Genomic DNA, 1153433 nt, shown 5'->3' with positions numbered 1-1153433 from the left:
GTGTGCGAGTGTACACCTGTCCTTTTTTTCCCCTAAGGGAAGTCTTTCCGCTCCCGGGATTGGAATGACTCCTTACCCTCTCCCTTAAAACCCACATCCTTTCATTTTTCCCTCTTTCCTGACGAAGCAACTGCCAGTTGCGAAAGCTCGTAATTCTGTGTGTGTGTTTGTGTGTGTTGTTCATGTGCCTGTCTGCCGGCGCTTTCCCGCTTGGTAAGTCTTGGAATCTTTGTTTTTAATATATTTTTCCCATGTGGAAGTTTCATATATATATATATATAGGGGGAGATGATGTTGGTATATGAAGCACTGGCTACCAGTCAGCTGAATGCATTGTCATTATTCACACTTGGTTGTTTTGAGCAAGCATATTCCAGTTGTGCCATAATGTAGACAGGCGATATTTTCTCAAATGCCCGTATACCAATAGTCACACCATATCTCGAGCATTACTAACATCAAAACTTTAACGGACCCACATCAGAAACTTGGTTCACACCAGTGAAATGTAATTAAGTGTATCTCTATCTCCTCTGACCCCACAAATTCTTTGTAAATGTAGTTTTTTTTTTTACACAATGTATGCAATTTTTTTAGGAGCAGCTGCAGGCCAGATAGTAACAACCTAAGGATAAAAGCAAGTAGCTGTACAAGGCAGAAGAGTTGGAGCTTGACTAAGGTAAGTCAGAAAGTACCTCTGTCCTTGAATCACATTACCTGTCATGACTAGAGAGAGATAAACAAAACACACTGTTTCAACATAGTTTCCATCATAAGCAAAAATTTACATTAAAAGGTGACGGGCACTTCCATAGAAGTTCAAAGTATGAGGTGCATCCCGAAAGTAAGTACCAAATCATTCTGCTGCCACTGCAGCACTTGTGTTGTAGGTTCACACATTTCTCTGGTTCATTGTCTTTCCACAGTTGACTCTGCAGCTAAATTTTGTGGTATTTATATTTGTTAGTGATCAGTCAAAATCTTTAAGACAGCCTTTGAGCCCAGTGACTGTGAAGTGCACTCTGTTATGTTTTGTTTCAACACACAGAACATTAAGCCAGCTGAAATTCATCAACTTGTAGACATTTATGGTGAGGAAGTGGATGAGACAGTTGAAGAAACACTCATGATGAAGCATGTGTTGGACAGCCTTCTGTTGTCACTGATGATATGGGTGAGAAAAATTCATGAAAACACATGGTTCACAGTAAGAATGTATTTCAAAAACTGTTTTGCATGACTCAGTCATAAATCGCTAAAATTTTTGTGAATTCTGTTTCAAAAATGCTTACAAAATCACGTACCTTGGCAGGGTTTTGACATTTCACCACTGAATACAGTAATAAGGAAGATGAATTCTTAAATAGAATCATGACTGGTGATAAAACTTGGGTTTATCATGACACTCCAAAACAAAAACAACAATGTATGGAGTGACGGAACTCAGAATCCAACAATATTCCTCCTCCCCTCCCCCACCCCACCCCCCCAAAAAAAGAAATCAGAATGAAGTTGTCAGTGCAAAAAATCTGGTGCAATGGGTTCTATGACCAACAAGACATTCTGCTTGTTGAGTTCCTTCTCCAAGCTGCAATCATGAAAGCGGTATGATACTGCAAAACACCGAGAGAACTCCATCACACTATTCAAAACAAAAGATGCGAAATTCTCAATCGAATTATTATGTTTCTTCATGACATCACATTTCATTTGTGCTGGTGGCACTGAAAACCTTACTAAACAATTCAGTTGGGAGCAGTTCGACCACCTGCCAATCAGTGCTGATCTCACATCTGCTGACTACCACTTTTACTTCATCATCAAGTAGGATGAAGGTGCTTCAACACCAATGATGATGTAAGAAAGTGTGATCAGTATTGGATGTCTTCACTGGTGGTATCTTTCTATGAAGAGGGCATAGAAAAGTTGGATTACTGCTATGACATATGTCTGAAGAAATGATTTCATGAATCCTTTTCCCACAATGGTACTTACTTTTCTGCCTTGCCTTGTATATTTTAATGTGTTTTGTTTTACCAATGTGGGTATAAAAGTTGACAGTGAACATCTCACATCCTCTTCTTTACTTCAGTCACATAATGGGGATACACAAAGCCAATATAAACTACCTATTTTCTATGAGCAGCCATGTTTGACCATGAGGTTTATTAAGCATGTTGTTGAATCATCTGGATCATACACAGGGTTATTCGGCTGCCCCTGCCATAAAGTTTTATGGAACCTGCAGCATCTTCAAGAACCACACCCATGATTTTAATCTTCTCTCCTCCCTACATGCACATTGTTAGGCCTACGAAAACAATGAACAGGACCTTTTTGTATGAAAATTAACTACATTAAACTTTGAACTACAATCAGTTTTTGTTGGAGACCACAGTTTTTGTGTTATTCAAGAAAAATGCATTTGGGCCTCTAACAACTATGTACACCCCCCCCCCCCCCACCAACACCACCCCCCAAAATGGTTACATTAAATTTCCCACAAAAAAGATCCTGTTCATTTTTTTATGTAGGAGTAGTAATTAGCATGTAGTGGGTGAGAGAAATGAAAATCTTCCCCATGACATTTGTAGGCATTGCAAGTTGCATAAACCCCATGGGTATGGGTAGCTTAATCATCCTGTACAGGTTTTTTATGCCAAAAGAACTAATATAAGATTTCTCTGGCTTCATAAACAGCTCAAGGAACATTTTACACCACATTAATGTATAGTATTTGCAGTTTTCTTTATCAGAAAATCCTTTCTCATTGCTTTCCTGAACACAGGAAATTCCTACATACAGCCAACTGTTTTTGTTGAGGTCTTCAGTCCAAAGACTGGTTTCATGCAGCTCTCAATGCTGGTCTATCATACGCAAGCCTACATCCATTTGAACCTGCTTACTGCATTACTGTATTTCCCACTCAAGTTTTTCCTCCCCTCACTGAAATCCCATCAATACGAAATTGATGATTCCTTGATGCATCAGGGTATGTCTTATCAACCTGTTCCTCCTTTTAGTCAAGTTGTAATGAAAATTTCTTTTCTCCTCAATTTCATTCAGTACCATTTTCTTAGTAATTTGATCTGCAACTGCATAATTATTCCATAAGCCACCTCTAGGTGCATCACAGAGGGTATCTAGTAGCAGTCATAGTCATCTATCCACCTCCGTAACTTTGTGTTCACTGCTGCTGCCTATCATGGGGAGGACACAGGTTTAGATTCCCGGTACTGCCAGGGATTTTTTTTCTAGGTGAGAGGACTGGAATGGTGTACATTCACTCTTGTGATGCCAACTGAGGAGCTACTCAAGCAAGCAGGGCTCGAGGTCAAGAAAACTGACACATGCAGGATAGTGGTGTGCTGGACGTCATTGGCAGACGATGACGTGGTGGTCGGCCAGTACGGATGGACAGAGTTTACCTTTACGTTTTATCCATGCAATCATCAAAATTTCTTTATAGAAACACATGTCAAAAGATACTATCCTTTTCTAGCTTCAACTGCTTGTTGTTCACATCTCGTTTCCGAGCAAGGCTACACTTCAGGCAGATACCTCCAGAAAAGACTCCTTAACATATAAATTTATATCCACTCCTAACATATTCCTCTTTTTCAGATATTCTGTCCATCAGACAGTCCAGCCTGCATTTTATATCCTCTCTGTGTCAGCCATCATCAATAATTTTGTTACCCAAATAACAAAACACTTCTATTATCTTCAGTGTCTCATTTCCTAATCCACGAGGTTTGTCCATAAAGTATGTATAAAAGTTGAATAATAACTTTATTTTACAATTATTCAGGTATTACAATATGGTCTTCTTCAAAGTACTTGCCCTGAGATGTGATACACTTCTGCCAACGCCGTTTCCACTGTTGATAACATTGCTGAAAGTCTTTAGTTGTGATGTTGCTCAGTTGCCATGTCGTTTCCACCTTGATGGCTTCCACATCTTCCAAGTGCCGCCCCCAAAGCACCATTTTGCATTTTGGGAACATGAAGAAGTCACACAGGGCTAAATCAGGTGAATAAGGTGGGTGGTCTGTCATGGCTATTGACCTTCGGGCCAAAAACTCGTGCACAACGAGCAACGTGCAAGTGGGGGCGCATTTTCGTGATGAAGGATCCACCTGCCCCTCTTGCCAACTCCGGTCGAACTCAGGCCACACGAGCTCTGAGATGTGTCAGAACTTCAATGTAAAAATTTCTGTTTGCTCTCTTGCCAGGAGGGACAAATTCCTTGTGATCAATGCCCCTAGACTCAAAGAAAAGGATCAACATTGTCTTCAAATTGGACTCGCGACTTTTTTTGTTCTCGGTTCTCCTGCTAGTTTCCGTTCCTTTCTTTGAGATTTGAGCTCCACATCGAAACCGTAAAACCAGGACTCGTCTCCTGTGATGACTCAGTTGAAAAAGTCCCCTCGTTCCTCTGCTTCTAACCAATCCTCACAGCACTCGACCCTCTTTGCTTTCTGATCTGGCATCAAGAGCTTTGGTATGATTGATGCACACAATTTCTTCATTTCAAGTTTTTGTGTCAGGATTTCGTGAACAATTGTTTTGGTGATTGACAGCTCATCAGCAATCATTCTTACTGTGAATCTACGGTCTTTAAGAACACAAGCCTGATTTCATTCAACATTTGCATCAGAACTCGATGTCGACGGGCATCCTGGGCGAGGGTCAACATTCACTTCTTCTCGGCCATCCCAGAACCTTTTAAACCACTTGTTCATGGTTGCTTCCTTTAGAGAATTGTATCCATAAACCTGTTTCAAACCCTAAAAAATCTCACAGACATTTTTGCATACCTTTGCAAGAAACTTAATGTTGACGCACTGTTCCTCAATCAGAAAGAGATCCATGCCGACAGCAGGTGAAAAAGGGTAAGTGTCAACAAGCTGCTGCACACTCCCACCTTCACACAGAGTGCTCTGACTCAAACTGAGCGTTGATGGGATTGATTACAGCAGTAGTCCGAGCTGGCGGTGACTGCAACCTGTAACATAAAGACATTAGTCAACTATTATACGTATTTTCCGGACAAACCTCGTGTAATGGACAATAAAAAAGTTCCCATTCAAGGGTGTTGCCACAGAGTAAAAGCAAAGTAGCATGACTCCAGTGTGGTTACAGAAGCAATGTGTGACATTTGTGCCTTTCTGAAGTGCATGTAGTAAATGTAAAAATTGGAACTACAGCAGTGTTATTACCAAATATGTCCAAACAGGATCACATACTGTTGTTCTTTTCTCAGCTGCTGGAAGACAAACACTGGTAGACATCCATCATACATTGAAGAATGTGTATGAAGGAGCACTTCCGTTGAAAACCACCATTGTGCATCAAGTTGGATAATACACATCCCCATAATGCAGACACCAGCTAAAGTGGGAGACACTCGAGTAGCCACCCTGCAGTCCTGATCTCTACCTGTGTGCTTATCGTGCCTTTGGTCCCTTAGAAAGGTCTTGAAGGATCAATGACCCCTGTTGCAAGAGGGTGTGCAGCAAGCAGTGACGGACTTCTTGACAAAGCAGGACACAGTGTTCTACCAAGTGGGCATCTTCAACCTGGTGCACTGGTAGGGTGGTTGCCTCAGTTCTCATCATAATTTTGCCCGATTCGCATATGAGGGGTGGCTGAAAAGTTTCTAGCCCCAGATAGTTACTGTAATGTGTCACATTAACACCACCACCTACTTTTATGGTGACCCTTTATGGGTACGCAAGTCAAATGTCGCAGCTCCACCTTCATTAGTGTAGCCACTAAGATGCACTGTATACTGTAGTTTAAGCAAAGTGGTGAATATTGGGAGAATAAGGAACTGTGTATTGGTTGAATACCTTCATTTGGAGGGAACAAATTCCAAGGAAATTGTGGAGAACACGCGGAATACACTTACGAACAGTGTTCCGTCTTGTGCAACAGAGAAAAACCGGGCGTCTGACTTCAAACACAGAAGAATGAGTGCGAGAGAAGCACCAAAGAATGGAAAGTCTGCCACTGATGAAACAGTGACTACAATTCACGATACAGTTTTGCAGGACATTGAAACCACTTTTGGAATCTCTCATGGGCGTGCTCATGACACTGTTGTGGATATTTTGGGAGTGCTGAAAGTTTCATCTCGGTGGGTCCACAAAGACTCGAGTGCAGATCAGATATGGGAACACGTGCAGTGTTGTGAAGAAATCATTCCCCAATTTAAAGTGAATGAAGATGGCTTTCTTGCAAGGTATGTCTCAATGGACAAAACGTGTGTTCAACTCTTTGATCCTGAGACAGAACAAGAGTCACAGCAATGAAACCATTCTTCACCCTCTACATACATACACACACACACACACACACACACACACACACACACACACACACACACACACACACAAAATTCCGTGTGCAAAAGTCAGCTGGTACGGTGATGGCTTTGGTCTTCTGTGGTGCAAAAGGGGTGATTATGGTGGATTACTTGCCAATGGTTGCAACTATCAATGCTTTATACTGTTGCATCCTCCTGTGCCATTTGAGAGAAGAGATAAGGAAAATGAGGTGTGGAAAATTGGCTCTCTGAACTCTTTAGTATCAGGACAATGCATCGGTGCACAAAGACCTGGCAACATTGGAAACTCTGCATGACTGCGGGTTTGAATTCTTACATCACCTAACATATTCTCCAGATCTGACTGTGTCACAATTTTTCCTTTTCCCAAACCTAAAAAAATACCTCAAAGGATGATGATGCAGTGACTGATGCTTTGTTGGACTTTGATTTCAAGACCTTTTATTTGAATGGTTTGCAGAAGTTATCTGAGCATGTCTTCAAGTGTATTAGTGTACACACGTATCATATAGACAAATAAATTGATATTATGAAATTTCTTTCATTCTTTATTTGTTAGGGTAGAAGCTTTTCGACCCCTTCTCGTACAGCTTCCAAATGGAAACTCGTTGATCATCCCTCATAACTCCCTCCGCATCTCCTGATTTGACTTGACTAGATTCCATTATCCTTGTCTTATGTTCATCTTAGAACTGCTCTTTAACACACTATCCATTCAATTGTCTACCGCCTTAGCCATCCCATTCAACTGACTACCATTTGGCGGACCTGGGATCGATTATTGGTATTGCCAGCGATTTTTCCTCAGTGGGGGGTGACTGGTAAAGAACGCACTGAGTCTAGTGAGCAGCTGCTTGACCGATTAATAGTGGTTCCACAGTCAAAAAGTCCCACGAGAGAGGTGTGCTGACCAGCTGCCCCTCAATGCTGCATCACATTACACTACTGGCAGAGGCAACATGTTGGTTGGTTGAATTTTACCATTTTTAAAACAACCAATGGAAATTCCAGGTAGGAATGTCAACAATGCATGATTTTCATCCCTTCCATTCCATTCAACTTATCTTCCAAGTCCTTTATTTCTTCTCTCTGAACATTAATTCCTGTGCCTTCTAAGAGTCCTGTACCTCACTCCAAACAAGAAATTATTGAAATGATGTAATTAAAGCTGTAACATTTCTTTGTCAGAACTGTCTAAAGTGTAACACTGGGATATGACACTGTACTATAGAGTTCCAATGACATTTGTTACATAGAAAACAGTATCAACAATCATCGACATGATTTGAAGTATTTTGTGGCTCAGCTCACCATCCAAATATATTTAGCAGTACAATTCATTGTGGGCTCTAGGTCGTATAGTTTCAGTTAATATCTTGACTTGCAGATGAAAGAACGTTGTAGCTTTTGCTAATTCTCCAAATGTAATCAACAATTAACACCACATTTTTAAAGCTTTGGTGACTGGCTAAAAAGAGTCACTTTTAAATGGACACTGATTTCAAAGTTGCAGAATTATAAAAACAAATTACAGTTCATGATATACACTGAGTTCACATTACTTAGTAATGTAATTAATATTCTCAAACATAAAAGAAAAAGAAAGAAATTTCAAACAAAATATAATCCAAAAGGCTTCCATTTTTGAACAGCAGATTTGCAATTATTGAAAAAACATAGCTGCAAAATGAATGGAATCAGATACTTCGTTGGCCAGAATATTTATCATAATCTACTATTGAACAGAAGTCTCTGTGAGACAGATTCATTAAAACCTTTAACTGTGTGCACTGTGTTGTCCATAAACATGCTCTGAAGGATCATTTCAGGCTTATCCACATTGTGAGCCTATGGCAGGCATGTTGGCAGCATGGTAAGTTGCCTGTCAATTTGTCATACACCACAGTGACATCATTCAAACAGAGAACCACTACTGTGAGACAAACCATGGTACAGTGGTAGCCTGGAGTCAACAACCTGATTAGAGCATAAGAGTTGTGGGTCATAGGCACCCACAAGAAAATGCAAAAGAGCTGTGCACTGCCCATTTAGAAGGCAGCTGTACTAGTACAGACCACTCACCAAATTTTTTCTGAACTAAATCGGGATATTTTTAAAAAACCAAGACTAAACACACACAGGCTACAATTCAAAATAACAGATCACTGTATTTTACCTTATTGAGATTTTTGCTCACTTTTCAATCTCCTTCATAGAATCTTCTCTTCTTTCTCATCAAGAAAGCAACAAAACTTGAGACATGTAAATCACTAAATCATCTTCATTATTATTTCAGCTTCCAAAGTTGCTGCTGGGAAAAGGTTCCTGTCAGCTCACCAAGTGTTCATAATCAGGCTGAAAACTCATCTGAAGCAAAATGGAAAAGTTTGAAGAAGTTGTCATAGTTTTCATAACAATGAAAAAAATTCCTTCCACTAATCAAATTTCAGGTTAAAAAGTTCTTCTCTTCTTCCTTGAAAAAATTCTTTAACTGCACACATTCTTCAAACATCAAATCCCCATCTACAAGAAATCACTTATACAAATTCTGAAAATGAGCTCTTTTTCACTGTCAGTGAAAATGGTTTGAAAGTCGTGTAGACATTTTCTTCAAAATCAAATCATTTTTCAACATAGTTTATACTGTGCTGCAGGTAAACTGCCATTTTGTTGTGGTTTGCCTGCTTTGTTTCTCTCTTGTCCTCGGTGTTGGCATACTGGCTGAAAACATAGGGGGTGGACGTGCAGTACTGTCTACTCTAAATGATGTACCTGACAGATGCACAGCTGTGTTTCACAGTCTTTTACTTTCACTTTTCACAACCTCCCAATAACACACAGTTATATATGGGCAGTGCACAACTTCCCATAAGGCTCATTACTAGTTTCCAGGCAAACATCTACATACTGCTACAATAGTTTTCTGTTGAACATCTACAACAATAAAAACATAACCAAATAATTCACAGTTCTTTCGGAATAATCAGGTACATATGGAACAGACACTGTCATTGCTTTAACACATGGCCTATTTGTGTACCACTTACAACACTGTTAAGGTGATGCACTGTGGTTGTTCTAACCAACACAGCTTCCTCGTCTGAAACTTGGCCATGAACTGACTGTCTCATGACCCTTATATATCACCAAAATAATAGGTACCAAAACTACACATTGTTCAAAGTTAAATTGCAATTAAAATCAGTTAACTGAATACATCTAAAAATTCCGTCTTTTTAACAGTTGCTTCTACTACAAGAGTTAGGCCGAATTATTTGTTTTAATTGTGAAATTCACATATATAGTTATGCAAGCAACACTTTTGTCTAATCTGTTAATTACCTAAGAATTAATTAAGTGCTGGCTTTGCTAGCATGTGTCCAACTAGAGCCAAATAGATACGAATACTAGCATTTCATATTCCAAATGTTTGCAATTATAAATCTTGTAATATTTGTTTACAAGTCAACAATAGAATTCAAGTTACATAAAAATGAGAGATTTTGCCCTATACTAAAAGATACTAACTAGGAATACTCAATATAAATTAGAAAATCAATTACATAAACACAATTCAACCTGGTGTTAAATTCTTTAAAACTGAGGGCCAACCTTTCTCTTTTATGAAAATGCATGTTATATTCTTATATGTTAATAATGATTAGTTAAAAGTGAAAAAACGAATTTTAAGGAGGCATATGGCAAAACAAGGGGGAAGTAAAAATTATCCCAGCTTCCTTCGTCACAGCTTCTCTTTTGAATGTTTTGATATGATCATCGTATATCGGCATCATGATGACTAAGGCTGCAACAGGGGAAGGAAACTGCACAACCCTATTCAATTTTTTCAGCAGAGAATTACAAAGCATTGTCAAGATTGACCTCTGATGCACTACTCGAAAACAATGTCTATTGAGTCAAGTATGGCAACTTAGCACTCTTAATAAAAGCAGAAGTTTAAAGTCAAGACTGCCACTCAATTGAAATCAGTAATGAACAATTTGAAGTGAAGAGCACAACATTATATAAGAAGGTGTCCATTTTTATGTAACCAGGATTTTTATCCATCCCAACAAAGTACAGTTGGGAGCTGGGAGTTGGGGTTCCAACCAGATATTTGGGATGACCCCACCTAAACTGGGATATCAGGCAACTATGGTCAAGACAGAATCCAAGTCTCCCCATTATCAATGTGGCCTCCATAACAGATGACACTAACATCACTCCCCCAAAGCACTGGCCTGTGGAGATGGGTACCGGAAAACACAGAATGGGTGCTCAATCAGTGGGATAGGATTCCGTTCACTGATGCATCCAGGAGTAACCTGGCATCTGATGATTGTCAAGGAAAGATGTGGAAGCAGCAGGAAACTATGAGACTCAGAGGGCCTTAGACACGGGTTCACAGGTAGATGCCGTGTTTCTTGACTTCCGCAAGGCGTTCGATACAGTTCCCCACAGTCATTTAATGAACAAAGTAAGAGCATATGGACTATCAGACCAATTGTGTGATTGGATTCAGGAGTTCCTAGATAACAGAACGCAGCATGTCATTCTTAATGGAGAGAAGTCGTCCGAAGTAAGAGTGATTTCAGGTGTGCCACAGGGGACTGTCATAGGACAGTTGCTATTCACAATATACATAAATGACTTGGTGGATGACATCGGAAGTTCACTGAGGCTTTTTGCAGATGGTGCTGTGGTGTATTGAGAGGTTGTAACAATGGAAAATCGTACTGAAATGCAGGAGGATTTGCAGCGAATTGACGCATAGTGCAGGGAATGGCAATTGAATATCAATGTAGACAAGTGTAATGTGCTGTGAATACATAGAAAGATAGATGCCTTATCATTTAGCTACAAAATAGCAGGTCAGCAACTGGAAGCAGTTAATTCCATAAATTATCTGGGAGTACGCATTAGGAGTGATTTAAAATAGAATGATCATGTAAAGTTGATCATCGGTAAAGCAGATGCCATACTGAGATTCATTGGAAGAATCCTAAGGAAATGCAATCCAATAACAAAGGAAGTAGGTTACAGTACACTTGTTTGCCCACTGCTTGAATACTGCTCAGCAGTGTGGGATCCGTACCAGATAGGGTTGATAGAAGAGATAGAGAAGATCCAACAGAGAGCAGCGCACTTCATTACAGGATCATTTAGTAATCGTGAAAGCATTACGGAGATAATAGATGAAGTCCAGTGGAAGACTCTGCAGGAGAGACTCTCAGTAGCTCGGTATGGGCTTTTGTTGAAGTTTTGAGAACATACCTTCACCGAGGAGTCAAGCAGTATATTGCTCCCTCCTACATATATCTTGCGAAGAGACCATGAGGATAAAATGAGAGAGATTAGAGCCCACACAGAAGCATACTGACAATCCTCCTTTCCACTAACAATACGAGACTGGAATAAAAGGGAGAACTAATAGAGGTAGTCAGGGTACCCTCCACCACACACCGTCAGGTGGCTTGCGGAGTATGGATGTAGATGTATGACAGGCTGAGTAACTTTTACTGTATGCTGCAACGCAATTCAAAGTGATGCAGATACTACTTTTTGCTACAGTCACCAAGATCTGTAAACAATTGTAACATCCCAGCAACTGTTCAGTTTCTTGACTGTGTAAATCTGCCCCTCAGTCATGGAACAATTTGAGGACTGCTGTGTGAATTTCCTCTTTGATGGAAAATGTCTTTCCTGCCATACATCCACCCAGCTTGCTGGAAAGACTGAATGGTCTTCATCAAATTGTTGGCACTGTTTCACTACGACTGGATGCTACATTGCATTGCACCTCATTTGGGCCATACACTGCCAGAATTTCATGGCGAATTTGTGTGCAATTTAGATGTTTTGCCAACAACAACCATACTGTTCCCTGTACTTCAACTTTGGAGTGCCATTTCACTCGCACAATGTAATGAACCTGTTGTCTGTACTGCAGCAGAATTGTCTCTGCAGGAAATTGGGAACATGCCTACTCTTCCGGCAGTGTGCCGTGCCTGTTGCGTAATGGTCTTAGCATGAGATGATGTGTAACTTAATTTCAGAAGTCCCTATACATCTCTTGAATGAATCAGTAACCATCCAAGACTATTTCTTCAGCAGTTCTTTTGGATCAGTGCTCATTGTGTAGAAGCAAAAATACACACATTTATGCCAGTCAGGAGGCAACGGTTCAAATCTGTGTCCAACCTTCGCTAAAGTTAAGGAAATTATGCCTTCCCTCTGCAACAGAAAATTCTCTGGAATTAAACAATGCTAACCTGCATTTTGTTCTGTCGGTAGTGCAACATTCTTTAATAATTCTCCTGATACTGTGTTACTATCACATTTTTACTGTTGCATGATGTTTGCTGATCTCACTTGGTGATGGGGTGGTAGGGTCAACCAATAACCCTCTGGAAATTATACAGTGAGATAATCACCAGCCTATTTGGTCCCAGGTAGGGAGATTGGGGCCCACCCAAACAGAACCCTGCTTGCCTCAGTCCAGCATATTCCATAGCAGTTACTCAGTAATGATTGTTTCACTTGAATAGCCAATCCCCTTAACCCTTATTGACAAATGGTGCATCTTCAAAATTATTTTCCTCCTACAATTTTCACAGTTCAGCCAATAAAATCAAATTTCCATGCACTATGACGTACAATGTTCCATTACTATGTCATTGGATGGTAGGCAAAAGCATGCCCAGAGCTTAGAGTAGCAATGGACTGTTCATGTTAACAAGTCCCCAGCTCATGAAATCCATGTTTGACAAATGTGCACCCAGTCAATGAGACTGATCTCTTCAAGATGTTCAACATTTGTCATGACCCAAAAATCAAAAGTGGCATAAAGAATAATGAGGGCAGAGCAGCATTTAACATGCACCCTGCCCCCCCCCCCCCCCCCCCCCACCAAGTGTTTTCTGGAAGTTGAGGAAGACAATTGTAACCTGAGAACTATTCTCGTCTGGGGTTCTCATTGCACAGCATTAGTTCATGCTGACTATTTACTGAACTTTGTTACTTTTTGTTTCAGTCTTAATCTTCAACACAATTTTATGTGTGTGACCCAGACATATATGAGGAGCTTACATGCAAAGGCAAACATGTCTGGAATTTAAAATAAACGAGACACACAATGCAACAAAACAAACAGGATAAGCAGTACCTAAATAATCATATAATTTAAGTCACACTGTTTTCATGCAGAGCAACAGTTTGTGCTTCTGTGCTCCCTCATAATATGTTGCCTAGTACTAATAATTGTTTTTACAAGGACACAGTTACATATCCACTGACTGCATTTTTGATAGAATAGGAAATCTTCTAAGAAAAAGGCCAACAATTGTAACAAAAGAGGAATACAATGAGATCTACAATCAGTGACTGAGTTAAGAAACCTTGCTGACAGATAGGGATTTCATATCTAAGGGCCTGCAAGATCTACATTACATATGTGAAATAAAATGCATTTCCATACACAAGTACAAAGCTATGGGAAACACTCATACTGATGTTGAGGCAACTGCCTTCTGGAAATCCCAGCTAGATGTGAAAGAGCAGATGAACCATTGCAAAACCCTTTCCTTGGACAAAAGACAAAGTACTCTTCAGCCATCCAATCTAAGATAACAGGAAAAATAATGTTGATGGTTTACAGTAAACTATTTTTTAAGAAGACTGGTGAAGTCACTAGGAATAAGTTGGAACACAACCAACATTGAATACTTCTAAAGATAGTTAATGCCACAGTTACATTTCAAATAATTGTGAAGTAACAATAAAACCTGAAATTTGAATAAAACAGTGAAAACAAATATTAGTGCTACAGTGTCCAATTTACAATCTAGTACTACTAATCCCATGTTCCCTGTGATGTTAACTGTCTTGAGGTGATTTCCATGCATCGATGCAGCAAGCTGTAGAATGGTAACTGTAACTGAATGCAGAAAATTAAGAATTGGAAATATAACAATAACAGGCACAGTGTAATCCAATGAGCAATTGTACGTTCACTCACTCATTTATATTTCATTTGTACTGAATAACCTTGTCTCTGAGCTGGAAATTATAATACCAACACTTTTAGGGATACCAGTTGTGACGTTTCACACCTTCCAGAAGCCCATGAAAATATTCTGAATTCAAATTTTGAAGATGGAACATTTTGACACTATAATACACAGATGGAACATGATTCAGCAGCAGAAACTTATTACAAAACTAGATACTGTTATAAAGAGGAGATCCCTGATTTTGTTTATATTTTGCTGTAGCAACTCAATATGATCCCTGTGTTTAGATGCACCTCTACCAATTCAGTTACAGTTATCTTGACAGAGAGAACACTTAAAATAGCAGAATGTCTGTGCTAGTAGTAAGTGGCATACATTCAAATCTTTCACATCTGATTTCTTACAGAGGTTGAATTGCAATCACACAATTCCATTTCTGAGATTTAGAAGCAGTTTATGTTGGGATCACTATAAAACCACTTACATGCTTCTTTATTCCTCGAGATGTGCCAACACTAATTCCAATGACTCGGATGGCTTGCTGACAGATGCATTTTGATCTTTTCTGGTGTCCAAGAGAATTGGTCATCATGTGGTAGTTTGGTTTCAATAATCATACTTGTTGTCTGCGAATATTCTATCATAAAAGTGTTCTGATAGTAAAACAAGTAGAAACATGCAAAAACTAAGCTCATCTGTTATGTATCCAAATTGTTGTTCACCCAGAGAGGTGCTGGTGAGTATCCACAACAATGACGGCCTTTACCTAAGAGGGTTACATTTAAATAGGTTCCATTTCTTCTGCTGCATTTGTAGCAGTGAGTCTATAGTACACTGTATGCCTCTAGTAGTGAGTTTGTAAACTTGATCAAGTTCATGCTGTATTGCCTCCTAATAAGATGGATGGAGGAGGTTGGAATTGAAAAAAAGTGCTGTAATTGTAGGTATGCAGCGCAAAGGCTATTCTAGCAAGGCACTGGTAACAAAATTTGGCTTAACCAAGCCTACAGTGGTGTATACATTGCTCCAGTTCAAGCAGACTGGTGCCAGCACAAGTGTTTGACAATCTGGAAGACCCAGAGTAACACTGTAAAGCAAAGATTAGTTCATTTGTGTACAGAGTAAATGGGAGGACTCTTCCTGCACCTCAAATTAACAACAAAGGAAACAATATGTGAGAAGCTCCAACCTTTGTCTCAGCAGAGCAATGCCATTTGTGTGACCATGACTTAAATGGATGGATAGAAAGAAATGGAACTGATTGCAATGGGTACAGCAACGGAAAAACTGGAGAGCGCAGCAATGATGCGAGATGGTGCTTGTGCATGAGAAAAGTTTGAAATTTGGAAGCCTTCACTGAATGTTTACTCATTGACTTTGTGGAGAACATATGAAGTCAGCATGTAGTGCCAGTGACAAAGAGTGGTGGAGGGTCAGTCACTGTGGGGGGATGTTTCATGGGTGATAGAATCAGTTTTCTAGTGAGAATTAATGGAACACTAAAGAAGGAAGGATATGACAAGATACTGATCAACAATTCAGTTCAATCTGCCAAGAGACATATTAGTTGTAGGTTATTCTGCAGCAAGACAATGATCCCAAACAGACTTCTAAATTGTGCCGACAGTAAGTCAATAGAGGAGAGAAATTTGCGAAACTGAAGAATATGGTCTGGTGAAGTCAGCCACCTCACATAAGTCCCATCGAATAATTAAGGGAGGGAGGAAGTAGATTAGCGTTTAATGTCCTGTTCACAACGAGGTTATTAGAGACAGAGCACAAGCTTGGATTAGGGAAGGATGGTGAGGGAAGTCAACTGTGCCCTTTCACAGGAACCATCACGGCATTTGCCAGAAGCGATTTAGGGAAATCACAGAAAACCTAAATCAAGATGGCTGGACACGGGTTTGAACCGTTATCCTCCCAAATGTGAGTCAGTGTGCTAACCACTGCACCACCTCACCCTCTAGGATGAACATGGCAGGGAGATCAGAGAACTGAGGTAATGTAATGTTGAAAATCTATGGATTACGGATGTATTGGTCTGTAATCTCAGCAAAAGTATTATCTCCATAATGCCGACAGTCTGTGCAGCTGTTATTAGCATGAAGGGAACTTAATGACACAGAGAGAAAATATTTGTATTGTTAGCCTATTTAGTTTGAAGAGTGTAGTTGTCAATTGAGATAAAGTGTACAGCTTTTTTTCATAGGTGATCGAACACTTTTGACCTGTAGTATATACTTAGTAACAACAATAAACAGAAAATAAGCAACTATTGAGATCCTTGTCAAGGAAGGTAATTTATTTACTAAACTAGATGGGTTACAATAAAATGCATACCATGTACTCTGCTGAAAAAGGAAACTGCAACACCCTTAAAGAAATGGTCATTTTTTGTCACACGATGTGACATCATTGTAATTCAGGTCAAATGAAACACGTGTCACAGTGAAGGACGTCCTGTCACATCACTACAATGCATACAACTCTCTGATGGCAATGCAGGTGTATATTCTCACACACATAGATGATCACAAAGGTGCCAAATGGCATCCTGTGATACATTGCCCCAAAGCATCTTGGGCTTTTTGTTGCAACTTGGCAATGGTCCTTGCAAGCTCTGGAGAAAAAGTATGTTCCCAGACAGACAGAAGCTACTCTCAGCAATGACAACAGAGCACCACTTCATATTCCATTTGACCCCTTCATGACACCCGAGTCACTGTGCGTCAGTGGTAATCTGGCCAGAACCACTCTTGATCGCAGTCCTGCTGCAAGATGATTACAAGCGTTCATCAGAGACCAGGGTATCATCTCGAGTGCCCCAGGGAAGTGTGATAAGGCCATTATTTTCTGCATACATGAATGATCTGGAGGACAGCAATCTGCAGCTGTGGTATATGGGAAGAGTGAATGTACAAGGTTATAGACAACATTTAGCTAGTCTCATGAGTGGCAGCTAGCTCTAATGTAGAAACATGTAAGTTAATGCAGATGAGCTTGAAAAACAAAACCCGTAATGTTCAAATACGGGACACACAGATGTAGACATGTTCTATTTGACACAATCTCATCATTTACATACCCGGATGGAATGTTACACGGCAATTTGAAATGGAACAAGCATCTGAGGACTGTGGTAGGGATGACAAACAATCTGCTCTGGTTTATTGGCAGGTTTTTGAAAAAGTGTGCTTCATCTGTATAGCAGACTGCATATAGGACACAACTTTCTGAAGTACTGATGGACTATTTGCGATCAGCACCACGTCAGTTTAAAGTGAAACATCAGAGCAAGTCAGAGGTGTGCTGCTAGATTTGTTGCCCATAGGTTCAAATAACAAACAAATATTACAGAGATGCTTCTGGAATTTAAATGGGAATCCCTGAAGGAAAGGAAACGTTTGTTTTATGGAAAAATATTGAGAAAATTTAGACAACTGGCATTTAGAGCTATCTACAGAATGATTCTACTTCTATCACCATACATTTCACATAAGGATAACATATGAAAGATTAGAGCTCTTACGAAATCTTGTAGACAGTTGTTGTTCTTTCACTCTACTTGCAAGTGGAACGGAAAATGAATGACTAGGAGTGGTATGGGGTAGCTTATGTGACACACCAGGCAGTGTCCTGGGGTTCATACCCACAGATGTAGGCACAGACGGTTTCCCATGATCCTTGACGACACAATGTGTACCTCAATTTCATTCATGGATTATGTTTGGTCGGCCACTGCTGTCTTGTAATGCATCAATCTTGACACGCATCTGTACATCCATACAGCTCCCTGCAGGCCCACAATACATTCGAGTTCAAAATGTTTGATGCAGTTCAGCAGGAGTATGTACTCTTCGATGTGGCATGGTTATACAGTAGAATTAACTTTGCAAACACTGTTCAACCCCAAACTCAGCACAGTTGCAGCCTGTAGAATCAAAGGAGAGGGTGCACAGACAGCCCTCACGAGCACCGTGACTACAACAAATGAATAACTGACACTAAAACCCCTCAGCACGCACATGTTATACCCAGGTGCCACTGAATACAGTTCTTTCCTGGCCAAAAACAGGTTTGATACATCTATTCACATTAGTCTATTCTCTGAAGTTCTCTTCATATCTATATGACTACTGCAACTTACATATGTTTCCAAACTGAGAAATCCTCATTGCCTTGGAATGTGCAGCATGGGGACAAGCATTATTATATAACAGGACGATTCCACCTGACAGTATTCCAATAGCCTAAGGTAAAGTGCCAAAGCCAACAGTGGAAACATTCCATGTCTCCCCCAACAAAGCAACCCAAAACTGTTCACACGAGTTCTGTTAAGGCCATGATGACCTTAATGCACGACGATGCCCACCTGCCACATTGTGAATTGGAGAAAGGCTACACTTCAGCGACTTGCAATGTTTCCCAACCGACGTCCTCCATAAAGCCTCAATCTTTCACTGTGTGATTCTCACATCTTTGGCAGTCTGAAGAAAGATGTGCATGGACGTTGCTTTCAGCTGGACACGGAGTTTTGTGCTGTTGTGGATCTGTCAGTGGCTGACTGCATTCTACAGAACAGGAAGTGATAGTTCCATCTCCCATTGGGATAAATGTCTTAATTTGTGTGATGACTGCTTTTTAATGGAAGCACTCCATGGTTCTGTCATGTCAGGTGTTACATAAAAAACACAATTTCTTATTAAATAACAAAGCACCTAATTTATTTGAAAATTACTAGTATTACTATGTTAATACAAAACACAAAGACTGCAATTAAACACGAAATAAAATATTTAGCAAATGTCATCCATGGCTTTGTACACGCACATTCATTATTTGGACAAAATTTTTGATGACTCTAGAGCAAAGTTCAACATGAATTTGATCCATGACATATCTAATTTCTACTTTGAGGTGTGGTATGGTTCAACTGAATGCAAGATCTGACATGCCTCCACAGAACCGGCATATGGTGTTATATCACATGGCACCAGTGGCCAGTTCACATCGCCATTACAAAGATGAGACAAGCAGGAAATCTTTCTGTTAGCTCCCTAGTTGTTTCAACAAAAGCATTGTGCAAGTTGCCCTCATCCTGTTGGTGGATGTCTTTCACTTTCACTTTCACTTTCACATTCACATTCAATTCTTGCCCTAGCAATTGCACCCATAAAAACTGTGTTATCATCTGGCAATAACAATCACCAGTGACTCTCACTGCATTTCGAGTCTTGCCTTTTAAAAAGTATGGCCCGTAACTTGCACAAAACAGTGACTTGTTCTGGATAAAGACACTTCTCGCTGACTTTGTAAGGATTCTCTGTGCCCTAAACCCAGCAATTTTGTTTATTTACACAACCTTTGAGCCAGAAAGGAGCCTTGTCACAGAAGATTTTTTTTTTTATTCTTGTTTTGTGAATACCTAATCAGCAAATACTTGTCCATTGACCTCAGCTCATGTGTTGTTTGGATCATAAAAGAATGTAAATGCAGATCTTTTGTTAAAATTCAATGCAAATTCAATCTCAGAAGGGCTCACCATTGTGAATGACGGTGTAATTCACTTCACTGCACATGTAGCAGTGGGACATTTATGATTGAGACATTCCCTACCAGTTGACAAGTATGAGGGCATCCACTTGATTTTATGTTTCCAGTCAATCATGTATCTTCGAATTTCCTTACCAGTCTCTGCACTTTTGACACATTAGGCCAATTTCGGATACCAAAAATTACATGTCTTCAAATGGTCTCTGCATGGCATTCAATGTACTTGAAATGCCCTTTAAAAATCTGGATTGTAGATCCATCATGTATCACTCTATTTTAGCTGATAACAATACACACAAATGCCAGTTGACAATGACAGTCAGTAATCGCAATATCGTCAGATAACAGTAGCTTAAATTTCATGTCTGGCAACCAAACAAACTGAAAAGGTGTTCAATTTAAAAACTGCATTCCTTATGGGACACCCCTTATATGCTCTCTACTTCAGCCATTGTCAGCTACTTTGCTGCTCATTTACTACTTTTTGTGTCTCATTTCCTAACCTACTACATTTTAGAACAACATTAATTGATGCTTATCTTATAAACTCTTTCCAAGATATTACTAATCCCATTCAGTTGCCCTTCATCCTTAGTCTTCACTGTCATAATACATTTTTTTTTCCTGACCTGTAAGTCCCTCTCCAAATTTTTCTTTGGTTTCTTTTACTGCCTGCTCAGTGTAGAGACTGAAAAACATTTGGGATAGGCTGCAGCCCTGTCTGTCCTCCTTCTCAGTTACCACTTCCCTTTCACGTTCTTTGACTCTTGTAATGGCAATGTCCTTTGTGCACAACCTGCACACTGCCTTTTGCTCCCTGTATTTTATCACCATAGTTTCAGAATTTTAAATCTAGGTTCTTGTCATCAGTGTCAAAAGCTTAGGTTCTTCATACGTCCATTAATTTTGAAGACTGCATAATTTTCATTGAGTGTACAACCCTTATAAATCTACAGAACCTTAAACTTTTCTGTTTATCAGTAATTCCAAGCCTATTATATGCTACAGACAGCTTGTTAACAGAAAGAACATTGAGAACATTTCCACTTGTGTCCTGACAGGAACAGTACTTGACAAAAAGTAAGACATTCTTGCAACTTGACAACAGGTTATGTCAAATACCTCCTAATTCACATTTCTGCTACAGAAATGCTGATTTGGCACATTAATATGGGAATGTGGGAGATTAAGCAAAGAAATTCTTCAATAAACAATGACAACTGGCAATTAAAAACAAGTGATTTGCTCTAAGTATGCAAATATGCTAATTTTCTACTATCTAAAATTTTATTTCTTTTGAGTCACCCTTCACATGTTGTAATGCACACATAACAAAGTGAATTTTAAAGTTCTGCTAATTGTACTTTACTTTCATATTCCTTGCTATGATCCTCCTTTCTCCCAAAGCTCTTCAATCTGTAATTCCAACTGAATGCTGTAGCATTAAGAGTTAAATGTATCTCCTTATCTTGACCTCTTTTCTGTTTAGTTTCATCATAAACATGCTGATCTCCAATACTGAGGTAAACATTCACACTGGCATTCCTTACAACTGCTTCATTGTTCTTCGTCAACACTGTTTAGTAATACAACAGTCTGCACATGAAGCATATTATTATCCATAGTCATTGCTTCATGTAACTGTGTATCATACAACTTTTAATACCCAATGAAGCATATTTACAGTATATATTTTTAACAACATTTCATAAATCCACACATTAAAACAATGTATGCAATTTGCAGCTAACACAAGCCAATTACAATGCATGTTGTCTCATGATGATTTAGTTAGTTTAAGGTTGAGACATACTAGGAATTAGGCCCAAACCAGCAGATTCATATGTAGTATCTTGCAAATAAATGATTTTAAAGAACAGTTTAACATTCTAGTACTGGGTGATTATAATTGAAATGCAGGTGCTCACAGAGGTCCAGTGTGTGGTGTACTTATCATGTGGCAGCAAAACTTGGTAGATATTATAATGCATAAATACAGAAGCGATTTTTTTTTTTTTCCAGAGTAAAAGTTCCAATTTTGGCCCCTGAGTACAAATCTGGCACTGTGAATGCAAGAAAGATGTATAGACATGTTTTCACATGAAGTGGATTAGGAACAGGACATGAGTAGAAAAGTTCAAACAAGACAGGAGGGAATAACTGTCAGTTTATTACTAAGCACTTCTTGCACAATTTGCTCAATATAAGCACTGGAGATGTCTACAAAATGCTGTATGGGATTAGATTTGCACCTGGTGACAAAAATTGAAATTAATTTTTTCCCAATGTAAATTGGTTCTGCATTATCCCATTAGTGTATCTACCAAGTTTCACCACCGTATGTTAATTACAGCCCACACTGGATCTCCCTGAACAGCCACACTTCAGTTGTAACCACCCAGCATTTTACTCGAGTTCAGAATCAGACATCCCCAGCTACAATAATAAATAGTAAAGAATAATAACACAGTACTTAACTGCAGTATTTTGATGATTTGTAAGTAATTCTTTGAAAATCATGATAAAACACAGTTTTATGTTTCTATTCTTTATTGAAGCCACACAATTTCAATTTTACAACAGACTGTTTCCATGTTTCTACCGACAAAGTTAACAGACACACTATAAATAAGGGAAATGGCCCTCTCATTGAATGTGACCGGAGTGTCACATTATAAATGAGGAATGTGTTGTAGAAGGGCACATACTGAGTCATTTATCAAACAGAATATGAGTATTAGATGATAATATTTTTCATTTATACTTTAAGTGCATGCATGGAAATCTTTTTGTGACTGTACAAGGTAATATATTCATGAAATCTCAATCAAAAATCAAAGAGTTTGTCAATGACAATATGTTCACCTTTTGACTGTAAAACTGTTGATTTGTTAATCCCAATGTTGCAATTTTGATCATGTGGGAATAACTGCATGTTAGCACATGTCAAAATCCGACAAGCATATGACATGACAAAGAGAGATGGTTTCATCACATTGTGTTCCTGATTACAACTTTTTGTATGTACTGCACTGTTCCATAACATTTTGTGGGGTAAACAATTCCATATTTGTTTTTGTTTCATATAAAATAGAAGCTGGTTTTACCACTTGCATTTCTGTGGGCTCACATATAGTTGTTTCTGTGTACAAATCTGCATGTAAACTACTTGATTTAAATGTGTTTGGATATGTTGCACATTTTCTACTTTATGTTCACACCATTCCTCTGTACTTTCTCACATTTAATGGAGAACTTTATACTAGCAAGCTTTTTACAAAATTGGTATTTAACTTTTTTACATCTTGTCATTGAATGAGTATGCAAATCTGCTTTGAATACTATTGCTTTTTGCCACAGACTACAAAACATAGTCTCAGTGACTGGAGAACTCTTCCTCACAAATACTAAAAAATTCAACAGCAGCTTCAAATATTTTATCACACATTATTGACAAATACTACAAACAATACATTTTAGCAAACATTGATGCATTAGAATCATCCTTCCACTCCAATGAGTTCTCCATTAAATGCAAGAAAGTATGGAAATGAACACAAACAAAAATAAGGTAGAATATGAGCAATATACTTACAATTTAGCAGTTCACACATGAATTTGAAAGCAGAAACAAATATATATGAGCTTGCAGAAAATCATGTGATAAAAGCTACTTCAATTTTATAAGAAACAAAAACCCAGTAAGAACAATATTATGAAAAAGATGGACTGCTATTCACCACATGGAGCAATCAGTGAGCTGCAGACAGGTATAATGAAAAGAGTGCTAAACATTTAAGCTTTTGGCTGAAAGGTCATGTTCAGAGATAGAAAGCAATTATATATTAACACACTTGTGGCCACTTCCACCTAATGTGGAATTATTTATCTCCCACAATATTACAGGTATTAGCAAAAATCAGACAGAGTAGGAGTAACATATTTACAATACGATTTATGGAAACAGGATACGAGTAGTGGTATACGGAATAAACTGTCCCCCCCCCCCCCAACCCCTGGCAGTAAGGAGTACTGCATATGAGTCTTGAGGGGAGACCATGTGGGCATTGATGTTGCTGGTATTCGTACGATCTGGGAGCCGCACAACCAGGACCTCCACCCCTACCATGGTGGATTTCAGAGGCAAAGCAATGGGAGGCAGGTCCACCTTGAAGTCGTTGAGCCAGCGAGGGTAAATGATGCGGCGGCCAGCCTGAGAGCAGGTGAGTTGAACGGAGGATGGTGGGATAAGCCCGGATGCTGATGGAGCTGCCCGGTGAGATGAAGGTGGCAAATGTCATCAGGTCTTACTCACAAGGGAGGGTGAGGCTATGCACAACACTTATGTTTAACTGGTCGTCGGGTGGCGGGCAGTCGTGTCTGCGAGTAGAATGAGAACTCGAACATCGAGAGTGATGTCTGAAATGTTGTCCATGTGGTGTGGGGGTACATTGCAGAGCAGGGTGACTGAGGGAGAGGGCGTCTCCATAGTCGATGAGGTAGCAGCAAAACCTGCACACGAGGTGGAGGGTGACATGTCTGAGAAACCCGTAGAAGGTGACAGGGAGGTGTCAGGTGAATAAAACAGTGTGGTGGCCTGAGGAGATACACTGTCGGACTCCACAGCGGGAGGGAGACTGGCAGGAGAGTCATTAGGAGGATCAGACTGATTCAGCATAGGTACAGCGTGGTCCATGAATGCTGGTTTGAGGACTGTCTTTGACGTTGATGTCGAAAGTTGTATCGCCCTGCTGCAGGACTTTAAAGGGGCCGAGATAAGGTGGTTGCAGAGGCTGTCAGACCGAATTCTCTCAGCATTACATGGAAGCAAGTGTTGAGAATGGTTGGCAAGTGGCTGAAGACGTGCATGTTTGAAGTGGGTGTGCATGCAACTTATGACATCGGGGGAGTGGGAAGTCTTCAGGTAGTTGAGGCTGAATGAATTTCCCTGGTAGGATGGGGTTCTCCACAAAAACGAATTCTGAGATAGTTCCTGTAAGTTGGGCTTGAAAGTTGAACAGAGGCTGAGCAGCACGCATGGAAGTGCATCAGACCAGAGGCAGTTGTGGCACCTGAGTGCTGTGCCTCCATTCCACTAGCCTGTTGCTTTGTGGGTGGTAGGCTGTGGTGTGAATTTTCTTTATGCCGCAGATGTCACATAAAATGGTGAACAGGGAAGACTCAAACTGCCGACCTCAGTCAGTGGTAATGGTGGTCGGACAAATGAACCTAGCAATCCGTGAGGAGATAAAACCCTCAGCAGCGATGTTAGGTAAGAGGACTGCCTCCACTGGGCGGGATGTGTGGTCAATTTTGGATAGAATATATCTGTGGCCCTCCACGATGGTGGAAGAGGATCGATATGTACGTGACGAAATCGTCCTGGAGGGATGTTGAACTTGCCCAGTGGTGGGGCGGTATGGCGGCTGACTTTGTTGCATTGGCAGGGGATGCGGCAGTGTGCCCGGGTCTGACAGTACCATTTTATATTTTTCCAAATGAAACACTCAGAGATGAGCCGTGTGCTGGAGCAGACACCAGGGTAAGTGAGGTTATGCAGAGTTTGAAGGCCAGCTGGAGCAGTGAGAGGGGGGAGGGGGGGGGGGGTGGTAACAGGCAGACGGTACTGGTAGAAGAGTCACACAACAGCTTTGTCTGCAATGCTAGGGAACTGGGAATTTACTTTTAGTAAACACAAGGGATGTTTGAGGGTCTGTGAGGAGAGCTTGAGATTCCTCATCAGAGGCTTGTAGAGTGGTTGGATAAGTCAATGATGCGTGAAATAGTATTGATCTGCGGAGATATTTGATATAGTGAACATCGGTCATGAATTGGGAGACTAGATCAAAAGGACAGAAACGCAGGCAGGGTAGGTCCTCGGGGGGGGGGGGGGGGGGGGGGGTTGCAGAAAGCATCTATGAGAGGTTTGTGGTCTGCGAGGATGAAGAATGAGTGACCCTCCACATCAGGGCAGAAGTGTTTGACAGCCTTGTAGAACACAAGGAGTTCTCTATCAAAAGTGGAGAATTTCTTCTCACCTGATTACAGCTTTTTAGAGAAGAAATGAAGAGGGGAAACCATGTCTATCTTGCATTGATGTAGTACCGCTGTCACTGCAATGACACTGGTGTCCGTAGTGATGGACGGCTCAGGGTGGGTGAGTGTCACGGCATGAGCTAAAGAAGTCTCTAATACATTGAAAGCCTCCTGTGTAGGTGCAGTCCAGTGAACGGGTTTGAGTCCTAAAGTCTGTTTACCCAAGAGCGAGTCTGTCAGTGGGGCCTGCACGGCAGCGGCAGAAGGCAGGTGACGACGGCAGTAACTTATTGTGCCCGGGAAACATCGGAGTTCTTTGTAAGTAGCCGGGGGTGGCAGTGAAGTGACGGCTTGCACATGAGATTTGGGAGGCTGTATTATGTCAGTGGAGATGGTGTGAGCGAAGAAAGTGACGGAAGGCTGACGCAACTGTAATTTTTCTTTGTTGACCTCAATGCCATTGGATAATGATTTTCATGTTCCTTGGCTGACTTGCTGAAAATTAGTATGTCATCCAGGTATGTGGAGCAAAACTCTAGCTGTGGGTAGGATGGAGTCAATGAAACGCTGCTGAATTTCTTAGGCCAAACGGCATAAAGTGGTATTAGAACAAACCAAGTGGCATGATAATAGCTGTTTTAGGGATGTCATCCGATGCTACGGGAATCTGATGGTACACATGTTTACAGCCAATAACACTCAAGATTATAGTACCCAGTAACATATGAGTTAAATAATTTATGTTAGGCACTGGGTAATTGTACATGACAGTACAAATAGCAGTATATGGAATAAACTGTTCTCACTAATATCAGCACATATGTATATTTTGATAATTATCTTTCACATGCACACAGTACAAGACATAAGAATAGGCTGGATTAACATGGTGGCTCAAATGAGTGACCTGAGTTCCAAAGATTACTGCTGTCTATGATGAATATGACCTATTGACGAAACAGATTCAAAGAGTGCAATACAAACAAGAAGTAATAATCAGGAACACAATGGAATGAAACCACCTTCTGTTTACTATGAAACAAAAAGCAATATTGAATACTTTAAATTACTTAACAAGAAAATGATGTGTGCTTGGCAGCAAACCAAGGTGATGTTACCCAAAGTCCCTACTTAAGTTTCATACCCCTGGTAGCACCAATCGAATAAAATGACAAAACATGTGTAACATTACAACAAACATAGGGCTGTAAGTGAACCTGTCAATCACAGCTTCTCATATCATTATATCATATGAAAGTAAATGCATAAATAATAAAATTCCTACCACCTACATCAAATTATTATGCTACTTTAGAATCAAGTTGCCTAATCATTTGGATATACCATTTGATACTTGAAAGATATATTGGTCCACCAGAAGAAAAGCGAACTGACAGTCTAATGTTAAGAGATCTTTATCATTCAGTGAAGAATGGAATAAAGTAATGTATTAAGAAAATACAAGAGAAAAAGGAAATACGTTTAATATCAAACTACAGCCACTCGTTTCAGTTTACAACATTGGTGGGTAGGTTGTCTAATGACTAACAAAAATTCACCATTCCTCTGCTGCATAAATATATGGACAAAATTATTACTGTACTGAAAATGCTGATTAACAACAATTGTGAATCAGACCTTCTGCAGCTGTTGACTATGGCTGATGGTGACAGAGTGCATGTCTGTTCCATGAACCGTGCTGAACTATTGCACATAAAGCAATAGAACAGCTGTAAGAATGACCATGCATGTAAAAGCATTATAATGTAACCAGGCATTCATTAGTACAATTAAATGCTGTGATGCAGTCAGTGTTATGAATATAATTACATGGAACAACTAGAATTAGCATTGTTTCATACCTTGTACAAGAATGATTGGTTTTAAAAGTCTACTAGTCAACTTTGACAGCCAATTTACGTACATCACAGCTGGAAAGGAGAAAAAATTAAGTCCCTGTATTATGGACTGGCTACACAAAAGCTTCGCTAAACTGGAAATTTTGGCAGAAATGAAAGTTTCTATCATCTAGAAGACAGAAATGAGTGTTAACCACTTTTGTTTATTACCAGTTATGAAAAGGGTAGATTGCTACTAACTGTAAAGATGAAACGTTGAGTTGCAGACAGGCACATGAAACAGATTGTTTTACACTGAGTTTTGGCCAAAGCCTTCTCCAAAAAATAAAAGAAATTACACATGCGTATGCGGCACAGACAGGTTAAAATATGCCATTGTCAGGCCTCTCTACAAAAAGGGGGATTCCTCAAATGTCAATAATCATTGGCTAGTATCCTTGCTTACAGCATTATCAAAAATCCTTGAGAGGGTAAGGTACTCAATAACGGTTAGCCATCTCAACAGTAATGGGATACTTAGTAAATCACAGTTCAGATTTCAAAAACGCTGTTCCACTGAGACAGCAATATACAATTTCACTGTCCGCATTACAGAGTCTTTAAATAGTAAAACATCACCAATAGGAATTTTCTGTGACTTGTCCAAAGCATTATGTTATAGGAATTACAATTCTATAGAATAGCATATGAGTGGATTAAGTCACCTACAGAACAGGAACCAAAAGTTTCCTTATATGGGTCAAGTGATTGAAGTAAGTTTACCACTTCATCAAACTAGTGTTACATTACATTAGGCGTTCAACAGGATTCAGTCCATCAGTCCCCTTCTGTTCTTGATATGTGTGAACGACCTCCCTTCTTATCTGAAATAGGAAGCTGAACTGGCACTGTTTGTGGGTGACACAAGAATCATTATTAATCCACTAGAAGAAAGTCCAAGTGAAAATGATACAAATAAGGTCTTTGGAAAAGTCATTAATTGGTTTTATGCAAATGGGCTTGCTCTAAACTTTGAAGAAACTCAGTACATCCGATTTTCTGCTGTAGAAAGTACAGTTCCTTCAATAAATATAGCACATCAGCAGACAGGGTAGAGCACACTAAGATTTTGGGTGTACATATAGATGAGAATCTTAATTGGAAAATTCATATTTTGGATCTTCTAAAGCAACTAGTTTCAGCAACTTTTGCACTCAGAATAATTGCCAATTTTGAGGATATAGAAGTTAGTATGCAAAGTATGTTATCACTCCATAATGTCACGCAGAATAATAATTTGGGGTAACTCAACATTTAGACAAAAAGTATTCATTGCTCAAAAGAAAGTGGTTAGAATAATGTGTGGGGTTTGTAGTTGCACATCTTGTAGGCATCTTTTTAAAAGATGTTCGATACCCTTTTTATAATGGGAACTGCCTAACTCCTCAAAATAGCCATTAACTGCCGACATCATGTCTTCATTTGTAGAAAATTTTCGACCACCAAGTCTTTTTTTCAAGTTTGGGAACAGAATAGAGTGCATGAGGTAGCAAGTGAATCTTTAATTCATTAATTTTGGCCATTGTAATGTGAGCTGGTGCATTGTCCTGAAGAAACAACACTTTCTTCTTGGCCAAATGTGGCTATTTTTGTTTGATTTCTTTGCCCAAATGTTGCAGTAGGTTTGCATAATACTCACCACTGATAGTTACTCCTTTTTCAATATAGTCAATGAAAACTATCCCACGTGCATCCCAAAAAAAAAAAAAAAAAAAAAAAAAAAAAAAAAAAAAAAAAAAAAAAAAAAAAACGATGCCTTGGCCTTGCCGCCAGATGAAATGGTCTTTGCCTTCTTTAGAGTCTGTTCTCCAATTTGTAACCATTGCTTTGATTCTTTTTTTTGTCTCAGGAGTGAAGTGGCGGACCCATGTTTCATCCATGGTTATGAAAAGGTGCAAAATATCAGCTTTATTATTCTGAAACTTCTCTAAACACTCAACTGAAACATCTTTATGGCATTGTTTCTCCTCGAGTGTGGGCAAACGCGGCCTAAACCTTGCACACAGTTTTCTCATGTCCAAGTTATGTGATGTACCACACATTCTGAAATGCCTGACAGCTCCTGCACTTACAGTAGACAATCATCCAGTACTGCTTTGTGGATTTTTTTCACCATTTCTGGAGTCATCACCTCATATGTTCAACCAATGCGATGCTCGTCTTGGCAGCTCATACGGCCTTGCTTAAACTCAGGCACCCAATATTTTACTGTTAATAACAAAGGAGCAGACTCCCTGAAAGTAGAAGCATTAATATTTGTTGCACTGAAGCGTTTCAAAAAATATATTGCATCAGGTAACAATGACGAATTTTCTCCACTTTAACAAGATCACACAACATTCACTACTGGAGGATACTAAACAATGTGTCATCTTCAGACTTGAAACAAATGCTTCATAGATCATATAGTTTCTAATTCAGAGGTATTTTTCAACAACTGCCACCTCCCAGTCAGTCCAGGTACTTATGGGACCACCCATATACACTCCTGGAAATGGAAAAAAGAACACATTGACACCGGTGTGTCAGACCTACCATACTTGCTCCGGACACTGCTGTACAAGCAATGTTCACACGCACGGCACAGCGGACACATTAGGAATCGCGGTGTTGGCCATCAAATGGCGCTAGCTGCTCAGCATTTCTGCACCGCCGCCGTCAGTGTCAGCCAGTTTGCCGTGGCATACGGAGCTCCATCGCAGTCTTTAACACTGGTAGCATGCCGCGACAGCGTGGACGTGAACCGTATGTGCAGTTGACGGACTTTGAGCGAGGGCGTATAGTGGGCATGCGGGAGGCCGGGTGGACGTACCGCCAAATTGCTCAACACGTGGGGCATGAGGTCTCCACAGTACATCGATGTTGTCGCCAGTGGTCGGCAGAAGGTGCACGTGCCCGTCAACCTGGGACCGGACCGCAGCGACGCACGGATGCACGCCAAGACCGTAGGATCCTACGCAGTGCCGTAGGGGACCGCACCGCCACTTCCCAGCAAATTAGGGACACTGTTGCTCCTGGGGTATCGCAACCGTTCGCAACCATCTCCATGAAGCTGGGCTACGGTCCCGTACACCGTTAGGCCGTCTTCCGCTCACGCCCCCACATCGTGCAGCCCGCCTCCAGTGGTGTCGCGACAGGCGTGAATGGAGGGACGAATGGAGACGTGTCGTCTTCAGTGATGATAGTCGCTTCTGCCTTGGTGCCAGTGATGATCGTATGCGTGTTTGGCGCCGTGCAGGTGAGCACCACAATCAGGACTGCATACGACTGAGGCACACAGGGCCAACACCCGGCATCATGGTGTGGGGAGCGATCTCCTACACTGGCCGTACACCTCTGGTGATCGTCGAGGGGACACTGAATAGTGTACGGTACATCCAAACCGTCATCGAACCCATCATTCTACCATTCCTAGACCGGCAAGGGAACTTGCTGTTCCAACAGGACAATGCACATCCGCATGTATCCCGTGCCACCCAACGTGCTCTAGAAGGTGTAAGTCAACTACCCTGGCCAGCAAGATCTCCGGATCTGTCCCCTATTGAGCATGTTTGGGACTGGATGAATCGTCGTCTCACGCGGTCTGCACGTCCAACACGAACGCTGGTCCAACTGAGGCGCCAGGAGGAAATGGCATGGCAAGCCGTTCCACAGGACTACATCCAGCATCTCTACGATCATCTCCATGGGAGAATAGCAGCCTGCATTGCTGCGAAAGGTGGATATACACTGTACTAGTGCCGACATTGTGCATGCTCTGTTGCCTGTGTCTATGTGCCTGTGGTTCTGTCAGTGTGATCATGTGATGTATCTGACCCCAGGAATGTGTCAATGAAGTTTCCCCTTCCTGGGACAATGAATTTACGGTGTTCTTATTTCAATTTCCAGGAGTGTATATGGGCTTCATTTCTGGATCCTGATAAATGTGTAATAAAATTAAAAGATCTTGTTATAATATTTGTAGAATATTTAATTTTCTTCCATTTAACCGTTTCAATTTTTCGTAAAACAAATATAACCTCTTGATTTACTTTTTCCTGTGATATTCATGATTTTCTGATACTTCTTGTTCCATTCCTCAAATACGACCAATTTAATGTACAAAATTCTCGTTCTCTTCATTGTCAGGAACATCATCACTCAGCTCATGGAACTATTTCAGTCAGACATTAAGATTGCTGCTAAACTCTGTCCTAGTTTTCTTTTATCTAACATGTTTATTCCACAAACTAGAGGTTTAGAGAGCATCATTTCTCATAGGTAAGTGTTCTATGTAAAAAGCAAATTAACTGTAATTAGTTTTGATATACCTAAAGTAATGTACATAAAAGTTGAGTGAGTGTAGGAAACCAGTGAAGTAATGTGCACATTGTTTTGGATTCTAGCACTTGTGCTCATGCAGATGACAAGTGTCTTCCAAACTATAATAATGTTTCACAAACAGTTCAAGCCAATGATGCCCAAAGCTTACAGATAGAGAGTTAAGGGCCTGAACTCCATCCACCTGAGACAAAATGTAGATGGGAAAATCATGTGGGACAAGTGTCGCCCACCCAAACAATGTAGGGTTACAAGAGGAGCTGGTGTCTGCATGAAGCAAACACTCAGACTGCAATAAATGGAAGACAAGCAGCATCAACAATACAAATGGGTAGCATGCAGGAATAGTAAGATGAACCAGCAACACCTATCACAGCACCTCGATGATGGCAAGGTGCATTCCACAGCCATAACCTACTGTGTCGATGTTGTCGGGTGCCTCGAAGATTCTTTACATGAGTTTGAGTGCTTACTGGCAAATGACATTTTAGTGCAGAGTCATGCTACAATTGCCAGTATTTTGAGAGATTTCAGTGAAAACAAGGGTCTGATCACAATTTGTACTAACCACTGCAGACATCATAAAAATTAGGAGTTAATAAAATAGAAAGAAACTTCCACATGGGAAAAATATATTAAAAACAAAGATTCCAAGACTTACCAAGCGGGAAAGTGCCGGTAGATAGGCACAATGAATAAAACACAAACACACACACAGAATTTGATCTTTCGCAACCAGCGGCTGCTTCGTCAGGAAAGAGGGAAGGAAAAGGAAAGATGAAAGGATGTGGGTTTTAAGGGATAGGGTAAGGAGTCATTCCAATCCCGGGAGCGGAAAGACTTACCTTAGGGGGAAAAAGTATAGGTATATGCTCATGCACACACACACACACACATACACACACACACACACACACACACACACACACACACACACACACACACACACATATATCCATCCATACATACACAGACACAAGCAGACATATTTAAAGACAAAGAGTATCACGTTCGCTGGTTGCGAAAGCTCAAATTCTGTGTGTGTGTTTGTGTTTTATTCATTGTGCCTATCTACCGGCACTTTCCCGCTTGGTAAGTCTTGGAATCTTTGTTTTTAATATAAATTAGGAGTTAAGCATCATATATTTCCTAAGAAAAATTACACCAAACAAAAATGATTAAAAAGCCTATAAACATAATGATTCACTTTCACTTGGTAATGCTTTTGCATGGTTTATGAATAGGATTTGACAAGCAAACTATTGAATCATCCTCTGAAACACAAGTTGGAATCTGATGATGTGCGAGCTGCATGTTTCCCATCTACAGAATGGATATAGGTGGGAATAATGAAGCTAATATCAGGATGCTAAACTGGATATAAAAAGGAAATTACAGTAAATAAGTAGAAGAGATTCTGCAAGTAAAGACAGTGTGAAGCATCTAAAATTCTCATGGCAAATCTTGTAGAAATGGGGACAGGTGTGGTTTTCACAAAATGAATTGGTAGTCTGGAGCTCATATTGCTAGCCAAGATAAAGATCATAATAATACTTCGAAACTGTATTGTTTGTGAAAACATACAATTTTTTAAATGGAACGATGCCTGTTGACATTTAGAAATTAAAAGTGGTATACCTCAGAATGTCAGTGAGGTTTGTTGCAGGAATCTAGTACGAGTCATTTATGCATTATAATATTGTACACATTTTCCCCACTGACACTTGTCTGTGCCATTAAACCTACATAGTTGCTAGGTACAATGTTCTTATGTTTGCCTACAGTGTGCATAAAGACTTGCTAATCAGTTAATATGTGACAGTCCAAGCGGTAGGTCACGAGTGGTTCACGGGATTTACTAATGCATAGAAAGCAGACATACTCATGATGTACAAAGAGTTTCATAAGATTGCAACTAATTCTTGTACAGTATACGAGGCAAGATATCCCAATAGATGTGGACCATCTTGGCAATTATTTATCATCTTCAACGAGTTACTAAGAGTGGTAGTGTAACACCTAAACATTGTAATGGAAATAAACAAATTAGGACAGAAGATGGGGAAATTAGTATTCTTGCTGCTGTTTGCACTTGATCCACACATTAGTTCCTGCATAATTGCAAGAGGAAGTGGTATGAGTCAGACAAGTGTCCTACACATTCTTCACTGACACAGGTTCCATTCCTACCACATCTCTAAAACATTACTATGAATTAATTTTGATTTAAGTTAAAATACTCACAATTGTTGGTGACCTGTCACAGCAGAAGTCCCAGAAAACAGCGACTGTAGGATTTAACCATAAAGTAGAATGATTTTTTAATCTAGTATAATGTTTCAGCTGAATATTTATTATGATCTCAAAGTAACTAAAAGCATCTTGACAAATCTAAAATAAGTTGTAACATACATGCAATAATTAAATGAAATGAAACGAAACGAAACATGCTCAACAAGCAACATACTTTCTGTCCAAATACACACAAAGTACTGACTCCCTATGTACACTCCTGGAAATGGAAAAAAGAACACATTGACACCGGTGTGTCAGACCCACCATACTTGCTCCGGACACTGCGAGAGGGCTGTACAAGCAATGATAACACGCACGGCACAGCGGACACACCAGGAACCGCGGTGTTGGCCGTCGAATGGCGCTAGCTGCACAGCATTTGTGCACCGCCGCCGTCAGTGTCAGCCAGTTTGCCGTGGCATACGGAGCTCCATCGCAGTCTTTAACACTGGTAGCATGCCGCGGCAGCGTGGACGTGAACCGTATGTGCAGTTGATGGACTTTGAGCAAGGGCGTATAGTGGGCATGCGGGAAGCCGGGTGGACGTACTGCCGAATTGCTCAACATGTGGGGCGTGAGGTCTCCACAGTACATCGATGTTGTCGCCAGTGGTCAGCGGAAGGTGCATGTGCCCGTCAACCTGGGACCGGACCGCAGCGATGCATGGATGCACGCCAAGACCGTAGGATCCTACGCAGTGCCGTAGGGGACCACACCGCCACTTCTCAGAAAATTAGGGACACTGTTGCTCCTGGGGTATCGGCGAGGACCATTCGTAACCATCTCCATGAAGCTGTGCTACGGTCCCGCACATGGTTAGGCCATCTTCTGCTCACGCCCCAAACATGGTGCAGCCCGCCTCCAGTGGTGTTGCGACAGGCGTGAATGGAGGGACGAATGTAGACGTGTCGTCTTCAGCAATGAGAGTCGCTTCTGCCTTGGTGCCAATGATGGTCGTATGCGTGTTTGGCGCCGTGCAGGTGAGCGCCACAATCAGGACTGCATACGACCGAGTCACACAGGGCCAACACCCGGCATCATGGTGTGGGGAGCGATCTCCTACACTGGCCGTACACCTCTGGTGATCGTCGAGGGGACACTGAATAGTGCACGGTACATCCAAACCGTCATCAAACCCATCATTCTACCATTCCTAGACCTGCAAGGGAACTTGCTGTTCCGACAGGACAATGCATGTCCGCATGTATCCCGTGCCACCCAACGTGCTCTAGAAGGTGTAAGTCTACTACCCTGGCCAGCACGATCTCCAGATCTGTCCCCCATTGAGCATGTTTGGGACTGGATGAAGCATCGTCTCACGCGGTCTGCACGTCCAGCACGAACGCTGGTCCAACTGAGGCGCCAGGAGGAAATGGCATGGCAAGCCGTTCCACAGGACTACATCCAGCATCTCTACGATCGTCTCCATGGGAGAATAGCAGCCTGCATTGCTGCGAAAGGTGGATATACACTGTACTAGTGCCGACATTGTGTATGCTCTGTTGCCTGTGTCTATGTGCCTGTGGTTCTGTCAGTGTGATCATGTGATGTATCTGACCCCAGGAATGTGTCAATAAAGTTTCCCCTTCCTGGGACAATGAATTCATGGTGTTCTTATTTCAATTTCCAGGAGTGTATAAACTCCAAACAATCTGCAGCATTGTTTAGGATCATTTTTTTAATAACTAACAACTAAAAAACTGAAAATACATATATAATCGTATATTTACTCCAGAACAGCAAGTACAATTCTATGTTGGATCATATTTGTGATACTATTTGAGTATAATTTCTTGAATACATAATTGCAATAATGCATTTACATTTCTTGTTAAGTACTGGAGGTTTCCTTCATGTACAGAGCTTCTACACTTTGAAGTAAATGAAATCAAGCATCTATAATTTTTTCTAGATGAGTCACATGCTTTTGTATGCATGTGTAATTCCAAATTCATCTGGAGAATGCATGTTTTAAGTGAGTCTGTTATGTTTCAACACACCCAAAAGGATTTTTGAAACTGAAAGATGAACAAAACCTTTTCCGACACATGGAGGAACAAGAATTTTATTATGGTATGAAATAAATCCACTATTTGATTAAATATGTAAAGTAATATGAAGCATAATACAAAATTATTACTCAAAAGCAGAAGGAAAGAACAAGTTGTTTCTTAACTGTATGAGCTACTATGTAACTTAGAGTTTCAAAGGTAGCAAAAATTCCTAAGCATAAATGCACTAATCTCTGTACTTTACATAAATGTAAATAGTCTTGAAGTATGCAGACTGCTTTGTAGAGAATCTTGAAGTGTGCAGTATGCAGACTGCTTTATGAGATGACATGCCTGACCAAGTATCTTCAAGAATGCAAAAATACTAGCTTGTTTCCCAGATCTTCCTGTAAAATGGGCTTTTGTCAACAATGGCAAGTGTTGACATGGTAAGTTAGAAGGATCTCAGCAATAGAGGCATATGCATGTGGACAGAGGGAAGGAGATCATGGTACTCTAATGAGAAGTAAGAAATTAAATAGAAGATTCAGAGTGTTGGAGTTGAAGAAGAAAAGATGACAGACCCCAAAGACAGGACACCCCCTACCCAGGACCCCCACTGTTCCAGAACTTCACTGTCATGCCGGAGGGAGAAGAGTGTTCGGCATTCCCTGCAGAATGGACTTGCCACAGCTTCACCTTCCCAGTCCTCGAATATTAACCCCAACACTCCCTACTGACTAATCAACAAAGGGTGAACAACTAGCATTCTACAGGAGAGAGTAAATGACGTGTAAAACGCTGTATTGGTTAATTCAAGAAAAAAAATGCTAGATACAACCAACTGACTTACAAGCAGCCCCTCTAATATCTGGGTTTGATCTTACATAAACATGAAATACTGAAACATAAACATGAAAATAATAAAGAGAGGTACAGAATTTCTGTGTTCATCTGATATCTGTTGCTGCTCAAACATAAATTAGTACATAAACATGAAAATATAGAAATAAGGTAGCCAAATGCATCAAATTACAATATATCCCATATCAATTAATAGACAAAGTCAACTAACTGCCTCGTTGGGTATATCATAGATATGTAAAACGTTCATATTATAAGAACTACTTTGTGATGCATTGATATGTTTGCTAAACACCATAGAGTCAAGTACAAAAGTAAAAATATCACATTTTCAAAATTAAACAGAAGGCGAGTCTGAGATATAAAAGTTTAGGTTACTAAAATCTTGGCTAAGTGTCATGTTCTCCTTCCAATAGACAAAGCATATATGAAGTGCTATTTCAAGTTCACGGACATATTTCATGTGTTTATAATGTTACAAAACTATATATAAGGCAAAGGTGAAAGATGTATAGTTTTTCAAGCTCCATTACATATAAATAAACAGTCGTTAGCAGAGTGATGGAATTAATTAAGTCAAGATATTGTTGTTAATAACTGCTGGGGTATGCTGTACACCACAAGAAAGCAGTTCACCACTTGGACAATGAACAGTTACAGAGAATTAGACTGCATGTGACAGCACATCATGGTATAATATATGGCAATACATTGCTAGTTCTAACTTTGTTCCCATAAGTTGCAGATCTAGTGAAAGTAAATATATTTCTTTTGAAAGAAAAAGAGCATTGATAATGAGCAGTTACTGAGAACCACATTGCACTTGACAGTGTATCATTGTGTTTAATAGACATAGAAGATATTTCAAGCAGCAGTGCGCATCAATAAGAACTCTTAAGTTTTAGAATAAATTGACAATGGGTGATTATAAAGAATTACATTGCATTTAACAGTATATCTTTGTATTAAGTCTAGATAGACCAGATTAAACAGATGATTATAGCATACATTGTATCATGTAAAGGTAGTTGTTAAGCAATTTACAAGAAACAGTAATTGTTAGCCTTTCAGATATCTATTTTCATGGAAAAAATATGTTCGTTTTCAACTGTTGAAATGTACCTAGGCATAATGACTGTACCACTTGTAGGACCAAAAGGAATTATTTCTTTACAAGTCAAACTCAGACTTTACAGCAACTGAACTGACATGAACATTTAAGGTCAGGAAGCTACAAGGTTGGATAGAGGGATAGAGGAATTTGCCCGCAATAATTGTCAAAGGCACCATGTTCTTGTAGCTATAAAGTCATCATCCCAATTTTTTTTTTTTTTGTAGGGTCTGAGAGCCACCATGGCCAGATGCCACTGTAGAATCAGGTTTATAGTGGAAAATGAAGAACCCACAGGGTACTTCCAGAATGTATACTGCTCAATAACAAGTTGACAGTCATCTCATTGATCATCACCACACTAGACATGATGTAGCAACATCACATCAGATAGTAAATAAAACTGGGCACAGATAAGGTAAATTCCAACATAGATTAAATTAAAGGATGATGTACCACGAGTTACATATGAATGAGTAAAAAAAAAAAAAAAATAATAATAATAATTGGAACAAAATGGATAGTTTAGCCATCCTAAAGGTTTGATCTATATGTATATATTTTCTCATTAGTTATGAAATAATGAATTAACTAGACTTCAGTTGAAGGTAGATGTCTGCAGGAACAATAACTATACCATGAATACAAATCGTCACGGGCTGCAGACAAATAGCTAATCTTTGAAACATCTTTTTATCATAGATTTGCCTTGTGCAACACATTACATTGCAGTTGTTTATGACTGTCGGAATACAACTGATACAATAACATAATGAAAATGAGTTCAATATTAAGTACACATTAGTGAAAAGCTATGGCTTGCTCCAACATTGAATAGCACCTAACCTACTTTCTTCAGCATTACAAATTTTCCATTCAAACATCCTACGTCACCTGAGATTTATAGCTGAGCAGTTTGCTGATTTGAGCAGACATTACAACAAAAGTAATATGCAGAACACCTTATATCTGTATCTGACAGATAGCATAATATATATGGATACCAGACATGGAGCAATCATCCAAGTATGTCCGAATACACAGTGCACCAAACACTTCTAACGATGGGCCTCTGCAGCCAATGAACCGTACATGTGCCACTGTTAAACCACAACATCGGCAACTACAACTGAAATGGGCATGTGACCATTGGCACTGGAAATTAGTACAGTGACAGAGCATTGCTTGGTCTGGTGAATTGTGATACATTTTTAATCGTGCTGATGGGAGGACGCAAAGCCTTTGTCTTCCAAAGGAACAGATGGCGGTGGCTCTGTTATGCTCTGAGGACATTCAAGTGGGCATCTGTAGGTCCGGTGGAGCTCGTGCAAGCAGTATTGTACACCCCTTCTTAACAATTACGTTTTCCAACGGCAGTGGAATTTTTCAGCAAGATAATGTTCCAGGTGACAAGGCCAGGAGAGAGTGATGGAGTGGTTCGAGGAACACAGTGGCAAGTCCAGTTGATGTTCTGGTCACCCAACTCGGCAGATCTGAAACTGGTCAGGATGTGACTGAACGTGGCATCAGAGATCAGCACACCCTCTCTGGATTTTGGTAACTTATGTGGTGCCAACTCCATCCAGGTACCTACCAAGACCTCATTGCTTGCATTGCTACTGTTATCCCTGTCGGAGGTGGCCATACCAGTGATTAGGTAGGTGATCGTGCTGTTCTGGCTGATCAGTGTATGCACAAGTAAATTATGTGTATTAATGACCTTGTGGACATTATTAAAAGTAAACTCAGGCTTTTTCCAGTTGATGCAGTTATCTATATTGAAGTACTGCCTGAATGAATCTTCATAAATATTCAGTTAGCTCTTGATAAGATTTGAAAGTGGTGTTCTTCAACTTGATTTAAATGTTCACTAGTGTAAAATTGTGCACTTCACAAAATGAAAAAAAAAAAAAAAAAAAAAAAAAAAAATAGTAACCTGTAACTATAATATCAACGAGTCACTGTTGGAATCAGCAAACTTATACAAATACCTGGGTGTTACGCTTTGAGAGGATACTAAAGAGGGATGATAATGTGGGCTGAGTCATGGGTAAAGAAGGTGCCATACTTTGATTTATTGTAGAAAGCTGGGGAAATGCCCTCAGTCTACAAAGGAGATTGCTTACAAATCACTCATGTGACCCATCCTAGAATATTGCTCAAATGTGTAGGAACCGTACCAGATAGGACTAACAGGGATATTGAATATATACAGACAAGGGCAGCACAAATGGTCACAGGTTTGTTTAATCCAAGGGAGATTGCCACAGAGATGCTTAAGAAATGGAAGTGGTAGGCTCTTAACAATAATTACAGCACACATGAAGGTATCCAAGCACTCATTCTTCCTGAAATAACAACGCTAAAAAAAGAATTGCTAGCTTACAATTCATAGTCAGTTCCTTAAGAAGCGATATTGACTCAAGGAAGAAAGAAAATCGGGATCTGCGATCGAAGCCAACACTAAGTGAAGTGATGCAAGACAAAAGTAATATATCATTCGAGTGGGTAAAAGTGCTGTACAAAAATAGTGTTCCAACTACAAAAAGAACAACAAAGTTTGCTAAAACTGTCACATTTTCGGAAAAAAACAAATATCATGTTTTGCAAACAAGTGACTGTGATAACGACTCTCCAAATGATCGTGAACTTGAAAAAGGCAGTGAACTGAAAATGCATAGCGTTTTTTCAAATAATGTCAACAACAAACACAGGTCATCAGGGAAAAAGAGTAATGTACTATTACTAAAAGGCAGTCATGGCAGGAATCTATCCAGCATGCTCCGTGAGAAAAATTGCGACATAGCAGTGACTAGTGTAGTGAAACCGGGAGCGGGATGTAAAAATGTTGCAGACATTTACTCTCAGACGAAATTAATGCAAGAAAATGACTTTATCGTCTGTATAATGGGTTCAAATGATGTGGCAAAAAATGAAGCAGAGGTTTGCGTGAAAACGCTACAGAATTTTTGACAAGTTAATAAATGCTGAAACACAGTAGTTGCCACACTTCCTCATAGGCATGATCTGATTTATAGGTCGTGTGTAAACAAAGAAATTTGGAAAACAAACATTAAAATAAGGAAATTGTGTTCTCAACACACAAAGTGCGAAGTATATAAGCAAGCTGCATCGAAATCTGCACACGAAATAATTAAAGAAAGACTTGTAAGGGATAGAACAATTTATCAGCTTACTGAACATCCTTCCAAAAGCGAGGAAAACAAAATAAACCAGAAAGAAGAATGAAAATACAACACTGCTGACGTTCCTAATTTAAACTAGAGGTATGTTATGCTGTAAATATGATTCCCAATTACCAAACCATGAATATGCCCGAACTAAAAATTTGTCACCATAATGTGCAATCCCTGCGTAATAAAATCGATGAAATTAACGTTCTATTAACACATGAACTTAATGATATCTCAGTGTTATGCATTTTTGAGCACTGGCTTAACTCAGACTTAATCCAGAATACGAAAATAAACAAATTTGTCTTGGCTACTTACTACTGCAGGAAAAACAGCAAGCAGGGTGGGGTAGCAATTTACACAAAGGATAATGTAGATTTTATTACACTACCTGACTTAACTAGGGCAAATGTCAAAAAGGATTATGAAATTGCAGCTATAAAAATTACTCAGTTCAACCTGGTTATTGCTACAGTTTACCGATCACCATCCGGGAATTTTGAACTTTTCTTAAACAAAATGGAGTCACTACTAAATAAAGTAAATAAAATGGGTTGTGAATTGATAATCTGTGGGGACTTCAATATTGACTTCCTCACGAATAGTGGAAATAGGGAGACCATTTTGAACCTTGCAACGTCCTACAATTTAAAGGCTGAAGTAAAAGCAGCTACCTGAGTATCAGAAACTTGCCAAACAGCTCTTGATCAGTTTCCAGTCAAGAAGAGTTTACACAACACCTCACTAAGAATTTTCAATGCAGGTTTTAGTGATCATCTTGCTCAAATATTAAGCATAAAAGTACAAGGCAATATTGTTAACAACATGTCTTTCAGAACAGCATATCGAAGTTATAATCAGCATAATGTGAACTACTTCAAAACTTATTACAGAAAGAAAAATGGCTAGGAGTGTACAAAATGAACGATATAAATGAAAAATTCAACACTTTCAATGATGTATTAACCCATTTCTTTGAACTTGTGTTCCCACTGAAAACATTAACCATACTGGGAAACTCTAGAACAAACAGCTGGATCACAAAGGGAATAAGAGTTTCATGCCAGAAGAAAAGACTACTTAATGAAATATGTAAGTCAAAAAATTCCTCACCTGTAGTACGCGCATACTATAAAAAATACTCCAAAATATTAAGAAATGTAATAAAAGCATCAATAATAATGCATAATGATGAAATCATTTATAATTCAGCTAATAAATCAAAGGCTATGTGGAGTGTTATAAAAAAAGAATGGGGAGAATACAGACAACCTTGGAAAAATATAACACTATCACATAAAAATAAAAAAGTAACAAACCACTTAGAAGTACCCAACACATTTAACAACTTTTTCACAGGTGTTGCTGAAAATATGTTACAGTCAAACTTTAAGAGCACCCAGGCAAATGAATATAAAATAAGTGCATGTAGAGGATCAATGTACATCAGTTCTGTTTCACAAGATGATGTAGCTAAAGCAATAAAAGGACTAAAAAATTCCAAATCGGCAGGTATTGATGGTACACCTGCAACAATTTTAAAGAAGAGCGCATCAAACCTGATTGAAGTACTCACACATTTATGCAACTGCTCACTTCAGGCAGGCACTTTCCCTGATGTGTTGAAAACATCAAAAGTTATTCCTGTATTTAAAAAAGGGGATAAAGACAATGTAAATAACTACAGACCCATCACAATTTCCTCCTGCATCTCTAAAGTACTGGAAAAAGTGTTGTATGAGAAACTTATGAAATTTATTAATAAGAACAGCATCCAATGTAATGAACAACATGGATTCAGAAATAAGAGGTCAACAATAACTGCTATCTATGAGTGTATCAATTCCATTCTAAACCTGATGGACAAAAAACAGGAAACAATAGGAGTCTTTATTGACTTGTCAAAAGCTTTTGACATGGTGGACCATAAAATTCTGCTATCAAAGCTAGAAAGATATGGTATTCGAGGTCTGTCCAACAAGTGGATCAGTTCCTTCCTGACAAATTGTATGCAGGCAGTGTGCGTCAAGCACACAAATATTGAACTAAAAACTGTATCTAATCACTTATCTGACTATAAACAAATAAAATGTGGTGTACCCCAAGGATCCGTATTGGGACCCCTTCTGTTTCTTCTGTACATAAATGATCTAAGCTTAAATATTGATGCACACAAAACAATCATATTTGCAGATGACACCACAATTCTACTAAAAGGAGGCTACGATGAACAGTTACAGCAGACAGTAAACACGGTCACGAAACAACTTAGTAACTGGGCACAGAGTAATCAGCTTGTAATAAACAGTAAGAAAATGGTTGCTCTAAAATTCCACAATGTTCCTAACAAGGACATGTTTATCCCATCAGTCTCTATCAATGATGAGCCCGTTGGTAACAGTACTGAAACCAAATTCTTAGGACTTTGGCTGCAGAGTAACATCAGATGGAATAAGCATATTGAATATCTCAATGCTGAACTGAGCAAAACATGTTATCTTCTTTGTTCATTAAAATCATGCTGTAGTGAGAAAACAGTACTGAATGCATATCATGTGTACTTTCATTCTTGTCTTAGGTATGGGGTCACCTTCTGGGAAAACTCTAAAACAGCTAATAGCACTTTTAAACTACAAAAAAGGGCCATTAGAATCTTGTTTGGGTGCAAGCCTAGAGACTCTTGTAAACCCCTGTTTAAGAAATCTGGTATTCCCCCCATTACCATGTGTATACATTATGGAAACCCTTTTGTTCTTTAAATGAAATGGCAAGGACCGGAGACTACCAGAAAACTGTGATATACATGAGCACTTTACCAGACAGAACAGAAACTTACATATGACTCAAATCAGCACAGCACTATGCCAAAAAGGTACTTTTCACATGGGAGTTAAGCTTTATAACAAACATCCTGAAAACATAAAAGCTATCACTGAGGTCAATACATTTGGAAAATCTCTAAAGTCATATTTACAGCATCACTGCTTTTACTCCATTGAAGAATATTTAAATTTATGAAATGTGTTATATAAATACTTACTTATGTGTAAAGTGTATTATTGTAAGCTTACATATGTAAGCCTTGAAATTACTTTCAGCCTGTATATTTTTAACTTGACTTGTCCAATGTCTTATGCATAAGCTGCTATGTAGACAACAGGACCAATAAAACACAATCTACAATCCTGCACTCCATATGTGAATGGAATGAAAAGAAATCCCTGTACCTGGTATATAAGGCTATCACCAAGAGAATCTTGTAAAATCAAATTCAGACAATTTACAATTTTGACAGTCCCATCCATCTATGTATGTATGTATGTATGTATGTGAAACTATCATGTATGTCATAGCAAACTGTGCACTAATGCTAAATAGATAAGTACACATTTGTAGCACAAAAGTTAAAGTTTGTTATCACATAGTCCATTATCACATCAATGGTACTTGACTGCAAGTGGCTGATAAAGGTCATACTAAAGCTGAATGTTTTTACACAACAGGCTACCAAATAATGTACAAAATACAAAAGCACTACCAGGCTTCATAACAAAAGTAAGAGTTCTAGACAATAGTATGGCTGTACAAAGTTAAGGAATACTTTGGGACTAGTCCGAAAGAATCAGAGAGAATTGCTCTACTATGGCAATTTCCTGAGGAATGTGTTACATATAAGGGGTCAGTGACCAGTAAATATGAAAATTTTCTTAGGTTTTGTCAACACTCGAGTACCGCAGCTGAATGCAAAGTTGAGTGCCTGTATTTATTAAATTAAATTAGAAATAAAGTTTTGGTTTTTCCTTTTCATTAATTATTATATGTATCTACACAAGTAAGTCTACTGTAAAATAACCTGTGTGCTCAGTTTCTAAATCACCCTGTAACTGTAATTGTAAATGATATTGATGCATCCAGTATCATTCTAAACAGCGGCGATAAATAAGTAAATATTTGTTGAAAAGGAACACTCTCTCTGTGTGGTTTCAGTTGCCTGAGATGCAGTCATGTGTTTGTGTGCACATGCACACGTATCTGTGTGTCATCTATTTTTGACAAGGGCCTTTTGTGAGTCTCTTTGTTGTGGCCATCTGCAACTCAGCATCTCTGCTATATGGCGAGTAGCAAGTTTCCTTTTCATAGTACTGTTACATTTCATCCTGGATTTCACATTGTTTAAAAATTTGGTGACTTTAATACAATGCAAATCCAAAGAATATAGTAAATTTGAAGCTCATTGTGATGTTAAACTCATAAAATCTTCTAAATATAATACATCTACATCAATACTACACAAGCTATTATATGAAGCATGGCATAGGATGCCCTGAACAATTACCTATTATTTCCTTTCCTGTTCCATTTGCAAACAGAGCGAGGGGGAAATGACTGTCTACATTCTTTCATGAGGATTCTTATTTCTCTCGTCTAATCTTCTTTCTCCTTGCATGAAATGTAAGTTGGTGACAGTAGAATTGTACTGCAACAAGCCTCAGATGCTAGTTCTCTAAATTTTCTCAATAGTGTTCCTAGAGAAGAATGTTTCCTTACCTCCAGGGTTTCCCATTTGAGTTGCCTAAGCATCTCCACAATAATTGCATGTTGACTGAACTTACCAGTAACAAATATAATGGCCCACCTCTGAATTGCTTTAAGTCTTTCTTTAATCTGACCCAAAAACTGAAATAGTACCATGGGTTTCACTAGTATGTCATCTCCTTTACAGCTGAACCATACTTTACTAAAAGTCAATCATTCACCTTCCCTACTACAGTCCTCACGTGCTTGTTTCATTTCACATCGCTTTGTACCATTATGCCTAGACATTTCATCGACACGAATGTTCCAAGCATTTCTGGTTTGTTTTTCCTACTTGTGCGCATTAATTTACATTTTTAGACATTTCAAGCTAGCTGCGATTTATCACACCAAATAGAATTTGTTGTCTAAGTTATCTTGTATTCTCCTAGAGTCACTCAATGATGACACCTTCCTGTGTGTGACAGCATCGTCAACAAACGGCTGCAGATTGTTGCTCACCCTGTCTGCCACCTCATTTGAGCAAACAGAAAAAAATAGCAGTCCTTTCACATCTTGCTGGGGAACCCCTTACAATATCCTTGTCACTGACTGACACCAGCCCTCAAGGACAGCACACAGGGTCCTGTTACTTGAGAAGTCTTTGAGCAACTTTCATAGCTGGAGACCTATTCTTTATGCTCATGCCTTCAGTAACTGTCTGCAGTGGGGCACGATATCCAATGGTTTTTGGAAATCTGAGAATATGAAGTATTCCTGTTGAACTTTTTCAATAGTTTGCAGTATATCATCTGAGAGAAAGGCAAGCTGATCTTCACATGAGTAATACTTGCTAAAACCATGCTGATTTGTGGACACAAGTTTCACAGTATCTAGGAAATTTATTGCATTCGAATTCAGAATGCGTTCTACAATTTTGCAGGAAACCCAATGTTAATGATACTGGTCTGTAATTTTTTGGGTCCTTCTTGTATACAAGAGTCAGCTGTGCCTTTTTCCAGGCACCTGGAACTTTTCAGTGTATGAGAGATTAATTAATTCAAGCTAAGTAAGAGGGCAATGCCATAAACTACTCTTTGTAAAAGCTAATTAGGATTCCATCTGGACCTGTGACTTATAAACAAATAACTCTTTTAGTTGTTCCATTATGCCAAGGATGACCATTACTGTGTCCCCCATATGGAAGTATTTGCAACTCATCACTGTTTGTATGATCGTCATGTGTGGATGATTTCTTAAACACAAAACTTAAAACCTCAGCTTTCTTTTTGCTGTCTTCTGCCTCCATGCAGGTTGGTCAATGAGTGACTGGATAGAAGCCTAAGATTTGATTAGTAGTCTTATAGGTGACCAGAATTTTCTTGTGTTCTCAACAATATCTTTTGCTTAGGTATGACAGTTGTACGGATCGCACATTTATCTTTTTACAGATGCTTGAATGTCTACTAACTTTTTCCTGTAATAATTTGTTCATTCTCTTTTGAACAGAGAGTACAACAGCCTTTACTTTCTCAGTATTTTCCAAATTTCAGTGGTAAACCACAGTGGATATTTTCTGTCCTTCATCCACTTAATCAATACGTACTTCTCCAGAGCATTTAAACTTTTCCTATAATTCCTCTACATCCATCATACTGGATGAAACATGGTACCTACCAGAATGAAAGAAAATGTGGAAGGAAGGACCCACAAATGTAACTTACTTTTCACACAACCTGTATATTTAACAGTATACAACCATACCTGCAGCCCACACATTATTGGGTCAAATGGCAGTGTTTACTACTGCACTGGACAAAGCCTCTGCTACTACATGCCTTTCTGCAACACGTTATAACATTTCAGCTCCTCAACACCAAATTAAAACGTTCCACTTCAATTTGTTTGCACTTATAGCGATCCCAGCTTCCTCAACCAAATTAAAACGTTGCATTAGGAGGTGTCTGCTTCGTGCAAAAAGGTCTTGAGTTCATATTGACAACAACAAGTAATTCTTCATTACAGACGTTTATTTACAAACAGAACTGACAGACTTCACAGACTCAACAACTGACTCTCCGAGCTAACCGCACTGCATATTCGCCCTGGCAACTGACAGCTCCTAGGTGTATTAATATCTTTCCAAACAATGAGAGTCTTTAACCATGTTTTGTTTACAATACGATAGCAATTCATGACTTAAAACTAAATTAGACATTACAGAATTTTAGTACAGATTAAAGTAAGTAAAAGGATCAGTATATATAAATTCTTACAAGCATAATTTCCAAATAGATTTCATAACATTTTTCTACCAGCTTCTGGATAACCTTCACCAGATTTGTACCAATGTTTCCAGAAATATCTTGACATTTGATTCTGGATATTTCTTGAGTGATTTAGAACAACTATTTATATGTAAAATGATTTAAATCGTGTTTCAAAACGTAAATAAATCTTTTTAGCAGTATTTCTTGATACAAATCGTCTTTCGAAATTAGGTTATGAAACAGTTTTCACAAGTTTTCGTATTTTTGCGATCATAATATAGAATTTCTCCATAGAAAGTTCCAGAAGTGTGCATCAAACATTCATCCACAGACTTTCTCTTTAGCTGGTGAGTCTTCAAAAGTATCCCGTCCATATTATACGAAACAATTTAGCTCAAAACTGACAACTCATACAACTAATCAGAGCTACAGCAAACAGCGAGTCTTTCTTTTACAAAATGAAATATAATTACAAAATTGAATGAAAATAGGTTACTAACACTAATATATATTTACATTAATTCTATTTTTGTTCTTTCTGTGCAAAATGTCCTAATATTGACACAGTACAATATTTAAACATCACCAAAGTTTCCCTTTACATTTTGCATATCTGTATCGACATCCCCTAAAAGTCTACAGTATCGAATACTTCAATATGTCTGTAATGTTACACAACCCCCCCCCCCCCCCCCATCAGCACTTCCACGTGAAACACGGAAGGGTTGATGTCCTTACATTACAAAACAGAAAAGTTTTACACATATCTTTGGTGTCTTCTTTCTTGAAGACCGGTGATCTTCTTTCTTGAAGGTCGGTGATCTTCTTCCTTAAAGGTCGGTATACCTCAATGCCACATACTGTATTTCAGTCTCATCTTCACAGTCCGTATGGTTTCCATATACACTGCAGGCTATCACAGGCTGCAATAGCACAGTCCGCTATGAATATACAGCATACAATGGTGAAACCCAGTTAAACATTAGCAAAAGCATTTAATAGTCGGTGGACCGGTTTTTAAGGACACAGAAATTTGAATTCTCTAAAGTCTAATTACTCAAGAAAATTTACTCTAAATAATTTCTTAAAGCTAAGAGAGGATAGACTGACAGATGGAGAAAATTGATTATACAGGATCACAGAATAAGTGTAAGATGCAATGCCAGAATACGAAAATGAAATATGACAATTGCATAGCTAGGGGACCTAGTGCTCGCCAAACACTTAGCACACAAAGAATGTATGCTCCCCTGAGGAATCAGATAAATACAACATAACAAAGTATACAAAAATATCCTGGTAAGATTACATATAAAAGTCTATAAACATCTATTATCTAAAATACTTTTTTATATTTTTTTATACAATTTCAGTTCGGTCACGTTTTGTAGGCCAAACAGTCTGCCATAATGCAAAAAGTTAAACTTAAATCAGGACGGTACAAAATTTGACTGTTACATAACTGTGTTTTTATTTCTTCAAAAGCAGCTTCACATTCCTGATCTCAAACCCACATTACGTTTTTCTTCAGCAATCTGTTAAGACTTGGAGCATTTAGAGCTTGGGTACTAATGAACTTTCTGTAGTAACCGCACATCCCGAAAAATGACTTTAGTTGTTTCTTGGTTTTTGGAATTGGGAATTTTGCAATTGCCTCGAGTTTTTCAGGATCTGGCAAAATACCTTCCTCAGAAATACTGTGCCCCAGAAACTTCAATTTTTTCATACCAAACTTACATTTAGATAATTTAAGTGACATTCCCCCTTTCCTTAATCTATTGCAAACCTCCCTCAAAGTATTAACATGTTCTTCCCAAGTTTCTCCAGTGATCAAAATGTCATCTAAATACACAGTTAATTTTGATAAAAGATCTTTTCCCAAAACAAAGTCAAGTGCTCTAATGAATTCGGCTACTGAGACATTCAGCCCAAATGGTACCACACAATACTGGTAACATCTTCCCCCATACAAAAAGGCAGTATACTTTCTGGAATCATTTTCTAATTCTACTTGGTGAAATCCTGATGTGAGATCTAAACTGGTCATGTATTTCATTCTTTCAAATTTATGAAGTAATTCGTCTATATTCTCGGGATGATCGGTCTCTCTTTCCAGATACTTATCTAGGTGTCTTGAATCTAGTACAAGCCTGACACTGCCATTACGTTTTGCAACCACTACCAAAGGATTATTGTATTGGCTCTTACATCTCTCAATGATGCCCCACTCGTCCATCTTTTGAAGTTCCTTTTCTACATCTTTTCTCTTTGCAATGGGTACACTATAACGTTTTATAAAGAATGGCTCATGTGGTTTTAATCTGAGTTTACATTGATAATTCTTTACTCTGCCAGGTCTATCATAAAAAACATCACAGTAATTCCACAATAATATTTCGAACTCTACCTTCTGTTCTTGGTTCAAATTATCTGATTCCCGTAATTTTTCTTGAACTATATCCCCATATTCTCCATCATCATAATTCTCAGTAATTTCCTCTACACAATAACCACTGTCTTTAGAAAATGTAACGTCCCTAATTTCAATTCCCTTATCAGCACAGTTTTGAACTGACATGTCAGTACTGGAACATACTCTTGTCTTAGGATCAATAAAGGTAAACAAATTCTTTTCCCAATCAAATGCTGCATTAGCTTTTAATATCCAGTCCATACCCAACAGTACATTCTCATTTAGGTCACTTATTACAAGACATCCTTGAGTAAACTGTACATCATTTATACTGAAGGACAACAACACCTGTCTATTAACAAATTTGCTCAGTTTGCCGGTAATGCCTCCAATTTTTATTCCAACAACTGGTAATTCAACAAAGTCAGGATCATGCTTAATTATATCTCTTAATTTGCTTGAAATGGCACTAATTGGACTCCCTGTGTCAATCAAACAATACCCTTCCCAACCTGCAGCTTTAATTTTTATGTATGGACTACCAATAGTGGTGTTTTCCCTTTCTTCCTGTTCTTCATACAAAAGATCTTCTGCTATCTCATCATACCTCTGTTCCATATTTAGGTTTTCTTTATTAGGCAATACTTTCTTCAAACTTCTAGGTCTACTGGAATTTACTGGAATGTCTGGATTACTATTTACCTCACACACATCCTGACTAGTACCCCGTTTGATGATTTCATTAGGCTTAAAAGCAGAAACTGGTTCACAAATTTCCCTTAATTTGATCTTAACATCATTGTCATCACTGTGATCTTTAAATTTGTCCCAAACAGATTTCAAAATAATCTCAGATGCATCAGCATAATCAACCCCTCTGTCTCCTGATGTATTACTAAGCTGCACTGGCACAATCTGATTCTCATGTGGAATGTAGTTAGAGTTCCTGGCACAACTATTCGCAACACTATTGCTTATAACATCCTCCTTAACTTCAACATAAACTATTCCATCCAATTCACCATCAAAATCTTCTAGTACATAATCACCATTAGCCTTAACATCAACATTATCATCATCATTGCCTGAGCTTACACTACGAACACTACTAGTATCACCAACATTACTCACAACACCATCTTCACCAACCACATCCACATGAATATCAGACTTTCCAGAAACTTCAGAACGAACATCATTATGACAACTTACATCTAAAACATCACCGCACATAAGTTTGTACAATCCAAAATTATCAAAGTTATCCTTACCTTTCATTTCAGCATTAGGTGCTTCTTCTTGATTATATAAATTTGCAATTATATCATCTTCTAAGCCTACTTCATCAAAGGTAGCCTGGTTCCTACTACAGTTGTTTCTAGTATTTTCTTTGATGACATTCCAAAATTTCCTGTCAAATTTAATTTTTTAATTACCTCTATCTACAGATCTACATCTACATGACTACTCTGCAATTCACATTTAAGTGCTTGACAGAGGGTTCATCGAACCACAATCATACTATCTCTCTACTATTCCACTCCCGAACAGCGAGCGGGAAAAACGAACACCTAAAGCTTTCTGTTCGAGCTCTGGTTTCTCTTATTTTATTTTGATGATCATTCCTACCTATGTAGGTTGGGCTCAACAAAATATTTTCGCATTCGGAAGAGAAAGTTAGTGACTGAAATTTCGTAAAAAGGTCTCGCCGCGACAAAAAACGTCTATGCTTTAATGACTTCCATCCCAACTCGTGTATCATATCTGCCACACTCTCTCCCCTATAACGTGATAATACAAAACGAGCTGCCCTTTTTCGCACCCTTTCGATGTCCTCCGTCAATCCCACCTGGTAAGGATCCCACACCGCGCAGCAATATTCTAACAGAGGACGAACGATTGTAGTGTAAGCTGTCTGTTTAGTGGACTTGTTGCATCTTCTAAGTGTCCTGCCAATGAAACGCAACCTTTGGCTCGCCTCCCCGACAATATTATCTATGTGGTCCTTCCAACTGAAGTTGTTCGTAATTCTAACACCCAGGTACTTAGTTGAATTGACAGCCTTGAGAATTGTACTATTTATCGAGTAATCGAATTCCAACAGATTTCTTTTGGAACTCATGTGGATCATCTCACACTTTTCGTTATTTAGCGTCAACTGTCACCTGACACACCAACACACCATACAGCAATCTTTTCTAAATCGCTTTGCAACTGATACTGGTCTTCGGATGACCTTACTAGACGGTAAATTACAGCATCATCTGCGAACAGTCTAAGAGAACTGCTCAGATTGTCACCCAGGTCATTTATATAGATCATAAGCATACTGTCTATACTGGTTAGGTCTCTGATTATAGAGCTGTCTGTTCCGGGTGAAATTAGCCTGATTTTGAAAATTCCTTGCCCCAAACTGACAGACTCCCAGTGGATCATTTAGTCGTTTAAAGGCCTATGTCTGTCGTTTCCCTGCCTCGGGTTACCTTCTCTCATGTCATTACCCCAGGACCAGTTTCGATTTTCCCATTCTCTGTTTGAATTAAAGTGCTGATCATTCCTACCAAAATTTCTTCTGTCATTGCTATTATAATTATCCCTGTTGTTGTTAAAGTTTCTTCGTTCACTATTATTGTTATTATTTCCACGGTTCGGTTCCCACCCTCTGTGTGATGAACCTACAAAGTCGTTAAATCTGTTGTTTTGTTCAAAGGCTCTATCAAGTTTGTCCACATATTTCAAGAATTGTTCTATGGACTCATCTGGACCATATACTAAACCCCATTGTACTCTTTTCGGAAGTCTCCGTTTTAGTGCATCAATTTGAGTTAGCTCATCAAATGGCTTATCCAGATGCACTAATTTTTGCAACTGTTTCTCACAATAGGCTTTCATTGACCCATCAGATTCTCTATAACTAGGACCATTCAAGAATTCACTTTTGATTCGAGCTGGCTCAGTTTCAGACCAAAATTTGGTTAGAAAACATTTTTCGAAATCTTCAAAGGACATTTCCCCGGAACAATTCTGACTGGCCCACGAAAGCGCCTCACCATCAAGTAATTTCTTTACAAATTTTGTCTTAACACTATCTGTCATTATGGACGTGAACTGCTCCTTGCAGAATTGCATGAAGTCTTTTGGGTGTATGTTCTTGTCACCGGGATAAGTTTTAATGGGAAAATTTCCCCATACCCCATTACAACTGTTACTAAAACCTTTTTGTAACATAGTTTCTTGTATTTCTACAAATTTTCTGTCTACAGTTTTTTCGTCATTACCTACTCTACTACAAATTTCTGTGACCTTTTTGTCAGAATCAGATTTGAAAGATTCAATTTCGCTTTCAAAAAATCGCTTTGTCTGGTCAAATTCATTTCTCAATTGATAATTTTCCCCATTTACAAAATCAACAACTTTTTTAAGTTTTGACTGGTTATTTGAAATTTCGTTACTTAAATCAGCTTCAAGGACAGAAATTTTGCTCTCAACCGTGTCCACACGACAACTAAGTTCTTTTTGGTTTGACTCAAAAGTAATTCGCCATTCTTCGAGAACCTGATTAGTGTGAGCAATCTGTTCTGTATTTGAACTTATTTCTGATTTTAAATCACACACAGCCTTCGAAATCGACCTGTCCATCTGTTGTTGTGTCTGTTCAATTTGTTGACGTAATTCGGCACGAGAATCGTCCATCTTCGAGTTTGTGTTATCCAACATCGAGTTTAACTCTGAAAACATTTGTTTTAACATTTCCAACATTCCTACACTGTCAGAAGCACTTTCCCTAATAGGTGTACTCGCTACACCGCTGTCAATACTGAAATCTGCGTCTTTTTCCATTATTTTAGGAAGCAGGTACTTATCTTAGTGTCCGTCGGCGGTCGTTGGTGTCCGTGTTTTGCGAAATTTCTTCAATTCCAGGATGGTTTCGCTCGGTTGCTTCACTCCTCTTCTTGTGACCCCAGAATCGACGTATTTACTTCTGAAGAATGACTGGTCCGTCGTATATCCCCTTCTTGTGGTCCCAAAACAGACGTATTTTCTTCTTGTGATCCCAGAAGAGACGTATTTTATTTTGAAGAATCACTGGGTGGTCGTCATATCCTCTGCTTCCTCCACCAAATTATAACATTTCAGCTCCTCAACACCAAATTAAAACGTTCCACTTCAATTTGTTTGCACTTATAGCGAACCCAGCTTCCTCAACCAAATTAAAACGTTGCATTAGAAGGTGTCTGCTTCGTGCAAAAAGGTCTTGAGTTCATATTGACGACAACAAGTAATTCTTCATTACAGACGTTTATTTACAAACAGAACTGACAGACTTCACAACAACTGACTCTCCGAGCTAACCGCACTGCATATCCGCCCTGTGTATTAATATCTTTCCAAACAATGAGAGTCTTTAACAATGTTTTGTTTACAATACGATAGCAATTCACGACTTAAAACTAAATTAGACATTACAGAATTTTAGTACAGATTAAAGTAAGTAAAAGGATCAGTACATATAAATTCTTACAAGCGTAATTTCCAAATAGATTTTATAACATTTTTCTACCAGCTTCTGGATAACCTTCATTAGATTTGTACCGATGTTTCCAGAAATATCTTGACATTTGATTCTGGATATTTCTTGAGTGATTCAGAACAACTATTTATATGTAAAATGATTTAAATCGTGTTTCAAAACGTAAATAAATCTTTTTAGCAATATTTCTTTATACAAATCGTCTTTCGAAATTAGGTTATGAAACAGTTTTCACAAGTTTTCGTATTTTTGCGATCATAACATCGAATTTCTCCATAGAAAGTTCCAGAAGCGTGCATCAAACGTTCATCCACAGACTTTCTCTTTAGCTGGTGAGTCTTCAAAAGTATCCCGTCCATATTATACGAAACAATTTAGATCAAAATTGACAACTCATACAACTAATCAGAGGTACAGCAAACAGCGAGTCTTTCTTTTACAAAATGAAATATAATTACAAAATTGAATGAAAATAGGTTACTAACACTAATATATATTTACATTAATTCTATTTTTGTTCTTTCTGTGCAAAATGTCCTAACATTGACACAGTACAATATTTAAACATCACCAAAGTTTCCCTTTACATTTTGCATATCTGTATCGACATCCCCTAAAAGTCTACAGTATCGAATACTTCAATATGTCCTGTAATGTTACAACGTGAAAATTATATAAGCACCATTGATGACAAGAGTGATTAAGTTACTCAAAACAGATGACGTAATTTTTGATTTGAAGGCTGTATGTCTTAAAGGTCCTGGGTTATTATGTGCACCTGTGCTTTAAGATTAAACAGATTAGGAAACAATATGACACCGATAAAGCTTACTTAAAAGCAACCAACTTTTTAATTTCAATCAACAGTCAAGGTGCAATTGGATCCCAACCTGTCCATTTTGACTAATTCCCTGGTGACAGTTGGCTGTTAATATTTTCAAAGTTAAACTGATTGTCAGTTATTAAGACTGTTCTGAATTAACGTCTTAAAATATCACTTGTGAATACTTATTACAAGAGAACTCACTTGCCAGAAACACAAGTTCCAGCTAAAATACACCTACAATGACCCGGTCTTTCAAACACACCTTAGTACAACAGGTTGTTCAGATTATAACTAAAGACTTAAAAATGTAAATGCAATCAAAGAACTGAACTGGTTAACACCTCAATCTAACTACAAGGTCCCTCTTTTGTTTAATGGCAACGTGTGCATTAGTACAATTGTTCTGGCTGTATTTATGTCCAGGAGCTGGTCATTAGAACATTAATGATTGGGTACAAACCAGAAAGGAAAGGAAATATAATAGTGGGACAAATTTTCAAATGACAACTAGTGTCTGAGTACAATATTACAGCCTCTATTATTGACCAAAGAGCTGACCAAGTAAAACTCTGAGGGTCGGGTACAAACCACAAAATCATAAGCAGGACAGGTAGGCAATGACACAAATCAACACAAGGATTACAGAATGTTACTCCACTTTATGAGTTACTGAGTGTTGCCAATGAAAGCCAGGTAGAAGAGGGCAGCCAGGCCACGAGCAGTCATCCGTAACAAATGTTGACAACCCACTGACGGGATGTCAGCCTGCTGCTTGTAGTCAATGCTGACCCCAGCGAAGTACTCTGGTGTCTTAACTCTGCAGAAGCCCTCCTCACGCAGCTCATGGTTTCGGCCACTTGGACCTCATAGCCATCTTTGGCCGTGACGCTACTGCAATCGGCAAACTTCGTGCCTCCCTTCTCAGGCCAGCAGACTCCTCTCAAGGACCTTCTAAAGACACGACCCAAAGATATTCACTCTTCCTCACAGATATTGGCAATGGGGCCACAAGAGAACTTCCCCCTCTCAAGCCTGAACAAGCCTTGCCCCAGATCTAAGAACCCTTCACTCTGCTGGAAAGTTCAATCTGACTGAGATGAGCTTCCTCTTTTCTGGGTCCCTGACCAAAAGATTGACTGGGCTTAAAATTTTTACAATGGAATATGGACCTAGGAAATGTGGGGCAAGATTCTCTAAACATTTATCCTGAGAAGTCCACCCTGAAATGTTCCTGATGTAGACAAGATCCCCTGTCTTTCCTTGAAAGGGGAACCTGTTTCTGTTATAGTGACAGGCCTGGCAATAATAAACATTCCTAGTATTTCCCCAAATTTGGTCCCTTTGCTCTCTAAGTACCTTCGGACTGATAGATGGAAGTAAAAGATAATTTATCTCGCATAAGTTGGAGAGTCAGGAATTCAGGGGATATGTGAGCATTAGGCTAGCTGGGTTGGCATGGGATTCTTCATGCCACACGGAGTTAAACACTAAGTTTAATCAGGTTGAGGTGGTATCCCACTTCTTGGGTGATTTATGGTGGTAAATAATCAATGCTGACTACAAGTTGCAGTTAATCCTTTTGGCAAAGGAACCCTGAGTATAATAAGGTGTGGTGGTAACATGTTTTATCACATTGTGTAAACAATTTTGCCAGAAATCCAGGAACGGTATCCATAACCAATGGCTGCAGTGGCCCAAACCACCTATATATATTAATACCACCAGAGATGGTGATAAGAGCGCTCTCACCCCAGCTAGGTAGCAACCAAATGAACCTGGAGAAGGTGTCCACTACTATGAGAATATACAGATTGCCTTTTTTTGTCCAGAGAATCTGGCCCACATAATCAACAAACAGTTTGTCCAGTGGATGCTCTTCCCGTTCCGACTGCAGAATTCCCCTCGCCAGGGAGTTACGTGGTCTTCCATTCTTACAATCTCGGCATTCTTTGACTAAACCTCTAATGTTTTTATAAGGTGTTGGCCAGGTCAGCTACTCCTTGACTGTCTGCAACGTTTTATAAAGACCTAAAGCCCTCCTACTTGAGAGTCATGAAAGTACTGGAAGACCAGAATAACTAAGGGTCAGGGGAGATAAATTCTAGCTACCCCAGACCTACCCCTGCAGTTACACAGAATCCCATTCTTCAGAAAACAGTCGCTGGATTCCTGTCCATCTAGTATTTGCTTCCTGAGCCCCCCCCCCCCCCCCCCCCCCAAAATGGGTATTATTCTTGTTGAGTTTACAAATTATTAAACAGTTTGTGTACCTCAGTAAGGATAGTACATTTCCTTATCAAGCTCGTGCTATTGGAACATCACGCTAAGGGCATCAGCAGCCTGATTATCAGAGCCCTCAATGTCCTGAACCTTAAAATGGAAAGCCAAAATGCGGACCGCCCATCTTGCAATACGCCCTGTCTTGCTAGGTCCCAACTAAGGACCTGATTATCCATCTCTAGATCAAATTCATGATGTTTGAGATAGAACCAAAAATTTTTCAGAGGAAATAACACAGCTAATGCTTCACACTCATATACTGAGTAATTGAGTTCAGGCCCCTCCAGAAGTATGGAAGCAAAAGATAACAGATGCCTGATATCTTGATCTTTCTGTAAAACAACTGCTGCCATACCAGTATTGCAAGCATCAGTCTGGACCACAAATCATTTCTTATAGTCAGGTACGGCTAAAACCTGTGGGTTGGAAATCACAGTTTTGATTCCTTCAATGGCTGCCTGCTGACTTTCAGCTCACATGAATTTCTCATTATTTCTGCGTAACAAATTTAATGGAGCTGAAGGTAGCACAGAGTTTGGGACAAATTTGCGGAAGTAATTAGCCATCGCTACAAATGAGGCAATCTCCCTCGTATTTCGTGGCTGCGGAAAATTCCTCAATGCCTTCGTTCATTCTGGATCAATGCTAATTCCATCACCAGATACGAAGTAACCCAAAAATGACACTTGGTGCTTAGCCAAGGTTATCTTTCAGGGTTTCACAGTCAGGACTACATCCCTAAGCCTGGAGAGTACCTTCCCGATGTGCTCTAAATGCTCTTCAAAGGAGGCACTGAATATGACTGCATTGCCCCAATAACTGAAGACACAATTAAACTTTAAATCACCTAAAATTTCATCCAATAAATGGGATAAAACTGCTGCACTGATTGACAAACCAAATGGAACTTGTATGAACTCGTATAAATTCCAATCCAGGGTGAAGGCGATGAGATGCTTAGATTCCTCTGTTAATACGCCTGATTAAGATCTAATACAGTAAACCAATATGCTCCCTAAAACCAGGTCAAACAGGTGTTGAGATCAGGGACTGGCACATAATCCAGGATCACCTTTTAATTGAGAAGCCTGTGATCAACCACAGGTCAGAAATCCTGCCCCTGATCTTTAGGTACTAAGAAAGGTGGATGGTCTTATGACTACATCTTTTAAGAAGATGACAAGTGATGTGGTGACTGGCAAACCAGCACATCATCCATAACATGAATATGGTATCAAATGATATCTGTGACTCCCAACCTGTCATGTAGTACCTAAGGAAATTCTCCCAAAAATTCACTTAACTGGAAAATAATAAGGAGGGCAGGTAGGCAATGACACAAATAACCATGAGGATTACAGAATGTTCTCCCCTTTATCAGCAGGCAGTTCCATGGATCCACAGTGTGCTTAATGAGTGTGCCAATGAAAGCCAGGTAGAAGGAGGCTGCCAGGCCACAAGTGGTCATCTGACATTAATGTTGATAACCAATCGACAAAATGTCAGCCTGCTGCTTGTAGTCAATACTGACCCTGGTGAAGTACTCTTGTATCTTTACTCTGTGCAGGCCCTCCTTGCATAACTCACGGCTTTGGCCGCTCAGACCTCACGACCTCCTTTTGTCGCAATGCTACCACCAATCTCGAAACTTCGTGCCTCCCTTCTCACGCCAGTGAACCCCATGTATATATCGGCAAGCAAAGACCTTCTAAGCACACAACCCACAGATACCCACTCTTCCTCATAGATATTGACAATGGGGTTGCACACGGGACAGTTGATACTACTCTTGAGCCAGTGGCTCCAATCTACTAACTCAATGGCCCACCGCTCACTGGAACAAAATGATGTCAGTTCATTATCTAAGTGGGGATACCAACAACTATTTACACTATGTGATCAAAAGTATCCTGACACCTGGCTGAAGATGAGTTGCAAGTCCGTGGTGCCCTCCACCAGCAATGCTGGAATTCAATATGGTGTTGGCCCACCCTTAGCCTCGATGACAGCTTCCACTCTCTCAGGCATGCATTCAACCAGGTGCTGGAAGGTTTCTTGGGGAATGGCAGCCCATTCTTCACAGAGTGCTGTACTGAGGAGAGGTGCCGATGTCGGTTGGTGAAACCTGGAATGAAGTCGGCGTTCCAAAACATCCCAAAGGTGTTTTACAGGTTTCAGGTCAGACCTCTGTGCAGGCCAATCCATTACAGGGATGTTGTTGTCATGTAACCACTCTGCCACAGACAGTGCATTATGAACAGGTGCTCGATTATGTTGAAAGATGCAATCGCCATCCCTGAATAGCTCATCAACAGTGGCAAGCAAGAAGGTGCTTAAAACATCAATGTAGCGTGTGCTGTGATAGTGCCACACAAAACAACAAGAGGTGCAAGGTCACTCGATGAAAAACGTGGCCACACAATAACAACATTGCCTCCATATTTTACTGTTGACACTGCACACACCGGCAGATGACGTTCACTGGGCATTCGCCACATCCACACCCCACCATTCGATCACCACACTGTGTACCACAATTCATCACTCTGCACAATTTTTTTCCACTGTTCAATCGTTCAATACTTATGCTCTATACACCAGGCAAGACATTGTTTGGCATTTACTGGTGTGATGTGTGGCTTGTGAGTAGCCGCTCAGCCATGAAATCGAAGTTTTCTCACCTCCCACCTAACTGTCATAGTACCTGCAGTGGATCCAGATGCAGTTTGGAATACCTATGTGATGGTCTGGGTAGATGTATGCCTACTACACACAATGACTCTCTTAAACTATCAGCGGTCTCTGTCAATCAACAGACGACGTCGACCTGTACGCTTTTGTGCAGTACATGTCCCTTCGTGTTTCCACTTCACTATCACAGTGGTCCTAGGTATGTTTAGGAGTGTGGAAATCTTGCATAAAGACGTCTGACACTAGTGACACTCAATCACCTGATCACACTCGAAGTCCGTGAGTTCCGCAGAGCGACCCATTCTGCTCTCTCACGGTGTGTAATGAGTATTGAGGTTGCTGATATGGAGTACCTGGCATTGGATGGCAGCACAATGCACCTAATATGAAAAACGTATGATTTTGGGGGTGTCCTGACACTTTTGATCACACAGTGTATCTGCTGCTTCTAGCAGAAACACTCTCCAAGCTTTCTTGATTGATTCATTTAGTAACCCTAGTCACTAATCCCTGACTCTAAAATGATGCCACCAATAGAGCCACACCTGTTTGTAGCTACAAGGTCTAAAATATTCCCACACCATATGGGCTGTTGAATTAGCTTCTCAAGGCAGTTTTTGGAAAATATGTTCAAAAGTACTTTGTCTGTATGTACCAGTCCATACTCAGTAGGTTAAAGACACCTAAAACTAACATTGTATAATCTGGGTATTTAGGTGCTTCTGACTGAAGACTTTCTTGAATGACTGAAAAACTGTCACAATGAAATTTGGCAACCAGTAAAAACATGTAACAATTAACTTGATTTCATCTAGACCTGTTAGACATGACCAGGTAAATTCAGTGTCACATTCGAATTCAGCATCAGTAGAGTAAGTATTTTTGTTAACTGCAATGAAGCCACAGCTTCCTGATGCATCAGGTACTAGAGTAAATGACAAATACTCCGCTAAAATTGATTATTCTATAACCACCAGAAATTTTATAGGTCAGGTAGCCTAGCTTTAAATTATTCTCATCAATTTTGTCATGTGGTAGAGTACATAAATTCAGCCATAGAAAAATTACAAAGGATGTTCTGCTGAAATTAACTCCAAATAGATTGAATAGTAATGGCTTTAAATACAATCAGAGGAGAAATGAGGTTCTGTGCACAGGTGTAAGGAACTGATGACAAATGGAATAAGTTCTATTGAACCCTGATGAGACATTATGACTATTGCCACTCTTTCAGAGAAACCCTTCAGGTAGTTAAACATTACCAAAATGGAAGTAATCCTAGACTGAAACTCCCCCAAGTCTGATTAGGCTCAGCCAAATATACATCTAAGCCTACTTTATAAAGCTAATGCTACTCAGCTTTTGAAGGACAAATGGAATGATGCGAAGGAAACTTTTAAAACTGAAATTGCTACTCATAGGAAATAGATTGTTTTCTTGCTAATCTGAGAACTAATTAAAGAATGAATTTAAGTTCAAAGATGATGAACATGAACTATTTAGCATAATACATGATGGTGAAACATCCAAACACAATCTCTATATATATCAGTCCATATCATTTGGTGATAAGAATCTCAGTAAATTAGCTTACTATGCCTACTTTCATTCACTGCTTTCGTATGGCATCATATTCTGGGGTAATTCATCGTTGAGTAGAAAAGTATTCATTGCACAAAAACGTGTAATCAGAATAATTGCTGGAGCCCACCCACGGTCATCCTGCAGACATCTATTTAAGGATCTAGGGATCCTCACAGTAACCTCACAGTATATATATTCCCTTATGAAATTTGTTGATAATAATCCAACCCAATTCAAAAGTAATAGCAGTGTGCATACCTATAACACCAGGAGAAAGGATGATCTTCACTATGCAGGGTTAAATCTGACTTTGGCACAGAAAGGGGTAAATTATGCTGCCACAAAAGTCTTTGGGCACCTACCAAACAGCATCAAAAGCCTGACAGATAGCCAACTAACATTTAAAAATAAATTAAAAGAATTTCTAGATGACAACTCCTTCTACTCATTGGCTGAATTTTTAGATATAAAGTAAGTATTAAAAAAAAAAAAAAAAAAAAAAAAAAAAAAAAAAAAAAAAAACTTAATCATTAGTGTCATGCAATATTTTGTGTAATGTAATTTCTTGTACAGACATCTTTCATTAACCTGACACGTTCCACATCATTACGAAGTGTCGTATTCATGATCTATGGAACAAGTATTAATCTAATCTAATGCCCTGACTGACTGCCTCCTCATTGCCCAGTCCAATGATAGACTGGACAGAAACTTGAAATTTGGAGGTGTGGATCTTATATTGCCGGTTTCATTTTTGAAATACCAACATCAAGGGGGTGAAATATGGGATGAAGGGTGTTTTTCACAAATGTTTCGATTAAGGCAATTTTGAAGCTAGACTTACAAAAATTGGTATTTGGTTTCTTGGTCAGAAATAAAAAATTAAGTGTTTCAGCAATTTGTGAAATTTAACAAGAGACTAGACTGTAGTTTCAATTGTTAAGGCTTTCTCTTAACTGGTACTTGTATTACTGTCCATGTTTAACAATTCTTGTAGTTGTCTCGCCAAATATTGTTTATACTTTACTTGGTTCACTTATTTAATGCAAACTGTTACATAGACACTGTTTTGAATATAATGTTAATGTCAAAGTGCTGTACGGCCACACTCTCAAAGGCTGCATTTACAGTATGTTCCCCCAAATGCGCCCATTTTCCTGCATCTATTTATTTCTGTTTATCTTATTGATATTGCTTACATTCCTTATGTATTCAATAGATACGTTAGTAGTAGTAGTAGTAGTAGTAGTATCTTTATTCATCCATAGACCGCTTTTTACAAGGATATAGGACATGGCAAAGTATTTATAAGTTAACATCAATTTAAAATAAGCTAATTTGTATACAAGTGTATTTATAGAATTCTAGTTAGAGACAATAATTAAATCTACTCCTGCAGTGTTAATATTATTTATGTGTATAACATTCTTTATGAAACACCTACCCTGTTTTATCTAAGTAATCCTTCAATGTATAAAATGCATTGCATGACAGGTAATTTTTAGCTGCCTTTTTAAATAAGTGTATTTTGGAAATTTATTGCACAGTTTTATTCCATGGTAGAAAATGATGTTTTGAGTTTTATGTTTATTTTTCTTGGTAAATGGAAGCTGAGTCTGTCTCTTGTTGCATGGTCATGGACAGAGCTGTTTGTGCAGTAATTACCAATGTTATTTTTGATGTGTATAACTGACTGGCAAATGTATTCACATGGAGCAGTTAAAATCCCTAGTGTTTTGAACAGAGCTTTACAATGAGCTTGACTAGTATTTTTGGTTATTGTTCTGATGGCTCTTTTCTGAAATTAAAAAGTTATACTTTTTGTGGATTTTAGAAGCAGAGTGTTCACGACTTTGCAATACAGATATTAAGAATGAATCTCTGAGATTGTGTTTATAAGCTGACTTGAAGTTCCCTCGATCCCATTGAGTAGCAGCTGGCCTCACCGTAGTGGCAACAGACCTCCTCTGTGGCTGTGTGTTGGTTGGCCAAACATTTGATGAGTCTCCTTACACATCACTGTAGCAGCTGTGAATTGAAGTTCATCTGTGAGGAGAGATTGATTCGATTTCTCAGTATGAGGGAAATCTTGAATTGCCAAATTTTTCTATACGTGCTTAATTTTACTGGCTGTGCTCTGGATCTTCCAAGCCCTGACTGACAAAAATGCTCCTCACAGAGCACAACTCCCCTTCCCTGGGCTATGTTTTACTCGGGTAACCATCGCTTCCCTTTCTGCTATACTCCTCGGAAAAAGTCGTGCCTCGCTATTTGTATCTCTCTCCCCTGTCAGTGAGGCAGCTTCCTTTTGCCTCTGTTGGGCTCTCTGTCACTCTGAAAAACATCAAGATGAACCGCTGTCCAAAGGTCTTAAATCCTTAAACGAAGTTTTTGTAAGAGTTGTGTGTTTGGTGGCATCTCAAAAATTTCCAAAGCCTAGCAGGGAGTTCATCTGTAAGATAGCAGTCTCTGGTACGCATCCCAAAGCCAGACTTTCAGCAATTGGCAGTCAGTAGCATCTTTTGCTAACATTATTCCTCACTCCAAGTCGTAAAACATTTATGTGAGCGAACACTACAGAATGTCTCGACTGTTGTCCATCTGCACGGTGGTGCCATTAGGGATCACAAAGATACTTACTGGGCCAGGATGCCACAGTGAAAGTTTCCCCTCACCGCCGCTTTCCAGATGAGCTCAGCCCAGTCCCCGACTGTTACAGTGCTCAGCTCAGTCTGTGTCACTGGATGTGCTTCCAAACATCCCCTTATTCCCAGATAACATACAAATCTGTTTTAAATTACTCTCTACACTGACAATCACTCAGACATTTAATATCAATACCGTGCTTCATTAGTAATTAATTGCACAGCTCAAGGTGGACCTCTACTATGAACTCACAATAATTTGTGTATGTTGTATGACAGTGCTGAAAAATTGTCCTGTAACAATTATTATAGCTTCATACTTAGGTCTACATCATTTTATGGCCACAGAAATTGAAATTTAAGCTGGCAATGTGAAATATTTTAAAATTTTGTGTAAATGCCCCACTCCTTCACATGAGTCAGTGTAGGTGGTTGTTGGTCACAGCTTGGAAGAGTCCATTCAGGATGGCAGACAGCTGCTCATACATCATACCCTCATAGAGTACCATGCACGAATAGAGTGTAAGAAGATTTGCTAGCTGATTCTCAAGGGAATGAAATATATGGTGGGAACCTGGGATCAGGATGACATACAAATGCACTAGAATATGGTTTAAGTTGAGTGATTAATAGCATACTGTTATGGGAAGCAGAAACAAAATTTTGACCACGATATTCCTTACTCCTCACATCAAGCTATGATGAAGTGGGCAAAATTCTGTTGAAAGATGTAGCCAATTTTCACAAAGCCTGTAAATGTTGGTAAGTGAAGTATTCATTTGTTAGCGAGCAATTTAATCAAATACATTGGCACTGTAAGAAAAAACTATGGTTCTGGGATTAGACATGTCTGTTATCCAGCCTGTAAGAAACCACGTGTGATTTTAACCGATGCACATATCGATGAAACACTGTGAGTGAAGCTCTCTGTACTGTGCTATGTGGCCAAGGTTCAATAAGGGTGCACACAGCCCTTGTAAGGCCATCTGAGGAGATACTTGACTGAGAAGTAGCATTGCCACTGCCAAAAACTGACAACGGCCGGGACAGAGGTGTGCTGACCCCATACACCTCCAGTGAATTTGGTTAGCTGAGGATGACACAGTTGTCAGTCAGTACCATCACTGTTGAGACATCCAATGCCTCTTCGCATAGATTTTTTTTTTTAGATTCAAGTCATGACTGAAATGTACTGATTGTTATTTACAATTTTTTTTATGGAAGAGTAAAAAATATGATTATTAAGCTATTGTTATAAAAGTGTGCTTGTAGCCCATCATATGTACAAAGACTCTATGAAAGAAGGAGGCTAAAAGACTGATAGTATGCACAGGTTCCTAATATATCTAAACTTCAGCTAGTGCTCACTATTACTTTATTATTCAGCTTTTCTGTGAATTCCCAATGGGGCACTGACTGACTTGTAAATAAAGTTCAAACTGACAAAAATAAATAAAGATCAACCCAGAGCACAATCTTTTTTAAATCTCATTTTCACAAGGAACAAGTAAAGCTGAGTTACACACTGGTTCCAGATGTCACCTGTCAAAGATGAGGACAACAGCTAGTTAGGTCTTTAGATTTTTCTGTTTTCTTCGTAGATTAATTCTTAAATTCCATGAGTTTTCTTCTATTTAAGAGGTGTAGTCTCACATTTTTGTAGCTTTAAAGTGGAAATTCAGACAGTGTGTAGCACAGTCGTCATTTCTCTTGAACGACTAACTACAGTGATCGGTTAGGCGTGTGGAGGCTGGCTGTGCGGCCTCGCCCACTCGTTTGTGAGTCACTCCTCCGACTGCATCTGAGTGAGCACACAGGGGGAGGGGTTTACTAGTTATTGGGACCACTAGTGTTATACAAATTAGGGAAATATTGTTCAGAGCCAGAAAGATAGCCAATATGCACTCGGTATATCTATCAGCGAGCCTCATCCGAGATGTGGCGGCTTTGTCTGTGTCTATCGAGCTTGCGGGATGCAGTCATCTGCGAGGAGTGGCATCACTTCCGAGGTCATCCTGATGACTGGTGGAGGCTGCTGGCCGCTCATATGGAGTGCAAGCACAGCTCACAATTTGCAGCACAGTTTCCAGAGTTGACTGGGGTCCTACGGCCTGGAGCCGAGTGGTCAATCTCGGCCAGAGGCTTTGTTGAGTCTGACAGTCTTGGCTGGACCTGCATTATTGGGTGAATAACTGTAGGACTCTCCTAGACAGGTCAGGGTGCACTACACAAAGGAAGCAGCTATTCAGTTAGGTAAGTACTTGTGGGGTGCACATAATGGTTTTTAGGCTACATGGTAGTCCGAGATACTCTGATGAACACAAAGCAGTTGACATACAGATAACAAAATCAGACCGCTTTCAGAGTGAAGACACTTTTACAAATTTTATCAGTTATTTGTTGAAGTATTTGCAACAAAATTCCCAAACTTATTTATTTATGGCTTATTTAGCCTGACTAGATTAGATGTTTAAGGCCCTAACTTACGTATGACCAGGAACAACACATACAAACAATGTTGTTGTTGTTGTCTTCAGTCCTGAGACTGGTTTGATGCAGCTCTCCATGCTACTCTATCCTGTGCAAGCTGCTTCATCTCCCAGTACCTACTGCAACCTACATCCTTCTGAATCTGCTTAGTGTACTCATCTCTCGGTCTCCCTCTACGATTTTTACCCTCCACACTGCCCTCCAATGCTAAATTTGTGATCCCTTGATGCCTCAAAACATGTCCTACCAACCGATCCCTTCTTCTAGTCAAGTTGTGCCACAAACTTCTCTTCTCCCCAATCCTATTCAATACCTCCTCATTAGTTACGTGATCTATCCACCTTATCTTCAGTATTCTTCTGTAGCACCACATTTCGAAAGCTTCTATTCTCTTCTTGTCTAAACTAGTTATCATCCATGTTTCACTTCCATACATGGCTACACTCCAAACAAATACTTTCAGAAACGACTTCCTGATACATAAATCTATATTCGATGTTAACAAATTTCTCTTCTTCAGAAACGCTTTCCTTGCCATTGCCAGTCTACATTTTATATCCTCTCTACTTCGACCATCATCAGTTATTTTACTTCCTAAATAGCAAAACTCCTTTACTACTTTAAGTGTCTCATTTCCTAATCTAATTCCCTCAGCATCACCCGATTTAATTTGACTACATTCCATTATCCTCGTTTTGCCTTTGTTAATGTTCATCTTATATCCTCCTTTCAAGACACTGTCCATTCCGTTCAACTGCTCTTCCAAGTCCTTTGCCGTCTCTGACAGAATTACAATGTCATCGGCGAACCTCAAAGTTTTTACTTCGTCTCCATGAATTTTAATACCTACTCCAAATTTTTCTTTTGTTTCCTTTACTGCTTGCTCAATATACAGATTGAATAACATCGGGGAGAGGCTACAACCCTGTCTCACTCCTTTCCCAACCACTGCTTCCCTTTCATGCCCCTCGACTCTTATTACTGCCATCTGGTTTCTGTACAAATTATAAATAGCCTTTCGCTCCCTGTATTTTACCCCTGCCACCTTTAGAATTTGAAAAAGAGTATTCCAGTCAACATTGTCAAAAGCTTTCTCTAAGTCTACAAATGCTAGAAATGTAGGTTTGCCTTTTCTTAATCTTTCTTCTAAGATAAGTCGTAAGGTCAGTATTGCCTCACGTGTTCCAACATTTCGACGGAATCCAAACTGATCCTCCCCGAGGTCTGCATCTACCAGTTTTCCCATTCGTCTGTAAAGAATTCGCGTTAGTATTTTGCAGCCGTGGCTTATTAAACTGATAGTTCGGTAATTTTCACATCTGTCAGCACCTGCTTTCTTTGGGATTGGAATTATTACATTCTTCTTGATGTCTGAGGGCATTTCGCCTGTTTCATACATCTTGCTCACCAGCTGGTAGAGTTTTGTCATGACTGGCTCTCCCAAGGCCGTCAGTAGTTCTAATGGAATGTTGTCTACTCCGGGGGCCTTGTTTCGACTCAGGTCTTTCAGTGCTCTGTCAAACTCTTCACGCAGTATCGTATCTCCCATTTTGTCTTCATCTACATCCTCTTCTATTTCCATAATATTGTCCTCAAGTACATCGCCCTTGTATAAACCTTCTATATACTCCTTCCACCTTTCTGCCTTCCCTTCTTTGCTTAGAACTGGGCTGCCATCTGAGCTCTTGATATTCATACACGTGGTTCTCTTCTCTCCAAAGGTCTCTTTAATTTTCCTGTAGGCAGTATCTATCTTTCCCCTAGTGAGATAAGCTTCTACATCCTTACATTTGTCCTCAAGCCATCCCTGTTTAACCATTTTGCACTTCCTGTCGATCTCATTTTTGAGACGTTTGTATTCCTTTTTGCCTGCTTCATTTACTGCATTTTTATATTTTCTCCTTTCATCAATTAAATTCAATATTTCTTCTGTTACCCAAGGATTTCTAGCAGCCCTCGTCTTTGTACCTACTTTATCCTTTGCTGCCTTCACTACTACATCCCTCAGAGCTACCCATTCTTCTTCTACTGTATTTCTTTCCCCTACTCCTGTCAATTGTTCCCTTATGCTCTCTCTGAAACTCTGTACAACCTCTGGTTCTTTCAGTTTATCCAGGTCCCATCTCCTTAATTTCCCACATTTTTGCAGTTTCTTCAGTTTTAATCTACAGGTCATAACCAATAGATTGTGGTCAGAGTCCACATCTGCCCCTGGAAATGTCTTACAACTTAAAACCTGGTTCCTAAATCTCTGTCTGACCATTATATAATCTATCTGATACCTTTTAGTATCTCCAGGGTTCTTCCACGTATACAACCTTCTTTTATGATTCTTAAACCAAGTGTTAGCTATGATTGAGTTGTGCTCTGTGCAAAATTCTACCAGACGGCTTCCTCTTTCATTTCTTAGCCCCAATCCATATTCACCTACTATGTTTCCTTCTCTCCCTTTTCCTACACTCGAATTCCAGTCACCCATTACTATTAAATTTTCGTCTCCCTTCACTATCTGAATAATTTCTTTTATTTCATCGTACATTTCTTCAATTTCTTCATCATCTGCAGAGCTAGTTGGCATATAAACTTGTACTACTGTAGTAGGTGTGGGCTTCGTATCTATCTTGGCCACAATAATGCGTTCACTATGCTGTTTGTAGTAGCTTACCCGCATTCCTATTTTCCTATTCATTATTAAACCTACTCCTGCATTACCCCTATTTGATTGTGTGTTTATAACCCTGTAGTCACCTGACCAGAAGTCTTGTTCCTCCTGCCACCAAACTTCACTAATTCCCACTATATCTAACTTTAACCTATCCATTTCCCTTTTTAAATTTTCTAACCTACCTGCCCGATTAAGGGATCTGACATTCCACGCTCCAATCCGTAGAACGCCAGTTTTCTTTCTCCTGATAACGACATCCTGCTGAGTAGTCCCCGCCCGGAGATCCGAATGGGGGACTATTTTACCTCCGGAATATTTTACCCAAGAGGATGCCATCATCATTTAATCATACAGTAAAGCTGCATGTCCTCGGGAAAAATTACGGCTGTAGTTTCCCCTTGCTTTCAGGCGTTCGCAGTACCAGCACAGCAAGGCCGTTTTGGTTAATGTTGCAAGGCCAGATCAGTCAATCATCCAGACTGTTGCCCCTGCAACTACTGAAAAGGCTGCTGCCCCTCTTCAGAAACCACACGTTTGTCTGGCCTCTCAACAGATACCCCTCCGTTGTGGTTGCACCTACGGTACGGCCATCTGTATCGCTGAAGCACGCAAGCCTCCCCACCAACGGCAAGGTCCATGGTTCATGGGGGGGATACAAACAATATTACACAGAAAACACAATAATAATAATTTCCATTATTAATCAAAATAATAACAATAAAATAATGTATTATTATTATAAGTTAAGACACAACAAACTCAATGCTAATAGTTTGGATTATTAATAAAAAGTAACCCCCCCCCCCCCGTGAACCATGGACCTTGCCATTGGTGGGGAGGCTTGCGTGCCTCAGCAATACAGATAGCCATATTCTAGGTGCAACCACAACAGAGGGGTTTCTGTTGGGAGGCCCTACAAACATGTGGTTCCTGAAGAGGGGCAGCAGTCTTTTCAGTAGTTGCAGGGGCAACAGTCTGGATCATTGACTGATCTGTCCTTGCAACATTAACCAAAACAGCCGTGTTGTGCTGGTACTGCGAATGGCTGAAAGCAAGGGGAAACTACAGCCGCAATTTTTCCCCAGGACATACAGCTTTACTGTATGATTAAATGATGATGGTGTCCTCTTGGGTAAAATAGTCCCCCATTCGGATCTCTGGGAGGGGACTACTCGAGAGGACATCGTTATCAGGAGAAAGAAAACTGGCATTCTACAGACCGGAGTGTGGAATGTCAGATCTCTTAATTGGGCAGGTATGTTAGAAAACTTAAAAAGAGAAATGGATAGGTTAAAGTTAGATATAGTGGGAAGTAGTGAAGTTTGGTGGTAGGAGGAACAAGTCTTTTCGTCAGGTGAATACAGGGTTACAAATACAAAATCGAATAGGGTTAATGGAGGAGTAGGTTTAATAATGAATAAAAAATAGGAGTGCTACTACAACCAGCCTAGTGAACACATTATTGTGGCCAAGATAGATATGAAGCCCACACCTACTACAGTAGTACATGTGTATATGCCAACTAGCTCTGCCGAACCAACCTAGTGAACACATTATTGTGGCCAAGATAGATATGAAGCCCACACCTACTACAGTAGTACATGTGTATATGCCAACTAGCTCTGCCGATGATGAAGAAATTGAAGAAATGTGTGATGAAATAAAAGAAATAATTCAGACAGTAAAGGGAGATGAAAATTTAATAGTCACTGCTGACTGGAATTTGAGAGAAGAAAAAGGGAGACAAGGAAACATAGTAGGTGACTATGGATGGGAGGCAAGAAATGAAAGAGGAAGCCGCCTGATAGAATTTTGCACAGAGCACAACTTAATCATAGCTTACACTTGGTTCAAGAATCATAAAAGAAGGTTGTATATGTGGAAGGAGGCTGGAGATATTGATAGGTTTCACATAGATTATATAATGGTAAGACAGAGATTTAGGAACCAGGTTTTAAATTGTAAGACATTTACAGGGGCAGATGAGGACTCTGAACACAATCTATTTGTTATGAACTGAAGAAATTGCAAAAAGGTGGGAATTTTAAGAGATGGGACCTGGATAAATTGAAAGAACTGGAGGTTGTACAGAGTTTCAGGGAGAGCATAAGGGAACAATTAACAGGAAGAGAGGAAAGATATACAGTAGAAGAAGAATGGTTAGCTTTGAGGGATGAAGTAGTAAAGGCAGCAGAGGATCAAGTAGGTAAAAAAAGGGCTAGTAGAAATCCTGGGATAACAGAATAAATATTGAATTTAATTGATGAGAGGAGAAAATATAAAAATGCAGTAAATGAAGCATGCAAAAAGGAATACAAACATCTCAAAAATGAGATTGACAGGAAGCGCAGGATGGCTAGTGGACAAATGTATGGATGTAGAGGCTGATCTCACTGGGGTAAGATAGATACTGCCTACAGGAAAATTAAAGAGACCTTTTGAGAAAAGAGAACCACTTGTATGAATATCAAGAGCTCAGATGGAAAGCCAGTTCTAAGCAGAAAGGTGAAAGGAGTATATAGAAGGTTTATACAAGGGCGAAGTACTTGAGGACAGTATTATGGAAATGGAAGAGGATGTAGATGAAGATGGAATGGTAGATACGATACTGCGTGAAGAGTTTGACAGAGCATTGAAAGACCTGAGTAGAAACAAGGCCCCGGAGTAGACAACATTCGCTTAGACGCCCTTGTAAGAGCCACTCCTGACAAAACTCTACCATCTGGTGAGCAAGATGTAGGAGACAGACAAAAAATACCCTCAGACTTCAAGAAGAATATAATAATTCCAATCCCAAAGAAAGCATTTGTTGACAGATGTGAAAATTACCAAACTGTCAGTTTAATAAGTCATGGCTGCAAAATACTAATGCAAATTCTTTACAGACGAATGAAAAAACTAGTAGAAGCCGACCTCGGGGAAGATCAGTTTGGATTCCGTGGAAATATTGGAACATGTGAGGCAATACTGCCCCTACGACTTATCTTAGAAGCTAGATTAAGGAAAGGCAAACCTATGTTTCTAGCATTTGTTGACTTAGAGAAAGCTTTTGACAATGTTGAGTGGAATACTCTCTTTCAAATTCTGAAGGTGGCAGGGGTAAAATGCAGGGATCAAAAGGCTATTTACAATTTGTATAGAACAAGATGGCAGTTATAAGAGTGGAGGGACATGAAAGGGAAGCAGTGGTTGGGAAGGGAGTGAGACAGGGTTTTAGCCTCTCCCTGTCTGTGTATTGAGCAAGCAGTGAAGGAAACAAAAGAAAAATTCAGAGTAGGAATTAAAATCCATGGAGAAGAAATAAAAACTTTGAGGTTCACCGATGACATTGTAAGTCTGTCAGAGGCAGCAAAGGACTTGGAAGAGCAGTTGAACGAAATGGATAGTGTCTTGAAGGGAGGATATAAGATGAACATCAACAAAAGCAAAACGAGGATAATGGAACGTAGTCGGGTGATGTTGAGGGAATTAGAATAGGAAATGAGACACTTGAAATAGTAAAGGAGTTTTGCTGTTTGGGGAGCAAAATTACTGATTATGGTCAAAGTAGAGAGGATATAAAAAGTAGACTGGCCTTGGCAAGGAAAGTGTTTCTGAAGTTGAGAAATTTGTTAACATCAAGTATAGATTTAAGTGTCAGGAAGTCTTTTCTGAAAGTGTTTGTATGGAGTGTGCCATGTATGGAAGTGAAACATGGACGATAACTAGTTTGGTCAAGAAGAGAATAGAAGCTTTTGAAATTTGGTGCTACAGAAGAATGCTGAAGGTTAGATGGGTAGATCACATTACTAATGCGGAGGTACTGAATACGATTGGGGAGAAGAGAAGCTTGTGGGACAATTTGACTAGAAGAAGGGATCAGTTGGTAGGACATGTTCTGTGACATCGAGGGATCACCAATTTAGTATTAGAGGGCACCGTGGAGGGTAAAAATTGTAGCTGGAGACCAAGAGATGACTACACCAAGCAGATTCAGAAGGATGTAGGCTGCAGTAGGTACTGGGAGATGAAGAAGCTTGCACAGGATAGAGCAGCATGGAGAGCTGCATCAAACCAGTCTCAGGACTGAAGACCACAACAACAACAATAAAAAGTAATAATATTAACTCCCGTGGAGGCCTAGGAAAAGAATAGACCTCTGGTATGTTCTGCCAGTCATAAAAGATGATGAAACGGACAAACCACTAATAGGGATAACCCCCCCCCCCCCCCCTTTTTAGTATGATTAGTTGGTTCAGGACAGAACTAATGAAGCGCTGTCATGGTCGGGGACGATGCTAGAACCCTATGCCTGTCCACAATGGTAATGGCACTGCTAGCCACACGGAAAATTATTTAAATCCAAATAGAGGTGTTTTGCAGGATATGCTTCCTGCAACCACTCTAGAAGGAAAACAAAGACAGAGAATGAGATGGTCAGATGAAGTTAACTGACACTTCATGTTCTGTTATTACCAAGCAACAAACTTAGGAACCTTCACAAGTATACACAACATTTATTACCAGATGTCCAGAATTAAAATTTTTAACAGAACAACGACTTGTTGATCAGATCCGTGTAATAATCAAAAATAACATCAAACAAAAAAATACTGGAACAAAACAACGCTCAATCAGGAGATAAAGAAGAAATAGAAGAAGAAGAAGAAGAAAATACAGTAATGGACTCAAACATCACAGAGCAAACAAACAAAAAACAACACGCATCAATTACACAATCAGAGGAGAACAAAATCTTAAGACAGCCTCCAGAACAAGCACAAATAGAACACAAAGTGACACACATGGTGGATATAGAAGAAAAATTTCAGCTTACATATATAGAATACAAATACAGACATTAGACCATTCTTGCATAGACCACCAAATAACCCACAAGTCAAACCAACAATAACAACTATCAACACAATCATACACAACAAAGTAAATGAAAATACAACTATGGAAGAGTTACAACTACTGGTTTATATAGGAGCACTAAATATACACACTAGGCAGACATTGGAACCAACCAACACAGAGAAGAACTCCACAAAACCAGCATGGAAAAACAGGCTACAGATCAGAATAGGAAAACTGAGAAAAGACATCGGACAGCTTAATACAATTTATAAGAAATGAAATATCAGACAAAAAACGAAAAAGGTTGGGTAAAATCTCACAACAAGAAGCAATAGGGCAATTAGATGGAAAAAAGCAGAAATTACAAGCATTGGCCAAACGACTTAGAAGATACAAAAAGAGTGAAAATAGAAGGATACAAAACCAAACATTCAACACAAACCAAAAGAAATTTTACTAGGCAATAGATAACACACAAATTAAAATAGACAATCCACCAAACATAACAGACGCAGAATACTCCTGGAGCAAAATTTGGTCAAACCTGCTACACCATAACAGACATGCACGGTCGATACAAATGGAAAGAGACACGTAAAAGATGATACCACAAATGCCTGAAGTGATAATTTTGCAACATGAAGTCACCTGAGCAATTAATTCTATGCACAACTGGAAAGCCCTTGGAAAAGATAAAATAGCAAATTTCTAGCTAAAGAAGTTCACCTCAACACATTCACATTTAACTAAGTTATTTAACAATTACATTGCAGACCCATACACATTCCCTGATGCACTTACACAAGGAATAATTTATCTGAGACCTAAAGATCAAGCACACCCAGCAAAATATTGCCCCATAACATGCCTACCAACAATATGCAAAATATTAACTTCAGTCATGACACAGAAATTAATGACACAGACAACACAGAACAATATTATAAATGAAAAACAAAAAGGTGGCTGCAAAGGAGCACGAGGTTGTAAAGAGCAACCGATAATAGATGCAGAGGTGACATATCAAGCTAAAACTAAACAAAGGTTGCTACACTATGCATACATTGATTACCAAAAAGCTTTTGATAGTGTACCCTACTCTTGGTTACTACAAGTATTGAAAATATACAAAGTAGATCCTAAATTGATACAGTTCCTATACATAGTAATGAAAAACTGGAAAACCACACTTAATATCCAAACAAATTCAAATAATATCACATCACTACCAATACAGATTAAGTGTGGAGTATACCAAGGAGACTCATTAAGTGCTTTCTCATTCTGGCTTGCTCTGAACCCACTATCCAACATGCTAAATAGTACTAATTATGGATATAATATTACTGAAACATACCAACACAAAATCACACCTTTGCTATACATGGATGATCTAAAACTACTGGCAGCAACAAATCAACCAATTACTAAAGATAACAGAAGTATTCAGCAATGATATAAATATGGCTTTGGAACAGACAAATGAAAGAAAAATAGCATAGTCAAGGGAAAACACACTAAACAAGAAGATTACGTGTTGGATAACCACAGTGACTGCATAGAAGCAATGGAAAAAACCGATGCCTATAAATATCTAGGATACAGACAGAAAATAGGAATAGATAATGCAAATATCAAAGAAGAACTAAAAGGAAAATATAGACAAAGACTAAAAAAAATTGACAGCAAGAAACAAGACAAAAGCTATAAATACTTATGCTATACCAATATTGACCTACTCATTTGGAGTAGTGAAATGGAGTAACACAGACCTACAAGCACTCAATACACTTACAAGATCACAATGCCACAAATATATTCTATATCACAAACATTCAGCAACAGAAGGATTCACATTAAGCAGAAAGGAAGGAGGAAGGGGATTTATTGACTTAAATTGTCTACCTTTCCATAATGTCGATTTTTTTTTTTTTTTTTTTTTTTTTTTTTTTTTTTTTTAAGAAAATTCTTTCCAAGATGAGCAGAAAGTAGCAAAATACACAAAGCAATCATTCACATAAATATATCGGCTGCACCACTGCAATTTCATAACCACTTATAAAACCCTTTAGCTCACATAACATCAACAGATACAAAGAAAGTAAACACTACATGGCAAGCACCCGTATCATCTGACACAGCCACACATCGATCAAGATGCATCCAACACATGGCTAAGAAAAGGCAAAATATATATATATATATATATATATATATATATATTTGTGTGTGTGTGTGTATGTGTGTGTGTGTGTGTGTGTGTATTTATAGTGAGGTGGAAGGTTTCATGATTGCAATACAGGATCAAACAATAAACACCAGATATTACAGCAAGTGTATTATTAAAGATCCCAATATCACAACAGATAAATGCAGACTTTGCAAACAACAAATAGAAACAGTAGATCACATAACAAGCAGATGTACAACACTAGCAAATACAGAATACAGCAGAAGACATGACAATGTAGCAAAAATAATACATTAACAACACGTTCCCACATACAAGTATGCACCACAAAATGTACTGGAGAATGATGAATACAAATTATACTGGAATAGAACAATTATAACAGATAAAACAACACCACATAACAAACCTGACATCATACTCACCAATAAGAAGAAGAAATTTATACAACTAATCGAAATATCCATACCCAATACAACAAATATACAGAAGGTAACAGGGAAAAAAAATTGAAAATGCATCCAACTGGCTGAGGAAGTCAAGGACATGTGGCATCAGGATAAAGTTGACATTATACCAATTATAGTATCAACTACAGAAGTCATACCACACAATAACCACCAGTACATCAACGCACTACAGCTACATCCAAATGTATATATACAACTACAGAAATCTGTAATTACGGATACATGTTCAATTACCCAAAAGTTCCTAAATGCAATGTAACATATACCATACCAGTTAAAAGGAAGTGACGCTTGATCAAGGTCCATGTCACTTTCCATTTTTAACCAGACATAACGTCTGAGAAAGGAATAAAGTTATAGTAATAAGAATAATGAAATAACAGAGGCATTACGAATGATACTGATTAGTTTGGAGCTAGTTTCAAAAGCCTTCCTCGGTATTAGAATAAGTGGAAGGGATAATGGAAGAGGAAAGGGTTGAAATTAAAGTGACAATGGCTTGTAGGAAAGAAGGTAATATCAACAGAGAACTCTGTAGACAAGAGGAGGGAAAAGTAGAGGGGGAGGGAGGATTGACAAGAGTGAGTTGCAAGAAGAGATACTTCACTGTTGTGATAGAAAGTGAGTCATTAGCTCTCTTCTCAAGTTTGAAATGATTTTATTTCTCTAATCTTTTGAGAAAGATTGTTCCAAAGTTTGGTTCCTCATACAGAAAATGGCAGTGCTGTGTTGTGACACAGAGAGGATTTTACTTTATAGAGAATGAGTATATCCGCTGTGCTGTTCAGACAGCAGTGTAAGACTTGAAGATAAATAGGCAGGAGGGCAATGATTGAGAAGATGATGTAGCAAGTTGCTTGGAATGGCCACACAGTTTGAAGCGCCGTGTCGTGGTTTGCACGGCCCCTCCCACCAGAGTTTCGAGTCCTCCCTCGGTCATAGGTGTGTGTGTGTGTGTAGTTAGTTTAAGTACTGTGTAAGTCTAAGGACCAATGAACCCACAGGTTTGGTCCCTTAGGAATTCACACACATTTGAACAATGCAGCAAACACAGTGTATGATAATCTCTATGTCTATTGGCACATAGCCATGATAATTGTTCATAGGAGTGATATGGTAGAAATACTGTAAATCACAGAAGCATTTGTCATCAGTTCCAACTGACATGAGCTCTCACATGAAAATCCCCAGAGAATAGGATCACCGTAACCAACAAGAGGAGTATTAGTGATTCTACAAGTTTCTTTTTAAGTTTGAGAGTAGATATCTTTTTATATTTCTGTAGTGAATGAAGTGTTCTGCATCCTTTGTGATAAGGCAAGTAGGTCAGCATTTACTTTCTGGATGGCTGAACAAAGATTTGTTGGGCTTGCATTTACGTATAACTGCAGATCATCAGCATATAAATCGTATTTACAGTGGGAGACCATACTCGACACATTGTTAACATATATTGAGGAAAGTAATGGGCTCAATACAGATCCTTGTGGGTCCCTTGATACTAAGTTCTTTCTCTGTTTCAGTCATTACACATTACTGATGGCATGTAAGATATGAGTGGAACCACTATACAGCGCGATGTGTGCGTTATGAAACCGATTCTAAAAGCTACTGGATGGATCATTTCTAGTCTGCACATGCCTTTTGTGTAAAACCAGAAGCCTTAGAATTTTCCAGTGAAGAAGAATTTTTAAAATGAAAAGAAGAAACAGAATGTGCTACACATTCCAAATTCATTAAAAGCAGTGGCACTAAATTTTACAATGATGGCACCAAATGTTGTCATGTTTGCTATTTCCCAGGTAATTTTATCTCCAAAGGTGATGGGAGCAGACATCTAAAATTGCCAGGGAGCAACAAAATCAGTGGAAAGTGCCCTGCAGACATTAAAATGTAATACAAGGATGGAAAATGCCATGTTACTTTTGTGTCCACTCATGTTGGTCACGATCTGGACCTGACAGAAAAAGAATGGATGAAGATAGCTGAAGACATTGCGACATGAATCTCATTTCCTACAGTCCTCCAAACAATTGAAGAAATAGTGCACAATTGAAATTTGGAGAAAATGCAGGATTTGCATAATGGAGAGTGGTCTGGGGCGGATCAACTCGCCACTGTGCTAGCCATGCGGTGGTGATTAATTGGCGTCAGTGTACTTGTTCTGCCTGCCTGTCTGATGTGGAGGTCCGGTGGTGTCCTGTGATACTCTGGCTCAGAGACAACTAGTTGCTAAATTTTGGAGTCGTCTGCCAGGTTAGGGTGTGAGCTCGGCTGGCTCGTCAGATTTTCCGCTGGAAGCTCCAGCTGTGGTTTCTGAACTTCATTCTGATGTGGGATGGCACTATTGGAAGTTTATGCTGTGTGTGTGTGTGTGTGTGTGTGTGTGTGTGTGTGTGTGTGTGTGTGTGTGTGTGTGTGTGTGTGTGTCACATTACGATATTCATTGGTACTAATTTATTTGCTCAACTGGAGATCTTTTGTTTATACCGCTGAGTGGGTTGTTACCCACCCGGTCTGCTCAGTGTAACCTTCGGTGATGCCTGTATGTTCCTTTTTGAAGGAATTCATGTAGGTGGTTCCTGTTACCTGCCTGGAGTTGCGTTCATGTATGGTATATTTGGCATTTGACGTGTTAGGTAAAGTCTGCCTAAGGAAGGCGGTTTTGGGCAGTATACGCATAGTGAATTGCTTCTGCTTAGTATATATGGTCTTCTGGGACCTGAACAACACGATCTCGTCAATTTGGTTTGTGCCACAGCATTTAGTGTTCTGTATTTTTATCTTACTGTGTTATTATTAACTTGGTGGAATAGTCACGTGTGGTGTTGTTAAGGCACTTCTAAGACTGTGGTTTGACTTTTCATGTGTGCTTGGCTTTTATTGTTTTGCTTATTAAGATTTGTGTGTGTTGGCTTCTGGCACCTGTTAAGAGCGCCTGAGTTAACGGTTCTGTGGTTATCATGTGCTGTCGGGATGTTATATTGTTATTTCATTTTTGAATTTTATCTTGTGTTGATGTTAGCTGTCGTGTGTTACAGAACATAACCAAGGTGCATAAGTGATGGGCAGTTGTGGGAGGCATGTAGGGGAGCTCTCAGCATTTATTTCGGGGACTGTTTCTAGTGGGAAGGCTCTGAAGTGCGATAGCTCGGTCGTCTGTGCTTGAGTTGGGAGTTGCCCTTGCCCTCTGGTTGTATCAAATTATTATTTTGTTATATTTATCGGTTGTGTGTTGCACTTTTTTATTTTATGGTGCCAAGTGCCATTATCTTTCTCAAAGTTCTTTTATATACATGATTTTAAATTGTAATGCCAAGTTAATTTATTATTGGATCTTGGTCTGTGGTGTAAAATCTTTTAAAGCACCATTGTAATTTGTTCTTACAGAATAAGTTTCTCTTATTTTATTATGCCAAGTTGCCATTATTATCAATGTTTTTTAGTTTATTGGTGCTCTTGATGTTTTCTGATTTTATGGTGCCAACTGTCATCATTCTTAAAGGTTTTTGTAAATGATCTTAAGTTGTATTGCCAAGTTAACTTATTATTGGATTTTGTCTCTTGGCTAAACTCTAAAAGCTGTTTGGGGATTATTGGGTGGAAATCCTTGGACAGTTGTCCTATAAGAACACACATTCCAAATATGACAGGCGAGCTGGACAGTGCAGAACGAGAAGTCCAAATGGTAAGAAATGTGCATGGAATCTGAAAGGAACGTGGGTGCTCTAGTGGTAAGAGATGATTCAAAAGGTCAGCTAAGAGGGAACCTCTTGGACAGGTTATCTAAGAGCCCCAAAGCGGATGGTGGGCAGTGAAGTTGCCAAGCAGCAAAAAGGAGTGAGGGAGCTGACCAATGAGCTAGAGTAAGTCCGACTTGGTAACAGCAAATGATGGAGAGGTGTAGATGTTGCAAAGAGAAAACGTGAAATGAGGAAGGGCAATGCTGACTGCAACAGCAAGCAGTCGCATGTTAAATGAGATGGATGGCCAGCAGAGCTCCCACGTGAGGTGGAATGCTGTCCTTGGAGGTAAAGGTCACAGAGAACCAGAAAGAAACATGAAAGGTCAAATGGGTTGTGAGGATAATTTTTTTTCTTGGAAGCAGAAAACAAGCGGACACTGCAATTCCAAGAGCAGCTGTAATCCCTCCTGGGATCTAATGCCATTAATTTTCCATTGGAGAAGTCATAATGGGGATTGGGGAAGAGGGAACAAATGAAGATTAGTTACCTTGGTGGCTGCTGAGTACCAGCCTTCAAAAATCCACTGTTACAGGGGGAAGAGGTTGGAGAATCCTGTTCCATGAGATCTACAAACATATTGGCACTCCCTCTGGGTCAGTCTGAATTCCACGGCAGAAAATCGGTAGGCAGTGGGCACCAGCAAAATGGCGGTCAGCCAGGTAAGGGTACATATGCCAACACCACTGAAGTGGATCTCCGAGTCAGGGAAGGAGAAGACCATTTGTTTTTGTTAGAGTTCTACATCTACATCTACATCTTCTTAGAACTTTCTAGTTGACAGATGAAGAGTATGTTTTTAGCTGTAGAAAGTCTTTGCAGGAGTATTGCTTTTGTCCTTTCAGCCTGACAGTTGTGTAGCACATGATTTTGCCAACAAATGTAAAGATCTGATTGCTTGTTGCGTAGCTATAGTAGGAGACGGGGATGCTATTGTGACCTGTGTGATTTCACTACTGCAACACTGACTTGAAGTTGCAAGTCTTGGTGGGCATATTCTCTGTTACACACGGCATAGCAAAAATGGTACTGTAAATGACAGATGGTAAAATGCACGGATTTTGACTAGCTAACAATTACAAATGACAGGGTGGGGTTTGATGTCCTTCAATCAGATCTCCTAGATGCTTGCTCATTAAGACACTTGGGACATTCACGGGATTACAATTGATACAGCAGAGACGAGGCGAACTGCTGCCCTCGTGAGCATCTCTGCCAAAAGTAACACACTTGGCCATGTTTTGACTGGATACACGTTTTATTATAATGTTGACACTTGTATGAGCTCATCTGGTTTGGAATGTATGGTTGGACTGTGATTACTTCACAGCCTCCGTTAATCTTTGAGGCAAACACTACTCAAGCAAATGGTAGATAATGAGTGCATGTGGGTCCACAGCTCATGGTCATGCAGTAGCGTTCTCGCTTCCCGCACCCGAGTTCCCAGGTTTGATTCCCGGCGGGGTCAGGGATTTTCTCTACCTCATGATGACTGGGTGTTGTGTGCTGCCCTTAGGTTAGTTAGGTTTAAGTAGTTCTAAGTTCTAGGAGACTGATGACCATAGATGTTAAGTCCCGTAGTGCTCAGAGACATTTGAACCTTTTTTTTTTTTTTTTTTTTTTTTTTTGAGTGCATGTGGGCATTAAGTTTGCATCTATCTTTTTCATAAATGAGAAAAATTTCAGACCCTCCAACTGCAACATCTTCCAGAACAAGCCACGCATTAACGGTAGCAAAGAAATGACCGTCTTCAGTATGTGATACCATGAGGAACCAAGGTGCATTTGGGAGGGCCTTCAAATCTATAGCCTCATTCTGTTTATGTTTATGTTTAGTAGACACACGCTAAGATGGTGATTGATACATTGCAAAAGAATCCCCCATGATTACCAACATCTCCAATGGCATGCTCTTTCCAACTGGGAACCCCCTCAGAGGGGGATTCACCCACTGTAAATGATTGTTCGCACCTCAGGTCACACCCCCCAAACTCCTGACAGAAGGACCAATTGGCATTTGGGAAGGCAACAGCTCAGGGACTCACCCTTCTGGGCCTGACCTGTATCAGAGGGTACATGAGAACCCTGCCCGTTGACCTGGAGCTGCCAATTATGCATTACATTGTCACCTGTAATGTGTCTAACGAATGGGGCAGCCTTCAGGAACACACCAGGACGAAGGAGAAACAAAGAGAATGAGGATTCACCAGTTAAGTCTTCACAGCCTTACTGAAAGGGGCACCAGCTACTTATGTTTCTTCTTGATGGTGGCCTGTAAACCACTACAAGCTTGTGCGTTACCTGAGCACCACTGTGGCACTGCACTGAGAGGGGTGTTCAACACTATATTCATTAATCTGAAAGGCTGGGAATCAGTTCCAATTTTTGGATATATAGCCATTCATCCTTTCTTGTAACTTGTTCTACTGCAGTACGATATTAGCTTGTGCCCATCAAGATTAATCTGTTGAATTACAGTGATTTCATGTGACATTCTGCATTAAACACAATACAGCTGCTGATATGCCATCTGAACTTTTATTTTCGTGTGTGGATATCAGACATTTGCTCTATTTATCTAGGAATAGTCACATAATGGTTGGTGCAAAGAATAGTATTAATGAATCATTACAGTAGTGCATTTTATAACTGAAGTACTCTCACAATTAATAAAAAAAAATTATATTTCTGAAAAAGTTCTGCAGTGAATTATGAAAAATTACCTTGCACTATCAGATGCATATATTGTTGAGGTTTCCACCTGAAATATTTGAAGAAATGGCCAGTGATTTACAACTGATGAGACAGTAAATACATAGAATTCTTTTAACACCCACCAACATGTGATAGGTCCACAAAATGCTGTAAGTCAGGCTTGAAAATATCATTAAAGAGGACATGATAAACTGTTGCAGTTAATGAAACAGAATGTTAGTAAGAATTCATTCTCCATTTTCTCACTGTCTTCAGTACTGTAAATAACTACACAAGCCAGTAATTTGGTTGTAGCCATATTTGCTACTAGACACTTCACAAAGGAAAGTGACGAATAACGTCTTTAATCTGTTATGCACTTACACTTTGTGTAAAATTTTCTTTCACTTTTTTTCCGTTATGAAAACTGCCATGCAATGACAGATGAATCCATCATCATAAGTGACACATTTGGGCCTCTGTGCTCTGGGCAGCCCAGACCAACTTGCAGAGGTGAGGAGTGACACATACAGGCTTGAACCATCAAATATACAAACATTAATAAATATTGGCAAACTCAAAATAGTTTCACACTTTGTAAATGGACAAGTTAAAATTGGCATTCCAAAATATCACATTCACAGATGAAGAAATACCACAATAAGAGAACTGTAGATTCTTCACAGAGAACACAGGGAAGAAATTCGTGAAACTACTACAGAACTAGGGTCTGCATTCATAAATGGCAATTATGTTGCAAACGGTACCAAAGTTTTTGGAGGACAATGGTTCAATCCCACGCCCGACCATCCGGATTTAGATTTTCCATAATTTCCCTAAATCACTCCAGGAAAATGCCGGGATGGTTCCTTTGAAAGGGCGTGGCTGACTTCCTTCCTCATCCTTTCTTAATCCGATTAGACCAATGACCTCTTTGTTTTGCCTCTTCCCTCAAACAATCCAAAATCCATATTTTTCATTACCTCCAGAAGTCTATCTCTCTGCAATAATTCAATATTTAGGTGAAGGTACACAATAATTAATGCACATGCACCAATAGATCAGGATAACAATGCAGGAGGTAAAACAGTCCTCAGAAAAATGTTGAGAAGCATCTGATGAAGTTCCAGAGGAAAACATACAGATTTTATTTAACTTTTAACCTCAGACTGGCACGGAATGGGGATGAGAACATTATCTGCCTAAACTGCTATTAAATGAATTTATTCACAACTGGAATTTTGACTGTTATGCCATTCTCAAGTGACAGCTTATTATGAACTAAGTCAGTGTTATTAAATGTCATGCCTAGTGCTTAGGGAGTGGATATTAAGATGTGCAGTATGACATGACTTTGATAGAAAATAGTACATGAAGTACTACCAATTTCTAGGCATACAGATTACAAAGATTCCCATCTTGTAAAGAAAATGGAATTTGTAAACATGATTAATACAAAGAAAGTATTACCTCAAAAGGAATTATAAAGGATTCAGACATCACACTCAGCTACCACTTGAGAATTGTACAACTGCCAAATTAATTTTGAATAAGCACAATGTATGATGAGATAAAAGAAATTATTCAGGTAGTGAAGGGAGACGAAAATTTACTAGTGATGGGTGACTGGAATTCGTCAGTAGGACAAGGGAAAGAAGGAAACATAGTAGGTGATTATGGATTGGGGCTAAGAAATGAAAGAGGAAGCCGTCTGGTAGAATTTTGCACAGAGCATAACTTAATCATAGCTAACACTTGGTTCAAGAATCATAAAAGAAGGTTGTATACATGGAAGAATCCTGGAGATACTAAAAGGTATCAGATAGATTATATAATGGTAAGACAGAGATTTAGGAATCAGGTTTTAAATTGTAGGACATTTCCAGGGGCAGATGTGGACTCTGACCACAATCTATTCGTTATGACCTGTAGGTTAAAACTGAAGAAACTGCAAAAAGGTGGGAATTTAAGGACATGGGATCTGGATAAGCTGAAAGAACCAGAGGTTGTACAGAGTTTCAAGGAGAGCATAAGGGAACAATTGGCAGCAATGGGGGAAAGAAACACAGTTGAAGAAGAATGGGTAGCTCTGAGGGATGAAGTAGTGAAGGCAGCAGAGGATAAAGTAGGTAAAAAGACGAGGGTTGCTAGAAATCCTTGAGTAACAGAAGAAATATTAAATTTACTTGATGAAAGGAGAAAATATAAAAATGCAGTAAATGAAGCAGGCAAAAAGGAATACAAACATCTCAAAAATGAGATCGACAGGAAGTGCAAAATGGCTAAGCAGGGATGGCTAGAGGACAAATGTAAGGATGTAGAAGCTTATCTCACTAGGGGTAAGATAGATACTGCCTACAGGAAAATTAAAGAGACCTTTGGAGAGAAGAGAACCACGTGTATGAATATCAAGAGCTCAGATGGCAATCCAGTTCTAAGCAAAGAAGGGAAGGCAGAAAGGTGGAAGGAGTATATAGAAGGTTTATACAAGGGTGATGTACTTGAGGACAATATTATGGAAATGGAAGAGGATGTAGATGAAGACGAAATGGGAGGTAAGATACTGCGTGAAGAGTTTGACAGAGCACTGAAAGACATGAGTCGAAACAAGGCCCCTGGAGTAGACAACATTCCATTAGAACTACTGACGGCCTTGGGAGAGCCAGTCATGACAAAACTCTACCAGCTGGTGAGCAAGATGTATGAGACAGGTGAAATACCCTCAGACTTCAAGAAGAATATAATAATTCCAATCCCAAAGAAAGCAGGTGCTGACAGATGTGAAAATTACCGAACTATCAGTTTAATAAGTCACAGCTGCAAAATACTAACGCGAATTCTTTACAGACGAATGGGAAAACTGGTAGATGCGGACCTCGGGGAGGATCAGTTTGGATTCCGTCGAAATGTTGGAACACGTGAGGCAATACTGACCTTACGACTTATCTTAGAAGAAAGATTAAGAAAAGGCAAACCTACATTTCTAGCATTTGTATACTTAGAGAAAGCTTTTGACAATGTTGACTGGAATACTCTCTTTCAAATTCTGAAGGTGGCAGGGGTAAAATACAGGGAGCGAAAGGCTATTTACAATTTGTACAGAAACCAGATGGCAGTCATAAGAGTCGAGGGGCATGAAAGGGAAGCAGTGGTTGGGAAAGGAGTGAGACAGGGTTGTAGCCTCTCCCCAATGTTATTCAATCTGTATATTGAGCAAGCAGTAAAGGAAACAAAAGAAAAATTTGGAGTAGGTATTAAAATTCATGGAGAAGAAATAAAAACTTTGAGGTTCGCCGATGACATTGTAATTCTGTCAGAGACGGCAAAGGACTTGGAAGAGCAGTTGAACGGAATGGACAGTGTCTTGAAAGAAGGATATAAGATGAACATCAACAAAAGCAAAACGAGTATAATGGAATGTAGTCAAATTAAATCGGGTGATGCTGAGGGAATTAGATTAGGAAATGAGACACTTAAAGTAGTAAAGGAGTTTTGCTATTTAGGAAGTAAAATAACTGATGATGGTCGAAGTAGAGAGGATATAAAATGTAGACTGGCAATGGCAAGGAAAGTGTTTCTCAAGAAGAGAAATTTGTTAACATCGAATATAGATTTATGTATCAGGAAGTCGTTTATGAAAGTATTTGTTTGGAGTGTAGCCATGTATGGAAGTGAAACATGGACGATAACTAGTTTGGACAAGAAGAGAATAGAAGCTTTCGAAATGTGGTGCTACAGAAGAATGCTGAAGATTAGATGGGTAGATCACGTAACTAATGAGGAGGTATTGAATAGGATTGGGGAGAAGAGAAGTTTGTGGCACAACTTGACTAGAAGAAGGGATCGGTTGGTAGGACATGTTTTGAGGCATCAAGGGATCACAAATTTAGCATTGGAGGGCAGCGTGGAGGGTAAAAATCGTAGAGGGAGACCAAGAGATGAATACACTAAGCAGATTCAGAAGGATGTAGGTTGCAGTAGGTACTGGGAGATGAAGCAGATTGCACAGGATAGAGTAGCATGGAGAGCTGCATCAAACCAGTCTCAGGACTGAAGACAACAACAACAACAAGCACATTCCATATCAGTCCTGGTAGAAAATGTTTTCATTTATAAATGTCTGCCTGACTAGATGTAAGAAAAAAGGAAAACTGCAAAGAAAAAGACATTTAGCATGCACCACTAAAAATATACGAGGACAACAATAATATGATTTGAGAATATCAGACAGCTTGTGTGCCAGTAACAAAGCACAATTCCAAAACGATGATGAATTCCAGAGTCAGACATAGATATCTGTTGAAATTGACCATTACCACTGAATAATAAAAGTAAGATTCCTAGCCTAGAATAACTGATAACCATGTTCACATAAGATTCAATGAAATTCCATGAAAAGTTCAAGGAGACAACAGCAGAATTCTAAAATACAAGATATATCAGAGATGGCTTAGGACAGGATGGTCCTGTGAAGGCCAAATTGATAGAGGACTAAAGGAGCAAAATACTATTGGAACACATCTGTAACATTTTAGAAGGCTTATGACTATAAAGCAAGACTGCTTTATTTCAAAATTCTTAAAGAATCTGAAATACAGAAGACAACACGGGTCTTCGTAAAAGAACTACAGCCTCATTTGAGATAAGAACAGACTTTAGCCAAGGCAATGTACTAACTCCATTCTTCTTTCAGACTATGCTAGAAAAGTGAATATTGAACAGATGGAGCAGTTGTCAGAATCTACTATTACCTAACTTGGTTGAAAATTGGTAATTTCAAGATTGTTTGTTCAACTTTTGTAGATAATTTAGCAATGCTAACAATGTAGAGAAACCACAGAACAGAGAGAAAGAAAAACAGTAGGAAAAGCATGACTACTCGTCTCCTCTGATAAGCAGCAGTGAAGCAGTAATGGGTAACTACAGGACTGCAACATCCCTATCAAATACGAAGTGTGGGATGGTCAGGGGAAGACAAATTTAAGGATCTATGAGAAGTCATGTAGCCAAATGGTGGGGAAAATGGAACCACAAGAGGAAGACTATAAAAGATGGACTCTACATTTCAGTTAACAGAAGATGTTTGTAGTAAAAATTCATTCTCCAAAATTGCAGAACCTCCAACTTACAAGGCAGTCATTTGGCCAAAATACACATCTGTATCACACAGAATACACATCTGTATCACAAATACTAATTTTAGAATCAACAAAAGATAGTGAAAATTATGATAAAGAAAAGATGTTAGGAAACAGAATACCACCACAAACATTTAAATTCAGAAACAATACATAAGTACAGATAAATATATAGGAAAATAACTGGAGACAAAATTAGGCATACAAGGTTAATGAGTCTTAGCATACTGAAAAGAAAAACTGTGTATCAGTACTAAAACCATTAAAAATCTCATTGCCTTACAAGAGTGCACAAAGACCTACAAGAAACTTTTATAAATTAGTAAGATATTTAAAACCAAACCAAATACAGAAACTGGATTGAGTTGGTAAATTCTCCACGGCATAACAGTTCCAAAAAGACAAGATAGAAACTGAACGTCAGGTGCGTGGAAAGAAAAATGTGTACAGAAGAAGGAGTAGCATAAATAAATGTAAAACCTTAGCTGGCCTGTAATTGATCAGGAAAAAAATTGTTCCATATTTGTAGTACTTTCTCAGTAAAGCATAGTGATCGTATATGTACTGCAACAAGTTGCAGCAAGCAGCTCAAAGAGACTCTGTAAATATGCAGATAACAGTATTTGGAGTGTTTTGTTAGGCTACAGCAGTGATCAGAAATATTTTGCAGTGGTGGTGTTATGCTGTCAGTACTGCTTGCATGCAGTCACAAAAGAGCAATGCATTCAAGTGTCACTCCGTCAAGAGCTGCACACTGCTGTTGTTACATATCTAGTGAACAAATAAGATCATACAACAAGAATGTACATATGTATTCCTTTAGCTCGAAAGTTTGTAACTTGTCTTGGTGGTATGGTATCCCGTAACTATTATGACTGAGGTATTCACTCAGTGATTGTTTACTTGCAGAGAACTAGAAGTATAGCAAAACAGAACACTCGCTTGATGTGAGACAAGCTGTTTTTCATGTCTTCAAGATTGGGAGTACTTCTAGGGACTATGGCATATCACAACCACAAACAAGTTAGGGTGGTGGGGTTTCGGGTTTCGGGTTCCGCTGAATAGGTCAGGAGTTCACTACACCCAGCTGGCAGCTACACGGGTAGCGGAGGCTGTGTGGCGTGGACTGGGCAGTTTTTTAAGTTAGAAGGCCTCGGGAAAGTGCGGGATGGGCTGCAATGTCAAAGGGTGCTTGGCAATTACAGGACGTGCTTGGATCAAGGAACAGTCGGAATTATAGTTGTAAATTGTTGTAGTTGCGCTGGAAAAGTCCCTGAGCTTCAAGCGCTAATAGAAAGCACATAAGCTGATATCGTTATAGGTACAGAAAGCTGGCTAAAGCCGGAAATATGTTCTGCAGAAATTTTTACGAAGTCTCAGACGGTGTTCAGGAAAGATAGATTAGGCAGAATTGGTGGTGGAGTGTTTGTGTCTGTCAGTAGTGGTTTCTCTTGTAGTGAAGTCGAAGTAGATACTCCATGCGAATTGGTATGGGTGGAGGTTATACTTAACAGCCAAATTAAGTTAATAATTGGCTCCTTCTACCGACCCCCAGACTCCGATGATACAGTTGCGGAACAGTTCAGAGAAAGTTTGAGTCTCGTAACAAATAAATACCCCACTCATACGGTTATAGTTGGTGGGGACTTCAACCTACCCTCGGTATGTTGGCAAAAATACTTGTTCAAAACCGGTGGTAGGCAGAAAACGTCTTCCGAGATTGTCCTAAATGCTTTCTCCGAAAATTATTTAGAGCAGTTAGTCCACAAACCCACGCGAATTGTAAATGGTTGCGAAAACACACTTGACCTCTTAGCCACAAACAATTCAGAGCTGAGAGAGAGCATCATGACTGATACAGGGATTAGTGATCACAAGGTCATTGTAGCTAGGCTCAATACCATTTCTTCCAAATCCATCAGAAACAAACGCAAAATAATTTTATTTAAAAAAGCGGAAAAAGTGCCACTAGAAGCCTTCCTAAAAGACAATTTCCATTCCTTCCAAACTGACGATGCGAATGTAGACGAGATGTGGCTCAAATTCAAAGATATAGTAGCAACAGCAATTGAGATATTCATACCTCATAAATTGGTAAGAGATGGAACGGATCCCCCGTGGTACACAAAAAAGGTCCGAACGCTGTTGCAGAGGCAACGGAAAAAGCATGCGAAGTTCAGAAGAACGCGAAATCCCGAAGATGGGCTAAAATTTACAGACGCGCGAAATTTGGCACGTACTTCAATGCGAGATGCCTTTAATAGGTTCCACAACGAAACATTGTCTCGAAATTTGGTAGAAAATCCGAAGAAATTCTGGTCGTATGTAAAGTACACAAGTGGCAAGATGCAGTCAATACCTTCGCTGCGCAGTGCCGATGGTACTGTTATCGACGACTGTGCCGCTAAAGCGGAGTTATTGAACGCAGTTTTCCAAAATTCCTTCACCAGGGAAGACGAATGGAATATTCCAGAATTTGAAACACGAACATCTGCTAGCATGAGTTTCTTAGAAGTAGATACCTTAGGGGTTCCGAAGCAACTCAAATCGCTTGATACGGGCAAGTCTTCAGGTCCAGATTGTATACCGATTAGGTTCCTTTCAGATTACGCTGATACTATAGCTCCCTACTTAGCACTCATATACAACCGCTCGCTCACCGATAGATCTGTACCTACAGATTGGAAAATTGCGCAGGTCGCACCAGTGTTCAAGAAGGGTAGTAGGAGTAATCCATTTAACTACAGACCTATATCATTGTCGTCGGTTTGCAGTAGGGTTTTGGAGCATATACTGTATTCAAACATTATGAATCACCTCGAAGGGAACGATCTATTGACACGTAATCAGCATGGCTTCAGGAAACATCGCTCTTGTGCAACCCAGCTAGCTCTTTATTCGCACGAAGTAATGGCCGCTATCGACAGGGGATCTCAAGTTGATTCCGTATTTCTAGATTTCCGGAAAGCTTTTGACACCGTTCCTCAGAAGCGACTTCTAATCAAGCTGCGGAGCTATGGGGTATCGTCTCAGTTGTGCGACTGGATTCGTGATTTCCTGTCAGGAAGGTCGCAGTTCGTAGTAATAGACGGCAAATCATCGAGTAAAACTGAAGTGATATTAGGTGTTCCCCAGGGAAGCGTCCTGGGACCTCTGCTGTTCCTGATCTATATAAATTACCTGGGTGACAATCTGAGCAGTTCTCTTAGATTGTTCGCAGATGATGCTGTAATTTACCGTCTAGTAAGGTCATCCGAAGACCAGTATCAGTTGCAAAGCGATTTAGAAAAGATTGCTGTATGGTGTGTCAGGTGGCAGTTGACACTAAATAACGAAAAGTGTGAGATGATCCACATGAGTTCCAAAAGAAATCCGTTGGAATTCGATTACTCGATAAATAGTACAATTCTCAAGGCTGTCAATTCAACTAAGTACCTGGGTGTTAAAATTATGAACAATTTCAGTTGGAAGGACCACATAGATAATATTGTCGGGAAGGCGAGCCAAAGGTTGCGTTTCATTGGCAGGACACTTAGAAGATGCAACAAGTCCACTAAAGAGACAGCTTACACTACACTCGTTCGTCCTCTGTTAGAATATTGCTGCGCGGTGTGGGATCCTTACCAGGTGGGATTGACGGAGGACATCGAAAGGGTGCAAAAAAGGGCAGCTCGTTTTGTATTATCACGTTATAGGGCAGAGAGTGTGGCAGATATGATACACGAGTTGGGATGGAAGTCATTACAGCATAGACTTTTTCGTCGCGGCGAGACCTTTTTACGAAATTTCAGTCACCAACTTTCTCTTCCGAATGCGAAAATATTTTGTTGAGCCCAACCTACATAGGTAGGAATGATCATCAAAATAAAATAAGAGAAATCAGAGCTCGAACAGAAAGGTTTAGGTGTTCGTTTTTCCCACTCGCTGTTCGGGAGTGGAATAGTAGAGAGATAGTATGATTGTGGTTCGATGAACCCTCTGTCAAGCACTTAAATGTGAATTGCAGAGTAGTGATGTAGATGTAGATGTAGATGTAGATGTAGAAGTGTGCACAGTCAATAGCAAAAACATGAAACAACAGTAACCAATAAGCCAAGGTCAGATCATCCCTGAAGAGAGAGGAGGAAGGACGGAATGATTTGTACACAATCAGCTGGTGTTCCAAGAGAAACATCTCAACAAAGCTTGTGAATCCCTGTAACATGTTTGTTGCACTGGTGCATTTCTTCGGCCAATTGACTCCAATGTTACTAGATAGAAATAGATTTCTTGCAGCATTGAATATATGGCCAATTTTAAGGCAACCGGGAATTTTGACTGGAGCACTGGAGTTGTTATATAAATTTGAGTATAACACACCTCAAGTTTGGAAGCAATTTTTTGAAGAAACAAATGAATTTTATAAACTGCAATATATGGTATCAAGTCTTTGTAAGCAGCACTGGAAATTAATTTGAACAAATAATGAAAGTAACTGAAAATCTGTCATGCATTCAAACTTTCAAATATTATACGTGAGATAATAATGTGAATCTACCATCAAATGCACAGAATTGATTGACACTGAACATTTCCCATTTAACATTGGAACATGAAAATCTATACATTTAATATTTTGCTGTGATGAACTACGTTCCTTCTAAGTCAAGAGAAATGCCCATAACCTACTATTTATTGGGGTTGCTTTCCTGTGAGAAAAGGCTGACAACTGTGACGCAGTATTTAAATTCACATTCATGTAACTTTTGCACTTGAATCTTTAAGCAATTTTAGGACTTTCCCAAGGTCAGTGCTATGATGGCAAGTAGAATTTTTGTCAGACATTTAAACATAATCATAAACTCACTGACAAACAAAAGATGAATGCGGCCAAAATTAGTGAGGGACAGCAATAAACAAAAGATGCAACAAATAAAATATTCTAACTCTGCTGACTGATCTCTCAAAAAATCAGATGCATTGCCAACTGACAATTTGTTACTTTCCAGCTATAAAATATTATTCACAAATATTATATAGAAAAACACTAAAATTGAATTGAACAGTACTATTTCAAACTGTGCAGCCCAACTTCTGGAGTCCTGTATAATTTTTCATTAATTAATTTTATAAACACTGATTACAATAATGCTAAATAGTACTACATGTAAGCCAAAACTGCCACAAGCATAAACAATACAACAAACTGTACAGTGACTGGAACTCAACTGGATCCAGGGTATCTACAATTCGATTAGAGCTACTCAATTAATTTGACCAGAGCTAAATGTACTCCACAATTACATACACCAAAAGACAGCATATTTTACACTACACCCTTATCCTTATCAAATGTGTATTAGATACTTTTTTTGACAAATTAACTATTATGCAGTGTGATCAAGATGTGTCAAGTTCAATTGGTTGTAATTCAAACTTGGTATGTGCTATGTAGTAACCTAAAGCACCATGTAAATGGGCAGGAAATTACAATCTCACCTGATATGACGCATTTGTTTGTATAGAAATATTTCCTTGTATTTAATCACTGTAACAGTTGCATATGATGGCAATTTATCATGTTTTCACTGATAATTAATGTAATATTTATCTCAGAATGTTTCGTAAAGTTCTAAAGTGACCAGCATGGGAAGGTGCTTATCTCAAGCCAGGCTTCACAAAATCCTCACCAGAGTACCAACTATTCCAGGAGGTTAATTGAGGAAGGACGATGGGGAAAATACAGAGACAGCACGAGACACTGGAACTGCTCCTCAAAACTAATTTTCCTCAATATTCTCTGGCAGATAACATAGAGCAAAATGCTACCCCTGAAGGACAATGGTTCTCAGGCACTCTAAGAGAGGACTGGGAATCAGCCAAGGAGTGCGTGAATTTCAGTAAAATCCAGTTGCCGGTGGCAACATTCTAATCGGTCAAGTCACCTGGTCCAGATGGAATCTCTTAAAAGAAATAGGAGACAATCTTATAAGAGTCCTCTGCATGTTATTCAGGGTTAACCTAGCAGTGGGAGTCATTCCCAAGGCCTGGAGGGCAATGAAGGTTGTCTTTATTCCAAAACCAGGGAGAATTGATCATACGAAGGTCGAGGATATGAGACCAATCAGTTGAGTTAATGTACATGCTGGGGAGAGGAGGCTAACTAGGGCTCCTCTACATTCAAACTAACACACATAACCAGGTAAATCAAGTGAGACAGCTCTCCAACTATTTGTTGGGAGGGCGGAGAAAGCACTTTCCTTTCAAGAAACAGCCCTCTGCATCTTCCTGGGTGTCAAGGGGGCTTTTAGTAACACACCCTTTGACTCCATGGTTAGGTCAACAGAGGTGCATGACCTAGTGACCACTATATGTAGGTGGACTAGGGCCATGCTTAGTGGAAGGAGGGTAGAGGCCACATGATGAATGAAAAAATAGTAATTAACACCACTAGAGGTTGTCCACAAGGAGTTTTGTCCACTTTATTGTGGAATCTACTGGAGAACGAACTCATTGAGGAACTAAATTACAGACAATACTTTTGCTACGAATACGCAGATGACCTTGTCATAGTAATACCCGGCAAATTTGCTGACACGGTTAGGAATATGGCACAAGGTGCACTGGACATTGTGCAAGACCGGTACATTACAAAGGACCTAAACGTTAATCCTAACAAGACTGTTGTGGTACCAGTCATGAAGAAGCACATCTAAAGCTTTTCGATGAAACTCTATCTGTGAAGGGGATAGTGAAATATCTAGAGATAATCTTAGATGAGAAACTAACATGGACTCTTCACATTAAGACCATCTGCTCCAAGGCGAGTTGTACTCTAGTGAGTACCAGAAGGCCTTGTGGCAAAAACTGGGGCCTAAGATCCTGATGTATGCACTGGACACACACAACAGTGGTTAGTCTTAGGATCTCCTATGGGGCCGTAGTGTCGTGGAAGAATGTATGACAGCAGGCTGCAGCTAAGGAGCTTGCTAAGGTGCACAAACTTGCCTGCTTTGCCACAACAGGCAGAATTAGTAGCACACCAACCACTGGGATGTAAGTCATGCTGTACATGCCTCCACCACATCTTTGGGTTGAGATGAAGGCAGCAGCTGGTGCATACACACTCAAAACTGGTAAAAACTGGATCACATTGGGATATCCACTAAAATAGTGAGACAAATATAGGAATGGCTTGAGAAATGCTGCCTGACTATATAACAACTCTCAACTGCTTCAGCAAGCCTTACAATACAATAATTGGAAGCAGGGAGCAGTGGGAAAACAGTCTGACACCATGCAAAGGAACTGTCTGTTTCACTGATGGGTCAAAATCAGACCAAGGTGCTGGGGGCGGGGTCTACAGGGTTCAGCGAAAACTGGAGGGCATCATCTCTCTAGGAAAACTGGCCTTGGTATTCCAAGCTGAAATTACTGCAATCAAGACGTGTGTGGAGGAGAATATATATAGGTGTTACAAGGACCACAGCATCTACATCTATTCAGACATCAAGGTAGCCCTGAAATTATCGGGAGCTCCTGCAGCACAATATATTATTATTGCAGAGTGTCACAGGGCTTTGGTGGAGTTAGGGGATTCAATAGCGGAAAATTAATGTGGGTCCTTGGTCACTCAGGGATCAGTGGCAATAAAGAAGCTGACAGATTGGCCAGGATGGGGGCAAAGACTCCATTCAGTGGACCGGTACCTGTTCTGATAATAACCAATGCTATGATCAAACAAACTATGGAACTGGCTTAGAAGAAGCACATAGAATACTAGACCAAGGTCTATAAGCAAAAACATGGTATGGTAATGATGCCAAAGTTGTGCTTTAAAAGATGCTCTGTAACCCTGGGCTCGAAGAGGAAAGAGATTAAAATCATGTTTTGACTGATGACCAGTCATGAGAATTTAAAAAAGAAAAAAAAAAAGCCCTACATACAATGGGTATAATGGAAGAAGACCATAAATGTAGCATCTGTGATGAGAGTGAAGAAACTGCATCACACCTAATCTTCCAATGCATGACATTGGAGAGCAAAGAGAGAGAATTTTCAGTGCAACTAGAAGTGAAGAAATTGTGTCTAACAAATAATGGGTAGTGAGACTCCTTGCACTATCTAAGGGCACTGGTTGGCTTTACTAGATATACAGGGAGCAATACTGCACAATAAACTGTTTAAGTGCCAGGTTAGACCAAAGCTGTCTTAGCTTCTCTGCCAAACTCAAATTAAATCCCTCATCCTTAGTGAATTTGTGTTCAGGTATTTTTGACACACTAACTATTATGCAATGTGGTCAAGATGGGTCCAGTTCAACTGGTTGTACTTTGAATTTGGTATGTGCTACATAGTACCTTAAAGCACTATGTAAATGAGCAGGAAATTATGATCTCATATGATATGACAAACTTGTTTCTATAGTAATATTTCCTTGTATTGACTTATTTTAACAGTTGCATATGATGGCTGTTTATCATGTTTTCTCTGATATTTAATGTTAATATTTATCTTAGAATGTTTGGTAAGCTTCCAAAGTGACCAGTATGGGAAGGTGTTTATTTCAAGTTGATTAGTTTCAATAAAAACAATGTACTTTGAATCACTTATTTTAATTAAGTTTTGTAAGATGTTTTGAAAATGACTAGCATGGTATGGTTTCTTGAGGTTTTAAATAAACAGTGCTGCTGTGCCTCATAGTCTTTGGTAATGTATGTGTGTTTCTCACATAGTCTGGGCCAGTGAACTGTTACTGTTAAGTCTGCATAGGTTTTGACAGTAGTTGAACCGAAGTCTCTGGGCAGCCAACCAGTTGTGTCATTTCAGCTCTAAAATTGTATGGATGATAAGATTTTGAGCAATACTTGAGGATTTTGGCATTTTCTCATTACATTAAATTGTTGTATGTTTTTGTGACTGACGAACTTTCACTTTGCGCAACTAATAGTTCTGTTTTGTACTGAACTTTGATTGACAGTGACACAGCATCACTGATGATTAACACCCAGCTGGACTTATTCACATAACCGAACTGCATTATCTTCAATCTGAAGTGTTCGACCTTGCTATGTGATCCTATATAATTCAATTTCATGATTTTAAGGATGGCCATTTCTATTTTTGTGTCTTACGTTGACAGTAAACCATTCAACTTAACTTTGTCACTGTGTTTACATGTCCTTATTTAGTTGCCACTGCATTTAAATTCGTGTAAATAACTTGTTTAAGTGTACATTAACTATTAAAATATATGCCTAACTTCATACTTTTTAATGTTGCTTGACTGACAGGCAGCTGGTGGTTTTAACAGGGTGGTAGATGGCCTTGACCCATGCATGGGACTGTAGAGAGACATTCTGAAATCAGCTCTCTTCACTACCCTGAAACTCAGTGCATCATAGGACCAATTTCAAAGCATTAAAATTACGCATTCTGATTGAATTTTCACAGTAAGCAATCAGCACACACTGTCAGTAGCTGGACTGAAATCACTATCAGTTGCCCTATTGGCACACTAACTGAAGATAACAGACACAAGGCCAAATTTTCAATTTTCTCTTTCAAATATATTTCATTGTGGAATATCATAATGGAGATCCTCCTTTCAGTATCAGCATAAACATCATAATGACAGATTCTGAGATGATCAATTTTTGTTGATTTTATACTGTGTACTCTCTTAATAGAGAAAAGGCACCTGGGCAATATGAGATGGCTGTACAATACCACTCATATTACACTAAACTTGTTCCTTCTCTAACAGCAGCATATCAAATATCTCTGAGCCCATAGAAGTTTCCTAGTGGCCAGAAGAAGGTACCAATAAATCATATTCTCAGTTAGTGTCACCTGATAGATGCACATAATCATAGCAAAATGAAGCATGTGCATGAATAACGCTGTATGGTATATTTCCAAGTTTTTAGGAAATCGACAAAAACCGTTAATAAAAATGTAATAGCAGATATTTATTGTTTGCAGGTGCAGACTGTTGAAAATAGTTGGTTGTGCTTTTTAAAATTGCACTAAGGATAGGTTTTAGAAAATACATAACTATTAAAATGGAAAAACAGTGTGATATACAGCATTGCTGTATATCACACTCTACTAGAACTATAAGGTTGCCTAGAGTCTCAAAGTTTTAAATAAAATAATTACATCTAGATACAAACTAATATTTATAGTAAACTGATTGCTTTGGTCTTAAATAAGTAATAGAACATGAGTTTTGTTATGAAGTTGAGCCCAAAGCTGGCACATTACACTCAGTTGGCACACTGAATGTTTTCATAAAATGCCTGGATTTTGATTGCCTGTATTTCGTCACATCCAATAGATTGCCTTTCTTCTCCTTACAAGTTTCAGTACCCCACTGTAGAGCAACCAAAAACCAAAATCCAACAGAATTTCTTTTACTTCATGTTCAAAAACATGTTTCACAATACAATGTCTTTCACATGGATGAAACCACTTATGCCTTGAGGATCATCACTGCATAGCTTCAACCAGAGCACAGCAGTAATTTCCAAAGTAGGTGGCATTTTGAGAACCAGCTCAACAGATCCGATGCCCTTGTCTTCCATAATCTCCTGTATGATTAACTTCAAAGGTTCTACAGTGGCCTAAGCAATGACATGCTTCCATTCTAAAGGAGCCATAACTTTTGACACTTTCTTTCCTCAAGCACTGCAAAGTTCCTGTCACAAGGCAGGAAACTATCACTCTAACATAAAAACTTTTTATGTATTTCTACACAGTACTTTCAGTTGACCAGATAGAAATAAAGTGCTAGAATTCTCCAGTTATCATTCTGCCCAACTTGGTGGTCAGACCATATAATTAGTTTGTGTCCCATACCTTTTGCAAGCATCACAAATTTAATCAGACAGGAAACTATTTTGGCTGAACCACACCTTGCACCAGATCCATCCCCTAAATTTACCATGTTAGTTAAGTACCAAAGTCATGAAGCATGAAATTATCTGACGGCAACTGTCTCTGGCAGAATACCATGGAATGTGCCAATTTATGACAAAGTAGAACGTGTTGTACGTCCACGCATGTAACATATATATTTTTCCTTTGTAGCTATTTCTGTGTTGTTTTTTAGCAGTTTGTATGCTCAGTCTGCTTTTGCATGACAACTGACTAAGTTCTATGTTGTGCATTTGTATCTCATCTGAAGCTGTGATCATACAGAATCATTAATTTCTGCACAGATTGAGATAGTGGTACAGACATTCTTTTGAAGATTTATTTTTACTTTGAGAAACTCAAACTGAGTTCTTGAATCAGGGACCTGTCATCATTGGATATGACGTGGCCTACACGAATATTTTCCTCAACCATCTTCAGGAGTGGTCACTCCACTTTCCAGTTTTATTGAAGAGAGAGTTTTCATTGCTGGGTGATGCAAAATATGTCAAGCAATGTTTTTTGACACACTTATTTTGACTGGACTTCATGTTTGAAAGCAGCTTGTTTCAATGAAGTACTGTCTGTCTTACCTTCCTTTCGTCTGCCTGGCACACCTATTTATGTAGAGTTTATCGAGTAAATTGCCTTTCCATTGTGCATCAAGGCACGGTATTCTCTGTACAGCCTTAATTTACATATTTATGTTCTAGAATCCTTCTTTTGAACACACTTCTGTGTTGCACACATGGTCCTGAATCATGCTGTCAATACTACTACCCACTATTCAACTGAATTATCATACTCCACATTCTCTTTCAATAATATAGCAGTGTGTTTTCTACTTTTTCATCACTGATGAAGACAGAACTGCAGTTAGTTTTATTCATGGTCTTAGAATTATGTGACAAATTTCAATGTTGGATCAACAACAAGTAATGGAAAATCCGGGAAGGAATGTAACAATAGACTGTTTGCCCAGGGACCTCAATACATGGGAATGAAAATTTTTAATAAATTAAAAGGGAACAAGTTGATGCAGATGAATTTAGGTTCACTTAAAAGAAAGCTATATGAGGTACTGACAATGAAGTGTTATTACTCAGTGGATGAATTCATGCAGGACAATCTGGAAATTTGAGCTGGGTACAATGTGTTACATGTTCCAAGAAATATCCTTATAGTGTTGTTATTTATTATAGTGCTATCATTAATTAATGTAAAAATCATTGTAATTGTTTTATAAATTTTTGACATGTCTCCTGTACGCAAACCAAATGGATTGCAAATGTACGTCATGAGATGAATAAAACACAATTCAGACAATAAAGAGCAAACTTGATCGGTTGGTTGGTTTTGAGTATAAAGGGACCAAACTACAGGGTCATCAGACCCTTCTTTCCTGACGGAAGCAAGGCTCAAGGTACAAAAACACTCAGCAGCACACCTAAAAAGAAAATGAATGGAATGAGCAAAAAATAGGGAAAACATATGCTACAATGAAAAGCAGAAGAAGGCATTAAAACCATAGAGCATATAGTCTGGGCTGGCTGATCACAATAATAAATGAGGATGAGCCAGCTACTCTGCAACATATTAAAACGTCCACCTCAAAAAGACAAGGCGAGAAGAGCACATATAGGGAAAAGATGACAACGAAGACAAACAAATGCAAAGAAAGTGCGACAGAGTTACAATGGAGGGAGGATGGCGTCCTCAGAGAGAAGACTAAATGCCCACCCTTTGATTGTATGACTAAACACCCTCACAAATAAAACCTTAAATTAAATCTGTGGCTTGAAACATTGTTACTCAACACCGAAGGTGGGGTTTTAGGAAGGTTAAAAGTCTGCCGTAGAGAGGTTAAAAGTCAGCAGTCCATCAAGATGTGGATGACAGTCATATGTGAGCCACAGTGACACAGACGTGGGTCCTCACGACAGAGGAAGTAGCCATGTATGGCCAGCATTTGTTTGGTTTGGTTTGAAGGAGGAGACCAGACAGCAAGGTCACCAGTCTCATAGGATTAGGGAAGGAAGTCGGCAGTGCCCTTTGAAATGAACCATCCCGCCATTTGTCTGGAGCGATTTAGGGCCAGCTTAGCTGCTGCAGCAGCTTAGTGCGATCTGCACCCCAGTTGGTGTTGTTCAGGCACCAGAGGGCATTGGAGTGCTACCAGCAGTTCCACTTCAGCTGACCAAGATGAGAAAGCCACGTCAATCACGTGTTGAAATCCAGTCATAAGAGCCGATATGTCTCCATTACAGTGAGTGGATCATCCTTAAGGTAATGTTCTGGCTCCGGATGAATGGTACAACACCGACAGAAGGGCGTGACACACAACTTCGCAGCTGAAAACCAGAACCTGTGGGCTAGACTCCAAGACTGCACCTTGTGAATGGTTCCCTGTAGGCACTGCTCAGCAGCACCAGTACTGGAGGAGCTGCATGAAATACATACAGAGAAGGTGAGACCGATGGCCTGACAGTTGCTGCAAGGCAGTTAATGGCCACTAAAAATAGAGATACACTCAATACAGAGCCCTGCAGAACCCCATTCTCCTGAATGTGGGGCAAACTACGGGAGTCACCAACTTGGACACAGACTGTACAGAGCAATAGGAGATTTTGCATAAAAATCTGGCATGGGTTCTGGAGATCCCACTCATATAATGTGGCTATGGTATGATTTCGCCAGGTCATGTCTTAAGCTTTTCATAAATCAAAAAAGACAGTAACCAGGTGTTAGCATCTGGAAAAGGCTGTTTAGATGGTAGACTCAAGGGAAACTAAATTATCAATGGTAGAGTGACCCTGGCGGAAACTGCCCTGGCATGGAGCCAGTAGGCCACACGACTCCAGGACCCAACACAGCTGTCGACTTACCATACGTTCTAACAGCTTAAAAAGAACGTTGGTGAGGCTGATGGGCCATTAGCTATCCATATCAAGTGGGTTTTTACTGGGTTTGAGCACTGGAATAATGGTGCTCTCCCACCATTGCGATGGAAAGACGCCATCACACCAGATCCAGTTGAAGATGATAACAAGATGGCACTTTTAGTCAAACAATAGATGTTTGATCATCTGACTGTGGATCTGATCTGGCCCAGGAGCTGTGTCAGGGCAATGTGCGAGGGCGCTGAGGAACTCCCACTATATAAATGGAGCATTATAGGGTTCAATGTGACATTCAGTGAGCTAGAGTGCTTTCCCTTCCATGTGCCATTTGAGGGTGCAGAGGCTCAACCGTAGTGCTCTCCAATTGCCCTTGTGTTGGTAGATAACACACAATTGATGTTAGTGCCAGTAACACTTGTCGTGGTCTGGTACGCACATACATGTCCGATCTTCTTCCAGACTTAGGAAGGTGATGTAAGGCACCAATGGTCAAGACGTACCTCTCCCAACATGCCTGTTTCCATCTTTTTATAAGCTGGAGAATGCGAGCATGAGCCCTTCCAAAGCTATTAACTGTGCTAGGGAAGAGTGTCACTTACGTCACTGTAGAGCTTGTCAATGCTCTTTAATGGCCTCAACGATTTCTGGTGACCACCAAGGTTTTTGCTGGAGCACTATAAAGAACAAGGGATCGTAAATTCTGTCACAGAAACGATCGCTCTAGTGACCTGCTCAACTACCACATTGATGGTACCATGTGATGGAGCTTCAATGGTGACAGCACAGGTGAAAGCTTCCAGTCTGCAGTGTTTAAAGACCATCTTGATAGACATCTGGGGGGAATGGTGCTGGGGAAGTGGCAGGAAGATGGGCAAGTCGTCACTACCACACAAGGCATCATGGGCTCTCCAGTGGACAGACAGGAGAAGTCCTGGGATGCAGAGGGATAAAGCAGTGGCCGAGTAAGTGCCATGAGCAACACTGAAACGTGTGGGGGGCCCCTAGTATTTAAGAGGCAGAGGTTGAGTTTCGACATCTCTAACTTGACCAGTAAGCATTTTGCCACCACACAAGGGGTTATGGACGATAAAATCTCCCATAAGTAGGAAAGGTTTAGGGAGTTGATGAATCAGGGCAGCCAATGCTTTCAGGGGTACTGCACCATCCGGATGATGATTTATGTTGCAGGCAGTTATTTCCTGCTTTGTCCTTATCCTGACAGCCACAGTTTCAAGAGTGGTTTGAAGGAGCACAGGTTAACTGCATACTGAGTTCAGGCCATAGACAAGAACTCCACCTGACGCAGTATTATAGTTGCTACAGTTCTTGTAATACCCCCTATAGCCATGAAGGGCAGGGGTCCGCATTGCAAGGAACCAGATTTCCTGGAGGGCAGTGCAGAAGCAGGTGTAAACCTAAACAGGTGCTGTAGCTCAGCCGGGTGGTGGAGAAAGCCGCTGCTGTTCCACTGGAGGATGAGGTTATTGTGAGGCTGGGAAGGCATGAAGCATGCAAGGAGGCAGGTTACACTTCAGCGTCACCTGCTGCCACCGACTAAATATTTGTATCTGTTCTTATTGTGGATGAGGCATCAAGTGAGATCCAGGTCCTCAGTAGATGCTGAGATCTCCACCTCATCCGCAGGTATAGAACTGGTAGCTAGTAATGGTGTTGAGGCCACCTGAAGGTTCTTTTTCTTAGCAGACTTCTTTTTTTTTTTTATTGCCCTCTCACTTCTCTTTAGGGGCTTGCTGGGAGGACTTCTCTGAAGTAGCTTCACGGATGGAGGAAGACCATGCAGCTCTTTGACCAGCAGCTTTTTGCTCCTTTAGCCAATGGTGAGTGTCCGCTGTAGCATTAGTGGAGACCTTGGGAGAGAGAGTCCAAAGCGACCGCTTCCACACGAGATGAGCTAGAGGAGGCTGTTGCTTCTCTGGCTGGTGGGTGGGGACTGATGTCCCCTGCAAATGGGGAGGAGGGGGGGCTTGTTCCTAAACTAGGTACTTGTGATGGCGATGGTAATGTAGCTGCAGCATATGTCGACGTCAACCATATCAGTTGTAATCATTCAAATTTACATTCAACCTCTTGGTAAGTCAATCTGTCCAGGGTATGTACTTCATGATTTTCCGCTCCTTTTGGAGTACTGTGCAGTCTGGCGAGCCGGGGGAGTGCTGCTTTCCGTAGCTGATACAAGTGGGAAGGGCACACAAGGAGTATCTGGATGCAGTGGACATTCGCAGTCTCGACATGTGGCATTGGAAGTGCAGCGGGAAGACATGTGCCCTAATTTACAGCACATAGAGCACCACATATGGGGAGGAACATTTGGTTTAACATCACAGTGGTAAATCATCAAGATGACCTTTTCAGGCAATGAATCATTCTCAAAGGCCAAGATGAAAGCACCAGTAGTGACCCTGTTGTCTTTGGGTCCCCTGTAAATGCGCCAGATGAAAAAAACACCCCACCATTCTACATTGGCACAGAGCTTGTCAGACTGCAGGAGGAGGTCGCAATGCAAAATAATCCCCTGGGCATGTTGAGGATTTTATGGGGAGTGACAGAAACAGGATTATCACCCAGACGGTCACAAGTGAGTAATGCCCGGGATTGGGCTGGAGATGCTGTATGAATCGAGACTGCACTGTTTCTCATCTTGGAAAGTGCTGCCACTTCCTCAAACTTATCCTCAAGATATTAAAGAAACTGAGGCTTCGTGGGTAGAAAGAGTCCCTGTCCAGTCTGCTACAGACTAAATACCGAGGCGAATATGGCTATCTTCTTTCTGTAGACCTACCTTTCTCCCATGGTTTAGCAAGGGAGGGAAAAGATTTAGGATCATATCTGTCAGCTTTGTACTCGATCTTGCCTTCTTGGAGGCAGCTGGTGTCTTACAGTCACCAGCAAGGGATGACTTAGTCCGCTTCATTGTGGGTCATCTGCCCTGATGCCACCCATTCCGATCATGGGCTCTCTCCACAGGCGCCACCCAGCGCCAGCAAAGGCCACATGGCATGCTGGTCATTGCCAGGAGTGCTGATGCCCCAGGAAGACAGGCGTCTACTCCTTGGCATACATGGGGAGTTTACAGCTCAGGTATCAGCAGTGCGATCCCTGTGTTGTCAGGGGACTACCACCAAATGGGTACATGATTGCCCCACCACAACGGACTGGCTACCATGCTGGATATTGGGTGCAGATAAATCCAAACTGCCATGAGGGTGAAAGAGTACAGGAGAAAATGGAAGAAGAAGTAATACCCCGCAAAGTGTGCTCATCCAAATAGTTGAATTGCAGGTGGAGATGCAAAGCCAAGACAATAGGCTCAGGATATCCAATGTAGAGGAACTATGGATAACTTGTGCTCCACGTACGGCATCCTTCCCCATATGGTTCGCACTTCTGTAGAATTTGGAAAGTGGCAGGTCAAACCATAAAATAACCTGAAGTTATAAGGTCGAAGAGAGAGAGAGTCATTTTAGTCACGTCTTACGACAGGCAGGGATACCTTAAGCCTATTCTAACCCCCAGATCTGCTAGGGGAAGCAAAGCTGACATTTGTCATATTGCACAGATGCTAAGTTGCAGATAGGAACAACAAAAAGAGTGTGACAAATATAACTTTTGGCCCATGAGCCTTTCGTCAAAATAGATGACACACACACACACACACACACACACACACACACACACACACACAACTGCAGTCTCGGCAACTTTAGCCACACTATGAGCAGCAGCACCACTGCATGATGAGAGTGGTGACTGAGCAGGGGTAACGAGGAGGCTGAAGTGGGGAGGGATAGTTGGGTAGGGGTGACTTACAGTGCAGTGCCGCTGAGGAGCATGCAAGGATGAGGTGGAAAGAGGGTAGGGCAGCTACGTGCTGTCAGGCAATTAGACATCGGGCAGGGGAGAGGTGGGAAAGGCGGCACCAGCAAAGGAGAGAGGTAAAAAGACTGGGTGCAATAGTGGAATGATGAGGGCTGCATGGTGCTGGAATGGAACAGGAGGCTGAATGGGTGAGGACAATGACTAATGAAGGGTTAGGCCAAGAGGGTTACGTGAATGTAGGGGAAGTTCTCCCTGCATAATTCAGAAAAGCTGGTCTTGGTGTGAAGGATCCATATGGCACAGACTTTGAAGCAGTCACTGAAACAAAAGATGTCACGAATAGCAGCATTCTCAGCAACCAGGTGGTCCACTTTTTTCACTGGCCATTCATGCAGACAGATGGCTTGTCAGGTGTCATGCCCACATAGAATGCAGCACAGTGGTTGCAGCTTAGTTTGTAGATCACATGACTAGTTTCACAGATAGCCCTGTCTTTGATGGGATAGGTGATGTTTGTGATGGTGGTGGGAGTATGTATGGGACAGGTCTAGCATCTACATCTATTACAGGGGTATGAGCCATGAGGTACAGGGTTGGAAGCAGGGGTTGTGTAGGGATGGGTGAGTGGATTGTGTAGGTTTGGTGGAAGGTGGAATACCACTGTGGGGGGTGTGGGAAGGATAGTGGGCAGAACATTTCTTGCTTCAGGGCAAGACGAGAAGTAGTCAAAACCCTGGTGGAGAATGTAATTCAGTTGCTCCGGTCCTGGGTGGTACTGAGTTACATGGGGAATGATCCTCTGTAGCCATACAATGTGACACTGGAAAGATAAAGCATGATATATTTATTTTTGTACAAGGCTGGGAGGATAATTACTATCAGTGAGGGTCCTCAGTATATTTTACACACTATAAGATGCTGCAGGCTATAGGGTACACATTCATACTTAAGCACTTTTTAAAAAGTAACATTTCTACAATTTGTAATATTAGATTGGAAAGCCAGGCTAACATCAATTCTGTGTATAGAACCGCACTGACCTAAAGGCCTCTGAATGTCAAAATAGAACTTCTCCTTCGTAAAGACTGTCTTCTTCAGATAAGAGATGGTCTTCACTGCCCACCAGAGCATTACCTATGCACTACTTCCTGAAAGCTTTGACCAAAATGTCTTCTCTTACACTAGACAACAACTTTTATCCAGTGACACACTGGTGTGATTGTAGGCCCTTTCAATGCTCTTTCTGGTGTAAGTCCTTGTTGGGTTTCATCTGTAGCATGTCAACTGAATTTGGTCAGAAAATACGCCAGAGCAGAAGTGAGCTGCAACAGTGCCAGCTGCAGGTGGGTGGGAGTATTACATGCTGCAAAGCAATACACAACCAACTGGTGTTGTGAAGCTGAGTCAGTTGGGCGTGATATAGCAACAGCCAACGCTGGAGTGCATTAGCAGAAGGTCGGGAGCCTGTCCTCATCTGCCACCAGTCGTGTTTAAAATATTGGCCTGAAGCCCTAAATGAACATAGTCTAGAACGAATAAACATTCAGCTATTTGTGTACTAAATGATTCTTGTCTCACTATCAGAACGAACAGCACCCACAAGCCTGTGACACCCAGAGTGACATCCTAGAATGCACTATGGGGTCTGTCGTTTGACCACTACACAGGGTAGCCTGCTGTGAGGCATGAGGGAGCTGTCTGCTCACTGGAGGAAGTTTACGGCCATCATCAGCTGCATCACTGTCGCAGCCAGAGTGACTGCTGACAGCAACACTGAGTGACCCCATATTCAGACTTGCTCCTTGACCTGTCAGCAATGACAGATGTCTACTATTTCACTTAAGAGGCAACTGGAAGCCTCTACCAAGCTGTTCCTGATTTACTACAGCTGAGGGCTGGAAAAAAGAAAGTAATTAAACATATCTAGTCGCCCTGACACCTCATTTCACCCTCCACATGTGACAATCCAAGGGTCATGCAACATTGATGTCAGAACTTTGCCATCACTTCTTAGAGCAATGTTTGAACCTACACCCTATGTTACAGTGAATTAAAGAAAAAGAAAATCCTTATATTTTGGTCATAGAAAAGCCATCTGACAGTGGTGAATTTTATAATGTAGATTTTATTGCGAATATAAAACCAGTGGATTTTTTTACTCTTAGAGGTAATGGAAGGTATGACTAGTTAGTGACTGTTAGGAGATGTGCACAGAGTAACCTCGAGGGTCATAAGTGCAATGTATGAAATCACTTGTAGGAAAATGTTACACATGTAATCACTTAGGCCATACGGCTAGGCAGTGCTGGGAGACAATATAGCTCATAATTACATGTAACAATTAAGTTAATGTATTTTGTCTTCTTGTCTTGTGGATGTTAGTTCTCAAAGTGAGTATTGTCAAGGACAAAGCTTGAATAGAACCAGAGACACAAGGTGTACCACAATCAGAAGTTGTATGCATACTGTTCGAGAAGGTAACAGAATTACCAGCAGAAAATAAGGAACTTTGTGGCTTGACAGGATCACGATCATTCAACAAAGTGTAAATTTGTCAGACAAAAGTTTAATTGGTCCTTGTCCTGGTGAAACAACCGACAATGAGCATGTCTTCATGTTCAATATCTGGCTCAGATGCACAGTTGGTCTAATGAAGTATTATTGCCTGTTACAAAACTGATACTAACAAAGGAAGTAGGAAAATATTTAGGATATACAGGAGCTGTGAAGGGAGCCACAATATTCAAAGAATTTAAAGAAGGTTTAATTCTAAGATATATGGATCAAAATAGTGCCAGACACTATAGGGAACAATTTGCAGTAATAACTAAGAGAAATAAAGAAACTGTGGAAGAATTTGCAGATAGGATAAGGAAAATCAATGGACATAGCTGTGCATTGGGGCAGGATGATGAAGTTAATGACATTATTTTGCAAGAAGCATAGCAGAGGGTCTCCAAAGCTTTTTTAAGAGGGCTGCATGCAGAAATGTCAGAATGTGTGTGGACAGGGTGTCTGACAGATTTGCGCACAGCAGTGCGGTAACTACAGTGTGTGAGATCAATTTTTCTACTGGAATACAGGGCAAATGAACACTGTTTGCAGCTAATATAAAACATTTCAAGTTTGGACAAACAGGCCATGTAAGGACGAAGTGTTGCCAGCCTCAGGGTGATGTGAATAGAGAAAGAAGAAGTAACAGTTTTAAAAGTAGAGGAGCAGGTAGAAATAAGGCATTGAACACTAGCTGGGACTCCTGGTCCACCTATGGTCTTCCCAGTAAGACTATATGCTACAAAATTGTATGCAGATGTGGAGGCCATAAGATCTGTATGGGATAAGAAGAGTAGGAACAAAAATGATTCCATGATATCATTGGACACAGGGGAGGATGTTTCAGTGACCAGTAGTAATCTGGTGAAATGTACGCAATTGGACCCACCACAGTACAGACTGCATGGAGTGGGAATAAAGACGTCATCACACCATTAGGACTGTGGACATAGGCATCCACCTGAATACGACTTAATTTAAACAATGATTAGAGAGTGTGTCACATTCAATTGAGGGGTACAACATGATTCTGGATTAGATTTCCTTGTCAGCATTGTGCCACACTAAACTTCCAGCTACATAGGTTGGAACATGGCAGAAAAATGCTTCAGTTAGGTTAAGTCATGGTAGAGAGGTGGCAAGAAGAGTCTATTGTGAAAGATAAACCAATTAAACCATGAAAACTATACTAAGACTCGATTCGCGTGATTATGTATCTAATGTTACTGGGAAATTTCTTTGGGTCAGTGTCAAGTCCAGCTTGCTGGCAGGAATTTTGTGTGTGATGGAACCATTAGAAGAGAATTAAGTATTAGATCAGGTGGGTTGTTTATTTAACAGACATATCATGCCCATACCTGTTTCTACGTACCATTTCAGCATAGAGGGCACATGATCAACACACCAGTTGTTAATCTCCAATATGAATATCTTGAAGGAAGAAGAATGGAACATATGGGGTGTCAGCCACGGAGAATTGCCAGACATCACTGAAACTGTATGAGGAGCAAAAGTGAAGCATCTAGAGGGAAGCAAGAGCAAACAGATGACAAAACTACTTTTGGAATTCAATGGTTATTTTTTCCAAAAGGACCATTATCAGGTACGCATATTACACAACACTGCATACCAATATGAAGTGAGTCATCAGTCTACCACAAACCATACAGAAGAGCTAACAACTTTCACCCAATTTTGAAGTTGTAAATTGATCAACAGCTGAAAGATGGAATACTTGAAGAATGTGATGTCAACAGTGGGCAGGAATATTTGTGCCAAAAATATAGGTTTGGTTTGATTACAGACATCTAAATGAGGAAACCATAATGGATGCCTACCGTTTCCCAAACATCACAGAAACTATGGATCATTTAGAGCTATCCTAATATTTTTCGAACAATGGATTTGCAGAGTGAGTATCACCAGATAGAGCCTGTATCACAGGACTGACACAAAACAGCATTTTTGGAACCATGGGGACACTACCAAATCAGAAGGATGCCATCCTCATTAAAAAATGCACCTGTATAACGTTTCAGAGAATGTTTGACACAATTCTCATAAGTTTGAAACTATGGTAATGCTATGTATCTTGATGGAATAATTGTCTATGGAAGTGACAGCAGTTAGTATATGCAGTGCTTAAGGGTAGTATTCCTAAGGTTGAAAGCAGTGAAGTTAACAGTGAGTACAATAAAGTGTGACTTTTTGATGGAATAGATAGCATACCTAGGACATATCAAAAGATGGATGTAACACAGACCAATATTAATTGGTGCTGTATGGGAATTTCCCGTACCACAATCTGTGAAAGGGTTGCAGTCACTATGGATTTGTGTACTATTACCACCAGTTTGTAAAAGAATGCGTAGGTACTGCCAAAAGGTTGACAATTGTTAGAAGAAGGGTACTAAATTTGTGTGGTCAGAACAGTGCAAGCATGCTTTTGAGGAGCTAAAAGAAGCTTACACATTGAGTCCAATTGTAGCATTTTCAGATTTTAATACAGAATTTGTTTTATTATGTGGTGCATAAATTCATGCACCAGCCTGTCTCTTATCAGAAGAGGTAGAATGTGTAGAACATCCAGTAGCTTACGCTCAAGGCAACTGAATTCTGAAGAATGAAATTATGCCACAGTGGAGAATGGGAAGTTAACCATATTTATGGACTTTCATACTTCAAATTTTATCTGTACAGTAAAACATTCAGAGTAAAAACAGATCATACAGCATTAAAATAGTTGTTGGAGTTAACGAATCCTTCCCAATAGGTTGACATGATGGGCAGCAAGGCTAAGTGAATTTGATTTTGAACTTATTCATAAAACTGAGAAGAAGCATGAGAATGCAGATAGATGAAGTAGAAAACCAGCAGTATTACATATTACTCAGAATATCAAAGAACTACAAATCCAAGTAGAAGTCTTAGAGAGGGAAGTAGTTATTAAAATGGTTGCAGCCCGTAGAAGATATTGTTCCAGCTAGGGGTAAATTTGTTGCAAGAAGGGAAGTATTTAAAAGGTCTAAGGAAAATACAGAAGGAACTATCGATGAAGTTGAGGTTGGTTTCAGAATCTAAGCACAAAGGCTTGCCCTTTAATTTGGAGTAGCCACAACATCATTGAGAACTGATGGAAGAAAAGTTTCTATTTCCATTTCTGTAACAGTAGCAGGAAAACAAGAACATGATGAGTGCTACATAATTCATGCATAACTCATCACAAGGGGAACACTGAAGAAATTTGTAAGAGTAAAAACTCAGCGACTGTCATTAACTGCAAAAGATTAAAGGAGATATGTAGAAATGGAGGAAGCAAAGTTACAAAAATGCCACTGAGAGAAAATCATAGTCTGTCTGCGTATGGTAATATGAGTGGGACAGGATTCTTATGCAGTGAAATTGATAATGGGAGAAAGGAGGAAAGAGAATACAATTAAAAAGTGGTCCAGCCAGAATTATACTTTCGGCATGTCGAGGCACATGGGCTTTGTCAAGATGGTAGTAGCAGCTACTTGTTACAAGAAGTGGAGGGGTACATAAGCAACGAGGGTAGAATGAAAGGTGAATGCTTTCTTATTAAATGGAACAGCGTCCAAAGTAATGGGGCCTACTTTCTGCCTGTCCACCATCATTGCAGGGATAACTCACTTGAGCATTTCCCAGCCACATTTGTACTGGCCTGAAGAGCCCATGGAAGTGCCACCTGCCGCAAACCACCCAGCTTAAATCAAACTCTAGGGCCAGAACTAATGTAATCTGTAAACACTCTTCTGAACTGGCAGGAGGGACCAATCTCCCTGGAAAAGTTATTGCAACATGTAAATTCATATTGTGAAAATCAGCACCAGAATGAGACAACACTCACCATTGTCATACCAACCACAGCAGCAGGACTTGTTCTGCTGAGCCTGGTGTTCTTCTGGTACACAGGAGACAAAGAACACAACCAAGTTCGGACCCAGCCATAGTTCAGGTTCCACTGCGTTGGATAACCCAAGCATAAAAGCAGCAGAATGCACAGTGATACAGTATGAAGAATAAACGATTAATTTTCACTTTTAAGTGAGACGTATAGAGTTGAAAAAAATGTGCAAGAAGCATAGTAATGAAATTAGTATCATGGTGTTTGAGTCACGGTGCAGGTCAAGGGGCCGTATGGAAATTTATAACATTCAGTGAAAGGGTTAAGGTAACTAATTGTTAGAACGATACGTAAGTGGCGAAATAAGGCTGGAAATACTTGTCGCCAGTAACTCTGGTTTAATGAGTAGTATAGTTTGGTCAATCCGAGAGACAGAGTCTTGATAAAAAGGTCAATGTAGCCTATTGACCATAATTGGTCAAAAAATATGCTAGAGCAGAAGAACGGCCAGCTGCACATGGGTGACGGTGTTATGCATTGAAAAGCAAAACATGGCCAACTTGCTTTGCAAAGCAGGGCCAGCTGGGCATAGTATAGCTACAGCCAATGCTGCAACATGCTAGTGGAAAGATGGAAGTTTTTCATCACTTGCCACCAGATTAGTATTTACAATACATGCCTTAAACACTAAACAAACATAATCTGAAATGTAGAAGTACTAAGCAGTTCGTATGATACTTGTTTCACTATCACAGCCAACACCACACACCTGTGACACCCACAGTGACATCCTGGAATGCAGCATGGAGTCCACCATTCAAAAACAAGACAGGGCAGGCTGCCCTTTGTCACAAGCAAGCTGCCTGCTCACTCTTGACATTGCCTTCTGTAAAGATGTGTCAGAGGTAGACATACAGCAGGTCTCCAACAATAAAGGCCACTCTGCCAAAGCCATCTGCACACAGTTTACCTTGATGCAACATGTCCAGCAGATGCTACCGTGCAGTGCAAAGGCAGTCTGTTGTGACCTTACAGCCAAATAACAGTCATCTCTTCAGAAGTCACATGTGGTCGACCCTGCCCTGGACTTTGGGATACAGTTTCAGTCTTTATGAACTGATGTTACATCTAAGAAACAACAGCACAGTTCACACTAAGCCATAGGGCCACATCAATTTTTAACAGTCCTGCTTCGTTTCTTTCTATGGCCCTCCAATGCCAAGTCTAGTAGGCATTTTCTCTGTGTCAAACTGCACTGTCTGTAGCTGTGTACATGGTGATTGTGAATGTGGGGTTACCCAACAAACACTACCTCATTTCATATGTTCCCTGACATCATTGGCAAAGTTGTCAGTTGACCGGAATGCCATCTTCCATGCAGAACACGACCATACGGACATCTGGTTACAATTTGTAGGATTGTATTGTGAATGAAACACAAGTTAGGGAAGTAGTATTTTGTTATTTTAATTCTGGATATAAGATTAGTTTAGGCCATTTTGCATTCAGCCCTCAATTGGCACATGTAGTCTTACCTATTCTTTCAGTTCTACTTTACTGGCAAGCCAATCACGAATGGCTCTTTCTGTTGGAGGAGGACGAAACTGCCACTCAGCTGCTCTGTTTCCATATTGGTCTGCATATGCTATTATCTTCAATTTATAGCCCACATCATATGAAACCCCTATTTTTTCATTAATAAACTACTAAAGAAAATACTCTTCTGTTATCAATAATACAAATCACTTTCAGTTCAAGTTCACTGCCACTGTAGACTGCTGTGATACATCATAGGCTTGACAGTGTTCTAGGTTTGTGATGGCAGGGCAGGAGGGGACAGTGTTAACAAGCTTGTTAAGCTCTACAGCTCATGTTCATTGCATTGGTGCACTGCTGCTGCCAGTTGAATCGTGTTGCCAGATAATTATAGGTTTCCCACAGCATTGTCCTTCTTTAAGCCTGGCAGGAATTTGAAATCAGACACTGGACATTTCAAAATTGATTTTGAGTATAAGACACACCTGAATGATGCAAGAATTTTTTTAAGAAAAAAGTGTGTCGTACTCCATAAAACATTGTATGCTTTTGTTCTGTATAAAATATAAAGTCAAATTGGTGATGTTTCCTTGTGAGTGACACACTTTAGGTATCAGTGACCTGCCCTTCTTTCCTAACCTTCCTGTATCTGTTGCTAACTCTTTCCAGATGAAGTAAATAATAATTCCAAAAGCTAGGGAAGTTCCTTGTATCTTTGTGTGCATGTATTGTCAGTACTAGCTATTTCAACTCCTGAAGTTAAGTGAAGACCAGCCATTTTGTCTGACAAATTTGTAGTTTTGAGCCAATCCAAAATGTGAACACGAGAGTAAAATATAATTTTCTGAACCTTATCTGTGTTTTTGCATCAAGGTTTATCTGTAGTATCTATTTTCCTGTCTGAAGAGCAAAAATGTAAATAATTTCCCACATTATTTTTTGAAAGCTACAAGTAGAGGTTACAATGATATGAAGAATCTTTGTCTTCACATTACATACCTGATGTACTGATCAGTATGACACTTCCTGCGTGTTGATTTGAACTGTCTAGACCATGTTACAAAATACATTTTGTTTGGCTACAGTGTTAGAGGCATGTTAAGTTTAAATTCATCATGTTTGCTGCCAGATAAGGAACTAAAAATACTGATTAAGTTGTGATATCCGAAAAAGAATTTAACATCAAGGATTCTTACTACATAGAAGGTAGGTCAGGAAGAATGTTTAAATTTTTTGTTAGGTAACTTTAACCTAAACAATTTAAAAAGTATGTGCTGTAAAGCAAAGAATTTATGGTGGAATTATTTTGTGGATAAAACAATTAAAGTTTCATTTACTGAATAATTTACATAGTAATACATCTGTATATGAAGGCTGGTGCATTGTTACACATTATTATTACTAGCTTTCTGTTAAAGATAATGGAAAGTAAATTTGAGAGAGAGAGAGAGAGAGAGAGAGAGAGAGAGAGAGAGAGAAATTTTGCAAAACTGTAAGCAAATCAATTACAATTGGTTCAGTGTAGAGAAAAAGACAAGCAAATATCACAAGACTCCAGAAGAGAACAACTTTGCAAATGTCTAGATTTAAAATAAAGGTAAAGAGGAAAAAGAGTTGTGAAGAGTATGTACAAGTAATGTAAATTCACAACCACTCATGTCACTGGAGTGTAAACATCAGAACCCTATTTACATTCATACTAATCCCCATAAACTTTAGGAAAAGCAGTGAAAAGATTGAAATAACTACATACAGAGAGCCAAACATGGAAATATGCAGTAACAAACAAATTAATTGTTCCAGTGGAACAACTTCCGTAATGTTTAAGCACACATTAACAACACGAACTCAATAACAAGGTTTCAGAAAAAGAGAAGCAACCAGTTGAATTTTTTTTACAACAGAGATGACAATCTGTCAAGCACCTGACAGATTATTTAAAGATAAGAAGACAAAGATGCACAGAGTTTTGCAAAAAGTACTACATGGTATTTTCAGTTCAGGGAGCTTATAAGCAATTTTAGGCAGATACAGAAATAGGACAAATAAAACATACTTTGATTTATTACACATTTTGTTCATTTTGAATACACCTCAATGTATGTATGGAGCTATCATGCCAACTCTTATTATCTGGTGAATGCTATGAAAAGAGCATTTTTTATGAGGTAAGGAGTTACTGTAACATGTAGTCTACCAGTAATTCATGTGTACTATGAAATCATGATGTTGTTGTTGTTGTTGTTGTTGTTGTGGTCTTCAGTCCTGAGACTGGCATGATGCAGCTCCCCATGCTACTCTATCCTGTGCAGGCTTCTTCATATCCCAGTACCTACTGCAACCTACATCCTTCTGAATCTGCTTAGTGTATTCATCTCTTGGCCTCCCTCTACAATTTTTACCCTCCACGCTGCCCTCCGTGTTAAATTTGTGATCCAATGATGCCTCAGAATATGTCCTATCAACCGGTCCCTTCTTCTGGTCAAGTTGTGCCAAAAATGTCTCTTCTCCCCAATCCTATTCAATACTCCCTCATTAGTTATGTGATCTACCCATCTAATCTTCGCCATTCTTCTGTAGCACCACATTTTGAAAGCTTCTATTCTCTTCTTGTCCAAACTATTTATTGTCCATGTTTCACTTCCATACATGGCTACACTCCATACAAATACTTTCAGAAATGACTTCCTGACACTTAAATCTATACTCAATGTTAACAAATTTCTCTTCTTCAGAAACGCTTTCCTTGCCATTGCCAGTCTATGTATTATATCCTCTCTACTTCGACCATCATCAGTTATTTTGCTCCCAAAATAGCAAAACTCCTTTACTACCTTAAGTGTCTCATTTCCTAATCTAATTCCCTCAGCATCACCCAGCTTAATTTGACTACATTCCATTATCCTTGGTTTGCTTTTGTTGCTGTTCGTCTTATATCTCTCTTTGGATGAGCTGTCCATTCTCTTCAACTGATCTTCCAGGCCCTTTACTGTCTGACAGAATTACAGTGTCATTGGCTAACCTCAGTTTTTATTTCTCCTCCCTGGATTTTAATTCCTACTCAAAATTTTTCATTTGTTCCCTTTATTGCTTGGTCAATATGCAGACTGAGCGACACCAGGGATAAGCTAAAACCCTGTCTCACTCCCTTCCCAACCACTGCTTCCCTTTTGCTCCTCCCCTTTTATAACTGCCATCTGTTTTCTGTATAAATTGTAAATAGCCTTTCATTCCCTGCATTTGACGACTGCCACCTTCAGAATTGAAAGAGAGTATGCCAGTCAACATTGTCGAAAGCTTTCTTTAAGTTTACAAATACTAGAAATGTAGGTTTGCCTTTCCTTCATCTATCATCTAAGATAAATCATAGGGTCGGTATTGCCTCATGTGTTCCAACGTTTCTACGGAATCAAAACTAATCTTCCCTGAGGTCGGCACCTAGCAGTTTCTCCATTTGACTGTAAAGAATTCATGTTAGTATTCTACAGCCAAGACTTATTAAACTGATAGATCGGTAATTTTCACGCCTGTCAACATTTGCTTTCTTTGGGATTGCAATTATTATATTCTTCTTGAAGTCCGGGGGTATTTCGCCTTTCTCATACATTTTTCTGACCAGATGGCTGAGTTTTTTCCAGGCTGTCTGTCCCAAGGCTATCAGTAGTTTTAATGGATGTTGTCTCCTCCCAGGGCCTTGTTTCAACTTATGTCTTTCAGCACTGTCAAATTCTTCACGCAGTATGATATCTCCCATTTCATCCTCATCTACGTTGTCTTCCATTTTCAAAATATTGCCTGCAAGTGCATCGCCCTTGTATAGACCCTCTATAGGTCTCTTCAGTATTCCAGTAGGCAGTGTCTGTCTTACCCCTACTCATACATGCCTCTATATCCTTAAATTTGTCCTGTTACCATCCCTGCTGTTCCATTTTGCACTTCCTGTGGATCTCATTTTTGAGACATTTGTATTCCTTCCAGCCTGCTTCATTTAGTGCATTTTCTATATTTTCATCATTCATCTATTAAAGTCAGTATCTTCTCTGTTACCCACTGATTTCTACTAGCCCTGTCTTTTTACTTACTTGATACTCTGCTACTTTCACTAGTAATCTCTCAAAGCTACCCTTCCTCTTCTGCTGTATCTCTTACCCATGTCCTTGTCAATGGTTCCCTAGTACTTTCTGAAACACTATACAATCTCTGATCCTTTCACTTTATCCAGATCCCATCTCACAATTCCTACCTTTTTGCAGTTCTTTCAGGTCTGCATAGATATCTGCCTATTACACATTACAAACTTCTCCAAATGTCGGCGGTATCTTTCAGTCAGTAGACAAAATTGGCCTGTATGCTTTTGTGCTGCATGTATCACTTCATGCTTCCACTTCACTATCTCATCAGAAACAGTGGACGTAGGAATGTTCAGGAGTGTGGAAAGCTCGCACACAGACATTTGACACCAATGACACCCTGTCACCTGACCACATTCAAAGTCAATGAGCTCCGTGGAGCGCCCTATTTTGCTCTCTCACCATGTATAATGACTACTGAGGTCTCTGATATGGAGTAGGTGGCAGCACAATGCAACAAATATTAAAAAGTAAGTTTTTGGGGGTGGCCCGATGCTTTTGAGCACATAGTGTATGATGTGCTCTGTACAAAATTCTACCAGACAGCTTCCTCTTTCATTCGTTACCCACATTCCATATTCACCTCCTACTTTTCCTTCTCGTCTATTTCCTACTATTGAATTCCAATTCCCCTATGCCTATTAAATTTTCGGCTCCCTTTGTTATCTAAATAATTTCTTTTATCTCATCATACATTTCTTTAATCTCTTCATCATCTGGGGACCTAGTTGTCATATGAACTTGTACTACTGTGGTAAGTGTGGGCTTTGTGTCTATCTTGGCTACAATACTGCATTCACTATGCTGTTCATTGTAGCTTACCCGCACTCCTGTTTTTGATTCATTTTTAAATCTGCTCCTCCATTACCCCTATATGATTTTGTATTCATAATCCTGTATTCATCTGACCAGAGGTCTTATTCCTCATGCCATCAGACTTAACCAATCCCCACCATATTTATCTTTGCCCTGTCCATTTCCCTTTTTAAATTTTCTAACCTGCCTGCCTGATTAAAACGTCTGACATTCCATGTTCCAATTTGTAGAACAAAAGTTTTCTGTCTCCTGATAACGATGTCATCCTGGAGATCTGAGTGGAGGACTATTTGACTTCCGGAATACTTTACCCAAGAGGACACCATCATCTTTTAATAAACAGTAAAGTTGCATGCCCTCGTGAAAAATTACGGCTATAGTTTCCCCTTGCTTTCATCCGTTTACAGTACCAGCACAGCAAGGCTGTTTTGGTTAATGTTAAAAGACCAGATCATTCATTCATCCTGACTGTCACCCCTGCAACTACTGAAAAGACTGCTGCCCCTCTTAAGGGACCACATGTTTCTCTGGCCCCACAACAGATACCCCTCCATTGGGGTGGCACCTACGGAATGACTATCTGTATCGCTGAGGCATGCAAGCCTTGCTACCGGTGCCACGGTCCATGGTTCATGTTAAGTCCACTCCTTCGTGACGATCGTGTTTCCCACTGGCAGTTTCATTTTTCATGAAAACAATGCACCATTTCACAAGGCCATGAGTGTGTGATAGTGGTTTCAGGAACACAGTGGTGAGTTCCAATTGATGTGTTGGCCACCCAACTCGTCAGCCCTGTACCTGGTCGAACAGATCTGGGATGTGATTTAACATAACGTCAGAGATCATCCCCCTTTCCAGAATTTATGGGAATGAGGTGACCTGATTGTATAAAAATGGTTCCAACTTCCTCCAGTGATCTATGAAGGCCTCATTGCTTCCGTGACACTATGTCTCCCTACTGTTGTCTGTGCCAGAGGTGTACATACCAGCTTTTAGATGAGTGATGATAATCTAGGGCTGATCAGCCTATGGCAGTTACCATTATTGAAAGAAGATTGTTTTATTGTAATGATTGTAATGGTATAATGATACTGTCACATAAAGTCCGGCAAACAGTACATACTGCCCATGAGCCCTGCATGACTCACCCTCCACTCCAGCTTCAAGACACCGACTGCCCGTGAGATCCACTGCTGTTCCTCTACACCCACTGTTGCTTCACAATGCCCACTGGTGTCACGACCTCTGAGCTGTGAGAAGTGACATCTGCCAGGCACATGGGGCTCGAATTCGAAGAGGGAGCCCACTGTGGTTCAGCCTCCTCCACCAAACCAAAGTCCCCCTTCCCCACCATTAAGGAGCCCTTTACATATGCCTCTCCTTGATATGAATAATTTGCATGTGTCATCTATAAATTCAGAACCAGGAGGTTTGCCAAGCTCACCACCCTGACAATTTAACAGGTTCCCAACAACTGAGGAGCTAGCTTGCTATCAAACCCTAAGTCCCCCTTTTCAGCGATATTAGGGTTTCGGACTAACACTGTGTCCCCAGCCTTTCCAATGAACCGTTTAGCCCCTGACTGTAACAGATGGATAACACGTTACAGGCAATTTTGGTATTATGTTTAGCCTGGCTCCAGTTGTGCTGTGTTACTGCTAGGGTGACTTGTTCTTGAAGCAAATCATTGATTGACTACAGGTTGACAAGATGAAAATTGACTTGATGTGCTAACGTAAGGGATACTGGAGCAGCCTCCGGGGACTTGGGTTGTGCAGTATTAAAGATTAAATTGAGCCACGTTGTCTGAACCTTGTTGTGAAAGATAAGCACAGCCTTCAACTTGCAGTTCACCTTGTCAGCAAAGTATGCTGGTAAAAGGATTTGTGGTCACATCTTTAATTCCATTGTCAAAGCAGAACCCCATGAATAGCTGGGAAACAGAAGCTATCAAGCATCCTCAGTGGCCTGGAAACACAGCAAATTCATAACAAATGCTGGCTAGCTACCAGGATGGTCGTTTCTCTGCTCAGAATGTGTCCAAAAAAAATCGAGAAAAGTCATCCATGATAACTAGTATGTGCCTAATACACACACACACACACACACACACACTTGATGAAGTGGACCTATATAATCCATAAAAAGTTAATCCATCAGGCATTCCTAATTGGTAGACTCTAAAAGCCACTTGAGGGAATTCAAGTTGGGCTCAGCTCCCTTACGGCTCTCACACTCCTTCACCAACCTCTGGACAGCCTCATTCAGGGAGGACCAGGGGATGTGTTGTCTGATCTTGACAACAGTTTTATAGATGCCTAAGAGGGTATTATGGAAATAATGAGCCAAAACCTAACTAAGAGCTTGATTGTCAGTCTATAAATAAATTCCTAGTGTTCAAAATAAAATCTGAATTTCTTAAGGGCAAACATAACCGTCAAGGCTTCCCATTCATACATATTTCATCTCCGCAAGTGAAAGTTCCCAAGGTGCATTGCTATAGGGCATGAACATGCATTACCTCCCCTGCCATTTTGTTCCTGCAGGAGGACAGCTACCACTTTCTATTCCAGAAGAATTAGGTGTCTGTCTGCAAGAAGAACACTACCTCAAAATTTGGTATGTCTAATACTAGTGGGTTACTAAGCACCACCTTAATGGCATCAGAAGATTCTGGAGGACTTTCATCCCATATGAAATTTCTTAAATCGTGAAGGCACCCCACTAATTTAATAAAATTTGGCACAGACTTTCGAAAAAAAAATTGGCATGCCTATGAGCCGTGCCACACCTTTCTTATTTCTAGGAGCTGGAAATTTCAGCAAATCACTAGTATGCTCCTGGTCAATTTCAATCCAATCAGTGAAACTAAGACGTCCCAAGGATAAAACCTATGTGCCAGTGTCATTTTAGATGGTATCACAGTAAGTCCCACCTCCCTCTGGTAAACCAGAACTGACTCAAGATGTTGCAGGTTTTCAGAACTGTAAACAACCATGCCATCTAGGTAATTAGACACACACTTGAATGTGAAATCACCAAAAACACAATCTAGAAGGCAAGACAGAATGGTAACTCCCGTTGAAAATCCAAAGGGCACCCTGTTAAAATTGTGGAGGTTCCAATCTGTACAGCAGGCAGTGATATACTTGGAATCCTCTGTTAACATGATCTGATAATATGCGAGATTGAGACCCAGGACAGCAAAATACTGAGCCTGACTGAACCAAGTAAAAGAATTATGCAGATTGGGAAGTGGCACAGATTCCAAAACTATGTTCTCATTAACTGCACAATAATCCACAACAGGATGAAACACCCCACTGCTGCACATAGATACTTAGAATATGGTAGAAGCATAGGCTGAAGTTGAGGGCCTGATGACCACATTTAAAACACATTATTAATCAAAGCACATATACATTTCATCTTTGATGGAGAAACCCTCTCTGGAATGTCATTTGTAAGGCAAATCTTGTACTGGATTTTATCGGTGATGTCCAATCTGTTAGTTAACATCTGTGGTAACCAATCAAAAACTTCCAGTACTAGCATCAGTTCTACTGGATGAAGGTGACTGAGCTGAAATGACAATCATTGCGGTAACACACTATGAATTCCTGTGGCAACCTGACAGGAGCACAATGTGAATGGTTCAGCTGGGTTAAATTTAAAATGAACAACACTGCCTTGACAAACTAGCACAAACCCACTACCACTTACAAAAACACACTGCAAAATTAAGTTCACTGAAAGATTTTTAGTTACTATCCACTTCACAGGCCAAGAAAATTTTCCAATACTTAGTTTTGCCAACCAGAGGCAATATGTGCCCAGTGAGAGCTCAACATTGGGAGGACGGATGCAAACAAGGCAATTCACATGATTGGCGGAACTTCAAATGCCACAGGTGATCTAAACAAGAAACTGAACTACCAGAGTTGAGGAGGACGCACATTCGTTCCTGGTTAAGTTGTACCCAAAAATAAGACAGGGGTTCCCGTACCTCGGACTTGGCACAGATCCAGCCCTTAGGCAGTAGAACACTACCGTGCCTCTTCCATTCTGTGTGATGTTGCTGTTTGATTCTCCTTCCATGTAACCAGAAATCGCCATACAAAATGCCCCTCTTTGCTACACTGGAAACACATCCTACACTTTTTCCTGATGGGTGGTCCCCTTTTAAATTGCTTGGAATCTCAATCCCCATCCTGATAATGACACTTAAACCCCCATCATTGCTGGTCTGCGAAACTCAGACTTCAATAGCAGACACCAAAGCCTGTAATTCAGTAAAAGATTTGCATTTATTAGCAAAGGTAATCCATAAACAGTCCTGTGGGCGCATTTTCTGTAATATATTATTGAGTATTTGTATCTTTGTGACTTGCAATTCCAAGTATGGAATGGTCATATGCATTCATCTATGAACCTAGGAAAAGGTTCATGAGGAAACTGCAATAGCCAAAAATGTTTATGCTTGAGTAACCTCTTAATATGAGGTGACAATTTCAGGCCAATAATTGATTTTTACAAATCCCTTGATGTTGCACTTTCATGTAAATTTCGATTGAAAACCTGGCTTAACACAGGGGGTACAGCGTCTGAACAACAACATTGTCAGTGATGGCCAAAGTGTCAGCATGAAACATAAATTTGACCATGATCCATATGATGGATTTTACCTGTCTTTAAATTCTACATTGAAAGTTCCATTATAGCTTGCAGCAGTAAAATTATTTGGTATGGTAATTTCCCAAATGAAATCTCCTGAGGTCCTTAAAGGTGTCTGTAGCATTCCTACTACTTCCAGCAGTTATATGTCGGTGGGAGAATCTTGTTCACCACCTATTTGTGTAAATAAAGGCAGCTGTCCCTGTAACTGCAGAGCTAATGTAATCTGCTCAGAATAGAGATTACATTGTGCAATACCACACAAGTGATTATCCCAATGGATCAATTGTGCCTGAATTACATGTATTTGCTTATGATAGTGCTGACTACTTTCTAAACACACTACATTCTGACACAAGATTGTCATGGCCGGAGCTCAGGCAGATAGTGCAACATATACCTCTGTGGTGCAGTTGGTACTAATCACCAAGGGGTCGTCCACAAGTTTGGCAACACTGCCCTTACATGGAAGCTGACAAACTTTTAATTCATAGATAAACTAGATTTTTCAATGAGGACAAACTGGGACAGTTGTGGGACCCCATGTTCCGCAGTGGATACCTGCAAACACACACCTTGTGGTGATTGACAGTATGACACCTTCCCCCTTTACTTCCAGGAAAATAACCATACTCTATTACCAACCAAACATCCAGCAGGAAAAGGGGAAATTACGTGGAAGGACTGGATGGATTGGGGTTAACATGAGTCTCCATTGTTTATTAAAATGTTTTTATTTAAGAAAAATAAGTCAGATACATTAGCAGGATTGCAAACACCACTCCGAACTTTCAAATTTAAGACATTACACACATTAGTTTAGTGACAATTTAAATAAGGCAATTGTTAATGACTAAAGCTGTGTCTGACACCAGTTCTTAGATTTTAGATTCAAAATTTCCATCTTCACAAACTGCAAATGAGAAAATGCTTCAACAAATGAAGAAATAACTATCTGCAAACAGGTGGCTCTTTAAGACAACACAGAAGCATAACTCATCTCAAAGATTGAAACTGAATAGCTATACTGGAAGACAGAGCACTTTATAGCTGCCTCAGGACCCCTAGGAAAAGGAAATTCTTAAAATACCCCTCCAAGTGCATCTAGATAATTTAATAAAGTAAACAGGTGCACTGATTTCTAGAGCTACCTTCAGGCAGACAGACAGAGCAAGTCTCTTTAAATCTTGCACCATTGAGCAGTTAAGTAATTAACAAGAGAATGAGCGTGCCTGGATCGATATAACTGGATTCAGACACAGTGAAAATTCTATTAAGGCATACTGTAGAAAATCCCTAAGTAATTCAGTATGTGAATGTGCATGCATAGCAGCTCAAGAACATCCTTCAAAAAGGAAAACCAGTAATTAGTAGTCAGAACCTACTTGTAGCAGTAAATAAATAACAGGTGAGAAAAGCTCACTCCATGACAACCTTATAATAACACACACTTGAACAATTAAATCTGGTAAGCAGTAACTCACCCTGAGACGGAATAAATTTCTTTCACTCTCCACCTCACAAATGGCCAGTGAACGAACACAAAAAACATTCAGAGCTCAGTAACACTTGATGGTTTTACACACTTTTTCTTGTTCCAGTCTCTGAGCGTCAAATGTGCCTGTTACTTACCAACAGGCTTTATTTTCACAAGTATGGATGACATCTGAATGTGACGTGTGATTTACATAGAGATGATCAGCATGTGACCATTCTAACAGTGCTTGACAGTATGTACAGCAAAGGCACACAACCCAACAAACCCCCAAAAATCAAAATGTACAAAATTTTAGCACAAATTTCGAATAGTGATTTACGTAACTTGAGTGAAGGCAGCCTATCGGTAGCTGGCAGTGGTGAGTTCCTTGAGGCTGATATACAGAGGCAATGTTAACAGCCACAGCATGATAAGCATGCCCTGAGTCCAAGTCCAAAACAATCAAAGTGTGCCACAACAGTAGAAAACTGGAGCAGACTAAGGAGCATCTAAATTCCACTGTCATTCTCACTTAATACAATTGCACGGCCACGATAGTTGGGTAGATCAATGGACTCTTCAGATGATTCTCATCAAAAACTCGGTCTAAGGCTAAACATGGTCACACTTAAAACAGTATTCAGGGTTACCAAATCATCGAATCCACTGCTGAACATGGGAAATTGAATAGCAATAACAAAATTGTCTAGTTGCTAGACACTACCCTAACCCCTTCCAAGGCAATGCCACAAGATATTAAGTCATGCAACACAACTGAAATCGGGCAGTTTTTCAGATGAGAAAGCTTGTTGCATAATGTGACTTCCACAGAGAATAACAATTAGCAAATCCAGATAGCCAAGACCTCACCAATGTACTGTCTTTCCATAACACCTGTGCCTGCAATTATTAACTTGACAGTACTTTTGAAGGGCTACTAGTCACTCCATTCTGTCAATTGTGGCTGAATGGCAAATACTGTCAACGTACCCTGCGTGGCTCTTATAGTGCCCCATGGCGCCCCAAGCTCCAAGCCAAAGAAGTGACATCACCAGGTGCAGGATGGGAATCCAAAGAGGTAGCCCGCCATGCCTCAGATAGTGATAATAATAAAATCATAATAATCATTATTTGTACTAGTATATTAGTATTATTGTAGGCAGTTAATTAATACAAAGATTAATTAATAAGATGTTGCTGCCTTCTTTCTATCTTTTGCCCAGCATCTCTCTTCAAGGCATCTTCTTTGCACACACCATTTTGCTTCATTATTTTGTCGATATACTCTTTCTGAAAGTTAAGTGGTCTACTTTGTTTCTATCAGTAAGATGATTTCAAATAAAAAATTAATCTTTGGCTCCTAATTATCTAACATCCTAAACAGATCCCAATATCGGTTTAATGATTTTCTTCCTATGTTATCACTGTTTCATTTTTTTCTCATTCCAGCACTGCCTCTGACATTATGGGTTTTTCAGTCTTGATATGTTGGTGCTGTTCCATAAATAATCTTTCCAGGACTTTTGAGATCAGCAAGCAAAACCCATAGTTCAGATCCACAGAATAGGACTGGTGTAGCCTGTAGCCAACACTCTCTTTTCGTTCTGTTAGAAACATGCTTGCCCACCAAAAGGAATTCATGAAGTTAGAATAGTATTGAGTAGTGGGCCAACGTAGGGTGTGTGCGTTTAATAATTTTATCATCAATAAGCATTCAGTGCAACAAGTTTTTGATGTAACTGTTCTAGACATTTTATTATTCTGATCATAAAAGTAGTATGAGTGATGTGGCACTTGACAGTCCAGTTTCTGCTCCCCCCCCACACAGTTGGTGTAAACTGTATTGTAATTTGATATGAACAACATCAATTTTATGAGCAACACTGAAGTCATTGTTTCAGGCAGTAGCTGCATTATTTTACTTCCTTACACTACCATTATATGCATATGTAGATAATGAAGCTAGAAAATATGATTGAAAACAATAGCATAGGGAGAAGGCTGAAATAAAAGATCATAATGAATTTTCAAAGGCGTTGTCATTAATCAGTCGTACAATTTTTTGCTGCCTCCCATTGAAATATACCATAGTGAACTCATCACTCAGAATTTTGAAATCAAAAGAGAACACTTAACAATTACTATTTAGTTATAAAGTAGTGTGATGGTTGGGGTTTATCTGTGTGATACATTTTATATAATATGGGAAGACTGTGACTGCTTAAAAGTACTTATTACAGTTTGTTATTTTTGCCACAGGCCCAAGATTATCCATGCAGCATGAATGTAAAAGAAGAGTTGGAGGAGGGTGTGAATAAAGAGGTAATTTTAGAATTTATATGACTACATGGAAGTAACCTTGTTGAGCTGTGGTGAAAATAATGAGATGGTAATCAATTATGTGTGTATTCACTTTAGCAGTCCTGTTTTTACTTTAGGGTAAAGATAACAAGGGCTACAGTATTACAGTATGCTCCAGATTGGAAACAAGGAAACCGCTAAAATAGAATATTTTGTTACACTTTACCCATATGGATTTGAACATTACCTTCGAGCAGGTGAAGTAGTTTAGCTTGTGAGTTTGTAGAATTGCTTCTTTAGATTGTAAGTACAAATAAAAATTAAATGAGATAGCATTGATGAAGTTGAATGAAAATTGGTACCAAGTCCCAAGACTCAAGCTATGATTTCCTGTTTTAATGAGTAGTTCCCTTAATGGTTCCGTGTATGTGAACTCCAGCATTGGATGTTTTTATTCGCCATGTGATACTGCTGTGACAGTTCAGAATCATTCAAGAAAATTCTACAGAAAGTAGTGCAGAAAAAGTAGGTGGTCCTAACCTACTGAGTAGATACTAAGATGTCTGTGCATATATTGCAAGTGGTATGGACAGGAAGTCTTGTGAAGTACTTTAGAACAGTTTTCTGAAAGCTGTCATAAGCTGCTAGTTTAACAGCGCGCACAAAATTGAAATAGTTGAAATACTGCAACTATAAACAGGCGAGCCCTTACAGATGGTATTAGTACAGAGAGGGGCTAGTGATCATGATGGCAGCACAGCAGCAGTGGTAAATGAAACTTCCTGGCAGATTAAAACTGTGTGCCGGACTGAGACTCTAACTCAGGATCTTTGCCTTTCACGGGCAAGTACTCTACCATCTGAGCTACCCAAGCACGACTCACGCCCCGTCCTCGCAGCTTTACTTCTACAAGGTTTGCAGGAGAGCTTCTGTAAAGCTTGGAAGGTAGGAGACGAAGTACTGGCAGAAGTAAAGCTGTGAGGATGGGGTGTGAGTGGTGCTTGGGTATTGCAGATGGTAGAGCACTTGCCCGTGAAAGGCAAAGGTCCTGAGTTTGAGTCTCGGTCAAGCACACAGTTTTAATCTGCCAGGAAGTTTTATATCAGCGCACACTCCGCTACAGAGTGTAAATCTCATTCTGGGTGGTAAATGAAGTTAATGAATCCTTTAAGAGGGCTAGGTGAATAGATTTGCTAGAAAGAGCAGGTAAGTAGTTGTTAACATCCCATTTATACAATGAGAATGTCATTTACTTCCAATATCATTTACGCAGAGGAAGATGGACAAACACTAAATGCACTGTAAATCACATGCTGGATAAGTATGTGGTGACTAACTGGATTACAGACAGGAAAGACCCATTGTGGTTTAATGTCAGAATTCGGGAAACACCTGAGGAAGCAGATTGTTGTACACTCAGTTCAAAATGTATGAACACTGATGACAGGCAAGTGCTAATGGAAATTCTTCTGTCTGTAAAAAGATCTATGCGTGAAGCATACAACTACCACCGTCATACATGAGCAACAGATTTTACAGAGAACATGAGACATTTCTGGTCAAAGACTTCTATTCTGGGAGTCATTGACCAGTCTGGTGTGGCTTTGGAGGAAAGCAGAAGGTGGTCACTAACCCCTCTCTGTATTTAGTTATCAAGTTTGTGCAGGAGGATCATACCAACATACTGTTGTTTCACTGTCACACAGACTCCTGTATATTAGGAACATAGTAATAGGATCCCTGCAGTAGAGAAGCAACTTGAAGAGTTGAAAACATAATAGTTGCCATGTCCAAACAGAATCACAAATCATTTGTCCAGAGACTACTCTACAGCATTGGCCTCATACTTAGCTTGCATTTATTGCAAATCTCTCGCCTAGTGCAAAGACTCAGGCAGCTGAGAAAAAGTTCAGGTAACTTCTGTGTATAAGAATGGTAAAGGAATGTACCTGCAAAATTATAGAACAATATCATAATGATTATTTGCTCCAGAGTTCCCGAACATAACCTCAGTTCAAATATAATTAATTTCTTTAAGACAGAAAAGTTTTTATACACAAATCAGCAATGATTTTGTGCAATACTCATCTTGGTCTTCTATCAAATTACATACTGTGAACCATGGATGATGGGCAACAGGCTAGATTCCATGTTCCTATATTTCCAGAAAGCGTTTGAACAGTGCACCACTGCATACTGTAAATAGAGGTATGAGCATGTGGAATAGGTTCCCCGATATAAGAATGGTGCAAAGACTTCTCAAGTAACTTTGATCTCAGCAGCAACTGTTTTTTCAGAGACAAGAGTATCATCAATAGTGCCACAGAGAATGGTGCCATATCTATATATGAAATGATCTGATGAGCAGCATTTTGTGCCTGTTTGCTAATGGCATTGTGTGTGGGGAAGAATCATCACTAAGTGACTACGAGGATACAAAATGACTTGGACAAAATTTTTATGTGATGTGATGAATGACAGATGCAGAAATATTCAAGTAACTGGAGATGGGTGGGAAACACAATCCCATAATGTTGTATACAACATCAGTACTCTACAGATTGACAGTCTGGTCAATAAAATGTTTAGGTATAACATTGCAGGGGCCGGCCAGAATGGCCGAGCGGTTCTAGGCGCTACAGTCTGGAACCGTGCAACTGCTACAGTTGCAGGTTCGAATCCTGCCTTGGGCATGGATGTGTGTGATGTCCTTGGGCTAGTTAGGTTTAAGTAGTTCTAAGTTCTAGGGGACTGATGACCTCAGAATTAAGTCCCATAGTGCTCAGCCATTTGAACCATAACATTGCAAAGTGATATGAAGTGGAACAAGCACTTAAGGATGGTAGTAGGATGGGGAATGATCAACTTTTTTTGTATTTGGAAAACTGTGGTTTATTTGTAAGGGACCATAGAAGTGCCTAGTAGTAGTAATTGTTGTTACTGTGGTAATAGATGCCATCCACGATGCACCGTTTGGTGGCTTGCACAGTTTTAATGCAAACGTATATGCACAGCAGCCAGAAAGAAGATAATCAATCTGCAGGTTCCATGTGAAATGCATTCTCAAGCCTTGTAAGTTTGGAAAGCCCGTTTGTAAGGCTAATAAGTTGTTAACTGACGTATGTGACAGAGCCAAGGATCAGTTATCTGCTTGTGTCATGAAGAGAATACACGGCAGAAAGGTAAACATAAATATAAACTAGAGGTAAAGCTGTCATCAACCTGGAAATTTTAAACACCGGAGTTCTCTACTACACACAGTTCTACTGACTACCATGTGCTGTTACCTTCTTTCCACACCTGAACTGATTTACCCAACTAGTTACAAAGTTCCTGCTGTTCAACGATCAAGGACCTTTGGATTTGTAGTGTCACAATTACCCATTGAGCCACCAAGTACTAGAAAAAGGCAGAAGCATTTAGCAGTAAAGTCCAGAGCTATAACCCTTATAATTCCATATGGAATGCACTTCAAAAGGAGATGATGAACACACCAGAGGTCACATGACCATAAAGTGTAGTTAGCAGATTCAGTTACACAAAAAACAGTGCTGAACTGACACCTTTCTGCCATCCGAATTGTTCATTTATGGAACAGTGGTTTGCACATGTATAGAAACAGGCAAAGGTCATTCCAGTTTGTAAGAAAAGTCATAGGAAATACGTGCAAAACTACAGACATACCTAGTTGGTGCAAAAATCTTCTTGAATGATTTTGTGATCCTGTATGATGGCTCTTGAAAAAAAATCAATTCATCTGCAAGAATGGAAATGGATCCCATAATTACTGGTCATGTGAAACTGTTTAGTCTGCTTCTCTACAGTGCTGCCACAATGTAGTCAGCCTGTAAAATGAGACCATAGTTCTGAAGCAGTATCTGTGGGAAAGCTAGCAAAGTTGATGTGTCTTTCAATAACTTAGTACTTCTGCTATGCAGTTAGTCATTACTTTATGCCTTAAATTACATGAAAACAGTAAGATACATTGGAACTGAATGGTACAAATGGATGGTGTGATGTACCTGCCATTACCACATTGTAAACTATACACGTACCTTCTCTTGTGATGGTGTCCAACAGTCATAGCCAATCCACAAAACATATGGAATGAAAATAAATGTTTGCATAACTGCCTACTTATTTGTGGCAAAAAGTATTTTAAGTATAGTTATATATGTTGGCAATATAAGAATATTATTGAGTCTGAGAATCCTACTTTCACTACTGTTTGGGGGTTACCACCAATAGCATGCGCTTTCATTTATTGCACATATTTCACCCATATTCATTCTTGCCCCTCGTCTCCCCTCCACTCTTCTGATGCTACCATCCCACAGGTGTGTCATCTGTCACTTCAGTGTACATTCCATGGCTTGGTAAATATTTCAAGGGTTTCTGCTCAATGTTTCAGCCAGCTTTGGTCCAAGAGTATTCTAAACATGACAACTTTCTTGGAGGGCATTACATTCAGGAACTACAAATACATCAAGAATTTACTGTTAACATGTTAATGGTAGTATGGTCTTTACTTGGTATGCAGTCTGACTAGCGTGCATTCATCAGAGGACCTCAAACAACTGCCTAGGCTAAAAAATGCTTGCTTTGTGTAGTACACCACTGACCCATCAAGTATTTCTACAATTCTCCACCTCATAATGCATTTCCAGCAGTCTGCAGTTTGAGCCATCAGAGAATTGATGAAGCCTTTGGTTGAGACCCTCCACTCATGCCAAACCAAAGGACCTGAATTAATTCTGGGAATGCTGATACAAACTGCGTGTGCTGCATGCACTCATGTGTGACACAGGGGCTGTTCGCCATTTGTGCTACCTCTCAATATAAAATGAAGGTGGCCTCAGAACCAGAACAGTGAGTATCATTGGTACCAACATCAGTCACAACTTGTAGACAGCCACACCGTGTGTGTTTCATAGCCACAGGCAGGACGTTTTCCACACCTCAGATGAGGCTCCATGGCAGACATATTCAGTACACATAGGATTGATTTCCAGTCCTGGATGTCATTTCCCGAAGGAGCTCCATAATGCGTTTGACGTTGGAGGTCCTGATTAACTAGAAAACTTCTCTCCACTTGGGCCTGTCTGGACCCTGATGAATGAACACCTGCCAGTCCACTCACAGGCAGCCTCCACATCACTCTCTGCCTCAAACAGCGCTAACTGTTAGGACCCATACCTCACCATTTGGTGAGGACAACTCAGCCGCATTGGGTACAATACAAGGTGTCTTGACAACAGAGCCAGTGGGCAAAATAGGTGGCACCTTAGGCATCCTATGTGATGAGCCAGGTTCTCGGCCCCCACTACTACAATAGGCAGCAGCCTGAATGCTGCTGAATATGGCAAAACACATCTTCAGCTGTTGGTGAACTGAGGCCAGCTCCTCCATCTGCACACAGTGTGCACACATTATATCCATTCCAGTACTAGTATTCAAGAATTAACAATAAAACACACACAGAAAGCTATATATGTAGCTTGCTATTGTTCTGATGTTTCACCAGTGGAGGCTAATGCATTATTGCACTGTGTAGTTACTAAAATATGGGATTGCACCTCTTTACTACAAAAGCATGGAAGGAATGTAATCATAAAACGAGAGGGAGAGGGAGAGCTTATTTCAATTGTGGTAAAAGTCCATTACCTCCACTTTTCTGCCTATAATGCTTCTGAAATTAATGATCCAAACAAAGAGAAAGAAAGGTTTGTGTCTAGCAAGAAGCCATATGCTTGAATATATTTGTGGTATCTCAACTGCAGATTTTTCAGCACTCATTTAACTTTAGGACTCTGTATCTTGAGATTAACAAAAATGGACTTGTACCACTATTGAAATAAGCCCTTCATATGCAACTTGATTTTGAAACAACTCTGATTAAATCAGGGTATTGTTAGCAGTCAAATAATGTACGGGCTTCACCTTTGTTTCAAGTAACAGTAGCCTAATGCATACATGCTAATTGATTTTGAGTGCTATGGGTGTTATTTTAGGCAGAATTTGGCTGCTCAATAATGCTACATTCAAGGATCAGGGATTGTTGACTAAAGGTCTTGAAAGTTAGCCCAAGGTTAAGTTACATATTTTGGGTGAAACATAAATGGAAGGAGTCACTATCATTGCAAAATAAATTTTTATTCATATCTAATCTCAACATGTCAAATATGCATGTGTTGTCTGTTCTTTTGGACATGTCCAAGGGGACAGACAGCATTTTGATCCTGCAGCCACAATGACTCAGGGACAAAGGAAGTAGAGACATTAGTTGTCTGTGGGTATTAATTTACATCAATGGGGAGAGTTGAAAATTTGTGCTGGACCAGGAATTGAACCCAAGTCTCATGTGGACTGGGCAGTTGCAGTGACGACTAAGCCATCTGGACACAGTGGTCATCACATGTGCATGGTCTACTCTAGCATGCTTCCTGTCATACCCAAATTCTGAACTTACTCACCACTGATGCAGTGCTCATGCTCATAATCCTCCTTACACATGGTGTCTCACTGGTTCCTGTAAGAGGTAATGTGGTGTGCATCTACACTGAAAGGATCATTGGCTGACATCACCTTAATTGTACATGTGGTGTCCATTCTTTTAGATATGTCGATGTTTCGTCACATTCTGTTCCAACAATCTGAACATGTTTTTCTTACTGCAATCATTTGTCCAGCATTGTGGACATGAATGTGTAATATCAGCATTCCCTGTTTGTGATCATTTCTTGGTAAAAACAATTGTCACAACGTGGTATAATTTTGCTTGCTGGGATCAACCCACAACAATGGGGACAAACATTCAGGCAGTGTGATATTCCTCCTCTCACTGTGCCATTATGGTCAACACTCACTCATTGTGCAGCTTCATCAACGCATCTGAAAGGGACTACAGTGCATACTGGGAGCATTAAGTGATTGACTACTGATACCTTGCATTTTCTACTGGTTTGAATAAAATATGCTTACCTTTCAGTAGGTAATTAAGCATCCCCTACTGTGCTCTGCTGGTGTCACATACTGCAGTTTGAGCCTCTGAGACAAGTAGTTGCTGGCCATTCAAAACAAACGAAAGACAACTGTGTAATTGACTGCACGAATCTATGCATTACAGTTTTGTAAATGTGAGATTACATCTCTGAAACTTACTCATTGTTGCTACATAGGGACCGTACCATTTTCCAGAGAATGTGTAGTGGAGGTCACAAAACTAATGAAAGGTCTGATCTGAGTCTTAAACTCTGCTCAAAATTAGGTGATAGTAGTTCATCCACAGCTTGACTCTACAAATTAAAAGATGTTCTCTTGCCTCACTTACAAATGTTCATTGCCTCTTCAGCCAACAGCCAAAAACTGAGCCTAGGATGTCCTCTGAGCCCAACCAACAGATTTTGTTGTTGCACACGAGCCTCAGTTCACAGCTGGGCGATACAACTTACACCATATCTCATATGAGACAGTGACAGATACAGAAAATCCTCAAGGAGGGCTCACTAATGATATCTTGAGCTACCTTTACTTTTACTGTAATAAAAGCTAATCAAGTCATATGGAAAGTGTAAGAAAGTTTTATTTAAACTGATTATATACATATACATGATATAAAAAGTTAGAGTTGTGGTTCTGTACTTTTAATGATGAATTCTATGCACCTACTCTTCCTGACAAATTGGTTAATTACATTGTCAGCATGACAAGCAATGTTAGGGTGAGTGTCCAACAGAGCTAAGCCATTAAGTCAATCCTCCTTCACTGTTCACCTCAGCCATGTCTTTGACACCGCAGTGTTGAAAAACTTCTTTCTACTGCAGCAATAGATGCAGGTAGACAAATATTTTGTAAAGTGTGTGCAAAATAGGCTAGTCAGATACAGGATAGAGAGACAATGGTTGCATAACAAAAACACAATCATTAAGGGCATTCATGCTCTTTGCTTGTATTGAAGAGACTGTCCCATTCGCCTCTTTTTAATCACAAAGTGTGAGTCGTCTTCAAAATACAGTAGTTCGGTTAAGCACTGACTTAGTTTGTGCACAAGATAATTAGCATCATGTTCCAGTAATTGTGATGGAAAAAGGATGTTGAATGTAATATGATAAATATTTTCTTCAGCAAAACACTCTCTAATGCCAGTCGTATCATGGTCCAGTGTTGGAATAAAAAGTTACTTTCTAATATGTCATAGCATCATCATTATGATCGCATTATGATGAACGTCGAATCTAATTTTGCTTTTGCCAATGTCCAATGCCCAAGATATGGTCTTGTAAGATTTTACTGACTAGATATGTTATGCGCATGTCACTTAGTGTAAATAGATTGATAAGAAACTCCCCGTTTCTCCCCATCTTTACCCCCAGCCTCTCCCCCCCATGCCCTGTCTCCCCGCCCCCCCCCCCCGCCCTGTCTCCCAGCCCCCATGCCCTGCCTCCCCACCGCACTGTCCTGTCTCCCAGCCCCCTGCCCTGTCTCCCCGCCCCCATGCCCTGCCTCCCCGCCGCACTGCCCTGTCTCCCAGACCCCTGCCCTGTCTCCCCGCCCCCCTGCCCTGTCTCCCCGCCCCCCTGCCCGTTCTCCCCGCCCCCTGCCCTGTCTCAATGCCCCCCTGCCCTGTCTCCCCGCCCCCATGCCCTGTCTCCCGCCCCCATGCCCAGTCTCCGCGCCCCCATGCCCAGTCTCCGCGCCCCCATGCCCAGTCTCCGCGCCTCCCTGCCCTGTCTCCCCACCCCCCATGCCCTGTCTCCCCACCCCCCATGCCCTGCCTCCCTGCCCCCCATGCCCTGCGTCCCCGCCCCCCCTGCCCTGTCACCCTGCCCCCTCCCCCGCCCTGTCTCCCCGCCCCCATGCCCTGCCTCCCCACCGCACTGCCCTGTCTCCCAGCCCCCTGCCCTGTCTCCCCGCCCCCCTGCCCTGTCTCCCCACACCCCCTGCCCTGTCTCCCCACCCCCATGCCCTGTCTCCCCGCCCCCCATGCCCTGTCTCCTGCCCCCATGCCCTGTCTCCCCGCCCCTCCATGCCCTGTCTCCCCGCCCCTCCATGCCCTGTCTCCCCGCCCCCCATGCCCTGCGTCCCCGCCCCCCATGCCCTGTCACCCTGCCCCCTCCCCCGCCCTGTCTCCCCGCCCCCATGCCCTGCCTCCCCACCGCACTGCCCTGTCTCCCAGCCCCCTGCCCTGTCTCCCCGCCCCCCTGCCCTGTCTCCCCACACCCCCTGCCCTGTCTCCCCACCCCCATGCCCTGTCTCCCCGCCCCCCATGCCCTGTCTCCTGCCCCCATGCCCTGTCTCCCCGCCCCTCCATGCCCTGTCTCCCCGCCCCTCCATGCCCTGTCTCCCCGCCCCTCCATGCCCTGTCTCCCCGCCCCCCATGCCCTGTGTCCCCGCCCCCATGCCCTGTCTCACCCCCCCATGCCCTGTTTCCCTGCCGCCCCCATGCCCTTCTCCCCGCCGCCCCCATGCCCTGTCTCCCTGCCACCCACATGCCCTTCTCCCCGCCGCCCCCTGTATGACAGTGCCATTTAGGAACAAGAGACAGATACCCTGATACGTCACTTTCTTGGTTTTTCAGTTTCTTAAAGACCCATTAAAGGCTTGCGACCCTAGTGTTTGCGTATAGCAAGATCCAGAACTGAAACACCATGCTGCTGGATCTGAGCATAATGTAAGTTTTCACACAAGCACTGTATTGCGCAGGATGTGTAGTAAGAAACTCTACTTAGATGTGTTATTTGTTGGGTATTACCAATAGTATTTTAACAGCACTTGTAACAAGCATATCTTTACGAACCATTACTGTTGCATTAAATTTTTATTGTGATTCTATGTAATGAATGCTTTAAGTACATATCTGGTGTAAACGGAGCAAGGAAGACTTTCTCTAGGAAGTAATTGCTAATCTTGTTGCATCTGTGTCACAGTGCTGTAACATATGTGGAAGTATGACACCTGATGGGTGTATATTCTAGAGTTCCTAGTCACTATTCACTGTAGTGTTTACATCATTACTGAAATCCTGCTGTGGAATTCCTTCTGATTTTCCTCCTGTACACATGACCTAAATTTGCAGTGTTCCCTAAAGAGCAGGCACTGAAAATACATGGTGATATGGCAAGAAGCTGTGTAAATAACATTAAATTTGGGTAATTTTGATGATAATGTGTGGAATGCCACATTCATTTGATTAATGACCAAAAATTCCTCTTGTTTATGGGTTTACTGTTGGAAGATTATTTGCATCTTTATATTATCTGAGTTTAATTTTGAAATGTTGCCACACACGTGTATCAAATTTGTATATGGGTGTAAAACCATCTGATAGAGTAGGCCAATAGTGCCTCTGAAATCAGAGTGGATTATGTGACAGGAATAGAAAGTGAAAGTATGCCAAATAAGTACTGCAAAATGGCTGATAGTAAAATCAGGGGCAATAGAACTGATTTGGATGCATTCTGACACACTCTCTTCCCAATTGATAAGAATCTCTGCAAAATTGGATGATGCTAATGAGAAAAGAATATTGAGAGCTGTCATATACACACAGAAGATAGTAAGCAGTTATAATTCACAGATTGTGTTTTTCTTTCAGTCTGTTGAAGATCCATTGGGAATATCTTTGTCCATTGATTTTATCAAGGATGATCCTGAATTAAATATAACTGAGAATACTATAAGTATTTACATCTCTGATGTATTGCATGCATTCAAGTACTAAGTCTTTTGTTAAGAGTGTAGAGTAAAAGATGCATTGCAGTGGAATTGTCACAGATTGTCAGTTTTCTGGAATTTGTTGCTGTTCGTAATTGCAGAGTATTCTAGTACTCTTGCATTTGACTTTCATATCACCTCTTACATTCTGACTGTTTTAAATAGAAGTGGAAGGGGACTAGTGGCTGGTATAATCCTGTTCTCTGTAGTCCTTGTTGTTATGAATTACATTGTCTAATGGTTGTCTGTGATGGTCGCGAAATTCACATTTAGATGAAGTTTAAGTTCTAATATTGTAGGTGATTTGAGAAATATTCCTACTTTCAACAATTTCTGATAAATAGAATTCAAAAGAACACTGGCTGTTCTTATCTTTTGTGTGGATCATAGTTATTCTTGAGTTTGCCCCAAAATTTTTTTCAGATTTGAAAAACAGAGATGAAATTTGTGGGTTCTAGATCAGCCCCGATATGTTGGCCACAACCTGTACATATTGTGGCAGCTTCTGTGGTACCTGTTGTATTACTTATAAAATTTTCATTAATAGAAAAACTCTTATAGCTTTTAGTGAAGGATTGTACATAGCTGAAGCCATGTATGGCCTCACCATTTGAGTCCTGGGAAATCTGAAGAAGAGAGATTATTTTTTTAATGTGCTTTATGACCTTGCTAAGGGAAGGAGAAGCTCATATGTCACAAGAATGAAATTAGACAAATATTGGGGAACATTCAACACACATTTGCAAAGGTTAGGTACTGGCTCACTCTTGATCTGATTGTTCATAAACAAACTTTCTGAAGCTATAAAGGATTTTTCAGGCACTGAAATGGTAGCTTCTTCAGACACTGGAATGTGTGGTGATTATACAAGCATACAGGTCTAGGATCCAAACTGTCAAGCTAGGGACAGCTCAGAGATATATAAAGGAGTGTAGCTGATTCACAGCTAACAGGCCAAGACTTAAATGTCACAGGGACTCATGTTATGCCATTTTAAACAAATGAAAGGGATGTACTGGCATCACAAGTAGACAGGACAGTAAGTGAAACAGTTGTAGTGTTGTTCCACAAGAAGGGTTTTACAGAAATGAAAATGCTGCACATAGTAGTCAGGGATGTGCATATGAGGAGTTTGCCTAAAACAGTGATCTGTAGGTGTCCTAGGGCACAGCTGTAGTTGTCAAAGTGGCTGGATTGTAGTTTGTCACCACTTACCATGAAAATACAAAAGGCCATACTGGCCTTCATATGCAGCCCAAGAGATCACAGGTCATACAAGATGTCTCCATGGCACCAAGGCCAGAGGTTCAGGGATAGTGTCCACTGCATGGAGTGCTGCTCCCATAGCAAGTGTGAAGAACAGTGTGTTGCTGATTGTGTGGTCTGGAATACCATGTCATGTGGTTGGCACTGAAATCACTGATGTTGTACCCCACTTGTTACTTTGAAAATACGTAACTTAAACAGTGGTAGACACCTGAGAAATCTACGAATAGGATGTGAGACCATAACAGTGATGCTGAGTAGTACATGCAGTTGTGCAGTAAATATCTTAGCTCTGTCGGCTAGAGTGGACATGCAACCTTCGTGGTCTTGGGAGCATAAAATGCAAGAGCTTAATAATGATGCAGAAAAATAGGGATGACCATTTTCATACTGGCACATGGCCAGCAAGATTCTGTAGTAATTGTGGAATTGGGAATTTTATTAGGTAATTGCATGAGAAGCTGGAGCAAGCTAGCAAGATAGCAAACTAATACGTTGTTGGAGAAGCAGTTCAGTGCCAGGCTGCTTCATCTGTTACTGGTAGGTTCAAACAACACACAAGTGTAACGGAGATCCTTCAGGAACTCAAATGAGAATTCCCAGAGGAAAGGTGATCTTCTTTCTAGAAACACTATTGAGAAAATTTAGAGAACTGCCATTTGAAGCTGACTGGTGAACGATTTTGTTGTTGCCAACATACACAGCACATAAGGACTATGAAGGTGAAATTTAAGAAGTCAGGGCTGATTGAGAGGCACATATACAGTCTTTTTCACCTGCATTTGTGAGTGGAATGGGAACGGAAATCACCCCGCAGGGTTATGGGGTACCCTTTGCGATGTGCCATTAAGTGGATAGCGGAGTATAGATGTATGTGGAAATTCTAGGTAAAATAAGTAGCTGGCCAATGTAGTAGGAGCAACAAAGATATTTTTCATAGTAGTAAATGTACATATTCATACATACAAAATAATCTATTACTAGTTCCCTTAATTAGCCATGGGAGTAGATTAGCACTAGTCACAAACAGCTGGTTGTCACTACACTTCACAGAGATAAATCCCTGTGGGAGCTTCTGCCTTACAATTTGCAGTGTGGCTCATCCCACATCCATCCATGTCTTCATTTATGGAATGAAATGTGTAAATTAAAGAATGAATAAATGAATAACATTCACACTGTATCTATAGCCAGGGCAGAGATTACAGCATTGAAAGCAAATTTAATTTTCTGAAAAACATTGTGAATTATTCAATAATAGGTGCAACCCATCAAGACAAATTAAGATCCTCATATTTCACTGAAAGAAGTTATACCAGTATAAGAAAATCCTCAAGGATGTTTAAAATCATCAGATTTCACAAGACTATAACTTTATTTATTACACAGGTACAGAATTTGGATCAGATTTTTATTTCTATACATGCCTGCAAAGCCTTTACTTCCAAAGGAACCATATAATTTTCATGTTGATCACATTTTGTGTGTGTGTGTGTGTGTGTGTGTGTGCACATAAAACATTGAGGTGCTTTTCACAGCTATGTTTAGAACCAGATCAGTCATTTACTGATCACAAATATCAAACTCCTTTTCTACACATTTAAGCATCCAGACAATAGACTTGATCCATGCATTTGCAAGCATGTCAGTTGAGGAAACTCAATGCTGTTCCCATGTAGCATCAAGTTCATCCAGTGTTATTGGTGCACATAGGTGGAGGCTGTCACAAACACCCACCAATAAAAAAGATACCATACTGTGCGATGAAGCAAATTTCATGGTGAGGTCTGCAGACCCTTTAGCTGATTAATGCTGGTTCCAATGCAGTGGTATACCATCTGTATGAAAAATTACATATCTGATAATTTCCCATCTGTTCGGTTTTTTCGCCATCTATGTGTTTTATAACATTGTCAACTTTCTTCAGTTTGTTACAGAATTTGCTCCTCTTCAGATTCAGTTCAGTGCTAATCCCATCAAACTGTTCATCACATTAATGATGATGTAAATAAAATAGAAAGAAACTTCCACATGGGAAAAATGTACTAAAAACAAAGATTCCAAGACTTACCAAGCGGGAAAGCGCCGGTAGATAGGCACAATGAATAAAACACACAAACACACACACAGAATTTCGAGCTTTCGCAACCGGCGGCTGCTTCGTCAGGAAAGAGGGAAGGAAAAGGAAAGATGAAAGGATGTGGGTTTTAAGGGAGAGGGTACGGAGTCATTCCAATCCTGGGAGCGGAAAGACTTACCTTAGGGGGAAAAATGATAAAAAGATAGGTATATACTCTTGCGCGCCCACACACACACACACACACACACACACACACACACACACACACAGCGGGATGTGTGTGTGTGTGTGTGTGTGTGTGTGTGTGTGTGTGTGTGTGTGTGTGTGTGTGTGGTCGCGCGCGCGCGCGAGTATATACCTATCCTTATTTCCCCCTAAGGCAAGTCTTTCCGCTCCCGGGATTGGAATGACTTCTTACCCTCTCCCTTAAAACCCACATCCTTTCATGTTTCCTTTTCCTTTTTTCCTTCCCTCTTTCCTGACGAAGCAGCCGCCGGTTGCAAAAGCTCGAAATTTTGTGTGTGTGTTTGTGTGTTTTATTCATTGTGCCTATCTACCGGCACTTTCCCGCTTGATAAGTCTTGGAACCTTTGTTTTTAATATGTTCATCACATTAATTATGTTTAGTAATAACTCCTTATCACTGCCAACAAACTTCCTGCCCCATATTGCACAGGACTTTACCCTTATTCATGTTGCAGCTACCAGTTCAAGTCATCCCTTGAAGACTCATTTTATAAGATGGAAAAGCAATCAGAAATGGCCTGCTACTAGAAGTAGTAGACACTACTGGTCACACACTAAATGACACATACTGCATCCAATTCCTTGGTGTCTGCTTGGGTTTCAATTGAAATGGGGTCCAAAAATTGGTAAGATCGTCAAGTTGATCCCCTGAGCAATTTCAATGGCAATTCAATGGCATCTTTTGAAGTGTTGACTTCTTTTTGGAATTATCTTCTGGCAAAGCCAAATAGAAATAAATAAAATATTAATGTTATTTAATGTGAAAGGCAATAGGGAGTTCCATAGTGACATGTAGATGCAAAGTGTTCACGTCACATTCCTACTACAAGTTTGTATAGGATAAATACTAATTTGTTCATTGCTGCCATGTCCTATAAGATTAACCCATAGGCTAGGACTGAGAGAAAGCGTGCTGGGAAGCATTTCTGCATGTATACACTCTGGAGGAACATTCATTAATTGCAGGGCAGAGAGAGATGAGCTTTTTGGTTATCTTGTTCTCATGCTGGTGCCTCCTTAATTTATTATCGATCTGAATGCCTAAGAACTTAACTCTTGGAATCTCATCCAGTGTCTGTCATTGATATATCCTTGTATCTGTAAGTCATTTGAATTTGTTTGGAATTGCATGATGTATGTTTTTGTAAGTATAAAGGTTGAATTTTTATGCTGTTGCCTGTAAACCAGTTGCAAGCATGTTCCATTATTCTCCTGGCTGTTTCTAGTATGAATGTGTTTGGCCATTATCAGTGTACTAATTATCGACAAGCATTGCAGATTTTGAAGGCATCTCCAATGGCTTTAGCACAACATCATATGTATTGTTTCCCCGTTCTGTATTCAGAGTTCCTCCCAAGGTATCATTTATCACTATGACCCAGTTTATTGTTGCTAAGCTAAGATTCACTTCTTGTAAGTGTAATTCATTTAACATGACAAAACTTGTAGTTTCCCTGAGTAAAGGGAGATTAAGGCTTTAATGTGATGCCAATAAGTTATCTCCACTTCTATGTGACTTGTACAGTTACAGAATGAAAAAGTGATCCCAGCATTGGGGAACTGCTGTAAATAGTGAAGGAGAAACATTTTGTTGATTATTTAAGTCTCTTATTTGTATCTGTTATATATTACAATTAGGTAAATATGCCATGAACCATATACCAACCAAATAATTGCTGGAAATGGGTACATATGCCTTACCTTTTTTTCATTTTATTGGTAAACTGTGTTTCCTTTCATCACTGTCTAACCAGTATGTATAATGTTCAAAACAAAACGTGGCCTGTTAAGCCCGGTGTCTGAATACAGATGTTGCAAACACCGATTGGTATTGTACATATCTTTTGCAACACAGTTAACTCAATGGATGTGTGCTAAGTCGTCAATGATGAATCATATTGTCTTTAGTAGTCAAGTTTATAAAGAATTTAATATTTTCTCAAAACAATTCTGATCTACAAGTAAGGTTATGGCTGAGTAAATGTCAGAACATTCTTAAATTCTTGTCATAAAATGATGTGGCTCTGTTGAGAGGTTAATGTAATCTGTCGACTATTGATTCTCATAGTATTTGAGAAGTAGTGTTTGGGTCAGCTGTGTTGACAGTTAACCAACATAATAGCTAATTACTCTTGTTGTGAAGTATCGTTTAAAATAATTTTAATGAACAATCCATAGGGTGCATTGAAATATTTTGTAGGTCATCAACTAAATTTGTTTACTTCATTGTAGAAATGACTGAACTGCTAAATATCCACCAATTGATGTTGGAAATAATTTGATTTTGTTGTATGATCAGTAGGCCTGGTAGTTGCAGTGGATAGAGATACAATTATTTCTTAATGGAATACAACAGTATACTTACTCATTAAATGTTAGTTGAATCGAAAGTACAATTCAGCTGAGGAAATAGCGACTCCAAGTTTTCTCTTGGGCAATCACATGTTTGAAAAGTGAGTTTCATTCATTGTTATAGTAACAGTTCCTTTTCTAAATGATTGATAATGGGTTCACACAATTGTCCGTGTGGAATTAAATATAGCTTCTGAAAGAATTTCTTAAAATTATGTTTAAATCAGAAATTATTTGAATTGCACCCTTCCTTTAAAATCCAAATACATAAGGAATATGTTAAATTAGGCATGCAATAATTGAATCTAAAACTTGAAATCTTGAAGATAAAAGTCAAAAACTAATTGCATTTGGGACACCATAGATTCTATACATAGTTCACACAAATAGCATTATTCATAATGCAATTTTTGAGACTAAAAAAAACTGAAACTATACATAAATCATACGATTTAATACTTGAGTCTTGCGGTTTATCATTATATTACATTTTCTTCTTGAAAGAAAAATTCATCTTGCAACACAGTCATAGGTCCCAATTCTAAAGACATAAGTAATATCTGATGCTTTTTAAATGATCATTGGTTAATTTATTAATGTTCAAATTTGTTCAGTTCTAACAAAAAGTGCTGTCACTTTTGTATTTTATGAAAAAATTGTAGTCTTTGGAATGGGTTTCAAAAACATTACCCTAGGTTTTGCATTTCCAGAGATGCCATAGAAATTGTTTTATACCTCTCTCATTTAAAATTTCTACAATGACAAACAGTCCAGGATTTATCAGATCAATATGCACATTCTTGCCAGCATCTGTTGCTATTGTGTCTTCGTCTGCAGCATTTGATCCCCGCAAGAATCATTTTCCACCTGTGAATGCCAAGCACATCTTTGATGGGTTGCATCCTTAGTTACAAGAAGATGTTTGGATTTTTCAAGCTTCAGGGTTGTTGTGACAACAATATTATGATAGCTTAAGGTAAAAAATAGTAATAGTTTTGAATATAAGCAAAAACATTTGACCTGAATGCGAGTTACACACACTCAGTTGTGCAGAAACCATCTCCTACTACCATAAAACATGGTTTTTACTTGAATCTGAGTTTGTGCCATTTATACAAATCTGTAGCTCAGCCAGCATACCATTTTCTGTGTTTCATCTGGTTCCACATTCCTCTCCTCATTGCACCACAAATAGCATCCATGACGACTTTACCATGTGACGCAGCAAAGAATAACAGTCCATTTCCACTTTAAATACTTTTGAACACAAACTGGATAATGTGTACTTTTTTTTCAAATATAGAAGTAGTACAGCCATCTCAATGAATTGTCATATTTTTTTAGATGTGAGATCATCTTATTTACATCAGGTGTTATTTATATGAGAACACAGCAACAGAAACTTTTTCATGTGCTAGATCACATTAGTGATGATGGCATGATAAAACGTTCCTGCAGCATCCAGGTACAACCTGCAAAGCCTGTACTTATTCATGTTACGAATGAGCACTTCCACTTTGGTCTTTGTTACTCATAGACACACTATCTACAAAGTCAGTCTGTAGATCTCCAGATTTGAGAAATCCGTTTTGCACATGTCCCCAATTCAGCAGATTGTGACTTTTCCATGAAGCAGTGAAATATTAAATATAAAATTTCCTTATCAATTTATGACACTACGTCAGTGATGCTACCATTAACTTTGGCATATTTTTGTTGCCTGTCAACATCAATCCATTTTCTTCCATTTTACTTGTTTGTCAGTCAAATTCATTCTTTAATGTGGAGTGAAGTTTAGGAGTTTCAGTTTTTACACTTTATACATGAGTTCGCCCCCCACCCTCCCCATGAACCATGGACCTTGCCGTTGGTGGGGAGGCTTCTTGCATGCCTCGGCGATACAGATAGCCATACCGTAGGTACAACCACAATGGAGGGGTATCTGTTGAGAGGCCAGACAAACGTGTGGTTCCTGAAGAGGGGCAGCAGCCTTTTCAGTAGTTGCAAGGGCAACAGTCTGGATGATTGACTGATCTGGCCTTGTAACAATAACCAAAATGGCCTTGCTGTGTTGGTACTGCGAACGGCTGAAAGCAAGGGGAAACTACGGCCGTAATTTTTCCCGAGGGCATGCACCTTTACTGTATAATTAAATGATGATGGTGTCCTCTTGAATAAAATATTCTGGACGTAAAATAGTCCCCCATTCGCATCTCCGAGTGGGGACTACTCGAGGATGTCGTTATCAGGAGAAAGAAAAATGGCGTTCTACCGATCGGAGTGTGGAATATCAGATCCCTTAATTGTGCAGGTAGGTTAGAAAATTTAAAAAGGGAAATGGATAGGTTAAAGTTAGATATAGTGGGAATTAGTGAAGTTCAGTAGCAGGAGGAACAAGATTTCTGGTCAGGTGAATACAGGGTTATAAACACAAAATCAAATAGGGGTAATGCAGGGGTAGGTTTAATAAAGAATAGGAAAATAGGAATGCGGGTAAGCTACTACAAACAGCATAGTGAACACATTATTGTGGCCAAGATATATACGAAGCCCACACCTACTACAGTAGTACAAGTTTATATGGCAACTAGCTCCGCAGATGACGAAGAAAATGAAGAAATGTATCATGAAATAAAAGAAATTATTCAGATAGTGAAGGGAGACAAAAATTTAATAGTCATGGGTGACTGGAATTCGAGTTGTAAGACATTTCCAGGGGCAGATGTGGACTCTGACCATAATTTATTGGTTATGACCTGTAGATTAAAACTGAAGAAACTGCAAAAAGGTGGGAATTTAAGGAGATGGGACCTGGATAAACTGAAACAACCAGTGGTTGTACAGAGTTTCAGGGAGAGCATAAGGGAACAATTGACAGGAATGGGGGAAAGAAATACAGTAGAAGAAGAATGGGTAGCTTTGAGGGATGAAGTAGTGAAGGCAGCAGAGGATCAAGTAGGTAAAAAGATGAGGGCTAGTAGAAATCCTTGGGTAACAGAAGAAATATTGAATTTAATTGATGAAAGGAGAAAATATAAAAATGCAGTAAATGGAGCAGGCAAAAAGGAATACAAACGTCTCAAAAATGAGATTGACAGAAAGTGCAAAATGGCTAAGCAGGGATGGCTAGAGGACAAATATAAGGATGTAAAGGCTTATCTCACTAAGGGTAAGATAGATACTGCCTACAGGAAAATTAGAAAGACCTTTGGAGAAAAGAGAACCACTTGTATGAATATCAAGAGCTCAGATGGAAACCCAGTTATCTACATCTATCTACATCTACATCCATACTCCGCAAGCCATCAGATGGTGTGTGGTGGAGGGTACCCTGAGTACCTCTATCGGTTCTCCCTTCTATTCCAGTCTCGTATTGTTCGTGGAAAGGAGGATTGTCGGTATGCTTCTGTGTGGGCTCTAATCTCTCTGATTTTATCCTCATGGTCTCTTCGCGAGATATACATAGGAGGGAGCAATATACTGCTTGACTCTTCAGTGAAGGTATGTTTTCGAAACTTTAAAAAAAGCCTTTACTGAGCTACTGAGCGTCTCTCCTGCAGAGTCTTCCACTGGAGTTTATCTATCATCTCTGCAACGCTTTCGCGATTACTAAATGATCCTGTAACGAACCACGCTGCTCTCAGTTGGATCTTCTCTCTATCTCTTCTATCAACCTTATCTGGTACGGATCTCTCACTGTTGAGCAGTATTCAAGCAGTGGGCGAACAAGCGTACTGTAACTTACTTTGTTTTCGGATTGCATTTCCTTAGGATTCTTCCAATGAATCTCAGTCTGGCATCTGCTTTACCGATGATCAACTTTATATGATCATTCCATTATAACCGAAGAAGGGAAAGCAGAAAGGTGGAAGGAGTATATGGAGGGTCTATACAGGGGCAATGTTTTTGAGGACAATATTATGGAAATGGAAGAGGATGTAGATGATAATGAAATGGGAGATAAGGTACTGTGTGAAGAGTTTGACAGAGCACTGAAAGACCTGAGTCGAAACAAGGCCCCGGGAGTAGACAACATTCCATTAAAACTACTGACGGCCTTGGGAGAGCCAGTCCTGATAAAACTCTACCATCTGGTGAGCAAGATGTATGAGACAGGCGAAATACCCTCAGCATTTAAGAAGAACATAATAATTCCAATCCCAAAGAAAGCAGGTGTTGACAGATGTGAAAATTGCCGAACAATCAGTTTAATAAGCCACAGCTGCTAAAATACTACCACGAATTCTTTACAGATGAATGGAAAAACTAGTAGAAGCCGACCTCGGGGAAGATCAGTTTGGATCCTGTAGAAATACTGGAACACGTGAGGCAATACTGACCTTACGCCTTATCTTAGAAGAAAGATTAAGAAAAGGCAAACCTACGTTTCTAGCATTTGGTGACTTAGAGAAAGCTTTTGACAATGTTGACTGGAATACTCTCTTTCAAATTCTAAAGGTGGCAGGGGTAAAATACAGGGAGCGGAAGGCTATTTACTATTTGCACAGATACCAGATGGCAGTTATAAGATTCGAGGGGAATAAAAGGGAAGCAGAGGTTGGGAAGGGAGTGAGACAGGGTTGTAGCCTCTCCCCGATGTTATTCAATCTGTATATTGAGCAAGCAATAAAGGAAACAAAAGAAAAATTTGGAGTAGGTATTAAAATTCATGGAGAAGAAGTAAAAACTTTGAGGTTCGCCGATGACATTGTAATTCTGTTAGAGACAGCAAAGGACTTGGAAGAGCAGTTGAATGGAATGGATAGTGTCTTGAAAGGAGTATATATGATGAACATCTACAAAAGCAAAACAAGGATAATGGAATGTAGTCAAATTAAGCCGGGTGATGCTGAGGGAATTAGATTAGGAAATGAGACACTTAAGGTAGTAAAGGAGTTTTGCTATTTTGGGAGCAAAATAACTGATGATGGTCGAAGTAGAGAGGATATAATACATAGACTGGCAATGGCAAGGAAAGCGTTTCTGAAGAAGAGAAATTTGTTAACATCGAGTATAGATTTAAGTGTCAGGAAGTCATTTCTGAAAGTATTTGTATGGAGTGTAGCCATGTATGGAAGTGAAACATGGACGATAAATAGTTTGGACAAGAAGAGAATAGAAGCTTTCAAAATGTGGTGCTACAGAAGAATGGCGAAGATTAGATGGGTAGATCACATAACTAATGAGGGAGTATTGAATAGGATTGGGGAGAAGAGACGTTTTTGGCACAACTTGACCAGAAGAAGGGACCGGTTGATAGGACATATTCTGAGGCATCATTGGATCACAAATTTAACACGGAGGGCAGCGTGGAGGGTAAAAATTGTAGAGGGAGACCAAGAGATGAATACACCAAGCAGATTCAGAAGGATGTAGGTTGCAGTAGGTACTGGGATATGAAGAAGCCTGCACAGGATAGAGTAGCATGGGGAGCTGCATCATGCCAGTCTCAGGACTGAAGACCACAACAACAACAACAACAACACCATGATTTCATAGTACACATGAATTACTGGTAGACTACATGTTACAGTAACTCCTTACCTCATAAAAAATGCTCTTTTCATAGCATTCACCAGATAATAAGAGTTGGCATGATAGCTCCATACATACATTGAGGTGTATTCAAAATGAACAAAATGTGTAATAAATCAAAGTATGTTTTATTTGTCCTATTTCTGTATCTGCCTAAAATTGCTTATAAGCTCCCTGAACTGAAAATACCATGTAGTACTTTTTGCAAAACTCTGTGCATCTTTGTCTTCTTATCTTTAAATAATCTGTCAGGTGCTTGACAGATTGTCATCTCTGTTGTAAAAAAAATTCAACTGGTTGCTTCTCTTTTTCTGAAACCTTGTTATTGAGTTCGTGTTGTTAATGTGTGCTTAAACATTACGGAAGTTGTTCCACTGGAACAATTAATTTGTTTGTTACTGCATATTTCCATGTTTGGCTCTCTGTATGTAGTTATTTCAATCTTTTCACTGCTTTTCCTAAAGTTTATGGGGATTAGTATGAATGTAAATAGGGTTCTGATGTTTACACTCCAGTGACATGAGTGGTTGTGAATTTACATTACTTGTACATACTCTTCACAACTCTTTTTCCTCTTTACCTTTATTTTAAATCTAGACATTTGCAAAGTTGTTCTCTTCTGGAGTCTTGTGATATTTGCTTGTCTTTTTCTCTACACTGAACCAATTGTAATTGATTTGCTTACAGTTTTGCAAAATTTCTCTCTCTCTCTCTCTCTCTCTCTCTCTCTCTCTCTCTCTCTCTCTCTCAAATTTACTTTCCATTATCTTTAACAGAAAGCTAGTAATAATAATGTGTAACAATGCACCAGCCTTCATATACAGATGTATTACTATGTAAATTATTCAGTAAATGAAACTTTAATTGTTTTATCCACAAAATAATTCCACCATAAATTCTTTGCTTTACAGCACATACTTTTTAAATTGTTTAGGTTAAAGTTACCTAACAAAAAATTTAAACATTCTTCCTGACCTACCTTCTATGTAGTAAGAATCCTTGATGTTAAATTCTTTTTCGGATATCACAACTTAATCAGTATTTTTAGTTCCTTATCTGGCAGCAAACATGATGAATTTAAACTTAACATGCCTCTAACACTGTAGCCAAACAAAATGTATTTTGTAACATGGTCTAGACAGTTCAAATCAACACGCAGGAAGTGTCATACTGATCAGTACATCAGGTATGTAATGTGAAGACAAAGATTCTTCATATCATTGTAACCTCTACTTGTAGCTTTCAAAAAATAATGTGGGAAATTATTTACATTTTTGCTCTTCAGACAGGAAAATAGATACTACAGATAAACCTTGATGCAAAAACACAGATAAGGTTCAGAAAATTACATTTTACTCTCGTGTTCACATTTTGGATTGGCTCAAAACTACAAATTTGTCAGACAAAATGGCTGGTCTTCACTTAACTTCAGGAGTTGAAATAGCTAGTACTGACAATACATGCACACAAAGTTACAAGGAACTTCCCTAGCTTTTGGAATTATTATTTCCTTCATCTGGAAAGAGTTAGCAACAGATACAGGAAGGTTAGGAAAGAAGGGCAGGTCACTGATACCTAAAGTGTGTCACTCACAAGGAAACATCACCAATTTAACTTTATATTTTATACAGAACAAAAGCATACAATGCTTTATGCAGTACGGCACACTTTTTTCTTAAAAAAATTCTAGCATCATTCAGGTGTGTCTTATACTCAAAATCAATTTTGAAATGTCCAGTGTCTGATTTCAAATTCCTGCCAGGCTTAAAGAAGGCCATATATTTAATGCTGTGGGAAACCTATAACTATCTGGCAACACGATTCAACTGGCAGCAGCAGTGCACCAATGCAATGAACATGAGCTGTAGAGCTTAACAAGCTTGTTAACACTGTCCCCTCCTGCCCTGCCATCACAAACCTAGAACACTGTCAAGCCTATGATGTATCACAGCAGTCTACAGTGGCAGTGAACTTGAACTGAAAGTGATTTGTATTATTGATAACAGAAGAGTATTTTCTTTAGTAGTTTATTAATGAAAAAATAGGGGTTTCATATGATGTGGGCTATAAATTGAAGATAATAGCATATGCAGACCAATATGGAAACAGAGCAGCTGAGTGGCAGTTTCGTCCTCCTCCAACAGAAAGAGCCATTCGTGATTGGCTTGCCAGTAAAGTAGAACTGAAAGAATAGGTAAGACTACATGTGCCAATTGAGGGCTGAATGCAAAATGGCCTAAACTAATCTTATATCCAGAATTAAAACAACAAAATACTACTTCCCTATCTTGTGTTTCATTCACAATACAATCCTACAAACTGTAACCAGATGTCCGTATGGTCGTGTTCTGCATGGAAGATGGCATTCCGGTCAACTGACAACTTTGCCAATGATGTCAGGGAACATATGAAATGAGGTAGTGTTTGTTGGGTAACCCCACATTCACAATCACCATGTACACAGCTACAGACAGTGCAGTTTGACACAGAGAAAATGCCTACTAGACTTGGCATTGGAGGGCCATAGAAAGAAACGAAGCAGGACTGTTAAAAATTGATGTGGCCCTATGGCTTAGTGTGAACTGTGCTGTTGTTTCTTAGATGTAACATCAGTTCATAAAGACTGAAACTGTATCCCAAAGTCCAGGGCAGGGTCGACCACATGTGACTTCTGAAGAGATGACTGTTATTTGGCTGTAAGGTCACAACAGACTGCCTTTGCACTGCACGGTAGCATCTGCTGGACATGTTGCATCAAGGTAAACTGTGTGCAGATGGCTTTGGCAGAGTGGCCTTTATTGTTGGAGACCTGCTGTATGTCTACCTCTGACACATCTTTACAGAAGGCAATGTCAAGAGTGAGCAGGCAGCTTGCTTGTGACAAAGGGCAGCCTGCCCTGTCTTGTTTTTGAATGGTGGACTCCATGCTGCATTCCAGGATGTCACTGTGGGTGTCACAGGTGTGTGGTGTTGGCTGTGATAGTGAAACAAGTATCATACGAACTGCTTAGTACTTCTACATTTCAGATTATGTTTGTTTAGTGTTTAAGGCATGTATTGTAAATACTAATCTGGTGGCAAGTGATGAAAAACTTCCATCTTTCCACTAGCATGTTGCAGCATTGGCTGTAGCTATACTATGCCCAGCTGGCCCTGCTTTGCAAAGCAAGTTGGCCATGTTTTGCTTTTCAATGCATAACACCGTCACCCATGTGCAGCTGGCCGTTCTTCTGCTCTAGCATATTTTTTGACCAATTATGGTCAATAGGCTACATTGACCTTTTTATCAAGACTCTGTCCCTCGGATTGACCAAACTATACTACTCATTAAACCAGAGTTACTGGCGACAAGTATTTCCAGCCTTATTTCGCCACTTACGTATCGTTCTAACAATTAGTTACCTTAACCCTTTCACTGAATGTTATAAATTTCCATACGGCCCCTTGACCTGCACCTTGACTCAAACACCATGATACTAATTTCATTACTATGCTTCTTGCACATTTTTTTCAACTCTATACGTCTCACTTAAAAGTGAAAATTAATCGTTTATTCTTCATACTGTATCACTGTGCATTCTGCTGCTTTTATGCTTGGGTTATCCAACGCAGTGGAACCTGAACTATGGCTGGGTCCGAACTTGGTTGTGTTCTTTGTCTCCTGTGTACCAGAAGAACACCAGGCTCAGCAGAACAAGTCCTGCTGCTGTGGTTGGTATGACAATGGTGAGTGTTGTCTCATTCTGGTGCTGATTTTCACAATATGAATTTACATGTTGCAATAACTTTTCCAGGGAGATTGGTCCCTCCTGCCAGTTCAGAAGAGTGTTTACAGATTACATTAGTTCTGGCCCTAGAGTTTGATTTAAGCTGGGTGGTTTGCGGCAGGTGGCACTTCCATGGGCTCTTCAGGCCAGTACAAATGTGGCTGGGAAATGCTCAAGTGAGTTATCCCTGCAATGATGGTGGACAGGCAGAAAGTAGGCCCCATTACTTTGGACGCTGTTCCATTTAATAAGAAAGCATTCACCTTTCATTCTACCCTCGTTGCTTATGTACCCCTCCACTTCTTGTAACAAGTAGCTGCTCCTACCATCTTGACAAAGCCCATGTGCCTCGACATGCCGAAAGTACAATTCTGGCTGGACCACTTTTTAATTGTATTCTCTTTCCTCCTTTCTCCCATTATCAATTTCACTGCATAAGAATCCTGTCCCACTCATATTACCATACGCAGACAGACTATGATTTTCTCTCAGTGGCATTTTTGTAACTTTGCTTCCTCCATTTCTACATATCTCCTTTAATCTTTTGCAGTTAATGACAGTCGCTGAGTTTTTACTCTTACAAATTTCTTCAGTGTTCCCCTTGTGATGAGTTATGCATGAATTATGTATCACTCATGATGTTCTTGTTTTCCTGCTACTGTTACAGAAATGGAAATAGAAACTTTTCTTCCATCAGTTCTCAATGATGCTGTGGCTACTCCAAATTAAAGGGCAAGCCTTTGTGCTTAGATTCTGAAACCAACCTCAACTTCATCGATAGTTCCTTCTGTATTTTCCTTAGACCTTTTAAATACTTCCTTTCTTGCAACAAATTTACCCCTAGCTGGAACAATATCTTCTACGGGCTGCAATCATTTTAATAACTACTTCCATCTCTAAGACTTCTACTTGGATTTGTAGTTCTTCGATATTCTGAGTAATATGTAATACTGGCGGTTTTCTACTTCATCTATCTGCATTCTCATGCTTCTTCTCAGTTTTATGAATAAGTTCAAAATCAAATTCACTTAGCCTTGCTGCCCATCATGTCAACCTATTGGGAAGGATTCTTTAACTGCAACAACTATTTTAATGCTGTATGATCTGTTTTTACTCTGAATGTTTTACTGTACAGATAAAATTTGAAGTATGAAAGTCCATAAATAAGGTTAACTTCCCATTCTCTACTGTGGCATAATTTCATTCTTCAGAATTCAGTTGCCTTGAGCGTAAGCTACTGGATGTTCTACACATTCTACCTCTTCTGATAAGAGACAGGCTGGTGCATGAATTTATGCACCACATAATAAAACAAATTCTGTATTAAAATCTGAAAGTGCTACAATTGGACTCAATGTGTAAGCTTCTTTTAGCTCCTCAAAAGCATGCTTGCACAGTTCTGACCAGACATATTTAGTACCCTTCTTCTAACAATTGTCAACCTTTTGGCAGTACCCACGCATTCTTTTACAAACTGGTGGTAATAGTACACAAGTCCATAGTGACTGCAACCCTTTTACAGATTGTGGTACGGGAAATTCCCATACAGCACCAATTAATATTGGTCTGTGTTACATCCATCTTTTGATATGTCCTAGGTATGCTATCTATTCCATCAAAAAGTCACACTTTATTGTACTCACTGTTAACTTCACTGCTTTCAACCTTAGGAATACTACCCTTAAGCACTGCATATACTAACTGCTGTCACTTCCATAGACAATTATTCCATCAAGATACATAGCATTTCCATAGTTTCAAACTTATGAGAATTGTGTCAAACAATCTGTGAAATGTTATACAGGTGCATTTTTTAATGAGGATGGCATCCTTCTGATTTGGTAGTGTCCCCATGGTTCAAAAAATGCTGTTTTGTGTCAGTCCTGTGATACAGGCTCTATCTGGTGATACTCACTCTGCAAATCCATTGTTCGAAAAATATTAGGATAGCTCTAAATGATCCATAGTTTCTGTGATGTTTGGGAAACGGTAGGCATCTATTATGGTTTCCTCATTTAGATGTCTGTAATCAAACCAAACCTATATTTTCGGCACAAATATTCCTGCCCACTGTTGACATCACATTCTTCAAGTATTCCATCTTTCAGCTGTTGATCAATTTGCAACTTCAAGATTTTTGGCACAAATATTCCTGCCCACTGTTGACATCACATTCTTCAAGTATTCCATCTTTCAGCTGTTGATCAATTTACAACTTCCAAATTGGGTGAAAGTTTTTAGCTCTTCTGTATGGTTTGTGGTAGACTGATGACTCATTTCATATTGGTATGCAGTGTTGTGTAATATGAGTACCTGATAATGGTCCTTTTGGAAAAAATAACCATTGAATTCCAAAAGTAGTTTTGTCATCTGTTTGCTCTTGCTTCCCTCTAGATGCTTCACTTTTGCTCCTCATAAAGTTTCAGTGATGTCTGGCAATTCTCCGTGGCTGACACCCCATATGTTCCATTCTTCTTCCTTCAAGATATTCATATTGGAGATTAACAACTGGTGTGTTGATCATGTGCCCTCTGTGCTGAAATGGTACGTAGAAACAGGTATGGGCATGATACGTCTGTTAAATAAACAACCCATCTGATCTAATACTTAATTCTCTTCTAATGGTTCCATCACACACAAAATTCCTGCCAGCAAGCTGGACTTGACACTGACCCAAAGAAATTTCCCAGTACCCTTGGATACATAATCACGCGAATCGAGTCTTAGTATAGTTTTCATGGTTTAATTTGTTCATCTTTCGCAATAGACTCTTCTTGCCACCTCTCTACCATGACTTAACCTAACTGAAGCATTTTTCTGCCATGTTCCACCCTATGTAGCTGGAAGTTGAGTGTGCCACAATGCTGACAAGAAAATTTAATCCAGAATCATGTTGTACCCCTCAATTGAATGTGACACACTCCCTAATTATTGTTTAAATTAAGCCGTATTCAGGTGGATACCTATGTCCACAGTCCTAATGGTGTGATGACGTCTTTATTCCCACTCCATGCAGTCTGTACTGTGGTGGGTCCAATTGCGTACATTTCACCAGATTACTACTGGTGACTGAAACATTCTCCCCTGTGTCCAATGATATCATGGAATCATTTTTGTTCCTATTCTTCTTATCCCATACAGATCTTATGGCCTCCACATCTGCATACAATTTTGTAGCATATAGTCTTACTGGGAAGACCATAGGTGGACCAGGGGTCCCAGCTAGTGTTCAATGCCTTATTTCTACCTGCTCCTCTACTTTTAAAACTGTTACTTCTTCTTTCTCTATTCACATCACCCTGAGGCTGGCAACACTTCGTCCTTACATGGCCTGTTTGTCCAAACTTGAAATGTTTTATATTAGCTGCAAACAGTGTTCATTTGCCCTGTATTCCAGTAGAAAAATTGATCTCACACACTGTAGTTACCGCACTGCTGTGCGCAAATCTGTCAGACACCCTGTCCACACACATTCTGACATTTCTGCATGCAGCCCTCTTAAAAAAGCTTTGGAGACCCTCTGCTATGCTTCTTGCAAAATAATGTCATTAACTTCATCATCCTGCCCCAATGCACAGCTATGTCCATTGATTTTCCTTATCCTATCTGCAAATTCTTCCACAGTTTCTTTATTTCTCTTAGTTATTACTGCAAATTGTTCCCTATAGTGTCTGGCACTATTTTGATCCATATATCTTAGAATTAAACCTTCTTTAAATTCTTTGAATATTGTGGCTCCCTTCACAGCTCCTGTATATCCTAAATATTTTCCTACTTCCTTTGTTAGTATCAGTTTTGTAACAGGCAATAATACTTCATTAGACCAACTGTGCATCTGAGCCAGATATTGAACATGAAGACATGCTCATTGTCGGTTGTTTCACCAGGACAAGGACCAATTAAACTTTTGTCTGACAAATTTACACTTTGTTGAATGATCGTGATCCTGTCAAGCCACAAAGTTCCTTATTTTCTGCTGGTAATTCTGTTACCTTCTCGAACAGTATGCATACAACTTCTGATTGTGGTACACCTTGTGTCTCTGGTTCTATTCAAGCTTTGTCCTTGACAATACTCACTTCGAGAACTAACATCCACAAGACAAGAAGACAAAATACATTAACTTAATTGTTACATGTAATTATGAGCTATATTGTCTCCCAGCACTGCCTAGCCGTATGGCCTAAGTGATTACATGTGTAACATTTTCCTACAAGTGATTTCATACATTGCACTTATGACCCTCGAGGTTACTCTGTGCACATCTCCTAACAGTCACTAACTAGTCATACCTTCCATTACCTCTAAGAGTAAAAAAATCCACTGGTTTTATATTCGCAATAAAATCTACATTATAAAATTCACCACTGTCAGATGGCTTTTCTATGACCAAAATATAAGGATTTTCTTTTTCTTTAATTCACTGTAACATAGGGTGTAGGTTCAAACATTGCTCTAAGAAGTGATGGCAAAGTTCTGACATCAATGTTGCATGACCCTTGGATTGTCACATGTGGAGGGTGAAATGAGGTGTCAGGGCGACTAGATATGTTTAATTACTTTCTTTTTTCCAGCCCTCAGCTGTAGTAAATCAGGAACAGCTTGGTAGAGGCTTCCAGTTGCCTCTTAAGTGAAATAGTAGACATCTGTCATTGCTGACAGGTCAAGGAGCAAGTCTGAATATGGGGTCACTCAGTGTTGCTGTCAGCAGTCACTCTGGCTGCGACAGTGATGCAGCTGATGATGGCCGTAAACTTCCTCCAGTGAGCAGACAGCTCCCTCATGCCTCACAGCAGGCTACCCTGTGTAGTGGTCAAACGAAAGACCCCATAGTGCATTCTAGGATGTCACTCTGGGTGTCACAGGCTTGTGGGTGCTGTTCGTTCTGATAGTGAGACAAGAATCATTTAGTACACAAATAGCTGAATGTTTATTCGTTCTAGACTATGTTCATTTAGGGCTTCAGGCCAATATTTTAAACACGACTGGTGGCAGATGAGGACAGGCTCCCGACCTTCTGCTAATGCACTCCAGCGTTGGCTGTTGCTATATCACGCCCAACTGACTCAGCTTCACAACACCAGTTGGTTGTGTATTGCTTTGCAGCATGTAATACTCCCACCCACCTGCAGCTGGCACTGTTGCAGCTCACTTCTGCTCTGGCGTATTTTCTGACCAAATTCAGTTGACATGCTACAGATGAAACCCAACAAGGACTTACACCAGAAAGAGCATTGAAAGGGCCTACAATCACACCAGTGTGTCACTGGATAAAAGTTGTTGTCTAGTGTAAGAGAAGACATTTTGGTCAAAGCTTTCAGGAAGTAGTGCATAGGTAATGCTCTGGTGGGCAGTGAAGACCATCTCTTATCTGAAGAAGACAGTCTTTACGAAGGAGAAGTTCTATTTTGACATTCAGAGGCCTTTAGGTCAGTGCGGTTCTATACACAGAATTGATGTTAGCCTGGCTTTCCAATCTAATATTACAAATTGTAGAAATGTTACTTTTTAAAAAGTGCTTAAGTATGAATGTGTACCCTATAGCCTGCAGCATCTTATAGTGTGTAAAATATACTGAGGACCCTCACTGATAGTAATTATCCTCCCAGCCTTGTACAAAAATAAATATATCATGCTTTATCTTTCCAGTGTCACATTGTATGGCCACAGAGGATCATTCCCCATGTAACTCAGTACCACCCAGGACTGGAGCAACTGAATTACATTCTCCACCAGGGTTTTGACTACTTCTCGTCTTGCCCTGAAGCAAGAAATGTTCTGCCCACTATCCTTCCCACACACCCCACAGTGGTATTCCACCTTCCACCAAACCTACACAATCCACTCACCCATCCCTACACAACCCCTGCTTCCAACCCTGTACCTCATGGCTCATACCCCTGTAATAGATGTAGATGCTAGACCTGTCCCATACATACTCCCACCACCATCACAAACATCACCTATCCCATCAAAGACAGGGCTATCTGTGAAACTAGTCATGTGATCTACAAACTAAGCTGCAACCACTGTGCTGCATTCTATGTGGGCATGACACCTGACAAGCCATCTGTCTGCATGAATGGCCAGTGAAAAAAGTGGACCACCTGGTTGCTGAGAATGCTGCTATTCGTGACATCTTTTGTTTCAGTGACTGCTTCAAAGTCTGTGCCATATGGATCCTTCACACCAAGACCAGCTTTTCTGAATTATGCAGGGAGAACTTCCCCTACATTCACGTAACCCTCTTGGCCTAACCCTTCATTAGTCATTGTCCTCACCCATTCAGCCTCCTGTTCCATTCCAGCACCATGCAGCCCTCATCATTCCACTATTGCACCCAGTCTTTTTACCTCTCTCCTTTGCTGGTGCCGCCTTTCCCACCTCTCCCCTGCCCGATGTCTAATTGCCTGACAGCACGTAGCTGCCCTACCCTCTTTCCACCTCATCCTTGCATGCTCCTCAGCGGCACTGCACTGTAAGTCACCCCTACCCAACTATCCCTCCCCACTTCAGCCTCCTCGTTACCCCTGCTCAGTCACCACTCTCATCATGCAGTGGTGCTGCTGCTCATAGTGTGGCTAAAGTTGCCGAGACTGCAGTTGTGTGTGTGTGTGTGTGTGTGTGTGTGTGTGTGTGTGTGTGTGTGTGTGTGTGTCATCTATTTTGACGAAAGGCTCATGGGCCAAAAGTTATATTTGTCACACTCTTTTTGTTGTTCCTATCTGCAACTTAGCATCTGTGCAATATGGCAAATGTCAGCTTTGCTTCCCCTAGCAGGTCTGGGGGTTAGAATAGGCTTAAGGTATCCCAGCCTGTCGTAAAACGTGACTAAAACGAGTCTCTTACTCTTTGACCCTATTACTTCAGGTTATTTTATGGTTTGACCTGCCACTTTCCAAATTCTACACAAGTGCGGGCCATATGGGGAAGGATGCCTTACGTGGTGCACAAGTTATCCATAGTTCCCCTAGATTGGATATCCTGAGCCTATTGTCTTGGCTTTGTATCTCCATCTGCAATTCGACTATTTGGAAGAGCACACTTTGTGGGGTATTATATCTTCTTCCATTTTCTCCTGTACTCTTTCACCCTCATGGCAGTTTGGATTTATCTGCGCCCAATATCCAGCACGGTAGCCAGTCCGTTGTGGTGGGGCAATCATGTACCCATTTGGTGATAGTCCCCTGACAACACAGGGATCGCACTGCTGATGCCTGATCTGTAAACTCCCCATGTATGCCAAGGAGTAGACGCCTGTCTTCCTGGGGCATCAGCACTCCTGGCAATGGCCAGCATGCCATGTGGCCTTTGCTGGCGCTGGGTGGCACCTGTGGAGAGAGCCCATGATCGGAATGGGTGGCATCAGGGCAGATGACCCACAATGAAGTGGACTAAGTCATCCCTTGCTGGTGACTGTAAGACACCAGCTGCCTCCAAGAAGGCAAGATCGAGTAGAAAGCTGACAGATATGATCCTAAATCTTTTCCCTCCCTTGCTACACCATGGGAGAAACATAGGGCTACAGAAAGAAGATAGCCATATTCACCTCGGTATTTAGTCTGTAGCAGACTGGACAGGGACTCTTTCTACCCACGAAGCCTCAGTTTTTTTAATATCTTGAGGATAAGTTTGAGGAAGTGGCAGCACTTTCCAAGATGAGAAGCAGTGCAGTCTCGATTCAGACAGCATCTCCAGCCCAATCCCGGGCATTACTCACTTGTGACCGTCTTGGTGATAATCCTAATTCTGTCACTCCCCATAAAATCCTCAACATGCCCAGGGGATTATTTTGCATTGCGACCTCCTCCTGCAGTCTGACAAGCTCTGAGCCAATGTAGAATGGTGGGGTGTTTTTTCCATCTGGCGCATTTACAGGGGACCCAAAGACAACAGGGTCACTACTGGTGCTTTCATCTTGGCCTTTGAGAATGATTCATTGCCTGAAAAGGTCATCTTGATGATTTACCACTGTGATGTTAAACCAAATGTTCCTCCCCATATGTGGTGCTCTATGTGCTGTAAATTAGGGCACATGTCTTCCCGCTGCACTTCCAATGCCACATGTCGAGACTGCGGATGTCCACTGCATCCAGATACTTCTTGTGTGCCCCTTCCCACTTGTATCAGCTACGGAAAGCAGCACTCCCCCGGCTCGCCAGACTGCGCAGTACTCCAAAAGGAGCGGAAAATCATGAAGTACAAACCATGGACAGATTGACTTACCAAGAGGCTGAATGTAAATGAGAATTATTACAGCCGATATGGTTGACGTCGACATATGCTGCAGCTACATTACCATCGCCATCACAAGTACCTAGTTTAGGAGCAAGCCCCCCCTCCTCCCCAAATGCAGGGGACATCAGTCCCCACCCACCAGCCAGAGAATCAACAGGCTCCTCTAGCTCATCTCGTGTGGAAGCGGTCGCTTGGGACTCTCTCTCCCAAGGTCTCCACTAATGCTATAGCGGACACTCACCATTGGCTAAAGGAGCGAGAAGCTGCTGGTCAAAGAGCTGCATGGTCTTCCTCCATCCCTGAAGCTACTTCAGAGAAGTCCTCCCAGCAAGCCCCTAAAGAGAAGTGAGAGGGCAATAAAAAAAAGAAGTCTGCTAAGAAAAAGAACCTTCAGGTGGCCTCAACACCATTACTAGCTACCAGTTCTATACCTGCGGATGAGGTGGAGATCTCAGCATCTACTGAGGACCTGGATCTCACTTGATGCCTCATCCACAATAAGAACGGATACAAATACTCAATCGTTGTCAGCAAGTGACGCTGAAGTGTAACCTGCCTCCTTGCATGCTTCATGCCTTGCCTAAAAGCAAAAACACATGGAAGAAGAAGTGACAAGTAAGAAGAATACAGTTAATACTTAAATTAAGGTAGCTCGCTGCACAGTAGACGTGAAGCAGACGGCGGTTAGGACGACACTGACACTACTCAGGTGCTGCAAGGTTTCTTGGGGAATGGCAGCCCATTCTTCACGGAGTGCTGCACTGAGACGTATCGATATCGGTCGGCGAGGCCTGCCTTGGAGTCGGCGTTACAAAACCTCTCAAAGGTGTTCCATAGGATTCACGTCAGGCCAATCCATCTGGTATGTTATTGTTGTGTAACCACTCCGCCACAGGATATGTATAATGAGCAGCTGCTCGATCTTGTTGAAAGATGCAACCGCCATCCCCAATTTGCTCTTCAGCAGTGAGAAGGAAGAAAGGGCTTAAAACATCAGTGTAGGCCTGTGCTGTGATAGTGCTAAGAACACAACAAGGGGTGCAAGCCCCCTCCGTGGAACACAATCACACCATCACATCACCACCTCAGAATTTTGGTGTTGGCACTACTCAAGCTGGTAGATGACGTTCACCGGTCATTCGCCACACCCACACCCTGGCATCGGGTCGCAACATTGTGTACCGTGATTCGTCACTTCCCACAACGTTTTTCTGCTGTTCAAACGTCCATTGTTTACGCTTCTTACAACGAGCGAGGCGTCGTTTGGCATCTACCAGCGTGATTTGTGGCTTATGAGCAGCCGCTCGACAATGCAATCTAAGTTTTCTCCTCTCCCGCCTAACTGTCGTAGTACTTGGAGTGGATCCTGATGCAGTTTGGAATTCCTGTGTGATGGTCTGGATAGGTGTCTGCCTATTACTCATTACGACCCTCTTCAATTGTCAGCAGTCTCTGTCACTGAACAAACAAGATCGGCCTGTACGCTTTTGCGCTATACGTGTCCCTTCACGTTTCCACTATCACATCGGAAACAGTGGTCCTAGGGGTGTTTAGGAATGTGAGATCTCGCGTACAGACGTACGATACAAGTGACACCCAATCACCTGGCCACGTTCTACGTTCGTGAGTTCTACAGAGCGCCCCATTCTGCTCTCCCACGATGTCTGACGACTACTGAGGTCGCTGATATAGAGTACCTGGCAGTAGGGGTCATCACAATGCACCTAATATGAAAAACGTATATTGTTGGGAGTGTTCGCAATTTTTGATCACATAGTGAGTCTGGCTTTGTAGTCCCTAGCAACGAGCATGGGCTAGATAAGTCAAATCTTTGATCTATAATTTTATTCCCGGAAGTCGAGTGCATGAAGAGAGAAGACTGAGAACTTTTTGCGTACCCTCCAATGTCAAGGAGTGAAAACAATAGTTATCATCGCTAACAGCTGCAAGTACGATTGAAAAAAAATACTTGTAATGATAATGCATTGAGCCACTGTCTTGTGGATGAATAATCCTGACAAGCTTTCCATCTATGGCGCCAACGCAATTCGGGAAATCTGTTATTCTGAAAACTCGGTCAGCTACTGCTTCCCATATTTCCTTGTTCGGCATTGGCGTAGTCATTCGTCTCATGCAATCCCATATCTGGTTGCATACATCCTGCATTATTCGAGACATGGTTGAAATTCCAAGTTGGAAAATGTTACGCAAATCGGCAAGGGGTCCAGCAGATGCTAAGTATCTGTAAGAAGAATAGTTTTACATAAATATGCTGATGAAAAATATATTTTTAGGGAATGATACACAAAAGAAGTGCAAAAATCTGGGGTTGTCATACGTGAGAAACATAAAAGATCTCTAGAAGTGAAGAGTGGTTCTGCTGCAACTGTCATAAATGAATATATATATTCTGAGCTCCTGCCATTTTCGTCACCTGTTATTGAACAGAAAATATAAGCTACTCGTATATTATCTTATTCTGTATTATTGAAGGCATTCAAATTGCTTTGTATTTTAATGCTGTCATACACAGAATTGTTTCGACAACGTTCTCTAACTTATGTCAAGAAGATGACACACTCAGAAACGACGAAGCTGAAGGGGATAGTGATGAGTTTCGAGCTAGAGTTAGTAAGGGAGAACGGATCCCTTCAGAATCAAGGAGAATTACAAAAGAATGTCCAAAATCAGACATGGTCAAATTGTGTAGTGTTTTGTAGCGAAGCACTGAAAGTGGAGGAGGGAATAGGACCACGTCGTCTCAAGAGGATAAACATTTCCTACTGTCTTTGGTAAAAGGCTTGGCGGGTGTTGCAGAACACGGCAAGCTTCAGGCAAAAAGTGAAATATTTCTAAATATAAGCTACCAACTTTTGCGACACTGTTTCAGTCAGGTTGTGCAAGCTTTGCACCACACGTGGCACAACTGTGTGATGTTTTACCAGTTGCTTTTTATGCACGGCAGCAGTTTTCCTCGAATGCCTTTGTAGCAAGTACCCAGTACCTCCTGTCCATCCTGAGCGCTTACAGGCAACGTTCCTCTCAGCCGGATTCAGAAATCGAAAACTAATCTGATAATTCGTCAATTCTCAGCTTTCAAAAAACTTCTTACCTCGTCAATATATAGAATACTTCATTTGTAGTACAATTCTGAAAACGTCCTTGACATTAGATTCTATTATGTTTGCTGACATATTTGCATCTACGACAAATAACATGTCAAAATTTTAATAAAATGTTGCATTTTGCTTCCTGGCAAAATAAAACTGTATGCCAGACCTAAACTCTAAACCAGGACCTTTGCCTTTCGGGGGGAAGTGCTCTACCAACCACAAAAGAGCTTCTGTGAGGTTTGGAAGCTAGGAGACGAGGTACTGGCAAAATTGAAGCTGTAAGGATGGGGCGTGAGTCCTGCTTGGGTAGCTCAGATGGCAGACCACGCCCGCAAAACCCAAAGGTCCCGAGTTCGACTTTCGGTCCGGCACACATTCTTAATCTCCGAGGAGGTTTCATATCAGCGCACATTCCGGTGCAGACTGAAAATCTCATTCTGAAAATTTTTTACGCTCTTACAAGAAAGAAGCTTGTTTTGGACTCATCTGAGAGTTACAACCACCCTCTCTTCCACTATTATATGTTTCCTGAAGTTGGTGTCCACCGACCGAAGGAATAAACACAATTCATCGAATGAAGTTAATGACATACGATGTTGTTGTTGTGGTCTTCAGTCCTGCGACTGATGCAGCTCTCCACGCTACTCTACTCTGTGCAAGCTCCTTCTTCTTCTCCCGGTACCTACTGCAACCTACATCCTTCTGAATCTGCTTAGTGTATTCATCTCATGGTCTCCCTCTACGATTTTTACCCTCCACGTTGCCGTCCAATACTAAACTAGTGATCCCTTGATACCTCAGAATATCTCCTACCAACCGATCCCTTCTTTTAGTCAAGTTGTGCCACAAACTCCTCTTCTCCACAATTCTATTCAATACCTCCTCATTACTTATGTGATCTACCCACCAAATCTTCAGCAGTCTTCTGTAGCACCACATTTAGAAAGTTTCTATTCTCTTCTTGTCTAAACTATTTATCGTCCACGTTTACCTTCCATACATGACTACACTCTATAGAAATACTTTCAGAAACTTAAATTTATACACGTTGTTGTTGTTGTTGTCTTCAGTCCTGAGACTGGTTTGATGCAGCTCTCCATGCTACTCTATCCTGTGCAAGCTTCTTCATCTCCCTGTACCTACTGCAACCCACATCCTTCTGAATCTGCTTAGTGTACTCATCTCTCGGTCTCCCTCTACGACTTTTACCCTCCACGCTGCCATCCAATGCTAAATTTGTGATCCCTTGATGCCTCAAAACATGTCCTACCAACCGAATCCTTCTTCTAGTCAAGTTGTGCCACAAACTTCTCTTCTCCCCAATTCTATTCAATACCTCCTCATTAGTTACGTGATCTACCCACCTTATCTTCAGTATTCTTCTGTAGCACCACATTTCGAAAGCTTCTATTCTCTTCTTGTCCAAACTGGTTATCGTCCACGTTTCACTTCCATACATGGCTACACTCCAAACAAATACTTCCAAAAATGACTTCCTGATACATAAATATATACTCGATGTTAACAAATTTCTCTTCTTCAGAAACGCTTTCCTTGCCATTGCCAGTCTACATTTTATATCCTCTCTACTTCGACCAACATCAGTTATTTTGCTCCCCAAATAGCAAAATTCCTTTACTAATTTAAGTGTCTCATTTCCTAATGTAATTCCCTCAGCTTCACCCGATTTAGTTTGACTACATTCCATTATCCTCGTTTTGCTTTTGTTGATGTTCATCTTATATCCTCCTTTCAAGACACTGTCCATTCCGTTCAACTGCTCTTCCAAGTCCTTTGCTGTCTCTGACAGAATTACAATGTAATTGGCGAACCTCAAAGTTTTTATTTCTTCTCCATAAATTTTAATCCCTACTCCAAATTTTTCTTTTGTTTCCTTTACTGCTTGCTCAATATACAAATTGAAAAACATCGGGGAGAGACTAAAACCCTGTCTCACTGCCTTTCCAACCGCTGCTTCCCTTTCATGTCTCTCGTCTCTTGTAACTGCCATCTCGTTTCTGTACAAATTGTAAATACCCTTTCGCTCCCAGTATTTCACCCCTGACACCTTTAGAATTTGAAAGAGTGTATTCCAGTCAACATTGTCAAAAGCTTTCTCTAAGTCTACTAATGCCCGAAACGTATGTTTGCATTTCCTTTATCTAGCTTCTAAGATACGCCGTACGGTCAGTATTGCCTCACGTGTTCCAATATTTCTACGGAATCCAAACTGATCTTCCCCTAGTTTGGCTTCTATCAGTTTTTCCACTCCTCTGTAAAGAATTCGAGTTAGTATTTTGCAGCTTTGGCTTAATAAACTGATTGTTCGGTAATTTTCACATCTGTCTACACCTGCTTTCGTTTCGACTCAGGTCTTTCAGTGCTCTGTCAAACTCTTCACGCAGTATTGTATCTCCCATTTCGTCTTCATCTACATTCTCTTCCATTTCCAGAATATTGTCCGTAAGTACTTCGCCCTTGTATAGAAACTCTATATACTCCTTCCACCTTTCTGCTTTTCCTTCCTTGCTTATAACTGGGTTTCCATCTCAGCTCTTAATATTCATACAAGTGGTTCTCTTTCCTCCAAAGGTCTGTTTAATTTTCCTTTAGGCAGTATCTATCTTACCTGTAGTGAGGTAAGCCTCTTCATCCTTACATTTGTCCTCTAGCCATCCCTGCTTAACCAATTTCCACTTCCATCGCTGTAAGCAAGTAGAAACACACTACGTGATCAAAAGTATCCGAACACCTGGCTGAAAATGACTTACAAGTTCGTGGCGCCCTCCATGGATAGTGCTGGAATGCCATATGAAGTTGGTCCACCCTTCGCCTTGATGATAGCTTCCACTGTCGCAGGCATACTTCCAATCAGATGCTGGAAGATTTTTGGGGAGTATCAGGCCATTCTTCACGGAGTACTGCACTGAGGAGAGGTATCGTTGTCGGTCGGTGAGGCCTGGAACGATGTCGGCGTTACAAATCATCCCAAATATTATCTATAGGATTCAGATCAGGACTCTGTGCAGGCCAGTCCACTACGGGGATTTTATTGCCATGTAACCAGTCCACAAGAGGCTATGTATTATGAGCAGGTCCTCGATCGTGTTGAAATATACAGTCGCCTTCCCCAAATAGCTCTTCAACAATAGGGACCAAGATGGTACTAAAATCATCAATGTATACCTGTGGTGTGATAGTGCCAAGCAGAACAACAAGGGGCGCAAGCCCTCTCCATAAAAACCACGGTTACACCATAACACGACTGCCTCCGAATTTTACTGTTGCCACTACACACGCTGGCAGATGACGTTCAACAGGCATTCACCATAACCACACACCGCCATCGGATCACCACATTGTGTACCGTGATTCTTCACTTCGCACGACGATTTACCACTGTTCAATTGTCCAACGTTTACGCTCTTTACACCGAGGCGTCGTTTGGCATTTACCGGTGTAATGTGTGGCTTGTGAGTAGTCGCTCCACCATGAAAACGAAGTTTTCTCACCTGCCGCCTAACTGTCATAGCACTTGCAGTGGACTCTGATGCAGTTTTGGATTCCTGTGTTATGGTCTGGATGGATGTGTGCCTGTTACACATTACGACACTGTTCAACTGTCGGCGGTCTCTGTAAGTCAATAGACGAGGTCGGCCATCATGCTTTTGTGCTGTACGTCTTCCTTGACGTTTCCACTTCACTATCACATCAGAAACAGTGGACCAAGGCATGTGTAGCAGGGTGGAAATCTCTCGTACAGACATATGACTCAAATGGCACACTATTTCCTGACCACGTTCGAAGTCCGTGAGTTCTACAGAGCGCCCCATTCTGGTCGCTCACGATGTCTAATGATTACCGAGGTCGCCGATATCCAATACTTGGCAGTCGGCGGCAGCACTATGCACCTAATGTGGAAACGTACGATTTTTGGGCGTGTCCGGATACTTTTGATCACATAGTGTAGATCAAGAAAGGAATAATATCATTAGCACATATAATTCCAAGCTAATGACTGTTAAATATGGTGTGCCACAAGGATCATTAATGGGGCCCCTTCAGTTCTTACTTGCTGTAAATGACGTAAAGATAAGCAATGACAGCGGTAAAATATTCCAATTTTCTTATGATACAAGCATTCTAATTACAAGAAACTGAGATGAAACCCTTGTAAAAACATAAGAGAAGCCAGTAACGGGCTAACATGTTGCTTTGATAACAATGAGTTCACCGTAAACACTAGAAAAACTGTAGCTATGGTTATACACACAGCACAACGAAAAAATCTGATATCACCCAATCGATAGTTATATGGACAGACAATTACTAAAACAGTCTGTAGCTACTTTCTTGGACTTCATCTACAAGACACCTTGAAAGAATATACTTAAAAAAATGAAGAAAAAATTAAGTACTTCTTGTTTTGTGTTGCGTACATTAAAAAATATACCATCTACAGTACTCTTCAGTGTGTATATTACGCAGTCGTTCAGTCTCACCTCCGGTATAGCATTATGTTCTGGGGAAATTCTGGAGATGCCATCAAAAATTCTAAAAGAAATTGTAAGAATAATGGAAGAGGCAGATAGTTGCACATCATGTAGACCATTGTTTCAAAAAAGGATGATCCTTCCTTTTCCTTGTATATACATATTCAAAAATATAATATATTTAAAATAAAATTTTCACACAAAAAGACCGCTCAGCACTACACAGCTAAGAAACAAGACAAAAATTGGATGCACATGTTCAAAGGGCCAACACAATTTCCGAATAGTCTTAGCCATTCTAGTATAAAACTATACAATGCCTTACAAGATACCGTTAAACACTTACAGAACAATGCTCTTGAAATCTAAATTCAAGTCGCACTTGGTTGATCACTGATATTGCACAATAGGTGAAAGGTCTCTGTTCGGTTCCTTTCATGTTAATTTCCTAAATATGTTGTCATTTACGGCATAAATTCCTCTTCTAAGTTTACTGTGGTGTTTCTGACTATCTGGGAGGAGACTGAGCAGCGGAACGTGTTACTTTTACACATAAACAAGAACGATCTGTCACACTACTACACTTTAAAACATAGCTTATATGTAATTCATGTCACACAGTCTCATACGGAACCTACATCCGCTTTCTTTTACATACTGTATAATAAGATACTATCATCCCCCTTACCTTCTGTGTGAAAGGATGAATGAGCAAATGTATTTCTAGTTGCATGCTTGATGGTAGCAGAGAAGCCTGTCTGCTAGAGAACAGTAGGACCAACGTCGGAACAGGTAGCTAAGCTTTCTAAAAGCAGAGTTTTCTATTCTTAGTATGGTCCTGTGTGTACCTTGTCAAATTGGTATAGGAAGCTGCCTCTCTGGTCACTTCCGTTTGTATATGTTAAGCACGCTCGGTAGGAGCCCAAAAGGCAGTCTGTCCGCGGCGAGCGTCTGTAGTGGTAAGATCTCCGGCTAAGCGCGTGTCCGTAGGACAATGGATTTCTTAAGATCAGCCTAACTGAAAATTTAATCACCTTTATTTCAGGTTTAGCTCTAAAATATGTAATGTTATCTTAAATTGCAACGCAGTGTATTTCAAGTGTGAAGTGCAGAATATCTTCCAGTAGTTGCTTTGTCACTACTTTGTGAGTAAAGTGGAACCATGTGTTGATCAGTAACTCTAACTAAGATCATCAATCTTAAATGCGAATGTGCGTGAGATTATAACGTCTAGTCTTGACAATATTTTTCAATATAGCAACTTTTTTTATGTTCAACCGTCGTGGACTGTACTTTGTGAGACCAGTACCACGTGCTTATACAATTGTTTGACCCATCAGGTTAATAGTAAGACGATAGTAACCAATTCGAGGTTTTACATTTGTAAATTGCTTTTCGATCTAATTTATTTTATGTAGCAAAGGTACCAGGTAGTTGAATGTAGTCAATTACAGTCATTGGAAAAGGAATGGACAAGGTACAGGGACATAGTACTAGAAGTGGCTAAAGAATGTCTTGGAACAGCAGTGTGTAAAAGCAGGAAGAAGCAAACAGCTTGGTGTAATGACACAGTCAAGGCAGCCTGTAAAAGGAAAATGAAGGCGTATCAAAAATGGCTACATACTAGAACTCAGGTAGACAGAGAAAGTTATGTTGAAGAAAGAAACAAAGCCAAACAGATAATTGCAGCATCCAAGAAGAAATCTTGGAAGACTTTGGAAACAGGTTGGAGACTATGGGTGAAGCTGCTGGAAAAGCATTCTGGAGTGCAATTAGCAGTCTTCGAAAGGGAGGTAAGAAGGAAATGACAAGTAATTTGGACAGGTCAGGAAAACTGCTAGTGAATCCTGTGGATGCCTTGGGCAGATGGAGGGAATATTTTGAAGAGTTGCTCAATGTAGGTGAAAATACAATCAGTAATGTTTCAGATTTCGAGGTAGAATGGGATAGGAATAATGACGGAAATAGGATCACATTTGAGGAAGTGGAGAAAATGGTCAATAGATTGCAGTGCAATAAAGCAGCTGGGCTGGATGAAATTAAGTCCGAACTCAACAAATAGAGTGGAATGTCAGGTCTTAAATGGCTACACAGGATAATTGAAATGGCCTGGGAGTCGGGACAGGTTCCATCAGACTGGACAAAAGCAGTAATCACACCAATCTTTAAACATGGAAACAGAAAAGATTGTAACAACTACAGAGGTATCTCTTTAATCAGCGTTGTGGGTAAAATCTTCTCAGGTATTGTTGAAAGGAAAGTGCGAGTATTAGTTGAGGACCAATTGGATGAAAATCAGTGTGGGTTTAGGTCTCTTAGAGGTTGTCAGGACCAGATCTTTAGCTTACGGCAAATAATAGAGAAGTGTTATGAGTGGAACAGGGAATTGTATCTATGCTTTATAGATCTAGAAAAGGCATATGACCGGGTTCCTAGGAGGACGTTATTGTCTGTCCTACGAGATTATGGAATAGGAGGCAAACTTTTACAAGCAATTAAAGGTCTTTACGTGGATAGTCAGGCAGCAGTTAGAGTTGATGGTTAATTGAGTTCGTGGTTCAGAGTAGTTTCAGGGCTAAGACAAGGCTGCAACCTGTCGCCACGGTTGTTCATATTATTTGTGGATCATATGTTGAAAACAATAGACTGGCTGGGTGAGATTAAGATACGTGAACACAAAATAAGCAGTCTTGCGTATGCGGGTGACTTAGTTGTGATGGCAGATTCGATTGAAAGTTTGCAAAGTAATATTTCAGAGCTAGATCAGAAATGTAAGGACTATGGTATGAAGATTAACGAAAGTAATGTCAGTGGGAAAGAAATATAAACGGATTGAGTGCCAAATAGGAGGAACAAAGTTAGAACAGGTGGACGGTTTCAAGTACTTAGGATGCATATTCTCACAAGATGGCAACATAGTGAAAGAACTGGTAGCAAGGTGTAGTAAAGCTAATGCATTGAGCGCTCAGCTACGATCTACTCTCTTCTGCAAGAAGGAAGTCAGTACCAAGAGTAAGCTGTCTGTGCACCGTTCAATCTTTCGACCAACTTTGTTGTATGGGAGCGAAAGCTGGGTGGATTTAGGTTACCTTATCAACAAGGTTGAGGTTACGGATATGAAAGTAGCTAGGATGATTGCAGATACTAGTAGATGGGAACAGTGGCAGGAGGGTGTCCACAATAGGGAAATCAAAGAAAAACTGGGAATGAACTCTGTAGATGTAGCAGTCAGGGGGAACAGGCTTAGATGGTGGGGTCATGTTACACGCATGGGAGAAGCAAGGTTACCCAAGAAACTTGTGGGTTCAGCAGTAGAAGGTAGGAGGAGTCGGGGCAGACCAAGGAGAAGGTACCTGGATTCGGTTAAGAATGATTTTGAAGTAATATGTTTAACATCAGAAGAGGCACCAATGTTAGCACTGAATAGGGGATCGTGGAGGAATTTTATAAGGGGGCTATGCTCCAGACTGAACGCTGAAAGGCATAATCAGTCTTAAATGATGATAATGATGATCAAAGTTATTGTGGAGTTACACTCTTTGTGTAAACCAAGTTGAACACGTGAAGCATGTGGTGTAATCATAAAAGTAGCCCTCAGCTATTCTTTTCGGGAAGATTTCACAGAGAGTTAGTATGAATTTAGTATATCAGTGTGTAGTAATTACATGGCGGACAGGATTGCGCTACGAACGTAACTTCTTTGGGTGAAAATTGAATCGTTTGGTTGTGGTCAATTTCCTCTTGCACATGTTTCAGCGTTATTCGTGTGTTTTTTTATGAATGCAGTGTTGTAGGCAGTCTCCCAATCTTGGCTCCATATTTGATGTGTTCCATAAGATTACAAACTCACATTTTCACAATCCTAGATAAGGCACCAATTTAGTTATGAATCAAGTTTTATATGCTGAAATTTCAATGATCAATGTTAAAATAAATTTCCAACAAATATAAACTGATTTATTTCTTTTTATTTAAATTCTCTTGTATATATATACACTCCTGGAAATGGAAAAAAGAACACATTGACTCCGGTGTGTCAGACCCACCATACTTGCTCCGGACACTGCGAGAGGGCTGTACAAGCAATGATCACACGCACGGCACAGCGGACACACCAGGAACCGCGGTGTTGGCCGTCAAATGGCGCTAGCTGCGCAGCATTTGTGCACCGCCGCCGTCAGTGTGAGCCAGTTTGCCGTGGCATACGGAGTTCCATCGCAGTCTTTAACACTGGTAGCATGCCGCGACAGCGTGGACGTGAACCGTATGTGCAATTGACGTACTTTGAGCGAGGGCGAATAGTGGGCATGCGGGAGGCCGGGTGGACGTACCGCCGAATTGCTCAACACGTGGGGCGTGAGGTCTCCACAGTACATCGATGTTGTCGCCAGTTGTCGGAGGAAGGTGCACGTGCCCGTCGACCTGGGACCGGACCGCAGCGACGCACGGCAAGACCGTAGGATCCTACGCAGTGCCGTAGGGGACCGCACCGCCACTTCCCAGCAAATTATGGACACTGTTGCTCCTGGGGTATCAGCGAGGACCATTCGCAACCGTCTCCATGAAGCTGGGCTACGGTCCCGCACACCGTTAGGCCGTCTTCCACTCACGCCCCAACATCGTGCAGCCCGCCTCCAGTGGTGTCGCGACAGGCGTGAATGGAGGGACGAATGGAGACGTGTCGTCTTCAGCGATGAGAGTCGCTTCTGCCTTGGTGCCAATGATGGTCGTATGCGTGTTTGGCGCCGTGCAGGTGAGCGCCACAATCAGGACTGCATACGACCGAGGCACACAGGGCCAACACCCGGCATCATGGTGTGGGGAGCGATCTCCTACACTGGCCGTACACCTCTGGTGATCGTCGAGGGGACACTGAATAGTGCACGGTACATCCAAACCGTCATCGAACCCATCGTTCTACCATTCCTAGACCGGCAAGGGAACTTGCTGTTCCAACAGGACAATGCACGTCCACATGTATCCCGTGTCACCCAACGTGCTCTAGAAGGTTTAAGTCAACTACCCTGGCCAGCAAGATCTCCGGATCTGTCCTCCATTGAGCATGTTTGGGACTGGATGAAGCGTCGTCTCACGCGGTCTGCACGTCCAGCACGAATGCTGGTCCAACTGAGGTGCCAGGTGGAAATGGCATGGCAAGCCGTTCCACAGGACTACATCCATCATCTCTACGATCGTCTCCATGGGAGAATAGCAGCCTGCATTGCTGCGAAAGGTGGATATACACTGTATTAGTGCCGACATTGTGCATGCTCTGTTGCCTGTGTCTATATGCCTGTGGTTCTGTCAGTGTGATCATGTGATGTATCTGACCCGAGGAATGTGTCAATAAAGTTTCCCCTTCCTGGGACAATGAATTCACGGTGTTCTTATTTCAATTTCCAGGAGTGTATATATATATATATATATTATTAGCGAATGTCCCCATAGGAGAACGATAAGCAGGTGATTTATCAATATTTCTTTAGGTTCTTCTTGTTTTGCCAATATTTCTTCATTTTCTCCCCAAAGGCCTTCTTTCTTTCTTCAGTCCACTTTGGTCGGTATGGTTTTGGTGCCGTCTCTGAAGTAAACTTCCACTTGTCAATTTTTCTTCTGAATGTATCCCTGTCTGATGCGTCTGTTATGTCAATTTTTGCTTTTGTCAAATCCTTCTTAACTTCAGTTACCCAGGGTATTGTTGCTTTAAGTGATGTCACATACTCCAATAGACGTTTAGTTAACCTGTTTCCAGGTAATCTGTGTAGGTGTCCATAAAATTTCATTCGTCTCTTTCTAATGTCACTTTCGATATTTGATAGTTTTTCGGTTGTTTCGATGGTCTGCAGTCTGTATCCATCTTGTGTGTATCGTGGTCCCAGAATTTTCCTAGTAATTTTTCTCTCTATTTTCTTAATATCTTGTAAATCTAGTTTTCTATTCAGTGAGAGCGTTTCATTTGCATATGTGACTGTAGGTTTGATAACTGTGTTGTAGTGTCTGATTTTAGTTCCTTTTGACAGGCATTTTTTGTTATATATGCTTTGAACAAGTCCGAATGCTTTCTTGAATTTCTGTACTCGGTTGTTTTGTGCTATTTTCTCGAGTCCTGTTGGTTCAATAACTTCGCCGAGGTACTTAAAGTGTTTGACTCTGTTGATTTCACCAAAATTTGTTTCCAGTTTCGGAATATCTAATTTGGAGCACATAAACTCAGTCTTCTCAAAGGAGATTTGCAGGCCAACGTTCTCTGCACATTCTTTAAGGATCTAAATTTGTTTTATTGCAGTTTCTTCACTGTCAGTTATAATTGCTAGGTCATCTGCAAACGCTAAATATGGGATGTTCAATTTTCCTTTACCTCTTCCTAGTTCAATTGGTTTCCAGAAGTTTTGTTTCCTTAGTTCGATTTCCCATTCTTCCATTACTTTGTCTAAAACTATGTTGAATAATGGTGGCGAGATCCCATCTCCTTGTCTTACTCCTGTTTTAATTAAGAATGGTTCCGAGATTTCGTGTATGAATTTATTTTTGATTTGGTTTCTGTCAGTGTTTGTTCGATTAGTTTTCGGGTTTTGGTGTCTAGTCCACGTTGTTCGAGAATATTAAATAGAGACTGTCTGTCTATAGAGTCATATGCTTTTTTAAAATCAACGAATGTGCACACTATTGGTTTAGACCGGATTGCTTTCATTTTTAAAATAGCTTTAAGGTTAAAGATCTGTTCAGGGCATAATCTGTTAGGTCGAAAGCCTGCTTGGTAGTCTGAAATTGTATGTTCTAGTTGTTCTTGTGCCCTCTTTAGTAGACACGCAGATAAAATTTTATAAGTCACAGGTAAAAGTGAAATGCCTCTGTAGTTGTTTACGTCTGCTCTGTCTCCCTTTTTGTGCAGTGGATGAATTAGTGCACACTTCCAATCCTCTGGAATATTTTCTGTCTGCCAGATTTCTGTGATGATTTGGGTGATCTCTTTTAGGGAGTTTGGGCCAAGGTTCTTCAGTAGTTCAGCTATAATTCCATCCTCTCCTGATGACTTATTATTTTTGAGCTTCTTAATGTGGCTAGTGAACTTTCATTCGTGCATTCTGGTTGTAATCTGGGGAATCTTGTTTTCGTTTGTGGGCAGTTTAGAAGTTGTGAAAAGTATTTAGCTAGTTCTTGGCAATTTTCTTTGTTAGTTAATGCTAATTTTCCATTTTCTTTCCTGAAACAGAGGTTTCGTGGATTGTATCCTTTGACTTGATTTGCGAACATTTTGTAAAAATCTTGTGTGTTGTGGTTCCTGAAGTCTTCTTCTATTGAGTTTAGTTGTTCATGAAGATATTTTCTTTTAGTTTGCCTAAGTATTTTAGTTGTTTGCTTTCTCACTTCGAAAAATGTGTGTTGCGTGGTTTCTGATTTGTCACAATTGTAATTTAGGAAGGCACGTCATCTCTCTTCTATTGCATTATCACAATCTGAATTCCACCATGGGTGTTTGGATTTTTTCTTTAATGGGATCAGTTCTCTTGCTTTCTGTACAATTTTTGCTTGGAAATCTCTCCAATTGTTTGCAGGTTGCTTTTCCCATACTTCTGTAATTTTTGATTCTTCGATTTTTTTCAGATCAAATTTGGGAATTAGTGGAGTTTTCTTTCCTCCTTTCCTTTTTGGAGTGAATTTAATTTTCACTCTGGTAAGATAGTGGTCAGAATCTATATTTGCCCCTCTGCGGATTTGAACGTCATGTATTTCTTTTTGGAAATCATAGGAAATCGCAACATGGTCTATTGGAAATTCCCCTAGCTGAAGGCTAGGGGATCGCCACGTTTTTTGTTTCTTAGGGTCCTTTCGAAATGATGTTGACATGATTTTTTGGTTGTTTTGCTGGCACAGCTCGATGAGCCTCATGCCATTCTTGTTCGTGAATTTGTGTGCAGGGTAGTTGCCGACTGTTTTTTTATATTTCTTTTCTTTGCCGATTTGTGCGTTAAAATCACCGAGGAGAATTTTTACGTCCTCCTTTGGAATTCTGGACATTTCATTTTCAAGTTTTTCCCAAAATTTTTCTGTCTTCTCGGGTTCTTTTTTGTTATCAATGTTGGTGGGTGCATGAACATTAATAAATGTATATGTTTTGTTGGTGTGCTTGACTCGCATGGTCATTAGTCTGTTACTGATTTGATTCACACCTATAACAGAATCAAGGATGTCCTTATTCACAATAAAGTCCATGCCAAATAATGCAGCTCCTTTGCATATTTTCTTGCCTGTTTTACTTTTAAAGATACGGTAGTTATTGTAGTCTATTGTTTCTGAATCGGTGAATCTAGTCTCTTGGAGAGCAAGGATTTGAATTTTCTGTTTGTTTAGTTCTGTCATCAGATTATGTAACTTGCCAGTTTGTATTAGTGTTTGGATGTTAAAAGTGCCAATAAATGTATGCGACTTTCATGGAAGTTTACCAGAGAACTCCGACTCTCTCTGTCGTACTAGCCCAAGCTCCCCACAATCCGATAGCTTGGTTGTCGCCCCAGGGCGAGTGGATTGTCCACCTGGGGTAATATTAATTTTACTTGTACGAATCATACTGCTTGTAATTCAGTTCCAGCTATGCTGGGTGGTTATAACCAGGGATTGTTAGTTCCTGGAGCATGGTGTTCAGCTGCACCTCACATGGTGAACAGACGCTGGCCAGAGTACCGGTGGTTGCCACACAGACGTGTCTGGACTTTGGGTATGGTTTATCTTCTCCGTAAAGCTAGCCTCTTCCGCCAGTTCCGCCGTACCGATGATCTTCATCTCCGTCTTCACTGCCGTTGAGGTCTTCATTGTATCCCGACAAGGGGCCCTCACAAGGTACTATCACCCGGGCCAGGTGAACCAAGGTTTTTTAACGAGGTGTTACTCCTCCCCCTCCACCTTTTGCAACCGGGCTTGGGACCGGCTTTGGCGATATATATATATATATATATATATATATATATATATATATATATATATATATCACTGGTTGTTGTATGAAGATTAAAATGTTATAATTAATGTTAGTCTGGTAGGGAATTTGGTAAGCTAGACTGGATACCTGGTGAAACAGTTGCTCAGTAATGCAAGGTTAACTTCCCCAGACGGCTCACAGCTTTTAACCTACTTTTTTGGTCTTGAACATCAGCACCGCTTTCAGAACAAATTAATGCAACAACATTACATAGGAACCCCAATTTTTTATTATATATTCGTGTAGTACGTAAGGAAATATGAATGTTTTAGTTGGACCACTTTTTTCGCTTTGTGATAAATGGCGTTGAAATAGTCACAAACATATACTCTACAATTTTAGACGAACAGCTCGCAACACGCAGGTTTTTTAAATTACAATACAGAACGTAGGTATGTTTGCCTACGTTCTGTATTGTAATTAAAAAAAAAACCTGTCAATACGTTTGAGTTTTACCCATGGTCTAGGGGTGGCGACTTTGATTCATAACCAAAACGTCTTCGGTCCCAGGTTCGATCCCCGCCACTGCCTAAATTTTGATAAATAATCAGCTTTGGCGACCAAAGACTTCCCGCATAAGAAGTCAGTCTCAATCTGCCAACGGCCTTGTCAAAGAGAGCGGAGGAGCGGATAGAGGTTCAAGGCACTCTCTTGTCCTAGGAGTGGGAAATTGCCCCTGAAGGCAGAGTAATCAGCAATGATCAACGACATGAGGATGCAGAAGGCAATGGAAACCACTGCATTAAAGACACGTAACGTGTATCCACAGGACATGTGGCCTGTAGTTGAAGAAGAGTCATGGTAATCTCTTGATTGGCAAAAGATTCCAGAATAGTCCCCCATTCGGATCTCCGGGAGGGGACTGCCAAGGGGGAGGTTACCATAAGAAAAAGATTGAATAATCAATGAAAGGATAATGTTCTACGAGTCGGGGCATGGAATGTCAGAAGCTTGAATGTGGTAGGGAAACTAGAAAATCTGAAAAGGGAAATGCAAAGGTTCAATCTAGATATAGTAGGGGTCAGTGAAGTGAAGTGGAAGGAAGACAAGGATTTCTGGTCAGATGAGTATCGGGTAATATCAACAGTTGCAGAAAATGGTATAACAGGTGTAGGATTCGTTATGAATAGGAAGGTAGGGCAGAGGGTGTGTTACTGTGAACAGTTCAATGACCGGGTTGTTCTAATCAGAATCGACAGCAGGCCAACACCGACAACGATAGTTCAGGTATACATGCCGACGTCGCAATCTGAAGATGAACAGATAGAGAAAGTGTATGAGGATATTGAAAGGGTAATGCCGTATGTAAAGAGGGACGAAAATCTAATAGTCATGGGCGACTGGGATGCAGTTATAGGGGAAGGAGTAGAAGAAAAGGTTACAAGAGAATATGGGCTTGGGACAAGAAATGAAAGAGGAGAAAGACTAATTGAGTTCTGTAACAAGTTTCAGTTAGTAATAGCAAATACCATGTTCAAGAATCACAAGAGGAGGAGGTATACTTGGAAAAGGCCGGGAGATACGGGCAGATTTCAATTAGATTACCTCATGGTCAGACAGTGATTCCGAAATCAGATACTGGATTGTAAGGCGTACCCAAGAGCAGATATAGACTCAGATCACAATATAGTAGTGATGAAGAGTAGGCTGAAGTTCAAGACATTAGTCAGGAAGAATCAATACACTAAGAAGTGGGATACGGAAGTTCTAAGGAATGACGAGATACGTTTGAAGTTTTCTAACGCTATAGATACAGCAATAAGGAATAGCGCAGTAGGTAACACAGTTGAAGAGGAATGGATGTCTCTAAAAAGGGCCATCACAGAAGTTGGGAAGGAAAACATAGGTACAAAGAAGGCAGCTGTGAAGGAACGATGGGTAACAGAAGAAATACTTCAGTTGATTGATGAAAGGAGGAAGTACAAACATGTTCTGGGAAAATCAGGAATACAGAAATACAAGTCGCTGAGGAATGAAATAAATAGGAAGTGCAGGGAAGCTAAGGCGAAATGGCTGCAGGAGAAATGTGAAGACATCGAAAAAGAAATGATTGTCGGAAGGAGAGACTCAGCATACAGGAAAGTCAAAACAACCTTTGGTGACATTAAAAGCAACGGTGATAACATTAAGAGTGCAACGGGAATTCCACTGTTAAATGCAGAGGAGAAAGCAGATAGGTGGAAAGAATACATTGAAAGCCTCTACGAGGGTGAAGATTGGTCTGATGGGATAGAAGAAGAAACAGGAGTCGATTTAGAAGAGATTGGGGATCGAGTATTAGAATCGGAATTTAAAAGAGCTTTGGAGGACTTACGGTCAAATAAGGCAGAAGGGATAGATAACATTCCATCAGAATTTCTAAAATCATTAGGTGAAGTGGCAACAAAACGACTATTCGCGTTGGTGTGTAGAATATATGAGTCTGACGACATATCATCTGACTTTCGGAAAACCATCATCCACACAATTCCAAAGACGGCAAGAGCTGACAAGTGCGAGAATTATCGCACAATCAGCTCAACAGCTCATGCATCGAAGCTGCTTACAAGAATAATATACAGAAGAATGGAAAAGAAAATTGAGAATGCGCTAGGTGACGATCAGTTTGGCTTTAGGAAAAGTAAAGGCACGTGAGAGGGAATTCTGACGTTACGGCTAATAATGGAAGCAAGGCTAAAGAAAAATCAAGACACGTTCATAGGATTTGTCGACCTGGAAAAAGCGTTCGACAATATAAAATGGTGCAAGATGTTCTAAATTCTGAAAAAAGTAGGGGTAAGCTATAGGGAGAGACGGGTCATATACAATATGTACAACAACAAAGAGGGAATAGAAATGGATGATCAAGAACGAAGTGCTCGTATTAAGAAGGGAGTAAGACAAGGCTGTAGCCTTTCGCCCCTACTCTTCAATCTGTACATCGAGGAAGCAATGATGGAAATAAAAGAAAGGTTCAGGAGTGGAATTAAAATACAAGGTGAAAGGATATCAATGATACGATTCGCTGATGACATTGCTATCCTGAGTGAAAGTGAAGAAGAATTAAATGATCTGCTGAACGGAATGAACAGTCTAATGAGTACACAGTATGGTTTGAGTGTAAATCGGAGAAAGACGAAGGTAATGAGAAGTAGTAGAAATGAGAACAGTGAGAAACTTAACATCAGGGTTGAGGGTCACGAAGTCAGTGAAGTTAAGGAATTCTGCTACCTAGGCAGTAAAATAACCAATGATGGACGGAGCAAAGAGGACATCAAAAGCAGACTCGCTATGGCAATAAAGGCATTTCTGGCCAAGAGAAGTCTACTAATATCCAATACCGGCCTTTATTTGAGGAAGAAATTTCTGAGGATGTACGTCTGGAGTACAGCATTGTATGATAGTGAAACATGGACTGTGGGAAAACCGGAACAGGAGAGAATCGAAGCATTTGAGATGTGGTGCTATAGACGAATGTTGAAAATTAGGTGGACTGATAAGGTAAGGAATGAGGAGGTTCTACGCAGAATCGGAGAGGAAAGGAATATGTGGAAAACACTGATAAGGAGAAGGTACAGGATGATAGGACATCTGCTAAGACATGAGGGAATGACTTCTATGGTAGTAGAGGGAGCTGTAGAGGGCAAAAACTGTAGAGGAAGACAGAGATTGGAATACGTCAAGCAAATAATTGAGGACGTAGTTTGCAAGTGCTACTCTGAGATGAAGAGGTTAGCACAGGAAAGGAATTCGTGGCGGACCGCATCAAACCAGTCAGTAGACAGATGACCAAAAAAAAAGGTACGTTTGAACATTTTATTTTGGTTGTTTCAGTGTTATACATGTACCTTTGTGAACTTATCATTTCTGAGAATGCATGCTGTTACAGCGTGATTACTTGTAAATACCACATTAATGCAATAAATGCTCAAAATGATCTCCATCAACCTCAATGCATTTGGCAATACCTGTATCGACATTCCTCTCGACAGCGAGTAGTTCACGCATGCAGTGACAATGCGCTGACGCATGTTCAAAAAATGTTCAATTGGCTCTGAGCACTATGGGACTTAACATCTATGGTAATCAGTCCCCTAGAACTTAGAACTACTTAAACCTACCTAACTTGACATCACACAACACCCAGCCATCACGAGTCAGAGAAAATCCCTGACCCCGCCGGGAATCTAACCCGGGAACCCGGGCATGGGAAGCGAGAACGCTACTGCACGACCACGAGATACGGGCTGCTGACGCATGTTGTCAGGCGTTGTCGGTGGATCACGACAGCAAATATCCCTCAACTTTCCCCACAGAAAGGAATACGGTGACGTCAGGTCTGGTGAACGTGCTCGATGAACAATCCACCTGTCATGAAATATGCTGTTCAATACCGCTTCAAGTGCAAGCGAGCTATGTGCCGGACATTGATCATGTTGGAAGTACATCGTCATTCTGTCATGCAGTGAAACATCTTGTGGTAACATCGGTAGAACATTACGAAGGAAATCAGCATACAGCACACCATTTAGATTTCCATCGATAACATGGGGTCCAATTACCCTTCCTCCCACAATGCCGCAAGGTCGCTGACGTTTCACTTGTCGCAGCCGTCGTGGATTATCTGTTGCCCAATAGTGCATACTATGACGGTTTACATTACCGCTGTTAGTGAATGACGCTTCGTCGCTAACTTGAAGGCGTGCAAAAAATCTGTCATCGTCCCGTAATTTCTCTTGTGCCCAGTGGCAGAACTGTACATGACGTTCAAAGTCATAGCCATGCAATTCCTGGTGCATAGAAATACGGTACTGGTGCAATAGATCGTGATGTATCATTCTCAACACCGACGTTTTTCAGATTCTCGCGCAATTTGTCTGCTACTGATGTGCAGATTAGCCGCGACAGCAGCTAACACACCTACTTGGGCATCATCATTTGTTGCAGGTCGTGGTTGACGTTTCACATGTGGCTTAACACTTCCTGTTTCCTTGAATAACGTAACTATCCGGCGAACGGTCCGGACACTAGGATGATGTCGTTCACGACACCGAGCAGCATACATACCACACGGCTGTTGGACATTTTGATCACAATAGCCACACATCAACACGATATCGACCTATTCCGAAATCGGTAAACGGTCCATTTTAACACGGGTAATGGATCACGAAGCAAATACCGTCCGCATTGGTGGAATGTTACGTGATACCACGTACTTATACGTTTGTGACTATTACAGCGCCATCTATCACAAAGCGAAAAAAAATGGTCCAACTAAGACATTCACAGTTCATTACGTACTACACGAATATGTAAGAAAAATGGGGATTCCTATTTTAAAAAAACGAAGTTAATATCAGTTTGACTTATTTCAGCGTCATCCAACGGACCAACCATAGCGCCATCTGTTTTCCCCCTTCAAGCTAGACAAGTTTCTTTGTTTGTAGTTTTTTCGTTTCACTGTTATTTCGTGAGATATTTAGCCTTGTCACGAACAATGGACCACCCTGTATAATTATACCTTTTTGACATAATAACACACATTTTAATGTATCAGTTAATGATCAGTACTTAAATAAATGTTCAACGCCATACACAGGGAGATAATATACCATTCCTCAGTATGAGACAACGTTGGGTCGACATAGTAAAGATTATTTTTGTAGATATTCTTTTATTGTTCAAAATCAGTGATCAACCATGCGTGACTTGAATTTAGATTTCAAGTGAGCATTGTTCTGTAAGTGTTTAACGGTATCCTGTCAGGCATTGTATAGTTTTATACTAGAATGACTAATACTATTCTGAAATTGTGTTGGCTCTTTGAACATGTGCATCCTATTTTTGTTTTGTTTCTTAGCTGTGTAGTGTGTGATTCTAAGTGCTGAGTGGTCTTCTTTGTGTAAATTTTATTTTAATTATATAATATTTTTAAATATGTATATACGGGGAAGAGGAAGGATCACCCTTTTTTGAAACAATGGTCTACATGATTTGCGACTATCTGCCTCTTCCATAATTCTTACAATTTCTTTTACAATTTTGAATGTTTTGATGGCATCTCCAAAATTTCCCCAGAACATAATGCTATACCGGAGGTGAGACTGAACGACTGCGTAACATACACACTGAGGAGTGCTGTAGATGGTACATTTTTTAATGTACGCAACACAAAAGTACTTAATTTTTTCTTTATTTGTTCAGTATTTCCTTCAAGGTGTCTTGTAGATGAAGTCCAAGAAAGTAGCTACAGACTGTTTCGGTAATTGTCTGTCCATATACCTATCGACAGGGTGATATCAGATTTTTCCATTGTGCTGTGTGTATATCCATAGCTACAATTTTTCCAGTGTTTACTGTGAACTCATTGTTATCAAAGTAACATGTTAGCCCGTTACTGGCTTCTCTTATGTTTTTACAGGGGTTTCTTCTCAGTTTCTTGCAATTAGAACGATTGAATCAGAAGATAATTAGAATATTTTACCGCTATCATTGCTTATCTTTACGTCATTTACAGTAAGTAAGAACTGAAGAGGCCCCATTAATGATCCTTGTGGCACACCATATTAACAGTCATTAGCTTGGAATTATATGTGCTAATGATATTATTCCTTTCTTGATCTACACTATGTGATCAAAAGTATTCGGACACGCCCAAAAATCGTACGTTTCCACATTAGGTGCATAGTGCTGCCACCTACTCCCAAGTATTGGATATCGGCGACCTCGGTAATCATTAGACATCGTGAGCGACCAGAATGGGGCGCTCTGTGGAACTCACGGACTTTGAACGTGGTCAGGAAATAGTGTGCCATTTGAGTCATATGTCTGTACGAGAGATTTCCACCCTGCTACACATGCCTTGGTCCACTGTTTCTGATGTGATAGTGAAGTGGAAACGTCAAGGAAGACGTACAGCACAAAAGCATGCTGGCCGACCTCGTCTATTGACTTACAGAGACCGCCGACAGTTGAACAGTGTCGTAATGTGTAACAGGCACACATCCATCCAGACCATAACACAGGAACCGAAACTGCATCAGAGTCCACTGCAAATGCTATGACAGTTAGGCGGCAGGTGAGAAAACTTCGTTTTCATGGTGGAGCGACTACTCACAAGCCACACATTACACCGGTAAATGCCAAACGACGCTTCGGTGTAAAGAGCGTAAACGTTGGACAATTGAACAGTAGTAAATCGTCGTGTGAAGTGAAGAATCACGGTACACAATGTGGCGATCCGATGGCGGTGTGTGGTTATGGTGAATGCCCGTTGAACGTCATCTGCCAGCGTGTGTAGTGGCAACAGTAAAATTCGGAGGCAGTAGTGTTATGGTGTGGCCGTGGTTTTTATGGAGAGGGCTTGCGCCCCTTGTTGTTCTGCTTGGCACTATCACACCACAGGTATACATTGATGATTTTAGTACCTTCTTGGTTCCCATTGTTGAAGAGCAATTTGGGGAAGGCGACTGTATATTTCAACACGATCGAGGACCTGCTCATAATACATAGCCTCTTGTGGAGTGGTTACACGGCAATAAAATCCCCGTAATGGACTGGCCTGCACAGAGTCCTGATCTGAATCCTATATAATATATTTGAGTGGATTTGTAACGCTGACATCGTTTCTGGCCGCACCAACGAACAGCGATGTCTCTCCTCAGTGCAGTACTCCGTGAAGAATGGCGTGATACTCCCCAAAAATCTTCCAGCATCTGATTGGAAGTGTGAATGCGACAGTGGAAGCTATCATCAAGGCTAAGGGAGGACCAACTCCATATTGCATTTCAGCACTATCCATGGAGGGCGCCACGAACTTGTAAGTCATTTTCAGCCAGGTGTTCGGATACTTTTGATCACATAGTGTGTTTCTACTTGCTTGCGGCGATGGAAGTGCAAAATGGTTCAGCAGGGATGGCTGGAGGACAAATGTAAGGATGTTGTGGCTTGCCTCACTGCAGGTAAGATAGATACTGCCTACAGGAACATTAAAGGGACCTTTGGAGGAAAGAGCACCACTTGTATAAATATCAAACACTCAGATGGAAACCCAGATATAAGCAAGGAATTGAAAGCAGAAAGGTGGAAGGACCATATAGAGGGTCTATACAAGGGCGACGTACTTACGGACAATATTCTGGAAATGGAAGAGAATGTAGATGAAGACGAAATGGGAGATAAAATGCCTGCGTGAAGAGTTTGACAGAGCTCTGAAAGACCTGTGTCAAAACAAAAGCAGGTGTAGACAGATGTGAAAATTACCGAACAATCAGTTTAATAAGCCACAGCTGCAAAATACTAACGCGAATTCTTTACAGAGGAGTGGAAAAACTGGTAGAAGCCAACCTCGGGGGAGATCAGTTTGGATTCCGTAGAAATATTGGAACACGTGAGGCAATACTGACCTTACGACTTATCTTAGAAGCTAGATTAAGGAAATGCAAACCTACGTTTCGGGCATTAGTAGACTTAGAGAAAGCTTTTGACAATATTGACTGGAATACACTCTTTCAAATTCTAAAGGTGGCAGGGGTAAAATACTGGGAGCGAAAGGCTATTTACAATTTTTACAGAAACGAGATAGCAGTTACAAAAGACGAGAGACATGAAAGGGAAGCAGCGGTTGGAAAGGCAGTGAGACAGGGTTGTAGCCTCTCCCCGAAACATCTGTATATTGAGCAAGCAGTAAATTAAACAAAAGTAAAATTTGGAGTAGGTATTAAAATCTATGGAGAAGAAATAAAAACTTTGAGGTTCGCCGATGACATTGTAATTCTGTCAGAGACGGCAAAGGACTTGGAAGAGCAGTTGAACGGAATGGACAGTGTCTTGAAAGAAGGATATAATATGAACATCAACAAAAGCAAAACGAGTATAATGAAATGTAGTCAAATTAAATCGGGTGATGCTGAGGGAATTAGATTAGGAAATGAGACACTTAAAGTAGTAAAGCAGGTTTGCTTTTTGGGGAGCAAAATAACTGATGATGGTCGAAGCAGAGAGGATATAAAATGTAGACTGGCAATGGCAAGGAAAGCATTTCTGAAGAAGAGAAATTTGTTAACATCGAGTATAGATTTAAGTGTGCGGAAGTCGTCTCTCAAAGTATTTGTATGGAGTGTAGCCATGTATGGAAGTGAAACATATACGATAAATAGTTTGGACAAGAAGAGAATAGAAGCTTTTGAAATGTGGTACTACAGAAGAATTCTGAAGATTAGATGTATAGGTCACGTAACTAATGAGGAGGTATTGAATATAATTGGGGAGAAGCGGAGTTTGTGGCACAACTTGACAAGAGGAAGGGCCCGGTTGGTAGGACATGTTCTGAGGCATCAAAGGATCACAAATTTAGCATTGGAGGGCAGCGTGGAGGGAAAAATTCGTAGAGGGAGACCAAGAGATGTATACATTAAGAAGATTCAGAAGGATGTAGGTTGCAGTATGTGTTGGGAGATGAAGAATCTTGCACAGGATAGAGTAGCATGGAGAGCTGCATCAAACCAGTCTCAGGACCGAAGACCACAACAACAACAACGATTACAGGCAACCTGTGCTAGCAAACAAGAAGGGAAACTGTGGATGAAGCCCGACAAATAGGCATTAAATAATTGATAAAAAATGATGGTGTATTGAGAATGGGTAGTTTCTAGCTGAAATCTAGATCTGCAAAAAAATTTAGAAAGGCCTACTGATAGCTGAAATCTATTATTTTCATTTCAAGAACGAAAAATTTATTTTAGTGCTAAAAGCAGACTGTACGAGTAGTTACTCGCTATTATTTGTCACCTCAAAATATTCTTTAACTCGCTACAGGATCTGCTAGGGTCTCAGCCGGGGAGCAGTCGTCGTTGGCACTTGTTTGCATATTATGGGTGACACGCCCAGAGTCCAAAAGAAAAAGAGAACGATAGTATGAAAAGCAAGAGCGGCCAAAGCACGATGAAAACGACGCAGAAAAACTTTAGAAATTATGAAATTGCATTCAAACCAATTAATTGAATAAAAATAATAGACGATTTAGAGATAACAAAATTTCGCTATGTCTGAGAAGGTGTTTTTGATTTTTGCACCAGACCATGTGCTTCACGGTTTGTTGGAAATTTAACTTCTACGAGGTTAAAATGGGGATGGAAGTTTTTATGGAAATACTTCGTTGTGCAAGCTTTTTTGATGTTAAATCTGTGAAAATTTGTATTCGTCTTCTCTGTTAGAAATAAGACATCCGCATTTTTCTGTTCTTGGAAATTCAGCTCCTAAGAGGGTGATACAGGGTCAGGCTGATTCACTGACTAATCGCCCAGGCCACACCGCTAAGTATAGAAACTTGAAGTTTGAAGAGGGTGTGGATCTTATACTGCCGCCATAGTTCGAGAAGGGGGTAAAATAAGGACAAAAGGGTTTTTGAAAGTATGTCGCTAATTAAGGGAATATTGAAGCTAGAACTGTGAAAACTGGTATATGATCTCTCAGTCAGAAAGTAAAAAATACCTGTTTCGGCGTTTTTGAAATTTCAGCCGCCTAAGGGGATAAAATAGTGGGTGAAAGTTTCTTTGAGAATAAATAATTACTGAAGAACCACTAAAGGATTTTTAAGGCTGCATTTACTACAACTAGTATTTCACTTCTTGGTTACAAATTAAGAAAAGTACGTGCCTCAATCTTACTGGAAATTCAGTCCCTAAGGGAGTGAAATAGCGAATGAAAATTTAAAAAAAATACTTAGTTACATTAAAAAATTTAATGCTAAATTTGTGTAAATTGATATATTTATTCTCGATTAGATTTGAAGAGATATTTGTTAGTGGATGGAAGCTGCAAAAGGCACGATTAACAGAAAGTTTGGGCTCCAGGTACCAGAATCGCTTTTTGGCCAGAAGTACATGCGGGAAAGACCAGGCTAACCGTGAAAATCTTAGAGGTGTTGCAATTTGTGAACAACATAAAAATTTGATTAAATAAAGAGAAAACAGAAAAGAAATCTCGGAAGGCCACACAATCCGCGCTATTGGAGCGGCTCGCACTGAGTGGATTATCTGTACAGACTGTTTATCCGTTCAGGAAATCTAGAATATCGACGATTTTGACCGTTTATCAACATTGATGCTGCCTGTATACCAATGTAGCGGATTCCAAAACTTTCAGCAATGTTTTAATTTCGAGATTTAAGTCGTATAACATGTAACGAAAGAAATTGTTTTCCGGTCTAAGCCGTTGCAGTCATGGACTGTGCGGCTGGTCCCGGCGGAGGTTCGAGTCCTCCCTCGGGCATGGATGTATGTGTTTCTCCTTAGGATAATTTAGGTTAATTAGTGTGTAAGCTTAGGGACTGATGACCTTAGTAGATTTCACACACATTTGAACATTTTTTTGAAATGCTTTTTCGTGTGATATAATTACAAATTAATAAACGTCGAATTTCTTCCTCAACTTGCGCTGTGAAACCATGCTTCCTGTCAACTTTCATGATTCTAGGTCAACAGGAAGTATCCCATACGCTTTGATGAGTGAGTTTGCTAGTATCAAAATACGTAACAAGAGCACCCATATCTTTTGAATGCACTGGCTTAGAAGCTTCGACTTTTTACACCGCCAAGAGGCCGTAGATCTCAATATGTGACATAAATTTCAACGCGGTATGTGAACCCATACTGACAGACAGATGGACAACAAAGTGATTCCGTAAATGTTCCGGTTTTACTGATTGAAATACAGAATCCTAATGAACATGGCAACACTAGGCACGAGAACACACATAGGATGACTTGTTGTTTGAAGGCTTGATGCAAGGAGGCTATAAATTAATGAGGAGAACTAAAATGTGACTTTAAATTTAATATGTGAAATTTATGTAGTGAAATAAGAAACCAACACAACGGATTAGTTTCCACTGTGCAGTGTGTGCCGACTTTGAACTTCCTGTGAGATTAAAACAATGCGTCGGAATGGGACTCCAAACTGGGAGCTCCGCCTTTCGCAGAGAAGTGCTGCAGCGACTGAACTGTGCGAAGCTCCCGCACGGCGTTTCTCCCGCCAGTAACTCGTCTCCCAAATTTCACAGCAGCCATGTTTACGCCGGGTGAGTAAGATCCCGGTTCTGTGTTTTATACGTGCCTTGTGTGTGAGTGGTGTGGGGCTCGGCAGTGTACGTGCACGCTGCCTCCTACACCTGCCAATTCAACACACTGTATTTAATTCCGCGCCTTGTAGACAAAATAACACCCAAAAACCACTGATAGTGAAAGATCAGTCATGCTGCTCTGTAAACTTTCAGGTAAGGATCAATTTTCCAATATAAAATAATTATATCAGTCTTCTTGCACTTGGGGAAGTCCCTAATAATAGTATGTTTCGTACAGGGAAAAACAACATCACAGCAAGACCACAATTTACAATTGTACTTACAATATTTATTAATTATTGCATCACCCCATCAATTAATTGCAAGGAAGAGTAGATGATGCTGAAGCCAATGACATTCATTTAAGATATTTAATTATTCAATGCAATTACAAATTGTAGACCAGTAGACCAACGTTAGTAGGAGTACAATTATGCAAACATTATTTGTTGTATCGGCTACTGTGGGAGTCCAAACCAACATGAACAAGGATGGAGAGAAATTGGGACAGTCGGTGGCGGAAATGCAAAGTGATCTGTACATAACACTTTAAGATTAATTGGTAACTTTATTTCTAAAAAGAAAACAAACTTGACTTCTGCTGCCTCCTACATGCAGTTACCTTTCACTGTTCCTACTCACAGAGCGCAGCCTAAGTGTCAGTATTGGGACAAGGGATATGTGGCCCCAAAGTACCGTTACCCAAGATGGCGGCGATGACGTCATCCAAGATGGCTACCATGACGTTATTCAAGATGGCGGATTTTGGCGGGAAGTTTGAATTTTTTTAATTTTGGCTGGAAGATGGGGCAATTGGCCTACCTCCACTAACCTAACACCCTCTCCCGAGGAAATGGCGGCAAGTTCAAATTCCAACAGGATAATGCATCACGCCTAAAAATATCTCGGGAAGATATCTCATTTGAGCTATCTCCACTGACCTAAGTCAGCCGACCGCCACATCCTCCTATGAACTGGCGCCAAGTATCTATTTTCACGCTAAGCAAAAGGCCACCTGGGGTTTCACTGCTATGCTAAGAAAATGGCGTGAAACAAAGGACGCTTTTGCTAACCACACTCTCCCGATCTCCACTTCCTCCTAAGGATTCGTGGGAAAAGGACTTGGAGGTAAGTGTTTAGTATTTAAACAATTTCAAGCAGGTGTGTCGCCACAAGGTCCATAGCCCAACTGCCTTAGTACACATCGCCAGCACCAGAGGGCCCTCTCGTCTGTGACGTAATCCAAGATGGCAGCACCAAGAGTGTTGACCACGAGGTCCAGAGCCCAACTAACTTAGTACACATGGCCATCACCAGAGGGCACTCTCATCTGTGGCATCAGGTGTTGTTGCAAGTACCGTTATTCAAGATGGCGGTAAACACTGTATTCGTTATGTGGTGTGGGCCTAGTATCCAGTACCTGCACCAAAGAGTGCTGCCGTGATGTCAGCTGATGACATTTTGGGGTGGGGGGAAATGCCAGGAACCAATAGGAACCCTTCATCGAGTCACATTTTCGATTTCAGCCAGTAGGATGGAAGTATGAGCTGACGTCATTTTATGAGATATAGGTGAAGCCCAGCAGGTCTGGGGCCTCAGTCTTGTTGAGTCAGTAAGCAGCAGCAGCAGAAGAAGAACAAGAAGAACAATGAAGCGTCAACAGCTGTTGCACTCCAGCACAGTCATGTAGAACAAGGTTAAACAGAAAAGTAAGTACCACTTATCACATTATTCTCTCTCGTTAGCCTTTTATTATTATTATTCAAAGTTTTCACGACTTAATGCTTCCTGATGTTTGTTCAACAGGGTCAACCGCCAACATGCTTAGCTCTGATGACACATCCTGACCTATAGGAACCTCGCCTGCCATCCCGTCGAGACCTACAGCAGCAGCCTCCAGCTCGTCTGAACCAGTAGTGGTCACGTGGTATCCTGTAGCGCACATAGTCCACTTGTTGGAGCAGTACAAGAAGTTGCTGCTCTCCGTCCCACTCATTGATTTATGTGATGAGGACGCATGACCTGCTAACGACACATCGAATGCTGCTTCTGGTGGTGTTAAACAACAACAAGATGGAGGACAGTACTGGGCGCCAACATATTACCCATCCCAATATAACATTCCTGTGATAGTGCGCTCACAGAGTGCAGGTACTGTAGATATGAAGAAGGCGTCGAGTTCACCTAGGATTTTCACCTCCATACACAATTTAACTCCCAGTGGAGTAGAACGTGTGAACATTGCTATAGAAATTCATCATGTCTGGGGGTTGATTGAAAATGTATCCAAATGTGTTAAAGTGCTAATTTCCGAGTTCGACTGGGATGGAGTATGTGGTGCAGAGCGCTACATCAATCAGCAGATGACTACGGAATATTATTCAACTTCTTCTCCAGCAGACATTTGCCTTACTGGTGTGACACTTTCTATTACAACAGTGTGCGATGACTGTGCATTATGTATGAAATCGGGTGACAACTGTGTTTATCCAAGACATCAGTCAGTTATGAAGTTATACGATCTAGACTCTGCCACACGTCTTGTGCTGGACAGACTGAACCGTTGGTTGCCTAGCATAGACTCAGCATAAAATGATGCAAGCTGTCTACGTGTGCATAGTAGACATATTGACGATCTTAAGCAACACCTTTGTTCGCACATGACCGCCAAACTTCAAGACAAACAGATGAAATGCGTGTGTGAAAGACCTGAGTACTGTGAGTCATTTATTGGCTTGAGTGAAACACACGCTAGCCAGCCAGTGTGGCCGAGCGGTTATAAGCGCTACAGTCTGTATCCGCAAGACCGCTAACATCGCAGGTTCGATTCCTGCCTCGGGCATGGATGTATGTGATGGTCTTAGGTTAGTTTGGTTTAAGTAGTTCTAAGTTCTAGAGTACTGATGACCTCAGAAGTTAAGTCCCTTTGTGCTCAGAGCCATTTTTTTGAGATACACGCTAAATTTATTGTTTACTATAAAGCATTTTTGGGTAAATACTGTACAGGTGCGAAGAAGAAGAATATATATGCAGATTGTAATGATATTTCTGAAATACTACACCTCATGTATGATTAAGTAAATAATTTATGTATAATCTCAAACTGTGTTTGAGTTTTATTTCATACCTCTTTCTCAGTGTAATCAAAGTATTACAGTTTTTTTTTCAGTGTTATACGAGTTACTGAGATGATCATGTTACTCTTCGTGGGTAAAATATATAGCTGTGTAATCAATATAGCTCAGTCGGTTGAGTTATCGAACTATAGTGCCTACACATACTACTATTATCCTTTTAAGTGTATTTTTCTATATATATAGGTCAACTACATATCTGTATCCGACGCTTTTAGTATCATGGCGGGCTGGGTGAAGCACACTCGCCGTTAGGACTTTACTGTCGCTGACTGGTCCTGTGAAGATGCAAATGAAGACCTGAAGAACAAGAAGAACGGAATTCTCCTTCCTAGTAATATACGAGCAATAATTGTAGGCCCATCCAATTACGGGAAGACTAATGTCCTCATGACTCTGCCAACACAACACGCGTCATCCGGTAGTACGATCCATCGAGACCGTGGCCCGGCTCGAGTGATGCGCGGCGGCAGTGGTTGGGCGAGCTGTGTCGGCGCAGGCCTCACTGCTACGGTGTTGCAGTTTCCTACCGTGGGGTTTCCTACGAGCAGTGGCGCACTAAACCTGTCAGAGGCAGGAATCGTTAGCGCTAGGATTTCACCCGGAACATGTCCCGCCCACTCTCCCTCACCGGAACAAGTCCCGCCCATTCACCACCGGTTCACCCCCAGTTTTCCCAGTCTTTGTTCATCGCACTAAACCTGTCAGAGGCAGGAATCGTTAGCGCTAGGATTTCACCCGGAACATGTCCCGCCCACTCTCCCTCACCGGAACAAGTCCCGCCCATTCACCACCGGTTCACCCCCAGTTTTCCCAGTCTTTGTTCATCGACTGGGCATCGTTTCAGTTGACCCATCTGGTGGAGCACTGTTCTTTTAGCCGATTTATTTAACACATTTCGGGTGTGAAGAGTTTTGCTTGTTAAAGGTGTTTTATTGTGTATTGAGTGTGAAAAGTGTTAAAAGTGTTTTATCGTGCTGAAAGTGTTTTGCATGTGTTTTATCGTGTACCATCTGTGTGTGAACTATTCACGTGTGAAAAGGGTTTCGGGTGTTGTAATAGTGTTTAATAATCTTTTAAATGTGAAGTTTGCGGCAACGAGTATAGTTACCACGAGACTCTGAAGAGGCATATGTCCACAGCCCATCCACAGAAGCTGAGCGAAATGATGCCTCCTGTTACAGATAAGGAGCCTTCGTGTACATTCCAATGTTATATACGCGAGAAGGATTTTACTTGTAAAGGTAGTTTAAAACGCCACCAACAAAATATTCATGGCCAAACGCAACAGCAAGGGTTTAAGTGTACGAAGTGTGCATTAGAAACCAATTCAAAAAAGTGCTGTATGGATCATTTCCAGTCTGCACACGGATTATGTGTGAAACCAGAAGCCCTGGAATTCTCCAGTGAAGAAGAATTTTTAAAATGGAAGGAAGAAATGGAATGTGCTACACATTCCAAATCCATTAAAAGCTGTGGCACTAAATTTTACGATGATGGCCCCACATGTTATTACGTTTGCCATCGCTCAGGTCAGTTTAACTCCAAAGGTGATGGGAGACGACATCTGAAATTGACAGGAAGCAACAAAATTAATGGCAAGTGCCCTGCAGAGATTAAAGTCCAATACAAAGAAGGAAAATGCCACGTTACTTTTGTGTCCACTCACGTTGGTCACGATCTGGACCTAAGTCATCTCAGCCTGACGGAAAAAGAACGGATGAAGATAGCTGAAGACATTGCTGCAGGAATCCCATTTCCTACTGTCCTCCAAAAAATTCAAGAAACAGTGCAGGGTTCTAATTTGGAGAGAGTGCATCTTACAACGATGCAGGATTTTCATAACATTGCAGCTGCGTATAACCTGTCTTCAAAGTCGGTTAGACATTAAAATGATGCGATCAGCGTTGAAGCTTGGGTGCAAGAAGTGCAGCAAAGTGACAATCCATGTGTATTGTTCTGTAAGCCTCAAGAAACAATTAATGATCTGTACCCTGAACTGAAAAGAGAAGACTTTGTATTAATTATAATGAACAACGGACAAGGCGACATATTAACTAAATATGGAAGTGACTGTATTTGTGTCGATGGAACTCATGGCCTAAATGGCTATGATTTTGAAGTGACAACATGACTTGTACTGGATGATATGAGGCAAGGATTTCCATGTGATTTCCTCATATCTAACAGGAATGTCTCAGATGTTTGAGTATATTTTTCAATTGTGCTAAGTCTCAGGTTCGGCAGATTTCTCCAAACGTATTCATGACAGACCTGGCAGAGTCCTGAAATGAGACTTTTCTGTACCTGGCACGTCGATAGAGCCTGGAGGGCCAGTATTAAGAGCAAAATTAGAAGTTTGGACAAGAGAAACGAGGTGTACAAACTTGTTAAATCGTTAATGCAGGAAAGAGACGTTGCTGTGTTTCAAGAATCGTTGGTAAAAGCATTGCAGAAACTCAACAGCGATTCAGAGACTTCAGAATTTGGTCACTATTTCAAGACGTATTATGAAAAAAAATGTGAAGTGTTGGGCATATTGTCATAGGATGCGATCCGGACTCAACACAAACATGCGCCTGGAGAGCATGCATAAGGCAATGAAATATATACATGCTAATGCAAAGCAGGTGAAACGTTTGGACAAAGGTATATCTGCTTTTATGTCGCTTGTAACAGCAAAGCTTTTTGACAGGCTCATTGTCAACGTGAAAGGGAAGCTACAAGTAAAATGAAAAACATTCGCCGTAAACACAAATGCAGCATTCTGATGAATAAGGACTCAATTAGGAAGGCAGGCAGAGGTTGAGAAGTACCAGCCACAAAATCACATGAAGTTTACCCTGTAAATTAGTGTGCACTGACTGTAAAGTGTGCATTCATAGGTATTCCTGCACGTTTATTGATTATAGCCTTAAGTTAAATATGTGCAAGCATATACATGTTTGCCAACTAGACTTCACAGAACAAAATCCTTTTGAAATTTCTGAACTACAAGATGCAGTAGCTACAATTGTTGGAGATATGTCTTGCATTAATGAGAAAGAAGTGATTCTGAAGCAAGTAAGTGGAAATGCTAAATCCTGCACCCCAGAAGCATTGGCAGAAGCGAAGAGAAAAATTATTTCTAGGTTTTCAGAAATTGTTTCTGGTATGTCAGCTACTGAAGTTCAGCTGGCTAACAAAATGGTGAATTCATTGAAATGAAAACCACTTCATATAGAATCTGTGGATGATGTGTTAGCATATTTATTCTTTTGTAAATAGATGTATCGTGTATGTTCTCACTGTGAGCTTGTATGAATGTATGTTTTTATGTAAATGAAAAATATTATGTCATCTCTCAGTTTTCACAGTTTGATCAGTGTAATTTGGCAATCTCATTCTAGATTTGCTATGTTATTGGTGACCAGCATTTTTGTTTGATTGTGTAATGTCCATGTAAGGACATATCATCATTAATACATTTTCGCACACTGTAGGATATAGTTTAATGTATACACTATTTTATTTTTTATTTGTGTCTGTTACTTTTTTTAAATAACCTTTGGGAGTTATTTGTCCTTTTATATAATTAGACTCATGAGTATTTTCTTCATTGCTTAAGTCTCAGAGTATTTTTGGAAAATGGGAAGTGAGCCAGTAATGATATTTGGCTCCCTCAGTAAACAGTAATCATAATTTAATTGGAGTTCTGAGTTATTTCAAAACATTCAAGAAAGATTATTATTTTGGGTGAAGTTGAAACACATGCTTCTGTCCCTTTGGAAACGTTCAGAGTTGTTTCACTGTAGTAAGCACTGAAAATATTTTAATCATTTATAATAGAGTTAACACACCAAAATTATTTCTGACTGTTGAACTTCAGCATTACTGTTGAGCATACCACACTACCACAGCCAACTGACTATTTGACCTATCAGATGTCCCTTTGGAAACGTTCAGAGTTGTTTCACTGTAGTAATATTTTAATCATTTATAATAAAGTTAACACACCAAAATTATTTCTGACTGTTGAACTTCAGCATTACTGTTGAGCATACCACACTACCACAGCCAACTGACTATTTGACCTAGCAGATGTCCACTTGTATGTCACTCACACTTTATTTCCACGTTTGTTTGATTCTGATGTATTAGTTATAAAAATTTTACTGGGGCAATAAAAGTATGTCATATTAGAATTTGTGTTTTTTTTTTAATTTCCTTGCTCATTTCACATAGTTCCAAGCTAGTAATTGTGTGGGAGATCTGAAGTGGTGCTGCTGAAACTTCACAGTAATGTAATAGCTTTGTGATTTTGTTCTGCATAAAAGACACTAGTAGTTGAAGACCCCTTCATTTGGATCAGTATTGTTATTTTGGATGACAAGTAACTTCATAAGCATTTCTTACTAGCTGACTTTTTCAGATGATCTTTGTAACAAGTTTGCACTTATGCACCTGAAGTATGGCAAGTGGTCTCATTAGCTACGGAGAAATGAAAGTGCTACACAAGAGCCTGTTTATATGATCTAGGTGTGACTGGATGTAATCTGGAATAACAAAAATTTTCACATTCTCAAAATGTTTTACTAGCTCAAAATACTTTATTATTTACTAAAATAACCAAACCTTTTACTTTGACATGAACAAGCAATTTTTTGACACTTGGAGCACTATGCAGAAGGCCTTTTAAGAGAAGTGGCAATACTTGTGATATTTGTCTCTGTTAGTTACAATAAATGTTGGATAAATCATGAAATATATAATCATTACAAGTTACAATATGAAATACACATAGGCTTCCCACCCATATTCTAATTCCAGCGAAGTGCTTTTGTTGTGTTACAATTACAACACACGTGAAAGTTAGAGTTTTGAACCAACATAAGTTTAAAACCAAGCTAACTGCATAACTCGGCAATCACCATTTAAAGCTATGGATCTGTAAAGGACTATGTTAATCCAGAATTACTATGTAGGCTACATATCAGAGGAAGAACAAATTTCTTTTCTATGTACCTACTTGTGCATTTACTGGTATCAACAATTCATTACTACCTTGACTGCAGCTGTTCCAAAAGTGGCAGCTTCTATGAGAGCAAATATTGACAACATACTTCACTTCCAGAGGATCATTTTATATCAGATGGGTTGGAACTGTGTATTTGGTCAATTCCCTGACAAATGTAATGAACACATTCATTAATGGTTCACTCAATGAAAACAACTCAAAAGGTAAACATTTTCAAGTAAAATATCTGATTTCTTTCACACTCACTGCATTCAATGATCATGGTTAGTGATGAAAAACTAACAATCTGTAGAAGTATATGGCAACTCTGTGGAAATTTACAACTTTGGAAACAAATTAACATCTCAAGATAAATGACTATAATTATTATTCTAACACATGTGGAGCAATGGAAATCCTATTACTGAAAACTAAATTTGCATGGTTTTATACATGGATTCACTTACTCCGTTTACCCTTCACTGTGTCCCACCCTGCTACAGATTTTTATTGGCTAAGAACACTGATGGCCACATGTGTGGTGCACCTCTGTTAATTTCAATTTGTTCTTCTGTGGTTTCCTTTAGTAGAGTAACATGCAGGAGTGTATGATATCTTTCACTTCCATTTTCATCAGTAAACTAAATAGCTGGCCGGTGTGGGTGAGCAGTTCTAGGCCCTTCAGTCTGGAACAGCGAACCTCTATGGTCATAGGTTCAAATCCTGCCTTGGGCGTGGATGTGTGTGATGTTCTTAGAACTACTTAAGCCTTACTAACCTAAGTTCTGTGGGACTGATGACCTAAGATGTGAAGTCCAATAATGATCAGAGCCATTTCAACCATTTGAAAATAAATAATTGTCTTTTTTATCAGTTATTTTCTTAAATGCATAGATGATATAGCAATCCATTTGTGTCATTTGTAATTCCCCAAACAGTCAAATAAAAAAGCTGAGTTTTGAAATGAAATAGATGTTGTCTTCCTGTGCATCAGTTCAAAAGTCATAATATACAATTTCTGAAATTATACAATACTTAACACTATAAAGAGGTATAATTTTTGTTTTTATAGAAAATGGGCAGATGATGATTTACTGAAAATGGATAAAAACCATGACTTTTGGTACATTGCATTTGGTATAAAATGTTACTTTGCTATTTCATTGTTTTAGTAAATCATTTAGAGACCACCAAAAAATTCATACAATATTTGGAAACACCTTTTTATATTTTAGGAATGATACAATAAAGTAGTTCATTTAACTCATTTACTGCCATAATTTTATATTTAACACTATGGCTGCAGGTTCCCACAACAGAGGCTGATGCTGTGTGCTTGCCAGCATGGTGGTGAAACATCCATCACTGTGCTTGCAGCATTCAGAGTGATTGAAGGAAACGTTATTGTGCTCTCCAGAATGATTTAAGTAAGACCATATGGGTCATCAGAATGAGGCAAGGAGTGGACATTGAAGTAATGAACAAATCACTATTTACACAGTTATCAGTCCAATTTCATATGCCATTGTATCTTATTGTCTGTAAGATGATAAGCTAGGTGTTCATGCTATTAATCACAAAAGAGTACTTCATTAAGAAAACTTATTATCTTAAAGTGATGGAAATATTCTGTGATGGAAACAGATTATCAGGTTTGGCTTCGTGTGCAAGCTAGACAAACTCTCACTACTGACTGCACGTCTTCTGTGCACTGTACAAATTCCCTAACGTAAGTTCCAGTGGTGAAGGTGAAAACCTAAGCTGACCAGGTACAGCTGCACCAGAATAACACCAGGTCTCTCCCAAGCACTCAAGTGCACAGTCTTTGTACCATCAGGAAATGAACAGTAAATGAGATTGTTGTTTGGAAATGGCACAGACCTGACAGCAACCAGAGTGGTCAAGAAGAAACATTCCTAAATTCTTTCATTACCTGATACATTAGTGGAAAATTGTCATTGTTTAATGTGCAGTGGGTTATTATTAAACCAGATTCTGAGTGAGGACATTAGCACTAATTTGTTGGACAACATGCCACGGAACAATGTGAAAAAAATTTTGTTAAATCGCTTGACAGAAAGGGGAAATAATTTGTATGGCCAAAAGAGGATGATACAAGTTGACAAGAACCTATCATAGGATATATTGAAATATTAAATTTTTCACTACCGAAATCAAATCTTTCATATTAAATCTGTTATTTTAATGCTCTTCATTTGGTCATAAACATTAAACTACACAATTATTTTAACATTTCAAGTATATAATCCAGTCTTTCACAATAAGTTATACTAAACATATTACATCTGCAACATTTCATATACCAAGTTCCACAAGCCCAATACAGAGCCAGTAGTATTATTAAATTCACTCATTCTATATTAACACTAACTTTCATTTTTTTTTAGGAGAAGATGTGTGTGGAGTGCTTGATAAGATCTTGGTTGTATGTTGTTCATATTGAGGTATCTCCATACAAAACTAAGTAGCATATGGACTTTATTTACATGTTATTCCTTCACTTTCAATTGTACAAATGTTATGTCTGTAAGGATGGAACTGTCCAGATGTTTTAAAAAATTTATAGTATACAACCTATCTCTCCCTCACACCCTATTGTCAGCACTTTGCCAGTGAAATTAATTTAAGTTGTAGAATATACAATGATGCAGGTACTCGTTAACATATAACAACAAACAATTAAAAAAACAGAAGTGCTTCTTTATTCATATTGTGGCGAAGTATATATGTACAGTTCAAAAGTTTTTCCAACACATTAAAAATTGATTTCAAGGCACAATTGTGAAATTACAATAGATTTACAATAGATTATGCAAACAGATATAATGTTCAGACTTTTTGGAGTGAATGTTAAATTAATATCTTCTTAGGTGTTAAATTTTGCCAGATAGTTAGAAGGCATGTTACAAAAGAAACGTCCACAATTGGTCTCAGCTGTGCCAGCTACTTCCACAGCAAACATAAGAGAAAACAAGTTAGCAATGAATTCTTTAAATACGAGAACTCAGTATTCACATGAACAGCCTATGAACAAACATGCTTCTATGCGAAAAAAATCATCCAAAACTAAAACTGGAAAAACCTACCCTAAAAGAAAAAATAGCTTGGATAAAGTGGAACCACAGTATACTTGACACTTCAGTTTCAGAACTCAGACAACATATGTGAAACAAGCACCAATGTTCACTATACTTCCAAAGGGCATCAAAATTACTTTGCACCGGATGAAGGACGTTTTACAAATGTGAAACACTGCAGCATGTATTTCCTCCATAACTACTCCCTAACAAACAAACACCATCATTATTATTATTTGTAAAAATTGTTTGTATGAGATTTACGAAATTAATAAATCTGTTGGTTAAAAACAGACAGAGCAGAGAATAACGACAGATTATTTTCCTGAAACGTTTTCAACTGCATATAGGACACTGAGCCACAATTCTTTATAACCTCGTTTATAATGCGCAGGGATGGCAGTGAAAGAATTTACAAGTTAAAATTCACCCATTACCCATACAAATACTAACGAAATATGTCATTTAAGCAAATTTACTACTTTCATTAAGCTATCTACTTTACAGTATTCTTATATTCTTTAATGTTCGTGATCTACTATGAGGGCCTACATCAACAAAACGACTGACTTATATCTGTATAATGTTGATTTTAGACAGCAGTTATTTGACTGCTTCCGTGGTTTTACTACCAACATAACAGATTCAAGACCATTGTTTTCGCATCGTATGTTTGCTCAGCTGTATCCCTCAAATGAACATATTATAATAAGTGAGTTAGTTAGTGAAAATTTGTCATTATTGCCTTTAAATAACATTACGTTATTCTTTTGTTTTCTATTGCTAGCGATGCTTTCAATTCTCTATAAATATTTTTATTTCTTTATTAATACACATTCATATTATATTACTATCCAGAAAAACTTAAATTTCTTATTACTGAATTTCACCGCAGTCTAACGTGTGTTGGACTGAGACGATAGCAACTTCGCTGTAGCTTCCAGTTCGCGGAACTGGCGGTTGTTTAGGGGAGGGCCTTACACTACCGATAGGCAAGGACTTGTTCCGGGTGAAATCTTGGCGCTAAAAGCATGTTGCACTGAGGGTGAGCGACCGCGGTAGACAGGCAGTGGGGGAGGCTCAGTTCGCAAACGCCTCGTTAGGGAACCGGTTGTTAGGGACAGCTTGGCTGCCTGCTGCACCCTAGTAGGAAACCCCACTATGGGAAACCCCACGTAGCCCACTGCTACAGCTGGTTTTACACTAACAAATCGCTTCCAGAAGTTATCGCTGCAAGTTATTGCTAGCCGCTTGCAGCTGGGTTTACGCAGCAGTGCAAGAATTAAGCAAGATTCTTCCGCAAGTTCTTTGGTAAGAAAGTTGAATCAACAACTTTCTGATACTGTTTACATATGCTTTCAGTACCATTATGAGCGTCAGCCGAAGTGTAAAATGACATGTAGGCGGGTGAGATATGCAGCAGCTCTTCTAATTGTAATGAAAAACGTGAAAAAGAAAAAGAGAAGTATTTGGGTTAGAGAGTAGATAATGAGAAGATCGCAAAATAGTGCCTATGATAACCTTTTGCAAGAACTTAGTATCAAGAGCTTGGATACTTTTGAAAACTTTTGCAGAATGTCCGCAAATAATCTGGAGTATTTGTTGATGTTAATAGCGCCCGTCATATCAAAACGAGACACAAACTTCCCTACTGCTATTTCAGCAATGGAACGTTTGCTAGTCACTCTACAATTTATAGCTACCGCTGAACTACGAATAAAATAGGCATTTCATTTATTTATGTGAAACATACAACCACCCAAAAAAGTTTGAATTTTGAAATCTTTTCTTTGTAGGAGACTCACACAAGTCCCTCATGTACTTGCTTCGTATTCCCGCCAGCATGGTTTCTCTGATCGTACCAGATGTATGTAGAGCCATTTTTAACGTCTTGAAAAGGGAAAATTATTTGAGGGTATTTGAAAACACAACAATGAAATTAAATTTTTATTGAAATAAATTGCATTTTACAGAATGATATGCTTATAAAAATGTTTTTTTTTCTAATGCCCATAAAATGAAATGAAATAGAACATGTAATACCTACACATCGTCTTTTTTTAGACTCCTAAAACAACAAGCGAGTGGATGCAGGTGGCAAAGGGGTTGTATCTTCAAGTTACACTACTTTCTCTGTACTTCTTGCACATATGTGTCGAATATCGACGAGATTTCATTTAATGCGATCATCTTCTTCACTCAGTCCTTAAAGTCTCGGTTATGCACGTTCCATATTTCGGGGTAGCTCTCCACGGCTTCAATAAAATGTTCTGTATCCTGCTTTATCCATTCCTGATCTCCTCCATTTCTGAAATTTGTTACCATATAATACGTAAGATGGTTGCATAAAATTAAGTTACAACATTAAGTAAATTGTTAAATATGAGTGTTATGCAGACAGCATACTTACTATAACTTGCGCTTTCTACTTGCAGGAAATAGAAATAAATCCTAAAAGCTGCAAGTTACTTACAGATATTTCTCGCATGGTGTTCACAGTGGAAGCGGAAAACGCGCAGCAAGTCACTTCCGCAATAAATTGCTACGGTCGCAAGTCGACTTGGCGATATGTTTACACTCGCAAATCGCGCGGCAAGTTCCTCCGCGTAAGTAAATTGCTGCAATAACTTGCTAGTGTAAACCGAGCATACTGCAACCGACTGGCAGGTCCGGGCTGCGCTCCAGACTTGATCCAACTGACTGGAAGACCCGAACTCGCGACACGAACTCCTGACTCGAACTGCCAATCCGAAATCTTTACGCGAACTCCGAACAACTCACAACAGACAACGAGCGGGAAGTAACAGCAGTCGACCAGAGACACTACGAGAGGGGATATATCGATACGCGCTGGTAACATCGCTCACTGCGAAGCAGCAAATCAGTGACAGTAGTAATCTAAACTAACGTAGTGAGATGGAAGTACGTTAGAAACAGGGTGTAAAATACATGATGGAGGGAACACGAGCGATGCACGGCTCAGTATCCGTGCCAAAGATGGACACACCACCTATCGGGTAGGTGGTCCTCATGTTCTGGCTGATCAGTGTATGTCTCGAAGCAGTGCAGCTCAAGGCGCGCAGATTATCCGGCCCATATTCAACGAGTATTTGGAAGTGAGAGCTCACAGCGACTTCTCACCGTTTCAAGACTTTTCTCCTCACGGAAACACCACGAGAAAGTAAGGAAGGGGGGAAAGCGTTTCATTTACTACTTTTGTGCTATTCGTATGGTAATAATACAGAATCAGGTTACGTTTTTTAATTCGATATTTCTTTATCACCAACTACTTTCGCAACAAATTATGCAGGCATACCGAACTTGCACAGTCGTATTCTGTCCTTGCATTACACAAAGTTCAGGAACTATGAAGTCATAAACATTGAGGTACGCGAAAAGTCGCTTTTTTTCGAACTGAGCTCGATTCCTTATGGACTCCAGGAGTGGAGGTTTTGCTTGTGACGAAAAGCTTGTGATAACGGGTGGTCATGATCCAAAATTGGAATTCTTTGATAGCGATGAGATTCATCAAGATGAATTGTTGAAGTGCATTAAGACACCAATTCAATGAAGAGTTTTCATAGAAAAATATGTTCACGTTGGTTAAAATACCGCCGGCTCCAGTAGTCTTAATATAATGAGAGGGTTGAATGAAAAGCAATGCCTCCACCTTCCTTAATTGGGTTTAGATGGCAATATTTCAATAAATCAAACGCTGAAATAATCCTGAGAATTACCAATATTCACTTTTCCACATAATCGCCAGCCAACTGGATGCTTTACTGCCATCGATGAACAAGTTTTCTGAAGCCGTCAAGGAAGAAGTTGACACAATGTTTCCGTAACCACAGTCTAACATTTCTCCCATCAGAAGCATAATGATGTTCCCACATATGTATTTCATTATCGAGAACAGATGGAAGTCAGACGGTGCTGAATCTGGACTGTATGGAGGATGCCGTACGGTGGTGAGCTTCAGTCTCTGAAGTTGTGGTGTGGTGGCACGTGATGTGTGTGGTTGGAATTGTCATGCTGCAGGAACACATTTCCCTTTTCCTTTCCGATTCTCGTTAGCCGTCGTTTCAGTGTTCGCAGCGTTGTGATGTAACGCTCTGAATTTATTGTTGTTTCGCGATCACGGAAGTCAACAGGGATAACGTCATCTGCGTCCCAGAACACTGTCGCAATGTTTTTTTCCAGATGAGAGCTGCGTATTGAATTTCTTTTTCTCGGGCGAGTCTTTGTGTCCACAGACTGACACTTCGCCACCGGGTCGTAATGGTGTACCTAAGTTTCGTCTCCTGTCACAATTGAACAGAGAAAGGCGTCGCCTTCATTCCCTGAACGCGAGAGTTCCTGGCAAATTTCAAGTCTGTGAGCTTTCATTAAAGGAGTCAGCATCTGGGGTACCCATCGTGAACCGATCTTGCGATAGCCGAGCAAAGCAATGATGTGACCCATACCTTATTGTGAAATGTCGATTGTGCTTCTCTCTGTGATACGACGATTGTCCTGTATCAATCTGTCAACATTTTTCTGGTAAAAGTCGGTGTTGCTGTCACAAGACGTCTAAGTCTTTGTTTGTCAGGTCAGTTGTTGCCGCCTCAACATCTTAAAACTTTCTCGCCCAACGACTCACAGTACTAACATAAACACAATCACCATAAACTGCGTTCATTCTCTGATGAATGTCCTTAGGGATGACACCTTCTGCTGTCAAGAATTCAATGACTGCATTGACCGGCCGTATGCGCAGGCTTCCATACTTTACACTGTAACAACACAACCATTCAACACTAAGGCTTCCCGCCGACTGGAGCTGTAGAGAAGAGGCTACGGAAAAAGCTAGTACCTGCCGCTTACCAATGCTGCCAACTGCCGAAGAGTTTACGAAGGTGGACGCATTACTTTTCAGTCAGCCCTCGTAAAATCGCATTTTACCACTGTTCGACCAAGACGCATCAAGGCATTTGACCCGAATGAAGTATTCGAGATAATATTTGATGCTGTTAACACGACCAAAATACCATTTAGGGCAAACAAAAAACGGAGATACAAGCCTGCGAATCACATAGAACTGAAGCACGAACTGGCCGATTTTTGAGTCTATTGCTTATAACGTGCTCTTTTCCAATTTCTTAAAAATAAGGTGGGTTAATAATTTTCTGCAAAAACCTCACTGGAAACTGTTGTGTGGTTTATTCGAATATTTCTTGATATCTTGGGAACACTGATTAGTTGGTCGGTCTGCAAGTTATCTTTTTCTCTTCTTCGTAGTTTTCTCAACGTATCCCGTTGCCGAAGTACGTGTTCTGTTATATTCGCTGCTTTAAAAGCACGAATCCACGATTGTGTTTCTTCAGATGAACTGAAATTGAAAATTAAATTTTGCAACACTTTTTCCGTTTTAATCACATATATTGAATAATAGTTCAAAACATACATAAACTTGAAATTGAAAAGTACCTAACGTACATGTGTACCTTAAAACCACAGCAGCCCTCAATGTGAGGTATTATGTTCTGTAGCCTCATGACAATTGCACATATGTCGAAATTACTATGCACTGTGGAAAAAGCTGCGCAGTTTCGGTATAGGGAAACGAAGATATGACGCTGTTTATCAAGCGTCTGCAGAAGAATTAAACGATTTCTTCTCAACAGCTGTAATCTGCCACGCAGCGACAAATTACCAGCCCCAAGATATCAATCTCTTGAGAGACAAGTTTTTCCTAAAACATGTCACTACCGGCACAGTACACAAGGCAATTATGTGAATCTCTTCCGAGGCAGTAGGAAATGATGGAGTGAGCATTGGCATGATTAAAAACGTCGTAGCCACTATTATTCCAGTTATCACAGACATCTTCAACCTGTCTCTTGTCAGTAGTATATATCCTACTGAGTGGAAGCAAAGTTTAATCCAGCCTATACCCAAGACTGACAACCCTAAGTCGCCAGGTGACTACAGGCCGATCAGCATACTACCTGCAATATCTAAAGCCCTAGAATACATCGTCCATGAACAGCTGACGGATTACCTCAAAACTCATAACATCCATGACGAATATCAGTCAGGCTTTCGAAAGCACCATAGTACAGCAACTGCATTAATCAAAGTAACTGATGACATTAAACATGCTATGGACAGACGTGAAGCTACTATCCTATCACTGCTTGACTTTAGCAAGGCTTTTGACACAGTTGACTTCGATATATTACTAATTAAAATGAAACAGCTGAATTTCTCAATCAGCGCAATACACTGGTTCGACAGCTACCTCAAAAACAGAAGTCAACAAGTCGTTTGTGGGTCGGAAAAGTCATCATGGAAAAGCGTGCACTCTGGAGTTCCCCAAGGCTCCGTCCTTGGTCCACTACTCTTCTCACTGTATATTAATGATATTTCTTCAGTGATTCACTCCTGCAGCTACCATCTATATGCTGACGATATCCAACTGTACATAAGTGCAAGCCCCAAAAACATTGCTGGCGCAGTAGCGAGTATGAACGCAGATCTTTGCTGTGTTTCTCGATGGGCACAGAACCTAGGTCTGAAACTAAACCCCAAGAAATCCCAGGTCACACTTATATCTCATCCAAAGTTAATCAGCCGGTACTTTCGCGAAACGGTCCCTAAAATACTCCTCAATGGTACCCAACTACCATACCAAAAAACAGTAAAAGACCTTGGAATAATCTTGGATGAACACCTAAACTGGGAAGAACAAACAGTCACAGCTTGCCGGAAATCGCTCTCCTCCCTACATGCAATTCAAAAATTTAGAAAAATATTTCCAACCCATGTTAAACAAAAATTAGTCCAAACACTAGTCTTGCCTAATCTTTACTACTGCGATGTAGTTCAACACGGCACAAATAGTGAAAATTCTAGATGCCTCGAGCTAGTGATGAATGCTTGCGTCAGATACGTGTGCAATATTCGGTTGTATGATCATATCAGTCCTTCATACTCCCAGCTAGGTTGGATACGCCCACATAAGGCACGCGATCTCCACACAATGTGCTTACTTCATCGATTTCTTAGCCACTGGTGCCCTCAATACTTATCTTCTCACATTAAACATCTATCATCATTCCACAATCGCAATACCAGATCGGATACGTCTATCATCTTGGCTGTACCTTTACATAACACAAAATCTTTCTCCGTGTCATTCTCCATCTCAGCCATACGACTATGGAACGCACTCCCCTGTGATCTGCGTCTTATCCAGAACTACTCAACATTCAAGAGGGAACTCAAAACTTACATATTAGGGACGGTATAGCCACCATTGTTGTGCCCCTGACATCTCTTTCTTTCTTCTCTCCATCACAGCTTCGAATTTTACCATTCTTTTTCTCTTCCTCTAACCTATCTACCTCTTATATATCTCTTTCACGCCATTCTATCGTCTTATGTCTCTGCTCGATGAGAATAACTCACAAGCTGCAAGAATATAACGAGAAAATTCCCAACTAACTGACATTCACAAAAGAAATGTATGTTTACTTTCATATACTTAGTCACTATTATTATTATTATTATTATTATTATTATTATTATTACTATTATCATTATTATTATCATTATTATCGTTGATTGTTATAATTATTTTTATTGTTATAACTATCATTGTACTACTGTTATAATCTCAAATTTTCTTCGTTTGACAACAATACTGCATAATACGTTAAATGTTCTTAATGTTATTTAGTAACTGTAACTCGTTCAATCTGAGTATGCCTGGTTAGGTGTAAGAGAGGGCCTGAAGGCCCTAATCTTGCCAGGTAAAATAAATGCATAAATAAATAAATAAATAAATATAGTAACAGTAATATCTAAAAACAAGCTGAAATGATTTGAAAGATTTATAGAAGCTGTGAACATGTATGACAAAAAGTAACAAAAATTTGTGTTCGATGTCAATAAACTCCTCTATTTCGGAAACGGTGTTATTCTTATTGCCAGTCCGCTTTCTCTATCCTCTAAGCTTTGAGCAGCACGTATTTTCATGACGGTAAAATAAGAAAATTTATCACATCACTTACTTCTTTATGCCAAAATGACAAAGCTCATTTAGCTCCCCGTTCTCTAACTAGATTCTCTCAATATCGCCTGATTTAATTGGAATAAATATTGGAACAGGTGATTCAGTACTGACCCTATGACTTGTTATAGGAAATAGATTAAGAAAAGATAAACCTACGTTTCTAGTATTTGTAGATGTAGAGAAAGCTTTTGACAGTGTTGACTGGAATACTCTGTTTCAAAGACTGAAGAGGACAGGGGTAAAATACAGGAAGCGAAAGGCTATTTACAATTTGTACAGAAACCAGATGCCAGTTATAACAGTCGAGGGGCACGAAAAGGAAGCAGTGGTTGGGAAGGGAGTGAGACAGGGTTGTAGCCTCTTCCCGATGTTATTCAATCTGTATGCTGAGAGAGTAGTAAAGCAAACAAAAGAAAAACTCTGAGTTGGCATTAAAACCCATGGAGAAGAAATAAAAACTTTGAAGTTCGCCAATGACATTGCACTTCTGTCAGAGACGGCAAGCGACTTGGAAGAGCAGTTGGACGGAATAGATAGGGTCTTGAAAGGAGGATATAAGATGAGCATCAACAAAAGCAAAACGAGGATAATGGAATGTAGTCGAATTACGTCGGGTGATGCTAAGGGAATTAGATTAGGAAATGAGACTGCGACGGGTCAGGCTCTTATCGCGCAGTTTCCTTTCCCTGAAAGAAAATCCACCTACCTCGTTTCTTAGGTAGTTGCTGCACTCGCCTCTCCTGATAGCAGCTACTGGAAAAATTGCAGAAAAGCAGTGTTGAAGAAACTGCAATTTAATAGCCGCTCACCGGAGGCCGCGATACATGTTTGCTGAAATACAATCTATGAGCAATCTTCCTAAATAAATTGAGTTATTGGAATGGTAGTAATTGTTTACTCAAACGAGAACGCGAAGTTGGTAATTCTATTTAAGCTCTTTATTGTCTTTAAGCCTGATCATCAGCCCGCTAATCTACGTTTGAAGAAAGTTCAGTTCACAATTCTATCCACACTCAAACCCCGCCAGAATTAGCTTTCAAAGTTACGGAATTTACTTAACTGCAACACAGACGATTTTCTAACATACACGTTTGCAGTCGATGTTCAATAATAGTTCGTTTTTTAACGTTAATGCTCGCCATAAGCACTTAGTAAAAGTTTACGAAGTACCGCCACGCTTTTAATTATTAAAGTTACTCGCGTCTTTCGCGGAACGAAAAGTCACAACTCGCTCAAACTCACACTACGCGTTACTGGACTCTTCCAGTCTCAAATCGCACAGTACCGAACCGATGAAGCCGTTTTATGACTTCATTTTACACATTATTCGCGAGGACACATCAAGCATGTCTCTTCTCGATCACAGTTCCTTCGCGACTCCTCCTCCACTCGCGACTCACTCTCCTAGTCTGCTAACCGTCCTCGCATCTCATTGGCTCACACATCACACAGCCAATCAGAATTAACTCTTTGGGTGCGCCTCGCGCCAAAATCTAGCACGCACCAGTCATGACTTCTGAATCATTTACGTCATGATTTCTTGTTACACAAAATTTACTGTATAATTTAACAAACCGAAAGGAAAACTAGACTTTACTTTATTTCCAGAAATTATTTAAATACTCGCGAACGTTCTGGCTGCTTGTACAATACCATACACTCTTGGACATCCGACATTCACTAAGATGGGGAACCACTGGCGACTCTGTTCCCACGGTTACATCGTCTGAACACTTGCGAGTTCCAACCTAGATTTTATACACTTGCAAAGAATGGCGAATGTCCCTCTTTCATTCACTCAGGCACACTCATTCACTCTCACCTACTCATATAAAATAACTGTTCACAAAAATTCAAAACATTTATGGTTTTAACAAAGTTATAGGTGAATTTCTAAAAGTAAAATTCTCAAAATAAATACAAAAGCACGGAAGGTGATTTTGTTTCATAGTTGGATGGTCACTGAAGGTGATCTATACATAATGGTATTTATTTAGACTCGAAAATTGTAGAAATTTGCGTTTTCTGTAAGATTTTTCTAATTTCCAAAATATGCAGGTTTCAAAACTCAAATTTGGATGACTTATTTTTATTCATAACAGAAACTAGTATATTAACTTTTAATTTCCTCAGGTTCCTCAGTTAGAAGTTATTAAAGATGAAAGTTCCACGTTATACACGCGGCTAGTTAGCGCACAGGTCTTACATTCTCACGGTACAGACATGCCATATGGTCGTGACGTCAGACGAACGGACACCGGTAATCTGCCCGCTACAGCACATATGCTAATCTGATGGCTACTTTACAGTCTGTCTACATTTCACAGTAAATATTTGATAGAAAACTGTGCGCTCGCACTAGTTGCGACGCCACAGAGACCCTTAAAGTAGTAAAGGAGTTTTGCTATTTCGGGAGCAAAATAACTGATGATGGTCGAAGTAGAGAGGATGTAAAATGTAGACTGGTAATGGCAAGGAAAGCGTTTCTGAAGAAGAGAAATTTGTTAACATCGAGTATAGATTTAAGTGTGAGGAAGTCGTTTCTCAAAGTATTTGTATGGAGTGTAGCCATGTGTGGAAGTAAAACATGGACGATAAATAGTTTGGACAAGAAGAGAATAGAAGCTTCCGAAATGTGGTTAATGCTGAAGATTAGATGGGTAGATCACATAACTAATGAGGAAGTATTTAACAGGACTGGGGAGAAGAGGCGTTTGTGGCACAACTTGACTAGAAGAAGGGATCGGTTGTTAGGACAACAACAACAAAATCCTGTTACCCTTGTTTCAGTTTTTGTTGATGTTCGTATTTACAATCTCTCTTCAAGACGCTGTTAATTCCATTCGCGGGTGATCCAAGCAGTTTGAAGTTTTATTATCGTAACACAAAATCACGCGGACATGCAACTTTGTTCACAGTTCCAGGATCCCGGAAACGAGTGCTCGGTCTCCTCGAGGAAATCCTGGTGCTCGCTCTCGCGGAGGAAGGAAGTCGGGTGGCAAGAGGGTTGTATGGCGGGGGCGGTGGTGGGAAGGGGAAGCGCGAAGCGTTCTCAGTCCCGGCCATTAGCCGCGCCGGGGGGCAATCTTGGCAGGGAGCGCGGATTACCGGCCACACCGTCGGATTAGGCGGGAGGCGGCGCGCTAATCGCAAAACGGCGCCTCCGGCTGCCTCCGCACCAGCAGGTCGCCCTCTGCCCGCCAGCTCCTCGGCACTAGCTGGCTCAAGGCGGAGCTACCACACAGCTCTATACTCAGTCCCACACTGACGGTTCGGAACATTACGATCACTGGCCGATATAATACTGAAAGCCTTGTCGTAGAGTTGCGGTCATGTGACGTGGCAAGGAGGGAGTGACAAATGGGCTGTCAGTATAGTGAAGGCTGGTTCGTTGATAGTGACCGGGCCAAATACCTCACGAAATAAGCATCAAACGAAAAAACTACAGAGAACGAAACTCGTCTAGCTTGAAGGGGGAAACCAGATGGCGCTATGGTTGGTCCGCTAGATGGCGCTGCCATAGGTCAAACGAATACCAACTGCGTTTTTTCAAATAGGATCCCATTTTTTTATTACATATTCGTGTAGTACGTAAAGAAATATGAATGCTTTAGTTGGACAACTTTTTCCTCTTTGTGATAGATTGCGCGGTAATAGTCACAAACGTATAAGTACGTGGTATCACGTAACATTCCGCCAGTGCGGACGGTATTTGCTTCGTGATCCATTACCCGTGTTAAAATGGACCGTTTACCGATTTCGGAATAGGTCGATACCGTGTTGATGTATGGCTATTGTGATCAAAATGTCCAACGGCCGTGTGGTATGTATGTTGCTCGGTGTCGTGAACGACATCATCCTAGTGTCCGGACCGTTCGCCGGATAGTTACGTTATTTAAGGAAACAGGAAGTGTTCAGCCACATGTGAAACGTCAACCACGACCTGCAACAAATGATGATGCCCAAGTAGGTGTGTTAGCTGCTGTCGCAGCTAATCTGCACGTCAACTTTGGAGTTGAGAATACTACATCAACATCGACTGCAAACCATACCATATTTCTATGCACCAGGAATTTCATGGCGACGACTTTGAACGTCATGTACAGTTCTGCCACTGGGCAGAAGAGAAATTACGGGACGATGACAGATTTTTTGCACGCGTTCTATTTAACAATGAAGCGTCTTTCACCAACAGCCGTAGCGTAAACCGGCATAATATGCACCAGTGGGGAACGGAAAATCCACAATGGCTGCGACAAGTGGAGTATCAGCGACCTTGGCGAGTTAATGTGTGGTGTGGCATTATGGGAGGAAGGATAATTGGCCCCCATTTTATCGATGGCAATCTAAATGGTGCAATGTATGCTGATTATGCTGTTACTACAAGATGTTTCACTGCATGACAGAATGGCGACGTATTTCCAGCATGATGGATGTCCGGCACATAGCTCGCGTGCAGTTGAAGTGGTATTGAACAGCATATTTTATGACAGGTGGATTGGTCGTCGAAGCACCATACTGTGGCCCGCATGTTCAGCGGATCTGACGTCCCCGGATTTATTTCTGTGGAGAAAGTTGAAGGATATTTGCTATCGTGATCCACGACAACGCCAGACAACATGCGTCAGAGCATTTTCAATGCACGCGCGAACATTACGGAAGGCAAACCACTCGCTGTCGAGAGGAATGTCGCTACAGGTATTGCCAAATGCATTGAGGTTGATGAACATCATTTTGAGCATTTATTGATTTAATGCAGTATTTACAGATAATCACGCCGTAACAGCATGCGTTCTCAGAATGATACAAAGGTACATGTATCACATTGGAACAACCGAAATAAAATGTTTAAACGTACCTGTATTTTAATTTATAAAACCTACCTGTTACTAGCTGTTCGTCTAAAATTGTGAGCCATATTTTTGTTACAGCGCCATCTATCACAAAACGAAAAAAGTGGTCTAACTAAAACATTCATATTTCTTTACGTACTGCACGAATATGTAATAAAAAATGTGGGCTACTATTTGTCAAAAAGCAGTTGATATCCGTTTGACCTATGGCAGTGCCATCTAGCGGGCCAACTATAGCGTCATCTGGTTTCCCCAGCAAGCTAGACAAGTTTCGTTCTTTGTAGTTTTTTCGTTTGACGCTTATTTTGGTGAGATATTTGTCCCGGTCACGATCAATGGACCACCCTGTATAAGTGGTTTTGACAAAGGGCAATTGTTGTGTCGCTACAGCTGGAAACGAGTATCTCTGAAACCGCGAAGAGGTGGTGAAATAACGAGTAGGCCGTACAGCACGCCTCGTGTCAAAACGCAGAGGTCGCGGGACTCCCCACTGTAGTCCAGGATGGGCAGCGACCTGTGGGAGACGTGACGCCGGAGTGCTGTGATGGTGCACACACAAAACGTTTCCGAGTACACCGTCCAAAGGCAGTTTTTAAAAATAGCACACGACCCCTACTTCTTCCAATGGTGATCCAATAACATCACAGTCAGTAAAATGTTCCGGGCTATTATGCCGAGGTCGAAAGGATTTCATTTTAAAACCTGACGTGTCGTCCACATCTGTGGAGGACACTTTCATGAGGGATAGTGGCTTTGTTGAATGGCCGATTCACACCCTGGCTCGAATGCCGGACATTTGCCACGCCTTACAATTGCCACACCTGCCCCTTCGCCAGGTAGCAATCCCTTCCTCGTACTACTTCTGTCCGCTTTCAAACCGCCGTCTCCACATCTTACTCGATACAACCAGTACGTAAGGGACCCTCATCTTCGACATCTTGGCCAAATATAGAGCTTCTTTTCCGAAGTCGAAGCATTTATAACTTTTGGGAAACGAAAGCAATACCGACGATTATGTCAGTATGTAATTAGTTCTGCCAAGTATAAATACAGATTCCTCTGTCTGTACGGTAGCTTCCTTTCACGCTTACTGATTACGATAGAAACAGTCCATCGGCATTGGAGCAACAAGAAAGGAACGATGAAACGTGAATGCAAATGTACGCTAATCACCTCTTTTTTATCACTGGATTTGTGCCGACTTTAATAACTACAACTGCATACCCAAAAGACAATAGGGAAAGAATAAATGGGTTTGTGAATGTTTGAAAAGAAGAACGACATACTCCATATTAATTTACTCTCTAAAAACATTAGTTAATAAAGTGTAGCGGGGCAATGTTCAAAACATAAGTGAAAACACGTTCACTAAATAGAGATAAGAACATCTATGACTGACATGTCATCTAAAGTCGACTTACAATGTTAAAATGTTAGAAACAAGGAAATGAAGTAATACAGAATGATACGCTTGTAACGTACGTTGTTGTTATACATTGTTTAGCTCTTGTATTTACAGGGTCACAGGTTCTGGAGGGAAAAGCTGTAATTCTAATTATCTGCACTACAACAAAAAAAAAGGACAACTTAAGGAAAGATAATGTAAGCTCACAATCGACTTTGAAGCAGATAGTTCCTGTGACTTAGTATGGGCAAAGGTTATGTTCGACAACCAGAATAAAATAATAACTGGCTCCTTTTACCGACCCCCTGTCTCAGATGAAACAGTTGCTGAACAGTTCAAAGAAAAGAAAACTTGAGTCTCATCACAAATAAGTACCCTACTCATACAATTATAGTTGGCAGTTGCTTCAATCTACCTTCTGCTTGTTGACAAAAATACATTTTCATAACCTATTGTAAATAGAAACCAACTTCCGTAATTGTTCTAAATGCTTTTTTAAAAATTATTTTAACAGTTACTTGACGAGGCCATTCGGATTGTAAATGGTTACGAAAACACACTTGACCTTTTAGCCACAAATAATCCTGAGCATCACGACGGATACAGGGATTAGTGAACACACAGTCGTAGAGAGGCTCACTTCCGTAACAAAGAAATTCACCAAAACTGAACGCGGAATGTATCTATTTATATAAGCAGCTAAAAATTCGGGTGATTTCTTTCTAAGAGATAGTGTCCAATCCTTCCAAACTATGTAAATGAAGACCATATGTGGCTTAAGTTCAGAGAAATAGTATCAACTGCACTCGAGATATTCATACCAAATAAATTAATAAGAGACGGAACTAATCCCCCATGGTAACCAAAACACGACAGAAAGCTGTTGCAGGAGCACCGCAAAAGGCACATATAATTTAGACGAACGCAAAATCTCAAAGATTGGTGAAGTTTTATTGAGGCTCGAAATTTGGTGCGGATTTCAATGCGAGATGCATTTAATACTTTCCACAACGAAACTCGCTCTAGAAATGTGGCGGAAAATCCAAAGAGATACTGGTCCCATGTTAAGTAAACACGCGGAAAGGCTCAATAAGTACCTTTACTGCACGACAGCGACGGTAATGTTACTGATGACAGTGCCACTTAAGTCGAGTTAGTAAATGCATTTTCCGAAATTTCTCCACCAAAGAAGACGACGTAAATATTCCAGAATTCGAAATGAGAACAGCTGCAAACATAATTAAGAAGTAGATATCCCTAGTGTTCCAAAGCAACTGAAATTACACTGTCAGTAACAGAGGAAATGATCAAATATCTTTTGAAAAAGTCTGTAACGTATAAGATAAGTAGGTCTAATACATTCGTTTCTGATGTTCTTTAGTAACAATTAATTTTCTGTAGCAAGCTCCTTGCTTTTACTGACCTGCTTAAAGATAATCAACAATTTAGTAAGAAATTTTAATTTTTAAATGACTACATCTAAATGTACTTAAGTAGATTTACATCTACTATAAATGTTTGCAGCTAAATTTAAATAAAGAATGTTTGAGGTGCCAAAATTGTCAACATTAGCATTCAGTTCAGTTTTGGGATGTCAATTGTAGGTGCAATTCAAAGGTTCAGTTTCCATTTTCTTTTACGAAAGCGTATAGTATCAGTTTAACAAACCATGATATTTTAGGTGATAGTTGCGCTTATGAAGCTTCAGAAAATTATTTTTGAACTCACAATTATTTAATAATATGGCCATAATATTGGAAGATCTTAACGTGACAACAATAGGTATACTTTTGTGAGGCTTGAAACACTTGTTTAATTTTTACATTAAAGGCTGATTCGGATCACACTTTGCACAGGCTTTCGACCGTGAAAATGATAAATGACCATCTGCCATTCTGGCTGTGTAAAATCAGCCTAAACACTCTGAACTAATGTACACTCTATTTACAATTACAACTTAATATTAGCTCCGATAATGCTGCTTCAATGTTTTAATAATTTTATCTCAGTAACCTACGAGGACTCAGTGGCCTTCATAGTTTTTAATACAGTATTTTTAATGTATTTTAGTCCAGTTTGTGGGCAATGGATTACAAGCAAGGCCTAATGTTGCCAGCCTCTTAATAAGTCTTTACGATTGTCTCTATCCTGTGGTCCAGCTTCAAATACTTCTTCTTCCTCTTCTTACCTTCAAGATTCATTTCCAGTTTCATGTACATGCAGTTTATGAGCTCTGCTTCCTTTTTCAAGCACTCCACCAAATAGTTAATTCTAGGGTGAGGGTTTCCAATAATGCTATTTATTTTGTTGTGCCACCCTTCAACAGCATTCCTGGTTCTGTGCCTTTTTCCGTAACAGTCCCACATTTCTATTGCGATATCCTCTAGTCAGTTATGCACAAAGTAGTAAAAAAATTGAGAGAAGCTTCCGTTATAAGGAGCTTATGCATGAAACTCAATCCATCCATTGCTTACGTCCTGCATCTGAGTCTGCGCGTTAGGCCGCCAGTCTGCTCCACTTGCTCAGGCAACGGTCATTGGCGGTTGGATCGATCGGTTGGTCGGTCGCGCATTGAGAGACGAGATGGTTTGTCCGCCTGGAGCGTCGGCGCGTCGACACGAGAGCAGCAGGAGTCATCCCACGACATCGGTCTGGCCGGGGAGAGCTGCGACGCCGTGAGGCGGGAGATCGGCGCGCCTTCCTGCGTCCGTTGAAGCGGCTGGCAGCGGACGGTTCGGGAGAGCGTTGGGGCTGCGCGCCAGGTCTTCGCCAGAAATTGCAGTTTATTAGAAGTTAAGTGATTGCAAATATGTTGTTGCATTTACTTGTTAAATTCTACTTCTTTTCTTGGTGAGGTCACCAGCCGCTTGTCTTGGGGTCGTCCCACCATTCTTCTCCGTTATTAATGAATTGGGTGGTCCGTTTTTCTCTTGTAGAGTAGGGACGGGTTAGAGCAACTTGCGGTTCGGGTTGTTCGGCAATTTCCCTGTCAAACTGCCATACGTTAATAGCTGCCTCTGTCATGTTTGTCGGATTCAGTGTTAACGAATATATTGCTTGAAGTGTATCGGCTGAATTCGTCAAATATGTTTTCATCTTGCCTACCACTTTGAGAAGAGGTATATGTGTCATGTAGATCATGTTTGGCCAACCTTGTTTACTTTATATAAGACTGCATTTCATGGGTTTTTATTTAAATGGCCATTTTAGTATATTGTTTCTTTAAATTATTTTATTGTTATCTTAATTGGATTATTATCTTGTTAAGATTTCTTGTTGGGGCCTGCAGCTGTGAAAAAGTTGCCAAATTACAATAAATGACAGTTAGCAGCAGAAACTGACATCAATCCTTGGCCCTTTCCACAATCCTATTACCTGTTCTGCCGAGTGGGTTTAGAGGGCGTTTCAGATACCAACGGCGACACGTCGTGGCATGGGAGCAATGACGGTTTGGTGAATCCCTGAACGGAGTTGGTACGACATCTGCTTACGCAAGTCACCTAATTCCCTTAAACTCGGAGGCCGGCGGGGATAGGGGGGGGGGGGGGGGGGGGGGAGGGAGTGCGAAGAGGTGTGACGCCATGTCAATCACATCCCAGACGTGATCGATGTGGTTCAGTTCTGGCGCAGTGAGGGGTGGGGATGCAGCACATCAATTAGAGCTCGTGACTGTGTTCCCCCAACCACTCGTCACGCTCTTGCCTTGTGACATGGCACATATCTTGTTGAAAACGCCATTGCTTCGGGAGACGTGATCGTTATCAAGAGGAGTACGTGGTCTGACATGGCGCCTTCCACGAGCTCCACTGCACCCACAGATGGGCTCATGAGTGTTCCCCAGAGCGGAACTTGTCTTGGTCCGCAGGACACTTTCCTGTGGACGGCGACGGATTCGCCCAAAGGCATGACGGTGCACTGCGTGTTCAGACACACAGAGCCCAACTATACTTGGTCCGTCGGAACCCAACCAGGGGACCGCCACGGACCGACAAAACGACTTGCTTGCCACCAGTCGGTAAATGGGAACTCTTGTACTTTGTCTGAAGTTAGTTCCGCCACAGTTCGCGCCCTTTCCTGTTTTGAAATTCTGCCCGGCCTACGTAGTGCGACATCTGTAATAGGGGATGGCCACCTATCTTTCACCTTGATTTGCCACGTCTTGGAGAGACCCATAACTCTCCTAACGCCCGACGTGTCGAGCAGTTTCGGATGTGCTCGTGCCGGGCCGGGCCACCACAACCTGCCTTCGTTCAAACTACACAGGTCGCGCGCCTTCCCCATCTGACACATGGACAGCACACGGACTCATACTGCATGCACCGTGCGTGTGTCCGAGTAGCAGTCGTTTCTCGCCTGGTGACTCACCTATCGTCCGGACGGGTTTTTTTCGACAACAGGTCGGTTGTCATAATGTTCTGGCTGATCAGCGTGTACAGTTTCTGACTGTAATACTTGTCTTGCTGTGTCTATCTCTTAACATCACATTACACCTCTCAATAAGTATATCACGACATTATTTTAAGTTTTAAATTAGGTCAATTATTAAAAGAACTATTAAAAATGAAAATTTTCTTGTCTGTGGAAATCGTTCTATAGATAATCTTCAACAGGGACCGTCCACCGTCCCCCGTCTCCTTCTTAGGTGCGTATTTAATCGTGAAGTTTTTCTCTATGTGTCACATCGATTTCCAGAACGGCTGTTTACATTTGCCACTACAGACATTGAAACAAACCAGAAAAACGAAATATATAACACAAAAGAATAAATCTACGCTCATGACTCGGGTGGCCCTGTCCGTACAATTTGCGTCTGCATGGTGCGTATTTTGCGGTAATATGCGTCTGCCATAGAGTTGCTGCAACATTGCCGAAAGTGGCTGCTGTGGGCGAAAATTTTACTGTATAGTTGAGCAGTATTGCTGAAGTTGCAGGCTGTCGCAAGCAGTAGCCAAAGAGTTGCCAAGGGCTTGCAAGTGTTGTCTACCAAGGATGGAGAATATTTCGTGTTGCAGGGCAATGTTTACCTCTCTGATTGTCTCGAAATGCTTCCCTCTGGCTCTCACAGACAGTCCTGCGTACATGTGTTTGAACGGAAATATATCGTTTCGCTTTTGTTTGAAAGTTTTCGCGCTCGTGCTAGGTATGATTAAAAAAATGACGGGAATCTCTTAATTTCGTAGAGTTTATACGACCGACATACAACTCGTTTCATCTCCTTAATAAACATGTTCCTGATATATGTTTGCATTTTCAGCTGTTTTGAATATTTATGTTATTATTGAGGACCGAATAGGTTGTACATGTATTCGAGTGCTCAGCAAATTTTCACTGGAATTTGGATAGCACAAAGGTCGTCGTTCGAACAGCAGGTACGTAACTGACCGACCTGTTACCTGCTTCCACTAATGTTACCACAATATTTAATGAAATATGAGCACTCGACTCAATGTTCGAGATATTATCGTTCAAATGGCTCTGAGCACTATGTGACTCATCTTCTGAGGTCATCAGTCCCCTAGAACATAGAACTACTTAAACCTAACTAACCTAAGGACATCACACACATCCATGCCCGAGGCAGGATTCGAACCTGCGACCGTAGCGGTCGCGCAGTTCTAGACTGTAGCGCCTCGAACCGCTCGGCCACGCCGGACGGCTCGAGACATTAAGTAACAAATAACACATAAATAGGTCTTCAGGAGAAGTAGTGATTTCTGTTACGTAACACGTTCTTCGTATTTCATTTTTGCGAAGTTGAAAACACTAAGTGGATTCTACACTACTGTGAAATTCTTGAACCTCCACAAAGACAGATTCTGTTAGCAAGCATATAGCAAGAAATCACAAAGAAAATTAATTTTTATCCCTATTGTTTACACTTAGCGATACCACAAAGGCAACTGCAATTATTATAAACATTATACACTGAAGTGGCAAAGAAACTGGTTGGTGTTGCTGGGGTCTTCAGTCCAGACACTGGTTTGTTGCAGCTCTCCATGCTACTCTATCCTGTGCAAGTTTCTTCATCTCCCAGTAGGTACTGCTGCCTACATCCTTCTGAATGTGCTTAGTGTATTCATCTCTTGGTCTCCCTCTATGATTTTTACCCTCCACGCTGCCCTCCAATACTAAATAGGTATGCCTCATGTATCCATCTTGATGCCTCATAACATGTCCCACCAACCGATCCCTTCTTCTAGTCAAGTTGTGCCATAAAGTCCTCTTCTCCCCTGTTCTATTCAGTACCTCCTCATTAAATACGTGATCTACCCATCTAATTTTCGGCATTCTTCTGTAGCATCAAATTTCGAAAGCTCCAATTTGCTATTTATCGGCCATGTTTGACATCCATACATGCCGGCACTCCATGCAAATACTTTTTAGAAAAGACTTATACGTTTGTGACTATTACAGGGCATCTATCACAAAGCGAAAAAAGTGGTGCAAAGAAAACATTCATATTTCTTTACGTATTACACAAATATGTAATAAAAATGGGGGTTCATGTTTTAAAAAAAGCAGTTGATACCCCTTCCACCTATGGCAGCGCCATAGAGCGGGCCAACCGTAGTTGTTAACAACTTTCTGGTATAGGAAAACATATTCAAATTCAGAGATATGTTAACAGTTAAAATATGGCGCTTCGGTAACCAACGCGTATACATCTTGGTCCATTGATAGAGACTAGGCTAAATGTCTCACGAAATAAGCATCAAACGAAAAAAAATACAAACTAGCTTGAAGGGGGAAAACAGGTGGCGCAACGTTTGGCCCGCTCTATGGCGCTGCCATAGGTGAAAGGGATATCAACTGCTTTTTTAAAAACATGAACCCCCATTTTTTATTACATATTTGTGTAATACATAAAGAAATATGAATGTTTTCTTTGCACCACTTCTTCGCTTTGTGATAGATGTCGCTGTAATAGTCACAAACGTATAAGTACGTGGTATCACGTAACATTCCGCGAGTGCGGACAGTATTCGATTCGTGATACATAACCCGTGTTAAAATGGACCGTTTACCAATTGCGGAATAGGTCGAATTTCGTGTTGATTTATGGCTATTGTGATCAAAATGCCCAACGGGCGTGTGCTATGTATGCTGCTCGGTATCCTGGGCGACATCATCCAAGTGTCCGGACCGTTCGTTGTATAGTTACGTTATTTCAGGAAACAGGATTTCCTTCTGTGGGGAAAGTTGAAGGATATTTGTTACCGTGATCCACCGACAACGCCTGACAACGTGCGTCAGCTCATTGTCAGTGCATGTGCGAACATTACGCAAGGCGAACTACTCGCTGTTGAGAGGAATGTCGATACACGTATTGCTAAATGCATTTAGGTTGACGGACATCATTTTGAGCATGTATTTCATTAATGTGGTATTTACAGGTAGTCTCGCTGTAACAGCATGCGTTCTAAGAAATGATAAGTTCGAAAAGGTACATGTATCACATTGGAGCAACCGAAATAAAATGTTCAGACGTACCTACATTCTGTATTTTAATTTAAAAAACCTATCTTTTACCGACTGTTCGTCTGAAATTGTGAACCTATGTTTGTGACTAATTCAACGCCATCTATCACAAAGTGAAAAAAATCGTCCAACTAAAACATTGATGTTTCAATACGTACTATACGAATATGTAATAAAAATGAGGGTTCCTATTTTTAAAAAAACAGTTGATTGTCCTATTCAGCGTCATCTAGCGGGCCAACCACAGCGCCATCTGGTTTCCCCCTACAGGCTAGACAAGTTTTGTTCTTTGGAGTTTTTTCGTTTGACACTTATTTCGTGAGAAATTTGGTCCGGTCACGATCAATGGACCACCCTGAATAAGACAACAAGTGTCTTCCGCAGTTGTTAGATCGTTTACTGCTGCTACAACGACAGGTTATCGACATTTAAGTGAGTTTGAGAGTGGCGTTATAGTCGACGCTCGTGCGGTGGGACACAGAATCTCCGAAGTAGCGATGAAGTGCTGAACTGCGGATTTTACTGTACGACCATTTCACGAGTGTCCCGTGAGTATCAGGAAACCGGTAAAACATAATATCTCTGACATTACTGCATTGGGAAAATGATCCTGCAAGAACGGGAGCAACGAAGACTGAAGAGAATCACTCAACATGACAGAAGTGCAACCAGCAAATTGCTGCAGATTGCAATGTCCGCCCGTCAACAGTTGTCAGCGTGCAAACCATTCAACGATACATCATCGATATGGGTTTTCAGAGCCGAAGGCTCACTCGTGAACCTTTGATGACTCCACGACACAAAGCTTTTCCCTAGCCCGGGCCCGTCAACAACGACATTGGAGAGGTGGTGACTGGAAAAATGTTGCCTGCTCGGACGAGTTTCGTTTCAAATTGTATCGAGCGAATGGACATTTACGTGTATAGAGACAACCTCATGAATCCATGGATCCTACCTGTCAGCAAGGGACTGTTCAAGCTGGTGGAGTCTCTGTAACGGTGTGTGGCGTGTGCCGTTGTGATATGGGGCGCCTGATAAGTCTAGATAGGTGACACGTAGATAACCATCGTGTCTGATCATTTTCGTGCATTCATGTCCGTTGTACATTCCGACGGACTTGGGCAATTCCAGCAGGACAATGCGACACCCCACACGTCCAGAATTGCTACAGAGTCGCGCCAGAACACTCTTATGAGTTTAAAGACTTCCGCTGGCCACAGATATGAATATTATTGAGCATATCTGGGATTACTTGCAACGTGTTGTTGATAAGAGAACCCCACCCCCTGGTACTCGGACGGAGCCATTAGCAGTCCTCTAGGATTCACGGTGTCAGCTCCCTCCAGCAATATCTGAGTCAATGCCACGCCGTGCTGCAGCACTTCTGTGTGCTCGATATCAGGCAGACGTACCAGTTTCTTTCGCTCTTCAGTGTATGAGTCGCAGATTCGTGTGAATGGTATCAGTGAACACTTCTGTCACGGAAATTATCAACGGAAACTGAAATTGGCTTTACAAATTACGATCACATTGCACCGCCTTACAAGTTTAACGATGTGCCGTCAACCGAGGGACGCGTGCCCGGTCAGCCGCGCACACGCTGTCTGCTGCAACTACGGCAGGGCTGTACAGCCGCCTGCGGAGCTGTAAATATGATAAAACTTGCAGTTTGTCTGAGCTGCTGAAATTTTGACGCCATGTTTCTTTAGGTTTATTCTTCCTGCATAAAAAAATTTAAGAGCAGACCAGGACGTGTCAGTTTGGAGAGTACACTCGCAGGAACTGGGTTGGAATGAGAAAGTGGCAGACTTGGACTTCTGTGCAGCTTTTCTTAGAATGAAATTATTTGACAGATGCGCAAAACTCGCCCTGGGTGTTGAAAGGGTACAGCACCGCACGACATTGAAAATAAGTACAACATTCTTCGTCATTCTTGTCAGAACCACATATTTTATGTAATAGTAACTCAATTTCACTTAATACACCGAAACCGGATACCAGTGTAGGAAAGAATGACAATTTATTTATTTAATTGATCACATGTGATCTCCCACAAAATAAATCCCTACATCCAAATTGGTGAGATCTGTGAGATGAATGAATGTGTGGTCGTCTGCTAACCGCAGATAGTGAATGTGCTGAAATGTGGCTGACCAATACGGTAGCAAGGTACTCCCCCACCTTGACAGAGGTGCGAGATGACCTGAAGAACGACCATGTTTGAGCACTGGCGTTGGATCTAGTGCTGGTAAGACCTGTCTTCTGTGTGCTCTGTAAAGACAAACGAGTGGATAGAATGGTATGCATGTGGAATACTTAAGAGTAGTTTGGAATAATAATTTCTCTATTTCTGGAACTTTTGTGGGGAGAATTAAATATGAAGCAGGTAATATTAAGGGGATCGTAGTGATTTTCGGAAGTGACCAACGGTCACAATGAAACCACGTGTAGCAATCAGATGAAATACTTCTGAGTGCACAAGCTAAGCTGAATTACTGGCGTGTGTGCTATAAGTTGTAAATATTTAAGAAATGGCGTGTGCAGGACTTGAAATTAGAGACGAGTACTTCCACGTGGTGAGTACTGTGTGAGCCTCAATCTGTGTGTGAGACAAAGGATAAGGAGAAGTACTCGTCCAATGTTTCAGTTGAGGACTCACGTGTGTGATGAATATGATCTTAGTATTACTTTCCATGTTATGTTTCCGTGTGACGCTAGATTCGAACTCTAATACTCTGAGAGAGAAGCGAGGTGAGTCAGCCGCGTATCCAGCAACGCCACTTGGCTTGCATTGCACAGGAAGACGTGCATATGTCCTCTAGAGTTCGTAGTAGGAAAGAAAAGTTACGAAGTGAGGCAGTATCGTATTAAACTGAAAAGAATACTAATTGAATTGGGAAAGCTGAAAGTCAAGTGATTCTAACGTTGTGACTATTCTTTGTAATGTATTATATGTTGCCAGTGTGATGTATTTCATGTAATCTAAGTATGTGTGCTTCGCATGGGAGAGTAGCAAGATGTTCCTTTTTGTACCGCTCGGTCTGGAGGAAATGATGGGTGTGAGAGTCGAAGTGTGAGATATAGCAAAAGATCCACCATCCTATCCAGAAAGTGCGCTGTAGTGTTAGATAATTACGAGACCATAAGATAGAGAATCACCAATGTAAAGCCATGACCACTGGGGGGAGTTTCTCATGTGTAATGGTTGTATAAAATGTAATGGTGTGTTTTGGTTATCTTTGAACCATAATAGAATTTATCGGAATAAAAAAGATAGTGAACAGGAAAAGATTGGTGGCCTTGTTCTTCAAATAGTGTGTAGTCATTATACCCAGAGCTTATAATGTGTGCGCTATTCATATTCAGTCCGATGGCCACGTGTTGATCAAAGCCGTTAAATAAGAAGGAAAATGTGGTATTGCCAGTGCGTAGTGAACAGTCAGAGTTGTGTAGTCAGATGTGCGTTATCCGTTTCCCTTGGGTGATATTCAAACAGGAGAATAGTTTGTAGCCTAATTGTGGGTACTAGAGCTCATAATCAGTCATTACTTTCTAAATTTCGGGCGCATGCAGCATGCGGAACTCATGCCAGCGTTCAGAGACTTTGAGAGGCACCCGCATGCCTTGCTCATACTGTGGCATCAAGCAGTCAGGCGTGCAAGGTGAGTGGTCTGCCAAGCGAGTGGACTCATTCTCGTTTATCGAGTAACGTCAGTCATTGAGAATGAGTCCACTCGCTTGGCAGACCACTCACCTTGCACGCCTGACTGCTTGATGCCACAGTATGAGCAAGGCATACGGGTGCCTCTCAAAGTCTCTGAACGCTGGCATGAGTTCCACATGCTGCATGCGCCCGAAATTTAGAAAGTAATGCTTACGACAGTCCCTTCGAACAGCCTTCATACTGCACACGAAAAAGTTCCCTCTGTTTGGCCCGAGATTCAATACACGTACATCCCGCGACGTTCTGCCGTGTGGCTGCTGTGAATGTGCGTGGGGCGAGGTGTAAACACTCCGATATTCGCAGCGCGACAGGTTTTCTCAAACAAGCTCGCAAATGAGCGCAATTAAGCAGACTCGAGCCTTTTCATACGAGTATAACCTCATTTTCTCTTGAAAACATACAAACGCGAGGCTAGTGCTTTCGTTTTGATGTTTCCGCTACGGATCAAAATAAAGCGGCACACTCTAGTAGCGAGTGTTGTTCGGAAAAAGAGAAAGAGAGAGAGAGAGAGAGAGAGAGAGAGAGAGAGAGAGAGAGAGTGAGAGAGAGAGAGAGAGAGAGAGAGAGAGAGAACAGAGGAACGAAAGACACTGGAAATTCATTTAAAAGGTCGTAAATTGAGTTTGATAGCTCTTTGTACTGGGATAAATTAAATGTATGCATATATTAATAACACGGAAGAGATTGCAGGGCGCATGGCTGATGTTACTTCGCACTGATGTTATTGATTCCTTATCGCCGGCCGATGAGGCCGAGCGGTTCTAGGCGCTTCAGCCTGGAACCACGCGACCGCTACGGTCGCAGATTCGAATCCTGCCTCGGGCATGGATGTGTGTGCTGTCCTTAGGTCGGTTAGGTTTAAGTAGTTCTAAGTTCTAGGGGACTGATGGCCACAGCAGTTGAGTCCCATAGTGCTCAGAGCCATTTGAACCTTTTCTTCTATGACTGGCGTGTTGAGCGTTGGGAAACAGATTGCCTACAGACCGCCACAAAACCCACCGCCAAAACCTCAGCATCTCGTTTCATTCTATAATCCAGTTTATTTTCGTATCTCTACTGCTCAGAAGATTTATGCTGCACTGTGCAAACACCGGCGGTTTGCGCCGTTTGTCTTCTTCGGAGATAACTTGCTTCAGGCTGTCGATAACACTGATGCCAAATTTATTCCTCGTCTTAAAGTTTGCATCGACAGTTATTCGGGTTTCTTTTTTCCGACAGTGTTATTTGTACGTTAACGATAAGAAACAGAGATGCGCTTAGGTTTAGTGCCGAACAACTGGAAACAACAAACTGATGCAGGTTTGAAAACATCACTCGATATCTCTTTAATGCAATGCTTATTGTCGTTGAAACCACATGCGCACAGCATACCTCAACCTAACTACAAACATCCTTCAATAGACTTAAAGCAAATTTCTAGAGAGCGTAATACACATTGGGCTGGCGCATAAGTTCGTAGCGTTTTTTCCATAACTCTAATAAATACAATTGAGACTTTAATCATTAATAATAAGGGTGTATCAAAAGAATCTTCAGATTTGGCACGTCTTTATTTCTGAAACTAATGTACAATGAATTTTGTTTTTTGGATAACAGGAAACTCAAAAAGTTTTTTTCTTTTTCAGTTTTTTTCAAGCACGGTATTTCTCAATGATTGTTCGCACATTGCAGCGAGCATGTCTCGAGTTACAGCTTCCACAGCTGCTTTAATGCTATGCCTCAGTTCATTAATGGTTTCTTGTAATGCCGGCACATGAACTGAGTCTTTTATAAACCCCCACAATAAATATTCACCTACTATCAGGTCCGGTGACCTTGGAGGCCACTACTGTAAGGCTGAATCCTTTGGTCCAGTGGAAGCGAATCCATCGTCCAGCAGTCCTTCGCTTTAAAATTTCCCGCACTTCCACATGCCAGTGTGGCGATGACCCATCCTGCTGGTAAACCAAGTCGTTCGAATCAGTCTCCAACTGTGGGAAAGGAAAGTTCTCAAGCATATAGAGGTCTGTGCTTCCTGTAACAGTGTTCTAAGCAGAGAATAATGGACCATACACCTTTTCCCGTTAAACTGGACAGCGAGTCCCTGTCATGTAGTACGAAATCCTGTGGTTGTTCCTTACCCCATATTTTCACATTATGAAGGTTCAACTTTCCATTTAAATGGAACGTTGCCTCGTCACTAAACACTAAGCGTGGAAGAAAACTGTCATCATCCATCTTGCCAAGAACGCAATTACAGAACTCCACACCTTGTTGTCCGTCACCTTCATGAAGAGCTTGCAGTAGCTGAATTTTGTACGGTTTTACGTGTAAACGTCGACGTAACGCACACCAGACGGACATCGGGGGCATGTTGAGCGGACTCCTTGTCAAACTATGGCGGATGCATTCGACGGCTGAGTAAGACACCCGGTAAGGCCTTTACACAAGCAACCTGTTTCTCGGAATCGTTTGTGCCATCGTCTAATGCTCTGTGGTGTAGGTGGATCCACACCGTAGATAGTACGGAAGTCACGCTGAACAGTTATTACTGACCCGAACGGTTCAAAACGTACAACACAAACGCTTTCTGTTGTTCCGCCACCAATTTTACTAGAACTGAAGTGGGAAAACGCTGCTGCTACCTGGCGGGAACCATGTGACACTCTAGAGTTTGCTCTTTCCAACAGTACAAGGTCATGCACATATCTCAAATAATATAATAGTTACGATTTTGTTAAAATCGGATGATCCACCCTGCATATTCTCCTTTACTATTCTGAACACACTGCCAACACTGTGGTAACTTTTCGATCCTGCGGCTATACAAGCGACGTGGCTTTGAGCGGAGGAACACGCCGAGCCTTGTTCGCAGCGCATTAATCACTCGCAAAGCAAGTTCTTCGGAGGTTGTTCGGCAGAGAGCGGAAGAGGGAAAATCTGAGGGCGTAACATCAGGTAAGTAACGCATATGACCTCTTCACATTTAAACCTATGCTACAAAGCTGTTTTTATGATTCAAAGTTCAGTTTATCCGCAAACAAAGGATGCTGTATTAGCGACGTATGATGGTAACTCGAACTTCTTTAGCCCTGGGGATAACTGGCGCCATCTCGCCGCGATATTTAGACTGACAGCCATTGAGACATCTCCTGGTAAGTTGGACAGTGTGAAAATGGGTCTGGCTCTCAGCTGAAACATCGTAGCAGTTCTGAAACGTCATTACGCCGGGGAAACCTCGAGAATTACAGTCCTCGTAAGTGCTTTGAGGCCGCGCAGCACGGGACAGACGCGGGCGCACTCCAATAGTAGTATGGAGATGCCTGCAAACGTCTCTGCAAAGTGGTCTCAGCTGGGAGGTCGCGCCCCAGTTGTACCGCAGTTCCTCCCCTGCGGATGGACGCCGTTAATAGGGCGTCACAGGGGTCTGGGGAGACGGAGAAACAGCAACGTGGGTTGGAGGGCAGCAGAGAGCTGGCTGGCGGAGCTGCCACGCGGGGCTGGTGAAGCCGTCCGACACACACACACACACACAGCCAGCGAGCGGTGGGAGGCACCTTCCGAGCCGGCGAGTGCTCCAAGTGGCAAGCGGCTGGCGCCGGTGTTGACGTGGCAGAAGGCGTAAACGGCATCCGATCTCTAAATCCACTGGGGGAAGTCACAACCAGACAATGTACCAGGGTCACTCCTAAAGAAATGCACACTATTATTTTCTAAATCCATCTTTTATTCTAGATGTTTGAAAGTTTTACAGTGTGTAGATACATCATTTAGGAACAATATTTTCATTTCTCCACATAATTTCCATTCCTCTCAACTGCCTCACGCCATCTTGCAACCAGCGCCTGAATACTCGCACGGTGAAATTCTGGACCAACCTGTTGGAGCCACTGTTTGCCAAGGGAGTCATCATCTTCAAATCCTGTTCCACGAAGAGGGTCTTTCAAAGAGATGATGCTCACATGGAGCCAGGTCAGGACTGTAAGGCGGGTATTTCAGTGTTGCCCGTCCGAGTTTTGTGATCGCTTCCACGGTTTTTTGACTGACAAGTGTCCGTGCATTGTCGTGCAACAGCAAAAGTCCTGCTTTTGCCGATGTGGTCGAACACGACTCAGTCGAGCTTGAAGTTTCTCCAGTGTCGTCACATATGCATCAGAATTTATGGTGGTTCCACTTGGCACGATGTCCACAAGCGAGAGTCCTTCGTTCCAAAAGTTCGCTGCATACCGTTTTTCTTGTTTCTTTGTGACCCACTGTCAACAACCTGGGAACCCACCTGGCACAAACCTTTTTTAACGCCAACACTTTCAGGATTCTGCAAAAACTTCCTTCCCCTATCCCAACGCACCATGACAATTCGTTTACTGTGATGCATCTGTCAGCTGTCACCAGTTCGTTAATTCTCTGCACATTGTCTGGGGTGTGTGCAGTACGAGGCGTGCCGCTGCGAGGACAATCCTCAATATTGCCGTGCCCGCTTTCATCACGTAACCTGCTCGCCCACCGACTAACTGTACTGCGATCGACAGCAGCATCTCCATACACATTTTTCAACCTCTTGTGGATGTTTTCCACTGTCTCGTTTTCACAGCACAGGAATTCTATGACAGCACGTTGCTTCAGACGAACGTCAAGTGTAGCAGCCATCTGGAAGACATGCTATGCCGGCACTACTCACGCGAACAGGTTGAACTAAGAATGAAAACGAGCGGGAAAGGTGTATCTACACACTGTAAAACTTTCACATATGCAGAATGAAAACTGTATTTTTACAAAAATAGTGTGCGTTAGTTTTGGAGTGACCCTTGTACAAACCAAGTACCTTACACCGAAACGCGAAAGAAAGTGGCGCAGCCATGCGTATTCAAACAGGCAGAATAGAGCGCTGCAATCGGCAACGCGTATATAACGTCTGGTGCAGTTGTTAAATCGCTTACGAGAATGGCTGGTTATCAAGGTTCAAGTAAGTTTGAACGCACGAGCGATGGGACACAGCATCACAAAGGGTAGCGATAAACTGGAGACTTTCCCGTACAACCATTGCACGAGTGTACCGTGAATATCAGCAGTCCGGTACAACATAAAAATGGCCGTCATCACTACTTCCAGAAAAAGATCCTGCAAGAATGAGTCCAACATTGACTGAAGAGAATCGTTCAACGTGACACATGTGGAACCCTTCCACAAACCACTGCAGATTTTAGTGCAGGGTCGTCAATAAGTGTCAGAATGCAAACCATTCAACGAAGCATCGTCGATGTCGGCTTTCGGAGCTGAAGGCCCACTCGCGCACCTTTGATGACTACACGACGCAGGTCATTAAGCCTCGTCTGGGCCTGTCAACTCTGACATTGACCTGGTGATGACTGGAAACATGTCACCTGGTCGGACGGGTCTCGTTTCAAATTTTATCGAATGGATCGATGCCTATGGGTATGGAGACAACCTCATAAAGCCGTGGACCCTGCCTGTTAGCAGGGGTCTATTCATGGTGGTGGAGGCTCTGTAATGGTGTGGGCCGTGTGCAGTTCGAGTGTTCCGCACGCCTGATACGTCTAGATAACACTCTGACAGGTGACGGGTACACAAGCATCCGGTGTGATCACTGCATCCGTTCATGTCCATTGTACATTCCAAAGGACTTCGTCAATTCCAGCAGGACAATGCGACATCCCAGACGTCCCGAATTGCTGCAGAGTGGCTCCAGGAATTCTTTTCTGAGTTTAAATACTTCCGCTGAGCACCAAACTCCCCAGACACGAAGATTAGTGAACATACCTCGGATCCCTTGCAACGTCCTGTTCAGAAGACACCTCCACTCCCTCGTGCTCTTACGGATATATGTACAGCCTGCAGGTTTCATGGTGACAGTTCCTTCAGCACAACTTCAGACATTAGTCGAGTCCATGCCATATCGAGTTGCCGCAGTTCTGCGTGCTCGCGGGGATCCTACATGATGTTACGTAGGAGTACTAGTTTTTTTGGCTCTTCAGTGCATAAACTGCGATAACAGAAAGCCCTAATAGAAAGCACTGAAGCTGAAATAGTTGTAGGTACAGGGAGCTGGCTAAAGCCGGAGATAAGTTCAAACGATCTAACAGTGTTCAGAAAGGATAGATTAAATACAGTTGGTGGTGGACTATTTATTGCAGTCAGAGGTAGTTTGCCTTCTAGCGAAATTGAAGTAGGTAGTTCGTGTGAAATAGTATGGGTAGGTGTTATACATGACAATCGGACTAAACTATTAATTGGATCGTTTTACCAACCCCCCGCCCCCCCCCCCGGCTCTGAAGATATAATTGCTGAGCAGTTCAAACAAAACTTGAGTCTCCTTTAATATAAGTACACTGCTCATACAATTATAGTCTGTGGTGACCTCAATCTACCCTTGATATGCTGGAAAATTTATACGTTTAAAGCCTGCGGCTGGCATAAAACGTCATCGGAAATTGTACTGAATGCTTTCTCGAGCCCACTCGAAGCGTAAATGGTTGCGAAAGCGTACTTGACCTTTTAGCAGCAAATAATCCTGGACAAACAGTGAGTGTTGTGACGAATACAGGGATTAGCGACCACAAGGCAGTTGCTGCTAGGCTGAATATTGTAACGCTAACAACCATCAATCAGAAACGCAAAGTATATATATTTAGAAAAGCTGATAAAAATACTCTTAACGCCTGTTTAACAGACAGTATTCAGTTCTTCCGATCTTATCCTGCAAGTGTAGAAAAGTTGTGGAATGTTTTCAGAGAGATAGTATCGACATTAATTGATAGATATATACCACATAAATTAAAAAGTGATGGTACTGATCCCCCATGGTACACAAAAAGGATCAGATCGTTGTTGCAGAAAGAACAAAAAAAGGATGCGAAATATAAAAGAACGCTAGACCCCCAAGATTGGCAAAGTTTTGTAGAAGCTCCAAATATAGCGCGTACTTCAATGCGAGATGCTTTTAATAATTTCTACAACGAAATTCTGTCTCGAAATCTGGCAGAAAACCAAAGGAGATTCTGGTCATACATAAAGCACACCAGTGGCGAGACGCAATCAGTACCTTCACTGCGCGAAAGTAACGGTGAAGTTACTGATGACAGTGCCACTAAAGCAGAATTATTAAACACGGTTTTCCGAAACTCCTTCACCAAAGAAGACGAAGTAAATATTACTGAATTCCAATCAAGAACTACTGCCACGATGAGAAACATATAAGTGGATATCCTCGGTGTAACAAAGCAGCTTAAATCACTTAATAAAGGCAAGGCCTCCGATCCAGATTGTATACCAGTCAGGTTCCCCTCAGAGTATGCTGATAAAATAGCTCCATACCAATTATATACAACCACTCGCTCACAGAAAGATCCGTACCTAAAGATTGGAAAATTGCTCAAGTCACACCAATACACAAAAAGGGGAATGGGAGTAATCCGCTGAATCACTGGCCTATATCACTGACGTCGATTTGCAGTAGGGTTTTCGAATATATACTGTATTCGAACATTATGAAGCACTTCGAAGAAAACGATTTATTGACACATATCAGCACGGATTCAGAAAACATTGCTCTTGTGAAACACAACTGGCTCTTTATATTCATGAAGTAATGAGTTCTATCGACAGGGGATGTCAAATTGATTCCATATTTTTAGATTTCCAGAAGGCTTTCGACACCGTTCCTCACAAGCGTCTTGTAACCAAACTACGTGCCTACGGAGTATCGCCTCAGTTGTGCAACTGGATTCGTGATTTCCTGTCAGAAAGGTCACAGTTCGTAGTAATAAACAGAAAGTCATCGAGCAAAACAGAAGTAATATCCGGCGTTCCCGAAGGAAGTGTTATAGGCCCTCTATTCTCCCTGATCTATATTAACCACATAGGAGACAATCTTAGTAGCCGACTTAGATTATTTGCAGATGATGCTGTCATTTACCGTCTTGTAAAGTCATCAGATGGTCAGAACCACTTGCAAATTGAATTAGATGAGATATCTGTATGATGCGAAAAGTGGCAATTGACCCTGAATAAAGAAAAGTGTGAGGGTATTCACATTACTAAAAGAAATCAGTTAAATTTCGATTACACGGTAGGTCACACAAATCTGAAGACTGTAAATTCAGCTAAATACTTAGGGATTACAATTAGAAATAACCTAAATTGGAACGATCACATAGATAACATTGTGGGTAGAGCAAACCAAAGACTGCGATTCACTGGCAGAACACTTAGATGGTGCAACAGGTCTACTAAAGACACTGATTATATTACGCTTGTCCGCCCTATTCTGGAGTATTACTGTGCGGTGTGGGATCCGCATCAGGTGGGACTGCCGGATGACATCGAAAAAGTACAAAGAAGGGCAGCTCGTTTTGCATTATCGCGAAATAGGGGAGATGGTGTCACAGACATGATACGTGAATTGGAGTGGCAATCATTAAAACAAAGGCGTTTTTCGTTGCGACAGGATCTTCTCATGAAATTTCGATCACCAGTTTTCTCCTCCGATTGCAAAAACGTTCTGTTGGCAGCCACCTACACAGTGAGAAATGATCGTCACGATAAAATAGGAGAAAGCAGGGCTCGCACAGAAAAATTTAGGTACTCGTTTCCCCGCGTGCCGTTCGAGATTGGAACGGTAAAGAGACAGCTCGAAGGTGGTTCACTGAACCCTCTGGCAGGCATTTTACTGTGAATAGGAGAGTAATCACGTAGATGTAGATACTAAATATTAACATTGTCCATTTATATTGTAACACTGATGTTTTGCTATCTAGTCAAATAATCCCAGTTTGAGTCCACCTCTATAGCTGAGTGGTCAGCGCTACGGACTGTGATGCGAAGAATCCCATGTTCGAATCCCGGCTCGGTCGGCAATTTACTCCGCTCACGGACTGGATGTTACGTTGTCGTAATATTTGTCACCTCACCCCCACAGACAAGCAGGTCGCCGAAGTGGCATCAACAGTAAAGACTTGCACCAGGCGTCCAGCATACCCGATGGGAGGCAGAGCGTTTCATTTATTTCACCCCAGTTTGAAGTTTTTAATTGGCAAGAGTCGAGCACTGAAAGGAAACTTGTTAAAATTTTTGTGGGCATTCACTCTATGGGTCTTTCCTGTTATTCGTAACCTGTGACTTGGGATATCCATGTTTTCCTTACTTCTAGTGTCATGATCGTGAATTGTTTCCCTAATAACACATACTTCGATATTGTTCCTGACAATGACTGCAGACTCATATATACATGGATACTATTAGTTTCCTAACCCTGGTATAAAGAGAGTGACAGTGCTCTTTACGAACAACCTCGCCTATTACACAGAAATAGTTTTCTTTTTTTTAGTGTAACTAATACGAGTAGGCCATATGATACATGTGACTGAAAGAGTGTAAAATATGTCATATAGGAGTAATTATGGCTGACAACATCACTCAACGAGATCGTTTTACAGACTTGGTTGATACACCCTTCTCAGCTGAGTTTGTCGTCAATATGTAGTCCTAAAAATTTGACTCATTTATTGACTACATTCTTAGACAGTCCTAACGTAAGCATTTGCGTTTTGTCTCTAATACAAACAAATATCTTGGCTGCAAACAAATTTAATCCAGAGTCAAGTGCTTCTTCTGTAATCAAATGAAGAGTTGGGATGTTGTAACGTGAAGTAAGTGAAGTAGTATCATCAGCGTAGCAAGGAACCGAGTGTGACACACAACGAGCCAGGTCATTGACAACCACAGTGAGAAAGACTGGGCCAAGAACAGAGCTCTCTGTGGGGCGCCTGTGCTAGTTTCTACTAAGAGGAAGTGTTTATTCCTAACTGAGACAAACGATCTTCTGTTGTTCAGCTAGGAAGAAATTGCTGGTAATGCAGGTTTTTGTACACATAATACTCTAATATCGTTAGCGATATGTTAAAACGAATGCAGTCAACCTCTTTACTCAGAACACATAATAAAAGTTACACAATCTTCGAAATCTGTTAAAATCTGATCAGTTATTTCCACAGCAGTTGTAGTGGTATCTGGCCAAAATCCATACTGATTGTCATGAATCAGGTAATGCTTTTCAAAATAGTTGCTTAAATGAATGCAGATCTTCTTCTTATTCTTAGTGTGCCTGCCCGCTTCAGACGTTGGCGATCATGATGGCTATTCTGTCTTTATCAGTTGCAATGCGAAACAGTTCTTCAGAGCTAATATTAAACCAAGAAATACGGCTGTCGAGCCAGGAAATTCTTTTTATTCCGGAGGTCTCTTTCCCTCGATTTTTCCTCGCAGGAAAATATCGTTCTTGATTCCTCATGAAGTGGCCCAGGTGTTGTAGTTTGCGACACTTCATGATGCTGATCAGCTCTGGACGTTAGTCACTTTTTGAGTCCATGATATTCTCAACATTCTTCTGTACAACCAGACTTCAGAGGCACGGAGTCTGGCTGTGGTTGCCTTTGTAAGGCTCCATGTTTCCACACCATACAAGAGGACTCCCAGTTCTAAGCAAAGAAGGGAAAGCAGAAAGATGGAAGGAGACAATATTATGGAAACGGAAGAGGAGGTAGATGAAGATGAGATAGGAGATATGATACTGAGTGAAGAGTTTGAGAGAGCACTGAAAGACCTTAGTCGAAACAAGGCCCGGGAGTAGACAACATTCCATTAGAACTACTTACGGCCTTGGGAGAGCCAGTCCTGGCAAAACTCTACCATCTGGTGAGCAAGATGTATGAGACAGGCGAAATACCCTCAGACTTCAGGAAGAATATAATAATAACAATCCACTGATAGTGAAATATAGTATAAAATATAAGTACAATTCCAAAGAAAGCAGGTGTTGACAGATGTGAAAATTACCGAAATATCAGTTTAATAAGTCACAGCTGCAAAAGACTAACTCGAATTCTTTACAGAAAAACTACTAGAAACCGACCTCGGATTCCGTAGAAATGTTGGAACACGTGAGACAATACTGATCTTACGACTTCTCTTAGAAGAAAGATTAAGGAAAGGCAAACCTACATTTTTTGCTTTTTTAGACTTAGAGAAAGCTTTTGACAATGTTGGCTCGATTATTCTCTTTCAAATGCTGAAGGTGGCAGGGGCCAAATGCAGGGAGTGAAAGGCTATTTACAATTTCTGCAGAAAGCAGGTGGCAGTTATAAGAGTCGAGGGACATGAAAGGGAAGCAGTGGATGGGAAGGGAGTGAGACAGGGATGTAGCCCCTCCCCGATGTTATTCAATCTGTATATTGAGCAAGCAGTAAAGGAAACAAAAGAAAATTTCGGAGTAGGTATTAAAATCCATGGAGAAGAAATAAAACTTTGAGATTCGCCCATGACATTGTAATTCTGTCAGAGACAGCAAAGGACCTGGAAGAGCAATTGAACGGAATGGACAGTGTCTTAAAAGGCATGGATGTGTGTGGTGTCCTTAGGTTAGGTAGGTTTACGTATTTCTAAGTTCTAGGGGACTGATGACCTTAGGAGTTAAGTCACATAGTGCTCAGAGCCATTTGATTAAAATGTCATGCATTCGCACCGAAGCTGAGGTCAGAGGTGATTGGTTTCCCTAATCACAATACAGGGTGTACCTAAAGTAGTCCGGGAACACTTTCAATTAGTTACTGTACAAGAACTAAACATTATACGAACATTCGATATGTGAACCAGACGTCAATACGCGCTCGGCATTCATTTCACTCACTCTGGGACGTCCGTTTCTCTTTGTGGGGCACAACCAACTCGTCGTAACGAATTTGTTGCGCCAGTGTTAAAGGACCTCCCTTGTTGGTGGCTTCTTACCGTACTTCATTCTATACATTGCTTTCGTCGAACAGAAAGCTTTCCCCGCAGCTGAACTCGCCATGTTTGGGACTAGCGTTGACTTTCGGCAAATTAACAGTCCACACTGTGGCGGTATACGTGAAAAAAGCTTTCAGGGTTTCTCTTCAAAATGACATATGTATGTTGTCTGTAGAATGTTTGATGCTTGTGCAAAAAAAACAAAAATTTGAAAGTGTTCCCAGACTTTATGTACACCCTGCACAGTATGGTTGAGCATCGAGCATTCTTTGCCTCAGAGATTTCGTTACCCCTGCCCAGATATCCACAATGACTCAATCTTCCATAGAGGCAATAACATAACAAATTCCATCCAAGCATTCACTACAAGTAGTTCTTTTAGTAGAACACAGTAAATGGTTTTAACACAAAATTAACAAAATGTAAACAACATGTGTAACATAGTGAGACTTTACACAATAAATACATGAGTCAATTTCAAAGTCCTAGCATCTGAGGTCATCAGCCCCCTAGAAAGTTAGAACTACTTAAACCTAACTAACCTAAGGTTATCACACATATCGATTCCCGAGGCACGACTCGAACCTGCGACCGTAGCAGTCGCACAGTTCCAGACTCAAACGCCTAGAACCGCTCGGTGAAAGAGGTCGGCAATATTAGTGTAATTGTTGAGTGTCATCTTTTGTCAATCTTAGATTTTAGATGAGATTGACCTTGTAACCCAGCAGTCATCTAAAAATGGTGTTCTCCCTTTAAAAAAATATCTTTAACCTAATAAAATAAATCCAACAACGCACACAGACACAATAATTAAAAAACACAAACATTTTTAAGTCTCCTACTGCGCCCTTCTGAAGAGTGTACTGGAGTCCAAACAATAAGATTGGATGGATGTATAAACACAGAACTGGTGAGGTGTGTAACTGGTTGGATGCGGCAGATGTAGCGGGTTGGTGCCAAGAGAAAGATTACCCCTTTCCTTAACGTCATCAGTAGTGGCAGGAGCGATGGGGCAGGACGTGTTTCCATTCTATGGCAACAACTGGCGGGCACCATGGCTATTGACAGACCAGAGACAGGGCAGCAGATGACAAACAGGTGCTCTTGTTGGAGACTGTCCTCCAGCAGCAGCAGTGAGTGCCGTCGCAAGTGCCCGGAGACGTCAGTGGCTTGGTCCGGCGCTCTCCAGTGTCTCCTTTCCGGTGGTCAGCAGTGTTACATCTAGGTCGGGTCCGTCAAGACTGTTGCACCAGTCTGCAGTGGCACCGGCGGCTGTGTGGCGTCTGCTACCTGTCCGCTGCAGGTGACACCCCCTGCGGTGACGTCACTGCTGTGACGTCGTGGCAGTAGCCACGCCCAAGTCTCGCTCCGGTAGTTGAGTGCTGCCTGCCGCGTTGTGATAGGGCGCCTGCGCAGTGCCGAAGCCCGTCCAACGCCCGTCCTCTGCTCGCTCGTCGTTTGCAGCGCCGTAGTCCTCTGCACAATCCTTAGCACGTTTCAGTGCTGTGTGCTGTGTGCTGTGTGCTAAAGCGGAGTTATTGAACGCAGTTTTCCGAAATTCCTTCACCAGGGAAGACGAAAGTAATATTCCAGAATTTGAAACACGAACATCTGCTAGCATGAGTTTCTTAGAAGTAGATACCTTAGGGGTTGCGAAGCAACTCAAATCGCTTGATACGGGCAAGTCTTCAGGTCCAGATTGTATACCGATTAGGTTCCTTTCAGATTACGCTGATACTATAGCTCCCTACTTAGCACTCATATACAACCGCTCGCTCACCGATAGATCTGTACCTACAGATTGGAAAATTGCGCAGGTCGCACCAGTGTTCAAGAAGGGTAGTAGGAGTAATCCATTTAACTACAGACCTATATCATTGACGTCGGTTTGCAGTAGGGTTTTGGAGCATATACTGTATTCAAACATTATGAATCACCTCGAAGGGAACGATCAATTGACACGTAATCAGCATGGCTTCAGAAAACATCGCTCTTGTGCAACGCAGCTAGCTCTTTATTCGCACGAAGTAATGGCCGCTATCGACAGGGGATCTCAAGTTGATTCCGTATTTCTAGATTTCCGGAAAGCTTTTGACACCGTTCCTCATAAGCGACTTCTAATCAAGCTGTGGAGCTATGGGGTATTGTCTCAGTTGTGCGACTGGATTCGTGATTTCCTGTCAGGAAGGTCGCAGTTCGTAGTAATAGACGGCAAATCATCGAGTAAAACTGAAGTGATATCAGGTGTTCCCCAGGGAAGCGTCCTGGGACCTCTACTGTTCCTGATCTATATAAATGACCTGGGTGACAATCTGAGCAGTTCTCTTAGGTTGTTCGCAGATGATGCTGTAATTTACCGTCTAATAAGGTCATCCGAAGACCAGTATCAGCTGCAAAGCGATTTAGAAAAGATTGCTGTATGGTGTGTCAGGTGGCAGTTGACGCTAAATAACGAAAAGTGTGAGATGATCCACATGAGTTCCAAAAGAAATCCGTTGGAATTCGATTACTCGATAAATAGTACAATTCTCAAGGCTGTCAATTCAACTAAGTACCTGGGTGTTAAAATTACAAACAACTTCAGTTGGAAGGACCACATAGATAATATTGTCGGGAAGGCGAGCCAAAGGTTGCGTTTCATTGGCAGGACACTTAGAAGATGCAACAAGTCCACTAAAGAGACAGCTTACACTACACTTGTTCGTCCTCTGTTAGAATATTGCTGCGCGGTGTGGGATCCTTACCAGATGGGATTGACGGAGGACATCGAGAGGGTGCAAAGAAGGGCAGCTCGTTTTGTATTATCGCGTTATAGGGGAGAGAGTGTGGCAGATATGATACACGAGTTGGGATGGAAGTCATTACAGCATAGACGTTTTTTGTCGCGGCGAGACCTTTTTACGAAATTTCAGTCACCAACTTTCTCTTCCGAATGCGAAAATATTTTGTTGAGCCCAACCTACATAGGTAGGAATGATCATCAAAATAAGAGAAATCAGAGCTCGAACAGAAAGGTTTAGGTGTTCGTTTTTCCCGCTTGCTGTTCGGGAGTGGAATAGTAGAGAGATAGTATGATTGTGGTTCGATGAACCCTCTGCCAAGCACTTAAATGTGAATTGCAGAGTAGTCATGTAGATGTAGATAAATGTTTAGAAAGATACATACATAGAACATTAAGACAAATGTAGGTCACTGGCAGTCATTGAACTTTACAATATTATTAATGGAGAAAAATAAATGGCTGTCTTTCATTAAAATAAAGAACGAACCCACAATAAATTGATTAAGATACCTTAAAATAATTTGTGTGTGTCAGTGTCATGTTAGTTTCCCAACACTCCTCATGCACCCCTGTGAGCTACACCAGCACAGTGTGCACTCTCACACCACCCAGCACTTACCTCTAATTATTCTACCCATTATCAACTAACCCTTTATATTTTACACTACTCCTAGTGCCAACTTTTTAGATGATGACGCTGCTGTGACTCTCTGGCGCAGAATCTGGGTCGAGTACTGCTCACTACCATGTTTACATTACTGTCTAAGCAGTCAGCATAGATCAGACATTGACACAAATTCATCTTTCCCTCTGAAACCGACCAACATTTATCAGATACTGACATACAGATATCATCAATTAAAAGCTGCTGCAATGCCATAAAAATACCAGGTCTTAGTAATTAGCATTTTGTTTTCATCCGGTTCCATTCACCATTTCCTTGCTATCCATTTCAAAACGTGCAAATACCGCGATCGCCTAAGACTCACATCTGACGCTGACGATCCACAATCGAAAGCACTGAAACATGATACCACTACCGGCGATAACTCATGAGCGATAACCACAGACGAAAAAGTACTTCCATAGAAAATTATGACACCATAGGCGATTGTCCATAAGTGTGACCACCCTTGAAAACCACCAACGATAACACATTGCTCCAGTGACGATAACCGTAATCGAAGCCCACGCGAATGTCAGCACACCTCTCGCGAGGACAGCGCGAATTCATCTCGTAGGGTAGCCCCACCGGTATCGGTGGCATGATCCAAATTACGGCAAGGTCCACTATCGGATCACAAATCAACTTCCGTGGAGCCACGGTCGGCTGCTCACTCTGAATGTCGGAACAGACCCTGCGTACGCCGCACCAGCAATTCACGCAATGTCAACGGAAGAAACCAAACAATTACTGCACTCCAAGATGAATTCTGAGAAGAATTGTGTCTCCAGGAGCTGAATATATTTCTGAACCAAAACTGCAATTTCGCTTTGTTCCAAGACATAACTTTGCTGTGGCGTGACAGGCTAATAATACGGCAAGTTCAAGTGTTGAACCGACCAGTTTTGTCATCAACCCGACATGTTTTCGTCGACAAATCAGGATATTCCTATTCACGTAATAAATATCTATCAGTACATCACAAAATTGAGGTAATTCATCTAAGTGAAAACGCTACGTCATTGAGGAGGTGGTAAGAGATTTTACCCGCCAATTATAATAATAAATCGCACCAAAACTGTAAATGAAAAGAAGTAATACACTAAGTGACTACATAAACGAATTGGAAACAAACGATTCTTAGCCCTAATTTAATGGTATAACGAGGCCACAGTGGCCGACTGTTAGTTTCTGTGGCAGTTTCTGCTGCGGTTTCTGTATGGGGAATTGGGTGGCCTGGTTCTGGGGATCACGCTGTGGACTTTGCCTACCCATCGCACCATTATCCCTCGTTTGCCCTGAGCTCCAGAGTGGCTGCAAGAAGTGGTCAGACTATTGCATTTCCCTCCTGTTGCTGTTTCCGTTCCGGTGAAAGTTTCCGCCATATGTCTCTTGTCTGTCACTACACTGAGGCTCATTATTACATCTTTCGCCTTGATATTGATTTGTTGTTGCCCTGTTTCTATTTTTGTTTTGCCTGTCGTTATTTCCTTCACATGCACCTTGCTAATTTCGTTCTTAATATCTCATTCGGTGTCTCGCGTTTTGTACTTCCTTCACAAAATCTAACTCTAGTAGAGCGCTCTTGAATGGCTCTGTTGCGTCGTTACATTTACCGATGAACAGTTCCCGGCACCTCAAAGGGAGTTTCATGGAGCCGTGTCACATTTATCAGTATATGGTTGGTCCAGAAGCTCTCCTGCGAACCTTGCAGAACTAGCACTCCTGAAAGAAAGGATATTGCGGAGACATGGCTTAGCCACAACCTGGGGGATGTTTCCAGAATGAGATTTTCACTCTGTAGCGGAGTGTGCGCTGATGTGAAACATCCTGGCAGATTATAACTGTGTGCCGGACCGAGACTCGAACTCGGGACCTTTGCCTTTCGTGGGTAAGTGCTCTACCAACTGAGCACCAGAAGGTAGGAGACGAGGTACTGGCAGAAGTAAAGCTGTGAGGACGGGGCATGAGTCGTGCTCGGATAGCTCAGTTGGTAGAGCACTTACCCGCGAAAGGGAAAGGTCCCGAGTTCGAGTCTCGGTCCAGCACACAGTTTTAATCTGCCAGGAAGTTTCATATCAGCGCACACTCCGCTGCAGAGTGGAAATCTCATTGTGGGCACAAAGAAATAGACTAATATGGCTGAAACTTGTTGTGCAATTTTTCCAAAGATGCTACTAATTAAACTTGACCTCAATACGCGCTGGTGGTGCCATCTCTCGGCCTTTGCACGGACTCTTCAAACACCCCTCGCATATGAGCGAATGCGTTCCAGGATCGCGTCTGTTTCCCGACTCTCACGATTGCCGTAAACCCTGAAAAGAACAAGTGGGAGAAAGCGATACTTGCGGACCACTGGCAGCGCCAAACGCTGTGGTGGGTGTAGCAAGTGTAGGAGTGTCTGGTGGTGGGTGTAGCAAGTGTAGGAGTGTCTGGTGGTGGGTGTAGCAAGTGTAGGAGTGTCTGGTGGTGGGTGTAGCAAGTGTAGGAGTGTCTGGTGGTGGGTGTAGCAAGTGTAGGAGTGTCTGGTGGTGGGTGTAGCAAGTGTAGGAGTGTCTGGTGGTGGGTGTAGCAAGTGTAGGAGTGTCTGGTGGTGGTGGCCCGCCTCGTGGGTGGAGCGACCGGAGGTGAGAAAGAGTGGCTCCGCCTGTTCCCGTGTGTGGGTGGCGCGACGCTTGTCCACCAGTAGCTTGAAAGTGCGTACGAAGAGAGGGGGGGGAGCTACAGCTATAGCCCCCATAGCGTCCCCCCCTTGCCACTGTCCCTCGGCATACTTTTATGCTCGTTACATGCCTAAAATTGGTAAACAATCTCTTAAGGGTTAAAGTAGTCATCAATAAGAATAATTTTTAGTGTGGGAGCAACTTAATAATTTCGAAAAATCATCTGTCTCATACATTTTGGTGGTGTAGGTTAGTTTGTATGTAACTTTTACAGGGACTAGCTGATATCAAGTTTGTCGCATAATAAAAGAAAAGCTTCGTATTAATGACTTTTATTTTAAATCCTTAAACGGTTATTGGCCTTTTTAAATAACCCAGTAACATAGTTCCGATGAGCAACGGTCTTGCCGCAGTGGCCGGCACTTGGATCGGTGCATATTGTTTGCCTTACGGACAGTTTTCTGGCCCACATTGTAGGGACAAGCATTCAGTGACTCTAAGGCCTTTAGTCACTAGTACACTTTGCAAAATCACCAAAGCACTAGAAAGCTTCACAAACCATTCTGCTACAGATTATCACAAAATGACAATTTTAAAAAGCACACATCTCAAAATGTCATATGAAAACCCTAAAAATATTGTAAATAATTTAATCGAAATTGAAAAAATGAAAATGATTAAATCAAACAGGAATCGGCTGATTCCTATAGTAAAGACGACCATAGTATGTGGTCGAGAAAACATACCGTTAAGAGGCCGCCGTGATGGTGGTACATTGAGTGATGTAATCAGCCAAGTAACATTTTGAACACTTAATCATTTATCATTGTCTCAGGTGATTCGTCTTCCCCAAAAACATTTAGACACAGCGCCAAAAAATTCTACACATCTGAGGAAAACAGCTCAGAGTCAGCTGGTTTATTTTTGTCATTCTGTCATTATCAAAAAAAGGTACTCCACAAAGTCTATGAAGCAAAATATTATGCTGTCCTTGGCGACGAAACAACAGATGCCAGTGGTACCGAAAATCTCAGTGTATGTATCAGGAATCTGAATTTACAAAAAAGCACAATACACGAAGACTTCATATGCTTTCTGTGTGCAACTGACGTGACTGGTGCTGCATTAAGCGATCAAATCGTTCAAGAATTAAATCAAGTCGGCCTACAAGTGAGAAATTTGAGAGGTCAAGGCTATGATGGTGATGCCAACATGTCTCAGTGGCATAGAATCCCGAATAAAGCAGCTCCAACCGCTACCGTCTTATATGCATTGTGCAGCACATAAACTGAACCCAGCTATCGTGAGGGCCTGCAGCTTGCCTATTATTCATAGTACGATGGGAACTGTAAGCCGTGTTACTAATTTTGTGCGCTTGTCAGCAAAATGGTTGGAAGTTATCAAGTGAGCTATCCTTGAAAAACAGTCACAGGAGAAAAGAGTCAAGTTACAAAGTCCTAGTGATACAGGCTTGATGCATTCCTTCAATTCAAAGAGCTCTTTGACTCTGTTGTACAGTTCTTGAAGAAAGGGGCAGAAATTGTCCGTCATCGGAAAGTGCAAGTCTTCTGGCTTCTATTCAGAGATATGCCTTTTCTTAACTTTGACGGTAATCGTCGCTGTATTTGAATTTACTGTTTCGCTGTCACGGCAACTTTAGGCATTTGAACTAGATCTAAACCTTTGCTATGGGATAGTAGACAGTATAATAAGAACACTGGAACGATACAGAGAAAGGAAATATGAAGAAATTTTCCAAGAGGAGTGTCGTATTGCAGAACCCTTGGACATCCCAGTGCAGGCACTCAGAGTCGCCAAATGCTCTGCTCATTGCTCAAATATAGAAGCACCTGTGGCTAAGAAATACTGCCGGTAAAATAAACCTTTAATACATTCACACGATTTTTGCTTGATGCAGCATTGATTTATTTTCTGTTCTTTCCAGTTCCAGAGTAATGTCATGTCATGTTTTGTTTCAGATCAAATGTATTTCTTCCTTTCATCGATATTGTATTGGGACAGTTGAGGAATCGCTTTTTGAGAGCAGTTATCGACCTGTTCACACTTATACCAAGTGCCATCTCAAAATCAGAAAATATGAACTCTTTAGTGGCAGCTGCACGTGTTTACAGCAGGGCCTTGCCTCCACGTGTTTACAGCAGCGCCTTGCCTCCTCGTGTTTACAGCAGCGACTTGCCTCATTATCTCTCGTTATCTGGAGAAATAACTCTTTGGAAGGAGCTCTGAAGACACGAGGAACATCCCCTCGCCAAAGAATTGAAAAAAAAAAAAAAATTGCAGAGGCATATCAAGAGACAAATGAATTTCTCCCTAATACAAAAATTGTGTTACAAATTCTCGCTATGTTATCAGAATCTACTTGTAGTGTGGAGCATAGCTTCTCTTCACTTACACTGATAAAGTCGTACATTCGTACGACAACGACGGATGACAGGTTCAATGGTTTGGCTGCCGTATATACTTACTGAGATATATCTGTCAGCCTTCAACCTGTCGAAGTCATTGAATAATTGGCAAAGCGTTATTCGAGGAGACAGCCTATGCATGAAATGAGGAAAATAAAATTATGTCCGCCATTTAGTATATTAATTTGAGAAAGCCTACGCTTAGTTCCGACTAGTCCCTCTCAAAACAAAATCCTGGTTCTGCCACTGTAGTAGGATAATGGGACTCTGGATACACTTTTGATATCAAATTGATATACAAATTAATTAAATTGATCAACTAATTCCCCACACTCCCACCCCAACCCCCAGATGACGTCATGGTTTTCCCCAGTCGACTCCTGTGTCCCCGTCCCCTCCCCCTCACCACCCTATTTCCCCTTCCCCCCCCCCCCCTACCCTATTGGCAGGAATTTCTAAAATTTGCAGGAATTTCAAAATTTGACCGTAAATTAAAAAAGGTGGTGGGAGTTTCGAAAATCATGGGACTTTTTTTGTCCCAAGGCTGTGATGCATCCCACCCCACCCCCACTCAGTAGCTGGTGGAAGTTGAAAATGGCGGTGCCCTTTCCAGGCCTTGAACCTTGGTCCTTCTGGAAAGTTTCCACCCCCCCACCCCCCCCCCATGGAAACTGTCTAGATGCAAGGGAGGGAGGTTACGATAACGTACTTTATTTATTCTGTGTGGGGAACTTGAGTGAAGATCGGTCCTAATTACGTAACAAATCAAAAGATCCGTCTTAATTATATATCTATATGGACAGCACTACACAAAGAAGCCTGAAATCGCGACAGAGCTCAAAAAATGACGATGTCATACAAATCAAGGTACGCACGTTTCCTGCTTAAAACAACGTATTAAACCCGTCAGGTTCCTAAGATGCGGAACAGCAGTCTGCCGACTTGGTTCTAGTTGGTTATAAGCTGTTCGATCGGCGTGCATACATCGACGATACGTTCGTAGTGAGGAATAGCTCAGTCACCTTCTATAGTGTAGAAGTTTGTCGCCATAGTCACTGGGGTAAAAACTTGCAAGGTTGTTCTATGTCAGATGTTGGACATAAAAGGGTCATTCAATGATTACAGAGAGAAATTGGTCTGAAACTTTTCAACATAATCCTCTTGAACATTTATGCACTTGTTCCAACGGACTACAAGCATTTTTATTCCGCCTGCAAATAACTCTTTATATTGATGTTTGAACCAATTCCGCATAAACTTTTTCACGTCCTCGTAGTCCTGTAACCTTTTCCCACTTAATGCGTCCTTCAGTGCACCAAACTAATGGAAATCAGTAGGAGCTAAGTCAGGACTGTAAGGGGGATGATTCAGTACTTCCCAGCCCATTTTGACGATGGTTTCAGGGGTTAGTTGAACAATATGAGGACGTGCGTTGTATTGCTGGAGAATCACACCTCTCCTCTGAGATCCACGACGTCTCTCTCACATGGCTGGCTTCACCTTGTTTAAAAGCAAATCCGAGTAGAATTGGCTGTCCACTGTACGCAGCTCTTCGAGATATTCACAAGAAACTGAACCTTCAGCATTCCCGAACACCGTCAACATCACTTTTCCAGCTAATACTTGGGTTTTGAATGTTTCCTTGACAGGTAAGTTGGTTTGCTTCCACTCAATGGTTTGCCTTTTTGATTCTGGCTCATAACAGTGAACCCAATTTTCATCACAAGTTTAACTGTTGTTTGAGGAAGTGCTCAACTGCCCTTTCATAACGTTTCTTTAGCTCTGTGCACACTCTCGATCTTGTTTTCTTGTGTAGCGCGTCAACTCCTTTGGGACCCATTTTGAACATGTTTTGTGATAATTCAACTTGTTACAGATAAAGTTATGATTTGTACCAGTACCATCTTGATCCTTGAGAACTATCATTTCAACAGTCACACAGCGCTCGTGAGAATAATGTCATAAGTTCGACTTTCAAGTGAGGGAGTTGAAATTGGAACTGGTCGGCCAAAACATTGTTCGTCAGTCACTGATTCGCGGCCGTTTTTGAGCTGTTCCACCCACATGTAAAAATTTGCACGGTTCATACAACCTTCACCATAAACTCTAGACCTTCTACAGTATATATTCACTGGTTTATCGCCTTCAACAAGTTCAAAAATGGTTCAAATGGCTCTGAGCACTATGGGACTCAACTGCTGTGGTCATTAGTCCCCTAGAACTTAGAACTACTTAAACCTAACTAACCTAAAGACATCACACACATCCATGCCCGAGGCAGGATCCGAACCTGCGACCGTTCAACAAGTAAAAAACGAATAACAGAACGTTGTTCAACTAATGTGGAATGTATTTTTGATGTTAAAAACAAAACAATGTTGGTATATCAGATGATCAGGGCATGTCCTAGTGACGTCAACGTAAAACCATAGAAGTACCAAAAGTTCCCTACTAACAGTTTTTTCCCCAAACCAATTTCCCTCTTTAATTATTGTAGTCATGCTTCAGAGTATTAAGAGCGTTGCATGCTGTAGGACTGCTACTTCAGAAACCATATGGTTTAAACGATATAGCGTTTTTAGGTTCAGAACTGTGTAGCTTTATGAGTGCGTGTGTTTATGCTCTACAATCTCTCTAGCTGGTACCTTCTTCTTAGTGACACTGGAATAATACTCGAGAACTGATAGCACAGCTGATTAATACAAAATTTTTCCAACTCCATTCTTCTGGAGCTTTAGCATGAATAAACCGCACATTTCTTCTTAACCGTCTGTTATATCATCAGAGCACTGCCATGAGTATCGTACACCAACCAGGGGTGCTAACCTACACGACGTCCATGCATCTGCGGCGACCTTGTGCACTTGGGATAGATGCCGTTAATCAGACTGCTATGCAACAGTTTTCATTGAACAACAGTTATGGACACAGCCGACTCTGTTCCTTCAAAATATGTGGAATGTTGCTGCTATATTTCCTTCCTACTTCTGATCAGTTGCAGATTAAATCAACAGCTTTGTTCAGGGATGGTTGCTTGAGGTCAATGGGGGAGGGGGGGGGGGTCGGGGGGATCTTTAAAATTTCGAGTTTGTCCTGTGAATGCCAGGATACTCTGTAAGTCCCATCCACATTGGGAATGGTTGCCACTCATAATCTTAAATTCCGTAGTACGATCGATGTGCTCGATACATTCAGGTAACCTATCTGCGTCGGTATAGAACGCTGTCTAGCATGCTTTGTTGTATAGGACCAAATGGTCGTACTTCACAGTCATCCATCTAAAATAGTGGAGGAGTGGTTTAGCGATGATACAGGAATTGGGAAGCGTTCTGCTATGCCATTGGCTGACATTAAACTAGTTGGGGAAAAACTGGTAAAACTCTTAAAATTGGTACCATTGCCCCATTTGTATGGTGTCTTTTGCATCGCATCTACACTAAGCTGTTGATTACCACATAATGATTGACTGTCAACACTTGTTTGAGATGGAGAGACCCTTGGTGGAACACTGGACCTTTCACTGTGGTACATGGGGTTGAAAAAATGGTTCAGATGAGTCTGAGCACTATGGGACATAACACCTGAGGTCATCAGTCCCCTAGAACTTAGAACTACTGAAACCTAACTAACCTAAGGAAATCACACACATCCATGCCCGAGGCAGGATTCGAACCTGCGACCCTACCGTAGCGGTCGCACAGTTCGAGACTGAAGCGCCTAGAACCTCTCGGCCACACCAACCGGCCATGCGGTTGAATGTAGAGGTCATCACCTTCAGATTGAAGAAGTTTCTCAATGCTGCAGACCCGTCCTGTTTCCATATGCTGTGATGTCCTTCAGATATTTTTCACCAAGAAGTGACAGTACCTCTTTGAATTTCTGCTACCCTGCACATGTTGTGAACAGCACCTTCTGGGGATGGTCAAGACTGGAGTAGTGATCAGGTAAATGAATGAAAAATGAGGAAACAATGTTCTTGGTCTCTTCGAAACGAAACCCCGAGACATCTGTTACCCCACCACTGTGGAAGATGAGACTAAATCTCATCACTTTTGGACAGCTGTTTTAAAATGCTACACAATGTTGCAAACTCTTCCAGTTTACATATGTTACGATTCTTCCACATTTTTGTCAATAAGAATCATCAGCTCTGTCTTTGATTTCTACCACCCAATGAGTTGTGGGAACAGCATAGTTTACAGCATTTAGTCTCTAGCTTTCTTTGAGAGCCAATGGATCGAAACTTTTTAATGTCGGTTAAGCACTTGACACAGATTTTGAAAACATGGTTGTTGTTGTTGTGGTATTCAGCCCAGAGACTGGTTTGATGCTGCTCTCCATGCTACTCCATCCTGTGCAAGCTTCTTCATACCTACTGCAACCTACATCCTTCTGAAACTGTTCATCTCCTACCAACCGAACCCTTCTTCTCGTCAATTTTTGCCACAAACTCATCTTCTCCAAAATTCTATTCAATAACTCCTCATTAATTATGTGATCTACCCATCTAATCTTCAGCAATCTTCTGTAGCACCACATTTCGAAAGCTTCTATTCTCTTCTTGTCCAAACTATTTATCGTCCATGTTTCACTTCCGTACACGGCTACACTCCATACAAATACTTTCAGAAACGACTTCCTTACACTTAAATCTACACTCGATGTTAACAAATTTCTCTTCTTCGGAAACACTTTCCCTTCCATTGCCAGTCTACACTTTATATCCGCTCTACTTCGACCATCATCAGTTATTTTGCTGCCCAAATAGCAAAACTCCTTTACTACTTTAAGTGTCTCATTTCATAATCTAATGACGGCGGGGGTGGCCGAGCGGTACTAGGCGCTACAGTCTGGAACTGCGCGTCCGCTACGGTCGCAGGTTCGAATCCTGAATCGGGCATGGATGTGTGCAATGTCCTTGGGTTAATTAGGTTTAAGTAGTTCTAAGTTCTAGGGGATTGATGACCTCAGAAGTTAAGTCCCATAGTGGATAGCGTTCAGAGCCACTTGAACCATTTGAACCTATTCTAATAACCTCAGCATCACCCGATTGAATTCGACTACAATCTATTATCTTCGTTTTGCTTTTGTTGATGTTCATCTTATATCCATGTCCATTCCATTCAACTGCTCTTCCAAGTGCGTTGCTGCCTCTGACAGAATTACAATGTCATCGCGAACCTCAAAGTTTTTATATCTTCTCCATTGATTTTAACACCTACTCCGAATTTTTCTTTTGTTTCCTTCACTGCTTCCTCAATATACAGATTGAATAACATCGGGGAGAGGCTACAACCCTGTCTCACTCCCTTCCCAACCACAGCTTCCCTTTCTTGGCCCTTGACTCTTATAACTGCCATCTGGTTTCGGTACAAATTGTAAATAACCTTCCGCTCCCTGTATTTTACCCCAGCCACCTTCAGAATTTGAAGATAGTATTCCAGTCAACATTGTCAAAAGCTTTATCTACAAATGCTAGAATCGTAGGCTTTGCTTTCTTTAATCTATTTTCTAAGCTAAGTCTCAGGGTCAGTATTGCCTCACGTATTCCAATATTTCTACGGAATCCAAACTGATCTTCCCCTAGGTCAGATTCTAACATGGTAGAAAAACAAAATGCATGGCGGTGTATGAATCTGTGTTCATAAACTGCTTTTATGTGTTACAGCTGAAAAACAATGTATTACATGACTTATGAAAGAAAAACATAGGAATCCTCTCGTGTGATTGATAGGTCTTCCTCCAGTACACGAGAGAAAACTTTACACACTGCTGTGCAAGCGACTTTGATTACTGGCAAACTGCGCCAGTGAAGCAATATGTGTGTACGTATGGTGCCTGATGTGTCAACACACTTTTGGTACTTATTTCCGATAGATCAGAAGAGAGAGACGTCATAAAATCTCACAGGATATGCAGTTGCAAGGAGTTGCATGAGTTTGGATGCAGATAGTTCATAGTTTTTACTTACTCTGCATGTTACAAAATACGAATGTAATAAATGATTGTATGGGTGCTGTTCTGTATCTAGTATTTCATACAGATGAAATGAATGTAATTCCGTAGTGCATGACAATTTGTAATGCTCTCAAACTACAGTGATTTCGCTCATACAACTAATACAAATCGACTGCACCTGTTCTCCTGGAATAATAACTGTTTTTATTAGTATCATCACGACTGTGTGTTTAGAAATATGTATAATAAGTTCTGCGTTGTTTCACACTTGATAAACTCTAAAGTAACAACCACTGAATAATAGCTCTCTGTGGAACCCAGAACGGACAGTGTTTCTTTCTGACATGTGTTTAGTTTGTATGAAACAGGCTGTTCTGTTATCACGAAATTGCTTTCGAAACTACAACGCAAGAATCTGCTACTATTTCAGAAGATGGTCTGCTCGGTGAGATAAACATTACACTCAGGGCGCTAGAGGCGGGCTATGGAGCAAAAAATGTCAGGCGTCAGGATGCATATGGTATTTGTTTTCGATGTATCGGTGGAATCTCACAGGATTCTCTACTAGGTAACATTAGGAGGTTGTATTGGAAAGCATGCTCTCACGATTTGTTTCCCACGTTCCGTAAACGCCAGTGTGATGTAGCAACTCATTGGATAAACGGGACGTGCCACAGTGTACAAAACAACGCCATCTGGAACTATAGCTCGTTGTTGTCGAACGTAAAATGATCATGTTTATTCCAACAACGAAAGACTGTATTGTGCAGTGTTATTTCACGTGTTTGAAATATGAATATGACAGTTTATTTACAGACACTGGTCTGAACGACAGAGACTGAAAGAAATTGCTTAACATCGATGTTTTGTCTCTTCGCAGTTTAAATTTTTGCCTTTTCTTTATTCTGATGATAGTGATCGGTAGTTTCCACATCAGAATACTAGACTTTTTCAGTTTCACGCAGGGTAGGCTTGCGCAGGGGACGTTAGGTATGTTAACACATGTGCCAGATGTACTGACGTTGAGCACCAATCCCTGCAGTTTGGTCATCCGTTATCGGCCGCAGTGCTGTAACTTTTCTTTTCACGTAATTTGATGTCACAAAATAACAGGAGGCAGAGGAGAGCAGAGAGATATGTGCACTGTATTCTGCGGTTGAGCGTAAGAAACTATACCGATTTTGCTCATAAAACTAAAAAAATATGTACTGTGCCTGATTATGTGGACACAAGAAATGTATCATCACGGTTTTGTTTCCTTTCTTAACCGATGCTCACTTCTAAGACGTGCATTGAAATTAGCCCTCAGTCACTCGCGCGGAACACTCGTCATCCACATGACTTTCAAGCTCAATTTTGTCTGACAGGGCAGGACTGAGATCGCGCCATTTTCAGTACCTTTCTGTTAACTCTCCGGCTATTAGTTTTCAGTTATTAAAGATCCATTGTTTATGAGACATTATTATAGTCTGGAGGACACCAGTCATCCGCTCGAGCTCTGCTGCCGCAGTCTGAAACAAACTAAGTCTGTATTACTTTATTGCTTTCCTAGACTCGACCGATCTTTCATGTGCGTAAATTCGGGCTTATTGAACCCGACTGCAGTTACCTTACGTGTTACCTAGTATTCCCTTTATTTTTAGATTGTGGAAGAAATGTCGGAGGTAAAAAAACCACGCACAGAGTTTAGTAGAGATCCTAATGTATAGTTGGAGTCGTTCGATGAGCTGCTCACAGTGATAGAGCTGACTCAGGGACTGGGGATTCTGCTTATGAAAGTGTTCATGATTCAGGAACAGAACAAGAAGTGTCAGAAAATGACGAACATGTATCACAGGACGAAGTAAGTCATGACGATGCATTTTTACAGGGAAAGATGGGATATTTAAACGGAGTAAAAATAAATGTCCTACCAGTGGTAGAAGCAGATTTTGTAATATTATTACGCATTTGCCTGGACAAAAAAAATCTAGCTCGTATAAAAAAGACAGAAACAGAAATTCTGAATGTGTTCTTGGATGAAAACATAATAAGCATTATCGCAATATGCACTAATAATTACATCAGTGAAGTTCGTGGTAACTTCTCTAGGGAAAGGGATGCGATAGAAATCAGAGCTTTCATTGGTTTGTTATACCTATGTTGATCTTTGAGAAGTTCTAGGAAGGGTATATCGAAATTGTGGGATAACTCAAAGGGAAACGGACTTGAATCATGTTATTTGTGCATAAGTGAAAATCGATTCTGGTTTCTGTTGAGATGTCTTAGGTTTGATAATATCCGTAATAGAGGTGTTCGCAGAGAGACTGACAAGTTGGCTCCTATCAGAGAGGTACTTGAACCTTTCACGAATAATTGCCAAAAATATTTTTCGCCAAGTGAATATCTTACTGTTGACGAACAGCTCATGGCATTTAGAGGAAGCTGCCCATTCCATTCAGGCAATATATCCCTAGGAAACCAGCAAAGTATGGATTAAAAGTGTCTGCTTCGGTTGATGTAAAACCAGCTTACACTATGAATTGAGAACTGTATGTCGGTAAGCAACCAGAGGGACCATGTAATGCCAATAATTCAGCTGAAGATATTGTTCTTCCAATGGTCGAACTGTTTCAAACGTTAGAATACAATACATTCTGTACGAATATTAAATGTATTATATTTAGATTTAATAAAAAATCATAAAACCAGTCGTAAATACCGTTAAAAGTATACAAATAGACCGCCTGTTTTGTGGCTGACACTGTCATCCGTCACAGTCACGGTCACAGGTTCGAATCCCGCCTCGGGCATGGCTGTGTGTGATGTCCTTAGGTTAATTAGGTATAAGTAGTTGTAAGTTCTAGGGGACTGATGACGTCAGAATTTAAGTCCCATACTGCTCATGGCCATTTGAATCATCTGTCATCCGCGCGAGTGACCATATCAAGAATTTTCGCGAGAGTAACGGAGGTTTAAATACAAGTTACGGTGAAGTCTTTTCTCTGTCAGAATGGCGAGCGCTTTCAGAACTGGGGGGGGGGGGGGGGGGGGGTGGTGGTGGGGGTGTTGGTGGTCTCTTAGGGTCTGCAGCTGCATCCTTTGACAAACAACTCAGCTTTCGGGAGGCAATCATTTACCTCGCTTCTTCTGAGGCCTGCCGGTGTCACAGCCTATTCTGTACTTGTGTAGCTTTTGTCGGTATAGACAGCGCTGATCGCCTCCAACCACATGTGCAGCTGTTGTGGTTGGTCGAAGGCACTGCATGGTCGCTGGGCTTGCTGTGCGGCAGCGCGCAGGTGCGGTAACAACTGTCCATTTCCTGAGCAGTGGACGTTTGAAAAAGCGATCTGGAAATTTCTCCGGAATTACATATTTTTTCCAATAGGGGGGAGGGGAGGGGGAGAGGAAGGGATATCTAAACGCGACTGAGTTACGCAGACTGTAGATAGTAAATCACAGCCACCAGATGGATTTCTTTGTGGACAATCAGCAACAAGAAAGAACAAGTATGCATCTCTATCTGGTGAGAAGAGGGAGGTGTGGGGGAGGAGGGTGGTAGGTGGGAGGAACGGCTAGTTCTAATTTGCTCAGCTCGAGACCACACATTGAGGAGAACACATCTGCAACTGCCACTCCCCTCTCCTGGTACAATTTTCCCCAATCATAAGTACATGTGTCGCATTATGACCCTTTGGTTACGAGTGCTGGTTTGTTTTACGAAAATTTCAATGTGTAATTAGAGCAGTGAAGCATTTCCCATCAGTTGTGGTAGGATGTATTGGCGTTCCCGAATTTTGAGCACCTGGGTATCAGACAGACTGTCGAGCAATGTAGCTAATTCTGACACCAAATGACGACAGACCCAGTCCTGGGTTGTATGCTTGCAGGTGACACTCGTATACCTGCTAAACTCCTCTCTATCCAACACTAATATCTCATCAGCTGAACATAATTCCCACTAAAAATCAGTAAGTATCTTCCACTCCTGCCTTTTCACACCAGCCTGTAGGTGAAGGTATCATCCTATATATAGATTGAGTACGTCTGCCACTAGGTTTCAGTGGTATTGTGAAACTTTTTCGCAGAACGATAATATCGGTTGCATGACATCGTAACTTGTTTAGCTGTGATCAAAAGTATCCGGACAACCCGAAAAATATACGTTTTTCATATTACACGCATTGTGCTGCCCCACCTACTGCCAGGTACTCCATATCAGGGACCTCAGTAACCTTTAGTCATCGTGAGAAAGCAGAACGGGGCACTCCATGGAACTCACGGACTTCGAACGTGGTCAGGTGATTGGGTGTGCCTTGTGTGCTACGTCTGTACGTGAGATTTCCACACTACTAAACCTCCCTAGGTCCACTGTTTCCGATGTGTGAAGTGCAAACGTGAAGGGACACGCACAGCACAAAAGCATACAGGCCGACCTTGTCTGTTGACTGACAGAGAGCGCCGACAGTTGAAAAGGTTCTTAACGTGTAACAGGCAGACATCTTTGCAGACCATCATACAGGAATTCTCAGTTGCGTCAGGATCCAATGCAAGTACTATGACAGTTAGGTGGGAGGCGAGAAAACGGACTTAATAGTCGAGTGGCTGCTCATAAGCCACACATTACACTGGTAAATGCCAAACGACGCCTCCCTTGGTGTAAGAAGCGTAAACATTGGACGATTGAACAGTGGAAAAACATTGTGTGGTGTGAAGAATCACGGTACACAATGTGGCGATCCGATGGCAGGGTGTGGGTATGCCCGGTGAACATCGTGTGCCAGTGTGTGTGGTGTCAACAGTACAATTGAGGCGGCGGTGTTATAGCGTGCTCGTATTTTTCATGGAGGGGTCTTGCACCCCTCTTTGTTTTGTGTGGCACTATCACAGCACAGTCTGTTTTAAGCACCTTCCTGCTTCCCACTGTTAAAGAGCAATTCGAGGATGACGATTGCACCTTCCAACACAGTTTAGCACCTGTTCTTAATGCAGGGCCTGTGTCAGAGTGATCACCCGACAGTAACATTCTTGAAATGAACTGGCCAGCACAGAGTTTTGGCCTGAATCCTAAAAAACACCTTAGGGGTATTTTGGAACTCCATGTCAGGCCTCACTGACTGGCATCGATATTTCTCCTCAGTGCAGCACTCGGGTGGGCCAACACCATACAGAATTCCAGAATTATCGGTGGAAGGCGCCTCGAACTTGTAAGAGAGTTTCAGCCAGGTATCCGGGTACTTTTGATCACATAGTTTAGGTGTGTAATTAGGACCAATATTTATGATTAATTATGTAAATAGAGCTGATCTTCAATTGTGTTCCCCACACAAAGTAAATGAAGTACACTAACCTAACCTTTCTCTCCTGCACCTAGACAGTTACCCTGTGTATGTAAGGGGGGGGGGAGGAGAGGGTGCACTTGGGCTTTCTGTCTAGAAGCACTAGGGTTCAAGACACAGGAAGAGGACCGCCATTTTGAATTTCCCGCCTATTCCCGGGTGGAGTGGAATGTCACCATAGCCTTGGGACACAGAAATTCACGCCGTTTTAAAATTCCAACCATTTTTTTTGAATTTACCACCAAAATCCGAAATTCCCGCCAGTAGGGCTGGTGGTGATAGGGGAGGGATGAGAAGAGGAGGGGGCAGCGTCCCACGAGCCGTCTGCAGTGGGCGCGGGAGTGGGCGAGGAGAATCAACTGATCACTTTCATTAATTTGCATATCAGTTTGATATCGAAAGCACACCCAAAGCCCCGTTACCCTAGTACTCATGCCAAAACAGTATTGTGTAGTAAACGTAGAAAGTGTGTTGTGCAAGATGTTTTATAAACGATTGAAATGTTCTGGTTGTGATATGTAAATGGCCAAATTTGATGTTAGCAGCTGGTATCACTGTATAGTTCCATTCGTTGCATGTTCTTCCTTCATTTTCTTGCATCTGAGATAATCTGGAGACTGCATGTTACCAAATTATTCATTTACAAATATTGTCACGTGATTATTTTCTATCTATAAGTTTATTTCACTATGTACTAATTGTTATGCTGGAAGATTTTCCGGCAAATGCTGCTCCAGAAAGTAGTAAGAATTTCTGTAGATGAAAAAGTTGATAAGTTATGCTAATTTTTTTTATTTTATGCATCTGTTTGTTTTGTAGTGTTGAAACCGTGAGCTAGGTTTGAAGTGATACGTTTCATATATCGTTCCTATTATACAAGATTATCAAAGAATCTCTATGTCCATCGTACCGTTTTGTATATATATGTGTTAATAATGGGTGTAACACATATAAGCGGTTTGCCTCAGGTACCAGTGAATTATCGCTAGTCGAACTGCAGGGATACCCATGGACGCCACTTTGAGCATGTCTTATAAATAGATACCCACAGGTTTTTTTACGTTATTATTATTTATTCTATTTTAGTTACTTCAACTGGAGAATGTCAGTGATTGAAAATATCCAGCCACTAAGGCGCACCTAAATCCATTTGTTAGCTGTACATTTGCTTCCTCGTCCTCTATCGAATGAGTTGTACAACGCCACAGAGTTGTGGGTTCGCCACATCACGCAGGAGGGCTCAAACGGCTCTGAGCACTACGGAACCTAACATCTGAGGTCATTAGTCCCCTAGAACTTAGAACTAACCAACCTAACGACATCACACACATCCATGCTCGAGGCAGGATTCGAACCTGCGACCGTAGTGGTCGCGCGGTTCCAGACTGAAGCACCTAGAATCGCTCGGCCACAGCGGCCAGCCTCGAAGGAGGGAAAGCCCGTAGTGGACTGTGGCTGAGATCGTGGAAGGCAGACGTGACTACTAAAGTAAGGATCACTGCAATGTATATATGCAGACAGAAGCCCCGAATGGAAATTTGTACCGAGCCCCGATTCGAGCCTGGGTCTACTCACTATGCAGATGGGCTGACCCCTTCGCCAACCTGGTAAAGAGGCTTTGTACAAATGTACAGACTATTCTAGCACGCCTCAATTAAAATTCTCATTCACGCCAGAGCAGCACTGCAGAGCATCTCCAACTGTGTGGGCACCTCGGCATCTAGCCAATCGGGGGTTCGTGCCTGAAACTCGTGCATAGATGCCTTAGTAAAATGAAACTATATGGTTCCAGAGAGCTTTTCGTGTCTCAAATATCTATGATGTATATATGCTGACTGAAGCGACAAATAAAAGTTGGTATGAAGGCTGGGATTCGTATCCAGGTCCTGGCTCACGAGGTAGATGTGCTGACCCTGGTAAAGTGGCTTTGCACAACTGCACGGACTACCTAGCACACTTTCTTCCTCAATCCTAATTTCCATTCGTGCCTCAGTGCAGTTTTTATTCCCAGTGAACTCGAATAGCATTGCAGAGGCTCTCCAACTGAATTGGAATACCATCTAAGCAAGGATGCAGAGGGCAGTGGCCTGAGTTCTCAGCAGTGCAGAAGCTGCACAGCATGTGCGGTACTGTCTGCAAGCAGAATTCTTCAGCGATGCAGTCCCTGCACTTGGAAGTAGGGGATTTTTTCTGAAAAGCTTGGTCCAAAGTACACCGACATGCCTATAGACCAGTGCTGAATAAATTATTTTACTATTAGGAATCTCTGCTCAATGAACATTGTGGTGCTGTATTTTCACTGACTGGCGCTCCAAAAAAATTGAGGGAACTCATTGTTAAAGATTTTCTGCTTTCCTACTAGTGGAGGGATATTGCAATATCTCGATACCACTCCACATGTGCTGCAAATTTCTCTCATTTTCACCGTGGGAAGGCAGTTCACTACTTAGCTAAAAATATGTCGGCTAGGTGGGAGTTTGGAACTACTCTAAATTAAATGTGTGAGAATGGAGATATGTGTTGGGTGGGGTGTTGTATCATAATGGAGAAAAAATCGTATTAGTTATTCATTGGCTGTGCCACTCCCATTGGTGGAAACTCATTTGTGTGGATTTTGTGTGGAGGGGAGAGGAAGTGTAGAATTATTAGGGCACTTTTTTCAGAGACAGAGAAGATGACACGGTAGCTCGAGTCATGGAAGGACCCTGGGTGGAGATGGGCTCTCTATGTAGAGCCACACATAGAGCTGCCTTATGCTGTCTCCAGGCTTGGCTCATCACACCGTCACAGATGAACGGCTGTTGCCTGCTGCTGCAGCAGACGGAGATCTCATCTCATCTCAAGCTGCCGTCTGGTGAGAGCAGCCTGTCTCACAGGCTATCACAGGAGGATCATATTCCAATGCTTGCAATTCGTTTCATACTAAATGTGGTCACACATCACGATTCAACTGTTGTCTCGAACTCGAGGATTCGTCCATGACCAAGTGGGTCCCATGTAGACTCTACACCTTGTTTCCTGGTGCAACTGGAGTCATCATTGTGATCCCAACCGCAATTACACATTTTGGAATGCGATGAGAGTCACTTAGTGTCCTATGTGCTCTTTGTGGTCCTTTTCAACATGGTTTTGTACTGAGTTAAATTCTTTCAATGTTCGGTATCGGCATCTATTTTGTTTATATTTCCTTTATCGTTATTACCTTTTGATGTTTGTGCTCGCAAAGAGCACATGAAACTGGGATTGCTTTGAACCAAGACTTTCAATTCAGTAGATGGTTTACTCCTTCGAATTATTAATCCTTAGCTATTTTGTGAGAACTGACACCAAAGACTTATTCATGAGGAGCCAATGTTTCTCACTATTTGATACACCAGCGAACCAAAACATTATGACCACCTGATTAACTGGTTCAAATGGCTCTGAGCACTATGGGACTCAACTTCTGTGGTCATTAGTCCCCTAGAACTTAGAACTACTTAAAGCTAACTAACCTAAGGACATCACACACATCCATGCCAGAGGCAGGATTCGAACCTGCGACCGTAGCAGTCGCACGGTTCTGGACTGCACGCCTAGAACCGCGAGACCACCGCGGCCGGCCCTCATTAACTGCTTGTATGTCCGTCTTTGGAACGAAATAGAACACTGATTCTGCGTATCAGGAATCCGACAGTTTGTTGGAAGGCGCTTCAGTCCGGAACCGCGCTGCTGCAACGGTCACAGGTCCGAATCCTGCCTCCGACGGATGTGTGTGATGTACTAAGGTTAGTTAGGTTTAAGCAGTTCTAAGTCTAGGGGACTGATGACCTCAGATGTTAAGTCGCATAGTGGTCAGAACCATTTGAACCATTTTGTTGGAAGGTTTGAGGAGGTATGTGGCATTGGATGTCTACGCCCAGATCATGTAATTGGCGTAAATAAAGGGCCGCTGATTTGCGTACGCGGTGATGACGACCGGTAGCGACCCAGATGGGTTCCATAGGAATTAGATCAGGAGAATTTGGTCACCGAGACGTCGACGTGAATTCACTATAACGTTTTTCAAAGCACTGTACCATGGCACTGGCTCCGAGACACCGACAGTTAAACTGAAAAATCACGTCGCTGTTGGGGAGGACATCAAGCATGAATGGGTGTATATGGTAGGCAGCGGTCAGAGTGTCTTCGACTTTTACCACAGGTCCCGTGCAAGCGCAGGAGAATGTCTCCCACAGCATAATGCTGCTCCCACCAGTCTGCGTCCGTGGCGCACTGCGCGTTTCCAATCGGCTTTCACCGCGATGGTGGCGTTTGTGGAGGTGACCAACGACACAGGGTAGTGAAAATGTGATTCATCCGAAGAGCAGAAACGTTTCCATTGGTCGACGGTCGAGTCTGATAGTCCCATTCCCACTGCAGTCGTAATGGACGATGTCGTTGGGTCAACGTGTGGTCTGTTGCTGAGTTCCTTGTGCTACAATGTACGATGAACGGTGTGCCCTGAAACACTTGTGCGTTCACCAGCTGTCAGCTCTTCGGCCACAGATGCCGCAGATCGACATCTAACCTACTTTACAGTGCTAATAAGCCTCCTAACCCCACGTTCTGGGGAGAGTCGTGGACGTCCAACCATATAGCACCTAGTGGCAGTTTCACAATCGTAGCGCGTGATCATTCCACCAGTTTCGCTCTTTTTGAGACACTCGTTCACAGGCCCTCAGTAATAATAATTTACCCTTCGTCAAAGTCACTTATGAGACGGGTGTTACGATTAATCAAGATAAACCCCCAGTTGGGAAACGGGGCCAAAATTAGTTGGTTACTGTCGAGTTGCAAGATATGATAGCCTTTTCAAACCGATTTACTTTACAGTTAACGGCCAAGCCCGTTTACTTAAAAACCGAATTTGATAAAACATTTGATAACAAATCAAAATTTTCCAAGTAATGAAATTAAAAACTTTACTTTACCGTTAATAGCCAAGCCATTTTACTTAAAACAGACTTTGATTAAGCATTTAATAACAAAATTAAAACTTTCCAAGTAATGAAACAAAGAAACCACCAATTTGCATACCATTTCGCTACTGAACATGTACGGAGCCAACTTCTAATAACTTTGGCACAACAAGATATTAAATTACAAGGACTGGCTAACAGGGAGGCAGAACTAGCATTTTCAAAGGATGCCAAGTAGATTAAAACAATCAGAGTAAAGATACAGTCATTCACCTTTTACAATAACTAACAATTTTAAAGCCTCGTAATTTTAAAAACCCACCAATGAAAGCATATTTAACCTTTTTAAACAGTGGCCAAAAACAATCAGAGTAAAATACAACCATTTAACATTTTACAATAACTAACAACTTGAATACCATGTCCTGCCACCAAAATGTACTGGGATGGAAATAATTAACCGACCAGGTGTAAGGGCGGCCTCTATTGTCTCCGCAGGATGCTCAGGCTAGAAGCGGACTAACAGACCCACAACGCCTCACATTCAGCAATCACATCGGCTTCACGCGAGGCCAGGGGAGAAGGAGGAATCAAATCAGGAACCATAATCCCTGAACAAAAACACACTGCCCCCAGGCAGTACTAATAAGAAGCCAAAAGATCACTGTCTATAATTACACCGGCGACAGGACAGTAAATCCGAACGCAGGACGCCACAAGGCAGAAACAATATAATCTAAAACAATAATACGTGCCCAAAAATACACTTCCTACCGGGCAGTACTAATACAGGGACAGGAAACCCGAACGCAGAAGGCCACAAGGCAGAAAAGACGCTGGTTGCACCAACCAAAATTCTTCAATTAACATCTAAACCATTACCGAACATAACTTGCTGTTACCAGAGAAACAACAGGTGAACTCCGATGCAAAGGCTCCTCACACCCGACCCTGTCCACGTCGCCAGCGTACCCAACTGGGCACAGTCACGCAACCACGCGCTCTCTCACCGGAGCCCACGGCGGCGAAGTACCACTTCTGACGTTAGGCGAGTTACTAGTCCATCATTCCCGCCTCCAGACGGACAATTTAAAGACGTCCGTTGCCGCTCCCACTGAGCAGTGACTCGGAACCACAGCCGTGGCCCCGGGTGTTCACAGCAAGAGCTTGCAGCCTCGTCCCGTCAACTCGTCCCACTAGTCCTGCACCGCTAGGACAGACCACGCGGCTTCTCGGAACAACAGCCAACTCTCCAGCGCCACGCCACGCCGCGGTCTCCTTGTACGACATTCTGTCGTTCGCGATTTTAAAAACCGACCGACCGACTCGTCACCCCTAGGCAACCAACCGGCTATCCCCCCAAAGATCTAATCCCCTTACACAAGGCTAACAGGAAGCAGCGACTCAAAGATAGATAAGACCAGACACGCCGCCAGAGGGGAATCTCAACAGAATCGTACGCAGCATAACGATAAATATGAACGAATCAATTAACTATGGGATGGAAAGACTCAGGATAATTTTTACAGCGCGATATATGTTGAGATCCGACACACGGCTCAACTTACCTGAGTGGATTTCACCATTTTCGTCCCACGTCTTCGCTAGCGTGATCCTTCATTCGTGTCTGCTCCTCTTACATACTTACCTTACAACATCACGTGGCAGCAAGACCACCAGGCGGCATCCAACCCAGCGGTAGGCAGTGGTCACAATGTTTTGCGTATGTTACGCGACAGCTTCATTTCCATGTGTGAGATCGTGGGGAGCAAACTGTCTCTTGGTCCATCCAGCTGCAAAAGTTTGCTAAAACGGCCGAACGGTGGGTTACCTCGAGTCAACATCCCGCAGTGTTGCCAAAAGATGTTCCCTGAAGTTCCCTCGTAACTCTGTTGGACGTAACTAGGGAAATTACGCAATGTGTGTGAAGTGAACATGCAACACAGGAAGAAAATCAAGCTTGTTAGGCGGGAAAACTGTTGTCTTATTTCTCAGTTTGAGTGCTATGGTATTGGCGCTGCTGCAGTACAGCTGTAAAGGTACCTTTCTAAGCTACAGTAGTTGCTTTCCTATTCCACAATTGGTTACCTCTAAACGTGCCTTCCCGATGTCCGTATGATGATTGAAAGATGGGACCGTGTTACGATCTACTGCGGTGAGACGACACTATCTAGAACCATGGTCTGTTGTCTTCCGGTTCTGTGTCACTATGGTCACTGAGTGACCGAATAGAGTCTTCCGAACTGATTACTGATTTTGCTGAAAATTTTGCTATAAAAGAGACTACTTTATTCAAACAATGAACCACCTATATTATTATCTACTTCTAATCCATAAATATTATAAGAAATCTATGTACATTTGTATGCAAGTATGTATGTATGTATGTCTCACTTTTCGTCATAAACCACTGGACCTATTTCAGCCAAACTTGGTTCACATATTACTTACTATGTGGAAAGGAATACTGAGGGGTAAGAAACAGAAAACTTCCTGTTGGGGTAGTGGCATTAGTGTGGAGAGAGAAGTGGGAGATGGGAAGAAAAAGAGGGAAAGAAGGATACGGACGTGGATATGAGAAGGAGGAAATTGAGAGAAAGAGAGAGGGAGTAGGATAAATACAGAGAGAAAAGGAAGAGGAAGATAGGGACAGAGCGAGGAGAAGATGAGGACTGGGTCAGAGAGAGGGCATCTAGGAGACAGACAGACAGAGGGAGAAGAGGAGATGGAAGAGAGGAAGGAGTAAATCAACTCAGGAAAGGTAGAGGATGAGGAGGATAGGGAGAGGGGAAGAAGAAATGGGCAGAGAAACTACAGAGATGGACAGGATATGGGGGAGGAAGAGCTGGACAGAGAGAGAGGGAGGAAGAGATTGACAGAGAGGGGTAGGGGAAGAGATGGGCAGGGAGAGGGGAAGGAAGAGATATGGACAGAGAAAGGAACAGAGAGAGGAGGAGACGAGTAGATAGATAGAGGGAGGGGATGTAGAAGATAGGCAGAGAGGGGGGGAAGAGGAGATGGGCAGAGACATAGGTAGGAGCAGATCAACTAAGGAAGGGAAGTGGTTGAGGTGGATAGGAAGAGGGGGAATAAGAAGTGGACAGAGAGGAGAAAGAGTAAGAGGTGGATAGAAATATGGGAGAGAAAGAGATGGACAGGGAGAAGGTGTGGAAGAGATGGACAGAGAGAGGGAAAAGGAGCATGTAAATTAGCACAGGATTGGAGTAATTACACATTTAATATTTTTCTCGTTAATTGATTGACGCAGAAGATGTTTTTTTTTCTTTTTACTTTGAAGAAACTGCCCTTTGGGGCGAGACAAATTCTCAGGGAATTCTCGTCCCCGTAGATCGGAAATACAAAAAGTTTATTTGATATTAGTAAACTGTAGGAGCATCCAAGGGAAGGTTCCAAAATTCGTATCGCTTATTGAAGGTTGTAATGCCCAGATATTAATAGGAATAAAAAGTTGATTGAAACCGGAAGAGGGGAACAACGAAATCCAAAGTTCAGATCGTAATGCTTATCGAAAGGATAGGATGCTCTCAGTGGTGGCGGCGCATTTATTACATTCGAGAGTTCGATAGTATCTAGGAAGGTTAACGCGGATTCCGAATGTGAACTGATCTGGGTGAAGTTAAGTATCAAAGGACGGTGAAAAATGCTTTTATAGACCACCTGAACCAGGAACTGTAACGGCAGAGCGTTCCAGAGAGAACTTGAAGAACTCGTTAATAACTTCCATTATCGTGCCGTGACTTCAAATTACTTCGAGCAGGCAGTTAGAGAAAGCCAACGGCGTTGCCGCAGTGGTAACACCGGTTCCCGTCAGATCACCGAAGTTAAGCGCTGTCGGGCTGGGCTACCGCTTGGCTGGGTGACCATGCGTTCTGCCGACTGCCGAGTGCTGTTGGCGAGCGGGGTCCACTGAGCCCGTGTGAAGCAAACTGAGGAGCTACCTGATCGAGAAGTGGCGGCTCCGGTCTCGGAAACTGACCTACGGCCAGGAGGGCGGTGTGCTGTGCAGATGCCCCTTGTAATGGTACTTGAATTACGTAACCATTATGGCTCCTCAGCTGAACCTCTCGATACCAGTAATACTCGACTGTGTTTCTGCAAAGTAGTTAACGTAGTTATGAGACGACATTCAGATTTGATTTCATTTGTGACACATCGATATGTTTGTATTGCAATGATATTATTCTTATGTGTATTCTTTCTTTTGTCACTATGATCTTCGACGTACTTGTAACTCTGATTTTTGGGCGCGTAAGCGATTATTAGTTAATTAGTTGTGGAGTTGTTAGAGAGTCGGACCTTGAGACATCATGATGGAAAGGCGCATATTATAGTTGGCTTATAAAAATGTGAGGAAGATGTTTTAAAGTATGTTTTGTATTGTGAAGTGATATTTTGTGTGATAGGTGATATTGCAATAAAAGCAGTTAAAAGCAAGTGTAACTTAAATTCGGAGTGATGATTACTTCTTTTACATCACTATTGTGCTACCTTTGAAAGGTTTAATTTCCAAGAATGGTTTGTGAAGCGCATCTACAAAACTTTTTAATATAGCACGATAAAACCTAGGCCTCTTTGCATCCGAGCTTGGAATCATAACCACCTAGGTTTTCAACGATTGAGCCATGATTTTACGACGAGACCAGCGTGTGAAACACAAAAAGATGAGTGCCTAGTTTTTTAATTATTACATGAAATGACTGTTGCTCTAATGACACCTGCCATATAATATGACTGATGTTGCCCGAAAATGCAGTATTTAGCAGCGGGAGCAACACCACAATCGTTATTAAAACTTCGACCTTTGTTGTGGTAGGGTTGTTAGACCGTCCATATCCGCGTCCAGTCAGCTGAGCATGACACGGCGGCCGATCGGTACCTCAGGCTTCGTGGCCTGTTCGGGCGCAGTTTAGCTTAGTTTAGACAGAGAACCAACTGGTGAAGGTGACGTTTTCGACCTCCTCGCAGACACATATCTGAAATTATCGAATTAGCGACCACAAGGCTGTGTTGGAACTGCGACTACCGGTATCACGAGCAATGTTAAGAGAGGTAGGAAAACGTGTTTACTTAGCGGGAGTGAGAGGCTGTAAGTTGCAGAGTATCCGAGAGGTCAACATCAAATACTCAGGACTGAGGACGAAGATGAGGAATGCAAATGGAAAAATTCGAAAGCCTCGTTCGTTACGCAAGTGTAGGTATGTTCTGAGCAAGGCCTTAAGGGATGGGGAAGGCCCACCGTGATTTAGTGGTCGTGTTAGAAATCTGCTACGGAGAACTTCATCACAGATTCGAGAGAAGTTGGTTTAAATGATTCTGAGCACTATGAGACTTAACTTCTGAAGTCATCAGTCCTCTAGAACTTAGAACTACCTGAACCTAACTAACCTAAGGACATTACACACATCCATGCCCGAGGTAGGATTCTAGCCTGCGACCGTAGCGGTCGCGCGGTTCCAGACTGTAATGCCTAGAACCGCTCGGCCACCCTGGCCGGCTGGGGAGAAGTCAAATCCTAGCAGACAAACAAAAGCTGAGCTAAGCGAAAATGGACGTGAGGAGACCAATCAGACAAGCGCCCAGTGACTCTGAAAGTAAAATTTTGCCAAATGATCTGCCAAAAAATTCCAAATGCTGTGAAGGTCACCAACGATTTTGACTACTACTTAAACCAGTATTATAGCCAGTTTAAATTCATAATTTCACTTTGTACCATTTAATTCGCCTACATTTCTGGATATTGCATTACGTTCTAAATTACTTTCTTTAGGTTTCGATTTATGGAAGGAATAGGAGAATCGAGCATCTACTGTTTGTGTTTCATGGCAACAGAGAAAAGGATGTATGACATTACATAGCGTTTTGCTGGGACGGGCAACTTCATTTCATGTTAAGCAGTTTTGTCGTGTCAAGCATTGTCTTGGAATTATTAATATTGCCACTATTAATGTTAATATACATTGGAGGAAATTCTAACGATTCTCTGTTGTTGATTCGAATCGCGAACACTCCTCGTTTTCAGTCCTGCTTTTAACGAACGTGGATGCTTCTGAGCACTTTGTTTATTGAAAACGCTACCACTGTTTGGAGTAATAACACGGGGAGTTATGAATTATTTCATGCGATGTGGGCGTTTGCCGTTTAGTAAACACGACTCACATGTCCGCCTAAAAAGCACCTGTATGTTCAATTTTATATTTTCCTTTCTTTAACGCTTTGCACTGCTACTGACGTCAATTCACTCTACCCGAAGCGAATAAAAATGTACTTTTCATTTACATAAAAGCCTGTTTTTCTACACAGAGATCAAACAGAAGATACGAAATTTCCACTCACCAGCCCGTAAGCGCGTATTGTGGCCCGGCGCAAACGGAAACTGCATCCGGCCGTGCAACAACTATAACAAAGTGTGAATGTCTTTTTATCTGTGTGCACTCGCGGAGTCTGCACGTTACTGAGAAGACTTTGGCAGAGGGTTCTTTTTGACGGAGCTCTACTTCCATAGGGTTTCTCAGCTTACGTGAACTGCTCGACTGTTAAAATGATACCGATTTTCGAAACTTTCAAATGTGTATGCCCTCAACACGTCGTGCATTCAATGTGTTGATCAGAACAAGAAGGATGAAAAAGAAAGTAGGGGCACTGTTGGATGACGATCAGAGTGAAACAGATAATTCTGACCAGCTTGAAAATGGAAGCAACACTTTCGAAAATCAAAGAAACTTCGTAGGATTTGTCGATCGAGAGGAATAGTTCGACAACGTAAAATGGTAAAAAATGTTTGAAATTTTCACAGAAATATAGGTGTATACTATAGGATCTGAGAGGTTGACACACTATACGTACAAGAGTAAAGCGTAAGAATGAAAGTCCGAGAATGAAGTGCCCGGGTTAAAAGAATATGAGACAGAAATGCAATCTTCCTTCAGCTCTGTTAATCTATACCTCGTAGAACCAATGACAGAAATACATACATATTATAAATGTGGATGTATGTATGTATATTCCCCATCTCCTCCTAAACCACCGAATCGGTCTCAACTAACCGCGTTACAAGTACCACTTACTGTGTGGAAGGAACCAGTGTGCGAGTGGAACCACTGTGCTCCCAAAGGGCCGGCGCTGCGAGAGAGGCACCGAGGGGGCAGTGGTCAGCACACGGGGCTCGCATTCGGTTCAGACCCATGTCCGGCCATCCGGATTTCGGTTTTCCCTGGTTTCCCTAAATCGCTCACGGCAAATGCCTCGATGGTTCCTTCGAAACAACATGGCGGTTTTCTTTCCCCATCCTTCCCAAATCCGAGCTTGTGCTCCCTCTCTAATGACCTCGTCGTCCACGGGACATTAAACACTAAAATCTTCCTCCTCCTCCTCCTCCATGAAAAACAAGCATAACACACCACGCACAGGCAGTCACACTACACTGGTTCAGTATTTGAGAATGAAAGCCAAGTGACTTGCAACAAATCTTACACAACATTTTTAAGTGTTATATGACATTTTAACGCTCTCACTCGCACAAAATAATTAAAGGAATAAAGTTTGGCTTTAGTACGCTATCGTCGTTCATGCTGTCAAACTGCTATATCATTTTCAATAAGCTACCACAAGAACTCAAAAGTCTTAGCAGCAGCCCAAACACTTTTAAGTCTAAACTGAAGAGTTTCCTCATGGCTCACTCCTTCTATTCTGTCGAGGAGCTCCTTACGAATTGTAGCCTGAATATGTTTCTTATATTTAATTTTATCTGTTTCTACTATCGTGTTATAATTTCATGTATTGACTCGTTCCATGACCATGAAGACTTCTTAATTTGGTCCCACGGAACAATAAATAAGTAATAAATAAAGAAATGACGTTTCAATTTTTCTGCTTCCTTACCGATAACTCTAGTCGGAAGATACTTCGCACCTAATTTTTACATGCACCACTGGATGTACCTGTAAAATTATATCATGGTACTAAGGCATAATTCAGGAAATATGATGTAATTATATGCAGAAATATATGTGAAATATGTTTAATATATGGTAAATATAGAGTGATTAGCTGGGATATTGCGACCACGTGCCTAACAGCTGGTATGTCCGCCTTTGGCACATAACAGTGGCCACGCAGCATGGCATGGAAGCAGTGCGGTATTCATAGATCGCTGCAGGGAAATGGCACGACATCTGCACGCAAAAGTCACTTAATTTCCGTAAATTCCGATGGGCTCTGAAGCCACTTTCAATCACATTCCAGATGTTTTCGATCGGGTTCAGATCTAGCGAGTTGTGTGGCGAGCAATTGGAACTCGCCGCTGTGTCCGTCGGACAACTCCATCACACTTCAGACCTTGTGACATGGCGCATTATCTTGCTGAAAAATGTCACTGCCACTGGGAAACATGACGTCATAAAGAGGTGAAGGTGGTCTGCAACGAGTGTGCAATACTCATGGTGCCTTGCACGAGCTCCACGTGGCACAAAGACAGCCACGTGAGTGTTCTACAGAGCATAATGGAGCCTCCGCTAGCTTGTCTCCGTCCGGCGTGACTTGTGTCTAGGAGCCGTTATCCTGCAGGACGGCGGATTCGCGCACACCCGTCGGCATGATGAAGAAAGTGTCGGCATTCATCAGAAGCGTAACTCTCTGCCAGAACGCCAACGTCCAATGCCGATGGTGACGCCCCATTGCAGTCACAGCTGCCGGCGCCGTGGTGCTCACACTGGCACATGCACGGACCGTCGACTGCTGAAGCCCATCTCTAGGAGACCTCAGTGCACTGTGTGTTCGTTCAGACACACTAGTATTGTGCGCAGCATTGAAGTCTGACGTTCGTCCGGCCACAGTTGGTCCCCTGTCCTGTTTCTGCAGTCTGGCCAGCCTACTGCGTCTGATATGTGCAATGAGGGGCGGCATCTGTGACGGGTCAAAAGTTTTTGCTTTCCGTCACGGATTTCGATTCGCTTCAACATATTAACCTTGTGTTTGGCAAGTATCAAACACGTCATACGTGGTTACAAATCTATGGAAAGTTGTACAGGTCACACCAACATTCAAGGAAGGTAGTATGAGTAATGCACTTAATTGCAGGCCCATATCATTAACGTCCATACGCACCAGAATTTTGGAACACTGAGTCAACATGGGTCTATTGACACACAGTCAACAGGCGTTCAGAAAACATCGTTTTTGTGAATGTCAACTAGTTCTCTATTCCCATGAAGTGTTGAGTGCTATTGACAAGGGATTTCATATCGATTCCGTACTTCCGTATTTCCAGAAGGCTTTTGACACTGTAACACACAAGCGGCTTGTACTGAAATTACGTGCTTATGATATATCGTTTCAGTTATGCGACAGGATTCATTATTTCCTGTCACAGACGTCACAGTTCGAAGTAACTGAACGAAAGTCATCGAGTAAAACAAAAGTGATTTCTGGTAATTGTATAGGCCTTCTGTTGTTCCTTATCTATATAAGCGATTTGGGAGACAACTTGAGCAGCCGTCTTCGGTTGTTTGAAGATGACGCTGTGGTTTATGGAAGAGTAAAGTCATCAGAAGAACAAAACAAACTCCAAAACTATTTAGAAAATATGTCTGTATGGTCTGAAAAGTGGAAATTGACCCTAAAGAACGAAAAGTGTGAGGACATCCACATAAGTGCTAAAAGAAATTCATTTAACTTCGGCTACACCATAAATCATTCAAATCTAAAGGCCGTAAATTCAACTAAATACCTAATACAATTACAAACAGCTTAAATTGGAAGGAACACGCAGAAAATGTTGCGGGCAAGGTTAGCCAAAGACTGCGTTATATTGGCAGGACACTTACAAAATGTAACAGATCCACTAAGGAGACTGCCTACACTACGCTTGTCCGTCCTCTTTCAGAATACTGCTGAGCGGTGTGGGGTCCTTACCAGATAGGAGTGACGAAGTACATCGAGAAAGTTCAAAGAAGGGCAGGTCGTTTTGTATTATCGCTGTCACTGAAAAGATACAGGATTTGGGCTGGAAATCATTAAAAGGAAGGCGTTTTTCGTTGCGAAGCAATCGTCTCAAGACATTCACCAATTTTATCCTCTGAATGCGAAAATATTTTTTTGATACCGACCTACATAGATCGGAACGATCACCACGATAAAATAAGGGAAATCAGAGCTCGTACGGAAAGATATAAGTGCTCGTTCTTTCAGCACGATATGCGAGATTGGAATAATAGAGAATTGTGAAGATGGTTCGATGAACCCTCCACCAGACAGTTAAATGTGATTTGCAGAGTATCCATGTAGGTGTGGAGGTATGTCACTAAATTCTCTATGGGTGCAAATGTTGTAGAAAAGCGAGCTTTCGACCGCGTTTGGGAGAACGAGCAAGTTGCGGCAAAGACTCTCCTCGCGATGGCAGCAGCGGACGTCAACTGTCCGAGCCAGAGATATCATCACACCGAGCTGGCCGCTACTCAACGAGACGAAGGCCGCCGAAGAACTCACATTTAGACGTTAAAAGGAATGAAATTGTGAAGCGATTGTCTAAATTGGTTCCCCCATGGTTTTCGCGACTTAGAAGTTTAGTTCTGATTTGAGTCTGGCTAGGGAAGCCTACGCTAAACGTGAAAGCTCTAATCGCGTCTGACAGTCACTGGGAAACGCGATAGATCGCGGACCTGGGTGGGATCACGACTAATAAATTGTGTGAGAATGTCGTCAAGAGATTTTATTGAATTTGTGAGTTACCATTCGGTCACTTGTCTTCGATCAGAACGTGTGTGACCGAGTTGTTAAACGTGTTTACAGTGTATCTGCTTCAATTTATATTGTTCCACGAGAGGGAGTCGGGTACGTTAAACTAGTGATTTGAGAATATTTTGCGTCATAGGGCCTCTGAGAGAATATTACTAAGATAGAACATACGAAGGAATTGGTTAATTGGTGCTGCAGTAGCGGGGATAAAATTTATTAGTGCTCACGGGGTGTAGGAAGAAACGGGATAGCAAGCTGTTGTAAAGTTAGACTCTAATTTTGGTGAAACTGTGACCCATATTTGGACGTTGACGTTTGAAGGTGTTGGTCAGTCATTGGACTGGACTTACAGCGCGACTTGTGGTGTTCCGGGTGCGCACAACACTCTAGCAGTCGTTGTGGTTTAAGTGGTGGATGCTGCATTCACGCACGCTCCACGGTAATCGAGCGGTTGTGGTATTATGTGACTTTCGGACGTCCACTCTAAAGCTGCTGAGTGTTGTGCGGTTTGTGTTGGTGTGTATATTTGAGTATGCACTACAGGGCCAGTGGCGTAATATATGTGATTTGGTGTGGCATTGAGATTAAATCTCAACTGGTGTTTAGTAAAGCCAGGCACCAGGATCGGTACGACCTATGTAAAAGAAGACACAGTCATTTTTAACCTTAAAACTCGTGACACTAACCTTTGAAAGCAGGACATCGTGCGCAAGTGGAACCAGTTAACGTTATTCGTCGATATTCAATTCCATTACTCGGTAAGCTGACGAGTGGCAGATTTAACTGAAGGGAACCCGATTTGTCAACACCTGAAGTGGAAGAGCCTGCAGTGCTGTATTTAAGTTAGTACAAAAATGGTGGAAGAGACTGAATGCACATTGAAAGATACGCAAGTGGCATAAATAATAAAGTGTTATTTTGATGCTAAGTAGCTACAAGGCAGTCTTGCAGAGATAAATAAAACTTTGAACATAGCTGCTAAGGTTCAGTGACCGTGTCAGAATTATATTGTAACAGATAAGCCCTCGGTCACAAATATTAACTCAAAATTGACCTGGTTTCGACGCTACTATGAGCGTCGTCTTCAGAATTAGACTAACTGTACTAAAACATTAGGTATATAGTACATTAATAAAATTAAAATTTGTACTGACTCGAAAAGATGCAGTACTTAAAAGTCTTGTGGAGGCAGGCCGACAGGGTGTTAGTCCAGTGCATTATTCTTGTGTACGCATATACTTCACACATAGTTTGACAACTTATATATATCAATCCTTGTATTCGTCCAGATACAGGGTCAGCTAATAGATAGCAACCAATGTGGGGTTTTCGTATTATAATAAATGACCCTTCATACAAGTTTTGCCACTTGCGATTCGTATGATGAATCAGAGATGGTCTTTAATAGCACTCGTTCATTTATACGATACGGTAAGACTTTGCTAATGTGTTTGTCATTTGCCTTTTTTCTTAGGTTGGCATGAGTGGTTAAAGATATGAGAGCTTGTATAAACTTGTCGTCTAAGGTTACTTCAGGCTGTTGTAATTTCGTTCCGCAGCTTCCCCGTGGAGGCATAACGAAGCTGCTAATGATTTCCCGACTTGGGTGGAGTTGCAATGTCAGTTATTTTTACTTGATTAGTATTTTGTATCACGCTAGGCTCAAAACTTACGTTCGTATCCCATACGAACTGCGCATCACTTGATTGCTTGTCATTCGGAATCGCGTTTGGTGCTTGGTTCGCCTGTGTGTAGCTAATGGTCGGCTCTCCTTGGCTATTGTGACCGGCGGTGTCAGGAAAAGCATGCGACGAATTGTCCTGATTATTGTTCCTGAACTGTTGGTTGAGTTGGTGAGAAAATGTCGCATTTTGAGGATGTGAAGAATTCATTTAATGTGAGGGAGTGAAGTGACTTGGCTGACTGTACTGTACCGTTATAATTGTTCCATTTCTTTCCCTTGTGACGGTTTCCATTATAATTCCTGTTGTTCGGATGCTGGTAATTACCGGTGAGTTACCGTCTTGTCGCTGTGTGTTTTGATAAACCGGGTTGTATCTACTCTGGTTTGGATATTTGCTATATGGTTTTCCATTGCGGCCGTTGAAACTGTTATGACTGCTGTAAGGCTGAGCGTTTGGTTGTCCCGTGTTATGCCGGCACGACATTCCGTTGCCACAGTCTGCTCCGTGCTGTTGCGAAGCGGGCTGTCCATTATTGTAACTATTCCGCGCCCTCGCACGCACATCCTCATAGATCATATCCACATTGGAAGAACGGAAAGAAAGGCTTACTGATCCTCTTCACTCACATTAACTAATTTCTCCCTTATTGACATAGGAACTTTTGACTTTAATATCATGATGACATCTTTGTTTGAAATCGGCGTGTCCCAATACTGAATTTTACGGAGTTATTTTTCGAAACAACTCCTCAGACCTCCTCCCTTGGTGTTGAAAGGTTCGTCGTTGTAGACCTCCTTTCGGAGTCTTTGTTGTATAGCAGAACTTCAGAATTTATTCAAAAACAGCCTTTCGAAATTTGCAGAGGTGTAACGTTCGTCTATAATTCAGTACCCCAAATTGATCCTTCGCCGTGTACATATCCTAATATAAATTATATTCGCTGTCTCTTGTTCCATGATTATGGAAAAACACCTGTAAATGATTTTAGAAACATCATGGGATGTATATTTCGTTTTTCAGGTATAAAAGGCTGGAAAAGTGTGTTTCAGCACACTGTCATCTCGCATTAGTTCAACGAGTGTCAGTTGTTCGCTATGACTACGTGACGTTGAATCTTTATCACGTGTATTATTTACTGTTGGTGAGAATTGTACCAAATACTCGGGATATTGATGAGTATCTTGTTCTGGCGGTAGTGAATAATCGCTTTGATTGTCACCTTGCAATTCTATAACTTGCCTTTTCAGCTCATCTATTTCCTTGGTCAGCCGTTGCTTCCATTCCGGAAGATCGTGGCTGAAGGCTCGTCTGATTTCGCTTGATTCACTGGTTAAAGCATGAAGTACCAGAAGTACCGGGAGCGGTTAGGATTTCTACCATGGCTGATTTAACTGCACCTTACAGATCAGAGTGAACCTTACTTTCAGCGTACTGTTCCTTGGATTGCATCCACTTTTCAAATTCCCTATTAAGTGTGGTGCTTATTCCTGCACTGACTTCTTCGATCCTTTTGTCAATATTGATATTCGCTGAGAAAGGTTTTCTACTCGCTCGCCAATGTGGCTGACACCTTCTGTTAATTGGCCTACTCTTTTTGAAACACGTCACTTTTGTTTGTTAAGTGTCCCATGTGTGCTTCAAAACTGGTGTCCATACCTGCGAACAATTTTAGTACATCTGACAACGAGCATTCACGCAGTTGCGACGCGGAATGTGAGGCCCACATCTCCTGTGTCGCTTCGTCGTCTGTTGTTCCTTCACTACGAATTTCAAGTTTGTTTACACATGCGCACGCTTTAAGTTGTCTGGGTTGCTCATCATCCATCTTAAATTTAGCGTAGATACACCACACGACCCAGAAAAGATAATTTATAATTATGCTTTTCACTTTTCAGGCGCGCTAATGATTTCGCGTCCTGATTTGTCAGATGTTGCCAGCGCGTTATGAACAATTGAAACTCTAGGACACGAAGATGCCAATATGGCAACTGGAGAGATAAAATAAATGAAAAACACTTATACACCACTGAAACTGATGTAGATAGCGGCCATTTTGATAAACTAAAATATACAACAATGGAAATTTGGCTAACTATTTCTAAATATTGTACGCGAATTGATGTGAAAGAGACTGTTATAACTGGAAAAAGGAAACGGAAATTTGGAATTTAGAGAGCGAAAGGAAAAGGAATAAAGCGTAGAGAAGGAATTCTCATTAGCCGACTGAAAACTTGGTACGCCAAGTTTCAAACGTAAGCCGGCCGTGGTGGCTAAGCGGTTCTAGGCGCTGCAGTCCGGAACCGCACTGCTGCTACGGTCGCAGGCTCGAATCCTGCCTCGGGCGTGGATGTCGGTTTGAGTAGTTCTGAGTCTAGGGGACTGATGACCTCAAATGTTGAGTCCCATAGTGCTCAGAGCCATTTGAGCCATTTCAAACGTAATCAAAAGTCGTACTCACTTTTCGTTGTCTTGAGCGCTGCAATGTACAGCTGTTGTGATTTCATTGTGCGATTTTTTTACTGATTTTTATGCGACTCGCTTCAAAATCTCCCCCAGCTGGTTGCCTGAAAAATAGAAAGAGCAGCTTACTCTTCAGTCGAGTCCCTGTCCGGGTGCCGCATCTGGCGTTAGCAACTTGCTTACTAATAATACTGATGCTATAACTGTAGGTTGGTAATGTTTACTGACAAAATGCAACCTAACACTAGACTGCGTAGTTGCTGCTATCCTGTGTGGCCATTTTTTTTTCTTGGTGCGACTTTAAAAGAGAGAGATTATTAATTGATCACCGATGCGTCGGCTCTCGGTTGTGTTCAGAAGACGTACGGATTGATTACGCGAATAATTGACCTTTTGACCCGGATTGCCTTCACGCAAACAGAATCTTCGATCAAAATACCTAAGGGACCTACTTGACTATAAAAATGGAAATGAACGCAAATTAGTGGAATTTCATAAGAGAAAGATTACCACATCGGAAGTTGAACACATCTGTGGTCTCCCAAATACAATCGAGACACCGCGATAAAGAGCGAACCTGTAACAAAGCTCACATACAATTTGAACATCATTTTTGGTTAGTGAAAGAAAAGAATGAGAAGAAAATTACTGAATTGTAAAATATTAATACATTTTAAACAAATTGGCTTTAAGCTTCTAGACATTGACAAATACACAAAAAATGCATGACTTAAATCTGATATTTCTTTTGTAAATGACGCAATCCAATAATCTCTGCTTTCTCAGTCCATTTCGTCTTAAAATTAAATGTCCTTGCGTGTACGTAATTACATTGTATCCACACCCGAGTTACCGAAATGTTTGTTCGTCGTTTCACACAGTTTTTACACAAAATAAAGATACAACTTGTAGCAATGCTATGCAGTACGTCTTAACATGTCGGCGACCAAAAGTACATGGGGCAATGAAGTCTCTAGAATGTTTCTTAACAAATGATAGATTATTGTTTCTTCTGTTTCGCAGCTTCTTGCTATCAAGCGCTGCGGCAATGATTTTAAATATCTGCGCCCAGCGGGTCATACTGTTTATTTAGAGTATTTAGACGTTGGACGCGCGTTTTGTTATAGGCGCACATTAAAAAAACATTTCATCCATTTACTCTCGCGCTTTGATGCTTCGCATCTTTACGAAGTACAGATCGTCGGCTGTCCTTTTCTTTAATGAAAATATCTCACACGCAAAGCAGCTGAAATCCAATAATATTACAACAGACAGTGCGCACCATCGAAGATCGTTGCCGAGAACATTAGAGGCACACTCGACTTGGGTACCCCAACAAGCCGACGGTCGCAGAGCACTGTTTGTCCGAAAATCACGAAACGGACTACCAACATACCAAGGACTTGGCACACACATCTAAATAGTGGGGCAGCATCGTTAGAGAGGCTATCGGAATTCGTACCAGGGACAGTCACATCAACCGAAACTGTGGCTACAACCTAAGCAGGGCATGGGAACCAGCACTGAGTCAAATTAAAAAGACGCCACCACAGACGCCGACGCCACCGTCTCACGGAGCGAGGACCGCAGAGAGAACGCCTCACGAGGGGAGGGGATTTAAGACTGCAGCCCGCCCACAGGGACTCACTCGTCAGCGCACCTGACGGTGGCGACATGTCTGATCGCCGAAATATTGTGCCCGTTGGACACTATGGACCGGCAGTACACTCGTGGACTGTTCTAGCGAGGATGTAATTAAATCTTGTGCACTCTGCACGTTATCGAAAACCTGAATACGCTCGTTCAGTGACCCGTAACGTAGGCTACTATTGACAACAACAGTTCAACAACTCTTAGTAAAATTGCGTAAGTTGTAATTCGTAACTTAAGCCGATTATGGCGTTAGTATTGTCTAAACTATTAAGACCTCTTACCGACATCAGTTTTACGACCAGAAATAACTATAACTGTCACTACTTATTTACGTTATTCACGCTAATGATCGGTACAGCCTACTAAACGAAGATCTTTCACTCACGGTTATAAAACAGAATCACTTAAAAACGTGTAATAAATATTTACTGTGACATGGCCAGAGCTTCACTCACTCATCGAAAATCTCAGTTTCTTACAGCCTTGTTCAGTTACGTGTAATGAAACCCTTCTCACTACGATAGTTCCAAACGTAGCACCCAAAGTAATAATTTCATTGCAAAACAGCAATAGTTATCTCTGTGACACTATTAATTCCCTTACTATTCGGGAATGTTATTTCTTGTTCGCTCTTTCCCTTATTTCTTTCTCTTTAATCCTTAAAATAACCGTTAAGTGAATAAAGAAGTCAAAACTCTTGCCTGCCTTTTCTTTTTCCCCTGTAACTCCTGATTTTTAAAAGCTTAATAAAATCTCAGTATGATATTGATTATTTCAGTCTACTTCCTTGATCTGAAATAACTCTCACAAGTGTTCATGACGTCGCCTTTCCACAAGAGAAGTAATTTATGTGAGCACCTGAAATGAAATATATTTATTGTAGGAGAGCAAGGTTTGAATTATATGTCAGTTAGTTTTAAGTTAATTGAGCCATGAATGGCCACAGCCAAAGAGCTGACAAATGAAAATATAGTAGGGATGCGCTAAGTGCCACCTGCTGCCACTAGTTGTAAGTATAGCAAAGCTCTTTCCCCTTAAATGATATAAATTAAATGATCATTCGGACCAGAATGACTGCTCGTAAATCAAAGTTGATTAACGTCGCTTACTCTTATGAGGTAAATGTTGTGTTATGTATAAGGAGTGTTTGACAACATTTTTTATGAAATCAGCAGACAAAGGCAGCAGCTTAGCATTTGAGAATCAAGTAAATCAAATATGATCCAGGTAGCAGTACAGAAAGAACCGTATGCGTTTATAAGACTTTTATGGCACAGTGCATTTGAAATACTTACAAAGATCATTTATAAGTAAACTAATTTAGTACCAGAAGCACCTATTTCATGTCCTCGAGATACGACGACTGTTTCTTTTTTCAAAACAGAAGATAGCTATCAGACTCTGTTCACTGATAATGCGTAGTGTAAGCAATTTTAGATATGTATAGAGAAATGTTGGAGAGCTGGATCAGTCGATACTGAGACTACTATATCGATTTAATTACGCTAACTACCTGTCATGAAAAACTAGGGTGATAATGCATAATTTATGTTAGGTTCATCATGTCATAAGGCATTAACATTATATCTTCAAATCTCTTCACTCCAAAAAAGACCGAGCGAGGTGGCGCAGTGGTGGCACACTGGACTCGCATTCGGGAGGACGACGGTTCAATCCCGCGTCCGGCCATCCTGATTTAGGTTTTCCGTGATTTCCCTAAATCGCCCCAGACAAATGCTGGGATGGTTCCTTTGAAAGGGAACGGCCGACTTCCTTCCCCATCCTCCCTAATCCGATGAGACCGATGACCTCGCTGTTTCGTCTCTTCCCCCAAACAATCCAATCCAATCTAATCCAACTACAAAAAAGTCTGTTGTGTTTTCCTCTAATCAGTATCCTTACCTCCTCACCCTACCCAGTAGAGAACTGTATTTTACGGACTGATTGCATGCTTTATACGTACAGACTGTACGTATGGATGGTCGTGACACATTGGTTGTTGACAGACTATGCTTATTTTCCGCGCACTGGAATTCAATTAAGATTTTTTGTGTACAGTTGCACGATAGGGAACACCAAGCTTCCCAATTCCCCTGGTGGAAACTAGAACATGAACTGTTCATCACGTAAACGAAGCCACATAGACCAAGTCTTCAAATTAACGACGTAATTAACAGAGAGAAAATAAAAGAACTGAACTTGAGAAAAGAGTAATTATTGTAAAAAGAAAAGAATAAAAAGATTTCGAACAAGGTGTAAACGTAAAGTGCCTTGGAAGCACAAAGTATGAATAAAAGACACGCTTTTCGTCAGGCCTTGTAGTCACACAAACTAATTTTTCTTTGTAAATAATTTTTTTAGACATAATATGTATACCGAATGTCAACTGTACTTTGTAGTGATAATGTAGTCATCAATTTATGGACACGTATATGCTGCTGCGTGTGAACCGACCATAGACAAGCAATAAACTGCCACGTATGTAAGTGGTGCGTGTGAACTGACGACCAAACATGACGACCAAATACATGTGGACACGATATAATCATAACGTGTGAACTGAAAGGGTGAGAACTTATGGACACGTGTGAAATTCCGCGTGTAAAGTAATGTTATAAGTACTTGTAGCACGAAACCACGATGTAGAAAGCCGAATTGTGCAAGTGAATAAGTGTTGTACTTACCGCGACCGGTACTGTAGGCCTTTCCGCGGGCACATTCTTCGACACAGCCTCGGGAGTCGCCGCGTCTGGCTGCTTCCGTAATTCCGAGTCGATGAAAAACTGTAAAAAAACTCACAACACGACTATTTCATGCCCGTGCCTTTTAGCACTCTCGTCAACTATGGAATGTTGGAAATTGGGGTTTCTTTCGAGCAGTTCCGCCTTCCTTAAATCTTCTCTGAAATCTACTTTTCGCCGTTTCAACCACTGAATGATATCGTTTTTTTTTTGTTGCCAAGGTTGGTGCCTTATGGTGAACAACGGAATGATAAGGCGCATTGTCCATAACAATCACTGATGGACTTGTCAGATTCGTCATAAACGATGTCTCGAACCATTCTTGAAATACTACACTGTTCATTCCTTCATGGTAATCTCCCGTCTTTTTTGACCGAAACATTTTCAAGGAGTTTGCCACAAAACCTTTCGATGTTACTGCATGTAAGACAATAATACGCCCTCCTTTCCCAACAGGCACTGCCATTGTCCCCTCGGGCGTTCCATCAATCCAGCCTCTACGTAAAGAATGGCTGGCATTGACCCAAGTTTCATCTAACCTTACTATACTTTCGAATTCCACACCCATGATCCTGCGCAGAAATCTGCACCACCATGCAACTACATCTGTCCTTTCCATTAATATTTTGCGTCCGTTAAACACTGAATAGCTGCAGCCTATGTCTTTCAACACTGTACGCAATGAAAATTTGCTCCCTTTAAAAAGATCGTCTTTCTGAAGCGACACCAGTAATTTAGATAGAGTGGGATGTTCCCTTCTCTTATAATAGCTGTATATATGACGACGAATAGCATCTTTCTGAAAATCGTCCAAAGCTGTCACCTGCTTATTTCTCGGTCGCTTCTTTCCTGGTGTGTACAGCTTTGTTGTGCCACTCTGATCACAATCTACACTATACTGTTCTTTCCCTATCTTTACAACAGGGTTCTTGCTTATTTTCAATGCTGCTGCAGTTCTCTTCACAACCTGAACAACAGGAATTAAGGGCCCACCTTAGTCCTTTTCTTTCTCAAAGTAATCCCTCACAGAGCACACGAATTCACGGGCCTGGGTGTGTAGCACTCTTTTCTTCCTCCGTTTCACTTCTTGTGTTGGGCTGGAACTACCCGCCGCACTAGACATTGATTACAACGAAACCTAAACAAAGAAACACTAAAAACAACAAAAACGAAATAAACTGCGAATTCAACTTCAGACAAACGACGAACGACCGCACCGCCTGCACGCGAGACACTGGTAAGTTTCATAAGCGCGCGCGACCGGGTTTCAGAGCGGCAACGTGGCCCTTGCTACCCGCTCAAAGTCAGGCCGTCATTGGCTGCCTGCCTGCGGTCGCTAGGCAACGGAAAGACGCTACCGAACTGTCAATACCAAAGACTCGTCTCCCAGACTATAGTAGACACCAAACGTTCTGCCTCTCGCAGAACACTGCTGCTAGCGTGGTGAAGCCGTCAGGTTAGTATCACGTGACTACGACAAACGGACGCAACACAGGGTGCGCTGCGCCCTCAACAATACAGATTCCTTTGCACAACGAGCGCGGGCGCCAAATGTGTTTGAAATACTTTCTATCTAAAATCTGATAAAACCATGAGTCAAGCACGTACATACCTTATAAAATCACCAAGACACTAACCTGACAATTGCTAGACGGCCGGAGTGGCCGAGCGGTTCTAGGCGCTACAGTCTGGGACCGCGCGAACGCTACGGTCGCAGGTTCGAATCCTGCCTCGGGCATGGATGTGTGTGATGTCCTTAGGTTAGTTAGGTTTAGGTAGTTCTAAGTTCTAGGAGACTGATAACGACAGCAGTTAAGTCCGTTAGTGCTCAGAGCCATTTGAACCATTTGACCATTGCTACCGAATTTATAGACCAGGCCGAGTACTGGTGGTCTCGCCTCCTCAGTGAGCGTGGGGCCCTGCTCATCATCCAGTGTGGGAGTGCAGTCAGCTTCCCCCACCAACGTGCAGTGCTGCCAGGAAAGTTACACCCAGCGTTCTATCGCTCCCAGTGCAAGTCATACCTAGCCAAGTGTGGGGAACCTTTTGTTTTCAGGTTACGAAAGTCTCAAATCGGTCAAGTGCTACCTGTTTCGTACAAGACATCTTCGTCGAAACCACGGTAAAATATTCCTGTAATATGTCATTGTAAAACAAGAATGTCAATTATCTGTAATATATTTTTCCAAGAGTGCACACTGCACCCAGACTTCCTGTGAAGTCAAATAATTCATTCCTTTGTTATTTTTTAACATTTATTACAGCATGTAAAATGTATCTATGTATGTGTATCTTTATCCCAATTTCATTGTCTCTTACCGACAAATTGTTATCTTTGTGTAATGCATTACTAAAAGTACGGCTCAGTTGTCGTGTAATTACCCTATACACAAGTTACCATAAATTTCAGGCGTACGAATTTATTTGCCTGTTATTTGTCTGATGTCATATATGAAATCTATTGTGAAGAGTTTTAGCAAGTAATACTACCTGATTCACGAAAGCAACAATATTACGACAACGCGTGAGTCGCGATGATCCTCGCAGAGTCACCACTCCTCACGTGGTAAGCAATATTACTGGATTTCAGCTACTTTGGATGGGGAGGACGAAGCTTTGGCGTCATCCAAATGGAAACCTACTTTTCTACGTTATGTGGGCTACACGTTCGTGATCTGGCCCCATGGAACGCACAAGTTCCTAGACTTTCTTACACACCTGAACTCCGTAGTTACTACGGAGACCGAAGCAGATGGAAGGATACTATTTCTGGACGTCATGGTCAAAAGAACAGTGGACGACACCCTGGGCCATCGGGTACACAGGAAGAATACGCACATCGACCTGTATTTGCAAGCGGATAGCTGCCACCACCCTGCGCAGAGGAATGGGGTGCTGAAAACACTGGTGCACAAGCCGCGCACCATCTCTGCCGCATGAGTCTGCCCCAAGAGCTGGAACACCTCAAAACTGTATTCCGGTAAAAAGGGTACTCGGAATGGCAGATCACACGCGCTCTCCACCCCAACTCTACAGTACAGCATGTGGAGACGGAAGAAAGAGATAGCCACTGCCTATATACCGTATACTGGCGCACTATTGGTGAAAATAGGACGAATATTGAGGAAACACCGACTAGGAACCGTCTATTCCCCAGCAAATAATACGCAAACATTACTGGGAAGTGTCAAAGACAATCTCGGTTTGTGGAGGACCGGAATTTACGAGACTCCGTGTCAATGTGGGAAGACTTATACTGCACAGACAGTGCGCACCATCGAAGAATGTTGCCTAGAAAATCAGAGGCACACTCAACTTGGGAACCCCAACAAGTCGGCGGGCGCAGAGCACTGTTTGTCCGAAAATCACGAAATGGACTACCAACATACCAGGGTGTTGGCACACACATCTAAATAGTGGGACAGCGTCGTTAGAGAACCTGTAGAAATTCGTACCAGGGACCAACTCATCCAGCGAGGTTGCGGCTACAACCTAAGCAGGGCATGGGAACCAGCACTGAGTCTAATTAAAAAGACGCTCAGCAAAGGAAACGAACGGGCGACTAGGGCGGACGACGCAATTTCACCGACGCCACCATAGACGCCGATGGCCGGCCGTTACTCCTATTAGGCTTCTTGCCTAGTCGATACGTAGGGTAAGCAGCCTACACTGCTGTTCCTTCAGCTTGATATGTGTTCTTCTTCCGTCTCTTTCTTGAATTGTCGTCTGGGTGCCACTAGGAACGTCTTTTTCTTCTTTCGCTGCTGGAGCGTGGTCGCTACTCGCGCAGCAGGTCCGGCCAACGTGTGGTGGGTCGCCAGTGGACTTGATTTCCAAATCCCTTGTCAAGTTGGTTGTCGGCTACACTCGTTGCCGCGTAAAGACTTGCCGCAGCTTGCCGAAAGCGCTGTTTTAGCGGCGGTATTCCGGCAAGTTCGTGCATTTCCCTCGGTTGGAATCGCGTGGCAGGTGCAGTGCGAGCCTGAGGGCTTTCTTCTGTACGGAATTAGCCGAGCGGTCTAGGGCGCTGCAGTCATCGACTGTTCGGCTGATCCCGGCGGAGGTTCGAGTCCTCCCTCGTGCCTCGGTGTGTATGCAATTTTGTCATATGATGACATGATGGAGACCGTGGCTGTTGTTTGAAGACAAATGTTGATGGTGTTAGGACAGCAACCAGCCACAAATTTACTTTCAATTCCTTTATTCAAAGGAAACCGTTACCGCTTTTGAATCGTTGTGATTTTTCCTCAGACGGTGGTACAAGTATTTATAGAAAACCTACCACGACAGATGTCAGTATTAGCAACTCATATTCCCACCCCGTCAACAAAAAATGGCATATTTCAGAACGATGCTACACCGAATTAAAAAAGTACCAATGAGTGACACAGACAAACAAAATGAAATCAATATAATTAAGACGGTTGCTCATAATAATTGATATAAACCCACAATAATAGAAAAACTCCACAACAAAATGCAGACAAAAACCACAGATCCACTTCACAGCAGTCACTTCAAGCCAAATCAGTGTGCCATTGAAGCCAAACCTAAATATGCTGCTCTCCTATACATGGGCCCACTTTTATGCGAAATAGCAAACTTATTTAAAAGTAAAGAAAATATCACAACCAGCTTTTCCACACATGATTAATTACAACAAAATATGTTCGCAGTGCACACAGTTCCCAATGGAATAGGGCATCAAGTATCATGTGTCATCCGCTGTGGTTATTTCTTAGGACAATGTTTCTACCACCTACAGTACACTTTTAAAATAGAATCTGCATATTTGCGTTATCTTAAAAAGAGTAGCTCTATCAAAAATTACATCACCTTCAGAAAAAATATACATAATCCGCAAGAGTCTCTGGGGAGTCAATTTACGTTTATTAAGTCACACAGATAAAACGCTGCACTATACACATGCAAAAGTTGTCTGTAGATTAGCTGGACGACTTTGCGCCAGAGTGAGTGTTGCCCTTGACTCAGCAGCTGATGTAGGGGCAACTTATCTGGATCGTAGCCGTCAAACTCCACACAGTGTCAGAGTATGTCTACCAGGGAGATTACTCCAGGAATTTTTGTAGCGCCAGCTTGTGTGCAGGTCTTTGAGGGTGAAATGTGATTTCAGGGACGAGTCTCATGTCCGGAAGATACTATTCACAACCACTCAGTGTGTGGTTGCTGTTGGCTCTCAGACACTCAGTGCCACACCTCCATTCATACTCACCCAGGGTGGGTTGGTTTATAGCAGCTGTGGTGTGTAGCTCAGCTCCCCCAATGTCCACACTCTCATTTGCTGCAGAAATGGCTGGCTGGCCCCAAGCTGTCCTGACAGAAATTTACAGCACTGCTGTTGGCCCTCTGCTCGTTGGTGTTCTGAGCCACACTCATCATAGGCCTCCTCCTTCGAGCTGGCCATCACCACTGCAATGTCCTGCAGCACACGTTGATGCTGAGTTCCTCATCTCCAGATCTGCATGGTCCTCATAGTCTCCTTCAATACAATATCCGTATATCGTTGTTTTACAAATAGTTTCTTATCAATAGAACAAAAAGACAAAAATGACTCTTTGAATAAATTCAGTATGAATCCATATACACTCCTGGAAATTGAAATAAGAACACCGTGAATTCATTGTCCCAGGAAGGGGAAACTTTATTGACACATTCCTGGGGTCAGATACATCACATGATCACACTGACAGAACCACAGGCACATAGACACAGGCAACAGAGTATGCACAATGTCGGCACTAGTACAGTGTATATCCACCTTTCGCAGCAATGCAGACTGCTATTCTCCCATGGAGACGATAGTAGAGATGCTGGATGTAGTCCTGTGGAACGGCTTGCCATGCCATTTCCACCTGGCGCCTCAGTTGGACCAGCGTTCGTGCTGGACGTACAGACCGCGTGAGACGACGCTTCATCCAGTCCCAAACATGCTCAATGGGGGACAGATCCGGAGATCTTGCTGGCCAGGGTAGTTGACTTACACCTTCTAGAGCACGTTGGGTGGCACGGGATACATGCGGACGTGCATTGTCCTGTTGGAACAGCAAGTTCCCTTGCCCGTCTAGGAATGGTAGAACGATGGGTTCGATGACGATTTGGATGTACCATGCACTATTCACTGTCCCCTCGACGATCACAAGAGGTGTACGGCCAGTTTAGGAGATCGCTCCCCACACCATGATGCCGGGTGTTGGCCCTGTGTGCCTCGGTCGTATGCAGTCCTGATTGTGGCGCTCAACTGCACGGCGCCAAACACGCATAAGACCATCATTGGCACCAAGGCAGAAGTGACTCTCATCGCTTAAGACGACACGTCTCCATTCGTCCCTCCATTCACGCCTATCGCGACACCACTGGAGGTGGGCTGCACGATGTTGGGGCTTGAGCGGAAGACGGCCTAACGGTGTGCGGGACCGTAGCCCAGCTTCATGGAGACGATGGAGACGGTTGCGAATGGTCCTCGCCGATACCCCAGGAGCAACAGTGTCCCTAATTTGCTGGGAAGTGGCGGTGCTCTCCTCTACGGCACTGCGTAGGATCCTACGGTTTTGGCGTGCATCCGTGCGTCGCTGCGGTCCGGTCCCAGGTCGACGGGCACGTGCACCTTCCGCCGACCACTGGCGACAACATCGATGTACTGTGGAGACCTCACGCCCCACGTGTTGAGCAATTCGGCGGTACGTCCACCCGGCCTCCCGCATGCCCACTATACGCCCTCGCTCAAAGTCCGTCAACTGCACATACGGTTCAAGTCCAATCTGTTGCGGCATGCTACCAGTGTTAAAGTCTGCGATGGAGCTCCGTATGCCACGGCAAACTGGCTGACACTGACGGCGGCGGTGCACAAATGCTGCGCAGCTAGCGCCATTCGACGGCCAACACCGCGGATCCTGGTGTGTCCGCTTTGGCGTGCATGTGATCTTTGCTTGTACAGCCCTCTCACAGTGTCCGGAGGAAGTATGGTGGGTCTGACACACTGGTGTCAATGTGTTCTTTTTTCCATTTCCAGGAGTGTATGATTAGCTGAATTGTTCTAATAACCTGAAGAAATAGTAGAGATAAGACGGGGCTATCAGCACACTTCAAGTGTGCAGGCCAAATTTTATGATTCATCAACGAATTTTATGTGCCGATATGAATCTATTTTACTTTTTAATTTAATCATTAAATATATCAATTAAAATTATTAATTTCAAACAAATAGCAAAACATGAAAAGACCTGCCATAGAAATATTATTTTGGGGATTAAATATTAAACATGTAAGTCTATTTATTTGGATCTACTGATTTTTCATTTTTCATTGAAAAATTTAAAAAATCTTTTGCTTTGAAAATGTAATAAATTTTTAATTTTTAACATAAAACTATTAATTTTTTTCATATTGAAAACTCAAATAATTTTTTCATTTTTAAATTTACAAAATTCATATTTAAAGCATTTCTGTTTTGCATTAAGAAATAAATTAATTATATGTTCTTTGTTACCTAATCTGTATTCCCAGATATCATAATCTTCTAATAAACTCATAGTATTATTAAACATTAAAAAATTTCATTTCAATTTTCAGTATAAAATCTGTATGCAATAATTAATACTTTTGTAGATTTATTAAATAACACTTTTGATATTTCCTTTAAAATACATTGTATCTTAAAATTTTCTAAGCATTCTAAAACTTTAATAACGCCAATTCATATTGAATATTAGTTTCATTTATAATACATTCTAGAATACATTTTTTTACATTTATTTGAAAAGCCATTCTTATTTCCTGCAATTTAAAAATCAATTTAAATCTTTAATTCCTTGACAATTCACACATTTTTTGCAATCATACATTCTTAATCAATTGGTGACTTTTAGAACCAGGTACTCTATATATAAAAAATATGACATTTATTATATATTATTATGATATTCATTTAAACAAGGTTACATGTTGTTCTGTAACCATATTTTTTATAGTCTGTGAAGTGCAATTATCGATTGACTTCTCAACCTTACAAATTTTAAAAATCTTACATTTCATGCATTCCATTTAACAAGAAAATAGTGTACTATAAAAATAAAAAATTTGCAATTTGTATTTAAATTATGAAAAGTTATCTTTTTATTTTATTATTTGTTATAATAAATGTGCACAAGTTATTCATAAGTTACAGAAATTACATAGCTTTGTGTTATCACACTTTGTTCATCTCATTTCATTGTTCCCATTCTTATTTATTTACAGACTCTAAACATTCATGGTGGTGTCTGTTTGTTCTATATCGTGTCTCCATACCACTTTCACGCAATGATGCTCTGAGCGTGTTTTTTTAGGGAATTGACTAGTTTGAACCTGGGACCTGTTGCTGGTAAGGCGACGCCAGACCACACATGACATGTAGAATTCAGAAGAGTTCAGTGAGACTAGCGATGATATAACCAAATACTTAATGATCTCAGCGTCAGCTCCACTGCACTCCCTGTAAAAGAATCTTAATACTAACTACATTTAGTGGAAGGGGTTCAAGGCTTTCCTATTTTTAGTTAGCTGGTAAAATAACGTCGAAAAAGCAGTTACATTTACCATTGGAAATTTTATTCTACTCACAAAACATCGTTTATATATTGCACTATTGATAAAAGGAAATGTTTTAATACAGGATGGCAAAAACCAACTGCGTTCAACAAAAATGTGAACGAATATTCCCTGAATGGGTTTCCAAGTTCTACAATGGCTTGAAGGATGACCTATGCCATATCAGATCTATAATATAGGTTTAAATTAAGTTTCACAAAAGAGAAAACTATCAAAATGGTCTATAGTGACCCTAAATTATTTTCAATTACTTATCTAACTTGTCGTAAATTGCAGTGGCTGATGTGGCTTCTCAATATGTATATAACAGAAAAATCATCGCGTTTCAGATTTTTACTTCAAGTGGCAAATATGAACACCATGAGCTTTAATTTACGATCGACACTAGTATTACGCAAAAACGGGGTGTACCAGATGAGGCTTTGCAGTTCTGAGTGAAGCTTTATGCGCTGTTATGCGGCATCGCATGCGTTCATTACCTTGTTGGTGTTCGTCAGCTGCGGCGGTCAGCGTAGCTCCGCTCTCTTCGCCGTCTCGGAAGCAACTCCTCTTCTAACTCCTCCTTACTACAATTTTCCAAAATTGGTTTTAAAAAAACTATCTGGCTGTGTTTTCATCTGACCAATCAGGGTCTCAATGTTAACCTTAAGCTCCACCTACAAAAATTCTGTCTATCCAATGAGAAACGTTATACTTTTCGTGGTAGGGCAATTTTTCTAAAGTTTGCAACGTAACAGAAACGCGAAAAAGTCTGGCGACGTGGGTGTCCAGTCCGTCCCGTATCGTAGGGCCTTCTAGCTTAACACGGTTCTGCTCTCGGCTTCTGTTCTCGTTTCCCCCTCGGAACTGCGTCTGTCTCATGGTGGGAAGGTATGACATGCATTTAGGCATTCTTGTGTAAGTCTGTGGTTTTCCATTTGATTACTCGTTACTCGTATTACTTTGGTTAATTTAATGTCACGATTCATTCGGAGCTATGTGTTATACTAATGGATTTGCTTATCATATCAGGGTTTTCATGGAAGGTGTTGGATTTGATTGCCACCTTACAAGACTTCTACCAGTGATTTTACTTGTTTTTTACAGCTGGTCAAATATAACAGTCATACAGGTTATCGCCCAATTCACGCAGAGAGAGTTGCTTTCATGGTTGTGGAAACTTTTGTTCTTCCATATTTTGTGCTAGTAGCAATGCACTGATATTGAGTGCACCAGGTATCAGAGTTCTTGATTCGTGTTGGTCGAGGATCTGTTTGTCATGGCTTCTGTTGTATAAAGTGCAGCCAAATTTCCCTTCTCTTTTTCTCTCTTCCATCTACGAGTTTATTCGAGTTGGCAATGGATTGGAGCCTCATATGCAGTACATCTATGAAAAAGAGTTCCCTGGCGTGTTCGTACACTAGCCTCGGCTTTGTATGTTTTTAAAAACCTATAGTGACATTCAAAAAGTTATTGTTGTTGTTGTGGTCTTCAGTTCTGAGACTGGTTTGATGCAGTGCTCCATGCTACTCTATCTTGTGCAAGCCTCTTGATCTCCCAGCACTTACTGCAACCTACATTCTTCTGAATCTGCTTAGTGTATTCATCTCTTGGTCTCCCTCTACGATTTTTACACTCCACACTGTCCTACAATGCTATTGTGATCCCTTGATGCCACAAAACATGTCCTACCAACCAGTCAACGGTTCTTGTCAAGTTCTGCCACAAACTCCTCTTCTCCCCAATTCTGTTCAGTACCATCTCATTAGCTACGTGATCTCGCCATCTAATACTCAGCATTCTTCAGTAGCACCACATTTCGAAAGCTTCTATTCTCTTCTCGTCCAAACTACTTATCATCCATGTTTCACTTCCATACATGGCTACACTCCATACAAATACCTCCAGAAACCACTTCTGAGAGTAAATCGTCTGTCTCATACATCTTGCTCACCACTTGGTAGAGTTTTGTCAGGACTGGCTCTTCCATGCCGTCAGTAGTTCCAATGGAATGTTGTCTACTCCCGGAGCCTTGTTTCGACTAAGATCTTTCAGTGCTCTGTCAAACTCTTCACACAGTATCGTATCTCCCATTTCATCTTCATCTACATCCTCTTCCATTTCCATTATGTTGTCCTCAAGTACCTCGCTCTTGTATAGACCCTCTATACACTCCTTCCACCTTTCTGCTTTACCTTCTTTGTTTAGAACTGGGTTTCCATTGAGCTCTTGATATTCATACAAGTGGCTCTCCTTTCTTCAATGGTCTCTTTAATTTTCCTGTAGGCAGTATCTATCTTACCCCTAGTGAGATAAGCCTCTACATCGTTACAGGTGTCCTCTAGCCATCCCTGTTTAGTTATTTCGTATTTCCTGTCGATCTCATTTTTGAGATTTTTGTATTCCTTTTTGCCTGCTTCATGTAATGCGTTTTTACATTTTCTTCTTTCTTCAATTAAATTCAGTATTTCTTCTGTTACCCAAGAATTTCTACTAGCCCTCCTATTTTTACCTATTTGATCCTCTGCTGCCTTCAATACTTCATCCCTCAAAGGTACCCATTCTTCTTCTACTGTATTTCTTCCCCCATTCCTGTCAATTGCTCTCTTATGCTCTCCCTGAAACTCTGTACAATCTCTGGTTCTTTTAGTTTATCCAGGTCCCATCTCTTTAAATTGCCATCTTTTTGCAGTTTCTTCAGTTTTAATCTACAGTTCATAACCAACAGATTGTGGTCAGAGTCCACAGCTGCCCCTGGAAATATCTTATAATTTAAAACCCAGTTCCAAAATCTCTGTCTTACCATTATATAATCTATCTGATACCTTCTAGTATCTCTAGGATTCTTACATGTATACAACCTTCTTTCATGATTCTTGAACCAAGTGTTAGCTATGATTAAGTTATGCTCTGTGCAAAATTCCACCAGATGGCTTCCTCTTTCGTTTCTTACCCCCAAACCATATTCACCTATGTTTCCTTCTCACCCTTTTGCTACTGTTGAATTCCAGTCACCGATGACTATTGAATATTAGTCTCCCTTCACTACCTGAATAATTTCTTTCATCTTAACATACATTTCTTCATCAACTGCTTGGCATATAAACTTGTACTACTGTAGTAGGCATAGGCTTCATGCCTATCTTGGCCACAATAATGTGTTCACTATGCTGTTTGTAGTAGCTTACCTGTACTCCTATTTTTTATTCATTATTAAACCGACTCCTTCATCACCTATATTTGATTTTGTATTAATAACCCAGCATTCACTTGACCAAATGTCTTGTTCCTCCTACTACCGAACTTCACTAATTCCCACTATATCTAACTTTAACTTATCCATTTTCCTTTTTAAATTTTCTAACCTACCTGCCCTTATTAAGGGAACTGACATTCCACGCTCCGATCTGTAAAACGCCACTTTTCTTTCTCCTGATAACGATTTCCTCCTGAGTAGTCTCCACCCAGAGATCCGAATGGGGGACTATTTTACCTCTGCAATATTTTACCCAAGAGTATGCCATCATCATTTAATCATACAGTAAAGCTGTATGCCCTCGGAAAAAATTACAGCTGTAGTTTCCTCTTGCTTTCAGCTGTTCGCAGTACCAGCAATGCAAGACCGTTAGTGTTACAAGACCAGATCAGTCAGTCATCCAGAATGTTGCTCCTGCAACTACTGAAAAGCCTGCTGCCCCTCTTCAGGAGCTACATGTTTGTCTGGCCCCTCAACAGATACCATTCCATTGTGGTTGCACCTGCAGTATGGCCATCTGTATCGCTGAGGCATGCAAGTCTCCCCACCAATGCCAAGGTCTGTGGTTCATGGGGTGGGGGGCAAGAAGTTATAGAACAACATAATTTTTTGATTCCCAACTATCATGATAGTTATCGATCCCAAGCCATTAAAAAACTTTATCACTTTACTTTCTTATAAGCTTGTTAAGAAGATATACAACAGCAAATAGCCTTTTCTGAAAATTCCTTTACTTATTCTTAGTTTATAGCCTATTTTATACTTAGGTTTACTATCTTCAACTTTTGTTGAGTGAACAATTCGCAATAAAAAAATCAATTTTCTTTATTGCCCCCCTTCTTCCAGTGGCGTACCGTAGGTCTCTAGAAGAGCGAAGCGTTCCAAAGGTTTGGAAAAGGGCACAGGTCATCCCCATTTTCAAGAAGGGACGTCGAACAGATGTGCAGAACTATAGACCTATATCTCTAACGTCGATCAGTTGTAGAATTTTGGAACACGTATTATGTTCGAGTATAATGTCTTTTCTCGAGACTATAAATCTACTCTGTAGGAATCAGCATAGGTTTCGAAAAAGACGGTCGTGTGAAACCCAGCTCGCGCTATTCGTCCACGAGAATCAGAGGTCCTTAGACACGGGTTCACAGGTAGATGCCGTGTTTCTTGACTTTTGCAATGCGTTTGACACAGTTCCCCACAGTCGTTTAATGAACAAAGTAAGAACATACGGACTATCAGATCAATTGTGTGATTGGATTGAGGAGTTCCTAGATAACAGAACGCAGCATTTCATTCTCAATGGAGAGAAGTCTTCCGAAGTAAGAGTGATTTCAGGTGTGCCGCAGGGGAGTGTCATAGGACCGTTGCTCTTCACAATATACATAAATGACCGGGTGGATGACATCGGAAGTTCACTGAGGCTTTTTGCAGATGATGCTGTGGTGTATCGAGAGGTTGCAACAATGGAAAATTGTATTGAAATGCAGGAGGATCTGCAGTGAATTGACGCATGATGCACGGAATGGCAATTGAATCTCAATGTAGACAAGTGTAATGTGATGCGAATACATAGAAAGATAGGTCCCTTATCAGTTAGCTACAAAATAGCAGGTCAGCAACTGGAAGCAGTTAATTCCATAAATTATCTGGGAGTACGCATTAGGAGTGATTTAAAATAGAATGATCATATAAAGTTGATCGTCGGTAAATCAGATGACAGAATCCTAAGGAAATGCAATCCGACAACAAAGGAAGTAGGTTACAGTACGCTTTTTCGACCACTGCTTGAATACTGCTCAGCAGTGTGGGATCCGCATCAGATAGGGTTGATAGAAGAGATAGAGAAGATCCAACAGAGAGCAGCGCGCTTCGTTAGAGGATCATTTAGTAATCGCGAAAGCGTTACGGGGATGATAGATAAACTCCAGTGGAATACTCTGCTGGAGAGACGCTCAGTAGCTCGGTATGGGCTTTTGTTAAAGTTTCGAGAACATACCTTCACCGAAGAGTCAAGCAGTATATTGCTCCCTCCTACGTATATCTCTCGAAGAGACCATGAGGATAAAATCAGAGAGATTAGAGCCCACACAGAAGCATACCGACAATCCTTCTTTCTACGTACAGTACGAGACTGGAATAGAAGGGAGAACAGATAGAGGTACTCAGGGTACCCTCCGCCACACACCGTCAGGTGGCTTGCGGAGTATGGATGTAGATGTAGATGTAGATATTGGCTTTATTTTTATTGTTGAATACTTTTTGTTATAATATTCATCAATTAAATTCGAAATTAAACGTTCTATCTATAACTTCCTTTAAGATTTTTGTCCACATTTTTTTTTATTCTTCTATTACGTCTTTGAACCACAGATGCCCTTAATTCTGGGAAGGTGTATAGTGAGTTATTACATACTTATTGTACATTCTTCAAATTCTTTATTAAAGAATTCTTTTCCATTTTCTATTTCTAATCTCCTTTGACATTTGCACTTTATATTTATACAAAAGAATCAGCTACATTTTTACCTGTTTTATACTTAAATGGTATCACCAAATCACATTTTGAGAAAACATAAATTGTTGTTAATCAATATTTATATCTTTTATTTATTTTCGAAATTATCTTTAAAGTACCTGAATACATTTCTACTAATTTGGCTTGCCATAAATAATCAATACCAAAAGAAGTAACTTTCCTTCTTCTAACATTTTTCTCATTGGTTTGTGTATTTAATCAATTATTTCTCCCCAAATATTATTATAATGCTGTGTTCCAGTAAATCTTTTAACAAATATACTTTTTGAGTTTTACTTACTGAACATATGCCATCAATTTTTTTCTCATTTTTTTGTTGCTTCTCTATTTTGATGATGTATTTTAGTAAATTTTTGTCATTGTGGACTCCAAAATGAGTGTCTGAAAGAGGATTAATGTTATTCATTTATATACACATAAATATATTTATATGTACATATGTACATGCAGGAGTAGGCTTAATAATGAATAGGAAAATAGGAATGAGGGTAAGCTACTACAAACAGCATAGTGAATGCATTATTGTGGCCAAGATAGATACGAAGCCCACACCTACTACAGTAGTACAAGTTTATATGCCAACTAGCTCTGCAGATGAGGAAGACATTGAAGAAATGTATGATGAAATAAAAGAAATTATTCAGATAGTGAAGCGAGATGAAAATTTAATAGTCATGGGTGACTGGAATTTGTTAGTAGGGAAAGGGAGAGAAGGAAACGTAGTAGGTGAACATGGACTGGGGCAAAGAAATGAAAGAGGAAGCTGTCTGGTAGAATTTTGCACAGAGCACAACTTAATCATAGGTAACACTTGGTTCAAGAATCATAAAAGAAGGCTGTATACATGGAAGAAGCCTGGAGATACTACAAGGTATCAGATAGATTATATAATGGTAAGACAGAGATTTAGGAACCAGGTTTTAAATTGTAAGACATTTCCAGGGGCAGATGTGGACTCTGAGCACAATCTATTGGTTATGATCTGTAGATTAAAACTGAAGAAACTGCAAAAAGGTGGGAATTTAAGGAGAACAGTTTAATAAGTCACAGCTGCAAAATACTAACACGAATTCTTTACAGACGAATGGAAAAACTAGTAGAAGCCGACCTCGGGGAATACCAGTTTGGATTCCTTAGAAATGTTGGAACCCGTGAGTCAATATTGACCCTACGACTTATCTTACAAGCTAGATTAAGGAAGGGCAAACCTACGTTTCTAGCATTTGTAGACTTAGAGAAAGCTTTTGACCATGTTGACTGGAATACTTTCTTTCAAATTCTGAAGGTGGCAGGGGTAAAATATAGGGAGCGAAAGGCTATTTACAATTTGTACAGAAACCAGCTGGCAGTTATAAGAGTCGAGGGACATGAAAGGGAAGCAGTGGTTGGGAAGGGAGTAAGACAGGTTGCAGCCTCTACCCGATGTTATTCGATTTGTATATTGAGCAAGCAGTAAGGGATACAAAAGAAAAATTTGGGGTAGGTATTAAAATCCATGGAGAAGAAATAAAAACTTTGATGTTCGCCGATGACATCGTAATTCTATCAGAGACAGCAAAGGACTTGGAAGAGCAGTTGAACGGATTGGATAGTGTCTTGCAAGGAGGATATAAGATGAACATCAACAAAAGCAAAACGAGGATAATGGAATGTAGTCGAATTAAGTCGGGTGATGATGAGGGAATTAGATTAGGAAATGAGACACTTAGACTCCGGACTGAAGACCACAACAACCACGACAACATGTACATACATGGATAGATAAAGCAACTTATAAATATTTACATTAAATAATTTTTAAAAATTTTAAGTATTTAATTATTGAAGTCTTAACTAAGCACTGCATGTACTTCCTTTTTTACAAGTCTTTTATTATGATTAAGATTTGAAATTTTTTATTGACATCATCTGAATAAACTTTGTGCTTTTCACTTCACACTAGGTTTGTATTTCCATATTGTTCTTTGTCAAATAAACCATCTTTATAAGCTTATGAATGTACGTCATTTTTAAGAAAACATTTTGTCACTTCTTTTGATTTTTTCTCTTCCTTATCATCAACTTTATAAGCACATACTTTTTCACTCTTAACCAGCAGCAGGCTTCTCCTACAGGCATAGGCATTTTATCATTATTAACATTGTAAGACATGAGAGAAACAAGTTGCAGATATTATTTTAAACCATATTTTATTATACCTCATTTGAAAAGCGTAAAACATAATTACAGTATCGATTATATTAAGGGAATTTATGTTCCTAGAGACAGATCTGTTAGCCTTATTTTCGAATTTATTCTCATGTTGTTCAACAAAGAATTTTGAGTGAGAATTTTTAATTTCAGGTTATTGAATGAGAAATTTTTAAAAACAGTATATAAATTTAAATATAATCTATTAATATTTTCACTAAATTATGCATTCTATCAATATTTCATCAAAATGGATTCAATATTTACATGGTAACTCAGAGCTTTTTTAAAATCTAAAGAAAATAGTGTGATTTTTCTACTTTTTCCCATATTCCATCAAATTCTTATTACATCTATTGAATTCAATTTCATATGCAGCTTCAACATAAATTCCCTTAATTATGTTTTATGCTTTTCAAATGAGGTATAATTAAATATGGTTTAAAATAATATCTGCAACTTGTTTCTGTCATGTCTTATTATGTCAATAATGATAAAATGAGTCCCACAGACACATAAAGTGTGTTTATGGCCCCATTTTCTCTCTAGTTCTTACTATTTTGACTGAAGATAATGGGCTTAATACAGTGGTTGCAACTGTCTTAAAAATACGGCTTGAACTGTCTCCATTGTTGCGTGAGAGTGGTGTTAGAACCATTTCCTATAATGAATACTTCTATGTTAGGATAGGACTGCATCCACCCATCTCTGAAGCATGCTGCCTGCACACAACTCTTAGGGTAAACTTATTTTCTTTACCTAACACCTGTTAACTTTATGTGTAAACCCTCTCCACTCTTAGATTATGACTAAGCTATATATACTCCTCTTGTTCTTAGTACTTCTGTGGCGTTGTCACCAAATGCTGAAGTGGTCTGAAACTGCTCTTTGGTTCATCTGCATAGATGCTCTGCGTCATGACAAGTGCCCTGGATTCACACATCTGAAACTTTTAAAGTAATTAGTTCCCATGTTAACATGTTACAAAAGTGCCTCCAGTGTTCCTCTAGCTGGATCACGTAGCCTGATCTTCATCCCCACCAGCATTCGCCTTGTTACTACTGCCTTCCTTTTCCTAAGTGTGAGCCATGTCACAGAAATATGGCCCACATGTACTCAAGCCCAGTAGTATACATTTCGCCCACAGAGCTCTCATGGTGCGTCAGCATAATACAGAGACTTCAAGATAGGATTCGTCACACGATTGGCGATGGGTGAAATCCCTGCAGAATTGGCGTCTACATACACGTAATGCATGGTCAGCTAATACCACTCATAAAACAGCAGAAAATAGAGACGAACATGTGCAGTTGTATGGCCACAATATCGATACTGTGAAACAGCAGTAAGCAATGTTCCACCTGCTGACAGTGTAAAGGATACTGCAGTAAAGGACAGAAATCATCTCACAGACAGTAGTGATATATAGGAGACACTCCTACGAGACTTAACATCTAATTCAGATGTTAATAGTGCTTTCGTTTCTTGACTGATATTCTTGCTCCCCTTCGAGCTTGGTAATACAGCTACAGTGTGGTCCAAAGACATGATGGCCACTTGTAATACAGGTAAAACGCTGGTTGGACAAAGGCCGCAGTTCATCAATGTGAAAACCACAAGAGTCACTTTATACGATGAGATTACACTTATGACGAATTTATATTCAGTCCTGACTGTGATTTTCAAGCAGGCAGTGAATACGTTGATATGATGATGTAACAACCACACAGATCATTTGACCACATTCCACAAGGAGTAATACCATTACCTAATAAATGACAATTATAAATGCCTAAATTACAGAGATCCAATAAATGGATAATACAGTCTACGCAACATAATATCACCTAGAATTTGACAGTCCATTGAAGTTCTATGTAGAAAGTGATTATTTATTCTACCCTAATTGAGCTACTATATACACCTGTTCTGCAAATGCTTTCACATGATAGATATTGTCCTGCGTTGTCAGACAGGTCCCCTATAGACAGGGTGTAATTTGTGGCAAAGCTGTGTCTTTCTGTTAGACAGACAAAAACTTTTAATCAACACCTTTTGACCTATGGGGAATTCTCTTACAGGTGCTTTTTTATCCCAAATCTCTTTCTGTTTCATTCCCGTGTTGTGCAATCTTGTGATGTCAGGTCAACAATTAGCATGTGATGCACTCGGTTTCACAGGAGAAAGTCTAGAACTTCACGCATGAGACCTGTGGCTTCCCAGTCCTTGAGAACAGTGACTGTTGCTATGTTTGTCAATCCATGTGGAAGTTGCATAACAAATCGTCCCGGATGGCTTGTCGTTCCATACAGTATGCACGGTAAAGGTTTTCCTGGCTTTGAATTACCTGTTCTGCTGAGGATGAATGGGGGTGCCATATGAATCTCTACATTGGTTGAATCCTACGGTTTCTTAGCGTTGCTTGACAGTCCGGAACTGGAGTCCACTTTTAGAGATAATTATATCTATGTGACCTGCTTGCATCAGCAAGTCTTTGCAGAAGCTTTGGCACACTCACTCTCTGTGGAGTTAACTTTTTTAGTGAAGTTAAGGTGACGCATTCAGATGTCAGCTCCACTACCGCCAGGGCATAACTATATCCTCTACCTGTGCGCACAAGAGTGCACATTAAATTAGTTCTAGGGAGGCCCTTAGTTTAGATGGAACTTTGGGATCCAGAGGTGCCTGCATTGTCGCTGCAACCTGCTGTGATTTCTGACAGGATTTGAACGCCGCCAAAACCCTCCGAAATCTTTTGCTCACAGCTTTAAAGTGGCACAGTGTGCGCAATTTCAGGTAGCATTTTCTGGGTCCCAAATGTGGCTACATGAGGTAAGTGTGCAAATGACCTTGTTCAGAAGTTCATCTGGAATGAAAACAGGCCAGGTAGCTTCTTCCTTCACAGTAAAAGATAAAGATTCCCTTTCACTATAAGTAGAATTGCCTGAGATTAGTTTCCGACTCCTTTAACCTCTTCTTGAAAGAAAGTAGGCCGAGCGGTTGTAGGCGCTACAGTCTGGAACCGGGCGACCACTACGGTCGCAGGTTCGAATCCTGCCTCGGCCATGAATGTGTGTGATGTTCTTAGGTTAGTTAGGTTTTAGTAGTTATAAGTTCTAGGGGACTTATCACCTCAGAAGTTATGTCCCATAGTGCTCAGAGCCAATTGAACCATTTTTTGAAAGAAAGTAGGTCTGGGTCATCGTCTTGTTCCCTACTGATGTCCTTTAGCCTTGTGGTGAGATAATCCTCAAACGCCACCTTTTTAAAATAAAAGACATTGTAGTGTTCTGCATCTAGTAGGTTTGCACTATTTGTTTCCATACCCACGCGCGAACAGGATAGCACGTCTCTGATGACGTTCTCCTCTGCTCATGTGTGCGTGATTATGAAGTCTTAGTCTCGTAGCATGAGTGCCGATCTCGTCATTGGTCGGTGAAGATACTTGTTGAAATCTACGATTACGGATAAAGGGATGTTAGGAGAAAAGTTGTGGCCCATGTGCCATCACTTGTCATTTCCTGTTACTACCTTATACACATAAATACCTCTGAAACAGGTAGACCGTGGCAATCACAATTTCAATTAATCACAACTCAGATTGGCTACAATATCAGATCTAGATAGTAGGCGAATAATAAAAGGTTCAAATGGTTCAACTGGCTCTGAGCACCATGGGATTAACTTCTGAGGTCATAAGTCCCATAGAACTTAGAACTACTTAAACCTAACTAACCTAAGGACATCACACACATCCATGCCCGAGGCAGTATTCGAACCTGCGACCGTAGCGATCGCGCGGTTCCAGACTGTAGCGCCTAGAACCGCTCGACCACTCCAGCCGGCCAATAATAAGAGGAAGAGCTTGATTAATAACAGCTTCAGCTAACATTAATAATGAAATAGCTGTTAATTTAATTAGAAAAGGAACAGTGAGGCCTTCAGTAATAAAACTACCAAATAGAAAACATGCACGCATTCAATAGTGGCAGGTACAGTTAGGTAAAATGACTAAATAAAAAACAGGCAGGCTTTCTTTAGTAACAGCTTTAGTCAGGTAAAAGCCGTATAGGAAACAGGCAGTCCTTCAGTAATAACAGCTAGGGCCTCAAAATCCTAAACTTAACTGGAGTTCACGAGTGGAAGCTGAAACTTGCTGGTTCCAAAAGACGCCCAGAATTCAGCCCAGCGTAATCGGTTTCAGCTCTTCCACCGGCGTGCCACATCCCAGAGCTGGCTGGCCAGGCTAATCACGAAGACGGCACTCGGAGTCAATGATGGATTGTAATCGGCCCACGCATAATCCCGGCAGCCAGTCGCCAAGCTACGAGCCCGATGCGCTTACCGGGCAGACGTCCGGCACCGGCACCGTCGGTCCGTTACCACTCGCCAGCTCGCCACGCCACAACGCGCCCCGCCTCCACCGACAACCTCGAGCAAACACCTTACTGGCCTCAAACCCGAGGGACATCACACGACAGTGGCGCCAGCAGTTCGAAACGCGACGCCAGCAACTCCGCCACTGCTCACTTCATTATCTCCGATGAAAGAACAACCGAAATTTTTCGAAGCCAAACGAGACCACGAAAGGTTCCAACTCGGTTACAGAGTTAATTACTCAGAACACGACTATATTTTGATTCGCTTAAACTAAAACACTCCCTCTCTCTCCAAAGGGTGGCGTTTGAAAGAAAGAGTTTTACGAATGTGGATCCAAATACAAATTTTTTTGCAGATTCAGTTAAGTTTTGTTTGTTTCGTGGTCATGAGGCCATACAACTTTTTAATATCTAACAAATCATCTGACTAGCTAACTAACTAACGAAACATCCTCATAATGAGTGAACTAATTTTTTATTTATCCATAACCATTTTGCACGCAAAAACGAGAGCATGGGGAGTTGGGTTGTTTGGGGGAAGAGACCAAACAGCGAGTTCATCGGTCTCATCGGATTAGGGAAGGAATTCGGCCTTGCCCTTTCAAAGGAACCATCACAGCTTTTGCCTGGAGCGATTTAGGGAAATCACGGAAAACCTAAATCAGGATGGCCGGACACGGGATTGAACCGTCGTCCTCCCGACGAGAACATGGATTTTCTTGAATTACAGTGCCAACTACCAAGAATCAAAATTAATGTTGGATCCAAAACGTACGTAGTTTTTTTTGTAGAATCTGATTCTGCAATAAAAATGGGGGGGTTCTCACCTGAAATTTTAAAGTGGCGGGCTGGGGTGGTGGGCTAATATTAGCACCAGCAGATGTCCCCCTCTAAAATAATTAACTTTGGATTCTACACATTTTGTCGTGTGAAGCTTATTTTTCGAGTTATTCTGATTTCTCAACTTAAAATTTTACCCTGTATATGCAGGGTGATTCAGGAAGATATATAAATATTTTGATATATTATTCTACAAGTAAAAGTAAAGAAATAAGTTCATATAAACATGAGTCCGGAGGTGTTTAGTTACGGAGCTGCAGCTAATAAAAGTTTCATATCAGAGCACACTCCGCTGCAGAAAGAAAATCTCATTCTGGAAACATCCCCCAGGCTGTGGCTAACCCATGTCTCCGCAGTATCCTTTCTTCCTGGAGTGCTAGTTCTGCAAGGTTCACAGGAGAGCTTCTGTAAAGCTTGGAAGGTAGGAGACGAGGTACTGGAAGAAGTAAGGCTGTGAGGACGGGTCGTGACTCGTGCTTGGGTGGCTCAGTCGGCGGAGCACTTGCCCGCGAAAGGGGAAGCACAGTCGTGTTCGGCACTCGGCCAGTACACACCGCGCGGTGACGGGCGGTAACGCGGGCCAGTGTTTACGTCGCGAGCAGTGCTGAGGTGCAGAGCTGAGGAGCGTTCAAAAATGGTTCAAACGGCTCTGAGCTCTATGGGACTTAACATCTATGGTCATCAGTCCCTAGAACTTAGAACTACTTAAACCTAACAAACTTAAGGACATCACACAACACCCAGCCATCACGAGGCAGGGAAAATCCCCGACCCCGACGGCAATCGAACCCGGGAACCCGGGCGAGGGAAGCGAGAACGCTACCGCACGACCAGGAGACGCGGGCAGCTGAGGAGCGTGTGCGAGCGCTGTTAACGTTTGTTAGTATGTAACAGTTGTAAGTAAGATGTCGACAATTAACAGAGCGAACAGTGTTCAGTGTCTTTTTGATCGTGCTGCCTTGCGACCGACCGCTTCTGAAATTCACGAGTGGATCTTTGAGGATCTGAATTTGCCTGAAGATGTAGTCGACACGTTCCAGTTGAACTTTGTGCAGTACTCGTTATTTATCAAATTTATTTCGAGTGACACTTATGAGAAATTCGTTGAGGAGCATGCCGGTGTGAGACCATTTCGTCATAATGATGGCAGTATTAGTAATGCCCAAATCGCGCCTTCGGGGTACGGAGTGAGAACCGTCAGGGTATTCAATGTGCCACCTGAGTGGGCTAATGACCTGATTGCATGTTCTCTATGACTGTACGGCGCTGTCTTGTCAGTTCCAAATGAAAAATGGTCGAGTGCATAGCGCTACCAAGTTAAGAGCGGGGTGCCAAGTGTACGTGTAGACTTAAAAAAGCATATACCTTCGTACGTTGCCATTGGCGGCTGTCGTGCACAGGTAACTTACATTGGACAACCCCCTACCTGTTGGACCTGCCATTCAACAGAACATCTGCGGATGAACTGTACACGTCGACGTCCGTTAGAACTTCCAGGGGGACCTCTTGCAGACGGTAGTGAAAAGCTTGTTCCGCTATTGAGTGAGGTAGTCGCGGGGACTGTACCACCACCCCGGCAGCCGGAACGTGTCAGAGAGGCGGAGATGCCAGTTCAGGTGGAATGCAGTGCCAGAGACATTCGCGGTAGGACGGACGTCGATTCGGCACCGTTGTCCTCGCCGGGGCAGTTACCACTGGATACCAACGATGCGCCAGCCACCTCTGAAACTAAGCCGTGTGAGATACAGGAGCAGGTGCAGGTGTGTTTGCCTGAACCACCCCTATCGGTAGAGACTGTAGCAGACACGAAGAAAGGCCGCCGAAGGAGAAGCAAAGGGAATAAATAGTAGCAAAGAGGAAAAAGTGGCAGCGAGCCTGTACCTATATCATCTTGCTCCGTGCGCTGCGAGGACACCGCTAGGCAAGAACTCATTCGTGAACAAAGCAAACACCTGAAGGCACTACTGAGCGCTGAGAGGGATCAGAGCACCGTAACGGCTCAGAGGAAGAGCGAGCAGAGCGGCGAGCAGCTGCAGCGGCGCTCCCGCAGGAACTGGCTGACGTCACCCGCAGCCCCGCGTGGTGGCCAGGCGGCTGCGACCACGTGACAGACTCAACCGGCGGTGGCGGGCAGGGCGGCGCGCGCACCGCGCAGCACCCCGACAGCCGTGAGCCGTGGTGGCGGCAGGGCGAGGAGACGCAGCAGTAGCTGCTCTCGCGCATCACCATCGCGCTGCCACATTCCCACTCCCTGACCCGTTATTGGTTTTGACATTCAGCTTCTTACTCCAGACGCTACCAACGGATTCGGTTCAAAGCCGCCGAGAAGGCCGATCCAACACTCAGAGCTCATTGTCCTCTGAACCATCATGTGCGATACCCAAACCTACAACGTTACCACACTTAACGTCAATAGAATTCAAAGTCCGGTGAAACTCCGTTCGCTAACTGATTTCTTGTATGGTGCCAGCGTTGACATTTCCCTCCTACAGGAGGCAGTCACAGCCTTAGAAGTGCCCGGCTACGCTCTCATTGATAACACCAATCTCCAGGACGCTGTAGGCACTGCCATCCTTTTGCGCGACGGTATACCCTTTACAGATGTGCAGCGGCTGCTCAGTGGTCGTGGCATTTCTCTTCGAGTGAACGGTGTGCTGATTGTTAACGTGTACGCCCCCTCAGGTAGCACTCATAAGAGAGATCGTTCAAAATGTTATAAAAACGAGGTTCCCATTCTTTGTAGCGCTTATCGTGCACATCTCATCCTCGGTGGTGACTTCAGTTGTGTGCTTAACGACAGAGACCAAACTCCTAACACGAACAGATGTATCGAACTTGAACATTTAATTCGTGCCGTGCGTCTTCACGATACGTGGCAACAACTGCACGGTGAACGGGTAGCGTACACCTTGGTAACCAGTCATTCTGCCAGACGGCTGGATAGGATCTATGTGTCCGATGCCCTCCAGCGACACACTGTCAACTGTGACATAGCTCCTGTCAACATCACCGACCATTGTGCGTATCAGTGTTACCTCAACCTACAACTCCAGCCAATTTACCGCGGGAAGGGCTACTGGAAATTGAACGTCAGCCTTCTGCAGGATGCCCAACTTGAAGAGGAGGTGAACACAACGTTGCAGCAGCTCCAGCGGCACCGATGTCGCTACGCTGGCGTTCTCCAGTGGTGGATTCAGTGTGCTGAGCCTAAATTACGCCTCACTCTCGTGAGCTACGCCCTACAAAAAAGCTTTTGGCAGAAACAGACTATTGAATTTTATTATCGCTGTTTGAGAGAACTGTACAGTCGCACTAACAATCCTTCTCGCAACATCGACGTAAAGGTCAAACGATATAAAGCGAAAATCACGGCGATACTACGCCAACGAATGCATGGCATCATCGTGTGAGCCCACTTCAAGGACGTTGCCGCCGAAGAACGGGCCTCTCTGTACCACATCCTGAGAGCGACGAAACGGTGTAAAGCCATGTTGACTGAAGCCGTCGTTGGTGACGCTCAGAATGCCATCACAAAGCAACGTGACGTCATCTCGCACGTCTACGACTATTATAGTCAACTTCACAAGAAGCAACCCGTGGATGAACACTCGTGCGACGATTTTCTTAGGACCTTGAGCTGTCGCTTGTCACAACAGGATACTGGAAATCTGGAATCTCTTTTCACAGAGGACGAAATCCGACTGGCGGTCCACAGTGCAAAGAATGGGAAGTCACCAGGACCCGACGGTCTCAGCGCTGAGTTTTAGCAGCGTTACTGGAACATCCTCGGTCCGACACTCCTCGGATAGCACCTGGAAGTTATACCCAAGGCGTTTACGGAAGGTATCATCCTGACCTTACCGAAAAAAAGGAACAGCAGGAAGGTCGAAACATGCGACCCATCACACTCCTGAATGCCGATTACAAAATCATCACCAGATCGATTAAGCTAAGGATGCAAACCGTTATGTACAAGGTTTTGGGCAGTTACCAGTACAGTGCAATGCAAGGCCGAAGTGCAGTCTAAGCTGCGTGCGATTTGAGGGAAATCATCTGTTCATATGATGAAACCAAAGGACAGGGCGTTCTGATCTTTCTAGATTTTGAGAAGGCTTATGACCGTGTACGCCATGACTTCCTCTTTAAAAGCATGAAGAAACTAGGATTTGAACATCTCATACAATTAATTCGCAAACTTACTACAAACGCCTCTTCACGGATTATCATTATGGCCATTTTACAAAAGAAGTTTCCATTGAGCAATCCATCCGCCAAGGATGTCCTCTGTAAATGATTTTGTACGCCATTGCAGTAGAGCCACTACTGAACAACTTAGCGCATAGCGGGATCGGGCTTAACGTCGAGTCTGTCACTGTCCCATGCATTGCGTATGCTGACGATATATGCGTAACTGTGTCATCATCGCAACAACTTCTGTCAGCGGCAACTCTTTTACAAACATTCACATTTCTCTCAGGAGCAATACTAAATAGAACTAAAACCACAGCTTTGCAGATCGGTGGCGGTATCGGAGACGTATCCCATGTTACCTGGTGCAAGGTAAAGAATTTTCACACAACCCTCGGTGTCATCTTTGAGGCCCAACCAGACAAATTCCTGACGAACAACTGGTGACACTTGCTTACTAAATTACGTGCTGCTTTGATACTTCACTCCGACAGTGACTTGAACATACTACAGAAAGTTAAGACCATCGAGATCGCCATTACGAGCAAGATGAATTACTTGGCGCAAATTCTTCCAATCTCCGACCATCTAGCCAAGAGTATACAACAAGCGTTATGTTGGTTTCTTTTTAGGGGGCACATTTTCAAAGTTCAATTCGATACCTTAACCTTACCTTCGTTCAAAGGTGACCTTAACATCATTAAAGTACACAAAAAATGTGTCACCCTGCTCCTAAATCGCATCAGGAAGGAGTTTCGTACCCGGAGGACGAGTCTCATCACAAACCTCATTCAGCGGTGGAAGCATCATATCCCCGGGATTCCACGTTCTTACCGACATGCGCGACTGTACTACATGGAAATGAGCTACATTAGACACAACATCGTCGATAACGGAAGCCTGACGAACAGGAAGCTTTATGGCCTTCTCATGACAACAAACCACAGGAAACGCCTCGAAGAAAAACATCCAATTACACATTGGAGTATAGTATGGCGGAATGTGCACAGCGACGTGTTACCGTCACGTGGCATAGCCGACTGGTATCTCACAGTCACCGATAAAGTGACAACGAATGAAAAGCTACATATAATAGGCCTTCATCCAACGCCCAACTGTGACGCATGCGGAAGAGTCGATACGCTTCTTCATAGGTTCACGTGCGGGCATACAGAAGAAATTACTACATTTCTTGGTCAACGATTGTCGGTGATAGACCGTACGACGCCCTGTGGTGTAGACCTTTTAGAGATCATTCAGCCACAAAAACTGAGATATCCACGAGCAGAAAACAACGCTACAACGTGGATCATGGTCCACACAGCGTCTTTTATTATGCAGGATTGGCATGCTACTTTCCTACACTATTATTCTTACATAGAAATCGAACGCTTTAAAATGAGCCAACATTGTGACTACAGGAGGATATTTGCAAATATGCTGAACATCATAATTAACGGTTAAATGTTTCAAATACAATATTTCGGATAGCAGAGGTTGCCAGTGACCTGTATGTATGAATCCCATTTGCTTTCTGGGACTTTAGTTCTTGTCGAAATTTTACGATACTATTCAGAAGGCATTTTTTCTTTCCCATTTTCGTTTTCACATTTCCCTTCTCTCGCAGAGCAGCGGAGCAACTTTCCTTCAATTATGAAGTGATAGTCTTTTGTGCACCATAAAAATTTCTGTTTACTACTTGACCAAAAAAAAAAAATATAAAAAAATGTTGGTAGAGCACTTTCCCACGAAAGGCGAAGATCCCGAGTTCGAGTCTCGGTCCGGCACACAGTTTTAGTCTGCCAGGAAGTTTCAGCTAATAAAAGAATTTGCGTGAAATTTAGCGAATTCGCTTACATGAAGCCATCGCAAAACTGTACGAAGTGAAAGTGAAGCACAATTTCCACTTATTTTGATGTTACTGATTTGATGAATCTAATAAAACATGTCCCATATGTGTATCTGCTATAATTCTCTAGAACATCCACAGAAACAAAAAAGTAATTTCGTACAATTTTTAATTTGTGAGCTACTTGACCCAGTTTTTTTTTAAGTTCCAGAGAATTGCATAAAGTTTTCAACAGAAATTGTAGGCAATTTAATCGTGGAAAAATGATGGTAATAACATTTACTGAAACTGTGACAATGTGTCAGGTAATCTGCTTTTACTAATACGTGAATTCACGCTAAACTGGAAAATACTAAGCTGTGTTAAGGAAGTTGTACAGTGTACATACAATTTCACAACAAATTCATAATAAATGTTGAAAAATGTCCCCACCGAATTCTATGTATTTAGCTGCTCGTGTATGAACAGATTTTGTTGCACGTTTCAGTTTCACAGGGTTGTTCTTAATTACGTAACAGTTACTACGCTGTTTCACTTAAATAGACTGTTGTTATTGTGTTGTTTCACTGATCAATGCAGTAGGCTAACTTATTTCAAGGTTAGGTAACGACTGAAACAACTCACTAACGCTTGCCGACAGTTACATAAACGTTTCTACATTCTTGATGGGAAGTAAACAAATTTACTTTTATAATAATGTTTGCTTCTCAGGATGTCCTGAAACTACTGCAGATACACGTCTGCTACATGATTTATTAGGTTCACCAGACGTTTAACAACAACGAAAATGGAAATTGAGCTTTACTTCAATATTGTACAGTTTTGCAATGGCTTCAGAGTAGCGAAGTTTCTAAATTTCAAGCAAAATCTTTTATTAGCCGTAACTTGGTAGCTAAACATTTCCGGGCCTATGTTTGTATGAGCATTTTTCTTCAGTTTTACTTGTAGAATGGCAATAAAATTACTGCATATCTTCGTGAATCAGCCTGTATACAGGGTGTTATAGAAAGATACGGGCAAACTTTCAGGAAACATTCCTCACACACAAATAAAGAGAAGATGTTATTTGGACATGTGTCCGGAAACGCTTAATTTCCATGTTAGAGCTCATTTTAGTTTCGTCAGTATCTACATCTACATCCATACTCCGCAAGCCACCTGACGGTGTGTGGCGGAGGGGTATGTACTGTACTTCCTCGGTAAATTGCCAGTTGGCCCAATTGAAGGTAGGTAATGTTGAACATGTGCCTTTACAAGTACAACACAACATGTGGTTCATGCACGATGGAGCTCCTGCACATTTCAGTCGAAGTGTTCGTACGCTTCTCAACAACAGATTCGGTGACCGACGGATTGGTAGAGGCGGACCAATTCCGTGGCCTCCACGCTCTCCTGACCTCAACCCTCTTGACTTACATTTATGGGGGCATTTGAAAGCTCTTGTCTACGCAACCCCGGTACCAAATGTAAAGACTCTTCGTGCTCATATTGTGGACGGCTGTGATACAATATGCCATTCTCCAGGCTGCATCAGAGCATCAGGCGTCCGTGCGATGGAGGGTGGATGCATGTATCCTCGCTAACGGAGGTTATTTTGAACATTTCCTGTAACAAAGTGTTTGAAGTCACGCTGGTACTTTCTGATGCTGTGTGTTTCCATTCCATGATTAATGTGATTTGAAGAGAAGTAAAAAAATGAGCTCTAACATGGAAAGTAAGCATTTCCGGACACATGTCCACATAACATGTATTCTTTCTTTGTGTGTGACGAATTTTTCCTGAAAGTTTGGCCGTACCTTTTTGTAACACCCTGTATATAGGGCTTCGACTGGAAGCCAATATGGCGGCTCACAGTTCTGTACCAGAGGGAAATGGCGTGCAAGTGACGTAGTTGGCGTTCTTCTACCTCATTGGTCAACATTCAAGCGCGAGTTCAGAATGTCTGACGTGCTAGATATTGCCCTGCACGTTCGCAAAAGACTTCCGCGCTATGACGCCAGAAACTCGGCACGCTCAGTGCGCGACGTTCGGACTCACGGTCCGTGTTGGACAGGACACGGCCTCAAGCGCCCCATTTGACGACGGCACCTACGGCGCATGCGTGCTGGCAAGCTGCCGCACTTGCGTCACGGCTGCCCGGCTGGGGCAAACGGTCGCCCGGCTGAGCACCTGTGTCGCAGGAGACCTTCGTAGACACTTCGAGCAAGGCGAACGCGTCGCTGTTCCTGCATCGCTAAATCCCATCGTCAACTCGCGGCGTACTGCTCGAACTGTCACACACTAACTAATTCTCGTCATGAGAATAGCCCAGATGTAAACAAACACAAAGCGATGATTGGTCAAACGTAGGGTGACCAGATGCAACTGTTTAAAAAGGAGGACAAACAGCTTCAAAAAGGAGAACAAAAGAAGAAAAAAGAGGACACGTCAGACGGGTCAACCGCAGATGAGGATACCACCCATCACCTTTGGACAAGTCACGTGACTGCCGGGAATTACCGGTAAAACTAGTAGTTGTTACTGGTGGTCAGGTGGTGACTCCCAGAGCAATATTTTTTTTTCTTTTAAATTAATAACATTGATTGTGGTGACAGTGTGGCATCAATTGTTTTTATATTTGCACGTAGTTTTAAGATTTAACAAAAATGGCTGCCTAAACGTACAGTTTGGTTTTAGAAATGGCTTAACAACTGAAAATGCTATATTCTCTTTTCTCTGTGACGTTTTGGACGGATTAAATAAAAGGTTGCGAACGTTAGGTGATTTCTTTGATTTAACGAAGGCTTTTGACTGTGTTGACCACAAAATACTACTGCAGAAGTTGGAGCATTAGGGAGTAAGGGGAGTAGCTTACAAGTGGTTCGCCTCTTACTTTAAGAACAGAAAGCAGAAGGTAATTCTCCGCAATATTGAGAGTGGTAGTGATGTTCAGTCCCAATGGGGCATTGTTAAGTGCGGCGTTCCCCAAGGGTGGGTGCTGGGCCACTGCTGTTTCTTATTTATCTAAATGATATGCCTTCTAGTATTACAGGTGATTCAAAAATATTTCTGTTTGCTGATGACACCAGCTTGGTAGTGAAGGATCTTGTGTGTAATATTGAAACAGTATCAAATAATGTGATTCACGAAATAAGTTCGTGGCTTGTGGAATTAATTTAATGCTCAATCACAGTAAGACTCAGCTTTTACAGTTCCTAACTTACAATTCAACAAGAACCGACATTTTGATCAGACAGAATGAGCATATTATAAGCGAGATGGAACACTTCAAGTTCCTAGGCGTTCCGATAGATAGTAAGCTGTCGTGGAAAGCCCGTGTTCAGGATCTTGTTCAGAAACTAAATGCTGCTTTATTTACCATTAGAACAGTATCTGAAATGAGTGACAGTTCAACACGAATAGTAGTCTACTTCGCATATTTTCAAACGCTTATCTCGTATGGTATTATTTTTTGGGGTAATTCTTCTGATTCAAAAAGGTTATTTTCGGCTCAAAAACGGGCTGTTCGACCTATGTGTGGTGTAAGTTCGAGATCCTCTTGTCGACCCCTGTTCAATAGTCTGGGAATTCTGACATTGCCCTCAGAGTATATATTTTCTTTAATGTCGTTTGTTGTTAACAATATTAGCTTATTCCCAAGAGTATCGTGTTATAATTTCATGTATTGACTCGTTCCATGGCCATGGAGACTTCTCCTTCATGTGGTCACACCAAACAATAAATAAATAAAATAAATGCCACTCCTGATTGGCTACTTTCAGGTGACTTGTCCAATGGTGACGAGTGGTGTCCTCATCTGTAGTACTGCCCATCAAGCACACGTTCACTTTTAATAAATCAGTTTGTTAATTATAAACATAACATACATACATTCCTTAACAGTTATTCATACTTCTCGGAGGAACCAATTTTTTGCACAAGTTTAGGCTTACTTAATTACACTCATAAATCACATGTGCACTACAGGAAGCCAAGCGAAAAAAAAGAGAAGCGAACATTTCAAATAATCGATATTAGCATTCGCTTATAGGTAGATCCTAGTGCCACCTACTAACACCGCCTTCACGCCACCTTGGCTCCAGGCTCAGGTTCGCGTTCACCTTGACCTCAGCTCGCTCCCAAAGGAGGTTACCCCCGGTTCGGTATACCACTCCTGTTTTGTCGATCTTCGTTCGAAGTTCATTAATATGACCTTCAATTATACAGATGGCTCTAAGACCAATGACGGCGTTGTCCCCTTTAGTTGCTATTTTAACCTTGTGCCCTGCGGTGCATTTTTTGTCAGTTGGGTCACTGAAACGTTACATTAGGTCCTCACAAATAATCGCCTATACGGGCGAGAATATATCTCTCGGTCGCATTGACACAGATCCCTTCCTACTTACGACTGAGGGCAGTGTAATGTCTTCACTGATAAATCGTAGACATCACAGAAATCGCAGAAGCGATAAAAGTCGAGAATTCGTTAACTGCGATTGCAATTAAGGATTCCACTTACCTAGAAGTAGCATTCGCAGGATCACTGCTAACAGAAAATCGGAGAAATAGCGAAGGGACAGAAGTTGTTAATTCGTTAACTGCGATTCTTAACTACGTCAACTCGCAACGGAGAATCCCAGATACCGAAAAATAGCATTCACAGAAATCATCGCATCGGAAAATGGCAGAAATAGTGAAAGGATACAAGTTCTGAATTCGTTACCTCCCATTCTTAATCGTGTCAAATGGCAGTGAAGAATCCAAGTTACCGAGAAGTAGCATTCGCAGGATTCACTGCTATCAGGATACTGCAGAAATAGTGAAGGGATACAAGTTGCGAATTCATTAACTCCGATTCTTAACTGTGTCAAACGGCAGTGAAGAATCCCAGTTACCGAAAAGGAGAATTCGCAGGATTCACTGCTATCAGAAAATCACAGAAATAGTGAAGGGATACAAGTTGTAAATTCGTTAACTGTGATTGTTAACTGCGTCAAATCGTAGTGAAGAATCCCAGTTACCAAAAAGTAGAATTTGCAGGAATCGCAGCTATCAGAAAATCGCACAATTAGCGAAGGAATGAAAGTTGTGAATTTGTTAACTGTGATTCTTAACTTTGCCAAATAGCAGTTAAGAATCGCACTTACCTAAAATTAACATTCACAAGAATCACTGCTCGCAGAAATAGCGAAGGGAAACAGCTTGTTACCGAAAAGTAGCATTTGCAGGAAGCACTACCATCAGAAAATCGCAGAAATTCTGAAGGGATAACAGTTGTGAATTCGTAAATTGTGATAAAAAATCGCAGAAATAGCGAAGGGATAGAAGTTGTGAGTTCATTAACTTCGATTCTTAACTGTGTCAAACGGCAGTGAATAATCCCAGTTAGCGAAAAAGAGCAATCGCAGGATTCACTGCTATCAGAAAATCGCACAAATAGCGAAGGGATGCAAGTTATTAATTTGTTAACTGTGATTCTTAACTTTGCCAAAAAGCAGTTAAGAATGGCACTTACCTAAAAGTAGCATTCGCAGGAATCACTGCTATCAGAAAATAGCAGAAATACCGAAGGGATACAAGTGGTGAATTCGTTAATTGCGATTCTTAACTGCGTCAAATTGCAGTGAATAATCTGAGTTACCGAAATGTGACATTCGCAGGAATCACTGCTATTATAAAATCGCAAAAATTGCAAAGGGATACAGGTTGTGGATTCGTTAACTGTGATTCTTAACTGCGTCAAATCGCAGTGAAGAATTCCAGTTACCGAAAAGTAGCATTTGGAGGAATCACTACCATCAGATAATCGCAGAAATAGCGAAGGGATAGAAATTGAGAATTCGTTAACTGCGATTCTTAACAGAGTAAAAAACAGTGAAGAACAGCAGTTAGCGAAAAGTAACATTCGTAGGAATCACAGCTAGCAGAAAATCGCAGAAATAGCGAAGGGATACTACAAGTTGTCAATTCGTTAACTGCGTTCCTTACCTGTGTCTAATCGCGGTGAAGAATCCCAGTTATCAAAAAGTAGCATTCACAGAAAGCATCACTTCGGAAAATGGCAGAAATAGCGGAAGAATAAAAGTTGCGAATTCCTTAACTTCAATTCTTAACTGCGTCAAATCGCAGTGAAGAATCCCAGTTACCAAAAAGTAGCATTCTTAGGAATAACTGCTATCAGGAAATCGCAGAAATAGCGAAGGGGTTCAATTTGCGATATTCATTATCCCCCATTCTTAACTGCGTCAAATTCCAGTGAAGAATACCAGTTACCGGAAAGTTACATTCGCAGGAATCACAACTAGCAGAATATCGTACAAATAGCGCAGAGGTACAAGTTGAGAATTCGTTAACTGCGATTGTTAACTGCGTTAAATCGCAGTGAAGAATCCCAGTTACTGAAAAGTAGCTTTTGCAGGAATCACTGCTATCAGAAAATCAAAGAAATAGCCAAGGGATACAAGTTGTGAATTCGTTAACTGCTATTCTATACGGCATCAAATCGCAATGAAGAATCCGAGATACCGAAAAGTAGCACTCACAGGAATCATAGCATCGGTAAATCACAGAAATAGCCAAGGGATACAAGTTGTGAATTGGTTACTTGCGATTCTTAACTGCGTCAAATTGGAGATGAGAATCCCAGTTACCGAAAAGTAATATTCACAGGAATCACTGCTATCGAAAATCGCAGAAATAGCAAGGGGATACAGCTTGTGAATTTGTTAACTGCGATTCTTAACTGTGTCAAGTCGCAATAAAGAATCCCAGTTACCGAAAAATATCATTCACAGGATTCACTGCTATCAGAAAATCACAGAAATATCGAACTGATACAAGTAGTGAATTTGTTAATTGTGATTCTTAACTGTGTCAAATTACACTGAAGAATCCCTGTTGCCGAAAAGTAACATTGGCAGGAATCACTGCTATCAGGATATCGCAGAAATAGCGAAGTGATACGAGTTCAGAATCCGTTAACTGCGATTCTTTACTGCTTCAAATCGCTTTGAAGAATCCCAGATACTAAAAAGTTGCGTTCACAGGAAGCATCGCATCAGAAAATCGCAGAAATAGCGAATGGATGCAAGTTGTAAATTCGTTAACTGTGATTCCTAACTTTGATAAATCGCAGTTAAGAATCGCACTTACCTAGTAGTAGCATTCGATGGAATCACTTCTATCAGAAAATAGAAGAAATCCCGGAGGGATACAAGTTGTGAATGCCTTAATTGTGATTCTGACCGCGTCAAATTGCAGTGAAGAATCGCTGTTGTTGAAAAGTAAGATTCGCAGGAATCACTGCTGTCAGAAAATCGCAGAAATAGCGATGGGGTACAGATTTTGAACTCGTTACTGTGATTCTTAACTGCGTCAAATCGCAGTGATGAATACCAGTTACCGAAAAGGAGCTTTCGCTGGAATTACTGCCATCAGGATATCACAGAAATAGCGAAAGGATAACATTTGAGAATTCGTTAACTGCGATTCTTAGGAATAACTGCTATCAGGAAATTGCAGAAATGCCGAAGGGATACAAGTTATGATTCTTAACTGCGTCAAATTTCAGTGTGAATCCCTGTAGTCGAAAAGTAACATTAGCAGTAATCACTGCTATCAGGACATCGCAGAAATAGTGTAGGGATACAAGTTGAGAATTCGTTAACTGCGATTCTTCATGAGTTAAATCGCCGTGAATAATCTCAGTAACCGAAATGTAGCATTCGCAGGATTCACTGCTATCAGAACATCACAGGAATAGCGAAGGGGTGCAAATTGTGAATTCCTTAACTGTGATTCCTAACTTTGTCAAATCGCAGTTAAGAATCGCACTTACCTAGAAGTAGCATTCGCTTGAATCACTGCTATCAGAAAATAGCAGAAATACCGAAGGGATACAATTTATGAATTCGTTAATTGTGATTCTTAACTACGTCAAATTGCAGTGAAGAACCCCTGTTGTCGAAAAGTAACATTCGCAGGAATCACTGCTATCAGAAAATCGCAGAAATAGCGATGGGATACAGGTTTTGAATTCGTTAACTGTGATTTTTAACTGCGTCAAATCGCATTGAACAATACCAGTTGCGGAAAAGTAGCATTCGCAGGAATCACTGCTATGAGGATATCGCAAAAATATCGAACGCATACAAGTTGAGAATTCTTTATCTGCTATTCTTCACTGCGTCAAATCGCAGTGACGAATCCCAGTTCCTGGAAAGTAACATTCACAGGAATCACTGCTATCAGGAAATCGCAGAAATAGCGAAGGGATACAAGTTGATAGTTGGTTAACTTCGATTCTTCACTGCGTCAAATCACGGTGAAGAATTCCAGTTACCGATAAGTAACAATCGCAGAAACCACTGCTCGCAGGAATATCTTGTGAATTCGTTAACTGTGATTCCTAACTTTGTCAAATCGCAGTTAAGAATCGCACTTACCCAGAAGTAGCATTCGCTTGAATCACTGCTATCAGAAAATAGCAGAAATTACGAAGGGATAAAAGTTATGAATTCGTTAATTGTGATTCTTAACTACGTCAAATTGCAGTGAAGAACCCCTGTTGTCGAAAAGTAACATTCGCAGGAATCACTGCTATCAGAAAATCGCAGAAATAGCGATGGGATACAGGTTTTGAATTCGTTAACTGTGATTTTTAACTGCGTCAAATCGCATTGAACAATACCAGTTGCGGAAAAGTAGCATTCGCAGGAATCACTGCTATGAGGATATCGCAAAAATATCGAACGCATACAAGTTGAGAATTCTTTATCTGCTATTCTTCACTGCGTCAAATCGCAGTGACGAATCCCAGTTCCTGGAAAGTAACATTCACAGGAATCACTGCTATCAGGAAATCGCAGAAATAGCGAAGGGGTACAAGTTGTGATATTAATTATCTCCGATTCTTAACTGTGTCAAACGGCAGTGAAGAATCCCAGTTACCGAAAAGGAGCATTCGCAGGAATAACTGCTATCAGAAAATCGCAGAAATAGCGAAGGGATACAAGTTGATAGTTGGTTAACTTCGATTCTTCACTGCATCAAATCACGGTGAAGAATTCCAGTTACCGATAAGTAACAATCGCAGCAACCACTGCTCGCAGGAATATCTTGTGAATTCGTTAACTGAGATTTTTAACTGCGTCACAGATAAGAATCGCACTTACCTAAAAGTAGCATTCGCAGGAAACACTGCTATCAAAAAGTAGGAGAAATACCGAAGGGATACAAGTTGTGGATTCGTTAATTGCGATTCTTAACTGCGTCAAATGGCAGTGAAGAACCCCTGTTACCGAAAAGTAACATCCGAAGGAATCACTGGTATCAGAACATCGCAAAAATAGCGATGGGATACAGGTTGTGAATTCTTTTATTGTGCTTCTTAAGTGCGTCAAATGGCAGTGAGGAATACCAGTTACCGAAAAGTAGCATTCGCAGGAATCACTGCTATCAGGTAATGGCAGTTTAGCCCATCCATACTTTCTGGCGACGGGTGAAGATGGGATAGGGTAACTGGTGCGCTGCCCGAGGCCCTCTTCAGTAGACTGTCCCGTGGAGCTCGGCGACAGTTTCAGCGAAACGTCGCAACCAGTGGCGCCGAGGTGGTGGCTTCCTCCCCAGAAGGTGAGGCTTTCACCAGAAAACCGCTCCAGCCGTTGTAAAAATCGCGAGCGGCCGTGAGAGCCGACATCAAACGAGAGAACCGGCAGCCGCTTGCAGGTCCGGACTGAATTTGCAGTTCCCAGAGACGGGCTGTCCCCCTGCCTTCTGCACACCGGTACATGGCATTCGAGTAACAGCTTTGCATGACAGTTCAGTGCGGTAGCGAAACGACATTAATTTGCACTTAAGCAAATCCACATTTCACAAATGCGAAATTGGTTGATTTTATGGCCCACAGGGGAAAACCACATTATGATGCTGTTTGACACAGATTATTTGGGATTTTTTGATAAGAAGCATTAATGAGAACTTAATCAAATTTTGACATAATTTCACTCTTATCTCGAACAGTTTTTTCATTTTTTTTTTTTTTTATAACTTCAGCTAAATATAACAAGGTTACGATGTGACGTCCGCTTAAGGCTCTGGGAATAGTTCGCCAGTTGCGTGCTGTGTAGCCATTCCGATTTTCATCCGAAATCAAAAAGGCTTTGATTTTACATTAATAACTTATTTTAGAAGAATATGAACCTGAATGCAGGTGAAAATAATGAAAATTAAAGAATTTTGCAGTTGCTGGAACACTTTTACTTTGATTTTCACGATTTTTTCTGTAATTATGCAAAGAAAAATACTGTTAAAATCGTGTTACCATGTCACAAGTTGGTTCATACAATTTTTAATTTTATAAAGAATCATGCTATAAATTTTCATAATGATCGGTTATATATTTTTTTGAGGTAGACTGCCGGCAAATGTGAAAAACGTCATTTCGAGGTAAACGCGTTTGAAAAACAAGTTCTCGGAAAGTAGAAATTAAAGGAAGTTAAGAATAATCTAAAATGCTTATCGATTAATCTGCGATTCGAGCACCGTATAGTAATCCGTCTTCTTCCTCGTAGGCTTGCTTTTGCGGTTGCAGGAGTGCTGTCCGAGCTTTCCGTCCTCCCTTCGATTCCAATGTACTGCGTCGATTCTTTCGGCTCACGCGCTCTTTGTCCACTTCTTCGGCATAACTGAAGCTTCGCGTGCCTTTTACAATTACTGCCTCGTTCGTGGCCATTCGGAAGGGATGGGTTTCCGTCACTGAGTAAGCCCGGTTCTGAATACGATGCCACTCCAACGAATTTTAGTCCGGAGTGCAAGTGTTCTACATCTACATCGATATCCATACTCCGCAAGCCACCTGACGGTGTGTGGCGGAGGGTACCTTGAGTACCTCTATCGGTTCTCCCTTCTATTCCAGTCTCGTATTGTTCGTGGAAAGAAGGATTGTCTATATGTCTCTGTGTGGGCTCTAATCTCACTGATTTTATCCTCACGGTTTTTAAATTGCTGTGGCACCTTTGCTATTTTCATAAATTTTACTTGTAACTAAACAGTCATAAAATTTCCTGTGATCAGTTGGCCCTTGCAATGAGCAAATACTGGTGAACTCCATAAGAGTAACAACCAGAAATTTTTTTCATATTACTGACACAGGAACCATTGTTTTTACTTGCTGGCCGAATTAGGTCTGCACTATCTTCCAAATAGGTGTCACAGATTGTATATTTTTCTCTTTGAAATTAGTACATTCTAAAGATCTGTTGAAATTGTTGTGTTTTAGCAAGTAGCTGGTGACCTATTGCCTTTCCTTTACATTTTTGGTTTAAGTTGGGTGTGAGAAGCCTGCTTGGGAATGTCCTAGCATGGCCAGAAAATTCCCTGCACAGTCTTTTCCCGGAGCGTTGGGGTTATGAAACGTCTCTGTTGGATTCCTTTCATGTTAATTTTTTAAATCTGTTGCCATTTACGGCATAAATTCCTCTTCTAAATTTACTGAGGTGTTTCTGACTATCTGGGAGGAGACTGAACAGTGTTACTTTTACACGTAAACAAGAACGATCTGTCACACTGCTACACTTTAAAACACAGTTTATATCTAATTCATACATGTAATTCATGTCACATAGTCTCATATGGAACCTACATCCGCTTTCTTTTATGTACTGTATATGATAAGATACTGTCATCCCCCTTCCCTTCTGTGTGTAAGGATGAATGAGCAAATGTATTTCTAGTTGCATGCTTGAGGGAAGCAGACAAGCCTGTCTGCTAGAGAACAGTAGGACCAACGTCGGAACAGGTAGCTACGCTTTCTGAAAGCAAAGAGGTTTCTATCCTTAGTATGGTTCTGTCCGTCCCTTGTCATGTTGGTATAGGAAGCTTCCTCTCTGGTCACTTCCGTTTTGTATCGGGAAGCACGCTCGGTAGGAGCGCAGTTTGGTCTGTCCTTGGGGAGCGTCTGAAGTGGTAAGATCTCCGGCTAAGCGCGTGTCTGCTAAGTCCGTAGGACAATGGATTTCTTAAGTTCAGCCTAACTGAAAATTTATCACCTTTATTTCAGGTTTAGCTCTAAAATATCTAATGTTATCTTAAATTGCAACGCAGTGTATTTCGAGTGTGAACTTCTTTGTGAGTAAAGTGAGTAAAGTGTAACCACGTGTTGATCAGTAACTCTAACTAAGATCATCAATCTTAAATGCGAATGTGCGTGAGATTATAACGTCTCGTCTTAACAATATTTTTCTATATAGCAACTTTTCTTGATGTGCAACGCACGTGGGGTGTACTTTGTGAGACCAATACCACGTGCTTATACAATTGTTTCACCCATCATGTTAATAGTAAGACGATAGTAACCAGTTCGAGGATTTTTGTTTTGTAAATTGCTTTTCGATCTAATTTAGTTTAATTATCAAGATTATTGTGGAGTACACTCTTTGTGTAAACCAAGTTGACCACGTGAAGCATGTGGTGTAATCATCAAAGTAACCCTCAGCTATTCTTTTCGGGAAGATTTCACAGAGAGTTAGTATGAATTTAGTATACCAGTGTGTGGTAATTACATGACGGACAGGATTGCGCTACGAATGTAACTTCTTTAGGTGAAAATTGAATCGGTTGGTTGTGGTTAACTTCCTCTTGCATATGTTTCAATGTTCTTTGTATGTTATTTTATGAACGTAGTGTTGTATGCCGTCTCCCAATCTTGGCTCCCTGTTTGATGTGTTCTGTAAGATTACAAACTCACATTTTCACAATCCTAAATAAGGCACAAGCTTAGTTATGACTCAAGTTTAATATGCTGAAATTTAAATGATCAATGTTAAAATAAATTTCCAAATATAAACTGATTTTTTTTATTTTTTTAAATTCTCTTTTTTATATATGTATCACCGGTTTTCGTATGACTATTAAAAGATTATAATTAATGTTAGTGTGGTTGGAAATTTGGTAAGCTAGACTGGATACCTGGTGAAACAGTTGCTCAGTAATGCAAAGTTAACTTCCTCAGATAGCTCACAGCTTTTAACCCGCTTTTATTGTCTATCAGCACCGCTTTCACATAACAAATTAAAGCAACAACATTACACATGGCGACCCTGTTCTGTGATTCCGCTAGACTCTGGAATCTCTGAAACGTTAGATTGCGAGCGTTGTATAATCTTAATTTTTTTCCCCTGTAGCGCTCAAACAACTTCTGCGTTGTTTTTGAGCATACTTTCAATAGATTGACGGCGTTTTTGAGCGGCGTTCTGCTGTTTGTCTTGTTTTGTTTTCTATATTTGTGTGTTTTATATGTGTGTGTGTTTTTTTCTGTCTTGTAAATTGTTCTGCTTCGATCAAAGATATAACTTTGTTTTAAGTGTGAAAAAGTGCGTACTAGGTTGGGTACCTTTCGTGTGACTGTCGTGATGTTTGGGGGATACATTTATCCTGATTAGCGTGTTGCGTACTGGGTATAATAAATTGAACTAATGCTGACACGTAGCCAAGCTAAAAGTAGGCAGTCCAACAACTTAAGCAACATGGATCAAGGGGATAATCTGATTTCGAATATTAACGCATCGGACGGTTCCGAAAATGCAATGCGAAATACTTCAGAGGAAATGCAAAACAGGACGAACGGGCTCACATCAGAGCCAGAAATTAATTTGCCTCCAACTAACCAAATTGATTTGGCAGAACTCATGAAAGCCTTATTGCAACAAAATAAAGAAAACGCAGAGAAATCTGAAAACTCGTTTCGAGAACAGAAAGAATCATCTGAAAAATCGATCCGTGAGCTAGGCGAACAAATGACTCGAAAACCTGAAAAGTCGATCCGGGAGCTAGGCGAACAAATAGACGGAAATCTAATCCAGCAGACAAATAAAGTCGACAAGTCGATGCAGAGAGTGTCCGAGGATATCTTACAAAGAATAAACAATCTGGCAAGTGAAATAAAAAGTGATATGAAAGAATTAGGCCGTACATTTGAACAAATCGATGACCGTCAGCAAGCTTTAGAACAGTGCAAGCGGAGTCGCGATGCGGAATTGAAAGAGAGCGAAGAACAGCTACTTAGGAATTTCCAAGCGCTGAGAGAACAATGCCAAAGAGAACACCAGCAGATTCTCTCGAGGGTCCAGGAGGCGGAAACGCATTGTCCCGCGACCGTTGGCAACATAGTAACGGACAACAGTCTTGCGATTCACGCACTCGAGCAGCAAGTAGAACAATTGAAGCAGACAGGATCGGAGGACAACAGACAAATACATGATAAGATTGCGGCATTAGCGGACATCGTAGGCACGATGAAGGTGACGGAGAGCGATAACAATACTACACCGGTAGCGGTCGCAGAGACCGAAGGAGTGCGTTCGCTTCTTAGATTTCAGAAGTGACAGTTCGAAGTGAACAGGCGGCACAAAGCTGTAACACGCGAATTACAAGAACGCGTGGCCCATCTGGAACGCCGCATGGGGTGTGATTCCGAACTCGCCAATAGCACCAAAATAGCCGTACGAACAATGCAGAGAGGGACTCCGGCCACGAGGAAGATTTTAACGACAGGGAAGAATGTACTTTGAGGGATAGACATGAGAAAAATAGAAACATTCAAGGGCCTCACCGGGAGGAAATGCGGGGATTTGATTTGAAACATTTCCTTACGGTAAGAAAGTTTGAGATATTTCGAAATTCGCAAAAAGGAATACATCCACGAGCATGGCTCGAGCAATTTGAGTTCTGTCTTCCCCCCGACTGGCCAAGTTCACATAAGATAGAATATATGTGTGGCTATTTGGAAGGCGAACCGGCGATTCGCATGAGGTCGGCAGCGCGTCACTGCAACTCCACTCGGGAGTTTCGACAAGCCTTTCTATCCGCCTATTGGTCGGAAGCGGCACAAGATAGGGTCAAGCATGGCATAATTATGCTGCCAAATTTGAACCAGTCTGGTTTCGGCAGCCCAGCACGCCTATTCGACCACATGCTGCAGGCAAATCAATTTCTATACGACCCATACGGGCCTGTGGAACTAATTAGGATATGCATCACCAAATTGCCGATGCACTTGCGCCACGTCATTCTTGCAGGACGATGCAAAGAGGACGTGGAAACATTTAAGACCCTTCTCCAAGAGTTGGAATATAATACAGGAGAATTCCCGCCTAATCAGACACAAAGTTATCACTGGGCACAGCAGCGCGATCGCAGTCGTGGCCGTAGTACTAATCAACGGCGTGACTGGTCGTCGCGACGCGAACGGAACAGTAATCGGGACCGGCCGTATAGAAACTGGGGTAACAGTCGCGAACACCGGTGGAACAACGGAAATGACCGAGGACGTGGACAAGATCGTCAGCGCTACAGGTACGGCAACTAGAATCAATACTACGGTGAACACGGTGGGAATAGGACTGTAGGTGGAGCACCTCATGATGTTGAAATTCGGCCGGCTAACCCTAGACATAATCCAGCAAATGGTAATGAACAAAACCGGCAATGACAAACGATCAGCGCAGAAGGCGCCCAATCGGAACAAATTAGCGACATGGCAAATGAGTGCATACGGTATATAGAGAGGGAAGATATTAGAGAGGATTTGTTACAAGAAACTACTAGTGCTAAAATTTCGGGAATAAATCCAGTCGTGACAGTTGCAGTAAACAAAATATGTTTTAAGTGTGTCATTGACACTGGAAGCCCTTTCTCCATAGTGAGCGAGGCAGCATTTCAAAAATGCGAAGGGACTAGGACTTGGCCCGTTTTTCAAGTCCGAGGAATACAGGTGAAGGGTGCAATCTACGGTAAGAGCGTAGAAATCCGAAGGCAGACTCTGCTTAATTTTACCTGCCAGGGTAGAGAGTTTGAGTACAACTTCTTTGTGCACCCAATGCTGAATGTGGCAATGATTTTAGGAAATGACTTCATGAATGCCCACCATGCAGTAATTGACATGGGTGGAGGAGTAATGACAGTTCAGGCTGGGGATCAGCCAATTAATTTAGTATTTGATGAATGCATATTACGTGCCGAGTCAGAAATTAGTTGCCTAAAATTTCAAGCTCAAACCGAGTCGCAACCGAGACTGGAGTTACTCGTGAACTACACTCCTGGAAATGGAAAAAAGAACACATTGACACCGGTGTGTCAGACCCACCATACTTGCTCCGGACACTGCGAGAGGGCTGTACAAGCAATGATCACACGCACGGCACAGCGGACACACCAGGAACCGCGGTGTTGGCCGTCGAATGGCGCTAGCTGCGCAGCATTTGTGCACCGCCGCCGTCAGCGTCAGCCAGTTTGCCGTGGCATACGGAGCTCCATCGCAGTCTTTAACACTGGTAGCATGCCGCGACAGCGTGGACGTGAACCATATGTGCAGTTGACGGACTTTGAGCGAGGGCGTATAGTGGGCATGCGGGAGGCCGGGTGGACGTACCGCCGAATTGCTCAACACGTGGGGCGTGAGGTCTCCACAGTACATCGATGTTGTCGCCAGTGGTCGGCGGAAGGTGCACGTGCCCGTCGACCTGGGACCGGACCGCAGCGACGCACGGATGCACACCAAGACCGTAGGATCCTACGCAGTGCCGTATGGGACCGCACCGCCACTTCCCAGCAAATTAGGGACACTGTTACTCCTGGGGTATCGGCGAGGACCATTCGCAACCGTCTCCATGAAGCTGGGCTACGGTCGCGCACACCGTTAGGCCGTCTTCCGCTCACGCCCCAAAATCGTGCAGCCCGCCTCCAGTGGTGTCGCGACAGGTGAATGGAGGGACGAATGGAGACGTGTCGTCTTCAGCGATGAGAGTCGCTTCTGCCTTGGTGCCAATGATGGTCGCATGCGTGTTTGGCGCCGTGCAGGTGAGCGCCACAATCAGGACTGCATACGACCGAGGCACACAGGGCCAAAACCCGGCATCATGGTGTGGGGAGCGATCTCCTACACTGGCCGTACACCTCTGGTGATCGTCGAGGGGACGCTGAATAGTGCACGGTACATCCAAACCGTCATCGAACCCATCGTTCTACCATTCCTAGACCGGCAAGGGAACTTGCTGTTCCAACAGGACAATGCACGTCCACATGTATCCCGTGCCACCCAACGTGCTCTAGAAGGTGTAAGTCAACTATGGCCAGCAAGATCTCCGGATCTCTCCCCCATTGAGCATGTTTGGGACTGGATGAAGCGTCGTCTCACGCGGTCTGCACGTCCAGCACGTACGCTGGTCCAACTGAGGCGCCAGGTGGAAATGGCATGGCAAGCCGTTCCACAGGACTACATCCAGCATCTCTACGATCGTCTCCATGGGAGACTAGCAGCCTGCATTGCTGAGAAAGGTGGATATACACTGTACTAGTGCCGACATTGTGCATGCTCTGTTGCCTGTGTCTATGTGCCTGTGGTTCTGTCAGTGTGATCATGTGATGTATCTGACCCCAGGAATGTGTCAATAAAGTTTCCCCTTCCTGGGACAATGAATTCACGGTGTTCTTATTTCAATTTCCAGGAGTGTATGTGAGTGAGTCGTGCTCTACATCTGGTGAGCAGGGGAAAGATGTTGTTTTTGCTGATGCACTGAGAAAGAGCATCGCGGGTGTCAGAACCACGGACAGGGAAAAGGAGAAATTGTATTGCCTGCTTAGAAATCATGAACGAGTATTTTCTGAGACTCCGGGGGCGATTATAGTTTTTACTTACCAATTCAGAGTACGTGACCATCAGAAGTTTTCTGTTAGACCATACCCTATTCCTGTGGCGTATAAAGCCCAGGTGGAGAAGGAAATAAACAAGATGTTAGAACAAGGAATAATTGAGAGCGCAGTAAGCTCGTACAACTCACCCTTGGTTGTCGTAACAAAGCGCGACAACTCGGTTCGTTTGGTACTAGACTCGAGAGAGATAAACAGAATTATTATGACGGAAACGGAGAGGCCTGAGAGCCTCGAGGAACTCTTACAATGTTTCCTCGGGGTAAAGGTACTATCATCTGTCGACCTCCGTTCGAGTTTTTGGCAAATCGTGCTACACCCATCTTGCAGATTATATACAGCGTTCCTGTGTTATGGAAATTGTTTCCAGTTCCGGCGTCTCCCGTTCAGACTAAACGTCTCATCAGCTGCTTTTGTAAGGGGATTAAATAGCATTTTGCCTGATGATTTGAAACAGCGAGTGATAATTTACGTGGATGACATATTAATTGCGGAAACGTCGTGGGAGGACCACAATGACGTTCTGAACAGACTACTGGATGTTTCGGAGAAGGCAGGTGCAACAGTCGACTTAGGTAAGGCACGAGAGAACATAAAATTCTTAGGCCATATTGTCTCAGAAAATGGAATACAACCTGACCCGGAGAAAACTGCGGAGATAGCGGAGTGTGCAGTACCCACAAACAAGAAACAGTTGCGAGCATTCTTAGGCCTGTGCAATTTTTATAAGCGACTTATAAAGTTTAGTGTACTTGGTGGACTAACAGGGAAGAACGCTTTGTGGGTCTGGGATCAAGAGGCACAGGATGAGTTTTATAAACTGAAAAAGACTTTGGTAGAGGCTCCCATCCTCGTGCATCCGACCTGACACAAGAATTCTGTTTAATGACGGACAGTTCCTTGTCAGGATTAGGTGCGGTACTGTTTCAAACGGAAGGAAATTATGATATTACAACATGGAAAACAATCTCGTTTGGGATAAGGGTGCTCTAACGATGTGAAAAAAATTATTCAGTGACAGAACTCGAAGCACTCGCGACAGTTTGGGCATTCTCAAAATTTAGGTATTTCTTATTTGGGAGGACCACCAGGGTATACACTGATCATCGTGCACTCCAATTTCTTATGAGCACAAAAATCACGCATGGGAGACTAGGACGCTGGGCACTATACCTACAGGAATATAATTTCACTGTAGAATACATTCCGGGACAGAAAAATGTAATTGCTGACGCTTTATCGCGCATTCCTATAGGTTTGGTTCACACAGAAGAAGGGAAACTCGGTGAAAACAATTTTAGTATCCTATACTTACAGAATGTAGCGTTTGTTACCACCTCTTTAGGGAGTATAGCGGACGAACAGGATAAGGACGCAGTATTGAAAGATATAAAAAAGAAGTGGGAGGACAAGGAGAATGTAGGAATACGCCAGTACTACTTAGTGCGCAATAGAATACTATTCAAGAAACGAGCTCCGGACGACTCCAAATGGGTGTTGGTGATTCCGGAGGAACTCGTAAACAAAATTATATGGTACATACATTTGAGTTATGGTCACTTCGGAGCACAGAAATGTTGTGAAAAACTGAAGGAGACGTGCTATTTTAATAACATGCTACGGCGTATTCGTTGTGTACTTAGAGTGTGCGGACCTTGTCAGCGAGCAAAGGCGGCCACAGTGACGTATGCTGCATCATTGCACCCGATAATACCAAGCAAACTTTGTAGCCTCGCGGCCGTGGATCTATTTGGGCCACTAATACGATCTAGCGGTGGAGCTAACCTCCAAGTTTGTGTGTCTGACTTTGTTGAGGCGGGCCACAGGAAGGGCAGTGGCAACTGCATTTGCAAAGCAGTTTCTGCATGAAGTTGGGCATGTGAAAAGAGTTATCTCGCATAATGGACCACAATTTGGATCGCAATACTGGCAGCGGATGCTTCGAAGGAGAAGAATTAAACCTATATATATATCTCTATTTCACCCCAGCTCGAACCCCAATGAGCGTATTATGCGTGAATTAGGAAAACTATGTAGGTTATACTGCAGTCGTGATCACCGATCGTGGGACATACACCTAAAAGGATTTCACAACATAATTAATGAGTTGCCTAATACGTCAACAAAGCTTCCGTCAATCACTGTGCTAAAAAACAAGGAGCCCCCGAGCAAAATCAGAGGTGGTGCCTTGGCCACTAGAGCCGAGACTACGCCGGAACGCAATTGTTGACTTAGCTTTACGCAACATCAAGCGTGCAGCAGAAGCCAGAGTCAAGGCGTATAAGAAAAACGTGAGAAAAACAGTGTTTCATGTAGGACAAAAAGTTCTTATCAGATCACACAAGCTGTCTAACAAACGGTCAGGTGTCTGCAAGAAATTTTTTAATCTCTTTAACGGCCCGTATCGGATAAGGAAGATTCCCCATGAAAACGCCACAGAAGTTGAAACTCTTCGATCGAAGAAATCAAAAGGGCTACACCATGTGTCAAACATAAAACCATACATTGAGTAGAAAGGACAGTAAGGAGTAGAGAGGATGGTGAAGAGAAAAAATTGATTAGTTTACATTTGTGATAAATGCATTTTGAATAATATGTTGGTAAAAATAATGATAAAGATGTTTCTATGTCATTGATTAAAGTGATGTTTTTAGTTTTTTTTTCCTTCCTTGTGCAATTAGGAATAGATTGGTCCAAAGGTGAAGATAAAAGGTTTCTTTGTGAACGAGTGAAATGCTGTTTATGGTTTTTTGGTGTAAATTGAAAAGAGTCGCTCCTGACGGAAGCAAGATCTGTGTTGAATTAATGCAAAACTCAGGGGAATATCCGATCTGTGGGTATTATGGGTCTGGCAAGCCCAGGTCAACAGCTGTTAGTAGCCTTGTTTCCGATTTTCTCCTTTCAGTGCTACTATCTATTAGTATTCTATATCTGTCAGTATAAATGAGGATCTCTTACTATAGTATGCGTGCTGTATGAATATTTTAAGATAGGAGAACTCTGAGAAAGGAATGAGTAAGTTTGGAATCTTGAAAACAGGATGCGATAATACGATTGTTTAACCATTGGCTTCCCAATATGCGATGATATGTTAATATTGGTGATATATGTCCTTTTTGTTCTTTGTAGCTGAGTTTGTAAAGTGCTGTCTGTGGATTTAGATTTTATATTGTCAGTTCATTAATTTTTATTTTTATACTGTCAAGTCTTTTCACTTTTATTTTTATATTGCCGATTCATCTAACTTTTTTTATTAAAAAAAATTAAGTCTCACTTTTGTTCTAAAAAAATTGTGAAGGAGAATACTAAGTGGTATTATGTATGACCTTTTGTAATCACATAACTATGATGAACAATTTCTGTGAATGCAGTTGAGAACCTGAAAGCGAACCGGCTAAACTCTTACAAGGCAGCGGGAGCAGCGAGGAGGAGGACTAGTTGTAAACAGGCGGGTTTCCCAGCAGGACACACTGTCAGCCGGGCCACTTCGGGAACAAAAGAAGGGTGCGCGGCAAACAATTTGCCTTGCACCGGGAGCTAATGGGCGGCCGCACCAGTGAGACCCTTCGTGGAGGCGATGACCTGAGATGGGCGAGCGGTCCACCGCGCGGAAATCCATCTGCTGGCAACGCACCACACGCACGCGACAGAGGCGAGACGGGCGCTGTGAAACGACAAGACAGGGGATAAAGGGTCGTGGAGCCTTTTGACACGTAGTGTCCAGAGAAACTGGCAGACTTCAACGGCGGTTATCAACATTTTCTGGTGGATGCCCACTGTCAGGCGACAGTAAATCATAGTTCGATGTTCTCCGGTAGCTAAGGGTGGCACAAAGAAGAGCCATTAAGTGTCATCCTTGCCCAGGAATATCAACCTGGCGTGTCAAACGAAGATACCGCACGAATTTGACAACACAGACATGGAACCAAATCGACATGTACGTGACACGGGCCACCAAGAGAAACTTCATGAGAGGGCAGAAAAGCAGGGACTGCACGAAACAGATGGACAAAAATCCCTACTGACAGCTGCGACGACGAACCCCCCCTCCCCTTATATTGTGCCACGGAACAGTGCAACTACTGAGTGTGTCAGTGAACAGTGATTATACGGTTCTTAGTCCAATGCATATACGTGTGTTCTGTCAGAGAAACTTTGACTCGTGTGTTTTGCAGGGGTTCGATTTATTGGTGATTATTAGACTGACTCTTGTAGTTTGTAGGTGTTTTATTTATTGGTGACTTTTTTAGACGTTGACTATTGTACTCTCAGAGCTGTTTTATTGATCAACGTTTGTTCTTGTGTGATGTATTAGATTTGTGATATTTTCTTTCGTAAATTCATTCCTGTGGCATAGCTTCGTTTATCAGTCAGATAGCTGTTCATGCTCATTGGATAGTGATCGATTAGCCTTTGCTTGGGGCATATTTATAGTGAGGAACACCATAAGGGTAACAATCACATAATTAGTTGTAGTTTCAGTATAATGACACAGTGATCACTGTTTGCTAACTAACTGAAATATAGTAGAGTGATTAAATTAGTGCCACAAAGTTATTTTAATTCTACAAATTATTAGTTTTATAAGATATAGAATTTTTTGAGATAACCACTTTGTAATACATGTTTTTTTCTCTTATAATTTTTTTGCCTTTGCGGATTGTGCATTGTAATGTTCTGCTTTATAATAATGATGTTATTTCCATGTTTTTTTAATTGCTGCAGCACCTTTGCTATTTTCATAAATTTTACTTGTAACTAAACAGTCATAAAATTTCCTGTGATCAGTTGGCACTTGCAATTAGCAAATACTGGTGAACTCCATAAGAGTAACAACCAGAAATTTTTTTCCTATTACTGACACAGGAACCATTGTTTTTACTTGCTGGCCAAATTAGGTCTGCACTATCTTCCAAATAGGTGTCACAGATTGTATATTTTTCTCTTTGAAATTAGTACATTCTAAAGATCTGTTGAAATTGTTGTGTTTTAGCAAGTAGCTGGTGACCTATTGCCTTTCCTTTACATTTTTGGTTTAAGTTGGGTGTGAGAAGCCTGCTTGGGAATGTCCTAGCATGGCCAGAAAACTCCCTGCACAGTCTTTTTCCGGAGCGTTCGGGTTATGAAAGGTCTCTGTTGGATTCCTTTTATGTTAATTTCTTAAATCTGTTGCCATTTACGGCATAAATTCCTCTTCTAAATTTACTGTGGTGTTTCTGACTATCTGGGAGGAGACTGAGCAGTGTTACTTTTACACATAAACAAGAATGATCTGCCACACTGCTACACTTTAAAACACAGTTTATATCTAATTCATATACACTCCTGGAAATGGAAAAAAGAACACATTGACACCGGTGTGTCAGACCCACCATACTTGCTCCGGACACTGCGAGAGGGCTGTACAAGCAATGATCACACGCACGGCACAGCGGACACACCAGGAACCGCGGTGTTGGCCGTCGAATGGCGCTAGCTGCGCAGCATTTGTGCACCGCCGCCGTCAGTGTCAGCCAGTTTGCCGTGGCATACGGAGCTCCATCGCAGTCTTTAACACTGGTAGCATGCCGCGACAGCGTGGACGTGAACCGTATGTGCATTTGACGGACTTTGAGCGAGGGCGTATAGTGGGCATGCGGGAGGCCGGGTGGACGTACCGCCGAATTGCTCAACACGTGGGGCGTGAGGTCTCCACAGTACATCGATGTTGTCGCCAGTGGTCGGCGGAAGGTGCACGTGCCCGTCGACCTGGGACCGGACCGCAGCGACGCACGGATGCACACCAAGACCGTAGGATCCTACGCAGTGCTGTAGGGGACCGCACCGCCACTTCCCAGCAAATTAGGGACACTGTTGCTCCTGGGGTATCGGCGAGGACCATTCGCAACCGTCTCCATGAAGCTGGGCTACGGTCCCGCACACCGTTAAGCCGTCTTCCGCTCACGCCCCAACATCGTGCAGCCCGCCTCCAGTGGTGTCGCGACAGGCGTGAATGGAGGGACGAATGGAGACGTGTCGTCTTCAGCGATGAGAGTCGCTTCTGCCTTGGTGCCAATGATGGTCGTATGCGTGTTTGGCGCCGTGCAGGTGAGCGCCACAATCAGGACTGCATACGACCGAGGCACACAGGGCCAACACCCGGTATCATGGTGTGGGGAGCTATCTCCTAGACTGGCCGTACACCTCTGGTGATCGTCGAGGGGACGCTGAATAGTGCACGGTACATCCAAACCGTCATCGAACACATCGTTCTACCATTCCTAGACCGGCAAGGGAACTTGCTGTTCCAACAGAACAGGACGATGCACGTCCGCATGTATCCTGTGCCACCCAACGTGCTCTAGAAGGTGTAAGTCAACTACCCTGGCCAGCAAGATCTCCGGATCAATCCCCCATTGAGCATGTTTGGGACTGGATGAAGCGTCGTCTCACGCGGTCTGTACGTCCAGCACGAACGCTGGTCCAACTGAGGCGCCAGGTGGAAATGGCATGGCAAGCCGTTCCACAGGACTACATCCAGCATCTCTACTATCGTCTCCATGGGAGAATAGCAGTCTGCATTGCTGCGAAAGGTGGATATACACTGTACTAGTGCCGACATTGTGCATACTCTGTTGCCTGTGTCTATGTGCCTGTGGTTCTGTCAGTGTGATCATGTGATGTATCTGACCCCAGGAATGTGTCAATAAAGTTTCCCCTTCCTGGGACAATGAATTCACGGTGATCTTATTTCAATTTCCAGGAGTGTATGTAATTCATGTCACACAGTCCCTTACGGAACCTACATCCGCTTTCTTTTGTGTACTGTATATGATAAGATACTGTCATCCCCCTTCCCTTCTGTGTGAGAGGATGAATGTGCAAATGTATTTCTATTTGCATGCTTGAGGGAAGCAGTCAAGCCTGTCTGCTAGAGAACAGTAGGACCAACGTCGGAACAGGTAGCTACGCTTTCTAAAAGCAAAGAGGTTTCTATCCTTAGTATGGTTCTGTCCGTCCCTCTGGTCACTTCCGTTTTGTATCGGGAAGCACGCTCGGTATGAGCGCAGGTCAGTCTGTCCGCGGCGAGCGTCTGAAGTGGTAAATTCTCCGGCTAAGCGCGTGTCTGCTAAGTCCGCAGGACAATGGATTTCTTAAGTTCAGCCTAACTGAAAATTTATCACCTTTATTTCAGGTTTAACTCTAAAATATCTAATGTTATCTTAAATTGCAACGCAGTGTATTTCGAGTGTGAACTTCAGAATATTTTCCAGTAGTTGCTTTGTCACTACTTTGTGAGTAAAGTGGAACCACGTGTTGATCAGTAACTCTAACTAAGATCATCAATCTTAAATGCGAATGGGCGTGAGATTATAACGTCTCGTCTTAACAATATTTTTCTATATAGCAACTTTTCTTTATGTTCAACGCACGTGGGGTGTACTTTGTGAGACCAATACCACGTGCTTATACAATTGTTTCACCCATCAGGTTAATAGTAAGACGATAGTAATCAGTTCGAGGTTTTTTGTTTTGTAAATTGCTTTTCGATCTAATTTAGTTTAATTATCAAGATTATTGTGGAGTACACTCTTTGTGTAAACCAAGTTGACCACGTGAAGCATGTGGTGTAATCATCAAAGTAACCCTCAGCTATTCTTTTCGGGAAGATTTCACAGAGAGTTAGTATGAATTTAGTATACCAGTGTGTGGTAATTACATGACGGACAGGATTGCGCTACGAATGTAACTTCTTTAGGTGAAAATTGAATCGGTTGGTTGTGGTTAACTTCCTCTTGCATATGTTTCAATGTTTTTTGTGTGTTATTTTATGAACGTAGTGTTGTATGCAGTCTTCCAATCTTGGCTCCCTATTTGATGTGTTCTGTAGGATTACAAACTCACATTTTCACAATCCTAAATAAGGCACCAGCTTAGTTATGACTCAAGTTTAATATGCTGAAATTTCAATGATCAATGTTAAAATAAATTTCCAAATAAAAACAGTTTTTTTTAAATTTCTTTAAATTCTCTTTTTTATATATGTATCACCGGTTTTCGTATGACTATTAAAAGATTATAATTAATGTTAGTGTGGTTGGAAATTTGGTAAGCTAGACTGGATACCTGGTGAAACAGTTGCTCAGTAATGCAAAGTTAACTTCCTCAGATAGCTCACAGCTTTTAACCCGCTTTTATTGTCTATCCGCACCGCTTTCACATAACAAATTAAAGCAACAACATTACAACGGTCTCTTCGAGAGATATACATAGGAGGGAGCAATATACTGCTTGAAGCTACGGTGAAGGTGTGTTCTCAAAACTTTAGCAAAAGCCCGTACCAAGCTACTGAGCGTCTCTCCCGCAAAGTCTTCCACTGGAGTTTATCTGTCATCTCCGTAACGCTTTCGCGATTACTAAATGATCCTGTAACGAAGCGTGCTGCTCTCCGTTGGATCTTCTCTATCTCTTCTATCAGCCCACACTGCTGAGCAGTATTCAAGCAGTGGGCGAACAAGCGTACTGTAACCTACTTCCTTTGTTTTCGAATTGCATTTCCTGAGGATTCTTCCAATGAATCTGTCTGGCATCTGCTTTATATGATCATTCCATTTTAAATTACTCCTAATGCGTACTCCCAGATAATTTATGGAATTAATTGCTTCCAGTTGCTGACCTGCTATTTTGTAGCTACATGATAAGGGATGTATCTTTCTATGTATTCGCAGCACATTACATTTATCTGCATTTAGATTCAATTGCCATTCCCTGCACTATGCGTCAATTCGCTGCAGATCCTCCTGCATTTCAGTACAATTTCCCATTGTTACAACCTCTCGATACACCACAGCATCATCTGCAAAAAGCCTCAGCGAACTTCCGATGTCATCCAAAAGGTCATTTATGTACATTGTGAATAGCAACGGTCCCATGACACCCTTCTGCGGCACACCCGAAATCACTCTTATTTCGGAAGACTTCTCTCCATTGAGAATGACATGCTGCGATCTGTTATCTAGTAACTCCTCAATCCAATGAAACAATTGGTCTGATACTCTATATGCTCTTACTTTGTTCATTAAACGACTGTGGGGAACTGTATGGAAGGCCTTGCGGAAGTCAAGAAACACGGCATCTACCTGGGAACCCGTGTCTCGTGGACGTATAGCGCGAGCTGGGTTTCACACGACCGTCTTTTTCGGTACCCATGCTAATTCCTACAGAGTAGATTTCTAGTATCCAGAAAAGTCATTATATTCGAACATAATATGTGTTCCAAAATTCTACAACTGATCGACGTTAGAGATATAGGTCTATAGTTTTGCACGTCTGTTCGACGTACCGTCTTGAAAACGGGGATGAGCTGTGCCCTTTTCCAATCCTTTGGAACCTTACGCTCTTCTAGAGACGTAGAGAAGTGTTTAGGAGGTAATCGCCAAATAGTGGAATCCAAGCTTCCATTCGTCTTTTGTGTGTGGCCACCTAAACATCTGTCCAGTAATTCATCCCTTGATAAATCCTCATATACTGGGAGAATTTCCTTCTGCATATCAGGGTGCAATGGAGTAGGGTGCGATTCATGTTCCATTCCCAGGGCTGTTCGTTTCTGCCACTCTGTCTCCTCCCTCTGGCCGGCCGCGGTGGTCTAGCGGTTCTAGGCGCTCAGTTCGGAACTGCGCGAATGCTACGGTCGCAGGTTCGAATCCTGCCTCGGGCATGGATGTGTGTGTTGTCCTTAGGTTAGTTAGGTTTAACTAATTCTAAGTTCTAGGGGACTGATGACCACAGATGTTAAGTCCCATAGTGCTCGGAGCCATTTGAACCATCTCCTCCCTCTGGGCAACAGTCGCGTCGAGGATTTTCATCCGTGGAGCTGAGACAGTGCTGCGCCCGCCTGCACTCTTGCCTGTACTCCAGTCTGTGCTCATAAAATCTAAACGAATGCGAATTAAGCTAACGATTTATACTATAAAATATCTGATTTTATGAAACTCCTAATGTGGTTTCCGCCCTGAATAACTGTACGAAGACGGGGGAAGACCTGCCATCTTACGATATCTCGCAAACGCTTCGCAGTACAATCCTACAACGAACACCACAGATAATTTAATTTACCCTACTTTTAATTTGTTACAGTCAATAGGCATTGTTCCATTTAAAAAAAACTGCATGTTCGGACAAAAAATACACTTTCTAAGTATTATTTGAGTCTGTTTATTGGCTGACAATACGACCTCTTAATACAAATCTAGTTTGTGAAGCCCGCGCATCCACGTCTCTTTCCATTTCAGCAATATGTGCAGTACACGTTTTAGCTGATTCGCCCTGTGCAGTTGTGCCGCCACGGCTGGACACGTAATCCGTGTCCTCTGTGTGCGTCCGAGCGCCACCTCACCCCGGGGCCACGCGGTTGCCGGCCCTTGTAATATTTCTTCCGGTTTTGTAGTCACCATATTCTTAGAGCAGCTGAGAAGGCAGCTGTAGCAAGATGAGGTAATGGGGTGTGAGGTACCGATGACAGATGGCTCGTCAGGTGCGGGTATCGTAAGACCGCCCGAATTGTCGTCCTTTTCCGCAACTGGTTGCTGCCTTCGGTAGGTGCACGCCGTAATCATTAGACAAACTAAACAGCGCAGTTACCTGCATTTCAAACTGCAGTTCAATTGAAATTCAATTTAAATTCATAGTTCAGTTTCAAATTACAATTCAAATTAAAGCATCTCTCTTTATCCTGCTATCATTGCATTATTTCACGAGTATTAATAACCAGCAGAGTAATAAAAAAGTGCTAGAAAAGGCAGACGAGGCACTTCAGAGATCTTCGCATACCGCCAAACCTGGAAGGCTGGCGAAGTGGTTCGGCTGTTACATCACAGCTGGTTGGGATGCCTCGGAGGACAGACATGTTGTCTGCCGCCACCGGTGTTAGTTAAGACTTTATTAGCTATGTATGTTTATTTGGAACTTATAGTTGAGAACAGACTGTAATTACGGAAACGTCGAATGTAATTGTGCAGTTTCTCGTGTTCTGCTAGTAAAAAAAGCGAGTAGCATTCCTCATAAACAAACTGACTCGAATTTTTTTTTATTTGTAAAATAACACTAACTCGCAAAGAGTTTCTTATTGTTTCAAGATAATGGATTCACACGCTACATGCTGTTTTCTGCGACGGGGACGACAACTACAGAGGACTGCACGTTGGTAAACATATGAGAACTTGCGCATTCGACTCAGGGCGGTGGAAGCAATACGCACCTCGCGTGTACTGCAGTCTCACTACAAATGAGGCCAGTGACACGTAATCTGTGGTAACACAGAGCACATGTGGAAATGTTGAGGGAAGGGATCATTCATTCATTTCTGGGTCTGGTCAGCATTTCCAGAAGCTAGCAACTCCGATGGCCTTATTGTTTCCCTCGATCAGGTCCTGTGTTGTGCAGGGTTGTTCAAGTTCAGGACAAATTAGCAGGTGGGCTGGATCTTGAGTTGTTCTGCACTCGCAGGATGTGCCTCCATCAGATGGAAGAATGCCCCATTTTCGCATATTGGCCTTGAAAAGAGGAACGGACACCCTAAGGCGATTGAACGATCTCCAAATAGGGTCGGGCAAGTCGTTTCCTGGAGTTAGCTCTTCCTTTACAGGGATATCAGGTGGTAGCTTGCTCTTCCATCTGGTGATGCGGTTAGACTCAGGTGTTCTCTCTAGTGGTTGAGTCTGGGACGTGAAGCTCTTTCTCGACTTCAGTCGACGGACTACAGCCTGATGATCATGCAGTGGATGTCGACGATCACAATTTTGCTTAGCCCTCTCTACGTCAGCAGCAACAGCCCTTCTAATAGTGCGGGGAGCTATTCCAACAGTCGGAGAGATTTTATCGACTGGAGTTGGCTTCATAAAAATCGACGTATATATACACACAGATCGAAAAAACCTTTGCATCACCCCGGTTCGCAGAACTGAAGATAGGCGTTGAATGTGGATATTGTATCACAGACACAGTCCCTTTGACTGTTCAGAGATGTTACTAAACCCAAAGACTTAAACAACCATACATGAGCAGCGACTACTAGAGGGTGGGGGCCTGACAGCCGATCAGTTCCAGTCATTCAACCAGGACGGAGATAGACGGCTCGTGTTGTCTGTAGTTCAGCCGCGCCCAGACGCTCAATACCGCGGTTTGATTGCGTCCGCATTGTTACTTTGTGCCAGGAAGGTCTCCCAACAAGGGAAGTGTCCAGGCATCTCGCAGTGAAAGAAAGCAATGTTGTTCGGACATGGATTAGATACACAGAAACAGGACTTGTCGATGACATGCCTCGCCCATTCAACCCAAGCGCTACTATTGCAGTAGATGACCGCTACCTACGAATTATGGGTCAGAGGAACGCTGACAGCAACACCACCATCTTAAATAATGCTTTTCGTCCAACCACACAACGTCATGTTACGACTCAAACTGTGCCCAATAAGCTGTATAATGCGCAGCTTCACTCCCGACGTCCATGGAGAGGCCCATCTTTGCAACCACGACGCCATGCAGCGCGGTACAGGTGGGCCGAACAACTTGCCGAATGGACCGCTCGCGATTGGCATCACGTTCTCTTCACTCTTGAGCGTCGAATATGCCTTCAAGCAGACAATCGTCGGAGACATGTTTGGAGCTTACCTGGTCAAGCTGAACGCCTAAGACGGGCCGTCCAGAGAGTGCAACAAGTTGGAGGTTCCCTGCTGTTTAGGGGTGGCATTATGTGGGGCCGACGTAGGCAACTCGTGGTCGTGGAAGGCGCTGTAGCGGCTGTACGGTATGTGAATGCCATAGCGGCAGCATATTGGAGAGGCATTCCTCCTCATGGACGACAATTCCGCCCCCTTCGTGTTCATCTTGTAAATGACTTCCTCCAGGATAACGACATCGTTCGACTAGAATGGCCAGCTTGTTCTCCAGATATCAACCCTATCGAACACATCTGAGATAGATTGAAAAGGGCTGCTAATGGATGACGTGACCCACAAACCACTCTGAGGGATCTACGCTGAATCGCCGTTGAGGAGTGGGACAATCTGCACTAACAGCGCCTTGATGAAGTTGTGGGTAGTGTGCCACGACGAATACAGGCATGAATTAGTGCAAGAGGACGTGCTACTGGGTATTAGACGTACCTTTGTGTACAGAAATATGGACTACCACCTCAGAAGGTCGCGCTGTATCTTGGTACAAAATGTAATGTGTGGTTTTCAAGGGCAATAAAAAGTTCGGAAGTGATGTTTATGTTGATCACTGTTACTATTTTTTTTTTTTACCGGTTCCGGACTCTCGGAACCGAGCGTCGGAAAAACTGTTTTTAATGTGTGTACTACCCTATCACTCCCTCTCACGCTCTCGTTTCAATCTGTCATACCCTGACAACCGTTCGTTTTCTTATCATCGCTCTATTTTAATTACGTAAATTTGGTCTCAAATAGTTATATAGCCTCGGAATTTGCGTGCCCTGAGCAATTTTACACACTGTCTGAATAAGTATTACTATCCCAGATCAAACTGGATCATTCAGCAAGCATTACAGTAAATTATCCGATTGAAATACCCGGGTCCTCCTACCGGCAGCAATAGCCGTAGCCCCTGACCAGTCCAGGAACTTACCAAATAAAGTTTCGCGATGTCTGGGGCAGCTGTTTTTTCAGGTCGCCTGTGACCTTCGTGGGAGTTATCTACAATTTTATATGAACTGGTGGGATGATGAATCCAGCATCGTTCTAATCTTCATAGCCACAGAACACGTGACGAGCAAGAGGTCGTGTTTACAGCACACATGGCTTCTTGCAGCGTTACTGAAATTCAACAGCCGAGAGATGTAATGTTCCCTGGCATCGTGTGAAGCTATGATTTTCTTAGATCAATGCTTTCGTGTTCCCAGACCACGAGTGCTATCTCTGGAACGAGTTTTCATTCTAGTAATAAATTCTTTCTTTCTTTGAGTAACGGAATGCACGGATGTACAGCCGTATTTGCATGTGTCGCCTTTACACATATCAGTATGATTTTTGACTAACTGACTTCAGAGCCATCATCCAGTTACAAAAGGATCGTACTGAGGCCTTACTTTCGTTTTGCCTCAGGTTATATTGGGAAGTAATTATGTTTACTATATCGAGATATAAGTTTTTCTTTAATTGCTAGCAGCTTCAATACTTCTCTGGGTGAGAGGAATATTTGACGCATTTGTTTATTTTTCATCATTTCACAGAGAGGTCACACGCCGTTTATATGTAGCTCCTTGTTCCATCCTGTATGAGTGTGCATGGGTATGAACGGAAGTCAAATGTAGCGGGAGCATGGACAGTTTAAGGGAACAGCAGTCATTGCCAACAATACAAGAAAAAACGGCAGGTGGGCCAGAGCAGCAGGCGAAGATGAAAACAGGCACGAGGGTAGGTTGCAAAGTTGGTGCGGGCGTGAGGTGAGTCTCCCCACCACCGCGTCTGAGTAGCAACTCTGGTCGGATTTCGGCCCGTGGACAGCACTGTGGGGCCAGCCGTGAGGCGGACCGGACGCGGGAGCGCAGCAGCTCACAGATTTGGTGAGATAGAAATGAGGTAATGTGGCTAAAAATTCGCGACAGGGTATGCTCATAGCACGCATTCAACATACCTTCATCGGTACAGGTTACGGTTTTAATTTAGGTGCGATAGTTTTCTCCGAAATGTGTTTGTGAAATTTTGCTTTGTGGTAGTGAGCATGCAACAGGAACCATCAGTTCATGTAGCTATTTCCCGAGTTGTAAGCTTCACTTTTAGCTCAATGAGTGCAGACTGCGTATCGGATGGTAGATCGAGAGATTTCTGTTTCGAAATTTAATTATTTCTGGTAATTTCTTTGTGAGTTCAGTTCGCACTTCATTTTAGCGCCATTAGTACATCATTTTTGCCCAGAATCTTTTCTCTGATAGAGGTTATCTACCTTCAGCATTGGCCTACCTTAAACCTTCAGTGGTGTAATTCATGAATGACGATAAGTGAGTCTTAAAGAATGAATGACGATTTTCCCGCTAAACATGGTGTGGCCCACTTATGTATTTTCTATATTATTATGAAATTATGTGTCATATATTTTTTGTGTCCTTATGAAATAATGTGTCATTCGTGTAGCGTTTTCGTTTTGTCATTGTCCTACCCATGAGAGGTAACGCTGATTCAGACATAAGTCTTGTAACTAAAGAAAAATTGTAATGTGTCGGCTTCTAAAGTTTTCATCAAAGTAGAAAATAAATCTATTAAACGAGAGTCACCATTTCAGTTAAGAAATATTCCCCCAGCCACCTTACACATGATATGGGTAGGATGTATCTTATTCAGTTCGATTTTCTAAAGTTAAGGAAAGACAGAAATAATCTGCAATGTGAATTTAGATAGGCTACCAGCTGCTATAGGACGGCTTTGAGTTCAACCACCCCAGAAAGTGTTACCTTAGAGAAACTGGCACCAGTTGCGCATGTTTCAAAAATAATTAATTTGTTTATCATTTTTTATGGGCCTGGTATATTAGCAGCCAGGACGCAAAGTCGAGTACAGTTCTCTGAGGTAACGCGAGGAGATGGTCACGCAGGATCAGTATATATAGAACCAGCATACAGCCAACGAGAAGTTGCAGTACCTCTGTATGCTTCCAGATTTAATGATTAGGAAGAGTAGTTGTAAGGAAGGAAAGGTGTGGGTAACTTGAAATTAGTTTCAATTAGTAGCACTTTATCCAGATGGTGAACTTAGTTTCTGTTTTTTTTTCTGATGCACATGTAATGGTATAGTTTACTGGTGTGTGAACCATATATGCTACTCCCGTGGCTGTGTGTTAGGTAGTACCAATGCTCGAGTGTTACCAGCGGCAAAGATTATTGCATGTTGAAGAGCATCCAGGTTTCGCTTCCTCTGCATAACGATCGCTTGCTGACAGAGTAACTCTTAAGAATATTTACAAGAAATTCACCCCTCACCCTCTGTTAAGTAACTATATCAATAACTTTGTTCTGATTTTGGTAAACGATGAGTAGATTGATAAAGGAAAGCTTACAAGGTAAATAATGTTTATCTCAAGGTATAAAGTTTTATTTTTTTTCCGTGTGCGCTTTGCTTCACTTCCCTGCATCCGCTGTGCGCACTGACAGAAAGACTCCCTCGCTTGAAAAGTAAATAGCAAGTATTCAGTAAGACACATTGCTGGTTGGTCGTGGTGTAATTTCGAATAAGTAACTTAATTCTTTTCATCAGCTCACTCGACGTTGGACACGGTGGAATCGGGGCATTACTACTCGAAACAAGAAGCGCAGCAGCTTCCCAAAGCCTACGGTATGTGGCGGAAGGCGCATTTAGAAATAAAATATTTCAGATACTAATGAGAGTCACAATTAACAAGAGGAGGGTAGACTTTTAACAGCTTCCTCGTAACCTTTAAGTAGGTCAAACACGCTCTTTCTTAACACCTCCTGTACTGCAGAAGAGTTGTTTAATTGAAATAACTAGTCGTTCACACAGTAAAATACGCTCTAGATAGCAAGTCGACATATAAGCTTTTCCATTAAAATGTTTTGTGTTGGTGCTGTTGACGCGTTTGAAAAAAATGTTCAAATGCGTGTGAAATCTTATGGGACTTAATTGCTAAGGTCATCAGTACCTAAGGTTACACCCTACTTAACCTAAATTATCCTAAGGACAAACACAAACACCCATGCCCGAGGGAGGACTCCAACCTCCGCCGAGACCAGCCACACAGTCCATGACTGCAGCGCCCCATGACCGCTCGGCTAATCCCGCGCGTTTGATGTCGTAGCTAACATGATCTGTGGAACACGAGATTAATTAATTAACTGTATGTAAAAGCAACTCGGAAGAAGACCGAAATACTGAAATGGCTCTTCTGAAATTATTTCGCGGCGGACGACAGTAACACGGTATCTCCTCTCAGTCACTGTACGAACATCGAAATGGCGGTATTGAGGTAACTGGTCACAAAAATGCTACAATCGTCTTTAGTGGAGAGGCCAGGGCCGGATGCGATACCTGTAAGAGTCTACAGAGGTTATGCGAGATAATTTTTTCGCTTTACAGCAGCAGTTCATCTTAGTACGCTGGAGCAACGAAGCTGCACGTAAATATGTCATTCACGCCAGTGTCTTGTACAGTTATGGAACATTTAATTAAATGAAACAACAAGTTTTACTGTAACCAGTCACTGCTTATTTATCTCCACGACGCGAAAAAATGGTTCAAATGGTTCTAAGCACTATGGGACTTAAAATCTGAGGTCATCAGTCCCCTAGACTTAGAACTACTTAAGCCTAACTAACCTAAGGACGGCACACACATCCATGGCCGAGGTAGGATTCGAACCTGCGACCGTAGCAACAGCGGACTGTAGTCCACGACGCGTTTCAAAGGTTAAACGTCCATCAGCTGGATTTAGATTTGTTAGTATGACATTTGAGCGCACGCGCGCTCGCGCCCGCGCGCGCGCCCGCGCGCGCGTGTGTGTGTGTGTGTGTGTGTGTGTGTGTGTGTGTGTGTGTGTGTGTGTGTGTGCGTGTGTGTGCTGTGTTACAGTTGAAATCTTATTTCGCAGGACAAAGCAGATCAGGTTACAGTTGTGGAACGGGACCAAAATGTTACTGTCAGTTACAGAAAAATACAAACTTTATTTTCCTAAAACAATCACACGTGCCCTTAGAAGCGTTCAAACACAATACGGCTGAACGCCCAAACAGAAGTTATTAAAATTGCCTTAAAGCTGAAAGCTTTAGGTACAAAATTTTACATAAAAACTCGGCTGAAGGCCACACAGTGGAAATAGAACTAAGGGCTCTAGGTCTGGATAAAAGAATTTCAGATAGAGAAGAAAACTTTAAATGTTTTAAACAAGTGACTTTTCAAACTTTAATTTAAGACAGATGAAGGCCTTATCTTAAAATATTTCACGTAACTGAACATAGAACAACTCAAGGCTTAAGGCCTGGATAACAAGAATTTCAGCTAGAGAAAAAATATTTTCAAAGTTTTAAACAAGTGATTTTTCAAATTTTAATTTAAGATGGCTGAAGGCCTTGTATTAAAATATGTCAATTAAAGTTCGGTTGAAGGCCACATACTGAACATAGAACAACTCAAGGCGTAAGGCCTGGATAATAATAAGGATTTCCAATGGGCAAAAAACCCCTTTTTTTTAGAAAAAAATGTTTAAGCAAGAATGTTCAAAGTTTCAGTTAAAGTAAGTTAATAGATCACGATCCAAAAGAACAGGGCAGTGGTGCTGAGGAGTGCTCCAAGGGCCACAATGAGGAGGTAACTCTAACATAAGTTTAGGTGAGAGAGGCGGCCAAGTGTAACAGTAAATAATCGGATGGCAACTCGACTCAGGAACGGCTCAAGGACCTAACAACAACCCATCAATTCCTCACGAATCCGACGGCGCTTGCACGCAGCCACCGGCCCCGGCCCGGCTGCGGAGACTTCCTCGCTGCTCTCACCCTACCGACCGACTGGCACACCATGTAGACAGCATTACAGTGAGTGGTCAGTAAAAACCACAAGTTACACACGGTTCTTCAAACAACTCTAACGATAGTAAACCAGTCACTGAACGACAAAAGGACGAATCACAAATCGACACACACAGAGAACTCGGAAGCGGTCGGCGACCAAACACACGGCGTCCGATGAGACGACCGACCGAACGGCCAGCCAAGGTCGTCCCCGCTCAAGTCATTTGCGTCGGCAACAGTGGTTGTCCGGACCTCACTGCTGCTCCCGTCCCGACTCACCTCTCGACGCACGACTACCTGCAAATGCTGGCGCTCGTTCCAAAGATGGTACATGAGTCGGCTCTCAGCCGTGGCAGCGTGCGGACGGCCCCGCGCGCCGGCCCCTGCTCCGCTGCAGGTTTGTTTACTTCCGCGTCGTAGCTTTAAGGCTTGTGTCCGTCCTCCGTGAACAACATGTCGAGCGCTTACCGCAGTGCGACCCTTAAAGTTTCCTTCCCAGCTGAACATGCGCGACCTCGTGCACATGAAGTTGAAACGTTCCTACGTGAAGAAGTTCGTTTAGATCCTAACCACGTTATCGGAATCCATTTTTCGATCACGAGTAGTGTCGTTCATATTAAAATGACAAACACCGAGGTGTGTGAAGATGTTATTCGCCGCCATACCAATGGACTTAAGTTCAAATACTCTGATGGTTACGTCGGAGCAGTAACACTTGAACTCGCAGAGTACGGTCAACGCACGATTAGGGTGTTTGAACTACCATTTGAAGTGCCGAAGGACGTAGTTGTCTCTGCGTTACAACCATACAGTTACACCATCGGTTACGTAGAGGAAAAATGGCAAACCTTCACGACCTACCATGTCCTTAATGGTGTGCGTCAGGTAAAAATTGAACTGAAAAAACATATACCATCATACCTGACAATTGGCGGTGTGCGAGCCATTGTCATGTATGACGGCCAACCCCGAACGTGTGCGGGTTGTGGACAAGAAGGCCAAGTCAGATTCGCCTGCATGCGGCGCCGCCTGATCCAGACGCCGGTCGGCGAGGAAGCGTCCCCAGCGGTGGTCACTCAGATCCCTGTCACATATGTCAAGGTTGCCCAGGAAGGTAGCACCTCTACACAGGGTCTTCCTGCTCTGTTGACGTCGTCTGATCAGGCAGATGCAACCGCTACAGAGATTCCTTCTGAGGTGCCACAGACGCCAGATCCTGACCTGCCACATCATCGCAGCACTGAGACTGAAAATGCTGCTGAGATGGACGTTGATCCGGGAGTGGTACCTACTTATGCTTTCCTTCAGACTGGTCCGGAGTCAGACGAAGGCCAGCCGCAATCAGACTCGGAACGACCTGTTCGAAAACAAGGGTCGACACGAAAGAGAAAGAATCGTAGCCGTACACCCCCTGATGAATCCATTCTACGGATGGATGCCAGAGATGCAGAACCGAAGATGGACGACAAACCGCTCTATGATGTCCAAAAGTCTGATGCGAACGAGCCGCCACAGGTGACCACTGGCAACTATCACCCCTCCTTACTGGCGCCGTCGCCCCCACAAGTCGACGTTGACGAAAGTCTATATGCTGAGCCGGAAACTACGTCTCCTCTCCACATATATGATGTAAACAGTCGGTACCCTACCGCAGTATCAGTCTCCTGGGCAGACGACGTGGAGATCGAAGGGACTGGATGGACGGTGCTGATGATGGGGCGCCCCCATCGGTTGCGCCCGCACCCGCAAACTCTCCACAATAGCAACGTCTTCAGCGGACCGGCAAGATCGACGACCTCTCGCTCCTGAAGAAGCAGCCCCACCTGTGCCTGTGGGACTCCAACACCAGCATTATCGTGTCGCAACGATTAACCTCGTGACCATTCGTGCGCCCCACAAACTAGCGCTACTCCGCGATATGATTTATGATGCGGACATTGATATTGCGCTTTTTCAGGAAGTGCATGTCGCCGATTTTTCACCACCACATGGCTCCACGGCGCATCTTTCTCCCGCTTCGGACACCGGTAGTGGTGTTGCCATCATCTTACGAGAAGGTCTTCCTGCCGAAGATGTCCTACACCTCCCCAACGGCAGAGGTATGGCCCTTACTCTCTTTGGTGTACGCAACATTTATGCGCCGTCGGGCTCCAGCTGCCGTCGTGAACGCAATGCCTTCTTCGCAGATGAAGTTACACCCCTTTTTATGGGACCACACGATGACTGGGTCATGGGTGGAGACTTCAACTGCACCCAGCGACCTCAGGATCAATTGCCGCGTCACTCACCATGCGCAGCTCTGGAAACAGTCGTGACGTGGCTACAATTTGGCGACACGTGGAGACATGTTCACGGTGATCGTTTGGGCTTTACGTACTACACTGCGCACTTCTCTAGCCGACTGGATCGCATCTACATCTCACGATCCCTAGTTCAACACACACGACAGGCTGAAATCTGGCCTGTTGCTTTCTCAGATCATGAGGCTTACTTCTGTGACGTTGTTCTCACAAGACAGGCAGTATGGCACGGACGTGGTTTATGGAAACTGAACACGGCACTTCTTAATTCACCTGACTGTCGACTTCTAATAGAAGACACTTGGATCACATGTAATAGACGCCGTCCCACGTATCCGTCTACCATATCCTGGTGGATCCAGTGTGCAAAACCTGCTCTTCGAAAAACTTTGATCCGATATGGCAAAGATGTTGTCGCCTGGAGGAAGAGCACTATGGACTTTTACTACAGGATCCTACGAGAATGCTCCACGATGCCAGCCTCCCATGAGCGCAATACAAGGATGAACCATGCTAAGGCCCAAATCTCCAATCTCATGCGAAGGCATTTGGAAGGAGCGATAGTACGATCTCGTACTGCTGATCGCATGCCTCATGAACATCCGTCGATGTACCATATCATCCAAGAACGCCAACATCGTCGCCGAAAATTTATTCCCGTCCTAACAGACCAAGAAGGGCGTCGCTACGTAACCCAATCTGCAATAGGGAATGTGCTTCACGCCCACTACCAGCAGCTCTGCGCCGCAATTCCACATTCCCCTGAGTTGATCGAGGAAGTCTCACAGTTCAACTTCGCTGGTCTCCCAGGAGATGCGGCGATTGACTTGGTGTCAGAGGTGACTGATGATGAAGTCCGCTATGCGATCCGAGCAGGAACTATCAATCGCTCCCCAGGACCCGACGGTCTTTCCCTCGAATTTTATCGCACCTTTCGTGATTTGTTAGAGTCCACCTTCACCTCCATATGTGGGGAACTGATGTCTCCGGAAGTACCTGTGCCGGACTCTTTCATGGAAGGAATTATTATTCCTGTACATAAACCGCATGGTGGCAACAATATCAGTGATTATCGGCCCCTCACCCTCCTTAACAGTGATATGAAAATCTTCACTCGCCTTTTGGCCGCACGACTAAAACCGTTGCCCGATATGTTGTGTCGCCAGACCAAGCATCTTTGGGAGGGGATAATAATATCCGCACGGCTTTATGCCGCTACAGGGATATGATCGCCGTTACCCAGGCACAGCTCCTGCCTGGGGCACTTGCGTCTTTGGACTTTAGTCAAGCTTTTGATAGGGTTGACCATTCGTTCCTTATGGCCGTTCTCCACCATATGGGTTTCCCAGTCGCCGTTATCACGGTGGTGATGCGCCTTCTGCGGGGTGCCTCTTCCAGGATTATGTATAAATGTACAATGGCAGACTCACTCCTCTGATAAAAATAGGTCGCTCCGTACGTCAAGGTTGCCCTCTATCAGCGATTTTGTACTCCTTTTCCTTGGAATCCTTGCTATGTGGGCTCAGACAACGTTTGGTAGGGTTGTCCATAGATCGATACCGATTCTGTTGCACGGCCTATGCTGACGATGTAGTCATCTGTTTACGTAATGCCGACGAGGTTCGAGCTGTTTTGACGTGGGTAGCGACTTATGGTGAGGCGTCGGGTAGCTCTTTAAACGTACGTAAGTCACAAGTTATGTTCATTGGCACGGGACTCTCTGTGGAGTGTGTTACACCTCTCACCACCGTTGATATCATTCGCTGTTTGGGAATAGACTTTTCATCTGATCTCCGGCGTTCAGCCTCCATCAACTGCCGACGCCTCCTTTTAATGATCAGAGCAGGTCTTATGGACCATCGCCTTCGATCCCTAGATATTCTCCAACGAGCTCGATACGTCAATATATATATCGCATCCCGAGTTCCCCATGTAGCACAAGTTCTACCTTTCCCGCTTACTGTGGCACGTCGCATGTTGGCAGCGATGGCATCTTTCGTCAGCTCTGGGCTGTTGTTCAAAGTTAACTATGCAACCCTTACTCTTCCCCGTGAACGAGGTGGGTTAGTTCTGTTTCACGTGCCGGATAGAGCTCGCGCCCTATTTGTCAGCTCCCAGATGACGGTATGGACACGGTGCCCAACGAGCCTCACTGGTCTCCTCCTGACGGCATTTACGCCAGTCTCACTGTCAGCCCCAGTGATGATCTCGGACGTTCCGGTCCAGTTCCATTATATACGATACTTCTTTCTTGAACTCAGTTATCTACGCCTCACCTTATCAAGACAGCTTTTACTCAAGACAAAGGCAGCATACAATGTCCTCCAATTAGGTCGTCCACCTAACCCGATTGAACAAAAGTTCCCCCAGGTAGAATGGCGTCATGTATGGCGCACGGTTTTCGCCCGTTACCTTGACACGAATGTTCAATCTGTGTGGTACATAACTGTCAATGGTAAGCAAATCAATCAATCTCGCCTTCATCGTATCCACCTCGTCCAATCCCCTCTCTGTTCCACGTGTGGAGTCCCAGACAATGATGAACATCGGTTTGTTTGTGGACCGGCGGCTGAGGTTTGGCACTTGATTCGTCTTATTGTCGCTTTTCTAACGCGGGACATTCCGGATCGAATTACTCCCCTTTCATTATTATTTCCAGATCGTGATTATTTTCCTCGGACAAAGACCAATGCTGTGAATTGGATTCGCGGACATGCCATTCACTACCTATTTGGACAAACTGTAGACTCTGTACTCGATTTTTGGACATACCTCAATGACCGTCATTATGTCGTTGTCCGTCACCCAAAATACAGACAATTTTTCTCGAATTTCCTTGCGAGTGCTTTCCACGACCCGCCTCGCAGCTGTAATGTGTTAAGCCAAGAGAGAAGAACGTTTCCTGCTTGAACCAATGAACATTTCTGAACAATTGAACAGAACACATCAATTTCGAGAAGACGTGACTCAATATATTACCAGCGGGGCGCAGAAGGCCTCTGATCAATTACACAACAAAACTAAACAAAAACAAAAAACAATAATAACATAACAACAATAAAAATAAAAATGAAATTCAGAAAAAAAGTCATTTGCGTCGGCAACAGCCGGGCGAGTCGTGGTTGTCCGGACCTCACTGCTGCTCCCGTCCCGACTCAACTCTCGACGCACGACTACCTGCAAATGCTGGCGCTCGTTCCAAAGATAGTGCGGCAATGCTCCTATCGATTAAGCGCTAATTATGTAAGTGTAGACCTGATATCGCTCAAATTCAAAGATACAGTATCGACAGCAATATATAGATTCATACCACATAAGTTAGTGAGAGACGGGCCTGATCAACCATGGTACACAAAACACCTCAGAACACTGTTGCAGAAGCAGCGAAAAAAGCATGCCAAATTCAGAAGAACGCAAAATCCAGAAAACTGGCTAAGTTTCACAGAAGGACCGAGTTTCGTGCGGACGTCAATGCGAGATGCTTTTTGTGGTGTCACCGCCAGACACCACACTTGCTAGGTGGTAGCCTTTACATCGGCAGCGGTCCGTTAGTATACGTCGGACCCGCGTGTCGCCAATATCAGTGATTGCAGACCGAGCGCCGCCACACGGCAGGTCTAGAGAGACTTCCTAGCACTCGCCGTAGTTGTAAAGCCGACTTTGCTAGCGATGGTTCACTGACTTTTACGCTCTCATTTGCCGAGACGATAGTTAGCATAGCCTTCAGCTACGTTATTTGCTACGATCTAGCAAGGCGCCAGTATCCGTACTATTGATATTGTGAATCATGTACCATAAAGAGCGACGTTCTCCATTAATGGATTAAAGTTAAGTATTCCGCCAGCTACGTCCGTTTTTCTCACTTCGAATTCCCTTGTCATGTTCCAGACCTCACGCCAGCCTGCGTGAACTAAAACGCGTGCATATCGGCCTCCTTTAGGAACACGGTTGGTTCTCTTCCCAACCTCAACACTTTTAACAGTTTCCACAACGAAATATTGATTCAAAATATGGTAGAAAACCCAAAGAGATTCTGGTTGTATGTAAAGTACACCAGTGGCAAAAAACAGTCAATGTCACTGCGTGATAGCGATGGAAGTGTTACCGATGATGGTGCCACTAAACCGGAAGTACTAAATACAGTTTTCCATAATTCCTTCACGAAAGAAGACGAAGTAAATATTCCAGAATTCGAAATCAGAACAGCTGTTAGCATTAGTGATATAAAAGTATATACCTTAGGTGTTGCAAAACAACTCAAATCACTTAAAAAAGGCAAGACTTCTGGTGCAGGTGGTTTATCAACCAGGTTCCTTTCAGAGTATGAAGACACAATAGCGTTTTTCTTAACAATCATATCCAACCGCTCACTTCACGAAAGGTCTGTTCCTAAAGACTGGAAAGTAGCACAGGTCACACCAACATTCAAGAAAGGAAATTCAGTGGGTTACTCCAACCCACTGAATTATAGACGCATATCACTGACCTCAATTTGCAGTAGGATTTTGGAGCATATACTTAACTCGAACATTATGAATCACCTTGAAGAAAATGTCTTATTGATACGTAACCAACACGGATTCAGAAAATATCGTTTCTTATTCCCATGAAGTAATGGGTGCTGTCGGCATGGGATCTCAGATCGATTCCATATTGCTAGATTTCTCAGGGAATGGCAGGCTTTCTTCACGGTGTGGTGCACCGAGGGGAGCTATCGATGTCAGTCGGTGAGGCCTGGCACGATGTGGGCGTGAACATTCCAGTTATGTTCTGCAGCATTCCGGTCAGGACTCTGTGCAGGCTAGTCCGCTACAGGCATGTCATTCTCGTGTAACCACAGGCCATGCGTTATGAACAGGTCCTCGATAATGTTGAAAGATGCAATTGACATCCCGAATTGCTGTTCAACAGTAGGAAGTAAGAAGGTGCTTAAAACATCGATGTACGCCTGTGCTGTGATAGCGCCACGCAAAAGAACAAGTGTTGCAACACGCCTCCATGGAAAAAACGACCACACCATAATATCATCGCCTCCGAAATTTATTGTTGGCGCTTTGCAGGCTATCAGATGATGATCACGGGAATTCGCCATACCCACACTGTACCATCGGATCACCACATTGTGTAGTGTGAGTCTCCACTTACACGATGTTTTCCCACTGTTCAATCGTCCGATGTTTACGCTCCTTACACCAAGCGAGGTGTCTTTGAATTTTCTGGCGTGATGTGTCTCTCTCGAGCAGCCGCTCGACCATGAAATCTAAGTTTTCTCACGTCCACCCTAACTGTCATAGTACTTGCAGTGGATCCTGATGCAGTTTGGAATTCCTGTGTGATGGTCACATTACGAGCCTCTTCAACTCTCGATGGTCTCTGTCGGTCTACAGACGATGTCCGCCTTAAGCTTTTGTGCTGTACGTGTCCCTTCATGTTTCCACTTCACTATCACATCGGAAACAGTAGACCTAGGGATGTTTAGGTGTGTGGAAATCTCGGGTACAGGTGTATGACCCAAGTGACGCCCAACCACCGGACCACGTTCGAAGCCCGTGATCTCCGCGTAGCGCCATATTCTGCACTCTCACGATGTCTAATAAGTACTGAGGTCGCTGACATGGAGTACATGGCAGTAAGGGGCAGTACAGTGCACCTAATATGAAAGACGTATGTGTTTGGTGGTGTCCGGATACTTTTGATCACATAGTGTACCTTAATAACTACGAGCCTGAGCCGTGCTGTCTTATGCATTGGTTTAAAACTTGACTCTTGCTCTGCGTTTGGTTTCCCGCCGTTATTGGAGTTATGCCGTGGTTCTTCCTCTTTCTGCATGTAGCAGCAGCGGTGTGTATCGATATTCGCACCTTGTACTGTCTGGTCTGGTGCTTATAGTTTCTGGTAATCTGGTGTGTTGCAGTGGGTCGGTCGGTTTGGATCAGCCAGGAAATATCAGCATCGCGCACTGGGCCGGGCCAGCTGGCGCTTTCTGCGCAGTGTTGCAGCGTGCCGGAGCTGTTCCGATTGGTACGAGGTTTCTTGGCTCAGCGACCCAGAACATCAGAGTTGAGTTGTGATTTAATTACCGAAGCCAGTCTGCTCACATAGTGCTGTTGGTTTTCACGGTTGGCTGTTGGGAGTATCGTGAACAACAGCGGGTGTTCGAGTTGGCGAAAATTTGGCCACAGTGAAGTTTAACTGTATTTTGGGTACTTGATGTCCAAGTCCACCAGCGGTTACCAGCCCTACCCGCTGATGTAAAATTCACGCAGTGTCCTTTCCTCACCATGTTGTCGCTTCCCAACACGTGTGCGGAGTTTTGCAGCTTATGCATACTTGGTTGTGGGTGGCTACGCCTTTTACGTTTTGGCGTTGGACTTCCTTGTGTCCTGGTCAGGTGGGAAGCAAGTCGTCTTGTCGGTGGGTCCGTTGACTGTCTCTCGGTTGGGTTGCCGGCGGTTCGGATATAGCTGGGCTGACTACCTGTCTCCCCTAAGCGAACGATAATATTTCGAGTGCAGACCGACCCCCGGAAACTTCTGAGCGCCGCTGGCTTCACTGCCTTTTCTTATTGGTGTTTGATTGTGTATTTTAATGACTTATAGCCGATGGTTTCAGTTTCAATGCTTTTAGTTGCGTTTTGAATAATGGGCTTTCAGCCTCCTTAAAATACCACACTTGCTAAGTCTTGCATTGTTTGGGCCTTCAGTCTCATTTAAAATATTTTTTTCTGGTTCAATCTTTGGGCCTCCTGACTTTTGAAAATTCATTGTAGCTGTGTTTTTCAGTCATGGGCCAACTTAAAATTTAAAATTCCTTGCTTGTGAAATAGTAGACTGTTTTTGCCTTCAGCCTCACTTAAATATTTTTTTCTGGATAAAGTTTTGGGCCTTCTGACTTTTGAAAATTTATTGTAGTTGTGTTTTTCAATCATGGGCGTTCAGCCGTCTTAAAATTTAAAATTCGTTACTTGTTAAATCCTAAATTGTTTGGCCCTTTGGCCTCCTTTTTTAAATTTTTTTAAGGATAAAGTTTTGGGCGATCTGCATTTGAAAATTTTTTGTAGGTGTGTTTTAACTCATGGGCCTTCAGCCGTTTGAAAATTAAAATTCGGTACTTGTCAAGTCTTAGACTGTTTTGGTCTTCAGCCTCACCTGAAATATTATTTAAGGATAATACCTTTCGCTTTCTGCCTTTTGAAAATTTATTGCAGTTGTGTTTCAAATCATGGGCCTCCAGCAGTTTTAAAAATTAAAAAGGTTGTGCCCTTAAGCCATAAGACTGTGTGAAGTATTCAGTCGATAGGTGAACTCAGAAATTTGCGCTTTATTGTTTGGGCAACTAAATAAGTTATATGTGTTCGAGTGTAACTGACAGCCGCTTTTTCCGGACCCCTTTCCACAATTCCAACTACCTGTTGCGTCCTGTGGATTTAACCAGGCGTTTCAGAGCCCTTCTCCGTCTTCGATACTAGGAAACTTGACACGGTAGCAGAGAGAGACTTGTTCGCAGCAAGAGAGCTACGGACACGGGCACTGCGACGACGTTTAGAGCGCCTTGGACTGACAACGTGGCGTCTACTGGTGCTGCTTTGTTTGACACGAGATTGGAGGTAGGCGTGCCGACAGCATGTCAAAACAGTGGACACGGGAGCGGCCTCCCACCCCGACGTGTTTTCGCAGACGTTCAAAATGGTTCAAATGGCTCTGAGCGCTATGGGACTTAACATCTTTCATCAGTCCCCTAGAACTTAGAACTACTTAAACCTAACTAACCTAAGGACATCACACACATCCATGCCCGAGGCAGGATTCGAACCTGCGACCGTAGCGGTCGCGCGGTGCCGGACTGCAGCGCATAAACCGCGTGGCCACTGCGGTCGGCTTTCGCAGAAGTGGCAACAGTGTGTACAGCTTCAAGGTGGGTGTATGCATCTGCGGAGAATAACAGGAGAAGGAGCGTTGCCGGAGAACATTTGCAATTGTTATTCGGAACCGGCTCCCGGCACCGTGTTAGGGCGTACCACTGGCTGCAAAACACCATCTCCTCTGGTTCACGTAGCCAGTAATCTGGAGAAGAGCAGTTGCATATCTGACGTGTTCCTGTTAAGGTCAGTGGTCGAGCCGTGTCTTCGAAGTCACCGTAAATTTGACTTTCAACAAAATAACGCAAGACCGCATTCCCTGTGCTTTCATGACCTACTCCCATACATCAACCCCTCACTGTCCTGATCTCTCACCTACTGAGAATATCTGGCTCGCCAACCACTGAGGTAGACGCGTCCTGGAACAGAGCTGAATCAGTGTGGTCATGACATAGCAACACCTACCACCCAAATTCAGCTCAGTGTCCAGCCAGCTAGAGTCGTTGTTTCTGCCACAGCTAGCAGCCCTGTGGTGTGTATGGCGCACCCTATTTGTGCTCGTATCACCTGCACATTTAGTGCATTCCCAGAAAACTGCTCGTTAATAAATGGAAAACGTCGCGTTTGGCTGCTGGGAGCTGTTGATATAGATTTTCTTTTGGAATGTATTCGAATTAAGTCAGGTGATGTTGAGGTTATTAGATTAGGAAATTAGACACTTAAAGTAGTAAAGGAGTTTTGCTATTTGGGGAGCAAAATAACAGATGATGGTCGAAGTAGAGAGGATGTAAAATGTAGACTGGCAATGGCGAGGGAAGCATTTCTGAGCAAGAGAAATTTGTTAACATCGAGTATAGATTTAAGTGTCAGGGAGTAGTTTCTGGAAGTGTTTGTATGGAGTGTAACCATGTATGGAAGTGAAACGTGGACGATAAATAGTTTAGACAAGAAGAGAATAGAAGCTTTCGAAATGTGGTGCTACAGAAGCATGCTGAAGATTAGATGGGTAGATCACATAACTATTGTTGTTGTTGTGGTCTTCAGTCCTGAGACTGGTTTGATGCAGCTCTCCATGCTACTCTATCCTGTGCAAGCTTCTTCACCTCCCAGTACCTACTGCAACCTACATCCTTCTGAATCTGCTTATTGTAGTCATCTCTCGGCCTCCCTCTACGATTTTTACCCTCCACGCTGACCTCCAATACTAAATTGGTGACACCTTGATGTCTCAGAACATGTCCTACCAACCGATCCCTTCTTCTGGTCAAGTTGTGCCACAAACTTTTCTTCTCCCCAATCCGATTCAATACTTCCTCATTAGTTATGTGATCTACCCATCTAATCTTCAGCATTCTTCTGTAGCACCACATTTCGAAAGCTTCTATTCTCTTCTTGTCCAAACTTTTTATCGTCCATGATTCACTTCCGCACATGGCTATACTCCATACAAATACTTTCAGAAATGACTTCCTGGCACTTAAATCTATAGTCTATGTTAACAAACTTCTCTTCTTCAGAAACGCTTTCCTTGCCATTGCCAGTCTACATTTTATATCCTCTCTACTTCGACCATCATCAGTTATTTTGCTCCCCAAATAGCAAAACTCCTTTACTACTTTAAGGGTCTCACTTCCTAATCTAATTCCCTCAGCATCACCCGACTTAATTCGACTACATTCCATTATCCTCGTTTTGCTTTTGTTGATGGTCATCTTATATCCTCCTTTCAAGACACTGTCCAACAGCTCTCCCAAGTCCTTTGCTGTCTCTGACAGAATTACAATGTCATCGGCGAACCTCAAAGTTTTCATTTCTTCTCCATGGACTTTAATACCTACTCCGAATTTTTCTTTTGTTTCCGTCACTGCTTGCTCAATATACAGATTGAATAACATCGGGGATAGACTACAGCCCTGTCTCACTCCCTTCCCAACCACTGCTTCCCTTTCATGTCCCTCGACTCTTATAACTGCCATCTGGTTTCTGTACAAATTGTAAATAGCCTTTCGCTCCCTGTATTTTTCCCCTGCCACCTTCAGAATTTGAAAGAGCGTATTCCAGTCAACATTGTCAAAAGTTTTCTCTAAGTCTACAACTGCTAGAAACGTAGGTTTGCCCTTCCTTAATCTAGCTTCTAAGATAAGTCGTAGGGTCAGTATTGCCTCACATGTTCCATCATTCCTACGGAATCCAAACTGATCTTCCCCGAGGTCAGCTTTTACTAGTTTTTCCATTCGTCTGCAAAGAACTCGCGTTAGTATTTTGCAGCTGTGACTTATTAAACTGATAGTTCGGTAATTTTCACATCTGTGAACACCTGCTTTCTTTGGGATTGGAATTATTATATTCTTCTTAAAGTCTGAGGGTATTTCGACTGTCTCACACATCTTGCTCACCAGATGGTAGAGGTGTGTCAGGACAGGCTCTCCCAAGGTTGTCAGTAGTTCCAATGGAATGTTGTCTACTCCGGGGGCCTTGTTTCGTCTCAGGTCCTTCAGTGCTCTGTCAAACTCTTCACGCAGTATCGTATCTCCCATTTCATCTTCATCTACATCCTCTTCCATTTCCATAATATTGTCCTCAAGTACATCGCCCTTGTATAGACCCTCTATGTACTCCTTCCACCTTTCTGCTTTCCCTTCTTTGGTTAGAACTGGGTTTCCATCTGAGCTCTTAATATTCATACAAGTGGTCCTCTTTTCTCCAAAGGTCTCTTTAATTTTCCTGTAGGCAGTATCTATCTTACCCCTAGTGAGATAAGCCTCTACATCCTTACGTTTGTCCTCTAGTTATCCCTGATTAGCCATTTTGCACTTCCTGTCGATGTCATTTTTGAGACGTTTGTATTCCTTTTTGCCTGCTTCATGTACTGCATTTTTATATTTTCTCCTTTCATCAATAAAATTCAATATTTCTTGAGTTACCCAAGGATTTCTACTAGCCGTCGTCTTTTTACCTACTTGATCCTCTGCTGCCTTCACTACTTCATCCCTCAAAGCTACACATTCTTCTTCTATTGTATTTTTCCCCCATTCCTGTCAATTGCTCCCTTATGCTCTCCTTGAAACTCCGTACAACCTCTGGTTGTTTCAGTTAGTCCAGATCCCATCTCCTTAAATTCCCACCTTTTTGCAGTTTCTTCAGTTTTAATCTACAGGTCATAACCAATAGATTGTAGTCAGAGTCCACATCTGCCCCTGGAAATGTCTTACAACTTAAAACCTGGTTCCTAAATCTCTGTCTTACCATTATATAATCTATCTGATACCTTTTAGTATCTCCAGGGTTCTTCCATGTATACAGCCTTCTTTTATGATTCTTGAACCAAGTGTTACCTATGATTAAGTTGTGCTCTGTGCAAAATTCTACCAGGCGGCTTCCTCTTTCATTTCTTTGCCCCAGTCCATATTCACATACTAGGTTTCCTTCTCTCCCTTTTCCTAATACCGAATTCCAGTCACCCATCACTATTAAATTTTCGTCACCGTTCACTATCTGAATAATTTCTTTTATTTTATCATACATTTCTTCAATTTCTTCGTCATCTGCAGAGCTAGTTGGCATATAAACTTGTACTACTGTAGTAGGTGTGGGCTTCGTATCTATCTTGGCCACAATAATGCGTTCACTATGTTGTTTGTAGTAGCTTAATCGCATTTCTATTTTCCTATTCATTATTAAACCTACTCCTGCATTACCCCTATTTGATTTTGTGTTTATAAACCTGTAGTCACCTGACCAGAAGTCTTGTTCCTCCTGCCACCGAACTTCACTAATTCCTACTATATCTAACTTTAACCTATCCATTTCCATTTTTAAATTTTCTAACCTACCTGCCCGATTAAGGGATCTGACATTCCACGCTCCGACCCGTAGAACGCCAGTTTTCTTTCTCCTGATAACGACATCCTCTTCAATAGTCCCCGCCCGGAGATCCGAGTGGGGGACTATTATACCTCCGGAATATTTTACCCAAGAGGACGCCATCATCATTTAATCATACAGTAAAACTGCATGCCCTCGGGAAAAATTACGGCTGTAATTTCCCCTTGCTTTAGCCATTCGCAGTACCAGCACAGCAATGCTGTTTTGGTTATTGTTACAAGGCCAGATAAGTCAATCATCCAGACTGTTGCCCTTGCAACTACTGAAAAGGCTGCTGCCCCTCTTCAGGAACCACACGTTTGTCTGGCCTCTCAACAGACACCCTCCGTTGTGGTTGCACCTATGGTACGGCTATCTGTATCGCTGATGCACGCAAGCCTCCCCACCAACGGCAAGGTCCATGGTTCATGGGGGGGGGGGGAATCACATAACTAATGAGGAGGTATTGAGTAGAATTGGGGGAAGAGGAGTTTGTGGCACAGCTTGACTAGAAGAAGGGATCGGTTGGTAGGGCATATTTGAGGCATCAAGCGATCACGAGTTTAGTACTGGAGGGCAGTGTGCAGGGTAAAAATCGTAGAGGGAGACCAAGAGATGAATACACTAAGCAGATTCAGAAGGATGTAGGCTACTTTCCATGTAAGAGCTCATTTTATTACTTCTCTTCAAATCACATTAATCATGGAATGGAAACACACAGCAACAGAACGTACCAGCGAGACTTCAAACACTTTGTTACAGGAAATGTCCAAAATGTCCCCCGTTAGTGAGGATACGTGCATCCACCCTCCGTCGTATGCAATCCCTGATGCGCTGACGCAGCCCCGGAGAGTGGCGTATTGTATCACAGCCGTCCACAATACGAGCACGAAGTCTCTACATTTGGTACCGGAGTTGCGTAGACAAGAGCTTTCAAAAATGCCCACATAAATGAAAGCTAAAAGCGTGGAGGCCACAGAATTGGTCCACCACTACCAATCCATCGGTGACCGAATCTCTTGTTGAGAAGCGTACGAACACTTCGACTGAAATGTGCAGGAGCTCCATCGTGCATGAACCACATGTTGTGTCTTAATTGTAAAGGCACACGTTCTAGCAGCACAGGTAGAGTACCCCGTATGAAATCATGATAACGTGCTCCATTCAGCGTAGGTGGAAGAACATGGAGCCCAATCAAGACATCACCAACAATGCCTGCCCAAACGTTCACAGTAAATCGGTATTGATGACGTGATTGCACAATTGCGTGCGGATTCTCGTCAACCCACACATGTTGACTGTGAAAACTTACAATTTGATCACGTCGGATTGAAGCCTCATTCGTAAAGGGAACATTTCAACTCAAATGAGGATTGGCACATCGTCGGATGAATCATTCGCAGAAGTGTACCCGTGGAGGCCAATCAGCTGCTGATAGTGCCTGCGCACGCTGTACACGGTACGGAAACAAGTGGTTCTCCCGTAGCACTCTCCATACAGTGACGTGGTCAACGTTACCTTGTACAGCAGCTGCTACTCTGACGCTGTCATTAGGGTTGTCGTCAATCGCACGAAGAATTGCCTCGTCCATTGCAGGTGTCCCGTCGTTCTAGGTCTTCCCCAGTCGCGAGTCACAGGCTGGAATGTTCTGCGTTCCCTAAGACGCCGCTCAATTGCTTCGAACGTCTTCCTATCGGCACACCTTCGTTCTGGAAATCTGTCCCGGTACAAACGTACCGCGCCACGGGCTATTGCCCCGTGCTAATCCATACATCAAATGGGCATCTGCCAACTCCGCATTTGTAAACATTGCACTGACTGCGAAACCACGTTCGTGATGAACACTAACCTGTTGATGCTACGTACTGATGTGCTCGATGCTAGTACTGTAGAGCAATGAGCCGCATGTCAACACAAGCACCGAAGTCAACATTACCTTCCTTGAATTAGGCCAACTGGCGGTGAATCGAGAAAGTACAGTACATACTGACGAAACTGAAATGAGCTCTAATATGGAAATTAAGCGTTTCCGGACACATGGCCACATAACATATTTTGTTTATTTGTGTGTGAGGAATGTTTCCTGAAAGTTTGGCCGCACCTTTTTGTGACACCCTGCATGTTCGATGTACAGATGTAGTCGGGTGCCTCTCCCGTTTCCCGGAATACACAGGATACGCAGATTTGCCGTCGGCAGCGTGGTGTGAGGGAGTGGCTGTGCCGGGCACAGTGGTGCTCCCTGGTGGGAGGCGCCGCCCCTCGCCGCCCCGGTCACCTGTCCCGGCGCCCCCACAGCCACCTGTCTCCCGCCGCCGCCTCCCCCCCTCCCTCGCCGCCAGCGCTCGCCGCTCTCCCGGGAAAAGACAGGGGGGAGGGAGTAGGAGGTCCGCCGAATCAATACTCAACAGGCTGGGCCCGGCTGGAGCCTCCAGTCCAGTGCGCTCGCGGACGCGCTGCTGGAGGCCTCGCGCTGCTGCCGCTGGAACGCCCACGCACGCCCACTGCCCGCAGCTCAGCCCCCGGCGGACTGCGGCCAGGTGAGTGCCGAGCACCCTCCGCCACGCACCGCGGCCCCGCCTCGTTCACATCCCCCTGCATCCCTTGCTACGTCCGTGCAGCACCAAGGAACGGTACATTTCGCGGGACGCTGCCGAGCTGGCGATGGTAATTACGAAATACTCCGTTCTGTCCTTCCAGTACGCAAAGCAGTTCTTATAGAACGTAGCTTGAATCTTACTGGTATAAATACGAGTATTATGGATATTTTATCCCGCCGCTGCACTAAGTTATCAACAGTTTCATTCAGTATTGCAAATGGCCACATTTCGTGATGAGAATTCCCCAAAGTTCAGTAGTAATACCGTTGTTATTTTTCACGTGTCTGATAGCTATCTATTCTCTCATTGCAATACCAATAACACTACCGGTAGGTGCCCTAGAACACCTTCACTTCCTCACAAACTGCACCCTAACGCGTAAGCTATTCTATTTACTGTGACTGTTTTAATACAAAACGAGTATTAGGCGTGTGTTGCCAGCTCAGTAGCTCCAAACTATCGACAATTTCCTTCACTACTGCAGGGAGCAAACTTTAGTGATAAAAGAGTCCCCGGAGGATCGGTACTAGGACCATTGTCATTTTTCACACTTCGAGACCTCTATATTCTCGTCACTTGCCCACACATCCGTTGAAAAAATTCCCTAAATTTCGGGAGATTTTACGAAGATTTCAGTGGCCACTGCCAAAGTGGATACGAGTGTGACTGGTCTGTCAACACGCCACAGAGCGCAGCTGATGCGGCCACTCCCGCAGGTGGTTGTCATCAGTCGTGTCTTTCGTAATCTCTCGCCGCATTAACTATCTCCAACTGACAGCGTACGTAACAGCTGTGATGTGTGTATTATACTTCGCCTGTTGGCGTCTAAGTCTCCTGTTACTGCTCATTTCGAAACAAATTTCATGAGCCTTTGCTCGCGTCATAGTGCGACATTCCCAGCCGTTTCTGCCATGAATGATGTAATGTACGTTCTGTCCCTCCACTTTTGCCGTGTAAGGTACCTGTTGTTTCTCATGTCGAAACAAATTTCGTGAGCCCGTCTTTGCGTCAAAGTGTAACATCTCTGGTATGACTGAAGTGTGGTAGAATCTGTATTCGCTCAGTGCAGCGCACACCCCTCTCTCCTGACGTGTCTCTTTCACATCTGCACTGGACACAATAATTTGGGTTGTCACTGCCGAGATTGCAGTGGTATTCAGGAAAATTTCTTGCATTTTACTGCAAACGTCTAGTCACAACCGCCGTTTTTGTGAAAAAGTCCTGGAGAACCTTCTTAAAGTTGTCAACAAAATTATTTTATCGTTTACAAAGAGGAGGCATACTTGCTTTGGAAACCGCAGCGACCGACTTGCTGACGGCTCTTTATACTTTGTGCTTCTGCTCCCAGTTACACATATGATATGATATATAGAATAAGGGATCGTTATTTTTTCATGTGCTGCCCGTCGCATCTCACACTGGAGAGATTGATCAAATGCGTCCTTGATGGTGTAAGTTTTGTGAATAAAATAAACTTTTGTCAAACATTACTTACTGCAGTTGCACAAACATTAATTACTGATAATAGTTTATGGTATAACAGACAGAATTTTCACAATATACTGCATATTCCATATCTCAATATTTAGCATACCTGTGTACAAAAAGATGAACACGAGGAAGAATAACTGCTTACAGAGAAATAGCATTGTTTTCCTAACACACATCCACAGATAAGATGACGGTTCGTTTCTGATTTCAGAGTTGACTCGCTTGGTGTACATGTTTAAAGGTGTAAAATTTTGGATTTCCTTTTGGAAAAATAACTGTAAAATTGTTGGTGAAAAGACTGTGGGTCTTAAAATTGATTTCCTCGTTTTCAATGGTTTTTAAGAGATTTTATTTGTGCAATTTTGTGTCAAGTTGTTTTATTTGGTATATATTCTTCCCTTTATTGGATATGAGAGGTATCAAAGATGGTGTTTGCTGTGTGATCGTTCTAGTACCTATGGTTAGCAACCGCGGATTTTTCTTAGCTGTTGTGCGTAAAAACGTCTGTGTGCTCTTTATTGTGTATTTGTTTTTCCCGTTTTCCTATCTAGAAAGCAGGGTAACGGATTGTAAGTTTTATGGCTCAAGACGTTTAGAAAGAGGTTGAAATGCTGGCTTTTAGCTTGTATACAAAAAAGTGCAAGTAGAAGTCTTGTAGGTGTGTGACATCATCATTGTGCAACTTCTTACACTGCCTTGATTTTCAGCACAAAAGGTACTTATTATTCACCTGGTTGTGAATATGCAAGAGCTAAAATTGTTCTTAAAAGTGTGTGACATAAATGTCTGAACTGTTCTTAACTAATGTGTCACCATCACGTAGGGATCAGTCCTAGGACCACTACACTTTTCGTCATAGTGACAAGCATATTTTCCGTGTTCTTCCATTTCAGTATTCACGTCCGTGGACGTGCCTTCATCTACGTACTCCACACGTATTAGAGCACTGCGGGGCAGCAAAAGCGTTCAAACACAGTGCTGTGTCAGTGACATGTCACGGCTAGGTAATGCAATACGAATTCTCTGTTATTCGTTATATGTATCCGTATATCTTAATGATAATTTGAGTGTGTGACCATGTTATGGAGTAAACTGATCTATTATTTTGGCACACACTGCAGACAGCTGTCACCTCGGTGGTCGCGCATACCTCTGTAGGATCCGGAACATTAATGTTTGAAACATTTTATTATTCCCAGTGAATAAGCGAGAACTCTACTTTAGTCCTTTGCTTAAACTACTTCCAGACTCTTACCACGGTTCATCACCAAGTCAAGCTGTATAATATCCCAAACTTAATAATAGTTATTATTACTCACGTTTGGGCCCACTAGGACCGAGAGAGGTACAATACATCAATCTCGCGTTTGATGGTTGGCCATTATTTGTGCCCAAATTTGTTTTATTCTTTCAGAATGAAGTCTCTTTCTTTCATCAGACCCCAGTGTTCCAGTCCGTTTTCTAATTTCTCTCTGATCAACTTTCCAATCAAACATCTTTTATCTCCCTCCCCCCCCCCCCCCCCCCCCCCCCCCCCATGAACCATGGACCTTGAAATTGGTGGGGAGGCTTGCGTCCCTCCCTCAGCCATACAGATAGCCGTAACGGAGGTGCAACCACAAAGGAGGGGTATCTGTTGAGACGCCAGACAAACGTGTGGTTCCCGAAGAGAGACAGCAGCCTTTTCAGTAGTTGCAGGAGCAACAGCCTGGATGGTTGACTGATCTGGCCTTGTAACATTAAACAAAACGACCTTGCTGTTCTGGTACGACGAACGGCTGAAAGCAAGGGGAAACTGCAGCCGTAACTTTTCCCCAGGGCATGCAGTTTTACGGTATGATTAAATGATGATGGCGTCCTCTTGGGTAAAATATGCACGAGGTAAAATAGTCCCCCACTCGGATCTCTTGGCGCCGACTACTCAAGAGGACGTCGTTACCAGGAGAAAGGAAACTGGCGTTCTATGGATCGAAGCGTGAAATGTCAGATCCCTTAATTGGGCAGGTATGTTAGAAAATTTAAAAAAGGAAATGGATCGGTTAAAGTTAGATATAGTGTAAATTAGTGAAGTTCGGTGGCAGGAGGAACAAGACTTTTGCTCAGGTTAATATAGAGTTATAAATACAAAATCAAATAGCGGTAATGCAGGAGTAGGTTTCAAAATGAATAAAAAAAATATGACTACGGGTAAGCTACTACAAACAGCCTAGTGAACGCATTATTGTGGCCAAAATGGACATGAAGCCCACGTCTACTACAGTAATACAAGTTCATATGCCAACTATCTCTGCAGATGACGAAGAAATTGATGAAATGTATGATGAGATAAAATAAATTACTCAGGTAGTGAAGGGAGACGAAAATTTAATAGTCATGGGTGACGGGAATTCGAGAGTAGGAAAAGAGAGAGAAGGAAACATAGTGGGTGAATACGGATTGGGGATAATAAATGAAAGAGGAAACCGCCTGGTAGAATCTTACGCAGAGCATAACTTAATGATAGGTAACACTTGGTTCGAGAATCATGAGAGAAGGTTGTATACATGGAAGAACAATGGAGATAATAAATAGTATCAGATAGATTATATAATGGTAAGACAGAGATTTAGGAACCAGGTTTTAAATTTTAAGACATTTGCAGTGGCAGATGTGGACCCTGACCACGATCTATTGGTTATGAACTGTAGTTTAAAACTGAAGAAACTGCAAAAAGGTGGGAATTTAAGGAGATGGGATCTGGACTAACTGAAACAACCAGAGGTTGTTCAGAGTTTCAGGGAGAGCATAACGGCACAATTGAGAAGAACAGGGGAAAGAATTACAGTAGAAGAAGAATGGGTTGCTTTGAGAGATGAAATAGTGAGGGCAGCAGGGGATCAAGTGGATAAAACACGAGAGCTAGTAGAAATTCTTGGGTAACATAAGAGATATTGAATTTAATTTATGAAAGGACAAAATATAAAAATGAAGTAGTCAAAAAGGAGTACAAACGTCTCAAAAATGAGATCGACAGGAAGTGCAAAATGGCTAAGCAGGGATGGCTAGAGGACAAATGTAAGGATGTAGAGGCTTATCTCACTAGGGGTGAGATGGATGGTGCCTACAGGAAAATTAAAGAGACCTTTTGAGAAAGGAGAATCACTTGCATGAGTATCAAGAGCTTTGATGGAAACCCAGTTTCAAGCAAGCAAAGGAAAAGCAGAAAGGTGAAAGAGTATATAGAGGGTCTATACAAGGTCGATGTATTTGCGGACAATATTATGGAAATGGAAGAGGATGAAGATGAAATCCGGCCGCAGTGGTCTCGCGGTTCTAGGCTCGCAGTCCGGAACCGTGCGACTGCTACGGTGGCAGGTTCGAATCCTGCCTCGTTGTTCCTTTCCAATTTGGAAAAGAGATTCACGATCAACTGAGTCGTAAGCCTTTTTAAAATCCACAAATTTTCATACAATGTTGTTACTAGAAATCCCTTGGTGTCTGGGGATTAGTTTTAAAGCAAGAATTTGTACCTGCCGGGATCTGTTTGGTCTAAAGTTTTAGGTTCTAGCTCTTCTTGGGCTTCATCGAGTAAACACTACGAGAGAATTTTGTATGTGACTGGGAGGAGAGAGATTCCTCGGTAGTTATTAACATCGGTCCTATCCCCTTTCTTATGCAATGGATGAATTCGGGCAGTTTTCCAGTCCTCATGTGTTCTCTCTGTTTGCCAGATATGTCCTATTAGTTGAGTGATCTCTTTTATAGTGTTACGGCCAGATGTTAAGTCCCATAGTGCTCAGAGCCGTATGAATCAAATCCAAGCTTCAAATATATAACCGTGCCATGACCTGCCTTGCTATGACGTAACGTTTTTCAACATTTCCGTTACACTGAGTAACACGACGCAGAGGTTCGACATTGGATTTGCATTCAAGAGGACGACAGGTCAAATCCCATCCCATCCATAAAGAGGTAGGAGAGTTACCGTTTCCCTAAGTCGTTTAAACAAGTGTTTGTGTGGTTCCCGTGAAATGTAGGTGGACAATTTCTTTCGCCCCCCAGAGACAGTGCCCCATCTTTCATGCATTCACAGTCAACACGACGATTTAAGCATAATCTACCTTCCCACTGCAGACTTTTGCTAAGTAACAATTTTTACATAAGGTGCTCCTTAAGGATCAATATTGTAGCGGTACTTCGTCCGGAGACTGGTTTGACGATGCTCTCTGTCCCGTTACTCAACCCTGTGCAAGCCTCTTCGTCTGTGCATAACTACTGCAACCCATATCCATTTGAAACTGCTTACTGTATTCGCGAGTTTGGAGCCACCCATCTAATCCCCAGCGTTCTCATGTAGCCCCACAGTTCTTACATGAACTTCCTATCATCGACATTTCACTTCCATACAAGTCTCGACTCCAATCAGTGAACTACAGGGAAGACTTCTCAAAACTGTAGTGTATGTTAGATGTTAACAAATTAGTGTCTTTCAAGAACGCTTTCGTTACTCTAACCGGTATGCATTTTGTGTCCTCCAACCCTGGACCATCATTAGTTATTCAGCTGTCCGAATAGTAGAACTGATCCACTACATCTGCTTTTGCATTTCCTCATCTGTTTCCCTCAGTATCACATGATTTCGTTAGACTACATTCCACTACTCTTGTTTCACTTCTGTTGATGTACATCTTACAATCTTTCCACAAGGCATTGTGCCGCTCGAAAGCTCTTCCACGTCCTTTGAGTCAATGACAGGATTAAAGTGTCCCAGGCGAACCTAAATTTTTTGTTTAAAAAAAAAAATGGTTAAATTGGCTCTGAGCACTATGGGACTTAACTGCTGAGGTCAACAGTGCCCTAGAACTTATAATTACGTAAACCTAACTAACCTAAGGACACCACACACATGCATCCCGAGGCAGGATTCGAACCTGCGACCATAGCGGTCGTGCGGTTCCAGACTGTAGCGCCTAGAACCGCTCGGCCACACCGGCCGGCTTTTGTTTTCATTTCTTCTCCCTGAACTTTAGTTCCATTTCAAAATGTCTCCTTCGCTTCCTTTACTGCCTACTCCCGATGAGCAAGCTGAAAGGAACTGGACCGCCCGGGGTGGCCGAGCGGATCTAGGCGCTACAATCTGGAACCGTGCGACCAGTACGGTAGCAGGTTCGAAACCTGCCTCAGGCATGGATGTGTGTGATGTCCTTAGGTTAGTTAGGTTCAAGTATTTCTAATTCTAGGGGCCCGATGATATCGGCAGTTAAGTTCCGTAGCGCTCAGTGCCATTTGAGTCATTTTTTTTTAAAGAAACTGGACTACACGTCTGTATATTTCCCTTCTCAAACCACGGCTTTCTGTTCACATCTATCGATTCCCATAAGAGCATTCTGTTTTGTGTACAAGTTGTAAATACATCTCTCTCTCTCTCTCTCTCTCTCTCTCTCTCTCTCTCTTTCTGTGTTTCCCACCCACTAGTTTTAAATTTCAAAGACTATAGGCAATTCTACATTACCAAATCTTCCATAAATCTACGAATGTATAAACAGTTTGAGAAACAATAGGCAGTCTCGGTTGCAAAATGCTTTTTTTTTATTAAATTTGTCATCCTCTTCATTGTCACACTAGCTTCAGCAAACATCTGGGGATAAAAAAAGTTTCCTCGGTACAAATTTATTTGCCAGGAATCAGCTATAAAACTACATTGTCAGTTAAAGAAAGCAAAGGGAAACGACCACCCGAGTTATGAAAAGACCACAATCAAAGACAAACTTGGCAGGTAAAACCACCCGACAACCACTGGAAAGAGTACACAAATCCCACAGTCACAGAAAATGGCACGTCGCCCAGAAAAATTTACAACAGACATTCGCCTATGGACACAAAGGGGAAGAGCGGTGAGCGGAACAAACATAAGAAACCACGGTGTCATATTGCAACGATAGTTAAACCCTGCAGAAGCTGTCTACGTATCATGAATGGAATGAAGTGCAGTACTGCAGCTATCCTTTGGGGTCTCCAGTGCGTGTGTCTATGAGGTGCATTCAAGTTCTAAGGCCTCCGATTTTTAAAAATTAACTACCCACCCGAAATCGATGAAACTGGCGTTACTTCTAGACGTAATCGCCCTGCAGACGTACACATTTTTCACAACGCTGACGTCATGATTCCATGGCAGCGGCGAAGGCTTCTTTAGGAGTCTGTTTTGACCACTGGAAAATCGCTGAGGCAGTAGCAGCACGGCTGGTGAATGTGCGGCCACGGAGAGTGTCTTTCATTGTTGGAAAAAAACAAAAAGTCACTAGGAGCCAGGTCAGGTGAGTAGGGAGCATGAGGAATCACTTCAAAGTTGTTGTCACGAAGAAACGGTTGCGTAACGTTAGTTTGATGTGCGGGTGCGTTGTCTTGGTGAAACAGAACACGCGCAGCCCTTCCCGGACGTTTTTGTTGCTGTGCAGGAAGGAATTTGTACTTCAAAACATTTTCGTAGTGCCCTTTGGAACGTAATGGGTAAGAATTGCGCCCTCGCTGTCGCAAAACATGGACACCATCATTTTCTCAGCACTGGCGGTTACCCGAAATTTTTTTGGTGGCGGTGAATCTGTGTGCTTCCATTCAGCTGACTGCCGCTTTGTTTCTAGACTGAGAAATGGCATCCACGTCTCATCCATTGTCACAACCGACGAAAAGAAAGTCCCATTCATGCTGTCGTTGCACGTCAACATTGCTTGGCAACGTGCCACACAGGCAGCCGTGTGGTCGTCTGTCAGCATTCGTGGCACCCACCTGGATGACACTTTTTGCATTTTCAGGTCGTCATGGAGGATTGTGTGCACAGAACCCATAGAAATGCCAACTCTGGAGGCGATCTGCTCAACAGTCATTCGGCGGTCCCCCAAAACAATTCTCTCCACTTTCTCGATCATTTCGTCAGACCGGCTTGTGCGATCCCGAGGTTGTTTCGGTTTGTTGCCACACGATGTTCTGCCTTCATTAAACTGTCGCGCCCACGAACGCACTTTCGACACATCCATCATCACTACATGTATCCTTCAACTGTCGATGAATTTCAATTGGTTTCACCAGGCAAATTCAGAAAACGGATGATTGCACGCTGTTCAAGTAAGGAAAACGTCGCCATTTTAAGTATTTAAAACAGTTCTCATTCTCGCCGCTGGTGGTAAAATTCCATGTGCCGTACGGTGCTGCCATCTCTGGGACGTATTGACAATGAACGCGGCCTCATTTTGAAACAATGCGCATGTCTCTATCTCTTTCCAGTCCGGAGAAAAAAAATCGGAGGCTTTAGAACTTGAATGCACCTCGTATATTCAGAGCACCGCCACCAACGTCAAATCAAGGCAATGTCCGCATTAGTAAAGACCAACGACCAGAGACTGCACACCAGCATCCCTTGATTTCGCTGCCCCAAACAGAGCATCAAGTGGCGGCACTCTGTTGATCGGGAAATTCCAGACTCACACCCTGTCTGTGTTTTTCTCCAGAGGCCATTTCCTGCTTCTCTGTGTTAACCAAAGCCCCGAAACATGCAGACGGAATACAGCGTTCCTGCCGGCTAATGCTTGGGACAAAGGGAGAGATGACGTGATTTCGATATAAAAAAATAGTGTGAAAAAAGCCATTTGTACAATCATATCAAATTAATTATTTAACAGTTTAGACGACATTAAAGCACTCACCTCCAGCTTACGATGAACTTTCTTTGTAATAAAACATACGCTAATGGCCATTAAAATTGCTACACCAAAAAGAAATGGAGATGGTAAACGGGTATTCATTGGACAAATATACACTCCTGGAAATTGAAATAAGAACACCGTGAATTCATTGTCCCAGGAAGGGGAAACTTTATTGACACATTCGTGGGGTCAGATACATCACATGATCACACTGACAGAACCACAGGCACATAGACACAGGCAACAGAGCATGCACAATGTCGGCACTAGTACAGTGTATATCCACCTTTCGCAGCAATGCAGGCTGCTATTCTCCCATGGAGACGATCGTAGAGATGCTGGATGTAGTCCTGTGGAACGGCTTGCCATGCCATTTCCATCTGGCGCCTCAGTTGGACCAGCGTTCGTGCTGGACGTACAGACCGCGTGAGACGACGCTTCATCCAGTCCCAAACATGCTCAATGGGGGACAGATCCGGAGATCTTGCAGGCCAGGGTAGTTGACTTACACCTTCTAGAGCACGTTGGGTGGCACGGGATACATGCGGACGTGCATCGTCCTGTTCTGTTGGAACAGCAAGTTCCCTTGCCGGTCTAGGAATGGTAAAACGATGGGTTCGATGACGGTTTGGATGTACCGTGCTTTATTCAGTGTCCCCTCGACGATCACCAGAGGTGTACGGCCAGTGTAGGAGATCGCTCCCTACACCATGATTCTGGGTGTTGGCCCTGTGTGCCTCGGTCGTATGCAGTCCTGATTGTGGCGCTCTCCTGCACGGCGCCAAACACGCATACGACCATCATTGGCACCAAGGCAGAAGCGACTCTCATCGCTGAAGACGACACGTCTCCATTCGTCCCTCCATTCACGCCTGTCGCGACACCACTGGAGGCGGGCTGCACGATGTTGGGGCGTGAGCGGAAGACGGCCTAACGGTGTGCGGGACCGTAGCCCAGCTTCATGGAGACGGTTGCGAATGGTCCTCGCCGATACCCCAGGAGCAACAGTGTCCCTAATTTGCTGGGAAGTGGCGGTGCTGTCCCCTACGGCACTGCGTAGGATCCTACGGTCTTGGCGTGCATCCGTGCGTCGCTGCGGTCCGGTCCCAGGTCGACGGGCACGTGCACCTTCCGCCGACCACTGGCGACAACATCGATGTACTGTGGAGACCTCACGCCCCACGTGTTGAGCAATTCGGCGGTACGTCCACCGGGCCTCACGCATGCCCACTATACGCCCTCGCTCAAAGTCCGTCACCTGCACATACGGTTCACGTCCACGCTGTTTCGGCATGCTACCAGTGTTAAAGACTGCGATGGAGCTCCGTATGCCACGGCAAACTGGCTGACACTGACGGCGGCGGTGCACAAATGCTGCGCAGCTAGCGCCATTCGACGGCCAACACCTCGGTTCCTGGTGTGTCCGCTGTGCCGTGTGTGTGATCATTGCTTGTACAGCCCCCTCGCAGTGTCTGGAGCAAGTATGGTGGGTCTGACACACCGGTGTCAATGTGTTCTTTCTTTCCATTTCCTGGAGTGTATTATACTAGAACTGACATGTGAATACATTTTCACGCAATTTCGGCGCATAGATCCGTGGTCCTGGGGTCGCCTCTGTAATAAAAAAACTGAGTGGAAGGGTCGAACACCGAACTTGAACACGATGTCTTGCGACGTCCGCAACGACCAAACACAACGATCAATAACGAACAAAATGAAAAAAAAAGGGGGTGGCGTCTTTGATTCATAATCAAAACGTCTTCGGTTCCGGGTTAGATCCCCGAAACTGCTTAAATTTTGGTAAATAATCAGCATTGACGGACGAAGACTTCCGGCATAAGAAGTCAGCCTCATTCTGCCAACGGCCTGGTCAAAGAGGGCAGAGGAGCGGATAGAGGTTCAGGGCACCCTCTTGTCCTAGGGGTGGGAAATTGCCCCTAAAGGCGGAAGAATCAGCAATGATCAACGACATGAGGGTGCAGAAGGCAATGGAAACCACTGAATTAAAGACACGTAACGTGTATCCACAGGACATGTGGCCTGTAGTTGAAGAAGTGTCATGATGATCTCTCCATTGGCAAAAGATTCCGGAATAGTCCCCCATTCGGATCTCCGGGAGGGGGCGGTCAAGGGGGAGGTTACCATGAGAAAAAGATTAAATAATCAACGAAAGGATAATGTTCTACGAGTCGGGACGTGGAATGTCAGAAGCTTGAACGTGGTAGGGAAACTAGAAAATCTGAAAAGGGAAATGCAAAGGCTCAATCTAGATATAGTAAGGGTCAGTGAAGTGAAGTGGAAGGAAGACAAGGATTTCTGAGTATCGGGTAATATCAACAGCAGCAGGAAATGGTATAACAGGTGTAGGATTCGTTATGAATAGGAAGGTAGGGCAGAGAGTCTGTTACTGTGAATAGTTCAGTGACCGGGTTGTTCTAATCAGAATCGACAGCAGACCAACACCGACAACGATACTTCAGGTATACATGCCGACGTCGCAAGCTGAAGATGAACAGATAGAGAAAGTGTATGAGGATATTGAAAGGGTAATGGAGTATGTAAAGGGGAACGAAAATCTAATAGTCATGGGCGACTGGAATGCAGTTGTAGGGGAAGGAGTAGAAGAAAAGGAAACAGGAGAATATAGCCTTGGGACAAGAAATGAAAGAGGAGAAAGACTAATTGAGTTCTGTAACAAGTTTCAGCTATTAATAACGAATACCCTGTTCAAGAATCACAAGAGGAGGAGGTATACTTGGAAAAGGCCGGGAGATACAGGAAGATTTCAATTAGAATTCATCGTGGTCAGACAGAGATTCCGAAATCAGATACTGGATTGTAAAGCGTACCCAGGAGCAGATATAGACTCAGATCACAATATAGTAGTGATGAAGAGTAGACTGAAGTTCAAGACATTAGTCAGGAAGAATCAATACACTAAGAAGTGGGATACGGAAGTTCTAGGGAATGAAGAGATACGTTTGAAGTTCTCTAACGCTATAGATACAGCAATAAGGAATAGCGTAGTAGGCAGTGCAGTTAAAGAGGTATGGACATCTCTAAAAAGGGCCATCACAGAAGTTGGGAAGGAAAACATAGGTACAAAGAAGGCAGCTGCGAAGAAACCATGGGTAACAGAAGAAATACTTCAGTTGATTGATGAAAGGAGGAAGTACAAACACGTTCCAGGAAAATCAGGAATACAGAAATACAAGTCGCTGAGGAATAAAATAAATAGGAAGTACAGGGAAGCTAAGACGAAATGGCTGCAGGAAAAATGTGAAGATATCGAAAAAGAAATGATTGTCGGAAGGACAGACTCAGCATACAGGAAAGTCAAAACAACCTTTGGTGACATTAAAAGCAACGGTGGTAACATTAAGAGTGCAACTGGAATTCCACTGTTAAATGCAGAGGAGAGAGCAGATAGGTGGAAAGAATACATTGAAAGCCTCTACGAGGGTGAAGATTGGTCTGGTGTGATAGAAGAAGAAACGTGAGTCGATTTAGAAGAGATAGGGGATCCAGTATTACAATCGGAATTTAAAAGAGCTTTGGAGGACTTACGTTCAAATAAGGCAGAAGGGATTGATAACATTCCATCAGAATTTCTAAAATCATTAGGGGAAGAGGCAACAAAACGACTATTCACGTTGGTGTGTAGAATATATGAGTCTGGCGACATACCATCTGACTTTCGGAAAAGTATCATCCACACAATTCCGAAGACGGCAAGAGCTGACAAGTGCGAGAATTATCGCACAATCAGCTTAACAGCTCATGCATCGAAGCTGCTTACAAGAACAATATTCAGAAGATTGGAAAAGAAGATTGAGAATGCGCTAGGTGACGATCAGTTCGTCTTTAGGAAAAGTAAAGGCACGAGACAGGCAATTCTGACGTTACGGCTAATAATGGAAGCAAGGCTAAAGAAAAATCAAGACACGTTCATAGGATTTGTCGACTTGGAAAAAGCGTTCGACAATATAAAATGGTGCAAGCTCTTCAAGATTCTGAAAAAACTAGGGCTAAACTATTGGGAGAGACGGGTCATATACAATATGTACAACAACCAACAGGGAATAATAAGAGTGGACGATCAAGAACGAAGTGCTCGTATTAAGAAGGGAGTAAGACAAGGCTGTAGCCTTTCGCCCCTACTCTTCAGTCTGTACATCGAGGAAGCAATGATGGAAATGAAGGAAAGGTTCAGGAGTGGAAATAAAATACAAGGTGAAAGGATATCAATGATACGATTCGCTGATGACATTGCTATCCTGAGTGAAAGTGAAGAAGAATTAAATGTTCTGCTGAACGGAATGAACAGTCTAATGAGTACACAGTTTGGTTTGAGAGTAAATCGGAGAAAGACGAAGGTAATGAGAAGTAGTAGAAATGAGAACAACGAGAAACTTAACATCAGGATTGATTGTCACGAAGTCAATGAAGTTAAGGAATTCTGCTACCTAGGCAGTAAAATAACCAATGACGGACGGAGCAAGGAAGACATCAAAAGCAGACTCGCTATGGCAAAAAAGACATTTCTGACCAAGAGAAGTCTACTAATATCAAATACCGGCCTTAATTTGAGGAACAATTTTCTGAGGATGTACGTCTGGAGTACAGCATTGTATGGTAGTTTAACATGGACTGTGGGAAAACCGGAACAGAAGAGAATCGAAGCATTTGAGATGTGGTGCTATAGACGAATGTTGAAAATTAGGTGGACTGATAAGGTAAGGAATGAGGAGGTTCTACGCAGAATCGGAGAGGAAAGGAATATATGGAAAACACTGATAAGGACAATGGACAGGATGATAGGACATCTGATAAGAAATGAGGGAATGACTTCCATGGTACTAGAGGGAGCTGTAGAGGGCAAAAACTGTAGAGGAAGACAAAGATTGGAATACGTCAAGCAAATAATTGAGGACGTAGGTTGCTACTCTGAGGTGAAGAGGTTAGCACAGGAAAGGAATTCGTGGCGGGCCGCATCAAACCAGTCAGTAGACTGATGACCAAAACAAAAAAGATCCTGAGAAATCAGTTCCTAGAACAACCACCTCTGGCCGTAATAACGGCCTCGATACAGAGGGTCAAACAGAGCCATGCAGTTTCAACACGATACCACAATTCATCAAGAGTAGTGACTGGCTTATTGTGACGAGCCAGTTGCTCGGCCACCATTTGCCAGACGTTTTCAATTGGTGAGAGATCTGTCCCCATAAAGGCTTGTACAGAACCTGCAACATGCCGTCGTGCATTATCCTGCTGAAATGTAGGGTTTCGCAGGGATCGAATGATGGGTGGAACCACGGGTCGTAACACATCTGAAATGTAACGTCCACTGTTCAAAGTGCCGTCAATGCGAACAAGAGGTGACCGAGACGTGTTACGAATGGCACTCCATACCATCACGCCGGGTGATACACCAGTATGGCGATGACGAATACACGCTTCCAATATGCGTTCACCGCGATGTCGCCAAATACGGATGCGACCATCATGATGCTGTAAACAGAACCTGGATTCATCCGTAATAATGATGTTTTGCCATTCGTGCACCCACGTTCGTCCTTCAGCACACCATCGGAGGCGCTCCTGTCTGTGATGCAGCGTCGAGGGTAACCGCAGCCGTGGTCTCCGAGCTGATAGTCCATGCTGCTGCAAACGGCGTCTAACTGCTCGTGCAGGGTGTTGTTTTCTTGCAAACGTCCCCATCTGTTGACTCATAGATCGAGACGTGGCTGCACGATCCGCTACAGCCATGCGGATGAGATGCCTGTCATCTCGACTGCTAGTGATACGAGGCCGTTGGGATCCAGCACGGCGTTCCATATTACCCTCCTGAAGCCACCGATTCCATATTCTGGTAACAGTCATTGGATCTCGAAAAACGCGAGCAGCAATGTCGCGATACGATAAACCACAATCGCGATAGGCTACAATCCGACCTTCATCAAAGTCGGAAACGTGATGGCATTTCTCCTCCTTACACGAGGTATCACAACAACGTTTCACCAGGCAACGCCAGTCAACTTCTGTTTGTGTATGAGAAATCGGTTGGAAACGTTCCTTATGTAAGCACATTGTAGGTGTCGCTACCGGCGCCAACCTTGTGTGAATGCTCTGAAAAGCTAATCATTTGCATATCACAACATCATCTTCCTGTCGGTTACATTTCGTGTCTGTAGCACGTCATCTAAGTGGTGTAGCAATGGCCAATAGTGTATTTTCAACGTTTGAGCATCACACACAAACATTATGAAAATCAAGTAAAGAATTTTCAAGCACAAATACACTGTAGCGTTAAATATATCGGAGACCTTGTATGCACCAAAATCTGAGTGCACAAACGCCCTCATCCATGACAACGATCCACTAGACATATCTGATGGAAAAATCCAGTCGATCACACAAACTGTCGATTGCGCGGTGCGCGCCGTTCGACATCAACAGGGGAATCCCCGTCCACACAGACGGAGAGAGACCCACACCTCTGCGCAGGCCGTGCGTGCCTACACCTAATGCGTCCGTGCATGCAGTGCAATTTTCTGAAACGATAAACTGGTCCTCTAGGAATATGGTTTCGCGATTGGCTTTTCGAAAGTGCTATAGAATTCCTAAATTGATTCTCGCCACTACATTCGGAAGCAGGGAGGAATGTTTGTGATAGAATTGACTTCTTATATAATGGAACCCAGTACGTTATCCATGATGGAGTGCCCCAGGCAACTGTCGTAGGTCTGCTGTTGTTTTCTATCTACATAAATGATCTTTTGCATAGGGTGGATAGCAATATGCGGCTGTTTGCTGATGATGCTGTGGTGTACGGGAAGGTATCGTCGTTGAGTGACTGTAGGAGTATACAAGATAACTTGGACAGGATTTGTGATTGGTGTAAAGAATGGCAGCTAACTCTAAATATAGATAAATGTAAATTAGTTCAGATGAATAGGAAAAAGAATCCTGTAATGTTTGAATACTCCATTAGTAGTGTAGCGCTTGACACAGTCACGACGATTAAATATTTGGGCGTAACATTGCAGAGCGATATGAAGTGGGACAAGCATGTAATGGCAGTTGTGGGGAAGGCGGATAGTCGTCTTCGGTTCGTCGGAAGAATTGTGGGAAGATATAGTTCATCTGTAAAGGAGACCGCTTATAAAAAGCTAATACGACCTATTCTTGAGTACCGCTCGAACGTTTGGGATCCCTATCAAGTCGGATTGAGGGAAGACATAGAAGCAATTCCGAGGCGGACTGCTAGATTTGTTACTGGTAGGTTTGATCATCACGCGAGTGTTACGGAAATGCTTGAGCAACTCGAGCGGGATTCTGTGGAGGAAAGGAGGCGTTCTTTTCGTGAATCGCTACTAAGGAAATTTAAAGAACTAGCATTTAAAGCTGACTACAGTACAATTTTACTGCCGCCAACTTATATTTCGCGGAAAAACCACAAAGATAACATAAGAGAGATTAGGGCTCGTACAGAGGCATATAGTCAGTCATTCTTCGTGTGGTGTCACCGCCAGTGACGACTTGCTGGGTGGTAGCCTTTAAATCGGCCGCGGTCCGTTAGTATACGTCGGACCCGCGTGTCGACACTATCAGTGATTGCAGACCGAGCGCCGCCACACGGCAGGTCTAGAGAGACTCGCTGGCACTCGCCCCAGTTGTTCAGCCGACTTCGCCAGCGATGGTTCACTGTCTACATACGTTCTCATTTGCAGAGACGACAGTTTAGCAAAGCCTTCAGCTACGTCATTTGCTACGACGTAGCAAGGCGCCATATTCAGTTACTATGTCTTCTGAACAGATAATATTGTGACTCACGTACCGTCAAGAGCGACGTCATCATTAATGGATTAAAGTTGAGTATCAAACTAATTACGTCCGCTTTCTGAATTCTAATTCCTAGTCATGTTCCATACCTCACGTCCGTATAGTTCTTTCCTCCTCACGCCAGCCTGGGTGAGCTAAAACGCGTGCATTTCGGCATCTACCAGTAACACGGTGTTGGCTCTTTTGCCAACACAACAATAACAGCATAGATGTGTTATTTTTTGTGTATGGGTAGGAAACTGTGTCGGGCCATAGCAATATTTTGGTCGTGTAAATTGCTTCTGCGCTTCTGGTCGCACTTACTTCCAGTTACCCATGTGGCCGCCGCAGATAAATCTGTGAAGCACCGTGTCTATTAGTTCAGAAGTAAGACGCTCAGTCCGAAGTCAAAAGTCGGTAATATCCTACTAATTCGTGTTAAAATAGGCTCAATCGTCTTACAGACACTTAATGCTTTATTAAGGTAGACTGCCGTCGTGATGTTTCTGTAGCAAGCTGAATTTAATATGTATTCGTGCAGTGAACATTTTAATTGAATTTTCCATTAGTTTACTGAACGCAACAGTAATCATCAAAGAGAAATTAATGAGCAGCAGAATTTTCTGTCACGATATCTAAAACGACCTGACAATGCTAAAGTTGTTTACAAATTCTACGCCAGTAAAAACCTACTGGTTCTATCGATGTCATTAAACCAGTTTAGTTTTAAGAGTATTTTCGTCTCTAAATGAATTGCCTTGACGGTTGATCGATTAAGAGCGGGAAACGTAAAATTTTACGAATATATGACGAGAGGGACAAGTGCTTGAGAGAGGACTTCCCTATCAATGCAAGTGCCTGAGAGACGACTTTCCTATCAATCTCCTGAATAGTTTTGTTTCTTTAAATCAACAGAGTGCGTTATGATGCAGTAGCAAAGGTGATGTAGTTTAGTTGCTCGATTTTCTTACACTGCGACCGAAAGGTGTGTCAGTTGTTGGCAACAAATTCCAGCTGTGTTGCACACACCCCTTGGGGCAGAATTCGTAGCCCAAAACACATGTTCACACTACTCTTTGCTCGAGTTTACGTCTTTTGGTGGGGCTCAGCCTTTCAATTCTTCTTAGGGAGTTAACGATAAAGGCATCATAACACGTCACCAGTAACAGTACTGCATAGGAATGCTCAGTGAGCGACCTGATGACGTTCAATAATAGTCACTCCATTGATTTTTGTTGTTTACAATTAGAGCATGCAGTACTCCTACACCAGACTTCCGAACTTTACCTGTTGAATGCAGATGTCGCATGATGGTAAAATGGTAATGTATCACATGTATCAGTAGTCGAGATGTCCTTAATGTGGAAAATCATTCATGCCAGAACGATCTTTGTTGAAACAAGAATATCTTTTTCTGGCGTATCTTTCCCAAAAGCACTCGCTCCACACACAGCTCACATCATTCTAGCTGCCTCCTCTGCATTTACCCCTCTGTTATACCAAAAGTAAACGTTGTGTTGCAGATGTTACACCTTTTTCCACTTGCGGCTCAATTTTACAATGCTTAACCGTAGTTCATGATTTTCAGGTATGAAAAATCCAATGCTTAACTGTAAGATGATAACTGGAGCTCCAAATTCGAAAATGACAGTTTACACATACAGTGATAGCGTCGCGCCACGTTTACCTGAGCGGCGCTGGATTTCAGGCGGCGTACAAGACTATCACGCTACTCATTACGCTTTTTTTTTAAATTTTATTTTGCTCGATTTCGTTCGATGCATCTGCTCAGGGCGGACGTCGTAAGACAACCGTTAAGTTCGTCGTCGATCGGTTAACTCAGTTTTTTTATTACAGAGGGATCTAATCCTCTGATCCAACACGCTGAGTTACCGTGCCGGCAGCTTGAACTCAGAACATTTCGCTTAGCACCCATACACTTTAACCATTACGCTGATGCAGCTTGTCACTCAATAGATCTCCTGGAGGACTTTAAAATGTCACGCAAAATACCGACAAACATTGTTGGTATGACTATGAATTAGTCATGTTTCGTCGAAGTACAATACCGCTGTTCTTTATTGCGAAAAACCGATTAATGAGAATGATACAAAAACCTTTCCTTGCTATCACCTGAATTAGAGGGCTTATTGCTTGTTTGGTACAATTAATTTATACAATATGAAGAAATTGCTATAAAGAATGCTTCTTCCAAACTTTCTATACAAGAAAGCGTGCTATCAAGACATTGCTTTTGTTCAGTTACTTTATTTATGACTGAACGTTTTTAAAACTGACGACGCTCGTCCGTGCTCTGCACTGCGGACCAACTCTGACACCGTCGTTCTCTGTCCATTGTCTGACTGTGTTTTGTCATGTCAGATGCGTAGAACGAACCTAAACTCGGCCATCGTCGTAAATGACGCGCACTTTAGTTCTAAACAATCCCATCCCGACATAGACCCAGTAGATTCGGAAATCCACTTTACCCAATCCGAGGCAGCGATGTTCTTGACCATACACCCCGAATTTCCCAATCGAAATGTACGTTTCTCCCGTTTATACGAGTTAATTTAGAAAGTAGAAGAAATCAGACCGTCCACTCATTTGCACATCGCTAAAGTACCGTTAGTTGTTGTGGAAACCCTTTACAAGACTATGGAATTTCCCTCAAAGTATTCTCTCATCAGGTAGAAATATATCTCTTCTCATCTGTCACGTCAAACGTCGCAGGACTAGAATATGAAACACATTTCTGGCTCATGATTGAGTGCTAAGATACTCCAGTATCACAGGAGCCTCCTCGCTTTCGGACTCCCTCTCAAGGTGACAGAACAGACAAGTTGCAAATATACGGTTAATACCACGTCTCTAGCATTTGTAGACTTAGAGAAAGCTTTTGACAATGTTGACTGGAATACTCTCTTTCAAATTCAGAAGGTGGCAGGGGTAAAATACAGGGAGCGAAAGGCTATTTACAATTTGTACAGAAACCAGATGGCAGTTGCATCAGTTGAGGGGCATGAAAGGAAAGCAGCGGCTGGGAAGGGAGTGAGACATGGTTGTAGTTCCCGCCCGATGTTATTCAATCTTTATATTGAGCAAGCAGTAAAGGAAACAAAAGAAAAATTCGGTATAGGTCTTAAAATCCATGGAGAAGAAATAAAAACTTTGAGATTCGTCGATGACATCGTAATTCTGTCAGAGACAACGAAGGACCTGGAGGAGCAGCTGAACCGAATGTAAAGGAGTTTTGCTACTTCTGGAGCAAAATAACTGATGATGGTCGAAGTAGAGAAGACATAAAATGTAGACTGGCAATGGCAAGGAAAGCGTTTCTCAATAAGAGAAATTTGTTAACATCGAGTATATATTTAAGTGTCAGGAAGTCGTTTCTGAAAGTATTTGCATGTAGTGTAGCCATGCATGGGATTGAAACATGGACAATAAATAGTTTGTACAAGAAGAGAATAGAAGCTTTCGAAATGTGATGCTACAGAAGAATGCTGAAGATTAGATGGGCAGATCACATAACTACTGAAGAGGTACTCAATAGGATTGGGGAGAAGAGAAATTTGTGGCACAACTTGACAAGAAGAAGGGATCGGTTGGTGGGGCATATTCGGAGGCATTAACGCATCACCAATTTAGCACTGGAGGGCAGCGTGGAGCATAAAAATCGTAGAGCGGGACCCAGAAATGAATACAGTAAGCAGATTCAGAAGGATGTAGGTTGCAGTAGGTACTCGGAGACGAAGAAGCCTGCACAGGATAGAGTAGCATGGAGAGCTGCATCAAACCAGTCTCAGGACTGAAGACCATAACAACAACCACGTACTAATTTATAAATTCGGTAATCCATCTGATTTTTATTACTCTCCCTATGTAGTTAGAAGACTGAAATATCGTTGAAAGGTACCGCCACAAACGGAAAAAAACGCGCAGTCGAAACTGATGTCTGTGGCGCCGTAGCCATCTCCTGCGCCCACCAGGCGCCTTGTCACTGATATCGAAGTGGTAGGGTAATTCATTAAGTTGACTGAGGGAGTCACTCTGCAAGGCGTGCAATTTTCAGTAGCTGGATTACACTCACCAGTTACTTCAAATGGGAATGTCTGGGCGGAAGAAGATGTTCTTTTCGAGGAGATGAGAACAAAAGGATTCTGCCAACAGCAACATACACATTTCACGTTAAGGACCGCGCTACTAAAGACACTATCACAACTACTAAGTTACCGTCACCCTGCATAAAAGGCGGTCTTGGTTCTACTGGCACACACAAGAGTCGCTGATGGAGTTATAGTTTTTGATATAAATCCTGTATGCGATTTGTAATCAAGTCTTGCCATTCAAGTACATACTTGCGTTGGATCCTATTGAGACGTCTTTTAATGGTTACAACCACTGGTGAATCATATTCACGTCACTGTAATATCCCGAAATGAGCCATCTTTTTCGATTTACTGACAAATTCTTTAAATAAACTGGTGGTGACCTTGAATCCTGTAAAGTGTTTAAATAAACATAATTCCATACACTGCAGTCAGTTTGCCGACAAATTCTTTAACTAAATAAATAAAATACCGTGTTCTACAGCGCATATTGTTTAAGTAAACATTACCCCACACATTTTCTAACTGTTAACCAATATTCCATGCACTGCAATCGATTTGCTGAGAAATGCTTTAACTAAATAAATAATCTATATGCTACACACCGCCTTTTATCCCATAAATTGTTTAAATGTACAGTATTCCACACATTGACTAAATTTGTAACAGTATTTGATACTCGATTTAATTAAATAATTAGTCAGTGAAATCGGTACGGTGGTAGGGAGCGGAGGGAGGTGGTGGAGGCTATTCAAAAACCTGAAGCAGCTCGTCAGTACCGAAAGTGACACAATTGATCCACTTCCCGCCAATTTCTGTAATAAATTTAATTGATTAGTCAATTAATTTGATATCTGAAGTGCTGCCCGGTTTCTGAGAGGGTGGGACGGCTGGGGCAGACATGGAGAACCACTTAACCAAACGATAGGTTAAGGACGTGTCAATCAAACCAGAATAACAGGTTTACCCCTGAGTCTATATTTGCCCCTGATGTAGGCAACCATCGATGTGCGCCTCCCTGCCCTACTGCTTCTGTGGACTGAAATGAGAATGTGCGCAGAGTAGGCGATGTTTCTTTCGCGAGGGACTACTCAGGGATTTTTCATAAGCGGTTTTAGAAACCACCTGCTGGACAATTTCCCGTTGTCAACGTACATTTCTCGTAAAAATCACGGAGATAAGCTCTGAGAAATTAGGGCTCTTCGCAGGCAGACAGACTGTCGTCTTTCCCTCGCTCTGTTTGCGAGCGAATCAAGAGGGGAAGTACGTAGTAGTGGTATAAAGTACCCCTCGCCATCCACCTTTCTGTGGCTTGTGGAGTATGTTTGTAGTTTTAGATCTGAAAAAAGTCATCTGAAGATCTGTGCATAAAGTGACCTTCAGGTATTAGCACCACTGTAATTCTTCGTGCATTGAAACGACGTATTTCCTGTACTCCCCAACGTTCAAAAACGGTTCAAATGGCTCTGAGCACTATGGGACTTAACATCTGAGGTCATCAGTCCCCTAGAACTTAGAACTACTTAAACGTAACTAACCTAAGTACATCAGACGCCACTGCCTAAAAGATTGCAAAAGTACGGACAACCTTTGAGTGAAGCAGTATACACTAATCCTTCTGCTAGCATCAGTACTACGATCAGAGCTACCTTCTCATGTATATGTGTTTTATTTCGTCAATAGAACCACTCCCCTACGTAAGTTGCACCCAACTGTATTCAGGCAGATTTATGGGAATGCAAAGTGAGTTGGACAGTTTTAATTAAATGATAGCCATTGTGGACACCAAGACGCACTATATAGAGGTGGAAGCAGTACTTTAAGTGTAACTCTCATACATGTAAGCGGTCAACTTCAAATTGCATCTGATCGTCTTCGTTATAAAGTCAAATATGTGTGTCTCCATCATGTGTGGTCCCTATAGACAAAACATCCTACATTCTGTTTCCATTAAAAACAAAACAAAAAGACCTAGCGCCACACGTCTCTCATCTCTGCTAGGGCGTTTTCTATGAAGACTGAAGACTGCCACCACTATTGATAGTATAGCTATAAGTAACACAGCTAATTCCAGTCAGTGAATTTATTTCGAATTAATTAAGGATGGCTGTCAATTGACATCAATGTCGGATAATGTAGAGGTGCAAGTAACTATTAGGTGCCGAGGTGGCCATAAGACGATAATGCGATGGAATCCAGTTCCTCATAGTCTCGTTTGCGCTGGTATGGGAACGCAGGGCAAAGCTGCGACCATTAAGGGATCAGTGTAGGGGAATATCCTACAGGTATAGGCAGTGTGATGTGTGGAAGCTTAGGTCAGTCCAGTACACGAGCACAGATGGCTGAAGTGGTTAAAGCAAGTACAGACAGCCAAAGTAATTAAGGCGAGTACAGGTAGCCAAAGTGGTCAAAGCGAGCACAGATTAATGGAGTGATTAAGGTGAGCACGTAAAGCTGAAGTGGTTAAGACGAGCATGTACAGCTGATGTGGCTAAGTGAAGCACATATTGCTGAAGTGGTTAAGGAGGGCACAGATTGCCATAGCAGTTAAGGGGAGCACAGATAGTTAAAGCGGTTAAGGTGAGCACACACAGTCGCAGAAGCTACGGGAGCACTGGTAGCTGAAGTGGTTAAGGTGACCACAGATGGCTGCAGTGGTTGAGGCGAACAAGGATAGCTGAAGTGGTTAAGGTGGGCACATATAGAAGAAGTAGTTAAGTTGAAGAGAGATGGCAAAAGTGGTCAAGGCGAGCACAGATGGTCGAAGTGGTTAAGGGGACCACAGATAGCTGAAATGGTTTAGGCGAGCACTGATTGTTGAAGTGGGAAAGGGGAGCACAGATTGTTGAAGTGATTAAGGGAACACACATAGTCCAAGTGATTAAGGGGAACACAGATAGCTGAACTGTTTAAGGCAAGCTCAGATATTCTAAGTGGTTAAGGGGAGCACAGATAGCTGAAGCGTTTAAGGCTAGCACAGATAGCCATAGCAGTTAAGGGGAGAACAGACAGTTGACGCGGTTAAGGCGAGCACTCATAGCTGAAGTGGTTAAGGTGAGCAAGGGAAGCTGAAGTGGTTAAGGTGAGCAAATATAGCTGAAATGGTAGGGCAAACAGAAATAGTCAAAGTGGTTAAGGCGAGCTCAGTGGTTATGGGGAGCACAGATAGCCGAAGTGGTCAAGGCTAGCACAGATAGCTGAAATGGTGAAGGCGAACACATACAGCCCAAGTGGTTAAGGCGAGTGCTGACGATAAGTGGGAAATTCGTATTAGAGTCTCTATGTGGCACAAATTATCATATGTAACTCACAGATAGTATATCTACAATAACAAAGGCGATGCAAAGCATCCACAGGCAGCAAATTCATTTAGTAATAATTTCGGATTCCTGTTATCAGTGTCTCTTCATCAAGACATGCAAGTAAATACAAATACCACTACTGGAAGACTGCCCCCCCCTCTTCCCCATTTCGGCTGAGGCTCGAGCTGTTTAGTGGCTACGGTTGTCATTCACATGATGTGAGAAACGCCCTGCATAAGGATTACGGCGTGTCTGATGGTTCAATGCAATGCTTTAATAAAATTTGAAACTATGTTTATGGCTCATTATAGACATAATTTAGTTCATCCGAAATGACACTCGTGATCTGCCAGTTACAGTTCAACGCATATAGGGTATGGAATATACTTATTACACCAAATGAAAGGTGGTCAAAAACAAAAATCACTCTAAACACAGTGAAATTAACGTCAAACAGGACGTTATCACAACGTACATCAAAAGTTTTTTTTTTTTTGATCGGATAGTTGTAGTTGTGGTCTTCAGTCTATTGACTGGATTTGATGCAGCTCTCCATGCTACTCTATCCTGCGCAAGCCTCTTCATCTCCGAGTAGCTAGTGTAACTCACATCCTTCTGAACTGACTGTATTTATCACTCGGTCTCCCTTTACGATTTTCACCTTCCACGACTCCCTCCAATACTAAATTGATGATCCCTTGATGCCTCAGAACTTGTCGTACCTTCCTTTAGTCAAGTTGTGCCGTAAATTCCTCTTCTTACCAATTGTATTCAGTATCTCCTCATTAGTTTACGTGATATACCCATCCAATCTTCAGCATCCTTCTCTAGCACCACATTTCGAAAGCTTCTATTATTTTCTTGTCAAAACTATTCATCGTCCATGTTTCACATCCATGCACTTCATACAAATACTTTCAAAAAACCTTTACTGATACTGAGATACATACTCTCTTCTTCAGAAACGCTTTCGTTGCCATTGCTAGTCTAGATTTTATACCCTCTCTACTTCTACCATCCTCAGTTATTTTGCTGCCCAAATAGCAAAACTCATGTACCTTTTCTAATCTAATTCTCTAACAAGTACTGAACTGAAATTAGGCTTTTCCTTGGAAGAGTATTTCACGTATTTTTATCAGTATTCGTACTTACTTAAAGGTAATTCAAACGTCGTATTTTGAGTGTAATTAAATTTCACACTCGAGGTATTTATTTCCTTTAGCGACTCGTAACAAAGCTTAAAAATAATTTCAAAACCAATAATGTAAACAAAATCTGATTTTTTTTGGTACGGATTTGTTGGATTCTTTAAGAAATCGGGGGGAACCGCAATCCGGTTTTCCAAAGAGTGCTGGATGGAATTCGCCCCCTTTTAGCTTGCATATATAGCCAGCGTCTTCCACAGCACAAAGTCCCAAACTAAAGCACAAGCTATTTCTTTATATACCAAGGGTAAAAGAACCGATCCACAAAATTACACACCAGTATCCCTAAAATCGGTTTAATTTCTGCATAATTCTTGATCATGTTCACAGTAACAATATAATAAATTTGGCGCGACTGCTATGGTCGCAGGTTTGAATCCTGCCTCGGGCATGGATGTGTGTGATGTCCTTAGATTAGTTAGGTTTAAGTTAGGTTTAAGTAGTTCTAAATTCTAGGGGACTGATGACCACAGATGTTAAGTCCCATAGTGCTCAGAGCCATAATAAATTTGTTTGAGAATGAAAAACTTTATACTTAAAATCTGCAGTTTCACACAGAAACATCGCTCGTGCAAAACTCATCTTGATGTTTTCTGACATTAATCGTGGCCTAGATTAAGAACGGCATGAATATTCCATATTCCTAGATTTTCGAAAAGCGTTTGACAAGGTGCGCCACTGCAAACTCTTGCAGGATATGGAGTAGGCTCGCAGGTACACTATGCGATCAAAAGTATCCGGACACCTGTCTAAATATGACTTACAAGTACGTGGCGCCCTCCATTGGTAATGCTGAAATTCAGCATGGTGTTGGCCCACCCTTTGGCTTGCTGACAGCTTCTACTCTCGCAGACATACGTTCAGTCAGGAGTTGGAAGGTTTCCTGGGGGATGGCAGCCCAATCTTCACGGAGTTCAGCAGGTAGCGATGCCCGTAGGTTAGGCCTGGCACGAAGTCGGCGTTCCAAAACATCAAAAAGGTGTTCTATAGGATTCAGGTCAGGACACTGTGCAGGCAAGTCCATTACAGGGGAGATATTGTCGTGTAACCACTCCACCACAGGCCGTGGATTACGAACAGCTGCTCGATCGTGTTGAAAGATGCAGTCGCCACCCCCGAATTGCTCTTCAACTGTTGCTTAAAATATCAATGTGGACCTGTGCTGTGATAGAGCCACTAAAAACAAGAAGGGGTGCAAGCGTCCTCCATGAAAAAGATGACCACATCATAATACAACCGCCTCGGAATTGTACTGTTGGCACTAAACACGCTGGCAGATGAAGTTCAGCGGCCATTTGCCTTACCCACACCGTGCCATTTACAGTCATGATGTGTGACTTATGAGCAGCCGCTCGACCATGAAATCCTAGTTTTCTCACCTACTATCTATCATATTATTTGCAACGGATCCTGATTCAGTTTGGAATCCCTGCGTAATACACATCACAACCCTCTTCAACTGTCGGCGATCTCTGTCAGTCAACAGACGAGGTCGGCCTGTACGCATTTGTGCTGGCGTATCCCTTCACGTTTCAACTTCACTATCATGTAGGAAACATTGGACGTAGGGATGTTTATAAGTGTGGACATCTCACGTACAGACCTATGACACAATTAATACCCAATCACCTATCCACCTTCGAAGTCCGTTAGTTCCGCGGAGCGCCCCATTCTTCTCTTTCACGGTGTCTACTGACTTCTGAGGTTGCTGATATGGAGTACCTCGCAGTAGGTGTCAGCACAATACACCTAATATGAAAAACGTTTGTTTTTGGGGATGTCCGGGTACTTTTAATCACGTAGTGTATGTGAATGTTTGGAAGACATTTTAAGTAATAGAACCCAACACGATGTCCCGACGGTGGTTGTTAATCAGAGACAAGCTTATTGTCAGGAGTTTGCCCCGGAAGTGTGATAGGAGCGCTACACGTAAATGATCCGGCAGTCGCGGGAACAACCAGTCATCTGAGGCTGTTCGCTGAGGACGCTGTGTCGTCATTGAGGATATGCAATGAGTTAACATTTCCATTTGGTGTGATGAATTGGATCTTGCTCAGAATGAAGGCCGCGCGGAGTGGCCACGTGGTTAGAGGCGCCATGTAACGAATTGCGCTTCCCCTCCCGCCGGAGGTTCGGGCACGTGTGTGTGTGTTGTCCTTAGCATAAGGTAGTTTAAGTTAGTTTAAGTAGTGTGTAACTGTTCGGGCAGATGGTCTCAGCGATTTGGCCTCTTAGGAATTCACACACATTTCAACATTTTTTTAGTGAAGTAAAATGTGAGTCAGTGCACATGAGTACGAAAAACAATGCCGAAATGTTAGAGTACAGCGTCAGTAGTGTGTTTCTTGACAGATTAAATATGCAGGCGTAAAGCTGAAAAGCGAGTAACGTGAGATGAGTGTTTAAAGACGGCATTAGGCAAGGGGAACGGTCGACTTCGTTTGTCTGGAGAATTTTAGGAAAACGTGACTCATCTACAATGAAGAACCAAACTGGTACACCCCTCTAATGTCGTTCAGGGCCCCCGCAAGCACGCAGAAGTGCCGCATCATGACGTAAAACTGTCTCGCCTGATGTCTGAAATAGTGCTGGAGCCAATGACACCGTGAATCCCGCAGAGCTGCCCATAAATCCGTAAGAGTACGACGGGGAGAGGATGATCTCTTCTGAACAGGAATGGCAGATACGCTCAATAATGTTTATGTCTGGGGAGTTTGGTGGCCAGTGGAAGTGCTTAAGCCGAGGAGAGTGTCCCTGGAGCCACTCTGTAGCAATTATGAACTTCTGGGGTGTCGCATTGTTCTGCTGGAATTGCCCAAGTTCGTCGGAATGCACAATGCACACGAATGGATGCAGGTGATCAGACAGGAAGCTTACGTACATGTCACCTGTCAGAGACGTGTCTAGACGTATCAGGGGTCCCGCATCACTCCATCTGCACACGCCCCACATCATTAGAGAGTGTGAACCAGCTTGAACAGTCTCTTGCTGACATGCAGGTTCCATGGATTCATGAGGTTGTTTGCACACCCTTACACGTCCACCCGCTCGATACAATTTGAAACGAAATTCGTGCGACAAGGCAACACGTTTCCAATCATCAACCGTCCAATGTCGGTCTTGACAGTCCCAGGTAGGACGTAAAGCTTTATGTGGTGCAGTCATCAAGAGTACACGAATGGGCGTTTGGCTCCGAAAGTTCATATCGATTATGTTTCGTTGAATGGGTCACACAATAACGGTTGTCTGGAGCAATTTCTGGAATGGTTGCTCTTCTGTCACATTCAGTCGTCGTAGGTCCCGTTCTTGCAGGATCTTTTTCCTTCTGCAGCGACGTCGGAGATTTGATGTTTTACCAGATTCCTCATATTTACGGTACACTCGTGAAATGCTCGTACGGACAAATCCCCATTTCATCGCTGCCTCGGAAATACTGTGTCCCATCGCTCGTGCGTCTACTATAACACCACATCCAAGCTGACTTAAATCGTGATAACCTGCTATTGTAGCAGCAGTAACCGAACTAACAATTTCGCCAGGCACGTGCTTTCTAATCTAGACTTTGCCGACTGCAACGCCGTATTCTGCCTGTTTATATATCTCTGTGTTTGAGTGCTGATGCCTATACCAGTTTGATTGGCTCTTAAGTGTGATACGTTGTTTTTCTCTCTTTTCTTTTATTGTGGGCTGCCTCGAAAGCCACTCCATTATTCCAGGAGGCTCCAAATGAAAATTCCAGAGGTGATGCAGCGGAGGTCAACATAAAAGGCCACCAGACTGGCGACACCTCCGTCACGCACACACACACACACACACACACACACACACTCACACACACACACACACACACACACGATCGCGCCTGCCCGCTCTCGCTATTAGCACAGACTAATTCACTTGTTGCCGTTTTAGCATGCTGACGTCAGAAGACCACTCGTCGCTTAAAAGCCCTCGCGAATCGTAATTTCATTTTCCGCTGCCGTCACAAGCGGGGCCAATAGAGGAAGATCAGATTTCGGGCTTCTGTTTGTAAGGTCAAATATGCGGCAGCCAGCCCATCATAGCATTTCGGCATATGGGGAGGGTAGGTCAGAATTTTTACAATTTTCACTATCACTGCTGCACAGCCAATACAAAATCATTTAGCGTCCTCACTTCTCGTTCAAAAAGGAAAACTGTAATCTTTCTATTAGCACCATCTCCGAGGCTTGACCCACCGAGTGTTTCGATGGCGTTTATTACGTGAAATTCTATGGTGAAAAATAATCAAAGATACATATTTATTTACCACGAGATAAATAATTCAAATATGTTATTGCTTCCGCTTGGCCCACCGGTGACCTGATAACACTTTCTCGTCCTGGTTTTCAATTCTTCTGGTCACCCTGTGTCCCTTTGTTGTGCTGCGCTCTTTTAGCGACAAACGCTATAGAAAACGGGTCACTTATTTTTGTACATTAAAATATAAACACCGTCATTTGTTACTGGTTGCAACCAAGAGTAGCTCCTTTAAGGTAAGTAGTGAAATATTGCTTAGAGTTACGAGATGATTGTTTATTTTCAGTAATGTGACGATGATTAGTCGCACGTTTTGCTAGAAATTGATCCTTCCGCTTCTCGACTGGTAGTAACAAGTACACGAATGTGTAGGACACCGTTAGACGTGGCGGGACTGTCTGAACTACTGGCTGAACAAAAGTGACTCAGGTGGTTATGACGTCTCTCCTGCATCTGAAGATGGTCCAACTTACAATCCCCAAGATTCAAGATTGTCTTCGGATTTAAAGTGAGTTATGATAACCTTTGTTCTCATGAGGTTGACGATACTGTATGTAACTCTGGCAATGGTTACGAAATTGATATCCCACTTTGGAAACCAAGAGAACAAAATATAATATAGAATAATTTGCAATCAGGATTTAGGAGTTAATATTTCCACCAATTTTGAAGTACCTTCTGATGTTTACAAAACGCTGATAGCAGAACACTTATTTGACAGTATGGTATTGGAAAACGACAGAGAAGCAGCTCAGAAACTGCTCAAAATGCCAGGCAAAAAACATCTCGACTAGCCAATCGTGTTGACGCTTCTGAGAAAGAAACAAGTAAGTTTATTTGCGTAGTGCTAATTATGGAGTTTAAATTGTGTCCGAGAGATTTCGCTTTATTAGTCAAAGTATGCACTGTACGAAAATTAATTTATAAAAGCCACTATTGTCTAGTGTTCAATTTCTGGCGTTATTATGTTTCTAGCATTTTGTTGATAATAACGTCTTAAAATCGTAAACGACAGTGCATCCAAAGTACAATTGTTAGTTGAACAATTGCAGAGTAACGTCCAAAATGTTCTATAGCTCGAAGAGATGGGGTGGTTAATTAATCAATTTTTTTTTTGTTGAGAGGAAGATTTTTGTTTGGCAATACATCCTCCACAAGTCTGACAAGTATGGTATAAAATTGCACCAGATTTGTACAGAGGAAGGGTACACTCTTGCCTTACGTGTTCATCAAGGGAAATGTGCGATGGGTCTCTTTTTGGAAAAGGTCGCTTTCTTTATGCTGACAATTTCTATAGAATCATTTCTCTAGCGGGACAACGGCCTTGCTGCAGTGGATATACCGGTTCTTGTGAGATCACGAAGTTAAGCGCTATCGGGCGTGGTCGGAACGTGGATGGGTGACCATCCGGGCCGCCATGCGCTGTTGCCATTTTTCGGGGTGCACTCAGCCTCGTGATGCCAACTGAGGAGCTACTCGACCGAATAGTAGCGGCTCTGGTCAAGAATACCGTCATAACGACCGGGAGAGCGGTGTGCTGACCCCACGCCCCTCCTATCCACATCCTCCACTGAGGATGACACAGCGGTCGGATGGACCCGGTAGGCCACTCGTGGCCTGCATACGGAGTGCTCTATTCCTCTAGCGCGTAAGTTGTTAGATAAAAAATGCTGCTCTCTGGATCAATTCGTCCAAATAGAGGAGGATTTCCCAAGATTACTGTGCAGAAGAAGATTAAAAACGATGAAGTATGTGGAGCTTAGAAAGGGGGGAAATATGTGGAGCGGAGAACAATAATGGAATCACAGATTTCGAGTGGGTGGATAAAACGACAGTTCTACTGATATCAACGGTTGGTGCACTTTCTGATGTTTTAGAGAAATGCGGGGAAAAGAAGAGAAAAGTAGAAGTTTTAGTGGCGCCAAAGGCTGTGCTGGAGTACAACGAGACAAAAAAAGACGTTGACCACAGTGTCCAGATGTGCTAGTTTTATTCTGTCTTGAAAAAGGGGCTGAAATGATGGGAAGAGTGTCAATGCCACTTGTACTATGGACCTCTATAGTGAATGCTTGGATTCTGCACGTAAAAAGAGCACTTCGGGAAGACGAATGTGATTTCGAATTTTGAAAGAATCCACTGGTTAGCAGTTATGTGGAAGTGCTGCCTATGCCACTCCTCCATCAAGAAAGAAAGCCCATAATTTGGGGAAAATTGAGGGGCCGCCAAGAAAATTTGGGTGACACTGCAGCTTGAGCTAGAAAAGTATTTTCGCTCACGAATGTAAAAGAGCAGCGTACAAGAAATCCGAGAAAGTTACAACCTTCTGCAATGACTGCCCAAGACAATGTGCATAATCAAGGAATGCCTTTCAAGATTACAGTGCTTAAAAGGTGAAAAGGTTACGCTAATAAGTACTTTTTGTTCCGTTTGTAGAAGCTGTTATTGTGCTTTGCAAATAAATCAGTGTCGTAAAATATGCAAAAAAAAAGGAGAACAACTTTTGAAGACATTGTTAAGGAGCGCCAAGATTATGTGAAATCAACTTTTTTGTGTTGTTTCCTGTAAGATATGCAGTTACCGAATAAAACAGTACAGTAAAAGGTAAAGGAACATTGTTCCGCGGGCAGCATTTCCCCAAAATTTTCGCCAGGTGGCCAGTTGGCCGGTACGCAGGACGACCGAGGCATTCATACGAATGCTCCTCAGCAGAGAACGTGTTAATGATAACAGCCTGCTTCTGTAGTTTCTACTGTACTGAATCCCAATGTGATATCAAAAAATTCATTACTAACTAGAAATTTCTTTTAGGCATTCAACACTCATATAAGTGATTTTAACTATAGACTCAAGACTCAAACAAACTCGTACACCTGCCTAATATCCTGACGGTCTTCGATAACACGAAGAAATGCCACAAACGAGGTGACATGGACTCGACTAATGTCTGAAGTAGCGTTTGAGGGAATCCTGCAGGGCTGTCCATAGATACACTATTGACCATTAAAATTGCTACACCACGAAGATGACGTACTACAGACGAGAAATTTAACCGACAGGAAGATATTTTTCTGTTTACAGCACCACGATGGTCGCATCTGTGTTTGTCGACATCGCGGTGAACGCACATTGGAAGCGTATATTCGTGATTGCCATACTGGCATATCACCTGGCGTGGTGGTATGAGATGCCATTGGTTACACGTCTCGGTCACCTCTTGTTCGTACTGACGGCACTTTGAACAGTGGACGTTACATTTCAGATGTGTTACGACCCGTGGCTCTATCCTTCATTCGATCCCTGCGAAATACTACATTTCAATAGGATAATGCACGACCGTATGTTGCAGGTCCTGTACCGGCCTTTCTGGATACAGGAAATGTTCGACTGCTGCCCTGGCCAGCTCATTCTCGAGATCTCTCACCAGTTGTAAACGTCTCGTCAATGGTGGCCTAGCAACTGACTCGTCACAATACGCCAGTCACTACCCTTGATGAACTGGGGTATCTTGTTGAAGCTGGATGGGCAGCTGTACCTGTACACGCCACCCAAGCTCTGACTTAATGCCGAGGCGTATCAAGGCCGTTATTAAGGCCATAGGTGGTTGTTCTGGCTACTTATTTCTCAGGTTCTATGCACTCAAATTGCGTGAAAATGTAATCACATGTCAGTTCTAGCGTAATATATCTGTCCAATGAATAACCGTTTACCATGTGCATTTCTTCTTGGTGTAGCAATTTTAATGGCCAGTAGTGTACTTAAGAGTATGAGGAGGTGGAGATCTCTTCTGAGAACATTTTGCAAGGCATCCAAGATATGCCTAATAAGTATCATGTATGGGGAGTCTGGCGGCCAGCGGAAGAGTTTAAACTCAGAAGAGTGTTCCTGGAGCCGCTTGTAGCACTTCTGGACATGTGGGGTGTCGCATTGGCCAACTCCATCGGAACGCACAATGCACATGAATTGATGCAGGTGATCAGACAGGATACTCACATATGTGTCAGCTGTCAGAGTCGTGTCTAGGCGTATCAGATGTCCCATATCAATCCTGCTGCAACCGCCCCACACCATTAAAAAGCGCCCACCAGCTTGTACAGCTCCCTGCTGACATGCAGTGTCCATCCATTTATGAAGTTTTGTCCATAGCCGTAAACGTCCATCCGATGGATACAATTTGAAACAAGACCAGTCAACATGTTTCCAGTCATCCACAGTTCAATGTTGGTGTTGACGGGCCCAGGCGTGGGTGTAGCTTTGTGTCGTTCAGTCATCAAGGATACACGAGTGGGCCTTCTGCTCCGAAAACTCATGTCGATGACGTTTGTTTCAACGTTTCGCGAACTGACACTTGTTGATGGCCCGGCATTGAAATCTGTAGCAATTTTCTGAAGGCATGCACTTCTGCCACGTTGAATAGTTCTCTTCGGAGGTCGTTGCTCCCGTTCTTGCAGGATCTTCTTCCGGCCGTAGCGATGTCGGAGATGGATATTTTAACGGATTCCTGATGTTCATGGTTAACTGATATGTCTGTATGGGAAAATCCCCACGTCACCGCTACCTCGGAGGAGATGCTGTGCCCCATTGCTCGTGCACCGACTATAACACCACGTTCGAACTCACTTCGATCTCGTTAACATGCCTTTGTAGCAGCAATAACAGATCTAACTACTGCATCAAACACCTGTTGTCTTAATAAAATTTTCTCGGGCTTCCGGCAGCGTCAGGTGGTTGAAATCCCACGGGCTCTCCCTGGTCGTTGTTACATGGTCAGACTGACTGCTGCGTCGCCGTGACCGCGTCGTTATATAGCCGCACTGCTGGCTGTGACGTCACTGGTGCTCTCTTCTTCGCCATAGATAGTAATGTTTCCATCCGGCGTCCGTCTCGCCCGTTTTAACATCGTGATAGCTGGGTCCCAGGCTGTGCTGAGCTGCAAAACCGCCGTCCTTGTTGATGGTAGTTTCAGAGGTTTTTATTTCAATAGCTTCTTTTATGATTCCATCCCAAAATCCCTTCGTCTTCATAACGACAAATGTTTCGTCTAATAGAATTTGGTCTAAATTTTCTGAGGCATATTCTGCCACGGATGACTTTTCTGGATAGCGTAGGCGAAAGCAGCTCTCGGCGTTGCTCCACAGTGCGTGCTGTTTGGCCGACGTAGTAACAGCCACACAGACATGGTATGTTGTACACTCCAGGCGTTCTAAGCCCTAGATCGTCCTTCACAGGTCTCGTGAGCTGCCGAATTTTTCCTGGGGTTCTGAACACCGATGAAATGTTATATCTCTTCAGCACCCGCCTAATCTTTCCCGACACTATACCACAGAAAGGCAGACACTCAAGTTTCTTGCTTTCTTCTTCGGTGGTGTTCTCTGTTAGTGTGTTTCTTGCGTGTCACACCAGATAAGGCCTGTGACACCTGTCCATGGCTGTACTCGTTTTCCTGGAAGACTTTCCGGAGGTGGTGGCAGGCTTTCTTTTAGCACGATGGACGAGGGTATTCAGAACGGCACGTTGTTGTGCCGGATGGTGGTGGCTGAGAGCGTACAGGTACCGTTTTTCTTGTGTCGGTTTCTTGACGCTGAGGTTTCCATTGGTTTTGCGTCGAACGAGGACGTCAAGAAAGGGCAATGCACCATCTACCTCGAGTTCCATGGTAAACTTGATTCGGCCATGAATGCAAATCATGTGTTCTGAAAAGAAAAGAGTTACAATCTTACGAAGTGCCAACCCTATATAAAGAGGTACCTTTAAATTGTTTTTGTGTTTCCTTAACAATTGCAAATGAGTATACTGAAAGCTTACTTATCTAAAATTAAATCAGAGTGTAGCCATGATACTAGAATCTGGTAAATGACTATACAGACTTAGTTCAAAGAATAATAGCTTTTGAAAGTAAATCCCAGTAACAAAGAAGTTTTCTTGAAGTGATCAGTATACAAAGTGTGTGCGTTAAGTATCTAAGAATTTTAGTATTTAAATCTGTTCATTACAGAAAGTGTACTGCACCAGTATTGCTTACGTCGAGTGTTATTAATCTGAAGAACCCAATTAAACAGTGGGAAGAAAGAAGACAAAAACTCATTCTCTTGCTTTTCCAATAGTTCACTGTTTGATTGCCTGGATACGCTGGCGACCATTAGTACATGTTTCGAACCACTGAATGAACTCGGAACTGAGTTGGCCTAACTTCAATATAATATTATTCATATTGCGTTCCTATCTAACAGCTGAGTACGATCTTAGGAACAGAACTGAATAGTCTGATTTACTTATCCACTAGACACAACACACAGTCAAATCCTGTAAAAAGGATTACTCTATTGATTAGCTTTTTCTATTTTCAGGACTGTCCTGCCATACAGTACTTTATTTGGAAACTAAATTAAATTTTGGAAAGAGGGTTATACGCTGTCTCTCCGGTAACAGGACTTTTTGTTCTGTTGGGGTATAGTATACATGGCAACATAGAGACAGGGTTTTCTGTTATAAACTATACTAAATTACAGTAGTAGTGGTAGGGTTAAAACCTGTGTGATCTTTCTATTTCATGTCAGCACAAAGCGTTATATCCAGGTATTTGTATGAGTTCGCCGATTCCATGTGTGACTCATTGATACTATAGTCATAGTCGATTTGTGAAGCGCACAATTTTACATTTCTGATCATTTAAAACAAGTTGCGAATCTCAGTGCCAACGTACGACTGAATGTTTGTGAAGTTTCGTCTTCCCATCTCATTCTTTGCCATCCTTGCGTTCTTTTCATATAATGTAGGCAAGGAAAACTTGCTTAAAAAGTCGGTCGCCTGCCATACGGATTACGTGACCTGGCCACTGTCGCCGTCTCGATACTGTAAAACATTGACTAATTCATGAGATCGTAAATTTCATTATACTTTCCTGCTGTCCTAGTATCTCCGTCCCTCACTCGACCCCAGATTTTTCTCCTCACCTCTCTTTCAACTGTTAGAAGCTCTCGCATCACACATTCAGTTAGTATCAAATTGTAAGGATACCGCAACGTGAGTGTGTAATCTCATATGCAAATGCAGATGATATTGTACGAGGGCTGTTCAATAAAGAATGATCATAATGTTTTATGGTCATAATTTCCCCTGCTAAAATTTAGTCTCATGATATTCCGTTATTAATGTGCAACAAACATGCCGCAATAGTTTCATTCTTGCGACTCCTGGTTCCCGAGCGTGAGAGGCATCCGAGTTGAGACACGTTTACCATTATCTACCGCTGCAATGGAGATAACACACGAGGAACAACATGCGGCTTTGAAATTCTGCTTTCGTCTCGACAAATTTCAGCTGAGACGTGTACAATGTTACTGGAGGCATGTGGGGAGTCTGTTCTTCCCTGCAGCACAGCTCGAAGGTGGTCCAAAAATGGCTCTGAGCACTATGGGACTTAACATCTGAGGTCATCAGTCGCCTAGAACTTAGAACTACTTAAACCTTGCTAACCTAAGGACATCACACTGTAAGTAGGCTGTTTAGGTTTTTTTTATTGGTAACGCCACATAGCGCTATGTATGAAAAATCACTGGCTGTGCTGTGTGCAGTCAGTGGTCGGTTGGCATTGTTGTAATACTCGCCATTGTAGTGTTGGGCAGCTGGATGTTAATAGCGCGTAGCGTTGCGCAGTTGCAGGTGAGCCGCCAGCAGTGGTGGATGTGGGGAGAGAGATGGTAGAGTTTTGAAATTTGTAAGACTGGATGTCATGAACTGCTATATATATTATGACTTTTGAACACTGTTAAGGTAAATACATTGTTTCTTCTCTATCAAAATCTTTCATATGCTAACTGTGCCTATCAGTAGTTAGTGCCTTCAGTAGTTTGAATCTTTTATGTAGCTGGCAGTAGTGGCGTTCGCTGTATTGCAGTAGTTCGAGTAACCAAGATTTTTGTGAGGTAATTGCTTTGTGAACTGTATAGGTAAATGTTAGTCAGGGCCATTCTTTTGTAGGGATTTTTGTAAGTCAGATTGCGTTGCGCTAAAAATATTGTGTGTCAGTTTAAGCACAGTCGTGTATAATTTTTCAAAGGGGACGTTTCATATGTCGACCCTTAGCCGAGGATACCTCACTGGAATCTTCTGATTTTTTTTTCTTGTAGTTTGTGTAGTTAGTGTAGCCTTTGTTTATTGCTAGCTCGTAATTGTAGAGAGAATTTCATCTGTAGTTGTAGTTTTTAATTGCTGTACAGGTGAATTTGTAGAAGGTGGGTCTCCAAATCCCAATAACGACGCGCGCCAGCGAAGAGAGAATAGGCAATGACTCATACCGCTGGAATCCATAAAACGTACGTATTAAACTGACGACGCATCTGCCGTAGCTAGTAATTACGAAAAAATGGAAGACATTAGGGACATCTTACTCCAGGAACACGCTGTAAAACATAAAAGCATTGCAAATCCTGTGATTCACATTACAGTAAATGACGTAAAATTTACGGCAGTTCTTGACTCTGGCAGTCCCATTTCAGTAATTAGTGAAACAGCTTTTAGCAAATGCAACAAATCGAACGATTGCCCCGCACTTCCGTTACGTAAGATTAAATTACAAGGTGCAATCGTTGGAATAAGTGTAGATGTACGCTAACAAACCAACTTAGAATTCTTTTGTCAAAGGCACAGCTTCTCTATGAACTTCCTTATTGTTCCACTATTGTTGAAGGAAATTATATTGGGAGTAGACTTTTTGAATGAATACAAAGCAATCTTGAAGTTTCACGATGCTGATATAAGTTTAGAGAAAGAAGGTAAGTCAATAGATCTGAAATTTGAAGATTGGCTCTCAAACCATGACGAGGAAATTAATCGGCTTTACCTTCTGTTAGACAACAGTTCGAAATTTTCTACGGAACTAGACACTAACAATCACTCTGCAAGTACTGACAGGGATGATATCGACGGCATATTTGAAACTAATGAGTTAATTCAGAATAAAATTCAAACAATTGAGAATTGTAATGACACTGATAGGCAAGACCTTTTTGAGATTTTACAAGCACATTCCACAGGTTTTACTTACAAAACAGGAACAATCAAAGGATTTCAATACCAATTTCGTGTTCGTGAGCATACTAAATTTTGTGTTAGACCATTCGTAATTCCGGCGCATTATAGGGACTGTGTTAGAATATAAATACAATCTGTGCTTAACGAGGGCATTATTGAGCCTGCAGTAAGCTCATACAACAATCCATTACATGTTGTTGAGAAGAAAAATGGTTCGATCAGGCTTGTCTTAGATTCGAGACAAATCAATACTATCATCATTCCTGAAACAGACAGGCCGCAGACGATTGAAGAACTTCTTCAAAATTTTAATGGTGTAAAAGTGTTGTCTTGCATTGCTCTCAGATCCACCTTTTATCAGATCGAACTTCATCCAGAATGGAGAAAATACACAGCTTTTCTTTGTTTCGGCGTTTGTTATCAATTTCGGAAACTTCCTTTTGCTTTGAACATTTCTTCGTCAGCATTCATTCGCGGACTAAATACCATATTACCTGATTTCTTAAAACGTCACATCACCCTGTATGTGGATGATATTCTAATAGCAGAAGTCTCATTGGAACAACATAATCGCATCCTCAACAGCGTGTTACATATTTTTGCAGAATCTGGAATTACAGTTAACTTGAAAAAGTCTGAGTTTGGTAGGACAAAGGTGAAGTTTTTGGGACATATTATTTCTTCTGAAGGGATTCAGCCGGATCCTGAAAAGTTAGAAGCAATCAGAGCCATTCCAGTTCCATCCACAAAAAGACAAGTCCGAAGGTTTCTAGGTCTTGTCAATTTTTACCGTCGTTTTCTGAATATTCAAATTCTAGTTACATCAAAACTTTGTTCTCTCTCTCGAAAAAATACTATTTGGAACTGGGACGAACAGGCACAGTTGGAATTCAATTCTTTGGAAGAATTGCTACTTAACGCGCCAATATTAGCTCGTCCAGATGTTTCACAAGATTTTTGCTTTAGCACGGATTCTTCTAAAGTCGGTCTTGGTGCTCATTGATTTCAAGAAGCCATAGAAAATGACACCACTGTTCAGAAAACCATTGCTTTTGCTAGCCGAGTGCTAACAAAATCTGAAAAAAAATTATTCTGTTACTGAATTAGAAGCTTTAGCTATCGTTTGGGCATTTAACAAATTCCGTTTCTTTCTTTCTGGTAAGCACGTAAAAGTATAAAGTGCTCATCGTGCATTACAATTTCTTATGTCTTCAAAATTAAATCATGACAGGTTAAAACGTTTGCATTGTTTCTGCAAGAATTCCACTTCACAATAGTCTACATTCCCGGCAAGGAGAACATTGTTGCGGACGCACTGTCACGCGCACCGGCTGGGCTCGAGAAAAGTAACACAGAAGGGAACCTCGAGAAAAATTTCAGTATTCTTTACATTCAGAAAGTCGCCTTTGAAAACTTCATCACCACATCTTTAAAGGACATTGCTCATGAACAAGACAAAGATCCGATTTGGGAAGACATGAAAAGTAAATGGCATGAAAAGTCGCACACTCAGATTCGGCATTATTATCTGATTAAAAACAACATACTGTTCAAACGCTGCACTGTTGATGGCAAGCTAGGGGTACTTTGCATTCCTGACGATATTGTTAATAAGCTCATTTGGTACATTCATTTCAGCTATGCACATGTTGGTCCACGAAAATGTTATCATATTCTTCGGACGACTTGTTGTTTTAACAATATGGAAAAGAGAATTCGAAGAGTCTTGTCTATTTGTAAACTTTGTCAAAAGGCGAAACCATCTACTATCTCACATCGTGCTCCTGTCATTCCTTCTAAATTAAAAGAATTTGCTGCTGTTGATCTCTTGGGACCCCTTGTCAGAACATCGAATGAATTTTTTTACGTCGTAATCGCTGTTGAACTTACTTCAAAATTTGTTTCTTTCACTCCATTACGTGAAGCCACTGGACGGTCAGTATCCAACGCCTTTGTTAAAAATTTCTTACGTGAAGTTGGACACGTTAGTAAAGTAATTTCAGATAACCGACCGCAATTCAGATCTGGTGTTTGGTCACACATGCTTCGGAACCATGAAATCGAACCTGTTTTTATTTCATTGTACTCATCACATTGTAACCCATCTGAACGGATTATGAAAGAAATCAATAAGCTTTGCAGACTTTATTGTCACAGAAAGCATCAGCATTGGGACGGATATTTACACTTTTTTCAAAACGTGCTAAATGAAATGCCTCATGACTCCACTGCTTTACCACCTATTCTTGTACTGAAGAATGAAGAACCACCGAACAGAATCAGAGAGCTTGTACCTTTTTCGAATACACGTAAACTTCGACACAAAGACATAATTGATTTGGCTACTAAAAATATAAATTCTGCAGCAGACAAAAGGAGAAATCTACACGATAAAGCAAATGCAAAGAAATTATATATTAGTCAGAAAGTTCTCATTAAAGCTCATTCATTGTAACATAAGAAGAAACACTTGAGTCACAAATTCTTTCTAGTTTACAATGGACCTTACAGAATCCGACGTATACCACATGATAATTGCGTTGAAGTTGAAACTCTGCGTACTAGGAAGAGTACAGGTTTACACCACATTTCACATGTAAAACCGTTTTTTGAAAGATAATCTGCTTTTTAACTTTGTCTTTGCCATAAAGCTGTTCACTTCACGTTACTAGTATGCTTTGTCAGACTTATAAACTGTTAATATGCAACAATGTTTGAAGTTTACTATCCATTCTAGAACCTATGGAACATATTTAGACAGTATTTACGAGTGCATTGTTATAGTGAACAGACGTCACAGTGTTATTGTGTGTGTACATGCTTGCTTGTTAGTTGCACGATTACGTAACGACTATCAGGCTTAGATACGTAGAACATATACTGATACTGCTAATGAGATTTTAATGCAACTTTTTGGTTTACTTGAACATACATTCTTTATATGAAATACTTTCTGTGGGATTAAAGATGACTTAGCATTCGGCTTCTTTGACAGCTACACTATTTTATCACGACGCTACTAATGAGTGACAATTTACAATGTTGCTTTTGCGGTGTATCTGTTTTATATCTGCACAGTTTTTCTGAATTTTCCTGGAAAGGGAAACATGTTTTAGTAGTAACTTATGTGGTATAGCTACAATGAGGCAGCCTTTTCCGTAGCACAACAATACGTTAAGCACAGTACTTTCTTCATCACGGCAATAAGCGTAATAACTACAATTTCTATACGCAAAGCTTTCGTTTATGATGAGGTAAGTACATTGATTTCAGCAGTACTTTGCTTACAGATGACGATAACTACGACACCTCCACAGAGATTATCTTACACCAAGACGCATAGTTTAGCGCTACAGTACACATATTTGAGTGATTAATTTTGTAATTTAAAGATTTTTGAATTACAATGATACAAAGGTTTTCAGTGATACATGTCATTCCTTGCTTTACTCTGTAACACCTGAGGGTATAATTACACTAATCCTCAGCGGGTACACGCTTACTTTGTGTACCATGTGTATGGCAAGCACAAGGAGCCCTAGCTCATATGGTATTTGCTTATACAACTTTACACATAGGTACCATATTTCTCTAACACATAAATTACACGGCTATCTGATCATTTAACTGAGAGAGACAAATATTTATTTTACTACATCAGTGACAGATGTTTATTTAATAACACAGTTGGATAACTTCACAGTTATGAAATTGTATTTTGTCTCTAATTTGTGAAATTTTCTTATTTTTCGGAACCATTGTGATACTATGAGAGCTTTGAATGATGTATTTGGTATGGGATCGTGATTTTTATAGTGCGTTTGAGGTAGATGACACTGTTGACATGAGGAGAGAATTTTTTTTGGTTTTGATATTATTGGAGGAAGCTATGTCGATTTTGAGATTTGGCTGAGTTCTTATGATGTAATTATTACGACGATGATGTGTTTTATACTGCTGAGGTATGTTTATGATCAATGAGAGGATGCTATATGAGGAATCTAATTATGCTATGTATTTATTATGATCAAATATTGAAGACATGTTGAGGAATATGTATATGTGTAATAAGGTAAGGAATAAGGAGTAGTGGTTAGGGACTCTGATTTATGAAAAGGATGTTGGAAACTTTAAGAGTTATGAAATGTATGTACATGCGTGACTGTATCACAATGCCGGCAAAAACTTTTTTCGAAACTGTTATATCAATAGGATTTTGTTTCTACAGATTTGAAACGCAAATTCCTGACCTGTGAAATTTTTTATATGAGACTGCCACTGTAGCGGAAACTGGTGTCGTAAATGACTCGGTAAGAAAGTTAAGTGACCACCTGCACGTAATGCGTCTTGGGCACCCAGCTGCGCGACAGCCACCCGGAAACAAGCCATTAGTGTGTGCCTTTCAGAGGCACAGGTAAAAAAAGAAAAAAGAGGCCATTATCCTCGCTTTGACATTCCTTTGTAGAAAGCATCTCAAATACGACACGCTCAAACTGGAGAACATATGATTATACTGTGGAGCTCTTAATTTATGATATTTATTAAAATGCCTAATGAAATGATGAGAAACATTTTACATCTATTTTCTTTCTAGTTGAGAGAATTTTTTTTGCCTTTGGACACGCCATTTGCCTAGTGAATGACGTTTCATATGTTGCTTTAAATATATATTTGCTCATTTTGTTTCATATCTGGTATCTTGCTGCACTACAGCATTGGTTAAAATAAAATTTAATACCTGTACCAATATAACTAATTTCTGTCTACAGACCCATTAAGGAACAATTTTATGATGTACTTTCGTAAAAAAAGGAGGAACACAAGTAGATATTTCCCTTCCCAGGAATTGTATAATTAATTTCTTAACGACTTGGTAACTTTCTTGCACAGTCCAGGAACATTTGGTACTCCTGTACCTCCACGTACAATGGCTACAGTAAACCATCCGTTACCATGACCAAATGAATCATTAATATCTAAACTAAAATTAAGTCAGCATCCACAGAAAACAGAAGGTCCGTCCAGAAAGGCTTGAGCAGCGACAGACTTGACTGGTATATGATTCTACTTGTCTCCAGCTGTTGTAGCAAATTCGATGTTTTTGATAGTTTTGTACACTGTCTGTTTAGAACGGCGATGGTATCTTCTGTATGGCATTTTGCAGCGTTCAATGCAGTTGCCTGTGCAGCAGCAGCAGCGCGAATGAGCCGCTGCTGGAGCACCTAGTTGCGTCAGCCGCCTTTGTAGGCGAAACATGCTGTTGCATCCTTGAGCCCCCGGTTCTAGATGTACCCTTATCCGGTTCTCAGCTACGCTACAGATCAGTTTGCATATAAACAATTTATTTATGAAAATATACAGTACAATCACCAACAAACTTTACATATTCACATACACCTTTACCTTTTATCCAAATGAATACAGACTCATTTACAGATATTTTCCTCCTGCTACGAGTATACAAAGACAAAGCAGAAGTAGACATATAAGCAGATTTACCAAAGTCTTTATTAGCCAGTAAACTATCCGTTACCATGACCAAATGAATCGTTAATATCTAAACTAAAATTAAGTTGGCATCCACAGAATACAGAAGGTCCGTCCAGCAAGGCTTGAGCTGCGACAGAGTCGAGTGGTACACGATTCTTCTTGTCTCCAGCTGTTGTAGCAAATTCGATGTTTTCGATAGTTTTGTACACTGTCTGTTTAGAAAGGCGACGGTATCTTCTGTACGGCATCTTGGCAGCGTTCAGTGCAGTTGCCTGTGCAGCAGCAGCAGCAGCAGCGCGAATGAGCCGCTGTGTGGCACTCGCTCGCTTATATAGATATCCGATAACGCGTCACCATGAGTCGAACTTAGACTGTCTACAAAACTATGGAGAACATTGAGTTCGCTACTACATCTGGAGACAAGAAGAATCGTGTACAAGTCAAGTCTGTCGCTGCTCAGGCCTTGCTGGAAGCACCTTCTGTTTTCTGTGGCTGCCGACTTAATTTTAGTTTAGATATTAATGATTCATTTGGTCATTGTAACGGATGGTTCACTGTAGCCATTGTTCGTGGAGGTACAGGAGTACCTAGTGTTGGTGGACTTGAAAGTTTTGTTGACAGAGACATTATTCCATTTCGCACCTACCACATGGCCGAACTTGCTAATAAAGACTGTATATTTTCATAAATAAAGTATTTATTTGCAAACTGATCTGTAGCGTAGCTGAGAACCGGACAAGGGTACATCTAGAACCGGGGGCTCAAGGATGCAACAGCATGTTACGCCTACAAAGGTGGGTGACGCAACCCGCCGAACAGCTTACGCAATCTTGGCAGCGCGCCAGCGACGGACTTGGCGCACAGCCGGACCGGAGCACCTAGTACGGTTTTGTCTTTGTATACTCTGGGTTAAGATGTGACATAGGTATTAGACATGGCCATCTTTAATATTCTTTCTGCTTGAGCTTTGTCATGTTTAGATATAAGTTACTGCATTTGCTGCTGCTTGCTTTGACAATTTCCATTTTTGTCATTGCTGTTTGTGTTAATTGTTTTGTGCTGCTGCATTGCCTGGTCCCTTAGTTTAGCATCTGAGCTCAGTAGATTTAAGTTAGCTTAAGAGGGGGTGGACTATATAAGAGAATGAGTTGCGATGAATTGGAAGGAATGCATTGAGAAGCTATAAGAAAATGGTTTGGCCAAAAAAGTATTTTGAAAGATGATAGGAACAAAAATAGTAGGGTTTATGGACAACAGCTTATGCAGGATTCTCTTGGAAATAAATGATGAGGTAAGATGATGGAAAATAAATAATGAGGTAATAAATATGTGAACATATAAATACAGAAAGCATGCTTGGATAGATTTTTTTTTTTTTTTTTTTTTTTTTTTTTTTTTTTTTTTTTTTTTTTTTTTTTTTTTTTGCTGGAGCAAATGTTGAAATAAGAGGGACGATCTATGGAATGAAGTTTTGGGTTTGACAGCAGTACCAAATGTTACACTGAAAACAAACCCTGTCCTTTCCTTTTGTGTTATCCCACTATGTGTTTGATGTGTTTGTGTAGCCTTGTGTATTTGTTTTCTTCATGTCTCAGTGTACTGTTTCATAGAATTTTTTGTCTTCTAATACTAAGCTACATTCACTATGATGAGGAATACTGTTATCCTCGAATATAATTTGCATTCATAATATGTTATTTACTTGGTAAAGGTGCTTAGACATTATTAATTCTGTTCTGTTTCAATGATCATGTGTGAAATTAATGTTTTGAAAACTATTCTCATTATTTTCTATATTTACTTATGTCATAATTCCTGAAACACTGATATATATGTTTATTTCTATCCTTTTGTAATGCCTGTTTTACTACAAATGTTATCTGTGTTGTTATGTTGTTTAATGATGTATTTTGTATCTTTGTTATTGTATTCTTATGTTATAAAATTGTAATTGACACCAGTTTATCAAATTAAGTAACTTATTTATATTTATTCGTGTCAGAACCATTTACAACATATAAAAGGACTCATAAGTGCTTCTGGAATGCTGATGTTCAGTTCAATACCTATTTCAGATACCTATGCAGGGGCACCACGTACAGGAATCAGCTTCACCCCCATTACATTTCACTGCACACGTTTCTGTTGGTCATAGTATATGGACAATATGTGAGAAGTAGGAACTGTTAGTGTTTGCATGTGTGTCGATAATTCAGTAAGGGACTGGATAATAGCATTGCTGGTTCTAAGGACAATTCCAAAAACTTTGTGAGTGCACAAGTGGTGGTTATGGACTTGCTATATTATCCGCAAGACTCTTCAATGGTGATTGTGCACATGCACAGTCACAGTAGATGGCTGGTGGCCATCTCTACAAGGACTACAGTAGGTTTGCATCTTTGATGACCCACCAATACCATTGTTTCTACAAGGACTACAGTGGGTCTACACCTTTGATGACTCACCAGTACCATTATTTCTAAAAGGACTGCAGTAGGTCTGCACCTCTGGTGGCCCACCATAACATAATCTTTACCAGGACTACAGTAAGTCTGCTCTGTGATGACCGACCTACCAATATTCGACAAAACTTCGACTGACTCTGCTGTGGGTTTGCTCTGTTGTGGCCCATTATCTGTCTGCATGTTAAGAGTCAGCACTGTCTCTCCGTTGGAAGAACAACACTACTTCTTCAAAACTGCATGGAAATCCACTACTTCCGTGTGAATTTTCTATTACTGCTCATACTTTGAGAAAAACACTGCAATTTTACTGTGATGAACGATCAGGACTGTCTTTACGAACTGTGAGAAAATTTTAGCTTTTGACCAACATTGTATCAATAAGTGTGTGCATATGATTTCTTTGTTATTGTAATTGTGAAAACTTTTTTAACAAATATTTATTGGCCAGTGCCCAAAACAATTTTTAAAATTTTTTGTGGAGAGCAGGGGGCTACGTAAGTTGGCTGTTTAGGTCTTTCATATTGGTAACGCCACGTAGCGCTCTGTATGAAAAATCGCTAGCCGGCTGTGTGCAGTCAGTGGCTGGTTGGCATTGTTGTAATACTCGCCATTGTAGTGTTGGGCAGCTGGATGTTAATAGCGCGTAGCGTTGCGCAGTTGGAGGTGAGCCGCCAGCAGTGGTGGATGTGGGGAGAGAGATGGCGGAGTTTTGAAATTTGTAAGAATGGATGTCATGAACTGCTATATATATTATGACTTTTGAACACTAGTAAGGTAAATACATTGTGTGTCCTCTATCAAAATCTTTCATTTGCTAACTATGCCTATCAGTAGTTAGTACCTTCCGTAGTTTGAATCTTTTATTTAGCTGGCAGTAGTGGCGCTCGCTGTATTGCAGTAGTTCGAGTAACCAAGATTTTTGTGAGGTAATTGCTTTGTTAAACGTATAGGTTAATGTTAGTCAGGGCCATTCTTTTGTAGGGATTTTTGTAAGTCATATTGCGTTGCGCTAGAAATATTGTGTGTCAGTTTAAGCACAGTCTTGTGTAATTTTTCTAAAGGGACGTTTCAACACACATCCATGACCATAGCGGTCGCACCGATCTGGACTGTAGCGCCTAGCTCGAAGGTGGTTTCAAATGTTTAAACAGTGGAGGCAATCAATTTCAAACGAAGGCGGATCAGGTGCTCCAGTTACAGCTACTTGCAGGATCCGGTTTCGACGAGGCCGTGCACCCTCTCGCCCAGAGCCCTTCGATCCGGCAGTCCCTGCGCGCCTCCAGGCACCCGGCAAGTCCCCGCTCTGCGAAGACCTGTCTCCTCCTGCGCCCCCAACAGAACTGCTCACTCACACGACACAGAAGAAACACGGCGTCACCGCAAACATAGGGCAGCAGTTACCACATATAGATAAGCGCCGCTGCTGCCACTAACAGACAGGCAACGCTTGCGAAGACAAGTGCCGCCAGTGGACACAAGAAAAAGACAAACAACAGCAACCGTGTCAACGATACGATGAGGCCTCCAACAGAGGACGGAAACCTACAACAGCACCAAAGCGAACCAGAGCGAGGCTCAGACCAAACAGTGAGGTCATCAGGCTCATTGGATTAGGGAAAGTCGAAGAGGGAAGTAAGCCATGCCCTTTCAATGGAACTACCCCAGCCTTTGCCTGAGCGATTTGTGGAAATCGCGGGAAATCTAAATCAGTATGTCCGAACGCTGGTTGAATCGTCGTCCTCCCGCATGCGAGTCCAGTGATCTAACCACTGCGCCATCTCGCTCGGTGAGATTGAATAAGAGCTCCTAACCGTTCTGCCCACCAACCTGTTGTCTTCTAAAGTTGTGTCCCCAGCGCAGAAGACAGCTCGTCGGTCGTGGGAGCTTCTTCGACAGAGGCTGCTATGCTGTCAACTTGAACCTCTTTATGGGATAGCACTTGCCCAGGTTAGTCTCCGTATCTACAGAGACCGAGTTCTGTACTACTAACAATAGTGGTAGGTGACACTTCTTATTAATGTATCCTGTTTGGTTATACACTACTGGCCCTTAAAATTGCTACACCAGGAAGATGGGTCTGAGCACTATGGGACTAAACATCTATGGTCATCAGTCCCATAGAACTTAGAACTACTTAAACTTAACTAACCTAAGGACATCACACAACACCCAGTCGTCACACCACGAAGATGATATGCTACAGACGTGAAATTTAACCGTTAGGAAGAAGATGCTGTGATATGCAAATGATTATCTTTTCAGGGCACTCACACAAGGCTGGTGCCGGTGGGGACACCTACAACGTGTTGACATGAGGAAAGTTTCCAACCGATTTCTCACACACAAACAGCAGTTGACTGGCGTTGCCTGGTGAACGTTGATGTGATGCCTCGTGTAAGGAGGAGAATTGCGTACCATCACGTTTACGACTTTGATAAAGATCGGATTGTTGCCCATCGCGATTGCGGTTTATCGTAACGCGACAATGCTGTTCGCGTTGGTCGCGATCCAATGCTTGTTAGCAGAATATGGAATCGGTGGGTTCAGGAGTGTAATACGGAACTGCGTGCTCGATCCCAACGGCCTCGTATCACTAGCAGTCGAAATGACAAGCCTCTAATCCACATGGCTCGTGCAGCCACGTCTCGGTCCCTGAGTCAACAGATGGTGACATTTGCGGTTACCCTTGAAGCTGCATCACAGACAGGAGCGCCTGCGATGGTGTACTCAACGACGAACGTGGGTGCACGAATGGCAAAAAGTCATTTTTTCGGATTAATCCAGGTTCTGTTTACAGCAACATGATAGTCGCATCCGTGTTTGGCGACATCGCGGTTAACGCACATTGGAAGCGTGTATTCGTCATCGCCATACTGGTATGGTGTACCATTGGTTACACGTCTCGGTCACCTCTTGTTCGCATTGACAGCACTTTGATCAGTGGACGTTAGATTTCAGATGTGTTACGACCCGTGGCTCTACCCTTCATTTGGTCCCTGCGAAACCCAGCATTTCAGCAGGATAATGCACGACCGCATGTTGCAGGTTTCTGGGTACTGATTTCTCGGGATCTATGCACCCAAATTTCCTGAAAATGTAATCACATGACAGTTCTAGTATGATACATTTGTCCAATGAATACCCGTTTATAATCTGCATTTAGTCTTGGTGTGGCAATTTTAATGGCCAGTAGTGCATTTTAAATAATCACACTTTTTCACTCTCCTTTACACTACTCGACATAGCTCTCTTAATTTTACGGTCTGTTTTCTAACAACTTCCGATATAGCGTACGAGATGTCCGTTCCTCCTGAACCGAGATACGTGTCTGTCCCTCCAGAACGCCCGAAACAGTCCGACCAGCGCAGCAAAAGTACTTCACCTCCTAGGTGCGCCAAAGCCACCCCAGGGTTTCCGAAGCGCTTCGCTTGCAACATCGTTTCACTTACGTTTATCGAAAGTAGTGAAATTTAGTAAACAAAACCGGTACACTCGTAGGGTAGCCATGAGAGATCGTTATACTGCAAATTGAGTTAAATACACTGAAAAGTATATAAATAATTGATAATAAGAGAAGTTAGGCATTTTGGCGCCTAACACTCGAACGTGCCGTCGACAAAGAAGTAAGTTCATTACAATTCTAATGAATCTCTCGCTTGTACCTAAGACCACTTTTGTACCGTATGCTGCATCACGTGTATCGATCTACATCGAGGTGAGCTTCTAGCAAAATACGACAGCTATTCAGAATGTATGGAAAGTTTTGGCATTAAAAAATCTAAGTGCAAGAAATACATTTTATTATATACATCTGAAAAAGCGACTGACACACTACTTTTCCACATGATCACATTGGGGCACTTGTCATGGCGGTGGACAAGCTATGAAAGATGTTCGTCCTAAAATTCTGCCACTTGCGACTTCAGCCTGGAGTTAAGAGTCGCAAGCCAGTTGTTCACCTTGGAAACAAGTGGAAGTCTCCTGGTGCAAGACAAGGGCTGCGGTGCGGATGAGCGAACATTCCCGTTTGAGTGAACTGAGGAGTTACTTAGTGCGGTTTGCCGTGTGAGGTCGTGCATTGTCGTGCAGAAACAAAATGTTGGACATTAGCTTTCCTCAGCGTTTGTTTTCAACTGCTCTTCTAAGGCTGTGCAAAGTTTGACAGTACTGGGCAGAATTTATGGTTGCACCATGTTCGAAAAAATCAATAAGAAGCACAGCTTGCCTATCCCAAAGCACTATCACCATCAACTTCCTTGCTGACTAGGTTTGCAAATATTTTCTTGGGTTTTGGGGGGACCTTATGTCACCCTCCTCCATGGACTGTAATTTTGTCCCGCAATTGACGTGTTTCACCCAAGTCTCGCCACCGGGTACGATTTGATCGAGTAATGACTCCCCATGTTTGTGCTAGGCCCCCCGAAATGTCAACATTCGCTGTTCTTTACCGTGCTCTGTAAGCATTTTTGGCACCAATCGTTACACAAAATTTGTGGTAGCACAGCTTTTGAGTCACAATTTTGGAAAAGAAAAAGTTTCGATATTGTGAAGCGACGGTTTTCACGAATCGTTTCATCAACTTTAGAGACGAGATCGTCAGTCACAATGTTCGGGCTTCTAGTTCTGGACGTTGGTTCGGCCATTTTCAAACCGAATGCACCATTTCCGGAACGAATATTCACCCAATACGTTGTTTCCGTACACTTCACACAGTTCACGATAAATTTGTTCAGGCTTCAATTTCTTTGGCAACGGAAGCCGAATCACAGACGGCACCTCACAACTGGCGGGATTTTTCCGATTGCAGCGGAGATTTCATATTCGAATATCGAAAAAACGAGACGCTTGGAGAAGTTCCCGCTGTCATGGATGGTTGCCGACTGAGATGCCGAGCACGCACGTATCCAAATATACGCTACTAACAATTAAAATTGATATACCAAGAAGAAATTCAGATGATAAACGGGTATTCATTGGACTAATATATTATGGTAGAACTGACATGTGATTACATTTTCACGCAATTTGGGTGCATAGATCCTGAGAAATCAGTACCCAGAACAACCAACCCTGGGCGTACTAACGACCTTGATACGCCTGGGCATCGAGTCAAACAGAGCTTGGATGGCGTGTACAGCTACAGCTGCCCATTCTGCTTCAACTCGATACCACAGCTCATCAAGAGTAGTGACTGGCATATTGTGACGAGACAGTTGCTTGGCTACCATTGACCAGACATTTTGAATTGGTGAGAGATCTCGAGAATGTGCTGGCCAGGGCAGCAATCGAACATTTCCTGTATCCAGAAAGGCCCGTAAAGGACCTGCAACGTACGGTCGTGCATTATCCTGTTGAAATGTAGGATTTCGCAGGGATCGAATGAAGGATAGAGCCACGGGTAACGTCCACTGTTCAAAGTGCCGTCAATGCGAACAAGAGGTGACCGAGACGCGTAAGCAATGGCACCCCATACTATCGAGCCAAGTGATACGCCAGTATGGCGATGACGAATACACGCTTCTAATGTGCGGTCACGGCGATGTCACCAAACACGGATGCGACCATCATGATGGTGTAAACAGAACCTGGATTTATCCGAAAAAATGACGTTTTGCAATTCGTGAACCCAGGTTCGTCGTCGAGTACACCATCGCAGGCGCTTTTGCATGTGATGCAGCGTCAAGGGTAACCGCAGACAGGGTCTCCGAGCTGATAGTCCGTGCTGCTGCAAACGTCGTCGAACTGTTCGTGCAGATGGTTATTGTCTTGCAAACGTCCCCATCTGTTGACTCAGGGATCGAGACAAGGCTGCACGATCCGTTACAGCCATGCGGATAAGATGCCTGTCATCTCGACTGCTAGTTGGGATCCAGCACGGCGTTCCGTATTACCCTGCTAAACCCACGGATTTCAAGTTCTGCTAACAGTCATTGGATCTCGACCAACGCGAGCAGCAGCATCGCGAAACGATGAACCGCATCCACATCTACATCTACATCCATACTCCGCAAGCCACCTGACGGTGTGTGGCGGAGGGGACCATGAGTACCTCTATCTGTTCTCCCTTCTATTCCAGTCTGGTATTGTTCGTGGAAAAAATGATTGTCGGTATGCTTCTGTGTGGGCTCTAATCTCTCTGATTTTATCCTCATCGTCTCTTCGAGAGATATACGTAGGAGGGAGCAATATACTGCTTGACTCTTCGGTGAAGGTATGTTCTCGAAACTTTAACAAAAGCCCGTACCGAGCTACTGAGCGTCTCTCCTGCAGAGTCTTCCACTGGAGTTTATCTATCATCTCCGTAACGCTTTCACGATTACTAAATGATCCTGTAACGAAGCTCGCCACTGTCCGTTGGATCTTCTCTATCACTTCTATCAACCCTGTCTGGTATGGATCCCACACTACTGAGCAGTATTCAAGCAGTGGGCGAACAAGCGAACTGTAACCTACTTCCTTTGCTTTCGGATTGCATTTCCTTAGGATTCTTCCAATGAATCGCAGTCTGGCATCTGCTTTACCGACGATCAACTTTATATGGTCATTCCATTTTAAATCACTCCTAATGCGTACTCCTAGATAATGTATGGAATTAATTGCTTCCAGTTGCTGACTTGCTATTTTGTACCTAAATGATAAGGGATATATCTTTCTATGTATTCGCAGCACATTACACTTGTCTACATTAAGATTGAATTGCCATTCTCTGCACCACGCGCCAATTCGATGCAGATCCTCCTACATTTCAGTATAATTTTCCAATGTTACAACCTCTCGATACACCACAGCATCATCCGCAGAAAGCGTCAGTGAACTTCCGATGTCATCCCCAAGGTCATTTATGTATATTGTGAATAGCAACGATCCTACGACACTCCCCTGCGGCACACGTGAAATCTCTCTTACTTCGGAGGACTTCTCTCCATTGAGCATGACATGCTGCGTTCCGTTATCTAGGAAATCTTCAATCCTATCACGCAATTTGTCTGATAGTCCATATGCTCTTACTTTGTTCATTAAACGACTGTGGGGAACTGTATCGAACGCCTTGTGGAAGTCAAGAAACACGGCATCTACCTGTGAACCCGTGTCTATGACCCTCTGAATATCGTGGACGTATAGCGCGAGCTGGGTTTCACACGACCGTCTTGTTCGATACCCATGCTGATTCCTGCAGAGTGGATTTCTAGTCTCCAGAAAAGTCATTATACTCGAACATAATACGTGTTCCAAAATTCTACAACTGATCGACGTTAGAGATATAGGTCTATAGTTCTGCACATCTGTTCGACGTCCCTTCTTGAAAACGGGGATGACCTGTACCCTTTTCCAATCCATTGGAACGCTACGCTCTTCTAGAGACCTGCGGCACACCGCTGCAATCGCGATAGGCTACAATCCGACCTTTACCAAAGTCGGCAACGTGATGGTACGCTTTTCTTCTCCTTACACGAGGCAACGCCGGTCAACTGCTGTTTGTGTACGAGAAATCGGTTATAAACTTTCCTCATGTCAGCACGTGGTAGGTGTCGCCACCGCACTTCCCCGCGAAAGGCAAAGGTCCCGAGTTCGAGTCTCGGTCGGGCACACAGTTTTAATCTGCCAGGAAGTTTCATGTTAGCGCACACACCCCTGCAGAGTGAAAATCTCATTCTGGAAACATCCCCCAGGCTGTGGCTAAGCCATGTCTCCGCAATATCCTTTCTTTCAGGAGTGCTAGTTCTGCAAGGTTCGCAGAAGGGCTTCTGTAAAGTATGGAAGGTAGGAGATGAGGTAATGGCAGAAGTGAAGCTGTGAATACCGGGCGTGAGTCGTGCTTCGGTAGCGCAGTTGGTAGAGCACTTGCCCGCGAAAGGCAAAGGTCCCGAGTTCGAGTCTTGGTCGGGCACACAGTTTCAATCTGCCAGGAAGTTTCAATGGCTACCTTGTACAACACAGTCAGCTACGTAATGTTGGCAGCAGTCGAAACTGCGTGCCTGCCGAAGTCTCCCAACGTTTACCGACTTGTACCCATTCAGGACTAGGGAGAGGTCTGCCATCTAAAAGTTTACGCACTGCAAGCACTACAATAATAAAAGGTAAAATCAGTTTCATTTAACAAAGGCCACTTGAATAATGAAGGTGAAATAAGTTTCTCTTAAATAGGTCACCTGGGCAAACGCCATAGGGCAATTCACATAATTTCCAATTTCCGCTACCCATCAAGTATTTCTCTTTAACATGTATTTAAATTCAACTTCCGCTGCACGTAAGGTATAATTCAGATCACTCGTCTCCTTCCTTTATGGTTTTGAAGGTAAATATATAAGCAGTATAGCAAACGGAACAGAGGCCTTGAGGTCCCAACGCAGAGGAAAAACTTAATTCAGGATCCCCACTCACTACAACCGGAAGAACTCAGAGGCCGCCGTATCGTTTGCCATTTTCCCTGCGGCCAAAAGAACCTCCCGTCCCCCCTGGTACTGGTCGGCCAGGGCGTCGTACTCCGGACATCGACTTAGACGCGGTCTAGGTGCCCGCTGCAGTGCTGCAACAGAAAAGAACAAACACACAGTCACAGGCAAAAGAAACAATGTTAACAGCCCCAGAATATACTAACATTAAATTCTGCAAAGATAGATCACATCAAGACAAAGGCAAATTAAAAATGGTTAAAAGAATTAAGTGTAGATCTAAAATTTCAAAATACACTCCTGGAAATGGAAAAAAGAACACATTGACACCGGTGTGTCAGACCCACCATACATGCTCCGGACACTGCCAGAGGGCTGTACAAGCAATGATCACACGCACGGCACAGCGGACACACCAGGAACCGCGGTGTTGGCCGTCGAATGGCGCTAGCTGCGCAGCATTTGTGCACCGCCGCCGTCAGTGTCAGCCAGTTTGCCGTGGCATACGGAGCTCCATCGCAGTCTTTAACACTGGTAGCATGCCGCGACAGCGTGGACGTGAACCGTATGTGCAGTTGACGGACTTTGAGCGAGGGCGTATAGTGGCCATCGGGAGGCCGGGTGGACGTACCGCCGAATTGCTCAACACGTGGGGCGTGAGGTCTCCACAGTACATCGATGTTGTCGCCAGTGGTCGGCGGAAGGTGCACGTGCCCGTCGACCTGGGACCGGACCGCAGCGACGCACGGATGCACGCCAAGACCGTAGGATCCTACGCAGTGCCGTAGGGGACCGCACCGCCACTTCCCAGCAAATTAGGGACACTGTTGCTCCTGGGGTATCGGTGAGGACCATTCGCAACAGTCTCCATGAAGCTGGGCTACGGTCCCGCACACCGTTAGGCCGTCTTCCGCTCACGCCCCAACATTGTGCAGCCTGCCTCCAGTGGTGTCGCGACAGGCGTGAATGGAGGGACGAATGGAGACGTGTCGTCTTCAGCGATGAGAGTCGCTTCTGCCTTGGTGCCAATGATGGTCGTATGCGTGTTTGGCGCCGTGCAGGTGAGCTCCACAATCAGGACTGCATACGACCGAAGCACACAGGGCCAACACCCGGCATCATGGTGTGGGGAGCGATCTCCTACACTGGCCGTACACCTCTGGTGATCGTCGAGGGGACACTGAATAGTGCCCGGTACATCCAAATCGTCATCGAACCCATCGTTCTACCATTCCTAGACCGGCAAGGGAACTTGCTGTTCCAACAGGACAATGCACATCCGCATGTATCCCGTGCCACCCAACGTGCTCTAGAAGGTATAAGTCAACTACCCTGGCCAGCAAGATCTCCGGATCTGTCCCCCATTGAGCATGTTTGGGACTGGATGAAGCGTCGTCTCACGCGGTCTCCACGTCCAGCACGAACGCTGGTCCAACTGAGGCGCCAGGTGGAAATGGCATGGCAAGCCGTTCCACAGGACTACATCCAGCATCTCTACGATCGTCTCCATGGGAGAATAGCAGCCTGCATTGCTGCGAAAGGTGGATATACACTGTACTAGTGCCGACATTGTGCATGCTCTGTTGCCTGTGTCTATGTGCCTGTGCTTATGTCAGTGTGATCATGTGATGTATCTGACCCCAGGAATGTGTCAATAAAGTTTCCCCTTCCTGGGACAATGAATTCACGGTGTTCTTATTTCAATTTCCAGGAGTGTATGTAAAATTGCGCCACCACAAAGAGTCTAATTTTTAAAGGGCAACGATAAGTAAAAGCATAATATTATTACACCAGTACGTCTCAGTTCCAATACAATGCTGGCACTCATAAGAATAGGTAGAAGCTAGTGATAACACGAGTAGGCTGGGGTGCAAAACTAAAAAGCTTGGATGCCTCGGGCATGGATGTGTGTGATGTCCTTAGGTTAGTTAGGTTTAACTAGCTCTAAGTTCTAGGGGACTGATGACTTCAGAAGTTAAGTCCCATGGTGCCCAGAGCCATTTGAACCATCCACCAGCCAAAATGAATAACACATTGCTTAGCATCCTGGTCTTCCCATGGCCCAGTCACGTCTCAAGAACTTGCAGTAACAGGCCTGCTTCCGAGACACATACAGTACACCCGTCGAATTCAGCTAACTCCACGCAAACACGTTTCACTCTCTGAGCAGCGTGTACCGGCCGTTCCGAAGCCAAAACCTAGCCTGCCCGCCAGACCACCACCACCACCACCACCGGCCAACGAGGCAAAGATAGGCAACCCCAGAGGGAAACAATCAAAAAATGGCTCTGAGCACTATGGGACTTAACTGCTGTGGTCATCAGTCCCCTAGAACTTAGAACTACTTAAACCTAACTAACCTAAGGACATCACACACGTCCATGCCCGAGGCAGGATTCGAACCTGCGACCGTAGTGGTCGCGCGGTTCCAGACTGTAGTGCCTAGAACCGCTCTGCCACTCCGTTTGGCCGGGAAACAATCGATTTGCCAGCGCCTCCCCACGTATCAGAAATGGAGGAAGAAAGGCCCCGTGAACGTGTGTCCAGAATAGGACGGTGCGCGTGCAAGGACAACAAATCGTCTTGGAACACAGTACAGAGCTGCATCGCGTCCACGTCACAACAGGTGTTGAGAGCGGCCTCCTAGGAACTGCTCGTGATAGGGATAGGAGCGGTTGTCGCGCACGCTGTGCGTGATCGTACTTCGGCTTACACCGTGCTGGCGGGTCATTCGCCAGGAGCTTGTACTGGCCTTCACCTCGACGTCCCGCAGGGCCCAGTCGTACAAACGTGGCGTCACCCTGCACATTCGTCTAACCAAAAGAACCCACGACCACGCAAACGCCCAAAGATGACTCTAGATGTTGTGGTTGGTGTCTGTGGGGTACCTGTTTTGGTACAGCAGTGCTGCCTCTCGACCGTTTCCATCCGCTCGGCCGTACACAAGCACCATCTCTGCTTGTTCCCAACACGAACACCGGCCCGGTCTGCTGCCCCAGTCACACGAAGAACTGTCGTTCATCAGCGCCGTCTACCGTGGCAACGATGCACATCTGGACACACGCCCGTGCGACATTTTCTCCTCCATTTCCGGTCAGGAATCCGCCCCTGCAGTTTTATTGATGTTCACACTGTACGTGACTGGGAACCTCGTTGTTTCGTGTCCACACTTGTGTAATTAACTGTGTGAAATTGCGAGTGGTGGGTAAGTAGGAAAACACTAAACGAATTAAATCAAGACGTCTCTGATGAGATCGGCTTGGCCTGTTCTGAAAATACATGGTAATGTAACCCGACTACGCGTCTCACACGAATAGGAATTTTTCCTTTCGATCGTCATACAAATCGCAAATTTGTATTTTGAACAGGGTCCCATACAGAAACAAAATACAGGCTTAGTACTGCTGGAATATCGTATGGTGATGCAAAAATTGCTAGTTCTTTCCAAAGTTATTGATCTAACGTCAGTGAATCCTTCGGTAACTAACATTGTAGAATGATAATAGAGAAACGGAAACAAAAGAAAAGTTCGGAGTAGGTATTAAAATCCATGGAGAAGAAATAAAAACCTTTAGGTTCGCATTGTAATTCTGTCAGAATAGCAGTTGAACGGAAAGGACAGTGTCTTGAAAGCAAAATATCTAATGATGGGCGAAGTAGAAAAGATATAAAATGTAGACTGACACTGTCAAGGAAAGCGTTTCTGAAGAAGAAAAATTTGTTAACATCGAGTATTGATGTAAGTGTCAGGATGTCGTTTCTGAAAGTATTTGTATGGGGGTAGCCATGTATGGAAGTGAAACATGGACGATTAATAGTTTGGGCAAGAAGTGAATAGAAGCTTTCGAAATGTGGTGCTACAGAAGAATGGTGAAGATTAGAAGGGTAGAACACATAACTAATGAGGAGGTACTGAATAGAATTGGGGAGAAGAGGAGTTTGTGGCACAAGTTGACTAGAAGAAGGGATCGATTGGTAGGACATGTTCTGAGGCACCAACGGATCACCAATTTAGCATTGGAGGGCAGCGTGGAGGGTAAAAATCGTAGAGGGAGATCAAGAGATGAAAACACTAAGCAGATTCAGAAGGATGTAGGCTGCAGTAGGTACTGGGAGATGAAGAGGCTTACACAGGATAGAGTAGCATGGGTAGCTGCATCGAACCAATCTCAGGACTGAAGACCACAACAACAACAACAACACAATAGAGAAACATACGCTGTGTCTCGAGCATCCACTAAAAGTTTTCAACGCATTTCATGAATCGCAAAATTATATCTACATCATACTCCGCCACCTAACAGTTTTTGTGGGGTGGGGTACTTTCGGTACCACTATCTGATCCCTTCAACCCCGTTCCACTCGCGAATAGTGCGTGGGAAGACTCACTGTCGGCAGGCCTCTGTATTGGCTCTATTTTCAAGAATTTTCTCCTCGTGGGCAATACGCGAGATTTATGAGGGGGGGGGGGGGGTGAGTGACAAAGCAATACGTTGTCCGACTCCTCCTAAAAAGTGCTGTCCCGAAATTTCAGTAGTAAATCTCTCCGCCTTTCTTGTAACTTCTGGCAGTGGAGTTTGTTTGTAGCATCTCCGTACAGTTCTCTTGCCATCTAACCGACCCCGTGACGAAACGCGCCGCTCTTCGTTGGATCTTCTCAATCTCCTCTATCAGATAGATGAACTAGACTCAAGAATCGGGCGAACAAGCACCCTATAAGTCACATCTTTCGCGGATGAGTTGCATTTCCTTAAGATTCTTCCAATGAATCTGAGTCTTGTGTCTGCTTTTCCAACTGTCTCTTTTATAAGGTCATTCCACTTAAGGTCGCTCTGGATACTTACGCCTAGATATTTTATGGCAGACGCTACCTCCAACTGTTTGTCATCAATAGCGTAGATGGACTGCAGTGGATTTCTTTTCCTATCTATGCGCCATATGTTACATTTATTTACTTTCAGGGTCAGCTATCAGAGCCTGCACCATTCATCAGTTCTCCGCAGGTCGTTCTGCGTATCCTTACTTTCTTCTGCCGTTGCTACTTTAGTTTACACAACTGCAGCATCTGTGAATACCGTTAAAGTCCATTCGACACTGTCCACTGCGCTGTGGATCTCATGGAGGAACAGAGCGAGCTGAGTTTCGCATGATCTCCCTCTACGATTTTTACCCTCCGGGATTCCCTCCAGTACCAATTTGAGGATCCCTTGATGCCAGTGAACATGTCCTACCGACCGATCCTTACGTCTAGTAAAGTTGTACCACAAATTCCTCTTCTTCCCAATTCTGATCAGTACTTCCTCATGAGTTATGTGATCTATCCCTCTAGCCTTCAGCATTCTTCTGTAGCACCACATTTCGAAAGCTTCTATTCTCTCAAATGTTTTTTATTCCAGTCTCTGATCACAATATCAATTCTTTTGACGATGACCGGTTTCAGTCCGTTATGACAATCCTCAGATCTCTTCTTGTCTAACTATTTGTCGTCCATGTTTCACTTCCATACACTCCATACGAATACTTTCAGAAATGACTTTCTGACACTTAACTCTATACTCGATGTCAACAAATTTCTCTTATTCAGAAACGCTTTCCTTGTCATTGCCAGTCTACATTTTATTCCTCTCTACTTCGAAGATCATCACTTATTTTGCTCTCCAAATAGCAAAACTACTACTTTAAGTTTCTCACTTCCTAATGTAATTCCGTCAGCATCACCTGATTTAATTCGACTACATTCCACTGCTCTTCCAAATCCTTTTGCTCTCTCTGACAAAATTACAATGTCGTAGGCAAACAGCAAAGTTTTTATGTCTTCTCCATGGATTTCAATTTCCACTCCAAATTTTACTTTTGTTTCCTTTACTGCTTGCTCAATATACTGATTGAATAACATCGGGGATAGGCTACAACCTTCCCAGCTACTGTTTCCCTTTCATGCCCCTCGACTCTTGTAACTGCCTTCTGGTTTCAGTACAAATTGTAAATAGCCTTTCGCTCCCTGTATTTTACCCCTGCAACCTTCAGGATTTCAAGGAGAAAATTCCAGTCAACATTGTCAAAAGCCTTCTCTAAGTCTACCTATGCTAGGTCTCTTTATTTTCGTGTAGGCAGTATTTATCTTACTCCTACTGATACTTGCCTCCACACTCTTACATTTGTCTTCTGGCCATCCCTGCTTAGCTATTTTGCACTTCCTCATTTTTTAGACTCTTCTGTTTCTTTTGGCCTGCTTCATTTAGTGCATTTTTATATTTTCACTTTTCATCACTTAAGTGCAATATCTCATCTTTTACCCAAGGATTTCCAATAGCCCTCGTCCTTTTACCTACTTGATCCTCTGCTGCCTTTACTATTTCATCTCTCAAAGCTACCCATTATTGTTTCAATTATTCCCTAATGCTCTCTCTGAAACTCTCTCACAATCTGTGGTTCTTTCAGTTTATCAAGAACCCATCTCCTTAAATTGCCACCTTTTCGCAGTTTCTTCAGTTATAATCTGCACCTCTTAACCAATAGATTGTGGTCAGAGTCCACATCTGGCCATGGAAATGTCTTACACTTTAAAACCTTGTCCCCAAGTCTCTGTCTTACCATTATGTAATCTATATGAAACGTTCTAGTGTCTCCAGGCGTTTTCCACATACACAACCTTCTTTCATGATTTTCGAGCCAAGTGCTAGTTATGAATTCTACCAGGCGACTCGATCCTCCATTCTTTACCCCCATTCCATGTTCAACTTGCTCCTCCTGCCACGGAAATTTACTAATTCCTACTATATCTAACGTTAACCTAGCTATTTCCCTTTTTAAATTTTCGAACCTACCTGCCCGATTAAGGGATCTGACATCGCACGCTCCGATCCATAGAACGCCAGTTTTCTTTCTCCTGATAACGATGTCCTCTTGAGTAGTCCCCGCCCGGAGATACGAATGGGGGACTATTTTATCTCCGGAATATTTTGCCAAAGAGGACGGCATCACCATTTAACCATACAGTAAAGCTGCATGCCCTCGGGAAAAATTTCGGCTCTAGTTTCCCCTTGCTTTCAGCCGTTCGCAGTACCTGCACAGCAAGGCCGTTTTGGTTAGGGTTACAAGGCCAGATCAGTGAATCATCCAGACTGTTGCCCCTGCAACTACTGAAAAGGCTGCTGCCCTCTTCAGGAACCACACGTTTGTCTGGCCTCTCAACAGATAGCCCTCCGTAGCGGTTGCACCTACGGTACGACGGTACGGCTATCTGTATCGCTGAGGCATGCAAGCCTCCCCACCAACGGCAAGGTTCATTGTTCATGGGTGGGGGGGGGGGGGGGGGGGAAGGGTTGGGTTAGGGATTATATAGTGCTTTAAAAAGCCAATCTCAACATCAAATTCCCGAGTGATCCATTTACTGTTTGAAGTAGTGGCACTGAAGCACGCACACAAATCCAAGCCCTCCACAGATAGGTTGAGGACATCTCCTCCGCCGTCTCCTTTTGTCCATGTTATCCTCCCCTTCTCTCTGTCCATATCTTCCTTCTCCTCTCTGTTCCGTCTTAATCTTCGCAGTCTCTGTCCATCTCTTCCTCTTTCTTTTTTCTGTCCATTTTAAGTGGTACAAGAACGAGAGCACACGGTCTGGGCTATGAGACGGATGAGGCAGTGACATCTGACCGAATATAATAATGTGATCTCAGATTCTGATGAGTGTATGTGGGATTTTCATGTTGCAAGTAGGTTTCTTCTGCATTCTTATCAGGCCGAATGCATCGGGTAAGGGCCTACAGTTTATGCAGAACCTCCTTATTTGCCTCTAGAACAGTTTCTGACCCTCCTGGCAACGCGTCCACTGAAAGGAGGACATGACTGTCCCAAATCAGTGCTCACCGTGACTTTTGCGACAGAGGTAATTGCACTGAATTTCGTGCGGTTTTTTGCGATTGCATCTCGACTGTCTATTCGTTTTCGGTCAGTGTTGCCTCCAGGTGTCGTCACCCGTGACTGAAAAGCCTCTACATTCATCCCAAATTGCTGCAACCTCTGGCGCGCACACCTTCGAGTGTGGAAACACTGCAGTGAGGGCTGCCGCGCCCCAGTGCTGCAGCAGGTCGGCGAGGCGCGCACTCGCCGTCACCGCGGGCTCTGCCCCTCCTCGCGGTTTCGTCTCTACCCGTCTGCCGACAGCACAATCGTCACCACAGACAGTACGGAAACACCGATTTTCGGCAACCAAGAAAGCAGCTAAAGAGCACCCTTGTGACGATAGCCTGGCGTACACACCGTTTTGATCGTTCATTATGGCTCTGCCGTCTGTCAGAATTGTTCGAACGTTCTCATAGGTGCCGAAGAAACAGCAAATTTGAAGCACCTAAAAGGACTTCCTCCTTTTTACGAGGTGCATTTAGAGAGCAAAGTAACACTTTCTTTCTGAAAGCAGTTTGGTTTTATTCAGGATACTTCAGGAAAGGCAAACCTACTTTTCTAGCATTTGTAGACTTACACAAAGCTTTGGACAATGTTGACTCGAATACTCTCTTCCAAATTCTGAAGTTGTCAATGGTCAAATACAGGGATCGAAATGCTATTTACAGTCTGTACAGAAACCAAATGGCAGTTGTAAGAGCCGAGGGGCACGAAAGGAAAGCAATGGTAGAGAAGGGAATGAGACAGCGTTGTAGCCTATTTCCAATGTTGTTCAATCTGGATATTGAGCAAGCAGTAAAGGAAACAAAAGAAAAATTCAGAGTAGGTACTAAAATCCATGGAGCCAAATAAAAACTTTGAGGTTAGCCGACGACGTTGTAATTATGTAAGAGACAGCAAAGGACCTGGAAGAACAGTTCAGCGGAAAGGACAGTGTCTTCAAAGGTGGATATAAGATGAACATCAACAAAAGCAAAACGAGGACAGTGGACTACAACCGAATTAAATCAGGTCATCTTGAGGGAATTAGATTAGGAAATGAGACAGTTAAGGTGCTATTTGGGGAGCAAAATAACTGATAATGGTTGAAGTAGAGACGATATAAAATGTAGACTAGCAATGGCAAGGAAAGCGTTTCTGAAGAAGAGAAATTTGTAAACATTAATTAGGCGTTTAAGTGTCAGGAAGTCGCTTCTGAAAGTATTTGTATAGAGTGTACGGAAGTGAAACATGAATGTGAAACATGGACGATAAATAGTTGAGACAAGAAGAGAATAGAAACTTTCGAAATTTGGTACTGCAGAAGAACGTTCAACATTAGGTGGGTAGATGACGTAACTAATGAGGAGGTACTGAGTAGAATTGGGGAGAAGAGGAATTTGTAGCACAACTTGACTAGAAGAAGGGATCGGTTGGCAGGACACTTTCTGAGCCATGAAAGAAGGATCATCAATTTAGTATTGGAGGGAAGCGCGCAGGGTAAAAATCGTAGATGGAGACCAAGGCATGAAAACAGGTTCAGAAGGATGTAGGTTGGAGTAGTTACTCGGAGATAAAGAAGCTTGCACAGGATGGAGTAGCGTGGGGAGCTGCATCAAACCAGTCACTCCACTGAGGACCTCAGCAAACAACAAGAACCACTACACCTTGTTATTCCTCACTCCTCTGGCTGCAACATCCTGTTTTTCAACCTAATCTCTGTTAATTGCGACTTCCCTACGCCGCCTTGCTGGGAGCTCCTGTATGCTCGTACTGCACCGCCCTACAGGTCAACGTCGGAACCAAAGTCTCGTTTCATCAGTCATTCCTCGCCATGCATGAATTGCTTTCCCCGTAGTGCGTTCTTCATTGGACAAACAGACGGAAAGTGTGCGAAAAGAATTGACTGTTGCGGCATGAGGGACGGAATAAACCCTTGAGAACCCGTTAACACCGTCGCCTCCATTTTAGCGGCTAGAGGTGAAGCTGTGAACATTTTTTTTGGAGAAGAATGGAGTGGCGCCGCTCCACGAATGGCTATTTTATTTCCCATTCGAGGTGACGAATCCGTGCTTCATCGTTTTTGACGATGTTCGACAATAAGGTGTCACGATCAGCCTCAATAAGGCGCAAGCAGTCCCACAGATGCTGCTTCGTTGCTTTTTTTGTCGTTTTCTCTCAGACGGCGAGGAACCCGGAGCGCGCAGTCTTTTGAGCACCCCGCTTGGCGGACATGCGTGTCAGCACTCCTGACAGGGGCGTTCAGTAGTGCACCTCGAATGAGAGTGTCCGCACGTTCCGACACTACGGGAGTCTCAACCGTGTGCGGCCTGGCCTCACACATGACGCATCGGACTGGTTTCCGCAAACTAGTTACTATGCTTACAGACGCCTCGCCCAACGGCTCACCTTGCTTTTGTTCACTGCCCATGTCTCCGTAGCCATTCTGCAAGCACCCACGAATATCTGCTGTGCTCTGGTTATACGCTAAAATAAACTCAATGACATTTCACTGCTTGGAGCACGCCTCTGTTACAAAGGCCATTTTGAAGGCTCCGTACAGCGCCGCCTCTTACAGGCGCTGAAGCCGGAGTATTCCAAAATGTACTACAAGAAATTCCCTATTATTTCAACCGTAGTCCTCCGAGAAAAAAATGTGTTGCATAACTTATTGTACGACGGTGGTGCATTAATAGGTGAAAAAAATAATAAAAAACTTGAGCGATTACTTGTTGTATGTATCTGCGTCTCTTCGTTAACTTAATCGTTAGCGTATTTTCCTAGATTCTGTAACTTTGACGCATTTAGTACGTAATGTTTATTCGTATACAAAGTATCACGACTGGTCGCATCTCCCGTAATTAACGTCGTTTCTTTTTATACCTGACCACAGTCTGTCGGCTGACTAGAAGCGGCCGTTCAAATAGAGCGACGTGCACTGCACGTGCATGCCAGTTAGGTGCAGGCGCTGGTCGGTACGTAGTGCAGAGCAGTTTGCCTGCTGCAACAGCAGCAGCGAGGTGGCACTTGTGGACGCCGTGTTACGACTGAAGATCGGTCCAGCTTAACTGGCCTAGGACACAGCTAAGTCTGTCGCGTAACGATTGTCTCGCCCCGACAAGGGTCGAACGCCACCTGAAAGCAACGTCCGCCGTGGGCATTGGGGCGAGAGAACTTTAACTGAAATTAAAACACGACACACACTGCTGCAGAACGGGCGTTCAGGTGGAGGACCCGACCAACGCCGTTCTCCACCTTGGCCGACATCGTCAGCAGCGCTATCTACATCTGCATCTACATGGATACTCTGCACCTCACATTTAAGTGCCTGGCAGAGGGTTCATCGAACCACCTTCACAATTCTCTGTTATTCCAATCTCGTACAGCCCGTGGAAAGAACGGACACCTATATCATTCCGTACGAGTTCTGACTTCTCTTATCTTATCATGGTCAACAATAATTTTTCTCATTCCGAAGAGATTGTTGGTGATTGGAGGTTCGTGAAAATATTCCTCCGCAACGAAAATCGCCCCTGTTTTAATGATGTCCAGCCCAATCCTGTATCATTTCAGAGACACTCTCTCCGCTATTTCGTGATAATACAAAACGTGGTGGCCTTCTTAGAACTCTTTCTGTGTACTACGTCACTCCTATGTGTTAAGTATTCCACACCGAGCACGAGTTTTCGAAAAGAGGTCGGACTAGCGCAGTGTAGGCAGTTTTATTATAGATTTGTTACATTTTCTAACTGTTCTGCCAATAAAACACAGTCTTTTGTTAACCTTCCCCACAACATTTTCTGTGTTCCTTCCAATTCAAGCAACTGTCGTGAAAATACCTTTCTCAGGGTCATCTCACCGTCCCACTCCATGGATAAAATTTCAAATGGCAGTAAAGATTCCGAAAAAAAACTATTAGACATATCTAATTCCAGTCTAGAATATGATGAAGTACTTTCCAAAAGTGAAATTCCTGTCAGCAGCTAGGAAAATAATAATAATAACTAACGCTACAAGAAACTTTGAAGAAAAATACGTTTTTAAAGATCGACTGACATTTTAGGACTGAATAAAGGGCTCTCAAAGTTTACACAAGCATGGGATACGTATTTTATTGTGGAAAGGTAAAACTATTTCGAGATTAAAAATAAAATACCAGTAAGAGGTCTGAAACTGTTCCGTCTATATATTTTCTTTCTGTTCGATCTTTAAGAAACTTCGAGCGAGAAGTTTGTTAAGAGAACTATAATATTAATTTTGGTAACATATCAGACATTCAGTGGGTCGTAGGTACCCTAAGGCAGCTTAATACGCTGTTGCACGGTAGGCCTGGGCCAGAAGTCAAGAAAGCAGCGTTCACAGTTGAAAACATCCATAACCTTTTGTTTAAATAATACTCAAATAAATTACGACGTCAGGAAAATAACTTTTAAAAACAAGCAGTAAATTAAACAAGTTAGGGAATATTAAGGAGCAAATGACATCATCAACTCATGGCAGCAAAATACCTTTTAAGCAATCAAAAAACCAAGCAATTTGTCCACATTAACGGCTATCAGGAGTCAGCCAAGCTGCATAGTAATAAACAAAACCTTAATATTTACAAAATTTTGTAACTCTATTTTAAGTATAATATCTTAAATGATTGTAGCAGACTGGATAACAACAACTGTAACATAACCAATGCATCACTTTAGTTGCGGACATAGATTGTGAAACAGGTGGAGCTGTACAGCCCCTCGACAGGCGGGGTAGTCCGACGGACAGGGTGGGCGGTGTAAAGGAAGCACGGCTGTGCTGGTGTACGGCGCGCGAATTACGACACACTCACGACGAACCTTAGAAAACTGGTAACAGTGCACCGCTTTCGAAAGGGCGGCACATATTTCACTGCAGATAAAAGAGCCAAAGAAACTGGTATCCCTACCTAATGTCGTGTACGGCCCCCGAGAGCACGTAGAAGAGTAGCAACACGCCGTGGCCTGGACTCGACTAACGTATGAAGCTGTGCTGGAGGGAACTGACACCGTGAGCCCTGCAGGGCTGTCCACAATTCCGTAAGAGTACGAGAGGATGGAGATCTTATCTGAAAAGCACGTTAAAAGGCATCCCAAATATGCTCAATGATGTTCATGTGTGGAGAGTTTGGCGGCGAGCGGATGTCCCTAAATTCGGAAGAGTGTTCCTGGAGCCACTCTGTAGCAATTCTGGACGTGTGGGGTATCGAATTGTCCCGCTGGAATTGCCCATGTCCGTCGGAATGCACAATGGATACGTATGGAAGCAGGTGATCAGACAGGATGCTTACGTACGTGTCATCTCTCAGAGTCGTATGTAGATGTATCAGGGGTCCCATATCCATCCACATGCACATTCCCCACACCACTGCAGTCTCTGCCATCTAGAACAGTCCCCTGCTGACATGCAGGGTCGATGGATTCATGAGGTCATCTCCGGGCCGTACACGTGCATCCGCTCGATACAATTTGAAACGAGCCTCGTCCGACCAGGCGACATGTTTCCAGTCATCTACAGTACAGTGTCAGTGTTGTGTTGTGCAGTCATCAAGGGTACAGGACTGGGCCTTCGGCTCCGAAACCCCATATCGGCGATGTTTGGTCACTTTCTGACACTTGTTGATGGCCGAGCATTAATCCTGCAGCAATCATGGGTGAGCCTTGAAACCTGCAGCAATCTGCTGAAGGGTTGCACTTGTGTCACACTGGACCAGTCGTCGTCGGTCGCGTTCTTTCAGGATCTCCTTCCTGTCGCGGCGACGTCGGAGACTCGATGTGGTACTCTCATGTCTGATATTCACGGTACAGTCGTGAAGTGGCGGTACAGGAAAATCTCGCCTTCATCGCACTTCAGTGTAGTTACGACGGTTCCCCTTAATGCGGCCGAGAATATTCCTTAACTTCAGAAAATTTTGTTATTTCCGGCTCTTATGTACAAACGTATCTGTAGACATTTACAGGTAAATACCAGTATATCCGTTCTCTGTACCAAAATATATTTGTGCGTATGGTTTTGTGAAACCCAAGTTTTATCCAAGTACGAAGGTTATGGCTGGTTCAAATGGCTCTGAACACTATGGGACTTAACTGCTGTGGTCATCAGTCCCCTATAACTTAGAACTACTTAAACTTAACTAACCTATGGACGTCACACACACATCCAGGCAGGATTCGAACCTGCGACCGCAGCGGTCGCGCGGTTCCGGACTGTAGCTCCTAGAACCGTACGAGGGATGTTCGGAAAGTAAGTTCCGATCGGCTACGAAATGTAAACCACTATGAAATTACAAGCAGCCCTCGTACATTACAAGAGTATTGTCCTCAGCATGCAGTTAGTGGAATTCACACAAAACCTCTTTCTTGCTGTTCGCCCATCATTGCAATTTCTGACTCGAAACAGAAGCGAACGCGGAGGACAAAGAACGATTATTATTTTTTTCACGAAGATCACTGTATTTTTCTGTTTGTTTGTTGTTGTTGTCTTCAGTCCTGTGACTGGTTTGATGCATCTCTCCATGCTACTCTATCCTGTGCAAGCTTCTTCATCTCCCAGTACTTACTGCAACCTACATCCTTCTAAATATGCTTAGTGTTTTCATCTCTTGGTCTCCCTCTACGATTTTTACCCTCCACGCTGCCCTCCAATGCTAAATTGGTGATCCGTTGGTGCCTCAGAACATGTCCTACCAATCGATCCCTTCTTCTAGTCAAGTTGTGCCACAATCTCCTCTTCTCTACAATTCTATTCAGTACGTTCTCATTAGTTATGTGTTCTACCCTTTTAATCTTCACCATTCTTCTGTAGCACCACATTTCGAAAGCTTCTATTCTCTTCTTGTCCAAACTATTTATCGTCCATGTTTCACTTCCATACATGGCTACACACCATACAAATACTTTCAGAAATGACTTCCTGACACTTAAATCTACACTCGATGTTATCAAATTTGTCTTCTTCAGAAACGCTTTCCTTGCCATTGCCAGTCTACATTTTATATCCTCTCTACTTCGATCATCATAAGCTTGCTCAATATACAGATTGAATAACATCGGGGAGAGGCTGGAACCCTGTCTTACTCCCTTCCCAACCACTGCTTCCTTTTCATGTCCCTCCACTCTTATAACTGCCATCTGGTTTCTGTACAAATTGTAAATAGCCTTTCGCTCCCTGTATTTTACCCCTGCCACCTTTAGAATTTGAAAGATAGTATTCCAGTCAACATTGTCAAAAGCTTTCTCTATGTCTACAAATGCTAGAAACGTAGGTTTGCCTTTCCTTAATCTTTCTTCTAAGATAAGTCGTAAGGTCAGTATTGCCTCACGTGTTCCAGTATTTCTACGGAATCCAAACTGATCTTCCCCGAGGCTCCAATGTTAACACCACCCAATCAGCAACTACGGCTGAAATGGGCACATTACTTTCGGCACTGGACGTTGGTGCAGTTGCTGAGCGTTGTATGCGTAATCCATGTACCTTCTATGGGGTGGACGAAACCGTCGCCTTCCAGCGGAACAGCTTTTCGACGCCTCTACTGTGGGACGCAGACGAGCTGGTGGTGGCTCCATTGCGCTCTGGGGGACATTCACTTGGCCCTCCGTGGGTCGCGCCGAGCTCGTGCGAGGCACCGTCGCGACTTAGGAGCGTCGTACACTAGTTGCAGACCACTTACACCCCTTCGTGACTGTCTTGTTTCCGGATGGCAGTGGCACTTTTCAGCAAAATAATGCACGATGTTGCAAGGCGAGGAGTGTGATGGAGTGGTTTGAAGAATACAGTGGCAAACTCCAACTGATGAGCTGACCCCTCATTCGCCAGATCTGAACATGAGAGGACACATCTGTGATATGATTTAATGTGGCGTCAGAACTCGTCCACCCCCCCCCCCCCCCCCTCCCTAGAATTTGCGAGCATCAGATAATTCGTGTATGCAGATGCTAACGCCCTCCAGCAGGCTACCAAGGCTTCCATGCCACAATGCGTCACAGTAGTTATGCCTGCCAAAGGTGGACATACTGGCTACTGGGCAGGTTGTCACAGTGTTCTGGCTGATCAATGTATATCCTTCTACCAGCTACAGGGGCAAACATACGGGCATAAAAGTCTTTTTGCCATATACGTTGTACTGCATGATAGGAGCGTTGTTTGCGGAAAGTATCAACGTACCATACTCACCTGATTTCAAATGGTTCAAATAGCTCTAAGCACTTATCTTCTGACGTTATCAGTCCCCAAGACTTAGAACTACTTAAAATTAACTAACCCAAGGACGTCACACACATCCTTGTCTGAGGCAGGATACAAACTTGCGACCATAGCAGCAGCGTGGTTCCGGACTGAAGCGCCTAGGACCGCTAGACCACAGCGGCCGGATGCACCTGATTTGCAGGGCAACCTACACATTAGAGGTAACAATCTGTTTTCAAGACCCCAAACTTTTAGCTACTCTGCTCTAAAATTGTTTTCTGGTGGAATATTATAGCTACGTTTGTCAGCATTCTTTGTACAGCAGACTACATACCAAGGACAAAAGTGGTGCTCAAGTCCTGTCGTACAGGCTTCCATGCATGACAGGAGTGTCGTGGAGCATGCTCTATCGACTTGTCTTGCTGGCACTACAGTTGTGGAGGGGCATGCTTGGGTGACGATTCAGTGGATAGATGAGGGAATGGCCAGACCGAGAGGAAGGAGAAAATGAGTAGAGAGAGTGGGTGATGAATAGAGAGAGGGTGAGGCAGAGATACCTAAGTATACGGGTTCAGTATATAGACAGGGAGGGGAGGAAGACATGGATAGAGAGGTATGGAGGGAAGGAGGTGGATAAGGATTAGTAAAACAGGGAGAATGATATGGAGAGAGGTGCAGGGGGAGAAGGAAGAGATGAGCAGTGAGAGAATGGAGATGAAGGTGATGAACAAAGAGAAAGGAGGAGGAGGACACATTCAGTTAGCGATGAAGAGTAGATGGACAGGGTGAAGGAGAATGGGAGGTCAGGTAGGTGCAGGAGGCAGGTGTCAAGGGATACGAGCAGGTGAAAAGCGTGAGGAGGGAATGAGGAGCTTATGAGTCGGAGGAGGATATGCACACAGGCAGGGGGAGGAATACATCGACAGAGTGACAGAGGAGGTTGACGGAAAGGGGTGGTGGACGATGTGGAGAGGCAGAGGATGAGGTGGGCAGGTAGAAGTGGGAGGATGGCATAGACAGGGAAAGAGGGGGGGGGGGGGTTAATGATGATGATGTGTACACAGAGATTTTCAGGAGGACATGTACACGACCGAAGCCGTGGGGAAATGTTTGTATTTTAATATTCTCTGATTCAAGATATATGAGGAACTAGCTTCAAATTAAGGATGAGACCAGTAAGGTGTAGGACTATTAGAAGACACTGCAGACAAGAGAGGCTTGCACGTGTGGTCACAGGTGTGTTTGACTCAGGGGGAAAACCCATAAAAGATTGCTTAAGAAGTGTTTAGAGTATTGGCATCCCTACATATAGGTCCTGTAGAGGCCAGAAAGACAAGGTGAGTCCAGTTACAGCGCGCACAAAACAGTTCAAATCAGTGGTAGTCGAGGTTTTTTACTTAGCGCCCACTGTTGTGTCTTTGTCAGAAGTAAACTTTGCTAACAATCCATCAACTGGACAGTAATGGTGATTTATAAGGTAGGGAAAAAAGCCACATAATAATAATTACTTTCCAGCACGTCCTGTCATAATGTAATGAAAATATTTTTGAAGCTCCTACCAGCCATTGTCCGGGACCGGGGACCAGGGTGACAAGCACTGGCTTCGGCCGTTGTTCTTCCCACATTGCATTCGTGAATGGGAGGAGAACCACTGTGCGGTTTAGTGTGCTGAGTATCCTCTGCCATGCGCTTCACAGTGGGGGAGTGTCATCGACGGCAAACTGCGAATGTGAGAGGTGAAGAAATAACGCAGTGTGATACGTTAGTCCCGTCACGTCAGCTACTCGGAGCATCTGTGCTGTTCGTATGCTGGTGCGGTGGCGCATGTTCCATAAGCCGCGTCTGCCGAGCGTCTGGTGGAGAGAATTTGCGAGCAGCGTGTATTTGTGATGCTGGCAAACGAGTGGAATTCAGTAGTACGGCATTCTCGGATCTGTGTGTGTGTGTGTGTGTGTGTGTGTGTGTGTGTGTGTGTGTGTGTTTGTTGGTGTGGATGTGTGTGTGTCTGTGAAAGAAACATCCAGACGCAGAGAGGGCAGATATATGTTGCTTTTATTGGCTACCAGTTGCTTCGGGACCTTGCGTTGTGCTGTTACCAGAACTAGCAAGTCCTTCCTTCGTGAACACATTTCTTAAAGAAAATGGGGAATTAATCTGAACAGTCTCAATTTTATTTGGAGTATTAGACGGTGACAAAATAGTAAAAAATATAATTCTCTAAAATTTTGATGACAAAAGCGCTCGCACGATCTTGGTTTCCACGATTATTTTGCTCTGGCTTACTGCATCATACTTGATACTGCTGCGAATAGCAATGAATAAAAGATCGGCATGACATACGTGCTGACACTATACTTTTGCTTTACAATCAGAACGAAGTTTTGGACATCTTTATGATGCGGGGGTACCTGTGACGTATGTAGATATCACCTGCATGTTCACGTTGCTCGTAATGTGTACACACTGAAAAGAACACCCCCGCACTGCAGTACTTATGTAGCAACAATCTCGTAAATATACAGCCACACAACCACATAAAATAAACGTACAGTATTAAGTTTGTTTTGCGCAGCGTCTCGACACTAACGAACACTCTCAAGTCCACCTTGTGCTAGGATACTTGTGCGTATAACTTAGCGTCAGCGCTGTAAGAGTAGCAAACATTCCTGCTCTGATGTATTTTTCACTGAAGCGCCAAAGAAAGTGGTAAGGTATGCGTATTCAATTGCAGAGACATGTAAACAGGCAGAATACGACGCTGCGGTCGCGAGCGCCTATATAGGACAACAACTGTCTGGTGGAGTTGTTACATCGGTTACTGCTGCCACAATGGCAGCTTATCAAGATTTAAGTGATTTCAACGTAGTGTTATAGTCGGCGCACGAGCTATGGGACACAGCACCTCCGAGGTAGCGATGAATTGGGGTCTTTCTCGTATGACCACTTAACGAGTGTGCCGTTGATATCAGGAATCCGATAAAACATCAAATCTCCGACATCGCTGCGGCCGCAAAAAACATGCTGCAAGAACGGGACCCGTGACGACTGCAGAGAATAGTTCTACGTTACAGAAGTGCAACCCTTCCGTAAATTACTACATGTTTCAGTGATGGGCCATCAACAAGTATCAGCGTGCTACCCATTCAGAGAAACATCATCGGTGTAGGCTTTCGGAGCCGAAGACCCATCTGTGTACCCTTGATGACTGCACGACACAAAGCTCTGCGCCTCGCTTTGGCCCGTCAACACCGACACTGGAGTGTTGATGACTGGAAACCTGTTGCCTGAACGGACGAGTCTCGTTTCAGATTGTATCGAGCGGATCGACGTCTAAGGGTACGGAGACAACCTCACGAATGCAAGCACCCTTCATATCAACAAGGGACTGTTCAAACTGGCAGAGGCTCTGTAATGGTTTGGGGCGTGTGCAGTTGGTGTGATATGGGACCCCTGAAATGTCTAGATACTACTCTGACAGGTGACACGACGTAAGCTTCCTTTCTGATCACCTGTATCCATTTATGACAATTGTGCATTCCGACGGACTCTATCAATTCTAGCAGGACAATGCGATACCCCACATGTCCAAAACTGCTAAAGAGTGGCTCCAGGAACACTCTTCTGAGTTTAAACACTTCCGCTGGCCACCAGACTCCCCAAACATGAACATTATTGAACATACCTGGGACGCTTTGCAACGTGCTGTTCAGAAGAGATCTACACCCCGTCGTACTCTGACAGGTTTATGGACAGCCCTGCAGGATTCGTGGTGTCAGTTCCCTCCAGCAGTACTCCAGATATTATTCGAGTCCATGCCACGTCGTGTTGCGGCACTTGTACCATCTCGCGGGCTCCATACAGAATATGGTGTATATTAATGGTTCCTTCGTTTCACAACAGGTTCTGATTTTTAAGCCACTATGACACTGTAACACCCCACCCGTCACTTATCTGGTTTTCACGTGTGTTCACCCCAGATAATTGACTAACAGATCAAGAGAGAGTGCAAAATGGTTCAAATGGCTCTGAGCACTGTGCGACTTAACTTCTGAGGTCATCAGTCGCCTAGAACTTGGAACTAATTAAACCTAACTAACCTAAGGACATGACACACATCCATGCCCGAGGCAGGATTCGAACCTGCGACCGTAGGGGGTCGCTGGGCTCCAGACTGTAGCGCCTAGAACCGCACGCCAACCCGGCCAGCTGGAGAGAATGCAAAACTGCCGCAATATAGGATAACGCAAAGAAAGTAATAAGGCCCCGTGACTCCTGATTGAACTGCGGTGTCAGTGTTGACATTAATTGATTCAGAATTGATCACTTTTAATTAAACACCAGATGCAAATGTTGAACATAAAATTAATTAAGAGAGTGACTTGCGATTTCAACTACTTGATTGAAAACAGATGCAGTCGATTAGCACAAATTTATTGTAACTCCCGACCTTCAGTCATTACATGACATGACTCTCCTAACAGACAGTGGTAACAAATTGCGTTTACTTGGAGTAAAACACGACAAATCAAAATTAATTCCTATCGACTGGCCCAGGCGCAATGTGAAGTGGGAGAAGAATTCTACAATACACGGCCCATGAAACCCTCGTGGAAACTTTGCCGACGTGATCCAACAAATTAATCAGTGGTTGGAGCGGACGCAGTATCAGCGTGACAGAGCGGCGGCGTTGTGTGACGTCGGCCAACCTCGTGGTGCTGCAAGGCTGCACTCGTCTATTCACTGCTAGCTACCTTGCTCAGTACATAGCTGAACCAAAACTTCTTATCTCCAAGCTCAATCGTTCCATTTGCTAAGTCCTAAACTGCACAGTGCTCACTCTCTCTCAGGCAAGCTGAGCAAAGAACTCCACATCCGCACTCTAGGCAAGCTGGGAACAGAAGACCACTATGGAGACTTCTCCCAGTCCGCTCTTCGCCTCGGTTACCCCTCCAGCAAAATTACTTACGCCAATTGCAGCTTAAGTCGCGTTAATTATGTGTCGCTTCCCAGCGCCGACGAATGTCTGCTCTGGGAAGAACAAATTCCCACAACATTTCCCTTCCTCTCAACTTCTGCTATTAAGCTCCTCCCAGGCAACCCATCAAGGTTAGCGTTTGCACAAAACACCAATTTTTCCGGAATTCTGACTCCCAGGAGAGTACTTCAAATTCCTCAGTCCTATGTTCCTGTCAGAGGCCGGCATATGTCATTTGGGCGCTCTTCACCTGATGTACTTCAGACTCTGTGGACCGTGAATTCAGCATGAAGTTGCTATAGTCACGAACACACATATTTTGACCTCTGTTGACCACTCCACCGTAGCTTTGCGCGGCTTTCTCGCATGTATCGCTGAAAACGGGACGACGGACATATATCAACAGGTGTACAAGTTCTTCGTCTACTTCCCACTACACTAGAATGGGGTCAACCACCCACTCATTGTCACTCATCTTACGGCAGCTGGAGGCCGCGCACTGTTACCGCTCTCTCAGAGTTTGAGGCGCCCTAAGCTGCCTATTGTCGCTTCCCTTTGCCGCTCCCAAGCCGGCCACGGTCAACTCGAATACTTCCCTAAGATAAACTAGCCTCCAGTAAATCGACGCGTTTCCACAAAGTTTTCATGTGGTGTGAATTACTTTAAAACCATCACCCAACATTTATTATTCCAATACGTCCATACTATACCCTCTACAAGATGCAATGTGCCTTGTCAGTCATTTTTGGTCAGCCCTACTGTTCGCTCAACGTGAGTTAGGTGATCGTTAATGAATCCATCTAAGGGGCATAGTTCTTGCCGTCTTACAACATTATCACTATTAAAGTGGAACAGAATGTTGTGAAGGTACACTGAATAACACGATTAAAGGCTAGTTCGAAATTTGCCTCGAAGCTCGTGCGGCTTACCTGTGTAAAGGTGGCTTCCTGCTACGTCTGCCTCGAATGCACGTTTGCTGATGTCAGACTTGCACCAAATATCATCAAAAATATGCCCAATGCCACTGTGAGCCTGTCACAGGGTGGGAAGGTCGTCAGAATACTCACCCCTTCCCTCGAACCCTCTGCGATGGAGGTTGAAACTGCGACGCCCTGCATCGAGTGGTTTCCTGATGAGTGGCTCAGGAAAGCATTACAGTCACACCTCCGCTCAGAATCTACACGAACTGCCTCAGAGGCCGCTCGTATCCTTTTGGAGACTAACTTGACCACAATTCTTGCATTGTTGTGCAGGTTGTAACCACTGGGGACCATTCGAAACCAATGGACGAAATTTGAACTTGGTCTGAAATAGTAAATGGTGCATATGCTTTTACAGGATCTTCCGCTTTGCGCCCTCCTATGGCACGATCATAGTGGTGGTGGGGGGGGGGGGGGGGGAGGGAGAGGGGGCTGACATTGACATTGCACATACACAAAGAAAACGGCAAACGTTCGACAGAAGACTACCCAGTCGAGCAATAGACCAGATATCCAAATAGCTTACGGGTTTGCTGCCGGGTGACGTCGGCGAGCACCGCCGATATTTCTACAGGAGCGCGCCCTGCCATTCTGGAGGCATAACTGCAAGGAGGAAGCAATGTGCGAGCGAATTTAACACCTCGGTTCACAAAGGAGAAACAAGGAAGATACCACACACAGAACAAGTAACCGCAGAGTCAACTCACAACAAAAGATACCCAACATCGGAAATATCGGTAGCGACTATTAATCAACAGGTGCGGTGTCACTAATTCTGTCCCTCTGTTTTTTGATGGGAGACAGGCCCGGATTCCAAGCAGCATGTAAACAAAATTCACCATCTCTGTTTATAAGGTTGCTTAATAGTTCCAGTTCAACAGCTTCCTTAATAACACTATCCCAATAGCTGGACGTGCAAGCCAGAAACTCCGTGTTGTTGTAATCCATAGGATGGCCGGTGTCATCGCAATGTTCTGCACTAATGGATTTGCTCGGCTGCTGTAAGCGCGAGTGACGCTTATGTTCAACACACCGGTCTTCCGCAGTCCTGACTGACTGACCACCATACGACACGCCACAACTGCAAGGAATACGATAGACACCAGCCTTACGCAAACCAAGATCATCTTTTACGAACGCCAATAGCGCTTCAATCTTAGAAGGAGGTCAAAAAACACATTTTACACCATATTTCCGCAAAATACCGCGAATCCTGTTGGAAATGCTTGCTGCTTTAGGCAAAAAGGCCGTAGACTTAGGTGCCACTTCGTTGCTAACTGCATATGTCGAGTTAACAAATTTGTTTCGACGTGTGCTGACTTCCACTTACTTTTTATTCAATGGTCAGTACCACGAACAGACTGAGAGAGTTGCAGTGGGAAGCCCGTTCTCACCTACTGCGGCCAATTTGTTTATGGGGGACTTTGAGGAACGTGCATTGGAGTCAGCGACCTTGAAACCTGCGTGTCTTTCCAGATATATAGACGATCTACATCTACATGTACATTTGTACTCCGCTAGCCACCCAACGGTGTGTGGCGGAGGGCACTTTACGTGCCACTGTCATTACCTCCCTTTTCTGTTTCAGTCGCGTATGGTTCGCGGAAAAAAACGACTGTCGGAAAGCCTCAGTGCGCGCTCGAATCTCTCAAATTTTACATTCGTGATCTCCTCTGGAGGAATAAGTAGGGGTAAGCAATATATTCAATACCTCATCCAGAAACGCACCCTCTCGAAACCTGGAGAGCAAGCTACACCGCGATGCAGAGCGTTTCTCTCGCAGAGTCTGCCACCCGAGTTTGCTAAACATCTCCGTAACGCTTACTAAATAACCCTGTGACGAAACACACCGCTCTTCTTTGGATCTTCTCTATCTCCTCCGTCAACCCGATCGGGTACGGATCCCACACTGATGAGCAATACTCAAGTATAGGCCAAACGAATGTTTTGTAAGCCACCTCCTTTGTTGATGGACTACGTTTACTAAGGACTCTCCCAATGAATCTCAACCTGGTACGCGCCTTACCAACAATTAATTTTATATGATCATTCCACTTCAAATCGTTCCGCACGCATACTCACAGATATTTTACAGAAGTAACTGCTACCAGTGTTTGTTCCGCTATCATATAATCATACAATAAAGGATCCTTCTTTCTATGTATTCGCAATACATTACATTTGTCTACGTTAAGGGTCAGTTGCCGCTCCCTGCACCAAGTGCCTATCCGCTGCAGGTCTTCCTGCATTTCGCTACAATTTTCTAATGCTGCAACTTCTCTGCGTACTACAGCATCATCCGCGAAAAGCCGCATGGAACATCCGACACCATCTATTAGCTTATTTATATAGGGTGTTACAAAAGATACGGCCAAACTTTCAGGAAACATTCCTGATACACAAAGAAAGAAAATATGTTATCTAGACATGAGTCGGGAAACGCTTACTTCCATGTTAGAGCTCATTTTATTACTTCAAATCACATTAATCATGAAATGGAAACACACAGCAACAGAAAATACCAGTGTGACTTCAAACACTTTGTTACAGGAAATGTTCAAAATGTCCTCCGTTAGCGAGGATACATGCATCAAGCCTCCATCGCATGGAATTCCTGATGCGCTGATACAGCCCTGGAAAATGGCGTATTGTATTACAGCCGTCCACAATACGAGCACGTAGAGTTTCTACATTTTGTACAAAGGTTGCGTAGACAAGAACTTTCAAATGCCCCCATAAATGAAAGTCAAGAGGGTTGAGGTCAGGAGAGCATGGAGGCCATGGAATTGGCACGCCTCTACCAATCCATCGGTCACCCAATGTGTTGTTGAGAAGCGTACAAACACTTCGACTGAAATGTGCAGGAGCTCCATCGCGCATGAACCATATGCTGTGTCGTACTTGTAAAGGCACATGTTCTAGCAGCACAGGCAGAGTATCCCGCATAAAATCGTGATAACGTGCTCCATTGAGCGTAGGTGGACCAAACTAAAATGAGCTCTAACATGGAAATTAAGCGTTTTCGGACACATGTCCACATAACATCTTTTCTTTATTTGTGTGTGAATGTTTCCTGAAAGTTTTGCCGTACCTTTTTGTAACACCCTGTATATATTGTGAAAAGCAATGGTCCCATAACACTCCCCTGTGGCACGCCAGAGGTTACTTTCACGTCTGTAGACGTCTCTCCATTGAGAACAATATACTGTGTTTTGTTTGCTAAAAACTCTTCAATCCAGCCACACAGCTGGTCTGATATTGCGTAGGCTCTTACTCTGTTTATAAGGCGACAGTATGGAACTGTATCGAACGCCTTCCGGAAGTCAAGCAAAATAGCATCTACCTGGGAGCCTGTATCCAATATTTTCTGGGTCTCGTGAACAAATAAAGCAAGTTGGGTCTCACACGATCGCTGTTTCAGGAATCCATGTTGATTCCTACAGAGTTCATTCTGGGTTTCCAGAAACGACATGATACGCGAGCGAAAAATATGTTCTAAAATTCTACAACAGATCGACGTCAGAGATATGGGTCTATAGCTTTGCGCATCTGCTCGACGACCCTTCTTCAAGACTGGGACTACCTGTCCTCTTTTCCGATCATTTGGAGACTTGCAGTACACGGCTGTTAGAAGGGGGGCAAGTTCTTTCGCGTACTCTGTGTAGAATGGAATTGGTATCCCGTTAGGTCCAGTGGACATTCCTGTGTTGAGTGATTCCAGTTGCTTTTCTATTCCTTGGACAATTATTTAGATGTCAGCCATTTTTTCCTTTGTGCGAGGATTTAGAGAAGGAACTGCAGTGCGGTCTTCCTCTGTGAAACGGCTTTGGAAAAAGGAGTTTAGTATTTCAGCTTTACGCTTGTCATCATCTGTTTCAATGCCATCATCATCCCGGAGTGTCTGTTTCGAGCCACTTACTGATTTAACGTAAGACCAGAACTTCCTAGGACTTTCTGCCAAATCGGTACATAGAATTTTACTTTCGAATTCACTGAACGCTTCACGCATAGCCCTCTTTACGATAACTTTGACATCGTTTAGCTTGTTTGTGTTGCAGGTTTTATCTGCATTTAAACTTGCAGTGAAGCTCTCTTTGCTTTCGCAGTAGATTCCTAACTTTGTTGTTGAACCACGGTGGGTTTTTCCCGTCCCTCACAGTTTTACTCGGCACGTACCTGTCTAAAACGCATTTTACGATTGCCTTGAACTTTAACCATTAACACTGAACATTGTCGGTGTCGGAACAGAAATTTTGTTGTTTGACCACATGGCAGTGAGAATTTAAACGGGTTTTTGGAACACCTGAATTCAATCCACCCGAATATGCAGTTCACTATGGATGTGGAAAAGAATGGATGCCATGCCTTCCTTGATGTGTTGGTCAAAAGTAAGACTGACGGTACGTTGGGACATTCAGTTTATAGGAGGCCTACTCACACTGACTTGTATATGCAAGCTGATAGTTGTCACTATGGAGCTTTAGAATCCGGCTATGCCTCCCATCAAAAAACAGAGGGACAGAATTAGTGCTACCGCACCTGTTGATTAATAGTCACTACCGGTATTTCTGATGTTGGATATCTTTGGTTGTGTGTTGACTCTGTGGTTACTTGTTATGTGTGTGGTATCTTCCTTCTTTCTCCTCCGTGAGCCTAGGTATCAAATTCCTTGTGCGGTAGCGTTCTCGGTTCTCACGCCCGGGTTCCCGGGCTCGATTCCCGGTGGGGTCAGGGATTTTCTCTGCCTCGTGACGGCTGGGTGTTGTGTGATGTCCTTAGGTTAGTTAGTTTTAAGTAGTTCTAAGTTGTAGGGGACTGATGACCATCGATGTTAAGTCCCATAGTGCTCAGAGCCATTAAATCCCTTGCACATTGCTTCCTCCTTGCATCTGTGCCTTGAGAATGGCAGGGTGCGCCCCTGTCGAGATATCGGCGGTGGTCGACGGCGTCACCCGGCACCAAACCCGTAAGTTATTTGAACATTCAATTCGCCGGGAAAAGTTAAGTCCCACAGACTAGATATCAGCCGCGCAGTTCTGTCGCGCAGCTCCACAGAGACAGCCATTGGCTGACTGCCAGGCGCCTGCGCGGCAGGCATCCCTCCTGACATCCCTCATATTGCGCATCGTGCGACCAGAGACGTACCGCCGTTGAGCCCAGCTTTGACCTTTCTTCCTCATGCGTCTACACACCTCGCTCTATGAAGGATCTGACTTCGCAGGGCACAGCGCTTTTGCATGATTACAGAGCAACAGTTGACCACCTTCTGCATCACAATCGGAGACAGCCAAGGGATGTCGGAAAACTGACTGCTAATGGTGTAGCTTAGTGGACAAAAGTTGCCAAACAAATAACAGATGGCAGAGCAATCTGATCTTATGTTTCCATTCGTTTTTGTTTGCAAAGCTTTAACTGTTGTTGCAATTTTGACACTTTACAGGTCCAGCTTGATTACACAAATTTCTACACTTCACTATTACCGGTTTCGGCTACAAACAGAAACAGTGTGTGACCAACTAACGCTAAATCTGTACAAGTCCTGGTGCCACCTGAGAAAAACAGGAAGTGTTTACATGATTAACAGCCACGTATACCAGCCATACAAACCATAAAATATTATGATGTAGCATCAACGTCAAGTTAAACATGTAGGTACATAGCAAGTGCCATTACGGTATACTGATAATTTTTACTTTATGGACCGTCAGACTACAACTGAATGAAACACTATTTTCGTGCCACACCCGTTTCGCCTTTATTTTCTGCAAGGGATGTTCAGTGGCCTGGAATATGTATATATTTTTGCTATTTACTTCACATTTTGGCCAATGTACCTAAAGGTTATAAATGTAGTAATATGTTGAACTGTACTTACAGGTTTCGTGGACTATTTTCTACATATTACGCTGCTGTTGCATTTTTAGTGTTGTTCCTCATCTTAGCCGGCAGGAGTGACAGAGCGGTTCTATGACCTTAGGTTAGTTAGGTTTAAGTAGTTCTAAGTTCTAGGGGACTGATGACCGCAGTAGTTAAGTCCCATAGTGCTCAGAGCTATTTGAACCATTTTTTTCCTCATCTTATGGATGCCAATTATGGTGTTTTTCAACATTTCACAGCACTAGGAACTCAACACTTGTTTGATGCAGTGTTTTGGTTTGTTTCCGACTGTCAAATGTTATTGCCAAAGATCGAATGTTATGGCCAACTTTCCAGTGTAACTATTTAAAGTGTTTGTGATCTGTTTTGTATGGATTTTTTGGCTGTGTGTGTGTGTGTGTGTGTGTGTGTGTGTACCTTCACCTTCTTGACACACGCACACAAACCCAGTCCACAAAAAATCAATTATCACACCAAAACACACACTCACTCACTCACTCACTCACTCACACACACACACACACATACACACACACACACACACACACACACACACACACACACACACACACAGTACAAAAAAATCCATACACAAACAGATCACAGATACTTCAATAGTTACACTCGAAAGTTGCCAATCATATTTGATCTTTGGCAATAACATTTGACAGTCGGTAACACAAACGAAAACACTGCATCAGAACAAGTGTTCAGTTCCTAGTGCAGTGCGTGAGGAACAAAACTGCAAATTTGCATTTGTAACAAGGAGAACGACAACAAAAATTCGCCAGACGTAGTGGCCTAATGCCGGCACGGTAGCTCAGCGTGTTCGGTCAGAGGGTTAGCTGCCCTCTGTAACAAAAAACTCAGTTAATCGATCAGATTCAACGAAAAAAAGCGAACAAAATGAGATTACAAGAAAAAAAATGCTGTTCTAGGCGCTACAATTTGGAGCCGCGCGACAGCTACGGTCGCAGGTCCGACTCCTGCCTCGGGCATGGATGTGTGTGATGTCCTTAGGTTAGTTAGGTTTCAGTAGTTCTAAGTTCTAGGGGACTGATGACCACAGCAGTTAAGTCCCATACTGCTCAGAGCCATTTGAACCATTCTTTGCACAAAAATTCAACAGCGGCGTAATGTGCAGAAAATTGACCACGCAACCTATAAGTGCAGTTCAACATATTACTACATAATAACAAAAACCAACCACCAGAACTGTTTATAACCATTAGGTACATTGTCGAGAATGTAAACTAAACAGCAAAAATATGTACATATTTGAACCCAGTGGAGATCCCCTGCAAAAAATAAAGGCAAAACAGATATGGCACCAAAACTGTGTTTCATTCAGCTGTAGTCAGACGGTCCATAAAGTAAAAGTTATCAGTATAGCGTAATATTACAAGCAACTGAGGAAGACAGGACCACAAAAATTTAAGATGATAGTAACTGCTGGTGATGATCAGAATCCGGCTGGTATTTATACAAGGACACTGAGGCCAGCAGAGGACACTATAACTAGGCTACAGCGGAAGTGTTTGAACTCAGGAGAGTGTCCCTGGCGCCACCCTGTGGCAAATTCTGGACGTGTGCGGTGTCGCATTGTGCTGCTGGAAGTGCCCAAGTAAGTCGGGATGCACAGTGGCCACGTTGCAGATGATCAGACAGGATGTTTATGTACGTGTCACCTGTCGTATATAGACGCCACTGGGGTCCCATGCCACACAAACTGCATACGTGCCACACCAATTCAGAGCCTCCACCAGCTTGAAGACTCCCTTGGTTTCATGAGCTTGTCTCCATACCCGTACACGTCGATACTCACCTTATGATTTCAAACGAAACTCGACCAACGAGGCAACACGTTTCCAGTCATCAACAGTCCAATGTCGATAATGATGGGCACAGGCGAGGTATAAAGATTCGTGTAGTGCAGTCGACAAGAGGACACGAGTGGCCCTCCGCGTCTGGAAGCCCGCCTCTATGATGTTTCGTTGTGTGGCACTTGTAGATGACCTAGGATTGAAATCTTCAGCAATTTGAGGAAGGGTTGCACTTCTCTCACGTTGAACGATTCTGTTCAGTTGTCATTGCCCTTTTTCCGGCCGCAGCGAAGTTGAAAATCTGATCAAACCTAATTCGTGATATTCACGGTAAAATCGTGAAATGGTTGTATGGGGAAATCCCCACTTCGTCGCTACCTTGGGTATGCTGGGTGCCATCCATCGTGCGCCGACTATAATACCAGGTTCAACTTCAGGTAAATCTTCGTAACCTCCCATTGTTGCAGCAGTAAACGATCCAACAACTGCACCAGACACTTGTATTGTCTTATGTAGGCGTTGTCGACCGCAGCGCCGTGTTCTGTCTATTTACGTATCTCTGTATTTGAATATGCATGCGTGTACCAGTTTCTTTGGCACCTCAGTGTATATACTATACTACTGGCCATTAAAATTGAAACACCAAGAAGAAATGCAGATGAGCAACGGGTATTCATTGGACAAATATATTACACTAGAACTGACATGTCATTACATTTTCACGCACTTCAGGTGCATAGATCCTGAGAAATCAGTAGACAGAACAACCACCCGTGGTCTTAATAAGGGCCTTGATACGCCTGGGCATTGAGTCAAGCAGAGCTTGGATGACGTGTACAGGTACAGCAGCCCTTGCATCTTCAATACGATACCACAGTTCATCAAAAGTAGTGACTGGCGTATTGTGACGAGCCAGTTGCTCGGCCACCATTGACCAGACATTTTCAGTTGGTGAGAGATCTGGAGAATGTGATAAACATGGCAGCAGTCGAACATTTTCTGTATCCAGAAAGGCCCGTACAGGAGCTGCAACATGCAGTCGTGCATTATCCTCCTGAAATGTAGGGTTTCGCAAGGATCGAATGAAGGGTAGAGCCACGGGTTGTAACACATGTGAAATGTAACGTCCACTGTTCAATGTGCTGTCAATTGGAACCTGGATTCACCCGAAAAAATGACTTTTTGCCATTTGTAGACACAGGTTCGTCGTTGAGTACACCATTGCAGGCGCTCCTGTCTGTGATGCAGCGTCAAGGGTAGCCGCAGCCACGGTCTCCGAGCTGATATACCATGCTGCTGCAAACGTCGTCGAACTGTTCGTGCAGATGGTTGTTGTCTAGCAAACGTCCCCATCTGTTGGCTCAGGGATCGAGACGTGGCTGCACGATCCGTTACAGCCGTGCGGATAAGATGCCTGTCATCTCGACTGCTAGTGATACGAGGCCGTTGGGATCCAGCACGGCGTTCCGTATTACCCTCCTGAACCCACCGATTCCATATTCTGCTAACAGTCATTGGATCTCGACCAACGCCAGCAGCATTGTCGCATTACGATAAACTGCAATCGCGATAGGTTACAATGCGACCGTTATCAAAGTCGGAAACGTGGTGGTACGCATTTTTCCTCCTTACACGAGGCATCACAACAACGTTTCGCCAGGCAATGCTTGTCAACTGCTGCATGTGTATGAGAAAGCGGTTGAAAACCTTCCTCGTGTCGGCGCGTTGTAGGTGTCGCCACTGGCGCCAACCTTGTGTGAATGCTCTGAAAAGCTAATCATTCGCATATCACAGCATCTTCTTCCTGTCGGTTACATTTCACGTCTGTAGCACGTCATCTTCGTGGTGTAGCAATTTTAATTGCCCGTAGTGTATAATCAAGATGTTTCTTTGGTAATTTAATGTATTTGCTGTCCATGCAATAAAACTTGAGCATCACGCATTACGTTTTAATTTATTACTAGTTTAACGCAAACTTTATTTGCTACCCAGTGCAGACTTCGCCCGTTGTAAGCGACTCAAGATAGCTACATTATATTAATATAATTAACTATTCGATAATTAAGTATTCGATAGTCCATGGGTGCCTGATTCGAAAGTAATAAAACGACCAGGGATGATGTTTTGTGTCTTCAACGGTATAGTTTTTACAGCTTTAACGTTAAATACTTAACACGTAAAATGGTTGCAACATTGTCAGACGTCTGAAGTTCTTGCATGCTTATCAGACCAAAAGTTCATTCCCCAACAGGATGGATTCAGACCCGGGAAATCGTTCAGCAATCAAATCCTAGCACTCACAGAACACATTGAGGAAGAAGGGTTTGAAAACAAACAAATAACAGGTGTAGCATTGGTGGACTTAAGTTCTGCATACGACACCGTCAACCACAGAAAGTTCATGGAAAAACTGTTCTGTACATTTAAGGATCATCAGTTCACAAAAATCATTTAATCTCTGCTGCAAAACAGACAGTCCTATGTAATGCTGGACGGAAAAAGAGAAGCCGATGGCGTCGACAAGAGAAGGGTGTCGCCCAGGGCAGTGTGCTCCCCCCACCCCCCCCTACTACTTTACACCAATGACCGACCGACACCGGAACGCACTGCACATTCCTTGTCTGCCGAAGATCTGGCCATTACAGCGCAAGGGAATAGCTTCGAGGAAGCAGAAGGGAAATGAGAAAGCTCGCTACACGTTATGTCTCAATACTATAAAGAGAACTCCCTCAAACCAAATCCATCTAAGACACAGGTTAGCGCTTTCCACCTCCGCACAAAACAGGCAAACAGGAAGCTGAACGTCACCTGGAATGGCAACGAACTGGACCATACGGACAAACCAACATACCTTGGTGTCGTGCTGGATAGATCACTGAGGTTCAGATATCACTGTGAAAAAACTTGCCAGAAAGTTGCTGCCAGGAACAATATTTTAAGAAAACTGATGAATAGCAAATGGGGAGCTAGTCCGACTGTATTACAAACAACTGCTCAAGCACTTTGCTTCTCCACGGCAGAATATGCGTGCCCTGTATGGTCCCGATCCACACATGTCAAAAAAGTCACTACAGTCCTTAATGAAACACGTAGGCTAACAATAGGATGCACGAAACCCACTCCACTTGGGAAAATATTCAAAGCAGCTGGATTCTCATCTCCTGAATTCTGAAGAATTGCGCACGAACATATAGAAAAATTTAAACAGATTTTAGACTAGCGCCATCCGCTGCACTGTTCTTCATGTCGACGTAGCAGACTTAAATCCCGCAAGAGATTTCTCACTAGTGAATTGAACGAGCCTCCGAAGGACTACCCTGCCTCAGGAGAAATACCCAGCGGCAGTACATCGAGCTAGAAGATTTGGAGAACACTGAACCTCATCAGAACAGGCGTAGACCAATTAAAGCAGACCTAGTCAAATGGGGCTTCAAGGACGAAGGAGAAAGTAAATGCGACTGTGGTGAAGTTCAGGATATGGAGCACCTTCTACAGTGTTCCATCTGCCCCACAAGGTGTACCCTTGACGAACTATGGCTTGAGAAGAGAGAAACATTGGACTTGGCCCGACATTGGGCTGAAAGGCTTTGAAACAAATTTCCGGACACGAAAAAGGAAAGTAAGTGGGACTCCTTAAAAATCGGATACCCAGGCGAGGGTAGCCTATTTGTTCCAGAATAAAAAGAGATTCGATTTCGAATGAGTGAGGTTATTATTTAGGGGCAACATGTACGCAGAGGACGTGGCGGCATTCCCAATACGAACGCAGCTGGTGAGCAGGCTGTGGCAGGCGGCGAACCCCCTGACAACAGGTAGGCGCCGGCCGGCCGGGTCGGCTAATGACACCAGCCCAGCCACGGCGCACACACCGCGGCTCCACAGACAGGTCGGAGGTCAGTCGTGCACGCACTGCCAAAGCAGTCTTCCTCGGCGAACTTCGTCAGTCGAGTGGCCCGGGCCTATCAGCCGATGAGTGGCGTCACGCTATCGCAAAGCTTCCACAGGTGACGACTGAAGAAACTTTACCTTAAGATGATGAGTACGAATTCCATCGAAACGTTCCACCTCCTGGTACGCTGCCTGTGCCCCTCTGCGTGGCCTACTTAAAAGAAGAACGCGCATCCACCGGTTGCGACACCTGGTGAGATCCGGAGTGAGTGCAATGTGAGCAATTTTCGCTCCGTTTTAAGCAAAGGCTGGTTTTAAACGCGTCTAAATGTGTATGACGTCATATCTCCTCGACTTTTTCTCTTACAAACATATAATTTATGAATAAACGATGACTAAGTGAAACCATCAGCTGCCGACAGGTTGTTGTTGACATAGCTCGATGTGGACAGCTGAAAATGCGTGCCCCGACCGGCACTCGAACCCGGGATCTCCTGCTTACATGGCAGACGCTCTATCCATCTTTTTTTTAGGCTGCCGTGGCGCAATATAGGAAATGAAATGTCTTCTTGAGGTTATTTAATTATTTTTTATTTTTTTATTTTTTTAGCCAAGTATTATACAGAAATTTTTTGTGGTGCACAAAAAACTATCACTTTATTGTTGAAGGAAAGTTGCTCCACTGTTCTGCGAGAGAAGAGAAATGTGAAAACGAAAATGGGAAAGAAAAAATGCCTTCTGAATAGTATCGTAAAATTCCGACAAGAACTAAAGTCCCAGGAAGAAAATGGGATTCATACATACAGGTCACTGGCAACCTCTGCTATCCGAAATATTGTATTTGAAGCATTTAACCGTTAATTATGATGTTCAGCATATTTGCAAATATCCTCCTGTAGTCACAATGTTGTCTCATTTCAAAGTGTTCGATTTCTATGTAAGAATAATAGTCTAGGAGAGTAGCATGCCTATCCTGCATAGTAAACGATGCTGTGTGGCCCATGATCCACGTTGCAGCGTTGTTTTCTGCTCGTGGATATCTCAGTTTTTGTGGCTGAATGATCTCTAAAAGGTCTACACCACAGGGCGTGGTACGGTCTTTCACCGACAATCGTTGACGAAGAAATGTAGTAATTTCTTCTGTATGCCCGCACGTGAACCTATGACGAAGCGTATCGACTCTTCCGCATGCGTCACAGTTGGGCGTTGGATGAAGGCCTATTTTATGTAGCTTTTCATTCGTTGTCACGTTATCGGTGACTGTGAGATACCAGTCGGCTATGGCACGTGACGGTAACATGTCGCTGTGCACATTCCGCCATACTATACTCCAATGTGTATGTGGATGTTTTTCTTCGAGGCGTTTCCTGTGGTTTGTTGTCATGAGAAGGCCATAAAGCTTCCTGTTCGTCAGGCTTCCGTTATCGACGATGTTGTGTCGAATGTAGCTCATTTCCATGTAGTACAGTCGCGCATGTCGGTAAGAACGTGGAATCCCGGCAATATTAACGGGTGGGTCCAGGCTATGAGGCTTCCACCGTTGAATGAGGTTTGTGATGAGACTCGTCCTCCGGGTACGAAACTCCTTCCTGATGCGATTTAGGAGCAGGGTGACACATTTTTTGTGTACTTTAATGAGGTTAAGGCCACTTTTGAACGAAGGTAAGGTTAAGGTATCGAACTGAACTTTGAAAATGTGCCCCCTAAAAAGAAACCAACATAACGCTTGTTGTATACTCTTGGCTAGATGGTCGGAGATTGGAAGAATTTGCACCAAGTAATTCATCTTGCTCGTAATGGCGATCTCGACGGTCTTAACTTTCTGTATTATGTTCAAGTCACTGTCGGAGTGAAGTATCAAAGGAGCACGTAATTTAGTAAGCATGTGTGACCAGTTGTTCGTCAGGAATTTGTCTGGTTTGGCCTCAGAGGTAGCACCGAGGGCTGTGTGATAATCCTTGACCCTGCACCAGGTAACATGGGATACGTCTCCGATACCGCCACCGATCTGCAAAACTGTGGTTTTAGTTCTATTTAGTATTGCTCCTGAGAGAAATGTGAATGTTTGTAAAAGAGTTGCCGCTGACAGAAGTTGTTGTGATGATGACGCAGTTACGCATATATCGTCAGCATATGCAATGCATGGGATAGTGACAGACTCGACGCTAAGCCCGATCCCGCTATGTGCTAAGTTGTTCAGTAGCGGCTCTACTGCAATGGCGTACAAAATCATTTACAGAGGACATCCTTGGCGGATGGATTGCTCAATGGAAACTTCTTTTGTAAAATGGCCATTAATGATAGCCCGTGAAGAAGCGTTTGTAGTAAGTTTGCGAATTAATTCTATGAGATGTTCAAATCCTAGTTTCTTCATGCTTTTAAAGAGCATCCTGTTGTGACAAGCGACAGCTCAAGGTCCTAAGAAAATCGTCGCACGAGTGTTCATCCACGGGTTGCTTCTTGTGATGTTGACTATAATAGTCGTAGACGTGCGAGATGACGTCACGTTGCTTCGTGATGGCATTCTGAGCGTCACCAACGACGGCTTCAGTCAACATGGCTTTACACCGTTTCGTCGCTCTCAGGATGTGGTACAGAGAGGCCCGTTCTTGGCGGCAACGTCCTTGGGGTGGGCTCGCAGGATGATGCCATGCATTCGTTAGCGTAGTATCCCCGTGATTTTCGCTTTACATCGTTTGACCTTTACGTCGATGTTGCGAGAAGGATTGTTAGTGCGACTGTACAGTTCTTTCAAACAGCGATAATAAAATTCAATAGTCTGTTTCTGCCAAAAGCTTTTTTGTCGGGTGTAGCTCACGAGGGTGAGGCGTAATTTAGGCTTAGCACACTGGATCCACCACTGGAGAACGCCAGCGTAGCGACATCGGTGCCTCTGGAGCTGCTGCCACGTTGTGTTCACCTCCTCTTCAAGTTGGGCATCCTGCAGAAGGCTGACGTTCAATTTCCAGTAGCCCTTCCCGCGGTAAATTGGCTGGCGTTGTAGGTTGAGGTAACACTGATATGCACAATGGTCGGAGATGTTGACAGGAGCTATGTCACAGTTGACAGTGTGTCGCTGGAGGGCATCGGACACATAGATCCTATCCAGCCGTCTGGCAGAATGACTGGTTACGAAGGTGTACGCTACCTGTTCACCGTGCAGTTGTTGCCACGTATCGTGAAGACGCACGGCACGAATTAAATGTTCAAGTTCGATACATCTGTTCGTGTTAGGAGTTTGGTCTCTGTCGTTAAGTAGATAACTGAAGTCACCACCGAGGATGAGATGTGCATGATAAGCGCTACGAAGAATGGGAACCTCGTTTTTATAACATTTTGAACGATCTCTCTTATGAGTGCTACCTGAGGGAACGTACATGTTAACAATCTGCACACCGTTCACTCGAAGAGAAATGCCACGACCACTGAGCAGCCGCTGCACAGCCGTAAAGGGTATACGATCGCGCAGAAGGATGGCAGTGCCTACAGCGTCCTGGAGATTGGTGTTATCAATGAGAGCGTAGCCGGGCACGTCTAAGGATGACTGCCTCCTGTAGGAGGGAAATGTCAACGCTGGTACCATACAAGAAATCAGTTAGCGAACGGAGTTTCTCCGGACTTTGAATTCTATTGACGTTAAGTGTGGTAACGTTGTAGGTTTGGCTATCGCACATGATGGTTCAAGGGACAATGAGCTCTGAGTGTTGGATCGTCCTTCTCGGCGGCTTTGAACCAAACTCGTTGGGAACGTCTGGAGTAATAAACGAAATGTCAAAACCAATAACGGGTCAGGGAGTGAGAATGTGGCAGCGCGATGGTGATGCGCGAGAGCAGCTACTGCTGCGTCTCCTCGTCCTGCCGCCACCACGGCTCACGGCTGTCGGGGTGCTGTGCGGTGCGCGCGCCGCCCTGCCCGCCACCGCCGGCTGCGTCTGTCACGTGGTCGCAGCCGCCTGGCCACCACGCGGGGCTGCGGGTGACGTCAGCGAATTCCTGCGGGAGCGCCGCTGCAGCTGCTCGCCGCTCTGCTCGCTCTTCCTCTGAGCCGTTACGGTGCTCTGATCCCTCTCAGCGCTCAGTAGTGCCTTCAGGTGTTTCCTTTGTTCACGAATGCGTTCTTGCCTCGCGGTGTCCTCGCAGCGCACGGAGCAAGATGATTGAGGTACAGTCTCGTTGCCACTTTCTGACCTGTGTACGGGTCTCAAATCGTCCGACTTTTCCTCTTTGCTACTATTCCCTTTGTTTCTCCATCGGCGGCCTTTCTTCGTGTCTGCTACAGTCTCTACCGATAGGGGTGGTTCAGGCAAACACACCTGCACGTGCTCCTGTATCTCACACGGCTTAGTTTCAGAGGTGGCTGGCGCATCGTTGGTATCCAGTGGTAACTGCCCCGGCGAGGACGACGGTGCCGAATCGACGTCCGTCCTACCGCGAATGTCTCTGGCACTGCATTCCACCTGAACTGGCATCTCCACCTCGCTAACACGTTCCGGCTGCCGGGGTGGTGGTACAGTCCCCGCGACTACCTCACTCAATAGCGGAACTAGCTTTTCACTACCGTCTGCAGGAGGTCCCCCTGGAAGTTCTAACGGACGTCGACGTGTACAGTTCATCCGCAGATGTTCTGTTGAATGGCAGGTCCAACAGGTAGGGGGTTGTCCAATGTAAGTTACCTGTGCATCACAGCCACCAATGGCAACATACGAAGGTATATGCTTTTTTAAGTCTACACGTACACTTCGCACCCCTCTGTTAACTTGGTAGCGCTATGCACTCAACCATTTTTTCATTTGGAACTGACAAGACAGCGCCGTACAGTCATAGAGAACATGCAATCAGGTCATTAGGCCACTCAGGTGGCACATTGAATACCCTGACGGTTCTCACTCCGTACCCCGAAGGCACGATTTGGACATTACTAATACTGCCATCATTATGACGAAATGGTCTCACACCGGCAAGCTCCTCACCGAATTTCTCATAAGTGTCACTCGAAACAAAGTCCAACTGGAACGTATCGACTATATCTTCAGGCAGTTTCAGATCCTCAAAGATCCACTCAAGAATTTCAAAAGCTGTCGGTCGCAAGGCAGCACGATCGAAAACACACTGAACGCTGTTCGCTCTGTTAATTGTCGCCATCTTACTTGCAACAGTTATACAGAAACAAATGTTAACAGCTCTCGGACACGCTGCTCAGCTCTCCACCTCAGCACTGGTCGCGACTTAAACACTGGCCCGCGCTGCCGCCCGTCACCGCGCGATGTGGACTGGCCGAGTGCCTGAAGACGACTGTGAACCGGGACTCGAACCCGGGATCTCCTGCTTACATGGCAGACGCTCTATCCATCTTAGCCAACGAGGACACAGATGAAAAGCGCGACTGCAGCGACTTATCCCTTGCACGCTTCCCGTGAGACTCACATACCTATCTGTTCACATTTGCCCATTCACTCATTACTGGCGCACGCTTTGGCGATTCCCGTAAAAGTTTGGGCAACCTGTGCGCATTCGCACAGACGAAGGTCAGTGGCTGGGTAGCCTTTAACTAAGTATATGAAGACAGTAACTGTTCTCGAAAGAACAGATACTGTTGATGACAGTGAAGCTTTTTCCTGGAATAAATGATGACTAACTGAAACCATCAGCTGCCGACAGTGGTGCCGATATGGGCAAAAGTCTATAAGGTACATTACATATGTAGAATTGTGAATGTGAGTCTCATGGGAAACGTGCAAGGGATAAGTCACTGCAGTCGCGCTATTCATCTGTGTCCTCGGTGGCTCAGCTGGATAGAGCGTCTGCCCTGTAAGCGGGAGATCCCGGGTTCGAGTCCCGGTCGGGGCACGCATTTCCAGCTGTCCACATCGGGGTATATCAACAACACCTGTCGGCAGCTGATGGATTCAGTTAGTCATCATTATTCCAGGGAAAGCTGCACTGTCATCTACAGTATCTGTTCTTTCGAGAACAGTTACTGTTTTCATACATATAATTTAGGAGTTGCATTCAGTGATGTACACTGAAACGCCAAAGAAACTGGTACAGGCATGCGAACTCAAATACAGAGATATGTAAAAAGACAGAACACGGCGCTGCGATCGACAACGCCTGCGTAAGACAGAAAGTGTCTGGTGTACTTGTTAGATCGCTTACTGTTGCTACAAGGGCAGGTTACAAAGATTCATCTGAGTTTGAAAGTGGTGTTGCAGTAGGCGCACGAGCGATGGCACCCAGCAGCTCCAAGGTAGTCAAGGCCTGGGGAGTTCCCCATACAACCATTTCACGAGTTACTTTTGAATACATTATGAGAGTGGCAGTGATCAATGTGTTACAAATATTTACTATTGAAAACAGTCTTGATCACGTTTTATTTATCAAGGTGACCGGTTTCGACCTACTTCAGACCATTGACTAGGAACCTCTATCTGTTGGAGAATCACTAGTCAACTAGTGATTCTCCAAGAGAAAGAGGTTCCTACTCAGTAGTCTGAAGATGACCACAGCAGTGGTCGAGCCCGGTCACCTTCATAAATAAATCGTCATCAAGACTGCTTTTAAAACATTTCACGAGTGTAACGCGAAGATCAGGAATCCGGTAAAACATGAGATGTCTCACATCGCTGCGGCCGGAAAAAGATCTTGCAAGAACGGGACTGAAGCCGCTATCTCTATTAATTAAATTCGTCGCCAACCGAATTTAAAGTGCTTCTTTCACTACTGTGTCCCAGAAAGATGAAGTCGAGGCTAAAATTTCGACATTATCTTACAGCACAGAGTGCCCAGTGTCAATACAGTCTTTCACTACTGTGTCCCAGAAAGATGAAGTCGAGGCTAAAATTTCGACATTATCTTACAGCACAGAGTGCCCAGTGTCAATACAGTCTTTCACTACTTTGTCCCAGAAAGATGAAGTCGAGGCTAAAATTTCGACATTATCTTACAGCACAGAGTGCCCAGTGTCAATACAGTCTTTCACTACTGTGTCCAAGAAAGATGAAGTCGAGGCTAAAATTTCGACATTATCTTACAGCACAGAGTGCCCAGTGTCAATACAGTCTTTCACTACTATGTCCCAGAAAGATGAAGTCGAGGCTAAAATATCGACATTATCTTACAGCACAGAGTGCCCAGTGTCAATACAGTCTTTCACTACTGTGTCCCAGAAAGATGAAGTCAGGCTAAAATTTCGACATTATCTTACAGCACAGAGTGCCCAGTGTCAATACAGTCTTTCACTACTGTGTCCCCGAAAGATGAAGTCGAGGCTAAAATTTCGACATTATCTTACAGCACAGAGTGCCCAGTGTCAATACAGTCTTTCACTACTGTTTCCCAGAAAGATGAAGTCGAGGCTAAAATTTCGACATTATCTTACAGCACAGAGTGCCCAGTGTCAATACAGTCTTTCACTACTGTGTCCCATAAAGATGAAGTCGAGGCTAAAATTTCGACATTATCTTACAGCACAGAGTGCCCAGTGTCAATACAGTCTTTCACTACTGTGTCCCATAAAGGTGAAGTCGAGGCTAAAATTTCGACATTGTGTTACAGCACAGAGTGCCCAGTGTCAATACAGTCTTTCACTACTGTGTCCCAGAAAGATGAAGTCGAGGCTAAAATTTCGACATTATCTTACAGCACAGAGTGCCCAGTGTCAATACAGTCTTTCACTACTTTGTCCCAGATAGATGAAGTCTAGGCTAAAATTTCGACATTATCTTACAGCACAGAGTGCCCAGTGTCAATACAGTCTTTCACTACTGTGTCCCCGAAAGATGAAGTCGAGGCAAAAATTTCGACATTATCTTACAGCACAGAGCGCCCAGTGTCAATACAATGCTCCGCTACCGCAGATTTATTAGGTTGTAAGAGCCGGGTGTACCTGCGGTGCTCTGTGCATCTCTTCTGGACTGTATGTATCGTCTGTCCGATGTATCAACGGCCGCACTCACTCCGAAGCACCAAATCATCTTTAACGTAACCCAGGACTGCTGCAGTCTTTAGTGGAATGCGAAAAATCAGTTAGTGTTTCCTGAGGATGCGTCCTATTTTTAACGAAAGGCTTCCCACGTAAGGCAGGAAAGCCATGGGTTTTCTTGTGCCCACTGTTGATTTAATGCGCTCATCACATACGTAACTCTGTGGACTTCATTGACGAGATGAAATCACTCAAACATAGCAAATCTGATGTGTTATTCAGTTTCGATGTAGTGTCGTTCTTCACGAACGTTCCACTTTCCGAGCCTACGGAATATCAGACCAGCTGTGTGGCTGGACTGAAGAGTTTTTAGCAAACAGAAGACAGCATGTTGTTCTGAATGGAAATATGTCTACAGGCTTTAAAGTAACCTCTTGAATGCCACAGAGGAGTGTTATGGGACCATTGCTTTTCGCAATATATACAAATGACCTCGTAGATTTTGTCGGAAGTTTCATGCGGCTTTTCGCGGATGATGCTGTAGCATACAGAGAAGTTGGAGCATTAGAAAACTGCAGCGAAATGCAGGAAGATTTGTAGTGGATAGGCACTTGGTGCAACGAGTCGCAACTGACCCTTAACATAGACATATGCAATGTATTGCGAATACACTGAAAGAAGGACGCTTTATTGTATGATTATATAATAGTGGGACAAACACTGGTAGCAGTTACTTCTGTAAAATATCTGCGAGTATGCGCACGGATTGATTTGAAGTGGAATTATCAAATCAAATTAATTGTTGGTAAGGGGGGTGCCAGGTTGAGATTCATTGAGAGACCCCTTAGAAAATGTAGTCCATCAACAAAAGAGATGGCTTTCAAAACACTCCTTCGACCTATACTTGAGTATTGCTCATCAGTGTGGGATCCTTACCATGCTGGGTTGGCGGAGGAGATAGAGAAGATCCAAAGAAAAGAAAAGCAGCATGTTTCGTCACAGGCTTATCTGGTAAGCGCGATAGCGTTACGGAGATGTTTAGCAAACTCGAGTGGCAGACTCGGCAAGAAAGGCGCTCTGCATCGCGGTATAGCTTGCTGTCCAGTTTTCGAGAGGGTGCGTTTCTGGAAGAGGTATCGAATATATTGCTTCCCCCTACTTATACCTCCGGAGGAGGTCACGAATATAAAATTAGAGAGATTCGAGCGCGTATGGAGGCTTTCAGGCAGTCGTTCTTTCCGCGAACCATGTTGTTATTGTTGTGGTCTTCAGTCCTGAGACTGCTTTGACGCAGATCTCCATCCTACTCTATCATGTGCAAGCTTCTTCGTCTCCCAGTACCTACTTCAGCGTTCATCCTTCTGAATCTGCATAGTGTATTCCTTGGTCTGCCTCTACTATTTTTACCATCCAAGCTGCCTCCAATACTAAATTGGAGATCCCTCGATTTCTCAGAACATGTCCTACTTTTTCTCGTCAAGTTGTGCCACAAGCACCTCTTCTCCACAATTCTATTCAATACCTCCTCATTAGTTATGTGATCAACCCATCTTATCTTCAGCATTCTTCTGTATCACCACATTTCGAAAGCTCATATTCTCTTCTTGTCCAAACTATTTATCGTCCACGTTTCACTTCCATATGTGGCTACACTCCATACAAATACATTCAGAAATGACTTCCTGACATTTAAATCTATACTCGATGTTAACAAATTTCTCTTCTTCAGAAACGCTTTCCTTGCCACTACCAGTCTACATTTTATATCCTCTCTACTTCGACCATCATCAGTTATTTTACCCACCAAATAGCAAAACTCGTTTACTACTTTAACTGTCTCATTTCCTAATTTAATTCCCTCAGCATCACCCGACTTAATTCGACTACATTCCATTATCCTCGTTTTGCTTTTGATGATGTTTATCTTATACCCTCCTGTCAAGACACTATCCATTCCGTTCAACTGCTCTTGCAAATTCTTTACTGTCTCTGACAGAGTTACAATGCCATCGGCGAACCTCACAGTTTTTATTTCTTCTCTATTTATTTTAATACCTACTCAAAATTTATCTTTGGTTTCCTTTACTGCTTGCTCAATATAAAGGTTGAATAACATTGTGTATAGGCTACAACCCAGTCTCACTCCCTTCCCAACCGCTCCTTCCCTTTCATGTCCCTCGACTCTTAAAACTGACATCTGGTTTCTGTACAAATTGTAAATAGCCTTTCGCTCCCTGTATTTTACCCCTTCCACCTACAGAATTTGAAAGTGAGTTTTCCAGTCAACATGGACTAAAACTTTCTCTAATTTTACAATTGATAGAAACGTAGGTTTGCCTTTCCTTAATCTTCCTTCTAAGATAAGTCGTAGGTTCAGTATTGTCTCACGTGTTCCAACATTTCTACGGAATCCAAACTGATCTTCCCCGAGGTCGGCTTCTATCAGTTTTTCCATTCGTCTGTAAAGAATTCACGTTAGTTCATTGCAGTTGTGACTTATTAAACTGATAGTCGGGTAATTTCCACATCTGTCAACACTTGCAATCTTTGGGATTGGAATTATTATATTCTTCTTGAAGTCTGAGGGTATTTCACCTGTTTCATACATCTTGCTCACCAGATGGTAGAGTTTTGTCAGGACTGGCTCTCCCAAGGCTGTCAGTAGTTCTAATAGAATGTTGTCTACTCCGGGGGCCTTGTTTCGACTCAGGTAATTGAGTGCTCTGTCAAATTCTTCACGCAGTATCATATCTCCCATTTCATTTTCATCTACATCATCTTCCATTTCCATAATATTGTCCTCAAGTACATCGCCCTTGTATAGACCCTCTAAATACTCCTCTCACCTTTCTGCTTTTCCTCCTTTCCTTGGAACTGGGTTTCCATCTGAGCTCTTGATATTCATGAAAGTGGTTCTCCTTTCTCCAAAGGTCTCTTAATTTTCCTTTTTCTCACCCCTAGTGAGATAAGCGTCTACATCTTTACATTTGTCCTCTAGCCATACCTGCTTAGCGATTTTGCACACCCTGTCGATCTCATTTTTGAGACGTTTGTATTCCTTTTTGCCTGCTTCATTTTCTGCAATTTTATATTTTCTCCTTTCATCAGTCAAATTCAATATTTCTTCTGTTACGCCACGGTTTCTACTCGCCCTCGTCTTTTTACCTATTTGATCGTCTACTGCCTTCACTATTTCATCCGACAAAGCTACCCATTCTTCTTCTACTGTATTTCCTTCCCCCATTCCTGTCAATTGTTCCCTTATTCTCTCCCTGAAACTCTGTACAACCTCTGGTTTAGTCAGTTCATCCAGGTCCCATCTCCTTAAATTCCCACCTTTTCGCCATTTCTTCAGTTTTAATCTACAGTTCATAACCAATAGATTGTGGTCCGAGTCCACAACTGCCCCCGGAAATGTCTTACAATTTAAAACCTGATTCCTAAATCCCTGTCTTACCATTATATAATCTATCTGATACCTTCTAGTATCTCCAGGCTTCTTTCAGGTATCCAACTTTCTTTCATGATTCTTGAACCAAGTGTTTATTATGATTAAGTTATGCTCTGCACAAAATTCTGCCAGGCGACTTCCTCTTTCATTTCTTCGCCCCAATCCATATTCACCTATTATGTTTCCTTCTCTACCTTTTCCTACTCTCGAATTCCAGTCACCCATGACTATTAAATTTTCGTCTCCTTCCACTACCTGTATACTTTCTTTTATCTCATCATACATTCCTCAACTTCTTCATCATCTGCAGAACCAGTTGGCATGTAAACTTGAACTAATGTAGATTTCATGGGTTTCGTGACTACCTTGGCCACAATAATGCGTTCACTATGCTGTTTGTAGTAGCTTACCCGCAGTCCTATTTTTTTGTTCATTATTAAACCTACTCCTACATTACCCCTATTTGATTTTGTATTCATAACCCTGTATTCACCTGAGCAAAAGTCTTGTTCCTCCTGCCACCGAACTTCACTAATTCCCACTGTATCTAACTATAACCTATCCATTTCTCTTTTTAAAATTAGTAGCCTACCTGCCCGATTAAGGGATCTGACTTTCCACGCTCCGATCCGTAGAACGCCAGTTTTCTTTCTTCTGATAATGACGTCCTCTTGAGTAGTCCCCGCCCAGAGGTGCGAATGGGCGACTATTTAACCTCCGGAATATTTTACACAAGAGGACGCCATCATCATTTAATCATACAGTAAAGCGGCATGCCCTCAGGAAAAATTACTGCCGTAGTTTACCCTTGCTTTCAGCCGTTCGCAGTACCAGCACAGAAATGCCGTTTTGGTTTTTGTTACAAGGCCAGATCAGTTAGTCATCCAAACTGTTGCCCCTGAACTACTGAAAAGGCTGCTGCCCCTCTTCAGGAACCACACGTTTGTCTGGCCTCTCAACAGATACCCCTCCGTTGTGGTTGCACCTACGGTATGGCCATATGTACCTCTGAGGCACGGAAGCCCCCCGCCACCCACGCCTCCCTCCCACCCCACCCATGAACCGCGAACCATACGCGACTGGAACACCGCTGGGTGGCTTCCGGATTATAAATGTAGATGCAGATCATTCATTGCCTCTCTTTGGAAAGACTTTCGATGAAAGATTTCCGCTTTATTTAAACATGTTTTGACCTCGACATATTTCTTACTCAATGCTGACGGTGTCGCCAGGGGGAGGCCTCTGCCGCCATGGTGGCCAACTGTTTTATGGGGGAATCGCTGGAATCTGCTACCTTGAAACCCACAGTGTTTAGGAGGTATGTTGATGACACGTTTGTAGTATTGGCCCATGGTGAAGAGAAGCTAATTGAGTTATTAAATCATCTTAATTCTGTCCACACAGAAATCAAGTACACGATGGAACTGGAAATGGATGGATGGCTTCCATTTTTGGATGCGTTGGTACAGCGCAAAAATGATGACGCTTTGGGACGTGCAGTGCATCGAAAACCGACCCATACGGATTTATATTTAGGTGCAAACAGCAGCCTCCATCCTTGGCAGACGATGAGTGTACTCAGAACCCTGGTACACAGAGCGCGCGTCATTGCTGACGACTGCAGTCTGGAGGGTGAGCTTCTGCACCTCAGATGAGGTTTTGACGCCAACGGGTACTCTCCACAGCAGATACGTAAGACACCACAAATTAAATCAATAGCGGGCACAAGAAAAGCGGATTAAAACGCGGAAGTCTTAAACCCATTGCTTTCCTGCCATACGTGGAACGCCTTTCGTCAAAAGTACGTCACATCCTCAGAAAACACAAAGTGAAAGAGATTTTTCACCCTCCACCAAACATTGCAGTATTGCTGGGTTCCGTTAAGATGATCTGGTGCTTCTGAAGCCTGGGGTTTACAGGATCCCCTGTGCGTGCGGCCGTTCATACATCGGACAGACGACACATACAGACCAGGAGAGCACCGCAGGTACACCTGGCTCTTACAATCTAATAAGTCTACTGTGGCGGAGTACTGTATTGTCACTGGTGTACGATAATGTCGAAATTGTAGCCTCGACTTCATCTTTATGGGACTCTGTAGTGAAAGCAGCAATTTAAATTCGCTTGGCGACGAGTTTAATTACTGGAGATGGCGGCTTCAGCTTGGACAAATCATGGAATCTGGCAATATCTGCTATAAAATCACAAAGACGTCGCGACGTTGCAGCCCTCCGTGACACATCGATATCACCGCGTGGATCGACCGCGCAGCCATAGATTTAATTTCCATTCATGTGTTACACTCATAGAGTAAATATATGTGGAGTGAGCACTGCGTTCTGCGGATGTTGTCAGCATTAAACCAGGATTGTCACGGGTTTTCGGGACTTCGCTGTGCGTGTGTGCTTTCTGCAGCGTTTGAAGTTTGTAATATCAAGACTTTTTGTTGTATTCCACCGTTTGTTGATAGTGTAATAGCGATGGTGAATTACTGTTGTTGCTACGGATGCAAAGAAAAATATGTGAAAAGAGGGATAGTAACTTTTCATGGGTACATGCCATGTAGCTGTAATTATAGTTATCATATTAGTAAGCGACACTGTATATGTTTAAAAATTTCGAGACGCGTTATAATTAAGGCTTGATTCTGTAGACCTATTTTTCTACGATTTTATGACTATATAATAGATATTACGGCTCGTACAAAAGCTTACAAACAATCGCTTTCTCTAGAACATCTGCTAGTGGAACAGGAAAGGGAATGGTTAGTTGTTTCAGTAAATACTATCTTCCACGCATTTATCAGTGACTTGTCGATTATGTATATTGATTACTCAGTCTACTATTTATTTAATAAACTGGGAGCAAGTACGTAAATTGCGTTAAATAAATACTTGAAAGTGCCACCAGTAAGAAAAATTGTGCTTTACGTCGTAAAAACGAGGAAATAAATACGCAGAAATAGCAGAAAAAGGACGAATTATCAAGGATGTAATCGCTAATGTGTGGCAAATTCGGTGTTTTTCGGACACTTGCAAAAGTACTACCGTACTGTCAAGTATTTTGCAAGACTATCACTGAAAAAATGTACTTCCGGCTCTGTAATACTAAAAAGTTCCGTATCATACCGAAAACTACCAAAAATCGAGTGCATCTTAACTGTGACACCTATCGCAAAGAAGCAGAATGCAATATGACTTGCCCTTAAAAGTTACGTAGCTGATTTATTCCCGGTATCAAATGGATGCTGTTAAAATGCCTGCGGAACAGATATAAATAATCCACGACACCTACGAAAAGAATCCGTCTGTACTAGGTATGTAGAGACGTTCGAAATATACAGGGCGCTATACGGACAAACACACGACGTCCCGAGAACACGTGACCAGGTCGGCAATGCATGTTGGCAACACAAAATCTGTTCTGCGCATGTGATTGCTCACTCCAGAGATATTTACTCTATGGTTACACTTCTTTGCCGCCTACCAACGTCTCTGGCGCCTTGTGTATCTCTGGCCGCATACGCAGTGGTTCTGTCCTCGGTTTTAACAGGACGGAGCAAGTGGTGGAGCGTTAGTCACCTCGGCTCACTCTGCATATGGCTGGACGGTATTCAGGTGAAATATTAGAAGAGGAAGGTGTATTTATGCAGCTGCTCACCCGAAATTTTATGGAACAACATGTTATCTCCAGAATGAGATTTTCACTCTGCAGCGGAGTGTGCGCTGATATGAAACTTCCTGGCAGATTAAAACTGTGTGCCCCACCGAGACTCGAACTCGGGACCGAGTTCGAGTCTAGGTCGGGCACACAGTTTTAATCTGCCAGGAAGTTTAACATGTTATCTGTTTGCAGTTTCCTTATTCCCCATTCCGAGAATTATACCCTCCGTCGAAAGTCATCGCACTCGAACTCTACATGAAGTGATGTGTGGTATCGGTGGAACGTGTTGGAATGCAGCTGGCTGGTTCCCTCCTCGCGTTCGAGCTGTCTCGCTCTGCAGCTCCTAAGGTATCACTAGTATGACGCTCTTCGGTTAATGACTCGACCCGTAACAGTTTTCATTGCCTACGTTTCTTGTTTCATGGAATGTCTGTATCATGTTTGACGAGAAAGATCGTGAAGTCTGGAACCCCGTCAGGATATCACTCAGCATGTAACGGCAGTGACGCTTTCCTTTGCCGACTTTCGCCGTAAATAACAACCATACCAATTTTCTCAGCTTTTACGTAGAACATTGTGAAGGTCTGATAACTTTATGAAGATGCCGACTTCTGGTTACGACAGATAAACACGTGTCCCCAGCGGTGATTGGAATGTTGTTTATGTTCGGACACTAAAGTAGCCACATTTGTGTTGCTTGCCGCTGATACTCGACAATTAACAGACCCTTGTGCTAAAGCAAACCCAACAGGTCTTAATTTAGTGTACGCGTCTTCATATGTATTGAGCTGGCGCACAAATTCGTAGCGTTTTTGTTCTGCTGTTTGGTATTCTGATTGCTATGGGTTTATTTATGGATTGTATTTTTTTTGTGTAGTTCACTGAAGCTATTGGAGTTTACATATTGTGATTTTGTCATTTACGGATAGGGAGTGGAGTCGTTGACGCTAAAAAATGGCGTGCGAAATGGAGAAATTGCAACATTTCCGACATATTCCGCCGTTTGAGTTCGAGACAAGGGACAGCAGTGGAAGCAGGCAGAAAAATTTGCATCGGGATGGGGATAATGACACTCGACAGAGCACAGGAAGGAAATGGTTTTCTCCTTTTAAGGAGAAATGTTACAGTTCACGTTCTGGAAGACCTTCATAGTCTGATTGTTTGAACGCATTAATACCCCATGACCCGCGTCATGGTACTGGAGAACTAGCAAATGTGATGAACTGTGATCATTGCACGATCATGCGACGTTTGAATGCAATGGCGAAGGTTCTAAAATCGCGTGTATGACTACTAATGCTCTAATACAAAATTACAAAAACCAGCTGGTTGCCCACTTGTGCATCTCAGCTTGCGGCTTGTACCGATGACGGGAAGTGGTGCCTTTACGTTAAGGAAATGAAAGGAATGGTTGAGCGGAACGAAGCAGCCGCCCCCCTGTACAAAGACCAGCGCACGTCAGCTAAAGCCTACTTCATGTGAATCTAGTTTGTTCATTACACTTACGTAAAAACGCTACCAATTTATGCAGCAACCTAATATTATTAAAAGTTAATAACGCATAAGGCAAATCAATTTAAAATAAACGAAGCTGACTATCACATCTGTTCTACCCTCCCACCTACGAAAACAAAATGAACAGGATAATCTGTCCAACATGAAACTAATCAGCTTTTCTTCCAAAGGAGTTCCTTTGTCGCTAAAAGAGGATGAGTTATTCAGGTGGCGTGTCTAAGGTGTCTCTGTATGAAAGATGTGTTGTCCGATGTCAGGGGCTGCATAAGGCTGTTCCAGTCTTGTCTGTAGCGATGTTGCAACGCTAGAAGAACTCCAGGAAAACGTGAGGAGACTCAGCGCGGAGGCGGCAGTTGTATCACCTCGGTTCCAAAAGCTCCGGAACGTCTACAGAAAATTCCAAAACAGATTATAACACTACCGTCTGCTACCGCTGTACCATAACCTTAAAGTTGTAGGCAGATCGTGAAATAAAACTATCTTGTTAAAGCACTTATGGTATAAAGCAACAGAGCAGTGTTACCCTCTGAGACGAATTTTGTTATGTTCACCGTGTTGTACCTAACAGAGGTGGCTTATCGGAAATCAAAGTCAGAATTACGTAAATATTTGAACAGTAACAAACAAATTTTGCCTATCTGCACTGTTTAGCGGATAAAGAAAACGGTCGCCAGCCTAACTAGGCAAGAGAATGATTAACATTCTCGTTCAAGAAAATAGTTATTAGTAACTTTAATGGATAAACACAACCTATACTTTGTCACACGCGAGTGCAGTGAACTCTGACACATACATATGTTTACGGTAAGATTGAAACTAACAGTTAGAGCAGCACAAACTATTTGCAAAATTATACCAGATACCGAAACACTTTCAGGGCTTACAAAAACTGAATGATTTTTATAACGTTATTATTACTATTCACTGCGGAATCATTAATTGGATATAGGTTAAGTCTCTCTCAGTTAAATACTTTACTATTTAAAATGAAAGTTAATTGGCATCCACTAACAGATTGCTTCTCACTATCATTTGAATAAAGAGATTATGGTTTTCCTAATTACAGGTCTTCCCGTTACTTGTTATCGAGCATTAACACAATAAACAAACTGTGGATCCTGTTATACTATTAATATGCACTTCTAATACACAAGAGAGACAAACACTTAGCGAACATTAGTATATAACGTTTCGCAACTGTAGATTTCTACTTTTACTACAGCGAGACACAAATTTAACATGTATGTAAGATATTGACTCACCTTCTGCGATTCACAATAGGCAGTAATGTGATCATTTGCTAAGCAAAAATTTATGAGCCTCAGTCTTAAGAACTTTTAATTTGAAGTTGGCAACAACACATTAATAAGCAGTTTCACTAGGAAAATTATTTTCAGCAAGCATCATTAACTTTAACTCACTCTCTTGTCACTTTAACTTTAACTTTCTTTTTATTATGTTCAAGAAGCATCAATTAGCAAAACACTGGGCTTTAATGTTCTTTCAGTAAGGACACTCGGAAATCACTTTAGTTCAAACGGAGAGGAACCGGAGAGGTGTTATGATAAGGAGAAAAATGAAGGCAGAGGATGGCATTCACATATCGTACAGCCGATACGGCGCCTTGCAACACCACCAGCGGCCACGCCATGACAGCAGTGTGTTTAAGTCGTTCAGCCTGAGCAGGTTGCCTCGGAACACGTCTCCGGCGATTGCCTGGTTGAAGGCATATGAGAGACTCATCGTCGAAGAGAACGTGATGCCAATCCAGGGTGGTCCATTCGGCACGTTGTCGGAACCATCTGTACCGCGCCGCTCGGTGCCGTCGTTGCAAAGATGGACCTCTCCTTGGATGTCAGGAGTAAAGTTGCGTATCATGCAGCCTATTGCGCACAGTTTCAGTCGTAACACGACGTCCTGTGGATGTGCACAAAAGCATTATTCAACATGGTGGCGTTCCTCCGAGCCACAATCCGTAGGTAGCGGTCATCCACTGCAGTAGTGGCCCTTGGGCGGCCTGAGCGAGGCATGTCATCGGCAGTTCCTGCCTCTCTGTATCTCCTCCATGTCCGAACAACATCGCTTTGGTTCACTCCGAGATGCCTAGACACTTCACTTGAGACCCCTTCCTGGCACAAAGTAACAATTCGGACTCGATCGAACCGCGGTGTTGACCGTGTAGGCACGGCTGAACTACAGACAACTCGAGCCGGGGACCTCCTTCCTGGTGGAATGCGTGGAACTGATCGGCTGTCGGACCCCCTCCGTTTAATAAGAGCTGCTCATGCACGGTTGTTTACATCTTTGGGTGGCTTCAGTGACATCTCTGAACAGCCAGAGGGACTGTATCTGCGATACAACATCCACAGTCAGTGTCTGTCTTCAGGAGTTCTGGGAACCAGGGTGATGGAAAACTTTTTTTGATGTGTGTAAATGTAACGTGTGTCAATGTAACAGTGTATTCGGCCCTTCCAGATACTCAGTCCGAGTTTCTGCTACGTGCAACCGTCACGTGATGTTTGAGAGCTCCATCAATGAAGTTGTGTTTTTATTACGAACATCCAACAGCGTAATTTAGAGCATAGTTAAGCCATCAAGTATTGCGTTGAACTCGGGAATCCGTGAGTGTCAAACAGACCTATGGGGAAAATTCCTTACCAAGAGCACAAGTTTTTCTCTGGCTCAGATCATTTTTCGAAGGCCGACAAAATGTCGTAGATGAACTCCGCTCAGGAAGACCGCTAAGAACGTCGATCGTTTCTGTGCTCTTGTAAGATCAGACCGATGTTTAGCAATAAGGAGGATGCCTGACGTGTTAAAATGAAACACTTTCACTGTATATCTGACTGAACTTGAACATTTGAAAAAGGTTTGTTCCAAAATGGTGTTGTAAAACCTAGAAAGTGAGCAAAAGGATAGCCAAAGAAACGAGTGCAGTGATCTTCTTGAGAAGACTGTTAATAAACAAAATGTTTCACTCATGTGACTACTGGTGAGGAATCCTGGATTTTATAGGACAGTTACAAGACAAAGCGGCAACGTGGGGAGTATCACACTGCTATATCTCGTCGGATCGAAAAAAGCTCGAATGAGGAAATCAGAGATTAAAACGGCGCTGATTTGCTTTTTTCACAGCACAGGTATCACCATAAAGAATTTGTTGCTTTAGAGCAAAGTATGAATCAAGTGTTTTACCCAGGTGTCCTTGAAAGGTGCACGAAAAGAGTGAATCGGTTGAGACTGGACATTACAGACAAGTGGGTGCAGCGTCATGGCAACGCCCCATATCACACGGCCACTAACACCGTGGAATTTTTGACTTCAAAAAGCATTTCTGCTACTTCCACAGGCCCCCTCTTCACTTGATCTCACTGCTTATGATTTTTTTCTTTTCCCAGGAATCGAAAATGCCTGAGAAGGACGTCATTTTGGGGCACTGCAGAAGATTCAAAAGAATGCGTACATGCTAACGGTCCCACCAGTTGAAACCTTTGAGCGCTGCTGCCAAGACTGGGAACAAGGTCTGAGCTGGTGTAGAGCTGCCGAAGGGACCTACTTTGAAGAAGAAAATATTGTTGTTTGAAAAGGAAAACGAAAACTTTGGTAGATAAAAAATTTGTCTTATTACGTTTCTCGCACTCCTCGAATTTCTCTACAAATCGATGGCAACTATGAGAACCATGAAATACCCGGGAGTAACCGTGTGGATACAGACGAATTAGAATGATAAGATAAAACAGATTCTACAAAAAAGCAGACGCTAAATGAAGATTCATACGAATAATCTAAGACAAATATGCTTCACCCGTGGAAGACGTGGCTTACAAAACATGTGTTCGACCAATTCTATGACATTGCCAATAAGTCTGGGATCATTACCAACGAGGATTAATAGAGGAGATTGGTTGGAAGTTCTGTATGACAACTGCCTTCCTTTTGATTGAGGTTTAAGCTGTCTGAACAAAATAACACTCACGCTTCGAATTAAAATATGCCGCTGATCGCTTCGGAGCTCTGTAGATGGTTCACAAGTGCCAGCAAGCGGTCTTTACTGAAAACTATTCCCGAAATAAAAACGATGCGATACTAAAGATTTTATGAGCTGATTAAATGCGTTAACATCCAAACTGTTTATCAATACTTTCAAGGGCAATACACAATTGTGGATAACCTCGTATTACAGTGAACCGTTTTATAGGTAAAGAAACGTAAAACTGTGGGTGGTGTTACATTCAATGGTCCAGGAAATACGCACACACATCCACAGTTATCATGTCCATTCTACATTGAAGAGAACCGGAAACTGGTGCACCTGCCTAAGGCCCCCGCGAGCAATCAGAACTACGTCTCAAGTAGTGCTGGAGGGAGTTGACACCAAGAATTCTGCAAACACTGTACATAAATCAGTAAGAATACGAGGGGGTGTAGACCTCTTTTGAACAGCACTTTGCAAGACGTCCCAGATATGCTCAGTAATGTTGATGTCTGGGAAGTTTGGTGGCCAGCGAAAGTGTTTAAACAGAAAAGAGTGTTCCTGGAGCCACTCTGCAGCAATTCCGGGAGTGTGGGGTATCGCATTGTCCGGCTGGAATTGCCCAAGCACAATGGACATAAGTGGATGCAGGTGATCAGACAGGGTGCTTACGTACGTGTCACCTGTCGGCGTCGTACCCGGACATATCAGGGGTCCCATAACGCTCCAACTGCCCGCAGCCCACACCATTACAGAGCCTGCGCCAGCCTGGACAGTCCCTGTCTGACATGCAAGTTCCACGGATTGATCCAGTTACCTACATATCCATACACATCTATCAGCTCAACAGAATTTAAAGGAGACTCATCCGACGAGGCAACATGTTTCCAGTTAGCAACAATCCAATATCGGTGTTGACGGGCCCAAGCGTGGTACAAACTCTTTGTCTCATGCAGTTGTCAAGAGTGCACGAGTGGGCCTTCGGCTCCCAAAGCCCATACTGGTGATGTTCCGTTGAATGGTTCGCACACCGACACTTCTTGATGGCCCAGCACTGAAATCCGCAGCAATTTGCGATTGAGACGAATACACTTCTGCCACGTTGAACCATTATCTTTAGTCGTCGTTGGCCCCGTTCATGAATGATGTTTTTCCGGCCGCAGCGATGTCGGAGATTTGATAATTTACCGGATTCCTGACATTCACGGTACACTCGTCAAATGGTCGTATGGCAGAATGTCCAGTTGATCGCTACCTCGGAGATGCTGCGTCCCATCGCTAGTGCGAGGACTACAACACCACGTCCAAACTCAATTAATAACCTGCTATTGTAGCAGCAGTAAGCGATCTGACAATTGCGCCAGACGCTTGTTGTCTTGTATTGCTGGCTGCAGGACCGTATTCTGCCCGTTTACAAACCTATGTACTTGAATATGCATGCCTATAACATTGTCTTTGGCGCTTCAGTGTCTTATTCTTAAACTCAGGGTCGCCTACAGCTTGTTGTTGCATCCACTGACTGGCCTTTACTGTAGGACAAAGTCCGTCTCATTAAGATGCGACGTACGACGTGACACGGGTGAACTGCATTGCGACCCATTATTCTCCACTGGGGGTCTTTCCAGAAATTCGTGCGGCAAGTCTCCCAGTCGTGATTTCTCTAAATTGTTCGACTTTTTCCAGCACCGCACGTTCGAGCGAAGTAGTAGTTTCTGCTGGCCTACCCAGTCTCGCAGCGCGTGTGCAGATTTGCCAGTTTGTGGCAGGCGCTAACGCACCCTTCTAAGCGCTCGAACGTCGTACTGTCTTCAGGCGGGGCTCGCTTCTCGGCACAAAAGCGCTGGGACTCTGCCGTTGTGTTTACAACTCCACGCCTCGCAAATGAGGGCAAAGATCACAGCGGCATGTTTCATTTATACTACTGGCCATTAAAATCCCTACACCACGAAGATGACGTGCTACAGACGGGAAATATGGAACGCAGTACTGGATATCAACGGCCTCGTATCACTAGCAGTCGATAAGATAGGCATCTTATACGCATGGCTGTAATGGATCGTGCAGCCACGTCTCGATTACTGCGTCAACAGACGGGGACTTTCGCAAGACGACAACCATCTGCACGAACAGTTCGACGACGTTTTCAACAGCAGGTACTATCAGCTCGGAGACCCTGGCTGCGGTTACCTTTGACGATGCATCACATACAGGAGCGACTGCTATGGTGTACTCGACGACGAACCTGGGCGCACGAATGGCAAAACGTCATGTTTTCGAATGAATCCAGGTTCTATTTACAGCATCATGATGGTCGCATCCGCGTTTGGCGACATCGTGGTGAACGCACATTGGAAGCGTGTATTCGTCATCCCCATACTGGCGTATCACCCGGCGTGAAGGTACGGGGAGCCATTGGTTACACGTCTCGGTCACCTCTTGTTCGCATTGACGGCACTTTGAACAGTGGACGTTACATTTCAGATGTGTTACGACCCGTGGCTCTACCCTTCACTCGATGCCTGCGGAACCCTACATTTCAGCAGGATAATGTTTGACCGCGTGTTACAGGTCCTGTACAGGCCTTTCTGGATACAGAAAATGTTGGACTGCTGCCTTGGCCAGCACACTCTCCAGACCTCTCACCAATTGAAAACGTCTGGTCAATGGTGGCCGAGCAACTGGCTCGTCACAATACGCCAGTCACTACTCTTGATGAACTGTGGTATCGTGTTGAAGTTGCATGGACAGCTGTACCTTTACACGCCATCAAAGCTCTGTTTGACTCAATGCCCAGACGTATCAAGGAAGTTCATACGGGCAGAGTTGCTTGTTCTCGCTGCAGATACCTCAGGATCTATGCACCCAAATTGTGTGAAAGTGTAATCACGTGTGAGGTCTAGTATAATATATAAGTCCAACGAATACCCGTTTATCGTCTGCATTTCTTCTTGGTGTACAAATAAGCAGGTCAGTACTGTTTTGTAACAGCCATGTGTCAATTATCTCGCAGACGAATGAAATGAGATAATTTCAGAGACTTCGCCGGTCTCACACAGATATGATTTTATGTCTATAGACTAAAGCGGCGAGTGAAAATTTGTACCAAGACTGGGAATCGAATCTGGGTCTCCGACTTACTAAACAAGTGTTCCAGTCGCTAAGCCAGTCTGGATCCTTCATTTACGTTTGGTGCTGAGGTGCTTTTCCAGAACGTGGCAATTCTGTTGGTGTGTAAGACGGAATCTACAGTAGACAAGAGGGGCGGCAGGATCTGGGATGGGCGGCTGCCGTAGTAATCCGGGCAGCTGTGTAGACCACTGTGCCGACGATCGGTAGCGGCTGGCGCTCGTACCTAGTAAGCAGGCGCGGGTTCCACTCCCTCCTCGGTACGAATTATCATTCGCCTCTACAGGCTATATGCATAACATCTAGCATTTAGTTCGTTTGCGGACACATGATTACTGAGAAATTTTTGCTTCCAGTATCACGCAGTTCCAACTGTATGCGTTTGCCCAACACGTTTATACAGGTCGAATCAAAAGTCCTTGGACACCTTCATAAGTTGGAAGATTAAAGTGAAAATTTTAATGTGATGATGGGAACATAAGTTTGACGTGGGGCCGCAACTTTTGGAGTGAATGTCATTCATGGCCGCCATAGTGAATGTCATTCATGGCCGCAATCTTGAAATCTGCCATTTTGGATTCAAGTTATCTTTTTAAAATGTGAAGGGGGGGGGGGGGTGTATGGCACATCAAATTACATTCGCTTGAACTCTGGAATTTGGTGGTGTAACTTGTTTTCGTCTACCTTGTACAGTTTAGAGGTTATTAATGTTCAAAGTTGGGAAATTACGTTCATATCGACTGTTACAACACATGTTCTACGTGTTGTCCATCCTGTCCAATACACACAACTGCAGTGGCCGCGACCACTCTTGACTGCACACGAAAGAGAGCGTCTCCTGCAATTTGTTCACAGGCGTGTTGTGTGCGTTCTTGCAGGTGTCTCAAATCACGAATGCTCTCAGCATGCACTATCTGCTTAATATGGCCCCACAGATAAAAATCAAGGGGCGTTAATCAGGGGATGTGAGCGGCCACTCCCCGGGACCGCGGCGACCAATCAACTTGTTCCTCCAAACATTCACGGACACCAGTGACATAGTGTAAATGGGCTCCATCGTGTTGAAAATAAGATGGGAAAATGCCGTCAGCGTTTCGTGAGGAAGGGAACACGAGGTACTGCAGCAGCATCAGATACTGTGGTGCAGTTAAGATGTTGTAAATGAAAAATGGCCCAATGATGCCGGTGTCCCATGTGCCACATCACACCACACCATCACCTTCGCTGGACCATGTTCTCGAATTGGGGCAACCCAGTTGGGATTTGCGTCACTCCAGTATCGACAATTATGACGATTAACCTCCCCGTTCAAAGTTAAATACGCCTCGTCGCTGCAGAGTATGCCCTTGCCAAACGAAGGATGCAGTTCGTGTTGTTCAGTAGCCCACCGGCAGAACTCCAACCGGCGATCAGGGTCATCCTCGTTAAGTCGGTGTTGCATCTCGAACTTGTACGATGCCACTTATTGGTGTGCAATATCCGGACAACAGAGGTTTGGCTCATTCCACATGCTAGGGCCACATGACGGGTACTTCGTTTAGGACTTTTCACAAACGACGCAACAGCCGCACCTGCAGCTTCCTCACCGGTGGCAGTCCTCGGCCGCTCACGACGTGCCCTGTCGTGGACAGAGCCCGTCTCCCAGGACTTGGTGATCACGTGCGCCACCGTGCTGTGCGAAACCGGTTCTCTGTCTGGGTGCCGTCTGTTGTAGTCAGTTGCTATTGTTCGGTAGCTGCGTTCCCCTGATATAAGGATGTTCACATGTCAGACCCATTTTAGATCACCTGGAACAAAGAGAGACATGAGTCAGTAGCAAGGTAACTTTGAACTTTAATAACTCCTAAACTGTACGAGATAGACAAAAAGAAATTACATCAGTCAATTCCAGAGCTCAAGCGAGCGTTATTTGATGTGGCATACACTCCCTTCCCATTAAGAGAAAAATGACTTGAATCGAAAATGGCGCATTTCGAGATGGCGGACTACTAAAGTTGCGGCCCCACATCAAACCTATGTTCCCATCATCACATGTCGATTGTATCTTTAATCTTCCAACTTACGAAGGTGTCTAAAGACTTTTGACTCTCCCTGTATTTCGTTTTGTATCTTGTTAGCGACAATGCGAGCCAGCTACACCACTACTGCGAGTCCGGAGGGCCTCAGAACTGCGCCTGCTGCCTCGGCGACCCGCGCCGTGTGTGAGCGGGCGAGCGAGCCGCATCACCAGTAATTACCACGTGAGACTACTTAGCCGCAGACGAGATGGAACGTAATGTATAGTCAAGTGCAATGCACAATTAGCAAAAAACACATACTGCAACGTAATTAATGCGTAATGAAATGAGGTTTTCGCGCTAAAGGACATGCTTGCAGCTCTCCGAGGGCTTAACATCGAATAACGTTTACCAAATGACTGTCAAGGAAACATTTTCTCCTGGCACCAAACAGAATTTCTTTTTATCGGCAGTGGTATGTTTAGTGGGCCAATGGATCTCCTAACCAACTTTCCACATCCAATTAATTATGCAAATTAATTAATTGTTCAATTAAGTCCCCCAATCTCCACTGCCAGATGACATCACGGGCTGTCCCCAGATAGCAAGTGATTCCTTCCCCCTAGGCTCCAATGTTGGAAATGTCGAGGAATAGAAATTTTGGTGGGAAATTCAAAAAGTAATGGCGGCAAATTTAAATTCATTGCCAGGAATAGCACATTTTGTGTGTTCACCATGAGGTTCAGAAACAAACTCAGCTAGTTCACAATCAGAGGGCGTTGTTTACCTTTGCCTTTGCCTTCGCCTTCGCTTCCTTCGCCCTCCCTCCCTCCCCTGTCTCAAATTGGCAGGAGAAGAACTCAACCTGCGCTGGACTGCTTCGCTTTGTATGCAGAGTGGTATATCGTTCATTTAAAGAATTTGAGTTTCCACTGACCGAGCACTGGACAGTAGTTCCCTCCAGTTTCGTCAATAACTGCTAGACGTCGAGTGGATAGTTTCGCTATTACTGTAGCACTGGAGAGTGGCTCCAGCCAGTCTAGCCAACAGACAGCAGGCTATCACCGAAATGCAGGGGAGGAGCATGGTTCAAATAGCTCTGAGCACCATAGCACTTAACTGCTGCGGTCGTCAGTCCCCTAGAACTATTTAAACCTAACTAACCTAAGGACATCACACACAATCATGCCCGAGGCCGGATTCGAACCTGCGGCCGTAGCGGTCACACGGTTCCAGACTGTAGCGCCTAGAACCGCTCGGCCACTCCGCCCGGCAGGGGGGAAGAAGCCTCCTGCTCAGTGTTTAAACTCAGAACAGTCTTCCTGCAACCACTCTGTAGCAACTTTGACCGTATGGGGTATCGCTTTGTCCTGCTGGAATTGCTGTCAGAAGGCAGAATAGACATGAATGGATGCATCCATGCAGGTGATACAGGATGCTAAAGTATGTGCCAGCTGTAAGAGTCGTATCTAGACGTATAAGGGCCCCACATCACCCAACTGCACACGGCCCACTCCATTACAGAACCTCCATCAGCTAAAACAGTCGTCTGCTGACATGCAGCGTCTATGGCTTCATGACGTGTTCTCCAAACCTTTATGTGGCCATCTGCTCAATACGATTTGAAACGAGACTCTTCCGAATGGTTGAATGGTTCACACGCTGACAATTCTTGATGGCCCAGCACTGAAATTTGCAACACTCTGCGGGAGGATTGCACGTCTGATACGTTGTTTCATGAGAAAATTAACTTACATCTTGATAACTGGCCATTGTAGCAGCAGTAACCGATCTAACAACTGCGCCAGACACTTCCTGCCTTATATAGGCGTTGCCTACCGTAGCGCCGCATTGTGCCTCTTTATATATCACTGTATTTGAATATGCATGCCTCTACCAGTTTCTTCGGCGCTTCAGTGTAGATTTCATAAGGAGCAACGTATTATGCTATGTGCACCAAAATGGAAAATCATAGCCACTCCTACTTTTCATTCAAAGCTTTTTTGAATGGCGTGAAGTGTCTTCCTTAAATGCTCGTATCACAGTCACCGTTAACGAAATGATTGGCATGTCATCATGAAGCTGATATATGAACCGATAAATATCGGGGACACGAAAGTTTCTCTACAATCGTCTGAGGAAGCCTGCAGTGCGTGCCCATCGATTGTGTCACTGCAGCACATTTCCAACTCGCCGAAAGCAGGCTGACTGTGTCAGCCTCTCCTTCCGAAGAAATGAATGGACTCGGCCAGCGCTTTGGACGGAAAATGGCCACCGTGCACCAGGCACCGTGTCCTGCGAGGAATCTGCACCTCGCCGTCGGCGCAGATTTATTAGGGCAGTACGGTGTAACGCCCCGTTGCTTCCACGTGACCTGTGGCAGTACCAATGGCACCGCGACACTTGTGGACTACGTTAACACCACACTCTGCCTGCACCAGATTTTGCATGATGTCTTCCCTGACTGCTGAGGCATATTCCAGCCAGATAACTGACCCTGGCACAATGCCACAATGGTGCTACACTGGTTTGAGGAAGAAAACAGCGAACTCACTGTGGTGCCTTTGTCACGAAATTCGCTTGATGTGAATGAGATACAACCTATCTGGGATATTGTCTCGCATCAGCTCCACACCCACAAACCGCTGTGTGACCTGAACATTGGCATCTGGTGCCACAATCCCATGGAAACCACCTGAGCACTTTCTAATGTTTGCCACAAATCGTCGCTGCTGTATTACTGTGTTGCTTTATAAACGAAGTGGTCACATTTGGGTTCATGAGTATCTTTTCCTGTATAATTCAAGTTGATAAAGGATCGAGCAAATCAAACTATTCGCAAGCTAATTACATTTCACCGTCTTTCCAGATGTGTTTGCAATGTGTTCGGTATTATCAGCGAAACACAAAGTGAAATATGACCATACTGGATGTTTCAAAAGAATGTTTAGAAACTGATGTTACACGTTGGTAATACAGCAGTGAGCAGTCATGACATAGGAACCTGGGGACAGACACGTCACGAGAGGGTGCGTTCTCACTGGAGGGTGTGATAAACGTCCACAACCCGCATACGTGCCCCACTGGTTGGCCGTGCGGTCTGACGCACGGCTTTCCGGGCGGGAAGGGGCACCTGGTCCCCGGCACGAACACGCCCAGCGGATTAGTGTCCAAGTCCGGTGAGCCGGCCAGTTTGTGGATGGTTTTTGGGCGTTTTCCATCTGCCTCGCCAAATGCGGGCTGGTTCCCCTTATTCCACCTCAGCTACAGTATGTTGGCGATTGCTACGCAAACAAATTCTCACGTACGCCTACACCACCATTACCCTACCACGCAAACATAGGGGTTACACTCGCCTGGTGTGAGACGTTCCCTGCCGAGTCCACCAGGGACCGAACCGCACAATAAGTCTGGATTCGATGTGGGGCGGCGGAGGGCTGAAGTTGACTGCGGTAGTCGTCGTGGGGATGTGGACCACTGCGGCTGCGGTGGGGACAGAGCCTCTCCGTCGTTTCTAGGTCCCCGGATAACATAACATAACATAACCCGCATGCGTGGGCGGACACGAAACCACATGCTACATGTACACACACCTCCCAACGCACATTAATGTGTGGGCTGGCATCGTCACAGACTGTTTAATTTACGTTCTCGCGGACCAACTTGACAGTCGCAGTATCTCGTATCCCTGGGTGAGGTTCTATCAGTCGTGTTGAATGATGTTTCCGTGCCTATTACTCGCCACATACGATTTCAGCACAACAGAGCGGCCACAAATTTTGTCAGAGGAGTGAGGGATCGCCTGCAAGCAACCATTCCCGGGCGCTGGATTATTTGCGGTGGGCCAGTTTCATGGCCACGGTGATAGTAGCAGGGAAAAAGAACGCATCACCACACACTGTGGTTTACCTGCGTCCAGAGGCAAATATTCAGTGCCGAAGCTATTGTTCCCTTTTGAGTGACACTTCCTCAACTTATCGTTCTCCTAAGTTATTATGACTCTCAGGCTATAAACCACGCTTCAGAGAAACCGTCGCCTTGCCCCTTCCTCATCCAATCCCCACCCTCTAGCGACTCCACTCACCGATACACAAGCAGTTTTGATATTAAATTGACTGACTAATTAGTTAACTCAATCAATTAACTAATCCCTCCCCCGTTGGTAAACCCTCAATACCTCCCCCTCATCTTCGACACCCTCCCCCCTCCCCGGAAACTGGCGGGAAAGAGACTAAGATGATTGGCCGTTCAGTGGGAAATCGCTAGTAAACAATTTAATCGAAATGTAGAACAGTGTTTTTTTTTAACAATTTATTTGATGCAAGGTGGTGTATTAAATACAGTTTATTTATTTAAAGACATTGGCAGGATATCGATTATAGTCAATGGAATATTGTTTAAACGATTTAGACAATGTGTGGAATAACCCGCCACGTTAGCTGAGAGCGCTAACGTGCTGCTTCCTGGACTCGGGTAGTCGCACCGGCCCCGGATCGACTCCTCCGAGCAGATTAACGACGGTGCCCGATGTGCCGGCCAGCCTGGATGTGGTTTTTAGGCGGTTTTCCACATCCCGTTAGGTGAATACTGGGCTGGTCCCCATGTTCCACCTCAGTTACTCGGCTCGCAGACATGTGACTACATTCGCACTATTCTATGGATTCCGCTCGACGCAGACAGTTGGGGTACACTAATTCCATCCCAGGGGGTACAGGGTGGCGGCAGGAAGGGCATCCAGCCAACCCTTAAACATTAACATGGCAAATCTGATTAACGATGGCTGACCCTGCGTAACTGCAGGACAAGGCTCAAGCGATAGAATAGACAATGTGTGGAATATTGCTCATTTAAGCAAGGCAGTGTTTGAAATATAGTTGACTCATTTATTTAAAGAATTCGTTGGGAAATTGACTCAGTGTATCTAATAGTGTTTATTTACGGGATACAAGATGGTGTATGGAATATATTTAAAGAAATTTTCAGAAAATGGATTGAACTGTGTGAAATATTTAAATAAGTGCGGTACTTCTTAATTCTGATAGTGCAAGGAAACATGTAATTACGCTGTCAAAGATTGCTTGGACATATCGAAGATCTTCTCGCATCTCACCACCTGTGCAGGCTGCCCGGAGTTTTGACTCAGAATCGCCGGTATCCTTGCTGGACAGTGTAAGTAGCAGCCAGCTAACACAACCACGTGTCTTTTTGGCGTTCCCCACCATCTCAAGTGTTCTGTATACTTGGATCATCCTATCGGGTACCAGCGCACATGAGAGACACCTCCCTTCCAAACCTAGTATCTGACTGGGAATCGATCCTGAAATGCTGCTCAAGTTAATAAGCAATTAATCTCCGCTCGCATGATCATTACCTAGGGGATATAAGGCGGACACGGTAAATATTTCACGTACACATATTGACGATGTCAGAAAACTAGTAGCAGGCTGACTTGAAATACACTTAGAAAAAGAGCATTGCATACCAGAGAGATAGAGATAGAGAGAGAGCTGTAGTTTGCTTTAAAGGCAACACAGCAACTACCAGTAGGTACTTAAATAATTACACTTTTCCATTCCGCCATGGACTCTAAACTGCCGAAGCCTTTCTTGAGGAACACTTCATGAATTGCTTCAGCAGTAATTGAATCTGGTGCAGAACATCATGTCACAGATGTGGCTTCGCAACATGTGCCACAGGAAATATTCATTAAATCTTGAATGTAGGTGTCCAAAGGCCGGCCGGTGTGCCCCTAGCGGTTCTAGGCGCTTCAATCTGGAACCGCGCGACCTCTACGGTCGCAGGTTCGAATCCTGCCTCGGGCATGGATCTATGTGATGTCTTTAGGTTAGTTAGGTTTAAGTAGTTCTAAGGGACTGATGACCTCAGATGTTAAGTCACATAGTGAACCATTTGTCCAAACAATTTGCGTCAGACACACATTCAAAGTTTAAAACTATTCGAAGTAAATAGGTCGGCATTGCACACTGGTGTTTGTGCATAAACAACAGTGTTGTGTTATTGACGGGAAATTTCATTACATAATTGAAACCCATTATTATTTCACGTCAAGACTGGAAGTGGTGATGTATGAAATGACAGCTGGAATTTTTCTGCACGAATTTATAGGTTCACGGTTATGGAATTTCCCATATTACAAGAATGGTAAGTGTTTTTTTGTTTTTTAAAGTGGTGCAGAATTCGTAAATAGTTTCTTTTTGCTATATTCAGAAGCAGGAGGAAGAATCTACCACCTGCTGGGATAGTAACAACAACAACAACAACAACAACATCAAAAACCTCAGAGGTCGGTGGAAACTACCGCCACGACCATAGATGTAGTCGTGGACGCGTGTGTGTTGCATGCACCATCCCCGGACATGGAGGGCATCCGGGGATGATTGGAGTGGTAGGAACTCAAATGTTACCAATACATCCAGCACAAACACCCGTTATTTTGATTCTTCCATTACGCAACATGCACGCCTACTTCTATATCTGCCTAACTGGCTAATGCACTGCTCACTTCACTAGACCATGCTGCCGACGACAAGATTGGATGGGCTGGCGCATTCTCTGTACCTGGCCACCCATCACAGAGTGAGCTAATCATTTGCACCTGGTCACTGACACCTCATGACCACCCCTGCCGCCAGCTGTGGTACAGTTCAGTTGTGGTGTACAATGAACCCCCACTTTAAATAGTCCACCTTAACCAATCTGAGACAGCAATATTCTTGACCATAAACCTCTCATAAGAGTTCTAGATCTCTTCCTTTTATACAACTTACTTTCGAAGACAAGAAATCAGGGCGTACTAGCGTTTTCACGTTGCTAAAGTATCATTACTTGCGAAAATCCTGTAACAGTATGGCATAGCCTACATTTCCTGTAAGTATTGTCTTATCACGTACAAATAAATCTTTTCTTATCTGTTACGTCGTGCATCAAAGGACTGGAATATTAAACTCATTTTTGGCTCACAAAATAGTGCTGAGACCATGTTGTAACTCTGTCAAAAGATGCCCCGTTCAGTTCTGACGTCTCTCTTAAAGTAATAAAATGCTTCGCCACATATGAAGCCTGTTAAGGTAACAGGACGGAAAAGTTTTAAATATCAGGTTTATACTACACATCAGTTTATAAATTCGGTAGTACATGTGATTTTTATTACGATGATCGTCTCTCCCTGTTTACGAGGGAGACAGAAATATCGTTACAACCTATTGTCGCAGGTAAAAAAGAAAAGCCTGATTATCCCACCAACTCAAGAATCACATCCATGGTACCCCAACCATTGGTTTCAGCTGCCAGGCGGCATGTCATCGACATCAAGTTGATAGGATAATTAATTAAACTGAACATGAGAGTCACTTTGCATGGCGAGTAATATTTCTGTTCCACCAGTAGGGTTACAATCTGCAAGTAGCTTAAATGGAAATCCCTGAAGGGAACATGATGTTCTCTTCGAGGAACGTTAATGAGAACCGTTATTTAAAGCTGACAGCAGAATGATTCTACTACCAGCAACAGAAATTTTGTGTAAGGATCGTATTTTTTTTAAAATTACGATCAGAGTGATTATGTTACCATCACCCTGCATAAAAAGCGGTGTTGGCACTACTGGCCGGTATGGCCGAGCTGTTTTGAGTGCTTCAGTCTGGAACTGCGCGACCGTTACGGTCGCAGGTTCGAATCCTGCCTCTGACATGGATCTTTGTGATGTCTTAGGCTAGTTAGGTTTAAGTAGTTCTAAGTTCTAGGGGACTGACGACCTCAGATGTTAAGTTCCATAGTGCTCAGTGCCATTTGAACCATTTATTCTACTGGCACAAACAAGAGCCGCTGATAGTGTTATGCTTCCTGGTAGGAATTCTGTCTGCGATTTTGAATCAAGTCTCTCCATTCACCCAAGAACTTGAATTGGTTCCTAGGGAGATGTCTTGATGTCTTTTAATGACTGCAGGCAATAGTGAATTATATTAATGCTACTCAGATATCTCGAAACAAATGGCCTTCCTGGACCCCATCTGCTAAATACCCCTTACAGCAAAACTGCAGCATGGTTGTTAGACAGCCCCTCTGCATCTCGTAACACTTCCTCAGTCTCTGTCTTACTCCATGCTCCCCCACACACATACATAGCTTTGTCCGTGTGATCATTCCCGATTAAGTCAGAACTGAAGTCACAGGGAACTATTTCTCAGATGTTCTGCATGCCGTGGACAAACATCGTGAGCTGAGTTAATGCGACAGGACCATGTTTTGACTGTATGGTGGAAATTGGAACATTTTGTCAAAGCTCTGCCAACCACGGACGATGCGAAAGGTCAGCGCCGAACGATGTTTTCACATGTAACACAAGATTGTAGAAAAGACAGTATGAACAGTTATGATAGTGTTTCTTATCGGAAAATTAGGAAGACTCCACATCAAACAGGAACTGGAAGAAGGACGAGGAATCTGCCACAGCCCTATGGTGCATTGACAGAAATGTCAAAAACATCGGGACAAATGGAAACCGGAAGAGCTCTGAGGCATTGTGGAGCGCTACCAAACAGCTGCCCGAAGGTGACTGATGACCGCCACATTTAAACTCATATTTCACGGTGACATGGTAGCACATGTCTTTGTGTCCCATTTAAACTGATTCCTCGTATTGCAATCATGTACCTGACGACTTTTTCGTGCAGGACATGCCCGGAAGGTGTTGCAGGTATCAAGACACTCTCTCCATCTCAGACAGGTAGCACCAATCATTGTGTGGTAATAAACAGCATACTAGTGGAGGGATGGGATGTAAGAGACACTGTCGATATGAGACAATGTACTGTGACCAATTTCAGGAATTTTACAATTGTGTCCCTAATTTCAACGGCGAAAAAGTACAATACAGCATATTTTCTAACTTCTGTATTATCTCTAAACCACCCCTCCACTACTCTGCTAGTACTGTATAGTGGATTGTGAATGTAGATACACTACTGGCCATTAGAGTTGCTACACCACGAAGATAATGTGATACAGACGCGAAAATTTAACCGACAGGAAGAAGATTCTGTGATATGCAAATGATTAGCCTTTCAGAGCTTTCACACAAAGTTGGCGTCGATGGCGACACCTAAACATGCTGACATGAGGAAATTTTCCAACCGATTTCTCATACACAAACAGCAGTTGACGGACGTTTCCTTGTGAAACGTTGTTGTGATGCCTCGTGTAAGGAGAAGAAATGCGTACCACCACGTTTCCGACTTTGATAAATGTCGGATTGTAGCCTATCGCGATTTCGGTTTATCGTATCGCGACTTTGCTGCTCGCGTTGCCTGAGATCCAATGACTGTTAGTAGAATATGGTATCGGTACGTTCAGGAGGGTAATACGGAACGCCGTGCTGGATCCCAACGGCCTCGTATCACTAACAGTCGAGATGACAGGAATCTTATCTGTCTCGATCCCTCAGTCAACACATGGGAACGTTTGCAAGAAAACAACCACCTGCACGACGTTTGCAGCAGCACTGAGTATCAGCTCGGAGACCGTGGCTGCGGTTACCCTTGACGCTGCATCACAGACAGGAGCGCCTGCGATTGCGTAGTCAACGACGAACCTGGGTGCACGAATGGCAAAACGTAATTTTTTCGGAAGAATCCCGGTTCTGTTTACAGCATCATGATGGGCGCATCCGTGTTTGGTGACATCGCGGTGAACGCACATTGGAAGAGTGTATTCGTAATAGCCATACTGGCGTATCACCCAGCGTGGTGGTATGGGATGCCATTTGTTACACGTCGCGGCCACCTCTTGTTCGCATTGACAGCACTGAAAAGGGGACGTTACATTTCAGATGTGTTACGACTCGAGGCACTACCCTTCATTCGATCCCTGCGGAACCCTACATTTCAGTAGGATAATGCACGACCGCATGTTGCAGGTCCTGTACGGGCCTTCCTGGATATAGAAAATGTTCGACTGCTGCCCTGGCCAGCACAATCTCCAGATTTATCACCAATTGAAAATGTCTGGTCAGTGGTAGCCGAGCAACTGGCTCGTCACAATGCGCCAGTCACTTCTCTTGATGAACTGTGGTGTCGTGTTGAAGCTGCATGGGCAGCTATACATGTACATGCCATCCAAGCTCTGTCTGACTCCATGCCGAGGCGCATCAAGGCCGTTATTACGGCCAAAGGTGTTCAGGGTACTGATTTCTCAGGATCTATGCACCCAGATTGCGTGAAAATGTAATCACGTGTCAGTTCTAGTATAATACGTTTGTCGAATGAATACTCGTTTATCATCTGCATTTCTTCTTGGTGTAGCAATTTTATTGGCCACTAGTGTAGATATGCAATATGTCAATTCATTGTTGATTCTCAAACATATAAATTGAAGTCCTCCACCAATCCACATATTTTTGGTACAGCGCATAATTTCCTATGTGTGCTACGTTCTACGTCCCATGAAGGAACACAGCTGGAGCAATGTTCGGATGTGGAGCCACACTGGAACACTAACTCAGCTCTATTCTGGGCCATGGCAGCCATCCACGAGGCTCACACACAGATATAAGGGAAAACTAGAATATGTGGTTGGATCCATGTGAATATAGTGTGATACTATACAGTCTTACCAGAGAAACAGTGCATTTGTGCTAGATGTTGACAAGTTTAGTACTTTTATAAGGAATTTTAGATGTGGTGAGAAGTGATGTCACAATCACATGGATAGATTTGGCATGAAATCGATAAAAATTACGAAAAATAACGGAAAATACATATAAATTGAAGTAAAATACGACTGAATACAGGGTACTTGCATGTCTTGAGAAATTCGAAGTATATGGTCAACAACGTCGCTCTCTCGGACTTGCTAAAGTGGATTCTTTTAAACTGAGGCCTCGTGTCAGGGTGGAATTGATTGGGACTATTGTATACATCCAAGGTGCAGCTGTTTGTTCTACAGTCCATAGCAGCTGGTGGCATTGGTGAACATGAGGAGTCGGTGACTGGATGTAATGGATTAGCTCAGTCTGTGACGGAGATTTGGTGGTTAAGTACAAAGAATGCGCCAGCATGTCTGATCTTGTCCACGTCAGCTGGGCCTAGTGAAGTGACCAGTGTGCTGGGTGGGTGGGGACAGAAGTGGATGTTTACCTTTCGTGATGAAGATTGAAAAAATGGGTGTTTGCGCTGGACATATTGATAGCATTCAAATTCCTGCCACTACAGTCATCCCCAGATGCCCTCCACGGCCAGGGGTGGTGCACTATCGCACACACATGCGTCCACGACTGTGGCTGCGACCGAAGTAGTTTTCACCAACACCTGAGTGTCGGTACAGACAGTGTACGAGGGGACTGACATCTGAGACTTGGGCATTTGTGAGTGAATGTTCGAGATTTATGAGTGTTTTCTGTGACCTCAGGCACCTAGTCACGACAACACTGTGCTTTAAGTGTGTCGTGTTTAATGATCATAGTGGACTTTGTCTTACAGTGGTATTTGTCTCCATCCTATCATGTAAAAGATCCTTCCTTCTGCTACACCTCCTCCTCCTTCCAAATGTAGCACAAAGAATCAATTTACGGACTCTATAGTGCTTTAAAAAGCCAATTGAAATATCAAATTCCCGGTTGGTAGCGATATCTGATACCTAGCCTTGACGGCTACTATTGGTACAGATGGGCTTGTGGTTTGCTTGTCATATTTAGCGCTTCTCAATACATCACAATGGACTCTATCTTGCTGATGTACACTCCTGGAAATTGAAATAAGAACACCGTGAATTCATTGTCCCAGGAAGGGGAAACTTTATTGACACATTCCTGGGGTCAGATACATCACATGATCACACTGACAGAACCACAGGCACATAGACACAGGCAACAGAGCATGCACAATTTCGGCACTAGTACAGTGTATATCCACCTTTCGCAGCAATGCAGGCTGCTATTCTCCCATGGAGACGATCGTAGAGATGCTGGATGTAGTCCTGTGGAACGGCTTGCCATGCCATTTCCTCCTGGCGCCTCATTTGGACCAGCGTTCGTGCTGGACGTGCAGACCGCGTGAGACGACGCTTCATCCAGTCCCAAACATGCTCAATGGGGGACAGATTCGGAGATCTTGCTGGCCAGGGTAGTTGACTTACACCTTCTAGAGCACGTTGGGTGGCACGGGATACATGCGGACGTGCATTGTCCTATTGGAACAGCAAGTTCCCTTGCCGGTCTAGGAATGGTAGAACGATGGGTTCGATGACGGTTTGGACGTACCGTGCACTATTCAGTGTCCCTTCGACGATCACCAGAGGTGTACGGCCAGTGTAGGAGATCGCTCCCCACACCATGATGCCGGGTGTTGGCCCTGTGTGCCTCGGTCGTATGCAGTCCTGATTGTGGCGCTCACCTGCACGGCGCCAAACACGCATACGACCATCATTGGCACCAAGGCAGAAGCGACTCTCATCGCTGAAGACGACACGTCTCCATTCGTCCCTCCATTCACGCCTGTCGCGACACCACTGGAGGCGGGCTGCACGATGTTGGGGCGTGAGCGGAAGACGGCCTAACAGTGTGCGGGACCGTAGCGCAGCTTCATGGAGACGGTTGCAAATGGTCCTCGCCGATACCCCAGGAGCAACAGTGTCCCTAATTTGCTGGGAAGTGGCGGTGCGGTCCCCTACGGCACTGCGTAGTATCCTACGGTCTTGTCGTGCATCCGTGCGTCGCTGCGGTCCGGTCCCAGGTCGACGGGCACGTGCACCTTCCGCCGACCACTGGCGACAACATCGATGTACTGTGGAGACCTCACGCCCCACGTGTTGAGCAATTCGGCGGTACGTCCACCCGGCCTCCCGCATGCCCACTATACGCCCTCGCTCAAAGTCCGTCAACTGCACATACGGTTCACGTCCACGCTGTCGCGGCATGCTACCAGTGTTAAAGACTGCGATGGAGCTCCGTATGCCACGGCAAACTGGCTGACACTTACGGCGGCGGTGCACAAATGCTGCGCAGCTAGCGCCATTCGACGGCCAACACCGCGGTTCCTGGTGTGTCCGCTGTGCCGTACGTGTTATCATTGCTTGTACAGCCCTCTCGCAGTGTCCGGAGCAATTATGGTGGGTCTAACACACCGGTGTCATTGTGTTCTTTTTTCCTTTTCCAGGAGTGTATTTGTGGTTGTTGTTACTATCCCACCACATGGTAAATCCTTCATCCTCCTTCCAAATCTAGTGGATAGAACCGATTTAGCATTTTAAAAAAGAAAATACACTTAGCCGACATATAGTGATGTTAAGTTGCATAACCACGATGGTATGAATTCACGTCGAAATTTGAAATTGCAACTATCATTTTCTACATCACCACTTGCAGTCATGACATCATATAAGAATGGGTTTGAATTATTTCTCACCAAAAACATAACACCATGTACACTAACTAATGTGCAGTGCATACGAGTACCTATTTATTTCGAGTTGTTTTAAACTCTGTGTGTGTCTGAGTGTGTGTGTGTGTGTGTGTGTGTGTGTGTGTGTGTGTGTGTTTTTGAAGCAAATTGCTTAAAATCCTGCAGTAACGGTTTAATTAATATTTCGTGGGGCCCATCTTCTGAAGAAACACTTGTGACATTTTCAAGATATGATATTCTGCCCAAGATTTAATAACTTCTGAAGCAGTTCATGAAGTGTACCACAAGAAAATGTGCGGGAAGACTGGGGCAGTTAAGAGTCCATGACTGAATGAGAAACTGTAATTATTTAAATATCGCATGCTAGTTCCTACGCCATCTGCAAAGCAAGCACACTCTTTCTCTCTCTTTAAATGCAATGATCTTTTTTATGCTGTATTTAGAGTCAGCCTGTTACTAGTTCTGTGACATCATCTAGTTGTGTGTGTGAAATAGCTACCATGTCCACCTTATATCCCCTAGATCACCATCATATGAGCGAAAATTAATTCTTTATTAACTTCAGCAATACTCAGGATCGATTCCCAGTCAGATATTTGCTTTGCAAGGAAGGTATCTCTCATGTGTGCTGCTATCTGTCAGGTTATTTCACGCGTACAGACCACTTGAGACAGTGTGGGAAGCAGGCAGGATGTGTGCTTTTGCTCCCGGGGATTAACTGGCTGCTGCTTGTGTGAAGTAGCCAGTAGGGACACCGACAGTTCCAAGTCAATCCAGCAGAGTCTGACTCTGGTCTGCCTGCACAGATGGCGAGGCGCAAGAGACTCTTTCAGATATGTTCAAGCAAGATGTGACAGTTTAATTGTTTTTCCTCACACGGCTGAATTTAGAAAGTACCGCAATTGCTTCAATATTCCACACACTTCAATCGATATCCCGAAAATTTCTTTAAATAAACTTTATTCCATACACCACCTTGTATCCTGTAAATTGTTTAAATTAATGGTATTGCATACACTACAGTCAATTTTCCGACAAGTTCTTTGAATAAATGAATGAACTACACTCCTGGAAATGGAAAAAAGAACACATTGACAACGGTGTGTCAGACCCACCATACTTGCTCCGGGCACTGCGAGAGGACTGTACAAGCAATGATCACACGCACGGGACAGCGGACACACCAGGACCCGCGGTGTTGGCCGTCGAATGGCGCTAGCTGCGCAGCATTTGTGCACCACCGCCGTCAGTGTCAGCCAGTTTGCCGTGGCATACGGAGCTCCATCGCAGTCTTTAACACTGGTAGCATGCCGCGACAGCGTGGACGTGAACCGTATGTGTAGTTGACGGACTTTGAGCGAGGGCGTATAGTGGGCATGCGGGAGGCCGGGTGGACGTACCGCCGAATTGCTCAACACGTGGGGCGTGAGGTCTCCACAGTACATCGATGTTGTCGCCAGTGGTCGGCGGAAGGTGCACGTGCCCGTCGACCTGGGACCGGACCGCAGCGACGCACGGATGCACGACAAGACCGTAGGATACTACGCAGTGCCGTAGGGGACCGCACCGCCACTTCCCAGCAAATTAGGGACACTGTTGCTCCTGGGGTATCGGCGAGGACCATTTGCAACCGTTTCCATGAAGCTGGGCTCCAGTCCTGCACACCGTTAGGCCGTCTTCCTCTCACGCCCCAACATCGTACAGCCCGCCTCCAGTGGTGTCGCGACAGGCATGAATGGAGGGACGAATGGAGACGTGTCGTCTTCAGCGATGAGAGTCGCTTCTGCCTTGGTGCCAATGATGGTCGTATGCGTGTTTTTCGCCGTGCAGGTGAGCGCCACAATCAGGACTGCATACGACCGAGGCACACAGGGCCAACACCCGGCACCATGGTGTGGGGAGCGATCTCCTACACTGGCCGTACACCTCTGGTGATCGTCGAGGGGACACTGAATAGTAGACGGTACATCCAAACCGTCATCGAACCCATCGTTCTACCATTCCTAGACTGGCAAGGGAACTTGCTGTTCCAACAGGACAATGCACGTCCGCATGTATCCCGTACCACCCAACGTGCTCTAGAAGGTGTAAGTCAACTACCCTGGCCAGCAAGATCTCCGAATCTGTCCCCCATTGAGCATGTTTGGGACTGGATGAAGCGTCGTCTCACGCGGTCTGCACGTCCAGCACGATCGCTGGTCCAACTGAGGCGCCAGGTGGAAATGTCATGGCAAGCCGTTCCAGAGGACTACATCCTGCATCTCTACGATCGTCTCCATGGGAGAATAGCAGCCTGCATTGCTGCGAAAGGTGGATATACACTGTACTAGTACCGAAATTGTGCATGCTCTGTTGCCTGTGTCTATGTGCCTGTGGTTCTGTCAGTGTGATCATGTGATGTATCTGACCCCAGGAATGTGTCAATAAAGTTTCCCCTTCCTGGGACAATGAATTCACGGTGTTCTTATTTCAATTTCGAGGAGTGTATATTCCAAACACTGACTTGTATCTTATATGTTGTTTAACTGAACAATATTCCACACTTTATTTATGTTTTTAAACAATATTTCATACACTGCAATAGACATGCTGCCAAATTCGTTAAATATGTAAACTATATTTCATATGACACTTTATGTCAAATAAATAGCTTAAATAAACAAAGTTGCACAGAACGTCTAAATTGTTTAAAGATTATCCCCTAGACTTCAAACAATTTGATGCCAAATGGCCAATCAACTGAGTGTATTCCGGCCAATTTCCTGGTGGGAAACGGGAGGGGCGAGGGCTCAGGGTTCTTCAGAGGTGGATGGGTTGATTAATTGGATGAGTTTATAATTAGTGAAGCAAATTGATATCAAAAGTGCTTGTGTATCAGTGATGAGACTCCCCAGAGATGTGGGGAACGAGTTTGGGGAGAGGAAAGAGGATGGATGGGGGTTCCTCTGGAGGATGGATTATGCCTAGGATGTGGTAATCCACTTAGCTGCACAACAGGTTAAGAACCTGTCAATCGAAAGAGAGTAGATTTGCTGCTGAATGTATGCTTTCCCCTGGATGTAGGCATCTCGCAATGTGGGGCGATACCTCCCTTACGCTACTACTCACAATCACTCGATCTGTCCCAGATCTATTTTTCCTTTTGAGAGTATCTGAATGGCCCTGTGCATGACACCTGTTACATCGCTTTATGATGTAGTGGGCAGCAGGATGTCTTCGCGATACTCTAGGTGTCTTTGGGAGGGTGCGGCATTCAACACAGCGTCTGGACAAAAATTACAGCGCCCTCTTAGTGGACGTTCATTGGTAGGACGTGACTGACTGCGACCCATTTAGTTGCCCAGATGGCCTTTGGAGCCTCAGTTCCTAAGTGATTACATATCCTTTTATTTCCGATGTGCGATGTCAGTTTGTAGTGGGCGTCCATTTGTAGGACGTGACTGACTGCGACCCATTTAGTTGCCCAGATGGCCTTTGGAGCCTCAGTTCCTGAGTGATTACATATCCTTTTATTTCCGATGTGCGATGTCAGTTTATAGTGGGCGTTCATTTGTAGTACGTGACTGGCTGCGACCCATTTAGTTGCCCAGATGGCCTTTGGAGCCTCAGTTCCTAAGTGATTACATATCCTTTTATTTCCGATGTGCGATGTCAGTTTGTAGTGGGCGTTCATTTGTAGGACGTGACTGGCTGCGACCCATTTAGTTGCCCAGATGGCCTTTGGAGCCTCAGTTCCTAAGTGATTACATATCCTTTTATTTCCGATGTGCGATGTCAGTTTGTAAACTTTTTCTCAATAACCATGTAGAAGCCTACACCATTCAAAGAATTTCTTTTCCACAAAAGCTTTAAGAACGAGAGTAGAAGGAGCTGAAACTAAAGTTTGGAAAACGGAAAACATTAAAATATCATTATCATGGCGTATAAACGATTCATTAGCTCACATATGCAGCAGATAAATGTTTTTTTCTTTATTCTTCAAACGATTTCAACGAACATTCAAAACTAAGAAGTGGATACATATAGTTGGTGTCTCTTGATAATGTCGTAGTGGGCAATGGTCATAATGCTGGGTCATCAATGTGCAGTGTACAGTGTGTTCTGCATACAAGACAGCAGCAGGTCCAATTGCATTGCTAAGAGGGTTGGGTATCTGACGGTTTCTTGAGGGAACAAAATATAGATTTTCAATATTTCATATAAATAGTGACCGAATTTAAGGTAGTTTCATAATCTCATCGCTGAGATATATAATGTTATAAGAAAGGCTTAGCACTGGAATGCAAGTACATTCTAAGACGAAGAAAAGAAAAGAGGCCCATCGTCAACAAATAATTAGAATTTCAGAATATTGGATGATTAATTCGAGACAAATTGAGAAAGTCAGTGACTCGTTGGTGCACCTCTTGCCCTTACGCAAGCAGTTATTCGGTTTATCATTAACTGACAGAGTTGTTGGATGCTTCTTCTACGGAGTATCATGCCACACACTACCCACCCATTAGATCGCCAAAGCCCCGAGATGGTCAGAGCGTCCTGCCCAAAAGTTCTCAACTGACGAGTGATCTGGTGAGCACTGAGACAAGCAGAAAATCTCACCGCCAGCAGGCGGGCATTGTGTTGCTGAAATGTGAGCTCAGGGCGGATTGCCACGGAAGGCAACTAAACGGGTCGTGGAATATAGTCGCCGTACCCCTGTGCAGTAAGGGCACCACAGTTGACAACCATAGATCTGGCACCACGGACCACCACTTTCGGTCATCGAGCGACAGTCAGGGTTTCACTTTTCATAGGGGTTCAGTTAGATCAGTTTCCACGCCCTGTTGAACACAGCGTATTACAGTTCGAAACTCTGGACGTGTCTTGAAGAAGTGAAACTCGCTATTCACAACTCCCCCCCCCCCCCTCCCCACCGCCTCGACATTTGTCCATTATTTGAGGATGAGAGTATTTATCAATCTGCAAAAAACTTTACATACAATTTCAAAACTTTATAAAAATTTTCTCCGTGACAACCCCATAGCAAATAATGTAAAGAACATAGTTCTCCTGTTCTGTTCACATATTCCAATGACCACCTTAGGCAGTGTCTACGTACTCCACAGCATGTACGTGTTCCTGCGTGACGTCAACCGCCTGCACGGCGCCGTGGACCGCTACAGCAGAGAGGGCTGTGAGATCACGTCAGCCAACTGTACGCTGACGGAACCCTCTCTAGGACGACACAAGACGGGAGCGGCCTCTACATCACGAGAATAAACTATGTGATCAAAGTACGCGGACACGCTCAAAAACATAAGTTTTTCATAATAGGTGCATTGTGCTGCCATCTACTGACAGGTACTCCATATCAGCGGCCTCAGTAGTCTTTAGACTTCGTGAGAGAGCAGAGTGGGGTGCTCCGCGGAACTCACGGACTTCGAACATAGTCAGGTTCAAATGTCTGTACGTGAGATCTCCACACTCCTAAACATCGCTAGCTCCATTGTTTCCGATGTGATAGTGAAGTAGAAACGTGAAGGGACACATACAGCACGAAAGTGTACAGGCCGATCTCGTCTGTTGAATGACAGAGACCGCCGTAATGTGTAGTAGGCAGACATCTATCCAGACCATCACACAGGAATTCCAACCTGCATCAGGATATACACAGCAAGTACTGTGTCAGTTATGCGGGAGGTGAGAAGACTTTGATTTCATGGTCGAGCGGCTGCTCATAAGCCACAAATCACGCCGGTAAATGCCAAACGACGCCTCGCGTAAACATTGGACGACTGAACAGTGGAAAAACGTTGTGTGGAGTGACGAATCACGGTACACAATGTGGCGATCCGATGGCAGGGTGTGGGTACGGCGAAAGTCCGGTGAACGTCATCTGCCAGCGTGTGTAGGGGCAACAGTAAAATTCGGAGGCGGTGGTGTTATAGTGTGGTCGCATTCTCCATGGAGATGGCTTGTTCCCCTTGTGGTCTTGCGTGGCACATTCATTCACAGCACAGGCCTACGTTCATGTTTTAAACACCTTTTTGATTCCCACTGTTGAAGAGCAATTCGGGGATGACGATTGCACCTTTCAACACGATCGAGCACCTGTTCATAAGGCACGGCCTGTGGCGAAATGGTTACACGAAAATAACGTCCCTGTCATGGACTGGCCTCAGTCCTGACCTGAATCCTATACAACACCTATAGGATGTTTTGGATCGCCGAATTCGTGCCAGGTCTCATAGACCGACATCGATACCTCTCCTCAGCGCAACACTCCATGAAGAATGGGCTACCATTGGCCAAGAAACTTTCCAGCACCTGATTGAACTTATGCCTGCGAGATCGGAAGCTGCCATCAAGCCTAAGGGTGAGCCAACACCATATTCAATTCCAGCATTACCGATGTATGGCGGCACGAACTTGTAAGTCATTTTCAGCCACGTGTCTGAATAGTCTTGATCACGTACTGTAAGTAGGATTCCCGGTCGTTGTTCGTAGATTGCGCCTGCGAGACGTACCAGTTGTTGGCAATAAATGCCAGCAGTGACGTTTACACCTCAGCAGAGCAACTCGTCATACACCATACGTCCGCTGTTCCATAGCATTAACTTCTGTAGATGCGCACAGGTCTTTGTACGGGGAATAGCTAATTTATTTGGGCTTAACCATTCCATTCGTTTCGTTATGTTAGCGTAAAAACAATACATCTCGTCACCAGTAGCGATAGATGATAGGAATGACGGTGTTGCTCAAGAACCAACTGATAACATGAGAGCAGACATGGACATAAGGCCACCCATATATTTTTGTGATTTTTGCTTAGAGTACGATGGTTGAATGATCGCAGCTCATCCCATATGCCAGTTCTCGAGTGCACTGAAATCGGTCATTGTGGATTAATGCTCTTAAACGATCTTCACCAAACCTTGAAGGCCACCCTAAACATGGGCAAACACTAATGTCACAAAGACCTCTCTTAAAACGAGAAAAACATTTTCTTTCAGTGCTGTGTCCAGTGGCAGTAACTTCACACACAGCGCCAATATCTGTGGCTGCCGCTGTCACCCCCAGCTGAACTCAGACAGAAGAATATATCGGAAATGTTCCTATCTCTCCACTTGCCACTCTACTCACTTTCTGACAAAATGTAAACTCAAACAGCAACAGTCAACTAGAGATATAACGTGACAATCGATAAATAAACCCATAGTAACTACACTACTGGCCACTACAATTGCTACACCAAAAAGAAATGGAGATGATAAACGGGTAGTAATTGGACAAATATATTACATTAGAACTGACATGTGATTACATTTTCACGCAATTTGGCTGCATAGATCCTGGGAAATAAGTACCCAGAACAACCACCTCTGGCCGTAATAACGGCCTTGATACACCTGGGCATTGAGTCACAGACCTTGGATGGCGTGTACAGGTACAGCTGCCCATGCAGCTTCAACACGATACCACAGTTCATCAAGAGTAGTGACTGGCGTATTGTGACGAGCCAGTGGCTCTGTCACCATTGACCAGACGTTTTGAATTGGTGAGCGATCTGGAGAATGTGCTGGCCAGGGCAGCAGTCGAACGTTTTCTGTATCCAGAAAGGCCGGTACAGGACCTGCGACATACTGTCCTGCATTATCCTGCTGAAATGTAGGGTTTCGCAGGGATCTAATGAAGGGTACAGCCACGGGTCGCAATACATTTGAAATGTAACGTCCACTGTTCAAAGTGCCGTCAATGCGAACAAGAGGTGACCGAGACGTGTAACCAATGGCGCCCCATAGCATTGTGCAGGGTGATACGCCACTATGGCGATGACGAATACACACTTCGTTCTCCGATATGGGACAATCATGATGCTGTAAACAGAACCTGGATTCATCCGACAAAATGACGTTTTGCCATTCGTGCTCCCAGGCTCGTCGCTGAGTACACCATCCATCACCTTACCTTTTTTTGTTACTTACTGATATTTGTTTACTTACTTGCGGGTACAACAATGACTCAATAACTTCCTACTGCCGACTGAATGGGGTTCGAAGCAAGGGTAGGACAGACCGCTCCATCCAGTGGCTACCAAAGGCCCAGTAGCGCCTGAAGCTACACTGAACAACATATTTTACCGATGTTCAGTTGGATGTGGGGGACCATGTGGATACTGAAAATCAGGAATCATATGCTCAATGGTTTTCGGCCCATGCGCAAATGTGCAAATAGTGCACCGTCCCTCGATATCGAAGATGATGACGATGTTGATAGAGTTGTGGATTCGTGAAGTAGAAGATAAGATGTTGTTTTATAGTAACCAATGTATATTTTCTGTTATTTCCATGGTCACTGGGCATTAAACATTAATTTTACACCATTATAACACTGTGTCTTTTTAAAATGTGGCTTTCACACTCCTTGTGTCAAGCAAACTATTAGTCCTAGAGAAAAAATTAACTGGAGTTTCTTTTGTGGGAAATTCTACTTACTTTAATTTTTTACTTGGAAACAGTTTCGCTGGACGCCACGGTTTTCCAGTTATTCAAGAAAAACGTGAAAACGTGTCCTTTCAACGCCGCCCACCCCTACAGGTCAGGATTTTTAGTATGTTCTTCATGTCACTTCGTCCCACCATTGCACAAGAATTTGCGACTGCAGGAATTTTCCTTCTTTGACTGCGTTACCCAACCCAAGAGCTCGGTCGTGTTTCATTCGGATATTTACGCACTTGGTGACTGGAGTGTGCGGGGCGCCCTGTCTTGTTCAAAAATGAAGCTGTCCTCGCCCACCCTCGAATGCAACCAGTTTTGTAACGTAGCAAGATACCGCTGATCGTTAACAGTGTTTCCAACAGAGATGAACAGGTGAGCGGCGTACGGCACACATTGACATTGCGTGAATCTCGAGCACGTTCAAAGAGTTCACTCGGGTTCTGTACGCCCCGAAATTGGAAGACTGTGGTAGCTGACTGCCCTAAAGAAGTGGAAAGTCGCTCCATCGCTGATCACAATGCGTTGTGCGAATGTGTTATCACTGTCAGTAGCATTCTGAAGCTCGTCAGAAAATGCGACACCTTTCCATTTTATAGTCATGACCTAGAGCTTGTAAGAGTTGTAACGTTGTATGGCTTCCTACACTACCGACGCCTGAAAACACCTCAAACTGCTGTAGTAGGCTGTTAGAACTTCAAAGAAGCGCGACAAGTTCACATCCAACGATGGAGAGCGTGCGACGTTTTCGTCGGAAACAGAAGGGCGGACAGCACGCTCTCCTTTACATATAGGTACATTCTGAACCCACAAACTATCGGTGCTATTTACGAATGTTCCATCCATTAGGAGGATCAATTTTCTCCCTCAAGCTGAGGTCTTGGAACTGCAATCACGGAATTGCACCTCGCAACTCGAAAACACGATCGACAGGTTTTACAACGTAATACTTTACACGGGAATGAAAAGACTGATAGAAGGCGACCTCGGGGACATTCAGCTTTTATTTGGGAGGAGTGTAAGAAAACGGCAGCCAATACTGACCCTTTTTTTTTTTTTTTTTTTTGGTCATCAGTCTACTGACTGGTTTGATGCGGCCCGCCACGAATTCCTCCCCTGTGCTAACCTCTCCATCTCAGAGTAGCACTTGCAACCTACATCCTCAATTATTTGCTTCACGTATTCCAATCTCTGTCTTCCTCTACAGTTTTTGCCCTCTACAGCTCCCTCTAGTACCATGGAAGTCATTCCATCATCTCTTTGCAGATGTCCTATCATCCTGTCCCTTGTCCTTATCAGTGTTTTCCACATATTCCTTTCCTCTCCGATTCTGCGTAGAACCTCCTCATTCCTTACCTTATCAGTCCACCTAAGTTTCAACATTCGTCTATAGCACCACATCTCAAATGCTTCGATTCTTTTCTGTTCCGGTTTTCCCATAGTCCATGTTTCACTACCATACAATGCTGTACTCCAGACGGACATCTTCAGAAATTTCTTCCTCAAATTAAGGCCGGTATTTGATATTAGTAGACTTTTATTGGCCAGAAAGGCCTTTTTTGCCATAGCGAGTCTGCTTTTGATGTCCTCCTTGCTCCGTCCGTCATTGGTTATTTTACTGCTTAGATAGCAGCATTCCTTAACTTCATTGACTTCGTGACCATCAATCCTGATGTTAGGTTTCTCCTGTTCTCATATTTACTACTTCTCGTTACCTTCGTCTTTCTCCGATTTACTCTCAAACCATACTGTGTACTCATTAGACTGTTCATTCCGTTCAGCAGATCATTGAATTCTTCTTCACTTACACTCAGGATAGCAATGTCATCAGTGAATCGTATCATTGATATCCTTTCACCTTGTATTTTAATTCGACTCCTGAACCTTTCTTTTATTTCCATCATTGCTTCCTCGATGTACAGATTGAAGAGTAGGGGCGAAAGGCTACAGCCTTGTCTTACTCCCTTCTTAATACGAGCACTTCGTTCTTGATCGTCCACTCTTATTATTCCCTCTTGGTTGTTGTACATATTGTATATGACCCGTCTCTCCCTATAGCTTACCCCTACTTTTTTCAGAATCTCGAACAGCTTGCACCATTTTATATTGTCGAACGCTTTTTCCTTGTTGACAAATCCAATGAACGTGTCTTGATTTTTCTTTAGCCTTGCTTCCATTATTAGCCGTAACGTCAGAATTGCCTCTCTCGTGCCTTTACTTTTCCTAAAGGCAAACTGATCGTCACCTAGCGCATTCTCAATTTTCTTTTTCATTCTTCTGTATACTATTCTTGTAAGCAGCTTCGATCCATGAGCTGTCAAGCTGATTGTGCGATAATTCTCGCACTTGTCAGCTCTTGCCGTCTTCGGAATTGTGTGGATGATGCTTTTCCGACAGTCAGATGGTATGTCGCCAGACTCATATATTCCAAACACCAACGTGAATAGTCGTTTTGTTGCCACTTCCCCTAATGATTTTAGAAATTCTGATGGAATGCTATCTATCCCTTCTGCCTTATTTGACCGTAAGTCCTCCAAAGCTCTTTTAAATTCCGATTGTAATACTGGATCCCCTATCTCTTCTGAATCGACTCCTGTTTCTTTTTTTATCACATCAGACAAATCTTCACCCTCATAGAGGCTTTCAATGTATTCTTTCCACCTATCTGCTCTCTCCTCTGCATTTAACAGTGGAATTCCTGTTGCACTCTTAATGTTACCACCGTTGCTTTTAATGTCACCAAAGGTTGTTTTGACTTTCCTGTATGCTGAGTCTGTCCTTCTGACAGTCATATCTTTTTCGATGTCTTCACATTTTTCCTGCAGCCATTTCGTCTTAGCTTCCCTGCACTTCCTATTTATTTCATTCCTCAGCGACTTGTATTTCTGTATTCCTGATTTTCCCGGAACATGTTTGTACTTCTTCCTTTCATCAATCAACTGAAGTATTTCTTCTGTTACCCATGGTTTCTTCGCAGCTGCCTTCTGTGTACCTACGTTTTCCTTCCCAACTTCTGTAATGGCCCTTTTTAGAGACGTCCATTCCTCTTCAACTGTGTTGCCTACTGTGCTATTCCTTATTGCTGTATCTATAGCGTTAGAGAACTTCAAACGTATCTCGTCATTCCTTAGAACTTCCGTATCCCACTTCTTAGTGTACCGATTCTTCCTGACTAATGTCTTGAACTTCAGCCTACTCTTCATCACTACTATATTGTGATCTCAGTCTATATCTGCTCCTGGGTACGCCTTACAATCCAGTATCTGATTTCGTAATCTCTGTCTGAACACGATGTAATCTAATTGAAATCGTCCCGTATCTCCCGGCCTTTTCCAAGTATACTTCCTCCTCTTGTGATTCTTGAAGATGGTATTCGCTATTACTAGCTAAAACTTGTTACAGAACTCAATTAGTCTTTCACCTCTTTCATTCCTTGTCACAAGCCCATATTCTCCTGTAACCTTTTCTTCTACTCCTTCCCCTATAACTGCATTCCAGTCGCCCATGGCTATTAGATTTTCGTTCCCCTTTACATACTGCATTACCCTTTCAATATCCTCATACACTTTCTCTATCTGTTCATCTTCAGCTTGCGACGTCGGCATGTATACCTGAATTATCGTTGTCGGTGTTGGTCTGCTGTCGATTCTGATTGGAACAACCCGGTCACTGAACTGTTCACAGTAACACACCCTCTGCCCTACCTCCTTATTCATAACGAATCCTACACCTGTTATACCATTTTCTGCTGCTGTTGATATTACCCGATACTCATCTGACCAGAAATCCTTGTATTCTTTCCACTTCACTTCACTGACCCTTACTATATCTAGATTGAGCCTTTGCATTTCCCTTTTCAGATTTTCTAGTATCCCTACTACGTTCAAGCTTCTGACATTCCACATCCCGACTTGTAGAACATTATCCTTTCGTTGATTATTCAATCTTTTTCTCATGGTAACCTCCCCCTTGGCAATCCCCTCCCGGAGATCCGAATGGGGGACTATTCCGGAATCTTTTGCCAATGGAGAGATCATCATGACACTTCTTCAACTACAGGCCACATGTCCTGTGGATACACGTTACGTGTCTTAAATGCAGTGGTTTCCATTGCTTTCTGCATCCTCATGTCGTTGATCATTGCTGATTCTTCCGCCTTTAGGGGCAATTTCCCACCCCTAGGACAAGAGAGTGCCCTGAACCTCTATCCGCTCCTCCGCCCTCTTTGACAAGGCCGTTGGCCGAATGAGGCTGACTTCTTATGCCGGAAGTCTTCGGCCGCCAATGCTGATTATTTATCGAAATTTAGGCAGCGGCGGGGATCGAACCCGGGACCGAAGACGTTTTGATTATAAATCAAAGACGCTACCTCTAGACCAAGGGTTACCCTATACGATGAAAGAACCGCCAATTTAGTGTTGGAGGAAAGAGTGGGAGGGGGGGGGGGATGAGGAAAAATCGTAGAGGGAGACCCAGAGATGAATAGAGGGAGAAAATTCAGAAGGACATAAGTTGAAGTAGTTATTCGGAGATGAAGAGGTCTGTCCAGGACAGAGTGGAATTGAGTGATGCACCAAACGAGTCTTTGGACTGACGACAAAAATAGAAAAAATACTTTGTAACATGTATATTATTTTTCAAATAGCCTGCACTACTTTTAGTGTTTCATTTCGTAATTTCTCTTCCTTCACATCGCCCTACGTCTTTCGCCTACGTTCCATTATCTCACTGTTCCTTTCCTTGACGTTCGTCTTACAGTACTTTTCAAGGCAGAATCCACTCAATTGAGCTCCTCGTCTCTTACGGTCCGTCACAGGATCACAATGTCGTCAGCAAACCACACACTTTTTTATGTCTCCTTCCTAACTTTAAATCAATTCCCAGATTTTTCCTTGGTTTCCTTCACTCCCTAGTCACTATTAAGACAAGATCGGCGATAGACTAAAACAATATCTCTCTTCTTTCTTAACCACTACTTACTTTTCATGTACGTCGATCATGTAACTGCAGTCCGTTCTCTGTATTTTATCCTTACCAGCTCCCAATTTTCGATGTCGGTATCCAGTGGACATTGACAAAAATTTCTTTCTAAATCTACAAACGGTATTTGCCCTTCTTTAGCCTAACATATGTGGTAGGATTAGTATTCGTTGCTCATGTGATACCAGTACTGTACTGCGCTGTGCTGTGCTGCGCTGGGGCGACGAAAGTCAGGGACCACCCTCTAGGATCGTGTCGGATCTTCATTTGTCTGGCATGGTGCAACACCTCGACTTGGCATGGACTCAATGAGTGTCAACAGCAGCCCATAATTGTGAAAGAGTTGCGGGCACCGAGTTTTGTGCACGTAGTTCCCTCCCGATCGTGCCCCATAAATGTTCAATGGAGCTCTTGTCGGGTGATATGAGTGGCCAAATCATTCGCTCTAATTTTTCAGAACGTTTTTCAAACCAATCGCAAACGATTGTGGTCCGGTGACGGCACACTGCCATCCATAAAAATTCTATCGTTGTTTGGGATGATGAAGTCCAGGAACACCTGTAAATTGGCTCCCAGTAGGTGAACATAATCATTTACAGTCAATGAGTTGGAACAGTCAATTCCATGTAAACAGGGTCCGTCCATTATTGAGCCATCACCAGCTTCCACAGAGCCTTGTTGAGAACTTGGATCAATGGCTTCGTGGTATCTTCGTCACAAGCGAACCATCAGCTGTCACCAGCTGAAATCAGGATTTGTCTGACCACGCCATGGCTTTGCAGAGGTCTATGGTTCAAACCAATACGATCACGAGCCCAACAGAGGCGCTGCAGGCGATGTGGAGCTGTTCGCAAAAGCACTCGCAATCGGTCGTCTGCTACCATAACGCCTTAGCATCAAATTTCGCCTCATCGTTCTAACCGATATGTTCGTCGTGTGTCCGACGTTGGTTTCAGCGGTTATTTCACGCAGTGTTGCTTTTTTATTAGCGCTGACAACTTTACGCAAATTCTGTTGCTCTCGGTAGTTAAGTCAAGGCCGTCCACCATTTGGTTGTCAGTGGTGAGACGTGATGCTTGAAATCTGGGATTCTCGGCATACCTTTGAATCTGTGGATGGAATACTGAGTTCCCTAAAGATTTTCGAAATGGAATATCCCATGCGTCTAGCTCCACCTACCGTTCCGCGATCACAGTCTCCTAATTCCCGTCGTGCGATCACAATCACATCCGAACCCTTTTCACGTGATTCACCTGAGTGCAAATGATGACTGCGACAGTGCACTGTCCTTCTATACTTCGTGTATGCAATACTGCCGCCATCTGGATATGTGAATATCACTATGCAATGACGAAACTCTCCTTCACAAAAACTGAGTCTGGAGACAGGGATTTTGTAAAATTGACTTCGCTCTGTTAGTCCACGAGACAGTAACCAACCGATCCCAAGTTTATGTGATGTTTTATTCCATTTCCAGAAGGCATTCTGTATAGTGCAGAAAATACGATTTCACCGAATATCGGACATCCTCCGTAACCGAATTCAGGACTTTCTAACAGACAGAACTCAAAATGTCGTTCAGAACGGAGCGTAATTGAAAAAATAACTTTGCAAGTACAGCAATGGAGTCTCGTCCTTGCAGTGTTCACGAACTTTAAAAATGCCAGAGTCGATATCGTCGGCACCTCAGCCAGGCTACATACAGACGACGCTGCTTCTTGAACGCAGTCCGCAGTGGTCTAGGGGCTGGAGTTGCTGCCTCTGGAACACGGGGTCCCGGGTTCGATTCCCTACCGGGTTGAGGACTCTTCTCTGCCCGAGGACTGCGTGTCTGCGTTTTCCTCATCATTTCATCACAATCATATGTGAAAGTAACTAGATTGGACTGTCAATCGAAACTGGACTGCGTAAAAACTGGGAATTTGTATTGGCGCTTATGACTGCGCAGTTGAGCGCCCCATAAACCAAACATCATCATCATCATCATCAACATAATCGTAAACGTAGAGTGGTGCAGGGACTCGCAGTTGATACTGAACGTGAACGACTGTTACTTGTAGCGCGGACACAAAGTGAAATGAGCACATTTAACAAACTGAAGGAGAAACATGTTCCTGGCTGAGACTCACTTGGTGAATCTGAAGGAGAGAAGTTGCTTACAGTGCACGAAACGAAAAAAAAGCGTATTACCTTCTGACTGCAGTATCAAAGAGTCACAGCTATGAACGGTCAACTCATTCAGATACACGGGTGTAACAATTTGTAGATGTGTAAAACAGGACGGTTACAAAGGTACAGTTGTACATCTACATTCATACTCCGCAAGCCACCTGACGGTGTGTGGCGGAGAATACTTTGAGTACCTCTATCGGTTCTCCCTTCCAGTCTCGTATTGTTCGTGGAAAGAAAGATTGTCCACATGCTTCTGTGTGGGATCTAATCTCTCTGATTTTATCCTCATGGTCTCCTCGCGAGATATTAGTAGGAGGGAGCAATATACTGCTTGACTCCTCGGTACAGGTATGTTCTCCAAACTTCAACAGAAGCGACTCTCCTGCAGAGACTTCCACTGGAGTTTATCTATCATCTCCGTGGCGCTTTCGCGATTACTGAATGATACTGTAACGAAGAGCGCTGCTCTGCGTTGGATCTTCTCTATCTCTTCTATCAACCGTATCTGGTACGGATCCCACACTGCTGAGCAGTATTCAAGCAGTGGGTGAACAAGCGTACTGCAACCTACTTCCTTTGTTTTCGGATTGCATTTGCAGTTGTAGGTAAGGCAGGAGGCAGACTTCGGATCGTAGGCAGGACACTACGGAAGTACAGGCAGTTAACCAAGGACACGGCTTAGGAGTCGCTTGCGATTCTCATCTTAAAATGCTGCTCAAGCGTGTTGGTGCCGTATCAGATACTGAATGTATACAGTGCAAGAGGACCACGAATGACCAATAGCTGAAATAACGAAATTTGCAGACTTGTGAAGATAAACGCCAACCATCCCGCGAAGACTTAGTTCTAAAATTCCAAGTGCCACCATTAAGTGGGGAATACAGATCTGTCCGTCATGCACACATCTGTCACTCGCGCAGGGTTCTGGAACAGAAGTCACACCAAATACGACTGAAACGCGATGTGGCAGTTTTGTGTGCGATATTAGCCACAGTAAACACTCTACCGGAGTACAAGTATAGATTTCATAGGTTGCGTTGTCGTCAAGCGGTCACTGTGGGTGAGAAACGCATCAGCACCGGAAGCAGAGGTGCTTACCGGTTTGGAGAAGTGATTTCACAACGGTGTTGCAGTAGCTTGATATATGTTACAGAAGGTGATTTGCAGTTTGCAGTAGCTTTGCAGAGTGTTGGATGTTGCGTTTAGCGAACAGTTTCAGTTTCGCTCTGTGAGTTGTGCATCGCCGCTGTTTAGTTCTGTCGTCCCAGGGACTGGTAGTGTAAGGACTGTGAACACCGTTCCATCTTCAGACACTGAATATAACTCATCCTTAAAGAACTGATTTTCATGAACGTTTTGCCTAAAACGTTACCTTAAGGATTGTTTACAAATCTCAACTGATTAGTGTATTACTTTAAAAATTATTCGACATTGACTTTCTACATCTACACTATATGAGCAAAAGTATGTGGACACCTGGCTAAAAATGACTTACGAGTTCGTGGCGCCCTCCATCGGCAATGCTGGAATTCAATATGGTGTTGGCTCACTCTTAGCATTGATGACAACTTTCACTCTCGCAGGCTTACGTTCAGTATGGTGCTGCAAGGTTTCTAGGGGAATGGCAGTCCATTCTTCACGGAGTGCTGCACTGAGGTGACGTATCGATGTCGGTCGGTGAGGCATGCACGAAGTCGGCGTTCCAAAATACCTCAAAGTTGTTTTATAGGATTCAGGTCCGGACTCTATGCAGGCCAGTCCATTAAAGGGATGTTATTGTGGTTAAGCACTCCGCAACAGGCCGCGCATTATGAACAGGCAAGAAGGTGGTTAAAACACCAGTGTAGATGTGTACTGTTTTAGTGCCACTTAAATATCAAGGGGCGCAGGCCCCTCCGTGAAAAACACGACCACAGCATAACACCACCGCCTCCGAATTTCACTGTTGGTTCTACACACGGTGGAAGATGACGTTCACCGGGCATTCGCGATAGCCACTCCCTGCCATCGGGTCCCCACATTGTGTGCCGTGATTCGTCACTCCACACAACGTTTTTCCAGCGTTCAATCGTCCAATTATGACGCTCCTTTCACCAAGCGAGGGGTCGTTTGGCACCTACTGTCGTCATGTTTGGCTTATGAGCAGCCGCTCGACCACGAAATCCCAGTATTCTCAGCTGTCTGACTTCCTAAGACACTTGAACAGCCTCCGTGCCAACATGAAATTTACCGTGGAAGTAGAAAAGGACAAAAAGCTGCCATTCCTAGATGTGCTCGTCACAACGGATGGTGAAAACCTGGGACACAGCTTGTATCGAAAACCGACACACACGGACCGATACCTGCACAAACTATCAAACCACCACCCGAGCCAGAAAAGATGCACGATTAATACTCTCGTAAGGCGAGCAGGACCAATATGTGAGCCGCAGCACCCCAGACGAGAAATGCAACACCTGGAAAGTGTTCTGAGGAGCAATGGGTACTCCACAAGTGATGCAAGAAGTATATCAGAGCCAAACAATCGGCGAAGTAAGGAATCAGAGAAAGAAATGTCGGGTACGGCCTTTCTGCCATACATTCCCAGAGTGACGGACAGAATTGGCCGTATTTTGCGCAAATACGACGTAAAGACGATTTTCAAACCGACAAGGAAAATGGGCAAAGGAAGAAAAGGACCCACTTGCTATGTCGGGAATATACCGTGTACCATGCACATGCGGAAAAGTTTATGTCGGAATGACTGGACGATCAATAACACCAGGATCAAAGAGCATAAGCGACATTGCCGGTTGGGGCAGGTGGAGAAATCGGCCGTGGCAGAGCACGCACTGAATGAGACAGACCACGTAATAAAATTCGACAGCACGGAAGGTCTGGCTGTAGAGAAGCACTATCACACGCGCTTGTTCAGAGAAGCTGTAGAAATACAAAAACACGCGAACAGTTTGAACAAGAAAGAGGAAAGCCTTAAAGCAAACGGATCCTGGCTTCCCTCACTGCAGCGAACGACCGTCGCTGTTAGCAGGAGGAAAATCGTACCGGAAATGACCGCAGAGAAGCCCTCGGACGTTGGCGCGCCAGGTACATATAGTCTGCGGCCGCGAGCTGGACTCCACCACCGGCGATGGAGGGTGAAGTGTGGACAATGCCAGCCACTCGTGCTGGCGAAACGTCAGTAAAATCATCAGACGAACGTCGGCCGAAGAACCCGAGACAGAAACCAATAGGCAGTTCGTCGTCCACATAAGGACTCCACGAGCTACGGTACGGCGCGTGGCCATGCACCACTGCTGATCGCTTCCTTTGATGTACTCGCAGATACAGCGACGGGAGGACTGCTCTATACGAGTTCTAATTTTTCGTATTTCATCTTCGCGTTCTTTGCGCGAAATGTATCACGGCGGCAGTAGTATCTTTCTACAGTCAGCTGCAAATACTACTTCTCAGTAGTGTTCCTGGAAAACAACGTGGCCTTTCCTCTAGGGATTCTAGTTTGCGTTCCCGACATACTTGCCCGTTGTTTGAAGATACTGCTAACAAATCGAGCAGGTCGACTCTGAAACGCTTCAGTGTCTCGCTTTAATACGGCGAGGTGTGGATCCCAAACACTCGAGCAGTACTCAGGAATGGGTCGCTTTCGCGTCCTATAGGCTGTTATCTTTACAGATGAACCACATTTTCCTAAGATTTGCCCAATAAACCACAAAAAATGGCTCTGAGCACTATGGGACTTAGAAATATTTAAACCTAACTAACCCAAGGACATCACACACATCCATGCCCGAGGCAGGATTCGAACCTGCTATCGTAGCGTTAGCGCGGTTCCAGACTGTAGCGCGTAGAACCGCGCGGCCACACCGGCCGGCCAATAAACCACTTTCGACCATTCGCCTTACTACAGTTCTCTCACGCCCGTTCCATTTCATGTCGCTCTGCAACGCTACACCAAGATGTTCAAAAGACTGGTTTTTGCCAAGCTGGACGTTAGTAATACTTTGACCGAACATGTCTGCTTTTTGTACTCATGCGCATTAATTTACGTTTCACCACATTTAGAGCCATCTGCCATTCATGAAAGCAACTACACATTTTGTCTGAGTCGTCTTGTACCTTCCTACAGCCAGCCATCGTCGACACCTCGCCCTACACCACAGCGCCACCAGCAGACAACGGCAGACTGCTCCCCACGCTGGCCGCGTGTACAGAGAATACAAGCTGCCACAGTTCCCCGGGCCACACCTGGCGACAGCCCTGTCTCTGATGAGCACCCGTCGTCAAGGGCAACGCACTCGGGTCCTTCACTCACGGAGTATCCCAGCCGGCCACAAATCTGTCAGCCTGTTCCGTGTTCCGCATGTAAGCGAAGCGATTATTACGGCTTACGTAACTTTGGTTGTTTTGCTTAGGGAACACCTATTTTCTATCCACATTATATCCAGTGAGACAGTAACTGGTTTGAAATTCTTTCTGGTGTTATTATCTTGGCGCATAAACTCTTTTTGATTTCCGTGTTGATATTCCGTTTGTTATAGGTTTATCTGTCGAGTATCAGTTTATATTTCTAGTTTTCTGTGACTATTCGATTTAACATATTGTCATTTTGCCATCCGGAGTTAGTGAGTGGAGCTGTGAACTCGAGAAAATGGAGTGGCTAAATGGAGAAATCTGAACGTTTCCGACGCAGCCTTCTACTTCGTTTATTAGAAGGATAACAGTAGCAGAGGCACCAACAAACATTTGCGTCGTCTATGCGGATAAAGTCCTTGGAGTGCACAGTGATCCACGTCAGTGTACTCGAGAACTGGCGAATGTGATGAAGTGGAAGCGTTCCACCATCGTGCCGTATTTGTACGGAATGGCGATGTTTCGAACATGGGGCATATGATTGTCCCACGCTCTAACCCAAAATCTCACAAAAAATCACAAAAATCTGACTTTGCTCGTCATCACTTGGCTCGTGAAAGTACCTATCTTGTAGGCGCTATCGTTACTGGCGACGAAAGATGGTATCTCGACACTATCAAAATGAAGGAAGCAATTTCTGAGTCCAAACACAGCAGCAACTCCCGGTACGAAGACCTGCACGCATCCACAACATGTCTGGAGAACATGCTGGCAGCTCTAGTCGTGCGATGTCGTTATCCTGAAGAAAGTGGTTCACAAAATGTGAATGTTGGGGGTGAGAATTGTCGTCCACGAAGACGAATGCCTCTCCAATATTCTGCCGATATGGTTCTAGTATCGGTCGGATGATGGCGTTCACGTATCGTGCAGCTGTTACGGCGTACGGCGTACGTCATTCACAATATTAGCACGATGGGGGAGTGAATTGTCGTCCTCGAAGACGAGTGGTTGCACTATCGGTTGGAGGATGCCATTCACGAATCGTACAGCTGTTACGGCGCCTTCCATGACCCCCAGCGGCGTACGTCGGCCCCACATAATGCCACCCCAAAACAGCAGGGAACCTCCATCTTGCTGCACTCGCTGGAAAGTGCGTCTAAGGCGTTCAGCCTGACCGGGTTGCCCCCAAACACGTCTCCGACAATTGTCTAGTTGAAGGCATTGGCGACACTCATCGGTGAAGAGAACGTGGTGCCAGTCCTGAGCGGTACATTCGGCGCGTTGTTGGGCCTGTCTGTACCGCGCTGGATGGTGTCGTGGTTGCAAAGATGGACCTCGCCACGGACGTCGGGAGTGAAGTTGTGCGTCACGCAGCCTGTTGCGCACAGTTTGAGTCGTAACACGAAGTCATGTGGCCGCACGAAAAGCGCTACTCAACATAGTGGCATTGCTGTCAGGATTCCTCAGATCCACAATCCGTAGGTAGCGGTGATCCGCTGCTGTAGTAGCTCCTGGCCGGCCTGTGCGAGGCATGTCATCAACAGTCCCTGGCTCTCTGTATCTCCTCCATGTCCGGACAACATCGCTTTGGTTCACTCCTAGACACCTGGACACTTCCCTTGTTGATGGCCCTTCGTGGCACAAAGTAACAATGCCGGCGCGATCGAACTGCGGTATTGATGGTCTAGGCATGGTTGGCCTACAGACAACACGAGCCGTGTACCTCCTTCCTGATCGAATGGAACTGATTGGCTGTCGGACCACCCGTCTAATAGGCGCTGCTCATGCATGGTTGTTTACCTCTTTCGGCGGGTTTAGTGACCTCACTGAACAGTTAGAGGAACTGTTTCTGTGATACAATATCCACAGTCAACGTTTATGTTCAGGATTTCTGGCAACCGGGGTGATGCAAAACTTGTTGGCTGTATATAATGTTATGCATTTGGTGGATTTTACACAGAGTACGCGAAGGAACTCCCCCCCCCCCCCCCCCCCCTTCTTGCATCGGTGTGCCGAAGGTCTCTAGAAGAGCGTTGCGTTCCAAAGGATTGGAAAAGGGCACAGGTCATCCCCGTTTTCAAGAAGGGACGTCAAACATATGTGCAGAACTGTAGACCTATATCTCTAACGTCGATCAGTTGTAGAATTTTGGAACACGTATTATGTTCGAGTATAATGACTTTTCTGGAGACTAGAAATCTACTCTGTAGGAATTAGCATGGGTACGTCCAGAGGGCCGTAGACACGGGTTCATAGGTAGATGCCGTGTTTCCTGACTTCCGCAAGGCGTTCGATACAGTTCCCCACAGTCGTTTAATGAACAAAGTAAGAGCAAATGGACTATCAGACCAATTGTGTGATTGGATTGAAGAGTTCCTAGATAACAGAACGCAGCATGTCATTCTCAATGGAGAGAAGTCCTCCGAAGTAAGAGTGATTTCAGGTGTGAAACAGGGGATTGTCGTAGGACCGTTGCTATTCACAATATACATAAATGACCTTGTGGATAAGATCGGAAGTTCACTGATGGTTTCTGCGGATGATGCTGTGGTATATAGAGGGGTTGTAACATTGGAAAATTATACTGAAATGCAGGAAGATCTGCAGCGAATTGACGCATGGTGCAGGGAATGGCAATTGAATCTCAATGTAGACAAGTGTAATGTACTGCTAATACATAGAAACATAGATCCCTTATCATTTAGCTAGAATATAGCAGGTCAGCAACTGGAAGCAGTTAATTCCATAAATTATCTGGGAGTACGCATTAGAGTGATTTGAAATGGAATGATCATATAAAGTTGATCGTTGGTAAAGCAGATGCCAGACTGCGATTCATTGGAAGAATCCTAAGGAAATGCAATCAGAAAACAAAGGAAGTAGGTTACAGTACGCTTGTTCGCCCACTGCTTGAATACTGCTCAGCAGTGTGGGATCCGTACCAGATAGGGTTGATAGAAGGTATAGAGAAGATCCAACGGAGAGTGGCGCGCTTCGTTACAGGATCATTTAGTAATCGCGAAAGCGTTACGGAGATAATAGGTAAATTCCAGTGGAAGACTCTGCAGGAGAGACGCTCAGTAGCTCGGTACGGGCTTTTGCTTGTCCGACCAGGTAACATGTTTCCAGTCATCGACAGTCCAATGTCGGTGTTGACGGACCAAGGCGAGGCGTATAGCTTTGTGTCATGCAGTCAACAACGACACACGAGTGGGCTTTCTGCTCCTACAGCCCGTGCTGAATGCTTCGCACGCTGACACTTGTTGATGCTCCGGCATTGAAATCTTCAGTAATTTGCGGAAGGCTTGCTCTTGTGTTACGTTGAATGATTCTCTTCAGTTGTCGTTGGTCTCGTTCTTGCAGGATCTTTCTTCGGCCACAGAGATGACTGAGATATGATGTTTTACCAGGTTCCTGGTATTAACGGTTCACTCGTCAAATGGTTGTACGGGAAAAATCCGCACTTCATCGCTACCTCAGAGATGCTTGTCCCATTGCCCGTGCACGCACCATAACGCCACGTTCAAACGCTTTTTAATATTGATACATTGTAGCATCAGACCTAACAAATGCGCCAGACTCTTGTTGTCTTGTATAGATATTGCCAACCTCAGGGCTGTATTCCGCTTGTTTACATATCTGTGTATTTGAATACACATGAGTTTATCAGTTTCTTAGGGTGAACAAAATTGCGTTGGATACAATTGAGTCAAAGAGAGAAAGTGATACATTTAAAAAATAGTTTCGAAAGCAAGGAAGGTATATATTTTAAATGCTCTTCTGAGGTAGTATTGACTTCAGTGGTTCCAGTAAGGGGACAACAGCTAAATCATAAAGAGCTGAAAATCGATAAAAAGTAAGTGGAAAATTACTTCACTGTAACAGGTGTGTCGTATAACCCTTATTCAACGTAACAATCATCATTTTATTTTCGTAAATATTACATTCCAGAAACAATCAAACGGTTGCGGTTGGGAGCATAATGACGTGAGTGGTACTCAGTGCGAAAACCACTAATAAATTTTAATGTGTTGTAAATATAAAAATGACACAACATCATACACACATCCAAGAAGGTTTGCGTCAACCCGTTTCCCAGAATTCATGAAGATAGACGTTGACTGTGGATACTGTATTAAAGACGCAGTCACTTTGACTTTACATAGATCTCGCTAAACCCGCAAAAAACTGTTAACGACCATGCATGAGCAGCATCTGTTAGACCAGGGCCGGCCAGAAGTTGGCTCCTGCACACGTGCAACTTCCGGGTCACAGCGTGCACGCCGCAGCCGTCAGCGTTCATGTAGTGCATGTGTCTACCACAGATGTCGCTTTATCCACTCGCTGGGATACTCTGTACCGACGCATTCTAGTGCTCTTTCCACAGCTTGCAAGCCAACCACGGGAAGGCATTTCGCGTATTAACCATTTAAAATACTGTCACAGTCTACTCATTGAGACGTCTACTTTTATGTTAACGGTTTAACCTAGTAAGACAAGTAATACAGTTAACAACCGTGGGTTTTTATTAAGGCAGCTTGACTGACGGCACGTAAATACGAGTAATGTTTTTTATCTAGTATTTAAGAAAGAGAGCACTTAGCGACTTCCAATGAACATTATTCATGATTTCAAATAACATTAAACTAATGCAAGGTTTCCTGTAACTAATTATCGGTGCCCTCAGTTACACCCATGTAATTTCTGTCTCACTGATCTCTGAACAGAATGATAACTGCAGACCTCTCGATGATCACCTGTTATTTCAATACCATTATTGCTACATCTTTCATCAGCTCCGTCTGAAATCTGCATAATAACCGACAATTAGTTGAATGTTACGTTTTATCGACTTCAGCTGAAAGGAGCCCTTCATACATTTAAAAAAACCGCAAATGTAAATAGACAGTGGAACAATCGGTTTAATGACCAACTTTCCTGATAATAACGTAACAGCAGAATGAGGCACTAATGCACAGTTAGTAAACAATAGTTTTTAATTATGAAAGGGATAAATCCAAACACGTTTATCACTGGTCGTGAGAAATGATAATCGAATTGATGTGTCTCATCCATTTTATTAAGGACATTTAATTTTGCTTGCCGTTCTTCACTATTGAGTACACTACACTCGTCTTTGTGATATGTTTTGTAGTGTCTTTCAATTGAAAACTTACCCTGGCCGCCTATTATTCGGCGGCATAGCAAACACTGTGAGTTTTCACCAACGGCTACAAAAAAGAATTGCAGTTCTGAGTCATTTTTAAACGAGACTGGGTATGTTGCGCTCTTGCTTGTACCACATAAACAGGGAAGTAGAGCCGCCGCAGTTCATTTAGGACACATGTCGCTGTCGCTCGCTGTTGCACACGTGCGCACATGTGCAGCACTTCCGCACGTCAGCACACTGTGCAGCATTTGGCCGGCCCTGTATTAGACGCAGGGGGTCCGACAGCTGATGAGTTCCAATCATTCTAGCAGGAAGGAGGTACATGGCTCATGTTGTCTGTAGTCTTACGGTGCCTAGGCGCTCAATACCACGGGTCGACCGCGTCCGCATTGTTACTTTGTGCCAGGAAGGACTCTCAACCAGGGAAGTGTCAAGGCGTCTCGGAGAGAACCAAAGTGATGTTATTCGAACGTGGAGGAGGTGCAGAGAGACAGGAACTGCAGATGACGTGCCTCTCTCAGGCCGCCAAGGGCTACTACTGCAGTCGATGACCGCTACCTACTGATTATGGCTCGGAGGAACCATGACAGCAACGCCACAATGTTGAGTAGTGCTTTTCATGCAGCCACAGGACTTCGTGTTACGACTCAAACTGTGCGCAATAGGCTGCGTGACGCACAACTTCACTCCCGACGTCCGTGGCGAGGTCCATCTTTGCAACCACGACACCATCCAGCGCACTACAGATGGGCCAAACAACGTACCGAATGGACCACTCAGGGTTGGCATCACGTTGTCTTCAGCGATGAGTGTCGGATATGCCTTCAACTGACAATCGTCGGAGACGTGTTGGGAGGTAACCCGGTCAGGGTGACCGCATTAGACACACCGTCCAGCGTGTGCAGCAAGGTGGAGATTCCCTGCTGTTTTGGGGTGGCATTATGTGGGGCCGACGTACGCCGCTGGTGGTCATGGAAGGCGCCGTAACAGCTGTACGATACGTGAATGGCATCCTCCAATCGATAGTGGAACGACTCGTCTTCGAGGACGACATTTCACTCCCCCATCGTGGTCATCTTGTAAATGACTTCCTGCAGAATGACGACATTGCGGCACTAGTGTGGCCAGCATTTCTCCACACATCTACGCCGAATCGTCGTTGAGAAGTGGGACAATCTGGAGCAACAGTACCTTGAGGACTTGTGGGTAGTATGGCTCGTCGAATCAGGCATGCATCAATGCAAGAGGGCGTGCCACTGGGTATGGTACCGGTGTGTACAGCAATCTGTACCACCTCCTCTGGAGGTCTCACTGTGTGCTTGTACAACATGCAATGTGGTGTTTTCATGAACAATAAAAGGGACGGAAATGATGTTTACGTTGATTTCTTCCAATTTTCTGTACAGGTTCCACAACTCTCAGAACCGAGGTGATGCAAAATGTTTTTTGATGTGTGCATAATACCATAATCGGACCACTGTTTCTACAAGGGTTGGAACTATTTATTCAGAGGCGATAAAAAAGAGATACATGGTTTTTCCTGTCCTTCAAACTAGTCGCCAGCGTTGTGGAAGGCGTAGTATACCGTTAGCAGGGCCTGTTCTGCTGATAGCGCGAATGGAGCGGTCTACTGCCTGTCGAATCTGTGGAGCAGTTCTGATGCGTATGCCATGAAGTGGTTGCTTCATCTTGGGAATCAAATCAAAGTCACAAGGACTTAAGTGTATGGGTGGGTTGCACAGAACGTGTCGCCTCTTCTTTCGCAACGCTGGTAGCAGGTGATGCTCCAAACACGAACAGTAATACTGTGTACTGACGGTGGGCCGCCTTACGATAACACCATCACAGCTGTACGGGGGAATCACCATTACTTCAGACCATCAACACAACAGGCTCCGCTATTGGCATACCACGCCTTCCACGTCGCTGGCAAAGGGGTTCTACACAACGCTGGTGACTACTTTGAAGGACAGTAACAGGTGCAAACGTGCAACTCTTTTGTAACGATTGTAAATACATAGTCGCCACTATCTAAGTTCCAACCCTCGTATAAGGGGCAGAAATATGGAGAATACATAAGCACATTGAGAGAAAAGATTTTGAAAATTAAATCCTGTGGAAGATATTTGGGCCGATCTATGAGCAAGGAGAATGGTAAAGAAGAAAAAACATGGATCTCAGAGAGCTTCACAACGAACCAGACGTAGTTGCGGAAGGCAAGAGGGGAATACTAGTTTAGGACAGTCATGTCTGTAGAAGAAGAGGTCGTTACTGAGAGAAGTGTGAGATAGTAAAGCAGTAGAACGAAGACCGAAGACCTCTAGGAAGGCCGAAAACGAGATGGAGAGACCAGGCTGTCACAGTTCTCCAGGTACTGGGAGCAAGCGACGAAGAAGGCAAAGACAGAATACTGGGGAAGAGGCTACCAGACGAGGCCAGAAACCGACTGCGGACTGTGTGGCCAGGGGAGTAAGTACGAATGAGTATTGTGTTGTGTGCTACTCTCATAACTAAGACAAGTACTAAAAACTGTGAAGGAAACAGGAATATATTGTGCATTGGAAGAGTTTATTAAACTGAAAGTGTAGGGAGTGACCGTCTTCAGATTCGGGAGGCTGAAGTGGGTATTATGCGACGATCCGCTGCGACCAGTAGTGGTCCGGTGCGGCAGAAAGGGTGAAACTACGAAAGTTAGCAGACACTTATCCGCCCGCCAGAAGAGAGAGCAATTCTACACTGCCCTCAGTCGTCGCATGCACGGTTGGCAGCGAAAATTGCGCGTGCGCAGAAGGGGGTTACACAGTGCTTTCTGCTTGTTTTTGTTTACATTTTGGTGGCTAGCAGCTAATTTCAGATTTGCTCTTCGGGTTTTTTCTCATTTTGTTTCAGTAAATAAGTATCATACATTAGGATTTTATTTACTTTTTTTTTTGCCAGTAGGCTCTCGTTTATACTAGGTGTGTGTGAAAATTTTTTTTCTAGTGATTGCTTCGTATTCTAGAAACGAATGATGCAGAGAGGAGTTAAATGTCTGAATTCAGGCATACAGCGAGGAAAGGTGCATGTGTGACACTCTGTATCATAATACGGTTTGTCGGCAATCGTTTCTTTCTGAGTAATATGCCTATAAGGTCACACAGTGATTTTCGATTTCGATTAGTATCGTATTGTGTAAACGGGCGACGTATCTTATGGCCTTTATGCAAATGGATAACATATCTTACGCGCCAACGGATAATGTATCTTAACTGTCATCTCAAGCCCAGGGCGGTGAACAGACATTCCAAATAGCTATAAATTTTGGCTCTGCCTCAATAATAATACAAATGCTACTGTGACATTACAAGAATACACAAACTAATATGAAGGACAAGTTAGTGATTTATCTTAAAATGATAACACAATCTATCCCTCTCTCATTCTACATATTAATTTACTAAAGCTTTCAAGGTTCAAGTCATAAACAACAAAAGGGTTAAATTACTTTCAAATCTCAACAAATTAATCAACATTTAGATATTGGATATGTGATTGTTAAAATTTTATCTCTATATATTGTGGCAAATGAAACAATTAAACCTTTATCAATGACATTTACATCTATGATGTCGGAGTTGAGCATTGGGTAACATTGATGGAGACTGGACTTTATCTTCTGAACTAATCGAAACTCTCATGTACTCAATGCAGGTTATGTTAGTAATTAACTCTTCAGTTTCTATATTCAAAGCGTACACAGTTCAGAATAAACAAACTCTTGACGTAACATTTATTCTCATCTAACGCGTATTGGTACATTACCAATCGGGAACTGTGGCGTCATTGTCTCTGTCCTGGATCTGAAACGCTAATTCCCTGCTCCGGCCTTCACTGAATTCAGTCAGTCTTCACTTTCCTGCATTCCGTTGAACGTTGAATTTTCCCTAGTCGAAATTAATGGCAACTGCACACATGCTATGGCATGGAGCGACATGCACAAATCTCAATCCACAAAAATTCCCTGAGGAATATGAACTACCGCTTTACGTTTGTCGCCACAATACATGAAGCGCACCGTCCTCACTTCAAAGATGTAAAGTTTGCACGCATGCGTGTGGCCCACCACGAAACAAGAGCTCTCCGTGTGTTAATTTAAGTCTCCAAATGAATTTATATGACGTTTCTCTCCCCATCACGATTGTACTATGTCACAAAGTATGCCTTCGGCCAACTGATTCCTCCTTCGTTATAGGTCATTTCTTATTTTTCTTGCCCTGTTCGCCGCTAGCCTTGTTAATGTAGTATCGTCATTTACCCACAGTGTCAGATGTGTTTATTCTAACAGGTATTGTACTATACTGTATTTCTTTCTGCGCTGCAACTGGGCCTTCTTTTGTTAATGTTAATTGAGGTTTCCCAATGCTATTAGCCACATGATCTGGTCTCCAAGCTGAATTCACTTTATCTCATTTATTCTTGCCTCTGTCGTTGTAGGGGTGGATATTGTTTTGTTATTCGTTACATGAGATTGCCATAATTACTTTCTGTTGACATTCATAGAGTTATTTTCTGAGGATTTTATTCTGTACCGTGCGTATGAAGCTTATGTAAGGTCCGAAAAATGCGGGCATCTTACACATGCCAACCTTTCCAAGTTGATTTTGTGCTGCTGTAAGCAATGGTTGAGGCATTGGTCATTTCAGTGCAAAATTATAAGCTCTATTAATTTTTCATTGTCCAGCTACTTGTCTGCCTTATTCTAGATGATCTTGTCTTAATATCCTGAAATTTTAATTTAAAATACGTCTTTACATGGTATTTTTTCTAGATGATTTCTGTTTCGCTTCACAATCTTTTATTACAATTCTGTTCAGTTTAGTCCTACAATATTTCCTTTCTCTGATGGTTCAATGATGTCAAAATGGTTCATCCGCACTTTATATTGTCATTTGTTAATAGTAATTCCAGGCATTTCACAGTTATGAAATACTCATGACGTTGATTATGAAAGATGAGTGGAAGTTAGGGAAGCATTTTGTTTCTGTTATCTATTGTCTCAAAACAAATACCTGTTACTTTAATTAAATTGTTATGATATTAAAATAATTAATAAATTTCCATAGTGCCAACTTTACATTTTTTCATCATATTTATCTTCGCAAACACATGTTTTCTGCCCTTACTACACACAAATAGTTTTTGATATGTTTGGATTAGGTGAAACGACTTTAAATATGGAATACACAATTATAAAAACATAATTATTTAGATTAAAAAGAGGAACTTTACACATGGAATACTTACCATAAACATACGGTACCTTTTTCGATTACATTTACAATTTAAAAGTTCAATTACAAAAATACAATGAAATACAAAATTCAAAAGTTCAGTTGTGCAGGAGTAATTTATTTACTGGTATTTTAATTCTTTTGTTCAAATTATTGTCTTTTGCACTCCTTTTCGAATATTTCCATGACTTTGCCACACACATCACTTTTTTCATTACACTTTCACTTATTTTGGGCTGAGTTGTTCTTGACACTTCCGGTGATTAGTGGTTGCTGATATTGATGGTCAGTTGTAGACTCTGCTGTTGCTGAAGATCATTGACATCTAAAGTTCTGAGAGGTTGATTACGACTGCTATTACATGATCAGTTCGTCCAAAGCACTGCCATGAGATAATGACTTAGGTGTCCTTGTTCCTTTTTGGTGAAGTTGCCACAGAGAATGTTGAGTGTAACTTCTTGACAATAGTTGCAGGTTGATTTATGAAGTCCCCAATATGTGCTCTGCTAGAAGGTTTGACCACCTGTATTTGTTGAATAAATTAATTGTTAAAGTTTGTTGACTATTACTTATAGTTGATTTGCGACATCCATACTGGTTTTAAAGTAAAAACGAATCTTCTGTCTTCTGCCCTCATCTTGGGAGCGTCTCTTCTCTTCGTTTCTAGGTGTATCTTCATGTTTTCTTTCTTGACACTTGCGTTTCTCGGGCATAGGGGTAGGATTTGTTGTTCAGTAAATTATTTGAAAGAATTACCAATTATGTTTGTTATGAGATACAAAGTTGAAACAGATCATAGAAGTGATAAATCTACCTTCAGATATACACTTGTCCATTAGGTAACTAAGAGGAATGTCCAATGTTTATTTTTCCCAGGTGGTCGTGATGATAATGTGAGCTTAGCTTGTTTCCTGTCGCTATTGTTGTCGCTAATGTTTACTTGCCTTCCTTATAAGTGTGCGTCCCAGGTGTCCTAATTGCTGTCTTACCCCATTCGGCAAATGGGGCTAGACACATTGTTGAACATCCACCTGGCTTGTTATCCACCTTCATGTAAGGCGTGAGACAGTGAATTCTTTCCTTCAGTCGGTGGTTTGTTGCTAACGCCATGTTGCACAGTCGGTTACTCTCACTCAGACCCGTAGCTTCCTGTCAACTTTGCGTTTTTAACACCAGCTTTGCTGCTCCTTCCTTACCCAGACGCTGGTAATGACGTGACTCTGCGTGCTTTTCACCTCTTGACCAGTACTTACAATTTTCTTTACATGAATTTTACAATAAAGTTTACATCAATTAATTACATAGATTACACAACAGTATGAACTTTACACCGAATAATTATATAGACTTTTACAGAAATATTTGCATAAATGAACATGTAAATGAATAACACAATAAATATTTAAATGTTGAATATTTAAATAAGATTTTATTAGTTACTTTACATAAATTTATCATTTGTATGCCTTTACATTACTTTATTTTGGTTTTATGGTTCCTTCAGTTCATGTATGGGTATGAATTGGTAATATGTAGATTAGTTCGTTAGTTTGTCATGCTGTTAGGTTTCCTTTATTAATCATTTTTGATTTACTATACCAATTTAATTGATTAGTATTATGAGACTTAAACTTTGAATGATTACTTGTTTTGTAGCTCTTCTTGTCGGCATCTGGATTTCTGCTGCGACATGTAACATATCTGTCTTTACTGTATACTATCCATGATCTATTTGTTTGTGTTTTAATGGGTAATTGTCATATGACTAGTGTAAAATTATTTTCCAATTTACTGTAGATTGGCACGCCATTCTTCAACAAATAGCAATGCAGAATGTTTACCAGTTTCTTTTCTTTCCATTTATGTTTGACTCTTACCACTTCGGGATCTTTGTTCTTCTCGTATAAGTGATAGTCATTGTTGTCACTATTAAATAACTGCTCTGATGTTGCCGTTAACTCACGCCCACTATCTGTATTTGAGTTAACGCCAGTACCCTTTACTGTTACATGGAGTATCGGACATATCAGCGAAATACTCTTGTTTTTGACTTCCTTCATTAATACGCTTTCAATTATTTCTTTGTTTAATCGATGTATTTCTATTTGTTCGATAGTTTGGGGAGAAGAATTTGCCTTTTGTAAATTGCAAAATTTGTGTAGGAATCGTCATTTCTACCGGAAAATCAGCGTTGACCCTACAAAGAAGGTGGAGAACAAGACGAGGGTTCTTCTCAAGGACGCAGATTTACCGGAGGGTGACGCTAAGAAATTGTTACCCCAAGGTCCGGTACCGCCTAGACTATATGGACTCCCGAAGGTTCACAAAGAGGGGGTACCATTACGCCCCATTGTCAGCAACATCAGAGCACCTACATATTTGTTGGCCAAATACCTGACGGGAATATTAAGTGCTTACGTGGGTAAATGCCCTCATCACATCCGTAATTCCGTGGATTTTGTTAAACGCCTTGATAGCTTCAGGTTGGATGAGTCAGATATCATGGTGAGTTTTGACGTCGTTTCCTTGTTTACGAGGGTACCTCTGCGAGAGTCGCTAGAATTGATTAGTCAGAAGTTTGACGAGAACACCACTGAACTTTTTAGGTATGACTTCCACGTATTTTCTTTTTAATGGAGAATACTACGAACAAACGGAGGCAGTCGCCATGGGTAGCCCACTCTCACCGGTGGTAGCGAATTTGTACATGGAGAACTTCGAGGAGGAAGCCCTGTCGTCATCCGAATGGAAACCTACTTGCTTTTTCCGTTACGTGGACGACACGTTCGTCATCTGGCCACATTTATGGATAAACTCCTTGACTTCCTTACACATCTAAACTCCATACACCCCAACATCAAATTCACTATGGAGACTGAAACGGAGGATGAGTTACCTTCCCTTGACGTCTCGGTCAAGAGAAGGGCTGACGGAACCCTAGGTCATGGGGTGTATCGGAAGGCAACGCACACTGATCTGTAGTTGCATGCAGACAGCTGCCACCACCCTTCACAGAGGAATGGGGTACTTAAAACTCTAGTACATAGGGCACGCACTATCTCTGACGCAGAGAGTCTACCCCAGGAATTGGAACATCTGAGAACTGTATTTAGAAAATTCGGTACTCAGAGTGGCAGATTCAAAGTGCTCTCCCCCAACCACTGGAGCACAACCTGTTGAGATGGATGAAGTCTCGAGGGAGGAGGTAGGCACTGCGTTTATTCCATACACAGGCGCACTCTCGGGGAAATTCTGGTACAGACGTAGAGATACTGGGACAGCGTTGTTAGAGAGGCCATCGAAATTCGCACCAATGACGACCTCATAAACCGTGACTGCGACTTTAATCTTAGCAAAGCTTGGTAACCAGCGATTGGGTTAATCAAAGAGTAAATCGAGAAAACGTAAAGTTGTGACGACCACGGCGGAGAGAGCCATTATACCGACGTCAGTTCAGACGCCGTTGCAATCTGTTCCACCGCGCGAACGTGGCGCGGGGCGCGGACGGCGGAGGGTGCGCGCCGCGGTCGGAGGGTATTTATATCGGCCGCCACCGCGACCGAACCCAGTTCCCCCTGAGCAGCCATAGAGTACGGATCTCCATGCCGGCACGTTCACAGAAGCTCAGTCCGTCAGTTCACCTGATGATGGCGACATGTTTGATCGCCGAAATATTGTGCCCGTTGGACACTATAGACCGGCAGTACACCCGTGGATATTTTGTATTCTTACTGCTTTTAGATGAGCTTCTAGCTTAACCAGTCCAGATTTTAAAACATTTTTTTGACACCTTGCTCTCTCTTTTAACCTTGTCTCCTCATCACACATCCACGTGATCGTATTTAATTTGTACTTTAAAACACGACAACTATTTTTTAAGTGTGGTAGTACATCACTTTTAGATTATGGGGATTCGTTAAATTCTACATTAGGTGTGTCGGTATTCACACCATGATTCTACACTTCGTTTTCTTCTTTGTTATCTGTCACTGAAGGTTGCAAATTCACATTTTCAGCAATGTCATTATTTATTTCGACGCTGGTTTCTGTATCTAGCTTGGTGATTACCTAGTCTCGGTGAGCCATGCTGGACCATCTTATGCGTTGGTTTAAACCTTAACTGCATTTTATTTTCTGCCGTTATTGCGGTTATGCCATGGTTCTTCCTCTTCTTTGTGTGGCACCAGCGGTGTGTATCGATATACGCACCTTGTACCATCTTTGGTCTGGTGCTGACAGTTTCCAGCTAGCCGGTGTGGCAGTCGGTGGGTGGGTGTGGATCAGCCAGGAAGTCTCAGCACGGTGAAGCGGGCCGGGCCGCTGGTGATCTCTACGCATTGTCTGAGTGTGTGGGCAAGTGTTCCACTTGCTATGGGGTTCGTGGCTCACCGACCCAGGACATCAAAGTTGAGTGGTGATTTAACTACCGAAGCCAGTCTGTGCTGTTGGTTATCATGGTTGACTGCTGGAGGTATTCCCGTGAGCAGCATCGAGTGTTCGAGTTGGCGAAAGTTAGGCCTTTCGTCCAGTGGCGTTTAACTGTATTTTGGTTTTTTGAAGTTCAAGTGCACCAGTGGAATTTTCTGCCTTGTGGCAATTAGTGTTCTGGTTACCTGCCCTGGCCGCTGACGTAAAATTTAGGCAACGTCCTTTCCTCACCGTTTTCTCACTGTCCAACACGTGTGTAGTTTGACAGTTTATGCATACTTGGTTGTGGGCGGCTACGCCTTTTACGTTTTGGCTTTGGAGTTCTTTTCGCACTGGTCGGGTGGAAAGCAGGTCGTGTTGTCGGTGGGTCCGTTGAGTGTCTCTCGGTTGGGTTGCCGGCGGATCGGATATGGTTGGGCCGACTACCTGCCTCCCCCAAGCAAACATTGACATTTCAGGTGCAGACCGACCCCCAGAAACATCTGAGTGCCGCTGGCTGCATTGCATTTTCTTATTGGTGTTTAATTGTGTACTTTAATGGCATATAGCTGATGGTTTGAATTTTCATGCTTTTAGTTGGGTTTTGAATAATGGGCCTTCAGCCACTTTAAAATTGAAAGCCCCTAACTTGTCTAGTCTTGCATTGTTTTGGCCTTCAGCCTCATTAAAAATTATTTTGGATAATGCTTTAGGCCTTCTGACTTTTGAAAATTTATTGTAGTTGTATATTTCAATAACTGGCATTCAGCCATTTTAAAATTTAAATTCCTTACCTGTTAAATATCATTTAAAGTTAAAGGTTTTTGCCTTCTGCCTACTAAAAATGTTTTTGGGTTGTTTTAAGTAATCGGCCTTCAGCCATTTTTAAATTTTAGTTCTTGTCTTTCAAGTATCTGTATGGGGCCTTCAGCGTAATTGGAGATAAGGCCTTCTGCCTTGTGTTGTTTTTTTTTCAAATTAATTTTACCTACAGTCTTAAATCATGGTCCTTCAGCCATCTTTAAATTACTCTTGTTTGAAGTGATAGATTTGTTGGGTCTTCAGTCAAGTTATAGAACTTACTTACGTGAGGCGTTCTACCTTCTAAGTATTCTGTTTTGAGTCTGAATTTTAAGTTAATGGCGTTCAGCCGTTCTTAAATTTAAGTGGTTGTACCCTTAAGGCGTAAGATAAAAATTTTTGCTGTATTGTTTGGAGAACTAAATAACGTTATATGTCTTTGAGGGTAACTGACAGCCCCTTTCCACAGTTCCAACAATCTGTTCTGTCCTGCCGCAATTATATACCCCTGAATCTGATTTATTGGTCTGTTCAAATACTTTACTGTTTGTTTCGTTTTTCGGCCTTGGCGAAATATTTGCCCTATCATTGGCCTTTCTATGATCTGCCTGTTCTTCCCTATTCTTGTCGATTTCCTGTATCCATAACGACTCCGACGCTTTCTGTTTTTCTTACAAGGTTTAATGGAGGGATTTTAACAAGTCTTGCAGGATATCGAACTTTTGATTATGTGTACTCTTTCGTACTTTCCTTTTTTCTTTCTGACCTACAGTAGCTGTATTTTGTGGGTTACTTTTATCGTCTTGATGAATTGTAACGTGATTAATTGCATTGGGATATATATTATCCTGTTGACAATCGTCTTTCGTCTGTGCAGAATCAAACCTGCGCCATCTACATCAATGCTTCCGCATTATTACTTGGCTCATGACTAGGTGAAGCTAGGCGATCTTCCTCATCATCTGTATCTGTCCAATCTCTCTCGTTCCAAAATTTTAGTTGTGACTTCCTTCCTGTCTGAAGTATTGGTCCTGATACTTTTGTGACCTTTCTCTCATTACTGTTTCCAATTTTGATTTGTGTCCATCATATTTTAACCTGTTTATCAATACTGTTACTTCGTTACTCTTTTCTGCAGAAAGTGTATTATCTGCTTGAACCCTTGCAATACCTGACGTCTGTCACCCTGTACGCTTCTCTGCAATTGATGGCCGTAACTCAACCTCCCTCTGCGATTCATTTCTCCTGTAATTACCTGACGTACTTGGCTTTGGTTGCGGTCTTGCACCATCTCCTTTCTCTCCATTGACCTGGCGATCGCTGATTAAAATCAATCTCTCGGTTTTCCTCAAGTCTCCAATTGAGTTCATATTCTCGTCCCTATCCGTCCTGTTCCAGTTATTATTATTAAATCCATACCCACTACGTTGTGGTCCCGTATTCCCACTGTTCCTACATACGCAAGTATTTCCATTCAATCCCATTGCCGACACACACTTACTACCATTACTAGTCTATTACTCGTCCTTTCAAAGCTGTTCTGTCCTGACTCAAGACGTCTTTGTGCGTCATTTTCGTGCATGAACTCAACTTCTCACTAAATACCTTTGAAAGTTTCAACATTATCGCCCCCGCGTCCTATCACTGTGTGTTGATATTTCATCGGTAGTTTAGTTTTACATATCGGCATCGATTCTCCATCACTATATGGGCTGTCTAAACATTGATTTATTTTCGCCATATTCTCAAAGAATTTGACCGCGGTTTTCTCTCGCGAGTTTTCAAATGAGTCATTTTGCAATAGGCCGTACTTTATTCTCATTTGCGCCTCAGGTGACCAATATCTAGCTATAAAGGCTGCTCAAATAGCAAGTTCCCACTATTTTCCTTCCATGTGTCCACAAATGAAATCTAGTTTATGTTTCACAGGCCAATGTGTTGGTATTCCTACTTTGAACTGATCAATAAATGTGCGTTTCAGCAGTGACATGTCTCACATTCATCAATGCTCTGGTGGAAAAAGCTTCGACCTGTTGTTGAACTTTTTTGACACTTCGCTGCGTATCTTCACATAACGTATTCAGATCTGCTTGGACGGTGTCAATGTCTGTTCTCACTTGTGTGTGGTCTGTGACGAGCGTTTGAAGCGTAATTCGTGATTTTTCAGCTTCAGTTCGGATTTTATCTAATTGAACTTGAATATCATCATGCGTTTTTTATATTTGTTAGTTTCTCTGAGCCCCAGTGCTATGAGCCCTTCTAATTATTTTTGCCCTTCAGTTATGAGCCCTTCTAAACGCCCTGATAATTCTTGTGATTGTTGTAAATAAAGGTTTGTCTGATTCCTGAGATTGTTGTAATAACCGCTGCAACATACCAAATACCTTAGCGTTTTCTACACCTAGCCGGCCGCTGTGGCCGAGGGGCTCTAGGCCCTTCAGTCTGTAACCGCGCGACCGCTACGGTCCCGGGTTCAAATCCTGCCTCGGGCGAGGATGTGTATGATGTCCTTAGGTTAGCTAGGTTAAAGTATTTCTAAGTTCTAGGGGACTGATGACCTCAGTTCCATAGTGGTCAGAGCCATTTGAAGAACTTTTTCTACTCCTACATCATTTTCGCCTGTTGCCATTTGATGTAACCGTTTCCTCACGCGTTTTTGGGTGAACTAATTCCTTCTGTTCTGAACACAGTGTAGGTTCTCTAACACTCGTTCTTTCATGTAATTGCAAACCTGTCTGATTCAATATGATCACATTTGGTTCTACATACTGTCAATTACTGTCAACGGATTCTACATCTGAATCATGTGCAATTCTGTTCTCATGTCCATTCCTATGACCAGATTGAACACCATGTGTTACAATTTCGGTCTCATTCGGTATTTCTACGTCCTCTGTTTCCTGTTGTTCCCGCTCATCTAGCTGTTGCGTGCCCAACTCAATCCTATCAATATATGCCATGACTTCTCTCTGTCTTGACATATTGGTTTCTGTCATTTTTGATCGTTCCTCTAAGCGTTACTGTTCGTGAATTTTTCGAACCTGAATACGCTTTAACATCAAATTATAAGACTTGGCTCTGCCCCAAAATATCATTCACACAGTCTTATATTCAATCCGTTTCCTCATCTTTCCTTTAACCTTTTTTTGTTACTGCACAACCCAACACAACCCAACAAAAGAATAATTTTCCGCCAGCAAGTAAAACATACACAAATTCACTTCTGTCTACACTTTACTTATTTACTTAACTTATTTACTACTACACAGTTGAGACATTTAAATGAAAATTATTTTTCTCCAATTTGTCTCAGCTTCTTGTTTACCCTCAGTCAACTATCAGAACGCTGTTAATTCAGAATCCTGTATTTTCTATCTGAGCATAATGCTGTTTATTCAGTATCCTGGCAAGGTAAGGCATTTGTAAATGGGCAATGTATCATTTGTAAATGAGCAATGTATCTTTATGCTAGTGAATAATATATCTTACGCGCCAATTGATAATGTATCTTAACTGTCATCTCAAGCCCAGGGTGGTGAACAGGCATTCCACATAGCTATAAATTATGGCCCTGTCTCAAAATTAATTCATATGATCTTGTTACATTACAAGAGTAACAAATTAATATTAATGACAAGTTAGGGATTTATCCTAAAATGATAACACAACCTCTCCCTTTCTTATTCTACATTTTAATTTATCAAACCTTTCAAGGTTCAAGTCATAAACAACAAAAGGGTTAAATTACTTTCAAATCTTAACAAATTAATCGACGTTTAGATATTGAATATGTTATTGTTAAAACTTTATCTCCATATATCAAGGAATTATTACTAATGAAATAATTAAACCATCATTAATTATATTCACAACTACGTTGTTGTAGCTGAGCATTGGGCAAAATTGATGGAGACTAGACTTTATCTTCTGAACTAATCAAAACTCTCATGTACTCAATGTAGGGCATGTCAGAAATTAACTCTTGAATTTGTACATTCAAAGCGTACGCTGTTTGGAATAAACAAATTCTCGATTCAACATTCAATCTCGCCCACCACACAACGCCGCATTACCGATAGGGAACTGGCGACGTTGTCTCCCTGCTGGATCTGAAACGCTAGTTCCCTGTTCTGGCGTTGACTGAGATTAATCAAAGTTTCCTGCATGCCATAGACCGTCAAATTGTCCCTAGACGATAATAATGGCAATTGCACGCACGCTATCGCTTGGAGCGATGTGCCTAAATCTCTGCCTACAAAAATTCCCGCAGGAATATGAACTACCGCCTTACGTTTGTGGCCACAATAGGTGAACCACTCCACCCTCACTCCGCAAACGATAAGTTTGAATGTGAACGTCTTCACTAATTTTACCACACGCATGTGTGTGGCCCACCATGATACAAGAGTGCTATATATGTTAATTTAAGTCTCAAAATGAATTTATATGACGTTGCTCTCCTCACCACGATTATACTATGTCACATGGTATGGATTCGGCCAACTGCTTCCTCGTTATAGGTCATTTCTTATTTTTCTTGCCCTGTTCGACGCTAGCCTTGTTAATGTAGTATCGCCATTTACCCACAGCGTGAGCTGCGTTTCTTCCAGTAGGTATCATAATGTACTGACCTTATTTCTTTCTGCACTGCTGTTGGGCCTCGTTTTGTGAATGTTAACTGGGATTTCCCAATGCCATTAGTCACATGGGCTGGTCTCCAAGCTTTGTTCACTTTATCTCATTTACGCATGCTCCTGTCGTTATAAGGGTGGATAATGTTTTGTTATTCGGTGCATGAGATTGACATAATTACTTTCTGTTAACAGTATATTTTCTGAGGATTTTATTCTATGCATGAACCTATACAAGGTCCAAAAAATTTGGGCACCTTACAAATGAGGTTGTTTACGAAAGTTCATATTTGCTTTGCTTGCATCTCTTGTTTATTTCAGTATGTCAGGGAAGCTCAACTGGCAGTGGTAGGGAACAAAGTCCCTGCAGTTCCTGCAGTTTCACCGAGTACGATACATGAGGACTGAAAATCTCTGAGTATTCGAGAGTTGGAAAAAATATCACAACTACACCTTTAAGTAATGGTGCCTTAAAGTGTTGCAAACTTTTGAAATTGTGGGCTGTGCTAAAAGTAAGACTAAAAAGATTCCCCAGTCGCAAGGAAATGTAATATTACGACTGGACTGCAATGTAGCAGGCCGTTTACCGCTATTTTATTCGTGATGTAGACTGGTATGGTTAGAAAACGTGTAAACATGTGGTTTAATTCTTACTTTCGGGAATGTGAAACTGACTGTGTCACACTTGTTAATTCCATTTTCTGTCATAGACAGCAGCTTCTCGAAAGTGGCCAAGTCCATCCTCACCAAGTTCCGAAATTGTTGCGGATCTTTGAGTCTCAGTTCTTTCACAAGCAGTGAACACAATCCCTTGCGTCCGTCGTTTCTTTTCAGTCAGAGTCGAACTCAGCAACGTCAGGATTTTCGTTTTCGTCGTCATTCTGCCCTGACCTGAAGATTTACTGCCATTGCCAGGGCAATAGCTATAAAAAGATGTGGATCCTCCGTGTGCAATATGTTGTATTAAGACACATACCTGTGTAACCTAGTGCCGTAATATGGATATAACTGTAGAGTCTCATTCAGATCAGTAGTAACCTACATATGGGAATAAGAATTACTTAATAAATAATTATGAAAACCATATCTTATTAAATAGTAACCTCGAGCTCACATGAATAATTTGGACGAATGACGATCCAATATGTCACACGGTCCCCCTTGAGTTTCGCGCGGAAGAACGAATGACTACAAGATATCAGGCAGTTCCATTTGCGTTTCGAGCATTAACACCGTCTACTGCACATGCGCGCCAGATATATCCAGCGTGGATGGTGGATGTGAAGTAGCCTGTACTTACAAATATGCACACTTGGGGCGCTGGTGCATAGGTGTACGGTCTACGAGCATCGTGTAGTAGGGGCTGAAGTACGTTTCTAGACTAAGGTGATACCTAGACAGAGCAATCGACATGTGACACATCACACGCTGAGAGAGATGTTAAATGGCGACACACGAGGAGCGGGCTTCGTCGCAGCTTGTGGAGCGCAAGCGGCGTGCCGGTGCTGGCGAGACCTCTCCACCACCTGCGGTTGCTGCACGCAGCTACTAACTTCCTCCCCACAGGGGTCCCAGCCACCATGCTGTTGTTGCTCGATGTATTCAGCCTCCGCGCAGTACTATACTCCGCTCATCATAACAATAAACCTGGTAACTCAACCGCGATGATTGGGCAGCAGTACAGGATGACACAGGAAAACGGGAACATTTCTACAACCCAATAAAACTGGAACTGATAAAGGAAAGAAATTGCATTATAGAAATTGAAACCTTACAACTTTGCAATTTAATGTTTTGGAAATTTGTGGTAAGTCGTATGGGACCAAAGTGCTGAGGTTGTAAGACAGCAAGAACTATGCCCCTTACATGAAGTCATTAAAGATCACCTAACTCACGTTGAGCGAACAGTAGGCCTGAACAAAATGACTGACAAGGCACAATGCATCCTGTAGATGGTATAGTATGGACGTATTGGAATAATTAATGTCAGGTGATGGTTTTAAAGTAATTCATACGACATGAAAACTTTGTGGAAACGCATCGATTTACTGGAGGCTAGTTTATCCCAGGGAAGTATTTGAGTGATCGTGGCTGGTGGGGTAGTGGCGAAGGGAAGCGACAATAGGCAGCTTAGGGCGGCTCGAGCTCTGAGAAAGTGGTAACGGGGCGCGACCTCCAGCTGCCTTAAGATGAGTGACAATGAGTGGGTGGTTGACCCCTTGCTGGTGTACCGGAAAGCAGACGGAGAACTTGAATGTCTATTGATAAATATCCGTCATCCCGTTTTCGGTGAAACATGTGAGAAAGCCGTGCAAAGCTACGGTGGAGTGGTCAACAGAGGCCAAAATATGGGAGTTCATGGCTACAGCAAATTCACCTTGAATTCAAGGTCCGTAGAGTCTGATACAAATCAGGTGAAGAGCGACAGAATGAAATACAGCGGCCTACGATGGAAACATAGGACCAAGGAATTTGAAATACTCTTCTGGGACTCAGAATTCCGGAAAACCTGGTTTGGTGGCCTGGGAGGAGCTAAATAGCAGAAGTTGAGAGGAAGGGAAATGTTGTGGGAATTTGTTCTTCCCAGAGCAGGCATTGGTCGGCGCTGGGAAGCGAGGCATAATTAACGCGACTTGCGCTGCAATTGGCGTAAGTAATTTTGCTGGAGGGGTAACCGAGGCGAAGAGCGGACTGGGAGAAGTCTCCATAGTGGTCTTCTGTTCCCAGCTTGCCTAGAGTGCGGATGTGGAGTTCTTTGCTCAGCTTGCCTGAGAGAGAGTGAGCACTCTGCAGTTTAGGACTTAGCAAATGGAACGATTGAGCTTGGAGATAGGAAGTTTTGGTTCAGCTGTGTACTGAGCAAGATAGCTAGCAGTGAATAGACGAGTGCAGCCTTGCAGCACCACGAAGTTGGCCGACGTCACACAACGCGGCCGCTCTGTCACGCTGATACTGCGTCCGCTCCGAGCACTGATTAATTTGTTGGATCCCGTCAGCAAAGTTTCCACGAGGGTTTCATGGGCTGTGTATTGTAGAATTCTTCTCGCACTTCGCATTACGCCTGGGTCAGTCGATAGAAATTACTTTTGAGTCATCGTGCTTTACTCCACGCAAACTCAATTTATTTCCAGTCTCTGTTAGGAGAGTCTTGTAATGCGATGAGTGAAGGTCGGGAGTTAAAATAAATTTGTGCTAATCGACTGCATCTGTTTTCAATCAAGTAGTTGAAATCCCAACTCACTTTCTTAATTAATTTTATGTTCAACATTTGCATCTGGTATTCAATAGCTGAATATCACGACAATGAGCACCCTCTTTTTAATTGAAAGTGATCAATTCTGAATCAAATAATGTCAACACTACCACCGCAGTTCAATCAGTAGTCACAGGCCCTTATTACTTTTTTTGCGTTATCTGACATTGCGACAGTTTTGCACTCTGTTGATCTGTTAGTCAATTAGCTGGGACGAACACACGCCAAAACCAGATAAGTGACGGCTGGGGTGTTACAAGGACATCGGTCCCTAAGCTTACGCACTACTTAATGTAACTAAGAGTAACTTACGTTTAGGACAACACTCACACACGCCCAAGGGAGGACAAAAACCTCCGACGGGAGGAGCCACGCGAACCGTGACAAGGCGCCCAAGACCACACGGCCTCATCGCGCGGATTTTGCAATTTACTAAACATTGATAGTATTTTTTATTTTTTTTTTTAAAAATCACGTCTTTTAGATGGCGTCCTCCTGTACGAATACATTCTTCAAATCTGCTGTCGAGATTCCTCATTCACCGCTGCAACATCTCAGCTGGGATACCTGTCAATTGCATCGCGAATTCTCTGTTTTAATTCATCCAGAGTTCTTGGTCGAGTTGTGTAGACTTTGATAATGAGGTAGCCCCACAAGACAAAAATCGCTAACGGATAAAACTGGCGATCTATGGGGCAAGGGAGTGGCCCAAAATGGCTCTGAGCGCTATTAAACTTAATGTCCCCTATAACTTTTAACTACTTAAACCTAACTAAAGCTATCACACACATCCATGCCCGAGGCAGGATTCGAACATGGGACCATAGCAGTCGCGCCGTTCCGGCCTGAAGCGCCTAGAACCGGTCGGTCACCGCGGCCGCCTGGCAAGGGAATGTTACTGAATCGTGAGATCACACATTGCAAAACAGTTCTCGCAGATATGCCATCGACTGCCGTGCAATGTGTGATGTCACTCCGTCCTGTTGAAACCAGACTTCTCGAACGTTAGTAAAGTTGTTCAATACAGGTGTAACGAAACTTCGTAACATGTTCACCTAACCATCAACATTGACGGTTATTGTGTTTCCCTGTAGATTTCCGAGAAAATACAGCCCAATAATCCCTTGTGATTGTACAGCATACCATATTGTCACATTACTAATGTGTAAAGGGCGCTCATGAAGGCCATTACGATTTCTGAAATGTTCAAATGTGTGTCAAATCTACTAAGGTCATCAGTCCCTACGCTTACACACTACTTAGCCTAAATTATACTAGGGACAAACACACGCACCCATCTGTAGTTTGTGCGGATGAAATTTTACATCAGGATGAAGAACTCTACGAACATCTCCCGGGACATTCCAACCACTGCTGCTAGCTTACGAATTGATCGCCGTTGGCTCCATAGGACGGACTCACGTACAACATCACTGTTCGCTGGAGAACGCACACTTCTTGCTCGTCCTGTTGCTCTCTTCTTGACGGCACATTCACTCTCTTCAAAGTTATTAATCCATCATTTTATCGCGTGTTTCGACAGAACGGCATCATGACCTCCTAAGTTATAAAAATGTCGAAACCCCCTATGTTTCGCTACCAAACTATCATTGTTTTTATAAAACATTTTTATGGCTAACACATACTGTTGTCCGTTCCACTGATCCACGATTACTGAAATGGCGGACTGTTTGCTCCCTAACTGCGACGAACCCGCAGTGCCAATGGCTGCCACTGCTCATTTCAAACGTTCCCGCTATTCTGGGATACCCTGCAGACTGGAGTTGTTCCGCTCTTGCGAGTAGGTCGAAATTATGTATTACCAGGTGTATAAGTACAAAACCTGAATTTCCGTATAGACGGTGCTAGCCGTCAGGGTTGAGCCCGTGAGACCGCGTCTGGAGCGCCATCTGCTTGCTGTAACGGCAGACGACGAATGTCAACACACCAAGCTCCACACATCGGTGTCTGTTTGAGACCCGTAGACGTGTCGAGGTTTGTGCCTACGAACTACGATTTCCGAAGAACATTCGTTTTCTGTTATCGTTTGAAGAAAACTGCCGCAGAATCGCATCGAAGCCTTCAGCAAACATGCTCTCGGGAAAACACAGTGCTTCGCGTGGCTCAAAAAATTCGGAAGTGGTGATTCTGACGTGAGAAACGACGAGCACAAGAAACCACTGAAAACGTGCGAAGAGAACGAACTGCAGGCCTTACTGGATGAAGATGAAACTCAAACTCGACAGGAACTCGCGGAGCAATTGAATGTGACGCAGTAAGGCGTTCCTCTTTTGTTGAAAGCTATGGGAAAGATGCAGAAAGTGCGAGAATGGGTTCCGCACGAACTGAATGAAAGACAGCAAGTAAATCGAAGGACGACTTGACAAATCATGCTAGTCAGATTTAAAAGAAAGCAATTTCCCCATCGAATAGTGACAGACGATTCAAAACGGGGATATGTTGAGAATCCTATGCGTCGAAAATCGTGGGTAAATCCAGTTAAGCCATCAACATCCATTGCAAGACGAAACCGCTTTAGAAAGAAGACAGTGCTCCGTGTCTGGGGCGATAAGAAGGGTGTCATCTGTTATGGGCTCCTGGAACCTGGTGAAACCGTTAACGCTGATCGCTACCAACAGTAAATGTTGGATTTAAATCGAGGATTACGTAAAAATCTCCGGGATATGGAAAAATGTAACAGAGGGTCATATTACTCCATGATAACGCCCCATTACACACAGCAAAACGGGTCAGTGTAGCGATCGAGGCGTTCAGTTGGGCAATACTAGGTCATACCGCTTATTCTCCAGACTTGTCTACATCTGATTACCCTTTATTTGCATCACTGCGACAAACTCTCACTGAACAACGCTTCAGTGCGTATTAAAATATACGAAAATGGCTCCGTGACCGCTTCGCTTCAAAAGAATTACTGTTTTTTGGCACGGAACTCATAGCCTGCCAGTGGCGTGGGATAAATGTATAAACAGCAATGGAGATTATTTTGGATGAAATATTGTTTATATATTATTGCAGCCTCCCCCCATGAACCACGGACCTTATCGTTGGTGGGGAGCCTTGCGTGCCTCAGCGATACAGATAGCCGTACCGTAAGTGCAACCACAACGGAGGGGTATCTGTTGAGAGGCCAGACAAACGTGTGGTTCCTGAAGAGGGGCAGCAGCCTTTTCAGTAGTTGCAGGGGCAACAGTCTGGATGATTGTCTGATCTGGCCTTGTAGCAATAACCAAAATGGCCTTGCTGTACTGGTACTGCGAACGGCTGAAAGCAAGGGGAAACTACGGCCGTAATTTTTCCCGAGGGCATGCAGCTTTACTGTATGATTAAATGATGATGGTATCCTCTTGGGTAAAATATTCCGGAGGTAAAATGGTCCCCCATTCGGATCTCTGGGTGGGGACTACTCAAGAGGATGTCGTTATCAGCAGAAAGAAAACTGGCGTTCTACGGATCGGAGCGTGGAATGTCAGATCCCTTAATCGGGCAGGTAGGTTAGAAAATTTAAAAAGGGAAATGGATAGATTAAAGTTAGATATAGTGGGAATTAGTGAAGTTCGGTGGCAGGAGGAACAAGACCTCTGGTCAGGTGACTACAGGGTTATAAGCACAAAATCAAATAGGGGTAATGCAGGAGTAGGTTTAATAATGAATAGGAAAATAGGAATGCGGGTAAGCTACTACAAACAGTATAGTGAACGCATTATTGTGGCCAAGATAGATACGAAGCCCACACCTACTACAGTAGTACAACTTTATATGCCAACTAGCTCTGCAGATGACGAATGGATAGCTTTGAGGGATGAAGTAGTGAAGGAAGCAGAGGATAAAGTAGGTAAAAAGACGAGGGCTAGTAGAAATCCTTGGGTAACAGAAGAAATATTGAATGAAACGTAGGATGAAATAAAAGAAATTATTCAGATAGTGAAGGGTGATGAAAATTTAATAGTCATGGGTGACTGTTATTCGGCAGTAGGAAAAGGGAGAGAAGGAAACGTAGTAGATGAATATGGATTTGGGCTAAGAAATGAAAGAGGAACCCGCCTGGTAGAATTTTGCACAGAGCACAACTTAATCATAGCTAATACTTGGTTTAAGAATCATGAAAGAAGGTTGTATACATGGAAGAATCCTGGAGATACTAAAAGGTATCATATAGATTATATAATGGTAAGGCAGAGATTTAGGAACCATGTTTTAAATTGTAAGACATTCCCAGGGGCAGATGTGGACTCTGATCACAATCTATTGGTTATGACCTCTAGTTTAAATCTGAAGAAACAGCAAAAAGGTGGAAATTTATGGAGATGGCACCTGGATAAACTGAAAGAACCAGAGGTTGTACAGAGTTTCAGGGAGAGCATAAGGGAAAAATTGACAGGAATGGGGGAGAGAAATACAGTAGAAGAAGAATGGATAGCTTTGAGGGATGAAGTAGTGAAGGAAGCAGAGGATAAAGTAGGTAAAAAGACGAGGGCTAGTAGAAATCCTTGGGTAACAGAAGAAATATTGAATTTAATTAATGAAAGGTGAAAATATAAAAATGCAGTAAATGAAGCAGGCAAAAAGGAATACAAACGTCTCAAAAATGAGATCGACAGGAAGTGCAAAATGGCTAAGCAGGGAAGGCTAGAGGACAAATGTAAGGATGTAGAGGCTTATCTCACTAGTGGTAAGATAGATACTGCCTACAGGAAAATTAAAGAGACCTTTGGAGATAAGAGAATCAATTGTATGAACATCAAGAGCTCAGATGGAAACCCAGTTCTAAGCAAAGAAGGGAAAGCAGAAAGGTGGAAGGAGTATATAGAGGGTCTGTACAAGGGCGATGTACTTGAGGACAATATGACGGAAATGGAAGAGGATGTGGATGAAGATGAAATGGGAGATACGATACTGCGTCAAGAGTTTGACAGAGCACTGAAAGACCTGAGTCGAAACAAGGCCCTCGGAGTAGACAACATTCCATTGGAACTACTGACGGTCTGGGAGAGCCAGTCCTGACAAAACTCTACCATCTGGTGAACAAGATGTATGAGACAGGCGAAATACCCTCAGACTTCCAGAAGAATATAATAATTCCAATCCCAAAGAAAGCATGTGTTTATAGATGTGAAAATTAGCGAACAATCAGTTTAATAAGGCTCAGCTGCAAAATACTTACACGAATTCTTTACAGACGAATGGAAAAACTAGTAGAAGCCGACCTCGGGGAAGATCAGTTTGGATTCCGTAGAAACACTGGAACACGTGAGACAATACTGACCTTACGACTTATCTTAGAAGAAATATTAAGGAAAGGCAAACCTACATTTCTAGCATCGTAGACTTAGAGAAAGCTTTTGACAATGTTGACTGGAATACTCTCTTTCAAATTCTAAAGGTGGCAGGGTTTAAAATACAGGGAGCGAAAGGCTATTTACAATTTGTACAGAAACCAGATGGCAGTTATAAGAGTCGAGGGACATGAAAGGGAAGCAGTTTTTGGGAAGGGAGTAAGACGGGGTTGTAGCCTCTCCCCGATGTTATTCAATCTGTATATTGAGCAAGCATTAAAGGAAACAAAAGAAAATTTCGGGGTAGGTATTAAAATCCATGGAGAAGAAATAAAAATTTTGAGGTTCGCCGACGACATCGTAATTCTGTCAGAGACAGCAAAATGACTTGGAATAGCATTTGAATGGAATGGATAGTGTCTTGAAAGGAGTATATAAGATGAACATCAACAAAAGCAAAACGAGAATAATGGAATGTAGTCGAATTAAGTCGGATGCTGCTGAGGCAATTAGATTAGGAAATGAGACACTTAAAGCAGTATAGGAGTTTTGCTATTTGGGGAGCCAAATAACTGATGATGGTCGAAGTAGAGAGGATATAAAATCTAGACTGGCAATGGGAAGGAAAGCGTTTCTTAAGAAGAGAAATTTGTTAACATCGAGTATAGATTTAAGTGTCAGGAAGTCATTTCTGTAGGTACTTCTGTGGAGTGTAGCCATGTATGGAAGTGAAACATGGACGATAAATAGTTTGGACAAGAAGAGAATAGAAGCTTTCGAAATGTGGTGCTACAGCAGAAGAATGCTGAAGATTAGACGGGTAGATCACATAACTAATGAGGAGGTATTGAATAGAATTGGGGAGAAGTTTGTGGCACAACATGACCAGAAGAAGGGGGGACCACTTGGTAGGACATGTTATGAGGCATGAAGGGATCACCAATTTAGTATTGGAGGGCAATGTGGAGGATAAAAATCGTAGAGGGAGACCAAGAGATGAATACACTAAGCAGATTCAGAAGGATGTAGGTTGCAGTAGGTACTGGGAGATGAAGAAGCTTGCACAGGATAGGGTAGCATGGAGAGCTGCATCAAACCAGTCTCAGGACTGAAGACCACAACAACAACAACATATTATTGCAGCCAAATTCCACTTTCGAACTTCTACTCCCGGTAAGTGAGGGAGGAGACTAAGGTAGTGTGAGAGAAAGGAACAGGTATGCACAGCAGTAACGAGAGAGAGGAGCTGACTCGCCTAGCACACGCCGGTCTGGGTCGGGCGACGGCTTTTGCCGCACTAGGAAGGCCTACAGAGAGAGAGAGTGGGTGATAGGATTTAGCATGCTGTGAGTCAGATACTGAGCACATGATCATTCGATGAAGCAGTTGGAATGGGCATTCAGACAGCTGCTCCCGGACCTTTCTGTCAAGGTCTTGTAAAGAGGAACACATTTGCCTCTTTTGTGCTCCGACATGGGTGTTTTTCGATTGGCGTTACATTTACTCAAATGTTCACGGGAGAGGAAACTGCGGTTTGAAGTGGCGACACGCTGCCCGTGCGGGCACCTCGGGCGCTTTAGGCCGCGTCACAGGCGGCCGGCTGCGGGCGGTGCCTGGATACGACGCACACTGGCACCGAGCAGCGGCATCGACTGCGATGGTGTGCCGCGACAAGCGCCGGGCGGCTGTTCCTATAAAACGCCACTCATAAGTCGCAGGACATTGTAGCTCGAGGGGAAGGCGACGAAATTCGCTTAGGAAAATGAGCTGGTAATAGAGCGCTGTGCACAACATTTACCTAGGGAAGAATATTCATCGAGACTTTCGTAATTTACATCAACTAGGAAGATCACCAGACAAGTTCTTCGCCTGTCCATCGATGAGCCGGGGGACGTTCGGACGTTCGACCAGTTGATCAATAAATCAAAGACCAATGCTTACATGATTAGGAACTTTCAACAAGCGGAAAGAGCAGATGAACAACTTACAACCGTCCTGCAAGCTCAACCCATAGTACATCGTTTCGCTTCGATCGCCTACCGGGAATGTTCTTGTTTATTTCACTTGCCGAATCTTGGCTTGTGTGAAGTTCTCCTCGTTAGTGTTGTTCTGTCTGCCGAGTGAGTTGTAGCCCCTCCACTCCGCCTTACTACACTACTGGCCATTAAAATTGCTACACCAAAAAGAAATGCAGATCATAAACGGGTATTCATTGGACAAATGTATTATACTAGAACTGACATGTGAATACGTTTTCACCCAATTTCAGTGCATAGATCCTGACAAATCAGGACCAAGAACAATCACCTCTGACCGTAATAACGGCCTTGATGCACCTGGGCATTGAGTCAAACAGAGCTTGGATGGCGTGTAGAGGTACAGCTGCCCATGCAGCTTCAACACGATAACACAGTTCATCAATAGTAGTGACTGGCGTACTGTAACGATCAAGTTGCTCGGCCACCATTGACAAGACGTTTTCAATTGGTGAGAGATCTCGAGAATGTGCTGGCCAGGGCAGCAGTCGAACATTTTCTGTATCCAGAAAGTCCCGTACACGTTCTGCAACCTGCGGTCGCCCATTATCCTGCTGAAATGTAGGGTTTCGCAGGGATCGAATGAAGAGTAGAGCTACGGGTCGTAACACATCTGAAATCTAACGCCCACTGTTCAAAGTGCCGTCAATGTGAACAAGAGGTGACCGACACGTGTAACCAATTCCACGGCATACCATCACGCCCTGTGATACGCCAGTATGACCAGACACGGATCCGACCATCGTGATGCTGTAAACATAACCTGGATTCATCCGGAAAAAATTACGTTTAGCCATTCGTGCAGCCAGGTTCGTCTTTGAGTACACCATCACAGGCGATCCTGTCTGTGATACAGCGTCAGGGGTAACCACAGCCATGGTCTCCTAGCTGATAGTCTGTGCTGCTGTAAACGTCGTCGAACTGTTCGTGCAGACGGTTGTTGTCTTGCAAACGTCCCCATCTGCTGACTCAGGGATCGAGACGTGGCTGCACGCTCCATTACAGCTATTCGGATAAGATGCCTGTCATCTTGACTGCTAGTGATTCGAGGCAGTTGGGATCGAGCACGGCGTTCCGTATTACGCTCCTGAACCCACCGATTCCATATTCTGCTAACAGTCATTGGATCTCGACCAACGCGAGAAGCAAAGTCGCGATACGATAAACCGCAATCGCGATAGGCTACAATCCGTCTTTTATCAAAGTCGCAAACGTGATGGTACGCATTTCTCCTCCTTACACGAGGCATCACAACAACGTTTCACCAGGCAACGCCGGTCAACTGCTGTTTGTGTATGAGAAATCGGTTGGAAGCTTTCCTCATGTCAGCACGTTGTAGGTGTCGCCACCGGCACCAACCTTGCGTGAATGCTCTGCAAAGCTAATCATTTGCATATCGCATCATCTTCTTCCCGTCGGTTACATATGAAGTCTGTAGCACGTCGTCTTCGCGGTGTAGTAATTTTAATGGTGTAGTCTGTTTGCGTTCGTCTAAGTGCAGCGGCAACCGCGGTTTCCACGTGTGTTCCACGAAAAGTTACTGTGAGCTTCAATTTCGATAAAACAACGCGACACGTGCAACCCGGGTCTCCAGAAATCCACGATTCGCTTGTGATACAATTCACATGAACTTTGGTCAGGAGTAGTATGGAGTCACTCGGAGATGCCGAAATCGACTATACCAATGTACGAGTGCTCAATCCCCCGCCGGAATTTGATGACAACTTTCTAAAGGACATACTGATCTCTTACGGTAACGTGGAAAACGTCCGTCGTAAACGCTGGTCTACTCAACACGAACTACAGCTCTTAAATTAAATTTTCCTTAGACACTTAAGTCTCTAATTTATCTACGATAACGTTGGAAGGCGACATAACGAATTAAAATTTGTGCTGCGGCCAGGATACGAATACAGGTCTTCTTGTTTAATAGGCAGATATTGTGACCATTACACCACAACAGCATTATCGTCAACAGAGCTACACGAACGACCGAATGATATTTGACTCGGGTAGTTCGTGCAGCTATGTTGACCATAATGCTGTAATAAGTAAACGGATCAACGAACAACCCGAACAGATTCCACGAACAATACAGAACAAAATGAGATCAACTAAAAAGATAAAAAAATGGTCAGCATATCTGCCTGGTGAGCAAGAAGACCAAGGTTCGATTCCCGGCCGCAGCGCAAATTTTAATTCACTTCGTCAGGATTGCAACGTTATGGTAGACAAGTTACAGGCTTACAGTGGATTTCGTTGGGTGGAAATGATTGTCAAACGCAGTATTGCATCACGTTTACGAGTTTGTGGTTACCGCGTGCATGTAATGTATAGTGGTCAAGAGGGCACCTGCTTTCTATGTAACGAAAGTGGACATGTTCGATCTGATTGCCCGCGGAAGGTTTTTGTATTAAAGCCGTCATTATTGTAGCGTTGCAAATTGACGGTTGCTGTTCTTATTCCTTGCACTCCCGCCGTCGGACCTACTTCTGCTTCGCATCATAATGAACCAACAGTCGATTCTGATAATTGGGTCATTGAATTTCCGCCTTTACCTCGGCGACAGGTTCAGAAACCTGTTGCCCCAGGACAGAATCCCCAACCGTGACAAACAAGCTACGTCGCACTCAATATGGTGAGGATTTCGCTGTGTCTTCTGCGCCAACCTCCTCCGCGTCGATTGTGTCAACTGTTCCTCTCGATGCTGCGATTGGCTTCGCTGCGTCAGTTCATTTATGATTAATGTACAGACATAGTCTTGTTACTGAAGGTGTTATATAGGCATTTCTCCTTAGCTTATTTTCGTGTGATCTTATATGTAGCACCCGAATATTCTACGGAGACCGCCTTATTCTTTCGTGAAGGCATTCCTATTGCTTAGGTGGAAATATTGGATTCTGGCAGTGGCATAGATTGTCAGCTTTTTCATCTTACCTCGGTTCTTTTGTGTGCTCCTTTTGGCACTGGTCACGCAGTGGATCGTTCGCGTTTTTACAAAGACGATGTTGTTTATCTGTTGCGCGAGAGTCCTCCGGGTATTCTGTTGCGTGGTGATTTTAACTGTGTGATGCGTCCTGCACATCAATCTCCAAATTTTAATTTCTGTAGCGAATTACATGAATTGGTGAGTTCCTTACGCTTTCAAGACGTCTGGGTATGCAAATACCCGACGTTAGATAACTTTACTCACTGCACTGTGACTTCTACTAGCAGGTTAGATAGGTTTTATTCGTACTCATCAGGCTGCCTGCGCGATTGCATACTTAATGTTGAAGTCATTCCAGCTCCCTTTACGGATCACCGTGCTGTGGGCACAACCCTCAATCTAGAACGGCAACCAGTCAAATTGTTTCGCACTCCGTGGATGTTAAACGTCGCCCGCCTACCTGACGCATCCCTCGATGACGCGACCCGAGCCGTGTGGGAGCGCACTCTGCGGTGCACTGGGAAAAACTGGTGGACACAACTAGCAAAACCGTGACTCAGGCAAACTTTGATAATTTTTTGTGCTGCTAAAGCCTGAGACTTTCGGAGAACTTACGGATATTACTATTCCATCCTGCGTGAACTTTTAGCTGCGAGCCGGCCAGAGTGGCCGAGCGGTTCTAGGCGCTACAGTCTGGAACCGCGCGACCGCCACGGTCGCAGGATCGAATCCTGCCTCGGGCATGGATGTGTGTAATGTCCTTAGGTTAGTTACGTTTAAGTAGTTCTAAGTTCTAGGGGACTGATGACCTCAGAAGTGATGTCCCATAGTGCTCAGAGCCATTTGAATCATTTTTAAGCTGAGTCGGATCAGGCCCCTCTGCCAATTGCGGACATTAGACGGGTAAAAGCGAAAGTGTTGACCTTGAAGAGAATACAAATGGAAGGATTGAAAATGCGATCCAAACCACGATCATTGGTGACGGAAGAACTGCCTTTCTTTCATCATTTTGTTCATCATCAGACCCATCGCTCGTGTTCATTCTCTCACGACAAATGATGGACGTACCGTAATGGCGTAAGCTGATATAGTGCGTATCTTACACCAGTACTGTGTAGATATCTATGACATCGATGAGTCCAATCCACTTGTCAGGATCTTGGATACGACAATTAAAGCTGAACATAGTGCAATGCTCTTAGCTGCCTCTCAGCTTGAGGAAGTTTACAAACTTATTGTGGGATCGCCTTCTGAAGTCCCGGGTCTATATGGACTTTTTAAGGAATTTTACGTGTCCTTTTGGTCATTGTTGGATGCTACCTTTACCTCCTTTTTGAATGAAGTGTTACAGGATAGAGTAGTGCCGACTTCGTTCAAAGTGGGAAAAATTGTGTTAATCCTGAAACGCCCTGTACCGGCATCCCCTGATAGCTTTCGTACAATTACTTTGTTAAACTTTGATTATAAGACCCTGACGAGGCTATTTAATAATAGGATGTCGGAACTGATGGAGATGATTGTTACCAAACATCACAGCTGCGTACCTGGTCGTACCATTCTTACTCCTATAGTGGAGTGTCGTAAGGTGGTATCGGTTGCTGCTGTAACATCCGTCCCTTGTGCCCTTGCTTTCCTAGACTTTGATAAGGCATTTTATCGTGTTAATCACGATGTTTTCCTTCGGACTCTGGTTCAAGTGGTTCAAATGGCTCTGAGCACTATGGGACTTAACTTCTGAGGTCATCAGTCCCCTAGAACTTAGAACTACTTAAACCTAACTAACCTAAGGACATTACACACATCCATGCCCAAGGCAGGATTCGGACCTGCGACCGTAGCGGTCGAGCGGTTCCAGACTGTAGCGTCTAGAACCGCTCGGTCAGTCCGGCCGGCTCGAATTCTGGAGGCAGTTGGTTTTACTGCTGACACACGGCGAAAGATCTCAGACCTGTTCACGGGTATTTCAGCTTCGGTGGCCTACTGACGGCTCATCATTCGTCGGGGAGTGCTTCAAGGAAGCCCGCTGCCAGTGACTTTGTTTGTCTTGTCTCTCGAGCCCCTAATTCGGTTGCCAGCATCCCAGCTTTCCCGAGGGACTATAACTGTTCATTCATACAGAAATGCCGTGATGTCTCTACTCCACAATTCTGCCGAGATACCTCCACTGAAGTCTGTAATCAATGATTATTATCAGAGTTCAGGTGATGAAGTTAATGATCGTAAATGTAGGCTTCTTACTTTCCGAGGTTTTGATTACTCAGTTGTTCCCTGAGGTACTCCGGTGGATCGGTATACGTCTCTCGTTATCATCATTGATTGTTGTCCACCCAAAATGTCGGCGCTCATCTGGAAGTCTGTTATGGAAAAAAATCAGGGCGTGATATTAGAATATGAAAGGCTCTCTCTTACTCTGCTTCAAAAAGTCCGAATACTGGATAAATATGTTTCATGGAAAGCTTATTACGTGGCCAAAGTTTATCCGCTTCCCTCGATAATGGCGAAGAAACTACACCAACTGTCTGGTCGTTTCTTACGGAAAACACATATCTTTCGCTTACGGTATGAGGTGGTCACGAAGCAACGGTCCTTTGGATGGGTTGGGCTTCATTGACATACAAAGGAAGACGCGGATGCTGTATGTACGACGTACTCTTTTGATGTTAACTGAAGAAACTCACAGATTACATACCGTTTATTTCGCTGTGTCCGTCGTTCTAGCCTTCAACCCCCTATTGATGTTGACCGCAAAATTATAAGTTGAAACACATTCGTCAGTACTGTCTTGCGGTGAGCTATTTAGGGTCTGACATTTTATGCAGAGCCGTCCTAATTAACAAATTCCTAAACACTCTTTGGAAAGCAGTTACTTGTTTCTTGCCCAAACCTCGTTGGAAGAAGATCTCCGCAAACAACCTGGACGACAGTTTGGTGTAATATCAGTCTTCCGATTTAGCCGATGCACGTCGCGTCCTCTTGATATAAGAGAGTAAATAATTTGATTCCAACTAACGAGCGACTTTTCCGTATTGGGCTTAGCGACTCGTATTTATGTAGTCGTTGTAAGTCGCCCGACACGATATGACTCTGCTGTACTTGTGGAAGTCATATGACAAACTGGTCTTGGATTAGGACACAATTGGATTCCCTCGCTGTAGCTTCTGAGATTTTATACAATACCGACATCATATTGCGACCGGATTCATCCTTCTTTCCACGGCCAAAAACCAATACCGTTATGTGGTCACGGAGACACTTCTTTCATTATGTTGTAAAAGGGGAGGGGGGAAGATCACATGAACTTCATGCAATACATGGTCACTGCCTATTTGACATGCTTGCGAATGTCTCGGTATCGACACTCCTTCGCCAGTATGTTGAATATTGTGAACGTAAATGTGTGCTTTCCCGGCGTATACAGCTGGTGAAGAGTTTTCTGGCTTCCAACCGGTTGGCGATGTCTTCAATGTTGAATACTTTTTTTGGTCAGTAAGGTGCTGGTTAATTTCATTTTTCTGAAGATATGTGTTTTCCTTATTACGTATGTTTCTGTTGTGTACATAGTTCCGCATATTCAGCACATACACAATTTTCCCACTAGAGCGCGCCCCACTAAGCACAACAGTGCAGGCGCAGCACTGGTCTGTCTCCGCACTACGAGATGGCGCTGCCTTAGAGACAGACCAAATTCTGCTTCCTCCGATCCGCGTATTAATATGTAACGCAGCCAATCAGACTGCTGCTAATGTAGAACTTTTTCTCCACGCAGATTACACTCGCACAGTGATACATGAACGCATGAGGTATTATAACGAGTGTACAGACCTCCGATTAGTCAGTCTGCATTAATCTGCACCAGTCTGCATTATTCTGTACCAGTCTATAGTGAAGTTTCAGTCTGCGCCTAATAAGATTATTATATTGCTGTACATAGCCATGAAGATAAATGAATAGACACTTTGTCAAATATCAGAGATATCTGAGAATAAGATTAACGTACCATGACCACAGGAACTTCAGATTGTAATTTGTAAACAGCATCCAGAGTCAAGTTACGTAATGTCCATGCTTTTTATTATTTTAATAAATGTGTGTGAAAATTAATCAAGTACTGTTTCAAGTTGGTCACCGTCAATTTGCTACTTTAAGTGTGTAAGTGGCATTTCTTTAGTCTGACCTAATGGTAGAAGATAAACACGCCACGATAAGACCAGGAGACATACTGCTGACACTCGCCTACTTCGTTAGAGCGACAAGTCAAATAATCTGATGGTGTGGGTACCGAAGGTCTTACATTACGAAAACCAAAGTTTCCCATTTGATTTGCTTCGGTTTCTTCTCTCCTAGTTTACCTGCTCGTTTTGTTTAGCGTTTTAACTCAGTATAGCTCCAGTTCTATTGAAAAATGTGTATAGATGAAGTATATATACACATCAGTATATACAGTCTTTGGAATGATGTTGGAATATTTACTTACTTTGCTATTCACAATATAATCTGATTCTTTGTCCTTCTGCTTTTAGATCATATTACGTAAGTTTCGTGTTAGCATCATGTATCTCTGACAATAAAGAATAGTGCAATTACAGCGGCTGAGGATATTAATGACGGTCATCTCGTGGTCCCAGGTCCGATCCTTGGTTCAGATGACTGAGCACTACGGGACTTAACATCTGGCGTCATTAGTACCCTAGAACGTACAAATACTTAAACCTAACTGACCTAAGAACATCACACACATCCATGTCCGAGGCAGGATTTCAACCTGCGACCGTATATTTCAAGTCAGGCGAGTAAAGTCCTGTCTCCAATTCTGTGAACTAAGATTTATCTGTACTGTTTACACCGCATTTCTAAGTATGTGGTCTCGCCAAAGTACTTGATCTACTTCTATACTGAGCTATCCCAGGATATCACACACATGACATCCTCAATAAAACAACGAGCCACAATGAAATGTCGCTGATGTTCCAGTGTTGAGGATGTAGTTCATCAGCTGCCAGTCTTAAGGCAGAGTGTTTCGGTTAGTCTAAATCATCTGCGTAACTAAAAGAAACAAAATTTTTGAAAAGAATGTCAAACAATTTGTGATACGATTCCTCTAACATTAAGAAACACAACTTATTAGAGAAACATTTGATGCATCTCATTTCCTGTACATGATTTCGAGCATCGTTTACGTGAAATGATTCGCTGATTTATTTCACAGAAATCACTTTACAAAATACTTGACCAGATTCCTCCATTTTTTATTTGCAAGTTTTATTCAGAAGGTATGCTCTTATTTACACCTCATTTGCCTTCCAAGCGTCTTCTGTTGACGAAATTGTTAAAATTAGTACGTTAGTCTAAGGAAGCCCTCTTGAGAGTTAAATATCTCACCAATGTATCTTTTTATGCGGAAGACAGCTTGGCACTGAACACAAAAACTTCATGACCCTTCATTCACATAGCTAGCAGCAGCAGTTCGTGAAATATTTTAGTTCCTCCTCAAATCAGTAATTAAGTTTTCCTTAATAGCCTGATCAATTTCAGGCTATCGAATATTTTCTTACAAAAATAGACCTCACGCTGGTTACTTTGATATCCCCTTCGCCCATTTCTCATACTTTGTTTGCCTATGAAAATTCCGAAAATTAATCACTGTAAAATTTATAGGGAGTCAAACATTTGACCAAAACACAGTGACTGTTAATGATACGACAAAGTACACCCTTTTTGAGTGCTGTCATTTCCAAAAAAGCTCGTTTCGATTACTTGAAGCGTTTATGAAATACGAAGATTTTTACGAGTGCTAGAGATATCATTCCGTTCTCAACATTAAATAAAATTTAAAAAATTCTGGCTACGTTTCATGACTTACAACCTAAAATGAATAATACATAAAGTCTACACAGTGCGATATTACCTGTTCAAACTCTTGGGAAATTTCGTGCAGTCATTTACTCAGTTTCGTGCTGCACAGTAACTATGGCAAATAGCCCATATAAGAATATCAAGCAGCAAGACGACCTAGAATCAAATTTTTTCACCAAATACGCATTCTAAAAATCGCAAGATATGTATTTTATGGCAGCTGACGCGTTTACTTTGCTGTTTTACTAAGAAAGCTCGAAGTTCTCGCTGTCATTGTTTCACTTGCTACAGCGACATAGGAGGAAGGAAGGCAGGAAGGAGGAGAGGAAGGAGGGAGGGAAGGAAGGAGGGAAAGAGGGATGACTTGGTCTGAGGTTGTGTCGACATCGAGGTCATTAGGGACGGAGCGCGATCTGAGAGTGTTCAACGATGGCGATGGAAGTCGCCCGCACCCAGGAACCATCCCTGCATTTGCCTGGAGCGGTTTAGGGAAATCACGGAAAAACTAAATCAGGATGGCCGGACGCGGGTTTGAACCCTGGTCCTCCCGAATGCGAGTCCAGTGTGCTAACCGCCGCACTACCTCGCTCGGTTGTGCTGCGTCAACGATACTACACTACTGGGCATTAAAATTGCTACACCAAGGAGAAATGCAGATGATAAACGGGTATTCATTGGACAAATATATTGTACAAGAACTGACATGTAATTACATTTTCACGCATTTTGGGTGCATAGATCCTTAGAAATCAGAACCTAGAACAATCACCACTGGCGATAATTACGGCCACGATACGCCTGGGCATTGAGTCAAACAGTGCTTCGATGGCGTGTAAGGTACAGCTGCCCATGCAGCTTCAACTCGATGCCACAGTTCATCATGAGTAGTGACAGGCGTATTGTGAGGAGTCACTTGCTCGGCCACCATTGACCAGACTTGGTGAGAGGTCTGGAGAATGTGCTGGCCAGGGCAGTAGTCAAACATTTTCTATATCTAGAAAGGCCCGTAAAGGACCTGCAACATGCGGTCGTACATTATCCTGCTGAAGTGTAGGGTTTCGCAGGGATCGAATGAAGGGTAGAGCTACGGGTCGTAACACGTCTGAAATGTCACGTCCACTGTTCAAAGTGCCCTCAATGCGAACAAGAGGTGACGGAGACGTGTAACCAATGGCACCTCATACCATCACGCCGGGTGATACGCCACTATGGCGATGACGAATACATGCTTCCAAAGTACGCTAACCTCGATGTCTCCAAACACGGATGCGACCATCACGAAGCTGTAAACAGAACAAGGATTCATCCGAAAAAATGACGTTTTGCCATTCGTGCACCCAGGTTCGTCGTCGAGTACATCATCGCAGGCGCTACTGTCTGTGATGCAGCGTCAAAGGTAACCGCAGCCATTGTCTCCGAGCTGATAGTCCATGCTGCTGCAAAACGTCGTCGAACTGTTCGTGCAGATGGTTGTTGTCTGGCAAACGTCCCCATCTGTTGACTCAGCAATCGAGACGTGGCTCCACGATCAGTTACAGACATTCAGATAAGATGCCTGTCATCTCGACTGCTAGTGATACGAGGTCGTTGGGATCCAGAATGGCGTTCCGTATTACCCTCATGAACGCACCAATTCCATATTCTGCTAACAGTCATTGGATCTCGACCAACACGAGGAACAATGTCGCGATACGATAAACGGCAATTGCGATAGGCTGCAATCCGAACTTTATCTAAGTCGGAAACGTGATGGTACGCTGTTTTCCTCCTCACACGCGGCATCACAACAACGTTTCACCAGGCAATGCCGGTCAACTGCTGTTTGTGTATGAGATATCGGTTGTAAAGTTTCCTCGTGCCAGCACGTTGTAGGTGTTAGCACCGGCGCCAGCCTTGTGTGAATGCTACGAAAAGCTAATCATTTGCATATGACAGCATCTCCTTCCTGTCGGTTAAATTTCGCGTCAGTAGGACGTCATCTCCGTGGTGTAGCAACTTTAATGGCCAGTAGTGTAGAACACTTTTGAATTGAGAGGTGCGGACCCGGCCGCCTGCCGCTGCTGCTGCCGTAGCTCTCGCTGAGCCAGAGGGGCGGGCGCCATCGGCTTTGTCGGCGAGGGCCAATTACGCGGGTTGCGGAGCGCGCCTTCCAGCGTGTTCTCCAATTAGCGGCCCTCCCGGGTAGTTCTGTGACCAGCGGCCGATAACAGAGCTGCCTCACGTAAAGTGTGAACCAGACGGAAGACGGTGCCTTCGTCTACATCGACGTGTGCATCTACATATACATCCTGTAAATAATTTTGCACTGCATGGCCAACGGTACTTCCCATTAGAGCTACTATTAGGGCTTCCACGCGTCCGGTTCCAGTATTTAGCTCAGGAACAATGATAGCTTCAACCCTACGTCTTTGGATTAGTTGACCGGTTGCTATCATGAGTCGCTGGCATAGTTGTCATAGGATACTACATTTTTTTGTTTTGTTTCGTGAAGTGCGCAGTTTTACTATTTGCAGCTTTTAAAATAGCTTACAACACTTTGCAAACTCTGGCTGAATATTTTTCCGAAATTTCCAGACAGTATATCATTCTATACAACTGCGAATACTCTCTGGAAGGTCAAGAGGTGTAAAGAAGAGCATACCTTCTGAATAAAACTTGCAAATAAAAAATGGAAGAATCTGGTCAAGTATTTTGTAAAGTAATTTGTGTAAAATAGATCAGCGAAACATTTCACGTAAACGATGCTCAAAATCATGTACGGAAAATGAGAAGCATCAGATGTATCTTTAATAAGTTGTGTTACTTAATGTTAGAAAAATCGTATCACAAACAGGAACAGCAAGGTTTCCAACACACTTACCTCATCTGCATCTATATCTATACACGGATACTCTGCAGATCACATTTAAGTGCCTGGTAGACGATACATATAACCACCTTCACGATTCTCTGTTATTGCAATATCGTATAGTGCGCCGAAAAAGCGTACAGCTGTATGTTTCTGTGTGAACTCTGATTTCCCCAAATTTTACTATCGTGATCGTTTGTCCCTACATAGGTCGGCGTTAACAATATATTTTCGCATTCGGAGGACAAAGTTGGTGTCTGAAATTCCGTGAGGAGAATCCTCCGCAACGAAATACGGCTCTGTTTTAATGACGTCCACCTCAAATGCTGTGTCATTTCACTGACGATTCTCTCCTGTTTCGCGATAATGCAGAACGTACTGCCCTTCTTTGAACTTTTTCGGTTGGTGTGGCCGAACGGTTCTAGGCCCTTCAGTCTGAAACCACGCTACCGCTACGGTCGCAGGTTCGAATCCTGCCTCGGGCATGGATATGTGTGATGTACTTAGGTTAGTCAGGTTTAAGTAGTTGTAATTTCTAGGGGACTTATGACCTCAGATGTTAAGTCCCATAGTGCTCAGAGCCATTTGATCCATATTTTTAAAAACTTTTTCGATGTACTCCGTTAATCCTATCTGGTAAGGATACCACACCGCGCAGCAATATTCTTAAAGAGGACGGACAAGAGCACTGTAGGCAGTCTCCTTGGTAGGTCTGTTACATTTTCTAAGTGTCCTGCTAATAAAACGCAGTCTTTGGTTAGCCTACTCCACAGCATTTTCTATGTGTTCTTTCCAATTTAAGTTGTCCGTCATTGTAATTCCCAGGTATTTAGTTGAAATTGACTGAATTATTGTCTAATCAAAGTTTAACGGGTTCCGTTTAGCACTTCCGCTACTTAGGGTCAGTTGCCAATTTTCGCTCCATACAGATACCTCACGTATCTTTTCTAAATCTTTTGTATTAGTCTTCTCATGACTTTACTTGTCGATAAGCGACAGCGTCATCTGGAAACATCTTAAGACGGCTGCTCAGATTATCTTCCAAATCCTTTACATTGATAAGGAAGAGCAGAGGGCCGGTAACACTACCGTGTGCCAGAGTCCGCCACCACAGACAATGCCGGCCATCCAGGGATGAGTGCAGTTCAGACGTTATCAACATGACCACTGCAAACACCTATTTTAAATCTTCTTTCAGGCAGCATCCGCTTGTCCGCTTCTGCCACACTCACGCAGCACACTAGTCACTTCACCTGCCATCACTGCCATCGGCAACATCAGACAAGTCACAAGCTGGGCTAATGAGTTGCTCCTGGTTACCGACTTCTCTCGACCGCCACTGCAGCCAGCTACAGTGCACTACAGAACAAGCAGCCGCAGCTTGGACACATACAGCAGTTCTAAACGATTCCAGTTAAATTATGCAGATGGGCTGTCTAAGACCACCCTGGAGCTATTCTGTATAGGGTCCTCAGCAGACAGGTTTGAAAAATGTGACTCGTTTGTAGGTATGAGACTGTCACGAATATGATTCACTAGCGGCTGTAATCATTAATTGACTTCGCCACAGGATCGAACGCAAATATGTGGCTGACCACATAAACTTAATTCCAGATGGCAGACGGTATAACTACCAGGAAGCTTGACACTATAGATCTGCAAAGCCAGTATTTCAGTCATAGGATTTTCTACATTTCTTTTGAATGCAATTAGCGCTGCATTTTTTAAGTGGCTACCCACATAGCACGCCATCTACTGAATGTGATCATTCTCAGTCACCTGTCATCCTCTCTCGCCTATAACCCAGTGGGTATATCACAGAACCCCTGTTCCATCCTCTCTCGCCTATAACCCAGTGGGTATATAACAGAACCTCCGTTCCATCCTCTCTCGCCTATAACCCAGTGGGTATATCACAGAAAATCCATTCCATCCTCCTCGCCTATAACCCAATGGGTATATCACAGAACCTCCGTTCCATCCTCTCTCGACAGAACCTCCGTTCCATCCTCTCTCGCTATAACCCAGTGGGTATATCACAGAACCTCCGTTCCATCCTCTCTCGCCTATAACCCAGTGGGTATATCACAGAACCTCCGTTCCACCCTCTCTCGCCTATAACCCAGTGAGTATATCACAGAACCTCTGTTCCATCCTCTCTCGCCTATAACTCAATGGGTATATCATAGATCCTCCGTTCCACTGCGCACATGGCACCGAATGCGTTCCAAATACTGTTTGATAACATGAGAAATATCTACCGGCGGCGTAAGGGAGTTACAAATATCGGATTAATACCATGTCCCTTAGACGAATCATGACGTGCATGCGCTTTTTGGTTTGTTAATACACACCAAAGCGGTCACTGTCTACAGCCAATGTCGCATTATTTGTGTGGAAGACCATTTGGAAGCACCACCATATTCTAGATTTATAAAGCCTGCATAGTGTTCAACATGGATATCGTTAGCAACACTTCCGTGTGCCTGTGGAACCAAGACCTCTTTTTATGCAGGGCGACAGCAGCATTGTGTTTGTGGTCGTGTTTTCACTATCCAGCCGCTTATACAACGACCAAGTGTCTCTTCCTAAGACACACTGTCAGTATGTGGGTGTTGCGTTGATGAGTTGCACAACGGATTTATCTGACAAGTACCCTTTGGCACTTGCAAGAAGCAATTTCCACCCCACACTACTACACAAGTCTGACAGACGTCCCTACGTAATAAAGAGAAATGTCTGAAAAATGTTCAGCAATAAATATCTTCTGGAGTCTTCCGCTGTAAGTGAAAGACACAAATAAATTCTATTTTCTTACATAACTAGTGGGATACTTGGGAAATGGAATATTGCTAGTTAGTTTCTGAAAATCATTAAACGAACGGAAAATATTATTCATTGCAAAACCTAAGAAAATCAAATGAAAGTTATATTTATAAACTGATTCACGAATTTCCGGTTTCTTTTTGGAATAGGAGGTTACCCCCTGTGGCCAGGAATCTTGTTAATGAAATTTATATACAAAGTGTCAGAAAGCTCTTTTATCCCTTTCCTTTAAAAATGTCATCTACTCGGCAGAATGGCTGAGAGCCGCACTTACTCAACTTGAATAATTATCAGATTGAATTTTATAAGTACGGTCGAGGCTGTGGAGTTAGAAATGTAATGGAGTAACGTGAATGAAGTATGTTATTTCTAATGGAGGACAGATGGGGCTCTCCTACGCTGTAGCGCACAATACCGTGAGCCGCGACCACTGCTGTCTGCGTCGCTCGCTGCCGACAAATAACACAACTGTCTCTTTCTATCTGGATTGACCTTCGCTAATCAAACTCTCACTACGTATCTGCTCCTAGTGTAACTATTGGCGCCGGCCAGTGTGGCCGAGCGGTTCTAGCCGCTTCAGTCTGGAACCGCGTGACCGTTAGGGTCGCAGGTTCGAATCCTACCTCGGGCGTGGATATGTGTAATGTCCTTAGGTTAGTTAGGTTTAAGTATCTCTAAGTTCTAGGGGACTGATGACCTCTGAAGTTAAGTCTCATAGTGCTCAGAGCCATGTGAACCATTTTGAACTATTGACGTGGTACACTGGTCAGACAACGAGTCGACTGCGATGCTACTCAATGTTCGCTCGCAGGCGCGCTAACTAGTACTCTGTCTGTGCTCACACCGCACATTAAGTGTCACGGCGAACACAGTGAACAAACGCTTAATAGTGAGCGACTCAATACTGAGTATGTCCAATTCACTAGCGACAGAAGTACTTTCTCAGTGCAGTACTGAGTAAAGATCTTGATCCTCGCTCTCTGCGTACACACTAGCTCCCGCTACATGTTCCTGCCTCAAGAGTTTCATCGGAACGAACTCTCTCCCATAAAAGGCACAAGGGTGTATCATCTGCTGTCTTTCTGTCACTTCTCTGGCTCGCTGCATCACAAGTAGTCTGTCAATCAGCGTTACTCTTACAAACGGGGCAATGGCTCTCCGTTTAAGCCAACCAATCCAGCAATATATAGCATCTGCGTTAGGCGTTTACTGTCCACCTGTGAGAACTCAGAAACTGCGAAGTCCATAAAAATGCGTATGCTGGAGCTCTCTCAAACAATACAGTGGGTTTTGCTTTTAAGGTGAACACGCAGGCCATTATTCCTTTTCTCTGGGAAAAACTGTTGGTCCTTGGGCGGTCCGCTAACCGGCGCAGCTGGGTGCTCACTCACCCTCCTACAGACTTTCCAACAGGCTGGTCCTCTCCACAGAACGAAAACTCCTGTGGCCATTGTGTCTTGAATAATTGTGTACGACAGCCTCGACTTTTTAATCTCAGTGCACACTTGCGATTTATTTATTAGATTTGATATCGACTACATGGAAATACGTAAAATTTACTCAACCCTATCGAGTTTGGGCTCGAATGAAATGTCTCGATATGCAGAATACGGTGGTGAGGTCGGAGTATGTAAGAGATGAAGGTCAGGAGACCACGCCATCTCACAACACTGGTAAAACTCAGTAGAGAAACGTAAGAGGCACATCCATCCAATGTGAGTTTCGCTAAAATTTTTTTGGTGACGACAGGATTCAGCTATTGCCGAAGTATTATAGTTAGTAGGGAGCCCGCTCTGATAGCAGAGTGATCTGCGTGACGGGTAGCCAACCTACGTGCCCGGTTTCGATTCACGGCTGGGTTGGGGATTTTCTCTGCTGAGGGACTGGGTGTTGTGTTGTCTTCGTCATCATTTCATCCCCATCCGGCGCAGAGGTCGCCCAATGTTGCGTAGAATGTTATGAGACCTGAAGCAAGACAGCCAGACCTGCCCCGTAAGGGGCCTCCCGGCCAATGATGCCAAATGCTCATTTCCATTACAGTAGTTATTAGGAGATGTATGATAGGTTCACTGTGATCAGAAGGCTTATAAAGTACGTGTTGTGGCGTAAAGGTACTGTGGCCAGTGTTCCATGCTCAAAGAAAATCGCTTTGTCCAGTCATAAGAGATGTATGTATTTGACTTGGAAAACTACGATTTCAGTGCATTGACAGGCGTAAGGAAGAAGATAATTTTACAAGGAAAATTATGTCCAGTCGTAGGAATGGTACAGATATTGATATTTCCAGAGCCACAGTCATCAGGAGGGGTATTTGCAGTACTTCGATCATTGTCGAATGCCGCCATATTAGTGCTGTGACCGTAATATTTAGTTGTAACTACACTGATGCAAATGAGGCTACTTTTCAACGCCCCAGGCATGCGGGTGCGTAGCGGAGGTAGCGAGTGAAAGGAACAAGTTGACCATTCCGGCCTGAGGTACGAGCCGTCGCAGAGCCGTGTGGAGTGGCCGGGCAAACGTGGGAATAGCGAACTAATACTCAGTGTGTGTTGGGCGGTCTTCGTGACCGTGGAATCTGATTCAGTGTGGACGAGTGTTTGCACTGAACAGTTGTTCTTACATGTTGGGCGGTCTTCGTTACCATGAAATCTGATTCAGTGTGGACGAGTGTTTGCGCTGAACAGCTGTTCCTTCCATGTTGGGCGGTCTTCGTGACCATGAAATCTGATTCAGTGTGGACGAGTGTTTGCGCTGAACAGCTGTTCCTTCCATGTTGGGCGGTATTCGTGACCGTGAAATCTGATTCAGTGTGGACAAGTGTTTGCGCTGAGCAATTGTTCCTTCCATGTGAGCTGGTTGGCTGGCTGCTTGTACTGCCGCTCTAGTTTGTTGAGAGAACATCGATTTTGATGTGATTTTTGTGCCGCTACATGGTGAAAAACAGATGGAAGAAGCGTTTTCTCGTTCTCTAGACATGAGAAACATATGCAATTTTTTGCTATTAAAACCTTAAGGGCAACTAAAATTTAGTCGTCATGGGTGACTGGAAAACGGAGGGAAGGAAACGTAGTAGGTGTGTATGGATTGGGGATAAGAAATGAAAGAGGAAGCTGCCTGCTAGAATTTTGCAGAGAGCATAACTTAATCACAGCTAAACTTGGTTCAGAAATCATGGAAGAAAGTTGTATACATGGAAGATACTAGAAGGTATCAGATAGATTATATAATGCTAAGACCGAGATTTAGGAACCAGGTTTTAAATCTTAAGACATATCCAGGACCAGATGTGGACTCTGACCACAATCTGAAATCCTTGGCTAACAGAAGAAATATTGAATTTAATTGATGAAAGGAGAAAATATAAAAATGGAGTAAATGAAGCAGGCGATAAGGAATACGAACGTCTCAAAAATGAGATCGACAGGAAGTGCCAAATAGCTAAGCAGGGATGGCTTGAGGACAAACGTAAGGATGTAGAGGCTTATCTCACTAGGGGTAAGACAGATACTTCCTACAGGAACATTAACGAGACCTCTGGAGAAAAGAGAACCACTTGCATGAATATCAAGAGCTCAGATGGAAACCCAGTTCTAAGCAAAGAAGGGAAAGCAGAAAGTTGGAAGGAGTATATAGAGCGTCTATTCTAGGGCGACATGCGTGAGGACAATATTCTGGAAATGGAAGAGAATGTAGATGTAGGCGAAATGGGAGATACAATACTGCGTGAAGAGTTTGATTGAACTCTGAAAGACCTGAGTCGAAGCAAGGCCCCTGGAGTAGGCAACATTCCATACCAAAATAAAAAAAAACTGGTTCAAATGGCTCTAGCACTATGTGACTTAACTTCTGAGGTCATCAGTCGCCTAGAACTTAGAACTAATTTAACCTAACTAACCTAAGGGCATCACAACCATCCATACCCTAGCGGGATTCAAATCTACGACCGTAGAGGTCGCTCGGCTCCAAACGGTAGCGCCTAGAACCGCACTGCCACTCCGACCGGCATTCCAGTACAATTACTGACAGCCTTGGGAGAGCCAGTCCTGCAAAACTCTACCATCTGGTGAGCAAGATGTATGAACAGGCGAAATACCCTCAGACTTCAAGAAGAACATAATAATTCCAATCGCAAAGAAATCAGGTGTTAACAGATGTGAAAGTTACCGAACTATCAGTTTAATAAGTAACAGTTGGAAAATACTAACGTGAATTCTTTACAGACGAATGGAAAAACTGGTAGAAGCCGACTTCGTGAAAGATCTGTTTGGATTCCTTAGAAATATTGGTACACGTGAGGCAATACTGACCCTACGACTTATCTTAGAAAATAGATTAAGCAAGGGCAAACCTACGTTTCTAGCATTTGTAAACTTCGACATTGTTGACTGGAATACTATCTTTCAAATTCTGAAGGTGGCAGGGGTCAAATACAGGGAGCGAAAGGCTATTTACAATTTGTACAGAAACCAGATGGCAGTTATAAGAGTCGAGGGACATGAAAGGGAAGCAGTGGTTGGGAAGGGAGTGAAACAGTGTTGTAGCCTCTCCCCAATGTTGTTCAATCTGTATATTGAGCAAGCAGTAAAGGAAACAAAAGGAAAATTCGGAGTAGGTATTAAAATCCATGGAGAAGAAATAAAAACTTTAAGGTTCGCCGATGACATTGTAATTCTGTCAGAGACAGCAAAGGACCTGGAAGAGCAGCTGAACGAAATGGATAGTGTCTTGAAAGAAGGATATAAGATGAACATCAACATAAGCAAAACTAGGATGATGGAATGTAGCAAAATTAAATTAGGTGATGGAGAGGGAATTAGATTAGTAAATGAGACACTTAAAGTAGTAAAGGAGTTTTGGTAGTTGGGGAGAAAAATAACTTATGACGGTTGAAGTGGAGAGGATATAAAATGTAGACTGGAAATGGCAAGGAAAGCGTTTCTGAAGAAGTCAAATTTGTTAACATCGAGTGTAGATTTAAGTGTCAGGACGTCGTTTCTGTAGGTACTTCTGTGGAGTGTAGCCATGTATGGAAATGAAACATGGACGATAAATAGTTTGGACAAGAAGAGAATAGAAGCTTTCGAAAAGTGGTGCTACAGCAGAAGAATGCTGAAGATTAGACGGGTAGATCACATAACTAATGAGGAGGTACTGAATGGAATTGGGGAGGAGTTTGTGGCACAACTTGACTAGAAGAAGGGATCAAGGGATCACAAATTTAGGAGGAGGAAATTAGTGTTTAACGTCCCGTCGACAACGAGGTCATTAGAGACGGAGCACACGCTCGGATTATGGAAGGGTTGGGAAGTTAATCGGCCGTGCCCTTTCAAAGGAACCATCCCGATATTTGCTTGAAACGACTTAGGGAAATCACGGAAAACCTAAATGAGGATGGCCGGAGACAGGTTTGAACCGTCGTCCTCCCGAATGCGAGTCGGAGGGTAAAAATCGTAGAGGAGACCAGTTGACTGACGAAACAATTCTGATCGACAGTGCTGAGAAAGTAAATGTTTTTGTGAAACCAGAGTCTGGAGATGGCCAAAACTCGTTGCAGAATCCAATCAAGCAAGCAGGCCAGATCGGAAACAGCGGACGCCTTTGTGCCAGGGGAACCAGCCCCAGCATTTATACACCAGTTCGGCGAGTGACCGCTGTCCTCAGAGGGCGCTCTGGTCGCACATCAGGCCAACTTGTGCGGGGATAGCTGCCTCGTCACCGTTGGCCGAGGTGGGTGACCGACAACCCTCGCGAGAAATGTTCAGTGCAGTGACTACATACAGTGAATGTTCTTATGTTCTTTGTGATCTGTCCATCTTGGCGGTGTCTGTACCAGTATCATGTGATCGACAGCTACATGTAGGATTCAGAAGAGATGATTTCGTACGGAGCTGGATGCGATTTGTGTTTACAACGGCGACATGGGCTGGTGGTACAATTGTTTGTGGTTGCTGATCGGTTTCACACCATTAAATTCAAGCTCTCCTCGACATCATCAAAGAAAGTGTCTTTGGCGATATTTTCCGTATTACATGCTCTGATGACCACTTTTGCAGGGTGCGATATGATTTGATTTGATTTTATCAGGGAAGCAGAAACAACATTGATCAAGCCCGCTGCTGCCCACACCGAATCAGGGTTTGTTGTGCGGTATCGTTCCCTGTGTCGCTGGTAAAGCCAACAAATGCCCTTGAACAGCGCAAGGACATCCTTTATCAGTGCTTTGGTAGACAAAATTTCTTCAGGTATGCTTGATCAAAATATTCTGTGTCTTTTAATCTCCAATGCCTCGCATCCGAAGATCAAATCTGATGCAGTTTCCTCGTCCACAACACATGTCTGCAGTCCTGTTTTATTATCCCCATTGTATGTACGTGTTCTTTGAAATTTCCATGGCCTGTTAATAATCCTGCCATGAGCTTCATTTTTCTCCTTTTCAACCCTATGATTGAAAGACTTCTCTTAGAACATGGCTTCGGCATCAATACTTTGCCATGTGTTTGCTTGTGGAATTGCAGGGTTTAACTATCAGTACAATAAGACTGCTGTATGTTTTTCTATCTGTGCAAAATAGTTTCCCATTGAAATTCTCGTAATTAAATAGTCTCTAGAAAGTGACGAAACAGTGACCTCACAGTGGAAGCAGCAATTTGGAGGGTGATTTCAGTAAGAACCAATCCAATGCTCCATTTACCGGAAGTTCTGCAACGTCTGAGAGTCACAAGGCATCCTTTGTGCGGCCTTGTAGAAACCTCTACAGACTGTTTCGAACAAGACAGGGGTAGCGTATTTACGGGAAGTTGACTGCTCGTCTGAGAGTCACGTGATTTCTTTGAAATGGTTCAAATGGCTCTGAGCACTATGCGACTTAACTTCTGAGGTCATCAGTCGCCTAGAACTTAGAACTAATTAAACCTAGCTAACCTAAGGACATCACACACATCCATGCCCGAGGCTGGATTCGAACCTGCGACCGCAGCGGTCGTTCGGTTCCAGACTGTAGTGCCTAGAACCGCACGGCCACTCTGGCCGGCTCGTGATTTCTTTGTTCGAGTGTTCCGAGACAACTGTAAGCAGGCGAGAATCCTCTGGTTCGGACAGGTGGAATGCTGTGGTTGTAAGAGCATCTCCAGAACAGTATTTGCAGCACGCGGAAAATTCACCGGAAATTCCAGCTGTTTCTCTCGTCTGTAGAACGGTGCTTCGAACTGTGTTTGTATTTCACGATCTGTTGTGGGCTTAGAAATATGTCATGAACTTTTAGCTATGTAATTGTCCTGATTTGCATGTCTGCGCTTAGACACCAGTGTGCTCCGAGAAGTGAGCAAAAAAAATAATAAGGATTTTAATGCCCCTCACTCCATCAAAAGATATAAACTTAATGTTTCAGAAAAGTTATTAACATCACAGCAGCTATAGGACTCAGAAATTTCTCTCTCTCTGGCAGTGCCTTCAAAGAAGCAGTGAAATCTCGATAACTGGTGGGTATACTACCTGTATATAGAGTTACACATATACTGGGCGATCAAACAGTCAGTATAAATTTGAAAACTTAATAAACCACGGAATAATGTAGACAGAGGTGTAAAAATTGACACACATGCTTGGAATGACATGAGGTTTTATTAGATCAAAAAAAAGTTCACAATGACTGACAGATGGCGCTGGACAGCAAAACGTCAGTGACTGTGCATGACAATCGTGTATAAAAGGAGCTGTAATGAGAGAGAGAATCAGATGTGCCAGCAGTCACAGGATGTTGACGTTACTTGAAAAGGCACTTTCAGTGAAGCTGTATTATCAGAATGGGAAATGTGCTAGTACAGCATTACGATCCTGTCGCCATAGGAAGGGGATTCGAACAGGTAAAGGTCCGTTGAGAAATGCAGCTGTGGCGAGAATGATATCCAAGTTCGAAGCCACGGGTTGTTTAGACGATAGATCCCGTAGTTGCCGACCGAGCACAAGACGTAATGCTGCTGAGACAGTTCAGGAAGAAATGGAGACTGTAGCGGGTTTGTCTACGCACGGGGAAGTCAGCGCTCGTGCAATCGCACGTCGCACCGGCATTCCATACACTACTGTTTGGTTGGCACGGAGGCGTACCCTCTGATGCTATCCGTACAAAATCCATCGGCGTCATGAACTGTTGCCTGGCGATTTAGTGCAGCGGAGGGCATTTGCGGTGTGGGCGTTTCAAAATACGGCGGAAGATGACGATTGGTTGAGTAACCTGTTGTGGACCGAGGAAGCGCATTTCACACTCCGAGGGTCTGTCAACGCCCACAACTGCAGAATTTGGGCTACCGAAAATCCTAGAACTGTCGTGGAAACTCGATTGCACTACGGGAAAGTGACGGTATGGGTTGGATTTACCATATCTACAGTTATCGGGCCTTCTTTTCCAGGAAATGCGTGAGCCTGGTTTTGTAACTGCTACCGTGACGGGTAAGAGGTACGCCGATATGTTACAGAATCGCATCATCCCCAGCCTGCCTGATAAAGACCCGCTGGAACGTACGATGTTTATGCAGGATTTGCGCTCCAACTCATATTACTTGACGCGCGAAAGATCTCTTGCGCGCGTCGTTTGGTGATGATCGTGTGCTCAGCCGCCACTTTCCTCATGCTTGACGTCCCAGGTCCCCAGACCTCTGTCCGTGCTATTATTGGCTTTGGGGTTACCTGAAGTCGCAAGTGTACCCTGATCGACCGACATCTCTAGGGATGCTGAAAGACGACATCTGACGCCAATGCCTCACCAGAACTTTGGACATGCTTTACAGTGCTGTTCAAAACATTATTCCTCGACTGTAGTTATTGTTGAGGAATGATGGTGGACATATTGAGCATTTCCTGTAAAGAACGCCATCTTTGCATTTTCTTAGTTTGTTGTGCTAATTATTGCTATTCTGATCAGTTGAAGCGCCATCTATCGGACATTTTCGAACTTTTGTATTTTTTCGGTTCCAATAAAGCCCCATGTCATTCCAAGCATGTGTGTCAATTTGTACCTCTCTATCTACATTACTCCGTGATTTATTCAGTTTTCAAATTTATACTGACTTTTTGATCACCAGGTATTTATTTCGATTCCCAGATGTAGTCGTTTTCGCTTGTAGAATCGGATATTGCAGCTGTTATCGGTTTAGGGATCGGTAAATTAACTCGCGATTGACGAATCATTTCTCACTGATGTATCTTAGAAAGCTAAGACTGGAGATGGTCGCAGCTCCAACTACAGCTCTCACAGTACTTTGGGTGTAAGTTTGTTTCATGCAGTAGTTTTGTAATGTACACTCAGTCTCTGAATTGATTAATTAATATTTACTGTGGCACATCTTCTGATGCAGTAGCATTTTCAGGATGGTCTGACATCTTCAGGATATGTGTGATAATATTCCACACATTGCTTCAACACCTGAAGGAGTTCGTGTTCGGCGACAAGGGAATCTTTGTGCCACAAGGGAAGTGTGTCAGGGAGGAGAAGAGAGGCCAGGTTCTTCGCTACGTGACAGGAAGTGCCTATTAGTGCAGCCCTGCAGGTGGTGTGTGTCGGGCCCTGGCTGGTGCTATGAGCCCGGCGCCCTTCAGTAGGCATAAATGGTGGACGGGCAGACGCGATCTCCAGATACGTTTAGTGCGATCTGTGACAATGTAGTTACGTGGTTCTTTTTGCTATTGGAATAAAAAAAGTGCTGCGTTTAACACCGTCTTAATTGCTTAAGTACCATGGCCAGTTCCGAGGAAATTTCCTCCCATTTGCAGAGGTGGGGTGGGTGGAGTATTGGTTGTGGAGGTAGCCCAATTTCTTACACCAAAATTTGAATTTCCTGCATTGAATTCAGTGCGACATTGCCACATATATGGCCGCCATCTTGGATCCTCCATCTCTAACAAATTTTGCAACTATGCAAAGTGGGATGTCAACCCCTTTGCCCTGCTACTGTCAACATGTTGCTCCAAGCTGCTCGATCACCAGATCTGACTCCAGTTGAGTAAATACGGGACAATGACAGAGAACAACTCCAGCATTTGTCTGCAGCTGGTCCTCTGGTGGTTAGCGTTTCTGTCTCTGGATCACAAAATCCAAGGTTCGATTCCTGGCTGGGTTGGGGATTTTCTGTGCCCAGCGACTGGGTGTTTGTGTTGTCTTCATCATTTCATCATTATCATTCGTGACAAGTGGCTAAATAGCACTGCGAAATAGAACTGGACTACTTAAAAATTAAGACTTTGTATGTACACCGATGACCGCGCTGTTGAGCGCCCCACAAACGAAACATCATCACATATCCAGTATCATCCACAAAGGGCGTTAGCCGTCACTGTACTGACCAACCAAGTGCCATAGTCCGAAACTCCGTCCCACTAATGGACATCCGGCGTAGGCACAACACAGTCGATGAGCGTTTCCCTGCTTGCATCCTAAATTAAGACGGTTACACCATGTACCAGCATTTCACATGTGCAGTGGCTTACTTTATATTTACGTTAACCTGTGATCATTTAAATACTCCACATTTATTTAAATACTCACATTAATTATTTTATATTGTTGTGATTCTTTCCGTCTAGATATACAGGGTGTTACAAAAAGGCACGGCCAAACTTTCAGGAAACGTTCCTCAGACGCAAATAAAGAAAAGATGTTATGTGGAAATGTGTCCGGAAACGCTTAATTTCCATGTTAGAGCTCATTTTCGTTTAGTCTACCTACGTTCAATGGAGCACGTTATCATGATTTCATACGGTATACTCTACCTGTGCTGCTAGAACATGTGCCTTTACAAGTCGGACACAACATGTGATTTGTGTACGATGGAGCTCCTGCACATTTCAGTCGAAGTGTTCGTACGCTTCTCAATAACAGATTCGGTGACCGATGGATTGGTAGAGGCGGACCAATTCCGTGGCCCCCACGCTCTCCTGACCTCAACCCTCTTGACTTTCATTTATGGGGGCATTTGAAAGCTCTTGTCTACGCAACCCCGGTACCAAATGTAGAGGCTCTTCGTGCTCGTATTGTGGACGGCTGTGATACAATACGCCATTCTCCAGGGCTGCATCAGCGCATCAGGGATTCTGTGCGATGGAGGGTGGATGCATGTATCCTCGCTAACGGAGGACATTTTGAACATTTCCTGTAACAAAGTGTTTGAAGTCACGCTGGTACGTTCTGTTGCTGTGTGTTTGCATTCCATGATTAATGTGATTTGAAGTAATAAAATGAGCTCTAACATGGAAAGTAAGCATTTCCGGACACATGTCCACATAACATATTTTCTTTCTTTGTGTGTGAGGAATGTTTCCTGAAAGTTTGGCCGTACCTTTTTGTAACACCCTGTATAAGGTGACGCCGACCGATAGCCGTGTCTTTCAGAGCGGGTGTACACCATGCATCAGGAACTGTGAGTAAGGGGTTTAGTGTGTAACAGGCTGGGAATTCGAGTGGAGTGAGAAACGTGCTGGGATGGGCAATTGTAAAATGCGTTTTAGACAGGTACGTGCCGAGTAAAACTGTGACAGAAAACAGAAAAACCCACCGTGGTTCAACAACAGAGGAAACTACTGCGAAAGCAAAGAGAGTTTCACTGCAGGTTTAAACGCAGCTAAAACGTCTGAGACAAACAGAAGCTAAACGATGTCAATGTTAGCGTGAGGAGGGCTATGCGTGAAGCGTTCAGTGAATTCGAAAGTAAAATTATACATACCGACTTGACAGAAAATCCTAGGAAGTTCTGGTCTTACGTTAAATCAGTAAGTTGATCGAAACAGCATATCCAGACACTCCAGGATGATGATGGCATTGAAAATGAGGATGACACGCGTAAAGCTGAAATACTAAACACCTTTTTCCAAAGCTGTTTCACAGAGGAAGACCGCACTGCAGTTCCTTCTTTAAATCCTCGCACAAACGAAAATATGTCTGACATCGAAATAAGTGCCCAAGGAAAAGGAAAGCAACTGGAATCACTCAACAGAGGAAAGTCCACTGGACCTGACGGGATACCAATTCGATTCTACACAGAGTACGCGAAAGAGCTTGCCCCCCCCCCCCCCCCCCTTTTAACAGCCGTGTACCGCAAGTCTCTAGAGGAACGGCAGGTTCCAAGTGATTGGAAAAGAGCACAGGTAGTCCCAGTCTTCAAGAAGGGTTGTCGAGCAGATGCGCAAAACTATAGTCCTATATCTCTGACGTCGATCTGTTGTAGAATTTTAGAACATGTTTTTTGCTCGACTATCATGTCGTTTTTGGAAACCCTGAATCTACTCTGTAGGAATCAACATGGATTCCGGAAACAGCGATCGTGTGAGACCGAACTTATGTGAGGGAGGAAGTGGTGCAGCCTACGTCCCTTACCACTTACGTCCCACTCACCTCGCCATGCATCGTCTCTATGGGCACACCGGTTGTTGTGTGTACCTTATCAAGTCTCCCCACCTTTAACCAGTACCTTGCAGCTCTGTATTTGATCGTGATATCTATGGGGCATATTCCGAGCACCACACACAGTGCATCCGCTGAGGTGGTACCGAAGGCTCCAGATAGCCTAAGTAGGTCACTTCTCTGCCCTCGTCTGACGGATGCTTTGTTGGCGACCACGTTCAGTCTATGTGCCCACGTGCTAGCTGCAAAGCTGAGTACTGATTCGAAGAGCGCACTGTGGTATGTAAGTATGACTGGTAGAGGTAGTCTGTACTGTTTTGAATTTAGCCTCACCAGTTTGTGGAGCATTTTTTATGCTTTGTCTGTTGTTAGCCTTAAATGTTCGTGGAAATTCAATTTTTCATCTATGTGTACCCCAAGATAGCGCTTAATGCCTCCTCGTTTGATGTTTGTGTCCCCAATTTTAACCGAAGGATTCCTTTGGAGTGATCATTTCAGTAAAGTGTATGTTGTTTTGTTTTCGGCTATCCTGAGATTGTTGTTGTGAAACCACTGAGTAATTGTTTTTACTAATCCACTGGCTTTCTCTTCTAACTGGGCTCTGTTTGCAGTGACTACAGATAATAGGTCATCTGCGTATGTGACAAATCCGTCTGACCTGCCATCCCCATCCAGAAGTTGTAGGAGGGGTTCGATCGTTATGTCCCAGAAGATGGGGTCGCAGATCGACCCTTGAGGACAGCCTTTGATAATTATTTTAATTACTTTCCGGCTGTCCATCTGCACTTCAACTACTCGGTCTTTACAGTAGTCCAGAAAACTGTTGTACAGTGATTGCGGTACCTCCAGATGTCTTAGCCTCTGAAACCGTGCTGGCCACCAAAGATTATCAAATGCTCCGGTAATGTAATCATTACTGCCATGGCGTATGTCTGTTTCGTGGTGTTAACTATGTGCAGGGCCTGGTTGATGGCATCATGTATTGATCTGCCAGATCTGAAGCTGAACTGGTGTTGGCTCATACACCTGAGAGCTCTGTGTGTTTGCAGGCGCTTACACAGTAGCTTCTCCTGAATCTTTGCTAAGGTGTTTATTAGGTATATTGGCCTGTAATTCTTTGGATCTGAGGGAGCCCTGTCCGCTGATTTCTTAATAATGACAGCTTTGGAGATTTTCCATACTGTATGTACCCTGCCCAGCCGTAAGGCATCGTTCATTAACGTTGTTAGGAACGGGGTGATCTGCGGTGCTAGTTTTTTCAGGGTTTCCATCTGGTCCAGGTGCTTTTTTGTTTTCAACCTCTGAAATTGCTAGCGCAACCTCTTCTTGCGCAAAAGGACAGGTGACAGTTGCAGTGTTTTATGGTGTGTGTAGGTTTTCTCTTAGTGTTGCATGATATTGTGTGTCTGTATCGACAGCGTCGTCTGGGAGGAGTTTATACAGCAGAAACTCCGCTGTATTCCCCCATCCCCTCGTCATCGTGCCGTCATCCTGCCTTAGCGTGCCCAGAAGTAGTGGGGTTTTTATCTTCTCTGTCAGTGTTTTGTGTGGTTCCCCCCACATATTTTGCTCTGTTTGTGTTGTTACAAATAGCTCTCATTGTTGTCTACGCGCGTTGAATAGCGTCTGTCTATATAAGTCTTGCGCATGCCTGTATGCTTCAAGTCTTATTCGTCTGTCCCTATCTGCTATCGCCCTTTACTGTAGTTTTCGTTTGTGTCTTGCGTCTTGTTTGAGTCTCGTAAGTTCGTTGGTCCATGGTACTGGTGAGAAATTTGTGTTCTTTGCTGCCGGTATTGATGTGTTTTGTGCATGTTGTATCACCTGTGTTAACTTGTGTGCTCTATAATCGATACTTCCATTGATGTTTTCTAGATCGTGTCGTTGGATAATTTCCGTTAATTTGTTCCAGTCTGCTTTGTGCAACAGCAAGCGTCTGGTGTGCGATTTGGTCATTGTGTTGTGAGTGTGAGTTAGTGTGTATGTTATGATCACTACTGGTTATGTTGTCGTGTACAGTCCAGTTTGTTACGTATGCCACTGCTGCATTATTTGCCAGCGTGAAGTAGATATTACTGCGCGTACCATCGAACCCTGCATATGTTGGTATGGGTGCTTCCGTATTCATTACATGTAATTGTTTCTTTTATTAGCTCGGTGATTATGCGTCTTCTGCCATCTGTTCTGTCTGAGTTCCAGAGGTGGATCTGGAATTAATGTCAGCACTTATCACTAATATTTTGTCTCTGGCATACATTACTAGGCCTGTATTTGATGGCTGTATTGGACGTACATGGATTGGGCGTACATGGATGTAATAACCCATCTGACGTTCGCATTAGTTATCTCTATGGTGACCAAGTGCTGATTGCATAACTGTGTTACCTTAACTATGTTATAAGTTCTGTATAGAATTACTATTGCAGTCTTACAGTCATTGCTGCCTGTTATTGTGGTAGCATGTTTTGGCAGACATATCAGTTGCCCGTTGTGCTATTTTAGGGATTTCCGCGCTGACTGTCGTACTGTTTTTGTATTATGTTGTAAGATATTCAGTTTTTCTCTATGTGTTCTGGGTGTTTTACGTGTACAAAACATTTATTGCCAGTCTGCGAGTAATCAAAATATGTTTGTCCGTGTGATCTTACATGATATATATATATTGTCCAAGTCGAAAGATTCTGACCTGCGCAGGCAGACCTGGAGCATGAGATCGAGCAGCGGCTCTGCTGATGTAGGAATATTTTCTGTCTTTAGGATGATTCTGTCAGTTACTGGAAAACAGAGACAATCTCCCTTTGGATGGCACAATCTAAGTAGCATCCGCTGCGCTGTCTGCAGTCTCTCTTTTTTCTCTAGCCTACTTAAAAGTAAGTTAAGTTTTAACTTATCATAATTAGGTGCAGCTGGCTTGCTGTTAGTGCTAGTTTCTGTTGCAGTCTCTGAGGTGGTACTGGACGGATTGTGGGTTGGTGTTGGTCGCTGATTGGGGGACATTTTAAGACCACTTTGGGATGTCACACGCCTACTTTTCGTTTTGTCACACGCCTCTTCAATGCTGTTTGCCATCACACGTTTTTCACTGATGTTGGTGGTGCTTGCTGGCGTGGTGTCGGCGATGGTGGTGATTTGTATGGGAATGACTGTATGTGTTACGCTGTCTTTGTTTGTGTTTGGGGTGGAGGTTGTTGCTAGACACACGTTGACATCGCTGCAAATGTCACATGTCTCCCCCTCAGATTTGTCCTCATCTAATTGATCTACCTTTATAAGTCTGGGTCCGACAGTTTTGAGTTTTGTATTGGTCTGTAGTGTGTTTCGATGTGTTTTGATTCAGGGACTGCATGCCTGTCTGTTCCTTGTTCCCTTTTCCTGGGGTGAAGAGTTTTACGTACTGTACACATTAACGTGTGTCGTAGGGTTTTTCATGTGATGATGATCCTGGTTTGTGTTCATCCTGTGTATGTGTGGTGTGATGTACTTCGGCTGGCAGAAATTGTGTATGTCGGTTTTGTATGTTCATTTTCTTGTGCGCAATATATGTAAGCTCATCTTCCAACTCATCTATCCTCTGCATTAATCTTATATGGAAATTTATCCAGTGGTGTAATTGTCTTTTAATTTGCTTTGCCACCTCGTAGTGGCTGGAACCACAGATTTTCATGTCATCTATATATTCTATCGTATTAATGCAGCTATCCTGTAACGTCGTTGAGTGTGTTAGGGGCGGGATGGGTTCATTATCGACGTAATTCTCCGGCAGAAGATTCATTTGTCTTCTCCAGGAAATTGCTCTTTGCTAGCTTCTCTGTAATGTTGACGGTGATTTGTATTTATGTGTTTTTGGTGATTCGCTTCGGGCGTCCGCGTTTCTTGTGTGTGTGCTGATTTTAGCTGCCATAGTCTATACTGTCCAGGAGCCGGTCATGAAGCTGTTTACAGGTCTGACAATCACCTCCTTTTGTTTTATTGCAGACGCGGCCTCTGTATTTGCAGGGGATACAGACGCAAACTGCGGACCTGCACTCACTGCGCTTGTGTCCTTGGTTGCCGCACTTGGCACACGTGACGTCGGCTTTTCTGCAGGTTTTAGTCGTATGTCCTAGGTCGCAGCACTTAAAACACTTGTTTACTACTGTATAGTCTTTCGCAGAAAGTGATTCGAAGTCTATGTAGACTCTGTCCTCTTGTAAGGACTGTCCAGGTGTGGGCTGACCTCCAGTATCTGGTGACTGAAACCCCTCCCCCTAGGCCCTGTTTTGAATCTTATTTTGACCTCTCTGTCGAAATCTTCTTTTGTGGTGTCACCGCTTAGATTCTGCTCGTAAAGGCTTTGTAGAAACTCTTCGTCGGTAAGTGTATCTGGCACGTGATATACTGCCACGAGTGGTTTGCGTTCTCTGTCCTTGACAGACAATGGTGTGCAGGTCTTTAGTCTTTTCTATTACTTTTCGACAGTCCTCCTGTCTTTCCGTTACTACTATAACTGCAGTCTGTGTGGTTCTGATTGATTTTATATGTATATTTCATGGGATTTATATTCTTGGTGATGGTCTGTCGGACAGCTTTGGCGTCTCGATTTTCTGTCGATTTGATATAGAGGGTTGTGGCCTGTTTTGTTTTAGCCTGTGCTATTCTTCGAGCCTCTTTGGTTTTGGGCTCTATAGTTAAGGCGCCAGCATATGTCAGTGCCTGTGCTTGTTGTGTGACTTTATTAGTTAGTTCTCTTACTTATTGCTGCAAGTCTTGGTTCGCTACACTCAATTCCCTATTTTCGTTCTCTAATTCCTCAGCCTTTGTATTTGTAAGTCTCTGACTGGATTAGAGGCTCTCTGCAGTTCTGGTCTTAGTCGCCTATTTGCATCGTTTAGGCAGGACAGTTTAGCTTCGAGGCTACTTATTTCGAAAGCCAAGGGAAACACTTTGTCTCTAATGACGGTTAACAGGGCAGATGAAACATGCTTAGCTTTTAACTCTGCTCCTATTTCACTCAATATTTGGCTATGCTGCTATCTTTTGACTGGGGGACATGGGCACAAGTTCATCCTCCGTGTGTTCCATACCAGGTGTGTTGATTGCTCGAGCTAGCCTCGAGCTAGCCTCTGGTGTGGTGGTGTCGCTGCTTCGTCGTCTGGAATCCAGGACCGAAGGTAGGCAGGCGGTTGTTGACCGACAGCAGGGAGCACAGCCGGTGGCCGCTACTGCTGACGTCGACGGCGGGCAGCTGGTGGCAGATGGTGGCAGCTGGTGGCACCTGGTGGCCGCTGCCGACGCGTCGGGTTCCGCTGCGGCTGGCGAGGTGTCGGAGTGCTGACACGCGGAGCCGGCGCGAAACAGACACGCGCTCGGCCGTCGGGAGGGCGACGGCCTCTCCGTTGACGCGTTGCACACGACGACCGCTCTAGAAGCACTTTAATCACTCTCTCTGTTTTATTTACAGTATTTAAAGAGTAAACGAGAACGGACTGTGTAAGATAACACTTCCGGTACACGATAATTAGAAATCAGTGTCCACAATAAAATTTTTACCGACAAAATCTGCATCTGAATGCGGAGCCACATCACACTGCAACCTACTCGGCCGCCATCTTGGCTAACTAATGGTAAGCATGAGAGGCACTCTACATCACGGTGTAGTTTGCTCGCCAGTTTTCGAGAGGGTGCGTTTCTGGATGAGGTATCCAATATATTGGTTCCCCCTACTTATACCTCTCGAGGTGATCTCGAATGTAAAATTAGAGAGATTCGAGCGCGTACGGAGACTTTCTGACAGTCGCTCTTCCCGCGAACCATACGCGACTGGAACAGGAATGGGAGGTAATGACAGTGTCACGTAAAGTGCCCTCCGCCACACAACGTTGGGTGGCTTGCGGAGTATAAATGTAGATGTACCTCCCATGAAGGCGTTTGTTCATATTAGGGAACAAAAAGTCACATGCGACTAAATCCTGACTATAGGGAGGGTAAGGGAAGCACTTCACGTAGATTTTTGCAAGACATTCAGCAACAACATAGGCAATATGCGGCCGCGAATTACCATGGTACAGCATCCCGCCTGATTCACAGAAATGTGGCCTTTTGCGCCGGATATGAACTTGCAATGTTGTCAGTATAGCCCTGTGACATTGTCCAGTTACTGACATGTGTGCAAGTGGAATACGATGATAAACCATTCCAAGAATATCAAAGAGTGAGATGACCATAGCTTTCCCAGCTTTTTGGGGATTTGGTAATGAAGGAGATTTCCACACTGAGCTTTGCTGTTTGCTCTCAGGATCAAAATCATGTAGTCAAATTTCATCAGTAGTGATTAAATTAGAAAGAAACTGCGGATCTTCCTCTGACATCAAACTTAACTGCACGCAGACCTGCACTAGAATGTCCTTTTGTTCAGGAATCAACAGTCTCGGAAACCATCGCATACAAACACGTGTAATGTGTAATTTTTCTGTCACCGCCGTGTGGGTGGCACCCTATGAAATGTTCAGTATTTAAGAAAGTAACCTTAAGGTAATTCGTCGATCCTCTCTCACAACGACAGCAGCGATGTTGATGTCTTCTTCCGTAGGAGCAGTAACTGGAGCACCTGGTCCACCTTCCTTAAAAATTGTCTCCACTCTTTAACTCTTTAAACATTTTAAACCCCCATCCAAGAACACCCTCCATAGGCCTCCTGTAACATTGTACGGGCCTCAGCTGAAGATTTGTTGAGACGAAAGCAGGATTTCAAAGCCGCATATTGTTTCTGCGTGTTGCCTCCACTGCGGCGGTAGGCGGTACTGAACGTGCCTGACCTCGCCTGCCTCTCACAGGCGGGAGCCAGCAGTCCCAACAACGAGACTACTACGGCGTGTTTGTTGCACATCAAGCTAACGCAATATCAAAATATTAAATTTAGCGTGAGAAATTATGACCGTACAAAAATTATGATCATTCTGTATTGAACATCCCTCGTACGATGGCAGCAGTAGATCACTCTCAAATCAGCCTTAAACACCGGTTCTCTACATTTTCTCCGTATTTTTCCTCGATAAGACAGTCACCTTCCCTGCAGTGGTTTCCATTTGAGTTCCCGAAGCATCTCTGTAACATCTGCAGCTTTTTCGAATCTGCCGGTTACAACTCTAGCAGCATGTCTCTCAATTGTTTCAATGTCTTCCTTTAATCTGAGCTGGTGCAGATCCCCAAGTTTCGAACTCTTCAACAATGGCTCATGCTGGTGTCGTTTATCCGGTCTCCTTTACAGATGAACCACACTTTCCTAAAGTTCTCCCAGTAAACAGAAGTCGACCACACATCTTCACTACTACTATCCTTACATGCTCATTCCATTTCATATTCCCTTGCAACGTCAGGCTCAGATATTTAATCGCCATGACTGTCTCAATCAGGACACTTCTAATGCTGTATTCGAACATAACGGTACTGTTTCTCCTACTCACTCACTTTGACTAACAATTTTCTACATTACAGCTCGCTGTCATTGAGTTACCACCTAGAAATTTTGCCTATCACCTTGCGCCATCCTACAGCCACTCAACGTCGACACCATGCCGTACACCACAGCATCATCAGATTGCTACTCAGCCTCTGCATCAGTTCTTTGATGTATGCAGAGAACAACAGCGGTCCTGTCACACGTTCCTGGGGCACTCCTGGCGATGTCTAATGAAACTCGCCGTCGAGGACAACATACTCAAGGCGTCTTCCAGCCACTCACATACATGGAAATCTGTAGAGCTCGGCATAGTGGCACCGTATCAAATACTTTACGGAAATCTTACGTATGGGACTCGCCTTTCGGCCTTGTTACAACGTTCGTACTGTATCACGTGAGAAAACGACTAGGCCAGCTTCGCACGAGCGATGCTTCTTAAAACATTGCTGATTTGTAGGCAGAAGCCTTTCCCTCTCAACGAAGTTAAGTGCCAAAGAAACTGGTACGAGCGTGCGTATTCAAATACAGAGCCATATAAACAGGCAGACTAAGACGCTGCGGTCGGCAACGCCTGTAAAACACAAGTGTCTGGCGCAGTTGCTAGATCGATTAATGCTGCTGCAATTCATGTTATCAAGATTTAAGTTAGTTTGAACGAGGCGCACTAGAGATGGGAAACAGCATCTCAGAGGTAGAGATCAAGTGGGGATTTTCCGTACGACGATTTCACGAGTGTACCGTGAATATCATGAATCAGGTAAAACATCAAATCTCCGACATCACTGCTGCCGGAAAGAGATCCTTCAAGAACGGGACCAACGACGACTGAAGAGAATCGTTCAACGTGGCAGACGTGCAACCCTCCTGCAAATTGCTGTAGTTTTCAATCCTGGCCCATAAATAAGTGTCAGCGTGGGAAGCATTCAACGAAACATCATAAATTCACGGATCCTGAAAGTCTGCAGGGTACTGTTCGAGTTGGCGGAGGGGTGGGTGCAGTTGGAGTGATATGTGATCCCTCATACGCCTTGATACGACTCTGGCAGGTGACACATATGTGAGCATCCTGTCTGATAACCATCAATCCATGTCCATTGTGTATTCCGACGGACTAGGGCATTTCCAGCAGGCCAATGCGTCACCCAACAGGGCCAGAATTGCTATAAGTGGCTGCAGGAATTACTGTTCTGAGTTTAAACACTTCTGCTGGCCACAAAACATCCCAGTCATGAACATTGAGCATATCTGGAATACGTTGCAACATGCTTTTCAGAAGAGATCTCCACCCCTGTAGGATTCTTGGTGTCAGCTCCCTCGAGCGCTAATTGAGACATTCGCCGAGTCCATGCCACGCCGTGTTGTGTACTTCTACGTGCTCGCGGAGCTCTACACGATATTGGGGAGGTGTACCAGTTTCTCTGGCTCTTCAGTGTACATTCCAACTGACAATATGTTGAACGGTTCTGCGACGTACTTAAGTTAAAGATAATGGTCTGTAATTTTGCGGGTCCGCTCTTTTACCGTTCTCATTGAACCGTGGATTTATTTTCAAAGAAAATACTTAAAAATTTATTTTATTTACTAGCGAATCATCAAGAACATTAACACATTTAATCACACTATGTGAGCGTGGAAGTAGTTGCCAGGGAGTAACTGATGAAAAGATGATCAAATTGCTTTTAACAAACGGAAATTTTATTCCTAAAACCTATTTTGTTTAAGAAACAGATTTAAAACTATAAGCAGAAAGCATCCTCTAAATATCAAGTTACAATGTATTCAGAGGCAGAAGAAACAAATTTTTGACTATGAGCTTTCAGGCTGAGAAGCTTGCCGCTCCCTTTTGACACGGCCGTAGTTACGACAGCTCACAACAACCTCTGAAAGACTCCACTGGTGCAAATCTGCAACACACCGGATTACTTTAAACTGAAAGTTTTAACAATTCACACAAGCACACAAACTCTGCACCCCATAGGACGAATGTAAGTGTTTAAAAACACTAAAATTAAAAAAATTAACCTTGCAACCGAAGGTGCAACTTGATTTTATCTTCCAAGAAAAGTCTTGCGGTGGAAGGGTGGCAACTTGGTATACTAAAATTACCATTTAAATAAAAGCCCATGAAATGCAATCTTATCAAATTATCCAAGGTTGGTCAAACGAGTTAACCTGCTCTACAGTACACAGATACCGTCTCTCAAGATGATAGGCAAGAGCAGAACGTATTTCAGGAATTAGGCCGTTATACTCCAAGCAATAAATTCGTTAACACGCCGTATCCGACAAACATGACAGAGGCAGCTCCGAACGACAGACACTAACTGCATCACAAATGCGGACGTGAGACAGACGAGCAAGCTGGGGACGAGAGACTGAACAAGAAAATTACTAAAATTTGACAAGAGTAAATCACACAACATATCACCAATCACTTAACTTCGCAGGAAGGCGCCCCGATCTCCCGTCTCTCCTGGCCCGGACCAGCCGACCGACTGCCTGCTGGTTCGTCCGCGACTGCTGCTCCGTCGCGACTGCACTGCTGGTGCGTCTCCCACTCACGTCCAGACACACGACGGCGGGAATACTGGCTCAGCCCCTTAAATGCTCGTGAACAGGCAACCTCTCCGCTTTCCCACCAGAGGGAGGCACCAATGCTGCGATTGCCACAGCGGCGCCACCGCCAGAAACAGGGGCGACTGCTTTACACTACGCGCTGCAGCGCGCTCTTCAAAACAGCAATTTTTACCACAGCTCACTCATATTCGGATTGGCTGTTCATTAGCTTTCATCTGAGTTGTTCCCTTTCACCGGGGATACTTTACGACTACTACTGCGTCGTCCGTACGGCTGTCTGTGTGAAGGCTAAGCACGGTGTGTTTGCAGGATTCGCCTGCTGAACGATTTGTTAAATGCGAAATTTAAAACCTGCGGTTTGCTCTCGCCGTCTGCTGGTGCCACAACCGAGAGGACGGGAGTCTCACCTAGGTATAGCGGCGGTGTTGAGCAGCGCCCCCAGCGGCCTCGAACCTCGAGCCTGGCTCTGCGTCCGTCTCCAGCAGCAGGCGCAGGGTGCGGGAACGTCCACCTGCTGTAACAGGGCGCGCGACTCGTCCCACCAAACGACGCCCTCACACTAAGCAGCTTTTAAGCTCAGTAACTGGAAACTGTGTGTGTATGTGTGTGCGCGCGCGCGCGCGCCAATACCACACGCTAAAAATGTGAAGTCCTTAAGACTGCGGGTATGTCAAATTGGCAGTGCTTCCCTACCTTCGAACACCAACATAAGAGCGGAAAGTTCTTTTGCTGTAATGATGTAAATTTAAACTCCATTTGACTATTTGTAAATGAAACTGAGGATAAATAAATGTTCTCAGTAATGTTCAGAGTCGCTTTGCCATAAACCATACACACACAATGGCTAACTGTTCCGTTAAGAAAATGTTGCCTAACGCATCCACTGAACTTATATATATTTACACCACATTCTGAAAGGCATCCGGACACGTGGCTGATAATGTCTGACAAGTTCTTGGCGCCCTCCATCGGTAATGCTGGAAGTCAGTATGGTGTTAGACCAACCTTAGCCTTGTTTGGCACCTTCCGCGCTCGGAGTCGTACGTTCAGTCAGGTGCTGGGAGGTTTCTTCGGAAACGGTAACCCATTCTTCACGGGGTTCTCCACTGAGAAGAAGTAGCGAGGTACCGATGTCCATTGGTGATGCCTGGGAGGACGTTGGCGTTCCAAAACATCCCGAAGGTTTTCTATAGGATTCAGGCCAGGACTGTGTGCAGGCCAGTCAATTACAGGGATGTTATGATCGTGTAACCACTCCACTACAGGCCGTGCATTATGAACAGGAGATTGATCATGCTGAAAGGTGCAATCGCCATCCCCGCATTGCTTTTCAATAGTGGGAACCAAACGGTGCTTTAAACATTAACGTAAGCCTGTGGTGTGATAGTGCCACGCAAAACATGGGGTGCAAGCCACCTCCACGGAAAACACGATCACACGATAGCACCACCGCCTCCAAATTTCACACGTTGGCAGATGACGTTCACCGGGCATTCGCCGTACCCACACCCTGCCATCGGATCGCCACATCGTGTACCGTGATTCGTCACTCCACACAACGTTTTTCCACTGTTCAGTCGTCCAATGTTTACGCTCCTTACACCAAGCGAGGCGTCGTTTGGCATTTACTGGCGTGATTTGTGGCTTATGAGCAGCCGCTTGACCATGAAATCCAAGTTTTCTCACCTCCTGCATAGCTGTCACAACACATGCAGTGGCTCCTGATGCAGTTTGGAATTCCTGTGTGATGGTCTGGATAGGTGTCCGCCGCCCATTATACATTACCACCCTCTTCAACCGTGGGCGGTCTGTGTCAGCCAACAGACAAGGTCGGCCTGTACGCTTTTGTGCTGTACGTGTCCCTTCACGTTTCCACTTCACTAACACATCGGAAACGGTGGACCTAGGGATGTTTAAGAGTGTGGAAATGTCGCGCGAAGACGTATGGCACACTTGACAACCAATTAACTGGCCACGTTCGAAGTCCGTGAGTTCCATACAGCGCCCCATTCTACTCTCTCAAGACGTCTAGACTACTGAGGTCGCTGATATGGAGTACCTGGCAGTGGGTGGCAGCAAAATGCACGTATTATGAAAAACGTAAGTTTTTACGGGTGTACGGATACTTTTGATCACATAGTGGTAGAAGCTGAAGTCAAAGCTTCCTTCATTGTTGTACTTGAATAAATATAAATGTCGTGTGACTATGGCTTCCCATCGCGTAAACCTTTCGCCGGATGCAACACGATTGATTTGACGCTTCTTCGGCCATTTAGGCGTCGATGGGGATGAAATGATGATGATTAGGACAACACAACACCCGGTCGCTGAGCGGAGAATATCTCTGACCAAGCCGGGAATCAAACCAAAGTCCTTAGGATTGACATTCTGTCGCGCTGACCACTCACCTAGCACGGGCGGACATTATCGTAGATAAAGATGAGACATAATGTCTCGGGGAAAATTTCATTATAAGATTTATGTAAATGAAGAATATCCCTAATTTTATTATACAATACACTACTGGCCATTAAAATTGCTACACCACGAAGATGACGTGCTACAGACGCGAAATTTAACCGACAGGAAGAAGATGCTGTCATATGCAAATGATTAGCTTTTTAGAGCATTCACACAAGGTTGGCGCCGGTGGCGACAACTACAACGTACTGATATGAGGAAAGTTTCCGTAATGCGATGCTGGATCCCAGTGGCCTCGTATCACTAGAAGTCGAGATGACACACGTCTTATCCGCATGGCTGTAACGGATCGTGCAGCCACGTCTCGATCCCTGAGTCAACAGATGGGGAAGTTTGTTGCAAGACAACAACCATCTGCACGAAAAGTTCGACGTCTGCAGCAGCACGGACTATCAGCTCGGATTCCGTGGCTGCGGTTACCCTTGACGCTGCATCACAGACAGGAGCGCCTGAGATAGTGTACTCAACGACGAACCTGGGTGCACGAATGGCAAAACGTCATTTTTTCGGATGAATCCAGGTTCCAATTGACGGCACACTGAACAGTGGACGTTACATTTCAGATGTGTTACGGCCCGTGGCTGTACCCTTCATTCGATCCCTGCGAAATCCTACATTTCAGCAGGATAATGCACGACCGCATGTTGCAGTTCCTGTACGGGCCTTTCTGGATACACAAAATGGTTTCTCAGGATCTATGCACCCAAACTGCTTGAAAATGTAATCACATGTCAGGTCTAGCATACCATATTTTTGTATATCCCTTTATCATCTGCATTTCTTCTTGGTGTAGCAGTTTTAATGGCCACTTATGTAGATTTGTAGAGTGTGTTGTGAATGGTATGACTCCCGGTCAGTGCTCTGATTGCGAAGTTTTCTTACTAAAGCATCCGGCTACAACTCCGGGAGGCAGTGTTAAGTTTCACAGTGTTCTGGCTGACCAGGTGTCTGTTTAATTTGTACTACTTTCTACTGCCTGTGTTATGCACGTGTCACAGTGCCGAATCAATTAAAGGATTTCGGGTTATATGTAATCCTGCCAGGTGAAATAGGCACGTAAATAAACAAATATACTTGATTTTGGTGTTTTAAATACGTCAGTTGTCTGTCTTTTGAGAGGTGTGGAGCACTGCCTGCATAATCGGTTTTTAACATTTGTGTGGACCGGCTTTGGGATGTGTAGGAAGACACTCTAGCTGTTCGGCTGTGGATGCTACTTTGAAGACACTGAGCGTGGGAAGGGAAGCGGGGTGTGCTCGACAGGATCGTTGTTCCAGAGTTGAGTTGTGAAGCTCTGTACAGAGAGTTTTGCCGTCACCTCCATAGCTGCAGCTACCTGTTTCTCGCGAGCCACTGTGTTCGTACAGCGCGTTCGCTGCTGGTATGGGCCATGTAGCCTGGAGAACCGCAGGTGGTCGGAGCGACTGATTCCCAGGGTGGTGCTGGCAGTAAGCGCAGCCGCCATGAACTGCAGACACTGACTGTGAAGGTTCGGCTGAGAGGTGGTGGTGGTGGATCGATGCCATCAAGCACACAGACACGCACACACACAAATAGAGGATAGCGTTGCCGGTGGAACCAGACTGCGCACAGGCCACACAATTTAGCTGCTCTTGAAGTGATCAAACACACATTTGGTCATTTTTCGAAACAGGTATTAAAGGTATTAAAAATACACGGAAACTACTTTTATTCTTTGTGATAATAATAAAAAAATGGTGTTAAAAAAATTCAAACATGACATACATACTTCAATTTATGTACACTACTGTCCATTAAAATTGCTACACCAAGAAGAAATGCAGATGATAAACGAGCATTCATTGGCCAAATATATTATACTAAAATTGAAGTGCGGTTATTTTTTCACGGAATTTGGGTGCATAGATCCTGAGAAACGAGGACCCAGAACAACCACATCTGGCCATAATAACGGCCTTGATACGCCTGGGTATTGAGTCAAACAGAGCTTGGATGGCGTGTACAGGTACAGCTGCCCATGCAACTTCAACAGGATACCACAGTTCATCAAGAGTAGTGACTGACGTATTGTGACGAACCAGTTGCTCGGCCACCATCGACCAGACGTTTTCAATTGGTGATAAATCTGGAGAATGTGCTGACCAAGGCAGCAGTCGAACATTTTCTGTATCCAGAAAGGCCTTTACAGGACCTGCAGCGTGCGGTCGTGTATTATCCTGCTGAAATGTAGGGTTTCGCAGGGATCGAATGAAGGGTGGAGCCACGGGTCGTAACACATCTGAAATGTAACGTCCACTGTTCAAAGTGCCGTCAAAGCAAACAATAGGTGACAGACGTGTAACCAATGGCACCCCATACCATCACGTCGGGTGATACGCCAGTATGGCGATGACGAATACACGCTTCCAATGTGCGTTCACCACGATGTCGACAAACACGGATGCCACCATTACGAATTTGTAACCAAAACCTGGATTCGCACGATAAAATAACATTGGCCATTCATGCACCCAGGTTCGTTGTTGAGAACACCATCGCAGGCGCTCCTGTCTGCTGCTGCAAACGTCGTCGAACTGTTCTTGCAGATGGTTGTTGTCTTGCAAACTTCCCCATCTGCTGACTCAGAGATCAAGACGTGGCTGCACGATCCGTTACAGCCCTGCGAATAAGGTGCCTGTCATCTCGACTGCTAGTGATACGAGGCCGTTGGGCTCCAGCACGGCGTTCCGTATCACCCTCCTCCACCCATCGATTGCATATTCTGCTAACAGTCATTGGATCTCGAGGAATGCGAACAGCAATGTCGCGATAAACCGCAATCGCGATAGGCTACAATCCGACCTTTATCAAAGTGGGGAACGTGATGGTACGCATTTCTCCTCCTTACACGAGGCATCACAACGTTTCACGAAGCAACGCCAGTCAACTACTGTTTGCGTATGAGAAATCGTTGAAAACTTTCCTCATGTCAGCACGTTGTAGGTGTCGCCACCGGCGCCCACTTTGTGTGAATGCTTTGAATAGCTAATCATTTGCATATCACAACATCTTCTTCCTGTCGGTTAAATTTCGCGTCTGTAGCACGTCATCTTCGGGGTGTAGCAATTGTAATGGCCAGTAGAGTACTTCAAATTACTGTTTGCGTCATTCATTCTAACGCACGTGGCTGCCTGAGTTTGAGCGACTGTGTTGTCGGAAATCTGAATCTGAGCTTTGAAAATTGAGGCAGGAAACCCTGTGAAATGCCTCACAAGCGTGGCTTCCTCTTTGACAACTTACAGTACTTTTGCTGGAAACTCACGTTCTGAGTGTATGATGTTCGTTATCAAATGAGCAACAGAATATGTAGCAGTATACTTTTGGGTCTAATGCTGTTTGAATCTTAAACAAAAGTAACCACAACATTGTAAGGAAGGAGAAAAGCAGAAACCAAAGACCCAGTGTAACCATTTACCTATATCAGTATAACTTTTAGTATAATCAGAAGAAACTGTCTAACGTCTGAAGTTTCTTCCACGAGATATGAAAATGTCAAATGAAAAGATGAAAATGACAACAGTGTACTAACTGCATTGTGCATAGCTACCTCAACATCAGATAGAATAATTGTAAGTGGAATCTTAATATTCATGCTGTCACAAACATTTACGAATTCAGTTCATTCTTTTCTGTATGTAAATACAGTTTTTAGGCAACCAACAAAATATTTAGATGGGCTGACCATTGTTTGAAACATGAATTATAAAAAACTGATAAATATATTTACAGCAGCAGTCAAAGGTGCTGTCAACAAAAATTATGTCATTATCTCAAACCAATTGTAACTAACTTTAAGAGGATTTTCACTTAAAAATAAACATATCCGGTGAAAAACTTTGAACTTCACTCATTCGTTTCTGGAATGACAGTAAAACAGACCACCTCGTCCGATAAGCACATTTCTTTATGTTAGCTGGAAATATGAAGCCCATTGGTGCCTACTTTCTTACGAAATAATTTTAAAGGTCTCTGACATAATTCAGAAATAGCCTTCCGTTTTAGACTATTGGAAGTTATTTGTCTGTTAAGTTATCATTGGCTTCATGCTATGACTGGCTTCATTACAGATTCCACGTCGTATTTATCTATCTTTGTGCAATTTTTAACTCCCCGCAACGATCGACTTAGACGTCTTTAACATGTCATATGGTCCACATGAACGTTACAATCCGTTTCCAGCTTACTACTTACACATGAGGACTGGGAACTGGCACGCACAGAAGGCGACAAATGGTAACAAAGCTGTCAACAGTTCAGGGAAAACAACACCAAGTGGCAGATCGAGCGCTCACGTGCTGTCGACCTCAGTAATAGGGTGATTGGGCCCAAAGCCCACTTTTGATGTAAATATTGATATCAAATGAACTGTTGTAGTCCGGATCCCGCTCCAGCTACCGCTGGCTCTGCGCCTTACTGTTGATTTGGCAGTGTTGGTGGCAGAGGGTGGCCGGTGGCCGTTCCTGTCGCCGCCCACAACGCCCCAGCTGTCTGTGTCTACTGTAAGCGATGTAAGGGCGTGCACGTTTTGCATATTCTGAGGTGTGGGCTTCATCTGTCATTCTGCGCAACGGATTAATCTGAGATGTACCCTTTACCCTGTGGCTCCTGCAAGATGCAATTTCTACCCCAACACTACTACAGAAGTCAGACAGACGCTTCTAACGTTCTAAAGAGAAATGCCTGAAAAACTTTCAGCAATAAATATCTTTTGGAGTCGTCTGCTGTAACGATCTGACAAAAATTCACAAAGTTTCTTACGTAACTAGTGGGATACTTGGGTACTGGAGTAGTGCTAGTTAGTGTAAGAAAAACATGAAACTAACGAAAGTTATTATTTAATTTAGAAAAATTCTGAGAAATCACAATGGGACTTTTAGTTATGAATTGAAGAAGTTATATCCTGGTTCTCTTCGGAATGTGAAGTTACCTCTCAAGGATAGGATTCGCTAATGAAATTTCTATACAAAGTTGAAGATGCTTCTAGCCTTGGCAGAATGGCTGAGAGGCGCGCCTACTCAACTTGAATAATTATCCGTTAAAATGTTGCTAGGTACAGTCGAGGCTGTCGCGTGTGAAATGTAGTGAAGTGTACTGTTGTGGAGGAAATATGGGGCTCGCAATAGCTGTAACGCACAATACCGTAAGCTTCGATGACTGCTGTCTGTACCGCTCGCTGCTGATAAATAAGATAACTCTCGTTCTATCTGGATTGACATTCGCCAATCAAACTCTCCCTATGCCTTGATGAAGTCAAGGATTCCTATTCGCCCCTAGTCTAACTATTGGCGTGGTACACTGGTCAGATAAAGTGTGTCGGCCAACACAGTGAACAACGCTTAATTCCAAGGACTCAATATAGAGTCGCACTTCGATTCGCTCTCGACAGAGGTGCTCTCCCAGTGAAGTACTGAGGAGAGACTCGTCCTTGGTCGATTCGAGTACACATACGAGAGCGCATGCTCTCGTTATGTGTTCTCGATCCAAGAGCGACAACGGAACGGCGCTTCTCCACGCAGGACGTGAATGGGTATATCTTTCGGTCTCTTCCACTATTCCTTCAGCTCGAGGCGTCACAAATATCGTCTGCCAATCAGCATTGCTCTTCTAAAACGGGTGAATGACGTTTCGTTTAAGGTGACCAACCTAGAAACGTGTAGCTTTGGCGTTTGCCGTTTGCTATCGGCCTGTGAAAATCTCTGAAACTTCGTGATATGTGTAAAGAATGCGTAGGCTGGCTGCTCCCACACAATGTAGCGGAATTTGCTTTTAAGCTGAACACGTGGTGGTTCCCCCTTTTCACTCTGTCCGCACACTGCCCGCTACGGGCGGTCACCGCCCTACATGGGCTGGGTCGTCCTCTGAGGGGCCTGGCGTCCCGCTGTAGGGCCTCTCTCCCGAACTGAAAGCCTCTGTGACCGTCGTGTCTGTGCACGCCAGCCTTGCGTCTCACTTGTCAACTGCATATTGTTTACATGAATTTATACAACATTGACTTTATCTTATCGAGTTTGGGTTCGAATGAAGATTCTTGATGTGAAGAACATGATTGTGAGGGCGGAATAAGTAAGCAATGAAGGTCAGGAGACCACGACGTATTAAAAAATGTTTGCGAGTCGTGTAACTGAGGCGGAAAGTGGAGCCACTTAAATACAGGGCGGTCTTCCCTCTCTCTTTAACGCCCCCCTTTGTCGTCTTCTGTAGGGCGCGTGTGAGCAGGCTCTGAAGTTCTGTGGCGTAGGGTACTGTCTGAACCACTATCACTTCCCCCACTCCAGTTTCGAATGCTGTGCAGGAACATCGGCTGTTGGTAGTAAGTGTGGGAGTGTTATGGAGTTGCTTAGCAAACTCGTTTGGCGGGTGTTACAAGAGAGGCACTGCGCATCAGAGAGAAATCTACTGGTGCAATTCAGAGAGCGTACGTCACGGAAAGGGTTGGGTAACATCCTGCTTGCTCACACGCGTGTATCGGGAAATGATCACAGCGAGAAAATCTGCGCAACTTCAGTTCCTACCGAGAACAAAATGTTGCGAGAAGTACCCTCCAGCGCACACCAAATGTGGTTTTCTGGTTGCACGTGTAAATGTAGAAATTCTTAGCACACATCTATCTTTCTATTTCGGTACAAAAAAGTTTTCAGCGTCAGTCACTTGTCTATAGCACCGTTAGTGGCGTACCATGTCGGAATATCATCGCTGCTGATTTCGATTTCCTCATTAAGTGCCCCACAACTTTTCAAATACCGGCTGATGGAGCAACATTTTTTAGAGAAGTTTCGCCTTTAGTTCACCTCGTTGTTGACAGAGGAGGAATCCTGAATGTAAAAACTGTCTTGCGGAAGCTGGGGGTGGGGCTCTACAGCTGACTTCTACTTGCCACAGTGTTGAGAATGAAATGTGGACAAGATACCTAAATTCCATATAAAACGTACTGTATAACAATATCACATTTAATTTAAGTACTAGATAGGTGTCGTATATAATATGGAGAAATATTCCGGCTTTTGCGACTGTAATAAAAGTTTTATTTGAGCCAGAGTCATTTCGATTTTTTTTTCTAAAAAGTTCTGATTAAAGCAAAGTTGGCGAAGTACCCAAAACTGAATTGTGGAAGTAATAAAACATAGAAAGAACTAAAATATATCGTCAGTAAGGCATAGTGGGCAAATAAATTGTTTGTCACAACGGACTGGAAATACTTGCGAAAACATAGATTAGTCGACGAAAACATTGAATATGATGATGTTGCCAAAGCAGCGAAGCAAAGAATGGCGTCAGAAAATCAAGTAGCTCGGCAATGTACGAGCCGAAATTCCGCTCTAAATAATACTTTTAATACTGTCGCGAAAGAATACATATCAATATGAGTAGTAAAACAGCAACTGCGGAAGAGAAGACACACAAACAAAACAAATAACAGGAATATTGTATGTGTGCCTTTTCATTGTTTTTAACTGCTGTAAAAAGAAATACTGGAGGACAAAATTAGAAAAACCGAAAACTTATTATGATTATAAAGAAGAGACAAAGCACTAGAAATTTCAAAAAATTACATTCAAACGAATAACGTTCATGAAGACACTTCGAAATTTTTTTTAAATAAAGAATATATAGAGCACGGATCAAGGTTTGAACTCTGATCCTTTCACTTAGCAGCTAACACCTTAACCACTATGCTGACACACCTCGTCATCCAAGGCAGCTCCTGGAGCACTCTAACATACCATGCTAAATACGGACAAACACTGTTGATATGAAGTAGAATAGCAAATAAACAATTACCGCTGTTCTTTATTGCGAAAAAGTTCATGAGAATGATACAAACACCTTCCCTTGATATCGCCTGAATTAAGAGGCTTATTGCTTGTTTCGTTTAATTAATAGAGTATGAAGAAGTTGGTATAAAGAATACTTTTTCCAAACTTTCTATAAAAGAAAGTCTGCTATCAAGACATTGCTTTTGTTAAAATACTTTAAGACTCAGCGTTTCTAAAACTGAAGACACTCGTCCGTGCTCTGCACTGCAGTCGAGCTCTGGCAACGTCGTCCTCTGTTCATTGGCTGACTGTGTTTTGTGATGTCAGATGCGCAGAACGAACCTACACTCGGCCGCCATCGTAAATGACGCGCACTGTAGTCTACGATTGTTTCGGATGAGGTAATGCATTAATCGGTGTATAACACCCGATTTAATATGAAACCCAGCATTTTGTCGGAACGTTGCCTCGAATGACCTTGTGCGTCGTGGTGTTAATCTAAGTTAGTCTGCGGTCGGTTTTCGAGGTGGCAACAGGCGAACTATTGTGTGTAGTTGCAGTTCCGTGCGAAGACGGAATTAACTGTTAAAGTCGGCTCAGTAAACATATTTGTGAGTTCTCATGTGTGTTCTAAGATCGTGAGAAGCATTTTGTGAGTTTCGCGGCGCTCAGGAGCTAGTGATCAACAACTGGGGATATTGTGACGAATAATGACGATAGACTGGATCTAGAAATCGTTTTAGTAATTTTTCGAATTGACAAATAAAACAAAATTAGTTGGCAACCTAATATTTTACAATTCTTATTACGCTTCTCATTTAAAGGCTCCCAATAATGACACTGTTAGGCATAGTTTATTGCACAAGTTTTAAAGCTCGCGATCGACTGAGAACTGAGGCAACGAGATGAGCGGTAAGCTACTTTGCTACATTTGAGTTCCGCTGATTGGCCGCGCGGGGCGGAGGGTGAGGGGCCACTCCCATATGTAAGTCAGGTGCAGCGTCACTGATGATGTGTCCAACATTCATCCCCTGTCTGCTGTGACAGTGTTAAAACATCCAGATGGCCAAGCGTTTCTTTTCTTTTTTTTTGGGGGGGGGGTGGTGTCAGGCACACCATCAGCTATTTATGATGATGTACTTACCATTAACTGATTGGCTTGGCGCAAAGACTGCCAGAACAATAATGCTATGGTATGGTGGGGCCGTTTACGTAAGCATAAACATTTGCTTTTCTCCTTTATTTTCGATATTTACTGTACTTATACTTCAAATGAACCAAAATAATGCTCATTGTACTGGATTTATCAATATATTCGTAAGAGACATGAAAAGGAAAGGCAAATGAAAATTTGAGATTGCAAAGAAATTTCCAAGAAAGGATTGTACTTCCAGTCTTCACAATCACTCTTCACATAACATTTGAACAAGGAAGAGCAATTGAACCGTCCACGAGTCCGTACTGCGTTAATTCCATTTATATTTCTTACAAGACTTCATCAAGCCACATTCCATGGCACAGCAATAGCTATTGTCACCAATCAGTCAAAATGACAGTCACACTCGCGTTATTTATTTTGTCGCCAACCGGTTTGAACCCGCGATGGGGTCATCTTCAGGGCAATTTACACCATTTGGTCGCTCGCTGGAGTTGTCACGCTGCCTGTGCACGGTTGGTAACTAGTGTAAATTGCCCTGAAGATGACCCCATCTCGAGTTGAAACCGGTTGGCGACAAAATAACTCGATTGTGACTGTCAGTTTGATTGCTTGGTTATAAGTAAACCAATCGCTGATATCTCCACGCAACTATATAGTCTAAAAATTTATTGTCGCCAATGCTTGGCGAAAATTTATCATGTGTGTGATTTGCTGCCTAACTGTGAGATGAGAAAGTACCTTTTATAAATGGAAACCAGGTCAGTTCTTCCGTAGAAACTTTAAAAGGACCATGTTATCGTGAAAACAGCGGTTTATAATGTGTGCAACATACCTGGAAAAGTACTACTTCCCGTGTTTTTGCAAAGAATATTGCCCTACAACGTGTAAATCAACGGTAAAATAATAAACATATCACATTTTATATACAAACTCCTCATGCACGTATTACAGTTTCTCCGTGGAAATTTATTTGCAGCCTCGAATTTTTATTTGTTTATGAAATTATTAATAAATAAAATATACCGAGGATCATTTTGGTTGATAAAAACGCAGTGTGTATTACTTCCTACACAGTGGGAATGAATGCTGGGCTACAGGGTGGTACAGCAGCCGTCGTCATGGGGAAGCTGGGCAGGAGCAGAAACGAATAGTGAAGAGCAAATACAGAAAACGAAAGTTTTACTTGTAGCTTTCTCCACGCATGGTGAAGAAACTTTACAAAAGAAGAACCAACAATGAAGTCTAGCTATTACGAGGAGCAAACTGAAGTGCCATGCAGTGTGAGGCTCCCGCAACTGATGCACGAGCGGACTGTCGGAGGCTGAATGGGCAGAGGGCGCTCGTAGGCACCCGAGCTGCCGAAGCTGTGGCTGAGCAGGCGCGCGCCATTGCACCCTCCGTGTCCCTGCGTCACCTGTCGGCGTCCCTCCGAAACACCGTATCCGTTGACCGCGTGATGCGCCAGTGGGATCTATGCTACCACAAAACAGAAAATGAAAAAGAAAAAAATGGGTCTGCTTAAGGACTGACTGCACAATCTTACCATTACTGCTCTATAATCTTTATGATGCACCTACCACTGCCTAGGAACTACGGTAATATTGTCTCCTGGTCTTCTCAAAAAAATGCTGTTTTGTCAAAACACTTGGCCATCTGCAGGTCCCACTTCTGTCACTTTCTGGCCATATCCTGTGTGTACCTTAAATCAGTGATGTAAAATAGCTGTGATACCTTTGTGAGGTCAGATGATTTTCTCAGCTGAGCACCTGCTATCAAGCTTAGTTCAAATTCAATATTTTTCACAACGGTAGTTAACTAAGGCAGAGAGACAGACTATTCAGCTGATACTCAGCAAGTGTTGCATTTGTGAGCACACTGGACTCTCATGCAGGAGGACGACAGTTCAAATCCACATTCGGCCACTCCGATTTCTGTTTGCCATGATTTCATTCAGTCACCCCGGGCAAATGCAACATGGTTTCTTTCAAAGAGCTGCGCCAATTTCCTTTCCCATCTTTCAAACAACTGGAGCTTTTGTTCCACCTCTAATTATCTCGATGTTGGCATGACTTTAAACCCTATCTTCCTTAACCCTTTTCAATAAATTTTGTTTCCTATCAATTTGACCTTGTGGGCAAAACACAATACGACTTTTTTAAATGTTATACCTACTCGTTTAACCAATTTAAACCCTAGTCATACTTAATTATTTTCAATAGATTTTGTATTTTATCAAATTGACCATGTTAATGTTATAACTACTCCTTTAATCACTGCTCTGACGCACTATGAGACATGTTTGGAAAAAAGTTTTGTTTAAACCTCAAAAGAGTTGTTGACAGTGGTAACAAATGGCATGATTATCTTACCACCAGTGAGGATTCAGAATTTATGCCAGAGTTGCAATGTGTCGAAGATTCCAGTTTCGCTACATAAACATCTGTTGCAACACAAAGATATTGGGTCATTAAAAATTTTCGTGAAGTTTTCTCCAGCCACTGCGCTGATACTGATAACGATGTGGCACACCCTGATACCCTGGAAGCCACGGCTTTAGCTCACTCAAGCGAGAAGTCTGTATCGTTAACGAAACCTCCCTGAGGAGGCATCACAACGTTATTGTGACTGCACATCGCGGTGCCACCAGAACGAGTATATGCGCCTGTAAGGACGCCTATCAGCCAAAGCTGAAGCCTTGAAAGTCAGTGTCGTGACACGATGGTGTGGTGAAGGATGCTCATGTGACCAGCAAACGATGAGATGTGCGGTCTTCTCGGCCAGATATAATGCTTCAGTTTCAGATGGACAATGATTCAATAGTGAAACTTAACTAGAAGATATATATGCCTCACTAATTCTGTTGCATTAGCACAGAGAGTTGCAACTGACATTCACCACGTTACATTATCCGATATCCTACAACTGTGAGGACAGTAGCCCTGGCCCTTACACATCAATGTCCAGACTCCCAACACACATGTTCTGAAAATTATGATGGTGTCAAATGTCACAAGCCTGACAGGCTGCAGATTCGAAGGTGGATACTTGACAGCTGCATTAACATGTAGATATGATTGTGGCTCAGTTTCCAAAGAAAATGGAAGATTCAAAATTTTATTCAACATGATATCCAGTTGGTTAAAATTTAATATTTAACCAAATAAATTTATTCAGTTAAAATATATTTTCTAGACTAACTTTTTGAAACTCAGCCAGTTACCCAAACACAGAAACACAATTTAAGTACCATAGTACATAACTTACATCGTTTTATAAGATATTCATAAATAATACTAATTTCTTCTCCATTTAAATTATGTAACTAATTCACATTTCCATTAGTTAACTGATTTATGAAGCTAGACACTATATCTTCATCATCAACAGAATAATATAAAGATAGAAAAATGTAAGTGCCAACCTTCTCATTCTTATTGCGTGCTACATTTACTCAATAAATTTATTCAGTTAACATTTTAAAAAAAATTGAAAAACATTAAATCTATTCAGAAAAATTTCACAAAATGAATAATTCTTAGTAAATTCTTCTGCGCCATGATACATAAATTTATAGTTGATCACTTTTACCATATCTGTTTCTGAGTCGTACCCGTACACCCATTACTCACCTAGAGTTATCACGGTGTTCAGAAACCCAAGGACAGTGTTGTTGGTGTCCAGAAGGTGAGGTGGATGTCAAAACGGAGGTTGTTTTGTTTTGACGATAACTTAGGCAAGAATTTCAGAACCATTGGGTGCATGTTCAAATCATCAACCAAAATTCAATGTGCAGAATCTTTACTCACTCCAACCTCTTGGGGAATCTCCCACACGGTCAAATAACATTCTGCCATTTCCAAATTTTGCACCCTCTCAACAACAGCTGCACTCTGAGCAGTTTGGGGTCTGCCAGAACGCTGGTCACTCTCCGATGATGTGCGGCCATTTTTGAATCGGTTGAACCACTCCTTAATTTGTGTTACACTCATCGCATCTTCTCCAAACACCTGCAGAATCTTACACATTGTTTCGCTTTGAGAATTACCAAACTTCTGACAAAATTTGATGCAGTATCTTTGCTCAACAGTCATCTTGTGAGAATCGGTAATCCCACGAACACGTTGTTCGGGTTGGTTGGGTTATTTGGGGAAGGAGGCCAGACAGCGAGGTCAGCGGTCTCATCGGATTAGAGAAAGATGGGGAAGGAAGTCGGCCGTGCCCTTTCAAAGGAACCATCCCGGCATTTGCCTGGAGCGATTTAGGGAAGTCACGGAAAACCTAAATCAGGATGCCTGGACGCGTAATTGAACCGTCGTCCTCCCGAATGCGAGTCCAGTGTCTAACCAGTGCGCGACCTCGCTCGGTGAACGCGTTGTGTAGTGTTTCATTCAGTGACCGACAGGCAGCAACTGACGCGCTGGAAGGCGGGGACAAAATTCACGCAACCGCATAAAGTCTTATAGTTTACTTTGTACAGTGGGGCAGCGCTATCGTCTCCATTTTGCGCTGGAAAATCATAGGTCAGATACCTTTTAGACAGAACTCGTATGCCACAAAAACAGACAGCGGGAAACATCGTCCGCTACTTCATAAGGAATTGTTTGTTACGTGGTCATGACGATCATTGAAGAGGCCTGCAACGAAAAACACTGCAGAACCGAAAGCCGCGCCCCCGAATCCTATCAGCAGCGAGAGAACATATAGAGAGCTGCGAATTGCAGCACGAGCTGGAATTCGAAAACCACTGATCCGTGACCTAGTGTCCACAGCAGGAAAATGTGGTACAAAATCCGTACAACCTGTATTTTAGAACTATGGAAGAATGACATACGAGCAAATGACTCTTCTTTCTTACTGTTTCCAGCGTCTGGCCGTGTTTACGTCCCACGACTGATACTTGGCAGTGGTTCGGCTATGATTTTTACACCCAAATAGTGGTGTTCTATGTCGCCGGTCGTTACTCTGCAAAGGTCACAGAGAGTTATGGGACCATTTTTGCTGATCATGCCCTTTCCGTAGTACACTGTTTGTTCTCCAATGTCGATGAGTGTTCCATAGAACCCCTGATAACACAGCTGGATTGCGTTTATGACCAAGACGACGAGCTGTCACATCTCATCTGGCCAACATAGCCATCTCAATATTCTTTAGCCTTTGTGTTCTACACTGAACGTCAAACATACTGGTATAGACGTGCGTTTACAAATACAGAGATATGTAAACAGAAAGAATACGCAACTGCGGTGTGCAACACATACATAACACGACGAGTTTCTGGCGCAGTTGTCAGATCGGTTACTGCTGCTACAATAGCAGATTATCAAGATTTACGTGAGTTTTAACGTGGTGTTACAGACCACGCACGAGCGAAGGAACATAGCACCTCAACGACGAAGTGGAGATTTTCCCGTACGACTGTCACGAATTTAACCTGAATGCCAGGAATCCGGTAAAACATCAAATCTCCGACATCGCTGTGGGCGGAAAAAATCCTGCAAGAACAGGACCAACGACGACTGAAGACAATCGTCCAATCGTAACAGAAGTCCAACCCTTCCACAAATTGATGCAGATTTCAATCCCAGGCCATAACAACTGTCAGCATGTGAAGCATTCAACGAAATGGCATCGATATGAGCTTTCAGAACAGAAAGGCCACTCATGTATCCTCGATCACTGCACGACACAAAGCTCTGCGCCTCGCCTGGGCCCGTCGTCACTGACGTTGGACTGTTGTTGACTGGAGACATGTTGTCTGGTCGGGCGAGTCTCGTTTCAAACTGTATCGATCGGATGAACGTCTACAGGTATGTAGGCAACTTCATAAATCCATGGACTGTGCATGTCGACAGAGGACTGTTGAAGCAGGTGGAGGCTCCGTAATGGTTCGGGGTGTGTGCATGTAGAGTGGTATGGGACCCCTGATACATCTAGATACGCCTCTGATGGGTGACGCGTACGTACGAATCGTGTCTGATCACCTGCACTCGTTCATATCCATTGTGAATTTCGATGGAGTTGGGGAACTCCAAGAGGTTCAAAAATGGTTGAAATGGCTCTGAGAATTATGGGACTTAACTTCTGAGGTCATCAGTCCCCTAGAACTTAGAACTAGTTAAACCTAACTAACCTAAGGACATCACACATATCCATGCCCGAGGCAGGATTCGAACCTGCGACCGTAGCGGTCGCGCGGTTCCAGACTGTAGCGCTTAGAACCGCTTGGCCACTCAGGCTGGCTTCAAGAGGACAATACGGGAAACCACACTTCAGGAATTGCTTCACCATACATGAACATTATTGAGCGAATCTGGGATGCCTTGCAACGTGCTGTTCAGAAGAGATCGCAATCCCGTCGCACTCTTATGGACTTAGTGACAGCCCTGTAGGATTCATGGTGTGAATTCCCTCCAGCACTACTTCAGACGTTATTCGACTCCACTCAAATTAGTGTTGTGGCACTTCTGCGAGCTGACAGGAGCCATACACGATATGACGCAGGTGTACCAGTTTCTTTGGTTGTTCTGTGTACTTTGGAGAAAAGAATGAGCAATTGCTAGCTGGCTGTATGGTACTTACAAGAACTTGGTACTATTTTGAAGGAATAATGACATACGTTTTGCTCCAAAACTATTCAGGATCTGTGTTTATCTATTTCTAGATGAATGAGACTTTTTGAAAACCAACACTTTTCCCACACTGCATTAGACCCAGTAATGTGTTGTGTCTTCGATGTTGACCTATTTCCGTCGACCCACAGTACCTGTTGTCTTATGAGCTGTCTCATGGTCAATATGGTGAGCGTGTGTATGGGCGTGGCTCTACATGTTCGGAATGTTCTCCACAGGTGGTCACACACACCCATCCACATGGGCAAGAAACTGGATAGTCAGCCGTGTCAAATATTGTGTGACGTTTAACACATTGCTACCTTTCATGTTAAGTTAGTGTGCTGGTGTAAACTGTCGCCGGCACACCAGTCAGCAAAGATTTAGCGCGAAGATCAGTGGTAGGCGCTGGATGAAGTGCACCTGCCACGAGATAGTCGAAAGACAGACTCGCAGGCAACACGCCACCAACACACTCCTGACCACAAGTAGTTAGACTGCCACTGCTGACCGGAGGGCCTCACTAACTCACTAACACGCTGAATCACTAGCTCAGTTATTCTCATTGACTCATTATCGTTGGCATGTGTCACTTATTTGCTGAGCGGCGTAGTTAAGCTTAGGCTATGAAGGTGTATATCGTCAGATTATAGCAAGATTACTGATACAGTGTGCAAGGGAACGACGGCCAGAGTGGCCGTGCGGTTCAAGGTGCTTCAGTCTGGAACCACGCGACCGCTATGTTCGCAGGTTCGAAACCTGCCTCAGGCATGTATGTGTGTGATGTCCTTAGGTTAGTTAGGTTTAAGTAGTCCTAAGTTCTATAGGACTGATGACCTCAGATGTTAAGTCACCTAGTGCTCAGAGCCATTTGAACCATTTTTTTGCAAGAGGACTATTACGGAAAATCGTGTACCTTAACACATGGACTTCATTAAAGATAAATAGCTTGCTGTTCATGTAAATAAAGAACAGTAATAATCCATACTGCGTCATAACATCCTCTCCCTTGTTTCGCACACTACACGACTCTAGAGCTGGTGTCTCAAAGTGACCTGTGAGATTTCAAAACTGATGTGTGTAGAAAAAATTAATACAGATGATTTTACGAAAGTGTCTTCGGTGGTTGTGGTCGTCATGGGGTAAGTGTTTCCTGATTACCGTCTCGATGGACACTCCTCGCCTGGATCTGCAGTTGTTTCTAAACCAATTTTTTGTTGAATGAATTACAGTTTCTTGGGCATTTCCCAATGAGCTCGAGTCCAGCATCAGCTTCCCTACACTCAGCTTACTGTGGTCATTCCACTTTACTTCAGTTTGTGCAGTTAGCGCTAGATGTCCAACCGCTTCCAGTGAGTTGTCACCAGCACCTCAACAGAACAGTAATCGACCTCTTCGGCTATTCATTCACAATACAGCATTTGTTTGTGTGTTCTGGATGAGCTACCGTGCTGTGCGGCAGTCATTGCTCCTCTGCTCGATACCCTTCACTGCTCAGTAGTCACTCCTCTGGCGCTGCCAACAACAGCACCATCTGCAGTTTTCAGACTTACCCACTAGTTCGCTCATACATACCGTATGCCTTCACATCTGTGGGTAGCACCCCTTTAACAATGACGGATTGAATTCTATCTCTTACAAAGTTCTCAATCCAGTCACAATTGTGGTCCAGTACTCCGCAGTTAAGTGGTATTTTGATCATTAAACGGGAGAACAATACTTTGTGAAGCCGTATTGGTTATGTTCATGAGATATATCTGATTACATATTTATTGTTACTCCAGAATAAATCAGATCTTTATTATTAATAGTTAACCTTGTTCATTTCAACAACTGTGTGTTACAGCTTTACAATCTAAACTGTTCCAAAGGCCAGAAAACATTTTGCCTCCTATATAGCTACAGGGGTAACCGATCCATACAGAGCAATTTGATGCTGTCATAATCAACTCATTGACAGGACTGACATTATGGTAAAGTGTTAAGTGTTACAGTCACAAAGTGTTTATTTCTCTTGAGGCAGTGTAAATCACGGTGCACAAATACCCGTAATACCAGGGGCATTCAGTAAGTAAGGCACATGTTTTGTTCTGAAACGAATCTTGTTTTATTCAGGATTCCAGTACAACGTATTATTCCAAATGTTAGTTATAATCTATCTTGACTACATAAAATGTTTATTCACACGACCAGTTTCCTCTGCAACCATCTTCAGATCTGAAACTACGGTTACAGGGGTAACCGATCCACACAGAGCAACCTTCACATGGTGCGTCATTCCTGTAACAGAAATTGCAAATCTGAAAATGGTTCTAGAGGAACCGAAACCGGTGATGTGAATAAACATTTCATGCAATCAAGGTGGATTGTAAGTAACATTAAAACCACAGATTGCGATTATCCAATGAGACGTTATGTCTGTTTTCTGGCTACAAAACCCTATTGCTGAACATAAACCCCGCGGCCTCAGTGGGAGGGCCTGTATCACTACACTGGTCGACGTCTGGCTGCACCACTGCCATCCCTGTAGACCGCTTCCCGCAGTGGGCCAAACGGATGGAAATGAGAGATGCGAGATGCAGCTCGTTGGGTGGACCAGGAAGGGAGTTTTGTGAGCTTCACTCAGGAGTGCAGACATGTGTCTGGCCTTGCGTTGCCATGTAGAAGGAGAAGGTCGTTTCCATTTTTGTGGTGACGAACACGCTGAAGTCGTTTCTTCAGTTTCCTTAAGAGTTGGTCTTTGCACTGTTAGGGAGGACATCAAACAGAAGAAGCCTTTCAGAGTCTGAGAACACCGTCGCCACAGTTTGACGGCGGTGTCTCGCTTTTCTTCCAAGGAGAGGCGTGGCGCCATTCCATATTGCCATTGTATACGCGGCCAGCCCCGTGATGCGCGAGGTGTTCCTGCGGAACGGTAAGCGACGGCACCAACATGAAGAAGTGGGGAGCAGAGACGGCTGTGAGACGACAGTACAAGACGGACAACAGAGGACCCGACTACAAGAGACCATTAGAAGACCTGTTACTTGCGGTCCATATCCATTACTTGCATGGACATTCTACGGAGTGAAACACATTGATTATTTGCATTCCGCTAATAGCTTGTGACACGAGATTGCAGAAAAAGGGTTAAGTACTCTCAGCCCACTTTATTGCAATAAAAACCATTAATGTGATTTGTTTGTATTGCTGTACAGCTATCCGAGAATAGAGCATCATTTAGGCACTCTATAACAGGCCAGTGGTCACAACTCCACAAGAGATGTTATGCACAGATGGTCCTCCGTTGCACCTTAGGGTCTTCTATTAGGCGGCCAGGAACACACTGGGCAGAAACCATTGAGCACCCCAACTGGTGAGCGAGTGTTCCAGCACCACCAACAGAGACGCGTCCGTCTATGCAGTGAGGCGATTGACAGTGATGAGCTGATCACCTCGGATGAGAGTGCCTGCCTATTCCAAAATTGCAGGAACGATGCCTGTGTGTAGCCAGCTGGCATGCGGAAGATCTGACAGGTTTGCGATGACCGAAGACGCCTTTTATTCACTGCCACTTGACGTTCTGCAAGAGCCTAAAAATACCTGTACTTTTCCGTCAGCTGAAACTCAACGACAGCTCTGTGTTTGGCACGCACCTCCTTAACTGATGCCATTTTGAAGGCTATGTATAGTGGCACCACCTATCAGAACTTCATGAATCTACACGACGTGATCAAAAGCACCCAGACTTCCCGAAAAATGTACGTTATTCATATTAGGTGCATTGTGTTGCCACCTACTGCCAGGTACTCAATATCAGCAAACTCTTTCGCCATTGGACGTCCTGAGAGAGCAGAATTGGGTGCTCTGAGGAGCTCCCGGTCTTCAAACGTGGACAGGTGGTTCGGTGTCACTTGTGCCGTACGCGAAATTTCCACACTCCTAAACATCCCTAGGTCCACTGTTTCCGATGTGATAGTGAAGTGACACGTACAGCACAAAAGCGTACAGGCCGACTTTATCTGTTGACTGTCAGAGACCGCCGACGATTGAAAACGGTCGTAATGTGGAATAGGTAGACATCTATCCAGACCACCTCACAGGAATTCCAAACTGCATCAAGATCCACTGCAACTACTATGACAGAGGATCCTGATGCAGTTTGTTCGTCTTTAGGAACGGGTAGAAGCACGGGGATACGTTTGACGGGAAGTGGACGGTGGGGGACCGCTGCGTGTTGTTTTCATTCAGGAGGAGGAGTGGCAGATCTCTTCTGAACAGCAGGTTGCAAGGCATCCGAGATGTACCCATTAGTGTTCATGTCTGGCTAGTTTGGTGGCCAGCGGAAGTGTTTAAACTCAGAAGACTGTTCCTGCAGCCACTCTGTAACAATTCTGGACGTGTGAGGTGTTGCATTTTCCCGCAGCAACTTCCGAAGTCCGTCGGAATGCACAGTGGACATGAATGGATGCAGGTGATCAGAAAGGATACTCACATACACATCACCTGTCAGAGTCGTATCAGGACGTATCAGAGATCCCATAACAATCCTGCTGCACCCGCTCCACACCATTACACAGCCTCGACCAGCTTCTACAGTATCCTGCTTACATGCAGGGATTCGTGAAGTTTGCTTCATACCCGTAAACGTACATCCGCTCGATACATTTTGAAACAAGACTCGTCCGACCAGGTAACATGTTTCCAGTCATCAACAGTCCAGTGTCGGTGCTGACGGGCCCAGGCGACACATAAAGCTTTGTGTCGTGCAGTCATCAAGGATACAAGAATGGGCCTTCAGCTCGGAAAGCCCATATCAATGATGTTTCGTTGAGCGGTTCGCGAGCTGACACTTGTTGATGGCGCAGCATTGAAATCTGCAGCAGTTTGCGGAAGGGTTTCATTTTTGTCTCGTTGAATGGTCGTTGGACTCGTTGTTTTAGGATCTTTTTCCGACTGCAGCGATGTCGGAGATTTGATATTTTACCCTTTTCCTGATATTCACGGTACACGCGTGTAATGTAATGGTGGTACAGGAAAATCTACACTTTACCAAAAATGGTCAAAAGTCTATGAGCACTATGGGACTTAACTTCTAACGTCATCAGTCCCCTAGACCTTAGAACTACTTAAACCCAACTAACCTAAGCACATCACACACATCCATGCCCGAGGCAGGATTCAAACCTGAGACCGTAGCGGTCGCGCGGTTCCAGACTGTAGCGCCTAGAACCGCTCGGCCACCGTGGCCGGCCGCACTTTATCGCTACCTCGGAGATGCTCTCTCACATCGCTCGTGCGCCGACTATGGCACCATGTTCAAACTCACTTAAATCTTGATAACTTGCCATTGCAGCTGTAACCGATTGAATACTGACTGAATTGTTGCCTTATGTAGGCGTCGCCGACCACAGGGTCTTATTCTGCCTGTTTAAATATGTCTCTATTTGAATATGCATGCCTATACCAGTTTCTTTGGCGGTTCAGTGTATTACCCCACTTTACTTTCGTTCATCTGGCAATCACGTTTCTAGATGCATCAAACGTTTTGAGTCATAATTCTGTGATTATTCTTTGATTTAAATTCTGAAGAAGACACTCCTAGCACTGTCGAAAGCCGGTTAATTCTTCGCTGTCTGTGACACCGAACAAATAATTAGTAGCGCTAAGGATTATTTCTAAAAAGGAGGCCAAACATTTAAACACGAATTGCAAGAGCAAGGGTGATAAAGTATGTAGAAGCAGAAATATTTCAATCAAATGAGACGATTCATTTTGAAATACTTTACCTTGGTTCTAAAAGAATTTGTTATTTCTTGCCAGAAATGACTGTTTTCAGTCGAAAATTAGGTGTTAGGAGTCCATTAGATGCAGACCTGGTGTTTGGTAAACGGTCGCTGACTGACTGCCATGTCGGCGAGCTCTGTTCACAGAACCGCACAAAGAGCTGCTGCTCACCCCTGCCAGTGGCCATGGATTTCAGCATCCCGAGTACATCGCGCCATTAAATGCCGCCTCTCCCTTCCCCCCTCCCCCACTCCGACACCTACGTCCGAGCCAGCAGCCCGTGTTTATGGCGGTCGCACAAAGTTCACTCGACGTAGAACAACGCCCTGATCGCCTCTACATAAGCAGTCTGTTCTGCCTCGTCGCACCGCCCTGTTTACAACACGAGAGCCAATCGGACACACTGTGAATGCACCGCCCGCAATACAAAACGGATGTGTTGTCGCTCCTCTGTCTGTAACCTCCCAACCCCCTCCCTCCCATTCCACGAACCACTACCTCCCCCCTCCCTCCCCCTCCTTACGCCAGTGCCACATTGCAATCTGCTCAGAATTACTTCAGGACTAGCTTAGCGCACGCTGCTTCCCGCTGTTAGTCTGTATGGCCTGCAGAGATTTTTTTTCTTTTTTGTTTTTGTTTTGTTTTGCACGCAAATTAAGGCCATGTAATTGTGGTCTTTTCCGAATTTACTTCTGACCAAAAAGCGATTCTGGTAGCTGGAGTCCAAAGTTTTTTTTTAATCACAAAATTTTTGTGAATAGTTACAACTGAAAGAAAACAGCCCTAGGCCACTATTTTTAATGAATTAACCGGCTTTCGACAGTGCTAGGAGTGTCTTCTTCAGAATTTAAATCAAAGAATAATCACAGAATTATGACTCAAAACGTTTGATGCAGAGTATAAGTACAGAATCATCGTGAAAGAATGGGAGTACTTATATGTCATTTATAAAAAAATAAACGTTCCAAAAGGGCATTAGTCACAAAGATATTTAAGATGAAAGAAATTTGTGATAGCAGCGACTAAGGGCTGCTGGTTACTTACGCGGTTGCAACCTGTAGCTCCGTAGATATATTTACACTCTGTGCTTACAGTACAGCACGTCGCTCTACGTGTCGGATGCACCATTCTCAGCGAAACCAGGAGCACGTATGAAGATGTCCAACGCAGCTTCAAACGAAACGTCAAATAATTATATAGGTAAATAAAATTAAAACAAGTCTAGAAAGGGTGGACTATGACTAAACAATACGGAAAACTCACCAGCAGATAAGACTACCGGTCGTGAAAGCCTTCAGTGTAGGAGTTGCAACTGATGTCGGAGTGGTTCTGCAGTTTTAGAAGATTACAATTTACCAGATATAGACTGGGACACTCAGATGTTTAGGATGGGTGGTAGGGACAGAGCATCGAGTGACATTACACTGAGTGCACTATCCGAAAATTACCTCGAGCAATTAAACAGAGAACCGACACGTGGACATATTGATAACAAACAGACCCGAACTTTTAGGCTCTGTAAGCGCAGAACAGGGAATCAGTGATTATAAGTCCGTTGCAGCATCCCCGAATATGGAAATAAATAGGAATATAAAAAAGAGAGGAATGTTTATCTGCTTAGCAAGAGTAATAGGAGGCAGGTTTCAGACTACCTAACAGATCAAAACGAAAATTTCTGTTCCGATTCTGACAGTGTTGAGTGTTCATGGAAAATGTTCAAGGCGATAGTAAAATGCGTCCTAGACAGGTACGTGCCGAGTAACACTCTGACAGACGGGAAAAACCCACCGTGGTTCAACAACAGAGTTAGGAAACTACTGTGAAAGCAACGAGAGCTTCACTGCAAATTTAAACGCAGCCAAATCCTTTCAGACAAACAGATGCTAAACGATGTCAAAGTTAGCGTAAGGATGGCAATGCGTGAAGCGTTAAGTGATTTCGAAAGTAAAATTCTATTTACCGACTTGACAGAAAAGGAAGTTTTGGTCTTACGTTAAATCAGTAAGTGAATCAAAACAGCATGTCCAGACACTCTGGGATTGAAACAGAGGATGACACGATTAAAGTTGAAATACTAAACACCTTTTTCCAAAGCTGTGTCACAGAGGAAGACCGCACTGCAGTTCCTTCTCTAAATCCTCTCACAAACGAAAATATAGCTGACATTGAAATAACTGTCCAAGAAATTGAAAAGCAACGAATGACTCAGCAGAGGAATGTCCACTGGACTAGACGGGATTCCAATTCGACTCTACACAGAGTACGCAAAGAACTTGCCTCCCTTCTAACAGACGTGTACCGCAAGTCTCTAGAGGAACGGAAGGTTCCAAATGATTGGAAAAGAGCACAGGTCTCTGACATCGATCTGTTGCAGGATTTTAGAACACGTTTTTTCTCGAGTATCATGTCATTTCTGGAAACCCAGAATATACTCTGTAGGAATCAACATGGATTCCGTAAACAGCGATCGTGTGAGATCCAGAAAATATTAGATACAGCCTCCAAGGTAGATGCTATTTTCCTTGACTTCTGGAAGGCGTTCGATACTGTGTCGCACTGTCACCTGATAAACAAAGTAACAGCCAACGGAATATCAGACCACCTGTGTGACTGGATTGAAGAGTTTTTAGCAAACATAACACAGCATGTTATCAATGGAGAGACGTCTACAGACATTAAAGTAACCTCTGGCGTGCCACAGGGGAGTGTTATGGGACCACAGCTTTTCACAATGTATATAAATGACCTAGTAGATATTGTCGGAAGTTCCATGCGGCTTTTCGCGTATGATGCTGTAGTATACAGAGAAGTTGCAGCATTAGAAAATTGCAGCGAAATGCAGAAGATCTGCAGCGGATAGGCAGGGAGTGGCAACTGACCCTTAACATATACAAATGTAATGTATTGCGAATACATAGAAAGAAGGATCCTTTATTGTATGATTATATGACAGCGGAACAAACACTTACTTCTGCAAAATATTTGGGAGTATGCGTATGGAACGATTTGAAGTGGAATGATAGTGTAAAATTAATTGTTGGTAAGGCGGGTGCCAGGTTGAAATTCATTGGGAGAGAAAATGTAGTCCATCAACAAAGGAGGTGGCTTACAAAACACTCGTTCGACCTATACTTGAGTATTGCTCATCAGTGTGGAATCCGTACCAGATCGGGTTGACGGAGGAGATAGAGAAGATCCCAAGAAGAGCGGCGCGTTTCCTCAGAAGGTTATTTGGTAAACGTGATAGCGTGACGGAGATGTTTAGCAGACTCGAGTGGCAGACTCTGCAAGAGAGGCGCTCTGCATCGCGGTGTAGCTTGCTGTCCAGGTTTCGAGAGGGTGCGTTTCTGGATGAGGTATCGAATATACTGCTTCCCTCTACTTACAGCTCTCGAGGAGATCACGAATGTAAAATCAGAGAGATTCGAGCGCCCACTGAGGCTTTCCGGCAGTCGTTGTTCCCGCGAACCATACGCGACTGGAACAGGAAAGAGAGGTAATGACAGTGGTGCCCTCCGCCACACACCGTTGGGTGGCTTGCGGAGTATAAATGTACAATGTAGAATCAAGACGACGCCGTCACAAACGAGAAAACGTTTTACTGGGGGACCCTGCACCGACAAGATGCCTGGGAATGTGGATTACGCCGTCGACACGGGAGTGATGCGTAGCTATGGCGCGAAGGCCGCCCCTCCTGGCAGATCAGGTCGCCCCAGCTGTCTGCCCTCTCCTGCAGCGAACGCTCGCTACGCGCAAATTCATACGCGTATAGAGCGTGGGGCGAGGCGCAGCGCAGCGCACTCTTTTGTAGCTTCACAGGTTGAAATGCGACCGCGGAAACTGCGACGTGACGCAACTGGGACGCGACACGCTGCTGCGCCGGGTAGCGTCGCGTGGCGCTGTGGTTGCGGCACAGTTTCTGGCGCCGCACGAGCACTGAGGGAGGGCTGAGGCGAGGAACTGCGGCATTCTCGCTTCGGCATGGCGCGTATCGGCAGTGGAAGTACTGACCGTCCCAAAAATACAGCCTCACGTTCTACTGAATTTTATTGTCACTGAGTAGCTTTTCGTTCTTCTCCGTTTAAGCACTCTATCTCTGTTCGTTAGTACATTATAGTTTTCAGTTACATACATCTTTATACTTTTTGTTCTGTTAGTCTTTTGTCAAGAGCAATGCACAGTTCAACAACTGGTGAACCAAAGCCACTGGAACTACACTACTGGCCATTAAAATTTCTACACCCAGAAGAAATACAGGTGATAAACGGGTATTCATTGGACAAATACATTATACAAGAACTGATATGTGATTACATTTTCACACACTTTGGGTCCATATATCCTGAGAAATCAGTACCCAGAACAGCCATCTCTGCCTGTAACAACGGCCTTGATACGCCTGGGCATTCAGTCAAACAGAGCTTGGATGGCGTGTACAGGTACAGCTGCCCAAGAAGCTTCAACACGATACCACAGTTCATCAAGAGTAGTAAATGGCGTATTGTGACGAGCCAGTTGGTGCGCCACCGTTAACCAGACGTTTACAATTGGTGAGAGATCTCGAGAATGTGCTGGCCAGGGCAGCAGTGGAACGTTTTCTGTATCCAGAAAGGCCCGTACAGGACCTGCAACATGCGGTTGTGCATTATCCTGCTGAAATGTTGGGTTTCGCATGGATCGAATAAAGGGTAGACCCACTGGTCGTAACACATCTGAAATGTAACGTCCACTATTGAGTGTGCCGCCAATGTGAACAAGAGGTGACCGAGATGTATAACCAATGCCATCCCATACCATCACACTGAGTGATACACAAGTATGACGATGAATACACGCTACAAATGTGCTTTCACCGCGATGTCACCAAACACGTATGCGACCATCATGATGCTGTAAACAGAACCTGGATTCATCCGAAAAAATGACGTTTTGCCATTCGTGCACCCAGGTTCGTCGTTGAGTACACGATATCAGGCGGTCCTGTCTGTGATGCAGCGTCAGCGGTAACCGCAGCGACGGTCTCCGAGCTGACAGTCCGTGCTGCTGCAAACGTCGTCGAACTGTTCGTGCAGATGGTTGTTGCCTTGCAAACGTCCACATCTGTTGACTCATGGATTGAGACGTGGCTGCACGATCCGTTACAGCCATTCGGATAAGATGCCTGTCATCTCGACTGCTAGTAATAAGAGGCCGTTGGGATCCAGCACGGCGTTCCGTATTACCCTTCTGAACCGAACGATTCCATATTCTGCTAACAGTCACTTGATCTCGATCAACGCGAGCAGCAATGTCGCGATACGATAAACAGCATTCGCGATAGGCTACAATCCGACTTTTACAAAACTTTTCTCTTGTCAGCACGTTGTAGGTGTCGCCACCAGCGCGTACCGTGTGTGAATGCTCTGAAAAGGTAATCGTTTGCATATCATAGCATGTTATCCGTGTCGGTTAAATTTCGCGTCTGTAGCACGTCATCTTCTTGGTGTAGCAATTTTAATGGCCAGTAGTGTAGTTTTCAGTTACATACTTCTGTATACTTTTTCTTTTGTCAAGAACAATTCACAGGTCAATAACTGGTGAACCATTGCCACTGGAACTACATCTTCTGCCTCCACAATGTTTCCATATCGTAAGAAAGGACAGTCGATTCATCGCGACGGTAGTTCAAATCAAATGAGTTTAAGCACTGTGGGACTTTACATCTGAAGTCATGAGTCCCGTAGACTTATAACTACATGCTCGAGGCAGGATTCGAACCTGCGATCGTAGCAACCACGTGGTTCCGGACTGAAGCACCTAAAACTGCTCTACCACAGCGGCCGGCTGTGAGGGCAGTCAACAACGAAGTATGGAATACTATAAACTCATGTGACCTAGAAGCAAGTTAGGAATGTAAAACCACGTTATGTACTTCCTGCTGTTAAGCTGACACATCTCTACGATCTTTTACAAAAAGTCGAAAAGGCGTAATTTCCACAGGATGAACGCTTCGCGCTCCTAATAAAAAGTGTCCGAGGTACCTAAATTTCACTATCATTATTTCTGTAAGGATTTAATAAGGAACACAGCACTCCGTACAAGTGGACATCACATTTACACAGCAAACCAGAAACAATCGAGAAACCCTCACAAATAACGATGTTTCAATCGGTTCGTCGTTACGAGAAAAAGCGTGTATGAAGTTGGATAGACACAATCTTCATTAATAAACTAATTATACAACAGGGTACACAAATGGAGTAGTGGTCGGTATTATTCCGAAAGTATTAGTGGCCTGAAAAACTGTCGTGATTTGATATATTTAATTTGATGAAATGTATTGCTGACGAAGGAAGGTCTATCGCAGCCTCACGAACATGTTTTATGAACACGCGGACCCTTCCTCTCTCAAAGCATTGCTGTCGCGGGCGCTGTTCTCAGCTGTTGACGATGCACTGATGGTCGTGTTGCAGCACGCATCAACTGTTTACATTTCCCAATAACAACTATTTTATCCGCGAATCACACGTTCACAGTTTGCCAAGGCGTAGGTGAGTAACCAGCACCTAGCATATGCGTGTCTTTCCGAGAAGGGTCCGCTATTCGTTATTTTAATGCTCCTCAGACGAAGAATGGAATAAAATTCTTTGGTATGTTGTCATTCCAGTATCTCAGTGTTAAAAATACAATGGGTTACGGGATTTAACCAATTTATTATTATGTGAATTGATAACGTTATCTCTTCAGAAGAAGCACCACCATTTACGAGTAACGGTCACATTTGTCTCGTCGACAGGTTTGATTGTACTTCTTCTGCCGAAAAAACAGTATAATTTGCACAAACTCATTTTTGCATCAGCTACTGTGACAGAATTCTGAATCATGGTGTCCCTTTAAACAACTAATTGCTGACCAGAAACCTCGAAAACTTACGTAAAACATCATTGTGTTACTTTGCGGTGACATAAGAGAAGAAATTCGATGTCTGCTCTCATACTACGAAGCTTATTTCACTAGCTGTCGATAACTGTTAAAGAATTAACACTGCAATGGAAAAAATGAAATAGGAAGTACAACTTCTGATATATCGTCATAGATAACGAATGGTAAAGTACTGTCCTCCGTGTGTGCCATCATTCGCCAAAATCTCGTTTCGATGACTTGAAGGGTTTAGGAGATACGAGGGATCTAGTCAGTATATCATTTCCGCCGGGTGGATAGCGGGAGTGAACGCGTTAAATAGGACTCATTTTCCTGAGATCGCAGCCAGATAGACACTTCCTCGCAAGTCGAAACAAAAATTCAATACGTTACCTAAATTTCTTTCAAATTCTGAAGGTCGCAGGGGTCAAATAAAGGGAACGAAAGGCTATTTACAATTTGTACAGAAAGCAGAGGGCAGTTATAACAGTCGAGGGGCATGAAAGAGAAGCAGTGGTGGGGAAGGGAGTGAGACAGGGTAGTAGCCTGTCCCTGATATTATTCAGTTTGTGTATTGAGCAAGCAGTAAAGGAAACAAAAGAAAAGTTCGGAGTAGGTATTAAAATGCATGGGGAGAAATAAAAACTACGAGGTTCGCCGATGACATTGTAATTCTCTTAGAGACAACAAAGGACTTGGAAGAGCAGTTGAACGAAATTGGCAGTGTTCTTGAGAGGAGGTTATAAGATGAATAACAATAAAAGCAAAACGAGGATAATGGAATGTAGTCGAATTAAGTCGGGTGATGCAGAAGGAATTAGATTAGGAAGTAAAACACCTAAAGTAGAAAAGGAGTTTTGTTATTTGGGGAGCAAAATAACTGATGATGGTCGAAGTAGAGAGGATATTAAATGTAGACTGGCAATGGCAAGGAAAGCGTTTCTGAAGAAGAGAAATTTGTTAACATCGAGTATTGATTTAGGTGTCAGGAAGTGGTTTCTGAAAGTATTTGTATGGAGCGTAGCCATGTATGGAGGTTAAACATGGACAATAAATAGTTTGGACAAGAAGAGAATAGAAGCTTTCGAAATGTGGTGATACAGAAGAATGCAGAACATTAAATGGGTAGATCATATAACTAATGAGGAGATACTGAATATGATTGGGGAGAAGAGAAGTTTGTGGACAACTTGACAAGAAGAAGGGTTCGGTTGGTAGGACATGTTCTGAGGCATCAAGGGATCACCAATTTGGTATTGGAGGGCAGCGCAGGGGGTAAAAATCGTAGAGGGTGACTAAGAGATGAATGCACTAAGCAGATTCAGGACGTATGTTGCAGTACTATTGGGAGATGGAGAAGCTTGCACAGGATAGAGTAGCATGGAGAGCTGCATCAAACGAGTCTCAGGACTGAAGACCACAACAAGAACACCTCAATTTCATACAGAACAGTATATGGTGTAGTACGAACCAAAGGGAATATCACAGCGACCCCTATTTTCCATTCAAAACTCTTTGCACTTTGCGTAGTGCCTTACTAAAATGTGTGTATCACAATCTACATCTACATCTACATCCATACTCCGCAAGCCACCTGACGGTGTGTGGCGGAGGTTGCCCTGAGTACCTCTATCGGTTCTCCCTTCTATTCCAGTCTCGTATTGTACGTGGAAAGAAGGATTGTCGGTATGCTTCTGTGTGGGCTCTAATCTCTCTGATTTTATCCTCATGGTCTCTTCGAGAGATATACGTAGGAGGGAGCAATATACTGCTTGACTCTTCGGTGAAGGTATGTTCTCGAAACTTTAACAAAAGCCCGTACCGAGCTACTGAGCGTCTCTCCTGCAGAGTCTTCCACTGGAGTTTACCTATCATCTCCGTAACGCTTTCGCGATTACTAAATGATCCTGTAACGAAGCGCGCTGCTCTCCGTTGGATCTTCTCTATCTCTTCTGTCAACCCTATCTGGTGCGGATCCCACACTGCTGAGCAGTATTCATGCAGTGGGCGAACAAGCCTACTGTAACATACTTCCTTTGTTGTCGGATTGCATTTCCTTAGGATTCTTCCAATGATTCTCAGTCTGGCATCTGCTTTACCGACGATCAACTTTATATGATCATTCCATTTTAAATCACTCCTAATGCGTACTCCCAGATAATTTATGGAATTAAATGCTTCCAGTTTCTGACCTGCTATTTTGTAGATAAATGATAAGGGACCTATCTTTCTATGTATTCGCATCACATTACACTTGTCTACATTGAGATTCAACTGTCATTCCGTGCACCATGCGTCAATTCGCTGTAGATCCTCCTGCATTTCAGTACAATTTTCCATTGTTGCAACCTCTCGATACACCACAGCATCATCTGCAAAAAGCCTCAGTGAACTTCCGATGTCATCCACCAGGTCATTTATGTATATTGTGAATAGCAACAGTCCTATGACACTCCCCTGCGGCACACCTGAAGTCACTGTTACTTCGGAAGACTTCTCTCCATTGAGAATGACATGCTGCGTTCTGTTATCTAGGAACTCCTCAATCCAATCACACAATTGATCTGATAGTCCGTATGCTCTTACTTTGTTCATTAAACTACTGTGGGGAACTGTGTCAAACACTTTGCGGAAGTCAAGAACACGGCATCTATCTGTGACCCCGTGCCTATGGCCCTCTGAGTCTCGTGGACGTATAGCGCGAGCTGGGTTTCACACGATCGTCTTTTTCGAAACCCATGCTGATTCCTACAGAGTAGATTTCTAGTCTCCAGAAAAGACATTATACTCGAACATAATACGTGTTCCAAAATTCTACAACTGATCGACGTTAGAGATATAGGTCTATAGGTCTGCACATCTGTTCGACGTCCCTTCTTGAAAACGGGGATGACCTGTGCCCTTTTCCAATCCTTTGGAACGCTTCGCTCTTCTAGAGACCTACGGTACACCGCACAATAAGTGTGACCATTAGCGAGATGATGGGCGCTTCGCCGAGAATCAGACATATAACGCTGCAAGTAAGGCGATAGTCGAATACTTTCACTAAATAGTTCCTGTAAAATCGTTTGAGTAAAATTACATGTTGCGCGCGCTTCGGTCGTGTCACCGTAGAGCTTCAGTGTGGTGTCACCGCCAGACGCCACACTTGCTAGGTGATAGCCTTTAAATCGGCCGCGATCCGGCAGTATACGTCGGACCCGCGTGTCGCCACTATCAGTGATTGCAGACCGAGCGCCGCCACACGGCAGGTCTAGAGAGACTTCCTACCACTCGCCCCAGTTGTACAGCCGACTTTTCTAGCGATGGTTCAGCGACTACAGACGATCTCATTTGCGGACACGACAGTTTAGCATAGCCTTCAGCTACGTCACTTACTACTACCTAGCAAGGCTACGCATGAGAATGTATTCTGAACAGATAATATTGTGAATCATATACCATCAAGAGCGACGTTCATCATAAATGGATTAAAGTTAAGTATTAACTAATTACGTCCACTTTCTGAATTCTAATTTCTTGTCATGTTCCAGACCTCTCGTCAGTATAGTTCTTCCCTCCTCACGCCAGCCTGCTTGAGCTAAAACGCGTGCATTTCGGCCTCCTCTAGTAACACAGTGTTGGCGCTTCTGCCGACACAACACTCACCAATCAGTGCTTGCGAAGTACGTGTACACGTCGCAATACGCGCAGGACGTGAGCGACACGTGCGGAACGTGTGGGTCGCGCTACAGTGCACTCTATCAACTCCGTACAGCGGGCCATTCCGTCAGCGCAGCTCGCGAAGCAGGCACCGCATACGTCACAGGTGGCGCCACATGGGCTCCTGGTCTGTCCAGGAGATGTGAACAGCTGCCATACATCTGCCCCACTGCACTATGGCCGCTCTCACGTGGAACGTCGAAACGCACGTGGATGGAGTGCTGGCGACTCGAGACAGCCTGGAATTCCACATTCCAATAGACGATGCAGCGTGAAGTGAATAATCTGGCATGTCAAGATTTTTGCCTTATGGAGAGGAAAGTGGCCTACGAGATGCGACATCGTTTTAGGTTCTAAACACTAAACATTCATGGTGGTGTCTGTTCTATAGCGTGTCTCCCTATCACTTTCGTGCAACGACGCTCTGAGCGTGTTTTTTTGGGAATTGACTAGTTTGAACCTGGGACCTGTTGCTGGTAAGGAGACGCCCGACCACACATGTCATGTAGAATTCAGAAGAGTTCAGTGAGACTAGCGATGATATAACCAAATACTTAATGATCTCAGCGCCAGCTCCATTGCACTCTCTGTAAATGAATCTTGATACTAACTACATTTAGTTGAATGGGTTCAAGGCTTTCCTATTTCTAGTTAGCTGGTAAAATAACGTCGAAAAAGCATTTACGTTTACCATTGGAAATTTTATTCTACTCTCAAAACATTGTTTATAAATTGCACTACTGATAGAAGGAAATGCTTCAATACAGGATGGTAAAAACCGACTGCGTTCAACAAAAATGTGAACGAATATTCCCTGAGTGGGTTTCCAAGTTCTACAATGGATCGAAGGATGACCTATGCCATATCACATCTATAATCTAGGTTTAAATTATGTTTCACAAGAGAGAAAACTATCAAAATGGCCTACAGTTACCCTCAGTTATCTTTAATTACTTATCTAACTTGTCTTAAATTACAGTGGCTGATGTGGCTTCTCAATAATTATATAACAGAGAAATCATCGCGTTTCAGATTTTTACTTCAAGTGGCAAATGTGAACACCATGAGCTTTAATTTACGATCGACACTAGTATTACGCAAAAAGGGGTGTAAAAGATGAGAGTTCTGCAGTTCTGAGTGAAGCTTTATGCGCTCTTAAGCGGCATGGGGTGCTTTCATTACCTTGTTGGTGTTCGTCAGGGGCGGCGGCCGGCGCAGCTCCGATCACCTCGCCGTCTCGGAAGCAACAACTCCTAACTTCTCCTTCCTACCATTTTCCGAAGTTGGTTTAAAAAAAAACTACCTGCCTGTGTTTTCGTCTGACCAATCAGGGTCTCAATGTTAACCTTAAGCTCCGCCTGCAAAAATTCTGTCTATCCAATGAGAAACGTTATACTTTTCGTGGTGGGGCAATGTTTTTAAAGTTTGCAATGTAACAAAGACGCGAAAAAGTGTCACGTTAAAACTTGCGGGTGGTGTGGCCCTAGTGGGTATCAGGCGACGTGGGTGTCCAGTCTGTCCTGTATTGTAGGGCCTTCTAGCTTAACACGGTTCTGCTCTCGTCTTCTGTCCTCGTTTCTCCCCTCGGAACTGCGTCTGTCTCATGGTGGGAAGGTATGACATGCATTTAGGCATTGTTGTGTTAGTCTGTGGTATTCCATTTGCAGACTCATTACTCGTATTACTTTGGTTAATTTAATGTCACGATTTATTCGGAGCTATGTGACATACTACTGGATTTGCTTATCATGTCAGGGTTTTCATGGAAGGTGTTGAATTTACCTGACACCTTATAAGGCAACAAGCAAAACTTACCAGCCGCCATACTTTATTGAGTTAAACGTACGCTATGTGATCAAATGAATCCGAATTCCTCAGTGAAAATGACATACATTTTCGTGGCGCCCTCTATCGGTAATGCCGGAATTCAATGTGGTGTTGGCCCATCCTAACCCTTAGCTTCCACTCTAGCAGGCACACGTTCAAGCAGGTGCTGGAAGGTTTCTTCGGGAATGGCAGCCCATTCTTCACGGAGTGCTGCACTGAGGAGAGGTATCGATGTCGGCCGGTGAGCCCTTGCATGAAGTCGGCGCTCCAAAACATCCCAAAGATGTTCTATAGGATTTAGTTCAGGACTCTGTGCATGCCAGTCCATTACTAGGATGTTATTGTCGTGAAACCACTCCACCACAGGACGTGAATTACGAACAGGTGCTGGATCTTGTGGAAGGATGGAATCGCCATCGCCGAATTGCTCTTCAACACTGGGAAGCGAGAAGGTGCTTAAAAATCAATGACGGCTTGTGCTGTGGTAGTGCCACACAAAACAACAATGGGTGCGAGCCCCCTCCATGAGAAACATGACCACACCATACCACCACGGCCTCCGAATTTCACTGTTGGCACTACACACGCTGGCAGATGACGTTCACCAGGCATTCGCCATAGCCACTCCCTGCCATCGGATCGCCACATTGTGTACCGTGCTTCGTCACTGCACACAGAGTTTATCCACCGTTCAATCGTCCATTGATCACGATCCTTACACCGAGCGAGGCGTCGTTTGCCATTTACCGGCGTGATGTGTGGCTTATGAGCAGCCGCTCGAACTTTAAATACAAGTTTCTCACCTCCCGCGTAACTGTCATACATAGTACTTCCAGTGGATCCTGCTGCAGTTTGGAATTCCTGTGTGATAGTGTGGATAGATGACTGCCAATTACACATTACGACCTTACGTAACCACCTGCGGTCTCTGTCAGTCAACAGACGAGGTCGACCCGTACGCCTTTGTGCTGTATGTGTCCCTTCACATTTCCACTTCACTATCACATCGGACACAGTCGACGTAGGGATGTTTAGGAGTGTGGAAATCTCGCATACAGACGCATGACACAAGTGACACCCAATCACCTCACCACATTCGAAGACTGAGTTCTGAAGAGCGCCACATTCTGCTCTCTCACGATGCTAATGACTACCGAGGTGGCCGATATACAACACCTGGCAGTAGGCGGAAGCACAATGCACCTAATATGAAAAACGTATTTTTTCGTTGCTGTCAGGATACATTTGATCGCATAGTGTATTTGTTCTATTTGCTTTGTGAGTGAGGACTTCCTCTGAATGTAGACTAAGGTGGCATATATCAATGGAGGTAGTATCGCTTAGGCCAGTATTACACTATCAAATTTCTTTGTCAAATATCTTTGTCCATTATGTTTGTGAAAGATATTTGATGATGTAATAGGAACTTTGTCAGATGTCGTCCAATATTAGATCAAATCTAGGGCCTCGCTGTAGATTTGATCAAAGAAGTCGCTTGTCTTCTGTTCACTGCAATGTGACATGTTACCACATGGAGCGCTAGCATCGCTGCATTCTGTCGTCTGTAGTGTTTTTATAAACATTTCGAGTAAATACAATTGGTGTGTGCCGACAACTACAAAATTAATAGAGATGTATGAAGCTGATGAGGCGCTTTACAACGTGAGGCACGCTTAATACAAAAATATATTACTGAGATTGGAGACCTGACCTGACCTGACCTGACCTGACCTAACCTAACCCTCTCCTGTTGCAAGGAATCGGAGAATTACAGCGAGCTTGTCTTCTGCAGATGTAGCAGTTCTTAAGTGAATATTGTGGTTTGTGATATGAGGATACAAATCTTTGAGCACATACAGAAATGTATTCTCGTCCATTCTCAAGTAACTGATGTACGACTTGACGTCCTCCACTGTAAGCTCACGTAACAAGTTTTGTTGAATGCTTTTATTATGTCGTCGTAAAACCCACGGCTTCACCCAGCTGTTTCCTTTTTCTCCCCGCTTCTCTTCCGCATGTGCCATTGTGGCACATGCAACTGCTGCGGTTAACAACAAGTTGTTGTTGTCAGCCATCTTGAACTTTGACGAAAAATATGATGACAGTGTAATACCCCTTCTAGCGCTACGTCAAAGATCTTTGTCAAATATATATGACGGAATATTTGATCACATCTTTGATCAAATCTTTGACAAAGAATTTGATAGTGTAATACCGGCCTTACACAAGCTATAAAAGGGCATTTCATAGGCGGAGCTGTCATTTGTACTCAGATCAATCACGTGAAAATGTTTCCGACATGATTACGGCCGAAAGACGGGCATTAGGAGACTGTGAACGCGGAATGGAAATTAGAGCTAGACGCGTGGCAGATTCCGTTTCGGAAACCGTTAGGAAATTCTATATTCCCATAGCCAACGAGAATATCGAATTTGAGACATAATGTCTCACCACCGATGTCATTTAACGACCGAGAACAGTGGCGTTTGTGTATAGTTGTCAGTGCTAACAGACAAGCAGCATTGTGCGAAATAACCACAAAAAGTAAATGTGGGACGCACGACAACGTATGAGTTAGGAGAGTGCGGCGAAAGTGTGCTTCACTGAGAGCGCGACGCCGCCTGCAGCCACTCCCCTGGGCTCGTGCCCCTACAGCCAGCCTCCTAGTCGACGGGGAAACCGTGGTCTGGTCTCATGAGTCTCGAATTCCGCTGATACCAGCAGACGGTAGTGTCCCAGTGTGCTGCAGACCCAGCTTGTCAACAAATCACTGTACACGCTGGCGGTGGCTCCGTAATGGTGTCGGCTGTGTTTATATGTAATGCCCTGGATCCTGTCGTCCAACTGAACCGATCATTGAGTGCGAAGGGACCTGAAGGCCACCTGCAGCCATTCGTGGACTTCATGTTCCCAAACAACGGTCGAATTTTCATGGATGAAAATAATCCGTGTCACCGGGACACCAATTATTTTCGTTTGGTTGTTCTGGATCATTCGATCGAATAATTTGGCCACTCAATCGTCCAATATGAATTTCGTTGAACATAAAGGACGATGATATTTATTATAGTTAATGTATCTTCTGTGATTCTTGATGCAAAGATCAGCAACTGCAGTGTTTCGCCGCCGGCCACAAATCTTAACGGCCGGCTGGAGTGGACGAGCGGTTCTAGGCGCTTCAGTCTGTAATCGCGCGATCGCTACGGTCGCAGGTTCGAATCCTGCCTCGGGCATGGATGTGTGTGATGTCCCTAGGTTAGTTAGGTTTAAGTAGTTCTAAGTTTTAGGGGACTCATGACCACATATGTTAAGTCCCATAGTGCTCAGAGCCATTTGAACCATTTTTTCTTCTGACCAGCACGTTGAAAGGGATCCCAGATATGTTCAATAATCTTCGTGTCTGGGGAGTTTGGTGCTCACAGGAAGTATTTAAACACAGAAAAGAGTTCCTGGAGCCACTCTATAGCATTTCTGGACGCCTAGGACGTCGCATTGTCCTATTGGAAGTGACAAATCGTTGCAATGCACAACGGAGATGAACGGATGCAGGTGATCACACAGGATACTTACGTACGTGTCACCTGTCAGAGTCATATCTAGACGTATCAGGAGTCCCATATCACTCCATCTGCACACGCCCCACATCATTACAGAGCTTCCACCAACCTGAATAGTCCCCTACTGTCCATAAATTCATACTCGTACACGTGCATTCGCTCGATGAAATTTGAAAGGAGACTAGACTGACCAGACAACATGTTTCCAGTCATTAACATTCCTATGTCGGTGTTGAGGCGAGGCCTAAGGCTTTGTGTCGTGCAGTCATCAAGGGCACACCTATGTGGACTTCGGCTCCGAAAGCCCATATCGATTATGTTTCATTGAATGGCACGCACGCCGACAATTGTTGATGGCCGAGCATTGAAATCTGCAGGAATTTGCTGAAGCGTAGCCCATCTGACACGTTGAACCATTCTCTTCAGTCATCTTTGGTACCGTTCTTGCACGTCCTTTTTCCACCACCAGCGATGTCGGAGATTTGATGTTTTTCCAGTATCTGGTAAAACGTGAAATCTCCGACATCACTGTGGCGGGAAAAGAATCCTGCAAGAACGGAACCAACGACAACTGAAAAGAATCATTCGCCGTGCCAGAAGTACAATCCTTCTGCTAATTGCTGCAGATATCTGAGGAGGACCTATAATCCTACTACTACTATTGTAATGTAGTATGCTTTTACCTGAATAATACAAACACTATGTCTATGTTGCTACATATACCAAAATTTACTTTAGTTTCCAAATAAAGTACACTATGGGAGGATCGGTTAATAGTAAATGCTAATCAATAGAGTTACCGTTTTTAACAGGATGTTGTATACATAGTAGTCAGCGAATACACAACTTTCCCACTAGAGCGCGCACCGCTAAGCACAACAGCGCAGGCGTAGAACTCGTCCATCTCAGCACCACGAAATGGCGCTGCCGTAGAGACGGACCAAATTCTGCTTCCGCCGATCCGCGTGTTAATATGTAATGCAGCCAATGAGATTGCTGCTAACGTAGAACCTTTTCACCCTGCGGATCACACTCGTGTAGTGATACCTGAACGAGCGAGGTGTTATAACGAGCGTAATGACCTCTGAATAGGCAGTCTGCATTTGTCTGCACCAGTCTGTACCAGTTTGCATTAGTCTGTACCAGTCTATAGTCAAGTTTTAGTCTGCATCTAATAAGATTATCATATTTCTGTACATAGCCATGAAGATAAATGTTTAGACACTTTGTCAAGTATCAGAGATATGTGAGAATAAGATTAACGTACCAATACCAAGGCAACTTCAGATTGTCAATTGTAAATAGCATACAGAACCAGTTAACTAATTTTATGCTTGTTATTATTTTAACAAATGTGTGTCAAAATTAATCAAGTTCTGTTTAAAGTTGGTCACCGTCAATCTGCTTCTCCAAGCGTGCAAGTGGCATTTCTATCGTCTGACCTAACGGCAGAAGATAAACACGCCACAATAAGACCACGAGACACATTGCTGACACTCGCCTACTTCGTTAGAGCGACAAGTCAAATAATCTGATGGTGTGTGTACGGAAGTTCTTACAGTACGCACACCACACAGGATTTGACTGTGTGTCGTATCTAATGGTTAAGTCAATCAAATTATGTAATTCTTTTACTAAGGTCTTTCCCAGCGGTTACAAAGAAACGCAGTATGAATAGTATTATACTGAAACAAGGACAAGGCAGTACCATATTCATGTAGTGGTTTAAAACATGTACTAATGTTCACCAGCCTATCCAGGCAATGAAACAGTGAAGTATTGGTAGAGTATAAGTATGATTTTTGCCTTAAGTTGCTTCTTTAAATAAATATCACTCCACGGAAACAGTGTTAGACTACATCCTTATACATTACTTTTTGAAAGACAAAAATCCCATTACATAACTTCAAGGAAGCTAAAATAATTGCTCAGAGGGGACATTCAGAAAAGCACTTTCCACAATCAACAAACTTAAATACTAAAATACTTAGATACTAAGGGAGGCACTTTTTATACAGAACTTTCCACTGCAAAGAAATCTCTTCCTTACTGGAATTTACTTTCAGGACCTATTATTCTTGGCAGTGACTCTGTATGGTCATTTAACAGATCCTACTAACTTGGCTACACTCTGATTGAATCGTATGTTATCAAACTTTTACTATAACACTTCGCAATAATTAAGAAAACACAAAAATAATTTAAACGATGCCTCTTTATACTAACTTTGCTCTTCATAAGTCTGCAAAACAGGATACTCGGATGAATGGAAAACCAGGAATGACCTTGTGTAGGTGGATGATTAGTATGGAATAACAGGGTGAACGAGTTTCTTTAAATTTCAAGAATGATATTAAAACACCGTTTAAATTAATGGTTCACGCTGTACAAAAGTAAAATACAGATAAATCTTATCTGGTGGCTGTAGGCTTGGGTGTGGCGAACAATATTGCGACGTCTACTCTTCCTACAGTACGGCCTGCAAGTATCTCAATTTCTCTTCTTGTCGTGGTCCAATTATACACACGGTAGCCCAAGAGCTCGCAGCTATGCCGTAAGCCGTTTGCAGTCTTCATCCGAGGTATTTTTGTGCAGATTTGCTGGCAAAGCTTCTCCCGAGGTGTGGCCTCAGTCACTGCTGTCTACAGACTGTGTGACTCACTTCCCGCGCTACCTCTAGGTAGCGCCCAGGTTCGCCCTCGCCACCTTTTCCACCGCCCAGAGCCACTTTCGTTTCAAACAAAAGCACGCTGGCTTTTACACAGCACATATTTCTTACATGTTTCGTATGCGTGACCATTTGTTTCAGATTTACACCATAATGAATAGTTTATAGACACAAATAATATTAAATACAAAATGTTCTCAGAAAATTATTTAACGTAATAAACATTTTACATAATATTTTACATACATTATTCACATACAACACAAAGGACTTCAACCTGTAGTATAGTATACTTTACATGTACAGAAAGTATGGTATCTGAGAAAATTTTGAAGCAGAAAGTTATAAAAATTTAAATGAATCATAAACAAATAATGTTATAGGCCATCAACAAGTGTCAGCGTGCGAACCATTCAACGAAACATCATAGATACGGGTTTCCGGGACCGGAGGCCCACTCGTGTACTCTTGATGACCTCGCCTCGGCCTATCAACACCGACATTGGACTCTTGATGAATGGAGGCATGTTGCCCAGTTGAACGAGTCTCATTTCAAATTGTACTGAGTAGAACAACGTGTACGGATATGAAGACAACCTCAAGAATCCATGGACGCTGTGTGTCAGCTGGGGACTGTTCAAGCTGTTGGAGCCTCTGTAATGTTTACAGGCGTGTGCAGTTGGAGTGATACGGGATCCCTGATAGGACTCTGACACGTAACGCTTAACTGAGCATCCCGTCTGATCACCTGCATCTATGCACGTCTATTATGCTTTCCGACGGACTTGGGCAATTCCAGCAGAACAATGTGACACCCCACACGCCCAGAATTGCTATAGAGCTTTTTTAGGAACTTTCTTCTGTGTTAAAAACTTTCGCTGGCCACCATACGCCCCACACATGAACACTATTGAGAATATCTTGAATTCCTCGCAACGTGCTGTTCAGAAGAGATCTGCACCCTTCGTACTCTTAAGGATTTATTGACAGCCCTGTAGCCGTCATGGTGTCAGTGTTCTCCAGCACTAGTGCAGACATTAGTCAAGACCGTGCCACGCCGTGTTGCGGCGCTTCTGCGTGCTCGCGGGAGCCCTACACGATCACGGTGTTCGGCAGGTGTACAGTTTTGTTTGGCTCTTCAGTGGAGAAGCACTCGTTCGTCCATTACCCGGCCTCCGAGACATTTTGTTCTCACCATTAGGCGGCGGCTACTTGCAGGCGCCTCGCATTTCTACAACTCTGCAGCTAGTCGCTGGTTTCTGATAGCTGGTGGAAGTAATAAGTAAATTGATTCTGCCCTTTTATACATTTACAAAAACAAAATAACTATATGTAATATTGTTCCGTATATGTCACGTAATTCCAGAAGTTAAAAGCGAATGGCACTTTATAAAAGCACGGCACACAAATACACTCGCTTTCAGAACTTATGTACAAACACTTAAGTGCTAATGGTTCAAAGTTACGAGATATGGCACTTAAAACAGGAGGATCAAATCATTTGAGATGTGGTTCTATAAAACGATGTTGAAAGCTAGGTGAACTGATAAGATAGATGAGGATGCTTCATCGACCGATAATGTCAGTTGTGAGATCTATGTGATCGTCCAGAGGCGACGATGAATTTATTGTGCTTTAGATCTCACTATCCTGCGTACATTGTGAAGAGAACTATCGTCACAATTAAAGCGAAATATACACTCCTGGAAATTGAAATAAGAACACCGTGAATTCATTGTCCCACGAAGGGGAAACTTTATTGACACATTCCTGGGGTCAGATACATCACATGATCACACTGACAGAACCACAGGCACATAGACACAGACAACAGAGCATGCACAATGTCGGCACTAGTACAGTGTATATCCACCTTTCGCAGCAATGCAGGCTGCTATTCTCCCATGGAGACGCTCGTAGAGATGCTGGATGTAGTCCTGTGGAACGGCTTGCCATGCCATTTCCACCTGGCGCCTCAGTTGGACCAGCGTTCGTGATGGACGTGCAGACCGCGTGAGACGACTCTTCATCCAGTGCCAAACATGCTCAATGGGGGACAGATCCGGAGATCTTGCTGGCCAGGGTAGTTGACTTACACCATCTAGAGCACGTTGGGTGGCACGGGATACATGCGGACGTGCATTGTCCTGTTGGAACAGCAAGTTCCCTTGCCGGTCTAGGAATGGTAGAACGATGGGTCGATGACGGTTTGGATCTACCGTGCGCTATTCAGTGTCCCCTCGACGATCACCAGAGGTGTACGGCCAGTGTAGGAGATCTCTCCCCACACCATGATGCTGGGTGTTGGCCCTGTGTGCCTCGGTCGTATGCAGTCCTGATTGTGGCGCTCACCTGCACGGCGCCAAACACGCATACGACCATCATTGGCACCGAGGCAGAAGCGACTCTCATCGCTGAAGACGACACGTCTCCGTTCGTCCCTCCATTCGCTCCTGTCGCGACACCACTGGAGGCGGGCTGCACGATGTAGGGGCGTGAGCGGAAGACGGCCTAACGGTGTGCGGGACCGTAGCCCAGCTTCATGGAGACGGTTGCGAATGGTCTTTGCCGATACCCCAGGTGCAACAGTGTCCCTAATTTGCTGGGAAGTGGCGGTGCAGTGCCCTACGGCACTGCGTAGGATCCTACGGTCTTGGGGTGCATCCGTGCGTCACTGCGGTCCGGTCCCAGGTCGACGGGCACGTGCACCTTCCGCAGACCACTGGCGACAACATCGATGTACTGTGGAGACCTCACGCCCCACGTGTTGAGCATTTCGGCGGTACGTCCACCCTGCCTCCCGCGTGCCCACTATACGAACTCGCTCAAAGTCCGTCAACTGCACATACGGTTCACGTCCACGCTGTCGCGGCATGCTACCAGTGTTAAAGACTGCGATGGAGCTCCGTATGCCACGGCAAACAGGCAGACACTGACGGCGGCGGTGCACAAATGCTGCGCAGCTAGCGCCATTCGACGGCCAACACCGCAGTTCCTGGTGTGTCCGCTGTGCCGTGCGTGTGATCATTGCTTGTACAGCCCTCTCGCAGTGTCCGGAGCAAGTATGGTGGGTCTGACACACCGGTGTCAATGTGTTCTTTTTTCCATTTCCAGGAGTGTATTTTATTTATGTGTCAACATGTATGGAAAAATCTTAATATTTAGAAGCTCATCCATTTGCATTCTGGATGCGTGGCGTATCTGTCCTGCTGGAATTGCCTAAGTCGTCTGAATGCACAGTGGACACGAATGGATGCAGGTGATGAGATAGGATGTTCCGTACGTGTTACATGTCAGAGTCGTATTTAAACGTATCAGTGGTCGCATATCACTCCTATTGCATACGACCCATAACGTTACAAGTGTCAAAAGCTTGAACAGTCCCCTGCTTACATGCAGGGTCCATAGATTCATGAGATTGTCTCCATATCCTTACACGTCCATCCGCTCGATACTATCTGAACGGAGACTTGTCCGACCAGGCAACATGTCGGTGGGGCACACAGTTTTAATCTGCCAGGAAGTTTCATATCACCACACACTCCTCTGCAGAGTGAAAATCTCATTCTGGAAATTTGTTTCCAGTCATCAACAGTCCGACGTCTGTGTTGATGGATCCGGCGAGGCATACAGCTTTGTGTCGTGCAGTCATCAAACCCTTGATGAGTGGGGTCTTCGCCTCCGAAAACACATATCGATGATGTTTCTTTCAGTGGTTCGCACGCTGACACTTGTTGATTTGCCAGCATCGATATCTGCAGCAATGTGCGGAAGGGTTCCACTTCTGACAAGTTGAACGATTCTCTTCAGTCATCGTTGGTCCAGTTCTTGCAGGATGTTTTTCCCACAGCAACAATGTCGGAAATTTTATGTTTTACTGGATTCCTGATATTCGTGGTCCACTCGTCAAATGATCATAGGGGAAAATCTTCACTTCTTTGCCACCTCGGAGATGCCGTGTCCCATCGCTCGTGCGCCGGCTATGACGCCACGTTCAAACTCACTTACATCTCGATAACGTGCCACTGCAGCAGCAGTGACCTATCTGACAACTGCACCAGACACTTGCGGTCTTACATAAGCGTTGCCGACCGCAGCGCCGTATTATGCCTGTTCACGTGTCTCTCAATTTGAATAGGTGTGCCTAAACTTGTTTCTTTGGCGCTTCAGTATGTATTCGTATGCATACCTTTTTACTTAGATAAATAGTCGTATAGTTACTTGTCACTGTTCATAGATTATACAGGCCGGGGAAAATGAGACTGGGAGCACTTCCAGCCTACAGCATCCACAAGCGGGACGTGTGCCGCCAGTCGGCTTGCATGTGCTGAGGCGCGTGAGGTACTTTCTGGGACAGTTTTATTTGGCCCACCATGTAGGTTCCCAAACTCGACGCTGCAGCCCCGCGTGAGGCGCTTCATTTCTAATCACACCAAAATATTTTCTGTTGCAGGCAGATGATGTAACCGAGGAGATCCCGCTACACGCAGTGGGGCGAGGTAAGAGCAAGCGCGCATGCTAGGCTCTCCGGCTGCTTGGGATGGCCCCACACAGTGTTCAGCAGCTGAGCTGCAGCTGGAGAGACTAAACTAACGCAGATTAATTTAACGCGGACGCTCTGGAGCGTTTATGCCTTCCCTTACAATGAGACAAGTGTCATTTCACGGAAATTTCGTGTTCAATTGAATATTGATAATAATTTTGAGATTATAAGTAAAAGATTGTGAAACGCCCTGCTTAAGTCCGTAGGACAGAACAGGTAGTTGTAATTGTGGAAAAGGCCCAAAAGGGGGCTATCAGTTACACTGAAACACATATAACTTTATATAGTCGTCCAAACAATACAGCAAAAGCTTGTGAAGTTACTTAGCGGCTGGATATGCCACACTATCGTATGCCTTAAGGGCACAATCTCTTTCATTTAGAAGTGTCTGAAAGCCATTACCTTAAAATTCAGACTCAAAACAGAATATTTAGAAAACAGAAGGCCTCACATAAGTAAGTTCTATAACTTGGCTGAAGGCCCAACAAATCTAACACTTCAAAAGCAAACAAGTTTCATTTAAGGACAGCTGAAGGCCCATGATTTAAGACTGCAGGTAAAAATAATTTTAAAAAACAAACAAGGCAGAAGGCCTAATCTTGTAGTTGGCTGAAGGCCCCAAACAGTCTGATACTTGAAAGGCAAGAACTTTAATTTAAAAACCGCTGAACCGATTACGTAATGCGACTAAAATAACTTTTAGTAGAGAGAAGACTCAAATATTTAAACAATATTTTACACAGGATGAAGGCACAAACAATCTAAGTTTAACAAGTAAAGAATTTAAACTTAAAAGCTTCTGAAGGTGCAATATTTAAAACCCAGCTAGAAGCATACAAATTCAAACCATCGGCTGTAAGCCATTAAAATACACAATCAAACACCAATAAGAAAGGGCAGTACAGCCAGCGGCGCTCAGAAGTTTCCGGGGGTCGGTCTGCACTTGAAATATTATCGTTCGCTTAGGGGAGACAGGTAGTCAGCCCAGCTATATCCGACCCGCCGGCAACCCAACCCAGAGAGAGTCAACGGACCCACCGACAAGACGACTTGCTTTCCACCTGACCAGGACACAAGGAACTCCAACGCCAAAACGTAAAAGGCGTAGCCACCCACAACCAAGTATGCATAAGCTGCACGTGTTGGACAGCGACAACACGGTCAGGAAAGGACACTGCCTGAATTTTACGTCAGCGGCCAGGGCAGGTAACTGGAACGCTAACGGCCACAGGCAGAAAATTCCGCCGGTGCACCGGACTTCAAAAAACCAAAATAAAGCTAAACTCCCCCGGATGGTGGCAAAACACTCGCTGCTGCGCATGGGAATACCCCCAACAGCCAGCCACGAAGACCGACGGCACAGCGTGAACGGACTGGTTTCGGTGAATGAATCACCACGCATCCTGGGTCGGTGAGCCACGAGCCTCGTAGCAATAGGAACAGCTCCCACACACTCCGACACTGCGCACAGACCGCCAGCTGGCCCGGCCCACTGTGCCACGGTGATGTTAACTGTCTGATCCACGTCGACCCACCGACTGCCACACATCATGGGGACACCACCAAAATAGTTGAGCAGTCGACATCACAAGCTGCACACAGTTTGACGAACACTTGCACGAAGGACTAGACAGTGCTAACGGCAGTGGCAGTCCGTTAACAAGGGCCACTCACGAGTCGGCTCACGCAGGCAACCTATAAGTGATAGCCAGCCAACGTACACGTCATCGAACCGACCGACGACCAACCAGGTGATACGTAATGGCAATCGTCGGCGAGCCGTGGCTTTCTGGACCTCCCTGCCGCAGTCCTGCCGCTTCCCGAGTCAAACACTGCCAGGTCCGAACTGCACTCCTAGCGCCTCCCAATTCACTGGCAGATCCGAATTAACTCCGAACGCACGACAACTGTGACGTAATAACAGTAATCAGAGATAATATTTAAAAAAAACACTCTGTCGTCAGGCGACGAGTGGCCTACCGGGACCAGTGCCGGATGCTGACAGGAGGGGCGTGGGGCCAGCACACCGCTCTCCCGGTCGTTATGATGGCTTTCTTGACCGAAGCCGCTACTATTCGGTCGAGTAACTCCTCAATTGAAATAACGAGGCCGAGTGCACCCGGAAAAATTGCAACAGTGCATGGTCACTCATCCAAGTGCCGGCCACGCCCGACGGCGCTTAATTTCGGTGATCTCACGGAAACCGGTGTAGCCACTGCGGCAAGGCCGTTGCCAGCAGCGATAATATGCCACGCCTTATATCGATAAGCGCCGCTGCTGCCGCTCACGGGCACTGAGCGACACAACATAACGAGCTGGTAGTACAGAAGAAACTGGATATCAGATGAGATACGGCACAAACACGAGCCACGCACGGCTCGGTCACCTTCGTAGAGTCATTCCATTTCATACTGCTTTGGCTTGTTCTTGACTGACACTTAAACGACGTGACTGTGTCAAGTTGCTTATTACACACCAGTGTACTAGATCACAGTGGGTTTCTTTTTCGTACTGATCTGCACTAACTTACATTTCTCTACATCTAGAGCCAGCTGCCAGTTGTCACAGCAACTAGAAACATTATCTGTCATCTTCGTACGTTCACTCAACTCGGACACCTTCACGTACTTTTGAATGAAAGGAAACAATTTGTCTTATTCTTTGTAATTTGATACAGTGCGGTAAAACGGTTATTTAAGATCAAACATGTGTTTCTTCACCATTGAAAAGATTAATATCCTTCCCTACACTCAGATAATTAATTCTGCTGTGTTTCAGCTGTTTAAGTACGTTGGATAGCGATAACAGGAAAGAGATGTGACACCTTACGTTGTTCTATGATAAATATGAAAGACAAAGTAAAAGAAGCGATCGTAACAATACGTTTTGTAATTTATTGTCCCAATTCGTTATGCTGTCTTCGAAAGCGGACTCCAATAACCCGCAATTTAGATGAATCCTATGACGTGTGATTGGACACGAAGTGCAGCGTTCCTCCTAAACGAAGCGGTCCGGGTTCGATTCCCAACCGGGTCGCACTAGGTATTGCGTTGTCCTTACGCTCGTGTCGTCATAATCGGCATTACGCTGCTGAGTTCGCTAATGGGCTCGGCCCGGAAGCCCATCAACTGACGAAGAGAAAAAGCCCGAAGCAGTCCGGGTTCGATTCCCAACTGGGTCGCACTAGGTATTGCGTTGTCCTTACGCTCAAGTCGTCATAATGGGCATTACGATGCTAAGTTGGCTAACGGGCACGGCCCGGAAGTCCATAGACTGAGGAAAAGAAAAAGCCCGAAGCGGTCCGGGTTCGATTCCCAACCGGGTCGCACTAGGTATTGCGTTGTCCTTACGCTCTTGTCGTCACAATCGGCATTACCCTGCTGAGATGGCTAATGGGCACGGACCAGAAGCCCATCAACTGAGGACAAGAAAAAGCCCGAAGTGGTCCGGTTTCGATTTCCAACCGGGTCGCACTAGGTATTTCGTTGTCCTTACGCACGTGTCATCATAATCGGCATTACGCTGCTGAGTTGGCTAATGGGCTCGGCCCGGAAGCCCATCAACTGACGAAGAGAATAAGCCCGAAGCAGTCCGGGTTCGATTCCCAACCGGGTCGCACTAGGTATTGCGTTGTCCTTACGCTCGTGTCGTCACAATCGGCACTACCCTGCTGAGTTGGCTAATGGGCACGGCCCAGAAGCCCATCAACTGAGGACAAGAAAAAGCCCGAAGTGGTCCGGTTTCGATTCCCAACCGGGTTGCACTAGGTACTGCGTTGTCCTCACGCTCGTGTCGTCATAATCAGCATTACGCTGCTGAGTTGGCTAATATGCACGGCCCGGAAGCTTATAAACTGAGGAAAAGAAAAAGCCCGAAGTGGTCCGGTTTCGATTCCCCACCGGGTCGCACTAGGTATTGCGTTGTCCTTACGCTCGTGTCGTCATAATCGGCATTAAATTGCTGAGTTAGCTAATGGGCAGAGCCTGGAAACCCATAAACTGAGGAAAAGAAAAAGCCCGAAGCGGTCCGGGTTCGATTCCCAACCGGGTCGCACTAGGTATTGCGTTGTCCTAACGCTCGAGTCGTCATAATCGGCATTACGGTGCTGAATTGGCTAATGGGCACGGCCCGAAAACACATAAACTGAGGAAAAGAAAAAGCCCGACGCGGTCCGGGTTCGATTCCCAACCTGCTCGCACTAGGTACTGCGTTGTCCTTACGCTTGTGTCGTCATAATCGGCATTACGCTGCTGAGTTGGCGAATGGGCACGGCCCGGAAGCCCATAAACTGAGGAAAAGAAAAAGCCCGAAGCGGTCCGGGTTCGATTCCCAACCGGGTCGCACTAGGTATCGCGTTGTCCTTACGCTCATGTCGTCATAATAGGCATTACGCTGCTGAGTTGGCTAATGGGCACGGCCCGGAAGCCCATAAACTGAGGAAAAGAAATAGCCCGAAGCGGTTCTTGGTTCGATTCCCAACTGATCGCACTAGGTATTGCGTTGTCCTTACGCTCGTGTCGTCATAATCGGTAATACGGTGCTGAGTTGGCTAATGGTCACGGCCCGGAAGCCCACAAACTGAGGAAAAGAAAAAGTACGAAGTGGTCCGGGTTCGACTCCCAACTTGGTCGCAGTAGGTATTGCGCTGTCCTTACGCTCGTGTCGTCATAATCGGCATTACGCTTCTCAGTTGGCTAATGGGCACGCGCCAGAAACCCATAAACTGTGGAAAAGAAAAAGCCCGAAGCGGTCCGGGTTCGATTCCCAACCGGGTCTCACTAGGTATTGCGTTGTCCTTACGCTCTTGTTGTCATAATCGGCATTACGCAGCTGAGTTGGCTAATGGGCACGGCCCGGAAGCCCATAAACTGAAGAAAAGAAAAAGGCCGAAGCGGTCCGGGTTCGATTCCCAACCGGGTCGCACTAGGTATTGCGTTGTCCTTACGCTCGTGTCGTCATAATCGGCATTACGCTTCTCAGTTGGCTAATAGGCACGGCCCAACAGCCCATAAACTGAGGAAAAGATAAAGCTCGAAGCGGTCCGGGTTCGATTCCCAACCGGGTCGCACTAGGTATTGCATTGTACTTACGCACGTGTCGTCATAATCGGCATTACGCTGCTGAGTTGGCTAATGGGCACGGCCCGGAAACCCATAAACTGAGGAAAAGAAAAAGCCCGAAGCGGTCCAGGTTCGATTAACAAACGGGTCGCACTAGGTATTATATTGTCCTTAAGCTCGTGTCGTCAAATCGGCATTACGCTGCTCAGCTATCTAATGGGCACGGCCCGGAAGCCCATAAACTGAGGAAAAGAAAAAGCTCGAAGCGGGCCGGGTTCGATTCCCAACCGGGTCGCACTAGGTATGGCGTTGTCCTTACGCTCGTGTCGTCATAATCGGCATTACGCTGCTGAGTTGGCTAATGGGCACGGCCCGGAAAACCATAAACTAAGGAAAAGAAAAAGCCCGAAGCGGTCCAGGTTCGATTAACAAACGGGTCGCACTAGGTATTATATTGTCCTTAAGCTCGTGTCGTCAAATCGGCATTACGCTGCTCAGCTATCTAATGGGCACGGCCCGGAAGCCCATAAACTGAGGAAAAGAAAAAGCCCGAAGCGGTCCGGGTTCGATTCCCAACTGGGTCGCACTAGGTATTGCGTTGTCCTTACGCTCAAGTCGTCATAATGGGCATTACGATGCTAAGTTGGCTAACGGGCACGGCCCGGAAGTCCATAGACTGAGGAAAAGAAAAAGCCCGAAGCGGTCCGGGTTCGATTCCCAACTGGGTCGCACTAGGTATGGCGTTGTCCTTACGCTCGTGTCGTCATAATCGGCGTTACGCTGCTCAGTTGGATAATGGGCAGGGCACAGAAGCCCATAAACTGATGAAAAGAAAAAGCCCGAAGCTGTCCGGGTTCGATTCCCAACCAGGTCGCACTAGGTATTGCGTTGTCCTTACGCTCTTGTTGTCATAATCGGCATTACACTGCTGAGTTGGCTAATGGGCACGGCCCGGAAGCCCATAAACTGAAGAAAAGAAAAAGCCCGAAGCGGTCCGGGTTCGATTCCCAACCGGGTCGCACTAGGTGTTGTGTTGTCCTTACACTCGTGCCATCATAATCGGCATTACACTTCTCAGTTGGCTAATGGTCACGGCCGAACAGCCCATAAACTGAGGAAAAGAAAAAGCTCGAAGCGGTCCGGGTTCGATTCCCAACCGGGTCGCACTAGGTATTGCGTTGTCCTTACGCTCATGTCGTCATAATCGGCATTACGCTGCTGAGTTTTCTAATGGGCACGGCCTGGAAGACCATAAACTGAGGCAAAGAAAAAGACCGAAAGCGGTCCGGGTTCGACTCCCAACCTGGTCGCAGTAGGTATTGCACTGTCCTTACGCTCGTGTCGTCATAATCGGCATTACGCTTCTCAGTTGGCTAATGGGCACGGCCCAGAAGCCCATAAACTGAGTAAAAGAAAACGCCCGAAACGGTCCGGGTTCGATTCCCAACCGGGTCACACTAGGAATTGCGTTTTCCCTACGCTCTTGTTGTCATAATCGGCATTACGCTGCTTAGTTGGCTAATGGGCACGGCCCGGAAGCCCATAAACTGAAGAAAACAAAAAGCCCGAAGCGGTCCGGGTTCGATTCCCAACCGGGTCGCACTAGGTATTGCGTTGTCCTTACGCTCGTGTCGTCACAATCGGCATTACCCTGCTGAGTTGGCTAATGGGCACGGCCCAGAAGCCCATCAACTGAGGATAAGAAATAGCCCGAAGTGGTCCGGTTTCGATTCCCAACCGGGTTGCACTAGGTACTGCGTTGTCCTCACGCTCGTGTCGTCATAATCAGCAATACGCTGCTGAGTTGGCTAATATGCACCTCCCGGAAGCTTATAAACTGAGGAAAAGAAAAAGCCCGAAGTGGTCCGGTTTCGATTCCCCACCGGGTCGCACTAGGTATTGCGTTGTCCTTACGCTCGTGTCGTCATACTCGGCATTACGCTGCTGAGTTGGCTAATGGGCACGGTCCGGAAGCCCATAAACTGAGGAAAAGTAAAAGCCCGACGCGGTCCGGGTTCGATTCCCAACCTGCTCGCACTAGGTACTGCGTTGTCCTTACGCTTGTGTCGTCATAATCGGCATTATGCTGCTGAGTTGGCTAATGGGCACGGCCCAGAAGCCCATAAACTGAGGAAAAGAGAAAGCCCGATGCGGTCCGGGTTCGATTCCCAACCGGGTCGCACTAGATAATGCGTTGTTCTTACGCTCGTGTCGTCATAATCGGCATTAAACTGCTGAGTTAGCTAATGGGCAGAGCCTGGAAACCCATAAACTGAGGAAAAGAAAAAGCCCGAAGCGGTCCGGGTTCGATTCCCAACCGGGTCGCACTAGGTATTGCGTTGTCCTTACGCTCGTGTCGTTACAATCGGCATTACCCTGCTGAGTTGGCTAATGGGCACGGCCCGAAAACCCATAAACTGAGAAAAGAAAAAGCCAGACGCGGTCCGGGTTCGATTCCCAACCTGCTCGCATTAGGTACGGCGTTGTCCTTACGCTTGTGTCGTCATAATCGCCATTACGCTGCTGAGTTGGCGAATGGGCACGGCCCGGAAGCCCATAAACTGAGGAAAAGAAAAAGCCCGAAGCGGTCCGGGTTCGATTCCCAACCGGGTCGCACTAGGTATCGCGTTGTCCTTACGCTCGTGTCGTCATAATAGGCATTACGCTGCTGAGTTGGCTAATGGGCACGGCCCGGAAGTCCATAAATTGAGGAAAAGAAATAGCCCGAAGCGGTTCTTGGTTCGATTCCCAACTGATCGCACTAGGTATTGCGTTGTCCTTACGCTCGTGTCGTCATAATCGGTAATACGGTGCTGAGTTGGCTAATGGGCACGGCCCGGAAGACCATAAACTGAAGAAAAGAAAAAGGCCGAAGCGGTCCGGGTTCGATTCCCAACCGGGTCGCACTAGGTATTGCATTGTACTTACGCTCGTGTCGTCATAATCGGCATTATACTGCTGAGTTGGCTAATGTGCACGTCCCGGAAACCCATAAACTGAGGAAAAGAAAAAGCCCGAAGCGGTCCCGGTTCGATTCCAAACAGGTTCGTACTAGGTACTGCGTTGTCCTTACGCTCGTGTCGTCGTAATCGGCATTACGCTTCTCAGTTGGCTAATAGGCACGGCCCAACATCCCATAAACTGAGGAAAAGATAAAGCTCGAAGCGGTCCGGGTTCGATTCCCAACCGGGTCGCACAAGGTATTGCATTGTACTTACGCTCGTGTCGTCAAATCGGCATTACGCTGCTCAGCTATCTAATGGGCACGGCCCGGAAGGCCATAAACTGAGGAAAAGAAAAAGCCCGAAGCGGTCCGGGTTCGATTCCCAACCGGGTCGCACTAGGTATCACGTTGTCCTTACGCTCGTGTCGTCATAATAGGCATTACGCTGCTGAGTTGGCTAATGGGCACGGCCCAGAAGCCCATAAACTGAGGAAAAGAAATAGCCCGAAGCGGTTCTTGGTTCGATTCCCAACTGATCGCACTAGGTATTGCGTTGTCCTTACGCTCGTGTCGTCATAATCGGTAATACGGTGCTGAGTTGGCTAATGGGCACGGCCCGGAAGGCCATAAACTGAAGAAAAGAAAACGGCCGAAGCGGTCCGTGTTCGATTCCCAACCGGGTCGCACTAGGTATCGCATTGTACTTACGCTCGTGTCGTCATAATCAGCATTACGCTGCTGAGTTGGTTAATGGGCACGGCCCGGAAACCCATAAACTGAGGAAAAGAAAAAGCCCGAAGCGGTCCAGGTTCGATTAACAAATGGGTCGCACTAGGTATTATATTGTCCTTACGCTCGTGTCGTCAAATCGGCATTACGCTGCTCAGCTATCTAATGGTCACGGCCCGGAAGCCCATAAACTGAGGAAAAGAAAAAGCCCGAAGCGGTCCGGGTTCGATTCCCAACCAGGTCGCACTAGGTATTGCGTTGTCCTAACGCTCAAGTCGTCATAATGGGCATTACGATGCTAAGTTGGCTAATGGGCACGGCCCGGAAGTCCATAGACTGAGGAAAAGAAAAAGCCCGAAGCGGTCCGTGTTCGATTCCCAACCGGGTCGCACTAGGTATGGCGTTGTCCTTACGCTCGTGTCGTCATAATCGGCGTTACGCTGCTCAGTTGGCTAATGGGCAGGGCCCAGAAGCCCATAAACTGATGAAAAGAAAAAGCCCGAAGCGGTGCGGGTTCGATTCCCAACCAGGTCGCACTAGGTACTGCGTTGTCCTTACACTCGTGTCGTCATAATCGGCATTACGCTGCTGAGTTGGCTAATGGGCACGGCCCGGAAGCCCACAAACTGAGGAAAAGAAAAAGACCGAAGCGGTCCGGGTTCGACTCCCAACCAGGTCGCAGTAGGTACTGCGCTGTCCTTACGCTCGTGTCGTCATAATCGGCGTTACGCTGCTCAGTTGGCTAATGGGCAGGGCCCAGAAGACCATAAACTGATGAAAAGAAAAAGCCCGAAGCGGTCCGTGTTCGATTCCCAACCGGGTCGCACTAGGTACTGCGTTGTCCTTACACTCGTGTCGTCATAATCGGCATTACGCTGCTGAGTTGGCTAGTGGGCATGGCCCGGAAGCCTTCAAACTGAGGAAAAGAAAAAGCTCGAAGCGGTCCGGGTTCGATTCCCAACCGGGTCGCACTAGGTATTGCGTTGTCCTTCCGCTCGTGTCGTCATAATCGGCATTACGCTGCTGAGTTTTCTAATGGGCACGGCCTGGAAGACCATAAACTGAGGCAAAGAAAAAGCCCGAAAGCGGTCCGGGTTCGACTCCCAACCTGGTCGCAGTAGGTATTGCACTGTCCTTACGCTCGTGTCGTCATAATCGGCATTACGCTTCTCAGTTGGCTAATGGGCACGGCCCAGAAGCCCATAAACTGAGTAAAAGAAAACGCCCAAAGCGGTCCGGGTTCGATTCCCAACCGGGTCACACTAGGTATTGCGTTTTCCTTACGCTCTTGTTGTCATAATCGGCATTACGCTGCTGAGTTGGCTAATGGGCAGGCCTGGAAGCCCATAAACTGAAGAAAACAAAAAGCCCGAAGCGGTCCGGGTTCGATTCCCAACCGGGTCGCACTAGGTATTGCGTTGTCCTTACGCTCGTGTCGTCACAATCGGCATTACCCTGCTGAGTTGGCTAATGGGCACGGCCCAGAAGCCCATCAACTAAGGACAAGAAAAAGCCCGAAGTGGTCCGGTTTCGATTCCCAACCGGGTTGCACTAGGTACTGCGTTGTCCTCACGCTCGTGTCGTCATAATCACCATTACGCTGCTGAGTTGGCTAATATGCACAGTCCGGAAGCTTACAAACTGACTAAAAGAAAAAGCCCGAAGTGGTCCGGTTTCGATTCCCCACCGGGTCGCACTAGGTATTGCGTTGTCCTTACGCTCGTGTCGTCATAATCGGCATTACGCTGCTGAGTTGGCTAAAGGGCACGGTCCGGAAGCCCATAAACTGAGGAAAAGAAAAAGCCCGAAGTGGTCCGGGTTCGATTCCCAACCAGATTGCCCTAGTTATTGCGTTGTCCTTACAATCGTGTCGTCATAATCGGCATTATGCTGCTGAGTTGGCTAATGGGCAAAGCCCAGAAGCCCATAAACTGAGGAAAAGAGAAAGCCCGATGCGGTCCGGGTTCGATTCCCAACCGGGTCGCACTAGATAATGTGTTGTTCTTACGCTCGTGTCGTCATAATCGGCATTAAACTGCTGAATTAGCTAATGGGCAGAGCCTGGAAACCCATAAACTGAGGAAAAGAAAAAGCCCGAAGCGGTCCGGGTTCGATTCCCAACCGGGTCGCACTAGGTATTGTGTTGTCCTAACGCTCGTGTCGTCATAATCGGCATTACGGTGCTGAGTTGGCTAATGGGCACGGCCCGAAAACCCATAAACTGAGGAAAAGAAAAAGCCCGACGTGGTCCGGGTTCGATTCCCAACCTGCTCGCACTAGGTACTGCGTTGTCCTTTCCCTCGTGTCGTCATAATCGGTAATACGGTGCTGAGTTGGCTAATGGGCACGGCCCGGAAGCCCATAAACTGAAGAAAAGAAAAAGGCCGAAGCGGTCCGGGTTCGATTCCCAACCTGCTCGCACTAGGTATTGCATTATACTTACGCTCGTGTCGTCATAATCGGCATTACACTGCTGAGTTGGCTAATGGGCACGGCCCGGAAACCCATAAACTGAGCAAAAGAAGAAGCCGAAGCGGTCCCGGTTCGATTCCAAACAGGTTCGTACTAGGTATTGCGTTGTCGTTACGCTCGTGTCGTCATAATCGGCATTACGCTTCTCAGTTGGCTAATAGGCACGGCCCAACATCCCATAAACTGAGGAAAAGATAAAGCTCGAAGCGGTCCGGGTTCGATTCCCAACCGGGTCGCACTAGGTATTGCATTGTACTTACGCTCGTGTCGTCATAATCGGCATTACGCTGCTGAGTTGGCTAATGGGCACGGCCCGGAAACCCATAAACTGAGGAAAAGAAAAAGCCCGAAGCGGTCCAGGTTCGATTAACAAACGGGTCGCACTAGGTATTATATTGTCCTTACGCTCGTGTCGTCAAATCGGCATTACGCTGCTCAGCTATCTAATGTGCATGGCCCGGAAGCCCATAAACTGAGGAATAGAAAAAGCCCGAAGCGGTCCGGGTTCGATTCCCAACCGGGTCGCACTAGGTATTGCGTTGTCCTTACGCTCAAGTCGTCATAATGGGCATTACGATGCTAAGTTGGCTAATGGGCACGGCCCGGAAGTACATAGACTGAGGAAAAGAAAAAGCCCGAAGCGGTCCGGGTTCGATTCTCAACCAGGTCGCACTAGGTATGGCGTTGTCCTTACGCTCGTGTCGTCATAATCGGCGTTACGCTGCTCAGTTGGCTAATGGGCAGGGCCCAGAAGCCCATAAACTGATGAAAAGAAAAAGCCCGAAGCGGTCCGGGTTCGATTCCCAACCAGGTCGCACTAGGTACTGCGTTGTCCTTACACTCGTGTCGTCATAATCGGCATTACGCTGCTGAGTTGGCTAATGGGCACGGCCCGGAAGCGCACAAACTGAGGAAAAGAAAAAGACCGAAGCGGTCCGGGTTCGACTCCCAACCAGGTCGCAGTAGGTACTGCGCTGTCCTTACGCTCGTGTCGTCATAATCGGCGTTACGCTGCTCAGTTGGCTAATGGGCAGGGCCCAGAAGCCCATAAACTGATGAAAAGAAAAAGCCCGAAGCGGTCCGGGTTCGATTCCCAACCGGGTCGCACTAGGTACTGCGTTGTCCTTACACTCGTGTCGTCATAATCGGCATTACGCTGCTGAGTTGGCTAGTGGGCACGGCCCGGAAGCCTTCAAACTGAGGAAAAGAAAAAGCCCGAAGCGGTCCGGGTTCGACTCCCAACCTGGTAGCAGTAGGTACTGCGCTGTCCTTGCGCTCGTGTCGTCATAATCGGCATTACGCTTATCAGTTGGCTAATGGGCACGGCTCAGAAGCCCATAAACTGAGGAAAAGAAAAAGCCCTAAGCGGTCCGGGTTCGATTCCCAACCGGGTCGCACTAGGTATTGCGTTGTCCTTACGCTCTTGTTGTCATAATCGGCATTACACTGCTGAGTTGGCTAATGGGCACGGCCCGGAAGCCCATAAACTGAAGAAAAGAAAAAGCCCGAAGCGGTCCGGGTTCGATTCCCAACCGGGTTGCACTAGGTGTTGTGTTGTCCTTACACTCGTGTCGTCATAATCGGCATTACGTTTCTTAGTTGGCTAATGGTCACGGCCCAACAGCCCATAAACTGAGGAAAAGAAAAAGCTCGAAGCGGTCCGGGTTCGATTCCCAACCGGTTCGCACTAGGTATTGCGTTGTACTTACGCTCGTGTCGTCATAATCGGCATTACACTGCTGAGTTGGCTAATGGGCACGGCCCGGAAGCCCATAAACTGAGGAAAAGAAAAAGCCCGAAGCGGTTCTTGGTTCGATTCACAACCGGATCGCACTAGGTATTGCGTTTTCCTTACACTCGTTTCGTCATAATCGGCATTACGCTGCTGAGTTGGCTAATGGGCACGGCCCGGAAGCCCATAAACTGAGGAAAAGAAAAAGCCCAAAGCGGTCCGTAATAGATTCCCAACCGGGTCGCACTAGGTATTGCGTTGTCCTTACACTCGTGTCGTCATTATCGGCGTTACGCTGCTCAGTTGGCTAATGGGCACGGCCCAGAAGCCCATAAACTGAGGAAAAGAAAAAGCTCGAAGCGGTCCGGGTTCGATTCCCAACCGGGTCGCACTAGGTATTGCGTTGTCCTTACGCTCGTGTCGTCATAATCGGCATTACGCTGCTGAGTTTTCTAATGGGCACGGCCTTGAAGACAATAAACTGAGGCAAAGAAAAAGCCCGAAAGTGGTCCGGGTTCGACTCCCAACCTGGTCGCAGTAGGTATTGCACTGTCCTTACGCTCGTGTCGTCATAATCGGCATTACGCTTCTCAGTTGGCTAATGGGCACGGCCCAGAAGCCCATAAACTGAGTAAAAGAAAACGCATGAAGCGGTCCAGGTTCGATTCCCAACCGGGTCACACTAGGTATTGCGTTTTCCTTACGCTCTTGTTGTCATAATCGGCATTACGCTGCTGAGTTGGCTAATGGGCACGGCCCGGAAGCCCATAAACTGAAGAAAACAAAAAGCCCGAAGCGGTCCGGGTTCGATTCCCAACCGGGTCGCACTAGGTACTGCGTTGTCCTTACGCTTGTGTCGTCATAATCAGCATTACGCTGCTGAGTTGGCGAATGGGCACGGGCCGGAAGCAAATAAACTGAGGAAAATAAAAAGCCCGAAGCGGTCCGGGTTCGATTCCCAACCGGGTCACACTAGGTATCGCGTTGTCCTTACGCTCGTGTCGTCATAATAGGCATTACGCTGCTGAGTTGGCTAATGGGCACGGCCCGGAAGCCCACAAACTGAGGAAAACAAAAAGTCCGAAGTGGTCCGGGTTCGACTCCCAACTTGGTCGCAGTAGGTATTGCGCTGTCCTTACGCTCGTGTCGTCATAATCGGCATTACGCTTCTCAGTTGGCTAATGGGCACTTCCCAGAAACCCATAAACTGAGGAAAAGAAAAAGGCCGAAGCGGTCCGGGTTCGATTCCCAACCGGGTCTCACTAGGTATTGCGTTGTCCTTATGCTCTTGTTGTCATAATCGGCATTACGCAGCTGAGTTGGCTAATGGGCACGGCCCGGAATCCCATAAACTGAAGAAAAGAAAAAGGCCGAAGCGGTCCGGGTTCGATTCCCAACCGGGTCGCACTAGGTATTGCATTGTACTTACGCTCGTGTCGTCATAATCGGCATGACGCTGCTGAGTTGGCTAATGGGCACGGCCCGGAAACCCATAAACTGAGGAAAAGAAAAAGCCCGAAGCGGTCCCGGTTCGATTCCAAACAGGTTCGTACTAGGTATTGCGTTGTCCTTACACTCGTGTCGTCATAATCGGCATTACGCTGCTCAGCTAACTGATGGGCACGGCCCGGAAGCCAATAAACTGAGGAAAAGAAAAAGCCCGAAGCGGTCCGGGTTCGATTCCCAACCGGGTCGCACTAGGTACTGCGTTGTCCTTACACTCGTGTCGTCATAATCGGCATTACGCTGCTGAGTTGGCTAATGGGCACGGCCCGGAAGTCCACCAACTGAGGAAAAGAAAAAGACCGAAGCGGTCCGGGTTCGACTCCCAACCAGGTCGCAGTAGGTACTGCGCTGTCCTTACGCTCGTGTCGTCATAATCGGCGTTACGCTGCTCAGTTGGCTAATGGGCAGGGCCCAGAAGACCATAAACTGATGAAAAGAAAAAGCCCGAAGCGGTCCGTGTTCGATTCCCAACCGGGTCGCACTAGGTACTGCGTTGTCCTTACACTCGTGTCGTCATAATCGGCATGACGCTGCTGAGTTGGCTAATGGGCACGGCCCGGAAACCCATAAACTGAGGAAAAGAAAAAGCCCGAAGCGGTCCCGGTTCGATTCCAAACAGGTTCGTACTAGGTATTGCGTTGTCCTTACACTCGTGTCGTCATAATCGGCATTACGCTGCTCAGCTAACTGATGGGCACGGCCCGGAAGCCAATAAACTGAGGAAAAGAAAAAGCCCGAAGCGGTCCGGGTTCGATTCCCAACCGGGTCGCACTAGGTACTGCGTTGTCCTTACACTCGTGTCGTCATAATCGGCATTACGCTGCTGAGTTGGCTAATGGGCACGGCCCGGAAGCCCACCAACTGAGGAAAAGAAAAAGACCGAAGCGGTCCGGGTTCGACTCCCAACCAGGTCGCAGTAGGTACTGCGCTGTCCTTACGCTCGTGTCGTCATAATCGGCGTTACGCTGCTCAGTTGGCTAATGGGCAGGGCCCAGAAGACCATAAACTGATGAAAAGAAAAAGCCCGAAGCGGTCCGTGTTCGATTCCCAACCGGGTCGCACTAGGTATTGCGTTGTCCTTCCGCTCGTGTCGTCATAATCGGCATTACGCTGCTGAGTTTTCTAATGGGCACGGCCTGGAAGACCATAAACTGAGGCAAAGAAAAAGCCCGAAAGCGGTCCGGGTTCGACTCCCAACCTGGTCGCAGTAGGTATTGCACTCTCCTTACGCTCGTGTCGTCATAATCGGCATTACGCTTCTCAGTTGGCTAATGGGCACGGCCCAGGAGCCCATAAACTGAGTAAAAGAAAACGCCCAAAGCGGTCCGGGTTCGATTCCCAACCGGGTCACACTAGGTATTGCGTTTTCCTTACGCTCTTGTTGTCATAATCGGCATTACGCTGCTGAGTTGGCTAATGGGCAGGCCTGGAAGCCCATAAACTGAAGAAAACAAAAAGCCCGAAGCGGTCCGGGTTCGATTCCCAACCGGGTCGCACTAGGTATTGCGTTGTCCTTACGCTCGTGTCGTCACAATCGGCATTACCCTGCTGAGTTGGCTAATGGGCACGGCCCAGAAGCCCATCAACTAAGGACAAGAAAAAGCCCGAAGTGGTCCGGTTTTGATTCCCAACCGGGTTGCACTAGGTACTGCGTTGTCCTCACGCTCGTGTCGTCATAATCAGCATTACGCTGCTGAGTTGGCTAATATGCACAGTCCGGAAGCTTACAAACTGACTAAAAGAAAAAGCCCGAAGTGGTCCGGTTTCGATTCCCCACCGGGTCGCACTAGGTATTGCGTTGTCCTTACGCTCGTGTCGTCATAATCGGCATTACGCTGCTGAGTTGGCTAAAGGGCACGGTCCAGAAGCCCATAAACTGAGGAAAAGAAAAAGCCCGAAGTGGTCCGGGTTCGATTCCCAACCAGATTGCCCTAGTTATTGCGTTGTCCTTACAATCGTGTCGTCATAATCGGCATTATGCTGCTGAGTTGGCTAATGGGCAAAGCCCAGAAGCCCATAAACTGAGGAAAAGAGAAAGCCCGATGCGGTCCGGGTTCGATTCCCAACCGGGTCGCACTAGATAATGTGTTGTTCTTACGCTCGTGTCGTCATAATCGGCATTAAACTGCTGAAGTAGCTAATGGGCAGAGCCTGGAAACCCATAAACTGAGGAAAAGAAAAAGCCCAAAGCGGTCCGGGTTCGATTCCCAACCGGGTCGCACTAGGTATTGTGTTGTCCTAACGCTCATGTCGTCATAATCGGCATTACGGTGCTGAGTTGGCTAATGGGCACGGCCCGAAAACCCATAAACTGAGGAAAAGAAAAAGCCCGACGTGGTCCGGGTTCGATTCCCAACCTGCTCGCACTAGGTACTGCGTTGTCCTTTCGCTCGTGTCGTCATAATCGGTAATACGGTGCTGAGTTGGCTAATGGGCACGGCCCGGAAGCCCATAAACTGAAGAAAAGAAAAAGGCCGAAGCGGTCCGGGTTCGATTCCCAACCGGGTCGCACTAGGTATTGCATTATACTTACGCTCGTGTCGTCATAATCGGCATTACACTGCTGAGTTGGCTAATGGGCACGGCCCGGAAACCCATAAACTGAGCAAAAGAAAAAGCCGAAGCGGTCCCGGTTCGATTCCAAACAGGTTCGTACTAGGTATTGCATTGTCGTTACGCTCGTGTCGTCATAATCGGCATTACGCTTCTCAGTTGGCTAATAGGCACGGCCCAACATCCCATAAACTGAGGAAAAGATAAAGCTCGAAGCGGTCCGGGTTCGATTCCCAACCGGGTCGCACTAGGTATTGCATTGTACTTACGCTCGTGTCGTCATAATCGGCATTACGCTGCTGAGTTGGCTAATGGGCACGGCCCGGAAACCCATAAACTGAGGAAAAGAAAAAGCCCGAAGCGGTCCAGGTTCGATTAACAAACGGGTCGCACTAGGTATTATATTGTCCTTACGCTCGTGTCGTCAAATCGGCATTACGCTGCTCAGCTATCTAATGTGCATGGCCCGGAAGCGCACAAACTGAGGAAAAGAAAAAGACCGAAGCGGTCCGGGTTCGACTCCCAACCAGGTCGCAGTAGGTACTGCGCTGTCCTTACGCTCGTGTCGTCATAATCGGCGTTACGCTGCTCAGTTGGCTAATGGGCAGGGCCCAGAAGCCCATAAACTGATGCAAAGAAAAAGCCCGAAGCGGTCCGGGTTCGATTCCCAACCGGGTCGCACTAGGTACTGCGTTGTCCTTACACTCGTGTCGTCATAATCGGCATTACGCTGCTGAGTTGGCTAGTGGGCACGGCCCGGAAGCCTTCAAACTGAGGAAAAGAAAAAGCCCGAAGCGGTCCGGGTTCGACTCCCAACCTGGTAGCATTAGGTACTGCGCTGTCCTTACGCTCGTGTCGTCATAATCGGCATTACGCTTATCAGTTGGCTAATGGGCACGGCTCAGAAGCCCATAAACTGAGGAAAATAAAAAGCCCAAAGCGGTCCGTAATAGATTCCCAACCGGGTCGCACTAGGTATTGCGTTGTCCTTACACTCGTGTCGTCATAATCGGCGTTACGCTGCTCAGTTGGCTAATGGGCACGGCCCAGAAGACCATAAACTGAGGAAAAGAAAAAGCTCGAAGCGGTCCGGGTTCGATTCCCAACCGGGTCGCACTAGGTATTGCGTTGTCCTTACGCTCGTGTCGTCATAATCGGCATTACGCTGCTGAGTTTTCTAATGGGCACGGCCTTGAAGACAATAAACTGAGGCAAAGAAAAAGCCCGAAAGCGGTCCGGGTTCGACTCCCAACCTGGTCGCAGTAGGTATTGCACTGTCCTTACGCTCGTGTCGTCATAATCGGCATTACGCTTCTCAGTTGGCTAATGGGCACGGCCCAGAAGCCCATAAACTGAGTAAAAGAAAACGCATGAAGCGGTCCAGGTTCGATTCCCAACCGGGTCACACTAGGTATTGCGTTTTCCTTACGCTCTTGTTGTCATAATCGGCATTACGCTGCTGAGTTGGCTAATGGGCACGGCCCGGAAGCCCATAAACTGAAGAAAACAAAAAGCCCGAAGCGGTCCGGGTTCGATTCCCAACCGGGTCGCTCTAGGTATTGCGTTGTCCTTACGCACGTGTCGTCACAATCGGCATTACCTTGCTGAGTTGGCTAATATGCACGGCCCGGAAGATTATAAACTGAGGAAAAGAAAAAGCCCCAAGTGGTCTGGTTTCGATTCCCCACCGGGTCGCACTAGGTATTGCGTTGTCCTTACGCTCGTGTCGTCATAATCGGCATTACGCTGCTGAGTTGGCTAATGGGCACGGTCCGGAAGCCCATAAACTGAGGAAAAGAAAAAGCCCGAAGCGGTCCGGGTTCGATTCCCAACCAGATTGCCCTAGTTATTGCGTTGTCCTTACAATCGTGTCGTCATAATCGGCATTATGCTGCTGAGTTGGCTAATGGGCACGGCCCAGAAGCCCATACACTGAGGAAAAGAGAAAGCCCGATGCGGTCCAGTTTCAATTCCCAACCGGGTCGCACTAGATAATGCGTTGTTCTTACGCTCGTGTCGTCATAATCGGCATTACGGTGCTGAGTTGGCTAATGGGCAAGGCCCGAAAACCAATAAACTGAGGAAAAGATAAAGCCCGACGCGGTCCGGGTTCGATTCCCAACCTGCTCGCACTACGTACTGCGTCGTCCTCACGCTCGTGTCGTCATAATCAGCATTACGCTGCTGAGTTGGCTAATATGCACGGCCCGGAAGCTTATAAACTGAGGAAAAGAAAAAGCCCCAAGTGGTGCGGTTTCGATTCCCCACCGGGTCGCACTAGGTATTGCGTTGTCCTTACGCTCGTGTCGTCATAATCGGCATTACGCTGCTGAGTTGGCTAATGGGCACGTTCCGGAAGCCCATAAAGTGAGGAAAAGAAGAAGCCCGAAGCGGTCCAGGTTCGATTAACAAACGGGTCGCACTAGGTATTATATTGTCCTTACGCTCGTGTCGTGAAATCGGCATTACGCAGCTCAGCTATCTAATGGGCACGGCCCGGAAGCCCATAAACTGAGGAAAAGAAAAAGCCCGAAGCAGTCCGGGTTCGATACCTAACCGGGTCGCACTAGGTATTGCGTTGTCCTTACGCTCAAGTCGTCATAATGGGCATTACGATGCTAAGTTGTGTAATGGGCACGGCCCGGAAGTCCATAGACTGAGGAAAAGAAAAAGCCCGAAGCGGTCCGGGTTCGATTCCCAACCGGGTCGCACTAGGTATGGCGTTGTCCTTACGCTCGTGTCGTCATAATCGGCGTTACGCTGCTCAGTTGGCTAATGGGCAGGGCCCAGAAGCCCATAAACTGATTAAAAGTAAAAGCCCGAAGCGGTCCGGGTTCGATTCCCAATCAGGTCGCACTAGGTACTGCGTTGTCCTTACACTCGTGTCGTCATAATCGGCATTACGCTGCTGAGTTGGCTAATGGGCACGGCCCGGAAGCCCACAAACTGAGGAAAAGAAAAAGACCGAAGCGGTCCGGGTTCGACTCCCAACCAGGTCGCAGTAGGTACTGCGCTGTCCTTACGCTCGTGTCGTCATAATCGGCGTTAAGCTGCTCAGTTGGCTAATGGGCAGGGCCCAGAAGCCCATAAACTGATGAAAAGAAAAAGCCCGAAGCGGTCCGGGTTCGATTCCCAACTGGGTCGCACTAGGTACTGCGTTGTCCTTACACTCGTGTCGTCATAATCGGCATTACGCTGCTGAGTTGGCTAATGGGCACGGCACGGAAGCTTTCAAACTGAGGAAAAGAAAAAGCCCGAAGCGGTCCGGGTTCGACTCCCAACCTGGTAGCAGTAGGTACTGCGCTGTCCTTACGCTCGTGTCGTCATAATCGGCATTACGCTTATCAGTTGGCTAATGGGCACGCCCCAGAAACCCATAAACTGAGGAAAAGAAAAAGCCCGAAGCGGTCCGGGTTCGATTCCCAACTGGGTCTCACTAGGTATTGCGTTGTCCTTACACTCTTGTTGTCATAATCGGCATTACTCAGCTGAGTTGGCTAATGGGCACGGCCCGGAAGCCCATAAACTGAAGAAAAGAAAAAGCCCGAAGCGGTCCGGGTTCGATTCCCAACCGGGTCGCACTAGGTACTGCGTTGTCCTTACGCTTGTGTCGTCATAATCGGCATTACGCTGCTGAGTTGGCGAATGGGCACGGCCCGGGAGCCCATAAACTGAGGAAAATAAAAAGCCCGAAGCGGTCCGGGTTCGATTCCCAACCGGGTCGCACTAGGTATCGCGTTGTCCTTACGCTCGTGTCGTCATAATAGGCATTACGCTGCTGAGTTGGCTAATGGACACGGTCCGGAAGCCCATAAACTGAGGAAAAGAAATAGCCCGAAGCGGTTCTTGGTTCGATTCCCAACTGATCGCACTAGGTATTGCGTTGTCCTTACGCTCGTGTCGTCATAATCGGTAATACCGTGCTGAGTTGGCTAATGGGCACGGCCCGGAAGCCAACAAACTGAGGAAAACAAAAAGTCCGAAGTGGTCCGGGTTCGACTCCCAACTTGGTCGCAGTAGGTATTGCGCTGTCCTTACGCTCGTGTCGTCATAATCGGCATTACGCTTCTCAGTTGGCTAATGGGCACTTCCCAGAAACCCATAAACTGAGGAAAAGAAAAAGGCCGAAGCGGTCCGGGTTCGATTCCCAACCGGGTCTCACTAGGTATTGCGTTGTTCTTACGCTCTTGTTGTCATAATCGGCATTACGCAGCTGAGTTGGCTAATGGGCACGGCCCGGAATCCCATAAACTGAAGAAAAGAAAAAGGCCGAAGCGGTCCGGGTTCGATTCCCAACCGGGTCGCACTAGGTATTGCATTGTACTTACGCTCGTGTCGTCATAATCGGCATGACGCTGCTGAGTTGGCTAATGGGCACGGCCCGGAAACCCATAAACTGAGGAAAAGAAAAAGCCCGAAGCGGTCCCGGTTCGATTCCAAACAGGTTCGTACTAGGTATTGCGTTGTCCTTACACTCGTGTCGTCATAATCGGCATTACGCTGCTCAGCTAACTGATGGGCACGGCCCGGAAGCCAATAAACTGAGGAAAAGAAAAAGCCCGAAGCGGTCCGGGTTCGATTCCCAACCGGGTCGCACTAGGTATGGCGTTGTCGTTACGCTCATGTCGTCATAATCGGCGTTACGCTGCTCAGTTGGCTAATGGGCAGGGCCCAGAAGCCCATAAACTGATTAAAAGTAAAAGCCCGTAGCGGTCCGGGTTCGATTCCCAACCAGGTCGCACTAGGTACTGCGTTGTCCTTACACTCGTGTCGTCATAATCGGCATTACGCTGCTGAGTTGGCTAATGGGCACGGCCCGGAAGCCCACAAACTGAGGAAAAGAAAAAGACCGAAGCGGTCTGGGTTCGACTGCCAACCAGGTCGCAGTAGGTACTGCGCTGTCCTTACGCTCGTGTCGTCATAATCGGCGTTACGCTGCTCAGTTGGCTAATGGGCAGGGCCCAGAAGCCCATAAACTGATTAAAAGTAAAAGCCCGTAGCGGTCCGGGTTCGATTCCCAACCAGGTCGCACTAGGTACTGCGTTGTCCTTTCGCTCGTGTCGTCATAATCGGCATCACACTGCTAAGTTGGCTAATGGGCACGGACCGGAAACCCATAAACTGAGGAAAAGAAAAAGCCCGAAGCGGTCCGGGTTCGACTCCCAACCTGGTCGCAGTAGGTATTATTTTGTCCTTACGCTCGTGTCGTCATAATCGGCATTACGCTTCTCAGCTATCTAATGGGCACGGCCCGGAAGCCCATAAACTGAGGAAAAGAAAAAGCCCGAAGCGGTCCGGGTTCGATTCCCAACCGGGTCGCACTAGGTATTGCATTGTCCTTACGCTCGTGTCGTCATAATGGGCATTACGATGCTAAGTTGGCTAATGGGCACAGCCCGGAAGCCCATAAACTGAGGAAAAGAAAAAGCCCGAAGCGGTTCTTGGTTCGATTCACAACCGGATCGCACTAGGTATTGCGTTTTCCTTACACTCGTGTCGTCATAATCGGCATTACGCTGCTGAGTTGGCTAATGGGCACGGCCCAGAAGCCCATAACCTGAGGAAAAGAAAAAGCCCAAAGCAGTCCGTGTTAGATTCCCAACCGGGTCGCATTAGGTATTGCGTTGTCCTTACACTCGTCTCGTCATAATCGGCGTTACGCTGCTCAGTTGGCTAATGGGCACGGCCCAGAAGCCTATAAATTGAGGAAAAGAAAAAGCTCGAAGCGGTCCGGGTTCGATTCCCAACCGGGTCGCACTAGGTATTGCGTTGTCCTTACGCTCGTGTCGTCATAATCGGCATTACGCTGCTGAGTTTTCTAATGGGCACGGCCTGGAAGACAATAAACTGAGGAAAAGAAAAAGCCCGAAAGCGGTCCGGGTTCGACTCCCAACCTGGTCGCAGTAGTTATTGCACTGTCCTTACGCTCGTGTCGTCATAATCGGCATCACGCTTCTCAGTTGGCTAATGGGCACGGCCCAGAAACCCATAAACTGAGTAAAAGAAAAAGCCCGAAGCGGTCCCGGTTCGATTCCAAACAGGTTCGTACTAGGTATTGCGTTGTCCTTACACTCGTGTCGTCATAATCGGCATTACGCTGCTCAGCTAACTGATGGGCATGGCCCTGAAGCCCATAAACTGTGGAAAACAAAAAGCCCGAAACGGTCAGGGTTCGATTCCCAACCGGGTCGCACTAGGTATTGCGTTTTCCTTACGCTCGTGTCGTCATAATCGGCATTACGCTGCTGAGTTGGCTAATGGGCACGGTCCGGAAGCCCATAAACTGAGGAAAAGAAAAAGCTCGAAGCGGTCCGGGTTCGATTCCCAACCGGGTCGCACTAGGGCACTAGGTATGGCGTTGTCCTTACGCTCGTGTCGTCATAATCTTCGTTACGCTGCTCAGTTGGCTAATGGGCAGGGCCCAGAAGCCCATAAACTGATTAAAAGAAAAAGCCCGAAGCGGTCCGGGTTCGATTCCCAACCAAGTCGCACTAGGTACTGCGTTGTCCTTACACTCGTGTCGTCATAATCGGCATTACGCTGCTCAGTTGGCTAATGGGCACGGCCCGGAAGCCCACAAACTGAGGAAAAGAAAAAGACCGAAGCGGTCCGGGTTCGACTCCCAACCAGGTCGCAGTAGGTACTGCGCTGTCCTTACGCTCGTGTCGTCATAATTGGCATTACGCTGCTGAGTTGGCTAATGGGCACGGCCCGGAAGCCTTCAAACTGAGGAAAAGAAAAAGCCTGAAGCGGTCCGGGTTCGATTCCTAACCGGGTCGCACTAGGTGTTGTGTTGTCCTTACACTCGTGTCGTCATAAACGGCATTACGCTTCTCAGTTGGCTAATGGTCACGGCCAAACAGCCCATAAAATGAGGAAAAGAAAAAGCTCGAAGCGGTCCGGGTTCGATTCCCAACCGGGTCGCACTAGGTATTGCGTTGTACTTACGCTCGTGTCGTCATAATCGGCATTACACTGCTGAGTTGTCTAATGGGCACGGCCCGGAAACCCATAAACTGAGGAAAAGAAAAAGCCCGAAGCGGTCCGGTTTTGACTCCCAACCTGGTCGCAGTAGGTATTATTTTGTCCTTACGCTCGTGTCGTCATATTCGGCATTACGCTGCTCAGTTGGCTAATGGGCAGGGCCCAGAATCCTATAAACTGATGAAAAGAAAAAGCCCGAAGCGGTCCGGGTTCGATTCCCAACCGGGTCGCACTAGGTATTGCGTTGTACTTACGCTCGTGTCGTCATAATCGGCATTACACTGCTGAGTTGGCTAATGGGCACGGCCCGGTAACCCATAAACTGAGGAAAAGAAAAAGCCCGAAGCGGTCCGGGTTCGACTCCCAACCTGGTCGCAGTAGGTATTATTTTGTCCTTACGCTCGTGTCGTCATAATCGGCATTACGCTTCTCAGCTATCTAATGGGCACGGCCCGGAAGCCCATAAACTGAGGAAAAGAAAAAGGCCGAAACGGTCCGGGTTTGATTCCCAACCGGGTCGCACTAGGTATTGCGTTGTCCTTACGCTCGTGTCGTCATAATGGGCATTACGATGCTAAATTGGCTAATGGGCACGGCCCGGAAGCCCATAAACTGAGGAAAAGAAAAAGCCCGAAGCGGTTCTTGGTTCGATTCACAACCGGATCGCACTAGGTATTGCGTTTTCCTTACACTCGTGTCGTCATAATCGGCATTACGCTGCTGAGTTGGCTAATGGGCACGGCCCGGAAGCCCATAAACTGAGGAAAGGAAAAAGCCCAAAGCGGTCCGTGTCAGATTTCCAACCGGGTCGCACTAGGTATTGCGTTGTCCTTACACTCGTGTCGTCATAATCGGCATTACGCTGCTCAGTTGGCTATTGGGCATGGCCCAGAAGCCCATAAACTGAGGAAAAGAAAAAGCTCGAAGCGGTCCGGGTTCGATTCCCAATCTGGTCGCCCTAGGTATTGCGTTGTCCTTACGCTCGTGTTGTCATAATCGGCATTATGCTGCTGAGTTTTCTAATGGGCACGCCCTGGAAGACCATAAACTGAGGAAAAGAAAAAGCCCGAAAGCGGTCCGGGTTCGACTCCCAACCTGGTCGCAGTAGGTATTGCACTGTGCTTACGCTCGTGTCGTCATAATCAGCATTACGCTTCTCAGTTGGCTAATGGGCACGGCCCAGAAGCCCATAAACTGAGTAAAAGAAAACGCCCGAAGCGGTCCGGGTTCGATTCCCAATCGGGTCACACTAGGTATTGCGTTTTCCTTACGCTCTTGTAGTCATAATCGGCATTGCGCTGCTGAGTTGGCTAATGGGCACGGCCCGGAAGCCCATAAACTGAAGAAAAGAAAAAGCCCGAAGCAGTCCGGGTTCGATTCCTAACCGGGTCACACTAGGTATTGCGTTGTCCTTACGCTCGTGTCGTCATAATCGGCATTACGCTGCTGAGTTGTCTAATGGGCACGGCCCGGAAGCCCATAAACTGAGGAAAAGAAAAAGCTCGAAGCGGTCCGGGTTCGATTCCCAACCGGGTCGCACTAGGTATGGCGTTGTCCTTACGCTCGTGTCGTCATAATCGGCGTTACGCTGCTCAGTTGGCTAATGGGCAGGGCCCAGAAGCCTATAAACTGATGAAAAGAAAAAGCCCGAAGCGGTCCGGGTTCGATTCCCAACCGGGTCGCACTAGGTATTGCGTTGTACTTACACTCGTGTCGTCATAATCGGCATTACACTGCTGAGTTGGCTAATGGGCACGGCCCGGAAACCCATAAAGTGAGGAAAAGAAAAAGCCCGAAGCGGTCCGGGTTCGACTCCCAACCTGGTCGCAGTAGGTATTATTTTGTCCTTACGCTCGTGTCGTCATAATCGGCATTACGCTTCTCAGCTATCTAATGGGCACGGCCCGGAAGCCCATAAACTGAGGAAAAGAAAAAGGCCGAAACGGTCCGGGTTTGATTCCCAACCGGGTCGCACTAGGTATTGCGTTGTCCTTACGCTCGTGTCGTCATAATGGGCATTACGATGCTAAATTGGCTAATGGGCACAGCCCGGAAGCCCATAAACTGAGGAAAAGAAAAAGCCCGAAGCGGTTCTTGGTTCGATTCACAACCGCATCGCACTAGGTATTGCGTTTTCCTTACACTCGTGTCGTCATAATCGGCATTACGCTGCTGAGTTGGCTAATGGGCACGGCCCGGAAGCCCATAAACTGAGGAAAAGAAAAAGCCCAAAGCGGTCCGTGTTAGATTCCCAACCGGGTCGCACTAGGTATTGCGTTGTCCTTACACTCGTGTCATCATAATCGGCGTTACACTGCTCAGTTGGCTAATGGGCACGGCCCAGAAGCCCACAAACTGAGGAAAAGAAAAAGCTCGAATCGGTCCGGGTTCGATTCCCAACCGGGTCGCACTAGGTATTGCGTTGTCCTTACGCTCGTGTCGTCATAATCGGCATTACGCTGCTGAGTTTTCTAATGTGCACGGCCTGGAAGACCATAAACTGAGGAAAAGAAAAAGCCCGAAAGCGTCCGGGTTCGACTCCCAACCTGGTCGCAGTAGGTATTGCACTGTGCTTACGCTCGTGTCGTCATAATCAGCATTACGCTTCTCAGTTGGCTAATGGGCACGGCCCAGAAGCCCATAAACTGAGTAAATGAAAACACCCGAAGCGGTCCGGGTTCGATTCCCAACCGGGTCACACTAGGTATTGCGTTTTCCTTACGCTCTTGTTGTCATAATCGGCATTACGCTGCTGAGTTGGCTAATGGGCACGGCCCGGAAGCCCATAAACTGAAGAAAACAAAAAGCCCGAAGCGGTCCGGGTTCGATTGCCAACCGGGTCGCACTAGGTATTGCGTTGTCCTTACGCTCGTGTCGTCATAATCGGCATTACGCTGCTGAGTTGTCTAATGGGCACGGCCCGAAAACCCATAAACTGAGGAAAAGGAAAAGCCCGAAGCGGTCCGGGTTCGATTCCCAACCGGGTCGCACTAGGTATTGCGTTGTACTTACGCTCGCGTCGTTATAATCGGCATTACGCTGCTCAGTTGGCTAATGGGCACAGCCCGGAATCCCATAAACTGAGGAAAAGAAAAAGCCGAAGCGGTCCGGGTTTGATTCCCAACCATGTCGCACTAGGTATTGCGTTGTCCTTACGCTCGTGTCGTCATAATCGGCATTACGCTGCTCAGTTGGCTAATGGGCACGGCCCGGAAGCCCATAAACTGAGGAAGAGAAGAAGCCCTCTGTAAAAGTATCAGGTTCCTGATACAGGCATGCCACGCAGAGTGTCGTTCGAATTGTCTTGCACGTGCGCGCCCAGGTGCTGTTACACAGCTTGTCATACACCGAGATGGGGTAGCGATGTAGACTTACACAGATAGCGGCAGCGTCGCATACACAACTTGCAAAAAGGCAGCTGTCATTTGAACTCAAATGCTCCAGTGAAAAGGTTTCCCACGTAATTATGGCCGCACGACGGTAAATAAGTCTCTGAACGTCGGATAGTATTCGAGCTGATCGTACACTGTGTTATCAAAAGTATACCGACACCTCCAAACATATCCGTTTTTCATATTAGGTGCATTGTGCTTTACCTACTGCCAGGTACTCCATATCAGTGAGCTCAGTAGTCATTACACTAGGTGGCAGAACAGAACGGGCACTCCGCGGACCTTACGGACTTCAAACGTCGTCAGGTAGTCGGTTATCACATGTCTCATACGTGTCATACGAGAGTCTTCCACACTGTTCAATATCCCTAGGTCCACTGGTTCCGATGTAATACTGAAGAGGATACAGGAAGGGACACGTACAGCACAAAATCTTAGGCGAGACTGAGGCATATTATCCACCTTTTTAGGTTTTTTATTTTTGTACTTTTTATTTTTATCAGTTTTTATTTTTGTACTTTTTATTTTTATCAGTTTTTATTTTTGTACTTTTTATTTTTATCAGTTTTTAGGTAAACAGTGGATCATTGTATTTCCTATATCTTTATCTACAGTCTCATACAAATAATTTTGAAAATAGCAAATATCCTTCTTGGCAGCAATGATTTTGTCTGACCATGCTGCATTGGAAAATTTGCCCCGTATGGGGGCAAGTTTTCCAGCTTACTTAAAATGTACAGGAGCAAATTTTCCAACTATACTACACTCCTGGAAACTGAAATAAGAACACCGTGAATTCATTGTCCCAGGAAGGAGAAACTTTATTGACACATTCCTGGGGTCAGATACATCACATGATCACACTGACAGAACCACAGGCACATAGACACAGGCAACAGAGCATGCACAGTGTCGGCACTAGTACAGTGTATATCCACCTTTCGCAGCAATGCAGGCCGCTATTCTCCCATGGAGACGATCGTAGAGATGCTGGATGTAGTCCTGTGGAACGGCTTGCCATGCCATTTCCACCTGGCGCCTCAGTTGGACCAGCGTTCGTGCTGGACGTGCAGAACGCGTGAGACGACGCTTCATCCAGTCCCAAACATGCTCAATGTGGGACAGATCCGGAGATCTTGCTGGCCAGGGTAGTTGACTAACACCTTCTAGAGCACGTTGGGATACATGCGGACGTGCATTGTCCTGTTGGAACAGCAAGTTCCCTTGCCGGTCTAGGAATGGTAGAACGATGGGTTCGATGACGGTTTGGATCTACGGTGCACTATTCAGTGTCCCCTCGACGATCAACAGAGGTGTACGGCCAGTGTAGGAGATCGCTCCCCACACCATGATGCCGGGTGTTGGCCCTGTGTGCCTCGGTCGTATGCAGTCCTGATTGTGGCGCTCACCTGCACGGCGCCAAACACGCATACGACCATCATTGGCACCAAGGCAGAAGCGACTCTCATCGCTGAAGACGACACGTCTCCATTCGTCCCTCCATTCACGCCTGTCGCGACACCACTGGAGGTGGGCTGCACGATGTTGGGGCGTGAGCGGAAGACGGCCTAACGGTGTGCGGGACCGTAGCCCAGACTCATGGAGACGGTTGCGAATGGTCCTCGCCGATACCCCAGGAGCAACAGTGTCCCTAATTTGCTGGGAAGTGGCGGTGCGGTCCCTTACGGCACTGCGTAGGATCCTACGGTCTTGGCGTGCATCCGTGCGTCGCTGCGGTCCGGTCCCAGGCCGACGGGCACGTGCACCTTCCGCCGACCACTGGCGACAACATCGATGTACTGTGGAGACCTCACGCCCCACGTGTTGAGCAATTCGGCGGTAAGTCCACCCGGCATCCCGCATGCCCACTATACGCCCTCGCTCAAAGTCCGTCAACTGCACATACGGTTCATGTCCACGCTGTCCCGGCATGCTACCAGTGTTAAAGACTGCAATGGAGCTCCGTATGCCACGGCAAACTGGCTGACACTGACGGCGGCGGTGCACAAATGCTGCGCAGCTAGCGCCATTCGACGGCCAACACCGCGGTTCCTGGTGTGTCCGCTGTGCCGTGCGTGTGATCAATACTTGTACAGCCCTCTCGCAGTGTCCGGAGCAAGTATGGTGGGGCTGATACACCGGTGTCAATGTGTTCTTTTTTCCATTTCCAGGAGTGTATAAATCCTAAAACAGAGATAATTATCTTGATTTAATTGATTATGTATTTTTATTGTGAATTTACAATATATAACAAAAGAAGTATAGCAAGCAACCACATTAAATAAAAACAAATGCTACTTAAAGGTCTTACAAAATATGTCACTTAAATATTTTGCAAATACAGACAGTTTTTAACAATATTCATACTCATAGTCTGAATCACAACGTAAGCAAAGAAAAAATGCAATATTCCCTTTCGTACAGTCTTCGTGCGCCCATTTCTTGCATTTCGTGCACTGTACCCACTTTTCATTTGCTATAGACTTGGCGTAAGACTCAAGGCAGTAAATGCATAAACAGTCCTCATCTTCTTGATCATCAGTGGAATTTAGACCTTCAGTACCTTTGTGAGATTTTGTTTTACTGCCTTTTACGTTTGAAGAGGATGATACAAACTGCTTCCTGGCTGGGATTCGCTTTTGTTTTTTCTTGCCTCTTTTATTGGCTTCCTTTTGCAGTTTCCTTGTTTCAGATAAATGGTTTTTTACAATCCTGTGACGTCAACCAGCTTGACGTCACAGCTGCTGAGAAGAGTGCTCCACCTGCCATCTCCGAAGGATGCCATGGGTATGATGATGGTCATGTGATATGATCGAAACCGGTCACCTATGTTCTTGTAACATACATGGTGTGATTAAGACTGAATTTGAAAAACAAAAAAATTTTAAAATGTTAAACACTGTTCCAAAAATGTTTATTAAATTTGTAAATCGTTTTCGATTTTCAGCTGGTTTTTAATCGGAGTATCAGTCAATATAGCTGACTTCCTTTTTTTTCCCTTCAAAGTCGTATTTGCTTCCTAGGTGCCGCCTTCTCAAAAGGCCTAATTTCTTCTGGTGTTGGCCAAGTTTGTGTGGATGTAGAAAAAACGCCTTCTTGACAAACAAGAGGAAAGGTCTTTCCAGAACTCAAGAGAACAGCTTCTTCGGAAATGCTAGTCCGTGTTGGTGTAGTAGAATTCGATGGGTTCGAATGGAGGCTGTGATCAGTCGTTTTTTCTGGATAAGCTTTAATCCATTCCAGGACTGATAGGGCATTCAGAATTTGATAAAGTAGGAGCTGGTCTGTCTGTGAAGTAGGATGGCATAAAATCTGAGTGTATAAAAACTTCAGGATTAAGTGGGAAAATTCCTGCCATAATATTTACTGGTGTTAACGCCCGCGACAAAGCACTTGCCAAAATAGATGGGATATCATAAACTGTCATAGGTCTTTTGTTGGTGCACACCCATGCATCACAAGATGTGTTAATTTGCTTTTTCAGGGGCTCAAACACACTGCGATCTAAGGGCTGCAGCTTATGGGTGCTGTGAGGTGGGAAAGACAACAGTGTGACGGCGTTATCCTTGAAATAGTCCAATGCTTCTGCTGACAGATGGAAATGATAAGTGTCGATTGTCTAGAAGAAGCAGACTTGGTCGTGTTACAGAACAACGTGCATAATTTACAAAGTGCTTGGCGAACTTAACAAAAAAATTTTCCATCATCCACCCAGATGGGTTCCTCATCACTGTCACATCCAGAAGGGCCATCACGTAGAAAGTGTTGGTGAAATTTCACCGTGGGGAGAATCATAAATGGTGGGGTGGCGTTTTCTTTTTTTTTTCTTTTTTGCAGCGTTTACAGCAAATGCTGCAGTCACCAATGTTCGTCTTTCTGTCGAGGTTAATTTACCTTATTGTTTAAAGCAACGACGTGCAGCTGCTCTGTCTGGCTTTTGAACCTTGGTTATCCCTATTTCTTCAATATTCCATATGTCATTAGGTCCAAACTTTGAGCGCTTTAATACATTTGTCAAATTATTGAAAAACGTATCAATTTTTGTCCTTTCGAAACTGTTGGCTCGGGACATGCTGGTACCTTGAGGAGTTCTGATTGAAATTTGACGGTTATTTTTTAAAAAGCGAGTTGAACCAGTCAGGCCCTGCCATTTCATTTGCTGTCCAGCTTTCTGGAACTTTTCGCTTGCATGTAAGAGCATACGTATAGGCAGATCAGCTGACTTCTTTGGAAGTAAGCCCAAAGTAGATGTCAGAAGCCTTCATTTGATACTGAACCGGAATTTGCACTTGTTCATGAGTAAAAACCTCTACAAACAAACCCAAAGTTTATTAGAAATTTAATATGTAAAAGGGAAATTGTAACTTTTGTATATATATATATTTGAACATTCTTACTACGTTATTGTGGGTGCGAAGTGTACTTACACGCCATGGTTTTGCATATCCTACTGTCAGCTTGTTTGGTGGAGGCCTTGCGCCTGGTACCACTCGTGGCACTGTTTCTTCTGCTTGCGGCAAGTCTGGGACAGGCGATTCCCATCCGACAAGAGCAACTTGCCTTCCTGATAGTTGTTCCGCTGGAGGCGGCAGGAGCACAGCTTTTGATTGTACTGATAGAGGGGCATTGTCTAAGGCAGCGCTTCCCAACCTTTTCAGCTGGCGAACCCCTTCTTCAGTCGAAAATTCATGGTGGACCCCTAGTGAGTCGAGAGCACGGTAACTTTAAATTTTAGAGCGAAAGCCATGGAAACTGAGAGCTTCTTCATGCAAGTGCCATGTTCCCAATGACCCTCCCTTCCCCCTCTCTCCTCCTCCGAAATGTGAATAGTCTTTGGTTTAGAGATGAATGAAATCAACTTGAAGGTCAAAAATCGACTTACGAAACAGGTACTGCACTGACAAAGCAAGTTTAACATTTAATTATGCCTGGGACCGCACACGTGCCAGCGGGCGCTGTGATTGGTCGACAAAGCTCGCTCTGCGCATGCGTACAAGGTTTCAGTGCGTCTAGCGCCGTGAGCCGTCAAACGACCCCCGTATTGTTGCGAAACAGTCGATCAGAGAAGCCGCATTCTCCGGCACTAAACTGTGTATGCGTTGTCACTTAGGAACCGCAAAGGTTGCTTGGCAATACAACCTGAAGTAAGGCAACTACACTTGTTTTTCACACGAAAAAGGTGATGAATTTGATTTTCACATTTTTATTCAATAATTTTACTCATTATTTTACATGATTTGGTGAAGGGTGGCCGCAGACTCCCTAGAAAGAGCCGGCGGACCCCTAAGGGGTCCGCGGACCACACGTTGCGAAGCCCTGGTCTAAGGAACGGTTTTTCGTCAGTAATTGTTCAGAGTACTTTGTCGAATATTGAAGTCTATGGATGCTTTTCTGACACTGCACTCGCCTCTAGATAGATAGATAATAGAGCAGCATTTATTACTTCGGGAGTGTACGAGCCTCTATCGGTCTTTTTTTATAACTGCGGACCATTTTAAGTCTACATAAAAAAAAATTGCAATTAACCTTTTGAAAGAGGGATATTTGGCAGAATTTATTACACAACAAATACATATTTAAAGTAATAATACCAGATTTTCTAGGCCGGGGCATGTTTTCCAACGAGACACGTGCAGGAATATGTACCCCGTATGCTCTCGGAAAACGTACCAGCTCGCGGTGTTCGTAATTATAACCCCACGTCGATGAGCAGCCGTGGAAGCTATTTACAGTACAAATGCACAGTTACCTAAAGAAAGAAAGCCACTTTCAGTGCGTGCAACGTCAAAATAATCAGTTTAATGCTAGTATGTTTATTTTAAGTTTCAATAAAAACTTGAAAGTTTACTGACGTTTGCGAAAATGACGAAACCAGCCCTGCCGACAATGTCACTTCTGGTACAACAATGAAATTTTCGTAAATGAAGCGTGCTTTGTTGCTACTTTCTACAGTATCGCCGGTTGTACCATCTACCGGTTTGTTTGGAAACTAAAGCGAGTTGGAAAACTTGCCCCTATGGAAAATGTACCCCGGTCTCCCCTACAGGCCAATGTCTTCTGTTGACTGACAGAGACCATTGACATTTGAAGAGGGTCGTAATGTGTAACAGGCAGACTTCTATCCATACCATCAAACAGGAATTCCAAACTGCATAATGATTCATTGCAAGTACTCTGGCAGTTACATGGGAGGTGAAAAAAAATTGGATTACATGGCCGAGCGGCTGCTCATAAGCCACACATCACGCCGGTGTAAGGAGCGAAAACATTGGAGATCGAACCGTGGGAAAACGATGTGTGGAGTGACCAATCACGGCACATAATGTGACGTTCCGATGACAGGGTCTGCATATGGCGAATGCCCGGTGAACGTCATCTGCAGAGGGCGCCACGAACTTGTAAGTCGTTTTCAGCCAGGTGTCCGGATACTTTTGATCACACAGTACAGCACGAAGTAAATCGGAGGTTTGGTGGAAACTGTGTCGATATGCAGCGTCTGAAGGTTTGGATGTCAGTATTTCTGGATAGGACTCGCAACGACCTGTGGAGTCGACAGCGGGTCGAGTGGCTTCACTGCTTCGGGAGGAGGCAGGTCCGACTCGGTGTCTCTGCCTTTGTCATCCCCGGGCCCCACCTGCGCCTAACGTCGTGACAGCAGCGGCACGGCCGGGACGTACATCCAGCGACCCGGGCGCCGCACGCAGATGTCCCGGCGCCGTATCGACCCGGGCTCCTCCCTCCCTCCCTCCCCCTGCCCCACCGCAGGGCCGGTCAAAGGACAGCGCCTCCGCCTCCGCCTCCACCTCCACCCCCACAGCTGCCGCCGCTGGCTAAATATAAGAGCGACGCTGCTCAGTTATTCCGTGGCGCACGTCAGCCACCGTACTCTGCGTCCAGGGGCGGGGAATGGACGTTTCTGCGCCGCAAGTGTCTGCTGAGGGCCAGGCAGGCACTTCCCAAATAAGTAAACCCCATTCACATTTCAGGTCACAATTCGATGAATTCAAATTTCCTGCCATTATTTTTAGGGTTTCGTCCCTCATTCTATAGAAACGGAACCTTTACGGGATGTCCTCTTCGTTGATCCATTACGGATCGTCGGACGACGGCTTGCATGAACTTCTTGATGCAATAATTTACCAACAGCCGTATGTATTATGGAAATTTATTTTAATTCATGAACTATGTGCTACCAGTTTCGGCATTACATTGCTGTTACCTGCAGGCCACACTCGTCCTAGTTGTAAAATGGCTATACACAGAAAGAGCCATATAACTGGATACGTGAATCAAATCGTCCTGCCAGGCCACCAAGAGCTGTCGCAAGACGATTTGATTAACGGATCCGGTTATATGGCTCCTTCCGTGTGTAGCGATTTTACGACTATGACGAGTGGGGCCTGAAGATGGCATCAATGTAATGCCGAAACTGGTAGCACATACAAGTTGGGTTGGGTTGTTTTAGGGGAAGAGACCAAACTACGAGGTCATCGGTCTGATCGGATTCGGGAAGGGCGGGGAAGGAATTCGGCCGTGTCCTTGGAAGGAACCATCCCAGCATTTTCCTGGAACAATTTAGGGAAATCACAGAAAACCTAAATCAGGATGGCAGGACGCATCAAAAACCTTCAGGGGAGAGTGTAGTTTCATACGAGGCAAATTACAAAAAAAGTTTTTTTGCTCATAAACATCCCTTGGAGTTGATTTTACTAGATAAATATGTTTTCTAATGGCATTTTAGCCATTAAAGGCTTTCTGTAATCTCGCCCTCCTGTCTTATTCCATATACTGTCCACATTAATCAGTGCCCAGTACAAAAAATTATTAAGCAAAGAAGATTTGAGAGTGGTGAATATTACAGTAAATTTTCAAGTTTACTTAGCTTGTCACGTTGAGATGGTTTCATTTCTTCTTGAAGCTAAAAATCAAATACCAGGTCCTCACGGTTGGTCTTAACTGAATAAGTTGGAACATCGTTGTTGCAGAATTTTTCACGTAATTGTATTTTGCACTGATTTTCTCACATTTCGGTAGTTCTCACAGATGTCAGCACTTGCTTTCTTTGGGACTGGAATTATATATTTCGCCTGTCTCATACATCTTGTTCACCAGATGGTAGAGTTTTGTCAGGGCTGGCTCTCGTAAGACTATCAGTAGTTCTAACAGAATGTTGTCTACTCCTGGGGCCTTGTTTCGACTTAGGTCTTTCAGTGCTCTGTGAAACTCTTTACGCAGTATCATATCCCTCATTTCATCTTCACCTACGTCCTCTTCCAGTTCCGCAATATTGCCCTCAATTACATTGCCCTTGTATAGACCCTCTATATACTCCTTCCACCTTTCTGCTTTCCCTTCTTTGCTTAGAAATGGTTTTCCATCTGCACTCTTGATATTCGTACAGGTGGTTCTCTTTTCTCCAGAGGTCTCTTTTTCTGTAGGCTGTATCTATCTTATCCGTAGTGATATATGCGTCTACATCCTTACATTTGTTTTGTAACCATCGATGCTTAGCCATCTTGCCCATAATGTCAATCACATTTTTGAGACGTTTGTATACCTTTTTGCCAGCTTCATTTACTGCATTTTCTCCTTTCATCTATTAAATACAATAAATCTTCTGTTACCCAAGGATTTCTACTAGCCGTCGTCTTTTTACATACACGACCACCTGCTGCCTTCGGTATTTCATCTCTCAAAGCAAAGAATTCTTCTTCTAGTGTATTTGCTTCTCCTGTTCTCGTCAATCGTTTCCTAATGCTCTCTCACCGAGCGAGGTGGTGCAGTGGTTAGCACACTGGACTCGCATTTTGGAGGACGGCGGTTCAATCCCGCGTCCGGCCGTCCTAATTTAGGTTTTCCGTGATTTCCCTAAATCGCTCCAGGAAAATGCCGGGATGGTTCCTTTGAAAGGGCAAAGCCGACTTCCTTCCTCGTCCTTCTCTAATCCGATGAGACTGATGACCTCGCTGTCGATGAGAGCGATGACCTCGTTGAACAACCCAACCCCCTAATGCTCTCTCTGAAACTGTGTACAACCTCTGGTGCCAGCCGGTGTGGCCGAGAGGTTCTAGGCGCTTCAGACTGAAACCGCGCGACAGCTACGGTCGGAGGTTCGAATCCTGCCTCGGCATGGATGTGTGTGATACCCTTAGGTTAGTTACGTTTAAGTAGTTCTAAGTTCTAGGAGACTGATGACCTCAGATGTTAAGTCCCATAGTGCTCAGAGGCATTTGAACCAACCTCTGGTTCTTCCAGTTTATCAAGGTCCCATCTCATTAAATTCCTACCTTTTTGCAGTTTCTCCAATTTCAGTCTACAGTTCATAGCAAATAGATTGTGGTCAGAGTCCACATCAGACGCTGGAAATGTACTAACAATTTAAAACGTCGTTCCTGAATGTCTTACCAGTATATAGTCCATGTGAAACCTTCCAGTGTCTCCAGGCCTCTTGCACATAACTTCGCTAATCGTACCAGTAGCTAATTAGATGTTACAACGCTTTCTTTAGAGGAAGAAGTAAAATAACGAAGGGGAAAAAATGGAAGAAGTAAGTGGATCCACCGTGCCTGGAAAACAAGACCAGTTCAGGGAGAGTTTCGAGCATTATTTCCTCATCTTGTGGATGACGAGACAAAGTTCTGTGAATATTTCGAAATGACGCAGCACCCGTTCTCTGATCTTTTAAACAGAGTAGAACTAAAAACCGAGAACAAAATATAGCGCTATCTGCTGACTACAAATTTCACCAAAAGGCTCTTCCGCACTGTGTCTCTGTGCTCAGCATACCAGTATTTTTCATTTGCCTACTTCTGTGGATCTTTCCACATCCATTTTCGTACACGGGATAGTGTTACCCAGTTGCACAGCCTGCAAAACAACTGTACCGTCGCGTTGTCCGTCGCGTGGAAAATGAAACACCCGGCACGGTGTCGGCTCGCCGACGTTCCGGCGCCGTCTGTGGAGCGCTGCGGACGTGTGAGCGGCGCACCCCGTCCTCCGGGCCACGCCTCGCACTCGGACGCCTCTCGCCACGCACACTGCCCACACCTGTGTCACCGCACACGAGGGAGTCGTCCTTCTCCCTGCCTGTCTGTATCTTAGACAGCTGCGAAACAATTTGACCCCAGGAACGTGTCGACAGTTCAGGTTCAAATGTACTGAGAAACAGTCACGCCCACTGAATACCTACGCATAACGTTGCAGAGCTACACTGAGGGGCATAAGAAACTGGCGTAGGCATGCGTAATAAAATACAGAGATACGTAAACAGCAGAGTACGGCACTGCGATCTGCAACACACATACTAGAAAAGGGCCTGCAGCAGTTGTCAGATCGGTTACTGCTGCTACAATGACAGCTTATCAACATTTAAGTGAGTTTGGATGTGGCGTTATAGTCGGTGAACGAGCTATAGGACACAGCATCTCCGAGGTAGAGATGAGCTGCAGTTTTTCCTGTACGATCGTTTCCCGAGTGTATTGTGAATATCAGGAATCTCGTAAAACATCAAATCTCCGACATCTCTGCGGCCGAAAAAGAACCTGCAAGATCGAGATCAACGACGACTGAAGTGCATCGATCGACGCGACACGACTGCAACCCTTCCCCACATTGCTGCAGATACCCGTGCTGGGCCATCAAGAAGTGTGAGCGAGCGAAGACTTGGGACCGCTGATGCAGGTGACAGGTACGTAGGCATCCCCGCCGATCAGCTGCATCCATTCGTGTCCGTTGTGCATTCCGACGGTCTCGGGCAATTCCAGCAGGACAACGGGAGAACCCCCACACGTCCACAATTGCTCCAGAGTTGGTGCAGAAACACTCTTCAGAATTTAAACATTTCCATTTGCCGTAGGACGGCTCAGACACGAACATTAATGACCATATCTGGGATGTCTTGGAACGTGGTGTTCAGAAGAGATCACCACCACTTCGTAGTCTTACGGATTCTGCGAAATGCCAGTGTGGAAAAAGGTTTGTACATCTTTGATTCAGACGAATTTTGAATGAGAACGAGACATGCACTCGACCCCCTTCTTATCTACCATCTAGGTAATTATGCATATATCGGTAACGGAAGCAAATTGTGGTGCACCCTGCTAGTTGGTAAAATAACGAGCGCACACTCACAATAATTCAATAAAAATCATAATCTGCTCGAAAAAAGGAGAACTTTATCACAATAAACAACAGGAAATGGGATACTGCATATATCTAAGGAAATTATATGCGGATTAAATATTAGAATTAGATTTATTATGATGATTTGAAAATTGCCGAACTATCACTTTTAGTAAGTCACAGCTGCAAAATACTAACGCGAATTCTTTACAGACGAATTGAAAAACTGGTAGAAGCCGACCTCGGGGAAAACCAGTTTGGATTCCGTAGAAATGTTGGAACACGTGAGGGAATACTGACCTTACGACTTATCTTAGAAGCTAGATTAAGGAAGGACAAACCTACGTTTCTAGCATCTGTAGAGTTAGAGAAAGCTTTTGACAACGTTGACTGGAATACTCTCTTTCAAATTCTAAAGGTGACAGGGGTAAAATACAGGGAGCGAAAGGCTATTTACAATTTGTACAGAAACCTGATGGCAGTTGTAAGAGTGGAGGGACATGAAAGGGAAGCAGTGGTTGGGAAGGGAGTAAGACAGGTAGCAGCCTCTCCCCGATGTTATTCAATCTGTATATTGAGCAAGCAGTAAAGGAAACAAAAGAAAAATTCGGAGTAGGTATTAAATTCCATGGAGAAGAAATAAAAACTCTGAGGTTCGCCGATGACACTGTAATTCTGTCAGAGACAGCAAAGGACCTGGAAGAGCAGCTGAACGGAATGGACAGTGTCTTGAAAGGAGGATAAAAGGTGAACATCAACAAAAGCAAAACGAGAATAATGGTTTTTAGTGGAATTAAATCTGGCGATGATGCGGGAATTAGATTAGGAAATGAGACGCTTAAAGTAGTAAAGGAATTTTGCTATTTGGGGAGTAAAGTAACAGACGATGGTCGAAGTAGAGAGCATATAAAATGCAGACTGGCAATGGCAAGGAAAGCGTTTCTGAAGAAGAAAAATTTGTCAACATCGTTTATAGATTTAAGTGTCAGGAAGTCATTCTGAAAGTATTTGTATAGACTGTAGCCATGTATGGAAGTGAAACGTGGACGATAAATAGTTTTGACACGAAGTGAATAGAAGCTTTCGAAATGTGGTGCTACAGAAGAATGCTGAAGATTAGATGGGTAGATCGCATAACTAATGAGGAAGTATGACGTTTGTACCACAACTTGACCAGAAGAAGGGATCGGTTGGTAGGGCATGTTCTGAAACATCGAGGGATCACCAATTTAGTTTTGGAGAACAACGTGGAGGGTAAAAATTGTAGAGGGAGACCAAGAGATGAATACACTAAGCAGATTCAGAAGGATGTAGGTTACAGTAGGTACTGGGAGATGAAGAAGCTTTCACAGGATAGAGTAGCATGGAGAGCTGCACCAAACCAGTCTCAGGACTGAGGAGCACAACAACAACACATGTATAAAAACATAAATGCAGATTACTGTCGACACAAACACAAGATAGGGTATATTGATCTATTATGAGATCAAGTGCGGGCTCGAAAAGAAGGGGTCTTACTCGCTCTGATGCAATAGATTGACGATAATGGCTGTAGGTCCTAATGAATCAAATATTAATCTTCCGACTGTATAGCAGTATCGCAATTAGTAATGGGAGCTCAAATGGGAACACATGGAGAAACAACCAAGGTGGACATGTAGCAAAGCGAGCGCGTGTGCTGCTGAGGACTTCAGTATAAAAATGGCAGGTCCTACAATGCCGGAGCTGCAAAATATTGTACCACTACTGAAATCTGCAGCTTGTCGTCAGTAGGCAGCGTCCTGATGATGCAGGCGCAGACTTCTGCCTTGCAGCAGCTCTGTTTCAACCCTGGTCTCGAAGGCTGTCCGAGAATTCTAAGTTCTTCCGAAGAAGAGAGACCAAGTCGCAAGACCGTCCGACTCCGAGGAAGATCAGATCCCGAATCTCTTTTGTGATGCGATGCAAGCAGCGAGGCCAGCATTGCTCAACTCCCTACTCTCCTCGAGAAACCGCGAATCAGCATTCAGTTGTGATTCCAAAATCCCGCCACACTGTCTCAGAGCATCATTCGCGCCAATAGCGACCATTCCCTCCAGTTTCGAACAAGGCGCTATGACGTCAACGAGCCTCAGTTTGAGTTGACCAATCATGCCTCAGCTGCTTAGCTGAGGGCACCGAACTTGCCTTTTGACCAGCTACGAAAACAACCTACGTAGGCCACGCGGCAGCGGGCGCCAGACAGCCGCACCTAGCAGATCACAGTCCCCAAGTATTCTCTGAATCAAGAGGACAATGCAGTCAGTCAGTGCCAGGAATCTTCATCCCGGACGCTCCAGAACGGTAAACACATACACTGCGGTGGCGCTCAGACGCCTCGCAGGTCGTTTCGCCCTGTTTACAATAGGCGTACCTCGATCTGCGTCAGTCGCTCCGCCAGCCGCTTAAGCCTACTGTGCGGACCCCACAGAATACAAGGAAGTGTAGCCCCCAACCGGAAAAGTCGTGTGCTGCGTCTTCCGATGCTTGCCTCGCACAGCCCTCCCTGGCAATTAACCCAACATGTATAGGAAACAGGTGAAAAGTATTTTTTTTAGCTCTCAGTGCAAATTCGCTCATTATAATAACCCTATTCGGTCTGTTACTACCGTGCAATGACAAAGAACATTAATAAAATTCCTGAAAATGAGAGGAGACATGCAAAAGGGGGCATGAAACCTCTCAATTTATGGACAGTTCTGTAGAATTCATGGCGTCAGTTATGTGCAGACATTAGTTCGAGTCCATGGGACGTCAGGTTGTGGTTCTTCTACTTGCTGTCGGGTGCCCTACAGGATATTAGGCAAGTGTGCCAGTTTCTTTGGCTCTTCAGTGTATGTAACATATTAATGTGTGTCGTCCCTTAACAGAGCAAATCTTTAAAGCTTGTATGTCATTTCGCTGAAAAGATTCGACCATTTATCTTAGACATTTTGAAAGTCGCAAAACCACGATCAAAACCTATGAAGCTCTTGCCGTTGGCACAGAATCATGGAATTTGCCAAAAAGCAAGGCTTCCAGTACAAACAAAGTAAAAGTATTTGAGAATTCTTAATTTATATATATTATATCACATAAAAATATATTTTTGCCGTTGAACATACACTGCATTCATATTCCTTTAAAAGCGTATTAGACGGACATTACTCCATGCACACATAAAATGTAGGTTGTAGTCATGTTTTATTCAGTCTTCTACATCTCCATATATAAACTCAAGTCCCCCGCTCGCTTTTTTTCTATGTCCGGGTTAGTCAGAAGAACTACTGTAGAGACTCTGATACGGTCTCAGAATTCCCGGGACCAACATCTCGCCAATATGCTTTCCGGGGCTCGCGAAAACGATTCCCGGATTCGATGATATACGGGGATTGCCCAGAAAATAATGCACTGTATTTTTTCTCAGCCGAAAAAAATACTACGAACGCAAAACGTTACTTATGTATTATCTGAAGTCTCTTCAGTGAGCGCGCCAAGTTTCCGTCACTTCCAACAGATAGCGTTACTGCAGGACAGTTTCAAAGAGGCGTCTGTACGTGAAGTACATTACAGGCAACGTGCCGTCATTGAATTTCTTACTGAAAGGCAAGAAACAGTGGGGAATATTCAAGAAACACTTGTGCAAATTCTATGTAGCGTCTGCTGTCGACACGTGCAGTCAGTCGCCGGGCACGGAGGGTGAGGCCATCAGAAGGCGGTTCGGCGGAGGCTATCCACGGCTGTCACACGTGGCACGTTGCAGCGAGCTGGTGTCGTCATTCGCGAGTTTGGGCCATTAAAGGACGCCATTCGTGGAAGGCATTTTGAGGACGGTCAGGTGGTGATTTGCTCTCTCCAGCACCAGGACAAGGACATACACGTCCTTGTCTAACGTGGACCAAGTTCGTAGAACGGCATGGGAAAATGGGGCGTGTAGATAAAACAACATTCTTTGATGTGTGTAATTCTCATTACGTTCAGTAAAGAACTGTTGAAGAAAAACGTGCGGTCCATTAGTTTCTGGGCAACCCTCGTGTACTGCGTCACTGAGGTTTGCGTAAGAACTTACTGACACTGCTAACCGGGACGAAGGCTTCTGTCAAGAGTTTTGTTGTCCAGTGTGGTGTGGCAGTGGAAGGCAACAGAAGGGCGATCGCACAGACATGCCGTCGTCTGACTCTCAGACACAACTGGACACACAAACAGGCGTCCTTGTCGTAGTAAAGCTACTGAGGGAGTTTAAATCAAATGTCTTGAGAAACCGTGTCTCAATACTCGGCGCCGTCGTCCCCTCACTGAGCTCGCATTTATCGCCAATCTCTCGCCGAGCCCACAGTACAGAGGGACTGGTAAAAGGCACAACTCACATAAGAAGTCTCAAAGGACGGATCCACAAACTGCAGACCAGTAACTTTAACGCTAGCCGGCTGAGGACCCGTTGTGCCTATTCAGAGTTCGAATATAATAAGATCCCTTCAGAAGGAGAAGCATCTTGCCACAAATCAGCACGGACTTAGCAAGCGTAGCTCGTTGCAGAATTCAACTTGTTTTTCCCCACATGATATTCTCCGAATATCAACACCAAACGGATTCGATATTCCTAGATTTCTGGAATTTCCTCGAGACCGAATACTAACATGCCTGAGTGGCTCCGCCACCTCTTGAGCGGCAGTACGCATCACGTTGTGCTGGAGACGGAGCGTTGGTCGGAGCATGTGTGCGCTCACGAGTGGTCCAGGCCGGTGTGAGGGGAGCTGCCCCTCCTGCACACGCGCCGTCCATCTGGCGGGCGGGCGGAGCTGCGGCCGTCGGCTGATGGCGCGACAGTTCCTGCCTCGTGTGCCGTGCTGACAAACGGTACGGTTATATGATTGTCCGCTGAAGCGCCAAGGAAATTGGTATAGGCATGCGTACTCAAATACACACATATGCATACAGGAAGAATACGGCACTCCGGTCGGCAACGCCTATATAACACAACAAGCGTCTGTGCAGTTGTTAGTTCGGTTACTGCAGCTACAATGGCAGGTTATCAGGATTTAAGTGAGTTTGAACGTCGTCTTCCGCGTTGGGACACTGCGTCTTCCACGTAGCGGTGAAGTGGGGATTCTCCTGTACGACCATTTCACGAGTGTACCGTGAATATCAGGAATGCGGAAAAATGTCAAATGTCCGACATCACTAAGGCGAGAAAGAAATTCTGCAAGAACGAGACCAACGACGACTGAAGACAATCGTTCACCGTGACACAAGTGCAGCCCTTCCGCAAATTGCTTCAGATTCCAGCGGTGGGCCGTCAACAGGAGCCACCGTGCGAACCATTCAACGAAACAGCATCGGTGCGAGTCTTCGGAGCTAGAACGCTTCACGACTGCCCGACACAAAGCTTTACGCCTATCCTGGGCCTTGTCAACACCGACACTGCACTGTTAGTGACTGGGAACAGGTTGCGTGGTCGGACCTCACGCTTCAAATTTTACCGAGCGAATGGACGTAGCCGGGTAAACATCATGAATCCGTGAACCCTGCATGTTACGAGGGAACTGTTCAAGCTGATGGTGGCCCACTCTTCAAATTTTACCGAGCGAATGGACGCAGCCAGGTATAGAGACAACATCATGAATCCGTTAACCCTGCATGTTAGGAGGGGACTGTTCAAGCTGATGGTGGCCCAGTAATGGTGTGGGGCATGTCCAGTTCTAGTGATACTGGACTCTTTATGAGTCTAGATACGACGCTGACAGGTGACACGTACGTAAGCGTCATGTTTGATGAGCTGCATGCATTCCTGTAAACTGTGCATTGCGAAGAACTGGACCAATTCTAGTAGGACAATGTCACATTGCACACGCGCAAAATTCCTGCAGCGTGGCTCTAGAAATACTCTTCTCAGTTTAAACACTTCCGCTGTCCACTAAACTTCCCAGACATGAACATTATTGAGCATATATCGGATGCCTTGCAACGTGCTGTTGAAAAAAGATCTCCACCCCCTCGTATTCTTATGGATTTATGGACAGCCCTGCAGGATTCATGGAGCCGGTTTCCTCCAGCACCTACTTCAGACATTAGTCCAGTCCATGAAACGTCGTTTTGCGGCACTTCTGCTTACTCGCTGGGGCGGGGGGGCTACACGATATTAGACAGATGTACCAGACTCTTGGCCTCTTCAGTGTATGAGCCAATCGCGTGTGTTCTTTCGCACATGACCTAAAGAACAGACACAACGCATTTACGTAATTAATTCGCCTAGATTCGCAATGGATCGACCTTCTTCATCGCGGATTCACAGGTATGTACGACCTCCTGTGCGAAACGGGGAGGAGCGAGGAAAAGGTTCAAATGGTTCAAATGGCTCTGAGCCCTATGGCACTCAACATCTATGGTCATCAGTCCCCTAGAAGTTAGAACTACTTAAACCTAACTAAGGACAGTACACACATCCATGCCCGAGGCAGGATTGGGACCTGCGACCGTAGCAGTCGTCTGGTTCCAGACTGTAACGCCTGGAACCGCTCTGCCGGCGCTAGGAAAAGGAAGGGAGAGGGAGCGCAGGCAGGCGGCGCTCGGTGGGGGCGTCGGTCGGCCGTCAGGTGTGGCGAGGTGTTCTGCGCAGGCGCGATGGCTCTGTGTCCCGCACGGTGCAGTGGCTAACGCACCTGCCTGGTAAGCAGGAGCTCCCGGATTCGAACCCCGGTTGCCACTGTTTTTGTGTAGCGTCCTGAGGCAGCAAACACCAGTAATTTCTCCATTCCCCTTTCTCCACCCCTCCACCTCTAGTTTACGTATAAAATAATTATACTGTATGATCAAAACCATCCGGACATTCCCAAAACCATACGTTTTTCATATTAGGTGCATAGTGCTGCCGCCTACTGCCAGGTACTCCATATCAGCGACCTCAGTAGTCGTTAGACATCACGAGAGAGCAAAATGGGGAGCTCCGTGGAAATACAGACTTAGAACTTGGTCAGGTGATTGCGTATCACTTGTGTCATACGTCTGCACGAGAGATTTCCACACTACTAAATATCCCTTTGTTCACTGTTTGAACCGTGTTAGTGAAGTGGAAACGTAAAGCTGACTGAACGTAGGTCTGCTTGAGTGACAGCTGTCATCAAGGGTAAGGCCGGCCCAACACCACACTGAATTCCAGCATTACCGATGGAGGGCGCCACGATTGCGTAAGTCATTGTCGGCCAAGTGTACAGATACTTTTGATGACAAAGTGTACACTGGGCTCGATTCCCGGCTGGGTCGAAGATATTTTCCGCTCAAGGACCATCATTTCATCCCCACCGACGCGCAAGCCGACCAAGTGGCGTCAAATCGAAAGACTTGCACCAGGCTGGCGGTCTACCCGACGGGAGGCCCTCGTCACACGACACTTACATTTTATGTACCTTAGAAATGAATATGAAACAGAATGAACAGGTCTCGTCGGTTCTGGGGTAAGCCAATGGTCGACTTCATTGTGAGAATTCTAGGAAGGTTTCCTGCCTTTTTATTTTTAAAAGCACCTTGCTTTGAGTTTTCGATGCTGTGACGCCACATTCTCCATGTGACAACCACGCACTTTTGTTGATAAATATTAAGGAAAATTTTCTCTCTTTCAGATAGTCGAGCATCAGTGCAGCTAGTACAAAGACGTTCCTTGCATTTATACGTCCTGTAAAAACCAAGGAGTTGACATTACGATATTCGTTAGGATAACACTAATTTCGGAAGACTTCATGCACACGCGATGTCATTCAGACGATACGCAGTATCAACAAATACACGAACTGTTTCGTTAGCGTTTCGTTTGCCGGAAGTCTTGTGAGATGAGTGTTATTCGCGAAATATCTCGGACAATGAAGAATATGAAAGTCATTCCGCATCTACAATAATGTTGGAAGCTGAAAACATGAATTCAACATCGTTCTACGGCTAGGACTCGAACCCATGTTACGAGACAGAAATGCTGACCATTACACCACCGCAGCACTATGGCCAACATTGCTGCAGCAACTACTCAAGTCGATTACCCTCGCCAACACAAATTTCAATTCATATCTCCCCTTACATTGTCACTGTTACCAGTGCTCTCCGGCATTAAAATAGCACCCCAGCATTGGACGTAGTGGGGAAGGCCTACACTACACGAGGTCGCATAGATCTTATCATCCAATTCTACCTGAGACATTTAAGTCTCGTCTTTACAAACTGGAGAAATGAACTGACGTTTTTGTTCGGCAGGGCATTCCACTTGGGTAATTCATACAGAAGTTTTCAGAGTAGTGCTGCAGTGGTGTAATGGTCGGAGTTTGTGGTTAATACGTAAGAAGACTTGCTTTCGAGTCCCGGTTGCCGCACAAATTTTAATTCCTGACTTGAGCTTCCAGCATTATCGTAGATAAAGAGTTTCGCTTTTCGCTTCCTGGCTAAACAAACAGCTGAATATTCATTTGAACATTAGTTTTCTAATCACACGGAGATTTTAAATAACTTTGGAGAAAATACTTTCATTAGATTCGTAACATACTCACATAATGTCTTAACAACGGTAAGAAAAGAGACGAAAGCCACTCTGCTTCCTTCGCCTCGCAGAAGCCAGGCCGCTCCCCTCTGGCGGGTGTAGCCTTACTTCAGACGTACCGAGAAATGCCAGGTGCGCCGTGCTGCGGCTCGCATTGGTGATGTTTGTAGGTTTCTGCCCTCTGTTGGAGGCCAGACGGTATCGTTTAGTTGGCATGGTTGCGGTTGTCTGTCTTCATGTTGACTGGAGCCACCCGTTTTCGCTAGTGTTGCCTGTCCGCGAGTGGCAGCAGCGGCGGTTATCGATATGTACTAACTGTTATCCTACCTTTGGGGCGACTTGGTTGTTTTGCCGGGTCGTGTGAGTAGGCCAGTTCGTTTGGGGACAGGAGGAGCCAGCTCGGCTCGCGGCCCCTGTGGACTGCCGGGTGGGAGGGCTGCGGTCCGTCGTAGGCCGCACCCTGCAGGCTTCAAGGCGAGTCAGACCTCCACCACTGTGATGCCTCGCGATTCTCCAGGGACTTGGCTTCGTGTTACTCCCCACACTGTCGCCGAGGCGAACAGCGCGAGTGGAGTGCTTCGGGAAGGCGGATATAATTAGCTTTCCTCGACTTCTTATTACTATTTACTGCGTTCAACTTGTTTCAATTTGTTAAGTTCAACCAGCGGTAATTTTACTTGTTTGGTGGCCGTTAACGCCCAAGTTACCTGCCCTGGGGGTTAGTGTGTGTAACAGCAGTGTACGTTTCTTCGTCTTCTCGCTGCTGTCCGGTAAGACGTGTAGCTCTGACAGCTTTCTTGATTGTACGCCGTTGGTGATTCCTTTGGTGGTAGTGACTCCTTTCCCGTTCCGCGGGCCCTAACCACAATATTTCGACGTGCTGCAGACCACCGTTTCCGGCTTTGGCGTATTGTGCCATCGTTGTATTTGATCAGGCAGCCTCAGCGACATTATCATTAGTGATTCGTTAGGCTGCCACTAGTCTGAGTTGCCATCTTGTGAAATGGAATGCGACTCTTGGTTGCCTATCTCATCACTAGCGAAAGTGTTCGTTGCCGCACCTTCTCAGAGGTCTATTCCTAGAGTACCGTATGGATTAGTTGCTTGTTTTTTTACTAACTTTTGCTATTGTATTTGCTGTCTTACAGCAGGCTTCAAACTTTTTTTTTATGTTTTTGGCGTTAATGACGTCTAAGGCCTTCAGCCGTGATTGTGGTCACTTGCCTTAAAATTCTATTTTAGTATTTGTATTTTAGCAGTAAGCCTTATATTCATCGCGTCTGATGCCTTATGCAGTGTTTCCAAACTTGACAGTAGCCCAGCACACAGTTTTCATCTGCCAGGAAGTTTCATATCAGCGCACACTCCGCTGAAGAATGCAAGAGGACGTGCTGCTGGGTATTGGAGGTTCCGTTGTGTACAGCAATCTGTACCACCACCTCTGAAGGTCCCACTGTATGGTGGTACAACATGCAAAGTGAGATTTTCATGGGCAATAAAAAGGGCGGGTCTCTATTGCATTTCTCTGTACAGGTTCCGCAACTACCGGAACCGAGGTGATGCTAAACTTTTTTTATGTGTTTATTTTAAGCTGTTGCATCGCAGCTGCAGTGAAGCCGACGAAACGCTATCTCTCAGGATCTATCAAGTGCAACTTTGAGCGGCTGGGGTACATCATAGGATTACATCGGTATGACGGAGAGAAGGTCCTAGCAATGCTGTCTCTTCCTGCACCTTCCCTTACACTTCATCACTGCTGTGCTCTTTATACCACTCCGTGCGCTTCAAACGAAAACTCCTGTAAGATCCACATATTTACGTCGACTGCGTTAAAACCACGAGAGCGGCCAACGTCAGCGAAACAGCAGCAGACTGACTGTCCTGTCATTTCGTATTCAGTGTCAACTGAACTGAGAAACACTCTCGTCTCTTCAGTGAACTTTCACTAATCCTTGTTACTCAGTGTCCACTTTATACCCAGACTGGGGGATTTATCAGCAGGAATTGCATGGCAGACAAGAAACGTTGCCCCTCCCGCATGGCTATTCCTCGTCGTGACCGTCCTCCTCCCCTCCTCGTCTTCTTCTTCTTCTTCTTCTTCTTCTTTTTCCTCGTCCTGTTTTCCCCGTGCTTCTAAGACGCTGAAGCTCAGGCAGCAGTAGCCGACCGAGACAGACACAGCAACACGGAAGTTTACGAGCTCCTAACCAAGACCGAATTTTATTATTCATTCATTAATAGTTCAGTTTCTTGTGTTTCTGCGTCTAAATTTAATATCTAGTAGCCACAGTTGTCGCATTTTCGTTTGCGTCGGAAACTAAACCGGTTATGTGACACATTACAAGTTCCTAATCACTGGTAAATTATTTAGTTTCACTTGAGCGATTCGGTAGATGTTGTTGTTGTTGTTGTGGTCTTCAGTCCTGAGACTGGTTTGATGCAGCTCTCCACACTACTCTATCCTGTGCAATCTTCTTCATCTCCCAGTACCTACTGCAACCTACATCCTTCTGAATCTGCTTAGTGTATTCATCTCTTGGTCTCCCTCTACGATTTTTACCCTCCGCGCTGCCCTCCAATACTAAATTGGTGATCCCTTGATGCCTCAGAACATATCCTACCAACCGATCCCTTATTCTGGTCAAGTTGTGCCACAAATGTCTCTTCTCCCCAATCCTATTGAATACTTCCTCATTAGTTATGTGATACACCTATCTACTCTTCGGCATTCTTTTGTAGCACCACATTTCGAAAGCTTCTATTCTCTTCTTGTCCAAACTATTTATCGTCCACGTTTCACTTCCATACATGGCTACACTCCATACAAATACATTCAGAAATGACGTCCTGACACTTAAATCTATACTATATGTTAACAAATTTCTCTTGTTCAGAAACGCTTTCCTTGCCATTGCCAGTCTACACTTTACATCCTCTCAACTTCCACCATCATCAGTTATTTTGCTCCCCAAGTAGCAAAACTCCTTTACTACTTTAAGTGTGTCATTTCCTAATCTATATCTCTCAGCATCACAAGACTTAATTCGGCTACATTCCATTATTCTCGTTTTGCTTTTGTTGATGTTCATCTTACATCCTCCTTTCAAGACAGTGTCTATTCCGTTCAACTGCTCTTCCAAGTCCTTTGCTGTCTCTGACAGAATTACAATGTCATCGGCGAACCTCAAAGTTTTTGTATCTTCTCCATGGATTTTAATACCTACTCCGAATTTTTCTTTTGTTTCCTTTACTGCTTGCTCAATATACAGATTGAATAACATCAGGGAGAGGCTACAACCCTGTCTTACTTCCTTCCCAACCACTGCTTCCCTTTCATGTCCCTCAACTCTTATAACTGCTATCTGGTTTCTGTGCAAATTCTAAATAGCCTTTCGCTCCCTGTATTTTACCCCTGCCACCTTTAGAATTTGAAAGAGACTATTCCAGTCAATATTGTCAAAAGCTTTCTCTAAGTCCACAAATGCTAGAAACGTAGGTTTGCCTTTCCTTAATGTTTCTTCTAAGGTCAGTATTTCCTCACGTGTTCCAGTATTTCTACGGAATCCAAACTGATCTTCCCCGAGGTCGGCTTCTACTAGTTTTTCCATTCGTCTGTAAAGACTTCGTATTAGTATTTTGTAACCGTGGCTTACTAAACTGAGGGTATTTCGCCTGTCTCATACATCTTGCTCACCAGATGGTAGAGTTTTGTCAGGACTGGCTCTCCCAAGGCCGTCAGTAGTTCTAATGGAATGTAGATAGGTTTTTGAATGTCCGCGTATTACTAGACACAGTTCGTGCGTTTTCGTCTGGATCTACAGTAGAGTTGCGCAGCACTTGCCGATAGTCCGTTTATCTGCATAGTTTATTTCTTCACTGCCTTCAGCATGGACAGGGACTGCGATTGTTGTGTGCGGATGCGAGGCGAGTTGGTTACACTTCGCTCTCAGCTTGAGGCTGTGATGGCTTTGGGTGCACAGCGTGGGGCTGCAGTGGACGGGCACAACTGTTGTGGTCCGGCTGTGGGGATCCAACGGACGTCCAGCACATCACAGTCCTCCGATTGGGCTTCACCGGTGGCCCACCCAGTTACTGCTGGCACTGGAGCTGAGCCCTCACCTGTGGTCGAGTTGGAGGTCGTTCCGGGGCGAAGCAGGCGGCGAAACATTTCCCGGGCGGCGCTCGTAAGGCCTCGCCGGTTCGTCTGCAAACAGGTTCCAAGTACTGTCTGTGGCTGACACTGTTGCTGAGCCAGATGCTGTCGCCTGTCCTGTTTCAGAGGAAACCACTCAGCCTGCAGGATCTGGGCAATCGCAGAGGGTGGGACTTTTGTTAGTTGGGAGCTCCAACGTTAGGCGCGTTATGGGGCCCCTTAGGGACTTAGCCGACAAGGAGGGTAAGAAAACCAATGTGCACTCGGTGTGCATTCCAGATGTGGAAAGGATCCTCCCGGATGCCATGAAGAGCACAGGGTGCAGGCAACTGCAGGTGGTAGCTCATGTCGGTACCAATGATGTGTGTCGCTCAGAAAAGATTCTCTCTGGTTTCGAGCGACTAACAGAAGTGGCAAAAGCTTCCAGTCTTGCTTGCAAGATGAAAGCAGATTTGACCATCTGCTGCATAGTCGACAGGACTGATTGCGGACCTCTGGTACAGAGCCGAGTGTAGGGTCTGAATCAGAGTCTCAGACGTTCTGCGACCGTGTAGGCTGCAGATTCATCGACTTGCGCCAAAGGGTGGTTGGGTTTCGAGTTCCGCTGAATAGGTCAGGTGTCCACTATACGCAGGAGGCGGCTACACGGGTAGCAGGGACTGCGTGGAGTGGACTGGGCAGTTTTTTAGTTTAGAGGGTCGCAGGAAAACACAAGAAGGGCTTCAGTCACAAAGGGTGCAGGCTGAACACATGAGAAACGTAGATACAGGAACCATCGGTACAACAGTTGTAAATTGTCGTAGCTGTGTTGGGAAAGAACCAGAACTCCAAGCGCTAATAAAAAGCACTGATGCTCAAATCGTCATAGGCACTGAAAGCTGGCTAATGCCGGAGATAAGCTAGGCCGAAATTTTTGCGAAGAACCTAACGGTGTTCCGAGAGGAGAGGCTAAACATGGTTGGCGGTGGCGTGTTTGTCGCTGTTAGAAGTAGTTTAATTTGTCGCTAAATTGATGTAGATACTTCCTGTGAGTTAGGATGAGCAGAGGTCATTGTTGGCAAACGGAATAAAATAATAATTTGATCCTTTTACCGACCTCACAATTCAGATGATACTGTTGCTGAAAGGTTCTAAGAAAACTTGAGTCTCATTTCAAACACGTGCCCGACATACGATAATTGGTAACCTCAATTTATCCTCGGTATTTTGGCGGAAATACATGTTTAATTCTGGAGGTACAGAAGGTACGCATAAAATATCATCCGAAATTGTTCTAAACCCATTCTCAGGACATTATTTCCAGCAGTTAGTTCATGAGCCCACACGAATAGTAAATGGTTGTGAAAACACACTTCATCTCTTAGCAACAAATAATCCTGAGTTAATAACGAGCATCATAACCGATTCAGGGATTAGTGAACACTGGGTTGTCGTAACGAGATTAAATACTGTAATCCCCAAATCCTCGAAAAATTAGCTATTTAAAAAGCAGATAAAAATTTACTTGACGCCTTCCTGAGAGACAATCTCCACTCATTCCAAATTAATAATACACTCCAACCATACTTGCTCCGGACACTGCGAGAGGGCTGTACAAGCAATGATCACACGCACGGCACAGCGGACACACCAGGAACCGCGGTGTTGGCCGTCGAATGGCGCTAGCTGCGCAGCATTCGTGCACCGCCGCCGTCAGTGTCAGCCAGTTTGCCGTGGCATACGGAGCTCCATCGCAGTCTTTAACACTGGAAGCATGCCGGGACAGCGTGGACGTGAACCGTATGTGCAGTTGACGGACTTTGAGCGAGGGCGTATAGTGGGCATGCGGGAGGCCGGGTGGACGTACCGCCGAATTGCTCAACACGTGGGGCGTGAGGTCTCCACAGTACATCGGTGTTGTCGCCAGTGGTCGGCGGAAGGTGCACGTGCCCGTCGACCTGGGACCGGACCGCAGCGACGCACGGATGCACGCCAAGACCGTAGGATCCTACGCAGTGCCGTAGGGGACCGCACCGCCACTTCCCAGCAAATTAGGGACACTGTTGCACCTGGGGTATCGGCGAGGACCATTCGCAACCGTCTCCATGAAGCTGGGCTACGGTCCAGCACACCGTTAGGCCGTCTTCCGCTCACGCCCCTACATCGTGCAGCCCCCCTCCAGTGGTGTCGCGACAGGCGTGAATGGAGGGACGAATGGAGACGTGTCTTCTTCAGCGATGAGAGTCGCTTCTGCCTTGGTGCCAGTGATGGTCGTATGCGTGTTTGGCGCCGTGCAGGTGAGCGCCACAATCAGGACTGCATACGACCGAGGCACACAGGGCCAACACCCGGCATCATGGTGTGGGGAGCGATCTCCTACACTGGCCGTACACCTCTGGTGATCGTCGAGGGGATACTGAATAGTGCACGGTACATCCAAACCGTCATCGAACCCATCGTTCTACCATTCCTAGACCGGCAAGGGAACTTGCTGTTCCAACAGGACAATGCACGTCCGCATGTATCCCGTGCCACCCAACGTGCTCTTGAAGGTGTAAGTCAACTACCCTGGGCAGCAAGATCTCCGGATCTGTCCCCCATTGAGCATGTGTGGGACTGGATGAAGCGTCGTCTCACGCGGTCTGCACGTCCAGCACGAACGCTGGTCCAACTGAGGCGCCAGGTGGAAATGGCATGGCAAGCCGTTCCACAGGACTACATCCTGCATCTCTACGATCGTCTCCATGGGAGAATAGCAGCCAGCATTGCTGCGAAAAGTGGATATACACTGTACTAGTGCCGACATTGTGCATGCTCTGTTGCCTGTGTCTATGTGCCTGTGGTTCTGTCAGTGTGATCATGTAATGTATCTGACCCCAGGAATGTGTCAATAAAGTTTCCCCTTCCTGGGACAATGAATTCACGGTGTTCTTATTTCAATTTCCAGGAGTGTATAAGTGTAAACCAGATGTGGCTTAAATTCAAGCAAATATTCTCATCAGAAATTGAGAGATTTATACCAAATAAATTAACAAACGGCGGAGCTGATCCTGCTTGGTAAACAACGAAACAAACATGCCAAATTTAAACAGTCGCAAAATACCTAAGATTGGCGCTCTTTTAAAGAAGCTCGAAATTTAGCGCGGACTTCAGTGCGAGTTGCCTATAACAGTTTCCACAACGAAACTGTGTTTCGAAACCTGGGAGAAAATCCAAAGAGATTCTGGTCGTATGTGAAGTGTGTTAGCGGCAATAAACAATCAACGTCTTCTCTGCGTGATAGCAATGGAGATACTATCGAAGACAGTGCTGCCAAAGCAGAGTTACTAAACACAGCCTCCCGAAATGCCTTCACAAAAGAAGACGAAGTAAATATTCCACAATTCGAATCGAGAACAGCTGCCAACACGAGTAACGTAGAAGTAGATATCCTCTGGAAGTAAGGCAACTGAAATCATTTAATAAAAGCAAGTCTTCTAGTCCAGACTGTATACCAATTACGTTCCTTTCGGAGTATGCTGATGCATTAGCTCCATACTTAACAATCATATACAACCTTCGCTCCATACCTAAAGACTGGAACGTTGCACAGGTCACAGCAATATTCAAGAAAGGTAGTAGGAGTGATGCACTAAATTACAGGCCCATATCGTTAACGTCGATATGCAGCAGGATCTTGGAACATATATTCTGTTCGTAAATTATGAATTACCTCGAAGAAAACGGTCTATTGACACACAGCCAACATGTGTTTAGAAAACATCGTTCCTGTGAAACACAACTAGCTTTTTATTCACATGAATTGTTGAGTGCTATTGACAAGGGATTTCACATTGATTCCGTATTTCTGCATTTCAGGAAGGCTTTTGACACTGTACCAGACAAGCGGCTCATACTGAAACTGCGTGCGAATGGAATATCGTCTAAGCTGTGTGACTAGATTTGTAATTTCCTGCCAGGGAGGTCACAGTAACTGACGTAAAGTCATTGAGTGAAACAGAAGTAATTTCTAGCGTTCCCCAAGGTAACGTTATAGCCCCTTGCTGTTCCTTATCTATATAAACGATTTGGGAGGCAATCTGAGCAGCCATCTTCGGTTGCTTGCATACGACGCTGTTGTTTATCGATTAATAAAGTCATCAGAAGACCAAAACAAACTGCAAAACGATTTAGAAAAGATATCTGAATGGTGCGAAAAGTGGCACTTGACCCTAAATAACGAAAAGTGAGAAGTTACTCACACGAGTGGTAAAAGGAACTCGTTAATCTTCGGTTACACGATAAATCAGTATAGTCTAAAAGCCGTAAATTCAACTAAGTACCTAGGTATTGCAATTACGAACACACAGAAAATGTTGTGGGGAAGGCTAACGAAAGACTGCGTTTTATTGGCAGGAGACTTAGAAAATGTAGCACAGCTACTAAGGAGACCGCCTACACTACGGTTGTCGGTACTCTTTTTAGAATACTGGTGCGCGGAGTGGGATCCTTACCAGATAGGACTGACAGAGTACATCGAAAAAGTTCAAGGAAGGGCAGCACTTTTTGTATTATGGCGAAATATGGATGATAGTGTCACAGGATTTGGGCTGGACATCATTAAAAGAAAGGCGTTTTTCGTTGAGACGAAATTTTCTCACGAAATTCCAATCACTAACTTTCTCCTCTGAATGTGAAAATATTTTGTTGACACCGACCTACATAGGGCCGAACGCCCACCAAGGTAAAATAAGGGAAAGCAGAGCTCGTACGGGAAGTTATAGGTATTCTTTATTTGCACATGCTAATAGAGAATTCCCTCCGTCATGAAAGGTGGTTGTATGCATGGAAGAACCCTGGAGATACTAAAACGTATCAGATGGATTATATAATGGTAAGACAGAGATTTAGGAACGAGGTTTTAAGTTGTAAGACATTTCCAGGGGCAGATGTGGACTCTGACCACAATCTATTGGTTATGAACTGTAGATTGAAACTGAAGAAACTGCAAAAAGGTGTGAATTTAAGGAGATGGGAACTGGATAAACTGAAAGTACCAGAGGTTGTACAGAGTTTCAGGCAGAGCATAAGGGAACAAATGACAGAAATGGGGGAAAGAAACACAGTAGAAGAAGAATGGGTAGCTTTGAGGGATGAAGTAGTGAAGGCACCAGAGGATCAAGTAGGTAAAAAGACGAGGGCTAGTAGAAATCCTTGGGTAACAGAAGAAACATTGAATTTAATTGATGAAAGGAGAAAACATAAAAATGCAGTAAATGAAGGAGGCAAAATGGAATACAAACGTCTCAAAAATGAGATCGACAGTAAGTGCAAAATGGCAAAACAGGGATGGCTAGAGGACAAATGTAAGGATGTAGAGGCTTATCTCACTAGGGGTAAGATAGATACTGCCTACAGGAAAATTAAAGTGACCTTTGGAGAAAAGAGAACCACTTGTATGAATATCAAGAGCTCGGATAGAAACCCAGTTCCAAGCAAAGAAGGCAAAGCAGAAAGGTGGAAGTTGTATATAGAGGGTCTATACAAGGGCGATGTACTTGAGGACAATGTTATGGAAATGGAAGTGGATGTAGATGAAGATGAAATGGGAGATACGATACTGCGTGAAGAATTTGACAGAGCAGTGACAGACCTGAGTCGAAACAAGGCCCCCGGAGTAGACAACATTCCTTTGGAACTACTGAAGGCCTTGGGAGAGCCAGTCCTGACAAAACTCTGCCATCTGGTGAGCAAGATGTATGAAACAGGCGAAATACCCTCAGACATCAAGAAGAATATAATAATTCCAGTCCCAAAGAAAGGTGTTGAAGGATGTGAAAATTACCGAACAATCAGTTTAATAAGCCACAGATGCAAAATACTAACTCGAATTCTTTACAGACGAATGGAAAAACTAGTAGAAGCCGGCCTCGGGGAAGATCAGCTTGGATTCCGTAGAAATACTGGAACACGTGAGGCAATACTGACCTTACAACTTATCTTAGAAGAAAGAGTAAGGAAAGGCAAACCTACGTTTCTAGCATTTGTGGACTTAGAGAAAGCTTTTGACAATATTAACTGGAATACTCTCTTTCAAATTCTAAAGGTGGCAGGGGTAAAATACAGGGAGCGAAAGGCTATTTACAATTTGTACAGAAACCAGATGGCAGTTATAAGAGTCGAGGGACATGAAAGGGAAGCAGTGGTTGGTAAGGGAGTAAGACAGGGTTGTAGCCTCTCCCGATGTTATTCAATCTGTATATTGAGCAAGCAGTAAAGGAAACAAAAGAAAAATTCGGAGTAGGTATTAAAATCCATGGAGAAGAAATAAAAACTTTGAGGTTCACCGACGACATTGTAATTCTGTCAGAGACGGCAAAGGACTTGGAAGAGCAGTTGAATGGAATGGACAGTGTCTTGAAAGGAGGATATAAGATGTACATCAACAAAAGCAAAACGAGAATAATGGAATGTAATCGAATGAAGTCTTGTGGTGCTGAGGGATTTAGATTAGGAAATGAGACACTTCAAGTAGTAAAGGAGTTTTGCTATTTGGGGAGCAAGTAGAGAGGATATAAAATGCAGACTGGCAATGGCAAGGAAAGCGTTTCTGAACAAGAGAAATTTGTTAACATCGAGTATAGATTTAAGTGTAAGGAAGTCATTTCTGAAAGTATTTGTATAGAGAGTAGCCATGTATGGAAGTGAAACGTGGACGATAAATAGTTTGGACAAGAAGAGAATAGAAGCTTTCGAAATGTGGTGCTACAGAAGAAGGCTGAAGATTAGATGGGTAGATCACATAACTAATGAGGAAGTATTGAACAGGATTGGGGAGAAGGGACATTTGAGGCACAACTTGACCAGAAGAAGGGATCGGTCGGTAGGACATGTTCTGAGGCATCAAGGGATCACCAATTTAGTATTGGAGGGCAGCGTGGAGGGCAAAAATCGTAGAGGGAGACCAAGAGATGAATACACTAAGCAGATTCAGAAGAATGTAGGTTGCAGTAGGTACTGGGAGATGAAGAAGCTTGCAGAGGATAGAGTAGCATGGAGAGCTGCAACAAACGAGTCTCAGGACTGAAGACAACAACAACAACAACAACAACAATAGAGAATTGTGAATGTGGCTCGATGAACCCACTGCCAGGCACTTAAATGTGATTTGCGGAGTATCCATATAGATGTAGATGTAGACGTAGATAGGATCGACAGATAATACATTGGCCTGATTTTTATTAGAATAATTTTTTTATGTATGACAGTAATTTTGTACGTAGCAAGACATTGATAAAACAATTTTTTGAGAATATTATGCCAGATTTCGAACATAGTGGAAATTAATTTTAACGTTACACGTTTTTTCAGATAATCAATCAGATGTTACCACAATGAAATGTTCGTGATACGACAGAAGTAGTTGTTAAAGACAACGCCCCAGTTGTCTAAAAGAAATCTTAAGGATTCAAGCCACATCTCCTTTTAAGCATTGGATCAACTTGACGGTACAAGACTGCTTCAAAGTGGAATCATTTTACGAAATTTAGTTGTGGACAAAGGCTGTTTTGACTTTCTGTCATAACCCTAAACTCGCCAGTGACATACTGCGCAATGCAAAAAAAAAAAAAAAATCAAACAAAATATGACTGAGACTGATAAAAGAGGTGCTGACTCTTTGAACAGGTCATACTACGCGCTCAAAAGAATTTTGGAAGTACCAAGCTTGCGATTGCAATAAATGAAAGTTCGAAATCACATCATGCCCCCACCAGAAATTACTTAGGTGTACAAGAGGTAATGTGTTTTCTTGAACTTTTTGAGGTAGCAATAATAACAATCTCGGGGGTGTCATATTGCTTCCTTAATTGCTTACGCGATGGACTTATGCAAAGTGTCACACTTGAGAAAGCCCTTAACAAGTAATGAAGCACGAAGTGTTTTGATTCATAGATTAAATCAGTTAATGAAAGACTGAAACCATTTAACACACGGACAGTTAATGTGGTAGTGTCATTATTAGAGCCCAGGTTTAAAATGCTCGGTTTCAAGAGGCAGACATCGCTGCGCAGGTACTTCACATAAAGAGTTTGCCTCAATCATAGCGACAACACCAAGAATACTGCCTAAAACAGAAGCATCCACCAGGAGTGCCAATACGTCTACTGACAAGTCTCTCAGTTTGAAGTCAGATGATGTACTTTTTTCTGCCGAATCAGCAACAGTGTAACGTCGGTGTCGTTACACCAGTCACGTATTCCATAACTGACATGGGTCAATATTTTGAAAAACCTGTAATCCACAAGTTGGCTTGTCTGTTTAAATATTGCGTAGAAGCTAATACTACACTACTGGCCATTAAAATTGCTACACCAAGAAGAAATGCATGTGATAAACTGCTATTCATTTGACAAATACATCATACTAGAACTGACATGTGATTACATTTTCACGCAATTTGGTGCATAGATTCTGAGAAACCAGTACTCAGAACAACCACCTCTGGCGGTAATTACGGCCTTGATAGACCTAGGCATAGGGTCAAACAGAGCTTGGATGGTGTGTACAGGTACAGCTGCCCATACAGCTTCAACACGATACCACAGTTCATCAAGAGTAGTGACTGGCGTATAGTGACGAGCCAGTTGACGGCCACAATTGACCAGACGTTTTCAATTGTTGAGAGATCTGGAGAATGTGCTGGCCAAGGCAGCAGTCGAACATTTTCTGTATCCAGAAAGGCCCTTACAGGACCTGCAGCGTGCGGTCGTGTATTATCCTGCTGAAATGTAGGGTTTCGCAGGGATCGAATGAAGGGTAGAGCCACTGGTCGTAACACATCTGAAATGTAACGTCCACTGTCCACAGTGCCGTCAATGCGAACAAGAGGTGACCAGACGTGTAACCAATGGCACCCCATACCATCATGTCGGGTGATACGCCAATATGGCGACGACGGAGGATACACGCTTCCGATGTGCGTTCACCGCGATGTCGCCAAACACGGTTGCGGCCATCATGATGCTGTAAACAGAACCTTGATTCTTCCGAAAAAATGACGTTTTGCCATTTGTGCACTCAGGTTCGTCGTCGAGTACACCATATCAGGCGGTCCTGTCTGTGATGCAGCGTCAACGGTAACCGCAGCCACGCTTTCCGAGCTGGTAGTCCGTGCTGCTGCAAACGTCGTCGAACTGTTAGTGCAGATGGTTGTTGTCTTGCAAACGTAACCATTTTTGACTCAGGGATCGAGACGTGGCTGCACGATCCATTACAGCCATGCTGATGAGATGCCTGTAATCTCGACTGCTAGCGATACGAGGTCGTTGGGATCCAGCACGGCGTTCCGTATTACCCTCCTGAAGCCACCGATTCAATGTTCTGCTAACGGTCATTGGATCTAGAACACCGCGAGCAGCAATGTCACGATATGATAAACCGCAATCGCTATAGGCTGCATTCCGAACTCTAACGAAGTCAGAAACGTGATGGTACGCATTTATCTTCCTTACACGAGGCATCACAACAACGTTTCACCAGGCAACGCCGGTCAACTGCTATTTGTGTATGAGAGATCGGTTGGAAACTTTCGTCATTTGAGCACGTCGTGGGTGTCGCCACCGGCGCCAACCTTGTGTGAATGCTCTCAAAAGCTAATCGTTTGCATATCACAGCACCTTCTTGCTGTCGGTTAAATTTCGCGTCTGTAGCACGTCGTCTTCGTAGTGTAGCAATTTTAATGGCCAGTAGAGTATGTTGCGTGCAATGGGTACAAAAAATTTCTGCGGCCCTGCGACTTCAGTTCCTGCACAGGGAGTTTTCTCCGAGGCAACAGACTGAAGGAGAAGAATTTAAATAGATTGTTTTTTATGAAATACAATTTGCATATCTTTTATTCTTGTTTGTAGTCAACGAAGTTTGTTACAAAGCAGTTTTGCATTTGACGTAATTGCAGATGAGAACGGTTAGTTGACAGATATATCGATAGCATCCTACGTGTCAGCTATCGATGTTTAAGTGCCCCTAGCCTTGAGGCCTACTGAGGCGACCTCGTGACGTTAGCGGACGGCATGTCGACCCACGGCAGCAGGGCAGGGATGGCGAGGTATGGGGTGGGAAAGCGGGTGGCACATAGCGGGGGGGGGGGGGGGGGGGGCAGGGGGGCGGGTCGCAGCCCACCACTAGACTTGGCAGCAGAGGCGGGCAGGCTCGTTCATGCTTGGGAACTAGTTCCTGGCTGATCGTTCTTTTTCGGGAACCGTTCATTTTTTCTCGTTCACCATCCATTTGTGCTTGGTACACGGTTCTTATGAAAACCTGAAAACTAGTAGTGTAGATGACTGTAGGATGGAGGACACCAAGAGGGGGCACTTGCCCTCCCCCTGGGGTATAGAGTTTTTATTCATTACAGAATTCTTACACACTTTTAGAAGTAATTTCTGTGACTCTGCAGAACTCCTCGTTTAGCCAACTGTAGCCTTGTGTGGCTGATGGCAGGGAAATAATATAGGGTGGCGTACGGAAAACCGGCCCCGAGTACAGACTGTTCGCCAATTACGGACGATGTGTTGCCCATTACGAGCAGATACAACAAATATGTAATAATTAGGCACTGAAGAAATAACAAGATAATGCAATCAACAATTGCTAAACAATCGATGACGATGTATAGAGAGCTGGAGCAGAGAACATGATAATCTCACGTGACGCTCATGTAGTCTTGTAAACCTGTTGGTGGCTGTTTCCCAACTTAATAGAACACAAGTGTCTTTCATAACATTCTCCGTTTCGATTTCCACTACATGGCTATGCTACGTTGTAAACAATAATCGTTCACACCCCATACGTACTTCACATTGTCTCTGAGTTCGTAGGCGAAGTAGAGACTTAATGGAAGCATAAAATAAAATGTGGTTCTCTCATCATACTTGCGTAACACGCTTAGTAGAAATTAGTTTTTTATGTTGCATTATTAAAGTTAATGCAGCAATAATAATAATCATAATTAATTTCGCAGTAGTAAAGTTTTTGGTTTGAAAGCTCCTTCTGAACTAATGTTTGAGATAATAAGTAAATACGATTTTATGGCAATCTATGTCTTTTCAAATGTAGAGGGACCGCTTTTTCTACTGAGCCAAAATGACCCACAATCCACTTTTTTTCCGAAGAATCCAAACTAGCAGGTAATGCAAATTGGAAACAACTAAACTTAAAAAGTTTCTAAGTGTAATGTTTTATATATGAAAGATACACGAAAATCGTTTTATATAAATTTTCTTACACTAAAAATTAAGCAACTTATTGGAAGTTTGTTGCTAAATGAAGTCGATGAAACCAAAAAATATATCAATAACAAAAAAAACCTGGCTTGTTTTAAATATGTCTTCTGCTGTTCATCGATATAATGAAGTGAGCTGATAAGCCCTTTTGTTACCTGAAAAGACGTACCTATTACGTACAACGTAATTTTCATGTAATTTACGTAACTATAAAATACTTTTTGATTACCGGTTGTGGACGCTGAATAGCCAGACCCGAGTGCAACAACAGTTTGTGACATTTGTAAAATGTGCGAGCGCAGTGAACTAAACGAACAACTGGATACTGAACTAACTAGGAGCAGTCGGTAGTGGAACTGAGACAGGCGGCCATGTGAAGAACGACGAGTGCGGCCGAGGGAGGCCGACACCCAGACTGAGAGGAGCACGTGACCCAGGCTGGAACGAGAACTGCCCAAGTGACCGCCGCGACTGAACTGAACTGGTGAACTACGAACCGAGCGTTCCTCGTTCCTGGGAACTATAAGTAGACCGTCCGCGACCGCAGTGAACTATGAACCGATCGTTCCTTGGAATTAGTTCCTCGGTCCTTTCGTTCATCTTGGTGAACAATTCCTTTGCACTCGTTCGTTCGCGAACTACCCATCTCTACTCCGCAGGCGTTTCTCGCATCAGCCGATACTCGTCTCACCGTGTTGTCGCGTCCACTCATCTACATCTACGTGATTACTCTGCTATTCACAATAAAGTGCCTGGCAGAGGGTTCAATGAACCACCGCCAAGCTGTCTCTCTACCATTCCACTCTCGAACGGCACGAGGGAAAAACGGGCACCGAAATTTTTCTGTGCTTGCGCTGATTTATCGTATTTTATCGTGATGATCATTTCTCCCTATGTAGGTGGGTGCCAACAAAATGTTTTCGCACCCGGAGGACAAAACTGATGATGCAAACTTCATAAGGAGATCCCGTCCCCACGGGAAACGCCTGTGTTTTAGCGATCACCACTCCAATTCACGTACCATGTCTGTGGATCTATCTCCCCTACTTTCTCGATGTCATCTGTCAGCCCCTACTGATACCGATCCGACACCGTGCGGCAATACTCCCGAATAGCGCGATCACACGTGGTGTAAGCAGTCTTTCGTTTGCTCTACCCACAACATTATCTATGTGATCGTTCCAATTTAGGTTATTTGTCATTGTAATCCCTATGTATGTAGCCCAATTTACAGCCTTCAGACTTGTATGACCTATCCTGTAATCGAAATTTAGCGGATTTCTTTTAGTACTCATGTGAATAACTTCACAATATTCTTTACTCAGGGTCAATTGCAACTTTCGCACCATACAGATATCTTATTTAAATCATTTTGCAATTTGTTTTGATCATCTGATGACTTTACAAGGCGGTAAATGACACCATCATCTGCTAACAATCTAAGACGGCTACTGAGATTGTCTCCTATGTCGCTGATATAGATCAGGAACAATAGACGGCCTATAACACTTCCGGGAACGCCGGATATTACTTCTGTTTCACTCGATGACTTTCCGTCTATTATCACGAACTTTGACCGTTCTACAGGAAATCACGAATCCAGTCGAATTGAGGTGTCATCCCATAGGCACGCAGTTTTGTTAGAAGGCGCTTGTGAGGAACTGTGTCGAAAGCCTTCTGGAAATCTAAAAATATGGAATCAATTTAACATCCCCTCTAAATAGAACTCATTACTTCATGAGTATAAAGAGCTAGTTGTGTTTCACAAGAATGATATTTTCTGAAGCCACGCAGATTGTGTGTTAATAAATCGTTTTCTTCGAGGTAACTGATAATGTTCTAACACAGTATATGTTCCAAAACCCTATCGCAAATCGACGTTAGTGATATGGGCCTGTAATTCAGCCGATTAGTCCTATTTCCCTCATTTGGTATTCGTGTGAACTGAACAGTTTTCCAGTCTTTAGGTACAGGTCTGTCTGTGAGCGAGCGGTTGTATACAAGTGATAAATGTGGAGCTGTTTTATCAGCATACTCTGAGAGAAACCTGGTATACTATCAGGAGCGGAAGCTATGCCTTTATTAAGTGATTTCAGTTGCTTTGCTACACCGAGAATATCTACTTCTGTGTTTCTCATGTTGGCAGTTGTTCTTGATTGGAATTCAGGAATATTTACTTCGTCTTCTTTGGTGAAGGAGTTTCGGAAAACCGTGTTTAATAACTCTGCTTTAGTGGCACTGCCATCAGTGACTTCACTGTTTTTATCTCGCAGTGAACGTATTGACTGCGTCTTGCCACTTGTATGCTTTATGTATGACCAGAACCTCTTTGGGTTTTCTGCAATTTGCCGAGAAGGAGTTTCGTTGTGGACATTATTAAAACCATCGCGCTTTGAAGTAAGCACGATATTTCGAATTTGTGCAAAACAGTGCAGCAATTCTGGATCTGTGGTGTGTTGCATTGTCCTGCTGGAATTGTCAAGTCGGTCGTAATGCACAATGGACACGAATGGATGCAGGTGATCAGACAGGATCCTTACGTATGTGTCACCTGTCGGAGTGGTATCTAGACGTATGAGGGATTCCATATCAGTCCAACTGCACACGCCTATTACACCAGCTTGATCAATTTCCTGCTGATAAGCAAGGTTCAGGGTTTTATGAGGTATTCTCCATAATTCTACGCGTCAGTCCGCTCGACACAATTTGAAGCGAGACTCGTCCAACCAGGCTACACGTTTCCAGTCGGCAACAGTTCACTGTCGGCGTTGACGGGCCCAGGAGAGGCGCAAAGCTTTTTGTCATGCAGTCATCAAGGGTACACGAGTGGGCCTTCGGCTCCGAAAGCCCATATCGATGAATGGGTCGTATGCTAATACCTGTTGATGGCCCAGCATTGAAATCTGCGCTGTTTGTGGAAGGGTTGCACTTCTGTCAATCTGAACGATTCTCTTCAGTCGTCGTTGGTCCCGAAGTTGCAAGATGTTTATCCTACCGCAGCGATGTCGGTGATTAGATGTTTCAGTGGATTCCTGATATTCACGACAGACTAATGAAATCGTCGTATGGGAAAATCCCCACTTAATCGCCACGTCGGAGATGCTTTGCGCCAACTGTAACACTACGTTCATCTTGATAAGCTGCCATTGCACCAGCAGTAAATGATGTGACAACTGCGCCAGACAGTAGTCCACATAGGCGTTGCCGACTGCAGCGCCGTCTTCTGCCTGTTTACATGTCTCTGTGCTTCAATACGCATGTCGATAGCAGTTTCTTTGGCGCTTCAGTGTATGTTGGTCGTCTTGCAGTAGAACCGCATGTCATTTCCAGTAGGTGTGTCATATTTTCTGTATAAGTTAAAAATTTGGAAGAGTTCCAACAAATAGAGAAAGGTCCCACACAGTACTATAATGATAAAATTGAAGTGTTATTGAACTGTGTAAAATTATAACTCTAGTTCAAAGACACTCAAATCCTCCCTAACGCGAAATTAGTATCTTTGATGTTAGCAACTTGTTCACCAATATACCTGTTCAAGAGTGCCTGAACGTCCTCACAAACTTACTAGGTAGATCAGTAGTTAACCTGGTTGGCACAGATGACGAACGGTTACCTACATAAGCTTATCTTCGTTAAATAATCACACATCATGTTGTGTATGACTTCATATACACTGAAGGGCAAAAAAAAAAAAAAAATACTGGTATAGGCCTGCCTATTCAAATACAGACGTATGTAAACAACCAAAATACGGCGCTGCAGTCGGCAACACCTATATAAGGAAATAAGTGACTGGCACAGTTGTTAGATCGGTTACTGCTGCTACAATGGTAGGTTATCACGATTTAAGTGAGTTTGAACGTGGTGTTATAGTCGGTGGACGAGCGGTGTACAGAACATCTCCGAGGTAGCGCTGAAGTGGGGATTTTCCCGTATGACCATTCCATGCGTGTACCGCGAATATCAGGACTCCGGTAAAACATCAAATCTCCGACACTGTAGCGGCTGGAAAACGATCCAGCAAGAACGGGACCAACGATACTAAAGAGAATCGATCAACATTACTGAAATGCCATCCTTCCGCAGATTGCCGCAGATTTCAATGCTGGGCCATCAACAAGTGTGAGTGTGTCAAACCATTCAAAGATATATAATCGATACGGGCTTTTGGAACCGGAGGTCCACTCGTGTACCCTTGATGACTGCACGACGCATGGCTTTACGCCTCGCCTGGGCCAGTCAACACCAACATTGAACTGTTGATGACTGGAAACATGTTGCCTGGTCGGACGAGCCTCGTTTGAAATTGTATCGAGCAGATGGTGGTGTACGGGCATGTAGACAACCTGACGAATCCATGGGCCCTGCACATCAGCAGGGGATTGTTCAAGCTGGTGAAGGCTCTGCAATGGTGTGGGAAGTCTGACCCCTTATACGTCTAGATACGACTCTGACAGGTGACATATACGTAAGCTTCCTGTCTGATCACCTGCATCCATTCATGTCGATTGTGTATTCCGACGGACTTGGACAATTCCAGTACGACTATGCAATATCCCACACGTACAGAATTGCTACGCAGTGGTTGCAGGAACAATCTTCTTAGTTTGAACACTTCCGCTGTCCACCTAACTTCCCAGACATGAACATAATTTAGCGTATCAGGGATGTCTTGCAACGTTCTGTTCAGAAGAGATCTTCACCCCCTCGTGCTCTTTCAGATTTATGGACAGCCCTGCAGGATTCATGGCGTCAGTTCCCGCCAGCACTACTTGAGACATTAGACGAGTCCATGACACGTCGTGTTGCGGCTCTTCTGCGAACTCGCGGGGACCCTTCGCGATATTTGGCAGGTGTACCACTGTCTTTGGCTCTTCAGTGTAGAATGATAGGCGAAGGAGTCGAGAGTCGAGTGGCAACTGTCATCAAAGGAAAACTGGACAGGTGCATAAAAGTTTAACTAGCAAGTAAACAGAATAAACAGAAGATTTACTTAACTTGTATTTGTCAGTTTGTGCGAAGACTTATGATAAATAGTGCAGCAGTAAATGGAATCCAGCTATCAGTGTCACAAAGAAGACCGTCTGTGACCTATGGAAGAACTACTGTGACGTAGTGAGGCGGCTCGCAATGTGAGTGGGTGAAGCAGCCCTACATCGTTGGACAGAGCTACTGTCGTCACGGCTCGGCGCGCACGCGTCATGGGGTCCACCAGATCCCCACTGACGGCTGTCGGCGTCAGATGGACACTTGCAACTTCGTTACGAAATCCGCAATGTATCGAAACACGATCCGCACATCACATTTGCACGGAATAATCGGCAAATCTAAATTAACATTTATCATCTCTGCAAATGGAGCTACTCTGTGGACGCACTTACTTATCTTTTTACAACTGGGGCGAGTGCTAGGAAGTCTCTCTAGACCTGCCGTGTGGCGGCGCTCGGTCTGCAATCACTGATAGTGGCGACACGCGGGTCAGACTTACACTACCGGACTGCGGCCGATTTAAAGGCTACCACCTATCAAGTGTGGTACCTGGCGGTGACACCACATTCCTCCCCGCAAATCGGCGTACGGTTGTGGCATAAGGCGTAACAGCCTAAAACCGGTTTGTGAAAAAATAGTAAATATTGTAGAATATTACACTAGTGTTGCGTGTGTTTACGTTCATAAATGAGAAACTTTCATTTGGATTCCGTTTAAGCAGTTTTAGAGGAGTTCCCAGTTTGCAAAATCTCTATGTATTGGGTGTAAAGGACCATAACAGTTTCTGTCAACGGCGGAGGGGGGGGGGGGGGGGTTGTGTATGTGTATGTCTTCGTCCATTTGCTTCACACCTACTGTCCTTACACACTGGAGTATCAAATCGAATCTTATTTCTCTGCAGCGTAACTCTTGCTTACTTTTTAATTTCCGCCTGCATAACGTGTACAAGCGGAGCCGAGTTCGATTCTCGGCCTGGTTTCAGATTTTCTTCGCTCGTGGACTAGGTGTCGTGTTGTCCTCGCCATCATTTCGTGCTCATCACCGTCGCCCAATTGTGAAACAAGCCTTGCACTTGGCGGCCGAGCTTTTCCCAGTTGGGGCCGCCCGGCCGACGATGTCGTGAGCTCATTTCATTTTTAATATGATTTACGACAAGATGTATGTGTTAATTACCATAAAATTTACAACTCCAATCAAAGTTCTTACATCCTATCATTTTGAAGAGCAAAATCGTTGAAATACGATTGACACAGTAAAGACAGTGTTGCAACACGGACGGGCGCGAAGAATCTAAGCAAACTAACTAAGTCAACTAAACTAACCGACAGAAGGATCAACTGAATCAAATCCCTGTCAGCAGTACAGTCGACATGATCTTCAAGGATATTATAGAAACAACATGCTACGGAAATGTCGGAGCCAAACTCAAATAACGCAACATTTTAGGCAAACTCGTGTGTTTCACAGTAGTGTCACAGCTAGGCATTGATAAAGCGCGTGCCGCATCTGCTTTGAAAAGGAATTTCAACGCTAAAATTATGAGGTAATATTGATGAAGTATTTTTTTTCATCATGAAGAATCACAGCATTTTGTTGCACAAAAAGCACATTTCCATTGTTTTAGTCCTCATGACGTCCCAGTCCCCTGCAGGTAAGTGACGGCCGTAGCGACAGGAAAGGTGTCCGATTAAAATCTTAAAATGACGAAACGAGTACGCCAGTTTGGGAAACGAATGAAATGATTTTATGGCATTACTGGGAGCAAGACGCCCCTCTGCGGTAGTTCTCTGCCTGATATCTGACGTCACTACTCGATGATGAGATGGAATGATGAGCGAAGAAAATCTACGTCACGACCGGGAATCGAGGCCAGGAGCCCGCTAGCTAGAGCAACACCTGCCAAAAGCGAGAAAGAAGCGATATAGCGGACTATACTCTGTTCTGCCTGATATCTGACGTCACTACTCGATGATGAACCATGGACCTTGCCGTTGGTGGGGAGGCTTGCGTGCCTCAGCGATACAGATAGCCGTACTGTAGGTACAACAACAACGGAGGGGTATCTGTTGACAGGCCCGAGAAACGTGTGGTTCCTGAAGAAGGGCAGCAACCTTTTCAGTAGTTGCAGGGGCAACAGTCTGGATGATTGACTGATCTGGCCTTGTAACACTAACCAAAATGGCCTTGCTGTTATGGTACTGCGAACGGCTGAAAGCAAGGGGAAACTACAGCCGTAATTTTTCCGAGGGCATGCAGCTCTACTGTATGATTAAATGATGATGGCGTCCTCTTTGGTAAAATATTTCGGAGGTAAAATAGTCCCCCATTCGGATCTCCGTGCGGGGACTACTCAAGAGGATGTCGTTATCAGGAGAAAGAAAACTGGCGTTCTACGGATCGGAGCGTGGAATGTCAGATCCCTTAATCGTGCAGCTAGGTTACAAAATTTAAAAAGGGAAATGGATAGGTTAAAGTTACACATAGTGGAAATTAGTGAAGTTTGGTGGCAGGAGAAACAAGACTTGTGGTCAGGTGACTACAGGGTTATAAACACAAAATCAAATAGGGGTAATGCAGGAGTTGGTTTGATAATGAATAGGAAAATAGGAATGCGGGTAAGCTACTACAAACAGCATAGTGAACGCATTATTGTGGCCAAGAAATATACGAAGCCCACACCTACTATAGTAGTACAAGTTTATATGCCAACTAGCTCTGCAGATGACGAAGAAATTGAAGAAATGTATGATGAAGTAAAAGAAATTAATCAGATGGTGAAGGGAGACACAAATTTAATAGTCATGGGTGACTGGAATTCGAGTGTAGGAAAAGAGAGAGAAGGAAATGTAGTAGGTGAATATGGATTGGGCCTAAGAAATGAAAGAGGAAGCCGCCTGGTAGAATTTTGCACAGAGCACAACTTAATCATAGCTAACACTTGGTTTAAGAATCATGAAAGAAGGTTGCATACATGGAAGAACCCTGGAGATACTAAAAGGTATCAGATAGATTATATAATGGTAAGACAGAGATTTAGGAACCAGGTTTTAAATTGTAAGACATTTCCAGGGGCTGATGTAGACTCTGATCACAATCTATTGGTTATGACCTGTAGATTAAAAATGAAGAAACTGCAAAAAGGTGGGAATTTAAGGAGATGGGACTTGGATAAACTGACTAAACCAGTGGTTGTACAGAGTTTCAGGGAGAGCATAAGGCAACAATTGACAGGAATGGGGGAAAGAAATACATTATAAGTAGAATGGGTATCTTTGAGGGATGAAGTAGCGAAGGTAGCAGAGGATCAAGTAGGTAAAAAGACGAGGGCTAGTAGAAATCCTTGGGTAACAAAAGAAATGTTGAATATAAAAATGCAGTAATTGAAGCAGGCAAAAAGGAATACAAACGTCTCAAAAATGAGATCGACAGTAAGTGCAAAATGGCTGAGCATGGATGACTAGAGGACAAATGTAAGGATGTAGAGGCTTATCTCACAAGGGTAAGATAGATACTGCCTGTAGGAAAATTAAAGAGACCTTTGGAGAAAAGAGGACCATTTGTATGAACATCAAGAGCTCAGATGGAAGCCCAGTTCTAAGCAAAGAAGGGAAAGCAGAAAGGAGTATATAGAGGGTCTATACAAGGGCGACGTACTTGAGGACAATGTTATGGAAATGGAAGAGGATGTAGATGAAGATGAAATGGGAGATACGATACTGCGTGAAGAGTTTGACAGAGCACTGACAGACCTGAGTCGAAACAAGGATCCCGGAGTAGACAACATTCCATTAAAACTACTGACAGCCTTGGGAGAGCCAGTCCTGACAAGACTCTACCATCTCGTGAGCAAGATGTATGAAACAGGCGAAATACCCTCAGACTTCAAGAATAATATAATAATTTCAATACCAAAGAATTTGACAGATGTGAAAATTACCGAACAATCAGTTTAATAAGCCACAGCTCCAAAATACTAACACGAATTCTCTACAGACGAATGGAAAAACTTGTAGAAGCCGACCTCGGGGAAGATCAGTTTGGATTCCGTAGAAATACTGGAACACGTGAGGCAATACTGACCCTACGACTTGTCTTAGAAGAAAGATTAAGGAAGGGCAAACCTACGTCTCCAGCATTTGTAGACTTAGAGAAAGCTTTTGACTATTTTGACTGGAATATTCTCTTTCGAATTCTAAAGGTGGCAGGGGTAAAATACAGAGAGCGAAAGGCTGTTTACAATTTGTACAGAAACCAGATGGCAGTTATAAGAGTCGACGGGCACGAAAGGGAGGCAGTGGTTGAGAAGGGAATGAGTCAGGTTTGTAGCCTATCCCCGATGTTATTCAATCTGTATATTGAGCAAGCAGTAAAGGAAACAAAACAAAATTTCGGAGTAGGTATTAAAGTCCATGGAGAAGAAATAAAAACTTTGAGGTTCGCCGATGACATTATAATTCTGTCAGAGACAGCAAAGAAGAGCAGTTGAATGGAATGGACAGTGTCTTGAAAGGAGGATAAAAGATGAACATCAACAAAAGTAAAACGACGATAATGGAATGTAGTCCAATTAAGTCGGGTGATGCTGAGGGAATTTGATTAGGAAATGAGACACTTAAAGTAGTAAAGGTGTTTTGCTATTTTGGGAGCAAAATAACTGATGATGGTCGAAGTAAGGAGGATATAAAATGTAGACTGGCAATGGCAAGGGAAACGTTTCTGAAGAATCAATGTCGAGTATTGATTTAGGTCTGAGGAAGTCATTTCTGAAAGTATTTGTATTGAGTGTTGCCATGTATGGAAGTGAACATGGACGATAAATTGTTTGGACAAGAAGAAAATAGAAGCTTTCGAATTGTGGTGCTACAGAAGAATGCTGAAGATTAGATGGGTAGATCACATAACTAATGAGGAAGTATTGAATAGGATTTCGGAGAAGAGAAGTTTGTGGCACAACTTGACCAGAAGAAGGGATTGGTTGGTAGGACATATTCTGAGGCATCAAGGGATCACCAATTTAGTATTGGAGGGCAGCGTGGAGGGTAAAAATCCTAGACGGAGACCAAGAGAAGAATACACTAACCAGATTGAGAAAGATGTAGGTTGCAGTAGGTACTGGGAGATGAAGAAGCTTGCACAGGATAGAGTAGCATGGAGAGCTGCATCAAAGCAGTCTCAGGACTGACGATCACAACAACAACAACATACTTTGTTCATCGTCAGAATGAATTTGATATAAACAAATACAAACGCGATGACTGGTCAGGAGCCGTAGCTCACGTAACTGGTGTTGTTACGCCCCTGAAAGGAGATCCTACTTATGTATAAGGTTTACAGGGTGATTATAATTAAAGTCAAACTTTCAAACCGCTGTGGAAGTAACGGCACTGGTAATAATGACTTCAAATTGCTACGGATCATTATGTGAGAAGGGAGAAAACGTACAGCAGAAGAAAAATATATAGCTACAAAATGTAGCAATAGTTGGTGCTGTAAGCATCCAGTTTAAAAGTGGTCGACTACAAATGACAAATGAATCATACAATAATCACTAATGTGAGCGTCTGGCGCTAAACCAACAGTATTGCTCAGTGTGCATGGGTGTACAGCTGTGATACTGTTAGTTACGTAATCCCGTCCACCACAGCAAAGTCACATCGGATGGGAAAAACCAGTTTTTAATCGTCCTGAGGCCAAAAGCCACATAAAAAGCATTAACATCAGGGGCTTTAATTGTTCTGAAGCCAAGAACCGCGTAAAATGCATCCATCAAAGGCAAATCGGATTATTAATTTCCGAGTGACTAGCGCACATATTTTCAATATGCTGTCCACCGTTTTCTGCAACAAGTTGTAATCGAGAAACAGCATGTTCCACAACTGATCGAAGTGTTTCTGGGTCACGTTCAGAATGTGTTGCCCAATTCGTGCCTTGAATGTAGCTAAGTTCTCAGTCGGAAAACTGAACACAATATCTTTCAGATATCCGCACATCCAGAAGTCACACAGATTAAAATCAGGAGATCGGGACGGCCAGGCTGTAGGGAATTGGCGGCTTATAATTGTATCATTTCTGAAACGGCGCTTCAGCATCTACTTAACTGGATTCGGAATGTGCGGAGGTGAGCCATCTTGTAGAAAAGTGATCCCATCCACACATCCACGCTGCTGGAGAGCTTGATGACGTGGTTGCGCAAAATACACTCGTGGCGCTTACCAGTGACGGTACAGGAAATAGGACCTGAAGCACCGGTCTGTCTGAAAAAATACGGCCCTCTATGATAAACGATACCGTAGAGCCGCTCCACACGGTGGGCCTTTCCAGGATGAAGTGCTACCGGTTGATTTGCGCGTGGATTTTCCGTTGCCCATATGCGACAATTCTGCGTCTTGACATATCCTGTCATGTGGAAGTCGGCTTCGTCTGTCCACAAAATCTTCCACGGATAATCGTTGTCCACTTCGGTGCGAGTAAGAAATTCTAAACCATTCTTGCTGGCCTGTCAACAGGAAGCAACTCGTGCAGATTGGTGGTTTTTAATGGATGACAAAGAAGGAAGTTTCGTAGGATTTTACGCACCGTGCTCACGGCTGTGTCCCATGTTCTGGCAATTCTCCGTGCGCTATGCGTTTGCACTCCACCACTCACCTCCTCCTGCATTGATCTGGCCGCTGCTTCCATTGATGTCGAATCAATTCGTTCTTTCCTCCCTCTATTACGCTGCACACTAAAAGAACCCGTCTTCTAGAATTTCCGAATTATTTTCTCCGGACCCACGGCAGTCATTGGGCCAACGCCTTTTTTCCAAACCATTCAGTATCCGGGAGTTCTGCAGAGCGACGAGTGCAGAGTCATCATTCTTGTAATACAGTTTTACAAACAGAGACAGTCATGGCGGACGCCTCAAACGCGGAAGGAGGAAAAACAGTGTAGGCCTCGTGTTTATAGCAAACTTCAATGGATCGTGCGCATGACAGGCGTTTTCATCTACGACTCTATGTATTCCGATGGCTCAAATGAGCACTATGTGACAACATCTGAGGTCATCAGTCCCCTAGAACTTAGAACTACTTAAACCTAACTAACCTAATGACATCACACACATCCTTGCCCAAGGCAGGATTCGAACCTGCGACCGCAGCGGTCGCGTGGTTCCAGACTGAAGCGCCTAGAACCGCTCGGCCACACTGGCTGGCACGTATTCTGACACTTAACGGTGACATCTATTGATCACTTTCCACAATTTTTTTTTCTTCTGCCATACGTTTTCCCCCTTCTCCGGTAATGTTCCGTTACAATGTCACGTCATTCGGACCAGTGGTGTTATTTCTATGCCGTTTTGAAAGTTTAACTTTAAGTATCAACACCATTATTTTCACTACGTTACGTTAAATGAAATTCAAATGTATTAACAGTCATGAACGTTTTTCTTAATCACACTTTAGTTATGTAATTTTCATTTCAAAAATCGTGCCCAGCCACAGCCTCTACAGTGTTGTGCTCTGACTGTCGCGCTGTTCATACGCAGTAAATGGCTGAGGCTGCTTCCTGTTCGGTAGTGAAACACGCTTGTGGAAGACGACTTTGAAATTTTCCGAGATACGTATCACATGCAGCTGACAGATACATGCAAATCAGAAGTATAGCGGAATTTGTAGCGTGGCAGGTGTCTGGCTTTCAATTTTAATCACCCACATCTCATAATTGTAAAATCCATCATCATTCCTTATGAATAATGGACGTTTCCTTGTTTGCAATTACATATCGCATGCGAAATTCCTGTTTTCATTTGAAATATAAATCCTGAATTATCGATGTCTTATGAAAGACTGTGAATAAAGGTTGCTTAAATAAGATAATGTGATAATTTAATTTTTTAAAGCAGAACTAAAAATCCGAGTGCTATTTATTTCAACTGAATCCATTGTTTTATGCCACAGATCCAACCTCAGACGAAACAGACTGATAATTGTCGTAAAAAATAAAAATAAATTTGAGTTTTAGACCATGGAGATGCTACATTTTTACATTTGCCACTGTAGCATCGCAATATGTTGCCAACAGAACGATTCTGGAACGACGTTAAGGGATATGTTGCGAGAAGGAACATATAGAACGGCACGTCTTAAGAGAAGAGGAGAAACTGCGGCGCCGGGGTTGCTTCGTGGATTCTGTTGTTGATCGACTCGTTATCAGCGCAGCAGGTGACTGTTCCAGAACTGACCAGCATCTCCGGGATTCGGATAAGGGAGGAGCTAAGAGATCAGCAGACGAATAACTGTAGGTAATACCTTCAGTGGCTTCGATATTCAGCAGTACGGTGAAATCCCTGCAACACGCTTTTGCATGACAAATAGTTCGCTCAGAAAAATAATGCTCTTGTTTGTAATTAGATTACTATTGTGAATTGAGGAAGAGATCGTTTGACGGTTTTCGTCTCGTCGCCTGAGAAGCGTTCGACAATACTGGAATTTTTCCAAATATTATTTCCTTCTCTCTAAACAGTAAATGACATACGAAACCATATTCTTCCTTTGGTCGTCCCTTTATACGTCTGATCTGCTAACGTCATTGCTAGGTAGCCAGGCCAGGTGGCTGGCCAGTCAGTGCTGTCCAAGTCTAATGCGCCGGTAAAGCCGCCGTCTAGCATTATCGCCGAGTCTGTGTGCCTTAAACACACGTATCCTTGTGACCCTACTTCACCGTGGTGGACGCAGCTTGGCTTACGCTCCACGTGAAAAGAAATTCATTGAGATTCCAGCAAACGCAGAAGAATACACGGCGTAATGTTTACATCAGGTTTATTCTTATGAAGAATACAGTGTAGAGGATAGGAGAAAGAGAGAGAGAGAGAGAGAGAGAGAGAGAGAGAGAGAGAGATTGTGCAGTGCGTTGTGCGATGTGACACACGACATAAGACGCCGGGTTGCAAGGTCGCGATGACAGCCAAATGCCCACTGGAGCGTGTGTGTGTGTGTGTGTGTGTGTGTGTGTGTGTGTGTGATGTTTCGAGAACGCGGGGGTGGGGGGTGGCGGTGCTGGGGGTTGCAGAGCGCTGCGCAGCGTTCGCGTGTTTGGGTAGCGCGTCCTGCGGAAGAGCCGCTGCGATACGGGGCCGCAGTTAGCCCCAGGTCCGCCCCCACCCCCGCCGTCGCCATCGACCGCCCTCGCGGACAGCCGTCGCCGGCGTATCGCCATCCTCTTCAGACGTTTGTGGCTGTGTTGTGTCCGCCTTTACCCAGTAGTGGTGGTGAGTCGTTCCTGAAGGAATGGGGTTCCCTAAAACTGAACGTAAGCACCCAGCGACTATTTGCCACGAGCGGACGTTCGCCGTTCCCGTCAGGTCGTTCTCCGTTCTACGTCCACATGCACGCTCCACGAACCACAGTATGGTGCGTGGCGGACCGTACCCTGTAGCACGACCAGTCATTTTCCTTCCTCTTCCACTCGAAAACAGAGCCAGGGAAAAGCAACTGATCGTTAGCCTTTGTTGTTGCCTTCAGCAAGCCTTCAGCAGCTCTCTGTGCAAGCCTCTCCACGAGTAGCTACTGCAACGCACACGCTTTGTAATCTCGGTCTCCCTCTACGGTTTTTACCCTCCACCCTTCCCTCCAGTGCCGGCCGGAGTGGCCGTCCGGTTCTAGGCGCCGCAGTCCGGAACCGCGAGACCGCTACGGTCGCACGTTCTAATCCTGCCACGGGCATGGATGTGTCTGATGTCCTTACGTTACTTAGGTTTAATTAGTTCTTAGTTCCAGGCGACTGATGACCTCAGAAGTTAACTCGCATAGTGCCCAGAGCCATTTGAACCATTTTTCCCCCTTCAGTACTAAATTAGTGATCCCTTCATCCCTCATAATGTTATGAATGGTGGGCTCCATGTGGTTCCCGAGTCGTACAGCGGCCGTAGGCTATAAAATATGCCACAACCAGTCTGAAAATCATGTTTCATTTATTCACTTTTGCAAATTGATTTCAACTGATTAACAGCCATCATCGGTGATACAAATACAAGAATAAAAATAATTAATAACAGTGATCAAATGAATAAATGTACATAAAGCAACGTAAACCAATTAAATATATATAGACGCATTAAACCATTTAAAATGAACATACAAATTTACCTTTCAACCAATATGTACCCGGAGAAGTAATACTATCTTAAGCAGAGGTCAAACATAAAGTGATACACCGACAATTTACTATGACAACGAGAAATCATAAGAGGGCGCTGCAAAGCAAACCCACCCTCTATGCGAAACGATACAGCTAAAATAAAAATGAGAAGAAGAAGAAAGTGGTATGACATACAATGTGAGGTAAAATGTAATGAAATAATAGTAAAATATTTACATGAAATGGATATATTGACAAAGATTTTGTGAACCACATAGTACAGCTATATACGCCAAAAAGCGATTGTACAAATTAGTAAAAAGGAACAAACATAGATCAGAAGCTCACCATCGAAAAAATAAAAATAAAAATTTTTAATTTTTTAAAATTATTTATCATATTTTTATTCTAGAGCAAAAATTAATCATAATGCCAAAACGTAAAACGGTGTTGGCATCCATCTAGCGTATAGTTAAGGAAGATCGGACTTTTATTCGGCAGATGGCGCCAGATTGCTGAACGCATATGTAAGGTAAACTAAGTTCAGATAAGAAAATTACAGACCCGAACGAAACAAACGTATTAACGAAACAAGGTCAAATGCTAAAATAAAGTACTAGCACACTTCATATTTAACACTGGCTCGATAGGATGAACTGAGAACTCGTAGGGGCTCTTACCGTGTGCCCGTGTATCATAAGACATAAATAAATCTCAGCCATATGCTTGTTGGTGCAGCCAATAAGACAGCAAAAGCTCAATTAAAGGGCGTCAACGCAAACAATGTCACAATAATATCAATCATATCACTAATTTATTTATCCATCCCCACCACCCTCTCGTCTTTCCTTGTCCTATCATTTCTATTCCCATCAAGCAAACGCTCGGCGAAGAGGTCCCAATAATGAACTCCCTAATGGTCAAATGTTCATCGAGAAGGCACACGCTAGCTGATCTACAGGTATGATGACAGAAGATCTCTATATCATCTAGCAAATCAAGATCATTTCCATTTTCCGCTCTATGTAATCTCACATGCCTCTCAATTCGAGGAAAAGTGAATAAATACAACTTGATTTTGCGTCTGGTTGCTGCATATGTGGTAACCCTCAGAATGCGTCCTACCAACCGATCCCTTCTTCTAGTCGAGCTGTGCCACAAATTCCTCTGCTCCCCAGTTCTCTTCAGTATGTCCTCATTAGATACGTCTTCTACCCATGTAATCTTCCGCTTTCTTCTTTAGTACTATATTTCAAAAGCTTCTATTCTCTTCTTGTCTGCCATGTTTATCCTTCATGTTTCACTTCCATACATGGATGCACTCCATCCAAATACGAGGGTCATTCAATAACTGGTCTGAAAGAAAAAAGAGCGTTTATTTTTACAAAAGAATACTTTTTCTATTTTTCAACATAATTTCTTGAAAATTTGTTCATTTGCTCCAAAGGGCTACAAGCTTTTATGTTCCGGCTGTGAAGAACTCTTTATCTTGTTGTTGGAGCGAATTTTCCACAAACTTTTTCAAGTACGCATTGTCCTGGAACCTCTTTCCACGCAATGCCTCCCTCTGTGCACGAAACAAATGGAAATGACTAGGTGCTAAATCAGGATTATAAGGGGGATGAGGCAATACTTCACAGCCCATTTAGTCGATGGTTTCTAGGGTTAGCTGAGCAATATGAGGACGTGCGTTCTCTTCCTGGAGAATCACACCTCTCCTCTGAGATCCACAACGTCTCTGTCTTATGGCTAACTTCACCTTGTTTAAAAGCAAATCCGAATGGTAGTGGCTGTCCACTGTACGCTGCTCCTCGAGACAATCGCAAAAAATTGACCTTCAGCATTCCAAAACACTGTCAACATGGCCTTTCCTGCTGGTGGTTGGGTTTTGAATTTATTCTTGATAGCTGAGTTGGTGTTCTTCCACACCATGCTTTGTCTTTTTGTTTCTGGCTCATAATAGTGAACTCAAGTTTCGTCACAAGTTAAAATGTTGTTTGAGGAAGTGCTCACCTTCCCTTTCATAACGTTCTTTTAGCTCTATGTACAAAAAAAAAAAAAAAAAAATGGTTCAAATGGCTCTGAGCACTATGGGACTGCTGTGGTCATCAATCCCCTAGATTAGAACTACTTAAACCTAACTAACCTGAGGACATCACACACACAAGCCCGGGGCAGGATTCGAACCTGCGACCGTAGCAGCAGCGCGGCTCCGGACTGGAGCGCCTAGAACCGCTCGACCACCGCGGCCGGCAGCTGCGTGTACACTCTCAACCTTGTTTCCTTGTGTAGCTACGTTAACTCTTTGGGACATAACTTGCACATGTTTTGCGGCACTTCAGCTTGTTACAGATAATGTTACTGACGTGAACCTTATCGACTTTCATTTCTACAGTTACACGGCGGACACTGATGTGAACCTTATGGACTGTCATTTCCACAGTTACGGGGTGGTCGGCACAAATAATTCAGCTTTCGCGTGAGGGGGTTGAAACTGCAACTGGTCGGCCAGAACGGTGTTCCTCAGCCACTGAATGGCGACCATTTTTGAACCGCTCTACCCACTTGTCAAAATTTGCTCAATTCATACAACCTGCACCATAAACTATACAATATTTAGTCACTGGCTTCTCGCCTTCATAAAGTAAAAAACAAATAACAGAACGTTGTTCAACTAATGTGGACGTCTCAAGCGGACTCGCCATTTTGAAATGTATTTTTGAGTTTATAAACAAAACAATATTGATCCATCAGCTCGTCAGGGATCATCATTACCTAAAGCCATAAAAGTACCAAACTTGCCCTACTAACAGTTTTCTCTCCAGACTAATTTATCTCTTTAATTATTGAATGACCCTCATACTATCGGAAAGACCTCACGACGCTTAAATCTATATTCGATGTTAACAAATTTGTCTTCTTCAGAAACGCTTTCCTTGCCATCGCCAGTCTACATTTTACAACCTTCCTGCTTCGACCATTATAGTTATTTTCATGCCCAAATACCAAAACTCGTCCACTACTTTAACTGTATCATTTCCTAATATAATTCCCGCACCATCACCTCATTTAATTCGACTACATTCCATTATCGTCCTTTTGCTTTTGTTGATGTTCATCCTATGTCCTTCTTTCAAGATACTGTTCATTCCATACAACTCTTCTTCCAAGTTCTTTGTTGTCTCTGACAGAATTAGAATGTCGTCGGCAAACCTCAACCTTTTTTATTATTCTACCAGGAATTTAATTCATACTCTCAATTTTTCTTTTGTTTCCTTCACTGCTTGCTCAATATACAGATTAAATAACATAGGCGATAGGCTACAACCTTCCCAACAACTGTTTCCTTTTCATGCCCCCCGACTCTTATAACTGCCAACTGCTTTCTGTACAAATTGTAAACAGCCTTTCTCTCCCTGTATTTTACCCCTGCCATCTTAAGAATTTGAAACAGATTTCCACTGAACTACATTTACATCTACATTTATACTCTGCTAGCCACCCAACTGTTTGTGGCAGAGGGCACTTTACGTGCCACTGTCATTACCTCCCTTTCCTGTTCCAATCACGTATGGTTCGCGGGAAGAACGACTGCCAGAAAGCTTCCGTGCCCGTTTGAATCTCTCTAATTTTACGTTCGTGATCTCCTCGGGAGGTATAAGTAGGGGGAAACAATATATTCGATATCTCATTCTGAAACGCACCATCTCGAAACCTGGACAGCAAGCTACACTGCGATGCAGAGCGCCTCTCTTGCAGAGTCTGCCACTTGAGTTTGCTAAACATCTCGGTAATGGTATCACGCTTACCAAATCGCTCTTGTGCAACGCAGTTAGCTCTTTATTCTCACGAAGTAATGGCCGCTATCGACAGGGGATCTCAAGTTGATTCCGTATTTCTAGATCTCCGGAAAGCTTTTGACACCGTTCCTCACAAGCGACTTCTAATCAAGCTGCGGAGCTATGGGGTATCGTCTCAGTTGTGCGACTGGATTCGTGATTTCCTGTCAGGAAGGTCGCAGTTCGTAGTAATAGACGGCAAATCGTCGAGTAAAACTGAAGTGATATCAGGTGTTCCCCACGGAAGCGTCCTGGGACCTCTGCTGTTCCTGATCTATATAAATCACCTGGGTGACAATCTGAGCAGTTGTCTTAGATTGTTCGCAGATGATGCTGTAATTTACCGTCGAGTAAGGTCATCCGAAGATCTGTATCAGTTGCGATTTAGAAAAGATTGCTGTATGGTGTGTCAGGTGGCAGTTGACGCTAAATAACGAAAAGTGTGAGATGATCCACATGAGTTCCAAAAGAAATCCGTTGGAATTCGATTACTCGATAAATAGTACAATTCTCAAGGCTGTCAATTCAACTAAGCACCTGGGTGTTAAAATTACCAACAACTTCAGTTGGAAGGACCACATAGATAATATTGTTGGGAAGGCGAGCCAAAGGTTGCGTTTCATTGGCAGGACACTTAGAAGATGCAACAAGTCCACTAAAGATACAGCTTACACTACACTCGTTCGTCCTCTGTTAGAATATTGCTGCGTGGTGTGGGATCCTTACCAGGTGGGATTGACGGAGGACATCGAAAGGGTGCAAAAAAGGGCAGCTCGTTTTGTATTATCACGTTATAGGGGAGAGAGTGTGGCAGATATGATACACGAGTTGGGATGGAAGTCATTACAGCATAGACGTTTTTCGTCGCGGCGAGACCTTTTTACGAAATTTCAGGCACCAACTTTCTCTTCCGAATGCGAAAATATTTTGTTGAGCCCAACCTACATAGGTAGGAATGATCATCAAAATAAAATAAGAGAAATAAGAGCTCGAACAGAAAGGTTTAGGTGTTCGTTTTTCCCGGTCGCTTTTCGGGAGTGGAATAGTAGAGAGATAGTATGATTGTGGTTCGATGAACCCTCTGCGAAGCACTTAAATGTGAATTGCAGAGTAGTCATGTAGATGTAGATGTAGACGTAACCCTGTGATGAAACACGCCGCTCTTCTTTGGATCTTCTCTATCTCCTCTGTCAACCCAACCTGGTACGGATCCCACACTGATGAGCAATACTCAAGTATGGGTCGAACATTGTCAATAGCTTTCTGTAAGTCTACAGATGCATTAAACGTAAGTTTGCCTTTCCCTAGCCAATTTTCTGAGTCGTAGGGTCAGTGTTGCATCACCTGTTCCTACATTTCTACGAAATCCAAACTGGTCTTCCCTGAGGTCGGCTTCTACCAGTTTTTCCACTCGTCTGTCATGAATTCGTGTTAGAATATTCCATGCGTGACTTACTAAACTGATAGTTTGGTAATTTTCACACATGTCACCACCTGCTTTTTGGAATTGGAATTATTATATTCTCTGTACAACCTCCAATTTCTCTTATCTTCGTGTCCTTACGAGAATCGTACACTTGCGGCAGCGGAATCGTTCGCCATTCAGCTTCAAAAGCCAGTGCTCCAAATTTACTCAGCAGTGCATCGCGTAGAACAACGTAGTGTTCCCATCAGGGATTCCCACTGAAGTTCACGAAGCATCTCCATCACTTGCGTGCTCATCGAACCTACCAGTAACAAATCTAGCAGTCGACATCTTAATTGTTTCGATGACTTCATCTAATCCAACCTAGCGCGGATTTCAAACACTCGAGCGGTACTCAAGAATGGATCGCACTAGTGGTGTGTGTGCAGTATCCTTTACCTATGGACTACAATTTCCTAAGATTCTTCTAATAAACCGAAGTGGACCATTCGCCTTCCCTGCTACCCACTTTACGTCCTCATTTCGTTTTATAAATTCTGAAGAACCAAAGAAAGTGGTACATTTGCCTAATAACGTGCTAGGTCCCCGCGAGAACGCACAAGTTCCGCAGCACGACGTCGCATGGCCTCTACCAACGCCTGAAGTAGTGCTCGAGGGAACTGACACCATGCATCCTGCAGGACTGTCCGTAAATCCGGAAGAGTACGAGGGGATGGAGATCTCGTATGAACAGCAGGTTGCAAGGCATCCCAGATTTGCTCAATAGTGTTCATGTCTTGTGACGTTGGCGGCCAGCGGAAGTGTTTAACACTCTGAAAAGTGTTCCTGTAGGAATTCTCGAAGTGCACTGACCTGCTGGAATTGGCCAAGTCAGTCGGGATGCACAATGAACGTGAATGGGTGCAGGTGATAAGACCGGATGATTGTTTACTTATCACCCGTCGGAGTCGTAGCTAGATGTATCACGTATCCCACATCACTCCAACTACACACGCGCCACAGCATTAAAGAGCATGCACCAGCTTGAACAGTCCCCTGCTGACATGCAGGGTCCTTGGATCAATGAGGTTGTCTCCATACCCGTACACAACCATTCACTAGATACAATTTGAAACGAGACTCTTCCGAGCAGGCAACATGTTTCCAGTCATCAACAGTCCAAAGTAGGTGTTAACGGCCCCAGGTGAGGCTTAAAGCTTTGAGTCATGCCGTCATCAAGGGTACACGAATGGACCTTCGACTCCGAAAGCCCATATCGATAATGTTTCGTTGAATGATTCGCACACTGACACTTGTTGATGGTGCAGCATTAAAACCTGCAGCAGTTTGCGGAAGCGTCGCCCTTCTAACACTTTGAACGATTCTCTTCAGTCGTTGTTGGTCCCGTTCTTGCCGGGTGATTTTTCCGGCCGCAGTGATGTCAGAGATTTGAGGTTTTACCAGATTCCTGATATTCACGGTACACTCGGGAGAATTCATCGATTCCTCGGAGATGCTTTGTCCCATCGCTCCTGCGTTTACTATAACACCACGTTCAGACTAACTTAAATCTTGATAACCTACCATTATAGCAGCGGTAACAGATCTAACAAATGCGCCCGCCGCTTGTATTATACTGGCGTTGCCGACCGCTGCGCCTGTTTACATATCTCTGTATTTGAATATGAATGCCTATGCCAGTTTCTTTGGCGCTTCAGTGTAGCTCTGCAACGTCATGCGTAGATATTCAGTGGTCGTGACTGTCTCAAGCGGAACACTACTAATGCCGTATTCGAACGTTACGGGAGTGTTTCTCCTACTCACCTACATTACCCCACATTCTTCTACATTTAGAGCCAGACGCTGTCGATTACATCAACAGTTTTCTTTGGTTTTATCGTTCCAGATCCGCCGTCGGTCGTTCAGCTAGAACTTCCTGTCGTCGTCTGCGTTCGATCGCTCTCGATCAGTTTCGAACCACTGTTGGAGTCCCTACTTCTGGCTCTCGATGTACGCTGCTGTTGAGTGGCTACAACTGGTATACTACAACAATGTCGTAATGAGGTATTAAAATAATTATTAAATGAAATACTAAATGAAACAGTCTAGTACGAATGATAAAACAAGGAATTTGAGTTAGAGAACACTTATAAACACAGAACATGTCTGAATTTTTAGGAGAGGTATCCGAATTTTTCGAGATGTGAACAGGTGTCGAAAAACGATATTGTCTGTCCACTGTTTTCCGTTCTGAACTTCATCTACCATAAATATAAGAAATGTTCACTGTTTAATCTTGGTTCATTTTCCGGAAAGCAAGTTATAGACAGCACATTCTCACTGATTATGACATACGTACTACTACTTTTCTGTCGTTGTCACTGTAGGCTATACAAAAGTTTAGTCACCCCCTCCCTGTCGAGAGGACGTTGGTGGCTTGTTGCTTGTCGGTGTGTCTCAGGTCTCTCTCGTGACAGGAACACTCGATTCGGCGCCCACACTACGTGTTTGCCGACCGGTGTGCTAGCGACAGCAGAAACGTTGTCTGCAAAATCATTAATACACAACTAGAAAAGCGAGGCCACCAACACCCTTGTCTGGGTCACACCTGACGTTACTTCTACGCCTTCTGGTGATTCTAATCTGCGTCCAAGCTACCTGGCTGAGCCCTCGCTACCAACAAACCCTCAGTCGTGAAGATATGAAAACATCCCGCAGGCTGTGGCTAAGCTATGTCTCCGCAATATCCTTTCTTTCAGTTCTGCAAGGTTCGCAGGAGAGCTTCTGTAAAGTTGGGAAGGTAGCAGACAAGGTACTGGCAGAAGTAAAGCGTGAGTAGTGCTTGGGTAGCTCAGTTAGTAGAGCACTTTCCCGCGAAAGGCAAAGGTCCCGCGTTCGAGTCTCGGTCCGGCACACAGTTTTAATCTACCAGGAAGTTTCAAATCCTCAGTCCTCTCACACATTTCGCGGTGTACACCACAGGATCGCACTTTGGGTGACGGTCGTAAGCTGCGGCAGTCGGATGCTTTTCGGGAGGCGAGAAACGCATCTCGCAGCTCTCTATCTTCAAATGAAGACAGCATTTGTTTAAGTTTTATTTCAGATTGCGTGCAGTTCATAGGGCTTCTGCTCCGTCAGACCGAATCACCAGTTTATACCTTTGCTCTGGCAAACCACCAGAATGAAGCACCTAAATAAAAAAATTCGGTGGAAATAGTGGGTGGCCAATATAAAAGACGTAAACGCGGCCCTAAATGTAGCATCAGACTGTAATAAAATGTACCGCCAGTAACGGCGCTGCTAACAGAACTAATGAATACAAAACGGCATTCCAAGGTATAAAAAGCTAGAACTCAGTGGACTGTGTGGTGTCACCGCCAGACACCCTGCAGCAGGGTTTTAGGCTTTTCCTACCTCCCCGCGGTCCGAATGGCAGGATGCAGGTGGCACAGCCTCGCCTGTTGTTAGGCTCCCCACCTCGTCGCATACGTCAATATGGGGTCCTTCCCACGCCGGGCGGAAGCCTTATACCACAACCGTACGCCAATTTGCGGGGGAGGAATGTGGTGTCACCGCCAGACACCACACTTGCTGGGTGGTAGCCTTTAAATCGGCCGCGGTCCGTTAGTATACGTCGGACCCGCGTGTCGCCACTATCAGTGATTGCAGACCGAGCGCCGCCACACGGCTGGTCTAGTCTCGAGAGACTCCCTAGCACTCGCCCCAGTTGTACAGCCGACTTCGCCAGCGATGGTTCACTGTCTACATACGCTCTGATTTGCAGAGACGACAGTTTAGCATAGCCTTCATCTACCTCACTTACTACCACCTAGCAAGGCGCTATGTTCAGTTGCTACGCATGAGAATGTATTCTGAACAGATAATATTGTGAATCATATACCGTCAAGAGCCACGTTCATCATTAATGGATTAAAGTTAAGTATCAAACTAATTACGTCCGCTTTCTCAATTCTAATTCCTTGACATTTTCCAGACCTCACGTCAGTATAGTTCTTCCCTCCTCACGCCAGCCTACGTGAGCTAAAACGCGTGCATTTCGGCCTCTACTAGTACCACGGTGTTGGCTCTTCTGCAAACACAACAGACCGTTCAAATGCGGCAACGTAGGCAAAATGAAGTGCAAATAAATAGAGTAGTGTTTCTCATGAGATAATCTGAAAGATGAACGACACGTTACTGATTTAAGGCACAATGTACTTTTTCAATAACGTAAATACCTCGTGGACGATTCTGCCCTAACAGCTTCAGTAGAAGAAAGTGATGAATTCAAGTTGCCGTGGCCTGCCCTGCTTGTAGTAAACGAGCGAGTGAAGAACAAATGCAAAAAAAAAAGGGCTGCCTCCGTAACAGAGACATCTTGATTGCCGACCTCCGGACGCAACCCCGGCTGCCGCGACTCTTGTACAGAATGGCCTCTGCTGCCCGCTTCTCCCTCCTGCACGTTCACTTCCCGGATAGTTCTTTCCCCTGAAAGCGATCGTCCGTGGCGATTCGAACGTTCTTTGCGGTACGTATGCGAAGGTTTTCACAAAATCATTAATAACAAGATCTTCCTGGGAATACTCTAAGAACATTTTGAACTTAAGTTAGGAATAAGTCAAGAAGAAAGCCTATCGCCCCTACTTTATAATTTATTTTTATTATTTTAGACGACATATTTGCGTGGAGATAGCAGCGATTGGTTTACTTACAATCAATCAATCAAAATGACAGTCGCAATCGCATTATTTATTTGGTCGCCAACCGGTTTCAATCCGCGATGGCAATTTACAATGTAAAGTTACAATATTAGTACATGATTACTTACTAATATTATAACTTTACAGTGTAAATTGCCCTGAAGATTACCCCATCGCTGGTTGAAACCGGCTGGCGATAAAATAAATAATGCGATCGTGACTGTCATTTTGGTTAATTGCCTACTTTATAAATTGCGTTAGAGGAGATGGTTAGGGAACCGAGGAAAGCAGTAAATACTAAAGATCTACCGCAAGGAAAATAGACAGAATGGCTTTAGATTGTGGCACTTTCAGATGACTCAACACATAATTTCACTGAAAGCTCAAGTGCGCAAGAATAAATCACAAAACTTACAAGATCGAGTAGTAAAAGTAGGATTACAAAAATAAATCTAAACCTACAATTATTTACAAACGTCAGTAACCCACCTCAAAACTTTAAATAAATGACAACACAATATCTGATTGTTGTTGTTGTGGTCTTCAGTCCAGAGACTGGTTTGATGCAGCTCTCCACGCTACTCTATCGTGTGCAAGTTTCTTCATCTCCCAGTACCTACTGCATCCTACATCTTTCTCAATCTGTTTAGTGTAGTCATCTCTTCGTCTCCATATACGCTTTTTACACTCCACGCTTTCCTCCAATACTGAACTGGTGATCCCTCGATGCCTCAGAACGTGTACTACTAGCCGGTCGCTCCCTCCAGTGAAGACTAGTTGTGCCACAAATTCCACTTCTCCCCAATTCTATTCAGAACCTCCTCATTGATTACGTCATCCACACACGTAATCTTCAGCGATCTTCTGTAGCACCCACGTTTTGAAAGGTTCTATTCCCGTCTTGACTAAACTGTTTCACTTCCGTCCTCTAACCACATCTGCTTAGCCCTCATGTACTTCCTGTCGATCTCATTTATGGGACGTTTGTATTCCTTTTCGCCTGCTTCTTATAGTGCATTTTTATACTTTCTCCTTTAATCAGTTAAATTTCATATCTCTACTGTTACCCATGGATTTCTACTAACTCGTCTTTTTCCTACTTGATCATCTGCTGCCGTCACTGTTTCGTCTCTCAAAGCTATCTACTCTCCTTCTGCCGTATTCCTTTCCCCTGTGTTTGTCAATCGTTCCCTAATGCTCTGTCTGAAACTCTCTGAAACCTGTGGTGGTTTCAGTTCATCCAGGACCCATCTCCTAAAATTCCTATCTTTTCCCAGTTTCTTCAGATCCAATCTCTATTTCATAACCAATAAATTGTTGTCAAAGTCCACATCTGCCCCTGGAAATACCTTAAAATTAACATGTTTCCTAAATCTGTGTCTGACTGTTATATAATCTATGTGAAACTTTCCAGTGTCTCCAAGCCTCTTCCACGTATACAACCTCTTTGTATGATTCTGGAAGCAAGTGTTAGCTATGATTTAGTTATGCTCCGTGCAAAATTGAACCAGGCGGTTTCCTCTTTCATTCCTTCTCCACAGTCCATATTCACATTCTGCTTTTTCCTCTCTTCCTTTTCCTACTGTCGAATTCCAGTTCCCCATGACTTTTAAATTTTCGTCTCCCCTATTTCAATAATATTCTTGTCGCATCATACATTTCTTCAATCTCTTCATCATCTGCAGAGCTAGTTGACACATAAACTTGTACTACTGTGGTACACGTATTCTTCGTATCTATACTGGCTACAATAATATGTTCACTATTGCTCGTAGTAGCTTACCCGTGCTCCTAGTTTTTTATTCAGTATTGAACCTTCTCCTGCATTACCCCAATTTCATTTTGTGTTTATAAGCCTGCATTGACCTGACCAGAACTCTTGTTCCTCCTGCCACCGAACTTCACCAATTCCCACTATATCTTCTTTAACCTATACATTTCTTTTTACCTCCGGAATATTTCATCCAAGAGGACACCGTCCTCATTTAACCACACTTTAAAGCTGTATGTCCTAAAAAAAAAAAGTTACGGCTGTAGTTTCCCATTGCTTTCAGCCATTCGCAGTATGAGCACAGCAATGCTGTTTTGGTTGTGTTACAAGATCAGATCAGTCGATAATCCCATGCAACTACTGCTCTTCAGGAACCACACGTTTGTCTGGCCTCTCAACAGATACCCTTCCGTTGTGGTTGCACCTACGGTACGGCCATCTGTATCGCTGAGGAACGCAAGTCTCTCCCAGCAACGTCCATGGTTCTTGACAGTTTATTTACATACACTGGTGTGCAAGAAATTGCTTAACATCGATGTTTTGTTTAATGTTACATGGCCACATCAGTCAATCATCCAGACTGTTGCCCCTGCAACTACTGAAAAGGCTGCTGCCACTCTTCAGGAACCACACGTTTGACTGGCCTCTCAACAAATACCCCTCCGTTGTGGTTGCACCTACGTTATGGCTGTCTGTACCGCTGAGGCACGCAAGCCTCCCCACCAATGGCAACGGCCATGGTTCATGGGGGGTATGCTTTAAGTGCCTTTGAGAATGGTGAAGGAAAAGACAGCAATGGAGACTAGAATACCTGAAAGTGAAAGGGCCTTTCAAATAACAGTAAACGTATACACCAAATATCTTTATCGTGGCTCACAGAATTGAAACATTATGAAACAGTGGTCAGATCAGAAGTAGTGTGTGCCCTGGCAACTCTTAAACTGATCACGAAAGGAGAGAAGCCCGTAAAGATATAAAAAGTTGAAAGAGGAACCGTAAGAAAAATACTGGGGCCCACAAGCAGCAGTGAATGAGAATACATATGAAGATTTAATACTGACCTGTGTCTGAAACACGAAAAGTTAACAGATGTAATGAGAAAAAGCATGCTGACACTCCGTGCAAACACGTGGTAATGACAGAATAACCACACAACTGGGAGAAGTCGGAATAGATATAAAAAATGTGTGAATCCCCATTGACGCAATGAAAAACAAAACATTTCTTTAACGAAGCTATAGAAGAGGCAGGCTTTCAGGACAGAAAGGACTCGAAGAGTGGAAAGACGTGGACACAAGAAGAGAAGGAGCAGTCCTCTCAGAACATGAATATGGGCGGAAACGAAACTGGAGTCGAAAACAAGGAGGAAGGAACAATGGTGATTTGTAGAACCATCTAAAACGGATATTCGAAATACAAAAATGGGAAAAATTAGGGTTTTGTCCTTTTGTTAATCTTCTCCGAGACTCACTACCCATGAGAGCGGAATGAATTAGTAAATAAATAAGAAAAACAACCTAGCTGGACCGTTACGTACTGCAATGCACTGGACTGCCTCGGTCTGTGGCTTAAGTCACCTGTAAATCTTCAAACAGTTTGTCGAACTTCACTATGTTAGTAACATATTCGAATGTGTTGGGTGATGTTTGATGTGCGTGTGAAACGTTGAGGTTGTCTGACGTGTCTGAGAGAAATTTTTGATGAACAGAAAATTTGATAATATGACAGACGTTTCCGGAATGAAATTTTCACTTTGCAGCCGAGTGCTGGATGATATGAAACTTGCTGGAAGATTAAAACCGTACCTTTGGAGACGTTGTTTGCGTTGACATCACGCGGCGCAAGTCTTTTGCGGAAGAGATCTGTTGGAGTTTATCCTACTGAGTACCGTGTTACTAAAAGTATGGAGACAATGATCGAGAATAAAAACGACGTAGCAGTGCAGTTACCAGGACGGCAAAGGTGTCGCATCTTTAGCAGCCATATATTACACAGGAAAAGAGAAAAAGAACGTCAGAATTCTCGGCACAACCTCCCAACGGGAGTGCAATAAACTGAAATAAAATCGAAGCTCTTCTGCTCTTCAACCGACTGTGTAGGCTGTATGTTTCGACGCTGAGGTATTCTTAGATCAGAAGAGCACTTGCGTCTTCTTTTCCTACGTGAAGGCCTACTAACAAGTTGACAGAACTTTCACTGTCCATTCGCGGGAAGTTTACGTAAACATTATGGAACATCCCTGTAGAAAAATTAAGAATGACTGTGCTGGTAAATATCTTACGTTATTTGATTTTCAAACAGCTGAATGTACTTAGACATTTCGCTCTTTACTTATTCTGATCAACAGTAAACTGACACACAATATTATTTTTTTAGCGCAGCGTAATCTGACATTTAATAATCCCTGCAAAAGAATGGCCATGACTAACAATAACCTATACCTTTCATGAATCACTTACCTCACAAAAATCTTTGTTACTCGAATAGCGAGCGACAATACTGCCAGCTAAATAAAAGATTCTAACTATTGAAGGCACTAACTTCTGAGAGGCACAGTTAGCAAATGAAAGATTTTGATGGAGAACAAACAAGTGTTATATATATATATATATATATATATATATATATATATATATATATATATATATATATAATGACTTTTTAACACTCGTTTGTTCTCCATCAAAATCTTTCATTACTATATATATATAAAACAGAGGGAATATATATACATATATAATAGAGGGAAACATTCCACATCGGAAAAACATATCTAAATCCAAAGAGTCTTGCCAAAGGAAAGCGTTGGTACGTTGATAGAGACAAATACAAACACAAACACACACACAAATTTCTAGCTTCCACAACCCACGGGGTTGCTTCATCAGGAAAGAGGGAAGGAGAGGGAAAGACGAAAGGATGTGAGTTTTAAGTCAGGGGGTAAGGAGTCATTTCAATCCCGAGAGCAGAAAGACTTACCTTGGGAGGAAAAAGGGATAGATATACAGTCGCACACACACACACACACACACACACACACACACACACACACACACACAAACACATATCCATCCGCACATATCCAGTATACCCGTCCTTTTCCCCCCCTAAGGTAAATCTTTCTGCTCCCGGGATTGGAATGACTCCTTACCCCCTCTATTAAAACCCACTTCCTAACGTCTTTCCCTCTCCTTCCCTCTTTCCTGATGAAGCAACCGTGGGATGCGAAAGCTTGAAATTTGTGTATGTGTTTGTATTTGTCTCTATCAATGTACCAACGCTTTCGTTTGGTAAGTTATACAGGATGTTACAAAAAGCTATGGCCAAACTTTCAGGAAACATTCCTCACAAACAACTAAAGAAAATATGTTATGTGGACATGTGTCCGGAAACGCTTAATTTCCATGTTAGAGCTCATTTTAGTTTCGTCAGCATGTACTATACTTCCTCGATTTACCGCCAGTTGGCCCAATTGAAGGAAGGTAATATTGACTTCGGTGCTTGTGTTGACATGCGACTCATTGCTCTACAGTACTAGCATCAAGAACATCAGTACGTAGCAACAAAAGTTTAGTGTTCATCACGAACGTGGTTTTGCAGTCAGTGCAATAATTACAAATGCTAAGTTGGTAGATGCCCATTTGATGTATGGATTAGCACGGGGCAATAGCCATGGCGCGGTACGTTTGTATCGGGACAGATTTCCAGAACGAAGGTGTGCCGACAGGAACACGTTCGAAGCAATTGATCGGCGTCTTAGGGAGCACGGAACATTCCAGCCTATGACTCGCGACTGGGGAAGACCTAGAACGACGAGGACACCTGCAATGGACGAAGCAATTCTTCGTACAGTTGACGATAACCCTAATTTCAGCGTCAGAGAAGTTGCTGCTGTACAAGGTAACGTTGACCACGTCACTGTACGGAGAGTGCTACGGGAGAACCAGTTGTTTCCGTACCGTGTACAGCGTGTGCAGGCACTATCAGCAGCTGATTGGCCTCCACGGGTACACTTCTGCGAATGGTCCATCCGACAATGTGTCAATCCTCATTTCAGTGCAAATGTTCTCTTTACGGATGAGGCTTCATTCAAACGTGATCAAATTGTAAATTTTCACAATCAAAATGTGTGGGATGACGAGAATCCGCACGCAATTGTGCAATCACGTCATCAACACTGGTTTTCTGTGAACGTTTGGGCAGGCATTGTTGGTAATGTGTCGATTGGGCCCCACGTTCTTCCCCTACGCTCAATGGAGCACGTTATCATGATTTCATACGGGATACTCTACCTGTGCTGCTAGAACATGTGCCTCTCCAAGTACGACACAGCATATGGTTCATGCACGATGGAGCTCTTGCACATTTCAGTCGAAGTGTTCGTACGCTTCTCAACAACAGATTCGGTAACCGATGGCTTGGTAGAGGCGGACCAATGTCGTGGCCTCCACGCTATCCTGACCTCAGCCCTCTCGACTTCCATTTATGGGGGCATTTGAAAGCTCTTGTCAACGCAATCCCGGTACCAAATGTAGAGAGCCTTCTTGCTCGATTTGTGGAAGGCTGTATCAGTGTATCAGGGATTTTATGCGACGGAGGGTGGCTGCATGTATCCTCGCTAACGGAGGACATTTTGAACATTTCCTGTAACAAAGTGTTTGAAGTCACGCTAGTACGTTCTGTTGCTGTGTGTTTCCATTCCAAGATTAATGTGATTTGAAGAGAAGTAATAAAATGTGCTCTAACATGGAAAGTAAGCGTTTCCGGACACATGTGCACATAACATATTTATTTCTTTGTGTGTGAGGAATGTTTCCGTACCTTTTTGTAACACCATATATATATATATATATATATATATATATATATATATATATATATATATATATATATATATCCAGTCTTACAAATTTCTGTTTTCTGGCGGACACACGTCCAGATGGTCCACTCTCAAAACTCTGCCATCTCTCTCCCCACATCCACCACTGCTGGCGGTTCACCTCCAACTGCGCAACGCTACGTGCTGTTCACATCCAACTGCCCAACACTGGAATAGTTTATTTTCCAACAATGCCAACCAGCCACAGACTGCACACAGCATAGTCGGTGATTTTCATACAGAGCGCTACGTGGCGTTACCAACATAAAAACCTTTAGCCTACTTACACCATCAGGCTCCGAGTGTAACATTTCCTTTGAGAGATTTTCTTTCTCCTTTTAAACAAAGAGTCTTGTTTTCTTCGTCTTCTTCTTTAAACACCGTGCCAAAGTCACTGCCAGAAATGTTTTAGCTTTATTTGTAGCGATTCCAGCCAGTGTCAAAATACTGCACATGCGAACAGTATCTGCTTCAGCAGTGATTTCAGACTGACAAACTTTGCCGGTACTTCTACGGGCTACTTCCACAAATACGTTGCTCAATGAGAGCAAAGAGGTTTGACCGTTTACGAGCGCCAGTTCTGTTCGTGCGTCGCCCCTCCACACACACCACGAGTTCGACTTGCAACACACCCTGTACCGCGGCCAGACTTGGCGCGCACCCTGTACCGTGTTTCGCACCCGCTCCCCTTCCCCCTTCCCCACCCACTCCCTCCCCCACTTGACGGATGCTTCTCTGGCAGTTATGTAGACAGCTGCCGAACGCCCGCTCCAGCATGTAACGGAATTTGAAAGGCAAGCGAGGGAGGGCCCAGGGGTCGCGAGAATCGATACGCTTAGAGCGGTCGATAAACAGGTTACGAGTTTTGACCGCCCTCGCCGCATTAAGACGCGAATGTATGTGTATATGTGTGGAGTGTACGCGTGCTCGCGCTTCAAACGACCGAATAGAGGGAGGCCGTCCATTCCCACATTTACTGCCTGTCTGTAGCGCAGCTGCAGTTCTTAAACTGTCCCGTCATACTGCCCAACCCCATCCGTTCCCTACACCTACATCTACATCTACATGATTGCTCTGCAATTCACATTTAAGTGCTTGGCAGAGGGTTCATCGAACCACAATCATACCTCTACCATTCCACTCCCGAACAGCGCGCGGGAAAAACGAACACCTAAACCCTTCTGTTTGATGTCTGATTTCTCTAATTTTATTTTGATGATCACTCCTAACTATGTATGTTGGGCTCAACAAAATATTTTCGCATTCGGAAGAGAAAGTTAGTGACTGAAATTTCGTAAATAGATCTCACCGCGACGAAAAACGTCTTTGCTTTAATGACTTCCATCCCAACTCGCGTTTCGTATCTATCACACACTCTCCCCTGTTACGTGATAATACAAAACGAGCTGCCCTTTTTTGCACCGTTTCGATGTCCTCCGTCAATCCCACCTGGTAAGGATCCCACACCGCGCAGCAATATTCTAACAGAGGACTAACGAGTGTTGTGTAAGCTGTCTCTTTAGTGGACTTGTTGCATCTGCTAAGTGCCCTGCCAATGAAACGCAACCTTTGGCTCGCCTTCCCCACAATATTATCTATGCGGTCTTTCCAACTGAAGTTGTTCATAATTTTAACACCAAGGTACTTAGTTGAATAACAGCCTTGAGAATTGTACTATTTGTCGAGTAATGGAATTCCAACGGATTTCTTTTGGAGCTCATGTGGATCACCCCACACTTTTCGTTACTTAGCGTCAACTGCCACCTGCCACACCATACAGCAATCTGTTCTAAATCGCTTTGCAACTGATATTGGTCTTCTGATGACCTTACTAGACGGTAAGTTACAGCATCATTTGCGAACAACCTAAGAGAACTGCTCAGATTGTCACCCAGGTCATTTATATAGATCAGGAACAGCAGAGGTCCCAGGACGCATCCCTGGGGAACACCTGATATCACTTCAGTTTCACTGGGTGATTTGCTGTCTATTACTACGAACTGCGACCTTCCTGACAGGAAATCACGAATCCAGTCGCACAAATGACACGATACCCCATAGGCCCGCTGCTTGATCAGAAGCCGGTTGTGAGGAACGGTGCCTACTCACTTCATCACACAACTTACTTCGAGTGTTGGCAACGGAGCATGTATCACTGTTTACATACGTTGTTCGAGTGGCACTGCAACTTCCAAAGTTGACGAATTAAAGCAGCAGCTCGAAACCTGACTGTTCATAAAAGAAACTGTCATGCTTCACTTTCTTTTAATAATTATAATATGAATATTTATATATGTGATTGGAGAGAGACAGAGAGATTGGTTTCTTGATTGACATTCGTAGCTGGTACCTGAATTTTGGTTGCTGCCTCCTTGAATGATCAGCTTCTGCACCATTACAATGTGGAGGAAGTTATTGTTCTTTAAAGTTTAAAATACGACTCTGTTAGTTACTTGGCCGTATCGCGGATAGCTTTGAGCCCATGTTTTCGTAGCTTTTCATATCTAAGGGACCACTGTTGTAAAAACAATAAGATGAAAGAGCAATCTGCTTTTCGTGAGGAAAGGCGATTGCATTGCACACAAACTTCCTTCAAACAACACGTCCTGCTGCATCAAAAGTGGTCAGTGGAGTTCAGCACCATAATATTGTACAAGAACATAATCCGATTACTGCAATTAATTTATTTATTGAATGAAAACTATAGATAATGCATTCCTTTTCCTGTACTTTAGTGAACTTTGTACACTTACAATTCTGTCGATTGACTGACTGCGACGACAATGAAGTTCTCCTCCTTTTCCAAAAACAAAATATTTCTATTCTTCACTTCCTGAAAATTTGTATACATAAATGTTTGTGCAGCTCGTACACATACTTTACTCGGCTTTATCACTAAAATATCAATTTTCATTGAATGTAACAATACGTTCTGAGCGACGGCCTAGCAACACGTCCTCTTTCCTCAAGATACAGATTAACAGTCCTCTTTTTTTAAATAACTCAATTGTCTTTTTTCTAGAGTCCATACCCAAAGATTCACTACTACAATCATTGCGGCGATTGCGTGCTAAAGAGTTTCTTGCTGTCCAGCTGCACTCCAATTCACTTCAAGTACTTTTTGAGTCACTCTTGCATTTACGGTATTTACATACATTACTGAGGTTCTCAGAATAAAATTAGGCATAAATTAGTTAAAAACAAGGGCAGTGAGACTCTCATAACATTATAAGCTGGCTATATCTCCAGTTCGAATATTCATGGATGTTTTCGAAGCTACTGCTTGCTTTGAAAGTCAGAACATGCCAGTTTCATGCTCGTTACTTACGTACGAATATATCGCGAAAAATATCTTAAGAACAAGCATAACGAATGGTAATAAGTTGCGTTAAAGCTGTGGCCATTGTTGTGCGAGGATCGGATCTAGGGAAAGGGGCGAGGGAGAGGGTGGGGCAAACCGGGGTAATCTTCCCATGGCGGCAATTTCAGGGGACGCGCCAAGTTCATATTCTTCAAGAAAGAAGCGACTAGCACCCAGCTCACGTTCGTCTATCTATTAATCACACGATTCTTAAAACGTCCCTGTTGGTTTTTGAACATTTTTCAACACATTCCATGTTGATTTCTCAACGAGTCATACATTCTGCTAGGGGAATCCCCGTCGCATCTACAATCCGATAGGCAAAAGGGGACTAGCTATACGAGCAGAGAAGAATAAATCCGAAAGCTGTTTGTTTATGTGGTTGATTGGGTGTGCGAAAGATAATCGTTACTATAATTACTAGCGAATTCCACAGGTTCACACTACCAGAGTGGAAATAAACGACTAACTGGAATAACAGATAAGAAAGATTAGCTATTATCTTCTGGGAGTATCCAAGAAAACGAAATTTTGACACAAAATGTTTGCCAGGTAACTACACTACTAAGAGGCAGCTGTACAGTTTCCAGTCAGCAGCCGCTTAAGTTCTGTTCTCGGAACAGGGCGGAAAACGCAGTTTATGAACACGTAGTAGTGCCTAACCGGAGAATAAACGCGGGATAACTAAACCGGTGGTTCTGGTAGAGTAAGGGAAGCAAACGGGAGAATAAGTTTTGACAATGGCAGGAATAGTTACAGAATTGTTGATGACATGATTGCCTGAACATCACACAAATTATATGGAAGAATACGACGATTCCAAATTTATATAAAAATTTCGTAGTACTGCTGATTTTGAATATTATTCTTGAGAAAGCAGGTGCATATGAATGAAATTATGAAGCCTAATGGGCATTTGATATTGGTACTTCGTGAATTATATTCTGCCCCGTTATATATGTAAATGAGGTAGATGTAAATGACCATTTGTCCCAAAAAAGCCTCGATTTTCTAGTGTGCGTTACAATCGCTAAAGTGTTAGAAACGCCTACTTCGTTTTATCTAGCAGACTATGAGAAAATAGACGTAATCAAATCGAGAAACCATACCAGTGTTGGTATTCGTATTAACAGCTTTTTGAGTATTAGACAACAAAATTTTCATTTTTTACGTAGCAAAACGTTTGACGAACTCTGATGAGGTAATAGAGTCTTCCGCAGGTAGGAGAGCACGCTGCGTAAAGCTGTGGCAACTTTAGATAGAAAAAGACGTTGGGACCTAAAGATCGAAAAAACTGGTAATGTTTTCCTTGTCTCTTGTCTTTACTGGTTTTATGTTTCCTGTATTAAATTTTATGTCACACGAAAGAGAAAGTTATTTCCCAATAGCCAATAAAGAGTGCCAATTATCTGAATAGTTCTTATTCTCTGGTTGCAAATAATCCCACCCAGTATTAAGGGTAGAATGCCAGACCGGCCGACTGGAAACAAGAGAGGCACCACAGGACGCTTTAGTTTCCACTGTCCAGAATATAGGTTTGATGGCTTACATTTCAAAATATACACGTTTGAATTCCACAGAGCGAAATACAGTGACGTGAGATAGAAGAATGCTGTGTGACGAGGCGTGGCATTGCACTTCGGCACACTTACGACCATATAACAAGGCTTACATTTCTCTGAAGATATATCTTTTATATATCAAACACTTGAAATTCCGTCTCAAACGCTTGAGGTGTAAGGGTGGGAGAGGGGGGGGGGAGACTATCACGTTTTTGGCCCAGTCCGGAAATATCGTAGAGCGGGGGATGTGCTGTGCTACTGCGGTTCAATCGGTTAGAGCTACTTCTTCGGTCCTGCTGGTACCACGTTCTAACCAGGTATGGTGCTACATTTGTTAAAAATGTGAAAAATGCGATATTGTACCAGAGTAAAGAGTACATATTATTAAACTTGGATAAGTTAGTTCCACTCCCGATAAGTTAGTTTCACTATCAGGAGAAGCAGTTTAAGTTCTATAGTCTTTCGTACCAGTGGTAGCACTTAAAAATGAGTCGTCGGAGATGAGTGTGTGATATGTTGAAGGAGATTCACACGTTTTGAAGAGTGATATTAGATGGCCAACCAGCACCTGCAAAGAAATTAAACTGAGAAACATACAAATTCAATAACAACAGCAGTTTGGAACAGTTCCACTAACACTTAATCCCTACGGAATAGAGTTTAAGTTTCTGCAGTGCAACCTTCGGAAAACTCAAAACGAGGAGCAGACAGTTTCATATTATAAGGCAACCTGCTGCGAAATCTGTTAAACTTGCTTACTAAACACCTGTGTGTGCCATTCTAAAGTACTACTGATCTTTGTGGGTTGCATTCCAAATGTTACTAAGGGGGCGGCGGTTATTGGACATACACAAAGAAGGGCAACACGAACGGTCACAGATTTGATTCTCCCGTGGCAGAACTCCACTAAAATGCAGAAAAACAGAAACAGGCGAACGCTTGAAGGGAGACTCGAACCATCCAGCCGAAGCCTAGGTGCAAAGTTCCTAGCAGTAACACCGAGAGAAGAATCTATAGATGCTAGTAAACCGCCCAGCGCTCGATTCTTTAAAGAATCGAACTGACATTAACGAATACCTTCAACCTTCTAACTACTTTGCATACTGAAGCTCCAAAGAAATTGATGTAGACATGCGTATTGAAATGTAAACAGGCAGAGCACGCCGGTGCGATCAGCAACGTGTAAATAAGACAAGTGTCTGGCGCAGTTTTTAGATCGGTTACTGCTGCTACAATGGCGAGTTATCAAGATTTTAGTCAATCTGAACGTGGCGTTACACTCGGCGCACGAGCTATGGAACACAGTATCTCCGAGGTAGCGATGAAGTGGAAATTTTCGCGTACGAATACTTCACAAATGTACCATAAATATCATGAATCCGGTAAAACATCAAATCTCAGACATAGCTGCTGCCAGAAAAAGATCCTGCAAGAACGGAACCAACGACGACTGTAGAGAATCCTGCAGCGTAACAGAACGGTAACCCTTCCGCAAATTGCTGCGGATTTCAATGCTGGGCCATCAGCAACTACCAGCGTGCCAACTGTTCACGAGACATCATGAGCATGGGCTTGCAGACCTGAAGGGCCATTCGTGTGCACTTGATGACAGCACGGCACAAAACGTAACGCCTCTCCTGAGTCCGTCACCACCGACATTGGACCGGAAAAATGTTGCCTGATCGAACGTGCCTCGTTTCAAATTGTATCGAGTGAATGAACGTGTACGATAACCTCACGAATCCACGGACCCTGCATGTCATCGGGGGACTGTTGAAGCTGGTGGAGGCTGTCTAACGGTGTGGATCGTGTGCAGTTGGAGTGACATGCGACCCCTGATACGTCCAGATACGACAGGTTACACGTACGTAAGCATCCTGTCTGATCACCTACATTCATTCATGTCCATTGTGCATTCCGACGGACTTGGCCAATTCCAGCAGGACAATGCGACACCCCACGCATCGAGAATTGCTACAGGAACACTCTTCTGAGTTTAAACATTTACGCAGGGTACCAAACCCCCAGACAAAAATATTATTGTGAATATCTGGAATGCCTTGCAACGTGCTGTTGAAAAGAGATCTCCATCAGCTCTTACTCTTCCTAATTTATGCACAGCCCTGCAGGATTCAGCATTATGTCAGACATATGTCGAGTCCGCGCCACGTCGTGTTGCGGCACTACTGCGTGCTCACGAGGGCCCTGCACAATATTAAGCAAATATACCAGTTTCTTTGGCCCTTCAGTGTAAATGAGTTAATGTGTTAAATTTTTCACATTTGGCATTTAAAAAAAAAGAAGTGCCAAATATGATGTAATCACGTAAGTTCTCTAATTATCAACCATTGAATGAGTCACGACTGGATAATTGGCACGCTGTTTTAAGAATAAGCTTGTTTTTGACGTCTATCAATGTTAACGGTAAATCTGCTGGACTATGTGTTGTAGGGCGACAGAATCTTGTTGATGCATTGAGTAGACGATGGGCGTAGTGTGTTCAAAATTTGGTGTGCATAGAGTTGGTGGGAGAGAAGTGATACGTTGAAACGTCATACCTGGTGCTAAACTTTTACTGCACGAGCACAAAACTGTACCCGAGAGCCTTTTTTGATTTTATTATCTTGCGTCGTTTCTCACGGAGCGAAGTTTTGAACATATTTTAAATTATGCGTTAAGTTTGTTGGATGCCGATAAGTGCCCTCGCTCTGAAATTGTGCGTGAATAAAATCTGCATAATTGACGTGCCATAAACTACATATAATATTGCTTATGATTTACATTGAGGACATGTGTGGAATTGTTCTGAGTTCTGAACAGGAAGGGATAATAACTCTTACATTCAAGGAGCTCGAGAGAAGAACGAGATCCCTATAAATAAAACAATATGGAAAATGCAGCACATCTGTGTATCAGATGATCAGCGTTTGAAGCTTTTAAAAGTTCTGAATACCGGCGTATTTCTACCATTACCTTTCCATTCGTGGGAGGTTTTCGAGTACCCAGTGCTACCGATTGCAAGCAGGCAAACATGGTCTATTGAAACCTCCTCTCAACTGGAGATGCCCAGGTTCACCGTACTTGCGTTTCAGATTATTAACAGGGGGAATGTAGTAAATAATTCCAAAAAAAATTGAAAATTACATGCTAACTAATGCCAAAGTTTACATGAACTCTGAATTCTACCCGTAAGACAATTTACACCTGTAGCGGCATGAAAATGTTTACGTTGTAGCACATGGCAAGTATGTGAGATTCTTTGGTTCCTGCTATGAAATCCCACGGAAATTCAAGGGGCTGACGCCAATCATCGTAATAGATTGTCCAAAACGGAACGAGATATGTAAATATGGACCTACATACGTACGTATTGACTTTTATTGTTTGGCAGATTTCCCAGAACACCCTGCAGCTGTGCTGTAGTTCTGCATGTCCATGTGATTAACTGTTACATGTCACTAGCCTTGCGCAGTGAGCTGTGCAAAGGAACGGGTGCCGAGCATTTCAGAGTGGCGTCTCATGGTGTGGACATCTTTGCAGACGCCCAGGGTTTGTAAGATGATGTGTGTAGAGAGTTAATACTCAAAAATACATTTGCAGCATTTACAGAATATACAAGTATAATAGAGACACTCTCCCCAAGGTCTTTCAAGGATATGAAGTGCGCTAAAACACGGAGCAGTGCAAAGTGGTTATCACATTTCCATCACAGAATTCGGTGAGATGATCCTGGAGACGTCGCTTCCACTATTCGACCTCGCAGATATCATCATCTTCATGAAGCGAAAGGAGAAGATCGCACGGACGTGTGGAATCCTCAAGTTTGTTGCTATTCGAGATCTGGAATTGTACGGGTGTCCTGCTCCCCATTGACTCAAGACAAAGAAGAAGATGTGTGAAAATAGTGCTCCTGTGATTGCTTATGAAAATGTAAAATTATATTTAAGTTAGATGAGAAATAAATGAATTTTTACGCCATAAAATGTGTGTCCTTGTGCGAAATAAGTTTTCACAATGCTACCTGCTCCCATAACCCTGTTGTTGTTGTTGTGGTCTTCAGTCCCGAGACTGGTTCGATGCAGCTCTCCATGCTACTCTATCCTGTGCAAGCTTCTTCATCTCCCAGTACCTAATGCAGCCTACATCCTTCAGAATCTGCTTAGTGTATTCATCTCTTGGTCTCCCTCTACGATTTCTACCCTCCACGCTGCCCTCCATTCCTAAACCGGTGACCCCTTTGTAGGGAAGCAGCCTACTCACTCTGTATAAAATTCACATCAGTCTTTCCATTGTCTGCCAGCCAGTCTGCTGTAACTAGCTCTGACGTCACAAATGTTGCGCAATACTTTAAAAATCAAGTAAAAAACCTGAAACGTTTCTAGCATGTGAGGAGTAATACTAAATCAATATGTGTTGAATATCAGTTCAATAACATTAACCATTTTCGAAATTTGGACTTTTTCTGTAAAAATCATTGACGCAACAAAAAAGAGCTAGAAACTTAAAAATTTATATTTAGATTCCTTTTGCATAATAATTTAATAGAAACAGTATTCTGGATCTCATACATTAAAATTTTAGTTGAAATTCATGATTATCTGGCTATTGTCTTAAAAATTAAGGAAGCAAGATAGATTAAGTAGGTGAATAAATAAATCTAGGATGTTTAAATTTAAGTAGAAGGGAGATCCGCTATAAATATGTGAAAAGCTATAAAACTATAGCGATAGCGTATCTCCAAAGGGCAAGTTCAGAGCTCGTCTACTGCGTGTAGTGTAATTAAATTAATTCCCTTTCCCAAAATATTGGACTTAGCCACGTCAGACTTTTATTATGATGACTTACCTGTGTGCTGATTGCACATTTAAATTGAGAGCTTCATTGGCCATCAGCAAAGTAAGCAATGATATTTTTGATAACGTGAAGTGGTGCATTTCTAGCCCAGCGGCTAGTCGGGACAGCGGAATTAATCAGGCGTTCCCTTAGCCGCCCGCACCGCGCCTTTATACACTCCTGGAAATGGAAAAAAGAACACATTGACATCGGTGTGTCAGACCCACCATACTTGCTCCGGACACTGCGAGAGGGCTGTACAAGCAATGATCACACGCACGGCACAGCGGACACACCAGGAACCGCCGTGTTGGCCGTCGAATGGCGCTAGCTGCGCAGCATTTGTGCACCGCCGCCGTCAGTGTCAGCCAGTTTGCCGTGGCATACGGAGCTCCATCGCAGTCTTTAACACTGGTAGCATGCCGCGACAGCGTGGACGTGAACCGTATGTGCAGTTGACGCACTTTGAGCGAGGGCGTATAGTGGGCATGCGGGAGGCCGGGTGGACGTACCACCGAATTGCTCAACACGTGGGGCGTGAGGTCTCCACAGTACATCGATGTTGTCGCCAGTGGTCGGCGGAAGGTGCACGTGCCCGTCGACCTGGGACCGGACCGCAGCGACGCACGGATGCACGCCAAGACCGTAAGATCCTACGCAGTGCCGTAGGGGACCGCACCGCCACTTCCCAGGAAATTAGGGACACTGTTGCTCCAGGGGTATCTGCGAGGACCATTCGCAACCGTCTCCATGAAGCTGGGCTACGGACCCGCACACCGTTAGGCCGTCTTCCGCTCACGCCCCAACATCGTGCAGCCCACCTCCAGTGGTGTCGCGACAGGCGTGAATGGAGGGACGAATGGAGACGTGTCGTCTTCAGCGATGAGAGTCGCTTCTGCCTTGGTGCCAATGATGGTCGTATGCGTGTTTGGCGCCGTGCAGGTGAGCGCCACAATCAGGACTGCATACGACCGAGGAACACAGGGCCAACACCTGGCATCATGGTGTGGGGAGCGATCTCCTACACTGGCCGTACACCTCTGGTGCTCGTCGAGGGGACACTGAATAGTGCACGGTACATCCAAACCGTCATCGAACCCATCGTTCTACCATTCCTAGACCGGCAAGGGAACTTGCTGTTAAAACAGGACAATGCACGTCCGCATGTATCCCGTGCCACCCAACGTGCTCTAGAAGGTGTAAGTCAACTACCCTGGCCAGCAAGATCTCCGGATCTGTCCCCCATTGAGCATGTTTGGGACTGGATGAAGCGTCGTCTCACGCGGTCTGCATGCCCAGCACGAACGCTGGTCCAACTGAGGCGCCAGGTGGAAATGGCACGGCAAGCCGTTCCACAGGACTACATCCAGCATCTCTACGATCGTCTTCATGGGAGAATAGCAGCCTGCATTACTGCGAAAGGTGGATATACACTGTACTAGTGCCGACATTGTGCATGCTCTGTTGCCTGTGTCTATGTGCCTGTGGTTCTGTCAGTGTGATCATGTGATGTATCTGACCCCAGGAATGTGTCAATAAAGTTTCCCCTTCCTGAGACAATGAATTCACGGTGTTCTTATTTCAATTTCCAGGAGTGTATATAAGAAAGCTGCGCGAGAAAGGAAGGCCCCAGTTCCCTCCAGACGCTGATCAGCGCACCACCTGTGCCGGGAGTCGCGTCGCGTCGGTATCATTGCTACAATCAGCCTCGGATGCAGTAATAAGTTACTCGGGATACGCGTAACCATGAAATCGTTTTCAAGTGAAGTGTTAATTCTGGGATGACTTTAATGATCTATCTTCATTTCGCATATGTCGTATTTTCACGTGCCGCCGCGGGACAGACATTCTACCTTTATTTAGCGTGGCGTTTGATGAACATTATCATCAAATTATGGCGAGCATTCACTTGAGCATTTAATTTGAACAGTTATAGTTGTATCAGCGCATTAGACTCTGAACAGCTCTGGTAGTTGGATTGTGTGGATTCTTTTGGTCTGTGAATTTCAGAATATAGTTAACATTTTGGAAAGAATCGTTTTTAATTATGAATCCCAGACAATCTCCTAATTCCTCAGAGTTATAATCTGTAACTATAAGTTTATGTTTTGTATGAAGTGAGCACTAGGAATTCTAATTACAGGCTTCACGTTTCGCTAATCACTTTCTGGTTTCCAATATTGTAGTTAGAGAGCCAGTGTTGAGAACGGCAAACAACAGCATTAAATATGTTGCTACTCGGCCGGGAAATGCGTCTTTTCTACATTTCAAAACAATTAATATACAAATAATAATTCAACCCGCCGCCCCATATATGGTGCTAATCGGCCAGGAAAGACATTCCACATTCACTTCAATAATAACAAATTCCCACCCGCCGCCCCACACCTTGATGCCTCAGAATATGTCCTGCCAACCGATCCCTTCTTCTAGTCAAGTTGTGCCACAAACTTCTCTTCTCCCCAATCCTATTCAATACCTCCTCATTAGTTATGTGATCTACCCATCTAATCTTTAGCATTCTTCTGTAGCACCACATTTCGGAAGCTTCTATTCTCTTCTTGTCCCAACTGTGTATCGTCCATGTTTCACTTCCATACATGGCTACGCTCCATACAAATACCTCCAGAAACGTAACCCTACAGCAGGCAATTCCATAGTCCCACTCATCATTTCATGTACTTTGTTTCTTCCCATCTTAAACGTCACATCCCTCTTGCTACAACTAATACTTTGGATGTCTTGCACAGTTTTCATATACATTTCTGATGGTAGGAGTTTGTGAATTAACAACAATGATATGTGGTGAAGAATTCTCTTTTTCAGTATTATATATATATATATATATATATATATATATATATATATATTACATGAAATATTTTACAGAGTTGTTTTGGTTCACATCACAGACGTTTGAAATATTTCACAGACGGAGCTCTTTTGTTATCAGAGGCTGAAATATTTTGACTCACATCACATATTCAAAGTAGCAATATTTGAAATATTTTACAGACTTTTTGGTAAACCTTTTTGGATTACAGTGATCAGTAGATTATTATGTTTTAACTAAAATTCAGTCTTGATCACAACACCTATGTGTCAATAATATAGGTGACCGGTTTCGGTTATTTTTACAGGCGAAGCTCTCCTCAGCTGCTACAAATTCAACTGATCTAGTTGACTTTGCAGCAGCTGAGGAGAGCTCTGCCTACCATACTCCAAGGAAGCCATGGGTCTGAAGATGGTTATGTAAAAATAACCGAAACCGGTCACCTATATTATTGAGACATAAGTGTTGTGATCAAGACTGAACTTTAGTTACAATATTTTACAGACAGATTTTCGGTTCAGATCACAGCTGTTTGAATTATTTAACAGGCAGAGTTATTTTGGTACACGTTAGAGTTTCAAAGTATCGCTGACTGAGTCAGTGACATGGATCAAAATATTTCAAAGTAAGGCTGTTTGAATTATTTTGACTCGCATATCAGATTCAGAGTGGTACTGTTTCAAATATTTTTGATCACATCACAGATATAAAGGACTATAACTAATGCAAAGGTAGTTTTTTCTCATACACAAATACTAATACTGAAGAAATAACACCCAAACAGATGAAATAATTTACAATGAATGGAATGGATCTACATGTCCACACCAGGCAGACGAAATAATTTAAAATAAAATGGGTGGATCTCAATACATCATCACTTAAAACCTAATTAGAGTGGATGCCTAACACTGGATGAAATTTAAAATCTATTTCTATTTACATGACACACAGTGTACACAGATGTATTTGCACGTGTACACAGTACACACAATGTGTATAAATGATGACTAGCAACAGAAATACTGAAATATATATATATATATATATATATATATATATATATATATATATATATATATATATATATATATATATTTGAACTTTTTCTCCAGCACACACATATTGTCTCCATAAATAAACACACACACTACTGGCCATTAAAGTTTCTACATGAAGAAGAAATGCACATGATAAACGGGTATTTATTGGACAAATATATTATATTATATCGGAGAATGGAATGTCAGATCCCTTAATCAGGCAGGTAGGTTAGAAAATTTAAAAAAGGAAATGGATAGGTTAAAGTGGGAATTAGTGAAGTTCGGTGGCAGGAGGTGACTACAGGGTTATAAACACAAAATTAAATAGGGGCAGTGCAGGAGTAGGTTTAATGATGAATAGGAAAATAGGAATGCGGGTAAGCTACTACAAGCATAGTGAACGCATTATTGTGGCCAAGATAGATACGAAGCCCACACCTACTACAGTAGTACAAGTTTATATGCCAACTAGCTCTGTAGATGACAAAGAAATTGAAGAAATGTATGATCAAATAAAAGAAATTATTCAGATAGTGAAGGGTGACGAAAATTTAATACTCATGGGTGACTGGAATTCGGTAGTAGGAAAAGGGAATGAAGGCAACGTAGTAGGTGAATACGGACTGGGGCAAAGAAATGAAAGAGGAAGCCGCCTGGTAGAATTTTGCACAGAGCACAATTTAGTCATAGCTAACACTTGGTTTCAGAAGCATAAAAGAAGGCTGTATACATGGAAGAAGCCTGGAGATACTGACAGGTTTCAGATAGATTATATAATGGTACAACAGAGATTTAGGAACCAGGTTTTAAATTGTAAGACATTTCCAGGGGCAGATGTGGACTCTGACCACAATCTATTGGTTATGACCTGTAGATTAAAACTGAAGAAACTGCAAAAAGGTGGGAATTTAAGGAGATGTGACCTGGATAAACTAAAAGAACCAGAGGTTGTACAGAGTTTTAAGGAGAGCATGAGGGAGCAATTGACAGAAATAGGGGAAAGAAATACAATAGAAGAAGAATGGGTAGCTTTGAGGGATGAAGTAGTGAAGGCACCAGAGGATGAAGTAGGTAAAAAGACGAGGGCTAGTAGAAATCCTTGGGTAACTGAAGAAATATTGAATTTAATTGATGAAAAGAGAAAATATAAAAATGCAGTAAATGAAGCAGGCAAAAAGGAATACAAACGTCTCAAAAATGAGATCGACAGGAAGTGCAAAATTGCTAAGCAGGGATGGCTAGAGGACAAATGTAAGGATGTAGAGGCTTATCTCACTAGGGGTAAGATAGATACTGCCTATAGGAAAATTTAAGAGACCTTTGGAGAAAAGAGGACCACTTGCATGAATATTAAGAGCTCTGATGGAAACCCAGTTCCAAGCAAAGAAGACAAAGCCAAAAGGTGGAAGGAGTATATAGAGGGTCTATACAAGGGCGATTGACCTGAGGACAATATTATGGAAATGGAAGAGGATGTAGATGAAGATGAAATGAGAGATACGATACTGCGTGAAGAGTCTGACAGAGAACTGAAAGACCTGAGTCGAAACAAGGCCCCCGGAGTAGACAACATTCCATTGGAACTACTGACGGCTTTGGGAGAGCCAGTCCTGACAAAACTCTACCATCTGGTGAGCAAGATGTATGAGATAGGCGAAATACTCTCAGACTTCAATAAGAATATAATAATTCCAATCCCAAAGAAAGCAAGCGTTGACAGATGTGAAAATTACCGAAATATCACTGTAATAAGTCACAGCTGCAAAATACTAACACGAATTCTTTACAGACAAATGGAAAAACTAGTAGAAGCCGACCTTGGGGAAGATCAGTTTGGATTCCGTAGAAATGGTGGAACACGTGAGGCACTACTGACCTTACGACTTATCTTAGAAGCTAGATTAACGAAGGGCAAACCTAAGTTTCTAGCATTTGTAAACTTAGAGAAAGCTATTGTCAATGTTGACTGGAACACTCTCTTTCAAATTCTGAAGGTGGCAGGGGTAAAATAAAGGGAGCGAAAGGCTATTTACAATTTGTCCAGAAACCAGATGGCAGTTATAAGAGTCAAGGGACATGAAAGGGAAGCAGTGACTCGGAAGGGAGTGCGACAGGGTTGTAGCCTATCCCCGATGTTATTCAATCTGTATATTTAGCAAGCAGTGATGGAAACAAAACAAAATTTCGGAGTAGGTATTAAAGTCCATGGAGAAGAAATAAAAACTTTGAGGTTCGCCGATGACATTGTAATTCTGTCAGAGCGCCAAAGGACTTGGAAGAGCAGTTGAACGGGATGGATAGTGTCTTGAAAGGAGGATATAAGATGATCATCAACAAAAGCAAAACGAGGATAATGGAATGTAGTCGAATTAAGTCGGGTGCTGCTGAGGGAATTAGATTAGGAAATGAGACACTTAAAGTAGTAAATGAGTGTTTTTATTTGGGGATCAAAATAACTGATGATGGTCGAAGTAGAGAGGATATAAAATGTAGACTGGCAATAGGAAGGAAAGCGTTTCTGAAGAAGAGAAATTTGTTAACATCGAGTATAGATTTAAGTGTCAGGAAGTATTTTCTGAAAGTATTTGTATGGAGTGTAGCCATGAATGGAAGTGTATCATGGACGATAAATAGGTTGGACAAGAGCAGACAGAAGCTTTCGAAATGTGGTGCTGCAGAAGAATGCTGAAGATTAGACGGGTAGATCACATAACTAATGAGGAAGTATTGAATCGGATTGGGGAGAAGAGAAGTTTGTGGCACAACTTGAGCAGAAGAAGGGATCGGTTGGCAGGGCAAGTTCTGAGGCATTAAGGGATCACCAATTTCGTATTGGAGGGCATCGTGGAGGGTAAAATCGTGAAGGGAGACCAAGAGATGACGACACTAAGCAGATTCAGAAGGATGTAGGTTGCAATAAGTGCTGGGAGATGAAGGAGCTTGCACAGGATAGAGTAGCATGGAGAGCTGCATCAAACCAGTCTCAGGACTGAAGACCACAACAACAACAACATATTATAGTAGAACTGACATGTTATTACATTTTCACGCAATTTGGGTGTATAGATCCTGAGAAATCAGTACCCAGAACAACCACCTCTGGCCGTAATAATGTCGTCTTTGATACGACTGGGCATTGAGCCAAACAGTGTTTGGATGGCGTGCACAGGTACAGCTGCCCAAGCAGCTTCAAGACGATACCACTGTAGTAGTGACTGGCATATTGTTACGAACCAGTTGCTCGGCCACAATTGGCCAGAAATTTCCAATTGGTGAGAGATCTGGAGAATGTGCTGGTCAGGTCAGCAGACGAACATTCTCTGTATCCAGAAAGGCCCGTTTAGGGCCTGCAACATGCGGTCGTGCATTATTCTGCTGAAATGTAGGGTTTCGTAGGGATCGAATGAAGGGTAGAGACACGGGTCTTAACACATCTGAAATGTAACGTCCACCGTTCAAAGTGCCGTCAATGCGAACAAGAGGTGACCGAGACGTGTAGCCAATGGCACCCCAACCATCACGCCGGATGATACGCCAGTATGACGATGAAGGATACGCGCTTCCAATTTGCGTTCACTGCGATGTCGCCAGACTGTCATGATGCTGTAAACAGAACCTGGGTTGATCTGGAAAAATTACGTTTTCCCATTCGTACACCCTGGTTCGACGTTGAGCACATCGCTGGCGATCATGTCTGTGATGCAGCGTCAAGGGCAACCGCAGCCACGGTCTCCGAGCTGATAGTCCGTGGTGCTCCAAACGTCGTCGAACTGTTCGTGCAGATAGTTGTTGTTTTGGAAACTCTATCTGTTGACTCAGGGATCGAGACGTGGCTGCACGATCCGTTCCAGCCATGCGGATTAGTTGCCTGTCATCTCGACTGTGAAGTGATGCGCGAACGTTGGGATCCAGCACTGCATTCCGTATTACCCTCTTGTATACACCGATTCCATATTCTGCTAACAGTCATTGGATATCGACCAACACGAGCAGCAATGTCACGATACGATAAACCGCTATCGCGATAGGCTACAATCCGACTTCTATCAAAGTCGGAGACGTGATGGTACGCATTTCTCCTCCTTACACGAGGCATCGCAACAACTCTTCACCAGGCAACGCCGGTCAACTGCTGTTTGTGTATGAGAAATCGGTTGGTAACTTTCCTGATGTCAGTAGGTTGTAGGTGTTGCAACCGGTCCCAACCTTCTGTGATTGCTCTGAAAAGCTGATCATTTGCATATTGTAGCATCTTCTTCGTGTCGGTTGAATTTCGCGTCTGTAGAGCGTCGTCTTCGTGGTGTAGCAATTTTAATGACCAGTAGTATATACGCGCACACACACAGATACTTACATTATGTTAAAGGTGTCATACTACTCCGCAGACACTCATTTCTCCTCCTCTCACGCAGTCAGAGTCGCTCTACAAGTGAGTGTGTGAGTATGGGATGATTTCACTCCTGTTCTCACAAGTGACAGTTTTATCGTCACGAGGCGACACGCCGATTTTCGCCTGCAGCACAGTGGACACCTGCTACCCTCTAGTTTTCCGTACCGTTTGCGGAGGCTGCAGGGCAGAACCACGAACACCGCTGTACAGGCACTCGATTCCACACGGCGCATAACCTTAGCTCGTCTCTCTGTGACACCTTCCAGTCGGCAGTATGGTTAACATACATTATTGATAACAGATCTATGAACCCCACAGCTGGTAATCCTTGGCCGCATCTTTCATAAGGCCAATATCTTATTGTTCTGTGGAATAGTATCATAGGGATTACTGGTCACATACGAGGATGTGCCGAATTAATTACTGTGTTACCTCATTACTTCGTATGGATTGCAGTTCTTCACAAAATAGGTGGAGGAACCTGTATGCATATGAAGTAATGTAGAATCTGTGAAATGAGTTTTCACAAACTCGTATTGGAATTGATAATTGTGTAATTAGGATAGATCTATTATGCACATCCCCACATAAATAGGCTGCAGTCTTCGCCATCTCCACATTCTGTAAGAGCTTACTGAATACGGTCACCCATCTGGAAACGCATTTTCTTGTGCCATAATTCCCTTCTCATTCAGTTCTAATCCAAATTTCAGGCTGTTCCCTCAAATTCTCTATTGTTTTTCAGAAAACTGAATTAATCCTTAATTTTTTAAAATCTTTCTCAAAGTTACGCATTGCAGAAGCCCTCGGTGTCAACATATTTTTCCACCAGGGGGACTGCTTGAAGGAGATAACCTGGATGACTCTAACAAGCTCCATCCCGGAACTGAGACACTGCTGGAGATCACCATAATGAATAATGTATATCCGCTTATAGACCAATTTTGCTCTGGACCCAGCAGCAAATCAGCGTCTACATCATACAGACTAATAGAGTATAGGAGTTCTGCCTCCACCACGTACCCTACATCAGAATCAGCCATCATAACCGCCATAATTTTTCCACCTAATCCCTTGCATTCGTCTTTGAGCACCCACCAAAACGCGCCAATCGGCAGTGATTGTTGCATGGTGTGCCTGTATAAATTATTTACATCCAAGTACGTGATGTAATTCCTATCAAGGGATACAGTGAACCTGTGACCCATCCATGGGTTATTTGCGTTGGTGTGGCTACGGACACAATGGCAAAGTGGCCCACGGATCCCTCGCCCAAAGATAGGAAGCATGACGGGACTGAGCAATAGTTGGACGCTGCGCCACGTTTGCACTTCTGTCACGTTCAACAATTCTCTTCAGTCGTCGTTCGTCTCGTTCTTCCAGGATTTTTTTCCTGGCTGCAGCTATGTCGGAGTTTTGATGTTTTACCGGATTCCTGATATTCACGGTAATCTCGTGAAATGGTCGTACGGGAAATTCTCCACCTCATCGCTACCTCTGAGATGCTGTGTCCCATGGCTTGCGCGCCCACTATAACACCACGATGAAACTCACCTAAATCTTGATAACCTACCATTGTTGCAGCGGGAACGATCTAAAATCTGCACCAGACACATGTTGTCTTACATAGGCGTTGCCGACACAACCGCCGTATTCTGCCCATTTACATGTCTCTGTATTTGGCACTTCAGTGTATATGACTGTGAAAGGCGCAATATTTCTACCAATTTGATAACTTCCAGTGCAGTTTTGTTTTTAAGCTTCTTCGTAGTTTCTGTAGCTGTGGAAATACGCGAAACAGTGATATAAATTGTAATAAAACCACTTTTCTCGAAACACATGCTGTGAAACATCAGCACGACGTCTTCCATCCTGCCACATTTTCCGTCAATAAAAATTTCTGTCAAACACTTCACACACGTTGTACGTCGACAAAGATGTCAAACAGCACCGTACACTGCCAACTATTTAGCAAACATAATACATTTTGACAAATAGTCTGATCACTTACGAGCGCCTAAGTGTGGAGACGGGCGCAGGCACGGCCCCCGACTAGACTCTTGTTTGACAGGTCGCTTGTGTACAACCTGAAACGAAAGGCTGCGAAATATTTCTGCCCAGCAAGCACCGTTTTCGAGAAAATTACCCCTAAAGTTCACAACGAACTGAGGGGATCAATAGATAATTGAAAACTGAGCAGTTTTGATCAACATACACGTGTCCTGCAAACGAATGCTTTCCTAGAGGTAGAGGAAGGTAACTTTTTAGACTTACGTTTCTGTGCGCATGTTGCAGGCGCTGTTAGAGGAAAGCACTATTGGAGAAGCGCCCAAGGCACCACAGACTCTGTCCTCGATTTCCGGCTGCATTCTGCAGGTTATTTTTATATGTAATTTTTTGCGCATCGAAACTAATAGGAGGAGAGGCGTTAATAAAGTAATTAAATTAATAAGGACTAATAACAGAGCAGGCAAGCAAGTTTCTAAAACAACTTGGATTTGTAAAGAATTAAAATTCTAAGCGTCGTTGTATTGGAACAGTTCCGAGTAGAATAGCTCCAAAGACGAGCGTTCGGCGCACGTTATCGCATAAGGGAGAAAAACTGACCCTTGTCGCAGCTGGAAGCTTACGTAAAACATCCGCGCGAGGCAGCCGCGCGGTCGAGGCGTCCAGTCACGGTTCGCGCGGCTCCCCCAGTGGAGGTTCGAGTCCTCCCTCGGGCATGGGTGTGTGTGTTGTCCTTAGCGTAAGTTAGTTTAACTTAGAGTAAGTACTGTTAAAGCTTAGGGACCGTAGACCCCAGCAGTTTGCTTCCGTAAGTTTTAATCACAAATTTCCAATTTAACGTAAAATAACATGTTCAACGACAGCGTCTGGAAAGTTGTTGTCTAAAGTTTTTCCCGCACGTACAAGAAACTAATGATTCATTTCGTCCTCGTGATACAGTAGACGTCCGTCGAATAAGCTACAAGTTAAAAAAAATTTTTGGTTCACTTCCTCTAAATCCTGGAAATAGAAGAATTAAGTTTCCATAGCATTTCTTGAGAAAATGTAAAAGCCACATTTTGCTCTGTCTGGTACTGGATTCATTGGGTGGACAAATGAAACGTCGTCATTTACGATACTATGTATAGGGACGACGAGGGTGGACCGACTTGCACAGCAGAAGTAATACCGCCAAACTGCGCACCCGTGTGCCACTGGTGTCACTTTGATTTTGGTGCCCGAGCTAAAAATTTCATTCCGAAGCTTCAAAATTAGCTGCTACCGGAAACCAAGCGGTGATTGCACAAAGGAGTGTACGCAATAACGATTCGTAGCATAATTCGTGATTAAATTTCAGCATCGGTTTTTCAGACAATCTTATCGTATGCGTTGGTATCTGCTAAAAATAATTGTCGGAAAACAAATATTTTAAATTGCAAATTAAGTCTGTTTTCCTCCGAATCATCGGAAGGAAGGACGGAGCTACGTGACGATAGCATTCGCTAGACCTCTTGATGGCGTGCGTGTATTTACTTCCGATGTTTGTACGTTAGTACGTGACGCCTAGCTGTTGGAAGGAAACTGAAGACGTGTAGCAGGGTGAGTGAAAGACTCGTTGCACAGCGACCGGGATTAAGGTTTCAATTCCTCACTGATCCAAGTCGTTTGACGAATTTCTTTGTCTAGGTCGTTATTATTCCCTGCTCCCTTACTTACTTCGGTAACAATCCTTTGCCTAGCACTTTCGAATCGAAAAAAAATAAATAAGAAAATCTGGTCGAATGCTACCGGGAATCGAACACATGTCCTCCGCTTTGCATCAAGATGTTTCGCTCACTGCGCCAGCACCCTTCTCTAATAGTGCTGACCTGTTGCGTACAAAAACTTAAGTTGAAAAAGTTTATTTTCGTCGATTTATAGAAAAATATGCGTTTGAGGAACTTACATATGTTGACAGAAAAATGCTCAGTTTTCGACTATCTATCGATCCCGTTAATTCTGAGTCGTGAACTTTAGGTGGTATTTTTCTCAACTATGGGTGTTGGTGAGACAAAATATCTTCTAGAACAGGTTGTATACAGGCGACTTACCAAATATGAGCCGAATGTGTTGACGGTGTCTCAGGTCTTCACCTTGTAAGTGACACAGCATTATCCATTACAAAATCTACATCTACATCTACATCTACATGACTGCTCTGCAATTCGCACGTTAAATGCCTGGCAGAGGGTTCATTCAATGAACTGTAGGCTATTTCTCTACCATTCCCCTCTCAAGCAGCGCGTCGGAAAAATTAACACATCTTTCTGTACGAAGTATGATTTTATTTTATTTTATTGGGATACTTTCACATTCAGAGGAGAAATTGGTTCAGATTTCGCGAAAAGGTCTCACCAGAAAATAAAAAAACGCCTCTGTTTTAATGACTTCCATCCCAACGCGTTTATCATATCCGTGACGACCTCCCCTATTCCGCGATGACACAAAAGGTACTGCTCTTCTTTGGAACTTTTCGATGTCCTCTGCGTACCTGATGCGCTTGTCACACCGCGTAGCAACACTCCAGCAAAAGACGGGGACAATCAAGGTGTAGGCAGTGTCTTCAGCAGAGATGTCTGCTTAGTGCTCTGCCACTAAAATGCAGTCTTTAGTTTACTTTCCCGACAATGTCTGTCCGATCCTTCCAATGTAAGTTGTTCGTAATCGTAATGTCTAGGTATTTAGTTGTATGGCAGCCTACAGATTTAGGTGATTTATTGTGGAGCCGAAGTTTAACAGATTTCTTTTATTGCTCATAAGGATGGCCTCACCCTTTTCCTCATTCACATACATCAGCCACTTCTCGCACCATATAGATATTGTGTCTGACTCACTTTGTAAGTGGGTTTGATCTAGAGACTTTTATAGGCGCTAAGTCATCTTCGAACAATCTACGAGTGTTGCTCTTATCTCCTCAATCGTTTACACAGGGTGATTCACGAAGATATCCAAATATTTTAATATGTTGTTCTACAAGTAAAACTAAAGAAGAAAGTTGATATAAACATAGGTCTGCATATGCTTAGTTACGGAATTACGCCTAATAAAAGAATTTGCCTGAAATTTAGCAACTTCGCTAATACGAAGCCATCGCAAAACTGTACAACGTTAAAGTAAAGCACAATTTAGATTTATTTATTGTTACTACTCTTGTTAATGTAATTAAACACGACCCAGATGTGCATCTTCAATAGTTTTCCAGAACACCCACAAAAGGGAAGAAGTAATTTCATAAAATTTTTAATTTATTAACTATTTGGCCCAATTTGTTTTGTTTTTTATAAATTCCAGACAATTGCACAAAGTTTTCAACAGGAGTAGTACAGAATTTAATTTTATAAAAATGATGGTAATAACATTATCTGAAACTGTATGAATGTATCAGATAATTTGCTTTTATTAACACCATAGCACATGTGAATTCATGTTAAACCTGGAAAACAAAGCTTCTTTTGCTGAACAATACAGAAAACTAAGGTTAGGAGAGGACTGAAACAACTCACAAACGGTTGCCAACAATGACATAAGCGTTTCTACATTCTTAATGGAAACTACAGAAATTTACTTGTATAACAATCTTTGCTTCTCTGGCTGTTCTGGAACACTATTGCAGATGCACATCCGGGTCGTGTTTTTTTAGATTCACCAGACCAACAACAACAAAATAAATGGAAGTCATGCTTTACTTTAACGTTGTACAGTTTTGCAATGGCTTCAAATTATCAAAGTTCCTGAATTTCAAGCAAGATTTTTAATAGCTGTAACTGCATAAATAAACATTTGAAGGGCTTATTTCAATAGTGGTACACGTCTATTACCTCCACTTTTCTGTCTATAATGCTTCTGAAATTAATGAGCCAACAAACAGAAAGAAAGGTTTATCTCTAGCAAGAAGCCATTGTAAGTAGGCTGTTTAGGTTTTTATACTGGTAATGCCATGTAGCGCTCTGTATTGAAAACACTGGCTGTGCTGTGTGCACTGTGTGGCTGGTTTGCACTGTTGTTGGCCATTCTAGTGTTGGGCAGTTGGCTGTTAGCAACGCGTAGCGATGCGCAGTTGGAGGTGAGCCGCCAGTAGTGGTGGATGTGGGGAGAGAAATGGCGGACTTTTGAAATTTGTAAGACTGGATGTGATGAAGTGCTATACATATTATGACTTTTGAACACTAGTAAGGTAAATACACTGTTTGTTCTGTATCAAAATCTTTCATTTGCTAACTATGCCTATCAGTAGTTAGTGCCTTCCATAGTTTGAATGTTTTATTTAGCTGGCAGTAGTGGCGCTCGCTGTATTGCAGTAGTTCGAGTAACGATGATTTTTGGTGAGGTAAGTGATATGCGAAAGGTATACGTTAATGTTAGTCAGGGCCTTTCTTTTGTAGGGATTTTTGAAAGTCAGATTGCGTTGCGCTAAAAATATAGTGTGTCAGTTTAAGCACAGTCATGTATAATTTTTCTAAGGGGACGTTTCATATGTCGACCTTTAGCCGAGGACACCTCACTGGAATCTTCTGATATTTTCTTGTAGTTTGTGTAATTAGTGTAGCTTTTGTTTATTGCTAGCGCGTAATTATAGAGAGAATTTCCTTTGTAGTTGTAGTTTTGGCATGCATGGATGCATGTAGATTTGCAGCAACTATTTCGCAGCTGCACATGCAATTAACGAGATATTATTTTCAGTGCTACGTTAATGTGTTCTCTTATTTTTGCTCTTCAAATTGTGCTTTTCTGTGTTATCGTGTGAAATATTGTGACAATAATCGCGTGTGAGAAACGTAATACTAGGCTCCAAAGTAAACTGAGAAATGACAATGAAGACAAAAGCAGTGTGTTAGAGCCGCCGAGTAATGAATTAACTAATGTTCAAAGTAGTAATTTGGTAACTGTGCATAGGGAAAAGGAGTGGGCTTCAAACAATGGTGTGGACAGTGAAACAATTAGTGAACAGGGAAGCATTATCGATCGATCGCTCGGCAACAGCTCGCCTCAGGAATCCGAAATGACAGGACACAATCTTGCAAATACTGTAGATTCAGGTTTTGCGTCCTCGCCGTTTTCTCCAATAAGTCAAGACACATTTTCTGCTTTTCAGACTGATAATATTGCCGGTTCAAATCCATTGCCGAATAGCACTGAGGAATATGTTTCAGACACCAATGCATTGTTATTACAAAAGCTTCAAAAGTTAGATACAATGGAACAAAATCTTCAAAAGTTAGACACAATGGAACAAAATCCTCAAAAGTTAGACACAGTGGAACAAAATCAGAGACAGACACAGCAAAAGCTTCAAAAGTTAGACACAATGGAACAAAATCAGAGACAAACACAGCAAAAGCTTCAAAAGTTGGACACCACACTTGAACAAACACGTGGACATTTAACTACTGAGTTACGTAACATTGAATAGAAATGTCAAAAAGTCTGTAATGACGTAAAAACACAGATTTGTAAGCATTTTTAACTATTTTTTTCGCTGCATGAAAATCCATTACAGAATCACGAAGCAGCCATAAAAGAACTGCAAACTATTGTTCATGAAAACCATGAGACCTTGCAAGCTAAAATTGACTCAGTTGCATCTACCGATTCGGTTACGCAACTTGCAAAAACTCAAGAAAACTTATACCGTAGATACTCTGAAAATTGGTTCAGAAAGACACACGGAGGAAATTAGTTAATTATCAGAGAAAGTAGTTGAACTTTCGCTTCAGCTAAATAATTTATCTACGAATTTAGATGATAATCTGAATGACAGGAAACCGGTAGTCTTCAATAACATAGAAGAGTGCGAACAAATTAGGAAATTCAAACAAAATCAGAATCAAATTAATACGCAACACCAAAGAGAAATCCGGGAAGTACAAGATCAGCTGACACAGGTAATACAAGTATTGTGTATTTCAGAGGACATTCGCGCTCCAATACGGGCAGAGGGACATAAAAATACGGAAAAGCCACAAAATAAAAACACAGGGCACTTCGGAAATTATGAAAGAAATTGGCAAGGTACACAGAATTTTGAGATGGAACCGCCGAAACGACGTAACAATGACCGACATGCGACTCGCCGACATGATGATTTTGACTATAAGCTGTTCATTACTACACGTAAATTCAAAACATTTAAGAATTCTGGCAACGACATTCATCCACAAGCGTGGCTTCATCAATTCTCTCATTGTTTTCCTCCCAACTGGTCATTAGAACACAGAATAGAATTTATGTCTGGCTACTTAGAGAATGAACCAGCTGTAAGAATGCGATCGGTCATTCACGATTGCCACACTGAATTTATGTCTGGCTACTTAGAGAATGAACCAGCTGTAAGAATGCGATCGGTCATTCACGATTGCCACAGTGAAGGAGAATTTTACCATGCCTTCCTCTCATCATATTGGTCTCAAGTCACACAAAACCGAGTAAAACATAGCATCATAATGATAAAACATTTCGAACAATCTGAATTTTCCAGTCTTGTGAAATATTTTGAAGACATGTTGGACAAGAATCAGTACCTGTCAAACCAATATAGCCCCTCAGTACTCATCCGCATTTGCTTAATCAAATTACCTGTACATTTACGACATACTATTTTGGCAGGATGTTGCAAAGACGACATTGAAGCTTTTCAGGGACTGTTAGAAGAATGAAAATTGATACTGACAATCGCAGAACGCGAAAACAGGAACACAACAATTACAGGTCACATCCGTCGCAATTCCGCGATGAAAGAAATAATAACCGGACACGACAATGCTATTCTCGCAACACAAATCATGACCAAAACAGACACCACCCGTATGACAACCGTTGGCATAGTAGTAATAATTACAGGGAAAGATCACCTCTCCGCGGTTATGACTATCACAGAGACAATAAGAGAAACAGACAAGATGGGAAGCAAAATAAATATTATCAGGGGAGACAGAATAACTTTAGACGCAACGGTCCAGCCGCAGTTACGATTCAGGGAGAAATTCTCCACCACGTGACCTACAAGAAAGAAACTATGGAGTCTACCGACATGACGACAGCCGATATGATCGTAACGACAGACCTGAATTGCATCAGAACTGGCGGGATTCAAACAGAGCAGGGCCCTCTCGACAAGGTGAATTTGTAGAAGTTAGGTCGCCTAATCCCAATAACGACGCGCGCCAACAAAGAGACAGACAATGACTCGCACCGCAGGCAGCCGCGTGAGCCGGCTGGCTCAGAGAAAAATAACATAGACGCTAACCTTGAGAAAATTTTTTAGCTTTCCTTACCGACTTATACCACATGATAATTGCATTGAAGTTTAAATTCTGTCCACAAGGAAGAGTAAAGGTTTACACCCCATTTCACATGTAAAACCGTTTATTGAAAGATAATCTGCTTTTTAACTTAGTCTTTGCCATGTAACTTTTCACTTTACATTACTAGTATGCTTTGTCAGACTTAGAATCTGTTAGCATGCAACAATGTTTGAAGTTAAAAAATCCAGTCAAGAATCTAGGGAACTTATTTAAACAGAAATTACGAATGCATTGTTATTCTGAACAGACGACACAGTGTTATTGTGTGTGTACATTCTTACTTGCTAGTTGCACGATTACGTAACGACTATATGGCTCACATACTTACAACATTTTAACAGTACTGCTAATGAGATTTTACTGCAACATTTTGGTTTACTTGAAAATACATTATGGATTTAAAGTGCTTTCTGAGAGATACCAGATGACACAGTAGTTAGTTTATGTGACAGCTACACGATTTTATAACGACGCTACTAATGTGTGACAATTTACAAATTTACTTTTGCAGTGTTTCTGTTTTATATCTGTACAGTTTTTCTGAATTATCCTGGAAAAGAAAACATGTTATAGTAGTAACTTTTGTGGTATAGCTACAATGCGACAGCCTTTTCCGTAACACAACAATACGTTACAGCACAGTACTTTCTTGGTCACGGTAAGGTACGTAATAACTACGATATCTATACGCAAAGCGTTTCACTTTCGTTTATGATGAGCCAAGTACACTGACTTTAGCAGAACTTTGCTTACAGATGACGATGACTACGACACTTCCACAGAATTATCTTACAGCAAGACACACATTTAGCGCTACAGGACACACATTCGAGTGATTAATTTTGTACTTAAACCATTTATTTTTCAAGATTTTTGAATTGCAAAGGAAGTTTCTCATGATACATTCCATTCCATTGCTGTAATCTGTCACACCTGAGGATATAATTACATTAATCCTCAGGAGGGTACACGCCTACTTTGTGTACCATGTGTGTGGCAAACACAAGGAGCCCTAGCTAATATGGAATTTGCTTATACAACTTTATACATCGGTACTACATTTCTCTAAGACATAAATTACACAGCTATCTCATCATTTAACTGGGAGAGACAAACTTTTATTTTACTACATCAGTGACAGATGTTTACGTAATTACACTGTTGGATAACTTCACACGTATGAAACTGTATTTAGTCTGTACTGTGTGAACTGTTCATATTTTTTCGGAGCCATTGTGATACTATGAGAGCTTTGAATGATGTATTTGGTATGGGATCATGATTTTTAAAGTATGTTTGAGGTAGATGACACTATCGAAATAAGCAGGGATTTTTTTTAAAGTTATTATTGCAGAAACCTACGACAATTTTGAGATTTGACTGAGGTTTTATGATGTTATTATTACTGCTGAGGTATGTTTAAGCTGATGCTATATGAGTTATTTGGTTATGCTACATATCTGTTATGATGAAATATTGAAGAAGTGTCGACGAATATGTGTATGTCTAATAAGGCAAGAAATAATGAGTAGTGGTTAGGGACTCTGACTTGTGAGAAAGGATGTTGGAAACCAAGAATCATACTTTAAAAGTTATGAAATGTGTGTAAGTGCGTGAATGTTCAATGCCGACGAAAATTTTTTGGACATTGTTATATCTACAGGATTTTGTTTCTACACATTTGTAACGCTAATTCTCGAACTGTGAAATTTTTATATGACATTCTCACTGCTCTCATAAATATTTCGGTAAGAAAGCTAAGTGACCACCTTCACGTAATGCGTCGTGGGCACCCAGCTACGCGACAGTCACTGGAAAAAAAGCCATTTGTGTGTACCTTTCAGAGGCACAGGTAGAGAAAAAAGAAAGGAGGCCATTATCTTCGCTATTGACAGTTCTGTGAAGAAAGCATCGCAAATACGACACGCTCAAACTTGATAACATATGATTGTACCGTGGAGCTCTTAATTTATGATATTTACTAAAATGCCTAATGAAATGATGAAAACATTTTTACATTTATTGTCTTTCTGGTTGAAAGATTGCTCATTTCGTTTAATACATAGTTTCTAGCTGTACTGCGGCAATAGTTAAAATAAAATTTAGTCGATGTACTATTATAAATATTTTCTGTCTACAGATCCAGTAAATAATAATTTTGAGATATACTTCCAAAAAATGAGGGAGCACAAAAAGACATTTCCCCATTTTCTTTTCAAGTACTTGGTAATTTATTTTGTAGAATAAGTTGTGGTGCACCACTTTAATTACATAGACATTAAGATGTGAATATACATCTCCCTTATCTGCATTGTTGTCTTTAGTGTACTATTTTTTTTTCTTGAGCTTTGTCATGTTTAGATATTAGTTATTGCATTTGCTACTGCTGTTTGCCAGGCATAGTGCTACTAAATTTCACTTTGTATTACTCTGTTAGGCCAGTTTTACTACTGATTTATTTTTCTTGTTGCTGCACATTGGCTCATATTAGTTGTAATAATGCAGTTGATCTGTTAATTTAGATTTACTGTTGCTTGCTTTGCCAATTTGCATTTTTTGTCATTGCTGTTTGCATTAATTGTTTTGTGGTGCTGCATTGCCTCATCCCTTAGTTTAGCATTTGAGCTCAGTAGATTTAAGTTAGCTTAAGAGAGGTAGACTGTTTAAGAGAATGAGTTGCGATGAATTGGAAGAAATACATTGAGAAGTTTTACGAAAAAAGTACAGAAAGCAGGTATAGATAGAACTTTTTGAAATAATAAAGAACGAAGGGATATCTCCAAGAAGTAAAGAAAGTTTTGTTTGCAAGATACTGCAGTAAAACAAACCCTGTCCTTTCCCTTTATGTTATTCCGCTATGTGTTTGTGTACCCTTGTATATTTGTGTTCTTCCTGTCTTTATGTGTTTATATGATAAGAGATATGTTGTAGAATTTTTCCAATAACATGTTATTTACTTTGCAAAGATGTTTACACATTATTTATTAAGTTTGATGTTTCATAAGTTATTCTGATCTTTTACGTGTTTACTTATGACATAATTCCTGTAACACTGATGTATATGTTTATTTCTATTCTTTTATAAAGCCTGTTTTCCTACAAATATTATCTGTATTGTTATGTTCTTTAATGATATATTTTGTACATTTGTTACTGTATTCCCATGTTATAAAATTGTAATTGACACCAGTTCATCAAATTAAGTAACTTGTAAGCATTAATTTCACTGCACATATTTCTGTTGGTCTTAGTATACGGACAATATGTGAGAAGTAGGGACTGATAGTGTTTGCACGTGTGTTAATAATTCAGCAAGGGACTGGATAACAGCATTGCTGGTTCTAAGGACATTTCAAAAAAAAATTTGTGAGTGCACTAGTGGTGGTTTATGTACTTGCTATATTCTCCGCAAGACTCTTCGATGGTGATTGTGCACCTGCACAGTCTCAAGAGATGGCTGCTGGGCGTCTCTACAAGGACTACAGTGGGTCTGCATCTTTGATGGCCCATCAATACCATTATTTCTACAAGGACTACAGTGGGTCTGCATCTCTGGTTGCCCACCAATACTGTAATCTCTAACAAGACTGCAGTGGTCTGCTCTATGATGACCTACCTACCAATATTCTTCAAAACTTCGACTGACTCTGCTGTGGGTTTACTCTGTTGTGGCCCATGACCTGTCTGCATGTCAAGAGTCAGCACTGTCTTTCCATTGGAAGGACAAGACTACATCATCAAGACTGCATGGAAATCCACTACTTCCGTGTGCATTTTCTTTCACTACTCAGACTTTGAGAAAAAAAAACACTGCAATTTTACTGTGTTGAATGACCAGCACTGTCTTTATGGACTGTGAGAAAATTTTAGCTTTTGACCAACATTCTATCAATAAGTGTGTGCATTTAATTTCTTTGTTATTGTAATTATGAAAATTTTTCAATTCTGTATTGGCCGCTGCCCAAAACAATTTGTAAATTTTTTGTGGGGAGCATGGGGGCTATGTAAGTAGGCTATTTCGGTTTTTATACTGCTAATGCCACTTAGCGCTCTGTATAAAAATCACTGACTGTGCTGTGTGCAGTCTGTGGCTGTGGTGTGCTGTGCTGTGTGCATTGTTGTTGTCCATTGTAGTGTTGGGCAGATGGCTGTTAGCAATGCATAGCGTTGCACAGTTGGAGGTAAGCCACTAGCAGTGGTGGATGTGGGGAGAGAAATGCCGGAGTTTTGAAATTTGTAAGACTATTAGTCATGAAGTGCTATATATATTATGACTTTTGAACACTAGTAAGGTAAACACATTGTTTGTTCTCTATCAAAATCTTTCATTTGCTAACTATGCCTATTAGTAGTTAGTGCCTTTCGTAGTTTGAATCTTTTATTTAGCTGGCAATAGTGGCGCTCGCTGTATTGCAGTAGATCTAGTAATGAAGATTTTTGGTGAAGTAAGTGATATGTGAAAGGTATGGGTTAATGTTAGTCAGAGCCATTCTTTTGTAGGGATTTTTGAAAGTCAGATTGCGTTGCGCTAAAAATATAGTGTGTCAGTTTAAGAACAGTCATGTATAATTTTTCTAACGGGACGTTTTACCATATGGGTCAATATTTCTGCTTTACCATCTGAAGATTTTTCAGCCCTCATTTAACTTTACGACTCGATATCTCTATATGAAGAAAATGTACCTTTGCTACTATTGAAAGAAGTCCTTTACTTGCAGACATATGATTATATGAACTTTTTTCTTTAGCCTTACTTGTAGAACAACATATTAAAATATTTGCATATCTTTGTGAATCACCCTGTATAGAACAGGGACATCATAAAGCTGTTTATTTTTGAGTTGACACACACAACATGACCTCGCCACATTACTGCCGCGCTACAGCTCTTTGATCAGTGTAGCTGGGAGCAGTGATAAAGATAAAAGAGGCGACACGAAATGTACCGAAAGGAAGCAGGATGCCGAAGCTCAAATTAACACAGACACTCCTTGCTGCTGCAAACTTTCGTAATCTGGCAGGCGTTGTAAGTGTCCGACAAACGAAAGTTAATCAATAGTTGCCATATTTTAAAATAAGCGACATTAAACCCACTACAAAAAAAGATAATTGGGTGGTTTGGGGGGGAGGGCGGAAATTTGGACCCCCTCCCCTTAATTAATGTCTCTGGATTCCTTATTTATCTCAAAACGCGGTTATAAGTAAATTTTCTCTTGATTTTTTGTCATTTGAACTTCCTTGAACGTGGTGAACCACTGTGTTCTCCATTCTTTGGACTGTCGTTTGGTCTCTGGCGTTAAGTGTGTGTCCGTGATTAACCCACGGTGATGAGACGATTACAGGGAAATTGGATCAAAATGGACTGTGAAGCAACCACTCGTCTACACATTTGGCCTACACTCAGACATCTGGGAACCACTAGGCTGAGAACTTCATGTCTCTCGAAAGAAATGACACGATCTCGGGATGTGCCGAGGGTCTCTGCTGCGTTTTTAGCAGTTATCCTCTGATCGTGCAGTTTCCAGAACTTCGAGGACTCTCTTCACTTTTAGTGCTAAAATGCCCTACTTTACATGCAGCAACCCAGTTCTTAATAGCTGAGTAGGGAGCGCAGTTACCATGCAGTGTACCAAAGATATCATCATAAACTTTTGTGGCTATGTGCCCTTTTAAAATAGAGGGACTTTAGCACTGTTTTCTTCCGTCATATTCCCTTTAAACCTGCGCATAACATTAAAAAGCGATATTGCTACCAAATTACTATTACATACAGAGTCCGCAAGAAAAATGTATACACACTTTAAGAAACAAAAAGTATTAGTTACTTATTTATTTTACATTCTAAAGGTGGCAGCGGTAAACGACAGGGAGCGAAAGCCTATTTTCAATATGTACAGAAACCAGGTGTCAGTTATAACAGTCGAGGGACATGAAAGTGAAGCAGTGGTTGGGAAGGGATGAGACAGGGTTGTAGCCTCTCCCCGATGTTATTCAATCTGTATAAAATCCATGGAGAAGAAATAAAATCTATGAGGTTCACCAATGACATTGCAATTGTGTCAGAGACAGCAAAGGACTTGGAACAGCAGTTGAACGGAATGGACAGTGTCTTGAAAGAAGGATGTAAGATGAAAATCAACAAAAGCAAAACGAGGATAATGGAATGTAGTCGAATTAAGTCGGGTGATGCTGAGGGGATCAGATTGGGAAGTGAGACACTTAAAGTAGTAAAGGAGTTTTGCTATTTGGGGAGCAAAATAACTGATGATGGTCGAAGTAGAGAGGATATAAAATGTAGACTGGCAATCGTAAGGAAAGCGTTTCTGAAGAAGAGAAATTTGTTGACATCGAGTATAGATTTAAGAGTCAGGAAGTCGTTTCTGAAAGTATTTGCATGGAGTTTATCCATGTATAGAAGTGAAACATGGACGATAAACAGTTTGGACAAGAAGAGAATAGAAGCTTTCGAAATGTGGTTAATGCTGAAGATTAGATGGATAGATCACATAACTAATGTGGAGCTACTGCATAGAATTAGGGAGGAGTTTGTGGCACAACTTGACAAGAAGAAGGGACCAGTTGGTAAGACATGTTCTGAGGCATCAAGGGATCACAAATTTAGCATTGTAGGGCAGCGTGGAGCGTAAAAATCCTAGAGGGACACGAAGCGATGAATACGCTAAGTAGATTCAGAAGGATGTAGGCTGCAGTAGGTACTGGGAGATGAAGAAGCTTGCACAATGGAGTAGCATGCAGAGCTGCATCAAACCAGTCTCAGGACTGAAGACTACAACAACAACTACAATTGATCACATGTGTGGTAGAATCTTCAGATTAGCACATGGTTACTTCAAATGTTCAAAATGCTCACCGTTGCCGGCTACACACATGACAGAACGACGAGGAGTCGCTGCAACTACGTCAGTCAGCGTTACAGCGGAGATCGCAGCACATCTCGCTGTAATCTCCTTGCGAAGTTCCTCCAGCGTGCGTGGCTTACGTCTATAGACATCTTCCACAGTTCCCTACAAGTAATAGTCCATAGGTGTGAGATCTGGCGACCGTGGACGGAACTCAATGGGCCCATTTTGTCTGATGCTTTGCCCCGGAAAATCGTCATCCGAGAAAGCTCGCACGGCTGGGTGGTAGTGTGGTGGCGCCCCGTCCTGTTGGCAGAAGACCTCTACAGCTCCATAAAGCACGCGTATACCTGGTGAAACTGATGTATGTAACATTTCCAGGTACACTGCTCCAGTGACAGTAGCATCATAGAAGGAGGGTCCTGCTAAGCCCCTAGATGATGGTATACACCACACATGAACCTCTGGTAGACTGACCGCTTTGTCCACATAAACATGCGGACTTCATGGCGCAAAGTGTACACTGTTATGCCGATTCAAGGTTCAAATTAAGTTTAAATTGTGCCTCGTCACTGCACACTACCTTCGTCACAAATCGTTCGTTATCAGTTACCATTTGCTGATAGCATTGGCAAATTTGTTTTTGTGATCAGTAACCGCGTGCAGTAATCGTGGAATATAAACTTTCCACTTTGCAGCTTTCAGAATTCTTCGTACAAATGTACTGCTAACTCCCACTTCACATGCACATTGTGTAGCAAACTTTGGTGGAAAATTAACGATTCCTACGCGAGAGCAGACGGAGCAGTACTTGTAGCTGTACGCTGTCTTCCGGATCTTCCTTTATGAATATCACACATCGATCCATGCAATTCAAACTAATCAATGATGCGCTGAAGTGTAATGTGCTGCGAATACATAGAAAGATCCTGTATAATTTAGCTACAATATAGCAGGTCAGCAACTGGAAGCAGTTAACTTCATGAATTATCCGGCAGTAGGCAGTCGGAGTGATTTAAAACGGGATGACCATATAACATTATTCGTCGGTAAGGCAGGTGCCAGACTGAGATTCATTGGAACAATCCTAATGAAAACAAAGGAAGTAGGTTACAGTACACTTGTTCACCCACTGTTTGAATACTGCTCACCCGTGTGGTATCAGTACCAGATAGGGTAGAGAAGATAGACTCGAGTGGAAGAATCTGGAAGAGATATGCTCAGTAGCTCGGTACGGGCTTTTGTTGAAGTTTCGAGAACATTCCTTCACCGAGGAGTCAAACAGTGTATTGCTCCCTCCTACCTATATCTCGCGAATAGACCATGAGGATAAAATAAGAGAGATTAGAGCCCACGCAAAGGCATACTATCAACCTTTCTTTCCACGAACAATACGAGACTGGAATAGAAGGGAGCCGATAGGGGTACTCAAGGTGCCCTCCGCCACGCACCGTCAGGTGGCTTGAAAGAATGGATGTAGATGTATATGTAGAATTGTTAGGCAAGTTGGCGGTTCTGTTGCAAACTCCCGCCTCCACAGACGTTGCACTTCAACGGCATTACCAAACTTTACAAACCACTTCACAACACATTTTCGTTGCTCGAATATCGAGCCATCTTGTTTTCTCAATACCGAGATCGAAATGCTAACATCTGTTGAGCCAAAGACCATACTACGAGACACTCATAACTCAGTGCGAACAACTAAATGGTTCACATGGCTCTGAGCACTATAGGACTTACGTTCTGAGGTCATCAGTCACCTGCAACTTAGAACTTGAAACGTCCCCTTTAAACAATTAATGAATTACTGTGCTTAAACTGACACAGAATATTTTTAGCGCAACGCAATCTGACTTTCAAAAATCCCTACAAAAGAATCGTCCTGACTAATATTAACCTATACGTTCCACAAATCACTTACCTCACAAAAATCTTGGTTACTCGAACTACTGCAATACAGCGAGCGCCATTACTGCCAGCTAAATAAAAGATTCAAACTACGGAAGGCACTAACTACTGATAGGTATAGTTAGCAAATGAAAGATTTGAATAGAAAACAAACAATGTATTTACCTTAGTAGTCATAATATATATATCAGTTCATGACATCCATTCTTACAAATTTCAAAACTCCGCCATCTCTCTCCCCACGTCCACCACTGCTGGCGATTCACCTCCAACTGCGCAACGCTACGCGCCGCTAACAGCCAACTGCCCAACACTACAATGGCAGACAACAATCCAAACTACCCACAGACTGCGCACAGAACAGCCAGTGATTTTTCATAGAGAGCGCTACGTGGCGTTACCAATAAGAAAACCTAAACAGTTTACTTACATAGCCCCCATGCTCCCCACAAAAAAAAAAAAAGTTACAAATTGTTTTGGGCAGTGGCCAATACAGATTTGAAAATTTTTTTCATAATTACAATAACAAAGAAATGAAAAGCACACACTTATCGATACAATGTTGGTCAAAAGCTAAAATTTTCTCACAGTCCATAAAGATTTCCTGATCATTCATCAAAGTAAAATTGCAGTGTTTTTCTCAAAGTCTGAGTAGTGAAAGAAAATGCACACGGAAATAGTGGATTTCCATGCAGTCTTGAAGAATTAGTGTTGTTCTTCCAACGGAAAGACAGCGCTGGCTCTTGACATGCAGACAGGTAATGGGCCACACCAGAGCAAACCCACAGCAGAGTCAGTCAAAGTTATAAAGAATATTGGTAGGTAGATCATCACAGAACAGATCCACTGTAGTCCTGGTAGAGATTATGGTATTGCTGGGCCACCACAGTTGCAGACCCACTGCAGTCCTTGTAGAAATAATGGTGTTGGTTAGTCATAAAAGGTGTAGACCCACTGTAGTCCTTGTAGAGATGGCTAGAAGCCATCTTTTGCGACTGTGCAGATGCACAATCATCATTGAAGAGTCATGCAGAAAATATCACAAGTCCTTGAACCACCTCTTGTGTACTCACAAAGTTTTTTTCTAATTGTTCTTAGAACAAGCAATGCTGTTAACCAGTCCCTTGCTGAATTAGTAACACACGTGCAAACACTATCAGTCCCTACTTCTCACATATTGTCCATATACTATGACCAACCGAAATGTATGCAGTGAAATGTAACTTACAAGTAACTTACTTTGATGAACTGGTGTCAATACAATTATAAATTTAAAACATAAAAATACAATTACAAAGGCACAAAATACATAATTGAAGAACATAACAGTACAGCTAACATTTGTAGTAAAACAGGCTTTACAAAAGAATAGAAATAAAAATCAGTGTTACTGGAATTATGACATAAGTAAATACATAAAAGATCAGAATAATTATTGAAACATTAACTTCACACATGAGCATTAGAACAAAACAGAATAAATAATGTGTAAGCATCTTTACCAAGTAAATAACATGTTATTATTGCAAATTATATTTGAGGATAACAGTATTCCTCATCATACTGAATGTGGCTTAGTATTAGAAGAGAAAAAGTTCTATGAAACAGTACACAGAGACAGGAAGGAAACAAATACACAAGGGTACACAAACACATAGTGGGATAACACAAAAGGAAAGGACAGGGTTTGTTTTCAGGGTAACATTTGGTACTGCAGGCCAACCCAAAACTTCATTCCATAGATCGTCCCTCTTATTTCAACATTTGCTCCAGCCAAAAAAAAAAATCCTATCCAAGCATGCTTTCTGTATTCTGTTCACATCCCCTTTCAAAAATAGTTTTTCTCCACTGTACACTACTTTTTTTGGTGAAACCGTTTTCTTATAGCTTCTCAATGCTTTTCTTCCAATTCATCATAGTTAGTTTCTTATATAGTCTACCCCCTCTTAAGCTAACTTAAACCTACTGAGCTCAGATGATAAACTAAGGGACGACACAATGCAGCAGCACAAAACAATTAACACAAACAGCAATGACAAAAAATGCAAATTGACAAAAAAGCAGCAATATAGGACTTAGAAAACAAATGCAACATTACAACTAATATGAAGCAATGAACAGCAACAAGGAAAATAAATCAGTAGTAAAACTAGCTTAGCAGAGTAATACAAAGTGAAATTTAGTAGCACTATGCCTGGCAAACAGCAGCAGCAAATGCAGTAACTTAAATCTAAACATGACATAGCTCAAGCAGAAAAAATATTACAGTAGAAACAACGCTGCAGATAAGGGAAATGTCTATTCACATCTTCATGTCTATATAATTAAAGTGGTGCACCACAACTTATTCTATGAAATAAATTACCAAGTCCTTGAAAAGAAAAATATGTATGCAGTTACTGTTACTAGTCCCTTCTTACTGTTCTTTCCTTTCCAAGTGCTCCTTTTTTTTTTTTGAAGAATGTGGATCATAAAATTCTTATTTAACAGATCTGTTGACAGAAATTTTTCACATTAGCAAATGCATTTAATTTTATTTTATAAAACCAATGCTGTAACACAGCTGGAAAACAGATATCAAATGAAATAAGCAATTATGCAAAGTAAAGAATAAAAACATCATTCAATAGCTATGTGGCATTTCATAAGTCAGTAGAAGTTCTCTCAAGTCCCGTAGAAAGACACTTGTCATAATCAGGTCTGCAGATGTAAGAATGCTTCCAAGTAATGAGCGTGTCGTATTTGCGAGGATAATGGCCTCTTTTTTTTCACCTGTGCCTCTGAAAGGCACACACTAACGGCTTGTTTCCAGGTGGCTGTCGCCCAGCTGGGTGCCCAAGACGCATTACGTGAAGGTGGTCACTTAACTTTCTTACCGAAATATTTACGACACCAGTTTCCACTACAGTGGCAGACTCATATAAAAAATTTCACAGGTCAAGAATTTGCATTACACATCTGTAGAAACAAAATCCTATAAATATAACAGTGTCCAAAACATTTTCGCCGGCATTGTGATAAATTCACGCATTTTCACACATTTCATAACTCTTAAAGTACGATTCTTGGTTACCAACATCCTTTTTCACAAACCAGAGTCCCTAACCACTACACATTATTCCTTGTCTTATTACACATACACATATTCGTCGACACTTCTTCAATATTTCATCATAATAGATACGTAGCATAACCGAATAACTCATATAGCATCAGCTTAAACATACCTCAGCAGTAATAATAACATCATAACACCTCAGTCAAATCTCGAAAATGTCATAGCTTTCTGCAATAATTTCAAAACCTAAAAAAAATTCTCTGCTCATCTCAAAAGTGTCATCTACCTCAAACGTACTTTAAAAAATCATGATCTCATACCAAATATGTCATTCGAAGCTCTCATAGTATCACAATGGTTCCGAAAAAATATGAACAGTTAACAAAGTACAGACAAAATACTATTTCGTAAGTGTGAAGTTATCCAACTGTGTAATTACGTAAACATGTGTCACTGATGTAGTAAAATAAATCTTTGTCCCTCCCAGTTAAATGATCAGATAGCTGTGTAATTAATGTGTTAGAGAAATATGGTACCGATGTGTAAAGTTGTACAAGCAAATATCATATTAGCTAGGGCTCATTGTGTTTGCCACACACATGGTACACAAAGTAAGCGTGTACCCCCTGAGGATTAATGTAATTATATCCTCAGGTGTTACAGATTACAGCAATGGAATAAAATGTATCAGGTTAAACCTTTGTATCATTGTAATTCAAAAATCTTTAAAAATAAAGGTTTTCAGTACAAAATTAATCACTCAAATACGTGTGCTGTAGCGCTAAACTGTGCGGCTTGTTGTAATATAATCTCTGTGGAAGCGTCGTAGTTATCGTCCTCCGAAAGCTAAGTTCTGCAGAAGTCAATGTACTTACCTCATGATAAACAAAAGTGAAATGCTTTGCGTATAGATATCTTAGATATTACGATTATTGCCGCGATGAAAAAAGTACTGTGCTGTAACGTACTGTTGTGCTACGGGAAAGGCTGTCTCCTTGTAGCTATACCACAAAAGTTATCACTAAAACATGTTTTACTTTCCAGAGGAATTCAGAAAAACTGTGCAGATACAAAACAGAAACACCGCAAAAGCAACATTGTAAATTGTCACTCATTAGTAGCGTCGTGATAAAATCGTGTAGCTGTCACATAAACTAACCACTGTGTCATGTGGTATCTCATAGAAAGTACTTTAAATCCAAAATGTATTTTCAAGTAAACCAAAATGTTGCATTAAAATCTCATTAGCAGTACTGGTACATGTTCTAAGTTTATGAGCCTTATAGTCGTTACGTAGTTGTGCAACTAACAAGCAAGAATGTACACACACAATAACACTGTGTCCTCTGTTCACTATAACAATGCATTCGTAATTACTTGTCTAAGTTCCCTAGGTTCTTGACTGGATAGTTAACTTTAAACATTGTTGCATGTTAACAGTTTCTCAGCGTGACAAAGCGTACTAGAAATGTGAAGTGAAATGTTTTATGGCAAAGGCAAATTTAAAAAGCAGATTAACTTTCAATAAATGGTTTTACATGTGAAATGGGGTGTAAACCGTTACTCTTCCTAGTAAGCAGAGTTTCAACGTCAACGCAGTTATCATGTGGTATACGTCGGATTCTGTAAGGTCTATTGTAAACTAGAAAGAATTTGTGACTCAAGTGTTTCTTCTTATGTGACAATGAATGAGCTTTAATGAGATTGCTGTTGCCGACCGATCGATCGATAATGGATCCCAGTTCACTACTTGTTTCACTGTTTACACCATTATTTGCCGCCCGCTCCATTTCCCTATGCACAATTACCAAATTACTACTTCGAATGTCTGTTAATTCACTACACAGTGGTGCTGATAAGCTACGCTCGTCGTCACTATTATTTCTCAGTTTACTTGGGAGCCAAGTGTTATGTTTTTCACACGCCATTATTGTCACAATATTTCACACGATAACACAGAAAAGCACAATTTGAAGAGCAAAAATAAGAGAACACATTAACATAGCACTGAAAATAATATCTAGTTGTCTGCAAGCGCAGCTGCAAAATACTTGGCGCAAATCTACACGCATGCCACAATTGTTTTACTGTACAACAATGAAAGACTGCAGCTACAAAAGCGATTCTCTCTACAATTATGCTCTAGCAATAAACAATAGCTACACTAATTACACAAACTACAAGAAAAAAATCAGAAGATTCCAGTGAGGTGTCCTCAGCTAAGGGTCGACATATGAAACGTCCCCTTATAAAAATTATACATGACTGTGCTTAAACTGACACACAATATTTTTAGCGCAACGCAATCTGACTTTCAAAAATCCCTACTTAAAAACTACTTAAACCTAACTAACGTAAAGACATCACACACATCCATGCCCGAGGCAGGATTCGAACCTGTGACAGTAGCGGTAGCGCAGTGCCACACTGAAGCACCTAGAACCGCTCGGCCACACTGGCCGCCTTCGAACGACAATATCAATATCTCGATAGAGACTGACAAAGAGAGTATATGTTTTTCTGGCGGAGTCTGTATAATGTAAAGAACAATGTCTAACGCCAAAACATCAGATTTAATCTATGTCAGTTTTAACTAGGACAAGCTAAGGACTTATCAGAACCCCACTGTATCAGCAGATAAGGAGAGAGACGTGCAGTGAAGTTTGGGAGGAGCAACAGGTTGAGTACACACAGGAAGAGGTAGAGGCGGCAGCTGGTGGGCTGTGATGGTGTTGGAGTGAGTTGGCGCCCCACCGCTCACAGCTCTAGTGGGAGGGGGCCGGGCAGGTCTGCGGCTAATGGCGGCGTGAATAAAACAGCGCGGCCGCGAATAGGCTGCCCCAGTGGTGCCCGATGATGCCCCACAGATTCGGCACTTGCCTGTTCCCACACAGGGCGTCTAATAATGCGTCCTCATCTCCAGCCACACTCAACTGAAAAGAACCGTAAAACGCAAAGTGGAGGCTACTTTAACCTAAAGTACCTAGCAGGATTTACTGCCATTCCATTGCCATAAGAAGCGCTAGCAGAATGACCAGTGAAATGCCTCTCTACAAGCTGATACTAGCTTTATCTCCTGTGGAGCAGTGAGGTGTAGAGTGTTGAAGTACGTTCGTAGATTCCATCTGCAGTAACCAGTCTTCGTTTTAAGCAGGCTTTTCCTTGATAGTTATCTTCCGTCTTCTGTCTGCAGGGGTTATCTGTTTGGGTTCTGGAGAACTGTGGGAACACACAAGGCAAAATTGACAACTAGGAGATAAACAAGACAGTAGTTACGAGTTGAGGGAAATGGAATGGAAGCGGTGGTTAAGAGTGGTGTAAGGCAGTGTTGTAGAGAATCTCCTATGTTATTGATACTAAACACTGAGCAATTCAAGGAGTACAAACAGAAACTTTGATGTTTGCAGATGAAATCATGATTCTCTCAGAGACAGCAAAGGACTTGGAACAGACTTTGAACAGAATGGGTAGTGCCTTTAAAATCACTTACAAGATAAACATGAACCAAAATAAAACAAGGGTAATGGAATGCAGTCAAAATAAATCAGGTGAAGGTAATAAAATTTGTAGTGAATGCGTTTTGCTGTTTTGCCAGCAAACTAATTGATGACAAACTTACTAGAGACCGATAGCTAATAAAAAAAGCAATTCATTAACATCTAACGAAATATCAGTGTTAGGAAGTCTTTCCTAACAGTACTCTACTAGTGTGTAGCCTTGTATGGGAATGACTTGCAACCTAAGTCATCGATTATTCATTGGGTGTATTCCAGTGACTTGTTTTCCTACACAGTTTTTACCCTCCACAGCTCTCTCTATCACCGTGGAAGTCCTTCTCTGATGTCTTAACAGTTGTTCTACCATACTATCCCACCTTCTTGTCATTTTTTTCCATATTCCCCTCCCCTCGTCGATTTTGCAGAGAACCTCCACATTCGTATCTTACCAGTCTTCCTAATCTTCCAAATTCTTATGCAGCACCATATCTCAAATGCTTCGATTCTCTTCGTTTTCAGTTTTCGCACAGTCCATGTTTCACTGCTATACAAAGCTGTTCTCCTGACCGACATTCTCAGAAACGTATTCCTCAAACTAAGGAGTGTGTCTGACACTGACAGACTTTCCTTGAGCAGGAATACCCTCTTCGACATCGATAGTCTGTTTCTTATTTTCCCCTTACCCCAGCCAACAGTGGGTATTTCGCTGCCTATGTACCAGAATTTCTTAGCTTTAACTACTTCCTGATCAGCAATCATGATGTTAAGTTTCCCGCTGTTTTCATTTATGCAGTTTCTCATTACTTTCGTCTTTCTTCGATTTACTGTCAATCTATTCTGCACCCATTCGACTGTTCATTCCATTCATCAGATCGTGTAACTCCACTTTCACTGAGGATAGTAATTTCATCAGCGAACTTTAGTACCCTTTCGCCCTGAATTTAATCCCACTGCTGAAACTTTCTTTTATGTCCGTAATTGCTTCATCGATGTGTAGATTGAACAGTAGGGGCGAAAGACTACATCCCTCTCTTACACTGTTTTAATCTGAGAGCTTTGTTCCTGGTGTTCCACTCTTATTGTTCCAAATGGCTCAAAAGGCTCTGAGCACCATGGGGCTCAACGTGTGAGGTCATCAGTCTCCTGGAACTTGAACTACTTACACCTAACTAACCTAACGACATCACACATATCCATTCAAGATTCGAACCTGAGACCGTAGCACCAGCACGGTTCCGGACTGAAACGCCTCGAAACGCTCGGCCACCACGACCGGCTCTTATTGTTCCCTCTTGGTTCTTATATATATTGTATATCACCTATCTTCCGCTATTTTTTCAGATTTCCGAACATCGTGCACCATTTTCCACTATCGAACGTTATTTACAGGTCGATAAATCGTATGAAGTTGTCATTTTTCTTTAGTTGTGCCTGTGTTATCAGCTTCGGAATTGCCTCTCTGGTGCTTTTACCATTACTGAAGCCAGACTAATGGTCACTACACTTTCTCTGTTTTCTTTTCTATTCTCCTTGTCAGCAACTTAGATGCATGAGCTGTTACGCTGATTGTGCAATAGTTTCGCACTTACAAGATATTGCAATCTTAGGAATTTTGTTGATGTCGTTTTCCTGAAGAAGATGGTACTTCGCCTGAGTCATACGTTCTACACATCAACGTAGAAAGAATTTTTGTAGCCACTTTCCCAATGATTTAATAATTCTGATTGATTATTTTTATCCCTTCTGCCTTATTCAATCTTAAGGCTTCCTAAACTTTCTTAAATTCTGATTCTAATACTGGATCCGCTATCTCTGCTGAATCGGCTACTGTTTCTTCGTCTCTCACTTCGTCAGACAAGTCTTCCCCATCGCAGAGGCCTTCAATATACTGTTACCATTTGTATACTCTCTCCTTTGCGTTTAACAGTGGAAACTCCATTGCACAAACTATAACAGGGCAGTGAATTCACGGAGCTGCCATTTATACTCAGGTGGTTCATGTGAAAGGGTTCACAAAGTGGCTATGTCCAGAAGTTGGCAATTAAGTCTTCGACCGCGGAACGGTAGTTGGAGCTAGACGCATGGCACATTCCATTTCGTAAATCGTTGGGGAATTCAGTATTCCGAGATCTACAGTGTCGAGAAAGTGCCGAGAATACTAAATTTCAGGAGTTACACCACGCACGGCGCAGTGGCCTAGGCCATCACTTAACGACCGAGAGCAGCGGCGTTCGCGAAGGAGTGTCGGTGCTGACAGAAAAGTAACACTATGTGAAATAGCGGCAGAAATCAATGTCAGGCGTAGGATGAACGTAATCGTTAGGACAGAGCAGTGAAATCGGGCGTTGATGGGCGATGCCCGCAGCCAATCTCCTACAGCGCGTCAAAAATGGTTCAAATGGCTCTGAGCACTAAGGGATTTCTTAGGTCATCATGGGGCTTAGCGCCGTTTAACGATCCTGTCTTGGAGGCGGTTAAGCGTGAGATGTGTCTCAGAGCTGGAGAGTGACAGATGGTGACGCGAGACTGGACGCGCACGTAGTTTATGTATCAGCCGATAGAGGACAGTACTGGACAGGGGGACTGTGATTTTAGTTTCGATTGTGCCCGCTAGAGTGCACTAAAGTAATAGAATGTTTTTCATAAACTGTTTTAGTATTTTCATCAAGTGTTATTTCTTTTTGTGTACGTAATATGTTATAAATGAGTTTTAGCAGTATGAATGATGCGTGAGTGTGGTTTAAGATTAATATGAAGATAATTGTTTAACTTGTTATGTAGTAGGATTTAGTGTGGGAACATTTCGAAGAAGTATGGATATGGACAAATGGGATTTTTGTAGAATAGTTTTGTAAAGTAAGTTTATGGTAAAGAGAAAGTTAATTCAGGTATAAATAACAATAGTAAATAACTTTATGCATAAGCAAACTTCAGCATATTAGATTATTACGTCAGTAAAAAGTGCAGTCGTTAGGTTTATCATTTTGCGATTGGTTATTGATGAAAAACGCGAACTGACGCGGCAGAATGTTGTTTTGCTATTGGCTGTTGAGTAAACTGACCAATGGTAAAGCAATATTCTTCGCGCGCTGGTAAAGAAGAATTATGGAATTCTAGAGAAGAGTCGGACCCTAGCCATGAAACAGTTCGGACGTGTGTAGTAGTAGTTCCGATGGAAACGGTATGTTGCCCGATCTAGCAGTATTTCATACATCAACAGTGTGCTAAAGTGACAGCACAATTATTGCGATGGGCGTGTAGAAATTTCGTAATTTTTAAGTGAATTTTGTGACGAGAAAAGACATATATTCGACGTGGCGTATTGAGCAGGTCGGTGACTAAAAACTGTGACTCCATTTGGTACCGACAGACTTAATATTTGACGAGCATTCTCAATCAAAGACAATCAGTATTTTCGTAGCTATTACGTTTTCGGGAAATGCAGCACCATAAAGTTGCTAACGTGAGTGAAAGGGATTGTGAGTGACTGTGTTAACGCTAGCACGGGCTTGGCAGTTCACCTAAGTTTCAGAATATATTACTTGAGGACAAAATTTCCAACCTTTCATTTCTTGTGAAACTTTCTCCCGAAACGTAAATTAGTGACTTAAATTGCAGCCTAGTTCACGTCGAAGTACAGCAGGTTTCACTCGGCTTCCCTACTGATGATCTGCTGAGACAATGCTCACAGGTAGGTGCAGATCCGTCGTAAAGGTTCGGAAAAGAGCCGCGCCAACGAAGTCAGACCCCTAGAGCTTAGAACTATTTAAACCTAACTAACCTAAGAACATCACACACACCCATGCCCGAGGCAGGATTCGAACCTGTGACCGTAGCGGTGGCGCGGTTCCAGACTGAAGCGCGTAGAACCGCTCGGCCACTGCGGCCGGCTACAGCGCGCCTCCTGGGCTCGTGATTATATGGGTTGGACCCAAGACGATTGAAAGACCGTGGCCTGATCTGACGAGTCCCCACTTCAGTTGTTGGGGGCTGAGGGAATTCGAGACCCCGCGGAGTTAAGCAGCCAGGCTGGCAGCAAGGCAGTACGCAAGCTTGTAATGCGTCCGTAGTGGGGTGGACTGTTGACATGGGTCCTCTGGTCCACCTAAACCGATCACTGTCAGGAAATGGTTATGCTCTGCTGCTTGCAGACCATTTGCAACAAAGAACGTTGAAATTTATATTGACGACAATGCGCCACGTCATCACGTCACAATTGTTCGCGATTTGTTTGAAGAACATTCTGGACAAGTCGATTGAATGGTAGGGCCACCCAGACTGCCCGACATAAGTCGCATCGAAAATTTGTGGGACATAGTCCAGAGGTCAGTTGGTGTACACAGTCATGCACTGGCAACACCTTGCATATGTAGACGGCTATCGAGGCAACAGGGTTCAATATTTCCTGAACTATTAAAGCACTCGGTAGTAAAGCTGCTTTATAAAAAGGGAGAAAGAGATAATGCTGACAATTTTAGACCTGTTGCTATACCTTGCGAGTACACTAAAGTTATTGAAGAGGTTGTGTACATAAGGCTAATTGTTCATTTTATATCACACAATTTGTTATCTAATGTACAGTTCGGCTTACAAACTGAAAAATCTATATTTTGTTTTCTCTGCGAGGTACTGGATGAGTTAAACAAAAAGTTTCGAATGCTAGGCATATTTTTTTGATTAACTAAGGCGTTAGATTGTTTTGATCACAAAATATAGCTCCAGAAGTTGGACCATTATGGAATACGTGGAATAGGTCGTAATTGGTTCACCTCTTGCTTTAGCAACAGGCATCAAAACGTAATTGTTCAGAATGTTGAGAATGGCTGTGATGTCGGGTGTGAGTGGGATCAGTGTTGGCGTCATTCCAGTACTTATTTATATAAATTATGTGCCCTCTGGTATTACAGGTAACTCTCAAGTATTTCTGCTTGCTGATGACACAAGCTTGGTAGTAAAGGATGGTGTGTGCAACATTAGCCCAGTTTCAAATAGTGCAGTTTATGACCTAAGTTCATGGCTTGTGGATAATAAACCAACGCTAATTCAGAGTAAGACTCAGTTTCTACAGTTTCTAACACAGAATTCAACAAAAGCTGACGTTTTAATTTCACAGAACGGGCATATGATTAGTGAAATTTATAGGTGTTAAGACAGCTGTTGTGGAAAGCCACGTTCAGGATCTTGTTCAAAGACAATGCTGCCATTTTTACTATTCCAATAGTATCTGAAGTAAGTGATCGTTCGGCACGAAAATTAGTCTACTTTGCTTATTTTCATTTGCTTATGTCGTATGGTATTAGATTTTGGGGTAACTCTTCCCATTCTGAAAGGATATTTTTGGCTCGGCTCGGGCAATAAGTAATGTAACCTCTTGTCGAAACCTGTTCACTAGTCTTGGTATTTTGCCATTGACCAATGAATATATACATTCTTTACTGTCCTTTCTCGTTAACAATATCAGCTTATTTCCAAGAATAAGCAGCTCTCACTATGTTAATACTTGGCAGAAATCCAACCTACATTTAGATCGGACGTCCTTGCAGAAAGGGGTATGGTACACTGCTGGATCCATTTTCAGTAAGCCATCACAAGAATTCAAAAATCTTTGCAGTAATCCACACGCTTTCAAATCAAAACTGAAAAATTTCCTCATGGGTGATTCCTTCTATTCTGTTGAGCAGTTACTTGAAAAATTATGCTGAATCTAATATTGTGTTGTTGACTGCATTTACTTAAACTTCTGGATTAATTTTTTTCGAGTTCATAAACATTTTATTGTTATTTGTTATTACTTGGTAACTTTATGTACTGATACGTCCCGTGACGTAGAAGATTTGCTCCTCCGTTTGTTCCTGCGGAACTTGATGTGTAAATAAATAAATAGACAAATAACAGTGAAAAGTCCCCTTTGGAAAATTATGAATTACTGTGCTGATAATCTTCTTCGTTATTTGATACAAAGACTGCTGAGTAAAACTGAGCGTAGTCAGACAGTTCTCTCTTTACTTATTTTGATCATCAGTAAACTGGCACACAATATTATTTTAGCGCAACGCAATCTGACTTAAAATAATCCCTACAAAAGAATGGCCCTGACTAACGATAACGTATAACTTTCATGAATCACTCACATCAAAAAAATCTTCCTTACTCGAACTATTGTAAAACAACGAGCGCCAATACTGGCAGCTAAATAAAAGATTGTAACTACTGAAGGCACTGACTACTGATAGGCATAGTTAGCAAATAAAAGATTTTGACAGAGAACAAACAATGTATTTACCATAATAATCTTCAAAAGTCATCAGGTGATCAAAAAGTCAGTACAAATTTGAAAACTGAATAAATCACTGAATAATATAGATAGACAGGTACAAATTGACACATCCTTGGAATGACGTGGGTAGAACCAAAATAATATAAAAGTTACAAAAATGTCCGACAGATGGCGCTTCATCTGATCATAATAGCAATAATTAGCCTAAAAAAAACACAAAGCAAAGATAATATTCTTTACAGGAAATACTCAATATGTCCACCATCATTCTTCAACAATAGCTGTTGTAGAGGAATGATGTTGTGAACAGCACTGTAGAGCATGTCCAGAGTTATGGGGAGGCATTGGCGTCGAATGTTGTCTTTCAGCATCCCTAGAGATGTCGGTCGATCACAATGCGCTTGCGACTTCAAGTAACCCCAAAGCCAAAAATCGCACGGACTGAGGTCTGGAGACCTGGGAGGCCAAGCATGACGAAAGTGCCGGCTGAGCACATGATCATCACCAAACGACGCGAGCAAGAGATCGTTCCGTGCCATCTGTCGGACATTTTGTGAACTTTGTTTTCTTTGGTTCCTATAAAACTCCATGTCATTCCAAGCATGTGTGTCAATTTTTACCTTTGTCTACATTATTCCGTGGTTTACTAAGTTTTCAAATTTATACTGACTGTTTGATCATCTCCTATATATCAATCCATGACCTCCATCTTTAATAATTTCCTTCCATGTCCAGATCGTCCGCTTATAGCAACCTCTCAAAACTCTGCCATCTCTCTCCCCACATCCACCATTGCTGGCGCCTCACCTCCAACTGCCCAACGCTACGCGCTGTTCACATCCAGCTGCCCAACACTACACAAGCCAATATTCCAACAATGAGTCCAACCAGCCACAGACTGCACACAGCACAGTGAGTGATTTTCATACAGAGCGTTACGTGGCGTCACCAACATAAAAACCTAAACAGCCTACTTACAACAGGTCTTCCAGCGACATGTTGAGTACATGCCACATCGAGCCGCTGCAACATGCTCGACCATACGAGGTCCAACACGATATCACGACGTGTCCCGCGGTAGCGTGTGGGTAGGAGTCTAATTGGAGTCTAATTGGAGAAAAGCAGATTGTATTGGACAACTTGACCAAGGAAAGGGATCGGTTAACAAAACACATCCTGAGAGGTCAGATTGGTGGTGGAGCGAAGTGTGGGGCCTAACAACCGTAGAGGGAAACCAAAAAGTGAATACAGTGAGCAGGATCAGTGGATGCGGACCGCAGTACCTGCGCAGATGTGAAGAGGTGGCGCCGCGTGGACACGTGCGTCAGACCAGACCGGTCTCCGTGCTGAAGGCCGCAGCAACGCCGGCGACAACAAGGCCGGCTTTTCAGTCTCCGCCGTGCTTCGACAGAATCCCGAGCTCCCTTCGCTGGGTGTCGAAAGGGGCTGGACTCCAGCCGCACTTTGCCCCACCCTTTATTGCTTCAAGGTCTCGTTAAACGACAAAGGACTCGCACAACGACTTGAAGCCGAAAGCTAGCTCTGTGTTAAAGAGTGATAAGCAAAACCAGGATAAAACTATTCTATTTGGAGAGCAAAATAACTCATAATGGTCGAAGTAGAGAGGATATAAAAAGTTGAATGGCAATGGCAAGGAAAGTGTTTCTGAAGAAGAGAGATTTCTTAACATCAAGTATAGATTTAAGTGTCAGGAAGCCGTTTCTCAAAGTATTTCTATAGAATATAGCCATGTATGGAAGTGAAACATGGACGACAAATAGTATGGGGAAGAAGAGAATAGAAGCTTTCGAAATGTGGTACTACAGAAGAATGCTGAAGATTAGATGGGTAGATAACCAACTAATGAGGAGATACTGAATAGAATTGGAGAGGAATTTGTGGCGCAACTTCATTAGAAGAAGGGATCGGTTGGTAGGACATGTTCTGAGGCATCAGGGGTTCACCAATTTAGTATTGGAGGGCAGCGTGCAGGGTAAAAATCGTAGAGGGAGACCAAGAGATGAATACACTAAGCAGATTCAGAAGGATGTAGGTTGCAGTAGGTACTCGCAGACGAAGAAGCCTGCACAGGATAGAGTAGCATGGAGAGGTGCATCAAACCAGTCTCAGGACTGAAGACCGCAACAACAACATTACCTAACAACGGCACAACAGCCACATTGCAAACGTAGGTAGATTTGGTAATAGTACAGGCGACAAATCGGTAATTTCTGAAATAAAATGTACCATTATTGCGAATATCTCGCCAGAGACTGGAAAATTCTCATGTGACTTCCGCATACGAAGAGGATAAGAGAACGGTCTTGCAAGATTACAGACCAATAGCCTTAGCACGAGTCTACAGCAGATTTCTGGAACATTTTCTCAGTTCTAATTCAGTAGATATTCTTGAAACAGTAAAAGCTTATGTCAAGAAATCAACAAGGATTTACAAGGCACAGTTCGTTTGAAACTCAGCTTTGCCATTTTCTCACGTGATATCTCGCTAACCGTGGATGGAGGGCATTGAGCCGATTTCATATTCCTAGATTTCCTAAAGCATGTTACAGGGTGCCCGACTGTCGACTATTAACGGAGATACGAGCAAACGGCATAGGCCCCCAGATATATGGGAGGGTCGGAGTATTCTGAAGTAAAAGAACCCAGTACATTGTCCTTGGCGGCGAGTATTCATCAGCGACAAAGCTATCGTAAGGAGCGCCCCAGGACAGTGTGATATTGTCGCTATTACTTTCTGTATACCTAAATGATCTGCCATACAGCGTGAGCAGCAGTCATGGATTTGCATAAAGGAAGGCAACGTTCTGATAATTAAGATATTTCATTGGTCTACCACTTTTAGAGTAATATTACCGTGTTGTTTTGCTAATTTGGAGGGTAATTATTACTAATAACGAGCAGTTTCTACTTCTTTTCACTTTCACGAGTACTAATTTCGCACTAAAGGTGATTAAGAAACTGGTGTAATTTGCCCTATACTAATTGCAACGACCCCTCCTCCCTTGTATGTGACAACTGAAGAGCGATCACAGTCCTTAATGCAAGCCATAAAATTATATCTCAGTGATCTCAGTAGTGGGAGGACTTCTAGTAGGCTATCAGTGAGGTTTTGGATGGAATGGTTCAACTGCAGATCAGCTTTCTGCGCCCAGACTCGTAACATGCTAAGAGTGGGGACATGACGTGGACACGGTTTTAGTCGCCTTAAGGTGAAGCTTATGAAAACATTCGTAGGGCTACAGACACCAGCGTCTTGAAACAGTTCCCGTTCCTAAGAAGCCGAATACGGCCGGTGCAGATGTGTTCAGAGGAAATCTGCTGCAGTGTACAGATTGGTACAGAAATATCAGAGCCCAGGATCGAATCCACCTGGCGGATTAACGACGTGGGCTGGCGTGCCGACCAGTCTGTATGTGGTTTTTAGGCGGTTTTCCACATCTCACTAGGTGATTACCTTACCCACATCCCGCCTGAGTTACGCGACTCACAGACATATGAACACATTCACACTCTCTCATGGTCTCCATTAGACGCAGACTGATTCCATCCCCCGGGGTACAGGATGGCGGCAGGAAAGGCACCTGCCCACCCCTCCAGTTAACCTTGCCACATTCGTTGTAATCACGCTGTCCCTGCAGAACTTTGGGACAGTTCACAGGCGAAAGAAGAAGAATAATAAGTTTCAGTATTACTTTCCCAAGAGCAGCAGCGGTGATTCTTTCTCAAACGCCACAGTATTCACGTCCCCCCCCCCCCCCCCCCCCCCGCCGCAATCAACAGCAGCTCGCTACAACTATCATTAGCAACTGCCCATGTCGTGACGTGAATGCTGCAGACTTCAGGAGCGCTGGCGCCAGTGAATTCACCGTCTGCTCCTCCAGTTGAACGTGCACAACTAAATTCTGTAGAACACTGAAGTGCCCAACATAGCGTGGTGCTGTGGGACCAATCGTACCAAGCAGAACACTGCCTTCTTCTTGCTCCAGTGATTCCCAACTGCTGCCCACCAGTTTCACACACCTAGCTAACACGTCTGTAAGGGATGATATATCGTACCAGAAGCCTATTAATGTGCACACTGGAGTGCTAGAAACAGACTCCATCCGGATGTCAACCCACAACATGTTGACCTCACTCCAAAACTGCCTCTAATATCATCCAATGAAACGCAAGATCCGTCGAGGCAAACTGAGGTAGCGTTCACCATTTTCTACCTGAAACCCAAGTAGGCAATTGTGCAGTCGCCGAAACTCGGTTACAAGCGAATGAATCGTTCGTACTCCTGCACTACCCTGTCATTAGAGAAGATAGAGATCATGGCTACGGCAGTGAAGCGCTGTTGATAAAACAAGATATCGGCTATTCCGTTGCAAATACTAGCACTCAACATGACAGGCTGCAAATGGAGATTATCAGGATCAAGGACTACCATCTCAGCATACATCTAAAGACAGACTTTCCTAACAATTATTAACAATAATCACTGCTTCCGACGAAAACCTCTTCTGCTACTAGGTGCCTTTAATGGCGACCATTCAGTGTGGGGCTGCATAGATGCCAAGGCAATGAGAGGAATGCTACTGGATGTATTAGACTCGGAAAACCATACAGTACTAAATTGTGGCTCACCCACACGATTGGTCCCACCAAATGAAGCCGTGACGGCAGTGGCCTTGAGGATAACACCACAGAAGTGATGTCGGATACTAAGGTTCGAATTACTTGCCAATTCAGATTATAATAGACGCACAACCTAGGGAGATTGTCAGTCACGCAGTCAACCGGAAATGGAACAAAAACGAGGAACTGGAATCTTTCACCCCGTGGGTTTGCTTCGCGGTGTAGGGGGCTTTGACAGGGTTCGCACACCTCCTCCCATCGGGAATTCGAGTCCAGTCTGTGGCATGGGTGTGTGTATTGACCTTAGCGTAAGTTATATTAAGTAGTGTGTAAGCCTAGGGACTGATGATCTCGGCAGTCTGGTCCCATAGAAACTTACCAAAAATTTCCAAATTTTTGGAATCGATAATTGAAACTGGGAATTACGAAAGAGAGTATGAGGTCCTGGTATAGCTTTTCAATCAAGCAGTACCTAAAGAAGACCATATGCAGACTACTTATCGGCTGTGGGATTCAGAATTTGATACAGTCCTCAAGAACTTCCATTGAGAAACAGCAGCTGTGGCTAAGAAAATATTCAAGCACAGAAAACGAAAATCGTGACACAATTTCTGCACAGCAGTCTGTAAAGATACCCCATTAACCAAGATCTTGAATGTAATACTAAATGTCGAAACCGGTCTGACCATGAGCATGCAACATCTCTCTCATCCGATGATCATTCAAGATAGTTCTCATGTATGACAGCTGCGCCTGACGTAACAGACAAGGAAGACGGGGCTGAATGTGAAGAGGACAACAGCGTCGTTACACAGCCCTTTTCGCTCGAAGATCTCCAGGTCGTGCCCTCCCGAAGCAAGGGTGCTGCACCTGACCCAGATTATGTTTACTATCAAATACTACGACATCCCACACCAAGGGTAACTGCTGCTGCTCAGCATTTACAATAAAGTACGGACACAAAAGATTAAAATTGACGAGATAAAATCTTGCGGTGTCGTCCCTATCCCTAAATCGGGAAAAAGGTAAGGTAACAATAGTCGTATTGGCCTTTCACCTTACTATAACTGAGCCGTGTGCGGCCAACACCCACTCAAAGGAAGGCCTCGACACTTGTTGGTAACGTCACGTCAGCTAGGCACGGCGAACGCCAGGTCTGTTGCAGGCAGAAACGCCCGGGGGTGCTTATCACTATAAATCTCTTATTTTTGGACAAACTGTTTGGTATTGCTCTCCATTCTGCAATTTTATTTAGATGAAAGAGTTTCTTACTATTGTGAAGCTACAAATGAAGATCATAGTTCTGTATTGCTAATCCTGTCAAAACAAACATAGGTCAATATGAGGAGATGCTTTGCCCCATTGCAAGCTTCGGAAATTTTGCATTCAAGTAACTGTATTTAATTGATCTATTTTGCTATCGAAACTTGCCCCAACCCCCTTACAATTAACTCCTTTCTTTTATTTATTTATTTATTTTCGTTTGACATCGTCACTGGAAAGTGAACTACTTTACAACTGTAAATGTCCAACTGTTGCCAGTCGTTAGATTACAGTCGTTTTCAACGAAAGGAATTTTAAAAAGGAAAGAAAATAGATTCGTACATCGAAAAGACTGCTGAGCTTAAACTCTTTTAAACATGCCCATTAGAAAAGATAAATATTCCCCTCTTCCAACTGAAAGGAGAAACTTTATAAGATAAAAAAAAAACTTTATTTGATAAAACAAGTACCTCTCTTTTGCCTCTTCTTGTGTCCCCCACCCCCTCCCTCAACGTGTACAATCGCAAGATATTTCATTAACATTCAGTGCTCCTCACTTTATAGTCAACCAAGATGTTAGGTTGGCAAGAGAGCGAAGACCGTTTCACAAAAGGAGACCAAAATGCACGCGTTTTAGCTCACTAAGGCTGGAGTGAGGTCTGGAACAGGACAAGGAAACCAGAATTTAGAAAAACGGAAGTAGCTGGTGGAATACATAACTTAAAATCCATTAATGATGAACGTCGCTCTAAACGGTACATGATTCACAGTATCAATGGTAACTGAATATGGGGCCTTGCTAGGTCGTAGCAAATCACGTAGCTGAAGGCTATGCTAAACTGTCGTCTCAGCAGATGAGAGCATATGTAGACAGTGAACCATCGCTAGCAAAGTCGGCTGTACAACGGGGGCGAGTGCTAGGGAGTCTCTCTAGACTAGACCTGCCGTGTGGCGGCGCTCGGTCTGCAATCACTGATAGTGGCGACACGTGGGTCCGACGTATACTAACGGACCGCGGCCGATTTAAAGGCTACCACCCAGCGAGCGTGCTGTCTGGCGGTGACACCAAATTCCTCCCCCGAAAATCAGCGTACTGTTGCGGTATAAGGCTTCCGCCCGGCGTGGGGAGGACCCCATGTTGATGTATGCGACGAGGTGGGGAGCCTAACAACAGGCGAGGCTGTGCCACCCGCACCCTGCCATTCGGACCACGGGGAGCTAGGAAAAGCCTGAAAACCTGCTCCAGGGTGCACGCCAACATGCGCCCGTAGAGAGACAGGAGGGGCCGAAGGGTCGACCTCCATCGAGCCGATATATGGTCCGGAGCGGGCAAGAGTTCCATGTCGGAGGACAACTGGTCACGGGAAGCGATCGGTGGCGCGTGACCCAGGGAGCCGCCCGGCGTTTGCAGCGACGCGTCCACTGCGGGCGTCGCCGGCGGGAGAACAGGCGGCGGCGGCGGTGGCGGCGGTGCGTCGCCATGGGGCAAAATGGAAGGCAGCGTCGGTAACACCTGGGGCTGAGGAGAGCCAATAGATTGGTTCCCGGGCGCTGAGCGGACGGCACCGTCGCTGAAAGCAGACGGCGAGCGGCAGATCCCGTGCGACGACAGAGGCGCAGCTGGTTGAGATGCCGGCGCACCTCACCAGAGGCCCCCAAAACCAGATACGTAGCGCGTCCGAGGCAGTGAATAATGCGCCCTTCGAGCCAACGCCGTGAACGTCGGTAGTGGCGGTGGTAGACAACGTCGCCTGGAGCAAAAGCAGGTGTGTACCGCTGCACAGGAACCTGATGCGGTGGATGTAGCAAAGACATCAAGGTTCGATGATCCCGACCGTGGAGCAACTGAGCCCGCGAGCGACCATCTCGGTGCTGAGAGCGATACGAGGACAAAAAGAGCAATAACGCGTCCTCCCGAGAATGCGACTCTTTTAACTTCAACATCTGTGACTTGAAAGTCCTGACCAATCGGTCAGAGGCACCGTTTGACTGTGGTGAAAACGGCGCGGACGTCAGATGTTGAATACCATTGGCCTTGAAGAATGACTGAAATTCTGCGGACATGAATTGTTGGCCATTGTCGGAAACAATAGCCGGTGGAAGACCTTCAGTGCAAAAAGATAGCAGATAATGCTTGGACGGTGGCAGATGACGTCGTGGAAGACATGCGGACAACAAAAGGAAAATTACTGAATGAATCTACCACAACCAACCATCGAGCATTCCAGAATGGACCAGCAAAATCGATGTGTAAGCGTTGGCAACGGGAAGTGGCTTTCGGCCATGCTAAAATTTCCGCGGTGGTGCTGATTGTTGTTCGGCACACACCATTCAAGAACAGCACATATTCGTAATCGCGGCATCCATTCCGAACCAAGTAAAGTGCTGACGAGCAAGCTGTTTCGTTCTCACTATACCCAATTACCTTGGTGGAGAAGCTGTAAAACAGAGCACTGTAATGAACGTGAGACCACGACGCTGGACTGATCATTATCAGAACGCAGCAGCGAAACACCTCGTCGAACATCAAGTCTCTCCTTGTAAGCAAAAAATCGGCGAATCTACGGGTCCCCGATCCATGACTTTGACAAGGGCCATTGCGTAGCAACAAAACGCACAACGGTAGCAAGGACAGGGTCGGCAGCTGTGACTGTAGCTACACGACGATTATCAATCGGAAACGATTCGACCAGATCATCGGTTCCGGCATCAATGAACATGCAAGCTAGTTTGGAGGAATCGAATGCCCTATCCTCAGCAACAGGCAAGCGGGACAACGCATCGGCGTTTCCGTGCTTAGCAGTGGACCTATACAAGATATCGTAGCGGTACTGCGAGAGGAAAATAGACCAGCGAATTAATTTCTGCGCTGTACGTGGAGGTACAGGCTTGGTCGGATGACAAAGCGATGTCAAAGGTTTGTGGTCTGCGATTATGGTAAAGTGACGACCATACAAGAAATCATGAAACTTTGTAACACCAAATACGAGGGCCAATGCTTCTTTCTCGATCTGTGAATAATTTATTTGCGCAGACGAGATCAATTTGGACGCAAAGGCAATAGGGCGATCGTGCGATCCGTGTTTGAGCTCAAGCACAGCACCGATCCCGAAATCCGATGCATCCACCATCAACAAAAGGGGCTTCTGGGGATCGAATGGCGTAAGGCAAGTATTGGCAAGCAACGCCGATTTCAACTGGTGAAAGACGCTTTCGCATTCCGTCGTCCAGACGAACGGAACACCTTTACGGCGTAAGCGATGAAGCGGAGCTGAAATGGAAGAGGCATGCGGCACATATCGGTGTAGATTTTTCCCAGCACACTCTGTAGCTGCTTCAAATTCTGCAGCGAAGGCAAGTCTTGTATGGTACGGAGGTGCTCGGGACTGGGATGTATGCCTTGGGCATTGAGTACATGGCAAGTCACAAGCAAAAAACACACATTTGTCCTTCCGTAAGTCAAGACCATTTTGTCGCAAGACCTGAAAGAATGTTCTGAGATTGGCCAAATGGTCTTCTTCCGTCTTTCCAGAGATCACAATATCGTCCAGATAATTTGCTGCAGTAGGGACCGACGCATAAACAATTTGTAGATATTGCTGAAACAATGCAGGGGCGGATGCACATCCGAATGGCAGTAGTTTGGATTGATACAAACCAAGATGCGTGTTAACCACCAAAACGTGCTGGGATACTTCGTCCACCGGTATTTGCCAGTACGCATCTGCAAGGTCCAACTTCGAAAAATATTTAGCCGGGCACAGTTTGTCAAAAAGTTGCAATCACTAGTTGTGCATTCACTGTTGCCTTGAAGTCTACACAAAATCTCAATTTTCTGGAAGGTTTTGGCAAGATTACTAAGAGTGATGCCCAGAGAGAAGCCTGCACAAGTTCAATTACACCTTGTGATTCCAAATCGTGTAATGTTTTTGCGACCTCATCACGTAATACGTGGAGGTCATTGCGCGCTCTGAAAAATTTCGGTTGTGTGTTTACTTTCAGTTCCAAATGTGCTTCATAGTTCTTTGCGCAACCAAGGCCCGGTGCAAAAATATCTGCAAATTCTTCACATAGATGAGAAACACTGTCGGAAGGCACAGTCTGGTTCACTGATAGGACCTGATTTACTATAAACAACTGAAATAAACCGAAACCAAACAAGTTCACTGCAGAAGAAGAACGAAGGACGTAAAATGACACAAGTTTTGTTAGTCCTTTGTACGTTGCAAGAAGGCTGCACTGTCCTAACACAGGGATACCTTGACCTGAATAACTAGTTAACATTTGCGGCACGCAACGGAGGTGTGCCCAACAGTTTGTAAGTGTCTTGATTGATCAGTGAAACTACAGCCCCGGTATCAAGCTGGAATTGTATCACTTTGCCTTTAATATCCAAGTCCACAAAAAGTTTATTGTCCTGCTGACAACAAGAGCGACTGTCTAGTGCAACGTGAACTGACACTGGTACATAATCACTTGCGACTTGACGGGAGTTCCGGCGATGTCGACGCAAACTATTTGTGGGACGCACACAGTCACTGTTAGAGAGAGTGGCGCTGCGCGGTGTGGAATGAACGACATGAATTTCCATGTGCGAAGTTTCGCGAGCCTTAGTATCCTTGGTTCGATTCCGATTTCGGCGTGAAGTAAAGGGCTTGGAATGGGTTTGAGCTTCCGATCTGAGATTTTTCTGGCAAACACTCTGAACATGTCCTTCTTTATTACAGTAAAAGCAAATAGCTTGGCGTGACGGGCAATTCTCACAATGTCTAGTAGCACATCGCGGACATGATTTGATCGCATTTGCTTGCCGGCGCGGAACACGTGGCTGAGAGCCTGGCGGCAGCGGCGCGGCCGGGCGCGAGGGCTGTTTACTGCTCCTTGTAGCTCGCTCGGCGGGCAGGTTAACCTGACACACGGCTGGCGAAGTTTAAAATGATTCCTGAGCAAAGGTAAGGGTGTCCTGCCGATCCAATATGTCCATCACTTGTTGAAGGGAGTGACTGACTAGTTTCAAAATCTGTTCCCTTATACGAACATCAGAAACGTTCTGTGCAATTGCATCACGTACCATAGTATCTGAATAAGGGAGTCCACAATGACACTCTAAAGCACAATCCCTAATAAGGCCTTGCATGATTGCAACCCACTCGCGATTAGTCTGAGCTGACGTACGTTTTGTACGAAAGAAGGTATACCGCTTCGCAACTACATTGACTGATTCTTTGAAATATGCATGTAATGCAGACAAAATTTATTCGTAGGACAGAGTTTCTACGTCGCGTCTGGGAAATAATTTGATTATCACACGGTACGTGTTCACCCCGACCGATGATAACAAAACAGGCTGCCGCTCGTTACCTTGAATTCTGTAGGAGGCGAGATGGAATCCAAATTGGCGTGACCACCCAGCTTTCCAGTGCAGCATCAAAAGGTCGAAAAGTGGGTGCAACAGCGTGTTGTGGTTGTGTTAGCGGTGGAGCGGCGGTTGCCGCATCGTTTTGCATCGCACGTTGACCCTGGACAAGCTGTCCAAGGGCATCCAGTAATGCCTGCGTCTGCTGATTCTGTAAGCGATAAAATTAGGACAGTACATCTGGAGATTGTGGCGAAGCCATTACACAAGTAAATCAGGGCAGTTTAGAGAAGAATGCGGTTTTGCCTCGTCGCCAATGTTGTGGTTGGCAAGAGAGCCAACACCGTGTTACTAGAGGAGCCCAAAAGGCACGCGTTTTAGCTCACGCAGGCTGATGTGAGGTCTGGAACAGGACAAGGAAATTAGAATTTAGAAAAACGGACGCACCTGTGGAATATTTAACTTTAATCCAATAATCATGAACGTCGCTCTAGACGGTATATGATTCACAATATCAATGGTAACTGAATATGGCGCCTTGCTAGGTCGTAGCAAATGACATAGCTGAGGGCTATGCTAAACTATCGTCTCGGCAAATTAGAGAGTATTTTGTCAGTGAACCATCGCTAGCAAAGTAGGCTGTACAACTGGGGCGAGTGCTAGGGAGTCTCTCTAGACTGGAGAGGTGGTGACACCACACAAGGTACCTAAAGAAGAGCACCAATCTGTTGACAGTTTCTTGTAAAAGCAACCCAGTACGAACGTAACTTCCTCAGATTTACAAATAAGGCAAATAAGCACGAATTCTGTTGCTGCTGGACCATGAAGTTGTTTTCGTATGTCAGTCCTTAACACAGGTGGAAATTTAAGTTCAGGAGTACACTATTTGTTAAGAAGTGTAATGAATTGCACAATTAATTGATTGCGGAAATCTCTCAGAACAATGTGTGTTGGTCAACTACCGCCAATAGTTTCACATTTTCCTGTGTCAGAGAGGACAACTATGCCATTATGAGTATGCCTGCACCAGACCTGGCGTTCGCCGTGCCTAGCTGACGTGACGTCACGAACAAGCGTCGAGCTTTCCTTCGAGTTGGTGTTGGTGCGGCTCGCATTGATGACGTTCATTGCTCGGCATCTTGTAGCAGCGATAGTTGCGTCTCGTTTTGTTAAGTGTCTTCACTGGCGCGACTATGTTTGCTGGCTTGCCTGCCCGTGAGTGGCAGCAGCGGCGCTTATCGATACGAGTGTTGTGGTACTATCTTTGGAGCGGCTGCTAGTGTTTCACGGTCGCGTAGTGTTAAGGGGCAGTGGCAAACGGACATCAGGTCGGTTGGGGGCGCAGCTGCGAACAGGTCCGTGCAGTACGAGGGCAAGCCGGGGCCGCTGCCGGATGGAGGAGGGGCTGCCGCCAGAGCGACGACTTCGCTGCACACTTCAGCTGTGGTAAAGTAAATTCTTTTTTTTTTAAGCAAATTTGTTTTAAAGCAGGGTATTGTTTATAATTAGGCCTTCAGCTGTGTTACAGTTTGTAATAAAACGAAGCATTTATCTCAATATGTGCTATTTTGAATTGCTCTTGTGTATTCTAATTCAGGCTTCCAGCCGTTTCTTGTTTGAGGTTATCGTTGGTGGCCTTCGGCCCTAAAAATTGTGGAACTTTTTATTGATAAGGGCTTCAGCAGTCAACTGTGTTTTTTCTAGAGATTGTTTTAAAATTTTAATTTCTTTACCTAAAGTTTACGTATTTGTTGTGTAACCGAGAGTAACTGATTACGGCCCCATCCACAATCGTAACCTTATCCTGCCCCAGCCTGAGAAACGAGCTCTCAATCATGTCCAGTGAAGGCAATGGAAAGCAGTATTCATCAAATGGTTCAAATGGCTCTGAGCACTATGGGACTGAACATCTGAGGTCATCAGTCCCCTAGAACACAGAACTAATTAAACCTAACTAACCTAAGGACATCACACACATCCATGCCCGAGGGAGGATCCGAACCTGCGGCCGTAGCGGTCGCGCGGTTCGAAACTGATGCGCCTACAACCACTCGGTCACAGCGGCCGGAAAAGAAGTAACAAGGGGCGCTTGGAACAGTGGTGTGAAAACAAGGAACTGTTACCACGAGAACACCCTTGGTTTAGATAAGGAATAGGAACGACTGAAACCCTTTGACAGTTATTTACTAGCATACAGCTAAATTTCTCTCGGAATAATAAGCAAAACCAGGATAAAGCTATTCTATTTGGGGAGCAAAATAACTGAAGATGGTCGAAGTAGAGAGGATATAAAATATAGACTGGCAATGGCAAGGAAAGCGTTTCTGAAGAAGAGAAATTTGTTAACATCGAGTATAGATTTAAGTGTCAGGAAGTCATTTCTGAAAGTATTTGTATGGAGAGTAGCCATGTATGGTTCAAATGGCTCTGAGCACTATGGGACTTAACAGCTGTGGTCATCAGTCCCCTAGAACTTAGAACTACTTAAACCTAACTAACCTAAGGACATCACACACATCCATGCCCGAGGCAGGATTCGAACCTGCGACCGTAGCAGTCGCACGGTTCCGGACTGCGCGCCTAGAACCGCGAGACCACCGCGGCCGGCTGCCATGTATGGAAGTGAAACATGGACAATAAATAGTTTGGACAAGAAGAGAATAGAAGCTTTCGAAATGTGGTGCTACAGAAGAATGCTGAAGATTGGATGGGTACATCACATAACTAATGAGGAAGTATTGAATAATATTGGGGAGAAGAGAAATTTGTGGCACAACTTGGCCAAAAGAAGAGATCGGTTGGTAGGACATGTGCTGAGGCATCAAGGGATCACCAGTTTAGTATTGGAGGGCAGTGTGGAGGGTAAAAATCGTAGAGGGAGACCAAGAGATGAATACACTAAGCAGATTCAGAAGGATGTAGGTTGCAGTAGGTACTGGGAGATGAAGAAGCTTGCACAGGATAGAGTAGCATGGAGAGCTGCATCAAACCAGTCTCAGGACTGAAGACCACAACAACAACAACAACACGCACACTCCACGACTATGACGGCGAGGCTGACTGCTGTTTTTTGAAGCTGGTTGTTCTGGGACTGACAAGGGCAATGGACGTGGGAATCTTAATTAAAGGCAGTCGCTATGCACTAGTTCATACCACGATTCCAGGAATACCATGATATAATAACACACAAACATCAAGAAACTTAATGACAGATATAACACGTCTGAAATTTAATCGTTGGGGTTCAAAGAACACGACTATCGGCTGAAACTAAGCTCCACCCATCCCTCTATGTCTATGTGGAGAGGAAGAATATCCAAACAATTTATTTTTACAATGTCCTCGGATCGAGTATGACATAAACGTGCAGGCAAGTAATCTTCGGGCACTAGGTCATCGGTTCACAAGCAGCCTCCAAACTTTCTTAGGATGCAACCACGTATAGGCTGTTTCCCAAGTTCGTCAACGGTGCCAACATCAGGCTCCCGGCACTGCTAGCCTAATACTCCTGGTACTTCGAATTCCAGAGGTAGACCAAAGCTCAATTACCTCATTATATCCCCACTTGCTACTCCGCCGGATATGCAGGGCTCGGAGTCTAAATATGTGTCACCATGTACGTCCTAAGAGTACATGCCTGAATGCTGGTATATTTATACATGTGGCTCTAATACAGAACTCTGGTTCTTGTAAACTGTCTTTCTCATTAATGTAGATGGTACGTACAGAACAGCAGAAATATGCAGTTCTCTGTACACAGTATTTGAAATAGTGCTGACAGGACATACAAACGACATATTATTGTTAATTTCCACATGTAGTCATTAATGTGGACTGAACTGAGAAAATCTCAAATGTGTACCAAAGGCGATTTATCATTTCTTATTGTGTTACCAGTAAGGTTTTTATAGAATATCAGCAATGGGTATCCTGTGTTCCATTTTCGTCTAGTTTACATGTTTTCATACACTCTGTAAATCTTGTTTTATGTCGAATCAGCACTCTGTTAATCCTACACTATGTGATCAAAAGTATCCAGACACCCCCAAAAATATACGTTTTTCGTATTAGGTGCATTGTGCTGCCACCTACACACAGATACTCCATATCAACGGCCTCAGTAGTCATTGATATCGTGAGAGCAGAATGGGGCTCTCCGCGGAGCTCACGGACTTCGAACTTCGTCAGGTTTTTGGGTGTCGTGTCATATGTCTGTTCGCGAGACTTCCACACACCTAAACATCCATAGGTCCACTGTTACAGATGTCATTGTTAAGTGTAAACGTGAGGGGACACGTACAGTACAAACGCGTGGACGTCGACCTCGTCTGTTGACTGACAGAGACCGCCGACAGTTGAAGAGGGTCGTAATGTGTAACAGGCAGACGTCTATCGAGACGATCACACAGGAATTCCAAACTGCATCATGCACCATGGGAAGTATTATGTCAGTTAGGCGGGAGGTGAGAAAACTTGGATTTGATGATCGAGCCGCTTCTCATAAGCCACACATCACGCCGCTAAATGCCAAACGACGTCTCGCTTGGCGTAAGGAGCGTAAACATTGGACGACTGAACAGTGGAAAAACGTTGTTTGTAGTGACGAATGACGGTACGCAATGTGGCGATACGATGGCAGGGTGTGGGTGTGGCAAATGCCCATTGAACGTCATCTGCCAGCGTGTGTAGCGGCAATACTAAGATTCGGAGACGGTGGCGTTATGGTGTGGTCGTTGTTTTGCGTGCCACTATCGCAGCGCAGGCCTACATTGATGTTTTAAGCACCTTCTTGCTTTCCACTGGTTAAGAGCAATTCGGGGATGGCGATTGCATCTTTCAACACGATCGAGCACCTATAACGCACGGCCTATGGCAGAGCGGTTACACGATAGTAACATCCCTGTAATGGACTAGCCTGCACAGATTCCTGACCTGAATCCTATAGACTGCCTTTGGGATGTTTTGCAACGCCGAATTCGTGCCAGGCCTCACCGACTGACATCGATAACTCTCCTCACTGCAGCACTCCGTGATGAATGGGCTGCCATTCCCCAAGATACCTTCCAGCACCTGCTTGAACGTATGCCTCCGAGAGTCGAAGCTGTCATCAAGGCTAAGGGTGAGCCATTGAACTAATTCTATGTAGTTATTTAACAGATTCTAGTAAGTTAGCTGCACTCTTAATTTTACATAAGAAAACTTTTACTATAACACTTTGCAATTGTTAAGAAAACATAAAAACTATTTAAACGTTGCCTCTTTATATTAAGTTGGCACTTCATAAGTCTGCGAAACAGGATTCTAGGGTGAATGAAACACCATGAAGGAATGCTGTGTAGGTGTAAGATTAGGATGAAATATCAGGGTGAACCAGTTTCTTTAAAGTTAAAGAATGATTTTTAAGTTTACATTAATGGCTGACGCCGTACAAAAGTAAGAATAAAAAACAAAATTTTCTGGTGGCTGTAGGCTTGGGTGTGGCCAACAATATTATGACGGCTACACTACCCACAGTACGGCCTGCAACTATGGGCTTAATTAATTTTTCTGGAGTCGTTAAATTTTGCATACAGATGCCGAAGAACTCATAGCTATGCCGCAAGCCGTTTGCAGTCTTCATCCGAGACATTTTCGTGCAAATCTGCAGGCAAAGCTTCTTCCGCTCCACGAAGGTGTTGCCTACAGAATGTGTGACTTACTTCCCGCGCTTGCTCTAGGTAGCGCGCCAATTCGCCCTTGCCACATTTTCCACCCCACTGAGCAACTTTCGTTCGAAAAAAAAAAAAAGAAAAAAAGTCCACTGGCTTTTGCATATCACCTATTTCTTACATTATTCCCAAGCGTGGCCGTTTCTTAAATTGCCAGATGTACATCAATATGAGCAATTTATACACACAAATATTTTAAAATCCAAAATGTCATCAGAATTTTATTTAACGTAATAAACAATTTACATAGTATTTTACATGCATTACTCACATACAAGTTCCAACTACAACACAGTACACTTTTCTTTACATCTACAGAAAATAGAGTGCCAACAAGAGAAAATCTTAAAGCAAAATAAATTAAAAATTTAAATGAGCCATAAACAAACAATACTATAAATGTATACTATGAATAGTCAGAACGAATTGTACTATAACATTTCTGATGTTTGGATAGCTGTCTGTGGACGTTTCGAAAGACAAAAGCTACAGCGGACAGTCTTAACATTTCTCCCTTAAAGTTGGGTAGAGTAAATAGCTTCCCGCCTACACTAGTTGATGCATCGAGAGTTTGAATATAAGCGCACTGTATATATACACTACTGGCCATTAAAATTGCTACACCACGAGTATGACGTGTTACAGACGCGAAATTTAACCGACAGGAGGAAGATGCTGTGATATGCAAATGATTAGTTTTTCAGAGCATTCACAAAAGGTTAGCGTCGATGGCGACACCTAAAAGATCCTGACATAAGGAAATGTTCCAACCGATTTCTCATACGCAAACAGCAGTTGACCGGCGTTGCCTGGTGAAAGGTTGTTCTGGTGCCTCGTGTAGGGAGGAGAAATGAGTACCGTCACGTTTCCCACTTTGATTAAAGGTCGGACTGTATCCTATCGTGATTGTGATTTCTCTTATCGCGACACTGCTGCTCGCGTTGGTGGAGATCCAATGACTGTTAGTAGAATACGGAGTCTGTGGGTTCAGCAGGGTAATACGCAACGCCGTGCTGGATCCCAACGACCTCCTATCTCTAGCAGTCGACATGACATGCATCTTATCCACCTGGCTGTAACGGATCGTGCAGCCTCGTCTCGATCCCTGTGTCAACAGATGGGGTTTGCAAGACAACAACCATCTGCACGAACAGTTCGACGACGTTTGCAGCAGCACTGACTATCTGCTCGGAGACCGTGGCTGCAGTTACCCTTGACGCTGCATCACAGACAAGAGCGCCCGCGATGGTGTACTCGACGACGAATCTGGGCGCATGAATGGCAAAACGTCATTTTCTCTGATGAATCCATGTTCTGTTTACAGCATCGTGATCGTCGCATCCGTGTTTGGCGACATCACAGTGTACGCACATTGTAAGCGTGTATTCGTCATCGCTGTACTGGAGTATTACGCTGCATGATGGTATGGGATGCCATTGGTTACACGCCTCTGTCACCTCTTGTTCGCATTGACGGCACTTTGAACAGTGGACGTTACATTTCAGATGTGTTACGACCCGTGGCTCTACCCTTCATTCTATCCCTGCGAAACCCTACATTTCAGCAAGATAAAGCACGGGCCTTCCTGGATACAGAAACTGTTCGACTGCTGCCCTGGCAAGCACATTCTCCAGATCTCTCACCAACTGAAAACGTCTCGTTACTATACGCCAGTCAATACTCTTGATGAACTGTGGTATCGTGTTGAAGCTGCATGGGCAGCTTTGCCTGTACACGCCATCCAAGCTCTGTTTGACTCAATGCCCAGGCGTATCAAGGCCGTTATTACGGCCAGTGTTGGTTGTCCTGGGTACTGATTTCTCAGGATCTATGCACCCAGATTACGTGAAAATGAAATCACATGTCAGTTCTGATATTTGTCCAATGAATACCTGTTTAGTAGTGTATGTCTTTGTTACATTAATTCATTAAGTTCACTACCTAACATCAATGCTTGTGGTGTTGGTGGGGTGGGGGTGGGGGGGGGGTGAGGGTCATCGTACTTCGATGAAGACAACGAGACCAGCATCTCGACGCCTGTACGTCACACCACGCAGCTCTCTCCCACCTGCGCTCGCCACAGCTGCAGGCCTGCTCCCTCCTCCCTCCCCCCTCCTCCCTTCCCCCTCCTCCCTCCTCCCTCTTCCTCCCCGCCTCGCTGCTGCCCACGTCTCCCCCCATTTGCATCTGCGCGTCGTACGCGCCCCCATCTGCATCACAAGCAGCCGGTGGCCGCTGCTTACCGAGCACTGGGGGCTGTGGCAGGGGCAGGGGTTGGGGGCGGGGTTGCCGCCTGCAGGTCACCGACCTTATCGAAGCGCGTGGTGGAGGGTGCTGCTACCGTCGAGAGCATTTCGACTCGTGGCCGCTGCCGCGCTGTCTGTTGACCGGACTCACCACCGTCTGCAGTCCGTCGCAACTTAAGCTTCCCCCTAATTATACCTCCCGAGGAGATCACCAATGTAAAATTAGAGAGATTCGAGCGCGCACGGTGGCTTTCCAGCAGTCGTTCTTCCCGCGAACCGTACACGATTGAAGAAGGAAAGGCAGGTAATGATAGTGGCACGTAAAGTGCCCTCCGCCACACACCGTTGGGTGCCTTGCGGAGTATAAATGGACATGTGGATGTAGATGTAAAGGCTGCTGGGCACGGTGACGCCGGCTTCGGTTGATTCCGCCGACGGCCGACATCGGCCGAAGGCGGCCCATCTTCCTACATCCGTACAGCACCACTGTGTTCGCGTTCACACTGTAGCCGATCTCGTCTTCCAAATGTGCAGAATTCGGACGGCAATCGGCGGAACTCAAATGTTCGCTTTCTTCGGCAGAATCACTGCATTTTCTCACATGCGAAATATGAACTGTGAGAAACTGATAAGTTTGCTTCTAGAATGAAAGAGTTTGTGAAATTCCGATGATAAAAAAAATGTCGTATTGGGGCTAAAGCTCTGATCCTAAGTACTAGATTCGAAGCGTTGTCAGAAAACACAAGTAGGTAAAATCCGTATCGGATATTTTAGGTGTACATTGTAACCTTAAAAAATGATGCGTTCGAGCGAGAGGAATGACGTATCTTACACTTAAGGGGGTTAGGACGTCAAACGGGCCGGCTTGGAGCAGCAGAGGCATCACAGGACATTTTAATTTCCAGTGTCAATACTTTTACAAATAAATTTATAAAACTTTGTCAGCATCACCAGGAAGTATTCAGGATTAACACTCATTGCAGTGGAACTTAGATCACTTAAAAATTTGTTTTTTATGTGTGAAGTTCCATCATTTTTTAACTTACTAATGGCTACATTTATTGCTATAGGTGCACTTTTCTTCATAAGTTAGATAGATTCTTCGATGAATTTTGCACAGCATACATACCATACTTACAGGTGTATGAAAATCTAGAATTTATTTAATTTATGAAAAAACGAATCATCTGTTGTATTTTCAACTTCATGTTTAGAAAAAACACATTTTGTAGGTAATTACTTCAATGTTTACCACTGTTTCTAATAGATTTCTAAAATTATAGTTTCATACACCTTTAAATAATGGTTTGTATGCTGTGCAAAATTCTCTTACTTATGAAAAAATGTGTACCTTTAGCAACAAATGCTGCCATTAGTAAGTGATAAAAATGATCAAATTTCACATGCAAAAAAATTACTTCGTTATGTTTTCGAAGTTCTACTGCTATGAGTGTGAATTCTGAATCCTTCCTCGTCATGAATTTATTTATAAAAGTATAGACCGTGGAAATTAAAATGTCCTGTGGTGCCTCTCCTGCTCCAAGTCGGTCCGTTTTAAACTAGCCATTGTTGCACACAACATCCTTTGCTACCGAACTAGTGTCAGCAGCAAACAGAAATACTTTAGAGACACCCGTAATACTGGAGGGAATATCATTTATATAAATAAGTAACAGGAGTGGCCCTAACACTGATCCCTGAGGCACATCCCCCTCCCTCCCCCCATTTAACCATACCCCAGTCTGACTCCACATCACAGCCATTCTCAACACTGTGAGTAATGACCTTTTTCTGTCTGTTGCTAAGGTAAGAGATGAACCAACTGCGAGCTACTCCCCGTATTCCGTATTGGAACCCAATCTTCGTGACGCCTCCAAACACTTACAGAGGAGACGGGAGGTAGCGTGTCAGAGCTGCCAGCCGATGTTACTTGGCACCCTCTGGCTATCGTTGCCCGCGCCTGAGTGGACACAGCCTCGGAGGCCTGGACGACGATTGTCGCCTACCTGGAAGATCGCGCTGGGAACTGCCAAACATTTTTGTCTTGTTTCTTTGTTTCTCTAAAGCTGAATGCATACTCCACAGCATGGCAACCGACTCGTCCGCTGGCCATAAGCGCTGGCAGCAGCTCTCTATTACTTTTATTCAAATTCTACACTTGATAACAAATGGCAACTTAAATTTGTTTATTCGTACAAAAATTGAACCCGCTAACATTTTATGCCTATTGTCATAATTACTACCTTATTCATTACATTGTCAGATACTGTAAGATCTGCTTTTGATTATTCTCCTTCACACAACAAATATTGCGTTTATAAATAAAAATATTGGTTAACTCGTCAGTCAAATACACAATAACGTCATTTTCTGCTGTGGAGCAATGAAAATATTATGTCGCAAAACGTAGCATTCTGCAAGGTGAGGTAATGCACACAACAGAAAAAAAATTTTCTTAGGCCTAATTTATGTTGCAATATTCATTTCTTAAAAGATTTTCAGTTCACCGACCTGAACAATAGCCCTCATTCATGATGGGACAAAGGTTCGAAAATGTCTGGGCATCAAAGATATTACAGTTGTTTGTGTAATAGACACGGATGACTTTTTTACTGTTTCACAGGTTTGCCTCCAATATTCGTTCTCACGTGCAACTGTGAGCCAGCTTTTTCTTAAATTCCAGTACAAAAAAATTGATTCTCCATATAAGAATAAAACAACGACTCTTTTACGGATTAAGTTTCACTCTCATTTCGTCCATCTACACTCATCATTAAGCCAGCATCTCATGGTCGTGCGGTGGGGTTCTCGCTTCCCACGCCCGGGTTCCCGGGTTCGATCCCCGCCGGAGTCAGGGATTTTTCTCTGCCTCGTGATGGCTGGGTGTTGTGTGATGTCCTTAGGTTAGTTAGGTTTAAGTAATTCTAAGTTCTAGGGGACTGATGACCATAGATGATAAGTCCCATAGTGCTCGGAGCCGTTTTGAACACATCTTTAAATTCGCTAAGACCCAGCATATGTCGCCACTTCTGTCCACTCCACGTTATAACAGTCTCCGCGAAGAAAAAAGTGCCTTACCCTCCAAATCAACCTTTAAAAGTATTTTGAATTTTGACGTAATTATTATAAATGTTCACTTTAAATGTTTGCTATTAGAAATCAAACTAATTGATTCCTTTAAATTGCTACTAATCCATATACATTGAAGAGCCAAAAAAATTGGTACCCCTGCCTAATATGGTGAAGGCCACCGCGAGCACGCATAGGTGCCGCAACAGAACCTGACATGGACTCGACTAACGTCTGACGTTGTGCTGGAGAAAAATGACACCGCGAAACCTCCAGGCTTGTCCATAACTCCGTGAGTACGAGGGGGTGGAGATCTCTTCCCGACAGCAATAATGTCCATGTGTGGGGAATTTGGTGGCCAGTGAAAGTGTTTAAGCTCGGAGGAGTGTTCCTGGAGCTACTCTGTAGCATTACTGGACTTGTGGGGTGTCGCATTGTCGTACGGGAATTGGCCAAGTCAGTCCGAATGCACAGTGGACAGGAATGGATACAGGTGATCAGAAAAGATGCTCACGTATTTGTCACCTGTATCTAGAGGTATCAGAGGTTCCACATTACTCCAACTAAACGCGCCACACACTATCACGGAACCTCCTCCAGTTTGAACAGTCCCTTGCTGATATGCAGTGACCATGGTTCTATGATGTTGTCTCCAAACCCTTACACGTCCTTCCGCTCGATACAGTTTGAAACGAGACTCGTCCTAGCAGGCAGTATGTTCGCAGTCATCAACAGACCAATGTCGGTCTTGACGGGCCCAGACATGGCGTAAAACTTTGTGTCGTGCAGCCATCAAGGGTTCACGAGTGGGCGTTCGGCTCCGAAAGCCCATATCGATGACGTTTCATTGAATGGTTCGCACACTGACACTTGTTGATGGCCCAGCACTGAAGTTAGCGGAAGCGCCGTACTTCTGTCACGATGAAGGATTCTCTTCAGTTGTCGTTGGTCCCGTTTCATGCAGGATCTTTTGCCGGCCACATGTTTTACCGGATTCCTAATATTCACGGTACAGTCGTGAAAATGGTCAACGGGAAAATCCGCATTTCATCACTACCTCGGATAATGCTGTGTTCCATCACTCGTTCTCTGACGATGACATCACATTTAGACTCACTTAAATCTTGATAAGCTCCCATTGTAGCAGCAGTAACTGATGTAACAACTGCGCCAGACGCTCGTTGTCCAATACAGGCGTTGCCGACCGCACCGCCGCGTTCTGGCTGTTTACATATATCTCTATTTGCATACGGATGCCTACAGCTGTTTCTTTGGCGCTTCAGTGTGCATACTGTATGTGACAGCTTACCATTGAGGATGGCTGCAATCATTGTTAATCAAATCCGAATGAAAAAAGCGAGAAACTATTTGTACATCTCACTCCGTCACATACTTCATACATGGACTAACATTATCCTTCTGATCAGTAAGAGAGGGCTGGAAGTGAATGTAATTGCTCCCAGTACTAGAAATGCTACTGTTGATATTTCTCTATAAAGTAGGAGCAGCTCCTGAATAGAGAGACAGAGATCATGAAAGACGAAAATGTTAGTGTAATTTGTTTACATCTTTTATTGAGAGGAGTACCACCACTGACATTCTTGGTGTTACCTTCTGAACAATCGAGACCTGGTTCTACGTCTCCGGTTACTTTAATACACAAGAAATATGATTATGATCAACTGAGGATCCTTGAGCTGTGGTTGAAACGCCATTGTGTCATCAGAAATTTCGAGTAGCAAAACCCAGATGGCGATTTATGGGGCCTTTATTTTAAAAAAAAGTGATAGAAAAGCCATGAACAATGAACGTTATTGTTTATCGACGTACGATTTCATTGGATAGCTGTAGGGAGCGAGATGAAGTGCTAGTGGTTCCAACAAGCTGGCCCTTCAGCTGCGAGCAGTGCGCGCCTCCTGGGACAGCGTGCTGGGTGGGGACAGCGCCCCCGCTGGAGAGCCCGCCACACCTCTCCCGGCTGCACTTCTTTCCATTTCTAGGGACCTGGAACAGCTGGGTGGGGACAGCGCCCCCGCTGGAAAGCCCGCCACACCTCTCCCGGCTGCACTTCTTTCCATTTCTAGGGACCTGGAACAGCTGGGTGGGGACAGCGCCCCCGCTGGAAAGCCCGCCACACCTCTCCCGGCTGCACTTCTTTCCATTTCTAGGGACCTGGAACAGCTGGGTGGGGACAGCGCCCCCGCTGGAAAGCCCGCCACACCTCTCCCGGCTGCACTTCTTTCCATTTCTAGGGACCTGGAACAGCTGGGTGGGGACAGCGCCCCCGCTGGAGAGCCCGCCACACCTCTCCCGGCTGCACTTCTTTCCATTTCTAGGGACCTGGAACAGCTGGGTGGGGACAGCGCCCCCGCTGGAAAGCCCGCCACACCTCTCCCGGCTGCACTTCTTTCCATTTCTAGGGACCTGGAACAGCTGGGTGGGGACAGCGCCCCCGCTGGAAAGCCCGCCACACCTCTCCCGGCTGCACTTCTTTCCATTTCTAGGGACCAGGAACAGCTGGGTGGGGACAGCGCCCCCGCTGGAAAGCCCGCCACACCTCTCCCGGCTGCACTTCTTTCCATTTCTAGGGACCTGGAACAGCTGGGTGGGGACAGCGCCCCCGCTGGAAAGCCCGCCACACCTCTCCCGGCTGCACTTCTTTCCATTTCTAGGGACCTGGAACAGCTGGGTGGGGACAGCGCCCCCGCTGGAAAGCCCGCCACACCTCTCCCGGCTGCACTTCTTTCCATTTCTAGGGACCTGGAACAGCTGGGTGGGGACAGCGCCCCCGCTGGAAAGCCCGCCACACCTCTCCCGGCTGCACTTCTTTCCATTTCTAGGGACCTGGAACAGCTGGGTGGGGACAGCGCCCCCGCTGGAAAGCCCGCCACACCTCTCCCGGCTGCACTTCTTTCCATTTCTAGGGACCTGGAACAGCTGGGTGGGGACAGCGCCCCCGCTGGAAAGCCCGCCACACCTCTCCCGGCTGCACTTCTTTCCATTTCTAGGGACCTGGAACAGCTGGGTGGGGACAGCGCCCCCGCTGGAAAGCCCGCCACACCTCTCCCGGCTGCACTTCTTTCCATTTCTAGGGACCTGGAACAGCTGGGTGGGGACAGCGCCCCCGCTGGAAAGCCCGCCACACCTCTCCCGGCTGCACTTCTTTCCATTTCTAGGGACCTGGAACAGCTGGGTGGGGACAGCGCCCCCGCTGGAAAGCCCGCCACACCTCTCCCGGCTGCACTTCTTTCCATTTCTAGGGACCTGGAACAGCTGTAGTCTATCGCGACCGCCCACACCCGAATTGTTACTTAACACACTAGTGGACATCATTTCCAGCATACGTTGTTACTGCACAGCAACTTTCTGAACAACCCGCACAGCACGTTAACTTACAGCATACTGTATATAAAAGCAAAAGCTTTTCACTTCCATATGTGTTAGTCAAAGACATATCCAAATGTTTTTTATTCCAGTCTCTGAGCACAATATCAATTCTTTACACGATCACTGGTTTCAGTCCGTAATGACCATCCTCAGATCTTCTTCACACCATGTTCTAAAGTGATACGGCCATAATGTCCACACAGTGAGCCAGTTGCAATAAGCACTGTGTGGACGATGTGCCATTATGGCCTTATCACTTTAGGACATGGTGTAAAAAAGATCTGAGGATGGTCATTACGGACTGAAACCTGTCATCGTCTAAAGAACTGATATTGTGCTCAGAGAGTGGAATAAAAAACATTTGACAGTATTGGATCACCGTTTGTATACGTGACTACGTCGCAGTTGGTGAAAAGACACATTCAGTTCGAAAGGTCAATACATTATTTGGCAGAGGTCGTACACATATACGCTAGAACATAATGACCTCCTAGGTAACGACCGGTATGTGCGCCTTTCGCACGAGTGACAGCGGCGACTTGTTGTGGAATGGAAGCAATGGAGCCTCGTTAGGCGGCTGGAGAGAGTTGGCACAACACATCCGCATGCGCACTTCACCTAATACCCGTAAATTTCGGGGAGGGGAGCGACGACTTCTGACGCCACGCTCAATCCCATCCCAGACCCTTTCGATCTGGTTAAGGGGGTTAGGACGTCAAACGGGCCAACTAGGAGCAGGAGACTTACCAGAGGACATTTTAATTTCTACTGTCTATACTTTTACAAATTAATTCATAAAACTTTGTCACCATGACCAGGAAGGATTGAGGACTCACACTCATCGCAGTGGAAGTTCAAAAACGTAGCAAAATACCTTTTTTTTTACATGTGAAATTTCATCATTTTTTCACTTATTACTGGCTGCATTTGTTGCTATAGGTTCACTTTTCTTCCTAAGTAAGAGATATTCTTCGATGACTTTTCCACAGCATACAAACCGTAGTTACAGGTGTATGAAACTCTATAAGTTATTTAATTTATCAACTGCTACATTTTAAACTTCATGTTTAGAAAAAACTCGAGTTTTATAGTTAATTATCTCAATTTATCCGCAGTTTTTTAATAGATTTGGAAAATTCTAGAGTTTCACAGACCTGTAACTACTGTTTGTATGCTATGAAAAATTCATCGAAGAATCTCTCTTTCTTAGGAAGATAAGTGTACCTATAGCAACAAATGCAGCAGGTAGTAAGTAAAAAAAATTCACATGTAAAAAAATGTGTTCTGTTACGTTTTTGAGCTTCCACTGCTATGAGTATGAATCCTGAATCCTTCCTGATCATGCTGGTAAATTTTTATGAATTTATTTGTAAAAGTACAGACAGTGGAAATTAAAATGTCCTGTGGTGCCTCTCCTGCTCTAAGTCGGCCCGTTTGACGTCCAACTCCCCTAAGTTCTGGCAAATTGAGGGCACTGGGCGTTAGATATCACTGTGTTCCTCGAACCAACCCATCACACTCCTGGCACTGTGACATGGCGCGTTATCTTGCTGAAAAATGCCAGTGCTGTCGAGAAGCATGATCGTCACGAAGGGGTGCAAGTGGTCTGCAACCACTGTACGACACTCTTTGGCGATCATAGTGCACGATCCCTACCGGATCCACGGATGTTCGAAATACAACCCGTGCTTCAAGGCGAGATGCTTTTAATAATTTCCACAACCAGAATCTGTCTCGAAATCTGGCAAAAAAACACGAAGGGATTCAGGTCATACATAATGCACACGCGTTCGCAGCTCGTGGTCGTGCGGTAGCGTTCTCTCTTCCCTCGCCCGGGTTCCCGGGCTCGATTTCTCGGCGGGGTCAGGGATTTTATCTGCCTCGTGATGACTGGGTGTTGTGTGATGTCCTTAGGTTAGTTAGGTTTAAGTAGTTCTAAGTTCTAGGGGATTGATTACCATACATGTTAAGTCTCATAGTGCCCAGAGCCATTTGAACCATAAAGCACACGCAGGGCCCAGTCAGTACCTTCACTGCGCCACAACAACGGCGAGGTCACTGATGACAGTGCCAGTGAAGCAGAGTTATTAAACACGGTTTTACAAACCTCCTTCGCCAAAGAAGACGAAGTAAATATTCCTGGAATTGTCAGGAAGAACTGCCAAAACGAGAAACATAGAAGTACATATCCTCGGCGTAGTAAAGCAGATTAAACCATTTAATAGAGGCAGGGCTTCGGATCCATACTGTATACCAGTCAGGTTCCTCTCTGAGTATGCTGATGCAATAGCTTTATATTTAGCAATCATATATAACTACACGCTCACAGAAAGATCCGTACCTAAGGAATGGAAAATTACTCAAGTCACGCCAATATTCAAAAAGGAAGTAGGAGTAATCAATCCGCTGTATTACAGGCATATATCACTAACATCCATTTGCAGTAGGGTTTTGAGACATACACCATATTCGAACATTATGAAGTGCCTCGAAGAAAACGATTTATTGACACGTAGTCCGCACGGATTCAGAAAATATCGTTCTTGCGAAATGAAATTAGCTCTTTGTACTCATGAAGTAATAAGTGTTATAGACAGGAGATGTCAAATTGATTCCATATTTTTAGATTTCCAGAGGACTTTCTACACAGTTCCTCACAAGCGTCTTCTAAGCAAACAGCGTACCTACGGAGTATCGCCTCAGTTGTGCGACTGGACTCCGGATCTGCGGTCAGAAGGGTCACAGTTCGTAGTAATAGACGGAAAGTGATCGAGCAAAACAGAAGTAATATCCGGCGTTCCCCAAGGAAGTGTTATAGGAACTCTATTGTTCCTGATCTACATTAGAGACATAGGAGACAATCTGAGTAGTCGTCTTAGATTGTTTGCAGATGATGGTGTCGTTTACCGTCTTGTAAAGTCATCAGATGATTAAAATGACTTGCAAAATGATTTAGATAAGATATCTGTATGGTGTGAAAAGTGACAATTCACCCTGAACAAAGAAAAGTGTGAAGTTATTCACATGAGTTCTGAAAGAAATCAGCTAAATTTTGATTATGGGATAAGTCACACAAATCTGAAGGCTGTAAATTCAACTAAATACTTAGAGATTACATATAATATTGTCGGTAGAGCAAACCAAAGGCTGCGATTCATTCGCAGAACACTTCTAAGGTGCAATTGGTCTACTAAAGACACTGCTTATATCACGCTTGTCCGCCCTATTCTGGAGTATTACTGTGCGGTGTGGGACCCGCATCAGGTGCGACTGCCGGATGACATCGAAGAAGTACAAATAAGGGCAGCTCGTTTTGCATTATCGCGAAATAGGGGAGATAGTGTCACAGACATGATACGTGAATTGGAGTGGGAATCATTAAAACAAAGGTGTTTTTCGTTGTGACGGGATTTTCTCATGAAATTTCAATCATCAGTTTTCTCCTCCGATTGCGAAAACCTTCTGTTGGCGCCCACTTATATAGGGAGAAATGATCATTACAATAAGATAAATCAGGGCTCGCACAGAAAAATTTAATTGGCCGTTTTTCGCGCGTGCCGTTAAAGGGCGGAACGGTACAGAGACAGCTTGAAGGTGATACATTGAAAGCTCTGCCAGGCACTTTATTGTGAACAGAAGAGGAATCACGTAGATGCAGATGTCCCCGTGAATGGTCCCCAGAACGTGATGAAGCTGCTGCGAGGTTGTGTCCAACCTGTAGTAGAGGCGTCGAGGAGCTGTTCCCGTGAGACGACGGATTGGCGCCCTCCGATGAGCGCGATGAAGAAGGTATCGGGGTTCATCAGAGCGCGCCACGCTTTCCTACCGAGCCGACGTCCTGTGCCGTTGGTTACGTGTCCATTTCAGTCGTAGTGGCCGAGGGTGTGTTGTTAACTCTGGCACATGTACGGAGGCCCATCGTCAGGAGTGTTCGGTGCACTGCGTGTTCAGACACACTTTGCGCAGCATTAACGTCTGATGTTAAATCCGCCGCAGCTCCTGTTTGACCAGTGTGCCAGCGCACGACTTCTGACACCTGTGATGAGAGGTGGCCGTCCAACGCCACGACGCTGGACGTGACGCCGCACCGTGCCGCCACGTGTTGAAGGCGCTGGCCACAGCACTCCTCGGACACCCGGCAAGTCGTGCAGTTCCCGAAATGCTCGTGCCGAGCCCCACGGCCGTCACAGTCCGCTCTTGGTCAAACACGGACAGCCCGCGCGCTCCCCCCGTCTAAACATTCATGGTGGTGTCTGATGGTACTATATCGTGTTTCCCAACCACTTTCGCGCAACGACGCTCTGAGCGTGTTTTTTTTAGGGAACTAGTTTGAACCTGGGACCTGTTGCTGGTAAGGAGACGCCAGACCACACATGACATGTAGAATTCAGAAGAGTTCAGTGAGACTAGCGATGATATAACCAAATACTAAATGATCTCAGCGTCAGCTCCACTGCACTCCCTGTAAAAGAATCTTAATTCTAACTAAATATAGTGGAAAGGGTTCAAGGCTTTCCTATTTTTAGTTAGCTGGTAAAATAACGTCGAAAAAGCAGTTAAGTTTACCACTGGAAATTTATTCTAATCACAAAACATCGTTTATAAATTGCACTATTGATAAAAGGAAATGTTTTAATACAGAATGGTAAAAACCAACTGCGTTCAAGAAAAATGTGAACGAATATTCCCTAAATGAGTTTCCAAGTTGTACAATGGATCGAAGGATGACCTATGCCATATCACATCTATAATCTAGGTTTAATTTAAGTTTCACAATAGAGAAAACTATCAAAATGGTCTACAGTGACCCTCAATTATCTTTAATAACTTATCTAACTTGTCGTAAATTACAGTGGCTGATGTGGCTTCTCAATAACTATATAAAAGAAAAATCATCGCGTTTCAGATCTGTTCTTCAAGTGGCAAATGTGAGCACCATGACTTTTAATTAACGATCACCATTAGTATTACGCAAAAAGGGGGTGTAACAGATGAGTCTTCTGCATTTCTGAGTGAAGCCTTACCCTGCGGCATCGCGTGCGTTCATTACCTTGTCGGTGTTTAGGCAGCGTCAGGGCGACAGCGGCCGGCGCACCAGCCGCCCAGCTCGCCGTCTCGGAACCAACTCTACTCTAACTTCTCCTTACTACAATTTACCGAAGTTAGTTTAAAAAAACTATCTGTCTGTGTTTTCAACTGACCAATCAGGGTCTCAATGTTATCCTTAAGCTCCGCCTACAAAATTCTGTCTATCCAATGAGAGACGTTATACTTTTCGTGGTGGGGCAATGATTTTAAAGTTTGCAACGTAACAGAGACGCGAAAAAGTCTCACGCTAAAACTTGCAGCTAGTGTGGTCCTTTTAGCGTTATCGTAAGATCTATACTGCTCTTCTGGAGGGCTCTATCTTTTAACATGGGCTGGGGAGTGATCCTAATGTAACAGACACGCGAAAAAGTCTCACGCTAAAACTTGCGGGTGGTAATGGCCCTTTTTGTGTTATCGTAAGATCTATACTGCTTTTCTGGAGGGCTCTAGCTTTTAACATGATCTGGGGGTTGTCCTTGACATACCTGAGACGCGAAAAAGCCTCACGCTAAAACGTGCGGTGTGTATAGTTGTTCAGGTAGGCTCGCGGCGTGGGTGCCCAGCCCCTCCCCACGGTTCTGCTCTCGGCTTCTGTCCTCGTTTCTCCCCTCGGAACTGCGTCTGCCTCATGGTGGGAAGGTACGACATGCATTTAGGCATTCTTGTGTTAGTCTGTGGTATTCCATTTGCTCACTCGTTACTCGTATAACTTTGGTTAATTTAATGTCACGATTTAGTCGGAGCTATGTGACATACTACTGGATTTGCTTATCACGTCAGGGTTTTCATGTAAGGTGTTGGATTAGCCTGACACCTTACATATCACCACCCTTCGAACTTAATTTTTGTACTGAATTTAGGCAATGATTGAATCGTTGTCTAAATCAGTCAAAAATTTTCTAATTTATCTAAATTTTGTTGCACACTGTTCAGCCACATTATTCTGTTCTATGCTAGTTTGTATTACTAATTTATATTTTTATATTCTTCCACATTATAATTAAAAATGACAAGAGAAGATATTTTTATACTGTTATTAATTTTTAATTATTTTCTTTCTTTATTTAAGTGTGTAGTTTGTTTTGTAAGAAGTTTGTTATCGAAAATGAGGAGTCTTTCACATCGATTTTCTTATAAATATGGTTTTTTTTATAAATGTAGTAATTGAGTAAAATCTATTCCTAACACATTTTCTAAATATCATGTGCAAGAAAAATGTTTTTGTTCCTAGACACTCATTTCAACATTGTTACACTAACAAGTAAGAAATATTTCCAAGAATTGCTTTGACAAAGAAATATACATACACAAGTATTGAGATATTATCCTATTAAATGTTACAAATGTTAAAAAAAATTGCTTTGGCAAAGAAATATACATACACACGTATTGAGGTATTATCCTAATAAATGGTACAAATGTTAAAGAAAAAGGAAAACATCCAACAAGATAATTTTTTATTCTTTGTTTTTTATAAGGAGAAAATAAGTAAAATATAGTTATTCTTTTATTTTCATGAGGAGAAAATAAGTGGCGTATCTAGTTTCTTTATATACTGTCCATTTCAGAACTAATGACTTGTTTTTATCGACAGTCTATTTTTTACTTAAGTCCATAGTCAATGACTGTTGTTTTGTAGTTTATTAGCAGTCTGATGTGCTTAACTTATTTAGTTATTCACACGTTTCTTTTGCACAATTCCTACATCCTATAATTTGATTTCACACGTTCACACAATCCTATGAATGTTCAAGCATGAGGTTGGCGAATGTTTTTGCACGAAGGTGATGGACTTGAGCGGGATGGATCTGGGCAAGTATTTGATGTACAGCTTCGTTCGTCGTTCCTTGTTGGCTTTACAAGTGTGTCTTGCTGTTGTGGAGGTCCCATAATGGAATGGTGCTGTGAGTGCAGAATCTCGTGGTTTACTGGCTTTGTATGCTCGAAAGTCATCGTTATGTGTCGCTGAATGCGGTCGTTTTTCGTTGTAATACTTCGCAGACAACTAGTTTACAATAGGACAGGGATTTGGGAAGGTATGTCGTCTATTCTTCACCCATCTTCTTTCTTGGTCTCAACTTCGCGAATCTTCAACTTCCGTTCTTCCCGCTTTTTCTCTGCTTCTTACTTGCTTCTTGGTTCTTCTCTGGGAAGGATATGGAAATATTTATTGATAACTAGTCGCTTTGAAGTTCTAGTCCTAGTAACAGTTTGATAAATTGTTTGGGCGCGTCATTTTTACTTTGTGGAAGTTCTTCTTCAGTTTCGTGCATCAGCGTGCTGTTTAATAGCAGTAGTGTGACTTTTACGCATATTTTTTTTGCCAGTGGTGGCTTGCCCAAGCGGTCTTCTCGTCCGGCCGTTTTTCTGCTCGCTCCGCTGTGTCGGGGCTCGGAGACCCTTGCGGCGTTCGCCGTCCCGCCGCGTCTCAGCAGGGGTCTGTCACTGTGCGGCTCGGTGTTCCCTCCGAGCAGGGTTCCTCCTAGCGGGCATATTTATTGCCCACTTTCGCTACAAGGGCATTCTGTTACCTTCGCTGTCCTTTTCCTTCTCTGACGCTCCTGCTATGTAGGAATCGTGTCTTGCTAATTACGTCCTTTTCTTTCTTGATACATCTCGCGTTGCAACTTGTGGGTCGTTGCATCTCTTCCTTGCTGGAGTTTTTACAATGGTTCTTACAAAAAGTTTTACTTATAATCATCTAACATATATCTACTATCTACTTGTTTTGCGCCTACTTAAAAAGCTTTACAAATTTCGGCGCCCTTTCCATGTTACAATTCTAAGATATTTTGAGTCTTAACGTCTACTCAAGAATCCTCAAATTCGTTTTTTATTTTTGTGTAGTGTCGTGGTGTATGGCATATTAGTATTTCATGCTGTTAGACTATCTACGCTTCATCCCTTCACCTTAAGCTATGGTACTATTGGTGTTATTATTGAAACTACTTTCTTTTTCCCACCTTCCTCTCTCTTCATTCTTCTTTCTCCTGACGATCTTATCTGCAACATAATCTTGAAATATTGTGCTGATTATTTACCAGTAATAAAATTAATCTTCAAACTTGTACTGAAAGTGTTTCATACTGCCAGTCTTAGGTAAAAATACCTCTGCTTTATCTCGTAAAATATCCTCTAATTCTCTTTTACTGTGTTCCGAAATACCTAGAACTTCTTGTAATTTTTCGTCGATTTCTTTATGGACTTCAACATGAGTTGAGGCGATTCCCCCTTTTGTGCATACCATTCTAATTCTTCATCCTCTTTATCTCGCATCATTCTTAATTATTTGTTTGTAACTGGTATTTCTTCTAATTTTAGCTTTTGCTCAAAGAGAAGTGTGACATTCCCGAATGTTACGCTACCTTTCCCCATATCGATTATCGCTCGTCTCTCATTTAAAAAATCTGCACCTATAATCAATTCTACAGTTAGTTTAGGTATAATCACGAAGTTGGCTTCGATCTTTTGACCTTGGCACGAAAGAGTTAACCTTGTTTGTCTCGTAACTTCCGCAGCATTGTTTCTAATAGGACCTCTTACTTTAATCTTACGTGTTTTCAGAACTGGCAATTCCTCATTGGCATTACACTGCATGAATAAATTTTCTGAGATCGCAGTCAGTTCACTTCCGCTATCAGTTACAATATTGACTGGGATATTCTTTACCATGGCCTTCACAATCGGTTGAATTTGAAAGGGTTGGTTCTGTTCTTCTTCCTCTTGCATCAACGAATCCTCCACTGAATCATACATGAGTCTTTTTAGGAATTTCCCTTGTGAATTCGAACTTTCTGTAGGATAAGCTTCGACTGCTACTTCTCTCTCTTTTATTTCCTCTTCTCTATTTCTTCCTTCATTTACGCTTTCTTCTACATCCTCTACCTTTTCCTCATCCTCGTCTATCTTCTCCTTCTTCGTCGCTACTTCCACATAATCGCATCTAAATGCTCTAATTATCGCTTCATAACTTCCTTCATTATATACGTTGGGTTGTGTGCCCACTCGTAACTTGTTTTCAACTTCTGTCGACTGTGCATTATTCTCATTGAATTCGCTTTCCCTGGTTTTCATCTCAAATAGCTCTGCAAAATTCATTACTTCGTCCTTTCATCCTACATTCGTTGTGCATGCCTCTGGTAATTCTTCTTCCTCGTCAGTATTCTCCCGATTAATTTCGTCCCAACACGATATTGTTATTTTCTTGTCTTCGTTCTCATCTGGTCCCTGCGGATTTGTTTCTTCCTTCTTCTCTTCTCGTGATAAGATTTTTACTTCTCTGTTCAAGGTGCTGCAATTGTCCTGGATCGGTGCGTCATTCTCTTTGGCATGAGCGCTTAGCTGTCAACTCGAACTTTTATTGGGGTTTGGTGGTCTTAACTCCACGTCTTCTATCTGTATTCGCTTTTCTTGTTCAGCTTGTTGATAGTGGTTTCTTTGTTGATAATTTGTCGGTCTATTGGTTCTCCAGTACCCGTTCCGGTTGTCGTTATTCCCTCTGTAATAGTTATTGCCATATCCTTTTCTAAATCCATAACCAGTTCTTTGTTGAAATCTATTGTCGTTTCTTGGTGCGAAGTTATCACGTGGTTCGTAATTATTGTTTCTTCGTACTGTGTGTTGTGGATTCCACCGCTTTTTGCTTTCGTTTTCACGTGCGCTTCGTCTTTTTCTTGCGTCATCTTCCGAAAATATGAACTCTAGTTCCCTTAGAATACCTTTAAATGCTTCGACGTCATTGCCTCCGCGACCTACTAATGATTGCTGGTATTTCAATGGTAACTTCATCGCGCATAATTTAATCAACTCTCCGTCATTGCATGGTACATCTAAGCATTGACTTTGTTTGCCATTACTTCGAAAAATTTCACGGGACTCTTCTCTCCTGAATTTTCAAAATATTGGTTCTGTAATAATCCGTACTTCACTCTGTTCTGTGCTTCGCTGGACCAATATCGAGAGAGAAACTTCTCTCTGAAATCTTCGTACGATCGGCATGTCACTGCAACATTCTGCATGATTTCTGCGACTGTTCCTGACATGTGTGCACATATAAAGTCTAATTTGTGTGCTAGCGTCCAGTGTTCTGGCAATCCTACTCGGAATTGATCAATAAAAGTTCGTGGATGTAATGAGTTTCCTTCTCGAAAGTGTTGAAATTTTCTGACTGTGAGGAAATGATCGTTGTCGTACTTCGTCATAGTTCCATATGAAATTCGCGATTCTTCGCCACTTTTGTTTCTGATCATTTCTCCCGTCGTTCTTCCCTGTTGTGGTAGATCCATTGGATATTGTCCACTGTAACTTTCGCGTATCCGCGGTGCAGGCTGTCTGATTTAACGTATGTTACTTTCCGCCTGTGATTGGAATCGCAAATGCATAATGTCTTCCTTAATTACCTGTTTTTCCGGTGCTGTTACAGATACGGATGTGGTTGCAGACTCAGTGCTTGTTCGATCCTGTTCACTACGCTCTTCAATGGTTTGCAACAACTCTGCTCGCAATTTCTGAAATTGTCGCTTCGTTTGCGCTTCTATTTTGACTATGCGGTTATCATATCTTTTCAGAGCTGCTTTTGTGATACGTTTGTGTAACACACTGTTTTCAACAATTTCACGCGCTGTACCTGCTGCTTGTCTAGTAATTACGTTTATCTGTTTCTTTAGTTTCTTGACTTCTCCCTGGGTGTTGTTACGTAATGTTGTGATCTCGTCCTCAGTGTCATTACGCAATGTTTGTACGTCTGCTTGTACCTTGTCAATGTCTTTTCTCAATTGATTATGTCCTATTATTAAGTTTCCTATCACTTCTCGAGATTATTTTGCCTCGTCTTCAATATGACTTAGGTGTAACTGAATTTTTTTGTTTTGTTCTTTAATCTCACGCATTAGTCTCGTGGTTTCTGCATTCTGAATTTGAATTTGGTTCGCTATTTCTTTATTTTGCATTGTCATGGTTTCCGTAATTAATTGTAATAATTCTGCCAGATTGGTGGGTCCTATTGCGTTTTCTTCCGACCTCCTACGCTCTGTGTTTTCGCCCAAGTGTTGGTTCGCAACCGTTTGCATTGATCTCTGCTGTGACACGTTTCTGCTCGCAATCCTTGTGCTCTGTGGTGAGGGAGCTCTGATTACTTGTACTATGGGTTCTACGTATTCAAGACGCAAGTTAAAATCCTCATCGCCTGTCTCTCTACTTTCCTGCTCTGTCGTATGCTGACCTAGGTTTTCTGTGCCTTGGCGTACATTATCCTCGTTATGGTGCGATATCTGTCCTATTTCTCGCGATACTGCATCGTCTGGTGTACTGTCCTCTATTCTCTGTCCATTTTCATGCTGGGTCCCTACCTCAATTCGGTCAAGGTCTCGATGTGCCATTGCTAATCTTTCCGTATCCCTTATTTTCTGTTTTAAAAGCAATTCACACGCCCTACTTCGCGACAAATTGCGCTCATACGATCTCACACGTTTCATAAACTTTTTGTTCACACAATTTGACACTACCAAGACTGACAATCCATTCACTTACTTGTTGGCAAAGACCCAACTTGTCAACGATGTATCCGCCACCTGCGCGCTTGCATTGGAGAGAAAACTTAATTCTAACAATTTTTAAAATTCATAACTTAATTATGCTGTTGTCTCTGATATATTGTCTCACTGTTTCTTGAGTACTTTCTTACTATCTGTCATTGCAGCTACTGTTTTTGACTATGTATAAATTTAAAAAAAAAAATTTTTTACTACGAAAAATTTTTTAGCAGGATATTTTATGACCTAATTAGGCATGTGGTCGACCTTCAATCATGGTATTTTACCATCCTGGCAGGGTCGCCATTTTCTAATCATTCATGGTGGTGTCTGATTGTACTATATCGTGTTTCCCAACCACTTTCGCGCAACGACGCTCTGAGCGTGTTTTTTAGGGAACTAGTTTGAACCTGGGACCTGTTGCTGGTAAGGAGACGCCAGACCACACATGACATGTAGAATTCAGAAGAGTTCAGTGAGACTAGCAATGATATAACCAAATACTAAATGATCTCAGCGTCAGCTCCACTGCACTCCCTGTAAAAGAATCTTAATTCTAACTAAATATAGTGGAAAGGGTTCAAGGCTTTCCTATTTTTAGTTAGCTGGTAAAATAACGTCGAAAAAGCAGTTAAGTTTACCATTGAAAATTTATTCTAATCACAAAACATCGTTTATAAATTGCACTATTGATAAAAGGAAATGTTTTAATATAGGATGGTAAAAACCAACTGCGTTCAACAAAAATGTGAACGAATATTCCCTAAATGGGTTTCCAAGTTGTACAATGGATCGAAGGATGACCTATGCCATATCACATCTATAATCTAGGTTTAATTTAAGTTTCACAATAGAGAAAACTATCAAAATGGTCTACAGTGACCCTCAATTATCTTTAATAACTTATCTAACTTGTCGTAAATTACAGTGGCTGATGTGGCTTCTCAATAACTATATAAAAGAAAAATCATCGCGTTTCAGATCTGTTCTTCAAGTGGCAAATGTGAGCACCATGAGTTTTAATTAACGATCACCATTAGTATTACGCAAAAAGGGGGTGTAACAGATGAGTCTTCTGCATTTCTGAGTGAAGCCTTACCCAGCGGCATCGCGTGCGTTCATTACCTTGTCGGTGTTTAGGCAGCGTCAGGGCGACAGCGGCCGGCGCACCAGCCGTCCAGCTCGCCGTCTCGGATCCAACTCTACTCTAACTTCTCCTTACTACAATTTACCGAAGTTAGTTTAAAAAAACTATCTGTCTGTGTTTTCAACTGACCAATCAGGGTCTCAATGTTATCCTTAAGCTCCGCCTACAAAAATTCTGTCTATCCAATGAGAGACGTTATACTTTTCGTGGTGGGGCAATGATTTTAAAGTTTGCAACGTAACAGAGACGCTAAAAAGTCTCACGCTAAAACCTGCAGCTAGTGTGGTCCTTTTAGCGTTATCGTAAGATCTATACTGCTCTTCTGGAGGGCTCTATCTGTTAACATGGGCTGGGGAGTGATCCTAATGTAACAGACACGCGAAAATGTCTCACGCTAAAACTTGCGGGTGGTAATGGCCCTTTTTGTGTTATCGTAAGATCTATACTGCTTTTCTGGAGGGCTCTAGCTTTTAACATGGGCTGGGGGTTGTCCTTGACATACCTGAGACGCGAAAAAGCCTCACGCTAAATCGTGCGGGTTGTATAGTTGTTCAGGTAGGCTCGCGGCGTGGGTGCCCAGCCCCTCCCCACGGTTCTGCTCTCGTCTTCTGTCCTCGTTTCTCCCCTCGGAACTGCGTCTGCCTCACGGTGGGAAGGTACGACATGCATTTAGGCATTCTTGTGTTAGTCTGTGGTATTCAATTTGCTCACTCGTTACTCGTATTACTTTGGTTAATTTAATGTCACGATTTAGTCGGAGCTATGTGACACACTACTGGATTTGCTTATCACGTCAGGGTTTTCATGTAAGGTGTTGGATTTGCCTGACACCTTACACCCGTTCTACACTCGGACACTGGATTCAGCCCGCTATTACTAGATGCACCGTTCGACCGTGCGTGTCTTGATTAGCAGTCATTCCTCTGCAGGTGACGCTGGCTGAAGCTTTGTGAGACGCGTCGAACTTAAAGCCGAAGAGCAGTTTTATCGGCTGCTCTGTCACAAGGACGTACTCTTAGGGATCCGAAGGGGGAGGGAAAAAAAGGGAAAGCTGTGACGTAATGTGCCGGTAACTCCGAACAGGGAGCGGATTTAGGTATGTCTCGTTGTCTTAGGCCTAGAACGAAATATTCACTCTGCAGCGGAATGTGTGCTGATATGAAACTTCCTGGCATATCAAAACTGTGACTCGGACCGCGTCTCGAAATCTGGACCTTTGCCTATCGCGGGTAAGTTCTCTATCATCTGAGCTGTGAAGTTTGGAATGTGCGAGACGAGGTACTGGCGGAATTAAGCCTCTGAGCACGGGTCGTGATTGGTGCAGATGGTAGAGCACTTGCCCGCAGAAGGCAAAGGTCCCGAGTTCGAGTCTCGGTCCGGCACACAGTTTTAATCTGCCAGGAATTATCAAATAATGTTATAGGCCATTAACAAATGCCAGCGTGCGAACCATTCAACGAAACATCATAGATACTGGTTTTCGGGACCGGAGACCCACTCGTGTACTCTTGATGATTGCTCGACACAAAGCTTTATGCCTCGCCTCGGCCCGTCAATACCGACATTGGACTTTTGATGACTGGAAGTTTGTTGCCCGGTCGGACGAATCTCGTTTGAAATTGTATTCGGATCGATGTGTACGGATATGAAGACTACCTCAAGAATCCAAGGACCCTGTGTGTCAGCTGGGGACTGTTCAAGCTGTTGGAGGCTCTGTAATGTTTACAGGCGTGTGCAGCTGGCGTCATATGGGATGCCTGACAGGAAACTGACACGTGAAGTGTAAATGAGCATCCTGTCTGATCACCTGCACTTATTCGTGTCTATTATACTTTCTGATGGACATGGGCAATTCCAGCAGGACAATGCGACCTCCCACACGCCCAGAATTGGTATAGAGATTTTTAGGAATTTTCTTCTGTGTTTAAACATGTGTAAGTAGGCTGTTTAGGTTTTTTTATTGGTAACGCCGCCGCCACGTAGCGCTCTGTATAAAAATCACTGGCTGTGCCGTGTGCAGTCTGTGGCTGGTTTGCATTGTTGTCTGCAATTGTAGTGTTGGGCAGCGGCAGCTGGATGCTAACAGCACGTAGCGTTGCGCAGTTGGAGATGAGCCGCCAGCGGTGGTGGACGTGGGGAGAGAGATGGCGGAGTTTTCAAATTTGTAAGAATTGATGTCACGAACTGATATATATATATATATATATATATATATATATATATATAATGACTGTTAAGGTAAATACATTGTTTGTTCTCTATTAAAATCTTTCATTCGCTAACTATGCCAATCAGTAGTTAGTGCCTTCCATAGTTTGAATCTTTTATTTAGCTGGCAGTAGTGGTGCTCGCTGTATTGCAGTAGTTCGAGTAACCAAGATTTTTGTGAGGTAAGTGATATGTGAAACGTATAGGTTAATGTTAGTCACTGCCATTCTTTCGTAGGGATTTTTGAAAGTCAGATTGCGTTGCGCTAAATATATTGTGTGTCAGTTTAAGCACAGTCATGTACAATTTTTCTAAGGGGAGATTTGTATGTCGACCCTTAGCCATGGATACCTCACAGGAATCTTCTGATTTTTTCTTGTAGTTTGTGTAATTAGTGTAGCTTTTGTTTATTACTAGCGCTTAATTATAGAGATAATTTACTTTCTAGTTATAGTTTTTCATTGTTGTACAGTAAAACAGTTGTGGCATGCATGTAGATTTGCACCAAATATTTCGCAGCTGCGCTTGCAATTAACTAGATATTATTTTCAATGCTATATTAATGTGTTTTATTATTTTGCTCTTCAAATTGTGCTTTTCTTTGTTGTCGTCTGAAATATTGTGACAATAATGGCGTGTGAAAAACGTAATACTATGCTTCAAAGTAAACTGAGAAATGACAGTGAAGACGAAAGCAGTGTGTTAGCGCCTCCGAGTAATGAATTAACTAATGTTCAAAGTAGTAATTTGGTAATTGTGCATAGGGAAATGGAGTGGGCTGCAAATAATGGTGTAGGCTGTGAAACAATTAGTGAACAGAGGACACGGTGTTACTGTGTGTGAACATTTTTGCTTGATAGTTGCACGACTACTACTGACTATAAGGCTTACATACTTAGCACATACACTGATAAAGAGATTTTAATGCAACATTTTGGTTTACTTGAAAAGACATTCTTTATTTCAAGTAGTTTTTGTGACATTAAAGATGACTTAGTATTTGGTTTCTTTGACAGCTACACGATTTTATCACGACGCTACTAATGAGTGACAATTTACAATGTTGCTTTTGTGGTGTTTCTGTTTTATATCTGCACAGTTTTGCTGAAGTCTTCTGGAAAGGAAAACATGTTTTAGTAGTAACTTTTGTGGTATAGCTACAATGAGACAGCGTTTTCCGTAGCACAACGATACGATACAGCACAGTACTTTCTTCATCACGGCAATAAGCGTAATAACTGAGATATTTATAAGCAAAGCATTTCACTTTTGTTTATTTTGAGGTAAGTACATTGACTTCTGCAGAACTTAGCTTTCGGAGGACGATAACTACGACACTTCCACAGAGATTAACGTACAGCAAGACGCACATTTAGCGCTATAGGACACGGATTTGAGTGATTAATTTTGTACTTCAAACATTTATTTTTAAAGATTTTTGAATTACAATGGCACAAAGGTTTTCCGTGGCACATTTCATTCAATTGCTGTAATCTGTAACACCTGAGGGTATAATTACATTGATCCTCAGGAGGGTACATGCTTACTTTGTGTACCATGTGTATGGCAAACACAAGGAGCCCTAGCTAATATGGTATTTGCTTATACAACTTTACACATCGGTACCATATTTCTCTAACACATTAATTACACAGCTATCTGATCATTTAACTGAGAGAAACAAACATTCATTATACTACATCAGTGACAGATGTTTACGTAATTACACCGTTGGATAACTTCACACTTACGAAATTGTATTTTGTCTGTACTTTGTGAACTGTTCATACATTTTCGGAACCATTGTGATACTATGAGAGCTTTGAATGACATAATTGGGTATGAGATCATGATTTTTAAAGTACGGTTGATGTATATGACACTTTCGACATGAGCAGAGAATTTTTTTTAGGTTTTGAAATTATTGGAAGAAGCTACGACGATTTTGAGATTTGGCTGAGGTTTTATAATGACGATGTGTATTACGCTGTTGCGGTATGTTTATGATCAATAAGCTGATGCTATATGAGTTATTTGATTATGCTACTTATCTGTTATGATGGAATATTGAAGAAGTGTCGACAAATAAGGTAAGAAATAATGAGTAGAGGTTAGGGACCCTGGTTTGTGAAAAAGGTTGTTGGAAACCAAGAATCGTACTTTAAGAGTTATGAAATGTATGTAATTGCGTGAATGTATTACAATGCCGACGAAAATTTTTGGACACTGTTATATCAATAGGATTTTGTTTCTACTGATGTGTAACGCAAATTTTTCAACTGTGAATTTTTTTATATGATACTGCCACTGTAGCGGAAACTGTTGTCGTAAATATTTCGATAAGACAGTTAAGTGACCACCTGCACGTAATGCGTCGTGGGCACCCAGCTGCGCGACAACCACCTGACAAAAAGAAAGCCATTAGTGTGTGCCTTTCAGAGACACAAGTAAAAAAAAAAAGGCCATTATCCTCGATATTGACATTCATTGCTTTGTAGAAAGCATCGCAAATACGACATGCTCAAACTTGAAAACATATGATTATACTGTGGAGCTCTTAATTTATGATATTTACTAAAATGCCTAATGAAACGATGAGAAACATTACACGGCTATTGTCTTGCTAGTTGAGAGAAATGCCATGTGGATTGCTTCATATATTTATTTACTCATTTTGTTTAATATCTAGTTTCTATCTGCACTGCAGCATTGGTTAAAATACAATTTAATAGGTGTACTAATATACTTATTTTATGCCTATAGATGCAGTAAATAATAACTTTACGATGTACTTAAAAAAACGAAGTAGCACAAAAAGACTTCACTTCACAGGAACTGCATACATAATTTTCTTTTCAGGTACTTGGTAATTTTTATGGTAAGATAACTTCTTGTGGTGCACCACTTTAATGACATAGATATTAATATGTGAATAGACATTTCCCTTTTCTGCATTGTTGTCTTTACTGTAATATTTTTTCTGCTTGAGCTTTGTCATGTTTAGTTATAAGCTATTGCATTTGCTGCTGCTGTGTGCCAGGCGTAATGTTACTGAATTTGACTTTGTATTACTCTGTTAAGCCAGTTTTACTAGGGATTTGTTTTTCTTGTTTGCTGCACAGCGCCTTATATTAGTTGTAATATTGCAATTGCTTTACCAATTACCATTTTTTTGGGACATTGCTGTTTGTATTAATTTGTTTTGTGCTGCTGCTTTGCCTCGTCCCTTAGTTTAGCATCTGAGCTCAGTAGATTTAAGTTAGCTTAAGAGGGGGTAGACTATATAAGAATCTAACTATGATGAATTGGAAGAAAAGCATTGAGAAGCTATAAGAAAATGGTTTGGCCAAAAAAGTAGTGTACAGTGGAGAAAAACTATTTTTGAAAGAGGATGTGAACAGAATACAGAAAACATGCTTGAATAGGATTTTTTGGAGGAAACAAATGTTGAGATACGACGAAAGATCTACAGAATGAAGTTTTGGGTTGAACTGCAGTACCAAATGTTACCCTGAAAACAAACCCTGTCCTTTCCTTTTGTGTATCCCACTATATGTTTGTGTACCCTTGTGTATTTGTTTTCTTCCTGTCTCTGCGTAATGTTTTATAGAATTTTTTCTCTTCTAATACTAAGCTACATTCACTATGATGAGGAATACTGTTATACTCAAATATAATTTGCATTAATAACACGTTATTTACTTCGTAAAGATGTTTACACATTATTTATTCTGTTTAGTTCTAATGCTCATGTGTGAAGCTAATGTTTCAAAAGTTATTCTGATCTTTTATGTATATACTTATAATTTTTGTAACACTGATGTATTTGCTATTTCGATTCTTTTGTAAAGCCTGTACTACTGCAAATGTTATCTGTATTGTTATGTTCTTAAAGATGTATTTTGTACCTTTGTTATAGTATTCTTATGTTATAAAATTTTAATTGACACCAGTTCATCAAATTAAGTAGCTTGTAAATTACATTTCACTGCACACGTTTATGTTGGTCATAGTATATAGACAATATGTGAGAAGTAGGGACTGATAGTGTTTGCACGTGTGTTAATAATTCAGTAAGGGACTGGATAACAGCATTGCTGGTTCTGAGGACATTTCAAAAAAAAATTTTGTGAGTGCACAAGTGGTGGTTATGGACTTGCTATATTATCCGCAAGACTCTTGAATGGTGATTGTGCGCCTGCACAGTCAAACAGATGGCTGCTGGCCATCTCTACAAGGACTACAGTGGCTCTACACCTTTGATGACCCACCAATACCATTATTTCTACAAGGTCTACAGTGGGTCTGCATCTCTGGTGGCCCACCAATACCGTAATCTCTTCCAGGACTACAAGGGGTCTACTCTGTGATGAACTACCTACCAATATTCTTCAAAACTTCGATTGACTCTGCTGTGGGTTTGCTCTGTTGTGGCCCATTACCTGTCTGGATGTCAAAATTCAGCACTGTCTTTCCGTTGGAAGGACAACACTACTTCTTCAAGACTGCATGCAAATCCACTACTTGTGTGTGCGTTTTCTTTTACTACTCAGACTTTGAGAAAAACACTGCAATTTTACTTTGATGAATGATCAGAACTGTCTTTATGGACTGTGAGAAAATTTTAGCTTTTGACCAACATTGTATCGATAAGTGTGTGCATTTCATTTCTTTGTCATTGTAATAATGAAAAAAAAATTTCAAATCTGTATTGGCCACTACCCCAAAACAATTAGTAAATTTTTTTGTGAGGAGCATGGGGGCTATGCAAGTAGGCTGTTTAGGTTTTTTTATTGGTAACGCCGCCGCCACGTAGCGCTCTGTATAAAAATCACTGGCTGTGCCGTATGCAGTCTGTGGCTGGTTTGCATTGTTGTCTGCCATTGCAGTGTTGGGCAGCGGCTGCTGGATGCTAGCAGCGCGTAGCGTTGCGCAGTTGGAGGTGAGCAGCAAGCAGTGGTGGACGTGGGGAGAGAGATGGCGGTGTTTTGAAATTTGTAAGAATTGATGTCATGAACTGTTATATATATTATGACTATTAAGGTAAATACATTGTTTGTTCTCTATTAGAATCTTTTATTCGCTAACTATGCCTATCAGTAGTTAGTGCCTTCCGTAGTTTGAATCTTTTATTTAGCTGGCAGTAGTGGTGCTCGCTGTATTGCAGTAGTTCGAGTAACCAAGATTTTTGTGAGGTAAGTGATATGTGAAACGTATAGATTGATGTTAGTCAGGGCCATTCTTTCATAGGGATTTTTGAAAGTCAGATTGCGTTGCGCTAAAAATATTGTGTGTCAGTTTAAGCACAATCTTGTATAATTTTTCTAAGGGGACATTTCACATGTTCTCTCGTTTGTGACGGCTTCTTCATTCTGCATTCTACATTTATACTCCGCAAGCCACCCAATTGTGTGTGGCGGAGGGCACTTTACGTGCCACTGTCATTACCTCCCTTTCCTGTTCCACTCGCGTATGGTTCGCGGGAAGAATTACTGCCGGAAAGCCTCCATGCACTCTGAAACCTCTCTAATCTTACATGGAATATATTCGATACCTCATCCAGAAACGCACCCTCTCGAAACCTGGACAGAATGCTACACCGCGATGCAGAGCGCCTCTCCTGCAGAGTCTGCCACTTGAGTTTGCTTAACATCTCTGTAACGCTATCACGCATACCAAATAACCCTGTGACGAAATGCGCCGCTCTTCTTTGGATCTTCTCTATCTCATCTGTGAATCCGACCTGGTACGGATCCCACACTGATGATCAATACTCAAGATAGGCCGAACGAGAGTTTTGTGAGCCACCTCCTTTGGTGATGGACTACATTTTCTGCCGGCCGGAGTGGCCGTGCGGCTCTAGGCGCTATTGTCTGGAACCGGGCTACCGCTACAGTCGCAGGTTCGAATCCTGCTTCGGGCATGGATGTGTGTGTTGTCCTTAGGTTAGTTAGGTTTAAGTAGTTCTACGTTCAAGGCAACTGATGACCTCATAATTTAAGTCACATAGTGCTCAGAGCGATTTGAACCATTTGACAACATTTTCTAAGGACTCTGCCAACGAATCTCAACCTGGCACCCACGTTACCAACAATTAATTTGATATGATCATTCCACTTCGTATCGTTCCATTCGCATACTCCCAGGTATTTCACATAAGTAACTGCTACCATTCTTTGTTCCGCTATCATATAATCATACAATAAAGGATCCTACTTTCTATGTATTCGCAATACATTACATTTGTCTATTTTAAGGGTCAGTTGCCACTACCTGCACCAAGTGCCTATCCGCTGCAGATCTTCCTGCATTTGGCTGCAATTTTCTAATGCTGCAACTTCTCTGTATACTACAGCATCATCCGCGAAAAGCCTCGTGGAACTTCCGAGACTATCTACTAGGTCATTTATATATATCGGGGACAGAAGTCACGTTTCTGTGTAGAAGAATGAAAATCGTAAAAATGCTAGAATTGGTGGAAGCAGTCTCTCATCAATTTACGACAATAATTTGAAGAATTTTACACCATTTTCTCAAAACTGCGAGAGCACGTAGACCATTTTTTTAAAATTACGTCAGGATGGCAGTGAAATCATTTGACAAACTAGATGTGAAACTGAAGGACCGTCTCCAACACCCAGGTACATATATGCAAGCATTTCAGATGCTGTCTGTAACTTTGAAGTAGAACAGTACAATTAACACAATCTTTAATATAAAACTGAAGTAACGTAAGTTTACAAATAATAGGTCAGAGTAAATACAAGGAGAAGCGAAGTTAAGTTACGTTTTACAAATTGTGAAACGCGTATTCTGAGTTGTCATCGAAAGAAGACCTGTGACGACGGTTCAGGCCGAGATAATGTGAGCCCTCGCACAACTGAACAGCGGCTTCAGGTAGGCTGACGCAATGTGCTGTGTATTTGGCTGGCTCTGTACGTACTGATTAGGGGCCGTCGGTGGGGTGGCGGGGTCGGTAGTGAACTGGTACATCGAGAGGCATATGGTGTATCGGATGTAGGCGGTAGAGGATGCTTCTGCTGCCTGATTTTCTTCGCTACTTTCAGCACCTCCGTTTGAAAATCAAGAGTGTCAACAAAAGGGAGTAATCCTTTAAAAGACTAAAAGTGCCGATTTGGTGTGTCCTTCAAGGCTGTGATCATTTCTAATTCAACAGAATCCATTTTCCGTTTCTTTGATACAGGTACTCTGAAAGCTGCAGCAGCATTACGTGGTACCTTGTAAGCGACTGTATAGGATTTCCGTCATTTTCAGCAGTTACATCAGCAGCACCATCACTATCATCAATATTTTGTGAGAGAGTGTCCTCTGTTTCTTTTTCTTTAAATATTTTGTTCAGAAACTGCAAGTGAGATGCATAAATGTATGATTTTGCGTTTGACGCCTCCACTCCCGATTTTTCTTAGTTTTGCAAATTGATTTTCGGTACAGGTCTCTCACTTGCGTCCACTTTTTCAGAACGTGTTTACTGAAAAAATTATTTCATTAATCACAAGACCTGTCCATCTCTCGTTCACGATTTTTTGTAACAACTTGCATTGCAATATTTTAGTTAATTTTAATCTAGAGGTTTAGCTTTTCTGTTTTAGGTGTTTGCAAAGATTGCAACTTTCTCAGATTTGCATTACACATATCTCCTCGGGATTTCGACTATAAGCAAGATCGTCACAAAGTTTGTTGTGCAATGTGGACGGTATTACGATCGGAATGCATTCCTGTTCCAGATAAGAAGAAATGGGTATCAGACTATCGCTGATATCCCGAACTGCCTGGGCGCCGTTGATGGGAAACACATAAGGATCGTCCACGCTCTCAACTCTATGCGTATGAACTGCAAAGGATATCCGTCTAGTTCTGATGGCAGTAGCTGGTAGAATACCGATGTGTTCACGCTAATGTTTGAGCGTATGGGAAGGGCTGTGACTCTAACGTTTTTCAAAACTGTCAACTGTGGCGATCTATCATTCACGGCACCATAAACCTACCTGAGGACAAGTGTCTTCCAGGGATACACAACCCCAAAATCTGATTCTTCAATTTCTCCAGGCGTATTTTATGACGAAATAAATCTCGGGTGAACAGCCTGGTATGAGTGTGCATAGAACACCATATTTCGGCAATCGACCACGTAGCCATCATCAGGTGCGCTGATATACTGCAAAACCTCCAAATGCCTCACCACGTGATTGGACACTATGCTTTTGGCTGTCCTCAAACCGTACAGTGCAAATAGTTTGACGGTAGCGAAAAGGATCTACAACTATCGTGCGTGCACAGCTTGTAGGTGCGTGGAATGCACTGCTGGAACACTTAGCAACAAACTGGGGGATCCTCCATCGTTCAGTTTACTTGGATCTTAACTATGCTTGACTATGCTATGGTTCAAAATAGTTCCAATGCCTCTGAGCACTATGCGACAACTTCTGAGGTCATCAGTCGGCTAGAACTTAGAACTAATTAAACCTAACTAACCTAAGGACATCACACACATCCATGCCTGAGGCAGGATTCGAACCTGCGACCGTAGCGGTCGCTCGGCTCCAGACTGTAGCACCTAGAACCGCACGGTCACTCCGCCCGGTTGCTACGGATATATCGACAGCTTGTGTACTTGTGCAAAATTTCGTACGAGACCGATATGGTATTGAAATGGAAATCACGTTGTCCATATAGGGCTTTGAAGATCTCCGCGCGGGCCAAATGAGGAGAAAAACGAGGCAACTATGTTAGCAAACAATGTGAGAGACGTGTTTAAAGATCACTTCATGACTGAAATGGGTTCAGTGACTTGACAATTTTCTAAAATCTGATTTACGTTAATACTTATGACAAAAATTATGCACTAGATTATAATTTCATACGTAATTTAAATAGATGTAGTTGATTAATTTCTTAATTTCGAAATCACATTTCTTTAAATGTACTGAAACTCATGTGAATTTACCAGCTGCCCTAATTTGCAGCGTCTCTTATTCGACAAAAGTGAATTCTTTATTACTTACCCAATTCAGTTTTTTTAGTGACGTCAGATTCATCAGAGTCGTTGAAAACTTCGACATAAATGTCTTTCCACCCTTCCTCCGTCTTCAATTTATCCTTATATTTTTTTCAAGTTTTGTTCCACAGCAATGGTTTAGATTGCAATGCAGAAATCACCCGATCCAAATCAACATATGGTAAATCACTCATTTTATCAGAATAACTGTGACAACTGTAAAAATACGATAGTTAGATGTAATTTTTAAAGGCATCCACTAGCTATCACGTTGAAACAGAAAGTGAACAGCGCGTGTGTGAACACATAGATTGATTTCTGTTCTCTCGACACGAGTTCTAACCTTATAGAAACCTGATGAAACCTATTCGGGTCCAGCGAGTACTCGATGCTATACTGTTTCTTTTAGGAGCACAATTTCAAACTTGTGTACATCTACATCGTTAGTCTGCAGTTCACACTTAAGTGCCTGGCAGAGGGTTCATCGAACCATTTTCATAGTGCTTCTCTACCATTCCACTCTCGAATGGCACGTGGGAAAAAGGAACACCTAAATCTTTCCGTTCGAGCTCTGATTTCTGTTATTTTATTATGATGATTATTTCTCCCTACGTAGTTGGGTGTCAACAAAATATTTACGCGTTAGGAAAAGAAAGTTGGTGATTGAAATTTCGTAAATAGTTCTCACCGCAAAGAAAACCGCCTTTGTGTCAGTGGCTTCCACCCCAACTCGCGTATCATATCAGTGACACACTCATTCCTATTGCGTAACGAGTTGCCCTTTTTGCACTTGGTCGATGTCCTCCGTCAACCCTGCCTGCTAAGGGTACCACACTGCTCAGCAATATTCCAGCAGAGGACGGACAAGTGTAACGTAGGTTGTCTGCTTAGCGGGTTTGTTGCATCTTCTAAGTGTTCTGCCAACAAAGCTTAGTCTTTGTTTCGCCTTCCCCACAATATTATCTATGTGGTCTTTCCAAATTAAGTTGCTCGTAATTGTAATCCCTATGTACTTAGTCGAATTTTCAGCACTTAGATTTGTGCTATTTATCGTATACCGAAAATTTATCGGATTTCTTTTAGTGCCCAAGTACATGAGCTCTCACTTTTTTTTTGTTTAGTACTAATTGCCACTTTTCGCACCATACAGAAATTCTCTCTAAATCATTTTGTAATTGTAATTGATCGTGTGTTGTGTTTACTAGACGGTAAATTACAGCGTCATCTGCAAACAATCTAAGGGGGTTGCCAAGATTATCACCTATATCATTTACGTAAATCAGGAACTGCCTATGACACTACCTTGCTGAATGCTAGACATCACATCTGTTCTACTCGATGATTTACGTCTATCACTAAGAACTGTGACCTCTCTGAGAGGAAATCAGGAATCCAGTCATACAACTGAGATAATCGTTAGCGACCGAATAGGAACCGAAAACGAAGCGAACAGAATAGAACCGCATACACGTGAACCAGACCTTGCGGCCTCGTCTAAGACGGGAGCGGTGACCTGTTGATACTCGTGGGCGACTGGGAACGAGGCGTCTGTATATTCATACACTAGAGCTTACAGAGCGGGTGGCAGGGCCAGTCGATATATACGCCGGTCCGCGTGCCGGGGTTAGCGGGCGTACACGGACGGGAATAGCCGCGCGGCCTTGTCCGTGAGGAGCAGCGCCCTGCAGGTCGGCAACACGCGGCACACGCAGGTCGAGCGGGTCAGCTGACAGTCGGGGCCGCTACGTCAGGCCGTGACTCCGCCGCTGGCAGGCACGCGGGCCGACTGTCACATACGAGGCGTGATCGAACAGCAACGGCGATTTTTTAATTCCGCCGGCTACATATATCCGTTTTCAGTTTCCTTTTCTTTTTTCTTTTGGTGGTGCGCATGATCCTGACGGCCAGTTACAGTTTCAGCTGTTTTGAATGTTTACTTTATTGTTGACAGTCGAAAAGGTTATACACGATGGGATCAAAAGTATCCGGACACCCCAAAAACATACGTTTTTCATATTAGGTGCATTGTGCCGCCACCTACAGCCAGGTACTCCGTATCAGCGACCTCAGTAGCCATTTGACATCGTGAGAGAGCAGGGGGAAGTCCGCGGAACTCACAGACTTGGAACGTGGTCAAGTGGTTGGGTGTCACGTCGGCTTCTCGTAATTCATCTTCCAAGCGACCGTATCTTTTGGACGGAATCTAATGTAATGTTGTAAACTGAAGTTTTTTCATTGCCTTCAAAGTTCTGAAGGACGCTAATGGAACACTAAGCAGATAAAAACATCATCACATCACCTGCAATGATACCTTGACGTTGATGTACCGGCCCGCTCCGAAGTTGCTAACCAGACCATCAAGCTACTTTCGTCCCTTTAAAAACAGCTACTTCCCATTTTGAAGGCAGTCTCCATTCTAAAAATTCCATAAAAAAATAATGTACTGTTTGTATCTTAGGCTTGCCGGCCGCGGTGGTCTCGCGGTTCTAGGCGCGCAGTCCGGAACTGTGCGACTGCTACGGTCGCAGGTTCGAATCCTGTCTCGGGCATGGATGTGTGCGATGTCCTTAGGTTAGTTAGGTTTAAGTAGTTCTAAGTTCTAGGGGAATAATGACCACAGCAGTTGAGTCCCATAGTGCTCAGAGCCATTTTTTTTACATCTTGGGGTTGTTAACTCTTAGATTCCGAAACGATTTGGCAATACTAGAATTAAAAGGGCGCCTAAGAAATGTTTGAAATACTGAATGAGTAATTGCCTGTGGCACACCGAAAAATGTCAGAGGTAATTTTTGATTTCTATCATGATGAATTTTGTTGTTGTGGTCTTCAGTCCTGAAACAGTTGCATAAATTCAAAGTGGGAAAAGCAGGTCCTCAGGTTTCCAGGAAATCTGAAGCGAAACAATTGCCAGCCAATCGTTGGAAACCACTGACTTTGCCTGTTGGCCGTGTACAGGTAAACTTGGGAGCGCACTGGAGTCGCACTCAGTACTATCTACAAGCTCCATCGAAACAGGTGTTGGCTTACAATAAGATACCCCTACCACTGCACACCTCAAAAAGACTCAGAGTAGATGTACATTTAGAAAATTCAAGCCAGAGCCTGGCCTGATCTTGAAATTACAAGAAGAAGCCTCAAACAAACAAGATGAGAAAACGGTATTGTGCCGATGAATTTCAGTCAATATGTATCTTGTAGTAATATTTTTTTTTCTTTTGTAAAATGTTAAAATCTATTTTATCGTAAGTTTGTTAATCTAACAGCAGTGGTGACTTCTTTATTGTAAATATTAACCAGTCGGAATGAAATGTTTTGCAGGAATTAGTCTTGCAGTACCAGGTGTAGAAATATGAAACCGGAATCTGGTTGCAATAATTACACGTGAGTTGTTTGAAACTAATAAACTGCATTGTATTCCAAATAATCGACATTGCTATTTATACATTTCTCCCATCTAACCGCAAAAAAAAGCAGTTCTTCTTTTGAAGCTAACTGTCAGAGAGCCATTTTCTTAAATTTACATACGAATTATTCGGCGAGGGCGTGTCCGAGTGATGGAAATAGATGGTAAGTCTGGAGAACAAGCCGCATGCCCCAGTATTTCCCAACTGAACGCCTCGATCGTTACCCTGACCCTGATGGGATGATATCACGGAACAATATCAGATTGTGTTGCCTTTTTCCATATTAAGGTCGTTTTTCACGTAACGCTCGATTTAAATGGATCGTTTTGGCTATTGATAGCGATCGGTTTAACGGTTTCACCACGTTTTAGCAGCTCATAATAGGTGACAACCTACTGATGCCACCAAACACATAGCATTGTATTCTTCCCCAAGCGATTTAGTCTTGCAGGGGATATCAATGCTTTGCCTGGATTCACCCGTGATTTGCGGCGCTTAGTACTCTCAAAATGTATCCACTTTTCATCGTCTATTTCTATTCGATGGAGAAACGATTTTCTTTTGTATCTGGCGAGAAGCATTTCATAAGTGGTCCTTCGATTTGCTTTATGTCTTTCGTTCAGTTCAAGCGGAACATATTTTCCCACTCTCTGCACATTTTCCATAGCGTTCAACCGAAGAGAACAGTTTTCTGCATCACATTCAATTGATCCGCGAGTTCCTGTTGAGTCTCAGTATAACCTTCATCCAATAAGGCCACAATTCATTGTCTTCGAACTTTTTCGGTGATTTCAGTCGCTCCTCGTCTGTCTCGTCAAAATCACCACTTTCGATTATTTTGAGCCACTCGGAACACTGTGTTTTCCCAAGAGCATGTTCGCCGAAAGCTTCTATGCGATTCTTCTGCAGTTCTCTTCAAATGGTAACAGAAAACCAATGCTGTCCGCGAATCGCAGTTCGTAGGCCCAATACACGACACTTTTACGCGATTGAAACAGATACCGATGTACGGAACTTGGGTTCCTGTGTGTTTACGTTCGTCGTCCGCCGTTGCAGGAAGCAGATGGCGCTGCAGACGCAGTCTCGCGGCGCCTACACTGACCGCTAGCGCCGCCTGTGGGGAAATTCCGGCTGCGTACTCGTACACCTGATACTTGGATATTTTTATACATTAATGTCACGGAAACTGTAATTTGTTGATTTTATCATCACACTTATTGACCGATAATTTAAGAAAATTGAAGACTGAAATTTTAAATAAACGCCGAAGCGAAATTATTATTTCTCATAAAATGCACCTGCAGAACTGTTGAAATACATAGACGTGTTTCGTGAATGTACCTACGAACTCTGGCAACCGAATAATTTGGTGTGAGCACCCAAAGTTCGTTTTCAAGAATAAATATTAAAATTATATTACAATTTGAAAAATTTAAAAGCACAGATTTTATCTACTTCATACCCTACCCTACATCTTTATGTAATACACTACTGGCTATTAAAATTGCTACACCGAGAAGAAATGCAGATGATAAACGGGTATTCATTGGACAAATATATTATACTAGATCTAACATGTGATTGCATTTTCACGGAATTTGCGTGCATAGATCCTGAGAAATCAAAACTCAGAACAACCACCTCTGGCCGTCATAACGGCCTTCATACGCCTGGGCATTGAATCAAACAGAACTTGGATAGTGTGTACAGGTACAGATGCCCATGGAGCTTCAACACGATACCACAGTTCATGAGGAGTAGTCACTTCCATATTGTGACGAGACAGCTGCTCGGCCACCATTGACCAAACGTTTCAATTGCTTAGAGATCTGGACAACGTGCTGTGAGAGATCTGGAGAATGTGCTGGCCACGGCAGCAGTCGAACATTATCTGTATCCAGAAAGGCCCGTACACGTGGTCGTGCATTATCCTGCTGAAATGTAGGTTTTCGCAGGGATCGAATGATGGGTGGAACCACGGGTCGTAACACATCTTAAATGTAACGTCCACTGTTCAAAGTGCCGTCAATGTGAACAAGAGGTGACCGAGACGTTTAACCAATAGCACTCCATACCATGATGCCAGGTGATACGCCAGGATGGCGACGACGAATACACGTTTCCAATGTGCGTTCACCGCGATGTCGCCAAGCACGGATGCGAAACCTGAATTCATCCGAAAAAAATGACGTTTTGCAATTCGTGAACCCAGATTCGTCGTCGAGTATACCATCGCAGGCGCTCCTGTCTGTGGTGCAGCGTCAAGGGTAACCGTAGCCATGGTCTCCGAGCTTATAGTCCATCCTGCTGCAAACGTCGTCGAACTGTTCGTGCAGATGGTTGTTGTCTTGCAAACGTCCCCATCTGTTGACTCAAGGATCGAGACGAGGCTGCATGATCCGTTACAGCCATTCGGATAAGATGCCTGTCATCTCGACTTTTAGAGATACGAGGCCGTTGGGATCCAGCACGGCGTTCCGTATTACCCTCCTGAACCCACCGATTCCATATTCTGCTAACAGTCTTTGGATCTTGACCAACAAGAGCAGCAATGTCGCGATAGGATAAACCGCAATCCCGATAGGCTACAATCCGATCTTTATCAAAGTCGGAAGCGTGATGGTACGCATTTCTCCCCCTTACACGAGGCATCACAACAACGTTTCACCAGGCAACCCCTGTCAACTGCCGTTTGTGTATGAGAAATCGGTTGGAATCTTTCCTCATGTCATCAAGCTATAGGTGGCGCCAATTGCGCGAGCCTTGTGTGAATGCTCTCAAAAGCTAATGATTTCCATATGACAGCATCTTCTTAGTGTCGCTTAAATTTCGCGTCTGTAGCACATCTTCGTGGTGTAGCAATTTTAAAGGCCACTTGTGTTCGTGTAGTGGCTTTCAGGATAAGTTGAGATTTCCTACATCTTAAGCACTCCGACCTGTAGCCTTATTCGTGCTGATTAGCGTTCCCTTCTGATGTGTGTTGGCGGGGTAGCTGTTGCCAGCAGACGACTTACTCGTGTTGGCTGGCGCAAAGTAGAGACGTGTTGGCTTTCTGCTGCGGCGTCACTTCGTGGCTTGACTCGCCATCTGCTGCCTCTACCAGCCACGCCGCAGTGGCTCAGGCTGAGTAGAGTTGGTGGTGTGACGCCTGCCACTGTTGAGCCTGGTTTCTGTGGCACCAAACTGCAGACGTCATCGGTCCCTAGGCTTGCACAGTACTGAAGCTAGCTTGAACTAACTTACGCCAAGGACAACACACCCACCCATTACGGTGGAGTGTCGCTGTCTAGTTGGAAATCATTAGTCTGTCCTATTTGGTGAACTCAGTCAAATCCTGAAGTTTCAAGGTTGTTCTACAAGCCCAAAGTTCCTCCTCGCTGTACCTGCCCTTCAAGTACTCCTATAAACCTTACTCCCTCACTGCTACTTATGGATCGTGTTAAGTTTTAAGGCCTTTTACTTATGAATATAAACTGTTGAACCTTACATTTGATCCACAGTCAATAGCTAATTCCACTCATTGTGAAACTTGTCTGCTTATTCGCTGTTGGCTGTGATAGCCATGTACTGTATTTCTGAGCTTACCATGGCGTCTGGACAATTGAATATTTATTAAAAATCATTGTCAACGTTTCTGCTGATTTGTAGCAGTTGTGAGTCACACTCAAATTGCATGTCCTCCAACCTTATCTTGTGTATGGACATGTCTATTTACATTAAGGCTCATTATCAATGTTTCTGCTGATGTGTACCATTTAGGAGTCACATCTAAATTGTACACCTTCCCAGCTTTGCCTATATTTTGGGGGAAAGTGTAGGTAATTGCTAAAGGAACTTTTATTAAGACTTATACAATGTTAAGGGCTAGTCAACAGCTCCCATCAGTGGCATGAGTTGTTATCCTTTCTGTATTTTTTGTGGGCGTCGTCCACTTTAGTAACGCGTTACCAATGCTTCGAAATAGTTACTACATTTAGCGGATGTCATCATATTTATTTTACTCACAAAATTATTTGTTGAATTGGGTTGCAGCCATTCTTAGCTTGTGTGACTTCCTGCTTCTAGTTGCGAACTGCAACTCCTGGTTTCAAGCCCTACTCTTAATGGTGTAAATAGCTAAAGTTTGCTATTAATTAATTGAGCCTGTTCAAGTTTTTAAAATGATTGTGAGTGTTGTTACGTTTAACAAATGTTTCTTAAATTGTGATTATTATATTGTTGTTGAGTAATAAAGTGTATTTCTTGAAACGACAAATGGCGAACTCTGTAGGTCCGCCTTCCTTGTGCTTTTCCATAGAGTTATCCCAACCCTAGTTGTGAGGTATGCGCTACGAACTTATGCTACAACCTAATATTTTGGAAAGTTACGGTCCTGTTCGATTCCACCAGAGTACGTCCAAAGTTAGTTTTCCACATGAATACTATTTTCCGTTCAGAACGACATGCTGTGCACAGTTTGCTAGAAGCTCTTCAGTCCCATCACACAGCTGGTCTATGGCCGTATTTAGGTCATCGGGCGACAGTACAGGCGTGTGTCAAACGCCTTCCAGGAGTCGAGGGACGTGGCATCAACTCAGGTGTCGATATATACTGAGGTCTGGCAGGAGTAGCACTGCGTAGCACTTACAGTCGCACGCGGAGTGTCAGTGCAGATGTGGATGTCGCAGTGCATCTTTCTGAGAGCGACTAAAGAGAAACGTCGGGCGGCATTCACAAGCGGGAGCGACTCCGTGAGGGTGGACTTGTTGAGAAGCAGCATTCCGTGCCGACAGCGGCCTCCGTCGCCTCTGCAGCTGCGGCGGGCAGCCGGCGTACAATAATAGAAGGCCTCGACTCGTGCAACAAGGTGGAAGGGGGATGGGCACTGGCTGGTGGAATCGGCGACGATAGGGGGAGGGGGCAGCGGAGCCTGACGAGCAACCAACACGCGAGCTCCTCAGCCCCCTGTAAACACCACCGCCACCCCCTCGTTGCTTGCCGCAGGGAACTGATTGTCCTGGGAGTCCACGGACGAGGCACTGGCAATGGCAGATAGAAGAGGAATACAAGTAATAACCAGGAAAAGGTGGGGGGGGGGGGGTGGGGGATGAGGGCGAGGAGGAACAAAAGAAAAAGTAAGTAAAGGAGCAGCCGGCGGGGGTGGGCGGCAACTGGCGGTCTCGGGCAGCGGCGGTGGCGGTGTGCAGACGGACGATGAGCTATATGGTGGCCAGAGGGGAAAGGGGGGGGGGGGGTAGACAGCAGACAAAGGGATGGTGGGCGGCTGGCTGCTGGCGCGGCGGGTGTGGTGGGGGAGGTAGCGGGGCTCCGCGTTTTCCAGTGCCACTGTACGGGGCGTAGTGGACTGACGGCGACGCATCTCCCGTGATTTTTGTTTCGTGCCCATTAGGCTGTGGCCCGTGGCGTATGTCCTCTCTTACGTTTCGTCTCCCGATGACGGACACCTCATCAGAGGGTATAACAACTCAGAAAGCCAAACTGTTTATATCAGATTGCTGCACAAGTTGGTACCGTTTTGCCTGTAGGTATTCCAGATGTTATGAGTTTATTTATCAACTGTTATTTTTTGTTTACAGTTCACTGTTTCTCAAAAATGGTTCAACTGTCTGTAAGCACTATGGCACTTAACATCTGAGGTCATCATTCCCCTATAATTAGAACTACTTAAACCTAACTAACCTAAGGACATCACACACATCCATGCCTGAGGCAGGATTCGAACCTGCAACCGCACGGTTCCGGACTGAAACGCCTAGAACAGCTCGGCTACAGCCTTTTCTTAAGAACTTTCTTTATTTACAATCGATTCATCAAGAACGCTAACACATTTAATCACACTATATGAGCGTGGAAGTAGTTGCCAGTCAGTAACTGAAGAAAACAAATAAAATTTCATTCAACAAATGGAAATTTTCTTCCTAAAAGCACCTTTTTTTTTAAACAGATTTAAAATTATAATCAGAAAGCACCCTCTAAATATCAAGTTACAATTTATACAGAGGCAGAAAAAACCAATTTTGACAGTATGAGCTTTCGTGCTGAGAACCTTGCCGGTCCCTTTGACACGGCCGTAATCACAACCGCTCACAACAACCACTGAAAGACTACACTGGTGCAAATCTGCAACACACCAGATTACCTTAAACTAAAATTTTTAACAACCCACAGAAGCATATAAATTATGCACCCCATAGGAGGGATGGCAATGGTACGAAACACTAACATTAAAAAAAAAAAAAAAGAAAATTGCCGTCGAAGGTGCAATTTGATTTTATAAAGAAAACTCTTACGGTGCAGGGTGGCAACTTTATATACTAAAATGACCATTTAAATAACAACCCATGAAATGCAGTCTTACATAAAATATACAAACATGCTCTACATTACACATATACCACTTCTCAAGATGATGGGCAAGATAAGAACTTATTTCAGGAATTCGGCCGTTACACTTCAAGCAATAAATTCGTTAACACCTATTCCGACAAACATGACAGAAGCAGCTATTAACGTACGGCAGACCGACAAACAGTCAGACAGGGAGACACCAAAGGTGCGATTGCCACAGCGGCGCCCCCGCTAGAAACGGAGGGCGACTGCTTCACACTACGCGCTGCGGCGCGCTCTGCAAAACAGCAGTTTTTACCACGGCTCAAACATATTGTCATTCTGTCATACGGAAATAGTAAGTGGAGCTGTGGATGCTACAAAATAGAGTGCAAAGTGAAGAAATTGGAAGATTTCCAGTCTATTTTTCTGTTTCAGTTCAACAGAGGAGTGGCAGCATCGGACGGATCCAGAAACTGTTTTGCTGTGTATGGCGATATCATTATTGGACAGTACATGGCAAGGAAATGATTTTCTGGCTTTAGGGAGGATGATTTTGACATTAGTTCCACTTTTGCGAAGATTCTTTACAAGGATTAATCCACAGTCACCCACGACAGTGTACTCGAGAACTGCCAGATATGATGAACTGTGGTCGTGTGACTTTTTCATGCAGTGGGGTTGCTTGAAAAATCGAGTGTATGCGTACTGCATGCTCTAAGATAAAATCACAAAAATCAGTGGCTGGATGTAATGCGCGTCTTTGCTCGCTCAACAACACCGACAATTCCTACCTTGTGTTATTACTGGTGACGTGATGGTGTCGTTATGATAAAATAAGGAAAAAGAAAGGAATGGTTAAGCCAAAACAAAACAACAAGACCCCATAGGAAGACCAGTGTGCATCGACAAAATGTAAATGTTGTGCATGTTGTGGAACGACGGCGGTGTGGTGTAGCAGGAACTGCTTTCGGGAGGTGTCACCATCACTGTTGACATACGCTGTCAACAACCGAGACCTCTCGAAACGGAACCCGAGAACAACGACCTAGAACACTGTTTGAAGTGTTGCTACTCCCCGATAACGTGCGCCCACACCGACAAAAAACCCTAGAGTTGGGAAATCGTTCTCCATCCACCTTATTCACCTCATCTTTCGCCCTCAGTTTTTCGTATTTTCCGGCTCCTTCTCGTTCAAGGAACTTCCTTTCCGAATGAAAATTCCCTCCCAACGTGGCTCGCCAAAATTCTTCTCCTCAAAACCACGTGATTTCTACACTTGCAGAACCGAAAAGTCACCACAGTGTTGGCAGAATGTTATAAATATTTGTATTATTAACTATTAATACCTCTGATATGTGTGTCTGTTGAATAATTTAAGGTCAAGGGGAAGCGCTAAGAACTTATATACAGGTTTCCTCTCCTAAGAGTTGTCAGGAAGATATTCTCTTGTGTTCTGGCAGAAGTTCACAATTTTTTTTCCATGCATTTACGGAGTCGACCGAAGAAAAAAGTACTCACCATGCCTGTCATGCGACTCCTAACATGAACAGCAAGGTTTTTTTGTTTTCTGTTATCAACGAAATGATTCTTTGAGCAGCTCTTTTTTTTCTGCGCTCATTCGCGAGAGCGCCCAAGTTACAGTCTAGTGCGGTTCTGGTTCTACCTATACGTATTAACTGAGACAGTAAAAGATAAAGAATATCCACCACTCCATTAGCGACACGACCACCCTGGCCCACATTGAGTGCTACCGGCCTGTGGCACCGTTGCTCAATCGCTGTCGAGTACTGCTACATTTATCGCGTAGTACTGTCTATGTTGTCCGCTCCGGTAGCTGAGTGGTCAGCGCGACAGACTGTCAATCCAAAGGGCCCGGGTTCGATTCCCGGCTGGGTCGGAGATTTTCTCCGCTCAGGGACTGGGTGTTGTGTTGAACTAATCATCATCATTTTATCCCCCCCAAAGTGGCGTCAAATCGAAAGACTTGCACCAGGCGAACGGTCTACCCGACGGGAGGCCCTCGTCACGCGACACTCCATTCCATTCCACTCTCCACGTTAGTACGAGGTTTGGACATTAAATAGTGGCAACTGTTTATTCACAACCGATACGAAACGGTACATGTTTGCACCTGTTACCGTCCTTCAGATTAGTCACCAGCGTTGTGTGGAACCTGTTGCCAGCGATGTGGAAGGCGTAGTATACCGTTAGCAGGGCCTGTTCTGTTGGTAGTGCGACTGGAGCGGTCTACTGCCTGTCGAATCTCTGAAACAGTTCTGAAGCGAAAGCCACGAAGTGGTTCCTTAATTTTCGGAATCAAATCAATGACACAAGGAATTACGTCCGAGGAGTGTGGTGGATCGTACAGTAATTCCCAGTTCCATGGACCGAACAGAGCAGCTCGAGCTGTACGCGCCCACAAATGAAGGGTGGATTGCGCAGAAAGTGTCGCCGCTTCTTTCCCAAAGCTGGTCGCAGGTGATGCTCCAGAAATGAACAGTAATACCAATTAAGTGCTTGTGACTTTGCTTTGGTTCTGAAGATGAAGGAACTGTTCCCGTACATCACCCGTGGCTGCCGCACCCCGGTCGACAAGTAGGGCCGAGGCAGTTTCAGATACATTTTTACAGTCAGACGATCATTTATGGATTTGTAGTTTTAACTTGACGATTTCCACTGTGGTCAAAGGTAGTTACTTTTATTCTGAGGAAGGTTGGGTTATCGCGACTGAAAGCTGGGTAAATCTATGTAAACTTTGCAACTGAGGCTGTTGGTTTTTTCTAAGAAAAAAAATTAACTGTCCATAGATCCGTAAGATTACGAAGGGGTGAAGATCTCTTCTGAAGAGCACCTCGCAAGGCATCCCAGATATATCCGACTTAGAGTTTATCTATTCATGATTAAACGTAGATGAATATTACTTGCTGATATAGTAGCTGTTCCAGAAGTTTTAAAAGCATCTTAATTTGGCGTTTCTAACGTATTGTTTTTTGTTGCAAGCCTACGTTTCCTAATGAAGTATATAGCCTGCTTCTATTGAAAATAAACGATATGGACGCCGAGATAACACTTTATTTTCAGTGAAGCCTGAGAAGGTTAATAACTCAACAACACTTAATTCCCTCTTCTCCTTACATTGGTTGCTACAGTGGTGTTTGCAAAGGTATATCAGTACTGCCAATTGTGAGGGGACTTCATTCTTCAATGCGACCACAATTGTCGAACTGCAGAAAGGAAAAATCTACATCTACATCTACATCTATACTCTAAATATGACATTTAAGTGCCTGGCAGAGGGTTCGTCGAACCACCTTCACAATAATTCTCTATTACTCCAGTGTCGTACAGTTCGCTGAAAAACACGAACTCCCGCGATTTCCCGTGCCAGCTCTGATTTCTCTTATTTCATAATGGTGACCCTCTCTGCCTGTAGGTCGGCATCAATGTTTTCACATTCGGAGGAGAAAGCTGGTGATTGGAATTTCGTGACAAGATTCCGTCGCCACGAGAAACGCATTTCTTTTAATGATGTCCAGCTTAAATCCTGTATCGTTTTTGTGGCAGTCTCTCCCGTAGTTCGCGATAGTACAAAACGTGCTACCTTTGATTGAACATTTTCGATGTACTCCGTCAATGCTATCTGCTAAGGATCCATACCGCGCAGCAGTATTCTAAAAGAGGATGGACAACCGTGGTACAGGTTGTCTCCTTAGTTGCTCTCTTACGTTATCTAAGTGTCCTGCCAATAAAACACAGCCTTTTGTTAGCCTTTCCCACGACATTTTCTATGTGTTCCTTCCAATTTAAATTCTACGTAATTGCAATTCCTAGATATGTAGTTGAATTGACGATCTTTAGATTTAACTGATTTATCGTGTAACCAAATTTTAACGGATTGCTTTTAGCACTCATGTGGATGACTTCACACTTTTCATTATTAAGCGTCAATTGCCAATCTTCGCACTATGCAGATATCTTTTCTAAATCGTTTTGCAATTTGTTTACATCTTCTGATAACTCTACTAGTCGATTAACAACTGCGTCATCTGCAAAAAACAGAAGACGACTCCTCGTATTGTCTCCTAAATCGTTTACACACATAAGGAAAACCAGATGATTAGACAGAATTTAACCCCCACGGCGATACATTAATTTGTTTCAATCCTCGAAAAGGACAGGATTCAATATTACTCAAAACTCTGCTGAAGGTACCCTGGATTTCAAAAACTGGTTGCCTAAGTTCTACAAAAAGGCAACGTAGTTCTTGGAAGAACCCTCAAGTACTGGCAGAATAGTTCTCACCTAGAGGTTAAATTTGGTTGACTAGTGGGGGAAGGCGTGGTGGCGTAAAGTTCGTCATCGCCAAACCTTGCACCAGCGTCCTGGATTCGTTCGGACCCTCTCCGCAGTGTCTCGTGCCGCGAGCGCCGGTGGCGATGTTCGTTGGTGGTGGTCCGCCCTTAGGGTGTGATCGGCAGGTTTGGCAGCCCCCCTCCCCCCTGTTCCTATGTGGAGGGGGAGGGCTGGGTGCTTGCACTGGGCGTCATCCCCTCCCTTCTGTCATCACATTACACTGATCTCCACACACACACACACAATACATACGTGGAGTGCTACAAATATTGTAATAAAGCATGTTGCAAGTAAATAAACAAAAAAAACCTAAAGGTTACGTAACTGTATCTGAATTCATTGATGGTGTGGTGAAAACACATTTTTGCTGCACGAGAACATCACTGAAGTGCCCCATATTCCTACAAAAATGGTGTACAACAGAAAAATTCGAATGCCAGACAAGAGGATCCTGCATATACGAAAGATAGTTAAATAGTCCACATGAGCGTAGACCACTTTATGAGGAAGTTGATGGATGGTGAAAGTGAAGGACAGTAATGATTTTTGAATTAAATTTCAGAGATCATGCTTTCAAAACGTGTGAAAAGTACAAAGAATTTCTGTACGTGTCGTATTATTTGTGTGTTGTGAAAGTAAAACTGTTTCTGATGTTGTAAGAAGAAGTTTAAATGAGTAATTCATAGTGAGTTTGAAGAAGAAAGGAATCTTCCGATTTTACTGAGTGGAACTAACAGTGCCGTTATGACGATGCTAATCACGTTTTTTTGTTTTTAATACACGCGCTGTGAGCGCAGATGTGGGCGTTACCTTCAGTGCTGGACATGATGACTGGACGTCAGACAAGAATGCCTTTGAGGCGACAAAGGCGCCGTTACGAACACCTCCCTGAGTCTGGATGGGGTCATGTCATTGGGCTACAAGAAGCTGCACGTTCCTGCGGCGATGCTGCAGGAGGATCTGGCAGCAATGTAGGCACTGCGCATGATTGCTGGCACAGGTGTTCACGGGAATGTGCGGTCGCAATAAAAATGGGCTGTGGACTGCCACAGGGCACTGCCGAGGGGGATGAGACCACAGCTCTGGCGCATCGCACTCCACCTGCAGCAGCAATATGGGGCTCAGTTGGCGCAACGAGCTGTTAGAAATGGGCTACGTCAAGGGCAGCTCCGAATCAGGCGCCTCGAAGTGTGCATCCACTGACCCCAAACGACAGCCATTGTCGACTACAGTGGTGTGAAGCTAGGGGTTACTGGAAGGCAAGGTGGAGGTCTGTTGCGTTCCCCGATGAAAGTTGTTTCTCCCTCGGTTCCCGCGGTAGCTGTGTGGGTCGCCAAGTCGCCAACGAGCTACTCTTTCTATACACACTGAACCTACAGCTGGTGAGAGGCACCCGCATGCCTTGCTCATACTGTGGCATCAAGCAGTCAGGCCTGCAACATGAGTGGTCTGCCAAGCGAGTGGACTCATTTTTTTATTTATCGAGTAACATGAGCTCTAGTACTCACAATTAAGTTACAAATTATTCTCCTGTTTGCATATTACGCAACGGAAACGGGTGAAGTACATCTGACTATTAGTAATTCACACAACTCTGACTGTTCACGACGCACTGGCAGTATTACATTTTCTTTCTTACCCAACGACTTTGATCAACACGTGGCCATCGCACTGAATATTAATGGCGCACACATTATAAATTTTGGATATCATGACAACATACTATTCGAAGGAAAACGCCACCAATCCTTTTCTTTTCACTACCTTTTTTTATTCCGATATATTCTATAACCTAAACACACCATTACATTTTCTACAACAATTGCACATGAGAAACTCCCCCCCCCCCCCCCCAGTGGTCATGGCTTTACATTGATGATTCTATATCTTATGGTCTCGTAGTTATCTAACGCTACAGTGCACTTTCTGGATAGGATGGTGGATCTTTTGCTGTATCTCACACTTCGACTCTCACACCCATCATCAAGAAAATTTCCTCCAGACCGAGCCGTACAAAAAGGAACATGCACAACCCACTCCATCTTAACCTGTCTTGCTACTCTCCCATGCAAACCACGCATACTTAAATTACATGAAATACACCACACTGGCAACGTGGAATACAACACAAGGAATAGTCACAACGTTATAATTACATCACTTTCAGTTTTCCCGCTTCAATTAGTATTCATCCCAGTTTCACACGACACTCCCCCACTTCGTAACTTTTCTTTCCTACTATGAACTCTGGAGGATATATGCACGTCTTCCTGTCCAATGCAAGGCAAGTGGCGTTACTGGATAGACGGCTGACTCACCTTGCTTCACTCCCAGAGTATTATAGTTTGAATCAAGAGTCATACGGATACATAACACGCAAAGTAATATTAAGAACACATTCATCACACACGCGATTCCTCAACTCATACCATGGACGAGTACTTCTCTTTATCCTTTGTCTCACACACAGATTGAGACTCACACAGTACTCACCACGTGGAAGCACTCGTCTCTGATTTCAAGTCCTGCACACGACATTTCTTAAATATTTACAACTTATAGCACACACGCCAGTAATTCAGCTTAGCTTATGCACTCAGAAGTATTTCATCTGATTGCTACACGTGGTTTCATTGTGACCGTTGGTCACTTCCGAAGATTACTACGATCCCCTTAATATTAGCTGATTGATATTTAATTCCCCCACAAAAGTTCCAGAAATAGAGAAATTATTATTCCAAACTACTCTTAAGTATTCCACATGCATACCATGTCTCCACTCTTTTGTCTTTACGGAGCACACCTAAGACAGGTCTTATCAACACAAGATCCAGCTCCCGAGTGCTGAAATATGGCCATTCTTCAGGCCATCTCGCACCTCGGCCGAAGTGGGGGAGCACCTTGCTACCGTATTGGTCAGCCACATTTCACACGCTCAAAGACGATCATATATTGCACATTCACTATCTGCACTTAGCAGACGACCATGCATTCATTCATTTCGCAGATCTCACCAAACTGGATATAGGGATTTATTTTGTGAGAGTGCACATGTGATCAGTTAAATAAATAAATGGTCCTTCTTTCCTACACTGGTACCCAGCTTCGATGTACTAAGTAAAATTGAGTTATTATTACAAAAATACGTTGTTATGACAGGAATAACGAAGAATGATGTACCTATTTTCAATGTCGGGCGGTACTGTACCCTTTCACTGTAGTTATGACAACAGAAACACTCTCGACCTTACCTCACGCATTCTGACTGCTAATTTGTACGTCAATCGGGTGCTCCAAGCTACACATACCTCTGTTGTTACCCAACGTGCACCACAGAGCGTCGGCAAGTTACCTTGGGGTGCTCGATCACCATACCCATTTAAAATCGAGCGCATACGGACATCATCGGACGACAACTCCAGCGTCATCCACAAACAGCATTTGCCGTCCCTGCATTGACCGATTAAGTGCAACAAGCGTGGAACTCCATCTGACAAACTGACGTTCATCACCTGTACAACAGAACGTATGCATGTCTGTATTCAATATTCCGGCGGCTACATAGCTTGTTAATATATCAGCATTTCACATTTGCAATGCCTGATCTCGCGCTTACATTATCGTCTGATCAAAATTATATTACTCAACTTTAGTTACTCTTTGGTGTTGCGATTTTTTCCATCGGTGTAACTGTTTCGTTACAAGAAAATTAAAACTAAGGGGGTAATTTATTTTGTGTTTCGCCACAACAGGATGTTTTAGACTTGTTCCATTCTTCATGACATTTGGGAATTATAACATTTAGTCATAATGCCCACAGAAACATTCCAATAGTTAATATTTCTTTGCCACACACATGGATGTAACACAAGGAGACTAATAGATGGTCCAAGTGGAACTGTCTTGTGTAACTGTGCCTTAAGCTGGTGTGTGCGATATGGATACAGATTTGTAAACTTGTACACGTATAAGCTGGAGTGAAATGCCAGAGTTATCAGATGGGTACTCGTCCACACTACCCTAGATAGGTAGAGAGTTATTCATAAGTAGTTCCAGACTTTCAGGAGTAGACTTCACCATAACCAGAAGACATACAGGAAGCATACAGTGAGGTGACGTCACCTCCTAGTAACGTGTCGTAGCTCCTTTAGCCCGGTGCAGTGCCGTAACTCTACGTGGCAGGGACTCAACAAGTCTCTGGGATACATGCAAAAATATTTGAGGCATGCCTCCTCTATAGCCGTCAATAATCCAGAACGTTTTGCCAGTGCAGGATGTTGTGTACGAAATGAACTTTCTATTATGTCCTATCGTTCATTCGAATTGTCCAGACTGTTCTTCAAACCAGTCACGAATAATTGTAGCCTGGTCACATGCCACAGTGTCACCTATAAAAATTCCATCCTTGTTTGGGACAAGTAGCCCAAGAACGGCTCAAAATTGTCTCCAGGTAGACGGACAGTATTATTTCCAGTGCTTGATCGGTTCAGTTGGACCAGACGACCCAGCCCATTTCATGTACACACAGCCCACACCATTTTGGAGCCACCTTCCCACACAGTGCCTTGTTGATTACTCGGATCCACAGGGTCTTTGGGTCTGTACCACACTCGAAGCCTAATTTCAGTCCTTACCAACGGAAATCAGGCCTCATCTGACGAGGACACGGTTTGTGTTTCGCCCCAAGAGGATGTTTTGGACTTGTTCCATTCTTGAAACTAGCGATTCAATTATAATGTGCACAGAAACATGTCAACAGTTAATATTTCTTTGCCACACACACGAATCTAACATGAGGAGACCCTAATAGGTTTTACAACTATCTTGTGCCTCAATCTGGTGTGTGCGACATAGATATAGATTTGTTAACACATACACATACACGCTTGGTTGAAGTGCAAGAGTTATCAAATGGGTACTTGTTTCCACTACCCTGGATAGGCAGAGAGTACAAATGATAGTTTCACCAGTGCACTGGTATTTTACACCTTGTATATGTGATACTATCCCAATCTGTGTATCTCCACATCGCTATCCCATGACTTACGTCACCTCAGTTTATCCATATCACTGGATGAAGCATCTCACCCAATATTTAACACAAAGCGCTCGAGCTAAAGCGGGTACCACTTGTGACGTGACTAATTTGAATGCATGCGAGCAACTGACTGATGTATCTGCCACACAGCAGGGCGCGGCGTCAGCGCCGCTCTGGAGGGAGATCCTCCAGGCGTCACCTGGTGCTGGGATGCTCTCTGCAGCTACGTCACGGCGCGCATTTCGAGTACCAAATTGGAGATAATCTCTGTCATCTTCTGAAACCACGGACGTACTTACGAATGCCCCTGTGCGGACATTCACGGACAAGGGATCAAGACGAAGGTAACTTCTGTTGCAGATGGGTGATCTGGTGGAAACGCTACACGGAGGCAGGCAGCCTGCAAGTTCTCGCGTCCGCCACAGGCAGTGCTAGCGGCCGCTGACCGCCATGGCTGGCTACAACGGCAGCACAGGTGAGGGCGCCCCGCGTTAGCGGCGGGAGACATTCGTTTTCACTCCACTCTTGCTCCGAGCTGATGTCGAAATTACGTTTCTCTATTCTGTCGGAGCAAGAATTTGGTGAAACTTCTCGGGCAATTTAGCTTCTCCAACTGATGTAGTAGTCAAGACAGCTGCTAGTAGGCTTTTATTTACATCAGTTAGGAAAGCTGAAAATATTTGCTGGACTGTGGATCGAATTTGGGTCTCCAGGTCGCCAGGCGGATTTTCTGACCACTAAGCCAAGTGGTCATCGCAACTGCGCAAGCTACCCTAGCACACCCGATATCAGATCCAAATACTCAACTCAACTGACTACTCGTGGCATTTCGCTGATTCGCACAAGAGTTCATGTGTGGTGTACATCTTTGTTGAAGGGGTCATAAGACACCCATATTCGAATCCCGGTCCGCACAAATAATGGTTTCCCCAGTGACGTAAATGAGTGTCCATTAGCAGCAAAAGGCGTACCCAGGATCTGAACTAGGAGGTGAGGGGGGGGAGGCAGGTCATACTGGTGTCAGGAAACAAGAATTCGAGACAACATACAGCACTTCTTATTAAATAAAACAGTAAACCAGTGGCTTGAAATCTTTCAAATTCTATCGATGAGCAACTTCATTCACCATTTTATTGCAGAGAGTAGCCAACCCTAACTGAAGGTACCTAACTACTTTGCTGGTGCACGTTGAAATCATACAACTGTGGGATAAAGGAGATGCTGGTACATTCTGTTTGTGAGGGATGTACACATTCAGGGGCAAACATACATTCAGTTGCAAACCTGTTGTTCTGTTAATTGATTTCTGAACCTCTAGGAATAATTGACGATCCCCTGGGGATAATCCATCCTCCTAAGATATCCCACACCCCTTCCGCTTCTCCTCCAACCCTCTGAGAAATTCCGAAACCTCTCCTCCTCCACCTCAATTATATGAGCACATTTCTGATACAACATGAATCGACTAATGAATTAAATTGATCGTCTAATTACCATCTCCCTCTCCTGGGGAGTCCCCCAGACGTCCCCTCCCTCACTTCCCCTCACTCCAAAGCCAACTTCCTTTCCCTTCCAGAAAAAAATGGCATGAAAAGTGCTGTCTGAGCAGAGTTGTTGGTGTGGCAGTTATTACCCTGTCCAGGAACTACATGCCCTTATTACATAATTACTCTGCTGCAGGATCAAGGTGTTGTCTTGTTCGAAAATTGTCATGCCCGTGATCACCTTGATGTGCAGGGATCGACTGAGCGAGTGCACAGTGCCACCACCAGAGGATGACCAACTCAACCCAGGAAAAATGGCGAGAAAATTATCTTAGTCCATGCTGAGCTGGTGGGCTAGAAGGATCACATAACAGGAAATCCAACTGCACTGCAGTGGGCATAGTAATTATAAAATTCATTTTGCATGCCAGTTCACAGGGGTCAGATGTCGTTATTTGGTGGGAGAATCTCACCATTCTCTGCTGCTTATTTAAGTTTGGCAGATGCAGGTCTTGTAAAAGACATAAAAAAGGAGTAATTAAATATGTAAGTAGATTGCTTTCTTTCGATACGCAAGTAATGCCGTCATGAAATCTACATCAACATTAGACACTCATTGGGCGTAATTACACCAGTCAGACCACGCAAAACGTATCTGGCGGTAAATCTTTCGATTGCTTCTTCGCCAGCAGCCCTTCACGTCCCTTTACTGGGAGGCCCGGCCGTCAGTGGAAGACTTCTTTCGAAATTTGATTCCATTCTGACCATTTGTTTTGTTCGCAATGAGACACATTCCACGCCAAGTCAGTGGAAGTAGCTGCTCTATGGTGTAGCCCTGCTGTGCAGATACTGAGTTACTTCACAATACTACCAACAGAGTATTCTGGAGAACCAACAACTTTAATCTTGGCACAATTCAGTGCACTTTTCACCCACACGGACACAGACTCTGATTCGTTTACTTAACGACGATTCCTTGCCCTAAGAACCAGTGGCATTGCAGACATATAATAAGATGAACCATGATCTCTGTTATAAACAAATGTACGATAAGCAACCACTTCTGGGCTGTTAAAAGTCTCCAGACCTAATACCGTCTCCACTTTACTACCACGTACTAGAGCGAGAAGCCCAACAGTTACCATGAGCACTAGTGTCGGCGTTAGTAAGTGTCAAATTCAGTACGCATCCACAAAACACTGGAAGACCGGACCGGCCGTTGTTCGTATGATCAAATGTATGTGAAATCTTATGGGACTAAGGTCATCAGTCCATAAGCTTACACAATAATTAACCTAAATTATTCTAACACACTTACCCATGCCCGAGGGAGGACTCGAACCTCCACTGGGAGCAGCGGCACAGTCCATGACTGTAGAGCCCCTTGACCGCTCGGCGAATCTCGCCCGGCCCACTGTTGTGGCCAAGCGGTTCTATGCGCTTCATTCCGGAACCGCGTTGCTGCTACGGTCGCAGATTCCAATCCTGCCATCGGCATGGATATATGTGCTGTTAGTTAGGTTTAAGTAGTTCTAAGCCTAGGCGGCTGATGACCTCAGATATTACATCCCATAGTGCTCAAAGCGACTTGAACCATTTTTGAACTGTAGGACCATGAAGAATAGCTTGCGCACCTACTCCGATATATATATATATATATATATATATATATATATATATATATATATATATATATATATATATTCCTGGAAATTGAAATAAGAACACCGTGAATTCATTGTCCCAGGAAGGGGAAAATTTATTGACACATTCCTGGGGTCAGATACATCACATGTTCACACTGACAGAACCACAGGCACATAGACACAGGCAACAGAGCATGCACAATGTCGGCACTAGTACAGTGTATATCCACCTTTCGCAGCAATGCACGCTGCTATTCTCCCATGGAGACGATCGTAGAGGTGCTGGATGTAGTCCTGTGGAACGGCTTGCCACGCCATTTCCACCTGGCGCCTCAGTTGAACCAGCGTTCGTGCTGGACGTGCAGACCGCGTGAGACGACGCTTCATCCTGTCCCAAACATGCTCAATGGGAGACAGATTCGGAGATCTTGCTGGCCAGGGTAGTTGACTTACACCTTCTAGAACACGTTGGGTGGCACGGGATACATGCGGACGTGCATTGTCCTGTTGGAACAACAAGTTCCCTTGCCGGTCTAGGAATGGTAGAACGATGGGTTCGATGACGGTTTGGATGTACCGTGCACTATTCAGTGTCCCCTCGACGATCACCAGAGGTGTACGGCCAGTGTAGGATATCGCTCCCCACACCATGATGCCGGGTGTTGGCCCTGTGTGCCTCGGTCGTATGCAGTCCTGATTGTGGCGCTCACCTGCACGGCGCCAAACACGCATATGACCATCATTGGCACCAAGGCAGAAGCGACTCTCATCGCTGAAGACGACACGTCTCCATTCGTCCCTCCATTCACGCCTTTCGCGACACCACTGGAGGCGGGCTGCACGATGTTGGGGCGTGAGAAGAAGACGGCCTAACGGTGTGCGGGACCGTAGCCCAGCTTCATGGAGACTGTTGCGAATGGTCCTCGCCGATACCCCAGGAGCAACAGTGTCCCTAATTTGCTGGGAAGTGGCGGTACGGTCCCCTACGGCACTGCGTAGTATCCTACGGTCTTGGCGTGCATCCGTGCGTCGCTGCGGTCCGGTCCCAGGTCAACGGGCACGTGCACCTTCCGCTGACCACTTGCGACAACATCGATGTACCGTGGAGACTTCACGCCCCACGTGTTGAGCAATTCGGCGGTACGTCCACCCAGCCCCCCGCATGCCCACTATACGCCCTCGCTCAAAGTCCGTCAACTGCACATACGGTTCACGTCCACACTGTCGCGGCATACTACCAGTGTTAAAGACTGCGATGGAGCTCCGTATGCCACGGCAAACTGGCTGACACTGACGGGGGCGGTGCACAAATGCTGCGCAGCTAGCGCCATTCGACGGCCAACACCGCGGTTCCTGGTGTGTCCGCTGAGCCGTACGTGTGATCATTGCTTGTACAGCCCTCTCGCAGTGCCCGGAGCAAGTATGGTGGGTCTGACACACCGGTGTCAATGTGTTCTTTTTTCCATTTCCAGGAGTATATATATATATATATATATATATATATATATATATATATATATATATATATATATATATATATCGACAGGAATGCAAAACGAGTCCCTTATCTACGTCCGCTCCCCTCCACCCATTCTGGCCCGTCACCCCGGTCGTTCAAATCATCAGGAGGCGGCAGCTCTTTGACACTGATACCTGGAAAAATCCTGTCGAAACACACGCTCTCTCTGACTCTCTGTCTCCCTCTGTCCCTCTCAAGTGGTTACTTCCTGACCAGCGAACACGTGTCACATGGCACCATAGTCCACACCACATATCTTCTGTCTTGAAGAAAGCAGCAGACACCTGGGAAATCCTCAGAAGTCTCCAAAGTGCTGTCCTGTGGACGTCTTCGAAGTAGCCTAGTTGCGCAATTCAAGGAAACTGATGATTGATTAATTAATTATATCGATACCATCGGTGTTTTTCCTTGCTCCCCGTTGGTGGTTACTAGGCCAGGCATATCTGGCAGGAAACTCTGGGGCTACCTGGGATTCGAAAACACAACCGCCTGCGCTCTTCCCCCTTTTTTATTTTCCTAGCCCCCTGTGGCTCATATTGGCACAGCAAGGTCGTTTGGCAGGGAATCCATTATGTTAAAGTATACTACCACGGTTAGATCGTTTGCGGGAGATCCATTAAGTTGGAGGCATCTAAGAATGGTAGTGAAAATCTCATATTTCATCTCAGTTGCGCTAAGTCCTTAAATAATCTGAAGGTGTCACGGAAGGAGTCTGAGTGAAGTGTGGTAGCAAAACCACTGTTGGGAACAATAAACTGATCAATCGGGAATTAGACATCGCAATTGGAAGTGGTTTTGAATAAAATTGTATTTGTAATACCAAATTTCGTCGGGAATTTATGCCATCACGGCTGTGTAGTTCCCGACCACCCACAGGAGTGGCAAGTTTATTTATTTATTTATTTGCTCTATAGAACTTTCAACATGTTTATCTCTGCTACAACAGGAAGAATAGGTAGGGGAGAGGGTCTACTGCATGACAGCACAGTAACAACAACAAATCCCCATCTATATAACCAAATACCACTCCATATTTCTGCTGCAAGCAGAGTGCACTGGGACGTACTGAGAAGCACTCAATGCCGCACACAGCAGCCATCACCACATGGACAGCTCACTTTGCAAACACATGTGTGTAAACTACCACCCATTCCGCAGAAGTCGTCACAGTTAGAAAATAAAGGCGGACACTTTGTTAGGCCGCACGTTGGCCACGCTCGGAGCTGCTCAACCATCTCCGGCATCTGAACACTGGCCGTAATTGAACCTCAGAGACGGTAGAGACTGACGCCATGACCAGCGATCCAGCTGTGAACACGTCAATTTACATGGTGGGGGAAGAAGAATACAACCATGTTCAATCTTCTCAAACTTCCATGTAAATAGGCGACTGCTCACAACACACGAGATCACGAAGGCTGCCCCACACACCCGCCCAGAGGGCGACACAGTTAGTTCAACGGCACCCTTGCACCACACCTGTTTGGAAGGCTCAGTGTTGGCTCACGCAGTAGGCCAGGAAATTTCCTTTCGTTCTGCCCACTGGCTGCCAGCGCCATACAGCCAGACACCAACCAGAGTCATTCTAGGAAACCAGTTTCCGACGATGAGTAAAGTATCAGAAATTCCTCCTCTTAACGACTATGGTTCTGGAAATATAAATTTCCCGTGTAAATCTATATGCTCATAATGAGAGGACAAAATTTTATATATAAAACCTTCCATGCTGCTATCAATGCGTTGAAATCACAATTTTTCACATCAGATCTATATTTCTCTTATGATCAGACACTCTCCCACATAATTCTCTTCGCACATGTCGGAGCGCTGGCCCAGTAGCTTTACACCTCAACACACACACATTTCAGACAAACACGGCGATTATCTCTTACACGCATGTAGGGTCTGAAAAAAAAAAGATATGTGACCATTCACACGATCTGGATGTCGTTTTGCGCAGACTACCACAGTTTCCGAGTAACAAAACCCTCCCGACACATCGTCGCCATCACATATTTGTCAACGAATAAAGAGAGTAATTAGCCCTTGCGTCTTTTATTTATGTTACATGTGTTCGTGCGCGCTGTATACTTCAGCAAGAAGAACTGACACAATGGTTGTGGAAAGAGTAATTTAGAAGTGTGCATCTGACTTCTACGGAAACATCATCCCACCCCCCACACGTATCATCCCCACGAGATGCCTCGACGTCGCAACTTCCAGGAAATGATTTAACGTATAGGTCTTCCAGTGAACGACTACTGAGAACCAGCTGTAGATATTCTGCTCATGGATCACGACAATAAACATATCGGTTTTCGGGTTTCAACATGAGTACTGCGTCATCATGCACAGATGTGATGAATAGTGGCTTCCAATCCACACTCCCTCCTTGCTGTACCACTAGAACGGTCAATGGTTCAATGGATGACGTTCACGTTGGAATACAGTATTGACTTGCACCACGCTGTTTGAAGCGCTCAGAGCAATTCCATTACCTGGAGACACCACAACAGAGAGAGGGATGGAACAGAATGATTTTCATATATCGAAGCGAACATGAGACTGCTCTCACATTTTTGTTGTATTCTGCAACGGTTTTCGTAATTTCAACGCTTGTTACCCAGCTACACGACTTTCAAATAACAAGTCTTGATACTTGTTACGCCAACAAAACCTCTCATTGTGTCGACCTCGTGACGCTATCAGGCAATGGCGTTGCAACATGCATCCCAGTCTCTGTACCATTTGCTAAGTCACTCTCCACTACTTTGCGAGTGTTATCTACTAGACTGTCAATGTAGACAGGGTTTGCGCAGTACATTCATTTCTCGTCACTTCTTCGACACGTACACCGAAGTCTACCGGGCAACCCCAGAACTGGTGCCGTTACGTTAACTACGTGTTTCCGGCACATCGATCACAGTGCGGAATTTCCGACTGCGATGGACCATCTCTCTCTGTGTTGGCTAGACTCACAAAGTATTCTCACATTCATAGCATAAGACCAGAGCCCGCAGTATCTCAGATCAACTTGCATCAGCGTCTCCGCTTTAATTTTGAAGTGGCCGGCAGGAGGAGGCTGCTATACCCGCTACACTCGACGTCTCGTGAAGGGACAGAGCATCCTGCTTTAAACGTTACCAATACACTTCGAAGGTCCTCTTTCTGAAAGATTGTGACACATGCTCCAAATGTCCACAGCCGACCGGTATTCTGATTCCAACACTATAACTGCCGCTCTATCAAAGCTGCTCCGCACAAATCCAACTCACAGCGTGCGTGCTGAGGAGGTTACCACTCCTAATAGGTGAATAGTGGATATAAGGCTGAAAACATCTGAGAGCCTTGTGATGATATAACAGGCGGTTAAGAGTGAGAAGAAATTTGTTTTTATTCATGTTGGAAGGAGTTTGAAATATTTTCCGTAAATCACTTATGCTATCAATTTTACAGTATATTTGTGTTGTTTGAGGTCTGTATCAGGAAGGTATTGGAAGGACTGAAGTAATAATAAAGGATAAACATACACAACATTCGCAGGGTTTCATGGCTGCGCACTTAAACAAGCTACAAGATAAAAAGTCGTCTAGTTACCAATATATTAGTCATGTGGAACGGAACACCGCTAATACTCCAATATTCGCAACATGTGACATACATTCACCTGACAAGTTTCCTATCCCACTCACTATCGTGAGAAACTTTAAGATGATACAACTACTAAGTTCTGCACAAAAGAAGAACATAGATTCCTTGTGATACATGTACTATGTAGCTTTCCAGAGATGTGTAGTCTCCTTTTCACGTCTGATTAAGGTTTGCAAGTGATTGTCAGCAACAGAAAATGAAAGAAAAATCGTCATCTCATGAGGAAATAGACATATGCATAGCACTGGTGATTGACATTTGAAATTACATGCTACTCTGCACTAACTCTGTGTACAGACCACTCCCCTGCACACACTCCATCTGTCAAGCAAATGTACACACAGGGACTGCGAGACACACGATGTCTCTAACTTAGAATCACTGTAGTTGTTCAAACGGCTCTGAGCAATATGGGACTTCACATGTAAGGCCATCAGACCCCTAGAACGTAAAACTACTTACACCTAACTAATCTAACGACATCATACACATTCATGCCCGAGGCAGGATTCGAACCTGCGACCGCAGCAGTCACGCGGTTCCGGACTGAAGCGTCCAGAACTACTCGCCCACCGTGGCTGGCCACTGTAGTTGTGAAACTGAAAACTCTGTTAATGTCAAAGATGTGTCAGGCAAATGGAGTACTTTGCGTACACGGCTCGGAGCACTATGGGAATTAACATCTGTGGACATCAGTTCCCTAGAACTTAGAACTACTTAAACCTAACTAACCTAAGGACACTACACACATCCATTCGAACGTGCGACCGTAGCGGTCACGCTGTTCCAGACTGAAGCGCCTATAACCGCACAGCCACACCGGCCGGCTTCCATACACTTTCTTCTTCTAGAGGAGGATAGATTTGGTGGACATGAATCGCCAGACATGTATTGGTAGTACTGAGCTGACTGTCCTATGGGCGAGTTTGTTGTTAACGACGACAGTTAGATAGCGCTTTAAGTCACACGCTGAACATGCAGTTGTATACTAGTCGAATGCAGACATACAGCAGGATATTTTTAAGGGCCATGCAGCAACTGTTCCATAAGGTATTTCTATGGTGAGGCTGCATGGTAGTAATTGGTCGAGAGTACAGAGAAGCACATTTTAAAAAAATGTTTGCCAGAGTTTACAACACTTAAACAATGTTGCACGGGGTCAAACACCCGATCCATTCAGTGGCTGTATATTGCAGTCCCCAGGCTGGTAACACAATGCTCTTTAGCTAAGGAGGGCGTAAGGTTTATCGTAGTCACATGTTCAGACATCGTGAATGTAGTTTGTTAGAGTTTAAAATAAACAGTCTTTCGTAGGGTCAAGTTCGCGATCCCTTCTGTAGTTGTCTATTGCAGTTCCCAAGCTGGTAATACGATGCTCGTAAATGAGGAGTACGTAAAGTCTTTCTTAGTTACGTGTCTGAACACAATTTATCAAAATCTGTAAGGTGGTTGCCACGAACGTCAGGTCACTCCTGTGCTTATGACATGACATACATAAATTTGTTGTCTTTCATTTGTTAAAGAATAATAATGTATTAAGTAAAAAAGTAATCAAGTATAATAAAGTAATAAAGTATAATAATGTATTTCAGTCGTCTCAACGCTGCCCACAAAAAAATGCTTTTTCTCTAGTTCCTAGTGCTTCGTTGTCGGGTTTTCTCTTATTCCTCTTGTCACACGTACAAAAACCTTCCTGCACCAAGCAGACATGTAAGTTCTCCCGACATATTTTCTCACAATTTATACGCATTTTCCGACCATTTTCGTAATTTTACGGATCTTATATCACTTCTGCCAATGCAATTATGACCTCTCTTCTTGCCATATATTCTCAAATTGCATGTAAATGTAGTACATTTTCCTGTATGTGTGTGTGTGTGTGCGTGTGTGTTTGTATTAGTTTCACGTGGGTGCCCCATGGCACAGGTTAGGTTCGGAATAGGACTGGGATAGAGAACACATAGTCCAGCACACATTGTCCACCACTTGTTAAGTCCAGGATACGGTTAGTGCAGCATGGCATGTAATTTCTGCTCACGGAGTTAGTGTAGCATCGCGTGTAAATTCATATGTCAATGGACGCTGCTATGCATATGTATATTTCCTCATAGTTGTAGTTTTATGCAATTTCCGATGCGGACGATCATTTTATAGAACTGAGCCGAACAGATCTTAATTTTCGAACCGTAATCAGACCTGAGCAGTGAGCCCTATTTTTGACAAAATATCAATGATGAGAGTAGTTACATGTTCGTCTGGGTATATGAAAATCATTCTGTTCCATCCCTCTCTATGTTGTGGTGGCTCTGGCTAACGAAAGTTCACTGATGTTTCAAACAGCATGGTGCAAGTCTGTACTGGACTTCAGTATGTGCACCATACATTGAACCATTGATGATTCTAGTGGTACCGCAAGGATAGAGTCTGGATGGGAATGTACCATCTACCACACCTGTGTACGATGTCGCAGCACTCATCCATTTATGGACGACATCCCAAGGGCAGAATATCTACGGTTTGTTCTCAATAGTGATAGGTAGGAAGACCTAAATGTTTAGAATCATTTCGTGGAAGTGGGGAAATCGAAAATCTCGTGAGGATGAGATGTCTGGAGGCTGATGTGACGTTTTTGTAGAACGAAGCTAGATGCTTCAGAATTACTCTCCCAATAGTAATTGTGTCAGTTCTCCTTGCCCGGGAACACAGCAAGCATGGGCATGGTAATAGAAATGAAAGGCGCAAGGGCTAACTACTGACTTTATCTACGTCTACATCTACATCCATACTCCGCAAGCCACCTGACGGTGTGTGGCGGAGGGTACTTTGAGTACCTCTATCGGTCCTCCCTTCTATTCCAGTCTCATATTGTTCGTGCAAAGAAGGATTGTCGGTATGCCTCTGTGTGGGCTCTAGCCTCTCTGATTTTATCCTCACGATCTCTTCGCGAGATATGCGTAGGAGGGAGAAATATACTGCTTGACTCCTCGGTGAAGGTATGTTCTCGAAACTTTAACAAAAGCCCATACCGAGCTACTGAGCGTCTCTCCTGCAGAGTCTTCCACTGGAGTTTATCTATCATGTCGGTAACGCTTTAGCGATTACTAAATGATCCTGTAACGAAGAGCCCTGCTCTCCGTTGGATCTTCTCTATCTCCTCTATCTCGTACGCATCCCACACTGCTGAGCAATATTCAAGCAGTGGGCAAACAAGCGTACTGTAACCTACTTCATTTGTTTGCGGGTTGCATTTCCTTAGGATTCTTCCAATGAATCTCAGTCTAGCATCTGCCTTACTGACGAACAACTTTATATTATCATTCCATTTTAAATCACTCTTAAATGCGTGCGCCCAGATAATTTATGGAATTAACTGCTTCCAGTAGCTGACCTGCTATTTTGTAGCTAAAAGATGAGGGATCTTTCTTTCTATGTATTCGCTGCACATTACGCTCGTCTACATTGAGATTCAATTGCCATTCCCTGCACCATGCGTCATTTCGCTGCAGATCCTCCTGCATTTCAGTTCAATTTTCCATTGTTACAACCTCTTGATATACCACAGCAACATCCGCAAACGCCTCAGTGAACTTCCGATGTCATCCAAAAGGTCATTTATGTACATTGTGAATAGCAAAGGTCCCACGACACTCCCCCGCGGCACACCTGAAATCTCTCTTACTTCACGAAGTTGCTGTGCGTGGTGACATAGCATAACTTTTCAGGCGCTATACACATACATACAATTATCACGCTACCTTTGGAGAAATGTTATGCCGCTGGAACGTAAATTACCGTGGTTAATGTTCCAGCATATCGTCAGATGTTTGCGGAAAGTAATAAGATTACTATTAGTGTAGAGAGTTGTGTATATCTAGACCTCAGGATAGGACAGATTTGATGTGGTGAATTGTGATTTCAGTGCATTGACGAGTATATGCGACTGTAACGTGTGTGATATTCATTTTTTAAAGACTTGACAGTGAATAAATGTAAGGGTTCAACACGGTCCGCGGTAGTGTACACTCAGGGCAGCCAATACAGCTGTAACGTAAGGATACGCAGAAAGCTCTCCCACTGGTTCCGCTAAGCAGATCCTCACATGTTCTTGGTAGCACTATCGACTGTGATGTTTATTATAGTACGACAACCCATATCAGTGGTGCCTTTCTCGCCCTTTTCTCCACAGGACCGCTTTTGATCATCCCGAAGTGACGGACGCCTGTGCTTTACAACACAATCTTGGCGGGATGCAGCACCATCGGGAAGCGCTGACTGAAAATACTTGCACTCTGTTCTCGAATCAAATTGTCTAGGAGATCAATATGTCAAAAAATTTCTTAGCACTGAAGACGATCGAGACACCTAGCCGGTGTGTGTGTGTGTGTGGACATAGCATAATTTTTTCACATATCAATGTGTTGTGTTCTAAGGTGATCGGTGTTCTGACTTGTACAAAGAAAATGGTCTGGGTGAGACTATGTCAAGCCCTAAGGGAGGAAAAGTTCTGAATTGCAAAAATGTGGTTTCAGCATATCGACAGCCATATGGGATATGAAAGATTTTAGGTGGAAGGTTATCTCCAGTTATAATGAGGACATAGGTTTACATAGGAAATTCATATTTCCAAAGCCATGGTCATCAGAACGAGATATTTCTGATATTTCGCTCATAGTCAGATGTGACCAGATTGGTGGTTCAATTGGAATATTTAACTGTAATGAAATTCCTAAATATGTGCCTGGTTTCTTAGGACGACTGCTAATTGCTAAAGGTCATAGCATAGTTGAGCTGAAATTTGAAATTATCACTATCATTTTGAGGTGTATCCATCATAATGCATTTCCCAGCAAGCGAATGAACTGCGCCAGTAGCCATCAACAGGATGCAAGGAAAATCCAGAAGGGAAAAGAGTTGGCTTCGGAATCTGGGCGGTTGTGGGATCCAATCCCAGATAGCCTGGCCTAGTGTTCACCAATGGGCAGCAAGTAAAAATTGTTGCACACAGAAGGTATCGATTTAATTAATTGGTCATTCAGTTTGCTTGAGTGGGAGTAGCGCAACTGGAGTACTTCGAAGACGTCCACAGCGTAGCATTTTGGGGGAGGCTGGCAATTTACATGGTATCTGTGACGTTCTTCAGGACAAAAGAAGTGTTAGTGTGGTTTTAAGTCGCACACGAGACATTCTCACTGGTCAGGAAGCAACCACTTGAGAGTGGGAGAGGGTGAAATGGAGAGAGAAAGAGAGAGACAGAGAGAGAGAGAGAGAGAGAGGAAGTACGTGTTTCGATAGCAATTTTCCAGTTATCAATATAGGTATCAATATCAAAGAATTTCCTAGTCCGGATGGTTTGCTCAACAGGAAATAATCGGAGGTCCGAGGGGTAAAGATGGGTAGGGATGTTCTTCCCCCCAGTGTTCTCTGCTGGTAGTATCTGCACAGCAGACTACAGAGAAAGCCGACGTCCGTTATCACGCATTTCTCCACAGGTGAGTGACGCCTCCCAGTACAGGCCTCAGGACTCAAAGGGTTGCCAGTCGTCTGGAGCGTGTGGTGCTCTAGTTCAGTAGATTACCGCACGGGAAGGTGAGCACACAAATGAAAATATTCTAACACAACACATCCAATTCAGATTCAAACGGTGTGCCGGACCGAGACTCGCGTACTCCACTGCAGAGTGAAAATCTCATTCTGGAAACATCCCTCAGGCTGTGGCTAAGCCATGTCTCCACAATATCCTTGCTTTCAGGAGTGCTAGATCTGCAAGTTCTGCAGGAGAACTTCTGTTAAGTTTGGAAGGTAGGAGACGAGATACTGGCAGAAGTAAAACTGTGGGGGCGAGTCGTAAGTCGTGCTTGGGTAGCTCAGTCGGTAGAGCTCTTGCCCGCGAAAGGCAAAGGTCCCGAGTTGGAGTCTCGGTCCAGTACACAGTTTTAATCTGCCAGGAAGATTCATATCAGCGCACACTCCGCTGCAGAGTGACAATCTCATTGTGGAAACAACACATCCAGTCTGCAGCAGTGTAATTAGCAATTAGGACACGTAATTTCTGGACAGGATAATACCTGCACCTTTCACACTAATAACTGTACAGGGACCTAGCGATTTTCCTGCCAGTTTCTTTCCTTTAGAGGAGGGTAAATGCTTTCCCCTTGAACCGTGGACCTTGCCGTTGGTGGGGAGGCTTGCGTGCCTCAGCGATACAGATAACCGTACAACGGAGGGGTATCTGTTGAGAGGCCAGACAAACGTGTGGTTCCTGAAGAGTGGCAGCAGCCTTTTCAGTAGTTGCAGGGGCAACAGTCTGGATGATTGACTGATCTGTCCTTGTAACCCTAACCAAAACGGCCTTGCTGCGCTGGTACTGCGAACGGTTGAAAGCAAGTGGAAACTACAGCTGTAATTTTTCCCGAGGGCATGCAGCTTTACTGTAAGGTTAATGATGATGGCGTCCTCTTGGGTAAAATATTCCGGAGGTAAAATAGTCCCTCATTCGGATCTCCGGGCGGGGACTACTCTGGAGGATGTCGTTATCAGGAGAATGAAAACTGGCGTTCTACGAATCGGAGCGTGGAATGTCAGATCCCGTAATCAGGCAGGTAGGTTAGAAAATTTAAAAAGGGAAATTGATAGGTTGAAGTTAGATATAGTGGGAATTAATGATGTTCGTTAGCAGGAGGAACAAGACTTTTGGTCAGGCGAATACAGGGTTATAAATACAAAGTCAAATAGGGGTAATGCAGGAGTAGGTTTAATAATGAATAAAAAAATAGGAATGCGGGTAAGCTACTACAAACAGCATAGTGAATGCATTATTGTGGCCAAGATAGACACGAAGCCAACGCCTACTACAGTAGTACAAGTTTATATGCCAATTAGCTCTGCAGATGACGAACAAATTCAAGAAATGTATGATGAAAAAAAATATATTATTCAGATAGTGAAGGGAATGGGTGACTGGAATTCGGTAGCAGGACACGTAGTAGGTGCATATGGATCAGGGTAAGAAATGAAAGAGGAAGCCGCCTGGTAGAATTTTTCACAGAGCACAATCATAGCTAACACTTGGTTCAGGAATCATAAAAGAAGGTTGTATATGTGGTGTCACCGTCAGACACCACACTAGATGGGTGGTAGCCTTTAAATCGGCTGCGGTGTGTTAGTATACGTCGGATCTACTATCAGTGACTGCAGACCGAGCGCCGCCACACGGCAGGTCTAGAGAGACTTCCTAGTACTCGGCCCCAGTTGTACAGCCGACTTTGATAGCGATGGTTCACTGACAAAATACGCTTTCATTTGCCGAGACGATAGCATAGCCTTCAGCTACGTCATTTGTTACGACCTAGCTAGGCGCCATTATCAGTTACTATTGATATTGCGAATCATGTATTATCACGAGCGACGTTCAAGATTAATGGATTAAAGTTAAGTATTCCGTTTTTCTCAATTCTAATTTCCTTGTCCTGTTCCAGACCTCAAACCAGACTGCGTGAGCTAAAACGCTTGCCTTTCAGCCTCCTCTAGTAAGACGGTGTTGGCTCTCCTGCCAACCACAACAGTATACTTGGAAGGAGCCTGGAGGTACTAAAAGGTATCAGATAGATTATATAATGCTAAGACAGAGATTTAGGAACCAGGTTTTAAATTGTAAGACATTTTCAGGGGCAGATGTGGACTCTGACGACAATCTATTAGTTATGAACTGTAGATTAAAACTGAAGAAAGGTGTGAATTTAAGGAGATGGGACCTGGATAAACTGCCTAAACCAGAGGTTGTACAGATTTTCAGGAAGATCGTAAGGGAACAAATGGCAGGAATGACGGAAAGAAATACAGTAGAAGTAGAATGGGTAGCTTTGAGGGATGAAGTAGTGAAGGCAGCAGAGGATCAAGTAGGTAAAAAGACGAGGGCTAGTAGAAATCCTTGGGTAACAGAAGAAATATTGAATTTAATTGATGAAAGGAGAAAATATAAAAATGCAGTAAATGAGGCAGGTGAAAAGGAATACAAGCGTCTCAAAAATGAGATCGACAGGAAGTGTGAAATGGCTAAGCAGTGATGGCTAGAGGATAAATGTAAGAATGTAGAGGCTTTTTTCACTTGGATGAAGACAGATACTGCCTACAGGAAAATTAAAGAAACCTTTGGAGAAAAGAGGACCACTTGTAAAGATATCAAGTGCTCTAATGGAAACCCAGTTATAACCAAAGTAGGGAAAGCAGAAAGGTGGAAGGAGTTTATAGAGGGTATATACAAGGATGATGTACTTGAGGACAATATTCTGGAAATGGAAGAGGATGTAGATGAAGATGAAATGGGAGATATGATACTGCGTGAAGAGTTAGACAGAGCACTGAAAGACCTGAGTCTAAACAAGGCCTTTTGAGTAGACAACATTCCATTAGAACTACTGACGGCTTTGGGAGAGCCAGTCCTGACTAAACTCTACCATCTGGTGGGCAAGATGTATGAGACAGGCGAAATAGCCTCTGACTTCAAGAAGAATATAATAATTCCAAACCCAAAGAAAGCAGGTGCTGACAGATGTGAAAAGTCCCGAATTATCAGTTTAATAAGTCACGGCTGCAAAATACAAACGCGAATTATTTACAGACGAATGGAAAAACTAGTATAAGCTGACCTTGGGGAAGATCAGTTTCGATTTCGTAGAAATATTGGAACACTTGAGGCAATACTGACCCTACGGCATATCTTAGAAGCAAGATTACGGAAAGGCAAACCTACGTTTCTAGCATTTGTAGACTTAGAGAAAGCTTTTGACAATGTTGACTGGAATATTCTCTTTCAAATTTTGAAGCTGGCAGGGGTAACATACAGGGAGCGAATGGCTATTTACAATTTGTATAGAAACCAAATGGCAGTTATAAGAGTTGAGGGGCATGAAAGGGAAGCAGTGGTTGGGAAAGGAGTGAAACAGGGTTGTAGCCTCTCCCCGATGTTATTCAATCTGTATATTGAGCATGCAGTGAAGGAAACAAATGAAAAGTTCGGAGTAGGTATTAAAATCCATGGAGAAGAAATAAAAACTTTGAGGTTCGCCGATGACATGGTAATTGTGTCAGAGACAGCAAAGAACTTGGAATAACAGTTTGATCGGAATGGATAGTGTCTTGCAATGAGGATATAAGATGAATATCAACAAAAGGAAAACGAGGATAATGGAATGTAGTCGAATTAAATCGGGTGATGCTGAGGGAATTAGATTAGGAAATGAGACACTTAAAGTAGTAAAGGAGTTTTGCTATTTAGGAAGTAAAATAAATGATGATGGTCGAAGTAGAGAGGATATAAAATGTAGACTGGCATTGGCAAGGAAAGCGTTTCTGAAGAAGAGAAATTTGTTAACATCGAATATAGATTTAAGTGTCAGGAAGTCATTTCTGAAAATATTTGTTTGGAGTGTAGCCATGTATGGAAGTGAAACATGGACGATAACTAGTTTGGACAAGAAGAGAATAGAAGCTTTCGAAATGTGGTGCTACAGAAGAATACTGAAGATAAGGTGGATAGATCACGTAACTAATGAGGAGGTATTGAATAGGATTGGGGAGAAGAGAAGTTTGTGGCACAACTTGGCCAAAAGAAGAGATCGGTTGGTAGGACATGTGCTGAGGCATCAAGGGATCACAAATTTAGCATTGGAGGGCAGTGTGGAGGGTAAAAATCGTAGAGGGAGACCGAGAGATGAGTACACTAAGCAGATTCAGAAGGATGTAGGTTGTAGTAGGTACTGGGAGATGAAGCAGCTTGCACAGGATAGAGTAGCATGGAGAGCTGCATCAAACGAGTCTCTGGACTGAAGGCCACAACAACAACAACGAAGCAAATAATGCGGGGAGGTGGCGAAGTGGTGGAGGGGAGGGTTGGGAGATTTCTCTGAAGTTAGAGGTGCTAATTAATTGACCAACGTAATTAATTAGGCAGTTAATTTGGTATCAAAAGTGCGTTCGAATCGGCAAGATAGAGGGAGGGCGTTGAGGTTTACACTGAAGGGTTGGGGGAGAAGGGGAGGAGCGAGGGGTTTCTCAGAAGGATGGATTATCCCCAGGGGGTCATTCATCTAAGCTAGGTGGTCAAAATTCAATTAACAGAACAATAGGTTTGCTGCTGAATGTACACTTTTGCGTAAACAGCTCACTGTTTGCAGGAATAAGAAAATTGTGCAACGCCTGTTGAGACGTATGCTGCGCGAATCGGGTCGCTTCTCACAATGAGGGGACTGCTCTAAGTTCTATGTTGATGGAGCAGGAAAGAACGTTCGCATCTGGTTTAACGGGTGTTCGGCCCCTAGTGACGGTGACCCCTCCATATTTAATGCACACTCGACACACAAGTTACCTACGATCAGTGAGTTGCTAAGGAATGGTAAAATCATGGACGTGAAGGAAATGGTAGACACATAGAACTCTATAAGGAAGTAGTCTGATTGATATCGGTGATTAATGGAGGCCACGTCATCTTTATCACTACGCTTTAACTGTACAACATAGTAGAGAAACAACTGAAGGATTTGAAAGCAAATAAATCAGTAGCGGTGGATGGAATCCCAGTTCGATTTCACAAAGAGTACTCTATGGCATTGGCCCCTTACGTAGCTTGCGTTTATCGTGGATCTCTCGCTCACCGCAAAGTCCCAAGCGACTGAAAAAAGCTAAGATGACAGCAATAGATAAGAAAGGTTAAAGAACGGACCCGCAGAATTACAGACCAATATTCCTAACATCCTTCAACATATTCTCAGTTCTAACATAATAAGCGTTCTTGAAACTAAGAAGATTTTGAACCACGAATCAGCATGGTTTCAGAAAGCATCGTTCGTGCGAAACTCAGCTTGCCCTTCTTTTCACATACACTGAGAACTATGGATGAAGGGCAACAGGCAGATTCTATATTTCTATACCTTCGGAATTTGTTTGACACGGTGCCCTGTTTCAGGTTGTTAACGATGGTACGAGCATGTCGAATAAGTTCACAAATATGTCAGTGGCTCGAAGACTTCTTAAATAATAGAACCCAATATGTTGTCCTCGACATAGAGTATTCATTAGAGACGCGTGTGTCGTCAGGAGTGCCCCAGGGATAGGACCGCTGTTGTTCTCTGTACACAGGCTGACAGGTTGGGCAGCAGTCTGCAGAGGTTTGATGATGATGCCGTGGTGTGCAGTAAGGTGTCGACGATGTGACTGTAGGGAGATACAAGACGACATTGATAAAATTTCCTGTTGGCGTGATGGTTCGCAGGTAGCTCTAAATAGGAAAAATGTAAGTTAATGCGAATGAGTACGAAGAACAATATGTAATGTTCGGATACACTGTTACTAGTGTCCTTCTTAACACAGTCAAGTCGTTTAAAAATTTGCTTGTAACATTGCAAAGCGATATGAGGTAGGACGAGTAGCGAAGGCCATTAGGTCGACTTCGGTTTATTGGGAGAATTTTAGGAAAGAGTGGTCCACTTTTAAAGGAAACCGCATATGGGACGTTGGTGCGACCCATTCTTGAGCTATGCTCGAGTGTTTGCGATCTGTGCCCGGTCGGACTGAGGGAATACATCGAAGCAGTTCAGTAGCGGGCAAGTAGATTTGCTACCGGTAGATTCGCACAATACGTAAGCGTTACAAAGATGCTTCTGGAGCTCAAATCGGAATCCCTGGAGGGAAGCGACGTTCTTTTCGAGAAACACTACTGAGAAAATTTAGAGAACCTGCATTTGAAGCTGACTGCTGAATGATTCTGCTGCCGGGAAAATACACTGCGCGTAAGGACCACGAAGATGACGTACGAGAAATTAAGGCTCGTATAGAGGCGTACAGATAGCCGTTTTTCCGTCGCTCTGTTTGCGAAAGGTTTGTGCCAGAACAGTCCGAAAAACCTCCCTGCTGAGCAGAAGGACAATGGAAGAAACGTGTGTCTTGATCTTTTCTGAGGGATGGTAATGGCCACGAATGTCATGACATGGGTTTTTGAGTATGAAACTGAGACAAAGTGGTAAACTGAGGAGACGCACTCCGAGATATCTCAACCGAAAAATGCTCGTATGGTCAAATCAAAGACCAGAAACAATGCAGCTTTGTAGTTTAGATTTTCTGCATAAAGAATTTGTTCCTCCGAGACGAATTGTTAATCAAGTGTTTTGCAGAGGTGTCCTTGGAAGGCTCTGGAAAAGGGCATTTCGAGTGACAGCGGAGACTGCAGCATGGCAACGCCCCATGCCAAATGGCCACTTCCATCACGGTATTTTTGTCTTCAAAAGGCACTCCTCTTGTTCCACAGCCTCCCTTGTTCACCAGACCTCAGTCCTTGTAACATCTTTCTTTTCTCGGAATTAAAAAGTGCTTTAAAAGAACGCCATTTTAGAACTCTTGAGAAAATCAAGAGAATGTAATGGACATGTTAAAGACCCTAGCATGTGAATCCTTTGAGCGCTGTTTCCAAGACTGGAAACGACTCCGCCGTCGTATAGCTGGTGAAGGGACCTGCGTTGAAGGAGACAATATTTTTCTTTGAAAAAAAAAAAAAAAACGATTTTAATGGATAAAAAAAATCAGTCACACTGCTTTTCTCAGACTCATATTTGTCTCAGTCTCGCTGGAGTGTCGTGAAAATGTTGCCAAACACTTCAACATAGCCGCCAGATTTGTCACAAGAGCCTGCTTGCACAGTTTTGAGAACGACAGTTAAGAATCAGAGATGAGACACGAAGAGAATTATAGAGTGCACAGAGACTTTTAAACAGTCGTTGTTCCCGCTTCCACACGCGACTAGAACGGGAAGATACGCTAACATGTAATGCCATAATAAGTATCCCCCCGCCATACACTTGACATTGTTCGGCAGAGTGTGCATGTAGGTGGGGTATCAGAACGGACTGTTATCAGCGATACCACGGTCTCGAGTCCCCGGTCGAGTTGTCTGAGGCTAACAGGTTTCCAGCCCCTGGGGATTCCGCTGTAGCGGCAACAGGCCCGACATACTACGCATGTAATGCCATAATAAGTATCCCCCCGCCACAGACTTGACATTGTTCGGCAGAGTGTGCATGTAGGTGGGGTATCAGAACGGACTGTTATCAGCGATACCACGGTCTCGATCTCGCTGCCGAGTCCCCGGTCGAGTTGTCTGAGGCTAACAGGTTTCCAGCCCATGGGGATTCCGCTGTAGCGGCAACAGGCCCGACATACTACGCATGTAATGCCATAATAAGTATCCCCCCGCCACAGACTTGACATTGTTCGGCAGAGTGTGCATGTAGGTGGGGTATCAGAACGGACTGTTATCAGCGATACCACGGTCTCGATCTCGCTGCCGAGTCCCCGGTCGAGTTGTCTGAGGCTAACAGGTTTCCAGCCCATGGGGATTCCGCTGTAGCGGCAACAGGCCCGACATACTACGCATGTAATGCCATAATAAGTATCCCCCCGCCACAGACTTGACATTGTTCGGCAGAGTGTGCATGTAGGTGGGGTATCAGAACGGACTGTTATCAGCGATACCACGGTCTCGATCTCGCTGCCGAGTCCCCGGTCGAGTTGTCTGAGGCTAACAGGTTTCCAGCCCCTGGGGATTCCGCTGTAGCGGCAACAGGCCCGACATACTACGCATGTAATGCCATAATAAGTATCTCCCCGCCATAGACTTGACATTGTTCGGCAGAATGTGCTTGTAGGTGGGGTATCAGAACGGACTGTTATCAGCGATACCACGGTCTCGATCTCGCTGCCGAGTCCCCGGTCGAGTTGTCTGAGGCTAACAGGTTTCCAGCCCCTGGGGATTCCGCTGTAGCGGCAACAGGCCCGACATACTACGCATGTAATGCCATAATAAGTATCCCCCCGCCACAGACTTGACATTGTTCGGCAGAGTGTGCATGTAGGTGGGGTATCAGAACGGACTGTTATCAGCGATACCACGGTCTCGATCTCGCTGCCGAGTCCCCGGTCGAGTTGTCTGAGGCTAACAGGTTTCCAGCCCATGGGGATTCCGCTGTAGCGGCAACAGGCCCGACATACTACGCATGTAATGCCATAATAAGTATCCCCCCGCCACAGACTTGACATTGTTCGGCAGAGTGTGCATGTAGGTGGGGTATCAGAACGGACTGTTATCAGCGATACCACGGTCTCGATCTCGCTGCCGAGTCCCCGGTCGAGTTGTCTGAGGCTAACAGGTTTCCAGCCCATGGGGATTCCGCTGTAGCGGCAACAGGCCCGACATACTACGCATGTAATGCCATAATAAGTATCCCCCCGCCACAGACTTGATATTGTTCGGCAGAGTGTGCATGTAGGTGGGGTATCAGAACGGACTGTTATCAGCGATACCACGGTCTCGATCTCGCTGCCGAGTCCCCGGTCGAGTTGTCTGAGGCTAACAGGTTTCCAGCCCATGGGGATTCCGCTGTAGCGGCAACAGGCCCGACATACTACGCATGTAATGCCATAATAAGTATCCCCCCGCCACAGACTTGACATTGTTCGGCAGAGTGTGCATGTAGGTGGGGTATCAGAACGGACTGTTATCAGCGATACCACGGTCTCGATCTCGCTGCCGAGTCCCCGGTCGAGTTGTCTGAGGCTAACAGGTTTCCAGCCCCTGGGGATTCCGCTGTAGCGGCAACAGGCCCGACATACTACGCATGTAATGCCATAATAAGTATCCCCCCGCCACAGACTTGACATTGTTCGGCAGAGTGTGCATGTAGGTGGGGTATCAGAACGGACTGTTATCAGCGATACCACGGTCTCGATCTCGCTGCCGAGTCCCCGGTCGAGTTGTCTGAGGCTAACAGGTTTCCAGCCCATGGGGATTCCGCTGTAGCGGCAACAGGCCCGACATACTACGCATGTAATGCCATAATAAGTATCCCCCCGCCACAGACTTGACATTGTTCGGCAGAGTGTGCATGTAGGTGGGGTATCAGAACGGACTGTTATCAGCGATACCACGGTCTCGATCTCGCTGCCGAGTCCCCGGTCGAGTTGTCTGAGGCTAACAGGTTTCCAGCCCCTGGGGATTCCGCTGTAGCGGCAACAGGCCCGACATACTACGCATGTAATGCCATAATAAGTATCCCCCCGCCACAGACTTGACATTGTTCGGCAGAGTGTGCATGTAGGTGGGGTATCAGAACGGACTGTTATCAGCGATACCACGGTCTCGATCTCGCTGCCGAGTCCCCGGTCGAGTTGTCTGAGGCTAACAGGTTTCCAGCCCCTGGGGATTCCGCTGTAGCGGCAACAGGCCCGACATACTACGCATGTAATGCCATAATAAGTATCCCCCCGCCACAGACTTGACATTGTTCGGCAGAGTGTGCATGTAGGTGGGGTATCAGAACGGACTGTTATCAGCGATACCACGGTCTCGATCTCGCTGCCGAGTCCCCGGTCGAGTTGTCTGAGGCTAACAGGTTTCCAGCCCATGGGGATTCCGCTGTAGCGGCAACAGGCCCGACATACTACGCATGTAATGCCATAATAAGTATCCCCCCGCCACAGACTTGACATTGTTCGGCAGAGTGTGCATGTAGGTGGGGTATCAGAACGGACTGTTATCAGCGATACCACGGTCTTGATCTCGCTGCCGAGTCCCCGGTCGAGTTGTCTGAGGCTAACAGGTTTCCAGCCCCTGGGGATTCCGCTGTAGCGGCAACAGGCCCGACATACTACGCATGCGGCGGGATGGCGGTCGTAAATTGTGCAGTCGACTACCGCCGCCGGAAATAGCCAATTATCTGCGACCTCCGACTTCCGCGCTGACATTTCGAGTGCGGCTGAATATAAATTGTGTACGCTCACGCGGTCTCATTGTGAAAATGGAGAAAATAAGAAAGAAGGAAATGACCTAAAATGAGAGATGAGGTTCATAGACGGAACTGTCTTTAATTAAATTTGCGCGCCCCCTCGAATATTGCCAAAAACACTGGTACACCTGTTAATACCGTCTAGGGCCTCCGCAGGCACGCAAAACTGCCGCAACAGGACGTGGCTGGGACTAGACTAATGTCTCAAGTAGTGCTGGATGTAACTGACACCATGAATTATGCGAAGCTATCTATAAATCCGTAGGAGTAAGAGCGCACTGCCAGGCATCCCAGATATGCTCAATAATGTTCCTGTCTGGGGAGGTCGGTGGCCAGCGAAAGTGTTTAAGCGTTTCGATTCGATTCCCGGCGGGGTCAGGGATTTTCTCTGCCTCGTGAATACTGGGTATTGTGTGATGTCCTTAGGTTAGTTAGGTTTAAGTAGTTTTAAGTTCTAGGAGACAGATGACCATAGATGTTAAGTCCCATAGTGCTCAGAGCCATTTGAAAGTGTTTAAACTCAGAAGAGTGTTCCTGTAGCCGCTCTGTAATAATTCAGGACATTTGGGGTGTCGCATTGACCTATTGGAATTGTGCAAGTCCATCGGAATGCACATTGGGCATGGATTAATGTAGGCGATCAGAAAGATGCTTACATACATGTCGCCTGTCTCAGTCGTATCTAGACGTATCAGGGGTCCCAATGCGCTGCACACCTGTACAAGTCAATCCTCTTGATACAGTTTCAAACGAGACGCGGCCGATGAGGCAACAGGTTTCCAGTCAACAACAGTCCAATGTCGGGGTGGATGGGCTCAGGCGATGCATAAATCTTTCACTAGTGCAGTCATCAGGGCACACGAGTCGGCCTTCGTCTCCGAAAGTCGATATCGATTATGGTTCGATTAATGGTTCGCACGCTCACGCTTGTTGATGGCCCAGCATTGAAATCTGAAGCAATTTGCGGAAGGGTTGCTCTTCTGTCAAGCTGAACGATTGTCTTCAGTCGTAGTTCTTGTATGATATTTCTCGGGCCGCAGCGATGGAGATTTGATTTTCTACCGTATTCTTGATATTCGCGGTACACTCGTGACATGGTCGTACGGGAAAATACGCATTTCATCGCTACCTCGGAGATGCTGTGTTCGTTCGCTCGTGCTCCGACTATAACACCACGTTGTAACTCACCTAAATCTTGATAACCTGACACTGTAGCAGCAGTAACTGATTTAACAACTGTGACAGACACTTGTCGTGTTATATAGGCGTTGCCGATCACATCGGTGCATTCTGCCTGTTTATATTTCTCTGTATTTGAATGCGCATGCCTATACCAGTTTCTTTGGCGCATCAGTATAGGTCGGTTTCAGTTCGTGAGAATTCTAGCGTTAAAATCGAGGTTTTTGGTATCGACTGAAACTGTAACTTTACTGTTCACTGTTTACAGTTTACCGTATTTCCGCTAAGTGATTCAGAAGATTAAACCGGTGGATTTTTGTAGCTTAATAACATAGCTTCGTGTTGGCGTACCCAAGATCTACATCTATATCTACATGATTAGTCTGCAGTTCACAATTAAGTGCCTGGCAGAGGGTTCATCGAACCACCTTCAAATTTCGTCTCTACCGTTTTACTCTCAAATGGGAACACCTGTTTTTATTGTACATTAGGATTCTACGACCAAAAATGCGTATGGTTTACTCAAACTACTGTTTTCCATTCGTGATTGATGTCGCTGTTATCGACAAATATCAAGCGTGTCTGTTTCTGCAATTAATATCCAACGCATTTGATTCTGCATTTCATTTTGATGTACACTTAAACCTTTCCGTTCTAATGATTGATACTGATGTGGTTCCCTACAAACAGTCAAACAGTGGTGAGTCCCAAACCAAAGAAAGGAACCCTCGGACCCTGCCATTAACCTGACTGATTTTCATTCAAACTCCGTAACTCTTGCGCTGACTGCTACACAGCTATCGACGGAATAACAACTACAAACATCATAATAAGGTAAAATCTCCACGAAGGTATAGCAACATCTGCCGTGGACCCTCAACGAAATTAGCCACCACAGCAGCGAGACGGAAAGTCACCCACCGAAATCAAGCATCCCTGAGGGAGCTGAAAACTATTACACCCGCGTCGTCGTTTCTTGACTCCGCTAAACGTAGTTTCAAACCACGCGTTGAAATGGCTGACCATATTGTAGTATGCAGTCAAATCTGGAACTCTAAAATACATTTCTAACATAAATATCAACCGTTAGCACAAGAAGAGTTATATTTTCATCGTAAATGAAATGTAGAATTAAAAATGTGTCAGTTCTTAATTGTAAAAATAAACATACTTGATATTTGTCCACCCATCCCTGCAGTGGTATCTACTGTACGTTGTTTTTTCTTTTGGGCCCAGTATCAGAATACATTGAAATGGCTGGTTCCCATTTGAAAATACAAAGCTGACCCCACTCAGGCAGGAGCGGTGAAGAAGGAGATGCCTAGTTATAGTCATAATTTAAGTTATTAATATTATATTTTCAAAACCAAAGACTTTTTGTTTCTATATATGTTGTAGTTGTGGTCCTCAGTCCGGAGGCTGGTTTGGTGCAGCTCTACATGCCACTCTGTCCTGTCCAAGCTGCTTCGATTAACTACTACAACCTACATCCTTCTGAATCTGTTTACTCTGTTCGTCTCTTGGACTCCCTCTATAATTTTACGCCTTTCCCTCTTACACTTCCCTCCAATAATAAGCTGGTTATCACCTGCAGAATGAGTCCTATCAGCTGATAGCTTCTTCTAGTCGAGTTGTGCTACAAATTTGTCTCCCCAATTCTGTTCAGTGCTTCCTTATTAGCTACATCATTTACCAACCTAATCTTCGGCATTCTTCTATAGCAACACATTTCGAAAACTTATATTCTCTTCTTATCGATAGTGTTTATCGTCCATATTTAAAACCCATACCTGGCTACACTCCATACATATATTTTCAGACGTCTTCCTAAGAAATTATATTTGATATTAACAAATACACTCCTGGAAATTGAAATAAGAACACCGTGAATTCATTGTCCCAGGAAGGGGAAACTTTATTGACACATTCCTGGGGTCAGATACATCACATGATCACACTGACAGAACCACAGGCACATAGACACAGGCAACAGAGCATGCACAATGTCGGCACTAGTACAGTGTATATCCACCTTTCGCAGCAATGCAGGCTGCTATTCTCCCATGGAAACGATCGTAGAGATGCTGGATATAGTCCTGTGGAACGGCTTGCCATGCCATTTCCACCTGGCGCCTCAGTTGGACCAGTGTTCGTGCTGGACGTGCAGACCGCGTGAGACGACGCTTCATCCTGTCCCAAACATGCTCAATGGGGGACAGATCCGGAGATCTTGCTGGCCAGGGTAGTTGACTTACACCTTCTAGAGCACGTTGGGTGGCATGGGATACATGTGGACGTGCATTGTCCTGTTGGAACAGCAAGTTCCCTTGCCGTTCTAGGAATGGTAGAACGATGGGTTCGATGACGGTTTGGATGTACCGTGCACTATTCAGTGTCCCCTCGACGATCACCAGAGGTGTACGGCCAGTGTAGGATATCGCTCCCCGCACCGTGATGCCGGGTGTTGGCCCTGTGTGCCTCGGTCGTATGCAGTCCTGATTGTGGCGCTCACCTGCACGGCGCCAAAAACGCATACGACCATCATTGGCACCAAGGCAGAAGCGACTCTCATCGCTGAAGACGACACGTCTCCATTCGTCCCTCCATTCACGTCTGTCGCGACACCACTGGAGGCGGGCTGCACGATGTTGGGGCGTGAGCGGAAGACCGCCTAACGGTGTGCGGGACCGTAGCCCAGCTTCATGGAGACTGTTGCGAATGGTCCTCGCCGATACCCCAGGAGCAACAGTGTCCCTAATTTGCTGGGAAGTGGCGGTGCGGTCCCCTACGGCACTGCATAGGATCCTACGGTCTAGGCGTGCATCCGTGCGTCGCTGCGGTCCGGTCCCAGGTCGACGGGCACGTGCACCTTCCGCCGACCACTGGCGACAACATCGATGTACCGTGGAGGCCTCACGCCCCACGTGTTGAGCAATACGGCGGTACCTCCACCCGGCCTCCCGCATGCCCACTATACGCCCTCGCTCAAAGTTCGTCAACTGCATATACGGTTCACGTCCACGCTGTCGCGGCATGCTACCAGTGTTAAAGACTGCGATGGAGCTCCGTATGCCACGGCAAACTGGCTGACACTGACGGCGGCGGTGCACAAGTGCTGCGCGTCTAGCGCCATTCGACGGCCAACACCGCGGTTCCTGGTGTGTCCGCTGTGCCGTGCGTGTGATCATTGCTTGTACAGCCCTCTCGCAGTGTCCGGAGCAAGTATGGTGGGTCTGACACACCGGTGTCAATGTGTTCTTTTTTCCATTTCCAGGAGTGTACTTTTCCTCACAACCATTTCTCTTGCCATTGCCAGTCTGCATTTTGTATCCTCTCTACCTCAGTCATCATCACTTACTTCGTTGCGCAAAACACATGCACTACTTTGAGTGTCACATTTCCAAATTTAATTCCCTAAGCATCACCTGATTTGGTTCGACAACACTCCACTACTCTTCTTTTGCTTTTGTTGCTGTTCATCTTATATCCTCGTTTCAAGACACTGTCCATCCCGTTCAATTACACTTCCTTTGATGTCTGTGGCAAAATCACAACGTTATTGGTAAACCTAAAGGTTTTTATTTCTTTTCCCTGAACTTTAATTCCTACTACAAATTTTTCTTTTCCTTCCTTTACTACTTGCTCATTGTATAGATAGCCTCCCGTTTATGCCCCTCCAACCCTATAACTGCCGTCTGGTTTCTGTACAAGTCGTAGATAGACTTTCGCTCGGTGCATTTTACCCTTGCTACCTTCAGAACGAAGAACAGAATATTCCAATCAACACTGACAAAAGTTTTGTCTGAGTGTACAAATGTTAGAAACTTAGGTTACCTTTCCTTAACCTACCTTGTAAGATAAGTTGTAGGGTCTGTATTGACAAGTGTATTCCCAAATTTATCTGGAATCGAAACTGATCTTCTCCGAGGTCGACTTCTACCAGTATTTCTATTCTCCTATGAGAAATTTGTGTTAGCATTTTCTACCATGACTGAATAAACTGATATCACGGTAATATTCATACCTCACAGCTCCAGTTTTCTTTGGAATTGAAGTTACTACTTTTTTTTCGAGGTCGGGAGGTCTTTTGCTTGCCTGATACATCTTGCACACCAGAAGGAAGAGTTCTGCAACGGCTGGCTCTCGCAAGTCAGTCAGTAGTTCTGAGAGAATGTCGTCTGTTGCCGAAGCCATGTTTCGACTTAGGTCCTTTAGTGGTCTGTCAAGTTCTTCTCACAGTATCAGATCTCCCATCTAATCTTCATCTATGTCCTCTTCCATTTCTATGACACTGCCCTCAAGTTTATCTCCCTTGTATAGACCTCTCATGTATTCCTTCCACCTTTCAGATTTCCCTTCTTGGCATAGGACTGGTTTTCCCTCTGAGCTCTTGATATTCATACATCTGCTGCTCTTTACTCCAAAGGAATCTTTAATTTTCGTGTAGGCAATATATGCTTCTAACTCCTTACATTTCTCCTCTAGCCATTCGTTCTTAGCTATTTTGCATTTCCTGTTAGTCTCGTCTTGTAGACGTTTGTATTTCCTTTCGCTTGCTTCATTTGCTGTATTTTTATATTTTCTCTTTTCGTCAGGTAATTTCAACGTCGCTTGTGTAATCCAAGGATTTCTATTCGATCTTATCTTTTTATCTGCTTGTTTCTCTGCTGCCTTCATTATTTCGTCCCTTAAAGCAACCCATCTGTCTTCTATTGTATTGATTTCACCTGTTCGAGTCAGTCATTGCCTAACACTTCCTCTGAATCTCTTTCAACCTGTGGTTCTTTCTGAATCCATATCTGCTCCGTGAAATGTCTTGTACTTTAAAATGCGGTTCCAAAATTTCTGTCTCGCCACTATATAATCAATCTCAATTCCGTTACGTATTACAAAAATGCCAAGATCGATACAGAGCGGCAGAAGGCTTAGAAATATTCGTTACAAATGTTCTAAAACAATTTAAGAGAGTAAAAGACCCGCTTCAAACGAACTAGGCCACGGTGGTGACTACCTGGAATGAAACAAATGGTGAAAACACTGACAGCAATCAGCCCTGTAAGAGCCTAAACGTTTGATAAATTGACAACAATGAATTACTTGGTGAAATTTGGAACATCCCTGTGGCAGAGCGTGACAATAAGCTGAAGAACGTTTGCGACCGGCCACCACCCAGAACCGCCGCTTCACCCCCCCCCCCTCCCCCTTCCCAATCCCCCCTCCCCCCTCCCCCCTCCTCCCTCCCCTCGTCAAGTTGGAAGCTGGCTCAGCGTACACTGCATACTTGCTGCTAGTGTTAGATCAGCTTAGATAGCAACCACGTAAAACACAAAAATAGTTCACCACTTGATCCTTCCGCAAATTTGTTTCTAAATAAAAGAGAGAGAGAGAGAGAGAGGGAGAGGGAGAGAGGATTGCAACACAGAAGCCCAAGACGTAACCAAAGGCAACTGCAATAAAACTGCTAACGGATTCCCCAATAGATGGCCAACGTAATTGTGAAACAGGATTGAAAAAAAGGCTAACAAGTCGGCGTAATCATTGCCCCGTCTACCGCTGTGGAACTCCTATTGGTTGGTACCTTGAAAGATCCCCCAAGAAACTATATCATTAGCAACTCAAACAACACCAAATCCGGTCACTGTGCAGCAACAGGAACGCATTACACGTAACTATGGGTACGCAGAACCCAGAAGTCGCCAAGACACCCACATATACATCGTCCACTCAGACGACTTAGCGCCCAACCAGCGGTTGTTCCCGCAAAAATCACAGACAAGGGAAAGTACTGTGAGTAAATCGCCAACTGACAGAATGAGATTTTCACTCTGCAGCGGAGTGAGCGCTGGTATGAAACTTCCTGGCAGATTAAAACTGTGTGCCGCACCGAGACTCGAACTCGGCACCTTTGCATTTCGCGGGCAAATGCTCTACCAACTGAGCTACCCAAGCCCGACTCACGCCCCGTCCTCACAGCTTTACTTCTACCAGTACCTCGTCTCCTACCTTCCAAACTTTACAGAAGCGATCCTGGGAACCTTGTTGGAGAGTGATAATCTCATTCTGGAAACTACAGCCAGGCTGTGGCTAAGCCATGTCTCCGCAATATCCTATCTTTCAAGAGTGCTAGTTCTGCAAGTTTCACAGGAAGTGTTCAGTGCTATTGACAGGGGATTTCAGATAGATTCCGTATTTCTGGATTTCAGGAAGGCTTTTTACACTGTACCAGACAAGCGGCTCATACTGAAACTGCGTGCTTATGGAACATCGACTAAGCTATGTGACTATCTTGTCAGAGCGGTCACAGTTAGTAGTAATTGGCGGAAAGTCATCGAGTAAAACAGAAATGATATCTGCCTTGTCTCAAGGTAGTGTTATAGGCCCTTTGCTGTTCCTTATCTATATAAACAAAAATTTCTCTGACCACTATGCGACTTAACATCTTAGGTCATCAGTCCCCTAGAACTTAGAGTTACTTAAACCTAACTAACCTAAGGACATCACACACATCCATGCAGGAGGCAGGATTCGAACCTGCGACCGTAGAGGTCGCCCGTCTCTATATAAACCATCTTCGGTTGTTTACATATGATGCTCTAGTTTATCGACTAATAAAGTCATCAGAAGACCAAAGCAAACTGCAAAACGATTTACAAAAGATATTTGAATGGCGCGAAAAGTGGCAGTTGAACCTAAATAACGAAAAGTGTGAGGTCATCCACATGAGTGCTACAAGAAACTCAAACTTAGGTTACACGATATATACTCTCAATCTAAAAGCCATAAATTCAACTAGATACCTAAGTATTACAATTAAGAACAACTTGAATTGCAAGGAACACATAGTAAATTTTGTGTGGAAGTCTAACCAGAAATGCGTTTTATTAGCAGGACACATAGTAAGTGTAATTGACCTGCTAAGGAGACTGCCTACACTACGCTTTTCCGTCCTCTTTTAGAATACGGCTGCGTGGTGTGGGATCCTTACGAGCTAGGACCGACTGAGTACCTCAAAAAAGTTCAAAGAAAGTCCGCACGTTTTATATTGTCGAGAAATATGGGAGAGTGTCACAGAAATGATACAGGATTTGGGTTGGATATCATTAAAGCCGCCCGCGGTGGCCTTGTAGTTTATGGCGCTTCAGTCCGGAACCGCGAGAGTGCTACGGTCGCGGGTTCGAATCCTGTCTCGGGCATGGATGTGTGTGATGTCCGTAGGTTATTTAGGTTTAATTAGTTCTAAGTTCTATGTAGCCGTGGGTCTAAGGGTAGCGTCTTTGATTCATAATCAAAACGTCTTCGGTCCCGGGTTCGAACCCCGACACTGATAAATAATTAGCATTGGCGGCCGAAGACTTCCGGCATAAGAAATCAGCCTCATTCTGCCAACGGCCTTGTCAAAGAGGGCGGAGGAGCGGATAGAGGTTCAGGGCACTCTCTTGTCCTAGGGGTGGAAAATTGCACCTAAGGGCGGAAGAATCAGCAATGGTCAACGACATGAGGATGCAGAAGGCAATGGAAACCACTGCATTAAAGACACGTAACGCGTATCCACAGGACAGGTGGCCTGTAGTTGAAGAAATGTCATGATGATCTCTCCATTGGCAAATGATTCCGGAATAGTCCCCCATTCAGATCTCTGGGAGGGGACTGCCAAGGGGGAGGTTACCATGAGAAAAATATTGAATAATCAACGAAAGGATAACGTCCTATGAGTCAGGGCGTGGAATGTCAGAAACTAGAAAATCTGAAAAGGGAAATGCAAAGGCCCAATCTAGATATGTAGGGGTCAGTGAAGTGAAGTGGAAGGAAGACAAGGATTTCTGGTCAGATGACTATCGGGTAATATCAACAGCAGCAGGAAATGGTATAACAGGTGTAGGATTCGTTATGAATAGGAAGGTAGGGCAGAGGGTGTGTTACTGTGAACAGTTCAGTGACCGGGTTGTTCTAATCAGAATCGACAGCAGACCAACACCGACAACGATAGTTCAGGTATGCATGCCGACGTCGCAAGCTGAAGATGAACAGATAGAGAAAGTGTATGAGGATATTGAAAGGGTAATGTAGTATGTAAAGGGGGACGAAAATCTAATAGTCATGGGCGACTGGAATGCAGTTGTAGGGGAAGGCGTAGAAGAAAAGGTTACAGGAAAATATGGGCTTGGGACAAGGAATGAAAGAGGAGAAAGACTAAATGAGTTCTGTAACAAGTTTCAGCTAGTAATAGCGAATACCCTGTTCAAGAATCACAAGAGGCGGAGGTATACTTGGATAAGGCCGGGAGATACGGGAAGATTTCAATTAGATTACATCATGGTCAGACAGAGATTCCGAAATCAGGTACTGGATTGTAAGCCGTACCCAGGAGCAGTTATAGACTCAGATCACAACATAGTAGTGATGAAGAGTAGGCTGAAGTTCAAGACATTAGTCAAGAAGAACCAATATGCAAAGAAGTGGGATACGGAAGTTCTTAGGAATGAAGAGATACGTTTGAAGTTCTCTAACGCTATAGATACAGCCATAAGGAATAGCGCAGTAGGCAGTACAGTTGAAGAGAAATGGACATCTCTAAAAAGTGCCATCACAGAAGTTGGGAAGGAAAACATAGGTACAAAGAAGGTAGCTGCGAAGAAACCATGGGTAACAGAAAAAATACTTCAGTTGATTGATGAAAGGAGGAAGTACAATTATGTTCCGGGAAAATCAGGAATAAAGAAATACAAGTCGCTGAGGAATGAAATAAATAGGAAGTGCAGGGAAGCTATGACGAAATGGCTGCAGGAAAAATGTGGAGACATCGAAAAAGATATGATTGTCGGAAGGACAGACTTAGCATACAAGAAAATGAAAACAATCTTTGGTGACAATAAGAGCAACGGTGGTAACATTAAGAGCGCAACGGGAATTCCACTGTTAAATGCAGAGGAGATAGCAGATAGGTGGAAAGAATACATTGAAAGCCTCTATGAGGGTGAAGCTTTGTCTGATGTGATAGAAGAAGAAACAGGAGTCGATTTAGAAGAGGCAGGGGATCCAGTATTAGAATCGGAATTTAAAAGAGCTTTGGAGGACTTACGGTCAAATAAGGCAGAAGGGATAGATTACATTCCATCAGAATTTCTAAAATCATTAGGGGAAGTGGCAACAAAACGACTATTCACGTTGGTGTGTAGAATATATTAGTCTGGCGACATACCATCTGACTTTCGGAAAAGCATCATCCACACAATTCCGAAGACGGCAAGAGCTGACAAGTGCGAGAATTATCGCACAATCAGCTTAACAGCTCATGCATCGAAGCTGCTTACAAGCATAATATACAGAAGAATGGAAAAGAAAATTGAGAATGCGCTAGGTGACGGTCGTTTGGCTTTAGGAAAAGTAAAGGCACGAGAGAGGCAATTCTGACGTTACGGCTAATAATGGAAGCAAGGCTAAAGAAAAATCAAGACACGTTCATAGGATTTGTCGACCTGGAAAAAGCGTTCGACAATATAAAATGGTGCAAGCTGTTCGAGATTCTGATAAAAGTAGGGGTAAGCTATAGGGAGAGACGGGTCATACATAATATGTACAACAACCAAGAGAGAATAATAAGAGTGGACGATCAAGAACGAAGTGCTCGTATTAAGGAGGGTGTAAGACAAGGCTGTAGCCTTTCGCCCCTACTCTTCAATCTGTACATCGAGGAAGCAATGATGGAAATAAAAGAAAGGTTCAGGAGTGGAATTAAAATACAAGGTGAAAGGATGTCAATGATACGATTCGCTGATGACATTGCTATCCTGAGTGAAAGTGAAGAAGAATTAAATGATCTGCTGAACGGAATGAACAGTCTAATGAGTACACAGTATGGTTAGAGAGTAAATCGGAGAAAGACGAAGGTAATGAGAAGTAGTAGAAATGAGAACAGCGAGAAACTTAACATCAGGATTGAGGGTTACGAAGTCATTGAAGCTAAAGAATTCAGCTACTTAGGCAGTAAAATAACCAATGACGGACGGAGCAAGTAGGACATCAAAAGCAGACTCGTTATGGCAAAAAAGGCATTTCTGGCCAAGAGAAGTCTACTAATATCAAATACCGGCCTTAATTTGAGGAAGAAATTTCTGAGGATGTACGTCTGGAGTACAGCATTGTGTGGTAGTGAAACATGGACTGTTTGAAAACCGGAAGAGGAGAGAATCGAAGCATTTGAGATGTGGTGCTATAGACGAATGTTGAAAATTAGGTGGACTAATAAGGTAATGAATGAGGAGGTTCTACGCAGAATCGGAGAGGAAAGGAATATGTGGCAAACACTGATAAGGAGAAGGGACAGGATGATAGGACATCTGCTAAGACATGAGGGAATGACTTCCATGGTACTAGAGGGAGCTGTAGAGGGCAAAAACTGTAGAGGAAGACAGAAATTGGAATACGTCAAGCAAATAATTGAGGACGTAGGTTGCAAGCGCTACTCTGAGATAAAGAGGTTAGCACAGGGGAGGAATTTAAAGAAAGTCTTTTTTCCTTGCGACACAATCTTCTCACGAAATTCCATTCTCCAACTTTCTCCTCCGACTGCGAAAATATTTTGTTGACACCGTCCTACATAGGGAAGAACGATCACCACGGTAAAATAAGGGAAATCAGAGCTCGTATGGAAAGATATAGGTGTTCATTGTTTCCGCGCGCTATACGAGATTGGAATAATTGAGAATGGTGAAGGTTGTTCAACGAACCCTCTGCCAGAGACTTAAATGTGATTTTTAGAGTATTCACGTAGATGTAGAATCACACAAATGAACGATGCCTTATAGGCACTCAGAGTAATCAGATGTCGCTTTTCTGGAACGGTGTCGTAAGCCTTTTGGAAATCTAAAAATATGGAATGAATCTAACGACTCCCATGGACAGCACTCATAATAAAGACCTAGTGTTCAACAAACTGAATCCGTCTTGGCTGTTGTCGAGGTCTTCAGTCCAGAGACTTGTTTGATGGAGCTCTCGATGCTGCTCTATCCTAGTAATGTACTAATTTTGTAATTTTCACACCTGTCAACACATGCTTTGTTTGGGATTGTGTTTATTATATTCCTCTTGAAGTCTGAAGATATTTCGCCTGTCATACAACTTACTCACCAGACCGAAGAGTTTTGCCCTGGATGGCTCTCCCAAGGCTATCAGTAGTTCTAACGGAATGTTGTCTACTCCTGGAGACTTGTTTCGACTTAGATCTTTCCGTATTCTGCCAAACTCTTCGCGCAGTATCGTATCTCACATTTCATTTCCATTGAGGGCAATACTCAATTACATTGCCCTTGTATGGACCCTCATATACTCCTTCCACTTTTCTACTTTCCCTTCTTTGCTTAGGATTGGTTTTCCATCTGAGCTCCTGGTGTTGATACAGGTGGTTCTCTTTTCTCCGGAGATCTCTTTAATTTTGCTGTAATGATATATGCCTCTACATCCTTACATCGGTCCCCTAGCCATCACTGCTTAGCCATTTTGAAATTCCTGTAGATTATATTTTTCAGATGTTTGTATTCCTTTTCGCTTGCTTCACTTACTGCGTTGTTATACTTTCTCCTTTCATCAGTTAAATTCAATATCTCTTCTGTTACCCAAGGATTTCTACTAGCCCTCGTCTTTTTACCTACGTGATCCTCTGTTGCCTTCACTATATCATCTCTCAAAGCTACCCATTCTTCCCTTATTTTATATCTTTCACCTGTTCTTGTCAACTGTTCTATAATGTGCTTTCTGAAACCTTCTATGGTTTTTTCAGTTCATTCAGTGCGAATCTCCTTAAGTTCCCACCTTTTTACAATTTCTTCAATTGTAATTTACAGTTAATTACCAATACGTTATGGTCAGAGTCCACATCTGCCACAAATAACCGTGTCGGCTATTTGTCGGTAGACCTCTTTCTTCGAGATAGTTCATAACATTCGAGCACAGTATATGTTTCAAAATCCTATATATGTTTCAGAATCCTATTATAGATCGACTTTAGTGACATGGATCATTATTTCAGCGTATTACTCCTATTTCCTTTATTGGGTGTTGGTAAGACTTGTGCAGCTTTCCAGTCTTCGGGTCCACCTCTTTCTCCGAGGAAGCTGTTGTATGCGATTGCTAAGTATGGAGCTAATGTATGAGCGTACTGTGAAATGAATCTCACTGATATACAGTTTGGAGCAAAGCCTTGCTTTCTTTAAGTGTTTTGAACTGCTTCGCTTTACCGAGGGTATTTATTTCTGGGCAGTTGGTGTTGATTAGAGTCCTGGAATATTTACTTCGTCTTCTTTTGTGGAATAATTTCGGAAAAACGTGTGTAGCAAGTCTTCTTTGGTAGCACTGTCATCAATAACATCATCATTTTTATCGTGTCGTGATGGTAAAGACTGGGCCATTGAGAATGACGCATTTCGCTTACATACAGCCAGAATCTCTTTGTATTTTCTGACAGATTTAGAGACAGAGTTTCTTTCTGGAAACTGTTAATAGCATCTCGCATTAAATTTTGAGATAAATGTCGAGCTTGTGTAAAACTTCGTCAGTATTGGGAATTTTTCGTTCTTTTAAATTTGGTATGTGTTTTTCTGCAATAGTGTTCTGAACTGTTTTGTGTACCATGGTGGAGCAGAACCGCCTCTTATTAATTTATTTCTTATACATCTCTCAATTTCCGTAGATACTATTTCTTTGAATTTGAACCACGTCTGTAGTACACTCACTTAAACAGAATGGAAGAAGTGGAGATTGTCTCCTAGGAAGGTGTCAAGTGGATTTTCATCGGATTTTTTTTAAAAACAGAGGTATTTTGCGTTTATTTTTGTTAATTTCGGATGTCACGGTATTCAGTATTGCTACAACTACCTTGTGGTCAGTAAAACCCGTATCTGTCATGATTCTCCCTAGTGGCTCAGGATTACTTATTGCTAAGAAATGTGTTTTCACAACTATGCGCACTTCGATTGGTGTCTTGCAATAGCTGTTTAGAACCAGGTTTTGAGATGCTATTCAGTACGACTTCGGATGGCGTTTTATACCAACCGCCGACTTTAAACATGTATTTTCGCCGGCGTATCGAAAGCAGATTGAAGTCACTGCAAACTATAATTGTATGACTGGGGATACCTATTCGAAATGACACTCAAGTTTTCTTTGAGGTATCGAGCAACTCATTCATCCAAGTCGGGTGGTCGATAAAAGGAACCAGTTATTAATTTATTCCGGTTGAGAAGTAAACAACCTCTGCCCAGAATAACTCACAGGAACTGTCTTCGTCAGCTTCTCTACAAGCTTAACTGCTGCTTACAGCAATAAAAACTACTCCAAGAACTGCATTTAATCAATCCTTACCGAATACGATTTGGTCCTTTGTAAAAATTTCAGCTGAATTTTTACATACCTTTAACTATTTGACATTCAGTGCTTTGCATTAGTGCTTGGAGCTCTGGACAGTTTACAGCTACAATACTCATTATTTCCATGTCCATCGTTTTCCTGTGTTCGTGCTGTACCCTTTCCAGGTATGACGCCCTCTGACATAAAAACCCGCACAGTCCCCTCTACATAGGCTACCTTTGTAACTGCTTCCTGCATGTAGTAGACTCCTGGCATATTTAGTGGAAGGTGGAAACTCACCGTTTTGTGGTGCAAGTCGTGCATCGGCGACCTACGCGCTCCCAGATCCAACTGAGCCCCTGATTCAGGCCTTCTATTCCGCTCTCTGCCAAAGCACCAAAGTTGTTTCTGTCGATAATCATACAGATGGCACCTTGCAAGCAAGACTGACAGTCATTACTACCTCTCCAGCCACCTGAAGCCGTAGAGAATCTCTTCTGATTCAAAGCGACATACATCTTTAGACACCACCTGCTGTTGGCAGCTCTCTGCTCTCTTCATAGCATCCATAGGTTCCTTTTCCACATCTGGAATGACTACTCCTCATGCTACGCATGTAGAGTGCACACAGGATTCCTTCCCCTCCTTCGCTGCCATATCCATAAGGCACTGCAATATGAGCCTAATATTATGCCTCTCAGCTACCAGTAATCCCAATGTCTCTGGAACAAGACGAACGACTTCATCTGGTTCACCCACAGATAGCCCCCAAAAACAGTTTGTCCTAAGATCAGCCCCTCAGAAAGTTTTTCACTCCTGGCCACATCTTCAAATGACCTCTCACTTGGCATTGAGTGTGGGACCGAACTCAGTGCGGCAGTAATCGGCGCGGCGCCAGTTGGTTGGTAGGTAGGTTGATTTGAGGGAAGGGACCAAACAGCGAGGTCATCGCTCCCCTCAGATTAGGAAAGCATGTGCAAGAAAGTCTGTCATGCCCTTTGAAAGGAACTATCCCGGCATTTACTTGATGCAATTTAGAGAAATCGTAGAAAACCTATATCAGGATGGCGGGATGCGGGTTTGAACCGTCGTCCTCCCGGGTAAGGGTCCAGTGTGCTAACCACTGCGTCATCTTGCTTGGTGCAGCTCCAGTAGTGGACCGATCGGGGGACAGATGTATCATGCTGGACGTCCCTCACATCGGCTTTTCCAGCTCCCCACAGCATTGCCCATTGGCAACAGCTTCTAGGTACATGACAGAAGACAACACTGTCTGAGCTGTGAGCGGAGGGTCACCAACTAGTCTCACATCTAAAGACAGTAATCACTGCTACCATCCATACTAAAGACCGCCTGATAAATACACAGACATGTATGAAATACATGAACAGAAGCTAACGAGCACTAGGAAAATGTAAAGTAAGTCGCTTTTAATGAGAAGCTGTCTCAGCACAGCGCTCCGATGAGCTGCTATGAGAGCTGTCACTCGACTGGGGAATTTAACTACTACAAATGGCTCTTTAAACACACAACAAATACCTGTCACAATGCACAGTGGTTCTATGCACTACACAGTTGATAAAACGCGAAACTGTGCCCTATAAATACACATTCTACCGTTTCACATTCAAATATGTAGAATGCCAGTATCTTTCTCTTGTTCTATACATCCTCATGAGTGGCCCAACACAGGAATCTGAGTGGAGAATTATTTTACTTCCAGAGTATTTTATCCAAGAGGATGCCATAATGATTAAACTATACAGTAGAGATGTAAGCCCTGGGGAAAATTTATGACTGCAGTTACCCATTATTTCCAGCTGTTCACAGTCCAAGCACAGTAAGGGCGTTCTGTTTTGTGTTACAAGAACGGATCCGTCAGTCATCCAAACTCTTGCTACTGCACCTACTGAAACAGCTGCTAACCCTGTTCAGTGAACACATGTTTGTATCACCCCCTCAACAGATACCCATCTGTAATGGCTACAATTGCAAGGTGTATGGTCTGTGGTTGAAAGCAGACTGCTAATATGTATATACAGCATCTCCTACCAACCCCTGGGTCTAGTTCAGTGAAATTTGTCACACAAACAGCAAACTGCACGAGTATCAGCACTTACTGTAAGGTTAGCTCCAATAGGGGCGGAGATATGGGCAAATAGGTGTTTCTCAGCCACTACGCTAAAGGCAGTCCTGCATGACAGGGATGTTGCAGTAGTAGCAACTTTCTTCAGCGATCTGCCTTGCATGGCAGCCTATGTCTCAGAGCCGAGAAACAGTTTTACAGTCTCTGATATATAGGTTTAACCTGTACCTTAGGAGTGCTGCAATAGTGCAGGCCAGCCTTATCAGCCTGCTTTGCAGGTCAGACTACATATCAGATGAGATGAGGTTTTTGAGCTCATGACATGTAGGTTGCCCAGCATGACAATGGCACTAGTATTCAGCTGCTTTTTCAGCTTATTTCGATATATGTGCAAATGGGAGTGAGTGAGAGAAGGCTGAGCAAGTTGGAGGCAGTTTGGATGGATGGGAATAGAGGGAGCAGGAGGGTTGCAGGACAGAAAAATGGGGATAGGAGTGGATCCACAGAGAGGGGGATGGACAGTGTCAGAGAGAAGAAGGGGAGAGAGAAAGAGGAAAGGGTTAGGGAGAGAAGGAGGAGGAAATCAGTGGAGTTTGGGGGAGAAGAAGATGGATTGGGAGAACGGACATGAACGGACTGACAGATGGGGGAGAAGAAACAGATGGACAAAAAAGTGAGGTGTGCAGATGTGATAGACAGAGAGACAATGTGGAAGATGTGGACAGGGAAAAGGAAGCGGGATATGGTTAGGGAGGGAGAGGATTAATTCTACAAAGCGTAGGAGGAGAAGGAGATGGAGAGACAAAGAGTACAGGGGAAAGACATGGACAGGCAGAAGTCTGAGGATAAGGTTTACGGAGAGACAAAAAAGGAAAAGGGCAAAGAAGCGGGAGAAGGAGATGCACAAGAGGACGGGAGAGGCGAATATTTGCGTGTAATGCATATTCAAGTAAAGTTTGCTCCTAGGGGTCGCCAGGTGGACTCCCTCTCTTGTGTTTTGGTAGCCTTTTGCTATTTCGTTTTTACAAATGTAGCTGGAGTCAGCCCAAAGAAATCCCGCTCATCTTATTTTGAACACAAAGCCCTGCGTCGGCAGAAGGGGTCGGTTTGATTTCCATTACAAACTAAATGATTTTTTAAAGAGTAATAAGTGCTCCAGCAGTGACTTAGCCCTGCTACTGCATGGCAGTGGGGGTCAGCGCGGGCTAGAGTGCCGTGGCCGCCACTGCAGTACTGCTTGTTCCTCGTATTCTGCTGTCCCTGTCGTTACACATCGAAAAAAGCACGTCTGCAGAAAAACAATTATGCACACATCAGAAAAACATTTGCATCACGTCGGTTCCGAGAGTTCTGGAACTTGTACTGAAAATTGGAATAGACGTGAGGATAAACATAATTTCCGCCCTTTTCATTGCTCATGAAATCCACACATTGCATGTTGTACCACCACACAGCGAGATCTTCAGAGTTGGTGGTCCAGATTGCTGTACACACCGGTAACTCTAATACCCAGTAGCACGTCCTCTTGCACTGCCTGTATTCGTAGTGGCATACTATCCACAAGTTCATCAAGGTACTGTTGGTCCAGATTGTCCCACCTGTTAACGGTGATTCGGCATAGGTCGCTCAGAGTATCCATAAACAGCCGTTTTCAATCTATCCCAGGCACGTTCGATAGGTTTTATTTCTGGAGAACATGCTGGCCACTCTAGTGGAGCTATGTCGTTATCCTGACGGAAGTTATTAAGAAGATGTGCACGAAGGAGGCACGAATTGTCGTCCACGCAGAGGAATGCCTCGCCAATATGCTGTCTATATGGTTGCACTATCAGTTGGAGGACGGCATTCACGTATCATACAGCCGTTGTGCCACCTTCCATGACCACCTTCCATGACCACCTTCCATGCGTACGTCGGCCTCACATGATGCCACTCCAAAGCAGCAGGGAACCTCCACCTCGCTGCACTCACTGGACAGTGTGTCTAAGGCGTTCAGCCTCACCGAGTTGCCTACAAACACGTCTCCGACGATTGTCTGGTTGAAGGCATTTGCGACACTCATCGGTGAAGAGAACGTGATGCCAAACCTGAGTGTTTCATTCCGCATGTTGTTTGGCTGATCTGTACCTTGCTGCATGGTGTCGCGCAAAGATGGATATCGCAATGGACGTCGGTAGTGAAGTTGCGGATCCTGCAGACTATTTAGCACAGTTTGAACCATAACACGACGTCCTGTTGCTACACGAAAAGCATTATTCAACACTGTGGCTTTGCTGTCAGGGTTTCTCCGAGTCATAATCCGTAGGTAGTTGACATCCGCTGCAGTAGTAGCCCTCGGGCGGACTGAGCGAGGCGTGTCATCGACAGTTTCTGTCTCTGTGTATCTCCTCCATGTCCCAACAACATCGCTTTGGTTCACTCCGAGACGCCTCTACACTTCCGTTGTTGAGAGCCCTGCCTGGCACAAAGTAACAATGCGCACGCGATAGAACCGCGGTATTGACAGTCTAGGCGTGGTTGAACTCCAGACAACACGAGCCGTGTACCTCCGTCCTGGTGGAGTGACTGGAACTGATCGGCTGTCAGAACCCCTCCGTCTAATAGGGGCTGCTCATGCACGGTTGTTTACATCTTTGGGTGGGTTTAGTGACATCTCTGAACAATCAAAGGGACTGTGTCTGTGATACAATATCCGCAGTCAACGTCTATCTTCAACAGTTCTGGGAACATGGGTGATGCAAAACTTTTTCTGATGTTTGTACATGTTGAGTCCAGTGACTATAACGTAGGGTGACTGTAATTAAAGTTAAACTCTCAAATCGCTTTAGAAATAACAGCACTGGTGATAGTGACGTTTATCGGAGAAGAAAGTCTAGTTACAAAACGTAGCAGCAGATGACGCTGTGGTATCATGATTTAATAGTAGTAGAACTGTACAACATTGCCTAAGGTGCACGTCAGGCGCTGAACCCACTGTACTACTCAGTGTGCATGGGTGTACAGGTGTCATACTGTTAGTTACGTAAGCCCGTCCACCACAGCAAGGTCATATCACATCGGATTGGAAACGTCGGTTTTTAATTGTCTTCAGGCCAAAAACCGCATAAAAAGCGGCACACACATCGGTTTTTAATTCTACCGAGATCAAAAATCACATAAAAGCATCAATCAAAATCAAATCGGACTATTAATTTCCGCGTTACAGGAAATGTTCAATATGCTGTCCATCGTTTTCTGCAACAAGCTGAAATCGAGAAACAGCATGTTCCACAACTGATCGAAGTGTTTCTGGAGTCACATACAGGCTCTGTTACGTAGTGCGAGCTTTCAGTGCAACTAAGTTTGCAATTGGAACACTGAACTCAACATCTTTCAGATAGTCCCGCAGCCAGAAGTCACACAGATTAAAATCAGGCAATCGGGACGGCCAGGCTGTAGGGAAATGGCGGCTGATAATTCTAGCGAGGACAATTCTAGAAAGGACCTAAAAAAAGTAAGTATGAGAGAAGAAATTGAGAAAAAAAAGAGATTAAGATGGTATGGGCATGTTAAAATGATGCATGTGCAGAGACTCCCCCAAATTATGGAAGAACTAAAGATGGATGGGAAAAGACTTAGAGGGCGCCGAAGAACACGGTGGAGAATGGGAGTCAGAATATCTGTGGAAAGGAGATGTGAGACCTGTCAGCAAGTGGAGGAAGAAAAGTGGTGGGACGACCAAGCCAAATGGAGAGGACTCGTCAGCACCTAGACCAGGCAATAGCTGGAGCGCGATCTGGATATAGATAGAATTCTAGTATTTCCGAAATGGCACTTTAGCAGCTGCTTAACTGGACTTTCGACGTCCGGAGGTGCGCCATCTTGCATGAAAATGAATCCATCCATTTTCCGTTGCCCATATTCGACAATTTTGTGCATTGACATCTACTGTCATATAGAAGTGGCCTTCGTACGTCCAAAAAATCTTCCACGGCTAATTATTTTCCACATCCATGGGAGCAAGAAATTCTAAATCAAAGGTCTCTCTTGCTGGCATGTAGACTGGAAGCAACTCGTGCACACTGGTAATTTCGAATGGATGAGAAAGAAGGATATTTCGTAGGTTTTCACGCACCGCGCTCACGGGTATGTCCAAAGTTCAAGCGATTGTCCGTGCACTACACGTTTGCACACCACCACTCGTCTCCTCCCTCATTGCTGTGGCCACTGATTCCACTGACGTCGTCGCTGGCCGAAGTGGCCGTGCGGTTCTAGGCGCTGCAGTCTGGAACCACGAGACTGCTACGGTCGCAGGTTCGGATCCTGCCTCGGGCATGGATGTGTGTGATGTCCTTAGGTTAGTTAGGTTTAAGTAGTTCTAAGTTGTAGCGGACTGATGACCTCAGAGGTTGAGTCTCATAGTGCTCAGAGCCATTTGAACCAACCTTCATCGAGAACTTCAGGTCTTTCCCTAGTGGGTGAGACTTGTGGTCTTCAACTTGTGGTGGACTAAGAGCCAGAGGCAGTTTCGAATAGTACTGACAGTGGAAATGCATATCGTCCCGGAAATATTGTGTGTCACGAGGGTGAACTTGTTCGTCCTGAGTCGGTCATCTGACAATTCTAGCAACCGCCATCGTGCCTGTGAGCAAATTGGTGCACCTCACACTGAAATCTACTTTGGTTTCAGGACTCTGATAGGGAAGTTCCCCGCGTTCTAATAACCAGAACGCCAGTCCACGTAATTTTGAATTCTTTGTGGATGTGTCAGAGTACTGCTCTTGGGCGGCGTTCATCACCCACAGCAAGCCGTTTTCTGCTGAAGGTGAAAGGGCACAGCATTGCCGCAGAGACATCCCGTAAACCATAGTTTGTGGAGCACTTTGTCGTACTTGATTCCATTTGAGTAGAATTGGGCCTCACAGTGGATTCATATAAACAATGTCAGATTGTGTTGTAATGGGGATTAATTCAGGAGAGAATTTGTACAGTTTTCGCCCCAATTAATTCTTTGCTACTCAAGCACCATCCCTTTCAGTGATCTGTATTTGTCATTCTGTTTTGTAAGATTTATCAGCTCGATTGTAGTTACAAAAGAATCAATAAAAACTTGCCATTATTTTTGTAAACTAAACTATGCCAATGTTCTCAGCCATACTCATCCAACCATTCACTGTCTTCATTTTATTGTGATGATACATGCATACACCAGTAATCCAAAATTCAATAATACTGAATTAGTTAATTTTATGATTAAAGTGAACGCAGACATAGGCAACCAAAGTTCAATAAGCAGATTCGCGAATTTCAGGTATAAAAATTTAGGGTGTAGATCATGATTTGAAGAGTATTGACAATATATTACTTTTTTGTGTAAAGATAATAATATCCGGCATCACTGGAACATATATTTATGATCAAAGCAAGCGACCACTTGCACTATTTCTAAATTACCCCTCCTACTCACATGCCCGTTTCTTCTTGTATTTGAATTACAGTAGTTTCACTTGCCATGTTAAAATAATATTCATTTAGCATTTAGTGTCACTTGTTATGTTGTAACCGTTTGTAATATTCCACCTTTTAGGGATGTAATTATCTTGTGCAGGCAGCCCTGTGGAACATGGCACCAAATTTTATCGCATATTATTAAGCTCATTTCTCCTTTCGGAAACAAACTGTTTTGATTTGTCACATAGTTCAATACATAACTTTTCACATGGCACTAGTAAATGTACAGAGTGATTATAATTAAAGTTAAACTTTCAAAACGCTGCAGAAATAACAATACTGGTGAAAATGATGTAAATTGCAAGGGAATATTATTGGAGAAGGGGGAAAACGTATGACAGAAGAAGAAAAATAGTGTGAAAAGTGATCAATAGATGTCGCCGTAAGTGTCAGAATACGTAAATAAAAACACCTGCCATACGCACGATCCACTGAAGTTGCTATAAATACGCCGGGTGCACGGCTTTTCCTCCTTTCGCGTCAGCGACGTTCGCCGTGACTGTCTCAACGCAGGATGGCACTCTGCTTGTAAAGCTGTACTACAAACATGTCCACTAATCGCTCTGCACAAGTTCCGGACATTGAATGGGTTTGGAAAAAGGCTTTGGTCCGATGACTGGCGTGGATCTGGAGAAAATGATTCGGTATGCAACCTCGACCACGGAGGAAACAAATTCATTCGACGTCAGTAGACTCGGCTCTGAGCACTATAGGACTCAACTTCTGAGGTCATCAGTCGCCTAGAACTTAGAACTAGTTAAACCTAACTAACCTAAGGACATCACACACGTCCATGCCTGAGGCAGGATTAGAACCTGCGAACGTAGCGATTGCGCGGTTATGGACTGAAGCGCCGAGAACCGCTCCACCACCCCGGCCGGCAGATAATCTAAATTCAAGGCTGCAGACGAGTTTCACGGAGAAGAATTCATGGAGGATAAACAAACACTAACAGCGGATACTGGAAATAACTCCATCAACAGCTATTGAGCGATGGCACGCCACTCTCTCGCTTTAACTACACTGTCTATCAGATTGACAATCAAAATTTAGTTCATCATCTCCACCTTCGCAAGTACTACAGTAGGTAGTTTAGATTATCTAGCTTCATATTACGTTCATATCTGCGTACTGATTTGTTATATCTTGCAGCCCCATATTTTGTACATATTGTGCGTACGATTTTAACTGCTGTGTGGCAATCAGAAAATTATCTTGGTTTCTCATGTTATAAGTGAGCCTAACGTGATTCTCATTAAAAAAAAAATTGTCTTCTGTGCTAGACGATTATACTTTTGTAAGTGAATAAGGAGGAAATAATTAAGATTCTAGTTTTGAAATAATGGTCCACAAGAGATGCTTTCTGCAGTTAGTATACATGTGTCTGAGAGTTATATTCAGAAGCTGCAGTATCCGAGTCCCTCTACTTGAATTTCGCCGGAGACCTGTCCGATACCTGATGAGAGATGCAGAACACAAGGTTATTATTGGATAAATGAATGAAGCGATTTCACAGACATGCTTTACCTATATTATTTGATATATGGGCAAACTCAAAACAATTTTGACGTATAGAAAGACTCAAAAAGTTTTGAAACATTACAGGTGCTCTGTATGATCGCCCTACTGATTTTCCAGATATTAAGTCGACGCTCATCATCTTCCCACGTTGAGTGCAGCATGTCCCTATCAGTGTTCAGAAGCACTGCTGGTGGAGTTCGCAGTTCAGGCAGGTTTGTTGGTAGAGTAGTCATAAACACTGGATTTTCACATAACTCTACCAAAAAAAAGAAAACGTATGGTGTTAGGTCATGAGAATGTGGATGCCATGACAGGAGTTGCTGATCATTAACCCCACACGACACATCCATCGCTTTCTCAATTTCCTGTTTAAGAATTCACAAGCATCGTCATGGAAGTGGGTTGGAGCGCTATCCTGTTTGTGAATGAAGCCCGCACTCTTTGTCTCGAGTTCTGGCACGAGTCCATTTTCAGTACGTCCTGATACACGTGTCCTGAAAAGGCTTTTTCCAAAATAAAAACAGACTGAACACAACACATTACATCTCGAATGTGCTGAACGGTAACGTGGGAATTCTCTGTTCCTGAGACTCGCGCTTCGTGCCTGTCCACTGTGCCATTCACAGAAACGTTGCGTCATCACCTACGACGAGCTCTACATCTGTATTTACATACATACTCCACAATCTACCATACGGTGCGTGGCGGAGGGTACCTCGTACCACAATTAGCATCTTCTCTCCCTGTTCCACTCCCAAACAGAATGAGGGAAAAATGACTACCTATATGCCTCTGTACGAGCCCTAATCTGTCTTATCTTTGTGGTCTTTCCGGGAAATGTAAGTTGGCGGCAGTAAAATTGTACTGCAGTCAGCCTCAAATGCTGTTTCTCTATATTTCCTCAGTAGCGATTCACGACAAAAACGCCTCCTTTCCTCTAGAGACTCCCACTCTAGTTACCGAAGCATGTCCGTAACACTCATGTGATGGTCAAACCTACCAGTAACAAATCTAGCAGCCCGTCTCTGAATTGCTTCTGTGTCCTCCCTCAATCCGACCTGACAGGGATCCCAAACGCTCGAGAAGTACTCAAGAATAGGTCTTATTAGTGTTTTATAAGCGGTCTCCTTTACAGATGAACCACATCTTCCCAAAATTCTACCAATGAACCGAAGACTACTATCTGCCTTCCCCACAGCTGCCATTACATGCTTGTCCCACTTCATATCGCTCTGTAATCTTACACCCAAATATTTAATCGACGGGACTGTGTCAAGCGCTACACTACTAATGCAGTATTCAAACATTACGGATTCTTTTTCCTATTCATCTGCATTAATTTACATTTATCTATATTTAGAGTTAGCTGCCATTATTTATACCAATCACAAACCCTTTTCAAGTCATCTTGTGAACTCCTACAGTCACTCAACGACGACACCTTCCCGCACGCTACAGCATCATCAGCAAACAGCCATACATTGGTATCCACCCTATCCAAAAGATCATTTATGTAGATAGAAAACAACAGCGGACCTTCCACTCCAGATGATACCCTCACCTCCGATGAACATTCACCAATGAGGTCACCGTACTGGGTTCTATTACTTAAGAAGCCTTCGAGCCACTCACATACTTGGGAACCAATCCCATATGCTCGTACCTTAGTTAGGAGTCTGCAGTGGGGCACCGAGCAAACGCTTTCCGGAAGTCAAGGAATGTGGAATCCGTCTGATACCCTTCACCCATGGTTCGCAAAAAAAGTGGGAGTTGCGTTTCGCAGGAGCTATGCTTTTAGAAAGCATGGGCAGCGACTTCTCTGTCTCAAGGTAATTCATTATATACGAACTGAGAATATGTTCGAGAATCCTCCAACAAACCGATGTCAAGGATATTGGTCTGTAATTTTGAGGACCCGTCCTTCTACCCTTCTTATATACAGGCGTCACCTGCGCTTCTTTTCTGTCGCTCGGGACTTTACGTTGGGCAAGAGATTCACGATAAATGCAGGCTAAGTAAGAAGCCAATGCAGCACTCTCTACTGCATTGGAATCCCATCAGGACCTGGCGATTTATTTATTTTCAACCCATTCAGCAGCTTCACAACCCCAGGGATGTCTATCACTATGTCCCCCACACGGGAATCTACGAGACTCAAACGGCGGTATGTTTGTACGATCCTCCTGCGTGAAAGATTTCTCAAATGCTAAATTTAAAATTTCAGTTCCTCATATAGCCCCTCCTCTTCCATAAGCTGGTGCAACAGTACCGAAAATTGAAAGTGTCTGACGTTGTCATCGGTAATCAGGGCTTGCGGCAACTGCAGGCGGTAGGGCTTCAGCTTCAGTCATTTCCTGAAGATCTTCCCAAGTGTCGGTTGTGGCACATTCAGCCCTCTGGCTGCTCTGTTCGTCGACTTCTGAGAGCTGCGTGCGAAACTCGCCCTCGCTTGGTCTCCCAATTGTTCACTCACCATTAGCCAAACGGTTGATTCCCCTTGCAGAGGCACCCTGAAGCCTTCAACAGATATATTACTGAATGGTGTTAGCATTTGGTGGATCTTTGCTAAACTTCGTTCTGAAGTGTCGTCGCACTCATATGCCAAACTGATACCAATTCATTTCGAGCACAACATACTGTTTCTCCGCACCTGGCGCCATCCTGCCTAAATGTTCACTCTACGGTTGTAACAATAGAAAACTTTTGGGTTATTATATGTGAATGTCGAGTTTTGTGACAATATTGGAAATTAATGTACGTGCAGTGAATTCATGAAATCGCACAGTGTTTCATAACTGCGTTATGCCTGTGACGCGGTATCTCTCGTGTACTAGTGCCGCTGGTATTCGCTAGCAGGTACGTTGTAAACGCAAAATCGTTTAATTCATTTGAAAAAGCCGACAGGAATATTCCCTCTTCTGTTACTGTCCACATTTGACTGTATCAGCTTCTGAGCCATTTGATTCTTACAACGTATTTTAAGCTCTACACATTTTCAATATTCGGTTTTGAAATGAACCATGTAGGCTTGTTCATATTCAGTTGGAACCTATTTAACTGGAACCAGTTTTGTAGGGTACCTAGTTTGCTGACAATAGATCCCACATTTTTCTGCATTATAATGTTCACTTAAAACAGAAGTGTAGCCTGGAGACAGAACTGAAGGCGGATTTACATTTACTAGGTAGGCAATGAAAACCTCGTAGCTGCGTTGCTCGCGTTGCTTGCGTGGATGGCACTCCTCAACCACATAACTCTGCCTCTCAATTTTGTCCGACAGGACTGGATTGAGTGTCTTCCTGTTAACTCTCCGGCTGTTAGCCCAGACATTGTTGGCTTTCGGCTACGAAAGATACATTGTTTATAAAACATTATTATAATCTGGAGGACACAGGTCACGCGCGCCAGGTCGGCTGCCACAGTCTAGAACAAAGTAAGTTCAAATGGCTCAAATGGCACTGAGCACTGAAACTTAACTTCTGTCAGTCCCCTAGAACTTAGAACTACTTAAACCTAACTAACCTAAGGACAACACACACATCCATGCCCGAGGCAGGATTCGAACCTGCGACTGTAGCGGTCGAGCGGTTCCGGACTGTAGTGCCTAGAACCTCTCGGCCACCCAGGCCGACGGAACAAAGTAAGTCTCTATAACTTTATGGCTTTCCGAGAATCAATCGATTTTCCATGTTAGTATTCTCTTTATTTTTAGATTGTGGCAGAAATGTCAAAGGCAAATAACCTCGGACAGAGTTTAGTAGCGATTCTGATGTATGGCTGGAATGGTTTATTCAGCTGAGTGATGAAGATGCTCACAGTGATAGCGCTGACTCAGGCACTGAGGATTCTGCTCATGAAAGCGATCATGAGTCAGGAACAGAACAAGAAGTGTCAGAAAATGATGAATATGAGTCACAGGAAGAAGTAACTCGGGAGGATTCAATTTTTTACGTGTAGATGGAATAACTAAATGAAAGAAAAATAAATATCATACCAATGTTAGAAGCAGCTCTCGTAATGTTATTACGCATTTGCCTGGACCAAAAAATTAAGCTCGTATAAAAAAGACACAAATAGAAATTTTAAATTTGTTCTCTGATGAAAACAAAACAATCATTATCGCAATACACACTAATATATACATCAATGAAATTCGTGGTAACTTCTGTAGGGAAAGGGATTCTAAAGAAACAGATGCGATAGAGATCAGAGCTGTCATTGGTGTGTTATATCTGTATGGATGTTGGAGATGTTGTAGGAAGAGTATATCGAAATTGTGGGATAATTCAAAGGGAAACGGCCTTGAATGATCTTATTTACGCATGAGTGAAAACCGATTCAGGTTTCTGTTGACATATGTTCGCCGAGACATTGACGAGTTAGCTGCTATCAGACAGGTACTTGAAGTATTCACGAACAATTTCCAAAAATAATTTTTTAGCAACTGAATATCTTACTGTTGGCGAACAGCTTTTGGCATATAGAGGAAAGTGCCCTTTCAGGCAATATATTCCTAGCAAACCAGCAAAGTAGCGTTTTCTGTAGTTGATGTACGTCGAAAAGCATCCAGAGGGAGCATATAATGCCATTAATTCAACTGAAGATATTGTGCTTTGAATGGTCTAGCAAGTACAATGTACAAGCAGAAATATCTCTGCTGACAACTGGTTTACGTTTGTCTATAGTAAAGAAATTTCAGGCTAAGAAAGTGACATACGTTGGAACAGCACGAAAAAATAGAGAGAAGTGCCGAAAGAATTTCTACCACAAAGAGAAAGGGAGGCAAAATCAACTACATTTGGATTTTAACAGGGTTGTATATTGGTCACAGTCCAAAGAAAAAATTGAATAATGTTGGTGTTATCAAGCACGCATTTCGATGACGCTATTGATCGTTCAACAGGGGAACAAAACAAACCTGAAATGATTACTTTCCATAACATGTCAAAAGTGGAGATAGATCTTTTGATTGAGCTTTGTCAGAAGAACAATCATTCATGTAACAGAAGCAGGTGGCCTATCGTACTGTTTTACAATATTTTGAACATTACAGCCATAGATGCTTTGTGCATATATAAATACCACTCCATGGCTTCAAATCAGCTTGTAAAAGGGGTTGATTTTATAGAAAAATTAGCTGGGAACTAATAAAGCTTCAAATATAGTGACGTTCCCTTATTGATAGCCTTCCATGTGAAATTCGGAAGAGGGCTAAATTATTGTTAGGTACTCAAGATTCTGCGGAACACCCAGAAAAATCAACTGGATCACGTGGAAGGTGTTACATAAGTGGAAGAGCAGGATATAAAACAACTCGTAGATGGCGCAGTACATGCAACAATTGGACATGTGTTAATCATCTGAAAGACATATATGTAAACTGTATTGTCAAATAATGTGTTTTTTATTTCAATTTCGTTTGTTCTTTTGATAAATGGTTACAGTGTTAAACACACCTCAATGCTTACATGGAAAACAGATGTAAATTTGCTGTTTTGAAATGCAACCTTATCAGTTATTGCGCAAAATGTTTCAAACGTTAGAATATATTACACTGTGTACCAATATTAAATGTTTTATATTTAGATTAAATAAAAAATCCTAAAATCGCTCATAAAGACCGTATAAAGTATGCAAACAGATCACCTGCTTTGTGGATGCCGCCTTTCATTCGCACGAGTGAGCGTGTCACAAATTTTCGCCCGAGTAGCGGAGAGTTAATTTTACAGGAGGACGGGTCCTTACAAAAGTCAAGTAAAGTGATATAGACAAAGTTGCTACATAGTAGGTGCCTAGTTACTGGTAGGTTAGGGAAATCAGTGCACTTTAAAACGCCTCTTTTGTAATGGCGTTACTACACTACTGGACATTAAAATTGCTACGCCACGAAGATGACGTGCTACAGACGCCAAATTTAACCGACAGGAAGAAGATGCTGTAATATGCAAATGATAAGATTTTCAGAGCATTCACACAAGGTTGACGCCGGTGGCGACACCTACAGAGTGCTGACACGAGGAAAGTTTCCAACCGATTTCTCATACACAAACAGCAGTTGGCCGGTGTTGCCTACTGAAACATTGTTGTGATGCCTCGTCTAAGGAGGAGAAACGCGTTTCCGACTTTGATAAAGGTCGGATTGTAGCCTATCGCGATTGCGGTTTATCGTATCGCGACATTGCTGCTCGCGTTGGTCGAGATCTAATGACTGATACCAGAATATGGAATCGGTGGGTTCGGGACGGTAATACGGAACGCCGTGCTCGATCCCAACGGCCTCGTATCACTAGCAGTCTAGGTGACAGGCATCTTATCGGCATGGCTGTAACGGATCGTGCAGCCACGTCTCAATCCCTCAGTCAACAAATGGGGACGTTTGCCAGACAAGAACCATCTGCACGAACAGTTCGACGACGTTTGCAGCAGCATGGACTATCAGCTCGGAGAACGTCGCTGCGGTTACCCTCGACGCTCCATCACAGACAGGAGTGCCTGCGATGGTGTACTCGATGACGAACCTGGGTGCACGAATGGCAAAACGTCATTTTTTTCGGATGATTCCAGGTTCTGTTTACAGCATTATGATGGTCGCATCCGCGTTTGGCGACATCGCAGTGAACGCACATTGGAAGCGTGTATTCGTCATCGTCATACTGGCGTATCACCCGGCGTGATGGTATGGGGAGCCATTGGTTACACATCTCGGTCACCTCTTGATCGCATTGACAACACTGTGAACAGTGGACGCTACATTTCAGATGTGTTACGACCCGTGGCTCTACCCTTCATTCGATCCCAGCGAAACACTACATTTCAGCAGGATAATGCACGGCCGCATTTTGCAGGTCCTGTTCGTGCCTTTCTGGATACAGGAAATGTTCGACTGCTGCCCTGGCCAGCACATTCTCCAGATCTCTCACCAATTGAAAACGTCTGGTCAATGGTGGCCGAGGAACTGGCTCATCACAATACGCGAGTCACTACTCTTGATGAACTGTGGTATCGTGTTGAAGCTGCATGGGCAGCTGTACCTGTACACGGCATCCAAGCTCTGTTTGACTCAATGCCCAGGCGTATCAAGGCCGTTATTACGGCCAGAGGTGGTTGTTCTGAGTACTGATTTCTCAGGATCTATGCACCCAAATTAAGTGAAAATGTCATCACATGTCAGTTCTAGTATAATATATTTGTCTAACGAAAACCCGTTTATCATCTGCATTTCTTTTTGGTTTAGCTATTTTAATGGCCAGTACTGTATTTACTGAAATTTCGAATTTTTGAGAGACAGGCGGAGCTGCGAACTTTTCAGTGCCTATCATCGACTTGTGGTTAAGCCCTTTACCTGGAATAGGAAAACCATTGGCCCTAGAATGTAGCCTTCGAGCAGGTTTGGTGAAACTGTAGCCCAAGTAGAATTATAGACTGAAGTGACAGTTGAGTTTTTTTCTGTTCCATAGTTATGATGTAAGCCTAATCCATCAGTCACTTATTTTGCGGATAAGCAGGGCACAGCTTGCAGGGGCCACAGCTTTCCGCAGTATCGCAGAAGAGACCTGCTGCAGCCTGACTCCTCCGGTCTAATGCTTTGTACAAACACAGAGATGCAGAGATGCGTGACGTCAGACAGTGTGCGTGCGTCGCGACAGACACGCCAGCCGTAAATTTGAACGGTGAGCGGCGCGGCCGGAAGCGGTCGATAAACGTGACTTCCGGGGGGCGTGGCGTCACGCAACCGTTTCCGGAAGCCCGCCACTCGAGAGCAGGCGGCGCGCTGCGGCCACAGCGGATCTCATGCGCTCGCGTCTCTGTCGAAGCTTGTCACCACACACCACACACTGCGAGCTGCTTAAGAGGATCTAGCTGAATAGCACGAGGGTGGGTAAGAGAACGGGTGGAACTGAAAGTCCAAGGGTGGCTTCATACGTAAATAATGAACTTATGCATCAAGAGTCGTTGTGAAGATCTTGTGAGAACTTGCACTTCGCAAAAAAAAAAAAAAAAGTAAATGATGCACCTCTTCGAAGTACTGTCTTTTCACTGCTACAAGCGTATAATACACTGAAACGGCAGAGAAAATGGTACTGTCACGCGTATTCAAACACAGAGATATGTAAACTGGCAGTAGCATTTCATCTTAGGGCCACAAGTGCCACATCGGGACCATCCGATTGCCGTGTTATCCACAGATAAGGGATGCGGATAGGTGGGGCGTGTGGTCAGCACACCGCTCTCCCGGTTGTTATGATGGGTATCTTTGAATGGAGCCGCCACTATTCGGTGGAGTAGCTCCACAAATTGGTGTCACGAGGCTGAATGCAGCCAGAAAAGCTGGCAGTAGGCAACGCCTATATAGGACAAGTATCTGGTGCAGTTGGCAGATCCGTCACTGCTGTTACTGAGCGAGGTTATCAAGATTTAAGTGAGTCTGGACTTGGTGTTACAGTCGGCGCACAACCAATGGGACACACCATCACAGAGGTAGCGATGAATTAGAGATTCTCCCTTACGACGATTTCATCAGTTTACCATGGATATCAGGAATCGGCTTAAACATCAAATCTCCGACATCGCTGTGGCCGGAAAAAGATCCTGGAAGAACGGGGCCAACCACGAGTGAAGAGAATCGTTCAAAGTGACACAAGTGTAACATTACTTAAAATTGATGCAGATTTCAATGCTGGGGCACCAAAAAACGTCGGCGTGCGAACCATTTTAAGAAACATTATCGCTATGGGCTTTTGGAGCCGAAGATTCACTTGTCTACCCTTGATAGTGCTCCATCCAAAGCATAACCCCTCGCCTGGGTCCGTGAATACTGACACTGGACTGTTGATGACTGGGAACATGTTGGCTAGTCACACGAGTCTCGATTTAAAGTGTATCGAGCGGAGCGGCGTATAGGAGTATGGAGACAACCTAACGAATCCACCGGACCTGCATGTCAGCAGGGGACTGTTCAAGCTGGGGCAGGCTCTGTAATGGTGTGGGGCGTGTGAATTTGGAGCAAGATGTGACTCCTGATGCGTCTATATACGACTATGACAAGTGACACGTACGTAACCATCCTGTCTGATCGCCTGTATCCATTCATGTCCATTGTGCATTCCGACGGACTTGGACAATCCCAGCAGGACAATGCGACACCGCACTCGCCCAGAATTGCTGCAGAGTCGCTCCAGGAACACTCTGCTCAGTTTAAACACTTCCGCTGATCACCAAACCTCCCAGAGATGAACATTGTTGATTATATCTGGGATCGCTTGCAATGTGCTTTTCAGAATGGATCTCCACCCACGCGTACCCTCACGGATGCATGGATAGCCCTGCAGGATTCATGGTGTCAGTTCCGTCCAGCACTACTAGAGACATTCGTCGATTCCATGCCATGTTGTGTCCCGTCACTTCTGCATGCTCTCGGTGGCCCTACACGATATTAGGCATGTGTACCAGTTTCTTTGGCTCTTCATTGTATGTGCAAACTGCGGCGCTGTAGTGTAGTGACTCATCTGTGACACCCATCGGCGCTGAGGAGGCCCGTCTGTCCACCGTCTGGTCTGATTCTACAGGCAGCAACTGTGCTGAGTTTGGAGGTGGACAGTGTCTGCAATATTGTTTACAGGATACAGGCATGTTCGAACGCCAAGTACACACTACTGTTGGACACCTTCAGTCGTTTGAATGGTGTCGACTTATGAGTCTTCGGGAAGCTGATGGACTGTCGGCGCATTGCTCCACATGTCCTGTTTTCAACACTGCTCCGTGAAACATTCTGGACGTCCGCGTAGGAAAGACATACTTAATGATCGGCGCACAGTGTACGCCGCGTCGGTCGACCTAACATCGTCTGGGGACAAATTCTGGACACGTGGTGCAACCGCAGTCTCACCAGGGACCTTTGGGAACTGTATGCTTGCCGCAGGATTAAGATGACGCGTTATTTCGGCCAGGTTACCACTGAGAGCACGACACCGTCGATCACGGCTGCTCTGGCGCCGTGAAAGAGATGACCAAAGTGGAGCGTCGTGCTGTTGTCTCCAGTGATGAGGAGAGGTCCTGTCTCTATAGGCGGGTACAGCGTACAGCGTGGAATGCCAGAGTGCATTTGCTCACGTGACACCAGTTCCAGCGCATGGTTCATCGTGTTTTCGGCCTTCAGGGACGGCTCGCGGTCACATCTGGAGTTCCAGCAAGTTAAACTAAGCAGTGAGTGAGCACTGCACAGGCTGTTATCCCAGTCATTCTGGCATTTCCTGGAGAAGACAGGGATGTTCTTTTTCAGCAGGACAATGCGCTGCCATTTACAGCTGCTGCAGTGCAACTGCTCTGGCCAGGAAGTTCACCTGATGTGAGGACAACTGAATACGTCCGGGACACAGCGAAGTTCGTGCTTCCTCATAGTAAAGTGCAAGACCTATTGCCGAATAACAAAAACAGATGCGAGGTACCTGCGAAAGTCTATCGCGGTAGGACATTCGGCAACTCTCCTACGGTTTGTTAGCGAGAATACAGGCTTGCGTTTCCAGCAGAACGGGTGTGCTGCGTACTGGTGTGGCTGTCTGGACACCGTTTACTGTGACACAGGTGCTTCATTTGGTTTGAATTTGTCATCATACACTCCTGCAGAGATCAACTGCCTATCAGCTCACCTGTCGATACAGTGGGGTGTCCTTCACGGTATTTTAATTTTTTCCCGGCAGGGTATTTTCTTACATAGGCGAGTAGATGGGAAAGATGCACAACGGTTTAATAGTCGTGATAGAAAAGCGCTACGTAAATAAAGAGTACTTCACTCAGTTTCAAGAGAAGTAAAATACTACCTGACAAACAAATGTTCAACAAAGCGAAAATGAGCGTAAGAAGAGCAGTGAGAGAACTGTTCAATGATGTAAGAACGTAGGCTTCTGCAGCCGATGTCATAGTGATTAAAACTATGCCGTGTCATTGCTAAAAACTAATAACAATAATAAACTAAACCGACGTTTCGGCCGAATTGCAACTGCCTTCCTCAGGGTACGACTGGTTTTGCATGGGGATAGGTGCTTCTATTTATTACAGACTATCGATATCTGACATCACTGTTGTAAAACTTTTTAATTGGGCCTCTAATATGATTGGCTAGTCATGGCGTAAGGGAAGATGGAAGGAAGGAGGCTATTCGTAGATGTCCATGTTGTCAACGATTGGTAGCTGTCCGCCAATCAGCGTTCAGCTTCTGGTCGGCAAGTTCCACCAAGGATGTAGTCAACAATCTTAACACTGCAGGTGTTAACGAACTACGGTGCGAATCCGGAGGTGCCTACATAGGAGAAACGGAGACCCGTCAGCTTACGAGTAGCACAACACGAACGCTATGTACGACTACAACAACGTAATAAATCAGGCTCCAGGAAGCCCGAGTACTGGCGAAAGAATCGTGGGTGCGAGGACGCAAAATACGGGAGGCGATCGGTATTATTAAGCAGCCTGACGACATCAACAGAGAAGATGGCTACAAACTCCCGGCGTCCTGGCTGCCGGCCATCCCAGTCCAACGGGCCGCGGAGCAGAAGCTACACGGGAGACGGACGTGTCTGCACAAACAGTTGTGGAGCAACTGTCAGTCCACTTCCGCGCACACCAGGAGGAAAACTTGCCGACCAGAAGCCGAACGCTGATTGGCGAACAGCTACCAATCGTTGACAGCATGGATATCCACGAATAGTCTCTTTCCTTCCACCTTCCCTTACGCCATGACTAGCCAATCATATTAGAGGGCCAATTAAAAGTTTTACAACAGTAACGTCCGACATCGATAGTCTCTAATAGATAGAAGCGCCTATCCCCACGCAAAACCATCGTACCCTGAGGAAGGCCGTTGCAATTCGGCCAAAACGTCGGTTTTAGTTTAATATTGTTGTTAGTTTTTAGCAATAACCCGGCATAATACCAAGAAGAATTTTAATCAACCGTTCAGTGATTTTGAAAGTAAGACGTTGCGTGAAAACCCTAAGAGATTGTGGTCGTACGTAAAATCGGTAAGTTTTTCAAAATCATCTTTCCATTCTCTCAGCGACCACACCGGCACTGAAACGAAACATAACAGAGAAAAGGCCGAAATTACTAAATTCGGTCTTCCGAAGTAGTTTCACCGCGGAAGATCGTAACACTGTCCCTCTTTCCAATCGTCGTGCGAACGTCGAAATGGTAGATATTAAGATAACCGATCAAGGATTTGAAAAGCAGCTACAGTCGCTTAGTAGTGGAAAGGCTTCAGCACCAGATGGGATACCTATAACAGTTAATTACAATTATGCGAAAGAACTTGCTCCCATGTTAGGAGTAATTTATCGCAGATCGCTTGACCAACGAAAGGTACCTAAAGACTGAAAAAAAGCGCAGTTTCTTCCCCTTTCTAAGAAAGCAGATCCACACAATTAGAGACCTATATTGTTGACCTCAGTTTATTGTAGAATTTTGTTACGTGTTCTTTCCGCAAGAATTATAACGTTTTAGGAAAATGAACATCTCCTGTATGAAAATCAACATGGATTCCGCAAACAGAGATACTGCTGAACTCAGCTCTCTGTGTTCCTCCATGAGATCCACAGCGCAGCGGGCAGTGGCGGTCAGGTTGGTGCATTTGACACCGTCCCTCATTACCGTTTAATGAAATAAATACACGAGATTACTGCGTAACGGAGGAAACTTGCAATGGGATTCAAGACTTTCCTGCAGATAGAATTCAACACGTCGCTCTTAACGCAACTACATCGACAGATGTAAAGGTAATATCCGGAGCACCACACGCAAGGGTGATAGGCCCGTTGCTAATTACAATATAGATAAATGATCAAGTAGAAAGTGTCGGATGCTCTTTAAGGCTATTCGCAGATGATGGAGTTGTCTGTACCAAAGTAGCAACGTCAGAAAATAGTAAGAATTTGCAGAACGACCTGCAGAGGACTGATGAATGGTGCAGGCTCGGACAGCTGACCCTCAACGTAAATAAATGTAACATATTGTGCATGCATAGGAAAATAAATCCGCTACTGTACAGCTACGCTATTAATGACAAAGAGCTGGAGGTAGCGTCTGCCATAAAATAGCTAGGCGTAAGTATCCAGAGCCACCTTAAGTGGAATGACCACATAATACAAACAGTGGGAAAAGCAGACACCAGACTCAAATTCATCGGAAGAATCTAAAGGAAAGAAGTGGTTTATAAGACACTTTTCGCCCTGTTCTTGAATACTGTTCCTCTATCTGGGATACCTATCAGGTAGGACTGATAGACGAGATAAAGAAGGTCCAACGAAGAGCGCCGCGTTTCGTCACGGGATCGTTTAGCTGGTGAGAGAACTGTATGGAGATGCTAAACAAACTCCACTGGCAGACGTTACAAGAGAGGCCTTGTGCATCACGGAGAGATTTACTATTCAAATTTCGGGACGGTATTTTTCACAAGGAATCGGACAACATACTACTTCCTCCCACATACATCTCGCATAATGAGCACGAAGAGAAAAGTCGAGAAATTAGAGCCAATATAGAGGCTTACCGATAATCATTCTTTCCATGCACTATTCGCGAGTGGAACAGGGTTGAAGGGATCAGATAGTGGTACCACACTACATTTGGTGGCTTGCGGAGTATGAGGTAGATGTAGAGAGACAAAACCCGCGTAACGCTCACCTAACCCTCTTTCCATGTCTCACAGCTTTGCTCGTAACTGCTACGTTTGTGTAAAACCGTTATTGAGGTCGCTATCTCACGTGCCGTTGGTTTGCAAAGTTGAGCTATGATACAAGTCCCACAGATACTCGTAATTACTAAATCACGTAATAAACACATTCTAGTTGAGAAATACCAAAAACAAGCTTTCAGCCAGCTCCTGAAAACTGCTGGCAGTTTGCAGAAACGAAAGCGAGTGATGCACAGAAAGAACATCGCATAATGTGCATACCGCAGTGAGCCGCAGCCCGTTTACTACAGTGCCTCAGCTGGAGGAAAAGTAAAGTGGGACGTACATTCTACGTACGTGCTACATGAGGAATGACGAGCTTAAAACACTCCCAACGCTTGGGTACGCAGTACGAACCGTATGCCTTAATGTAGGATGATGGTGTGGTTCCGAAAAACACCTGTGTACAAAGTACTGAAACTGGAAAAAAACGGTTTTCCTAACATATATTAGTTTCACATTTTGGGAGTGATGCTGCCGGCGATGAATTAATTTATTACTCATATTGTATCTGTTTTCACGAATCTAATGCTTGTACACGTCCTCCTTTGCCCACTATCTAAATTTTTCGCGTCCACCTTTTAAAACAGCGCATTTATTTGTACTCAAATTCCTGTTAAAAATTAAACAAATGTATTTCACAGCATAATGGGTTTTTCGTTAGAAATAATTGAAGAAAATGTATGCAACATATTTTCCATAAAAACTTATTTAGACTATGTGATCAAAAGTATCTGGACACCCCCAAAACATACGTTTTTCATATTAGGTGTATTGTGCTGCCACCTACTCACAGGTACTCCATATCACCGACCTCAGTAGACATAGTGAAAGAGCAGAATGGGCACTCTGTGGAACTCATGGACTTCAAACGTGGTCAGATGATTGGGTGTCACTTGTGTCATACGTCTGTACACGAGATTCCCACACTCCTAAACATCTCTAGGTCCACTGTTTCCGATGTGATAGTGAAGTGGAAACGTGAAAGGACACGTACAGCTCAAAACCGTACAGGCCGACCTCGTCTGTTGACTGACAGAGACTGCTGACAATTGAAGAGGGTCGTAATGTGTAATAGGCAGACATCTATCCAGACCATCACACAGGAAATCCAAACTGCATCAGGATCCACTCCAAGCACTACGACAGTTAGGCGGGAGGTGAGTAAACTTAGATCTCATGGTCGAGCGGCTGCTCATAAGCAACACATCACGCTGGTAAATGCCAACAGACGTCTTGCTTGGTGTAAGGAGCGTGAACATTAGACGATTGAACAGTGGAAAAACGTCGTGTGGAATGACGAATCACGGTAGACAATGTGGAGATCCGATGGCGGGGTGTGGGTATGGTGAATACCTGCTGAAAGTCATCTGCCAGCGAGTGTAGTGCCAACAGAAAAATTCGGAGGTGGTGGTGTTGTGGTACTGTCGTGCTTTTCATAAAGGGTGCTTGCACCCCTTGTTGTTTTTCATGGCACTATCACGGCGCAGGCCTACACTGATGTTTAAAGCACGTACTTGCTTCCCACTGTTGAAGAGCAATTCGGGGATGCCGATTGCATCTTTCAACACGATAGATCGCCTGTTCATAATGCTCGGCCTGTGGCGAAGTGATTATACTACAATAACATCCCTGTAGTGGTACTGGTCTGCACAGAGTCCTATCCTGAATCCTATACGATACCTTTGGGATGTCTTAGAACGCCGACTTCGTGCCAGGCCTCACCGGGTGACATCGACACCTCTCCTCAGTGCTGTCGTACGTGAAGAATGGGCTGACATTCCCCAAGGTACTTTCCAGTATCTCACTGAACGTATGCCTGCGAGAGTGAAAGCTGTCATCAAGGCTAAGGATGGGCCAAAACCATACTGAATTCCAGCATTACCGATGGAGGATGCCAGCAACTTGTAAATCATTTCCAGGCAGGAGTCCGGATACGTTTGATCACATAGTGTATTTCTCTGTCATTTCTGTAAAAAAAAGGAATAGTGAAAATTAACTATTCCGATGCCTGTGTGTACATTATATGCCTTTATTTGTTTGCAAGTCTTGGAAACAGGCAAGTTAACAAGGAACATACGGTTCGCCAACTCAGTTTTCACCCTTTCTCTCTGTCTATTCTTAATGCCCAAATAATTTTATGATACTAGATTGCATCTGAAGAATCCCCGGCCGCTTCCCGTCGACTGAGACGTCGCAGCTGTCCTCAGACAACAGCTTTCTCTGCTGGAACATCCGCTTCTTTCTTCGAGGGAAAGAACTGAACTAACGTGTTGTAGTTGTTGCCGCAGTGGCATGTCGTATCGTGCCTTCCGTAATTAATTAAAAACAAACAGTTTATTACTGTGTATAGGTGTCTCAGCACACCATCTCTCGTCTTGATTCGGTGGAAGCCATCGGCCGTTGTCTCGAGGACGACACCCGAGAACGGCCTGGCATCTCCTCTCCCTCTATCGAATTCGGGAACTAGGACTCTAACAGTACAGCCCTTTTCCACTGTTGGGAAGCACCGATCTGAACACTGCCGCATTCTTTGCGCTTGTTCTTCTGAGCACTTGTACGCTGCAGTTCTGTGGTCTGTAATACCGAGAGGCTGACTCGTCTAAGTCAGTCAGGCAGTAGTCATTACTGTCAGGAATTCTTTCTTTCTCTCTGTTCTCAACCTGTGTTCCTGTTGGTACGCCGGCCACGGTGGCCGAGCGGTTCTAGGCGTTCAGTCCGGAACCGCGCGCCTGCTACGGTCGCAGGTTCGAATCCTGCCTCGGGCTTGGATGTGTGTGATGTCCTTAAGTTAGTTAGGTTTAAGTAGTTCTATGTTCTAGGGACTGATGACCTCTGAAGTTAAGTCCCATAGCGCTCAGAGCCATTTGAACCATTTGAACCTGTTGGTACGTTGTTCTCTTGCAACGGAGATTTACCGTGATCGTTATCCTGCAACGTTTGAGTCCCTGTCTCTGCTAACACTCACGTGATAATTATATTTTCAAGATCATTCTCAGAGTGACCGTTCATCAGTGCTTCAGGAGGCAAACTTGTTGGAGACAAATCACGTTTAGGAGGGCAGCCAAACATCATTTCGTACGGATATCTTTTAATTGCAAAATGTACAGTGCTGTTATTGATTAGCTGCACAAATATTAACACACGGCTCCACTCCGCGGTGTTGTGCTCCTGCATCCGTTTAGTTAGCATGTTTTCTACGTCTTGATTTGCTCGCTCTTCGCTGCCGTGGCTCTGACCGTGTCTACGTTTGCCCGTGCACAATCTCAAAATCGGGCCATAGTTCAGTTAGGCCACTCATAATTTTGATAATGAACTCCTACGACTGTCAGACTCCAAAACTCAGGGAGAGCATAACAGCGTAAAAAGTCAATAATGTTACCATCATAAGCTGTTTTGGACTAGAGTGGCCTGAGAACAACGAATTTAGTGAGATAGTGCTGATAAATGATTACGAATTTGTAATCTCCATCTGGTTGCGACTGGAAGTAGATGAGAACAACTTGACATATGGAATTTAGCTCTTTGAACAGCATTTGGTTCAATACTATTCCTTTTTACTGACCTTTTTGCTATGATAAACAAGCCCCACTCAAACTAAGATAAATTTGGACATTCTGTATGTTATATTACGGAACTTTGACTTCAAGCATTTCGTCATTTTGTGACGTCCACTGTGACTAGTCATTACATGAGTATCATGCAGAATATCATTCAGTTCTTCATCGTAAACACAGTATTTAATCGTACCTTCTTCAGTCCAGGTTGTGTTACGTTGGTTACTCCATTCACTTCCAGCACTTCGTATCTCTTCAAAAACTTGTAGTCATTGCCGTCCCTCTTTCGTCCAGATTTTACTGGTTTAGCCTTGCTGACAACTCACTCGTAGTTTTCTCTGTTCATGAACGCAGAATTATAATTAAGATTTCCCTGCTCCACTCTAAGGCGGTCGTAGAACATGACTGATTCAACCACAGCTGCGCTGATGAGAAACGTAACCACACTAATGTCATCCACAGCTGCACTGCTGTAAACTGTAACTGCACTTCTGTCAACCGTAACTGCACTGCTGTATAACACAACACTAACCAACTGACAATTACATTCACTCTCTTGCGTGTTAGCATTGTTGGACGTTCCGTTAATAACCCGGGAGCAGCGATGGCACACCTTGACTAGTGGATTATCTGCTACTACACGCTTTTCGTTGGCCGAGTACACCGATGGCTCACTTCCACCAGTGGATGTGTTCTTTACAATTCATGGCAAGCACTCACTGATCATTTTAGTGATGGTGTACATCCACTAGATAAAGTTTGCCTTCCCTAATGTTCCACTTTCACTACAACAGAATGATTTTCGATTGTAAATATCCACTCGCTCGTTTCCGGACCGAAGACCCTTATCTATATATGGTGTATTTACTCTTTTACATCATCCCAGAAAGTTGATAACATTCTCACATAATCACAGAGAATATGGTTGGTATGGGTGGTGAAAGTATGGGTTAAGTAGAAAAACTGTTTACGTAACCAGTTTCTCATACCATGACAAGTGAACGTTTATTCATCTGAAGCCAACAGACTGGCGATGACAACTTTTAGAAATACGCGATCGGCAACATTTTAGAGAAACCAGAAAATTGGGTAGCTCGGAACAGATGTAGGTCTTTTTTTTGTTTAGGATTGCACTACGTAGTGCAAGATGTTATGGCTTACTAACAGCGAAACCGCGAACACATGGGATGGTACTAAATACAGACCATCGTATCATGCACAAAGAAACGACCATTAAAAAGTACAGAATCTCACAGGAAATTCTCCATTTACTATGCGAGTCAGCGCAGGCTAGAATTTGATAAACTACAAGTTTTTCCTGGTGCCCCACCCATTCCCCCACCTACAGAAATAAATATAGTACTACAAGGTGTTTCAAAAAGAATAGACGCATTACAAAGCATCGTTTTGTGGAAACTATCGACGGCTGCGCCTCGGCTCGGCTATTGGAGAAACGAATACATAGTCTAGTTTATATTAATAGCCGCTAGATGACAGTTGTCTTCTGTTTCGCTTGGTAACCCTCATATGTTTAAAACATGTTCACCGAAAGTAACAAAACTAGTATGTAGGTAAATTCCCACACCACTTATATTGACAAGTCACCATCTGAGTGCGAGCATTGCTTGTTGCAGTCAGCGGCTCCATCAGCTCGATGGAGGCGTTCGGCTTCGACGACTGGTCTTCGTTACCGGGCAGCGGCAACTCGACGCTGCCACTGTGGGAGCTGGTGGCGAGGTCGCCGGCCCTGGACGGAACCACCACCACCGCCAGCCCGAGCACCACCGTGCACAGGTCTGTCCGTACTGCGCTAACTGCGGGTGTAAACAGGTCTGTCTGTGCTGCACTAACTGCAGGTGTAAGCAGGTCTGTCTGTGCTGCACTAACTGCGGGTGTAAACAGGTCTGTCTGTGCTGCACTAACTGCAGGTGTAAGCAGGTCTGTCTGTGCTGCACTAACTGCGGGTGTAAACAGGTCTGTCTGTGCTGCACTAACTGCAGGTGTAAGCAGGTCTGTCTGTGCTGCACTAACTGCAGGTGTAAACAGGTCTGTCTGTACTGCACTAACTGCAGGTGTAAGCAGGTCTGTCTGTGCTGCACTAACTGCAGGTGTAAGCAGGTCTGTCTGTGCTGCACTAACTGCAGGTGTAAGCAGGTCTGTCTGTGCTGCACTAACTGCAGGTGTAAGCAGGTCTGTCTGTGCTGCACTAACTGCAGGTGTAAACAGGTCTGTCTGTGCTGCACTAACTGCAGGTGTAAACAGGTCTGTCTGTACTGCACTAACTGCAGGTGTAAGCTGGTCTGTCTGTGCTGCACTAACTGCATGTGTAAACAGGTCTGTCTGTGCTGCACTAACTGCAGGTGTAAACAGGTCTGTCTGTGCTGCACTAACTGCATGTGTAAACAGGTCTGTCTGTGCTGCACTAACTGCAGGTGTAAACAGGTCTGTCTGTGCTGCACTAACTGCAGGTGTAAACAGGTCTGTCTGTGCTGCACTAACTGCAGGTGTAAACAGGTCTGTCTGTGCTGCACTAACTGCAGGTGTAAACAGGTCTGTCTGTGCTGCACTAACTGCAGGTGTAAACAGGTCTGTCTGTGCTGCACTAACTACAGATGTAAACAGATCTGTCTGTGCTGCACTAACTACAGATGTAAACAGGTCTCTCTGTGCTGCACCAACCAAACACATGCACAGGTCAGTCAGTACTGTACTAACTACACATGTGCACAAGTCTGTCAGACTTGTGCTAACTACACATGTCCAAAGGACTTTCTGCAGGGTACTGACTATGAACATGCACTGGTCTGACTGCTGCACCAACAGCACACATGCACAGGTCTGTCTCTACTTTAATAACTGCACATGTATCAGGTCTGTCTTCGCTGTGCTAACTAAACACATTCACAAGTCCGTCTCTGCCACACTGCCTACTCACATGCACAAGGCTGGTCTGTACTGCATTGACTTTGAACATCCACAGGACTTCCCACACAGCACTAATGACACACATACATACGTCAGTCTGTACTGCGCCAACTATATGTTTGCACAGGTATCTCAGTACCACACTAATTGCACATGTGCTCAGGTGTGTCTGTACTGTACTAATGGTGCAAGGTGCAGATCTGCCTTTACTGCACTACCTACACACATGATCAGGTCTGTGTGTGCTGCATAAACTACACACATGAAGTGATCTGTCTGTACTGCATTAACCACTAAGTTACACAGATCTGTCTGTCTGCACTAAGTACATATGAGCACATGTCTGTCTGTAATTCAATAACTACACACATTTGCAGGTCTATTTGTATTGCACTAATTACAGATATATACAGACAGGTCTACCTGTACTGCACTAGCTTCACATGTGCACACATCTGTCTGTACTGCACTAACCACACAAAGGAACGGACCTGCCTGTAGTGCACTAAACTACACATGTGCACAGGTCTTACTGTACTGCACTAAATACACACATAAACAGGTCTGTTTGCACTGCACTAACTATATACAACACAGGTGTGTCTGTACAACACTAGCTACACAATGCCCAGGTCTGTCTTTTCTGCACTACCTAGACATGTGCCCAGGTCTGCCTAAAATGCACTTTATTTTTATTTATTTATTGTTCTGTGGGACCAAATTAAGGAGAAGTCTCCATGGTCATACAATTCAATACATGAAATTGTGACACGATATTAGAAACAGGAAAAAGGAAATATAAAAAACATATTCAGATGACAAGTAAGCTTAAATAAAGAAAGTCAACAATGTAACACAGGAATTTGCTTTTGAATCACCTTTAATACTAGAAGGCATATCATTTATATAAATAAGAAACAGCAGTGGCCCCAGCACTGGCCCTTGGGGAACGCCCCACTTAACAGTGCCCCATTGGGACTGAACATCACTACCACTGTCAATATTGCGGAGAATTACCTTCTGCTTTCTGTTCTTAAAGTAAGAGACGAACCAATTGTAATCTACTCCCCTTACTCCATAATGGTCCAACTTCTGCAGTAATATTTTGTGGTCAACACAGTCAAAAGCCTTCGTTAAATCAAATAAAACTCCTAGCGTTCGCAAACTTTTATTTAATCCATCCAAAACGTCACAGAGAAAAGAGAATATAGCATTTTCAGTTGTTAAGCCATTTCTAAAACCAAACTGAACATTTGACAGCAAATTATGTGAATTTAAATGCTCCAGTATCCTTGTATATACAATAGCACTGCCTACACAATAGCAAAGGTGTGTCTGTAATGCACTAAATGCACACAGTCAAAGGTCTGTCTGTACTGTATAATCGACACACATGCATAGGTCTGTCTGTATTGCCTAATTACACATATAAACAGGTCTGTCTGTAATGCACTAAATACATTGATGCACAGAGCTATATGTGCTCCACTAAGTATACACATGCACAGGTATGTGTATACTGCACTAACTCCATATGTGCACAGACCTGTCTTTAGTGCATTGATTACACACATCCACATGTGTGTCTGTACATACACATCTGTATAGATCTGTCTCTGCTGCACTGACTACATATATGCAGAAGACTGTTTGTACCTACCTTAGTTACACCAACGTATCTACTTCTACCAACTGTAACTGGTCAAGTGCATGGCCCCATACGTATGCAGGTTCATCGACACCTACAGCAACTACAAATGTTCAGAGCTGTGTCTGCACTATACCACCTACTTGTGTACAAATATGTGTCTGCAGTTACACTAGCTACACATGTACATACTCATGTGAATATCTTTTCAAGTCTAAAACATCTATAATGTATATATTCAGATTGAAGCAAGGAATGAATATTTGTACGATGGCTGGGGTAGGAGCCCATGCCTCCCACTCACTAGGCAGATGTCCTAACCAATACACCACACTCAGACAGTGGCTTTGCACAACTGCATGGGCTACCACAGTACCCATGCTTCCTCAATCCAAAACCCCATCATGCCTCAGCTGACTTAGTATTCCCCCTAAACTTGGGAAACCACATAGTTTAATTTGATTGAAGCAACTATGTCTGGGCTTCAGACACGATCTTCCATTTAGTGCTGAAGTCCTATTAGTGTATAGATAGAGAGCTTCTGAAATGCTGCTCGAGTTTAGATGCTGCGATGTACATAGGAATTTGTACTGAGGACTGAGGCATGCTAGTGTAGTCCATGCTTTTGTGCAAAGCCCCACCCCATAGGTGTGGCGTAGAGCATCTGCCTCATGAGTGGGACACCCAGGTGCAAATTTTCATTCGTTGCTTTAGTCTACATAAATAAGTCATACACATACAAAGTATCCACTATACACTGCAAATGAAGGAGCTGTGTAACTAAAAGAGGAGTCATGAACACTTTTGTCAACAGTACTGTAGATAATCTTCAGATCCATAAACTGGGATGATGTTATGTGATATGGGTCACATCAGAATCTGCTACATTTTGCTGGTGCCATTTTACTGTACTGAATCTTCCTCATGTAGGTAAACTTAAACAAGAAATAGACGAACCAGATACAGAAATTTTTCTAGCTCGCTAATAACATCAATTAGTATACTATTTTTGTATGAGAAACATACTGAAAGAAGATTCTGGAATTGACTTATCAATATATGGATATATTTGTTGGGTATTTTTTATATACAGAGGAGCTGAGGACAATAGGTACACGGAAAGCAGAAAATGAAGGTACAGTGCCGCAACTGGCATTGAGCACATTCGACAAAACAAATGGAATTTTCAGAACCAAAGCTCTGATGTCTCTGATTAATAAAGTTTACATCGATAGTGCACGACAAATGTTGACTTGTGACAGTGACAGATGGTCTTTTAATGCGAAAACCGTTCAAAAATTGAGGATTCTTCAACGATCTGCCGAGAGAGGGAATTCGTGGGAGGCGAGAAGGGGGGCAAGTCGGCCAGGTGGCGGGCAGCAGAGCGGCAACACCACGGTGCCATGCCCAGTGCGGTGTAGAGAAGCCGTTGAGATGCAGAGGAGCTTGCAGTCCAGTCAGAATCGACGAATACAGGTTCTTCGTTGTGTTCAAGGGAATCCTGTAACATTATTCCTCCAAACAGTGGTACGTTCAGGTAATCACAATGGAAGTGGGTAACGATGACGCGGACCTCCGCCCAAAGTAGACGGCAAAGGCTCGATAATATTGAGTTCTGGTTACAGGCATGGCAGATACGACAATTCATGCTCGTGGTAACAATACAAGCACCAACATCGTACACAGTTCGAGTTCTCTTAACTCAGACACAATGCACTTCTAACTGTACAGAGCATAGTTTTCTTCTGGGTTGGCACGTGGACCACTTTAGGAACACTGACCATGTGGTAGCAAAATATAAGAGGTCAACGTGCAGGGTCGGCTAGAATCTGCATTAATGCACAGGGTTGGATGTTTCGTGATTTTTTCATATTCTTGTCGATCCCCAGTATATGAGATGACCATAATGTGGCAATGAAGTGGATGTGGGCAGGACGTTTGCGTCCAGGGAGCATCCAAGGCATATGAGGCGGTATTGGAGCGGGTGCAGAGGGGGGGGGGGGGTTTCCTCTGCAGGATTCCGTATGTTTGAGACCTGGGACGCAGGAGCACCAAGACTGTCTGACATGTTGCGTAGAGAAAACGACAGTATCCATGCAGCAGACACAAATGGTTCAAATGGCTCTGAGCACTATGGGACTTAACGTCTCAGGTCATCAGTCCCCTAGAACTTAGAAGTACTTAAACCTAACTATCCTAAGGACATCACACACATCCATGCTCGAGGCAGGTTTCGAACCTGCGACTGTTGCGGTCGCGTGGTTCCTAGAACCGCTCGGCCACCCCGGCCGGCAGCAGAGACACAGTTGTGTGTTAGATCTGGTGACCGGAGTACGTGCGAAAATCGTCATCGTGACGCAAGCCATCAGGGCGAACAAACAAAGGGTGGAAACGGAAAACGCTCTATGTGCGAATGAAAAAGTCCATTCTTGCAAAAAAGAAGGCAGCAACAAACCACCGTTATCAGTGCTGTTTATTTACACAAATAGTAGCATTACCGCTTCCGAATAGTCAACATGCTTGTATTACACGTGCAGTTGTGTACATTAGTTCTTTAACCCTCCGTTACCCTAGCGAAAATTCGTTACATGGTCACTCGCGCGGATGACTGGTGCCATGCACAAAGCAAGCTCTCTGTATGTGTACTTTGAACTGTCTTTGTGCCTTATTCTATGAGTTTTCATTAAACAACTATAATACATTTAACATTTTTACACAGTAAAATATATTCTAACGTTTGAAACAGTCTGGCCATTAGAAGAACAATATCTTCAGCTGAATTAGTGGCATGATATGCTTACCGACATACGGTTCTAAAGTCAAAGCTGTTCTTACATCAACCAAAGCAAACACTTTTAACCCATACTTTGCTTATTTGCTAGGAATATATATTCCTCTAAATGCCAAAAGCTCTTTGTCAACAGTAAGATATTCACTAGGTGAAAAACATTTTTTGCTATTGTTCGTGAATAGTTCAAGTACCTCTCTGATAGCTCTGACAGCAGCCGACTCATCAATTTCTCTGCGAACACCTCTTTCACAGATATTATCAGACCTCAGACATCTCAACAGAAACCTGAATCGGTTTTCACTTATGCATAAATAACATGATTCAAGTCCGTTTCACTTTGAGTTATCCCAAAACTGCGACATAACTTTCCTAGAATATTTCAAAGAGCCACACAGATATAACAAACCAATAAAAGTTCTAATCTCTATCGAATCTGTTTCTTTAGCATCCCTTTCCGTAGAGAATTTACCACGGACTTAATTGATGTATATATTAGTGCACGTTAAGATATTTCTTATTATGTTTTCATCCAAGAACAAATTCAGAATTTCTATTTCTGTCTTTTTTATACCAGCTTGACTTGTTTGCTCAGGCAAATGCGTAATAATATTACTAGATCTGCTTCTAACACTGGTAAAATATTTATTTTTCTTCCGGTTAGTTATTCCATCTTTCCCTGAAAAAACGCATCCTCTTGGCTTACTTCTTCTTTTGATTCATATTCGTCATTTTTTGACACATCTTGTTGTGTTCCTGAATCATGGCCGCTTTCATGAACCGAACCCCTAGTCCCTGAGCCAGCGCTGTCACTGTGCGCATCTTCATCACTCAGCTCATCGAACCACTCCAACTACACATTAGGATCTCTACTCTGACATTTCTCCCAAAATTTAAAAATTAAGAGAATACTAGATAACATGGAAGGTAACTGCAGCCAGTTTCGATACGTCTAAATTTACACACACGAAAGCTCGATTGAATCTAAGAAAGCAATAAGGTGATACAGACTTACATCTTTGTTTCAGTTTGTGGCAGCAGAGCTCGCGGGAAGGTCACGTGGATGACGCGTATCATCGGCGCGAGTAACGGAGGGTTCAGAAAAACTGCGCCAGCGACAGATCAGCGCATCAGCGAACCTGCTCTAGTATGTGGGAAGGGTACATTGCTGAGTGGGTCATAAGCAATATCTTTTTTTAAATGTGTACAGTACATAAATATAGACTCTAAGAAAAAAAAAAAGGACACAGCAGTAAGCAGTTATCTTAATGGGGTGGAATTAGGTAGATGTTATGTACATGTACAGACAAACAAATGATCACAACTTCTGAAAAATTGGATGAGTTATTCAATAGGAAGAGCTTCAAAAACTGAGTAACTTAATGACGCGTTGGTCTTCGTCTGGCCATTGTGCAAGCAGTTATTCGGGGTCTCAGTGACTGTTAGGGTTGTTGGATGTCCTCCTGAGGGATGTCGTGCCAAATTCCCTCCAATTGGCGCTAGTTGGGGGTCCCTACCCATAACGCCTCAAACGCTCTCAGTTGAGGACGGATCCAGCGACTTTATTTTTGGTCATCAGTCTACTGACTGGTTTGATGCGGCCCGCCACGAATTCCTCCCCTGTGCTAACCTCTTCATCTCAGAGTAGCACTTGCAATCTACGTCCTCAATTATTGCTTGACGTATTCCAATCTCTGTCTTCCTCTACAGTTTTTGCCCTCTACAGCTCCCTCTAGTACCATGGAAGTCATTCCCTCATCCTAGCAGATGTCATATCATCCTGTCCCTTCTCCTTATCAGTTTTTTTCCACATACTCCTTTCCTCTCCGATTCTGCGTAGAACCTCCTCATTCCTTACCTTATCAGTCCACCTAATTTTCAACATTCGTCTACAGCACCACATCTCAAATGCTTCGATTCTCTTCTGTTCCGGTTTTCCCACAGTCCATGTTTCACTACCACACAATGCTGTACTCCAGACGTACATCCTCAGAAATTTCTTCCTCAAATTAAGGCCGGTATTTGATATTAGTAGACTTCTCTTGGCCAGAAATGCCTTTTTTGCCATAACGAGTCTGCTTTTGATGTCCTCCTTGCTCCGTCCGTCATTTTACTGCCTAGGTAGCAGAATTCCTTAAGTTCATTGACTTCGTGACCATCAATCCTGATGTTAAGTTTCTCTCTGTTCTCATTTCTACTACTTCTCATTACCTTCGTCTTTCTCCGATTTACTCTCAAACCATACTGTGTACTCATTAGACTGTTCATTCCGTTCAGCAGATCATTTAATTCTCCTTCACTTTCACTCAGGATAGCAATGTCATCAGCGAATCGTATCATTGTATCGTCAGACTGTTTCACCTCGTATTTTAATTCCACTCGTGAACCTTTCTTTTATTTCCATCATTGCTTCCTCGATGTGCAGATTGAAGAGTAGGGGCGAAAGACTACAGCCTTGTCTTACTCCCTTCTTATTACGAGCACTTCGTTCTTGATCGCCCACTCTTATTATTCCCTCTTGGCTGTTGTATATATTGTATATGACCCATCTCTCCCTATAGCTTACCCCTACCTTTTTCAGAATCTTGAACAGCTTGCACCATTTTATATTGTCGAACGCTTTGTCCAGGTCTGTCCTTCCGACAATCATATCTTTCTCGATGTCTTCACATTTTTCCTGCAGCCATTTCGTTTTAGCTTCCCTGCACTTCCTATTCATTTCATTCCTCAGCGACTTGTATTTCTGTATTCCTGATTTTCCCGGAACATGTTTCTACTTCCTCCTTTTATCAATCAACTGAAGTATTTCTTCTGTTACCCATGGTTTCTTCGCAGCTACCTATGTTTTCCTTCCCAACTTCTGTGATGGCCCTTTTTAGAGACGTCCATTCCTCTTCAACTGTGTTGCCTACTGCGCTATTCCTTATTGCTGTATCAGTAGTGTTAGAGAGCTTGAAACGTATCTAGTCATTCCTTAGAACTTCCGTATCCCACTTCTTAGCGTATTGATTCTTCCTGACTAATGTCTTGAACTTTATCCTACTCTTCATCACTACTATATTGTGATCTGAGTCTATATCTGCTCCTGGGTACGCCTTACAATTCAGTATCTGATTTCGGAATCTCTGTCTGACCTTGATGTAATCTAATTGAAATCTTCCCGTATCTCCCGCCCTTATCCAAGTATACCTCCTCCTCTTGTGATTCTTGAACAGGGTATTCGCTATTACTAGCTGAAACTTGTTACAGCGACCTATGCAGCGCTTGATAAGCACGAAGACAAGCTGTAAAAACTCTCGCCGTGTGCGAGCGGGCATTGTCTTGCTGACATGTAAGCCCAGGATGACTTGCCACGAGGGGCAACGAAATGGGGTGTCGAACTGGGTCTACCTACGTCAGTGCTGTAAGGGAGCCGCGGGTGACAACCAGAGGCGTCCTGGTCCTGCTATGGAGTGGTACGAGCGTCGAGACGATTACCGCTGGTGGGCGACAGTGTCTGGATGTCTCCAGACACGTCCTCGCTAGACAGCGAGGTTCAGTTCGAAGTGGGGCTGATCAGTAAAGACAGGTCTACTCCAGTCAGTGTGATTCTGCCCCACATCACCGCTAACGGGATTCTCGGTGTGCAGAGTAGCCGTCGTCACTGAAGCGCCAATTGCGTATCAGATCGACGATAATCACGAATCTGGGCTCTGAGTGACCTCGAGGACTGCTCGGTCCTCAGGTTCTGTCGCCCCTCTGAGTGAACCGTCCCCCCTCGACGCCGCGTTCCTCCACTGTTCGTCCATTCCTGTCTACATCGTAGAATAGTGGCATCACTCCTGTTCGAATGTCAAGCGATTCGTCGATTATTCCATACGTCTTCACTGAGTCCTCTCTCAACAGCTGATACCTTCGCATGTTCACACTGCTGTCTATAAGGCATCGTTACAGCCCATCTGAGTACACATTATGCCGTGGTACCACCATGCCCCCCCTTTATTATCCTTGCAAGCCACTCAGCACAACTGAGCTCGAGTGTCACACGTCCACTCGTCTGCTGCTAAGGTTCACAATTTTGAATTTTCCGTCGATGTCTGTACGAATATCAGTTCGTGATCATTTGTGAATAATTTGTGTAACTTTTTCGTGATGGATCGCCTATTTTTTCCTTATTTTGTCATAGGTTGTATATAGAGCCCATAATTTATAGAGAGCGAAACACTGCTCTAAGAAGTGTCTAAAAGTTTGGGCTAATTTACTTCAGTCTTTCACATGGTACCATAGTGTAATAATGATTTGGACAGGTATATTTCTTAGTACACATAATACATTAATGCAGTACATACAAGTAATATATAAGGGACACGTAGTTAACAAAAACTTCCTGGCCGAATTTGTTCTTATATTTACAGATATCGTAGTGAACATGTGAAGGGGTAAGAAAGTGTCGTAGGCATGCATATTCAAATACAGATACCTATATAAGACAGCAAGGGTCTGGCACATGGCACATTTGTTACATCGGTTACTGCTGCTAAAATGCCAAGTTATCGAGATTAAAGTTAGTTTGAACGTCCTGTTATAGTCGGCGCACGAGCGATTAGACACAGCATCTCCGAGGTAACTATGAAGTGTGGACTCTGCCGTACGACTATTTCCCGAATATACCGTGAATATCAGGAATCCGGTAAAACGTCAAATCTCCCACATCGCTAGGGCTGGAAAAAGATCCTGCAAGGACGGGACGAACGACAACTGAAGACAACCGTTCAACGCGGCACAAGTGCAACCCTTCCTCACATTGCTGCAGATTTCAGTCCTGAGCCATCAACAAGTGTCAGCGTGCGAAATATTTAACAAAACATCATCGACATGGGCTGTTGAAGCTGAAGGTCTACACGCGTACCCACAATGACTGCACGGCACCGAGTTTTACGCCTCGGCTGGGGCCCGTCGACACCGATATTGGAATGCTGAGGACTGGAAACACGTTGCCTGGCAGGACGAGTCTTGTTTCAGATTGTATCGATTAGATGGACGTGTACGGATATGGAGACGACCTCATGAATCCGTGGATGCTGCATATCACCAGGGGACTGTTAAAGCTGCTGGAGGCTCTGTAATGGAGTGGGGCTTGTACACTAGGAGAGATATGAGACCCCTGGTATGTGTAGATACGACTCTAACAGGTGACACGTACGTCAGTGTCCTGTGTGATCTCCTGCATCCGCTCATGTCCGACAGACTCGGACAATTCCAGCACAGGTCTATAATGGCTCCACAAACACCCGAATTTAAACACTTCCGCTGGCCACCAAACTCCCCAGACATAAACATTACTGAGAGTATCTCGTATGCCTTGCAACGTGCTGTCCAGAAGAGGTCATCACCCCGTCGTACTCTTACGGATTTCTGAAGAGCCTTTCGGGGATTCATGGTTTCAGTTCCCTCCAGCTGTATTTCAGACATTGTTCCAACCCATACCACGTCGTGTTGCGACACTTCTGATTGGTCATAGGGGCCACACACGGTATTACCTAGGTGTACCAGTTTCTGTTGTTGTTCACTGTACTGTGGTTGTTTATTTACTGCTAAATAATATATATAGAGGGTGTTACATAAAGGTACCGCCAAACGTTCAGGTAACATTCCTCACAAACAAATAAAGCAAAGATGTTATGTGGACATGTGTCTGAAAACGCTTAATTTCCATGTTAGAGCTCATTTTAGTTTCGTCAGTATGTACTGTACTTCTCCGTTTCTCCGCCAGTTGGCCAATTGAAGGAAGCTGATGTTGTCATCGGTGTTTGTGTTGACATGCGGCTCATTGCTCTACAGTACTAGCATCAACCACATCAGTACTTAGCATCAACAGGTTAGTGTTCATCACGTACGTGGTTTTGCGATCAGTGCAATGTTTACAATTGCGGAGTTGGCAGATGCCCATTTGATGTATGGATTAGCACGTGGCAATAGCCGTGGCGCGGTACGTTTGTATCGAGACAGATTTCCAGAACGAAGGTGCCCCGATAGGAAGACGTTCGAAGCAATTGATCGGCGTCTTAGGGAGCACGGAACATTTCTCGCGACTGGGGATGACCGAGAACGACGAGACGAGGCAATTCTTCGTGCAGTTGTCGAGAACCCTAATGTCAGCGTCAGAGAAGTTGCTGCTGTACAAGGTAACGTTGACCACGTCACTGTATGGAGAGTGCTACGGGAGAACCAGTTGTTTCCGTACCGTGTACAGCGTGTTCAGGCACTATCAGCAGCTGATTGGCCTCCACGGGTACACTTCTGCGAATGGTTCACCCAACAATGTGTCAATCCTCATTTCAGTGCAAATGTTCTCTTTACGGACGAGACTTCATTCCACTGTGATCAAATTGTAAATTTACACAATCAAAATGTGTGGGCTGACGAGAATCCGCACGCAACTGTGCAATCACGTCACCAACACAGAATTTCTGTGAAAGTTTGGGCAGGCATTGTTGATGATGTCTCGATTGGGCCCATGTCCTTCCACCTACCCTCAATGGAGCACGTTATCATGATTTCATACGGGATACTCTACCTGTGCTGCTAGAAAATGTGCCTTTACAAGTACGTCACAACATGTGGTTCACGCACGATGGAGCTCCTGCACATTTCAGTCGAAGTGTTCGTACGCCTCTCAATAACAGATTCGGTGACTGATGGATTGGTAGGGGCGGACCAATTCCATGGCCTCCACGCTCTCCTGACCTCAACCCTCTTGACTTTCATTTATGGGGGCATTTGAAAGCTCTTGTTTACGCAACCCCGGTACCGAATGTAGAGATTCTTCGTGCTAGTATTGTGGTCGGCTGTGATACAATACGCCATTCTCCAGGGCTGCGTCAGCGCATCAGGGATTCCATGCGACGGAGGGTGGATGCATGTATCCTCGCTAACGGAGGACTTTTTGGACATATCCTGTAACAATCTGTTTGAAGTCACGCTGGTACGCTCTGTTCCAAGATTAATGTGATTTGAAGAGAAGTAATAAAATGAGCTCTAACATGGAAAGTAAGCGTATCCGGACACATGTCCACATAACATATTTTCTTTCTTTGTGTGTTAGAAATGTTTCCTGAAAGTTTGGTCGTACATTTTTGTAACACCCTGTATATAGCGAGTGTTGAAGTTGACGAAAGTTTGGCCACCGTCGAGAGGAGTTTCACTGTATTTTGGTTTGACTACGAAGTCTTTCGCGACGGAGACCATGCATAAAAAGTTCTCGGTTTATTTGCCGTGTCAAATTTGGATAAAATCCTGAACTTTCGATGACTACCTTCGTCATCTTCGTCAGGGGGAAAACTGACTGTCGAGGACCGGTGAGGCTTCCGCTTTTACAAGTAGTGGACGGCTTCTCATTGTCTGGATGACGTCACGGTGAAAACGGCGCGTACGGAGGCGGCGGCTTCTCTGTCCACAAATTTTGTTTGCGCGCTTTATCCGGCGTTGCTTGCAGCGCCGTCCATCGCAACAGGCGAAGAACTGCAAGGAATGTAAGAAGTCTCCCTCTGCGCTCTTTCTATATCAATTGCGCGCTTCCTTGCATTGATGAGTGCATAAACGGAGTGTCTGTTGAAATTATTTTCGCATAGTCTAATTTCATCTGCTTCCCTGATGACATAGCCAATAGTTTGAAGCGTGAGCAAGTATTCTTGTTTCATGGAATAGAATCTTATTTTTTTTTAACAAACTGTGCTCAGCCACCGCTGATTTTTCTTCATACCTGTATTTCAGATGACGCTGAAATTCCACAAAGCGATCGGCAACAGTTCTTATAGACTGGCCCACATAATATTTGCGACACTCGCAAGGAATGCTGTAAATTCGCTGTACTGTAAGGCCGAGATTATCTTTCACTGGTCGCAACATTTCCTTAATCTTCCAGGGTGGCCGGAAGACTGGTCTGATTGCCTGCCAGCTCAAGGCTTTGCCGACCTTGCTGGTCATTGCACCGCAGAATGGTAGCCGCGCGATGTGTTGGTGCTCTTGATCTGTTCAAAGAGCGTCCTACCTAGGTTCCTTCGCTAGAGTAGATCTGATATCACGATCACAATATCCATTTCTTTCTGAATACCGTCGTCAGATGGTTAATCTCAGAGCCGATATGATCCTTGTCAAAAATAGTCGTTGCTCTGTGTACCAAGGTATTCATCATAGCTCTCTTTTGAGCTGGGTGGTGAAAACTACGTGCGTTTGCATATAAATCAGTATACGTCGTTTTTCTGTACACAGAATGTTCGAGATGTCCATCTGATTTTCGCTCCACCAGTTCATCTCAGAAGGTAACTTCCCATCGTTCTCCACCTCCACTGCAAATCTTATGTTCTGCTGTATACCATTCAAAGGATCAACAAACTGCTGCAGTGCTTCATTGCCGTGTGGCCAGATCAAAAATGTACATTCAACGTACCTGATGAAGCAAGATGGACATAATGGAGCACTCTTCAACCGTTCAACGCTTGTTCAGCGAAATCCTCCATGAAGAAGTTAGCTATGGCTGGTGACAGTGGCAAACCCATGGCTGTTCCGTCAGTCATTTCATAATATTTTCCACCATACAAAAAATAGGCGCTCGTCAAAGAGTGTTGAAGTAACTTGAGTATTTCAGGAGAGAAATGAGCAGCCAACAGTTTTAACGTATCTCCCACTCGTAGTTTTGTAAACAAAGAGACCATATCTAGGCTGATCATGATGTCATTCTGACCTTTCATCTACTTTATGATTTCAACTAAAATTTTTGAGTTATTAATATGATGGCCACAGTGTCCGAATATAGATGCTAATAATTTCGTTAAGTATTTTGTCAACCGATATGTAGGAGACCCAATAGCACAAACAATAGGTCTGAACGGGACCTCATCGTTATGGACCTTGGGTAGACCGTATAACCTGGGTGGCCTTGGTGCTCTTGGTCGTAGATTCTTGACTAGTCCTTCTGGGAGGCAAGTGTTCTTCAGTAGCTCCCCTGTTTTCCTGCTAATTGCTGCCGTGGGATCCCGTTTGAGAATCCGGTACGTGGTATCTTCGTTATTTTGGTTACTTGAAGTCCAAGTGCACCAGCGGAATTTTCTGCCTTGTTACCGTTAGCGCTCCGGCTACCTGCCCTGGCCGCTGACATGTACTTCAATGTCCTTTCCTCACCGTGTTGTCGTTGTCCAATACGTGTGTGTAGTTTTCACAGCTTGTGCATACTTGGTTGTGGCGGCTACGCCTTTTACGATTTGGCGTTGGAGTTCCTTGTGTCCTGGTCGGGTGGGAAGCAAGTCGTCTTGTCGGTGGGTCAGTTGACTGTCTCTCTGTTGGGTTGCCGGCGGATCGGATATAGCTGGGCTGACTACCTGTCTCCCCTAAGCGAACGATAATATTTCAAGTGCAGACCGACCCCCGGAAACTTCTGAGCGCCGCTGGCTGTACTGCCTTTTCTTATTGGTGTTTGATTGTGTATTTTAATGACTTATAGCCGATGGTTTCCATTTCTATACTTTTAGTTGCGTTTTGAATAATGGGCTTTCAGCCGCCTTAAAATTGCATACTTGCTAAGTCTTGCATTCTTTGGGCCTTCAGTCTCATTTTAAATAGTCTTTTTTGGAGAAACTTTTGGACTTCTGCCTTTTGAAAATTTATTGTAGTTGTGTTTTTCAATAATGGGCTGACGGGCGCTTTAAAAATTAATTTCCATACTTTTTCAATGTTACATTGTTTTGGCCTTCAGCTTGTGCAAAATATTGTTTAAAGATAAAGCCTTGTGCCTTCTGTCTACTAAAAATTATTTTAGTTGTTACCAGTAATCGGCCTTGAGCCGTTTTTAAATCAAAGTTCTTGTCTTTCAAGTATCAGACTGTGTGGGGCCTTGAGCCTAACTGAAGGTAAGGCCTTCTGCCTTGTGTGTTTTATAATTTATTTCACCTGCAGTCTTAAATCATGGGCCTTCAACCATTTTTAAATGAATTTTGTTTGCTTTTCAAGTGTTAGATTTGTTTGGCCTTCAGCCGAGTTATAGAAATTACTTACGTGAGGCCTTCTGCCTTCTAAATATTCTATTTTGTGTCTGAATTTTAAGTTAATAGCTTTCAGCCGTTTTTAAATTAAGTGGTTGTGACTTTAAGGCATAAAATTGTGTGGCCTATCAGCCTATAACTTAGTCCAGAAATTTTTGCTATACTGTTTCGAAAAGTAAATAAAGTTATAAGTGTTTGAGCGTAACTGACAGCCAGTTTTGGCCTCTTTCCGCAATTCCAACTACCTGTTCTGTCCTGCGGACTTAAGTAGGGCGTTTTAAGGTCATTTAACTCCTCATCGCTTTCATGAGGACAGAAATGTCACCAGCAAATGTCGCCACTGACATTACTGCAAGTTGGATGAGATCGGGTAATTATGATCGACCCCTTTCTTCTAAAACATTTCCCTCTTTCATTCCGCCTCTGTGTTACCACAAATGACGTATCACTGATCTCATTTGTACTGAGACTGCAGTACACGCTCAATGTGCCAATTTTGTTCCAGCGCCCTGAGTGGAATTCATAAGTTCTAACAAATGCTCACTAAGTTGCAGTCTTCTGAAGTTGTTGCCCCCTGCGGCCAAAACAACACGTAGATCGTGAATCCGTAAACTCGACGCGGTAAGAAAGTCTGAAGGAGTAATTGTTATTTTATACAGTCTCCAATCATTTTTTTTACACGGTATGTCAGACGCTTTTTATTAGCAGAACACGAGAAACTGCATAATTAGATTCCATTCTAGAGTCACACTTGGTTTTTAGTCTTCAACAGATTTATGAAGTGCATATTTCTGTAATTGGTGTCTCACTGTTCTCAACTATATGCCCAAATAACCATTAAGTGTTAATAAGCACCAACCGCGGCTGACAAGTCAGTCCTCAGACACTGCCGAACCAGCTCTGGTTTAGACACCAGACATTTGCTGACCAAGTCTCAACGGAAACCGCGGCCGACAACATGTCCGTCTTCCGAGGTTGCCGAACGATGTCTGCCTATAAAGCCGCACCACTTCGGCCGCCATCCACGTTAGGTGCAATCGAAATTAACGAAGTAGTTCGGCTGCGTTTTCGTTTCAAAGTTGTTTATTATTCTGCTGGTTAATAGTTTGAAATAATGGAGTGATAGCACGCTATTGAGAAATGCTTTAAATATGAACTGCAAGTAAATACTCTGTTTAGTTTGTCTAAAATTAACAACAGAAAATTGTCAATTTGGTGAGCAACTTCCGAATGCAGCAGCCAATCGCGGACAAGGACCAGAATTTAAGCGGTATTTCTCACGATACCCGTACCTAACAAGCCATCTGTCACGCCACATTACGTCATCTTGTCGCAGCAGCCTTCTCAACTGCTGTGGAAGAGATTCGTGCACCTGAGTATGATGGTCGAAATGCAAGAAATATTACAATACACTATACAAAGTGGTGACCAAATTGATGGGGCGCCTCCGAATATCGTCCTCCAGACCTTCTCTAAATATGATAAGAGACAGGTGTCAGTGGACAGATGTCAACTAACACATGTCAGAAGACACGCTGCCACAGTACACCATTACAGATGAGTTACAAGTGTCTCGATGCTACTTCCTTCATTTCGTTACAGTGCCTTGAACTGGCCCTCAACGAAAGTGAGAGGTGAGCACAGTCGGCGGCAGGATCTTCAGTTGCAGCAGTGCTCGGTAGAGCGGCTGCCGTGGCGAACACACTACCGTCGACATTGTATTGCGTGTATTTTGTATTGAACTGTGGACCTAGGAACGACGGAGAGGATTCGTCCCGCAGTACCCCTCAGTGGTTCACAAGCTCCACAACAGGCCACAGCAGTCCACCCACCCCACCGCCGCCTCGCACTGAACCCAGGGTAATTGTGCGCTTCGGCTCCCAGTGGACCCACCGAGAACGTCTCATACCAGACGAGTGTAACCCCAGTGTTGCCGTGGTAGAGTAATTATGGTGCACGGATACGCAGAGACAGAGTTCGCGCAGCAATCACTGACACCGTGTAACTGAGGTGGAGTAAGAGGGGAACCAGTCCGCATTCGCGGAGGCAGATGGAACACCGCCTTTGGAACTATTCACAGGCTGGCCGGCACACCAGACCTCGCCACTAATCCGCGAGGCAGATTCGTCTCGGGGACCGACACGCCTTCCCATTCGGGAAGGAGCGCGTTGGACCTCGCTGCTAGCTGCGTGGCCACCGTCGACGCAGTCCATCTCCGTCGGCCTCGATTTCAACAAACATTAATTAATTCACGGTATAATCGGCCGGCCGCTGTGGCCGAGTGGTTCTAGGCGCTTCAGTCCGTAACCGCACTGCTGCTATGGTCGCAGGCTCGAATCCTGCCTTGGGCATTGATGTGTGTGATGTCCTTAGGTTAGTTAGGTTTAAGTACTTGTACGTTCTAGGGGACTGATGATCTCGTATAGTCCCATAGTGCTCCGAGCCATTTGAACCATTTTTACTGTATAATCACAAAAAAGTAAAACAGCATATGAACTGCCCTCGGTATTTCTTCGATCCAAAGCTACTGTTCCAGTACAGTCCGAGAGCCACTGCAGTGCTCTTTTAGTGTGGGTGGAGTACCAAGTAGGCTGACGCTTGGATGAGGAGGGAGGCGTGGTAGGGTAGATGTGCAGAGCCGCTGTGGCAGGATGACTTAGTGGCCAGCACATCTGCCTAGTGGGCAGGAGATCCGCGTCAGAATCCCGGCAGTAGTGCAAATCTTCATTCGTCGCTTCTATCTGATAGTATACATCGTAAATGTTTAGAGGTTAAGAGATTATGTCTCTAGAACCGAACATCGGTCTGAGGGCCGCCACATAACTTCACAATGTACCTCGGAAACTGGCCGTGATTTAGCTGCGCCCAGTTATGTCGGGTCTGCAACCGATCACCTTCGCAAGACACGGCACAGGTCCGCCGGTTGGTGTTGGTTAGGGTCTCTTTCCCACCCCTGTTGTTACACTGTGTCACTTCGCCGCGAGCGGTACGCGTCTGCGGCGACAGACAGACAGACAAACGAACAAGGCAGCACGAGTGGCGAGGCGGCCACAGAGGCGCCCTCACCCGCGGCGCTTGCGCACCTCACTCTGCTCACGTCGTACACTATGTGGTAAAAATTGTCTGGACAGCTGGCTGCAAATAGCTTACAAGTCCGTGGTACCCTCTATTGGTAATGCTGGAATTCAGTACAGTGTTGGCCCACCCTTACCCTCGATGTGAGCTTCCACTCTCGCAGGCATACGTTCAGTGAGATACTGGAAAGTACCTTGGTGAATGGCAGCCCATAGTTGAGGAATGGCAGCCCATTCTTCATGGAGGACAGCACTGAGAAGAGGTATCGATGTTGGCCGGTGAGGCCTGGCACGAGGTCGGCGTTCCAAAACGTCCCAAAGGATTCAAGTCAGGGCTCTGTGCAGAGCAGAACGTTACAGGGTTGTTATTGTCGTATAACTACTCCGCCACCTGCCGTGCATTATGAACAGATGCTCGATCGTCATGAAACATGCAATCACCATCCTCAAATTGTTCTTCGACATTGGGAAGCAAGAAGGTGCTTCAAACGTCGATGTAGGCCTGTGCTGTGATACTGCCACGCAGAACAACAAGGGGTGCAAGCACCCTCGATAAAAACGCGACCACACCGTAACACCACCGTCTCTGAATTTTACTGTTGGCACTACACACGCTGGCAGATGACTTTCACCGGCATTCCTCATACCCACAGACTGCCATCAGATCGCCACATTTTGTGAAGTGATTGGCCACTCCACACAGCGTTTTTCCACTGTTCAATTGTCCAATGTGTACGCTCCTTATACCAAGCGAGGCGTCGTTTGGTATTTACCAGCGTATTGTATGGCTTACGAGTGGCCGCTCCACCATGAAATCCAAGTCTTCTCGCCTCCCGCCTAACTGTCAAAGCACTTCCAGAGGATCCTGAGGCAGTTTGGAATTCCTGTGTAATGGTGTGGATAGATGTCTGGCTGTTACTCATTACGACCCTCTTTACCTGTCTGCCGTCTCTGTCAGTCAACAGACGAGGTCGGCCTGTACGCTTTTGTGCTGTACGTGTCCGTTCATGTTTCCACTTCACTATCACATCCGAAAGAGTGGATCTAGGGATGCTCAGGAGTGTGAAAATCTCGCGTACAGACGTATGATACAAGTGACACCCATCACCTGACCACGTTCGAAGTCGGTGAGTTCAGCGGAGCGCCCCATTCTGCTCTCTCACGATGTCTGATGACTACTGAGGTCGCTGATGTGGAGTACCTGGCAGTAGGTGGCAACACAATGCAGCGAATATGGAAAATGTATGTCCGGATACTCTTGATGACATAGTGTATATGAAGCCCACGTGCGACTCGTGTCACTTTACGCCGACTACTGGGCCACCAAGTGAGCGCCGCACACTTTCGAAGAGATCCATAACGCAGTTTTTTTTTGACCCCACCTCACGGCCTGCTGTTAAATAACTGACAGTTGAAAGTCAAAATCGCTGCCAATCGACCGTGATTGTTTCACAACAATGACAAGAGAGTGCAACAACGCACATGCTTTTGTCGGCGTATGTAAATGGTTCAACAGAGCTACGTGCCTCTGGAGAGTGAAAATCTCATTCCGGAAACATCCCGCAGGCTGTGGCTAAGCCACGTCTCTGCAATATCCTTTCTTTTAGGAGTGCTAGTTCTGAAAGGTTCCCAGGAGAGCTTCTGTAAAGTTTGGAAGGTAGGAGGCGAGGTAGTGGCAGAAGTAAAGCTGTGAGGACGGGGCGGGAGACGTGCTCGGGTAACTCAGTTGGCAGAGCACTTGCCCGCGAAAGGGAAAGGTCCCGAGTTCGAGTCTCGGTCGGGCACACAGTTTTAACCTGCCAGGAAGTTTCATATCGGCGTAGACTCCGCTACAGACTGAAAATCTCATTCTTATTCTCCATGGCCATCCTTCGCAGACAGCGAAGAATAACACACTGTGAAAGAAAGTTTCATTCGTTCGTTACCCTGCTGTTCACTCTAACTTCTTTTTAAGTGGCCAATCACGTTCTTCCTATCAAATGGGTGTCTTCTTGTTAGATGTTCAGTTACCTCCTCACTTCCTGTGGCTCTTGTTCACCATTGTCTATACAGTTGCAAAAGACACTGGACAGACAGAGTCTCAATCAGATCTTACGTACCAGAAACGACGTGGGAGTAAAATCAAAGTCTGTTTAGATGTATCTTTCGGGGTGTCCATTCTCGTATTATCTGTCACATGCAGCGTGTTCTGCTCACCTTGCTGATGAAATGGCAAATACTGGAAGATAACAGTGAAATATGTACTATTCTGAACTTCACAAATGTTTATTCATCTGCTCTGAAAATGGAGTTTGTACCTCGGAACATGCTTCTCATTAAGTAATGTAAGTGAAGGAAGAGAAACAAGAAGGAAAGAAGTTGTGACTGGGAGCGGTCTCTGAAAAGTCTTTTCACAAACCGCCACCCCCGCCCCTGTCAAACGGCCACAGTCGTCTTCTCACAGCTGTCACGACGCCTCCGCCACAAGGGCTGCTGCATTGACACTAGTACTGTTGATATTTTTGAAAATACTAGGAATCCGATCCATCGACATTTATAAAAAATCTTCTTATCCACCATCGATATCGACGAAAAAGTACACTGGCGTCAAAAATTAAGGCAACAAACGGAAATTTTGCTATGTGGCGTTTATTTTCCAACAAAACTGTACGAACTACTGATAGTGAAGTAGAAACAATATAAAGAATACAGAATTGAAACAACTGCAACACACACCATGGTACACAAAAACGTTCTTCGTTTTTTCCAACGTAACACGTTGCACACACATTCTGAAAACTGGTTAATACGCTGAATATGGGTGTGACCACCTCTGGCAGTGTTACACACCTGACAATGATAGGGCATGCTATGAATGATGTCATACATCTCATATTCAGACAATAACGCCAATTCACCCTGCAGAGTTTCTCGCAAGCCTCACGGATTGGTTGGTGGATGCTGACGTGATGCAACCCATCTTCTAGTGAATCCCTGATGTGCTCTATGGGATTCAAATTGGGAGAGCGAGCAGTCCACGCCATACATGCAATATCTAGCGTTTCCAACAGAACATCAATAGCCGGGCTCTACCAGGTCGAGAATTATCCTCTATTAGTACGGAGTCTAGGCCCCAACAACTGCATGTGAGGTCCCAAGATGCCATCACGATACCTGACAGCAGTTAAACCTTGCTCATCACCTGTCCAATTGGATGATGAGACTTTTGGGTGGTCAACAGCATCCCTGTCCACACCATTACGCATCCTCCTCGATACCGATCTCTTTCCGCAATGTCTGGGTCCCAAAATCGTGTTCCCATTGGCGCTACCTAGCGAGTGAAATGCAACAGCTGAAAAAAAAAAAACAACTACTCGCCATGCAAAGAGACTCTCATGGTTGGTTTAACTAATTAGCCTATCAATTTGACATGCATGACGTGGCACCTGACATACTGAAGTAATGGATAGGGTACCACATGATTCTTGAGTTGAAGTGGTAATTAAGCGTTTTTTAGTTGCAGCGATATCTTTTGATAAGATCTGAACCTCCCACCTACACAGGCAGACATGACGATCGTAATAAAATCAGGTGTATTTCCGAATTTATAAACCTGTTATATAGAACTTCTCTGTACTCTTACTTTAAGAGACTTTGTATGTGGCGAAGAATTTCGTTACTTTAAGGGAGTTCGATAATTAAGAGGAATCCTGTAACAAACAACCCTGTAACAAAGGTAGTTGTCAGCACTCCATCATGAGGAAAAATGAGTATAATATATTTGGCCTGTGATGCAGTACGAAACATATATTAAGCTGACTTCAATAGATTTTCTTCTTGACCTGATAACAGAAGGTGTCTGTGAAATATAGCCCATGCCACAATGTTGCAAATGACGATACTTTAACGATGTGAAAACGTGTGTATTGTCAGATTACTTCCGTATTCGAAAATAAATAATATAAACTGGAGGACTCTACATTTCACGTGAGAAATTCGACGTGTATTGACAAGTCACTCAATTCGTTTGGGAATTTTTAAACTGAGGAGTCTATGTTAGGGACGGAACTACTGTACAGCTCCCAGCGGCTGGTGCTCGACTCGCACTGCGCTGCGGTCGGCAGTGGGAGTCATGAGAGGGTCAGGCAGCGACAGGAAGTCATGGATTAACTCGGCCTCTGGCGACCGGCGGTTTCTCAGCTGGCCGGCTCTTCACGTACACAATGTACTCGGTAGGTGGCGCTGGACTAGGCTGGAGGTGACTGGAAGTCACTGGTCAGCTCTGTTTTTCGTCTTGAGAACATTGTTCAGGTAAGTTAATGAGCCCTACGTTCGCAAAAAGTATGGTACAATATATTTTCCATGTTTCTGTTGTCTAGGATGCGACCTGCACAGCGTAAAGCGTGTTCCAGTCCCTAATGATGTTGCTACAAGTGTGCTGTACATAGCGGCCAGCATGTTACAGGAGTAAGCACGTTCCTACTAAACTCATTCACCCTCAGTGCCCCACCCTTCTTCGACAGACCGTCCTTCTTCTTCGTGATTCCCGCAGGCTCTACTGCTCCTTCCTAAGCAACTGTGAATTGGATACACTCGTCCGCAACCGGTAATTACAGCGATACGTCTGGAACCTCCTTACAGCAAAGAAACGACGGGACTTGCGCCTGACATGCACATGCCTCAACTCCCCTCCATCCCCTACCCCCCCCCCCCCCCGCCCATGTCAACTCATCCATGTACTGGTCTGCCTTCCACCACCTTACTGGAAGCCATCCCACCCTGCATTACTTTATTCTCCACTACAATCGCCCCTTCCTTGACAGCCTTCATAAGGTCTTTTCCATTCCTGATGATGCCCATTTTGGTTACTCCCTCTTCCCTACTGTCCGTGCACGCACTGATACCTCTGTCCCACTGCTCGCCCCTAGTTTCCAGTACTTGGATCAGTTACTCCCCTCAGACACAACACTCAAATGGTTCAAATGGCTCAGAGCACTGTGGGGCTTAACATCTTAGGTCATCAGTCCCCTAGAACTTAGAACTACTTAAACCTAACTAACCTACGGACATCACACACATCCATGTCTGAGGCAGGATTCGAACCTGCAACCATTGCAGTCCTGCGGTTCTGGACTGCAGCGCCTAGATCGGCACGGTCACTGTGGCCGGCCATCAACACTCCCTTCACCACACACATCAGACTCATCCTCTGCTACAAACACAACACCACCCCTGATCAAGATGGTGTCACTTACCACCAGATCTAGCAATCCCATTATCCTTCCTGGCTGCCCTTACTACCTTGTACAACATCCTCCTCTCCACTGGCTTTTACCCTGACCAGTGTATGACTTCCCATCTTGTGCTGTACCCTAAACCCAATCAACCCCTGACACCTCTTCCTATCGCCCCATCTGCCTAACCTTCATGTTTGGTAAGGTTTCGAGTCTATCCTCTGTTGCCATGTTCATCGCCACCTTAAACAGCACCACCTCCTTCCCCTTAACCTGTGTGGTTTGCAGCAGTGCTTCTCAGCTGACAACAAGGTTATTAGCCTTACCAACCTTCTTTCCCTTCACCTTAACTCCCATCGCTCTGATATCTTTGTTTTCCTTGACCTCTCGAACTCCTACAACCATATCTGTCATTCTGGATTCCCCTTCAAACTCCAGACCTATGCTCTCCCTATCAATTTCGTCCATCTCGTTGCTTCCTTCCTCTCCTGTCGTCCTTCCTATGTCACTATCCACAATTCCAACTCCTGTAATTCCTATCCCTCCACCGGTGTGCCCCAAAGTTCCGTCCTTTCCCCTCTCCTCTATCTCCTGTACACTGCTGAAAATGCCCAAACCTCCCCCAGCTGTTAATTTCCTCCACGTTTCTGAACTCTGCAAACCTACCTTGACACGTTCTCCACTTCGTGCAATCACTGGTTCCGTCATATCAACCCCCCCCCCCTCCCGCCGCCCCCAGGACCCAGGCAATCATCATAACACACACCATCCATTCCTTCTGTCTCTGCGACTTCTATTTAACCATTTATCCCTCTGGTCGACTCTGATCCTCACCCCCCCTCCCTCCCAACCTCTGTCCTTTTCTCACACTCCCTCTTCTCTCCCCCTTTCATCCTATTTCTTCCCCACCTACCCTCTCTTTCACACCCTTCTTGCAGCCACCCTGCCCACCCTTTATGTGTCCTCTCTGTTCTTCAGCTTGCCCCCTTTTTGCTTTTCCTCTCCTCCCCCCATTATTTTCCCTCATCACTCCGGGTCCTTCACCCCAACCATCTGCCTTAGTTCAGCGTTAAATGCTTGTTAACTGTTGTGCACCTTTTTCAGCGTTTCAAACACACACCATAATGTCGAGGGCTGATTTTGATCTCTTCTGAAAAGAACCCAGACTGTGACCATGTTTTTTTAATTGTCTGTCTGCTTATTGTGTGTCATAATTAGCATTACGAACTCTTTGTTTATATAATTTTCACTTCTCCAACTTTCTGCCATCTAGTGATTTACAAAGTCACCGTTTTTATTGGCTGTTTTTATTGTTTATTTCATCTTACTCTGTTTTCAACTACTCTTGTGGCTGACTAGCAGCGCCCTAAGCTGTTGCCTATAGGGGATGGTGAAATCGAAACCCAATAAAGAAAAACTAATGGGACCAGTTGTACAGTGAGCTATTGTTCTAATGTTTTTATTACACATTCTTATGTCCCTTCCAGCGGCAGCTGTTCAGGTATAGACTGGCAGCAGGCTGCTCACCTGTACTTCAGTGATAGGTTGCTGTCGTGTTGTTATTAGCACCTGTCCTTCCGATACAGGTCTGTTGGGTGGACTGGCTACAGCAGATCTCCAGTACTGGACTAATAATGAAAATATCCACTCGACATCTATTAGATATTGATAAACCTGGCTAGAGCTACTGTCTAATGCTCGATTAATGGCAACTCAGATTGTTTAAGTAAACAATGTTCTGCACTGTGTATGAAGTAAGGAAGTCTTACCCCCATCCCATCTGGCAGCCTATCACAGACTGAGTCCCTTTGCTGCCAATTTTAAGATGGCGGATGGGGGCGGGGGGTTACAGGAAAGTGGGGAATTGGAGAGTGGCAACAGTGTCCTCTGGTGGTGGCGTTGTGAACTAGGTTAGCTGGTGCCCACACAAAATTTGATACACCCACCAATAAATTTGAATTACTCCCCATTTTTTTAGAATTTCCCACTGAGATGTCAATTTGCAGCCATTTCAAAGGGAGGGGATAGGTGAGGTGAAAGTGTGGTTCTACCAGCCCAGGAGCTCGACCCAGGTTGAGCCAATTTCCTGCTATTACTTTCCCTAGCCTCCATCTTGGATTATGTCTCCAGAAGGAACTGAGAGGCAAGGGAAGAGGGCCTGGAGTTCCATGAGGGGGACCCTCGTGCCACCTGGGGTAAGTCCATTACATCATCTGGTGGTATGTGGGGCCAATTAATGGATCGATTAATTTACTTTCACAATTAATTTGGTATCAGAAGTGCACCAGAAGAGGCTGTGCGCCACTATTGGACCATGGTTATAAGTCCCAGGTGTATCAAAATAAACGAGCTTGTACAAGTTGCGTGCGTATTGCACAATATTGTCGGAGAGAGGGTAGTATTAATAATGCAAAATGTGGTGTCACCGCCAGACAGCACACTTGCTGGGTGGTAGCCTTTAAATCGGCCGCGGTCCGTCAGTATACGTCGGACCCGCGTGTCGCCACTATCAGTGATTGCAGACCGAGCACCGCGACACTGCACGTCTAGTCTAGAGAGACTCCCTAGCACTCGCCCCAGTTGTACAGCCGACTTTGCTGCCCATGGTTCATTGACTACATACGCTCTTATTTGCTGAGACGACAGTTTAGCATAGTCTTCAGCTACGTCATTTCTTATGACCTAGCAAGGTGCCATATTCAGTTACTATGTCCTCTGGACAGATAATATTGTGATTCATGTACTGTCAAGAGCGATGTTCATCATTAATGGATTAAAATTAGGTATCATACTAATTACGTCCGCTTTCTGAACTCTTATTGCTTGTCATGTTCCAGACCTCACGTCAGTATAGTTCTTCCCTCCTCACGCCAGCCTGCGTGAGCTAAAACCCCTGTATTGTGGCCTCCTCTAGTAAAACGGTGTTGGCTCTTCTGCCGACACAAAACTGATTACATATCATTTCTCCGTGAAGAGACACAAATGAGTTGAGAAATTCATCAGACGCTGTTCCAGATCAGTATCGAAGGCCAACTGCAGAAGTAACACAATTAAGGAATAAATTAATGACCTATTTAAAGCTCTACCCATTATTCTTTGGTAACTAAGGGTGACGAAATTTAATGCTACATTAAGATTTTGCTAGCTATTAGTTGAGCTATATCTTGTCCAATTCGGGTATGTAATAACAAAATAATTATTCCTTGGGTAATGAAAATATTTATATGAAACTGATTAAAATCTCATCTGAAAAGTTAATTTTATATCCTTTCAAAAGCAAAGTCCTGCTCTCGAAGTCTGTCAGTTTTCACCTTCCTGTTATCTTCGCCGCACAAAACCTTTGAAGCAACCGGAAAAGACCCTCCCTAATGTCTAGGATGAGTGGTGAGTAGTGGAGATCCAACGGCAACAGTTTTTTGCCCTGCCACTCGTGCCTAGCCTAGCTGGCCATCCAATATCCCCAATGAACTCATTGTAAACATAAACATGAAAGTCATACTGCGCTGCTCTACCGCCCGCTGGTAAGCGCTCTTCCTCGTACTGTAGCGGAGGCCTGGCTCACAGAATCAACTTGACACACTGATTGTGCACACGACTTTCCTCCCTTGAATTGGCCTGTCAACTCCGGCGCCTGGGGGGTATCCAGCTAATAAGAGAAGTAACTAGAAAAAAATTCTGCCAAATCCTGAAACATGGTATACAAGACAAATGGTAGGGAAAAGAAGAAGAGAGTTTAAATATGATATGCAGTGCACAGTTTGGGGCAGTAAGGCCCTTGAGACCATAACAACGTAACATGATGTGTGTAACTGCAGTGTTGCATACTAGCTGACCTCAAGTACTGTAAAGTTTCGTTCTGGACGGTAGTGCTGCTGACAAAATAACTCTCGCATGTGCTGTTACTCATACAGGGTGGTCCAGTGATCGTGACCGGGCCCAGTATCTCACCAAATAAGCGTCAAACGAAAAAACTACAAAGATCGAAACTCGTCTGGCTTGAAGGTCGAAACCAGATGCGCTATGGTAGGCCCACCAGATGGCGCTGCTATAGATCAAACGGATATCAACTGCGCTTTTTAAAATAGGAACCTCCATGTTTTGTTACATATTCGTGTTGTACGTAAATAAATATGAATCTTTCAGTTGGGCCACTTTTTTCGCTTTGTGATAGAAGGTGCTGTAATACTCACAAACATAAGGTTCACAATTTTAGACCAACAGTGGGTAACACGTTGAATTTTTAAATTAAAATACAGAACATAGGTACGTTTGAACATTTTATTTCGGTTGTTCCAATGTGATACATGTACCTTTGTGAACTTATCATTTCTGTGAACGCATGCTGTTACAGCGTGACTACTTGTATATACTCCATTAATGCAATAAATGCTCAATGCTGTCAACCTTAATGCGTTTGCCAGTGCGTGTAACGACATTCCTCTCGACAGCGAGTAGTTCGCCTTCCGTAATGTTCGCTCATGCATTGACAATGCACTGACGCATTTTGTTAGGCGTTGTCGGTGGAACACGATAGCAAATATCCTTTAACTTTTCCCACAGTAGGAAATCCGGGGACGTTAGATCCGGTGAACGTGCGGGCCACGGCATGGTTCTTCGACGACCAATCCACCTGGCATGAAATATGCTGTTCAATACCGCTTCAACCGCACGCGAGCTATGTGCCGGACATCCGTCATGTTGGAAGTACTTCGTCATTCTGCAGTGAAACATCTTGTGGTAAGATCGGTAGAGCATTACATAGAAAATCAGCATACATTGCACCGTTTACACTGCCATCGATAAAATCGGGGCCAATTATCCTTCCTCCCATAATGCCGCACCACACATTAACCCGCCAAGGTCGCTGATGTTCCACTTGTCGCAGCCATCGTGGATTTTCCGTTGCCCCACAGTGCATATTATGCCGGTTTACGTTACCGCTGTGAGTGAATGATACTTCGTCGCTAAACAGAACGCGTGCAAAAAATCTGTCATCGTCCCGTAATTTCTCTTGTGCCAAGTGGCAGAACTGTACACGACGTTCAAAATCGTCTCCATGCAATTCCTAGTGCATAGAAAAATGGTACGGGTGCAATCGATGTTGATATAGCATTCTCTGCACCTACTTTTTTGAGATTGCCGGTTCTCGCGCAATTTGCCTGCTACTGGTGTGCGGATTAGCCGCGACAGCAGCTAAAACACCTACTCGGGAATCTTCATTTGTTGCAGGTCGTGGCTGACGTTTCACACGTGGCTGAACACTTCCCGTTTCCTTAAATAACGTAACTATCCGGATAACGGTCCGGACACTTGGATGGTGTCGTCCAGAATACCGAGCATCATACATAGCATACGCCTGTTGGGCATTTTGATCACAATAGGCATACATCAACACGATATCGACCTTTTACGCAAGTGGTAAACGGTCCATTTTAACACGGGTAATGTATCACGAAGCAAATACCTTCCGCACTGGCGGAATGTTACGTGATACCACGTACTTATACGCTTGTGGCTATTACAACGGCATCTATCACAAAGTGAAGAAAGTGATCTAACTAAAACACTCATATTTCTTTACGTACTACACGAATTTGTAATAAAAAATGGAGGTTCCTATTTAAGAGAACGCAGTTGATATCCGTTTGACCTATGGCAGCGCCATCTAGCGGGCCAACCATAGCGCTATCTGGTTTCCCCCTTCAAGCTAGACGAGCTTCGGTGTTTGTAGTTTTTTCGTTTGATGCTTATTTCGTGGGATATTTGGCCTGGTCACTTTCAATGGACCACCCTGTATACGTTTGACGATGTTCGTACTAATTTTGTCTTTCACATTTGACTGTGTCACTATGGCTCCAGTACATTAGGACATGTTTTTCGAAAATAGGTCTGAAGATGGTCATTATAGACCGAAACCGTTAGTCTGGTGACAAAAAGGCGTGACCAAAGACGTGAAGGAAAGGAAATTTATTGCGTAGTGGCTTATGAGGTACCATTCCAGATACACACAGTGCTCTTGCCAGGGCTACAGGTACATAATGTGCAAGATGTGTTAAGCATGCAAGGGTGAGGAGTTTCAAGTAGATGAGGCGTTTCGCCACTAGCACCACGTCTTCAGGAACACCGTATTTTCTGGTTGCAGGCACGCGCTGGTTCTGGTGCTGGCACCCACAGTGCAACATATCCGGCGCGATCTCAAGTGGGCGTTCCTGCTGCACACGTACGGCTTCGCGTGCCTCTTCTTCGTGCTCGCCTTCTACGCCTTCTTCTCCATCCTCAACCTCAGGTAGGCCTCCCTGCTGCACACTATTTGCGTTGCGTAACTCTTCTTTGTGCTTCTACGCCATCTTCTCCATTCTCAATCCTAGTAGGCCTTCCTGCTGCACATGTATTGCTTCACCTCCCACTTGTTTGTGATCAACTTCTACACCTTTTTTTTTCTATCCTCAACCTCAGGTAAGACTTCCTATGCTATACACTGCCTTTCCCCACCTCTTTTTTCTCTTTTTTTTTTTTTGCTCACCTTCTATGCCTTCTTCTCCATCCACTATCTCAGTCGATGACCCACATTTGCCTAAAATGTTGGTCATTAAAGAGTATAAGACAGTTAAGAATATCTCAATAGCAATTGTTTCGAATAGTGTGTACACAGTAAAGTAGAAGCAATGCATGGTTTAATTTTTTGATGTTTTTGTTGCATCTAAGACGCGATATTTAGTTTACATTGCTGTCACCTGTGAAAGTAACAGCCGTACTAAGCTGTACACTGAAGGACCATAATGGCTGGTGAATGTTCGCGAGAAAGTCTCTTGGTAACTTGAAACAAGTTTTCCAGTGCGTGAGACGTCTGGAGAAAATGCTGGGTAGGGCCACATTGTACGTGGAAGAAGGTTAGGACATGTGGGACAACATGTAGGATCGTGCTATTTTGTTCAAAGATAATATCACGTAAAATGTCGAAGGAATGTCACAGCCACCAGTCTGAAGAGATCGAAAATTTGATGGGAGTTGTCCAGTTATAGTATACGAACCTGCAGTGATCGTGTTGTGTACCCAATGGCATCCTAGGTGCTGGGCGTATATGACAGTAAAGAATGAAAGATACAAACAATATCGGTATCACTCCTATGCCCGGTGTTCACGCTGGCCGCACCGCCGTCAGTACACCTCTCTCTTCTGCCGCGTCATAGGAAGCCACGACAATGGGCGGCATACTGTCCACAGTAACGGTCATCAGGCTGAAGGTCTGTCGTGGTACGGACGTCGTTTCAGTGTCAGTACATATAGTTTTCTCTCTGTAATTGTACCAGATTCCTGACTCAAGACACAAGAAATTCCCTATAGGATCGTGAATGGCGGAGCGAACTAGGTGTCTCTCATCTTAGGCGCTAGTCACGTGGGGCTGTTGTATGGCATTGTGGGTATTGAGTATGTTGACCACAGGCGGCGACTATGAGGCAGGTCTTCAGTATTTCGGGACTCACGAAACGGGTCGAACGAACAAAATGGCGTCACTACGTTATATTACATTTCAGTGGGCAATGGACCTTGTCATCAACGTACTAGAATGAGACAATGCTCGCATGATCTGAACTGGTACAGATCCATCCTGTACCTACCACCCTCAGTCAAGTAGCTCCTCAGATGACATCACAAGGCTGCGTTACCCCACTCCAGTCTTTCCATCGAGGACAAGATCGGAGCACTACTAAGAATCACACACAGGTCCCTCACGTAGCACTATTGCCCTGTTACAAAGGTGTATATTTACTGACGGACATATGACGCAAATAAAATTTCGCAGTAGGGCCTACCTCATACAGTATCCCATCTGCAGAGTCTTGTGCAGCATATAATAAGACTCTCTGGAGAGTACCTTCCCAAGGGTTATCAGCAAAATAATGAAATACTAATGTGACTTAAGCAAAAAGATCTTAATGTGAATTTGTAGTTGCACTGGAAAAGGAAACATTCAACTGCTAAAGACGTGAAGGTATTACCGTGTAGCTCTCCATCCAACCATTACAATGGCCTGAACTGGATGTGGAAGAGACTCCACGAGCGTCTTCAGTCATGACGTGTCCAGCTGACACCAATCACTTCCGATATATACTGGGGTACTAACAAATTCTGGGGATATCAGTGGCCACATTTCATCCTCTGTTTCAGATCATCCTTGAGATTTTCTATAAGCTTAAGATGGGGTGCTTAGCGGGAGAGTCGAGGTGGGAAATGGCGCCCAGTTGTTCACCAAACCAGGAACGTTGTGTGTAAACACGGCTATTTACATCTTGGAACACAGGTGTGTCCGCTATGTGCTCACCATGAAAGGGCATGGCCTGGTTCATAGTTACGCTAAGTTGAATGGGTAAGCCCAATTCGCAGCACGGAAAGCAGCCCGAAAGCATCTCAGAACCTGCTGTGGCCTCAACTATACCGCGTCAGCAGACTGTCGTCGCAAACAACGCCTAGTCAGACCACAATGCCTCTGGTCAAACACCGTACACGACCTGTGTTAGCTGGCCCCAGCGCAGCATCTTCAGCTGCTGTGAGAAGTGCCAAATATACATTGCACGCAGTCCCCTTCGCAGTGTTCGGTCAGACGCTGGATGACACTGGTTGAGATGAACCAGTATTCATTAAAAGCAGTAATTTCAGGTTTGAAACCGATTGTTGCCCACAAGGCCAACACTTGTTTCTGACACCTGCCAGTTAGCATCCCATGTCCACCATGGTCCCTACACCATGTAGCACTGTTGCAAGGGCTACGCCCTTCCTCGAAGACGCACTGAACTGTCTCCATTGATACATCAGCAATTCATGAAACTTCAGTCGCAGTTTGGTCAAGGACTTGTCCAAACATCACTGTCACTCTGCCACACCTCCATGCTGACCTACCTTACTGGGCGTCTCCACCCAACAGACTGTAGAGCACTTGCCCGCAAAAGGCAAAGCTCCCGAGTTCGAGTCTCGGTTCGGCATACAGTTTTAATTTGCCAGGAAGTTTCATATCAGCGCACACTCCTCTGTACAGTGAAAATCGCATTCTGGAAACATCCCCCAGGCTGTGGCTAAGCCATGTCTCCACAGTATCCTTTCTTTCAGGAGTGCTAGTTCTGCAATGTTCGCAGGAGAGCTTCTGTAAAATTAGGAAGGTAGGAGACGAGGTACTGGCAGGAGTAAAGGTGTGAGGACCGAGCGTGAGTCGTGCGTGGGTAGCTCAGTTGGTAGAGCACTTGCCCGTGAATGGCAAAGGTCCCGAGTTCGAGTCACGGTCCGGCACACAGTTGTAATCTGCTGGGAAGTTTCAGAGTATCATATCAGCAAATCCTTGCCACTACTTGGAGGGTAGTAAGAGCGCCGGGTGCCAGATGTACAGCCTACAGCGCTCCATAGCGAGCAGTTTTGATGGGCTGACTTGTTTCTTGTGTGCAGAGTTTATTACTTGTCCACATAATCACCATCCAGATTCAAGCATTTGTCCTATATCTTAACGAGTTGACAAAGTTCTTATGGACAAGATATTACCACCTATTATGACTTCAGTCTGTGTGAATATGTCGGACTGATTTGTTGCAGCCAAAGCTTTGGATGCCAACCCCATTTTTTTTTAGGGTGACGAGAAGTCAAAAGCATTTAGAGGTAATATAGCAAAAATATTATTTCTAAATTGTTGCGACAGCACTCGTCCAGTGTGTGCCCAAAAACTGTCTCATATGAATGAGGTGGTTGAGAGAGAAGATACCTCGTACTTTTTATTTCAAGGGTTGTCCTCACCAGTGGCCCTGACCAGCTGCTCTCCTCTCTGCCAATCTCTCCAGACTTACAGTGTCTGAAGGTCAGTTCTCCAGACATTAATTCACTATAGTTGTACTATGCATTTCTGAAAAAACTCGAAAAATATATTTGGGAGATTAGACAGCTTCCGAGCGCTCTTACGTAAAAAACATCTTAAAACTTGTTGTGGTGTTACCAGCAGTCGAGTGATCAGTGTATTAGTTTAACTATTGTGTAGTTGCTGGTTCCATTCTCAGAAGGAACAACTTCTTCCTCATTCTTATTTATTTTTTATATCTATGTCACATGGAAATGTGTGTGTGTGTTCGCACATGTATGAATGTTCCACATTCCCTCTTAAACCACTAGTTTAATTGCAGCCACATATGGTACATATCCTACTTACGATGTGGAAGGAAGTACATTGTACTAATGACCACCTACCTCATATACGATTGTCAGTAAGTATGGAAAGAGTTTATAATATCTGACATTTAGGCGACACTGCAAAACTTTCTCAATGCGTGAGTAGTATAGGAATCCATTACAAGAGGTATAAATGTTGTTTGCCACAAATGAGCTGAGTGAGGAGGAGAAGAGATTTATACTGAAAGGGTCAGGAAGGTAAGGATCTGGAGGAGGTGGGGATGGAAAAGAGAGAGATGGGAGGAGGAGATGGGCTGAAAGACAGAGGGGGGGAGGTGAAGATTGGCAGACAGTGAGGGGAGGTGGAAGAAATGGACAAGGAGAGAGGAGCAGGTGATGGACAGAGAGTGTGTGTGGAGAAGTTGGAAAGAGAGAGGTGTAGGAAGAGATGGAAAGACAGAAGGTTAGGAGTATGTGTATAGAAAGATGTAGGAGAAGGAGATAGAGAGAGTCAGGAGGAGAAGGTGGATGGATAAAGAGGGAAGAGCGGTGAATGCAGAATTGGTGTGGAAGATGGCGAGAAATGAAAAACAATTTTTTTTTATTTTTGGGCCAAATTACATAGTGAATAGTTATAGTTTCATAAATTAGTAATTACAGATGTTTATAAATATAGACTTAAAACAAAAGAAAAAGGAAGTTGCTATTACCAAGAATCAAAACAGCGACTTGGAGCTGCAACGCTTATGTCCTAGATATCCAGTCAACTGCTTTTTCAAGAAAGTAACTTTTCTTGATATAAAAGGAATTTTACTTAGGTCACTCAAGATTTTACACTTGTGCAATGCTAGTATTTTGTAACAGTAATACCCTAAAAGGAATAATAACCAGATGACACTAAATAAATATGCAAAATTAGTAAGTGAAAAAATCAAATATTTAGATCAGACTGATGAGCAGTTTTTCAAATTTTGTATCCATGCTCCTGGTGGTATTTCCACTCTGAGAGCTCGTTGTGGTTTTAGAACGGATTGTTTCTCCACATTTCATAACATCTGTTAACACGATTTCTTATAGGCTCCAGAAATGGGTCCCGTAACCGTTATAGAGGGACAATTTGGTCTGCCTTTCTGGTCTTTTGAGTGTAGAGGTATGGCCGCAAGGGTCGTTCATGCTCCAGTTTTTTCTCAGAAGATATTTTTTGTTAAGGGTCAGAATTTGGTGAAAATTTACATCAGTATGTCTTGTCTGTGTCCTATTTTTCTACGTTCTATGCCCGTAGCCAACGTCGTGGAAGAGCGTTTATTCCCTGCTGGTCCTGTAGGCGTACCCATGTTTTCACTGCATGGCTGACACTCTCGTCCTCTACAAAGTGTTGTTCCCTATAGAGAATCTAAGTCTGCCCAACAGATATAAATCTGAGAGTGCCAGGTCAGAACAATAGGGTGGATGAGGCAATGATGTCCAACCCAGTTTGGCGATGTTTTCCCTGGTTCCCACACTTGTGTGTGGACGTACATTATCGTGTTGGAGCAAGATTTCTGCTCGATTCTTGTCCGATCGAACACGTCGGAAACTGTTCTTGAGTTCATTCAGAGTCTTTACGTATGCCCCTGAGTTGAAACGCTCTTGACATCACATCCACGAGAATGACGCCATCACAATCGCAGAAGGCTGTCACCATGACTCTCCCGGCAGAGGGGGTTGCCTCGAATTTATTCTTTCGTGGTGAATGAGGACGATGCAACTCCATGGACTGCCTTTTAGTTTCCGGCGCAAGGAGGTACATCTAGCTGTCGTACCCATTAACGATCCGAGACGGAAAGGCCTCTCCGTCGGTCTCAATATGTTCCAACAATTGAGATGGTTTGAATCTTGTGGTCGGCTGTGAGCATTCGTGGAACCCATCGTGAGCAGCTTTTCGAATATCGGAGAGTCTCGATCATTGCAGACACACTTCTAATGCTGGCCGACAACTGTAGAATTAATTGTCGAGTTGTGATGCGCAGGTCGGCACGAATAACGGCATCCACGCGATTCAGCACGTCTGGAGCGGAGCAGCGGCTGTGGCAGGGCGTCCCGAGAGTGGCTGACCGTTCATATGGCCAAAACTATTATCTAACACGACTACATATCTTTTATTTAGGACTGTTATTTGTTAACGTTTTACCAACAACAATATTTGTCTGCCTTTCTTTGACATGGAGAAGCAACAGAAACATTTACTGTTAAGATTGTTGCAGTTAAACAATTATGTTACTTCAGTTTCAGAAATACGATTGAAAACTTATGGTCACGCAAAGCGGTGGCCCTTAAACTGATACGTGCAAACTTTTATATTTAATAATGATTTTCAGAAGTTACTACCGAAACAGTATTATTGCCAGTAATTTACTATTATTCCAGCTCCAATAAACATCAGGATACTCGGAATAAATTCGTTTAGGTATGGACCCTACTCAGGTAAATGAAATAGGAAAATTACGGTTGAAACGTCCCCTTAGAAAAATTTCTACACGACTGGTCTATGTGAAACGTCCTCTTTGAACAATTATACACGAATGTGCTTAAACTGACACACAATATTTTTAGCGCAACGCAATCTGACTTCAAAAAATCCCAACGAAAGTATGACCCTGACTAACATTAACCTATACGTTTCACAAATCAATTACCTCACAAAAATCTTCGTTACTCGAACTACTGCAATACAGCGAGCGCCACTACCGCCAACTAACTAAAAGATTCAAACTACGGAAGTCACTAACTACTGAGGCACAGTTAGCAAATGAAAGATTTTAATAGAGAACAAACAATGTATTTACCTTAATAGTCATAATATATATATATCAGTTCATGACACCAATTCTTACAAATTTCAAAACTCCGCCATCTCTCTCCCCACGTCCACCACTGCTGGCGGCTCACCTCCAATTGCGCAACGCTACGCGCTGTTAGCATCCAGCTGCCTCTGCTCAACACTACAATGGCAGACAACAATGCAAACTAAACACACACTGCGCACAGCACAGCCAGTGATTTTTCATACCGGGCGCTAAGCGGTGTTACCAATAAGAAAACCTAAACAGCCTACTTACACGGTTGAACACAAAGGTACATTTAACACTTATTCCACTGAAGATGGATGGTTCACACTGTGATACACTTATAAATAAAGTACTTTGCCTGTTACTGATACCGAAGGTGGCCTGAGGCGGTGCTGCGTAGTAACATTGCGCAGGTACGGCTCTCGGTGTACATTGCTCTGTCTTCCCCTTTGTGGCGACGATAAAATTGCAAACTTCTGAGCTATTAATTTATTGCCATACTGCGCCAATCGTGTAGAACACGTCCGAGGCCAAACACCCAGTCTTGAAGGGAGATTCGGGGCCTCTAGTGTTTGACCAACGTAATGCGTGTTCACCACTTGCAGGGCAGCTACCGACTGTGTGAGCCACTTGGGCTCCAAAATCTCACTCGCGCGCCCCACCACCTTTTCCATTCCACCACAGAACGGAGTTCCGTTCTACCTGTGATCCCTACACCTTTACAGTTTACACTTCTCCTTACAAAGACTTAAGTATAAACCATCTACAATTGTATGACAGCCTATACATACAAAATTGACATAATTAATTACAATCTACTTGAAATATTACATAATTATTTACGAATTTATTCCAACTAAGTCAAATAGGTTATTTTAAACAGATAAACTACACTTAACAAAAGCTTACTCTCGTTACAGTATTTGCTTAATTTTCCAAAATTATTATGGAACAAAAATTTTTAAAATATACAGATTAATGGCAGTATTATATTTACAATAGCATGACAAGTTCTTTCAATGCAGCAATAACAGCAACCAGCCATTGTCTACTAAAAACAAAAAGCAGTCCTAATGGTATAGGAGTGAGACATTCATTTGAAGTGGTGGCTACTCACATTTATATTCATGCAGGGTAACTCATAAGTACCTCTAGTGATTCGAGATAACTGCAGAAAAATTAAAGGGCATACGAAAAGAAACGACACGTGCGAGTCGAAAGAGCACGTCTGCAAGTTTCGATTCGTAACTCGCAGCCTGCTGTAGTTGCAGAGCAAGCCGCTAAGGACCAAACGTATCGGAACACGTAGACAACGCATCGAGCCCGTGCTGTCGCTTGAAATCTGTTCGTACCTGCTGATAGTCAACCGAACGAACGGGTTTCCAAAGGTGGCTGCCGCAGTAGCGAACTGCCGTGTAGATCTTGTCAGCGAAGTCCACACACAGACACGACAGGCATCGCGTAGCCCTACTGAGTGCTGTGCCGAGGCTGTGACCCAGGAAGCAGGCAAAAAGGGGGCGACCCGTTGGAAAATGGAAAAAAAAAACAAAGAAGTGAAAGGCGATTTAAGAACTCACCGGGAGTTCCACGTGTGTCGTCCTAACTCACTGTCACTGGTTTCCGTCTTCCGCATGTCAGAGGAAGTCTTTCTCTCGGAACGAGCCTGAAACGCAAGTTGTTGTCACGCAGAGTGCAACGTGCTACAAGCGGCGTCATAAGGAAATGTCACTCACGTTGTGTGTCAACATCCCGCTTGGTTCGTACAGCCTACACATCCAGCCCATGTACCACAGTGCAGCTTTGTTGTTATTTCGCTAGAATTGCAGGACTTCAAAGGTTCGCCACTGGGCATTGGAGCCAAGGCTTTCTTATTTTTGCCGATTTCTGCCAACTGAGGAGCGGACTGAAACTGTTTCACTCGGACTCCTACACGGTATTCGCTAGAATAATATTGTAAATAAAATTGGAAGCAGGTCCGACATACAACACTCCATTTCATCTCACTTTAATTTCCTATCAGGAAAGCGTTAAATGAGAGCTCTGTACATTATCTGGAAAAATCTGCAGACGATTTTAGTGAAAAAAAGAATTAGGAATATTTACACACCGGAACTGAGTTCATGAAATAGCTGCTTTTAAATTCCAGTAGAAAGAGCCGATGAAGAGCACGTACATTCACGTTTGGATGTGTTGATTTTTTTTCTTTTCGAAATATGAGCATTTGGACACAGTCTCAGCAAATTAAAGATGATAAAAAGAGGTAATACGACGAGCATAGGTGAAGCAGACTGTCAAATTCATGTCGACAGACTACGAAACAGTTTCCAAATTTCACTTCAATGACTTAATCAATGAGATTCCTCCACTCAGATCAACAAAATGTAAAGTTAGAGTATAAGAAGAACAATGTTGATGGAAAGGAATGTGTTCTATACAGTTAATTATAGTCATTTTTGCTTTATTTTCTACTAATGATTCTTCCCTATAGAATATGATAGAAACAGTGTAATGTACTTGTCACAAACAATAAGACATAGACTTTACTTTATTTTCAATACTTTTAGATTACTTGCGCAATTTGTAATTTGTTTGCTACATGGATACCTTTAATTTCTCGTAAGCAAAAATTTTCGTATACAGGGCGAGTCACGTAAGACGTAACATCCTTTTATATTTTGTGACCTGTTACACTAATCGAAACAGTTTTCAGCAAATGTTAGAGCATCTAGGGGCAGGTATGTCTTTGTTGGGTTAACGTTTTAGCGCTGTATCAGCGGAGAAATTCAAGCAAGTACCTTTCTGTAATTGGAGCCATGTACTTTTTACTACTGCATTCGATAGATCTTGCGAAGCAAATTACAGTGATAGAGCGTTTGTTAATGTTGACGTTGAAACCCGTCGTAAAAAAATCGAGAACTGTCCTAGACTTTGAGAGCATGGTGGCATTTAGAACGCCTGAGGCGAAGTAAGGCCCCACACTGTAACTTCCTGTGACGCTCCACCATACGTTTACGCTCCACGGCCGTTGACGTCGCACCTGATGAACATTAGTATGGTTAGTAAACGTTGCTTTCACGAGTTACAAAAACGGAGGGTCGTCTCTCAGTTGCTGAAGGGCAAACCGACTAAATTCTGTACGACTTTCGAAATCGCGGTCGTCAAATGTCTGAAGTGGTGGCAGATGATAGGGATGGAAATTGCGTCGGTGCAGGGTGGGAATGGCACTCGCCTGCCTGATTCCACATTCCTTGCCAATATGTCTCGTACCACTGCCCGGATTCATTAGCGCCAGAGCCAGAACAACTTCTTTTTGTTCTCTGTCAGTTGCAGTCTTCTATCTTGCCTGCTTTTGACGTTCACGCAGCCGCTCAACACAAGCGTCTTTAATAATTCGTTCAACTGCCTGGCGCATCGCACATTGGCGATCCGGGTGGATAGCACTGTACTGCTGTACTGCATTCTTTTGCATTCACCATACGAAAGTAGCACATCCGACTTCCTCTCAATGGAGTACGTGTCTGCTCACAGCTATGAGCGGCCAGCAGTGCAGACAGAAGCAAAAAGACAGATGGGTCGTCATTCTGACACAGTATTTGATTTGGCGGTATTTGTACCAGTAATCCGATTCCGGCCACCACGCTCTCGAATTGTAGAACATTTCTCTAACTTTTTCTCTTTTCTTGCCACGGGTTTCAATGTCAGCATTAGCAAACGCTTCCATCACTGTAGCTAACTTCCCAAGAGCTATCGAATAAAAAGTATACAGTTCTATGTAAAAAAAAAAAAGAAAATGATACTTGCCTCAATATCTCCTGGTACCAGACAAAAAGCACGTGCCCGTCAGAGTTGTAACATTTGGCGGAAAGGCTAAAACCGCGTTTATGTGTAACCACGTGACTCACACTGTGTGTGTGTGTGTGTGTATGTATGTATGTCTGTATGTGTGTGTGTGTGTGTGTGTGTGTGTGTGTGTGTGTGTGTGTGTATCGTCAGTGATACTTCATTTTTATTAAACCTATCTTAGAAATCACAAAATGTCCTTCATCAGTGTAGAAAAATTGCCGACATTTAGTGCTTATGGGGACGGGCGAAACATTGGCAGTTAATGTTTCAGGAAATTAGTTCAAAAGTGGTTCAAATGGCTATAAGCACTTTGGGACTTACATCTGAGGTCATCAGTCTTCTGGACTTAGAACTACTTAAACCTAACTAACCTAAGGACATCCCACACATCCATGCCGAGGCAGGATTTGAACCTGGGACCATAGCAGCAGCGCGGTTCCGGACTGAAGCGCCTAGAACCGCTCGACCACGGCAGCCAGCTTCAGGAAATTCATGAAACTTAGCTGCGTAAGAACATTAATTTATTTCCGGTTTCGGTCACTGACCATCATTTAGCGCTTGAATGAGCGTCAGAAAATGCAAATGGTAACAAAACCGAATGTGGAAAACTTCGTAAAGATATGAAATCGAGAAAGGTAACTAACATGTCAACCACGCTGAATCATATAGTCGTATTAATTACCAGTCTCATGAGCAATAATATGTAATACCAAAACTTTTCATGCATCAACAATATTCCCCATGCACACACAATGAGTAACTGGGGATATGTACTCAGGGCATAGCATTAGAAGCCAAAGCATTTGTAACCTCAAATGCCATTCCAAGAAGATGTCCAGTCGACGTAAATGATGACATACAAGGATAACTTTAAAACACAGTCTTAAGTAAAAACCGTACAAAAACAACCATCACTTATCAAACCAGTTCTTCTCTTTTTCTGTCTGCTGAGTAAGCATTACATGATAATAATCTAAATAAAGTTACCTATGATGAAAACCGTTAAAGTAACATGAAAACAACAGTGCCAAATCCTAGGTACAATGTATAAATCAAGGTATCACACAAAAGACCTGTGAATGATACATAATTTTATATACAGATGTGTGGCTGAAATAATGAAACACATACATGTAGCTTGCAGTCAAGCAGGAGTTACATGGAATACTTTTCCTGTGAGTGGTCAATGCGCAATATATAAATTTATGACATCAGTGTGGAACTTCAGACAAATAACTAGTGGGCTTGTAAAAGTTATTGAGAACCAAGAAAATATCAGGGACCTATGGTGTAAGCAATTAAACATTTAATTGAATGGCATGAAGTGTATGACCAATAAATGGAGAAGTTAAAAAAATAAAATCAAAAGTACTAGCGCCATCCCAAAAGAAGTGCACACTATGTTTGTGAAAATACAGTTTTCATTCTTCATGTGTGAAAGTCTTACAGTGTGTAGATACATCCTTCCAGCTAGTTTTCAAACTTAGTTCAACCTGTTCCCGTGAGTGGCGCCGTCACAGCATGTCTTCGAGATGCTGTCATAGAATTCCTGTGCTGTGAAAACGAGACAGTGGGAAACATCCACAAGAGGCTGAAAAAGGTGTATGGAGATGCTGCTGTCGATCGCAGCACAGTTAGTCGGTGGGCGAGCAGGTTCCGTGATGAAAGCGGGCACGGCAATATTGAGGATTGACCTCGCAGCGGCAGGCCTCGTACTGCACACACCCCAGACAATGTGCAGAGAGTTAAAGGACACTGAAACACCCGCCTTACAGTACTGACCTGGCTCCATGTGACTATCATCTCTTTGGGAAACTAAAAGACTCTCTTCGTGGAACAAGGTTTGAAGATGGTCACTCCCTTGTGCATGCTGCCAAACAGTGGCTCCAAAAGGTTGCTCCAGAATTTTACTGTGCGGGTACATAGGCGCTGGTTCCAAGATGGCGTGAGACAGTTGAGAGGGATGGAAATTATGTGGAGAAATGAAAATATTATTCCTAAATGATGTATCTACACACTGTAAAATTTTCAAACATGTAGAATAAAATATGGATTTAAAAAAGATAGTGTGCATTTCTTTTGGAGTGACCCTCGTACATATAAAAGCAGCTTTAAGCCTCTACAAGCAATTAATACTCCTCAAATACAGTGGAGCAACATCCACAAGAAAGCAATAATATAACATCCCACATTTTAAAGGAGGGTTGTGAATGGGTAATGTAACTCTTCAACGTGTCTCACATGTAACGGTATCGAAAATAACAATAGAATTATCAAGAAATACAACGAAAGTAGTAAGCATAAATGATATCATAAAATCTTAAATAATCACAAACCAATCCCAAAAAAATACAGTACAATATATCAACCGTTTCTCGGCGAGGGGGGCCAGAGGTAATACAACTACAACTTAAGAATGTGAACACATAAAACACTATCAGAATAAATCAATAAAATCATTAAAATGTATGTAAAGGATAATCCATATACATGTTAATGGACCGACCTATACAGCAGCTATCAGATTGTAAAGCAGTGACCTGTCTGTCATAATGGTAAAGTGTCACAATGCCTTAGCATGAGGCCAAAAAGAACTCCAATACACACTACTGGCCACTACAATTGCGACACCAAGAACAAATGCAGATGGTAAACGGGTATTCGTTGGACAAATATATTAAACTAGAACTGACATGTGATTACATTTTCACGCAATTTGGGTGCTTAGGTCGTGAGAAATCAGCACCCAGAACAACCACCTCTGGCCGTAATAAAGGCCATGATACGCCTGGGCATTGAGTCAAACAGAGCTTGGATGGCGTGTACAGGTACAGCTGCCCATGAAGCTTCAACACGATACCACAGTTCATCAAGAGTAGTGGCTGGCTTATTGCGATGAGCCAGTTGCTCGGCCACCATTGACCAGACGTATTGAATTGGTGAAAGATCTGGAGAATGTGCTGTCCAGGGCCTCAGTCGAACATGTTTTGTATCCAGAAAGGCTCGTACTGGAGCTGCAACATGCGGTCGTGCATTATCCTTCTGAAATGTGGGGTTCTGGAGGATCGAATGAAGGGTAGAGCCACGGGTCGTAACAAATCTGAAACGTAACGTCCACTGTTCAAAGTGCCGTCAATGCGAACGAGAGGTGACTGAGGCGTGTAACCAGCGGCACCCCATACCATCACGCCGTGTGATACGCCAGTATGGCGATGATGAATACACGCTTCCAGTGTGCGTTCATCGCTGTGTCGCCAAACACGGATGCCACCATCACGATGCTGTAAACAGAACCTGCATTAATCCGGAAAAATGGCGTTTTGCCACTCGTGCACCCAGGTCAGTCGTTGAGTACACTATCGCAGACGCTCCTGTGTGTGATGCAGCGTCAAGGGTAACCGCAGCCAGGGTCTCCTAGCTGATAGTCCGTGCTGCTGCAAACGTCGTCGAACTGTTCGTGCAGATGGTTGATGTCTTGCAAACGTCTCCATCTGCTGACTCAGGGATCGAGACGTGGCTGCACGATCCTTTACAGTCATGTGGATAAGATGCCTGTCATCTCGACTGCTAGTGGTACGAGGCCGTTGGGATCCAGCACGGCGTTCCGTATTACCCTCCTGAACCCACCGATTCCAGTACCTAAACACTGTTTTCTGTAATGATAGGGCATTAGCTGTTCTCTGATAATTTATTTATAATTAAAAATGTGTGACAGTTGAGCATCAATATTCATTATGTATTTCAGCCACTCTGTGACTGTTAGCTATTGAAAGTACGAATGAAGTAGTACCACAGCACTCAGCTCCATCTCTAAATTGCTATTGACATTATCATTACCAAGATAGATATAACGCTAACAGTCACACCACAGCGATACAAGTTTACATGCCTACCTACACCACAGGTGATGAACAGACTGAAACAATGTACAGTGAAAGTGATTATAGTGATTATTCTGATAGTTAAGCGAGACAAAAACTTTAAAATGTCAGACGTAGACCGACGATGATCTATTTGTTAGAACTGCAGTTTACAACTAGAGAGACAGTAACGGTAGCAGATTAAGGAGATGGCACCTGGGTCCGTTAAGATCCAGAGATTTTCGATAATCGTAAAGGTACTGTCAGACAACGACTGACTGAAACAGGGAAAGGAATCCACTACAATACGAACGGATATATTTGATAGAAGAAGTGTCGAATGCAGCAGAGGACATAAATGGGAATATGGTACAGTATAAATCCTTGGATAAAACATGATATATTAAGTTTAATTGACAACAGGGGAAAATATAAACATGCACCACATTAAGTAGGCCATGCGGAATAGAGATGTCTGAAAATGACGTTGAAAGAGAGTCCAAAATCTCAATAGCGGTTTTGTCTTTGCAAAACATAGATGCAGACATTAAATAAGAAAGAAAATCTTGCTCAAACGAGAAGCAACTGTCAAGTACTCATTTGGCAAGCCAGAACTAAGCAAATAAGAGAAGACTAGAAGGTGGAAGAGATATGTATAAAGGAGAGGGGGAGGGGCTAACAAAATAACATGACCACAACCTTATATTCCTGTGAAATGTCTGAACACGAGAGGCAATACCGACCCTACCACTCAGATAATTAGACAGACTGAAAAAGGCAAAACTGTGATCAAAGCATTTTCAAATTTAGAGAAATTTGGCTTTGAAGCTCAGCAAGTATCAGCGATGGAAATTTAAATGAGCGTTTGCTTCATTGGCTGGGAGGCCCCTTGCGGGGCAGGTCCGGCCGCCTCGCTGCACGTCTTATTACGTTCGACGCCACATCGGGCGAACTGCGCGCCGGACGGGGATGAAGTGATGGCGAAGACAACACCCAGTCCGTGAGCGGATAAAATCCCCCACCCATCCGGGAGTCGAACCCGGGCCCGTAGGACGGCTGACCACTCAGTTATCAAGGCGGTCAGGTATCAGCGATAAAACACAGGAATACAAAATTATCTACAACTTGTACAGAAACCAAACTGCAGTTCTAAGACTTCAATGGCTTCAAGGGCGAGCAGTAGTTGAGAAGAAAATATTGGACTGTCAATAGCAAGAACAGCGTTTCTGGAAAAGAAAATTTTTCACATCGAATTTAAATTTTAATGGTTGGGTAATATTTTATAAAGATATTCTGTATGTAAGTGGAACGTGGATGATGAACAGTTCTGTCAGAAGACAGTGAACGCTTTCAAAACGTGGTGATAGAGAAGACTGCTGAAGATTACATACAAAGATCGTATAACTAAAGAAGAGGTACTGAATTAAACAAAGTCGAAAGAGGAAATTATGGCTCAACCTGTCTAAAAGAGGGGTTAGATGACAGGACATACTGTTAGGTATAAAGGAATCTTCAGTTTGGTAATGGAGGCTAAAATGTAGAGAGAGAGAGACCGAGGCCTACCGACGGTAAGCAGATTAGAATGGATGTAGGGTGCAGAGGCCTACGCACGAAGGTCTCTGCAAACAGCCTTATGTTAGGGAAAAGGTGCGACTTGAATGCAGTTTTCTTATGGCGACTGTCAGCTTATGATAAAGCTGAACTACTGTTTTGGCCAGTCTCACGTTTGTGTCATGAAACAACAACCAATTACTGGCTACCTGTCAAACATGACTTTCAAATGCACTGGAAGATCTCAAACTGTGTAGAAGTCACTAGTGGCAAATTTATTAATGGAGTTCTACACATGATGGCATACGTTTTATGTTCAGTGGAGGCTTTTCCGCTGTCTTCAAATATCATGTCACCATTCTCAGGCGTATTAAAGGACACTCTAACGTCGTGTGAAACTATTTTTCATTAGCGTTTTTGTCGGGGAAAGCACGTTAATTAAAAAATAAATACGGCATTTTGGCAACGAAATATCGAATTGGCAGTTGGAGTATAACGTTTGAAGTGGTAATTATTACGACTGCTCTTTCACAACTACTCGCAAGGCTGAGGTGAGCGACACTTTATAGACATTATAGATGATTCACATAATATCGTACTTGGTACTTTACGCCAAGGTGTTTGACACGAAGATTCGATCAGCGCTGTAAAATACTTGGGTAAAAGAAATCGACTTATCCTGCCTGTAAAGGCTTTTTTAGCGATGGTGGAAAGGGTAATTGGCAATTTGGTTTTAATACATGTAGTTATAAAGTATTCTTACGTTGCAAACGAAATGTCTTCAGGCAAAAATGAATAAGAAGTTTGTTTACGTGGCAGTCACCTGCTGCAAGCACAGAAATATTCATTTTGTTAATAAAAACGCCATTTTCTTGCTATGATGTATTTTATTTGTTCTAGACGCTTTCCTCATTTCACTTTTACGCGTTTCCAGTGGAATCTTCTGCGATATTTGTAGTTCAAATATAATTTTTTTTCGTGAATAATTGATTACGTACAGTTAATCCGGTTTTTGGTTGGCATGTGCGTTTCCTCTCATTTGGTCGCAGACTGTGGGTCGCAATATAACTTCACTTACGAGGCGTCACCACATTTTCACGTTACAAACTTTTTTCTTCACAATTTTCATGTTCTTTGCGCTAATTGGTGTGGAGCACAATCATTCGTCTGTTGCTAGCTGCGAATATTAAACCAAAAACCGATTTAAAGTTGTAACTACTTTGTGTTCAATTTATGTCTCTTGTTATTTGCTTTGTTTATGTACATGTTGCCAACGTAAGTAAGTACATACCGAAAAGTGAAGTCCGTTCATTCTGTTTTATATTTGCGTGCGTGTGTAGTTAGTCAGGGTGAGTTGTAGAAAGTTGAATGTGAATGTAATGTCTGTCAGAGAGTAGGTGAAAGTTTTCATGTTCACCTAATTCAGGTTTAGGCTTAAATATTTGGTGGAAGGATTCACGTAAGAGTGAGGGCAGAGGAGCTGGGAGCTGGTATCCTGATAACAACCATCCGCTGAAATGTTACTCTACTGTTTCATCCAGCGATGTGGGTAGTGGTTTCACTCTCACATGAACCCCCCCGCCCCACAAAACATTTAAATCAAAACTGAAATCAGCTGAACGTCAAAATTCTCAAGCACTCTCTGGCAATTACTGCATTCATTTTCAAATTTCTGTAACTCGCACTGAGTACCCATATACCCATACAGATATAAGCACTAGTTACGACTTTAAATCAAAGTTTTCGGTAAAATGTCTGCAGCTACTGACAGAAGAATAATAGTACTCCACACCCCTTAGCAAAAAGAACACGAAAATTGTGAAAAAAAGAGTGAACAGGAAAATATGCTAATGTTCCAAAAGCTAAATTCAGCCTCCAGCATGTGACCAGATGAGAGGAAAGGTGTCCGCCAAAAACTCGATTAGCTGTAAATAAGCAGTTACTTACGTAAAAAAATAAGATGTGAACAGTTTTGTAATCTACAAGAACCACATATCAAAACAAAATTGAATGATTCCACTGAAGATGCCATACAGTGAAAGGCGAAACGCATAAAGAACAAACAAAGTAAACCGCAGCAAGAACAGTGTTTGTTGCTTACAAAACGAAGCACTACGGGACTTAATACCTGAGGTCATCAGTCCTCTAGAACTAAGAACTACTTAAACCAAATTAATCTAAGGACATCATACACAGTCACGCCCGAGGCAGGATTCGAACCTGCGACCGTAGCGGTCGCGCGGTTCCAGACTGTAGTGCATAGAACCGCTCGGCCACTGCGGCCGGCCGATATAATCAATAGCTATAGTAACTTAGCAGATTACATCTTATGACATACCAGCAAATCAGTTCCGGTTTAACTTCTGTAGGTCTATATAGAATATCGTAAATATTAACCTGTTCCATGTCACTGTAAGTCTCATTTCACATCCTGTTAAATGCCGTTTAAAACAACTCATTGATCCATTCTAAAAAACTGTAGTTACTTTCACATCTGGATAGATAAGTAGATTTTAGATACTTATCATGCAATGAAATACACTCCTGGAAATGGAAAAAAGTACACATTGACACCGGTGTGTCAGACCCACCATACTTGCTCCGGACACTGCGAGAGGGCTGTACAAGCAATGATCACACGCACGGCACAGCGGACACACCAGGAACCGCGGTGTTGGCCGTCGAATGGCGCTTGCTGCGCAGCATTTTTGCACCGCCGCCGTCAGTGTCAGCCAGTTTGCCGTGGCATACGGAGCTCCATCGCAGTTTTTAACACTGGTAGCATGCCGCGACAGCGTGAACGTGAACCGTATGTGCAGTTGACGGACTTTGAGCGAGGGCGTATAGTGGGCATGCGGGAGGCATGCTTAACACGTGGGGCGTGAGGACTCCACAGTACATCGATGTTGTCGCTAGTGTTCGGCGGAAGGTGCACGTGCCCGTCGACCTGGGACCGGACCGCAGCGACGCACGGATGCACGCCATGACCGTAGGATCCTACGCAGTGCCGTAGGGGACCGTACCGCCACTTCCCAGCAAATTAGGGACACTGTTGCTCCTGGAGTATCGGCGAGGACCATTCGCAACCGTCTCCATGAAGCTGGGCTACGGTCCCGCACACCGTTAGGCCGTCTTCCGCTCACACCCCAACATCGCACAGCCCGCCTCCAGTGGTGTCGCGACAGGCGTGAATGGAGGGACGAATGGAGACGTGTCGTCTTCAGCGATGAGAGTCGCTTCTGCCTTGGTGCCAATGATGGTCGTATGCGTTTTTGGCGCCATGCAGGTGAGCGCCACAATCAGGACTGCATACGACCGAGGCACACAGGGCCAACACCCGGCATCATGGTGTGGGGAGCGATCTCCTACACTGGCCGTACACCTCTGGTGATCGTCGAGGGGACACTGAATAGTGCACGGTACATCCAAACCGTCATCGAACCCATCGTTCTACCACTCCTAGACCGGCGAGGGAACTTGCTGTTCCAACAGGACAATGCACGTCCGAATGTATCCCGTGCCACCCAACGTGCTCTAGAAGGTGTAAGTCAACTACCCTGGCCAGCAAGATCTCCGGATCTGTCCCCCATTGAGCATGTTTGGGACTGGATGAAGCGTCGTCTCACGCGGTCTGCACGTCCAGCACGAACGCTAGTCCAACTGAGGCGCCAGGTGGAAATGGCATGGCAAGCCGTTCCACAGGACTACATCCAGCATCTCTACGATCGTCTCCATGGGAGAATAGCAGCGTGCATTGCTGCGAAAGGTGGATATACACTGTACTAGTGCCGACATTGTGCATGCTCTGTTACCTGTGTGTATGTGCCTGTGGTTCTGTCAGTGTGATCATGTGATGTATCTGACCCCAGGAATGTGTCAATAAAGTTTCCCCTTCCTGGGACAATGAATTCACGGTGTTCTTATTTCAATTTCCAGGAGTGTACATGGAAATATATGACTCTTTACGAGCTATCATTTGAAAAAAAATTAATAATCACGTGTCTATTTCTTCAAGCGTTTACTAAATTTGGAGCTGATCCAAGCACACGATTTACGACGGGCGGGCCGAAGTACCGGTCGCACCGAGAACGACCCGTGCACGACCACCGCACGACTCATCCGCCGACATATCATCCGATTATCTCGAGAACGGAGATAGCTACCGTTGTGCTCTCAACCTTAAAAATAATTTCAATATGTTCACTAAATTTCATATGCTATAATTTATTACCTAAAATGAACTATACGCAAAGTCCACGCAATGCGTTTTTATAGCTGCACAATCAATAAAATTGAGGGTAGTGGTTTACATAAAGGAGATGCAGCAAGTAACCACGACGAATTACGAAAACAATTTCAGACCTTTATCAAGCGAAGATATTAGACTGTAACATGCAAGAGAATCAAATTTTTTCACGAAATAGTTTCCTTGGAATCTGATGTAATTTCCAAGAGTGATTGACTAGAAGTCGGGGGGTCCAAACGATAAATATCGAACGTGAGATCGTAAAATGATCATGCGAGTCTAGTGGCATGCGTTGTAAGTAAGTTTACAGTGAAAGCTACAGCAGCGACAAAAGAATACCGATGCTAAAATTCTTGTAGTTGCAAAGGAGAGAACTTACCTTACTCGTCGTCGGTGTTGTAATCATGTGAGAGTCTACTACGGTGGTCTGGATGGACAATTTGGAAGAGCCACGTATTCTCCCTGATACTCGTTCGATTTTCCGCGCTGTCTGCAATGTAAACGGTATTTCCGCATCGAAACTGTTCTTACGAAGTTTTACACACTTCGCATCAGCACCTTGTACATAGTTCCTTCTTTCCTCTTCCGGTGTTACTCCATACTTTCGACAAGAAGTCGAACAGTTTTCTACGGTTGATAAACATGGAATTAGATTTTTGCATGTGATAATATCTGCCCAAGAAAATCATGAACGCCAGACATCCCACTCACTAACAACATAAATCGTCTGGGATTCTCTAGCAACTGACAAATAAATCACAGATGTAGGTAATTTAGAGAAACTCAAGGAATGACGGAAAACAGATACAATGAGCATCACAAATCAGAACGCCAGCGACAAGAGTCGCATGGTAGACTTACAACCGCACGTGCGATATGTATCGTTTAGACCCCCCGACTTCGATAGGCAATCATTTTTGGAAATTATCAGAATTTCATAGCTGCCACCGCGTCCGCGAAAGCACTTCGGTGAAAGTTAGTGTTCGTATAGCCGGATCCTGTAGCTGACGTCACGCTCAGGGCGTCCTGTGATTGGCGGCGCGGACCTGCAGCGCCAGCGGTGCAAACCGTGACGCAGAGGCCGCTGCGCAGAGCCGCTGACGGCGTTTCCATGGCAACCACGCCGCGCTGCCGCCCTAGTGGGAACCGGCCTTGAGGAGGGAAACAGACGGTGCGGACGAGGCAGCTTGGAGCTAGTTATAAGGAGCAGGCAGTTCATTGATGGGTACGCTGGTTAGAAAGAAAATCTCAGTCGTTCTAAAAAATTAATAAATCCAAGCAGAGATGTGGAGTAAAAACTTTTCATTAACATATTACCGACCACACTCAGTTTTCACCTACGGGGGTCTAATCATGGGACGCCTACAGAGCGTGATATACCTAACAGCCACTGACAAAAGCAGTAAGGGTCACACCATTTCAACTACATCAAAAAACGGTTTTAGATAATTCTTATTTTTCAAGTTATTTAAGATAATATCGCGCAGTGTGACGATGTTAAAAATATTTGTGTCCCCTCTAGCAGATTCTTCGCTACCCCCTTGTTACCTTTGTGTAACATTTCAATTTGATCTGTTATATTACTCAGAAAATATATGTATTTAAATGTGCCCTTACTGCTGATGTATCACTCTGATAGGAGTCCTCTTTGAATCTTATTCTAAGTTTCCTTCCAGTCTCACCTATGTAAAATCTTTCACACTGCAAGCATTTAATTTTGTACATTCCAGACTGATCATACGTGGATTGTTTCTCAAAACTGTGCTGTAATTTCGTGCCAACATTATCACTAGTCTGCAAAGAGACCTCTTTCTAAGCAATTGTTTAATTTCCTCTGAAATACTGCCATAATGTGGAAGAACCACATGCCTAGTTTTCTCGCCACTGTTTAATATAAGAAAAGTTATTTCTTGCCTCGTCATTTTCTTTTTAACTTTTAATTTTCTTGTTATATAACATGCCTGCCATGTGATGCAACGTATTAAGTTCAGCGCTTGTATTAGCATTTGACAAGACTAACTCTACGATTTTTACCCTCCACGCTGCTCTCCAACAACGTTTCCCCTGATGCCTCAGAACATGTCCTACCAACCGGTCCCTTCTTCTAGTCAAGTTGTGCCACAAGCTTCTCTTCTCCCCATTTCTGTTTCTGTTCAGTACCTCCTCATTAGTTATGTGATCTACCCATCTAATATTCAGCATTCTTCTGTAGCACCACATTTCGAAAGCTTCTATTCTCTTCTTATCTAAACCATTTATCGTCCATGTTTCACTTCCATTCATGGCTATACTCCATACAAATACTTTCAGAAACGACTTCCTGACACTTAAATCCATACTCGATGTTAACAAATTTTTCTTCTTCAGAAACGCTTTCCTTGCCATTGCCAGTCTACATTTTATATCCTCTCTACTTTGACCATCATCAGTTATTTTGCTCCCCAAATAGCAAAACTCCTTTACTACTTTAAGCGTCTCATTTCCTAATCCAATTCCTTCAGCATCACCTGAATTAATTCGACTACATTCCATTATCCTCGTTTTGCTTTTGTTGATGTTCCCCTTATATCCTCCTTCCAAGACACTGTCCATTCCGTTCAACTGCTCTTCCAAGTCCTTTGCTGTCTCTGACAGAATTACAATATCATCGGCGAAGCTCAAAGTTTTTATTTCTTCTCCATGGATTTTAATACCTACTCCGACCTTTTCTTTTGTTTCCATTTACTGCTTCCTAAATATACAGATTGAACAACATCGGGGAGAGGCTACAACCCTGTCTCACTCCCTTCCCAACCACTGCTTCCCTTTCATGCCCCTTAAGTCTTATAACTGCCATCTGCTTTCTGTACAAATTGTAAATAGCCTTGCGCTCCCTGTATTTTACCCCTGCCACCTTCAGAATTTGAAAGAGTGTATTCCAGTCAACATTGTCAAAAGCTTTCTCTAAGTCTACAAATGCTAGAAACGTATGTTTGCCTTTCCTTAGTCTTCCTTTTAAGATACGTCGTAGGGTCAGTATTGACTCACGTGTTCCATCATTTCTACGGAAATCTTTCGGTTACAGACTGTCATTTTTCTACATGGCCACCACCATTCGTTATGCTAGTTTGCAAACTATGGACTAGGGCCTGCTTTCCACGCTAGTGAAAGTCGGATCCAGCTCAGGGTATCCACTTCCTTACAGCTTTGACAAACAGCCTCCGAGTCTTGAAAATGTCCACCACGTAGTCCATTTCAGATGAACAAGGAGATGGAAAGTGCTAAATCTATACTGTAAGGTGGATGTGGTAAGACAGTCCAGTCGAAATTTGCAATGAGCTGCTTGGTCGCAGAACTGGTGTGGGTCCTGGCTTATCAAGGTGCAGGTGAGAGCTGATCAGCTTCTCTGGCCATACCTTGGAAATTCGGGCTTTCGCCTTAGTTAGCGTCGTTTTTTAGTGTGCTGAATTTCTCCAGGCTCCAGCACTTCAAAAAGAACCACACGCTGGCTATCCGAGAAGGATGTGTACACCACTTTTCCTGGAGACGGCTGTGTCTTGAATTTCTTCTTTGACTGAGAAATCGCATATCGCCACTACATGGACTTTCTTTTGGATTCCGGTTCGGTGACGCCACCTCTCATCTCCGGTGACGACGGTATTCAAAAAATTATCTTCTTCATACTGGGCCAGTGGGTCCTGACAAATTTCAGTTCTGTGGTTTTCTTTTTTGCTCTTCTGTAAGCAACCGCGGGACCCACCTCGCACAGACTTTGCTATGACAAAGACATTCCAACATTGTTTGCTTGGCATGACACCCTACATTCGGCTTTGCACACAACTCTCTGGTCGTTACCCGGCGATCAGCACGGGCGAGTTGACCGAGACGCAGTTCATTGCGAGGGATGGCAGCCGTGGCTTGCCGTGCACACCCGTCTCACAACCCCCTTCGGAATGCCGCACCCAACGCGTCACATTGCTCACGTCTGTTGTATCGTTTCCATACACCTTTAGCAAGGGTCGATGGATTTCAGTCGGCGCGAATTTCTTCAGGAAATCACACATCGCTGATTTATACGCGCGTCCATATCAGACTCCACTTTGGAACACTGTCTGCTGATGCTACCACAGAACAGCGGAACCACCTGAAAATGAAAGAGAAAGGTTCAAGCATCAACACCACACCAATGAAGTCTGGCGCGTGAGGCGTGGCGCCTCATATCGCTCCTGTCTGGAGCCTTTTATATCAGGAGAATCACTCATGCGTGGCGTGCACAGTGGCAGATGGTCTGAAGCGGGTTCAGTCGAGTACGTAGCTCTAATTTTCATCTGCTGGGGAGCACTAGTGCACAGAGACATTCAAGAACCAGGTCAAGACATTGCTTTTTGAACTTTTCTGTTGATTTCTTGAAGGCTTTTTTGTTTATTTATGTTTGTACAGTTTTGTCTTTGGTTTTAGTAGTATGAATGATGCGTGAATGTTGTCTAAAGTAAATATGTAGATCATTGTTCTACTGATAAACGCTGTACGAACTAGTGTGAGAAAGTTTTAAGACAGTGTGAATGCAGACGAATGGGAATTTTGTATCTTAACATGTTAAGTAAGTTTATGGCAAAAAGAAAGCTAATTCGAGTGCAAATGAAAATGGTTGGTAACGTAAAGAATAAAGAAAATATCAGAATGTTAAGTATTTATTTCTGGAAAAAATACAGTTCTAAAGTGTGTTATTTGTTCATTGGTAAGCCACGAAGAGCCCGGACTAACGTAGGACAGTCTTTTGTCTTGGATATAGAGAGTGCTTACAGCAGTTTAAGGTGTCGGAGCCCAGCCTTTCAATGGTACTGTCGTGTGTAGTATGGGCTCCACAGGAAGTTATGTATGGTCTTCCTGTTTTACTTGTGCTACATGTTTCAAAAGTGTTTTAAAGTGAAGGCATATTGATCCCAGCCTGTTTCTTAGGAAGAACGGATTTCTTACATAATTTTGGGTGTGAGAATAGACAATAATTTCGCGTGGCATATTGGCCAGATCGGTGACTAAATCTTGAGGGCATTAAACACCGATAAACGTCATAGCACGGCGAGTATTTTCATTTAACAACATTTCGAGCGTAGTAACTGTTCAGACATTGAGAAATCCTAACGTGAATGGAAGGGTTTGTGCATGGCAGTGAACCTGTACATTATCAAGTTTCAGAATGTACCGGAGTTTTTCCAGTATTTCCACCTTTAATTCAAAATTAAGACCTTACCATAAGCTTGGAATAGACGCGTAGAATGCAGCCTGGTGCGAGTTGCAGTACGGTAGGTTCCTGCTCGGCTTTCCGACCGGCGATCTGCTGCAATCAGTTGACAGGTGCTAAGGACGAAAGGAACCTCGCCGCCGCACGCGGACATTTAAAGTCCCCACAAAAAACTAGGAGGCATTACTTTTGGAACGATCCTATAAACGCTGCATACTGGTGCGTGAAGTAAAACCTTTGGCACTTCTGCCGGGAGCGCAGTGTCACATACGCACGTCTATTGCCTTATTTAGTGCGTGTCATATGATTTCGAAATTTGTAACTAGCCTGTATGGTATGTATGTCTTTTACTTATCACACAAACATCTACTGAAACCCTTCAGATACTTGTGAGTAACCCTATATTTAGCTTACAACCTATTCGAAATTTTGTCTTTTTCTCGTTATGGTAAAATTTTCTTGTGGCGCTGGTGTCCTGCAGCAAAGAAAGGTGTCATAAAAATTTATGCTTAGCTGTGACTGCGGCCAACAATCCACCATAAACAGTTTCAAAAAATGTTCAAATGTGTGTGAAATCTTATGGGACTTCACTTCTGAGGTCATCAGTCCCTAAGCTTACACACTACTTAACCTATATTATCCTAGGACAAACACACACACACACACACACACACACATGCCCGAGGGGGGACTCGAACCTCCGCTGGGACCAGCCGCACAGTCCATGACTGCAACGCCCCAGACCGCTCGGCTAATCCCGCGTGGCCATAAATAGTTTCTTCCGATAAGAAAACCATACTTCTTACTTACACCACTGTTGAACACCTTTGGATACATTTATATCTCGCTGAGCTTAGAGGGAGAGGAAAGCAGGAAGGTTTCTTTCTGCAATGTACGAAAAGAAATCCTGTCACGTTCCCCAGGTGAGAGTGAAGTGAAAGGAGAAAAATTTCTGTAGTCATGCTCCATCATCGAATTTTAGATTTGTACAGCACAATGGATAAATATGATATAGGGTGACAGTCAATAATAGGTTGTGATAAGAGCGTGTTTCCAAAGATCATTTATCTACACTCCTGGAAATGGAAAAAAGAACACATTGACACCGGTGTGTCAGACCCACCATACTTGCTCCGGACACTGAGAGAGGGCTGTACAAGCAATGATCACACGCACGGCACAGCGGACACACCAGGAACCGCGGTGTCGGCCGTCGAATGGCGCTAGCTGCGCAGCATTTGTGCACCGCCGCCGTCAGTGTCAGCCAGTTTGCCGTGGCATACGGAGCTCCATCGCAGTCTTTAACACTGGTAGCATGCCGCGACAGCGTGGACGTGAACCGTATGTGCAGTTGACGGACTTTGAGCGAGGGCGTATAGTGGGCATGCGGGAGGCCGGGTGGACGTACCGCCGAATTGCTCAACACGTGGGGCGTGAGGTCTCCACAGTACATCGATGTTGTCGCCAGCGGTCGGCGGAAGGTGCACGTGCCCGTCGACCTGGGACCGGACCGCAGCGACGCACGGATGCACGCCAAGACCGTAGGATCCTAAGCAGTGCCGTAGGGGACCGCACCGCCACTTCCCAGCAAATTAGGGACACTGTTGCTCCTGGGATATCGGCGAGGACCATTCGCAACCGTCTCCATGAAGCTGGGCTACGGTCCCGCACACCGTTAGGCCGTTTACCGCTCACGCCCCAACATCGTGCAGCCCGCCTCCAGTGGTGTCGCGACAGGCGTGAATGGAGGGACGAATGGAGACGTGTCGTCTTCAGCGATGAGAGTCGCTTCTGCCTTGGTGCCAATGATGGTCGTATGCGTGTTTGGCGCCGTGCAGGTGAGCGCCACAATCAGGACTGCATACGACCGAGGCACACAGGGCCAACACCCGGCATCATGGTGTGGGGAGCGATCTCCTACACTGGCCGTACACCTCTGGTGATCGTCGAAGGGACACTGAATAGTGCACGGTACATCCAAACCGCCATCGAACCCATCGTTCTACCATTCCTAGACCGGAAGGGAACTTGCTGTTCCAACAGGACAATGCACGTCCGCATGTATCCGTGCCACCCAACGTGCTCTAGAAGGTGTAAGTCAAGTACCCAGGCCAGCAAGATCTCCGGATCTGTCCCCCATTGAGCATGTTTGGGACTGGATGAAGCGTCGTCTCACGCGGTCTGCACGTCCAGCACGAACGCTGGTCCAACTGAGGCGCCAGGTGGAAATGGCATGGCAAGCCGTTCCACAGGACAAAATCCAGCATCTCTACGATCGTCTCCATGGGAGAATAGCAGCCTGCATTGCTGCGAAAGGTGGATATACAATGTACTGGTGCCGACATTGTGCATGCTCTGTTGCCTGTGTCTATGTGCCTGTGGTTCTGTCAGTGTGATCATGTGATGTATCTGACCCCAGGAATGTGTCAATAAAGTTTCCCCTTCCTGGGACAATGAATTCACGGTGTTCTTATTTCAATTTCCAGGAGTGTAATTTTTCTTAACCATGAATCTTGTCTGAGACCTGACTTTCTCCTGGTGTAAACAGTTTTCAAACAACTTACGGGAATTCAGCCGGGTAGTATTTACAGCGAGGGCCGATATCTCGGCGGGATTACATCCCGCCATTTTCAAGGCACAAACTGCAACGGACAGGCGATGTACAGGAAATTTAAAACCTCGGTTCTTGGACTAATCCTGGAAAGGTAACATACAAACTGAACACTAGTACCACCAAAGATGACCAGAGACAGAGATATCCATAGTGAGACTATGAGCTAGCAGGTGAGGTAACTTTGACCCTGTCCCTCTGTTTTTTGACAAGGGAGAAAGGATTCCAAACGGAGTTCAAACAAAACCTCCATTCCCGTTTACGAGGTTGCTCATTAGTTTAATGTCAACCACCTCGTTTGCAACACTGTCCTAAAAGCTGGACGAGCATGCCAGAATCTCTGTGTTTTCTATATAACATGGGGTGACCAGCATGCAAGCAACGTTCGGCAACAGCAGATCTACTTGTCTGCTGTGATCGTGTGTGCCGTTTATGTTCAGTACATCGGTCCACCACGGTCCTGATGCAATGTATGCTAAGTGCTTTACTGCCGAATGAACAGAACTACGAGTGGATGGGGGTGTTGTCTTTCTTGACAAACGCCAAACTGCAGCACCCAGCGTAGGGCTTTCTTCTTTCCACTTATTATCTCACAGCTCGGTTGTTACTGGTAATTACGCCGTCACTGTAGAGAAACGAGCGCCCGTTGCAGGTAAGACGTTATTTGGGCCTAATTACAGAACCCATTTAGAGAAAGATTTACTTGTTGCGTACAGAGGAACAAATTAGACGGAAACACATTCTCGGCACGTAAGACTCTTCCATTGTGGGTGTGCATTTCCGCGACAAGGTTCGTATCTCTTAATGCAGTCAGTGTTCATAGTTGCTTTCATTAGAAATTTCGAAATTAATTATTTCCGCATTATTAGATACTTTCTGCAATTTTTCATCATTAGATATTTTTCATTAGATACTGAATCTCGTGTATTGAGCGTGATTTGTTGGGAAGCGCTTGTTCCTTCAGAACGAACGCGGTGAGTGAAGTTTATTATACACCGAAAACTGTTTACCAGCACATAGATTATGTGATTAAAAGTATACTGACACCCCAAAAACATAAGTTTTTCATACCAGGTACATTGTGCTGCCACCTACGGCCAGGTAGTCCATATCAAGGACCTCAGTAGTCATTAGACATCGTGAGGGAGCAGAATGGGGCGCTCCGAGGAACTCACGGACTTCGAACGGGGTCACGTGATTGGGTGTCACTCGTGTCATACACCTGTACACAAGATTCCACGCTCCTAAACATCCCCAGGTGCACTGTTTCCGATGTAATAGTGCACTGTGAAGGGTCACGTACAACGCAAAAGCGTACAGGCCGCCCTCGTCTGTTGACTGATAGAGACCGCCGACGGTTGAAGAGGGTCGTTATGTGTAATAGACAGACATCTAACCAGACCATCACATAGGAATTCCAAACTTTATCAGGAACCAACTGCAAGTACTATGAAAGTTAGGCGGGAGGTGAGAAACCTTGGATTTCATGGTCGACCGGCCGCCACACGTCACGACGGTAAATGGCAAACTACGCCTCTCTTGGCTTAACGAGCTTAAACATTGGATGATTTAACGGTGGAAAAACGTTGTATGGAGTGGCGAATCACGGTTCACAATGTGACGATCCGATGCCAGGGTGTGGGTGTGGTGAATGCCCAGCGAATGTCAACTGCCAGCGTGTGTAGTGCCAACAGTAAAATTCGGAGGCGGTGGTGTTGTGGTGTAGTCGTGTTTTTCACGGAGTAGACTTGCACCTCTCGTTGTTTTGCGTGTCACTATCGCAGCACAGGCCTACACTGATGTTTTAAGCACATTCTTGCTTCCCACAGTTGAAGAGCAATTCGGGGATGGCGATTGCATCCTTCAACATGATCGAGCACCTGTTCATAATGCACGGCCTTTGGCGGAGTGGCTACATGACAGTAACATCCCTGTAATGGACTGGCCTGTGCTGAGTCCTGACCTGAATCCTACAGAACACCTTTGGGATGTTTTGGAACGCCGACTTCGTGCCAGGCCATCACATATATCCATGCCCGAGGCAGGATTCGAACCTGGGACGTAGCGGTCGCGCGGTTCCAGACCGAAGCGCCTAGAACCGCTCTACCACACTGGCCGGCACTTGAAAGTCATTTTCAGCCAGATGTCAGGACACTTTTGATGACATAATGTATCTCTGTACTTGAATACGCATGTCTGTTTCAGTTCCTTTGGTACCTCAGTGTATTACACGGTGCTTCGTGACCTTTCGTCGCATGCCCCGTGTCCTTACTATGTAGCTGAAGTCAGACATGTTGAAGAGCGAATCACCACGCCCATGATGTGGAGGACCGGCGGCCTGCCTAACAAGGGCCAGATGCTTGGAAGAAATTGCTGGGGAACCTCCGTTAATGCATCAGGGAATATGGGAAATACGACGCTTCCGGCAAACATTATTCGACGGACTCCATATCCTGGATGGTCGGCATCTGAAGTCATAAAGGGACATTCCTTCAGCATTTTTGGACGGATTCCATCGGCTATTCACTGTTGCCCAGGAAGATCGCATGGCGACGGAGGTGTTGCTGCGACGACTAGAGGCGAGACCGGCCTCCACGGATGAGGAAGTGCTGCTGAAAGCGATCACAGAGGGTGACATACTGAAGGCACTCAAGAAAGGGGAGGAAATGAATCACCAGGAGCCGAAAGCATGTCCCTAGCATTTTAAGGGGCTTTCACAGACATCGTAGCGCCCCAGTGGCTGCAGCCCGACACATATGTGCCGCCAGTCTCCGTTGAAGGCTACCTTCTCCCAGTAGCGTAAAAGGCTGGAGGTCACGGTGTGGATCAGTACCGACCGCTCACCATGCTTAATGGTGATCATACAATCTTCACCCCAATCACGGCAACACGGCTCAAGACAGTGTTGTCACGCAGTATTTCGCCAGGTCGAAATAGCATGGGATACACAAAAACATACAATCAGCGCTCAGAGACCGTACAGACGTAATTGCCTGTCTACTTGGAGCGGCTCTGGCGATTTGGCTGGATTCATCACGACTTCCTGACATCGGTGAAGCGCTGCATCGGGTTTCTGTCCGTTTTTATTAAGATCGCTATGCGGCTGCTACAGAGTGCCATCCCTAGAATGATAGCGGCCGAGATGTGGGTCCTATTCTGATTACGAGCTCAGTGCGAGAAGGCTGCACGCTGTCAGTAGTCCTTTTGTCAGAAGCGTTTCAACTGCTCATGAAAGGGCTGTGGCAGACACTCACTGGCATGACCTGCTGTTCCTTGTGCGATGGTCACAGGAGAAACGAGGACGCCTCGATTGGATTGCACAGAATGGAGTTGCAGTGGGCAGTATTTTCAGTATGCCCATTCAATGAGGAGTGGATGGGGACCTCTTCTCCTTACGAGTCGTTGAAATATTGAGAAGCTTGGGGAATCCATTCATCCGCGAGCTACGGAGGATGGCGATGATGAGTTATAAGCACCTGCTCCATTTGATTAACGTTCGTGTGCGAAATAATTCCTTACCAGTCCTGGAAATGTTACATTGCGTGTATCTTGAATCGTGGTTGCAACATACTGCATAGATACACTACTGGCCATTCAAACTGCTACACCAAGAAGAAACACAGATGATAAACGGATTCATTGGATAAATTTACTATACCAGAACTGAAATGAGATTACATTTTCACTCAGTTTGGGCGCATAGATCCTGAGAAATCAGTAACCAGAACAACCACCTCTGACCGTAATAACGGCCTGGATACGCCTGGGCATTTAGACAAACAGAGCTTGGATAGCGTGTACAGGTACAGCTGCCGTGCAGCTTCAACACGATACCACAGTTCATCAAGAGAAGTGACTGGCGTATTGTGACGAGCCAGTTGCTCGGCCACCATTGACCAGACGTTTTCGATTGGTGAGAGATCTGGAGAATGTGCTGGCTAGAGCAGCAGTCGAACATTTTCTGTATCCAGAAAGGCCCGTACTGGACCTGCAACGTGTGGTCGTGCATTATCGTGATGAAATATATGGTTTCGCTGGGCCCGAATGAGGCCGGCCATAATGGTGGAGCGGTTCTAGGCGCTACAGTCCGGAACCGCGCGACTGCTACGGTCGCAGGTTCGAATCCTGCCTTGGGCATGGATGTGTGTGATGTTCTTAGGTTAGTTAGGTTTAAGTAGTTCTAAGTTCTAGGAGACTCATGACCTCACTAAAATCCCATAGTGATCAGAGCCATTTGAACCATTTGATTGAATGAAGGATAGAGCCACGGGTTGTAACATATCTAAAATGTGACTTCCACTCTTCAAAGAGCCGTCAATGCGAACAAGAGGTGACCGAGACGTGTACGCAATTGCACCCTATACCATCACGCCGGGTGATAGGCCAGTATGACGATGACGAATACACGCTTCCAATGTGCGTTCAGCTCGATGACGCCAAGCACGGATGCGGCCATCACGATGCTGTAAACAGAACCTGGATTCATCCGAAAAAATTACGTTTTGCCATTCGTACACCCCGGTTCGTCGTGTCTGTGATGTAGCGTCAATGGTAACTGCAGCCACAGTCTCCGAGCTGGTAGTCCATGCTGCTGCAAAGGTCGTCGAACTGTTCGTGCAGATGGTTGTTGTCTTGCAAACGTCCCCATCTGTTGACTCAGGGATTGAGACGTGGCTGCACGATCCGTTACAGCCATACGGATAAGATGCCTGTCATCTCGACTGCTAGTGATACAAGGCCGTTGGGATCCAGCACGGCGTTCCGTGTTACCCACCTGAAACCACCGATTCCATATTGTGCTAACCGTCATTGGATCTCGACCAACGCGAGCAGCAATGTCGCGATACGATAAACCGCAATCGCTATAGGCTACCATCCGACCTTTATCAAAGTCGGAAACGTGATGGTACACATTTCTTCTCCTTACTCGAGGCATCACAACAACGTTTCATCAGGCATCGACGGTGCACGTTGTAGGTGTGCCTATCATAGCATCATCTTCCAGACGGTTAAATTTCGCGTCTGTAGCACGTAATGTTCGCGGTGTAGCAATTTTAATGGCCAGTAGTGTACTTCAACTGGAATTGCGGATCGCCTGACGGGCGCCTTTGTAAATTTTGTCATCCGTGGGATGGTATTCATGATTCATTACGGTACTCTAACCCTAGGCACGTGGGATGGTCGACTTAGCTTTACGAACATGAGCCTCAAGTCACTCTCAGAATACAGCATCACCGGACGTATACAGTATCATTGGCACTCATTGACGAACCACCGCCATGCTCTTACGTGCCGCCTGTTCGAGTCGGCAACATCTCACAGACTCTTGCTCTCACTGCAATGTTTCTAGCAGATTACAGCCATGTCCGTCAGAAGCTGCCACCGCCCAGCGAACCAACAGTGCGATATATTTATCGTCTCTCGTACGATGAAATAAAAGAAATTATTCAGATAGTGAAGGGAGACGAAAATTTAATAGTAATGGGTGACTGGAATTCGAGTGTAGGAAAAGGGAGAGAAGGAAACATAGTAGGGGAACATGGATTGGGGCTAAGAAATGAAAGAGGAAGCCGCCTAGTAGAATTTTGTACAGAGCACAACATAATCATAGGTAACACTTGGTTTAAGAATCATGAAAGAAGGTTGTATACGTGGAAGAACCTTGGAGATACTAAAAGGTATCAGATAGATTATATAATGGTAAGACAGAGATTTAGGAACCAGGTTTTAAATTGTAAGACATTTCCATGGAAGACGAATGGAATATTCCAGAATTTGAAACACGAACATCTGCTAGCATGAGTTTCTTAGAAGTAGATACCTTAGGGGTTGCGAAGCAACTCAAATCGCTTGATACGGGCAAGTCTTCAGGTCCAGATTGTATACCGATTAGGTTCCTTTCAGATTACGCTGATACTATAGCTCCCTACTTAGCACTCATATACAACCGCTCGCTCACCGATAGATCTGTACCTACAGATTGGAAAATTGCGCAGGTCGCACCAGTGTTCAAGAAGGGTAGTAGGAGTAATCCATTTAACTACAGACCTATATCATTGACGTCGGTTTGCAGTAGGGTTTTGGAGCATATACTGTATTCAAACATTATGAATCACCTCTAAGGGAACGATCTGTTGACACGTAATCAGCATGGCTTCAGAAAACATCGCTCTTGTGCAGCGCAGCTAGCTCTTTATTCGCACGAAGTAATGGCCGCTATCGACAGGGGATCTCAAGTTGATTCCGTATTTCTAGATTTCCGGAAAGCTTTTGACACCGTTCCTCACAAGCGACTTCTAATCAAGCTGCGGAGCTATGGGGTATCGTCTCAGTTATGCGACTGGATTCGTGATTTCTTGTCAGGAAGGTCGCAGTTCGTAGTAATAGACGGCAAATCATCGAGTAAAACTGAAGTGATATCAGGTGTTCCCCAGGGAAGCGTCCTGGGACCTCTACTGTTCCTGATCTATATAAATGACCTGGGTGACAATCTGAGCAGTTCTCTTAGGTTGTTCGCAGATGATGCTGTAATTTACCGTCTAGTAAGGTCATCCGAAGACCAGTATCAGCTGCAAAGCGATTTAGAAAAGATTGCTGTATGGTGTGTCAGGTGGCAGTTGACGCAAAATAACGAAAAGTGTGAGATGATCCACATGAGTTCCAAAAGAAATCCGTTGGAATTCGATTACTCGATAAATAGTACAATTCTCAAGGCTGTCAATTCAACTAAGTACCTGGGTGTTAAAATTACAAACAACTTCAGTTGGAAGGACCACATAGATAATATTGTCGGGAAGGCGAGCCAAAGGTTTCGTTTCATTGGCAGGACACTTAGAAGATGCAACAAGTCCACTAAAGAGACAGCTTACACTACACTCGTTCGTCCTCTGTTAGAATATTGCTGCGCGGTGTGGGATCCTTACCAGGTGGGATTGACGGAGGACATCGAAAGGGTGCAAAGAAGGGCAGCTCGTTTTGTATTATCGCGTTATAGGGGAGAGAGTGTGGCAGATATGATACACGAGTTGGGATGGAAGTCATTACAGCATAGGCGTTTTTCGTCGCGGCGAGACCTTTTTACGAAATTTCAGTCACCAACTTTCTCTTCCGAATGCGAAAATATTTTGTTGAGCCCAACCTACATAGGTAGGAATGATCATCAAAATAAAATAAGAGAAATCAGAGCTCGAACAGAAAGGTTTAGGTGTTCGTTTTTCCCGCTCGCTGTTCGGGAGTGGAATAGTAGAGAGATAGTATGATTGTGGTTCGATGAACCCTCTGCCAAGCACTTAAATGTGAATTGCAGAGTAGTCATGTAGATGTAGATGTAGATGGACTCTGACCACAATCTATTGGTTATGACCTGTAGATTAAAACTGAAGAAACTGCAAAATGTGGGAAATTAAGGAGATGGGACCTGGATAAACTGAAAGAACCAGAGGTTGTACAGAGTTTCAGGGAGAGCATAAGGGAACAATTGACAGGAATAGGGGAAAGAAATACAGTAGAAGAAGAATGGGTTGCTCTGAGGGATGAAGTAGTGAGGGCAGCAGAGGATAAAGTAGGTAAAAAGACGAGGGCTGCTAGAAATCCTTGGGTAACAGAAGAAATTTTGAATTTAATTGATGAAAGGAGAAAATATAAAAATGTAGTAAATGAAGCAGGCAAAAAGGAATACAAACGTCTCAAAAATGAGATCGACAGGAAGTGCAAAATGGCTAAACAGGGATGGCTAGAGGACAAATGTAAGGATGTAGAGGCTTATCTCACTAGGGGTAAGATAGATACTGCCTACAGGAAAATTAAAGAGACCTTTGGAGAGAAGAGAACCACGTGTATGCATATCAAGAGCTCAGATGGCAACCCAGTTCTAAGCAAAGAAGGGAAGGCAGAAATGTGGAAGGAGTATATAGAAGGTTTATACAAGGGTGATGTACTTGAGGACAATATTATGGAAATGGAAGAGGATGTAGATGAAGACGAAATGGGAGATACGATACTGCGTGAAGAGTTTGACAGAGCACTGAAAGACCTGAGTCGAAACAAGGCCCCCGGAGTAGACAACATTCCATTAGAACTACTGACGGCCTTGGGAGAGCCAGTCCTGACAAAACTCTACCAGCTGGTGAGCAAGATGTATGAGACAGGCGAAATACCCTCAGACTTCAAGAAGAATATAATAATTCCAATCCCAAAGAAAGCAGGTGCTGACAGATGTGAAAATTACCGAACTATCAGTCTAATAAGTCACAGCTGCAAAATACTAACGCGAATTCTTTACAGACGAATGGAAAAACTGGTAGATGCGGACCTCGGGGAGGATTAGTTTGGATTCCGTCGAAATGTTGGAACACGTGAGGCAATACTGACCTTACGACGTATCTTAGAAGAAAGATTAAGAAAAGGCAAACCTACGTTTCTAGCATTTGTAGACTTAGAGAAAGCTTTTGACAATGTTGACTGGAATACTCTTTTTCAAATTCTAAAGGTGGCAGGGGTAAAATGCAGGGAGCGAATGGCTATTTACAATTTGTACAGAAACCAGATGGCAGTCATAAGAGTCGAGGGGCATGAAAGGGAAGCAGTGGTTGGGAAAGGAGTGAGACAGGGTTGTAGCCTCTCCCCGATGTTATTCAATCTGTATATTGAGCAAGCAGTGAAGGAAACAAAAGAAAAATTCGGAGTAGGTATTAAAATCCTGGGAGAAGATACAAAAACTTTGAGGTTCGCCGATGACATTGTAATTCTGTCAGAGACGGCAAAGGACTTGGAAGAGCAGTTGAACGGAATGGACAGTGTCTTGAAAGGAGGATATAAGATGAACATCAACAAAAGCAAAACGAGGATAATGGAATGTAGTCAAATTAAATCGGGTGATGCTGAGGGAATTAGATTAGGAAATGAGACACTTAAAGTAGTAAAGGAGTTTTGCTATTTAGGAAGTAAAATAAATGATGATGGTCGAAGTAGAGAGGATATAAAATGTAGACTGGCATTGGCAAGGAAAGCGTTTCTGAAGAAGAGAAATTTGTTAACATCGAATATAGATTTAAGTGTCAGGAAGTCATTTCTGAAAATATTTGTTTGGAGTGTAGCCATGTATGGAAGTGAAACATGGACGATAACTAGTTTGGACAAGAAGAGAATAGAAGCTTTCGAAATGTGGTGCTACAGAAGAATACTGAAGATAAGGTGGATAGATCACGTAACTAATGAGGAGGTATTGAATAGGATTGGGGAGAAGAGAAGTTTGTGGCACAACTTGACTAGAAGAAGGGATCGGTTGGTAGGACATGTTTTGAGGCATCAAGTGATCACAAATTTAGCATTGGAGGGCAGTGTGGAGGGTAAAAATCGTAGAGGGAGACCGAGAGATGAGTACACTAAGCAGATTCAGAAGGATGTAGGTTGTAGTAGGTACTGGGAGATGAAGCAGCTTGCACAGGATAGAGTAGCATGGAGAGCTGCATCAAACCAGACTCAGGACTGAAGACAACAACAACAACTCTCGTACTTGAACCGACAGTGCGACATATCTCGGCGCCTCGATCTTCATGCTGTTGTTGTCGTTGTTGTGGTCTTCAGTCCTGAGACTGGTTTAATGCAGCTCTCCATGCTTCTTTACCCTGTGCAAGCTTCTTCATCTCCCAGTACCTACAGCAACCTACATCCTTCTGAATCTGCTTAGTGTATTCATCTCTTGGTCTCCCTCTACGATTTTTACCCTCCACGCTGCCCTCCAACAACGTTACACCTGATGCCTCAGAACATGTCCTACCAACCGGTCCCTTCTTCTAGTCAATTTGTGCCACAAACTACTCTTATCCCCAATTATATTCAATACCTCCTCATTAGTTATGTGATCTACCCATCTAATCTTCAGCATTCTTATGTAGCAGAGCATTAAAAAATTTTCTATTCTCTTCTTGTCTACACTGTAAATCACTTCGATACGTGGCTACACTCCATACAAATAATTTCAGGAAAGACTTCCTGACGCTTAAAGCTATACTCAATGTTAACAAATTTCTCTTCTTCACAAATGCTATCCTTTCCATAGCCAGTCTACATTTTATATCCTCTCTACTTCGACCATCATCAGTTATTTTGCAGCCCAAATAGCATTACTACTTCAAGTGTCTCATTTTGTAATCTAATTCCCCCTAACATTACCTGATTTAATTCGACTACATTCCATTACCTTTGTTTCGTTTTTGTTGATGTTCATCTTATATCTAACTTTTAAGACACTGTCCATTCCGTTCAACTGCTCTTCCAAATTCTTTGCTGTCTCTGACAGAATCACAATGCCATCGGAAAACCTCAAAGTTTTTATTTATGCTATATGGATTTTAATTCCTGCACCTAATTTTTGTTTTCTTTTATTAATTGCTTTCTTAACATACAGATTGGATAACGTGGCTCATAGGCTACAACCCTGTCTCACTCTCTTCGCAACGACAGCTTCCCTTTCGTGCCCTTCGACTCTTGTAAGTGCCTTCTGGTTTCTGTACAAATTATAAAGAGCCTTTTGCTCCCTTACCTTAAAAAGTTTAGAAGAGCACTATTTATTTTAAGCCTACAATTGACGATGACAGTACTTATTTATCCTGGCTCTCGCGAATGTTCGAAATTTCACAATGCATCATAACGCAAACAGGTACTGATACTAAAACTGAAATACTGCGCAGAAATAGCGACGCGGTGAGTTATAAATTTAAATGCATACACGATGTTGCGCAAGCGGTCTCACACAAGGGAGATTTCCCAAGTCGGCCTTTAAAATGTAAATAAACGTGCGCATTGCACGGATTTTTCACTTAGCTTATTGTGTGTACACTTCTGTATTGCCGTGTCGAAGAAGAACCAAGTTATTTGTACATTTGCACGTGATAGATCTCTCACATGTATGAAACGAGTCTGTCGAATGCAGTGGATTTGTTTCGGAAAAGTAAGCAACACTCGAAACTCAGAATTGACCGGTGTGCGCTTTTGAGACAGTGACTGATCTCTTCACCAAAAATGTATGTGAAACATAATGGACTTAACTACTAAGGTCATAGTCCCTAAGCTTACACACTACTTAACCTAAATTATCCTACGGACAAATACACACACCCATGCCCGAGGGAGGACTAGAACCTCCGCCGGGAGCAGCCACTCTGTCCATGACTGCAGTGCCCCAAACCACACGGCTAATCCCGCGCGGCTGATCTCTTCTCCAGCGAGTTAACATCTATTAGGAACATTAATGTGACATTAGCAGTGAAGTTTCGAGGAATAAACGTCGTACAGTAGTTACACTCCTGTCAAAGGTCAGTGCCAACGTAGTTGGTGCTGGCAACCGACCGCCTGGTGAAGATTGGCCGGGGCTGGAATTCAGTTAAATAGTTTTCATTCGACATGGTGCCACAGTACTATATATTTTAATTTTAATGTTGACTGTGCGTTACTCACGCACATTATAGTAATTTTGTGCTTCTGAAGAAAACTAGATTAAATTAGCCGGAACCTGGTGAAGGCCAGAAAATTTGTGCCACTGAGGCTTATTCTTCGAAATACACTCCTGGAAATTGAAATAAGAACACCGTGAATTCATTGTCCCAGGAAGGGGAAACTTTATTGACACATTCCTGGGATCAGATACATCACATGATCACACTGACAGAACCACAGGCACATAGACACAGGCAACAGAGAATGCACAATGTCGGTACTAGTACAGTGTATATCCACCTTACGCAGCAATGCAGGCTGCTATTCTCCCATGGAGACGATCGTAGAGATGCTGAATGTAGTCCTGTGGAACGGCTTGCCATGCCATTTCCACCTAGCGCCTCAGTTGGACCAGCGTTTGTGCTGGACGTGCAGACCGCGTGAGACGACGCTTCATCCAGTCCCAAACATGCTCAATGGGGGACAGATCCGGAGATCTTGCTGGCCAGGGTAGTTGACTTACACCTTCTAGAGAACTTTGGGTTGCACTGGATACATGCGGACGTGCATTGTCCTGTTGGAACAGCAAGTTCCCTTGCCGGTCTAGGAATGGTAGAACGATGGGTTCGATGACGGTTTGGATGTACCGTGCACTATTCAGTGTCCCTTCGACGATCACCAAAGGTGTACGGCCAGTGTAGGAGATCGCTCCCCACACCATGATGCCGGGTGTTGGCCCTGTGTGCCTCGGTCGTATGCAGTCCTGATTGTGGCGCTCACCTGCACGGCGCCAAACACGCATACGACCATCATTGGCACCAAGGCAGAAGCGACTCTCATCGCTGAAGACGACACGACTCCATTCGTCCCTCCATTCACACCTGTCGCGACACCACTGGAGGCGGGCTGCACGATGTTGGGGCGTGAGCGGAAGACGGCCTAACGGTGTGCAGGACCGTAGCCCAGCTTAATGGAGACGGTTGCGAATGGTCCTCGCCGATACCCCAGGAGCAACAGTGTCCCTAATTTGCTGGGAAGTGGCGGTGCGGTCCCCTACGGCACTGCGTAGTATCCTACGGTCTTGGAGTGCATCCGTGCGACGCTGCGGTCCGGGCACGTGCACCTTCCGCCAACCACTGGCGACAACATCGATGTACTGCGGAGACCTCACGCCCCACGTGTTGAGCAATTCGGCGGTACGCCCACCCGGCCCCCCGCATGCCCACTATACGCCCTCGCTCAAAGTCCGTCAACTGCACATAGGTTCACGTCCACGCTGTCGCGGCATGCTACCAGTGTTAAAGACTGCGATGGAGCTCCGTATGCCACGGCAAACTAGCTGACACTGACGGCTGCGGTGCACAAATGCTGCGCAGCTAGCGCCATTCGACGGCCAACACCGCAGTTCCTGGTGTGTCCGTTGTGCCGTTCGTGTGATCATTGCTTGTACAGCCCTCTCGCAGTGTCCGGAGCAAGTATGGTGAGTCTGACACACCGGTGTCAATGTGTTCTTTTTTCCATTACCAGGAGTGTATTAGCCTTAACTGTCCCTGTATCGAGCGACCAAGTGCAGCGGGTATGGAAATGTATGCCAGAAAGTAACGTCTGTCACCTGTACAACACAATTCATGCACGTTTGCTTCTTACATTCAACATCGTGGCGGTTATAGCGGTTATTAATGCACCAGTATTCTCCATTTGCCACAGCTTATCTTGAGCTTACATTGACCTGTGACCTCGCAATGTTAGTCACTTAGACATGTTTCCTAGACAAATATATTACCCCAGTTTTATTACTCTAGTATAATTACTTTTATGTGTTGAGGTCTTTTCTCGCCATTGTTGTTCAGAGGTGATCAGCTGGGTGTCTGTGCAAGAGGCAGAGTTCAACATTGCGGTCATCAGACGCGCTGACGAACTGAAAGCCTCACAGCTGGCGCAGGGCAGATACCTCCTGCTCCGCGCACCGAGTCCGCCAGCCAGAGAGTCTCGCCGCTGTCCACTGCGGGACGGGCACCGACACTTCTCAGTCGCACTCCGCGCGGGGTCCCAGGACTTACCGGCCATGTAGCCATCCCACGAGTGATGGCCGGCTCACTTACTCGAGTCTCGATAAATTGTTTACACTACTGGCCATTAAAATTGCTACACCACGAAGATGACGAACTAGAGACACCAAATTTAACCGACAGGAAGAATATGCAAATGATTAGATTTTCATAGCGTTCACACAAGGTTGGCGCCGATAGCGACACCTACAACGTGCTGACACGAGGAAAGTTTCCAACCAATTACTCATACGGAAATAGCAGCTGACCAGCATTGCCTGGTGATACGTTGTTTTGATGCCTCGTGTAAGGAGGAGAAATGCGTACCATCACGTTTCCGACTTCGATAAAAGTCTGATTGTAGCATATCGCGATTGTGGTTCGACGTATCGCGACATTGCTGCCCCGTTGGTTGAGCTCCAATGACTGTTGCCAGAATATGGAATCGGTAGGTTCAGGAGGGTAATAGGGAACGCCATGCTGGATCCCAACGGCCTCGTATCACTAGAAGTCGAGATGAAAGGCATCTAATCTAAATGGCTCTAACGGATCGGGCAGCCACGTCTCGATCCCCGAGTCAACAGATGGGGACGTTTGCAAGACGACAACCATCTCCAAAAACACTTGGACGACGTTTGCAGAAGCACGGACTATCAGCTCGGAGACCGTGGCTGAGGTTACCTTTGACGCTGCATCACAGACAGGAGCGCCTGCGGTGGTGTACTCAACGACGAACCTGGGTGAACGAATGCGAAAAAGTCATTTTTTCTGATGAATCCAGTTCTGTTTACAGCATCACGATGGTCGCTTCCGTGTTTGGCGACATCGCAGTGAACGCACAAATGGAAGCTTGTATTCGTCATCGCCATACTGGTATATCACCCTGTGTGATGGTTACACACCTCTGTCACCTCTTGTTCGTATTCACGGCACTTTAACAGTGGAAGTCACGTTTCAGATGTGTTACGAGCCGTGGCTCTACCTCCATTCGATCCCTGCGAAACCCTACTGAGCGTGAATGCTTGCGTCTGTCTCCCGAGTCACGCGTTTTCCAGGCCGAGAGCGCTGGCGGTGGTGCGATCTTCCTGCTGTGCGTACTAGCAGGATAATGCACGCCCGCCTGTTGCAGGTCCTGTGCGGGCCTTTCTGGATGTAGACAATGTTCGACTGCTGCCCTGGCCAGCACGTTCTCCAGTTCTCTCACCAGTTGAAAACGTCTCGTCAATGGTGGCCGAGTAACTGGCTACTCACAATACGCCAGTCACTATTCTTGATGAACTGTGGTATCGAGTTGAAGCTGCATGGACAGCTGTACCTGTACACGCTATCCAAGCACTGTTTGACTCAATGCCCAGGCGTATCGAGGCCGTTACTATGGTCAGAGGTGGTTGTTCTGGGTACTGATTTCTCAAGATCTATGCACTCAAATTGTGTGAAAATATAATCAAATGTCGGTTCCAGTATAATATATTTGTCCAATGAATACCCATTTATCATCTGCATTTATTCTTGGTGTAGCAGTTTTAATGGCCAGTAGTGGAATTGCACAGTCCCAGAAGTTAGAAGCCAGCGTATTCCGAACCGCGTACTTCTGCGACGGCGGACCCTTTAGCCGGACGTAGTCCGCCATGCCTTCGCTGTACTCGGCGACGATTTTCGAAAGGATACTGCGTTTGGCCTATGTACGTCACCATCATGCTGGGTGAGTATGTTACAGCCGCGAGCAACCGGCGAGCAGTGCATGGCAGAGAGTGGAGACGTAAAGCCGCCAGGTTGCAGGTATAGCTAACAACGAACAGACAGGGCAGCCGAAGGAGCACGGGACGACAGACACTGCGACCGACGAGGTCACACCACGAGGCAATTGAGCGAGGACTGAGCTGAGGCAGTAATGCAGGGAGCCCTTTACAACGAAAGTTGTTGACTCGGAGCTGGAGCGCAGTGCGGCCGACATTCACGCACGACCTAAGGCGAGTACCAGACTGCCGCGGTAGCGGCGCGCTGCCGCCTAAATACAGGACCGCGGAAAACGCGATTGGCCGCGCGTGTCACGTGGTACGGGTAAATGGCCCACTCACACGCAGGCGGGCGCAGGAGAACAGACACCCCAAGTCCGTACCCTCTGGCGCGTATTCAACTTCCGCGCGCCTTCCGACACCAGAGAGGATCTTGTACACCCCTATTTCCGTTCTCCGAGGTGCCCGGTGAGCGGACGTTTCCGAAGAATTCCTCCAATCTTCCCGTATAGCGCGCCACAAAAATGGAGTAATCCAGCCGTTCTTCCGGCAAGTATAGCCTGCCTATAAACTTATCTTTACAGGTTAAGACTTAAATACTTTTAAAACTATACCAGCTATTAACGAATTGTTTTAACATGTCTGAAGGTAGCTCATAAAGTCTGGTTCCGGCAAACTCAGACCTCAATGCGCCCCTGCACGGGTAATGTCTGGTCGGAAACTCGTTTTTCTCCCCATATGCCCCAAGAACTCCAAGGCGACGCATTCAAAAACACCGCGAATGCGTGCCTCCAAGTCATGTTGACCTCTAACCTCGGTTTGCTCGAGCAGATCCTTTACAAAACCCCACAGGCAGATGTCTAGTGGCGTGAGGTCAGGAGATCGTGGCAATTTCTTCACCTCGTTCAAAAACATCTATATGGAAAGTTTTCATCTAGAAGCTGATGGACATATAGGGAGCAATGGTTGGTGCTCCACCCTGCAGGAAAATGGCATCCGTTATCAGGTGTTACAATTGTGGCACACCTGTAACATGTTCAGGTACAAGCAGATTCGATGACAAAAACAGGATCACAGATGCAACTGTGCAACATGTTTCACCAAACTTTGACCTTGGGGCTTCTCTTTCCAGTTCACATCTAACAAGAGGGTTCTGTTAACCCCATGTGCCAATGTTGTGACGATTCAGTTTGCCAGATACATAAAACAGTACCTCAAGGGAGAAACAAATCTTTTACAAGAAATGTTTGCATCAGTCTTGCCTAGCATATCCACTATAAACTTTACGTGCAGTGAGTTTAATGCCTGAAGCCTGATGGATCTGTATCTTATAGGGATGTAGCCAAAAACTCTCATGCAAGACATTATCTACTATTGCCCGTCTTATTTCCAACTTTCTGGCCACTGTGTGCATCGTTGTTGTCAGACTCCTCGAAAACGCATGCCTCACCTTGTCCACGTAGGCGTCTGAAACATATTGGCGACCCACAACATTTTTGTGGAAAACTCTATTTGTTTCTACGTATTGCCAGTCCAAGCAGTTGGTTGGGACGCTCGTTGGCTTCCACACCATGATCCAAAGTTTCGTGGAACTCACTATCACACGTCGTCTGTATTAACTACACCCCTCAGTGAACTTTCTCCTTTGTCATCCATATTTTATCAGCATTTCAACTTCAATTTTGAGTGAAAATTGCTTCACAGAGAGCAAACCATTTGTTAATGACTGGTATACTTTTATAGTTATTAAAGTCTGAGGTTGTAAACTCAATTTAAGGACATCCTGTATTTCGTCAACTACTACGATGGCAGTAGCTCAAAATTCAGCTGTGGAACTCTTGGCGAGTTATTAGGAATACTGATCAAAATTTTTTTCGCCAACTGTCAAATAAATTTTGTTACGAGAGTGCAATTTTCTCGATTATTCTCGTTTCCTCCGCAGTATTCTGCAGAACTGGTCAAGTTTTGCAGAGAGTTCTGTATGTTCCTGGCCACTGTTGGGTCTTTCACCATAGGAATTAAGGGAGAGGATGTTGTTAGGTGGCCAGTATCCTCTTCCTGCAACACAGTTGCACACATGTATTAACAGGATACTTCGTTTACATAAACGCGAAGCTACTTACCTTAAGAGTCGTACAAGATCTTCCATAACAGTCTACGCTAGCCTCACTGCTGGTGAAGTACAAGTCCTGACACAAACACTACGCTGGTCGCAATGTACTGACAGATGCCAGTTAGGATGGGAGTTAGTCCACAAACTAATGATTGAGACTGAGGTGAGCCTGACTGCGCCCTCCGGTCGGCGGCAGCAATCTGAACACTGGCGGTCCACAGGGCGTTGGCGGCCAATTGCTTGCTGGTCTGTCTTTGGCCTCTCTTGTGATGGGCGCACTTGATGCAGCGCCTACTATCCATCTTTGCCGACCTGAGTGCTGGTGACAGCTTACACTTGCACACAGACAACTGCAGTACTATAGCAGTATCCTTGAAGAGCTTGGAAGAAATGCGATACTTGATGAAAGTCAGGTGCCGTATTCAGTAGGCTAGGTGAATCCTACTGGCAGAACGTTCTGTGCAGACTCGGAACCTCCTGCATTGTTGCAGGTCGCTGATTTCGGCGCGCCCCTTCATGTCGTCCATCAACGGCTTCCTGTGTCTTCTCGGCGCTTCCAGGGCTGGCTGCCTCTTCATAGACCCCTACAACCTCAAGGAGGTGAGCCTGCATCATGTAGCTCTGTGCATGCTGATCTTCCTAAGCAAGGTTTAAGAACACTGTGCGTATGTGTGCATGTGTGTGTGTGTGTGTGTGTGAGAAAAGAGTCTGCACACACACAGTGCTCAAATGAGCAACAGTCCCCCACAACAAGTGATAAATGAATACACAGCTCTCTGCAATGGAACTCTGTTCTCTGCCCTCAAGTAAATATTAGACAAGTCCAACGTATAGAGCTCTCAACCCCCCCCTCCCCACACACACACATACAAAGAAAAAAAAAGAAAATCAAACCTACTGTCACTCTCCCTCTCTCTCTCTCTCTCTCTCTATCTCTCTCTCTCTCTCTCTCTCTCTCTCCGTTTTCCCAGACACACACCAAAGGAATAACAGTAATACAGTAATAATAATGAAAAATCGTCAAACCCTCTCTCTAGCTCTCTCTCGCTCTCCCACTCCCACGCACACACACACACACACACACACACACACACACACACACAAGCAAAAAAGCACAGACACGACTGAAAGTTTTAGAATCACTGTCAGGAACACCTTCCACTGTTCCACTGTCCATCCATCTTGTTTTTCACCTCCAACTGTACCTCTGTCCGCCATGTTTATTTTTACACCTGGTAAATAGTGAAACAGTGACAGCTTAATATGAAGTGTTTCTTTCACACGTGATGAAGATGAGGAAAATGACTATGTAAGTGAAACATAATGTAAATAGACACACACACACACACACACACACACACACATACAGAATTAATTAATTTCAGGCATAGCCATAACAATTTTCAAATCGTAATTTTGGGTTAAATAATTTGTCTACTTCAAAGTGTAAGTGGTTACAGATGACAAACTGTGAAACAAAACAGCCACTGTAGAGACATAATACATTCATAATTTTATGTGTTTTTCGAATATCTGTAATTACGACTTAAAAACTAATATTTACATGTATACAAAGAGTAAAGAACATTCTTTAACAGACATAATATAAAACCCCGCTGAAGATGCAGCAACTGCAGTGAAACATGTTTGGGTTAAAAAATAAAATTGTGTTTTGCTAAAGTCGGACCGTATCCAAAAAAATATGCATTGTACAGATAATGCTGTCGCTTACAGTCTCATGAGATAACCAAAAGAACAAAACGAATTGAAAAACTATTTGGGCAAGTCCGAAATGTTGCAGTTAATCGTAAAGATTTTCATTATCGTAAAAGTGTGTAGTTCTTGAAATGTGCAGTAAAAAGTTCTGCAGCTTGTATTCAAATGTTTTACTCTCAGAGTGTCGAAACGATCCATGGGCGGGTATCGTTGTCGACGCCATGCCGACGTTCCAAAAACCCGTCTTTTACCATAGAAGCACATTTCTTTTTGACAGAAATTGAATTCAAAATGCCCCCTACATTAATGGAAACGTTTCAGCCACATAAATTTCCGGTGTAACACAGGCTATGACTATATAGGGTGATTCACGATCATATGCAAATGATTCTACATGTAAAACTGAAGAAAAACATATAAACATAGTCCCGCAAATGTACAGTTACGGCTAATAAAAATTTTTTTCTGAAATTTAGCACCATTGTAATACGAAACCATCACAACACTGTACGAGTTTAAAGTAAAGCACGGTTTCACTTATTTAGTTGTTACTGGTCTGGTGAATCTAATAGGACACGTCCCAGACTTGTATCTGCAGTAGTTTTCGAGGACATCAAGAGAAGCAAAGACGTAATTTTGTAAAACTTTGAATTTATTAACTAGTTGGCCCAATTTGTATTTTAAATCCTAGACAGTTGCACAAATTTCAACACAAGTTGTAAAGAATTTAATTTTAGAAAAACTATGGTAATAACATAATAAAGGATAGGATTTTCCGGATGTGAAGGATGGATTTTGTGTTTGTAGTAAGGATACAGATTATTGTGCTTCAGTGTACGCCATACCTTAGATTGTGAAATGCCACATCGTTGAGAGGTGCAAAGTGTACTTCTACCCTGGCTACGTTGAACTGCATCCATAATATCGTCACCATCGTCTTCACGTATCGAGCGCTCGTACTAATTATGAACGCCAGGTAGAGAACCTGTCTCCCGTAACATTCGAAACACTCCCTTAATGGTTCATGCATTCGGAATCCTCCGAGTTCGATAACGTAGGCGATATTTGGAGCCATAGTATTACCATCACAGCCGGCCGGAGTGGCCGTGCGGTTCTGGGCGGTACAGTCTGGCACCGAGCGACCACTACGGTCGCAGGTTCGAATACTGCTTCGGGCATGGATATGTGTGATATCCTTAGGTTAGTTAGGTTTAATTGGTTCTAAGTTATAGGCGACTGATGACCTCAGAAGTTAAGTCGCATAGTGCTTAGAGCCATTTGAACCATTAGCGTCACATTTGCCATAAATAAACTCCATATCGGGGTATTCCTTGGTCGTAAATAAGAAAGGCATCTTTGTTTCATAAATAGGCCACGGCCTTGCCGCAGTGGATGCACCGGTTCCCATCAGATCACCAAAGTAAAGCGCTCTCGGGCGTGGCCCGCACTTGGATGGGTGACCATCCGGGCCGACATGCGCTGTTACTGTTTTTCGGGGTGCACTCAGCCTCGTGACGCCATTGAGGAACTACTCGACCGAATGGTAGCGTCTCCGGTCAAATAAAACCATCACAACGACCGGGAGAGCGGTGTGCTGACCCCATGAGCCTCCTAGCCGCATCCTCAGCCGAGGACGACACGGCGGTCGGTGGTACCAGTGGGCCACTTGTGGCCTGCAGGTGGAGAGCTTTTGTTTATTTCATAAACAATCTGCAAACTACAACAGCTAGAATGAGGTTTCTCTGCTGTCACTGAAGAATACAGAAAACTAACTCGTTTCAAGGATAGGAAACGACTGAAACAACTCACTAACGATTGTCAACAGTGACATAAAACTTTCTACATTCTTAATGGAAAGTACACGAATTTAGTTGTACAATAACTCGATGTTGTGGGAAACTACTGCAGTTATACGTCTGGGACATTACTGGCCATTAAAATTGCAACACCACCTAGATGACGTCCTACAGACGTGAAATTTAACCGACAGGAAGAATATGCTGTGAGATGCAAATGATTAGCTTTTCATAGCATTCACACAATGCTGGCGCCAGTGGCGACACATACAACGTCTTGAAATGAGGAAAGTTTGCAACCGATTTCTCATACACGAGCAGCAGTTGACCGGCTTTGCCTGGTAAAACGTTGTTGTGATGCCTCGTGTAAGGAGGAGAAATGCGTATCATCACATTTCCGACTTCGATAAACGTCGGATGGTAGCCTATCGTGATTGCGGTTTATCGTATCTCAACATTTCTGCTCGCGTTGGTCGAGATCCAATGACTGTTAGCAGAATATGGAATCGGTGCGTTCAGGAGGGTAATACGGGACGCCGTGCTGGATACCAACGGCCTCATATCACTAGCAGTCGAGATGACAGGAACCTTATCCGTATGACTGCAGCCACGTCTCGATCCCTGAGTCAACAGATGGGGTCGTTTGTAAGACAACATCCGTCTACACGAACAGTTCGGCGACGTTTGCAGCAGCATGGACAATCAGCTCGGAAACATTGGCTGCGGTTACCCTTGACGCTGCATCACAGGCAGGAGCTCCTGCGATGGTGTACTCAACGACGAACCTGGGGGCACGAATGGCGAAATGTCATTTTATCGGATGAATCCAGGTTCTGTTTACAGCATCGTGATGGTCGCATCCGTGTTTGACGACACCGCGGTGAACAAGATTGCAAGCGTGTATTCGTCATCACCATACTCTCGCATCAACCGGTGTGATGGTATGGGGCGCAATTGCTACACGTCTCGGTCACCTCTTGTTTGATGGCACTTTGAACAGCGGATATTACATTTCCGATTTGTTACGTCCCGTGGCTCTCCCCTTCATTCGATCCCTGCGAAACCCTACTTTTCAGCAGGATAATGCACGACCGCATCTTGCAGGTCCTGTACGAGCCTTTCTAGATACAGGACATGTTCGACTGCTGCCCTGGCCAGCACATTCTCCACATCTCTCACTAACTGAAACGTCTGGTCAATGGTGGCCGAGGAACGGGCTCATCACAATACGCCGGTCACTACTCTTGATGAACTGTGGTATTGTGTTGAAGCTGAATGGGCAGCTGTACATGTACACGCCGTCCAAGCTGTGTTTGACTCAATGCCCAGGCGTATCAAGGCCGTTATTATGGCCAGAGGTGGTTGTTTTGGGTAATGATTTCTCAGGATCGATGCACCAAAATTGCATGAAAATGTAATCACATGTCAGTTCTAGTATAATATATTTGTCCAATGCTGTAGCAATTTTAATGGCCAGTAGTGTATTAGATGCACCAGATGACCAACAACAACATAAACCGAAATCGTTCTTTAGTTTAACCTCGTACAGTTTTGCGAAGGCTTCAAATTAGCATAGTTGCTATATTTCAGACAATTTTTTTATTAGCCTTATGTCAGTAACTAAAAATTTGTGGACCTATGTAAATATGGATTTTCTTGGTTTTACTTGTAGAACTTCGAGGATCGCCCTGTATACCGTATGCCGGACCGAGACTCGAACTCGGGACCTTTGCTAGTTCTGCAAGGTTCGCAGGAGAGGTTCTGTAAAGTTTAGTAGGTAGGAGGCGAGGTACTGGCAGACGTAAAGCTGTGAGAACGGGGCGTGAGTCGTGCATGGGTAGCTCAGACGCTAGAGCACTTGCCCGCGAAAGATAATGGTCCCGAGTTCGAATCTCGGTCCGGCACACAGTTTCAGACTGCCAGAAAACTTCGTATCAGGGCACACTCCGCTGCAGAGTGAAAATGTCATTCTGCACGCAGTATACAGTTGGTCGAGGGACCGCTGCATCGTGGCTGGAACCGGAGAGCAAACACAGGTTGACGTAGGACGGCGTGCTCCCTCTCCAGGAGCGCCGCTGCCCCCTGCCTGTCCGCACTGTCCGCTCCCCCTGCCTCTGTTGCAGACGATGCCCCGCGTCATCGGCTCGGTGCTCTGGGACGTGGGATTCCCCTGCGTGACGTCAGCCTTCTGCCTCATCCAGCTCGCCTTCTTCCAGCTCACCCAGGTAGGCCACCGTCTCCGTCTGGACTCTTTTGGTTTCTTTATGAACATCTGTTCTGCATAAAAAGTAAGAAAGATATTCACGGTGTGGGGCGGCGGGTTAATAACAATAACATATTAGCAATACATCATAAATCATAAGTAGCAGGAAATTTGCAGTATTGTTCGCCTTCTTCACTAGAGCCTGGAAACTATTTCTGTGGTGAGCCAGAAAGCGATGGAGCACATACTGACCATAGTCCCCAGTCTGCAAGTCCACATTCTAGCCCAGCCCACTACAAGAAAAGTTTCTCTTCTCTATTTCCTCAGCGATATCGGTACTGTCATTATAAATGAAGATTTTGAGTTCTGGTTTGATTGATATATTTGGTAAAGTTTCTCACGCACAACAAAGTAATATTCATTGTGTTAACACTAATAATACATCTCTCTATACTAAACAGCACAATGAGCAGTTCAGAGGCAACCTCTGCGGTAAGTTCCTACCAAATTGTCTTTCACCCTGATTACTGATGATCAAAATAATCGGTCTTCACAAAAGTGGAAAATAATTGACACCACCTGCTACGCGGATTTTTTAACCTAACAGTTACTTCCGCGAAATCTAGGCGATCCAGGACGGTGTACGGTCGTCACTAGTTTCCTTCCTATTATTACTGAAAAAATACGTTTAGTAACAGCCTAGCGATAAAAACTGTATACGAAGACTTAAATATCATTCTGGATCTCAATGGTAAAACAACTAATGAAGGGGTAAGACAAGGCTGCTCCATCTCTCCAACTTGTTCAACATCTACATTAATGAAATAATACGTATATGGAAATCAGAAATTCAGAAAGTCATCAGGCTAGGTAGCAACATTCTTTTAAATACTTTCCTATATGCTGGTGATGCACTGACTCTAGCAGATGAGGAAAGACCGCCAGAAAGGAATCTACTCGCTAAAACAAACAGGGGCAAAATGTAACATAGAAATTTCAAAAGAAAAAAGTGTGACAATGGCCTTCATGAGGGAAGCACCAGTCAGAACCAAAACAATGATAGATCATAAGATTTTAGAGCAATTAGACCATTTCCCTTACCTCGGATGTGAAATGACATATGGCTACAGGACGTATATTGAAATTAATCTTCCTAAATTCAGCTGGGTATGTGGAACGGTTAACAGAAACCTAAAAAACATTACCAGGAAAGGCACTGAAGCTAAATTTTACAAAATTGTTGCAGTTCCCACACTGCTCTATGTAACTGAAACCTGGGTGCTTATCAAGAAGCTTGAGAGCCGGATTCAGACAAAAGAAATGAAATTCGTTAGAGGTGCGGTAGCTGGGTGCGAAGTGAAGACTAATGTTGCCTCCTGGGCTGTATATATATAGTGGGCAGTGGACGGGCAAGGCAACACCAGCTGTTATCCGCTCTACGCCCACAGTAGCAGCCTCTAAACGGTCGCTTTCTCACACCCATATTTAATAACAATCTCATGAATCAATTTAGAATCTTCGTATCTTTTGTATGAATATATCCTCCTGGAAATCGAAAAAGAACACATTGACCCCGGTGTGTCAGACCCACGATACTTGCTCCGGACACTGCAAGAGGGCTGTACAAGCAAAGATCACACACACGGCACAGCGGACACACCAGGAACCGCGGTGTTGGCCGTCGAATGGCGCTAGCTGCACAGAATTTGTGCACCGCCACCGTCAGTGTCAGCCAGTTTGTCGTGGCATACGGAGCTCCATCGCAGTCTTTAACACTGGTAGCATGCCACGACAGCGTGGACGTGAACCGTATGTGCAGTTGACGGACTTTGAGCGAGGGCGTATCAGGGCATGCGGGAGGCCGGGTGGACGTACCGCCAAATTGCTCAACACGTGGGGCGTGAGGTCTCCACAGTACATCGATGTTGTCGCCAGCGGTCGGCGGAAGGTGCACGTGCCCGTCGATCTGGGACCGGACCGCAGTGACGCACGGATGCACGCCAAGACCGTAGGATCCTACGCAGTGCCGCAGGGGACCGCACCGCCACTTCCCAGCAAATTAGGGACACTGTTGCTCCTGGGGTATCGGCGAGGACCATTCGGAACCGTCTCCATGAAGCTGGGCTACGGTCCCGCACACCGTTAGGCCGTCTTCCGCTCACGCCCCAACATCGTGCAGCCCGCCTCCAGTGGTGTCGAGACAGGCGTGAATGGAGGGACGAATGGAGACGTGTCGTCTTCAGCGATGAGAGTCGCTTCTGCCTTGGTGCCAATGATGGTCGTATTCGTGTTTGGCGCCGTGCAGGTGAGCGCCACAATCAGGACTGCATACGACCGAGGCACACAGGGCCTACACCCGGCATCATGTTTTGGGGAGCGATCTCCTACACTGACAGTACACCTGTGGTGATCGTCGAGGGGACACTGAATAGTGCATGGTACATCCAAACCGTCATCGAACCCATCGTTCTACCATTCCTAGACCGGCAAGGGAACTTGCTGTTCCAACAGGACAATGCACGTCCGCATGTATCCAGTGCCACCCAACGTGCTCTAGAAGGTGTAAGTCAACTACCCTGGCCAGCAAGATCTCCGGATCTGTCCCCCATTGAGCATGTTTGGGACTGGATGAAGCGTCGTCTCACGCGGTCTGCACGTCCAGCACGAACGCTGGTCCAACTGAGGCGCCAGGTGGAAATGGCATGGCAAGCCGTTCCACAGGACTACATTCAGCATCTCTACGATCGTCTCCATGGGAGAATAGCAGCGTGCATTGCTGCGAAAGGTAGATATACACTGTACTAGTGCCGACATTGTGCATGCTCTGTTGCCTGTGTCTATGTGCCTGTGGTTCTGTCAGTGTGATCATGTGATGTATCTGACCCCAGGAATGTGTCAGTAAAGTTTCCCCTTCCTGGGACAATGAATTCACGGTGTTCTTATTTCAATTTCCAGGAGTGTAGTTAACTCTTAACTGCTCTAGTGTAGTCCCGGAGAACCCCAGACGATAGAATACAATACATAGTACGTGAACGGAACAACAGATGGCACCTGTGTTCTTGGTAATCCTGTGTGAAGTGCTGCCTTTTAAGGCGGAGTGTTGAATACGATGTTTCCCGTATTATTGTGTGAGATGAAGGAAAAGTGGTCTCAAAATACCCCACCAAAGTATTAACGGAAGTTGTTTTTTACTATCTCAGTTAGTGTTTTACGCGACAGAAATCTTAGAGTGCTTCGAAAACAGCCCACTTTCCATGATAACGTTAATTGTTAAGGTTATGTGAGTATGAATGCATTATTTTTCAGAATGGCATCATCGAAGTCATTAACAGACGACAAGTCGGAAAGAGTAGTGAATCATCCTGCGTTTTTGCAACCTAATGACGAAACCACAGCAGATGAGGATGAATTTATACTAAGTGATCATGATTCCACCTCTGAAGCTCATCAGAAAGTAGTCTTGAAGAGGCGTGTATTAGACCTTCCGCTGACAAATATTTTTTTTGGAGAAAAGCATTGCTACAAGTGGTCAAAAAGAGCTCCTCCTGCAACTCGTACCCGTGCTCACAATATAGTTAGTCATCTTCCAGGTGGTAAACGTGAAGCGAAAACGGTTGATTCAGCTGACGTATTATCTGCTAGGGAACTGTTCATTAGTGAAGATTTATTGAAACTAATACTTGTCAGTACAAATGTCAAAATACATTACATGTCAAACAAATACAGAGCTCCTAAGCCAGCGTTCATAAAGCCGCTAGATATAATAGAATAGAGAGAATTCCTGGGTCTGCATTATTTATGTGGAGTGATGAAATCAAATCACGAAAATCTTGTTGGACTTTTTGCTAATGATGGAACTGGTCGTGATGTGTTTCGAGCCACTCTGCGCGTTCAGAGATTTTTTATTCATTTTGTTTTGTTTCTGATTCGATTGTGCTGCAGGATGAGATGCTAGGAAGGCTGATGACAGGCTTGCAGCTATTAGAGATGTGTGGGAACTCTTTATAGACAAATTTCAAAAGTATTATACTCCAAAGGCGAACGTGACAATCGATGAAATGTTAGTACCCTTTCGTGGTAAGTGCAAATTTCGCATGTATATGCCCAAGAAGCCAGCCAAATACGGCCTCAAAGTTATGTGCCTTTTTGACTCACGAACATTCTATTTAGGCAATGCATTTGTTTACACAGGAAACGGGGCAAATAAAAGTACATTATCGCTCCCAACACAGGATGTTTTGAAATTAATAACACCAGTTGAGGGAAGCAATAGGCAAGTGATAGTAGACAATTGGTTCATGGCACTTGAACTCTGTGATCAACTAGAAGCCAAAAAGTTGCCTGTCTTAGGCACTCTAAAGCAAAATAAACCGCAGATCCCAGAAGAATTCAAACCAAACAGAAAGCGCCCAGTAGAATGTGCATTATTTAGGCATAACGAAGGAAAGACAATTTGTTCTTATGTTCCTCGGAAAGGTCGAGCTGTTGTGTTGCTTTCATCTATGCATCGCGATCAGAAAATTAGTACTCAACAGAAAAAACCTGAAATGATCATTGATTCCCATGCCACAACAGGTGAGTCGACGGACTGGACCAAACGTGCGCCAACTGTTCGCTATCACGGCGAACACGCAGATGGCCAATGTCTGTATTTTATGCCATTCTAAACATAGCACGAGTCAATGCTGCTGTCTTGCTTCAGTGCACCAGACAACTTGATGAAACAAATGATTTAAAAAGAAGAGAATTGCTACAGAGGCTTGGAACGGCTTTAGTAAAGCCCCATGTACAGCGTCGAGATGTCCGAACCCTGTCTAGTGAACTGAGAGACGTTGTTAAACTTGGTGGTACTCCTCTTACCTCTACATTTTCAGAGCCAGAACCCACGAGGAACGCAAGATGCTACATGTGAACAAGAAAACCAAAATAGTGTGTGATAAAAGCTCAAAACATATTTGCCCCAACCACAGATTTTCAGTGTGCCAAAATTGTTTGTAATCATATCTCAAATATGTAAAAACGTTTATAATATTCAGTGATAAAACTGCAGTTCAAATTAAAATTTCCTTAAATTACTGTTTCGTTTTTGTTATTGGGGTACTCTGAGACCCCACTAGAGTATTAGTGTATGAGCGTTTCACTATAGTAGTCAAGGGTTAAGTTGGATAAAATCACAGGGGAAAAGTCTTAGCTCGCCTGCAGTTAACCTTTGCCGTCTACAATTTTTAGAACTGATAGAGGAACATGACCTCTGAATTGCAACTTTAAGAAACCTATTATTTACATCCACGCCTTGAAACTTGTTATAGCTATATTATTTAATAGGTTTCATCTCGTGCTGTAACCAAATCTTTCTAGCATTAACAGCTACTTAATCTACTACAAAGAAGGGCATTTGTGGTCCAAATTTAGATTTCAGCAAATTTCTCAGGTAGCTCAATGCGGTAACATAGATAATGCTTTTATGTTGAACTGAACCTTCATACAATATTTCACATTTCTAAGTCTAATATTCAGCACCTTCATTTTTTTTCTTAGGAACGTGGATCCTGGTCAAAATATTGGGTCAATCACGTTCAGACTTGTACCAGTTAATTTTGACATATTACCAATTTTTGGGTTCCCAGCTTTATTATTTAGCGCCACTTATTTTTTTCTTAAAACCATGTATTTAGGGAAAAATATTCATGTGATCAATTTGAAATTGACAGTTTAAACATTAATACACTAAACCACAAGGTTACGAAGTTTGGAAAAGCTACTTTATCTTTCCATTCCACTCTTAAATAATGTTGCAATGCTTGTGTGCTACGCTCAGACGCGTTGTGGTGACTTGGCGATACTAGCAGTGAACAGGTGTAAGTCACGGCACACCTGGCGTCGCACCTGCTCGCCTCTCTAGCACTCAAATCATACACCGCTTGTTTCGACACAATGGATTGTCGGAGCAGATCAATAGTCTACTGACCACGCGTTAAGCAAAGAAACACAGAAGTGATTAGCAGCAATAGATATGAAATTGAGGATAAAGTTAGCCTCAAATTTGGGGACTACAAAGTAGACGAAGTGAAGGAATTCTGCTACATTGAAACGAAACTACCAAATACAGACAAAGCAAGAAAGCCATAATAAGCAGACTGGTGCAAGCCAAGACGCCATTGCTATTCAGAAGAAGTCTATTAGTACGAAACATGGTCCAAAGCTGAGGGAGAAATTTCGAGAATGAGCATCTGGAGGACAGCACTGTATGGCAGTTAAACACGGACTGTGGGAAAACCAGAAATGCAGGAAACAGAAGCGTTAGAGATGTTGTATTGTAGAAGGATGTTGAAAATTAGACGCATTGATAAGCTGAGATAGATTTCACTTTATGTATTTTTTTGACTATCATGTTCCACACGGCTGTGCAAGCCACTTGGACTTGGGACGAGTCAGTACATTCTTTACAGAAAGCTCATTACAAAATTTAGCAGCAATATGTCCCATAGACATTTCGAGACTGAAATTTGTCTATGGTAATGAATACATGTAAAGCAATGAATAAAAACTTGTACCAAGGCCTTCTGCTCATTACGCAAGAGGACTAACCGCAGTGTAACCCAGTGTAACCCAGATTTTTAAGTTAACACAGCTTGATGGGTTCCCATAGCACATCTCCCTCCCTAACACAAACGCCAATAGACGCCTCACTCCGATGTTCCCATTCTTAACTTGGTTGAGTATTGCAGAGGGTCTCCAACATTGGAATAGGACGTTTGCATTGAACGAATAGGGGATTTTCCTGCCCGTACCTCAGACATAGGTGATATATTAATCAAATGACGTTGTATGTTCCACACACAAACAAATTCACGACTTAGTGTATAACACTGACCACAACCCAAAACAAAAGGACCAGGTTCGAATCCTGCCCATGGTACAAATTGTAATCCATTTCTTTGGCCTGTATTAATTATTGTAATGAATTAGTCATACATGAACAATAATTGTGACAGAGTATATGAAGAAACGTCCCAATGCACAGAAAAGATCTTATCTGTGTAAGGAACGAGTGTACCGTGTAGAAAGAGTGGGCTCCAGCAAAACCCTTCAGCTTGTATTTGAAGACTTGCGGTTTACCACTTCATTTAGGTCAGTTTGCTGGAAGCCCATTGGAAATTAAACCTGCTAAATAGTGCACACCTTTCTGCACAGTGTTTTCGGAAATGTTGTCCAAAATCGTATCACTTTTTCCGCCTGAGTCTGTTCTGGGTGACTGAACATAATCAGCAACAAATCCCACGATGGAATTACTGTACAGGAATGGCATAATTATAATTCTGAGAAGCTTTAAAACCTCCAACACGAAATGTTTGACCACGCTTTTTTGGCCTAACGATATTCTACGTGATTGCGGGTAGTCTTAAGAAACAATAATAAACAAGTTACAGAGGATTCTCTTAAGAATTTGTAAATTTGTGGTAAGGTCTTAGAGGACCAAACTGCTGAGGTCATCGGTCCCTAAGTTTACGCACTACTTAAACTAACTTACGCTAAGGACGACACACACACACCCATACCCGAGGGAGGACTCAAACCTCCTACGGGGGGAGGCGCACGGACCGTGACAAGAAGCCTCAAGTAAGTAAAAGGACGAGGGCTAGTAGAAATCCTTGGGAAACAGAAGAAATATTGAATTTAACTGATGAAACGAGAAAATATGAAAATGCAGTAAATGAAGCAGGCAAAAAGGAATACGAACGCCTCAAAAATGAGATCGACAGGCACTGCAAAATGGCTAAGCAGGGATGGCTAGAGGATAAATGTAAGGATGTAGAGGCTTATCTCACTAGGGGTAAGACAAATACTGCCCAAAGGAAAATTAAAGAGACCTTTGGAAAAAAGAGGACCAATTGTATGAATATTAAGAGCTCAGATGGAAACCCAGTTCTAACCAAAGAAGGGAAAGCAGAAAGGTGGAAGGAGTATATAGAGGGTCTATAACAAAGGCGATGTACTTCAGGACAATATTATGGAAATGGAAGAGGATGTAGATCAAGATGAAATGGGAGATATGATACTACGTGAAGAGTCTGACAGAGCACTGAAATATCTGAGTCGAAACAAGGCCCCAGGAGTAGACAACATTCCATTAGAACTATTGACGGGCTTGGGAGAGCCACTCCTGACAAAACTCTACCATCTGGTGAGCAAGATGTATGAGACAGGAGAAATACCCTCAGACTGCAAGAAGAACTTAATAATTCCAATCCCAAAGAAAACAGGTGTTGACAGATGTCAAAATTACCGAACTATCAGTTTAATAAGTCACGGCTGCAAAATACTAACGCGAATTATTTACAGACGAATAGAAAAACTAGTAGAAGCCGACCTAGGGGAAGATCAGTTTGAATTCCGTAGAAGTTTTGGAACACGTGAGGCAATACTGACCCTAAGACGTATCTTAGAAGCTAGATTAAGGAAAGGCAAACCTACGTTTCTAGCAGTTGTAGACTTAGAGAAAGCTTTTGACAATGTTGACTGGAATACTCTCTTTCAAATTCTGAGGGCGGCAGGGGTAAAATATTGGGAGAGAAAGGCTATTTACAATTTGTATAGAAACCAAGTTGCAGTTCTAAGAGTTGAGGGGCATGAAAGGGAAGCAGTGGTTGAAAAGGGAGTGAGACAGGGTTGTAGCCTCTCCCCGATGTTATTCAATCTGTATGTTGAGCAAGCAGTGAATCAAACAAAAGCAAAATTCCGAGTAGGTATTAAAATCTATGGGGAAGAAATAAAAACGTTGAGGTTCGCCTATGACATTGTAATTCTGTCAGAGACACCAAAGGACTTGGAAGAGCAGTTGAATAGAATGGATAGTGTCTTGAAAGGAGGATATAAGATGAACACCAACAAAAGCAAAACGAGGATAATGAAATGTAGTCGAATTAAGTCGGGTGATACTGACGGTATTAGATTAGGAAAAGAGACACTTAAAGTAGTAAAGGAGTTTTGCTATTTGGGGAGAAAAATAACTGATGATGGTCGAAGTAGAGAGGATATAAAATATAGACTGGCAATGGGAAGGAAAGCGTTTCTGAAGAAAAGAAATTTGTTTTGCAACTTACAAGGCTATTTATTATAGGTGGTGGTAGGAGGGTGCATAGGGCAAGTCTTATAGTGGGGACGTTCACAGGGGTAGGAGCCATAGCATAGGGAGATGAATGCAGAAGGAGCACAGGCTTTGACAAGAATATTAAGGAGATAGGGATGGCGACGGAAAGCTATTTTAGATGTGGTGGGCAAAACTTCAGACAGAATGGATCTCATTTCAGGGCATGATTTTAGGAAGTCATGGCCCTGTCGAAGTAGCTGATTAACACATCGCAGACCAGAATAATATTGAGTCACCACTGGTGTGATGTGAAGCTGTTTTGAGGAAGGATCAGCAGTACCAGGATTGGATGTGATGACCTGGGAAATCTGCTTTTTAACTAAGCTTGTGGGGTAATTACATGCAGTGAAGGCTGAGACAAGAATGATGGTGTATTGCTGAAAAGAGTTCGCATCAGAACAAATACGTTTGCCTCGGATGCCAAGGGTGCATGGGAGAGAAGATTTGACGTGGAAAGAATGGCAGCAATCAAAATGTAAGTACTGTTGCTTGTTGGTAGGTTTAATGTGGACGGAAGTGTGCAGCTGGCCTGCGGTGAGGACGAGATCGACATCAAGAAGAGTCCACGGCATTCGGAATAGGATCATGCGAAATTGAATTGGGTGGAGGTATTCAGAGATTCCAGGAATTTTAGCAGGTCGCTTCACCATGAGTCCTTATTGTAGAGGTGTCATCAATGTATCTAAACCAAGCCAGGGGCTGAAGACTTGTGGACCCCTGGCGAGCCTCCTCCAAGCAACCCATGAAGAGGTCTTCATAGGAAGGAGAGCCATCCTGGTTGCCAAGACCTTACCCTGATCTGTTTGTATGTCTGCCCCTCAAAGGTGATGTAGTTGTTGGTAAGTATATAGTTGATTAAGGTGAGTAGGAAGGATGTCATAGCTTTGCAATCAGGTGGACGCTGACTGAGGAAATGTTCAGCAGCACACAGACCATGTACGTGGGTGATGTTGGTACATATGGACAGAGGGTGATGGTGTCAATGGTGACGAGCACAGTGTGTGGTGGGAAAGGGACGGGCACGGATATCAGACAGTGTAGGAAGTGTGGTGTCGTTGATGCAGGACGGCGGTTGCAGGTGTCCATCAGCTATCTTCGGCGGGTGCTTTGACGCCAGCAGCTATAGGACGGTCAGGATGAGAAAGGAATTAATGAAGAGTACGGATGAGGTGCTGTTGAAGATGACAGTGGGTAAACGCGCACCTTCCTAAGATAGGGACATGCTGTGCTTTAGTAGTCGTCTGACAGTGCTGTCGACACAATGTATTTACTTTAAACACAGATGTGGCAATGGAAATGTTTGGCGCGGAGGTGGTCCACTTGTCCTCGAAATGCCAGCTGCTCTCTAGCAAGCGTCTGATCCTTTTTGTATAAAAGCAACATCTGCAAGGAAAATTTAATCTTAACTGTAACATCTGACGTTAACTACACTCTGAAATGTAATAAGACGCTGTCTTCGTGAAACTTGAGTTTCTCCCTGTGTACAAAATGTGCCAAGATCTTACAAGGCGTCTTCGACAACCGCCGACGTTCCGACACGCGCGCGCCTTACCAGTTTCACGGCAGAAATGTTACGAGGGAGCGCTATGCGAGGTAATTTAACACTTACGTATGCCGCCAGGGACCTATCGCACAGCATATGCAGAAAAACGAAATACTTCTACACGATTTTTCCACCTCCCTCAAGTAGCTAGTATCTAAAGGGACTGAATTCAGACGTTCTGAAGCCTGTTTAAATTTTCATTTCCTTGACGACGAACAACAAACGTGTCCGATATACAGGGTGGTCCACTGATCCTAAGCGGGCCAAATATCTCACGAAATAATCGTCAAACGAATAAACTACAAAGAACGAAACTCGTCTCGCTTGAAGGGCAAAAATAGATGGGGCTAAGGTTGGCCCGCTACATGTCGCTGCCATAGATCAAACGGGTATCAAATGCGTTTTTTTTATTACATATTCGTGTAGTACGTAAAGAAATATGAATATTTTAGTTGGACCACTTTTTTCGCTTTGCGATAGCTGCCGCTGTAATAGTCAGAAACATATGGCTGACAATTTCAGACGAGCAGTTGGTAACAGGTACGGTTGTTTTAGATTAAAATACAGAACGTAGGTACGTTTGAACATTTCATTTCGGTTGTTCCAATGTGATACATTTACCTTTGTGAACTTATCATTTCAGAGAACGCATGCTGTTACAGCGTCATTACCTGTAAAAACCACATTAACGCAATAAATGCTCGAAGTGATGTCCGTCAACCTCAATGCGTTTGGCAATACGTGTAAGGACATTCTTCTCAACAGCGAGTAGTTCGCCTTCCGTAATGTTTGCACATGCATTGACAATGCGCTGATCCACTTTGTCAGGCGTTGTCGGTGGATGACGATAGCAAATATCCTTTAAATTTCCCCACAGAAAGAAATACGGGGACGTGAGATCCGGTGAACGTGCGAGCCTTGGTATGGTGCTTCGACGACCAATCCACCTGTCATGATATATGCTATTCAATACCGCTTGAACCGCACGCGAGCTATGTGCCGGACATCCATCAAGTTGGAAGTACATCGTCATTCTGTCATGCAGAGAAACATATTGTAGTAACATCGGTAGAACATTACGAAGGAAGTCAGCATACATGGCTCCATTTAGATTGCCATCGATAATATGGGGGCCAATTATCCTTCCTCCCATAATGCCGCACCATACATTAACCCGCCAAGTTCGCTGATGTTCCACTTGTCGCTGCCATCGTAGATTTTCCGTTGCCCAGTAGTCCATATTATGCTGTTGGTGAACGTGGCAGAAATGTACACGACGTTTAAAGTCGTCGCCATGTAATTCCTCGTGCATAGAAATATGGTATGGGTGCAATCGATGTTGATGTAGCATTCGCAACTCTGACGTTTTCGAGATTCCTGATTCTCGCGCAATTTGTCTGCTACTGATATGCGAAATAGCCGCAACAGCAGCTAAATCACCTACTTGGGCATCGTCATTTGGTTGACGTGTCACATGTGGCTGAACACTTCCTGTTTCCGTAAATAACGGCACTATCCGGCGAACGGTCCGGACACTTCGATGACGTCGACCTGGATACCGAGCAGCATACACAGCACAGGCCCGCTGGGCATTTTGACCATAATAGTCATACACCCCCCCCCCCCCCTCCCCCCCTTGAACCATGGAACTTGCCGTTGGTTGGGAGGCTTGCGTGCCTCAGCGATACAGATAGCTGTACCGTAGGTACAACCACAACGGAGGGAAATCTGTTGAGAGGACAGACAAAAGTGTGGTTCCTGAAGAGGGACAGCAGCCTTTTCAGTAGTCGCAAGGACAACAGTCTGCTGATTGAGTGATCTGGCCTTGTAGCAATAACCAAAACGGCTTTGCTGTCCCGATACTGCGAACGGCTGAAAGCAAGGGGAAACTACAGCCGTAATTTTTCCCGAGGACATGCAGTTTTACTGTATGATTAAATGATGATGGCGTCCTCTTGGGTAAAATATTCCGAAGGTACAATAGTCCCCCATTCGGATCTCCGGGCGGGGACTACTCAGGAGGACGTCGTTTTCAGGAGAAAGAAAACTGGCGTTCAACGGATCGGAGCGTGGAATGTCAGATCCCTTAATCGGGCAGGTAGGTTAGAAAATTTAAAAAGGGAAATGGATAGGTTAAAGTTAGATATAGTGGGAATTAGTGAAGTTCGGAGGCAGAAGGAACAAGACTTCTGGTCAGGTGACTACAGAGTTATAAACACAAAATCAAATAGGGGTAGTGCAGGAGTCGGTTTAATAATGAACAGGAAAATAGGAATGCGGGTAAGCTACTACAAACAGCATAGTGAACGCATTATTGTGGCCAAGATAGATACGAAGCCCACACCTACTATAGTAGTACAAGTTTATATGCCTACTTGCTCTGCAGATGACGAAGAAATTGAAGAAATGTATGATCAAATAAAACAAATTATTCATATAGTGAAGGGAGATGAAAATTTAATAGTCATGGGTGACTGGAATTCGAGTGTAGGAAAAGGGAGAGAAGGAAACATAGTAGGTGAATATGGATTGGGGCTAAGAAATTAAAGAGGATGCCGCCTGGTAGAAGTTTGCACAGAGCACAACTTAATCATAGCTAACACTTGGTTTAAGAATCATGAAGGAAGGTTGTATACATGGAAGAACCCTGGAGAACCTAAAAGGTATCAGATAGATTGTATAATGGTAAGACAGAGATTTAGGAACCAGGTTTTAAAGTGTAAGATATTTGCAGGGACAGATGTGGACTCTGACCACAATCTATTGGTTATGACCTGTAGATTAAAACTGAAGAAACTGCAAAAATGTGGGAAATTAAGGAGATGGGACCTGGGTAAACTGAAAGAACCAGAGGTTGTACAGAGTTTCAGGGAGAGCATGAGGGAATGCGGGGAAAGAAATACAGTAGAAGAAGAATGGGTAGCTTTGAGGCATGAAGTAGTGAAGGCACCAGAGGATCAAGTAGGTAAAAAGACGAGGGCTAGTAGAAATTCTTGGGTAACAGAAGAAATGTTGAATTTAATTGATGAAAGGAGAAAATATAAAAATGCAGTAAATGAAGCAGGCAAAAGGGAATACAAACGTTTCAAAACTGAGATCGACAGGAAGTGCAACATGGCTGAGCAGGGATGCCTAGATGACAAATGTAAGGATGCAGAGGCTTATCACACTTGGGGTAAGATAGATACTGCCTACAGGAAAATTAAATACACCTTTGGAGAGAAGAGAACCACTTGTATGAACATCAAGAGCTCAGATGGATACCCAGTTCTAACCAAAGATGGGAAAGCAGAAAGGTAGAAGGAGTATATAGAGGGCCTATACAAGGACGATGCACTTGAGGACAATATTATGGAAATGGAAGAGGATGTAGATGAAGATGAAATGGGAGATATGATACTGCGTGAAGAGTTTGACAGAGCACTGAAATACCTGAGTCGAAACGAGGCCCCCGGGAGTAGACAACATTCCATTACAACTATTGACGGGCTTGGGAGAGCCACTCCTGACAAAACTCTACCATCTGGTGAGCAAGATGTATGAGACAGGCGAAATACCCTCAGACTTCAAGAATAACATAATAATTCCAATCACAAAGAAAGCAGGTGTTGAAAGATGTCAAAATTACCGAACTATCAGTTTAATAAGTCACGGCTGGAAAATACTAACGCGAATTATTTACAGACGAATAGAAAAGCTAGTAGAAGCCGACCTAGGGGAAGATCAGTTTGGATACTGTAGAAACACTGGAACACGTGAGGCAATACTGACCCTACGACTTATCTTTGAAGAAAGATTAAGGAATGGCAAACCTACGTTTCTAGCATTTGTAGACTTAGATTGGAATTCTCTCTCTCAAATTCTGAAGGTGGCAGGGGTAAAGTACAGGGAGCGAAAGGCTATTTACAATTCGTACAGAAACCAGATTGTAGTTATAAGAGTCGAGGGGCATGAAAGGGAAGCAGTGGTCGGGAAGTGAGTAAGTCAGGGTTGTAGCCTCTCCCCGATGTTATTCAATCTGTATATTGAGCAAGCTGTAAAGGAAACAAAAGAAAAATTCGGAGTAGGTATTAAAATCCACGGAGAAGAAATAAAAATTCTGAGGTTTGCCGATCACATTGTAATTCTGTCAGAGACAGCAAAGGACTTGGAAGAGCAGTTGAATGGAATGGACAATGTCTTGAAAGGAGGATATAAGATGAAAATCAACAAAAGCAAACCGAGGATAATGGAATGTAGTCGAAATAAGTCGGGTGATGCTGAGGGAATTAGATTAGGAAACGAGACACTTAAAGTAGTAAAGGAGTTTTGCTATTTGGGGAGCCAAATAACTGATGATGGTCGAAGTAGAGAGGATATAAAATGTAGACTGGCAATGGCAAGGAAAGCGTTTCTGAAGAACAGAAGTTTGTTAACATCGAGTATAGATTTAACTGTCAGGAAGTCATTTCTGAAAGTATTTGTATGGAGTGTAACCATGCATGGAAGTGAAACATGGACGAGAATAGGATTGGGGAGAAGAGAAGTTTATGGCACAACTTGACCAGAAGAAGGGATCGGTTTGTAGGACATGTTCTGAGGCATCAAGGGATCACCAATTTGTTATTGGAAGGCAACGTGGAGGGTAAAAAGCGTAGAGGGAGACCAAGAGATGAATACACTAAGAAGATTCAGAAGGATGTAGGTTGCAGTAGGTACTGGGAGGTGAAGAAGCTTGCACAGGATAGAGTAGCATGGAGAGCTGCATCAAACCAGTCTGAGGACTGAAGACCGCAACAACAACAGCCATACATCAACACGATATCGACTTTTCCGCAATTGATAAACCGTCCATTTTAATATGGGTTATATATCAGGAAGCAAATACCGTCCTCACTGGCGGAATGTTACGTGATACCTCGTACTTATACGTTTGTGACTATTACAGCGCCATCTATGACAAAGCGAAGAAAGCGGCCCAACTGAAACATTCATATTTCTTTACGTACTACACGAATATATAATAAATAATTGATGTTCCTATTAAAAAAAAACTCTGTTGATACCCGTTTGATCTATGGCAGCGCCATCTAGCGCGCCAACCATAGCGTCATCTGGTTTCCCCCTTCATGCCAGAAGAGTTTCGTTCATGGTTGTTTTTTCGTTTGATGGTTATTTCGTGAGATATTTGGTCCTGTCACTATCAACCACCCTGTATATCAAGAAATGCCCGCAGGTTTCAATGTCGCCAACTACAGCGAGACTGGCTAGGATAGTCCACAAAGGACAACCCATCGGAACTCCGTGTGACTGTTCATAGATCTCGTCGGCAGGTAAAAAGTAAGCGGAAATCAGCACGTCTCGAACTTCTGACGCTGGTCACCTTTGATTGTGGGCTGGTGACAGTTGCTTATGACGCGTGTGCATGGGTATGTGTGGCGTTTGCGTGTTCCTGCCAATATATGTTTTAAATTTACCTGCTGAGCTCTCTCTCGTTGCATTTCTGCCTTGAAAATGGTGAAGTGGGCAGCTGTGGAAACACCGGTGTTTCTCCAAGACGTTATCCGACTGCCGTCCTGTAGGCTGTTTGAACGTTATATTCATGTGTGCTGTTTGTATTATTTTCAGTAAAGAAAGGAAAATACGTAAGCCGAAACGTCAGAACGTCAACAGGGCCTATTTGTTTTAGTCAATCGTAGTATACAGTATACAGGTTAATTATGGAGTCCATCGAATAGTTGTTTAGAATCGGTATCGGTTAATCGCTAAACTGAACATAACAAACGATAGAATTGGTGAAAGGCAACAAGGCTCAGCGAACATTTCGTGTAACAAAATTTGCCCATTTCCAATCAGTAGTGAGTAAAGAGCATTCCGTCGCTACTTCCAGATGCACCAGAACAGTGAAGTGGTACCAGAAATTCGAAGAAGACGAAAGTTTGTGTGGTGGATAATGTTCCTGCGACCAGGCGTCTCGGAACAGTCAGTTCAAAAATGTTCAAATGTGTGTGAAAACGTATGGGAGTGAACTGCTGAGGTCATCAGTCCCTAAGCTTACATCTTACTTAACCTAAATTATCTTAAGGACATACACACACACGCATGCCCGAGGGAGGACTCGAACTCCACCGGGAAAAGCTGCACAGTCCATGAGTGCAGCGCCTGAGACCGCTCGGCCAATCCCTCGCTGCAACAGTTAGTTCACTGTGGCAGGGCCGCGATGTTTCCAAGTCGCGCAAGTTTCTGCCTATCGATATGGTACAAAATCTCGATGAACGACCAGAGGATGTTCATACTCACAGGGCTTGTACATTAGTATCTTCTACAGAAATTATCAGCAGTCCAGTGACCTCGGTTCAATATGTGCCCTGTTGCCCAGGTGGCCCTAATAACGTGTTCCGTGCATGATGGCAGTGACGTGTATAAGGAGCGAATGGCGTCCCTTGGTGCAGCCATCCACGTTTCATGCACCTGCTTCATTTACGGTGGTCGACAATGTGTCACAGTGCTGCACCCGCCAGTTCACCATATCCTGCTCACTTTCGATTGGTGTCAAGTCTGGCGATTTGACGTGCCCGGGCAAAATGGCTGATTCCTATGACACCGTGAACGCACGTGTGCGTGCAGCAACATGTGGTTGTACATTGTCTTGCTGAAAAACGGCGCCTGCGCTGTCGTGCAGGAAGGGTCGCACGACGTCATTCACATACGTCACACCGGTCAAAGTGCCCTGCAATGGCACCAACTGTGATTTTCGATTGTATCCAATGGCACTCCACACCATGAGTCCTAAAGCTGGCACCTTATGCGTTGTACGAGTAGAATTACTGAAAGTCCACTCTCCTTGTCTGCAGCGAACCCGTGTGCGGCCATCATTTTCAAACGAACGGAACCTGGATTCGCCCAGGACCTGGTTTTGACCTCGAACCCGCTGGCAGACATGGTCCGAATGCTAATCATGTCTGCAGAACACAATGACGTACATGTCCTGTCAATATGGACGTTCTATCTCTAGTCGTTCAAGGTTCACTGTTCTTTCTGCACACGGGTGTATGTATGTCAACATGTTGTACATCCAACGTCCTTGTATCTTGACCATCGTGAGAACGCAAGACGCAGAAGAAATCAACCACTGGACGGCGCAGACTTCAGAGATGGTACGGCGCTGTGGAGCAGCTGGCCACCACACGAGATCACCGACTGTTGTTTCTAATTGCTAATGGATTGTTAAAAGTCGAAGTTGCGCTATGCGTTTGTCAGTTTTGATGGTCGCGTATTGAACACTGCATGGCGGCTAGCGAGTTTTTCGCTGGAGCTGCACGAGGGAGGTGCATAGCGTAATTTCGTAGGAGAATTGCGTGTATTGCTATCATAGGCGTAAGTCCAGGAGAGATAAGTTGGTGAGTCGAGAAGAAGATGACTACCGCGGATTTTAATGACGTCGAATGATATCTCGCGAAGACTTACATACGAGCGTATGATACGTTCCTGTTTTGCTACGTTCCCAAACACGGCGAGTCACCCCTACGAAATAGACTAAAGAGCCAAAGAAACTGGTACGTCTGCCTGAAGTGCCGCAACACGACGTGGCATAGACTCGACTAACGTCTGAAGTAGTATTGGAGGAAATCGACACCATGAATCCTGCAGGGCTGTCCATAGATCAGTAAGCGTACGAAGGCGTGGAGATCTTTTCTGAACGGAACGTTGCAAGGCATCCCAGATCTGCTCAACAACGCTCATGTCTCGTGACCAGCGGAAGTGTTTAAACTCAGAAGAGTGTTCCCCGAGCGGCTCTGTTGCAATTGTGTACGTGTGGCTTGTCGCATTGTCCTGCTACAATTGCGCAAGTCCGTCGGAATACACAGTGCACACGAATGTATGCAGGAGATAAAAATGGTTCAAATGAGTCTGAGCACTATGGGACTTAACGTCTGAGGTCATCAGTCCCCTAGACGTAGAACTACGTGAACCTAACTAACCTAAGGACATTACACACATCCATGCCCGAGGCAGGATTCGAATCTACGACCGTAGCAGCAGCGCGGTTCCGGACGGAGGCGCCTGGAACCGCTTGGCCACAACGGCCGGCTGCAAGTGATCACACAGGATGCTTACATTGTTAAGCGCTTGTTTATTTTCTGTCATTGTGGTAGCAAATTCAAAACGAATTCTTATATATATTCTCATTTCTCAATAGCCTACATTTACGAGATGGAACAGAAAACAGTATCGGCTGCTATGTGTACAGAGGCTGCTGTCACAACAGCTATTTCGGTACAGTCAACCTCACTCGAGGTAATGCGCACTATGAAATGGAATATTTCACCCGCGCAGGCATGTTATGCAGAGACTGTCTAAGCATATTAGCATTACAAAATTGTTAAGGCTTTCGTGGCCACTTTTTGACAAACTGCCTATTGGTTACTGTCTCGGGTTCTTCGGACGACGTTCGTCTGATGATTTTACTGACGTTCCGCCAGCACGAGTGGCTGGCATTGTCCACACTTCACCCTCCATCGCTGGTGGTGGAGTCCAGGTCGCGGCCGCAGACTATATGTACCTGGCGCGCCAACGTCCGAGGGCTTCTCTGCGGTCATTTCCGGTGCGGTTTTCCTCCTGCTAACAGCGACGGTCGTTCGCTGCAGTGAGGGAAGCCAGGATCCGTTTGCCTTAAGGCTTTCCTCCTTCTTGCTCAAACTGTTCGCGTGTTTTTGAATTTCTACAGCTTCTCAGAACAAGCGCGTGTGATAGTGCTTCTCTATAGCGAGAACTTCCGTCTCGGCGAATTCTGTTACGTGGTCGGTCTCACTCTGTGCGTGCTCTGCCACGGCCCATTTCTCCACCTGCCCCAACCTGAAATGTCGATTATGCCAGAGCACACTTAATGACCGACTTACACGTCGCCTTGTGCCTTTTACTCCCTCACTCTTGTTAAATGATTTGACCGACTTTTCAGTCGCACGATAACCATACTTCTCCTTTCTGTCGCTATGCAAATAATCGGCCGTTTTCTGTCGGCTAAACTACAACCTTTCGTAAATATTCTGTCGCCTAATAGTTATAACCTTCCATTTATTATAAACCTCTTTGGCATTACTATTCTTAGCCTATCTGTGTATCATAATTCGTTGCAGCGGAAACCACTTTGCCGTTTCAACCATATGTCTATTATAGCACAGTGTAAACATCATCTCTAGACAACGTTTTGTTAGTTCCATTATTTTTACCACCATAATTTATTCTATCGTACAATGTCAGATTCACTTACCTGATTTAGCATGGCCCTCTTCTTCCACAGCCTTCAGCTTATTTTAATCAGTTGTATATAACAGCTGTCGTCTTGCTTCCCTACTCATAAAATAGTTTCAAACATTTGTTTATAGTTGTAAATATTTAAAAATTGTTCCACTACACACTTTAAAATTTGTTCTTTGTTATGTGCATTAATATGGTACTGGTGTCTTGTAGTAACTAAATATTGTGTTCTCTTGCTCGTGTATCTGTAAAAAAAGAAAAAAAATGGCTCTGAGTATTATGGGACTTAACTTCTGAGAACTTAGAACTATTAAACCTAACTAACCTGAGGACATCACACACATCCATGCCCAAGGCTAGATTCGAACCTGCGACCGTAGTGGTCGCGCGGTTCCAGACTGTAGCGCCTAGAACCGCTCGGCCACCCAGGCCTACTGTATCTGTAATCTTATATTTTGTATATTCTGGCTTTTCCACATACATTATGTCAAATGTCTCTTTTTCACCCTTGCTATGCAGATGTTTCATCTGATGGGTTTCTTTGTTTTTGTCATAGTTTGTTTCTTTGTTGTCACACTCAGTGTAAGAAATTTTTCTCATCTTAGCGTTGATATTGAAGTTTCTTAAAGAAGGCCGAAATAGTTCTGAAAGAAAGAGGAGGAAGAACTAACAACACGCTGAGAGAATGAAGTATAATGTCGGTTAAGTGGGGCAGCAGGTAATTGGCACTTACGGACCAATATAAAAAAAGTTACTGCCCCTGAGGTTCGTATGTAATAATATTTTTTTTTCTTTGTCACTGATTGATATTTCACCTTATACCTGTTGTGGCGGTATTTCTGTGGTAGAATGAGGCTCTTCATTCACAACTTTCTGAAATTCGACCGAACAGACGCTTCTTAGAACTGAACTGACAGCTTTGTCTCCCAGAGACGAATGCAGCATACCTTTGACCATCTGTTGCTATAAATCTGTGACAGAATCTGGCTGACAAGTCTTTGTTTATTGGTACCTTGACGCCATTGAACTTCGGTTCGGGACCTTCTACTACCTTACTCTCACACGTATGTCGTATAATGACTTTTTCACCAAAAATCCTTATGTCTGCAAATACTCCACCTTTCGTTCTGTTTTGAGTTAAGAATGTTTGAACAATTCCGTTATATGTTTTAAATGTATTGCTAGCCCCTGTTCCCCACGGCATTGCCTCGCCTTCTAACTTGCTCGTCGCGAATTTGGTTTTTTTGTTTTTCTGTCATATTGTCAGTAATGACGCCATCAAACTGTCTAATGACGGCTACGGAGGGTGCAGTTCCCTTACTAGAGATTTGATGGAATTTATGTGCATTAGCGTGATTTACTATGTCGCTTACATGAACAGTACCATTCCTTGTTTCTTGTTCGCTCCAAATTTTGTCTTTTTGTTTAAGTTCATTTTCTATTTTGTCTTGCATCTCAGGAAGTACTTCCATTTCTCTCAGTTTACCGCGAATCGCATTTGTGTTGCATTTACAAGAGGATTATACGTGTGAAACGTTACATCTAAGTATCTGATGGTCATTTTTGATACTCTGTAAATTACTAGATTGCATCTTACGCTTATCATTATATGCCTCGATAGATTTAATTCGCTCTCGCCTTACATTACTAATGTCATTAATTGCTGAAGATTCTCGTCGAACTGTTTGATTTCATGGTGAACCTTGTCATTTAATTCTGACTTATAAACTTTTAAGTTTTTACCCCACTCTTTTGTTTCATAATCTGTTTTCTTGCAACATCCCTCAGTTTTAGCTTAAAGACGAGTAATCTTTTGTTTCAGAGCATTGAACGTAGCTTTCATGTGAGCTATTGCTTGACTGATTTACTTTAAACTCTTATATATCTTCTGTATTTTATTTTTTGCGTTTCTCAACTCCTCCTTATTCTCTATCAGCGTAGACCCCATGCCCTGATCACCATCCTGAGTTGTCTTAATGTGCGTAACGTGTCTGTTGGCTCAGTAGTAACGTCGACGCCAGTGTCATTTTCTCCGGCATCTTCATTCCAACCCATCACCACATTTTGACTAGGTACCACATATTCTTGGGTAACATTACCATTGTTTTCCATTAAATCAACATTTTCACTGCCTTCATTATTAATTAACGTCGCCAGTGAAATCATTCGTGGCTACTTCAGAATTTTCTGATTCATCGCCAAAGTCTGAATCTACGTTTTCACTTGAAATATTTTTGACGAAATTTTACATATCATTATACCCATATTTCACACGGTTACATTTATTTGTATTTGATCGAACGGATTGTTACTACTACTGTGTGACTGAACTTCGTCTCTAGTTCTGAAAGCTTATCTCACTTCCTTTTCCGCCAGACATTTTACTAATACTAATGTTCCAGTGACAAATGCTACAAGGGAGCCTCCCCATCGTACCCCCCTCAGATTTAGTTATAAGTTGGCACTGTGGATAGGCCTTGGAAATCTGAACCCAAATCAATCGAGAAAAGAGGAAGAAGCTGTGTGGAACTATGAAAAAATTAAGCAAAATGTACAAACTGAGTAGTCCATGCGCAACACATGCCTACGAGCGCCGTGGTCCCGTGGTTGGCGTGAGCAGCTGCGGAGTGAGAGGTCCTTGGTTCGAATCCTCCATCTAGTGAAAAGTTTGATCTTTTATTTTCAGACAATTATCAAAGTCCAGGCACTCACACACAATCAACTTCGCTCTCCAAAATTCCAGGACATGTTCAGATTAGCTTGGACATATGCAAGATTTGACGGTCTACTCACGGAAAAATTTTAAAACGTTAACATGTTTTGACAGGGCACAGGGAAAACTGAGCGACTGTGAAACTGTTGCATTCATTTGTTGCAGTTTATGTGACAAACTCTTATGTTTTCATCACTTTTCTGGGAGTGATTATCACATCCAAAAGAAAACCTAAATCGGGCAAAGTAGAACAATCTTTTTACCCATTCACCAAGTGTACAAGTTAGGTGGGTCGACAACATATTCCTGTCATGTGACGCACATGCTGTCACCAGTGTCGTATAGAATATATCAGACGTGTTTTCCTGTGGAGGAATCGGTTAACCTATGAGGGGTTGGGTTGTTTTGGGGGAAGAGACAAAACTGCGAGGTCATCGGTCTCATCGGTTTAGGGAAGGACGGGGAAGGAAGTCGGCCGTGCCCTTTCAAAGGAACCATCCCGTCATTTTCCTGGAGCGATTTAGGGAAATCGCGGAAAACCAAAATCAGGATGGCCGGACGCGCGATTGAACCGGCGTCCTCCCGAGTGCGAGTCCAGTGTGCTAACCACTGCGCCACCTCGCTCGGTAAAATATAATACATCCACGTATTATATGAAGGTAGATGTCTAGTAAATAATAGTATGAATCATGTTAAAAAAAAAGTACACCACTTGTTAACTAATACGATTGAAGTAAATCACTAATCGATGGTCACGTTAGTTTAGTGTCCGGACAGACGAGAGCGCCGCACTTGTTTCCAGCTTTCACACCGGGGTAAATACTTCGAGTCAGAAGGAAAGCGTGTGTTTACAAGCGCGGTAGTCCGCCCCCATAGCTGAGTGGTCAGCGTGACGGATTGGTGTCCTACAGGCCCGCGTTCAATTCCCGGCTAAGTTGGGGATTTTCTCCGCTCAGGTACTGGGCGTTGTGTCGTCTTCGCCATCGCTTCATCCCCATCCGGCGCACAGGTCGCCCAGTGTGGCGTCGAACGTAATAAGACGTGCAGCGAGGCGGCCGGACGGGTCCCGCAAGGGGCCTCCCGGCCAACGACGCCTAACGCTCATTTGCATTTCCACAAGCGCGGTCGACTGTCTAGGCGGTACGATGCGAGGCAAAGCTATTAAATCACGACGCGAAAAGCCCCGTCATAACACTGGCCTATCACGGCCGTTTGTGAGTAGCGCCTGGCCGCACTGCTGGCAAACGCAGCGTGCACCGCACGTGCGGGAGAGCCGCTCAGCGATTTTCGGGAGAGGGAGTTTGAATGTCGCAAATCGGTGCGCATGCGCGGTTTCCGCGGCTGAGCATTCTTCGCGCGCGTGTTATGAAAACGGGCGTCGGTTTGCGGATACCGTTGGTCGTACCTAGCCACGAGCAAGTTTGATCCATCTGAAGATGTCGGACAGTTGTTCCGAGCAAATATTGTGGAATTTGCACAACGTGATCCAGCGGCAAACCCGTGAAGACCATTTACAAAGCTAATACTACTTTTGAGATTCGACAGCTTGTGATTTTTCACAACGGCAAAGGTAAATCATGTAATCAAACTGCTGCCACGCTCGATGTAAGTAAGAGTACTGTGGCAGATATCGTCAGCGATTCAGAAATGAGGACCGTGTCAACTCGGTACCGCCAAAGGGCCAGACAGCCACCGAAGTTGGATGCACGTGGCAAGCAGCAGCTAATGCAGAAAATGAAGAACGATCCTAGACTCAGCGCACTATAAAATGACTTTTATCTTAATAATATGAATATTTATCTACGTGTTTGGGGAGAGAGAGATTGATTTTTGATTGAGATTTTTACTTTAAGTCGTAACTGGTACCTGAATTTTGGTTGCTGCCTCCTTGAATGATCAGCTTCTGCACCAGTTTTTGACGTATTACAATTTGGAGCAAGTTATTGTTCTTTAAGGTTTAAAATACGACTCTGTTAGTTACTTGGCCGTATTGGGGATAGCTTTGAGCCCAATTTCTCGTAGCTTTTCATACTTAAGGGACCTGTTGTGTACATAGTTCCGCATAATCAGCGCGTACACAACTTTCCCACTAGAGCGCGCCCCGCTAAGCACAACAGCGCAGGCACAGCGCTCGTCCATCGCCGCACTACGAGATGGCGCTGCCGTAGAGACGGACCAAATTCTGCTTCCGCCGATCCGCGTATTAATATATAACGCAGCCAATGAGATTGCTGATAACGTAGAACCTTTCCTCATCGCGGATGACACTCGCGCAGTGATACCTAAACGCGCGAGGTGTTATAACGAGTGTACAGACCTCCTATTAGTCACTCTGGATTTGTCTGCACCAGTCTGTATCAGTCTGCACTAGTCTGTGCCAGTCTATAGTCAAGTTTCAGTCTGCACCTAATAAGATTATCATATTACTGTACATAGCTATAAAGATAAATGTATAGACACTTTGTGTAGTATCAGAGACATGTGAGAATAAGATCAAAGTACCAAGACCAAAGGAACTTCAGATTGTCAATTGTAAATAGCATCCAGAATCAAGTTTCGTAATGTTTATGCTTTTTATTATTTTAATAAATGTGTGTGGAAATAAATCAAGTTCTGTCCTTCGAAAATTTCTCACCTTCGTACCACCACTGTGTTACCACAAGTGACGTGTCGCCGATCTCATTTGTACGAAGACTGCAGAACGCCCCGAGATCCCTGGTTGCTTTCACCGCTCTGACTGGGAAGTATGAGTTCTGACTAATGTTCAGTAACCTGCAGTCTTCCACAGTTGTTTCCCCCTTCACAGAAAACAGCACGTAGGTCGTGAATCCGTTATCTTTTGGCTGTAACAAACTGTAAGCGATCAATTGCAACTGCGTAAATAATTAAACTTGAATTGGCTGAATGCCTGTCGCTTTTTATTACCAGAATACGAGAAACTGTACAATTATAGTTCACTTTATAGATCACAAATAATTTCTGTTGTTCACACATTCATAGAAAATAAACAAAATAATGACATGTGTGTCTGCTTAATCACTATCGCACCACTTCTCAATTATACGTTAAAGAAACCGGAGATCGCTAGTTAAGTTCTTAATCGATGGCGACCATGGCAGTGAACAAGTCCGTCGTCCATGACTGCCAGTCGCGCTCTGAGCTGCCAGCAAAACAACCACACCCGCCATCCGAGCCATCCTGACCTCCAAAGTGCTTCACCTGCCGTTTGGTTTAGCAATTACTTGTAATTCTACTGGTAATTAACCCGTTTGAAATAATGGAACGAGATGATTTTACACTGCAGCGCTAAGGAAACTGGTACAAGCATGCACTTTCAAATACAGAGAAATGTAAACGGGCAGAATATGGCGCTGTGGTCGGCAGTACCTATGTAAGTGTCTGGCACAGTTGTTAGATCGGCTACTGCTCCTACAATGGCAGGTTATCAAGATTTAAGTGAGTCTCAACATGGTGCTACTGTTGGAGATGGGTCACAGCACATCTGAGATATCGATAACATGAGGATTTTCCCATACGACCATTTCACTAGTGTACCGTGAATGTCAGGAATCCGGTAAAACATCAAATCTCCCACACTGCTGTGGCCGGAAAGGAATGGGACTAACGACTGAAGACAGTCGTTCAGTATGATAGAAGTGCAACCGTTACGCAAATTGCGGCAGATTTCAATACTGGACCATCAACAAGTGTCAGCAAATGAACCATTCAATGAAAGATCATGAATATGAGCTTTGGGAGCTGAAGTGCCAATGGTGAATCCTCGATGACTGCACAACATGAAGCTTTATGCCTAACCTGGGCTCACCAGCACCGACTTTGGACAGTAGATGACAGGAAACATGTTGCCTGGTCGGGTGAGTCTCGTTTCAAATTGTATCGAGGGGTTGGACGTGCATGAGTATGGAGACAACCTCATGAATCCATGGACGGTGCATGTAACTAGGGACTGTTTAAGATGGTGGAGGCTCTGTAATGGTGTGGGACATTAGAAACATTGAGTGATATGGGACCCCTGATACGTCTAGATACGACTTTGACAGGCGATACATGCGTAAGCGTCCTGTCTGATCACCTGAATCCATTCATGTCCATTGTGCGTTCTGACGGACTTGGCTAATTCCAACAGGACAAAGCGATGCCCACACGTCCAGAATTGCTACAGAGTGGCTCCAGGAACACTCTCCTGAGTTTAAGCATTTCCGTTGGTCACCAAAACCCCCAGACATGAACATAACAGAGCGTATCAGTGACGCCTCGCTCTTGAGAAGAGATATCCACCCCCTCGTACTGTTACTGATTTACGGAGACGCCTGCAGGATCCATGGTGTCAATACCATCGAACACTGCTTCAGACTTTAGTTGAGTCCATGACACATCGTGTTGTGGCACTTCTGCAAGCTCGTGCGGACCCTACACGGTATTTGGCAGGTGTACCATTCTTTTTGGCTGTTAATGGTATATGGAACGCAAGCAGATTCATTGTTTAGTTTTTCTGATATTAAGAACAGAAGTATATCCATTTGGCGCGCTTCTTCTGAACACAGCAGGCAACTGCGAAGAGGGATCATTATGTAGGCGGTCGGTCTGACGATACCCATACCGAGTAAACCATATGTCACTGGTAGCTCACATCACATTACGTCATTTTCCCACTGCTGCCTGCTCAGCTGCTCTAAGAAGTGCTTCTTGTATCGGAATGTGTTGGCTGCAAAGCCAGAAATATTACAAACTATATTGAAACTATATCATTTCATGTACGACAAGGGGTACAGACTCCATGAACAGTGCCTACAAATTTCACAGGGACACCAGCAACGTGCACCGGTCAAACAGGGAGGCAACAAATAAGGTCCTGTTATGAGATCTTGGACAATGCCCGCCCATGCGCTGACGGAAAACGTCGCCGGTGGCCATCGATGTGGGTGGCGTGCGCATTTTCCTCACTCACTGTGCTCGTGCATTGCCACTGGCGGCTGTTGCTTTGAACAATTACAATGAGCTACGTTCTTGTTATGTGGTGAACTCTGTATGTGACGATCAGGCAATAAACACTGATTTACAACCGTACGTTTCCTGTATCAGTATAATCTGTAGGACCCACTATCACCTACTTCAGTTTGAACCAAAATGTTGGAGACACCCTGTACAGTTCAGCACCACAAAAGAACCTTCACCATTTCACATTTCTGTATATCTCCACTGTTGAGTAAGCATACCGTGAATGAAGTTATTAATTTATTATCCTTTTGTAGATGTCTGATTGTTTTTATTAGCCATATATATTACTGACACATGAAAGAGTTAGTCAATCCCGTATTGTACGAACTGTGTTGTTGTTCTTGGCTACATACCTCTGCCGATTTTTTCAAATGTTTCATGGACTCTAGAATTACCATTTGGCTTTATGTCTGCGCGTCTGTGGGCGTGCTTGTGTGTGTGCGTGCGTGCTTGTGTGTGTGTGTGTGTGTGTGTGTGTGTGTGTGTGTGTGTGTGTGTGCCGGGAAGCCGGCCATGCTGCGCCATGCTGATACTGTGCCGGCGGCTGCCACTTTGCAGCTGAAGATCGGCCCGGAGCGCATCCGCCGCAAGTCGTGCCTCTCGCTGGTCATCACGGCGCACTTCAGCTGCCTCATCGGCGCCGACATCGTGGTCGGCTTCCACGACCACCTGCAGGTAACGCCAACTGACCACCTCTCCCGGCCAAAAGCCTTTCTGCCAGGTGCTGTCGCCACCAGACGCACGACCGTAGAAGTGAAGACGAGAGCGCAGTGTCAGCTTCATCGTCCAGCTCGGTATCGTGCGGTGCCATCGTGAAACACTGCAACTCTCATTAAGCTTACGTTTCTGCCGTCTGTGACGAGGACCTTCTCAGTTCGACTACATTTCAGACCTGTGGGTGGTCTTTGCTATACACAGAGTTTCAGAGGTTGTTCAGGGAAACCTTCAGAGTGTTTTGGTATAAGGAACAAACAATATAAGGCAGCTCGTTACGGAGCGTAATCTGAGTATGAGGCGTATTCGGAAAGTTAGGTCCTATTAGGCGTTAAACGAATCCACTGTTAAAATCCGATGGCACTTCAAACACATGTGTTGGTCAGTGTCTTTAGAGTGCCTGTCGATGGCTTCACGTCCCTCTTTCCAGTTCAGAGACCAAACTGATCATGTAGAAGTGCCTACAACAACAGTGTCTCCTTCCAAGTATGTGGGTGTAGTGACTCTTGTAACGGCTTCCGGAACAGTAGTAGTGACGGAAACGCGGAGGGACCATCAGAGCGGTCCGCGAACAACAACACAACGGGAGAGGACGGACACCACCAACGGAGGACCTTATAACACAACAAGAACAGACAACAGAGCCACGAACCAAACAAGACAACCAAGTCAAATCGAATAGAAACACAAAGTCAATACGCTGTCTGAGATGATTTCAGACTGCCGGCTGAGCGCGAGGCAGGCGCTTAAGTATGCTACCGGGAGCGCCGCTATTGGCCACTTGGACCACGTATTCCACTGTGGCGCCCCACTCTAAAAGCGGGCCAGGAGGCGCGCGCCGCCACAGCTTATGGCGCGATGGTGCAGAGACCTCTAGGGGTCTTCCACGTCCGCGCGGATTCAAATTCCGTGGCGTGCGGTACCAGAGTGAGAGATTTCGCCTGGAGCTATGCAGCCCACATAACATAAATGCCATGCGTCCTTCAAGACAGTTTTCAGCCACATTCTACAGGCCAATGAAAACGCTCCTGCAGCGTTTTCTCTGGAAAGTGTTTGACCATCCTTAATACAGGGTTACCCGTGGTCTAGGGGTAGCGTATTTGATTCATAATCAAATCGTCTTCGGTCCCAGGTTCGATCCCTACCACTGCCTATACTTTGATAAATAATCAGCATTGGCGGCCGAAGTCTTCTGGCAGAAGAAGTCAGCCTCATTCTGCCAACGGCCTTGTCAAAGAGATCGGAGGAGCGGATAGAGGTTCAGGGCACTCACTTGTCCTAGGGGTGGGAAATTGCCCCTAAAGGCGGAAGAATCAGCAATGGTCAACGACATGAGGATGCAGAAGGCAATGGAAACCACTGCATTAAAGACACGTAACGCGTATCCACAGGACAGGTGGCCTGTAGTTGAATAAAATGTCATAATGATCTCTCCATTGGCAAAAGATTTAGGAATAGTCCCCCATTCAGATCTCTGGGAGGGGACTGCCAAGGGGGAGGTTACCATGAGAAAAATAAAGAATAATCAACGAAAGGATAACGTCCTATGAGTCAGGGCGTGGAATGTCAGAAGCTTGAACGTGGTAGGGAAACTAGAAAATCTGAAAAGGGAATTGCAAAGGCCCAATCTAGATATAGTAGGGGTCAGTGAAGTGAAGTGGAAGGAAGACAAGGATTTCTGGTCAGATGAGTATAGGGTAATATTAAGAGCAGAAAATGGTATAATAGGTGTAGGATTCGTTATGAATAGGAAGGTAGGGCAAAGGGTGTGTTACTGTGAACAGTTCAGTGACTGGGTTGTTCTAATCAGAATCGACAGCAGACCAACACCGACAACGATAGTTGAGGTATACATGCCGACGTCGCAAGCTGAAGATGAACAGATAGAGAAAGTGTATGAGGATATTGAAAGGGTAATGCAGTATGTAAAGGCGGACGAACATCTAATAGCCATGGGCGAATGGAATGCAGTTGTAGGGGAAGGAGTGGAAGAAAAGGTTACAGGAGAATATGGGCTTGGGAGAAGGAATGAAAGAGGAGAAAGACTAATTTAGATCTGTAACAAGTTTCAGCTAGCAATAGCGAATACCCTGTTCAAGAATCACAAGAGGAGGAGGTATACTTGGAAAAGGCCGGGAGATACGGGAAGATTTCAATTAGATTACATCATGGTCAGACAGTGATTCCGAAATCAGATACTGGATTGTAAGCCGTACCCAGGAGCAGATATAGACTCAGATCACAATATGGTACTGATGAAGAGTAGGCTGAAGTTCAAGACATTAGTAAGGAAGAACCAATACGCAAAGAAGTGGGATATGGAAGTTCTAAGGAATGAAGGGATACGTTTTAAGTTCTCTAACGCTATAGATACAGCAATAAGGAATAGCGTAGTAGGCAGTACAGTTGAAGAGGAATGGACATCTCCAAAAAGGGCCATCACAGACGTTGCACCGAGCGAGGTGGCGCAGTGGTTAGCACACTGGACTCGCATTCGGGAGGACGACGGTTCAATCCCATCTCCGGCAATCCTGATTTAGGTTTTCCGTGATTTCCCTAAATCGTTTCAGGCAAATGCCGGGATGGTTCCTTTGAAAGGGCACGGCCGATTTCCTTCCCGATCCTTCCCTAACCCGTGCTTGCGCTCCGTCTCTAATGACCTCGTTGTCGACGGGACGTTAAACACTAACCACCACAGAAGTTGGGAAGGAAAACATAGGTGCAAAGAAGGTAGCTGCGAAGAAACCATGGGTAACAGAAGAAATACTTCAGTTGATTGATGAAAGGAGGAAGTACAAACATGTTCCGGGAAAATCAAGAATACAGAAATACAAGTCGCTGAGGAATGAAATAAATAGGAAGTGCAGGGAAGCTATGACGAAATGGCTGCAGGAAAAATGTGAAGACATCGAAAAAGATATGATTGTCGGAAGGACAGACTCAGCTTACAGGAAAGTTAAAACAACCTTTGGTGACATTAAAAGCAACGGTTGTAACATTAACAGTGCAACGGGAATTCCACTGTTAAATGCAGAGGAGAGAGCAGATAGGTGGAAAGAATACATTGAAAGCCTCTATGAGGGTGAAGCTTTGTCTGATGTGATAGAAGAAGAAACAGGAGTCGATTTAGAAGAGGCTGGGGATCCAGTATTAGAATCGGAATTTAAAAGATCTTTGGAGGACTAACGGTCAAATAAGGCAGAGGGGATAGATAACATTGCATCAGAATTTCTAAAATCATTAGGGGAGGAGGCAACAAAACGACTATTCACGTTGGTGTGTAGAATATATGAGTCTGGCGACATACCATCTGACTTTCGGAAAAGCATCATCCACACAATTCCGAAGACGGCAAGAGCTGACAAGCGCAAGAATTATCGCACAATCAGCTTAATAGCTCATGCATCAAAGTTGCTTACAAGAATAATTTACAGAGGAATGGAAAGGAAAATTGAGAATGCGCTAGGTGACGATCAGTTTGGCATTAGGAACAGTAAAGGCACGAGAGAGGCAATTCTGACGTTACGGCTAATAATGGAAGCAAGGCTAAAGGAAAATCAAGACACGTTCATAGGATTTGTCGACCTGGAAAAAACGTTCGACAATATAAAATGGAGCAAGCTGTTCCAGATACTGAAAAAAGTAGGGGTAAGCTATAGTGAGAGACGGGTCTTATACAATATGTACAACAAACAAGAGGGAATAATAAGAGTGGACGACCAAGAACGAAGTGCTCGTATTAAGAAGGGTATAAGATAAGGCTGTAGCCTTTCGCCCCTACTCTTCAACCTTTACATCGAGGAAGCAATGATGGAAATAAAAGAAAGGTTCAGGAGTGGAATTAAAATAGAAGGTGAAACAGTCTGACGATACAATGATACGATTCGCTGATGACATTGCTATCCTGGGTGAAAGTGAAGAAGAATTAAATGATCTGCTGAACGGAATGAACAGTCTAATGAGTACACAGTATGGTTTGAGAGTAAATCGGAGAAAGACGAAGGTAATGAGAAGTAGTAGAAACTTAACATCAGGATTGAGGGTCACGAAGTCAATGAAGTTAAGGAATTCAGCTACGTAGGCAGTAAAATAACCAATGATGGACGGAGCAAGGAAGACATCGAGAGCAGATTCGGTATGGCAAAAAAGGTATTTCTGACCAAGAGAAGTCTACTAATATCAAATACCGGCCTTAATTTGAGGAAGAAATTTCTGAGGATGTACGTCTGGAGTACAGCATCGTATGGTAGTGAAACATGGACTGTGGGAAAACCGGAACAGAAGAGAATAGAAGCATTTGAGAAGCGGTGCTATAGACGAATGTTGAAAATTATGTGGACTGATAAGGCAAGGAATGAGGAGGTTCTACGCAGAATCGGAGAGGAAAGGAATATGTGGAAAACACTGACAAGGAGAAGGAACAGGATGATAGGACATCTGCTAAGACATGAGGGAACGATTTCCATGGTACTAGAGGGAACTGTAAAAACTGTAGAGGAAAACAGAGATTGGAATGCGTCAAGCAAATAATTGAAGACGTAGGTTTCAAGTGCTACTCTGAGATGAAGAGGTTAGCACAGGAAAGGAATTCATGGCGGGCCGCATCAGTCCAGTCAGTAGGCAGATGGAAAAAAAGCAGCTTAATTGGCTCCCCCCATTGTTCATCTCTGCTCACATGAACCGCTGGCTACTAAGACAACATTCTGACACAGACAACGAAAGGCAGTCCAGCGTAGAGAATTGGCAGAAGGCGCATGTGACTGCTTTCTGTAACGAGGGTGCTGGAAGGTTTGTACAACGCCACGGCAAACGTCTGAGACGGAGCGGCGACTATTTAGAGAGGTAGGAGGAAGATGTGGCTAACTGTTGCGAGTAAAATATTATTGATTTTCGATGTGATTTTCGTTTCACGACTGATCGGACCTTACTTTCTGAACTGCCCTCTCATAATATGTTCCATTTGTTAGCACGATCACCGTCGTTTCTATGGAAATACCATCGCTATAACGAAAAAGCCAGATGCATGGTGTCACCAAAAGCTGCAACATGAAACTCAGAGTAATGAGACAATCCTCGTACTCGAAAGTCTCGTTATGTGGTTGCCGTTGCTGCATGAAGAGCCCAGCTTACACTCAAGTGACAAACATCATGGGATCGATATGCACATATACAGCAGGCGGCAGTATCGCCTACATAATTGTTCAAATGGCTCTATGAGACTTCACATCTGAAATCATCAGTCCCATAGGACCTAACTAACCTAAGGACATCACACGCATCCATGCCAGATGCAGGAGTCGAATGTGCGACCCTAGCAGCCGCGAGGGTCCGGACTGAAGCGCCTAGAACCGCTCGGTCACAGTGGCCGGAACTACTGCCGAGACAAGGTATAGAATAACAATGAATTGGTGGAGCCGCCATTTGTACTCAGGTGATTGACGAGAAAAGGTTTCCGACATCATTACGGCTCCACGAAGGGAATTAGGAGAGTCTGAACGCGGAATGGTAGTTGGAGCTAGACGTGTGACACATTCCGTTTCTCAACTCGTTAGGGAATTCGATACTCCGACGTGCATAGTGTCAAGACCTCGCCAAGAATACCACATTTCAGGCGTTACCTCTGAAGAATACTCAGTATTGTAGAACACTCAGTATAATGTCGTTTATTGAAACTGAACTATATTTCTCGAACAATCACTACATACACACAAAGAAAACAAATAACAGGTACACGACTATTCGTCAAGATCGTCGCTGAGGTCTGTCGGAGCCGGTCCTAGCTCGGCGACGAACTGGCCATACTGCTGCTGTGCTGGCCTTATAAAGGCGGCGGAGGTAGGCGGAATACACCAACTTTCCCTGTGTCTGTGAGGCGACCTCTGCAGAAAGAGGTTCCCATTAGTCTCTAGCAAAGTTCTGTTTATTTTGATGAATTGTTTTCCTCTTGGTTGCGCCTGCAAGTGCTTGTGTATGTTCTATAGTACACAGGGGTGTATTGAGTGTAGTCTGTCTGGCAGGGGCCGTCTGTGGCAGAAGTAACAACCTGTCACCACGGACAAAGCAATGGCAGTCAGCCCTCACAGAACAACAGAGAACAGCGGAGTTGGTGTAGAGTTGTCAGTGCTAACAGACAAGCAACACTGCGTGGGACAACCGTACAAATCGATGTGGGACATACAATGGCCGTATCCGTTATGACAGTGCGGCGAAATCTGGCATTAATGTGCTGTGGCAGCAATCGACGCCAGAGCCTTGGCCAACATGAAACATCGGCTGCAGCGCGTCTCCCGGGTTCGCACCACATCAGTTGGACCTAGGCGACAGTAAAACCGTGGCCTCATTATGATTCCTGATATGAGTTGATTAGAGCTGATGGAGTGGCGCAGACCTCACGAAGCCATGGAACCGAGTTCTCAACAAGTTGGCGGTGGCTCCATAATGACGTGGGCTGTATTTCGATGGAAGGGACTGGGTCCTCTGGTCGAACTGAAGCGATCACTGAGTGGGAATTGTTATGTTCGCATACTGCTATTCAACGATGGAATTTTATGGATGACAACACGCCATGTCACTCAGCTACAGTTTATCGCTTCTTGTTTGTAGTGCATTCTGAAGAATCCTAGTGAATGATTTGACCACCCAGATTGCCCGATATTTATGCCCACGAATGTTTATGGGACATAACGAGAGGTCAGTCGTGAACAAAACGGCGCACCAGGAACACTTTCGCAATTATGGAGATCTATACAGGGTGTTACAAAAAGATAGGGCCAAACTTTCAGAAATCATTCCTCAGACACAAATAAAGGAAATATGTTATGTGTACATGAGTACGGAAACGCGTAATTTCCATGCTAGAGTTCATTTTAGTTTCGTCACCTACGCTTCCACCTACACACAATGGAGCACGTTATTATGATTTCATACGGGAACATTTGCCTTTACAAGTACGACACAACATGTGGTTCATGCACGATGGAGCTTCTGCACAGTTCAGTCCAAGTGTTCGTACGCTTCTCAACAACAGATTAGAGACCGATGGATTGGTAGAGGCGGAGCAATTCCATGGCCTCCAAGCTCTCCTGACCTCAACCCTCTTGACTTTCATTTATGGGGGCATTTGAAAGCTCTTGTTTACGCAACCCCGGTACCAAATGTAGAGACCCTTCGTGCTCGTATTGTGGACGGCTGTGATACAAGACGCCATTCTCCAGGGCTGCGTCAGCGCATCAGGGATTCCATGCGATGGAGGGTGAATGCATGTATCCTCGCTAACGGAGGACATTTTGAACATTTCCTGTGACAAAGTGTTTGAAGTGACGCTGGTACGTTCTGTTGCTATGCGTTTCCGTTCCATGATTAATGTGATTTGAAGAGAAGTAATAAAATAAGCTCTAACATGGAAAGTAAGCGTTTTCGGGAACATGTCCACATATTTTCTTTCTTTGTGTGTGACGAATGTTTCCTGAAAGTTTGGCCGTACCTTTCTGTAACACCCTGTATAGGCAGCATGGCTTAATATTGTTGCAGGGGACTTCCAACGTGTTGTTGAGTCTATTCCATATCGACCTGCTGTAGCATGCCGGGCAGAAGGGCGTCCGACACCGTGAAGTTTGACACCCCAGAGTAGTGCCTTTGGCTCTTCCAGAGCACTCACTGCAACCGTTCTAGAGGAGCACATCGGCCGATAACCCCCACCAACAGCACTGCTGTGTATCGCTGGTAGCACAAAAATAACTCTGCGGGTAAACAAAACCCTAGACAGCGCCTACACGTACACTTGAGGAGAACGAGGTAACGTTCGAATGGTTCAAATGGCTCTGAGCACTCTGAGACTTAACTTCTGATGTCATCAGTCCCCTATACTTACAACTACTTAAACCTATCTAACCGAATGACATCACACACATCTATGCCAGAGGCAGGATTCGAACCTGCGACCGTAGCGGTCCGCGGTTCCAGACTGTATAGCCTAGAACCGAACGGCCTCATCGTCCGGCGAACGAACTGAGAACTTACAGTTGTCAACAGTAGGTGTGGTGGTGGTGGTGGTGGGGAGGGGGGGATGGAAACACCCCACACAGCGCATACGGTGCACGTATGCATTGCTGTGGAATATTTTGGGTACAGGACCGATATAGTGCAAATTAGGGCAAGATACCCAACGATACGCAGTAACTACAGGGTGACACAAAATAACTGAAATGTTTTGAAATGAGTGGTGGCAGCCATGGGCAGGTGGTAGCAGTGCGGGATCGTCACATTTATTGACTAAACAGTCCGACATTTCAGTCTGAGGAACGGTCAATAGCGTGCGTAAGCCTGACTATGATTTATACAAACAGTGACAGTTTGGTAGCGGCGCAGAGGGAGTTTCGACGTTTTTGTAATTTAGAACGTCGTGATGCCGTTCCGTCGAAGTATGCGGCAAATCGTTTGATGAATAACTTTCAAGAGACTGGATCTGCTCTGAAGAAGAAGCCAACAGGACAACAGGACGATCAGAAAGTGCGCGCTCTCCAGCAAGCATTGATGTTGTACGAGAGTCTGCCTTACGGTGCGCACTGCGCTCAGTTCGTAACCAAACAGCAGTGGATGGATTGTCCCTGGAGAGTATTTGCAGTATTCTTCATCTTTATTTAAAATTCATCCGTACAAACTGCAGATGGTGTAACAATTCATGGACAATATTTACCGGTTTCCATTACGACTCTGTGAACAAATGATAGCAAAAAGGAACAATTACGATGAATTTCTAAACAAGTTGTGGATGTCAGATGAGGCACATTTTCATCTCATAGCTTATGTGAATAAATAGAACTTCGTTACTGGACAAACACAAATCCTAATGACATCCATGAGGGCCCTTTTCACGCTAGTAAAGTCACAGTATGGTGTGGTGTTTCATCACATGGTATAATCGGATCGTATTTTTTCGCAAATGAGCAGGGAAACACATTAACTGTCAATATCGATCGTTACGTGGAGATGTTACGAACTTTCGTTACACCTGCATTGACTAACTTTCCAAAAGTTCAAGAAACCTGCTTTGAACAGGACGGGGCATCACACACTGCATGGCAATTAGTGGCACAGGTTCGAAAATTGTTTGGCAACTTTCTGACCTCTCGATTCGGTAACATTCCCTTATCCGTTTGTTTCTTTTGTCTTGTGGGGCTACCTCAAGACCAAAGTCTACACGACTCGTTCAAGAATCCTGGATGAGTTAAAACAGAGAATTCTGGATGCAGTTCACAGTTCCCAGGTGAGATGTTGCAGCGGTCAATGAGGAACCTCAACAGCAGAGTTCACGAATGTATTCGTACAGGAGGACGCCATCTAAAGGACGTCATGTTTAAAAAAATGCTGAATGCCTTCATTGTTTCGTAAATGGCAAATTAGTAAGATTTCCGGTACTATGAATGCAATTTCTTTCCATCATCTCTTCTAGTTTTATTGGATTGTGTAAATGTTGCCGCTTTTCTGTGTCGCCCTGTATGTAATGAACCAGTATAGACTTTGGCTCCCTCATACCAAAATAGTCAAAGGTGTCCTTAAACAACATCCGAAACTTCTGCTGTGGGGGTCTGGTTCATACCTCCTACAAGGTATAAAAATCATCGAATGCGAAATTTGAGGACCGCTAGGGTTCTATGAAAATTTTCACCCTAGTAATGTTCAGGGACGCTTCAAAACTGATGTGCGAGACCGTTGTCTAAGATGCCGCTGAGAATGCGCTCCTAAGGATCGCCGGACACGCGCAAAGCGACCTGCGCGCCTGACGGGCAACGGCTCCAGCTCCAGCTCCAGCCAGACGGGCTGCCAGCTGTGCTGGAGTGTCGGTCTGTGTCTAGTACACCAGCCACTTCATGTGCCCTCGCGAAAAGGAATTCACATCGTTGAGATCGGAGAAGGTCGTGGCGACAGCACTCACCCACCCCTTCCCATCCAACAATTTATTGTAAATGAATGACTTTTTACTGTGTCAACATAATAATATGACATTTTTATTAAAGAGATACCTGTTTCATTCTCGTAAGCAAACTTGAACGGAGTGCTGTTACCAGAATTCTGGTGTAGTTTGAAAATTTAGTGCCACTCATCTCATTAAAATTTCAATTAAAAAGTACCATGTCGTTAAGTTGTATTAAATTTAACGCATTGCAGTAACTCTGAAATCATTTTCAGAAGCAAATAAAGTTATTCAGAATAACCATCACTTTTGTTGCAAATATTTCACTTACTAAATGTTCCATTACATGAGCCAGTGGAAACAAACCTGAGGTTTCACAATGAAAGTTGAAATGGAAAGCTTCTTCACATACAGACAAGATTAACTGACATTGGTCCAAAGTGTACGGAAGTGTAATTTAATAAGAATGATAGTAATGCCTAAACACATGTACAGAATGAAAATATTATTGAACTACATGGAAATAAACGTGAATTAGTTATAAACTACGGCGTCCACACACCTTATTCACCACGCAAGCTTCAGTACAGGTACCCGGAGTTAGGTTATGACATGTTCGAGACGCCTGACATCATTGGCGATGATGTGGCACAGACAAATAGCGAAATCTTGCATGAGAACGCTGGAGCGTCTGAACATCGATGCTGTCGATGACCTCCCGAATGGCTGTTTGCAGCTCAGCAATGGTTCTGTGGTTACTTCTGTACACCTTGTCTTTAATGGAGCCCCACAAAAAGAAGTCGCACGTGTTTAATGGCGGCCAACCGGAGCTAGTGGCCTCTTGGTACCCCAGAGCCAGAATGTGGTCCCCAAACTGCTCCTTCAGGACATCACACACTCTCATGCTGCGATAGGGTAAAGCTAAGTCTTGCATGAACACCTCAATCAGGGTCACTTTGGGTAATGGGGATGAAATGATTTTCCAGAACCTTCATTCACTGTTCTGTAGTCAGCCTGCCATCGAGGAATATCGCAGCGATTATTCCGTAACTGGGCACTGCCCACCATACAGCCACCCACTGCGGGTGAAGGGACTTCTCGAATGGGAAATGCGGATTCTCAGTCCCTGAAATGCGCCAGTTTTGCTTATTGACGAATCCATCCAAATGAAAGTGGGCTTCGTGGCTAAACCAAACCATACCCATGCCCATCATGCCCCACGGCCAAGCGTGCAGTTTGAACGTCCTAACGCAAACTACTCAGAACTTATGTCGATTTTATTTCATGTAGTTCAATAATTGTCGCTTGTGTAATGGCACCTTCATCATTATCTCAGTTGGCCAAGTTCTTCAGTATGGTCGTTGATGATCAGGACGCTGAGTGCCCAAGAACTATTTCGCCTGACAAGGCGATGGACCTTTGCATAGGATCGATTGTTGGTAACCACCTGACCACAGAATTGGTTTAGGTTATCGTCTCAGGTATGAGACGCTGCAGCCATTTGCCGTGCTGGTCTCTCGTCCGATACACTAGAGCCTTTAAAATAGCTATGGCATGAAACTACTGAAGTTACTTCATAGTTATGGTGAAGGATTTCGCTTAGAAATCGATCAGGTGTAATCTACTTCTCTTATACATTTATTACTTTTATTTAATTAAATGGTTTAAATATAATTATTTTCATTTCTAATTCCTTTCCACATCATTTCAGCCGACGCACACAGGTCAGTAACTCGCAGGATTTTTGAATATGTTTGTGTCATTGGACTGAACAGCTTCTAGCAAAGAGAATGCAGCATGTCACTGTGAACGGAGAGAAGCCTCCAGACGCAAAAACAGCTGTGTGCTTGCCATAGGGGAATGTTACAGGTCCATTACTCTTCACAAAGTATACAAATGGCATGATAGATATCCTCGGTAGTCCAATGAACCTTTTCGCTGATGATATTGCTATGTACAGACAAGTCTCGATGCCATAAAATTGTAGCGCCCAGTGAATGGAGTGGCAAGTAACCCTAAAAGGTGAACAAATGTAAGTATTGCGAATAAGAAGAGAGATTCTTTGTTATATGATTGAGCGATTGCACAACAATAGCTAGATAGTTATTTCCATCAAATATCAGTAAGTAGGCGTGTGGAGCGATTTCAGGACGAAATGACCACAAAAATTAATAGCGGGTAGATGCCAGACTGGGATTCATTTGGAAAATCTTCAGAAAATATAGTCCATCAACAAAGGAACTACCTTACGAAACAATACTCGAAGATTGTTTGTCAGTATGAGATCCATGCCAGATAGGCAGAAGACCAGCACGTTTCATTGCAGGTTCGTTCAGTGGGCACGAAAGCGTCACAGAGGTGATGAACCAACTACAGTGACAGATGCTCCAGGAGTGGCCTAGTGCATCACAGTGTGGTTTACTGTCAGAGTTCCGGGAGTATACGTTCCCAAAACAGTCAGCCAATGTGTTGCTTCCTCCTCTGTGTATCACACGAAAAGACCACGAAGTTAAGACCTGATAGTGTTCAGCCCACTCAGACGCTCTCCCACTATCTGTCTTCGCACAAACCGTACATGACTGGAACAGTAAAGCCAGAAAGTGACAGTAGCACACAAAGTACCCTCCGCCACTCACCGCAGGGTGCTTGCGGTGTAGAGATGTAGATGTAGATGTAGGCGTAGAAGTGAATTTGTAGTGATGATTAAATTGGTTAGGACAAAGAGTGCCAATGGAAAAAGAATAAAAGGAATTTAGGAAAGCGAGCAACAAAAACAGTCGATAGAATGAGTTGAAATGGTGCGGCAGAGAATTGGAAACTTCCATGTACACAAACACACATGGCACACTCCAGGCGCTGGCAGCAGATGATCTCCATGTCAGGCCACCTCAGTTCCGATCCATCACCACATAGGCGGCATCCATAAATGGGATCCTAGGTATCCTTCGACCACAATACCTTCAAAGGGTTCAGTCTATGCGCCTACAGTAATGTCAGCTACTTGAGGCGGCACTGACACCAGGAACTACGTTTGGTATAGACCAATCAGATTCTGCATGGAACTGCCGAGGTTATCTACCAGGTCATTTGTATATGATGTGAAAAGTAATGGAACTAAAACACTCCCCTGTGGCACGCCGACAGCTATTTTCGCGTCTAAAGACTTCTCTACATTCACAATGTCATGCTGTATTCTGTTTTCTAGAAACTCTTCAGATCCTCCTGCCCATTGTGGATCAATGTAGACACGCAGTGGTAATCGACTAGTTCATAATCGACAGTTCCTGTTCACTGTCTAAAGCTGCAGTTCCTCTCCTACAGTTCCCATTGATCGCCTACAACTGTAGTTCATCACGTACAGTTCCAGTTCATGGCCTACAGTTCCCGTTAATTGTCTAGATCTTCAGTTTGTCACTTACAGTTCCTTTTTATTGGCTACAGTTCCAGTTCATCAGCTATAGTTCCAGTTCAACACGGACCATTCCAGTTCATGATCTACAGTTCCAGTTCATTGCCTACAGTTCCAGTTCATCACCTACACCTCCAATTCATCACCTACTGTTCCACTTCATCGCCTACAGTTTCACTTCATTACTTACAGTTCCAGTTCTTAAGCTACAGTTTCAGTTCATTGCCTGGACCTTCAGTTAATCTCATACAGTTTCAGTTCTTTGCATACAACATCAGTTCATCACCTACTGTTCAAGTTGTTTCCCCACAGATCCAGTTAATTACCTACAGTTCCAGTTCATAACCTACAGTTTCAGCTTGTTTCCTAGAGATTCAGTTGATCGCTGATAGTTCCAGTTAATTGCCTAAAGTTTCTGTTCATCAATTACCATTCCAGTTCATCACCTGCTCTTCCAGTTAATCAGCTACAGTTTCAGTTCATCATGTACAGTTCGAGTTCATAGCCAAGATTTTCCGTTCGTTACTTACAGTTCAAGTTAATCGCCTACACTTTCAGCCCATTGCATAGAACCTCAGTTCATCACCTACTGTTCCAGTTCATAGCTAGAGTTCCAGTTCATTATCTGCATTTCCAGTCCATGACCTACAGCCACAGTTCCTTTAGTAGAGCTTTAGTTTATCATCTACATCAGTATAGAACTGAAAGGAAAATCAGCATTGGCCGTATTTTGTTGTTTTATTGCCAGAAAAATCGATTTTCAATCACTTTGTGACCATCTTCTGTGGTGTAATATACACTCCTGGAAATGGAAAAAAGAACACATTGACACCGGTGTGTCAGACCCTCCGGACACTGCGAGAGGGCTGTACAAGCAATGATCACACGCACGGCACAGCGGACACACCAGGAACCGCGGTGTTGGCCGTCGAATGGCGCTAGCTGCGCAGCATTTGTGCACCGCCGCCGTCAGTGTCAGCCAGTTTGCCGTGGCATACGGAGCTCCATCGCAGTCTTTAACACTGGTAGCATGCCGCGACAGCGTGGACGTGAACCGTATGTGCAGTTGACGGACTTTGAGCGATGGCGTACAGTAGGCATGCGGGAGGCCGGGTGGACGTACCGCCGAATTGCTCAACATGTGGGGCGTGAGGTCTCCAAAGTACATCGATGTGGTCGCCAGTGGTCGGCGGAAGGTGCACGTGCCCGTCGACCTGGGACCGGACCGCAGCGACGCACGGATGCACGCCAAGACCGTAGGATCCTACGCAGTGCCGTAGGGGACCGCACCGCCACTTCCCAGCAAATTAGGGACACTGTTGCTCCTGGGGTATCGGCGAGGACCATTCGCAACCGTCTCCATGAAGCTGGGCTACGGTCCCGCACACCGTTAGGCCGTCTTCCGCTCACGCCCCAACATCGTGCAGCCCGCCTCCAGTGGTGTCGAGACAGGCGTGAATGGAGGGACGAATGGAGACGTGTCGTCTTCAGCGATGAGAGTCGCTTCTGCCTTGGTGCCAATGATGGTCGTGTGCGTGTTTGGCGCCGTGCAGGTGAGCGCCACAATCAGAACTGCATACGACCGAGGCACACAGGGCCTACACCCGGCATCATGTTGTGGGGAGCGATCTCCTACACTGACCATACACCTCTGGTGATCGTCGAGGGGACACTGAATAGTGCATGGTACATCCAAACCGTCATCGAACCCATCGTTCTACCATTCCTAGACCGGCAAGGGAACTTGCTGTTCCAACAGGACAATGCACGTCCGCATGTATCCAGTGCCACCCAACGTGCTCTAGAAAGTGTAAGTCAACTACCCTGGCCAGCAAGATCTCCGGATCTGTCCCCCATTGAGCATGTTTGGGACTGGATGAAGCGTCGTCTCACGCGGTCTGCACGTCCAGCACGAACGCTGGTCCAACTGAGGCGCCAGGTGGAAATGGCATGGCAAGCCGTTCCACAGGACTACATCCAGCATCTCTACGATCGTCTCCATGGGAGAATAGCAGCGTGCATTGCTGCGAAAGGTGGATATACACTGTACTAGTGCCGACATTGTGCATGCTCTGTTGCCTGTGTGTATGTGCCTGTGGTTCTGTCAGTGTGATCATGTGATGTATCTGACCCCAGGAATGTGTCAATAAAGTTTCCCCTTCCTGGGACAATGAATTCACGGTGTTCTTATTTCAATTTCCAGGAGTGTACAATTAAAATTGGTAGGAACTGGTATGAAGCTATAACCACAAGCTTAGAGCGATCAAATAAACTGAGCTTGTGGGTATAGCTTCACATCAGTTCCTACCAATTTTAATTGTATACTACAGCACTGAGAATGGACACTAAGCGATCTAAAATCGATTTCTGACAATAAAACAACAAAATACGGCAAATGTTGATTTTCCTTCCAATTCTATTCCTATTTGGTAGTGGTGCACATAACACGCCATGGAGTCGCAAGTCAATCTCCATCATTTCCACTGACATAATACACGGCTACTGTACTATTTCACAGACTGTCTGTAACTTTTACGATAATAGGTTAAGATGAACAGCATAAACTGGCCATCAGCAATGGCTAATTGCGTGTGGATGAAGAAATTGTAAAATTATTAAGTTCGGACCTACAGTTTTTCTGTCCTCACACCGTTAGAATATATTGTAGATCTGACTCAATCTGTTATTTAGTAGCTCAGTAATTCTGATACCAGAAAAACTATCGACGCCACTTTTTAATATGTGTAATGTGGTTAGTTGCTGATACAGTTCTGTCTAGCCGAGCACCAGTGCTCGTTCTCTCGTAGGTCAGGCAGGAGAATAAATCTTCAAAAGATGACTGGAACTGTTTTCAGAAGGCGAGTAAAAAAAACCACATCGCAACAACTTAAAAGCAAGGCTGAGATGTCGTTTCCGAAATGTCGTTATTTTCAAGGATCTGTTGGATCACAGGCAATTCTGAAATCGTTATAAGCGATGACTGGCGAATGATGTCCCGACAGGGGTGGCGGCAGGGCCTGGGACCCTGCTGGAACCTACACCACGGTGCAGACAGTTTCAGACCTTCGGCCCTCGGCGCGCTCCAGTGGGCGGGATGCTGAGCAGAGCTGGCTGCCGGCAGGTGGCGCGCTACTGCCTGCAGGCGGTGTTCCTGGTGTGGCCGCTGGCGCTGTCGGCGGTGGCGCTGTACGGCGCCTTCAGGGTGCTGTCGCTGCTCAAGAGCGTGCCGGGCGTCGGCCTGCACGCAGACTCCAGGCACAAAGGTCCGCTGGAGCTCGCGCCGCGCGCGCCAGCTTCCGCTGCCTCTGCTGCGCTCTGCAGTCCACGTACCGGTTCGGTGCTGCTCTTCTTGCTAGTCTAGCCCACTACTCTAGCCCACAATACTGCACAATTACTGCAGCCTATACTGACTTCAACCTTCTTCCTCTATTCCTGCCTTCGTCTCCCTGAAAAATTCGAACCACACCCGTCTCCCTCCTCCATCCTCAAATGGTTGGAATGGCTCTGAGCACTATGAGACTTAACTGCTGAGGTCATCAGTACCCTAGAACTTAGAACTACTTAAACCTAACTAACCTAAGGACACCACACACAGCCATGCCCGAGGCAAGATTCGAACCTGTGACTGTAGCGGTCACGCAGTTCCAGACTGTAGCTCCTAGAGCTGCTCGGTCACTGTGTCTGGCCCTCCATCCTCACGGAAGCACTTTCCTGCATTACCAACACGATTGCTCCCTGGTGTGTGGAGATGTGACAAAAGAGAAATCGTTATGTCAGGCACAAGGGAGCATTCAAATAATTTAATAGCAGAAAGTGAAATTTTGTGGTTGACTGCGACTCAAACTCGCATTTCCCAGTCCTCACGAGTGGTCATTTTAACTAACTTGGCTACCCAAGCATGTTTCCCGTCTGGCCAAAATACCCAACTTGTCACACATTACCTCTCAAGTACCCCCCTGTCCACCATCTTCTAGCACGATTCTGCAATAAGTAGGACCTAGGGTGCATCCACACTGAAGATATCATGAAATGCCAACGAGACACATACATCACTATTACAATTGTGCTGTCTATTCATTCACACATTTCTGAAAGAAAAGGTACTACATATATGTTGAATGAGAATGCATGATAATGTGTTTTACCAACTGATTCTTTCACTTACATTGCGCTATAAAATTCTATCTCCACATTTGAGATGCTGAGAGCCACACCGCCATTGATTTTGAGATTTTACAGTGTACGCATGCTACTCACACCAATTGACTTCATGCAAAACAAGGCTTCTCTGTGCTGTAGGCCCATACTGTAAACAGTGAAGCAGCACTAGGGTAGAGCTGTTCCTGCATCACTTTTGGTATCAAACCCATACCAAATTAATTCTGCAAATTAGTTAATTGATCAATTAATTCGCCCCCCCCCTTATGACATCACAGCTTTTCCCCACCCCAGCCCAGAAAAAAATTCCGGAAAATTCAAATGTTGGCAGGAAATTCTAATTTTGGAGGGAAATTCAAAATTTGTTGGGAAAATATATCAAATCACCTCCACCAACCTAATTCCTAGCACCCGAGTTTGCTGGAATATTCAACAAATGGTGGGAAATCAAATTTAACAGACTTATTCACAGTGCTGCCAGCAGAAGACATTGCCCTCCATTCCTCCACCCTTTTCCGCTCCCCCACTTCCCCCAACCACTTCCACTCCTGTCATCCACTGTGGGACCTTGAGTCTGTGCTGAGCTTCCCGACAGACATGTTTTCTTCATATGCGATGTATTTCGTGGAACAGATGTCGGTACTGGAGGAGTTTCATGGGTATCTTTGGCACAATCATGAAACAGAGGCCTATCCCCATAGATTTCTACACGATTCCCGGAAAGCAGCAACATTGGATGAACATATGAAGAAGATGAATATCCTTCTTGAAATAACGAAGCTATGGTATGATGGGGCTAAGTTACACTTCGCAACTAATGCATCTGAATGCCTGTGCTGGAGCTGTAGACCACTCAAGAAAACCCCAGTGAGTCTTCTGATGCGCAAGAGGCAACACACACATTTGTTCTGGCGCAAGCCTCCACATATACACAATGTACAATTGAGGGAATACTGGTGATGAGCTGGAACTATTTTAACATGTGTACCACATGGAAGCACGGAGCTGACGACTGCACCCTTACCTCACTACGCGAAGAGTGGAAAGGGAAGATGATGGATCATCATAAAAAAATACTTTTCAGCAAATAATGGTGACACAGAGAGATTGTGTGAAGATGCATTTTGCAATGCATACAGGTTATCGCTTGTGCTGGGACTGCTTGCCTGTTTTGAGATGCTCCATCAATAAGTCTAAGAGACAATTGTGTGTTCTTCAGAAACAACCCCACACTGACTGGAGTAGTTCACAAAAATACCACCAGTTATCTCTTGAAGCAGGTTTAGTCTCTCTTCCACCACCACCTGATAACTGGCAGGGACCAATAGGAGTGTAGTAACACTACATGCTGCTGTCTTGGCTATATAAAACAGATGGGGCAGTTCGCTGGTCTCGGGTGCAGTCAGTCTCTGGGAGAAGAAATAGAAGAAGAACCATGCAGCATCACCTGCTGCAGTCAAGGCCATGCAGCACACCCCGGTCAGAATACAAATAACTGTAAAAGTAAGTATGTACGTAGTTTTAGCTTCAATGCAGTTCCATTTTTCCTTTGTTCAGCTCCATTTCCCTTGTTTGTGAGGATGCTCAGTGCTTCCACTTCTTTGTTCAGCGGTTACCTCTGACGTGTCCAGGCAGCCAGCAATGACCACCAGTTTGCTGGGGCCTGCAGTGACCTCCAATGTGCAAGGCAAGCATTCGTTGCAGCACCATGGAATCCTGTTGCGCACCTGGTTTCCAAGCTGGAGCAGGACAATGATGTAGCACTCAGGAGTGAATACATCCAGCCTGTCCCTGAGCTGCAGAAGAATGCAGGTGGTCCTATCCTACAAGGTACAGACCAGTATAGGTTGCCACTGTAGGAGCCACCTCAGAAGATTCTAGTGCCACTGCAAGAAGAATGAGAGGTAGATATTGTAGATGAGAAGCTACCAGTTCCATCTAGCTCTCTAATGCTTTCCGCAACAACATACAATATAACATATACAGGTTCAAAACGCTTAAATATGGATGTAGTAACATGTGTAGGAGCCAACGACTCACCTACCGTTTAAAACGTTTAATACCAAAATATGTAACACGTGGCATGTGTTGATAGAAATTGAAAATGTATCTAAAATGTTGAAGTGCAGTTTACTGAGCACGAGTGGTATGGAGTGTAACTTGCTGAAACGTATATCAGTCAGCAGATGGCCACCGAGTATTACCCATCTCGCGCCCCAGCAAACATTAACTGCGGAGCTGTAACTCTCTGAGTCACGACACTGTATGATCACTCATCACTCTGGGTGAAATCACAGAACACATTCTCTTATCTGTGACACACCAGTCACAAACTTGTTCGCTCTAGGGATAGCATTATCCAGTGTGTGGGATAGACTGAACAGACAGCTGCATTGTGTTGAATCTGTATATAAGGGCGCTGCAGCCTGTCTCTGAGTGAAAGTGTGCGTATTGACGATTCATACCACTGTATCGATACAAGTAGGGGAAAAAAAAGAACCTAAAGGCAACCAATGAGTTTGCGAAAATTCAGCCTGAATTCCACACATACATGAAAACTATATTCGATGAATTATGTATAGGACTGAAAGTGAAGAAAGAACCTGTTGACTTTTCAGATGTATTGCATCCAGTGTAAGATTTTTTATTGAAATAGCAGCTGTTGGTAGAATTGCTTTATGGTGACCAGTATCCTATCACCAGTTTCATTAACTGTGACAGTGGCAATAGGATAGACGAAATATTTGGCATCAGCAAGGTGAAACCATACTTCCTTGGAATGCAGATTATATATTTAACAGATATTGTAATATAGATGGATGACAGCAATTTCGAAGAATACCAGGTCTACTTAACCCTGTAAAACCTTAAATTATTCACTCAAAGATCTGGAAATGTATAGTGAAATACTGTGTTTGACTTACCTGCATATGAAAGCGAATGGAAAATTAAAAAGCCAAAACACTGTGAAATACAAAACCACTCCAATGCCTGTATCAGATAATGAAAAAAAATATCAGTGACGGTATTAATATTCAACGCAAAAGAGTGAACAATCAGTTACCGCAGTATATACACTATGAGAATCCCAGCAAACCAATAGCTTGGCTACGACTGCTGATGGCATCAGCTGCCACTGGCAATACTGCACATTCGAATGAGGTTGTTTCAGTAATGCCAGACCTTGGAGGTACAGATATAATACACTAAGCAAGGAGGCGGCAGTCTGAAAACAGCAGAAACCAGTACACAAAACATACCCTCTTAGAAAAATAATGATTGAAGCATTGGATGACCTATGGCTGGTGGATCTTATACATGTAAGTGCCAAAGAAACTGGTATAGTCATCCTTACTCAAATACAGAGATACGTAAACAGGCAGAATACCATCCCCCAGTCGGCAAAGCCTATATAAGACAACAAGTGTCTGGCGCAGTTGTTAGATCGGTTACTGCTGCTACAATGGCAGGTTATCAGAGACGTTGAACACCACGTAACAGTCGGCACACGAATGATGGCATCTTCGAGCTAGCGATGAAATGGAGATTTTCCCATACGACCATTTCACGAGTGTACCGTGAATATGAGGATTTAGGTAAAACATCAAATCTCCAACATCGCTGCTGCCAAAAAAAGATCCTGCAAGAACGGGACCAATGACGACTGAAGAGAATCGTTCATTGTGACAGAAGTGCAACCCTCCTGCAGATTGTCGTAGTATTCAATGCTGGCCCATCAACAGGTGTCAGCATGTTAACCATTCAACAAGTGTCACCATGTTGACCATCATCGATATGGGCTTTCGGAGCTGAAGGCCCACTCCTGTAACCTAGATGACTGCACGACTAAAAGCTTCACACCTCGCCTTGGCCGTCTACACTGACATTGCACTGTTTATGACTGGACTCATGTTGCCTGGTTGTACGAGTCTCGTCTCAAATTGTACAGTGGATGAATATGTATGGGTGTGGAGACAACCTCATGAACCGATGGACCCTGCATGTCAGCTGTTCAAGCTGATGGAGGCTCTCTAATGGTGTGGGACGTGTGCGGTTGGTGTGATATGGGACCGCTGATACATGTAAATATGACTAAGACAGGTGACACGTACGCAAGCATCCAGTCTCATCACCTGCATCCATTCCTGTCCATTGTGTATTCCGACAGACTTGGGCCATTCCAGCAGGACAATGCGACACCCCTCTCGTCCAGAACTGCTACAGAGTGATTCCAGAACACTCTTCTGAATTTAAACACTTTCACTGGGCACTAAACACAGATATGAAAATTATTGATCTGGGATGTGGTACAACGTGCTGTTCAATACAGATCTCGGCCCACTCATATTGTTACCGATTTATGGGCAGCCCTGTAGGATTATTGTGTCAGTTTCCTCTAGCAATATTCCAGAAATTAATCGAGTGCATGCCACGTCGTGTTGTGGCACTTTTGTGTGCTCGTGCGGGCCCTACACGATATTAGGCAGATGTACCAGTTCCTTTGACTCTTCAGTGTTGATATGGGGAATACTCATACATTAATAATGGTTTCAAGTATATTTCAATGGTTATTGATACATTCTGTAAATCTGCCTGGGCATTAATGGGGAAACAAAAATGTGGAGAGATGCGGCAGAGGTTTTTGAGAGCTTGCTGCAAACGGGAACGAATCGATGTCGAGACAGCTTTCAAATAAATCTCGGCGACGAGCTATATAGTAGGTATTGCCGAACTGTGATGGTACGGTGTAGCATACTACTAAACTTCCACCCATCTGAAGGAAAGTATCGTGGAACTTGTGAACAGAACAATTGAAGGTTAAATGTGGATGCATTTTAATCTTCGTGGCTCATACAAGTGGAGAGATATCCTCCCACAAGTAATTGCGCCGAATAATCGAACCGAACATAGCACAATAAAAATGATAACGGTCGATGTTTATGATAAAGGTCTCACTGTTATGGCATACAATCTCATTAAAATGCTGGAGCCGTGCGAACTAAATTTAATATTGGTGACTTAGTACGTATTTCAAAACTCAGGACGAAATTTGAGAAGTCATACCTCCCAAACTGGTTGAGTGAGATATTCACAGCTTCCAAGGTGCACAAAAAAATCCGAGAAGCACATGTTTAAGGGTAGCAGTGGTACTGAAATTTACGGATGCTTCTACGCAGAGGAACTGCAGAAGAGCTCAGAGCCACAGGCATTCCACATAAAGTGTTTCATTAGTCACTGTGGACAGAGCACTAGTTAAATGGCTTCGTTTTCCTGCAACGCAGAAATGCTGGCTTGACAATGACGATCTGCAATATGCTAGGGCGCACAAAGGGGAGCCCGCACGGTAGCATCGTACGACTACAGGTGCTGTCGATGAGCTGTGTCCGCAGGCACGGAACTCTGGTGGCGACACGCACTACATGAATGGCTCGTATCAATCCTGATCATACGTGAGGAGCCAGGGTGTTCGGTTGACGGGTGTGTTGTTGGCTTTTGGTGCGTCGTCGTTGTGACAGTTGGCCGCGGGCCACGAGGCTGGGAACATGTCGGTTTTGGGGGACTCCTACTGTCCGGCACGAGCCTCGAGAAGCCGCAGCTGGTTAAAGCGGTCAGGCGCAAACTTTGACTGCTGGATTCAGTATTAGTGGCGGGGAGTGTACCCTACTCTGAGAGTTTAAATTTTACAGCACCTCGATGACTTCTTGTATGGATTGGAAGCAACAACAACTCTGCTTGCCATCCTGGAAATCATGGCTCCTTCACACATGAATAGAGTTAAGTCTTGTTTCTTCATTGATGCTTCCCATCGGAAGGCCACTTCTGTGTTAATGTGGAATTAGTTACACTACTGGCCATTAAAATTGCTACACCAAGAATAAATGCTGGTGATAAACGGGTTTTTATTGGACAAATATATTGTGCTAAAACTGACATGTAATTACATTTTCACGCAATTTGGGTGCATAGATCCTGAGAAATCAGTACCCAGAACAACCACCTCTGGCCGTAATAACGCCCTTGATACGCCTGGACATGGACAACCAATAAAAACTTTGAGGTTCGCCGATGATATTGTCATTCTATCAGAGACAGCAAAGGACTTGGAAGAGCAGTTGAACGGAATGGACAGTGTCTTGAAAGGAGGATATAAGATGAACATCTACAAAAGCAAAACGAGGATAATGGAATGTAGTCGAACTGAGCCAGGTGATCCTGAAGGAATTAGATTAGGAAATGAGACACTTAAAGTAGTAAAGGAATTTTGCTATTTGGAGAGCAGAATAACTGATGATGGTCGAAGTAGTGAAGATATAAAATGTAGACTGGCAATGGCAAGGAAAGCGTTTCTGAAGAAGAGAAATTTGTTAACATCGGGTATAGATTTAAGTGTCAGGAAGTCGTTTCTGAAAGTATTTGTGGAGTGTAGTCATCTATGGAAGTGAAATATGGACGATAAATAGTTTGGACAAAAAGAGAAAAGAAGCTTTCGAAATGTGGTGCTACAGAAGAATGCTGAACATTAGATAGATACATCATATAACTAATGAGGAGGTATTGAATAGGATTGGGGAGAAGAGGAGTTTGTGCCACAACTTGACTAGAAGAACGGATCGGTTGGTAGGACATGTTCTGAGGCACCAAGGGATCAAAAATTTAGCATTGTAGGGCAGCGTGGAGGGTAAAAATCGTAGAGGGAGACCAAGAGATGACTACACTAAGCAGATTCAGAAGGATGTGGGTTGCAGTAAGTACTGTGAGGTGAAGAAGCACCCACAGGATAGAGTAGCATGGAGAGCTGCATCAAGCAGTCTCAGGAGTGAAGACCACAACACCACGATGTCGCCTAACATGGATGCGACCGTCATGAACAGGATCACTTCATTAACAGAACCTGGATTCTTCCGAAAACATGACGTTTTGCCATTTGTGCACTGAGGTTCGTCGTTCAGAACACCATCGCAGGCGCTCCTGTCTGTGGTGCAGCGCCAAGTGTAACCGCAGCCACGGTCTCCGAGCTGATAGACCGTACTGCTGCAAAACGTCGTCCAACTTTTCGTGCAGATGGTTGTCGTCTTACAAACGTCCCCATTTGCCGACTCAGGGAGACGTGGCTGCACGATCCGTTACAGCCATGCGGATGAGATGCCTCTCATCTCGAGTGCTAGTGATACGAGGCAGCTGGGATCCAGCACGGCGTTCCCTACTACCCTCCTGAACCCACTGTTTGGATTTTCTGCTAACAGTCATTGGATGTCGAATAACGCGAGCAGCAATGTCGCGATACGATAAACCGCAATTGCGATAGGCTACAATCCGATCTTTTTCGAAGTTGGAAACATGCTGGTACGAAATTTCTCCTCGTTTCACCAGGCAACGCCGGTCAACTGATGTTTGTGTATGAAGAAACGGTTGGAAACTTTCCTCATGTCATCACTTTGTAGGTGTCGCCACCGACGCCAACATTGTGTGAAAGCTCTGAAAAGCTAATAACTTACATATCACAGCATCTTCTTCCTGTCGGTTAAATTTCGCGTCTCTAGCACGTCATCCTCGTGGTGTAGCGATTTTAATGGCCAGTAGGTTATTTAAGGGCCAATTTGATGGTTTCTGCTAGTGTGTACCAGCTGGGAGCCACGAATTTAAATAGTTTGCTTCCCCAGCTTTGCTAGTATTTTGGTGGATTGGGTATTTTATCGCTTAGGGGACTTCATTGTGGCTTATAGGTTATTAACGGCTTTCCCACACCCACACTGAGGTGACTTGTTATCCTGTATTTTGGGTGAACGTTGTCTATTTGTTTAAGGTGTCGTACACTCTTGGGAATTGCTAGTAGATTTAGTGGCAGTCATTTTTAATGCATGTTACAGGAAACACTCAGTTTGGGGAATCCACTTCCACATTGGTTCAAATGGTTCTGAGCACTATGGGACTTAACATCTGTGGTCATCAGTCGCCTAGCACTTATAACTACTTAAACCTAAATAACATAAGGACATCACACACATCCACGCCCGAGGCAGGATTCGAACCTGCGGTCGTAGCAGTCGCGCGGTTCCGGACTGAGCGCCTAGAACCGCTAGACCATCGCGGCCAGCGATCCTGTTCAACTTCTGAAATTATTGTGATCGCTGTTATGCCTTTTCATGTTGTTGTTGTTGTTGTTGTTGTGGTCTTCAGTCTTGAAACTGGTTTGATGCAGCTCACCATGCTACTCTATCCTGTGCAAGCTTCTTCATCTCCCAGTGCCTACTGCAACCTACATCCTTCTGAATTTGCTTAGTGTAGTTATCTCTTGGTCTCCCTCTACGATTTTTACCCTCCACGCTGCCCTCCAATACTAAATTAGTGATCCCTTGATGCCTCATAACACGTCCTACCAACCGATCCCTTCTTCTGGTCAAGTTGTGCCACAAACTTCTCTTCTCGCCAATCCGATTCAATACTTCCTCATTATATATGTGATCTACCCATCTAATCTTCAGCATTCTTCTGTAGCACCACATTTCGAAAGCTTCTATTCTCTTCTTCTCCAAACTATTGATCGTCCATGATTCACTTTCATACATGGCTACACTCAATACAAATACTTTCAGAAATGACTGCCTGGTACTTAAATCTATACTCGATGTTAACAAACTTCTCTTCTTCAGAAACGCTTTTCTTACCATTGCCAGTCTACATTTTATATCCCCTCTACTTCGACCATCATCAGTTATTTTGCTCCCCAAATAGCAAAACTCCTTTACTACTTTACGTGTCTCACTTCCTAATCTAATTCGCTCAGCATCATCTGACTTATTTCGACTACATTCCATTATCCTCGTTTTGCTTTTGTTGATGGTCATTTTATATCCTCCTTTCAAGACACTATCCATTCCGTTCAACTGCTCTTCCAAGTCCTTTGCTGTCTCTGACAGAATTACGATGTCATCGGCGAACCTCAAAGTTTTTGTTTCTTTTCCATGGACTTTAATACCTACTCCGAAATTTTCTTTTGTTTCCTTCATTGCTTGCTCAATATACCGATTGAATAACATGGGGGATAGACTACAGCCCTGTCTCACTCCCTTCCCCACCACTGCTTCCCTTTCATGTCCCTCGACAATTATAACTGCCATCTGGTTTCTGTACAAATTGTAAATAGCCTTTCGCTCCCTGCATTTTACCCCTGCCACCTTCAGAATTTGAAAGAGAGTATTCCAGTCAACATTGTCAAAAGTTTCTCTAAGTCTACAAATGCTAGAAACGTAGGTTTGCCCTTCCTTAATCTAGCTTCTAAGATAAGTCGTAGGGTCAGTATTGCCTCACATGTACCAGCATTTCTAAGGAATCCAAACTCATCTTCCCCGAGGTCGGCTTCTACTAGTTTTTTCATTCGTCTGTAAAGAACTCGCGTTAGTATTTTGCAGCTGTGACTTATTAAACTGATAGTTCGGTAATTTTCACATCTGTCAACACCTGCTTTCTTTGGGATTGGAATTATTATATTCTTCTTGAAGTCTGAGGGCATTTCGCCTGTCTCATATATCTTGCTCACCAGATGCTAGAGTTTTGTCAGGACTGGCTCTCCCAAGGCCGTCAGTAGTTCCAATGGAATGTTGTCTACTCCAGGGGCCTTGTTTCGACTCATGTCTTTCAGTGCTCTGTCAAACACGTCACGCAGTATCGTATCTCCCATTTCATCTTCATGTACATCCTCTTCCATTTCCATAATATTGTCCTCAAGTACATCGCCCTTGTATAGACCCTTCTACCTTTCTGCTTTCCCTTCTTTGGTTAGAACTGGGTTTCCATCTGAGCTCTTAATATTCATAAAAGTGGTCCTCTTTTCTCCAAAGGTCTCTTTAATTTTCCTGTAGGCAGAATCTATCTTACCCCTAGTGAGATAAGCTTCTACATCCTTACATTTGTCCTCTAGCCATCCCTGCTTACCCATTTTGCACTTCCTGTCGATGTCATTTTTGAGACGTCTGTATTCCTTTTTGCCTGCTTCATTTACTGCATTTTTATACTTTCTCCTTTCATCAATTAAATTCAATGTTTCTTCTGTTACCCAAGGATTTCTACTAGCCCTCGTCTTTTTACCTACTTGTTCCTCTGCTGTCATCATTATTTCATCCCTCAAACCTACCCATTCTTCTTCTATTGTATTTCTTTCCCCCATTCCTGTCAATTGATCCCTTATGCTCACCTTGAAACTCAATGCAACCTCTGGTTATTTTAGTTTATCCAGGTCCCATCTCCTTAAATTCCCACCATTTTGCAGTTTCTTCAGTTTTAATCTACATGTCATAACCAACAGATTGTGGTCAGAGTCCACATCTGCCCCTGGAAATGTCTTACAATTTAAAACCTGGTTCCTAAATCTCTGTCGTACCATTATATAATCTATCTGAAACCTGTCAGTATCTCCAGGCTTCTTCCATGTATACAGCCTTCTTTTATGATTCTTGAACCAAGTGTTACCTATGATTAAGTTGTGCTCTGTGCAAAATTCTACCAGGCGGCTTCCTCTTTCATTTCCTTGCCCCAGTCCATATTCACCTACTACGTTTCCTTCTCTCCCTTTTCCTACTACCAAATTCCAGTCACCCATGACTATTAAATTTTCATCACCCTTCAATATCTGAATAATTTCTTTTATTTGATCATACATTTCTTCAACTTCTTCGTCGTCTACAGAGCTAGTTGGCATATAAACTTGTACTACTGTAGTAGGTGTGGGCTTCGTATCTATCTTGGCCACAATAATGCGTTCACTATGCTGTTTGTAGTAGCTTACCCGCATTGCTATTTTCCTATTCATTATTAAACCTACTCCTGCATTACCCCTATTTGATTTTGTGTTTATAACACGGTAGTCACCTGACCAGAAGTCATGTTCCTCCTGCCACCGAACTTCACTAATTCCCACTATATCTAACTTTAACCTATCCATTTCCCTTTTTAAATTTTCTAACCTACCTGCCCCATTAAGGGATCTGACATTCCACGCTCCGACCCGTAGAACGCCAGTTTTCTTTCTCCTGATAACGACATCCTCTTGAGGAGTCCCGGCCCGGAGATCCGAATGGGGGACTATTTTACCTCCGGAATATTTTACCCAAGAGGATGCCATCATCATTTAATCATACAGTAAAGCTGCATGTCCTCGGGAAAAATTACGGCTGTAGTTTCCCCTTGCTTTCAGCCGTTCGCAGTACCAGCACAGCAAGGCTGTTTTGGTTATTGTTACAAGGCCAGATCAGTCAATCATCCAGACTGTTGCCCCTGCAACTACTGAAAAGGCTGCTGCCCCTCTTCAGGAACCACACGTTTGTCTGGCCTCTCCACAGATACCCCTCCGTTGTGGTTGCACCTACGGTGCGGCTATCTGTATCGCTGAGGCACGCAAGCCTCCCCACCAGCGGCAAGGTCCATGGTTCATAATCTTGGTAATCTTTAATCATACAAATTCTTGTTAAGCAATAAAGTGTATTCCATGAAACAAAAATGACAAAATATGTGGGTCCATCTTCCTTGTTCTTTTCCCTAAAATTATGCCAATCCTTGTTCTGAGGCATCAGTCGATTACCTTTCAGCTGAATTGCACATTCCGATGTATAATTACTGCGGACGTGGTACAAAGCTTCAAAAAGTTTTGGCTCATGGTGAAGTGGGGTTAACGTGCTTGGCGAGGCGTGTGGCGTGTTTGGAACCCGACGTTGCATTCCAAACACAAAAAGACCTCCGAGGACGTCACACTGCTGACTGAATTGTAACTGATCAAGCCGAGGCAATACGTGCAAGAAAGTACACTAGTATAGGGCAGCGCATTGCATCGTTTGTAGTACATAAAACAATGCATGGTGAACTTAAGTTGGGCTTCAGTATGAATTTCAAACAAGCTATAAACGCCGCACGTCGTGCGCTGATGAAGAAGCAGAAGAAGAAGAATGCAACGATGAAGAAGAAGCCAGCGCAGACATGTTTGAGAAACTGTCCTGACAGCGGTGACCGGAACGAAAAGCGGTCTGAAATATAAGCAGCGATTAGAGCAGCCAAGCTTCTGCGGATACCCCAGACATGAGAGGTGGGACTACCCCCTCCCCCATCCCCGCTCTCGCGGGTCTCTCAGCCAAGTGTTCACTGGCGGGGTGTGCTATGGCCATTGCCAGAACAGTCTAAAACGCACAGAATTAACAATAACAGCTAGCGGATGCACTTGATGGAAACGGCAACCATCGAAAGGGGAATGTACACTAAGTGAGGAAAAGTACGCGGAGAGCTGTCTGAAAGTACATACAAGTTCGTGGGGCACTCCATCGGTAATGGTGTTCGCCCACCCTCAGCCTTGATGACTACTTCCACTCTCGCTGGCATACGTTCAATCAACTGCTGGAATGTTTCTTGGGGAATGGCAGCCAGTTATTCAAGGAGAGTTGCACTGACGAGAGCTATCGATATCGGTCGGTGATGCCTGGCACAAAGTCGGCATTCCAGAACATCCCAAAGATGTTCAGTAGGATTCAGGTCAGGACTCTGTGCATGCCAGTCCATTACAGGGATGTTATTGTCTTGTAACCTCTCAGCAACAGGCCGTGCATTATGAACAGGTGCTCGATCGTGTTGAAAGATGCTATCACCACCCCCGAATTGCTCATCAACAGTGGGAAGCAAGAAGATCCTTGAAACATCAACGTTGGCACTACACACATTGTCAGCTGACGTTCGCTGGACATTCGCCATACCCACACCCTGCCATCGGATCGCCACATTGTGAACTGTGATTCGTCACTCCACACAGCGTTGTTTCACTGTTCAATTGTCCAATGTTTACTCTCCTTACGCAAAGCGAGACGTCGTTTGGCATTTATCGGCGTGATGAGTGGCTTATGAGCAGCCGCTCCACCATGAAATCCGAGTTTTCCCACCTACCTTACTGTCGCAGTACTTCCAGTGGATCCTGATGCAATTTGGAGTTCGTGTGTAGTGGTCTGGATAGATGCCTGCCTATTACACATTACAACCGTTTCAACTGTTGGGGTGCTCTGTCGGCCAACAGAAGAATCGGTCTGTACGCATTTGTGCTGTACGTTTCGACTGTACTATCACACAGGAAACGGTGGACCTCGGGATGTTCAGAATTGGGGAAATCTTGCGTACAGATACATGACACGAGTGACACCTGACCACGTTCGAAGTCCATGATTTCCGAGGAGAGCCTCATTCTGCTCTCTCACGATGTCTAATAACTACCTGCCAGTAGGTGGCGGCACAATGCACCTAACATGAAAAACATAATTTTAAGGGGTGTCCGGATACTTTGCATAATATAGTGTACCTGAAACTGTAAAAGAAGGGACTAGATTTTCATAAATAACCAACCTGCCGGACAGACCATTTACAAATATAGATCTGCTCAATTTTGTTAGGAAAATATTCAACATTCCAAGTTTATATCGTGTAAAAATGTATATGCCGTGTGGCTAGGGCCTGCTCCAAGCTCATCCTGAGAATGTGGAATTGTGAATTTAGAAGTTGCTGCGGGGCCTGTAACCCTCTTAATGGCGTATGTTGAGAAAGTCGCGGACGACGTCTACTACTCTGCAGATCTGCAACTTGCAGAAGTGTTACATGGATACTTTACGGGCAGTAGACGAGCGCTCTATAATTCCCATTGCGACCAAGTTTTCAGTACTTACCTGCACAGGCAACTGTGCACCACGTTCCTTCTAACTTTTACGAAGAAGCATTTGTAAGGAAGTCCACTAAGCATCCACCTCAGATGCAATATCATGTACTGCAAGTACAACAACATGATCGTCATTACTGTGCACGAATTGTGTTCCACTGATTCATTTAACCAATGGAGGGTTGAATATTGCACTGACTAGGCTCGAGATGGACAATAGCATTCCAAATGTCACAGAGACTAACAATGAACTTTATCTGGACATTAATGACGAAAAATAAATCACGGAAATAGAACCTGGTGCATTCGGTAGTGATAATTTAAACCAAGTTTTAAAACAGTTTGGGAAAACGAGTGTGTGACAGGCAAACACCAATCCACTTACATCTGGAATAAACACGCCGAATGGAACCATTTAGTTAAACCAGAAAAGTTCAATAGGACAGCTACTGTGTTTCACCAATCGACAGATTTTGAAGAAGGATCCTAATAAATTCTACAGATGTGATCAGTCGGTGGGTATACGCCCTGTCAGTAAAAGCCGTGTCGATTCTGACGTAGCAACGAACTCTTACCTCAACAACAGACTCATTCACGTCAGTTGGAACAGACAGTAGGATCGTTGAAACTCCAACCAACGTTTTATACCTCCCAGCAACAGTTAAGACACAGGATTATAAGGAGGTAAGTATTGTGGATCAGGACAGTCAGCTAGTCGACTTTGGCGCTAAAGGATCGCACCTGAGGCAGGAGACTCAACCCGCCGGCCCGGGAGCGCCCAAACCTGTTTGAGTGGACCGGAGGCGTCGTCGTTCTTGCATTAGCAGAGGCCCAGGGCTGTCCTCCTGCTGAGCTTTTCTGTCGCCCACGGTGGGTGTGAGTTATAAAACCACCGCACACGATTTGCAGCTCCGCAGTTCAGAAAAGAAAACCCAGGCGACATCACGTCCAAATACATTCATTACTTCTCTACGAGAGGTGTGCTGGTTTCTGCAGTTCTCAGACTACCGTCTCCATAGGTATTCGATTATATCTCTCCTCTAAGATCTGAAATTACTGAAACTACCTCATTGGAATGAAGAACAATACCAACGCTATCTGATGCAATGAGCAATCACAGCAAATCTATTTATACTTTTCGATCGCCTTAGTATATATATATATTGCGGCAACTGATTGTTCATTGTTTTATGTTGAATTTCAGTACTGAGTGGTCAGCCTAATATACGCTTTGTAGTGCTTTCGCATTTCAAGCTGATATGACTCTTCGCTTCTCCATTTGCTTTCTTACGCAGATCAGTCAAACACAGTATTCCACAGTATTCCGCACTGTCGCTTGATAAGCAAAGTAAGAGCCTACGGAATACCAGACCAGCTGTGTGGCTGGATTGAAGAGTTTTTTACAAACAGAACACAGCATGTTGTTATCAATGGAGATACGTCTACAGGCGTTAAAGTAACCTCCCCACAGGGGAGTGTTATGGGACCATTGCTTTTCACAATATATATAAATGACCTAGTAGATGGTGTCGGAAGTTCCATGCGGCTTTTCGCTGATGATGCTGTAGTGTACAGAGAAGTTGCAGCATTAGAAAATTGTAGCGAAATGCAGGAAGATCTGCAGGGGATAGGCATTTGGTGCAGGGAGTGGCAACTTACCCCTAACATAGATAAATGTAATGTATTGCGAATATATAGAAAGAAGGATCCTTTATTGTATGATTATATGATAGCGGAACAAACACTGGTAACAGTTACTTCTGTAAAATATTTGGGAGTATGCGTGCGGAACGACTTGAAGTGGAATGATCATATAAAATTAATTGTTGGTAAGGCGGGTTCCAGGTTGAGACTCATTGGGAGAGTCCTTAGAAAATGTAGTCCATCAACAAAGAAGGTGACTTACAAAACACTCGTTCGACCTATAGTTGAGTATTGCTCATCAGTGTGGATCCGTACCAGGTCGGGTTGACGGAGGAAATAGAGAAGATCCAAAGAAGAGGGCCGCATTTCGCCACAGGGTTATTTGGTTACCGTGATAGCGTTACGGAGATGTTTAGCAAACTCAAGTGGCAGACTCTGCAAGAGAGACGCTCTGCATCGCGGTGTAGCTTGCTCACCAGGTTTCAAGAGGGTGCGTTTCTGGATGAGGTATCGAATATATTGCTTCCCCCTACTTATACCTCCCGAGGAGATCACGAATGTAAAATTAGAGAGATTCGAGCGCGCACGGAGGCTTTCCGGCAGTCGTTCTTCCCTCGAACCATACGCGACTCGAACAGAAAAGGGAGGTAATGACAGTGGCACGTAAAGTGCCCTCTGCCACACACCGTTGGGTGGCTTGCGGAGTATAAATGTAGATGTAGACGTAGATGTAGCTATACATTTACAGATATTTGGGTAATAATTTAAGGTTTTGTAGGGTCATAGGAAAATAAGATAAAGCGGACCTGGTGTTTTTCGAAATTCCCTATCTGTATTGCGTTTTCTGTTAAACTTACAATCTGCGTGCCAAATATGCATTGTTTCACCTTGTTGATGCCGAATATTTTATGTTCAGCTGTGGTGGTCACCATCATGTAATTTTACCGAGAGCTGCCAGAGAAATTCAGTAACTGGATTAAAGATTTCTCTCAGTATTTGGTCCTGCTCCAAATGTCCTAACATTAGCAAGCGTAGTTCCTCTCGAAAGTCCTCTGCGCGTGTATGACCTTATGTTTGGTCTACATCTTCTTGCTTACTAAGTAGACACTTCCACGGAGGTGTGCTTCTATACTCGTTTTTCTTGGTTTCAGCTTTTCAACGACGGTTACCCTTCCAGCCCAGTGTTGACACTACTCTCAATTCCAGTTAACTCCTTCGCTCAGTCTCCCAGTTGTTTGCAAAATACTTTCATGATTTCTCCTCACGTCCACCCGCAAACCGTCCGCCTGTTGCTCATGATATTCCTCTAGGTTATTGAGCACTCCCTCAACACATCGGTGCTAATTTTCGCATGGATTATACCGCACATTCCCAAAATTCCGTTTATATCTTTCAGATAAATCCTTAACACACTGCCAGCTCATTATTCGAATGTCTGAATTTTCGCATCCAAGCGGAAGCAAATGCTATATCCATGTATACCAGTGTATCACTTCTCAGGCTGAGCGGTCGACATGTGTGCGAACCTATCCAGGGTGCAGTGTATCCTGATGTACTGACCTCATTGCGTAGCTACAAGCTCAGAAACTCTTGCAAGCCTTTCTGTGTGCCTACCATGATTTAGTTTCCTTGTTTTGTCAATAACGCGAAATCTGTACTGCTTATGATTCCAGCATTCCCCCTCATATCTTTATCAATTTATTGGATGATATATCTGTTTCCACATGTGCTTGGTAAATGTACTTCAAATTGAAATGGTCTTGTTTGAAGGCTATAATGAGCTTTGCATTGTCCCTCACCAACTGTTTTGGGATTATGGAATATGTTACACTCAAATAAAATACATCATCGTCCATATGACGACCGAAACAGAAGTTTCGGAGAATTTCCACAGAAACATCATCAATATGGACACAATGTTTGACTTTGCTTTTCTGGTGGAGAGATTTCAATGCTTTCACTGAATGTTATGTATGTTACACCAACCAGCCCCTGCAATGTTTCCTGAAACAGTTTTTATCTTGCTTGGAAAAGTGTTTTTCAGAACACAGAAACATTCTCAAAATGGAGTCCATGTAGACACACTAGCAGTGACATGAATACATTTGTTTTGCCACAGCTGGATGGACCCACAATTTTAGCTCTTAGGTAATCAGGAAGGAGTATCCCATTACTCTTCTTCTTCAGGTCATCATCACAGGACCAGTCGCTTACTATAAATTCCTTATGTTTCACCCACCATACCATGATACAGACTACATCACCTATTGGCGTGCAATAGGTTTATAAATAAAAGAGAATTGCAGTGAAAATGTTTATAGTACTTGAGATTGTATATACACATTTTTTTTTTCAAAAATCATACATTGGCTTCAATGCATCTGAAATATCAACAGTTTCTTTTTTCATATTCATTTCCATACAGAATTTATCGAATAAAGTTTCTTTGTATTCGTGGAACTCAAATGGTTCAAATGGCTCTAAGTACTATGGGACTGAACATCTGAGATCATTAGTCCCCTAGAACTTAGGACTGCTTAAACCTAACTAAGCTAAGGACATCACACACATCCATGCCCGAGGCAGGAATCGGACCAGCGACCTCAGCGGTCGCACGGCTCCAGACCGAAGCTCCTACAACCGCTCGGCCACTGCGGCCGGCGCTTGGAATTCAGTTTGAAATGTTACGTTTATATATATATTCCGCAGGCCACAATACACAAGGGTACCCTGTACCACTACTGGTCGTTGTCTTTCCTGTTTCCGCCGCAGATAGAGAGGGGAGAAAACGGCTGTTTACGCACATCAAGAACAGTTTTGCATCACCTCGGTCCCGAAAGTTCAGGAGCCTGTACAGAAAATTGGAATAGAGACCAACATAAACATCATTTCTGACGGTCTTATTGCTCATGAAAACCACACATTGCATGTTGTGCCACCATACAGAGAGTTCTTCGGAGGTGGTAATCCATATTGCCACATTGCTGTACACACTGGTACCTCTAATACCCTGTACCTCGTCCTCTTGCATTGATGCATGCCTGTATTCGTCGTGGCATACTATCTACAAGTTCATGAAGGCACTGTTGGTCGAGATTGTTCCACAGCTCAACGGCGATTCGGTGTAGATCCTTCAGAGTGGTTGGTGTGTCACGTCGTCCATAAACAGCTCTTTTCAGTCTATCCCAGGCACATTCGATAGTTTTCATGTCTGGAGAAGATGCTGGCCACTCTAGTCCAGCGATGACGTTATCCTGTAGGAAGTCATTCACAAGATGTGCACGAAGGGGGGCAAATTGTCGTCCATGAAAATGAATGCCTCGTCACCATGCTGCCAATATTGTTGCACTATCTGTCGGAGGATGGAATTCACGTATCGTACAGCCGTTATGGCGCCTTCCATGACCACCAGCGACGTACGTCGGCCACACATAATGCCACCCCAAAACATCAGGGAACATCCACCTTGCTGCAATTGGTGGACAGTGTGTCTAAGGCGTTCAACCTGACCAGGTTGCCTCCAAACACGTTTCTGGTTGAAGGCATATGCGACACTCATAAGTGAGGAGAACATGATGCCAGTCCTGAGCGGTCCATTCGGCACGTTGTTGGGCCCGTATGTACCACGCTGCATGGTGTCGTGGTAGCAAAGATGGACATCGCCACGGACGTCGGGAGTGAAGTTACGCACAGTCTGAGTCGTAACACGATTTCTTATGGCTGCACGAAATGCATTATTCAACGTGGTGGCGTTGATTTCTGGGTTCCTCCGAACTATAATCCGTAGCTGTCATCCACTGCAGTACTAGCCCTTGGGCGGCCTGAGTGAGGCATGTCCTCGACATGTACGAAAAAATGGCGCTTTATTTCACTCCGAGACACCTGCACACTTCCCTTGTTCAGAGCCCTTCCTAGCAGAATGTAACAATGCGGACGCGATCGAACCGCGGTGTTGACCATCTAGGAAGGGTTGAACTACAGACAACACGAGCCGTCTACCTTTTTCCGGTTCGAATGACTGGAACTGATCGGCTGTCGGACCCCCTCTGTCTAATAGGCGCTACTCATGCATGGTTGTTTACATCTTTGTGCGGGTTTAGTGACACCTCTGAGCAGTTAGAGGGACTGTGTCTGCGACATAATATCCACAGTCAACCTCTATCTACAGGATTTCAGGGAACCGCGGTGATGCGAAACTAGTGTTTATGTGTGTATATACCAGTGTATGAGCCCAGTTTATCGTATCTCATCTTTGTGGTACCTACGCGAAATGTATGTTCGTTGCAATATAATCGTTCTGCTGTGAACTTCGTACGCCAGTCCTCTAAACTTTCTCAGTAGTGTTCTTCGAAATGAATGTCTTCTTCCCTCCAGCGATTCCCACTTCAACTCCCGAAGCAACAATTCCATGCAATCGATCCCATCAGTAATAAATCTAACAAGTCGCCTCTGAGTTCTTTCAACCGACCTGGCGCAGGTCTGAAACATTCGAGCAGTACTGAAGAATAGGTCGCACTGTTAATCTACGTGTGGTCCTACACTATACAAAATTCTCCCAATAAACCAAAATGGACCATTCGCCATTCCTACCGCAATCCTCACACCGTCGTTCCATTTCATGTAGGTTAACTGACTGAGTCAAGCAGGACACTACTAATGCTCTATCTGAACATTATTAGTTTGTTTCTCCTACTCAGCATTAACTTACATTTTCCTACATTAAGAGCCAGCTGAAACGCATCACAACAACTACAAATTTTGTCTACGTAATCTTGTATCAACCTGCAGTCACTTATCTTCGACACGTGCCTGTACACCACAACATCATCAGCGAACAACCACAGATTGCTGCCCAGCCTGTCTGCCAGATGATTTATGAATATAGAAAGGAGCAACGGTCCTGTCACTTTTCCCTGGGGCACTCCTGTATTTCTCTTAAACTTTTTGGTGATCCTCTGGTTTCTTTTGGCACTGTCTAGATACACTGGTGTAAATCGTCAGCGCTCACTCAACTCATTCGGAGATAGGCTGTAACGGCGCTATACACAGTCTTAACACAATGCACCAGTCTGTTGACTCCTTCCAACACAGTGCTTAATCCCAGCCCTAGACCGAACAATTTTTTGATGGCAGTATGTTGCAGATCAATGAATGTGCTCCCTGATTTTATACAGAGAGCTGAATTACCAATCAATATTGAATTTGAAAGAGTTTGAGAACATTATGTCTCTACGTAATGTAATATGATTGTAAGATTCCGGCTGCGATACTAGCAATGATGCGCTATCGTAATTTGATACGACGACGCTCTTTGCTCTGACGACAACAAAAAACTGGCTCTGAGACTTTAACATCTGAGGTCATGAGTCCCCTAGACTTAGAACTACTTAAACCTAACTAACCTAAGGACATGATACACATCCATGCCCGAGGGAAGATTCGAACCTGCAACCGTAGCGGTCGCGCGGTTCCAGACTGAAGCGCCTAGAACCGCTCGGCCACACCGGCCGGCTCTGACGACAACACTTCCTGCTGAAAGAAAAGAGGGAGATGTATGGTGTTTCTTGTAATTGTTGGAGATACGAAATGCTGATTGGACATTTTGCTTTTTTGAAGTCAGATAAATTTGCATATAGAAGTAATCTGAAGTGCAGAGGTCAACTTGTAATCGTAGTTATCAAGAACAAAACATTTAATTTGTCAAAAACAAGGTAAATACCGTTTACGTTTATTCGGTGTTGGATCCCAGGACCTTCATAAAACGATTTGTGTGTTTAGAAATGTAGTGTACAGTGGTTTCTTAGCGAATTAACAAAAGGGGGCAAATTTGCTACTATCCCTGTCCGAACGAGGCGCAATGATTTCGCCGTCGGCTTGTATGTTCCATACGTTCCCTCAGCGACCTGTTTGTCAGTCAGAAGGTATCATACTGCCACTCCCACTGTGAAAAATATAGCTGCTAAGGCAGACGGCGTCTTCATCGCGAGTTGTAGCGGTTTTCTCCGACTGTGCCTGGCGTTCTCTGAGAACCGGAGAAGCAGAAACCTCCGACCACCAAATCATCCTGTGCCTAACTCGTTCCAGTCCGGTCCCTTTAATCGTTCTGTCCTTACAGCAGTCACGAAGAAAACACGTTCATCTGTAGTCAAAGTTTTTCACGGACTGTTTGTATTAGACTGGTAGAGATCTTATAAAGTATATATCCAGACAATAAATTCAAAAGAGGGTTTTTAGTCCAGTACGTATCTTATCTTTGTCGAAAACAAAAGTCAAAGAGCAAGTTAATTAATGAATAATTTTTTTTTACGACGTAGCGGTTAATTTTAAGCAGCACAGTCAACGTCTGGTGTGGGACGAGTTGGATAATACATTATGGTCACTGATATACACTTCAGTGTGTTCCATTTCATACAATGCGTGCTCACAAAACTTCACTTTAACATTTTTCGATATGATTTCAGTGTATAACAGCACATCCCAGTCGTTGACTCCTACAGACGCTGGTACACCGATATTTAAACGTTTCGAACCTGTAGATGTTACATTGTATGTTGAAGTGAAAAGCATTAGAGGGATAGGTGGAACTTGTAGTTTCTCATCTACAGTATGTACACCTCATTCTTGTTGCAGTGGCATCAGAATCTTCTGAGATGGCTCGCATGCTGGCAGCCAGCACTGCACCGCTTAGTGGCGCAGAGGACAGCTCACCTCTGTCCTGCCCCAGCTTGCTGACCCGGTGTGCAGCAGGGTCCCGCGGAGCGGCTGCCGACGCTTGCCCTGACACGTCAGAGGTCACTGAGCCCCAACAAGCCGACAATGGATGCTGCTGCTCTGGAAACGTCGAAGGCTGCCACTGAACAAAGAAGAAGGAGCAAGAAGCACCTACACAGACGACGGAAGTGTAGTAGAACGAAGGAAAAATAGAACAGCACTGAATCTAAGATATTTCCTTTTATGGTTATTCCTATTCTGCTGCTGGGGTGTGCAGCGTGATCTCGGCTGCTGCTGGCGGCACTTCATGGTTCTCCTTCCCCTTCTTCCACAGACTGGCTGTGACTGAGACCAGTGAGCTGCCACATCTGCCCTGTGCACCCGACATACAGATCACATGACTGGATGTGGTGTTCCTGCAATCCTATTGGCCCCTGTCAATTTTCTGGCGGTGATGGAAGGGGAGAAAAAATCTGCTTCAAGAGACTTCTGGTGGTAGTTTTGTGAACTACCTCAATCACTGTGGCGTTGTTGCTGAAGAACACACAATCACCTCTTAGATACCGTGTGATCAAAAAGTCAGTATAAATTTGAAAACTGAATAAATCACGGAATAATGTAGATACAGAGGTACAAATTGACACACATGCTTGGAATGACATGGGGTTTTATTAGAATCAAAGAAATACAAAAGTTCAAAAAATGTTCGACAGATGGCGCTTCATCTGATCAGAATAGCAATAATTAGCATCACAAAGTAAGACAAAGCAAAGATGATGTTCTTTACAGAAACTGCTTAATATGTCCAGCATCATTCCTTACCAATAGCTCTAGTCAAGGAATAATGTTGTGAACAGCACTGTAAAGCACGTCCGGAGTCATGGTGAGGCATTGGCGTCGAATGTCTTTCAGCATCCCTAGAGATGTCCGTCGATCACGATACACTTGCGACTCTAGGTAACCGCAAAGTCAATAATCGCACAGACTGAGGTCTGGGGACCTGGGAGGCCAAGCATGACGAAAGTGGTGGCTGAGCACACGATCATCACCAAACGACGCGTCTAGCAACATGGGTGGAGCGCCATCATGCATAAACATGGTATGTTCCAGCAGGTGTTTATCAGCCAGGCTGGGGATGATGCAATTCTGTAAAATATCGGCGTATCTCTCACCCGTCACGGTAGAAGTTACAAAAGCAGAATCACTCATTTCCTCGAAGAAAAAAGCAACGATAACTGTAGACGTGGTAAATCCAACCCATACCGTGACTTTCTAGTCGTGCAGTGGAGTTTCCACGACAGTTCTAGGATTTTCGGTAGCCCAAATTCTGCAGTTGTGGGCGTTGACAGACCCTCGGAGCGTGAAATGTGCTTCATCGGTCCACAACAGGTTACTCAACCAATCGTCATCTTAAGCCGTATTTTGAAACGCCCACACCGCAAATGCCCTCCGATCACTAAATTGCCAGGTAACAGTTCATGATGCCGATGGATTTTGTACGGATGGCATCGGAGGGTACGCCTCCGTGCCAACCAAACAGTAGTGTATGGAATGCCGGTGCGACGTGCGACTGCACGAGCGCTGACTTCCCCGTGCGTAGACAAACCCGCTACAGTCTCCATTTCTTCCTGAACTGTCTCAGCAGCATTACGCCTTGTGCTCGGTCGGCAACTACGGGATCTATCGTCTAAACAACCCGTGGCTTCGAACTTGGATATCATTCTCGCCACAGCTGCATTTGTCAACGGACCTTTACCTGTTCGAATCCCCTTCCTATGGCGAAAGGATCGTAATGCTGAACTAGCACATTCCCCATTCTGATAATACAGCTTCACTGAAAGGGCCTTTTCAGGTAACGTCAACATCCTGCGACTGCTGGCACATCTGATTTCTCTCTCATTACTGCTCCTTTCATACACCTTTTGCCATGCGCAGTCACTGGCGTTTTGCTGTCCAGTGCCATCTGTCGGTTCTAATGAAACCCCATGTCATTTCAAGCATGTGTGTCAATTTGTACCTCTCTGTCTACATTATTCCGTGGTTTAAGTTTTCAAATTTATACTGACTTTTTGATCACCCAGTATATTGTTAGGGCGTTTCAAAAAATGTAGGCCCTTGCAGCACAAGCTGTCACCTGTATGAGCTGCGAAGTGCGTCTTCAGCCCACCCTGCTCCACAGCCACTATTTGCTGTAAAATATTCTTCTTGCGCTCATCAGTTGTCTTTCCTTTGCAGTCTTCGTGTTACGAGCTAGGGATGCAGTCGTCAGCTGTCTGTCTGCACGTGAGCTATTCTTCTTAGTAAGTTCGTCCTCTATCGCCGCTTTCCTGGAACAGTGCAGAGAGTAATTGGCACATGCCTCTGATTCACGACTGCACCTAATATACTTATTAAACTCCTGCTCCTCCAGCACTGAGATCTTCACCATTGAACACGTTCCACATTCAACTTTCCCATTTAGTGTGAACTGCTCACCACCTTGGTTTTGCATGGCAGCCCGTGTGTACCTTGGCCTGGATTCGCTTCCTAAGGACACTACTCCAGCCTCGCTCCATCTGATTCAGACTCACGACCTGTGCATGGGACATCGCGAAAGATTTCAGCATTCCAACCTGTAAAATGGACGCTGAGGAGTTCACAGATTTTAAGATTGTTACAGATCTCGCTACTAAACCAAAAGTCCATGTACATGGAAACAACGTAAAAGTCACAAAGTTTACAACGATGAAATCATCATGTTGCTTGGAATTGTTTAAAGTAATAAAATCTACACTGGAGTCTCGGCAGTTCACAATTTTCTGCTAGGCACGACAGAGGGTACCAGAATTTCACTTTTTCCTAGAGTTTATATACGCCTTGTAAACACCACAAGCCAAGGCAAATATGAACACTGAATTACAAAGACTTAACACAACTACCTGATTTTGTGCTTGAAATGGACCCACAGTTTTATCTGAACCTCAACTCACAGAACATGCCTCATGAAAATGATGCTATCGAGGACAATGAAACACTGGATTAAGTCTTAGTTGAGTGTATGTGTGTTGTGCTTAAAGTATTTGTTCTGTGTGCTCTGATTCAAGTTCCACATTCATTATAAACGTAACAGCTGTCGAAAGTAGACTACCATCACCAGCATATACATCAAAATTTAGTAAATTAATATCAACAATAATAATAATAACAATAATACTAATAGTACTAAATATTAATAAAATTTCATAAGAAAGTGGTTACTTTTTTCATGGAAATTTACAACGCTGAGATGTTGTTAATAAACTAGCTAGAACTCTGAAACTGATGGTTTGGGTACAAATTTAATTCTCACAATCACCTCGGGTCTGTTTAGTTCCTCGGAATCTGCTCTCTGATGTACTTATCTAATCATCAGTATTCTTCTGTAGGACAACGTTGTAGAATCTTCTATTATCTTTTTCTCTGACTTGTTTATCCTCAATGATTTACTTCTGAACAGGGATACTCTCCAAACACCTTCCTAAAACGCGTCCCAACATTCACTTTTATATTCAGTGTCAACAAGTTTCTCTTTTTGATAAATCCTTTTCCTGTTGCTTCCTGTATCCATTCTTATCCGCTCTACTTCAGTCATAGTTTATTATTAGCAAGTAAAACAGCAAAACACACTAAATACTTTTACTGTCTCATCTACTAATCTATAACTCCCTCAATGTCACCTAACTCATACTGACTATATTTAATTAGCTTTGGTTTAGTTTTCTTGATATTCATCATGTAATCTCCTGTCAACATGTATCTCCCTTGTTTCATCTACAAACAGCTTGAGCAACAAAGTGGAAAGATTCCAGTCTTGCAGAACTATCTTTTTTATACGAGCACTTCTGTTGTTGATTCTCTTTCTTTTCTCTTACTTGTTCATTTTTTAAACTGCCCATGTTACGTTATAGCCGATAATTATTCTTTTGAGGATCCAAACACTGTGCGTCATTTTACATTGTGGAAAGCTTTATCCAGTGTTATAAATCTGATGAATGTATTCCTTGAGTCCCAAAAACAGACGCTACCATGACGGAAATGTACGGTCGTGGAAGTCCCCAAATAAATGTTTCTTCCTACATCATGGAATATATAACGAATGGAACAGAACGTCTGGATCACAACTGTTTTATTAATGATGAGCGATTGCGATCTTACTACCAGATCATCTTGAGATCTAAGCTAGGAAGTGGAAGAAAACTCCAGCGACAATGCAATTTCTTTGCTAATACATAGGAATATTCTTTCAGAAAGATTATATGAAGACATGCGGGGAAAAACGAGCTAACCCTCAAATGTAAAGACTTAGAGATACGTGTTGCCATCTGTTGTTCGGTATTTGATATTGGTATCACCCCTAATGAGGAGGCACTGAACAGAAATGAGGAGAAGAGAAATTTGTGGCAAAACTTGAGTAGAAGAAGGGATCGGTTGGTAGGACATGTTCTGAGGCCCCAAGGGATCACCAATTTAGTACTTGAGGGCAGCGTGGAGGGTAAAAGTCGTAGAGGGAGACCAAGAGATGAATACACTAAGCAGATTCAGAAGGGCGTAGGTTGTAGTAGTTACTTGGAGATGAAGAAGCTTGTACAGGATAGAGTAGCATGGAGATGTGCATCAAACCAGTCTCAGCACTGAAGACCACAACAACAACAACAACAAAAACCCGAAATATCATTTTGGGGTGAGACCAGCGTCAATTTCGATAGTTCCCATACCCAGCTGAATATAATTTAAGGGTGAGACCCGTACCCAGCAACAGATGGTTTTGCATTTGAGGGTTGGCCTATTTTTCTGCGTATGCCTTCGTATCTGCTTTTGTAACCAGAGTAAGAGTCTTTGGCACTGTATTGTTAAGTGAACATAGGTTCTTAAAGTTATGTTTTTGACAGATGGAGTACTCAAATAACGAAAATTAGATGTCGTTCTTGGTTTAATACTTGGTATTTTACAAAATGTACTAACAAATCTAAAAATGTACAATGAAGAATATACTGTGAGTTTGTCTAGTACATTCCTATTTTATGTTTATCTTCCAACTTGACATTCACACTGAAATGTATGAAGTTGACATTGTATTTATTGTCTTTTATTTTAGTAATTACTCCTATTTTATGCTGGAATATTCTACTTTACAATGTATCGATGTTCTGGCCACTGACTTGTACACTTGTCATGTGATTAACTATCTAATATCCACCCTCTCCCATTGCACCATCTGTATATTTTGTGCTACTTCTGTGTTATATTCTTACCACTGTCGGCGAACTGCACCTTGTAGCACCAGATATGAATGAGTTCTTGATATTGTGTTGGTGCCTGTAGTTCAACTGCCGTAATTATTAATACTTTACATTTATGTAGTGTTTCAATTTTGCGGCACTTTTTCCCTTATCCAAACTTGGATTTGAATATTATCTGCTAGCTAGCTCGAAGGAGGTCGTCATTAACAGGAGAATGTGGTTCAGGTCACTATATCAACGTAGATCACAGTCTCCTAAAGTATGACTTCGGTTATGAAATCGAGGAATGCATGAGACAGCTGATAACGAATGAAGATTGCTGAGACAGGAGCACACATAGAGGGGACCCGAACTTCAAAAATAGTTCAAATGGCTCAGAGCTCTATGGGACTTAACTTCTGAGGTCATCAGTCCCCTACAACTTAGAACTACTTAAAGCTAACTAGCCTACACACACATCCATCCCCGAGGCAGGATTCGAACCTGCGACCGTAGCGGTCGCACGGTTCCAGACTTTAGCGCCTAGAACCGTTCGGCGACCCCGGCCGCCTACACGCAACATTCCAGCTGTGACGCGTCATACGTTTTGTTCGCAGGCATCATGCAGCTGGCGCTGCTTGCGCCATACGGCAACCTGGCGGCTGCGCTGGCGCCAACGCTGCTGGCGCCACCCAAGATACACGTCACGGACGAGCACGACCGCACTGTGAGCCCGCAGCCAGGTGAGTGGCTGTTGTAGCGGGGCGGGGGAACCAACGGGGTACGGTCTACTGGCGCGAGTGTATCAGGGTCAGAATACGGTCTTCATGAAGGGTGCGCGGACAACGAATAGAGGCTGGCCGATTTTATCGTAATCAAAAGGTTCACCAAAAGTGGCGTCGTACATCCACAAAGAACATCCGTTAAGGAACGTGGAAATCTCTGGATTGGGACGCACTCCCAGGGGAACGGCTGAGACGTGAATGTGAGAAGGGTGGCAGATATTGATTTGGATCACTATTCGGTGCTGGTCGAGTTCAGGTAGAGGATATCGACAACAACGTATAGCCGTGTAAAAACAGACAAGAACTCTAATGTGGACCCAGTCATCACCAATGTGATGAGGAGAGCAGAGATCCAAAGGCTGATGGATGTAGGAACGAGTGTCGTTGAGGAGGAAGTACAATGGAAACTAATGGAGAAAACAATACGACAGACGATGACGTCCACTCTGGAACTCCATAACTGGGTTAGATGATGTGAGCGGTACGATAATGATTGTTGGAATGCTGCTGAGAAACGAAACAATACCAAGAAGAAGATGGTCCTGTAAGGAACATAAGCTGCCAGAGAAAAGTAAGAAGAAATGAGATATAAAGCAAATACTATTTGGAGAAGGATAAAGGCAGAATTTGAGATAAATAGACGAAAGATATCTACGTACTCAGAAATGAGAAGTACAGGGTGCTCAATAAATATATACTTCATAATTTGCTGTACTAAACTCATGGAAGTTATAATAGTGTTAGAAGTGATCGCACAAAACTAGAAGACACAGTTGCACACGTTTCTGCAAGTTCTAGAAGTCGTTATGCAGAACACTGGGAGCGATTTCGGGAATGTGACGTGTAAGTTCAGCTTGGATTTCTTGTATGGTGTGAAGTTTGCCTCCGTATGCCTTTTCCTTCAACGTACTCCATATAAATTAGTCCAGGAGACTCAAGTCGGATGAACGCGGAGGCCAGAGTCCTCTAGAGATGATGTCGTTTAAAGTTTGTCGCCTTCCGGGCAGCACGTGCACTCGCCCATCCTGTTGGAACCAGGCGTTCTCAATGTCTGCTCATTCTGTTAACCTGCGAAGGGCTCCCCAATACAGGTGCAGTACCGTTCTGTATTTACGGTGTCCTGAAAGAAGATAAGCCCCTTGGCGCGTTTGCGAGTCAAGGCGCACCAAACACCAACCTCTTGATCATGCTATGGAGACACCTTAAATTCATGCGGATTCTCCGTGGTCCACGCACGACTAATCTGGCCATTCACGTAACCGGTGAGGTGAGACTATGCCTCATCCGTGAGAAACGTTGTGCCAAAAATCCGCTCGCCATTGTCCTGCAGGAAGTACTAACAAAGAAGTAACTCTTTTGGAACATTTTACAACAAATGAACACTTTTCGCGTTTTGTCGTAAATATTGCTGCTAATCCTCGTCTCTTGGCAAATATTACGCTCCTAGATCAAGTCGGAGGCGTGTACAATGGCTGAATAGTGAGTAATCGATTACTAAAACATCTAACATAAATCGTCGTACTTGTCGATTGCAGTGACTTTGAAGCTTCTATTTTGTACTCTACGAAGGCACCAGACATCTTAGTACGTGACACTAATTTCCACTCTATACCTGTAACCAGTCCTCAGAGAATTCGAACTATGTAATGGTCGAACATTACGATACTCAATATAGAAATGACGAAGAAGTATCTTTTTTGTAACATTTTACTACAAATGAAAACTTTTACCGTATTGTGGTAAATATTGCAGCTAATCCTCGCCTCTTGCCAAATATTACGCTCCCAGGTGGAGTGGAAAGCGCCTTCAATGGCTAATAAATGAGTTATGGATTATCAGAATATCTAATACAAATGGCGGTACGTGTCGACTGCAATGACTTAGAATCTTCTATTTTGTACACAACGAAGGGGTCAGGTACCTTAGACATCTTCACTCCTGCGAACTTTGCTACAAATGCAGCTTGTAGTGCTGAGGGAAACTTGTCTGCATTGCGGAACACGTGCTCCACAAGAAACACTCTTTGTTCACTCATCAGCGTGATGACCTGGATCGTAGTGATGTCAGACAAGATGTTGGTCTTTAATAAAACCGGACCGGCGAACAAATACAAATACCTGGTAAAAATATGGTAAATGATGGAAAATGCTGTATTAATGATTGACAATCATATCAGTCATCACTTAGCACACCACAACATGGCACTGCATATCCACTTTCTGAACACCCAGTATGTTAGAAAAAATTCTAAGGGAATAATAGAGAGAAAACAAGGACAGTTCCAACAAGAACAGTATGTAGAGACAAAGAATAAAACGTGATAAGAAATCTAAAGAGAAATATAGAAGGATGGGTTGTATATTTTAAAGAACTGTTGATATATGGTGAAATTCAGGAAAGAAAGGAACATATGGAACGAAGTGATGATGATGAAGAGAAACAGACATTGGAAGGAGTGCTTGTACCGTTAAGAAGGTGAGATACTACACAGTTGTGGGGGAAGATAAGATACCAAGTGTAATGTCCGAAGATGGCGATATAGGGTTAGGCACGGACTGGTTAAGACAAATATGAAGAAGTGAAATACGGCGAACAAACTGGAACACAGGTATTATTACGTGATCACTTAAGAAGGGTGTACAAAACTACTTGTAATTACTACAGAGGCATATCGTTGGGAAACGCTGTCTACACAATATTTCCAAGGATACCCAACAATTGCCACAGTTTCGGAGTACCACTATAGTTTCGGGCAGGAACTAGGAGATAGCCCTCAGTTTAGTAAGTTCAATGCAGGCGTGGATTAACTGTGGGGAGACTGAGACTGCGGTGGCTGGGAGACGTAGAGACGGTTCTGACAGGCTCAGAAATGTGAACCTGGAGGAGGCTCGCAAAGCAGGGAGGTTCTTGGAAGAGGGCGGTCCTTTTCGGGGCCTGGGCCTTTCATGGACTGTAGCTCTAGAAAAGAATAAGAAGGAGAAGAAGAAGACGACGACAGAGGACGTGATGAAACCCATCCTTTGTGCAGTTGTCTATTTTTTGCTGAAAATCTTATTCAAATTTTGTGCATTGTATTTATGACCAGCTATATCCTGCAGATCGTAGATTGTAATGACAAAGTATGGTTTTATGTCCCCTTCTGGGAACAATATACGAGTGCCCGTTCGTCATGGACTACCTCAAGCTGTTGCCGTATCAGCTTCTGCAGCCCCTGGAGCTGGATCCCCCTGATGTCCACAGCGGACAGCCTGCTGGGCCCGGCCAGCCCGCCGCCGGCGGTGACGGTGCGGCCCCCGACGCCCACGATGCCGCCGCCGACGCATCCCCCGACGCCGACGCCGACGCCGCCTCCGATGCTGCCGGCGCCGACCAGCCCAGTGGCGGGCGCCTCCCACTTCCACCCCCACACAGACGCCTCCCGGCGCTGCAGCCTCGCTGCCGGGGGTCCGTGCTTGCCACCCGCTCACGGTAAGGGTGGTCCCTGACACTCAGTCTCTCTCTGTCTCTCTCTCCCTCTCTCTCTCTCCCTCACACACACACACACACACACACACACACACACACACACACACACGACCATCACCCCACCCACCCACGTATCAACATGGTGAGTGCCGTTGGGTTTTGCGTTAAGCTGTTTTTTGACGCTGTGACCAATAATTATATCACCAGTTGTGATAGAAACTAGGCCGTAAACATGCATACTTTTGTAGGAGGGTTGGCTGAAAAGTAATGCCTCCATCTTCGTTAACTCTTCAACAGTTGGCAGCATTGCCATGCGCCAGGTATTGGCTTGTTCCATAGCCTCTTCTCTACAGCTCCAGGTGGCGGGAAGCCTCAGTGTTGAACGGTCGTGTTGTTACAGTGTAAAGTGTGGGACCCTGCGCGTACTGTCGGTCAGTGCTATTTCAGCAACGAGCAGTCATTGAGTTCTTGTCAACAGAAGGCGTCGTCCCGAAGGACATTCATCATAGAATGAAAGCAGTTTACGGTGATTGCGTTGATGTAAGTTCAGTGCAACGCTGGGCGAGTAACTTTAAAGACGCTGAGGCGGCAAAATCTGACCTGCGTGACAAACTAAGAGTTGTACGTTCTGTGACGGCAACCATAGAGTTTCATGAGCAAGATGTTAACACACTGATTCAGGACGATCGTCGTAACACTCAAAGAGAAATTGCAAGCACAATCGACATTTTACAAGAACGTGTGGGTCACATTATTGCTTTGCTTGGCAAACCACACACTTCACGTGCCACCACAGCAGAAGTTCGCTGAATCTCACCACCGTACAGTATCCTCCATACAGTCGAGACTTGGCACTGTCTGACTTCCATCTGTTCCCGATAGTGAAAGACGATCTGCGGGGACATCGTTACGATTCTGATGAAGGTGCTGAGAGAACTGCGAGACTCTGGTTGTCGACTTCTTGCGTGACAGCTTCAGAAAACTTCTTCACCATTGGCAGAAATGTGTACAATTGGGTGGTTATTATGGCGAAAAGTGTCTTTCGTAATTAAAGATCACATTCTAACGATTATTTCTGCATTTGATTTGTTAAAATATTCCCATCCAAACCCAATTAACGAAGCTGGAGGCATTACTTTTCATTCATCCCTCGTACTCCATACATTACTGTGTGATATTTAACTTTAAATGAAGATAGGTTCTCATAGATACTAATGGTCTGCTCATGCATAACAATTTTATATATATGTTATAGTGGAACACCGAAATCTCGAGAATATCGACTTTCTCCGGTGAATGTCAACATTCACGTAGTCGCTTAGTGTATGTCCGAAATATTTGATAAATACCCTCATTCCTGACTTACACAGGGAAATGCACTATTGGTGAATGTTGAACATGTTGGAGATTTATATTTTCTTCTCCGTAATTCAGTCGCTATAAAACATCACAAGGGTTACGTAGCTTTTTCGCCTCTCTTTCTGAAAGGAATGGCCAAGGATTTAGAATACGCAGTACATTCTACATAAGATAAGAAAGTAATAGTTATAAGAAAATTACGTATGTGATTCAAATCTTATTTATTGCAGCAACTTAAACTATTCAGACACTCTGAATGGGACAAGAGTCCCTTGCTTTTACAACTGCATGTATTTGTGGAACACCTTCTTCTGCAATGACAGCGTGCATAGTCTTGTGCGCCGCTTCTCGAATTAGCTGCAGCTGCTTCCCTCAGCGACGTTTCTTGAAAAGAAAGCTCATCTATGGGAAGTAACTTTTCTTTACAAATTACGAAGTGATTACGTGCGTAAAACTGTTTGAGGGTACCATTTTTATTTGCCATTTTATAGAACTCAGAGTCTTCTATTCCAACAACAAGCCCTACACATTTCTGCTATCTGTACGACCTCGTGTTTTTCAGACAGAATTTGATGTGAAGACGCTGTAGGTTGAAGATCGCCTTCAATATTTTTCTTTGGAATTTGGTTTTCGGTATGACCACTTCTCAATTTTTTTTATAAGCATTTTTTCTTCAAACTGTTCTCAGGTTTCAGTAGTATTGGCAATTTCTTCGAGTTGATTTTCAGTTTCGATACTTGAGACTTGTTCGCCAGACGAAAAAGACGATGCTATGCCTCTTTTTGCTTAACGCCAAACATGGCTTCGTAAGGACTTCGGCGTATTCCTTCGTGGTACGTAGTCTTCTTGGTAAATTGAACAAAAGATAAACCATCTGACCATATACCGTACAATTCTTCATTGGTAACATAATACTGTACGTTCGTTTCCCCAGATTTTAATGGCACAATTAACATCTCTCCATCATTAATTTTGTAAAACATCAAAACGTTCTATTCCTCTGTATTCCAAAGGTGTGTTGCATTTAATTTTAGCAGAAACAAGAAACTGTTTTAGAATGCTTTTCTTGAGATAAATAAAAACAATTGTTTTCTCGTTTACCCGCTATTAATGCATTTAAATTTCAATTAAAATGATCACAATTTACTGCAGTATCCATTTACTATAAATTAGGTTATCGGAAAAAATTTAAGAATACGTTGCTCGCGTTATCAAAGCTTGTATAAAACTGACAAAGCTGATTTACTCCGAGTAGAACAAAGGATTTAGCGGGAGAGAGCCAGTCGTTTGTTTTTTGACTCTTCTATTTTGGAGCTCCACCAGAACATATCTGTGAGTGTCGACATACACCGGAGAGGCTCCGCATGTACAACAATGTAATGAAATAATAGATCTTTCACCGACGTATTTGGTATTTGTTGATATTCTCCAGTTTCGGTCATTGACGGTAATATATGTACATATATGTAATGCCACTACCTCCGTTAATTAAGCTTTGTTTCAACGGATCTTCTGATTGTATATTCTCTAGTTCTGATCTTTTTAATGTTTTTGCACGTTCCCTTGTAAATCTGCTGTGTCGAATAGTTTTAAGCCAAAGAAATATGTACATATGTTTTAGTCTATTATGCTGGATGTAGACGGAGATTTAGTTTAACGCCACTAATAAATATGTACACATGCTTTTGTCCATTGTATTGGATGTACACAGAGATTTGCTTTCACGTCACCACTTTCATTTTTAAGCTTTGAGCGCTATTATGTTTACCAGTCACTTTCTCTAAGTTTGCTTTGTACTCCCTGATGTACACTACATGTATTATCTTTCATTACGCAGCGACCTGAAGATGGCATAATAAAGTATTGCAACTGGTAACATCGAAAATAAAATAAAATAGCATCTTACGTTCCACGGCTTTTAGTGAATTTCACTGACACTGACGATCACTAGAATAAAGAAGCTGGTGAGTCCTGATGACGGTTAGCCCGCCCAGCTAGGACCGCGGTCTAACGCGCTGCACTGCTTTCCCGCCTGTCCATCGCTTCCAGGTCCTAGGGTTAATACAATGCACTACAGCACGATTACATCAACTGAGAGCACTGGCTGTTCCTGCACAATATATGGTGAATATGGAGATGTATCACCCCACATGCGACAGTTGCGTGCAATCACGGTACCGTGTAGTAGGCGGCTACACGGGTAGCGGGGGATGTGTGGAAGGGACTTGGCGGATTTTTAGGTTTGGGGGAAAAGACCAAACAACGAGGTCATCGGTCGCACTGGATTAGGGAAGGAAGTCTGCCGTGCCCTTTCAAAGGAACCAACACGGCATTTGCCTGGAGCGATTTAGGGAAATCACGGAAAACCTAAATCAGGATGGTCGGACGTGGGATTGAACCGTCGTCCTCCCGAATGCGAGTCCAGTGTAGGTTTTTTAGGTTAGAGGCTGTCAGGGAACCACCTTCTGGGACGTCCGTCTAAAAGTTGGCATGTAAAACACAGTAAGGTAGTTGTAGAAATGATTGGCATTGTAGTTGTAAATTGTCGTAGTTATGTAATGATATTGAAGTGTAAACGTGAAGGGGGACACGTACAGCACAAAAGCGTCCAAGCTGGCCTCGTCTGTTGACTGCCAGACCGCCGACAGTTGAAGAGGGTCGTAATGTGTAATAGGCAGACATCTATCCAGACCAAGAATTCTGAAGTGCATCAGGATCCACTGCAACTACTATGACAGTTCGGTAGGAGGTGAGGAAACTCGGATTTCATTGTCGAGCGGCTGCTCGTAAGCCACACATCGTGCCGGTAAATGCCAAACGACGGCTCGCTCGGTGTAAGGAACGTAAACATTGTACCATTGAACAGTGGAAAAACGTTGTGTGAAGTGGGCAGTCACGGTTCACAATGTGGCGACCCGATGGCAGGGTGTGGATACGGTGAATGCCCGGCCAGCGTATGTAGAGCCAACAGTAAAATTCGGAAGCGGTGGTGTTATGCTGTGGTCGTGTTTTTCGTGGAGGAGGCTTCCACTCCTCGTTGCTTTACGTGGCACTGTCGCAGCACAAGCTACATTGATGTTTTAAGCACCTTCTTGCTTCCAATTGTAGAAGAGGAATTCGGGGATGGCGACTGCATCTTTCAACACGATCGAGCGCCTGTTCATAATGCACGGCCTGCGGCAGAGTGGGTACACGACAGCAACATCCCTGTAATGGACTGGCCTGCGCAGAGTGCTCACCTGATTGCTACAGAGCACCTTTGGGATGTCTTGGATCGCCCAAAGGACAAGTCAGTAGAACGCCGGTTTCTGCCTTGTGACTGGTAATACGTGGCCACTCACGGTGTCCTATCCTTCGCAAAACTCTTCTTCTCAGAGCATCACTTGCCCCCTGTCTGCTCTACTATTTGTGAGATCGATTTACATCTCGCCCTGGAATTTCCACCCTCTACAGCTCGCTATGGAATGAGGGGAGTTATTCCCTGACACGTTCTATCGTCCTGCTCCTTCTTCGTCTGCTCGCCGTTTCTCCTCATTTTCAACGTCTTCCCTAGCACCACACACCAAACGTTTCGCATCTCTTCCTAACGCCACGCCTCACACACAAATAAAGAAAAGATGTGATGTGGACATGTGTCCGCAAACGCTTAATTTCCATGTTAGAGATCAATTTAGATTCGTCAGTATGTACTGTACTCCCTCGATTCACCGCCAGTTGGCCTAATTCAAGGAAGGTAATGTTGACATCGGTGCCTGTGTTGACATGCGACTCATTGCCCTGCAGTACTAGCATCAAGCGCATCAGTACGTAGCATCAACAGGTTAGTGTTCATCACGAACGTGGTTTCGCAGTCAGTGGAATGTTTACAAATGCGTTGTTGGCAGATGCCCATTTGATGTACGGATTAGCACGGGGCAATAGCCTTGACGCGGTACGTTTGTATCGAGACAGATTTCCAGAACGAAGGTGTCCCGACTGGAAGACGTTCGAAGCAATTGATCTGCGTCTTAGGGAGCACGAAACATTCCAGCCTATGACTCGAGGCTGGGGAAGACCTAGAACGACGAGGACACCTGCAATGGACGAGGCACTTCTTCGTGCAGTTGACGATAACCCTAATGTCAGTGTCAGAGAAGTAGCTGCTGTACAAGGTAACGTTGACCACGTCACTGTATGGAGAGTGCTACGGGCGAACCACTTGTTTCTGTACCGTGTACAGCGTGTGCAGGCACTATCAGCAGCTGAATGGCCTCCACAGGTACACTTCTGCAAGTGGTTCACCCAACAGTCTGTCAATCCTCATTTCAGTGCAAATGATTTCTCTACGGACGAAGTTTCATTCCAACGTGATCAAATTGTAAATTTTCACAATCAACATGTGTGGGCTGACGAGAATCCGCACGCAATTGTGCAATCACGTCATAGACACAGATTTTCTGTGAACGTTTGGGCAGGCATTGTTGGTGATGTCTCGATTGGGCCCCATGTTGTTCCACCTACTCTCAATGGAGCACGTTATCATGATTTCATACGGGATACTCTACCTGTGCTGCTAGAACATGTGCCTTTACAATTACGACACAACATGTGGGTCACGCATGATGGAGCGTCGAAGTGTTCGTACGCTTCTCAACAACAGATTCAGTGACCGATGCATTGGTAGAGGCAGACCAATTCTGTGGCCTCCACGCTCTCCTGACCTCAATCCTTCAAGAACTGGACCAACGACGACTGAAGAGAATCGTTCGTCGTAAAAGAAGTGCGACCCTTCCACAAATTGCTGCAGATTTCAGTACTGGGCCATTAACAAGCATCACCATCCGAACCACTCAACGAGACATCATCGACACGGGACGTGGGTGCTGAAGGCCCACTCATGTACCCTTGGTGACTGTACGACACAAAGCTTTACGCCTGTCCTGGGCCCGTAAACACCGTCAGTGGACTGTTGATGATTGGACATTTGTTGCCTGGTCGATGGAGTCTCGTTTGAAATTGCATTGATTGGATGGACGTGTGCTGGTATGGAGACAACATCATGAATGCTTGGACCCATGAAATTTTGCTGGAAAAGTCCACAGTTCGTCTGTGTGCGGCACACAATTTTAGTCTGTGAGGAAGTTTCATATAAGCGTACACTCCACTGCTGAGTGAAAATTTCGATCTGGAAGTATCCCCCAGGCTGTGTCTAAGCAATGTCTCCGCAATATCCTTTCTTTCAGGAGTACTAGTTCTGCAAGTTTCGCAGAAGAGCTTCTGTGTGGTTTGGAAGGTAGGAGAGGAGGTACAGGTAGAAGTAAATTGTGAGGACGAGGCGTGAGTAGTGCTTGGGTTGTTCAGTTGGTAGAACACTTATCCGCGATAGGCAAAGGTCCCGACTTCGAGTCTGGGTCCATCAGACAGTTTTGCTCTGCCAGGAAGTTTCATATCACCCCACAATCCGCTAGGGAGTGAAAATTTCATTTCTTCAAACCAGTCGTAAAAACTTGTGGGTCAGTGACATCACCCATTTTCTCCCAAAAAAATTCCATCGTTGTTTAGGAAATTAAAATCCGAGAATTGCTGAAACTGGTCTCCAACAGACCGAACACATCCACTGCCTGTGCAGAGAGCAAGAGGCGCAGGGCAGGGTGGCATGGACAACGGCACAGCACCAGTAGACCAATACATTTTACGTTCATTTTCAAGTTGTGAGCTATAATGTAGTTTCGCCGGCTACAGCGTGGCGTGACAAACCCTCGCAAACGGTGTCGGCAGGGGGCGGCCGCCGGCGGTCGTCGGCGCAGATGAGGGCGGGCCCGCAGCAGGGGCAGAGCCAGGGGCGGCCCACCAGCCCCGCCCTCGGGGGCTGCAGCCGCGCCAACACGGCGCCGCCCCACAGCCCGCGCCCCACCAGGCAGCGCGACGCCCGCAGCCGACGCAGCCTCGCCTCCGCCTCCGCCCTGCACGGCAAGTGCCCTCTGCCACTCACCGGACGCTACGCAGTCGGGGAGAGCTGTGGTCCCACGAGGCGGAATGCATCACACACAGCTGCGATCACTTTTCTGTTTTGCAACTGGAACATTTTCTGCGTCAGTCACTTGTTTACTTAGCGTTTCGACGGTTCCCACAATCATCTTCAGGTGGAGAATTGTTTGTTTACATGGCTGGTGTTGGTAGAGAGTACAGACGTCTCTTCAAAGTAGGAGACCGAGGGATGCGTAGGTTATGTTGCTTTAATAATGACAAAAATTGCTTATTTAGAAAGCGCACTTTCGAGGGTAAAAATTATAAATTTCTGACAGTCACTAGGACTTACATTGAACTGAATTTTGCAGCTGTCCGCATTCTGTTGCAACCCATACCTATTTTTAAGTAGGAAAACATATTTATATACATAACCATTTAATCTTTTATTTTGGTGGCCAGTGCTGCAGCCCATTCACATTTTTAAAGAAAATACAAGAAAAACTTACTAATGTATATATAAGCACCTAATATAATAACTAAGCTTTCACATGTCCACATTCTGGTGCAGCCTATTTATATTTTTAAAAAAGAAAAATATATTTATGTAGAAACCAATTAAAATTTTATAATAATCAATTAAGGATGGGGCTGTCTTCTTGCAAGTACACACATAATAGTTTTATAATAGAAACACGTATCATCACAGTTCTCGAATTCTGAGTGGGGTTTTTATTGTTTTGTCGAACTACATACATACAGGTTATCTTTAGATTAAGGAATCTGTTACATGAGATTTTGTTGTCAACTTTGGCCAAAAGCGGGCACATGAAACGATTTTTACCAGAACATGCATTTCATTACATGTTAAACCAAAACTTCAATGGAGATGCTTTTCTGACATCCCTCATGGTGTTTTAATTCTGAACCGATGGCTGATTTCAGGTGGCTGACACAGGACACAAACAATGTCAAATAAAAGTGCACATACAATTTAAATGAAAAAAAATAATTGTAATATATCATATTCACTAACCTAAAAATGACCTGTATGTATGAAATACAGTAAAAAATAAAAAAAAACCTGCTGGGGATGCCACAACTGTAGTGAACCATGTTTGGGAGATAAAACATAACATTAATTCGTTAACTTGCAAAAATACCCAACCATTCTTAATTCTTTATTATTTTTCAGCCAGCAAAGGAACTGAACTCAAAACTCCAATGTGATAAGCTTTTATCTTTATCTTTATAAGAAATGTAAACAACCATATCTGTAACATGTACAATATCTTTGAAGTCACAGCATAAATATAATAACAGTGGAGAGGACATCATGCAACCGTTATGCATACGTTTATGACCTGCCACAAATTCAAGTTTTCTAACCTCAGACGTGCCATATGCTAAGTAACCAATTTTTATCATTAGGAAAAGTTGCAACATAAACCTACATTGGTCGTGGTCTGCTGCTGTTTAAAGACGTATGTACACCTCACCAACAAATAGTTCTCCACCTGAAGATGATGATGTGAACCATCGAAATACGCAGTGGCGGAACAAAAGGTGACTGAGGAGAAAACTGTTTCATTTGTATTTGCCAACAGTTACAGCTTTCATAATGCCCTTACAGACAAATATTCAGATGTTGACTACACCATTAGAAATAGCAATAAACAGGAGTGATAGCAAATACTGTAATGTGACTTACAGTGTGTAAAGAGTACAGATTAGAGACTATAGTAGTAGCAGGTAATATCAGCCTGCACAGTGTGTGGAGTACAGTAGTGCTCGCCAACTGTGGCAGCAGCAGCAGGTCGGACTCTTTCGGAAATTGAGTTGCGATGAGCTTGAGTGACAGATACGGTATGAAGTAAGTGGTTGGTTTATTTCTTAATATTATCCCCCTCGATTCACCAGATTTCTTATTAAGCGTGCATGTGACACACACACATACACACACACACACACACACACACACACACACACACACACACACACATATATATATATATATATATATATATATATATATATATATATATGCATGACATGTACACACACACAACAATGAAAATATTTATATGGCTATAGCTGCCCATTTACTAATTTTTCTGTTCAATAATTTCTCTGTTCCTTAAAAGGGGTTGCTACCAAGAAACGTGTTTAACCAATGGAGGAAATTATTTTTCTTATTTGTCAGAGTGTAGAGTGTAAAACATGTATATGGCTGCATAATTTATCCCTTTTACCATAAATCTAGAGCCATTAAAGGGCAATGCAGAAAGCTTTTCGTTCTAGTGCAGTATTCGTAAATGTACCTCACACTCTGAAACTGGTATCGATTGCTAATAAATTTCATAAATATATTTATACAATTGTACTGTGATGCTATGGTTAATGTACAGAACTGGTTAAAGAGATGTATGCGATAGGTTTATCTGTGAACTTGACATGTAATTCTAATTAATTTCTTTCACACAGAGTCACCACATAATATTATTACAAAATACATCACTGAAGCAAAATATGTGAACTTGCTGACTTTTAACTGTGTACAATTTAGGGTTTCATCAATACTCGCACCTAAGGGCTTACAACTTTCTATCCTGTGAATTATTTATTGTTGCCATAGTCGTATGATACTGGATGAGCTATAATTTTTAAAAGTTTGCAGATAACGCATTTCGGCGGACCAATCAATTATTACCATAAAAACAATAGATGCTACTTTTCGCATTGATGCTTATTTGTTCAACTTCATACCATTTGCAAAACTGAAGTATTTATGCTTCCTGATTCAGAGCCGTAGAGAAGGGGGATATGCTGGAAGAACGTTAGTGTTTAAATCCTGTCGTACCACCAATGTGTTTTCTTGCCGTGAAGCTTATCAAGTATCTCTCATTTTATAACTTGTTCGGCGTTGGAAAACCTTCTAAGTTCTGTTTCTTAAATAAGAGAAACCCCTGAGACATCCCCCCCTTCCCCACCTTCTCACACAGCACTTTGGGAAATACCCAGCTGATACAAGCACATGTTGGATATCAAATCAATTGAGTAATTAAATAATTAAGTAATTAAATCAATCAATTCATTAACCATTCAAATTCTGCGAAATACCCCAGCTCTCTCCTCCCATGCCAGACTCCAACCCATCCCCTTCTGGAAATTGGCGGGAAAAGGCCTCAGTCTGCGCTGGAGATGAACGATCCCACGATACGAAATACAAGTCAATGTCAACACTGAAGCACAGGATATAGCGTTAATTATTAAGTTCAATTTCCAGAGGATGAGTCACGTTATTTAGCGGGGAAAGCTCAGATCCAGCAGATACATGTCCTAGTTATGTCATTTGACCATTGAAGATTGGAGGGGTTGCCTTGTTTGAAAATTTTCGCATGTCTTCTCACTTATTTAGCGGGGAAAGCTCAGATCCAGCAGCTACATGTCCTAGTTATGTCATTTGACCATTGCAGATTGGAGGGGTTGCCTTGTTTGAAAATTTTCGCATGTCTGCTCACTTTGAAATGCAGGCACGGACACAGCCACCAGCAGAGGATGTCCCACTCACACCCTCGCCCTCTCCCTCCTCCCACGCCTACCCGAAAGAAATCGCTGAGCTGCTGGAATAGAAGGATCTCACGACAGTAAATTCAATTACATGGCAAAGAATACATTATTTATGAAATTCAGTTCACAGAAGTTGGATCTCTTTTTCATTTGGTGGGAGATGCTCCCTGACGTCGCGTCAATCAGACCATACCGTACCCACAACTGACCAGGACCTGCCGCAGCTGCGAGACCGTGCTCTTACGGTTGCGGTCTCCAGTTCAGAGACAGGTTAGGTGTAGCTCTCCATGATACTCTATCCTGTGCAAGCTTCTACATCTACTACAACGTACATCCTTCTGAATCTGCTTAGTGTATTCATTTCTTCGTCTCCCTCCACGCTTCCATCCAGTAGTAAATTAATGATCCCTTGATTCCTCACAACGTGTCCTACCAATCTATCCTTTCTTCTAGTCAAGTTGCTACACAAATTCCTCTTCTCCCCAATTCTCTTCTGTAGCTCCTAATTAGTTACGTGATTGACCTATTTAATCTTGAGCATTCTCCTGTAGCACAACATTTCGAAAGCTTCTATTCTCCTCTTGCCTAAACTATTTATCCTTCAAGTTTCACTTCCGTACATGGCTACAGTCCATACAAATACAACCGTGCTAATCCTCCGCAAACCTAGCGTCAGGTAAGTGGCATTCCAATGAAATTTTTACCATACACACTTGCTGTCTCTGTCTCTCTCTCTCTCTCTCTCTCTCTCTCTCTCTCTCTCTCTCTCTCTTCCTCTCTCGACTTCTCTCGAGTTCTCTGTCTCAAGTGGTTGCTTCCTGTTTCTGTGAAGCAACATATGCAAACACACACGCAACAAGATGTCCTCCCACCCCCATCACTCGTCCATTTCATCCCCCTCCTCTGTCCGCCACGCCACTCATACAGACCTCTGGCGTTGGCACTCAGCATGTCGCATCGATCTCACGCTTCCACTGCTACGGAAAGCTGTAGCGGATGCAACAAAGACACCCGAGAAAAAGTGGGTAGTGTCTGTTATGTGCCACAATAGCTCCGTCTTTGTCCTGAACGAAGCAGTGGGTACCTGTTAAACCCCCTGCTGTGTATGTCTTGGAAATATTCCATAACTCTATCAGATCGATTGACTAATTGATTAAATCAGTATCCTTTGTGCATGGACAGTTTTCCCTTTGCATCCTATTGATGGATACTAGGACAGTTATATCTGGCAGGATTCGATCTTACAACTGACTGGTTTCCAAACCCTATTCTTCCCCCGCATTTTTTCCCTTGCCTCCTACTGGTGCATACAGTTGGGTCATTTGGTAGGAAGTCCATTATATGTTATTTCCTTAAACAATTTTCGGGAGGGGGTGGACAGATGCATGCTCAAAATATCATTTTCGGAAACAATAAATTGATTCATCTGGAATTTATTGTTCCGAATGGGTTTCTAAGGCACTATAGAATTCATAAGTTGTGAAACGTCCCCTTAGACAAATTTATGAATTACTGTACTGATAAACCTCTTACGTCATTTGATTTTCAAAAAGCTGAGACAAACTAAACGTGCTCAGATATTTCTCTCTTTACTTATTCTGATCATGACTAAACTGACACACAATATTTTTAGCGCAACGCAATCTGACTTTCCAAAATCCCTACAAAAGACTGTCCCTGACTAACAATAACCTATACCTTTCACGAATCAGTTACCTCACAAAAATATTCGTTACTCGAACTACTGCAATATAGCGAGCGCCAATACTGCCAGCTAAATAAAATATTCTAACTACGCAAGGCACTAACTACTGATAGGCATAGTTAGCAAATGAAAGATTTTGATAGAGAACGAACAGCGTATGTACCTTAATAGTGTTCAAAAGTCATAACATATATATATATATATATATATATATATATATATATATATATATATCAGTTCATGACATCCAGTCTTACAAATTTACTGTCTCTGATGCACACACGTCCAGATCATCCGCTCTCAAAACCCCGCCATCTCCCTCCCCACATCCACCACTGCTGGCTGCTCACCTCCAACTGCGCAACGCTGCCTGCTGTTCACACGCAACTGCCCAACACTACAATAGAGAATATTACAACAATGCAAACCAGCCACAGACTGCACACAGCAGAGCCAGTGATTTTCATACAGAGCGCTACGTGGCGTTATCAATATAGAAATCTAAACAGCCTACTTACAGTTGGTGCTCTCCGCTACGTTCACAAGAAGGAGATTGGGGCTACGGCGTGAAAGGATAGAGACAATACCGCTGCAAATCTGAGTCCACTGCGATGAATTGAGAAGCACTGAACAGAGCACACTTCAGTCAAATCCGTAGTAGTAGTGTCATATGGGAATATATCAGAGATCGCTGTCAATCGGGAATTGGACGTGCGATTGGGTTTTTGAAGCAGTATTTAATTCCTAAAGTGCTTCTCTCAGCTACACTGCAACTACAGGCATGGATGCGCATTCTGCCAGACTGTACCGCCGCAACAGTGGAGAGCATACAGGAATGACTGGACTGGTAGGAAATCGGGTGTTATCGATACATCCAGCGTTAACACTTGGCAGTAATCGGTATTCAATTGCTTGATTTTCAATGGAGAATACCTGCAATACATGCGATCGCGGAGGCAGCCCTATGTGTGTGAAGCATTAGTTCACTATTAAACTATACAGAGGGCCCCGACGGCCGGTCTTGTCCCTGTGGATGCTGGCGAGAAACGACTATCAGACCATCCGACCAGCCCCAACTTTGCTTTGTACCCACCACTCGCGACAGCCTTGAGCCGGAAATATCAATACATTCCAGCCACGCACCCTGCAAGTCAAACGCTGTCACCCTGGGAAAACAGCAACATGCATATTGCTGTAATTACAATTAAATGCTATGATTGGAGCCCCAGTCTGATGACATTCGGCAAGCAGTGGAAATACCTCCTCCTGACAAATGTGTCCCTGGGATGAATATCAATGTCTATATCCTCCTTATTTTCCACGAAATATCTGTAGTTACCCTTACGATTACTGATGCACTGAAATTGCAGTTTTCCACATCAAGTACACCTCCGTCGCGAACATACATAGTCATATCTTTGCACATGGCGGAACACTGACCACACGAACTTTACTTCCCAACATATACTTTAGAAGCGTCCTGATCACAGCGAAAGGATCACATATCCCAGACTAGTACTTTGCCCATTATTGAATGCTGGTGACACCAAACAATACCGAGCAAAAATTTTCAATCGATGGACATGTTCCGTTTGTTTTTCTTGGGAGTCGTATTAGTGTTTCTTATGAAGAGAAAGGGACAATTTCCGTGCCACAATGGATACACCGGTTCCCGTGAGATCACCGAAGTTTGGCGCTGTCGAGCGTGGCCGGCACTTGGATGGATGACCATCTAGCCGCCTTGCGCTGTTGCCATTTTTCGGGGTGCACTCAGCCTCGTGATGGCAATTGAGGAGCTACTTGACCGAATAGTAGCGGCTCTGGTCATAGAAAACCATCACGACCACCGGGAGAGCGCTGTGCTGACCACGTCCGCATCCTAAACTGAGGATGACACAGCGGTCCGATGGTCCGGATGGGCCACTTGTGGCCTTAAGACGGAGTGCTTTACGAAGAGAAACGTAATCGTCTTATAAGCGACTAACTATTAAAAAAACTATTTTACTGCCACCCTTCATAGAAAGCGGTCTTGGTTCTACAGGCTCACACAAGTATCGCTAACGATGTAGACGTTAAAAACCAAACATATGTGATACGATTTTGCTTCCGATGAATTGGTCTCCCACACAAATATTGCGGCACTGAATGTAGAGAGTGAACACGGAGAGTGTACTAACAGACCCAACGTTAGGGTGAACGTCACCGTGGTTCAATCTCACAATAAAATCAGTGGTAGATTGAAGTCATAAGAAATGTACAAATCCAATGCCCGATACACTACCTTTCTAGATCTTTAGCGCTTTGCTTTCTGGTAGAAATTCTTTCTGCGATTTAGAATCAATTCTCAAACATGCAATGGACCCGTATGAAGAAGTCTTTTAATGGTTAGAACCAGTGGTGAATCGTATTTGTGGCACTCTCATGTCTCGAAACTGGTCATCTTCTTCGAACCAGCCTGCTAAGACAGTAAAACTCCAGGACGTATTTGACATTCTCTCAGCATCTTGCAACTACTTCTCAGTTACTGTCTCGCCCTCGCTGGATCTTTGTCCGTGTGATCACATAAATTTAAGTCGCTACTGAGCTGAACTCTGTGAGCGCTACATCTACCACCTGCATCCAAAGGAGAAACAAGGTGAGCTGAGTGAATGCGACAGGTCATTGATTCGACCACTCAGTGGAAATGAGAACATGTTGTCGTAGCTCTCCCAACCATGTACAATGCGTAAGGCCAGCAGCAAACGATGCTCTCTCCTGCAACAAAATGTAGCAGAAAAGACAGTACAAGAAGATACTAGGGTATTTCTTACTTGAAGAAGTAGGACTTCACATCCTATGGGAAGTGGAAGAAGGGAGATGTTTTTAATTATTGCATTCTGTGTGTCTCTGAACTACGTACAGAGACTGCAGACTTGCGTCTCTCAGAGCGCATCCACGTCTGTCACCTGAACATTCTCTCCCTCCTCGTTGTTTGTATCATCCAACAGAGAAAAACTATGATCTATAAAAACTTCACCAACATCAAATGGTTCAAATGGCTCTGAGCACTATGGGACTTAACATCTACATCTACATCTACACCTACATCTACATGATTACTATGCAATTCACATTTAAGTGCTTGGCAGAGGGTTCATTGAACCTCAATCATACTGTCTCTATACCATTCCACTCCCGAACAGCGCGCGGGAAAAACGAACACCTCAACCTTTCTGTTCCAGCTCTGATTTCTCTTATTTTATTTTGATGATCATTCCTACCTATGTAGTTGGGCTCAGCTAAAGACTTTCGCAATCATAAGAGAAAGTTGGTGACTGAAATTTGGTAAATAGATCTCGCCGTGACGGAAAACGTCTTTGCTTCAACGACTTCCATACAAACTCGGGTATCATATCTGCCACACTCTCTCCCCTATTACGTGATAATACAAAACGAGCTCCCCTTTTTTGCACCCTTTCGATGTCCTCCGTCAGTCCCACCTTGTAAGGATCCCACACCGCACAGCAATATTCTAACAGAGGACGAACGAGCGTAGTGTAAGCTGTCTCTTTAGTGGACTTGTTCCATCTTCTATGTGTCCTCCCTATGAAACGCAGCCTTTGGCTCGCCTTCCCTACAATATTGTGTATGTGGTCTTTCCAACTGAAGCTGTTCGTAATTTTAACACCCAGGTACTTAGTTGAATTGACAGCCTTGAGAATTGTACTATTTATCAAGTAATCGAATTCCAACCGATTTATTTTGGAACTCATGTGGATCACCTCACTTTTTTCGTTATTTAGCGTCAACTGCCACCTGCCACACCATGCAGCAATTTTTTATAAATCGCTTTGCAACTGATACTGGTCTTCGGATGACCTTACTAGACGGTAAATGACAGCATCAACTGCGAAAAACCTAAGAAAACCGCTCAGATTGTCACCCAGGTCATTTATTTAGATCAGGAACAGCAGAGGTCCCAGGACGCTTCCCTGTGGAACACCTGATATCACTTAAGTTTTACTCGATGATTTGCCGTCTGTTACTACGAACTGTGACCTTCCTGACAGGAAATCACGAATCCAGTCGTACAACTGAGACGATATCCCATAGGCCTGCAGCTTGATTAGAAGTCGCTTGTGAGGAACGGTGTCAAAAGCTTTCCGGAAATCTCGAAATACGGAATCAACTTGAGCGGCCATTACTTCGTGCGAATAAAGAGCTAGCTGCGTTGCACAAGAACGATGTTTTCTGAAACCATGCTGATTTCGTATCAATAAATCGTTCCCTTCGAGGTGATTCATAATGTTTGAATACAGTATATGCTCCAAAACCCTACTGCAAACCGACGTCAATGATATGATATCTGTAGTTCGATGGATTACTCCTAATACCCTTCTTAAACACTGGTGGGACCTGCGCAATTTTCCAATGTGTAGGTACAGATCAACCGGTGATCGTGCGGTTGTATATGATTGCTAAGTAGGGACTATTGTATCAGCGTAATCTGAAAGGAACCTAATCGATATACAATCTGGAACTGAAGACTTGCCCGTATCTTGCGATTTGAGTTGCTTCGTAATCCCTAAGGTATCTACTTCTAAGAAACTCGTGATAGCAGCTTTTCATGTTGCAAATCCTGGAATATTCCATTCGTCTTCCCTGGTGAAGGAATGTCGCAAAAATGCGTTCAATAACTACGCTTTTGTGGCACAGTCGTCGGTAACAGTACCATCGACACTGCGCAGCGAAGGTATTGATTGCGTCTTGCCGCTTGTGTACTTTACATACGACAAGGATTTCTTCGGATTTTCTACCAAATTTCGAGACAATGTTTCGCTGTGGAACCTATTGAAGGCATCTCGCATTGAAGTCCGTTCCAAATTTCGCGCGTCTGTAAATTTTAGCCAATCTTCGAGATTTCGCGATCTTCTGAACTTCGCATGCTTTTTCCGTTGCCTCTGCAACAGCGTTCGGACCTGTTTACTGTACCATGGGGGATCAGTTCCATCTCTTATCAATTTATGAGGTATGAATCTCTAAATTGCTGTTGCTACTATATCTTTCAATTTGAGCAACATATCGTCTACATTTGCATAGTTAGTTCGGAAGGAATGGAGGTTGTCTCTTAGGAAGGCTTCTATTGACACTTTATCCGCTTTTTTAAATAAAATTATTATGCGTTTGTTTCTGGTGGATTTGGAAGAAACGTTATTGAGCCTAGCTACAACGACCTTGTCATCACTAATCCCTGTATCAGTCATGATGCTCTCTATTAGCTCTGGATTGTCTGTGGCTAAGAGGACAAGTGTGTTTTTGCAACCATTTACAATTCGCGTGGGTTCGTGGACTAACTGCTCGAAATAATTTTCGGAGAAAGCATTTAGGACAATCTCGGAAGATGTTTTCTGCCTATCACCGGTTTTGAACAAGTATTTTTGCCAACATATCGAGGTAAGTTTTAAGTCCCCACCACTATAACCGTAGGAGTGGGGTATTTATTTGTTACGAGACTCAAACTTTCTCTGAACTGTTCAGCAACTATGTAATCGGAGTCTGGGGACCGGTAGAAGGAGCCAATTATTAACTTAGTTGCGCAGTTATGTATAACCTCCACCCACACCAATTCGCACGGAGTATCTAGTTAGCCTTCATTACAAGATAAACCACTACTGACAGACACACTCAATCACCAATTCTGCCTAATCTATCTTTCCTGAACACCGTCTGAGACTTGGTAAAAATATCTGCAGAACTTAATTCAGGCTTTAGCCAGCTTTCTGTACCTATAACGATTTCAGCTTCTGTGCTTTCTATTAGCGCTTGAAGGTCAGGGACTTTCCCAGCACCACTACAACAATTTACAACTACAATTCCAACTGTACCTTGATCCAAGCACGTCATGTATTTACCATGCACCCTTTGAGATTGCAGCGCACCCCGTACTTTCCCGAGGCCTTCTAACCTAGAAAACCACCCAGTCCACGCCACATAGCCTCCGCTACCCGTGTAGCCGCCAGCTTAATGTAGTGAACTCCTCACCTATTCAGCGGAACCCGAAACCCCACCACCCTATGGCGCAAGTCGAGGAATCTGCAGCCAACATGGTCGCAAAGCCGTCAGAGCCTCTGATTCAGACACTCCACCCGGCTCTTCACCAAAGGTCCGCAGTCTGTTCTGTCAACGATGCTGCATATGGTGAGCTCTGCCTTCATCTCGTAAGCAAGACCGGCAGCCTTCACCAAATCAGATAGCCGCTGGGATCCAGATGAGAATTTCCTCAGATCCATAGCGACACACGTTATTAGTGCATCCGAGGTCATTAGTCCCCTGAAACTTCGAACTATTTAAACCTAACTAACCTAAGAACATCATATACATCCATGCCCTACACTGTTTAAATGTTATCGAGATGGAATGTGTCATAAATACCGTTTGTTATCGTTGGAAAAATCTAGCAACGGCATGAGGAAGTTGCATCTGTCGGCTTAATATCACGTTCCTTAGGAGAATCGCTTTCTAAATTCGGTGTGGAGGGTGATTTTATTAGGAGCTTGCACCATGGTGTTGTGCACTTGAAAATTCGATATGTTTATGCACACCCCACGTTCACTGTCACCATTCAGTGTCACAATATTTGTATGGAAGATCACTTTATTCGGAGGCAATACCGTACCTAGATTTATAAAACGTGTAGTTTTTAACATGGATATCGTTAGTGATACTTGTTTTTGCCTGTAGAACCAAGACCGTATTTCATGCACAGTGACTATACGTAGTCGTTGGGTTCGAGTTTTTATTGGTTGGTCGCTCGTAAGACGATTACGTCTCTTCCAAAGACACACTTGTACAGCTGCAACAGAAACGACTGAAACTGGTCCACCGTTCGCGGATTTTAGCTAAGTATCGTTTGGTATCACCAGCATTCAGTTATTGGTGAAGTATTATACTTAGTAAGGGATGTGTGATAGATTCTCTGTTGTCAGCAGGGTTATCAAATATGAGTTGGGATGTAAATTTGCTGCAGCGTTTCAACTCGTGCAAAGAAAATGACTATGTCCTTTCGTAAGGGATTTGATGTAGAAAATAGCGATTTAAACGCATCGAGAGCCGTAAGTGGATGAAATATCTTACATCGAAAATTACGTCCCGGATATACTGGGTCGTCCACTGACAGTGACCGGGCCAAACATCTCACTAAATAAGCATCAAACGGAAAAACTACAAAGAACGAAACTCGTCTAGCTTGAAGGGGGAAACCAGATGGCGCTATGGTTGGCCCGCTTTTTTAAAAATAGGAACCCCATTTTTTTACTACACATTCGTGTAGTACGTAATAAATTACGAATGTTTTAGTTGGACCACATTTTTCACTTTGTCATAGATGGCACTGTAATAGTCACAAACGTATAAGTACGTAACATTCCGCCAGTGCGGACGGTATTTGCTTCACGATACATTACCCGCGTCAAAATGGACCGCTTACCAATTGCAGAAAAGGTCGATATCGTGTTGATGTATGGCTATTGAAATCAAAATGCCCAACGGGCGTGTGCTATGTATGCTGCAATGACTTTGAACGTCGTGTACAGTTCTGCCACTGGGCACGAGAGAAATTACATGACGATGACAGATTTCTTGCACGCGTTCTATTTAGCGACGAAGCGTCATTCACCAACAGCGGTAAAGTAAACCGGCATAATATGCACTATTGAGCAACGGAAAATCCACGATGGCTGCGACAAGGGGAACATCATCGAACCTGGTGGGTTAATATGTGGCGTGGCATGGGAGGAAGGACAATTGGCCCCCATTTTGTCGATGGCAATCTAAATGGTGCAATGTATGCTGATTTCCTACGTCATGTTCTACCGATTTTACTACAAGATGTTCCACTGCATGACAGAATGGTGATGTACTTCCAACATGATCCGTGTCCGGGACATAGCTCGCGTGCGGTTGAAGCGGTATTGAATAGCATATTTCATGATAGGTGGATTGGTCGTCGAAGCACCATACCAAGGCTCGCACGTTCACCGGATCTGACGTCCCCGGATTTCCTACTGTGGGGGAAGTTGGATATTTGCTATCGTGATCCATCGTCAGCGTCTGACAACATCCGTCAGCGCATTGGCAATGCATGTGTAAACATTACGGGAGGCGAACTACTCGCTGTTGAGAGGAATGTCGTTACAGGTATTGCCAAATGCAATGAGGTTGACGGACATCATTTTGAGCATTTTGTGCATTAATGTATCTCATTGGAACAACCGAAATAAAATGTTCAAACGCTGGCCCGTGTGGCCGAGCGGTTCAAGGAGTCTGGAACGGCGCGACCGCTACGGTTGCACGTTCGAGTCCTGCCTCGGGCATGTATGTGTGTGATGTCCTTAGGTTAATTAGGTTTAAGTAGTTCTAAGTTCTAGGGGACTGATGACCTCAGAAGTTAAGTTCCATAGTGCTCAGAGCCATTTGAACCATTTAAAGTGTTCAAACGTACCTACGTTCCGTATTTTAATTTGGAAAACCTACCTCTTACCAACTGTTCGTCTAAAATCGTGAGCCATATGTTTGTGACTATTACAGAGCCAACTATCACAAAGCACCACTTCTTGAGTGGTACAACTAAAACATTTATATTTCTTTACGTAGTACACGAGTATCTAATAAAATTGTGGGTGCCTATTTAAAAAAACGCAGCTGATATCCGTTTCACCTATGGTAGCGCCATATAGCGGGCCAACCATCGCGCCATCTGGTTTCCCCCTTCAAGCTAGACAAATTTCGTTCTTTGTAGTCTCTTCGTTTGGCGCTTATTTCGTGAGATATTTGGCCTGGTCACGATCAATGGACCACCCTGTAGATAATGGTATTTCAACGTGATATTCGTCACAGAGCACAGCCATCAGGTGGATATATTTCCGATACTTCAGTCATTGTCGAACATCACCAGGATTTTGCTGCAGTCGTAATATTAAATGGAAATAACTGTGATAAATCGTGTGTAGTTTCCTAGAACGACACTGTCGCGCGGGGCGCGTGACAGAGGCAGCTGGTGGCTGGAACAGACTGACGTTTTCGGCTTAAGACTGTTGTGAACGGGGGTTCAGAGGAAAGTCCCGGCTGGCCGGCTGGTCGACTCTCGCCCGCAGCCGCAGGGTCTACTCCTGTTTGCTGTTTGCTGAGTAGCTAAAGCAGTGAGCTGGCACTCAGTATGCATTTGGGTACCTCCGCAAATGCCAGTGTTTGCATGCACTCTCCAGGGAAAATTGATCTGGGAGGTGAGTGGGCCGTACGCACCAGCGTTTTCAGCTGTTTCAGGCACCTAACGGTGACACCTACTAGGATCATGGCTTTCTGCTTTTCAATATGTTCCACTGCACACTGTCCTGTAGCAGTATTTGCTGCTGTTACTATCCTATCACGCGGTAGGTACTTTCCTCCTCCCTCTTCGTCCTGTTGGAACAGTCTGGTAGACACGTGCGTCCACAACTGCAGCTGCAGTGTGGCTGTGAGAAGCAATTTAGGGATACTACAGTGCTTTAAAAACCCTATCGCATATAAAATTCCCGACAGCACTCTCTGACACCTACCCACATGACCACCACTAGTATGGATGGGACCGCGATGTAAGTGTGCCCTGTTTAGTGCTTCTGAATCCATAGCAGTGGACTCAGTCCTCAAGCACTATTGTCTCTGTCCCAGGCAGCTACTCAGCAGCCCCATCCTCCTCATTCTGAGAGAACCAACTTATGAGTTCTAGAGTGTCTTAAAAACCCAGTTGCAACAACAAATTCCTCACTGATCACTTTATTGCTCTCGGAAGTGGTATTGTAAGTGTGCATCAGCCCAGTCTCCCCCGAAAATTGTTTAAGGACGTACCATGCAATGGACTTCCTATCAAATGACCTAACTGTATAATAAATAATGACCGTATGGCATTGGTGGCCGGGAGACCCCTCTCAGTCGCCGCTCCACAAGTTCTTTAACGCCACTGTGGAGACTTGCAAGTGAATGAGGACGAAATGATGATGAAAGACACACAACACCCAGTCATCTCCAGGCAGAGAAAATCCCTGACCCCACCGGGACTCCATGCGTGGGAAGCGAGAATGGTACTGCAAGACCACGAGCCGCGGACACCTAACTGTCTGAACCAATAGGAGGCAAGGGGAAAAAAATCTGGAGGAATAGTAGTGTTTGGAAACGAGGCAGTTTCGAGATCAAATCCTGCCAAATACAACTGTCCAGTATCCATGAATAGGGTGCAAAGGGAAAACTGTCCACACGTAAAGGGTACTGATTTAATGAATTAGTCAATCAGATAGAGTGAGGGAGTATTTCCAAGACATGCACAGCTTTGTGTTTAACAGGTATGCACTGCTTTGTTCAGGACGAGCGCGGAGTTAATGTGGCACATGATAGATACTACCCACTTCTTCTAGAGTGTCTGTGCTCCATCCATAGCAGTGGAAGCATCAGATCAAAGCGATGTTCTATCTATGCCAGGTCTCCAAGAGTGGCAAGGGGGACAGGAGGGGGGAGGCGGAAGCGTGGAGTGGTGGGGGAGGGAGACATCTTGGTCTGTGTTTGTTTCAATATGTTGGTGGTACACACAAGCAGGAAATAACCACCTGAGTCAAAGATAGAGAGGGGGATGGTTCAAATTGCTCTGAGCACTATGCGACTTAACATCTGTGGTCATCAGTCGCCTAGAACTTATAACTAATGAAACCCAACTAACCTAACGACGTCACACACATCCATGCCCGAGGCAGGATTCGAACCTGCGACCGTAGCAGTCGCGCGGTTCCGGACTGAGCGACTAGAACCGCGAGACCACCGCGGCCGGCAGAGAGGGGGAGAGAGAGGGGCAGGAAGTGGGTCTGGTATCAAATTTCAGATATTTGCCGCTACCTGATGCTTTGTTTGCAGGGTGATTTGCACCGTCTCGCAGCTGTGGTGGTCCCTGACCAGTATTGTGCACAGTGTGGTCCGATTTACCTGGCAATCAGTCATGTGATCTTACGTCTGGAAGTTTTTTTGTCACAAAATATGTTCAATGTGACCTGTGACAATGAAATTATGTGTAGTGAGTGATTAATTTTGATGGTATTCCTTGAATAGTTTTTAAAAAAACAATGATCTATTTAATTATTTCTTTTTGATGTATTTTACAAGCCCTGCATCCTGCAAAACAACTGGAGTCATGAGCTTCTCCCAGCAAATCAAAGATAGATCCAAACCCTGTGAATTGAATTTTATGAATAAACAGTCTATCCTTTGCTATGGAATTGAATTTCCTGTCGTGGGGCCTTCCCAGTTCAGCAGTTCAGAGATTTTGTTACCAGGATGGTTGGGGAAAGGAGGGGCATTGTGCACTAGCTCTGCCGACCACTGCACATCAGGGTAAGCACACATGTGTAAATTTTCCAACACGACAGCACCTCCAATCTACAACCATGGGATTACATAATTAGGAAATGTAGTTGCCGGTTCTACATCTACATCTACATCCATACTGAGCAAGCCACCTGACGGTGTGTGGCAGAGGGTACCCTGAGCAACTCTATCGGTTCTCCCTTCTATTCCAGTCTCGTATTGTTCGTGGAGAGAAGGATTGTCGGTTTGCTTCTGTGTGGGCTCTAATCTCTCTGATTTTATCCTCATTGTCTCTTCGCGAGATATACGTAGGAGGGCACAATATACTGCTTGACTCTTCGGTGAATGTATGTTTTCGAAACTTTAACAAAAGCCCGTACCGTGCTACTGAGCGTCTCTCCTGCAGAGTCTTCCACTGGATCTATCATCTACGTAACGCTTTCGCGATTACTAAATGATCCTATAACGAAGCGCGCTGCTCTCCGTTGGATCTTCTCTATCTCTTCTATCTACCCTATCTGGTACGGATCCCACACTGCTGAGCAGTTTTCAAGCAGTGGGCGAACAAGCGTACTGTAACCTACTTCCTTTGTTTTCGGACTGCATTTCCTTAGGATTCTAAGGTTTCCACACTACACAATGTGTTTCAGCCTCTGAAGATTGAATCTCATATATGTAAATAATAGTATTGACATTGATTTGAATTTCATATCATCCGATCCTTCCTCTACAGCACAGATTGAGTCCTTTTCCTGCCCATTTCCAGATGTGGGAAGTGTGTGCGGGAGGCAGGGGAAGGCTGGAGTATTTCACAGAATTTTAGGGGTTAATTAAATGATCGATTTAATTGATTAGTCAATTCATTTGATATGAAAAGTGTGGTTGAATCAGTGAGAGGATTTCCCAAATTGCAGAAGGATGGGGTGGGGGATGGATGGGGGGGTTTCTCAGAATGGGAGATTATCCACAGTAGGTCCTAAATCAATGCCCACTGTGTCGTAAACCACATAGCTGAAAAATACGTTATGGTAATAATTCGAACAATTATACCAAATTTAAGATAACCTGAAGATGCCTAAATAAGGCGAAACGTGTAGTTGAAAAATAAAAAACTAAAACTGCAACCAAGACTGCTTTTTAAACAATACTGTTAAGCACTGATTTGTTGTGTGCCACATATGGACTGGAACAATGTTTATACATAATTTGATTGAAATTGCTCTAATCATCGTAAGTTAAGTTTGCATGTGATCCCATTTCCGTCCCTCCTCCCCTTCCCCCACCCTCCACAACGAGTATTAGGTGGCTGATACCCCAATAGAAACCTAAGACGCTAGGCGCACAACGCACCTAAGTTCCATCTTAATAACACACGAATTAGCTAAAGGAAACAGACAGCATTAATTTTTAGGTACAAGGTGCCCATAATTCATGTTCCGGATTCAAAACCGCCGTAGAGAGATAAAATGACTCGTCGGAATGACGTCACATTGGACAGCGCAGGCAGAAGTGTCATGGACCAAAATCTGAAGGAAAATTTTACGAATAGACAGCGCTTAAAGCGTCTCAACGTAAAAGGAACCAGCTACAAGTGACAGATGAATTGTAATACGACGGCTACAGTGTCAGTCGCACATTATACGGTGTGTAGTATTCAACGGACATGACTTCACGAGTCCGGCTGTCAACAGTTGTGGCACTGTTACTTATGTAAGCCCATCCACCACGGCAAGGTCGTACCACATCTGATGGGAAAATGGGTTTTCAATTGTCGCAAGGCCAAATCATCATCATCAGGATTTACTTGCAGCAATCCGGGTAGGAACGATATACCTCCATTGATTTTTGTCCTGCTGTTGCTTTTGCCCTCTCCACTACATCGTATGTTACTCCTCTCCTCTCTAGATCTTCCTTAACCTGGTGTGTCCGTCTCTTTCTAGGCTACCCAACTGGTCTTCTATCTGGTACTTCCAGCTCCAAATACTGGCATGGAGGACACTGTTTACTTAAAGCAAGAGCAGCAACGGGACGCTCACGCGCGACATAAGCTTGGTAACGGTATTTTGCCGAACTCCTTCAAAGATTACTGGCATTGCCCTGATGTGATTAGCAGGATGTTGAATGCGATCCATTAATTCCTCTTCATTTCTAGTTGGTTCGCGTCCTGGTCGGCGAACTAGAACCTTGGCGAATACTCACAGCTAAACGTCCAATGACGTGAGGTCTGGTGATCGCAGGGACCATGTCCTACGAGCACCTCTACTAATTACCTGGCGGTCGAAGAGTTCATTTAAATATCCCCCCACAACTGTTGTGTGTGGGCGCCCCATTCAATCTACAACCAAATGCATACCTGTATGTCCAGGGGAACATCTTCCAGCAGACCGGGTATGGTTTCTTGCAAAAGGTGAATGCAATTTTCCCTGGCAAATCGAGGAAGTTGAGGGACCGGCCCAATCAGATGGTCATCCCCAATGCCTGCCCAAATGTTGAGCGGAAATCCTTCCTTGTTTCTGTGGACGAACATGACGTGAAGATTTGCCCGTGCCCAGTAACGAATGTTTCGAGTGTTGTAAAGGCCATCTCAATGGAAGGTGTACTGGTTGGAAAACAACACAATGGCGGGGAGTTCGGGATATCTTGACACACGTCACGGAAACCAACAGCAAAATCCTATCGTGTGTTGATAGTCCGCTACAGGATTTAGGTCTTGGACAGAGTGGAAAGTAAATGGATGCTGACCGTCATTCCTCAAAACCTATCGGACTAACCGATGGCTGAATCCCTAGTCATGTCCAACCACTCGGGCACCTGTCGTAGATGCTTCCTCGAAGCGCCCGAGAACAGTCTCTGCCAATGCAGCATCCCGTCGTGTTGCAGGTCTTCCAGCATCACCACGATATCCCGCTAACGAGCGGCTGAATATCTATAAATGTTTGCGAGTGTGGGTGGTGTCTTCCTGAGTGCCGTTCCTCATACAACCGTACGACTAAATCGCAGGTGATGTGTGTGTGCTCAGAAGGGAACGTTACATGTGAATGCCTCGGACGTGAGGTTGAGACAAGTAGCAAGACGTTTTCGACACGTCTGCGTATCACACTGCGGCAGAGACTGGGCGTTTGTATGTGTGAACCGACGACATAGTGCTACCCGTCAACCGACGAACGGCAACGGGGCGGTCCCACAGCCAATTGGAGTGTGTGGCGCCAAGTTTGCATAGTTTAAATGTGGTGCGCTCTCAACGTACACAACATCAGTAATTTTGGTTCCTACTGGCATTAGCTGTCCGGGGTACGTATAACCACTCTCTAACGAAACAACAACCTACTGAATGCAAAACCACTTGATTTCGGTGCAATCAGTCACTACAAAGTTCCAAATGGTCTAAATTATAGTAGCGAGCTACGGGACACACCGAATTTTCCATCGAGTACTCGATTTTGCATCTATAAAATTTATGACTAATTAGATTGACTGTGGATGACACGTGTAATGTAGGGTTTCTGTTGTCGGTACCACAGCATCGAACTCGTGCGTGGGTGAGGCGTCTGAGGACGAGGCGACGGCGGAGACGTCTCTGCTGCAGCACCACCAGCAGCAGCACGAGCAGCAGCGCGAGCGCCGGCAGCAGCCGCTGTCCAGGTCGCCCAGCGCGCACAGCACCGCCTCGCGCAGAAGCAAGGTAGCGCGCAGCTGCGCCCGCTCCAGCTCACACTGCCAGGGGGGCAAGCGCCCGGCTGCCAGAGCATACGTCCAAATACCTGCCCACGACTGTTATGTGTGGGCGCCCCGTCAAGCTGCAACCACATACATACCCGTATGGCCAGGAGAACATCTTCAAGCGGACCGCTAGGGTTTCTTCCAAAAGATGAAGCTAATTTGCCCCGGTAAACGGAGGAAGTTGGCGTGTTCATTTCCAAAGGGAGATAGCGATATGAGCTGGAACGGGCTGTGCTGCCGAAGGCTTTGTTGGACAATGTTAATGGCCCCAATTCTTAATAGCTGTTGCAGTTGTAAAAGCAATGGAACCATACTACTGGCCTTGAAAATTACTACACCACGAAGATGACGTGCTTCACACGCGTAACTTAACCGACACGAAGAAGATGCTGTGATATGCAAATGATTGGCTTTCCAGAGCATTCACACAAGGTTGGCGCTAGTGGCGACACCTACAACGTGGTCACACCAGCAAAGTTTCCAACCGATTTCTCACACACAAACAGCAGGGGACCGGCGTTGCCTGGTGAAACGTTGTTGTGGTGCCTCGTGTAAGGATGAAAAATGCGTACTATCACGTTTCCGACTTTGATAACGGTCGGATTGTAGCCTATCGCGATTGCGGTTTATCGTATCGCGTCATTGCTGCTCGCGTTGGTCGAGATCCAATGACTGTTAGCAGAATATGGAATCTGTGGGTTCAGGCGGGTAATATGGAACGCCGTGCTGGATCCCAACGGCCTCATATCACTAGCAGTCGAGATGAAAGGCATCTTATCCGCATGGATGTAACGGATCGTGCAGCCACATGTCGATCCCTTAATCAACAGATGAGGACGTTTGCCAAGCAATGACCATGTGCACCAACAGTTCGACGACGTTTGCAGCAGCACAGACTATCAGCTCCAAGACCGTGGCTGCGGTTACCCTTGACGCTGCATCACAGACACTGATGGTATACTCGATGACGAACCTGGGTGCACTGGCTGCACTGACGACAATACGTCATTTTATCGGATGAATCCAGGTTCTGTTTACAGCACCATGATAGTCAGATCCATTTTGAACACTGGACGTTACATTTCAGATGTGTTACGACCTGTGGCTCTACCTTTCATTCGATCCCTGTGAAAACCTACATTTTATCAGGCTATTGAACGACCACAAGTTGAAAGTCTTGGACGGACGTTTCTGGATCAGAAAATATTCGACTGCTGTCCTGGCCAGTTCATTCCCCAGATCTCTTAGGCCAGTTCATTCTCCAGATCTCTTAGGCCAGTTCATTCTCCAGATCTCTTAGCAACTCAAAATGTCCCGTCAATGTTGGCCAAGCGCTAGTCACTACTCTTGATGAACTGTGGTATCGTGTTGAAGCAGCATGGGCAGCTGTACCTGTACACGTCATCCAAGCTCTGTTTGACTCAATGCCCAGGCGTACCAAGGCCGTTATTACGGCCAGAGGCGGTTGTTCTAGGTACTGATTTCTCGTGATCTATGCACCCAAATTCTGCGAAATGTAAACACAGGTCAGTTCTGGTATAATATATTTGTCCAATGAATACCCGCTTATCATCTGCATTTCTTCTTCGTGTAGCAATGCTAATGGCCAGTAGTGTACATCTAAATCAAAATATAAATATCTACATAGACGAAAAACTGTCATCAGTGAGGTTCCTCCTATTAATTTTTCCATTAAAATATGAAAAACGATGGTCATTCAATAATTAGAGAGACAAATTGGTCTGGAGAAAAAAGCGTTAATACTTTTTCTACTTCTCAACATAATTCCCCCGAACATTTATGAACTTGTTCCAATGGGCTACAAGCTTTTCTATTCTGGCTTCAAGGAACTCTTGATGTGTGAGCCAATTTCCCACAAGCTTTTTCGCGTCCTCGTTGTCCTAGAACCCCTTCCCATCTAATGCCACTTTCAGAGCACCAGACAAATGGGAATCACTAGGTGCTAAATCAGGACTGTAAGGGGACTTAGGCAGTACTTCCCAGCCCATTTTGTCGATGGTTTCACGGGTCAGTTGAGCAATTTGAGGAGGTGCGTTGCCTTTCTGGAGAATAACACCTTTACTCTGAGATCCACGACGTCTCTTTCTCATGGCTGGCTTCACCAAACGCAATTACGAGCGGTATCGGACCTTCATAGTACGCTACTCTTCGAGATAATCACAAAAAACTGGATCTTCAACATCCCTGCTGATGCTTGCTTTTTGAATTCCTTCTTGACGAGTGAATTGTCGTGCTTCCACTCCTTGCATTGTCTATTTCATTGAGGCTCGCAATAGTGAACCCATGTTTCATCACAAGTTACAGTTTTGTTGAGGAAGTGCTCACCTTATCTTTCGTAACATTCCTTTACGTCTGTGCACACTCCCACCATTGTTCCCGTGTGCAGCCGCGTCAACTCTTTTGGGACCCATCTTGCACATGCTCTGTCGTGCTTCAGCTTGTAAAAATTTGCACGACTCATACAACCATCACCATAGACATCCTACAGTATAGATTCACTGATTTCTCCCATTCAGCAAGTAAAAAACGAGTAATAGAACGTTGTATAACTTATACGGACGTTTCAAGCGGAGTCGCCATCTTGAACTGTATTTTTGAGGTTACAAAACAAAACAATGTTGAAACATCGGCTGTTCAGGGCTCATCCCAATGATGCCAACTTAAAGCCATAAAAGTAGCAAACTTGCCCTACTAACAGTTTTTTCCCCTGACCAATTTGTCTCTTTAATTACTGAATGATCCTCGTACAAGAGTACCTTTATTTAAAGGTAGCAAGCTGATATTCTTTTCGTAATGTACTGTGTAACTGTAGTCTAAAAGTTGATTGATGTTAACATATAATCTTCCTGTGAAAAATTAATTTTAAGTAATATGTTACGACTGCTTCACACATTGTATAAAGTTGCTTTTTTATAATTTTTTGTAATTCCATGGTGAAATAAATACATATTTTATAGCTGAATAGAGGTATTTGTGATGGTGGAAAATAATTTACAGGCAAAAATCGTTCAGAGTAACAGGCATTTGTAGAGGCAGTAATGTCGACAAGGAATACATTATCGAGGCTACTCCAACAAAAGGACAGGAATTTGAAACATACTTTCAGAGACACTGGAAGGGAAGAGGATAATTTTTTATTTGTTGTAGACAAATGTCTTACAATTCTTCATCCACACATCGGAACAATGCCGAAAATACGTCACTATAACATCAAAACTTTAATCTAATAGTGATCAATTTAATATTGGCGAAAGAGAATACAAATAGACCAGTAAAAATGCTGTGTGAATGTAATTCACTAGATATCAGGGATTTTCAAAGAAATTTAACTTCTCGAACAAATAATAGATGGCACTGTGCAGCCAACAACTTAAATTTTGGTGAAACTTTTATTTGCATGTTCTCAAAAATAGTAAAGTTGTTGTTTCCAATATTGTGTAACCTTAATCACATTTTTTCTTCTGACGACATTATCAAGCACTCGTTTGTTCCATTAAACGATACCTTGCTGTCATTGCTTAAATTACTATAAAATATGTTTTTAAGCTGATGGTTTAACATATGTCTTTGTAACAATCTTTGTGTAAATTTATATTGTCGGCCAGCTTCTGAGCATTTTTCCAAATGGCACTGAAAACAGTAAATTTGCCTGTATGCCTGTTCTTGGGTAAACTGAATTCCATTAGACTTTTGCTCAATTTTCCGAGTATAGGAGGACAGAGATCCAAGGACCATGCTTTATCACGCCATTGTAAAAGAAGCAGTGGAGATCTCATTCAGCAGCACGATCGACGTTCACGGAAGTAACACATGTGTTTCAGTGCCCTACATGTGCATAGAAAGCACCTAAAACTATAAGATTAACGCACTACTTAAATTAAACATAAAACATGCAAATGCAAAATGCAGGACATTACAAGGTAAAACGGGACATGACAGCCAAAGATTTAGGACATAATGTTCGATAACATGATACATTCCATGTAACTGGGCATTACCTGCTTTTTTGGTTTTTTTTTCTAAAACGTAACTACTTTCTACATATATTTCGGTTACACGATAAATAACACTAATCTAAAGGCTTGCAAGACTACAGTGGTCTTGCAGTGCGATTTGAAAGACAACAGGCGACTGTGAGTTTATGCCCTGACATCAATCACCTTAACTAGTAAGCCCTTTGCTTGTCCACCTTCCCCATGCGTCTCCTAAATTGATTTTTAGCCTGTGGCAGTGGTTGTTGTTGTGAACCTGCATTAGACGTAATCACTTTCATAAGAAACTAAACATACTTGAATGGTGAAATAAGTTAATGAAATGGTGGTAGAACTAGTTTCTTATTAAAAAATACTATGACAAAAGTTTATTTATCGTAAAAAAGGACAATTAGACAATTAGATGGCTTAACTATGGGTTCGCCTCTTAGTCCGCTGTTGGCTGAAATATTTATGGACCATTCTAAAAACGGAACCTTTGAGTGCAAATATCAAATACTGGTTCAGATGTGTAGATGATGTCGTGTGTGTGCGGACTGGTGCTACAAGACAACTCAACACATTTTACAAAACCTAGACAGTCAACAAAAAATATTCAGTTCACAATGGAGACTGCCAACAAACCCATAAACTTCTTAGATTTCACCATTGACATCAATATACACACACACATTATTTAATAATTTATAGAAAAACTACAACTACAGAAGCAGCAACACCCTTTTGCTCACAACTCTCCATAGCTCACAAACTTGCAGCTTTCCACTGAATGGTACACTGTCTCATATCTAACGCCATGTTCAGAGATAATTTTAAAGCAGAGTTAGATACAATAAAATTTTCTTCCACAGTCAATGGCTACAGTCCAGTCCTTACTGACGGCATGTTGCACAGGAAACAAAAACAGAAAATTATACCCCTCCTCTATGCCCCACCTGCTTCCCCATCCACTGCCTGCAAGAAATGGTGTACACTACCAATGCTAGGTGAGATATTACAGATTGTTGTCAAAGCTCTGAAAGCCTGGTATATAGGCTTTCCTACTATGTTAAGAACAGCACAGCCCAGTGTGTGGTAAGTGAAGGTAAGTGAAGGTAAGATCCAGTTATCAGCCAACAATGGGGTATACAAAAACACCTGTTCTGATTGTGACAAATTTTACATCGGTCAGTCAAGCAGAGAGATAGCAGTTAGGCTGGCTGAACATGAGGTTGCAGAACTCGGACTCCCTATGTGCTGAGTGAGGGTCACGAGCAGCAGTCAGTGCCCCACGTCCCTCACTTATCAAACAAAGGCCGTAAGGTCATTCTGCTGGAAGCCCTGGGAATTAAAAACATCTTGTGCACAGTCCAGATCTAATCCTAAATGACCAGACACAGCTCAACACTTTGCCTCTCCTATAATCATCTCTGTTGCTCATTACTTCGCGCACTGTCTGTTCCTAAATATCCCATTCTCCTGTAAACATTAAGTTCTTTTGTTTTATCTAAGGGGTGTATGTATTCCATATAGAATGTAGTTTCAACAGTTAAGGCTTTCTTTTAACTGGTACTTTGTATTACTGTCCATGTTTTACACCTTTTGTAGTTGTCTCATAAAATATTGTTCATATTTTACTTTGTTCATGTATTTAATGCAACCTGGTACATAGCCACTATTTTGGATATAATGTTAACGTTAATATGCAGTAACACCACATTCTAATATATTGCATTTACTGTATGCTCCATCATACACCTCTATTTTCCTGCATTTATTTATTTCTGTTTATCTTATTGGCATTTCTTAAGTTCTTTATGTATTCTGTAGTTACATTGATAATTGTTTCATCTTTTAATTGGGTTGTGTATCACTCTCCATGTTTTATACCTCCTGATGTAGCCTTGTCAAGTACTAATTTTATTTGATTTTGTTACTTTTGTTTATTAATAGACACCGTTATGTAAGAATATTGTTCTTATTTTGTGTTAAAGTTTTTTCTGTCTTCTCCAATTTTGTTCACCCACTGTTCATTTTTTAAAATTTTTCATTGTATTACCACCAGATTGTCAAAGATGTTACTTAATGTATGTTTCTGCTTCAGTCTAGACTTATCTTCCAATGTTGTTTGCAAACATTGTAACTTCTTTGGTAACAATACACAGTAAATGTCTGAAGATGGCTTTGTAAGCCGAAAACCGGTTAACACAATAAAAGTTAAATTGGAGAATAAAAGCTGTTTTCGTGCTTATGTCCGTTCCCTGTAATTTCTCAGGGCAAACATATTTATTCAATATACTTTTTTTACCTTGAAATATAGTCATAAAATTATGAGTGAGTTACATTCTTCAAATTGTATTTAAGTGATACAATTCTCTTCCACTGCACCTGTTTAGCAATTACACGTCCATGCATGGCGAGAAAAAGTGCCTGGAAACACGCTTAGGACGGAGCGAGCTGCTAGCGACTTCCGCGCCGACTGCCTGCGAGCTATGCTTTCATCCGAAGGTCGTGGTCGCTCAACAGAGCTTGTCGTCATCACCGTACTGTCATTTACTACGATACATACACACAACTACTATGACCGATTGCAGAAGCCACATTCTTTTCCACACTTCCAATAATGGTAATGACAGTAATAAAAACATGGGACATGGGCAGAATTACAGAAACATCCTGGAAAGAAGACTGATATTCAAATTCCTTTTCCAGTCTTTGATCACAATATTAAGTGCTTCGACGGTGACCGGTTCCAGTCAGTATTGACCATCTTCAGATCTGTGATCATTTCACAGTAGCTGGATCACTGTTTATATTCGCGACTGCTTCGCAGCAGGAGAAGACTGATGTTGTCATAGGTACGTGCTCAGTATTTATTACAACAAGCTCACTGAACAAGTCTTAAAATACTCCTAGCAAAAAGAAATTTACACCAAACCGGGGCCGAGAAGTTAAAAAATGGTGTGCAGACACAGGAAATCAGACGAAGGAGCCGAATTTAATATTTTCTGAGAGGAAATACAAATTTTACGTTACTCCTCTTTAACTCTCCCATTTGATTCTTTTTTTTAACAGTTCCTACCCCCTTGCAAAAATTTACATTGTTAAATATCCTTTCTAGGGTGACAAATCATGCGAAAGTTTTAGTTATTACTATTCTCGCTACTAAATAGATAGTGAACTGGACCCTTGCATTTCTGCGAATTTCAGAACTGGTACTTATCACGTAGATCACATTGCGGCACGGACTAGTTTTCCGAACTACCCACGCATTTCGAACACTGAAAGAGCAGTGAAATAAATCTCTTGTGTCAAAGTGACTATACGCTTTGGATAGGAGTTACTATAGTTTGCGACGTTTTGCTTCTTTCTTTACCTGCCTCAATGAAGATATTCACGTTCCGCTGCTTAGTTCTGAACCACCAACAACTCTAACTGCAATCAATGGGGATTACGAACATCGCTAGAGAAGATCCACCGAGCGACACGATGGTAATCAGATTAAAACAGGAAATATGGGCCCCTCTGATAGATTCAGATACCCAGCAACCGTTCATAGGGTAGTGAACTGCAAGGAAATCAATGTCGGAAGACTGACTCCTACAAATAGAAGTAGTTTACGGTGGACAGTGAAAATGAAAAGCAAGCACAAAGGACCTGAAAATACTTCGAGGTCCAAATATTACTATAAGGACAAACCGACAAAAATTTCAGTGAAAGTATTTAAGTAGTCCCCATTAATTAACGTTTCTACATTTTAAGCACTATGAAATGGAAAGTGTAATATAGCCTCAGTTACACATGTAAATACTCTTAAGTTCCAATTAAACTTCATTCAGGTAGAAAATTTAAATACGCTATCTGATCCAAAGTATCCGGACACCTGGCTCAAAATGACTTGAAAGGTCGTGGTACCCTCCATCGGCAATGCTGGTATTCAGTATGGTGTGGGCCCACCCTTAGCCTTGATGACAGTTTCCACTCTCGCAGGTATACGTTTAATCAGGTGCTGGAAGATTTCTTGGGGAATGGCAGCCCATTCTTCATGGAGTGCTACACTGAGGTATCGACGTCGGTCGGCGAGGCCTGGCACGAAGTCGGCGTTTCATAAGATCCCAAAGGTGTTCTATAGGAGTCAGCTCAGGACTCCGAGCATGCCAGACCATTGCAGGGATGTTATTGTCGTGTAACCCCTCTACCACAGGCCTTGCATTATGAACAGGTACCCTATCGTGTCGAAAGATGCAGTCGCCATTCCCAAATTGCTCTTCAACAGTCAGACTCAAGAACATGCATAAAACATCAAAGTAGGCCGGTGCTGTGTTAGTGCCACGCAAAGCAACGAGGGGTGCTAGCCCACTCCGTGAAAAAGACGACCACACCGTAACACCACTGCTTCAGACTCTTATTGTTGGCACTACACACGCTGGCAGACCTAGTTCAAAATGGTTCAAACGGCTCCGAGCACTATGGGACTCAACTGCTGTGGTCATCAGTCCCCTAGAACTTAGAACTACTTAAACCTAGCTAACCTAAGGACATCACACACACCCATGCCCAAGGCAGGATTCGAACCTGCGACCGTAGCAGTCGCACGGTTCCGGACTGCGCGCCTAGAACCGCGAGACCACCGCGGCCGGCTAGACGAAGTTCACCTGCCATCGGGTCGCCACATTGTGTACCGTGATTGCTCACTCCACACAACGTTTTTCCACTGTTCAATCGTCCAATGTTTACACTCCTTACGCCAAGCGAGGTGTCGTCTGGCATTTACCAGTGTGATGTCCGACTTATGAGCAGCCGCTCCACTTTGAAATCCAAATTTTTTCACCTAACGCCTGTCATAGCACGTGCAATGGATCCTGCTGTAGTTTGGAATTCCTGTGCGATGGTCTGGATAGACGTCTGCCAATTAAACATTACGACCCTCTTCAACTGTCAGTGGTCTCTGTCAGTCAGCAGTTGACGTCGGTCTGTTCGCTTTTGTGCTGTACGTGTCGCTTCACCTTTCCTCTGCACTATCACATCGGAAAGATGTTTAGGAGTGTGGGAATTTCATGTACAGTCGTATGACACAAGTGATACCCAATCACCTGAGCACGTCAGAAGTCCGTGAATTCCGCGGAGCGCACCATTCTGCTCTTTCATGATGTCTAATTGCTACTGAAGTAACCTTTGATTTAGGGGTAGTGTCTTTGATTCATAATCAAAAACGTCTTCGGTCCCTGGTTCGATCCCCGCCACTGCCTAAATTTTGATAAATAATCAGCATTGGCGGCCGAAGACTTCCGGCACAAGAAGTCAGCCTCATTCTGCCAACGGCCTTGTCAAAGAGGGCGGAGGAGCGGATAGAGGTTCAGGGCATTCTCTTATCCTAGGGGTGGGAAATTGCCCCTAAAGGCGGAAGAATCAGCAATGATCAACGGCACGAGGATGCAGAAGGCAATGGAAACCACTGCATTAAAGACACGTAACGTGTATCCACAGGACATGTGGCCTGTAGTTGAAGAAGTGTCATGATGATCTCTCCATTGGCAAAAGATTCCGGAATAGCCCCCCTTCGGATCTCCGGGAGGGGACTGCCAAGGGGGAGGTTACCATGAGGAAAAGATTGAATAATCAACGAAAGGATAATGTTCTACGAGTCGGGACGTGGAATGTCAGGAGCTTGAACGTGGTAGGGAAACTAGAAAATCTGAAAAGGGAAATGCAAAGGCTCAATCTAGATATAGTAGGGGTCAGTGAAGTGAAGTGGAAGGAAGACAATGATTTCTGGTCAGATGAGTATCGGGTAATTTCAACAGCAGAAGAAAATGGTATAACAGGTGTAGGATTCGTTATGGATGGGAAGGTAGGGCAGAGGGTGTGTTACTGTGAACAGGTCAGTGACCGGGTTGTTCTAATCAGAATCGACAGCAGACCAACACCGACAACGATAGTTCAGGTATACATGCCGACGTCGCAAGCTGAAGACGAACAGATACAGAAAGTGTATGAGGATATTGAAAGGGTAATGCAGTAAGTAAAGGGGGACGAAAATCTAATAGTCATGGGCGACTGGAATGCAGTTGTAGGGGAAGGAGTAGAAGAAAAGGTTATAGGAAAATATGGGCTTGGGACAAGGAATAAAAGAGGAGAAAGACTAATTGAGTTCTGTAACAAGTTTCAGTTAGTAATAGCAAATACCCTGTTCAAGAATCACAAGAGGAGGAGGTATACTTATAAAAGGCCGGGAGATACGGGATGATTTCAATTAGATTACATCATGGTCAGACAGAGATTCCGAGATCAGATACTGGATTGTGAGGCGTACCCAGGAGCAATGATGGAAATAAAAGAAAGGTTCAGGAGTGGAATTAAAATACAAGGTGAAAGGATATCAATGATACGATTCGCTGATGACATTGCTATCCTGAGTGAAAGTGAAGAAGAATTACATGATCTGCTGAACGGAATGAACAGTCTAATGAGTACACAGTATGGTTTGAGAGTAAATCGGAGAAAGACGAAGGTAATGAGAAGTAGTAGAAATGAAAACAGCGAGAAACTTAACATCAGGATTGATGGTCACGAACTCAAGGAATTCAGCTACCTAGGCAGTAAAATAACCAATGACGGACGGAGCAAGGAGGACATCAAAAGCAGACTCGTTATGGCAAAAAAGGCATTTCTGGCCAAGAGAAGTCTACTAATATCAAATACCGGCCTTAATTTGAGGAAGGAATTTCTGAGGATGTACGTCTGGAGTACAGCATTGTATGGTAGTGAAACATGGATTGTGGGAAAACCGGAACAGAAGAGAATCGAAGCATTTGAGATGTGGTGCTATAGACCAATTTTGAAAATTAAGTGGACTGATAAGGTAAGGAATGAGGAGGTTCTCCGCAGAATCGGAGAGGAAAGGAATATGTGGAAAACACTGATAAGGAGATGGGACAGGATGATAGGACATCTGCTGAGACATGAGGGAATGACTTCCATGGTAGTAGAGGGAGCTGTGGAGGGCAAAAACTGTAGAGAAAGACAGAGATTGGAATACGTCAAGCAAACAATTGAGGACGTAGGTTGCAAGTGTTACTCTGAGATGAAGAGGTTAGCACAGCAAAGGAATTCGTGGCGGGCCACATCAAACCAGTCAGTAGACTTACGACAAAAAAAAAAAAAAAATAGAAAAAATGACTACTGAGGTCGCTGTTATGGAGCACCTGGCAGCAAACTGCACCTAATAAGAAAAACGTATGTTTTTGGGGGTGTCTGGATAGTTTTGATCACATATTGTATCTTCCAGTTTTCCATAGACCGGAATCGCTTGGTCCCATGAAAGTAAATTTCAGCGCCCTACCTTCGACTGCCATCACTGTGTTTCGCTGATCACCACTGCTCCAGTTCAGACTGCCGGCCTCTTCCTTCACACGGCCTACTCTGTACAACTTCGCAACGCAGCTCGCAACGACGGATTCGTTCTCAGCTGCGCGAGCTGCCCCGGCCTAACACCAGATGCTGTGCTTCCGTTTTGCTCCCGCACTCGGACGCACATGCCTCGCTAGAATCCTCAAGGATCAGTTACAACCGCTCGCTCGACGAAAGTTTGGTACCTAAAGACTGGAAAGTTGCCCAAGCCACACCAATATTCAAGAAAGGTAGTAGGATTAATCCAATAAATTAGAGGCCCATATCATTCACTTCGATATGCAGGAGGATTTTGGAACGCATAATGTGTTCGAACATTATGAATTACCTCGAATAAAACGGTCTGTTGTCACATAGTCAACACAGATTTAGAAAGGATCGTTCTTGTGAAACACAACTAGCTTCTCACTCACGCGAAGCCACGAGTGCTATTCAGAAGCCATTTCAAATGCATTCCGTATTTCTCGATTTCCAGAAAGCTTTTGACATTGTTCCACACATGCGGCTTGTATTGATTTGCGTGCTTATGGAATATCGTTTCAGTTATGTGAGTTGATTCGTGATTTCCTGTCAGAGAGGTCACAGTTCGTACTAACTAACTGAAAGTCATCGAGTAAAACGGAACTGATTTCTGGCGTTCCCGAATGTAGTGTTACAGGCCCTTTGCTGTAACTTAGCTGTAAAACGATTTGGGAGACAATTTGAGCAGCCGTATTAGGTTGTTTGCAGATGATGCTGTCGTTTATGGACTAGTAAAGTTATCAAAAGAAAAAAATTACAAAACGATTTAGGAAAGGTATCTGTATGGTGCGAAAAGTGGCAGTTGACCCTAAATAACGGAAAGTGTGAGATCATCCACATGAATGGTAAAAGGAATCCGGCAAACGTCGGTTACACGATAAATTAGTCTAATCTAAAAGCCGTAAATTCAACTAAATACATAGGTATTACAATTACAAACAAATTGGAAGGAACACATAGAAATGTTGTGGGGTAGGGTAACCAAAGAGTGCGTTTTATTGGCAGGATACTTAGAAAATGTAAGAGATCTACTGAGGAGACTGCCTACACTACGCTTGTCCGTCCTCTTTTACAATAATGCTGTGCTGTGTGGGATCCTTACGAGGTACAAGTGACGGAGTACATCGAAAAAGCAGGACGTTTTGTATTATCACGAAATATGGGAGAGAGTGTCACAGAAATGATACAGGATTTGGGCTGGACATCAATAAAAGAAAGGCGCTTTTGGTTCGATGGCATCTTCTCACGAAATTCCAATCAAAAACTTTCTCCTCCTCTTCTTCTTCTTCTTTATCTTCACCTTTTCCCACGTCACGTAGGGTCGTTGTTGCTCTTCTAGATCCTTCTCCTCCATATTACTCTATCCATGGCCTCTTCCTTCTTCCATCCTTTCTCCCTTAGGTCCCCGGATATCTTACCCTTCCACCTCATCTTCGGTCTTCCTGTCCTTCTCACTACTCCAATGTTTATATCTCCAACTCTGTTTTCGATATACTCCTCCCCTTTTCTGTGTAAGTGTCAGTACCACCTTAGTCTGCTCTCTTGTATCTTTTTCCCCACGGGTCCCACTTTCACAACCCCTCTAACAAATTCATTTCTAATCCTGTTCCTCCTCGTTACTCCACACGTCTACCTCAGCATCCTCATCTCCGCTCCTTCCACCTTCCTCTCCAGGGCTGCTGTGATTGGCCGCGTCTCTGCCCCGTATAGGAGGCTTTACCACCGACTTGAACACTATCCCTTTCAACCCAATGATCACCTCCTTGTCACACAACACTCCACTCATTTTTCTCCAGTTGTTCCAACCTCAATTTATTCGGTGTCGTATCTCGCTTTCCAGTCCTCCGTCCCTCCGTAAGTACGACCCCAGGTATTTAAATTCGCACACAGATTTCAGAGCTTCCAGAGTCACCACAGACAGATATCATAAAGGCTCCATAGCTGACATTCACGTCGACTTGCTTGCTCTGCTCCATCTGAGGCCTGTGTACCAGAGGGTGTGGGTAAACTACACGGAACCCATTTGTTTCACCTGCGAATAGTTCCGTGTGACCGAGGTGGAGTCATATCTACAGGGTGGTGGACGAAATATGTTACCATTTTGTTTTTGAATATAAACTTTATTGTCACTACCATCTGAAAGGAACCTATACTACAATGAAGAGCCGTCCATGGAGATTTGTTCCAACTCAGCACATGCTCAATATGCCCACCATTTCGTTTCCTAACTTCCTTCAAACGAACACTGACGCTAGTGATTACCCTACGGCACATGTCTTCCGTAATTTCACTGCATGCTTGAAGAATAAGTCTTCTGAGCTCCATTAAATCACGTGGACCTTTCGGGAAATTTTTTTCCTTTAGTTACCCCCAAAGAAAAATGTCACATGGATTGAGGTCTGTGCTGTTGGGGGGGGGGGGGGGGGGAGGGGGGGCAATTTTGTCCATCATTGAAACAACCTGAAAACCTGAGTGAAATGATTCACATGTCGAAATGCTCGTGTAAAAATTCCAACACATCGTTGGCAGTATGTGGCCTTGCTCCATCTTGCATGAACCACTGCGTGTTGAAGGGCAAGGCAGAAGCAAGAAGCTGTGGAATGAAGCTATTGCGAAGCATGCTCAAGTAACGCTCGCTGTTCACAGTTTCTGCAAAGAAAAAGGGCCCAGTAAGTCCGTGACTGGAAATTGCTGTCCACGCTGTAACCATCGGAACATAATGTTGTCGTTCGTGAAGCACTTGTTAGTTTTCAGTGGCGCAAAAGCGTACATTTTCTTTGTTAACCACACCGTCTAAATGAAAATGCGCCTCGTCTGAAAACCAAAAGTTGTTGAGAGTTTCTTCCCTACGCATCGCCCACTGAGCGAACAGTAGTCTCTGCTGCTTGTGTTCTTCAGTGAGTTTCTGTGCACAGGCCATCTTGTATGGGTACATATGGAGGTTGTAAGCGGTTCGTTGGCCCTTTCTATAACTTTGCACTCGGCACAGGTCGATAGGGCGAAGACTCGATTGTGACGTGTTGAGAGAGCGAGTGTCGAGATGCGCCAGTGTAGTCTCTGCTGCTTGTGTTCTTCAGTGAGTTTCTGTGCACAGGCCATCTTGTATGGGTACATATGGAGGTTGTAAGCGGTTCGTTGGCCCTTTCTATAACTTTGCACTCGGCACAGGTCGATAGGGCGAAGACTCGATTGTGACGTGTTGAGAGAGCGAGTGTCGAGATGCGCCAGTGTGGTTGGCGGGAGTGGCGTGTGTGTGTGGAGGCCTTTATTGGAATGCAGGGTTTTTAACCGAGAAGGGTGTCTCCATCGCCATGGTTAGACCCCATAAATAATAAATGAATACCGGGAAAGTGATGAAGTATATTTGTAACAGTGATCAGTGACGTTACTAGTGCCGATACATAGTTTCGCGTCTACCGAGCCGGCGTAACCTTGGATTGCAGTGTTGGATGCAGTGATGGATTAGCGTGTGACGATAATGGCAAATGAAGAAAGCCTGTGCTAAGATTAGCCGTAATTAGATATGTATGACGAAGGCATTGGCTGTCTCATTTTTGTGTTTTGAGAAGAATATAAGTTCGTAATTAGTAAAACTGTGATGATGTTCCTTATTACCATACATTCAGTATTACAGTATTGAACAGGACGAACTGGAAAGTAACAGCTTCCGTAGCGGTCAATTCCAATTACCAGCCCCATTACGTTCACGGTCATGTTAATAATAAATATTGGGTAGCTATTCGATCAGATCACGCCGGGATAGAAACGGAGATGTCACAAGGTTACTGGTAAGAATGCGTTGAACGTAGCGTCTGGATATTCCCAGTTGCACTGCTGCCTTTCTACACGATTTCCCGGGACTTCTCTGTACAGCAACACGTACCGCTTCAATATTCTCCGGCGAACACACAGGTTTACGCCGAGGTCGCTTCGCTTCCAAAATTGTCCTTTCCTGTACAAATTTATCGTACAACCTGTGGATGGTCTTCTTGCAAGGACCCATCGTGTGTTAAACTGTTGTCGAAAACGCCTCTGAGTCACAACAAGGCTTTTCGTTTCATGAAAAAGTAACACAATTGCCATAACGAGATTTTCAGTTTGCAGCGGAGTGTACGCTGATATGAAACTTCCTGGGAGAAGTGCCGGACCGAGACTTGAACTCGGGACCTTTGCGTTTCACAGGCAAGTGCTTCACCAACTGACCTACCCAAGCACAACTCAAGTCCCGAGTTCGAGTCTCGGTCCGGGACACAGTTTTAATCTGCCAGGAAGTTTCAATACAATTGCCCAGCATTGCTGTGTCGCCAGTCTTCCATTGTCATCCACTGCTGGCTCTTAGCGGCAGTGTCGTGAATTACACGACATTTCGTAACTGATTTGTTTTTCCAAGCTCCGCTGGTACTGCTGTAGAGATCCTAGCGGGATATTTGACGAGTGTCGTAAATTGTGAAAGAAAGGATCGGTAACACATTTCGTGCCCCTCCCTGTAGCAGGTTCCTCTCACGCACTGAGGGGCACCCGGGTGAAGCGCCCCGAGCCGCTGTTGCAGAGCGCTGAATGCGGCCTCGTCTGCACGTAGGGCCGGCCGAGCCAGCTGGAGGCGGCGGGGGCGGCGCCCGCCCACGGCCTGGAGGCGCCGGCAAGCACGGCGACGCGCCGCCCCTCCTCGGAGGGCGTCACGCTGGGCTCCATCCTGGCGCACATCGCGTACCGCGCGCCGGCCGCCGGGGGCGGGCTGGCGGGGCTGCGGGCAGCCGGCTGCGCCGGGGGCGGCGAATCACTGCTCGCCGCGGCCGGGGGCGGCGGGGGCGGCAGCCCGGTGAGGGGCGTGGTGCGCGCCACGGCCGCCACGGCGGCGCTGCTGCTGTTGCTCACCCTGGGGGAGGCCGGCCGCGCCCTGGGGCCCTACGGCGCCGCCGCCCCGCGCGTGGTGAGTCGCTCAGCTGGCGCACGCACACACACACACACAAAACTGTCAAGACAGAGCTGCACCTACACTTACGACCCGAAGCACTGTGGACCGGTGCAAGGTTCGGGAGGCACAAGGTGCGACCGCAACAAGGAAACTACACAGGCCAAGTCGCTAACTGCTGCCACCAAGAACAACTCCCAATACAGGGTGCTACAAAAAGCTACGGCCAAACTTTCAGGAAACATTCCTCACACACAAAGAAAGAAAACATGTTATGTGGACATGTGTCCGGAAACGCTCCCTTTCCATGTTAGAGCTCATTTTATCACATTAATCGTGGAATGGAAACACACAGCAACAGAACGTACCAGCGTGGCTTCAAACACTTTGTTACAGGAATTGTACATAATGTCCTGCATTAGCGAGGATACATGCATCCACCCTCCGTCGCATGGAATCCCTGATTCGCTGATGCAGCCCTGGAGAATGGCGTATTGTATCACAGCCGTTCACAATACGAGCACGAAGAGTCTCTACATATGGTGCCGGGGTTGCGTAGACAAGAGCTTTCAAATGTCCCCGTAAATGAAAGTCAAGAGGGTTGACGTCAGGAGAGCGTGGAGGCCACGGAATTGGTCCGCCTCTACCAATCCATCGGTCACAGAATCTGCTGTTGAGAAGCGTACGAACACTTCGACTGAAATGTGCAGGAGCTCCATCGTGCGTGAACCACATGTTGTGACGTACTTGTAAAGGCACATGTTCTAGCAGCACAGGTAGAGTATCCCGTATGAAATCATGATAACCTTCAACCTACGCTCCATTGAGCGTAGGTTGAAGAACGTGGGGCCCAATCGTTACATCACCAACAATGCCTACCAAAACGTTCACAGAAAACCTGTGTTGACGTGATTGCACAATTGCGTGCGGATTCTCGTCAGCCCACACATGTTGATAGTGAAAATTTACAATTTGATCACGTTGGAATGAAGCTTCGTCCGTGGAGAGAACATTTGCACTGAAATGAGGATTAACACACTGTTGGGTGAACGATTCGCAGAAGTGTACCTGTGGAGGCCAATCAGCTGCTGATAATGCCTGCACACGCTGTACACGGTATGGAAACAACTGGTTCTCCCGTAGCACTCTCCATACATGACGTGGTCAACGTTAACTTTTACAGCAGCAGCTTCTCTGACGTTGACATTAGGGTTATCGTCAACTGCACGAACAATTTCCTCGTCCATTGCAGGTCTCCTCGTCGTTCTAGGTTTTCCCCAGTCGCGAGTCATAGGCTGGAATGTTCCGTGCTCCGTAAGACGCCGATAAATTGCTTCGAACGTCTTCTTGTCGGGACACCTTCGTTCTGGAAATCTGTCTCGATACAAACGTACCGCGTCACGGCTATTGCCCCGTGCTAATCCGTACATCAAATGGGCATCTGCCAACTCCGCATTTGTAAACTTTGCACTGACTGCAAAACCACGTTCGTGATGAACACTAACCTGTTGATGCTACGTACTGATGTGCTTGAGCAATGAGTCACATGTCAACACATGCACGGAAGTCAACATTATCTTCCTTCAATTCGGCCAACTGGCAGTAAATCTAGGGAGTACAGCACATACTGACGAAACTAAAATGAGCTCTAACATGGAAATTAAGCGTTTCCGGACACATGTCCACATAAAATCTTTTCTTTATTTGTGTGTGAGGAAGGTTTCCTGAAAGTTTGCCGTACCTTTTTGTAACACCCTCTATACAAGGCCAAGTCAGTAACTGCTGCCACCAAGAATAAATCCCAATATATGATAGTAGCTGAGAAGTCTGTGGGATAAAAGTTGCATGGGACAACGGGGGCCATACTATGACGTTGATTTATTGTTGCTAGCTGGGGTCGTTTCAGAGATATCAAGGAAAAAGTTTTTCTTTTTTTTTTTTTTTCTAATGGGATGCTATAGTTTGGTACTTATTTTCTGATAGCGGCTATTGAGACGAATCCACTGGTGTCCAACAGTAAGGTCAACGAAGGTCAAAAGGTGACATGAACTTCCATATACGGATGGTATTCGAAGTGATGACCATTGGTATCAATGAAATCAGTGCTGCAGTCTTCTTATCATGAAAGGTGTGGTATTCTTTATCACTTCTACACTTATCGAAGCACATGCTCTGACAATCCTTCACTACATCATTTCTTTAACTGTGCTGGTTACATCTGTTTCAGTCAGTTGTCGCCTAATGTTTCCTCTGAAACCATGTGCAACGTCTGGGTCCTACAACTTATCCAGGCCCACCACATTAAATCCCCGCATTTCTGCAATGTTTTCAGTTTCTGTCTGCAATTAATAACCAACATATTCCTGTCAGAGTCCGCATTTTCCACTGCAGTTGCATTTGATAACCATAATGGACTAGGTTTTGGTTCACGAGACTGGTTATTTTTCCTTTCCCTTTGTCCTACAACTGTGGCCTAAAGTAGGCTCTAAGCTCATGTGGAAATATACCGCCGGTAAAAAAGCGTAACAGCCCTCTACGTCTGTGTTCAGTGGCACAAGGGCATAAACTGTGTCTACCGAGAGGCTGTACTTGTTAGTGATTATCTGTCACAGTCATCGGCCACCAGATGGTGTTTCGGAGGCCTGTCTTTGACCGGTCATTCTGATTTAGGTTTTCTATGATTTCACTAAATCTCTCCAGGCAAATGCCGGGATTGTTCCTCTGAAAGGGCATGGCCGACTTCCTTCCCCATCCTTCCCTAGTCCGATGGAACCGATGACCACGCTGTCTGGTCTCCTTCCCCAAACCAACCAACCAACCTATCTTTGAGCCCTCTATCTTCACTCTGCAGGCAGGAACTGGTCTGAATATCGAGGTAACCGTATTTGCCATTCTCATTCTGGGGTATAACTCTGCCCTGCCAACGAGTATGTACTCCTGTTGAACAGCTTCGGCCACATGAATGGGGTCCAACTGTGAACCTGTGGGAAGCTGTATGGGCGTGTTGGGCACAGTGCATCGGCACTGTGTCGGTACTTTCAGCAGTCAAGGCACAGCCAAGGATGGATACTTCGGCGTCTTGAAACAGTCGACCGAAGAGTGCAAAGGCGCTTCATGTCGTCAGTGATGAGTAGAGATCGGATTATATGCATCGTAGATACATTTAAAAAATTTTTTCTATCATCCCGGTAGACGTTGACTGTGGATATTGTATCACAGACACAGTCCCTTTGGCTGTTCAGTGATGTCACTAAACCCGGCCAAACACGTAAACTACCATACATGAGCAGCAGCTATTAGAGAGAGAGGGCTCCGACAGCCGATCAGTTCAGTCATTTCACCAGGAACGAAGTAAACAGCTCACGTTGTCTTTAGTTCAACCATGGCTAGACGGTTCGAAGGCGTCCGCAGTGTTACTATGTGCCAGGAAGGGCTCTCAACAAGGTTAGTGCCGAGTTCTTCGGACATGGAGTAGATACAGAGGGACAGTAACAGTCGCTGACATGCCTCGCTCAGGCCGCCCGAGGTCTTCTACTGCAAGGGATGGTCGTTACCTACAGATAATGACTGCATGATGCGCAGCTTAAATCCAGTCTCCATGGCGAGGTCCATCTTTACAACCATGAAGCCTTGCACCGCTGTACACATGGGCGAAACAACATTCCTAGTGGAGCACTCAGGATTGGCATCACGTTCTCTTCACCGATGCGTGTCACATATGTCTCCAAGCAGACAGCAGTCGGAGAAGTGTTTGCAGGCAACCTATTCAGGCTGAACGCCTTAGGACACACCAGCGAGTGTGGCAAGGTGGAGGTTGCCTGGTGTTTTGGGGTGGAAAAATGTGGGCCCGTGGTACGTCGCTGGTGGTCATGGAAGGCGCCGTATCGGCTGTACGATAAGTGAATGCCAATGCCATCCTCTGACTGATGGTGCAACTATATCGGCAGCATATTGGCGATAGATTCGTCTTCATGACGACAATCCACATGGTGTGAATGATTTTCTTCAGGATAATTTCATCGCTCGACTACAGTGGCCAGAATGTTCTCCGGGCATGAATCACATCTAACATGGCTGGAATAGATATAAAAGGGCTGATTATGAACAATGTTCCCCACCAACTCTGAGGGATCTACGCCAAATGGCCATTGAGGAGTGGGACAATCTGCATAATCGTAATACAACACAGCTTGTAGTTTTTCTTCGTAGGTTTTGATGCGAGGATGAGTCTTCAGAAACACTTCCTTTTGGATGTAATCAGTTAACATAGACAAACGTGGAAAGTACTTCTTCAGCAAGGTGATGTACTCCACGAGCTAAGCATGTCACATGAATCAAACTGAGATAATATACTCGGAGGGCTTTTCCTGCTTTGATCGTGTATGGAGCAGCATCTGAAATAAACACAAACACCCTTTCATCTCCAGAAGATTCTGGAAATATTTTTCTAATACCCTCATCCACAAATATGCTATCGTGGAATGATTTACTTTTTCAAGTTCTTTTCTGGCCGCTAAGTAGGAAGAAGAAGGTTCTTCTTTTAAAGGACCAACAATTAAACTTGCAAAAAACGGCCGCAAGTGTCTGTAGTTTCATCAACTGAAATCCAGATAATGCTGTCCTTGAGTTCATTGCATATTTCTTCCAGAACACTTACATAAATTGTCGGTATGTGATTTTTTCGCAATGTTGGTTCATCTGGTATATTTTGATTTAAGCAATATCTGCGCACGAATCTTTGAGGATAGGGTTTGTAAGTTTGTGAAAAGGAATATTGCTTGCAATGAATGCTTCACACAGATCCATGTTAAACCGACTTTTCTGGTTATCTTTGGACAAATCCCTGCTACAGCAACTTGCTTCTGCACTCTTGCGAAATGAAGACTTGTCTTAACATGCTGGTCTACGTGAAACTCTTTTTTTCCACGAAACGTTTTAATCGCAAACTCGAGAATACGAAACAATTCCGTCATTTCTAAATGTTCCACAATGATCCGCTACTAATGAGACGACGTTTCTTTTATCGGGCGGCATGGCGCACAGTACGTTAGACACTCTACGTCGTAAACACGTTCAACTGTGTAGACGTAAACAGAAAGCTAAGCTGAAACAATGGACGGGCGACTAAAAGCTTGCATAGTTTAATTTAACTGTTGCCGACGCGTACGGTGTGACAGCTGGGGGAGTTAACTGGGGGCGTGGGCGCAAGAGCATTGACTCTCAAATGGTTCAAATGGCTGTGATCACTATGGGACTTAACATCTGAGGTCATTAGTCCCCTAGAACTTAAAACTACTTAAACTTAACTAACCTAAGGACATCACACACAGCCATGCCCGAGGCAGGATTTGAACGTGCGATCGTACCAGTCTCGCGGTTCCAGAATGAAGCACCTAGAACCGCTCGGCCACCACGGCTGGCTATCATTGACTCTGTCTGCCTGTTCCTGTTCCTGTCCTGTAAAGATTTCACTATGCAGTGGCCTATCGGTTAGTGACTGCACGTTGTTATAGGTTCGCGGTCAGTATATGAGAGATCAAAATTAGATCGAGCTAGAGACGGACCATCAAAATTTTTAAAATATTGTAAATATAGATCGAAAATATGCACCGGCAATAGTTTTTAGTTAAAATATTGGAAAGAAGCCAATTATGCAAATGCATGTACAACGTGCAAATGCATATGGTTCAAATATCTCTCAGCACTATGGGACTCAACATGTTAGGTCATAAGTCCCCTAGAACTTAGAACTACTTAAACCTAACTAACCTAAGGACATCACAAATATCCATGCCCGAGGCAGGATTCAAACCTGCGACCGTAGCAGTCCCGCGGTTCTTGACTGCAGCGCCAGAACCCTACGGCCACCGCGGCCGGCTCCAAATGCATAAATCCAGTCTCTAGCGATGAGATTTTTTTCAGTATGCGTGACGGCATATAAACTGATGAGCTGGCTATTCCACAGTGCGTTCAGCCAGGGTATGCAGATCTCAGGTTTTATGATGTGGAGTGTGTGTGTGGGGGGGGGGGGGGGGGGGAATCGTTTACAGCTCGCAGCCACATTTCGCATTTCTGCAGGCTAGAGTAACCAATGCTTGATTCACTGCATAGGCTGTCAACTCCACACTATTCTCTTTTCCTCGAGAGAGAATCTTTCAGTAGGACACTTCACTTCCGCGATTCGGCTGCCGTGATGTAATGTGACCCTTCCGGTGTAAGACATTCATCCTGGCCATCACGCCCACCATATCTCTCACGAGTTGAGTGCATACAAGTCGTGGAGATGCAGGTTATTACTCGCTCTCCAGAGACAGCAAGAGTCGTCGTCGAAACGCAAAGAAGGGTGCAAGGTGCTGGGGACAATTTGTCGCAGGATGTTCATCGTAGCCTTTACGACGGTTGACATGGGGGAATACACGTCTGCGTTGCGCTGTCATAGGCAGGTACACTGGGTACTGGTGCGACTCTTTGTGAACACACTTTATGGTGACACGAGTGTTTCATTTGGTCTGAATTTGCTACCGTAACGATGCACCACGAGGATCATTCAATAATGAAACAGACAAATTGGTCTCGGGAAAAAACTGTTAGTAGGGGAAGTTTGGTACTTTTATGGATTTAAGTTGGCATCACTAGGATGAGCCCTGATCAGCTGATGTAACAACATTGTTTTGTTTATAACATTAAAAATACATTTCAAGATGACGAGTCCACTTGAAACACCCACATTAGTTGAACAACCTTCTGATATTCGTTTCATAATTGCTGAAGGCGAGAAACTCTTGAATATAAACTGTTGAATGTCTCAAGTTTATGGTGAAGGTTATATGAATAGTGTAAATTTTCACAAGTGGGTAGAGCAGTTCAAAAATGGTCTTGACTCAGTGACTCGCGGACACCGTTCTGGCTGACCAGTTGGAGTTTCAACTCCCTCACTTGGAAGTAGAATTGATGACATTATCCGTGCCGATCGCCGTGTGACTGAGCTAATGATAGTTCAAAAAAATGGCTCTGAGGACTATGGGACTTAACAGCTGTGGTCATCAGTCCCCTAGAACTTAGAACAACTTAAACCTAATTAACCTAAGGACATTACACACATCCATTCCCGAGGCAGGATTCGAACCTGCGACCGTAGCAGTTTTCACAGTTCCGGACTGCGCGCCTAGAGCCGCGAGACCACCGCGGCCGGCAAATGATAGTTTATAAGGTTTAATTTAGTACTGGTACGTTTCATAACACATCTGTAAGAAGCTGAAGTACTGCAAAAAACGTGCTAGGTGGGTCCCAAAGAAGTTGTCGCGGCGATGCAAGGAAACAGAGCTAAAGGAGTGTTATGAAAGAGAAGGTGAGTCCTTACTCGACAAAAGTTTAACTTTTGATGCAATGTCGGTTCACTATTACGAGCCAGAATCAAATAGGCAACCATGGAGTGGAAGCATACCAACTCAGCTGTCAAGAAAAAATTCAAAACCCATGCATCAGCAGGAAAAGTCATGTTGACAGTGTTTTGGAAAGTTCATGGTTCAGTTTTTTGTGATTATCTCGAAGGGCAGCCTACAATGAACAGCCAATACTACTCGTATTTGCTTTTAGACAAAATGAAAGCAGCCATGAGAGAGAGACGTCGTGGATAGAGGAGAGGTGTGATTTTCCAGCAAGACAATGCACGTCCGCATATTGCTCAACTTACCCCTGAAACCATCGACAGAACGGGCTGAGAGGTACTGCCTCATCTCACTTACACTCCTAATGTATCACCTAGTGATTTCGGTTTGTTTGGTGCACTGAAGGAGTCATTTAGTGGGAAGAGGTTCCAGGACAACGAGGACGTGAAGAAGTTACCAATTTGTGTCTTTAAGTAATGAATGATCCCCGTAAAATCACTTGTCAGTGAAATAGGACTGGATTTGTTTTTATGCCAGTGTATAACAGTGAGAGATGATGATGAACCGTTGGCTGCACGACAGGCGGTGCCGCTGAACCACCACCACCACCACGGCCAGCACGGCCACCAGCACCAGCAACAGCACCAGCAACTTGAGCGACTGGAGCGGCTGGAGCGGCTGGAGGCGCCGCGTGCCTGGCCTTGGTTCTGTTTCCAGACGGCGTGCCGCGCCCTCGAGTTCGCCGTGGGCTGCGCCATGGCTGCCATCACGCGCCAGCCCGCCCGCCGGGAGCCGCTGCCTCCCCGCGCCTACTACTCGCTCCGGCTAGAGTCCCTCTACATATGAGGATCTCTACATATGAGGCCCTCCAAACGGTGAGCACAGTTCCTGTTGCCCTGTCACGGTCGCTATTCTTCTACACCTACGCAGAGCACTTGCCTGCCAGTGGCCTTTGCATCCACACACCTACTATTCCATCAAGTTCTATTCTCTTTTTCATACGAACCTGTTACAGGTACCATACCAGATGGGGAACGAAAATTTAATAGTAATGGGTGACTGGAATTCGAGTGTAGGAAAAGGGAGAGAAGGAAATATAGTAGGTGAATATGGATTGGGGCTAAGAAATGAAAGAGGAAGCCGCCTAGTAGAATTTTGCACAGAGCACAACTTAATCATAGCTAACACTTGGTTTAAGAATCATGAAAGAAGGTTGTATACGTGGAAGAACCCTGGAGATACTAAAAGGTATCAGATAGATTATATAATGGTAAGACAGAGATTTAGGAACCAGGTTTTAAGTTGTAAGACATTTCCAGGGGCAGATGTGGACTCTGACCACAATCTATTGGTTATGACCTGTAGATTAAAACTGAAGAAACTGCAAAAATGTGGGAAATTAAGGAGATGGGACCTGGATAAACTGAAAGAACCAGAGGTTGTACAGAGTTTCAGAGAGAGCATAAGGGATGTACTTGAGGACAATATTATGGAAATAGAAGAGGATGTAGATGAAGACGAAATGGGAGATACGATACTGCGTGAAGAGTTTGACAGAGCACTGAAAGACCTGAGTCGAAACAAGGCCCCCGGAGTAGACAACATTCCATTAGAACTACTGACGGCCTTGGGAGAGCCAGTCATGACAAAACTCTACCAGCTGGTGAGCAAGATGTATGAGACAGGCGAAATACCCTCAGACTTCAAGAAGAATATAATAATTCCAATCCCAAAGAAAGCAGGTGCTGACAGATGTGAAAATTACCGAACTATCAGTTTAATAAGCCACGGCTGCAAAATACTAACGCGAATTCTTTACAGACGAATGGAAAAACTGGTAGATGCAGACCTCGGGGAGGATCAGTTTGGATTCCGTCGAAATGTTGGAACACGTGAGGCAATACTGACCTTACGACTTATCTTAGAAGAAAGATTAAGAAAAGGCAAACCTACGTTTCTAGCATTTGTAGACTTAGAGAAAGCTTTTGACAATGTTGATTGGAATACTCTTTTTCAAATTCTAAAGGTGGCAGGGGTAAAATACAGGGAGCGAAAGGCTATTTATAATTTGTACAGAAACCAGATGGCAGTAATAAGAGTCGAGGGGCATGAAAGGGAAGCAGTGGTTGGGAAAGGAGTGAGACAGGGTTGTAGCCTCTCCCCGATGTTATTCAATCTGTATATTGAGCAAGCAGTAAAGGAAACAAAAGAAAAATTTGGAGTAGGTATTAAAATTCATGGAGACGAAGTAAAAACTTTGAGGTTCGCCGATGACATTGTAATTCTGTCAGAGACGGCAAAGGACTTGGAAGAGCAGTTGAACGGAATGGACAGTGTCTTGAAAGGAGGATATAAGATGAACATTAACAAAAGCAAAACGAGGATAATGGAATGTAGTCAAATTAAATCGGGTGATGCTGAGGGAATTAGATTAGGAAATGAGACACTTAGAGTAGTAAAGGAGTTTTGCTATTTAGGAAGTAAAATAACTGATGATGGTCGAAGTAGACAGGATATAAAATGTAGACTGGCAATGGCAAGGAAAGCGTTTCTGAAGAAGAGAAATTTGTTAACATCGAATATACACTCCTGGAAATGGAAAAAAGAACACATTGACACCGGTGTGTCAGACCCACCATACTTGCTCCGGACACTGCGAGAGGGCTGTACAAGCAATGATCACACGCACGGCACAGCGGACACACCAGGAACCGCGGTGTTGGCCGTCGAATGGCGCTAGCTGCGCAGCATTTGTACACCGCCGCCGTCAGTGTCAGCCAGTTTGCCGTGGCATACGGAGCTCCATCGCAGTCTTTAACACTGGAAGCATGCCGCGACAGCGTGGACGTGAACCGTATGTGCAGTTGACGGACTTTGAGCGAGGGCGTATAGTGGGCATGCGGGAGGCCGGGTTGACGTACCGTCGAATTGCTCAACACTTGGGGCGTGAGGTCTCCACAGTACATCGATGTTGACGCCAGTGGTCGGCGGAAGGTGCACGTGCCCGTCGACCTGGGACCGGACCACAGCGACGCACGGATGCACGCCAAGACCGTAGGATCCTACGCAGTGCCGTGGGGGACCGCACCGCCACTTCCCAGCAAATTAGGGACACTGTTGCTCCTGGGGTATCGGTGAAGACCATTCGCAACCGTCTCCATGAAGCTGGGCTACGGTCCCGCACACCTTTAGGCCGTCTTCCGTTCACGCCCCAACATCGTGCAGCCCGCCTCCAGTGGTGTCGCGACAGGCGTGAATGGAGGGACGAATGGAGACGTGTCGTCTTCAGCGATGAGAGTCGCTTCTGCCTTGGTGCCAATGATGGTCATATGCGTGTTTGGCGCCGTGCAGGTGAGCGCCACAATCAGAACTGCATACGACCGAGGCACACAGGACCAACACCCGGCATCATGGTGTGGGGAGCGATCTCCTACACTGGCCGTACACCTCTGGTGATCGTCGAGGGGACAGTGAATAGTGCACGGTACATCCAAACCGTCATCGAACCCATCGTTCTACCATTCCTAGACCGGCAAGGGAACTTGCTGTTCCAACAGGACAATGCACGTCCGCATGTATCCCGTGCCACCCAACGTGCTCTAGAAGGTGTAAGTCAACTACACTGGCCAGCAAGATCTCCGGATCTGTCCCCCATTGAGCATGTTTGGGACTGGATGAAGCGTCGTCTCACGCGGTCTGCACGTCCAGCACGAACGCTGGTCCAACTGAGGTGCCAGGTGGAAATGGCATGGCAAGCCGTTCCACAGGACTATATCCAGCATCTCTACGATCGTCTCCATGGGAGAATAGCAGCCTGCATTGCTGCGAAAGGTGGATATACACTGTACTAGTGCCAACATTGTGCATGCTCTGTTTCCTGTGTCTATGTGCCTGTGGTTCTGTCAGTGTGATCATGTGATGTATCTGACCCCAGGAATGTGTGAATAAAGTTTCCCCTTCCTGGGACAATGAATTTATGGTGTTCTTATTTAAATTTCCAGGAGTGTAGATTTATGTATCAGGAAGTCGTTTCTGAAAGTATTTGTTTGGAGTGTAGCCATGTATGGAAGTGAAACATGGACGATAACTAGTTTGGACAAGAAGAGAATAGAAGCTTTCGAAATGTGGTGCTACAGAAGAATACTGAAGATAAGGTGGATAGATCACGTAACTAATGAGGAGGTATTGAATAGGATTGGGGAGAAGAGAAGTTTGTGGCACAACTTGACTAGAAGAAGGGATCGGTTGGTAGGACATGTTTTGAGGCACCAAGGGATCACAAATTTAGCATAGGAGGGCAGCGTGGAGGGTAAAAATCGTAGAGGGAGACCGAGAGATGAGTACACTAAGCAGATTCAGAAGGATGTAGGTTGCAGTAGGTACTGGGAGATGAAGCAGCTTGCACAGGATAGAGTAGCATGGAGAGCTGCATCAAACCAGTCTCAGGACTGAAGACAACAACAACAACATGAATTGAAATAACCTTGCGATTGCTGCTAGTCTTCCGTACCTAAAAACTAAACTTAACTCCTTCCGAACGGGCCATGAATGACCAATGGCGCCGACTGGCGGCCGTGTCATCCTCAGCCCATATACATCATTGTTTGCAGACATGGAGGGGCATGTGGTTAGCACTCCCGATGTCAGTTTCCGAGACCGGAGCTTCTACTTCTCAATCGAGTAGCTTCTCAGTTTGCCTCACTAGGGCTAAGTGCACCCCACTTGCCAACAGCGCTGGGCAGACCAGATGGTCACCCATCCAAGTGCTATCCCAGCCCAATAGCGCTTAACTTCAGTGACCTGACGGGGACCAGTGCTACCAATGCGGTAAGCCCCGTGGCCTTCTATACATATGGGATACATATTTATTCTCAAATGTTGTAATTTGGTGATATCAGGCAACATTTCCTTTACATGCAACGTTTATCTTTGTCACGTGGTATGTCTCAATGCCAGTATTGCGTACGAGCATGCTTTCGCCGTCAGTCAGTCTTTTTGACCAGTGCTCGTATCTCAATTTTCATTACTCAAATTACACTCTCATCAACTTCAGATTGTAACCCGTATTAGAGAATCCTTAAGTGTCCCAAAGAGATGGAACTCACCATGAATCCTAAATGACTGTAAATAAATCTGTAAGAGTACGACGTGGTGGACATCTCTTGTGTACAGCACGTTGCAAGGCATCTGAGATATGCTCAATAATCCAGAATGAGATTTTCAGTCTGCAGCGCAGTGTGCACTGATATGAAACTTCCTGGCAAATTAAAACTGTGTGCCGGGCCGAGAGATTCGAACTCGGGACCTTTTCCTTTCGCGGGCAAGTGCTCTACCAACTGAGCTACCGGAGCACGACTCACACCCCTTCCTCACAGCCTTAATTCCACCAGTACTTCGTGTCCTACCTTCCAGAAGCTCTCTTGCATACCCATGCAGGAGAGCTGCATCCATTCATCCATTCGTAACCATTGTGCATTCCGACGGACTTGGGCAATTCCAGAATGACAATTCGACACCCCACACGTCCAGAATTGCTACAGAGTGCTTCCAGGAATACGTCAGAGATGTACCTAGATGTCTCAGAGTTCTCATGTCACTCCAGCTGCACACGAGCCACAGCATTACAGAGTCTCCATCAACTTGAACGATATCCTGCTGACATGCGCGGTCCGTGGATTCGTGAGGTTGTCTCCATACCCGCACACATCCATCGGCTCGATACAATCTGAAACGAGAGTCGTTAGACCAGGCAACATGTTTCCTGTCATCAGCAGTCCAATGTCGGTGTTAATGGCCCCAGGCGCAACATGTGGCTTTGCGCCGTGGAGTCATCAACGGTACACGAGGGTGCCTTCGGCTCCTAAAGCCAATATCAACGGAGTTTCGTCGAATGTCTCAGCGTTGAAATCTGCGGCAATACGCAGAAGGGTTGCACCTCTGGTCACTTTGAAAGATTCTCTTCAGTCATCGTTGGTCCCGTTCTTGCAGGATCTTTATCGAGCTGCAGCAATATCGGAGAACTGATGTTTTACCGGATTCCTGATATTCGCGGTACACACGTGAAACGGTCGTACGGGAAAATTCCCACATCATCGCTACCTCGGAGATGCTGTTTCCCATCGCTCGTGCACCGACTGTAAGACCACGTTCAAACTAACTTAAATATTGATAGCCCGCGATTGTAGCAGCAGTAACCGATCTAACAACTGCTCCAGACACTTTTCTGACCGCAGCGACGTATTCTGCCTGTTTACATATCTCTGTATCTCAATACGCATGCCTATACCACTTTCTTTGGCGCTTCAGAGCTATAAAAATCGACTATAGCTAAAACGTGGCTCCACATTTGTCATTCTAAGGACCCTGGAAGTTGTGAAACGGTGCGTTACAAGACAGTTTATCTAGGATTCTTCTGTAACGGAGTGATGTGTACTGAATAATGTCGACTTCCTTTAAAACAGAAAATTGCTAGTAAACCTGAAGTTTTGCAAAAAAGGCGTGTTATGTCTACCGAACAGTGTGCAGATTTGTTCGCTACACATTCAATCACATCAGTGAATGCAGAATGTATCAAATAAGCCACCACATCTGTAGCTTAAGGGAAGTCCACAAAGACGTGATAATAAACCGTGAAAAGCGATAAAACTGTTCCCCAAGAGAGAGGAAACGAATTCCGTAGTTGCCGCTAAATCCGAGGTACAAACGGCATAAATATTCAACACATGCTCCTTTGAAGAAAATGTATTTACATTTATAAAAATGTAAAAATATTCCTGTATCAGGAATTCGAGTGAAGTGTGAGAATGAGCTAATCATTAGACTCCATAAAAATTTTTAATATGTCAAGGGCAGTGCCTGTGACAATAACAGTAAAACAGAAATATATGCTTCTCATGCGTGATAACGTGTTTACATTCTCTGTAGCTTATGGCACTGAATCAGTGTGATTCGGATGTGTTTACACGTGTTTCACGAAAACTGATGTCTCTTGGCAATTTACTAACGCATGGAACCACTTCGTTAATTATTAAGTACTTGTAGAAAATAATTAAATCAAATATTATCCTCTGTTTCTCTGTGGCATATTTCTGGACCTTTCTCAATTCTCTGTTTCTCGCTGTCTTCCCTTCCATCACTTGGGCTTAACGTATCGTCATTATTAACTCTTTTTTTCTCAGTATTATACGGTTTTGACGTACCCTCGACTGACCTAAGTTGTTTTTGCGCCCTAAAACAAAACAAGGGAAAAAGCAAACAAACGACACACGTGACAGCCTGCTTTCTCACCGCTTGGAGCCCTCATGTCTCAAACTGTAACAATTTTCACACGAGATAGTGCCGTGACTGTGTGTTTTATAAAGTGCTGGAACACGAAAAGATACAGTAAATTTGACAAGAACACATATTCAGGTTATAGATACAATTCACATCAAAATCCAGTCAGTGAAATATAACAATTTCTTGACTTAACTAATTGTACTTTTTAACATGGGGCATTTTAGTAAACAAACTGTCTAATAAATGTCAAATCGTACTTAATACTAAAAGAACTGTCAAATACAAGTACATGTCGATATGTATTCTATGCGTTTATAGTTACTGTATACCATATAATCAGTGCGAATTAGTGAAGGTCACTATAGATGCAATATGGACATCAAATCAAACTAAACATGAGTACCAATACAAAACTACAATCTTTAATTATTCACATGGACAACTACCACATGTGTAGATAGTCTAACCTACATTGTATTCGCAGGTTTTTTCAAAATGATAACAAATATGAAATAGCTGTCGTAAGGAATATTAAACTTATTGCAGTTAGTCTGGAACTTTTTCAAAATTTTTGTCGAAGGTTACTTTGCTATCTGTCTCAAAATGTGGTAGAAAATTTTTTGAAATTAGGTAAACAAATCTGTATAGAAGTTTTTAAACACCAGTCTTAGAACTCTCGCGATTTTTTAAAAATTTATCTGTATAATACAAAGCAATTTTATTTCGCAATTTCGTAATTAACTGGCAGGTATGTCATCTTCTTTGCCTCTTGTGGTCGTTCTTCTGGATTCTTTGGCCGGTTGGCAGGTTGAAGTGCCTTCTGGGTATCTCTAGAGGAGTACCTATTCCTGCTGAACACTGACTGTAAGTGTTCTATTTCTGTGGCCCGACTATCAGGATCTGACAGAGTTTGTGCTCTATGCACAAGTGTTTTGAGCACTCCATTCTTCTGTGCCGGATGGCGGCAACTGCTGTCTAGTAGGCATAAGTCAGTGTGCGTAGGTTTGCGGTACACAGTTGTGCAAGTGTGCCATCTGCCTTTCTCTTCACCAGAACATCCGAGAACGGAAGTAGTCCATCTATCTCCATTTCCATTGTGAACTGGATGTTCGGATGACAAGGGTTCAGATGTAGCAGGAACTCATCTAACTTCTCTGACTGGTCTGCCTGAGCAAGTCATCAAGAAGCTGCGTTCCAAAGCGCCAGCACCACCTAGACGTGATGGACTCTCCAAGGTTCACAAGGGTGGGGTTCCACTGCGACTTATTGTCAGCAAAATTGGCGCAGCAACTTACCCTACTGCGAAATACCTGAAGATGATGTTGACACCACATGTGGGTAAATGTGCACATCACATTTGGAACTCGATTTCCTGCAACGACTGTGCCAGCAACACATCACAGATACAGGCATCACGGTTAGTTTCGATGTGTTGTCTCTCTTCACACGTGTACCACAGCGCGCGGGTCAGCGTAGCACGCGGTGCCTTGCCTCTGTGGGAGAGGTGACCGTGGAGACCGCACTGCGTGCGGGGAGGTAAATTGTCGTGTGCTGTTATAACAGCAAGGGAGCAAGTTGTCGTAACCCCAGCGCGCGGTACGGTGAAAATTAGCAGTATAGGACGCGATGCCACGAGAGGCGGCAGCTCGGTGGCAGAAGAAGAAGAAGTTTCCCCCGCTGCCGCCCTGTACATCGAGTGCAGGGAGGTCGAGTGGGTGGGAATCTTCGACGACGTGGGGCAGCGCTGCGACCACAGGGACCTGAAGGAACTCGTAGCCGTTCATTTAGTGGACGTCCCGAGAAGAAGTGAGACGGATCACAAGATTCGTCGCAAACAAGTCACCGAGGCGCTCCGGAGGGGACTGCCTCGGCTTATTAAGGAGCGAGCAGTCAAAGAAGGGCTGCGTCGCAACCGGCGATGCAACCGTCAGGTTGCACAACATACTAACAAGAAGAAACCACCGCTGTTCATCGTCGCCACAGCGGCACAGAACGGCGGCGACATATTCGGCGTCCGAAAGCTTTTAGGCTTTCGCGTGGAGCCGGAATCTCTCCTCCCCCCTCCCTCCCACAGTGCTTCAAGTGCACGTGGCAAAGCACTGCCGCATCGCCGCCAGGTGCGCCGGCTGCGGCCGTCAGCACGGCAGCCGCCCCTGGGAGACGAGCCGGCGGGCGCCAGCTGGCGCGCACGCCGGCCTTCCACGGCCGAAATCCCGCCACAGCGCCGGAAGCGGCGCTCCAGGGAAAGAGGAGACGGCGCAGAAGAAGGAGACGGCAACCTCCCGCTGCCGTCTAAACGACGGGTGGGCACAGGCGACAGCGAGAGGAGGAGGCAATGCCGCGGCAACAACGGCGGCAGCCGGAGGAGAGGCGACGGCGGCCAGCGCTCCCGTGCGGCGGCCTGCCCCCGCCGCCAGGGGCAGCGTGTGGGAAGACGGCGGCAGCTGGCCCGACATCGGCATAAGAAGAAAGGCGGAAGCCCGAGAGGAGAAGTATAGAAGAGAGCGAGAAGAGAAGGAAAGGAGTCGAGAAGAGGAGCGTAACAGAAGACGCGAAGCCACTCTTGTCCGTCGTGACCGCCAGCGCAAAAGCTAGCAGGACGGCAAATAAAGAGAACACAAAACAAGCAGTTCTGGCCGGGTTTTGAAGGTTTTCCTTGGCCGCTAAGGTAAATACCGGAACTGTCCCCAACTAACTCCTGCAAATAAATTCCCGATTGGGAGAAACCCCCCCCCCCCTTTTTGCACCCCAAGCAAGAAAAATAAACACTGCCACAACAGAAAAAACTTTACCCAATGGCTGAAAAGAGCAATATGCACGCTCTAGAACAGCCCGCCCTTCTCCATATGAGAAGGGAATAAAAAGTGCTAAAAATTTAAAAAAAGTATAAAGAAGACCCAAGGACCAGTCTCAGGTAGCACCTGAAGAAGACAGCGAAGCACGCTGTTGAAATATCGTGATACAACGACGCGAACATCCGGCTGGATTCCCGAATATCCAAGACGTCAACAGATCGCCGGGAAAGCATGAAGAATGCCATAAGAAATGAGTCATTAAAATTTCATACTTTTATTTGAAATATACTCTAATAAATACAGAACTATACTATTAAGTACTTCAGGTCAAAACAATATTATCAGTTTCTTATAACGCTTGACTTAACATTTGCTTTTCTAATAAACTTTAGTTTTGTTCAAGCACTAGCCCAACTTTCTCTTACCAGAGGAGTTACTCTTGCTACCAATTGTTGAATGACATCCATCTGACCGTCGTGAACAGGAAACCCACTGAATCCAACGGTCATTTTCATTAATTTCTTAACAGATTTTGGAGCACCCAACAAACTCATCTTCATCCCACTCATCGAAGTTATTTTCGTAATCTTGTACATTGTTTACATCTGATGATCGCGGCCGGCAAGTAGAAGCGTTTCTTCTCTTTGGCTTCTTGATTCTCTTTTCTCTTCACGAATATTTACCTTTGGTGATGTTTTTCTGCAGTTTTCCTGCTTCCTTTCTATTGTTATCCATCTTTTATTTACAGTTTCAATATTAACAGCGGAATTTACCTATTTGGATTCTGTTGCCGCCTTGCTCTTAAAATTAACGTCTGCTCTTTTCATGTGCTTGGGAGGACTATACGTTTTCATGAACTTCTTAATCGGTTGGTGGGCCTGTGAGTGAAATTTTGCTCTTCCATTTGTCAGCACAGTCGCACCTTCCGACAAATAAACATCGTCTGGGACAGTGGCCATCCCCAGCGGGATTATTCCACATGCCTCGAAGATAAATTGGTGCCCCTTTTACCTCGAATTAAAACAACTGGTCCAAGTCCCCCAAATAACGCTCTTCCATCTTATCCGAGTGTCTGGTACAGATAGACATCCACGTCTTCTATCTGCAGGCAGCGAACTTGATGGCCATTTTAGTTTAGTTTCACATGTCAAACTGGCAGTAAAAAACAAAAAAAACACAGTATTGTGCAAACTGTTCTATATACTAAAACAGGTTAACAACACGATAACAAAAATTGTAGTTTATCTCCAGAAGCAATATACTAAAGCGCAAGAAAACTGGTATAGGCATGCGTATTGAAATACAGACTTATGTAAATAGGAATAATACGGAGCTGCGGTCGACAACGGCTATGTAAGACAACAAGTGCCCGGCGCAGTTGTTAGATCGGCCACTGCTGCTACAGTGGCAGGCTATCAGGATGTAAGTGAGTCTAAACGTGGCGTTGTAGTCGACGTGCGAGAGACATCTCCGAGGTAGGGATGGTGGGGATTTTCCCGTACGACCATTTCAGGATGGCACGGTCTATATCACGAATCCTGTAAAACAGAAATTTCGCACATCGCTGGGGACGGAAAAGGATCCTGCAAGAACAGAACCGACGACTACGAATAGAGTCGTTCAGCGTGACAGAAGAGCAACCCTACCACAAATTTTCAATGCCGGGCAACCATTGAACGAAACATCATCGGTATAGGCTTCTGGAGCCGATGACCCACTCGCGTACCGTTGAAGACTGCACGACGCAAAGCTCTACGCCTCGCCTGGGCCCATCAACACAGACGTTGGACTGTTGATGACTGGAAACATATTGCCAAGTCGGACCAGTCTCGTTTCAAATTGTATCGAGCGGATGGAAGTGTAAGTGTATGGAGACGACCTTACGAATCGATGAACCCTGCATCAGAGCAGGGGACTGCTCAAGCTGGTGAAGACTGTGTAATGGTGTGGGGTTTTTGTAGTTGGAGTGATATGGAACCTCTGATGCGTCTACATAAGATTCTGACAGATGACACGTACATATGTATCCTGTCTGATCACCTGCATCTATTCATGTTCTGATGGACTTGAGCCATTCCACCAGGACAATGCGACACCCCACTCGTCCACAAATGCTTCAGTATGGTTCCAGGAACACTTTTATGAGTTTCAATACTTCCGGTGGTCACCAAACTCCTGAGAAATGAACATTATTGAGCATATCCGGGATGCATTATAACGTGCTCTTCAGAAAAGATCTCCACGCCTTCGTAGTGTTACAGCCCTGCAGGATTCATGCTGTAATTTTCCTCTAGAACTGCTTCAGACATTGGTTGCGTGCTGCCACGTCGTGTTGCGGCACTTCTGCGTGCTCGCGGGGGTCCTACACGGTATTAGGCAGGTGTCCCAGTTTCTTTGGCTCTTCAGCGTACGAAAATAGCAGCAACACTTTTGCACCACTTTTGTTGACTAGAAAGCTTCCTGACAAGTAGCGGAGCAGGAGCTGCCCTCTAGCGGTGCATTTGTAAAACATGCCTCACCCGATGGTGCCCCCATACTTATCCAACATCGCGGGACAAAACTGTCTACATCTACGTGATTACTGTGCTGTTGACAATAAAGTGCCTGGCAGAGACTAAAATGAACTACCTTCATGCTGTCTCTCTACCGTTCCAAAATGGTTCAAATGGCTCTGAGCACAATGGAACTCGACTTCTGAGGTCATCGCTCTCCTAGAACTTATAACTTCTGAAACCTATCTAACCTAAGGACATCACACACAGCCATGCCCGAGGCAGGATTCGAACCTGCGGCCGTAGCGGTCGAGCGGTTCCAGACTGAAGCGCCAAGAACCGCTCGCTCACCACTGCCGGCTCCACCGTTCCACTTACGAACGGCACGCGGGAAAAACGAGCACTTAAATTTTTCCGTGCTAGCCCTGATTTCTCTTATTTTATAGTGATGATCATTTCTTCCTATGTAGGTGGTTGCCAACAGAATGTTTTCGCAATCGGAGGAGAAAACTGGTGATTGAAATTTCATGAGAAGGTCCCGTCGCAAAGACAAGCGCCTTTGTTTTAATGATTGCCACTCCAATTGAAGTATCATGTCTGTGACACTATCTCCCTATTTCGCGATAATACAAAACGAGCTGCCCTTCTTTGTACTCTTTCGATGTCATCCGTCACTCCCACCTGATGCGGATCCCACACCGCATAGCAGTACTCCAGAATACGGAGGACAAGTGTAATGTAAGCAGTCTCTTTGGTAGACCTGTTGCACCTTCTAAGTGTTATGCCAATGAATACAAGTTAAGTTGGTAAGGAAAATAATCGCAGCCGTCCGACGGTGGGTCTGTGTCTGGAGCAGATTGTAGTTCAAAATATTCAAATGCGTGTGAATTCTTAAGAGACCAAACTGCTAAGGTCGTCGGACTCTAGACTTCCACACTGCTTAAACTAATTTCTGCTAAGAACAACACACACGCCAATGCCCAAGGGAGGAATCGTACGTTCTGCGGGAGGGGCAGCACAACCCGTCACATGGCGCCTGAAACCGCACGGCCACTCGGCGGGGCCAGATTGTAGTGAAGTGGATGTTGTTGTTGTGGTCTTCAGTCCAGAGACTGGTCTAAAGCAGTTCTCCACGCTGCTCTATTCTGTCCAAGCTTCTTCATCTCCCAGTACCTACTGCAACCTACACCCTTCTGAATCTGCTGAGTGTATTCATCTCTTGATCTCCCTGTACGATTTTTACCCTTCACGCTGCCCTCCAATGTTAAATTTGTAATCCCGTAATGCCTGAGAACATGTCCTACGAACCCGGTCCCTTCCTCTTGTCAAGTTGTGCCACAAACGCCTCTTCTCCTCAATCGTATTCAGTACCTCCTCATTAGTTATGTGATCTACCCATCTGATCTTCAGCATTCTTCTGTAGCAGCACATTTCGAAAGCTTGTATTCTCTTCTTGTCCAAACTATTTATCGTCCACGTTTCACTTCCATACGTGGCTACACTCCATACAAATATATTAAGAAATGACTTCCTGACATTTAAATCTATACTCGATGTTAACAAATTTCTCTTTTTCAGAAACGCTTTCCTTGCCATTGCCAGTCGACATTTTATATCCTCTCTACTTGAACCATCATCAGTTATTTTGCTCCCCAAATAGCAAAACTCCTTTACTACTTCAAGTGCCTCATTTCCTAATCCATTTCCCTCAGCATCACTCGATTTTAATTCGACTGCATTCCATTATCCTCGTTTTGTTTTTGTTGATGTTCATCTTATATCCTCCTTTCAAGGCACTGTCCATCCCATTCATCTGCTCTTCCAAGTCCTTTGCTGTTTGTGACAGAATTACAATGTAGTCGGAGAAGTGAATAAATCATAAAAAAGTGTGACGCTACTCGTAGATTTATTGCTCAGTGAAATTAGCGAAATGTTCTAACGTTTACAAGCCGACAAGCCGCATATGGCTTTGCTTGTACCAGCTGCTTTCATGAGTCTGGTGTTTTGCTTAAAGATTGTCCAGAAGCGACGCCTGCTAGTGGTTGTGGTGGTGGCGCAACTGCCGGCTGTGACTCGGCGCCCTCGCCGCCAGGGGCCGCCGCAGTTCTCCACGCCGCGAGGCCGGGAGCTGCGGGAGGCAGCCGCGCCCCTGGCAACACACGCCTGCTCCCAGCGGCGGGCGACTCGGCGCTCCAAACTGCCCGTCACGCCGTCTCCTGATGTACACGTCTGTGTTAGTGGCACCAGGGTACAGTTCCTCAACACATATGACTTCCGAAAATAAAAATAAAGCTACTGAAGAAATATGCTAAGAAAAACAAAGGCGAAGAGGGTAAAGTGTGGTGTACGGACCCGAGCGCGTGGGCCAGCAGTCACACCGGTGGCAGCGGGGACCTGCAACGGTTCTGCTCAACAGACTCACGTCGCTGCAAAAATAGTGGCGGTTTCACTGTCTACTACGTTTACTTGGAATTCTCTCGAGACGAAACGTGTCATTTTTTTTTATTGTTCTCATACTTTGACGAGAAGCTACATATTTAGAGTTTTGTGTGAGCACGTGCAGGATTAGATCCCGGACTTTCACGTCTACTGTGTGACTACCGTCAGACTGAAGCCGACTACATTTCTTTTGCACCTTCTCGCTCCCTGTTTGTTTCTGAACAGTCGCGGCAAAACTCATAGTGTGCGAGAGACGTGAACTCGTCGCAGCAGAAAATTTGCGATCGCTCACTAGCCAAAGATTCTCGTGTGAGTCTATTTTCTATCGACGCCTTAGAAACTAGCGGTCACGGTGTAGACATTCAAACACTTTCTCTGTGACAGAGTCATCTAGATAAACTGAATTACAACGGGAGCTTTGAATTTCTAAGTGCAACCTGTGTGGCACGCCCGCAGAGTACTACTATTTTCCTTGGAATAAATTTTATTGTGTGTGAAGCAAAGGTCTGACTACAGTGGCTTTCCATTCTACATCTTCCCATTAAACCGAATCTGCCTGTGAAAGAACAAACGATTCTGGCGGACGTCATTTCCTTATCTGACAGTGCTTATTACAACAAATAACACATGACAAATGCTAGACGTGACGGATGTGGAGGTGGTAGTGTGACTGTGTAGTCGCTGATTACGCCCAGCTAAAGTCGTGTTCATTATGTCAATTCCAGTGAAGTCTTGCCGAGTAATTTCTCAGTATCACTTACACAGAAGTCTGGTTGCAATGTGCCAAAAAGTCGTTAATGGAATTTTAAAAATGAAATATTGAATTGTGGAATGTGAATGCTGCAGCATGATGCTCACACACCTCATATTAAACTTACTCAACACGCTACAACTCAAAACTCTCTGATTAGGTTAAAGATAATGATAAGTTTAGAAACGCGTGTTTCATTTGCCACTTCAGTTTTAAAACAGTTTGAGTAGAAATTTTGTTTGTATCTATAAATATTTCATTGCGAATTCATTTTTTCTGGATCGTTGCAAAGTTATAAAAAACGTCGACACTGCACTTCCTTATTAAGAAAGATGTGGTGGCTGCTCTAGTTGATGTTAGAACTATTCAACAGTGAGAAGTATTTCGATGATAAGACAGTGAAGAAGTACTCACAAACAGTCCACAATTGCCACAATAAGTCAATCAAAAAGCAGCACACCTTTCTCTGTGTGTCCATCTTCTTAGAGATGGTTAAGGGACTCGGCTGTTTGACAGAGGACGTAGAGCATGTCAAATTTAATACCTTTCAGCCGTCAAATTTCCAACCTTATTTTATTAGGCAACCAGTTTCAGCGCTACACTGCGCCATCTCCAGGCCCCTGACCGACGTGTAGGAAGTATCTACCTCGATTGTGATCCAAACAGCTGCCAGCAATACTGGTATTGGTAGACTTTTGTTACAGCGGTGATGGTCAGCAGGGCAGTGTTGAAGTGATCACCGTAGCAAGTCCCTACCAGTACCAGTACTGCTGGCCCCTGTTTAGATCACAACCGAGGTAGATACTTCCTACACGTCGGTCAGGGGCCTGAAGATGGCATAGTATAACGCTGAAACTGGTTCCCATATAAATCAGGTTGGAACTTTGAAGGCTGAAAGTTGTTTAATTTGACATCCTCTGGCACACCTTTGTTCTTCAATATTAATAATCGTTGCTCACTGCTCTATCAATGTTTCGCTCACCAACCATGCAGTGAAAAAAGTGATTACTAAACTGCGTAGTCTGCTTAGCGATAGCTCACTTTCTCAGCAATTTCCTAGTTTCACCATCTAGTATTTTTTCAGGTTTTCCGTATCTCCGGGAATTTAAACAAAAGTATAGTAACTGAGGACCCGAAAGGAAAAATTACGGCATTTGCTGATGGTCAATATGTTGTCTGTGTGCCCTTACAGAGATGTGAGGCGAAATGTACCGCAGTTGTTACATAGCTAGTAATTTACATTGCTTTCTCAGACTCTGTATGTGCCCTAAGAAAAGATTGCGATTACATATACGTCTGGCTAGCAGATAAATAGAGGCTACTTAGTAGTGTATTCTACTTCTTCCAGAGTCACGCTCTCGTGGAATAACACTCCTCTTCAGCGCAACTGATCAAGAGGTACTTTGGTACTTGCGCTTCCTGAACATGAGGTGTGTGTATTCTGGGGTACAGCATAGTAGCTAATACACTCCACTTGTAGAATCCTACACCTTAAATACACAAAAGAAACATAATCAGGAAGTTGTAAATCTAAAACGGATTAATATTCTCGAATTGCAGTGTTTATATACAATAATTGTTACAAATTTGTTATTTTCTATACAGTTTTCGCAGTTTTGTGGTACAGCATTGGGCAGCACGACGAAGTCCGGGTTTTGTGTAAAAAGCAAAAGGGAACTTTGCCTAATCATTCATTCATCCCAGTGCAATTATTCCAAAGCTATCAAATTTGATCCCTCCATCATGGAACAGATTAAAATTGTAGTGTCCCTCATAGCACTACCACAAACTGAACACGTGAATGTGTAAAATGAAACTAGGTTACATGTAATATGCGTTTCACCATTGTTCGAAATTTTAGTAGTGAATCTTCTTCACATGAGTAGCATATTTATCTGCACTGCAATGGAAACCAGTAGCACATATATGCGATTAGTTGTTGTTATTGCTCTTAATTGGAGATAAGAAACAGCAAAATACTATTTTATTGATCAGGCTGCAGCATCATATTATGTAACCGTTTTACTACCCAGGCTAGTGAATAACGCCACAAATTTTGGGTAGTAGGAAAATAGCTGACGAATTTAGAAGATACTACATTAATTAATGCTAAATTTCAGCTATGGACTTTTGTTGTTGCAAACGTAAAACTAATCTGTCTTTCAGCTTATAATGTTCCACAACAGTCTTCAGTTTTATGTGCCTGCAAACATCTCCTAATACTCCATAGTACAGCAATCTCAAAAGATACAACAATATCAAACCACATTTATTTGTACCAAATTTCACCAACATTACATAAATACAAAGTTATATCACTCTGTGCTGTGTTCAAGTAAGATGACAGAGAATTCCTGGCTGGTACTATGAACGCACTTCATTCATACTGCTAGTGGACCACAGACATTTCGTTTCTAGGGCAAAATCCTCTTCTGAAAGTGTGAATAAAGTTTTATGCCTTGATTATACGACAGTATTATACATGCAGTATTGTGCTCCCTATTTGTTTGGAAGTGCCATCTTCAAGAGACAGCAAGTACGAGAACCGTGTGAGGAATGGGGCACCTTTGCAGCAGTGAAGTTGAATATTCTGAATTATTGAGACGGCCATTTACTGCTATTACGTGTGCTAGATACTGTGTTTAGTTTGGCTGATACGAGGAAAGTAGTTCAGTCTGTGTTTGTTGATGCATATCCACTGATACGGCGGTGATGGTGGTAGCTGTTGGGATGTTTAAGGGGGACTAAACAGCTAACGTCATCAGTCCCCCAACTGATACGGCTTTGACTTTTCTGCAGAGCAGTAATGAAACTCTCATGTCTTCTTGACCCATAGGACAATGTTATTCCACATGAAATGTGTGTAGTGTTATTGCTATTGTCCGTAATGGCACATGAAAAATTATAGTGCAATGCTCAGTTTCCGTAGAGTCTATGTGTTGTATACATTTCTATATTTAAGCTTCTACGGTGTACTCATTAATTTTGCACATGAGAAGACACTCGTGCTGACAGCCCCTGAGTGCAATTTTTGTTGCTGTTGTTGTCATTGTTGTTGTTGTTGTTGTCGGCATCATCTTTTCTACCATTAGACAAATAATTTACTTTTTATGTTTTAGTACATAAGGTGTGTAGCACTAAATGTATTTTCTCCATTATACTGTGTCCAGTAGCCGATACACAGAAGGTACCAATGAATATTTAGTTGCCACAGCTGTGGAGCTCTAACAGTTAAAAGAATTGCAGAGATTTGAACGATTTGGTAATTTTCTTGTTGTTATACTCCTACTCATATTTTTCATAATGTATATACGACATATTAGCTTAATATGCACTGCAGCACTGATTATTTATTTCTCTGACACATTGTGTAACTTTTATAAATTTATCTTGTTAAGCTGTTGTGGCCTACAGTTTGAAGGCTGCTTAACAGCTGTGGTATAATGAAGGACCAGTGAAACTGAAAATATAATTTTTAGGAACGGAAACTAAATCGTGCCCCAAAGTGTACTGAGTACATAGTGCTAAAACTTTCAGTCACCTGGAAGTGCGTCGTCACTCCTGTTTGGCGTTCGCTTCTGACAAGTCTCACTGCGGCTCAGTCCCAGAGGTAGCAAATTTTGTGTACAAATATAGACACACTTCCTTCACTCAGATGTCGTAAGGATCTGAGTGTAATATTTTTTAAGTGTTTTACATGTTTGTAACTGGCGAGTTAGAATACCAAAGAAATGTGTGCTATTACCATAATTATTGTTGTCTGTGTGTTACAATTTTACAGTTTTACCCGAAGTACCTTGTCGCTAAAATAAGTTCAGAACTTCCAAACATGTGCTACTAGTAATGTTTCACAACAGTTTTAATTGTCTGCTCTCTTGTTGTGCAACATTCAGAATTCCATACTAAATATGCGTAGACACTTTTCCTCAGATGCTAATTCAACCATGTTTCTCTTCTGGATGTTATTGTTTTTTCCCAAACATTTTTCACTTAATTGCAGAGGCATCGTCAGTAGTCTATAATTATTTATGTAATGGTAAATATTTGGTTGTAAGATATGTACTGGTCACCAGCGGCCCATTTTGATTGCCTTTATTATTTAAAATATGTATGTGTATAGTAAATGCTAAATCACTATCCCATGTGCGTAAATAACGTTAATTTTAAGATAACGTATATGTGCTGTTAGCAAACACTATGCATATCACAACAAAATATTTGCAGCTAAATAATATTTATCTCTTATCTATAAAAAAACATCAAGGACACTTATTTTTTAATGACCAAAATAAAATGAAGGTATATATTGTGATGATTCTTGCCTTGAATTTATGAAGTAAGAAGGAACAGAGACAATGTCGTGCAGTGGAGGATTTCACGGCCAAAATTTGCTTCATCGATGAGATATGGTTTGTTAAATATGTATAACCATAGATATCAGGATGTTGGAGATACTTCTGCCTGCAGTAAAAGTTCTGTAGTTAACTGATTTTCCTGTTGCTGCTTGGTAGAACTACTTCATAATTGCCAATGAAAACCACAAAACAATGAATCATTTGGAGTGTTAATTTATTTAGTTGACTCTGTATCCCTATCTCTCTGTCTCTGTCTCTCTCTCTTTCCTCCTTTTCGCTCTGTCTAACCTCTCACTCTCTCCATCATACTCTCTCTTCCTCTTTCTCTCTCTCTCTCTCTCTCTCTCTCTCTCTCTCTCTATCTCTCAGAAGATCATGGTCAGACAGTCATGGTGTATCATCTACAAATATGATACAGTACTGGCGAACAACACTGCAGAGAATGCATACACATTACCTGCAAGTTTGTTACAATTGCCAGTAAGGTTTTCCACTCCAGTTCTGCATTACCTGCACTTGTAAATCATTACAAGCTATTCCCCCTTACTCCTGTCTTACTTGTACTTTATTTTGCTCACATCGACAAATTACTCTAAAATAATTGTAAGCACTAACCTGTTATTATACTAAATCTTAATCTTCTCTCCTGCTCAGTGTAATTCATCTGCTATATTCCGTCACAGTCTCTCTCTCTCTCTCTCTCTGCCAGCCGTTGTGGTCGACCGGTTCTAGGCGCTTCAGTCTGGATCCGCGCTGTTACTATGGTCCCAGGTTCGAATCGTCCCTTGGGCATGGATGTGTGTGATGTCCATAGGTTAGTTAGCTTTAACTGGCTCTAAGTCTACGGGACTGATGACCTCAGATGTTAAGTCCCATAGTGCCATTTGAACCATCTGTCTCTCTCTTGTCTCTCTCTATTTCCTCCTTCTCGCTCTGTCTAACCTCTCACTCTCTCTCCATCCTACTCTCTCTTCCTCTTTCCCTCTCTCTCTCTTCTATCTCTCTCTGTTCCTGTTTGATTTTGACAGTCACTTATAGTCAGAAATTTTCTTGTGAGCCAAAATCCGACTAACTAAATGAACACTTTTTAACATCGACATCATTCTTATCATTGATAAACAATGTTTTATCTTTACCTTCATGCTATGTTTTATTTTGTTGATGCATATGGCAACAGATATCACTGTCGAATACAATAACCATATGGTAAATACAGTTGCGTAGGTCATTTCTGAGTCCAAGTCGAAAATTAAAACCAATTTACTAAACATAAACTGATGAGTTGAATAAAAACTTTTAGGATAATATTATTTCTCTGCATAATTTCTCGCGCGCCTAAGCACCTACTGTATCTATTCACAAGTTGCTCGATCTTAGAGCTAAGGAGAAGTTGTGTGGAGCCCAGTCTCACACCAGTACAGAACCTCGTAATCGGCTAAAAACTTGCATTCATCAGACGAAAAACGTGAAAATCCCTTGACCTCTAGGGCAGGACAGCTGCAAGCAGCTCAAAACCAGGAATCTGAGGGCACGAGCTTGTCTTTTCTGGCTGTAAGTGGGCTGACGCTATCGTGACTTTTTAAAGGTTCCACCCCCTCTGCATTCTGATTTTCGATTCGCAACTGTCGCAGCAGGTGGCAGCAGCTGTCGCCATTCACTGTTTGATCTCGAAGAGTACCGAGCGGGGTGCTTCAGTGGTAAGACACTGGACTCGCATTCGGGAGGACGACGGTTCAATCCCGCGTCCGGCCATCCTGATTTAGGTTTTTCGTGATTCCCCTAAATCGCTCCAGGCAAATGCCGGGATGGTTCCTTTGAAAGGGCACGGCCGACGTCCTTCCCTAATCCGATGAGAGCGATGAGCTCGTTGTCTGGTCTCCTTTCCTAAACAACGCATCCCAACCCAACGCATTACATTACAATCTCGAAGAGTACAATGGAGCAGCAAGTCTACCGTCCTCGCCCACTTTGCTGCACAAGCACGTTTTCGACACATTTGCTGTTTTCCCATCGTCCTACGCCGCTTAGTCTACGACCGACTGTCCACGTCTCTGAGCGACTGGTAACCCCTCATCGAAAGCGGCTCAAGTGTGGTTCCGACATTCCGAAACTTCCTGCACTCGCGCTGGGGGACTGGGTCAACCGGCAGACGAACAGCAAATGCTGACCGCACCTAAAGTCCAGCGCAGTACGATAAGGTGCAGCCCGCGAATCGCAATGGACTGGGTTCGATGCCTTGTCTGCCACACAGTTCTAATACGAACGCTAACTTTCTCGGAGAGCTGCGCCGACGAATTCTCCTCGCAGAGTAGGCCAGCTGACACCTCCAAGGACCAGACTTGTCGCTGCGACACACACATACACATAGGCGCTTCGCATCAGAGCGTTTTGCGGCCCGGGTGTGCCACTCCCTATTCCATCACCACTGGGTCAGCCTTGTAATTCGGGTACGGTGTGGGAACGTTCTTCCACGCAAATCGTCGGATACGCCTTGTACTACTTTAATTACTCTCAGTAGAAATCTTGGGATTATAGGTTGCATAATGGGACAGAAAATCGTGCCGACTTACGAAGTGTGCCGTGTCTGTCCAGTTCCTGACCCCGTCCTCCTGCAGTTTCACCACCGTCCGCATCCTCCTTTTATTATTGTTTTTTGGAAATGAAATGGCGAAGTTTGCTCCAAAGGCCAAGGCCTCACGAAAAAGAAAAAAGCCCACAGGAAAGGAAGAGAAACAGAGGAGCAGCTAGGATGACAGGGACTAAATTATGATCATCGTACGTAGTTAAATGTTGTCAGCCTTGTGAGTGTGGATTATTTTTGTACTTTTTTTGTGAAAATACCAATTTCTTACCAGATCGATAGCAGGCAGATGCAGCATTCCAGTATGTGTAGTTTTGCTATTAGCGTAGTCTTGTAAGAGGTGTGAAGTATGGCATTTCACATAGTAACCACATATTTACTGTGCCAGTGTGACGAGGCAGGGTGGCCTCTATGATTCCGCGTTCGCCAGTGTTGACTCGCAGATAAAGGAAGTACTGATGTGAAGGTAGCTGCTAGAAGCCGTTCACCTGCCTGCTGTGGCAGCAGCTCCTGCCTCTGCACGCTGCGGCGAACCACTCGCCTGTTAAGTGTCGGCGATGTCTGTATTTATAAATGTGAACGAGAACTTGTGTCTACACCTGTCCACTTATGTCGATGCGCTTACGTTGCTGACGCTGCTTCAAATCGTTGAAAAATGGGCTGTTCCCCGCAATACCTGCGTCAGGCACCTACAGACTTCTGCCAGTACCCGTTGTTCACGTTTCCGTCAGACAAGTACTCCGCTGGCTTTTGCAGTCTTTGGAATATGCAGGTGCCATTTCGTTCATTTGGAATCGCGCAACTGTACTCTCACTGATACAGTGACGGTGTCCGTTATACGAGGGCAACTTTTTTTTGCCAAACAAGTACCAGTCGCGAAAGTACAATCACAGTGAAAATATGACGAAGCTTTGTCTAGACGTGTTGGGAAGTGTCTCTAGTCGCGTCACGTCGCTCTTTACAAATCTAGTAAGTAGTGAACGCCTAAAGACGCCAAGAAGGTAGTGAAGTCAAATTGAACACCTTACAGCCATACATTTTCTACCTTATTTTATTAAGCAACCAGTTTCGGCCCTTCATTACGCCATCTTCAGGCCCCTGGCCGAAGAGTAGGGACAATGGACGCAGGGGCCGGCAGTACCGCTATTAGCATGTACTTGCTGCAGTGGCCACTTCAAACAGCAGCCGCGCACTGTTAAGTAAACATTGAAACCGCACCAGTCTGGTGGTCACTGCAGCAAGTACATGTCTACTAACGCCAGTATTGTCGGCCCCTTCTCCGATCACATGTGAGGTAGGTTGTTCCCACACGTCTGTCAGGGGCCTGAAGATGGCGTAAATTAAGGTTGAAAATTTACCGCCAAAAGGTGTTTAGTTTGACATTATCAATGGAACAGCCGAGTCCCGCGACCATCGCTAAAAAAGATGGACGTACAGAGCCTAGAAAGTAGCGTTTGCCACCAACTGTCAAGTCCCTCTGAGGAGCATCGCAGCCCACTAACGTGCTACGCCTTTGCTTCTTCGTGACAAAATTCTCCTCCGCTACACTGCAGGTGCAACAGCGGCACTCATTCAGCATTTTCGATGGGAGGTGTTTGGCCACCCATCGCACGTCCCTCTCAAAACTGAAAAATTCCTCTCCTGAAGTGGATTGCTGGCTAGGAGGAGAGGATTTTGTCACGGAAACCCAGTCGCAGGCCACAGCGGGTAGCTGGCGCCAATCACTGGACTGCATTCTCTGACAAGGGTGTTACATAGCTGGTACCGCGGTACGGCAAATGTCTAAGCCGGAGTGGCAACGGGACGTGGCTAAATGTTGAGGATAAAACGTTTTTGATTTTCACTGTGGTTTTCTTTTCGCGACCGATTGGAGATAATTGGATATAATTCTCTCATTCTTTCTTTTACTCTTATGAATCCCCAACGCGTAGGTTTAACGCCACTCTACACGTAAGGAGAATACGCCCAGCTTCAAGATTTCTCAGCGTCCTCGTCATTCGATCAAGTTTCTGGATTTCGGCCGTCCGGCGCCAATTCGCGAGCTAGTGTCACAGGTTGACGACTGTGCATTGAATCTCGTTGTGCCACCCAAATGAGACTCTGGGTCCTCACGGCATGCTGTGTGATTACAGTCCACTCTACAGCGGCCGCCTACGTCAGACTGACGTCTTAGTGTCCAATGTCGCGAGGACGTTGCCACGTGAAGCACCTTCAGCGCGGGCCACCACTTAAAGTTTCCCAAAACGATGACCTTACTGATGCATATATATAGGTATCTCATATCAGATATATCTCGAGAGCTACTGATCTCTTCAAAAAATAGCCTAAAAATGAGGCAGCACGAAGAAATTGTCCGAATTGGACGGAAATACCTGGATGTGATGTATCTGTACAGACAAACAAATCATTACAACAACAAAAATGGTTGATGGTTAATTTATTGAGGGGAGAGAGCTTCACACATTGAGTCAGTCAATACCTCGCTGATCGACCTCTGGTCCTCATGGAAGCCGTTACTCGGCTCAGCATTGATTGGTACAGACATTGGATGTGGTCTGGAGAGATACCGCGCCCAATTCTCTCCAACTGACTTCAAAATGCCGAGCTGCTGTGAACGCCCAGCCAACAATTCTCCAGACGTTGTCAATTGGGGGGAGGGCGGGGGGGGGGGGAGGGGGAGAGATACGGCGACCTCGCTGCTGATGGTGGGATTTGGCAAGCACGAAGACAGGCAGCAGAAAGTCTCGCTGTGTGCAGGCGGGTGTTATCTTGCTGAAATGTAAGCGCAGAATTATTTGCCATGAAGGGCAAGATAACAGGACTTGGAATATCATCGACGAACTTCTGTGGTTTATGGGGGCCAGGTATGACAACCAAAGTAGGTACGATGTGAAGATCTACACCCCATACCAACACTCCTGGTTGTCAGGCCTTATGGGTTGGGGGAGGGGGTGACAGATTCGTACCCCTCTTCTGTCCAGAGCATCTCCAGACATGTCTTAACTCGGAAAGTCATTGACTGGAGCAGTCGCACATTGTATCGAACCTCGGAGACCAGTAGAAACGTGACTGGAGGCACCCTGGACAGTGGAGTGGTAATGGTCTGTCACCCACCATAGGAATCGACAACCGGGAGTGATGGTGTGGGCTACCACTTCTATTTATGGCGGGACCCCTTTCGTCGTCATCCACAGCACCGTTACAGCACATCGGTTCTTCAATGATAATCCGTGCCCTGTTTTGTTGTCCTTCATGACAAGCAATCCTGGTCCTCCATTTCAGCAAGATAACGCATGGCGACAGTTTCTACTGCTTGTTTTCATACGTACCAGACCATTGGCTAGCAAGGTTGCCGGATCTCGCCCAACTGAGAACGTTAGGAGGCTTATGTTCAGAGCCGTCCAACCAGCTCGGCAGTTTGCCCATATAAGGCACCAGTTGGACAGAACTGGGGACGAAATCATTCGGGGGAGCTACCAGCAACTCTCTCAATCGAGATCAGACGTAAGGCGACGCGCTGTTGTCTTACTGAAGTTGTGAAGCTTTGGAATGAATCGTACTATTTTTCTGTCATTGACTTGCTCGTGCGTATATGTACATGACATCTGCCGATTATTGTCGCAGTCCCATAATTCCTTCGTGGTGCGTTGGTTTTTGCGTCGTTCATTACAAAAACGCTGTCAGTCTACAGTTACCAAAATTATTGAGAGTGTAATTCAGGGTTTGAAGCAGATGTCATACAACTGCGTATCCATTTCTTGTATCAATGTGTTCACTATACATTTGTGTCTGTACATGTACAACAGTATATGCGTGTGTGTGAAACAATATGGCTGTGTGTTAAGGAAACAAAATTTGTATTTTATTCATCTATTTTGTTGTGGATAAGCATTTATAACCTGTTAAGAAATGAATGTTAGATGTAATTTGTTGTAGATCTAAATATACATTGTGTGTAGAAATGTGTGTGTTTTACGTTGGAACATTCCTTGAACCAAACTTCAAAACTTGAAGAAATTCAAAATGCATAGTTTCAGTCTTCTGCATAATAAGAAATAAAGTCATTGTCTGTATGTGGGAAATGACTGAACTATACGTTTGCAGTTCAAAGAGGTATTAAATACAATGTTCAAGGAAGACAGTTTCTGTTTGCTCTGCTGGGGAGAATTAAAAAGTTACAGAGTGAAGGAATAGAAGGGAAAATATGAGGAAGACCCTCCTGCCCATTCTGAAGCTTCAGCAGTGTTGACAGTGCTAGAGAAGGTTTAAAATGGCGGCTACAGTGTGCAAGATTCCATGTGACGTAATACGAAATGTTTAATGTCGTTTTGTCGGAATATTCGGTCCTCGAGCGCTTCCGAGCTGTAAATTGTATTTGTAAATATTGCTTGTCGCGATATTCAGGAAAGAAGTTTGCTTAAAACTTACCTTTCGTAATTTTAGTTTTGCAGTACAAAGAGGCATTAATTACGAAGTCAAAGGAAGAAAATTTCGGCTGTTTCTGCTATGGCCGACACAATGAAAGAGTCGCAAAGTGGGGAACACAACGGGAAATCCGAGAAAGACTGGCATGCCCATTTTCACCAACGGATAGAGGAAAAGTTAGCGACGGTTGTGCACGGCTCCGTAGACAAATTTGTCATAAATAATGAACATGTGCTGCGCTGGAGTGAGCTGCCTAAGCTGTGACAACACAAACGACTAAACGGTGACATTCTGTAGGCGCCCCGGTGGTCCCGGTCGCCTACGGTGGACTGGAAGCCGAGCGGTGACCTCTCCAGTTGTCAGGATGCTTGGAAATGACTGTGGACGCGGCAGAAACGCCAAAGAAACATTATTAATTCTTAAAACCTTTATTCGTGCCGAGTACAATGTGGCCCACGTAACACAGGCTGGCTGAGCTCGGCGATATCGACGACCGTCCCCGAGTCCTCGCTGACCGGGAGCGATGACACCAGCTCCGGCCCGCACCAGCGCCGCGTGCTGCGACGTAGCGGCGGCGTGGCCGGCGGCGGAAAGCAGGCCGCTGCGCGTAGGAGGCTCCGGGTTGGAGTCCCGGCGCTGTCGGCACGGGAAGCGTTCTCGTAGTGCGGAGTGTACTCTGCCCATCCCACCTTCTTCCCTGCTCCTCCTGGTGGCTCGTCCGTGGTGGACGGGCGGAACGGGCTGCAGTCCCCCGGCGTCGGCGATGCACGAGTCCTAGGCCCCGCACGATGTCGACGACGGCTCACCGATGTGGTCAGCATCGGCGGCGAGCGGATCTGCTAATCCCGGGTCGCCGATTGACAGCAGCAGCAGAGAGGACCGGAGCTGGTACTCTCCCCCCACGTCAGCTGCTGGATGGGCTGCCCTTACTGCAACATCTCCTTAATAAAGTTTAACATGTCGATCACCGAGCTGAGCGCTAGGCAGCGACCCGATACACATCTAACTGCAAGTCTAACTGTGGGTGTCTTGTTGCTGTCAAAGCTGGCGTATTTAAAGGAAGCACGAGCGACGTCCTGACGTCATGCTCGTTTGCAATGAACTCATTCGTTCCACTTATACTGCTCATTTATCTGTCGTGCTCGCCCCTTAGGTGTTCTTGAGACAGAGTTATGTGTTGTTACGGCAGACTTACGCGAAGTTATGAAATGCAGTACAGCTGACGCTATACCTCTGTCTTACACTGTGCAATTTCAACCATTCATCCCACAAAAACGAACTGTACATCCTGTAATTTTTCCGAAAGCGTTTGGAAATGCGTACCCAAGGGCATGGAGTGACCGAAAGAGAATTTCTTACGTTGTAGGTTACATCCAGGAAGATGCAGCTGTTTAGGCCAACAGATACGTGACATATGGACAGTTTCAAAGAGGTTTCTTGGCTATATTTTGTTCGCAGTCGGTACAAGAACATCTAAGGTAAGAGACTGTGGAACCAGATCGTTTCACTGCTAAATATGGCAATTTGCGCCGCTATTTTGAGAAATACACTACTCGCCATTAAAATTGCTACACGAAGAAGAAATGCAGATGATAAACGGGTATTCATTGGACAAATATATTATACCAGAACTGACATGTGACTACATTTTCACGTAATTTGGGTGGATAGATCCTGAGAAATCAGTACCCAGAACAACCACCTCTGGCCGTAATAACGGCCTTGACACGCCTGGGCATTGAGTCCAACAGAGCTTGGATGGCGTGTACAGGTACAGCTGCCCACGCAGCTTCAACACGATACCACAGTTCATCAAGAGTACTGACTGGCGTATTGTGATGAGCCAGTTGCTCGGCCACAATTGACCAGACGTTTTCAATTGGTGAGAGATCTGGAGAATGTGCTGGCCAGGGCAGCAGTCTCCAGAAAGACCCGTACACGACCTGCAACATGCGGTCGTGCATTATTCTGCTGAAATGTAGGGTTTCGCAGGGATCGAATGAACGTTACAGCCGTGGGTCGTAACACATCTGAAATGTAACGTCCTTTGTTCAAAGTGCCGTCAATGCGAACAAGAGGTGACCGAGATGTGTACCCAGTGACATCCCATACCATCACGCCGGGTGATACGCCAGTATGGCGATAACGAATACACGCTTCCAATGTGCGTTCACCGCGATGTCTCCAAACACGCATGCGACGATCACGATGCTGTAAACAGAACCTCGATTCATCCGAAAAATGTCGTTTTGCCATTCGTGCACCCACGTTCGTCGTTCAGTACACCATCGCAGGCGCTCCTGTGTGTGATGCAGCGTGAGGGTACCGCAGCCGTGGTCTCCGAGCTGATAGTCCGTTCTGCTGCAAACGTCGTCAAACTGTTCGTGCAGATGTTTGTTGTCTTGCAAACCTCCCCATCTGTTGACTCAGGGATCAAGACGTGGCTGCACGATCCGTTACAGCCATGCGGATAAGATGCCTGTCATCTCGACTGCTAGTTATACGAGGCCGTTGGGATCCAGTACAGACTTCCGTATTACCCTCGTGATCCCACCGATTTCACATTCTGCTAACAGTCATTAGATCTCGACCAACGCGAGCAACAATATCGCGATACGATAAACCACCATCGTGATAGGCTACAATCCGACCCTTATCAAAGTCGGGAACGTGATGGTACGCATTTCTCCTGCTTACACGAGGCACCACAACAACGTTTGATCAGGCAACGCCGGTCAACTGCTGTTTGTGTATGATAAATCGGATGGAAACTTTCTTCACGTCAGCACGTTGTAGTTGTCGCCACCGGCGCCAACCTTGTGTGAATGCTCTGAAAAGCTAATGATTTGCATATCACAGCATCTTTTTCCTGTCGGTTAAATTTCCTGTCTGTAGCACGTCATCTTCGTGGTGTAGCAATTTTAATGGTCAGTATTGTATTTGAATATGGGACACATTCTTGATGAACCTGTAGCTACGTGCGAATACTACGCGCACTGAAAGCCAGATTGCCTTTTAACATTAAAGAGGAGTTACTGCACATTCCAGACAATGATACAGAATATTTTCTGACTGTGCTTAGTCCTGATGATATGTTATATGAGGATCAACGTTCCGCCCGGCGAAACAGCTCCCACAATGTATACGTCAGTTCCACGCAGAACGCGCAGACTGGCCAACTCAGTGCTGGCGCGCCGGCCGCTGTTGGTTACGTAGCGCAGCAGAATGAACAGCTTCCATCCGCAAACCAGTACAAGTATCTACATCAGCAGACACACTCCATTATGAACAGTAATCATAACATATCATACATTGCAAGCGACAATACACACAAGAGGAATGGAAATAACAGAAATGGAAACAACAAAAAACTGGAACGTAATTAGAAACAACTATCAGCCTGTACAAAATCAAAAGCAAAAGTGGAACATTAACTACGGTAATGCGTTCCAAAATACTGGGCCACCACCTAAGTTCAGCATCAAATCAGGTCTGTGGTAAATATCGCCACAGCCTGCACAAAATCAAATGTGGGCTTTACCCACCAATCAGCAGGTAAGTCAAGGAGCTCAAACACAAAAGCCACAACAGATTTGAGAGTATACACAACGCCCTAATGTAGACGTAATACAAGTGTCAAGCGAAACTCCACCTCTGCCTTTATCATCACCTACACCAATTACGACTACGTCAAACTAAAGACATTCACTACTGTGCTCCAGGTCGTGACTGAAAAAGGTTTCTGGGGCGACTTCCTATATCATGTCAGTGTTTGATACGCCCACAGATGAACAACACAATAATTATGTAGCAAATAGTTTTAGGCAGCAACTACTGTTATTTATACGCTACAATCACGATGAGAGCTTATCTGATGATCTATTGCAGGAAAATACACAATGTCGTTCATCTAGCAATGAAATATTTTTAGGTACTTCTGCTGGTATAGTAGGAGGTATTCCAATCACTATTGTTTTGGACAGAGGATTGGCTGTAAGTGTTTTGTCGTACAATTTCTATAAGAAAATAACTGCATTTGAATCTGTACCAGAGTTTCCTGTTCTAAAGTGTAAGATTTTAACTGCCTTAGATAATAGCTTGCGAGGTGCCGGGGTGGAGAAGAGTTTGTACCTCTTTAATTCAGACGAATTTTACATGAGAACGAGACATGCACTCGATTCCCTCCTTATGTACCAGCTAATTAATTATGAACACAGCGGTAACGGAAGGAAATGATAGTGGACACTGCTAGTTGGTAAAATAAGGATTGCACACTCACAATAATTTAATAAGGATCCTAATCTACTCAAAAAAGAGAACTTTATCATAATAAACAACTAGAAATGGGATTCTGCCCATATCTACCAAATGATACGAGGATTAAATATTACAGTGAGATTTGTGATACATCAGAACATAAATGAACATGACCATCGACACAAACAGTAAGTTAAAGGACAGGCTGTACTGAGTTGGCTCGAGAACAAGGGGCTCCTACTCTCTGTGACGCAAACGATTGACGATAATGGCTGAAGGTCCTAATGAATCAAATATTAATCTTCTGACTATATAGGAGTATCGTAATTAGCTGTGAGACCTCAATTGGGATCACATGGAGAAACAAGCAAGGTGGACTTGTGCCAAAGCTAGCGCGCGTGCTGCTGAGGGATGCAGTATAAAATTGATAAGGTCCTACAATGCCGGAGCCGCAAAATATTGTACCAGTACTGAAATCTGCAGCACTTCATCGATAGGCAGCGTCCTGATGATGTAGGCCCCGACTTATTCCGTGCAGCAACTCTACGTCAACCCTAGCCTCGAAGGCTGTCCGAGAATTCTAAGTTCTTCCGAAAACGAGCGACCAAGTCGCAAGACCGTCCGACTCCGAGGAAGATCAGATCCCGAATCTCTTCTGTGATGTGATGCAAGCAGCGAGGCCAGCATTGCTCAACTCTCTATTCTCCTCGAAAAACCGCGAATCAGCATTCAGTTGTGATTCCAAAATTCCCCCACACTGTCTCAGAGAATCATTCGCGCCAATAGCAACCATTCCCTCCAGTTTCGAACAAGGCGCTATGACGTCAACGAGCCTCAGTTTACGTTGACCAATCAGGCCTCAGCAACTCAGCTGAGGGCACTCAACTTGCCTTTTGACCAGCTACGAAAACAACCTGCCTAGGCCACGCGGCATCGCGTGCCACACAGCCGCACCTAGCAGATCACAGTCCTAAAGCATTCTCTGAATCAAGAAGACAATGCAGTCAGTCGGTGCCAGGAATCTTCGTTCCGGACACGCCAGAATGGTAAACTCATAAACTGCGGTGACACTCAGACGCCTCGCAGATCGTTTCGCCCTGCCTACAATAGGCGAAATGGGACCTACGTCACTCGCTCCCCCAGGCGCTTAAGCCTATTGTACGATCCCCACAGAATTCAGGGGAGTGCAGCCCCCATCCAGAAACGCAATGTGCCGCGTCCTCCGATGCTCTCCTCGGCCACCCAGGGAACTAAAACAACATACACTCCAGGAAATTGAAATAAGAACACCGTGAATTCATTGTCCCAGGAAGGGGAAACTTTATTGACACATTCCTGGGGTCAGATACATCACATGATCACACTGACAGAACCACAGGCACATAGACACAGGCAACAGAGAATGCACAATGTCGGCACTAGTGCAGTGTATATCCACCTTTCGCAGCAATGCAGGCTGCTATTCTCCCATGGAGACGATCGTAGAGATGCTGGATGTAGTCCTGTGGAACGGCTTGCCATGCCATTTCCACCTGGCGCCTCAGTTGGACCAGCGTTCGTGCGGGACGTGCAGACCGCGTGAGACGACGCTTCATCCAGTCCCAAACATGCTCAATGGGGGACAGATCCGGCGATCTTGCTGGCCAGGGTAGTTGACTTACATCTTCTAGAGCACGTTGGGTGGCACGGGATACATGCGGAGGTGCATTGTCCTGCTGGAACAGCAAGTTCCCTTGCCGGTCTAGGAATGGTAGAACGATGGGTTCGATGACGGTTTGGATGTACCGTGCACTATTCAGTGTCCCGTCGACTATCACCAGAGGTGTACGGCAAGTGTAGGAGATCGCTCCCCACATCATGATGCCGGGTGTTGGCCCTGTGTGCCTCGGTCGTATGCAGTCCTGCTTGTGGCGCTCACCTGCACGGCGCCAAACACGCATACGACCGTCATTGGCACCAAGGCAGAAGCGACTATCATCGCTGAAGACGACACGTCTCCATTCGTCCCTCCATTCACGCCTGTCTCGACACCACTGGAGGCGGGCTGCACGATGTTGGGGCGTGAGCGGAAGACGGCCTAACGGTGTGCGGGACCGTAGCCCAGCTTCATGGAGACGGTTGCGAATGGTCCTCGCCGATACCCAGGAGCAACAGTGTCCCTAATTTGCTGGGAAGTGGCGGTGCGGTCCCCTACGGCACTGCGTAGGATCCTACGGTCTTGGCGTGCATCCGTGCGTCGCTGCGGTCCGGTCCCAGGTCGACGGGCACGTGCACCTTCCGCCGACCACTGGCGACAACACCTATGTACTGTGGAGACCTCACGCCCCACGTGTTGAGCAATTCGGCGGTACGTCCACCCGGCCTCCCGCATGCCCACTATACGCCCTCGCTCAAAGTCCGTCAACTGCACATACGATTCACGTCCACGCTGTCGCGGCATGCTACCAGTGTTAAAGACTGCGACGGAGCTCCGTATGCCACGGCAAACTGGCTGACACTGACGGCGGCGGTGCACAAATGCTGCGCAGCTAGCGCCATTCGACGGCCAACACCGCGGTTCCTGGTGTGTCCGCTGTGCCGTGCGTGTGATCATTGCTTGTACAGCCCTCTCGCAGTGTCCGGAGCAAGTATGGTGGGTCTGACACACCGGTGTCAATGTGTTCTTTTTTCCATTTCCAGGAGTGTATTTAGGAATGAAGTGAAAAGTATTTTTTTGATCTCTAAGTACAAACACTCTCATTAGAATAACCTTGTTCGGTCTAATACTACCGTGCAGTGACATATAACACTAATAAAATTGATAAAAATGAGAGGAGACGATACAGGTTTAAGTGATCATTAAGATTTGTAATGGAACAGTATAATGGCCATTCCTTGTCGTTCAGAATATGTTGTATTAGGGGTTTAGATATTGCATTATAAGTTTAGATATGTTTTATGATAAGGACAGTATTATTGACTTGTCAAAACCTAAATGTCTTGTATACCAGGACTCTGAAATATAACAAGTACTAGCTAGAAAATTCAATTTTTGCAACAGAGCTACGTAACGAAAATACATACACTCGCACCTGATACAGAATATGATGATTTGAAAACACTGACTATCCATAAGTTAAGAGAAACCACCGCTATTACTGGCGTTGAACCCAGTGATCTTTATCAAGTGTTATCTACATATACAGGGCTTTACTAAATGACCAGCTGTCATTAAGACATATGTTTATAAAACTGAAGTCAAGCCTCACCAAATTTTCTATCACAAAACCTATAACGTACCACTGTCTCAACGACCTGCAGTGTGGCAAGAACTGAAACAGACTTTAGAGTGGTAGATCATCGAAACTTCCACATCTCCCTACTCCACTTCATTACTTGTTGTCAAGAAACGTACCGGAAATATTAGTGTGGTGTTGGACGCACGTGCCATCAACGAAATTATACCCCCTGTACGCACTAAACCAAAAACTTTAGATGAACAAGTACAGAAATTTTCCATAATCCACGTTTTGGCAAGTGAAAATCACTCCTGATTCCAGAAAATATACAGATTTCATATTCGGCGGGGGGGAGAGGGGGCAAACATACTAATTCTGTGTTCAGTTAAGGTGTATTTATTACTGCATGGGATACTGCGCTTGAAGACGAGTTAGTTGAGACCGTTACAAATTATGTCGATGATCATTTGATAGCTACTAAGACTTTGAATGAACATCTTTACAGTCTTGAAAAGATTCTAGATAAAGTTGCACAAGCTGGTGTCACAGCTAATCTAAAAAAGTCAAAATTGGCTTGACGGGAGATTAGGCACCTTGGACTCATAATTAATACCAAAGGTATACGCTCTGATCCAGGTAAATTGTACGCCGTTAGGAATTTTCCTAGTCCTCCCACTAAAAAACAACTGAAGTCATTTATAGGACTCTGTACTTTCTTTCGACGTTTCCTGAACAGTAAGTATCTCCCAGATTTACTTAAGAAGAATCAGGTATGGATCTAATCTAAGCAGTGCCAGTGATATTTTGATAACACTGGATAGGTGAATGCAAACATTTTAGACCATCCAGACTTCAGCTTAGATTTTTGTATGACGCGTGACGCCCCAAGCAGTGGCTTCGATTGTTGCCTATTTCAAGTAGTTAAGAACGGAGGAGAAGAAGACGTAGAAATCACTGGATTTGCAAGCTGTACTTTAAGTGATTGTGAACGTACTTATTCAACCACTCAACCAGAATCTCTTTCTATTGTCTGGGTTTTCAGAAAGTTTGAAACCTTCCCGTCTCCTCTATATCTCTTTTTGTTGTTAGGCAACAACCGTCTCCTCTATATCTGATTTGTTACTTAGCCTTCCCTTCTACAATAACGTATGAAACCTTTCCTTAGGACTTCTGTCTCTTGCTTAATAATGACAAATGAAATATTCACTTTGAAATTTATTCTCTTTCTCTATCTTCGCATACAAATTTAATTATTGGCTATTAAAAGTGATTTTCCGATTATTTCGACGAAACATAGAATGTGTCGTCGTCGTGGCCCCCAGTCGTAATCTGCAATAACCCAAAGCTGTTCCTCACTTTTTTTACTGTTACTGGACTGCCATCTGACTGCTACGTCGAACTGCGACTTGAATATACTTACTCTGGTTTACTATACTCCATTAACTGCTGGTGGACTGTCATAGTAAGTGGCTGTATTTATTAACAAAGCTGACGTTATTCTTTAATAGCAAAGCTGACGTTATTCTTTAATTAATTTGACTGAAATTACGTAATTCATAGTTACACTTTTTCTTGACAACAATAAAAGTTTTTTACGTTGATGGTTTCTGGGATGGATTATAATCAGTAATGCAACATTGCTGGCAAAAATTAATTATATTATGAAAACGTTTCTTCAAAAATTTACTGCTGGTAATGAAATGATTTTACAAACGTTCGAATGGGACTAGCTTTTTACAATAATATTACAACTAGCATTGCGCAAATATACCTTCAGTAGTCTTGAGTTTCGCAAAGAAAGTAATTCAATAATATTAGTTCCTCTTATGATAGTAGTAAGCTGCTTTCTCTCTATATCCGTTTATAGTCTCTTGTAAATCATAGCTGGTGGCTGACAGGCACACCGCCCCTCTCAACCTCTCGCTTCAGACCTGCTACCAACTCGCTTTACGTCTCGCTTACTACTGACTTCATACGAACACTAAAGTACGGTCTCTGCTGCCAACAATGCTTTCTGGTGCAGACAATCCCTGCTACCATTTGCAAAATGTATCAATGCGCGGTCTTTTCTGCTCTTTTCTTAAAATGTATCCATACGCGGTCTCTGCTGCCCTTTTTTAAATTATATCAGTTTTTCGGTCTCTCTTGCCAACAATACTTTGGTGCAGACATTCCCTGCTACCACAATTATTTCCAACATGACAAATATTAATTATTCCTACTTAATCCTATTAATAAAATATAAACACCTTAATAAATTGTGGTTCTACAGTAGACAAAAGACGTGTATATTTCTATTGATTACATGCTTTGTAATCAGAGGTGGAAGAGCTCGCTTCAGTCAGCTACAACAAGACCTGGGGCTGACTGCGGATCAGATCATGGGCTCCTGATTGCAAAATTTCGGCTGAAACTTCAGAATGTAGCAAAACGTATCCCAACTTGCTGATACAACCTTAACTCTATACCCTCCGACTACACTGTAGAGGTGCAAAACAGATTTAATGTATTAGAGCTGGAGGACAAATGCTCACAAGAGATGTGGAAAGAAGTAGCTAATATTGTCAAGGAGGCCGCAGAGAAACACATTCTCAAGAAAAGGAACAGCGAGAAGGCTAGATGGCTATCAGCTGAGACACTGCATCTTGCAGAAGAACGAAGGAAAGCAAAAATCAAGGGAGATAGATCAGCTATGTTTGAATTAAATAAAGATTTTCAGAAATTAGCTAGAAGAGATAAAAATATGTTATTTAATGAAGAGTCCAAGGAAGTTGAAGATAGTAACGGAATGGGGAAGACAAGAGATCTTTATACGATAATTAGAGAAATTAAAAAGGAAAATTCCAGGCAATAATTGAAATGATAAAAGATAGAAACGGGAAAGATCTGAGTGAAGCAGAGGA

The 1153433-nt window shown here is 43.7% G+C and overlaps 2 protein-coding genes and 1 non-coding gene across 3 annotated transcripts; all 3 read left to right on the top strand.

Moving 5' to 3' along the window:
* Positions 1 to 364528: 364528 nt before the first annotated feature.
* LOC126295394 (uncharacterized) lies at positions 364529 to 1130605 on the top strand. The gene is made up of 17 exons (XM_049987875.1): positions 364529 to 364620; positions 627224 to 627269; positions 839506 to 839620; positions 905801 to 905960; positions 935973 to 936116; positions 981958 to 982066; positions 987102 to 987203; positions 1015403 to 1015519; positions 1032002 to 1032217; positions 1044441 to 1044453; positions 1060923 to 1061048; positions 1064331 to 1064428; positions 1065926 to 1065980; positions 1071636 to 1071898; positions 1108219 to 1108569; positions 1116570 to 1116814; positions 1130519 to 1130605. Exons 3-16 carry the CDS (start codon positions 839596 to 839598, stop codon positions 1116783 to 1116785), a joined length of 1995 nt encoding a protein of 664 aa, XP_049843832.1. The 5' UTR covers positions 364529 to 364620; positions 627224 to 627269; positions 839506 to 839595; the 3' UTR covers positions 1116786 to 1116814; positions 1130519 to 1130605.
* Positions 459349 to 459422, top strand: Trnat-ugu (transfer RNA threonine (anticodon UGU)). The gene has a single exon. It is a non-coding gene; the product is annotated as a tRNA-Thr (tRNA).
* Positions 790394 to 795923, top strand: LOC126295395 (collagen alpha-1(I) chain-like). Its single transcript, XM_049987876.1, has 2 exons — positions 790394 to 790417; positions 794541 to 795923. Exons 1-2 carry the CDS (start codon positions 790394 to 790396, stop codon positions 795921 to 795923), a joined length of 1407 nt encoding a protein of 468 aa, XP_049843833.1.
* Positions 1130606 to 1153433: the final 22828 nt, after the last annotated feature.

Source organism: Schistocerca gregaria, chromosome 11 (genome assembly GCF_023897955.1).
Source record: "Schistocerca gregaria isolate iqSchGreg1 chromosome 11, iqSchGreg1.2, whole genome shotgun sequence".
In the NCBI taxonomy this organism is placed as follows: domain Eukaryota; kingdom Metazoa; phylum Arthropoda; class Insecta; order Orthoptera; family Acrididae; genus Schistocerca; species Schistocerca gregaria.
The sequence above is the reverse complement of the archived record's forward strand: the minus strand, read 5'-3'. Positions and strand labels throughout refer to the sequence as shown.

Bases quoted from the DNA above. Each gene is read 5' to 3' on its own strand.
- LOC126295395 (XM_049987876.1), top strand. From the start codon at position 790,394: ATGACGTATCTTACACTTAAGGGG. The intron at 790,418-794,540 runs GTTAGGACGTCA...CTGGCCCTTCAG, and splicing joins CGTATCTTACACTTAAGGGG to CTGCGAGCAGTGCGCGCCTC.
- LOC126295394 (XM_049987875.1), top strand. From the start codon at position 839,596: ATGGCTGGCTACAACGGCAGCACAG. The intron at 1,061,049-1,064,330 runs GTGAGTGGCTGT...TGATGTCCACAG, and splicing joins CACTGTGAGCCCGCAGCCAG to CGGACAGCCTGCTGGGCCCG. The intron at 1,065,981-1,071,635 runs GTAATTCAGTCG...CGCCGGCTACAG, and splicing joins AGATTTATATTTTCTTCTCC to CGTGGCGTGACAAACCCTCG.